Source organism: Chiloscyllium punctatum, chromosome 15 (assembly GCF_047496795.1).
Source record: "Chiloscyllium punctatum isolate Juve2018m chromosome 15, sChiPun1.3, whole genome shotgun sequence".
In the NCBI taxonomy this organism is placed as follows: Eukaryota; Metazoa; Chordata; class Chondrichthyes; order Orectolobiformes; family Hemiscylliidae; genus Chiloscyllium; species Chiloscyllium punctatum.
Genome location: NC_092753.1, coordinates 98,800,150 through 99,953,582, shown reverse-complemented (window position 1 = coordinate 99,953,582; position 1,153,433 = coordinate 98,800,150). Strand labels below are relative to the sequence as shown.

General features: G+C 42.9%; 3 protein-coding genes and 1 pseudogene across 6 annotated transcripts; 3 read left to right on the top strand and 1 right to left on the bottom strand.

Annotated features, from left to right (window-relative positions):
* The first annotated feature begins 456,199 nt into the window (after positions 1 to 456,199).
* Positions 456,200 to 463,151, top strand: LOC140486529 (uncharacterized). Of its 2 annotated transcripts, none has more exons than XR_011962626.1 (2): positions 456,200 to 456,988; positions 462,290 to 462,406. XR_011962626.1 is itself a non-coding variant. In XM_072585797.1 (2 exons), exons 1-2 carry the CDS (start codon positions 457,232 to 457,234, stop codon positions 462,727 to 462,729), a joined length of 1,557 nt encoding a protein of 518 aa, XP_072441898.1. In that variant the 5' UTR covers positions 456,995 to 457,231; the 3' UTR covers positions 462,730 to 463,151. The 2 variants fall into 2 exon arrangements, 1 of the variants encoding a protein (XP_072441898.1); XM_072585797.1 differs by lacking the exon at positions 456,200 to 456,988 and adding an exon at positions 456,995 to 458,348 and having other exon boundaries at positions 462,290 to 463,151.
* A 31,955-nt stretch (positions 463,152 to 495,106) lies between these two features.
* On the top strand, positions 495,107 to 1,086,855 carry gbe1b (glucan (1,4-alpha-), branching enzyme 1b). Of its 3 annotated transcripts, XM_072585793.1 has the most exons (18): positions 495,107 to 495,296; positions 578,301 to 578,470; positions 650,568 to 650,683; positions 752,306 to 752,431; positions 802,270 to 802,405; positions 853,000 to 853,090; positions 856,963 to 857,172; positions 883,212 to 883,327; positions 886,701 to 886,828; positions 899,922 to 900,020; positions 935,147 to 935,257; positions 941,274 to 941,445; positions 994,214 to 994,398; positions 1,020,210 to 1,020,340; positions 1,058,518 to 1,058,635; positions 1,076,078 to 1,076,128; positions 1,079,532 to 1,079,576; positions 1,085,761 to 1,086,855. In XM_072585793.1, the coding sequence occupies exons 1-18, from the start codon at positions 495,202 to 495,204 to the stop codon at positions 1,085,815 to 1,085,817; spliced, it is 2,157 nt and encodes a 718-aa protein (XP_072441894.1). In that variant the 5' UTR covers positions 495,107 to 495,201; the 3' UTR covers positions 1,085,818 to 1,086,855. The 3 variants fall into 3 exon arrangements, with proteins under 3 accessions (XP_072441894.1, XP_072441895.1, XP_072441896.1); XM_072585794.1 differs by lacking the exon at positions 1,079,532 to 1,079,576; XM_072585795.1 differs by lacking the exons at positions 1,076,078 to 1,076,128; positions 1,079,532 to 1,079,576.
* LOC140485936 (uncharacterized) lies at positions 871,157 to 873,133 on the bottom strand. The gene is made up of 2 exons (XM_072584382.1): positions 872,507 to 873,133; positions 871,157 to 871,667 (listed from the first exon to the last, which is right to left on the bottom strand). The coding sequence occupies exons 1-2, from the start codon at positions 872,842 to 872,844 to the stop codon at positions 871,373 to 871,375; spliced, it is 633 nt and encodes a 210-aa protein (XP_072440483.1). The 5' UTR covers positions 872,845 to 873,133; the 3' UTR covers positions 871,157 to 871,372.
* Positions 1,068,820 to 1,068,938, top strand: LOC140486559 (5S ribosomal RNA; annotated as a pseudogene).
* Positions 1,086,856 to 1,153,433: the final 66,578 nt, after the last annotated feature.

The following is a 1,153,433-nucleotide window of genomic DNA, read 5'->3' as shown; positions in this document are numbered from 1 at the left end:
TTTCAGCAACACATCTATTAACTTTCAGTGATAAAAACAATCAAGTGCTTTTTTTTCGCTTTACTTTTCTTTACTTCTAGATATTTAATCGAAGATGACTCTTCTCTTAAATATTCCTTCTCTTCTTCCTACTTCAGGTCTAAATCCAAATATGTTGTCATTTCTTTTTATTATTTTCAAACTCAATTTAATAAGATGATTCATCAAGCTAATAGTTTCACTAAAATAATTTCATTCCACTGCTTTAGGTTTCTTAAGTTACTGAAGGAATAATAAATGCCTCAAGTCACTTGGACAAATGAGAACAAAACAGTGACGTAGAAGTTCAAAGGATGAAGATAGCTCAAAATAATTTTGTGAAGATTAGGATGCGTTTAAAAAGAAGAAAATTCAAGTTTCAGGAGGAACAAGGAATACATAATCTTAAGATACAACATTTCATCCACTTCCCTTGATGTCTCAGAAACCTGGAGAACAAGTAAATATTTACGGAAGAAATTAGAATCCTTTGAAATATGGATGCCAAGATTTATGCTAAAATATCCAAATACAAAGTATTAAGAAATGATATATTGAAATTACAGGAGCAAAAGAACTGTTTAAAAAGTGTCAGTATTATCTAATGCACAAAACTAGCTTTGAAAACTGCAATCTCTTTTTGTCATAGGCAACTGGTGACAAGGAGAAATTAAGGCTGCAGATGCTGGAGATCGGAGCTGAAAATGTGCTGCTGGAAAAGCGCAGCAGGTCAGGCAGCATCCAAGGAGCAGGAGAATCGATGTTTCGGGCATGAGCCCCTCTTCAGGAATTTCCTGCGTGTCTCACAAACCTGATTAAATATTTTGAAGAAGTAACAAAGAGGATTGATGAGGGCAGAATGATAGATGTGATGTATATGGACTTCAGTAAGGCATTCGACAATGTTCCCCATGGGTGACTGATTAACAAGGTTAAATCTCATGGAATACAGGGAGAACTAGCCATTTGGTTACAGAAATGGCTCAAAGGCAGAAGACAGAGGATGGTGGTGGAGGTTTGTTTTTCAGAATGGAGGCCTGTGACCAGTGGTGTGTCACAAGGATCGGTGCTGGTTCCACTACTTTTCATCATTTATATAAATCGTTTGGATGAGAGCATAAGAGGTATAGTTACTAAGTTTACAGATGACATCAAAATTGGAGGTGTAGTGGACAGCGAAGAAGGTTACCTCAGAATACAACAGTATCTTGATCAGATGGGCCAATGGGCTGAGAAGTGGCAGATGGAGTTTAATTCCCATAAATGTGAGGTGCTGCATTTTGGGAAAGCAAATCTTAGCAGGACTTATACACTTAATGGTGAGGTCCTTGGGAGTGTTGCTGAACAAAGAGACCTTGGAGTGCAGGTTCATATCTCCTTGAAAGTGGAGTCGCAGGTAGATAGGATAATGAAGAAGGAGTTTGGTATGCTTTCCTTTGTCAGTCAAAGTATTGAGTACAGGAGTTGGGAGGTCATGTTGTGGCTGTATGGGACAATGGTTAGGCAACTGTTGGAATACTGCGTGCAATTCTGGTCTCCTTCCTATCGGAAGGATGTTGTGAAACTTGAAAGGGTTCAGCAAAGATTTGCAAGGATGTTGCCGGGGTTGGAGGATTTGAGCTTTGGGAGAGGCTGGACAGGGGTTGTTTTCCCTGGAGCATCGGAGGCTGAGGGGTGACCTCACAGAGGTTTACAAAATTATGAGGGGCATGGAAGGATAAATAAACAAAGTATTTTCCCTAGGGTGGGGGAGTCCAGAACTAGAGGTCGTAGGTTTAGGGGGATGTTTTTCACTCAGAGGGTGGTACATGTATGGAATGAGCTGCCAGAGGAAGTGGTGGAGGCTGGTACAATTGCAACATTTAAAAGGCATTTGGATGGGTATATGAATAGGAAGGGTTTGGAGGGATATGGGCCAGGTGCTAGCATGTGGGACTAGATTGGGTTGGGATATCTGGTCGGCATGGACAGGTTGGACTGAAGGGTCTGTTTCCATGCTGTACATCTCTATGACAACATGAAATCAAAATTGTTTGACTTTGTTCTGTGTACTCAATGTTTTGAAATGGTTCACTTAAACAGCGTGGTAAATGGAATTATCAAATCGCTACTTCTAGAAAAGTGTTGCAGTTTAATGTAGGGTAAAAGTGTTATAAAAGTTCAAAACAAAATATTTTTTCTGAAACGAAAACCTCTACAATCAGCAACCAACAGTTCACTCCCTCAACAGAAAATAAATTCTCTTAAATTAAGTGATGGCTTATTTTAGTTCTCTCTTTTGGAGCCAAGAGTATGTCTTTTTCCTGACAAGCTCCTTCACAAACATCCATCATTAATTTCCACTTGTAATTAGAGGTGTTATGTTGTTAAAGTTTGTTATTCAGTCATGTAGTAATTGAATTTGAAGATATCAGAAATTCATTCCTGTACTGAATTCTCACTTAGCACAGACTCTGTAACAAGAAACTAATATCCCATATGGAAATAAAGAGAGGATAATGGAGTTCCTGAAACGCAATTTTCACTTCCATGGCTAAAACACATTATGAAGTTTGCACTGGATGAGTTACAATCAACCTCCCAATCATAAAACTGTGGATTAATAGAATTTCACAGGACATCAGCCCAACTGTCTGTGCCATAAGCATTCAACAACAACCTAGATATATGGCATATTTTACAAAACAAAGCATCTCAGGTGCTTTACACATGCAATGCAAAAGACTTTTTTGGAAGTACGCATACATATTAGTCTATTTCTATGAAAGGTCAATTTACTTGTCCTATCCAGTCAACTTTTCTCCAAACCTTCATATTTTTCTTTACTATTTTTAGTTTTACTTGTGATGTATTTTATCCCATTTACTGACCTGCTGTGTTTCTCAAGCTTAAAAATACAAATTTTTGTTGCACTTGGAATGCACACCAACTAAATTTAATGGTGGTGACAGTGACTCTGACAAAAAGGCCAGATACTGTGGAAATCTGCCGCAGCTATTTCAAAACCGTTTCAGCGGCCATCAGGCAATTAAATGTCTGGTATCAGAGTTTTTGTTTCTTTTGGGATAAAGATTTCATCTTCAAGAGCTGTTGCCCAAACAGAGGATCAACAGCTCGTCAGTCCCAGGAGCACCACCAGGATGGCTGGTGTTTTTCTGGATTGAAGTGATAAGGGTAAGTGATAGGTTTTGTGGACAAGAATTCACCAGTATTTTTCTTTTACCAGTGATTTGAGGATCAAACAAATAATTTACTTTCCCAATCCCTTTGGCTTACTCTTTGTGGACCACCAAACTTTCAGTGGTTCATAATGTAAAGGCAGTCATACTAACACATTATTCCCTGGTTGAAAAGTTTGGGTCTTGGTATGTCTGTCAGTGTATTTCATCATGTTGTTTGTTGAAGCTCAAAGGTCTAAACCACTTTGAATGCTCTTCAAGAAAACAGATACACAATATAATGTTTTTTTTAATTTTACTTTATTTTTGATTGTGGACTGAAATGGGGAAAAGAGGTTTTTAAAACAGGGACTGTGGAAGGAAATGTTACATCTTTGAAAACAAATTTCTGGAACACATTATGAGTTGTGTTTACACAGTTGCTTTGCAAGCAGTGGTGGGCATAAGATAAGATGGCATAGCAGCAAAGGATATGTGTGTTGTGTTTTTTTTTACAGTGAGATTCAGCCAGGAACAGGGAGCTGATTGTTTTGTGCAGTTGTGAATGCTGAAGCTCATCAACCGGCTAACAACTTTCTGATTGATTGATTCCTGGGCATTTTAATGGCTTGTGGGTGTAAATTGTACAATGGTTGAAGGTTTTTCAGACTGGAAGAAGCAGGGTCAGTATCTGTATTTCTCTGTAGCAAGTAATTTAAGCCTGGAGACAGCCAGTTATTCAGTATCACTGTTTGCTGTAGGCAAGTGTGAAACTGAATAATTAGTGTGTAAATTATTCAGCAAAGAACTAAGAATCTGGAAGGAAGGGCTTTGCAGAACAGAAAGTTTTGGGAGGAAAGAGGAACATTTTATTGAATCCTGGAGACTGGCTCTATTGATCTCTGTGCCCCTCCAGTAAACTTTCCTTCATCCATGGAACCAATTTTCTTTGTTCGTCTGAGTCTTTCCGTATGTTTGAAAAGGGGACTTACGAGGTGACAATTTCAATTCTTTATATTTAGCATTCCTTTAGATTTTCTCCTTAGATCAGGAAGTAAACTACCGAGTATAGAGATGAAAATCATAGATTTTTTGTTTCATCATAAAAAAGGGGACATATTTGTTCAGAATGTAAGTTGTAAAGGAAATGCTAGCGTTTGTAAAAATGAGTCCGAAAAGAGAACTGAGAAGCAAATATCATAGATCAAATTGTAGCTATAACTACAACTAAGGGACCAGAGGCAAAGACTGTTGAGAGTGCAAAAGAAATGCATTTGGTGGATATGAGATACGAAGACTTTATTGTCTCAAGGAAGCCAACCTATTTTTCCTCAAATAATGTAGCCAAGCCTAAAGCCATAGCAAGAGACACAGGAGCTTCTCAAACATGTCAAGTAGAAGCAAAACTTCAACATGTAATTAACCAAATACCTTTGATATCCATACCAGTGATTTTTAATAAACACTTCTAATCAAGTATTATTATTACCTTGTATGTTGTTTTTATTCTGCTAGATGGTAGAGGCCATTGATTTGGAATTGCTACCATTACCAAAAATGCAACTTGGACAACTCGTAAATCCTTACCATTATGGCTATGACGAATTGAATCGAATTTATTGTCACATGTACCGAGGAACAGTGAAAAGTTTTGTCTTGCGAATAATACAGGCAGATCAGAGTTAAGTAGCATAGATAAGTAAATAATAGGTAAACAGCAGCAAAAACAAAAACACAAGTACAGGTGAATGGTAGGGGTTTGAGAGTCCTACTCCTTGAGGGACCATTACAGCTCAGGTAACATTGGTAAAAGTTAACACTTTTAAAATTTGTTATGAAGTATCAATTGAGTGAGATACAATCTGATCAAGTTTCTACCTTCATGTAGAAAGTTTTCCAGGACATCTGCAGTTTGGATATAAAACAATTTGAAGTCAACTGCATATCATCAGCAAACACAGGAAGCTTTGGAGAGATACCATTAAATTCTCAAAACCATGATTAAGATGTACTGAGATAAATACACCAAATGACTGGGACAAAGAATTAGATTTCGTTCTATTTGCTACCAGAGTTATGCCAAATGAATTTACTGGGTTTAGTCTGTTTGAATTAACTTATGGCCATGAGATTAGAGATCCACTACAATTGATTAGGAAAAAGTTATTAAAACAAAAAGATTAATTTTCAATGACACAAGTGTCCATGCTTCTGGAAAGACTCACAAGAGCATGTAAGAAAACACGCAGATTTCACAAACATCGGAGATTGAGGGGTGACCTTACAGAGGATTATAAAATCATGAGGGTGAATAGCCAAGGTCTTTTTCCCAGGATAGAGGGCATAGGTTGAAGGTGAGAGGGGAAAGATTTAAAAGGGACTTGAGGGCAACTTTTTCTCTCAGAGGGTGGTGTGTGTAAAAAACAAGCTGCCAGAGGTGGTGATGAAGGTGGGTGCAGTTAAAACATTTAAAAGGCATCTGGATGGGTATATGAACAGGACGGGTGATGACTTCCACCCCCCTCGACTGGTGTGTTTGCCACCACTTCCACCTCCACTAACGCCACTCACTTTTGTATTCTGCTGACATGCCACCCCACAGATCCCACTGTCACCATCCCCGCCCCCCAAAACCCTGAGGGGAACACCGCCCCTGCTCATGACTCCACCCCCATTCCCCCCACCACAACTCCCACTCCAGTTACAGGCTCCACCCCCACTCCTAGCTCCACACTCACACCAGCTCCCAGCCCTGCCAAGTTTTCACCATCCCTCCAGACCTCCCCCTCACTGAGGACAAATTATCAGTCCTCAGCAAAGGACTCACCTTCATCCCCCTCTGCCCACGCATCAATGAATTTGATACATGCCATGACGTCGAACACTTCTTCCGCCGACTCCAAGCTTACTTTTACAATCAGGACTCCCACCCATCTTCAGAGGACCCCTTTGCCCGCCTCCAACACACTCCATCTACCTGGACACCCCATGCTGGCCTACTACTTGCCCTTGACCTCTTCATTTCCAACTGCCACCGGGATATTAACTGCCTCAACCCTGTCTACCCCACTCCCGCACTCCAACCTCTCACCCTCACAACGCGCAGCCCACCACTCCCACTGCTCCAATCCTGACCCCACCATCAAGCCAGCGGATAAAGGGGGTGCAGTGGTAGTCTGGCGCACTGACCTCTACACCGATGAAGCCAGATGCCAACTCGACCGACCCCTCGACCATAACCCTACCCCCTATCACCAAACCATCATCTCCCAGACCATACAGAACCTCATCACCTCAGGAGATCTCCCACCCACAGCTTCCAACCTCATAGTCCGGGCCTTCCCAATATCCACCACCCCGGCCGACCCATTGTCTCAGAATGCTCCTGCCCCATTGAACTCATCTCTACCTTGATACTGTTCTATCCCCCCTAGTCCAGGAACTCCCCACATACGTTCGAGACACCACCCATGTCCTCCACCTCCTCCAAGACATCCGATTCCCCAGCCCCCAACGCCTCATCTTCAACATGGATATCCAATCCCTCTACACCTCCATCCACCACAACCAGGGCCTCCAAGCCCTCAGTTTCTTCATCTCCTCACGTCCCCAATATACCCTTCCACCAACGCTCTCATTCGTTTGGTTGAACTGGTCCTCACCCTAAACAATTTCTCCTTTGAATCCTCCCACTTCTTCCAGACAAAAGGGGTAGCCATGGGCACCCATATGGGCCCCAGCTATGCCTCTCTTTATTGGCTACATAGAACAATCCATCTTCTGTAGTTACACAGGCACCACTCCCCACCCCTTCCTCTGCTACATTGATGACTGCATTGGCGCCACCTCGTGCTCCCGCAACGAGGTTGAGCAATTCATCAACTTCACCAACACATTCTACCCTGACCTTAAATTTACCTGGACCATCTCTGACACCTTCCTCCCCTTCCTGGACCTCTCCATCTCCATGAATCATGACCGACTTGACACTGACATTTTTTACAAACCCACTGACTCCCACAGCAACCTGGATTAAACCTCTTCCCACCCGACCTCCTGCAAAAATGCCATCCCGTATTCCCAATTCCTCCGCCTCCACTGTATCTGCTCCCAGGAGGACCAGTTCCACTACAGAACACATCAGATGGCCTCCTTCTTTAGAGACCGCAATTTCCCTTCCCACATGGTCAAAGATGCCCTCCAACGCATCTCGTCCACATCTCGCACCTCCGCCCTCAGACCGTAACAAGGACAGAACGCCCCTGGTGCTCACCTTCCACCCTACTAGATTAGATTAGATTACGTTATAGTGTGGAAACAGGCCCTTTGGCCCAACAAGTCCACACCGACCCGCCGAAGCGCAACCCACCCAAACCCCTACATTTACCCCTTACCTAACACTACGGGCAATTTAGCATGGCCAATTCACCTGACCTGCACATCTTTGGACTGTGGGAGGAAACCAGAGCACCCGGAGGAAACCCACACAGACACGGGGAGAACGTGCAAACTCCACACAGTCAGTCGCCTGAGGCGAGAATTGAACCCGGGTCTCAGGCGCTGTGAGGCAGCAGTGCTAACCACTGTGCCACTGTGCCACCGTGCCGCCCACAAACTAACCTTCGCATAAACCAAATCATCCGCCGACATTTCCACCACCTCCAAACGGACCCCACCACCAAGGATATATTTCCCTCCCCACCCCTTTTGGCCTTCCACAATGACCATTCCCTCTGTGACTACCTGGTTAGGTCCACGCCCCCCAACAACCCACCCTCCAGTCCTGGTACCTTCCCCTGCCACCGCAGGAATTGCAAAACCTGTGCCTACACCTCCTCCCTCACCTCCATCCAAGGCCCTAAAGGAGCCTTCCACATCCAAAGTTTCACCTGCACATCCACCAATATCATTTATTGTATCCGTTGCTCCCGAAGTGGTCTCCTCTACATTGGGGAGTCTGGACGCCTCCAGCACAGCGCTTTAGGGAACATCTCTGGGACACACACACACCAATCAACCACACCGCCCTGTGGCCCAACATTTCAACTCCCCCTCCCACTCAGCTGAGGACATGGAGGTCCTGGGCCTCCTTCACTGCCACTCCCTCACCACCTGACGCCTGGAGGAAGAACGCCTCACCTTCCGTGTCAGAACACTTCAACCCCAGGGCATCAATGTGGACTTCACCAGTTTTCTCATTTCCCCTTCCCCCACCTCACCCCAGCTCCAAACTTCCAGCTCAGCACTGTCCCCATGACTTGTCCTACCTGCCTATTTTACTTTCCACCCATCCACTCCATCCTCCTCTCTGACCTATCACCTCCATACCCACCCCCATTCACCTATTGTATTCTGTGCTACTTTCTCCCCATCCCCACCCTCCTCTCATTTATCGCTCCACCCTGCAGGCATTCTGCCTCTATTCCTGATGAAGGGCTTTTGCCCGAAACGTCGATTTTCCTGCTCCTCGGATGCTGCCTGAACTGCTGTGCTTTTCCAGCACCACTCTAACCTAGAATCTGGTTTCCAGCATCTGCAGCCCTTATTTTTGCCTTGGAGGGATATGGGCCAAATGCTGGCGAACTCAGTTAGATCAGTTTACGATATCTGGTCAGTGTGGACAAACTGAATTGAAGGGTCTGTTACGTGCTGTATAACTCTATGATTCAAAGGGTTACCACTCACTCTAACTCTACCACAGCACACACACCTCACCAAAGCCCATAGACTACAACTGTCACTACTGCACACATCCTGTCCTATTAAGATTTCTCGCCCACCTCGCCTAAGTAACTCTTTCCGCTTATTCTATTCACTCACTTGGGGACATCTCACCATCTCTCCTGCTCCTTCATCAATGCTCTTCCATCCACTTGCGTCATGATTTATTTCACTGCAGGACAATTGGGCTGAGAGCGCTGAGACCAGTAGAGGTAGGTCAAAGTCCTGGAACTCCTGTCTAACAGTATTATGAGGGTTCCTATACCAAAGAGGGAGGTGGTGAAGGGTTGTTTTTCAGACTGGAGGCCTGTGACCAGTAGAGTGCCACAAGGATCGGAGCTGGGTCCTCTACGTTTTGTCATTTATATAAATGATTTGGATGCGAGTATAATAGGTACAGTTAGTAAGTTTGCAGAGGACACCAAAATTGTAGTGGACAATGAAGAGGGTTACCTCAGATTACAACAGTATCTTGATCAGATGGGCCAAAGGGCTGAGAAGTGGCAAATGGAGTTTAATTCAGATAAATGCGAGGTGCTGCATTTTGGGAAAGCAAATCTTAGCAGGACTTATATACTTAATGGATTAGTGGTGCAGGAAGGGCACAGCAGTTCAGGCAGCATCCAAGTAGCTTCGAAATCGACGTTTCGGGCAAAAGCCCTTCATCAGGAATAAAGGCAGTGAGCCTGAAGCATGGAGAGATAAGCTAGAGGAGGGTGGGGGTGGGGAGAAAGTAGCATAGAGTACATTCGGTGAGTGGGGGAGGGGATGAAGGTGATAGGTCAGGGAGGAGAGGGTGGAGTGGATAGGTGGAAAAGGAGATAGGCAGGTAGGACAAGTCCGGACAAGTCATGGGGACAGTGCTGAGCTGGAAGTTCAGAACCAGGGTGAGGTGGAGGCGCCCAGTCTCCCCAATGTAGAGGAGACCGCATCGGGAGCAACGGATACAATAAATGATATTAGTGGATGTGCAGGTAAAACTTTGATGGATGTGGAAGGCTCCTTTAGGGCCTTGGATAGAGGTGAGGGAGGAGGTGTGGGCGCAGATTTTATAGTTCCTGCAGTGGCAGGGGAAAGTGCCAGGATTGGAGGGTGGGTTGTAGGCGGGCGTTGACCTGACCAGGTAGTCACGGAGGGAACGGTCTTTGCGGAAGGCGGAAAGGGGTGGTGAGGGAAATATATCCCTGGTGGTGGGGACTGTTTGGAGGTGGCGGAAATGTCGGCGGATGATTTGGTTTATACGAAGGTTGGTAGGGTGGAAGGTGAGTACCAGGGGCGTTCTGTCCTTGTTACCGTTGGAGGGGTAGGATCTGAGGGCGGAGGTGCAGGATGTAGACGAGATGCGTTCGAGGGCAGCTTTAACCACATGGGAAGGGAAATTGCAGTCTCTAAAGAAGGAGGCCATCCAACACAATAGATTTCCGCCACCTCGAAACAGACCCCACCACCAGGGATATATTTCCCTCCCCACCCCTTTCCACCTTCTGCAAAGACCGTTCCCTCCGTGACTACCTGGTCAGGTCCACACACCTCACTCTGGTTCTGAACTTCCAGCTCAGCACTGTCCCCATGACTTGTCCGGACTTGTCCTACCTGCCTATCTCCTTTTCCACCTGTCCACTCCACCCTCTCCTCCCTGACCTATCACCTTCATCCCCTCCCCCACTCACCCATTGTACTCTATGCTACTTTCTCCCCACCCCCACCCTCCTCTAGCTGATCTCTCCACGCTTCAGGCTCACTGCCTTTATTCCTGATGAAGGGCTTTTGCCCGAAACGTCGATTTCAAAGCTACTTGGATGCTGCCTGAACTGCTGTGCTCTTCCAGCACCACTAATCCAGAATCTGGTTTCAAGCATCTGCAGTCATTGTTTTTACCTTATATACTTCATGGTAAGGTCCTAGGGAGTGTTGCTGAACAAAGAGACTTGGAGTGCAGGTTCATAGCTCCTTGAAAGTGGAGTCGCAGGTAGATAGGATATTGGTCAGAGTATTGAGTACATGAGTTGCCTAGGTCATGTTGCAGCTGTACACGCCATTGGTTCGGCCACTGTTGGAATATTTCGAGCAATTCTGGTCTCCTTCCTAAAGGAAAGATGTTGTGAAACGTGAAAGGGTTCAGAAAAGATTTACAAGGATGTTGCCAGGGTTGGAGGATTTGAGCTATAGGGAGAGGCTGAACAGGCTGGGACTGTTTTCCCTGGAGGGGCGGAGGCTGAGAGCTGACCTTATAGACGTTCGCAAAATTATGAGGGGCATGGATAAAGTAAATAGGCAAAGTCTTTTCCCTAGGGTCGGGGAGTCCAGAACTAGAGGGCATAGGTTTAGGGTGAGAGGGGAAAGATACAAAAGAGACCTACGGGGCAACATTTTCACACAGAGGGTGGTACATGTATGGAATGAGCTGCCAGAGGAAGTGGTGGAGGCTGGTATAATTGCAACATTTAAGAGGCATTTGGATGGGTATATGAATAGAAAGGGTTTGGAGGGATATGGGCCAGGTGCTGGCAGGTGGGACTAGATTGGGTTGGGATATCTGGTCGGCATGGACGGGTTGGACCGAAGGGTCTGTTTCCATGCAGTACATCTCTATGACTCTATAATCAACAAGAGGTTTCCTGTCCTTAACATTAAGCAATGACATCTCATAAAGGCTAAAGCCAATACTCTGGGCTCCCATTACCACTCTGTAACTGATTCAGACCTCAGAATTGTGCCAAAAATTACTAGATGTTAATGAGGAGGACCTTTACAGGTTAACTGGGCTGGTATGCCAGTATTATAGATGATGTCTCAGTTGATGCCAGTGCTACATCTAGTTTTATTCTTCATTTTCCATAGTTTAATACAACTGAGGTTATTTTCTAGGCCATTTCAGAGGGTAATGGCTTAGTGGTACTATTACCTGACCCTTAATCCCGAGACCCAAATAATATTTTGGGGACCTAGATTTGAATCACACCATCGCCATGGTGGAATTTGAATGCAATAAAACTCTGGAATTAAGAGTTTAGTGATAACTATGAAACCACTGCCGATTGCTGGAAAAGCCCATCTGGTTCACTGATATCCTTTAGGGAAGTTACCTACCATCCTTACCTGGACCGGCCCATATGTGACTCCAGATACAGAGCAATGTGTTTATCTCTTAACTTCCCACTGGGCAATTAAGCTTAAGCAATAAATATTGGCCCGGTATGCCCACATTGTGTGAATAAATATATTTAAAAAACCCACCACATTGGTCTCAGGTTCAATACACATAAAAGCCAGACTATATAAGCACAGCACATTATCTTCCCTAAATGATAACAGTGAGCCTGATGAGTCTGTGCAAAAGCTCTAGTATTTTCATGGCACCATGCCTGATAGTGACGATAAACACTTTAATTCCAGATTTATTTCAATAAATGTGATTAAGTTGTCCAGAGGTCATGGTGGGATGTCTTAAGATCATCAGTTGTAGGCTAAGAATCATACAGCACTATATTTGGCCCAATGAGACTGTACCAACCTATCTACACTCCTCCTATTTTCCAAAATTGGGCCCACAGCCTTGAATATTTTGACATTTCAAGTATTCGTGCATATACTTTTTAAAGGTTGAGGTTTACCACTTCTACTGCCTTCCAAGGCATTGCATTCAGATCTCTGGATTTCTTGCCAGTAACATAACCACTAAATTACCAAAGCTATATTTTGGATTGGTGGTGCTGGAAGAGCACAGCAGTTCAGGCAGCATCCGAGGAGCAGCTATAGCATATTCCTCTATTGTTTCTGAACTCCAACCAAATGATCTTTTGAGGGCATTATCTCTTTTCAGCTCTGCAATATTTCTTAAAATCAAAACTGCTACCTCGTCACTATTTTTTGCTTTCCTAACTTGCTGACTCTGAAATATTAATCTTTAATTATGATATCATATTCCCTCATAGTTACATTCAGCTGTGCATTTACACTGTTGCACCTCAAAACTTAATTTCATTAACTAGGAAAATCTATTTGGTATCCTTCGATTGTACAGATTTTTCTTTCTTCCACTGTGAAATATGAGATTAAAGTGATGTAAGATACATTTTGGCGGCTTAAACTGAAAAGGCCAGGTTTGTTTAATCATAGTAAGCAATTGATTTAATAAGAACACAACTCAATTCGCAGTTTCTGTTTTATGTGCTGTGGTATCTTCGAAGTGTGTGGGTTCTTTAGATGCTTAGTACATGTGAGGGTAGATATCTTCTTAGCAATAAGAGTCTTGTAGGGCAAATAAAAGTTGCATTGAAAATAATAGGTGCTAAAAACTCAGGTCTGGCAGCATCTGTGGAGACAGAAAAACAGAGTTAACATGATGTCACATGTTCTTCAGACTATTCTTCAGAACTGCAAGCTAAGAGCTGAAAGATGAATTTTGGACTGTAAGTAGCAGCTTGTGTTAAACAAAGAACAAACAAGCTGTTATTTGTTCATGAGGCCAGGCTTCAAAGATAATTTCAGATTATTTCTTGTTAAAAAGTACTCAATGGACACTTTTGACTCTGAAGTGGCCTTATGCTCAAGCAGATGGTAGATACTGAATATTAACTAGATTTAGATTACTTACAGTGTGGAAACAGGCCCTTCGGCCAAACAAGTCCACACCGACCCGCCGAAGCATAACCCACCCAGACCCATTCCCCTACATTTATCACTTCACCTAATACTATGGGCAATTTAGCATGGCCAATTCACCTAACTGCACATTTTTGCATTGTGGGAGGAAACCGGAGCACGTGGAGGAAACCCACGCAGATACAAGGAAGAACGTGCAAACTCCACACAGAGATTCGCCTTAGGCAGGAATTGAACCCGGATCTCTGGCGCTGTGAGGCAGCAGTGCTAACCACCGTGCCACCGTGCCACCGACTAGGATATCATGGGAACAGTCAGACGGGAGAGACAAGACTTTGATTTTAGCACTGTGTTGGAATCATGAGGATTGTGCCTTTGAAAACTTCAGGATGGAGGTTTGATTGCTCTCTGGTTGTCTTTTCATTATTAACTTAATGAAAGTTCAGAGAATAGAATCTTCATGATAAATATTGCTCAGAGCCTACCGGAAGCTAGCTGCATGCATTGATGTCATCAGAAACAAAGCAAGATGCAATCACATACAGCTGTGAGGTGATAATTAGTGAAAACAGTTTAAGTGAATTAAATCTCATTAATTTTTCCCTTTTGATTTCCCCCACAACTGTTTGTGTGTGTGTGTGATATATATGTGTGTTTGCGGGGGGGGGGGGGAACTAGAATAAAAGAGAATTGAGTCTAAATCTTATGCATAAATTAGAGTGCTTTGTGGTTTAGCTCTGCTAAAGCTACCAGATTCTTAATAACTTGTTAAATAGCATTAGAAACAGGACCAGGAATAGGCAATTCAGCCCTTCAAACTTATTCTGCCATTCAATAGGATCCATAACACTTGATTCCCTTATTGATGAAGAATCTTTCTATCTGAGCTTTAAATATACACCAGGACTCTGCCCCCGCATCTGTAGCAAGGAGTTCCACAGTTTCTCAACCATCAGGGAAGAAATTTATCTTAATCACAATCTTAAATTGGCACCTGTTATTCTGAGACTATGTTCTCTATGTCCAAGACTCTCCCATGAGGGGAAACATCCTCATGGAAGCATTTACCCTACCAATTGGAAAAGTGTGAGGTGATTCACTTTGAAAAGAGCAACAGGAATAAAGAGTACTGGGCTAATGATAAGGTTCTTGGCAGCATAGATGAGCAGAGAGATCTCAGTGTCCATGTACATAGATCCCTGAAAGTTATCACCCAGGTTGTTAGAGTTGTGAAGGAGGTATATGGTGCGTCAGCTTTTATTAGTAGAGGTACTGGGTTTCAGAGTCACAAGGTCATGTTGCAGCTATACAAATCTCTGATATGGCCGCATTTGGAGTATTGCGTACAGTTCTGGTCACCATATTATTGGAAGGATGTGGAAGCTTTGGAAAGGGTTCAGAGGAGATTTACTAGGATATTGCCTGGTATGGAGAGTCGGTCTTATGAGGAAACACTGAGGGACTTGAGACTGTTTTCATTAGAGAGAGAAGAAATTTGAGAGGTGACTTAATAAGATAATCAGAGGGTTAGATAGGTTGGACAATGAGAGCCTTTTTCCTTGGATGCTGATGGCTAACACGAGGGGGCATAGGTTTAAATTGAGGGATGATAGATATAGGACAGATGTCAGAGGTAGTTTCTTTATTCAGCGAGTAGTAGGGGTGTGAAACATCCTGCTGCAATAGTAGTAGACTCGACAACTTTAAGGGCATTTAAATGATCATTGGATAAACGTATGGATGAAAATGGAATAGTGTAAATTAGGTGGACTTCAGATTGGTTCCACAGGTCAGCGCAACATCGAGGGCAGAAGGGTCTGTACTGCACTCTAACATTCTAAGTTCTTTAAGGATCCTCCTTGTTTCAATGAGATCATCTCTCGTTCTTCTAAATTCTAATGAGTCGAGTCCCAATGTGTTTCATCTTTGCTGATTAGAGAATCCCTCTAAACTGGGGATCATCCCAATGAACCCTCTCTGAACAGCCTCCAATGAAATGATACTTTTCCTTGAAGGAGACTAACACTACTTACAGTACTCCAGAGGTGGTCTCACCAGCACCGTGCAGTTCCAGCAAGACTTCCCTATCCTTATACTTCAACCCCCTTGAAACAAAGGCCAAAATTCCTTAAGTCTTCATGATTACCTGCTGCACCCATGTGCTTGCTGTGACTTTCTTGCACAAATATATTCACGTTCCTTTGTGTTTTAGCTTTACAAAGTTTTTTTGCCATTTAAATAATACTGTTCTTTTGTCTTCCTTTCCAAAATGAACAACTTCACATTTCTGACAGGCAACAATGTAAAGTGGCTGAGCAGAGGCTGATAGCTAAGTTTGGTACTCATGAGGCTGACCACAAACAGGGTCTTGGGTTCATATCATACTACAGGTGACCCCACTATACGATACACTCTCTTTCTTTCTCTCTCACACATACACTCATACACACACATATACAGACACCCCCACACTCACACCATGTACAAACCCTCTCACAGGCTTTTCCCCCATCACACTCACACACACTTTACCAAACTTGCACACAAGCAAACACACACTCTCTCACATGCATTCCCACTTCACACTCATCTCTCTCTCTCCTGCATGCACACATAATTTGTATTTGCAGAATTATATTTGCAGATACATTCTATTTTGCTCAAAAAAAATACAACCTGCAAGCGGTCAATGCAGATCCAGGCAGATTCAAGCAGTCAATTCCTGTAATATTTTGTAAATTCCACTTTAGAAATAGAGCCAGTCTGACTCAAGATAGGGATACAGACAGACTCTAACCTCACACCTTTAATTCATTGGTTGAGCTGTGATGCCACCTTTCTTTTAACAAAACCTTAAGTTACCTTGAGAATGTGACTTAAAAGTAGTTCTGGGATTTACATATTAATGAATCGAAACCTGCAACCCATTCTAAAAGATGAAAGACTTAACAACAATCTAGGTTTGTTCAATATATCATTTCAGTTGCATGACACTGTAATTTTCTGCGATAAATTCTGTGCCTTATGGTCCTGCTGCACAACTACCTAATGAATAAATAATAAATAAATAAATAAATAAAAACTAATAAAGCTAGTGCTTCCAAATAAACCTGTTGGACTATAACCTGATGTTGTGTGATTTTTAGCTTTGTCCCCACCCCAGTCCAACACCGGCTCCTCCACAATCTGTCCTGGTTAGTCCACGTCGATGCTATGGTTAACAAAGCACACCAATGCTTCTACTTCCTCAGAAGGCTAAGGAAATTGGGTATATCCATAATGACTCTCACCAATTTTTATAGATGTACCGTAGAAAGCATCTGATCCAGATGCATCACAGCTTGGTATGGCAACTGCTGTGCCCAAGACTGCAAAAGATTAGGGATTTGTGAACACAGCCCAGTCTATCACACAAAACAGCCTTCCATCCACTGACTCAGTCTATACTTCCCTATGCCTTGGGAAAAGCAGTCAACATAATCCAAGGCTCCTCCTCCACCCTGGTTATACTCTCTTCCACCCTCTTCAGTCAGGCAGAAGTTACAAAAGCTTGAAAACACATATCAACAGATTTAAAAATAGCTTTTTCCCCACTGTTATCAAATGTTTAATCATATCTCTCACATTCATCTTTCTTTGCACCTTCTCTGTAGCTGTAACACTATAGTCTCATGATTTGCCTGGATAACAAACAAAACAATATTTTTCACTGGAAATGGCATCACCTCAGGAAATGATATCACCTAAACACATAAACAGAAAGCAGATTACTAACACCAGTGCTTGACCGGAGGCTCACTGATGATGTTATCTAGTATGGTGTCGAAACGTCTGAAAACAAACCTTCCAGCCCAGCAAGCAAACTTCCATCCAGAACCTTTCACTGTAATTCGGCATGTGACAATAATCAAATTTCAAAAAGCTAACTAACGGATGCACTGTGAGATGGAAGAACTGCCTCATTATTATTTCAGATATGACCTAGTAAATATGGACATGGTAAAATTGACATTGTATTCAAACAAGTTTAAAAATCTCTTTCTACTTTCGGTGTCACAACAGCTTACAGTTGTCATTCAAATGCTGACTTTCTATTCAAATCCCAACCAATAGTTCAATTATTCTTCTCAAATTCAACCAAGTTTAACAAAATATTGAATGAAAATCAAAATTTAATTTAATACATGTAGGGTTCCATTTACAGTTGATTGTTTATAACTCAGTATAATAATGCAAGACATTTGAATTATGCATAAAGATGAATTTATGTCTTAATAATCATAAATGGCTGATTAACAAGTCCCAAGTGATATTTCTCCAAATCTGGTGTTCTGGTAAAAAAATGTAAAATAATTAAAATACTTGCTCAATTCACTGCACTGATTTTCATAGCTTTTGCAAAGTGTTACGATGATTAACGCAAGTTTAGTAAATGACAGGAAAATGTTAGCTTTCCCAAATATACTGAGTGAAAGATATTGAATGTTGTTGCAGAGGATTTCCTGCTCTAACATGGATAAAATTTATTTGTTCCCAAAAATACTAAAATAAACATTTACCATTTGCATTGCAACATCGCAACATCCACAGGGTCAGCTGGTAAATCTAGACACCTATTTTAATTATTGAAAGCATGCTATGCAAATTACACACAGATGGAACTGAATCAACAGGTGGTAATTTAGTACAATTAAAATAATTCAAAATAAAAATTTCAGAATACTGATATGAATACATGCAGCATATGTTAGTATTCTAACATACCATAACACAGTGGTAAATGGGCTTGCACAACCACAATCCATCACATAGCAAGTTTCAGTCTCTCTATTCATTCTAACACAGGGAGCCTTTGAGATTAATTCTAAGAATGTACACAAGGAGACAAAGGCAGGTGGTACACCTAAAGATATCATTGTCTTGTGTTTTAGAAGTTCTGCTCGGTCGCCTTATAATAAAAAAAACAAAATGCTGCAGATGCTGGAGATAGATTCAGAGTCAGACAGCTTGGAGACAGACCCTTCAGCCCAAACTGGTCTTTGCCAATCAAAATGTCCATCCACTCTAACCTCATTGCCCTGCACTTGGCCCATATCCTTCTAAATCTTTCCTAACCATGTGTTTGTCCACAGGCCTTTTAAATATTGTTAATGTACCCACCTCAACAGCTTCCACTGGCAGCTCATTCCACGTGGGTACCACACTGTAAAAAAAGGTTGCCCCTCAGGTTCCCATTTATTTTTTCCCTCCTACCTTAAACTGATGTCCTCTAGTCTGATTCCCCAACCAAACGAAAAAGACTGAGTGCATGCATCCTTTCCATACTTCTCATGATCTTATATACCTCTATAAAGGTCCCCCCCTCAGTCTCCTATGGTCTAAATAAAAGTGTCCTCACAAGTCCAACCTGTCCCGATAACTCAGTCCCTTGGGTTCAGGCAACATCCTTGTAAATGTCTTCTGCACTCTTTCCAGTTTAATAACATCATTCCTCTAGCAAGGTGACCAAAATTGAACACAATACTCCAAGCACAGACAACATCCTGTACAACTGCAGCATAACCTCCCAATGTCTGTACTCAATGCCCTGACTGATGAAGGCTAGTGTGCCAAAAACCACCTTCACTGCCCTGTCTACTTGTAACTCCACTTTCAGAGAACCGGTCACCTAAATTCCAGTGTTCCTTCTGTTACACTACACTCCTGAAGGCCCGAACATTCACCATGAAAATCCTACCTTGATTTGACTTTCCAAAATGCAAAACCTCACATTTATCTATATTAAACTCCATTTGACATTTCAAGGCCCACTTCCCACAGCTGATCAAGGTCCTGCTGCAATTTCTGATAACCTTCTTCACCGTCTACGATACTGTTATTTTAGTGTCATTTGCAAACTTATTAATCATGCCTTGTACATTCTCATCCATATAATTGATTTAGATTACAAACAGTAATGGGCCCAGCACTGAACCCCCTCATCACAGGCCTCCATTCCGACATGCATCCTTCCACTATTACCCTCTACTTCCTACCATCAAGCCAATTTGCAAGCTTGCCCTGGATTTCATGCGATCTAACGTTGCAGAGCAGCCTACCATGTGGAACCTTATCAAAGGCCTTACTGAAATCCATAGACTACGTCTACTGCCCTGCCCTCATCAACCTTCCTGGTCACTTCATCAAAGATTTTTAACAACTTTATGAGGCATGATCTCCCATGCACAAAGCCATGCTGACTATTCCTAATCAAACCCTGTCTTTCCAAAGATCTGAAATAAAATCTATGTGCAAGAAAATGGAAAGGAGAAAAAGGGAGAACGATCACTTTCTCTTATTCTCTGGGCATCCTATCTTTTCTAGTCCCTTTCTCTCTCTGCCATTTAAAACATTATTTTCCTGCCCCTTCAATTCCAAAGAAGAAACATGAACTCTACTTCTCTCTCCACAGATATTGCCAAATCTGCTGAGTTTCTCCAGCATTTTCTGTTATTTATATTGTTTTGTAACCCAACTTACAACTAGCACATAAATCAACCATTCACAAAAGCAACAGAAAATTCTGTGCAAATTTACTGCCAGTCTACCAATGTATACTCAAGTGACGTGCTTTAGCAAATGTTCTATTCCTAATGCAATTGATTGGTTGTTTCCGATTATACTTCCACCAGAAGTTTGAAAGCAGCATATTTAAGTTATATGCACCTTTTAAAAGGGAACTTGCAGTCACAGAATCTCAACACTTCGTTCACTACCTGTTAAGATGGCAGGAAGGAGAAGAAAGATTACTAATCAGACAGTTTACAGAAACATATTCATGATGTAAAATTTGACTTCAAGCTGCTTGGACAGAGAGTGGGACAGGTTCCTTAGAATGTTTGACTAGGATTTGGTCACATGTTAAAAGGTAGAGGGAGAGGTTCAGAGAAGGAATTTTAGATGTTCAGTGTCTAAGAAATCAAATGCATGATCACCCAAAGTTAGAACGATTAAAATCTGAGATATACTCAAAGCCTGGAGAAAAACGTTGTTCTCAAAGTGTGGGAAAAGAAACATAGAAACGAGGAACATGAATAAGGCCATTCTTCCCTTCGGGCATTCAATATCATCATGGCTAATCCTCTATCTCAACACCATATTCCCTCTTTGTTGCCACATTTCTTGATGCCTTTAATATCTAAAAATTTATCAATCTCTTTCTTGAATATACTCAGTGAGCAGCCTCTACAGTCTTCAGTAGTAGTGAATTCCACGGACTGACCAGCCTTTGAGAAAATATGTTTCCTCATCTCAGTCCTAAATGGCCTACTCTATATCGTGAGACTGTGACCTGTGGTTCACACTCCCCAATCAGGTGAAAAATATTCCGTGTATCTACTCTGATCAGCCCTCTTAGAAATTGATGTTCAATCAGATCCTTTCTAATTCTTCTAAATTCAACTGCACACAAGACCAGTTGAACCGATCTCTCTTCATACAACAGTTCTGCCATCCCCAGTATCAGTGTGGTGAACTCCACTGTGCTCCCTCTGTGGCAAGCATATCCTTTCTTAGGATACATGGACGAAAATGGAATAGTGTAGATTAGATGGGCTTCAGATTGGTTTCACGGTTTGGCACAATATCGAGGTCTTAAGGGCTGAACTGCACTGGAATGTTCTATGTTCTATAAAGGCAGGTGTCCCATATGCCTTCTTAATGAGCCTATTAACCTGCCCTGCCATTTTCAGGAATTTGTGGATAAACACTCCAACATCCCAATGTTCCTGGTATATCCTAATGTCCTATCATTCACTGAGTACTCCCCTCCTCCATTCCCTCCTCCAAAGTGCATCACCTCACATTTGTCAGGGTTAAATTCCATCTGCCACTGTTCTGCCCACCTGACCAATCATTTAGAATTATACAGCATGGAAACAGACCCTTCGGTCCAACTAGCCCAAGTCAACCATGTTCCCAAATTAAACTTGTCCCACCTGCCTGTGTTTGGTCCATCTTTCTCCAAACCATTCCTTTTCATGTACTTATCTAAATATCTTACAAAAATTGAAACTGAACCTGCATTCACCACTTCCTCTGCAGTTCATTTCACATACTAACCATTCCCTGTGTAAACAAGTTGCTCCTCCTGTCCTTTTTAAAATCTTTCTCCTCTCACCGTAAAAATATCCCTCTAATTTTGAACTCCCCCACCTTTGGGAAAAGATGTTTGCTGTTCACCTTAATTGCGATTCTCATGATTTTATAAACTTCTATAAGGTCACCTTCAACCCCCTGCACTCCAGTGAAAGAAGTCCCAGCCTATTGTGATAACTCAAAGCTTGCTTTCCTGGCAACTTCCTGGTAAATCTTTTCTGAACCCTCTCCAGTTTAATAATATTCTTCCTATAACTTCCAGTCAAGATGGCAGCGGAGTAGGATGTTCCAATAGTAGCTCCTTCGTTCCTTTTGTTTCCTTCTCTATTGTCCCCACTCTTTAGTCCCTTGATGGGACTCAGCATGGTCTCATGACACCGCATGGTAGGTCCCTGCTTGGTCTCTTGGTAGCTTGTGGCAGCTCTCAGCCTAGTCTCTTGGCAGCTGGTGGTGGCTCCCAGCCTGGTTTCTTGACAGGTCATGGCAGGTCCTGGGCCTGGTCTCTCAGCGGCATGGAGGCTCTCAAACTGGTCTTTGCTGGCTTATGGTGAGCCTAGTCTGGTCTCCGCAGCTTGTTGCAGGTCCCAGCCTGGACTCTTGATAACTCTAGCTTGGTCTCTCAGCAGTATGTCAGCTGGTCTCTCAATGGCAGTGTCGCAGCTTGGTATGCGAGTTGATTGTGACCAGGCATGTTCCCAAGGCACTGGTGGAAATCGGACAGGCAGCAGTTTCAGTCTCAGCAATGGTATCTGGGGCGGCAGCATCGAGAACAGGTATCAGAGCGAGATAAGTGGAGGACTCATTACAGACTGTTGAGCTTTTAACTTATTCCTTTATTTTCCTAGTTTAAACTATGAAATACTTTAATGTAAACTATTACCTATTTCTTTATTTGCCTACTATTCTATGAAATAATGCTTAACTTTTTAACTCTCGTTTCTCTTCCTACTTTGTACCAAAGCTTTTTTTTTGTATCCAGGTACCTTGGCACCGAAGATGGTGCTGTGTGTGACAACATTATACGCTTTTCACTGTACTCCTGTGTTATGAAGTTGAAGGCGTGCACTGTACCTTTAAGAGAGAGTGAAAGCTGTTTTGCACTGAAATCTTGCAGGTACCTATCACGTGATTGACTAGCAGTCTCAGAGTGTACTGGAAAATTGAAAATATGTAACATTTGGCTGTGAAACAAATACCTGACTTTGGTTGCTGTTTTGACAACCATTTGATTTTAGCCAGTTTAAATTATGCCCCAGGATACCAAATCCTAATCGAGTTTGAATTTATTGTTTTTGCCAACTTCGAACCAATGAGACGATCCAATGTTAGGGGCATAAAGAAGTAGACATGTTGAAAGTTAGAAGTGAGACCAACTACCATTGACAGAGTAACTGCTAGCAAAGCACTCTATCAAAGGTACCTTTTTCACATGAAACATCTTTGCAGCAGAAGACCAAAGATGACCCAGGGAAAGCTTCAGCCAGAGGGAAACAGACACAGACAACAGCCACTGCGTGGTTTTGAAATTAAGCTGATGTAATTTTAATACGGGCTTTTGTTGGAACAGTACATTGTTGTAGGGTTGGAGGTAGATACCAAACAGTTAAGGGAAAGGAGGCTTAAGAGTTGTAAATAGTTGCTGTTTAATGTTCACTTTCAGAGTTAAAGAATAAATTTATTTTGTTTTCTTTAGCACTGCTGCCTCACAACGCCAGAGACCTAGGTTCAATTTCCGCCTCAGGCAACTGACTGTGTACAGTTTGCACATTCTCCCCCTGTCTGCATGGGTTTCCTCCGGGTGCTCTGGTTTCCTCCCACAGTCCAAAAAAAAAATGTGCAGGTGAGATGAATTGGCCATGCTAAATTGCCTGTAGTGTTATGTGAAGGGATAAATGTAGGGGATTGGGCCTGGGTAGGTTGCGCTTCGGCGGGTCGGTGTGGACTTGTTGGGCCAAAGGGCCTGTTTCCACACTGTAAATAATCTAATCTAAATAATAGAATTTGGTAGTTCTCTGTCACTCATACTTTAACAGATTACAAGGCAAGGTCAGCTTTTCTGGGTATTTGGTTTAATTAGCACAAGGGTTCAGCGCCGTGTTGTAACACCTATAATTCTGTATTTAGTACACATAACAATAAAACCTAAAATCTAACAGGGGTGACCAAAACTGCACACTGTATTCCAGAAGAGGCCTCACCAACATCCTAACAAACTCATCATGACATCCTAACTCCTATACTCAAGGATCTGAGCAGTGAAGGCAAGCATGCTAAATACAGTCTCAATACCCTGTCTACCGGTTACAAAAATTTCACAGAATTATATACCTGAACCCCTTGGTGTCTCTGTTCTATGACACTAACCAGTTTTTTTTTAAATCTCTTCCTTTAACTAAGACTTTCTTCCTCACTGTCAACCATCTAGCCAATCTTCAATTTTCTTGTTATTTGAAAATTTACTTGTCATCCCTCCCCCACTGCCCATCTTCACATTCTAATTTGCATTGTTTTTTTACACACACACACACACACACACACACACACACACACACACACACACACACACACACACACCACAAACAATAAAGGGACCCAGCATTGATCCTGTGGCAGGCCACTGGATACCAGCTTCCAGTCACATTAGCAGCCTTCTTTTCTCAACCTTTATCTCTTACCCTAGATCCCATGTACTTTTGCGTTCTGTATCAGTCTCCCATGTGGAAACTTGTCAATGGCCTTGATGAAATCCATATAAACTTCAAAAACTGCACTACCCTCAACTACACACTTGGTCATCTTCTCAAAATATTCAAACTGATTTGTTCGGCATGACCTCTCTCTGACAAAGCCATGCTGACTATATCCCTGATCAAACCTTACCTCTCTAAATGGAGACTAATTCTCTCCTTCAGAATTTTTTGCAATTGTTTCCGGATCACTGATATCAGACTCATTGGTCTGTAATCCCCTGGTTTAATCTCTATCACTCTTCTTCAAAGGTAGAGCTGTCCTCCAGTATTTCCCCTGTGGCCAGCAAAACAAACATTTGGGTCAGTACCCTAGTGATTTCTCCCATAGCAGCTTGGGATGCAACCAGGACCTTGAAATTTGTTCCCTTTGGAACTATACAGATTATCTTGAAAAACATTTTGAGGCGCTGCATTTTGGGAAAGCAAATCTTACCAGGCCTTATACACTTAATGGTAAGGTCATAGGACGTGTTGCTGAACAAAGATAACTTTAAAACTAGCTGTCCTTATTGAATCCTTTAATCGGTTAAAAGGTAGACTGCTGATTTAAAATGCAAAATCCAGATTTCTTTCAAGTCTTTGCCCCTAGATAAAGATTTTATCAATCTACAAGAGGTAAAAATGCTGGCAAAGAGGGAATGATGACCTACAGAAAGAAGAGAGAACCAAGAAGGTAGTAAGGGAATCCTGCACCTCACTTGAAAACTTGCTTTTGGCTTTGGGGAACAGTGAGACTGATGGTTCCTCTATGGAGGTCAGCCAGAGCCAAGACCATGTCACAGTGGGTGACCCAGCTGTTTTTTTTTTGGAGAGGGTGTTGGAGGAGGTCGTGTTGAAAGGCAACAGTGATAGAAAAATTATTAGTGAGGGGAGTACACAGGCACTTCTGCAGCCATTGACATTACTCTTGGATGGAAAACTCCTTCCAAATGCCAGAGTCAAGGATGTCATGAAATAACTAAAGGTCATTCTGAAGCGTAAGGATGAATAGCCAGACATTATTGTCCATGTTGGGACCAATAACAGTGAGAAAATGCAGTCCTGCAAACAAACTTTAGGGAGTTAATAGAGGATGCTGAAAGCAAGACTTCAAAAAGGTAATAATTTTGATCATACTCAATGCCACAAAATAGTGAGTATAGGCAGATGAATTTTTGGCTGATAAGATCATGCAGGAGAGAAGGCTTAAGATTCCGGAAGCATTGGGACTATTCCTGAGGGTGGTGGTACCAGTAAATTTGGACAGGTTACATCTGAACAGGAATGGGACCAAGATCTTCATGTGATGTTTACTGATGTTGTTGGATGGATTTAAACTAGATTGGCAGGGGATGAGATCCTGGCAAATAGTTCAGAGGGTAGAAGAGCTGAGATGGAATTGTAAGTTAAAATGCTAGTGTCAGAGATGGAAGACAGAGGAAATATGGTAGGATAATAAAGTAGTGAGTTTAGTAAGGCTAAATGGAATATATTTTAATTCAAGGAGCCTGAGGAATAAGGCAGAAGAGCTAAAGGCACAGATAGGCATGTGGGAGTATGATGGCATAGCTGTGACTGGGACTTGATGCAAAGATGGACATGATTGGCAGCTCAACATTCCTGGTTATAAGGCATTCAGGTAAGACAAAGGGCAGGAGTAGACAGGAAATGGGAATCAATTACAGCAGAGAGGAGTAAAGATATATTGGAAGGAACATCAAATGAGGCCACATGGGTCGAAGTTAAAACACAAAAGGAGCAAGCGCACTATTTGGTATTAATTAAGTAGAGATAGTCAGGAAAGATACAGGATCAAATACACAATCAAATTTCAGAGACAGACAAAAATAATAAAGTTGTAATCATAGCAGAGCGGGGCAGACAGGAGGAGGATCGTAGATACAGATTCACAATAAAAGCAAAGATTGAGCCAGCCACGACAATAACCTATTTCAACAAAAATCCAGAAGGATTCAAAAAGACTTATAAAAGTGGCATCAACACAAAGCAAAGAGCTGATTAGTAGCCATGGAGTAAGTTGCTGTTCTTCTGCACTTTAAAAGTGCATTAAGGAAAAGTAAGAGTTCTAATTTCTTTTTTGAAATGAAACTTAAAATAATTTTCTATTTGCCTGAAATTTAGGGGAAGTGTATTTTAAATAAAGGTATGGCAGGAGAGTTTAGTCCTGCGTGTTGTAAGGCCTGCAGTATGTGGCAAGTCTTAAATGCTCCTGGCAGTCTAAATGACTGCATCAACAGGAAGTATCACTGGTTTGACCAACTTCATCACCAGGTTTCAAAGCTTGAGCATTGCTGGAAGTTACATGCCCAGCATGTTTTTAGATGTGGTACCCCACAGCTTAAGGAAGTGCAGTCAGAGAAAAAAATAGGTGACTACTCATCAAAAGAAGTTCAAAGATGTCACTGAAGGGTAACAGTGAACGGTCAGAGCTCATGACTCATACAGGTACTGGCAACATAGGCAGAAAGAGGAAGGAGGTCCTGCAACACAAATTCAGATCTGTGTAGCAGACTGAACAGCAGAACTTCCAAAATTATAATCGGCATTTCATATGCCAGTGAGTACAAAAATAGGCACATGATAGAAGAGATTAGTGTGTGGCTCAAAGGTTGCCAAAGAGAGAGGACGTTAGATTCCTGGATAATCAGGGAAGATAGGACTTGTATAAATCTGATGGGTAGCACCAGAACAGGACCAACATCTGGGGGAGGAATGAGGACAGTGATTGCTAGTGCTATTGGTGGTGGGATTTAAACTAATTTGGTGAGGGGAGAGAGTGAAGGTATAATGCATCAATATAAAGAAAAAACAAATCAAGCCAGTTACGGCACAAGGGAGCTCAGTAAAGCTAGAAGGCATTTATTTTCATGCTGCCCATTTTTCAATTAAGGCCATTTTGTAGCAGACAACATGCCTGATGAATTCTTGGACCCATCCAAAATGGGGTGGGGTGGAAGAAAAAGGATTTTAGGTGGAGGTGCCGTGAGCACATTCTAAACATACAGTGTCACATAACCCTTGCCTGCTTCATCCTGCAAAATCGGAACAGGCAAAGAGGGAATGCAATGGAATCTGAAGTGTAGGGAGAGAGGTTGCAATTTTGATTTTATTTTATTTATTGTTGTTACATGTGCCTAAGTACAGTGAAAAGTTTTGAGTGCAGTAAAGGTAGATTATAACATACAAGGGCATGCAGACCATAGGGTATTTAGAAAGAGCAAGGTATACAAGTTTACACAGGAGGTGCGCAAAAGCAAGATCAACATTAGATTTGAAATTAAGGAGGTCCATTCAGCAGTCTGATAACAGCAGGGAAGAAGCTGTTGGTATCTGTGTTTAAGCTTTTGTATCTTCTGCCTGATAGAAGAGGTTAAATCCAGGGTGGAAGAGGTCTTCAATGATGTTGGCTGCCTTTCTGCAGCAACAGGAAGTGTAGATGGAGTTCATGGATGAGAGGTTGGCTTGTGTGACAGTTTGGGTTGTGTTCACAACTTTGTGTAGTTTCTTACAGTCCTTGGCAGAGCAGTTGCCGTAAAAAACTGTGATGCACCCACATGGAATGCTTTGTACGGTGCATCTGTAAAAGTTGGTGAGGGTAGTTATGGACATGTCAAATTTCCTCAGCCTCCTGAGGAAGAAGAGGCATTTTTGTGCCTTTTTGATTATCACATCTAATTTCAGAAAGGGTGAGAACATCAAGTAGGAGAAACACTATCTTCTGCACCCTTCTACAATGTTTACAGCATCGCTTGACCTGGTGAATAGTGGAGCTTTACAAATGGCACCAACATCGGGTGTCCAGGATGTATCAGCAGTAGCATGTACTTCCGCCATTGCAAAGCAAAAGATAGTGTGAGTGGGGCTCCACAGAAGCATGGGTCATAGTTAATGATGTGAGGTGCAGACAATAGCAGCAGAAAGTTCACAATGGCTCACAGGGAGAAACCCTTCATAAAACTCAGCAAAACTAACAAATTCCTGGTGAAATTTAGCTGAAGTACTAGCATATACAGGATTCCAAAATTTTATTACGAGTAATGTAACAGGACATACCTTCTAATAGTTTTGCAATGTCCTTTTCTAAATATTCCTTTTGCACATCACTTTGAATGTGAGAACAGTTCACAGGGATCTTCAGTCTATAAAGACCCAAGGGTCAGTAAGTATTCTAAATTATGAACTTGATTTTCCCATTTTTAGGATGTGTTTTTTGTTTGAAGAGTTTAATTGCAGATATCCTGTCCTACTCCTATTAACTTGCCTTACGTGATCCTCACTGCATTAATTACACAGCCAACCTCTTTGGGGGCTTTCTCATGCAATCGTGCAGCAGGGAAGGTAAGGTTCCCACTGCTGCCACAATCTTGCAATGGACAAATCACTGTCATTATATTTAAAACTTAGCTGCACACCATATCATTTGCTGAAAGCCAGGAACTAGCTTACACACTGTCCTCTTATGAAACCAAAGTTTCTCAGAAAAGGAGGCTGGCACTCTATTTTCCAAAATGGGGTCCTGAAAGTCCTAGTGGACAGAGTGATCACAGTGTATGCCATTCTTCACCTGGCAGACCACCAAGAAAGGCGAAGATGTCAATCATGAATGCATGATGGTGACTCGGGTCTATGCTATTGCCAGGATTGGACAGAATGAACAGCAATGCAGGAGAAAGTTCAACAATTTTATTCCACAAGGATGAATATCACCATCTTCTCAAAAACGAAAACAGCAAGCTTGTCCACCAGCCAACTTTTCTAAATTTCAAGACAGGAATTGTTACTACCTTACTTCTTGGATACTATTGAGAATGTAAATGCTTGAAAGTAAGGTCATTACTGCTAAAGAATAAGATTTGGATCTTCCTATTGAAACCTTGAGGGAAAACGAAAACATTTCTTTGACATTGAAGATCAGATTTTTTTCATTTCACCATATTACATTAAGTCATGATGCTCATTTGGTGATTGGTACAGACACAATAGGCCAAATAGCCTCCACCTGCGGCAAATCATTTCTGTGATTCTTTATTTTCCCAACATTTCTTGTCATTGTCCATGTCACAAAAAACAAGGAAAAATTCCACAAGACAAAGCAGAACTCAATAAGCCAACATATCAATGCATAATTTGTGAATGTATGCCATTGCAAACAGAACATAAGGGAGAAAATCCCTGAGTACCATCTACTATTCCCTTAAGTGACCTATCCACCCACAAAACTATTCACTCTCCATTTTGAGTTGTCTGAATGCAGTCATTTTAACATAATTTACAGCAATTTTATGTTTGTTATTGAGCCAGGAACAATTTAAAAATCTTTTTGAATCAAGTTTATTTTCATATTTTGGTAATGAACTGTCATTGAAAGTTAAAGATAAAGACAAAAGATCATGAAATTCAATCTATCAATTTCAAGGATATATAAATCAGATTCAAAACTTCCATCACATCCATGAATGACTGCACTGACAATATCCCATTTCATCACTCTCCTCCTCTACAAGCCTATGGTTTCAGATAAAATTTTTGACATATCAGGTAACTTAGCTATGCACAGAGATTCATAAATTCAAAAAGCTGCACAAAAAATGGCACTTATGTTTAACAAAAGTCAAAATCTTATATCCACAATAGGTGCGAGCATGACAAATCTTTCTCAATGTAAATATAATTTGCACCTCACTGCCTGAAAAGAGTATATTCCCTTCTTATTGTAACACCCACCTGATTTTCTTTCCATTGATTTTAATGGACTGACTGTTCAGACCAAATTGGACCTAGATGACAAAGATGAAAATGACTTCATTTACTAAATTCTAAACTAAAAGTTTGCATCAGCAATTATTTCTTCAAAAGTAAACATGCTTTAGATTCTCCAAGCAAACACAAAAATTATTCCAAAGATTTTTGAATTAAAGTTTATGACAGTTCAACACACTGCATTTCTTTTTCAAAAATATAAATATACTTTGTATTTTCTGCCTAAACATAATCAGAACCACAAAATGATTACAACATACAAGAAGGTTATTCAGCTCATTATATCTGTGCTGGCTCAGTAAGAGAACAACTCACCAAGTGCCATTTTGCACCCTCTCCCAATGGTTCTATATATTAGCGTCATAGAAATGTACAGCACAGAAACAGACCTTTCAGTCCAACTCATCTATGTTAACCAGATATCCCTAAATTAGTCTAGTCCCATTTACCAGCAATGGAACCATATCCCTCTAAACCCTCCCTATTCATACACCCATCCAGATGCCTTCTAAATGTTGTGATTTCACCAGCCTCCACCACTTCCTCTGGCAGCTCATTCCATGCACACACCACACTCTGCGTGAGAAAGTTGCCCCTCAGATCCCTTTTTAATTTTTCGCCTCTTACCTTAAACCTATGCCCTCTAGTTCTGGATTCCACCACCCCAGGGAAAAGACCTTGTCCATTTACCCTATCCATGCCCCTCTTGATTTTATAAACCTCTACAAGGTCACCCCTCAGCCTCTGACACTCCAGGGAAAACAGCCCCAGCCTATTCAGTCTCCAGGTAAAAGCAATGACTGCAGATGCTGGAAAGCAGAGTTTAGATTAGAGTGGTGCTGGAAAAGCACAGCAGTTCAGGCAGCATCCGAGGAGTAGCAAAAGCCCGTCATCAGGAATACAGGCAGAGTGCCTGAAGAGTGGAAAGATAAATGAAAGGAGGGTGGGGGTGGAGAGAAAGTAGCATTGAGTACAATAGGGGAGTGGGGGAGGGGATGAAGGTGATAGGTCAGGGAGGATGGTGGAGTGGATAGATGGAAAGGAAGATAGGCAGGTAAGACAAGTCATGGGGACAGTGCTGAACTGGGGTGAGGTGGGGGAAGGGGAAATGAGGAAACTGGTGAAGTCCACATGGATGCCCTGGTGTTGAAGTGTTCTGAGGCGGAAGTTGAAGCGTTCTTCCTCCAGGTGTCGCGTGGTGAGGTAGCAGCGGTGAAGGAGGCCCAGGACCTCCATATCCTCAGCGGAGTGAGAGGGGGAGTTGAAATGTTGGGCCACAGGGCGGTGTGGTTGATTGGTGCAGGTGTCCCAGAGATGTTCCCTAAAGCGCTCTGCTCGGAGGCGTCCAGTCTCCCAAATGTAGAGGAGACCGCATCGGGAGCAACGGAGACAACAAATGATATTGGTGGATGTGCAGGTAAAATGTTGATGGATGTGGAAGGCTCCTTTTGGGCCTTGGATGGAAGTGAGGGAGGAGGTGTGGGCGCAGGTTTTGCAATTCTTGCGGCGGCAGGGACAGGTGCCAGGATAGGAAGGTGGGCTGTTGGGGGGCATGGACCTGACCAGGTAGTCACAAAAGGAACGGTCTTTGCGGAAGGCGGAAAGGGGTGGGGAGGGAAATATATCCCTGGTGGTCGGGTCTTTTTGGAAGTGGCAGAAATGTCGGCGGATGATTTGGTTTAAGCGAAGGTTGGTAGGGTGGAAGGTGAGCACCAGGGACGTTCTGTCTTTGTTACAGTTGGAGGGGTGGGGTCTGAGGGCGGAGGTGCGGGATGTGGATGAGATGCGTTGGAGGGTATCTTTAACTACGTGGGAAGGGAAATTGCGGTCTCTAAAGAAGGCAGCCATCTGGTGTGTTCTGTGGTGGAATTGGTCCTCCTGGGAGCAGATACGGCAGAGGCAGAGGAATTGGGAATACGGGATGGCATTTTTGCAAGAGGTAGGGTGGGAAGAGGTGTAATCCAGGTAGCTGTGGGAGTCAGTGGGTTTGTAAAAAATGTCGGTGTCTAATCGGTCATCATTAATAGAGATGGACAGGTCCAGGAAGGGGAGGGAGGTGTCAGAGATGGTCCAGGTAAATTTAAGGTCAGGGTGGAATGTATTGGTGAAGTTGATGAATTGCTCAACCTCCTTGCGGGAGCACGAGGTGGCGCCAATGCAGTCATCAATGTAGTGGAGGAAGAGGTGGGGAGTGGTGCCGGTGTAATTACAGAAGATCGACTGCTCTACGTAGCCAACAAAGAGACAGGCATAGCTGGGGCCCATATGGGTGCCCATGGCTACCCCTTTGGTCTGGAGGAAATGGGAGGATTCGAAGGAGAAATTGTTAAGGGTGAGGACCAGTTTAGCCAAATGAATGAGTGTGTCGGTGGAAGGGTACTGTTGGGGACGTCGGGAGAGGAAGAAACGGAGGGCTTGGAGGCCCTGGTCATGGCGGATGGAGCTGTAGAGGGACTGGATATCCATGGTGAAGGTGAGGCATTGGGGGCTGGGGAAACGCAAGTCTTGGAGGAGGTGGAGGGCATGGGTGGTGTCTCAAACGTATTTGGGGAGTTCCTGGACTAGGAGGGATAGGACAGTGTTGAGGTAGGTATTCAGCATCTCCCTATAGCTCAAACTTTCTAAGCCTGGCAACTGCCTTTTAAATCTTTCTTGAACCCTTTTAAGTTTTCTTCCTTTTCAGATAGTAATCCAATTCCCTCTTGACTGAACCTGCCTCCACCACATTCTCAGGCAATATGTTCCAGATGCTGTGTGAAAAAGGTGATCAAGCCATCATTGTTTCTTTTGACAATTATCTTAAATCCACACCCACTTGTTCTCAATCCATCTACCACTGGAAACAGATTTAGAGCAGGAAGAGCAGTATGTTCCTATTTCCCCTCGCTTATGCACCCTACAATTATTGTTGCTTGATTTTCCAGGGCATAGTTTAAAACATTGTCAATAATCATTTTAAGATAGATAAGCTTGAAGCGCATCAAGTATCAAGCCCAATATTTGCAAAATGCTCATTCAATTAATATTGATAAGGCCCAATTTTGTCAAAACACATGCTTTGGCCACGTTTCTACCTTTGTGATGAAAACCAGGTGGCAACAAATTTCTACACTGCTATCTATTACGCACATGAACATGAATTTTAATATATGCGTAACAACAGTTTGTCAAAGAATGCCATATATGAATCCATATTTCTAAAATCCTCAGTCAATGAGCAAATCATTATGCCTCTCTGGGATAGTACTTTGTTATTCCCAATTATTCCCGGTCAGCAGAAAAGTGAAAGATTCTTTTAAAAGTATGCAGAATTCTCCAATTTACCCAATCTTCATATCTACGTTGTCAGAAAGCCGATACCAGGTTTCTGTACTTACCAAGAATTAATTTTTATTTCAAATAAATAGTCAGCTACATGGATTAAATTATGAACCATTGGCATATAACTCTACTAGTTAAATGTCTAATCCCCTTATCAACTCTTCCTTACATATGTACATATCCAAGCAGCCAGAAAGAAAAACTGGGGAAGTAGTTCAGTGGTTCCCGATCACAAGAGAGGATTCTTGTGCTGACCAGAATGTGGTTTCTTGGTTTTCCTCTTCAGGATGCTTTTGCTGGTTTTCAGAATGAAGATTTTTAATTAATATATCAAAGATTTTTTAAAAATCACAGTCTATAGCAACTGAATAGAAAATAAACTGGTTTTCTTCAGGCTTAAAGTACATTTACTGCAGAAAACAGAAAGAACTCCTCTACTTGAGGAAATATGATGACTTTTTCCCATGTTATTCACAGTACCAAGCTAGTCATCAACCTGAGAACTAATCACATCGTTGTTGACATGTAGGAGACCTTTGTCATCAATAACTGGTCACTAGTCCACAGACCAATCAGCTACTTGTTGCTGGCTAAATTTTATTTACACACAGCTTTGGCTCCAGCTTGTCTGTACCTTCTCCTGTGACTGCTTGAACCAGCAGCTGCGTAACAAGTGTGAATAATGAGTATCAGATTAGTTCCTTTCAAAAACATGCTTCAGCAATCCTTGATCCTTTTCTCATTTCAAATCAAAAATATAGAAAAATACAAAGACAAAGATGTAGTCTCTATGAAATGTTTTACAATAAATTTAATTACTTAGCAAATGAATTTTGACATAACCGAAAGCACTAATGGATGCAAATCTGAATAGCTGACTTGAAGCAAAATATCTGAATGAACTCTTAAAAAAGCAGTGGAAATATTTTATTCATAAATTCAATATTCGAAGTAATAAGGTATTTGGCCTATCACAGTTCCACTTAGTGTGATTAACTTTATTGTATTTTGATTTTCAGAAGGAATTTGCCAAGATTCCCCATGAAATGTAAAGCCAAAGTGAAGGATCTCGAGACAAACACAAATCTGGAAAATAACTTGGTTAATTAATAATGAAATAAATCATATCAGTGGCAGGAAGTCCAATTGATAATCTGAGAAACCATATCATCTATACCATACATTTATATTGCTGAGGCAACATTTAACATAAAATTTCTCTGAATCCCTAAGGTTATTAAGAAAAATTCCAATGTAATAACCACCTCCCCAACCCTTTATTATATACCCGAGGTCTGTCCCAGACAACATTCCTTCCTCCTTAAAGCTTGAGTTTCTATATTTTCAACTATCATCCTAGACTATATTTATTCCAATAATCGTTAATCTTATTTGCAATCAGATATCCAGTTTTTTAAACTTGCTCCAGTCACAACTACTGATGCTAGTTGTTTGTTCTATATTTCCACTATCCAGCATAGAAAAAGAAAAAATTATTTGAATTTACAGAACCCCTTCAGTGTGAAGCAGACCATTTGGCCCATTGAGTCCACATCAACCCTCTGAAGAGTAACCCACTCAAATCCCCCCCCCCAACCCTATCCCCAAAATCCTGCATTTCCCATGGTTAGCCCACCCAATCTTCACATCCCTAGACACTCTAGGCATTTCAACATGGTCAATCCACTTACCTCTACACCTTTGGATTGAGAGAGGAACCCACGCAGACACACAGACAGTCACCCAAAAGTGGAATCAAACCCAGGTCCCTGGTGCTGTGAAGCTGCAGTGCTAACCATTGACCACTCATCATCTAACATCTCTGCTGTGATACTCCTCTTTCGGAATGAATAGATGCCAAGTTGAGTAGTTAATTAGCTCTTATGGGCAACTATCCAAGTGGCATGACTGAAAATCATGTTATATCTGTAGAGACACTAATACTATATAAAGAGATTAAATGCCACTGACCCACTGTAACTTGTTTTAAAAATTCATTCATGGGACATGGGTGTCAATGGCTGACCAGCATTTATTGCCCATTCCTTGCTGCCGTTGAGGACGTGGTGATGATGTGCCTTCCTGAACTGCTGCTGTCCACGTGCTGCAGGTTGACCCACAATGCCCTGAGGGAGGGAATTCCAGGATTTTGATCCAGCAACATAAAGGAACAGTAATATAGTTCAAAGTCAGGATAGTGAGCAGCTCGGAGGGGAGGTTGCAGATGATGGTGCTGTCATGTATCAGCTGCCAATGTCCTTCTAAATGGAAGTGATGATGTGCTTGGAAGTTGCTCTCCAAGGATCTTCAGTGAAGTTTTACAGTGCATCTAGTGAATAGCATACACTGCTGTTACTGAGCATCAGTGGTGGAGGGAAAGGATGCTTGTGGATTTGGTGCCAACCAGGCAGGCTGCTTTGTCCTGAATGGTGTTCAGCTTCTTGAGTGTTGTATCCAGGGTACAGTATTTCATCAGATTCCTCCTGACTTGTGCCTTGATGATGTTTCGTCCTACAGGATTCCTAGCCTCTGACCTGCTTTGCAGCCACTGTGTTTAAGTAGATAAGCAGGAGGCTGGAAGAACACAACAAGCCAGGCAGCATCAGGAGGTGGAGAAGTCAACATTTCGGGTGTAATCTTTCTTCAGTCCTGGCTTGCTGTATTCTTTCAGCCTCCTGCTTGCCAACCTTGGATTCCAGCATTCGCAGTTTTTTTTTGTCTCTAACGTATTTAAGTGGCAAATCCAGTTGAGTTTCTGGTCAATGGCAACCCGTCGGGTATGGACAGTGGGGGATTCAGTGATGCTAACACTAAAAAGATACAAATGATTTATCAAACATTGTAGGACTTTTATCAATTTGATGGATTTTATTATAAAACTCTAACCAATATTCAATTTATTTACAGTACTGCAGGAGTTCCTCTGGGGACATATTTTCTAAATCAGCCTGTACAGAGATATTATTATACATCTCTGGAGTAACTGGCCTCTTGGCTGAGAGGTCAGGACACAACCACTGGACCATCACTTTTTTATATATTAAATGGCAGTATAAGCAGTTACCAGAGGTTGCAAACAAGTTCCATTCTGGAGTCCATTCACAAGTTGATTTGTTCACAAGTCAGAACACAATGTAGAACAAAATAAAGGAGCCACTTGTAAGTGCAGGAAATGTTCATATGTTGGGTCTTGAAAATTACATTTCTGTATTAGTTTGTATTCATAAGTATGAGCATTTGCAAGTCAATTGTAAATCAGGTTTCACTGACAGAATTACAGAATCTCACACAAACAACATCCTAGGGGTTCCGACTCATCAGAAACTGACCTAAACCATTCAAATGAATACTGTGACAACAAAAGTAGGGCAGAGTTTGAAACTTCTGTCGCAATTAACTCACTTTCTGATTCCCCAATGCTTCTCCAGCATCTACAGGGCACCAGCCAGAAGTGTCATGGAACATCGCCCACTTGTGTCGATGAGTGCATCTCCAACAGAAATAACTCAATGTCATTAAGGATAAAGCAGCCTGTTTCATCTCATCCAGTACTTTTAACAGTCACTCCATCTCCCACCAGCACACAATGTCAACTGAGTGCACTACACACAAAATGTATTGTAGCAACTCACCTCTTTTGACAGCATCTTCCAAAGCTATTATTGCTACCACTTAGAAGGAAAAGGGAATCGGATAAATTAATGCACCGCTTTCTGCAAGTTCCCCTGCCAGCCACAAACCATCCTGACTTGCAACATGCTGACCTGCACCAGACTGTGGTGACAAAGCACTCTTCACTTTACCTTTCTAGATATATGTGACAATAAATAACTTATGGTTTGCAGTTCCTTTGCTATCACTTGGTCAAATTCTGGAATTTCCTGTTTAAGAAAGGCTTACACCAGATGGACTACAACAGTTCACTTTGTTCTGGGTAAGATGCACTTGGTTAGGCAAAACATTTGATAGTCCTCAAACACATCCCATGTTTCTGCCATTGCCCCTTCCCATCTTGCACAACAGCATCATTGGGTCCACCTTTTCCTCACTTTTCATCTCATCAGCTTTCGCATTCAAAGGATCATTCTCAGTCATGTCAGACAACTCCAGCAGAACACATCTTCCTTGACTCCCCCATCTACATTTCACAGGGATATCTCACACCCCCTATCTGCATTTCGCAGGGATATTTCGCTCCAGGACACCCTAGTCTATTCACTGACCACTAACACCACCACCACTTTCCACGGCACCTTCCCATGCACAGGACAGTAGTACGGTTGCAGTAAGGATGTTTGAGGACTCATCTACTGAGGTAATATGGGCTGAGACTAGAAACATGAAAGGAGAGGTTACACTGTTGAGAGTTTTCTATAGCCTCCAAATAGTTTCAGAGATGTGGAGGATAGGATAGCAAAGATGATCCTCAATAAGAGTGAGAGTGACAGAGTAGTTATTATGGGGGACTTGAACTTTCCAAATATTGACTGGGAATACTATAGTTCAAGTACTTCAAATGGCTCAATTTTTGTCCAATGCGTGCAGGAGGGTTTCCCTGTAGACAGGCCAACAAGAGGCGAGGCCACATTAGATTTGGTAAGGGGCATTAAACCCAGCCAGGTGTAAGATTTGGAGGTAGGTGAGCACTTTGGTGATAGTGACCACAATTCAAGGATAGGCATATACTGCAGGGCAACAGTTATGGCTGGGGAAAAAGGCAATTATGATGCATTTAGGCAAGATTTTGGTTGCATAGGATGGGGAAGGAAACTGCAGGGGATGGGCACAGTTGAAATGTGGAACTTATTCAAGGACCAGCTACTGAGGGTCCTTGATAAGTATATACCGATCAGACAGGAAGGAAGTGGTTGAGTGCAGAAGCCACGGTATACTAAGGAATCTCTTGCCAAGCGGAAGAAGACAACTTATGTTAGGATGTGATGGCTCAGTTAGGGCACTTGAGTGTTACACGTTAGCCAAAAAAGACCTAAAGACAGAGTTAAGAAGAGCCTGGAGTAGGCATGAGAAGTCGTTGGCAGATAGGATCAATGAAAACGCTAAGGCTTTCTACAGATATATCAGGAATAAAAGAATGTCAAGAGTAAATCAATGAATAATTAGAGCCAATCAAGCATTGTAGTGGGAAGTTGTTTGTGGAGTCAGAGGAGATAGGGGAAGTGCTAAATGAATACTTTTCATCAGTATTCACACTAGAGAAAAAAAACCAATGTGGTCAAGGAGAATACGGAGATACAGGCTAATAGACTAAATGGGATTGAGGAGCATAAGCGGGAGTTGTTAGCAATTCTGAAAAGTGTAAAAGCAGGTATGTCCCCTTGGCCGGATTGGATTTATACTAGAATTCTCTGGGAAGCCAGGGAGGAGATTGCCGAGCCTTTTGCTTTGATCTTAATTTGTTATTGTTTACAGGAATAGTGCCAGAAGACTGGGAGTCGAGACAACCCTGGTAATTATAGACCTGTGAGCCTTACTTCAGTTGTGGGTAAAGTGTTGGAAAGGATTATAAGAGGCAGGATTTATAATCATATCAAAAGTAATAATTTGATTACAGATAGTCAACATGGTTTTATGAAGGGTAGGTCAAGCCTCACAAACCTTACTGAGTTTTTTTGAGAAAGTGACGAAGCAGGTGGATGAAGGTCAAGCAGTTGGTGTGATGTCTATGGATTTCAGTAATGCACTTGATAAGGTTCCCCACGGTAGGCTATTGCACAAAATATGGAAGCATGGGATTGAGAGTGATTTAACAGTTTGGATCAGAAATTGGCAAGCTGAAAGAGGACAGAGAGTAGTGGTTGATGGGAAATATTCATCCTGGAGTTCAGTTATAAGTGGGGTACCACAAGAATCTGTTTTGGGTCCACTGTTGTTGTCATTTATATAAATGACCTAGATGAGAGCATAGAAGGATGAGTAAATAAATTTGCGGATGACACTAAGATCGGTAGAGCTGTGGATAGTGACGAAGGATGTTGTAGGTTACAAAGAGACATAGATAAGCTGCAGGGCTGGACTGAGAGGTGGCAAATAGAGTTTAATGCAGAACAGTGTTGGGTGATTCACTTTGGAAGGAGCAACAGGGATGCAGAGTACTGGGCCAATGATAAGATTCTTGATAGTGTAGCTGAGCAGAGAGATCTTGGTGTCCAGGTACATAGATCATTGAAAGTTGCCACCCAGGTTAATAGAGTCGTTAAGACGGCATATGGTGTGTTAGCTTTTATTGGTAGAGGGATTGAGTTTCAGAACCATGAGATCATGCTGCAGCTGTATAAAACTCTGGTGCGACCACATTTGGAGTATTGCATACAGTTCTGGTCACAGCATTTTAGGAAAGCTTTGGAAAGGGTTCAGAGGAGACATACTAGAATGTTGCCTGGTACGGAGGAAAGGTCTTATGAAGAAAGGCAGAGGGATTGGAGGCTGTTTTCATTAGAAAGAAGAAGGTTGAGAGGTGACTTAATTGAGACATAAGATAATCAGAGGGTTAGATAGTTTGGACAGTGAGAGTCTTTTTCCTTGGATGGCGATGGCTAGCACGAGGGACATAACTTTAAATTGAGGGGTGATAAATATCGGACAGATGTCAGAGGTAATCTCTTTACACAGAGTAATAGGGGCATGGAACGCACTGCCTGCAATAGTAGTAGATTCGCCAAGTTTAAGGGCATTTAAATGGTCATTAGATAGGCATTTGAACTAGAATGGAACAGTGTAGGTTTGATGGGCTTCAAATTGGTTCCACAGGTCGGTGCCATTGAGGACATTGAGGGCCAAAGGGCCTATACTGCGCTGTAATGTTCTATGTTCTATGTAACCTCAGAAGGTGCAACACCTGCCCCTTACCCTCCTCCCTGCGAACCATCCAAGAGTTTAAACAGTCTTTCCAGGAAAAACAGTCCTTCTCAGGATGGCAGCTGGTGACAAGTGCTATTCCGCAAGGGTCAGTGTAGGGACCAAAACTTTTCATTTTATACATTAGCGATCTGAACGAAGCAAGTGAGGGCATTCTGGCTATGTTTGCAGACAATATTTTTACAAGGATAGGTAGGGGGTCATGGAGCATTGAAGAGGTGGGAAAGCTGCATAAGGATTTTGACAGATCAGACATATTTGGAATATTGTGCACAGTTTTGGGCCCCTCATCTCAGGAAGGATGTACTGGCTCTGGAGCATGTTCAGGAGGTTCACAAAAATGATCCCAGGAATGAAAACCTTAACATATGAGGAACGTTTGAGGACTGAATTTATACTCAATGGAGATTAGAAGAATGAGGGGGGATCTAATTGAAACAAACAGAATACTTATCAGATGGGCCAATGGGCTGAGGTCTGGCAGACGGAGTTTAATTTAGATAAACACAACGTGCTACATTTTGAGAAAGCAAATCAGGGCAGGACTTATACACTTTATGGTAAGGTCCTGGGGAGTGAAGGTTCACCTTGGAGTGCAGGTTCATAATTCCTTGAAAGTGGAGTCGCAAGTAGATAGGATAGTGAAGATGCTTTCCTTTGTTGGTCACATCATTGGGTATAGGCTGTACAAGATGTTGATTAAGCCACTTTTGGAATATTGTGTGCAATCTTGATCTCCTTCCTACCAGATGTTGTGAAACTTGAAAGGGTTCAGAAAAGATTTACAAGGATCCTGCCAGGATTTGAAGGATTTGAGCTGTAGGAAGAGCCTGAATAGACTGGGGCTGTTTTCCCTGGAGTGTTGAAGGCTAAGGGGTGACTTCATAGTGGTTTATAAAATCATGAGGGGCATGGATAGGATAAATAGACAAAGTCTTTTCCCTAGGGTGGGGGAGTCCAGAACTAGATGGCATAGATTTAGGGTGAGAGGGGAAAGATATAAAAGGGATATAAGGGACAACCTTTTCACGCAGACGACGGTACATGTATGGAATGAGCTGCCAGAGGAAGTGGTGGAGGCTAGTACAATTACAGCATTTAAAAGGCAATTTTTTTGCAGCAGAGAGCGGTGGGAGCTGGGCAGGTGAAGTCAGAGTGCAGAGCCGATTGGGAAGGTAAGTGATTATTATTTGAGTGGGTGTGTTCTAGACTCCAGGTCCTACAAAGTAGGGTCTCCCTCCCACCCTCCTCCTCTAACCTAACTTTAAAGTCCACAGACTTGCCCCAAAAAGAGAGTCCAGGGAAGTTCCTATTGAGAGAAGAGAGTCTTTAGCTCAGGTATCTTAGCTCAGTTGAAGATGATGAAGACATGACTGCCCAGCTGGTTCAGTGTGCTACATGCATGATGTGGGAGGTCAACGACTCTGGTGTATCTGGCTCGTATATCTGTGGAAAGTGTGTGCACGTTCAGCTGCTGACAGAGCATTTCGCAGCACTGAAGAATGAACTCGAGGACCTTAGACCCATGCGAGAGAACAAGATCTTTCTGGACAGGACCTTCAGCGAGGTTATTACACCCACCATACCAGAAGAGAGCAGAAGAGAGAAGATGATGAGGAAGGCAGAGAGGAGACAGGTGCAAGAGATCGCGGGGGAAGTACCTGTCAGGAACAAGTTGAATCTTTTGGAAACAGTCGAGACAGATGACACTGCCAGTCCGCGAGGCAGTCAGGTCTGTCAATCAAAAGTTGGCGTGGAGGCAGAGCCGAGGAGTCAGACATCGCACAGAGCCGTGGTGATAGAGGACTCCATAGTGAGAAGAACTGAACGGGGTTTCTGTGGCAACAGGTGGAATTTAAGGATGGTGTGTTGCCTTCCTGGTGCCAGGATTAAGGACATTGCAGACAGAGTGCAAGAAATCCTCAAGGGAGATGGTGAAGAGCCAGAGGGCGGCACAAATGATGTCGGAAGAAGAGGAGGAACATACTACAGCGGGACTTCGGAGAACTAGAAAGAAGGCTGAAAAGCAGAATGTCCAGAGTGGTTATCTCCGGCTTGCTTCCAGTTCCTCAGGCTGGAGAGGCCAGGAACAGGGAGATAATGGACTTGAATGTGTGGCTGGGGAACTGGTACAGGAAACAAGGATTTAAATTCTTGGATCTTTGGGGTATGTTTTGTGGTAAGCATAAATTATACAATTTATGGGGGAGGGGATGAAGGTGATAGGTCAGGGAGGAGAGGGTGGAGTGGATAGGTGGAAAAGGAGATAGGCAGGTAGGACAAGTCCAGACAAGTCATGGGACAGTGCTGAGCTGGAAGTTTGGAACTAGGGTGAGGTGGGGAAAGGGGAAATGAGGAAACTGTTGAAGTCCACATTGATGCCCTGGGGTTGAAGTGTTCTGAGGTGGAAGATGAGGCGTTCTTCCTCCAGGCGTCTGGTGGTGAGAGACCGGCGGTGAAGGAGGCCCAGGACCTCCCTGTCCTCGGTAGAGTGGGAGGGGGAGTTGAAATTTTGGGCAAAGGGGGTTGCAATTGATTGGTGCAGGTGTCCCAGAGATGTTCCCTAAAGCGCTCTGCTAGGAGGCGCCCAGTCTCCCCAATGTAGAGGAGACCGCATCGGGAGCAACGGATACAATAAATGATATTAGTGTCCTACCTGCCTATCTCCTTTTCCACCTATCCACTCCACCCTCTCCTCCCTGACCTATCACCTTCATCCCCTCCCCCACTCACCCATTGTACTCTATGCTACTTTCTTCCCACCCCCACCCTCCTCTAGCTTATCTCTCCACGCTTCAGGCTCACTGCCTTTACTCCTGATGAAGGGCTTTTGCCCGAAATGTCGATTTCAAAGCTACTTGGATGCTGCCTGAACGGCTGTGCTCTTCCAGCACCACTAATCCAGAATCTGGTTTCCAGCATCTGCAGTCATTGTTTTTACCTCGTTGATGAACAGTGAGTTGCAGATGAACACATGGCTGCAGGGCTGGTGTAGGAAAGAGGGCTTCAGATAGGTGGATCATTGGGATACCTTCTGGAGAAAGTGGGACCTGTTCAAGAAGGATAGGTAGCACCTGAACTGGATGGACACGAATAATTTGGGTGGGACGTTTGCTAGAGTTCTTTGGCACAGTTTAAACTAGATTGGCAGGGGGGTGGGAACCTGAGCTATGGATCAGATAATGGAGTAGGTCGTGAACAGCCAGATACGGCGTGCAGAAAGTCTGTGAGGGATATAGGCACTTGATAGGGCAAAGGTGCATTCAGTGTGATGGGCTGAAGTGTCTCTATTTGAATGCAACAAGTATCAGGAATAAGGGTGAAAAACTGAGAGCATAGATCAATCTTTGGAATAATTATAATGCGGCCATTACAGAGACTTAGATATCACAGGAGCAGAAATGGTTGTTGGATGTTCCAGAGTTTCAATATTTCAAAAGGAATAGTGAGGGAGGAGGCAAAAGAGGTGGAGGAGTGGCATTGCTAATCAGGGATAGTACCACAGCTGCAGAAAGGGAGGTCAGTTGGGGGGGGGTGGGGATGGTGAAAAGGGGGTTGTTTACAGGGTCAGTATGGGAAGGGAGCAATCACTTTATTGGGAGTTTCTATAGACCCCCCAGTAGCAACAGAGACACGGAAGAGCAGATTGTGAGTCAGATTTTGGAAAGGTGCAGAAGTAACAGGGTTGTTGTCATAAGTAACTTTAACATCCCTAATATTGATTGGAACCTCCAGTTGAATGGAGCAGTTTTTGTCACGTGGGTCCAGGAACAGTTCCTGACTCAATATGTAAGTAGGCTGACCAAAGGGAAGGCCATATTTGATTTGGTGCTTGGCAATGAACCATGCCAGATGTCAGGTCTCTCGGTGGGAGAGCATTTCGATAATAGTGATCACAATACTTTGACCTTTACTATGCTCATAGAGAGGGATAAGAGCAGATGGCATGGGAAAGTCTTTAACTGGAGGAGGGGGAATTGCAATACTATTAGGAAGTAACTCAAGCGCCTAAATGGGGAACAGCTGTTCTCAGGGAAATGCATGACAGAAATGTGGAGGTTTTTTAGGAAGCACTTGCTGATAGTACTGGACAGGTTGTCCCACTGAGGCAAGGAAGGGATGGTAGGTTGAAACAACTTTGGGTGACAAGGGATGTGGAACATCTAGTCAAGATGAAGAAGTAAGGAGGCAAGGATTAGACAAGGCTTCAGAGGGTTACAAGGTAGCCAGGAAGGAACTGAAGAATGGACTTAAGAGAGCGAGAAGGGGACATGAAAAAGCTTTAGTAGGAAGGATTACAGAAAACCCTAGGGCATTCCACGATAATGTGGGGAACAAGAGGATGGCCAGAGTGAGAGTAGGGCCAAATCAGACATAGTGGAGGGAACTTGTGCCAGGAGTTGGAGGAGGTAGGAGAGATCCTTAATGAATACTTTGCCTCTGTAATCACTGTTGAGAGAAATCTTGATGTTTATGAGGACAGTGTGAAACAGACTGATATTCTAGAACAGAATGATGTCAGGAAGGAGGATGTGCTGAGAATTTTGAAAAGCATAAATCCCCTGGCCAGACGCGATATACCCGAGGTTACTACAGGAAGTGAGAGAAGAAATTGTTGCATCTTTGCATCCTCACTGCACACTGGAATAGTGCCAGATGATTGGAGGGTGACAAATGTTATTCCCCTGTTCAAGAAAGGGAATAGGGATATTCCTGGGAATTGCAGATCAGCCAGTCTAACATCTGTGGTGGGCAAAGTATGAGAGAGGATTCTGAGAGACAGGATTTATGATTACTTGGAATTTTGCTTAGAGATAGTCAGCATGGTTTTGTGAAGGGCAGGTAATGCCTCACAAGCATTCTTGAATTCTTTGAGGATGTGACAAAACACATGGATGAAGGTAGAGCTGTGGATGTGGTGCAGATGGATTTTAGCAAGGTGTCTGATGAGGTTCTCCATGGTAGGCTCATTCAGAAAGGAAGGAGCAATGTGATACAAGGTAATCTGGCTGTCTGGATACAAAATTGGCTGGCCATAGACGACAGAGGATGGTGGTAGATGGAAAGCATTCAGCCTGGAGCTCGATGAACAGTGATGTTCCGCAGGGATCGGTTCTATGACCGCTGCTCTTTGCGACGTTCATAAATGACTTGGATGAGGAACTAGAAAGGTGGGCAGTTGAAGTTTGCAACAGGACATTGACAGGATGCAGAACTGGACTAAGTGGTAGATAAAGTTCAATTTGGCAAAGAGTGAAGTGATTCACTTTGGAAGGTCAAATTTGATGCAGCATACAAGGCAGGATTCTTGACAGTGTGGAGCAACAGAGGGATCTTGGGGACCATGTGTATAGATCCCTCAAAGCTCCCACCCACATTGATTGGGTTGTTAAGAATGCCAATGGTGTGTTGACTTTCACGAGCCCAGGGATTGAGTTTAAGAGCCACAAGGTTATACTGCAGCTGTATAGAGCCCGGTTAGACCACACTTCAAATATTGTGTTCAATTCTGGTCCCCTCATTAAAGGAAAGATATGGAAGCTTTAGAGAGGGTGGAGAGGGGATTTACCAGGATGGTGCCTGGACTGGAGCGCATGTCTTATGAAGAAAGGTTGAGGGAGCTAGAGCTTTCCTCATTTGATGAAGGAGGATGAGAGGTGACTTGATAGAGGTGTACAAGATATTGAGAGGCATACATAGTGGATAGCCAGCAATGTTTTCCTAGAGCAGAAATGGCTATCATGAAGGGGCATAATTTTAAGGTAATTGGAGGAAGATTTTGGGGAGATGTCAGAGGTAGGTTCTTTCCTCAAGAGTGATGGGTGCGTAGAATACACTGCCAGCAGTGGTAGTAGTCAGATACATTAGGGACATTTCAGTGACTCTTGGACAGGCACATGAACAATAGTACAATGAAGGTTATGTAGTTTCGTCTGGTCTCAGAGTAGGATAAAAGGCCAGGACAACATCGAGAACTGAAGGTCCTGTACGTGCTGTACTGGTCTCTGTTCTATGAAACTCGTACCTTGATTTGACTTTCCAAAATGCAAGACGTCATATTTAACTAATTAAATTTGCCATTTCTTGGCTCACTTCCTGAGCTGATCAGACTGCCGCCTCATCACTGACTGCCACTGCTTCCATTCAGGTTCATGCTGTGCCCCAGCCGCTGCTATGCTCCATCACCACTGCTGCCTCCATAGCCGAGCTTTCGGTACATAGTTCTTTGAAAATTGCATCACAGATAGGCAGGATTTTTAAGCAGGCATTTAGCATGTTTGCCTTCATTGTTCAGACCACTGAGTACAGGAGGTGAAGCAATTTTTGGAGTACCATGTTCAGTTCTAGTCACCTTGATACAAGAAGGATATTACCAAATTGGAGAGGGTTCAGAAAAGATTTACCAGGATATTGCTGGTAATGGAGGATTTGAGTTTTAGGGAGAGGCTGGATAGGCTCAGACATTTTTTCACAGGAACATTAAAGGTTGAAGGGTGACTGAAATAATTGCACAGCGGCCAGTATCCCATCACTAAGTCACCCTTTATTTACTCATGCACAGTACACTGGCTACGGCCAGCCAGCTCAGATTTAGAAAAACAACAAGTGTGTAAACCTTTATTTATGTACCACTACCAGGAAGAAAGGAAGCACCCAAGTGGCCAGTGACAAGCAGTGCCCTTCTCAGAGGGCAATGCTGCGTGATCAAACAGTGAAGGGGAGGGCAGGGATTAACTCAAAATAGAGTTGAAGGGGGAAATAATACACTCCACTCTCTGCAGTGCCCACCTTTCCCTGAAAATCTTGAGGGTGTTAGTGGACACCGTGTGCTTCTTCTCCAGGGACACCTGGGCTCTGACATAACCTCAGAAGACGGGCAAGCAATCAGCAAAACCCCTGTTAAAATTGGTCAGCTAGGGCTTCCTGATTGGCCAGGTTAGCAACCTTAATCAAGGGTCTTGTAATCAACAAAATCCACTTCGTTCCAATCACTATAGTGACCTTGAAGATTTATAAAATCATGAGGGGCACAGAAAAGGTGAATAGCAAAGGTCTTTTTCCTAGGCTGGGAAGTTCATAAGTAGGTGGTATATGTGAAATGAACAGGGATATGAGCTAAATGCAGGTAAGTGGGACAAATTTAGTTTGGAAATTTGATCAGCATGGACAAGTTTGACCAAAGAGTCTGTTTCTGTGCTTCATGACTCTGATTCTATAACTAAATTCAATTTGAAATATGACCTACCTTTGATAAAGCCACAGAGAAAAAATAAATTAATATTAGACTGTCAAAATGCATATTTATCTTATTCTGTATTATGACCTCCATCAATATTCCCACTACCAATGTTAAGCTGGCAGATCTGCAGTTTCCTTTACCGCTTTCTTAAACAATGGCATAATATTTGCAATCCTCCAGCTCACTGGGATGAACCCTGTGTTCATAGGGGCCTGGAAAATTTCTGTCAACAGCTCCACAATTTGCTCCTTCACTTCTCTCAGCAATCCAGGATGCATCACATCTGGCTTTGGTGATTTCTCTTTCCTGGTGTGCTGCCAGCTTCATCCATATTCAGTCAGTCCTTCACCTGTGATAATCTGGCTCCCAAAAATGTTCAACATATAGGCATAAGAAATGCCTTACTAATTGCTTTGACTTGTTCAGATTGTTCAATCAGTGCCAATTAACATTGAGAACTGCACCCCAGCTATTCAATTAGCATGCTGTAAAATTACTGTTTTCTCATCACTACCTATAAAGTTACCTGAATCTTTCAACTCTTTTTGTTCATAATATATTTTGTCCGGTGAACTTCAAAATTATTTCTGATAACCTTATACAATACTGTAAGGTTTGCCAAATTCTCTTTGAAGCATCAACATTAACAATTGCCTTTCTAATTGCATGTCAGCATTCAAATTCACCTGAAAAAAAGGGGCTACGCGCCAAAAGTTTGCAATTTCAAATACACTTGTCGGACTAGAACCTGGTGTTGTGTGACTTCTGGCTTTGACCACTCCAGTCCAACACCGGTACCTCCACACCAAGAAAAAAGTGGAAGTACTTGTCTATTATTCGGGCACTTGTCACTGACAGCATTTTTAGATGTCTCCCAAAATCCAACTGACATGGACCATAGCCTCCAACCAGTTACAGTAAGGTTTTCCACATGAGCTATCTATGCCAAGGCAAATGTTAATTTTCAACTTAGTTGGTCCACAGAGATGTTCTGAAACTATTACCATATGTTCTCCCCTATTACCATATGATTTCTTTCACATATACTATTACTAAAGGGACTTTGTGTTGCCATGTTCATTACAACAATGTTCACATTTTCACACATATTCTTAAATTCATAATTGACAAACTCTCCAGATTAGCCATGGTAAATACAGGGTTATGGGGATAATGTAAGAGGTTAGGTCTGGGTGGGATGCTCTTCAGAGGGTCAGTGCAGTCTCGCAATGGGCCAAATAGCCTTGTTCTGCACTGTACGGATTCTATGATTCATTGTTAATTAGGTGTCCCCAGTCTCTTTAGTGAATATTATTGAAGACTGATTAAATCTAACTTTCATGTCTACAAAGTGCAAGATAAAATGTTTTCTTCCTTAATCCACAATTTCTGCTTCATTATTACAACTTTGTTACAATCTCTTGCTAATTGGAGGCTCTGTGGTGATAATATTCTCCTGAATATTTTCTATATGTTACACTTAATGCTGATCTCTTCTATTAATGTCCTCATCATCCATTACTTTTGTATCCTTTAGCAGGATTTGCAACCTGTGACAAGTTAGAAACCAAACTTAAGACAATTAGCCTTTTCTCCTGCAACTCTTATCTCCTTATGCCCATAACACTTACTTAAAACTTTGCTTAAAGAAGTCAGATCCTGTTCAAGGAATATTCAGTCTATTATTGAGAGTATTATAACTCATCATCTTACTAATAAACAAAACATACCGAAGAACTGCAGATGGTGGAATTCTAGGGAACAAAACATGGAAATTGCGAGAAAAACTCAGAAGGTCAAGCAGCATCCGTCGGCAGAAAGTAGAAATAGCATTTCGGATCCAATGACTCTTCTTCAGAATTCTGTCCATAAATTTTAATAGGATTTCCAAACCTTTCCTAATATTAAATTGCTGAGTTCCCCGAGTCAGAAAATACTGTATACCTGATGTTGCTTCTAAGGGAACATGACAGTTCCAAGGTAATACTTTGCTGTTTTCTTTGTAACAACATAATCTATGTCCACATATACACTTCATTTTTCATTTAATTATAAGACTCAGCTTCTCAAAACATCATTGGAAATCATATTCCAAAGCTTTGCACTTGGTTCCAGCCATTCTTCTCGAAAGTGATGCCAATTGCAATCTTTGGTCCTTTTCAGTTTTCACCTTAAAGCAATCATCCCCTGCTAACAATGTCAATTATTGGTACAGAAACCAAGACTTTTTTTCTTAAGTATTGTTCTTCTTGCATTAATCAGAGCATTTGCAAGAGAAACATTTTATACCGTCTGAGAAGGGAGTCAGTGGAAATTGTTCTGGAGAGGAATTGCCTTAGATAATACACTAGTTAGATGATAACTGACATAAAATAAACACAAAAAACTTCAAATGCTGGATAGCTGAAGAAAAACAGAGTGCTCAAGAAACTCAGCAAGTCTGGCAGCATCTGCAGAAAGAAAAGCACAACTAGTATTTTAGGTTCAGTAACCTTTCATTAGAACTGACAATAACTCGAAAAGGATGGTATTTATACTGATGACAGAGTGGGGATTGGGATGGGATAGAGTACATGGAGATGTGTCCGAGAGAGAAAGAAAGAGAAAAAGAGGGAATAGACAAAGAAATGCATCAAAAATGTATGCGTGCGCAAGTGTGTGTGAGAGAGAGAGAGGGGGGCAACAGAGAGAGAGAGAGAGAGAGAGAGAGAGAGAGAGAGAGAGAGAGAAAGATAGATAGAGAGAAAGATAGAAAAATCACTCAACACCAGTTTATAGTCCAGCAGGTTTATTTGGAAGTACAAGCTTTTGAAGTGCTGCTCCTTCATCAGGTAACTAGTTGGGCAGGATCATAGGAATTATAGTAAAAGATCAAAATTGTTCAATACATTGCAACGGTTGTGTGAAAAATTAGAATGCTGTTAAGTCTATAATCACTTAGAATGGAGATGCAGGTTTGGATTGATTCATATGTAAATCCCAGAACTTCTTTCAAGTTATAGCCCTGAGATAACTTCAGGCTTTTTTTTTATAAAGTGACATCACAGCTCAGACAATGCATTAAAGGTGTGGAGTTAGTCTGTCTATATCCCAAACTTGAATCAGACTGGCTCTATTTCCAAAGTAGAAATTTGTAAAATGTCACGTAGACTGATTGCCTTTTGAACAAAGTAGAGTGAATCTGCAACTGCAACTTAACCCCATAAACATGTGTGTTTGATAGTGTTTGTGAGAGTGTGACCACATTCACCACATCCTCTGGCAGCTCATTCCATACACTTACCACCCTCTGCATGAAAATGTTGCCCCTTAGGTCTCTTTTATATCTTTCCCCTCTCACCCTAAACCTATGCCCTTTAGTTCTGGACTCCCCGACCCCAGGGAAAAGGCTTTGCCTATTTATCCTAGCCATGCCTCTCATAATTTTGTAAACCTCTATAAGGTCACCCCTCAGCCTCCAACGCTCCAGGGAAAACAGTCCCAGCCTGTTTAGCCTCTCCCTGTAGCTCAAATCCTCCAACCCTGGCAACATCCTTGTAAATTTTTTCTGAACCCTTGCAAGTTTCACAACATCTTTCCGATAAGAAGGAAACCAGAATTGCACGCAGTATTCCAACAGTGGCCTAACCAATGTCCTGTACAGCTGCAACATGACCTCCCAACTCCTGTACTCAATACTCTGACCAATAAAGGAAAGCATACCAAACACCTTCTTCACTATCCAATCTACCTGTGACTCCACTTTCAAGGAGCTATGAATCTGCACTCCAAGGTCTCTTTGTTCAGCAACACTCCCTCGGATCTTACCATTAAGTGTTTAAGTCCTGCTAAGATTTGCTTTCCCAAAATGCAACACCTCGCATTTATCTGAATTAAGCTCCATTTGCCACTTCTCAGCCATTGGCCCATCTGGTCAAGATCCTGTAGTAATTGGAGGTAACCATCTCTAATTTTGGTGTCATCTGCAAACTTACTAACTGTACCTCTTATGCTCGCATCCAAATCATTTATGTAAATGACAAAAAGTAGAGGACCTAGCACCGATCCTTGTGGCACTCCACTGGTCACAGGCCTCCAGTCTGAAAAATAAACCTCCACCACCACCCTCTGTCTTCTACCTTTGAGCCAGTTCTATATCCAAATGGCTAGTTCTCCCTGTATTCTGAGAGATCTAACCTTGCTAATCAGTCTCCCATGGAGAACCTTGTCAAACGCCTTACTTAAGTCCACATAGATCCCACCTACTGCTCTGCCCTCAATCTTCTTTGTTACTTCTTCAAAAACTCAATCAAGTTTGTGAGACATGATTTCCCACCCACAAAGCCATGTTGACTATTCCTAATCAGTCCTTGCCTTTCCAAATACATGTACATCCTGTCCCTCAGGATTCCCTCCAACAATTTGCCACCACTGAGGTCAGGCTCACCGGTCTATAGTTCCCTGGCTTGTCTTTACTGCCCTTCTTAAACAGTGGCACCACGTTTGCCAACCTCCAGTCTTCCAGCACCTCACCTGTGACTATTGATGATACAAATATCTCAGCAAGAGGCCCAGCAATCACTTCTCTAGCTTCCCACAGAGTTCTCGGGTACACCTGATCAGGTCCTGGGGATTTATCCACTTTTAACCATTTCAAGACATCCAGCACTTCCTCCTCCGTAATCTGGACATTTTGCAAGATGTCACCATCTTATTTGCCCACAGTCTATATCTTCCATATCTTTTTCCACAGGAAATACTGATGCAAAACGTTCATTTAGTATCTCCCCCATTTTCTGCAGCTCCACACAAAGGCCACCTTGCTGATCTTTGAGGGGCCCAGTTCTCTCCCTAGTTACCCTTTTGTCCTGAACATATTTGTAAAATCCCTTTGGATTCTCCTTAATTCTATTTGCCAAAGCTATCTCATGTCCCCATTTTGCCCCCCTGATTTTCCTCTTAAGTATACTCCTACTTCTTTTCTACTCTTCTAAGGATTCACTCAATCAATCCTGTCTACACCTGACATATGCTTCCTTCTTTTTCTTAACCAAACCCTCAACTTCTTTAGTCATCCAGCATTCCCTCTACCTATCAGCCTTCCCTTTCACCCTGACAGGAATATACTTTCTCTGGATTCTTGTTATCTCATTTCTGAAGGGTTCCCATTTTCCAGCCGTTCCTTTACCTGCGAACATCTGCCCCCAATCATCTTTTGAAAGTTCTTACCTAATACCATCAAAATTGGCCCTTCTCCAATTTAGAACTTCAACTTTTAGATCTGGTCTATCCTTTTCCATCACTATTTTAAAACTAATAGAATTATGGTCGCTGGCCTCAGAGTGCTCCCCCACTGAGACCTCAGTCACCTGCCTTGCCTTATTTCCCAAGAGTAGGTCAACCTTTGCACCTTGGTAAAAACAATGGCTTCAGATGCTGGAAACCAGATTCTGGATTAGTGGTGCTGGAAGAACACAGCAGTTCAGGCAGCATCCAAGTAGCTTTGAAATCGACGTTTCGGGCAAAAGCCCTTCATCAGGAATAAAGGCAGTGAGCCTGAAGCGTGGAGAGATAAGCTAGAGGAGGGTGGGGGTGGGGGTGGGGAGAAAGTAGCATAGAGTACAAAGGGTGAGTTGGGGAGGGGATGAAGACGATAGGTCAGGGAGGAGAGGGTGGAGTGGATAGGTGGAAAAGGAGATAGGCAGGTAGGACAAGTCCGGACAAAATTCCAGCTCAACACTGTCCCCATGATCCAAAGCTACTTGGATGCTGCCTGAACTGCTGTGTTCTTCCAGCACCACTAATCCAGAACCTTTGCACCCTCTCTAGTAGATACATCCACATACTGAAAACAGAAAATTGTCTTGTACGCACTTAAGAAATTCCTCTCCATCTAAACTCTTAACACTATGGCAGTCCCAGTCGAGGTTTGGAAAGTTAAAATCCCCTACCATAACTACCCTATTATTCTTACAGATACCTGAGATCGCCTTACAAGTTTGTTTCTCAATTTCCCTCTGACTATTGGGGGGTCTATAATACAATCCCAATAAGGTGATCATCCCTTTCTTATTTCTCAGTTCCACCCAAATAACTTCCCTGGATGTATTTCCGGGAATATCCTCCCACAGCACAGCTGTAATGCTATCCCTTATCAAAACTGCCACTCCCCCTCCTCTTTTGCCTCCCTTTCTATCCTTCCTGTAGCATTTATATCCTAGAACACTCAGCTGCCAGTCCTGCCCATCCCTGAGCCATGGTACTGGGATATCATAGCAATTACAGAAACATGCTCCTAACTATGCCTCGAGTTCATCTGCCTTCCCCGTTAAGCCCCTTGCATTGAAATAAATGCAGTTTAATTTATTAGTCCTACCTTGTCCCTGCCTGTTTGACTCACTTCTGTTCTCAGCTGTACCTGTCTCAGATCGATCTCTTTCCTCACTATCTCCCTGGGTCGTTCCCCCCCCCCCCCCCCCCCACCACCTTAAGTACTCTCAAGCAGTTTTAGCAAATTTCCCTGCCATATATTAGTCCCCTTCTAATTTAGGTGCAATCCGTCCTTCTTGTACAGGTCACTTCTACCCCAAAAGAGATTCCAATGATCCAAAACTGTGAATCCTTCTCTCATACACCAGCTCCTCAGCCATGCATTCATCTGTACTATCCTCCTATTCCTGCCCTCACTAGCTCATAGCACTGGGAGTAATCCAGATATTACTACCCTTGAGGACCTCCTTTTTACATTTCTGCCTAACTCTCTGTAATCTCCCTTCAGAATCTCAACCTTTTCCCTTCCTATGTCGTTGGTTCCAATGTGGACAATGACCTCCTGCTGGCCCCCCCCTCCCCGTGAGAACATTCTGCACCCTCTCTGAGACATCCTTGATCCTGCACCAGGTAAACAACACACCATTCTGCTTTTTCTCTGCAGACCACAGAAACATCTGTCTGTGCCTCAGACTACAGAATCCCCTAACACAATTGATCTCTTGGAAGCTGACGTACCCCTCGTTGCATTACAGTTTGTCTCAATACCAGAAACTTGGCTGTTCATGCTATGTTCCCCTGAGAATCCATCACCCCCTACATTTTCCAAAACAGCATACCTGTTTGAAATGGGTATATCCACAAAAGACTCCTGCAATTGCTGCCTACCCCTCTTACCTTTCCTGGAGTTAACCCATTTATGTGACCGTATCTGAGACTTTCCCCCCTTCCTATAACTGCCATCCATCACTTACTGTTGCTGTTGCAAATTCCTCATTGCTTCTATCTGTCTCTCCAACTGATCCACTCGATCTGATAAGATTTGCATCCAACAGCATTTTGCTGAGATCAGATCGGTCTTCCTGAGAGTCAACCCAAGGAATGCAATGAGCCTGGATGGAGTCCCCAGCTGCACACTTAGATTGTGTACAGACCAGCTGGCAGGGATAATCACGGACATCTTCAACCTATCCATCTGACAAGCTCAGGCTCCTACCCACTTCAAGAACACTACCTTCATCCCAGTACCTAAGAAAGCACATGTAATGTGCCTTATATGACTACCACCTCGTGACTCTGACCTCCACAATCATGAAGTGCTTTGAGATGCTGGTCATAGTCCACAATAACTCTAACCTCACAGCCTGTCTCAAGCCCCTGCAATTCGCCTACCGACATAGCAGGTCTACAGCAGATACCAATTCCCTCACTCTGTACTCACCCCTGGAACATCTGGATATCAAGGACACCTATGCCTATACTTGGAACATCTGGACAACAAGGACACTCATCGACTACAGCTCTAACTTCAACACCAATATCCCCTCCAGATTGATCTCAACTCAAAGACTTTGATCTTGGCTCTGCCCTTTGCAACTGGATCCTCAGCTTCCTAAACCATAGACCGCAATCGGTTAAAATAGACAAGTGCACCTCCTCCATGACAACTGTCAACATTGGAGGCCCCCAGAGATGTGTTCTCAGCCCCTACTCTACTCCCTGTACACCCACAACTGTGTAGCCAAATTCCAAATAAATGCCATCAACAAGTTTGCTGACACCACCGTGGTAGGACGGATATAAAAACAATGATGAGTCAGAATACAGGAAGGAAATAGAGGGCTTGATGACGTGATGTAATGATAATAGCCTCTCTCTCTCTCTCTCTCTCTCTCTCTCAATGTCAGCAAAACAAAAGAACTGATCACTGACTTCAGAAAGAAAGGAGGAAACATGATCCCACCCACATCGACGGAGTGGAGGTTGAGAGGGATAATGGTGTCAAGTTCCTAAGAGTGACAGTAACCGACTTTGTGGACTTCCCATGTAGATGTGACTGTCAAGAAGGCACAGCAACGCCTCTTCTTGCTTAGGTTTAGGAAATTTGGCATGTCTATAATGAACCTTAGCAACCTTCACAAATACACGATAGAAAGCATACTATCCAGGTGGCAATTGTTCTGTCCAGAACTATAAGAAATGACAGAAGGTTGTATGCACAGCCCAGACCATCACCGAAGCCAACCTTACATCTGTGGACTCTATTTACACCTGGCATTGTGTGGAAAGGCTGTCAACATCATCAAAGACCCATCACCCCCTGGTAAAATTTTCTTACAATCTCTTCCGTCAGGCAGAAGGTACAGAATACTTGAACACTTGCACCAACAGGTTCAAGAACAGCTTCTTTCCTACTGTTATTAGACTGATAAATGCACTCTCTTAGTTCAAATAATGTTCATGATTTGGAGAAGCCAGTGTTGGACTGGGGTGTACTAAGTTAAAAATGGTGTTGTGTGATTTTTAACTTCAAATAATGTTGATCTTGCTTCACACACATTCTGTGCGGTATAACGTGTATGCCTCACTCTGTTCAAGATATTTCTCCCCCTGTGATCTGTCTGTTCTTGCTTACTATGATCTCCCTGTACTGCTCGCAAACAAAGCTTTTCATTGTACTTATAAATGTGACAATAAATCAAATCAGATATCATACTTAAAATATACTAACCAAAATAGCTTTAGAAATGTACACAATCGCCAGAATTTACATTAAAAAGAGAGTTAGCCACCCAACAATTTGCAAGTCTGCAAAGTATAATTTCAAAATCTTAAATCTCTTAAGTGAACAAGCATAATTTTGTTATATTTATTTTGTGTAATGTACATCAAGGCTGGTATTTATTTTCCATGCATAGTCCCTCTAAGAAAGTAGCAATGATGCTTCTTGAAGGCTGAAATCTGTGAATACTTTTTTGTCAGATTGATACAATCACTGAATGTCCTACTAATCCATTTCAGATGAAATTCAAAGTAAAGCATATACAGTAATCCACTTGTGCAGCATTATTCTCAGATAAGCCAAAATAGGTAATGAATGCAGCTTTCTTCCCCAAAACTGAAGTTAACAATCTAGTTGTACTTTCTTAAAAACACAAAGTTAATTCAAATTCTCTCAAATACAATGATGATATCACCTCAATTTCTTTGTATTATTTCAAGACCTACAGAGATCTAATGCAGTGAAGTATTCACTACTGTATCAGACCCACAATAACTAAATGATAGAATATTTACCAAACAGTATGAATTAATGTTATTGCTCACTAGATCATTAGGTTTTAAGGCATCCAGTAGATTTAGAAAATTAAAAAGATTACATTATTTATCCTAGCATTAACCAACAGAAATAAATTAACTTCAGATAAAACACAATTTTAATGGTTTACAGCAACAAAACTGCTATTACTACAGGAAGATATATAGTCATCTTAATTAAAATTAAAACATTTGCTCAGATTTTGTTTTCATTTCAGAATCAGGAATGTACAGGACAAAAAAGGTCAATGAGGCCCATCTGGATAGCCTCAAGTGATCAAAGAAAGAAGATTTAATCTACATTATTTAAATCTCAACTGAATGTTTCATCATGTGCCAATCCAACCTCTCTTACAGTTAACTGTTATTAACCTGACCAACCTACCAGATGTCAATTAGAAACATTCCCAAAGTTCTGCATGCTCAGAGCTTTGAGTATAGGAGCTGGGACATCATGTTGAAGTTGTACAGAGTGTTGGTGTGGCCTCTTGTGCAGTACTGTGTGCAGTTCTGGTCACCCTGCTTTAAGAAGGATATTGTTAAATTGGAGATAGTTCAGAAAAGATTTACCAGGATGTTGCCAGCAATGGAGGGTTTGAGTTGTGGGAAGAGGCTGGATAGGCTGGGACTTTTTTCATTGGAGCGTAGGAGGTTGAGGGGTGACCTTATTGAAGTTAATAAAATTATGAGGGGCATAGATAAGGTGAATAGCAAGAGTCTTTTCCCTCGTGTGGGGGAGTTCAAAACTAGGGAGCATATTTTTAAGGTGAGAGGATTAAGTTTTAAAAGGACATGGGGACAATTTTTTTTTACACATAAGTGGTTTATGTGTGAAATAAATTTTCAGAGGAAGTGGTCAATACAGGTGCAGTTACAACATTTACAGTATGAATAGGAAAGATTTGGAAGGATATGAGCCAACGGAGGTAAATGGGGCTAGTTTAGTTTGGGAACGTGGTCTGCGTGGACTAGTTAGTCCAAAGGGTCTGTTTCCATGCTGTATGACTTTGTAACTCCATATACAAATGCATTCACTCTTCTGAGCTTCAACATATGGTGATTATCACTGACAGAGGCACGGGAAACAGAACTTCATTCTTAAATTTAAGAATATCAATAAGATTTAACCTTTTTAAAAAAGATACAGTGTGCATAAGAATGGTTGTATAAACTTTATACCCCACTACACTTATTTTTCACATCCTCTATCCAAGGATACTTGTAAAACATTTGATCCAAAATGGAGTCCAACAAATTTTCTGGATGTCTTGGGAAGTTGTCTAAGTTCCATACGTAAGTAAATCAGTGGTCTAAATGCCCAACAAAAATTAGGCTTTGAGAAGTCGTATAAAACTTCAGAGTTACCCTACTCCAGATTCTTCTGCCACTGTAACCAAAACAGCTGATGCCAAGATTGAGTGAATAGATGCTTCCTGTTGCCTTCTCTAATCCCATCAGTCATTCAATTTATCTGTGGCTTAATACTGGCAAGGGGAGCAGTCCAATACTTTTCTATATAAAATATGCAAGATGTCTGTGAAAGGAAAACAAATGCCAGTAAAATGTAACAATTGAGCAATGAAAACATTATGTGCGACACATATATTCTCTTAATGTAGAATTACATGCATTTTTCGGAATGGGTAGCTTCCAATGCAGAAACAATATTTGTATGCAACATTTCTTTTGCTTGATGATCACATCTTGGACTGAGGAATTTCCAAAATGACATAGCAGATGCCAAGATGACATAAGAGCAACAATCCAGCCAAAGTATCTGAAGTACAGAGAAAATCTTTAGAATATTCCAATGGTACTTCTAATTCTAGTTTATTGTTTAACAATCACCTTTTGGTATTTAATGGTATTATCATTCCTGAATCCTACATTAACAATGTCTTGAGGTTTCCAATAACTAGAATCTGATGTCGACCAACAATTCCAACACAGTGGCTGTGAGAACAGTTCCAAGGCTATGAACCCAGCAGTGTCTTGTCTCCTGACTCCCCAAAGCCAGTCCACCATCTACAAAAGAAGTCAGGAGTGTGATGGAATACTCACCACTACCACCATCACCACACCTCCCCACAACCACCCCCAACACCGGCCTGGATAGTGCAGTTCCAGCAACACTGAAGAAGCTTAACACCATCCAGGAGAAAGGAGACTGCTTAATTAGCATCACATTCAAAGCAGCCACTCCCTTCTCCACTGACACAGAATTATTACAGGGTAGAAGATAGTCATTTAGCCATCATTCCAGCTCTGTTATCTAGATCAGCTAAATTACGTAGTGACAATCTCCAATCTTTTCCCAACATTCCTGCATACCATTACTATCTTAAAACATGCAATGCCATTTGAATGCGCTTTGACACAGGGATAGGAAGCTGAATCAAATCAATCAGTATTGTTGGATTCATGACACACAGTGATCATAAAACATTCAACAGCCCTCAAAATTGCTCAATTGTTGCTAACCAGACTTTACAAATAACAGATATTGGATACTGAGTCCATAACTTAAACAAAAATTAACTCATTACTAGGAATGCACCTTCAGAAAAACACTACAGATGAATAAGATAATCTAGTTAATATTTATGGCCCAAGTCCAATCTTCTTTGATTATAAACCCCATTCTCACACTGACAGACAGACACAGTTAAAGGATAAATTAAAAAGAAAATAAAAGAATTGTAATTTACCAGTTCAATAACGATTTCACTGATAAATACTTGGCTTTCATTAAATCCTTTCCTGACTGTATTACAGGCAGGTATGACTGAGCATCTTGCCTGAATTCTGAATCACTGGTCAATACCTGGAAACTTTTACTCATTCCTTACAGACTGGGGTTCTTAGAATTTTCAATAAGTCAACAACTGGAGAATAACTACAGTGCCACAATTTTTGATGCTGACTCTCCAGCACAGGCAGTCCTACTTTCTCCAAATAGCTACAGACAGCTAAACCAAGAAACAGTTTCCCAGTCTGACAGCTTCTCAAGCAAAATGTCTGCTGCCCAAAACCCAGTCATTACCATTCACTCTGCTTTTTTCAACATTCTAGGGTTAGCTGGCCAGCACTATACTTCCATGATTGACAATTCAACATCCAACCAGCTACCAGTTCCTGAGTAAAACAGCATCTATTCTTTGAGCAATAATTAACGTACTTTATCTTTCCAGGCCAGTTCCCCCAACTGCAAACATTAATATTTTGCTTTATATAAAGAAGCTGCTGTTCAAAGTTCAATTCCTAACTGCAACTCATTCATAAAGACAGGAAGTATGGGATACAGGGAGATTTGGCTATCTGGATTCAGAATTGGCTGGCTGACAAAAGGCAGACAAAAGGCATCCTCCTCTTCTGCAGATGCGAAGTATTCTGCCTGGAGGTCAGTGTTGAGTGGGGTCCCACAGGGCTCTGTTCTTGGGCCTCTGCTCTTCATAGTTTTTATAAATGTTTTGGATGAGGAGGTTGAGGGGTGGGTTAGTAAATTTGCAGATGACACAAAAGGTTGGAGGTGTCATCGATAGTATCGAGGGCTACTGCAGGCTGCAGCGCGACATAGACAGGATGCAGAGCTGGGCTGAGAGATGGCAGATGGAGTTCAACCTGGATAAACGCAAAGTGATGCATTTTGGAAGGTCGAACTCGAATGCTGAATATAGGATTAAAGACAGGATTCTTTACAGTGTGGAGGAACAGAGGGATCTGGGTGTGGAAGTGCATAGATCCCTCAAAGTTGCCATCCAAGTGGATAGGGTTGTTCAGAAAGCATATGGTGTTTTGGTTTTCATTAACAGGGGGATCGAGTTTAAGGGCTGCAAGGTTTTGCTGCAGCTCTACAAGTCCCTGTTTCGCTGCTTCTTGGATGCTGCCTGAACTGCTGTGCTCTTCCAGCACCACTAATCCAGTATTTGGTTTTCAGCATCTGCAGTTATTGTTTTATTCAGTTCTGGTCGCCCTACTATAGGAAAGGTACAGAGGCTTTGGAGAGGGTGCAAAGAAGGTTTACCAGGATGCTGCCTGGACTGGAGGGCTTGCCTTATGAAGAAAGGTTGAATAAGCTTGGACTTTTCTCTTTGGAGAGGAGCAAGAGAGGAGACCTGATCGAGGTGTACAAAATAATGAGAGGAATAGATACAGTCAATAGCCAGAGACTTTTCCCCAGGGCAGGACTGACTTGTACGAGAAGTCACAGTTTGAAGATATTAGGAGGAACGTATAAAGGATACATCAGAGGTTGGTTCTTTACGCAGAGAGTTGTGAATGCATGGAATGCGTTGCCAGCTGTGGTGGTGGAAGCAGAGTCATTGGGGACATTTAAGCAATTGCTGGGCATGCACATGGATAGCAGTGAATTGAGGGGTACGTAGGTTAAGTTACTATATTTTACATTAGGATTAAATCTCGGCACAGCATTGTGGGCCAAAAGGCCTGTTCTGTGCTGTACTTTTCTATGTTCTAACTCACAGTTCCAAACCAAAAACAAGAAAAAGAGAGAAAAATAATCACAGCCTTAACAAATGCCTCGACTGAATCTGACTCTACTACATTTCCAAGCAGAGCATTCCATATCATAACTACCAGTTTCTCCACATCACCTTTGCTTCGTTTGCACATCACTTTAAATCATTTTAAATCTACACCCTCTCATTCTGGTTTCTTTTACAAGCACAAACAGCTTCATCTTATCTACTCCGCTTAGCCCACTCATAATTTTGAAAACCTCATTTAGATCTTACAGCCTTTTTTTTTAGATTAGATTAGATTAGATACAGTGTGGAAACAGGCCCTTCGGCCCAACAAGTCCACACCGCCCCGCCGAAGCGTAACCCACCCATACCCCTACATCTAACCCTTACCTAACACTATGGGCAATTTAGCATGGCCAATTCACCTGGCCTGCACATCTTTGGACTGTGGGAGGAAACCGGAGCACCCGGAGGAAACCCACGCAGACACGGGGAGAACGTGCAAACTCCACACAGTCAGTCGCCTGAGGCGGGAATTGAACCCGGGTCTCAGGCGCTGTGAGGCAGCAGTGCTAACCACTGTGCCACCGTGCCGCCCAGTCAGTCCGAACTTCTTCAATCTATCCTCATAGTTGAAATTTCTCATTCCTAGAACCATTCTAGTAAAAAGTTCGGCACACTCTCCAATGCATTGAATCTTTCCGAAAATGCAATGCCCATAAATGTATACATTATTCCAGCTAAGGTCTAACAGGTTTTTGTTCAAATTCAACATCACCACATTGCTCTTATACTCAGTGCCCCATTAATAAAGCCAAGAACAGTATGTTTTATTTATTGCTCGCTCCACTTGTCTTGCTATATTCAATGATCTGTGCATATCTGTATATATACTCAGGTCCCTCTGCTCCTGCACCCACTTTAGAGATGTACTCTTCATATGTTTTTATTTAATCTATTTTTGTAATCAATCTGTTCATAAATGTTGTTATACACCTCTGCAGGATATGGGATTTGAACCAGCCTCCTGTCCAGGGGTAAAGACACTGCACTACGCCACAGTACCCTCTAATTTATATTGTCTTCCAGTGCTCTTCTGACCAAAGTGCATCATTTCACACTTCTCTTTGAACTTTGACATTGAACTTTATGCCACCTATCCATCAACTTGTCAGTGTCCTTTTGGAGTTCTACCCTGTCCTCCTCACAGCATACAATCCATCAAAGTTTTATGTCACCTAGAAATTGTTCCCTGCACACCAAGATTCTAGATTACTAATATATATCATGAAAACCAAAGGTCCCAATACCAACCCAGGACTCCAAAACAAATCTTCCACCAACCTTAAAAATGTCCATTAACGATACTCTTTCTCTCTATTATGCCAATTTTGTGTCCACTTTGCCACTGCTCCTTTTTCACCATGACATACAACTTTGCTCAAGTCTGTTGTGAGATACTGTCAAATGGCTTCTGGAAATCCATGTATGCCATGTGGTAAGCATTATGCTTATCAACCCTTTCTGTTATTTCTTTTAAAAAAAACTCTCAACAAGTTAGTTAAATATAATTTTCCTTTTAGAAATCCATACTGTTACTAATCAATCCGCTTTGTTCTACACGATTACTGATGTAATCCCAAATAACTGTTTCCAAAACTTTCCTAATTACTGAAATTGAGCTAACTGGTCTGTAATTGCTGGGATTAGCCTTATAACCTTTTTTTTGATCAAAGCCATGATGTTGGCAATTCTTCAGTTTTCTGGCACCTCCATGGAGTCCAGGGAAGACTGAAATATTATGGCAGTGCCTCTGCAATTTCTACCTTCACTTCAAATCCCTTGGACACATCTCATCCAGTCCCATTACCTGGTTAACTTTAAGTGCCAACAATATATTTAAGAGTTCTCCCTTACTAATTTTGATCCCTTCTAGTGACAAGGTTTCTTCCTCTGTCAACATGGTGTGAGCAGCATCCTCCTCTTCTGTAAAGACAGATACAAAGTATTCATTTAATCCCTCAGCCATGCGACTTGCCTCCATCTGTAAATCCATTTTCCAGTTTCTGATGGGCCCTACTTCTCCTGAACCACTCTGATATTATTTATATGACTATACAAAATTATGGAATTGCATTCTGTTAGCTGCTTGTCTTTTTTCATTATTTCTCTTTGCTTTTCCTGTTTTTTTCACCACCACATTAATACTTCTGTATTCCTATTGATTCTCAATTGAATTTTATGCCTTATATCTGGCAAAGATTAATCTTTTCTTCGGTGTTAATTTCTACTTCCTTTGTCATCCTGAGAACTCTGGATTTGTTGTCATATCTTCTATACTAAAGAGAATATACCTTGACTGTACTGAAACCATCTGCTCCTCGAATGGAATTTCATTGCTAAGTCATCTTCCCAGAGAAAGTGAGGACTGCAGATGCTGGAGATCAGAGCTTAAAAATGTGTTGCTGGAAAAGCGTAGCAGGTCAGGCAGCATCAAAGGAGCTGGAGAATTGACGTTTCGGGCATAAGCCCTTCTTCAGGAATGAGGTGGGTGTGCCAAGCAGGCTAAGATAAAAGGTAGGGAGGAGGGACTTGGGGGAGGGGCTTTGGGAATACGATAGGTAGAAGGGGGTTAAGGTGAGGGTGATAGGCCAGAGAGGGGGTGGGGGCGGAGAGGTCGGGAAGATGATTGCAGGTCAAGAAGGCGGTGCAGAGTCTGAGAGTCTGAGAGTTGGGACTGAGAAAAAGTGGGGGGGGGGGTGAAAGGAGAAAGCTGGAGAAATCTGCATTCATCCCTTGTGGTTGGAGGGTTCCTAGGCAGAAGATGAGGAGCTCTTCCTCCAGACGTCATGTTGCCATGGTCTGGCGATGGAGGAGGCCAAGGACCTGCATGTCCTTGGCGGAGTGGGAGGGGGAGTTAAAGTGTTCAGCCACGGGGCGGTTGGATTGGTTGGTGCAGGTGTCCCAGAGGTGTTCTCTGAAACCCAGCCATCTTTTTACCTGTGAACATCCGCTTCCAATCAACTTTTGAAGTTCTTGCCTAACACCGTCAAAATTGGCTTTCCTACAATTTAGAACTTTAACTTTTGGATCTGGTCTATCCTTTTCCAAAACGATTTTAAAACTGGCCTCAAAGTGCTCCCCCACTGACACCTCAGTCACTTGCCCTGCCTTATTTCCCAAGAGTAGGTCAAGTTTTGCACTTTCTAAGTAGGCACATCCACATTCTGAATCAGAAAATTTTCTAGTGCACACTTAAGTTCTTCTCCATCTAAACCCTTAACTATATGGCAGTCCCAGTCTAGGTTTAGAAATTAAAATCCCCTACTGTAACCACCCTATTATTCTTAAAGATAATTGAGATTCCTGTTAAATTTATTTCTCAATTTCTCGCTGACTACTGGGGGGGAGGGTGTGTGTGTGTGTCTGTCTGTCTGTCTGTCTGTCTGTCTGTCTGTAGGACAACCCCAATCAGGTGATCATCCCTTTCTTATTTCTGTTACACCCAAATAACTTCCATGGACATATTCCCAAAAATATCCTCGCTAAGTACAACCATAATATTATTCCTTATCAAAAGCACAATTCCCCCTACTCTCGCCCCCCTTTCTTTTCTTCCTATAACATTTGTATCCTGGAACATTAAGCTGCCAGTCCTGTCCCTCCCTGAGCCACATTTCTGAAATTGCTATGATATTCTCGTCCCATGTCCCCAACCATGCCCTGAGTTCATCTGCCTTCCCTGTTAGACCTCTTGCACTGAAATAAATAATTTCATTTATCAGTCCTACCTTGTTCTCCGCTATGTTCCTGCCTGCCCTGTCTGTTTGACTTGTTCCTTTTCCCAGCTATACCGGTCTCAGACCGATCTCTTTCCTCATTATTTCTCGGAGTCCCACTCCCCCATCTTACTAGTTTAAATTCTCCTGAGCGGCTCTAGCAAATCTCCCAGCCAGTATATTAGTCCCTTCCAATTCAGGTGCAATCCGTCATTCTTACACAGTCATTTCTATCCCAGATGAGATTCCAATGATCCAAAAAATGTGAACCCTCCTTCCCTGAACTGGCTCCTCAGCCATGCATTCCTCTGCTCTACCCTCCTATTCCTACCCTCACCAGCTCGTAGTACAGGGAGTAATCCAGATATTATACCCTTGAGGACCTTTCTTTTTAAATTCCTGCCTAACTTTGTATATTGCTGAAATTGTGTTGCTGGAAAGGCACAGCAGGTCAGGCAGCATCCAAGGAGCAGGAGAATCGACATTTTGGGCATGAGCCCTTCTTCAGGAATGGCTCATGGTTGGGGCCATTCCTGAAGAAGGGCTCAAACCCGAAATGTCAATTCTCCTGCTCCTTGGATGCTGCCTGACCTGCTGCGCTTTTCCAGCAACACATTTTCAGCACTGATCTCCAGCATCTGCAGTCCTCACTTTCTCCTAGATAACTTTGTATATTGTCCCTTCAGAATCTCATCCTTTTCCCTTCCCATGTTGTTAGCTCCAATGTCTACAACAACCTCCTACTGGTCCCTCTATCCTTTGAGAATATTCTGCACTCTCTCCAAGATATCCTCGATCCTGACGCCAGGGAAGCAATACACTATTCTGATTTCTCGTTGTCGGTTGCAGAAACATCTGTCTGTGCCTCTGACTACAGAGTTCCCTATCACAATTGATCGTTTGGAACCTGAGGCACCCCTTATTAAATTAGAGCCAGTCTTGGCAGTTCATGCTACATTCTCCTGATAGGCCATCACCCCTTATATTTTCCAAAACAGCTTAATTGTTTGAGAGGAGGATAGCCACAGGAGACCCCTGCACTACTTACCTCCCTCTCCTATCTTTCCTAGAGGTAGCCCATCTACCTGACTGTATCTGTGGTTTTTCTCCCTTCCTATCACAGCCCCATTTCCTGTAAGTTCCTCATTACCTCTAACTGCTGCTCCAACTGATCCATGCGAACGGATCGGACTTGCAAACACTTAGTGCAGACATAATCATCAATAACATGGATACTCTCCCTTACCTCCCACATCTGACAGGAAGAGCACATCACTCTACTGAAGGTCATCTTTGCACCTTAACAATCTACAGACCCAGAAAATAGCACAGTCTTACTGCTCAAAAAAACACTAGTCCACACTGAGTACCTGTGTTTTATATGTTTAAAATTTAATCAAAAGACAGATCCCAATGAAATACATGATCATAAAAGAACCCATTCTACTCATTATTGTAGATTTACAACAAAACAGCATGGTTACACTTAAAAGCAATGCACTTAGCTGCTCCCATGCTGTGAGCTCCCCCACACAGGTTCTTCCAAGGTCAGCTGTGAATGTCACTGTTTGTTAATTTTCCTTAGATGCACTCCAATGTCCAGAAATACTTGAACTCAAACAACAATGGCAGTAGCTGTGCAGATTCACTGCTGTGTCAGACAGCAGTGTAGGTTTCTTTCTCATTTGATTCACTGACCATGTGCTCACTGCCTTTGTGTCTCTTCCTCCTTTTTAAAGTGCTGTTGTTTTCACCTTTACTTCCCCCAAAATTCCAAAACAATGCAATAGCTTATAAAATAGTAATTACTGCTCCTGGAATTAGAGGAAATCAGCTCCAACATTGAAAATACCACAAAAAAAAGGAGCAGGTCTTACAGCCACAACTTTTTCCTTTCCTCCATCTTGGATGACCCAGAATCCTTTAAACTAAGCAAAGTATGAAAAACGGAAGAAAACTGGATTCAATTTACATTATTTTAAATTGTTTTTCTTCTTTAAGCTCCTTTCACATTTTTGCTGCTCTACTGCTCCTGGTTCTTTCCTTCTCTTGCCACGAGTACGCATTTTAGCTTACAGTCTACAGCACAAAACTGTTGTAAAGCCATTTCCTAGCACTTTTAAAAAAAAATTTTCACTCATTGGACATAGGTATCACTATTTGGCCAGCATTTATTGCCCATCCCTAATTGCCCTTCAGAAGGTGGTGAGGAGCTGCCTTCTTGAACTGCTGCAGTCGCCACCTGTTGTAGGTTTACCCACAATGCCTTTAGGGAGGGAATTCCAGGATTTTGATCCTACAGTGAAGTGAAGAAACAGCAATGTATTTTCAAATCAAAATGGTGAATGGCTTAGATGAGAACTTGGTGTTCCTACGTCTTTTAGATGGAAGTGTACATGGGTTTTGCAGGATGCTCTCTCAGGACCTTTGTTGAATTTCTGCAGTGCATCCTATAGATAATAAACAGAGCTGCTATTAACTGTTGGTGATGAAGAGAGTGGATGTTTGTGGATGTGGTGCCAACCAAGTGGGCTGCTTTGTCCTGGATGGTTTCAAACTTGAGTGTTGTTGGAGTTGTCCCCATCCAGGTGAGTGGGGAGTAATATATCGCACTCCTGACTTGTGTCCTGTAGATGGCATACAGACTTTGGAGAATCAGGAGATGAGTTAATCACCACAATACTCCGAGCCTCTGACCTGCTGTTTTAGCCACTATGTTCATATGTCAAGTTCAGTTGAGTTTCTGGTCAATGGTAACCCCACAAAGTTGATAGCGATGGTAAAACCACTAAATGTCAATGGTGGTTGTTAGATCAACGCTTGTTGGTCATGGTCATTGCTTGACAATTGTGTGGTGCTAATTTTACTAGTCACTTGTCAGCCCAAGCCTGGATAGGGGCCAGGTCTTGTTCCATTTCAACATGGACTGCTTCAGTATCTGAGTTGGCATGAATGGTGCTGAACATGATGCAGGCCAATGGTTGCACACCCATTTCTGACCTTATGATGAAGAGTAGTTCATTGATGAAAAAGCTGAAAATGGTTAGGCCTAGGACCTTACCCTGAGGACCTCCTACTGAGATCACCTGGAGTGGAGATGACTGCCCTCCAACAAAGATAACAATCTTGTGAGCCAAGTGTCATTCCAACCAGCAGAGTTTGCTCCTGATACTCACGGATTCCAGTTTTGCTCACGATCCTTGATGCTTCATTTAATCAAATGTGACCCTTATGTCAAAGGCTGTCACTCTCAACTCAGTTCTGTCTAGTCCAAAGCCCTGTCATCACACGTTAACATCTAAATATTAAGGGCTGCAGTCTCTCCCACCCTTACAGTCATTGAGGTTCATTCCTACCACACTCTGGCTGAAATATTTTCCTCATATTCTCTCCAAACCTCCAGCCCCTGGTCATTACTGCCTCAGCCAAGGGGAAATGCTCCTTTATGTCTTCCCTTACTATAGCCTTACTTTATACATCTCAATCATGTTCCTGTTTCCTTTGCTCTAAGGAAAACAAATCCTGTTTATCCAATCTGTCTTCATAACTAAGTCAGAAATCACATGACACCAAGTTATAGTCCAACAGATTTATTTGAAATCACAAGCTTTTGGAGCACTGTTCCTTCATCAGGTGAAGTTACTTCACCTGACAAAGGAGCAGCACTCCAAAAGCTTGTGATTTCAAATAAATCTGTTGGACTGTAACCTGATGTCATGTGACTTCTGACTTTGTCCACCCCAGTCCACTAGCACCTCCAAATTATGGCTTCATAAGTAAAACTGTCCAGTCATGGAATCATCCTGGCAAACCTCCTCTGCACCCTCTTCTTTGTTATCACATCTCTCCTATAATATGAATTCCAGAACTGCACACAATACCCTAGCTGTGGTCTATACCATGTTTTATTCAGTTCCAACACAACCTCCCTGCTCTAAAACTGTATGCCTCAGCTAATAAAGGCAAGTATACCATATCCTTTCTTAATCAATTCATTTACCTGTCTGGTTACCTTAAAGGACCAGTGGACATGGACACCAAGGTCCCTCTAGTCCCTTTATTCCTATGCCTTGCTTGCTCTACCCAAGAATAGCATCTCCCACTTCTCCAGTTTGAATTCTGTTTGCCACTGATCAACCCATGTGACCAGCCTATCCATGTCCTCCTGTAATCTAAGGCTATCCGGCTCACTACTTCGCACCAACCAACTTTCGTATCATCCAAAAACTTACTGATCAACCCTCCCATCTTCCACTCTAAATCATTTATATGTACCACAAGCAACAAGAAGCTAACAGCAATCCCTCCAGACCCCATTAGGGCACAGCTTTCCAGTAGCAAAAAACATCCCTCAATCACCACCCTCTGCTTCTTCAATGCAGTCGATTCTGGATCCAATTAGCCAAAATTCCTTGCATTCCATGGTTCTTACCTTCACTATCAGTTTCTCATGCGGACCTGCTGAAGTCCAAGTCAACTACATTAACTGCATTGACCTCATCTGCACACCTGGTCACCTCTTCAAACAATTCAGTCAAGCTAATCAGACATGACCGCCCTTATCAAAACCATGTTGACTGTTCTTGATTAATCCTTGCTTCTCTAAATGCAGATTAATCTGTCCCTCAGAATTGCTTCCAATAGTTTCTCCAGGACTAAATTTGACTGACTGGCCCATAGTTTTCTGCTTTATCCCCCTATTGCATCCTGAATAAATAGTACCTCATTGGCTGTCCTCTAGTCCTGTCATACCTCTTCTGTGGCCAGAGAGCTACTGGAAATTGTTGCCACCATCCCTGTTACTTCCTCTCTTGCCTCACTCAACATCCTGGAATACATTTCATATGGCGCTGGAGATTTGTCTATTGGTATGATTTATTGAGAAAAAAAGACTTCTATTTTCCAACTCAAGGTTTGAAGAACAATTTGAGTATCTTGCTAGTGAGTGGTGAGAGGTCTAAGTGTCAGTATTCACATCTCATCAGTATCAATTGTACCTCATTTATATGCAGTTTGCTATTCTCCCACGCAGAAGAGAAAAAACTAGATGGATACCTTTCCAGACATGAAAGTCAGAGCGGATACATGGTGGCTCCAGATCGCTGCTTAATCTTCTAGGCCTTGATCTTAGAAAATTGAGCCCGTTCTTCTGACATTCAACATGATCATGGCTGATCTTCAATTTGAATGCCTATACCTCTAAGAATCTAGTACTTTCTTAAATATACTCTGCAATTTTGTTTCCAGCCTTGGTGTGACAGAGAATTCCACAGATTCATCACCCTTTAAAGTAAAGAAATTTCTGGAATAGTTTACCACATATTCTAAAACCATGACCACTTGTTCAGGACATCCTCAACAAGAGAAAAATTGTGCCTGCATCCACTCTGTCCAAGCTTTTCATAATTTTATACACTTCAGTCATTCTAAACTCAGTGAATACAGGCCCTGTCAACCCAATTTCTCCTGTCCAACAAATCAGCCACCCCAGGAATCAGTCAGGTGAATCTTCACTGCAAGCCCTCAGTGGCAACTCTAACTCTTCCTCAGTAAGGAGACCAAAACTGCATACATGATCCCAGTGTGGTCTTACCAAGGTCTCTTGATGCTGAAATAAGAGGTCCTTGCTCCTGAACTCTTGCAAACTCTCTTACAATGAAGATCAACATATCATTTACCTTTTTTCTTTATATACCCCTCCTCTCTGTCTCTCTGTGTGTTCTGAACTGCTTGTTGCACCAGCATGCTTGCTTTCAATGACTAGTATATGTGGATACTCGGATCCCTTTATACATCACACTTACCAATCTATCACCATTGAAATAGTTCTTGCCATTGTTTTTCCTAGCAAACTGGATAACTTCGTAATTATTAAAGTTATCCACATGGCGTCTGCTATGTTTTTACAGCTTAAATCAATTTGTCCAAATTTAAAGTTTCTTCAAATCCTCCTCATAATACCCACCAAGTTTTGCACGATCAGCAAATCTGGAAATATTACCTCAATTCCCTCATCCAAACCATTGGTATATATTGTGAATAACTGGAACCAAGGTGACAATTGCAGTCCCTACTCCTCACTATCTTCCACTCCAAAAATTGACCAAGTTATTCCTGTTGTCTAATTCCTGTTTACGAACCAATTCTAGATGCATGTCAGTATATTACCCATCAACCCATGTTCTTTGATTTTGTACAATGACCTCTTATGTAAGACTTTATCAAAACTTTCTGAAAATCCAAATCCAAATCTTGGCCAACAGTCCCTCACAGCACGTTCCATAGATAGCAACTGCCAACACAACCTTTCCACAGACACACACCAGCCTTATCATGTTATCATGGCATATCGTCAACTCACTTGAAATACAGTTTGCAACTTTACTGCTGCACTTTGAAGCTCACCAATACCTTACATTATCCTAAATAAAAAACAAAAGAATTGCGGATGCTATGAGTCATAAATAAAAGCAGAAATTGCTGGAAGAGCCCAGCAGAACACACCAACTCTGAGAAAGGATCACTCGACCCAAAACAGTAATTCTGATTTCTCTCCACAGATGCTGTCAGACATGCTGTGCTTTTCCAGCAATTTCTGTTTTTATTCCTTATATTATTCTGCTGCTGCCAGGTCACAATGCGCACAGGGACAGGCACTTATCTCCTGCTCTGAAGCAGGGTGCATATCAGGGTTCTTCACTTACTTTCTTAGTGCTTACCCATTTTACGCTCACCAGAATGCTCACAGCGTATCTTATTTGCCTTTCTGCTCTCTGCCGCTTCTTTCAGAACTCACAGTTCACAGTAGTTCTGTGTTGCCATGCTGTTCAATGCAGACACAAAGCCAGGCAGCTTGTCATGGTTGTCAGCAACAATCAGTCAAGAAGGTGGACATGCTGCTCTATAGCACTGTTCTTCATCAATGTCACGGCTACAGCATATGCTAACAGTTTTGGTAGCAAACATTGCATGTGTTCCGGCAAAATGGCCATGTTTCAAAGTCTAAACATAGTCCTCAGTCATACTAAGGGTGTCTGTCAATTATCAGAGATGTCACCCACAGTCAGTCAAAGGCAGCATCCCATCTCAGTCTAACGGCTTGGATATGGTCAGTTAGCATCTCGGGTCAGTTCGTGTCAGGGGTTCTCTATCACTGCAGACCAGGGAGTAGGCCACACTTGGTTCTGCAGGGCCAAGGTCATCAGTCTGAGATTAATGGTAAGTCAGTCAGGGACCTACACAGAGACTAGTCAGTGATCAGAGTTCCAGGTTTCTTACCCAGTGGCTGTATGGGAACGGTGGTTTAGTTCCAATTCAGGATGACTACGTGGCTTGGAGAGGATCTTGCAAGTGGTTGTGTCCAAATGAGCCTGTAGACCTTTTCCTTCTATGTCATAAAACTCACACTTGTTGAAGGCATTGTTGGAGGTATCTTGGCAAGCTGCTACAGGCATCTTGCATGTAGTACACTTTGCTACCACTGAGCAATATTGTTGGAGGGTGTGAATGTTTAAGGTGGTGATGGGTATGGATCAAACAGGCTCCTTTGTCTTCGATTATGTCACACTTCTACAGTGCTTTGGGAACTCCAATCATCTAGGCATGGAGATTATTCCACCAAACTCCTTGCAGCTGGTGGTCAGACTCTGGGGAGTCAGGATGTGATTTACTCACCGCAAAATTCTGACCAATACACACAGTATGTACATGTCTAGTTCAGATAGGATGCTGATGAATAGTAACAAACATGGATGTGGACATTTCACCAGAAGTTAGCATCACAGAAGGAAACTATCAACCCATCATGTTCGTATTACCTTTTTGCAGAGCAATCAAAATTACTTTATTGACTTTCCATAGCAATGCACTGCACTTCAACTTTGTTCTCAATAAAATTAAACAGTCTACTTAGCACATTATTACCAATTTTTAATGTCTGCAAATCACTGCAACAAATGCAAAATTGAGTCACCTATCTGGTGTTCGGACCAGACAATCAGAGGTTCCATCCTTACTTCAAATGAATTTGCTGATTTTACTCAGAATGCCATTAACAGCATTAGGTCAGGCAATTGTGGATACTAGCCATATTTCCTGCTTGCTCATTCCTGATTGCTATCCAGCTGCTCCAGTTGGAAACAAATGCCTAGTGCTTGTTTTGACTGCTTGGTTCAAATATGGACACTATTGGTAAGGTGTATTTTGTTGCCCATTCCTAGTTACTCTTAACTTGGGTATCTAGACTGTTTCGGGGGCAGTTAAGAGTTAACCACATTGTTGTGGATCTGGAATCACCAGTAGGCCAGATTAGGTTAGGAAAGGAGATCACCTTCCCCATTGTAAAAATATAACTACTGAACAACCTGTCAATACCCATTTATGTTTGAGCCAGGACAATAAGTTCATAAGATATAGGGGCGGAAGTAAACCATTCAGCCCATCAAGTCTGCTCCGCCATTCAATCATGGCTCAGGGAATCTTCAGTGGGCCTTAGGCAAAGCAATGCTGAAAATTCCTGCTTTCTGTTTATATGTTTGGGTTTCTTTGGGTTGGTGATATCGTTTTCTGTGGTGATGTTATTTCCTGTTGTGAAGTCACTTCCTGTTCCTTTTTTCAGGGGGTGGTAGATGGGATCTAACTCAATGTGTTTGTTGACAGAGTTCCAGTTGGAATACCATGCTTCTAGGAATTCTCGTGTGTGTCTTTGTTTGGCCTGTCCTAGGACGGATGTGTTGTCCCAGTCGAACTGGTGTCCTTCCTCATCCATATGAGAGGATACTAGTGAGAGAGGGTCATATCTTCGTTTTTATGGCTAGTTGGTGTTCATGTATCCTGGTGGCTAGTTTTCTGCCTGGTTGTCCAACGTAGTGTTTGTTACAGTCCTTGCACGGTATTTTGTAAATAACCTTAGTTTTGCTCATTGTCTGTAGAGGGTCTTTCAAGTTTATTCGCTGCTGTTTTAGTGTGTTGGTGGGTTTGTGGGCTACCGTGATGCCAATGAACAAATGAACACAGACTACTGATCTCTCAGCAACAAACCCAAACAAGCAGACAAAAATTTTCCAGAAACCCTAGCCACTCTCCTCTACATCAAAGACATCTCAGAAACAATTGCCAGGCCACTCAGACCCTTTGGCATCATGGTAGCCCACAAACCCACTGGAGATGTTACCTACTAAGGTAATGAAACATCTGGAAATGAACCTTTCAGCTCAGCAAGCAAACTTACATTCATCCACCACACTTTTGGGTCGCGAATTACACAGATTGTCTTCAACTCTGTTTTAAATTGGTTACCCCTTATCCTAAGATCCTCTTGTCCTAGAATGCTCCACAGCGGAAGCATCTGTTCCACATCTATTTTATCCATTCTTTTATCATCTTGACTACCTCAATTTGATCTCCCCTCATTCTTTTAAATTCCAGAGAGTACAGGCCTAAACTGTTCAATCTTTCTTCAAAAGACAACCCCTCATCTCTGGGATCAATCTAGTGAACCTCCTTTGAACTGCCTCCAGTGCCTTTACATCTTTCCTCAAATAAGAGGACAAAAATTGTGCACAATACTCCAGGTGTGGTCTCACCAATGCCTTGAATAGTTGCAACAATACTTTCTTACCTTCATATTCTATTCCTTTAGCCATAAAGGCTAACATTCAATTCGCTTTCCGATGTCCCTACATGCTAGTTTTCTGTGACTCATGAACAAGGACACCTAGACACCTCTGCACCAGAGCATCCCAAAGTCTTTCCCCATTTAGATAACAGGTCACCTTCCCATTGTTCCAACCAAAATTTGTGACCTCACACTTATCCACGTTAAACTCCACCTGCCACATTGGGCCCACTCTCCTAGCCTATCTACATCCATTTGTAAGATACTTATTTCCTTAATAAGTTTTAAAGAATATAACCATTCCCTGAAATGAGTAACAAATTTAGGAGAGACAAAGGAGAAAGGTTGTAGGAATAAAAAGCTTTGAAATTCTTGACATGAATAAGAACAAAAACAAAATAGTTCCATAAGAAGAAACATCAAATCTACTTGCAAAATGGGCAAGGATGTGCCTGATGACCAACACTGAGTTAACAGTACCGAAACAGACATTTTTACCCAACAAGTCTAACTGGCAAAGAATGTAATCTCCCCTCTCCTCGTGATGGACTATTTGAATTATATTTTATACCCATTCCCTTACTTCCAAATCACCCATACATTGTTACTGAATATGAAGTGCACACTTTTAAAAGAAGTTTTCTAAAATTTAAATGCGAGAGGTTTGAAGAATATTTATAAAGCTTGCAAATGCTTTCTGCAAGATAAATTAGATACTGTACTGACCCCCAAGTAAGGTATAACTTAAGTAAGCAATAAGATAACATTTTGGTTACTGGTCCAAGTTGGACCATAAGACATAGGAGTGGATGTAAGGCCATTTGGCCCATCGAGTCCACTCCCCATTTAATCATGGTGGATGGGCATTTCAACTCCACTTACCCACACTCTCCCCATTGTCCTTAATTCCTTGCGAGATCAAGAATTTATTAATCTCTGCCTTGAAGGCATTTAACGTCCTGACCTCCACTGTGTTCCGTGGCACTCTTTATAGAATGAACAAAGTGGCCTCACAAAGTAGGAGTGTTGTGACTGGAATAATAGACAGCATTAACAAGACAATCCACAAAGATGGCAGGTGTACAGAAAAGAAATTCAGAAATGTCACCATAGTGCAGTAGGGGATGGTCTTCTGACACTGGGATTTCAAATTTGTCACAAATGATAAGAGAGCAATTTGCCTGCATTCAACAAGCTGTGCAAAACTTACATGTGTGCTTGAATTGGAAATATAACAACAAGATTGGTTAATTCATATAATAAATAGTGGGAACAAAGTTCTCCAATACACATGCTTTAATGCTTTCTTTTTGTTGTCTGGACAAGAAAGAGTCGAAGTCAGGTTTGACAGATTCATCTCATTGTTCATATTTGTTGAACCACACCTCCGCAATCTTTTGAATGATCAAATGAATGTTCAAAATAGACTTGAGGGGCAATATCAAAAAATTATGTTTGTACTGTATTAGCCAAGTTAAGTTTTGAAGTTTTTTATGTGAAAGAATCTGTCTGATGAACATAATACTGTCTTAATTAACATTACCCCTCCAATTTATTATCCCGATTACAAAAGATTCTGCTAAACATCCACTGTCTTCATGAACGATGTTAACTACCAATCCAAGAGCAGAAAATTCATACAATTTCATGTATACACGTAAAAATAGTAACTCTTTTAACAAGTGATTTTACAACCTGCTGAGACTAATATATTTAGCAGTTATTTAGATACCAACACCTCCACCTGCTGTACAAAATGAGGACTTTATTGATACATAGTACACGTAAGTTGCTTTGTGAATAAGGACAAGATATTTAATTTCAGCAAGTATCCAAACATTTGCTTAAAAATGAATTGAAATGCCATTTTTAAAACAGACTTTCTATCATGTAAATATAGATTTTGTTCACAATATACTTATTAAAGAGACTCTGTTTCCCAATGTAAAATGTGCAATCATAACATTAAGTTTATTCTCAGATGGTCAAAACAATCATTCTAATTTTTTTTTCATTTGATCAGTGGCTATATATCCATAACAATCAACTACAAAACAAGTTTTTTTAAACAACTTAATATTAACAAATCATTAACAACTAGCAGCAACATTGGATGATGAATATGTAATTATGACTGCATTATGGAATTTAATACAAAAAAATGACCAATACCATCACATTATACCACATTTATGGCTGTGACAAGAATTTGAAATCCTCAAAACCTTAAATAAAACGTTGAACTAAGACGACACCAAGATGCAGACCACTGCAAGTACCTAACATTCATGTACGTACATATACGTACAGAGTAACTGGCAAAAAGGCTGAGCTCTTCAAATCAGATCGCAAAATATACATATATATATATTCCTTTGCAATATAAACCGTACCTGTTCTTCCTAATTTATTGCCGTAAACAACGCCAAAAATAAAATCACCTTTAACTAATAAGAAAATCAGCTTCTATAGTTAACAGACACCGATGCACAATGTACAAGATTTAATTCTCATATAATATCCTAGATTTGTGTTCACCAGTCAGTAATACAAAATGTCATGCGTGTATATAACAAATATATATATACACACGTATACATACCTAATTTAACAAATGATATCTTTTCCAATCTCAAGTTTTCTCAAAATGTTATAATGACCCTTTCCCAGATAAATATCTAAATATTCAGGAAGAAGATCGTCTCCCAAAAAGCCAGTAAGCATCAAGGATCCAAAAGAATTAGTGGAAAAGAATAACAGTAGCGTAAACAAAAGCAAATCTTTAACATTTGCAATCAAAAATATCCGAATCTTCTTTTTTAATATTCCAAGAGAGGATAAAAATAAAGTTTATTCCTACCTTGGAGTTGAAGAAGAAATCCACAGAAGCTGTACAAGCAGAAAAGGGACATATTCTGTTTGGTGAGCATGATTCCTCTCCTTTTATTTGTATTTCTTTCTCGTTTTACTTTCCTCTTTTTTTCCCTCCTCACATCAACGAAGCTGCTGATATCCAGAGGTGGTGATGATGATGGGGGCTGAGGCGAGGGGAATGTATTTTCACCTCTCAATATTTATGATCATGTATTTCAATTTTGACGCCGAACATGTATCTCGAACAATTTATTCAAAAACAGTTGCTTTTATATATCTCTCTCCCCCCTCAGTTTTAGAGGTTTTCTTTAAAATTCCCTGATGATTGTTTTACCTCAGCGCCCGCCCGGTTCGTTAATCCGACCGTTGGGTTCTCGCGCTGTTGTGTCACTCGCGCTGCTGCCGTTGCTGCTACTGCAAACGCACGGCCCAGACTCTCGAACGCGCTGACAGCCCGGCTCCGCACCGCTCAACCAAACCTGCAGAGAGAGCGGCGTCTAGGAGGAGGGTGGGGCTCCGGCTCCTGATCGACACCACGCTACACCAATCGTGCGTCCAATCCCTCACATCACAACCAATCGGTGACAGGATGGGTGGGGCACGATGAGGAGGCGGGGCCGAAGGCTCCCGAACCTGCTGGATTGATACACGATATCAACCATTAAGAAATCAAATTTTAAAAGCGCCCCGTGAAAGGAATGGCATTCTGGTGATAATTTTAATTTTTCATGGGGAGTATAAATAAGTGATAAAAATGCTCGCACGGTGTTTTAAGTTGTCACATGTATATGCACACCAGGTTGTTTTTTTAATCGAAGCAATTGATGTTCCCGCATACAAATTAGCCTGTGGGACCATCTTCCTGAATCTTCGCTGCTATCTGTTTGCCGCTGCCGTTTATGGTAGGATTGGGGGGTTGCACCACCTTTAGTATTTAAAAGTGGTGCAGTTGGATGGTCAGGCTGTTTTGGGGGATGGGTTGGTTTCTCATGGTGTGGGCTGACAGGGGAGAGAGCGAGGGCGCTTACCAGACCACGGGTTGGAGGTGGGACGCGGGGTTGTGATTGACAGAGAGGTTAACCAATCGAACTACCGGCGCGCTTCGGGGGAGCCAATAGGTGCGAGGTGCCGCCTGGAGGGGGCGGTATAGAGACCACCTTTTTAAGGGGTAGTTGTGGTGGGGGTGAAGTTCCGATCAAGGTCTAAGTTGGCGTGGAGTCCGGCCAGGAGTGACCCCCCGCGTCAGTGGAAGTAAGGAGCTGTGCAATTCCTCTACCTACTTTCTTTCATAACAAGTTTAAATAAACTGTCGCTTTAGTTTTGTTTGCAATCCCCCATTCCTCCCACCCCTAAATTCTTGCCAAGTTATTAAAATATATATTTTTCTCGATCAAAAGATGTGTTTGTTTCTTATTAAATTTACATTGCTAATGCCCTTTCGGACGGTGCGAAATTAAAGCAGTGTAATATTCTGAACATGAACAAGTCATCCTAACCACGTACTGTCAGGTAGTTTCGTGGAGGCGGCGGCGGAATGCCCTACAGAAGCTGCTGAGAATACAAAGCCGGGAATTATCGCTAAACTAAACTCGCCGGCAAAACATTAATTATTTTTAAAAGCGGGCGATCGGGAGGCTGTTTATTTCCACTTGGGGTGCTGAAAAAATATAGCCTGGATTCAAAAGCCTGCCAAGGACGAAGCTTTTAAAGTTGTCTGTGCATAATTGTACAACGTAACGACATAATTGTGTTTTCAAAGCACTAAATCACTGCTATAATAGAGATTATTTACATCAACCCTATAGAATCGTTGAAATGTACAACATGTAAGCGATAACATAACCCTGACAGTGTTCTGATATATTAATAACCTGTCAACTGCAGGTCGAGATGTGGCTTATGGCGCTTTTTCGGAGATGAGAAGTGTACAAGTCATGACAGCTTTAGACGAGGTAGTAGTTGTAATGTTGCTCCAAGGGCACCAGAGTGACCATCATTGTAGTGTATTGTATTACGATGAGACGCGCATCAACAGTGTCATTGAAAATAAGAGGGTTGTGAAATAACTGGTTTGCTCACCATTGCATCTAAAAAAATCGTTTCAGATGAGGCCCTGCTTTGAGACTCTGCCCACTACTGGAAGTAGCTGTCATTCCATTGTTTAAAATCTGTTTTCAGCCCTTGAGCTTTTAAGCGGCAAAGTAAGACAAGCAGAAATGGGAGTCTAAATTTTGTGATCATCAAAACAAAGCATTTATCTTGCCCTAAATCAGCACATTGTACTCCCTCAGTCAATAATAATGAAAGTCAAAAGTTTTCTGCGTGTTTTATGTTTTCCCGCAAGCATTCCAATAATAACAAGCTTGCAAACAACATTAAAGCCAATTGAATTTAAAGGACAGTGGCAGCATGGCTTGGTGGTTGGCTAAATGACAGGTTTTTTTTATTATTTCCTTGGATATGGTTCAGCATCTATTGATTCTGGATTAGTGGTGCTGGAAGAGCACAGCAGTTCAGGCAGCATCCAAGGAGCAGCGAAATCGACGTTTCGGGCAAAAACCCTTCATCAGGAATAAAGCTTTATTCCTAATGAAGGGCTTTCGCCCGAAACGTCGATTTTGCTGTTCCTTGGATGCTGCCTGAACTGCTGTGCTCTTCCAGCACCACTAATCCAGAATCTGGTTTCCAGCATCTGCAGTCATTGCTTTTACCTCAGCATCTGTTGACCCTCCCTAATTGCCTGAGAAAGACTGTGTTGCACCTTGAGCTAGAAGAAAAGGCCTTCTCACACTGGTGCAGTCCTTGAGGTGTAGAATAATCATGGTGCAGTTCCGAGAGTTCCAGGAATTCTACCCAGCAACAATGAAGGAACGACAATGGAATTCCAAGTATGGATGGTGAGTGCCTTGAAGGGGAATTTGCACATGTATCTGTTCCCCTTATCCTTCATGGTGGTAGAGTTCATGGGTTGGAATGTGCTGTCTAAAGGAGCTTTCCGTTTTTGCAGTTCATCATGCAGATAAGACCAGAAGACATAGGGGCAGAAGTAGACCATTCAGTCCATCCAGTCTAATCTGCCTTTGTGAGATTCTGGTTGATCTGTTTGTTAATCCTCGAATACACTTTCCTGCCTTTTCCTTATAATCCTTAATTGCCTTGTTGATTTAAGATCTGTACATCTCAGCCTTCAGCATACTTAATGACCAACCTTGACAGCCCTCTGCAGTAAAGGATTCCAGAGGTTCAGTATCCTCTGACAGAAGAAATTCATCCTCATCTCTACCATAAATGGGTGATCCCATTTTCTGGGATTATGCCCTTTGGTCCTACACACTCCCATAAGAGGATCAATGTCTTTGTATCACGTCCCCTAAGAATCTTTTACATTTCAATAAAATTTCCTCTCATTCATTTAAACTGAAATGAGTACAAGTCCAACCTACTCAACCTGTCCTTTTCAGATAGTCCCTCCATTATCTGTTGTCAGCTGAGTGAATCTTCTGTGAACTGTCATCAATGCATAGATATCATTTTTTAGATAACTGTCTCAAACTGTTGACAGTATTTTCGCTTAATTTGAATGGTGCCTTGTATAGTTGTTGTAAATATGACCCTATTTTATACTCCATTCCCTTTGACATGAATGCTAAAATACCATTTGCCTTCCTTGCATTAAAGAACACAAATTGGCCACCAGCCAGGAACTTCATATTTCACCACATGGCACCACTACAGAGTTGTCTTTGCTGTTCAGTCTTTTAAAAAAAGTTTAGAATATTGTGCCTTTTGAATCTTTACCATGGGACATCACCACTCTTCTGCTCTTCTTGTAATCCAGGTTTTAGCTTCTTATTAATATGCTGAGGAATTGTTCAAATTTGGAAAATGCATTCTTTGCTCTTGCTGTTCCGGAGAAGGGCATAACAAGTCCGTTAGAGAGAACATGAGCAGTCAAAAAGTTCTCAGGATAGTGGAGGAAGAAAGACTGTTTCCTTTTCTTTATGATATTCATAACAAAAATTAATTTGATCATATTTTAAGGCATGATAACTTGCTGCAGGAGAAGATTGAAAGAAGATTAAAGGGATGTAGACCAAGAAGAAGAAATAGAATGATGATGTTAGACAACTTGAAATTGAAAATTAAGTTCTAATGAGAAAATGAAAATGAAATTGCCAGGCTTAAGGTGAAGAGAAATGAGCAGAGGATCTGCCCTTGGGCAGTTCACTATTATGATTACTGCTACAAAAACTACAACTAGATAAGGCAAATCTTGTGGTTCAAAGAAACTACTCATAACGTGTTCACCTTTTGAAGATTCCAAGAAGTTTGTTTTATTTTTCTACTATATTTCTATTTGCATTCAGCACTTTAGCAAGATTTACACTTAGTAATGCCATAGAACAATACCTTGGTTTATGGATAGTATGTTTTTAAAAAAGTTATGGTTTCATACACTCAATGCATATATACTGAATTTCCAACCTCAGATTTTAATAATGACATGTGTTCAGGAAAAGTAATGTCCTTTCACAATGAGGTGAGAGGAAATCAACAGGCAATTTTACATACTTCTGAAGATGGGTCACTGGACTCAAAACTTGAACTGTTTTCTCTCCACAGATGCTGTAAGACCTGTTGACTTTCTCCAGCAATTTCTGTTTTTTGTTATCTGTATTTCTTTGTTTAATTTTACACACTTGTTCATAGAGCAATACTGACAGTAGGTTGATTGCAGAATATCTGGTTACCCCTTGTCTTCTGGAAGACTCTAAAAGAATGGCAAAACCCAAACAGTTACTAAACCCTACTGTAAGAGCACCTATGCAATTCAAAGAATTTACCTACCCCCTTCTGATTTGCAAGGTTTCACTGCACGAGGATAACTCAATGACTGTTTCTCGAATCATTTGAAGGCAGATAAGTGAACACAGCATACTTGGGATGAGAAAAAGATAGAGACCTATTTTATTCCCAAATTTCTCCATCACCAGGGGGTGTACACATCTTTGACAGCACTTGAAAATCCAACCCATGTGATTTGAAAATTTCATCCCCAGAGGTAATCTCCAGAAAGTGATGCAATTTTCAAAAGAAGGATAAGCACAAGGAGTACACACCTCCAATTAACTGATTGGACCTACTGCCCAGGTCCAAATCCATTTTGACTTGGCCTCCAATCACCTCTGTCTACTTATCCCTCACTTTGATGGTTTGCATTGTCCTTAATGAGCCTTGCATGTAAATTACTGAGTTGGAGAACATGTGTGATTTGCTGATGGTAGTTAATCAGCGGGAAATAAACATCACAGATGATTTGGTGATTGGATGAAAACATTCAGTTGTATGAAAAAAAACTACTGCCCCAGAGCTCTTAATTCCAGAGGAAGACATCCTCCTGACCTTGCCATGATTTATTTTACACCTTTATCATCTCTTCTCATGGATATATTGAATGTCAGATTCCAGAGTGGGATCTGGATTAATAGATCATGAGTTTTATATCCCTTTTTGTGGCGATTGGCAAATATACATTACTATGTTCAGTGATCAATATGCTTTTAAGAAAATAAGATACATGTTTATTGTACAAAAGAGAAATATGCACTGTTACACATTTAAGAATTATTTGAAATGGTCTCATTACAACTATCAGAAAGGTTCAACTCTGTTATCCCAACAACAAACTTACAAACATTCAAACCTGAGACAAAAGTCACCCTCTCTACAAACTAAGCCTTTTAGTTAGCTGACATGGCTCCAATATTTTTTTACTCAGCAAACTTTGACATTTATTCAATGGTATTTTCTTTAGTTAATGTCCCTTTCTGAGACCTTTTAAACAAGCTGCTAATTCTGCTTTCTTAGAACTTTCATGAATTCTTTAACATCTTCAACATTTTAAAATGTTTTCTTCTCTAACACCTCCACATCTTTCTGTTTCTGACTCTTTGCTAAGCATTTCAAGACATTTTCTCCCCAGCCCTGACTGCTTAGACTCAGTTCTTAGAGATCTCATCTTGCTGAATGAACCTACTTCTCTCTCTCTCTCTCTCTCTCTCTCTCACATGAATCAAAAGTTGAACGTGAAAACCTGGACTTCTCGGCAGGTGCTTTAGCACAACTGTCCACATTGATGACATCAGTCGAGGAGACACAGCACACATCAGGTATCAGTTTCTCCTTGGGCGTGGAAAGTAGAGTAATTCAGTCATCTCTGATCTTATTTAAGATTCAAGGTATGAATTCCAAGGTATCTGATGAACTTGTTCTGCATTGCATCTGACTCAGTATCACCTACATCCTGCCACAATAGCAGCCTCATTATGTCCAGTGCCATCTCCTATATTTGCTTTGTATTGTTCAGTTTCACTTTGTTACCACCTGTCTGAGACACTTCATGACTGTAGTGAGTTCTGTTTTCCTGCTAGGATGAGAAGATGATGATTTGAGTAACTTGAACTCCACTCACCAATACAGAATAGCATCAATGTAAACTGTTGTGCACTTCAGTGGTTGATGTCCCATTGACAATTCAGTGTTGCAACAGGCAATTTGATCTGACAATATGAAGGAGAATCATGGGACTGCCTACTCAGCTTGTGTGCACACAGTTGTGCAGAGAGTTGGAGATCTGATACTCAGATGTCACCTGTTTACTTGCCTTCCTAAGTCTTTGGTCAGTTGAACATTTTACATTTCAAAATTGCACTGTCATTCATGCTGAAGGATTGCAATAGAATCAGGACCTACAAGGGATTCAGGCATTGGACTCCCAATCCTGGTCCATCATGCTTGAATCCATTGCAGACTAAGTGATAGAAATCAATTGCCACAGTTAATCAAACTCACCATTATGTTTGCATCATATCACTACCAGAAGCTATTCTGAGGTATTTTAGGTGTTATAAGGCAAACTAGACAGAACCATATTGAAAAGCAAGCTATTTCAATATATTGTGTTTTTAGGCTTTTAAATTTTTTTTGTCTCCAACTGCAATCCTATGTTCCTAAAAGCCAAATGCAATAAGTTCTTATTTAGTCATAATTGTGAAATCATGACTGTAAGTGAAAGGATTTGAAATGAATCACATTTTCTCTTTTAAACCAATGTAAAAGCTGTAATGAAAACAAAAAAATGCAGGAGATTGCAGTGGTTCAGGCAGTATCCATGGTGAGAGAGAAAACTAACGTTTCAAATCTAGATTTGGAGATGCCGGTGTTGGACTGGGGTGTACAAAGTTAAAAATCACACAACACCAGGTTATAGTCCAACAGGTTTAATTGGAAGCGCACTAGCTTTCGGAGCGATGCTCCTTCATCAGGTGACTATAACCTGGTGTTGTGTGATTTTTAACTTTTCAAATCTAGATAGCTTCAGAGCTGAAATGAAGTGTGTAGAGGGCAGCATTTATACAATAGTGGGGGGGTGGGGGGAGAGGTTGGAGTGCTGAGGGAGAAAGGATATTGATAGTTCCAATTAAGTGATCGTAATGTGGAAAAGGCAGAACAATGGTAAGTCTAACTGCCAGACTTGAAAGAATAGACAGTCCCACTGGAATAGGGGGACGGAAGAGAAGACATGGTGACAGAGAATATAAAAGCAAAGCCAGAAGAAAGGGAAGGACAGAAGAAAGGGAAGGAATGGGTTCACAACTTGAAGGTGTTGAACTCAATATTGAGCTCAAAGTTGTAAAGTACCTAGATTGAAGATGAAATGTTGCTTCTCCAGTTTTCACTGTGATTCGCTGGAGCATTGCAGCATGGTGAGGGCAGACGAGCAGGATGCAGTGTTAAAAAGAGTGGCTTTGGGAATGTCGGGGTCGTGCTTGCGCACAGACCAGAGGTGCTCTGCAAAGCGGTCACGCAGTCTGCATGCAGCGAATACAATACACAAGATTGGATGAGGTGTAGGCGAAATGTTGTTTCACCTGGAAAGACTGTTCAGGCTGTTGGATGGTGAGCAGGGAGGAGGTGAAGGGGCAGGTGTACCTTTGGCAGTTACATGGGAAGGTGCCATGGTAAGTGGGATGACGTTGGTAGTCGAGGAATGGACAAGGGTGTCTCGGAGGGAATGCGAAATGCAGAGGGGAGAGTGAGGGAAGATGTGTTTGGTGGTGGCATTCTGCTAGAGTGGTCTGAAATAGCAGGGAATGATCCTTTGATGGGAAGGCTGATGGGCTGAAAAATGAGAACAAGAAAAACTGTAATCCTGCAGGATCAATCACATTAGAAAAAAAGTCTTAAAACATTATACCCTGTAATCTAAAATACTATACATTACCACATTCTTGTATTAGTAAATGGAAGACGTTTTAATAGTGCAAATTTAAAAATATACAAGAAAAGAAGTAGTAATTTTCCACCTACCTCCCACTCACCACTGATCCTGTTAACCATACCTTCTAGAAACCACACATTCAGCTGTATCACTACTCCGGTGGCTGTGGATCTTTCCTCCTGCTGACCTTCCAACTCAGAGCTTCTCCTCTCCAAACACCACATTCTTCTTGTCAACCATCCAACTTGTGGCTTCCGGTACACCCAGAGTCATCCTCTGACCAAAACATCCACACCGCAACTCTTCCTCTTCCTTGTAAACCCTTTCTGTGAGTTGAGGAGCCGAGGGTGAGAATGGAACCTTGAGCAAGAACATAGATTCCGAAGCTACAGTTCAGAGGTTGTGAAGTTGGAGGTCACAGTTCAGTGTCTCCGAAGTGCCAACCTGGGAGATATTATAATTGATGTCCTCAGACTGCAAACTTGCCTGCAGGTTCTGAGTTCAGCAACAATTTTATTGAGCAAAGTTCAAGCAAGATAGTAAGAGATTCATCAAAAAGAAAGCTCAGCATAAAAAGATAAATATGGGAGTGGCAGATGCCTCTGGTTTGAGGGTCAGCATCAAGAGGATGGATTAGGGACCAAAGCCTGCTGCTTAAAAAATAATACCAATTGGGTCAAAATGACTTAAAAGCAAACTTGCTAAGAATACAGTCCCCATAAATTGAATGACTGTACCCACTTGTCAGTGTTTCGTTTCATTTCAATGATAAATGAGAATTGACTGTTTTGATGTATCCCACTCTTTATCTCTGGTAACTGCCTGAGCTTGAAACACACAATTCAGTTTGAACTCAAATTTGATTCTGAGATAGGTCACCTATCACATTAACTATGCCATCATTTAAACTGCTTATTTCTGCAACATAATATTACAGTATCACTGTTTCAGTTCATTTGCTGCTCAAACCCTCACCCACACAATCGTTACCTCTACTCAAACCATTTCAACACACTTCCATCCCCACATCTTCTATTCTTCATAAACTTAAAATCGCATAAAGTTCTGCACTTTTATGACTTCTCACCAAGTACTGTTCACCCATTACCCCTTTGCTCACTGGCATCCAATGGCATCTATTTAAGCAATAGTTCTTAAGAAAATAGTTTCATATTTCCAAATCTTCTTCCTATCTCTGTAATTTCCTCTAACACTACCAGCCTATGATACTTCTGCACTGTTCCATTTCTGGCCACTTGAATATTCACAATTTTAACCACTTTACTGTAAAATGAAATGAGGTAAAAACAATAACTGCAGATACTGGAAACCAAATTCTGGATTAGTGGTGCTGGAAGAGCACAGCAGTTCAGGCAGCATCCAACGAGCAGCGAAATCGATGTTTCGGGCAAAAGCCCTTCCTCAGGAATAAAGGCAGTGAGCCTGAAGTGTGGAGAGATAAGCTAGAGCCAGTACTTCCCATTGAGTCTGTCCTCAATGGAGTTGAAAAGGATGAGGGGGGATCTCATTAAAACTTACAGAATACTGAGAGGCCTGGATAGAATGGAGAGGGAAACGATGTTTCCACTTGAGAGATTAGGACTTGAGGGCACAACCTCAGAGAGATGGCATGATGCTTTAGAACTGAGATGAGGAGGAATTTCTTCATCAGAGAGTGGTGAATCTATGGAACAGTTTTGTCACAGAAGGTTGTGGAGGCCAAATCACTGAGTTTAGTTAAGTCAGCAATAGATAGGTTCTTGGTTAGTAAAGGTTCAAAGGTTATGGGAGAGAAGGCAGGAGAATGGGGTTAAGAAAAATATCAGCCATAATTGAATGCAAAGCTGATTCAATGGGCGGAAATGGCCTAATTCTGTTCCCATATATGATGGTCTTATAGATGCCACAGTTCAGCAGTTAACACCTTTAACTGGAATTATGGGTGACATGGTGACTCAGTGGTTAGCACTACTGCCTCACAGTGCCAGGGACCTGGGTTCAATTCCAGCCTCCGGGCGTCTGTCTGTGTAGTTTGCATGTGCTCCCAGTGTCTGCATGGGTTTTCTCTGGGTGCTCTGGTTTCCTCCCACAGTCACAAAGATGTGCAGGCCAGGTGAATTGGCCATGCTAAATTGCCCATAGTGTTTGGTGTATTAGTTAGAGGGGGGTGGGTTGCTCGTTGGGCTGAAGGGCCTGTTTCCACACTGTAGGGAATCTAATCTAAATCATTCCTCCTTTATGAAATTCCTTAACATTATTCTCTTTCACAAATCTTTTATCAGTCAGTTATCATTTTTTGATAACTTAGGATGTTTTTTTGTGTATCACCTCTTTCAGTTACTTCGTACGTTTGTAAATTTTTCTCACTCTGAATAAAGCTTTTCCTTATAACTGTTCTAAGTTTATTTCTCAATTTAACTTCTCCGTTATTTCCAATTTTTATTTCTGTCTTGCCTTGTTATATTCTGAAGAAATAATCTTACCATATGCATGTTATTTAAAATTTTATAACAAAGAAACCAAGGGTGCAGGCGCATAGTTCCTTGAAAGAGGAGTCGCAGGTAGACAGGATAGTGAAGAAGGCCTTCATTTGGCAGTGGATTGAGTAGAGGAGTTGGGACATCATAATGCAATTGTTCAGGATATTGTTGAGGCCACTTTTAGAATACTGTATTCTATTCTGGTCACCTTTCTATAGGAAAGCTGTCTTTGAATTTGAAAGGGTTCAGAAAAGATTTACAAGGATATTGCCAGGATTGGAGTGTTTGAGCTAAAGGGAGAGGCTGAGGGACCATGGGTAGGGTGAATATCACCTGATGCAGGAGCGTCGCTCCAAAAGCTAGTGTGCTTCCAATTAAACCTGTTGGACTATAACCTGGTGTTATGTGATTTTTATCTTTTTCCCAGAGTAGGGAATACATTCCCAAACTAATGGGAATACATTTAAGGTGAGAGGGGAAATGTTTAAAAGAGACCTGAGTGGCAACATTTTTACACAGAGGGTGGTGCTCGTGTGGAATGAGCTGTGGAATGAGAGGAGGTGGTGGAGGCGGGTATAATTACAACATTTAAAAGGCATCTGGACAGGGTAAATGAATAGCAAGTGTTTAGAGAAATATGGGCCAAATGCTAGGAAATGGGACCAGATCAGTTTAGGATATTTGGTCAGCATGGATGAGTTGGACTGAATGTCTGTTTCTGTTCTGCACAACTCTATGATTCCATTTTCCTGTAATCTTCATATCAGACTGTAAAACTTAGAACATAGAACATAGAACAATACAGCACAGAACAGGCCCTTCGGCCCACGATGTTGTGCCGAACTTCTATCCTAGATTAAGCACCCATCCATGTACCTATCCAAATGCCGCTTAAAGGTCGCCAATGAATCTGACTCTACCACTCCCACGGGCAGCGCATTCCATGCCCCCACCACTCTCTGGGTGAAGAACCCACCCCTGACATCTCCCCTATACCTTTCACCCTTCACCTTAAATTTATGTCCCCTTGTAACACTCTGTTGTACCCGGGGAAAAAGTTTCTGACTGTCTACTCTATCTATTCCTCTGATCATCTTATAAACCTCTATCAAGTCACCCCTCATCCTTCGCCGTTCCAACGAGAAAAGGCCGAGAACTCTCAACCTATCCTCGTATGACCTACTCTCCATTCCAGGCAACATCCTGGTAAATCTTCTCTGCACCCTCTCCAAAGCTTCCACATCTTTCCTAAAGTGAGGCGACCAGAACTGCACACAGTACTCCAAATGTGGCCTAACCAAAGTCCTGTACAGCTGCAACATCACCTCACGACTCTTGAATTCAATCCCTCTGCTAATGAACGATAATACTCCATAGGCCTTCTTACAAACTCTATCCACCTGAGTGGCAACCTTCAAAGATCTATGTACATAGACCCCAAGATCCCTCTGTTCCTCCACCTGACCAAGAACCCTACCATTAACCCTGTATTCCGCATTCTTATTTGTTCTTCCAAAATGGACAACTTCACACTTGGCAGGGTTGAACTCCATCTGCCACTCCTCAGCCCAGCTCTGCATCATATCTAAGTCCCTCTGCAGCCGACAACAGCCCTCCTCACTGTCCACAACTCCACCTATCTTTGTATCATCTGCAAATTTACTGACCCACCCTTCGACTCCCTCATCTAAGTCATTAATAAAAATTACAAACAGCAGAGGACCCAGAACTGATCCCTGCGGAACTCCACTTGTAACTGGACTCCATGCTGAATATTTACCATCTACCACCACTCTCTGACTTCGACCGGTTAGCCAGTTTTCTATCCAATTGGCCAAATTTCCCTCTATCCCATGCCTCCTGACTTTCCGCATAAGCCTACCATGGGGAACCTTATCAAATGCCTTACTAAAATCCATGTACACTACATCCACTGCTCTACCCTCATCCACATGCTTGGTCACCTCCTCGAAGAATTCAATAAGACTTGTAAGGCAAGACCTACCCTTCACAAATCCGTGCTGGCTGTCCCTAATCAAGCAGTGCCGTTCCAGATACTCGTAAATCCTATCCCTCAGTACCCTTTCCATTACTTTGCCTACCACAGAAGTAAGACTAACTGGCCTGTAATTCCCGGGGTTATCCCTATTCCCTTTTTTGAACAGGGGCACAACATTCGCTACTCTCCAGTCCCCTGGTACCACCCCCGTTGCCAGTGAAGACGAGAAGATCATTGCCAACGGTACTGCAATTTCCTCTCTTGCTTCCCACATAATCCTAGGATATATCCCGTCAGGCCCGGGGGACTTGTCTATCCTCAAGTTGTTCAAAATGTCCAACACATCTTCCTTCCTAACAGATATCTCTTCTAGCTTATCAGTCCGTTTCACACTCTCCTCTTCAACAATACAGTCCCTCTCGTTCGTAAATACTGAAGAGAAGTACTTGTTCAAGACCTCTCCTATCTCTTCCGACTCAATACACAGTCTCCCACCACTGTCCTTGATCGGACCTACCCTCGTTCTCGTCATTCTCAGGTTTCTCACATACGCATAGAATGCCTTGGGGTTATCCTTGATCCTATCCGCCAGGGATTTTTCATGCCCTCTCTTAGCTCTCCTAATCCCTTTCTTCAGGTCCCTTCTGGCTATCCTGTATCCCTCCACTGCTCTGTCTGAACCTTGTTTCCTCAACCTTATGTAAGCCTCCTTCTTCCTCTTTACTAGACATTCAACCTCCCTCGTCAACCAAGGCTCCCTCACACGACCATTTCTTTCCTGCCTGATCGGTACATACATATCAAGGACACGTCGTATCTGCTCCTTGAAAAAGTCCCACATTTCCACCACATCCTTCCCTGACAGCCTATGTCTCTCTCTTTCCCTATAGCTAATCACTTTTACCTTTGGGATCATCCATTATTCTTTACTGCACACATTATGCTGCATGTATGTATTTTTGTGTTAATGATTAAAAGATGAAAGGGTTTGGGGAAGAAACCCTGAGTAAGTATGTTTGGCGAACAGATTTCCATGCAAGTTTATTCTGATTGGGCAGGTCATTGCCCTAAATAATGAAGCAGCTATCATTTTGTTGAACTATGTGAAGTGTATGTGCATGTTCTTTGGGTTTACAAATGACCGAGCCTTATATATTCATATGTGTAGCCTTCAGTACACACACTTAACAAAACCTGGCAGTTAAATGTCAATCAGCATTAATGGGTGCATTCTCCAAGGTAATGCCTGAACCAATCGGAGTCCACTTACAGTCAATCAACACTCTTCCCTCGTTTAGTACACGTTAGTTTTCTCCTTGAATTTATATTCTTGTAAAATGTCCTGATAAGTGAAACTTAAAAAGCTTTGAGCTATACTCAAAAACTACACAACCAATCAGATATTTAAATAATGTTAATGGCACACCAAAATTGTAGAGATCATGTCGTTGAGTCATACAGATGTACAGCATGGAAATAGACCTTTCGGTCCAACCCGTCCATGCCAACCAAATATCCTACTCTAATCTATACCCATTTGCCAGCACTTAGCCCATATTCCTCTAAACCTTTCCTATTCATATACCCATCCAAATGCCTTTTACATGCTGCAATTGTACTAGCCTTCACCACTTCCTCTGGCTGCTCATTTCATACCTGCACCATCCTCTGCGTTAAAAAGTTGCCCCTTAGGTCCTTTTTATATATTTCCCCTCTCACTCTAAATCTATGCCCTCTAGTTCTGGATGCCGCCCCCCCCCCCCCCCCCACCCCAGGGAAAATACCTTTCCTACTTATCCTATCCATTCCCCCTCATGGTTTTATAAACCTCCATGAGGTCACCTCTCAGCCTCCAACTCTCCAGGGAAAACAGCCCCAACCTATTCAACCTCTCCTTGTAGCTCAAATCCTCCAAACCTGGCAACATCCTTGTAAATCTTTTCTGAACCCTTTCAGGTTTCACAACATCCTTCCAAAAGGAAGGAGACCAGAATTGCACACAATATTCCAAAAGTGGCTGAACCAATGTCCTGTATAACCGCAACATGACTTACCAACTCTTGTACTCAATACTCTGACCAATAAAGGAAAGCATACCAAACGCCTTCTTCACTATCCTATCTACCTGTGACTCTACTTTCAAAGAACTATGAACTTGTGCTCCAAAGTCTTTTTGTTCAGCAACACTCCCTAGGACCTTACCATTAAGTATATAAGGTTGATAGGGTTATTAAGAAGGCATACGATGTGTTCGCTTTTATTGGTAGAGGGATTGAGTTTCGGAATCATAAGATCATGCTGCAGCTGTACAAACTCTGGTACGGCCACATTTGGTGTATTGCATACAGTTCTGGTCACCGCATGACAGGGAGGATGTGGAAGCTTTGGAAAAGGTTCAGAGGTTGTTTCCTGGTTTAGAGGGAGGTCTTACGAGGAAACGCTGAGGGATTTGAGGCTATTTTCATTAGAAGGACGTTGAAAGATGACTTAATTGAGATGTAGAAGATAATCAGAGGGTTAGATAGGCTAGACAGTGAGAGTCTTTTTCCTCAGGTGGCGATGGCTAGCACGAGGGATATAGCTTCAAACTGAGGGGCGATAGAAAAAGGACAGAGATCAGAGGTAGTTTCTTTACTCAGAGTAGTAGAGGCGTGGAACGCACTGCCTGCAACGGTAGTCGGCTTGCCAAGTTTAAGGGCATTTAAATGGTCATTGGATAGGCATATGGATAGGAATTGAATAGTGTAGATTAGATGGGCTTCAGATCAGTTCCACAGGTCGGCGCAACATCGTGGGCTGAAGGGCCTGTACTGCGCTGTAATGTTCTACCTTATCATTAAGTGTATAAATCCTGCTCTGATATGCTTTTCCAAAATGCAGCACCTCACATTTATTTAAATTAAACTTCATCTGCCACTCCTCAGCCCATTGGCCCATCTGTTCAAGATCTGTGTACTCCAAGGTAACCTTCTTCACTGTCCACTCCACCTCCAATTTTGATGTCATCTGCAACCTACAAACCATATCTCCTATGTTTACATCCAAATCATTTATATAAATGACGAAAAGTAATGGACCCAGCACCGATCCTTGTGGCACTCCACTGGTCACACGCCTCCAGTCTGAAAAACAACCCTCCACCACTGCCCTCTGCCTCCTACCTTCAAGCCAGTTCTGTACCCAAATGGCTAGTTCTCCCTGTATTCCATTTGATCTAACCTTGCTAACCAGCCTCCCATGGGGAATCTTGTTGAACACCTCACTGAAGACCATATAGACCGCATCCACCATTCTGCCCTCATGGGGTGGCATGGTGGCTCAGTGGTTAGCACTGCTGTCTCACAGCACTAGGGTCCTAGGTTCAATTCCAACCTGTGTGGAGTTTGCACATTCTCCCTGTGTCTGCGTGGGTTTCCTCTGGGTGCTCTGGTTTCCTCCTGCAGTCCAAAGATGTGCAGTTCAGGTAAATTGGCCATGTTAAATTGTTCATATTGTTTGGTGTATTAGTCAGAGGGAAATGGGTCTGGTTGGTTACTCTTCGGAGGGTCAGTGTGGATGCGTTGGGCCAAAGGGCCTGTTTCTACACTGGAGGGAATCTAATCTAAAGCAGTTAAAAAAGCAAAAATATTGAGTTTATTTTTCTTTGCAAGCAAATATAAATTTAAAAGAAATGGAGCAGGTATAAACAGGAGTCTCCATTTTAAATTTGCACTGAATATTTGCTCACATTACCAGCTAGGGTAGCATAAATCAAAATTAGTTTACAGAGATATTGCTAAGCCAGTATTGTGTGGTGGCTAGAACATGTAATAGTCAGTAATGATCGAATATTAGTCCATTGCTGAAATCAGCAATAAACACTCTCAATGAGTGACTAAAGTTGGCCGACTAAGGTTTGTTTTGTTCTTCGACCTTGCCTTTCCAAAAACATGTAAATTGTGTCCTTCAGGATTCCCTAAAACCACTTGCCCACCACCAATGTCAGGCTCACCGGTCTTTGGTTCCCTGGCTATTGACTGGTGAGTCTGACGTTGGTGGTGGGAATCCTGAGGGACAGGATGTACATGTAATTGGAAAGGACTGATCAGGGATAGTCAGCATGGCCTTGTGCATGGGAACTGAAAATGTGTTGCAGGAAAAGTGCAGCAGGTCATGCAGCATCCAAGGATTCCTGAAGTAGGGCTCATGTCTGAATCATCGATTCTCCTGCTCCTTGGATGCTGCCTGACCTGCTGCGCTTTTCCAGCAACACATTTTCAGCTCTGATCTCCAGCATCTGCACTTTCTCCTTGTGCATGGGAAATCATGTTTCAAATGTGATTGAGTTTTTTGAAGAAGTAACAAAGAGTATTGATTAGATTATTTTTCCTACAGTGTGGAAACAGGCCCTTTGGCTCAACCAGTCCACACCGACCCTCCGAAGAGTAACCCACCCAGACCCATTTCTCTCTGAAAAATACACCAAACACTATGGACAATTTAGCATGGCCAATTCACCTGAACTGCGGGAGGAAACCAGAGCACCCAGAGGGAACCCACGCAGACACAGGGAGAATGTGTAAACTCTACACAGGCAATCACCTGAGGCTGGAATTGAACCAGAGACCCTGATGCTGTGAGATAGCAGTGCGAACCACTGAGCCACTGTGCTGCCCCATAAACTTTACTACAAAGAACTTTACTTTATGCAATGACTTTCATGCCTTCAAGACATCTTGATGGACATTGCAATAAATGAATTCCTTTGAAGCATTAGCAGTTGCTTTGTAGGCAAATTGTAGCCAGTTTATGCATAGCAAGATCCAAAGTAACAATGAAATAAATTACCAGTGTCAGGGTGATGGCTAAAGTATGAGGTATATGTTGTAATTGGATATGAAACCAAAAGTACATATACTTCATAGAGAACTCGGGCACATGGGCAGCAGTACGAAGCAATCTCCAGTAAAGCTTTCTTAATCTTTCCAAGAAGAAAAAACCGGTAAGACCAAGAGCATGGGGTTGACAAACATGTCAGTCATAATAAAATGGTGGAGTTGATGTGATGGGCCAAATTGTCCTATATCTTATGGTTTCTGATGCCTGTCACTCTATGTAATCTGCAACAAGACAGATTTTTGTGATTATTGAGTTGCACGTCATTGGGATAGCCCAGTAGATATCAATCCCCAATATTCATGGAGTAATTTCACAAAATTCCTCAAATTGCCATCTTTTATCCCAAGTTGACAGAAAATATGGGCCAAGTTTCATTACTGAACAAAAATGACTGTCACAAATAAATACATTCTAGCCATAGATAAATAATTGTGAACCACTAACTAACTCTAATTCTACAAGTTAAGATTCTAACACACTTATGAATTCCCCCTCTACATACACATACAGACAGATAGATACAACCCAACACAAAAAAAAGGGTGTTATAGGTGAAGGTAATGATTAGGAAGGTGGTTCTGTGGCCCCATCCACAGAATTGACTGAGGTGATCTTTTGTTGATCTGACTGCAGCTTTTTGGTCTTCCCTCTCCAGATACTTCCATTTGTTTGCACAGGGTGACTGGTTTTATGCTTATAAAGATATTTGACTTATCTATTAAAAGTCACAGGTTACAATAACTGGAAAATGGAAATAATCTGGCCATCTTCAGATTTGAGACACTTTTTTTTAACTGCAGAGCAGAACATCCCCTTCCCTTCAGAGGTCAGATGGTTTTCCTTGAAATAATCACATCCCCAAACTGTTCAGCTGTTCAATGCCAGTCACATTTTTTATTGGCAGGCAGACATCCATTGTTATTGATAATTAGTCACTTGTTGCCAGCCAAAATTCTATTCCTACAGATTTCTTGATTCCAGCTTGTCCAACCTTTCTGCCCCAACTCACCTCACCATCACCCACAACTGCTTGAATGCACAGCAGTGTAAACGCCACTTATAATGGGCATCAGGTTACTTGCTTTTTATAAGTAAGTGCTGCACTTTGCAGTGATTGGAACGATATCAGCCAGGTGGATCTCATAGAATGAGTTCCCTGGCTGGGGCTGTTAACCTGTTCTAATCAGGAGTTCCTGGCTGACAAATATAAACTGCAATGTCACCCGGTACGGAGGAGAGAGGGCAGGTCTGAAGACCTCCTCATGGGTCTGCTCCTGGGCCTGGCCAAACTGGCCATAAACAGGTCCAGGCAGCAGGCCGTGGAGGGGGTCATTAAGGCCTGCCTGCCCGCCCCTCTTCTGTGGTTACGTTACAGCCCGGGTGTCTCTGGGGAGAAGGAGCACACGGTCTCCACCGACACCCTGGAGTTGTTCAGGGAGAGGTGGGCGCCGCAGGAAGTGGAGTGCATTACTTCCCCTTCCAACTCTATTTTGATTTAATCCTTGCCCTCCCCTTCACTGTTTAATCACACAGCATTGCCCTTTGATGTGAAGGGCACTGCTTGTCACAGGCCACTCGGGTGTTTCTTTTCTTCCTGGTGGTGGAAACTGAATAAAGGTTCGTGCACCTTGTGTCTTTCACTGTGTCTCACACCTGCACACACACACCATGGGTGCTGGGGAAAAAATAAGCACTACTGCAGTTAGGCGGTAGTGTGGGGGTTTAAAAAAATGAACAGGAGTGTTAGATATCCTGAAACAAAATAAATAAAAAAAACTGCAATGTTACCCGGTACGGAGGAGAGAGGGCAGGTCTGAAGATCTCCTCGTGGGTCTGCTCCTGGGCCTGGCCAAACTGGCCATAAACAGGTCCAGGCAGTGGGCCGTGGAGGGGGTCGTTAAGGCTGACTGCTTGCCCCTCTTCTGTGGTTATGTTAGAGCCTGGGTGTCTCTGGAGAAGGAGCACACGGTATCCACCAACACCCTGGAGTTGTTCAGGGAGAGGTGGGTGCCGCAGGGAGTGGAGTGCATTATTTCCCCCTCCAACTCTATTTTGATTTAATCCCTGCCCTCCCCTTCACTGTTTGATCACAAAGCATTGCCCTTTGATGTGAAGGGCACTGCTTGTCACAAGCCACTCGGGTGTTTCCTTTCTTCCTGGTGGTGGAAACTGATTAAAGATTCGTGCACCTTGTGTCTTAAAACAAAAGAAAAAAAAAACTGCAATGTCAGGGGACTGTTCAGTCCAGGAGCCGGCTCCGACCTAGCTGGGTCAATGTCATGCACTATGTGTGTGTAAATGAGGGGTGACTTGGTGACAGGGTACTGGCCTTCATGAAGTTATTTCAGTGGTGACAAGAATGTGACTATGAAAAAGTGCCTATGAGCAAAAGATCAACCAGACTTCAAATAGACACTACAACTAGCTTTGTCTTTAGAAATTACAACAAGTGGAGCTTATGAGTAACAGGGTATGTAGATGGAAGTGGACACCTTCGCCAGGCTGACTGTGCTTGGCAAACACCATTTGAATGAAGGCAATTGCATAGCCTCAGTCAGGACATGTGGGAACATTCTCTGAACCTTGGTCATCCCACGCAAAACCTCAAAACAAAGTCAAGCCTTGACCAAACAGTGAAATTTTCTCTAATCCAGGCAAGCAGGCCATTGTAGTTGCAGACTCTAGACAGCAAAAGAATTCTACTAGGCCTGAATTGAGGAAGACAACTCATAGGCTGCTATCCAGGAGAATGCACACACTGGAAAGTCCACCTACAGCCATTTTGGAACAGTTAAACTGCTAAGAAACTTTTAAATTAGAACCAATCAAAATAAACATCTGGTTAAATGGTCACCCAGTCCTAGTAGAGGTCTCTAGTGCTGTGGCCATTTCAGTGATTGCAGAACTGGTCTTTACTAAATTTCACTCTCAACTCCAAACCTTAAGTTTGTGTAAGACCTCAGCCAGGCTGAGGACCTGTACTGGGAAACCCATAAAGATGAAGGGTACAATTTCTGCTTTGGTCTCTTCTGAGAAACAGCTGGTTCAAGTTACGATTGATTGTCAAAGAAAATTTGGACCCAATTTGGGGAAAATTTGGTTTAAAAAGATTCAAGTTGATTGGCTCAACATTTTTCAATTAGAAATAGGTGCCTGAGTAAAGTGCGAATTAAATACCTGGAAGCTTTTCAGGGAGGTCTCGGGATAAGCAAAAGGGCCCAGCCCATCTTACATGTTGACCAAGAAACAAGTCTGTGATTCTGTAATGCCTGCCCAGTGCCATTTGCCTTATGTGCAAAAGTAGAGTCAAAAATCAGGATACTGGAAAGCAAAAGAATCATCAAACTAGTCCAGCTTACAGAATTTCAGTACTGGTCATACCGATTGTGAAACCCAACTGGTCGGTTTGCTTTTATGGGGATTTCAAACAAATGTTGAACTGCTTTTCGCACCTGGATAAACAACTAATTCCATGCATAGAGGCTGTGCTTCATAAAGCTGGATATAAGCCATGTGTACCTGTAATTGCGATTAGATGAGGATTCCCAGAGGTATGCTACAGTCAATACCCATCAGGACTTTTACCAATATACGAGACTACCTTTTAGGGTTTCATCAGCCTGGCCATTTTCCTATAATTGATGGAGAGCATTCTACAAGGTCTACCCCAGTTTGCCATTTATCTGGATGTTGTGCTAATAACCGATAGGAGCAATAACAAGCATTTAGAGAACTTGGATATAGTGCTTAAATGTTTCTCCAAAGTGGCATATGCCTTAGGAGGGAAAAAATGTGTTCCGGGCACCGCAAGTGACTCACGTGGACAACAGAGTTGACAAAAAGGCCAAGTTACATCTGTTGGAAGATAAATTGAGTACAATCAAAGGTGCCCCAACCCATTCTCTGTACTGGAGCTTCAGTCTTTCCTTGGGTGGATGAATTGTTATGAAAAATTAATACACAACCTCGTCTCCATCGTGGCACCCTGACACTTATTATTGAAAAAGGGTCAGCCTTGGAAATGGTTGCCGAGCCAAGATGTACCCTTGAGGGAAGTAAAGAAGCAGATGTCGGCAGACTACAATCACAAGCGAGACTCGGTACTGACATGCAATGCCCCCCTGTACAGTATCAGAGTAGTGTTGGCTCACCAGTGGCCCATAGAGTGAAACGCTTGATAGCGTATCCTTCCTGAGTTTGGCTGATGCTAAACAATGATATGCCCAGATAGCGAAGGAAGGTTTGGCAGCCATCCTTGATGTGAGAAAGTTCTACCAATAGGTTTACGGATGTAAGTTTGCCATAGTAATGGATCACAAGCCCCTGCTAGGGCTACTTAAAGAGGACAGGGCCAAGCTGCCCATAACTTGAGTTGAATTCAGTGGTTGCCTCTTATTCTAAGTGCTTACAATTACAAGTTGGAATACCATCCAGGAGGTGAAGTGGCAAATGCAGATGTTTTGAGCCACCTCCAACTGGGGGATACACCACCAGTAATGCCACCACTTGAGGACTCCATTCTGGATTTAAACTTTCTGGACATCCTTGTGGTCATTGCTGACAATATCAGATCTTGGATACAAAAAGATCCCATCCTAGCAAAACTAAAACAGCTCACAGTATTGAGGAGGAAGCAAAAGGTTCATCACAACCAGAATTGAAACCTTTTTGGACCAGAGGACACCAGGTCATCATTGAGGATGGCATATTATTATGGAGGGCAAGAGTGAATGTCCCAAGCAAAGGTCACCACCAGATACTGACTGAACCCCACCGGGGTCATCCAGAGTTTTCCAAAATGAAATGTTGGTGAGAAGTCATGTCTCATAGCTAGGATTAGATGATGACATAGCTATGTTGGTGGGACAGAGTCCAGAGTCCCAACAAGGACAAAAACTACTGCCAGTAGCTCCCCCATATTCATGGGAATGGACCCGTGAACCCTGGATTTAGTTCGACATTAATGATTGCTGGTCCTTTCGTGGACTCTATGAGTGGACGTCCACAATGACTAAAAACAAAGTGGTTGGAATTAGATAATGTTAATTCGTCAAACATGGGAACGATGATTGAAAAATTGAGAGCAACTTTTGCAATACATGGACTCTCAGAGGTGTTGGTCACAGTCAACGGGCCATCACTTACCAGCAGGATATTTGAGTATTTCCTAAACTTGAATGGCATTCAGCATTTAAGGAAAGCTCCATACATCCATCATCCAATGTTCTGGTGGAAAGAATAGTCTAAACTTTGAAGGCAGGCTGAAAGAAACAGCATATAGCTTCACTCAATAGCAAACTGTCCCAGTCCCTGTTTGATTATAGGACCACCCTTCACTCAACTGCAGAGACAGCTCCAGCAGAGTTGCTAATGGGGAGAAGATTCCACACCAGGTTAAATCTGATCTTCCTTGAACCAGATGCAGGGTGAAAGCATCAGGAGCATCAATGCTAGGCACAACACTCCCCTAAGCGAGTCAGGCAGTTCACTTCAGGGGACGACGTTTAGTGCTGAAACGTTTAGTGCATGGGTAAAAGGCATGGTTGTATGAGGTCAGGTCCTGTGATGTAAAAAGATCAGGTATGTGAGGAAGTCCTGCACAACCACATGGACCACATGGAAGCTGAAACCTTACAAAACAGAAGCAAAACATATCCAGCACCCCCAGAACATCTGGAAGACTGCCAGAACCTGTGGGTTCTCTCTTCCTACTGATTGAGGAAACCTCTGAGGACAGATGGACATGGCAGATGTCGCAGACTTGATGCATTACCACTTCAAGAAGATGATGAGTTTCAGCCAAGATGCTCGGGGCGCAAGAGGCAAGTTATGGTCTGGTCCATGCCGCCAAGTATCCAAGGCAAAGTCAGAGGAACCGGACCTGGTGCGAAAACACCTAGGAGAAGCTACAGGAAAAAGTATGGGCTGACGTCCCTGGACTGAGAGGAAGAGGCATGTAGTGACTGGAATGATGTCAGCTAGGTGGTTCTCATTGAATATGAGTTCCCTGATTGGGACGGTTTATCTGGTCCCTTCAGGGAGCCACTGCTAACAGATATAAAAAGGAATGTCAGGGGTTCTGTTCAGTCTAGGGGCTGTTTCTGAGCTAGCTGGGTAAGTGTAATAAACCATGCAAATGTATTTTAAGGGTAACCTTGGTAATGGCATACTGGCCTTCGCAGAGTTATTTCACAGTCGTTTAACAAACTTTGGTTTTTGAAACAGTTCTTTTCCTATTTCAGTTCACACTCAAAAATACAGAAAAATTAAAACGTAGTCTTTATGATTGGTCTAACACTAAGAAAGAAATGAATGTAAAAAAAAGTTGAAAGTGGATGAAACACTAGTTTATACTGAGAAGAAATCAGTAATTAAAGCTTTTGGGAGGATGGAAAACATAGAAACTTTCCTCTTTATCCAACTTCCATTCAGTTAGAATAAAGGTTTACAGAACTGACGGAAGCTTCTCTTTGAATTGTGCCAACACCAGCTCTTTCCAGAACAGTTTAAAACTAATCATTCTGCCCTGCTATTTTCCAATACCTAGCATTTTCTCCTGCTTTTTATTCCAGGGATGTGGGCAATATTAATTAATCACCCTTAGTCACAAGGCATTAAGTATCTGTCATACCGTATAGACTAAATGTATATGTAAGTCAGACCTTGGAGATAAAAGAAGATTCCTTCCCAGAGGCAAATTAATGCCACAGTTGGGTTTTTGAGCAGGTTGAGGTTTTAGTCATTCAGTACCTAGCTGGAGCCCATAAAGGATTTCAATTTGTTAAATTCAGTTTCACAGTTTGTCATGGTGGTATTTAAATTTACCATATTCTGTGTTTCTCATGTATGTTTGATAACCATTTGTCTACTGTACCCATTGCTTCACACCTCTGTCCACTTTTCCTTTGAAAATCACTGACTGCTAAGGCATTTCATGTTGGGATAAGTCCATGTAAATGAAGTAATTTTAATGCTTCTTAATTTTCTTGCAGTGATTATAAATTGTAATCCTTTGCCACTGATGACCAATTGCAGGAAAAAAAACCCTACTCAGCTCAGAAAATCTCTAAATATTTCTCAATCTATGAAATCTGATTTGAGCTTTCACATTCCTGAGAACTCTAGATTTTTTTTTCTTTGTCAATTTCCAAAAGCTATACTTAACAATCTTTCTGATTTATTGTCCATTTTGTAAGAAGGAACCCAAAGTTGCACAAAATGCTGTGAGCAGGGCCTTGTACGTGCATCAATTTTCTTCACTCTTATATTTTATCCCCCTGTTTATAAAATACAAATGATGGTGACCTTTTTCATGGCATTTTAAAACTGCTTTCAAGGAATTCTGTATTTAAATTGCAAGATCTGATTCTCCATTTATTTAGCAAGTCACCATTAGTTTGACCTACCTTATTTAACTAAGCACAAGACATAACCTGAGACTCTGACCTTTGGTGGTTCTTATGCCACTAAGGAACTTACTGAATTTAATCAGGTACTGTCATAGAGTCATACAGATGTACAGGATGGAAACAAACTCTTCAGTCCAACTCATCCATGCTGACCAGATATCCCAACTAATCTAGTCCCATTTGCCAGCACTTGGCCCATTATCCTCTAAACCCTTCCTATTCATATACCCATTCAGATGCCTTTAAATGCTGTAATTGTACCAGCCTCCACCACTTCCTCTGGCAGCTCATTCCATACACGCACCACCCTCTGTGTGAAAACGTTGCCTCTTAGGTCTCTTTTATATCTTTCCCCTCTCACCCTAAACCTATGCCCTCTAGTAATGGACTCCCCCATCTGAGGGAAAAGTCCTTGTCTATTTATCCTATCCATGCCTCTCATGAGTTTATAAAGCTCTGTAAGGTCACCCCTCAGCCTCTGACACTCCAGGGAACACAGCGCCAGCCTATTCAGCATCTCCTCATTGTCCTGACTTTTACTAATGTTGATTCTTTTTTTATTTTTATTTTTCTTTATATTCTGGTAATAATAATATTCAATTTTTGTCTGTTAATTCAGGAAACATTAGTCAATTTGGATATAAAGATCACTGAAATGATGAATTAAGACTAACCTTAAAGCAATAGTGTGTTTGGACAATACACCTAATTAAAAACATGCCAGTGCATATTTCAGAAACTTTAATTAAATGATCACAGTTCTGCAGATGGATACTTTTATGAATTCATAAACTTTTTTCAGTGGAGTAGTGATTAATATGGAATACCAAATTATAATGACTTAAATAAGCAAGGGCACACGCAGCAGAGGAATCATATCAGGGAAACTAAAGAGGCGAACCTAGATCTGATAGGTCGCATCCTAGGATGTTTTGCGAAGTAGCTATAGACATAGTGGACAGACTGGTGGTAATCGCCCAAGAATCTTAGATTCTGGAAAAGTCACAGAGGATTGAAGACAGCCACACTTATTCAAAACTTATTTGAAATCTTTGATATGGCAACAATGGGATAGACAAAGGGGAACCATTTGATGTAATATTTAGATTTCCAAAAGACATTCAGTAAAGTACCATACATAAGGCTACTTAGTAAAATAAGAACCTAAGGAAATAGATTAGATATATTAGTATGGATAGATTATTGACTAATTAATCGAAAACAGAGAGTTGGGGTATGTAGGGAATTTTCAGGGTGACAACCTATCACTAAGGGAGTGTCCCAAGGACCAGTGTTTGGGGCCACAACTATTTACAATGTATGTTAATAGTTTTGACGATGGAGTGAATGTAGTATCACCACGTTTTGGGATGACAAATGTAGATGGTAAGGCCAGCGATGAGGATGACACAAGATGTCTACGGAATGATATCGACAGGTTAAGCAAGGAGGCAAAAATTGGCCAGACTGAATATAATGTGGGAAATGTGAGGTTATGTACTTATACAGGACATTTAGAAGAGCTGAATATTATTTAAATGGGAAAAAACAGCAGAAAGCTGCAGCACAAAAAGATTCGGGCTCTTTGTGCAGAACTATGAAAAGCTAGCATACAACTTAAGCAAATAATAGGGAGGTAAATGGGATGTTGGCTTTTATTTCTAAGAAATAAGTATAAATATTGCAAAGTCTTGCTAAAACTATACAAGGGACTGATTGGACCATACCAAGAATACCGTGAACAGTTTTGGAAAAATATACTAGCATTGGAAGCAGTCAAGAGAAAGTTCACTAGTTTGATGCTAGGCATGGAGAAATTTTGTTATGAGGAGAGGTTAAGTGGGTTAGGTTTATACCTATTGGAATTTAGAAGAATGAGAGGTGATCTTATTGGAGTGTATAAAATTCTTAGAGGGCTTGACAGGGTGGTTGCTGAGTGGTTGTTTCCTGTTGTGGTCAAGTCTAAAACCTGAAGGCATAATCTCAGAGTAAGGGGTCACCTCTTTAAAGTGGGGAGGAGGAAATATTAGTTCTCTGAGGGACATGAATCTGTAGAGTTCTTTACTGCAGAGGGCTGTTAAGGTTGGGTTGTTAAGTATATATAAGGCTGGAATAGGCAGACTTTTAATTGGTAAAGAAATTGAGTTTTATTGGGAAAAAGAGGGAAATGGAATTGGAGATTACCATATATTCTATGCTCTCATTGAATGGTGGAACAGGCTCAATGGGCTGAATGGCTGACTTCTGATCCCATGCCTTTGTGATCTAATCACTTGGTGGATTAACAAAAATTCAGACTATTGTGAAGACAACAAAGTCAAGGAATTATACAGATCAGTTACAAAAGGGAACTCTGTAAAATTAAACTTGATGGCAAGGGGCAAGGGAAGAAGATTTGCTAAAACTCCTATGGAGTTGTATTAGACTTGCAGAAACATTTGGATTGTCACAAGGAAGAGGTAAGAAAGTTATAAAATAAGAATTTTGAGGCAGATACTTTGGATTCAAATGTCTGCAGTCTACATATCAAGGTTGGAACTGTAAAATGTTTGAGCCCTCTGGCCAAACCCCAAGGTTTTTGTCTGAGTATTGTTAAGTACATGTTTAATTACGTGGTACTTAATCTGTGGTATTCGACGTTCAGTGTTGGAAATCCTAATGATTTGAGAAGTGAATTATGCAGAAGTACACATGCATTTACCACTTCTGTCATAAGACAATAATACAGTCACATTCTTCATCCTTATTACGCATCGCTATAATAAACAAATGTTTGTACTGCTGAGCATGGGTATTCCTGTAGTAAGTATTCCAGATTATTTCACTATACTAAACAGCATTCTCAGCACTATTCAGGTTTGAATCTAATTTGTTTTAAAAATTTGATCAAAAACCCATATGTTGACTCTAAGCATTTGATTTTTCCAAGTGACTGCATTACAAATTGCCACAACAAACTATGTTTTTTACTAAAATGGAATATATAGCAATAATCTCTTTCAACTGTGAAGTATTGCTGGTTTTTGATGTCGAATGTTTCTGTTCTCTTCATGGACACTCAGTATTGCAAAACTGGAACTGTTAGACCCGATAGAGAAAACAAGCTAAGTCGACCTGAGAAGTCTTGCACCACATTAAAATCTCTGCAATGAAAGCACATTATTCTAGTTTACAGTTAATTTTTAAAAATCTACTGATTCCAGCATATTTAGTTGTTTGCTTTGCTTTCAGTGATATGAAATTATCAATTTACATTTCTACTTTTAAAACAGTATATCCAGAAAGTTTTGTTCTTATCAGTGTGATGGGTATTAATGTCAGTGGGCCGAATTTTATGTTTTTTGGCTCAGTATCAGTTGTGTTGAGTTCCATGGTACATTTCTGTACAGACTGCTGCCTTTCATGCTGATGTAGAACAGTCTGAATCTGGGCTCTCTTTAGCCAGAGCTGCTTTAGGATGAACTGCAGTTTCTCCCAATAAACGTCAGCAGTAACCCATCAGCATCAAGAGTGTGTTGCTGGAAAAGCACAGCAGGTCAGGCAGCATTCGAGGAGCAGGAGAATCGATGTTTCAGGCCACAGCCCTTCATCAGGAATCCACCAGCTACACCGCAGCTATTGAAGTAGCACTGGAAAGGAGTATTAGCGCAGGTAAATGTATCCAAAAGACTGGCATAATATCAGAAGACACAGGGATTACTATGTATTTATAGAACATAGAACACAGAACATAGAACAATACAGCACAGAACAGGCCCTTCGGCCCACGATGTTGTGCCGAACTTCTATCCTAGATTAAGCACCCATCCATGTACCTATCCAAATGCCGCTTAAAGGTCGCCAATGAATCTGACTCTACCACTCCCTCGGGCAGCGCATTCCATGCCCCCACCACTCTCTGGGTAAAGAACCCACCCCTGACATCTCCCCTATACCTTCCACCCTTCACCTTAAATTTATGTCCCCTTGTAACACTCTGTTGTACCCGGGGAAAAAGTTTCTGACTGTCTACTCTATCTATTCCTCTGATCATCTTATAAACCTCGATCAAGTCACCCCTCATCCTTTGCCGTTCCAACGAGAAAAGGCCGAGAACTCTCAACCTATCCTCGTACGACCTACTCTCCATTCCAGGCAACATCCTGGTAAATCTTCTCTGCACCCTCTCCAAAGCTTCCACATCTTTCCTAAAGTGAGGCGACCAGAACTGCACACAGTACTCCAAATGTGGCCTAACCAAAGTCCTGTACAGCTGCAACATCACCTCACGACTCTTGAATTCAATACCTCTGCTAATGAACGAAAATACTCCATAGGCCTTCTTACAAACTCTATCCACCTGAGTGGCAACCTTCAAAGATCAACTTAGATAACGTTGACTAACAACGCATCCAGGATATTTTGCAATTATTGTACCTCTCTACTGTTAAATACATTGCCCTCAAAGCCAAAAAAATGCAGTCACTGAAACCCTGTGCCTTGGCAAAGCCTGCTTTTCAGTAAAAGCATGTGTGGTCCACTGACTGGAAACAAGTTATCTGACCAGAAATGTTGAAGTCAGAACCAAAATATTCATTGCATGGCAACACGAATGCATGCAATTTTATCAACTTTGAATATCATTTGTTATGGTGATTCCATATCTAACATTTTTTGTGGACTTGAATTTAAAGTAGCGTGGATGCTCATTTTTTTAAAGAGGTTAATTAAAGGACAGTGGTACATTGTTTTAAACAAGGCATTTTTGAAAATTGCACATCTTTTAATATCTGCTGACTCGCTGCCTGGGTTTACCACTGTCAGGTTGCTGTTGCAGTTTTGAAGATTTAGGTAAAAACAATGACTGCAGATGCTGGAAACCAGATTCTAGATCAGAGTAGTGCTGGAAAAGCACAGCAGTTCAGGCAGCATCCGAGGAGCAGTAAAATCGACGTTTCGGGCAAAAGCCCTTCATCGGGAATACAGGCAGAGTGCCTGAAGGGTGGAGAGATAAATGAGAGGAGGGTGGGGGTGGGGAGAAAGTAGTATAGAGTACAATAGGTGAGTGGGTGTGGGGATGAAGGTGATGGGTCAGGGAGGAGGGTGGGGGAAGGTAGCAAAGAGTAGGATGGGTGGATGGGTGTGGGATGAAGGTGATAGGTCAGAGAGGTGGGTGGAGTGAATATGTGGAAAAGAAGATAGGCAGGTAGGACAAGTCATGGGGACAGTGCTGAGCTGGAAGTTTGGAACTGGAGTGAGGTGGGGGAAGGGGAAGTGAGGAAACTAGAGATAAAGGGGATGCAGTGGTAGTCTGGTGCACTGACCTGTACACTGCTGAAGCCAGACACTAACTCGAGGACACCTCCTCCTACCGCCCCCTCGACCATGACCGCACACCCCCCATCACCAAACCATCATCTCCCAGACCATACAGAACGACATTATCTCAGGAGATCTCTCACCCACAGCTTCCAACCTCATAGTCCGGGAACCCCGCACTGCCTGGTTCTACCTCCTTCCCAAGATCCACAAGCCTGACCACCCTGGCTGACCCATTGTCTCAGCATGCTCCTGCCCCACTGAACTCATCTCTACCTACCTCGACACTGTCCTATCCCCCCTAGTCCAGGAACTCCCCACATACATTCAAGACACCACCCATGCCCTCCACCTCCTCCAAGACTTCCGTTTCCCCAGATCCCAACGCCTCATCTTCACCATGGATATCCAATCCCTCTACACCTCCATCTGCCATGACCAAGGCCTCCAAGCCCTCCGTTTCTTCTTCTCCTGACGTCCCCAACAGTACCCTTCCACCGACACTCTCATTCGTTTGGCTGAACTGGGCCTCACCCTTAACAATTTCTCCTTCAAATCCTCCCACTTCCCCCAGACCAAAGGGGTAGCCATGGGCACCCGTATGGGCCCCAGCTATGCCTGTCTCTTTGTTGGCTATGTAGAACAGTCCACCTTCTGTAATTACACCAGCACCACTCCCCACCTCTTCCTCCGCTACATTGATGACTGCATTGGCGCCACCTCGTGCTCCCGCGAGGAGGTTGAGCAATTCATCAACTTCACCAACACATTCCACCCTGACCTTAAATTTACCTGGACCATCTCTGACACCTCCCTCCCCTTCCTGGATCTCTCCATCTCTATTAATGATGACGGACTTGACACCGACATTTTTTACAAACCCACCGACTCCCACAGCTACCTGGATTACACCTCTTCCCACCCTACCTCCTGCAAAAATGCCATCTCATATTCCCAATTGCTCCGCCTCCGCCGTATCTGCTCCCGGGAGGTTCAGTTCCATCACAAAACACACCAGATGGCCTCCTTCTTTAGAGACCGCAATTTCTCTGCCCACGTGATTAAAGATTCCCTCCAACGCATCTCATCCACATTCCACACCTCCGCGCTCAGACCCCACCCCTTCAACCGTAACAAGGACAGAACCCCCTGCTACTCACCTTCCACCCTACCAACCTTTGCATGAACCAAATCATCCGCCGACATTTCCGCCACCTCCAAACGGACCGTACCACCAGGGATATATTTCCCTCCCCACTCCTTTCCGCCTTCCGCAAAGACCGTTCCCTCCGTGACTACCTGGTCACGTCGATGCCCCCCTACAACCCACCCTCCCATCCTGGCACCTTCCCCTGCCACCACAGGAATTGCAAAACCTGCACCCACACCTCCTCCCTCACGTCCATCCAAGGCCCTAAAGGAGCCTTCCATATCCATCACATCCACCAATATCATTTATTGTATCAGTTGCTCCCAATGCGGGGAGACTGGACGCCTCCTAGCTTTATGGAACATCTCTGGGACACTTGCACCAATCAACCACACTGCCCTGTGGCCCAACATTTCAACTCCCCCTCCCACTCTGCCGAGGACATGAAGGTCCTGGGCCTCCTTCACCACCGCTCCCTCACCACCCGACGCCTAGAGGAAGAACGCTTCATCTTCTGCCTCAGATCACTTCAATCCCAAGGCATCTATGTGGACTTCAACAGTTTCCTCATTTCCCCTTCCTCCACTTCACCCCAGTTCCAAACTTCCAGCTCAGCACTGTCCCCATGAGTTGTCCTACCTGCCTCTTATTTTCCACTTATCCACTCCACCCTCCTCTCTGACCTATCACCTTCATCCCACCCCCATTCACCCATTGTACTCTTTGCTACCTTCCCCCACCCTCCTCCCTGACCTATCTCCTTCATCCCCACCCCACTCACCTATTGTACTCTATGCTACCTTCTCCCCACCCCCATCCTCCTCTCACTTATCTCTCCCCCTTTCAGACACTCTGCTTGTATTCCTGATCGATTTGCCCGAAACATCGATTTTACTGGTCCTCGGATGCTGCCTGAACTGCTGTGCTTTTCCAGCACCACTAATCCAGTTTTGAAGATTTGACTTTTCAGCTGATGACTTACCTGGGAAAGAAAAATGCTCACAAGCTCAGCTCTCCTGTTTCTTGAAAATCTCTTCCCTTATCAACCTCCTGACAAGCATCCAGAAGAATCCTTGGTGCAGTATCCTTGCAGCACTAATGATGCCTTTATTCTGCATTAGTTCACTGTTCATTGGTATTTGAGCCATCTCATCAAAGAGAGAGCAGTTATGGGCAACAAAGCTATCCACTATATATTGGGTCCATGACTTCAGTATACAATTCAATCTCATGGTTAATATGACATAAGCAATTATCACAAGACATGCATCTTTTGAGAAATGCCCTGTTTTAAAAAAAAGTGTTTCTTAAGCAAACTGTGTTGACAAAGATCCTTGAAAATTGCTTGCATTTGGTGATATCTGTCTTTATAAACCAGAATGTTAGGTCAACAGCTGCCTGAACACCATGCTTTTACCTTTTCCCCTTGCCTGCAACAATGGAATTTTTCTCCTGATAAAGTTGAGCAAGGTAAGAAAGGTATGATAATACCAAGATAATGAGAAAATCAGAATTTCAACATAAAGAAAAATGTTTGTGATTTTCCTCTTAAGCCTTAAGTGGTGACTTTAGAATCTTGCCATTGAACAATGATTGTTATACACTAAAAGATGACAATATTTAAACAGAGTCCAAGACCACACATGTAGTGAAAGCTTTATTTTAGTTACTCATAAAATTCACAGTGCATTGATTACTGGATTCCTATATTTGTACAACCAACTCAAACTCAATGAACTATTAATTAATATATCTAACTGTATTCCCTCATTTCATTTGGTTTCAGATATTTCTTCAGAGCATATAAGATGTTGCTTCTATGCATTTATATCTCATTAAAGGCTAAATGTGGCTGGCAAATCAGAGCAGTGAAGGAGAGGCATTCAATCAAACACCAAGTCATAGAAAGTGGTGAACACTAGTGGTCAGTGAGAAGACTGGGAACTTTGTTGGAATGGGCAGCAGATGGCTAAAAATCTAACAAAGTGGGAGAAAATTGATTATGAAAGTAAATTAGCAATAAATGTTTAAATAAACATCCTTTTATGAGTATCTAAAAAGAAAGGGAGTAGCTCTTGGACGATGCAACAAGGCAGTTAAAAACAGGAACAGGAAAATGCCAGGTAATTTAAACTAATATTTTGCATTGCTCTTAGATGATAAGGCCATATGACCATAAGACCATAAGAGATAGGAACAAAAGTGGGCTGTTCAGCCCCTCAAGCCTTGATTCACTTACTGATCAAGAATCTATCTTTCTCAGCCTTAAATATACATGATGGAGGACACAATAAGCATCTCAAAGACAACAGAAAAGCAAGGTGTTAATAGGAGGAAAGATCTTTCAACAGTCTCTACCAAAACGGACAAATTATTTGACAAACAAATGGGATTGAATCCAGACAAGTCCCAGGACTCAAGGGCCTGCATTTAAAGAAGCTGCTGTAGCAATAGGATCAACATTGGTTGAAATATTCCAGGACTCACTGAATTCCAGGAGGGTTCCAGTGAATTTGAAACTGCTAATATGATGCACCTATTCAAGAAGGGAAGGAGACAGAAAGCGTGAAACTATCAGCCAGTTAGCCTCAAAGCTGTCACTGGGAAAATGCTAAATGCATTATTAATGAAAAAGCAGTAGGGCATTTAGTAAAGTTTAGTGCAATCATACACAATATGGTTCTGTGGAAGATGAATCATGTTAGACAAACTTTCTAGAGTTCCTTGAGGATATGTAACAAGCAGAGTTAATAAAGGTGAACCAGTAGATATAGTGTTGGATTTTCAGAAGGTATTTGATAAAGTGGCAATTAAAGTTATTGCACAAGATAGGAACTCACAGTATTGGTGATGAAATATTAGCATGGATTGAGGATTGATTGAAATACATAAGTTGGGGTTAATGGGTCTTTTTCAGACTGGAAAGATGTAACTAGTGGGGTTCCTCAAGGATCAATCCTGGGGTCTCAATTATTTACTATCCATTTAATGATTGGAAGAATGAGAGATTGTAATGTATCCAAATTTGCTGATGATACAAAAATGGTGGGAGAGCATGTTATAACGAGATCATAAGGAGTCCAGAAGGGGATGTGGATAGTTTGGGTGACAGGGAAAAAAGTGAGAGTTAATGCATTTTGGTTGGAAAAATCAAAAGGCAGTCTATTATTTAAGTGGAGAGAGGTTGCAAAAAAAGTTCAGCGCATTGGGATCTGGGTGTTCTGGTGTAATAATAATAATCTGATGTAGCAAATAATGAAGAAGGCAGCTGAAATTTTGACCTTTATTACTCAGAAGTTGTGTTTGAAAGCAGGAAAGTCTTGTTACTACTGGACAGGGCTTTGGTAAGGCCACACTAGGAGTATTATGTACAATTTTGGTTCCTGTATTTAATAATGATATACTGGCAGTGGATGCAGTTCTAAAGAGATTCACTCAATTGATTGCAAGGATGAAGAGATTACATTTTCACTAACAGCTAAATGACTTACACCATTTTAAATTCTAATTTAGGAGAATGAAAGGTAACCTTATTGAAACATACAAGATTCTGAGGTGCTTACCAGGATAGATATTGAGAAGATATTTTCACGAGGGGCAGAAGAAATTTGGGTAAGTTGATAAATAGGAAGTGTTTGGAAGGATATGGGCCAAGTACAGGCAGATGGGGCTAGTTTAGTTTGGGAACATGGTCAACATGGATTGGTTGGATTGAAGACTCTGTTTCCAAGCTGTATGATTCTGTGACTTGTATGTTAACAAAGACCATCACAGGGAGACTCATGCCAACCCACCTAACAAAGAGAATATTTGAAACAAAACAGGAAGTGAAAGCAAAGTTGGAACTGGTTTTGAACTGTAGTTTTTGTCAGAAGGATTGCGGTTGCCAAAGCTACAAGGTGGAGGTTCGATTGCTCCCTTGTTATCCTCCCATTATCAACTTATTGAAAATGCAGTGTATAACATCTCAATTATAGGAATTAAAATTAATATTCCTCAGAATTTACTGGAAGCTATCTGCATTGATCAGTGTCTTCTGAAATCAAGTAAGATACAATCCCATGTGCCTGTGACTCTACACATTGTGGAAACAGCTTAAGTCAATGAGTCAATTACATTTTTTCTTATTTTCATTCAATTTATACTGTAACTGTATCTGACTGTTTGTCTATGTGTGAGTGTGGGCTAGAATCAAAGTAAATTTGGTTTAAATCAGACAATAATTCACACACCTTATTGTTTAACATTGCCCATCAGAAGTTACTGTATGATGAATAAATTGTTCATTCATTAAGTCATAAACTTGTTTTGTATCAGTTTTCACAAAGTCTGGTTAGGTACCACTGGGGTCAATTTTGAGGATCATTAAATGTTTAATTTTATGGTGTTACAAATACAAGAATAGGATGGCTGATCTGATTTAGCTGTATTTCTTTGCGTTGTAACAAGGTCGAATACACAGAGGCGTTTAGGAGGATGAGGTGTGCGTTAGCTGTTAATTGGACATAATTATTGCAATGGTATGAGTTGTAATCTATAAACCTTGGTAAAAACAATGACTGCAGATACTGGAAACCAGATTCTGGATTAGTGGTGCTGGAAGAGCACAGCAGTTCAGGCAGCATTCAAATAGCTTCGAAATCGACGTTTCGGGCAAAAGCCCTTCATCAGGAATAAAGGCAGTGAGCCTGAAGCGTGGAGAGATAAGCTAGAGGAGGGTGGGGTTGGGGAGAAAGTAGCATAGAGTACAATGGGTGAGTGGGGGAGGAGATGAAGGTGATAGGAATGAATCTGAAAGCTGAGGAGGTGGTGAGATAAATGGGAGGGACATGGTGCTAGGGGAAAGATAGCTGAGAGTGAGATAGGTAGATGGAGATGGGGTCATGGTGATAGGTCGGAGAAGAGGGTGGAGTGGATAGGTGGGAAGGAAGATGTACAGGTAGGACAGGTCATGAGGGCAGTGCCAAGTTGGAAGGTTGGATATGAGATAAGGTGGGGGGGAGGGGAAATGATGAAACTGGTTCAATCCACATTGATGGTATGGGGTTGGAGGGTCCCAAGGCAGAAGTTGAGCTGTTCCTCATCCAGGTGTCGGGTGTTAGGGAGTGGTGATGGAGGAGGGAGACGTGGGAACAGGTTTTGCAATTCCTGCAGTGGCAAGGGAAGGTGCTGGGAGGAGAGGGGAGGGTGGGTTGGTGAGGGGCGTGGACCTGTCAAGGGACTTATGGAGGGAATAGTCTTTAAGGAAAGTGGGTGGGGTGGGGACAGAAATATATCTCTCATGGTGGAGTCTGTTTTTAGGAGGCGGAAATGGCAGAGGATGATGTGATGTATTTGAAGGTTAGTGGGGTGGAAGGTAAGGACCGGGGGGGGGGGAGGGGGGGGGGGGGGTTCTGTCCTTTTCGCGGTTGGAGGAGTGGGGTTCGAGGTCAGAGGTGCAGAAAGTGGATGAGATGTGCTGCAGGGCATCATCAAACACATGGGAGGGGAAAATGTGGACTTTAAAGAAAGAGGCCAATTGGTGTGGTCTGTGTTGGAACTGGTCCTCTGGGAGCAGATGCAGCAGAGGTGGAGGAATTGGGAATAACGGATAGCATTTTTGTAAGAGGCGGGGTGGGAGGAGGTGTAGTCCAGGTAGCTGTGGGGGTCAGTGGGTTTGTAGAAGATCTCAGTGTTGAATAAGTCACTATTGATGAAGATGGAAGTCCTCAATTTCACCTGGCTTAGTCTGTTGGTGCGTCTTCTGTGATTGTCTACGGGAGATAGGACTATTGTCCCCTTTACCAACCTGTCCACCAGCAGCTCTCGGTTGCTGTCTGTGAAATGAAAGGAACCTTTCCTTTCCTTTGGTCTGTAACTTCAGTGATAATGGTCTAGCACAACAGTGTGAGGGCCATTTCATGGCTTGCAGCACCTGTACAGCTGGGATTTACAACAAAATGAATGCCAACAGAATGAATGCCAGAGGCTTCAAGTCACAAACATTCTGTCTTTCCGATCATGCAATTCCCTGATCAAGGCTGCCAAGAGCCCAGTTCATAATTAATGCATTGAAAAGTGAAAGTTAACCTAAGAAAGGTTGCTCTGAACTATGGCAGATTGTGTTTTATGATTTTCCCTCAACAAAACACTATAACTAAAATTGGGAACATTTATTAACTGAACATATGACTTCCCCAACCCCAACAAGTTAAACTCTGAAGAGAGAAATCAATCTTTTAACTTTATCTAATGTAATTGTGAATATTTGTATAAATTTTGGGCTATTTAGATGGGTAAGCATTTATATTTTCAAATTGTACATTAAGTGTGTTAACCAAATTTGCATCATCACTATATAAGTTTTGTCTATAGTACATAATTAATTTTGTGTTTCTTAAAGAAACCAGATTGATTGATTTTTTTTTAATTTGAACACCCCACCAAAGGTTTGCTTCCAAGTTACACACCCACCATTTTGGAAAATTTTCACTATTTCTTCACTATCGCTGGGTCCAAGTCCTGGAATTCCCTCCCAAAAGGCATCATGGGTCTGCCTACAGCACATAGACTGCAATGGTTCAAGATGGCAGCTCCCCACCACCTTCTCAAGGGCAACTAGGGAAATAAATGCTTACCCAGGCAGTGACATCCCGCATCCCAGATATGATACTTTTAAAACATTAGTTAATTAAATTTAAATTCCCTAGCTGCCATTGTGGAATTTTAATTCATGCCTATTCATCTCCTTCCTTCTCACTGCCTGATGCCCCAAGCACCTTCCAGGTGAAGCCGCATTTTCCTTGTATTTATTTCAAGCGAGTCTATGGTGGCACTGTGGCTCAGTGGCTAGCACTGCTGCCTCACAGCACCAGGGTCCTAGGTTCAATTCTAGCCTTGAGCGACTCTCTGTGTGGAGTTTGCATATTCTCTCTATGTCCCACAGTCCAAAGATGTGTAGGTCAGGTGAATTGGCCGTGCTAAGTTGCCCATATTGTTAGGTGCAGTAGTCAGAGGGAAATGGGTCTGGGTGAGTTACTCTCCGGAGGGTCAGTGTGGACTTGTTGGGCCAAAGGGCCTGTTTTCACACTGTAGAGAATCTAATCTATTGTGTTCATTATGTAGTCGCCTTTACTTTGGTGAGTCTAAATGCAGACTGGGTAATAAATGCTTGTCTAGCCAGTGATGCCCACATCTTGTGGATGAATTTCAAAAAGCCTTCTGGACTTGTTGCTGATTTTAACAACATCTGCCATAAATTGAATACAAACAATCCCCTTCCCGCTCCACCACGCACTGTTTGTGTTTTGCTGGCTTTGGTCTCAGCAGAGCACCATTTCACACCAAACATTTATACTGTTTTTATGTATTTAACTCTCCTTTACCACCATTAGTACTTATTTTTCTTTTGTTCTGAGCACTTTCAAATTTTGAGTGACCATTTAACCACCATTTACCAGTACTTTGATTTTGAAAAGTCATACCAGACCTGAATCATTAGCTGTTTTTCTCTCCACAGATGCCTCTCAATCTGCTGAGTTTCACCAGCATTTTCTCTTTTTTATTTCAGATTCCCAGCATCTGCAGTATTTTGCTTGTATTTACATATGTTTATCATTTGCATAAGCTTAAATGGAAGGTAAATGACTGATAGATTAATTAAAAACTCATATAGACCAGAAGCTCACTCTAGTAAAAATTAAAGTTCAAAGTGACCACAATTTAAAAGTTAACATTAGAAGTGAGAAGGGATATATTTTACTCAGAATGTCTATTTAACTTGGTATTAAAGGTCTTGATTGTGGTGCTCATGTGGATTGCCTTGTGCTTGTCCCTCAGTTTAAATTCATCCGCTACTTATCTAGCATTAGTCCTCTTAAGAGACTGATTTGTCAGCTGATTATGTCAGTGGGACTGTACCAATCATTTTCCAGGCCTCTGGATTACATAATTCTCTAACATAATTGCTGCATTGCCACCATAGCCATTCTTTTTACATGTATCTGCTACAATACTACACTAAAAATTAGGAATTAGATTGTTGAGCCTTGGGACAGGAGAGATAATATTTTGACATATATATTTTAATCTTTGTAAAATAAAATTTACAGCCTTATAGATAACATTGTGTGTCAAATTATACAACTATTTGCAGCTTGCTTAATGCATTAGCAATTGAATGATAGAAACAGGAAATGGACACTAATTTTTAAACCTTCAGATGAAAGAATTAGAAACCGTGGGTGTATGCAATTAATGTAGAGGATGACTTAAATTACGAATGATGGATATTTTGTTCAAATTTTCTCTTGAGCTAATGGATGAAATTAAACATAAATTATATAAATATTAAATGGGGATGTAATGAGTGGTGTGTATCAGTTACTGACATGCCACTTTCAAAGTTGATTAAGGCTAGTATCTAAATCCTGGATAAGAATTCTAAACTATGATAACTTCAGGTGCAGTGTGACTTTTGATGATTAATACAGGCTTTACCGAAAAATCCTCCAGAACCTGTCTATGTGAACAAGCTTCTGCTAAAAAAAACAGTGCCTGTTGTCATGGTGACAGATGTGAATACTTTTTTTAAAATAGTAGACAGTATCTTTGAAAAATAATAGTTATATATATTTTCTTGAAAGTTCTGTTTCCACCACTTTCTTTTTCAGAATGGGTACTGTGATATTTGCTGACCCTTTATTTGTTCAACTACCCAAGTCTGGTCCACACAAAAACAGCAGTTATGCATGTGGAATACTAATAGACAGATAATTATATTCCTAGTGCATTTCAGATTCAGAAGGGGTTGCTTTCAGCCAGGTCATTTGGTCTGCCTCAGGTTTTCACTTCTGGAAAAGAGAAAAACATAAGTTGTATGAGGAAAAAAAATAACACGTATTTATATAGCACCTGTCAAAATCTCAAGCTATCTTAAATCTCTTGCCAACCAATTAAGAATTTTTTTCAAGTGATGTCACTATTGTGTTGTAGAAAAGTGCAGAAGCCAATTTGTGCATAGCACACTCCCTTTAAGAACAATGAGATGATGACTGAATAATTATTTTTAGGGCTAATGTTTGAGGGATAAATATTGGCCAGGACATGACAGACATAGCTGCACTATGTCCGATTCAGATGGATTTAATAGGCTATTATAAGAACACAGGAAAATAGGAAAAGCAGTGGACCATTCAAGTCCTTGAGGCTATTCTGCTATTCAATGAAATCATGGTTGATCTGCGGCTTATATATCTGCCTTTGGCTCATATCCCTTAATAACTTTGATTAACAAAAAGTTATCTGTCTCAGATTTAAAATTAAGAATTGATTTAGGATCAATTGCTATATGTGGAAGAGAGTTCTAAACACCTTTTGTGTGTAGAAGTGCTTCCTAACATCTCTCCTGAACAATCTGGCCCTAAATTTTAGACTATTAGTTTTAGAATCGCTGATTCATTTATCTCTATCTACCCTGTTTTCCTGTTATTATCTTGAAGACTTTGATCAAATCACCCTTTAGCTTCTAAATTTCAGAGAAAACATGTCTCATTTGTATAATCTCTCCTGATGACCTAATCCCTGAAGTCCCCAGGTATCATCTTTGTAAACCTATATTATACTCCACCCAAGGCCAGAGTTTCCTTCCTAAGGTGTGGTGTCCAGATCTGCTCACAATACATCAACTGAGATTAATTTTCCATTTTTATTAAAGTGGAGAATAATTGCAGCAGAGAGCCACACATATAGATTCGATTAGATTAGATTAGATTCCCTACAGTGTGGAAACAGGCCTTTCGGCCCAACCAATCCACACCGACCCTCCAAAGAGTAACCCACCCAGACCCATTTCACTCTGACTAATGCACCTAGCACTATGGGCAATTTAGCATGGTCAATTCACCTGACCTGCACATCTTTGGACTGTGGGAGGAAACCTGAGCAAACCTACACAGACATGGGGAGAATGTGCAAACTCCACACAGACACTTTCGGCCTTACATTGAGATCATCCACTTTAGCAAAGATTGCTAGTTATAAGTAGAGTTGTTTGATCTATATGGTTCAGTACAGGCCTCAGGTGACTTTATGAGGCCCCTTTCGGTCATGGCTGATCATGGGTTGCATCCTTGTTGTTCTGGCTTTCTGCTTCCCTGAAGCAACATCGCTTGTGACTGAAGACACCAATGCTGGAGTGACAGTCCTGATTGCAGAGGTCCCATATGTGTATGGTTGTTGATCTGCTCGAGTGCTGCACCCTCTTATGCCCTCTTGTCTGCTGCAGTGCTCATCAACTTCTTTTCCCCTGTGTTGAGGTGTTGGTTCAGGGTGCTTCTCCATCTCGTGCAGTCAGCTGCAAGTCTTTTCCAGGACTCAGTAACACTATCAAGAACCTTCATGTCCCTCATGCAGACGTCCTTGTAGCGCAGCTGGGGACACCAAGTAGGTCTCTTCCCCGATGCAAGCTCTCCATAGAGGATATCCTTTGGGATGCAGCTGTCCTCCATGCAGTGCGTGTGGCCCAGCCAGTGCAGTCTCCCCTGCCTGAGCAGAGTGTACATGCTGGGAAGGCCAGCGTGAGATAGGACCGCTGTGTTGGACACTCTGTCTTGTCAGGATATGCCCGGGGTACAGTGGGTACTCCAAGTCGAAGGTGTTCAGTCCTGTCTGACATATGTAGTCCTGTCCCAGGATGCTCATCTTCTTCAGGCTAATAGTCAGCCCAAAATCCTTGGAAGCATGAGAGAGCGGTCTATCAGTAACTGGAGTTTCTGCTGGGTGTGTGTTGCAACTGCAACATCATTGGCAAACAGCATGTTCCTGATGAGTGCCGCATGTACTTTTGTCTTAACCCTGAGGTGGGCCAGGTTGAAGGGCCTGCCATCTGATCTAATAATCTGATCTGGTAAATACCCTCTGTTGTGGTGCCAAAGGGATGTTTCAGGAGCACGGCAAAAAAAAAGTGGGAGTGAGGACACAGCCTTGTTTGATGCTGCTGTTGATGTCGAAGGGCTCAGAAGAGCTGCTGTTGAACTGCACTGTCCCCTTCACGTTACTGTGGAAGGATTTGATCATGCTCAGCAGTTTCGTTGGGCAGCCAATCCTCAGGAGAATCTTGAAAGGGCCGTTCCTGCTGACCAGGTCGAATGCCTTGGTGAGCTCAATGAAGGTGACATACAGGGACTTTTTCTGTTCTCTGCACTTCTCCTGCAGTTGGCGAAGGGAGAAGATCATGTTTACTGTTGACCTTTTAGCTCGGAAGTCGCACTGTGACTCTGGGTCTACACGTTCTGCCAGTTTCTGCAGATGGGTCAAGATGACCTGAGCAAAGGCTTTGCCAACAGTGTTGAGGAGAGATGTCTCTGTAGTTGTTGCAGTCACTTCTCTCTCCCTTGATCTTGGCATCCCTCCTGGCCTGCGGTACAGCTCCTTCTTGCCAGCACTGGGTGTCTTCAACCACTCACTTATTGTTAGTTTTCCTCAGTAATTCTGATTCTAAGAGCTTTTTGAAAAATGGAGGAGGGTGTGGGTGGGGAGTGGGGGTTGTGGGGAAGTGTTAAACCCAATAAAAAATGAGTGCATCGGAAAGCCAGCTCCAATGTGCCAACTTCCACATTCAGCACATTGAGCCCCTTGGGTTATTAATTGTCACAGGGAAACTACTCAATTAAAGTGATGTTGACATGGATTTTCACATTAAGTTTGGTCACAGATTACATGAAATTCAGGAGTGAAAGCAAAGCAAGAAGACAAAGGCAATTCAGAGGACTGAAGACACGAGATTGAAAAATGCCAATACGTACTCCATACTGACAGCTTATTTCTTAGCTGCCCATATGAAAAGCTTGATACATAGTACTTGACAAACTTTAGAAGTGTTGTCTACACTTTGGAGGATTGATCTGTCAGATCAGCATGGACACTGTTAGACTGGATGTCAGATGAGTCTCAAGCAGAACAGGAGGGAACTGTACGGTTGGCAGGGGCTCAATCTGAACCAATCTGGGACCAAGAAAAACTGAGGAAGGTGGTGACAAGGACTGTAAATGAATAAATGAGAGGGAGGGCTCAGGGGAAGTCAAAACAATTTCAAAGTCAAGTAATATGACAGAGAATAAAGTATTATTCAAGAATCCTACTTCTGGGTTGGCAGGTAATGGCAAAACTTTAAGAAGTATAAACCAGAAGCTGGAAATAATAAATAGGTGAATGAAGCAAAGTATTGAGGGACAGATTAAAGTCTGTGGCCCAAATAAGAGTTCAATATACAAATGCACAGTGTGTAGGAATAAATTAACTGAGCTGCAAGCAAAAATTCAAATTCGAAATTACGATATAGTAGCCATCATTGAGACATGGCAACAAAATGGTCAGGCTGGGAACTAAATATATACCAAGCTAAACGGTTTACAGGATGAATAAGGGAAAATGGCAGAGAAGGAGGAGCAGCCTGACTGATTAGCGACGGTGCATAGTAAACTGGGAAATCTGCTAATGGAGAAGAGAACTGAAGAACAGTGGAGAATGGTTAACGAAACATTTAATGCAATACAGAACCAGTTTATACACCTGAGAGTGAAAAACTCCACTTCACAGAAAAGAAAACAGCTATGGACAACTGAAGAGGTAAGGGACAGCATAAAACTAAAAGAACAGGCTTACAAACATGCAAAAGAAACACAGATCCTGCTGAATGGGAAAGATGGAAAGACCAGCAAAGGGCACAAAGCAGATTATAAGAGATACAAAGAGAGACTATGAAAGGAAACTTGCAAGGAACATCAAAATCATTTAGAAGAAATGTCATAGTTACATACTGGGAAAGTGAGTTATCAGGAGCAGTGTTGGCCCACTAAAGATTGAAAGTGGGAATATTTGATTTGATTTGATTTATTTATTGTCATGCGTACCTATGTATAGTGAAAAGCTTTATCAATGACTGTGGGAAAAGGCAGACATGTTGAATAATTACTTTGCCTTAATCTTTCCAGCAGAAAAGGAGGATAGATTGCTGGAAGTCTGGAGGAAATTAATAGTGGATTGGGAAAAGGGACTGCATAAAATAAGCAAACTATTGGTAATGAGGAAATTAATGGCATTAAAATGTGACAAATCTTCAGAGTCTGACGGTTTCCATCTGAAGGTGTTGAAGGACGTAGGCAGCGCATTTTCCTACTGATACCCAAAACCTTGGGCTGATACCCAAAACCTTGACTCTACTGCTCCTCGGATGCCGCCTGACCTGCTGTGCTTTCCCAGTGCCATGTCTTTTGATTAGATTTTAGATGCCCCAACTATCATCTTTCAGAGTTCCCCAGATTCATGAATCATCCTTCTGGATTGGAAAATTACACGTCACTTCACTTTTTCAGGAAGATGCAAGAAGAAAAGCAAGAAAATCCAGAGAACAACAGACCAGTTAGCCTAACAACTCTGGTGGGAAATTTATTGGAATCTATATTCAACAATGGGGTAACTGAACACCTCCAAATTTACAGTTAATCAAGGAGAGTGAGCACTGATTTGTGACAGATAGTTCACACCTGACAAACCTCACTGAATTTTTTGAAGCGGTGACTAAGATGATGGACAAGGCAATATCTGTGAATGATGTTTTACAGAAGGCATTTGATAAAGTTCTATTTAAGAGATCATTAACTAAAGTAAGACCCATGGAACTGAGGGCAAATTATTCAAATGGCTGGGAAATTAGTTGATTGGCAGGCGGCAGAAAGTCGGGATAATGGTTAGGTAATCAGATTGGCAGGATGTGATGAGTGGTGACCCATGAGGGTCTGTGTTAGGGCCTCATTCATTCATGTTATTTGTTAACAGCTGAATAATGGCAGAGAAAGTCACATATACAAATTTGCAGATGACACTAAGTTCAACAGCATTGGAGACTGTGTAGATGATAAGATAAATTAAAGGATGTTGGTAGACTCAGCGAATGGGCAGAACTTTGGCAGATGGAGTTTAATTTAGATAAATGTAAGATGTTGCATTTTGGTGGGGCAAATCAGGGCAGGACTTATACACTTAATAAGATCCTGGAGAGTGTTGCTGAACAAAAAGACCTTGGAGTGCAGGTTCATAGTTCATAGAACATAGAACAATAAAGCATAGAACAGGCCCTTCGGCCCTCAATGTTGTGCCGACTTGTGAACTATTCTCAGCTCATCCCCCTAAACTATCCCATCATCATCCATGTGCTTATTCAAGGATTGTTTAAATCTCCCTAATGTGGCTGAGTTAACTACATTAGCAGGCAGGGCATTCCACGCCCTTACCACTCTCTGAATAAAGAACCTGCCTCTGACATCTGTCTTAAATCTATCACCCCTCAATTTGTAGTTATGTCCCCTCGTACAAGCTGACGTCATCATCCTAGGAAAAAGACTTTCACTGTCTACCCTATCTAATTCTCTGATCATCTTGAATGTCTCTATCAAATCACCTCTTAGCCTTCTTCTTTCCAATGAGAACAGAACCAAGTCTCTCAGCCTTTCCTCATAAGACCTTCCCTCCAGACCAGGCAACATCCTGATAAATCTCCTCTGCACCTTTTCCAATGCTTTCATATCGTTCTCGAAATATGGCGAACAGAACTGTACACAATATTCCAAGTGTGGCCGCACTAGCATTTTGTATAGTTGCAGCATGATATTGCGGCTCTGAAACTCAATCCCTCTACCAATGAAACCTAACACACCGTATGCCTTCTTAATAGCACTATCAACCTGGGTGGCAACCTTCAGGGATCTATGTACATGGACTCCAAGATCCCTCTGCACATCCACACTACCAAGAATCTTTCCATTGACCCGGTACTCTGCCTTCCTGTTATTCCTCCCAAAGTGCATCACCTCACATTTAGCTGCATTGAACTCCATTTGCCACCTCTCAGCCCAATTCTGCAGTTTATCCAAGTCTCCCTGCAACTTGTAACATTCTTCCAAACTGTCCACTACTCCACCGACTTTAGTGTCGTCTGCAAACTTATTAACCTATGCCTGTGTCTAAGTCATTTATAAAAATGATAAACAGCAGTGGTCCCAAAATAGACCCTTGTGGCACACCACTAGTAACCGGACTCCAGGCTGAATATTTTCCATCAACCACCACTTGCTGTCTTCTTTCCGAAAGTCAGTTTCTAATCCAAACTGCTAAATCACCCTCAATCCATGCCTCTGCATTTTCTCCAACAGCCTACCATGTAGAACCTTATCAAAGGCTTTACTGAAGTCCATGTATACTACCTCAACTGCCCTACCCTCATCTACATGCTTGGTCACCTTCTCAAAAAACTCAATGAGGTTTGTGAGACATCACTGCCCTTGATGAAACCATGAAATCAAAGTGTTGCTTGCTAGATGATTATAAATCTTATCTCTTATAATCCTTTCCAAAATCTTTCCTACAACAGAATTAAGGCTCACTGGTCTATAATTACCTGGGTCATCTCTACTGCCCTTCTTGAACAAGAGCACAACATTTGCAATCCTCCAGTCCTTTGGTATCAAACCTGTAGACAATGACGACTCAAATATCAAAGCCAAAGGCTCTGCTATCTCCTCCTTAGCTTCCCAGAAATCTTTGGATAAATCCCATCTGGCCCAGGGGACTTGTCTACTTTCACTCCTTCTAGAAGTGATAACACCACTTCGTAACTAACCTCGACCCTTTCTCGTCTGATATCTCGTATCTCTTTCTTCTCCTCTACAGTATTCTCCTTTTTCTGAGTGAAAACCGATGAGAAATGTTGGTTTAGCACCTCTCTGATCTCCACAGGGTCCACACTCAACTTCCCACTTCTGTCTTTGATTAGCCCTATCCCTACCCTAATCATCCTTTTATTCCTCACATACCTATAGAAAGCTTTAGAGTTCTCCTTTATTGTATTTGCTAAAGACTGCTCGTGTCCTCTCTTTGCTCTTCTTAACTCTCCCTTTAAATCCTTCCGAGCTGATCTGTAACTCTCCATCGCCTCATCTGAACCATCTTGCCTCATCAACACATAGGTCTCCTTCTTCCACTTAACAAGAGATGCAAGTTCTGTAGTCAACCACTGTTCCCTTACCTTATCACTTCCTCCCTCCAGTCAATGTTGGGGAAGTTAAAGTCCCCCATAATGACTACCCTGTTCCTTTCACTCCTACCCAGAATAATTTTGACAATCCTTTATTCCACCTCCATGGAACTCTGCAGAGGCTTATAACAAAACTCCAAGCAGTGTGATCTCTCCTCTCATTGAAAGTGGAGTCCCAGGTAGACAGGATAGTGAAGAAGGCATTGGTATACCTGTCTTTATTGCTTAGTGCATTGAGTATAGGAGTTTCGAGGTTGTGCTCTGGCTGCACAGGACATTGGTTTGGCCACTTTTGGAATACTGATTGCAGTTCTGATCTCCCTGAAGTAGGAAAGATATTGTGAAACTTGAAAGGGTTTAGAAAAGATTTACAAGGATATTGCCAGGGTTAGAGGGCTTGAGATATAGGGAGAGGCTGAATAGATTGGGGCTGTTTTCTCTGGAGTGTCAGAGGCTGATTTTATAAACCTTTATAGAGGTTTATAAAATCATGAGGGACAAGGATAGGATAAATAGGCAAAGTCTTTTCCCTGGAGTGGGGGAATTCAAAACTAGAGGGCAGAGGTTTAGGGTGAGAGAGGAAAGATTTAAAAGGGACTTGAGGGGCAACTTTTTCACACAGAGGCGGTGCGTGTATTGGAATGAGCTGCCCCAGGAAGTGGTGGAGGCTGGTACAATTAGGCATTTAAAGGCACCTAGATTGGTATATGAATAGGAAGGTTTAGAGGAATATGGGCCAAGTACTGACAAATGGGACTAGAGTAATTTAGGGTATCTGATTGGCATGGATGAGTTGGACCGAAGGGTTTGTTTCCATGCTGTACAGCTCTATGTCTCTATGAATTTCAATGTGGGTAAGTGTGAGGTGACCCATATTGGACTGGAAATGGATCCATCAGAGTATTTTTTAAGATGGCATGAAGGTAAAAGAGTGGATATCCAAAGAAATTTGGAATAGGGGAGGGCGATTCTTCATTCTTCATGTTCATGTTCAAAGATCTTTAAAATGCTATGAACAGGTGCAAAAATAATCAAGAAGCCTAATGGAATGCTACCTTTTATTCCTAGAGGACTGGAGCATAAGGACACAAAAGTTATACTGCGAGTTATATAAAACTCTCATCAGACTCCATTTGGAGTTCTGCGAGCAGATCTGAGCACAAACCTTAGGAGAGATAATAATGGCCTTGGAGTGAATTAAACCGTAGGTTTCCAAAAATGATACTTGGAGATGAGGAGAGATTATACAAATTAGGTTTTAGAAATTTCTCCAGAAATTATAACGTTTTGGGGTGATCTGATCAAAGTCATTGAGATATTAACAAGAAAAGGCAAAGTAGATAAAGATAAATTATTTCCACTGGTAGGAGATTCTAGAACTAAGATGCATAGTCTAAAAAAACAAGTCCAGTCAGTTCAGGAAGATGTTAGGAGGCACTTCTACACACAGGTGGTAGATGTTTGAAACTTTCTTCCACAAATGGCAGTTGATACTAAATAATTTGTTAATGGAAATCTGTGTAAGATAATGTTTTGTTAAGCACAAGTATTAAGGGATATGGGCCAAAGGCAGGGATATTCAGTGAGGCCACAGATTAGCCATGATCTCATTGAATGGCAGAATAGGTTTGAATGGCTGAATGGCCTACTACTGTTCCTCTGTGCCGAACAAACAAGCAGCAGAAGCAGTAATAGAAGCATCTGTCTACTCTTCGTAGACCTGCAGTGCCATATGGAAGAGGGGCTCATTATCGAGGTGAAGGTTGCAGCATCCAAGATATATAGCTAGATGCTAATCTCAACATGTCAGAACAATATCTCAGTAGACTCAGTCTGAAGCAGATAATTGAAATGCACTGGAACAGGACTGTTGCCTACTAGACTTGATCACTATACTTTGAGTTTACCATTGAAGTTTTTACCTTTAAATTTGTTTCACAGTGATCAATATCACTCCCCTTTGGATGCATCTGGCTGAGAAGACTTCAGAGAGTCCTGACCCCTTCCACATAGACTATCCAGTGACCTTGCCTCCAGCGTCTGCCCTTGCTCATGTGTAAAGTGTATGATAAAATGAGGACTGCAGATGCTGGAGATCAGAGGTGGAAGATGAGGTGTTCTTTCTCCAGGCATTGGGTGGCGAAGATTTGACAGGGGAGGAAACCCAGGACTTGCATTTCTTTGGTGGAGTGGGAGGGGGAGTTGAAGTGTTTGGCCACAGGGCAATGGGGTTGTTTAGTGCATGTGTCTCTGTTTCTGAAACATTCTGCAAGTTGGTGTCCTGTCTCCCCAATGTAGAAGAAACCACATCGAGAGCAATGGACACAGTAGATGAGGGGTTTGGATGTGCAGGAAAATCTCTGATGGATGTGAAAGGATCATATGGTGCCTTTTTGGAGGTGAGATGGGAGGTGTGGATGCAGGTTTTACACTTCTTGCCATAGCTAGGGAAGGTGCCGGAAGTGGAGAGTGTGTTGGTGGGGGCGTGGACTTAATGACAGAGTCATGGAGGGAATGGTCTTTGTGGAATGCTGAAAGGGGTGGGGAGGCAAATATATCTCTGGTGGTGGGGTCTGACTATAGGTAAACGAAATGGCGGAGGATGATGCTTTGTATCTGGACATTGGTGGGGAAGGTGAGGACCAGGGAGGGAGTATTCTTGCTGCAGCTGGATAGGTAAGGTTCAAGGGTGGAGGTGCAGGAAGTGGAAGAGATGCACTGGAGGGCATTGTTGATCATGTGGGAGGGGAAATTGAGGTCCTCGAAGTAGGAGGCCATCTGGGATGTCCTAGAGTGGAATTGCTCCTCGTGGAGCAGATGCAGCAGAGGCAGAGGAATTGGGTGTAAGCGATAACATTATGACAGGAGAGAGGGTGGGGGGAGGTGTACGCCAGGTAGCTGTGGGTGTCGGTGGGTTTGAAGTAGATGTCTGTGTTGAGTCGGTCACTGGAAATGGAGATGGAGAGGTTCAGAAAGGGGAGGGAGGTGTCTGAGATGGTCCAGATGAACTTGAGCTGAAAATGTGTTGCTGGAAAAGCGCGGCAGGTCAGGCAGCATCCAAGGAACAAGAGAATCGACGTTTTGGGCATAAGCCCTTCTTCAGGAATGAACTTGAGGTCAGGGTGGAAGGTGTTTGTGATGTTGATGAACTGTTCAACCTCCTGTTGGGAGCACGAGTTGGTGCTGATGCAGTCATCGATATAGCGGAGAAAAAAGTGGGGAAGGGTGCCAGTGTAACGACTGTTCCACATGCCTGAAGAGACAGGTTGAGCTGGGGCCCATGTGGGCACCCATGGCTACCCCTTTGGTGTGTTCAGCATTTGAAAACCTAACTCTTTTGCTAGCTTGTCCTGTGGAAATAGGTCTGTTGTGGTGCAGTGATTATGTTCCCTACCTCTAAACCAGGAGGCTTGCATTCAAATCCCACCTGCTCTAGGTCTGTATAATGACATCTCTGAATGGGTTGATGAGGAGAAGAATGCTTGGAGTTATCATAACATAAATGATCATACTCCAGTACCTTTTGACATGATATGATTTTGTGATCACCAGTGTCTTCCCTGTAGATGGAGAGAGACAAAGAGGAGTCCCTTTGCATTCTTTGCTCTCATTGCCCGCAATTAGAGAAAGAACAATGAATGAGAATAATGGGAAATGTTCACCTGGATAGATGAATTATTGAAGGTGAGAAAGAGGCATATCATCACATTGGATAAAAACCAGTGATTGTCAGAAAGATAGGAATGTGAATAAATGCCAGAACAGAAGGGGATGGATTTAACTTTAAGATACGTTATTGTGAGCAGTGATGTGCTGGAACAGAGATGAGAAGACAGAATGAGGAGATTCGGGTACTACGCGTAGCAGAATATAGGCAATGTACCATTACTCTCGTCTTTCCAGTCCTTTTTAAGGTTACTGAATTTTCAGATCCAGGTGCTTGATACAGAGCCATACTGTTGTTGCTGCCTTCCTCAGAAACCTCCAACCACCACAATGGAAATATACCTCTTCAGAGTCTCCAAGAAGACGTCAATGAAATACAGAGCAGCCTTTACTCATTTTAACATTATTTCTTTATTTTTCAATGTGTATGATCAGAAGAATGAATGCTGAACTTTTAATTTATTGCTTTATTTTTCTATTTCTGTAACTAAGATTTTGTACCTAGGTACTTTATACCTAGGGTAGCGCTATATATGGCGTCTTTGTACACTTTTCACTGTACTCGTAACACCTACTTGTATGCACATGACAATAAACTTAAATCTAAATCAATGACATCATGGCTGATCGGATAATCCTCAACTCCACTTTCCAGTCTTTTCCCTATAATGGCTGATTAAAAATCTATCTATTTCAGCCTTGAATATATTTAATCAGCCAGCCTCAACATCCTCTAAAATAAAGCATTCTACAGTTTCACTACACACTCAGACAAGAAATTCCTCATCTCTGTCTCAAAGGTGTGCTCCCTTATTCTGAGACTATGCCCTGTGGTCCTAAACTTGCCCATAAGGGGAAATAACCTTATCATATCTACTCTGTCAAGTCTTCCAAAAAGTTTGTATATTTCAAAAAGATCACCCCTCATTGTTCTAAATTCTAATGAGTACAGACCTAACCTATCAGTCTAGGATGGCAACGGAGTAGTGCCTCTGTGTAGGAGCTTGACAGCTCCAACTGCTTTTCTTTTTCTTTATTCACTTAAACACCTTGTCCTGAGCTTGGACAGCATCAACAGCGAGAGCCCAGAGCACGGACTTTGGGCTGGTCCAGTGTGTGGACCTCAAGTGGGCCCAGGGTGGAGGAAAGCGAGCTCCAACTGTGCAAGCACAGCACTTGGAATCGGCGGCTGCTACATCAACAGAGACAATACTGTCAGGTAGGCCTAATGGCAAAAGGTGTCTCCTGAGGATCAGTGACTTAATTGTTGGTTGAGTTCAGTGCTGGCAGTAGTGAAATGATTTTGGAAGGTCCTCACAGCAACATCGATGAGGTGGGCCCAGCAGCAAGAGACACTGACTTTGACTTTGATGGGTCTGGTATAGTTGGAAACGACACAATGGCAGAGAAGAATCAATCAACGGCAAAGATGACGCCTGAGAATTAACAACTTCAATGTTCGTTGGGTCAGGTGTAGATGGTGGCAAAGTGGTTGCAGAGGTATGGTGATGCAGGCATCATTGACAGTGATGAGCTGGCTCACGACTAATAGATTCTCTTCAAGCTGAGTCTTTCTTTTCTCCTGTATTCTTACATTATTCAAAATGGTGCTGTTTCACGGTGACAACTGAAAGCTTTTCACTATTTTATTGTATTCTTACTGTAAAATAGATGTGACAATAAAATCAAATTTAAAATCAAAGCAACCTCTCCTCTTAACACATAGAACATAGAACATAAAATGTTACAGCACAGTGCATGCTCTTTGGCCCTTGATGTTGCGCTGACCTGTGGAACCAATCTGAAGCCCATCTATCCTACACTGTTCCATTCTTGTCCATATGCCTTTCCAATGACCATTTAAATGCCCTTAAGGTTGGCAAATCTACTACTGTTGCAAGCAGGGTGTTCCATACCCTTACTACTCTCTGACTAAAGAACCTACCTCTGACAGCTGTCCTATATCTATCAGCCCTCAATTTAAAGCTATGTCCCCTCATGCTAGCCATCACCATCCGAGAAAAAAGCTCTCGCTGTCCACCCTATCTAATCCTCTGATCATCTTGTACATCTCTATTAAGTCACCTCTTAACCTTCTTTTTAACAAAGATAGCCTCAACTCACTCAGCCTTTCCTCATGAGACCTTGCCTCTATATCAGGCAACTTCCTGGTAAATCTCCTCTGCACCCTATCCAATGCTTCCACATCCTTCCTATAATGCGGCAACCAGAACTGTACGCAATAATCCAAGTGTAGCCGCACCTGAGTTTTGTACAGCTGCAACATGACCTCATGGCTCCGAAACTCAATCCCTCTACCAATAAAATCTAACACACTGTATGCTGCCTTCACAACCCTAACAACCTGGGTGGTAACTTTCAGGGATCTATGTACATGGACACTGAGATCTCTTTGCTCATCCACATTACCAAGAATCTTACCATTAGCCCAGTACTCTGTATTCCTGTTACTCCTTCCAATGTGAATCACCTCACATTTTTCCACATTAAACTCCATTTGCCACCTTTCAGCCCATCTCTGTGGCTTATCTATGAACTTCCGTAAACTGCAACATCCTTCCGCACTGTCCAAAACTCCACCGACCTTAGTGTCATCTGCAAATTTACTAACCCATCATTCTACGCCCTAATCCACATCATTAATAAAGATGACAAACAGCAGTTGCCCAAAAACAGATCCTTGCGGTAAACCACTAGTAACAGAACTCCTGGATGAACATTTCCCATCATGCACCACTCTCTGTCTTCTTAAAACTAGCCAATTTCTGATCCAAACCACTAAATCACACTCAAACTCATGCTTCTGTATTTTCTGCAATAGCCTACTGTGGGGAACCTCATAAAACATTTTATTGAAATCCATATACACCACATCAACCGCTTTACCCTCGTCCACCTGTTTGGTCACCTTCTCAAAGAACTCAATAAGGTTTGTGAGGCACGACCTACCCTTCACAAGACTGTGATGACTATTCCGAATCAAATTATTCCTTTCTAGAGTCCTATCTCTTGTAATCTTTTCCAACACTTTACCCACAACCGAAATAAGACTCACAGGTCTATAATTACCCAGGGTTGTATACTCCCCTTCTTGAACAAGGGAACAATATTTGCTATCCTCCAGTCTTCTGGCAATATTCCTGTAGACAATGGCAACATAAATATCAAAGCCTCTCTGCAGTCTCCTCCCTAGCTTCCCAGAGAATCCTCAGATAAATTCCATCTGGCCCTGGGGACTTAGATACTTTCGCACTTTCCAGAATTGCTAACACATCCTTCTTATGAACCTCAATCCTGTCCAGTATAACAGCCTATATCTCAGTATTCTCCCCAACAACATTGTCTTCTTCCAGTGTGAATACTGATGAAAGATATTCATTTAGCATCTCTCCTATCTCCTTGGACTCTACACACAAATCCCACCACTGTCCTTGACTGGCCCTAATCTTACTTTCATGATTCTTTTATTTCTGACATACCTTTAGAAAGCTTTAGGGTTTTCCTTGATCCTACCTGCCAAAAACATCTCATGTCTCCTCCTGGCTCTCCTTAGTTCTCTCTTTAGGTCCTTTCTGACTAACTTGTAACTCTCAAATGCCCTAACTGAGCCTTCACATCTCATCCTTACATAAGCCTCCTTCTTCCTCTTGACAAGAGATTCAAATTCTTTATTAAACTATGGTTCCCTCACTTGACCACTTCCTCCCTGACTGACAGGTACATATGTATCAAGAACACACAGTAGCTGTTTCTTGAATAAGTTCCACATTTCAATTGTGCCCATCCCCCTACAGTTTCCTTCCCCATCCTATGCATCCTAAATCCTGCCTAATCACATCATAATTGTCTTCCCCCAGCTATAACTCTTGCCCTGTAATATATACCTGTCCCCTTCCATCGCTAAAGTTAACGTAATAGGATTGTGGTCACTATCACCAAAGTGCTCGCCTACCTTCAAATCTAACACCTGGCTTGATTCATTGCCCACAAATCCATTGTCGCCTCACCCCTTGTTGGCCTGTCTACATATGGACTCCGGACTACATTCAACCCAGCACAGCTCGAAACTGAACAGGACAACCAGTACAGACTACAGATTCAAAACCACCAGAAACAGTTCTCCTTCCGGATTCTCCACTCAACGCTCACAGCAATGCGCCGGCACCTAGCCTCTCTACAGTCAGCCCTGCCTCAGCTGAGGGCCACATTCTCCCAGAACTCTGTACTATATTCTAAGAAGAATCATACTCTTAAATAACAGTGTTTCAATACCATCTCAAACATCAAAAACTGTAAGTACCGCCCACCTCCATAACCAGCGCTCCTCAAACATTCCAGATTTCCCTGGCCTCTGGAACTGCTCAGACACCATTAGCCATGTGCCTGGTACAGCTACCATCCCCATGGTGATTGATGACATCACTTCCGTCCCCATCATGGCCACTTCCACAGCCACTTCCGCCCCTCACGATTCCTCAAGCACCACACGTGACATCATTTCCGCCCCTCACATCATCGCTGATGTCACCCATTCAGCGACTTCTGCCCCCTCTACTACCGTGTTCACCACCACTTCTGTCCCACCAATGCCACTCACCTGAATTCTGCTGACACGCCCTCCACAGATCCCACTGTCACCATTCCTGCCCCCTGGAACCCTGAGGGGAACACCACTCCTGCTCATGACTCCACCCCCATTCCCTCTATTACCACACCCACTCCAGTTACAATGTCTGCCCACTCCCAGCTCCATACCTACACCAGGTCCTAGCTCCCAGCCCTGCCAAGTTTTCACCATCCCCCAGACCTTCCCATCATTGAGGACAAATGATCAGTCCTCAACAAAGGCCTTACCTTTATCCCCCTCTGTCTACGTGTCAATGAATTTAATACACGCCGTGACGTTGAACACTTCTTCTGCCACCTGCGCCTCCGAGCTTACTTTTACAATCAGGACTCCTGCCCACCTTCCGAGGACCCCTTCACCCACCTCCAACACCCTGGACACCCCGCGCTGGCCTATTATCCACCCTCGAACTCTTCATTTCCAACTGCCGCCGAAACATTAACCTACTCAAACTGTCTACACCCCTCCCCATTCCAACCTCTCCCCCTCACGATGCGCAGCCCTCCAATCACTCTGCTCCAGTCCCAACCTCATCATCAAACCATTAGATAAAGGGGTGCAGTGATAGTTTGGCGCACTGACCTCTACACCGCTGAAGCCAGACGCCAACACGAAGACACCACCTCCTACCACCCCCTCGACCATGACCCCACCCCCCATCACCAAACCATCATCTCCCAGACCATACAGAACCTCATCACCTCAGGAGATCTCCCACCCACAGCTTCTAACCTCATAGCCCAGGAACCCTGCACTGCCCGATTCTACCTCCTTCCCAAGATCCACTAACCTGACCACCCCGGCCGACCCATTGTTTCAGCGTGCTCCTGTCCCACTGAACTCATCTCCACGTACCTCGATACTATCCTAACCCCCTCCCAGTCCAGGAACTCCCCACATACGTTCGAGACACCACCCACGCCCTCCACCTCCTCCAAGACTTCTGTTTCCCCGGCCCCCAAAGCCTCATCTTCACCATGTATACCCAATCCCTCTACACCTCCATCCACCATGACCAGGGCCTCCAAGCCCTCCGTTTCTTCCTCTCCCAACATTCCCAACAGTACCCTTTCACCGACACTCTCATTCGTTTGGCTGAACTGGGCCTCACCCTTCACAATTTCTCCTTTGAATCCTCCCACTTCCTCCAAACCAAAAGGGTAGCCATGGCCACCTGTATGGGCCCCAGCTATGCCTGTCTCTTTGTTGGCTACGTAGAACAGTCGATCTTCCGTAATTACACCGGCACCACTCCCCACCTCTTCCTCCACTACATTGATGACTGCATTGGCGCCACCTCGTGCTCCCGCGAGGAGGTTGAGCAATTTATCAACTTCACCAACACATTCCACACTGACCTTAAATTTACCTGGACCATCTCTGACACCTCCCTCCCCTTCCTGGACTTCTCTATCTCCATTAATGACAACCGACTTGACACTGACATTTTTTACAAACTCACCGACTCTCACAGCTACCTGGATTACACCTCTTCCCACTCTACCTCCTGCAAAAATGCCATCCCATATTCCCAATTCCTCCGCCTCTGCCGTATCTGCTCCCAGGAGGACCAGTTCCACCACAGAACACACCAGATGGCTTCCTTCTTTAGAGATCACAATTTCCCTTCCCACGTGGTTGAAGGTGCCCTCCAATGGATCTCATCCACATCCCGCACATCCGCCCTCAGACCCCACCCCTTCAACCGTAACAAGGACAGAATGCCATTGGTCCTCACTTTCCACCCTACTAACCTTCGCATTAACCATATCATCCGTCGACATTTCCGCCACCTCCAAACAGACCCCACTACCAGGGATTTATTTCCCTCCCCACCCCTTTCCACCTTCCACAAAGACCGTTCCCTCTGTGACGACCTCGTCAGGTCGACGCCCCCCCAACAATCCACCCTCCCGTCCTGGCATCTTCCCCTGCCACCGCAGGAATTGCTAAACCTGCGCTCACACCTCCTCCCTCACCTCTATCCAAGGCCCTAAAGGAGCCTTCCACATCCATCAACGTCTTACGTGCACATCCACCAATGTCATTTATTGTATCCGTTGCTCCCGATGCGGTCTCCTCTACATTGGGGAGACTGGACACCTCCTCACAGAGCGCTTTGGGGAACAGCTCTAGGACACCCGCACCAACCAACCCCACCGCCCTGTGGCCCAACATTTCAATTCCACCTCCCATTCTGCCGAGGACATGCAGGTCCTGGGCCTCCTCCACTGCTGCTCCCTCACCACCCGACGTATGGAGGAAGAACGCCTCATCTTCCGCCTCAGAACACTCCAACTCCAGGGCATCCATGTGGACTTCACCAGTTTCCTTATTTCCCCTCCCCCCACCTTACCCCAGGTCCAACCTTTCAGCTCAGCACTGTCCTCATTACCTGTCCCACCTGCCAATCTCCCTTCCCACCTATCCGCTCCAACCTCCCCTCTGACCTATCACCTCCAACCCCACCCCCATTCACCTATTGTACTCTTTGCTACCTTCTCCCCCCCCATTTATCTCTCCACCTGGAAGCTTCCTGCCTCTATTCCTGATTAAGTGTTTTTGCCCAAAACATTGATTTTCCTGCTCCTCGGATGCTGCCTGACCTGTTGTGCTTTTCCAGCACCACTCTGATCTAAACTCTGGTTTCCAGTATCTGCAGTCCTCACTTTTGCCCTGTCTACACACTGTGTCAGGAAACCCTCCTGCACACATCGGACAAAACCTGACCCATCTAAAGTACTCAAACTAAAGCGTTTCTCGTTAATATTTGGAAAGTTAAAGTCCCCATTAGCAACTCCCTGTCACCTTCACTCTGATCCAGAATTACTTTTGCAATCCTTTCTTCAACATCTCTGGAACTTTTCAGAGGTCTATAGAAAGCTCTCAATAGGTTGACCTCTCCTTTCCTGTTTTTAACCTCAGCCCATGCAACCTCAGTAAACAAGTCCTCATCAAACATCCTTTCTGCCACTGTTGTACTGTCCTTGACTAACAATGCCACATCTCCTCCTCTTTTGCCATCTTCCTTGTTCTTACTGAAACATCTAAACCCCGGAACCTGCAACAACCCCTCTGGTTCAGGTGTAGACCAACCCATTTGTAGAGGTCCCACCTCCCCCAAAATGAGCCCCAATTACCCAGGTATCTGAATCTCTCTCTCTTGCACCATTCCTGTGGCCATGTGTTCAATTGCTCTCTGTCTCTATTCCTTACCTCGCTAGCATGTAGCATGGGCAACAAACAAAGTTAACAACTCTGTTTGTTCTAGCTCTAAGCTTCTATCTGAGCTCCTTGAATTTTTGCCTTACACCCCCATCCCTTTTCCTACCTATGTCATTGGTGCCTATGTGGACCACGACTTGGGGCTGCTCCCCCTCCCCTTTAAGGATCCCGAAAACACAATCCGAGACATTCCGTACCCTGGTCCCTGGGAGGCAACACATCAACAGCGAGTCTCTGTTGTTCCCACAGAATCTCCTATCTGTCCCCTCAACTGTGGAATCCCAAATGACTAATGCTCTACTCCTCTTCCCCCCTTCCCTTCTGAGCAACAGGGACAGACCCTGTGCCAGAGACCTGTACCTCATGGCTTCCCTCCCCCGCCCAATATTATCCAAATTGATGTACTTGTTATTGAGGGAAACAGCCACAGGAAATCCCTGCACTGTCTGCCAGTTCCTTTTCTGTCCCGTGATTGAAACCCATCTACCTTTTTCCTGTAACTGAGCTGTGAGTATCTCCCTGTAACTCCTCTCAATAACCCCCCCCACCTCCCGAATGATCCGAAATTAATCCAGCACCAGCTCCAGTTCCAGCTGGAAATGGGTGCACTTCCCACAGATGAAGTCAGCAGAGACACTAGTGGTGACCCTCACCTCCCACATTCTACAGGAGGAACATGCAACTGCCCTAAACTTCCATTCCCACTATTCTGAATTTCCAAAGAGACTACTGAAAAAAAATAATAACCTTACGAGTCAGACGAATAGAACCTTTTTTTATGGTTAGAGGAGGTGGATGGGTGGGAGACACTGCCTCAGTAGTGTTTCGGGTAAAGCAACCACCCAAATATATTACCTCACTTACTCAGCCACCCCATGTCCACTCCTACGCAGCATGCTCCCTGCCTATTCACGAGGTAAGTTATTAAAGGATTAATTTACCTTGCCAGCAGGCCCTAGTCCTCACTCTCATCACTTCCGCTACTGCTGAAAACGGAGGCCACTGATTCTCAAAGTAAATCCTTTTAGAGGGAAATTTACCTTCCCAGCAGCCTCCTGGTCCTCGATCTCACAGCTCCCCCTGCTGCTGAAAATGGAGAGGCCCTCCATAATTAGCGTCAACCTAGTAAACCTTCTCTGGACTGCCAGATGTGCCAATTCCAAAGTCCAAACGTCTTTCCTCAGATGAGGGGCCCAAAATTGTTGACAGTATTCCAATTGTAGTCTGACTAATGCCGTGTATAGTTTTAACAAAACATTCAGTGCTGTTCTACTCCATTTTCTTTGAAATAAAGGCTAACATTTCATTTGCCTTACCTGTCATTAGCTGAACTTGGATGTAAGCCTTTTCAGATTCAAACAGGATTCCCAAATCCTTCAGTTCTGTAGCTTTCTGCAGCCTTTTTTCTTTTAAATAATATTTGGCTCCTCTTCCTGCCAAAAAGCATAACTGGCTTGACGGTGGGAGATTATCAGACAGGTGGCCTGTGTCCAGCAGTGTTCCACAGAGATCAGTACTGAGTCCACCTTTGTTTATCACTTATATAAATGATTTGGATGAGAATATAGGAGGCTTGGTTAGTAAGTTTATGGATGACACCGAATTTAGTAATATCGTGCACAGTGAACAAGATTATCTAAGATTACAAAGGGATCCTGATCAATTGGGTCAATGGGCTGAGGAGTGGCAGATGAAGTTTAATTTGGATAAATGTGAGGTATTGCATTTTGGCAAAACAAATAAGGACAAGACTTATGCAATTAATGGTAGGTTCTGGGTAGAGTTATAGAACAGAGAAACTAGGGGTTCAGGTACATAGTTCTTTAAAATTTGCATAACAGGCAGATAGGGTGATTAAGACAATGTTTAGCATGTTTGCCTTTATTGCTCAGACTTTTGAGTATAGGAGTTGGGACATCAAGTTGAGGTTGTACAAGATGCAACTTTGTATACCTCTGTCTAGTTTTTTTTCACCCTCTGATCTGTATGTCCTGGCTTACTATGATCTGCCTGTACTGTTTATAAACAAAGCTTTTCACTATACTAAGTACATGTGACAAGAAATCAAATTAAATCAAATCAAACATTGGCAAGGCCTCTTCTGGTGTACTGTTCTGATCTCCGATAGGAAGGATATTATTAAATTGGAGCAGGTTCAGAAAAGATTTACCAAGATGTTGCTGGGAATGGAAGATTTGAGTTATGAGGAGAGGCTGGATAGGTGGGGGCTTTTTTCACTGGACCGTAGGAAGCTGAGGGGTAACCTTATGGAAGTTTATAAAATCATGAGGGGCATAGAGAAGGTGGATAGATAAGTGATCCCTTCTCTGTGGTAGGAAAAAACTAAGGGGCATATTTTAAGGTGAGTGGAGAAAGCTTTAAAAAGGACATGGGGGCAACATTTTCCATGGAGAGTGGTTCATTTGTAGATCCTTATAGAACACAACTACTCACAGACCTCCAGTCAAAAAAAAATCCCTCCACAACTACACTGTATATTCTGTAGCTCGGAAAATTTTGTATCCAACTTGCCAACTCAACATAGATTCCATGTGAATTGAGCTTCTGGACCAACCTACCATGAGGGGTGTTGTCAAATGCTTTAATATAGACAATATCTACTACTTACCCTTATCTTTGTCACTTCATTTAAAAACTCAATAAAGCTTGTGAGAAAAGACCTCTCCATGCATAAAGCCATAAAAGTTGGGAAGTCATGTTAAAACTGTATAAGACTTTAGTCAGGCCACATTTGGAGTACTGTGTACTGTTCTGGTCACCATACTATGGAAAAGACGTGGAGACTTTGGTGAGAGTGCAGAAGAGGTTTATCAATATTTCAAGAAGACAATAGCCTACAAGTATTATTGATGGACTATTAACTCTGAGACCCCAGGTAATGTTCTGCAGACCTGGTTCAGTTCCCACCATAACAGATGGTGGAATTTGACTTCAATAAGAAATAATCTGGAATTAAGAGTCTAATGATAGCCATGAATCTATTGTCAAAACAATCCATCTGGTTCACTGATGTCCTTTAGGGAAGGACATCCTTACCTGGTCAAAGTGGTTGACTCTTAACTGCCCTCAGGGCAATTAGGGATGGGCAACAAATGCTGGCCTTGCCTGGATTGGAGTGTATTAGCTAAAGGAGAGATTGGACAAACTTGGATTTTCACCAGAGTGTTGGAAACTGCAGGGTGACCTGGATAAGAGACAATAAAACTTTAACAGGCATGGAGAGGATAGATATTCAGAATCTTCTATTAGATTAGATTAGATTAGATTACTTACAGTGTGGAAACAGGCCCTTCGGCCCAACAAGACCACACCGCCCCGCCGAAGCGTAACCCACCCATACCCCTACATCTACATCTACATCTACCCCTTAACTAACACTACGGGCAATTTAGCATGGCCAATTCACCTGACCTGCACATCTTTGGAGTGTGGGAGGAAACCGGAGCACCCGGAGGAAACCCACGCAGACACGGGGAGAACGTGCAAACTCCACACAGTCAGTCGCCTGAGGCGGGAATTGAACCCGGGTCTCTGGCGCTGTGAGGCAGCAGTGCTAACCACTGTGCCACCGTGCCACCCCCTCTAACCATGCTACTTCTAACCTCTCAGACAGTTATTATGTTAAATAACCTAATGTGTGGTACCATATCAAATGCCTTCTGAATATCCAAATATATTATATCCACCACTTTTTCCTTATCTATCCCATTTGTCATCTCTTCAAAGAATTCTTGTCAATTTGTCAGACATTGTTTTCCCTCATGAAGCCCTGCTGACCTTGCTTGATTATGTCATGTATTTCTAAGTGGTCTGCTATCACTTTCTTTTGATAGATTTTTAATATGACAATAATAGACATGAAGCTAACTTGATTCCATAACAAAGATTTCTGGCTTGTACTGACAAACTCCAAACTCTTTCAAATTCGGTCAGAATTGCATGATGGCAATTGCATTTGCACTTTCTGATGCTGATTGAGCAGGAAATCTGAAAGTAAAATGGTAATGAGATAACTACATTAAAAAGCCACCTAGAATTAACTTCTCGTCTACCCACACCATTCGTCCCATTCACAGACTAAACCCTCTTCATCCTCAACCAAGCCCACAAATCCCATGGTATCCACTCATTAAAATCCAAGCCACAGGCAGGGAGACTGTAAAATCGACATGTAGTTGACACGGAAATTGAAGTAAAACAAAATCATTACATTATTATGTGGTGAAAGGATTGTAATGGTTAATTTACCTTTCTCTTTTATTGATGCCAGTAGATTTTGTTTGTTACTGTGAGATGGTCATTGATATTTTTGTAACTCTGTCCGTGGTGAATAATGCATGCTGGCAGAATATTAATCATAAAAGTATCTTAGAATATTGATATAAATATCCAACCTTTCAAAGGGATATTTTTTATCATTATCACTAGTAAATTAATACCACACTTATTCATTAGGTTCCAGAGAAAAGCATTGTCATTTATTGGCACAATCAACCTTTGATTGATTGCTTGTGGTTCTTAACTCCTAGAGTAGATCTAATACAATGTACAATCATTCAAATTGGTTTTAAGACATCCCTCAACATTGTAGACTCCCAGAAGTATATTCAAATGGTCATACTTTTTTTATGAGTGGAGGTAAAGATTAGTAGCTTTATCGCAACTAATATCCTGAATTGAAATGTTCTGTCAGTAAGTCCACAATTTTAAACCACTCACGCATAAGGAAATTGACAGAATCAGGTACAATACTAGTTTGTACGATGACAACAACCACCTACATTTATACAGCACATTTAAAGCAGTAAAATATACTCGTTGAGGGGAACTTTCTTCCAGGACATTCCCTGCAAGTGGTCTGCCATGGCTCGTTTCAACTTTGCTCATGCAATCGTCTGCTGTTTCGCTTATTAATTATGCATTTCGTCCTTGCGATGGATTGATCAGGGATTATCAGCAGGACAGGTGAAAGTACTCACTGCTGCCAGGAATTTGCACATTCACACCTTTGGTGCCATTTTAACCCCAACTCCACCCCAGTTCAGATGTTGCAAGTCTGGAACTGCCTTTCGCACTCTGTTGCCCATTTGCTGTATCCAGCAATGAGTCAGAAAGGGAAGCTGACACCTTGTTTCACCAAGAGGCATGTGGAGGTGCTTAAGGACAGGGAAGACAGTGGCAAGGGAGGCTTCACTACCAGATGCAGCCAGCCTGGTTGGAAATAACAGCCTGGGTCAGTGTTGTCTCCAGGGTCAAGCACAAAGGTTAATGACCTTCACAAGGGTAAGTGAAGATTGGTGACAGTGGTTAGCACTGCTGCATCACATCACCGGGGACCTGGGTTTGATTCCAGCCTCAGGCAACTGTCTGTGTGGAGTTTGCACATTATCCCCGTGTCTGCATGGGTTTCCATTGGGTGCTCCGGTTTCCTCCCACAATCCAAAGATGTGTAGGTTAGGTGGATTGGCCACACTAAATTATCTGTAGTGTTCAGGGATGTGAAGGTGAGATGGGTGAGCCCTGGGAAATGAAAGTTTACAGGGATTAGGATAAAGAGGTTGGGTCTGGGTGGAAAGCCCTTTGGAGAGTCCCTGTGGACTCGATGGACCAAATGGCCTGCTTCCACCCTGGAGACAACACTGACCCAGGCTGCTATCTCCAACCAGGCTGGTTGCATCTGATAGCGAAGCGTCCCTTGCCAGTCAGTAGGGAAAAGATCTGCCTTCCACACATGAAGTTTCATCATTTTCCCTCTGTTACTCCTTCCTCACAGCCCCATTGTTCACTCTAACTCTGGCACTGTACATGCTATCACCAATGCTCTCACTATCACAGGCACCATGTCCACTCATTGGCACTTTCCCACCTCATTCATCCAAACTTAAAAAAATTTCCTGCCCTCAGCACTTCCTACTCACTCATTTGTTTCACCTCAGCACCTGCCCTGCCATCATCACAATTAGCTCTCCTATCCAATTCTGTCCTACTCAGTCCCATTCTTTTGTGTCATTGCAGAAAAATGTTTCATAACAGGTTGAACAGGATGAAGATGGGTGAGTTGTTAGTATCACATGTACTGACCAGAGGAAGATTGCCATATAACTGAAGAAGGTAACAGAATGAAACAAAGTGCAAACCCAGCTTATTCAGGCTGGAAGCAGGTTTGATAAGGTTCTGTCTGGCCTCTCACTTTCAAGATGTTTAGCTCTATCATTGTCTTTTGGCTGACCATCCTTATACACCTCATCCTCAACCTCAGCCTCACCCTCAGATGATTACTCTCAGTTCCCTACTTCCTTTGCATCCAGGACATTCCTTCCTTTGACAACTTCAGCTGTGAAGAACACAACATGCCACATTGCTGCTGCATAGCCAAACTGGACTACACCTCAGCAATGAAACCTCATCTTATGGCGGCCTCTGATCTGTTCCAGTGTGGCCCTGTGTCAGTCTGAGAATTCATAAAGGTGTTATCAACTATAATTGGAATGTCTCCCAGATGCTACCACTCTGTGACTGAAGGACTTTGGAAGATGCATGAACCTGAGTTCTCCAGTACGTAAGAATCATGACAGCTCTGAGAATACTGGCCACAGACCTCCAAAATCTGGACATTGATGGAGTGGAAGCCTTTTTCTTTGATGACTTTCAACAGAGGCTGCTTTGAAAGTAACATTGGTGCAGTCAATAGTGGCCTATACCTGAAGGAAGTCAGCAATAGTGGAGAATCTTCAAGGAGAAAGTGAGGACTGCAGATGCTGGAGATCAGAGCTGAAAATGTGTTGCTGGAAAAGCGCAGCAGGTCAGGCAGATTCCTGAAGAAGGGCTTATGCCCGAAATGTCGATTCTCCTGCTCCTTGGATGCTGCCTGACCTGCTGCGCTTTTCCAGCAACACATTTTCAGCAATAGTGGAGAATCCCACTGCCTGGGCCCCTTAACTTTCCTCATTATGAGTGAAAGGAAAGAAGGTGGTGTGTAATCTGGAGAAAACACTATCAGTGACATCCTGGATGCAGTTGTGGGCAGAGGATTGGAAAATGTCACACAGATCCCCAGTTGATCCTTGAAATGAGTCACAGCCATAAAAGTTCAAGGAACATAGAATCTGCCCTTTCCTCATTTTAACATCTCCATGTCCTCATCAACACATCGTTTTTAGGATCGTAATGTTACGGGACAAATGCAAATCCTTCTTCTGTGTATGATTTTTGAGACAACTGCTTTGCAGTTAATTTCTCTGAACCAACGTTATTCACTTTGTCCTCCACTTATTCTTGTTTTTTTCTCAACTATTTGATTAAGTATGGTCTCTGATAATTGAACTTCAACTTCCTTATCTTATTTTTTGAATTCTCCTCCTGTTTCCACCTGTAGCTTTGTAAGCTTATTACCACACAATCAGTAAAGAAAAACCCCAGGATATACTTCCTGTCACATCTCAGTTGCCTGATTTTCCATTGGCTTTTCATCCACAGCAGGAATCACTCCCACCTGTCGTCCAACTGCAGAGGAACTTCAATTATCTGAATATCAATTATCCGAATTTCGGATTATCTGAAGAAGATCTCAAGATCCCAATAGAAACCAAAGAAGTGTTACCAAAACTGACCACATCTTTACAATGATTCGAAGTGAATTCGGCTTACTGAAATGCTGCCAGGAGCAGTCCTGGACATCGAAGGGAGCCCAGACATCATCTCCAAATGACTGACCTTCCATCCTCTCTCTCTCTCCCCACATGTTCCCTGGAGTTCTACACAGGGATGTACCCTAAACACTCCCCCCCTTCCTCAGACGTTCTCTCCAACATTGTCCTGTACAGGGTAGAGTGGAAATATGTGTGTGTGTTATTTTGAAACTCACCCCCAAAGGCAGCAGCAGTTTTATTGTTGGTGTCCAGTCCAGCTGCCGTCTTCATTGCATGGGCAGGGGTGGGCAGAGGAGGGGTGAGGTGGTTGCACAGGGGTGGAGTATTGTGCAGCATGCTGCTGCCTAGCCTCCTGAATAGGGAGTGGACTCAGCAAGCGCTCACTGTCAATCCCATTGAAGTGAAGCAGCGGCAGGTCTTCTGCAATGCTGCAGGTCCCTTACACACAGGTGTGTCTGCTCAGAAACAAACCCTGAGACAGAGGGAGGGAGCGAAGCAGGCAGAGTGAGGAAAAAGGAAAAATTAGAAAACTTCAAGTCCCAGAGGAGAAGCATTGAATCAGTTATCCGAATAATCAATTATCCAAATAAAATACTGCCCGCCCATCTCATTCGGATAATCGAGGTTCCTCTGTATATCATTAGCAAGGACAAATTGTATTCCTAGAGCTGAGAGTTTCTCTAGTACTCCTACCACCACTTCACCATTTTTCACTGCACTCTCCAACCACTTATATAATGGAACACTGCTCATCTCACATTCCACATATTACACTTTTTCTGGCAACACTCCTTCAGAGTTACATATCTTGTTAACGCCCACCATCAAAGACTGGTTTGCCCCTGTATCTCTTAAAATTTTAAATTCTTACCAGCTCCACCTCACATATACTAGTAAACCTTACCCATGCAAGTAAATTCTTCAGATAGTACTTTCTTGTACTTTCTTCTCAATCAACCCCTGACTAGGTTGTCATGATTTGGAGATGCTGGTGTTGGACTGGGGTGTACACAGTTAAAAATCACACAACACCAGGTTTAGTCCAACAGCTTTATTTGGAAGCACTAGCTTTCGAAGCGCTGCTCCTTTGTCAGGTGGTTGTGGAGTATAAGATACTTAAACTCTTATACTCCACAACCACCTGATGAAGGAGCAGCGCTTCAAAAGCTATTGCTTCCAAATAAACCTGTTGGACTATAACCTGGTGTCATGTGATTTTTAACTGATAAGGTTGCACATTCTTTTGCAGTGTTTGAGCTTCCACTGTGCTTTCCTTTGCCATTTCAATGAAACTCACTGGCTTATCCTGTTTTCTCACATCTGTCTTCCCAGTGCCTTTCCTAAACCACCATCACTGTGACTTCATGTGGCCTACTTTATTTGCAGTGAAAACACTTGAGCTTTTTCACATCTCCTTCCCCCTCACGGGTTTTCTTTTTACCCTGTGGTAAACTATCTTCACTATCTCCTTTTCCCCAAACACCTGAAGGTTTGCCTTTTCCCCAATTTCTATCCCTCATAGATTGAAAGTGATGTTGGGAGCCAAACTTTGATTTGTGAACCAACCCATAACTATCTGCCATTTCCACTACTAATCTTGCAGTCTTAACATTCTGGTCTTCTACACCAGTTCTCACTACTGGAAGTTTGGAACTCCTCCAAAATAATCATCCAACTTCTGAAGTTCAAAAGCTCTTTCTCTTTCTCCCTTTCTTCTGCTAGATATTCTTCTCCTTTTTACTCTGCTTTTAATCTTAATTCAAAATATTTCATTTCCTTTTCTCTTTCTTTTTGTTCTGCCAGGCCTATTCTTTCATTTTCTTTTGTCTCTAACTCAAGCTGCTTCATTTGCAAATGAATTTCCATCTCTCAGGATTCCAATGGCATTTATGGCAATATTAACTGCTACACAAATGCCACAATTATCTCCTTTTCCTCATAGACACAGGCAATCCCAACTCCAGCTTTGCCTTACTCGCTTTTTGTAAAACTTCTGACATGACTCATCTACCCCCAGTAAACTCTTAGTGACTGAAAGAGCCATTATTACAAAAGGCACATCCTGTTTAAACCAAGTGAATGCAACACCCAAAATAACAAAAACTATAATCACCACTTAGTCCAACAACCCTAAACTCAATTTAGAACATAGAACATAGAACAATACAGCACAGAACAAGCCCTTCGGCCCACGATGTTGTGCCGAACTTCTAACCTAGATTAAGCACCCATCCATGTACCTATCCAAATGCCGCTTAAAGGTCGCCAATGATTCTGACTCTACCACTCCCACGGGCAGCACATTCCATGCCCCAAACCCACGCAGACACGGGGAGAACATGCAAACTCCACACAGTCAGTCGCCTGAGGTGGGAATTGAACCCAGGTCTCTGGTGCTGTGAGGCAGCAGTGCTAACCACTGTGCCACCGTGTCGCCCCATTAGAATCAAAATTAGAGATTTTGATTCTGACAAGTATCCCATTCAGGCTGCTTCTATTGTTCCATTCTTAGAAAAAAAAACTAAGGCCTCACATACTGTTCACTTTATTGGTTTTGAAGCATCTCTGATCTCAACTTTTCTTCACAAAAAAAGGACAAAATATACCTCTTAAAGCCACAGTGGTGTCACAGCATGTCCAGTCACTTTGAGTGGGCACTCACATTGACTAAGAATGTTGAGCCCTTAGAAGAGTGTACATGAAGCATGAATGTGGGGGATCTGCTGGTTGTAATTTTTGTCTTTGTTGGCATTCTGGGCACTGCTCCACCGTTCCTGAAGAAGGGCTTATGCCCGAAACGTCGACTCTCCTGCTCCTTGGATGCTGCCTGACCTGCTGCGCTTTTCCAGCAACACATTTTTCAGCTCTGATCTCCAGCATCTGCAGTCCTCACTTTCTCCTACTCCTCCACCAACACAGCTATTTCTGCATCCAATCCTGGCTAGAAATAACTTCTCACCAATTTCATTTTGGAAACCCTGAGATGACCTAAGTGGAGTTTAGCCAGTATCTGGTGGTGACCTTTGCCTGGGACAATCACACTTGTTCTCCATCATAATATGCCATCTGTGATCTGGTATCTCTGGGTCAAAACAGTTTCAATTCAGGTTGTGTTTTTGTTTTTCCCATCACCACCAATTGTTTTCGTTTTGCCAGGCCCAGTGGCATTATTGCTGGTATCTGCCAGTAAGAGGCGACTCAATGCATCTGTGTTTGTTATTTGGCATCCCAGATGGTGTTCAACTTGCAATTATACCACTTAGTATTAGAGCAAACTGCTGAATTCAGCCTGAAGCTATGGGCAGGGCTGCCTTGTCCTCTTTAAGGAGACTTAGCAGGGATTTGTGGTCCGTTATTATTACAACTGTACATCCATAAAGGTATTGGTGGAACTTCCTGACTCCAAGTATGACTGCCAAGCCACTCTCTCTATCTGAGCATATTTACACTCTGCATTAACCAAAGTCCTGGATGCAATCACAATTGGGAGTTCCTCTCCATTGGGCCATTTATGAGCTAATACTACCTTGATGCTATATGGCGTGGCATTGCATGACAATACCAGATCTCATTTGGGATTATGGTGTGCCAACACCTTAGAGGATGTTTGCTATTTCTTCACTTCCCTGAAAGCTATGTGACAATTTCCAAGGCTGACCTTTTTTAAGGGTTAATGCGAAGGTGCCAGGATGGAGGCCAGGTTATGTATGAACTTTCTGTAATAATTCACCGTCACATGGAAAGACCTAAGCTCCCATATAGATATGGGAGCCGTAGCACCTTTTATTGCCCTCACTTTATCTTCCAGTCTTGTCAACTCAAGTAGGTCACTTGGGGTGTCTGGAACACACATATTTCCCTTCTAAGGCATGAGCTCATCTGAGAGAACCATCAAGGGACAGTGTCCAAGTTCTCTCCTTATTGGTCTTCCCTGTTATTAGCACATCGTCCAGATAAATGGTGACCTAAGGTAGACCTTGTAAAATACTATAAGACCATATGACATAAGAGTGGAAGTAACGGCATTCGGCCAATTGATCCACTCCGCCATTTAATCATGGCTGATGGGCATTTCAACTCCACTTACCCGGACTCTCCCCATAGCCCTTAATTCCTTGCGAGATCAAGAATTTATCAATCTCTGCCTTGAAGACATTTAACATCCTGGCCTCCACTGTGCTCTGTGGCAATGAATTTTACAAGCTCACATTGTCCGCTGAAAAATTGTCCATATTGACAATACCCCAAGTGGCAGTCCTGTATAGTGATACAAATCTTTATGGGTATTAATTATAGCATACTTTTGGGAATCCTCATCTAACTGCAACTGCAAGTACGCGTAGCTCATATTTTGTGAAGGACAACCCCCTTGTGCATAAGTGCTCAATACAAGGTATTGGCTATCTATCGAGCTGTGAAAAGTGGTTCACCATTTGTTTGAAATCCCAACAAAGGCAAGTCGACTCATTGGATTTCACAATCTGTATGACTGGTGCTGCCCATTCTGCAAATGGGATTAGCTTGATGATTCCTTCACCTTCCAGCCTTCTGATTTCTGCCTTGATTTTTGCACATAAGGCAAATGGCACTGCGTGGGCCTTGCAGAATTGTGGAATTGCTTCTTGGTCAACATAGAACATAGAACATAGGAAAATACAGCACAGTACAGGCCCTTTGGCCCTCAATGTTACGCCAATCCAAGCCCACCTAACCTACACTAGCCCACTATCCTCCATATGCCTATCCAATGCCCGTCTATATGCCCATAAAGAGGGAGAGTCCACCACTGCTACTGGCAGGGCATTCCATGAACTCACGACTCGCTGAGTAAAGAGTCTACCCTTAACATCTGTCCTATACCCTACCACCCCTTAATTTAAAGCTATGCCCCTCGAAATAGCTGACTCCATACGTGGAAAAAGGTTCTCATGGTCAACCCTATCTAAACCCCAATCATCTTGTATGCCTCTATTAAGTCACCCATAAACCTTCTTTTCTCCAATGAAAACAGTCCCAAGTGCCTCAGACTTTCCTCATATGATCTTCCGACCATACCAGGCAACATCCTGGTAAACCTCCTCTGCACCCGTTCCAGTGCCTCCACATCCTTCCTATAGTATGGCGACCAAAACTGCACACAATACTCCAGATGTGGCCACACCAGAGTCTTATACAACTGCAACATGACCTCAGGACTCCAGAACTCAATTCCTCTACCAATAAAAGCCATATGCCTTCTTCACTGCACTATTTACCTGAGTGGCAACTTTCAGAGATCTGTGTACATGGATACCAAGATCCCTCTGCTCATCCACACTACCAAGTATCCAACCATTAGCTCAGAATCCCATCTTTTTGTTACTCATACCAAAGTGAATCACTTCACACTTACCCACATTGAACTCCATTTGCCACCTTTCTGCCCAGCTCTGCAGCTTATCTATATCCCGCTGTAACCTGACACATCCTTCCTCACTGTCAACAACTCCACCGACTTTCGTATCATCCGCAAACTTGCTCAACCATCCTTCTAGCCCCTCCACCAGGTCATTTATAAAAATACCAACAGCAATGGTCCCAAAACAGATCCTTTCGGAACACCGCTAGTAACTGCACTCCAAGATGAACCTTTACCATCAACTACTACCCTCTGTTATCTTCCAGCCAGCCAATTCCTAATCCAAACCTCCAACTCGCCCTCAATGCCATACCTCCGTATTTTTTGCAGTAGCCTACCATGGGGAATCTTATCAAATGCCTTACTAAAATCCATATACACCACATCTACAGCTTTACTCTTGTCCACCTCCTTAGTCACCTTCTCAAAGAATTCAATAAGGTTTGTGAGGCAGAACCTGCCCTTCACAAAACCATGCTGACTATCCTTGATCACATTATTCCTATCCAGATGTTCATAAATCCTATCCCTTACAATTCTCTCTAAGACTTTGCCCACAACAGAAGTGAGACTCACCGGCCTATAGTTACTAGGGTTATCCCTACTCCCCTTCTTGAACAAGGGAACAACATTTGCTATCCTCCAGTCTTCTGGCACTATTCCTGTAGACAACGAGGACATAAAAATCAAGGCCAATGGCTCTGCAATCTCCTCCCTTGCTTCCCAGAGAATCCTAGGATAAATACCATCAGGCCCAGGGGACTTATCTATTTTCACCCTTTCCAGAATTTCTAACACCTCTTCCCTACATACCTCAAAGCTGTCCATTCTAATTAATTGTGACTCAGTATTCACATCGGCAACAATGTCCTGTTCCTGAGTGAATACTGACGAAAAGTATTTATTCAGTGTCTCCCCAATCTCTTCAGCCTCCACATGCAACTTCCCATTACTATCCTTGACTGGACCTATTCCTACCCTAGTCATTCTTTTATTCCTGACATACCTATAGAAAGCCTTTGGGTTTTCCCTAATCCTACCAACTAAGTACTTTTCATGTCCCCTCCTTGCTGCTCTACCTCTCTCTTCAGATCCTTCCTGGCCACCTTATAACTCTCAATCGCCCCAATTGAACCTTCACTCCTCATCTTTACATAGGCCGCCCTCTTCCCTTTAACAAGGGATTCCAATTCCTTATTAAACCACGGCTCCCTTACACGACCTTTCCTCCCTATCTGACAGGTACATACTTATCAAGGACACTCAATAATTGCCCCTTGAACAAGCTCCACATATCAATTGCGCCCTTCCCTTGAAGCCTATTTTTCCAAGCCATGCATCCTAAGTCGTGCCTCACCACATCATAATTTCCCTGCCCCCAGCTATAACTCTTGCCCTGCAGCGCACACTTATCCCTCTCCATCACTCGAGTAAAAGTCACTGAATTGTGGTCACTGTCCCCAAAGTGCTCACCGAAAAAATTCCTCATCAACATGTCAGGTGATGTTGGCTCCTTTGATAGTCTCTTTGGACCATCCTGAAAATGTTCTGGGTATTTAATTAGGACATCACTCAGGCAGCCACTTTCCGATCGAAAAATGTTGAGCCAATCAAGTTGAATTTTTCTGAACCAATTTCACCCCATCAAGCTTGGGCCTTAGCCCTTTACTACAATCAGGGGTAACTGAACCAGCTGCTTCTCATAAGAGACTGAAACCACAGCGATACCCTTAATCTGTAAAGGTTCCCCAGTATAGCTTCTCAGTCTAGCCAAAGTTAAAAATCACACAACACTAGGTTATAGTCCAACAGGTTTAACTGGAAGCTGTAGCTTTCTGAGCGCTGCTTCTTCGTCAGGTGGTTCATCACCTTCATCACCAGTTCTCAAATTGCCAAGTAAACATGATTACATCTCAGAATTAGAGGAGGCTTGGATCATAATATTCCTTAACTAAATTTGTCAACTCTTGAAATGTTTTAGTATCTAGTGCCTCAGCAAATGTTAGTCTCCTAAAAACCAAAAAAGCTGTGGGTCCACAAGCTGTCAGGGGAATTGCTTATTGTTTCTCATCTGTCTCAAAGTCATTATCTTAGAAAAAAATAACACACTCTTTCCACATATTCAATCCAGTCCTCAACAGCAGGGTCAAATGAGTCAAGCTTCCCAAGTAACAACATGATGCAAGCAATGCTTATCCCAACTGTAAGACACCTGTTGAAATTGAGTTTCTTCAGACTATGCTTAACTCTTGTTACCACTGAAATAACTCCATAGAGGCTAGTCTCCCATCACCAAGTCACCCTTTATATATATGTGCAGAGTCCTTGACATTGACCCAGCTCCCTCAGAGCCAGCTCTTAGAGTGAACTGAACCTCTGACACTCCTGTTTATATCTGTCAGCCAGGATTCCCAGATTTGACCAGATAAACAGCTCAATCAGTGATCTAATTTTCTATGAAGGTCCACCTGGCTGACCTCGTTACAATCACTACATGAACAATTTAAAAAAAACCAAGGTACATTCCAATGAAAAATACGTCCATGAGATTGATCCATCTGTGGCTTACTAAGTAGGTCATGGTTCATGTAAGTATTGTTAAAAGCAGAGGCACATAACATTGGAAAGAACTGCAGCAAGTTTGAGAATTGGAAACGTTTTGGAGACCAACCAAATGCTACCAAAATGTTGCCAAAAAGAAAAAAGTTAGAATATGAGTAAATTGGCCAGAAATAAAATAAATTGCAAGAACTTTAATTAAATACAGTCTCTCTCCCTCACACTTCTCTATAGATGCTGTTTTTTTCAGATTATTTCTGCACAGTCTGTTATAAGTTGGATGCTTGGATTCAGAAAGAGAAATTTTAACTGAATGACATTATAACTGGATATATCTTACTATCTTACTATTTCCTATTTTGAACTAATCGATTACATTTTAGGGAAAAACATCTTTTCTGAGAGTGATGGGATCTTACATTAGAAGTGTATTTGTGATATAAGTCAGCATGATGTAACAGACTTCTACTGCATAGAGAAAGAATGCAACTGAAATAAATATTGTTTCTTTAGAAGCTGAGACAGGAGAAATTATCATGGGAAATGAGGAAATGGCAGAGACGTAGAACAAATGTTTTGTTTCCATCTTCCCAGTAGAGGACACAGGTTGCATTCCAGAAATAAATTGTAACCTATGAGCTAAAATGAGTGAAGAACTTAAGGTAGTTAATTTCATCAGACAATAAATATTGGAGAAACCTAAGAAACTAAAATCAGACAAATGCCAAGACCCTGGTGGTCTACACTCTAGCGTTTGAAAGAGATAGCTGTCGAGATAGTGGATCACCAACTATGATTTTCCAAAGTTCCCCAGACTCAGGAAAATTCAAATCAAACTGGAAATTGGTGAACTTAACATTGCTTTTCAAGAAAGGAGGAAGAGAGAAAAACAGGGACATACAGCTCTGTTAGTCTAATATCAGATTTCAGGGAAATATTGGAACATATTTTAACCCAATTTCAACAATGTGCTTAGAAAAGTATACAATCATGTGAACAACCAACAAGATTTTATGAAGCACAATCCTATTTTATTAATATCTGGAAAACAGAAAATGCTGGAGAAACTCAACAGATCTGGCAGCATCTGTGGAGAGAGAGAAACAGAGACAAAGCTTTGAGTCCAGTGTTCTAACAAAGGGTCACTGGACTCAAGATGATAATTCTGTTCCTCTCTCCACAGACGCTGCCAGATCTGCTGAGTTTCTCCAGCATGCCTTGCTTTTATTTCAGATTTACAGCATCCACATTATTTTGTTTTTATTTACTAATGTTTGGAGGATATACTTAGTAGGGTGGTCGCTGAAGCATACCTAGATTTGTAAAGGGCAATCGATCAGATGCCACAGAAAAAAGGTAATGGGCAAAATAAGCAGTCATGGAATTGGGGCAACGTGTGAGCATCACAAAGGATCAATTACTGGACAGAAAGCAAAGGATGGCCATAAAGAGACAGTCAATGAGTAGTAGAATGCCACAAGGATCATCAACAATCAACATTAATAATTTGGAGGAAGAGAATGTTTCTGGGTTTACTGATAAAGCAAAGCTATGTGGAAGGAAAATCTAGAGGAAAGGCACATGAGGTTGCATTGATATTTGATACAGGTTAAGTGTGTGGGCAATAAATGGCAGATAAAGTACAATGTGGGTAAGTGTGAAGACATTCACTTTTGTTGTAAGAATAGAAATGCAGAATATTTTTTCAAAAGGTGGGAAACTTGTAAATGTTGATGTACAGAGACACTTGATTGTCCTTGCACAAGGAATGCCTCAAGCTAACATGCAGGTGCAGCAAGCAGTTTGGAAGGAAAATGGCATGTTGGCTTCATCTCAAGGTTTTGTAATATGGAAATCAATGAGCCTTACTTCAATTGTACAGGGCTTTGGTGAGGCCACATTTGGAATACAGTTGTGTGCAGTTTTGAGCTCCACTTTTACAGAAAGATATACTGGCACTGGAGATGGCACAGCCGAAGTTCACTAAATAAGTCAGATGGTTTGGGGGGGGGGGGTTGCCCTATGATAACAGGCTGAGTAAAATATATTCTCTGTCATTTAGCTGAATGAGAAATAGAAGAAAGAATGGCAGGGTAGATATTCCAAGACTGTTTCAACAGTTTAAGAATCTAAAGCAAAGGTCAAAGTTGCAGAATAAGGAACCGATCACTTACTTTGATGAGGATAAATCTTCATGAGGATGAGGAGAATGAGGAGGAAAACAAGGATGCAGAAGTTATGTTGCATCTATACAAACCCTAGTTAGACCCTATTTGGAGTCATACAGCCAGAGTCATACAGCACGGAAACAGATCCTTTGGTTCAACTCATCCTATGTCGACCTGGTACCCTAATCTGAACTCGTCCCATTTACCTTAATTTGGCCTATATCTGTCTAAACTTTCCTATTCACGTAACTATTAAAATGTCTTTTAAATGTTGTAATTGTAATTGCCTCTACCACTTCCTCAGGCAGCTTATTCCATACCCGCACCATCCTCTATGTGAAAAACTTGTCCTGAAGTCCCTTTTAAATTTTTCCTCTCTCAACTTAAACCTATGCCCTCAATCTTTGAACTCCCCTATCCTTGGCTATTCACCCTCCCTATGCCCCCCCCCCAATGATTTTATAAACCTCTATAAGGTCATTCTTCAGCTGCCAATGCTCCAGGGAGAAAAGCCTATCCAGCCTCTGCCTATAACTCAAAGCCTCCAACTCTGGCAACATCCTTGTAGATCTTTTCTGCACCCTTTCAAGTTTAACAACATCTCTCCTATATCGGAGAGACTAGAATTGAATTCAGTGCTCCAAAAATGGCCACACAAATGTCCTGTAGAGTCATAGATAGAGTCATAGAGATGTACAGCATGTAAACAGATCCTTCGGTCCAACCCGTCCATATCGACCATTGGTCCACCTGCCAGCACCCGGCCCATATTCCTCCAAACCCTTCCTATTTATATACCCATCCAAATGTCTCTTAAATGTTGCAATTGTACCAGCCTCCACCACATCCTCTGGCAGCTCATTCCATACACGTACCACCCTCTGCGTGAAAACGTTGCCCTTTAGGTCTCTTTTATATCTTTCCCCTCTCACCCTAAACCTATGCCCTCTAGTTTGGACTCCCCGACCCCAAGGAAAAGACTTTGTCTATTTATCCTATCCATGCCCCTCATAATTTTGTAGACCTCTATAAGGTCACCCCTCAGCCTCTGACGCTCCAGGGAAAACAGCCCCAGCCTGTTCAGCCTCTCCCTGTAGCTCAGATCCTCCAACCCTGGCAACATCCTTATTAATCTTTTCTGAACCCTTTCAAGTTTCACAACATCTTTCTGATAGGAAGGAGACCAGAATTGTACGCGACTCCACTTTCAAGGAGCTATGAACCTGCACTCCAACGTCTCTTTGTTCAGTAACACTCCCTAGGACCTTACCATTAAGTGTATAAGTCCTGCTAAGATTTGCTTTCCCAAAATGCAGCAGCTCGCATTTATCTGAATTAAACTCCATCTGCCACTTCTCAGCCCATAGGCCCATCTTGTCCAGATCCTGTTGTAATCTGAGGTAACCCTCTTCGCTGTCCACTACACCTCCAATTTTGGTATCATCTGCAAACTTGATAACTTAACCAAATATACGGAACACCTTCTTCATCATCCTGTCTACTTGTGATGCAACTTTCAAGGATCTTTGAACCTGCTCCTTAGGTTCTCTGTCTTGGAGTACAGTGAGCAGATCTGGGTGCCACACCTTAGGAAAAGTATGTTAGCCTTTGAGGGAGTACAATATAGGTTTATAATCGTGATACCTGGACTTCAGGATTTAACTTATGTGAAGAAGTTACACAAGTTAGGCCTTTTTTCTCTAGAATTTTGAAGGTGAGGGGGTGATCTGATCAAAGTTTTCAAGATATTAACTGGAAAATGTGTTGTTGAAGTGCCGGTGTTGGACTGGGATGGACAATGTCGGAAGTTACATGACACCAGGTTATAATCTAACATGTTTGTTTGAATTCACTGTGATTTCACTGAGGAATGGTCACCAGACACAAAGCGTTAACTCTGATTTCTCTTCACAGATGCTGCCAGACCTGCTCAACTTTTCCAACAATTTCTGTTTTTGTTTCTGATTTACTGTATCCACATTTCTTTTGGTTTTAATGGACTATAACCTGATGTTTTTTTACTTCTGACTTTAACTGAAAATGACAGGGTAGATAAAGATACACTATTTCCACTGGTTGAGATTTCTAGAACAAAGGAGCATAGTCTGAGAATTAGGGCCAGACTGTTCAGGAGAGATGTTAGGAAGCATTTCTACACACAGAGGGTGGTAGATGTTTGAAACTCTCTTCCACAAATGGTTGTGGGTGCTAGATCAGTTATTAATTTAAATCTTAGATAAACTTTTGTGAAGTAAAGGTAGTAAGGGAAGTGTAAAAAAAGCATGCATATAGAGTTCGGCCATAGATCAGCCATGATTTCATTGAATGGTGGAACAGTCTTTGGAGGCTGAATAGCCTTCACCTGTTTCTCTACTCCTATGGTCCTCAATGACTTCACTCAGAGGGTTGCGAATCACTGGAATTCGCTACCACAGAGGATGGTGACTGCTCCATTGTTGAATGTTCTTTAGGCTGTGATAGGCAGATTTCTGATCCCTTTTGGAGATTGACAGACATGGGAGAGGGCGAGGAAATAAATCTGAAAACCAAGACCAACAAAGATCATATTGAACAGGGGAGCAGTCTTGATGGGGTGAATGAACTAACTTTTCTCCCATGTCTTCTGTTCTTGCGTTCAGAGGAAGATATCTTTGCTGCTGACATAACATTAGCGGGTCTGAAACTGGCAGAGGATGATCCTTTTAATGTCGAGGTTTGTGAAATAAAATGTTCTGGGGGAGAGGGGTTGGGCTCAGAGTAGAAATATTAGAAATAAATCAGACAATATCTGCTGTTTCTAAGCAGTATCACAATGTATGTATGTATATATGTAAATGCATAAGTGTGGTAAATAAAGCTGTTGAGCTACAAAACCAAATCCTTGTATGATGTATAGCTTAAAATTAGTGGAGATCTGAGTACCCAATATTCTAATATAGAAAGTGTTCACAAAAGATAGAGAAGCAATAAAGGAATTGGAGTGTCAAAATTTATGAGGGAGGACTTTACAGTGCTTAAAAGAGAGAACATCCTTGAGGGGCAAAGTTAGAATCTGTTTGATTAGAATTGAGAAGGGTTTAATGAGCTATTGTAAAGGCTTCCAAAGAGTGATGGGGAAGAGCACAATTCTACAGGAAAGTCACAAGAGCTGTAGAGTGGGGGCCTTAATTATCCATATTTCAATTGGGATACCATTAGAGCAAAGGTTTAAGAGGGAGAGGAATGTTTGAAATGTGTTCAGGAGAACTTCTGTGACTAGTATGATCCCAGTCCAACTTTTCTAACTATAATTTATTGTATCAGAAATTAAGTAATAATGAATGTTCAAAACAAAAAAAAATTATTTGAGTTCCCAGATATTGTAATTGACAGAAGGGTAACTTTACACTATGTTGAGTCGGAAAATTTATTGTTGTATCCTGCTCCATCTATAAATACTGTACAGGATCTTACAAGATACTTCACCATAGCAACAGCATTACCTTTAAGTGGTCTTGGACTGAAATAGTTATCTAAATAATTGATTTTATAGGAAATTTTATTTTTTTCACATAAACTATCTTGCAATGAAAGTGAATACTTCTGCACAGAATAATGTAGTTAATTCTGAACATCAATTTACAAACATTCAATGAGTTTTTTTTTAATTTTAGAAGGAATACAAGCAATTATTAGGTTTTCTTTAACAAAAGCAGAATGCTACAGTTGTTGACAATCTGAAATAAGAGAAAAATGCTGGAAATATGCAGCAGGTCTGGTAGCATATGTTGAGAGAGAGAGAAAAAAACAGTGCTAATGTTTCAGGTGAAGGACTCTCCCAGAGGAAAAGTTTTACATCGGAATTGTAACTCCTGTTTGCTTAGTTAGATTGTTATGCATTGATAAAGAATTAACATGTGGACTCACAGCCAGGAGCTTTATTTTCACCTTCCCAATAGAGGGGGCAGTCAAGAGGCATGAAAACAAAATGTTCACATCTTGCAACATATTATGTTACCTCCAGATATTAATAAAAACTGCTCATGAAAATGTAGAATGATATGTGTACAACCTTTCCCAAACTAACATATGAATACACTGACATCCACAAAGCTAAAAATGGAGCAGGTCAATTTTTTAGAAATGTATCAATGGTGGATTTTTTTTGTCTGTTTGTCTTTCTTTGTCAAAACATTGTGCAAGGTTTACAACATCAAAGATGCTATACAAAGTTAAGTTGTGATTGCTGAATGTAACATAGTTTTGTATTAATCAATACCATCTGGAAAATGCTTTTTTTCTACATTATTTCATTTCCTGCTCAGCTAAAAGAGAATGAAAAGCTTTTCTTAGTGAAAAATATCAGATAGATTGGTTCTTATTCCTGAGTTTGTTGAATGGCTGGCTTTTGTGATATCTGCATTGTGCTGGATTAGTGTTAATCTTTGTAATACTTACCTGGAAAATTCAACATGCCCAGTTAACAACCAGTAGATGTAGTTGACTATTGAGACCAGACTATCCCATTTTAATGCTGCAAGCAGCTGATTTTGGAGATGGTGCTATTGATTGAATCGTACATTTGACCTATTGATTGCTGCACAGTGACTTCTACTAAAAAGTACAGGTAACATGACACTGGATGAGGATTCTAAAGATGTAGTTATACATCTTTGACCAATCATTGATTGGTCTTTTAATATTCATTGTCTTTTTGTTTTATTCATTCCTGGGATGTGGACATTGTTGACTGGGTCTGAATTGATTGCCCTTTCCTAACTGGCCTGGAGAAGGTGAAGGTAAACTGCCTTCTTGAATCACTGCAGGCCATGTAGTATAACTCCATGTAGTATAAGTACACCAACCATGGTGAGAAAGATAATATCAACATTTTGACTCAGCAACAGCGAAGGACCAGCTTTATGCTTTCAACTCAGGTTGGCATGTGGCTTAGAGAGGAACTTGCAGGTGGTGATATTCCCATGTACCTGCTGTCCTTATTGTTCTGGGTTATCCAGGTGATGTGTTTGGCTGATCCTGGTCAAGGAGCCTTGTTGAGTTGTTGCCATTCCTCTTGTAGATGGCACCTGCTGCTGCCTCTCTGTATTGGTGAAAAATGTCAATGATGAAGATATTAAGTGGAGTGCCAATCAAATGGGTTTCTTGTTCCTGGATGGTGTCAAGCTTCTTGGCTGTTGCTGCACACCCAGGCAAGTGCAGAGTATTCCATCACAGTTCTGACTTGTACCTTGTTTGACAGATGTTGAGGAGTTAGAAGGTGAGTTACTCACTGCAGTATTCCCAGCTTCTGATCTGCTATCATAGCCACAATGTTTATGGTTGATCCAGTTCAGTTTCTGGTCAATGATAACCCCAGGAGTTTGAAAGTGGGAGAGTTCTGAGAGGGTAATGTCACTGAATGTCAAGAGAATTGGTTCAATATTCTCTTAGAGTTCTATGGTTATACTGCACAGAAAGAGACCCTTTGATCCAACTTGTCTGTGCCGACCAGACATCCCGGTCTGACTTAATCCTATTTGCCGGCATTTGACCCATATCCCTCTAAACTCTTCCTATTTATGTACCAATCCAGATTCATTTTAAATGTTGTAATTGTACCAGCTTCCACCACTTCCACTGGCAGTTCATTCTATACACTCATACATTTGCATGAAAAGGTTGCCCCTCTGTTTAAATCTTTCCCCCCTCAACATAAACCAATACCCTCGAGTTTTAGACTCTCCTACCCTGAGAAAATAAATATTGGCTATTTTTCCTTTGCATGCCCCTCATGATTTTATAATCTTGTTGGAGATGTTTATTGCCTGGTACCTGTGTGTCATGAATGTTCCTTGCTATTTATCCTCCTAAATTATGATTATTATGGCTAGCTGTGAATGGCCACAGATTACTCATATCTTGCAAAGGGCTGGCAGAGGTAGGATGGACCAAATGGTTGCCTTCTGTGATTTCCAATGAGTTTATATGTTCTTTGCTCTTAGTATCAAATATGGTGGGATTGTGGTAATGTCCTGGACTAGAAATCCAGAGGCTTAAAATATTGACCGGGGAAAATCATCCAGTTTGCTCATACTTGTGGAGTGAGAAACAGAGTTCATTTTTCAAGTCCAGGATGATACTTCTTCAGAATTAGTCATACTGGGCTCGAAGCGCTAACTCTGTCTTTCTCTCTCCAGTGATAGCCACACCTGCTGACCCTCTCTAGCATTTTCTGTGTTGGTTTCAGATTTCCAGCACGCACAGTTTGTTGCTTTTTTTGGTCTGGGGATAGAGGTTCAAATACCACTTCAGCAGCTGGTGGAATTTTAATTCAGTTTATAATATAATAATTGCCTCAGTAATGGTGGCCATGAAACTAGCAAATTGTTGGAGAAACTCATTTGGGTTAGCAATACCCTTCAGGGAAAAGAAGTCCATCAGTTTTACCCAGTCTGGTCTACGTGTAACAGCAACGTGACTGACTTTTAACCACCTCTGTACAGTTCCTTCAGCCCACAATGTTGTGCTGAGCATTTATTTTAATCTAAGATCAACCTAACCTACGCACCCCTCAATTTACTACCATCAATGTGCTTGTCCAGCAGTCGCTTAAATGTCCTAATGTCTCTGACTCCATTACCACCACTCGCAGTGCATTCCATGCACCCACCACTCTTTGTGTAAAGAACCTACCTCTGACATCTCCCCCATACTTTCCTCCAATCACCTTAAAATTATGACCCCTCATGACTGCCATTTCTGCCCTGGGAAAAGTCTTCTGGTTTTCTACTCTACCTATCCCTCTCATTACCTTGTACACCTCCATTAAGTCACCTTTTTCCTTCTCTCCAGTGTGAAAAGCCCAAGGTCACTCAACCTCTATTCATAAGACAAGCCCTCCAATCCAGGCAGCCTCCTGGTAAATCTCCTCTGCACCCTCTATAAAGCATCTACATCCTTCCTATAATGAGGCAAACAGAACTGAACACAATATTCCAAGTGTGCTCTAACCAGGGGTTTATAGAGCTACAGCAAAACCTTGCAGCTCTAAAACTCAATCCTCCTGTTCATAAAAGCCAAAACTTCATACACCTTCTTCACAACCCTATTAACTTGGGTGGCAACTTTGAGGGATCTATGTACATGGACCCCAAGATCCAACGGTTCCTCTACACTGCCAAGAATCCTGTCTTTAACCCTGTTTTCAGCATTCAAATTCAACCTTCTAAAATGAATCACTTTGCATTTATCAAGGTTGAACTCCATCTGCCACTTATCAGCCCAGTTCTGCATCCTGCCAATGTCTGTTGGAACCTGCAAAAGCCCTCAACACTATCCACAACACCACTGCCCTTTGTGTCATCAGCAAACTTATTAACTCACCCTTCCACTTCTTCATCCAAGTCATTTGTAAAGTCTACAAAGAAAAGAAGCCCAAGAACAGATCTCTGTGGGACACCACTGGTCACCGACCTCCAAGTGGAATACTTTCCATCCACTACCATTCACTGTCTTCTTTCAGCCAGCCAATTCTGTATCCAAACAGCGAGATTTCCCTGTATCCATACTTTCTAACATTCTGAATCAGCCTACCATGGGGAACCTTATCAAGTGTCTTCCTGAAATCCAGATACACCATATCCACTACTCAACCTTCGTCATATTGTCTTATCACATCCTCGAAGAACTCAATAAGGCTTGTGAGGCATGCTATCTTTAATCAAGCTATGTTTTTCCAAATAGTCATAAATTCTATTTCCCAGAATCCTTTCCAGTACCTTGCTTGCCACAGATGTAAGACTGACCGAATGATAAACAAATGCCGATATTACTAGGGATATATGCAACCACTGAATAATAAAAAGAAATGAATTCCTACCCCTAAGAACATCCATGCACTTTATACCACATAACATACTTCTAACAAGAAATGACATCACCAACCCAAAGAAACTAAAACATATAAATAGAAAGCAGGAATCATGTACACTGCTTCGCCTGAGGCCCACTGAAGATGTTACCTAGAAAGGTGACAAAACGTCTGGAAATGAACCTTCTAGCTCATCGAGCAAACCTACATCCAGAACCTCAACCTGAGCTACAAATCTTCTCAAAACTCACTAATACTTCTAACAGGTATGCATGGATCAAACAGAAATGTTTAACATCGTTATCAGTGATCTGCATTTGAGCAGGCTATTCCGACTTCCGTGAAACTTCAGATAGTGGAAGACAGAACATTTAGTTTGACTTGTAACTGGGTCAGATACCATTAGGAAGTCACACCATTAGGTGCAACAAATTGGAATAGTCTAAGCTCATTTGAGAATTTGAGAGTCCAGTAAAGAGTGAGTTGTGATAGTCAAATTTAAAAGTAACAAAAACATGAATTAGTGTCTCAGGAGATAGAGTCATAGAGATGTACAGCACAAAAATAGACATTTCAGTCAACTCGTCCATGCCAACCAGATGTCCTAAATTAATCCAGAATATAGAACATAGAACATAGAAAAATACAGCACAGAACAGGTCCTTTGGCCCACGATGTTGTGCCGAGATTTAATCCTAATGTAACCTAACCTACGCACCCCTCAACTCACTGCTATCCATGTGCATGTCCAGCAGTCGCTTAAATGTCCCATTTGCCGGCATTTGGCTCATATCCCTCTAAACCTTTCCTATTCATACACCCATCCAGATGCCTCTTATATGTTGTAATTGTACCAGCCTCCATAATTTCCTCGGGCAATTCATTCCATACATGCACCACTCTCAGTATGAAAAAGGTGCTCCTTAGGTCCCTTTTAATTCTTTGCCCTCTCACCTTAAACCTATTCCCTCTATTTTTGGACTTCTCTACCCTGGGGAAAAGACTGAGGCAATTCACCATAACCATGTCCCTCGTGATTTTACAAATTTCTCGAAGGTCACCACTCAGCTTCCGATGCTCCAGGGAAAATAGCCCCAACCTATTCAGCCTCTTCCAATAGCTCAAACCCAGCAACATCTTTTCTGAACCCTTTCAAGTTTCACAACATCCTTTCTCGAGCAGAGAGACCAGAAATGCATGCAGTATTTCAAAAATGGTCTAACCAATGCCCTGTGCAGCTGCAACATGGTGCCCCAATTCCTATACTCAATGCTTTGACCAATAAAGGCAAGCATGCCAAATGCCTTCTTTACTTACCTGTCCACTCCACTTTCAAGGAACTATAAATCTGAACTCCAAGGTGATGTTCCGCAGATGGAGATAAGCAGTGATTGTACCAGGAATAGCATAGGCATGTGGTCAAATGCTCATCTGAGAGTCAAATATGACACCACACTTGCAAACAACATGTTAGGCCTCACACGATTGCCAGGGAGAATAACAAAGCTTGTGGTGGGATCCAAAAACAATGACCTTGGTCTTCCTAATGTTTATTTTGGGGAAATCTCTGTTGCTCAAATATTAAAGTCAGCCAGAGTGACAGCATAGAGATGGTGGAGGATGAGGTGAGGTAGAGTTGGATGCCATCAGAATCATGAGAAAACTCTTGCTGTGTTTTTAGATGTTGTTACTGAAGGAGCATGTAGGTGTGAAATAGGAGGGAGTAATGCTAGATCCTTGGGGGCCACGAGGTAACATTGCCTGATTGGAAACATTAAGATTTGAATATTATTACATTACTGCAGAAATTATAAAATAGTTAGATAAGAATCAAATCAGGCTCATGCAGTCTCACGGAACTGAAGAATATTGGAGGAATATTGGAATATTGTGAAAGACTGCAGCACAGTCAAGAAAGACTTGGAAAGACTTTTGTCACAGTCCCATTGGAAGGTGACTCAGTGGTTAGCCCCACAGTGATTCGAGTTCGATTCCACTCTCAGGAGACTGTCTATGTGGCATTTGCATGTTCTCCCTGCGTCTATGTGAATTTTCTCCATGTCCTCCAGTTTCCTCCCATAGTCCAAAGATGTGCAGGTTTGATGGATTGACCATGGGGGTTCTGGGTAGAGGGGTGGGATGCCCTTTGGAGGGTTAGAACATAGAACATAGAACATAGAACATAGAACAATACAGCACAGAACAGGCCCTTCGGCCCACGATGTTGTGCCGAACTTCTATCCTAGATTAAGCACCCATCCATGTACCTATCCAAATGCCGCTTAAAGGTCGCCAATGAATCTGACTCTACCACTCCCTCGGGCAGCGCATTCCATGCCCCCACCACTCTCTGGGTAAAGAACCCACCCCTGACATCTCCCCTATACCTTCCACCCTTCACCTTAAATTTATGTCCCCTTGTAACACTCTGTTGTACCCGGGGAAAAAGTTTCTGACTGTCTACTCTATCTATTCCTCTGATCATCTTATAAACCTCTATCAAGTCACCCCTCATCCTTCGCCGTTCCAACGAGAAAAGGCCGAGAACTCTCAACCTATCCTCGTACGATCTACTCTCCATTCCAGGCAACATCCTGGTAAATCTTCTCTGCACCCTCTCCAAAGCTTCCACATCTTTCCTAAAGTGAGGCGACCAGAACTGCACACAGTACTCCAAATGTGGCCTAACCAAAGTCCTGTACAGCTGCAACATCACCTCACGACTCTTGAATTCAATCCCTCTGCTAATGAACGAAAATACTCCATAGGCCTTCTTACAAACTCTGTCCACCTGAGTGGCAACCTTCAAAGATCTATGTACATAGACCCCAAGATCCCTCTGTTCCTCCACCTGACCAAGAACCCTACCATTAACCCTGTATTCCGCATTCTTATTTGTTCTTCCAAAATGGACAACCTCACACTTGGCAGGGTTGAACTCCATCTGCCACTCCTCAGCCCAGCTCTGCATCATATCTAAGTCCCTCTGCAGCCGACAACAGCCCTCCTCACTGTCCACAACTCCACCTATCTTTGTATCATCTGCAAATTTACTGACCCACCCTTCGACTCCCTCCTCTAAGTCATTAATAAAAATTACAAACAGCAGAGGACCCAGAACTGATCCCTGCAGAACTCCACTTGTAACTGGACTCCATGCTGAATATTTACCATCTACCACCACTCTCTGACTTCGACCGGTTAGCCAGTTTTCTATCCAATTGGCCAAATTTCCCTCTATCCCATGCCTCCTGACTTTCCGCATAAGCCTACCATGGGGAACCTTATCAAATGCCTTACTAAAATCCATGTACACTACATCCACTGCTCTACCCTCATCCACATGCTTGGTCACCTCCTCGAAGAATTCAATAAGACTTATAAGGCAAGACCTACCCTTCACAAATCCGTGCTGGCTGTCCCTAATCAAGCAGTGTCTTTCCAGATACTCGTAAATCCTATCCCTCAGTACCCTTTCCATTACTTTGCCTACCACAGAAGTAAGACTAACTGGCCTGTAATTCCCGGGGTTATCCCTATTCCCTTTTTTGAACAGGGGCACAACATTCGCTACTCTCCAGTCCCCTGGTACCACCCCAGTTGCCAGTGAAGACGAGAAGATCATTGCCAACGGTACTGCAATTTCCTCTCTTGCTTCCCACATAATCCTAGGATATATCCCGTCAGGCCCGGGGGACTTGTCTATCCTCAAGTTATTCAAAATGTCCAACACATCTTCCTTCCTAACAGGTATCTCTTCTAGCTTATCAGTCCGTTTCACACTCTCCTCTTCAACAATACGGTCCCTCTCGTTCGTAAATACTGAAGAGAAGTACTTGTTCAAGACCTCTCCTATCTCTTCCGACTCAATACACAGTCTCCCACCACTGTCCTTGATCGGACCTACCCTCGTTCTCGTCATTCTCAGGTTTCTCACATACGCATAGAATGCCTTGGGGTTATCCTTGATCCTATCCGCCAGGGATTTTTCATGCCCTCTCTTAGCTCTCCTAATCCCTTTCTTCAGGTCCCTTCTGGCTATCCTGTATCCCTCCACTGCTCTGTCTGAACCTTGTTTCCTCAACCTTATGTAAGCCTCCTTCTTCCTCTTTACTAGATATTCAACCTCCCTCGTCAACCAAGGCTCCCTCACACGACCATTTCTTTCCTGCCTGATCGGTACATACATATCAAGGACACGTCGTATCTGCTCCTTGAAAAAGTCCCACATTTCCACCACATCCTTCCCTGACAGCCTATGCTCCCAACGTATGCTCCTCAAATCCTGTCTTACAGCATCGTAATTTCCCTTCCCCCAATTGTAAAAACTTCCTTGTTGTGCGCACCTATCTCTCTCCATAACCAAGGTGAAAGTCACAGAATTGTGGTCGCCATCACCAAAATGTTCACCCACTAACAAGCCCACCACTTGTCCCGGTTCGTTACCGAGTACCAAATCCAATATGGCCTCCCCTCTGGTTGGACAATCTACATACTGCGTTAGAAAAGCTTCCTGGACACACTGCACAAACACCGCCCCATCCAATCTACTTGATCTAAAGAGCTTCCAATCAATATTTGGGAAGTTGAAGTCGCCCATGACTACGACCCTGTGGCTTCTGCACCTTTCCAAAATCTGTTTCCCAATCTGTTTCTCCACATCTCTGCTGCTATTGGGGGGCCTATAATAAACACCCAACAAGGTGACTGCACCTTTCCTATTTCTGACTTCAGCCCATACTACCTCCAGAGGCAGATCCCTCTCAAACTTCCTTTCTGCAGCCGTTATACCATTTCTAATTAGCAATGCCACCCCCCCTCCTTTTTTACCACCCTCCCTAATCTTACTGAAACATCTGTAACCAGGAACCTCCAACAGCCATTCCTGTCCCTCATCTATCCATGTTTCCGTGATGGCCACAACATCGTAGTCCCAGGTACCGATCCACACCTTAAGTTCACCCACCTTATTTCTGATACTCCTTGCATTGAAGGGGTGTGCCTGCTGGCTGAATGGCCTACTTCCACAATGTCAGGATTCTATAATCCAATTTTTAGGACAGGTTAGTAAAGAAAGCATTTGGCATGCTTGCCTTTATTGGTCAAAGCATTGAGTATATATTAAGTATACATTGAGTATATTATAACTTATCCCTGTATGTTTTCCTCGTAGTGTTACCAAACCAAATTTGACACTGAGTCATACCTGGCACAAAGAAAGATAGATGTGGTTATGAGGGTCAGTCATCTCAGCTCCAGGAAATCTCTGCAGGTGTCCCTCAAAGTAATGTCCTAGGCCCAACAATCTTCAGCTGCATCATCAATGATCTTCCCTGTGTCATAAGGTCAGAAGTGGGATGTTCGCCGATGATTGCACAGTGTTTGGCACCATTCGAGACTCAGATATTGAAGCAGTCCGTGCTCAAATACAAGAAGATCTGGACAATATCCAGGCTTGGGCCGACAAGTGGCAAGTAACATTCACGCCATGCAGATGCCAGACAATGCCAATTATCAATTTGATTCACTCAAACCCCTGCACCTTGACATTCAACGGTATTACCATCACTGAATCCTCCACTGTCAACATCCTTGGGATTACCATTGACCAGAAACTCAACCAGACTCACCACATGAACATAGTGGCTACAAGATCAGGTCAGAGACTAGGGATAGTGTGACAAGTAACTCACGTCCTGACACCCCAAAGTCAATCCACCAGCTACAAGACACAAGTAAGGAGTGAGATGGAATACTCTACACTTACCTGCATGGGAGCAGCTCAAGAACACTCAAGGAGCTTGACACCATCCAGGACAAAGTAACCCAATGCAATTGGCACCACATCTACAAACATTCAATCCTTGCACCATTGGCACTCAGTAGCATCAATGTGTACAATCTACAAGATGCACTGCAGAAATTCATCAAAGATCCTTAGACAGCACCTTCCAAACCCATGACCACTTCCATCTAGAAGGACAAGAGCAGCAGGTACTTGGGAACACCACCACCTGCAAGTTCCCCTCCAAATCATTCACCACCCTGAATTGGAAATATACTACCATTCCTTCACTGTCGTTGGGTCAAAATCCTGGAATTCCCTCCCACCCTGCATTGTGGATCAACTCAAAACAAGTGGTCTCCAGCAATTCAAGAAAGTAGCTCACTATCACTATCTCAAGGACAAATAGGGATGGGCTATCAATGCTGGCCAGGCAGTGATGCCCAAGTCCCACAAATGAATTTTAAAAAAGCTATTTTAACAGATGTCCAAATATTTGGCCAAAGAAGTAGGTTTTACAGAGAGTCTTGAAATAGAAAAATAGTGAGGCTGTGAAAGAGGGATTTCCCAGAGTTTAATGCTTAGGCAGCCGAAAAACATGGTAATATGTGCTCAAAGCTTTCAGATCTGTGATACCCTGCTGACTGATGGAATCAAAAGTCAAGAATCGAGGCAATTGTGTACCAACATTTGCCTTAACAAAATTAGACTGACTCCCATGGAGTAACTGGTCATAAATTTCAATGAAAGGATAACTGTCTCCAATTTAAAGTTTCATGTTCCATTGGCATGGTTGTAATTGGCTTCTTTTCAGTTATTTTTTGCCTTCCCTCCATGTCATTTCTTTAATTAATGTCTCTTCCGAGACTCTTAACTTAACAGCCACAGTATCTTAGCACAGATTCTTTAAACTCCTCTGCCACAGCCTTCTGTTTCTGAGGCTTTTCACTGACATTAAGAGATTCAAATTTTAACTCGTAGAGTTATATGTTTATGTTTTATAGCTGTATATCTAAAGCTAGACCCCATTTGTTTGTAGTGAATAGTAAATTCCTGTGAACTAATGTTTTCTGTTCACTGGGGTCCATAAAGATATGTAAGTTGGGCAATTTTGTGTACTTTGATAAAACCTTTAATTTTTGTGACAACTTCAGGAAGAGCAGGGACTTGATTTCTAGAATGTTACCCCAGTGAGGCAGGACACCAAGTCTGGCCTGACAAGTTGTAAGTGACACTTGTACCACATACATTCCTGGTAATGGCCATCTCCAAGAAGAAAGAATCTAACATTGCCCTTGACATTCAGTTGCAGTATGAGTGATGAGTCCTCTACGATTAGCAACCTGGATGATAGCATTGACCAGAAACTGAATTGAATTAGCCATAAAAATACAATAGCTATAAGACCAGGTCAGAGGCTAGGAACACAGCAGCTTGTTGGGGACTTTCCTGTTTGTGGTTACATTAATGATTTGGATGTGTGTGGAGGGGATATAACCTGTGATGAGTAACTCACCACCTGACTCCCCAAAGTCTATCCACCACCTACAAGGTAGAACTCAGGAGTGTGGTGGAATACTCCCCACTTGCCATCATGAGTGCAACTCTAACAATGTTCAAGAAGCATCTAGCACAAAGCAGCTCACTTGGTTAGCACCACATACACAAACATGACTCCCTCCATCACGAACAATCAGTGGCAGCAGAATGCACCATTCACACTGCAGAAATTCACCAAAAATCCTTAGATAGCACTTTCCAAACCCATGACCACTTCCAGTGAGAAGGGCAAGGGTAGCAGATGTAGGAGAACACCACCACCTTCAAGAGCCCCTCCAAGTCATTCCCATCCTGACTTGGAAATATATCACTGTTCCTTCCATGTAACTGAGTCAAAATTGGAATTTTCTCCCAAACAACATTGCAATGATAGACCTTGCAATGGAATGCAGAGATTTAAGAAGGCATCTCACCACCCCCTTCTCCATAGGCTATAAATGCTGGACCAGCCAGTGATGCTCATGTCCCATGAATTAAAAAAACACTTTTCTGTTCATTCACATGGATCTCTGCTTAACATCCCGTCATAAAGTTAACAGCTTTACAATACAGCACTCCCTCAACATGAATTACTACAGAATGGAACAGGCCCTCCAGCCCAACAAATCCTCTGAAGAACAACCCACCCCCCTACATTTACTCCTGACTAATGCACCTAACCTAAACATCATGGGCAATTTAGCATGGCCAATTCACCTGACCAACTTTGGATTGCAGGAGGAAACCCACACAAACATAGGAGAATGTGCAAACTCCACACAGAAAGTCACCCAAGGCTGGAATTGAACCCAGGTCCCTGGTGCTGGGAGGCAGCAGTGCTAACCACTGAGCCACTGTGCTGCTCCAAAGTTCCATTCTCATCAATAGGCCTTTTAATTCATGAATTTCTGACTGAAAATGAAGGCAGTTACTCACTAAGCCTTGGCAAACCAATGTTTTTATTTATCGAATTCCTCATTTTAATGATGAGGCTCACACTTCTTTTTGAAATGGGTTAACCTTACCCCTCATGCTCCTTATCACCAATCCCTCCCAAAGTCTGTAATTCTTGGATTTCTATTCTTGGGATAATGGGTGATTTATACACTCACTTCTGCCTATGGAGAAGCCAGACAATGTGATATTCATCCTCATCCCCTCCCCCTGCTGCTGCACCCGCATGCTTCAATACACTTGAAAACCGAAAGAAATGATTGCCACAACCAAGATAATGTTATGTACAATGAGATATAAATGGAAGTCACGCAAGAATAAGGATTTTTAAAAAAATCACAAAGTGCCCTTTGGCTGACACTAACATTTCAAAATCGAGGCTTAAGTATTTAATATCCTTACCTAACCATTCACAAAGCAATTGCTAATAATGTATTCATTTTACTAATGGTAACTAATTGGAAATGTTAAAGATTTGAGTTGCAGCCAAGAATATGATATTTGCACAGAGATTTAATTAAAGTGGAAGGTAACTGAGGGAGAAGTCTTCATAACAGAGAGGAGAAATCTGTCCTGTTGTATCGCATAGTGCCTCTTTCAAACTTGAATTTCTGTAGCATCTTTTCTGCTAATTAGGAGTAGTTTGGTGATTTTGGTTGCTAGGTTTCAATCATTTGTTTTGATTGTCTGCTTATTGACCTGTCACTCTATTCCTTGAGGTTAGGTCAAACCAGGAGAAAGTTTTCACATTGTCCTCATTCTGCCCAGACACTTTATGGTTTTTGTCAGCATTATTCGCCCCTCAGATGCCTGACTCATTTTGTGCTCATCAGTATCCCCTCCTTGCACTTCTCTCGAAGTTCTCAGCACATACCAGTTATTTTTGCACTGTCACAATTCCTCTTGTCTCAACCCCTTCAGGACTAAGGCACATTGTTCGTGAAGTGATTTTTTCACTATAGTTGCCTGTGCTGCACCATTTTGATGCTGACATCAGGTATAGAAGAAACGTTTTGCTCAGCAGCTTTGACATCAATAGGCAAAAAAAAGAAAACATGCATTTATCTGTCACATTCTTAGTCTTATTGTAGTTAACAATCAGCCAGAAGCTTCTGAAGTTCAATGATTGTTAAGTTGATAAACATACAATAATTTTGCAATCACATGATTTTGTAAACAGATGAAAGCTGAATATTTATTTGCACAGAGCTGTATTGGTTGATGGAAATATGTTAATCAGGTTACCAGGCAGTTTCATCTGAAGACCAACTCTCCTGACAAATTCCTTCAACATTGCACAGGAACATCTGTTGAAATGATTTCTGGTGAAGGAATTGAATACCTGGCCATCTGATCCAGATGTTATGGAAAAGCTGAGACAATTACCTTGCAAATGCTTTAAATAATCGGGGAAGGTTTATGTCATTGCTACACCACCAGTGTACTTAAAGATGCTGGAGAGGTCAGGTACATAAAATAACAAATAACTAGATGACTGGCTTCCTGCCCATCTCCCATAATGAATGGGTGGACAAAACATCAGCTACCGTACCCATCCTTACACCAATGGAAGCCATTAAATTGCTAAAGGTTAGTTAAAACCCTTTATCCAGTTAAGAACAAAGAACAAAGAAAATTTACAGCCCAGGAACAGGCCCTTCAGCCCCCCAAGCCTGAGTCGATCCAAATCCACTGTAGAAACCTGTCACCCTATTCCTAAGCATCTGTACCCCTCTGCTCCTCACCTCCTCATGCATCTGTCCATGCATAAATCTACCGTGTCTGCCTCGACTACCTCTGCTGGCAACGCATTCCAGGTACCTACCACCCTCTGTGTAAAGTACTTACCGCATGTATCCCCTTAAACTTTTCACCTCTCACCTTGAAAGTGTGACCCCTTGTTATTGAATCCTTCACCCTGGGAAAAAGCTTATCTCTATCTACCCTATCTATACCCTTCATGATTTTGTAAACCTCAATCAGGTCCCCCCTCAATCTCCTTTTTTCTAATGAAAACAAATCTAACCTACTCAACCTTTCTTCATAGCTAGCTCCTTCCATACCAGGCAACATCCTCGTAAAACTTCTCTGCATCCTTTCCAAAGCACCCACATCCTTTTGATAAAGTGGCGACCAGAACTGTACACAGTATTCTATATGCAGCCGCACCAATGTCTTGTACAATTTTAACATGGCTTGCCGTAACAGTGACATTTCTGCAGTAATACAGTGGGTGGGGCAAGATGGAAGGAAAGCTGTGACATTTCCTCCTTGGATAGAAGTGGGAAAGGGGGAAGAGGTGTATCCTTTGACAAGAATCTGGGGCACTGCCTCTCAAGATCATAACCGTATTTTGTGCTTTTCCCCTTCACTGGCCTCAAGAGCCTGAGCCACATCAATCAACCCTTACCACTGAGGTTTTCAATCCACCTCGAACATAATCCCTAGGCAGAGTTTACTGCTTGATGTCCATGATCTTCTTCTTGGGATTTCCTTGTAGTCCCAGCAATGATCACGACTGCAGCCTGACACTGTGGCCATTCCTTGGAAGAGGAGACCACTCTAACCCTGTTAATCCACCTGCAGCATGGCTTTGTAACTGAAGAGGCAGTCCACCTCCCCTCCTGTAAAGCTCTACCCACACTTTTTCCTTTCTCCAAATGCCATCTGAGATCACTGACATATCATTATCAGGATGCTAAGGGCAAAACCTTTTGAGGATTATGATAACTTGAAACATAAACAGAGAGACAAATCAGGGCTGCTATGTTAAGAGAATGGTTAAATAATAATGGGAGATCCTGGGCTTTAAAAGTAGAAGCACAGAGTACAAATGCAGGGAAGTTACAGTTGTACTTTATAAAATACTGGTTCAAACTCAACTAGAGTATGGTTTCCACTTTTTGGCAACCCACTTTGGGGAATATGTGAAGTCATCAGAGTGGGCACAGCAGAGGTTTACAAGAATGGTTCCAGTGAAAAGGAAACATTGCCAAAAACTGGCGTTGTTCTCCTTAGAAGAGGGAACACGAAGAGGAGATTTGATAGAGATGTATAAAATGATAAGGAGTCTGTGAGCTGAGAGGGAGAAATTGTTTCCCAGTGGTGGAAGGATCAAGATCCAGAGGAGATCAAGTTAAAGAAATGGCAAAAGAACTGCTGAAGTACTGATCCTCCAACAGTGCAGCACTCCCTGTGGTTAGCACTGCTGCCTCACCACGCCAGGGTCCCAGGTTCGATTCCAGCCTTGGGTGACTATCTGTGTGGAGTTTGCACATTTTCCCTGTGTCTGTGTAGGTTTCCTCCAGTTGCTCCGGTTTCCTCCCACAGTCCAAAGATGTGCAGGTGAATTGGCCATGCTCCATTGCCCATAATGTTAGAGTCGGTGTGGACTTGTTGTGTCGAAGGACCTGTTTCCACACTGTAGGGAATCTAATCTAATCTAATCCCTCAGCACTGACCTTCCGATAGTGCGACACTTCCTCAATACTGACCCTCTGTTAGTTCAGCACTCCCTCAATACAGACCCTTTGACAGCACAGCACTCCCTCAGTACAGACCCTCTGACAGTGCAGCACTCCCTCAGTACTGACCCTCTGACAGTGCAGCACTCCCTCAGTACAGACCTTCTGACAGTGCAGCACTCCTTCAGTACTGACCCTCTGCAGTACAGAACATTGTTTATGCCACTTTTAGAATATTGCGTGCAATTCTCTGATGAGAATTCCTCTGATGAGAAGAATCTTGTGAAACTTGAAAGGGCTTAGAAAAGATTTACAAGGATGTTGCCAGGGTTGGAGGATTTGAGCTATAGGGAGAGGCTGAACAGGCTGAGGCTGTTTTCCTTGGAGCGTCAGAGGCTGAGAAGTGACCTTATAGGGGCTTATAAAATCATGAGGGACATAGAGTCATAGAGATGTACAGCATGGAAACAGACCCTTCGATCCAACCTGTCCATGCCGACCAGATATCCCAACCCAATCTGGTCCCACCTGCCAGCACCCGGCCCATATCCCTCCAAACCCTCCCTATTCATATACCCATCCAAATGCCTCTTAAATGTTGCAATTGTAGATGAATAGGATAAGTAGGCAAAGTCTTTTCCCTGGGTTGGGGGAATCCAGAACTAGATGCATTGGGTTAAGGTGAGAGTGGAAAGATATAAAAGGGACCGAAGGAGCAACGTTTTCCAGTGAAGAGTGCTGCGTGTATGGAATGAGCTGTCAGAGAAGGTGGTGGAGGCTGGTCCAATTACAGCATTGAAAAACATCTGAATGGGTACATGAATAGGGAGGGTTTAGAGATTTTTGGGCTGAACGCTGGCTAATGGGACTAGATTATTTGGTTGACATGGACGGTTGGACTGGAGATCTGTTTCCATGCTGTACATCCCTATGACACTGTGACTCTCTCATCACTGACCCTTGGACAGTGCAGTAGCACTCCCTCAGTACTGACCCTTTGACAGTGCAGCACTCCGTCAGTACAGCTGGTGGAAAAAAAGCAGCAAAATGATATGACGGACATTAAAGTGGAGCACACAACCGTTTTTACAAAAGCCGTGTTTTACAATAGTCCCACTTTGAGCTGATTACAATCGCACTTGATTATACTTTTTGCATTAATTAGCTCACTGACCTCGACTCCAGTCTAAAACCCTCCAGCAGTGTCCATTATTAGCATAATGGCACATTGGAAGGACAGACGTGACATTCTCGATGATGCAAATCTAAAGCATTAAGGAGGATGTTAATCCTGGTAATTATTATCACACAATGTGACAATGTTGATGTTAATTCAGCTTGTGAATTCAGTGCAAATTTACTGCTGACATATCTGCCAGAGCTATTTCTGTGAGGTTCTTACGAATGTACAAGTGTCCAAGATGGATACACGGGTGTTTTTAATCACCACGTTTGAGATGGAAAGAAACATTTGTGCTTCAGCTCTGACTTTAGTCAGCAGAGAACATGGGATTTTGGATATCTATGTTAACAGAAACCAAATGATAAAATTCACAAACAGGCAACTTACTGTGAATCAGAGCTAAAGTGTTAAGGAAGTTACAGTTTCACTGGTGTCAGTGTTCTGTTCAGGTTATTCCTTCTTGGAATGTTTTCACATCCATCTTCTTCTCAGCTGGAATGAATATGGAAATGTGCCCAGTCCCTGGTGAACGGATCTTTTCTCCGAGTGACTGCAAGGTCAAAAGGTTTGGGCGGTGAGAATCTGCTTACATTGACAACGGGTTCAGGGGTCAAAGCAGCAAGTCAAGACAAGTTGGCAAAATTTCAGTTTAGGTATTTTTCTCCTGTCCGTTTCGCTACACTTTTCTCTGAGGGTTTTCAACTGTTACTTCCTCCAGATAAACTTGGTTTGTTCTGAGACCTGCTCACTCTCTCCTCTCGAACTCCCACACTGGCTGGTTTCTGAAGAGGAGAATCGAAGCTGCCAACTTTTTTTTTCGCTGCCTCATGACTCCTGTCCCAGAAGCACAACTAAAGTGTGTCATCTTGGCTCAGTTGTCATCAATCTCACCTTTCGGGTCATACAGCTTTGGATTGTAATCCTACTCAAGGACACAACAATGTAATTTAGGTTGACACTCCATTGCAGTTTTGAGGGGGCTGTACCATTAAAGTAATTCACTGTGTAAAGCCCTGTGAAATATTTGAACACTGTGTAAGAAAGTAAATAACTGTTGTGTTTTTCACAATCTCAGTATGTTCCAAAGTGCTTTGATGTGTAGCCTGCAGATAATAGAAATATTATACAGTAATAGGCCTTTCAGCCAACAGGCTTGTTTTGAAAGTCAAATGGACTTTTTGCATCTCAGACTTATTTACCCAGCCTATTCCTGATAGCATAAAACTTGATCTCAGCCTTGTTAACTCTTTTTCTCCATAGTCAATGGGGAAGAGAGCTCCATATGTCTGTTTACCACTTGGTAAGAAAGGGCAGCTTGGTTTCACTCCTGAATGTCAACACTCAACTCTCAAACTGAACTGGATAATGTATTTTTAGTTTGCTTATTAAGCTTATTTTTAAGCTGGACCAGGATGCACTACTCAAACCTACTTATTCTTGAGAAGGTGTTTAAAGTTTGTGAGAAGATTTGTTGCTCGGGTGCTCGTTGTTGTGGTTCTGTTCACCAAGCTGGGAATTTATGTTGCAGACATTTTGTCCTTTGCCTAGGTGACATCCTCAGTGCTTGGGAGCCTCCTATGAAGCGCTTCTGTGTTGTTTCCTCCGGCATTTATAGTGGTTTGTCTCTGCCGCTTCCAGCTGTCCGCTGCAGTAGCCGGTATATTGGGTCCAGGTCAATGTGTTTGTTGATAGAATCTGTGGATGAATGCCACAGATTCTATCAACAAACACATCGACCTGGACCCAATATACCGGCTACTGCAGCGGACAGCTGGAACTGACAGATGGAAGCGGCAGAGACAAACCACGATAAATGCCGGAGGAAACAACACAGAAGCGCTTCACAGGAGGCTCCCAAGCACTGAGGATGTGAGAAGGCGTTTTCTTGAACTGTTGTCATCGATTTGATGCAGCTGTACCCATTATGCCATTAGGGAGGGAATTCTAGAATTTTGACCCAGGGACAAAGAAGGAACAGCAATTTTTTTGAACATTTTAAGTATGTTTATAACATCACCCCCATCTTTGATATTGGCTTATGCCCGAAACATTGATTGTCCTCCTCCTTAGATGCTGCCTGACCTGCTGCGTTTTTCCAGCAACACATTTTTAAGCTATTCAAGGAAATGTCAACCATATTTTTATCAAATCTAGCTTCATAATTATATCCTCTAAGTTACAGTATTACTATGGTGAAGTCAGTCTGTACCTCTAAGGCCAATATTCCTTCTTGAGTTTATTTCCATAAAGGAGCACAGTTAATCCTGGTGGGATCCGTCAGAAACTCTGAATAACTGATGGACAACGTCCTCACTTTCATCCATCAATCAGTTAGCCGTGTTGATTTCTTTTGTAACTGCACACCAGTTTTTAAATGACTTATGTAGTTGGACTCCCAAATCCCTTTGCTTTTCTAAATTTCTTGATTCTTTTATTAATTCATGGGATATGGTCTTCATTGGCTAGGCGAACATTCATTGGCCAGCCCTAACTGCCCTTGAGAAGGTAGTGGGAAGCTGCCTTCTTGAACCACTCCAATCCATTTAAGGTAACTGCACCCACATTGCCATTAGGGAGGGAATTCCAGAATTTTGACCCAGCGTCACTGAAGAAATGGCAATATATTTTCCAAGTCAGGATGGTGAGTGGCTCAGGGAGAGGGATTCTTGCATGGGGTGGTGTTCCCATGTATCTGCTGCCCGTGTCTTTCAAGATGGCAGTGGTTGTGGGTTTGGAAGGTGCTGTCTGGGGAGCTTGAGTGAATTTGTAAGTGCATCTTACCGATGATACACACTGCTGCGACTGAGCATCAGTGGCAGAGGGAGTAAATATTTGAAGACATAGTGCCAATCAAGCAGCTGTTTTGTCCTGGATGGTGTTGGGTTTCCTGAGTGTTGTTGGAGCTGTATTTGTTCTGACTGCTGGATTACCCAATTGGCAATTTTGGCTCAACACCTTTGGAAATACTTCAGCCATGTCTTTTGTACTGATGTGCTGGGCTCTTCCATCATTGAGCATGGGGTTATTTGTGGAGACTCCTCCCCCAGTGAATTGTTTAATTGTTCACCACTATTCACCACTGGATGCAGCAGGACTGCAGAGTTTAGATTTGATCACTTAGTCCTGTCTATCACTACTTACACTCTTCATTTTAAAAAAAACTTTGGATATCTTTCTTGGATCCAAAGTGGATTACTTTACATTCCTCCCCTACACTGAACTCTATGTGCCAGCTTTGCCCACTCACTTATCTGTCTATGTCTCTCCGCTTCCTGCTCTCAATTACATTACTCCACAGTCCCTCTGGATTTTGTCCCTCCTTAGTGATTGTTGAAATTTAGGGAATGCTGTATGTACAGCAGCCAATCTATGAAAAGCCACATTCCTCAAAGGGATGTATAACCAGAAAATCTCTTCACAGAGATGCTGATTAAATGATAAATATCGGCCTGAATACCGAGGATTCCTCCCCTTCTCTGCTTTGAACTAAATCTTACACCTGACGGACAGATGGAGCCTTAGTTTCATGTCTCATCTGAAAGACTGTGTCATTTCAAGCATTCCTTTCAATCTCTCTGACAGCGTGATGCACAATATGACAAAACAGCTGACAACTGCTGAAACCATAGCTAGTCTGAACATTGGCCAAGGTCAAGCTGTTTGAATCCATTGTGTTGCTGCTTGAGAAATTGCCCTGTGACATTTTATAAAGATTTCTTTTCTGCTTTCCTTTTTCTTCTATAAACAGACCTGAGCAGGATTGTAGCTTTCATTCCCATCTACACTGTAGCAACTGATTTCAGCCAAGTATTAACACAGCTACAGCATGTTTGGAAAGTAAACAATTGGCTAGGTTTCCTGCTTCTAGCTACTATCCTGCTGGAAGTGCACAGGATGTGAGGTAACGAGAGGATTGGGATTCATGAGGCTTCTGTTCAATCTATGATTTAATAACTTGTTGGAACTGGGACTGAAGCGTAAACACTAACATCAACCAAGAGGGCCGAATGACCCCTTTTCTGTGCTCAGTGTCCTGAGCAGACGTACTTGTGAGAAGTTGCAACTTGGGCAAAGTGTAACAAGCTGTAACTTAACTAGGATTTAATGCTTTCCAGAAAGGAAGGAGAGAAAACACAAACTTGAGTAACTCTGACCCAACTCAATCCCAGTTGAAAGTGGTAAATAAAAACTGAAAGAACTGTGGATGCTGAAAATCAGAGACAAAAATAGAAATTGCTGAAAAAGCTCAGCAACATCTGTGGAGAGAAATCAGAGTTAATGTTTAAGGTCGAGTGACCTTTCCTCAGACCTGCTGAGCTTTTTCAGAATTTCTATTTTTGCCAAATGAAAGTGGACAGTTAAATATTCCCATTTAAAAGTAGCCATTGAAAAGCTCTTCTAAATTTGAACCACCTCCACTGTACTGATAGGAAGAACAACTGCACATTGCTGGTGGGTCTTACATATGGTGTTCTTGAATATAATGGCTAACTGAAGGCCTGAGCAGGGGAAATTCTCTGGTAACCAAAGGTATCTTATTATGAATGCCAGGGGGATTTGTGTTCTGATGGTACATCATAGTATGACCATGGCATGTGAGTGGAAGGAACATTTGAAGGGACGCACTGTATTCTGTGTAATGGTGAGGGAGAAAATTATAACATTGCCATTGTTATTATTATGGATAGAAAATATTGAAGAACAATGGATTGCTGGATGTACTTTTCAACACTTGAGGAGCAATTTTAACCTCATTGCTGGTCAGGAGCAGGTATACACTGTCTGGACATTCTGCTTGACTTTGCCCTTCATTTGGCAGGACGTAAAACTGAAGTTTTACTAAATGCCCTGAGTTTCTCACCCAGTGAGTTTGGTTATGATGGCCACTCTGGTGCTGCGGTGTAGATGACCCATTCCATGCCTCCTTGGTTTGGAGACATCATCAGCATAAATTCATTCTCCATCAACATGGAAAGACAGTGTGGCAGATGGAGTGGGTCCAGGAGTGGAGGCCACGCCATTCCAGCCTGGTCGAACGTTGCCATCTGGGTCAGTGCAGCCTTACAGATCGATGTTGGGATCATAATTATTTACAACTTAAATCGATGATTTGGAGTTGGGGACCATGTGTAGGGTGTCAAAGTTTGGAGATGACATTAGGATGAATGGCAGAGCAAAGTGTGCAGAGCACTGTGAAACTTTGCAGAGGAACATACATGTATTGAGTGCATGGGCCAAGGTCTGGCAGAAGGAATACAATGTAAATAGATCTGAAGTCATCCATTTTGGTAGGAGTAATAGTAAAGATGACTATTACTTGAGTGGTAAAACGTTGCAGCATGCTGCTCTGCAGAGGCACCTGGGGTCCTTGTGCATGAATCACAGAGGGGTTGATCTGCAGGAATGAGTAATTAAGAAGACAAATGGAATTTTGTCCTTCATTGCTAAAGGATTGAGTTTAAAAGTAGAGACAGTATGTTGCGACTGTACAGGGTGCTGGTGAGGCCACAGCTGGAGTACTGTGTGCAGTTTTGGTCTCCTTACTTGAGAAAGGATGGACTGGCACTAGATGTGGTGCAGAGGAGGTTCACTGGATTGATTCCAGAGTTGAGGGAGTTGGCTTATGAGGAGAGACTGAGTAGACTGGGATTATATTCATTAGAATTCAGAAGATTGAGGGGAGATCTTATAGAAACATATAAAATTATGAAGGGAATTGATAAAATAGAAGTAGAGAGGATGTTTCCACTGGCAGGTGAAACTAGGACAAGAGGAGAGAGCCTCAAAGTTAGAGGGAGCAGATTTAGGACTGAATTGAGAAGGAACTTTTTCACCCAGAGGGTTGTTAATCCATGGAATTCCCTGCCCAGTGAAGTAATTGACGCTACTTCAGTAAACGGGATTTTAAAGCTAAGGTAGTTTTTTTTAACAATAAAGGAATGAAGGGATACGGTGACAACATGGGTGAGTGGAGTTGAGTCCACGAAAAGATCAGCCATGATCTTATTGAATGGCAGAGCAGGCTTGAAGGGCCGGATGGCCTACTCCTGCTCCTAGTTTTTATGTTCAATGCAATTACATTGATTTCTCCATCCTAACGTCGTCCGTCTACTGAAGAATGGACAGAAAGTAACACTTGTAATTGCACCGTGCCTTGTCCATCGATTTGTACACCTACAGGTAGATCTCACAGTAACCTCAAAAATAATGAGTCATTTTGGAATGAGTTTCAATATTCCACAAACAGGAATAGAATGAAAAAAAATGATCTATAGTGGTGATGTTTGAAAGACTCATATTGAAAAAGAGTTGTTCGTCTTCACCAATCAGAATGTTCGAGAAAGTCGTAGGAAAGCCGTTGAGTGGAGGTTGAGTGGAGAATAATGAGATCTTAAAATAATGTGCAAACATTTATGCTGTCAGTGCTCTGTGATTTGATTTCATCATAAAGATGGATTCCATCATGTAATAGACTCAGCCCCAAATCTAGCCTTTGCTTATTTTCTGTGGCTCTATTGCTACCTTTCCCATGTTGGTCTGGGGGAGTGGAGAATCCCATTCCAGTAAGTGGGCATGTAGATATTTTGAATTAATTTGTTCAGATATGTTATGATGCAAGTCTGGGTCAGGTGCAACTTAAACCTAGGCTCTCAAGTTCAGAGATAGGGACACTACCACTGCCACAACTACCCTTGTAGGTGTATATTTAATCATTGTTGACAATTCAGTGTAGTGTTAAGGAAGTGCTACATTGTTGGACCTGTTGTCCTTTAGATTAGACATTACAGAGACACAGAATCATAAAATCTACAGCACAGAAAAGGCCCTTTAGGCCATCGCATCCTTGCTGGTCAATAACAACCTTCTGTTTGTTCTAATCCCATTTCCCATCACTTGGCCCTTTGTATGCCTTGGTATTACAAGTGCCTATCTGAATACTTCTTAAATGTTATGAGGGTTTCTGCCTCTCCCAACCCTGTAGGCAGTGAGTTCTGGATTCCCACCACCCTTTGGGAGAAAATGTTTTTCCTCACATCTCCTCTAAACTTGCTGCCCTTACCTTTAAACTATGTCCCCTTGTCATTGATCCCTCCTTCGAGAGGTAAAGTTTCTTACCATTAAACCTATCTATGCCCCTCATACTTTTTTACATTATTCATTTTCCCCCACTCAGTCTCCTCTGCTCTCAAGCGATCCCAGTCTGTTCAATTTCTCTTCATAACTGAATCTTTCCAAACCAGGCAACATCCTGGTAAATCTCCTCCGCACCGTCTCCATTGCTCTTGCAACTTTCCTGTAATGTGGATTCCAGAACTGCACACAATACTCTAGCTGATGCCTGGCTGATGTTTTATATAGCTTCGGCATAACCTTCCTGCTCTTAAACTCTGTGCCTCAACTAATAAAGTCAAGTACACCATGTGCCTTCTTAATGACTTTATCCATTTGTCTTCCTACCTTAAGGGACCAGTGTACATGTGCAACAAGATCCTTCTGATATTCAGTGCTTCCCAGGGTCATGACGTTCATCATATATTCCCTTCTCTTGTTTGTCCTCCCCAAATCCATCATCTCATGTTTATTCAGATTGAATTTCATTTGCCACTGATCAGTCCATCTGACTGACCTGTCTATACCCTCCCATCATCTAACGTTATCTTCCTCACTGTTTACCAAGTCACCAATTTTTTGTATCATCTGTGAATTAATTATGAGAAACCAATCTCAGCATCTTTGCATGTTTTAATGATTCAAGTTCACCTAACACGTCCAATGAATTCCACTCATCTGTTTAATGAGAAGCGGGGAATTCTCACAATGTCCTGATCAAAATTCCTTCCTCAACCAACACCACTGAAAACTGATTAACGGAGCATTTAATTAATTGTGGTTTGAAGGATCTTGTTAAAATTACAAAATGATTTCCTTGGGATAAGAGCTAATGACCTTCAAAGTAATTCACTGTGTTTATAGTTTTCTGAGATATTTCTGAAAGAGAGGATAGCATGCTGTAGAGAAACAGGTCTGTTTTATAGTTCAGAGTTACACTGAGTTAATTTTTAAATTTACAAATAGTAAAATGGGGCTGACTTTTACATTGTTTTGACTCAGTGCCAGTTTTGTCAAGTCTCTCAGAGGGATTCACAACATCAAGCCAATGGGTTTTCTCAGTATATCTTACCAAACTACGATTCATTAGCAAACTATCTTGCCTCTCTGGTGTTTCTTGGGTCTAATTCAGACTCCATCTTATCACACACCATTCCCAGAATAACTCGCCACTCAGCAGATATCCCAGAATCCACCAGCATCCTTGTGACTTCCCTTGACAAGCATTGCCAGTCCGGAGCTGCTCTACACAGTTGTTTGCATTTACCACAGAAAGTGGCAGCCCGGGCAATCTGGTGAGTACTTTGTGGACAGGTACCCAGAGGTCCTGCCAGATGGAATGGGAACAGGAGTGGAGGCCACGCCATGCCAGCCTGGTCCGAGGTTGCTACCTGGGTCAGTGCAGTTTCAGTTACCCGGGGGATTGCCCAGCACAGTAAGAAGAAGGTCAATGACCTGCTCCATTTCACCAACATCTTCTGTCTTGTACCTCAGACTCACTCAATCACTGTGACTGTGTCCACCTCTCACCAAGGAGCATGCTGTACCACTCTCACTATTGCCTGCAACATCTTCCCCACTTGCTCTCACTCACCCCAACCCCTGACATCACTAACCCTGCATGCCCTCTGTGCTGCCTCTTCATTCGCTTGGGACACCTCCCAACCTGCTCCAGCGACAACAGCCGTGCCACTCACATTCATTGGACCTAAAGTTGACCCAGCTTTTGAGTTTGACCAGCAATTTCTGTTTTTGTTTCATATTTCCAACATCTGCAGCTCTTTGTTGTTTATTTAATGTTCTGGACTGGTCCCACAGGCAGCTGTGACTTACTGTGCTGGAAGCCTTGATGTAACTGGGGTTTGCTGACAACCATGTCAAGCTTCCTAGCTTCACCTCTACACTAAATGGCAAGGCAAGAACTGGTAGTTCTGGCTGAGGAGGCAAATTGCAAAAAGACAAGGCGATACAAGCAAATCAGGGAAGTTGCAGGAATCATGTTGGCTCAGAGTGAGTGAGTGCTATGAGAGCAAGTGAAGAACGTGGAGATGCAACCTGGAACATTCCAGAAGGTGAGGGTGTGGCCCTGAGCATAGTGTCCTTGCTGCAGCAATTCAATGATAGTTACAGTGGGCAGCCTGATGGACAGAAGTGTCTTGGGAGTGGATCAGAAATATACCATGAGGTTAGCAAATGCCAAGATCTGTGGACATGGACTGCCTGAAACATTCCCTCTCGTTTTTTTTTCTGGCTGACTGGGCCTCTGAGGTCAGTGCATGGCAGTGATTTCTGAAAATGGACACCAATGTTGTCATTGGCGTGCAGAATCAATTGTTACATATAGAACCTTGGATTAGTTGCACTTGCAGCTTAAGGGAAGCCAAGATGCTGTTGCCCATAATTCAATGTGGATCTACTTTGGAGCAAATAGTGAGCTCTGATCTCTATGCCCAGCTTGTTTGCTGCTTTAGATAAGATGGCAGGCCGAATGTTAATGAGGCGAGTTGATCAGTCAACATTTATTGAGAATTAATCCCTGTTAATGCAACTTGTCGCTGCCTAATGAGAGACTTTCCATGTCACTTGTCAAAAGCATGAAAGATGGAATGAGACGCTCCTGATGTTCAGATCGACCTTGTCAGACTTCCCGTCTGATCTTGCCGATAATCTCGTCATAGTACATGTCACTCAGAGCCCTATAAGGTTCTGCCCAGAATTTTATTTTTCTATGAATCAGGGTTTCAGTATTTGAGTGAGGAACAGCTTGTATTCTATCCATAGCTGTACCTCAGAAATGAGTTTTCAGACATTTTATTTTCTGAAATATTATAATCCTACCTTTGTTCATGATGATCAAAATTATCTGACAGGTCTTGAACATATTGTAAAATTAACAATTTGCGTTGCATTGCATCCAGGAATTGATGTAGCACTCTGTTCTGCTCCCCTCACTGGATTAGCTGTATTTGCTCTCACAAATACATTGGTTACAGAAAAAAAGTGTTGACAGTCTAAGGAAGTGTGAGCAAGAAATCATTCAGTCCTTACAGTCTGTTCCATCAAACCATTAGATCATGGCTGGTCTGTATCTTAGCTTCATCTACTCACTTTGTTTCCATATCTTTGGGACTGATCCCTGGTGACTGGGAGAATTGAGAGTCAGTGGTGGAGGTGGAAGCTGGAGCAAGGAACAAAGAAAGAGGAGTAAACGGCAAGAGTGGAAGAGATTGAAGGTTAGGGATTATAATGACCACAGGTAGGGAAAGACTGTGAGTGGGACGCAGAGTTCCTGGGTGAGCAGTGATTGTGGCAGTGGATGGGGTAGCAGGATGAAGCAGGGCGATGGGAACACTCCAGCTTCACTTGGCACACCATTAGTGTTGGGAAGGCCATGATCTGCTGAAGCTGTCCTCTGGCTCTTTAACTGATGAGTTTCTCAATCCTTGGAAAGCTTGGCTCCACTAGTAAATGTAAATCACTGAGGAACAGAGCCTTATTTCCATTATCTCATCATGGACCTACCTTTTCAATGCTTCGATATCCCCAATAAATCGCAGGTGAAAGCTGAAATAGGAGCATTTTAATAGAATCATAGAAACCCTACAGTGTGAAAGCAGGCTTTATTCAACCCAGCGAGTGTGCACCAACCCTACAAAGGGCATCCCACCCATCACACCCCCTTACCCTATCCCTTTAAACCTGCATTTCCCTTGGCTAATCCACATACACCTGCACATCCTTGGATATTATGGGGCAATTTAGCATGGCTGATCCACTTAAACTGCACATCTTTGTACCATGGGAGGAAACCAGAGCACCCAGAGGAAACCCACAAGACATGGGGAGAAAATGTAAGCTCCACCCAGACAGTTACGCGAGGCTGGAACCGAACCTGGGTCCCTGGCATTATAAAGCAGTAATGCTGCACCAGGGATTGAATAATTCAATCCCTATGCCTTTGCCTCTCTTTATTGTTGATGGTGGGGGAATGGGTGTTTTAAGAATCCTCCTGTACATCCAGCTTCCTATCCTCAACAATATTAACTTAGAAGAGTTTACAACATAGTTGAAGGCTTATGCAGGAACACAAACTTGATTTCTTCAGGATTCATGGTCAATCCAAGAACATAATGGTCTCATACATCTCTTTTCATGCCAGAGACAGCCTTGTCAACTGGGTCACTGCCCCTCATTTTCGAAGACCTGGGGTATTAAAGGATTGCTGGAGACTGACATAGGTTAAAAGACTCAATTTACTTATAGCCTCAATACAGATGTGTATATGCTTTCTCTCTTCCCAGCAGCCTCAGCATATGAATTACACCTGTCACTAGCAATCATGCTTTATTCAATGCTTTAGGCTAATACCTCAACCAGCATAGGTAAGTACTTCTCTGTTTTTCTGAGCTGTGGGTGCCTGTCTGTGACCATTGGCTCCTTATCTTCAAGTAAGTCTCTTCTGCTCCTGATCTACTGTCGTATACTTTTTCTGACATCTGTACTTTGAAGGTGACTGAATCAGGGTGACTGTCTCAGGACTCTCACCTGCCATGCTTCTTCCAGCCTGATGTCTTTACTCTTTTACTGATGCCAGAGTCAAATCATTAGTTATGCATCACCCCTTGTATAATTAATAATACAACAATGTCTATCTCCTCCAGCATTACATTGTCTTTCTGAGATAAATAGATGGAGGAGAGAAACATAAAAATATACAGCACAGAAGGAAACCTTTTGGTCACCCAAGTCTGTTTTAAAGAATTGAATGAGTTAGTTCCATTCTCCTGCTCTTTGCTTGCAATTATTTCTTTTTTAAGGGTTTTTCCAATTTTCCCTTTGGTGGCATGTGTTTTCAATACTAACAATTAACTGGATCAGTTTATTTCCATATCTTGCCTTCGATTCTTCTGTCAATTGCATTAAATCTGTGTTCTCTGGTTATTAATCCTTTAATGGAGGGTTTAAGTTGTCCCAAGTGCTGAACACATTGTTGCGAAGTTTGCAGATGGCAGGTGGATGAACAGGTAGTGTTGAGGAAATGGTTAGGCTGTAGAAGGACTTGGACAAGTTGGGACAGTGGGCAAAGAAGTGGCAGATGGAACACAATGTGGGAAAGTGTGAAGTTATACATTTTGGTAGGAAGAATAGAAGCATAGTCTATTTTATAAATGGGGAGAGATTTTGGAAATCTGAAGCACAAAGGGACACGGGAATTCTAGTTCAGGATTCTCTTCAGGTTAACATGGGGGTTCCGTTAGCGATTAGAAAGGCAAATGCCATGTTAGCATTCATTTCAACAAAACTAGAATGCAAGAGCAAGGATGTACTGAACAGGTGTATAAGGCTCTGGTCAGACTGCATTTGGAATATTGTAAGCAGGTTGGGGCTGCGTATCTTAGTAAAGATAAGCTGGCTTCAGAGGGGTCCAGAGAAGGTTTATGAGAATGATTCCAGAGATGAAAGACTTGTCCAATGAGGGGTGATTGGTGACTCTGAGTCCTTATGTGATGGAATTTAGACTGATGGGGGGTGGATGGATCTGATTGAAACTTATAGAATCCTGTGAGGCTTGGGTAGAGTGGACACAGAGAAGCTGTTTCCTCTGGTAGGAGAGACAAAGATTTGGGGCAGAGCCTCAGAATAAAGAGATGGTTGCTTAGAACAGAGATGAGGAGCAATGTCTTTAGGCAGATGGTGGTGTGTGTACGGAATTGCTGCCAGAGGAAGTGGTGGAGGCTGGTACAATTACAGCATGTAAAAGGCATCTGGGTGGGTATATGAATAGGAAGGGTTTAGAGGGATGTGGGTCAGATGCTGGAAAATGGGACTAGATTAGGTTCAGATATCTTGTTGGCATGGACGATTTGGACCAAAAGGTTTGTTTCTGTGCTGTACATCTCTATGATTCTATGACTGTGGAAGTCAAGTCATTGAGTATAATTAAGACAGAGATAGATTGGTTTTTGATTCAAGGGTTATGGGGAAAACCATATCACCCACGATCGAGTGGCAGAGCAGACTTGGTGGTCTGAATGGTCAAATTCTGCTCCTATATCTTATGGTCGAAGTACCTGCTTGGAATTACAATGCCCATCAAAGCAATAACAGAAAGATCCTATCCATAAGAACCTCCTAAGATTGAATATTTGAGCAATACTGATTGTGTAACTGAATAATAATGATACACTACTACTTATGATGTTATAAATATAAAATAATGATGAATAAGTACAATAGGAAATTCCAAAAAATATTTTCTATCTAGAAAATGACGAGAATGTTGAATTCCCTGACTTAGAGAATGGGTAAGATAACTAATATTGATGAATTAAGGAGAGGCTACATAAATGCTGAAGGAGGGGAAAGGAACAGAAGGTCAAGCTAATACAGAGAAATGATATAGGGAGGGAAGAAGCTCGAGTTGAAGATTAACGTCAGCATGAATGGCCTGTTCCTGTGTTGAAATTTCTGTATAATTCTGTACAACCCGTCAGTGTAAATCAGCACCTTGAGCAAAGGAGGACGATCACTTGGTGAACAGATTCAGTTTCATTGGTGCTTCTGACAGTTTGGGAGAGCTCGTAACATCTGTTCTTGTAAAAATCGGATAGTTATTTCTTTCAGTTGGCGAATGCCTGACAGCCATTTCCAAATATCAGCTATTAATTATAAATCTTTCCTTTTACAGATTTACCACTATTAAAAATCACTGTATTTGTGTTATAAATCTAATCAAGTATTTAGGCAGATTTACACAGCTTTATCTGTGAATATTTCATCTGCCTGAAATGACATTGACATAAAACTTGCTTCAAAAATTCCAACAGCACTTGTCAGATTTATATTTAATTGCCTAATTCCAGTGTTCTCACTTTCTCACTTATTTTCTTGCTCATGCCTGTCTCTGTGTCTCTCTGCCTCTGACTCTCTTCCTCTCTCTTGTTCTTTGTCCCTTTGGCTCCCTCTCTTGCTACCTCTCCCTCTCTGCCTCCTCCTCCTCCATGTTTCTTGCTCTACGCCTGTCTCTTTTCTTTACCTTGCCTTTGTCTTCTCTCCCTACCTCCCTCTCTTCTGCTTCCACTGTCTCAGTTTCCATAGCTCTCTCATTTTCTGTGTCCTCTTCTATCTCTGTCTCCCTCTGTTATGCCTCCTCATTATGCTTCTTCTTGTTATCTCTCTCTCTCTTTGTCCATCTCTTCCTCCATCTCTTTCTGTCTCCGTTTCTTTCCTTCTCCTTCTATCTCGTGCCCTATTTCATGTCTCCCATGTTTTCTCCCTTTCTCTCTCACTCTCTCTTTCTCCTCAGTCTCTTTTCTTCTGTCTGTCTCTCTCACTCTCACTACTTCCCTCCAATCTCTTTCTTCAATTGTCTCAGTACATGAATAGGAAGGGTTCAGAGGGATATGAACCAAAAGCTGGCAAATAGGACTAGATTTACTTAGGATATCTGGCTGGCATGAACAAGTTGGACCGAAGGCTGTGTTTCTGACTTGTAGACTCTTTAATGCTATGACGTTCTATGACTGTCTCTCTCTCTTTCTCAGTCTCTTCTTGTCTTTTTCTCACTCTACCTGTTTCCCTGTCTATCTTCCTTTCTATCTGCGTTTCTTTTCTTTCGTCTCTGAATTCTCTCTTTGCCCCTTTCTCTCTCTTTATGTATCTCTATTAGAAAGATGAAAAGAGAGTGTGTAAAAAAAATAAAATATTTGAAAAAAAAGTCCTGAAAGCCAGCATGAGTATCTTCTTGTCTGTAAGCACCAGGATGACTATCTCTAATAGTGGAACAGAAATACTGTAAAATGAATGCTTGCCAAGGGCTGGAGCATGGAAATGCTGCTCAAAGAGAAGTTGCATGCATTGGCTTACATGATTAGTCAGTGAGATGGAGTACTCTGGAAATAAATGTACGTGTCACACCACTCCCTAACCTCCGCCAACATACCACAGCTCCATTTGGAAGATTATTTGAATACACATGCATCCTCCTCCACTGCGCTGAAGACTAAATTCTGCACTGGGCCCACAGATGGGTTCCATTACTGTTTCATATCTTATTTGGTGAGACCAAGCTATTCTGATGATAGGAGGTTGGAAGTTCAGTCTTTTCGACTGGACTTAACAGCGGAAATGCCGTAGCCAGTGTGACAGACAGAAACAGTGAAAGAATGCAACCTGTTACTAGCTTCGTTCCCTCATGATCAGTGACCTTGGTTGATACAGACTCCACTGTTACCATCATCTTTCACTTATGTAGTGTTTCTCACTGTGAGGATAAGTACCTTGAAGAGGGTATTGTTCTGTCCTGTTTCTCTTGAAGAGGGGTGTAATAAACCTGATGCTGAGATATCTGTTCCATGGAAAGCAGAGTAAATAGCTTTGGTTTTTTTTTAAAAGTAGACCTGAGTAGATGGAGTCAGGCTCACACAGACCTGGCAGTTCAAGAAGGCAGCTTCTCAAGGGCAACGAGGGATGGACAATAAATATTGGCCCAGCCAAGGACACCAGCATCTCCAGGTTAAATTGAAAAGATGATTCATTGTAAAGTGAGTATCACTGGCAAGGTCAACAGAAGCGTTACCTCTTACAACATTGTATGAATTGGAGGAAAGATTGTAGGTGATGGTGTTCCCTTATCTCCGGTGCCACTGTTCTTCTGGGGAGTAAAGTCTTTGATTTTGAAAAGTGCTGTCAAAGGAACCTTGGTGAGTTATTGCAGTACATCTTGTAGTTAAAAGTTAATGTACTTAGTAATACATTGTTACTAAGCATTTATGGTGGACAGCGCGAATATTTATGAAACAATATTCCTGGCAGTTAGAATCAATGTAATTTTCACCCGAGTTCATTTTGTCAAAGAGGAAAGTTAAGGATTATTCAGAGTAAGCAGGAGAGTGAAATTAGGCTGAGTGGTGCGTGGCGACTTGTTGTTCATATGGCCCCTTCTGTACAATGCCATTTTCTTCTAAATATCCCATGTCGCATTCTTTCACTGTTTCTGTCCGTCACACTGGGCTACTGTATTTCCACTGTTAAACAGTTTTATTGACCATACATCAACAGTGCTACACTTCCAGTCAATGATTCATCAGAATTTACTGCTACTCTTGAGCAATGATTGTTATGGCCTCGTTAAAGACCAATCCCAAGAAACTCCTAAAAAAATCCACAGTGGACCAGGAGATATTTAATTGCAGTTCAAATACAGTTGTGAGTGAGTTGAAAACACTGTGAGATTTTAAAGTACCAGTGGTGTTACAGGAATGACTCAAAGTCCGAGATAGTTGTTTCACCTTTGAGAGATGATCAAACAGTTATAGAACATAGATCATAGAACATAGAACATAGAACAGTACAGCACAGAACAGGCCCTTCAGCCCATGATGTTGTGCTGACCACTGATCCTCATGTATGCACCCTCAAATTTCTGTGACCATATGCATGTCCAGTAGTCTCTTAAATGTCCCCAATGACCTTGCTTCCACAACTGCTGCTGGCAATGCATTCCATGCTCTCACAACTCTCTGGGTAAAGAACTCGCCTCTGACATCCCCTCTATACTTTCCTCCAACCAGCTTAAAACTATGACCCCTCATGTTAGCCATTTCTGCCCTGGGAAATAGTCTCTGGCTATCGACTCTATCTATGCCTCTCATTATCTTGTATACCTCAATTAGGTCCCCTCTGCTCCTCCTTTTCTCCAATGAAAAAAGTCCGAGCTCAGTCAACCTCTCTTCATAAGATAAGCCCTCCAGTCCAGGCAGCATCCTGGTAAACCTCCTCTGAACCGTCTCCAAAGCATCCACAGCTTTCCTATAATAGGTCGACCAGAACTGGACGCAATATTCCAAGTACGGTCTAAGCAAAGTAATATAGAGCTGCAACGAGATCTCATGACTCTTAAACTCAATCCCCCTGTCAATGAAAGCCAAAAAACCATATACTTTCTTAACAACCCTGTCCACTTGGGTGGCCATTTTAAGGGATCTATGTACCTGCACACCAAGATCCCTCTGTTCCTCCACACTGCCAAGAATCCTAACCTTAATCCTGTACTCAGCTTTCAAATTTGACCTTTCAAAATGCATCACCTCGCATTTATCCAGGTTGAATTTCATCTGCCACCTCTCAGCCCATCACTGCATCCTGTCAATGTCCCACTGCAGCCTACAACAGCCCTCTATACTTTCAACGACACCTCCAACCTTTGTGTCATCTGCAAACTTGCTGACCCATCCTTCAATCCCCTCATCCAAGTCATTAATAAAAATTACAAACAATAGAGGCCCAAGGACAGAGCCCTATGGAACACCACTCACCACGGACTTCCAGGCAGAATATTTTCCTTCTACTACCACTCGCTGTCTTCTGTTGATCAGCCAATTCTGTATCCAGACAGCTAAGTTCCCCTGTATCCCATTCCTCCTGACCTTCTGAATGAGCCTACCATGTGGAACCTTATCAAATGCCTTGCTGAAGTCCATATACACCACATCCACAGCTCAACCCTCATCAACTTTTCTAGTCACATCCTCAAAGATCTTGATAAGATTTGTGAGGCGTGACCTGCCCCTCACAAAGCCGTGTTGACTGCATTTAATCAAGCCATGCTCTTCCAGATGGTCATAAATCCTATCCCTCAGAATCCTCTCTAACACCTTGCAGATGACAGACGTGAGACTTACTGGTCTGTAATTGCTGGGGATTTCCCTATTTCCTTTCTTGAAGAGTGGAATTACATTTGCCTCTCTCCAGTCCTCAGGTACGACTCCAGTGGAGAGCGAGGATGCAAAGATCTTCGCAAGTGGTGAAGCAATTGCATTTCTCGTTTCCCAAAGCAGCTGAGGACAAATCTGCTCCGGGTCTGATGACTTGTCAGTTGAGAGGAGGAAGGCAGAACAACGAAGAGGAAGAATGGAATGATGACCAGGGTGTTGCTGGGTAGGTAAATGACTGCTTTAATAACTTATCTTGAGCATTAGGGCTCTCTATTTTTCTTTCAGCAACAGGAAGAGCAGGAGTATCAACCAGGGGGCTGCTGGGAAGGTAAATTAACCCTTTAAAAACTTACCTTGTGAATAGGTGGTGCATACGCTGAGCAGCAAGGAAATATATTTGGCCGTTTGCTTTACCCAAAACATTACTTAGGCAGTGTCTCCCACCCATCCTCCTTCTATAACTAAAAAGAAAAGTCCTGTGCACGGGATTGGTACGGTTACTTTTTTAAAATTTATATTTCAATAGGCTCTTTGGGAATTTAGAACAGTGAGAATGGAGGTTAGGGCAGTTGAATGTTCCTCCTGCAGAATGTGGGAGGTAAGGGTCACCACTAGGGAGTTTTGAGAAGATTTGGAGCTTAGGTTGAGGTTCTGGATGTAGGTTTGCTCGCTAAGCTGGAAGGTTCATTTTTGTCACCATACTACGTAACATCTTCAGTGAGCCTCCAGACGAAGCATTGCTGATGGTTCCTGCTTTCTATTTACACGTTTGGGTTTCTTTGGGTTGGTGATGTCATTTCCTGCGGTGATGTCATTCCTGTTCTTTTTCTCAGGGGTTGGTAAATCGGGTCCAAGTCAATGTGTTTGTTCGTAGAGTTCTGGTGGGAATGCCATGCTTCTAGGAATTCTCGTGCATGTCTCTGTTTGGCTTGTCCTAGGAAGGATGTATCGCCACAGTCGAAGTGGTGTCCTTCCTTATCTGTAAAGATACTAGTGAGAACGGATCATGTCATTTTGTAGCTAGTTGATGTTCATGTATTCTGGTGGCTAGTTTTCTGCCTGAGCCCAATGTAGTGTTCGTTACAGTCCTTGCATGGTATTTTGCAAATTACATTAGTTTTGCTTATTGTCTGAATAGGGTCTTTCAAGTTCATAAGCTGCTGTTTTAGTGTGTTGGTGGGTTTGTGGGCTACCATGATGCCAAAGGGTCTGAGTAGTCTGGCAGTCATTTCCAATGTAGGGGAGAGTGGCTAGGGTTTCTGGACATATTGTGTCTACTCATTTGGGTTTTTGCTGAGAAATCTGCAGACTGTGTTCATTGAGTACCTGTTCCTTTTAAATATACAGTATAGATGATTTTCCTCTGCTCTGCGTAGCTCATCTATGTTGCAGTGTGTTTTGGCTCATTGAAATAATATTCTGATACAGCTTCATTTATGGATGTTGGGATGATTGCTTCTGTCATTCAATATTTAGTCCATATGTGTTGTTTTCCTGTAGACACTGGTTTGACGTTCCCCATTGGCTGTTCGCTCTACTGTGACATCTAAGAATGGCAATTTGTTGTTGTTTCCCTCCTCTCTGGCACTAAAACAGCAGCTAATGAACTTGAAAGACCTATACAGACAACATACAGACAAACAGGCAGAAAACTAGCCACCAGGATACATGAACATCAACTAGCTACAAAACGACATGACCTGCTCTCACTAGTATCTTTACAGATGAGGAAGGACACCACTTCGACTGGGACAATACATCCTTCCTAGGACAAGCCAAACAGAAACATGCACGAGAATTCCTAGAAGCATGGCATTCCAACCGGAACTCTATCAACAAACACATTGACATGGACCCGATTTACCAACCCCTGAGAAAAAGAATAGGAAATGACATCACCACAGGAAATGGCATCATGAACCCAAAGAAACTCAAACATATAAATAGAAAGCAGGAATCATCAGCAATGCTTCGTCCGGAGGCTCACTGAAGATGTTACCTAGTATGGTGACGAAATGACTGAACATGAACCTTCCAACTCAGTGAGAAAAGCTACATCCAGGTCACCACTCATGTCCCTGCTGACTTCATCTGTGGGAAGTGCACCCAACTCTAGCTCCTTGGAAGCCCGCGTTAGGGAACTGGAGCTGGAGCTGGATGAACTTTGGAGGCAGTGAGGGTTACAGAGAGGAGTTGCAGAGAGGAAGTCACACCTCAGGTACAAGAAAAAGGCAGGTGGGTTACAGTTGGGGAATGAAAATGAAACTGGCAGACAGTACAGAGATTCCCTGTTGCCGTTCCCCTCAATAATAAGTACACTATTTTGGATACTGATCGGGGAAGAACAACTTACCAGCGGTAAGACATTGGGTACAGGTCACGGGCACAGAGTCAGTTCCTGTCACTCAGAAGAGAAAGGGAGAAGAGTAGAGCATTAGTGATTGGGGACTCCATAGTTAAGGGGACAGATAGGAGGTTCTATGGAAATTAGAGGGACTCATGGCGGATATGTTGCCTCCCAGGTGCCAGGGTTTGTGATATCTCTGATTGTGTTTTTGGGATCCTTGAGGGGGAGGGGGAGCAGCCCCAGGTTCTGGTCCACAGATGCACCAACAACATAGGTAGTAAGATGGGGATCCAAGGCAGAAATTCAGAGAGCTAGGATGGAACCTTAGATTGAGAACAAACAGAGTTGTTATCTCTGGTTTGTTACTCATGCCACATGCTAGCAAGGTGAGGAATAGGGAGAGAAAGGAATACATGGCTACAGGAATTGTGCAGGGGGTAGAGTTTTGGATTCCTGGATAATTGGGGTTCATTCTGGGGTAAATGGACCTCTACAAATGGGATGGTCTACACCTGAACCAGAGATGCACCAATATTGTGGGGGGTGAAATTTGCTAATGCTCTTCAGGAGGGTTTAAACTAATTCAGCAGGGCAGCTAGGAACCTGATATAGCTCCAATGTATCAGAGGTTCAGAATAGTGTGGTCAGAAATAAGGTTTCAAGGTTGAAAGAGTGCACTAACAGGCAGGAAGGTGGTTTGAAGTGGGTCTACTTCAACACTGGGAGCATTTGGAATAAGATGGGTGAACTGGCAGCATGGGTTGGTACCTCGGACTTTGATGTTTGGCCATTTCGGAGACATAGATCAAGCAGGGACAGGAATGGTTGTTGCAAGTTCCGAGATTTAGATGTTTCAGTAAGAACGGAAAAGATGGTAAAAGAGGGGGAAGTGTAGCATTGATAGTCAAGGACAGTATTATGGTGGCAGAAAGGGTGTTTGAGGACTTGTCTACTGAGGTGGGATGGGCTGAGATTGGAAATAGGAAAGGAGAGGTCACCCAGTTGGGAGTTTTCTATAGGCCTTCGAAAAGTTCCAGAGATATAGTGGAAAGGACAGCAAAGATGATTCTCGACAGGAGCAAGAGTAACAGGGTAGTTGTTACTGGGGACTTTAACTTTCCAAATATTGACCGGAAATACTATAGTTTGAGTACTTGAGATAGGTCAGTTTTTGTCCAATCTGTGCAGGAGGGTTTCCTGACACAGTATGTAGACAGGCCAACAAGGGGCAAGGCAACATTGGATTTAGTACTGGTTATGGACCCGGCCAGATGTTAGATTTGGAGGTAGGTGCACACTTTGGTGATAGTGGCCACAAGTCGCTTATGTTTACTTTAGTGATGGAAAGGGATAGGTATATACTACAGACCAAGAGTTATTGTTGGGGGAAAGGCAATTATGATACGATTAAGAAAGATTTAGGATGCATAGCATGGGGAAGAAAACTGCAGGGGATGGACATAATTGAAATGTGGAGCTTATTCAAGGAACTGCAACTGCATGTCCTTGATAAGTATGTACCTGTCAGGCAGGGACGAAGTGGTCGAACGAGGGAGCCATGGTTGACTAAAGAAGTTGAATTTCTTGTCAAGAGGAAGAAGGAGGCTTATGTTAAGATGTGAAGTGAAGGCTCAGTTAGGGCAATTGAGAGTTACGAGTTATCCAGGAAGGACCTAAAGAGAGAGCTAAGAAGAGCCAGGAGGGGACATGAGAAATCATTGGCAGGTAGGATCGAGGAAAGGTATATCAGAAATAAAAGAATGATTAGAGTAAGATTAGGGCTAGTTGAGGACAGTGGTGGGACTTTGTGCGCGGAATCCAAGGATACAGGAGAAGTGCTAAATGAATACTTTTTGTCAGTATTCACACTAGAAAAAGACAATGGTATATACAGGACAGATGTCAGAGGTATGTTCTTTACACAGAGAGTAGTTAGGGTGTGAAACACCCTGCCTGCAACAGTAGTAGACTTGCCAACTTTAAGGGCATTTTATGGTCATTGGTTAAACATATGGATGAAAATGGAATAGTGCAGGTTAATTGGGCTTCAGATTGGTTTCACAGGTCGGTACAACATCAAGGGCTGAAGGTCCTGTACTGCGCTCTACTGATCTATATTCTATGTTCTATGATAATATACCAAAAATAGCACTGTGTGTGGCTTGTGCTCAGCTCAGGCAGTCTGAAAGAAACAAATTGTGCTGGTTGGACCAGCAAAAGAGCACAGGCTGAGCAGATAGTCTCTGACTGAGGTGAGTGGTCTGAATGAAAAATCCCTGCTGTTGAATACTATGCAACCAGATTTCAGAGAATATTAACATTTACACTTGTCTTGGCTTTTCTTGGGGAAGACAAAAGTAGGCAAAAGGCAGAAGTGCTTCAGTTCTGATGAAGGGCTTTTGCCCGAAACGTCGATTTTCCTGCTCCTCGGATACTGCCTGACCTGCTGTATTTTCCAGCACCACTCTAATCCAGACATTTGTTGGGGAAGGTTGAATTTAGCTAATTTTGAGTGATCCAAATTAAATCTAGCTCAGATTAAAATTAAAAATACATCTGTATTCAGATAGCTGTTGGATTCAATTCTTGAGAAACCATTTAGATTTGCCTATTGTGAAATAAAATATTTTAGTTTTGTTTAAATACTGCATGTGAATGCCGGAGGTAAAGTTAGTAAGTTTGCAGATGACACCAAAGTTGGAGGTGTAGTGGACAGCGAAGAAGGTTATCTCAGAGTCTAATGGGATCTGGACCAGATGGACCAATGAGCTGAGAGGTGGCAGATGGAATTTAATTTAGATAAATGTGAGGTGCTGCCTTTTGGAAAACCAAATCAGAGCAGGACTTACACACTTCATAAGACCATAAGATCATAAGACATAGGAGTGGAAGTAAGGCCCATCGAGTCCATACCGCCATTTAATCATGGCTGATGGGCATTTCAACTCCACTTACCAGCATTCTCCCCGTAGCCCTTAATTCCCCGAGACATCAAGAATTTATCAATCTTGGTCTTGAAGCCATTTAGTGTCCTGGCCTCCACTGCACTCTATGGCAATGAATTCCACAGGCCTACCACTCTCTGGCTGAAGAAATGTCTCTGCATTTCTGTTCTGAATTTACCCCCTCTAATTGTAAGGCTGTGCCCACAGGTCCTAGTCTCTTCGCCTAACGGAAACAATTTCTTAATGTCCAGCCTTTCCAAGCCATGTATTATCTTGTAAGTTTCTATTAGATCTCCCCTTAATCTTCTAAACTCCAATGAATACAATCCCAGGATCCTCAGCTGTTCCCCGTATGTTAGACCTGCCATTCCAGGGATCATCCGTGTGAATCTCCGCTGGACACGCTCCAGTGCCAGTATGTCCCTCCTGAGGTATGGGGCTCCAAACTGGACACAGTATTCCAAATGGGGCCTAACTAGAGCTTTATAAAGGCTCAGTAACACATCGCTGCTTTTACATTCCAACTCTCTTGAGATAAATGATAACATTGCATTTGCTTTCTTAATCATGGATTCAAACTGCATGTTTACCTTTAGAGAATCGTTGACTAGCACTCCCAGATCCCTTTGTACTTTGGCTTTATGAATTTTCTCACCATTTAGAAAGTAGTCCATGCTTGTATTCTTTTTTCCAAAATGCAAGACCTCACATTTGCTCACGTTGAATTTCATCAGCCATTTCCTGGAACACTCTCCCAAACTGTCTAGATCCTTCTGCAGCCTCCTCACTTCCTCAGTACTACCTGCCTGTCCACCTAACTTCGTATCATCGGCAAACTTCGCTAGAATGCCCCCAGTCCCTTCATGCAGATCATTAATATATAACATGAGCAGTTGTGGCCCCAACACTGAACCCTGCGGGACACCGCTTGTCACCGGCTGCCATTCCTAAAAAGAACCTTTTATCCCAACTCTCTGCCTTCTGTCAGACAGCCAATCCTCACTCCATGCCAATAGCTCACCTCGAACACCATGGGTCCTCACCTTACTCAGCAGCCTCCCGTGTGGCACCTTATCAAAGGCCTTTTGGACATATAGATAGACCACATCCACTGGGTTTCCCTGGTCTAACCTCCTTGTCACCTCTTCAAAGAATTCAAACAGGTTTGTCAGGCATGACCTCCCCTTACTAAATCCATGTTGACTTTTTCTAATCCGACCCTGCTCTTCCAAGAATCTGGAAACCTCATCCTTAATGATGGATTCTAGAATTTTACCAACAACTGAGGTTAGGCTAATTGGCCTATAATTTTCCATCTTTTGTCTTGATCCTTTCTTGAACAAGGAGGTTACAACAGTGATCTTCCAATCTTCTGGGACTTTCCCTGACTCCAGTGACTTTTGAAAGACTTCATGGCAAGGTTCTGGGGAGTGTTGTTGAACAAAGAGACGTTGGAGTGCAGGTTCATAGTACCTTGAAAGTAGAGTCAGAGGCAGATAGGATAGCGAAGAAGGCATTTGGTATGCTTTCCTTTATTGGTCAGAGTATTGAGTACAGGAGTTGGGAGGTCATGTTGTGGCTGTACAGGACATTGGTTAGGCCATTTTTGGAATATTGTGTGCAGTTCTAGTCTCCTTCCTATGGGAAAGATGTTATGAAACTTGAAAGGGTTCAGAAAAGATTTGAGCTATAGGGAGAGGGTTGGATGGTTTGAGCTGTAGGGAGAGGGTTGGAGGATTTGAGCTATAGGGAGAGGCTGAATAGGCTTGGGCTGTTTTCCCTGAAGCATCAGAGGGTGAGGCGTGATAAAATCATGAGGGGCATGGATAGGATAAATAGACAAAGTCTTTTCCCTGGGGTCGGGGAGTCCAGAACAAGAGGGCATAGGTTTTGGGTGAGAGGGGAAAGAAATAAAAGGGACCTAAGGGACAACGTTTTCACACAGAGGATGGTGCATGTATGGAATGAGCTACCAGAGGAAGTGGTGGAGGCTGGTACAATTACAACATTGAAAAGCATCTGGATGGGTATATGAACAGGAAGGGCTTGGAGGGATATAGGCCAACTGCTGGCAAATGGGACTAGATAAGTCTAGTATATCTGCTGCGTGGACAAGTTGGATCGAAGGGTCTGTTTCTGCGCTGTACATCTCTCTGACTCTATGAAGCTCATGCTTCCAATAATGACTCAGAGATAAGGAGGAGGGCACAGGCTTTTGGGAGATTTACATACAGGAAGCTGGGAAATAAGGCTTTTCTTGAGGTTTTGAATAATTCAATGGTGACACCATGCTGTCAAGAGGAAAGCAAATGGGGAATGGATTGAAGGTGAATCCGATATCCTGTAGTCAGCAGTTTGGGAGTCAAAAACTGAGAGGGATAGATAAGCACAAGGCTGGAGGAGAGAGTAGTAGGTGGAACTGTCATGAACGTTGAGGTTGGGGAGTCAGCCACGAGGGGTGGAGGAGATTAGAGGTGTAGGGCTAGGGAAAGTTAGAGCTGAAGGTGAGGGGGAGTCAGACATGACAAGGAGCGGTGAGGATGTGAGAAAGCGAGGGGGAGTCAGACATGGGAGTTGGGGGAGTCAAACATGAAGAGGTGGAGGAGTCAAATGTGTGGGGGTGGGGGAGTCAGCCATAAGACGACTGGGAAGCTGGTTATGAGGCGTTTGTGGAGAAATTAGATGGTGGAGTTGCAGGGAGGAGTTGAACACTGGAGAAGGTTGGAGTCGAATTTCATCTCTTCGTAAAGGAGTAGCTGAACAACACACTCCCTTTCCCCTGTTCCTCAAGCAGGACTGTAAACAAATGGATCTGATTGGTCAAGGCAGTTTCACCTCACAACTATAGAATCCATCTACTAGGCCCCGCTGTCAAGGAAAGGTGACCAGCATTCTCAAAGATCCATCCCACCCTGGTAATGCTTTTCTTCAACCTTTACCATTGAGGAGAAGGTACAGAAGTCTGAACACACGCACCAGCCAGTTTTGAAACAGTTTCCACCCTACTGTTGTTAGAATAATGAATGGACTCTCAAACTCATAACATTTGGACATTTTGAACAACTTGAGGATAGACAAGTCCCCCGGGCCTGACGGGATATATCCTAGGATTATGTGGGAAGCAAGAGAGGAAATTGCAGTACCGTTGGCAATGATCTTCTCGTCTTCACTGGCAACGGGGGTGGTACCAGGGGACTGGAGAGTAGCGAATGTTGTGCCCCTGTTCAAAAAAGGGAATAGGGATAACCCCGGGAATTACAGGCCAGTTAGTCTTACTTCTGTGGTAGGCAAAGTAATGGAAAGGGTACTGAGGGATAGGATTTACGAGTATCTGGAACGGCACTGCTTGATTAGGGACAGCCAGCACGGATTTGTGAAGGGTAGGTCTTGCCTTACAAGTCTTATTGAATTCTTCGAGGAGGTGACCAAGCATGTGGATGAGGGTAGAGCAGTGGATGTAGTGTACATGGATTTTAGTAAGGCATTTGATAAGGTTCCCCATGGTAGGCTTATGCGGAAAGTCAGGAGGCATGGGATAGAGGGAAATTTGGCCAATTGGATAGAAAACTGGCTAACCGGTCGAAGTCAGAGAGTGGTGGTAGATGGTAAATATTCAGCATGGAGTCCAGTTACAAGTGGAGTTCCGCAGGGATCAGTTCTGGGCCCTCTGCTGTTTGTAATTTTTATTAATGACTTAGATGAGGGAGTCGAAGGGTGGGTCAGTAAATTTGCAGATGATACAAAGATAGGTGGAGTTGTGGACAGTGAGGAGGGCTGTTGTCGGCTGCAGAGGGACTTAGATATGATGCAGAGCTGGGCTGAGGAGTGGCAGATGGAGTTCAACCCTGCCAAGTGTGAAGTTGTCCATTTTGGAAGAACAAATAAGAATGCGGAATACAGGGTTAATGGTAGGGTTCTTGGTCAGGTGGAGGAACAGAGGGATCTTGGGGTCTATGTACATAGATCTTTGAAGGTTGCCACTCAGGTGGATAGAGTTTGTAAGAAGGCCTATGGAGTATTATCGTTCATTAGCAGAGGGATTGAATTCAAGAGTCGTGAGGTGATGTTGCAGCTGTACAGGACTTTGGTTAGGCCACATTTGGAGTACTGTGTGCAGTTCTGGTCGCCTCACTTTAGGAAAGATGTGGAAGCTTTGGAGAGGGTGCAGAGAAGATTTACCAGGATGTTGCCTGGAATGGAGAGTAGGTCATACGAGGATAGGTTGAGAGTTCTCGGCCTTTTCTCGTTGGAACGGCGAAGGATGAGGGGTGACTTGATAGAGGTTTATAAGATGATCAGAGGAATAGATAGAGTAGACAGTCAGAAACTTTTTCCCCGGGTACAACAGAGTGTTACAAGGGGACATAAATTTAAGGTGAAGGGTGGAAGGTATAGGGGAGATGTCAGGGGTGGGTTCTTCACCCAGAGAGTGGTGGGGGCATGGAATGCGCTGCCCGTGGGAGTGGTAGAGTCAGATTCATTGGCGACCTTTAAGCGGCATTTGGATAGGTACATGGATGGGTGCTTAATCTAGGATAGAAGTTCGGCACAACATCGTGGGCCGAAGGGCCTGTTCTGTGCTGTATTGTTCTATGTTCTATGTTCTATTTGCCTGTACCTGTGTTTTTGTTTTTGCCACTGTTTACCTATTATTGACTTATCTATGCTATTTAACTCTGTGATCTGCCTGTATTGCTCACAAGACAAAACTTTTCACTGTGCCTCGGTAAGCGTGACAATAAATTCAATTCAATTCAATTCAATTCAATTAGCTGCCAGCCTGTGTTTGATGATACTTAAGTGGGCGGCATGGTGGCACAGTGGTAAGCACTGCTGCCTCACAGCGCCAGAGACCCGGGTTCAATTCCCGCCTCAGGCGACTGACTGTGTGGAGTTTGCACGTTCTCCCCGTGTCTGCGTGGGTTTTCTCCGGGTGCTCCGGTTTCCTCCCACAGTCCAAAGATGTGTAGGACAGGTGGATTGGCCATGCTAAATTGCCCGTAGTGTTAGGTAAGGGGTAGATGTAGGGGTATGGGTGGGTTGCGCTTCGGCGGGGCGGTGTGGACTTGTTGGGCCGAAAGGCCTGTTTCCACACTGTAAGTAATCTAATCTAAAAAAAAATCTTAAATGGAGTCACAATGTTGTAGTAGCATCAACTATTACACCAATATCAAATATTCTATTAATTGACCCTGGACCCTGAGAATAGATTGGTCTCCTGCCCCTTGAACTACTTTCCGTTAAACTGAAAATGAACAGGTCACTCAAACTCCTCACCTGCCCAGGCAGGGGTGGTGGTGAAGGGTTAAACTTCTCCCGTTCCATGGTCATGTGATTGATGGAAAGAGTAATCTTTGTGCAAAGGGATTGCTCATGGAGCCTCTGCTCTTTTTATCGTATGGTGGAATAATGAGCCAGACGTGGGCATCCAGGGCATTAATTCAACGATTGCAGATGGCACAAACCTTGGAATTGTACTGGAGTAAATGGTGAAGAGGACAGGCTTTCAGACCATTCTGGGCACTGCACTTCCGAACCCATGGCCAGGCCTTGGAGAGGATGTGGGGAACACTTGCCAGAATGTTGAGACTGATATATAACTTCAGATAGACTGGTATTCTTTCCCAAATGCAATGTCCAGCTTCACCTAATACCAGCCACCTGATGTCCTACCTGGGAGAAGTGTTCAGAATGATGAAGACAGGAAGAAGCTAGTTCTACTACAAGAAAGTTGGTGACAGATGAAGAAATTGGCAAGGAGATCATTCTAGCAAATCTCCTGGGAGCTATCTTTAATCCTTGAGATCGTTCATAAAATGTCCAGAATTGGAGATAAAGCTCCAGCTTTTTTTTCCTCATATTTTCACAACGTGTGAGTGTTGCTGGGTAGATTAACAATTTTGTCTTTCCCTTTCAAAGATGAAACTTAGATGTGATCTTGAACCACTGCTGGTTGGACAAGTGCATTTTTATGTAATGTACTGGCTAGAATGCAACCTCCACTACTGCTGTGACTTCCTTTCCTTTAGTTTATGGCAGCTATTAAACACGTATGATCTCGAAATGTGAAGCTGCGATTGAGAGAGAATTTTCCAAACTGCTTTAGAGCCAGCTATTGTAAAAGAAATTGAAACCACAATTCTGCAACTTTGAAATGCTGGGTGAGGCACAATGGTTATGCATTTTCCATCACTCCTGCCATGGAAATGAAAGGAGACATGAGATAGATTTGGGATTTGTTCCACCGTCACTGGCAAAGCACAGAACTTAATAAAAAGACTAAATAATTAAGAGGCATGGCCATATTATCAGGGCTGAGAATTGCACACTAGATTTCACTGAGCAGCAGAGAACTCAGATAGGAATGATTTTGAATATTTTGATGCTATAATTTGAACCAATATTAATTTGACTTTTCCACAATATGTATTCAGAGCTCAGGAGGAGGGATGAACAATTAAACAGTGTCTGAATTCACTGACACAGCCAGCCAATTTCTGAAAGCTTACACAACTGAAAGATTACCTCAACAAATCTAAGATTGGGTCATTCGAGACACCACCCACGCCCTCCACCTCCTCCAAGACCTCCGTTTCCCCGCTCCCCCAATGCCTCATCTTCACCATGGATATCCAATCCCTCTACACCTCCATCCTCCATGACCAGGGCCTCCAAGCCCTCCGTTTCTTCCTCTCCCGACATTCCCAACAGTACCTTTCCACCGACACTCTCATTTGTTTGGCTGAACTGGTCCTCACCCTTAACAATTTCTCCTTCGAATCCTCCAACTTCCTCCAGACCAAGGGGGTAGCCATGGGCACCAGTATGGGCCCCAGCTATGCCTGTCTCTTTGTTGGCTACGTAGAACAGTCCATCTTCTGTAATTACACCGGCACCACTCCCCACCTCTTCCTCCGCTACATTGATGACTGCATTGGCGCCACCTCGTGCTCCCATGAGGGGGTTGAGCAATTCATCAACTTCACCAACACACTCCACCCTGACCTTAAATTTACCTGGACCATCTCTGACACCTCCCTCCCCTTCCTGGACCTCTCCATCTCCATTAATGACGACCAACATTTTTTACAAACCCACCGACTCCCACAGCTACCTGGATTACACCTCTTCCCACCCTACCCCCTGCAAAAATGCCATCCGATATTCCAAATTCCTCCTTCTCCATCGTATCTGCTCCCAGGAGGACCAGTTCCACCACAGAACACACCAGATGGCCTCCTTCTTTAGAGATCGCAATTTCCCTTTCCACGTAGTTGACAATGCCCTCCAACACATCTCATCCACATCCTACACCTCTGCCCTCAGACCCCACCCCTCCAACCGTAACAAGGACAGAACCCTCCCCCCCCCACCCTCCACCCTACCAACCTTTGCATAAACCAAATAATCCGATGACATTTCCGCCACCTCCAAACAGACCCCACTACCAGGGATATATTTCCCTCCCAACCCCTTTCCACCTTCCACAAAGACCATTCCCTCCGTGACTATCTGGTCAGATCCAAGCCCCCAACAACCCACCCTCCCATCCTGGCACCTTCCCCTGCCACCGCAGGAATTGCAAAACCTGCGCCTACACCTCCTCCCTCACCTCCATCCAAGGCCCTAAAGGAGCCTTCCACATCCATCAAAGTTTTACCTGCACATCCACCAATATCATTTATTGTATCCGTTGCTCCCGATGCAGTCTCCTCTACATTGGGGAGACTGGACGCCTCCTAACAGAGCGCTTTAGGGAACATCTCCAGGACACCCGCACCAATCAACCACACCGCCCTGTGGCCCAACATTTCAACTCCCCCTCCCACTCTGCCGAGGACATGGAGGTCCTGGGCCTCCTTCACCGCCGCTCCCTCACCACCAGACGCCTAGAGGAAGAATGCCTCATCTTCCACTTCGGAACAATTCAACCCCAGGGCATCAATGTGGACTTCACCAGTTTCCTCATTTCCCCTTCCCCCACCTCATCCCAGTTCCAAACTTCCAGCTCAGCACTGTCCCCATGACCTGTCCCACCTGCCTATCTTCCTTTCCACCCATCCACTCCATCCTCCTCCCTGACCTATCACCTTCATCCCCACCCCCATTCACCCATTGTACTCTTTGCTACCCTCCCCAACCCTCCTCTCTGACCTGTCACCTTCATCCCCACTCCCATTCACCTATTATATTCTATGCACTTTCTCCCTACCCCCACCCTCTTCTCATTTATCTCTTCACACTGCAGGCATTCTGCCTCTATTCCTGATGAAGGGCTTTTGCCCGAAACATCGATTTTCCTGCTCCTAGGATGCTGCCTGGCCTGCTGGGCTTTTGCAGCACCACTCTAATCCAGAATTGGGTGTAAACGATCCTGCTATGAGACTGTGTCTGCTGAGAGAGGAGAAACATACTCTCAAGAAAACTGTGGATAAATGTGGAAGCTAATGGGGTTGACAATCATTAGGTGGAGTGTCTGAATGGAAGAACAGACAAAGCATTCTACTGAAAAACAGTCTCAGCCAAATGACAGTATCACATTGAGGAAAATGACGAAACATTTGTAAAGAAGCCAGTAGAAAGATTAGAGACACAGGATGTAAATATTGTGGAGGACATCATATAAAACAGCTGGAGGCTTTTCCAGCGTGGAGAAAGCCGTGTTGTAACTGCAAGGAGTTGAGTCATTTCACATGTAGGTGTTTCACCAGAAAGAAACAAAGCAAACCTATAATGATGGCCATGAGAGAGATGTCAGATGATGATTCTGACAAATCACCTGACTCTATACAACCACTTGGCATTGTCAGATCTCAAGGTGATCAATGGTTTGTGACTGCTAGTTTAATGACTGTAGAAGGAGAGCATCAAACAAATGTGGCACTTAGTGCAACACCATGAGCTTCTCAGACTAGTCCAAAGTGGCTGAAGATATTGACATTGAAAAGAAGCCCTTGAAGATCAGGTTGAGGCTAATTGATGGAATAATATTCTTCCCAAGAGAACAAACAAATCCAAGAGCTCAATGCAAAGGGAAGAATGAAGATTTGAAGTTCCAGATAATAGATGTTAAGAAAAATTTGATAACTCTAAATGTGCGAGATTTATAGAATTTCACAAGCCAGTAACCAATTGGCTGCTAAACAGATCCTAAAAGATTGCAAATTGCTTTTATAGGCCTTTGATCTCTTCCTGGAGAATATTATTTTGAAATAGATTAGAGAGTGAGACCTGGTCAGCATCTGCTGAAGAGTGTTCCAGCTGCATTTAGTTCAGCCTAAAAGATCAGAAAGAAGGGACGAGACTGCATTAACAACATGCAGAAAGTGAAGACCTGATTCCTGATCAAGGGCTTATGCCCGAAATGTCGATTCTCCTGCGCCTCGGATGCTACCTGACCTGCTTTGCTTTTCCAGCACCACACTCTCGACATGGCGTTAGCAACATGGCAGCATTAAAGAAAATTCAGAAAACTGAGAGTACTCAGAGATCCAAAGGATCTCAATCAATTTTCAAAGAACTAACCATCTCATGCCAACCATTAAAATATATTTGTCACAACTTATAGTGCAAAGGCCTTTTCTTTGGGCTGGTTACTAACAAGTGGATGGAAGCAGCAGTTTTCTTTTGGACATCATTTGGGAAATGCAGTTGGCTGCATGCACCATTTGATATTTTCTGTGCTTCCAAATAATTACTGGATAACATGAAGCTGCAGTTAGGTTACATGCTTTTTTTTTAATGAGGATGGGGGATGTTTGGAGAAATGAATTGTGCATCATGCACCGGCTGTCTTTCATAGTCACATGACTACAATTGTAGTCCATGTGGAGTAGGTACATCCACAATGCTGTAAGGCTGGGTTAGGTTTTGAATAATCTCCTTGTTTTTGGTCCGGTTTATAGCTGACATTTTCTGATTTGCTTGTGTCCTTTCTTTTGTCTATTAATTGTAGTGCAAGTCCCTCAGCTCAGTGACATTACTCTACTATACACTGCAGGAACTGTGTCGACATCTGTGTCAGAAAGTTGTCCAGCGTCCTGTACGTTTTACCATTGGTCACTGTTGCTTTACTTTCTTCATTTTTACAAACACGATGTTGTGTTTGTGTTTTTTCTTGTGTATCTGCTGTAAAGAGCTCCATATGTTAATTTAGGTCGATTTTAGGGGAACTGCTAAATTATTTTCTGCACCATGGAAAAGTGATAGACTGCAAAAGACTTTTAAAATAAAAGCATTTTATTTTGTCTATTTAGTGTCAGAGTTTAACATGTTTTGATAATGTGCTTGCTGTTTTCAGATGATGAGGTGCAGTAGATGGATTTTAATGTCCTTAAACTTAACCTCATCCAAAAATCTGCTGCCCTTATCCTAATGCAGACTAATTACTCCCATTACTCCTGAAATTGCTGAACTACATTAGTTTCAAATCCAACAACACCTCAATTTTAAAATCCCTTCATGGTGTCATCCCCCATCTCCAGAACTCCTCCAACCCAAAAAACCCACCAATTCTGTAGTTTTTTTGGTTAATCTGGCTTCAGAGAGATTACTGAGTCATTGGAATGCTCAAATAGCAACTAGTTTATTATGTATTAAGAAACTATACAGGACTCTAAAGAATTATTATTTCTTCTCCCTCCATGCTCTCCTACCTCATCATTATGGGAGGGACTATTTACACTGATCCAAGCATTCACCCTTTTAAACTCTAGGAGTAATTCTGACCTCAGTTCCTCTAGCCCACTTTATGACGATGCCAGAAGCCATCCTAGCCCTAATGTCTGCAAGTACTTTGCTAAATCTCTCTATCGCCTGCTCAAACATAGATCTTTGGCTCAGTTTTTGGCTACCTGTCCAGATAATTCCACCTCTGGCTCAGGAGCTTTGTAGTTGCCCCCATTTCATATCTTCAGAGTTTACCACCTTGTTATTTACTCCTTCTAAAAGCATCACATACGTCCAAGATGTTTGTGTCGGGCAATTGATATTGGAAAAGATTACAGTAATTTCATATACGTATTCTGAAAGGGTCTCTCCTTTAAAAAAAATTGTCATGCGCTGTGGGCATCATTGGCTGGGCCAATATTCATTGTCCACCCCTAATTTCCCTGGAGAATTTGATGGTGAGCTGTCTTTCTGTAGGGACGCCCCCAGTTTTGTTAGGGAGAAAGATTCCAAGATTCTGACTCAGCGATAGTGAAGGAACACAAACATAGTTCCAAATCGTGGTGATGAGTGGCTTTGAGGGATATTGCTGGTGGTGATGGTGTTCCCATATCCCTTATCCTTCTAGAACGTAAAGGCTTGGTCGACTGATGGAATGGATCTGGGTTCTGGCAAGAACATGGTAAAATCATGGATATTTAGCAATACTAGGCATGTGGTCCTGATAGCTGACACCACTGGATGGGGTCTGTATCTTTTAAAGAGGAGGACCAACAGCTGAAATCATTGTGCCCTCCTGCTGGAACTGGAAATTAAATTTCTGAATCAGTTTCCTCTCAAGTTGGACTTCACCCCAGGAATTTTCTTTGGTGACATGATTAATAGAATAATTTCTGTTCAGTGGAATTTCAGCCTGTAGACATGATGCACACACACATTTCAGACCATACATAGATGTTTTGATATAAGAATCTAAGAAATAGAAGCAGGAATAAGCTATTCAGTCTTTTGAACTTGCACTGCTTATCTCCTACTTTAAAAACATTGTCCCACTCTCGCCCTCTAGGCCTTATTGTGTTTAATATGTAGAAATCCATCAATCTGAGTTTTGAATACACTCAAAGACTGAGCCTCCAGAGCTGTCTGAGGCAGAGAATTCCAAAGATTCACCACCGACTGTGAGAAAACAAATCTCCTCCACATCTTAGTTCTGAATGGCTATCCTTCATCCTGGAACTGTGTCCACTGGTTCTGGACCCACTCCTCAGAAGGGAAAACAGCCTTCCAATATCTACCCTGCCAAACCCTGTAAGGATTTGCATATTTTGAAGGAGACCATCTCTCATTTCTCCAAACTCCAAATAATATAAGTCTGGTCTATATAAACTTGCCTCATTCCAAGATCCAGCTTGGTGAAGCATTGTCCCTGTCACTGTATCACAAATTTATCTTTCTGAAAGTATAAACATATTTGGAGCAAGGTGGTTTGGCAGTATCTAAATATTAATAAAATCACATGTGGGGATAAATGAAGAACCATCATTGTTGTATTTTATCCACAGTACCTCCTGCACTATTTTATCCAAACTTCGTAGTATCAGTAGAGTTCACATTTGGACCCACAATCTGGAATGTAGCCTGAGAGGAAAGCTTTATTATTAATTTATTCGTGGGATGTGGGCATTGTTGGCCGGCCAACACTTATTGCCTGTCCCTAGTTGTCCTTGAGAAGGAGGTAGTGAGCTGCCTCTGGAACCGGAGCAGTCCCCGTGCTGTAGGTAGACCCACAATGCTATCACATATGGAGGACTTGGAGTTTGACCCAGTGACACTGAAGGAACAGCAATGTATTTCCAAGTCAGATGGAGGAGAACTTGCAAGTGATAGTGATCTATGTATCTGCTGTCCTTGTCCTTTTAGGTGATAGTGGTCATGGGTTTGGAAGGTACTGTCTAAGGAGCCTTGATGAATTTCTGCAGTGCATCTTGGAGATAGTACACATTGCTATTACTGAGCGTCAGTAGTGGAGGGGAGAAAAAAAGGCATTTATTGTTTACTGACAAAGAAGGTAAGGGAAAAAATTAGGGAACACTGATTATATTCTGAAAACATTTGGTGAATGTAAAAGGATTATAAGGGAAGAATAACTGGAAGTAGATTACTTCGAGAAAGCATTGTATTACAAATCAGAACATGCTATCCTGGCAATGTACCGATCAATGAAAGGCTGCTTTTGAGTTATGCTGCACAGTTTTGGCCACCTTTACGTTTGTAGTTGTATTGGAAAGGATTCAAATAAAATTGAAAGCTAATGATTTTGGAGTAAAGTCATTGTAAATCCTTGTAACCCATTAGGTGCCTCTCTGAGTTTGGTGTGTACAGCAATTCTCTTCCCCCACCTTTTCTCCATCTTTATTTCCTCCAACTTTTCAAATTCCTACTCATCTTTCAGTCTGATGTCTTGATTAGGCTACACACCTGAAACTTCACAAATTATCATTCTTGTTTATCAATGCGGGCTGACTTGTTCATGAAATTATTGAATGATGGAGCACAGAAGGAGGCCACGTGTCAAGTCCACCTTTCCCTCTTCTGTTTTAATTTCATTCTCCTAGAACATAATTAGTTAATGCCTGCCTCAGAAAAAAAGGGTTGCAAGGATATTTTCTCAGAAAAGTGATTCAGAATTACAAAACTATTAATGTTCACTGATTTATTACTTTCATAGACAGAACTTATCATAGTATATGACCAACATTATACACTAATATCGAATGCTCCTCTAGGTTTGATACTCTTTATAGAAAAAGAAACAAAATATATTTCTTATTGTCGATTATGACCTCAGAACATTCCAGAATGCCTCATGACCAATGAAGCAGTGAGATCATGACAAGATTTTTACTGATCTTAATTGAAGAAATGCTGACAGGAAATGAGGAATAGCTCTATGTGCTTCTAAACAGAGGCCATTAGATGCCTTGCATTCACCTGAGAGGACAGTAAGTGTCTCTTCCAGAAGCTGATACCTCAAACAACGCTCTGACAAGGTACGTCAGCACCACTCTTGTATCCAAGCTTGGGCAGTTATGGGGTCTTTCTCATGGTCAGCCTCACCTTGTCCCTGGCCTTGACCTCAAAATAACAAATTATGGAAAGTACTTTGACCCCTCTGTAAAACAGTCTGATCAGCGTAAGTTTCTGTTCAACACTGCTCCTGGATTCACAATCATTCTTTCATGACAGATATCTGGAATATGCCCAGACTGGACTATGTGAAGTATGCGAACTCTATTTTTGACACAGTCTCTGTTGGGGATTTCATCGTTCACCCTATGGGGTGAGTGCAAAGAATAGGCTACGGCTCGGGTCAAAACTCCTTGGCATAGAAGGTTAAATTGAAGCTAATTATAGCAGCAAATGGATAAATGCACTTTACAAATGCAAATTGTAATGAGGAAAGTCGACATCTGACAGTTGTGACCATAAAGTGTAGGAGCAGACATAGACCATTCAGCCCATGGAGTTTCTGCACTGCCATTCAGTGAGTTGATTGACGCACTGGAAAAAGCAATGCAGGTCAGGAAGCATGTGAGAAGCAGGAGAATCAACATTTTGGGCAGGACCCTTCCTCAGGACTGGGGAGGGGAATGAGGCAGAGAAATAACTATGGGGAGGGGTGGTGCTGGGGAAGGTTGGTGGGATGGCGATAGGTGGAAGCAGGTCGGAGGTGATTGTGAGAGGTCAGTGGGAAGTGCGGAGCAGATAGGTGGGAAAGAAGATGGATAGAGAGGTCAAATCAAGGGGGTGGAGCTGAGTCAGAGGGTTGGATCTGGGACGAGGTGGGGGGAGGGGAGATTTGGAAACTGGTGAATTCAATGTTGAGGTTATATAGTTGTGAGCTCCTGCTGTGGAAGATGAAGTGTTCCTCCTCCAGTTTGTGGGTGGCCTTGAGTAGGCAGTTGAGAAGGTCCAGAATGGACATGTCATTGGGGGAGTGGGAGGGGGAGTTGAAGTGGATGGCCCAAGGCAGGTGGGGTTGGTTGGTGTGTACAGACCAGAGATGTTCCCTGATCCATTCTGTGAGCTTGCCTCTGGTGTCCCTGATGTAGAGGAGACCACATCGAGAGAAATGGATGAGGTTGGAGGATCTGCAATAAGCCTCTGCTGGATTTGAAATGATCCTTTGGGGCCTTGGATAGAGGTGAGGAGGGGAGGTGTGGGCACAAGCTTTGCACTTCTTAAAGCGGCAGGGGAAGGTGCAAGGTGTGGAGAGAGGGTTAGTGGGGAGTATGGAACTAACAAGGGAGTCACAGAGGGAACAGTCTCTATGGAACACAGATGGGAGTGGGGAGGAAAATATCTTTTTGGTGATGGAGTCTGACTGCAGGTTATGAAAATGATCAGCTTGCTTGATTCTCTCTCATACCCAAGATTCATAAGCCAAACTGTGCACAACTTCATCACCCAGGGGATTTCCCACCCAGAGCTTCCAACCTCATAGTTCAGGAACCCCACACTGCCTGGTTCTACCTCCTACCCAAGATCCAGAGGCCTGACTACCCCAGCCGACCTATCGTCTCAGCCTGCTCCTGCCCCACCGAATTCATCTCCACCTACCTCGATATTGTCCTATCCCCTGGTTCAGGAACTCTCGACATACATGCGGGACACCATCCACACCCTTCAACTCCTCCAAGACTTGATTTCCCTGGCCCCCAGAGCCTTATCTTTACCATAGACATCCAGTCCCTCTGCACCTCCATCTGCCAAGACCAGGGCCTCCAAGTCCTTTGTTTCTTCCTCTCCCGACGTCCCCACCAGTATCCTTCCACTTACACTCTTATTCATTTGGCTGAACTGGTCCTTAACCTCAAAATTTCTCCTTCCCATCCTCCCACTTCATCCAGGCACCTGCATGGGCCCCAGCTACCCTTGTCTCTTTGTCAGCTACATAGGACAGTCCATCTTCCAGAGTTACACTGGTACCATTCCCCACCTTTTCCTCCGCTACATTGATGCTCCCACGAGGAAGTTGAACAGTTCATCAACCTCACCAACACATTCCACCCCGACCTTAAATTCACCCAGACCATCTCTGACACCTCTCTCCCCTTCCTGGACATCTCCATCTCCATCTACGAGGACTGACTCAACACTGACATTTTTTACAAACCCACCGACTCCCACAGCTCCTTGGATTATACCTCCACCCACACTGCCACCTGCAAAAATGTCATCCCCTATTCACAATTCCTCTGCCTCTGCCGCAACTGCTCCCAGAAGGACCAGTTCCACCACAGAACACACCAGATGGCCTCCTTCTTTAAAGACCAAAATCACCCCTCCCACGTGGTTGAAGATGCCCTCCAATGCATCTCATCCATGTCCCGCACCTCCATCCTTGAACCCCACCCCTCCAACTGCACTAAGAACAGAAAGCTCCCCGGTCCTTATCTTCTACCCCACCAACCTCCGCATAAATTGCATCATCTGCTGATATTTCTGCCACCTACAAATGGACTCTACCACTAGGGATATATTTCCCTCCCCACCCCTTTCTGCTTTCTGCAAAGACTGTTCTCTCCATGACTACATGGTCAGGTCCACGCCCCCTAACAATCCACGCTTTCCTCCTGGCACCTTCCCCTGTCACCCAAGGAATTGTAAACCTTGTGCCCACACCTGCCTCCTCACCTCCATCAAGGCCCCAAAGGAGCCTTCCACATTCACCATTTTTTCACTGCACTTTCACACATCTCATTTATTCTATCCGTTGCTCCCGATGCGGTTTCCTCTACAGTGGGGAGACTGGACGCCTCCTCGCAGAGCACTTCAGAGAACATCTCCGGGACACCCGCACCAATCAACCCCACCATCCCATGGCCAAACATTTCAACTCCCACTCCTACTCTGCCAAGGGCATGCAGGTCCTGGGCCTTCTCCCTCGCTACTCCCTCACCACCCGATGCCTGGAGGAAGAAAGCCTTATCTTCAAGACCAGGGCGACAATGTGGACTTCACCAGTTTCCTCATTCCCACTCCCCCCCACCTTACCCCAGTTCCAACTTTCCAGCTCAGCACTGTCCTCATGACCTGTCCCACCTGTCCCTTCATACCTATCCGCTCCACTCTCCTCTCCGACCTATCACCTTTACCCCCACCGCCATCCACCTGTTGCACTCTCAGCTACCTTCTCCCCATCCCCACCCCCTGCCATTTATCTCTCCACCCCTGAGACTCCCAGCCTCATTCCAAAACATCGATTCTCCTGCTCCTCGAATGTTGCCTGACCTGCTGTGCTTTTCCAGCAACACACCCTCAACTTTGATCTCCAGCATCTGCAGACCTCACTGCCTCCTCCGAAAATGATGGAGGGTTATGTACTGGATTTAGAGATTGTTGGATGGAATGTGAGGACTGGGGAATTCTATCCTTGCAGTTGAGTGTTTGAGGTTTGAGGGCATAGGTGCGGGAAATGGAGGAGATGCAATTGAGGACATTGTTGATCACAAGGGAGGGGAAATTACAGTCCTTGAAGTAGAAGGGCATCGGGAATGTCCTGGACTAGAATTGCTCACCTTCAAGAAAGTACAGTGGAGGAATTGGGAGTAAAGGATCACATTTTTACAGGGGGGGTGCGTGGGAGGAGATGTAGCTGTGGGAGTCAGTGGGTTTGAAATAGGTACCTGTGTTCAGTCAGTCGCCAGAGAGGTAAACGGTGAAGAGGAGGCAGGGGAGAAAGGTGTTGGAGATGGATCATGTGAGTTTGAGATCAAAGTGGAAGGTGTGGGTGAAGTTGATGAATTGTTCGAGTTCCTCATGGGAGCACAAGGTGGCGCCGATACAGTCATCAATGTAGTGGAGGAAAAGGTGGGGGATGGTGCTGGTGAAGCTGTGGAAGAGAGACTGTTCCATGTACTCTATGAAGAGGCAGGAATAGCTCAGACCCATACAGGTATCCACAGTCACCCCGCTAGTCTGGAGGAAGTGGGAGGATTCAGTGGAGAAGTTGTTAAGGCTGAGCACCAGTTCCACAAGTCGAATGAGAATGCCAGTGGAAGGGGACTGGTTAGGTCAGCAGGAGGGGAAGAAATGGAGGACTTTTAGGCCTTCGTCATGGGGGATACAAATGCAGCCAGTTTTGTGGATTTTGGGTAAGAGGTAAAACCAGGTGATGTAAGGTGGAGGATGAGGTTGGAGGCTGAAGATAGGATATCCCCTGAGGTGATGAGGTTATGTGTGGTTTGGGAGATGATTTTTTTTTATGAGAGGTAGCGTCATGGTCGGCAGAGGTGTTTGTGCATTGGCATCTGGCCTCAGTGAGATAGAGGTCAGTGCACCATCCTACCAATGGCAACTGGTTTGATGGTGAAGTTGGGGTTGGAGCAGAGGGAGTGGAGGCCTATACGTTGCAATGGAGGGCGGTTGGAGTGGGTGAAGGGATGGAGTGTTTTAAGCAATTGATGTCGCAATGGCATTTGGACAGGAAGAGATTGAGGGAGGGTACGAGGCCAGCACAGGGAGACCAAAAAGATGGAGTTTGTTCGAATGCGAGAAAGGGATTTTTGGAGAGTGGGTGTCATGCGTGAAAAAGCAGGCACAGAGGGGAAGGGAACAGAAAAAGAGTTCAACCTCACAGTGCATATGGAATTCATTTAAATGTGGTTAGGAGTCGAAAGAAGGTGAGGGCTTTACTGAGGACTGACCATTTGTCCTCAGTGAGGGGGAGTTCTGTGGGGTGGGTGGGGGGGAATGGTAAATACCCAGCAGAGTTTGTGCTGCCATTCAATGAGATCATGGCTGATCTGACAATCTTTAACTCCACTTTCTGATCCTTTCCCCATAATCTTTGATTCTAGTCCTGATGAAAAATCGACCTCTCTCAGCCTTGAATCTACTTCATGACCCAATCTCCACAGCCGTTTGCATGAAAGATTAACTACCCTTCCAGAGTAGAAATTCCTCCTCATCACTGTCTTAAATGTGTAACCCCTTATTCTGAGATGATGTCATCTGGTCTTAGGCTGTCCCAAAAGGAGAAGCAACCTTTCAACACTTATCCTGTCAAACGCCTTAAGTAAAAAGCGAAAAAAGTGAGGATGTTGTAAATCAAAGAAAAAAATAAGAATTGCTGGAAAAGCTCAGCCAGTCTGGCAGTATCTGTGGAGAGAAATCAGAGTTAACGTTTCAGGTTGAGTGACCCTTCCTCAGAACTGCCCCTTAAGTATCTTGTGTGTGTCATTAAGGTCATATCTCATTCTTCTATATTCCAGTGAGTACAAGCCCAAACTGCTCAACCTTTCCTCATAAGACAGTCCCTTCGTACCTAGAAGAAAGTGAGGACTGCAGATGCTGGAGATCAGAGTTGAAAAATGTGCCACTGGAAAAGCACAGCAGATCAGGCAGCATCCGAGGAGCAGGAGGGTCAATGTTGGGGCATAAGCCATTCCTGTTGAAGGGCGTATGCTCAAAACGTCAACTCTCCTGCTCCTCAAATGACCTCCATGCCTCATATCAATCTGGTGAATCTTTTCTGAACTGCCTCCAATGCTAGCATATCTTTCCTTCGATAAAGGGCCCAAAATGGTTCACAGTATTTCAGATGCAGTCTGACTAGTGCCTTATTTCGATTTAGCAAAGCTGAAAATGTGTTGCTGGAAAAACACAGCAGGCCAGGCAGCATCCGAGGAGCAGGAGAATCGATGCTTCAGGTATGAGCCCTTCTTCAGGAATTTCCTGAAGAAGGGCTCATGCCTGAAACGTCGATTCTCCTGCTCCTTGGATGCTGCCTGACCTGTTGTGTTTTTCCAGCAACACATTTTCAGCTCTGATCTCCAGCATCTGCAGTCCTTACTTTCTCCCATAGATTTAGCAAAACCTGCCTACTGTTATATTGCATTCCCTTTGAAATAAAGACCAATATTCCAATTAGCCACTGACTTGGATGTTAGCTTTTTGTGACTCATTGATGAGGACTCCCAAATCCCCCATTCTGTGGCATTCTGCAGACTTTCTCTATTTAAATAATAATCGGCTCCTGTATTCTCTCAAAATGCACAACCTCCCAATTTCCCACATTATATTTCATCTGCCAGGTTTTCGCTCACTCACTTCTGCAGTCTTTTAATTTCATCCTCACCACTTGCCTTCCCACCTATTTTTGTGTAATCTGCAAACTTGGCTCTAGTACATTTACATTCTTTGTCTTTTAATGTTAATATTTTGTTTAGGGCCATGCACCCCATGTCCCATTTTAAACTGAAGATTAAAATGAAAAATTTTACGCAAAATTATGAAGCAGTTCAATGGAGTGAATGCAGAGAAATTGTTCCTGATGGCAGGATGGCAAAACTAGAAAGGAACTGAGGAGAAATGTTTTTATGCAGAAAGTCTTTTTTTCAGGTCACTATTTATTGTCCATCCCTATTTGCCCAAGGAGCAGTGAAAAGTCAATCATATTGCTGTGGGTCTGGAGGCTAGGTCAGGTGAGGACGATAGATTTCCTTCCTTAAAGGGCATTAATGAACCAGATGGATTTTTGTAACAATTGACAAGTGATTGCATGATTGCCGTTAGGCTAGCTTTAATTCCAGAGCTTTATTGAATTCAAATTTCACCATTAGTTGTGGTTGAATTCAAACCTCCAAAACATTAGTCTCCTGCAAAGCCTGAAAAAGTAGATGAAACAGATTCCTTCATACTATTTCAATGAAAATTGAAAAAATATCAGAAGGAGAAAATGCTGTAATGTTATGGGAAATGACACATGTACAAGACTAATTGGATTACTGTTTCAAAGAGTCAGCATTGACACAATGGGCCAAATGGTCTTGATACTGTATGATCCTGTGAGATTTCTTCTTTAGTGAGCAAGTCAGTGCTGCAACAACAATATCAGCCGACTTCTACAAAAAATCTGCTCAAGTACCAATTTGAATACCAAATTTCCAGCACATCAGAGATTGAGAGTGCCGGTGGTGACCCTTCACCTGATACAACACTATTTTATCTTTCTCTTCCACTTGTTAATTGACCTGGTGGTCTCTTAACAGTCCCCCTGTAGTCCAGTATAATACAGCATTTGAATCTTCATTAATTTAAAAACCAACCCAAACAGGTGCTTTTTATAACACATTTTCATGAATATTCTAGTGGTTTATGCCATTTAGCTCTGTTAATCCATTAGAACAATTAACTGACTCATGCATGTAATTCTTAATATGATGGAGAGCTTCCCTTATGGTCTATTAAGTGGCTGTGTGGGTTTATAATTGTTTATGGGATGCATATGATAAACCTGCCATTTTCCTTGCCTTTTTCTTTTTACAAATTTTTACTGTTGATTTCTCCTCTTGTCTACTCAGATCAATGTGTCACGTTATGTTCTCAAAGGTATCAATACCTGAGGTAAAATCCAAGGCAAGCAGGAAGGAGTTACATTAATTTACAAATTTTCACAACATTGGCATATTCCTAAGTATGTTAGAACCAACAAAATACTTTTGAAATATAGTTACTATGCTAACATACTGTGGTTGGTGCAAATCTATGCACAGCAAGATCCTGCAAACAATGATAAAATAAATATCTAGATTATCTATTTCAGGTATTGGTCAAGGGACAAATCTTGGCTCTAACATAGCAAGAACTCATTCTTCCTTGAAACTGTCTCTTGGAAGCTTTAATATCTGACTTGGAGGATAGATGGTGCCTCAGCTTAGTTGTTCACCTGAAAGTTTGCACTTTAATAATGTGACATTCCCTCAGTCCTGTGCTGAGTATGTCAGCTTATATTACCAGCGGAAGTCTCCGGAGTGTTGTCCCTGAATCCGCACTGTCTGAGTCAAAGGGTGATACTGTGCACTGAGCAATGGCTGAAATTAAGAAATGTACAAACAAAAACATTTGAAGAGTTGGTGATGTATCAGGTTAGACACTATCCTTTCAGGCTTTGGACCTGAATTTAATCTGGAGAAATATCTTCACCCAGAGAATGAGGAGCCTGTGGAATTCTCTGCCACAGAAAATGGTTGAGGCCGAAACATTGAATATTTTCAAAGGGTTAGATATAGTTCTTTGGACTAAAGGGATCAAAGGGTATGATGAGAAGATAGGTACAGAGTACTTACTGAGTTGGATGATAAAAATGACATTGAATGATGGAACAAGTTCAAAGGGCTGAACTGTATACTCCTGTTGCTATTTACCAAGTTTCTGTGTAAAGTTAGCAAGAGTAATGACTGAAATTTCCTCTGGACTTGGGAAAACTCAACCAAACATGACTGTGCCTTCAGAAATGTACATCCCACCCATATGCAACTTTGTCAGAGCCTTTTGTCATTTATCACAGGGCTTGGTTCAAAGTACATTTTGCAGATCATATTGGAGTGTGAGAGGAGCAGGAGGCTCCCAGTATTGTTCTCTGTTTAATTTGCGCTAACTGATATACATGAGCAATTCTTCTCAAGCTCAAGGCAACATTGATTGCTGCAGGCAATGTTACTCTGGTGTGTGATAGTGAAGCTGGGACAGAGTGTCGAGCGATTTTAATCTGCGCCAATACCTGTCCTCGGTTGAAAATATTCCTTTCTTATCCTCTACACTTGAAAGGCACAAAAAACAAAGGACCAAAGTTTCAAATCTCTCCTCCATTGGATGTATTTCTTACATCATGTCTGAGCCTATTGTCATTTATGGCCTTATCCTTCTGCTGTTTTAATTCCCTCCCTAAACCTCTTTACCTCTCCTGTACCTTTAAAGTCTACATCGTTGACCACACCTTTGGTTACACATTCTATCATCTCCTTTTGTGACATAATGTCAAATTACAAATGATAAAAGTCTTAATGTTAAAGGTGCTATGTAAAGATAAGTTGTCGTTACAGGCTCATTGATGGAGATTTCCTGGTCCTACTTGTTAACGAGTATATTTTTGACAAACAGGAGAAAATGAGGACTGCAGATGCTGGAGATCAGAGTCAAGAGTGTGGTGCTGGAAAAGCACAGCAGATCAGGCAGCATCCAGGGAGCAGGAGAGTTGACGTTTTGGGCATAAGCCCTTCATTAGGAATGCTCATTCCTGTTGAAGGGCTTATGCCCAAAACGTCAATTCTCCTGCTCTTTGGAGGCTGCCTGACCTGCTGTGCTTTTCCAGCAACACACTCTCGACATCTTTTGCCAAACAGATTGGGTCTTCTAACAAAAGTAATAAATAGACAAATAAAATTTAGTTCATTTTTGTTTAGAAAGAAAGACTTAATGAATAAGAATAAAAAGCAAATTAAAAGTAGAAAGTATGCATCCATCAAAAAAATGGAAAATTAAAAGCTTAGGATATTATTATCGACATCTATGAGATATTGTGGTTTTGGGAATTCCCAACCAGTGCAGAAAACCTCAAAATTGCCAACAGACAATCCATGCTCCCATTGCAAAGTGACCTGAACACAGACATAGAAGGCAATTGAGATTGATTTTGGTCTTTTGTCATTGAACAATGCTTATGTCCCTGCGAGGAGTGGGAATCAACAATGAGCAAGACAGGGAATAGCACACTTTAGCAAGGCCTTGAAAGGGAAACAGCATCATTCAGTGGCCACACAAAGAGCTACAGTTATGGCATGAAAGCAAACAAAGTGAAAAGAACATTGAGAAAAAGACAACTTGATCTTTTGATCCTTTGAAATAACAGCTCCCTGTGAATGTTTATATATTGTATTAGCGTCATCATTCTTACATTTAGTAACTGGGGAATTTGCTGTTAATCTGCACCAAGGAAATAAATAAATATTGACATGTAAGCAGTTCATCCCCTTAATTATATAAGATCATGAGCATGGATTGATGTCATAATAAGCTCTTTGTTATTCCTGTATCATTAAGCTCTTCATAAAATATTCTTGGAGTTGATCCTTGCCTGCTAGCATACTGTTTTCTACATATTTATTGAAGATTATCATACCTTTCTCTTAAATCATTTAACATCTCCTTGAAATCTCAAAAGACCAAACAAAGCATGAAAGGATGAAAGGACAACCACCTTATCAAGCCTTTACTTTTACAACGAATGAATGCTATTTAAATATAAACCCTACCTAACCATGGTTTCATTCATTCACAAGATGGTGCATCACTGGTAAGGTCAACATTTCTTGCTCAGCCCTAATTAAACTTACGAAAGCGGTTTTGAGCTGCTGTCATGAATATAACCAAATGCCTTGCTGGACCATTTCAGCCTGCAGTGAGGAGGACCACATTGCTGTGAGTCTGGAGTTACAATCACTGGATTGAATTGTATATACTTTGGCTAAGTCTAAGTTGTTTTGAGTTTCTTGGAGGCTTGTTGCCATGAAACCTAGTAAGTTCTTTTGATGTATCTTATCCTACATCCCTAGGGCATCTGTGAATCTGATTTCTACCCCATCTTACCATGCATTACTCATGGAACAACTTGCCACTCAGTGGATGCCTGTGCATCCGGATAAGCCCTATTGGATCAAAGCTGTCCTGCACTGTCACTGACAATTGCCCTGGACATGATAGACAGAGGAATATTAGTGCTCCATTTCGTGGCAAAGACTTACACATCCTGCTTGATTGGGTATTGTACTGGCAGGATTTCCTCTTCCCCCAGAGCTAACGCAGGATGATATGGCACAGGCCTTGGTCAGCCTGGTACAAGATTACCGCTTGGGTCAGTGCAGTCTCAGCCATCTGGAGGAATGCCCAACACTAGAAAGAAGGTCAGTGACCTCCTCCACTCTGTCAGCATACATGCCAAACTCTACTCTCCATTGTCTCATGATCACTTTATCTTAGCTACAGCAACCTCCCACCAAGGCTCATGTACTACCACTCTAACCATGGCCTGCAAAATCTTCCCTCACTCACTAAGACCCACCCTAACCACTGACACCATGATCCCTGCACACCCTCTGCACTGCCCACACATCCCGTCACCTGCACCAGCAGTAACAGCTGTCCTACCCACTTTCATCTCTGTGAGATCTACCTCTCCCATTCCATGTGGAAAATAGCCCACATTAGGGCGAAACAAAGTCAAGATGGATGGTGAGATGCCCATCATTTGGCACCTCACCCATTATGAGCTGAGGATTCTGACTCTAACTTTCCTGAGCAGGATCTGCTGGTCACCATGTACAACCCCTCCCCATCTGAGCTGATGAATCAATACTCGTCCATGTTGAGCAACGCTTGAATGAAATGCAAAATGTACTGTGGAAGACATGGAGGGTAACATCAACAATGTGTTACGACATGAGGTAAACCCTCCTGTTTAATTTAAAACTAGCAATGCAAAAAAGGTTTATCCTGTGCAGTAATCTGTAAAAATTTGAGTGGCCGAAAACTATTTAAAGAAAAAATTAAATTTATTTCTTGAAGTGTAGCAGAGAATAATTAACTGACAACTATTCACAAGTTCTTACTTTAACCTACCTTTTACCTTCCCTTCTATAATACTAGTCTGATAAAACTCCCAATTAAGATTTATAAAACAAAACTTCTTATCTCAAAATCAGGCAGCTTTTGGTTCATCTATTTGGATCTCCCTGTGTCTTCTTTTCTTCTTCTTATTGATTTCTGTTTCACAGGTTACTGATCGAAAAGGTACTTTAAAGAGAGCTATTTTTCAGGCAGTCTGTTTACATGCTGGGGCTTGGCAGTTCTCCTCCAAACTGTTCAATTTTTCCCAGATCTTATACCCCAGAGCATCGGATTGTGTCACTGGCTTTTAAGATTGTCAACATACTCTATTGGAATTTGGTATTTTTCGGGGTATAATTTAAACTGATTGGCCTAATTCAAATCTGTTTAATTGTCATTTCCAGGCAACCAGCTACTCGAGTAGCTGGGGCATGTTATATTGCATCTTATTGAGAACATTTGATACTGTCACTGCTAGCTTTTAACTCTCTTAAAAGGTATAGTTCACCCACATCTTCACAACAAGTGCTATCAAGCAGGACCTGCTCAGCAATAACCTGCTCAGTGATGCCCAGTTTGGGTTCTGCCAGGGCCACTCAGCTCCTGACCTCATTGTATCCTTGGTTCAAACATGGACAAAAGAGCTGAATTCCAGAGATGAGGTGAGAGTGACAGCCCTTGACATCAAGGCAGCATTTGACTGAATCCTGGCAAAACTGGAGTCAAAAGAATCAAGAGAAATGCTGTTTACCAGTAAGAGTCATATCTCATCCAAAGGTAAATGACAGTGTTTGTTTGAGGTCAGTCATCTCAGCTCCAGGAAATCTCGACAGGAGTTCCTCAGGGTAGTGTCAGCTGCTTCTTCAATCACCTTCCCTCAATCATAAGGTCAGAAGTGGGGATATTTGCTGATGATTGCACAATGTTCAGCACCATTTGCAATTCCTCAGATACTGAAACACTCCATGTTCAAATACAACAAGACTTGATCTACATCTGAGTTTGGAGAGACAAGTATCAAATAGCCATCATGAAAACACAACTGCCAGATAATGATCATCTCCAACAAGAGAGAATCTAGCCATCACCCCTCAACATTCAATGGCGTTACCACCACTGAATCCCCCATTGTCAACATCCTAGGGTTACCATTGACCAGAAATTGAATTGGAGTAGCTATATAAATACTTAGCCTACAAGAGCAGGTCAGAGGCTAGGAATATTGTAGTGAGTAACTCACCTCCTAACTTCCCAAAGTCTGTCCGCCATCTACTAGACAGAAGTCAGGAGTATGATGGAATACTCTCCACTTGCCTAAATGAATGCAGCTACAAAAGCACTCAAGAACTTGACACCATCCAGGGCAAAGCTGCCTGCTTGATTGACACCACATTCACAATGCAGAAATTCACCAAAAATCTTTAGAAAGTACCTTCCAAATCCATGAACACTTCCATTTGGAAGGTCAAGGGCTGCAGATACATGGGAACATCACCATGTTCTCATCCAAGTCACTCACCATTCTGACTTGGAAGTATGTCATCGTTCTTAAATGTCACTGGGTTAAAATCCTGGAATATCCCCCTAAGACCATTGTGATTGTACCTACATCCCATGGACTGCAGCAATTTATAAAGGCAGCCCACCACCACCATCATGGCCAATAAAGGATGGGCAATAAATTTTGTCCAACCACTAACACTCACATTTCCTGAATGAATCAAAGAAGCATATTTTGTCATGACCAGATCAGGTAGGGTGAATTAGCTCTGCTATTTTCAATCTCCTTAGCTGGCTGAAACAAAGATGTAATCATCTTTTCATGACTCAGCTGCACCTTGGGCAGAATCTTAAAGGGGGTTGAGTGATATGAGTAATAGTGAGATTTGTGACAGAATTGGGTGAAAAGTCCAGTGACATTCATTGTGATGTCAGGATCATCTCACTCTATCTTTATGCTTTTGACAACAGCAGGTGGTAGGATGGGGCTGGAATAACTCGTGACAGACAGCATAGAATCAGGAGGTAGGCCAGTACTAAGGTGAGAAAAGCCAGTAGTCCTTGTGGTGAAAACCCTCCAAAAACCTGACCATACTCAGACTTTGGCAAAAATGTAAGATTAAGTCTCTTATTTCAATTAAAATCTTATTTGCTAGTTCACCAGAGATAAGTAAGGATCTGTTTATCAGTTTCTTTTGAGTGAATGGAAGAGTAATTTATTACTTACTGACCCTGAGAAAAATAAGACACAGTGACAAATACACATCTGCAAACACAGGTACAAAAGTTAAAAAAAAGGGAAGTGTTCAGTATGACAAGCAAGATAAAAGAATATCCTATTTAAAATCCTTTGACTATTTTTGAAGTGTTCTGTTTGAACTCAAAACCATAGTTAATTCAGGGTGTCCTGATCAATGGCAACAGTGAATATTGTAGATATCTTTGAGTTCTTGGTGACTAGATGGGTCTTCAGTTTGTGATATCACTTGATGCTTTGGTCTTTGAGAGACAGAGAGGGTGACTTCTCCAGGTTGTTCCCTCACAAATTGATCCCAGAGAAAGTGAGGACTGCAGATGCTGGAGATCAGAGTTGAAAAATGTGGTGCAGGAAAAGCACAGCAGATCAGGCAGCATCCGATGAGCAGGAGAGTCGATGTTTCAGGCACAAACCCTTCACCAGGGATGTGGGATGGGGGAAAGGGGGCCAAGAGATTAATAGGAGGGTGGGGTGGGGGTAGGGGGTTGGGGAAGGTAGCTGGGAAGGTGATAGGTAGATGCAGGTGGGGGTGAAGGTGTAAGGTCGAAGGGGAGGGAAGAGTGTATAGGTGGGAAAGAAGATGAACAGGTCTGACAGTTCAAGAGGGCAGTGCTGATTTCGAGGGCTGGATCTGGGATGAGGTGGGATGAGGGGAGATTGTGAACTCAATGATGATGCCGTGTGATTGAAGCGCCCCAAGGCGGAAGGTGAGGCGTCTTCCTCCACTTGACGGGTGGGTTTGATTTGGCAGTGGAGGAGGCCCAGGACTTGCCTGGCCTTGGCAGAATGGGAGGGGGAGTTGAAGTGTTCAGCCACAGGGTGCTGGGGTTGTTTAGTGCGTGTGTCCCAGAGATGTTCCCTGAAACATTCCGCAAGTTGGTGTCCTGCCTCCCCAATGTAGAAGGGACCAATCGAGAGCAACAGACACAGTAGATGAGGTGTTTGGATGTGCAGGAAAATCTCTGTCAGATGTGGAAGGAGCTTTTGGGGCTTGGATGGAGGTGAGTATGACGTGTGGGTGCAGGATTTATACCTCCTGCAGAGGCAAGGGAAAGTGCCAGGACGGGAGGGTGGGTTGGTAGGGGGGTGTGGACCAAACAAGGGAATTGCAGAGGGAATAGTCTCTGTGGAATGCAGATAGGGTTGGGAGGGAAATGTATCTCTGGTGGTGGGGTCTGACTGTAGGTGACAGAAATAGCAGAGGATAATGCTCTGTATCCGGAGGTTGGCAGGGTGGAAGGTGATGACCAGGGGGAATTCTATCCTTGTTAATGTTGGAGGGCTGGGGTGCGGGAAGTAGAGGAGATGTGCTGGAGGGCATTGTTGACCACATGGGAGGGGAAATGAATGGTCCTGGAAGAGGAATAACTGCCATCTTGAAGCACAAGGGCAGCAAATACGTGGGAATGCCACCCCTTGCAAGTTCCCTGCCAAACCATTCAGAATCCTAACTTGGAAATAAATAGCCATTTCTTCAGGGCCTCTGGGTCAAAATCCTGGATTTCCCTCTCTAAGGGCATTGTGGGTACTCCTGCTGCACATGACGTATAACTGTTCATGAAGGCAGCTCACCACTACCTTCTCAAGGGCGACTAGGGACAGATAATAAATGCTGGCCCAGTTATTGACGCCCACATTCCACGAGTGAATAAAAAAAAACCGAATTACAGCAATTTCATGCCACAGAAAGAAGCCAATCATCTCTTTATGCCTGCACTGGCTCATTCAATGAATCTCATTACCACATGCCAATCTCCTGCGTTTCTCTGTACATTTGCATATTATTTTTATCCAAATAATTATTCAATGCCCTCTGGAACACCTCAATTGAACCTGCCTCCACCACATTTCCAGGCAGTGCATTCTAGACCCTAATTACTCGCTGAGTTAAAAAATGTTTCTCATACCTCTCCTGCTTCTTTTGCAAATTGCTTTACATCTATTTCCTTTTGTTCTTGTTCTTTTAATGAGCGGGAATAGTTTCTCCCTCTCTATTCTGTTTATCCTGCAATTATTGTATCAAGGTCAGCCAGCTGGACCTTAAAGAATATGAGCTCACAGATTAGGGCTGTTAGGCTGGCCCAATCAGGGAGTCCTGGCTGACAGACAAGAACAGGAGTGTCAGAGATAATCACACACTGGTACCTGACCCTGAATGAGGGAGTATTAAAGTCAAGAACTGTTCATGTGTAACTAAAGTGACTATGATGGATAGCTCTCTCGAGTTATTTCATAACCACTCATGAATTTGAAAACTTTTATCAAATCTCCTCTCAGTCTTCTTCTCTCCAAGGAGAACAGTCTCAACCTTTTCAATCTATCCTCACCACTGAAGCTCCTCATTCCTCGAATCATTCTTGTAAATTGCTTCTGTATTCTCTCTAATTCATCTGCATCTCCACAATAATGTGGTCTCCAATCAGTACACAGTACTCTAGCTGTGATCCAACATGTACCTTCAATCTTCTCTGTGGCAATACTATGTACAGGAACCTCTGATTGGCCAGCAGCCTATGTTGGGATGGACCTCTGGCCCCGGACACTGAACTTCAGTAGATATTCCTGTGCTGCCCTTGAAACTGTCAGATTGGAAGCAGATTTTCCTGTGAAGAGTCAGTGGGGGTTCCTCACCACAAGTGAGTGAGATACCAGACACCGTGTGGGTGGCACGGTGGCACAGTGGTTAGCACTGCTGCCTCACAGCGCCAGAGACCTGGGTTCAATTCCCGCCTCAGGCGACTGACTGTGTGGAGTTTGCACGTTCTCCCCGTGTCTGCGTGGGTTTCCTCCGGGTGCTCCGGTTTCCTCCCACAGTCCAAAGATGTGCAGGTCAGGTGAATTGGCCATGCTAAATTGCCCATAGTGTTAGGTAAGGGGTAAATGTAGGGGTATGGGTGGGTTGCGCTTCGGCGGGTCGGTGTGGACTTGTTGGGCCGAAGGGCCTGTTTCCACACTGTAATGTAATCTAATCTAATAACAGAAGATTTTGCCACCAGTTTCTCCTGTCTCACTCCATCACCATTTAGCAGATTATGAGATAGACTTAATGACTATCTTGCTCAGTGTAAGAATGACATATGTTGTAGTTTTCACCAATGTCATCTTTTTCATGTTTAAGTTCAGCAATTACTTGTTCTTACTCTGATCAAACAAGAGAAGCCCAGCCTCTGCTTGGAAACTTCCTATTCTTCTAGGCTGGGTCTTGAAATATTCAATGTACATCTCTCCACTTTATAACATATTGTGCTGTTACTTAAGCTCATGATTAAAAAGAAGTCTGCATTTATATAGCAATTTCTACAACATTGGAATATGCCAATCTGTTTCACAGCCCATGAACGACTTTTGAAGAGCAGTCAACATTGTAATCCGTGAGGTGTAGCAGCCAATTTGTACACAGCAAGTTCTCACACACAGTGTTGTGATGATAACCACATAATGTCTATTATTACTGGCTGAGCTCACTGCGGAGAATTACTTGGCTTTTCTTTAAAATTCTGCTGCGCAAACTTTTAATCGAGAAAGCAGATAAGGTCTCAGAATCACACTGTCACTGCAGCACTCCCTCAGAACTGCATGGGAGAATCAGCCTAGATTTTGTGCTCAGGTTTCTAGCATAGTCTTGAACCTATGATTGTCTCACCCAGATCTGAGAGTGTCCACCTGCTGAATCACAATTGGCACCATCGAGCTGTCAAATGAAACGTCCTTTGTCGTTGATTTCTATACAGAATACCCTGAAGGGATTTATTCAATAGTCCTCCGCACTCATTAGCACTGATCTTGGACCACACTTGCTGATTTTGTGCATGTCATTGTCTAGTAGGTAGCCAAGGCAAAATGGGAATAGCATATACATTTCATCCTGCCATCAGTTCAATTCAAAGGCCAAATCTGTGAATCCAGCTTCCAAATTATTGCTTTTACAGGATTCCTAACCATTCTTCAGAAAATACAGTCCCAGATTTGAGCTTCATGCTCTAGCTGAGGTCAGAAAGGGCCCTGTAGAACAAAAACATCATTTGAACATTTTTATATTCAATCTAAATGTATTAGATAGGAAGACAGAGAGGCATTTCTGCAGCTACTGACTTAACTGTGTGTTGCTTTCCTGGTGGTAAAGTCAGGGATGACTGGCTGCAGGACATCCTGAAGTGGAGCGGTGATAAGTCAAAAGATCATGGTACAGTTTGGTATCAATGATATGGGTAGAATGAGGAATGAGATACTGCTTCCAGACTTTAAGGAGCTAGGCAGTAGACTAAAAGACAGGATCCCACATTTGGTAATCTTTAGATTCCTCCTGGTACCACATGCTGGTGAGTACAGAAACTGAAGAATAGGGCAGATGAAAGCATAGCTCGGGAGGTGGTGCAGGAGGGAGGGTTTTACCAGAACCGCTTCTCCAGAGGGTGGGCCCTGTACGATCGGGATGATGATCACCCTGTGGGAGGGTTTGCTGCTGTTGTTGGGAGGCATTTAAACAGGTTAGACAGGGGGAAGGGACACAGAATATCTGTACAATAGGGACACAGCGTAGCGTAGTAAAGGACCCAAGACAGAGGGAGCTGAGCCGTGTTGTGCTTCAAGCACGTAATGGAAGTATGGAAGTTTTCTACTTTAATGCCAGGAGCATTATGTGTAAGACAGAGGAGCTAAGGGTGTGGATCGATACGTGGAATCGCGATGTTGTTGCCGTCACAGGGATATGGTTGAGGAGGGGCAAGATTGGCAACTCAACATTCTGGGATATAGGATCTTCAGCAGGACGGGGGAGGGTGTAAAGATGGAGGTAGTGTTGTTTCATTAAGGAGTCGGTTACTGCAGTAAGGAGGGACAATATCTTGGAAGGGTCTTCAAATGAGGCTTTTTGGATAGTATTTAGGAATTTTAAAAAGTGTAATATAGACAACCAAACAATCATTGGGCAATAGAGGAGCATATGTGTCGGCAATTCACTGAGGTGTGTAAAAATAATGACAAGGTAATTGTATCAGGGGATTTTAACTTCCCCAAGATTAATTAGGATAGTCATAATGTAAAGGGTTTAGCGGGGGTGGATTTTTTGCAATGTATTCAGTTTTTAAAATCAACATGTGGTTGGCCCGATAAGGCATGGTGTGGGGTTGGACTGAATTCTGGTGAATGAAGTCGGACACCAGGTGTTTGAGGTGGCAGTGGGAGCATTTTCTTGATAACAATCATAATACTATGATTTAACTTTATTGTGGAAAAGGAAAAAGATAGTCTGCAAAAGTAAACAAAGGTTTTGGATTGGGGGAATGGCAGATTGGTTAAAATAAGGCAGGGAGTGGTCAAATCAGACCACTTCAGGGTAAATCTACTGCAGAAGAGGGGTGGAACATTCAAAATGGACTTGGGAGCAGAGTACAGGTCCAAATTATTCAATTTAGGAACATTTAGGTATAGATAAGAAGGAAAGGAAAGGTTTTTAACAGGTACAAAGGAAGCAAATAATAGAGACCCCATAGAGTACCTAAGATAAATTTAAGTGAACAATTAGGAGAGTCAAGAGGGACATGAAAACCATACTGGTGGGTAAAAACAAGGAAATTCTCAAGATATTGTGTAAGCATAATGAGGGGAGCAGCATAACCAGGAGAAGAGCTGCACCCATTAGAGACCAAAGGGACAATCGCGATTGGAGGACTTTGGTCAGGTGTTCAATGAACATTTCATATCCGTCGTCACTTGAGAAGTGAAGGATGCAGGGATAGAATTCAGAAAGAGGGATTGAGAGTCTTGAGTAGATTGACTTAGGGAGTGAAGAGGTATTGGAGGTTTTGATCGGTTAAAAACGAACAAATCTCCAGGTCCTGATAGATTGTATCTCAGGCTGATGTGGGAGATGAGAGAGAAATTACAGGACCTCTGATCCAAATGTTTAATTCCTTTCTGGCTACAGGGGGGTGCCACAGGACTGGATGATAGATAATGCGGTTCCACTTTACATGAAGGGTGGTAGAGGTAAACTAGAGAATTAGGGACCAGTTAGTGTCACAACAGTAATAGAAGAACTATAGGAGAAACTCTGAAGGAGAGAATAAATCTCCACCCAGAGAGGTAAAGTTTGATCAGGAATAGATGACATGACTTTGTCAGAGGAAGGTCAAGCCTAACAAGTTTGGGTGAATTTTTTGAGAGGTGTGTAAATGAGTATAGTACAGTTGATGTAGTTTATATGAATTTCAGCAAAATCTTTGACAATTCAGACATGGGAGACTGATTAAGAAGGTAAAAGCACATGGGATTCAGGGTAACTTGGCAAATCAGATCCAAAATTGGTTGAGTAATAGGACTTAGAGAGGTGTTAAAAGGTTTGTCTGACTGGAGACCAGTGTCCAGTGGCATGCCACAAGTATCAGTGCTGTGTCTCTTATTGCTTTGTGATATTCATGAATGATGTAAATGAAAATTATTAGTAACTTTGCATAAGATATGAGATTAGTTGGGTGGTTGACAGTGAGGACGAATGCGTCCAGGAGGACATAAATGTCAGGTGAACTAAGACAAGAAGTAACGAGATAAGGGATCGTTATGAATGGCAGGACACTGGGAAGTCCAGAGAAACAAAGGGATCTTGGGATATTGTCCATGGATCCCTCAAGATGACAGGACAGGTTAACAGAGGAGTTGTGAAGGTATATACTACACTTGCCTTTCATAGTTGTGGAATAAATTATTGTAGCAGAGGGGGCATGTTGGATTTGTACAGAAATTTGGTTAGGCCACAGCTGGAGTACTGTGTGCAGTTCTGGTCTCTGAACTATAAGAAGGATATGATTGCACTAGATGGGCTGCAGGGGATATTCACCAGGATGTTGCCTGGGATGGAACAGTTTAGCGATGAAGAAAGGCTGGATAAGTTCAGGTTGTGTTCTTTGGAGCAGAGAAGGTTGAGGGAGACCTGATAGAGGTGTGGATGGAAGCAGCTGTTCCCCTTTATTGAAGGGTCAATAACAAGGGGGGCATAATTTTAATGTGAATGGCAGGAGGTTTAGAGGGGATTTGAGGAAAAATATTTTTCACCAGAGGGTGGTGGAGATCTGGAATGCACTGCCTGGCAGGGTAGCTATTGTGGGAAACCTCACGTCCTTTAAGCACACAAGCACCTTAACATTCAAGGCTATGGGCGTAGTGCCGAAATTTGGGCCTGGTACAGACTTAGCATGGTTTTTATTGGTGCAGACTTGATGGGCCAAATGACTGCTATATCTTCTGTATAATTTGATGATTCTATTCAAGTTATACAACCTGTTAATATTCACTCTTCAGTTTCATGATGAAGAGTGAACAATGAGGTAAACTTTGTAATGAAATCTGCCTCCTCCAGCATAGTTCTCCACAAAGTGCTCAATCTTCAAGAAAGAAAATGTACAATATTTGGAAAAAAGGCTTTGATTCTTTTCATCTCACTGTCCATGTTTGCTTACAAAAAGAATAAAATCCATTCCAGTATTAGAAAGGCAATTCCTTTAAGATGAATAGGGTGCTGATGTGAAATTCAGACACTTGAATATATTTAACAAAATTAATGTAGGTCCAGGATAGAAATATTACCAATTTATTCAGATGTTGCACATGCTTTAACGCTGAATAAATTCCCACTTGACTTAGGTTTATTTATGATTAGGATTGAATGAAACTAGTAGTTCAGAACAAGTTGAGCAAAACTGCTTTGATAAAATGCTTTTGAACATGGATATACACATGCACAGGCATTCAGTATACACCAGGGAACTTGGAAAACTTCACTCCCGTCTGGTATTGTGCAGCTCATGTATCACAGTGTCAGCTCCTCCAAGACAAGAGTACACACTGGGGAAAAGACAACTTTTCATCCCATCTGGTAATATACAACACATATGTATCTCAATGGCAGCTTTGCTTGCACAGTACACAGCAGGTAAAAAAGGATAATTCAGTCCCTTTCTGACACTATCCATTCATGTATGTTCCATACATATGTTGTGATCAAATAAGATCATCTGCATCTAATTAATGTTCATAATGAATTAAGACAAGAAATAAATGGAAGATTTATGATCTCTGGCTACTGCAACAGAGCTGAAATATTTCGGGTGCACACATTCGTGTGTATGCACGTGCACGTGTGTGTTTGTACATGTACACGTGTATGTACATATTCCTGACATTCTCCATTCACGAGAGTTTCAGAGAGCTGACAAATTTGTAAATTTTGCCCATAAAATCCAGCCCCTGAGTGGAGAGCCCTGGTGTTGACTAGACTTGTGCACATGTGTTTATCTAATCTTCTATGGCTAGTGAGAAAGATTCCTGGAGAACAAATGACTCCTACCTTTCCGCCATAATCAGTGGTCAGTGCAAGAACTAAACAGGGTTGGCTTGCATATGTTAGCATACTATTAGCATATTCATGTATGATTAGCATGTTATTACCACATTGAGGTCTCCATTCCTGACAAGTGATGTGTTACCGAGGTCATTTCCTGTTCTAGGTCAGCCAAAGGCTATTCCCTGGCCTAAAGGACCTGTCAAAGTGATAAACCAAAGTTTAAATAGTTGCCACTTTGTAGCTGAAAATAGGTGGGAATTCATCAAATTAATATTTATTGCCAGTGCTTCTGTTCATGTTGCCTGCTGTTGGTTTTGATTACAGGATGCAGCTCAGTTCTGAGAAGGAGAGATTATATCCCAGTCCCCTCCACACCCTTTCATATCTGGTTGAATAGACAATCAGTTTTGGGCTCCCACTGAAGACTGGTCATTGAATTAGACATTCAAGGGGCTCTTGACATCCTAACCTGACTAACAAGTAGCAGTATTGGGTGGATGAATTTTGGAAGGATAACTACAATTATCCGATTCGTAGAGTCCCATCGTGAGAAGAGAGTCAGGACAATTTTAATGGAAAGAGCTTACTTTTAGAATTAACCTTTAACAGAGTGAAATGATATGATGTGCTTGTACCTTTAAGGGATCATATTTTAAAAGACTGAAAATCATTAAGCACCCCTAGACAGAATACGGTGTGGTAGTCCCATAACTCAGTGCCCATAACGTAGCAGTGCCCCTGTTGGACAATATTGTCTCACCTTCAATTTAAAAATCCACAGTACTGTTTTACCAATCCTTATCATATGAGTGGCACATTTTTTGTAAACTAAAAAACAGTAACATTAGCCAAAATATTCACCGCAAGCTGCAAGAAGAGGGATTGGTCTAGGTAAAGGGCCGAAGCAGAATGGACTGGAGACAAGGAGTGGAGCAAAGTGGCTGAGGGCTGGAGTGGAGCGGGCTGGAGGCTGGGAATGGAGAGGAGCTGTTGAGTGCCGGAACGGAGCAGGGTTGGTTTTTGGACTGGGAACCAGTGCCTTGTGAGTCTGGTCAGACCACGTACAGAAGCCCCGTGCGCTGATGTACTGCAATGTAATGTTTATCTATAATCTGCTTATCTGACTGTAATGTTTATCCTTTTAACTTTATTTCTTACTTTCTAACTCATACTATGAATCACAGTAATGTAATGTTACTTTTTTTTCTTTTTTTCTCTCTTTTTTATTTAAGGTTTGTACCTAGGTACTTTGTACCTGAGATAGCACCATGAGGGGAGATATTATGCACTTGTCACTGCACTCCTGTACTTCAGTACTTGAGTGAACATGACAATGAAAACTAATTCTAATTCTAAATTCAAAAGAAAGAGAGCAATAAATGGAACAATGGAAAGGTTGAGGGAGAGAATTCCAAAGCTTCAGACTGGATTAACTGAAGGCATGGTCACAAATAATGGAGTGCTGTGGGAGTCTGGACTGAAGGAATGCAGCTATCTCAGAGCAGGGTTGGCCTGGAATAATCCACAGATGTGAGGTGGGTGTAAAGCTATGGAGGAATTTGAAAATAAGGATGAAAATTTTAAACTCAAGGCTTTACCAGACCAGGAACCAATCATCGAGCACAGTAGGTGAAGGCTAAAACAACAAGGTAAAAACAATAACTGCAGATGCTGAAAACCAAATACTGGATAAGTGGTGCTGGAAGAGCACAGCAGTTCAGGCAGCATCCAAGGAGCAGCAAAATCGACGTTTCGTGCAAAAGCCCTTCATCAGGAATGAAGGCAGTGAGCCTGAAGCGTGGAGAGATAAGCTAGAGGAGGGTGGGGGTGGGGAGAGAGTAGCACAGAGTACAATGGGTGAGTGGGGGAGGAGATGAAGGTGATAGGTCAAGGAGGAGAGGGTGGAGTGGAAAGGTGGAAAAGGAAATAGGCAGGTCGGACAAGTCCGGACAAGTCAAGGAGACAGTGCTGAGTTGATGTGAGCCAAATAGGGATTGCCAATAAACACTGGCCTATCCAGTGGTTTTCACATTCACTGAATAAGTTAAAAAAAAGTGGATCTAACCCGAACAATGTGTTGGATTCCCAGGAGAATGAATGAGACACCAGCTCAACTGGCCAAGGTCAGACCAATACCACAGAAGATACTTTATGAGGAAAAATAAACTTGCAGAATGATCACACACCCTTGATGAAATGAACCCAGCTGTCTTCAGTTTAATTGTGTTTTGTACTGTGAGACACACACAGACAGGTTATGTTATATCTGTGTTTCCCTGCTATAAAATCATTGAGTCTGCCTGAAAATAAATAAGCCTTGACATGACTGCAACTTGCTGCTCAGATTAGGGCCTTTCTCACCACTCTCTCCAGGGAAAATGTAACTAAATCTTTCAAAAACAATAAAAGCAACAAAATTCCTTGTAATTTCAGGTGGCCTTTCACCATTTCTTCTGCTCAATTAATCTGAAGTTCCTTCAAAGCCTCAGCATACTGCTATGTCACATCAACTCCACAGCAGGTTTTACTGCAAGAGTTTACTAACATGGAACTGAATGTTAAGGCCCTCCTCAAACAGGATGGTAGTTTGTGGGCAGTGGGTAAAGAAGAGTCACAGCATGTTTCCAGTGACTACCTACAAACCTCTGCGTGCCCTCATGACAAATGTTGTGGGCATTGAGAGACCTTCCCACCTCTGGGCTGGTTTGGAGTTCTCAGGTGTCTATATGGCCTGGGGTTTGGCCGGGGACAATTAGGAAGGAGAGATCCCATCTGGACTGAGACAGAACCTGAGAAGGATATAGTTTAGAGATTTTGAAGGCAGTGTAGGAATTCAATGCAGCAGGGAAGAGGTGTTTTTTGCTTGCTTTTTCGGCTCATAGTTTGTAAGGTTTTAATTTAACAGGCTAAACTAAAGCCCAGGATTGAGGTCCAGTGCAAAAGAGGGACACCACATGTAAATTGTAAGTTCATTGGTTGGTGATAGCTACTAATTTGACTATCTATTACTTTTGGATGAAAGGCCAAGAGGGGGAGTATTTAAAGGCTACGCATTAAAAGACCAGTAGCAATTTAAATAAAAATAAAATTAAGAAAATAGAGATGCAGGACAGGTGATGTGTTGTATTTGCATAATGTGGGAGCTTGTGGATCATAGTGAGCACATCTATAGCAAGTGTCAGCTATTTGAGGATTTTCGGCTCAGAGCTGATGAGTGGAGTTTGAGCTTTGAACACAGTGACACGTCAGGGAAACATCTGTTACCTGGACACTGTGTTTTAGGAGGCAATCATACCTCTTAGATTAACTACCTCGAATTAGGCCAGTGGTCAGAAACAGGAGGGTGTGACTACAAATGAAGCAGGTGGAGGGATCCAGAAGGTAGTGGTGAAGGAATCTCAGCCCCTGGGGTTGTCTAACAAGTCTGAGATTCTTACTACCTGTGTGGGTGAGAGTGGAGCTGGAGGTAGGATGAGCAAACTGACCATAGCACTGTGGTACATGGAGCCATTCAAGATGGGGGAGAAAAACAAAAGTAGTTGTAATTAGGGATAAAACAGTCAGGGGAATAGACACTGTTCTCAGAGGTCAGGATCAAGAGTCATGAAGGCTGTGTTGTCTGGTGCCTGTGTTCAGGATATCACATCTGGGCTGCAGAGGAACTGGGGGCGGGAGGGGAAAGATCCAGTTGGGTGGTCCATGTAGGCCCTGATGATCCCCATGTAGAAAGAGGAAAGAGGTTCTGCTGAGGGAATATGAGCAGCACGGATCCTAAATAAAAATGCAGAACCAAAAGGGTAATAATCTCTAGATTATTATCTGAGTCATGAGCTAATTGGCACCAAGAAGTAAATGCATGGTTAAATAGCGGAATAGGGACGTGGATGTCAATTGCATTGATGGGGGGAGATCATAAGACCATAGGACATGGGAGCAGAAATAAGGCCATTCAGCCCATCAAGTTTACTCCACCATTCAATCATGGCCGATACGTTTCTCAACTCCATTCTCCCGCTTTTCCCCATAACTCTTGATCCCCTTGATACCCAAGAACCTGTCTCCTCAGTCTTAAGTATACTCAATCACCTCATCTCCACAGCCTTCTGTGGCAGTTAATTCCATAGAGTCCCCACTCTCTGGCTGAAGAAGTTTCTCCTTATCTCCATTCTAAAAGGTCTTTCCTTTACTCTAAGGCTGTGCCCTGGGTTCTTAGTCTCTCCTACCAATGGAAACATCTTCCCAACATCTACTCTGTCCAGACCATTCAGGATTCTGCATGATTCCATTAGATCCCCCCTCATCTTTCTGAACTCCATCGAGTATAAACCCAGAGTCCTCAAACGTTCCCCATATGTTAAGCTTTTCATTCCTACAACCATTCCCAATTATTAAAGTTTTTAGAACAAGTAATAGGACAGAGAGTATGAAAGGATCAGGAATCTGACTTCAGGCAGAGCACATGTGGAGATAACTATGAGAAGGGGGCAGTCAACGCACGACTGATGTTGTTGGACTTAAATGCATGGACAGTACAAAACATGAGCTTGTAGTGCAGATTGAAATTGGGAGATATAATATTGTGGAGATCACTGACGCATAGCTGCAAGGGGATCAGAGCTGGGAACTAAGTATCCAAGGATATATGTCCTATTGAAAGGATAGGCATATGTGCAGAGGGGGCAGGGTTGCCTTGTTAGTAAGAAATGAAATTAAATAAATAGTAGAAAGTGAAATAGACCGAGACAACACAGAATCTGTGTGTGGAGAGTTGAAGAACCACAAAGGCTAAAAGATGGGAGCTGTGTTCAGGCCTCCTAGCAGTAGTCAGGATGTGGGAAAGAAAGTAAATCAGGAGATAGAAAAGGCACATAAGAAAGGCACTCTTACAAAAATCATGGGGGACTTCAATAGGCAGGTGGTCCGAGAAAATTAGGGTGGGAGCAGATCTCAAGAAAAGGAATTCATGGAAGATGTATGAGATGGATTTTTGGAGCAGCTTGTGGTGGAGCCCATCAGGGAACAGGCAATTCTGGATTTGGTGATGTGTAAAGAAGCAGACTTTATTAAGGAGCTGGAGGTGAAGAAATCCCTAGGGGGCAGTAATCATAACATGATAGAATTCACCCGGTAGTTTGTGAGGGAGAACCAGGTGTAACGATTTTACAATTGAGTAAAAGTAAAAACAAAGACATGAGGGAGGAGCTGGCCAGAGTTGATTGGAAGGGTAGCTTAGCAGGGAAGGTGATGGAGCACCAATTGCAGGAGTTTCTGTGGGTATTTTGGGAGGCACAGCAGAAAGTCATCCCAAAGGAGAAGAAATGCACTGAGGGGAGGATGAGACAACTATGGCTGACAAGGGAAGTCAGAGGCAGCATAAAAGCAAATGAAAAGGTGTACAATGTGGTGAAGATTAGTGGGAAGCCAAAGGATTGGGAAGATTTTAAAAACCAACAGAAGGTATCTGAAAAAGCAATAAGGTGGGGTTATTTTTAAGTAACTAAAAGAATGGCAAGAGTGGGCATTGGACTTCTGGCAAATGAGATTGAAGAAGTGGAATGGGGAAACAAAGAAATGGCAGAGGAACTGAATAGGTACTTTGATGCAAAGTATTCACAGTGGAATACCCTGGCCGTATACCAGAACTTCAAGTGAGTCAGGGGGTAGAGGTGAGTGTAGCAGCTCTCACTAAGGAGAAGGTGCTGGGGAAGCTGAAAGGTCTGAAGGTGGATAAATCACCTGGACCAGATGGCCTACACCCCAGCATTCTCAAGAAGAAAGCTGAGGAGATTATAAATTATTGGTGGTGATCTTTCAGGGATCACAGTAGTCAGGAAGAGTCCCAGAGAACTGGAAAAGACTAATTTAATGCCACTATTTAAAATGGGAGGGAGGCAGAAGACAGGAAACTGTAGGCCAGTTAGCCTGATCTCGGTGGTTAGTAAGATTTTAGAGTCCATTATTAACGATGAGGTTGTGGAGTACTTGGAAGAGCATGGCACTAGTTACTGATTTTTAAAGGATATTGGTCCACGTCCTAGGAATCTAAATCTCTCCCTCCATTACCATCCCTCCAGCCACACGTTCATTCAGTTTAATCTCCTATTCCTGAATTCACCAGGCATTAGGAGGAGTCATGAAATTATTACCATTGAGGTCCTGCTCTCTAATTTACTCTCTAGTTCCCTATATTTAGCTTTCAGGGTCACAGTCCTCTTTCTAACTATGTCATTTATCCTGTCAGGTACCACAAACCTGGTAACACGAACAAGAGCAGGTCTTACAGTTAATGATAGGGGCCCTGGGGAGTGTTGTAGAACAGAAAGACCAAGATATATAATTCCTCTAAAATGGTGTCACAAGGAGACAGAGTGATAATGAAGGCATTTGGCATAGTTGCCTTCATTGTTCAGACCATTGAGTGCAGGAGTTGGGATGTCATTGTTGCAGCTGTATAGTATGTTGGTGAGATCACTTTCAGAGTACTGTGTCTAGTTCTGGCTGCCCTGCTATAGAAAGGATATTGTTAAATCAGAGAGGGTGCAGAAAACATTTAACAGAATTTCACCAGGACTGGAGAGTTTGTATTTGAAGGAGAGGCTGGAAAGGCTGGGACATTTTTCACTGGAGTGTCGGAGGTTGAGGGGAGATCTCATAGAAGGTTATAAAATCATGAGGGATATAAAAAAGATGAATAGCAATTGTCTTTTCCCGAGGGTTGGAGAGTTCAAAACTGGAAAGCATAATTTTAAGGTGGAGAAAGTTTTAATAAGGACCTGAGGGACAACTTTTTCATATAGAGGGTGGTTTTTGTGTGGTGAACTGCCAGAGAAAGTGATAGGTGCAGGTACAATTACAACAACATTTAAGAGACAAATTGACAGGTACATGAATAGGAAATGTTTAGAGGGATATGAATGAAAAGCAGGCAGGTGAGGCTAATTTAGTTTGGGAAACTTAGTTGACATGGATGAGTTGGACTGAAGTGTCTGTTTCCGTGCTCTATGACTCTATGACTGTTCTACCTCCCACTTCACAATATTCTGCAACTGCTAGGTGACATGCCTGACCCTGACATGAGGTGGGACATTTTATCCTAATATTACATTTTCAGCTCATAAATATCTACCTGTACCTCTTATGGGAGAATCATTTCTTTTCTTCCACATTTCCTTTCTCTTTCATTTTACCCCCTGTGCAATTGAATCTCTCATGGTGCCACAGACCTGGCGAGTCATGCATCCTCTGATAAATGATTTCCTCAGCAGTATCTGAAATTAAAATCTGTCGATGCATGAGATGTACTTATGGGAATCCTGCACTCCCTGATTAGTGCTTTTACTCTGTCTGATGGCCACCATCTGCGTGTATGGCTACTAAGGATAGCTGGTCGTGTCGTTTCTTGGCTAGTTGGTGTTCATGGATGTGGATGGTTAGCTGTCTTCCTGTTTGTCCTATGTAGTGTTTTGTGCAGTCCTTGCATGGGATTTTGTACACTACATTGGTTTTGCTCATGTTGGGTATCGGGTTCTTCATTCTGGTGAGTTGTTGTCTGAGCGTGGCTGTTGGTTTGTGTGCTGTTATGAGTCCTAGTGGTCGTAGTAGTCTGGCTGTCATTTTGGAAATGCTCTTGTTGTATGGTAGTGTGGCTAGTCCTTTGGGTTGTGGCATGTCCTCGTTCCGTTGTCTTTCCCTTAGGTATCTGTTGATGAAATTGCATGGGTACCCGTTTTTGGCGAATACATTGTAGAGGTGTTCTTCTTCCTCTTTTTGCAGTTCTGGTGTACTGCAGTTTGTTGTGGCCCTTTTGGACATGAAACGACCCGACCAGATATCCTTAGTAGCCACACACGCAGATGACAAGCAACATGAGTTCGACTGGGACAACACTACCATTATAGGGCAAGCCAAACAGAGAATAGCCAGGGAATTCCTAGAGGCATGGCACTCATCCACAGATTCAATCAATAAGCACATTGACCTGGATCCAATTTACTGACCACTACAACAGACAGCTGGAACTGACAACTGGAAGCGGCAGAGACAAACCACTATAAATGCCGGAGGAAACATCACAGAAGCGCTTCACAGGAGGCTGTCAAACACTCAGGATGTCACCTAGACAGGGGACGAAACGTCTGCAACACAAATTCCCAGCTCGGTGAACAGAATCATAACAACGAGCACCCGAGCTACAAATCTTCTCACAAACTTTGAATTCTTTTTCTCCTTGTGCACATGTTCCTAGCAGTCTGATCACCTTGCTGGATACACTATCCAGAAGGTTGCAGCTTCAGAGATGCATGGGTGAAGCCTTCCTCAAGGCCAAGCTGCCCTGTCATCATCATCAGCAGACACTCCCTAATGATTATAAACTGGACGAACTCTGTGTCACTGCTCCTGGGTTCTGTGCATTCTTGTGTAGCTGATGAGCTGGATCCTAGAGCTACATCTCCAACCATACATTTGATGGTTGTTTTGGGTGGAAGCAGTACTTGGCCTTGAGATCATTGGAATTTGTTTCTCACATTCCATTTCTATACTTCTGCTTGCTGACAGGTATTCTCACAGAATTGTTTCATTTCATACAGGAGGTTCCTCCAAGTCATTTTTTTCTGAATGAGAATCTCCAATGCATTGACATCTATGTTATAATTCTTGAGGAAACACTTCCTTTATTATCCTCTCATAGGAGTGGCATCCTTGAGCTGGGTGAAGAAGATTTGCTTTTTGACATCAGAACTCAGACATCCTAAGCAGGTGGCCGGCCCAGCAGAGTTGGTTTCAGATGATCATGGTCATGACACTGGTGCTGTTGGCTGTTTCAAAGATGTTAATGTTATTATGCCTGTTCTCCCAGCTGATGTGGAGAATTGACTGAAACAGCATTGAAGATACTTCTCAAAGATCTTGAACTGTATCTATACATCAGAGCCAGATAGAGGATTTCGGAGGATAACTGCATTAAACACAAGGATCCTGGTATCAACACTGATGTCACAGTCATCAGAAACTAGGCTAAAGTGAGGACAGCAGATGCTGGAGATTAGAGTCAAGAGTGTGGTGCTGGAAAAGCACAGCAGGTCAGGCAACATTTGAGGAGCAGGAGGATTGATGTTTTGGGCAAAAGCCCTTCATCAGGAACCCACATCCTTCTGGTGTCTGAAGGCACTGTTTGCAGGTTGGATGTGATGTTGAATCTCCATATCAATGTCAGCCTTTGATGAGAGGTAGCTTTCAAGGTGAGGGAAATGTTCCCCACTTGGAAGGATTTCTCCTTTAATCTTAATGGAGGGATGGAATAGAACTTGACCTGGAACAGGTAAAGGATTCAAATCTTCTCAAGGTTGAGGCTGAGGCTAATTCTTCAGTGTGTTTCTGGAAAAGCAATAAGTAAGGATTGAAGGTTTTCTTCCAAGATAGCAGAGGTGACACTATCAGTGACATATACTGAAGTTCCATAAGTGAGGGCAGTATCATTTTCTTATTGGATTTCAACCAGTTGAGATTGAAAGTTTTTGCGTCCATTCTGTGGACAATGTGGGAAGCTTGCAACAAAAACATTGCTGGGAAAACTCAGCAGGTCTGGCAGCATCTGTGCAGAGAAATCAGAATGAACATTTCAGATCCAATGACTCTTCCTCAGAAGTTGTTCTTGACAAGATAAAGAATAGTGCTGATGAAGATGGAGACAAGGATGGGGGCGATGCCACATCCCTGCTTGACCCCTGTCTTGAACTTGAAGGATTCTGCTGTATTACCATCAGTGAGGATCACTGCTGACATTTTGTTGTGGAGGAGATGGAGAATGTTGCTGAATTTCACTGGACAGCTGACCTTTGACAGAATCATCCAAAGCAGTATCCAATCGACAGAGGAAATGCCTTGGTCAGGTTGATGAAGGCCATGTAAATTGACTAATGTTGTTCCTGGTATTTCTCTTGGAGCCGCTGAGCAGTAAAAATCATGTCCATATTTCCAGTTTGGTTGGAAGCCACATTAAATTTCAGGAAGGATTTTCTCTATCACTGGGAGTGGGAACCTCATGAGGATTCGGGTGATGATAGTCCCATTGATGGAGCATAGAGAGATTTCTCGGTCGTTTCCACAATTCACTTTGTCTCCTTTCTTGAAGAGGCTGGTGATATCAGCATCCCTGAGATTGGCGGGGATTTCTCCTTTATCCAAGATTTTCAAGAACAGTTGATGGGTTCAACATTTCCAGGTATGAAAAATTCCCAACCACTCCTGCCACTTTTCCATTCTTCATGTGTCTAACAGAGGCTTCAACCTCTGTATGCTAGGTGGGAGTCCAAGAACAATCTTGATGGAGAGTTGGGGTATTTCCTTAAACATGTCCTCGTCAATGATTGTATCATAGTTTTAGAACTTCTATGTGGTGTTCTCTCCGTTGGGGGAGCTGAAGGCGTCTCTGTCTCTCAAAGGTTGCTATCCTTACTCTGCACTAGTTTGAGGCTAAGGGTGATGGCTCTATATGTTGCCTTGGAGCTGAAAGAGGCTCCAGGCATCATGCTTGCTAGCCAGGAGTTACAACTCCTTAGCTTTCTGATCATGTCATAACTGATTCTTAAATTACTTCTTTATGGTAACTCCCTCAGACGTAAAGCATGTTAAACAGGTGCTAAGGGTCTGATATAGATATGGGGGTTGGATTACTTTGTGAGCTGTCCACGGTCCTGAATCTTTGGATTAACATTCTTGCAGCATGTTCTATGGCAAAGAGTTGTCAGGATAATTTAGTGAAAGGAAGACTAGAATTCTTTATTCATTCAGGATCTGAATTTTCCTGGCAAAGACAGTAGTTATTGACCTATTATAGTTTCCCAAAAAGGAGACTTACATTTTTTCTTGAACTGTTATAATCTGTGAGATCATTGTAGTAGTGTGATACAGACGTGTGGGTTGTTAAGACGTGGGGACAATAATATTCCTTTTATATGGTTCAGCCTATTCTGAATTTCAATGAGTAAATGGCTGACATTTGTATGTACTCTATTCTACTTGTTGCAACAGTGGTTGACAAGGGGAGTCAGGGACAGAATAAAAGGAAAAGAAAATGCATACAATTTAGTGAAGATTAGTGGGAAACCAGAAGATTGGGAAGCTTTTACAAACCACCACGAAACAATTAAAGAAAGGAATAAGGGGAGAGAAGATGAAATTTGGGGATAAGCTAGCGAGTAACATAAAAGAAGATTGCAAGATTGTTAGGGACCAGGCCAGCCCCTCAAAACATTTCAAGAAGGGAGCCTAGACCCTAACAGATGCTGCCTGACCTGCTGTGATTTCCCAGCACTATTCTAATCTATACTCTGATTTCCAGCATCTGCAGTCCTCACTTTTGCCTAGACCCTAACTTTGCCAGTCATTTTAAGCAAGTGTACAGTGGATATTCCAGGAGAGAATCAGCTGGTAAGACTACTTTTTTAAAACAAAACAGAATTTAGTTACAAGATCACTGAATGAATCACAAAGAGCAGAAATCAGAATAGCAAATAACCTATCCTGTCCAAAAACCCAACAGACTATCCCAACAAAATACTTGCAGCAGTCCCCATAAACACTCTTTGGCACAAAAGGTAAAATCAAACACAAGTTCTTACATGAAGGAGAGAAGTCACAGAGAGAGGACAAGTCTGAGCTTGCTTCCAGCAGCCTTTCTTCACTACTAAAGAAAGCAAAACCAACCCAGAGAAAACCTTAGCTGGGAGATCTGGCCATTCCCCTTTCATTATACAATTTTTTTAAACTTGAAACCCTTCTGCCTGAGGCAATATTTGTTAGCTGTAAACAAATTGGCCCTAAAATTGATCCAAACTCAGAACCTGTGTTATTTGCAACTTCTCTGGAAAAAAACAAGGACAGCCTAACCTTGTTAAAGGAACAGCTTTGTCACACGAGTCTTTTTTAGATATGTAATAGGTACATAAATTAGAATTAGAATTAGAATGAGCTTTATTGTCACACGTGCTCACATCGGAACAATGAAAAGTTTACAAGTTGACACTTGCAGCACCACCTTGGGTACAAAGGTACCTAGGCACAGAATTGAAAGGCAAGAGTGGACATTAGTCTGCTGGAAAATGAGGCTGGAGATTTAGTAATGGGGAACACAGAAATAGTGGAGGAACTGAACAGGTACTTTGTATCATATTTTCATAGTGGAGGACACCAGTAATTTACGAGAATCCCAAGAGAGTGACGAGACAGAGGTGAGTGGAGTGGCCATCACGAAGGAGAAAGTGCTAGGGAAGCTGAAAGGTCTGAAGGTGGATACATTATCTGGTATAGAATTATGAGGAGCATAGATAAGGTGAATAGCAAATATCATTTCCTTACGGTAAGGGGTTTCAAAACTAGGGGGCATAATTTTAAGGTGAGAGGAGAAAATTTTAAGAGGAACCTGAGGGGCAACTTTTTCACACAAAGAGTGGTTAATATGTGGAATGAGCTGCCAGAATAAATTGTAGATTTATGGTCCAAAGATATTTGGACTGGTACACAAACAGGAAAGGTTCAGACGGATATGGGCCAAATTAAGCAAGTAGGACGAGTTTAGTTTGGGGAACTTGCTCAACATAGATGGGTTGGACCAAAGAGGCTGTTACTGTGCTGTATGACTCAATGACTTGTCTTGATTCTATATGCTTTTATACTCTTTTCCAGCAAAAAAATGAACAATCTTTCATTTAAAATGTACAACATATACTACTATTTGTTGTAGTGGGTTTAACGTAATTGGGCATTTGCTCAAAATTAAAGTACTGCTCAGCTATAATCTAATTAACAGGCTAAAGGAGATGAATGACCTCATCTTGTTCCATGTTTTTGGTCTAGGGCTCTTTTGGTGCTGTGGTAGTGGCCATACCTCTGAATCAGGAGGCCTGGGTTTAACTCCCACTTGCTCCCACCTGTGTGTTATTACATCTCTGAATAACTTCATACAGTCATACATACGGAAGCAGTCCCTTTGGTCCAATTTATCCATGCTGACCAGGTTTCCTAAACTAAACTAGATTTAAAAATAAAAAGACATTTGGCTGAGAATTCTTTTTTGTTATACATTATGAAAGCATTGACAAGATTGACTGATTAATCTTTAAACATAGAGTCAGAGTGTCACAGAGTTCTACAGCATGGAGACAGGCCCTTTTGCCCAAACTGGTCCATGCTGACCAAAATGTCCATCAACGCTAACTCTATTTCTCTGCACTTGGCCCACATCCCTCAAAACATGAATGTTCATTCTAAAAGTGCATGGTGTAAATACTGTTCAAGAATAATTTATGATGTTTTATCACAATAAATGTGCAAGAGAATGTGTGGAGTTTTTTTAATTCACTTATGAGATGTGGGTGTCACAGGCTGAGCCAGTATTCATTGCCCATCTCTAGTGAGAAGTGGGTGGTGATCTGCCTTCTCAAACTACTGCAGTCCATGTGCTGGAGGTCGATACACAATATAAGGGAGGGAGTTCCCAGATTTTGATCCAGCAACAGTGAAGGAACAGTGATATATTTCCAAGTCAGGATGGTGAATGGCTTGGAGGGGAACTTGCAGTGGGTGGTGGTCCCATGAATCTGCTGCCCTTTGGGTTTGGAAAATGCTGTCACAGATGTCTTGGCTTTTTATGCAGTGCATAATGTACACCCTGCTGCTAATATGCGTAAATGGTGGAGGGAGTGAATATTGACCGACCTGATATCAATTAAGTGTACAGCTTTGTCAGGGATGTTTCTTAAGTGATTTTGGAACTGCACTCATCCAGACAAGATGTGAGTATTCCATCATACTCATGACTTGTGCCTTTCGATGATGGGCATGCTTTGGGGAGTCAGGAGGTGAGTTATTCACTGCAGTATTCCTAGCTTCTGACCTGCTGTTGTGTTTATAAGTCAAGTCCAGTTCAATTTCTGGTCAGTGGATGTTGTTAGTTGGGAATTTAGTGATACTAATGATCGAACATCGAGGGACACTTGTTAGATTGTCTCTTGTTGGTCATTGCCTGGTATTTGTTGTGGTGCAACCATTATTTTCTACTTGGCAAGTCTGGTTATTGCCCAGATCTTGTGCATTTGAACATGGTCTGCTTTAGTATCAAAGTAGCCACGAATAGTTCTGAACATTGCCCACAAATAGGGAAGCTTGAAATTGCAATAAGGTGCATCAAAGCCATCTTGTGGGATAATGTCTACCCTGGTCCCATCATTTCTGACTGTATATCATGTAATGTCAAGAATGGGACTAAAGACATCATATTTAGTCCTAAAAATACATAGTCTACTGCAAAATAGTTTCGATTTGTAAAGTATCTCTAAGGTTTTAGCAACAGATGAGGCAAGCTGTTTTATGCTGCTGCTATGCATCAGTATAACATTACCAACGGTAATAGCTACACTGTTCTCCACTAACAGGACGCTGCTATCAAGCTACAAAGACATTCTGTCTACATTCAAATAAGTAATCTGATGTGTGCCTATGTGATGCTAGGTAGACAGGCCATACAACAGAAGGACTGACAGATCACACCAAACAACAAGAAGCAAGTTCCTGGAGCTATCCAACTACTTTGTGTTTGCTGAATCCCAAAACAGTGCTCAACATTACTTGTGATTCTGCCATGGGATAACATTTGCTAAATAATTCTGAGTCTGCACAGAATTACACTGATAACCAGTTTGTGATTGTTAGTTAGGCTCACAGTGGTGAGCACTTTCTGTATTGGAAATTACACAGAGCTCCATTCTTTAAAAGCTGAAAGAACACATACACACACAGACTGTTTCAAATCAGCAAAATATACAATAACCATCCTCTGGTTTACTTTTGACCAATCAAAGTCAACCTGCCTTATTTAAAATTTAAATAAAGCATGGCAGGTAACTGTTGATCAGTATTATTGGGTGCATAATCATGGCAACAACCCAACCAATCAGAGTCCACTTGCCAAATGATCAGCATTCTCATGCAGTATAAATGTTCTTTAGACTTCACACTGTGTTTCTTTTGAATTGTCCTGATAACTGTAACACAAAATTGTTGACAAAATATGTCCTTTTATCAGCTATATTCAGGTTCTCACGGCCAAATGACTCTCAATGACCTTCATCAGAGGGGAATAGCTTGGGAAAAGATGAGTGTGATTAACATGGAAGTGATAATCAAAATAAAAAAGAAAATTGGTGCTGAGCGATTTGCCAATTCCTTTAAGATATGATCCTGCAGTTCATCTGGACAGGCATCACAAGCGATAGGTAATGTATGAAATAATCTGTAATCTCTGAACTCTTATCTACCACACCAGGGACTCAAAGGGGAATTTTACAAGTTTTATTTTTATCTGCTTTAGTCTGTTTTTTTTGATAAATCTGATTTTTCACCTCTCTCAAGAGATTTAATAACTTCCCAAATACTCAAGGCATTGCAAATTTATGAGCTAGGATGGATGGACCAATTGGCTCTTTTATGTCTTTTCTTTGTTAGTTTTGTACGATTCAGCAGTGTGCCTTGTGGTGAAAGTGATGAGGTGTCCCCTCTGGAGAGCAGCACACTATGGGGAAAAGTGAGGTACAGGTAAAACCTGAAAATATGTTTAGTTTACCTTTGAGAATGTAATATTTCTCACAGTCTGCATTCAGTACATGGCTTCGGCAGAATCAATGGAACAAATTAATTCACAAACAATGAATGATCATTTATTCTGTGGGTTCTTGTAATTCATCAAATGGGAAGATCACTTTGGTGGACTCTGAGATCTGCACTTTGGCTGGATTGAATGGTAAATGCTGCCTTGTTATTTTGCATAAGGAACTGCATCTGTAGCCACCAAGCAAAAGAGTATTTATAGAGTCATAGAGATATACAGCACGGAAGCGCAGATATCTGCCGACTAGATATCCCAACCCAATCTAGTCCCTCCTGTCAGCACCTGGACCACATCCCTCCAAACCCTTTCTATTCACATCCCCATCCAGATGCCTTTTAAATGTTGCACTTGTACCAGCCTCCACCACTTCCTGTGGCAGCTCATTTCATACACATATCACCCTTGGAGTGAAAACGTTGCCATTTAGGTCTCTTATATTTTTCCCCTCTCACCCTAAACTTATGCCCTCTAGTTTCTGGACTCCCTCACCCCAGGGAAAATACTTTGTCTATTTATCCTATTCATGCCCCTCATGATTTTGTAAACCTCTGTAAGGACACTGTTAAGCCTCTGACGGTCCTGGGAAAACAGCCCCAGCCTGTTCAGCCTCTCCCTGTAGCTCCAATTCTCCAACCCTGGCAACATCCTTGTAAATCTTTGCTGAACCCTTTCAAGTTTCATCAACATCCTTCTGATAGGAAGGAGACCAGAACTGCATGCAATATTCCAACAGTGGCCTAACCAATGTCCTGCACAGTCGCAACATGACCTCCCAACTCCTGTACTCAATACTCTGACCAAAAAAGAAAAGCATAACAAATGCCTTCATCACTATCCTATCTACCTGCGACTCCACTTTCAAGGAGCTATGAACCTGCACTCCAAGGTCTCTTTGTTCAGCAACACCTCCAGGACTTTACCATTAAGTGTATAAATCCTGCTAAGATTTGCTTTCCCAAAATGCAGCACCTCGCATTTATCTAAATTAAACTCCATCTGTTACTTCTCAGCCCATTGGCCCATCTGATCAAGATCCTGTTGTATTCTGAGGTAATCTTCTTCGCTGTCCACGACACCTCCAATTTTGGTATCAACTGCAAACTTACTAACTGTACCTCTTATGCTCAAATCCAAATCATTTATTTAAATGAAAAAAAAGTAGAACCCAGCATCGATCCTTGTGGCACTCCACTGGTCACAGGCCTCCAGTCGGTAAAAACAACCCTCCACCACCACCTTCTGTCTTCTACCTTTGAGCCAGTTCTGTATCTAAATGACTAGCTCTCCCTGTATTCCATGAGATCTAACCTTGCTAACCAGTCTCCCATGGGGAACCTTGTCAAATGCTTTACTGAAGTCCATATAGATCACATCTCCTGCTCTGCCCTCATCAATCCTCTTTGTTACTTCTTCAAAAAACTCAATCAAGTTTGTGAGACATGATTTCCCATGCATAAAGCCATGTTGACTATCCCTAATTAGTCCTTGTCTTTCCAAGTATATGTACGTCCTGTCCCTCAGGATTCCCTCCAACAACTTGCCCACCACTGACATCAGGCTCACTGGTCTATAGTTCCCTGGCTTGTCCTCACCACCTTTCTTAAACAGTGACACCATGTTAGACAACCTCCAGTCTTCTGGCACCTCACCTGTGACTATCAATGACATAACTATCTCAGTAAGAGGCCCAGCAATCACTTCCCTAGCTTCCCACGAAGTTCTAGGAAACACCTGATCAGGTCCTGGGGATTTATCCATGTTTATACGTTTCAAAATAACCAGCAATTCCTCCTCTGTAATATGGACATTTTTCAAGATGCCACCATCTATTTCCATGTCCTTTTTCACAGTAAATACTGAAGCAAAATACTCGTTTAGTATCTGCCCCATCTCCTGCGGCTCTACACAAAGGCTGCCTTGCTGACCCTTGAGGGGTACTAGTCTCTCCATAGTTACTCTCTTGTCATTAACGTATTTGTGAAAACCCTTTGGATTCTCCTTAACTTTAATGCTGGATGACTAAGAAGATTGAGGGTTTGGTTAAGAAAAAGAAGGAAGCATATGTAAGATAAAGATAGATCAAATGAATCCTTAGAAGAGTAAAAAGAAAGTAGGAGTATACTTAAGAGGGAAGTCAGGAGGGCAAAAAGGGGACATGAGATAGCTTTGGCAAATAGAATTAAGGAGAATCCAAAAGGTTTTTACAAATACATTAAGGACAAAAGGGTAACTAGGGAGAGAATAGGGCCCCTCAAAGATCAGCAAGGCGGCCTTTATGTGGAGCCACAGAAAATGGGAAAGATACTAAATGAGTATTTTTCATTAGTATTTACTATAGAAAAGGATATGGAAGTTATAACTGTAGAGAAATAGATGGTGACATCTTGCAAAATGTCCAGATTACAGAGGAGAAAGTGCTGGATGTCTTGAAACAGGGAAAGGTGGATAAATCCCCACGACCTGATCAGGTGTACCTGAGAACTCTGTGGGAAGCTAGAGAAGTGATTGTTGGGCCTCTTACTGAGATATTTATATCATCGATAGTCACAGGTGAGGTGCCAGAAGACTGGAGGTTGGCAAACGTGGTGCCAATTTTTTTAAGAAGGGTGGTAAGGATAAGCTAGGGTACTCTAGACCAGTGAGCCTGACCTCGATGGTGAGCAAGTTGTTGGAGGGAATCCTGAGGGACAGATGTACATGTATTTGGAAAAGCAAGGACTGATTAGGGATAGTCAACATGGCTTTATGCGTGGGAAATCATGTCTCACAAACTTGATTGAGTTTTTTTTGAAGAAGTTACAAAGGGGATTGATGAGGGCAGAGCAGGAGATGTGATCTATATGGACTTCAGTAAAGCATTTGACAAGGTTCCCCATGGGAGACTGGTTAGCAAGGTTAGATCTCATGGAATACAGGGAGGGCTAGCCATTTGGATACAGAACTGGCTCAAAGGTAGAAGACAGAAGGTGGTGGTGGAGGGTTGTTTTTACCGACTGGAGGCCTGTGACTAGTGGAGTGCCACAAGGATTGGTTCTGGGTCCTACTTTTTGTCATTTACATAAATGATTTGGATGCGAGCATAAGAGGTATAGTTAGTAAGTTTGCAGTTGATACCAAAATTGGAGGTGTTGTGGACAGCGAAGAAGATTACCTCAGAATACAACAGGATCTTGATCAGATGGGCTAATGGGCTGAGAAGTGGCAGATGGTGTTTAATTCAGTTAAATGCGAGGTGCTGCATTTTGGGAAAGCAGATCTTAGCAGGACTTATATACTTAATGGTAAGGTCCTAGGGAGTGATGCTGATCAATGAGACCTTGGAGTGCAGGTTCATAGCTCCTTGAAAGTGGAGTCGCAGGTAGATAGAATAGTGAAGAAGGCATTTGGTATGCTTTCCTTTATTGATCAGAGTATTGAGTACAAGAGATGGGAGGTCATGTTGCGGCTGTACAGGCCATTGGTCAGGCCACTGTTGGAATATTCTATGCAATTCCAGTCTCCTTCCTATCAGAAGAATGTTGTGAAACTTGAAAGGGTTCAGAAAAGATGATGTGAACTATAGGGAGAGGCTGAACAGGCTGGGGCTGTTTTCCCTGGAACGTTGGAGGCTGAGGGGTGACCTCATAGAGGTTTACAAAATTATGAGGGGCATGGATAGGGTAAGTAGACAAAGTATTTTATCTGGGGTGGGGGAGTCCAGAACTAGAGAGCATAGTTTTAGGGTGAGGGGGAAAGATATAAAAGAGACATAAGGAGCAACTTTTTCACACAGAGGGTGGTATGGGTATGGAATGAGCTGCCAGAGGAAGTGGTGGAGGCTGGTCCAATTGCAAAATTTAAGAGGCATTTGGATGGGTGTATGAAGAGGATGGGTTTGGAGGGATATGGGGCAGGTGCCAGCAGGTGGGACTAGATTGGGTTGGGATATCTGGTTGGCATGGATAGGTTGGACCGAAGGGTCTGTTTCCATACTGTACATCTCTATGACTCTATGACTTTATTTGCCAAAGCTATCTCATATCCCCTTTTTGCCTTCCTGATTTCCCTCTTCAGTATACTCCTACTGCCTTTATACTCTTCTCAGGATTCACTTGATCTACCCTGTCTGTACATGACACATGCTTCCTTCTTTTTCTTAATCAAACCCTCAATTTCTTTCATCATCCAGCATTCCCTGTTCTTACCAGCCTTTCCTTTCACCCTAATTCTGTCTCTGGACTCTCGTTATCTCATTTCTGAAGACTTCCCATTTTCCAGCCGTCCCTTTACCTGTGAACATCTGCGCCCAATCAGCTTTTGAAAGTTCTTGCCTAATACCGTCAAAATTGGCCTTCCTCTAGTTTAGAACTTCAACTTTTAGATCTGGTCTACCCTTTTCCATCACTATTTTAAAACTAATAGAATTATGGTCACTGGCTCCAAAGTTAAAATTAACTTCAATGTGTCTGCAAGATTGGTTTAAACATGTTACAATTCTAATGCTTGTTTAGCCTCCTTGGGCCTGTGTGCCAATCAAATCAAATTTGAACATAGCAGTCAAAGACTGACTGGTAAAGATTCCATGTGTGGAATACAGATCCACAAAGGTGGACAATAGTCCACATTCCCTCTCCCAGTTATACAAATGGGAAATATGAAAGAGTAGGAGACACATAAAAAGTAGGAATTATGTGAAACTACAACATTTGATTCTGGATGTTATGCCTAGAATGTGAAAAAAGATGAAGGTGGATGGAGTGAAGTCACATACTCAGTGAGATTATTGAATGGTAGAGGATTCTAATGCTTGCAATGGTCTCCTCCTGGTTCAAACTTCTGGCAGTGGAAGATGGTGTGAGGGGTCATCTTCACTGAAGTGTCTGTCATCTGGCTTTAAATCTGAAATCAACATACAATTTCATATTTTTGGAATTTGAATGACCCCATCTCCAAAACCTGATTCCAAACAAAATCTATTTGTCGGGAGACGTTGAGTATTCCTCAAAGAAAGAGTTGTTTAACTGAAGGTCAGATTAATGTGATGTTTCAGACAACCTTGACACTCAGCATGTCTTTCTTTAATACTCACTTGCTGAGTCTTAGTCTTTAGGTGATTGATTCTCAGTGAATTGTCCCAAAGCTGTAATTCAGCCCAAACAGTTATTACCACTTTGCTCTTTTATACAGGTTCCTGTCAGTCCACTTGGCTTTTCTCACTGGGATTTCAATCATGATTTTCACACTCTTCTTTGAGTAATCTCAGCAGCAACTATTCCAGCTCAAATCACATGATGCTATGTTTTGGGTAAAGCTCGCTCTACTCTTTTAAACCAAAAGTAAAACTACCTCTCATCTTTTAAACTGAAACTGTGGACCTGTCCATTCTTTTAATTAGCAACTAATGCTCCCTCTACACTGTCCCCATCAAACATTCCCAGAACAAGGGGTTCAGTATAGAGTAAAGCTCCCTCAACACTGTTCCCATCAGCACATCTCGCTGTGAAAAATGTGTCACCTAAATCCAAGTTGTTTTGGAATGATCTGCTGTCCAGGCACAATTTCCAGATACAGCCCCAGACTTCAAGGGATTCACTCCATCCGTTATATGCTTTAAATAATGTAGTTAAGGGATAATATTTGTTATTTATTAATACATGAATAATTCCTGTAAGTCATGGAAGCTGCTGGAGAAATCGTCAATTATGTTTGCCTGTGTTGAGTTGGAAAGTTTTTACACTGGGGAAAACCAAGCACAAGTCGCGCACAATTTGATCAATTCGACCAACTGAATAATTGATCAAGCAATGCTCAGTTGAAATGCCTGATCCAGCAAAAACTGAGCCATTAGCTTATTGACGGAAGGCAGGCAATATCTATCGCAATGTTACATCAAACAGCCTGCTCGCCCTCCCAGACTTCCTTAGATTTAACAGCTTTACATTTGCTGTGCCTATTGGTATTTTCGCTTCCTTAATCCCAAGCATGTTCCTTGGTGGCTTTACAGTGTGCTTTTCCTTCAAACTTAGCCTGGCTTCAGGGACTCGCTCGTCAGATAAGCATTTCAAATGAATTGGATCAGAGCCAGACAGAATGAGCCTCGTCCTTCTGTGTCTTTCTCTAAATCTTTCATCCCTGTTCTACAGGAGATTGAGGGGAGTTTAACAGCCGAGCTTTTAAAATACGGAAGGTTAGACAGGATGGAGACATTTTATCCAAATGTCAGCAGAGAAAAGACTTGGTGTAAGTCTGCAGCAACAAAGTAAACTTAGCATCAGGAGTGAACTTCAGCACTGACTGTCTCAGTTGGAGAGTGGAGTGGCAAGCTCTGTTCACTAAATGCTTCTGTGTCTGCTTTCATTGTGTTTGCATCACTGACTGATATCTATCCTCCACCAACATTTCTTTGGGTAGCACTGGCTTAATCAGATGTAAGCTTCTGGGAAAGCTATCCTAAGGATGAAAACATTTCAATGGGAATAATCTAATAATAGATCTTGAAGGTTTCCAGTAATGGGACTGACTGCTTCTTTTGACAGCTTGTTCTGTTGTGGGATTGACTTTGAGAAAACAGACTGTTGAGAAAACTTTAATGCTCACAATGTCCAAGTCAACAGTCCAAGTGGTTTTAAGTTGAAATGATCTTTTGAAATTATTATAAGTGATCTCCTCACTTCAAGCCTTGAAGAGATATGACAACAAGTGTTTGACAATTAATGCACCTTCCATGGTGACACCATTTTTGCAAATGCTGAAGGCAACCCTGCAGTGAATCGATGGGCTCTTAAATTTTCCCAGATGCATCAAACATACAGTCATCTGTGAATAATCACACCATTTTTGTTTGTAATTTGTTGGAAATGTCCTTTCAGTATGTACTGAATAATGTTCCCTGATTCCACAGTTGTGAAGTTTGGACAAACCTTTTCATATTAACTGTATTTGAGCAAAAACAGTATTGTCACTTGAGTTGTTAAATCTCTTCAAGACTTGAAGCAAGATAATCAACTGTAACTATGTTTCAATCAATCACTTCACCTGAAAACCATAATGACTATCTACCAGGACTCGATGAGATTCAAAGTGCTCTAAGACATGAGAATGAACAATATGTTCAAGCAACCTGTAAAGAAGGCTGGTGAGAGATTCCAGTATGCAGTTTTCTGGCTCCTATTTTTAATGTGCTACTAATATTAGTTTGTCTCCACTGATCTGATGGGTAGCTGATGTTGAATGACTCTGGAGAGAGACTGATCAATATTGGAGCCAGTTTGTCTCTACTGTGGTGTCAGGACAGGATTAAGGCAATTCTCACAGGTGCTATTCCTCACTTGGGTGAGTGTAAGAAGAATTGAAAACCTTCTGAGAAAGCAATGAAGTGAATTTGGATTTGTGATTCCACTGGCTCACCTCTGCACTCACTCAAAGAGCACCACAGAGGTTGGTGAGTGTCTTGAATGAGCTGCCAGGGGTAATGATGGAAGTGAGTACAATTTCGTCATTTAGGCAACATTTAGAAATGTACGTGGATGGGATAGCTTTGGAGGGATATGGACCAAATGAGGCAAATGAAATTAGTTTAAATTGTGAAAACTGGGCAGCATGGGCAAGTTAGGCTGAAAGTCCTGGTTTCATGCTGTTGACCTCATGCTATAGCTCTGTGCTATCAGAATTCAGTTGCTTTGGGCTGTCTAACTTCACCCTGAAACTTACGCCACTGTACACTGTGCTGATTGCATAATTACTTTAATTATTTGGTCATAAACAGGATAAGGAGGCATTGAAAAATATTTTCCCACGCTCATCTGGAATTGAGACATCCCCTGGAGCCTCTTCCCCACACGTTAGTCCTGCCCTTCACAATTGCCCCTTCAAAGTGGTGACCAGGAAAGTTGTGATCTGTTTATGATAATTGTCTAATCATGAATGGCTCATCAAGGATTAATTAAATCCATGAATTAGTTTATTTAAAATGGTGAAACATATTTTAAGTTATGAAGTAGGTATTAAAGCAAGCCAACTGATTTCTGTGTGTACATCTTGTAGATCCACTGCAGTTAACTGGCAGACAGAATCATAACATTGTATATACAAAATAGAGTCCTTATAGGTGAGGTCTCTTAAAGACAAGGTGCACGCAAAACAGGTTGAACTGTCTGGTATTCACTCAACTAGAAAGGCGAAGGCCAAAGGGTGATTTATGGACATCTTTTTGGATGTGAACAAGGCAAAAATATTTCCACTTGTTTGAGAGTGAGAACCAATGACCAAAAAGTAGAGAGAGTCACATGTAAATTCAACATTGGATTCATGAGAAACCTCTTTACTCAGGGAATAATCAAAATGTGGAACTGGCTACAACAAGGAATAGTTGAAATGACAAGGTAGTTATAGGTTAGAAATTTTTTAAACTCTCAGCAAGACCAATCAGTTTAGCAAAAGTGAGGACTGCAGATGCTGGAAACCAGAGTTTAGATCAGAGTGGTGCTAGAAAAAGCACAGCTGGTCAGGCAGCATCTGAGGAGCAGCATTCCTGATGAAGAGCTTTTGCCCAAAACGTCGATTTTCCTGCTCCTACTGTGTTTTTCCAGCACCACTCTGATTTAAAGACCAATCAGTTAATCTTCCATATCCACCTTTTCATCGCAGCCCTGAAAATGTGATTTCTTTCAATAATTACTTTGTTTCTTTGGAAAGCCCTGGTTGAATCTGTTTCAACAGATTGGCCAATGCATTCCAGATCCTAATCACTCACGACATAATGGAAAGAACTACCTTATGTCTCTGTTGCTTCTTTTGATAGTGCTGTTTAATTGGTGACCACTTGTTGCCAATCCTTCCACCAATGAGATCAGTTTCTTCCTCTCTACTCATAATTTTGGACATCTCTACCAAATCTCTTCTTATTTCCACTTCTGAGTGGAAACTAATCCTAGTTTCTCCAATTTGTATTATCAAAACAAATTTCCTCTTACCTGGGAACATTCTTATAAATCTCTATGTTCTTACTAATAGTCCCACATCCTTTCTGAAGTGCATGATTAGAATTGGACATAATATTCAAGTTAAGGTTGAATCAAAGTGGTTTGTAAAGGTTCACGGTAGTGTCTTTGCTTTTCTATCAAAGACTGGTATTTAAATTGTCCAGAATCCTGTGAACTTTATTAATCACTTTATCAACTTATCTGGGCATCTTCAATATTGAGAACAGAAAGTGCTGTCAAGAGAGAAACAGACCGAGTGTTTCAAGTTCAGTAAGCATCTTCGTTGGAACTGACAACTTCAATGATTGCACAGATATACCCTTTAGAATTTTAGCCTTTATTTTACCTTCTTTTTGCTGACTAAAACTGATAATTGTTGACTTTCCTGCATTGAATTCCATCCATGGGCTAGGTTGGTGTATGTACGGGGAAACGTAGCTGATTCAGCAGTGAGAAGAGAAGAATGTATCAATAGGTGATATGAAGCCAAGGGGGAAGATGTCCATATGCTGAATAGACAAGACATGAATAAGTGAGGCTGAACAGCCCGCTTCTGTCCTGCACATTGGCCTAATCTTTCTTGTTTCTGGATGTTGCTCCAAGATTTAATTGCTCAGAAGTTTAAATATCCAATGGGAATTATTGTGCATCTGAAACTTAAAAAAAATTTCTGACTCTGAGTTAGAGAGATTAAAACCTGCTGTAACTCCTGGGTAACTCTCAATCTGTCCCTTCTAGCTCCCCACTGGGCCATTCCTTAATTCCTCACACTGACCCTTCAGATTCTGAAATCTGATCCAGATCAGAAGGTTTGGACCATTGGAATAAAATGCATCATACAGATGTTACTTTAATTGAGTGAATGGAACTGAAAGATATAATTATAAGACAAACAAGCCTCAAGCTAGATTGATTTGATTCGTTTTTCCCCAGAGCCTGCTGTTAAGTGCAATTGAATGTCAGGGAAAGCAATTGAATGCTGAGTTGATCAACACCTTTAAATAGGAACTTGAAGAACATCTGGTCAAAAATAGATTTTGGATTTAGAGAGACGATTGGAGTTTTCAGGTTTCTGGCTTGATTTTCTTCCTGTGACGAGGTGATTCCTGTGACGACATTGGGTCTGCTCTGGCCTTTTCTTGTTGCTGAGGCATCCAGGCCCAGGGCTCGATCCCAGCTGGGCCTCACACCAAAGAACTGCAACAAATTGAAGTAAGTTAATGCTGGGTGGCAGTTGCTGGCATTAGAAAAAAACCCTTCAGCCCATCTAGACTATACCACAAAAGCTTCACTAAATAGACACTAGTCCCAGCTTCCAGGAGTTGACATAAAGGATATGAAGATTCATCTTCAGGATACTTCTACAAACAAACCAGGAGCCAAGTCATAGGTGATTGTAAAGATACTCCATGCACTTCCTTTTATTATTAAGGTTATGGAGATGGGAATAGAAGTTGAGTCATGTGAATTAATACAATGTGACAGTGATGGGTCTGTCACTTATGAAAGAACCACAGAAATGCAGTGCTTGGGAAGATTGGGCCAGTGGTGGAACTTCAGGGAAGAGACAGTTCAAGCCAAGAGGTCAGAGAGTCATAGAGATGTACAGCACAGTTCAACTTATCCATGCCAACCAGATATACCAACCTAATCTAGTCCCACTTGCCAACACCAGCCCATATCTCTCCAAACCCTTCCTATTCATATACTCATCCAGATGCCTTTTAACTGTTGCAATTGTACTAGCCTCCATCCCTTTCTCTGGCAGCTCATTCCATACACACACCACCCTCTGTGTGAAAAAGTTGCCCCTTAGGTCTCTCACTCTAATCCTATGCCCTCTTGTCCTGGACTCCCCACCCCAGGGTAAAAAAACCTTGTCTATTTATCCCGTCCATGCTCCTCATGATTTTATACACCTCTGTAAGGTCACCCCTCAGCCTCCAATGCTCCAGGAAAAACTGCCCCAGCCTATTCAACCTTTCCCTGTAACTCAAATCCTCCAACCCTGGCAACATGCTTGTAAATCTTTTCTGAACCCTTTCAAGTTTCATAACATCCTTCAGATAGGAAGGAGACCAGAATTGCATGCAATATTCCAAAAATGGCCTAACCAACGTCCTGTACAGCTGCAACATGACCTCTCAATTCCGAGACTGAATACTCTGACCAATAAAGAAAAGAATACCAAATGCATTCTTCACTATCCTATCTATCTGTGACTCTACTTTCAAGGAGCTATGAACCTTGCTGTGAATTCAAGTCCAAAGGAAAATTTAAGGATGTTGGGTTTGATTTTTTTTTTGACCTGGTGGCAATTTAAGCTTTTGAGATTGGCGGTCATAGAGTGATAGAATCAGAGAATCCCTTCAAGTGTGGAAGCAGGCCACTTAGCCCATTGATTCTGTGCCGACTCTCCAAACAGCATCCCACCCAGACCCACTCTCTACACCCTTTCCCTGTAACCCCACATTTCCCATGACCCATTCAACTAACCTGTGCATCTTTTGACAGAGGGAGGAAAACGCAGCACCCAGTAGAAACCCACACAGACATGGAGAGAACATGCAAACTCCACACAGACAGTTGCCCAATGCTGGGATCGTACATGGGTCCCTGGTGCTGTGAGACAGCAGTGTTAATTATTGTTCCCTCTCATAAAATATTGATGGGTGACTTTAAAGCTGAGTTATCGGTGGTTAGTGAGGGGGTGGAGGATGGGGTGAAGACAAGATACGCTCTCTGATCTATTCATGTTAGTGGTTTATTTACTATCCTGCTGAATTTGAATCTCTCAGAATGGGAAAGGCTGAGAGCAGGTCAGACCAACATTGACTATCAGTTAGGTGAGACATGAGAAGGAAGATCTGACAGGAAGGAAGTGGGGTTCAGGGTGGAGGACAGTAAAATCTGGGATGGTATAAACAGCAATTTCTCTTGTGGATCAGAAAGAGAACTCTTTCTTCCATTGGCTCCCAAAAAGAAATGTTTTTCACTGACACGTAAAATTCTCTTCATCCTTCTCTGCAGCTGCTGACCCTTTTTGAGTTTCCGCTCATGTCGTTGGTACTTCCTGGTGGATTGTGGACCTTGATACATTATTGAGGGGCCATCATTGTTGTTCTTTCTAAGAAGAGACAAATAGCAAAGCTGCAACAATACTGTAGCAACGGAGAAATTGCAATGCAAGAAACACCAAGCCCATATAGTTTGTGTTCTACAACTTGGATAGTTTTATGATATGATACATGAAACTATTGGCTAATCTGAACAATCTATTTCTATGAATTCATCTACAACAGACTCAGTCAGAACCCCAGTTGTGGAGAGATTAGACAACATGAAATCAAAAGTCTCCTAATCCTCCCAAGTGTTCCCCATATATTGTGTTTCAAATCGCTCATCTTCATACCAAAATATTAATTTCAGAAATAAATCCATCTAATTTGTATTTGTGTGAATCAATACTAACTGCTTTCAACATCTCTCCAGGGAGCCTGTTTCATAGATTAACCACTGGCTCATTGAAATATCTTGTTTCCGCACAGTTGGCGAGACTATTTACAGAGAGAAGGGAATAACAGAATGAATTATTTTTCTACAGATTAGTTTTAAATTTACCATATTTAAATGCAGTCCATCCCCTGGGACATTGCTGTTCTCAGAAAAGTGAAAAAAAAAACTTGCCATGGCTAAAAATATCTGATATCTTTAGTGTCCAGGAACCGTATTCTGTAAGGAACGTTTTATTGCATCAAATAATTATGTGCGGTTAGGCAGGAGCTGTTTAAGCTGAAACACTTTGGATGTCCCTCGTCACCAATACCAAAGTACACAGCAAACAAGATCAACTCAGTGTGAAAAATAGAAAGGAATTGTATTTACATAGTGCCTCAAAGTGCTTCACTACAGCTTTGTCAAACAAAATTTAATACAAAGCCACACAGGGAGATTTCACAAATGACTAAAATCTTAGTTGAAGAGGTAGCTTTTAAGAAGTGTCTTACAGGAGCGAGAGGGGTTGGAGAGTTTCAGAGAAGAACTGTAGTGCATGGCGTGCAGGCAGTTGAAGGTACTGCACCAATATTGGAAGGATTAAAATAAGGAGGTGCAAGAGGTCCAGTGCACGTTTGTAGTTCTGGAAGCAGATAAGGGATTCACATACCCTGGAGGGAGTGGAAGAAAAGGGTGAGGATTTAATGTTATGCTGAATGAGCTTCAATGTTTTGCATCCAATGAAGTCATTTTGAAATTGAATCACAGTTGTAATGTGAGGGGTTACAGCTGACAACTTGTGCACAGCAAATTCCCTTAAACATCAGTTTTTCGCGGTTACTGGATGAGGACTACATCCAACACCAGAGAGAGTGCTCCCATTCTTCTTGGGACTAGCCTCCTGATGGTTTTTTTATATATCCATCTGAAGAGCAGCTGGAGCCTCTGTTTATATCATAGTCAAAAGTCAGCAATTCCAGTCATCCAGCACTCATTCTGTCCTGACAGGGGAATTGGTAACACAAAGAGCGAAAGACACACTCCATGCAACAGTAACCTCCTGCTGACTTTACTGAAAGCTTTGTAACACCTTTTGTACAGTACAAGGTATCGCATTTCACCAGAGAGGTATCAAGATGCCAGCAAACAATCAGGCTTAGAATGGGATTAATATTTTATGAGTTGTGACTTTTGTTTTTGGAAATTAAAAATATAATACCCTGATGTACCAAGAAAGAGTCTGTTCCTAAGCTCTATCATAATGGTTCTAACTAGCTTCATCACAGATTTTAATCAGAATTGAAATATGAAGAGAAACAGCAGGTTGGGATGACACAATATCAAATATTTATTGAATTATACCAAATGAATTTGGGGCATGGGGAGATGAATGGATGAGGTCATTGATTTCTTGCAAGATCTTCCATTCTGTCCAGAAACTGCTGATCCTTGCAAGGGAAGAGGAGAAATGAGTCAGTCATGACAAACAACAGAGTAAAGAGATAGGATAGGAAAGACCATGGTAGGTTTGCAGAAGAGAGGGACAAGAAAGGATATGTGAGCAGAGAAAGAGGTGAGCAATGTGGTATAGGCCAGGTCACGATATTGTGGGATGGTCAGAATGAACACAGACTACACCGAGCAGACAAGGTAAGCTCGCTCTGGAAAATGGCAAGAATGAATGGGATTAACTCCATTGGGAATCCTTCCATCGTGATCCTAACAATGTCTATTAAGGAGTTGGCTTGTTTCCATTCAATTAATTATTGAATTGAATTGAATTTATTGTCAGATGTATCGAGGCACAGTGTAAAGCTTTGTCTTGCGAGCAATATAGGCAGATAAGAGTTAAGTCGCATGGATAAGTAAATAATAGGTAAACAGGAGCAAAAACAAAAATACAGGTACAGGCAAATGCTAAGAGTTTGAGAGTCCATTCACTATTCTAACAGTAGGGTACAGACTGTTTCGAAACCGGCTGGTGTGTGTGTGTTCAGGCTTTTGTACCTTCTCCCTGATGGTAGATTTTGTAGAAAAACATTGCCAGGGTGGGATGGATCTTTGAGAATGCTGGCGGCCTTTCCTTGACAATGGGCCTGGTAGGTGGATTCTATAGATGGGAGGTTGGCCTTTGTGATTGTCCGGGCTGAGTTCACCTCTCTCTGTAACCGTCTCCGATCATGAATGGTACAGTTGCCATACGAGGTAGTGATACATCCAGACAGAACGCTCTCGATGGCGCACCTATAAAAGTTGGCAAGGGTATTCACCGTCATGCCAAATTTCCTCAGCTGCCTGAAGAAGAAGGGAGGTTGTTTGGCTTTTGTAACCAGTGCGTCCACATGAAGAGTCCAAGAAAGCTTGTTGTGGATGACCACTCCCAGGAGCTTGACACTGTCCACCCGTTCCAACTCTGTGCTGTTAATGTGTGGGGGGGGCATGAGTAACATCCCGCCAAAAGTCAGTAACGAGTTCCTTGGTTTTGCCGGCATTGAGAGCTAGGTTGTTCTCAGTTCACCATTTTTCCAGGTCTTTCACCTCCCGTCTGTAGTCTGTTTCATCGCCATCTGAGATTCGATCGACTATGGTGGTGTCATCAGCGAACTTGTGAATGGCATTAGTCTGGTATTTAGCGACACAGTCATGGGTTTACAGTGAGTACGGTAGGGGGCTGAGTACGCATCTCTGGGGGGGTCTAGTGTGAGTGTTAGTGAGGATGAAATATTGTCCCCAATCTTCACTGATTGAGGCCTGTGGGTCAGGAAACTGAGGATCCAGTTGCAAAGAGTGGGGCTTAGTCCAAGATGATTATGTTTAGTAATCAGTCTGAGGGGATAATAGTGTTGAAGGCTGAACTTTAGTCAATGAGTAGGATTCCTATGTAGCTGTTCCAGGTGTCAAGATGTTCTAGGGAGGAGTGAAGGATCTGTGATTAAGCATCTGACGTGAATCTGTTGGCCCCATTGGCAAATTGGAGTGGGTCAAGAGTAGTGGGGAGGCTGGAGTTGATTAATGGAGGTGATGAGGTGAAGATTCTCACAGACCGCTTTCGGGAACATCTCTGGGACACCCGCACCAATCAACCCCACCATCCCATGGCCAAACATTTCAACTCCCCCTCCCACTCTGCTGAGGACAAGTAGGTCCTGGGTCTCCTCCATCGCCGCTCCGTCACCACCTGATGCCTGGAGGAAGAATGCCTCATCTTCCGTCTCAGAACACTTCAATCCCAGGGCATCAATGCGGACTTCACAGTTTCCTCATTTCCCCTCCCACCATCATACCTCAGTTCCAACTTTCCAGCTCAGCACCATCCTCATGACCTGTCCTACCTGACAATCTTCCTTCCCACCTATCTGCTCCACCTTTATCTCTGACCTATCACCTTTATCCCTATTCCATCCACCTATTGCACTCTTAGCTACCTTCTCCCCAGCCCCACCCCCCCTCCCATTTACCTCTCCACTCCGGAGGGTCCCAGCCTCATTCCTGATGAAGGGGTCCTACCCGAAACTTTGACTTTCCTGCTCCTGGATACTGCCTGGCCTGCTGTGTTTTTCCAGCACTCTAATCTTGACTTTGGAGTTGATTATTGCAATGACCAGCCTTTCAAAGCATTTCATGACCAACAAAGTTAGGGCCACTGGGCGGTAATCATTGAGACATGTTGCATGAGCTTTCTTAGGCACAGGGATGATGTTGGCCCTCTTGAAACAGGCAGAGGCAGGGACAGTGACCTACTGCAGGGAGAGGTTGAAGATGTCTGAGAAGACATGCCAGTTGATCTGTGCATGCTCTGAGTGCACGGCCTGGTACTCTGTCTGGTCCCATCACTTTCCTTGGATTCACATGATGGAAGACTAATCTGACCTCTGATGCAGTGACTGTTGAGATAGGTTCATCAGGATTTGTCGGAATAGGTGTTACTTCTCCGCTGAAATTCTGCTCAAAGCGAGCATAGAAGGCATTGAGATGGTCTGGGAGGGATATGTCATTGTCTGCTATCTTGCACTGTCTCTTTTTAGAATTTGTGATGTCATTTAGTCCTTGCCAAAGCCGCCTGCTGTCTGTCGGGGTCTCTAGTTTGGATCGGTTTTGGTTCTTGGATGTTGTAATGGTTCTGCAAGGTCATACTTGGATTCCTTATATTTGACAGGATCTCCTGATCTGAAGACCTCACGCCTGGTTTTTAGCAGGTTCTGTATGTCCTGATTTATTCAGGTTTTCCTATTGGGAACACCTGGATTGACTTCCTCAGTATGCAATCCTCCACACAGTTGCTGATAAAGTCTGTGACGGTGGTGGTGTACCCATCCAAGGTACCTGTGGACTGTTTGAACCCGGCCCAATCAGTCAGTTCCAGACAGCACTGGAGTTAATCCTCTGCCTCCTCTGACCAGCACTGGACCTGCATCCACAAGGGAGTCTCCTGCTTGCGCTTTTGCCTATAAGCTGGGAGAAGAAACAAAGCATTGTGGTCAGAGTTCCTGAAATGAGGGTGGGGGATGGAGCTGTAGCAGTGGTCTAAACTGTTTGGGTCCCTGGTGGGGCAGGTAATGTTCTGGTGGTACTTGGGCAACACCTTCCTTAGATTGGCTTGATTGAAGTCGCCAGTTACAATAAACAGGGTCTCAAGATATTCTATCTCCAGGGTGTTAGTGGTGGAATACAGCACATCCATAGCTTCCTCAACCTTTGCTTGTGGCAGTAGGTACACAGCAGTTAGGATAGCAGCGGGAAATTCCCATGGTAGATAGAAGGGGTGGCATTTGATGGTGAGGAATTGAAGATTTGGGAAACAATGGCTGCCCAGGGTTGCAATGTCCATGCACCATAAGTTGCTGATTAAAAAGCAAACCCCTCCATCTTTTGTCTTACCCAAGGATGCTGTACAGAATATACGATGAATAGAAAAACCATCAGCCTGAAGTGCTCAGTCAGGAATGGATGGTTGAGTCAGGTTTCTGTGAAGCAGTATGCGCAGCAGTCCCACAGTCCACCCTGGAAGCTGAGCCATGATCTGAGTTCGTCCATCTTGTTCTCCAGAGATTGTACATTTGCTAGGAATAAGCTTGGAAGGGGGTATCTTAAAACTGCTAGTCTCAATCTTACCAGCAGGCTGGCATGCTTACCCCGTTTCCTTGCAGATTTCTTACATTTGAGTGGTTCGGTGGTCTGGTGGAGTGGATCGTGACTGCTTCCAGTTAAGTGATCCTTCCAAGGACACTGTGGAGAAGATAGTTTAGTTTATTTTATCAGAGGATCTGCTTAGGACCCAGTGTAGCAGGTAATTTACTGCGTGGTTTTTTTACCAGAAGGAGTTTGCTTAGGATCCAGTGGAGAAGTTCCTGGTTTCAGTTGCTGCCGATTTGCTGCGCCCGGTGCATCCATGTTTTTTGCAGAAGTATTTGGGCTGCTCTCCAGGTACGTTCTGATAGATTTCATGTCAGGTAGGTGTTTTATGGGGTTGGGAGCTTTTCGTGTCGATTCTCCTTCCTGGGGCAGGTCTCTCGGGTCCCTCCATTCTCTGGCAGGCCCCAAGCCTGGGGCTCGCATAGGCTGCCTCCAGCTGGCCTGGTCTTCTTCTGGGGTGGTCGGATGGGTCATGGGCATGAAGGGGTCTGCTGCCTTCATCCAGTAAGCTGGCTTTGAGGATCGGAGAAGCTTCAAACCTCTGAGTTTAGATAAAACATGGTTAATATAATTTTTAAAAGTATATTATAAAGTTAAAGCGTGTAGAATAATTGTAGGAAATAGGAAACTTAGATCTGATTTCAGGAGCTCGCAAGGGGTCAACCATATCCGGCGCTATCTTGCATCGTGTATGGACTGTCACTTGTTGAATGAGGAGGACAGTGTTGATGTCTGAGGGGCCAATATTAAAATTAAGTGAATATTTCTTCTTCATTGCCTCCTTGGACATCATCCTTTCATGTCAACATTGCCTTCCATGTTCAATTTCTATCCATGTTCTCTTATTGCTGTTCTGTCCATGCATTTAGAATCCTAGCAGGATCATAAGAAATAGGCACTTTGAGTAGGCTCCACAATTCAGTAAGATCGTGGCTGCTCTGTCTGTGGCCTTCAGATCACTTTTCTAATTAACCTACCATAACCCTTGATTTGCTAGCGGAAGCAATGGTTTAACAGTAATGTCACTGGACTTATAATCCAGAACCTCAAGCTAATGTTCTGGCAACATGAATTCAAATTTCATCATTTTCTTTGGCAGAATTTGAATTCAATAGAAAAATCTGAAATTGAAAAGCGAGTTGAATGGCACCAGGTAACCACAATTAATTGTTGTTAAAAACTCATTTTGGATTTCCCTTTAGGAAAGGAAATCTGTGATCCTTACCCTTTCAGGCCCATTTGTTGACTCCAGGCTCACAACAGTGCGAATTAGAATTCCTACAATACGGAAACAGGCCCTTCGACCCAACAAGTCCACACCAACTCTCCGAAGAGTATCCCACCCAGACCCTACCCTATTACTCTACATTTCCCCCTGACTAATACACCTAACCTACACATCCCTGAACACTATGGGCAATTTAGCATGGCTAATCCACCTGACCTGTACATCTTTGGACTGTGGGAGAAAACCAGAACAGACACAGGGAGAATGTACAAACTCCACACAGATAGTTTCCCGAGGCTGGAATCGAACCCGGGTCCTGGTGCTGTGAGGCAGCAGTGCAAACCACTGAGCCACCATGCTGCCCCATGGTTCAGTTGCATCTTAACTGCTCTCTGGGCAACTGAGGATGAACAATAAATGCTGGCCTAGCCTGTGACGTCGACATGCAATAAATAAATGAATAAAGGGAAAAACTGTCTGCCATGCAAATCAGGCTCTAGTCAATGACCCTATCTCTACTGCTGTCTGTTTGAGACAATCTCAATGATCAACAATACACAGAGAAGAGATTTGTCATTATCTTCATCTTGAATGGGACATGCATTATTTTGAAACAGTGTCCTTTTGTATTTCCCTCATAACTGTAAAAATTCTCTGAGCATCTTTGCTACATTATCAGTCATGGATGATGCACCCTTCTCACAGGGTCATTTTTTTCTCAGTGGAATATAGTCTTGTTCAGCATTGTGAAAAATACCCTTGAATGTCTGCTGCAGCTTTTCTATCGTGTTACTGTTGAACTTAAATTTATATCCTGCTTTAGCCAAAATTCTCTTCACACGCTAGATTCAGACCCATATTTCTCACTCTTGAACTGAATGTGGAATTCTATGTGTTATAATCATCTTTAACCCGACAGATCCTTTACTAGGACATCATGAATTAATCCTGCTTTATTAAACATTATCATTTGAGAAATCATGGGATTTACCCCTTCTGAAGGTATCGTGACAATGACACCACTGGGTACAATTTCTTGTGAATCCCTCCTCTGGCAACTCAGCTAAAAATATAAACATACTGTGCAAGACATTGAGAATCTTGCAAAAATTTGAATTTATGAATATTTCATTCCATCTATGTTAATCTTTCTTTTCAAAGATCCTTCAATATTTGAACTATCTGGAGAGATTATATGGATAAGGTTTGTATTCACGGAAATATAAAGTGTGCTTTAATTTGAGATTTTGAAAGGAATTGATCAGATAGAGAGAAACCTTTTAACACTGGAAGATTTCTTGAAAAGCAAGACAAAACTGTGAAAGTGGAGCTAGGAAGTAGGTTAGAAAACACCTTGCATCACAAAAAAGAATTGCTGATCTGCAGAACTTCCATTAAAATAAGATACTTCCTCAAATCACAACTTAAATATGAGGTTGACAGATTTTTACAAGGAAAGGGTAGTACAGCATATAAAGCTAAGGCAGGTAAATGGAATGAAGAATTCGATCAGCCATAATCAAATGGATGTCAGAACATGCTTCAGAGGTTAAATAACTCACTCCATGAACAGTACAGGAACTGGGATACAGTTACCTTGTTTCAAGCCCCCATCGATGCATTTTGTCTGGCTGACAATTATTCTACTACATCTAAAATCTTGCTGCTAGTCCTCTAGCATCTTACTTTGCAAATTTTCACCCCCGTTTTCACACACCTCCATGGCCTTACTCGTCCCTATCTCTGTAATCTCTGCGAGTCGCTACATCTGTCCCTGTCTCTGTAATCTCTGCCAGTTGCTACATTCCTCCCAATCTCCGTAATCTCTGCCAGTCGCTACGTCTCTCCCTATCTCTGACATCTCTGCCAGTTCGTCAACCCTCCAAAAGAACAGTACTCTTCTAACCTTAGCCTCTTAAGCATAATTGATTTTCATTGGTCCAGCATTGGTGGCCATGCCTTCAGCTGTCAAAGCCCTAAACTCTTGAATTCTTAAACTTCTCTTTTCATAATCGGTGGATGTTTTACTGCATTCCAACTATGTGTCCACTCCAAAAGTGATCAATGAGCTGTGAAGTACTTTGGAGACCTTGTGGCTGTGAAAGATGTGATATAATTGTAAATATCCCATATTTTATTGTATTTCCTGACTTTAAGCCCTAAGAAAACATCTGAATGAAGCCAACATCCTGTTAATTTTTTTTGTATCTGCAAACAGTTTAAAGACTTAACTGAACAAAGATAGCAGTCTCCTATCTGTAATGTGTCTGTAATTGGTGATGAGAATACTTGATGTGGCTGCGCCAACCCTTATTGTACATCCCAGCGTGCTGCAAGAATTGTGTAACTCTCTTTTGTAGAGGTACCTCTATTATAGATGCTCATGCTGCGATATGCTATGAATGTACCAGGCAAAAAAGCACTGAATGCAGAGCAGCTAAAACAGTTATCCACCAGGTTTCAAAGGCAGCAAGGTCACAATTCTGATAATATCTGATTTGTTACAAACTTCAGACAAAGTGAGGTTTCTATGTCTGTGATAACTCCTGCTGAGAGACAAAAATGTGGTTTAAAAGCGTAACTTGGTAGCTTTAGTTCAGAAGAAAACATGTTGCCTTGTTTTGAGCATTAGTTCTATTCATCGGTTCACATCAATCCGCTATATCCAGTCTGGCTTTTATAGCCAGTCCATTGTTCACCTTCCAAAGCAAGCAGGACCCATTATTGCTTTTCTTTCCCATTTATCTATTTGCAGGCAGCTCACTGGAAGGAGAGTTCATTAGATGTTTCCATCCATTACAAATGACACTTTTAAGCTGGGCCTCAAAAATCTCAAAGGAGGCCCCTCATCATCTATCTTTCTCCATTCCATCTTTGCACCCTCCACCCCCACTCATTTCTCTTCCTCATTTTCTCCCCTCAAACATAGAGCAGCCCGATTTTTATTCAAGAGGAAATTGTGGGGAATAACCAACAATGATATGAATATCTGGATTTGCCGGCATGTTTGCCACATGCATTTGGATAAGTGCATCTATGGCTATTAACATGAGTGGAAGAGCTTGAGCTGACTACCCCACAGTAATATTAAGAATAAAACTGGAAGGGACATTCAGCACTAAAGAAATCACTGGAGATAATGACAGCACATTATTCCCATCAATCCTCACTAACACCCGGGCATCTGTGTCAAAGTTGGGACAGCTTTGTCACAGACTTGCCAAACAGCTTTTTGGCATCATCATCCTCAACAATCCGCTGCTTCTCAACAAGGACACTGTAGAGACAGGAACCAGATGGACCTTGTTGACTATGAGGTCCTTGATTGGGGCTGTTAACCTGGAGCAATCAGAAAAGCACAGTTGACAAATATAAGCAGAAGACACCTGTTCTTTTTCACAGTGTCCAACACCTACACACACACAACATGGGTACTAGGAGAAATATAAGCACTACCGCTGTTAGGGGGTAGTTTGGGGGTGATATACAGCAAGAGCCTTATCAGTTTAGGGCATTGACTGTGCGCTGGCTGGGCCACAGTCTGTATGTTCCTGCTAATTTTGAGAAGCAGAGTTTCTTTTTCTTCCCTCTTTCACCACCCCCCCCCCCCCCCCCCCCCCGCCACCCTACCTTTTCCAGGGAAGATATTTGTTCTTTTTGCTTTTCTTTATTGTTTTTTTGTATATAAGCAGGAGATAAGAAGGGCACTTCCCTTGTTACTAACCACTCTGGGGTTTCCCTTTCTTTCTGGTGGTGGAAATTGAATAAAGATTTATGCACCTGTTGTCTTTCATTGTGTCCTACACCTGCACACACACATCATGGGTGCTGGGGATAATATAAGCACTACCGCTGATAGGTCGTAGTATGGAGGATAAAAGGGAAACAAAGGAAAAAAATGATAAAAAGAAATTTAACCAGGACACTTAAAATCCCTTCATTCTCGGGGATTGACTGTGTGCTGGCTCGGCCACAGTCAGTGTGTTACTGCTGCTGATGGTTTTTGGGGAAACTTAATTCCTGAACTGGCTGAACCATATAGCCAGTTTGTTAATTGGTATTTCTTTTTTAAACTGCATGATCGACACAGTCAATGTGTCTCAGGTATAAGTCAGGCCTTATTAGGGGATTGTTGTTTCACTGGCTGTTTACAGCCTGTGTGTTACTCTTGTCTCTTTTACTTTGAGAAAAGGACAATGTTGATTTTGTGATAGGGCTTAACCCTTGCACTCTAGGTTTTCTTTGCTTTTTGAATGCGTTATCACTTTTTTGGTGTTTGGACTGAGCCCTTGTGAGAAAATATTTATTTCTAGATGAGTTATTCCTGGGGGTAGGCCTGTCCCTTGTTGGTGGACTAGGCCTCTGTAAAGACTGAACACCTGTGTTTGTGCTGGAAGCTGAGCATTTGCCGTGTCCTAGAGTTTGGGAGTGGACTCTGTCTTCCGGAGTGACCCAAACCCCTATGAGTTAACTGTACCTTCACAGTGTTCTGTGTTCCTGTGAGTGAGCCTGGTTCTCTGTGGGTAAACCAGACCTCTATTGGGACTGAACACCTGTGTGTGTGTGTGTATTTGCTGCCTTCAGGAGTGGACTCTATCACTGACAATGCATTCTGCACATGGAGTGGACTCTGTTCCTGGAAATGGACTCTGCATTCTAAAGAGAACTGTTTATGATAATGGACTCTGTCTTGTTGCTTGTTGGGATTATCACCTGCACTCTTGTGTGTCCCTGGGTCTGGCAAGCCTCTCTGTGAGCTGGGAGGTTCATAGGTTGTCCTGAAAGCTGTCACCCCAAGAGCTGGAGTGTGGGTAGGCTGTCCTGTAAACTTGAAGGTGGGTAGGCTGTCCCAAAACCAGAAGGTGGGAAGGCCACCCTGATGCCAGTCGCCCCAAGAGCTGAAAGGTGGGTAGGCCGTTCTGAGCGCTGTTGTCCTGAGAAGGAGTAATCGGAACAGGCTGTCCTGTTGGTTTTGTGGCAAGACTTAGCCCTTGCATTCTGGTTTTCTTTGTTTTCTTTTGGAATTTGCTTTCACTTTTAAGTTTGCACAAGATATACACTGGGGAGCCACTGCAGGTTAAGGGTACGACTTTGGTTCCAGTCTCCTGTGAGAAGCAGTTGGTGCAGTTACCACTGATGGTAGTAAAAGGCTTGGGGCCAAGGGAGCTGAAAACGTGTTGCTGAAAAAGCGCAGCAGATCAAGCAGCATCCAAGGAACAGGAGAATCGACATTTCGGGCATTAACCCTTCTTCAGGAAAGCACATTTTCACATTTACACGTTAACACATTTTCAGCTCTGATCTCCAGCATCTGCAGTCCTCACTTTCTCATGGATAGAGAGGGAGCCTTCTCTAGTTTAGTACACATGGGTAATGACTTTGAAATACATTAACCTCTCCCTTACTTAATGTGAAAGCTTTGAGATTGTTCTTTTTAAATTGAAACACTCAAACTAGTCTCAGCTTTTTTTGATCTGTAGTGTAGTCTGATATAGGAGAAAATGATTCCTGAAGAAGGGCTCATGCCCAAAACATCGATTCCCCTGCTCCTTGGATGCTGCCTGACCTGCTGCGCTTTTCCAGAAACACATTTTCAGCTCTGATCTCCAGCATCTGCAGTCCTCACTTTCTCATAGGAGAAAATGAGGACTGCAGATGCTGGAACATCAGAGTCAAAAAATGTGGTGCTGGAAAAGCACAGCAGGTCAGGCAGCATCTGACAGACAGAAGAGTCAATGTTTTGAGCATAAGCTGTTTGTCAGGAATGTGTGCGTGTGTGTGTGTTTCTGTGGGGGAGGGGATGCCCAAGACGGATGAGAAATGAATGGGAGGGAGGTGGGAGTGGGGGGAAGGTAACTGGGAGTGCAATAGGTAGATGAAGGTGGGGGGGGTGATGGTGATAGGTTGGAGTGGAGGGTGGAGCGGACAGGTTTAGAAGAAAGATGGACAGTTCAAGAGGGCGATTCTGAGTTGGAAGGTTGGACCTGGGAAAAGGTGAGGTGAGGGGAAATGAGGAAACTGGCGAAATTGACATTGATTCTGTGTCCCAAGGCGGAAGATGAGGTGCTCTTCCTCCAGGCATCAGGTGCCTAGGATTTGGTAGTGGAGGAGGCCCAGGACTTGTATGTCCTTGGAGGAGTGGGAGGGGAGTTGAAGTGGTTGGCCACAGGGTGGTGGGGTTGTTTGGTGTGTATGTCCCAGAGATGTTCTGTGAAACGTTCTGCAAGCTTCCTGTCTCCCCAATGTAGAGGAGACCACATCAAGAGCAACAGACACAGTAGATGAGGTGTTTGGAGGTAGAGGAAATCTCTGCCAGATGTGGAAGGATCTCCCATCCAAGGCCCCAAAGGACCATTCCACACGGAACACCTGTAGTGAAGCCCAGTGGCAACACCGTTATAGATTATGGATGAGAGCCGTGAATAATTTGATTATACAAGAGGGGATGGATAGCAGACCAGCAGCAGGGTCATGCTGTAGTGAGGGACATGTTTTGGACCTGATCACCAGAACAGTCTGTACCAATACATATAGTGCAGCTGGAGATGGACTGTCACTCAGATGAGCAATAATTTCTGCCCTGACCCACCTGAAAATTTTCTGAATAATTCAGAGCTCCTTTGGCCGGCTGAACAAGGGTGGAGTCACCAGAGAGGGTGTCGAATGGAAATGGTGTGACAGCAGCAAGTAGGGGAGTGTATCATTTTGTCAATGTCTAGAGATGGTGTGAGAAAGGTCTAAAGGCATCAAGAGTCCCATCCTACCTTGCAGAAAGATATGGTTGGAGTAACAAGGCCCAGAATAAAAAATTGTGAGAGATTATCAGGTTACCACTTAACGGTGAGACAGAATGTTAGACCATTGCAACATTTAAAAGGCATTTGGATGGGTATGTGAATAGGAAGGGCTTGAAGGGATATGGGCCAGGTGCTGGCAGGTGGGACTAGATTGGGTTGGGATATCTGGTCGGTATGGACGAGTTGGACTGAAGGATCTGTTTTCATGCTGTACATCTCTATGACTCTGTGTTACAAAAAATGTTAGCCTTCCAGTGGTTCAGGTAATTTCCCTTTCACATACATAAATTTCTGTGTATGCGTGTATATGTTTGTGTTCACAGTTGAACATATTGTAGATCTATACCTGGATGTGTATATGGTCACATTAATTCATTGGTGAGTGTGTATATGAGTTTGTGTCCATCCATGTACATGTCTGTGTGTGTCTGAGTTTGTGTTGGAAATACTGTATCTTTTTAATTCGTCTGTACTTTTTATTGTGCACTGAAATAGAGAAAGGACTGTTTTGAAACAAAGGATTGTGGAAAAGATTGCTGATTTTTAAAAAGCAAGTTACCTGACACTGATTGTAAGTGTAACTGACAGTTGTTTGTTCAAATGCTTGGTGATGGTGGGGGGGGAGGTGCGGTGGAGCGGGTTGGGGGGGGGCGGGGGGGGGGGGGAAGAGATTGCTACTGCAGATGAACTGGAGCCAAGGACTGAATATGAAGGAGGATTCAGGTAATAAGAAGTAAATTGGTCTGTGGAATGATGATCAATTACCTGCCTGCCAACAACTATGCGTTTGGCTCCCAACTAACTGAACAGTTTACGGTGTAAATGTTTGGTCAGAAACCATCAGATCTCCAGAAAGGAAGGAGCTCACCATTCTCTGCAGTAAAAAAAACATTTAAAGTCTGTAGAAATCCATTTATTTACTCTCCTCAGTTGCTGTAAACTGAGGCTTCTTACCAATAAGTCAGAGATTTTCTAAGTATAAACAGCTACACTGTGCCTCCTGTAAGTACCTAGAAAAGAGAGATCAAGAAGCAGCAAGTCATTGCCAAGGTCAAAGGGTCATCTCCGTGAATCCTGTGGACAGGGCCTATTGAACTGCCTTCCAGGTTTACTGTCCAACTATAAGACCCATATTTGTTTCTGTGTCTGTCCACATATGTATATGTGTATGCGTGTGTAGGGGGTGTTTTCTAAGGAAATTAAAGTTTTAGCTAATAGAGTTATGTTTATAATTCATTGTCATAATAGTAATTCTTAAGGACAAGCTGTCAACCTGGGTCTAAAAGACATGTAAATTATTGAGCTCTGTGTACTTATACAAAATCTTGAACTTTTGTGATGACTCCGGGAATAATGGGGTTTGATTTTGAGTACTTTATTCTGAGTGAGATGTGACAGACTGCATCTGCACCAGTGTGTGTGTTTAAACATTAGTGTGCATGAAGATAAATTTGTGTGAGTGAATGAATGACTTTGAGCTTGTGTGTGAGAGAGTTTATTCCAATATATATATGAGAATGAGTGTAGATGGATGAGGGTGAGTTTGCCTATATGTGAGTGTGAGTTTGCCTCTGTGTGTTTACTTGAATGTGTATTTGACTGACTTTACGCGCACGTGTGTCCTTGTTTGAATGTCTATGCAAGTGTCCATTGAGATTATGAGTATATGTTTGTCTACTTTTGGGTATTAATTTGGGTGAGTTTGTGTGTGCGAGGTAGCAAATGCAACACTATACATTGAAGTTTGTCTGTGTATGTGCATGAGTGTGTTCAGGTCTGAATTTGTGGATATAGTTTTCTGTGTGTATACGAATGTGAGTTTGTGTAAATGTCTGAGTCTGTGTCTGCATGTGAGTGTGAGGTTTTGAATATAGATTTGTGTATGTGTGTTAGTGCATGTGTGTGAATTTATACATGTCTGTGTGTCTCTGTGGATGTCTGAGTTGATGTATGAGAGAGTTTGTGTGTGAGTATATGTATGTGTGAGTTTGTGCAAAATAACGTGTGTGAATGTTTCTTTGTGAGTTTGTGTGTGTGAGTGGTGTGTGTCAGTTTTGTAGGTATATGTGAGCTTTTTGTGTGCATCAGTTTGTGTTTGTGGGAGTATGTGTGTGAATTAGAGTTTGTAGGAGTGCGTGTGTCATGTGTCTGTGTGTGAAGTAGTGTTTGTGGGAGTACGTGTGTCTGTGTAAATTAGTGTGTGTGGGATTGTGATTATGGCTGAGTTTGATCACATTCTAATTTCTTCCTCACTTACATCCAATCCTAGCTGGTGTCAGGGAAAAACTGAGCCCCTTCCCTGAACATAGAACATAGAACATAGAACAATACTGCACAGAACAGGCCCTTCGGCCCACGATGTTGTGCCGAACTTCTAACCTAGATTAAGCACCCATCCATGTACCCATCCAAATGCCGCTTAAAGGTCGCCAATGATTCTGACTCTACCACTCCCACGGGCAGCGCATTCCATGCCCCCACTACTCTCTGGGTAAAGAACCCACCCCTGACATCTCCCCTATACCTTCCACCCTTCACCTTAAATTTATGTCCCCTTGTGACACTCTGTTGTACCTGGAAGCCACAGCAGCTTGAAGAACATTGCAGTCACCAAATAGAGTCATAGAAATGTACAGACAGAAACAATCTTTCAGTCTAACTCGTCCATGCCGACCAGATATCCTAAACCAATCTAGTCCCATTTGCCAGCACCTGGCCCTCTAAACCCTTCCTGTTCATACACCCATCCAGATACTTTTTAAATGCTGCAATTGTACCAGCCTCCACTACTTCCTCTGGCAGCTCATTCCTTACACTCACAACCCTCTGCGTGAACAAGTTGCCCCTTAGATTCCTTTTATATCTTTCCCCTCTCACACTAAACTTATGGCCTCTAGTTCTGGACTCCCCAACCCCAGGGAAAAAAACCTTGTCTATTTATCCTATCCATGCCCCTTATGACTTTATAAACCTCTCTAAGGTCACCCCTCAGCCTCTGACGCTCCAGGGAAAACAGCCCCAGACTATTCACCCTTTCCCTATAGCTAGCAAGTTTTGAGAAGATTTCTAGCTCAGGTTGAGGTTCTGGATGTAGGTCTTTTCGATGAGCTGGAAGATTCATTTTCAGTCGTTTCTTCATCATATTAGGTAACATCTTCAGTGAGCTGCCAGACAAAGCATTGCTAATGATCCCTGCATTCTATGTATATGTTTGGGTTTCTTTGGGTTGGTGATGTCATGTCCTGTGGTGATGTAATTTCCTGTTCTTTTTCTCAGGGGGTGGTAAATCAGGTCCAAGTCAATATGTTTGTTGGCAGAGTTCTGGTTGGAATGCCATGCTTCCAGGAATTCTTGTGTGTGTTCTCTGTTTGGCTTGTCCTAGGATGGATGTGTTGTCCCAGTCGAAGTTGTGTCCTTCCTCATCTATATGTAAGGATATCAGTGAGAGAGAGTCATGTCCCTATAGCTCAAATCCTTCAACCCTGGCAACATCCTTGTGAATCTTTCCTGAACCCTTTCAAGTTTCACAACATCCTTCCAATAGGAAGGAGACCAGAATTGCACGCAATATTCCAAAATGTTGGAACTTTTACCTTTGAGTGAATCCTGTTATGATTTTTGTTGCATTTTTAAAGATTATTCATGAACATATCTTCTAATAGGTAAGAAAACAAATATTTTATGTGTGTTGACAATCTTGAAGTGTTTCCTACAATACAGGAAAGATTTCAGATCACACAGACATTTTTTAGACAGTTATGAAACTTGACAATGTGCGACATTCCAGTGTATAGGTACCATCCTCACCTTCAGGCACTTTTTCTGTGATGCAGACAGCTGTGAGTGTAATGTGTAATAATATCAGTTAGTACAGAACTCAAGTTGTGTGTAGAAGTCTGTGATATTGTAGTCTTGTAAATAAACTTCAGATCTCTGTCTTAAGAAGAACCTGATATACGGTGTGCAGACTAACGTGTAGTAAAACCACAAAATGGCATCAGTGTTGATTCAATGTGATACCACCTGGCTCCAATGAATCCTTCCTGCAAATATCCATTGAGCAAAATGCATGAAAAGATAAATCAATGTGCCATTCAAAAGTAATTATGAAAATAACATTATCCTTTAAAATATTAATGTCTTTGAGTTGATCCAACACACGACATCTCAGTTTGACCAACCTTCTTCTATATCACCCCCTGTCACTGATTCTCCAGCAGTCTCTGAAAATAAAATTGCACAAATGCATAAATTTTTAATAATCAGATTGTTGGTATTAGAATCTCAATGACTGAAATTCCTGCCTGTGTAACACTGAATAAAGAGTTCTGAGCTTTCTTATAAATATAAAAATGTAAATTTGTCTTTGACTACAAATATGAATCTTCACTGGTTCCTCTGACACTGCTCCTCACTCATTCCCCAAAGTGTGATTCCAAATAATATGTTAGCTGCTATTGAACTGTAGAGGTGCCTGCATGTGTACACACACACACACATACACACACACACACTCCTGAACCAGGAATCCCTGCCCCTGAACTGTGGCAGAAGCACTTCTGCAGCAGGTGGGGGAGAAGGGAAAATGTAAGTCATATTGTTGGATATGTGTGATTCAGGGAGGCAACTGGACATTAAAAAAATTATTTGCTTTAATTTGATGCTCACGGGGGGAGAGGAAAATACAGCTTGTTTGAATTACATCTGGTAGAAGAACGTCAAAATCTCTTGGAGTTCTCTCAGAGAGGGAAAGTGTCCTTTTGGAGATACTTTCAATAGTGCATCCAGGAGAGCTCAGCTGCTTTTTGAGAGAGGTAAGGTGTCATTTTGGGAGACATTGTTTTTCTTTAGGATTGATAAAAGCAGACACACGTGTGTGTAATAAATGTATAAACTCATTAGAACTGTAGCAATCATTGGAACTGCCAAAGGTGCTATCAAGCAATCAAGGAATTTAAACCTCCTTCCATTGGAATATTCACATAAAAATATGCAGTAGGGCTTACTGTTGACTTTATCTGTTTAAATAAGCAATAGTGATGTCATTATGGGATATAATAGGAGTGGAAAGAGGGGAATAATTCGATAGAGGAGTTGTAAATATATCATGACTAAAACAGGGACAGTGTGCCGATAATCATATCCCACTATTCTTTCAATCATCACAAAATCAATGAATATACAAAATTCCAAAGAGACCACAAAAACCCAAAAACCCAATATACCTGACTGACTATGACCCAACTCCGAAGTAATTCATACCAGAGGTGTCTTCAGGGACATTAAAAATAACTATTTATTGTATAACACTTAATTTTAACAAGACCAATGTAAAGAAAAGATTTTAATTTTTATAACTTAAACCCTTCAAAGTGCACTCACTCAATCATGATCAAGACAGATGGTTGAACACATACTATGAGTGGATAAAGAATATAGTCAAGATAAACAAATTCTGAATATCAAAGACTGGACCATAATATAGAAATCTCATTTTTTTCTCAAAGTCCGTTTCATTTTTGCAATTATGAAATGTTGGTATCTATATGCTGATCGTCATCTTTCAATTTGATTGTTAATTGGATGAACTTAAATCTTACCCTCACATTGAGAGCGCCCTCCATTGTGTTGTTTGGCACTATCAGCCGTGGTAAATGGGACAGACTTTAATCAGATCTAGCAACTTAAGACTGGGTATCCATGAGGCGCTGTGGGTGATCAGCAGCAGCAGAATGGCACTCCAGCACAATTGATCACCTCATAGTCTGCCATAACCTCCACTCAACCATTACCATCAAGCCAAGGGATTAACCCTGGTTCAATAGAGAGTGCAGGAGATCATGCCAGGAGCAGCACCAGGCATACTTGAAGATGAGGTGTCAACCTGGTGAAGCCACCAATAGCATGTCAAACAGCATTAGCAGCAAGTTATAGACTGAGCTAAATGTCCCACAACCAACAGATGTGCTCTAAGCTCTGCAGTCCTACCACATCCAGCCGTGATTACTGGTGGACAAGTAAATAACTCACTGGAGAAGGAGGCTCCACAAATATCCTCATCCCCAATGAAGGAAGAGCCCAGCACATCACAATGGTCCCCAGCATCACAGATGGCAGTTTTCAGTCAATTTGATTCACTCCACATAAAATAAAAAAAGTGGTTGGAGTACTGGATATTGCAAAGGCTATGAGCCCTGACAACATTCAGGCAATAGCACTGAAGACTTATGCTCCAGAATTTGCTGCTTTCCTAACCAAGCTGAACAGTTACATCATTGGCATCGATCCAACAAAGTGGAACATTGTCCAGGTATGTCCTGGACATAAAAATAGGACAATTCCAACCCAGCCAATTACCGCCCCATCAATCTACTCTTGATCATCAGTAAAGTGATGGAGGGTGTCATCAACAGTGCTACCAAACAGCACCTGTTCAGCACTAACCTGCTCAGTGACGCCCAGTTTGGGTTCTGTCAGGGCCACTCAGTTCCTGACATCATTACAGCCTTGGTTCAAACATGGACAAAAGAGCTGAATTAGATGAGGGTGAGGTGAGAGTGACAGCCCTTGACACTGAGGCTGCAGTTGACTGAGTGTGGCATCAAGCAGCCCAAGCAAAACTGGAATCAGTAGGTATCGGGAGCAAACTCACTGCTGACAGGAGTCATACCTGATACATAGGAAGATGGTCTTGAACGTCAGTTATCTCAACTCCAGGACATCTCTGCAGGAGTTCCTCAGGGTCATGTCCTAAGCCCAACCATCTTCAGCTGCTTCATCAATTACCTTCCCACCATCATAAAGTCAGAATTGGGGATGTTTGCCGATGATGGCCCAATGTTCAGCACCATTCACGATTCCTCTGACACTGAAGCAGCCTGTGCTCAAATGCAACGAGATCTGAACAATATCCAGGCTTGAGCTGACATGTAGCAAATAACAGTTATGCACACAAATGCCAGGCTATGACCATCGTTTTGGGGAGGCTATGGCCTAGTGGTAATATTGCTGGACTGTTAATCCAAGATCCAGGTAATGTTCTGGGGATACAGGTTTGAATCCTGCCACGGCAGATTATGGAATTTGAATTCAACAAAAATCTGGAATTAAGGGTCTAATGATAACCATGAATCCATTGTCGATTATTTGGAAAAACCCATCTAGTTCAACAATGTCCTTCAGGGAAGGAAACTGCCATCCTTACCTGATTTGGCCGACATGTGACTCCAGATGAACAGCAATGTGGTTGACTCTTAACTGCCCCCTGGGCAATTAGGGATGGGCAATAAATGCTGGCTCATCCCATGAATGAATAAAGAATAAAGATCTCCAACAAGTGTCAATCTAACTACTATTCCTTGACATTCAATAGTAGTATCATTGCTGAAATCCTCACTATTCTGGGTAATACCATTCACCAAATGGATATCACCAAACACTGGCTAGAAGAGTTCTAAAAGATTTAAAAAGGATGAGGGGCAAATTTTTTACAGAGAAGTGAAGAGAGAGGGTGGAGAGAAATGAGGGCTGATGGGTAAGTCAATTTTTGCCACTTAATAAGGGACTTTCTCGAGAGTCGGGCCTCCATTTTGAAGAGAGTGGCAAGGAGAGTGGGTGGAGAGAAATGAGGGCTGCCAGGAAGATTTTAAGTGGGTGAGATACTGCTGGTGGGGATGGCCTACCAGGAGAAAGCCATAGTTGTCAGGTCTCTGGCACTCGGTCTGGCACCGAGGCTCAGAAGGGAAGGGGGTGGAAATAGAAAAGCGCTAGTGGTAGGGGACTCAATAGTTAGGCGGATTGACAGGTGAGTTTGTGGTCAGGAACGTGACTCCTGGAAGGTATGTTGCCTCCCGGGCACCAGGATCCTGGATGTCACCATTCGGGTTTACAGGATTCTGAAAGGGGAGGGTGAGCAGCCAGAAATCATGGTACATATTGACACCAATGATATAGCCAGGAAAGGGATTGAGGATCTGAAAAGTGACTACAGAGAGTTAGGATGGAAGCTGAAGAGCAGGACAAATAGAGTAGTGATCTCAGGTTTGCTACCGGTGCCACAAGACAGTGAGGTGGGGAACAGTCAGCGAGTGCAGCTTAACACGTGGCTGCGAGGCTGGTGCAGGAGGGAGGGCTTCAGATACTTAGATCATTGGGATGCCTTCTGGGGAAGGTGGGACCTGTACATGACGGATGGGTTGCACCTGAATTGGAAGGGCGCAAATGCCATGGGTGGGAGATTTGCTCTTATGGTTCGGGAGGGTTTAAACTAGTTTAGCAGAGAGATGGGAATCAGACCTACATATCTGAGAGGGAGGTAGTTAGATATGGGGAAGTGATCAGGATGGTCATTCATTTGATGGAACAAAGGAATCTGTTAATGTGTGTCTGCCTTAACGCAAAGAATGATGAACTTAGAGAATGGATCAGTACTTGGGACTATAATGTTGTGGCCATAATGGAGACGTGGGTTTCACAGGGGCAGGAATGGTTGCTAGACGTTCCAGAGTTTAGAACATTTGAAAAGAACAGGGAGAGTGGAAAAAGAGGAGGGGGTGTAGCATTGCTAATCAGAGAGTGCATCACAGCTACAGAAATGAAGGTTGTTGAGGACGGTTTGTCTACCGAGTCAATATGGGTGATAGTTAGGAATAGCAAGGGAGCAGCCACCGCATTGGGGGTTTTCTACAGACCCCATAGTAGCAGTAGGGAGATTGAAGAACTCATAGGCTGACAGGTTTTGGAAAAATGCAGATGTAGCAGGGTTGTTGTTATGGGTGACTTCAACTTTCCCAATATTGACTGGAACCTTCTGAATGCAGATGGTTTGGATGGAGCCATTTTTGTCAGGTGTGTTCAGGAGGGTTTCCTTACTCAGTATGTAGACAGACCAACAAAGGGAGTGGCCATTTTGGATTTGGTGCTCGGCATTGAGCCAGGACAGTGTCAGATCTCGCGGTGGGAGAACACTTTGGTGACAGTGACCACAACTGCCTCACATTTACATAGCCTTGGAGAGGGAAAAGAGCAGTTACCAAGGGAAGATATTTTATTGGGGCAAAGGAAATTATGACACCTGCAGACAAGAGTTGGCAAGTACAGATTGGGACCAATTGTTCCACAGAAAGGGCACAACAGATATGTGGAGATTGTTTAAAGAACAGTTATTGTGAGTGTTGCACAAATTTACTCCTCTGAGACAGGCAAGAAGCGATAAGGTTAAAGAGCCTTTGATGACGAGAACAGTTAAAGTTAAAGAGGAAGTCCTCAAAGGTATGAACTCAGGATTACTACCAGTGCCATGTGCTAGCCAGCGTAGAAATGAAAAAATAGGCAGGATGGACATGTGGCTTGAGAGATGGTGTAGGAGGGAATGGTTCAGATTTGTTGAACATTGGGTCCAGTTCTGGGGAGGTGGGTCTATTTTAAAATGGACAGTCTACATCTGAACCAGACCAGAACCAATGTCCTTGGGGGAGTTTTTGCTACTGCTGTTGGGGAGGTTTTAACCTAATGTGGCAGGGGACTGGGAACCAGAAGAGAAAACAAGTAGGCAGCAAGGTGGAGACTGCAGACTATAAGAATTATGAATATAGCATTAATAAAGGGGAGTGTAGGCAGAGAGCAGGTGAGCGCAAAAGAACTGGTGGCCTGAAATGCATGTACTTTAATGCAAGGATTATAGTGTGTAAAACAGATGAACTTAGGACTTGGATTGGTACCTGGGAGTATGACGTTATTGCAATCACAGAGACTTGGTTGAAGGAAGGGCATGATGATTGGCAACTAAATGTTCCAGGTTATAGACGCTTCAGACAGGACAGGGAGGGAAGTAAAAGAGGGGGTGGAGTTGCATTGCTGGTCAGGGATAATATCAAGGCTGTGCTAAAGGAGCACACTATAGAAATCTTGGGTAGTGAGGCATTATGGGTGGAGCTGAGAAATAAGAAGGGTGCAGTTACATTGTTGGGGCTGTATTACAGGCCTCCCAACAGTGAGCATGAGGTAGAAGAACAAATAGGTAAACAGATTATGGGAAGATGTAGAGGTGATGGGAGATTTTAATTTTCCCAACATTGACTGGGATACACTTAGCGTCAGAGGTCTGGATGGGGTAGAATTTGTAAGAAGCATCCAGGAAAGTTTTCTAGAGCAGTATGTCAAAAGTCTGACGAGGGAAGGGGCCATATTGGACCTGGTACTGGGGAACGAGCCAGGACAGGTGGTAGAAGCTGCTGTGGTGGATTTCTTTGGGAACAGTGACCACAATTCTGTAAGTTTTAGAATACTCGTAGATAAAGAAGAGAGTGGTCCTAAGGGAAGAGTGCTGAACTGGGCCAAGGCCAATTATATCAAAATTAGGCAGAAGCTCAGAAATGTGGATTGGACATAGCTATTTGAAGGCAAGTCCACATTTGAGATGTGGGAGGCTTTCAAAGATAGGTTAAAAATAGTGCAGGATAGGCATGTCCCGTTGAAGGCAAAGGATAGGAAGGGCAAGATTCATGAACCGTGGGTGACAGGAGAAATTGTACGACTAGCCAACAGGAAAAGGAAAGCGTAATGAGGTCTAGGCAGCTAAGAACAGAATGGACACTGGAGGAATATCGGAAGAGTAGGACCAGTCTTAAACAAGGAATCAAGCAAGCTAAAAGGGGTCATGAAATAGCTTGAGTGAGCAGAATAAAGAATCTAAAAGCATTTTATTCTTATATAAGAAGCAAACGGGTAACTAGAGAAAGGATTGGTCCACTGAAGGATAACGAAAGAAGGCTGTGTGTCGAACCTGAGAGAATGGGTGAGATTCTGAATGATTACTTTGTATCAGTGTTCACTGAGGAGAGGAACATGATGAATGTTAAGATTAGAGATAAATGTTTGATTAATCTGGATTACGTTGACATAAGTAGGGAAGATGTGGTGGGTATGCTAGAGGTTATTAAGGTGGACAAATCCCCAGGACCGGATGGAATCTATCCCAGGTTGCTGAGGGAGGCGAGAGAAGAAATAGCTGGGGCCCTGACAGATATCTTTGTGGCATCCTTAACTACAGGTGAGGTGTCGGAGGACTGGAGGGTTGCTCATGTTGTCCCCTCTGTGCAAGAAGGGTAGTAGGGATATTCCGGGTAACTACAGACCAGTGAGCCTGACATCAGTGGTGGGAAAGTTGCTGGAGAAGGTACTGAGGTATAGGATCTGTTTATATTTTAAAAAAGAATGGGCTTATCAGTGATAGGCAACATGGCTTTGTGTGGGGGAGAGATCGTGTTTTACCAACTTAATAGAGTTCTTCGAGGAAATGACCAAGTTGTTAGATGAAGGAAGGGCTGTTGATGTCATATACATGGACTATAGTAAGGCGTTTGATAAGGTTCCCCACGGTAGACTAATGGAGAAAGTGAAGTCACATGGTGTGCAGGGTGTTCTAGCTCGGTGGATAAAGAACTGGTTGAGCAACAGGACACAGAGGGTAGTAGTTGAAGGGAGTTTCTGAAAATGGAGAAACGTGACCAGTGGTGTTCCACAGGGGTCAGTGTTGGGGCCACTGTTGTTTGTAATATACATAAATGATCTGGAAGAGGGCACTGTTGGTATGATCAGCAAGTTTGCAGATGACAAGAAGATTAGAGGAGTAGCACAAAGCATAAGGGACTGTCAGAGAATACAGGAGGATAGAGATAGACTGGAGAGTTGGGTGGAAAAGTGGCAGATGGTTTTCAATCCTGTCAAATGTGAGGTGATGCATTTAGGCAAGACTAATTCTAGAGCAAATTATACAATGAACAGAAGAGCCTTGGGAAAAGTTGATGTACAGAGAGATCTGGGAGTGCAGGTCCATTGTAACCTGAAGGTTGCTGCACAGGTGGATAGAGTGGTCAAGAAGGCGTATGGTATGCTTGCCTTCATTGGACGGGGTATTGAGTATAAGAGCTGGCAAGTCATGTTAAAATTGTACAAGACATTGGCTTGGCTGCACTTAGGATACTGTGTACGGTTCTGGTCGCCATATTACCAAAAGGATGTGGACGCTTTGGAGAGGGTGCAAAGAAGGTTTATAAGGATGTTAGCAAATTACTGCAGATGCCAAAAGATTTGACAAAGAGTCAGTTAGACTCGAAACGTCAGCTCTTTTCTCTCATTACAGATGCTGCCAGACCTGCTGAGATTTTCCAGCATTTTCTCTTTTGGTTTATGAGGGTGTTACCTGGTATGGAAGGTGCTAGCTATGAAGAAAGGTTGAGTAGGTTAGGTTTATTTTCATTAGAAAACAGGAGATTGAGGGGGGCCAGGAAGGGACACAAGAAAGGCTTGGCAGGAAGGATCACGGAGAACCAAAGACATTTTACTCATACGTGAAGAATAAGAGAATGATGAGGGAAAAGGTAAGGCCGGTCAGTGATAACGTAACGAACGTATGCATGGAATCTGAGCAGATATGGGAAGCCCTAAATGAGATTTTTGCTCGGTTTTCACTAAGGAAAGGGACCTTGTTGTGAATGAGAACTTTGAGGAGCTGGGATACAGGCTTGAACAGATCAAGATTGATGAAGCTAATGTGCTGAAAAGTTTGGCAAACATTAAGATTGATAAGTCCCCTGGGCCAGACCAGATTTATCCTAGGCTGCTCTGGGAAGCGAAAAAGGAGGTGGCGAAGTCACTGGTGAAGATCTTTGCTTCCTCACTCTCCATGGGAGTCATACCGGAGGATTGGAGGAAGGCGATTATTGTTTCTCTTTTCAAGAAGGGGAATAGGGAAATCCCTGGCAATTACTGACCAGTCAGTCATACATCTGTGGTCAGCAAGATTTTGGAAAGAATTCTGAGGGATAGGATTTATGACTATTTCGAAAAGCATAGCATGATTAAAGGCAGTCAGCATGGCTTTGTGAGGGGCAGGTCATGCTTCACAAATCTTATTGAGTTCCTTGAGGAGGTGACGAGTAAGGTCGTCAAAGGTCGAGCAGTGGATGTTCTGTATATGGACTTCAGCAAGGCATTTGATAAGGTTCCCCATGGTAGGCTCATTCATAAAGTCAGGAGTTATAGGATACAGGGAGATTTGGCTGTTTGGATTCAGAATTGGCTGGCAGTGAGTGGTTGTAGATGGAAAGTATTCTGCCTGGAGGTCAGTATTGAGTGGTGTCCCGCAGGGCTCTGTTCTTGGGCCTCTGCTCTTTGTAGATTTTATAAATGATTTGGATGAGGAGGTTGAGGGGTGGGTTAGTAAATTTGCAGATGACCCAAAGGTTGGAGGTGCCGTTGATAGTATCGAGGACTATTGCAGGTTGCAGTGTGACATAGACAGGATACAGAACTGGGCTGAGAAATGGCAGATGGTGTTCAACCTGGATAAATGGAAAGTGATGCATTTTGGAAGGTCAAACTTGAATGCTGAATATAGGATTAAAGATAGGATTCTTGGTAGTGTGGAGGAACAGCAGGATCTTGGTGTTCAAGTGCATAGATCCCTCAAAGTTGCCACCAAAATGGATAGGGTTGTCAAGAAAGCATATGGTGTTTTGGCTTTCATTAACAGGGGGATCAAGTTTAAGAGCTGCAAGGATTTGCTGCATCTCTACACGACCCTGCTGAGACCACACTTGGAATATTGTGTCCAGTTCTAGTCGCCCTATTATAGGAAAGATGCAGAGACTTTGGAGAGGGTGCAAAGACAGTTTATCAGAATGCTGCCTGGACTGGAGGGCTTGTCTTATAAAGAGAGGTGGACGAAGATCTGACTTTTCTCACTGGAGAGGAGGAAGAGAGGTGACCTGATTGAGGTGTATAAGGTAATGAGAGGCATGGATAGAGTCAATAGCCAGAGACTTTTCCCCAGGACAGGATTGACTGATATGAGGGGTCATCATTTTAAGACATTAGGAGGAAGGTGTAGAGGAGACGTGAGAGGAAGGTTCTTTATGCAGAGTTGTGAATGCATGGAATGCATTGCCATCTGTGGTGGTGGAAGCAGAGTCATTAGGGACAATTAAGTGACTGCTGGACATGCACCTGGACAACAGTGACTTGAGGGATGCGTAGGTTATGTTATTTTATTTTAGATTAGGAATAATACTCGGCACAACATTGTGGGCCGAAGTGCTTGTTCTGTGCTGTACTTTTCTATGTTCTATGTTAATGTGTTGAATGAACTGTCAGCGGACATGATGAATGCAGGTACAGTTAAAACATTTAAAAGACATTTGGATAAGTACATGAATAGGAAAGATTTGAAGAAATAGGACATAGAACATTACAGTGCAGTACTGGCCCTTCGGCCCTCATTGTCGCACCAACCGGTGGAACCAATCTGAAGCCTATCCATCCAACACGATTCCATTTTCATCCATGTGTCCATCCAATGACCATTTAAATGTCCTAAAAGTTGGCGAGTGTACTATTTTAGCAGGCAATGTGTTCCATGCCTCTACTACTCTCTGAGTAAAGAAGCTACCTCTGACACCTGTCCGAGATCTATCACCCCTCAGTTTAAAGGTATGTCTTCTCATGCTAGCCATCACCATCTGAGGAAAAAGGCTGTCATTGTCCACCCTATCTAGACTGTCTGATTATCTTACATGTCTCAATTAAGTCACGTCTCAACCTTCTTCTCTCTCGAATGAAAATAGCCTCAAGTCCCTCAGCCTTTCCTCATCAGACCTTCCCTCCATCCTCGACAACATCCTGGTAAATCTCCTGTGCACCCTTTCCAAAGCTTCCACATCCTTCCTAAAAAGCGTTGACCAGAACTGTACACAATACTCCAAGTGCAGCTGCACCAGAGTTTTGTACAGCTGCAACGTGCTCTCATGGCTCCAAAACTCAATACCTCTACCAATAAAAGCTAACACATCATATGCCTTTTTAACTACCCTATTCACCTCGGTGGCAACTTTCAGGAATCTATAGACATGGACACCAAGATCTCTCTGCTCATCCACACTATCAAGAATCTTACCATTAGTCCAGTACTTTGCATTCCTGTTGCTCCTTCCAAAGTGAATCACCTCACACTTTTCCACATTAAACTCCATTTGCCACCTCTCAGCCCAGCTCTGCAGCTTATCTATATCTCTCTGTAACCTTAAACATCCTTCAGCACTATCCACAACTCTACCGACTTGAGTGTCATCTGCAAATCTACTAACCCGTCCTCTTTGCCCTCATCCAGGTCATTTATAAAAATGACAAACAGCAGTGTCCCCAAAACAGATCCTTGCAGTACACCACTGGCAGCTGAACTCCAGCATGAACATTTCCCATCAACCACCAGCCCCTGTCTTTATTTGGCTAGCCAATTTCTGATCCAAACTGCTAAATCACTCTCGATACCATGCCTCCATAGTTTGTGCAAATGCTTACCATGGGGAACCTTATCAAACGCCTTACTGAAATCTATATACACCACATGATATATGCCTTACCCTCATCATCTGTTTGATCACCTTCTCAAAGAACGCAAAAGGGTTTGTGAGGCACGACTTATCCTTCAGAAAGCTATGTTGACTATCCTTAATCAACTTACTCATCTCTAGATGATTATAAATTCTATCTCTTATAACCCTTTCCAACACTTTACCCACAACCAGAGTAAGGCTCACTGGTCTATAGTTATCAGGATTGTCTCTACTCCCCATCTTGAACAAGGGAACAACATTTGCTATCCTCCGGTCTTCTGGCAATATTCCTGTAGACAATGAAAACATAAAGATCAAAGCCAAAGACTCTGCAATCTACTCCCTGGCTTCCCAGAGAATCCTTGGATAAATCCCATCCGTCCCAGGGGACTTTATCTATTTTCACACTTTCCAGAATTGCTAACACCTCCTCCTTGTGAACCTCAATCCCATCTATAGTCTAGTCGCCTGTATCTCGGTATTCTCCTCAACAAAATTGTCTTTGTCCAATGTGAATACTGACAAAACATATTCATTTAGCACTTCCCCTATCTCCTCTGACTCCACACACAACTTCCTACTACTATCTTTGATTGGCCCTAATCTTTCTCTAGTCATTCTTTTATTCCTGATATACCTGTAGAAAGCTTTAGGGTTATCCTTGATCCTATCTGTCAATGACTTCTCATTTCCTCTCCTGGCTCTTTTTAGCTCTCTCTTTAGGTCTTTCCTGGCCAACTTGTAACTCTCAAGCACCCTAACTGAGCCATCACATCTCATTCTAACATAAGCCTCCTTCTTCCTCTTGATAAGAGATTCAACTTCTTTAGTAAACCACGGCTCCCTCTCCCGGCCACTTCCTCCCTGCCTGACAGATACGTACTTATCAAGGGCACACAGTCGGTGTTCCTTGAGTAAGCTCCACATTTCAGTTGTGCCCATCCCCTGCAGCTTCCTTCCCCATCTTGTGCATCCTAAATCTTGCCGAATCACATCATCATTGCCTTTCCCACAGCAATAATTCTTGCCATGTGTTATATCCCTTTCCCTTTCCATCACTAAAGTAAACATAACCGAATTGTGGTCCCTATCACCAAAGTGCTCTCCTACCTCGAAATCTAACACCTGGCCAGATTCATTACCCAGTACCAAATCCAATGTGGTCTCGCCCTTTGTGGTCTAATGTGCGCATAGTTCAAATCCTGCCATGGTAAATGATGGAATTTGAATTCAATTTTAAAAATCTTGAGTTAAAGGTCTAAAAGATGACCATGAACCATTGTTGATTGTTGGGAAAACCCATCTGGGTCACCAATGTCTTTCAGGGAAGGAAACTGCCATCCTTACTTGGTGTGGTCTACATGTTAACCCAAACCCACAACAATGGGGTTGACTATTAACTGACCTCTGGTCAATTAGGGATGGGCAGTAAATGCTGATCTAGTCAGCCCTCAACCTATGAGTGAATTAAATAAAACGGTTGTGTTTGGCACTCGAGAGAAAAAAAAATCCTCTGCTCCAGGAGGAGAGGAAACAGGTGAGAAAAAGCTATTGAGGTTATGGGAATTTGATGCTGTCAGTCATTGTGAAGGAATAAAGTCTCTCCTGCAGTGTTTTATTGACTGACCTGAAATTCAGAGCAAAGTAATAAGGAAGACTTGTCTTTGTCACACAATTTCTAACATACTTTCTAACCACAGCGGAGTACTTCCCAAAATGTCAGAGCTTCTATTGATTTTAGTTTCCAGTAAGATACGAGAATAAAAGAAGCCACGCAAATGGAACTGAAACTATGTGCAGACTAAAAACTCTCATTTTAAGACCAAAGTATTTACTTTAAGTGAACTGCAATGACTGGTGTTCTTGTCAAAAAAGCATATTTACTTCAGATATAGAACTCAAGGTTCATGAGCGTGATCAGTAACTCATGGGAGAAAATCAGAGAGGAAGTCAGACCAATCAAAATATAATAGTTAATTATCACATCTTGAATTGGCTTTCACACAAAGGGTAGTGTGAATCGCTGCCCCAGAAGACTGCAGATGTTGGATTAATTAGAGTTTTCATAGAATCAGTGAATGATACCAGCATACTGTATGACCTAGGAACAAGAGTAGACTATTCAGCCCCTTGAGCCTGTTCCACCATTCAATAAGATCATGGCTGATCCAAGTGTGACCTCACGTTAGGAAACCATTCATGCCATCATGCCTATACTAGCTTTTTCACAGAGCTATCCAAATGATCCCATTCCCCTCCATTTTCGCCAGAATCCTGCAAATGATTGCTTTTTAACAATTTGATATGGCAATTGCTCTGCCCAAGACTGCAAACAATTACAGAGTTATGAATGCAGCCCAGTCCGTCACAAAAAAACCAGCCCTTCCTCCCATTAACTCCATCTACACTTCTCACTGTCCCAGGAAAGCAGCCAACACCATCAAAGACCCCTCCCACCTCAGTTTTACTCTCTTCCACCCTGTTTTCTATTGGGCAGAAGATACAAAAGTTTGAAAACACATACCAATAAATTCAAGAACAGTTTCTTCCCTGTTGTTTTTCAGGGAACAGATATCAGAGTTGATCTTTCTCTGCACCTTCTCTGTAGCTGTAACACTATATTCTGCTTTCTCTCTTATTACTCTGTTGAACTTATGTAAGGCATGATTTGTCTGGCTAGCACACAAAACAATATTTTTCACTGTATCATGATACATGTGGCAATAATAAATCAAATCAGATACCAATCAAAAGTTACTATTCAATTTGCTTCCATGTTCTTTTCAAGCATTGTCCTCCAGAAAACTACAATGCAAAATAAAAATTTCCTCACGCTGTCTCTGGGGTCTGTTGAAACATCATTTTTTCTTTTCTGTATCCTGTTTTTTTTTTGCAAATCTGCTTTCTCTCCACAGATGCTGCCAGATCTGTTGAGTTTTTCTATCAATTTCTGTTTTGTTTCTGATTTACAGCATCTGCAGTTCTTTGGTACTTTTGTTTTGAGATTATTCTGGAAATATGTAAAACATCAATGACAGAGTATTGGAGTAAAACTGGAGTATTGCTTGTAGTTTTGGTCTCTACATTGTAGGAAGGATGTTGCCTGGGCTGGAGGCTCTGAGCTATGAGGAAAGATTAGATAAGCTGTGGTTGTTTTCTTTGGAGTGGTGAAGATTGAAAGGGGACCTGATAGAGGTGTATGACATTATGATGGGCACAGATAGAATGGGTAGGAAGGCAATTTTTCCATTAGTTGAGAGACCAACATATAGAAAGAACAAATTTAAGAGATAGAGGACTAAACAGAGAGTTGAGGAGAAATGTTTTTGCCCAGAGAGTAATGAGAGTCTAAAACTCACTGTCTGAAAGAATGGTTGAGTCAGAAACTCCCGTGACTGAGGGCCCTTTCAAACATAGTGGGCGTGATTCCTCCGTTGAGGATAAAAGGGGTCATGTTGGAATCTCCTCTATGGAAGGACGCATTATAGGGACAGATGCTATGGAGACAGAGAAACTGAGAGAATGGAATGGTGTCTTTGAAGGAAGCAGGATCTCTGAAAGCGTAGTCCCCACTTTTTCAACAGTGTAAAACTATCATCTTTTTAGTCCTTTTAGTTCTCAAGAAAAGTCACTGGACATGAAATGCTAATTCTGTTTCGCTGTCCACAGATGCTGCCAGTCCTGCTGAGTTTCTCCAGCATTTTGTTTTTATTTGAGAGCCAGACAGCTTTTCATGTTTGATAAAATGTGTAGCTGGAAAAACATAGCAGGTCAGGCAGCATTGGAGGAGCAGGAGAATTGATGTTTCAGGCATAAGCCCTTCATTAGGACTGGTGACAGAAAAGGGAACTCAGAGATAAATAGAGGAAGGGGGCTTGGTGCTGGGGAAAAGGTAGGTGGTATGATGATAGGTGGATGCAGGTAAGGAGTTACTGTGATTGGTCAGTGGGAAGGGTGGAGCAGGTTGGTTAGAAGGAAGATGGACAGGTTAGGTCAGGTCAAGGAGGCAGAGGGGAGAGGGAGGACTGGACCTGGGATGAGGTAAGGGATGGGGAGATTTCGAAGCCAGTGAACTCTATGTTGAGGCCTTTGGGCTGTCTGCTCCCGAGGCAGAATACAAGGTGTTGCTCCTCCAGTTTGCATGTGGCCTCATTTTGGCAGTGGAGGAGTCCCAGGATGGATGTGTCGTCAAGGGAATGGGAGGGACAGGTGAAATGGCTGGAATCCGGAGGATGGTGTTTATTGGAATGTACAGAACGAAGATTCTCCGTGAACCAGTCTCCAAGTCTGCACTTTGTGTCTCCAATACAGATGAGGCCATATCAGGAGGAAGGGATGCAGTAGACCTCCCTTGTTGGAAGAGGTGCAGGTGAACCTGCCGGATTTGGAATGATTGTTTGGGGCATTGGATGGAGGTGAGGGGGGGGGGGGAAGGTATAGGAGCAGGAGTTGCACTTCCTGCAGTTGAAGGGCAAGGTGCCAGCTGTGCAGGAGGGGTTGGAGGGGAGTGTGGAACTGACAAGGTAGTCTCGGAGTGAATAGTTCTTACAGAAACTAGTAAGGGATGGGGGTCAGACTGCAGGTGGTGAAAATGACAGGGGATCATGCATTGGATTAGAAGATTGGTAGGGTGGAATGTGAGGACCGCTGGGTCTCTGTCCTTTTTGTGGATGAGGGGATGGGGTTCAAGGACAGAGGTGGGGGAAATGGAGGAGATATGGTTGAGGGCATTGTCAATTATGGGAGGTGGGAAATTATGGTCCTTGAAGTAAGAGGGCAGCAGGGATGTCTTTTCAGGTTCCAGTTTTGCTGGTGTGTGTTAGTCTATAGTTCCCATACGTCTCCAATCACTGTGCTGTTCAAAATGTAGTCGCTGTAGTGATGGAGGAAATCAGCTGCCAACTCATGCTCAGTAAGATCCCTCTCCATATGCTGATAACCCATGAAATTATCTCCTATTTGAGGTACAGGTTAGCTAAGAGAAGCTTCGAAATAGTGCTGTGGTATCTTTTAGCTCCACTTGAGACTGTGATAGTGGTGGGGGTGGGGAGGGGTGAATGTTATATGACTCAGTTTAATGTCTCATCTAAATGACAGTACATCTGATCATGCAGCACTCCCTCAGTACTGAACGGTAAATATCAGCTTGGACTATATGATCAAATCAAAAAGGGAAATACAGGCACAGGTGGAAATCTAAAAAATCAACAGAAATAGAATGAATATCCAGTGCATCAAGCTCAAAATCATTGAAGGACTACAACCTACAATGTATTTTCCTCACTCATGGGTTCAGAATACCATTTTACCAACATCAAATAACTCTCTAGCTATCTCATTTCGAATAATTTTTAACCATCTCCCCAATCTCACCAGAACATGCCCAAACTCACATTGGAAACAAATCAAATTTAGCCATCAGGGCCAAAGGAACTGATGCAAAGTGGTTTTGCTTTAAGCATGGAAACTTTCTTTTCGCATTGTTTCATAATCCTTCATGCTGATCAGATGCAGCCTGTTTAAGAACCTGCAATCGAGAAAGCTTTTCTATTTTTAATGTGACAGAAAGAACACACCAGACCTCAGTGATGATAAATTTTTAAAACATGTTCAAAATAAATTGCAATTAAAAGTTCAGAAAAATAACTTTGTTTTCTGAATGACTAGGCATAATAGCGAGTGATCTGTGTGCAATCAACAAGATTTGGATTCAAAACCCAGATGTCTGACTCGTATTTCAATGGGGCAAATCAGGGTGGGACTTGGGGATCGTTGCCAAATAAAGAGACCTTGGAGTGCAGGTTCATAGTTCCTTGAAAGTGGAGTCTCAGGTAGATAGGATAGTGAAGGAGGCATTTAGTGCTTGCCTTTAATGGTCAGTCCACTGGATATAGGAGTTGGGAGGTCATGTTGTGGCTGTACAGGACATTGGTTAGGCCACATTTGGAATATTGTATTCAACTCTGGCCTCCCTGCCATAGGAAAGATGTTGTTAAACTTGAAACCTTGGATGTTGCCGGGAATGGAGGGCTTGAACTATAGGGAGAAGCTGAGTAGACCTGGACTGTTTTCCCTGGAGGATCGGAGGCTGAGGGGTGACCTTATAGAGCTTGATAAACACGTGCATGGATAGGGTGAATAGTCAAGGTCTTTTCCCTGGGGTGGGGGAGTTCAGAACTCGAGGGCATAGGTTCAGGGTGAGAGGGGAAAGGTATGAAAGAGACCTAAGGGGCAACTTTTTCATGCAGAGGGTGGTACATATATGGAATGAGCTGCCAGAGGAAGTGGTGGACGCTGGCACAATTCCAATATTTAAAAGGCATCTGGATGGGTATATGTATAGGAAGAGTTTAGAAGGATAGAGGCCAGGTGCTAGTAAATGGGACTAGATTAATTTAGGATATCTGGTCCATATGGATGAGTTGGACCGAAGGGTCTCTTTCCTTGCTGTACACCTCTATGACTCTGACTCAATGGGGCTTGTGTCCTGGTCAGCGCTGTGGGTGGGATCAGTGCATAGGATATGGACCATTTTGTGGAGGTGGCTGGTGCAGCGAACAGAGAGTTTTTTGAATGGAAGGATAGACAAACGAAAGAGATTGAGGAGACCTGGGTTATAATCAGAATCAGAAGCTGAAACAACAGCTGTAAATGATCAAAATGCTCAGTAGGCCAGTCAGCATCTGTGAAAAGAGACAGATGGGAGATGTCACTAACTTTGATCAACCATGATTGCATTGAATGGCAGGGAAGGCTCAGAGAGCTGAATGGCCACCTCCTGTCCCTGTATTCCTAACTCCACAGATTCTGCCAGACCTGAGTATGCTGTGGCTTTTGAACACATGCCACTGCCACATAAAATACCATCACCTTTTAACCTGGTCATCTGTCTGGGCTCAGATTGTAGTCTCTTTGGCCATGAATGTGGAGGGAACGCACCGTCAAATTGTTTAAGCAAGTCTCTGAGGAAATCACCAGTTTACCCACAAACCATAGCCTTCCCCATTCACTTACCTAACAGTAGAAAGTACTGCAATTGCAGTCACTGTTTCTTAGTCAGAGAAGCTGCAGCCCTGATCAATATCCATGAGACCTGCTGGGATGCATGGTGATCTCTACATAGGGGCACAGTCCTTGTGTATACTTAAAGCTGAGATAGATAGATTCTTGATCATTTGGGGCAAGGACAGGAAAGTGAATGTGAAGATTGTTGGATCAGCAATGATCCTATGAATGGGAGAGTAGGCTTGATAGGCCAAACAACCTACTCCTGTCTCTAATTTTTAATGGTCTTCTGGCCCATAAGCCTTTGTAACTGCCTGATCTACCTGCCCTGCTGCATACCACAGTCCCCCTGACCTTCTGTACTTTCTAGGATCCCACCATTCATCCTGTACTCCCTTGCTTTGTTATTCCTCTCAAACTAAACCTCTGACTTTTCAGAATTAAATTCCATTTGCCACTGCTCAGCCCATCTGACCAGACCGTGTTTATCATCCTGTAGTCTAAGAATTTGATCCCACTATTTACCACACCACTAATTTTCAGGTCATCTGTGATGCCTCCTACATTCGTGTCTATATCTTTGATACAGCAAGGGACCCAACCCCATACCCTCTGGTACACCACTGTACACGGTAGACTACAGGGCGAGGTGATGGCCTGGCAGCCGTATCGCTGGACTGTTAATTCAGAAACTCAGATAATATCCTGGGGACCGTGGCTTATATCCCACCATGGTAGATGGTCAAATTTTAATTCAATTAAAATCTGAATCAAGAGTCTAATGATGAATCCACTGCCAATTGTCAAGAAAAACCCATCTGGTTCACTAATCTCCCTTAGGGAAGGAAATTGCTATCCTTACCTGGACTGGCCTATATGCGATTCCATACCCAGAGTAATGTGGTTGACTTTAAACTGCCCTCTGGACAATTAGGAATGGGCAGTAAATGATGGCCTAGCTCGTAATGCTCTCATTCGGTCAATGAATAAAACAAAGCTGACTTCCTATCTCAAAAAAACCCTTCAACCATTATCCACTGGTTCTTGCCATTAAGCCAGTTTTGGATTTAATTTGACAAACTGCCCTGGATCCCACAAGCTTACAGCTTCTTAACCAACCAACAACAACTCATGCAGTGCCTTTTCAAGTCATTTCACAGGAGCACTATAGAAAAAAGACAAGACACGTGAAAAGGTGATAAGCCAGACAAAAGGTCTGAATGTGTCCAAACACTGGAAAGAGAGGTAGAGAGATGGAGGGAGAGAATTCCAGATCTTGGTCCAGGCATCAGAAAGAATGGCTACAAGTAATGGAGCCAGTAAGAATGGAAATGTACACAAGAGACCAGAGTTAAATGAATACAAATAGCTGAGAGCGTCTAAAATGCACAAAAGCTGAAATTGCTGGGGAATCTCATTAGATTTGGTAGCATCCGTGAAGAGAAAACAGAGTTAATGAGTTGAGTCCAGTGACCCTTTTTGGAAAGCTTTACTTGTCATTGTGTTTGAAGAGAGACAGAGATGGGTGAGGCCACAGAAGGATTTGAAACATAATGAACATCTTAAAATCAACATGTCTCTCACCCGGGAGCAAATGTAAATCCATAATGACAGGGAAATGGGACTTGCTGTGAGTTAAGATATCACCAATGTGTACCTGAAGTTCACACAGGGTAACATGTGGAGGAGCAGGTCAAAGGGCAGTGACATAGTTGAATCTAATTGTAACAAAAGCAGGGATGAGTGGTTCAGCAACACATGAGCTGAGACCAGGGATGACGTCGAGTGATGTTACGGAGGTAGAAATAGGTGACGTTTGAAATGACACAAACACGAGGTTGAAAGCTCGACTCAGGAACAACTGTGACCCCAAGGGCAGAATCCTGTGCCTTATCCAGCTGTCAATTTGGTGGTGGGGGGAGGGTATTTAATTGGGTAATAGGATGTTCAGTAGGGACACCATCATGACTCTGCCTCTACCTCGATAATGTTTATGGTGAGCAGTCCTATGGATGGCTTGTTCTCCTTGCCACCTGTTCAAACCCTGAAATGTTCAACTGGTGTTCACTTAAGGACCTCACCACCCCATCACTGGGATTAACATAATGGCAGTAGGGGGAGGTGAGGGTGCTGATCATAGAACATAGAACAATACAGCACAGAACAAACCCTTCGGCCCACAATGTGCCGAACGTTTGTCCAAGCTTCAGCACCCATCCATGTACCTATCCAATTGCCGCTTAAAGGTCACCAATGATTCTGACTCTGCCACTCCCATAGGCAGCGCATTCCATGCCCCCACCACTCTCTGGGTAAAGAACCTACCCCTGACATCCCCCCATACCTTCCACCCTTCACCTTAAATTTATGTCCCCTTGTAACACTCTGTTGTACCCGGGGAAAAAGTTTCTGACTGTCTACTCTATCTATTCCCCTGATCATCTTATAAACCTCTATTAAGTCACCCCTCATCCTTCGCCATTCCAATGAGAAAAGGCCTAGCACCCTCAACCTATCCTCGTACGACCTATTCTCCATTCCAGGCAACATCCTGGTAAATCTTCTCTGTACCCTCTCCAAAGCTTCCACATCTTTCCTAAAGTGAGATGACCAGAACTGCACACAGTACTCCAAATGTGGCCTAACCAAGGTCCTGTACAGCTGCAACATCACCTCACGACTCTTGAATTCAATCCCTCTGCTAATGAAGGCTAATACACCATAGGCCTTCTTACAAGCTCTATCCACCTGAGTGGCAACTTTCAAAGATCGATGAACATAGACCCCAAGATCCCTCTGCTCCTCCACCTTACTAAGAACCCTACCATTAACCCTGTATTCCGCATTGTTATTTGTCCTTCCAAAATGGACAACCTCACACTTGACAGGGTTGAACTCCATCTGCCACTCCTCAGCCCAGCTCTGCATCATATCTAAGTCTCTTTGCAGCTGACAACAGCCCTCCTCACTATCCACAACTCCACCAATCTTTGTATCATCTGCAAATTTACTGACCCACCCTTCGACTCCCTCTTCCAAGTCATTAATAAAAATTACAAACAGCAGAGGGGTCAGAACTGATCCCTGTGGAACTCCACTTGTAAGTGGGCTCCAGACTGAATATTTACCATCCACCATCACTCTCTGACTTCGACCGGTTAGCCAGTTTTCTATCCAACTGGCCAAATTTCCCTCTATCCCATGCCTCCTGACTTTCCGCATAAGTCTACCATGGGGAACCTTATCTAATGCCTTACTAAAATCCATGTACACTACATCCACTGCTCTACCCTCATCCACATGCTTGGTCACCTGCTCAAAGAATTCAATAAGACTTGTAAGGCAAGACCTACCCCTCACAAATCCATGCTGACTGTCCCTAATCAAGCAGTGTCTTTCCAGATATTCATAAATCCTATCCCTCAGTACCCTTTCCATTACTTTGGCTACCACCGAAGTAAGACTAACTGGCCTGTAATTCTCGGGGTTATCCCTATTCCCTTTTTTGAACAAGGGCACTACATTCGCCACTCTCCAGTCTCCTGGTACCACCCCCGTTGACAGTAAAGACGAAAAGATCATTGCCAACGGCTCTCCTCTCTTGCTTCCCACATAATCCTAGGATATATCCCGTCAGGCCCGGGGGACTTGTCTATCCTCAAGTTTTTCAAAATGCCCAACACATCTTCCTTCCTAACAAGTATCTCTTCTAGCTTACCAGTCCGTTTCACACTCTCCTCTTCAACAAGACGGTCCCTCTCATTTGTAAATACTGAAGAAAGGTACTCATTCAAGACCTCTCCTATCTCTTCCGACTCAATACACAGTCTCCCACTACTGTCCTTGGTCGGACCTACCCTCGTTCTCGTCATTCTCATGTTTCTCACATAAGGAATAAAATGCCTTGGGGTTATCCTTGATCCTACCCGCCAAAGATTTTTCATGCCCTCTCTTAGCTCTCCTAATCCCTTTCTTCAGCTCCCTTCTGGCTATCCTGTATCCCTCCAACACTCACTGAACCTTGTTTCCTCAACCTTATATAAGCCTCCTTCTTCCTCTTTACAAGACATTCAACCTCCCTCATCAACCAAGGTTCCCTCACGCGACCATCACTTTCCTGCCTGACAGGTACATACATATCAAGGACACGTCGTATCTGTTCCTTAAAAAAGTTCCACATTTCCACGACATCCTTCCCTGACAGCCTATGCTCCCAACTTATGCTCCTCAGATCCTGTCTTACAGCATCGTACTTACCCTTCCCCCAATTGTAAAACCTACCCTGTTGCATGCACCTATCTCTCTCCATAACCAAGGTGAATGTCACAGAATTGTGGTCACCATGTGGGGAACATGAAAAGCAAAGTTTGTTTACAGCCTCTATAGGATGGTCTTTCATTCAAAAACACTGATAGAGAGACCCAGCATTAGGAAGGATCTTTGTATTGGCAAAGGAGAACCACCTGCTCCCCTTGTTGATGATTCCCTTCCCACTCCCCATTAAGATTTGACTGTGGCCTGAGTCCTTCCATGGCCAAGCCCTTGGCTGGGTGTTATACCAGCAGGAGCTACAGTCTCCCAATGGCACTGCTGGGAGTGTTCCAGCCTCTGATTATCCAACAACTCTTGGTCCAAGCGGAAGGTCCACTGTTGCCTTCTTAAACATTTGGGTGATTGAAAATGTTATTATTCTTGCTGAAAGGAGGTGAGGTGGGCCTCTCGTTGACCCTACAGCTATCCAGTGAAAACTCCATTTCATCCACAGGATACGAATTCGAGGTTACAAACTCAATAACTTCATAAAGATCTGGTGCAAAAACAGACCATCAGTATTTACCATCTCAGAAAAGAGTAAGGAATTGGGGAGCTGTGCAGCCTGTGAGTCTATGACAGTGAATTGTTCTGGGGCAAAAATCAAGACCTTGAGATGTATAGGTCGAGACTCAATGTACCTTGAACTCTGCCTCATTCAGTTATTCTCTTGGGACTGAATTCGTTGTGACCCACCTTCAATCCAAAAGGAGTCACCTAGCTGAGAAATCTGTTTGCAGAGATGCAGCCAGAGGATACAATAAGATGCAACCAAACAAGAACCATGTGCAACACACTGACAACAACAGCAGGGACTGGGCCAGAGACTTGCATAACTGCAAGCACATACTCAAAACTTATAACAAGATGGAACAGAGCAAAGATACTGTTGTTGTGAGTAAATCACCACAAGCTCCCTTTGATTAAGCTACTTATTAAGAAATCTCACGGGCAATCATGTACTTAAACAATGATTTAAACTTTATTGCATGTAGCAGTTAAAATAAGACCCCTCAATTAAGGAAGTTAAGCCTCACAACCCAACTTACCTGATTATTGATGGAATGTGGGCAGGATTTCAAGAACAGGGTCTGTCTCTGGAAATGTCCCGGGTTCGATCCTTCTATTTCATAAGTTCTGTTCCTGTCTTGTTCTGGTGTTGAATTCTTATCCAATTTTCTCTCTTTCAAATTAGTACATTATTGATCATTCAAAAGATCTTTTCATTCCCAACATTGATTATTCTTTCGGAGACGTCAGGTCTTTAGATTGCCTTGTCATCAGAAGCAGCTCCCCTGTTCTTTGTTACATTCAGGGTTTGAAAACACAGCTTTTCCTGAAATTGGCCCCTTAAATTCTTTTACAGAGCAATCCTTGTCCCTCATGCCAATAAAGCATCCAGTTTATCAAGCAGGTGTCAAAGCAGTTTTGTTTATGACCAATGTTTGTGACATCTGTGACTGCCTGGTCACACTTCCTAAATTCCTGCCCAGATCATGAGTAGGAAGAGTATGGAATGCTTTGCTTGTCACGGTAGTAGATTCACCAACTTTAAGTACATTTAAGTCATCATTGGACAAGCATATGGACGTATATGGAATAGTGTAGGTTCGATGGGCTTCAGATTGGTATGACAGGTCGGCACAACATCGAAGCCCGAAGGACCTGTACTGCACCGTAATATTCCACATTCTAATGTTCTATGATTAGCATTAGCAGATCAGTAATGAATCATTGAAGGCTGGAGTATTCTCAATGGACTGAATGGTCTATTGTTGTTCCTTTGTATTATGGTCTTCTCATTAACATACAGAGCAAACAGCAAGGGATTCGGCACCAAATCCTGCTGCTTCCAGCCATTCATTTACTGTCACCCACTGCTTCCTGATGTTAGTCCACTTTTGAATCCATTTTGCCAAATTGTAGACAAAGTCAAATAATTAGATGTTTTACCACCATAAACGTGATATGGTGTTGTTGTTGATGGGACATCTCAGGCCTGCTTATGTCATGCAGAGCAGCTGTCCCTGTTTATGTTATCAGGGAGGGCCGTCTTCCAATTCTCTGCTGATGCCTCAGCCAAATATATGTATATGTACAAGATTGAAAAATGCACAGGATTGTAAAGGACAAGGATAAAGTCGAATCTGTGTTTGTAAATATGGACATATGTATGGCATGATCCAATGTACAGACCATCAAATCATTTATGAATAAAGTATATTTTTGAAATAAAAAAAAATCTTCCAATTCATTTGGAGATCAAAGATGGACCGGGTCCGAAGAGACTCAATGTACAAAGACCAGTGCAATGGGGGAAAAAACACGCCCAATGCCACCCTCACCCTGATGGCCACCTTTGTGTGTGGCTGCATCAAGCTGTGCGTGGATCCCCGGTACGCAAACACCAAGTGTCACTACGTACTGAGGTTCTACCTGTCCCCGGTGTTGCGAAGGATGGGCCTGGCCTCGCTGCCGCGGAACGCTCCGAGTAGTTGGACCGTTCCGTATCACCTATCCTTCGTGGAGAAATTTATGAGGAAAAACACCTTTGACCACAAGTCCATCAGGAAGTGGTCAGCACGTAGCGTCCTTGAGACCCTTCGGGAAAAGGAGAGGGCGGATCCTGTCGAGCGGTTCCCTGAGCAGACTGTCAAAGCCATTTGGCAGAATGCCTCATCGCCAGAACTTTCCAACAAGCACCAAGACGTGGCTTGGCTGGTGGTGAGAAGGGCTCTGCCCGTGAGATCCTTTATGCACGCCCGGACTCTCTGCCGCACCGCACGCTGCCCTCGAAGTGGCTGCGGGGGGGACGAGACTGTCACACACCTCCTTCTGGAATGTGCCTATGCAGAGGCAGTCTGAAGAGGAATGCAGTGGTGCTTGTCGAGGTTCGTCCCGAGCAGCGCCGTGACGCGGGACTCCGTGCTCTATGGCCTGTTCCCTGGGACTCACACCGAGACGAACATTAACTGCGCCTGGAGGATCATCAACTCAGTGAAGGACGCTCTCTGTGCGGTCCGAAACCTGTTGATCTTCCAGCTGAAGGAGTTGACCCTGACCGAGTGTTGCAGACTGGCACATTCCAAGGTCCAGGACTACGTGTTGAGGGACGCGCTGAAGCTTGGGGCAGCTGCCGCCAAGGCGCGGTGGGGAAAGACCACCATGTAACATCTGCCTGCCTAAAGAAGATCAGGGGGCCCATGGGCTCTGCTGATGCCTCAGCCAAATTTTTGTACAAGATTGAAAAATGCACAGGATTGTAAATGACAAGGATAAATTCGAATCTGTGTTTGTAAATGTGGACATATGTATGGCATGATCAAATGTACAGACCATCAAATCATTTTATGAATAAAGTATATTTTTGAAATAAAAAAAAAGTTTTTGTACAATCCACCAGTTATTACTGATAATGCACTGGCAATTGGACAGTGTTTACCTGTAATATTTTTGAATGTTAAGTTTACATTTGGTCAGCCTAATTTTATTCGTGCTCAACTTTTCCGTTGTGGTTTGATACAACTGACTGGCTTCTAAATTACCTCAGAAGGTAGTCAAGAGTCAAGTCACATTGCTGTGGGTCTGGAGGCACATGTAGGTCAGACCATGTAGGGATGGCGGTTTCCTTCCCTAACGGAATTAGTGATCCTAATAGTATTTTTACAACAATCAGCAGTTTCATGATCTTCATTACTGGGATGAGATTTTTATTAATTAATTGAAAGTGAGCTCACTCAACTGTGTTGGAATTAGAACTCATGTCTCCTGTGTCTGGAAGAATAATCCAGTGACATTACTACCAGTATATCATATTGATATTTAAACCCACAGATCCAAAGAAATGAAAACAAAAGACATTGGACAGTTGTGTTCCTTGGTACTATCCGGTGTCAACAGACATTCAGGAATCATCTTTGCCCAGGATATTGCCCATGTCACTGGCTGATTTACTGACAGTTCAAAGGCATTTCGCAACCTTGTCTGTACTTGATAAAAATGTCAGACTGAACCAAATTGTGTAGAACAACTTGTGAGATGAGACTGAAGAAGTGAATCTTAGGCCACTTCATTTGAAGTAACCTTTAATATTCTAGGCTGTTCTCATAAATATTCTTGCAAGAAACGATTATATTAACTGTCTTCCATGTACAAAGGGCAGGTGCTAGGGAACCAAACTTTTTTTTAAAGGAATATGAAAAAATGTGAATAGAACTGAGGGAGAGATTAGGCATAATTTTATTGAAGGAAGAGGTATGCTCAAAAATGGTGAGTGGCCTCCTGTTTCTACTAACCAATCTGAATCTCTCATGTGCTGTGTCCAATATGATCACCTTTGCTAAGTGAAGCAAGTAAAAAGGGATAGGATTGAATGGTGTTCACAAGGGATCCCTCCAGAAAGCTAAAGCAAGGATACTTTCATCATGCATTGGAAAACGAGTAAATGAAATTTGAAATTCTGCACCTGTACCATTTGCTTATGGTTTCTGAGAGGGCCCAAAGGGAGAGGAGAGCAGAGAGCAAGCTTACACTTGGAATGAAGCATGGGCCTAGTAATCTGTCTTTCTGTTATTTGAGGGATAAATCTTGGCCAGAACACTAAGATGTTCTCCCACTACAGTTCTTTCAATAGTGCTACAGTATCTTGTACAGCTTGTTTGTGAGGCTAGTCAGCCCAGAGGACAAAGTAATCCTGGGGTATGTGGCCATGCAGGAGAGGAGATGTGTGATGTGGGGGAACAGGGTAGAGCCCAGCACATCCTTCCTTAGATACGCGACCCAAAACGTATTTTTATTCAGTCATAGAATGTGGGCATCACTGGCTGGGCCAGCATATACTGCCCATCCCTAATTACCCAGAGGGCAGTTGAGAGTAAACCCCATTACTGAGTGTCTAGAGTCACATGTAGACCAGACTCGGCAAGGAGAGAAGATTTCCTTCCTTGAAAGACATTAGTGAACCAGATGGTGTTTCCCACAATTGGCAATGGTTTCATGGGTCATCAGTCCATTTTTAATTCTAGATTTTTTGTGTTTGAATTTAAATTCCACCATCTGCTGTGGTGGGATTTGAATCTGTGTTTCCAGAACATATACTGAGTTTCAGGATGAATAGTGAAATGATAATATCTCTCGGCCAATGTCACCCCGTAAACTGCTCACAAGTTTCCAAATGTGATAATGGAGCATTTCCCAGTGCTGTCATAAAGGGCAGAATCGAGTTAAGCCCTGAGACTGGAAATGAAGTGGGTGGGGGCACTCTCCATCCAGCCAGAAACAAACTGCTGTCTTCCTAACAATGGGATAAAAGTTGGACGTTGATTTGGTGGAGCACTGGGGATGGAGGGCACCTCTCAGTGATAAAGTAGCTTCAACATTTTTTTATGTGTTTGAAAGTCACACTAACTAGCATGTCAGTAAAATGCTGCTGCATCAGATTAAATTGTATCTTTGGAATTCAGTAAATAGTAAATGACAGACACGACTTTTCAGATTCATGGCAGGTTAAAGCAGCGTCCATGCATTGAGCTTTTCTTCTTGGTTCATTTGCGGAGTATCAGCTCCTCTTCCTGCTGTGTGGAGATCTCTGTTCTCCCAGACCAGAGGTGATATTGTGGCAACTGTGAAAGGAGAATTGCTGACCTAGGGATTCAGGGAGGGAGATGGCTGTGAAAAAGCAACAGGGGATGACTAGTATTGTTGGAGGTGATAGCTTAAGGAGATTCACGTGGAACAGAGAGAAGGAAGGCAGATACACAGAAAAGGTCAATGCCTAGAGACAGTGAGTTAAACATGACAGGAGACAGTGGTGTTGTGGGAATGTCACTAGATTAGTAATACGGAGGCACAGGCTAATGTTCTAGGGAGATGATTTCAAATCCCATTAAGACATTTGAATTCAGTCAGCAAATCTGAAATTAAAACTTTTCGAATGGCAACCATGATAGGTGCAGCATTGATAGGGGTGACCATCACACTGTAATTACGGAGATTAAATTCTGTCATAACTATTGTTTTGAACAGCACTACCATTGTGTTCAAGGAGGCAGACTAAACAAATCTAGAAACTTGTGAATGAAAACATCAATGAGGTGCTTCAATGGCAACAGAATTATTCTTCACCTCAAGACCCATCATATAGGATTACAACAAGCAGGGCTACATGATGAATGATTAAGCAAGTAACAGGATGATAACTCATGAATAAGTCCATGCTCAATGATAGGGAGCCCAGTACTTCTGTGTAGAAGTCAAGACTGAGGTATTTGTAACAATCTTCAACCAGAAGAACCAATGGCTGAATCTCCGCCTCCTCCAGATGTCCCCAGCATCATTGAATTGAATTGAATTGAATTAAATTTAATTTATTGTCATGTGTACCAAGGCACAGAGAAAAGCTTTGTCTTGCGAGCAATACAGGCAGATCAGAGTTAAGTAGCATAGATAAGTAAATAATAGGTAAACAGTGGCAAAGATAAAAACCACAGGTACAGGTGAATGCAAAGAGTTTGAGAGTCCATTCAGTATTCTAACAACAGTAGGGTGGGAACTGTTTTGAAACCAGCTGGTGTGTATGTTTGGGCTTCTGTACTTTCTCCTCGATGGTGGAGATTGTAGAAAAACATTGCCAGGGTGTGATGGATCTGTGAGAATGCTGGTGGCCTTTCCTTGACAGTGGGCCTGGATTATATAGATTGGAGGTTGGCCTTTGTGATTGTCTGGGCCGAGTTCACCACTCTCTGTAACCGTCTCCGACCTTGAATGGTATAGCTGCGATATCAGGTAGTGATACATCCAGACAGAATGCTCTCGATGGTGCACCTATTCACTCCATGATATCATGAAATGACTGATGACACTGGAAAGGCTATTGGCCTCGACAACGCTCTGGCAATAGTATCGAAGACTTGTGCTTCAAAAGTAGACATTCTTCTAGCAACACTGTTCCAGTAAAGTGACAACACCAACGTCCACCTGACAATGTGGAAAATTGCCCAGGTGTATCCTGTGGCAAGACAAATCCAACCCAGCGACCTGGGGATTCCAGCAAAGTCAACAGAACCTACTGACCTTCTCACAGGGAAATGAGATGAAGTGGTGGGATCCATTGCGGATGGTTAACAGACAGCAAATCAGAAAGCAAAGATGAATGTAAAAATATCTGATTGGTTAGCCATCGTTTAATTAACCATCACAGCCAGTAACAGAACAGAAACATCACCAGACATTCATCAGAACCCTTGCACAAGACACCAACTCTGTCCAAAGTATCAACCTTGACTGTTTTCTCTGGTCTCAGGACTTGGATAATTAACCTTCTGACCCACTGAGACCTCTTTAACTACTTGAGGCACATCTATAGCTGCCTATGATCATCTATCACCAAACTGGACAGTGCTGCAAAGAAATGTGGTCTGGCTTTGTACGAATATTTTGAAATTCATGTGAAGAATTTATTCAATGGTGATATTCTCAAACAATGTTACTATCTGCTTCACAGCTTTTGTTTCTTTGAATGTAGGTCACTCATAATTTTTTTAGTACGAAGATTTTAATTTGAAATGTTGTTTTGATTTCTTTTCTTTTACGTTTTTAGACTATAAAAGAATGTGGTTAATATAATACTACATCCTAATGCATTCTCATTAACAGCTGAAACACAGGAATTAGTAAATCAATAGGTAAGGACCTTTATTCAGTTTCTAATGCTATTGTGATGTTGTTCCCATATACTGCTCTGCAAAACTCTTTTTTGCTTATTAAGGAAAAATCAATTATCAGTATATTACGTTTCTCAACAGACTGGGTTAGGTGTTGGCATGAAGTTCTAAATTTAACTTTTTATATCCTTTGTGAATTAAGAGTTGATCTAAAAGTCTTATAAATATTCAATTAAGATTTTGATACAATTTCATTTCCCCAGTCTCATTTTTCCTTTCCTTTCAATGTGCTGGTATGTGAAAAAGGCCAGCCAGTTAGCTTAAAGAAGGTGGATGAAAGGTAGGGATAAATGGAGGCAGGAATTTCAGAGCTGGGTTCATTCAGCTTTCTTTGCTGACACACTAGATTCAGGTGCAGAGATGAACACCGCGATGAAAGATATGTCTGCTTTTGAAGTTCCCTATTTTTTCAGGTTGTTATCCAAGAAAATTTCGGAGTCAAAATCAAACACACAGGAGTTATTTTCAGAAATGGCATGAGGCGAGTGAACTCACCAGCACTCTATAAATATCAGTCTGCAGCTCTAACTTTTCAGAATTGTTTTATTTTCCTTCAAGTTTGTGGTTGAAAATGTGAGGTTGCAGTTATTTATTTGGAGGGTTAGTTATAAAAGATCACACTGTATTTTTTTGCCCATTCCTGATGACTGTTCAGAGCATTGGTATCGACTCAGGTACAGGTCAGACTGGGGATGTTACAGACCTGGTGGGTCCTGGCCCATAGACCACAAGGGGCCATTGTCATCCCTCTCTGTTAGGAAGTGTGAGGGGTATCAGGTATCAAAATCATCCTTTTCTCAAGGCTGCTCTTAACATTTCTCAGGGTTTTTGTTTTGATCTTCAGTGGTTTCATTTTCATTCTTTTTAACACGTTTTATTAGGTGATGCAGTGACATTATGAGATTACCTTCTATCAGGGGTATTTGGACTCATACAGAAGCAGAATTAGAAGTCTCATTTCCCACAAAGCGCTCTCATATTTGGAGAACTTCACGATGTGCATCCCACCCACCTTGCGGCTTCTCCAGCTCTGGGTTCCTGGTCTGCAGTTATCAGCCTCTCTGCAGATTGGACAGCAGGTTAACCACTCACCTTCTCTATGCTCCAATCACAGGCTGCTTCCCCCCTTGAACACCAATGGAAACCTATCAGCTGCAAGCGCACGTAAAAACCAGCCTCCAATTGGACGAGCAACTCCTCAAATATTTTGATTGCTCTACAGAGCGGAATAATCTCTCTGTGAATCGTCACATCCATGAGTGAAAATTCCTTAATATTTTGGGAAAGATTTTGTCCTGTATCCCTTTGTACTTTTAGCACTGCCCTGTATGGAACATAGGACAAGACAAGGAGGTGGCACTCCATGAGCAACCACAGACAGTAAGTAGATTAAATCTTGAGTGTTCACCTCATTCTGAATCATGCTCTGGCTAAATGAGTTCAGCAACCTTCAAAGGAGACCCACAAACATTCTCTCCTATAGCTAGTCGATAATCAGCTGATTATTTGAATGCATGATATCATAATGTTTGAATTATTAAAGGAGATGGGATACTGTCTTTTCTCCCAGAGGCCTATGACATTCAGTTTCTCAGATTGTAGTGGAAACTGGGTCTTTGAATAATTTTAAGGCATTGTTAGATAGCTTCTTAATAAATAAAGTAAAACACCAGGACCCAAAACATAATCTCTACTTTCTCTCCACAGATGCTGCCAGACTTGCTGAGTTCCTCTTGCAATTTCTGTTTTGTTTCAGATTTCCAGCATCTGCAGTTTTATTTTAGTGTTTAACTAACTGCCACATCTTTTACAGGTCTGCCCAACTTGGAGAAGTTCTACTGCTGTTTCCGACAGGATGTCCATTCAAATCTTTCTTTATTAACCCCCCTCCACACCAACACCACTACCCTCATGAACTCAGAGAGTTGTTCGGATTTGGTATGCGCGGCCTGAGAGCATGGTGGAGGCAGATTTCATACAAAGTTTCAAAAGAGAACTGAATATATATTTGAAAGAGATGAAGTCAGGGGGCTATAGAGATAGGGCTGGAGAGTGAGACCAGCAGGTAGCTCTTTCAGGAGCTCTAGGCATTGGCCTAGAGATATTATCATTTGACTATTCATCTTGAAACTCAGTATATGTTCTTGTTGTCTAGAGGAATTAAGGGCTACGGGGAGAACGCTGGCAAGTGGAGCTGAAATGCGCATCAGCCATGATTGAATGGCGGAGTGGACTCGATGGGCCGAATGGCCTTACTTCCACTCCTATGTCTTATGGTCTTATGGTCTTATGTTCTGGAAACACAGATTCAAATCCCACCACAGCAGATGGTGGAATTTAAATTCAAAAACAAAAAAAATCAGGTTCCTGAAGAAGGGCTCATGCCTGAAACGTCGATTCTCCTGTTCCTTGGATGCTGCCTGACCTGCTGCGCTTTTCCAGCAACACATTTTCAGCTCTGATCTCCAGCATCTGCAGTCCTCACTTTCTCCTAGGGCATTTATATGATGGCCTAGTTCAATTCATGTGTTGAAGAGTGTGGTGCTGGAAAAGCACGGCTGATCAGGCAGCATCTGAGGAGCAGGAGAGTCGACATTTCAGGCATAAGCTCTTCATCAGGAATGAGGCTACTGGGCCAAGGAGGCTGAGAGATAAATGGGAAGGGGTGAGGAGGGGTGGGGGAGGTAGCTTGGAATGTGATAGGTAGATGAAGGTGGGGGGTGATGGTGATAGGTTAGAGAGGAGGGTGAATGGATAGATGGGAAGGAAGACAGACAGGTAGGCTGGTTCAAGAGGGTGGTGCGGATTTGAGAGGGGAGGGGAAATAGGGAAACTGGTGATATCCACATTGATCCCATGAAGTTTGAGGGTCCCAAGGTGAAGATGTGGCATTTTTTCTCAAGGCATTGGGTAGTTAGGGTATGGTGATGGAGGAGGCCCAGGACCTGCATATCCTTGGTGAAGTGGGAGGGAGAGTTAAAATGTTCAGCCATGGAGTGAAGGTGTTAGTTGGTGCGGGTGTTCCGGAGATGTTCTCTGAAACGATCCGCAAGTTGGTGTCCTATCTCTTCGATGTAGAGGACACTACATTGGGTGCAACAGATACAGTTGGTGAGTGTGTGGAAGTACAGATAAATTTCCATTGGTTGTGGAAGGATCCTTTGGGGCTTTGGACGGAAATGAGGGGGGAGGCGTGGACGCAGGGTTTGCACTACTTGTGGTGGCAGGGAAGGTGCTGGGAGGGGAGGGTGGGTTGTGGGAGGCATGGACCTGACAAGAGAGGGGAAGAAGGAGGGAATGATCTCTCCAAAATGCAGATGGGATTGGGAAGGGAAATATATCCTTGGTGGTGGGGTCTGTTTGTAGGTGGCAAAAGTGGCGGAAGATGATGCAATGTATCCTGAGGTTGGTGGGGTGGAAGCTGAGTACCGGGAGGATTCTACCCTTTGCACGGTTGGTGGGGGGGTGGTGGTGGTGTTCAAGGGCAGAGGTGCGAGAAGTGGAGGAAATCATCGACCATGTGTGAAGGGAAAGTGCAGTCTTTGAAGAAGGAGGCCATCTAGGATGTTCTATGGTGGGATTGGTCCTCCTGGGAGCAGATGCACCAGCGGCAGAGCCATTCCTGATGAAAGGCTTATGCTCAAAACATGATTCTCCTGCTCCTCGGATACTGCCTGACTGGCTGTGCTTTTCCAGCACCACACTCTTCAACCCTGATGCTGGTGGAAACATCTTCTGTGCACCCACTGTATCCAGGCCTTTCAGTATTCTATAAGTTTAATTCAGATTCCCCCCCCACTCCATCCTTCTAAACTCCATCGAGTACAGACCCAGAGTCCTCAACTGCTCCTCACATGACAAGCCCTTCATTCCCAGGATCATGTTTATGAACATTCTCCGGACCCCTTCCAAGACCAGCACATCCTTCCTTAGATACAGGGCCCAAAACTGCTCACAATATTCCAAATGCAGTCTGACCAGAGCCTTATACAGCCTCAGCAGCACATCCCTGCTCTTGTATTCTATTTGTTTTGAAATGAATGCTAACATTGCCCTTGCCTTCCTACCTGCCAACTGAACTTGCCAATTAACCTTAAGAGAATCCTGAACCAGGACTCCCAAGTCCCTCTGAGACTTTTTTGAAGGTTTTCCCCATTTAGAAAATAGACCACACGTCTATTCTTCCTACCAAAATGCATAACCTCACACTTTCCCACACTATATTCCATCTGCCATTTCTTTGCCCACTGTCCCAGCCTGTCCAAGTCCTTCTGCAGCCTCCCCACTTCCTTAATACAACTTGTCCCTCCACCTATCTTTGTGTCATTTGCAAATGTAACAACAATGCCCTTAGTTCCTTCATCCAGATTGTTAATGTATGACATGAAAAGTTTTGGCCCCAACACAGATCTTTGCGGAACTCCATGAGCCACTGGCTGCCATCCTGAAAAAGACCCCTTTATCCTCATTCTCTGCCTTTTGCCAGTCAGCCAATCCTTTATCCATGCATTCTCTGCTCTCGAGAAAGCAACACTAGCTTATCCAGCCTCTCTTCATCGTTGAAATGTTTCATCTCAAGTAACATCTTGGTGAATCTCCTCCACACCTACTCCAGTACAATACAATCCTTCCTGTAGGGAAGTGACCAGAACTGCACACAATACTCCAGCTGTGTCCTAAGTAAAATCCTGTACAGCTCTAACATAACCTCCCTGCTGTTACAATTAATGCCATGACTGATAAAGGCCAGCATCCCATATACCTTCTTGACTATCCTATTAACTTCTCCTGCCATCTCCAATCTCCCAAGATCCTTCTGTTCCTCTGAGTTTCCTGACATTCTCCTATTCATTGAGAACTCCCTTATTCTGAAAATTCTTCCAAAGCGCATCACCTCACATTTGTCACATTAAATTCCATCTGCCACTGATCTGCCCATCTAACCAATCTGCTTTTATCCTCCTGTAACCTAACATCGTCTCCCGCAAAGTCAATCACCTGGCTAATCTTCAATCTCCAAGGTATCAGCAAGTTTACTAATCACAAACTCCCTGCACATTTTATTCAATATTGTTTATATATATCACAAACAACAGTGGACACAGTGAAGATCCCTGTAGTACACCACTGGACACTGGCCTCCAGTCACACAAACAGCCTTCGAACACCACCCTCTGTCTCCTACCACAAAGTCAATTTTGGATCCAATTTACTAAGTTACCCTGGCTCCCATTGCTTTTACCTTGTATATATTGTACAAATATAAAGATTTTGAAACATAAGATTTCATAACATAATGATATTAATCCCTTAAATGCACTACTGTATCCACACCAGAGACAATCCCCTTCTCTTTCATAACTATAGCGCTTGACTTAACTGCAGTTTCAATTCCAGTCTTAAGAATTTGAACACCTCTTCTGTAAGTCTTACTACAATTGAGCATCAAATAACCTCTTTATGGCTTTAATTAAACACATCTGGTCCTGAGATTTAAAACTAAACTCCTTACACTGAGGTAACCTATTTATTAACTGTTTTTAATTATCTTCCTCTTCTCAAGAACAACTGATCCCTACATCCAACTTTAGCCAAGACTTCTGTGAACTCTCAAACTAAGCACCAAACCTTTTCTTTTTCCCAAGCTAATTGGAACTTTTTTTTTGTTCTTATTCATTCATGAGATGTGAGCCATAAGTTCAGCCAGCATTTATTTCCCAGAGGGGAGTGAATGTTCAGCCAGCATTTATTGCCCATTCCTAATTACCCAGAGGGCAGTCAAGAGTCAACCTCATTGCTGTGGGTTTGGAGTCACATGCAGGCCAGACCAGGTGAGGATAACAGTTTTCCTTCCCTGAGGGACATTAGTGAATCCAATGAGATTTTATAAAAATTGGCAGTGGTTACATGTTTGCTAAGATCAGTTTTCTTTTAATTTCAGATTTTCCTTTTCTAATTGAATTCAGATTTCACCATCTGCCATGGTGAGACTAGAACTCATGTTCTCAGAAGGTTAGCCTGGCTTCATTCTGATTTTCTGACAGCGTAACATTTTAATCATTTGTCTCCATAAGACTGCAGCAGTTTCCCACTATCAAACCCTATCACAATGCAGGATTATTCAGTCGTCATCATCATCATCATTGGCAATCCCTCTTCCACTCTCAGGGGGGAGTCTGTAGGTGCTGTCCAGACCGATGGGGCTACCATTGTCTCTGTTCCACTTGGGTCAGACAGTGATCATGGGAAGGGGTGGGTGGGGTGTTGGTGAGGCAGCGCGCTCCTTACGCTGTTTTCTCCTGGTTTCCGCCTTCTCCTGACGAGTCTCGAGGTGCACAATGTCTTCCTGGTTTCTCCTCTTCCACTTTGAACGGTCTTGGACCAGTGATTCCAAGTGACTGTGGGAATGCTGCACCTCCCCAGTGAGACCATGAACTAAAGCATTTCTTCTGTCCACCTCGGGCTCACCTGTTGTTTTGGAGCTGGGAGTAGAGCTCCAACTTGGGCAGTCTTGTGTGGATCATGCTGATGTCGTATCCAGCCCCTCGCAGCCGATCAAGGGGATGTCAGTGCCACTATGTTGGGGACGTTGGCCTGGTCAAGGACGCTGGTGTTGATGTGTCTGTCTTCCCAGTGGATTCACAGGACCTCACACAGGCAGCATTGGTGGGATAGCTCCAGCACCTTGAGGTCCCTGCATAGACAGTTCACACCTCAGTGCCGTGTAGGAGGGTGGGAACCATCACAGCTCTCTATACAATGAGCTTGGTGTTGGATCTGAAGTTGTTGTCCTCGAACACCCTTTTCCCTCAGACAGCCCCAGGCTATGTTAGTACACTGGAGGCAGTGCTGGATCTCTTCATCAATAGATGTTTTGGATGACAGGACACTCCCATTGAGAGTTATAAGGTAGCCAGGAAGGATCTGAAGAGAGAGCTAAGAGCAGCAAGGAGGAGACATGAAAAGTCCTTAGTTGGTAGGATTAGGGAAAACCCAAAGGCTTTCTATAGGTATGTCAGGAATAAAAGAATGACTAGGGTAGGAATAGGTCCAGTCAAGGATAGTAGTGAGAAGTTGCGTGTGGAGGCTGAAGAGATTGGGGAGACACTGAATGAATACTTTTCGTCAGTATTCACTCAGGAACAGGACATTGTTGCCGATGTGAATACTGAGTCACAATTAATTAGAATGGACAGCTTTGAGGTATGTAGGGAAAAGGTGTTGGAAATCCTGGAAAGGGTGAAAATAGATAAGTCCCCTGGGCCTGATGGCATTTATCCTAGGATTCTCTGGGAAGCAAGGGAGGAGATTGGAGAGCCATTGGCCTTGATTTTTATGTCCTCGTTTTCTACAGGAATAGTGCCAGAAGACTGGAGGATAGCTAATGTGGTTCCCTTGTTCAAGAAGGGGAGTAGGGATAACCCTAGTAACTATAGGCCGGTGAGCCTCACTTCTGTTGTGGGCAAAGTCTTAGAGAGAATTGTAAGGGATAGGATTTATGAACATCTGGATAGGAATGATGTGATCAAGGATAGTCAGCATGGTTTTGTGAAGGGCAGGTTCTGCCTCACAAACCTTCTTGAATTCTTTGAGAAGGTGACTAAGGAGGTGGACGAGGGTAAAGCAGTAGATGTGGTGTATATGGATTTTAGTAAGGCATTTGATAAGGTTCCCCATGGTAGGCTACTGCAAAAAATACGGAGGTATGGCATTGAGGGTGAGTTGGAGGTTTGGATTAGGAACTGGCTGGCTGGAAGAAGACAGAGGGTAGTAGTTGATGGTAAAGGTTCATCTTGGAGTGCAGTTACTAGCGGTGTTCCGCAAGGATCTGTTTTGGGACCATTGCTGTTGGTATTTTTATAAATGACCTGGAGGAAGGGTTAGAAGGTTGGGTGAGCAAGTTTGTGGATGATACGAAAGTCGGTGAAGTTGTTGACAGTGAGGAAGGATGTGTCAGGTTACAGCGGGATATAGATAAGCTGCAGAGCTGGGCAGAAAGGTGGCAAATGGAGTTCAATGTGGGTAAGTGTGAGGTGATTCACTTTGGTAGGAGTAACAAGAAGATGGATTACTGGGCTAATGGTAGACTACTTGGTAGTGTGGTTGAACAGAGGGATCTTGGTGTCCATGTCCACAGATCTTTGAAAGTTGCCACCCAGATAAATAGTGCTGTGAAGAAAGCATATGGCGTACTGGCTTTTATTGGTAGAGAAATTGAGTTCCGGAGTCTTGAGTTAGTGTTGCAGTTGTATAAGACTCTGGTGCGGCCGCATCTGGAGTATTGTGTGCAGTTTTGGTCGCCATACTATAGGAAGGATGTGGAGGCACTGGAACGGGTGGAGAGGAGGTTTACCAGGATGTTGCCTGGTATGGTAGGAAGATCGTATGAGGAAAGGCTGAGGCACTTGGGGCTGTTTTCATTGGAGAAAAGAAGGTTTAGGGGTGACTTGATAGAGGTGTACAAGATGATTAGGGGTTTAGATAGGGTTGACCATGAGAACCTTTTTCCACGTATGGAGTCAGCTATTACGAGGGGGCATAGCTTTAAATTAAGGGGTGGTAGGTATAGGACAGATGTTAGGGGTAGATTCTTTACTCAGCGAGTCGTGAGTTCATGGAATGCCCTGCCAGTAGCAGTGGTGGAATCTCCCTTTTTATGGGCATTTAAACAGCCATTGGATAGGTATATGGAGGATAGTGGGCTAGTGTAGGTTAGGTGGGCTTGGATCGGCGCAACATCGAGGGCCAAAGGGCCTGTACTGCGCTGTATTATTCTATGTTCTATGTACCGGAAGTGATCAATGTTCTCTAAGGCCTCCCCATGGACTTTGATCATTGAGGTTTGTTCCACAACACGAGGCCAGGTTGGTGAAGGGCCATTGTCTCTGTACTCTCCCGACGACACCACCCCTGGCATTGCAGTGTTTCCTCAGACCTGTCCTACGTCAAAACAGTACCCACATCTCTCCCTCAGTGCTGTCCCAGTCTCAATGCAGGGCTCCCTCTGTGCTGTCCCAGTCTCAATGCAGGGCTCCCTCTGTGCTGTCCCAGTCTCAATGCAGGGCTCTCTCTGTGCTGTCCCAGTCTCAATGCAGGGCTCCCTCTGTGCTGTCCCAGTCTCAATGCAGGGCTCCCTCTGTGCTGTCCCAGTCTCAATGCAGGGCTCTCTCTGTGCTGTCCCAGTCTCAATGCAGGGCTCCCTCTGTTCTGTCCCAGTCTCAATGCAGGGCTCCCTCTGTGTTGTCCTAGTCTCAATGCAGGGCTCCCTCTGTGCTGTTGTGAGAATCAATGAGTTTTATTTTTTCCACATTAAATAGGCCAGTGACACAATTGCAGTTAAAAGCCAACTGCAGATTTGTGTTGCCATGGATTGTTGAGCTCAAGAGGGGGCCTTGATGTTCTTTATAAATACAATTTTGCAATAGATTTTTCTCCTCACCAGGCAAAACTTGCTGCCTGTTTTCTTTTCACCTCATTATCTGACACATAAAATACAGCAGGCAGCCCTGCAGTGAGCAACATGCTCAGTTGACTTTCCATCAGCCAGATTCATCCTCCTCCTTTACACATCTTACTCTCATGCTTTCTGTTTATCTCTTACTCTCTAACTCACTCTCTACCTCATTCCCTCTCTCTTTTCTCTCCCTCCCTCTCACTCCACCTAACTCACACTATCTCCTGCCTCTATCTCATTGTCTGTTGCTCCCTGGACTCTGCTGTTGCTGCCAGTTTACAGAGAGATGTCCTCTGGTCTGAGCTCACTGACATTACAGAACATTCACATGAGCCTTCTGTTGACTGTCTGTAAATGTACTATTTCTGAAACAGTTAAAGAACGGAGGTAATGAAATAATCGCAACAGCCATGACAACGACATGTGAAATGATAAGCTCCCCCACTCCCAAGGTAAAAACAATGACTGCAGATGCTGGAAACCAGATTTTGGATTAGTGGTGCTGGAAGAGCACAGCAGTTCGGGCAGCATCCGAGGAGCAGCAAAATCACTCCCACTCCCAACACAGCTCACAGCCTACCCCAAACCCAGCCCCCTCCACTCCCCACTCCCACCCAGCTCTGTCCCCATCACTGGCTCAGCTCACCAACCCATTCCCAACATTACTTGGGGTAAAGATTCAGGCAAAAACTTTGAGGCATACTGAAGGTACAGAGTGAATCTTCACCAGCCTCATACAGCCTGCTCCTCAGCGCTGACTTCTCTGTCTGGGGTTGACCCCTCTGTCTGATGTTGCCTCTCTCTCTGGGGTTGACCTCTTGGTCTGGTGTTGACCTGATTGTCTGGAGCTGACCTCACTGTCCAGAGTTTACCTCTCTGTCTGGGGTTGACCCCTCTCTTTGGAGTTGACCTCACTGTCCAGAGTTGACCTCACTGTCCAGAGTTGACCTCTCTGTCCAGTGTTGACCTCTCTGTCCAGTGTTGACCTCTCTGTCCGGGGGAGTTGACCTCTCTGTGTGATGTTGACCTCTCTGTCTGTAGCTGAACTCTCTCTGGGGTTGACCTCTCTGTCTGTAGCTGACTTCTCTGTCTGGGGTTGACCCCTCTCTTTGGAGCTGACCTCACTGTCCAGAGTTGACCTCTCTGTCCAGTGTTGACCTCTCTGTCCGGGGGAGTTGACCTCTCTGTGTGATGTTGACCTCTCTGTCTGTAGCTGACCTCTCTCTGGGGTTGACCTCTCTGTCTGTAGCTGACCTCTCTGTCTGGGGTTGACTTCACTGTTTATCTGATGATTTCATGCAAACTCTTTACATCAGTTGAGAGAGTGCACTTTCTTACTTTATCTGACCTGGGGTCTGGTAAGTAGTCGCTGTGGCATGTTTCAAATCACGGTGGAAGGCACCCGGGGCGTCATTTTTACAGCTATTATCTCTGGAACTAACATCATGAAAACAGATTACCCTCCAGCCCCTGTGATTATCATTTTGCAGTATTTGGGATCTTGCTTTGTGCATATTGGTAACCACATTTTCAACAGTGACAATATTTCAAAAGCACTAAATTGGCACTGAAACACTTGGGAAATACCAGGGTTATGAAGTGTACAATATTAATGCATTTTTTTTTAAGGGCTGGTGGTCCTTATCTTTAATTTTGCAGATTAATCAGTCCTTGCTCATTTGGGTCAATCAGAAGTTCCAGAGGGAAGGGAAACATAAAAGGGATATTTGTCCATGAGGATTAACATAAATAAAAGGAGGTCAACACAGAGGTATTTGTATGCATGGTTTATAAAAATGTAGTGCGATCATTATTCATGGGTAATGCATTATGAATAAATGTAATTCTGCAGATTTGGTGACAGCTTTTAATATGCACAGCACTGAATTTTACCCAACACCACTTAAAAAACCTTTCAGGATTTTGTGCAGTGGGACATAAGCTCCTATATTTCATTTTCTCTTCCCTAAATTTCAATTGATTAAGAAGCTGGCAGATTTGCAAAGAGAAATGAGGGGAATTGTTCCTGAAACAAAATAATCCTGCTTCCTTTATCACCACCCCCATGACCATTGCCCCAACTCCATCTCCCCCCGTCCCCCCAAACATACGCATATACACATAAATACTTCATGTTGCAGAATTAAATATTAATGCTAAGGTCTGGAGAGTGAAGAATAAAACTCTGAACATCTTACCATCCAACAAAATACCCTGTACAGAATTTGTTCTATTAAAAATGTATGTAACCTTCTATTGTGAATGTTTAAGTGAGTTAGGTTCAGAAATATTCTTCGGATGAAGAAAGTTTGGATCGATGTGTTTGTGCTCGGCCCAATTTTAAGTTGAAATAGAATTTGTTCAGGCAGTGACTCAATTTCCTTTTGTGACATAGCTGGCCTCTGTCTCGGGAATTTGCACAGACCCCAGTGGGAGGGGTCGGGTAGAGATTCATGGTGAAACATCAGGCAGCTCCAGCTAGTTAGGAGAAAGGCCTGGCCCTCAGAGGGAAGAACAGAGCAAGGAGGAATGAGGAAAAGCAACAAGAGGTATGAGACTAGAGAGGGACACTCAGGAAAGTTGGAGTGAGCAACTGATTGGGTGGGATAACGTGTATGAGGACTTCGAAGTGCGTAATGGTTATCTTACTATGATAGCAATCCAGAGACCTGCTCAAAGAGTGAATGAGCAAATCTTATTCTGGCAGCTAGTGGAATTTAAAATTAGTCAACTTGCGGGTAGATAGGGTAGAGAAGAAGGTGATTGGTATGCTTTCCTTTATTGGTCAGAGCATTGAGTGCAGGGGTTGGGAGGTCATGTTGCAGCTGTCCAGGACATTGGTTAGGCCACTTTTGGAATATTGCATGCAATTCTCATCTCCTTCCTGTTGAAAGGATGTTGTGAAAGTTGAAAGGGTTCAGAAAAGATTTGCAAGTATGTTGCCAGGGTTGGAAGGTTTTAGCTATATGGAGAGGCTGAATAGGCTAGGGCTGTTTATCCTGGAGCAACAGAGGCTGAGAGGTGACCTTATAGAGGTTTATAAAATCATGAGGGGCATGGATTGGGTAAATACACAAATACACACCTAGGGTGGGGGAGTCCAGAACTGGAAAGCATAGATTTAGGGTGACGGGAAAGATTTAAAAGGAAAATAAGGAGCAACGTTTTCACACAGAGGGTGGTGTGTGCATTGAATGAGCTGCCAGAGGAAGCGGTGGAGGCTGGTAAAATTACATCATTATAAGGCATCTGGATGGGTATATGAATAGGAAGAGTTTAGAGGAATATGGGCCAAATGCTGGCAAATGGGACTAGATTAGGCTAGGATATCTGGTTGGCATGGACGAGTTGGATTGAAGGGTCTGTTTCCGATCTGTACACCTCTATGACACTGTGACTCTACAACTCAATCTGCAATAAAATGTTAATTTCAGTGATAGTGATCATGAAACCACTGGATTATTGTAAAAACCCACTGGGTTCACAAATATGCTGTGGATTAGAAAATCCTTTGGACAACATGTGGTCAAACCCACAGCAATGTGTATCCTTTACTTTGTTTTCTGAAGTTGACCAGCAAGTCATTTGGTTACATCTCTTGTGGCAGACTGATACAAGAGGTGATATCAGGAATGAGCTGGCAAGATGGATACAGAATGGGCTTGGTCATAGGAGACAGTTAGTAGCAGTGGAAGGATGATTTTTGGAATGGAGGGCTGTGATGAGTGGTATTCCACAAAGATCAGTGCTGGGAACCGTACTACTGTTGTGATGCACAGAAGTGATTTGGAGGAACATAGACCATACAATATTGCAGCGCAGTACAGGCCCTTTGGCCCTCAATGTTACGCCGACCTGTGAAACCAATCTGAAGCCTATCTAACATACACTATTCCAGTCTTGTCCATATGCCTATCCAAAGACCAAAGTTGGCGAGTCTACTACTATTGCAGGCAGTGTGTTCCACACCCCTACTACTCTGTGTAAAGAAACTACCTGTGACATCTGTCCTATATTTATCATCCATCAATTTATAGCTATGTTCCCTCATGCTCGTCATCACCATCTGAGCAAAAAGCCTCTCACTATCCACCCTATCCAACCCTCTGATTATCTTATATGTCTCAATTAAGTCACATCTCAAACTTCTTCTCTCGAATGAAAACAGTCTCAAGTCTCTCAGCCTTTCCTCATAAGACCTTCCCTCCATACCAGGCAACATCCTGGTAAACCTCCTCTGAACCCTTTCCAAAGCTTCCACATCCTTCCTATAATGCGGTGACCAGAACTGTACGCAATACTCCAAATGTGGTCGCACCAGCATTTTGTACAGCTGTAGCATGACCTCGTGGCTCTGAAACTCAATCCTTCTACCAATAAAAGCCTACACACCGTATGCCTTCTTAACAACCCTATCAATCTGGGTGACAACTTTGAGGGATCTATGTACATGGATGCTGAGATCTCTCTGCTCAGCTGCATGACCAAGAATCTAACCATTAACCCAGTACTCTTTATTCACGTTACACTTTCCAAAGTGAATCACCTCATACTTTTCCACATTAAACTCCATTTCCAGCCTAGCTCAGCGGTTTATCTGTGTTCCTCTGTAATCTAAACATACTTTGTCACTATCCACAAATCTACTGACCTTAATTTCATCAGAAAATTTACTAACCCATCCTTCTTTGCCCTCATCCAGGTCATTTATAAAAATGACAAACAGCAGTGGACTCAAAACAGATCCTGGCTGAACTCCAGGATGAACTTTTCCCATCAACCACCACCCTCTGTCTTCTTTCAGTTAGCCAATTTCTGATCCAAACTGCAAAATTACCTTCAATCCCATGCCTCCATATTTTGTACAATAGCCTCCCATGGGAACCTTATCAAACATCTTATGAAATCCATATACACCACATCAACAGCTTTACCTTGATCCACCTGTTTGGTCACCTTCTCAAAGAACTTGGTAAGGATTATGAGGCATGACCTACCCTTCACAAAGCTGTGTTGACTATCCCTAATCAACTTATTCCTTTCCAGATGATTATTAATCCTCTCTCTTATGACCCTTTCCAACACTTAACCCAGAACCAAAGTAAGGCTCACTGGTCTATAATTACTCGGGGTGTCTCTACTCCCCTTCGTGAACAAGGGGAAAACATTTGCTATCCTCCAGTCTTCTGGCACTATTCCTGTAGACAATGACAAAATAAAGCCAAAGGCTATGCAATCTCTTCCCTGGCTTTCCAGAGAATCCTTCGATAATTTATTTTCGGCCCAGCAGACTGATCTATTTTTACACTTTCCAGAATTGCTAACACCTCCTCCTTGTGAACCTCAATCTCATTTGTCTAGTAACCTGTATCTCAGTATTCTCCTCGACCACCTTGTCTTTTTCTAGTGTGAACACAGACGAAACGTATTCATTTAGCACTTCTCCTATCTCTTCTGACTCCATGCGTAACTTTGCACTACTGTCCTTGATTGGCCCTAATCTTACTCCAGTCATTCTTTTATTCCTGATATACCTATAGAAGGGTTTAGGGTTTTCCTTGATCCTATCCACCAATGACTTCGCATGTCTCCTCCTGGCTCTTCTTAGCTCTCTTTTTAGGTCATTCCTGACTAACTTGTAACTCTCAAGTGTCCTAACTGAGCCATCACATCTCATCCTAACAAAAGCCTTCTTCTTCCTCAACCACTTCCTCCCTGCCTAGCAGGTACATTTTAGCAAGGATATACAGTCGCTGTTCCTTCAATAAGCTCCGCATTTCAATGATGCCCATTCCCTGCAGTTTACTTCCCTATCCTATACATCCTAAATCTTGCCTCATCACATCCTAATTGCCTTTCCCCCAGCTATAACTCTTGTGCTGCGGTATATACAGATCCCTTTCCATCGCTAAAGTAAACATAACCGAATTGGTCACTAACACCAACGTGCTCACCTACCTCCAAATCTAAACCTGGCCTGGTTCATTATTCAATACCAAACCTAATGTGGCCTCACCCCTTGTTGGCCTGTCTACATACTGTGTCAGAAAACCCTCCTGTACACATTGGACAAAAACTGACCCATCTAAAGTACTTGAATTATAGTGCTCCCAGTCAATATTCGGAAAGTTAATCTCTCCCATAACAACTACCTTATCACTCCTACCGAGGATTATCTTTGCTATCCTTTCCTCTACATCTCTGGAACTATTCAGAGGATGACAGAAAACTCCCAACAGGGTGACCCCTCCTTTCCTGTTTCTAACCTCAGCCCATACTATCTCAATAGACAAGTCCTCAAACGTTCTTTCTGCCACGGTAATACTGTCTTTGACTAACAATGTCACATCCCTCTCCCCTTTTACCATCTTCTCTGTTCTTACTGAAATATCTAAACCCTGGAACCTGCAATAACCATTCCTGTCCCTGCTCTACTTATGGCTCCGAAATGGTCACAACATCAAAGTCCCAGGTACCAACCCATGCTGCAAGTTCTGCCACCTTATTCCGGATGCTCCTGGCGTTGAAGTAGACACACTTCAAGCCAACATCTTGCTTGCTGGTGTCCTCTTGGGACCTTGAAGCCACTTTTCTGACCTCACTATTCTCAACCTCCTGTATACTCGAACTACAATTTAGGTTCCCATCCCCCTGGTGAATTAGTTTAACCCCTCCCAAAGGGCATTAGCAAATTTCCCCTCCAGGATTTTAGTACACCTCTGGTTCAGGTGAAGACCGTCTTGTTTGCAGAGGTCCAACCTACCCCAGAATCAACCCCAATTATCCAGGAATCCAAAACCCTTTGTCCTGCACCATCCCTGGAGCCATGTGTTCAACTGCTCTCTCTCCCTATTCCTCGCCTCGCTGACATGCGGCATGAGCAACAAATCAGAAATAACAACTGTTTGTTCTAGCTCTAAGGTTCACCCGAGCTCCCTGGATTTCTGTCTTAAATCCCCATCTCTCTTCCCACCTTTGTCGTTGGTGCCTATGTGGACCATGACTTGGGGCTACTCTCCTCCTCCTCAAGGATCCTGAAAACATGATCAGAGATATCACGAACCCTGGCATCTGGGAGGCAACACACCAACCATGAATCTCTCTCGTTCCCACAGAACCTCCTATCTGTCCCCCTAACTATGGAGTCCCCAATGACTACTGCTCTGCTCCTCTTCCCCCTTCCCTTCTGAGCAACAAGGACAGACTCTGTGCCAGAGGCCTGTGCCCCATTGCTTACCCCTGGTAAGTCATCTCCCTCAACAGTATCCATAACAATTTACTTGCTATTGAGGTGAACGGCCACAGGGGATGCCTGCACTGCCTGCTGGTTCCCTTTCCATCCCCTGACTGTAACCCATCTACCTTATTCTTTTACCTGAGGTGTTACTACATCAGGAAAATGTGGCTGATCTAATTAGTAAGTTTGTGGATGTTACAAAAGTTGATGGAGTTGCAGATAGTAAGGAGGACTGTCAGATTATATAGCAGGGTATAGATATGGAGGCACGGCAGAAAAATGGCAGATGCAGTTTAACCCAGACAAATATGTGGTGATGCATTTTGGAAGGTCAAATACATAGGGTCATAGTCATAGAGATGCAGAGCACAGAAACGGACCCTTCGGTCCAACTCATCCATGCTGATCATCAAACCCAACCCAATCTAATCCCACTCCAAACCCTTCCTATTCATATACCCATCCAGATGCCTTTTAAATGTTGCAATTATACTAGCCTCCATCACTTCCTCTAGCAGCTCACTCCATACACTCTGAGTGAAAAAGTTGCCCCTTGGGTCTCTTTTGTATATTTCCCCTCTTATCCTAAACCTCTGCCCTTGTCTATTTACCCTATCCATGCCCCTCATGATTTTCTCAACCTCTATAAGGTCACCCCTCAGCCTCCGACGCTCCAGGGAAAACAGCCCCAGCCTGTTCAGCCTCTCCCTATAGCTAAAATCCTCCAACTCTGGCAACATCCTTGTAAATCTTTCCTGAACCCTTTCAAGTTTCACAACATCCTTCCTATAGGAAGGAGACCAGAATTGCACGCAACATTCCAAAAGTGGCCTCACCAATGTCCTGTACAGCTGCAATTGATCTCCCAACTTCTGCACTCAATACTCTGACCAATAACGCAAAGCATACCAAATGCCTCCTTCACTATCCTATCTACTTGCGACTCCACTTTCAAGGAGCTATGAACCTGCACTCCAAGGTCTCTTTGTTCAGCAACACTCCCTTAGACCTTACCACTAAGTCTATAAGTCCTGCTAAGATTTGCTTTCCCAAAATGCAGCACCTCACAATTATCTAAATTAATCTTCATCTGCCACTTCTCAACCCATTGGCCCATCTGATCAATATCTCATTGTAATCTAAGGTAACCTTCTTTGCTTTCCACTACACCTCCAAATTTGGTGTCATCTGCAACTTACTAACTATTCCTCTTATGCTCACATCTAAATTATTTATAAAAATAACAAAAAGTAGTGGACACAGCACCAAACGTTGTGGCACTCCACTGGTCACAGGCCTCCAGTCTGAAAAGCAACCCTCCACCACTAGTTCTCCCTGTAATCCATGAGATCTAAACTTGCTAATCAGTCTCCCATGGGGAACCTTGTCGAAAACCTTACTGAAGTCCATAAAGATCACATCCACCACTCTGCCCTCATCAATCCTCTTTGTTACTTCTTCAAAAACTTAGTCAAGTTTGTGAGACATGATTTCCCACCCACAAAGCCATGTTGACTATCCCTAATCAGTCCTTGCCTTTCCAAATACATGTACATCCCGTCCCTCAGAATTCCCTCCAGCATCTTGCCCACCACTGAGGTCAGGCTCACTGGTCTATAGTTCCCTGGCTTGTCCTTACCACCCTTCTTAAACAGTGGCACTACGTTAACCAACCTCCAATCTTCTGGCTTCTCACCTGTGACTATCGATGACACAAGTATCTCAGCAAGAGGCCCAGCAATCACTTTCTGGATTAGTGGTGCTGGAAGAGCACAGCAGTTCAGGCAGCATCCAAGTAGCTTCGAAATCGACGTTTCGGGCAAAAGCCCTTCATCAGGAATAAAGGCAGTGAGCCTGAAGTGTGGAGAGATAAGCTAGAGGAGGGTGGGGGTGGGGAGAGAGTAGCATAGAGTACAATGGGTGAGTGGGGGAGGGGATGAAGGTGATAGGTCAAGGAAGAGAGGGTGGAGTAGATAGGTGGAAAAGAAGATAGGCAGGTAGGACAAGTCTGGACAAGTCAAGGGGACAGTTACTGAGCTGGAAGTTTAGAACTAGGGTGAGGTGGGCGAAGGGGAAATGAGGAAGCTGTTGAAGTCCACATTGATGCCCTGGAGTTGAAGTGTTCCGAGGCGGAAGATGAGGCGTTCTTCCTCCAGGCGTCTGGTAGTGAAGGAGCGGCGGTGAAGTAAGCCCAGGATCTCCATGTCCTCGGCAGAGTGGGAGGGGGAGTTGAAATGTTGGGCCACGGGGCGGTGTGGTTGATTGGTGCGGGTGTCCCGGAGATGTTCCCTAAAGCGCTCTGCTAGGAGACGCCCAGTCTCCCCAATGTAGAGGGGACCGCATCGGGAGCAACAGATACAATAAATGATATTAGTGGATGTGTAAGGCTCCTTTAGGGCCTTGGATAGAGGTGAGGGAGGAGGTGTAGGCGCAAGTTTTACAGTTCCTGCGGTGGCAGGGGAAAGTGCCAGGATTGGAGGGTGTGTTGTTTGGGGGCGTGGACCTGACCAGGTAGTCGCGGAGGGAACGGTCTTTGCGGAAGGCGGAAAGGGGTGGGGAGGGAAATATATCCCTAGTAGTGGGGTCTGTTTGGAGGTGGCGGAAATGTCGGCGGATGATTTGGTTTATGCGAAGGTTGGTAGGGTGGAAGGTGAGCACCAGGGGCGTTCTGTCCTTGTTACAATGGAGGGGTGGGGCCTGAGGGCGGAGGTGCAGGATGTGGATGAGATGTGTTGGAGGGCATCTTTAACCATGTGGGAAGGGAAATTGCGGTCTCTAAAGAAGGAGGCCATCTGGTGTGTTCTGTGGTGGAACTGGTCCTCCTGGGAGCAGATCCGGCGTTGGCGGAGGAATTGGAAATACGGGATTGCATTTTTGCAAGAGGTAGGGTGGGAAGAGGTGTAATCCAGGTAGCTGTGGGAGTAGGTGGGTTTGTAAAAAATGTCAGTGTCAAGTCGGTCGTCATTAATGGAGATGGAGAGGTCCAGGAAAGGGAGGGAGATGTCAGAGATGGTCCAGGTAAATTTAAGGTCAGGGTGGAATGAGTTGGTGAAGTTGATGAATTGCTCAACCCCCTCGCGGGAGCACGAGGTGGCGCCAATGCAGTCATCAATGTAGCGAAGGAAGAGGTGCGGAGTGGTGCCGGTGTAATTACAGAAGATCAACTGCTCTATGTAGCCAACAAAGAGACAGGCATAGCTGGGGCCCATACGTGTGCCCATGGCTACCCCTTTGGTCTGGAGGAAGTGGGAGGATTCGGCCAAACGAATGAGAGTGTCGAAGGAAGGGTACTGTTGGGGACGTCTGGAGAGGAAAAAAACGGAGGGCGTGCAGGCCCTGGTTATGGCAGATGGAGGTGTAGATGGATTGGATATCCATGGTGAAGATGAGGCGTTGGGGGCCAGGGAAACAGAAGTCTTGGAGGAGGTGGAGGGCATGGGTGGTGTCTCTAACGTATGTGGGGAGTTCCTGGACTAGGGGGGATAGGACAGTGTCGAGGTAGGTAGAGATGAGTTCAGTGGGGCAGGAGCATGCTGAGACAATGGGTCGGCCAGGGTGGTCAGGCTTGTGGATCTTGGGAAGGAGGTAGAACCGGGCAGTGCGGGGTTCCCGGACTATGAGGTTGGAAGCTGTGGGTGGGAGATCTCCTTAGGTGATGAGGTTCTGTATGGTCTGGGAGATGATGGTTTGGTGATGGGGAGTGTAGTCATGGCCAAGGGGCCAGTAGGAAGAGGTGTCCTCGAGTTGGCGTTTGGCTTCAGCGATGTAGAGGTCAGTGCGCCAGACTACCACTACGCCCCCTTTATCCGCTGGCTTGATGGTGAGGTTGGGATTGGAGCAGAGAGATTGGAGGGCTGCGCGTTGTGAGGGTGAGACGTTGGAGTGGGGCAGGGGGGTAGACAGTTTGAGGCAGTTAATATCCCGGTGGCAGTTGGAAATGAAGAGATCGAGGGCAGGTAATAGGCCAGCGCGGGGTGTCCAGGTGGATGCAGTGTGTTGGAGGTGGACGAAGGGGTCCTCGGAAGGTGGGCGGGAATCCTGATTGTAAAAGTAAGCTCGGAGGCGGAGGCGACGGAAGAATTTTTCGACGTCATGGCGTGTATTAAATTCATTGATGCGTGGATAGAGGGGGATGAAGGTGAGTCCTTTGCTGAGGACTGATCATTCATCCTCAGTGAGGGGGTGGTCTGGGGGGATGGTGAAAACCTGGCAGGGCTGGGAGCTGGGATCTGGTGTGGGTGTAGAGCTGGGAGTGGGGGTGGAACCTGTAACTGGAGTGGGTGTTTTGGTGGGGGGAATGGGGTGGAGTCATGAGCAAGGGTAGTGTTCCCCTTGGGGTTCTGGGGGGTGGGGATAGTGACAGTGGGTCTGTGGGGGTGGCGTGTCAGCAGAATGCAGGTGAGTGGCGCTGGTGGGGGCGGACGTGGTGGTGACCATGGCAGTAGGGGTGGCTGAAGTCACTGAGCGTGTGGCATCAGCAATGATGTGAGGGGCAGAAGTGATGTCACGTGTGATGCATGAGGAATTGTGAGGGGTGGAAGTGGTTGTGGGAGTGGCCATGATGGGGGCGGAAGTGACATAATCAATCAGCATGGGGGTGGCAGCTGCATCAGCCGCATGGCTAATGGCGTCTGAGAAGTTTCCGAGGCCAGGGGAATCTTCTGGAATTTTTGAGGAGCGCTGGTTATGGAGGTGGGTGGATAAAAGTTTGTTGTACTTACAGTTTTTGATGTTTGAGATGGAATTGAAATACTGTTTGTTGAGAGTATGAATTCTCCTGAGGATGTAGTACAAAGTGGGTCCTTTGCAATTCTGAGAGAGTGTGGCCCTTAGCTGAGGCAGGGCTGACTGTAGAGAGGTTAGGTGCCGGCGCATTGCATCGAGCGTGGAACGGAGGATCTTGAAGGAGAACTGTTGCTGGTGTTTTTTGAATCTGTAGTCTGTACTGTTTGTCCTGTTCGGGTCCGAACTCTGCTGGCTTAAAGGTGGTCCGGAGTCTGTGTGGGATGAGTTGGTTATGGAGGCAGGCACTGAGGAAGCAAATGTGGCTGTGGTAGCGAGTTTGATTCAGGACATTTTTTTTTTATTTCAAAAATATACTTTATTCATAGAATGATTTTATGGTCTGTACATTTGATCATGCCATACATATGTCCATATTTACAAACACAGATTCGACTTTATCCTTGTCATTCGCATTTACAATCCTGTGCATTTTTCAATCTTGTTCATATACATCTATTTGGCTGAGGCATCAGCAGAGCCCAAAAAAACGTCCGCATGGGCCCCCTGTTCTTCTTTAGGCAGGCCGATTTTACACGGTGGTCTTTCCCCACCGCGCCTTGGCGGCAGCTGCCCCAAGCTTCAGCGCGTCCCTCAACACGTAGTCTTGGACCTTGGAATGTGCCAGTCTGCAGCACTCGGTCGGGGTCAACTCCTTCAGCTGGAAGATCAACAGGTTTCGGACCGCCCAGAGAGCGTCCTTCACCGAGTTGATGATCCTCCAGGCGCAGTTAATGTTCGTCTCGGTGTGAGTCCCGGGGAACAGGCTGTAGAGCACGGAGTCCCGCGTCACGGCACTGCTCGGGACGAACCTCGACAAGCACCACTGCATTCCTCTCCAGACTTCCTCTGCGTAGGCACATTCCAGAAGGAGGTGTGTGACAGTCTCGTCCCCCCCGCAGCCACTTCGAGGGCAGCGTGCGGTGCGGCAGAGAGTCCGGGCGTGCATAAAGGATCTCACGGGCAGAGCCCTTCTCACCACCAGCCAAGCCACGTCTTGGTGCTTGTTGGAAAGTTCTGGCGATGAGGCATTCTGCCAAATGGCTTTGACAGTCTGCTCAGGGAACCGCTCGACAGGATCCGCCCTCTCCTTTTCCCGAAGGGTCTCAAGGACGCTACGTGCTGACCACTTCCTGATGGACTTGTGGTCAAAGGTGTTTTTCCTCATAAATTTCTCCACGAAGGACAGGTGATACGGAACGGTCCAACTACTCGGAGCGTTCCGCGGCAGCGAGGCCAGGCCCATCCTTCGCAACACCGGGGACAGGTAGAACCTCAGTACGTAGTGACACTTGGTGTTTGCGTACCGGGGATCCACGCACAGCTTGATGCAGCCACACACAAAGGTGGCCATCAGGGTGAGGGTGGCATTGGGCGTGTTTTTTCCCCCATTGCACCGGTCTTTGTACATAGAGTCTCTTCGGACCCGGTCCATCTTTGATCTCCAAATGAATTGGAAGATGGCCCGGGTGACTGCGGCGGCACAGGTCCTGGGGATAGGCCAGACCTGTGCCACATATAGCAATACTGAGAGTACCTCACACCTGATGACCAGGTTTTTTCCCGCGATGGAGAGCGACCGTTGCCCCCATCTGCCTAGTTTCTGTCTCATCTTCCTGATCCGCTCCTCCCAGGTCTTGGCGCACGCCCCAGCCCCCCCAAACCAAATACCCAGCACCTTCAGGTGGTCAGTCCTGACGGTGAAGGGGATAGAGGATTGGTCGGCCCAGTTCCCGAAGAGCATGGCCTCGCTCTTGCCTCGGTTTACCTTGGCCCCCGAGGCCCGTTCGAACTGGTCGCAGATGCACACGAGTCTGTGCACGGACAGCGGATCCGAGCAGAAAACAGCGACGTCATCCATGTACAGGGAGGCCTTAACCTGCAGGCCCCCGCTGCCAGGAATAGTCACCCCTCTCAGGCTCACATCCTTCCTGATGGACTCGGCAAATAGCTCTATGCAACACACAAACAAGGCGGGTGAGAGGGGGCATCCCTGCCTGACTCCAGATCTTACAGGGAAGCTATCTGATTCCCACCCATTGATTGAGACTGCACTGACAATGTTGGTGTAGAGCAGTCTGATCCAATTTCCGATTCCCTCCCCAAAGCCCATTTTGGAGAGGACATCCCTCATATATGTATGCGATATCCTGTCAAAGGCTTTCTCCTGGTCCAGGCTGATGAGGCAGGTGTCCACCCCCCTGTCCTGCACGTAGGCGATCGTATCCCTGAGGAGTGCGAGACTCTCAGAGATCTTCCTGCCCGGTACAGCACAGGTTTGGTCCGGGTGGATCACCGATCCCAGAGCAGACCTGACCCGGTTGGCGATGACCTTTGACAAGATTTTGTAGTCTGCATTTAACAGTGAGATCGGTCTCCAATTTCTAATTTCCTCCCTCTCCCCCTTCCGCTTGTAGATGAGGGTGATGATGCCTTTCCTCATGGATTCACTCATGGTACCTGCCCGAAGCATACTGACATACACCTCCAGCAGGTCCTGGCCGATCAAGTCCCAGAGAGCGGAATAAACCTCGACCGATAAGCCGTCGCTTCCGGGAGTTTTATTCTTTTCGAAGGACTCGAGGGCCTTGGTCAGTTCATCCAGAGATAGCGGCTGGTCCAGCCTCTCTCGTGTTCCGTCATCTAGGACCTCTGTGATAGAGGACAGGAACGACTGGGAGGCCGCGCTGTCGGTTGGCTTCGAGTCATACAGGCTGGCGTAGAAGGATTTGCTGATCCTCATGACTTCAGCCTGAGATGACGTTACCGAGCCTTCTTCTTTCTTCAGGCTGCTGAGCACGGAGCTCTCTTTGTGCACCTTCTGGAAGAAGAAACGTGAGCACGTCTCGTCCTGCTCCACCGAGCGGACCCTGGACCGGAAGATTATCCTGGAGGCCTCCGAGGCAAAGAGCGAGGCTTGCTGCCCCTTCACCTCCTTGAGGTCCTCCGTGACATTGACCCCCATCGTCTGCAGCAGGAGCAGGTTCTGCATACTTTCCTGGAGCTGGGACAGTTTTCCCCGCCTCTCTCTCACCTCCTGGACACCTTTGAGGATGAAGAACCTCTTGATGTTCCCTTTTACCATTTCCCACCAGTCCGCTGGGGACTCAAAGAGGGGCTTCACGGTTCTCCAACCTGCGTAATCCCTCTTGAGCTCTTCGATGTTTCCCGGGGTCAACAGCTTAGTGTTCAGTTTCCACGTTCCCTTGCCCGCCCGCTGTTCGTCCTGTAGGTGACAGTCGGCCAGCAGGAGGCAGTGGTCAGAGAAGAACACCGGCTTGACGTCGGTGGATCTGACCGAGAGCGTTCGGGACACAAACAGGTAATCTATCCTTGAGCGGATAGACCCGTCTGCCCGTGACCAGGTGTATCTACGCTGCGCTCCATCTGCAGGGGCGCTGAAGACGTCGTGCAGCTTGGCGTCTTTGACCGTTTCCATCAGGGCCCTGGACGTAGCGTCCGGTTTACTGTCCCCCCCGCCGGATCGTCCATCAGCATCAATGATACAGTTGAAGTCTCCGGCCAGAATGACCGGCCTGGACGTAGCCAGCAGCAGTGGAAGCTGTTGCAGGACGGCCAACCGTTCACTCTTACCCACTGGGGCGTACACGTTGATTAGTCTCACGGGAGCGTTTCTGTATTTAACATCCGCGACGAGGAGGCGCCCGCCCACCACCTCCTTAACCTCGGAGATGGTGAAGTTGCCTCCCCACAACAGGATACCCAGGCCGGAGGCGCGGCTATCGTTGCCCCCCGACCACACTGACGGCCCGTGGGCCCACAAGCTCGACCATCTCCTGTAACTGCTGAGGTGCGGTATCCCACACTCCTGCAGAAACAGGATATCGGCTTTGACGTTGGCCAGGAAGGCCAGCGTTGAAACACATCGCGTAGCCGCTTTAATGCTACGCACATTTATACTGGCAATTTTAAACCCCATTTTAACAGTTTACGGGGTTACCAGTGTCCATTTTCTTCTGGTCTTGCTCCAGTGGGGTAGCTGCGTGCATCCCCGTGGTGACCGCAAACTGCTGGACCTTCCCAGGGCTGAGGTAGTTGTCCGGCTCCACGCTGGAGTCATTTCCCCGCTCTGGTGTCATCGTGTCAGACCCAGGGTCCGCATCGCCCTGTTCTCCATCTGACAGCAGGGCTGTCACTGGGACGCTGCTCCCAGTTCCCTGGAGCTGTGGGCCGGTGGGTACCCCTTGGTTCTCACCGGGTAGGGGGAGGCCTTCACCCACCCCCTCAGAGGGATCGTCTTTTCCTTCTTGGGCGGTGTTGCCCTCCTTTCTCCCCACGGCGCTCTGCCTCTTCCTCCGGAGGCGACCCTTCTTGCGCCCGTCCTCACCCTCGGAGGAGCTGCCTGTATCCTCCTCTTGGAGGTGTCTCTTCCCCCTTCGCTTGGTGGCTTTGGGGCCCTCGAGAGGTTTCCTCTTCCTGTTTTTGACGATAATCCACTGCTCTGCCTCCTTTGATCCCTCCTCTTCCATCTCCTCCGTCTGTCTTGCAGGAGCTTGGGTCGGCTGCTGCATCTCCCCGTTGTCTGCCGCCTGCTCCTCTACAACCTTCCCTTCCTTCTGGGTGCCTCCAGACACCGTTCCTTTGCTGATTCGCGGTACCTCGTTGGACTTTGTAGGTCCGCGGCTCGTGTTGCCACCTCCGGCCATCTGTGCGTAGGTGGCGGCTCCTCGTCTTGGGCAGGCCTTGTACATGTGGCCCGCCTCCCCGCACAGGTTGCAGCTCTTTTCCTCCCGGCAGTCCTTAGTCAAGTGACCCTCCTGTTTGCAGTTCCTGCAGATGGTCTCTTTGCAATCCGCTGCCACGTGTCCCGACTTCCCGCAGGTTCGGCACACTTTGGGCTGCCCTGCATATGTCAGGTAGCCTCTGCTCCCTCCGATTGCGAAGCTCGAGGGTGGGTGGAGGATATTCCCACTGTCATCGGCCCTCAGAGTTACCTTGACCTGCCTCTTACTGGTCCAGATCCCAAAGGGGTCGATCACATCAGTGGCTTCTCCCTCAACTTGGACGTACCTTCCCAGGAAGGTCAGGACATCAGCCGCTGGAACGTAGGGGTTGTACATATGGATTGTAACAACCCGATTCCTCTGTGCAGGAAGCACACACAATGGGGTCACCGACAAGATGGAAAACAGCGGCTCCCCTTCCTTCTCCTTGAAGACCTTCAGGAGCTGTTCGCACGGCTTCACGCTTCTGAAGGTCACATCGAAGTAGCCTGCCCCAGGGAAATCCTGCAGGCAGTACACGTCTGCGGCTGCAAGGCCACAACACTCCAGCAGAACTTTCTTCACAAACACCGTCCGATCCACCGGTGTGTGCTCCTCCACCTTCTTCACAGTCACCCTGACTGTGTTCCGAATGCCCTGGCCCGGGCGGCGAGTGGCTGCTGAGGTCATAGCTCAGAGGTTGGCTGGTCCCTGAATTGGCGTTAGGCTGAAGCCAGCATGAAGATCCACCAAGAGCAGGTCAGCACAACCAAACGATCCTCCAACGTCCAATCACGATCCAGCGATGGTCTCCAGCAGCTCCGACGACTCGCAACACGACCCCCGCAGTACTTCCCCCGCCAGCACGCTTCTGCTGCGTTGAACCTCCAACACTCGAGCAGAATCTCTTCCTCTGGTCCTCAGGAACGACACATATTCCGAGCCAAAAGGCCGAGAAGCGAGTTTGATTCAGGACATGGTTGAAGAGCTTCAGGGCAGAGGAAATGACCTGGGAGTTGCAGTGGGATATCGCTATGACTCTATCACTGGCCACTCCCCTTTCATTGTCCAGTTGTGTTTGAAAAACCTAAAGGTTTCCTCTGATTGTTGACTCAGGCAGAGGCTGTTCGTCATTTCAGCATCACTTTACAACCCCTCTTGAAGAAAGCCAAGGACAACATAACCTTGTTATAGGGGCAGCATCATTACATGTTTGAAATACTTCTGTTTTGCTTAATGTTGAATAGCTTGACCAATCAAATTGTATCTGAAACACAGCACCTTACATATACCTTTGAAATAAGGAAAAGTTAGGGTGTCGGCTGCCTTCTTAACATATTTTGAGGGGGTCTGGTTTGGTCTATCACACTCAGCCTCCAACACTTAAGTGAAAACAAACCAAGTTTGTTCAATCTATCCTCACAGGTAATACCCTCTCAACCAGGCAGCATTCTGGTCAACTGTTTTTGCAGCCTCTCCAAAATCTCCACAATCCTTCTGGTATTGTGGCAACCTGAACTGTACATAATATTCCAAACGTGGCCAAACTACAACAATCAATCAATCATTACTAAAGTTCTGTACAGCGACAACATGGATTGCCAATCTTTATACAGTATACACCAGCCAATGAAGGCAAACATTGAACACAAACATTGCCTCCTTGACCACCTTATCTGCTTATGTTGCCACTTTCAGGGAACTATGAACCTGTGCATCTAAATCCTTTTGTATGTTGATGCTTCTAAGGGTTCCACCACTTTTGTATACTTTCTTCCTGTGGCGGCACGGTGGCTCAGTGGTTAGCATTGCTGCCTCACAGCACCAGGGTCCCAGGTTCAATTCCAGCCTGAGTCTACTGACTGTGTGGAGTTTGCACATTCTCCCTGTGTCTGCGTGGGTTTCCTCCGGGTGCTCTGGTTTCCTCCCACAGTCCAAAGATGTGCTGGTTAGGTGGATTGGCCATGCTAAATTGCCCATAGTGTTAGGCGTATTAGTCAGAGGGGAAATGGGTCTGGGTGGGTTACTCTTCGGAGGATCGATGTGGGCTGAAGGGCCTGTTTCCACACTCTAGGGAATTGAATCATTAGATCTTTCAAAATGCATCATCGCACATTTTTTCTGGATTAAACTCCAGTTGCCATTTCTCCACACAAATCTTCATCAGCCTATTAATATCCTGCTGTATCCTTTGGCAGTCCTCATATCTGTAAATTTCCCAAACTGCAAACTTACTGATCAGGCCACCTACATTCTCCTCTAGATCATTTATATATAGATTACACACAACAAATGGCCCAGCCCTGATGGCTGTAGAACACCACTGGTCACATATCTCCAGTCTGTGAAACACCCTTTCACCACTACTCCCTGTCTTCTTTGGCTAATGCAGTTCCGTATCCATCTTAGCAGCTCACTGCAGATCCCATGTGACTTCACCTTTTGTACCTGCATTGAGGAACCTTGTCAGAGGCCTTGCTAAGGTTCATATAAATAACACCCACCTCCCTACCCTCATCAATTATCTTTGACACTTCCTCAAAAAAACTCAATCAAGTTTATGAGACACATTCCCCACACAAAACCATGTTGCCTATTGCTAACAAATCCATATTTATCCAAATGCTTGGAAATTCTGGCCCTAAGAATCTTCTCCAATAATTTCCCTACCTCTGACATACTGCTCACCAGCCTGTAATTTCTTGGATTATCCCTTCTCAAACAAAATAACTGGTTGCTGTCCAGTCTTCTATGTCTTTACCTGTGGTAAGAGAGGATACAAGGATTTTGTACAAAGCCCCAGCAATTTCCTCACCTGCCTCCCTCAGCATTCTGGGATGGATTCCATCAGGTCCTGAGGACATGTCTGCCTCAGTGCTTTTCAAAACACGCATCACCTCCTTTTTTATATTGATGTGACTCAGAATATCAAAGTGCCTCTCCTGAGTCCCACCATCCAGCATGTGATAATCAATGCAAAGTATTTGAGAAGGACCTCATCCACTTCCTCTGGTTCCATGCATAAATTTCCTCTTTTGTCCTTGAATGGACATACCGTTGCCCGAGCTATCCTTTTGCTTGTTACATATGTAGAAAACATTTTGGGATGTTCCTTAATCCTGTTTGCCAAGGACATTCCATGGCTCCTAACAGTGTGGATTTTGACCAATATAAGCCTGAAGAAATCTTCCCCTGTACAGAAACCCCAGCCATCTAAAGAACAGAAAGAGAAAAATTTCCAGGCTAAAAACAATGAACGCATCTTCCATTATTCAGTAGCTCAAAACCACACTGAGTCTGTCAACATCTGTGAATTCAACAGTTCGCACTTAAACAGGGCACAATATTAAATTCAGTTTTAATAAACAGGAATTAAGGAGTATTTCTAAAAAGGAAAATAAGAGAGAAGAAGTAAAACATGTTCTATTTAAAAGAAAACAAAGCTGCCTATTTATGTTCATGAGATGTGGGCTTCTCGAGCTGGCTCAGCATTTATAGCCCATAATTAATTGCCCCTTGAGAAGGTGGGGGTGAGCTGCCTTCTTGAACCGCTGCAGTCCATGTGCTGTAGGTTGACCCATAATGCCCTTAGGGAGGGAAATCCAGGATTCTTATTCAGCAACATTGAAGGAATGATGATGTATTTCCAAGTCAGGATGGTGACCTCACCAATTTGCAGGGGGTGGTGTTCCCACGTATCTGCTGCCCTTGTCCTTCTAGAGGGTAGTAGTTGTAACTTTGTAAGGTGCTGTCTAAAGAGCTATAGTGAATTTCTGCAGTCATCTTGCAGATAATATACACTGCTGCTATTGAGTGTCGGTAGTGGAGGGAGTGGATGCTTATGGATGTGATGCCAATCAAGTGGGCTGCTTTGTCCCGGATGGTGGTCAAGCTTCTTGTGTATTGTTCAAGCTGCCCCCATCCGGGTAAGTGGGGAGTGTTCCATCACACTCCAGATAAATTAATGACAACTCTTCATTAGCAATTCATCCTCATTATCCAGTAATGAAAAAATATAATTACAAAATTTAAATAAAATTTGCCAAAAAAAGCACCATTTAACACAGTTGAAGTGATTGCACAACTTACACTGAATAATCACATTCATAAACAATGAAATAAATGCCTGCCGTAGTATTCAAGTAAATTATTTAAATAAGAGAAACCACAATAATTAAACGTATTTCAATTCCATCTCAAACATCAAAAACTGTAAGTACAACAAACTTTTATCTACCCAGCTCCATAACCAACGCTCCTCAAACATTCCAGAAGATTCCCCTGGCCTCACAATCTACTCAGACGCCATTAGCCATGCAGCTGCCACCCCCATGCTGATTGATGATGTCACTTCCACCCCCATCATGGCCACTCCCACAACCACTTCCACCCCTCACAATTCCTCATGCATCACACGTGACATCACTTCCACCCTTCACATCATCGCTGATGCCACATGCTCAGTCACTTCTGCAACCCCTATTGCCATGATCACCAATACTTCTGCCCCCACCAGCGCCACTCACCTGCTTTCTGCTGACACGCCCCCCACAGATCCCACTGTCACTATCCCCACCCCCCAGAACCCCGAGGGGAACACTACCCCTGCTCATGACTCCACCTCCATTCCCCCCACCATCACACCCACTCCAGTTACAGGTTCCGCCCCCAATCCCAGCTCTACACCCACACCAGATCGCAGATCCCAGCCCTGCCGAGTTTTCACCGTCCCCCCAGACCTCGCCCTCCCTGAGGATGGATGATCAGTCCTCAGCAAAGGACTCACCTTCATCCCCCTCTGTCCACGCATCAATGGATTTAATACACTCCGTGATGTCAAACAATTCTTCCATTGCCTCCGCCTCCGAGCTTACTTTCACAATCAGGACTCCCGCCCACCTTCCGAGGACCCCTTCACCCATCTCCAACACACTGCATCCACCTGGACACCCCGCGATAGCCTATTACCTGCCCTCGACCTCTTTATTTCCAACTGCCACTGGGACATTAACTGCCTAAACCTGTCTACCCCCCTCCCCCACTCCAACCTCTCACCCTCACAACACGCAGACCTCCAAGCCAGCAAATAAAGGGGGTGCAGTGGAAGTCTGGCGCACTGACCTCTACACCACTGAAACCAAATGCCAACTCGAGGACACCTCTTCCTACTGCCCCCTCGACCATAACCCCACCCCTCATTACCAAACCATCATCTCCCAGACCATACAGAACCTCATCACCTCAGGAGATCTCCCACCCACAGTTTCCAACCTCATAGTCCGGGAACCCCGCACTGCCCGGTTCTACCTCCTTCCCAAGATTCACAAGCCTGACCACCCTGGCTGACCCATTGTCTCAGCATGTGCCTGCCCCACTGAACTCATCTCTACCAACCTTGACACTGTCCTATCCCCCCTAGTCCAGGAACTCCCCACATACGTGCGAGACACCACCCACGCCCTCCACCTCCTCCAAGACTTCCGTTTCCCTGGCCCCCAACACCTCATCTTCACCATGGATATCCAATCCCTCTACACCTCCATCCGCCATGACCAGGGCCTCCAAGCCCTCAATTTTTTCCGCTCCAGATGTCCCCAACAGTACCCTTCCTTCGACACTCTCATTCGTTTGGCCGAACTGGTCCTCACCCTGAACAATTTCTCCTTTGAATCCTCCCACTTCCTCCAGACCAAAGGAGTAGCCATGGGCACACGTATGGGTCCCAGCTATGCCTGTCTCTTTGTTGGCTACGTAGAGCAGTTGATCTTCCGTAATTACACCGGCACTACTCCGCACCTCTTCCTTCGCTACATTGATGACTGCATTGGCGCCACCTCGTGCTCCCGCGAGGAGGTTGAGCAATTCAGCAATTTCACCAACACATTCCATCCTGACCTTAAATTTACCTGGACCATCTCTGACACCTCCCTCCCCTTCCTGGACCTCTCCATCTCCATTAATGACGACCGACTTGACACTGACATTTTTTACAAACCCACCGACTCCCACAGCTACCTGGATTACACCTCTTCCTACCCTACCTCTTGCAAAAATGTCATCCCGTATTCCCAATTCCTCCGCCTCAGCCGTATCTCTTCCCAGGAGGACCAGTTCCACCACAGAACACACCAGATGGCCTCCTTCTTTAGAGACCGCAATTTCCCTTCCCACGTGGTTAAAGATGCCCTCCAACGCATCTCGTCCACATCCTGCACCTCCGCCCTCAGACTCCACCCCTTCAACCGTAACAAGGACAGAACGCCCCTGGTGCTCACCTTCCACCCTACCAACCTTCGAATAAGCCAAATCATCCGCCGACATTTCCACCACCTCCAAACAGACCCCACCACCAGGGATATATTTCCCTCCCCACCCCTTCCCGCCTTCCGCAAAGACCGTTCCCTCCGCGACTTCCTGGTCATATCCACGCCCCCCTACAACCCACCCTCCAATCCTGGCACTTTCCCCTGCCACCGCAGGAACTGTAAAACCTGCGCCTACACCTCCTCCCTCACCTCTATCCAAGGCCCTAAAGAGCCTTCCACATCCATCAAAGTTTTACTTGCACATCCACTAATATCATTTATTGTATCCGTTGCCCCCGATGCGGTCTCCTCTACACTGGGGAGACTGGGCGCTTTCTAGCAGAGCGCTTTCGGGAACATCTCTGGAACACCCGCACCAATCAACCACACCGCCCCGTGGCGCAACATTTCAACTCCCCCTCCCACTCTGCCGAGGACATGGAGGTCCTGGGCCTCCTTCACCGCCGTTCCTTCACCACCAGATGCCTGGAGGAAGAACGCCTCATCTTCCGCCTCAGAACACTTCAACCCCAGGGCATCAATGTGGACTTCAACAGTTTCACCATTTCTCCTTCCACCTCACCCTAGTTCCAAACTTCCAGCTCAGCACTGTCCCCTTGACTTGTCCGGACTTGTCCTACCTGCCTATCTCCTTTTCCACCTATCCACTCCACCCTCTCCTCTCTGACCTATCACCTTCATCCCCTCCCCCACTCACCCCTTGTACTCTATTCTACTCTCTCCCCACCCCCACCCTCCTCTAGCTTATCTCTCCACGCTTCAGGCTCACTGCCTTTATTCCTGATGAAGGGCTTTTGCCCGAAACGTCGATTTCGAAGCTCCTTGGATGCTGCCTGAACTGCTGTGCTCTTCTAGCACCACTAATCCAGCTTCCAGAACGGCCGATTCACAACTTTATTATTGATTTTTACTCAGTGGCAGAACTTTGTCATTTTGGTGATTTGTAACCAGGACTAATTCCAGACAGAACTATCACTAGAACTTCTGATTCATTTCTTTCAGATGTGTTATGATCAAAGATGATCTGACATTGGAAAGATCTATTCAGATAGTGGTCAAAGCTGAAATATGGTGCCAGCAAAACAGTGTGATGACAATGGAAAGGGAATCTAGTACAAGTGATTATCTGACTTTGTCACCACCTAAATAAAACAAATCAAACTATCACAGGATAGATCAGCACAAAACATCTTCAAATCCTTTCAGACTAGAAATTACTATTCCAGGTATGGAGTCAAGTAAAGCTTGGAGTGGAATGGGTGTTGTGCAAGACAGATCATACCTGAAAGTGGATGTGGGTACAGTGGCAAGACATTTAGATAAGTTCATAAATAAGAAATGTTCGGAGGGATATGGGCCAACCGCAGGCAGCAAGGTCACCATATATGACATATAAGGTAACTGGTCATTAAATAATACGTAATAAACTTATTCTGTCTCTCAGGACTGAAACTATCTTCTGCCAGAGAATTTGTGTGGCCTTCTTTGCTATCAGTGACTTCAGCAACACTCAGTTGTACCTGGAACAGTACAGTGACTCTGTGGTTAGCACTGATGCCTCACAGTGCTAGGGTCCAGCCTTGGGTGACTGTCTGAGTGCAGTTTGCACGTTCTCTTTGTATGGGTTTCCTTCAGGAGCTCCAGTTTCCCCCTACAGTCCAAAGTTGTGCAGGTTAGGTGATTTGGGCATGGGGTGGAGGGTGGTGTAATGATTGTAATGAGGTCATCCAGGTGGATGTCTTAGAATATAAATTAAAAACTGAAAGAACTGTACATGCTATAAATCAGGAGGAAAAACAGAAGCTGCTAGAAAAGCTCAGGCAATTCTGACAGCATCCGTGAAGAGAAATCAGAGTTAATGTTTTGAGTCCAGTCTGAGGAAGAGTCACTAAACCAGAAACATTAACTTTGATTTCTCTTCACAGATGCTGCCAGATTTGCTGAACTTTTCCAAAAATGTCTGTTTTTGTATCATAGAATATGAGATCCCTGAGTGGGGCTGTTAATTTTGTCCAATCAGGGAGCCCAGGCTCCAATATGATCAGAATTTTCAGGGATTCTTTTCACTCTGAGAGCTGGGAGAAAATGAGGACTGCAGATGCTGAAGATCAGAGTCGAGAGTGTGGTGCTGGAAAAGCACAGCAGGTCAGGCAAATAATGTTCATTCCTGATGTAGGGCTTATGCCTGAAAAGTCGATTCTCCTGCTCCTCAGATGCTGCCTGACCTGCTGTGCTTTTCCAGCACCACACTCACAATTGAGAGCTAGCTCAGAGGGAACTGAATCAGTGTCAAGGACTCTCAACACGTAAATAATGGGGGACTTGGTGACAGGATACTGGCCTTTGTGCAGTCGTTTCAGGTGTGTAAGGGTGGGATGGTCTTCAGAGACAAAATGGCCTCCTTCCGCTCTTTAGAGATTGTGGTGGTTCTATGAACTTAGGCCAATACCAAATAGAAACCCTGGTGACATTAGATGATGGTAGCAGCCAGGGAACACCACAATTACATACAAGAAGGGTTCCACATTGTATCAGTGAAGTGAACAAATATGTATACACAATTACACGCACACAGGCACACGCACACATACACATGCACAGACACACACACGCACGCATGCACACATACACACCTCCTGTCCATACACACGTGCGTGCACACACATACACATGCATACCACCCCCCCACACACATACAACCCCACACATGCACGCACAGTCCCCATACGCACCCGCACATACACATGCACTTATGCACACACACACACAACACCACCCCGACACATGCACACACACTACTCCCCCACATATGTGCACACACCCACACATGCTCCACACACACCCACCCACATATATATATGGGTGCACACACACATGCACCCACACACACACACGCATTCCCCACACACACCCACACACACACATCTACCCATCCGCACGACACACTCACACACCCAGACACAAGTGTATGCATGCACGCGCACACAGCCCCACCTGGCTGACCTCCGACCTTCCATTGTTGCTAAAGAAGATCATAAAGATATTTCTTTATGATGTCCTTTGGCTGCTAAAAAAATGCTCTGATTTTTTTTCTGAAACTTGTTTTAAAAATCACCTTTCCCAATTTCACTCTGCCCTACAACCTTTTGAAATATCGTTTCTCCATCATTCCCAAATTTAGCTGCTCCACAATTGGCAGCTGTACCTTCAACTGCTAAGCCCTTACTCTGAAATTACTTCTCTCAATATTGATCCCCCCCTCCCCTTCCCTCCCCACCACCTGCTACAGCTCCACTGCTCCCAGCACCTCGACCCTTCGCCTCTCTTTCTGTCTTTCAAAGCTTTGATGACGTTTCAGTTACATGCTCTGATGCATCTTTATGTGGTAAAATATCACAGTTTGTCTGATTGTGCTCCTTTACAATGTTTAATTTTGTTAAAGGCACAACATAAATGCATACTGTTGTGGTGAACATGCACACATCAACACACATGAGCATGCATGCATGTACTTGTGTGTGTGTGCAAAAAGACATGCGAACACTTGCCCGGCATTTTATGGAAGAACATTCTGCTTTTTCATTCCTTTCGGTGTGACGAAATCCTTACAGCTTTCACTCTTGAACAGTTGGTTTTAATTTTAACATCTTGTTCTGGATTCCACCATTAGAAGAAATTACTTCTCTTTATCTGCCCTATCTCATCCTTATATCAGTTTAATAGCTCAATTAGATCACACCCTCAGTGCTCTTAACTCAATAGAATACAAGCCAAATTAAAGCAGTCTGGGAGGTGAGAGCCAAATTAATTAAGGAAAATAAGACTGAAAAAGACCAAAATACACAACAGTTGTAGAGAGGATAATGACTTAATGTGTTTAAGTTTATTTTTTTAACTTAATTTGTCTTTAAGGTCCAAAAAACTTAAGTTCATTTGGGCTATTGAGCTTAGCTGATACATCCTTGGAACTGAAGGAATGTTACATTATTTAGAACATCGAAAAGTACAGCACTGAACAGGCCCTTTGGCCCATGATGTTGTGCCAAGGTTTAATCCTAATGTGAAATATAGTTACTTAACCTACGCACCCCTCAACTCACTGCTATCCATGTGCATGTCCAGCAGTCGCTTAAATGTCCCCAATGACTCTGCTTCCACCACCACAGCTGGCAACGCATTCCATGCATTCACAACTCTCTGTGTAAAGACTGAAGGGCTGTCCTACAGAGACAATGCAACATCGATGTCTTTCAATAATTCAGCTAAGCATGAAGGACCATTTCAGAGGATTTATAGAAGATGAAGCCGTTGTCCTCATTAATGTGTTTGCATAAGCTAATAACAACAAATTGCATTTATATAGCCCCTGTAACATAGGGGAGACATTTGAAACAGGTGTTGTCAAAATGTTGTGTTTTTAAAGAAGGAGAGGATAGTCCGGAGAAAGAAAGTTTTGGAAACATAAGAGATAGGAACCTTCAGCAACTTGAGCATGCTCTGCCATTCAGCCATCCATAAGCATTGACTGCCTCCTCACCAATACTCAGTAGCAGCAGGGTGTACTGTCTACAAGACTGAGTACAGAAAAGCTTCTCAGACAGCACCTTCCAATCCCACAGCCACTGCCACTACCATCCAGAGGGACAAGTAAAACACATACTTGGGAACATCTGCAACCTCCCTTCCAATCTATAGATCATACTGAATTGGACATAGTGTTGTTAAGTCTAAATCCTGGAACTCACACACGAAAGCACTATCAGTCTATCTACACCATGAGGAGCAGTTCAGAAAGGCAGCTCATATAGATCATAGAACATAGAACATTACAGCGCAGTACAGGCCTTTTGGCCCCCGATGTTGCGCTGACCTGTGGAACCAATCTGAAGCCCATCTATCCTACACTATTCCATTTTCATTTATATGTTTATCCAATGACCATTTAAATGCCCTTAAAGTTGGTGAGTCGACTATTGTAAAATAAAGGATATGGGCTATTTTTCAATCTAAATGTTATTTTCCACACTATCTCCCCACTCTCAAAGAAATTTGTCAATCTCTGGTTTAAATGTACTCCATGGTTTATAGACCAATGAGTCTTAATTCATAGAGTCATAGAGATGTACAGCATGGAAACAGACCCTTCGGTCCAACCTGTCCATGCCGACCCAATCTAATCTTACCTGCCAGCACCTGGCCCATATCCCTCCAAACCCTTCCTATTCATACACCCATCCAAATGCCTCTTAAATGTTGCAATTGTACCAGCCTCCACCACATCCTCTGGCAACTCATTCCATACACGTACCACCCTCTGCGTGAAAACGTTGCCCCTTAGGTCTCTTTTATATTTTTCCCCTCTCACCGCAAACCTATGCCCTCCAGTTGTGGACTCTCCGACCCCAGGGAAAGGGCCTATTTATCCTATCCATGCCCCTCATAATTTTGTAAACCTCTAGAAGGTCACCCCTCAGCCTCTGACGCTCCAGGGAAAACAGCCCCAGCCTGTTCAGCCTCACCCTTTGGCTCAAATCCTCCAACCCTGGCAACATTCTTGTAAGTCTTTTCTGAGCCCTTTCAAGTTTCACAACATCCTTCCGATAGGAAGGAGACCAGAATTGCACACAGTATTCCAACAGTGGCCTAACCAATGTCCTGTACAGCCGCAACATGACATGACAACCCCCGTACTCAATACTCTGACCAATAAAGGAAAGCATACCAAGCGCCTTCTTCACTATCGTATCTACCTGTGACCCACTTTCAAGGAGCAATGAACCTGCACTCCAAGATCTCTTTGTTCAACAACACTCCCAAGGACCTTACCATTAAGTATATAAGTCCTGCCAAGATTTGCTTTCCCAAAATGCAACACCTTGCATTTATCTGAATTAAACTCCATCTGCCACTTCTCAGCCCATTGTCCCATCTGGTCCAGATCCTGTTGTAATCTGAGGTAACTCTCTTCGCTGTCCACTACACCTCCAATTCTCGTGTCATCTGCAAACTTACTAACTGTATCTCTTATGCTCGCATCCAAATCATTTATGTAAATGACAAAAAGTAGATCCTTGTGGCACTCGACTGGTCACAGGCCTCCAGTCTGATATATAACCCTCCACCACCACCCTCTGTCTTCTACCTTTGAGCCAGTTCTGTATCAAAATGGCTAGTTCTCCCTGTATTCCATGAGATCTAACCTTGCTAATCAGTCTCCCATGGGGAACCTTGTCGAAAGCCTTACTGAAGTCCATATAGATCACATCTACTGCTATGCCCTCTTTGCTACTTCTTCAAAAACTCAATTAAGTTTGTGAGACATGATTTCCCACGCACAAAGCCGTGTTGACAATCCCGAATCAGTCCTTGCCTTTCCAAATACACATACATCCTGTCCGTCAGGATTCCCTCCAACAACTTGCCGACCACCGAGGTCAGGCTCACCGGTTTATAGTTCCCTGGCTTGTCTTTACTGCCCTTCTTAAACATTTGCGAACCTCCAGTCTTCCAGCACCTCACCTGTGACTATCGATAATACAAATATCTCAGCAAGTGGCCCAGCAATCTCTTCTCTAGCTTCCCACAGAGTTCTCGGGTACACCTGATCAGGTCCTCGGGATTTATCAACATTTAACCGTTTCAAGACACACAGCATTTCCTCCTCTGTAATCTGGACATTTTGCTAGATGTCACCATTTATTTCCCTACAGTCTTTATCTTCTATATCCTTTTCCACAGTAAATATTCTTGCAAAATATTCATTTAGTATCTTCCCCATTTTCTGTGGCTCCACACAAAGGCCGCCTTGCTGATCTTTGAGGGGCCCAGTTCTCTCCCTAGTTACCCTTTTGACCTTAATATATTTGCAAAAACCCTTTGGATTCTCCTTAATTCTATCTCATGTCCCCTTTTTGCCCTCCTGATTTCCCTCTTAAGTATACTCCTACTTCCTTTATACCCTTCTAAGGATTCACTCGATCTATCCTGTCTATATCTGACATATGCTTCCTTCTTTTTCTTAACCAAACCCTCAATTTCTTTAGTCATCCAGCATTCCCTATACCTACCAGCCTTTCCTTTCACCCTGACAGGAGTATACTTTCTCTGGATTCTTGTTATCTCATTTCTGAAGGCTTCCCATTTTCCAGCCGTCCCTTTACCTGTGAACATCTCCCTCCAATCAGCTTTCGGAAGTTCTTGCCTAATACCGTCAAAATTGGCCTTTCTCCAATTTAGAACTTCAACTTTTTGATCTGGTCTATCCTTTGTCATTACTATTTTAAAATGAATAGAATTATGGTTGCTGGCCCCAAAGTGCAGCACTTCCCCACTGACACCTCAGTCATCTGCCCTGCCTTATTTCCCAAGAGTAGGTCAAGTTTTGCACATTCTCTAGTAGGTACATCCATTTACTGAATCAGAAAATTGTCTTGTACGCACTTTAGAAATTCCTCTCCATCAAAACCTTTAACACTATGGCAGTCCCAGTTGATGTTTGGAAAGTTAAAATCCCCTACCATAATTACCCTATTATTCTTACAGATAGCTGAGATCTCCTTACAAGTTTGTTTCTCAATTTCCCTCTGACTATTAGGGGGTCTATAATATAATCCCAATAAGGTGATCATCCCTTTCTTATTTCTCAGTTCCATCCAAATAACTTCCCTGGATGTATTTCCGGGAATATCCTCCCTCAGCACAGCTGTAATGCTATCCCTTATCAAAAATGCCACCCCCCTCCTCTCTTGCCTCCCTTTCTACCCTTCCTGTAGCATTTGTATCCTGGAACATTAAGCTGCCAGTCCTGCCCATCCCTGAGCCATGTTTCCGTAATTGCTATGATATCCCAGTCCCATGTTCCTAACCATGCCCTGAGTTCATCTGCCTTCCCTGTTAGGCCCCTTGCATTGAAATAAATGCAGTTTAATTTATTAGTCCTGCCTTGTCCCTGCCAGCCCTGACTGTTGGACTCACTTCTGTTCTCAGCTGTACCCATCTCAGATTGATCTCTTTCTTCACTATCTCCCTGGGTCCCACTCCCCCACCTTACTAGTTTAAATCCTCCCAAGAAGTTCTAGCAAATTTCCCTGCCAGTATATTAGTCCCCTTTCAATTTAGGTGCAATCCGTCCTTCTTGTACAGGTCACCTCTACTCCAAAAGAGACTCCAATGATTCAAAAATGTGAATCCTTCTCCCATACACCAGCTCCTCAGCCATGCATTCATCTGCTCTATCCTCCTATTCCTGCCCCCACTAGCTCATAGCACTGGGAGTAATCCAGATATTACTACCCTTGAGGGCCTCCTTTTTAAGTTTCTGCCTAACTCTCTGTAATCTCCCTTCAGAATCTCAACCTTTTCCCTTCCTATGCCGTTGGTTCCAATGTGGACAATGACCTCCTGCTGTCCCCTCTCCCCGTGAGAACATTCTACACCCTCTCTGAGACATCCTTGAGCCTGGCACCAGGGAAACAACACACCATTCTGCTTTTTCTCTGCTGGCCACAGAAACGTCTGTCTGTACCTCTGACTACAGAATCCCCTAACACAATTGATCTCTTGGAAGCCGACGTACCCCTCATTGCATTAAAGCCAGTCTCAATACTAAAAACTTGGCTGTTTGTGCTACGTTCCCCTGAGAATCCATCACCCCCTACATTTTCCAAAACAGCATACCTGTTTGAAATGGGTATATCCACAAAAGACTCCTGCTCTAGGTGCCTACCTCTCTTACCCTTCCAGGAGTTAACCCATCTGTGTGACTGTATCTGAGACTTTCGCCCCTTCCTCTACCTGCCATCCATCACATACTGTTGCTGTTGCAAATTCCTCATCGCTTCTATCTGTCTCTCCAACCAATCCATTCAACCTCATAAGATTCGCATCAAACAGCATTTATGGCAGATATAATCTGCAGTAACTCTTAAACTCTCTTTAAACTCCCACATCTGACAAGAAATACATAGCACTGCAAAGGCCATTTTTGCTCCTTCACAATCTACAGACCCAGAAAATAACACCGTCTTATTCCTCTACGAACACTGCACCAAGTTAAATTAATAGCTATGGCTTATATTTTAAGTGTAATCAAGAGACTTATCTCCAAAAGCATATACTCAAGAAAGAACCCACTGTACTCACTAATACAGCCTTTCTCTTGGACAGACTTAAAACAACGATTAACTTATCTGTCTCTGTGCTGTGAACTTCGCCCAAACAGGTGCCTCCAAGATTAGTTGTCAAATTAACTGTTTGTTAATTTTCCCAGATGCACTCCGATGTCCAGCCACACATGAATTCAAAAACAGCAAAGGCAGTAACTGTGCAGGTTCTCTCTCTCTCTCTCCTGCACTGACCTCACCATGTGCTTCCTTTGTCTGCTCTTCTCCCTTTTAAAACTGCTGTTGTTTTGACTTTTTTTTCCAAAGTTCCAAAACAATGCAACAGCAAAACAAGGAAGTTTTTACAATTGGGGGAAGGGAAATTACGATGCTGTAAGACAGGATTTGAGGAGCATAAGTTGGGAGCATAGGCTGTCAGGGAAGGATGTGGTGGAAATGTGGAACTTTTTCAAGGAGCAGATACGACGTGTCCTTGATATGTATGTACCGATCAGGCAGGAAAGAAATGGTCGTGTGAGGGAGCCTTGGCTGACGAGGGAGGTTGAATGTCTAGTAAAGAGGAAGAAGGAAGCTTACATAAGGTTGAGGAAACAGGGTTCAGACAGAGCAGTGGAGGGATACAGGATAGCCAGAAGGGACCTGAAGAAAGGGATTAGGAGAGCTAAGAGAGGGCATGAAAAATCCTTGGCGGATAGGATCAAGGATAACCCCAAGGCATTCTATGCGTATGTGAGAAACCTGAGAATGACGAGAACGAGGGTAGGTCCGATCAAGCACAGTGGTGGGAGACTGTGTATTGAGTCGGAAGAGATAGGAGAGGTCTTTAACAAGTACTTCTCTTCAGTATTTACGAACGAGAGGGACCGTATTGTTGAAGAGGAGAGTGTGAAACAGACTGATAAGCTAGAAGAGATACCTGTTAGGAAGGAAGATGTGTTGGACATTTTGAACAACTTGAGGATAGACAAGTCCCCCGGGCCTGACAGGATATATCCTAGGATTATGTGGGAAGCAAGAGAGGAAATTGCAGTACCGTTGGCAATGATCTTCTCGTCTTCACTGGCAACGGGGGTGGTACCAGGGGACTGGAGAGTAGCGAATGTTGTGCCCCTGTTCAAAAAAGGGAATAGGGATAACCCCGGGAATTACAGGCCAGTTAGTCTTACTTCTGTGGTAGGCAAAGTAATGGAAAGGGTACTGAGGGATAGGATTTACGAGTATCTGGAAAGACACTGCTTGATTAGGGACAGCCAGCACGGATTTGTGAAGGGTAGGTCTTGCCTTACAAGTCTTATTGAATTCTTCGAGGAGGTGACCAAGCATGTGGATGAGGGTAGAGCAGTGGATGTAGTGTACATGGATTTTAGTAAGGCATTTGATAAGGTTCCCCATGGTAGGCTTATGCGGAAAGTCAGGAGGCATGGGATAGAGGGAAATTTGGCCAATTGGATAGAAAACTGGCTAACCGGTCGAAGTCAGAGAGTGGTGGTAGATGGTAAATATTCAGCATGGAGCCCAGTTACAAGTGGAGTTCCGCAGGGATCAGTTCTGGGTCCTCTGCTGTTTGTAATTTTTATTAATGACTTAGATGAGGGAGTCGAAGGGTGGGTCAGTAAATTTGCAGATGATACGAAGATAGGTGGAGTTGTGGACAGTGAGGAGGGCTGTTGTCGGCTGCAGAGGGACTTAGATATGATGCAGAGCTGGGCTGAGGAGTGGCAGATGGAGTTCAACCCTGCCAAGTGTGAGGTTGTCCATTTTGGAAGAACAAATAAGAATGCGGAATACAGGGTTAATGGTAGGGTTCTTAGTCAGGTGGAGGAACAGAGGGATCTTGGGGTCTATGTACATAGATCTTTGAAGGTTGCCACTCAGGTGGATAGAGTTTGTAAGAAGGCCTATGGAGTATTATCGTTCATTAGCAGAGGGATTGAATTCAAGAGTCGTGAAGTGATGTTGCAGCTGTACAGACTTTGGTTAGGCCACAGTTGGAGTACTGTGTGCAGTTCTGGTCGCCTCACTTTAGGAAAGATGTGGAAGCTTTGGAGAGGGTGCAGAGAAGATTTACCAGGATGTTGCCTGGAATGGAGAGTAGGTCGTACGAGGATAGGTTGAGAGTTCTCGGCCTTTTCTCGTTGGAACGGCGAAGGATGAGGGGTGACTTGATAGAGGTTTATAAGATGATCAGAGGAATAGATAGAGTAGACAGTCAGAAACTTTTTCCCCGGGTACAACAGAGTGTTACAAGGGGACATAAATTTAAGGTGAAGGGTGGAAGGTATAGGGGAGATGTCAGGGGTGGGTTCTTTACCCAGAGAGTGGTGGGGGCATGGAATGCGCTGCCCGTGGGAGTGGTAGAGGCAGAATCATTGGCGACCTTTAAGCGGCATTTGGATAGGTACATGGATGGGTGCTTAATCTAGGATAGAAGTTCGGCACAACATCGTGGGCCGAAGGGCCTGTTCTGTGCTGTATTGTTCTATGTTCTATGTTCTATGTTCTATGTTCTATGTTCTATGTTCTAAAACAGTAATTGCTGCTCCTGGAATTCAAGGAAATCACCTCCAGCACCTAAAATACCTCAAAAAAAGGAACAGCTCTTACAGCCAGAAATTTTTCCCATCTTCATCTCGGATTCTGTTGTCGGAAAAGTTTTGGAAAGGATTATAAGAGATGGGATTTGTAAAGGTGTAGCAAGCAACAATTTGATTGCAGGTAAGTTTGTGCGAAGATTTGTAGCTCGGGTGCTCGTTGTTGTGGTTCTGTTCGCTGAGCTGGGACTTTGTGTTGCACACGTTTCGTCCCCTGTCTAGGAGACATCCTCAGTGCTTGGGAGCCTCCTGTGAAGCACCTTCTGTGATGTTTCCTCCAGCATTTATAGTGGCCTGTCTCTGCCGCTTCCGGTTGTCAGTTCGAGCTGTCTGCTACAATGGCCGGTATATTGGGTCCAGGTCGATGTGTTTGTTGATAGAATCTGTGGATGAGTGCCATGCCTCTAGGAATTCCCTGGCTGTTCTCTGTTTGGCATGCCCTATAATAGCAGTGTTGTCCCAGTCAAACTCATGTTGCTTGTCATCTGCGTGTGTGGCTACTAAGGATAGCTGGTCGTGTCGTTTCTTGGCTAGTTGGTGTTCATGGATATGGATCGTTAGCTGTCTTCCTGTTTGTCCTATGTAGTGTTTTGTGCAGTCCTTGCATGGGATTTTGTACACTACATTGGTTTTGCTCGTGCTGGGTATCGGGTCCTTTGTTCTGGTGAGTTGTCTGAAAGTGGCTGTTGGTTTGTGTGCTGTTATGAGTCTAGTGGTCGTAGTAGTCTGGCTGTCAGTTCAGAAATATTCTTGATATATGGTAATGTGGCTAGTCCTTTGGGTTGTGGCATGTCCTCATTCAGTTGTCTTTCCCTTAGGCATCTGTTGATGAAATTGCGGGGGTATCCGTTTTTGGCGAATACATTGTAGAGCTATTCTTCTTCCTCTTTTTGCAGTTCTGGTGTACTGCAGTGTGTTGTAGCCCTTTTGAACAGTGTCTTGATGCAACTTCTTTTGTGTGTTGGGGTGGTTGCTTTCGTAGTTTCGGTCTTGGTCTGTGTAAGTGGCTTTCCTGTATACCTTTGTGGTGAATTCTCCGTTCGGTGTTCTCTGTACCATCACGTCCATGAAAGGGAGTTTTTTGTCCTTTTCTTCCTCTCGAGTGAATCTGATTCCTGTGAGTGTGGCGTTGATGATCCGGTGTGTGTTTTCTATCTCTGGACCCAATTGACCTGGACCCAATCGACATCGACCTGGTCCCAATATACCGGGCACTGCAGCGGACACCTGGAACTAACAACTGGAAGTGGCAGATACAAACCACTATAAATGCCGGAGGAAACATCAAAGAAGCGCTTCACAGGAGGCTCCCAAGCACTGAGGATGTCACCTAGACAGGGGATGAAATGTCAGCAACACAAACTCCCAGCTCGGCGAACAGAACCACAACATTGATTGCAGATCGTCAAAATGGTTTCGTCAAGGGCAGGTCATGTCTCACAAACCTCATTGAGTTTTTTGAGAAGGTGACTAAGCATATAGATGAGGGGAGGGCAGTTGACGTGGTATACATAGACTTCAGTAAAACCTTTGATAAGGTTCCACATGGTAGGCTGTTGGAGAAAATGCAGAGGCATAGGATTGAGGGTGATTTAGCAGTTTAGATTAGAGACTGGCTTTCTGAAAGAATGCAGCTAGTAGTAGTTGATGGAAAATACTCAGCCTGGAATCCGGTGTGCCACAAGGATCTGTTTTAGGACTGATGCTGTTTGTCATTTTTATAAATGACTTGGACGCAGGCAAAGGTGGATGGGTTAGTAAGTTTGCAGACGACACTAAAGTCGGTAGAGTGGTAGACAGTGTAGAAGAATGTTGCAGGTTGCAGGGGGACAGTAACAGAGTAAAAGGAGAGGAATAACAGCGTAAGGAACAGAAATAGGCTGAGATGCTGGTAAAGCCTACGATACTATTCAGTACAGACATGGCTAGTTTTCTCCTTTGCTTTGTTCGCTTTGCTACCCACTCCCTACCTCTGATTGTCCAAGAGTCTAAAGACCTGTCCATCTCAGTCCTGAATATGTTCAATGATTAAGTGTCCATGATCCCCTGGATTTCTGTTCTGACCAGTTATAACAAAATATTGCAGGGCAGAATCCTTAATCTGGTTTGTCTGTCCACATGTGCTGTCTGACCTGAGTAATTCCAGCATTTTCTATTTTTATTTTGGATTAGATTTGCTACAGTGTGGAAACAGGCCCTTCAGCCCAACAAATCCACACTGACCTTCCGAAGAGTAAGCCACCCAGACCCACTGCCCCCCTCCTACTAATGCACCTAACACTACGGGCAATTTAGCTTGGCCAATTCACCTGACCTGCACATTTTTGGATTGTGGGAGGAAACCGGAACATCCAGAGGAAACCCAGACAGACACGGGGAGAATGTGCAAACTCCACACAGACCGTCATCCAAGGCTGGAATCGAACCTGGGTCCCTCGCGCTGTGAGACAGTACTGCTGACCACTGAGCCACCGTGATGCCCAAAACTTTGATGTTTGATACATTGTTTTCTGTCTTTTTGTCAAATTCATTAATATTACTTAGAAATTCCTGAAATCAAAATGTGGAATGAAGGGAATTAAATGATAATTTATCTTGTGGCTATTATGGGATCTTGCTGTCTAAACATGAAGCAGCCTCATTGCCCTAGGTCAGTATGCCAGTTCAGCTGCAGCACTCTCTACCTTCGAGGAAGAAGGTTTTATCCCAGAGTCTACACTGTATGCAGTGAGTTAGAATCATTCCTGCCATAGTCTTGAACATATAATTCAGACTGACTCCTAGTGTCGTACTGTTGGGGTGTAGCATCATCAAACATGCTGTCTTTTGAATGAGACATTAAAACAAGGCTCTAGCTACTTTAAAACAAAAATAAAAGGCCTGCTGATGCTGGAAATAAGAAACAAAAACAGAAATTTAAGAAGCAAATTATTGCAGAGGCTGGAATCTGAAAACAAAAAATGCTGGAGATCTCAATGGGTCAGGCAGCATCCATGGAGAGAGAGCAAGTTAATGTTTTGAGTCTCGATGAGTCTTCATCAGAGCTAATGTGAAATATGGAGGGGAGAGCACCTGTGCAATAATGGGGGGGGAGGGATGCAGGCTGGAGTGCTGGGGGAGAAAGGATGTTGACAATGCAGAGATGGGTCACTGGACCCAAACGTTTCTCTCCACAGATGCTGCCATACCTGTTCAGTTTTCCCAGTAATTTCAGTTTTTGGCTCCATCTACCATCTCAGCTCAATGTAAGAGATCCCTTGGCACTCTTCAAAGAACATGAACATAAGCTTTGGGGTCCTGGGCCAATATTTAATTGCTTGCGAAACATCACTGAAACAGAATAAATAATCTTGTCATTATCACATCACTGCGTGCAAAGTGAGGTGATGTTTTTTCCACATTTGACATGACTACATTTCAAAAGCACTTCATTGACTGTGAAGTACATTTGGAAATTAAGAAATTGTGAAAGGAGATATATTGAATACAATTCTTTCTTTTAAGTTACAACAGTGAATGCACTTTGAAGCAATTGGCTGTCTGGGAAGGAGTTTGTTATCCAAAGGTGGGTGTTTAGTGCTGTTTGAGAACATTGTGGCTGATGCAGTAATTACAGGCATACTGCATCCCCCATGTATTTGTAGCAGACAGCATCAAAAGAAAATGGCAACGACCAAGGCTAAGACAATAATTAAGAGGAGGGCCTCGATGGAATAAGTCAATCACATCTGTTCTATTTAAATCGCATTGGAACAGAGTCTAATCCCGCCCACCATTTCACCAGCTCACGCTTATTATTTCATCATAAATATTAATTTATCCTCAGTCCTACAACTAAAGAACTTCTTAATTAATTATTATCATCCTAAATTATTAATCATATTCAATTATGACTACATTAAGGAAAATGTTAATTTGAAGGGGAAATTAGTAATTTTCAATGATATTATTCGGCCCATCATACCTGTGCTAGCTCTTTGAAAGAATGATCCAATCAGTTCCACTCTCATATTAACCCAGGATAATTTTTCTTTTTAACTATTTGTCTAATTCCTTTTTGAAAATTGCTTTTGGAATTATTTCCACTGTCTGGATGACAATGTATCCATATCATAATAGCTCAGCACGTAAAAGTAATTCTCCTGACCTTTTTAGATCTTTCATCGATGATCTGAAATCTGTGTCCTTTGGCAATGGATCCTGCTGACACTGGGAATTATTCGAAGTGTTTAAGATGAAGAAAGAGAGGGGTCGTTCCCAGAAGGAGGGGAGACAGGGGCTTAGTCGTAATGATGTGGGATTAAAATCCAGAACACATGACCATAGAACATAGAACATAGAACATAGAACAATACAGCACAGAACAGGCCCTTCGGCCCACGATGTTGTGCCGAACTTCTAGCCTAGATTAAGCACCCATCCATGTACCTATCCAAATGCCGCTTAAAGGTCGCCAATGCTTCTGACTCTACCACTCCCACGGGCAGCACATTCCATGCCCCCACCACTCTCTGGGTAAAGAGACCATGAAACTCAAATCTCACCAAGGCAGATTGTAAAAATACTGTATTCAATTAATATCGGTAATTAAAAAGCTAGCCCCATCATGAGCATGTAACCATTGTCAATTGTCTTCAAATCTTTCTGTACATTAATTCAGAGAAGAATATCTGATGTCTATGTGACTCCAGGTCCACAATGTTATGATTGAATCTTAATCGAAATGGATAATTAATGCTGGCAGAGCCAATCAGACCCACATCTCCTGAGCAAGAAAGTGAATAAAAAACTCTCAAAACTCTGGGATGGTGTTGGCAAATGTCTTCGCACAAATGAGAGTAGAAATCTGGAACTATGTTCACTCAAAAATCCACATCAATTGAAAATTTTAAGGCAGAGACAAATGGATTTTATGAAGTTAAGATATCATGAGTTATGGAGCAATCTTGAGAAAATTAGGTAAAAACAATGACTGCAGATGTTGGAAACCAGATTCTGGATTAGTGGTGCTGGAAGAGCACAGCAGTTCAGGCAGCATCCAAGGAGCAGCGAAATTGACGTTTCAGGCAAAAGCCCTTGATCAGCCCTTTCCTGATGAAGGGCTTTTGCCCGAAACGTCGATTTCGCTGCTCCTTGGATGCTGCCTGAACTGCTGTGCTCTTCCAGCACCACTAATCCAGAATCTTGAGAAAATAGCTTGCCAGAACCACCTATCCTGAGTTTTAAATGCATTTGGAAAGTCCTGAGTTCTGACCTTTAACCTGTCACACCTTTAGACCAATGAAAGAGGTAATATGAGAGTGATGAGACTGGTTAAAGAGATGCACTGGCTCAGGATTATGAGACTGGACTCGTAACTCAGCAACTTGGATAATGAGATATTAGTGCAAACCCCACCAATTAAATAATGAAACGCGTTTTGAATTAAAACATGATTGACAGTGGCCATAAAACTTCGAAATTGTCTTAAAATCCATCTCATTCTTCACTAACTCCGTTCAGGAAGGAAGCCAGGATCTATACCTGATCCTGGCTATATGTCACTCCAGACCCACAGCAACGCAGTTGACTTTTAACTGCCCTCTCAAATGGCCAGTAAATTACTCACCAAATGCTGGGCAACAAAATCAGAAGGTGGGAAAATGCATGTGTGAAAGCTAACTTGCAATGTGAAAACAGACATAGGAGTTTGTGTATTTTGAAAGAGAAAAATAAATTAACTAAAACTAGCAATAGGCCTCCAAGGAATAAGTTTTGGGAATTGATCAGGAAAATCAGAAAGCTTACAGAGGTGTATAAAATCATGAGAGGTATGAATAGGGTAAATAGACAAGGTCTTCTCCCTGGGGTGGGGGAGTCCAGAACTAGAGGGCATAGGTTTAGGGTGAGAGGGGAAAGATATAAAAGAGACCTAAGGGGCAACTTTTTCATGCAGAGGGTGGTATATGTATGGAATGATCTGCCAGAAGAAGTGGTGGAGGCTGGCACAATTACAGCATTTAAGAGACATCTGGATGGGTGTATGAATAGGAAGGGTTCAGAGGGGTATTCGTCCATGTGCTGGTAAATGGAACTAGATTAGGTTAGGTTATCTGGTCGGCATGAATGAGTTGGACCGGAGGGTCTGTTTCCATACTGTACATCTCTATGATTCTATGACAGAGTGGAATTCTTCAAAACTGACTTAGTTTGATAGACAAAGGAGTCAAGGGTAATTCAGGAAAGTGGAATTGAGACCACAATTGACGTTTCTGAGGACAACGTGAAACAGACTGATTTGCTAGAACAGGTTGATTTTAGGAAGGTAGACAGGCTGAAAATTTTGAAAAACATGAGGATAGATAAATCCCCTGGGCCAGACAGGATATACCTTGGGATACTACGGGGAGCGAGGGAAGAGATTGCTGCACCTTTGGTGATGATCTTTGCATCCTCACTGTCCACTGGAGTAGTGTCAGGTGATTGGAGGGTGGCAAATGTTATTCCCTTGTTCAAGAAGGGTAATAGGGATAATCCTGGGAATCACAGATCAGTCAGTGTTACATCAGCAAAGTATTGGTCAGAATACTGAGGGACAGGATTTATGAATACTTGGAAAACCATGATTTGATTGGAGACAATCAGCATGGTTTTATTAAGCCTTATTAAATTATTTGAGGATGTGACAAAACACATTGATGAAGGTAGAGCAGTGGATGTGTTGTACATGGATTTTAGCAAGGTGTTTGATAAGGTTCCCCATTGCAGGCTCATTCGGAAAGTAAGGAGGCATGGGATACAAAGAAACCTAGGCAAAAATGAGGACTGCAGATGCTGGAAACCAGAGTTTAGATCAGAGTGGTGCTGGAAAAGCACAGCAGGTCAGGCAGCATCCAAGGAGCAGAAAAATCGATGTTTCGGGCAAAAGCCCTTCATCAGGAATGGAGGCCTAGCTTTTGGCCCTTCTCTATGTACACAATTACAATGTGTAATTGCATGTCTGGTTTGAGTATTTTATTATGAAATCCACCTCTACAATCTGTATGGTGTGCTTTTAATGTTTTAATTCTGAACTCCAGAACTGGCTGCTTCCATTTAGTCTAAACTACCATACAGTTGCAGATGTATCTAAAACTATTAAAAAATGCAGTACTATCGTATAACTCTAACATATCTCATATCTCCAAGAACACTCCTTGAGGGATCTTGGGGTACCATGAACATTTGATTCTGAATTATATATATATTTGTGCTTGCAAGTATCATTGAACAAACTTGTCCCTTGATTGATGGGTTTGGTTTTAAGGTTCTGTCAAGTCCTCGCTGGTTGTGGCCGATTTCAAAGCCCCTGAACAGGGGTAAGTCTTTACCAAGAGCTGATCTGTTATATAGATCAGAATCTATCTTGTGTCATTAAAGGGGAATGAGTCAAACTGCTGTAAAATGGAGTTGGAATAGCATTTTAACTATATATTTTTAAAGAATTCTGTGGAGAATTCAACAGTAATTAAAGTTTAAAATAAAACACGAAGAAATCTGTCTGTCTGGATACAGAATTAGCTGGCCCATAGAAGACAGAGGGTGGTGGTAGATGGAATGTATTCAGCCTGGAGCTCGGTGACCAGTGGTGTTCACAGGGATGAGTTCTGGGAACTCTGCTCTTTGTGATTTTTATAAACGACTTGGATGAGGAAGTGGAAGGGTGGGTTAGTAAGTTTGCCGATGACATGAAGGTTGGTGGAGTTGTGGATAGTGCAGAGGATTGTTGTAGGTTGTAACAGGACATTGACAGGATGCAGAACTGATCTGATAAGTGACAGATGGAGATCAACCTGGAAATGTGTGAAGCCATTCATTTTGGAAGGTTGAATTTGAATGCAGAATACAGGGTTAAAGGCAGGACTCTTGACAGTGTGGAGGAACAGAGGAATCTTGGGGTCCATGTCTGTAGATCCTTCAAAGTTGCCACCCAGGTTAATGGGATTGTTAAGAAAGCATATGGTGTTTTGTCTTTCATTAACAGGGGTATCGAGTTTAATAGCCGTAATATTTTGCTACAGCTCTACAAGTTCCTAGTGAGACCACACTTGGAATATTGTGTCCAGTTCTGGTCGCCCTACTATAGGGAAAATACAGAGGCTTTGGAGAGGGTGCAAAGAAGGTTTACCAGGATGCTGCCTGGACTGAGGGCTTCCCTTATGAAGAAAGGTTGAATAAGCTCGGACTTTTCTCTCTGGAGAGAAGGAGGAAGAGGTATACAGGATAATGAGTGGAATAGATAGAGTCAATAGCTAGAGACTTTTCCCCAGGGCAGGATTGACTGGTACAAGGAGTCATGGCTTGAAGATATTAGGAGGAAGGTATAAAGGAGACATCAGAGATAGGTTCTTTACGCAGAGAGTTGTGAATATATGGAATGCGTTGCCAGCGGTGGTGGTGGAAGCAGACATTGGGGACATTTAAGCGACTGCTGGACATGCCCATGGATAGCAGTGAGTTGAGGGGTGCGTAAGTTAAGTTACTATATTTTACATTAGGATTAAATCTCTGCACAACATTGTGTGCCAAAGGGCCTGTTCTGTGCTGTACTTTTCTATGTTTTATATTCTAAACCTTCCTCCAATTACCTTAAAATTATGACCTCTTGTGATAGACATTTCCACCATGGGGGAAAGTCTCTGGCTATCCATTCTATCTGTGCCTCTCAATATGTTGTACATCTCTATTAAGTCACCTCTCACCCTTCTTCGCTCCAATGAGAAAAGACTTAGCTCTCTCAACCTTTCTTCATAACACCTTCCCTTCAGTCCAGGCAGCATCCTGGTAAACTTCCTCTGCACCCTCTCTAAAGCTTCCACATCCTTCCTATAATGAGGTGACCAGAACTGAACACAATATTTCAAGTGTGGCCTAACCAGTGCTCGAATGAGCTGCAGCATAACCTTAGTTAAAAATCACACAACACCAGGTTATAGTCCAAGAGGTTTATTGGCAATCTTATTCTCCACAACCACCTCATGAAGGAGCAGCGCTCTGAAAGCTAGTGCTTCCAAATAAACTTGTTGTACTATAACTTAGTGTTGTGTGATTATTAGCTTTGTACACCCCAGTATAATGTTGCAGCTCTTAAACTCAATTCCCCTTCACATTTATCCAGGTTGAACTCCATCTGCCATTTCTCAACCCAGCTCTGCACCCTGTCTATGTCGTGCTGCAGTAGCCCTCTATACTATCAATGACACCTCCAACCTTTGTGTCATCTGCAAATTTACTAACCCACCCCTCAACCTCCTCATCCAAGTCATTTATAAAAACTACAAAGAGCAGAGGCCCAAGAACAAAGCCCTGCAGGACCCCACTCAACACTGACCTCCAGGCAGAATACTTTCCATCTACAACCATTCTCTGCCTTCTGTCAGCCAGCCAATTCTGAATCCAGATAGCCAAATCTCCCTGTATCCCATACTTCCTGACTTTATGATGAGTCTACCATTGGGAACCTTATCAAATGCCTTGCTGAAGTCTATATACACCACATAGGGTGTAGGGGAGATGTCAGAGGTAGGTTCATTACACAGTGGTGGGTCTGTGGAATGCACTGCCAGCAGTGGTTGTAAAGTCAGATACATTAGGGAGATTTAAGTGACTCTTGGATGATAGTAAAATAAAAGGTATGTAGGTTAGTCTGAACTTAGACTAGGGTAAATAGTTGACACAACATCAAGGCCTAAAGGCCTGTATTGTGCTGTCCTGTTCCATGTTCTATGTTCACAACTAGATTAGCCACAATCATATTGCATGACAATGAGAGCTGATAAACCTATTACTGCTCCTAAAGTCCAATGTTCCTATGTTGACGGTGATGCTTACATTCCATGGATGAATTAAAGAAAGCTAAAAGGAACACTGGCGACATGTCTGGGTGATGGGAAACAAAGAGCTTGTTCTTCAGATCAGAGGAAGGGAGATACAGTTGAGCTCTGGTGTGTTAGGACCACTGTTGCTGGAATGGGGGTGAAATGTGAAACAGTATTTAATGCAACCAGTGAATCATTTTGACTGGAAAAATGAGAAAAGATCGTGTAAAATGAAGCAGATAACTTGACAGGGAGTTCAGGAACAGAAGGGACTTGGAGGTATATGTGCACAAATCAATGATTGAGGAAGTGGTCAATAATGTAGAGAGACTCTGGGCTCTGACAGATAGAGACATGAAGTACAAAAACAAGGAAGTTACAGTGAACCTCTGTAAACTGGTTTGACGTTAACTAGAATATTACATTGAATTCTGGGAACCACTTTAGGAAGGGTATATCAACATTAAAGTGTTTGCAGGACTGATTTACAAACTGGTTCCAGGCTTGAGAGAATTCAATAATGAGACTAGATCAGAGAAACTAGTATAGTCTGCTGACAACAGTGAAGACTGAGAAAAGATTTGATCGAGGTATTCAAAATGACGTCTGGTCAATGTAACTGGTCCCAATGGTGGGAAGTCCAGAGCTCAAGGATGATTAGAAAGGAACCAATGTTGACATAAAGAAATGTTTTCTTGATACTGGGAGCAGTTAGTTACTGGAATATAATGCCTGAAAGTGTAGAGAAGGTAGATTCATTTGTGGCTTTCTGCAGAGAATTGGGAAAGCTCCTGAAATAAAATGATCAGAGTTTTAGAGCATAGAGAATGGGTGGACAGGCTGGAGTTGCTCTTGAAAAGAAAGACCTGTAACACAAGGGGCCAAATGGCCTTCCCCTGTGCTGTCCCCATTCAGTAATGTGTGATTCTAACTGAAACTGAACCGGGAAAAAGCTGAGGAGAGAGGAGAACAAAATGACAGGTCCCGTGCCACGTGATAATGAGGCAAGGAATAAGGAGAGATATCAGCTGAACACGTGGCTGCAGGGATGGTGCAGGAGGGGGGGTTTCAGGTACTTGGATGATTGGGGCTCATTCTGGGGAAGGTGGGACCTCTACAAACAGGACGGTCTTCACTTGAACCAGAAGGGTACTAATATCTTGGGTGGGAAATTTGCTGGTGCTGTTTGGGTGGGTTTAAACCAGCTCAGCAGGGGGATGGGAACTTTGTTGTAGTTCCAGTGCGCAGGAGGATGAGAGTAGGGAGGGCATCAACAGGATTTCACGGTCATAGGAGTGTGCTGGAAGACAATGAAATGGTTTGAAATGTGTCTGCTTCAAAGCCAGAAGTATCCGGAATAAGGTAGGTGAGCTTGCAGGATGAATAGTTACCTGGGACTTCAATGTTGTGGCTATTTCAGAGACATGGATAGAGTAGGGTCAGGAATGGATGTTGCAGGTTCCAGGATTTAGATCTTTCATTAAGGTCAGGGAAGGCGGTAAAAGAGGGGGAGGTGTGGCCTTTTTAGTCAAGGACAGTATAAAGGTGACTGGAAGAACTTTTGATGAGGTCTTGTTCTACTAAGGTGATATGGGCTAAGGTTAGAACCAGGAGAGGAGAGGTCACACTGCTGGGAGTTTTTTATAGGCCTCTGCAGAGTTCCAGGGATGTGGAGGAGAGGATCGGCAAAATGATTCTGGGTAGGAATGAAAGGAACAGGATGGTCATTATGGGGGACTTTAACTTCCCCAACATTGACTGGAAACACTGTAACTCTAGTACATCGGATGGATCAGTTTTTGTCCAATTTTTGCAGGAGAGTTTCCTGACACAGTATGTCGAAGGGCCATCAAGAGAGGAGGCCATTCTGGATCTGGTGCTTGGTAATGAACCAGGCTGGGTGTTTGAATTTGTGGTTGGTGAGCACTTTGGAGAGAATGACCATAATTCAGTTATGGTCCTGAAGAAGGGCTCATGCCCGAAACGTCGATTCTCCTGCTCCTTGGATGCTGCCTGACCTGCTGCACTTTTCCAGCAACACATTGTCAGCTCTGATCTCCAGCATCTGCAGTCCTCACTTTCCCCTCATGATTCAGTTATGTTTAGTTTAGCCATGGAAAGGGTATGTGCCACAGGGCAAGCGTTATCGATGGGTCAAGAGCAAATATAATGCAAATAGGCAAGACTTAGGATGCATAGAATGGAGTAGCAAATTGCAGGGGATGCAGACAATGGAAATGTGGAGCTGGTTTAAGAAACAGATATTGCATGTCTTTGCTAGGTATGTCCCTGTCAGGCAGGGGGAGGAAGTGATAAGGTAAGGGAATTGTGGTTTACTACAGAAATTACATCGCTTGTTAAACAGAAGGAGGCTTATGTGTTGATAAGACAAGATGGTTCAGATGAGGCGATGGGGAGTTACAGATCAGCTAGGAAAGATTTAAGGAGACAGTTCTTAGATTAGATTCTTAGATTATTTACAATGTGGAAACAGGCCCTTCAGCCCAACAAGTCCACACCGACCCACCGAAGTGCAACCCACCCATACCCCTACATTTTTACCCCTTACCTAACACTACGGGCAATTTAGCATGGCCAATTCACCTGACCTGTAGGTATGTGAGGAATAAAAGCATAACTCAGGTAGGAATAGGGCCAAAGACAGAAATGGGAAGTTGTATGTGCACCCTGTGGAGATCAGAGAGGTGCCAAATGAACATTTCTCATTGGTTTTCCCTCAGGAAAAGGAGAATATTGTAGAAGAGAAGAATGAGATACAAGATATTAGACTAGAAAGGATTAATGTTAGTGAGGGAGATGTGTTATAATTTCTAGAAGGAATGAAAGTAGACAAGTCCCTGGGCCGGATGGGATTCATCCAAGGATTCTCTGGGAAGCTAGGGAGGAGATAGCAGAGCCTTTGGCTTTGATATTTGAGTCATCATTGTCTACAGGTTTAGTACCAGAGGACTGGAGGATTGCAAGTGTTGTGCCTTTGTTCAAGAAGGTCAGTAGAGATGACCCAGGTAATTATAGACCAGTGAGCCTTACTTCTGTCGTAGGAAAGGTTTTGGAAAGCATTATAAGAGATAGAATTTATAATAATCTGGCAAGCAACAATTTGATTACAAATAGTCAACATGGTTTCATCAAGGGCAGGTCATGTCTCACAAACCTCATTGAGTTTTTTGAAAAGGTGACCAAGCATGTAGATGAGGGTAGGGTAGTTGACGTGGTATACATGGAGTTCAGTAAAGCCTTTGATAAGGTTCCACATGGTGGGCTGTTGGAGAAAATGCAGCGGCATGGGATTGAGGGTGATTTAGCAGTTTGGATTAGAAACTGTCTTTCAGAAAGAAGGCAGCGAGTGGTGGTTGATGGAAAATATTCAGCCTGGAGTCCAGTTAGTAGTGGTGTGTCACAAGGATCTGTTTTGGGACCACTGCTGTTTGTCATTTTTATAAATGACTTAGACACAGGCATAGGTTAATGGGTTAATAAGTTTGCAGATGACACTAAAGTCGGTGGAGTAGTGGACAGTTTGGAAGAATGTTACAGGTTGCAGGGGGACTTGGATAAACTGCAGAATTGGGCTGAGAGGTGGCAAATGGCGTTCAATGCAGATAAATGTGAGGTGATGCACTTTGAGAAGAATAACAGGAAGGCAGAATATTGGGTCAATAGAAAGATTCTTGGTAATGTGGATGTGCAGAGGGAGCTTGGGGTCCATGTACATAGATCCCTGAAAGTTGCCACCCAAGTTGATAGTGCTGTTAAGAAGGCATACGGTGTGTTAGGTTTCATTCGTAGAGGGATTGAGTTCCGGAGCCGCAATATCATGCTGCAACTCGACAAAATGCTAGCGCAATCTCACTTGGAGTATTGTGTACAGTTCTGGTTACCCCTTTACAGGAAGGATATGAATGCATCGGAAAAGGCACAGAGGACATTTACCAGGACGTTACCTGGTCTGGAGGGAAGGTCTTATGAGGAAAGGCTGAGAGACTTGGGTCTGTTCTCAACGGAAAGAAGAAGGTTAAGAGGGGATTTGGTAGAGACATACAAGATGATCAGATGATTAGATAGGGTATACAGTGAAAGTCCTTTTCCTAGGATGATGACATCAGCTTGTACGAGGGGGCATTGCTGAGGGGTAATAAATTTAAGACAGATGTTAAAGGCCGTTCCTTTATTCAGAGAGTGGTAAGGGCGTGGAATGCCCTGCCTGCCAATGTAGTTAACTCAGCCACATTAGGGAGATTTAAACAATCCTTAGATAAGCACATGGATGATGATGGGATAGTGTAGGGGGATGGGTTTAGATTAGTTCACAGGTCAGCGCAACATTGAGGGCCAAAGGGCCTATTCTGCGCTATATTGTTCTATGTTCTATGTCCTATGAGTTCCACTTCACTGTAACCAAGCCCCAGTATTCCTCACAAAAGTTAAAACTGTAACAAAGTACAAAGACCCAGTTGATCTTTCAGTTTGACTCAAGTTGATAAAAAAAACACACCAGATTTCTGTACCTAGTAAGAATTAAGATTTTTTTCGAATACAGATTCTAACTATAGGTAAACAATTATGAACTATTGATGTGTATCTCTACCAGTTAAAACTCTAACCGTCTAATAAAACCTTCCTCGACACACACACCAACAGACATAGGCAGACAAGATTTGGAGCTCAGGTTGCCAATAGGCAGACAAAACAAAAATTGGTATTATGGGTGGAAGGTTAAAAAACACTGAGGGAACAGTTCATTGGCACAAGCCTCAGGTTTCAATGAGGTGGTTCTTTTTTGTTTCCCAAGTCCTTCAGTTTTCTGATCTTTTCCTGCAAGTTCTCTAATTTCTTCGCAAGAGGCACAGAGTGACTCGTTCACAAGGTACAAAGTATCTGATTTATTGTTTAAAAGCAAAATCTTACAGCAACTCATGGAGAAAACACCACAGACATTTTGGATGCAGCTACAGGTACCCAGCTCATGGACTGAGCATCTCAGGAGTGTTCACTTACTCCCTCAGTGCGCACTCACTTAGTGCCTATCTGCATCACCTCGCATCACTGTCTTTCTCTTTGCCCCCCTCAGCTGCACTTTAAGGGCCTGCAATACTCTGCGCTGCCTGGTTTAGTGCTGACACAGAGCCAGGCAGCTTGTAATGCTGGTCAGCAATCATCAGTCAAAGGAATGGATATACTGCTGCAAGCCACAGTTCTATATCGATCTCCCACTTGCTGCATGCAACAACAGCTAACGTGGGAAACACACTGCATGCACATCCACCAAATGAACACGTCTCAATGTTGAAGGGGTGTAGCCTTCAGTCAAATCTAACCTATAAAATTCCAACTGTACCACAAAGGGAAATACACAATGACCAGGGGATCAAGAACCAGGGGTCACAATCTAGGGATATAGGGTAGGCCGTTTGGGCCTGAGATATGGAGAATAGTCTTCACTCAGATAGTGGGGAGCCCGTTGAATTCTTGGTCACAGAAAGTGGTTGAGGCCAAAACATTGAATGTTTTGAAAAAGAAGTTAGATATAGTTCTTAGGACTGAAGCGATCAAAGGGTATGGGGAGAAAGTGGGAACAGGGGAGTGAGCTGGATGATCAGCCACGATCATATTAAATGGTGGACCAGACTCGATAGGACGAATGGCCTACACCTGCTCCTAGTTTCTATCTTCCTATGGGGATTAAGTTGGGGACTGCTGTCAATAACAGAGTTCCTGATGCAGGAAATCAAAGGCAACCTTTGCGATCAGTCCAGACACTGGGGACAGCAAGACATCCACCTGGACCAGTCTGGGTCAGGATGTATATTTTATTATAGTCTCAGAAGTGGCCCATTGTCAATTGTCTATATCCATTTCTAACAGTCAGGGTTAATGGATCATCAGTCAGGGATCTGGTGAGTCAAGGAGAAAGTGAGGACTGCAGATGTTGGAGATCAGAGCTGAAAATGTGTTGCTGGAAAAGCATAGCAGGTCAGGCAGCATCCAAGGAACAGGAGAATCGACGTTTCGGGCATAAGCCCCCCTGAAGAAGGGCTTATGCCCAAAACGTCGATTCTCCTGTTCCTTGGATGCTGCCTGACCTGCTGCGCTTTTCCAGCAACACATTTTCAGATCTGGTGAGTCAGTCAGGCCTGGCTTTCCAAGTGGAACAATGGGGTGAACAGATTGAATGGTCTGGTGGGGTGGTGGGAATCTCAAAGCTGAAGACTGGAGGCAGAAACTTGGAATGAAGGGGATAAGGACAGTGAGAGGATAGCTCTTCTTGTAAGGGTGGAAGTTAGCAGAGCATGAGAGGACATGGGGTGCTGTGAGGTAGTGACAGGATGTCAGAACCAGCACAGCCTCAGTGGGAGAATGTGCATTACCATGGCAATGTTTCTTCTGTTTCTCACACAGGCGCATAGCAAGCATGACTTACGGATCCAGTAGGAGGGGTTATTTTTGCTGTTACAATGCTTTAACAAAGATATAAAGAAACAGAAAAGCAACAGATGATTCAATACCATTTGGTGCCAGATCACACCATTTCATCTTGTTTCCCTGTGATAAGGTCAGAGCTGTCGCTTGGACGGTAGAATTTGGCAATATAGCTAGTTTCTCCCGGGTGCAGGGCATGATAGACTGTAAACATGTCGTGCTGAGAGCAGCATTCTATAACACCGCTGAGTTCATCAATAGAAAAGGGTTCTCTTCCATCAGTGTGATCACTAAGACCACTGCTTACAAGTTTATGCCCAGCACCCTGAGATTTGCCATCATGTCTCTAATCTTGAAGACCCACATTCCTGACTAAAGCAGAGCACTGAGGGAAGGCCTGACAGTACAATCCCAGCAGTATACCACATAAGCCGAGCATGACGTGTTCTGCACAACTGGAACAGACAAAGAACTGATGGGAATGGAGGATGACAAGCTGGGACAGCAGTCACAGTCTTCTGCGGAGGAGGAGGAGAAGGAAAAGGAGAACTCTGAGCAGGAGCAAATCATCTTTTACATGATAGAGCCCAGCAGCACCAGGCTCTACAAGTCAGACAGAACCTAATTAGTCTTACTTCCAGTGTTAGGTGAACCTTTAAGAGCAATATTTATTGGGCCTTATCACATCAAAAGGAAATTGAGTGAGGTGAATAATTTGATAAGAATGTCAGATAGAAGGAAATCTCACAGAGTGTCATGTGAATATACTCAAACAGCATTTTGATAGGGAAGGAAAGCAAAAGGAGAATGTGGTTCTTGTTTCAAGTCAGAGTGAAGAACCAAATACATACAATTCTGAAACAACAGAAGTTGCTGGGAAAGTTCAACAGGTCTAGCAGCATTTGTGAAGAGAAATCAGCGTAAACATTTCAGGTTTGGTGACTCTTCCTCAGATAATTCTGAATTTAATATTCCTCAAATTAAATTGGAAAATGAGGAAGTTCTCAAAAATTGGGATAAACTATTGAGTTACCATCTAGAGAGAAATCAAAATGACCTGATAGAGCTATTACAATCACAGAGAGAGATATGTGGGAATATGCTGGGAAGTACTAACATGATGTGGAGATAGGAAATGCTGTTCCAATAAAGCAACATCTTTATAGGCCTAATCCTTTAGAATTGGTGCAGTTCGAAAGAGATTAAAAGCATTCTAAAAAATAATATAATTGAAGTGAGTTACAATGAATGGAGCTTGCCCATTGTGATAGTGCAAAAACTAAATGGTACCCAACAATTATGTGTTGATTATCGCAAACCCAATGTGGTTCCAAAATCTGATTCATATCCTATTCCACATTTGGAAGACTGTATGAGAAGGTGGGGCAAGCAACTTTTATTTCTAAGATGGACTGACTCAAAGGGTACTGGCAAGGATGTTTATCCAAGACAGCGAAGGAAATTTCAACTTTTGTGACACTGAATAGACTGTAGCAAATTAAAATCATGCTAGTTGGTACAAAAAATGCTCATTTCAAAGACGAACCAATAAACTCATTTTGGGATTCCCAAACGTGTGGAGTACATCGAGGAACCTGGTGTTTTTTAGTCATACATGAACATTTGCAGCATTTAGTGAAACTGTTTGATCGACTTCAAAAGGCAAGTTTGGGATAAACCGGCTAAGAGGGAGTTTGCAAAAGCCCAAGTCACATTCTTATGCTATATTGTTAGAAATGGATAGATGGCCCCTTGCGAAATGAAAACAGAGGTTATTAGGGAGTTTCCCACACCATCGATGAAGAGGAAAACGCTGAGTCGTGGGGCTGAGTAGCCTTTATCAGAAATTTGTACCAAATTTTAGCAGCGTAGTTGCTTTACTGAGTGACTGTTGAGGAAGTGCAGAAAAAAATCAATGGAGAGAGGAACATCAGAAGGCATTTGACAGCCTGAAAGTTGTGTTAACCACAGCACCAGTGATACAATGGCTTTCAGAAGTGTATTTTGTCCTTTTTTTTGTAAAAAGAGGTTGAGACAGAGGTCTCGAGTGCTCTGCTAAAAACCAATAAAGTAAACTGCTTGTGAGGTGCTGGGGCTCTTTTTTTAACATTAGAACAATACAAGCAGCCTGAATGGGGAGAGTCAGTCTCCCACAGAACCAGGGTTTTCATTTAACTTCCAGCAGTTACTGGATTTTGAAGTTTGTTGTTGAAGTTATTATATCTTTCTCTCTGTTAAATTATTTATTATTCTGTTAAGTTTTCCAAATAGAGTTAAATTATTCCAATTCTTTATTTTTGTTTATATTTTAACTAAAGGATAAGAATAAAGCATAGAACAAAGAACAAAGAAAATTTACAGCCCAGGAACAGACCCTTCGGCCCTCCAAACCTGAGCCGATCCAAATGTACTGTCTAAACCTGTCGGTCAACTCCTAAGCATCTGTATCCCTCTGCTCCCCACCTACTTATGCATTTATCGAGATGCATCTTAAGTGAATCTACCGTGTCTGCCTCTACCACCTCTGCTGGCAATGCGTTCCAGATGCCCACCACCCTCTGTGTGAAGTACTTGTCGCGTGTATCCGCCTTAAACTTTCCACCTCTCATCTTGAGTGACCTCTCATTATAGAATTCTTCACCCTGGGAAAAAGCTTGTCTCTATCCACCCTTCATGATTTATAAACCTCAATCAGGTTCCCCCCTCAATCTCCTTTTTTCTAATGAAAATGATCGTAACCTACTCAATCTTTCTTCATAGCTAGCATCTTCCATACCAGGCAACATCCTCGTAAAACTTCTCTGCACTCTCTCCAAAGCTTTTTGGGAATGTGGCAACCAGAACTGGACACAATATTCTAAATGCGGCCGAGCCAATATCTTGTACAATGTTAACATGACTTGTCAGCTCTTATACTCAATACCCCGTCCGATGAAGGCAAGCATACCATATGCCTTCTTGACCACTCTATCCACCTGTGCAGCAAACTTCAGGTTACAATGGACCTGCACTCCCAGATCTCTCTGCTCATCAGCTTTTCCCAAGGCTCTTCTGTTCATTGTATAATTCACTCTAGAATTAGACTTGCCTAAATGCATCATCTCACATTTTTCTGGATTGAAATCCATCTTTTTTTTAGATTAGATTACTTACAGTGTGGAAACAGGCCCTTCAGCCCGACAAGTCCACACTGACCTGCCGAAGAGCAACCCACCCAGACCCATTCCCCTACATTTACCCCTTCACCTAACACTGGGCAATTTAGCAAGGCCAATTCACCTAACCTGCACATTTTTGGATTGTGGGAGGAAACCGGAGCACCCAGAGGAAACCCACCCAAACACAGGGAGAATGCACAAACTCCACACAGAGAGTCGCCTGAGGCAGGAATTGAACCCAGGTCTCTGGCACTGTGAGGCAGTAGTGCTAACCACTGTGCCACCCCCAGTCTGTATCCCATTGCAGATGCTCTACCCTCCCTCTGTTTGTATCCCATTGCAAACATTTAAGATGCGTCTGGATAAATGCATAAGTAGGTGGGGAGCAGAGGGATACAGATGCTTAGGAATTGACCGACAGGTTTAGACAGTACATTTGGATTGGCCCAGGCTTGGAGGGCCGAAGGGCCTGTTCCTGGGCTGTAAGTTTTCTGCTGCTTTTCCGCTCAACTCTCCAGTCTATCTATATCCTCCTGTATTCTCTGACAGTCCCTTATGCTTTCTGCTACTCCACCAATCTTTGTGTCATCTGCAAACTTGCTGATCATACCAGCAGTGCCCTCTTCTAGATCATTTATGTATATTACAAACAACAGTGGCCCCAACACTGACCCCTGTGGAACACCACTGGTCACCTTTCTCCATTTCGAGAAACTCCCTTCAACTACTACTCTGCCTCCTGATGCTCAACCAGTTCTTTATCCACCGAGCTAGAACACCCTGCACACCATGTGACTTCACTTTCTCCATTCGTCTACCATGAGGAACCTTATCAAAAGCCTTACTGAAGCCCTTCCTTCATCTATCAACTTGGTCACTTCCTCGAAGAATTCTATTAAGTTGGCAAGGCATGATCCACCCCCTCACAAAACCATGTTTCCTATCACTGATAAGCCCATTCTTTTCTGAATATAAATCGATCCTATCCCTCAGTACCTTAATCATATGTTAAGTATAACCAATCAAATTACACCTGGAACACAGCACCTCACTCTTGCCTTTAAATAAGATAAAGTTAGGTCTAGGCTGTCTCCTTGATGTATTTGAAGGGGGTTTGGTCTGGTCCATAACAACACATTAAGCTCATCAGAGAGGGATGCATTGTTTCCAATGATTATACTTGACGTCACTTTGTATTATGTTACATTATATTATGTAAGCTTTACCGCAGTCAATGTATTTTCATGTGGTCAGTCTGTAACTCTAGTATCGTCTGGCATTGTCTCTTGGCATTCCTGATGGCCTTGTGAACATCATGCCTAAATTTCCTAAATATGCCAGGGTCGTCTGACTGGCACGTCTCAGATTTGGACATAATAGGGAGTGCATCTCTCGGTTCATTCATGGTTTCCAGTTGGGGCACATCCAGATTGACATCTTTGTCCTCTACACACTTGCTGATAAAGTCTCTAATGATAGTGTCACTCATTTAGGTTGGCCATTGACTATTTGAATATGGACCAGTCAACCTGCTGCAAGGAAATTACAGTGAAAATCAGCCCCTTTCGCCATTCGCTGAATTTGTAGAATGCAGCATTAACCCCTTCAGAACCACTTCCTTCTACAAGTACAGGGGCATGGTCAGTATTCTGTGGGAGAGTTGGAAAGGAAAGATGTAAGCTATTAAATTGAGAAAATTGCAAATGCTGCTCGATTGGTACAGTCACAGCATCATAGAACATGAAAACAGGCTTTTTGGTCCAACTTCTCCATGTTTATCAGTTTCCTAATTGAACTAGTTCCATTTGCCTGTGTTTGGTCCCTATCTCTGTAAACCTTTCCTATCCATATACCTGTCCAAACATTTTATAAATGTTGTACTTGCATCTACCACCTCCTCTGGCAGCTTGCATCATGCATCACCCTCTATGTGAAAAAGTTCCCCCTCAGACCCTTTTAAATCATTCCGCCCTCACCTTAAACCTATGCCCATTTAGTTTGGGCCTCCAATATCCTGGGAAAAATCTTGGTTATTCACTCTTTTGATGCCCCTCATGATTTTATAAACTTCCATAAGTTCACCTCAGTCTTCTACACTCCAGGGAAAAAGGTTCCAGCCTATCCAACCTCTCCTTAGAACATAAACCTTCCAGTCTTGGTAATGTCCTAGTAAATCTTTTTTGCACTCTTTCCAGTTCAATAACATCCTTCCTATATCAGAATTGCATGCATTACTCCAAATATGGTCTAAACTATATCTTGTGCAGCCGTACAAACCAGGAAACAACAAACGAGTCAGTTTAATGTGAGTTGTGGGAAAAATACTGAGAGCCATCATTAAGGACAAAGTGACTGAGCACTTCAACAAGTGTGAACTGATCCCTGGCAGAGAGTCAGCTGTGAGTTGTGAACAGAAAGTCAAATCGGATTTAATCAATTTGAATTTAAGGTCACTAGCAGGTGAACAGAGAGTTTTTTTTAATGGAAGTCAAAAAGGTATTTGTTAATTTTCCACACAGGAAAAACGAACAATAATGAGATGACATAGCATTGGAGGTAATCTAAGGACAAAGGTCTATAATTGGTTTGAGAGGGAAGAGACAAAAATTAGGAGTAATGTGAACATATTCTGATTACAATGTGACAAGTGACAGCCTCAGGGATCAGGAAAGGCTTCTGCTTTTCATCATAAACAAATAAATCTGATGAGGAAAGAGCATTGCACTCTTTTGAACCAGATTGTAGGTGATCGAAATTTTGTATTTATTGCAAGTGTGAGGTCTAAAGTCTCTTAAGTACTGTTTAGAACATAGAACAATACAGCACAGAACAGGCCCTTCGGCCCATGATGTTGTGCCGAACATTTATCCTAGCTTAAGCACCCATCCATGTACCTATCCAATTGCCGCTTAAAGGTCACCAATGAATCTTGAATCCAATGTGTTTTCCTCAAAAGGTTACATTTTCAACACATTTTCCTCAACTCTGACAGAGCTTCTGGCTTTTTCCAGATTGTTCTATATACTCGTGTGACACTGACATCATCATTCTGCTTAAGAGACGTGATAAATGCAGTTAAGAACAAACCTCAGCAGGTTCAGACTGGTTTTGAAGAAGGTGCAATGTAAATTCATCCAGATTTATACCATGGGTTAAAAGAGAAATTATTTTTTCATTTATTCGTTCACAGAATTTAGGTATAGTTGGCTACCCACATTTATTCATATGATGATTAGACCTAGCCAGCTTTATTCACATTTTGTAAATATAGCAGTAAATAAAAAATTATAATGTTGACTCAACAAATTATGTATTTCCTGCAATTAGGGTGTTGCAGTGTGAACTAACCAATACCTGGACATTTAAAATGCTTAATCAATTTGATAAGGGTCAATCAAGGCAATCATTTTTATCGATAGGAGGATCCAGGTTGGAAAGCATCATTTTAAACAGACTGTGCCGTGGCTCAGTGGTTAGCATTGCTGTGTCACAGTGCCAGGGAACTGGGTTCAATTCCAGCCTTGGGTGACTGTCTGTGTGAAGTTTGAACAATCTCCCTGTGCCTGTATGGGTTTCGTCCGGGTGCTCCAGTTTCCTCCCATGGTCCAAAGATGTGGAGGTCAGGTGAATTAGCCATGCCAGATTGCCCATAGTGTTCAGGGATGTGTAGGTTGGGTGGATTAGTCAGGAGTAAATGTAGAGTGATAGGGTAGGGGAATGGGTCTGGGAGGTTTGATGTTTCCCCGCCGTAGGGATTCTATGAGGTCTGGCAGCATCTGTGGAGAGAAATCAGAGTTAGTGTTTTGGGTTGAAGGGTATTGCAACACTGAAGAGAGCACAAAGAATATTCCAAGGATGGATAAACTTCTGGGGCGGCATGGTGGCTCAGTGGTTAGCACTGCTGCCTCACAACATCAGGGCCTTGGGTTCAATTCCAGACTATGTGGAGTTTGCACATTTTTCCCGTGTCTGCGTGGGTTTCCTCCCACACTCCAAAGATGTGCAGGTCAAGTGAATTGTCCATGCTAAATTGCCCGCAGAGTTAGGTGCATTAGTCAGAGGGAAATGGGTCTGGGTGGGTTACTCTTCGGAGGGTCAGTGTGGACTTGTTGGGCCAAATGGCCTGTTTCAGCACTGTAGGGAATCTAATCCATTCTTACTGCAGGCCCATTCAGGAATGAAATTTGGAAGCAATTTTGCACCTTTTAAGATAAAGAACTAAAGGTCGTTCAGGAAAAGGTGATCAGGGAGATGGAGCAAAGACACAGACATGGAATTGAGATACAGATCAACCTAAATGTTAGAACAAGCTATTCTCATCTGTCTCTCTGTCCACAGTAACCTTTACAGGTATCCATTATTCATAACTAAGCCTCTGCCCAGCTTCTCAATTAGATTCCAGTCTGTAACTGACCACTGGGGATCTGTTATTCTAGAAGTAAACTCCCTGAGTACCTCAATCATATTCCAGACTGCAACTCACTCCTGTATATCTGTTATTCTGTATATAAACTGCCCCGTGCCTCTCAGTCAGACTTCAATATGTAACTCACTCCTGAGAATCTGCTATTTTATATATATAAACTACCCAAATTTTCAATTAGATTCCAGTCTATAACTCATTCCCAGGTGTGTGGTTTATATATATAAACCTCCCTGAGCCTTTCCACTAGATTCCCGTCTGTAACTCCCAGGTATCTTTTATTCTAATTTTTCCTTCTTTTATGGTATATGAGCATCACTGGCTGCCCATACCTAGTTACCCTTGAGAAGGTGGCAGTGAACTGCCTTCTTGAACCACTGCAGTTCATGTTCTGTGGTTTGACCCACAATACCCTGAGGGAGGGAATTCCAGGATTTTGACCCAGTGATAGTGAAGGAATAGCAATATATTTCTAAGTCAAGCTGGTGAGTGGCTTAGAGGGGATCATGCGGGGGGTAATTTTCCCATATATCTGCTTCCCTTGTCCTTCTAGATGGAAGGGGTCTTGGGTTTGGAAGATAAAGGAGCCTTGGTCTATTCCTGTATAAGTATTCAAACACCTTGATTAGACTCCAGACTACACATCTTTCGGTAGTCCTTGATTATATCCAGGCATCAATGTCCTTAAAAGATATTTGGACATTTCTCTGTTCTGACAGCTACAAATTTTGATGTCAGTGGGAAATCATTTAGTGACGTCCCTGACTTGAAATTTTCACAATCTAACATCAGTTAGTGAGACTCCAGTGTTCATCACCTTCGCTGAAGGAGCCAGTTCTTAATTTAGTCTGCTGACACAAAAGCTTGATGCTGCTATATATATCTAGCACCCGGGCATGTCAGCTAGTTTCAAGCTTGCGGCTTTCATTTTATTAATGACAAATTAAACTGATGGTATCAATCAAACTTACAAGACAATTAAACTCTTGCAGTGCAATCTGGCTTTGTTAGTGAATCACTTTGCAATTAAGATCTCCCCTGATGGGTCACTGAGTTAGGAAGCAATCCATTCAATGCCTGTAGGTTACGAGGTAGAACTTACTGCCACTGATTCTATTGGTGGGTGAATCCCATTGACAATGCAACTGGATCAGGTCTGATGAAGAGGTGAGTATTTTTTGTATTGATGAGCATTGTTCATTATTCAGCTCCTGTTCACCTTCTACACCTGTGTCTGTCAATTGTCCCTTAGTGAGAGTCAACCCCTTCAGGATCTGTATCCCAGTAAGAGTCAGCACCTTCAGGAACTGTATCCCAGTGAGAGTCAGCCCCTTCAGGAACTGTATCCCAGTGAGAGTCAGCCCCTTCAGGAACTGTATCCCAGTGAGAGTCAGCACCTTCAGGAACTGTATCCCAGTGAGAGTCAGCCCCTTCAGGAACTGTATCCCAGTGAGAGTCAGCCCCTTCAGGAACTGTATCCCAGTGAGAGTCAACCCCTTCAGGATCTTTATCCCAGTGAGAGTCAGCCCCTTCAGGAACTGTATCCCAGTGAGAGTCAACCCCTTCAGGATCTGTATCCCAGTGAGAGTCAGCCCCTTCTGGAACTGTATCCCAGTGAGAGTCAGCCCCTTCAGGAACTGTATCCCAGTGAGAGTCAGCCCCTTCAGGAACTGGATCCCAGTGAGAGTCAGCCCCTTCAGGAACTGGATCCCAGTGAGAGTCAGCCCCTTCAGGAACTGGATCCCAGTGAGAGTCAGCCCCTTCAGGAACTGGATCTCAGTGAGAGTCAGCAACTCCAGAACGATGGTGCCTTTATCAAGACATATGCTTGTGCCCTCCCGCAGTATTGTCCAATGAAGAGAGATTGGGCAATTTATTTCTGTATTATCCAGAATTACTAAGACTGAGAGGTATCTTATTCAAGTTAACAAAATACCAAAAGGTAGGGTAGATGCAGGGAAGATCTTTTTCCTGGTTTGGGAATCAAGAACTGGGGAAGTTTCTAATTAAGAGGGATGCCACTTAGATCCAAGAAGAGGAGAAATGGTTGTATTCAGTGGGTTGTGAACCTTTGGACTTCTATTCCTCACAAGGCTGTGGAATCTCAGTCTTTTGAGTGTGGTTGTAATAGAGTTTGAGAGATTTTTGATTACCATTGGTGTGCAGGGTGATGGAGATGGTGTGGGGGAACATTATTCACGTCCAATCAACCATTATAGCACTGAATGGTGCAACAATCTCAAAGGGTTGGAAAGTTTCCTCCTTCTCTGTTCAAAGAGCTGATTCTGGGGAAAAAGAGTAAAAGCAGATGGCCTTCCCTCTGACTGACAGACTGAGAATTTATATAATCAATTTATCATCTGTTCCAAATTAAACTGATAATTTAACTGTCTGAGAATAAAATCATACATAAGTAAATCACAGGCAGCCTTGTAGAATATCATAAAACTTTGGCAACAGCCCAAATGAATCTTCTGATGGAAGTGATATTGATAAAGCTGTTACTGATAGATGAAGTAGAATGACATGGGTTAGATTAGTGCAATAAATGTCGACACTTTCTAGCTTGGTGAATGTTTGTGGCAGTTAGTGTGTTTATATGAGTCTAAACCTCTGAGTGCGTCATGTTACTTTCTGTGTATTTGCTAGTATTTTTTAAGGATGTGGATATTTATGTACCTGCACATGTGAGAGTGACTTTTACACTTGTAGGAGGTGGTGCTTTCTATTTAACTTTGACTGTGTATTTGAATGTCAATAAAGATTTATTAAATAATGTATAGCACAGGAAGACTATTCACAAGAAGATAACCCTCAAATAGACCTGTTTACCTTTAATTTCGAGACCAAGTTTTCTCTTGCATCTGAGGTTGGTGGAGATGTCCCTGATTCCCCAGAGTAAACAGACAGTGTACACGCAGGGGCTATTTATACAGAGATGAGGCTGAACTGCTTTGGGAAATTTCCTGACATGAGTATCCAACCTCCAGGATAAAAATTTGGCCTGTAATATTTGGAGAAGTCCAAAGTTAATGTTGCAGTGCGGACTGGGGAAGAGAAAATATTATTGGAGATTTTATTGTTATAACTGGATGTGTAAGACTGGGAATGGCCAGAGCTAGTTGACCCAATTTAAAATGAAGGAAAGGCAGAGGAACGATGATGGCATGTTCAATGATGTCATAAACGCAAGTGTTTTACTGGAAACCAATTGAACTTTTTTTAATTAATTCACGAGATGTGGACATCACTGGCTCGGTCAGCATTTACCGTCCATCCCTAATTGCCCAGAGGGCAGTTTAGAGTCAACCACATTACTGTGGGTCTGGAGTCAGATGTAGCCAGACTAGGTAAAAATAGCAATTTCCTTCCCTGAAGGACCAAGGTGAATTGGATGGGTTTGTCTGACAATCAACAATGGATTCATGGTCATCATCAGACTCTTATTTTCAGATTTTTATTACATTCAAGTTCCACAGTCTGCCATGGCAGGATTCAAACCCAGTCCCCAGACATTACCTAGATCTCTAGCAGTCCAGCGATAATACCTCACATTGTAATATTTTTGAGTGTGCTAGAAGCTACACATATAAATACCCAGGACCCTGTTTCTTGCAGGCAAAAAGAATTTGTACATATGTTGTACTTTATAAAAAAGGGTCATGGAGACATCCAATTGCTGCTCCATTCCCATGGCACCACCCTGACCAATCAGAATTTACCTTCTTGATTTGAGAATTAAGATTGACAGTTAATTGACTCCATGCCAATGATGGCCCAACCAATCTGCAACCACCTCTCATGCCATATAAAATAGTGCCCCTTTTCTCAAATCTGTTTCTTCTGTCCTAATCTTGAAGAGTGCAGGCTGAAAAATTCTAAATTCTTGCCTCCTCTCAGCCAAATGTAAATTCTAATCAACCAAGGAATTATTCAAGCCCAAATTAAAACAAAACCAAGAGGTTAATCGTGAAATCAGCAACTAAACAGTAAAGACCGAAGTAAGTTGTGAAACCACAGGATGGGAAAACTTGTCCACCTATATGTTGGGCCAGGGAGTTGCATATGCAACATTTACTGTCCCTAGTTTCCCTTCTATCTCTCACTGGGATTTACCTCTGTCACTGCAGGCCTGTGGTGTTTCAGCTGTGATTTCAGCTGCTGTCAGCTGATTGTTTCACTGCTTCAAACTGAGTCTTATACACAGCCCAAATGTCAGCTTTTGTATACGGTTTCATGTGAAAACTGCGTCGTAAGCAACAGGGAAGAAGTTAAAAGCTTGGCTCCCTCCTTAGCCAGGGCACTGAGACTCCCTACCCCCACCTGTCCAAGTGAAGTTAATGAGCATAGCACGAGGAGCCCAAAGGTCAATACTCAAGGAGTTTATGATCCCATTTCTGGATGATATTTGTTCACGAGCGGTGTCTGTATATCATTGACTTGTCAAGGCATGAATAATAACCTCATTTACACCTTTCAGGCTGAGTTAGGCTGGGGGATTATTAACGAGACTGCTTTACAGCATAGCAAAGGATTCAGTGACAAGTACAGAACAAGAGGGGAGATGGATCCTTTCTCTCAGGAGGGAGATTCTGCAGCCAATGGAGAAACAGTTTGTTTGTATGGTCCAGGGTAAACTCTGAGGTGGCAGGAGTTGGAGTATTACACTTCTCTTCCTTTCAATTTATGAGACTGAGGAAAGGCAGAAACATACTAGCCAGTATTCCCACCTTCAAGTAACACAAAGAAGCGAGGAAGCTGGTGTCAGGTCAGATGTGATGCCCCCCCACCATCTGAATAGTGTACTCGTGTACCACTGCTTCACACGTGACTAATGATAATGACATCAGTTGGTAGACTCTTAATCTCACATTAATATATATTCAGCGGAAACTACATCACAGCAAAGGACAAGATGACGGAAAATTGGCAAAGAAACAAATGATAGAAGTGACTTCTATTCTCAAAGGCTGACCTTGCTCAGCTATTTTCCTCTGGGTTAGAGGTTCCACTTGTCAGAGAGGAGTTCTGTGGTGCACAGATAAAGCCAGCACTTCAACCAAGATTGGGGGCCACAGGACCATGTTCCAATGCTTCAAGAAACCCATACCAAGGCAATGTCAAGTCTGTCATTTATTGCCCATTCCTAATTACGCTTGAGATGTCACTTTGTGCAATTGCCGCAGTCCATCTGATCTAGATTCACTTTTAATACTTTTGGGGAGATAGTTCCATAATTTTAACTCAAGAAGTGGTGAAATAGTTTTGAGTCAGTTAGATCTTACATGGAAACCTGTCCAGACATATCTATGGCTTTTATTCACATAGGTGTTCAAAGTTTTGAGTTTGGAAGGTGTGGATAAAGTAGCCTTCTGCAGTGCATCCTGTAGATAGTCCACACTGCTGTTACCGAGTGTCGGTGATGGAGGGAGTGAATGCTTGTGGATGTGGTGCCAAACAAGCGGGCTGCTCTGTTCGGATGATGTCAAGCTCCTTGAGTGTTGTTGGAGCTGCACCCATCCAAGTAAGTGGGCAGTATTCCATGACCCTCCTGAGTTGTGTCACGTAGATGGTGGACAGTCTTTGGAGAGTCAGGAGATGAGTCACTCGAAGCAGCCTTGAACCCTGCTCTTGTAGCCGTTGTGTTTAGTGTCGGATCCAGTTGAATTTCTAGTCAATCCTCTAGGATGTTGACAGTGGAGGATTCTTTTGACAGAGAAGCTTATGTGGAGATTGAACTGATTAGTGTAATTTGCTTCGCAGTATTTAATTTGGGGGCAGCTGGACACTTTTAAAGATATAATGCTGAATTATTCAGGCTAAAAGTAAAACAGGTAGTCTAAGTCCCAAAGTCCCAAAATTAGAATTGATGTAAAGAGGCAAAAATGGGAGGGGTGAATGGTCAATAGCTATGGAATGGATTAAATGCCAATGATAGGGCCAACTATCAGTGGGTGATGGGAGCAGATTGAATGAGCAGTCTGCTTGGTCTTATCTCTCTACATGTGGTAGATCCAGTCACTAACATGTGGTTGTCTCACTGTGCTTATCATTGAAGTGCAGGTGCCTACAGTTTGTAATGCAGAAGTGGTAAATAATTTTAATTATGAAGTCCTGAAGTTTAGTTGAGTAAATAATTTCAGACAAGTGGATACCCTTCAACATGAATCCAGACCAGAAGGCCAAACATGGGGTGGGGTATTACAACTCAGCACTTTGGTCCTGCATATAATTACCCCATCAGGGAGTTTCCACTCACTTCCTGTAAAATATATTCCAGCCAGTCAAAGGAGTTGAGCGATCATGTTGCAGCTGTACAGGAAGTTAGTTTGGCCACTTTTGGAATATTGCGTGCAATTCTGGTCTCCCTCCTATCGGAAGGATGGTGTGAAACTTGAAAGGGTTCAGAAAAGATTTACAAGGATGTTGTTAAAGTTGGAGGATTTGAGCTATAGGGAGGGGCTGAATAGGCTGAGGCTGTTTTCCCCTGGAACATCAGACACTGAGAGGTGACCTTATAGAGATTTATAAAATCATGAGGAGCATGGATAGGGTAAATAGGCAAGGTCTTTTTCCCAGGGTAAAGGGAACTAGAGGGAGCAGGTTTAGGGTGAGAGGGGAAAGATTTAAAAGAGATCTAAGGGGCAACTTTTTCATGCAGAGGATGGTGTGTGTATGGAATGAGCTGCCAGAAGAAGTGGTGGATGCTAGTACAATTACAGCATTTAAAAGGCATTTGGATGGGTATATGAGTAGGAAGGGGTTAGAGGGGTATGTGCCAAGTGCTGGCAAATGGGACTAGATTAATTTAGGATATCTGGTTGGCATGGACGAGTTGGACCGAAGGGTCTGTTTCCGTGCTGTACATCTCTATGACTCTATGACTGTAAGTATTTTTAAAATATCAACCCTACGATATTGTTGAATTGTAGCTGCCAATTTCCATACTGCCTTACTTTACACACGACACAATGCAATAAACCAGCACATAATCTGAGTTGGATGTTGGTGGAGAGACAAGACAGTACCATGATTGATGCATCATCTGCCTCCTTCAGCATCCACTCCCTCCACCACCAATGCTCAGTGTGGTGCTATCTACAAGATGCACTGCAGAGATTCACTCAAGATCCTGAAACAGCACATTCCAAAGACACAACGGCTTCCATCTAGAAGGACAAGGGCAGCAAATACATGGGAACATCACCACCCGCATGTTCCCCTCCAAGCCACTCACTACCTGGACTTGGAAATATATCACCGTTCCTTCAGTGTCACTGGGTCAAAGTTTTGCAATTCCTTCCTTAATGGCACTGTAGGCTAACCCACAGCATATGGGGGTCTAACAGCTCTCCACCATTTTCTCAAGGGCAATTGGGAATAGGAATGGTCATATTAAATGAATCAAACCCAAATTGGCCAGTACACCTGGGATGCCTCCATGCTCCTCTTTGAAGAAGAATCAAGAGATCTTTTGTCTCCAATAGCACCCACATTATGAATGAATTAAATAAAAGCCTAAGAAGGCAGACAGAAATGTTAATAGCTCATTGTGAGGATGAACCTTTGGCAATGTGGTACTCCTTGTTGCTGCTTTCCCAGTGTCTGTCTGGAGATTGTGCTCAATCCTCTGCAATGGGACTTGATTCCACAATATCCTGTGCAGGCAAGATAGCTACCCACTGAGCCACAACAACAACAACTTTCATTTATACAGTGTTGCTAATGCAGTAAAACACCCCAAAAACTTCAAATATCAAAATAAATTTGTCACCAATTGAATGAGGGCAGGTAAGCAAACTAATATTTTGGGAATGATTTACTCATTCTGGTAACTCTTACATGCATTACCACCCTGCTCTGATTCAGATTTTCAAAAATATACCTTATTTATACAATATTTAAAAGCACATTCTAAAAATTTCAAATTGGACATTTTGCAAAATGCGACACAACCTGACTTTCCTGGTTTGGATCAAGTCACTCCATCTGTGGCCTGACAATGAAAGTCATTTGAAAAACATTGAAAGAATTGATTGACAGTGACTGGAAAGTGAATCATTGCTCAATTGGGCCAGGTTTGCTTGTTGTTCTATAATGGTTTTTAATGGAGTTTCATAGATGCGTGGGAAGTTAGATTTCAATATGCAATCCTTGATCAGTCTGGCAAGAACAATACTTCATCAACATAATTTATGACTTGTGTCTCGAAATGGCATGCAAATAGCATGCTAATTTATGCAAACAGATTATTTTTCTTCTGTAGTTTCCATGAATTGTTCCCAGGATTTTTAGTGTTGCTATTTCTCTAACTCATTCCTTTTGTGGGTTCGTACATGGGGGGAGTTCCAAATGTTTTTGTTTTATTTCAAAGCTTTGCAAATTATTTGGACCTAAACTCAAGATCAGAAAAAAGAGGGAGTCAAAGGTAAGCCTCAAAGTTAAAGAGCAGGGACAACATGGCCCAGGGGAAGCGGTGATGGTCTTGGGGCAGGATCAGGGATGGTTAGACACAGGGTGTGAGTGAAGGCGAGGACAGATTAGGGGGTGGAGTGTGAATGGGCAAGGGAGATGGATTAGGTAAGAACAGAACAGGCATTGGGCTGGTTTAGGAAGTGGATATGGGCAGGGAGTTGGCTAGAATCAGAGAGTGAAGAAGGGGCAAGATTAGGCCAAAGGAGAGTGACGGAGGGTTGGGCAGGACAGGATAGGTTAGAGGCAGGGGAAGTGTAGGGATAGAGAAGGGCATCTGGTCGAGGTAATACTGAGATGGGGTAGGGGGCAGGGGTTTAAAGGTACTGGCAACATTCAATAAGATCAAGGCTGATCACATTGTCATCTCTTTCCTGTCTGTTCCCATTATCCTAGGGGCCAGGGCTAGGGTAGACAAGGCCAGAAGTCACACGACACCAGGTTATAGTCCAAAGGTTTATTTGAAATCACAAGCTTTCAGAGTGCTGCCCCTTCGTCAGGTACAGTGAGAGAGAAGAGCACACAGGCACAGAACTGTTAGCTATAGCGATCAAGGGCAGAGAGATCAAAAGATCATACAAATGGTGTGAGTGGAGTGTTGGATGATAAGTCGCTGTGGGTGACCAAGAGTGTCTGACAGTGTGAGCATCTCGCCACGGTCATCCCTACATGTCCACCTTTAAACAACCATCAAACCTTAAACAGACCATTGTTCACAGCAAACTATCCAGCCTTCAGGATAATATTGACCACAACACTACATAATCCTGTTGTGATTGTGAGCTGGGAAGTTGACTCGCAGATGTTTCATCTCCTGTCTAGGTGACAACTTCAGTGCTGTGGAATCTCCTCTGAAGTGCTGCTGTACCACGTCTTGGGGAATGTATTTGTTTTCTTTCCAGTTGCTTCCAGTTGCTGGTTCCAGTTCGTTGCAGTGGTCAATATTTCAGATCTAGGTCAATGTGTTTATTGATGGAGTCCATGGATGAGTGCCATATTTCTAGACATTCTCTGGATGTCTTCTGTTTGGCTTGTAATCATAACCTGAATCTTCCTGAGGCCATTTGTCTGACTGTTTCTCTGGCTTGTAGATTGTTGATTGATGGTCTGTACCTGACATAGGGCGGTCGTATTAGGTTCTATCGGCATCCATTTTGGAATTGGAATTGTCTGTAGGTAGCGCTTAGGCAGTTAGCACAGGATTCCCATTTCCTTGTTTGTCTTAGCGTCTCTCGCCTGCAGGTGTTCAAGGTTTTTACACAAACCTTGACCACATAACCCTGCAATGGTAACCTCTGCAAGACATCCAGATCATAGACATAACACTACCATCACACGTGGAAACACCACCTGCCACATGTGCAGCAGATACTCATGTGACTCGGCTAATGTTGTCTACCTCATACGTTGCAGTCAAGGATGCCCCGAGGCATGGTATATTAGGGAGACCATGCAGAAGCTATGACAACGGATGAATGGACACTGTGCAACACTTGCCATTCTCCCAGTCAGGGAACACTTCGGTGGTCAGGGGCATTCAGTCTCAAATCCTCAGGTAAGCATCCTCCAAGGCCATCAAGATACACAACAATGCAGAATCACCAAGCAGAAACTTATCACCAAGTAACCATACCCACAAAGACAACCTCAATTGTGATCTTGGGTTTATAACATGTGACCCCACCACACTGTTCTGTATCTGTAAAATCTGTAAATTATTATGATCTCTCCATATTAATTGCTTTGTAACTTTTGGATTACTTGTTATTTTGGTTAGACCCTCAGCATCCAACTCTTATTCCTATTATGTTTGTCCAGTCATTTAGTTTGTCTCCAGCACCACCTTTTTTTTTTAATTTTTCATAATTATGTCTCTGCCTCACTTGATGAGATTATAGGTCATCCCTTCACTTGTAATTCGGCTGTTGACACTTTATTCACACCATCTAACACTCTCAGTCACCTGCAGAGACTTATTATCCAGTACTCCATGAACACCAGTCATATTATCTTTTGATCTCTCTGCCCTTGATCTCTCTGTCTATAAATTCTGTGTCTATGTGCTCTTCTCTCTCACTTTACCTCATGAAGGGACAGCACACCAAAAGATTGTGATTTCAAATAACTCTGCTGGTCTATAGCCTGGTGTCGTGTCACCTATAATCCTTGATCCCCTCACCTGTGAAAAACCCATTGAACTCAATCCTAATTAAATTCACTGACCCTGCCTCCTGTAGAATATAATTCCAAACTCTATCACCCTCTGAGGAAAAGGAATATCCACATCTCTATCATAAAAAGGAAGTCTCTTCATAAGAACATAAGGACTAGGAGCAGGAGTACGCCATCTGGCCCATCGAATCTGCTGCACCATTCAATAAGGTAATGGCTGATCTTTCCACGGACTCAGCTCCACATACCCGTGCTCTCATCATAGCCCTTAATTCCGTTAACTTCAACTTTATCCCCTCATTCTACCCTTCCCCCAGAAGAGAAAACATCCTTATGCTTTATTTATTCATTCATGAGATGGTGACTTCACTATCTGGGCCAGCAATCGGTAGTTCTGGTCCCCACCCTGACAAGTTCCCTTAGGATCAATAACAGCAATTGTTGGAGCAATCCAGCAACTCTGGCAGCATCTGCAGAGAGAAAACAGAGTTAAAGTTTTGGGTACAATGACGTCTTCTTCAGAACTGGATCTGAACCTCCCCTCAGGCTCTCGTGATTCAGTAAGATCACCTCTCATTCTTCAGATCTCCAGTGAGTGAGGCCCAACTCATTCAAACTTTCTCCATAAGAACGTCAACCTTCAAGCCTTGAGTTGAGTGAAATAAAAAGAGAAAGTGCTATGAAATGCTGCTTGGTAGCATCCGTGGAGAGAAAAACAGAGTTAATGCATTCCAAACTGTGTTAGATAGAAGACGTATATAGGATTTATTGTTTTTATTTTGGAGTCCATTTTGCACAGTATTTTCTTAAATCATCTTGTAAGTAAGGAGATCAAAACTTTACAAAGTGTATCAGGCATCAAGTCACAAATGACCTGTACAGCTGTAGTGAAACATTCTTAATTTAATAGTCCATTCCCCTCGTAATAAACACCAACATTACATTTGCCTTCCTCATCACTTGCTACAGCTGTGTACTAACTTTCAGTGATTCATGTACCTGACACTCAAATCACTCTGTTCCTCCGAATTCTGCATACTCTCTCTATTTCAATAACATTCTGCTTTTCTGTCCTTCCTGCCAAAGTGATTAAGTTCACATTTTCAGATATTGTACTCTTTCTGCCATTTTTTTGCCCACTCATTGCACCTATTTTCATGCTTTTGTAGGCACTTTGCCACCTCTTGATAATTTACTCTCCTATCTATCTTGGTACCATTGGCAAATATGACTAATTTACATTCAAGTCCTTCCTCCAAGTCACTGGTGTATATCTTAAATAGTTGAGATCCCAACACTTATCTCTGTGACACCCCACTATTTACTGCTTGCCAACCCAAAAAATACCTATTTATCCTGTCTCTTTTTTTCTCATTAGCTAAACAGTTCTTTATCAATGCTAATATATTACTCCCTACAAGATGTGTTCTTATCTTGTATTGTAACTTTTGATGTCAAATGGCTTTTGTAAATCCAAGTGCTTTAAATCCACGTTCCCTTTATCCACCTTGCTTGCACTTCCTCACAAACTCTAATACTGCAGTTAAAAATCACACAACACTAGGTGATAGTCCAACAGGTTTATTTGGAAGCACTAGCCTTCGGAGTGTTGCTCCTTCCACAACCACCTGACAAAGGAGCAATGCTCCGAAAGCTAGTGCTTCCAAATAAACCTGTTGAACTATAACCTGGTGTTGTGTGATTTTTAGCTATGTACTCCCCAGTCCAACACCGGCATCTCCAAATCTAATACATTAGTTACACACCAAAGCCTTTTTACAAAACCATTAACTCTGATTGTTAACTCTGATCACTTATGGTTTCCCAAATATCCTGAAATGATCTCCTCAATAAAAAAACAAACACAAAAAATGCTGGAGAAACTCAGCGGGTCTGGCAGCATCTGTGGAGAGAGGAACAGAAGTAATGTTTCTATTAGGTATGAGCATTTTTCTGACATTTCTCCAGAATTCTCCTTGTTTGTTTCAGATTTCCAGTATCTGCACTATTTTGATCTTAATAATGGATTATAGCACCTATGACAGGTATGACACTAACTGGCCTGTAGTTTCCTGCATTCTGTAACCATCCTTTCTTGAATAAAGGTGTTACATTACTGGCTTCCGATCTACTAGACTCTTCCAGAATCTATGGAATTTTGGAAAATTTTGCCCAAACATGTAACCTCTGTCGACACTTATTTTAAGACACGATGCAAGGGCATAGGAACCTCCAGAGTCACAGTCTCTGGGGAAACGTGGGAACATTAATAGAGATGTCAAGGTGCTTAATAAAAATGGGAGACTGAAGGGTCATCAGGGCAGAGGGACAAGGTACTGCATGGTGGACATGTGAGTAAATTTAGATCACATAGGATCCAGGGAGAGTTAGCCAATTGGATACAAAATTAGCTTGATGGTAGGAGACAGAAGGTGGTGATAGAGGGTTGTTGTTTAGACTGGAGACCTATGACCAGCAGTGTGCTGTAAGGATTGGCACTGGGTCCACTGTTGTTTGTCATTTATGTAAACAATTTGGCTACGAATGTAGGTAACGTTTAATAAGTTTGGAGATGACACAAGATTGGTGGTATAGTACAAAGTGTAGAAGGTTATCAGAGAGTACAACAAGATCTTAATCAAATGGGCCTATGGGACAAAAAGTGGAAATTAGTTTAGATAAATGCAAGATGTTGCATTTTGGGAAGGCAAACCAGGGCAGGACTTACATATTTAATGGTAGGGCCCTGGGTGGAATTGTTGAATACGGACAGCATGGTAGGGCTCAATAGTTAGCAGTGCCAGGGGCCTGGGTTTGGTTTCACTCTCTAGTGACTGCCTGTGTGGAGTTTGCACATTCTCCCCCTGTCTGCGTGGATTTTCTTTGGGTGCTCCGGTTTCCTTCCACAGTCCAAAGATGTGCAGGTTAGGGTGGATTGACCATGCTAAATTGCCCATAGTGTCCAGTGATATGTAGATCAGGTGGATTAGTCATGGGGAATACAGGGTTACAGGGATTAGGGTATGGGGTAAGTCTGGGCAAGATGCTCTTCAGAGGGTTGGTGTGGACTCAATGGGTCAGATTGCCTGCTTCCACACTCTGGGGATTCTGTGATTCTTGAGCAAATAGATCTACGGGTGCAATTATATAGTTCCTTGGATGCAGCATCACGGGTAGACAACTTTTTCGCACAGAGAGTGGTGTGTATATGGAACAAGCTGCCAGAGGGGGTGGTAGAGGGGAGTACAATTATGATATTTAAAAGCTATTAAGCTAAGTCCATGGATAGGAAAGCTTTAAAGAGATATGGACCAAACCCAGGCAAATAGGACCAGTTCAGTTTTGGAAACCTGGTCAGCATGGACATGTTGGACCGAAGGATCTGAATTACTCTATGACTGTCCCGCAGGATATAAGTGAGTAACCGATAGAGTCTGCAATTCACTCATGTGAACACAAAGCTGGAACCACACAGTTTGGGGGAAGGGTCACACAACCCAAAATGTTAAGTCTGATTTCTCTCCACAGATGCTGCCAGACCTGCTGAGCTTTTCCAGCAACTTCTATCTTTGTTCAAAGCCACACCATGTCAGATTGGAAGACAGATTGTGGAGGAGCCTGTGGTGGACTGGGGGGGACAAAGTAAAAAAATCACACAACACCAGGTTATAATCCAACAGGTTTATTTGGAAGCACTAGCTTTCAGAGCACTGATCCTTCATCAGGTAGTTGTAAAACACAATCACAAAACACGAAATTTATAGCAAACAATTATAGAATCATGCAGCTGAAATAACATATTGAACAAAACTACATTGTTGTTAAGTCTTTCACCTTTTAGAATGGGTTACAGGTTTTGGTTCTTTAATATGTAAACCCCAGAACTTCTTTTAAGTCACATTCTCGAGATAACTTAATGTCTTATTAAAAAAAAAGTGACATCTCAGCTCAGACAATGCATTAAAGGTGCAAGGTTAGAGTCTGTCTGTATCCCAGTCTTGAGTCAGAGCAATGGTATTTTGCTCAAAAAGCACACAATCTGCAGGCAATCAGTGCAGGCAGTCAATCCGTGTAATATTTTATAAATTCCACTTTGGAAACAGAACCAGTCTGACTCAAGATTTGGAGATGCCGGTGTTGGACTGGGTGTGCAAAGTTAAAAATCACACAACACCAGGTTATACTGGATTAGTGGTGCTGGAAGAGCACAGCAGTTCAGGCAGCATCCAACGAGCAGCGAAATCAATGTTTCGGGCAAAAGCCCTTCATCAGGAATAAAGGCAGTGAGCCTGAAGCATGGAGAGATAAGCTAGAGGAGGGTGGGGGTGGGGAGAGAGTAGCACAGAGTACAATGGGTGAGTGGGGGAGGAGATGAAGGTGATAGGTCAAGGAGGAGAGGGTGGAGTGAATAGGTGGAAAAGAAGATAGGCAGGTCAGACAAGTCAAGGAGTTAGTAACTGAGCTGGAAGTTTGAAACTAGGATGAGGTGGGGGAAGGGGAAATGAGGAAGCTGTTGAAGTCCACATTGATGCCCTGGGGTTGAAGTGTTCCGAGGCGGAAGATGAGGCGCTCTTCCTCCAGTCGTCTGGTGGTGAGGGAGCAGCGGTGAAGGAGGCCCAGGACCTCCATGTCCTCGGCAGAGTGGGAGGGGGAGTTGAAATGTTGGGCCACGGGGCGGTTTGGTTGATTGGTGCGGGTGTCTCGGAGATGTTCCCTAAAGCGCTCTGCTAGGAGGCGCCCAGTCTCCCCAATGTAGAGGAGACCAAAGGTGTAGCCATGGGCACACGTATGGGCCCCAGCTATGCCTGTCTCTTTGTTGGCTATGTAGAACAGTTGATCTTCCGTAATTACACCGGCACCACTCCCCACCTCTTCCTCCGCTACATTGATGACTGCATTGGCGCCACCTCGTGCTCCCGTGAGGAGGTTGAGCAATTCATCAACTTCACCAACACATTCCACCCTGACCTTAAATTTACCTGGACTATCTCTGACACCTCGCTCCCCTTCCTGGACCTCTCCATCTCCATTAGTGACGACCGACTTGACACTGACATTTTTTACAAACCCACTGACTCCCATAGCTACCTGGATTACACCTCTTCCCACCCTATCTCTTGCAAAAATGCCATCCCGTATTCCCAATTTCTCCGCCTCCGCCGTATCTGTTCCCAGGAGGACCAGTTCCACCATAGGACACACCAGATGGCCTCCTTCTTTAGAGACCGCAATTTCCCTTCCCACGTGGTTAAAGATGTCCTCCAACGCATCTCGTCCACATCCCGCACCTCCGCCCTCAGACCCCACCCCTCCAACCGTAACAAGGACAGAACGCCCCTGGTGCTCACCTTCCACCCTACCAACCTTCGCATCAACCAAATCATCCGTCGGCATTTCCGCCACCTCCAAAAAGACCCCACCACCAGGGATATATTTCCCTCCCCACCCCTTTCCGCCTTCCGCAAAGACCGTTCCCTCCGTGACTACCTGGTCAGGTCCACACCCCCCTACGACCCACCCTCCCATTCTGGCACTTTCCCCTGCCACCGCAGGAACTGTAAAACCTGTGCCCACACCTCCTCCCTCACCTCTATCCAAGGCCCTAAAGGAGCCTTCCACATCCATCAAAGTTTCACCTGCACATCCACCAATATCATTTATTGTATCCGTTGCTCCCGATGTGGTCTCCTCTACACTGGGGAGACTGGGCACCTCCTAGCAGAGCGCTTTAGGGAACATCTCCGAGACACCCGCACCAATCAACCAAACCGCCCCGTGGCCCAACATTTCAACTCCCCCTCCCACTCTGCCGAGGACATGGAGGTCCTGGGCCTCCTTCACCGCTGCTCCCTCACCACCAGACGACTGGAGGAAGAGCGCCTCATCTTCCGCCTCGGAACACTTCAACCCCAGGGCATCAATGTGGACTTCAACAGCTTCCTCATTTCCCCTTCCCCCACCTCATCCTAGTTTCAAACTTCCAGCTCAGTTACTAACTCCTTGACTTGTCCGACCTGCCTATCTTCTTTTCCACCTATTCACTCCACCCTCTCCTCCTTGACCTATCACCTTCATCTCCTCCCCCACTCACCCATTGTACTCTGTGCTACTCTCTCCCCACCCCCACCCTCCTCTAGCTTATCTCTCCATGCTTCAGGCTCACTGCCTTTATTCCTGATGAAGGGCTTTTGCCCGAAACGTTGATTTCGCTGCTCGTTGGATGCTGCCTGAACTGCTGTGCTCTTCCAGCACCACTAATCCAGTATTTGATTTTCAGCATCTGCAGTCATTGTTTTTACCTTGTTGATTTTAACACCAGGTTATAGTCCAACAGGTTTAATTGGAAGTGCTAACTTTCGGAGCGCTGCTCCTTCATCAGCTGATTACCTGATGAAGGAGCGGCACTCTGAAAGCTAGTGTGCTTCCAATCAAATCTGTTGGACTATAACCTGGTGTTGTGTGATTTTTGTGACTTGAGAGAAGTTCTGGGATTTACATATTAATGAACCAAAACCTGCAACCCATTCTAAAAGATGAAAGACTTTACAACAATCTAGGTTTGTTCAATATATCATTTCAGATGCATGACTCTGTAATCTTTTGCTGTAAATTCTGTGTCTTATGATCCTGTTTCACAGCTACCTGATGAAGGAACAGTGCTCTGAAAGCTAGTGCTTCCAAATAAACCTGTTTGACTATAACCTGGTGTTGTGTGATTTTTAAGATTGAAAGTCAACAACGCAAAAAATTCACAAGATGGCTGGAATGACATGCAAAGTGGGAGGAGTGAGTTACTGTTTTTCTGAATGAGTGGAGTTTGTAACACTCTATTTGAGGCTCTGCAAGGGACAATCGCAGTATAATGCATTCACTGATGAAGCAATTTGCCTTCAACAGTCACTTCAACTGGGGGTCAGTAAATGTCAAAGATTTTAAATTACAAATTATCTGCTCAAGCAATCATGAGCATTCCAGTGTGCCCACTAATTGCCCCCTTGTCATGTACCTTTGCCAAAACCTTTATATATATTTTACAAAGCTCTCAGACAGGTGTGAAATGAAGATACAATGGTGGTCATTCATCCACCAGAGCCAGAGTGGAACATATAATAGGCCCCATTACAACGAGCTTCCAATGTCAGGCTGCACTGTGGTCTAGCAGTCTAGCCCAGAAAGGGAACCCATTCATTGTGCCCTTCACAAGTGAGCTGACAGAGAGAGATGTCCTAGATGCAAACAAAGTAGGAGAAGGTGAATAATCCTCTGAGGTTGAAGATGAAGCTGAGGATCAGGACACTAACCCGGAACGTTGCTCATGAGAGGAGAACACAGCAACGTTTCAGAGAATTCGAGACCAGCGACAATCCTGAAGCCACCTCCTTCCAGTGTAAGTGAGGTCGGGTCAGATGCTCTTTGATTGTTTGCCCATCTCCATTATGACCTGGCAGAGAGTGGAAAGGACATGACTAACTTGTCATTTTGCTGTTCTCCATGTTTTGTCGAACCAATTAAATATTACATTGTCCATGTTAAAGTGCCAGTTATAACTTCAGGTAGTTCCACATAACATTACATTGCTGTTGGGAAAATGCTGCGGTGAGCCTGTCCTTTTATGGTGCTACAGCAATGGAGCTTTGAAGCCATTCATGGGAATGTAACATCTGAGTCCTGTGATGCTCAGCACCTCCTGAGAGTCACGAGGTTGTTATGGATCCTGAAGAAGCTTCTTTTGACCCTTCTTTCATGTCTTTCCTTTAGAGTGTGCAGAGATGTTTGAACGTCTTTGAAGTTTAACCTGTAAGAAGCAACATTTTGTGCATATGGTCTCTGCTGATCACAGGGCTTGGAGGCACAGTGGGCCTGTCAGCTGCCAGCCTGGTCACTGTGTTCCCTTGAAAGGTTCATCTGTTGGGATAACATTTCCATAACGAGAGGTGTGGGATCATCACTGATTTTTAGTCTCACTCGAGAGCTGGATGTAAATGTCATTTGATGTATGTAGATATCGGTACCACTACCTCATCAGTCAAAATCCATTTCTCTCAAACTTTGAGCCACACATTCTGCTGCCTGAGTTTATTTTCCCCAGGCCCATTTGCTTGAGGCTCAGATAATAAATCAGAAATTATTAACATTTTTGTTCTCCTTCTTAATTTAGACTCTAACTGCTCATATTTCCACAGCGGAACCTCTTCTCTAATCCTATCTCTGGAATAGTTGCACTGGAAACAGTTCAGAGAAGGTTTACAAGGTGAATTTCTGGGATGAAACGGTTCATTTTATGTGGAACTATTAAGCAGAACGATGCCGAACACATTGGAGTTTAGAAGCATGTGGCAATCAGACTGAAACATACAAAATTCTGAAGGGCCCTGTCAGGGCAGACACTGAGAGGATATTTCCCCTCAATGAGTAACCCATCATTAGGGGCATCACTTCAAATAAGGGATCTACCACTTAAGGCAGAGAAGGATGGATACTTCATCTCTCAGAGACAGAAGTGTTTGCATTCTTGTTTTCAAGGTCAAGCTAGACTTCTGGTAATGGAAAAGCTGGAAAACTAATGAATGGGACACACCAGTCTGGCCATGGATACTGCAAAACAGAGCTCCAATACTACAGTAGTGTTGGAAAAGCACAGTAGTCAGGTAGCATCTGAAGGGCAGGACAATCAATGTTCAGGCAAAAGCCCTTCATCAGGAATCAAGCCCTGATGATAGGCTTTTGCCCAAAATGTCAATTTTCCTGCTCCTCGGATGCTGCCTGACCTGCTGTGCTTTTCCAGCACCAATCTAATCTTGACTCTAATCTCCAGCATCTGCCGTACCCACTTCTGCCGGGAGCTCCAATATGACCAGTCCATACGTTTCCAAGTAGTGCTAGTTCTTTTTCACTGTGTGTTCCCTTTAGGAAATTTCTGACTGACAAGAGTCAGGGTAAGGGTTGAGTAGACAGGAAAGTGTACATGAAGCAACAATCAGATCAGTGATGGTCCGAATCAAATGGGGGAACAGGCTCAATGGGCCGAATGGCCTGTACTGTTCCAATTTATTATGTCCTTAGACCAAGATATTATATAAAATTATCAAAAAATCAGTCTGAAAGAGATTTTGAAAATAGATTGACATAGAGCACAGAAAGAGACCCTTCAGTCCAACTTGTCCATGTTGATCAGGTTTCCCAAACTAAGTTTGTCCCATTTGGCCCTTATGCCTTTCCTATCCATGTACTTGTCCAAATGTCTTTTAAATGTTGTCACTGAATCTGCAACAACCACTTCCTCTGGCAGTTCATTCCACATACCCTCGTTATGAAAAAGCTGCCCCTCAGTTCCCTTTTAAATCTTTGTCCTCTTACCTTTAAATTATGCCCTCTTGTTTTGAACTCCCTCACCTTGACGAAAACACCTTTGTTATTCACCTTATCTATGCCCTTCATGATTTTATAAACCTCTCTAAGCTCACCCCTCAACGTCCTACTCTCCAGAGAAAAAAGTCTCAGCCTATCCAGCTTGTCTTTATAACCCAAACCCTCCAGCCCCAGTAACATCCTTGTAAATTGTTTCTGCACACCTTCTCCAATTTAACAATGTCAGCCCTGAATCTAATGATTTGTGAGAGTCCAGGCCATGATCCCAGCTACAGATTTCCCATTATACGTTGACAGGCCAACGAGGGGAGAGGCCATTCTAGACTTGGTGCTCAGAAATGAGCCGGGGCAGGTATCAGATCTTGTGGTGGGAGAGCATTTTGGTGATAGTGACCACAACTGCCTCACATTCTACATAGCTATGGAGAAGGAGAGGATCAGGCAAAATGGGAGGATATTTAATTGGGGAAGAGGAAACTAAGATGCGATTAGACATGAGTTAGGAAACATGGATTGGGAGCAATTGTTCCATGGTAAAGGCACTATAGACATATGGAGACTGTGTAAGGAACAGTTGTTGTGAGTGATGAATAAATATGTCCCTCTGAGATGGGCAAGAAGCGGTAAGATAAAGGAACCTTGGATGACGAGAGCAGTGGAGCTTCTCGTCAAAAGGAAGAAGGTAGCTTACATAAGGTGGAGGAAGCTAGTGTCAAGCTCAGCTCTAGAGGATTACAGGCAGAGAAGGGAGGAGCTCAAAAATGGTCTGAGAAGAGTCAGGAGGGGGCACGAGAAAGGCTTGGCAGAACGGATTAGGGAGAACACAAAGGCATTTTACACTTATGTGAGGAATAAGAGAATGGTCAAAGAAAGAGTCGGGCCGATCAGGGATAGCATAGGGAACTTGTGTGTGGAGTCTGAGGAGGTAGGGGAATCCCTAAATGAGTTTTTTGCTTCTGTCTTTACGAAAGAAACGAACTTTGTAGTGAATGAAACCTTTGAAAAGTAGGTGTGCATGCTGGAATGGTTAGAGATAGAGGAATCTGATGTGCTGAAAATTTTGTCAAACATTAAGATTAACAAGTCGCCAGGCCCAGATCAGATTTGTCCTCGGCTGCTTTGAGAAATGAGAAATGCAATTGCTTCACCACTTGTGAAGATCTTTGCATCCTCGCTCTCCACTGGGGTCGTACCTGAGGACTGGAGAGAGGCAAATGTAACCTCTCTTCAAGAAAGGAAATAGAGAAATCCCCGGCAATTACAGACCAGTAAATCTCACGTCTGTCGTCTGCAAGGTGTTAGAAAGGATTCTGAGCGAATGACCATCTGGAAGAGCATAGCTTGATTAAATACAGTCAACACGGCTTTGTGAGGGGTAGGTCATGCCTCAGAAACGTTATCGAGTTCTTTGAGGATGTGACTAGAAAGGTTGATGAGGGTTGAGCTGTGGATGTGGTGTATATGGACTTCAGCAAGGCATTTGATAAGGTTCCCCATGGTAGGCTCATTCAGAAGGTCAGGAGGAATGGGATACAGGGGAACTTAGCTGTCTGGATACAGACCTGGCTGGCCAACAGAAGACAGCGAGTGGTAGTAGAAGGAAAATATTCTGCCTGGAAGTCTGCGGTGAGTGGTGTTCCACAGGGCTCTGTCCTTGGGCCTCTACTGTTTGTAATTTTTATTAGTGACTTGGATGAGGGAACTGAAGGATTGGTCAGCAAGTTTGCAGATGACACAAAGGTTGGAGGTGTCGTTGACAGTATAGAGGGCTGTTGTAGGCTGCAGTGGGACATTGACAGGATGCAGAGATGGGCTAAGAGGTGGCAGATGGAATTCAACCTGGATAAATGCGAGGTGATGCATTTTGGAAGGTTGAATTTGAAAACTGAGTACAGGATTAAGGATAGGATTCTTGGCAGTGTGGAGGAACAGAGGGATCTTGGTGTGCAGATATATAGGTCCCTTAAAATGGCCACCCAAGTGGACAGGGTTGTTAAGAAAGTATATGGTTTTTTGGCTTTCATTGACAGGGGGATTGAGTTTAAGAGTCATGAGATCTTGTTGCAGCTCTATAAAACTTTGCTTAGACCTCACTTGGAATACTGCGTCCAGTTCTGGTCACCCTATTATAGGAAAGATGTGGGTGCTTTGGAGAGGGTTCAGAGGAGGTTTACCAGGATGCTGCCTGGACTGGAGGGCTTATCTTATGAAGAGAGGTTGACTGAGCTCAGACATTTTTCATTGGAGAAAAGGAGGCAGAGAGGCGACCTAATTGAGGTATACAAGATAATGAGAGGCATAGATAGAGTCGATAGCCAGAGACTATTTCCCAGGGCAGAAATGGCTAACATGAGGGGTCATAGTTTTAAGCTGGTTGGAGGAAAGTATAGAGGGGATGTCAGAGGCGGGTTCTTTACCCAGAGAGTTGTGAGAGCATGGAATGCGTTGCCAGCAGCAGGTGTGGAAGCAAGGTCATTGGGGACATTTAAGAGACTACTGGACATGCATATGGTCACAGAAATTTGAGGGTGCATACATGAGGATCAATGGTCAGCACAACATCGTGGGCTGAAGGGCCTGTTCTGTGCTGTACTGTTCTATGTTCTAACACAAATAGGTTCACTCCTATCGGCAATCAGAGATGTTCATCATTTCCTGTGGGTTATGATAGGGAGGTGGATTGGAATGGAAGGTTCACTTAAATAGGAATGTGAATAGGGATTTGGTTTTGATATGGTTAGGAAGAATGATATTGCTCAGGGGAAAGGAGACAGAGACAAGGATAAATATGCCCCATGATCAAGATCTAGGCGAGGGCATGTGAAGGACCAATTGCACCCGACAGCAGTGGATGTAACACCAAGAACCACACATTAAGCTTTCATGTGAGGTTAAAGGATCGAGACCATGTCCCAATGAGAAATGAGGTTTAGGGAGGAGGCAAAGGGAGAAGCATGAGAATTTCCGAATTGCCTGGCCATTTGCTTTCACTATGCCAGAGCGAACTGCAGAAGGTTTCGAGCAGTCGGGTTCTGAATGGGAGGGACAGGCAAATGAGCATTGTGTAGATAGCTCAGAACCACTGTGTGAAGAGGCACAGCTTTATCTGTGGAACTGTCAAGGGAACATCCTCCATCCAAACAAATTTCCTCTCCTTTTCTCTGGCTGTCTTTTCAGCTTACTTCTGTCCTAGTCAGACAAGCTGAACTGCTTGTTTAAGCTGATCATTCACAAAACATTAAGGTCAAAGGATTGACCTTGTGGTAATCGAATGCAGCATTGTGTAATGACACATGAATGCATCATGTAACTGCAGCTGTCACCTACAATGCATGTTGGAATCTGATACCATTTTCATTCTGTGGCACATGACCCAACCAGACAGTTCTTAAGTGTCTCAAACACAGTTCAGCTGCAGTTGATGCTGTTGAGTTGTTTGAAGGGTAGACGTGATTCCACTCATCTGTAATGGGAGAAATGGGGTAAAGATTGCCAAAAATCGATCTGTCATTTTTTTCCCTCAATGTCACTGCAATGTAGAAAAGGTTATAGGTTAACAAGAAGAATGAAGGTCTTGTCATCCACTAGGTAATAACTCTGCCGTTTCACAGAGACTACAGGTTCAGGTCCCGGGCCGAGATTTGTTGGCCTTAGAATGGAAGGTTCAACAGGTTGATAATCAGCTTGTTAATCCATGGAAAACCCCACCCAGAGGTGAACAGTGAGCATGAAAATATGGGTAAAACAGAAGGCCATTTGACCCCTGTTGTGTCTATACATCGTTTTCCAAACAATTCTAAATCCTCACCACTTGTTCCACAGAGAGGTTTCCCCTGTTGCCACTTCAGGTAAGTTTTCTGGTTCTGTGAAATTTCAGCCACTGGAAACAGTTTCTCTTTGTTCAGCCTTCGCCCTTTCCTGGCCGTCAACACTTCTGTCAAATCTCCTCGTGGCCTTCTATCTTGAAGACAAAGAACGCCGCATCCTCCAATTTATCCTCATGATTGTAATCCCTCATCCCTGGAACTATTCCAATAAAAACAGAAATGGCGGGAAATATTCTGCAGCTTTGGCAGAATCTGTGCAAAGAGAGGAAAAAAAGTTAAAAGTTATTGAGCTTTCATCAACATTTCAGCCTGAAATGTTAACTCTCCACAGATTCTGCCCTAATTTGGAAAGTATTCCCAAAATTTTCTGTTTTCAATTTCAGGATTCTAGCAACTCTTGTATTCAGTCTTGTACAATTCTCATTAATCTCTTTTGTAATGTTCCCAAAGCCTTCACATCATTTTTAAAGTGTGCTTCCCAGAAATAAGCACACATCTCTAAATGGTGCTAAACTTGAGTATATTCAGTATTCAGCAATTCTTCATTTTAAGTTTTGCTTATTTTCCTGAAAAGTATAACTAAAAGTCAAACATCTTTAAATGAGTCCAATTTTCCCATTAACCAATGTAAAACCTGTAGTTATATCCTGTGGGACCTTCCTTAATTGAAAGAAGATTCAAACATTGTATTCTGCAAGTTGAAATTCCTTATTTTGCTAATTTCTTATTTTTAAATTTATTATATTTTAAACATTATTTACAAATGTAAGAGAAATATGTACAAGCTTCTTAGGAGATTTGACAGGGTGAATGTGGGAAGGTTGTTTCCCCTTGTGGGAGAGTCTCAGACCAGAGGGCAACAATAAGGGGTTGCACTTTGAGACAGATGAGGAATTTCTTGTCTGAGGCAAGTGAGTCTGTGGAATTCTTTACTGCAGAGGGCTGTTAAGGCTGGGTCATTAGGTATATTCAAGGCTGAGATTGATTTTTAATCAGAAGGGAATCAAGGGGCAGGAAAGTGGAGTTGAGGATTATCAGGTCAGCCATGATCTCATTGAATGGCAGGGCAGAATCAATGGACTGAATGGCCTGCTTCTGCTTCCATGTCTTTTGGTTTTAGATGCTAACTTTCTACTTCCCTCATTCTCGGTTTATTTTCTGCTCACCAATCCTGCTCGCCCAAATCTCATTTCATTCTGTACCTTGACCCTCCGAGCGGCCAACCTTTCCCGCTCACAACCTCTGCCACTCCCTTCTCCTCAAAGCCAGGGCAGATTCTTACTCTCACTGAAACGTGTGCTCCCCAATATTCTCACTTCGCTCTCCCAAAGCCATGCTGTGGTGGAGGGGTCCGGAGTTAAGCGGCAAGAGGCAGGACGAGAAGTTTCACCTTCTCAGAGTTCAGCTGGAAGCAGGAGGTTTGGCAGAGAGCAGGATCACAAAGTGACCGAGGATGCAAACTGGAAGATCAGCACGGAGAGGGTGGCTCGGGGAGCTGAACAGAGTGTTCAAAGTGAACATAACCACTCAGAAAATGAGTCTGGGAAGATGGCTTTGGGAAACAAGGAAATGGCAGACCGGTTACACAGATATTTTGCATACTACAGAGTAGGGGGAAGGAAATAAATGCCATCAGCATCACTAGAGAAGTACTATTAGACAAACTAATGGGGACAAAGGCAGATAAGATCCGTGCACTTAATGACTTATATCCCAGGATCCTGAAAGAGCTAGCTACAACCATGAATTGGTTGCAATTTTCCAAACATCCTTGGATTCTGCAAAAGTACCAGAGGATTGGAAAACTGCCCTGATGCAGAAAGGGAGGGAGACAAAATGTAAGGGATTATAAGCTGATTTGCCAAACATATACCATTGGGAAAGTACTGGAATCAATTATTAAGGAAGTAACATCAGAAAACTTTGACAATCGTAATCTAATCAAGCAGATCAATATGGCGTCATGAAAGGGAACTTGTGTTTGGCTAATTTATTAGAGTTTTTCAAAGAAATCTCAAGGAGAGTGGGTAGAGGGGAACAAGTAAATGTCTTATATTTACTTGTACCTCATAAAAGGTTAAGTCAAAGATAAAGCCCGTGGCTTTGGAGGGAATACACTGGTTGATGGTCAGGAAACAGTGAGTGGGGATAAATGGTTCTCTTTCAAACTGCCAGCCTGTGACCAGTGAGTTCCACAGGGATCAGTGTTGGGACTGCTACTATTCACAATATACTTTAATGACTTGGAGGAAGGAAGCAAATGTACTGTGGCCAAATTTGCAATGTCACAAAAATAGGTGGAAAGACAGTTTGAAAGAGGTATAAAAACAGTTCACAGAGAGATATTGTTAGGTTAAGTAAGTGGGCAAAAAGTTTGCAGATGGAGTATGACATGGTAAAATGTGAAGTTGTTCATTTTGGAAGGGAGAACAAAAGAACAGAATATTAATTAAATGGAGAAAAACTGCAGAAAACTGCAACACAAAGGGACCTGGGGGGGACTTGTGTCCAAAACACAGAAAGCTAGCACACAGGGACAGCAGGTAATCAGGAAGGGTCATGGTATGTTGGCATTTATTTCAAGCAAGTTAGAGTATAGGAATAGGAAGGTGTTATTCCAATTGTACAAGGAGTTGGTGAGAACAGATCAGGAATACTGTGAACTGTTTTCATCCCGTTTCACCGGAGGCAGATCAGAAAAGGTTTATTAGGATGATCCTTGGTATGCAGGGATTGTCTTATGAGCAAAGGCTAAGCAGGTTGGGACTCTAATCGCTAAAGTTTAGAAGAAGGAACAGGTAAGAGTGAAAAACTCAAGAGAGGTTATTAAAGTCTTCACCACAAACACACATAGGACAGTGTATATGGAAAAGGATTAGCAATCAAACTTCAACTACACTGGACAAATGAATGACAAAGAGGGACGGTTAATACAGGACCGAAGGTGTTATATCTGAATGCACACAGCATAAGGAATAAAGTAAATGAGCTTGTTGTGCAGATTAAAATTGACAGGTGTGTTGCGGTGGGTATCACAGAAGTGGCTGCAAAAGGATAAGGATTGGATGTGGGGTTTCCTTACTGGTAAAAGATGAAATTAAATCAATAGTAAGAAAAGATGTAAGGTCAGATGGCGTAGAATCTGTATGGGTAGAATTGAGGAACCGCAACGGTAAAAGAACCATAGATGGAGTTATGTACAAGTCTCCAAACAGTAATCAGGAGTTGGGGTGCAAGATACACCAGCAAATAGAAAAGATATGTAGGAAAAGTAAAGTTACAGTGATCATGGGGGATTTCAATATGCTGGTGGACTGGGAGAATCAGGTTGGTAGTGCTTTGCAAGAAAAGAAATTTGTGGAATGTCTACGAGATAGCTTTTGGAGCAGCTTGTGGAGGAGCCCACTGGGGAACAGGCAATACTGGAATTAATGTTGTGCAATGAGGCAGACTTGATAAGGGAGCTTAAGGTCAAGGAACCCTTAGGAGGTAGTGATCATAAAATGATTAAATTTACTCTGCAATTTGAGGGGGAGAAGATAGAATCAGAGGTAACAGTGCTACAGTTGAATAAAGTCAACTACAGAGGCATGAGGGAAGAGTTTGGTAGAATTGACTGGGAGAGGAGCCCAGCAGGAAAGACAATGGAACAGCAATGGCAGGAGTTTCTGGGAGCAATTCAGGAGACACAGCAGAGGTGGACGTAGATTTGCTCATTGACCTAGAAGGTTCTTCCAGCTCAGCAAGCAAATTTACATACAGGACTTCAACCTGAGCTACAAATCTTCTCAAAACTTGCAAAAAAAGCCAGAGATTCATCCCGAGGTAAAAGAAGCATTGTACAGGGAGGATGAGGCAACCATGGCTGATTAGGGAGGTCAGGGATAGTATAAATGCAAAATAGAAAGCATATAATGTGGGGAAAGGCAGTGGGAAATCAAAGGATTGGGAAGCTCACAAAGACCAATAGAGGGCATCAAAAAAGAAATAAGGAGGGAGAAGATTAAATATGAGGGTGAGCTAGCCAGTAATATAAAGGAAGATTGTAAGAGTTTCTTTAGATATATAAAGGGCAAAAGAGAGGCAAAAATGGCTATTGGGCCACTGGAAAGTGATGCTGGAGAGATAGTAGTATGGAACAAGGAAGTGGCTGAAGAACTGAATAAGTACTTTGCATCAGTCTTCATGGTGGAAGACATGAGTAATATCCCAAAAATTCAAGAGAGTGATGGGGCAGAGCTAAGTATGGAGGCCATCACCAAGGAGAAGGTGCTAGAAAACCTAAATGACCTAAAGGTGAATAAGTCACCTGGGCCAGATGGACTACAGAGTCTGGATTAAAGTGGTGTTAGCTCCACCCTGGAGGCTTCCTGCCTTCATTCCTGATAAAGGGCTTTTGCCGGAAACATTGATTTTCCTGCTCCACAGATGCTGCCTGACCTGCTGTGCTTTTCCAGCACCACTCTAATCTTGACTCTGATTTCCAGCATCCGCAGTCCTCACTTTTGCCCAGATGGACTACACCGTAGTGTTCTAAGGGATATAGTTGAAGAGATAGTGAAGGAATTAGTGGTGATCTTTCAGGAATAGCTCGAATCAGGGAGGGTCCCAAAGGACTGGAAAATTACTAACATGATACCCCTGTTTAAAAAGGGAGTAAGGCAAAAGACAGAAAATTATAGACCAATTAGCCTAACCTCAGTCGTAGATAAGATACTGGAGTCCAATGTGAAGGATGAGATTTTTGAATAGTTAGAAGTTGGTAAAATAGGGTAGAGTCAGCATGGTTTCATCAAGGAGAGACAATGTCTGACAAATCTGCTAGAATTCTTTGAGGAAGTAATGAGCAGGTTAGACCTAGGAGAGCCAATGGATGTTATCTCCCTGGACATCAAGAACGCTTTTGACAATGTGCCACACAGGAGGCTGCTGAGTAAGGTAAGGGCCCATGGTGTCAGAGGCAAGGTGCTTGGCTGTCTGGCAGAAAGCAGAGAGTAGGAATAAAAGTATCTCTCTCAGGATGACTGCTGGTGACAACTGGTGTTCTGCAAGGCTTAGTGTTGGGACCACAATTTTTCACTTTATATATTAGCAATCTAGATGAAGGAACTGAGGGAATTCTGGCTAAGTTTGCAGATGATACAAAGATAGGCAGAGGGGCAGGTAGCATTAAGGAGGTGGGGAGGCTGCAGAAGATTTGGACAGGTAGAGTACAGCATGGGAAAGTATGTCATTGTGTACTTTGCAGGAAGAATAGAGGCATGGATGATTTTCTAATTAGGGAGAAGTGTAAAAAGACTTGGGAGTTCTCATCCAGGATTCTCTGAAGGTAATCTTGCTGGCTAAGTCAGTAGTTAGGAAGGCAAATGCAATGATGACATTTATTTTGAGAGGACTTGAACATAAAAGCAGTGATGTACTTCTTGAGGCTCAATGAGGCTCTGGGTCGACCATAATTTGAAGTATTGTGCACAGTTTTGGGTCCCGTATCTCAGAAAGGATGAACTGGTCCTGGAATATGCTCAGAGGAGGTTCACGAGAAAGGTCCCAGGAACGAAAAGCTGAACTTATAGGAACGTTTGAGGACTCTAAGTCTATACCCAATAGAGTTTAGAAGGATAAAGGGGGGAGATCGAATTGAAATACACAGAATACTGAAGGTCTGGACAGAGAAGATGTTGGGGAGATGTTTCCATTGGTAGGCGAGACTAGGACCTGAGGGCACAGCGGGGGAGGGGGAAACGGACGTGAGGAATGTCGAATCAGCCATGATCTCATTGGATGGCAGGGGGCTCAAGGGGTTGAATAGCCATTTCCTGTTCCTATTCGTTATGGTCTTTATGACAAAACAAACTGTTGAGCGACAAAATAGAATCATCCGAATGAGCCACAGCAAACATGATATTTTTGCAAGCATTGGGAGAAATCAAACAGTTATTAACACTCAAATAACACCCTAAATTTTCTGAAAAGGAACACAGATATGATGTTCCTGCTGCAGAGGAGAGCAGACAATCAATATTTCTTTAAATGTTGCTACAAAAGTGGTAGTTTTTTTTAAACTGAAGAATTGAAAAACAAAATAGTAGTTGCTGGGGATAGAGTGAGGCAGGGGAAATCAATCTGAAAAACAGAGTATGTTAAAATTGTGGGGGAAAAGCACAGCAGGTCAGGCAGCATCTGAAGAGCAGGAAAATCGACGTTTCGGGCAAAAGCCCTTCATCAGGAATGGCCCTTGATGAAGGGCTTTTGCCCGGAACATCGATTTTCCTGCTTCTCGGATGCTGCCTGACCTGCTGTGCTTTTCCCCCACCACTCTAATCTCCAGCATCTGCAGTATCCACTTCTGCCTGTGTTAAAATTGTGTTGAACAAACACTTGGATAACTGCTTTATTCTTCACTTCACAAAAAAAGTGCAAAAAATGACTTTCAAGAATGATGTCAAAACAGAAAAGTTATACCCACGACAGACAGCAGAACAAACTGGGGCTCTCACTTATTGAAAACAGAAGACTGACAGTAACCTAAAGTCTTCAAAATACTGATAAACACTTGATAAATAAAGATGTTTCCATTTGCAAACAAGTCCAGATGTACGGTCTATACACACAGTTACAGACACTAATAAATCCAATTGGGAATTCATAAAGAGAATTTACTCAGACAATGGAGACGATGAGGAACCAATTGAGGCAGATGATAGCTGCTTTTAAGGGAAAGCTGGATTTTACTGAGAGTAAGACAGAAATGAAAAGATTAAGTGGAAAGGTTAGACGAACAGCAATTGTAGGATGTTTGTGTGAAGCATAAACATTGATCATAACAGTGAGGGCCTTGTACCACCCGTGTAATTTTAAACATCAGCCTTTCAACTCAGTGTCTTGAACAAATTCCAGCCAAACTTGAGAGAATCCCAGCTTACTAAGCCTGCCAGCAATAAAGAGCCTGAGTGTAGTTGTTGCATTTAATTCTACCCAGTCCCTTGGTGGAATCTAATAAGGGCATGGCAAAAAAATATGACAGAATCACATGAGATGTCTCAACATCAGAACCATCAGCCAGTTGATGAGGGTTGAGCAGTGGATGTTGTGTATATGGACTTCAGTAAGGCATTTGATAAGGTTCCCCATGGTAGGCTCTTTCGGAAGGTCAGGAGGAATTGGATACACGGAAATTTAGCTGTCTGGATACAGACTTGGCTGGCCAACAGAAGATAGCGATTGTAGTGGAAGGAAACTATTCTGCCTGGAAGTCAGTGGTGAGTGTGTTCCACAGGGCTCTGTTCTTGGGCCTCTACTCTACTCTTTGTAATTTTTATTAATAACTTGGATGAGGAGATTGAAGGATGGTTAGCAAGTTTGCAGATGACACAAAGGTTGGAAACATTGTGCTAAACTTAAAACAGGTAATTACAGAAGAATGATGACAGAACTGCCTGAGTGAACTGGGAAAGGCATTTAGCAGCAAAGACAATTAACAAAGACTGGCAGACATTTAAAAAAATATGTCGTTCATTATTCGCAGTAAAGTTGTATGCCAGTGAAAAGATAAGCCAACCATAGTAAACCAGGGATGTTAATGATAGCATTAAATTAAATGAAACTATGAACAATGTGGCAAAAATTAGTGCAAGCCAGAGGATTGGGAATGTTTAAAAGGCAACAAAGTATGAGAAAAATACATGGGAGATAGAAAACTTTGAGAGTAAACTTGCAAAACTGCTAACATTTATAGACACATGACACTTTGTACACAGTACAATGTCACATGAGCCACCAATATGTCCTCAGAAGGCTTTTGGTTTTTGTTCCCTCCCCCTACTTCTCAGTCTTGTCCCAGGTTTCACAGGTGGGGGAGGCAAGAGAACATGCTCGACAGTGCAATCCATTGGCCCTGGGGGTGCACTCGGGGAACCCCATGGGTCTTTATGACTGGGTGGACCAGACATGCTGAAGAACTCTTCTCCAGGGATAGTGCCCAGGGCAGTGTAGAGGGAGATTTACTCTTTATCTAAGTCTGTGCTGTCCCTGTTCAGGAAATGTTTGATGGGAACAGTGTAGAGGGAGCTTTGCTCTATATTTAACCCTGTGTTGTCCCTGCCCTTGCAGTGTTTAATGGGGACAATGTACAGGGAGCTTTGCTCTGTATTTAACGTGTAGTTCTTGTCTGGTCATGATAGTTAAATTGTGTTATATATTTTATAGAAAAAGCTAAGCTGTCCCTTTCCCTCAAGCACAGCTTCTTGTAAGGTGGCTCAGAGCAGTCTCATCTCTGTCAATTGTTGATTCTCTTTAGCAGAAAGCCTGACAGGCTGATCGTAATCTCAGCATCAACCACAAAGGGAGACATTCAAAATTTGTTTAACCGTTGCACAATGCAATCAATCCTTGTACAGATGTATGAATTCAAAGGTTTTGAGAAAAACAGGAGACTGGAAAGAGCACTCCCAACTCTTAAGTGGGATTCTCGCATAAATGATTTTCCTTTGTAAAATAACGATTCATCAAAAATTAAGATAGCAGCTTTCTTAAGTTTTGATTTGTGTAGGAGAGGTTGATCCATCGTTTGGAAAAAGAAACAACACAAAGCACTCTTAGAGGCGGCACCAGAGAGAAAAGTTCTCAACAGGGAGTCATACAAAGGAAACCCAGTAAATATGCTGCCATATAAACCAGGATCCTATCTGTAGTGTGGTAAAAGCAAAATAAAGGAGTTTTCATTCCTTCCCAGAACACATCTGTGAGAGCAACCTCCAACGATGGAAACCATTACAGCTTCTAAATTCTGACTTCAAGCTTTTCAATCAATTCATTTCAGAAAGAGAATCTTTAGGCAAGTAAATGTCCCCATTGTCCTACTCTCTCGTTACAGAGAAACACAACTGGTAGTGGTTTAACCTGAGGGTCACCAGAGGAGAGGTTGAGAAGGACAGTCCTTCATGGTAACCTCAGCTGGTATAGGAATTGGACCTATCACTCTCCATTGAGCTAACTAATCTCTCACTCCTGGGCCTGTAATAATAACTGAGACTGATTTTATTGCCATCTTTATAAGTATCTTCTTTCCATATCTAATTTTAATCTTTGTCTGTGTATTTAATTATTTAATAATTATCACTCTTAGTGACTATCAGCAAATAACCTTCAATAAAAGACAAAAGCTCCCCTCTAGTTATTTTTAAATTGGAACACCAAGCAAACTAAAAGGGAGTGAAATAAATTATACAAATTCGCAGATCATGAACCATTGTGTGGACACACCTGATGTGGCTGTGACAGCATCCTAGGAGTATTTGGCAATGGCACCTTATGTGCAGAAAAATTCATGATTAACATTTTCTATATTTATTAGCAGGCTTCAATTGTGATAAAAGATTGATTCATACAATGAGTTAGCTTTCTGTGCATCACAGGCTGTGATTGGAGTATTCTGACAGGACCTCATGGTGTTGAGACCACAGTCTTGTCACAGCTTTTGACACAAGGTCCATGATTACGAGACCAGGGAACAATCAATGCCAAATAATATTTCCATTTCTCATCCATCTGTATATGACTGATGCTGATTAAAACAGGATGAGCTATATTGTGCGAATCCGTCTATTAGTGTCAGCACAGTCAGCCATCAACTAGCTCAACGCAAACCGAAATGTAAATGAATTTTATAAACTTAAATATTCAAAGTACGGGAAGGATTCATGAGGAGATTCTATTTGACTAAGTCTTAGTTTTGTCAGTAAGGAAACTTTTTTCTGATCTATTTTTAGGCTCATCAAGGTGAGAATGAGGAAGTTGAGCATTTTCCAACTCTAGGAACTTTCAAATGTTGATATCAAACAGCCTGAGAACAGGGTTAAATACAGAGTAAAGCTCAGTTTATGTTGTCCCCATCAACTCTCAAAACAGGGATAGCATGGGGTTAGATACAGAGTAAACTCTTCCGACACAGTTGCCATCAAACACTCCCAGGGCAGTGACAGCATGGGGTTAGATCCAGACTAAAGCTGTCTCTACTCCTTCAAACTGAAAGCAAAGCTACCTCAACACTGTCCCCTTCAAACAATCCTAGGTGGGAACATGATGGGGTTAGACACAGAGTAAATATTCCTTAAAACTGCCCTATCAAATTCTCCCACATAGGTATTGTGGGATTATATACAGAGTAAAACTCCGTCTGCATTGTTCCGATCAAACAATCTCTGGACAGGGGCAGCATGGGGTCAGATACAGAGTAAAACTCCCTCTACACTGTTCCCATATAACACTCCCAGGACAGGGACAGCACAGGGATAGATACAGAGTAAAACTCCCTCTACACTGATCCCATCAAACACTCCTAGGACAGGGACAGCACAGGGTTAGAATTAGAGTAAAGCTCCCTTGATTTTGTCTATGATTCACTGGAGCTGATCCTGGTCTAAGAGCTACTTGTGATTTTAAGAAATGGAAACTGCGCCATTGTATCTGAGCTGAGCTCACCCAGAAGGAGCTGACATGTAATAACATGAGGACAACAAAACTGGCAAAACCAAACAGGTTAGACAGCAATTACAGTCAGAAACAAAGGTACCTTTTCAGGGCAATTATCTTGCATCAGAACTAATAAGAAAATGAAATGTTCTTATGTTTCGAATCTACTGTAACTATCCATCTTTGTAAAGTGCATGAGATACTCCCAAATGGGACAGGTGCAGTTTCAGTGACACTCAAGAAGCTCGATGCCATCTTGGACAAAGTAACCTGCTTAATTTGTGTCAATCTTCAATATCCACTCCTTCACTATTGACAATAGGTTGCAGCAATGTGTACTATCAACACAATGCACCTCAGTAACATGTCAAGGATGTTTAGACATCACCTTCCAATTCCACAATCATTTCTATGTTGAAGGATAAGGGCAACAGATATATGGAAACACCACCATCTGAAAGTTCCCCTCCAAGCCACTCACCATCCTGACTTGCAAATATATTGCCATTCCTTCAGTGCTGCTTCAACAAAATCCTGGAATTCCCTCCCTAATGGCATTGTGGGTCAACATACAGCAGATGGACTGCAGTGGTTCAAGAAGGCAGCTCACCCTCAGCATCACCAAGGGCAGGTATGAGTGGGTGAGAAATACTGGCCCAGTCAGCAACATCTCCATCCCATGAACAAACTAAACAAAACTTGGAGCCTGAGAAAACTGAAGGAATCACAATCAGCAATAATATCTGACAGCCTGATATCAGGCTTTTACTCCTTTGTCCCAGATTATTGGATCCATTAGTTAGTTCCAGAAGGATATCAACGATTCAATTTTATATGATTTTGCCTGATTCCAGAATGGAGTTCTCTTGGGCACTTCTACCCCAGTTACAGATGGTGCTCTCATTGTAAAACAACACCTCCAGAACGTTTTATTTGGCAGTAAGTTCAGGCATTTGAATTTGGCACTTGTCAGGTATGAGTTGGCTCAAGTGTTGGAGCAGGGCCTGCCATTGGCAAAGCTGGTGTGTGTTCTCACCCACACAGATCTCTGACAGATTTTCCAACATTCTCAATGCCTGCTGAACCCTCTGACAGGCACAACTCTTCACAGAAAACCATTAATTTGCCACATGTGCCCTCTCAGGCTGCAGAGTTGGACATGACAACTTCAGTTACTGTATTCAAATTGCTTTTCAGTTATAAATACAATGGCCCCATATCAATAACTGAATGGTAGATTATAATTAAATATAGGGCAGTGGGACTGTAGTTGGATTGACACCAGTCCACGGGGATCTAGATAGAATCAACAGGAGTGGGATTAATTCAGGACCCTGGACAGAGACCAGGTCTGTGATATTAGCTGGATTTGTAGAAGAGATTGAGACATTGGTGCAGAAATAAGCTGTCATAGATGTACTGGCCTGAATGGTTTGAGTCTGGTATCTAAACACCTGCAGATTTATTTTTTTAGAGGTATCCTCTGAAGTTGAAGTATCAAAGTGCATGTATAGTTGACACTCTGACTCTGCTCATACAATGGCTCCACTCTCTCCCCAGGGTCTGAATTAATCCCACACTAATCCCAATATCAATCCAAATGCAATCCCACTGCCCTTTATGGAATTATTAATTTATGTTCAAAGCCAGGCAGTGGTATAGTGAGAATGTCACTGGGTTAATAAACCAGGAGCCCAGCCTTTGGAGAATTGGGTTTGAGTCCCATCATGGCAGATAGTGAAAATTTTATTTTTTTTTTTGAAAATGTGGAATGGAAAGTTAACCTAATGACAGCCATGTAAACAATGTATTTTTTTCTAAAATCCTACCCGATTCGTTAATGTCCTTCCCCGGTCTCAGAGAAAGTGAGGACTGTAGATGCTGGAGAGTCGGAGTTGAAAAATGTAGTGCTGGAAAAGCACAGCAGGTCAAGCAGAATCCTCAGGTGCTGCCTGACTTATTGTGCTTTTTGAGCACCACACTTTTTGATCTTTACCTGGTCTGAACGACATGTGACTGCACACCCACAACAATGTGATTGACTCTTCACTGCCTTGTGAAATGGCCCAAACAAGTCACTCAGTTCAAGGGCAATTAGGCATTGGCAATAATTGTTGGCCCAGCCAGCAACTGCCACATCCTCTGAGCAAAACCAGTGTCAGCTTTTACTGAACTAACAACTTAGAGCGCATCCCCCACCCCTCCACCCCCTGCCATGGTACAGGTAAAGAAAGCAAGAGCTTGAATTTATATATCAACTCTCGCAACTTCAGGACATTTCAAAGTATTTAACAGTGAATCATATTCTGAATGTACTGTAGTAATGCAGGAGACCCAGAAGCAAGGTATCACAATCAGCCAATCCATAAACATCCAGGGAACAAATTTTTGTGATCTTGGTGTGAACTGAACATAAAATGGTGCAGAGTTACTGAGGAGCAGACAGAAACTGTGGTTGCAGCATCGGTGATACAGATTTGGAATGTGAATCTCTATAAATAAGGGACATAAATGTGTAAGAGCAAGGCTGCAGTTCAGTCTTTCACCATCTGGTTATCTTGAATAATAACAATCAATTGAAGGAGGAATATTCTAAAGAAGAGAGACACTGGGAGAAATCTCCTGCTCTTCTTTGTAAACTATTGCAGGTTCTCTCACCAAGGATGGGTCCCCAGCCCCATCGGCAGTGTTGCACTGGGAGTATCAGCCTGGCTCATATTCTGAGACAGCTACACCCTGGGTTATGGCCTTCAGTAAATGTGCTTCGGAATCTGGAGAACAGTGTCAATCTGTACTGTCAACCCTCAATCCCTATCACGAACCATTTTCCTCCTCTGATGAACTTTCACAAAGCCTTCTCCTTTTTCTTGCAGTGCCACAGCTTCGACCCTGCTACATCTGTACCCTGTACCAAAGCAGAGTTGGCAGTTTGAAGGGAAGCTGAGAAAGGGGTTGATTTTGGGATTTGTTCTCACTGTCCTATCACAAGTGGCAATGGATTCTTTTTTATCTAGTTTCAAATTGGGCATCGCTGGTAAAGCCAACATTTCCTGCCCATCATTCACTCCTCTGAGAAGGTGGAGATGGGGAACTTCTTTGTGCAACTGAGTACCTGACAAGGTCACTGAAAAGAGTCAACCACTTTGTTGTGGCACTTTGGTCATGAGTAACAACAACAGCTTGAAGTTATATGGTGCCAATAGTTTAGTAAAATATCTTAAGGCACTTCACAAGAATGATTAGCAAACAAGACTTAACACCAAACAAGATAAGGGAACATTAACAGCTGACACAACACAACAAACAAGAGCAGAAGACCAGAAGATAATAAGACCATAAGACACAAGAGCAGAATTAGGCCATTCAGCCCATCAAGTCTGCTCCTCCATTTGATCATGGCTGATATGTTTCTCAACACCATTCACCTGCTTCTCCTATAACACTTGATCCCCTTACTACTCAAGAACCTATCTATTTCTGTCTTAAATACACTCAATGACTTGATGTGTCCACAGCCCACAGCAATGCATTCCACAGAATCACCGCCCTCTGGCTGAAGAAATACCTCCTCTTTTGAGTTCTAAAGGTGATGTCCCTTCACTCTGAGGCTATGCCCTTGGGTCCTAGTCTCTCCTACTGATGGAAACATCTTCTCCATATCCACTCCATTAGGCCTCTTGGTATTCTGTAAGTTTCAATCAGAAGCCCCCCACCCCCACCCCCATTCTTCTTTGTGGGTGGCACGGTGGCTCAGTGGTTAGCACTGCTGCCTCACAGCGCCAGAGACCCGGGTTCAATTCCCGCCTCAGGCGACTGACTGTGTGGAATTTGCACGTTCTCCCCTTGTCTGCGTGGGTTTCCTCCGGGTACTCCGGTTTCCTCCCACAGTCCAAAGATGTGCAGGTCAGGTGAATTGGCCATGCTAAATTGCACGTAGTGTTAGGTAAGGGGTAGATGTAGGGGTATGGGTGGGTTGCGCTTCGGCGGGGCGGTGTGGACTTGTTGGGCCGAAGGGCCTGTTTCCACACTGTAAGTAATCTAATCTAATATAATCTAAACTCCATCAATTGTAGATGGGTCATTCTTGTGAACCTCCTCTGGACCCCATCCAAAGCTAGCACATCCTTCCTTAGATAAAGGGCCCAAAGCTGCTCACAGTATTCCAAATGTGATCTGACCAGAGCTTCAGCAACACATCTCTGTTCTTGTATTCAAGCCGCCTTGAAATGAATGCTAACATTGTATTTGCCTTCCGAACTGCCAACAGAACCTGTATGTTAACTTTAAGAGATTCTGAACGAGGACTCCCAATTCCCTCTGTGCTTCAAATTTCTGAAGGTTTTCCCCATTTAGAAAATAATCCATGCTTCTATTCTTCCTACCAAAGTGCTTAACCTCACACTTTCCCACATTATATTCCATCCACCACTTTTTTGCCCACTCTTCCGGCCTGTCCAAATCCTTCTGCAGCCTTCCCACTTCCTCAACACTACCTGTCCCACCATCTATCTTGTGTCAGCTGCAAATTTAACACCAATGCCCTCAGCTCCTTCACCCAGATTGTTAATGTATAATGTGGATAGTTGTGGTCCCAACACAGATCCCTGCAGACCTCCACTAATCACTAGCTCAACCCTGAAAAAGACTCGTTTATCCCCACTCTACCTTCTGCCAGTCAGCCAATCCTCTATTCATGCCCCTAACACCAAGGGGGCTGATCTTATTTCGCATCCTCCTGTGTGACACCTTGTCAAAGATTGCCTGGAAATCTAAACAGATCATATCCACTGACTCTCCTTTGTCTAACCTGCTCAAAGAATTTTAACAGATTTATCAGACATGATCTCCCCTTGACAAACCTGTGCTGACTCCGCCCTATTTTACAATGCACTTCCAAATACTTTCCAATCTCATTCTTGGTAATGAACTCTAAAATCTGATCAACAACTGAGGTCAGGCTCACCTGCCTACAGTTTTCTGTCTTCTGCCTCCCTCCCTTCTTAAACAGGGCTGTATGTAAGCCATTTTGCAGTTCTCTGGAACCCTCCCAGATTCCAGTGATGGCTGAAAGGTCACCACCAATGTCTCTACAATCTCCTCAGTTATCTCCTTTACAACTCTGGTCCAAGTGATTTATCAACCTTCAGATCTTTCAGTTTCCCTAGCACCTCCTCTTTATTGTTAGCCATTACACTCACCTCAGCCCCCGATTCTCTTGAAGTTCTGGTATACTGCTGGGGTCTTCCATTGTGAAAACTGAAGCAAAGTACCCATTCAGTTCCTCCAACATTTCTTTATTCCCCATTACTACTTCTCCAGCCTCAATTTTCAACTGTCCACTGTCTACTCTTGCCTCTCTCTTACTTATATATCTAAAAATAACTCTTGAATCTTCTGTTATATTACTGTCCAGCTTACTTTCATATTTCATCTTCTTTCACCTTATTTCTTCTTAGTTGTCCTCTGCTGGTTTTTAAAGGCTTTCCAATGTTTTGGTTTCCACTAATCTTCACCACATTTTATGCCTTTTCATTTGCTTTTGTGCTGTCCCTGACTTTCTTTGTCAGCCATGGTTACCTTGTCATCACCTCATTGCGTTTCTTCTTCCTTGTGGTGACTTTCTGCTGTGCCTCCTGAATCACCCCCAGAAACTCCTGCCATTGCTGCTCCACCACTTTCCCTTGTAGGCTCCCCTTCCAATCAACTCTGGCCAGCTCCTCCTTCATGTCTTTGAAGTTACCTCGACTCAATTGTAATACCATATTGTCTGATTACAGTTTTTTCCTTTCAAATTGCATGATGAATTCTAACGTTTTATGGTCACTGCCCCCTAGGGGTTCCATCACCTTAAGTTCCCGAATCAAGTCTGCCTCATTACACATCACCAAATCCAGAATTGCCTATTCCCTCGTGGGCTCTACCTCAAGCTGCTCCAATAAAAAGCTATCTTGTCAACATCCTGTGAATTCCTTTTCTTGAGATCTGCTACCATCCTGACTTTCCCAGGTGGTCCACCTATTAAAGCCCCTATGAATACTGTAATCATGCTTTTCTAATTGTCTCTTCTATCTCTTGATTTATTTTCTTTCCAGCATCTGACAACTGCTGGGAGGCCTGTACACAACTCCCATCATTGTCTTTTCTCCTTTCCATGACAAACCAACCGACTCCCATGGTCTCCTTGACTATACATCCTCAAGTTCTGCTTCCAGTAAAGACTCTATTCCATTTTCCCTGTTCCTCCACCTCTGTCACATCTGTTCTGATCTTGCTACCTTCAAATGTCCACCTTCTTCCTCAACTGAGGATCCCCCAGCACCGTAGTTGACAAGGTCGTCAACCATCTAACCCACCTCCTGTACTTCAACACACACCTCCCCTCACACCTCCCACAGCAGGATAGCATCACCCTTGATCTCATCTACTGTCCAACCAGCATCCACATCCAATGGATCATTAGCCTCCATTCTCACAACCTCCAGCGTGATGCCACTACCAGACACATATTCCCCTCCCCTCACTTGTCCGCCTTCTGCAAGGACTGTTCTCTGCCACACACCCTGGTCCATTCTTCCTTCACTCCTAGCACCTACCCTACCCCCTCCCCCCCATAGCCTCATGGCACATTCCTCTGCAACCACAGAAGGCAGAACATTGGTCCATTTACTTCCTCCCTCCTCAGTACCCAAGGGCCCAAACACACTTTCAGGTGAAGCAGCACTTTACCAGTACTTAGAGTCATAGTCATAGAGATGTATAGAATGGAAACAGACCCTTCAGTCCAACTCGTCCATGCCAACCAGATTTCCTAAATTAATCCAGTACCATTTGCCTTCTAAACCTTTCCTATTCATATACCAATTCAGATGCCTTTTGAATGTTGCAATTGTACCAGCCTCCACCACTTCCTCTGGCAACTCATTCCATACACATACCACCCTCTGCATGAAAAAGTTGCCCCTTTGGTTTCTTTTATATCTTTCCCCTCTCACCCTAAACCTATACCCTTGAGTTCTGGACTCCCCTACCTCATGGAAAAGACTTTGTCTATTTATCCTATCCATGCCCCTCATGATTTTATACACCTCTATAAGGTCACCCCTCAGCCTCTGATGCTCCAGGGAAAACAACCCTAGCCTATTCAACCTCTCCCTATAGCTCAAATCCTCCAACCCTTGCAACTCCAACTCTGGTCAAGATCCTGTTGTAATCTGAGGTAACCTTCTTCACTGTCCACTACACCTCCAATTTTGGTGTCATCTGCTAACTTACTAACTATATCTCTTATGCTCACATCCAAATCATTTATATAAATGATGAAAAGTAGTGGACCCAGATCTGATCCTTGTGGCACTCCACTGATCACAGGCCTCCAGTCTGAAAAGCAACCTTCCACCACCACCCTCTGTCTTCTACCTTTGAACCAGTTCTGTATCCAAATGGCTAGTTCTCCCTGTATTCCATGAGATCTAACCTTGCTAACCAGTGTCCCATGGGGAACCTTGACAAATGCCTGACTGAAGTCCATATGGATCTGTTTATAGCTCTGCGCTCATGAATCCTCTTTGTTACTTCTTCAAAAATCTCAATCAAGTTTGTGAGACATGATTTCCCATGTGCAAAGCCATGTTGACTATCCCTAATCAGTCCTTGCTTTTCCAAATACGTGTAAATCCTGTCTCTCAGGATTCCCTCCAACAACCTGCCCACCACTGATGTCAGGCACATCGGTCTATAGTTCCCCAGCTTTTCCTTACCACCTTTCTTAAATAGTGGCACCATGTTTGCCAACCTCCAGTCTTCGGCACCTCACCTGTGACTATCAATGATACAAATATCTCAGCAAGAGGCCCAGCAATCACTTCTCTAGCTTCCCAGAGAGTTCTAGGGTACAGCTGATCAGGTCCTGGGGATTTATCCACTTTTATGCATCTCAAGACATCCAGCACTTCCTCCCCTATAAAATGGACATTTTTCAATCTCTTCTCACAATCTAGTCTACTGCATTCACTGCTCAGAATGTGGTCTCCTCTCCATCGGTGAAACAAAGCGTAAACAGGGTGACCACTTCACAGAACATCTACGTGCTGCCTGCAAAAAAGACCCTGAGCTTCCAATTGCCTGCCACTTTAACAGCCCACCCTATTCCCTCTGTTTCAGGCTTGCTGCAGTGCTCCAATGAAGCTCAGTGCAAACTAGAAGAACAGCACCTCATTTTCCACTTGGGGACCCTGCAGCCGTCTGGGACTTAATATCGAGTTTAATACTTTTTGGGCTTGAGGTAGCTTCTCCCATGTGCTTACCCCAGCCCTCATACACCAGGCATATGATCTGCTATTGCACACAACCCATTGTTAGTCACTAATAGAACCCATTAGCACACCATTCATTCTCCCAGGCTGATTGTTATCCAATCCTTTGTCCAAATGTTCTTCTCTCTCTTTGGATTCTATCTCCACCTTTCGTTTACTCCTTATCCCCTTCCTCCACCCTGCCTTCTGCATGAAAACCAACTTTTTGCTATTTTCCTAGTTCTGAGGAAGGGCCGTTGGACCTGAAATGTAAACTCTGATTTCTCTCCACAGATGCTGACAGACCTGCTGAACTTTTCCAGCAATTTATGTTCTTGTGTCTTTCTCCTTTGTGGTTCCTCAACGCTACCCACACAGATTGATTTAACTTAATTTCTAACAAGCAAGGCAGCTCAACTCTCTCTGTTCAACTACCTGTCCTTTCGATCGGATTCTTGGATATTTAACACATATCTAAATAGTGGGGTGGGAGAAATGGATTTGAATTCATGGGAAATTGGGACCAGTACTGGGGAAGAAGGGCGCTGCACCTGAATCAGGCTGGGATCAGAGTCCTGGTGAAGCATATTACTAGGGCTGAAGATAGGGCTTTAAACTAAAAGGAGAGATGGGGGAGTAGGGGGATTTCAGTTCCATGGAAAATTATGGAAAAAGTTATAGGCAGGGTGGAGGGGTTGGGGGGGTTGTGGTTGACTACATGAGATGTCATTAAAGTTTCCAGAACAAGTAATAGAACAGAGAGTATGGAACGAGTCAGGAGTCTAACCTCAGGGAGAGCAGATGTGGGGACAACCATAAGCAGGGAGTGGTCAATGCAGGACATGAGTATGTTGTACTGAAATACACACTGCAAGGAAATAGAATAAATGAGTTTGAAATACTGATTGAAATTGGGAGGTAAAATGTTGTGGTTATCACAGAGACATGGCTGTAAGGTGATCAGGGCTGAGCACTAAATATCCAAGAATCTGATCCAAAAGGACAGGCAGTTGGACAGAGAGAGTTGGGCTGCCTTGTTTGTTAGAAATTAAGTTAAATCAATCTGTGTAGGTAGCGTTGAGTAACCACAAAGGAAAAAGACACATGAACAGAAATTGCTGGAAGAGCTCAGCAGGTCTGGCAGTATCTGTGGAGAGACATCAGAGTTTACATTTCAATCAGTGTTTCAAACTCATTTATTCTGTTTTCATCCGGTGTGTATTTCAGTACAACATACTCAAGTCCTACATCTACTCAACACCCCTTACTGACATGCACAGCCTGCTGATCAGGTACAGTAGACCATTCAGCCCATCCAACCTGTTCCTTCAATCCAATCGTCCCTCATCTTGGCTTCAACTCCACCCTCCTTCCTGCTCCTCCGATCCCTTGATTCTTTCAATGTTTGGTTAAAGAGAAAGTTTAAAGGCTGTCACAAAGGAGGAGGTGGGGGTAATTTAATTAGGGAATTCCAGAACCCAGGGGCCTGACAGTTGCTGGGACAGCTACCAGTGGTGGAGCAATTAAAAATGCTGCATCGAGTTAATCCAACTTGGCTGAGGAGGACAAAATTCTTTACCTAAATTTAGATCATTTCATTAGTTTTTAACAATAATCTAACTGTGAAGGCTTCCGAACTTCCAGATGCAAATTTAAAATCACAGAAGAAGTGATTGATACAGAGCATCACCAGTTGAGCAGAACCTTGGGTGAGAAACAATTCTCTCCCACTCACCTCCTTTCTTTGTTTTCTTGTACATTCCACTTCAGATTCTTTTCCCACAGATGCATTTTCACTGCTTTGAAATTGTAACAAATCTAACTCAAAAATGTTATCTCCCAAGATCTCAAAACCATATTTCTTTGTTTTTTTCCTCCTCCTTCAATCAGGCAGATTGGGTAAGGCATGCAACTAATGGTCCCACAGTGGCTCAGTGGTTAGCACTGCTGCCTCACAGTGTCAGGGACCCAGGCTCAATTCCAGCCTCAGGTGACTGTCTGTGCGGCATTTGCACATTCTCCCTGTGTCTCTGTGGGTTTCCTCCAGATGCTCTGGTTTCCTCCCATAGTCCATGGATTGGGCAGGTAAATTGAATGGCCCATAGTGTCCAGGGATGTGCAGGTTAAGTGGATTAGCCATGTGAAATGTAGGGTTATGGGGATAGAGTAGGGGGGTGGATCTATGTGGAATGCTCTTTGAAGCATCAGTGTGGACTTGATGGGCTGAATGGGATTTAATGATGTGAGAGCCAGGCTCAGATGTTCTGGTTTTGATTCTAACAGTGCGGCTGCTTGTCCCATTCAGAGGGGAGTTAAAACTCAAACATGTTGCTGTTGGACTGGATTTACAGATTGTGACTGGTTTCCTTCCCAAAAGGGACATTGGTGAGTTTGCAACAATCTGACATTTTTAGAGGTTCTTGTACACACATCAGCTTTTTACTTCCAGGTTTGAATTCTCAAACTACCTGGTGAGTACTGAACCCTTGTCTCTGGCTTAGCCAATTCCTCTTAGAAAAGCACTACATCTTTTGTACCCACATAAATACATATTCTACTTCTCATTACCACTCAACTTCACTGTCGTGAGATGAAAGTGATTTTTTTTTTATTCAGCAGGGATGAATGGTTTGTTGAGAACAGAGGACAATCAGTCTGTGTCTGCTGGGCAACTATTCATTTCTTTCTCTCTGTGTTGAAAGATGATAAACGTCAATGAGGGACGTGATAGATAGAGAACAGTCACCTTGGCCTCTGTTCAAATCGGCAGCTTAACATTCCAAGCCTGCAAATTAGGGAGAATGGATTGGGAGCAGAACTGATCAGAAAGCTCAACCAAAAATCCTGTCCCACTGTTTGTGTGATGGATCGAATGGCCACCTTCCATGCATAATCACTCTCTGATTCTACAGCCTTGTGCTTGCTTCCTTGCCATTTTACCCTGGCTCCTGGATGTGCTTCCTATTGCCGGGCAGGTGACCAAATCCTAGTCCTCTGCTTTTTCATGTAAGCAGCTGTTTCTACTCATTTATCCAAGGCAAGTCAAAGGAAAAATCTTTTTTGTTTGGGTGTAAAGAAACATCAGGCAGGATGATGTCACTCATTCACATGCTTTTCCTAACCATTCATTTATATGCATAGAAAATTTGGGAAACACCATTTCTGATGCTTCCTTTTCCTCAGTACACTGCTTTTCTTTATGCTAATCATTATTGGCACAAGTATAACTCCTGGATAATAAACCTTTCACTACCTGCAGGCATTTCAGGGTAGACTTTGTCTATAAGGCTCTAGAATGATGCTTGAAACCATCTGACCCAAAAGCAAGGCAACAACGGCCATCACTGTAATGGAAGCCTCCTGATAGCCCAAGGAGTCTGAGAGCAACTTATAATACCAGAACAACAAGGGGAGGACTTTGGGGTTATCCAATGTATAACGGCTCACTTACTGATTACAGTAACTAGATCAGCTGTCAGCCGAGCCACCAAGATAGCTAAATATCTAGTTATCTTTTACAGTAGCTACTGTAAAATACAATAACTGCAATATCCAAAGAATGTGAATCAACTTAACTCTGTCCATGTTGATTGAAATTCTTTCTTTATTTGTTTGATAAAAAATTTAGGTCTGATAAATAATTAAAGCCTTTTATTTATAAATTATTATTGAAATGCCAAGTATATTAAATTGGTTAAATATTCAACCAGTTAAGCCTCCTGAGTTTTGGAAATGTTCCATCTACTCTCTAAACAACACTGTTCTTGCAATTGAAATTACATTCAAATGAATTTTAATCTCATCGAGGCTAGCTTCTCCTCAAGGGACAATGATTCTTAACTTGGGAGTTTATAGCAATTGAAAGATGTTGGAAGAATTTCTGGTTATATTGTGATGTATAATTATGTTTGAATTTAACATCAGGTTAACAGTGGATCAGAACAGAATGATGACATGAACTAACAGAAATTAAGAGTAACGAGATAGAAATTGTTGAAGGAGGGCTGGAACAAGGAATGAATGAGGAGGGAAAAAGAATTAAATGAGGAATGATAGATGGAACAATGGACACATGGGTCAGTGGAAGAACTGCACCTTTGTGGGAAATCCAGAGAAATGAACTGTGGTGTAAATGGCACATCTCCTGCTCCTTAGACAATGTCAGAGTGATATGGGAAGCCCTTGTGCCCACCATCAATTAACTGGAAGTAAGCAATGGGAATGTATCCGATTTCTCTTATTTACTTGTAATGATGTATTTCCATTTTGCCCCAAATTTGTCTTAGTCATTCATGTGAAGTAGGTACCACTGGCACAGTCAATATTTATGGTCTGTCCTTAATTGTCCTTGGGAAGGTGTTGATCTACCACCATCTGAACCAATCTATCCACTCCCGGTATACCCACAATGTTGCCAGGGAAGAGCTCTAACATGTGGATCCAAAGGAATGGTGATATAATCTATTCGTACTTATAAAGATATTATTATTGATATTTATCTAACCTGCCTATTACTTCCTCAAGGAGTTCTAATAAATGTGTCCGGCATAATCTCCCCTTCATGAAGCCATGCTGACTCAACATGATCCTGTGTTATGTATTTCTAAATACTTTGCACAGACTCTAAAGTTTTCCTCATAACAGACATTAAAGCTAACGGCTTATAGCCTTTTTTTTGTCTCCTTACTATTTTAAATAATAGTGTTACATTGGCAGCTTTCCTATCTCCTGGCACTTTTCCAGAATCTAACGTTCCCTGGAAGATTACTACTAGTGAGTTCATTATCGTTGTAGCTACTTCTTTTAATATCCAAGGATGCATCACATCAGGACCAGGGGAACTATCAGTGTTTGACTTCATTAGTTTCCCAGCACTTTGACTCTACTGGTAGTTATTTTATTTATGTTCTCTCCATCTTTTGCCCCTTGATTATTTAGTAAATTTAGAATGGTGTTAGTGTCTTTTACTATGAAGACCTGATGAAAAATATGTAGTCAACTCCTCTACCTTTTACTGCTTCCCCACTATTATTCACTCAGCCTCATTTTTTAAGGGGTTTATGTTCACTTTGGCCTTTTTCCCATTTTCTACATTTACAGAAGCTCTTACTGTTCAGCTTCATATCACTTGCAAGTTCGCTTTCAAAGTTTACCTCCTCCTTTTTTTTTATTTGGTGACCTTTTGTTGATTTTCGAAACTTTCTCAAACCTCTGGTTTACCATTAATTTTGTCACGTTGTATGATCTTGTCTTTCAATTTAATGCTCTTCTTAACTTCCCTGGTTAATCATGGTTGACTTATCCTTTTTTTAAATCTTATTTTCTCACAAGGATAGAACTTTTCTGTGTGTTAAACATCTGCCATTATTCCTCAATCAGATTTCCCAGTCCACTCTAAACAGCTCTTCCCTCATTCCTTTGTAATGACCCTTATTTAAGCTGAGCACAGTTGTTTCTGAATCAAGTTTCTCCCTCTCAAACTGAATGCTAGATTGTACCATTTTATGGTCACTGTTTCCTCGGAGATCTTTTACTCTGACATCATATATTCAATCTGCCTCATTACAATCAGCTGATTGAAAATAGCCTCATCCCAGCTGGATCCACCACACATTGTGAAACTGTCCCAAATACACTCTATGAATTATTTTCCAATCTGACCATCTCAATCGAAATAAGATTAAAGTAATCAACTATCAATGTACTTACTGTCTTCATTTGATACCTTTATTATCTCCTGATTTATTCTTAGCTCTGTAGTGTAGTTACTGTTAAGGGACCTATGGACTATTCAAATCAGTGCCTTCTTACTCTTTTTAGTTTTTATCTGTATGGATTCTCTGTCTTCTGATCCAAGATCATTTCTGGCAATTGCTCTTAATCCATTCCATAACAACAAAGCTATCCACCATCCTTTCCAACTTGCCTATATTTTTGGAAAGACATGTACTCCGCAATATTTAATTCCCAGCTTGGATCACTTTGTCACTGTGTCTTTGCAATTGCTATAAGGTCATACCAATTAAACTGTGTTACTAATTAATTTGTTTAGTTTTAATTGCTACATGCATCCAAATAAAATGATATTAATTTTGCATTTTTACCAATTTATTCCACTTTAGACCTATTTGCAGCTATCTTCCTTGCTTGTATATCCTGTTGCACAATCGCTATAGCTATACAAATAGCTGCCCTGCAATTCTGCCATATTCTGTGGCTTTCCTACATTCCCCCTCTCTCAAACCCTCCCTCTGTAGATGTCTGTACAGCCCGAGTTATTCAATTCACCAGGAGTTTGGCCCTAGCATGATCCAAGTGAAGCCTCATCCCACCATATCAACTCCTTTCTGCTCCAGTACAGATGCCAATGCCCCTTGAAATGAAATCCATTCCATCTACATCAATCTTTGAGCTACTGTGTTAACTCTTTGACTTTATTTACCCTGTGCCATTTTGCCTGTGGCTCAGGTAATAATCCAACGATTATTGGACAATCCTTGGTGGTTCTGCTGTTTAATTTGGCTTCTAATGGTTCAAAGTCTTTCAGCAAAACCTCCCTTCTAATGACTCTGGTACCAACACAACTTTGGGGATTCCTGCTCACAGCTGCAGAGGACCATATTATCCTGTCCCCTACCACGATTATGTTACTTTTTCCTCCCCCAACTTGAATGGGTCTCTGTACCAATGTGCCATCATCCACTCTTCAGTCCCCAATCTCAGCCATACAGCTTGCACAAACCTTATAGCTATTGGATAATTACAGGGACCAAGGCTTCTGTATTTGCTCCCTAGCCTGTCAGCAGCCACACCCACCGGTCCCTGATCACAGACCAACTATGAATCACCTGGTCACCCTGAGGAGTGTAATCAAGAACGGGATGTGGGGATTGCTGGCTGGGCCAGCATTTATTTCCTTTTTCATACTGCCCTGGACATGATGGGGGTGAGATTAGAATAGTACTGGAAAAGGACAGCAGGTCAGAGAGCATCCGAGGAGCAGGAAAATCAACATTTCAGGCAGGAGACCTTCATCAGGAGCCTTTTCTGATGAAGAGGTCCTGCTCGAAACGTCGATTTTCCTGCACCTTGGATGCTGCAAGACCTGCTGCACTTTTCCAGCACCACTCCAATCTTGACTCTAATTTCCAGCATCTGCAGTCCTCACTTTCGCCATGGTGGAGGTGAGCTGCCTTCTTGAATCGCTGCAGTCCATGTGGTGTGAGTTGACCCACAATGCTGTTCGGGAGGGAATTGTGGGATTTTAAGCCAGCCACAGAGAAGGAACGGTGATATATTTCCAAGCAAGGATGGTGAGTGACTTGGTGGGGAACTTGCAGAAGGTGGTGTTCCCATTTATGTGCTGCCCTCATCCTTCTAAATGGAAGTGGTCACAGGTTTGGAAGGTGCTGTCTGAAGAGTCTCAGTGAATTTCTACAGCAGATGGTACCATCTGGATGGTGCCATCTGCTGCTTCTGAGTGTAGGTGGTGGAGGGAGTGAATGTTTGTGGATGCGATGCCAATCAAGTGGTGGAATACATACTGAGCCATAAGGTTACAGATTGTGCTGGAGTACAATTCTGCTGCCCCTAATGGCCCACAGAACCACATGGATGCACAGTCTGGAGTTGCTAGATCTGTTCAAAGTCTGTCCCATTTAGCACAGTAATAGTGCCACACAACACGATGGAGGTTATTCTCAATGTGAAGGTGAGACATTGTCTCCACAAAGACTGTGCAGTGGTCACACTTACCAATGCAGTCATAGACAAGTGCAGCTGCAGCCAGCAGATTGGTGAGGATGAGAACAAGTGTGTTTTTCCCTCTTGTTGCTTCCCTCTCCACCTGCTGCAGACCCAGTCTAGCAGCTATGTCCTTTAGGATCTGACCAGTTCGATCAGTAGTGCTGCTGCCAAGCCCCTCTTGGTGGTGGTGGATATAGAAATCCCCCACCCAGATTACATTTTGTCCCCTTGCCATCCTCGGTGCTTCCTCGAAGTTTTGTTCAACAAGGAAGTTTACTGATTCATCAGCTGAGAGAAGACAATACATGGAAATCAGCAGGAAGTTTCCTTGCCCACATTCAACCTGAAGCCATGAGACTTCATGGGGTCTGGAATCAATGCTGAGGACTCCCCACAGCAACTCCCTCCTGACTGTATAGCACTGTGCTGCCACTTCTGTTGGGTCTGTCCTGCAGGTGGGACAAGACGTACCCAGGAATGGTGATTGTACTGTCTAGGACATTGTCTGTACGATCTGATTCCATGAGTATGACTATGACGACGTTAGGCTGTTGCTTGGCTGACCTGTGAGACAGCTCTCCCAATTTTTGACATTAGCCCCCAGATGTATGTAAGGAGGGCTGTTTCTGTTATCTATTCCAGTGACAGATGGAGTACTGTGTGCAGTTCTGGTCACCGCTCTATAGGAAGGATGTGATTGCACTGGACAGGGTGCAGGGAAGATTCACCAGGATGTTGCCTGAGATGGAAAGTCTCAATAATGAGGAGAGACTGGATAGGTTAGGTTTGTTTTCCCTAGAGCAGAGGAGGTGTGTGGGGGTTGGGGTGGGGGGGGGGGGGGGGGGGGAGAGAGATCTGATTGAAGTTTATAAAATTATGAGAGGCACAGACAGAGTAGATCCTGAGAACTTCTTCCCCATGGCAAACATGTCTCAGATCAAACAGCAAAAGTTTAAAGGCGAGGAATAAATGATTGAGAGGGTATCTGAAGAAATAAATGTTTTCACCCAAGTGGTGGTAGGAATATAGAATGTGCTGCCTGAGGGGATGGTGATAGTAGGAACTTCCACAAAATGTAAGAAACATCTGGGATGTTAAAGCATAGTAAGCTATGGGGCAAGTGTAAGTGAAAGAGATAAGTGTAGTTTGGTGTTTATTGGTCAGTAATAACTAAAGGACTTATTTCTATGCTGTTTGACTCAAAAGCTCTATGATATTTCAGTTTCTTTATGTGAAAAGAAAAAAAAACAGGAACAATCTAATAATTAAGCAGCTAGTTTTCAGTAAAGGGAAAAGAGAAACAGTAGAGAGTGCAATACAAACTGACTGCTTTAGGTTTACATTAAGGCCGAGATATTTCATCAGTCCTACTCAGCAAACAGCTTCTTTCCTTGGACACATACAGTAGCTCTGTGCCACTGGTCACACTGAAGGTGAGCTTCTTGAACCATGCCTTTTATCCTCTCGCACTCTCTCTCCCTCACTGTGAAGAGTTAACTTCTTGCAGTAAATCTTAATTAAAGCAAATTTGATGCAAAATTATCACAGTCATAGAAAACTCTGACACAAATGGAGGCCATGATGCAGTCAGAAAGTATTGAATCTTATTGATTGATACTGTTTTGAGAAAGTTTGTACCCGTAAATATTTTAAACATCCTTCAGTCAATTTGGAAAAAGAATGCCTTCATTTATCTTTCTGACGCATCATATTGGGAAAGGACAACCAAACTTTACATTGAAAACAGTATGTGGAGAAGCAGAAACTTTAATAGTTTCCCGTTTTAGCTCTACAACAACAAAGATTCAAAAACTGTAATCTCCTAAAAATACCACTCGATGACAAAATGAATGTTGTACAAGGCGATCCAAATCCTAACAAGAAAATAATCCACAATTTCAAGTGCCTTTTTACAATCAGTCAACGTAACAAAATACCCCTGTACCCTTCCTGCTCTCTGAAAAATTACGCTGTCAGATCAACTTGATTGGCTAGCAAATTGGCGAGTGCAGAAAACATAATTCCTAAGATTTCAAGCAGCTTCAGAATTGGAAACCAAATCAAATAGAGAACAAGTTGACATGTTTCTCTTTTACATGATGAGGAGGGGAGAGGCTTCAACAGGGGGTCATATGCTACATAGACAACAGGTTGATGACAAATAAATTGAACTTGTTAATTTAAAAAAAACTCACAACTTTTGATCAATATTTCACTTCAAGAATAAAAGAGCACTGGCGAGATCAGCATTCATTAGCAAGTACCATCGCCCAGCAGCTTCTATCGATAACCTCTAAATGTTATCTGAACTGTGCAACTATCAAACTTGCTGTAAGAGCACATTTGTGAGTGGTTGGTGCTTTTGAATAATCCGTCTCTGAACTACTAAATCAAAACAGGAATCAAACTCTAAATCGACAAATTCAAATAGCAAAAGGTAGAATCTCAAACATTGTTCCAAGAGCATTATACAACAAAAGTTCAATTTTCCCAGGACATTCCAAAGAGAATGCTGACTACTCAAAGTGCACTGAAGCATCAGAGGAGTCAGAGCTTACATTTGAAAAATATACAACACTTGACAAATTTTACATGAATGTCTAAACTATCTAGTGTTACACTGCTATAAGTTGTCATAAAATCCCACATCATGAGGACAAAAACTGTCCTGTATGATCCCAACAATCTCTTCATTGAGGTCTCTTCTTGAGGATATATGACAGTCTAAAGAACACTCCAAGCATCAAGCCAAATCTTTCCAGGCCAACCTGTGTAATCATATCGTGAAATAGCACATTAATCAAAAGATGAAAAAGTCTCCTTATATGGGGCCAACTACCAATGGAAAATTGATATTATCCTTACCTAAGAGACATGAAACAGACACCTAGTGTAGATCTGACAGACATCATCTAAATGAATGGTTATCCATCTGAATTTATGTTAAATACTGGTTAGTATATATGATAACCTATGGTTAGTTAAGGTCATCTGCCGTGAGACCGTGTGCAGCTGGAGGTAACATACCCAGGGATGCTGCCTGTCACACTGACCTTCAAAGACCATGTGGATGTGCATTATCACTAACCAGTGACTATTACTGTGTGTGAGAAGGAATGCTTTGCTCTCTAACGCTTACATTGACTATAGAACCCTCAAACAGTTGGAAAAGCATCTCCAACTACTTATTGGGCTTGGGAAAGTGCAAATGCCTTGCTTTGGAAGCTGACCAGTATGTCTCGACACCTGGGAGGATTACCATTCACGAACAGAGAGAGTAAAGAAACAGTTGGATAACCTGGTCAATATAGGGATTATGTCTCTGGTGACTAACCTACAGAGAAATGCTGAGGAATTTTCACAGCCCCCAAGCCGAATGGATGCATATGGATTTGTGTGGACCTCACAGAGCTCAAGAAAGCAGTCACTTGAGAAATTCACCCAATGTCTGTACTTGGTGGGGGTGTAGCCACTAGTAATCTAGATCTCCATGTCAATATTTTGGGAGTATGGGTTTGAATCTCACCATAGAATCCGTGCTGTATGGAAACAGGCCATTTGACCCATTGAGTCCATACCCTCCCTCTGAAGAGCATCTCACCCAGACCCACCCCATTAACCCTGTATTTCCCATGGCCAATCCACTCAACCTGCACATCTTTGGACTGTGGGAGGAAACCTCAGCACTCAGAGGAAACAAGCGCAGACACGGGGAGAATGTGTAAACTCCACACAGACAATCACCCAAGTCTGGGATCAAACCCGGGTCCTTGGCGCTGTGAGTGCTGCCCTGGCAGAAGGTGAAATTTAAAATTTTGAAGCTTGTTGGGGACACAGAATATTGATGAAACAGAGACACATCATTCGATAGCAATGGAAGCAAGTCATAGTGAGCTCAGCTTTGTTCAGTATCAAGAAAGTAAGGCAAGGCTGGATGATCTTTAATGCTAGAAGTGTATAGGTACTAGGTCAGACTGACGAGTCAATGGCATGGATTGACACATGGAAGAATGACATTGTCGGCACCACAGAAACACGATTAAAGGAAGATATCTTGGAAGACTCCTCAAATGAGGTTTTGTAGATAGAATTTAGGAATGTTAAGAGGGCAGCTACTTTATTGGAAGTGTACTATAGGCCCCCAAAGAGTCAGCCAGAAATAGAAAAGCAAATATGTAGACAGTTCACAGAGGTGTGTCAGAGTAATAATCAGGTAATTATACCAGAGAATTTCAACTGTCCCAACATAAATTGGGATTGCATTGTGTTAAGGGATTAGAGGAGGCAGATTTCTTGAAATGTGTCCTGTGGAGTTTTTGTATCAATATGTAGAAGGCCCAACAAGGGATGGCGCAGTGCTGGATCTGGTTCTGGGGAAAGGAGGCAGCTAAGTGTTTGATGTAAAAGTGGGAATGTTTTAGCAAAAGTGACCGCAACACGGTACAATTCAAATTTGTTCTGAACAAGGAGAAAGATCGCCTACAAAAGATGGGTTTGGAATGGGGAAAGGTAGATCTTATTAAAATAAGGAAGGATCTGGCCGCAGTAGACTGGGAACAGCTCCTTGTGGGGGGGGGGGGGGGGGGGGGGCGGGGGGAGTCTACTGTGGAGTAATGAGGGGGGGCATTCAGAAAGGAGCTGGAGAGAGTATAACCCCAACATGTATCCTTTAGAGGGAAATGTAGGAGCAATAAATTCAGGGAACCCTGGATGCTTAGGACAATTCAGGACTGGATGAGGAATAAGAGTAGGGCTTTTAGCAAGTCCAAAGGCAGCAGTTCAATTGCAGCCCAAAAGGAATACAGGAAGTGGAGGAAGGAACTAAGAAAACAATTAGAAGAGCAAAAGAGTCAGGCCCATTAGGGACCAAGGGGACAAGCTGTGTCGGAAGCATGGCTTTGTCAGAGGGAGGTCACGCCTAACAAATTTGCTAGAATATTTTGAAAATGTGCTGAAACGTGTGGATGAAGGATATTCAATTAATGCAATTTATATGGATTTTGGCAAAGCTTCTGACAAGGTGCCACTTGGGAGGTTGATTGAGAAGGTCAAAGTACATGGAATTCAGGGAAACTGGGTACACAAAGTGGGTAGTGGTGAAAGGCTGTTTGAGTGACTGGAGAGCGCTGGCTGGGTCAGTACTGGGACCCTTAGAGTTCGTTATAGACATAAATGCCATGGGTGAAAATGTGGGGGGAATGTTTAACAAATTTGTAGGTTACACTAAGATTTGGTGCATGGTTAATAGTGAAGAAGATGATTCCAGATTATAGAAAAATATAGATGGGTTGATCAGATGGGCAGAGCAGTGGCAGATGGTATTTAAACCTGATAAGTGCGAGGTGATGCACCTTGGAAGAAGAAACAAGATGAGGGAGTATTTAGTGAATGGCAGGACACTGGGCAACTTAGAGGAAATGAGGGATCTTGGGGTAATTATTCACAGATCCCTGAAATCTGCAGAGCACATGAATAGGATAGTTAAGAAGGCAAATGAGATATTTGCTTTCATCTGTTGTGACATAGAGTATAAGAGCAAGGGGCTAATGTTGGGGTTTTACAGAGCATTGGTCTGGCCACAACTGGAGTACTGTGTTCCTTGGTTGAGGAGTCAATCACGGGAGGGCGTAGTTTTTAGGGTAAAGGGACAGGAGATTCAGAGAAAAACCTTTTCCATTCAGTGGGTGGTGGGAATCTGGCAACATTCAAAAAATATTTGGATGCTCACTTCAAATATCAAAATATTCAAGGATATGGGACAAGTGCAGGAAATTAGGATTCACAAACCTTTAGAGGTAGTTATGTGGGTGTAGACTTGATGGGTCGAAGAGCCTTTCTTGCACTGTATAAATCTATGAATTAGTCTGGAGACTGGATCTTCGCACAAAGAGTACTGTTGGAGGAGACTATCAAGGCAACACTAATCACACCTTTCAGATACAACTGGAGGGATAATCCTCTATCATCTCATCTCATTGTTCTGGTCAATGCAGTTACAATTCTCACCACAGGAGTTACTTACTCCATGATAACCCAATCAAACAGCACTGCTCCTTGGTTCAATCTACCTAGGCCACCAGAATGATTAAATCTCTGATCTAATGGAAGCTAAAAGAGAAAACAAAGGTTCACCTACTTAAAATAGCAATGTTGTTGATCATAGAATCCCAACAATGCTGAAAGAGGCAATTTGGCACATTAAGCCTGCATAACCCTCTGAAGAGCATCCCACCCAGACCCAGCCTACCCCTGTAACCTCATTTGGTTCTCTTAACATGGCTAACCCACACACTACAGGGTTTTAAACATGGCCAATGCACCTAACCCGCACATCTTTGGACTGTGGGAGGAAGCCTATGCAGACAATGTGCAAACTGCACACAGACAGTCGCCCAAGGCTAGAATCAAACCCTAGTCCCTGGGGCTGTGAGGCAGCAATGCTAACCGTTGTGTCACCATACACTTACTTACTCTGTGATGTGTTTCTGTACCTTGTCATAAACTCTCCTGATCTACCGACTGACACAGGTGAGTGGTCAAAAACCTGGAGAGTGACGGGAGAGATATGAGAAAACAATGTTCAATAAAAGTTATCAAAAGAGCTAACCTAGGTAATTTGTAGAGAATATATCCAAATGCTAATCAATATTTATGTTTTGGGAAAAACACTTTGGGAAGGATATTGTATCAGGAACTTGTGTGGGTGGAGTGAAAAGAAATGAATTTTAAAAACATTTGCAGAGAAGCTTATCAAGTAGAGCGATTAGAATTCAGCAGCAAAGTTAATGTTTCAATAATGTGACAGTAAGATTAAAGCCTGGTATATCTCTGATTGCCATGTATTATAGAATGCCGTGTGAATCCGTAAATAACAGTGATAGAGAAGCCGAGCACAGCTTGTGACCTTGCCTTCTCCTTGACCAGGCTTTCCTAAACCCAGACTCATGGTTTTGGGGGTAAGTGACAAAACAGACATCACCACTGACTCAGATATCGCTGAGTGTGGGGCACAACAGGATGAGCAGACCACTCGCTGCAATGACAGATTTTTCCATTTGAAACCCATCAGCAGGCGGATGAAAAATCAGGCCCAATATATTTCTTGAATTTTTTACAGGCTGAACTAAATGGCTTTATTTTCAATCCATTCCCTCCAGAGTGAAGTGATTAATGTTCAAGGCAAAGCTAGACTGTCTGACTTCACTGCCCCGGGCTTCTGTGCAGCATCACACATCAAATCTCACCAAACATTGCACATCGAAATAATTCAATCTGCAAGCCTGATTTTAAGACAATTATGACAGTGAACAGGGAGCTATACTCTGTGTCTAATCCTGTACAGTCCATGCCTTGGGAGTGTTTGGTGGGAGACAGTGTTGAGGTGGCTTTATTTCAAGTTTAAAAGAGGAGAGCAAACTTTAGACTGTATCTAACCCCATGTTGTCAAAAGTAAAATTAAAATATTGCAATGTTGGAAATCTGAAATAAAAACAAAACAGCCAGCAGGTCTGTGGGGAAACAAACCAAGTGAATGGGCTGAATTGTCTGAATGTTCTTTATAGTGAGTTTCGTGGAGTATTTCTCTCTGTGAGGGCCCCATGGGGTTTCTCATACTGCCACCCCAAACCTGCTTCATTGCCATGCACAACACCTACACGGATGTTCATTGGTCATTGTCATCCATTCCCCATCGGTGGCAATACTCACACTACTGGGCATCCTGGGAATCTTGCCCCTAGTGCCATCTTTAAAAGAATGTGGGGACCCAGTCAGGTGCTGGTGATCTGGGACTGTCCTGCAACGTTGGACTTACTTGCCCTAGATATGGCGGATCAGGGCCCCACTTTACAGCGTGGCATCTGTTAGGCAAGGTGGTGCTGAGGCAGGACATCTTTTTGCTTCAGGACCAGCAGGATCACAATACCCAATGGTACCAGCCTGGTCTGGGATTGACATCCAGGTCAGTGCAGTTTCCAATGAATAACAAAACCCAAGGTCAATGACACTCTCCTCTCTACCTGTTTATGTGCCAACTCCTCTCTGACACTGAGCACTCACTCTATCTCTGCTACTGCACCCATGTGCCGCCAAGGCTCCTGTTTTTGGCATGTCTTCCAGGGCACAAGGGATCTGTACAAGAAGGATGGGTTGCACCTGAACTGGAGGGACACCAATATCCTGGCGAGGAGTTTTGATATTGTCACTCGGTGGAGGTTTAACTTAGTATTGTGGTAGGGGGTGGGGAGGGGGGTGGGGGGTGGGTGGGGGGGGGTGGAGATCAGAGCAGTAGTCAGCCAAGAAAAATGACCAAGGAGAAGTCAAAGACTAAGGCCAGTGAAGCTGAGAGGAAGTCCAGACAGGTAGGGGTTACTGAACACGGCAGGGCTGGGGGTCTGACATGTATTTGTTTCAATGTGAGGAATATGACAAGGTAAAGCTGATTAACTTAGAGCCTGCATTAATACAGATAACTATGATGTTGTAGCTATTGCAGAGATGTGGTTGAGAGAGAGAGACAAGACAGGCAGCTTAACGTTCTTGGCTTTAGAGTTTCAGGTGAGCTAGAGAGGGATGTTAAAGAGGTGGGGGAGTCGTGTTCCTGACGAGGGAGAATATCACAGCTGTACTGAGGGAGGCCACCTTGGAGGGCTCACCCTGCAAGGCCTTATAGGTAGAGGTCAGGAACAGCAAGAGTACAGTCACTTTGATGGGATTGTACTGCAGGCCTCCCAACAGCCAGTGGGAGACAGGAATATATCTGTGAACAGATATGGAAAAATGTGAAAACAAGGGGGTTGTTGTGTTGGGTGATTTTACATTTCCTGATATTGACTGGGACTCACATAGTGCCAGGGGCTTGGGTGGAAGGAAATTTGTGAGGTGTGACCAAGATTTTTTTAAAACAATGTACAAATAGTTTAACCAGGAAAGGAGCCATACTAGACCTGGTATTGGGGAATGAGTCTGGCCAGGTGATCGAAGTTTTAGTGGAGGAGCGTTTCAGGAACAGTGGTCATAATTCTGTAGGCTTTATGTTACTTATCGGGGAGAAAGTGAGGACTGCAGATGCTGGAGATCAGAACTGAAAAAGCGCAGCAGGTCAGGCAGCATCCAAGGAACAGGAGAATCGACGTTTCGGGTATAAGCCCTTCTTCAGGAATGCTCGAAACGTCGATTCTCCTGTTACTTATCGATACCGGCAAGTGTAGTCCTCAGGTGAAAGTATTAAATTGGGGGGAGTCTAACGACCTCAATATTAGGCAGGAACTGGTGAGTGTAGATTGGGGGCAGCTGGTTGAGGGTAAATCCACATCTCACATGGGCATATCCCTCAGTTGTTTAGAGTTCAGGACCAGCATGTCCCAGTGAAAATGAAGGATATGGATGGCCAGATTCAGGAAACTTGGATCACAAGAGAAGTTGTGAGCTTAGTCAAAAAGAAAAAGAAGGCATATGTAAGGTTTGGGAAACTAAAGACAGACTGAGCCCTCAAAGAATACAAGGAAAGCAGGAAATAACTCAAACAAGGAATTAGGAGAATTAAAAGGGGCCATGAAAAAGTTAAGGAAATCCCCCAAGGCATTTTATACGTATATGAGGAGCAAGGGGATAGCTAAGGAAGGGGTAGATTCACTCAAGGACAAAAGTGAGAAATCATGTGTGGATAATGTTTTTAGTGAGTACTTTCCATTGGTATGGTAGATGGTGAGATTCAGGAGGGACACGTTGGTATTCTAGGGCATGTTGGTATGAAAAAGAAGGAGATGTTGAGTAGTTTGAAAAGCATTAAGTCCCCAGGGCCTGATGGGATCTATCCCAGAATGCTGAGGGATGCAGGTGAGGGAATTGATGGGGATTTATTAACACAGGGCAGCATGGCTTTGTGCAGGGAAGATCATCTCTCATAAACTTGATTGAGTTGCTTGAGGAAGTAACAAAGCTGATTAATGAGGACAGTATGGCAAATGTTATTTATATGAACTTTAGCAAGGCCTTTGACAAGGTCCCTCATATAAGGCTGTTACAGAAGATAAAGTTACATGGCGTCCGCGGTGAGCTGATAAGATGGTTGCAGAACTGGCTAGATCATAGCAGACAGAGAGTAACTGTGGAAGGGTGTTTTTCTGACTGGAGATCCATGACCAGTAGTGTTCCATAAGGATCAGTGCTGGGACCCCCGTTGCTTATAATATATATAATGTATTTGGAGCAGAATATAGGTGGCCTGATTAGTACATTTGCTGGCGACGCAAATATTAGGGGAACTGCGGATAGTGAGGAGGATTACCAGAGGATACAGCAGGATATCAATAGGTTGGAGACTTCGGAGGAGAAAAGTGCTCCTGGAGGTGATGCATTTTGGAAGGTCTAATACAGGAAGGAAGTATACAGTGAAATGGCAGAATCCTTAATAGCATCAAAATACAGAGGGATTGAAGTGTACAGGTTCACAGTTTCCTGAAAGTGGCAACACAAGTGGATAATGTGGTCAAGAAGGTATATGGTAAAGAAATCCTAAAGAACTATGTTCTATGTTCTATGTTCTAACTTCAGATGCTGGAAACCTGAAACAAAAACAGCATTTACTGGAAAATCTCAGCAGGTCTGGCAGCCTCGGAGGAGAGAAATCAGAGTTAACATTTCAGGTCCAGTGACCCTTCTTCAGAACTGCTTCAGAACATACAGCACATTTGCCTTCATCATTCTGGGTATTGAGTCTAAAAATTGATAAGTCATGTAGTATAGAACTTTTGTTAGGGCCACGTTTGGAATGTTGTGGATAGTTCTGGTCACCCACACTCCCAGAAGGATGTGGAGGCTTAGGAGAGGTTACAGAAAAGGTTTACCAGGATGTTGCCTGGTTGGGAGTGTGTTAGCTGTGGTAGAGATTGGACCCACTTGAGTGGCAAAGGATTAGGGGCAACTTGATAGAAGTTTACAAAATTATGAGAGGCACGGATAGAATGGATAGTCAGAGTCTTTCTCCCAGGTACATGCTGGAAAGGCCAGCGCGAGATAGGACAGAGTGTTGGACACTCTGTCTTGCCAGGATATGCCTGGGATACAGTGGGTACTCCTTAAGTGGAAGGTGTTCAGTGCTGTCTGGCAAATGTAGTCCACATTTCACTGCCACATTTTTCTCTTCACTGTCACCTTGGGGTTTGTCCATACGTGAGTCATGAGGCGAGCAAATATTGAGGCTGCTTTCCTGATCCTCCTGTTGATCTCTGTGTCCAAGGAGAGGTTGTCAGTGATGGTAGAGCCAAGCTACGTAAACTGATGGGTGACACTGAGTTCGTAGTCATCGATGGTGATGCCTCTGTGTCCTGTCCCAGGATGCTTGTCTTATGGCAAGTTTTTTTTAACACAGAGAATGGTAAGTATTTAGAATGTGCTGGCAGAGGAGGTGGTAGAGGCAGATACAATAGCAACGTTTACTAGACAACTTGACAGATACTTGAATAAGAAGGGAACAGAGGAATATAGACCATGTAGAGGAGATAGGTTTTTAGTTTAGAAAGGCATCATATTTCGGGGAAGACTCGGTGGGCTGAAGGGCCTGTTCCTGCACTGGACTGTTCATTGTTCTCTTTGCTCTTTGTTGGTTTCCTACCACTCTGATTACAGTCTGCAACATCGCCCCCAGCCTTCCCCAAAACCCCTCACACCACTGGCTGTGCATGTCCTCTGTGCTGCCTACTCACTCACTGGGTACTCCTCACACCTTTCCAGGCACCAGCACTAAAGCTGGGCCACCCCCTTTCATTTCAATCAATCCCTCTTTTTGCCTCATTCTAGGGAAGTTGCTAATATAAAGGCAGAGGGCAGGGTGGCTGCTGGAAGGCCTGACATTCGGCCCATCATCCCTCACTGTCAGCCCTCTTGTGGAGATGCTGGAACTCCATGTTTTGGCCACAGAGTGAGGAACATTGCTTCTCTCCCGTAGCTGCCATTATTGTTAACATACCACAGCCTCTTCCCTTTGTTCACAACACATTCTCTCCTGTGTTTCCTGCTGGCAGTGCTGGAAGCAGCACAGTATCAGTGGCCAAGAGATTGGCACTATCTCTGAGAAAGAGAGCACCTCCCTAGCCCCATCGGCAATACTGCCACCTGACACCTCCACTTCCCCTGACCCCCAACCCCCCCAATCAGCTTGGACACTGTCATCTCCACGGGGAGGGGGAGCAACGTGCAAAAACACCAGGATGACACTCCAATGTTGTGACAAGCAATGTGGATGCACCATGAGTCAGCACTAAAGGAACAAGTCACAAAACCTGATACACAGCCTACTCCAATCCATGAGCTGGGTGTCCCTCCCTGCCCACAGACTCTCCCCGTCGGAGTGTTGCAATGGGAGGTGTCAGTGTGTCCCAGGGTGAAGCATTACAGCACAGAACCACACGGCCAGGGGCTCAGAGGCATGCCATGATGATGTGGTGAGGCTGGTATGTGTTGAAAGCCAAGACATTTGGATGTGGGGTGTGTGGCATTGCTGCCCGGGGTGCATGTCCTGACACGTTAGCCTGGGGGTCCTCCCAAATTGTGGGCTGCAGTTGCCAGGTAACTGCTCTGATTTCCAGTTCGAGAATCCTCACTGTCTCGTTTGTGTCCAAAGGGTGGAAGGCTGCAAAACTGCATATTAATGAGGCTAGGGTTCGTCAATAATGAGATGTTAATGCATGGTAATACATGCTAATATAGGCAGCTCGCTGGTGGCAATCTCCTCCCACCATTCACCCCTTGGTTAGGAAATGGGACATTTTCCTCTCAAAGCCGAGGGGCTCCTTGTCAGCTTTCACCAGGAATTCTGCCATGGTTTTCACCCTGGCCCCTAGCACCCCGGCCTAGGAAGCTTCCACTCTGCCTTTCAAATCCATTGTTGGCTCTATTTTGGGATTTCTCATTGGTATTGTTCTGACAAAAGGTCATCGATCTGAAAAGTGAACACTGTTCCTCTCTCTCCTCATGCTGCTGAGTGTTTGCAACACTTTTTCTTTAAATTCCAAATGTCTAGCCTCTGCAGTTTTGTTGCTTTTATGTTGCTTATCACAGATACCGGTGAGAGAATGGTCACAGTTGACAAGAGCTTTCAGAACTAAAGGTGGAAAACCACCTGCTCCTCCCAAGGCACACTTCACTCACCAGATGTTACGTCTTCAAATTACTCATTCACTTTATCCTGAGGTATTATTTTCTGAAAGAAATCTTTCCAATTTGCATTTGAATGAATCCACACTATCAGCTTCTATCATTTCCAAGGGGAAAGCTGTCTATAGCTAGACCACTGACTCACTGAGATCATTTCACCTTTCAGACAAGCTCTTTAAGTAGCTCCGAGCTCTTTCCCATTGAGATTGATGCTTCACGCTGAGTTTGTGAACAAAGAGCCTGACAATGTCCATTCTGTCCGAGCTAACTCCTGGTATTGCTGCCATTGATCAACTTTATGGGCTCTCACTTTGGAGGTCACGAGAACGATTAGAATCCGTGGATTCCCCAAGACAAAGAATAAAATGAGGAAATAAAATCAGGAAAATGTCAGAAGGGATGTTGAGTCCAATCTATCAATGTTATTGTCACTCTTATCACAAGTCAGTTAACCGTAAGATATCTTTCTAAACTTTGAACTACTGAAATCCGCTTGTCTTAAAATTCCCAGAGTCACGATTCGGACAATTTCAAGCAGCTTAGTCACTCCAGCATTGACCCTGCTAGATGCCCAGAGGTCAGTGTCAGGGGGCACTTTGGATGGTGTAGAAATTGATTTGTAACACTCCTGCAACTAAAGGCAGTAGAAATGGCGGCAGTGTGGGTGGGGACATGGGTTAGAAAGTGAGGAGCAGGGTGACAAAGATTAAAAAGGGCAGGGGAGGGGGCATTGCCAAGAAAAATGGATAAGGAAGTTACTCCAGACTAGGTTTAAGTACATATTTCTATTAAAGTAAAACTTTGACTGCACATGGATAGCTTGTAATGCTGCACAGTGTCAGATTTCAATTGTCATCCTCCTCCACATCTTGTAGACTCTCACCAGGAGTCCAGCAGAATATCAGCCTGGGGATGGTGGCCCACCACTGAGAGCAGACTTTTTACCCTTTCAGATTGGGTGAAGTGCAGCAATGTGGGCGGCACAGGTCCACAGAGAGTTGTATTTGCCTGAGTGATAAACACCATCAGAATAAAGTCCCTTCTTTCTGTTACTTTGCTCCCCTCTTTGTAAGTTCCAGATGCAGCCTCACCTCCTGCACATATTCTGTTACACACCTCATTTCTTTGGCAGGCCCTCACCTCCAGGCTGACCTGCTTCCACTCCGGTTTCTGGGCTCCTGAGGTGGCTGAGGAATCCAATCCGTGGGCGGGGGCTGGCGTTGGAAGGTTTTGGCTCGGTGGATTAGATTAGATTTCTTACAGTATAGAAACAGGCCATTTGGCCCACCAAGTCCACACCAACCCTCCAAAGAGGAACCCACCCAGACCCATCACCTATATTTACCCCTGACTAATGCACCTGACACTACGGGCAATTTAGCATGGCCAATTCACCTGATGCGTACATCTTTAGTTTGTGGGAGGAAATCGGAGCACCCGGATGAAACCCACACAGACATGGGGAGAATGTGCAAATTCTACACAGACCGGGGCAGGAATTGAACCCGGGTCCCTGGCGCTGTGCGGCAGCAGTGCTGACCACTGAGTCACCGTGCTGCCCATAAAGATTGTATGACGGTTTTCAATGCTCCCTCAGACACCCATGCTTCCTCTGTCTCTGTATTCCTGGTGAATTCTCTCAACCTGTTCGGGTGCATTCTCAATTAACCTTCTCCAGTTTAGTTGGTCACAAGCCAAAGTCTCCTATGTGGCACATTTAACTTCTTCAGTGGGTGCTTTGAAAACAATTCTAAATGGATTTCATATGCCTCCTGGGCATCTTCTGCCATAAATGAGTTCCTGCAAATATACAAGCTAGAATTGGGAAGAGGCCATTCAGCCCCTCGACCCTGCTCTGCTGTTTAATAAGACTGTGGCTGATCTGATTTTAATATCAACTCCACATTCCCACCTACCCCCAGTAACATTTCACCCCTTTACTTGCCAATAATATATCCATCTCTGCCTTAAATATATTATTAGATTGATACGTGGGTTTCAAAGACAAGAGCTAATCTGTGAAAAAAAAACATCCTCCTCACCTTTGTCTTAAATGGGAATCGCTTAATGTGAAGTGGTGGTGCCCAGTTCTAGGTTCTCACACGAGACAAATCATAATTTCCACTTGTTCCTTCCTCAGGATCTTTTATGTTGCAATCAAAGGTTATGGAGAAAAGGTGTGAAAGTGGAGTTGAGGATCAGCCACAACCTCATTGAGTGGTGATTTTCCCCCACACTGGTGTGTCACAGTGTCTGCAGTTTCTGTTCTAGCTGAAAGACTGTGCACCATGACCATCTTTGCACAATGTAAAAATAAGAGAGACACAACTTAGATTGAGATGAGGAGAATTTTTGTTTTACTCAGAGGATTGTGAATCTTTGATATTCTGTATCACAGAGGGCTGTGGAAGCTTGGATTTGTATATCTTTAAGATTGATAAATTTCTGATTGCCTGTGGGCTATAGGTCTATGGAGATGGTTTGGATGAAAGCTAATGAAGTGATTGATCAGCCATGATTGTATTGAATGGCAGGGAAGCCTGAACTCCTATGTCCCTATGTATGTGCAATGGATCAAATTGGCATCCAGAACCTCCCATACATTGCAGCATTGAGATATCACCTGTCCTAATGTGATTTAATTAGCTACTTCATTCATTCAATTATTTTTTTTTACATACTTTATTGACCTTACTGTCAGTTTCTTGATTATTTAAACCTTAGGAATAGGCCAGATCTTAGTCACTTAGCAGATACTCATCAAACAACTCACTTTTCTCTCCCAGTTCCTGGTGAGAGAGATCAAAGAAGCACTTCCTTCCCTGGACAGTGAATTCCTCTCATAACTAAACTCCTGACACTATGTACAAAGTCACACTGAAATACCCAGCTTCATGAATTTCTGTTGGCTAAGGGTCTGAAATCAAAGAATTGAAATTGAGAACTTCTCCTTGGCCACTAGGTTTCCCAGAACGCAATCAAAAATTTGACAATTGTAAACTGATGGAAAATCTTTAGTTCAGATTGAAAACAAACTGGATACAAGTTTTTGGAAAGTACAACTTTTCAGGGTGCACAAAACAGTCAGAAAATGTTGATGTGTGGAAACTTTATCAGGTTCCCAGAACTTCTGCTGAGAGAGGATGAGAAACTTGTAACTCCTACTTCTTCCTTATTGACCACTCATATGGATTTCAGTAAGGCAGTTGATAAAGTTCCCCATGGCTGGCCGAAAGAAAACAGCGATTGGTGGTGGATGGAAAGTGTTCCGCCTGGAGGACAGTGACCATTGGTGTCCCGCAGGGATCTCTTCTTGAGTCTCTGTTCTTTGTAGTCTTTATTAATGACTTGGATGAATGGTGGGTTAGTAAATTTGTTGATGACACAAAGGTCATTGGTGTTGTACATAGTGTTGAGGGCTGTTGCAGGATACAAGACATTGACAGGATGCAGAGCTGAGCTGAGCTGAGAAGTGGCAGATGGAGTTCAATCTGGATAAATGAGAAATGATTCATTTTGGAAGATTGAATTTGAATGCTGAATACAGGGTTAAAGGCAGGATTCTTGGCAGTGTGGAGGAGCAGAAAGATCTTGGGATCCATGTACATAGATCCCTCAAAGTTGCCACTCAAGTTGATTGGGTTGTTAAGAAGGCATATGATGTGTTGGCTTTCATAAACAGGGGGATTGAGTTTAAGAACTGCGAAGTTTTGCTGCAGCTGTATAAACCCCTGGTTCGACCACACTTGAAATATTGTGTCTAGTTCTGGTCACCTCTTTATAGGAAGGATGCAAATGCTTTAGACAGAGTACAGAGGAGATTTCCCAGGATGCTGCCTGGATTGAAGGGTGTGTCTTCTGAAGAGAGGTTGAGTGAGCTTGGGCTTTTCACACTGGAGAGAAGAAGGAAGAGAGGTGACTTGATGGAGGTAATGTGAGTTACAGGTAGAGTAGATAGCCCTTTTCCCCAGGGCAGAAATGGCTATCACAAGTGGTCATAATTTTAAGGTGATTGGAGGAAGGAATGGGGAGATGTCAGAGGTAGGTTCTTTACGCAGAGAGTGGTGGGTGTGTGGAATGGACTGCCAGCAGTGGTAGTAGAGTCAGAGACATTAGAGACATTTAAGCGACTGCTGGACAAACACATGAATGGCAGTAAATTGAGGGGTGTGTAGGTTAGGCTGGTCTTAGATTAAGCTAAATGGTCAGCATAACATCATGGGCCAAAGGGCCTGGACTGTGCTGTACTCTACTATGTTCTATTCCTTAGTGACTGTCAAATAGAAAGGGTTAGTCAGCAATTGTCAGTACAAGGGTCCCAGTATCCTTAAAAATCAGGTTTTCCTGTAATTAGGGACCATAAATCCATCTTTAAACTTTGTTTATCTTTTCTCCAAAGTCATTTGATTTTTTTGGTAAAGAAGAAATAGGTAGATTGCAGCATATATTACAGATGTCCTATTCAGTCAAGAAAATGGCCAAACAGCTCCATTCCTTCCAGTTTTTTTCACAAAGATCATAAATATAACTATATTCCCAATGTATAAATCCTACCATTATCTGACAGAATGGCATCAATATTCACTTTGCTTTAAACTTCCATGGTAAGTGCCTATGTCCATGTGTATAATGGAGCAGTCTATGCAAACTTGCCGTGCTACAATTACAACATTCAATCAATGGGATGACTATAAAACCTAGATAGTCAGTGTCTGTGAGCCAGGTTTGCTGTATAAAATAGGGATGGAGCAATTTAAGAAGGAGAAATGTTGCCAGAAATTGTACAGAGATTTTCAATAAATTACTGACATCGATATTGGAATAGAACAGAGAAAGTATTTTATTACTGAGGTGTAAACAGATGCATTTAAGTGTGAGGTTACTGATAGCTTCCATGAAACATTACAGCAAATGTGAAGACAGAGCACACAGATATTTAAAATAACAATGCTGCTATCACACGCTCACACATTTACTTTCCCAGCTACATATGCCTCTCTGTAACTCATTTTTTGTGAAGTATCAGAGAACAAATAGAAAGGGGTGATTCAAGAAGAAAGAGTGTAAATTGAGTTGACAACCAGAGATGGCTCACAGTAATCATAAATATGAGTCAGCAGCTGCTGGGACTAATACAAAGTTTGGGTCTAAGTATTGTAATTCAATCAACGTTGTTGACTGTCAGAAGAACAGTGAGAACACACATGGAATGTGCTAAACCTTTCACGTGCTGTGGTAGCTTCCGTAGCGCTGGACTAAGTGTCCTGAGTTCAAATCCCACCTGTTCCTGAGGTGCATAATAACATCACTGAACAGGCTGAATCAAATAACTTTATTTGCTGAATGTGACAATAAGGGACAGATGAAAGGCTGTGGTCCAATGGGGAAGAATTCCCTCCTGGATCTGAATATTGTGGGTTTAATTCTCACTCCAGTGACAAGAACACAAAACCTGGGCTGACTTCAGCACAGACTGTTCTGTCCTTTGGATGAAACACTAGACTGAGGGCCCAATGGCTCTGTTGATTTAAAGATCAGAAGGGACCATTCTGAGGAAGAGATGGGCCCTCCCAAGGAAAGTCTGCCTCAGGGAGCTGGCCTTTTGTCAACAGGATACAACAATTGGGTAAAAACAATGACTACAGATGCTGGAAACCAGATTCTGGATTAGTGGTGCTGGAAGAGCACAGCAGTTCAGGCAGCATCCAAGTAGCTTCGAAATCAACGTTTCGGGCAAAAGCCCTTCATCAGGAATAAAGGCAGTGAGCCTGAAGCGTGGAGAGATAAGCTAGAGGAGGGTGGGGGTGGGGAGAAAGTAGCACAGAGTACAATGGGTGAGTGGGGGAGGGGATGAAGGTGATAGGTCATGGAGGAGAGGGTGGAATGGATAGGTGGAAAAGGAGATAGGCAGGTAGGACAAGTCCGGACAAGTCAAGGGGACAGTTACTGAGCTGGAAGTTTAGAACTAGGGTGAGGTGGGGGAAGGGGAAATGAGGAAACTGTTGAAGTCTACATTGATGCCCTGGGGTTGAAGTGTTCCGAGGCGGAAGATGAGGCGTTCTTCCTCCAGGCGTCTGGTGGTGAGGGAGCGGCGGTGAAGGAGGCCCAGGACCTCCATGTCCTCGGCAGAGTGGGAGGGGGAGTTGAAATGTTGGGCCACGGGGCGGTGTGGTTGATTGGTGCGGGTGTCCGGGGAGATGTTCCCTAAAGCGCTCTGCTAGGAGACGCCCAGTCTCCCCAATGTAGAGGAGACCGCATCGGGAGCAACGGTTACAATAAATGATATTAGTGGATGTGCAAGTAAAACTTTGATGGATGTGGAAGGCTCCTTTAGGGCCTTGGATAGAGGTGAGGGACAAGGTGTGGGCACAGGTTTTACAGTTCCTGCAGTGGCAGGGGAAAGTGCCAGGATTGGAGGGTGGGTTGTTTGGGGGCATGGACCTGACCAGGTAGTCACGGAGGGAACGGTCTTTGCGGAAGGCGGAAAGGGGTGGGGAGGGAAATATATCCCTGGTAGTGGGGTCTGTTTGAAGGTGGCGGAAATGTCGGCGGATGATTTGGTTTATGCGAAGGTTGGTAGGGTGGAAGGTGAGCAGCAGGGGGGTTCTGTTCTTGTTACGTTTGGAGAGGTGGGGTCTGAGGGCGGAGGTGGGGGATGTGGATGAGATGCGTTGGAGGGCATCTTTAACCACGTGGGAGTCGGTGGGGCTACCTGGATTACACCTCTTCCCACCCTACCTCTTGCAAAAATGCCATCCCGTATTCCCAATTTCTCCACCTCTGCCGGATCTGCTCCCAGGAGGACCAGTTCCACCACAGAACACACCAGATGGCCTCCTTCTTTAGAGACCGCAATTTCCCTTCCCACGTGGTTAAAGATGCCCTCCAACGCATCTCGTCCACATCCCGCACCTCCGCCCTCAGACCCCACCACTCCAACCGTAACAAGAACAGAACGCCCCTGGTGCTCACCTTCCACCCTACCAACCTTCGCATAAACCAAACCATCCGCCGACATTTCCGCCACCTCCAAACAGACCCCACTACCAGGGATATATTTCCCTCCCCACCCCTTTCCGCCTTCCGCAAAGACCGTTCCCTCCGTGACTACCTGGTCAGGTCCACACCCCCAAACAACCCACCCTCCCATCCTGGCACTTTCCCCTGCCACCGCAGGAACTGTAAAATCTGCACCCACAGCTCCTCCCTCACCTCTATCCAAGGCCCTAAAGGAGCCTTCCACATCCATCAAAGTTTTACTTGCACATCCACTAATATCATTTGTTGTATCCGTTGCTCCCGATGCGGTCTCCTCTACATTGGGATACTGGGCGCCTCCTAGCAGAGCGCTTTAGGGAACATCTCCCCGGACACCCGCACCAATCAACCACACTGCCCCGTGGCCCAACATTTCAACTCCCCCTCCCACTCTGCCAAGGACATGGAGGTCTTGGGCCTCCTTCACCGCCGCTCCCTCACCACCAGACGCCTGGAGGAAGAACGCCTCATCTTCTGCCTCGGAACACTTCAACTCCAGGGCATCAATGTGGACTTCAACAGTTTCCTCATTTCCCCTTCCCCCACCTCACCCTAGTTCTAAACTTCCTGCTCAGTAACTGTCTCCTTGACTTGTCCGGACTTGTCCTACCTGCCTATCTTCTTTTCCACCTATCCACTCTACCCTCTCCTCCTTGACCTATCACCTTCATCCCCTCCCCCACTCACCCATTGTACTCTATGCTACTTTCTCCCCACCCCCACCCTCCTCTAGCTTATCTCTCCACACTTCAGGCTCACTGCCTTTATTCCTGATGAAGGGCTTTTGCCCGAAACGTCAATTTCGAAGCTACTTGGAAGCTGCCTGAACTGCTGTGCTCTTCCAGCACCACTAATCCAGGATACAACAATTGCCAGGTGATTATCACATTGCATTTGGTGGGAACTTCCTGGGTATAAGTTAGCTGCCATGATTTCTGCATTACAAGCTAGAAAATATTAACTGTAGTAAGTGTGAAATGTTTTGGGATTTGTTGAGGTTTTGTTCCGTGCTGCAGAAATGCTATTTTTTCTTTGAATGGATGAATGATTTTATTGTCACGTGTATTTGTGAAAACACAGTGAGAAGTGTCTTCTCACCACAATCTGGCGCCATTTTGGATTACAAAATGAATTAAAAAGTTACTTGAATAGAGCTTCGTCTTCTGTTCAATTGACAGAAAAATATAAAGGTAGAAAAATAACCTTTCAGTCCTTCTTGTCAAACATGGCTCTGGGCTTTCTTAGTGTCTCCAGGGTTTCTGTAAGGGGTTCCAGTCTCCGGTTTACAATGAGTCCCCTTTCCAGATTCAGCCAATGCCCCAGGAATCCCTGACTCTGGGCAATTTAATCTCTAGACAAGAAATAAAGAGGATTCAATTGTGCTACAAAGAGCGATAGAAATGCGACAACCAGTTGATTCAGCAAAAAGACAAAGATATTCAGCAAAGATCTAATGGATTCATACACACCTCACCACAGTTAATTCACCGAAGAAGGAAGTCAGCACCAATTCAGAGTTTCTGCATCTGTCACAGTGATCCTTCCGTTAAACTCCTGAGGGAAGCCAGGCTCAAAGTTGGCAGTTTCAATTTGTGGCACAGGAGATCACTGGTGTGTGAAATGAAAAAGTAAACTTGACATTGGTAGTGGTTCATTGAAATTTTACACATTCAGCTATCACCAAAAGGGCTCAAACCTTTACCTGAGGAAAATAGGGCAAAAGAGAAAAGAGATTATAAAAGTTGAAACATTGGTGGCAAGACAGGGAAAGGCAGTAGCGCAGTGACAATGCCACTCAGCTGGTCATTTCGAAGCATAACCTTCTGGGAAGGTGGGCTCATTGTGCCAGCCTGACAGCTGATGGTAATAAAATTCAGTTTCTAAAAACTGGAATTGTGAGGGGAATCTGGTGGCACTGAGGTAGTGTCCTTACTTCTGGACCAAGAGTCCCCTGTTCAAGTCCCACCTGTTTCAGAAAGTGTCTGGAATTGAAAGTTCACCTGAGTGATGGTGATGATGAATGATTCTTGTTTGAAAAACCTATCTGGGTTCACTTGTTGAGAGAAGGAAATCTACTGTCCTAACCCAGTCTGACTGACTTGCGATATTGATTCCACAGCAATGTGATTGTCTGCTAACTGCCCTCTGAAACAGACCCAACAAGTTCAGTCATTTTATCGGTGACATCCACATTCTATTAAATCATCCAAACGTTCAACTTGCTGTTTCTGACGTTTTTTTTAAGCAGAGATATTAACACATTTATCTGACCCTGTACGTTCATCACCACTAAAGCACACAAATGAGTGACACGATACAATGGCATGAGAAAGGACTGGGCTGTCACCTCTGGGATTTAGGTTCACGTACTGAGGTCAAACTAATGGAATGAATATTCCTCTGTCTGTAAAAGTCCTTCATGAAATGAGTTTGGTTCCTGGTGAACTACACTGCAACGTTAAAATTCTCATCCTTTTCTTCAATTCCCCAGGATGTTCTCCCTGCCTCTCATTGTAACCTCCTTTAATTAAGAATTGTGAGTCACAGAATTGTTACAGTATAGAAGCAGTCCAGTCAGTTGCAGTTTCTCAGATCTCACACACAAGATTCTGGGAAGAGGTTCCTAGAGAGTAGCAAAGGCTGAGCTGGGATTTCTATCCCTTCACAGGCTGTAGCCCAATGAAATCCCAACACAAAGAAACACAAGCTTCCTAGCCATAAACTCAAGCATGTGACTGCCAGTAAACAAGATCAAGCAGTCACTTCACATCATGTGACTTCCAGTAAGGACCTATTAAAAGAAGTAGGTCACACGTCCCTTTCGTCATCTCTAAAAACAGTTTTCTAGTAGCCTACAAATGATCATTTCTTACAATCGTTTAGACATGAGTTGTCTAAGAAAATGCAAGTGCCAACATTACACAGTGTAGAGGAAGCTTTACTCTGTATCTAACCCCGTGCTGTCACTGTTCTGGGAGTGTTTGATGGGGGACAGTGCAGAGGGAGCTTTACTCTGTATCTAACCCCGTGCTGCCCCTGTCCTGGGAGTGTTTGATGGGGACACTGTGGAGAGAGCTTTACTCTGTATCTAACCCTGTGCTGTCCCTGTCCTGGGAGTGTTTGATGGGGGACAGTGTAGAGAGAGCTTTACTCTGTATCTAACCCAGTGCTGTCCCTGTCCTGGGAGTGTTTGATGGGGACAGTGTAGAGAGAGCTTTACTCTGTATCTAACCCTGTGCTGTCCCTGTCCTGGGAGTGTTTGATGGGAACATTGTAGAAAGAGCTTTACCTTTTCCAGCATCTGCAGTCATTGTTTTTACTGAGTTGATTTTAATGCTGTGCTTTTCCAGCACCACTCTAATCCAGAATCTGGTTTCCAGCATCTGCAGTCATTGTTTTTACCGAGTTGATTTTAACCCTACTGCGAATCCTCTTGCAAGGATGCCTGCCTTGAAAAAGTTTTCCTCCTCTCTCTACAAGGATTTTCCTGCTCCTCGGATGCTGCCTGAACTGCTGTGCTTTTCCAGCACCACTCTACTCCAGAATCTGTATCTAACCCTGTGCTGTCCCTGTCCTGAGGATGTTTGATGGGGACAGTGTAGAGGGAGCTTTACTCTGTATCCAGCCCCATGCTGGCCCTGTCCTGGGAATGTTTGATGGGGACAGTGTAGAGGCAGCTTTACTCTGTATCTAACCCCATGCTGTCCCTATCCTGGGAATGTTTGATGGGGACAATATAGAGAGAACTTCATTCTGTATCTAACTCCATTCTGTACCTGTCCTGAGAATGTTTGATGGAGACAGTGTAGAGGGAGCTTTACTCTGTATCCAGCCCCATGCTGTCCCTGTCCTGGGAGTGTTTGATGGGGACACTGTGGAGGCAGCTTTACTCTGTATCTAACCCTGTGCTGTCCCTGTCCTGGGAGTGTTTGATGGGAACGGTTTAGAGAAAGCTTTACTCTGTATCTGACCCCGTGCTGTCCCTGTCCTGGGAGTGTTTGATGGGGACAGTGTAGAGGGAGCTTTACTCTGTATCTAACCCCGTGCTGTCCCTGTCCTGGGAGTGTTTGATGGGGGACAGTGTAGAGAGAGCTTTACTCTGTATCTAAACCCGTGCTGTCCCTGTCCTGGGAGTGTTTGATGGGGACAGTGCAGAGAGAGCTTTACTCTGTATCTAACCCCGTGCTGTCCCTGTCCTGGGAGCGTTTGATGGAGGACAGTGTAGAGAGAGCTTTACTCTGTATCTAAACCCGTGCTGTCCCTGTCCTTGGAGTGTTTGATGGGGACAGTGTAGAGGAAGCTTTACTCTGTATCTAACCCCGTGCTGTCCCTGTCCTGGGAGTGTTTGATGGGGACAGTGTAGAGAGAGCTTTACTCTGTATCTAACCCCGTGCTGTCCCTGTCCTGGGAGCGTTTGATGGGGGACAGTGTAGAGGGAGCTTTACTCTGTATCTAAACCCGTGCTGTCCCTACCCTTGGAGTGTTTTTTGACTTGGAAAAGGTTTTCCTTCAACTAGTAACAAATTTCATTTTCATGTCTAAAAATGCTGTGATTGAGCTCATTTTTGCAAATGTGCGAAAATCATTTAATTCAGAATATCTTACATTTGATGATTTCTCTGGAAGACTCTTGGCAACTTGGGTAATTTATTTTAACAAGAATTTTAATTTTAAATTTGAATAACACACGATTTAATAAATACTAAAAAGATTTTAGGAAATCTGTAATGTGTTGGAACCTTTTGGGTATAGAAATGTAAAGAAATCTTTCATAAATAATTACCAAGCGAGATTCAATCATAAGAAAATAGGGACTGGAGGATGCTATGCTAGCTCTCTGAGCCTATTCTTCCATTCAATTAGGTCACAGCTGATCATGTCTCTTCAATCCATCTACCTGCCTCAGTTCTCTATTCTGTGGACCATTGTTGAACAAAAATCTCGCAATCTCAGTTTTGAAACTTTCAATTGACCTCCAACTCCAGAGATTTTTGGAGAGTTTCAGATTTCCATCATCCTTTGTGAGACTAAGTTCCTCCTGAAGTGGCAGCCTTTCTCCAATATTTTACTTATAAGACATGAAAACTTGTCAAATTATTCACAGACTCAAGGATCTGTAGAGGTGCTTACTAAGCAGAAACATTAACTTTCTGCTTCTCTCCATTGGTTATCCCCAAAGACCATATTTTGCATTGGTTCCAATTTTAAGATTATGAATCCTTATTGATAGTAAAGTTTTGTCTTTCTATTACCTTCTTTGTGCTTGTTAGGACATGGGTTAGTCGTTAGTGTTCCTGCCTCTGAGTAGTGCTGCGAGAAAAGGCATTTTGTTGAAGCTTTTTGTTTTGTACTCCTCAGGACAGAATTGCAAGAATACCAAATTTCACCAGGACCAACAGTTTATATTGCATGAGACATTGATTGGGTGAAAAGTAGATTCTGTTGGCTGAGATGATACCATGGATTCCCAAATTTTTGTTTAAAAGTCGAACCAGTCAAGTAGACTCTGATTGGTTGAGTTGTTAACACGGGAATACTGAAGGGAAACATTAATTTTCAATTTTCCTTTAACATTCCCAGGAATGAGGGAATGCAGCTATTTTACTGATTTACACAGTTACCACAGACAGAAAGGAGAAGACTTCATGCAGCCATTTGACCAGAAGGATGTGAAATTTTAAATTGCGTTGCTGCTGAGCGGGGAGTCAGTGTGGGTGAATGAACATGAGAGGAAAGGTGATTGGGATTATCTGTGTAACCCTCACCCTATTGCAGATTTGTGGATGAGCAGAAGTTTACAGAGGGATAAAAATTCTTGGGGGAGGTGAGTTACTGATCCCTAATCTTAAAATCAAGTAAAGATTTAAAAATTAACTTGCCCCAAGGGCAGCAGAGGCTCCTAATATTGTTAGCACTGAGTTTGAGTGCAACTTAAATGGGGTGTTATCTGAGAGAAGCAGAATTTATTGGTCTTTCCAGATCAATATTTACACAGAGATGAGGTTTGTTTATGAGCTTTTGTGTAATTTAATGGGAATGGAACTTGAGAATTTGAAGGAAATTCATTACGTTTACTTTATCCGTTAAAATTCTTTAGTAAAGACCTGGCCAAGTTGACCTTTCACCTCTCAGTCACAGTTGGATTGAAGAAAAACTTTCCCAGAGTGTGTCAGAGAAAGAAAAGTGAAAAGTGTCTATTGGGAAACATCAAAAGGTGAACTAAAGTGAAACCAGAACAGTGTGGAGGGAGCTTTACTCTGTATCTTACCTTGTGCTGTCCCTGTCCTGGGGTTGTTTCATGGGGACAATATAGCGGACATTTTACTCTGTATCTAACCCCATGCTGTTTCTGTCCAGGGAGTGTTTGATGGGAGCAATATAGAGGGAATTTTACTCTCGAAGTCGTCCTGCCCTATGTCTGCCCTGTGTGTGTGCTGCTAATATTGAACACCTGAATTAGAAAGGCATCCATTCTTCAGGACTAACATCCCTCACCTTGACAAACCAAACATCTGCTGAAAAAGTAATTGAAGATGATTTATAAGACTGTCAGTTAGAATTGTAGTTGAGGATGTATTTGAAAAGAGTTGCTGAACAAAGGGACCTTGCTATCGGTATTCACAAATCCTTAAAGGTAGCATGGCAAGTGTAGAAGATATTTTTAAAAGCATATGGGCTACTTGTGAATCATGTTATTGTTGCAGTGCAGAGGTGACCATTCAGCCTATTGAGTCTGCATTGGCACTCCACTGCATGTACCATAAGCCTCTGTTCTCCCATAACCCTGAATATTGTTTCCATTTAAATAATTATCCACTGCCCTCTTGAATACATCAATTGAACCAGCCTCCACCCATTTTCATTCAGAGTATTCTATCCTGTAATCACTCACTGTGTGAAGTGTTTTTCTCACCTTGCATTTGCTTCTTTTGCAAATTGCTATTAATGTGTTTTCTAGTTCTCTATTTGTTTATGAATGGAAACAATTTCTCCTGATCTATTCTGTCCAGACCCTCATGACTTTACAAACTTTTGTCAGAGCTCCTCACAGCCTCCTCCTCCCCAAGAAAAACTGTCCTAACGTTGTACAATGTATCTTCAGAATTGATGTTTCTCAATCCTGGAACTATTCCGGGAAATTGACTCTTTTCTAATCGGTGCACACCTTTACTAAAGCTTTCTTTTGTGCATTAGTAATATATGGGATGTGGGCATCTCTGGCTGGGTCAGCATTTATTGCCCATTCCTAGTGGCCCCTCAGGTTCTCTTTTATTCTTTCTCCTCTAACCCTTTGATCTTATCTGTTGAATTTTAATTTTCTCCCAGTCCTCAGTTTTGCTGATACGATCTACTCAAACTCCTCAATTGATTCTCAACAGCGTACTCTGTTTCATCCTTGATCACTTTGCCTCCTATTTGTAAGCCAGTTTGCTAAATTGCCTTGGATCTGTAGGGGGTAGTGTAATTTTTAAACGGTTAGCTGCCTTTTAGTCTTTTCTACCTCATAGTAAACACAAGCAGGCACTCAACTGTTGCCGGACCTCCCCCACGTTTATATGAATGAAACAGTTGTAACAGCTTTCCTCGATAGTTGAGAGGCCGCCCTTAACCACAGTTGTACAACATCATCCATATAAGGGAAGAACGGGAAGCTCAAACACTGATTGGCCAAGTGAATGATAAAAGAATCCCAGGCACCAGAACCCAAATAAGGAAAACAGTGGGGAATCCGAGCACTCGTTGGTCAAGGCAGCAGTAGTAAACCCAGCCCACATATACATGTATATAATGTGTGGAGATTACTATGCTTGTGTGTGTGTACCTTTGGGAACAGCACCCGACTTTGCAAAGTTGAATGAAAAGTTTTGGACTGACTCCTCCGTGTCTTTGTTCCTGGGAAGGGAAATAAAAAGTGCCGTAGATGGGGCTGGACAGCCACTTATCTCGCACAATTGGGGGCTCCTCCGGGATGAAATAATTATTGCCGGGGGGGGGGGCAGTCTCTTCGGCTCACGGATCAAGCCTGATTACGACAAAGACGCGTCTAGTATATATTTATACTTCTCACTGATCGGCTTGGTCCGTTGGCCGTCGGCCAAGAGACGATGTGACCCGGCTCATTTAAAAATAATTTTGAATCCTGGAAAAGGAACACACGGACGAGTGCTGGGACGACCGGTTAGTGACTATACACGGGGGTACACACATTTAAAAAGGCCAGACAACTCCGTGCACGGATCAAGGTAAGAGATTCTTTTGTTCTTCCTTGTTGGCCGCGTGGTTTTGACGGTCATCTGTGAAAACGCTTTGGGCGTTTAAGACCAGGACTGAAGATAAACCACGGGAAATTGTGGTTTTGACGGTCATCTGTGAAAACGCTTTGAGCGTTTAAGACCAGGACTGAAGATAAACCACGGGAAATTGTGGTTTTGACGGTCATCTGTGAAAACGCTTTGGGCGTTTAAGACCAGGACCGAAGATAAACCATGGGAAATCAGACTTCTAGATTTACTAAGGAAAAGTCAGGGAAGACTGCAAATGGGAAAGAAATACCCCCCGATAGTCCATTAGGTCGGAAGTTAAGTCTATGGACGGACAGTAGTAGAACGAAGGACTTAAAGAAAGAGACCATGATAAAATATTGTTGTTTTATATGGACCAAAGAACCTATCCGCGCCCCCTCGGTAGTTTGGCCCGAGTATGGGTCTGATGAAGACTGGGTGTGTCAAATCCTAAATGTATATGTTAACAGAAAACAACCGTTTGACCCAGAGGAGAGCAAATATGCCGCCGCCTGGTTGGCGGGAGACGGCGAGAGTCCCACGCGTCTCTATCCTCTGATTCCCCAAACAGACCCGAGGAAGCCCCAGAAGTCTTGGGACATCCTCACCGACGGTTTGCCACCGTCTTCCCCGCCCCCGTATATACCACCCGCGCACGACCAGGCGTCCAGCGCGGACCTCCCTCCTGCGATGGATAATTCCGAGTCCCAGCAGGCTACGACCAGTGAGGAAGGGACTGCTGGGGGGGGTACAGGAGGGGGCACAGAACTCACCCCAGGCACTAGGAAATCAGTCCGACTCGAGATGCGGAGAGGTCGAGAAGAGGGATTGAGAGCTGGGAGGAGTGACAATATTGAACAGCTGAACCCCTTACGAGAGGTGCCGTTTGGGAACGAACGGACCGGGTTCGTAGTACAACCTTTAAATTCTGGGGATATCCGGCAACTCCGTAATGAACTACCCCGTCTACTGGACGACCCCGTCAGTGTGGGAATACAACTGGACCAATTTCTGGGGCCCAGTATATACACATGGGCTGAACTGCAGGCCATGATGAGAATACTATTTAATTACAATGAAATTGTTATGATCCGGAATAGTGCAATGGCCATTTGGGATAGGGAGCATCAGGACGGCCCTCAGCGTGGAGAGCAGAAGTACCCCTTAGAGGACCCCCGGTGGGATCATAACGACGCGGGGGGAAGGGCCAATATGACAGACCTCAGAAGCCTTATAATCAGGGGAATCCAAACCTGCGTGCCCAAACAGCGGAATTTAGCAAAAGCATTTGAAGTTGGACAGAAAAAGGATGAATCCCCGAGTGAGTTTTTAGACCGTTTGCGGGAGTCCATGCGAAAGTATTCAGGTTTAGACCCCGATGGGGAAATAGGCAAGAGCATGCTTAAGGTGCACTTTGTGACTAAGTCATGGCCTGACATTCAGAAGAAATTACAGAAAGTGGAGGATTGGGCTGAAAAGGATGTTGCAGAATTATTACGGGAAGCACAGAAGGTGTACGTTCAGAGGGATGTAATAAGGGAGAAACATAAGACAAAAATGATGGTGGCAGTCGTACGGGAAGCTTGTAAGTCCACCGGAATGGGGGAGGGAGGTTATGGGGGGTAAAAGGAAGCCCGTGGCTTTCCTGTCAAAAATTCTGGATCCAGTCTCCCGAGGGTGGCCGGAGTGTGTCCAAGCGGTGGCAGCCACGGCAAAGCTGGTAGAGGAAAGCAGGAAGTTGACTTTCGGGGCCCCCTTGACAGTCACTACTCCCCACCAGGTTAGAACTATCCTGAATCAGAAGGCCGGGAGGTGGCTGACTGACTCGAGAATTCTGAAATATGAAGCCATATTGTTAGACCGAGAAGACCTCCGAATAGAAGTCGGGGGCTGCCAGAACCCGGCGGACTTTCTTTGGAAAGCGGAAGGGGAGGAGGAACTGGAACACTGCTGTTCAGACATAATAGAGTACCAGAGTAAAGTGAGGGAAGATCTGAGGGATACCCCCTTACATGCAGGTAGGCGGTGGTACATTGATGGGTCCTCTCGAGTGATAGATGGGAAGAGACACAACGGTTATGCAGTCATTAGTGAGACTGGTTGGGAATTAGTGGAAAGTGGACGGCTACCGAATGCCTGGTCCGCACAAACGTGCGAATTGTACGCCTTGCACCGGGCTCTGAGGAATTTAAAGGGAATAGCCGGGACAATTTACACTGACTCTAAGTATGCCTTTGGGGTAGTACACACCTTTGGGAAGATCTGGAAAGAAAGGGGAATGATAAATAGTAGAGGAAAGGAGTTGGTCCACGAGGAACTAGTAGCCATGATCTTGGAGGATTTGTTGCTGCCACAAGAGATTGCTGTAGTACATGTGAAAGGACACCAGAAAGACGATAAAATAGAAACCCTGGGGAATCAATTGGCAGATGAACAGGCAAAATTGGCTGGGATGGGGAAGGAAGTAATAAACTGCCTGGTAAGGATTCCACAGATATCCGAAATTACCGAAGTGCCCACGTTTACTGACAAAGAAGAAACTCTTCTCACGTCTCTGGGGGGGTACAAAGGATAGGGAAGGCAAGTGGACCTTACCCGATGGCCGCCAGCTACTAAATCGACCGTTGACGCGGGACATTATTGCCCGTTTACACCAAGGGGGTCACTGGGGCGCCCAGGCACTGTGTGATGCCTTCCTGCGCCGATATGCTCACCCTGGTCTGTACACGGTAGCCAAGCAGGTCACAGGAGATTGCATAACATGTCAAAAGATAAACAAAAGGGGGCTGCGGCAGCATGCAAGACAAGGGGGTAGGAGTCCGGCCTATAGGCCGTTTGAGTATGTTCAGGTAGATTACACTGAGCTCCCCCCCACAGGTCGTCTGAAGTACCTATTAGTAGTGGTAGATCACCTGACAGGATGGGTGGAAGCTTTCCCCACTACCACGGCAACGGCAACTCAGGTTAGCAAGATTCTACTCGAGCAAATCATCCCACGATTTGGGCTACCCCGCGCTATTGACTCTGACCAGGGGAGCCACTTCACCTCGACCGTCCTCCAGAATGTAGTGCAAGCAATGGGGATTGACTGGGATTTGCACACCCCCTGGCATCCCTCCTCCTCGGGCAAGGTCGAAAGAATGAACCAGACCATCAAAAAGCAGCTAACCAAGCTCACTAGTGAAATCGGCCTGCCTTGGACCAATTGCCTACCCCTTGCCCTGTTGCAAATTCGCACCCAGCCAAGGCGGGATTTGGGCGTCTCCCCTTTCGAAATGTTATTTGGCCTCCCGTTCCATGGGCCGAAGGGGGAACCTCCTGTATTTGAGTCTCGGGATATGTTTGTGCAAAAATATGTGGTGGCTCTGGGGTCTGCTCTATCTCGTTTACGCCAACAGGGACTTTTGGCACAGACGCCGCCCCTCGAGTTTGCGGTGCACACCGTCAAGCCGGGTCAGTGGGTCCTGATTAAAAGCTGGAAGCAGCGTACCCTCGAACCAACTTGGGACGGTCCCTTCCTGGTACTTTTGACGACCGAAACGGCTGTCCGTACGGCCGAAAAGGGCTGGACACATTACACTCGAGTCAAGGGACCAGTGCCACAACCGACGGAGGATGAACGAACCTCTCTGACAAAGGCATCTAAGGAACAGAGACTCTGAGAACGAACTAATCGGACTTTGGCGAGTCTAAAGGAACTGTGCCCTCGGGCTACGGGTGTCGCGACAAAATGCGGTCAATCGTATTGTTAACTTACTATGCCATTGTCCTTGGGCTGGGTCATAGTGTGCGTGTTACCCAATTTGGCCTCTGGTTAAAACAAGCAGAGGACCGTCAGTGGTTCACCATCTCCGTGCTTGCCAACCAATCAACACAGACACTTAGCTTAGACCTATGTGAGTTGGTGCCCTGTAGGACTAAAAGTCAACTGAATCAAACTAAGCAGAATCTAGAGAGAGAAAGGGGATTCCAGGGTCAGACGTTAGTATTACAATTGTATGGTAGGGAAGGCCTAAGTAGGCCTCCAGCCCCCGGGGTCCAGGCTATGGTGTCAGTTGTCCGTGATCCCATCACCCCTGGACGAGATTGTGGGCAGAATCAGTGCAATCCGCTTTATCTGACCATAAAGAACTTGGAAAAGAACGAGGCGAGACTTAATAGAACAATACTGGGTATTAGAGTTGGGGGCCAGGCAGGATGGGGGGGGAATGCAGCTGTGCTGCACGTATATCACGGTCATTGAAGCTGAGTCTGGGGGCTCATCCACCACTGGTAAGCAGGAAAAGATTAGAATAATTGAGACGACGGATTTGGAAAAGACCTTTGAAATAGAAACGGGATACGGGGAGGCGAATGCCTGTATGGAATGGGTCAAATATACTGTGAGGAGCATGAAAAAGAGTGATTGCTACGCATGCACGAGTGCCAGCCCTAACCCTCAGGTGGTCCCATTCCCGCTGGGATGGGAGAAACACCCACGAGCCTTGGACTGCATGATAAGGCTGTACCAGGACCGAGAGGCCTGGAACGACCCCACTTGTCGACCCTTGAGTTTGAAGTTTCCCCCCGTCAGGTCTGAGGGGGCGCCCCGCCCGCCATCATTCTCAGGGGTAACGGGTACGCTCCAGGCCTGCGTCTCTCGGACGGGACTACAGTGGGACGACGATGTGGGGACATTTGACAAGTGCAGCGGATCAATTCGGCTGGTCAATGAAACTACCGGGGGCGGGAATTACTCCCACATTCATGTACCTAGGGCAGACCTCTGGTGGTACTGTGGTGGGAGGGTTCTGCGACCGACCCTGCCCCAAAAATGGACGGGCACTTGTGCGATCGTTCAATTGGCCATCCCATTCACCCTGGCATTCGAAAAACAAGAGCAACCCCGTTCTAGTGGAAGAACTGAGAGAGCTTTGGAGACCTCTTTCGATGATAACATATATTTAGATGCCATAGGGGTCCCCAGGGGTGTTCCTGACGAATACAAGGCTAGGAACCAGATAGCGGCGGGTTTTGAGTCGTCACTGTTCTGGTGGGTGACCATCAATAAGAACGTGGATTGGATTAATTATATTTACTACAATCAGCAGAGGTTCATTAATTATACCCGGGATGCAGTGAAAGGAATAGCAGAACAACTGGACGCCACTAGTAGGATGGCGTGGGAAAATAGGTTGGCCTTAGACATGATGTTGGCAGAGAAGGGGGGTGTTTGTGTCATGATAGGCACTCAGTGCTGCACTTTCATCCCCAACAACACAGCCCCTGATGGGTCCATCACCCGCGCCCTGGATGGACTCACCACATTGGCGGACGAACTGGCCGAAAACTCGGGCATCGACTCTGGCCTCACGGACTGGTTGGAAGCTTGGTTCGGGAAATGGACGGGGATGGTCGTTCCCTTTCTTGTCTCATGTATAGTGGTGGCAGGGGTACTCACTGCCCTTGGGTGTTGCGTTATTCCCTGTGTCCGTGGATTAACTCAACGACTGATCGAAACTGCCCTTACTAAGAAGGATGTTCCCTATGGGCAGGTTGAACGAATAAATCTCGAGATGGAACAACGTGAATCCCGCTTGGCCGGGGGTAGTATTAGAGAAGGGCAGTTTGATGAACAAGCTCGGGAGTTATTAAATGCCCTGGAGAAGAAACTTACGGTTGAAAAATTACAGGCCGTAAGAAAAGACACGGGGGATTTGTAGGGGGTAGTGTAATTTTTAAACGGTTAGCTGCCTTTTAGTCTTTTCTACCTCATAGTAAACACAAGCAGGCACTCAACTGTTGCCGGACCTCCCCCACGTTTATATGAATGAAACAGTTGTAACAGCTTTCCTCGATAGTTGAGAGGCCGCCCTTAACCACAGTTGTACAACATCATCCATATAAGGGAAGAACGGGAAGCTCAAACACTGATTGGCCAAGTGAATGATAAAAGAATCCCAGGCACCAGAACCCAAATAAGGAAAACAGTGGGGAATCCGAGCACTCGTTGGTCAAGGCAGCAGTAGTAAACCCAGCCCACATATACATGTATATAATGTGTGGAGATTACTATGCTTGTGTGTGTGTACCTTTGGGAACAGCACCCGACTTTGCAAAGTTGAATGAAAAGTTTTGGACTGACTCCTCCGTGTCTTTGTTCCTGGGAAGGGAAATAAAAAGTGCCGTAGATGGGGCTGGACAGCCACTTATCTCGCACAGATCCCAAAGGCTCCTGCCTTTTGTATCAGTCTTCTTTGTGGAACTTTGTCAAAGCCCTTCCTGTGATCCATGTAAACCACAGCAACTTACTGCCCTCATCAAGATATTCAGTTATCTTTTCAAAAGGTTTGATTAAATTAGTCAAAGGATGTCCCTTTAACAAATCCATACTGACTCAAACATAGAACATAGAACATTACAGCACAGTACAGGCCCTTAGGTTGCTTGATGTTGCGCTGACCTGTGAAATCAATCTGAAGCCCATCTATCCCACACTATTCCATTCTCATTCATATGTTTACTGAATGATCATTTAAATGCCCTTAAAGTTGGTGAGTCTACAACTGCTGCAGGCAGTGCGTTACACGGCCCTACTACTCTATGAGTAAAGAAACTATCTCTGACATCTGTCCTATGTCTATCTTCCCTCAATTTAAAGCTATGTCCCCTCATGCTAGCCATCACTATTTGAGGAAAAGGGCTCTCACTGTCCACCACATCTAATCCTCTGATCATCCTGTATGCCTCTATTAAGTCACCTCTCAATCTTCTCTCTAATGAAAACAGCCTCAAGTCCCTCAGCCTTTCCTTGTAAGACTTTATCTCCATACTAGGCAACATTCTAGTAAATCTCCTCTGAACCCTTTCCACATCCTTCCTACAATGCAGTGACCAGAATTGTACGCAATACTCCAAGTGCAGCTGCACCAGAGTTTTGTACAGCTGCAACATGATCTCATGGTTCCGAAACTCAATCCCTCTACCAATAAAAGCTAACACACCATATGCCTTCTTAACAACCTTATCAACCTGGGTGGCAACTTTCAGGGATCTACACCATGGACACCGAGATCTCTCTTCTCATCCACATTACCAAGAATCTTACCATTAGCCCAGTACTTTGTATTCCTGTTACTCCTTCCAAAGTGAATCACCTCACACTTTTCTGCATTAAACTCCATTTACCACCTCTCAGCCCAGCTCTGCAGTTTAACTATGTAGCTCTGTAACCGATATAACTATCCACAACTCCATCAACCTTAGTGTCGTCTGCAAATTTACTAACCCATCCTTCTACGCCCTCATCCAGGTCATTTATAAAAATGACAAGCAGCATTGGCCCCAAAACAGATCCTTGTGATACACCACTATTATCTGAACTCCAGGATGAACAGTTCCTATCAACCACCACCCTCTGTCGTCTTTCAGCTAGCCAATTTCTGATCAAAACCATGAAATCATCCTCAATCCCTTTCCGCCGTGTTTTCTGCAATAGCCTGCCATGGGGAACCTTATCGAACGTCTTACTGAAATCCATATACACCACATCAACCACTTTACCCTCATCCATCTGCTTGGTTACCTTCTCAAAGAACTCGATCAGGTTTGTGAAGCACAACCTATCCTTCACAAAACTATGTTGACTATCTCTAATCAAGTTATTCCTTTCTAGATGATTATAAGTCATATCTCTTATAATCCTTTCCAAGATTTTACCCACAACTGAAGTAAGGCTCACTGGTCTATTTTGAAACACTCATATGAGTGCCTTTTTTGAGTCTTTACATTGCCCATTGATGTTGTGGACTCTTTTGCATCACCGCTGGCCAGGGTCCGGGTAGCACTGGTGTTATATGAGGCTCAAACTAGGGGGTAATATATCAGTTTGGTGCCATAGCTGATCCTAGTTTTGATAGACCAGTGCCCCCATTTTTCAGTTGGCCAATCCTTGTCTCCGGCCAGAGCCGGTCTGTGATATTCTGCTCATTTATCACTGAAGAGTTGTAATACTTCGAGAGTCGGTGATAAGGTGAGCCTGGATGTCCTTTGGGCGAAAGTTTCAAATCGTTCAATGCTGAGGAATTTCATGAGGCTGTTATTCAAGCCCAGCCACTTGTCACGAGCGCCCATGATGAAGCCAAAGTACTTGGGGCTCAGAGCCTCCCATCAATTCCATTATCTCAGCGTTAAGGTGGTTGTATTTCTTGCTTTTTTCACACCATGCCATTTCCAGAGCTTTGCTGTTGTTTTCGTATGCACTGTGATATCGACCACCATGATCTTTTGATTCTTCTTAAATATGAGATTGGGTTTCCACAGTGAGCCATCTTTTGTGAGTAACCTGGGCTCAACATATGATATCTAGCAATACTTACTGACATGCTTCCCTTCCACAGCTGGTCTACGTTCTTATTATGATGTTTTATTTCAGCGTTTTTAAAAAATGGGCAGCATCCTCAGATGTGTGAGATGATTTTGATTGCCATCCCACACCTTCGGCAAGTTTTGTTTCTGTTTGGTCTTCCCCTTGATAGGGTGGCTCTTGTCGAGTATAGATTACTCCACAGGAGCAAGCTGTTTATGAACGGTGAGGATTTCAGTTGATTTGTTGGTTTCAGCCAAGAGTGTGAGATCCTATCATCTCTGAAATACTGAATGCCTGCCCCTTGACATTCAAGCCTTCGCCACTTTTGGAATTTCCCTCTCTCCATCCTGCATACCTGTTCAGGTGGTTTCTGCCGCCCGGTGTCTGCCTCCTGAATTGCTGGCAAAATGTCCTGGATGTGAGTCATTGGGTCCATTTCTCCATCACTGCTGCTTTGGCTGACAGGTAGGAAATCTTTGATTTCTTTGAGGACTTTGAGTGCTCGCAGTCCTGCAATGGTTCCTCTGCTGCATTCACCTCTATACTGAAAGGAATCCCATATGATCACAACCTTGGACATCTCTAGTGCCTGGTGTTTGCTGACAATTGCGGATGGAATTTGCATTTCCAGTTTCAGCACTCCCAGACCGCTGTTCCTGTTGCTGGCGTACAGGATTCCATTAGTGGTATGAAGTGGAAGGTGGAGGAATTCATTTGTGGCATTACATATAATCTGGTCCAGGTTTATAATTGTGCTTTGAGATACTTCAAATAGGATCAAATTAAAATACAATCTGGGGATGAGATTAGGTTTTAGGATCCCTAGGCATTGCCTCGGTTGGAGAGGTGCTGTCTATATTCCTTTCACCCAGGTCTTAAGCCTCTCCTCCCATTCTCCTTCCAACATACCTGCCCACAGGTCAATACAGGCACCCAGGTATTTCTCAGTATTGCCTGGGCTATTATATAAGCTATAGATTCATGACGCAACTTCAAGTTAGCCAAGTGATTATATAGGATTTGTCTCTACTCCCTTTCTTGAACAAGGGGACAACATTTGCTATCCTCCAGTCTTCTGGCACTATTCCTGTAAACAATGATGATATAAAGATCCAAGCCAAAAGCTCTACAATCTCCTCCCTGGCTTCCCAGAGAATCGTCAAATAAATCCCATCTGGCCCAGGGGCCTTATCTATTTTCACACTTTGCAGAATTACGAACACCTCCTCCTTATGAACTTCAATCCCATCTACTCGAATGGCCCATATCTCAGTATTCTTCTGGACAACATTGTCTTTTTCCTGTGTGAATATTGACGAAAAATATTCAGTTAGCGCCTTTCCTATCTCTTTGGACTCCATGCACAACTTCCCGCTACTGTCCTTGACTGGCCCTAATCTCACTCTACTGGATTAGTGGTGCTGGAAGAGCACAGCAGTTCAGGCAGCATCCAACGAGCAGCGAAATCGATGTTTCAGGCAAAAGCCCTTCATCAGGAATAAAAGCAGTGAGCCTGAAGCGTGGAGAGATAAGCTAGAGGAGGGTGGGGGTGGGGAGAGCGTAGCACAGAGTACAATGGGTGAGTGGGGGAGGAGATGAAGGTGATAGGTCAGGGAGGAGAGGGTGGAGTGGATAGGTGGAAAAGAAGATAGGCAGGTCGGACAAGTCAAGGAGACAGTAACTGAGCTGGAAGTTTGAAACGAGGATGAGGTGGGGGAAGGGGAAATGAGGAAGCTGTTGAAGTCCACATTGATGCCCTGGGGTTGAAGTGTTCCGAGGCGGAAGATGAGGCGTTCTTCCTCCAGGCGTCTGGTGGTGAGGGAGCGGCGGTGAAGGAGGCCCAGGACCTCCATGTCCTCGGCAGAGTGGGAGGGGGAGTTGAAATGTTGGGCCACGGGGCGGTTTGGTTGATTGGTGCGGGTGTCTCGGAGATGTTCCCTAAAGCACTCTGCTAGGAGGCGCCCAGTCTCCCCAATGTAGAGGAGACCACATCGGGAGCAACGGATACAATAAATGATATTGGTGGATGTGCAGGTGAAACTTTGATGGATGTGGAAGGCTCCTTTAGGGCCTTGGATAGAGGTGAGGGAGGAGGTGTGGGCACAGGTTTTACAGTTTTACTCCCAGGTCATTTCCTCTGCTCTGACAAGAATCTCAGGGAGTCCCTCTCCCGCTGGGACTCCCAGGTCATTTCCTCTGAGATTAGATTAGATTTTTTTAGATTACTTACAGTGTGGAAACAGGCCCTTCAGCCCAACAAGTCCACACCGCCCCGCCGAAGCGTACCCACCCATACCCCTACATCTACATCTACATCTACTCCTTACCTAACACTACGGGCAATTTAGCATGGCCAATTCACCTAACCTGCACATCTTTGGACTGTGGGAGGAAACCGGAGCACCCGGAGGAAACCCACGCAGACACGGGGAGAACGTGCAAACTCCACACAGTCAGTCGCCTGAGGCAGGAATTGAACCCGGGTCTCTGACACTGTGAGGCAGCAGTGCTAACCACTGTGCCACCGTGCCGCTCTGCTCTGACTGTAAAACCTGTGCCCACACCTCCTCCCTCACATGGAGGTCCTGGGCCCCCTTCACCGCCGCTCCCTCACCACCAGACGCCTGGAGGAAGAACGCCTCATCTTCCGCCTCGGAACACTTCAACCCCAGGGCATCAATGTGGACTTCAACAGCTTCCTCATTTCCCCTTCCCCCACCTCATCCTAGTTTCAAACTTCCAGCTCAGTTACTGTCTCCTTGACTTGTCCTACCTGCCTATCTTCTTTTCCACCTATCCACTCCACCCTCTCCTCCCTGACCTATCACCTTCATCTCCTCCCCCACTCACCTATTGTACTCTATGCTACTCTCTCCCCACCCCCACCCTCCTCTAGCTTATCTCTCCACGCTTCAGGCTCACTGCCTTTATTCCTGATGAAGGGCTTTTGCCCGAAACGTCGATTTCACTGCTCGTTGGATGCTGCCTGAACTGCTGTGCTCTTCTAGAACCACTAATCCAGTATTTGGTTTTCAGCATCTGCAGTCATTGTTTTTACCTAATTTCACTCTAGTCATTTTTGTATTCCTGATCTGCCTATAGTAAGGTTTTCCTTGATCCTACCTGCCAAAGATTTCTCATGTCCCCTCCCAGCTCTTCTTAGGTCTTTCCTGGCTAACTTGTAACTCTTAAGCACCCTAACTGAGTCCTCATGTCTTATTCTAACATAAACCTCCTTCTTCCTCTTGATAAGAGATTCAACATCTTTAGTAAACCACTGCTCCCTCGTTTGGCCACTTCCTCCCTTCCTGACAGGTACATATTTATCAAGGACATACAGCAGCTGTTCCTCGAATAAACTCAACATTTCAATTGTGCCCATCCCCTGCAGTTTCCTTCCCCATCCTATGCATCCTAAATCTTTGCCTAATCACATCATAATTGCCTTTCCCCATGCTCTAACTCTTGCCCTGCGGTATATACCTGATCCTTTCCATCGCTGAAGAAAACTTGACCGAATTGTGGTCACTATCTCCAAAGTGCTCACCTACCTCCAAATCTAACACCTGGCCCGGTTCATTACTCAGTACCGAATCCATTATGGCCTCACGCCTTGTTGGCCTGTCTACATAACTGTGTCAGGAAACTCTCCTGCACACATTGGACAAAAACTGACCCATCTAAGGTCCTCGAACAATTGTGTTTCCAGTCAATATTAGGGAAGTTAAAGACCCCATAACAACTACCCTGTTACTTTCATTCCTACCCATAATAATATTTGTACCCTTTCCTCTACATCTCTGGAATTTCTCAGAGGCTTGTAGAAAACTCCCAACAGAAGGGTGACCACTCCTTTCCTGTTTCTAACCTCAACCCATACTACCTCAGCAGACGAGTCTTCTTCGAACATCCTTTCTGTCACCATGGTACTGTCCTTGACTAACAATGCCACACCTCCCCCTCTTTTACCACCTTCCCTGTTCTTACTGAGACATCTAAATCCTGGAACCTACAACAACCATTCCTGTCCCTGCTCTATCCATGTCTCCGAAGTGGCCACAGCATTGAAGTCCCAGGTACCAACCCATGCTGCAAGTTCACCCAACTGATTCAAGATGCTCCTGGCATTGAAGTAGACACACTTCAAACCACCTTCCTGCTTGCTGGTACATTCCTGTGACCTTGAAACCTTATTCATGACCTCACTACTCTCAACCTCCTGTATACTGGACCTACAATTCAGGTTCCCATCCCCCCCATAGAAGAATCCTATATTCCCTACAGTGTGGAAAGAGGTAATTTGGCCCATTAAGTACACACTGACCCTTCAAAGTGAATCCCATCCACATCATCTCTAACCCCATAACCCTACATTGACCATGACTAACACACCTAACCTGCTCATTGCTGGACACTATGGGGCAATTTAGCATGGGCAAACCACCTAAAGTGCACATTGTTATGTCCACTAAAAGATTTAACATTTCCTCCTTACTAATCGTAATGTGTTCTACTAAATCACCAACCCAACTGAAATCCCCAGCTCTAATGTCTTTCTCCTCTGTGAATGCAGATAAGAAATATTCATTTAAGACCTGACCCACGTCCATTAGCTCCACATAAAGGTTGCCCTTTTGGACTCTAATAGATCCTCTTATTCTAAATATCCTTATAAAAAGCTATGGCATTTTCTTTAATTCTATTTGCTAAAGATACTTTGTATCCCCTAGCCCTCCTAATTTCCCTTTATTAGCACCCCCCCGATACTCTCTATACATCTGAAGGGTATTCCCTATTTTTAGTTCCCTATCCCTGACTTTTGCTTCGTTCCTTTCCTTTCTCAAACTCTTAATACCCTTTGACATCCAGTGTTTCCTGGACTTGCTGCCCTTGCCCTTCACTCTCAAAGGAACGTGCAGGTCCTGAACTCTCACTATTCAACTTATATAAAACTCCCACTTAGCTAATGTAGATTTACCAACAAGTAACTGCTCCCCAGTCTATATTTTCCAGATCCTGTCCTAATGATACTAAAATTGGTCTTCCCTCAATTTAGACACTTAACCTCTGCATTATCCTTATCCCTTTCCATAATGATTTTGTAATTTTCAAGTTATGGTCACCATCCCTAAAACGCTTGCCCATTAAAAACCTCAACCATTCACTCCTGAGGATTCTAGCACGATTCCATCTCTGGATGGACTGTTTACGTACTTGCATCAAAAGCTCTCCCAGATACATTTTAAAAATACTTTCACACTCAGATGATCCCAGTTAATGTTAGCAAAGTTGAAGTTCCTTTCAACTATAACCCTGTTTCTGACACACCTTTCTGTGATTTGCTTATGTATCTGCTCCTCTATCTTCTCTTAACTGTTGGGAGACCAGTAGTATAATCCCAGTGCCCTATTTTTATTTCTAAGATCTGCCTAGATGGCCTCATTTGAAGACCCTTCTAGGATATCAATCACTCATTACTGCAGGGATGGTTTTCTTTATCAATGATGCAATGTGCTGCCTCGATTACTTCCCACTCTATCACACCCTAGACTTGATACCCATGAATGTTGAGCTGCCAATCCTGTCCTTCCTTCAATTATGCCTCAGTGATTGCAACAATATCATATTCCAACATGCTGTTCAATGCTTTGAATTCATCCACCTTACTCGTTCGGCTCCTTAAAGTAGAATAGATAAAATTTAAGTTTCTGGTCTTCCCATGTGCCTTATCCTGCCCATGTCTTCTCCACCTATTGCCTGTCCTGGCATCCCTTCAATACCTGATTGGGTCTTGCTCCAAATTTTATGCCTGCTCTGCGTTCCATCCCCCTGCCAGCTCAGAGCAATCCATTCAGTTTCTACAGGTACCACCTACCCCTGAAGCTGTCCCAATAATCTAAAAATATAAAGATCTCTCTCCTCTACTATCCCTTTAGCTTCAGCTGACCTATCTTCCTACTCCTATATTCAGTAGTGCACGGCCTTGGAGCTAATCCAGAGATTACAACCTTTGTGGTTTTCTTCTTTAATCTATGACCTAACTTTCTAAACAGTTGTTGCAGGACCTTGTTTATTTATCTACCTATGTTGTTGTACTGATATGTTCCAGCTTTATTTGCTATATTTTTTATTGTAGACTGAAACCAAAAAAGAACTGCTTGAAAGGCAAGGGTTACTGAAGGATTACTGCAGTTTATAAAACAAGTAATTTGACACTCATTGTCAGCACTGTTTACCCGGCTGCTGGTTAAAGCAGTCATAGAAGAATGTGCAAGTGAGTTGGAGCCAAGGATATGTATAAATGGAAATTCAGCCAGCAACAAGTAACTGATTGGTCTCATGACCAGTTACTGATGACTTTGCCTGCCAGCAACTATCTGATGATCCTCAGGTAGCTGAACAGTTTGATACTGTGATCACATTAGGTAGAAACCATCAGATTTTCACCTGCTCAGCAGCTCTCTGTTCTCTGCAGTAAAACCCACTTTAAGCCTGAAGAAAGTTTAACAGGCAGTTTTCCTACAACAGTTTCTGTATGCTGTGAGTTTTAATTAATGAGTCAGAGACCTTTTATAAGTGTGGTCCAGTTACCCTGTGATTCCTGAAAAATGTTGAAAGCATCCAGAGAAAGACGGCTAAGGAGTGGCATTCTGATCAGCACAAGAACCATTTCAACATACTCTGTGATCAGAATGATTGAACTGCTTTCCTAGTTTCCCCTTTTTTCATAGCACCTGTGTACTTTTTCTGTCTGTGTGTAAGGGTGGCTTTAAAAGGGGGTTCAAGCTTTAACAAAGCAGAGTTGTATGCTTATGATTCACAACTGTTTCCATGTAGCTTGAGTCCATTTCCTTGGTGTAAATAGTCATTCTTGTTATTACAGAAAGCTGAACCCCTGGGTCCGAAAACCACATAAATTGGAGATTTTTGCTCACTTATCAAAATCGGTAACTTTTATGCCAACACTGGGAAGCATGGGGCTTGTTTTCCAAAATGCTGCCTCAGAGAGTCACAACAATGTCCTCTCATTACAAGTATGTAACAGAATGATTGGTTTCCCATGAGAATTAAACCAACAACTAACGTATCTGTCTCTTGCTCAGTGCATCAGTGTTGTGGTTATCAGATTTGACAGATATCCTGCCACTGTTTCAACTGAACCATCAGTTGAAATTTTCCAGGCACCATTCACCTTGGAAGCAATGTTAACCGTGAATTATTGGATAAGTTTCAGGACAGTGCATTTCTGGCTCTGTTTGCTTTGTGTAACTTTGCACATTAATTTAGAGCTCTCCATTTGCAGGTTTTCTACACAAGACTGAGTGAGTAAAGGAGGTGCAATATGAAGAGAGAGACTTAGGAAAATGGAGGTCAGGCTTATGATTTTAAAGCCTCTTCCGAGTATTAGATCATAGATACAACACAAAAGCAGGTCACTTTAGCTCAACCAATCATGTTAGCATTTATACATCACTCAGAGCTCTGCCTGTCTTTCCCTCATTACCCTCTATTTCCTTCTGTTTCAGTCATCCCTGAAATACCTCTGTACAATTCACTCCAACCATGAGTTGTGCTAACAACCTCTCTTGAGTTTCTGACAAGATTTCCTGGTGATGACCTGATACTAATATCCTGTAGTTTCACACTTTGGTACAAATGGAAACTCTCACTGTCTGTCTGGATAAACCCTTCAGGACTTTAAAAACCTTTCCCTTGGTCACCACCCTTCCACCTTCTCTGTTCAGCTCTTCACCTTTTCATCTGGTGAACCTAACAGCAGGTTGGAGTGGGAAAACACTGCTACCGTCAAATGACAAAGGAAAGATCATTTATTTTAGTCACAGGAGGGCTTAAGAGATAATAGTCAAATTTCATCTACCTCAGAAGGACAAAAATATTTTTTCATCTGATGCTGATTTAAAGGACATCTGAAAGAAAAATGTATCACTCCAATCAAGGTGACACAAGTGAGACAAATAAAAGTCTTAGAAAGTTAAAAGAATAAGTTCAAATAACGCAACATCTGAGTCAATGATACATCAATAGATGTAGATCACACAGAAGATGGCCATTCAGCTTTTCATTCAGTATACAGTGTCATAGGCCAGACGAGCATCTGTTGCCCATCACTATTTGACTTGGAGAGGGTGATGGACACTTCAAAATTCCCAATCTGATCTCGCAGCTCCAGGATTAATAAGATTGGTCCAATTACTGGTCTTTGTATTGTTGCAAAAATATATTTTATTCATAAAAAAGCAGTCTTTATGTCCATACACAATGTAGTAATCCTGCTCAGTACAGTCTTTGCATATAAACCAAAAACAAATATTGGAATTTGACATTACCTGCAGTTGGAAAACCAAAGGTATTTCCTATTTGTGATGGAGTAAATTTTAAGGCAATGAGAGGGTCTGATAACTGAATGGGCCTCCAGTGTACTTTGACAACAGACCTTAGGTGGTGGTTCATCCCCATTGATCTTTGGTGGCAGCTGCCTGAAGTTGAAGTGCATCCCTCAGCACACAGGCCTGGACCTAGGACTGAATCCATGGCACCTTCCTCCAGACTTCCTTTGCAAAGGCACATTCCAGAAGGGGATGTGTGACAGACTCAACACCTCCCACAGTCACTTTCACGGCAGTGTGCAGTGGCACAGACAGACTGGGCATACATGAAGGATCTCACAGGTAGTGCCCTGCTCACCAACAGCCGAGCGATGACTTGGTGCTTGTTTGAAAGTTTTGGTGGTGAGACATTCTGCCAAATGACTGACAGTCTGCTCAGGGAAACACACAACAGGATCTACCCTCTCCTTTTCCTGTCAGGTTTCGTGGACGCTAAGTGTTGATTACTATCGTCTTCCAGGCTACCTTTCCCTCAGCCCCATCCCCCTCCTATTTCTCTCTCAGCCCCCTTGGACTTCCTCCCCCCAACATTCCTGATGAAGGGCTTATATCTGAAATGTCGACTCTCCCACTCCTTGAATGCTGCCTGACCTGCTGTTCTTTTCCAGCGCCACACTTTTTGACTCTCCCCTCCAACATCTGCAGTCCTCACTTTCTCCTTGGGATCAACAGTCTTTCTTTTTGCAAATTGCTCCACAAGGGACAGGTGATACTGAATCTCTAGGTTGGAAATTTGCTCATGCCACTTTGCACTTCAAGAAGCATTATAGATGGAAATCAGGGAACTATAGACCAGTTAGCCTAATATCTGTGATCAGGGAATTGTTGGAGTTCATAATCAAAGATAGGGTGACTGATCACTTCAAAATTTCAGTTAATCAGGAAAGGTCAGCATGAATTCATGAAGTGTAGGTCATGTCTAACAAATCTTATGGAGGTTCATGAAGAGGAGACAATGGTGGTAGACAGAGGTAAGCTGATGGATATTGTTTACATGGACTTCCAGAAGGCTTTTGATAAAATCCTGCACAAGAGAGAGTTAGCTAAGGTGGAATTGAGGGCAAATTATTGACAGGGATAGGAAATTGGTTGAGTGACAGGAAACAGAGAATTGGAATCATGAATAAGTATGCAAATTGGTGGGACATGACTAGTGGTGTCCCACAAGGATTTATGTTGGGGCCTCAATTATTCACAATGTTAATTAATGACCTGGTTAATGGCATAAAAAGTCAAATATCCAAATCTGCTGATGACACAAAATTGGGCGGCACTGTAGACAGTGTTAACCACAGCAGAACATTACAACAGGATATTGATAGATTAGGTTGAACATGTGGTGCTGGAAAAGCACAGCAGGTGAGGCAGCTTCCGAGGAGCAGGAGAATCAATGTTTTGGGTTTAAGCCCTTCATCAGGATGCCTTCATCATTGATTCTCCTGCTCCTCGGATGCTGCCTGACCTGCTGTACTTTTCCAGCACCACACTCTCAACTCTGATCTCCAGCATCTGCAGTCCTCACTTTCTCTGAATTGATAGATTATGTGAATAGGCAAAGGTGTGACTGATGGGATTTAATATAAACATGTGCAAATTTATCCAATCTGGACTGAAAAAAACCTGGATATCTTTTCCAGAAGTCCCATTGTTTAATACAGTGGATGTCCAATGAGGTTTGGGAGTTCAGGTGCATAACTCTTTAAAATGTCACAAACAGGCAGAAATAAGTCAAGAAGACAAATGGAATCCCAGCCTTCATATCTGAAGGGCTGGGGTACAGGGATGCAGGCGTTACACTGTAGTTATACAAAACCCTAGTTAGACCTAACTAACCCTAGTTAGAGCACTGTGAGCAGAGCTGGACACCACACCTTAGGGAAGTATGTTTTGGCCCTGGAGGGTGTTCAGTGCAGGTTTACAGGGATGAAACCTGGACTTCAAGGGTCAGGCAATGAGGAGGGATTAGACAAATTGAGCCTTTAGTCTCTAGACTTTAGTAGGTTCAGGGGTAATCGAATTGAAATCTTCAGGATTTTAACAGGGACAGACAAGGTGAATAAAGATAAATTATTTCCACTGGATGAAGATTCTGGAACCAGGAGTAATGCCTAACAATTAGGGCCTAGCCATTCAGGAGAGATGTTACATTAAGTAGTGGAGGTTTGGAACTCTCTTCCTCAAATGGCGGTCAATGCTAATTCAGTTGTTCAATTTAAACCTGAGACAGACAATTTTGTTATTAAGCAAAAATATCAAAGGATATGGGCTAAAGGCATGTGGAGTTAGGGCACAATTCAGCCATGATCTAACTAAATGGCAGAGCAGGCTTGAGGGACTGAATGGCCTCCTCCTGTTCCTATCAGCTGAAGATTCTGATTAACCTGTGCAGCTCCTCAACTGACTTGCCGGTAATTCCCAGACTGATCAGAATCTACCTGTGGGAATGACTATGGCCCAGTCACAGGACTGCAAGGACATGGATCCCAGACGCTGATGACAGAAAGTGCCGACAGCCTGTGACCCTCGCTCAGACTGAAATCAGGAAATTCTGTTGGCTGCTATGATGGGGAGCCCTGATTGGCTGTAGCTCCCTCACACTGGACCATGGACTACTCCGTTTGGCAGTAGGACATGCTGTGTGTTTGCTGCATAAGCTGTGGGCACATGTTGCGGGAGTGACATTGATATAGCACAGTGAAGGGACAGTGGCACCAACTGGCCAGGGTCAGACAGGGCTCTCTCTGGCCTGGTTCAGGTGGAACATTGGCTGGCCAGGTACAAACACCCAAATCAAAATAAAATTCTGCAGATGCTGCTGATCTGAAATAAAACTAGAAAGTTTTGGAAAAACTTGCCCCCTACATATTGGTCTGTGCCACCTTTCCTGAAAGAAAGACAGAAGGAAGAATGTCATTGAACAATTGCTGGATATATGTCTCACAGTTGACTCGCTGGAAGCGAGTGGGCACTCTGAGATGTGGCAGTGTGAGTGGCAACAATGAGAAATGAGTGAAAGCGAGGTGGAGTGTATAAACATCAGGGATGTGTTCAGTTTGCTAGAGATTGTTGATGGGTGAGTGATGGGGATTAAGGCCTGGGCATTGTCATAAGATCAGAAGTCAAAAGATAAAATTCCATGGTGTTGGGGGTATTTCCAATATAATCCCTACAGTGTGGAAACAGGCCATTTGGCCCAACAAGTCAACAGTGACCATCCAAAGAGTATCCTATCCAGACCCATTCCCCTACATTTCCCCTGTGTAATGCCCCTAACCTACATATCCCTGAACGTTAGGGGCAATTTAGCATGGCCAATTCACCTAACCCACAACTCTTTGGACTGTGGGAGGAATACAGAACAGCCAGAGGAAACTCACACAGACATGAGCAGAATGTGCAAAATCCACATGACAGTCACCTGAGGCTGGAATCAAATCCGGGTCCCTGGCACTGTGAGGCAGCAGTGCTAACCACTGAGCCACTGTGTCACCCCTAAATAATTGCCCAGAATCAATGCTGCAATGGGCAAGCATTGGGCAGAAGCAGTAAGTGGGATAAGAGAGTTCTTTTTCACATTAGCAAACTGTGACCAGTGGGGTTTCACAGGGTCTGCAACTGTTATAATACATATTATTGACTTTGCTGAAGGAAATTAAGATATTGGAGCCAAATTTTCAGATGATAGGTGAAAAAGCATGTTGTGAGAGGGACACAGACAGTTTACAAACAGATATTGATAGGTAAGTCAATGGGCAAAAAAATTGCCAAATGGAGTACGATGTGGAAAAATGTGAATTTGTCCATTTTGGAAGGGCGGACTAAGGAACAGAATATTATTTAAATGGACAGAAACTACAGGAAGCTGCAACACAAAGTGTCTTGGGGAACTTGTGCACAAAACACAGAAAGCTAGCACACAGGGACAGCAGGTAATCAGGAAGGGTCATGGAATGTTGGCCCTTATTTCAAGGGGGTTGGAGTGTTAGAGTAGGGAAATCTGACTGCAACTGTACAAGGAGCTGGTGAGACCACATCTGGAGTACTGTAAACAGTTTGGGTCCACTTAAAGGAAAGAAATAATTTCATTAGATACAGGCTAGAAAAGGTTCAGTAGGAAGATCTTGGTGTGGGGGGATTGTCTTCCAAACAAAGGTTAAACAGGTTGGGACTCTAATCACTGAAGTTCAGAAGAATGAGAGGCAACCGCATTGAAACATGAAGAATTCTTAACGAATGTGACAGGGTCAATGCTGACAGGCTGTTTCCCCTCATGGGAGAGTCTACGACCAGAGGGCACATCTCAGAATGAAGGGGCACCAATTTAAGACTGGGATGGGGAGGAATTCCTTCTTTCAGATAGTTGTGAGTCCTTGGAACTCCTTGCCACAGTGAGCTGTGGGGATTGAGTCTTTTTGGCTATTCAAGGCTGAGATCGATTCTTGATCAGTTGAGGAATCAAGGGTTATAAGGAAAGGGCAGGAAAGTGGAGATGAGGAAATGTTGAATCAACTATGATCCTATTGAATGGTGGAGCAGGCCTGAGAGGCTAGTGGTCGACACCTGTTCTATTTATTGTGGTTGTTTTGGTCTTATTGATCTCTATGAGTTTTGCTCCCATTTCCTCCTCGATGCTTATCTGGAGGATCTGTTTCTCATGACCAAGCCCTGCATTTAAACCTGCAGCTGGGAACATTGAAGTTCTTTCTCACTGGCCAGCTGTTCTATTGTTCAACATCCTTTTACTAAGAAACTCTGCACCTCCCCTTGAATAAATGCAGCCACTTGTAACACCTGCTATACCAGAACTCACCTCCCGTTCAATAGCTGCCTTCTATCTTCTATCTTCTATCAACCCTCCCATCTTCCACTCTAAATAATTTATATGTACCACAAGCAGCAAGAGGCTAACAGCAATCCCTCCAGAACCCCGTAGGGGCACAGTAACAAAAACATCCCTCAATCACCACCCTCTGCTTCCTCAACACAGTCAATTCTGGATCCAATTAGCCAAAGTTCCTTGCATTCCACAGTTCTTACCTTCACCATCAGTTTCTCATGCGGACCTGCTGAAGTCCAAGTCAACTATATTAACTGCATTGACTTCACCTGCACACCTGGTCGCCTCTTCAAACAAGTCAATCAGGCTAATCAGACATGACATCCCCTTATCAAAACCATGATGACTGTTCTTGAGTAATCCTTGCTTCTCCAAATGCAGATTAATCTGTCCCTCAGAATTGCTTCCAATGGTTTCCCTATCATTGATGTTAGACAGACTGGCCTATAGTTTCCTGTCTTATCCTTTCATCCCTTCCTGAATAAATGGTACCACATTGGTTGTCGTCCAGCCCTGTCAAACCTCTCCTGTGGCCAGAGAGTTATTGGAAATTCTTGCCACCATCCCTGTTACTTCCTCCCTGGCCCCAGTTGACACACGGGGATACAAGGTAAAAACAATGACTGCAGATGCTGAAAATCAAATACTGGATTAGTGGTGCTGGAAGAGCACAGCAGTTCAGGCAGCATCCAACGAGCAGCGAAATCAACGTTTCGGGCAAAAGCCCTTCATCAGGAATAAAGGCAGTGAGCCTGAAGCATGGAGCGATAAGCTAGAGGAGGGTGGGGGTGGGGAGAGAGTAGCATAGAGAAGCTCATCCAACCCTGGAGATTTATTTAGTTTTAAGCCTGCCAGACCCAATAAAGAGAATCAGCAAACATTCCCTCATTCCATAGATCCCACATTCATTTTTCACATCTTCATTCCTTATGAAAACTAATCAATCAAAATGTTGAAAGAAAATGAACACAAGGTTTTCTTTTATGCCCCTCTGATGTTTCTGCTGGCAGAGATATCCAGTGGCCAAAAAACTCATTTTCGAACTTACTGCTTTAAACGGTGTTGGTCAAGGGACAAATATTTATTTTACAATCAGTACTCATTCTTTTAAATCAGTATACTCTTTCCCGTGTGTCAGAAGATTCTGTGTTCTAGTTCCATACTGAGTGAGTGCTGCACTGTCTAAGGTACTGTCTTTCAGGTGGGGCTTGAAACAGCTGGGCCATCCATGGTGCATCAGGCTTGCCTCTTGCTTCCCTCCTCCAAGGGTCCATGCCCTCATTGGAACTCAGAAAAGAAAACCACTTTTGTGAGCGGTACCTCAGGGAGCTCCTGTACTGCTGGTCTCTTTCACTTGCACTGCCTGACAGTCACCCAGTCCCAAACTGCTTGCCCCTGATGTGCAGTGTGACCACATCTCTGAACGTCATAGTTCCCAACCTCGCAGACGTACCTCACATTCCATAAACTCCTCATTCTAGCTATCTTTACTCAATTAACAATTGCTGCACACAAAGCGATTTCTACTCATATCTTTCCATTTGCACTCACTGTCTGTCCTCATGCATCTCTTCATATTTCCTCCACAATTAAAATAAATTATCTTTTCCTGCTCATCCTGTGAAGGCCTGAAGAAGTTTAGTTAAATACATTCATTCTAACCTTGCCCTCTCTGCTCCCTTGGAAATGGTCTGTCTACTTGAGGTCAAGACTCACAGGGATCATTATTCTGAATCCAGGCTGAGTGTCTGATATCACCATGATGTGAGTGAAACATAAATGAGCTGGACAACAGGCATCAGCAACAGAATGGTGCAGTAGAAATTTAATATTGATTGAAGTAGTAAAAGAACGCGATATAGTGTTTTATAAATCAGAAGGTAGAATCCTATAAGCGTGTCTCAGATCACACACTCCTTCATCCTGTAAAATAGGATAGAAGTGTAAAGCTTCCATACCCTTCTCTTTATTACCTCCTCATCTGGCTCCTTTCACAATCTCAAGATATGCAAAGCACTCTCAAGCCAATGAAGCACTTCTTGAAATACAGCCACTGGTATGTGTGCATGCGATAAATGTGCACAGCAAGATCCCACAAATAGCAGTGGGTTAATGATTAGATTGTCTGTTATACTGCTATCAGTTGAAGAGTAAATATTGGCCCAGGTTAAATGAGGGAGTGCTCCGAGCTCTTCTTCGAGGTAATGTGTGGGATCCTTTTCTTACAATTCGAGAACGGCTGGGATCTCAGTTTAAAGTCCCACCTGACAGACAGCACCTTAGACAGTGCAGCACTCTCTCAGCATGCAACTGGGAGCTGCTAGATCTTTGTTTCCATTGATGGTCCAAGTCACAGAATGGTGTCAGGTAACCTTTATTGCAATTTACAGTTTCATTTCTCCAGAACCATAAGGCACACACAAAGCTTCAGAATGTCTTAACTTGGACAATTTTAACATAGAGCACTCACGCACCCCCCACCCCCACCTCCACCTCTCCTCCTTTGATTACAATTGGTCAGTGTCACTGAGTTCTCCCTTTATGATTGGCTCTCTGGTACAACATCTTATCATTTGCCAGTTACACAATGTGACCTGCCAATGAATTGGATACTTGTTGACCCCTTCAGGGCCTTTTAAATTCCTCATTACCGGAAATTCAAAAGAATATTAATTTTTGATCAGTTGCAACAAAGTTATGTGATTATACCAAATGTTAGAGTTCTCTAGCTGACAAGTTGTGTCTTAGTGTGTTCATTCAATTCATATTCCAATGTTGGTCGTTTCTGTCCCTATGATTCATTTCTCCCTATATTGATAAGGGAGGCTGCTTTTACGATCTGAGACTGGTTTGAATTCTTTCTTCTACTGCTTTTAGTATATATAGGTCAATCTATAACTACATCGGGATAACAGATTTATTAAATAATTCAAGAGAAACAATGAATTTATTCAAAATGTTCTTATTTATGTCTTATGCGTAAGCAACTGCAGCTGCGCATTCTATCATAGTCCAGTAACATTGAATCTACAGAGCTACTATTTGTTCTATCGGTGAAGACTACGTGAAGCAAATATTTTCCCAAGGTCTCTAACTACTGCATTCGCCGTGGGCAGCTGTCAGCCATTTTGTGCTGCTCATTCATGGGCAGCCCTAACAGGACCATCAGCTGAATACTTGTGTTTAATTCCTTGGAACGGAACTTGAACACACGATCTTCTGCAACACTGGCAATAGTGTACAGATTTAAAAGAATGAGTACAGATCATAAAATAAATATATGTCCCTTGACCTACACCCTTTAAAGCAATAAGTTCCAATATGAGTTTTTTGGGCACTGGATATCTCTGCCACTTGGGAGGGATTGCTGTTAGCCTCTTGCTGCTTGTGGTACAAATAAATGATTTAGGGGGGAAGATAGGAGGGTTGATCTGTAAGTTTGTGGATGATACGAAAGTTGGTTGGTACGAAGTAGTGAGCAGGATAGCCTTAGATTACAGGAGGACATGGATAGGCTGGTCACATGGGTTGACCTGTGGCAAACAGAATTCAATCTGGAGAATTGTGAGATACTACTCTTGGGCAGGAAAGCAGGGCAAAGGAATACATAATGAATAGTAGCATCCTGGGAAGCACCGAGGATCAGAGTGATGTGAGTGTATACTAGTTCCTGAAGGTATAAGCACAGGTAGATAAAGTGGTTAAGAAGGCATATGGTATACTTAACTATGTGGCATACAGATTAAGAGCTGGAAGGTTATGTTTGAGCTGTTTAAACATTAATGAGGCCACAGCTAGAGTATTGTGTGCAGTTCTGGAATTGGCATTAGCAGAGGGGTATGATAGCACTGGAGACCGTGCAGAGGAGACTTATCAGGATCGTGCATGAGCTGGAGAGGTTTAGTTATGAAGAGAGATTGGACAGACTGGGGTTGTTTCCATTCGAGGAGATTGAGGAGGGGCGTGATTGAAAATGCATAAAATTATGAGGATCATAGAGAGGGTAGACAGAAGGAACTTTTCCCCTTGATCGAGGGATCAGTGACCAGGGGCATAAATTGAAGCTAAGGGCAACAGGTTTAGAGGAAACGTGAGGAAACTATTTTCACCCAGAGGCTGGTGGGAATCTGGAACTCACTGCCTGTATTGATGGGTGGGGCACAAACCCTTCTAACAGTTAAGAAGTATTGCAATATACACTGGTGATGTCAAAGCATGCAACACTAAGAGCCAAGTGCTGGAAGACAGGATTAGAACAGTTAGGGGGTGGTTGTTGACCAGCTGGGATGTGATGGGCTGAAGGGCCTTTTCTCCATGCTGTACATCCCAATGACTCCATCAGTGCAGGAGTCATGAGCCACATTCTTGCCGTATCCAATTGGGGCGATGCAGGCAGCATGCAAACTTTACAAACACTCATCTCCATGACATCGCCATGGGCTTCGGCTAAACTCACTGCCAAGCAGACACACACAGAGCAGGGAACTCAACTTCACATGCGCTTCCCATCACTTACATTGAGCATGTCCTAAAGCTAGATGGCAGCTATTGAGTGGGACGTGAGTTCTGGCTACAGCAGGTACTACAGGCGGCTGCATTTATTCAAGGGGAGGTGCAGAGTTTCTTAGTAAAAGGATGTTGAACAATAGAACAGGTGGCCAGTGAGAAAGAGCTTCAATGTTCCCAGCTGCAGGTTTAAATGCAGGGCTTGGTCATGAGAAACAGATCCTCCAGATATGCATCGAGGAGGAAATGGGAGCAAAACTCATAGAGATCAATAAGACCAAAACAACCACAATAAATAGAACAGGTGTCGACCAGTAGCCTCTCAGGCCTGCTCCACCATTCAACAGGATCATAGTTGATTCAACATTTCCTCATCTCCACTTTCCTGCCCTTTCCTTATAACCCTTGATTCCTCAACTGATCAAGAATCGATCTCAGCCTTGAATAGCCACAAGGACTCAACCCCCACAGCTCTCTGTGGCAAGGAGTTCCAAGGACTCACAACCGTCTGAAGGAAGAAATTCCCCATATCTCAGTCTTAAATTGGCATACCTTTATTCTGAGATTATACCCTCTTTTCCTAGACTCTCCCATGAGGGGAAATATTCTCTCAGCATTGACCCAGTCAAGCCCCTTATGAATCCTTTACGTTTCAATGAAATCACATCTCACTCTTCTAAACTCCAGTAGAGTCCCAACCTGCTTAATCTTTGCTCATTAGAGAATCCCTCCATACCAGGGATCATTTTTGTGAACCTTCTCTGGACTGTCTCCAATGAAATGTTATCTTTCCTTTAAGTGGACCCAAGCCGCTCACAGCGATCCAGATGTGGTCTCACAGGCTTCTTGTACAGTTGCAGTAAGACTTCCCTACTCTTATACTCCAATCTCCTTGACATAAGGGCCAACATTCCATTAGCCTTTCTGATTACCAGTTCTACCTATGTGCTGGCTTTCTGTGTTTCATGCACAATAACCCCTCAAGTCTCATTGTGTTGCAGTTTTCTGCAGTTTGTGGCCATTTACATAATACTCTGTTCTTTAGTTCTCCGTTCCAAAGTGAACTACAGGCTGGCATATTGGTTCAGTTGCACAGATTTATCAGAATCTTCAGCTGATAGAAACTGGAGGAGGCCATTCAGTCCCTCAAGCCTTCTCCACCATTTAGTTAGATCATGGCTGAACTGAGCCCTAACTCCACATGCCATGGGCCCAAATCCTTTGATATCCTTGTTTAATAATGAAATTGTCTGTCTCAGGTTTAAATCGAACAACTGAATTAGCATTGACCACCATTTGAGGAAGAGTTCCAAACCTCCACTGCTCAATGTAACATCTCTCCTGAATGGCCTGGCCTTAATTGTTAGGCATTAATCCTGGTTCCAGAATCTTCATCCAGTGGAAATGATTTATCTGTATACACCTTTTCTTTCCCCGTTAAAATCCTGAAGACTTCAATTGGATTACCCCTTAACCTTCTAAAATGTGAATCTAAACGTCTAATTTATCTAATGTCTCCTCATGACCTGACCCCTGAAGTCCAGTAACCTGCACTGAACTTCCTCCAGGCCAAAACATTCTTCCACAGAGGATGGTAGATGGTGTCCAAATCGATGTGTTTATTGATGGAGTTCTGGTTTGAATGCCAGGCCTCTAAGAATTCCCACTTGTGTTTCTGTTTAGCTTGTCCTATAATGAATGTGTTGTCCTCTGACAAAAAGAACTGGAAATGATTCACCTACCTTAAGAAACAAGACACACAAATAGAAAATAGGACATAACACCAGTGCTTCACCGGAGGCTCACTAATGATGTTAACTGGCATGGTGGCGAAACGTCTGAAAACAAATCTTCCAGCTCTGTGAGCAAACTTGCAACCAGAACCTCAACCTGAGCTTCAAATCTTCTCAAAAATTGCAAATCCTGCTATATCCTTTGACAAATTGCCTCACTATCCACAAATCCATGCAATTTTCTACTTACTAATTTTCCACTTAGAACTTTCATCTTATTAGTCAAACCACCTACATTTTCATCCAAATCATTTCTTTATTGCAAACAACTGAAGTTTGAGCACTGATCCTTGTGGTGCACTACTGGTCACAGCCTCTAGTCAGAAAAATACCTCTCCACAACTACCCTCTTTCTTCAATGACAAAGCCAATTTTGTATCCAACTTACCAACTCACCAGAGTCTCATGTGACTTAATCTTCTGGACCAGCCTACCATGAAGGATCTTGTCAAATGTTTCAGTGAAGTTCCTGTAGACAACATCCACTGTCCTACCCTCATCTCATCACTTACTCCAAAACTCATTGAAATTTGTGACTCAAGACTTCCCCTGCACAAAACCATGCGGACTATCCCTAATAAGTCCATTTGTTTCCAAAGTGCAAGTAAACCTCATTTCTTCTCCAATAAGTTCCCTATCACTGATACTGGATTAGTGGTGCTGGAAGAGCACAGCAGTTCAGGCAGCTTCCAACGAGCAGCGAAATCGACGTTTCGGGCCAAAGCCCTTCATCAGGAATCCTATCACTGATGTAAGGCTCACTGGCCTGTAACTTTCTCGATTATCCCTGTTACATTTCTTAAACGAAGGAACAACAATGGCCTTTTCCATTCTTCTGGGACCTCACCTGTGGCTAAAGAGGATACAAAGACCTCTGTCAAGGCTCCAGTAATCTCCTCCCTTGTCTCCCTCAATATCCTGGAATAGATCTCATCAGGCCCTGGGGAATTACCTACCTAAATGTTTTTCAAGATACCCACCATCTCTTCCTTCTTAATATTAACATGCCATTGTTTATCAACATACTTCTCCCTAATCTTATCATAATCCATGCCCACCTCCTTAGTGAATACCGATGCTAAATACTCATTTTGGATCTCACCCACTTCCTCTAGCTCCACACATGAATTCTGTCCTTTGTCCTTGAGTGGACCTTGCTTTTCCCTAGCTACAAAGAACAAAGGACAATACTGCACAGGAACAGGCCTTTCAGCTGTCTAAGTCTGCGGCAGCACATTTTGCCCTTTCATATTAAAACTATCTTCACTTACAGAATCTGTATCTCCAGTTCCAGCCTAATATTGATGTAGTTCACCCTCCTCCAGTTTAATACCTTCACCTGAAGACTGTAATTATCCCTATCCATGAGTATCTTTAAAACTCGTGGTATTATGGTCACTACTCCCAAAATGCTCCCCCATTGAAACTTCACTCACCTGGCCAGGCACATTTCCCAAAACCAGGTCCAGTATTAGCTCTTCCCTGGTTGGACTGTTTACATTCTGTGTCAAGAAACCCTCTTGAATGATCTTTACAAATACTGCCCCATCCAAGCCCCAAGCATGAAGTGAATCTCAGTCAATATAGGGGAAGTTAAAACCACCCACCACAATATCCTTGCTGTTTTTAATCGCAACTTTCAAAAATCTGTCTTCATATTTTTTCTTCTATGTCCTGCTGGTTGTTGGGAGGCCAGTAGTGTACCTCTAGCATTGTGATTTCACCTTTCCTAATCCTGAGTTTGATCCATACTGCCTCGTGACACAAATCCTTTGATGTATCCTCCCTCAGGACAGCTGTGAGATATTCCTTTACCAGTGATGCCACTCGCACATGTCTCTTTTACATCCCCTTCTATCACACCTGAAACATCTAAATCCTGGGACATTCAGCTGCTAGTCTTGTCCCTCTTTCAGCCAAGCCTCCGTATTCACAATAATGTCATAGTTCCAAATATTAACCAAAGCTCTAAGTTCATTTTCCTTGCCTATAATACTTGGCACATTGAAACACCTGCATTTCAGAGACCACCTCTCCTGCTCTTTTCAGCAGTGTTTCCCTGCCTGTTCTAGTTCTTATTAATGTTTGTGTTGGTTTCTACCTCTCCCTCAATTTCTCTGGTTCCCATCCTCCTGCTCCATTAGTTTAAACTCTCCCCAACCACTCTACCAAGTACCCCCACAAGGACATCAGTCCTGGATCTCCCCAGGTATAACTCGTCCAGTCTGTACTGGTTCCACCTCCCCCAGAACTGTCCTAAAGCCCCATGCATCTGATACTCTTCTCCTCACACCATCTTTTCAGCCACTTGTTCATCCTATATATACCCTCTTGCTCCTAATATGTATATGAAATGCCTTGGGATTCTCCTTAATCCTACTTACTCAGGAGATTTTATGGCCCACTTAGACCCTCCAAATTCCTTGTTTAAGCTGTTTCCTGCTTCCTTTATGTTCCTCAAGGGCCTTGTCTGATTTTAGTTTCCTATACCTTCCATGGGTTTTCTTTTTCCTTTTGACTAAATTTTCAATATATGTTGTCATCCATAGTTTCCAAATCTTGCCATCCTTACCTTTAATCCTCATGTGCTGGAGCTAAATTCTGATCATCTGGCCTTGAAAAGACTCAAACAGTGGTCCCCAATTTCTCCTGTTCCTGCCTTATATTGTTGTAATTAATCTTCCCTGATTTTTCTCCTATTTTTCACTTGAAGTTCAGTCTTATCCTTATCCATAAGCATCTCAAAAATTACAGATTTATGATCATTGTTTCCAAAACGTTCCCTTACTTGAAACTTTGGTCACCTGATCAGGTTCATTCCCAAAACAAGGTCTAGTATGGCCCCTTCCCTATTTGGACTATTACATATTGTTGCAAGAAACTCTTCTGAATGCACCTTATCACATTTTGCCCATCTTTTGTGAGCAAGTCCAGAATTAGAGCACGCAGTTGTAAATTTATCTGTCGCCATCTCACAATTATTTAATGAACTCTCAGAATAATGTGTTTATTCTAAAACTAAACTCATTCACAAATATGAGAAAACATTCATTAACATCTCAGCTATGATTCAGAATTAAAATTACATTACCTTTTGAATCCTAAAACAGACACATTCACGCAACACAAAAGACAATGATGACTCTGCAGGAGTGATGTTTTCAAGGTCTAATGAGGAAAAATTGGCCTTCTGGGCCAATGGTCTGAAAACCAAAGTAGAAACTTTGATGAATTTGCATGCGCTTTCAAATTTCTTGTTAATGAAATCAAACTGCTGACAGCTATGGATTAATGCAAATTTTTCCAGAGAGGGTTGCAGCTTGGATGAAAACAGGTTTCCCTCTTCTCCCCATCTCTCCAACTCTATTCCTTTTATAAATTCTACTCCATGCTGTGTAGTTGCCATTCCATCTAACCTTGCTTTCTGTGATGCTGAATGATCTGTGCTCAGCAAAGGACTTCATTTTATCCATTTACAATGGATTTGGTACAAGATTGAACTCTTTTTTTCCATCATCTCTTTGTATAGGAAGTCCTTTTTCTGGTCCGTGGATTCTTCTACCCATCTCCTGTAGTCCCCCTTTCACCTGGAGCCATCCCTTTGGTCTTTCACCTGTACTTTGTCTGTTCATCTAGAACTGTTGAATTGACATCAGCTGTCCTAATTTTTCTGCTCTCCTCCCCTACTCCAACCTTTCTCCCTCTGAACTTGCTATACACTGTTCTCTGAACCTTACTCTGATGTTGTTATGAAACCTGCCAATAATGGGTGTGTCATTGTCATCTGACATGCCAACCTCAAACTGGCAGATACTGAGTGTCAACTCTTTAACACTTCCTGCTATCTCTCCCTGGATCGTGGTTTCACCACTGAACATCAAACTGTTGTTGCCATGACTATCGCTGACCTCATTTCCTCTCAAAATCTTCCTTCCATATCTTTGTGCTTCATAGTTACCCAATGCCACACAACCAGCTCATACCTTCTTCCCAAAATCCACAGAAAAGACTTCTCTGGCATTGTTTATCAACCTGTTCATGCCCCACTGAACGTATTTCTTCCTACTTTGATTCTTCTTAGGTTTCTAAAATCAGAAATGATTGGTAGGTAACTATCAACACAAGGCATCCATAATCTTTTCCAAAGCCAGGGCTTCCCCTAGTTAAGGGCAATAAACCCTGACTTAGCACCCTAAAAGCTTTACTTAGCCGTCTTTCCAAAGTGATTCTGTAATCGGCAGATGGAGCAGAGTTAACATTAAGCTCTTACTCTCTTTCCATGAAATGGCTTGGGCTCCATTCAAATTCTTAATTAAAAATCCCCTTTGATTCAGAAAATGCCCATAGTAAAGAACAGAACAGTTTTTATTGTCACTTGCACTCTAATGAGTGCAATGTAACATTTGTAATGTCGCGTCCCGATACCTTCTTAGGTACAGGGTACCAAGGTACAGATACTTTGTGTTGTTACAGAATTGAAATAGTGACAAAAGAAGGCTAGCGTGGGAATACAGGGTTTAAGTATTCCAGACTGATAATGGAAAGTGTCTTTAACATACTCAAGCTTTTTTCAATGGGTCCGTGCCAGCATGGCTTCAGAACATGAGTTTAGATCAAAGTGGTGCTGGAAAAGCACAGCAGGTCAGGCAGCATCCGAGGAGCAGGAAAATCGACATTTTGGGCAAAAGCCTTTCAGAACATGAGGCCTTGCTGCCTCCACACGCTGGCCCACGTCCAGGACTTACCTCCAGGACTCATACCCCTAACCGGCCCGTGCTTGCTGTGCTGCAGACATGACTCAGCTCCTAGCTCGGCCCTCACCTCGCTTCAGGGGCTCAGCCTGAGATCGCTCTGCCCCTGCTCTGGCTGCAACTTGTCTCCTGTGCTAGGCTGGTCTTGGACTCCGTTCTCTATTCCCACCAGGTAAGTTACTTTAAAAGTTAAAAATTGGGTGGTGGTTGGGGGTGGGGTGGGGGAGTGGGGGGTGGAGGTGGGTGGTGGGGGACAGCGTGTGGAAGAAAAATACAGAAAGCAGGATAAAAAAGAAAGAGGAAAAGGAGCTGGTGAGCAGAGGAGCTCTGGCTGGAGCGTCTTACATTGCCACCATCTTAACCGGAAAATCCAGTTCTCAACATAGTCCATAAATGTGGATAAATGTACTGCCTAGTTGCTGAATCATATCTAACAGTTAACATTTTGTTTCAGGCTTTGCGAGGATGGATTTTCTGAGTACGGTCTACACTCTGCTGATGGTAGACAACCGTAGGAACATACTGTTTGTTGCAATCGGCCAATCATTAGGATGTACATCTTACATACCTGGCATTAAACCAGAAATAGCTGGAAAAGCTCAGCCAGTCTGGCAGCATCTGTGGAGTGAAATCAGAATAAATGCTTCAGGTCAAGTCATCCTTCCCCAGAACTCTGGTCGATTGAAAATTCTCTCTGAACTGAAGGCAGCATCTTGATTTTGAGAAATACCACACTGCTGAAATGTAGTTGTGTGGAATAACTTCCTTAACTTGTTTTCAAATTTTTGAGGTACTTGACTTGTCCAGGGTAATTTGAGGACCCTAGAGGGCGTTCAGAGGAGGTTGGCGAGTATGGTCCCAGGAATGAAAGGATTAACATATGAGGAACATTTGAGGACTCTGGGACTATACTCGATGGAGTTTAGAAGGCTGGGGGTGGGGGGGGGGGGGGAGGTGGATCTGATTGAAAATTAGAGAAGTTTCCATTGGCAGATAGACAAGGACCTGAGGGTACAGCCTTAAGGTAAAGGGAAGACCTTTTAGAATGGAGAAACTTCTTTAGTTAGAGATTTGTGAATCTGTGGAATTCATTAGCACAGAAGGCTGTGGAGGCCAGGTCATTGAGTATATTTACAACAGAAATAGGTAGGTTCTTGATTGTCAAGGGGATCAAAGGTTACAGGGAGAAAGCAATAAAATGGGGTTGAAAAGCCTTTCAGCCATGATTGAATAGCAGAGCAGACTTGATGGGCTGGATGGCCTAATTTGTGCTCCTATGTCTTATGGTCATCTGGACACTTTTTAGTTCCAAAAGTGATAACTTTAACCTATTTATGAGTTTGCATGATACTTAGCAAACAATGGTTTGATCAGGATAGTCATTGCCTTGTAGGATAGCTTTGATGCACTGTTTATCGGCAGTGAACCTGCAAGGATAGCAAATGAATATTAGTGTGGTACCAGGTACGTTGGCTGTAGATCACAGCATGAGGCTGATTGAATCAAACACAACCAAATAAAATGTTTCCTGTTACATTCCATGATTGGAGAGCACCTGCTGAGTAATCCTGAATGTTATAACAATAATTACATTAAGAAGCAACTTCAAGTAATCATTAAGGTCATTTGTCTTTGCTCGAATTGACATACATTTATATACAGGTACTGTTCTCTACAAACGAAGGAATATACTCAAGCCCTGCATTATTTTTGAATAACACAGGAGCCTACAGTTCCATACATGGTAACAACTAGGCCAATGAGAGTTGACTTGCCAATCAATCGGCTTCCTTTTTTTTCCTGTAGTTTTAATTTTTGTGCTTACTTGAAATTTGGCATTCTCGTACTGATGAGTGCAAGGTGATAGCTTTCAGGAACATAGCTCGTCTATCAGCAAGTTCAAGCACTGTACTATCAAGTAACCATAAATAAGGACTTGTTTTATTTAAGCTCACTTCATCATAGACTGAATAGCAGGGGTGGTTGCTGATCCCAGCACACTGCCTGTTTAAGAAGCAGTAAGAGCATGCGATGAAAACACAGGGCTCTTACTCTGATCTTGTCATGCGGTGGAATGGAAATACTTGCTAGCCTGTAGGAATGGCTGCCTTTGACCTTAGATTCAGAATGTTGTGCAGTCTGAAATTAAAATGAGATTTGTAACTTGCTACTTTGAAGAGTTTGAACCTCTCACTCTTATTGCCCCCTCTGAAATTATATATGGATCAACATGTGGAATGTTTCCTCACAGAAGATTTTAGAATGTGGAGAGAAGATTTGTTAGATATTCACCCTTTGGCTTTCCTTCCATCATTTCAAAACAGAATTGATTATTTATATCAAATTATTTATTTTTACAATATTGTTTTCTCTCCTGTTTCACACAACTCCTTTATTATCTATGTCTTCCTTGCTGCTGTTCACAACACCATCATTCCTCCTAATTCTAGGCCACACCCCTTGCACATCCCTCAAATCTAGACTTCTTTTATCTATTCATCGGATTTGGATGGCACTGGCTGGGTCAATTATTTTGTCATAAACTTGTTGCTGAGTGAGAGTGAACTGCTTTCTTGAACCGCTGCATTCCATGTGCTGTAGGGTGACCGACAATGCCCTCAGGGAGAGATTTCCAGGATTTTGACACAGTGACAGTGAAGGAAAGGTGATATATTTCCAAGCCAGAATGGTGAGTGGCTTGGAAGGGAACTTGCAGTGGGTGATGTTTCCATGTATCTGCTACCCTTGTCCTTCCAGATGGAAATGGCCCTGGATTTGGAAGGTGCTGTCTGAGGATCTTTGATGAATTTCTGCAGTACATGTTGTACTTAGTATACACTGCTGCTACTGAGCAGCAGGTGGATGGAATGGATGCTTGTGGATGCAATGCCAATCGAACAGGCTGCTTTGTCCTGGATGGTGTCAAGCTTTTTGATCTTTTTTGGAGCTGCACCCATCCAGGCAAGTAGGGAGTATTCCATCACACTACTGACTTGTGCTTTGTAGGTGGTGGACAGGCAATGAGGCGATCTGCAATGAGCAGAATTACTTGCCTCTTACCTGCTTTTGTAGCTACAGTATTTTCATGCTTGGTCCGTTTCAGCTTTTCATCATGGTTTGGTGTGGGGTGGGGTGGGGTGGGGTGGGGGGGGAAGGAGGAGGAGGTGGGAGGATGCTGGGATCCAATGATGTAATGCCATTTAATGTCAAGGGGTGGTGGTTAAATTCTCTTTTATTGGAGGTGGTCATTGCCTGGTAATTGTGTGCCATTCCCTCAGTCACAGGGTCCAGTGCTGATCCTAATTCAGGGCCTGAGAAACTGACCCGAACATGATAGGCCGGTTTCTATCCTGGGCTCAACTATCAATACCCTGACCTGAGCACATAGGACCAATAGAGCCCAGGCCCCATTTTTTTTTGTACCCAGATGTACCCCACAGGCCTAGGGCTTGTTTATGTGGCATTGATGTCACTTTCCACTTGAGAGCCCGAGCTCATACAATACCCAGGTCTCATTGCTTTTGAATATGGATTACTTCAGTCTCTGAGTGGTTGGGAATGGTGCTGAACACTGTAATCATCAACGAACATCTCCACGTCTGACCTTAGGAATCCTTGCTTCAAAAGGCAGTCACTCACACCTCTCATATGGAGTTCATTTCTTATGTCCATGTTTGAATCAGGGATGGAATGAGGTCTGGAAGTGAGTGGCATTGGCAGAACCCAAATGAGTATCAGCTAGCAGACTATTGTTAATGACCACTTCTGTCAGTTTGCTGATGATACCTGTTCCACACTTTATGTATCCTTGTCTATTGTGTTTGTTGTTCACTAGAATTAGAAATAGAATGCCAAGTTGACAGAGGGCAAACTTGAACAAGGAATACTTTATTATGCAGCTTCACAGTCGGTTGGGGACTGTCCCTCTAGCTCCTGCGTCTAGGTCACCTTACCCATTCTCTTGAAGAGGCAACACATCTAATTACATACATAACATTATCCATTCTTGGTCTCAAATTCCACCCAAAATATTCCGTTTGCACTTGTCACCCTTATAACTGACTATCCCTTATACTGGATTAGTGGTGCTGGAAGAGCACAGCAGTTCAGGCAGCATCCAACGAGCAACAAAATCGACGTTTCGGGCAAAAGCCCTTCATGCTTTCCAGCATCTGCAGTCATTGTTTTTACCTCATATTTTTTCTCTCCAAACTAGACTTTCCTCATCCTCAGTAGGCTAACCTATCCATGAGGAGAAAGTGAGGACTGCAGATGCTGGAGATCAAAGTCCTAATCTCCAGCTTCCTCTTGAAAGGCTTTTGTTTGAAACGTCGATTCTCCTGCTCCTCGGATGCTGCCTGACCTGCTGTGCTTTGCCAGCATCCCACTCTCAACTCTAACCTATCCTTGACCCTTTCATTCCTTCCCATTTCCTTCTGCTGTTCACCAGCAAACCCTCCCTAATCACTTTCACACATTCCTTTCCCTTGAGTAAATCTCTATATTTCATGCCGATCTCTGCTTCCAGAAACTGCTCTCTAAACCCTCAGCACCTCTTCCAGCTGGCCCTTTCTTTTCCAAAGTATTTGCTCCTCACCCATCCTCTTCCAGTTTCTACTCCTATGGATCCACCACTCCCTTTCTTGTCCATCCCCCAGCATCTCCATTCTCTTCCCTTCCCCTACCAGTCCCTTTACCCATTATCCCCTCCACGTCTCCTCACCTGGCCTGCTCCCACTTCACCCAGATCATTTCTCCAATTCATCGTTCTCTCACCTTTCTCTCCAATTCAACTTCCTCTCAGATACCCAATGCTGCATTAGCCCCTCACACTAAGTCTCCTGTCTCCACCATCTCTTCAAGCCCCATCTCCTCCAGCCCCACTGTGGCCCCACCAGCCCCTCCCTTTTCAGCCCCATCCTACCCTTCCCACCCTCCCTCATCCAGCTTCATCTCCATAGTGTCCCCAACAGTCCCTCCCATTGACCCCCATCTAGCTCCACACTATCCACTCTAGGCCCAACCCCCACCTTCTGAACTCTTCCCCACCTATAGGCCTATTTGACCCCTCCTTCTTGCCCCACCCTCTGACCTTTCCTCTCTCCCTGACCCCACCCACTCTGACCCTTGCTCTCCCTCTGGCCCCCCTGTGACCCACCCCCTGTGACACCTGCCCATGTGATCCTCTCCCCACCCTTGACCCCTCCCCTCCCCTCCCCACCCCACTTGACCCCACCCCTTTCTTAACCCCACCCTTCCACTGGCCCCACCCCTCCCCATGTGACCCCACCTCTGCCCACCTGACTGCGCCCCCTCCATAACCCCGCCCACCCACTGGCCCCACCCACTCTCCATGTGACCCCACCCCGGCCCTTCTGACCACGCCCCTCCCTTAATCCTTCCCTTCCACAGGTCCCGCCCCCGCCCCGCCCCGCCCCCTCCCCATCCAGCGGTGATCGGTGGTTCGGTGTGTGATTGTTCTCCCTGGCCGGTTCCTGTGCTCTGTCAGCGCCGTGCTGTCCTGTTGCTAAGATGGCGATGGCGGCGTTGCCAGTGGAGGCCCAGCTGGACGGGCTGCTGGAGCTGGACCCTTACCTGGAGCCGTACAGCAAGGACCTGCGGCGGAGGTAGGAGAGGCCCAGCCCCGGGACCGCTTGATGCTCGCTGCACTTTAACCCGTTCCTGCCGGGAATCTATAACCAGCCAAACTACCCCTAACCAGGCAAACTACCCCTAACCAGGCAAGCTCTCTGTTAACCAGCCAAACTCTCCCCTAACTAATCGTCCCCCCTGCTAACCAGCCAAACTCTGTCCCCTAACCAGCCAGTCCCATCACTAACTAACCTAATTCCCCAAATACCTAACTCCTCACTAAAGCGGTAACAAGCTGACCATTTTTCTCTTGCTCGCCTCCAAACTCATTAAATCTCTCCTGTAACTTTAATCAACTGCCCAGCCTGCATGTAGGGCTGCAGTGTTAGCTCTACCGATGTGCTTTGTATTCCCAGTGCTCTCAGTTGTTTTTTTTTTGTCCTGATAAACCAGTTAGAGCTCACTCTGAAGGTGAAAGCTGCAGCCTGTGTCCTCTTGCCCTTGGGTGCTGCCCTTGCCCGTGTGTCTGACAGGCCAAGCTGCATTTGTCCTTGCTTCAATTGCCAAGTTAAAGGGCATCTTGGTTCAGCTGCTGTTTGTTTTATGTGTAATCCTGATTACTATTCTGTCTACTTTGAGACCACGGCTGTAATTCAAATCCACTGAAAAATTTTCAAGTGAAACTGGATACTGTAACCTTATTTTAACATTTACAACTTTGAAGTAACTATTTCTTGCTTTTAGTATACTTCTTCCCAACTGCTCTCACCTTGCGAAACACTTTCCACACCTTGTCAAATGTTGGCATATGGGATTGTGGCTTTGTTGGTTGATGGTTGTTCTCTGAAATCAATAAATAATGCATTAACATACGGTAGAGAAACAAACACGAAAGAAAATGATTAATTGAAAAGAAAAAGAGAAATGCTGAGTTGATTTTACCACTGTACACAGTTTACACAAATATTAGACAGCCTGATTCAATGTCAGGCAATTGTCAGCCCTCTTGCCAAGCTGCTGTGAAACGTCGATTCTCCTGTTCCTTTGCTGCCTGACCTGCTGCGCTTTTCCAGCAACACTTTTTTATGCTGTGAAACTGGCCACTGCAATGTTGTTTTTAATTTGTTCATGGTTGTGGGTTTTGTTGCCTGGGCCAGCATTTTTTTTCTCATTCCCAATCTCCTGGAGAGGGTAGCAGCAACTTAGAGTCATTGAGATGTACAGCATGGAAACAGACCCTTCGGTCCAACCTGTCCATGTTGACCAGATATCCCAACCCAATCTAGTCCCACCTGCCAGCACCTGACCCATATCTCTCCAAACCCTTCCTATTCATATATCAATCCAAATGCCTCTTAAATGTTGCAATTTTACCAGCCTCCTCCACTTCATTTGGGAGCTCATTCCATGCACATACCACCCTCTGTGTGTGAAAGTTGCCCCTAAGGTCTCTTTTATATCTTTCCCCTCTCACCCTAAACCTATGCCCTCTAGTTCTGAACTCCCTGACCCCAGGGAAAAAGACTGAGACTGTTCACCCTACCCATGCCCCTCATAATTTTGTAAACTTCTATAAGGTCATCCCTCAGCCTCTGACGCTCCAGGGAAAATAGCCCCAGCCTGTTCAGCCTCTTCCCTATAGCTCAAATCTTCCAACCCTGGCAACATTCTTGTAAATCTTTTCTGAACCCTTTCAAGTGCAGGTCAGGTGAATTGGCCATGTTAAATTGCCCATAGTGTTAGGTGCATTAGTCAGAGAGAAATGGGACTGGATGGGTTGCTCTTCAGAGGGTCGGTGTGGATTTGTTGTGCCGAAGGGCCTGTTTCAACACTGTAGGGAATCTAATCTTTCAGATAGGAAGGAGACCAGATTTGCACGCAATTTTCCAACAGTGGCCTAACCAATGTCCTGTCCAGCCGCAGCATGACCTCCCAACTCCTATACTCAATACTCTGACCAATAAAAGAAAGCATACCAAAGGCCTTCTTCACTATCCTATCTACCTGCGACTCCGCTTTCAAGGAGCTATGAACTTGCACTCCGAGGTCTCTTTTTATCAGCAACACTCCCTAGGACCTTACCATTAAATGTATATAAGTCCTGCTAAGATTTGCTTTCCCAAAATGCAGCACCTCGTATTTATCTGAATTAAATTACATCTGCCACTTCTCAGCCCATTGGCCCATCTGGTCCAGATCCTGTTGTAATCTGAGATAACCCTCTTCGCTGTCCACTACACCTCCAGTGTTGGTGTCCTCTGCAAACTTCGTAACTGTACCTCTTATGCTCGCATCCAAATTATTTATGTAAATGACAAAAAGTAGCGGACCCAGCACTGATCCTTGTGGCACTCCACTGGTCACAGGCCTCCAGTCTGAGAAACAACCCTCCACCACCACCATCTGTCTTCTACCTTTGAGCCAGTTCTGTATCCAAATGGCTCGTTTTCCCTGTATTCCATGAGATCTAACTTTACTAATCAGTCTCCCATGGGGAACCTTGTCAAATGCCTTACTGAAGTCCATATAGATCACATCTACCACTCTGCCCTCATCAATCCTCTTTGTTACTTCTTCAAAACATTCAATCAAGTTTGTGAGACATGGTTTCCCACGCACAAAGCCATGTTGACTATCCCTAATAAGTCCTTGCCTTTCCAAATACATGTACATCCTGTCCCTCGGGATTCCCTCCAACAATTGCCCACCGCTGATGTCAGGCCCGCTGGTCTATATTTCCCTGGCTTGTCCTTTCCACCCTTCTTAACTAGTGGCACCATGTTAGCCAACTTCCAGTCTTCCGGTACCTCACCTGTGACTATTGACATTAGAAATATCTCAGCAAGAGGCCCAGCAATCACTTCTCTAGCTTCCCACTAAGTTCTATCGTACACCTGATCAGGTTCTGGGGATTTATCCACCTTTATGCGTTTCAAGACATCCAGCATTTCCTCCTCTGTAATATGGATATTTCCTTACAGTCTATATCTTTCATATCCTTCTCTGCTGTCAACACTGATGCAAAATACTCGTTTAGTATCTCCCCTATTTTCAGCAACTCCACACAAAGGCCTCCTTGCTGATATTTGAGGGGCCCTATTCTCTCCCTAGTTACCTTTTTGTCTTTAATGTATTTGTAAAAACCCTTTGGATTCTCCTTAATTCTATTTGCCAAAGCTATCTCATGTCCGCTTTTTGCCATCCTGATTTCCCTCTTAAGTGTACTCCTATTGCCTTTAATCTCTTCTAAGGATTCACTCGATCTATCCTATCTGTACCTGACATAGGCTTCCTTCTTTTTCTTAACCAAACCCTCAATTTCTTTAGTCATCCAGCATTCCCTTTACCTACCAGCCTTTCCTTTCACTTTCTTTGCTTTCTTGTTATCTCATTTCTGAAGGCTTCCCATTTTCCAGCCATCCCTTTACCTGCGAACATCTGCCCCCAGTCAGCTTTTGAAAGTTCTTGCCTAATACCGTCAAAATTGGCTTTTCTCCAATTTAGAACTTCAACTTGTAGATCTGGTCTATCCTTTTCCATCACTATTTTATATCTAATAGAATTATTGTCGCTGGCCCCAAGTGCTCCCCTACTGACACCTCAGTCATCTGTCCTGCCTTAAATCCCAACAGTAGGCCAAGTTTTGCACCTTCTCTAGTAGGTACATTCACATATTGAATCAGATAATTTTCTTGTACACACTTAACAAATTCCTCTCCATCCACACCCTTAACGCTGTGGCATCCCCTGTCTATGTTTGGAAAGTTAAAATCCCCTACCATAACCACCCTATTATTCTTACAGATAGCTGAGATCTCCTTACAAGTTTGTTTCTCAATTTCCCTCTGACTATTAGGAGGTCTATAATACGATCCCAATAAGGTGATCATCCCTTTCTTATTTCTCAGTTCCACCAAGTAACTTCCCTGGCTGTATTTCCGGGAATATCCTCCCTCAGCACAGTTGTAATACTATCCCAAAAACATCACTCCCCCTCTTCTCTTGCCTCCCTTTCTATTCTTCCTGTAGTATTCGTATCCTGGAATATTAAGCAGCCAGTCCTGCTCATCCCTGAGCCACGTTTCTGAAATTGCTGTGATATCCCAGTCCTATGTTCCTAACCATGCCCTGAGTTCATACGCCTTCTCCATTAGGCCTTGCATTGAAATAAAAGCAGTTTGATTTATTAATCCTACCTTGTCCCTGCCTACCCTGACTGTTTGCCTCACTTCTGTTCTCAACTGTACCAGTCTCAGATTGACCTCTTTCCTCACTATGTCCCTGGGTCCTCATCCTCTCTGTCTCTCTTCCCCCCCCCCCCCCCCACCATACGAGTTTTTTTTTAACTGCTGCAGTCTATGTAGTGGTGCACTCAGGTTACTATTTGATCTGGGGAATTTAAATTTTTGTCCCCAGTGGTAATGAAGGAGTAGCAATTATAGTTCTAAGTTAGTGTACTTTGAAGGGAAAGTTGGAGGTTTTCCCAGATATGTGCTGCTCAGATCACAACACTATGTTCCTTCTACTGGCTTACAGGCAGGAATCTAATCTAAAAAATTGAGGACTCATTAGAGTAGGTCTGAGGTAGAGGAAGAGCGTCTGCAGGACTGTTTAGAGTCGGTGGACTCATATTCAAGAACTCAGTGGCCAACCTAAATGAGTATGCCACTCCTGTTACAGAATTCATTTATAAGTGTGCAGAAGACTGTGTGCCAAAGAAGGTAAAAACAATGACTGCAGAAGCTGAAAACCAAATACTGGATTAGTGGTGCTGGAAGAGCACAGCAGTTCAGGCAGCATCCAACGAGCAGCGAAATCGACATTTCGGGCAAAAGCCCGTGCCAAAGAAGTTAATCTGAATGTTCCCCAAATGGAAACAGTGGGTGAACCGGAGGATCCACTCCCTACTTGAAGTCCACATCTGAGGGATACAAGTCAGGCAACCCTGACATCTATCGGAAATCTAGGTCTGACCTTTGTAAAGCCATCAGAAGCCAAGATGCAAAATCAAACTAACCTTGAGACCCATACCAACCACATGGATACCCATTGTTTGTGGCAAGACTTGCATGATATAATAGGCTACAAAACAAAGTCACAGAATTGTGGGCAACAATATATCCCTGTCTGCTGAACACAATACATTCTATACTCGCTTTGAATGGGTCAATGAAACAATGTCACCTATCCTAAGAGCCTTGGAAGCACCTGTACCCACAGTCACTGTTGCAGATTGACCTTCTTGAGAGTGAACCCACAAAATGACTGGTCCGGATTGAGTCAGATCCTGTGTGGACCAGCTGGTGGGAGTATTTGCAGACATCTTTCCTTACTACGATCTGAAATTCCCACCTGTTTCAAGAAGACTACCCACAACACGGTGCCAAAGAAAAATCATGATGTAGAGGTGCCGGTGTTGGACTGGGTTTGGCAAGATCAGATAGGATGAGTTCTATGGTGCATCTATTAAAAATTGGTAGGAGATCTTGTGGACAAGTCACATTTCCTTATCTTTCTGAGAAAGTAGAGGTGGTGTTGTGATTTCTTGACCATTGTGGCGGCTATGTCAACTGGAATATCATCTGATGAAAGAGCAGCGCTTCAAAAGCTTGTGATTTCAAGGAAAAATTATGCAGTGTGCCTCAATGACAACTGCCTGGTGGCTAACTATGAAGTGGTTCAAGAGATTAGTTGTGGCTCACATCAACTCCAGCCTACCAAACTCTCTTGATCCTTTGCAATTCGCCTGCCGGTACAACAGGTCCACAGTAGTCGTCATCTCCCTGGCCCGATACTCATCCCTGAAACATTTGTGTAACGAGATACCTATTGTCAGGCTCCAACTTAGTTCTGCTTTCAATGCTATCATTCTAAACTCTCAGACCTTGGTCTTTGCTACCCACTCTGTAACTGGATCCTTGACTTCCTGACCCATAAACCACAACCAGTAAGTAGAGGCAGCAACAACTCCGCCATAATCCTCTAACCGGTGCCCCACAAGGCTGTGTACTCAGCCCCGTAATGTATTGCTTGTGTACTCAAGACTGTGAAGCCAAATTCCATCCCAACTCCAAGTACAAGTTTGCTGATGATACCACCGTTGTTGATTGGATCTCAAACAAAGACAAGATATAATACAGGAAAGAGAGTGAGAGGTTAGCGGTGTGGTGTAAAAACAACAATCTCTCCATCAATGCCAGGAAGATGAAGTTAAAAATCACACAATACCAGGTTATAGTCCAACAGATTTAATTGGAAGCACACTAGCTTTCAGAGCATCGCTCCTTCATCAGGTGGTTGAAGGAGCAGCACTCCGAAAGCTAGTGTGCTTCCAATTAAGCTTATCTCTCCACGCTTCAGGCCCTCTGCCTTTATTCCTGATGAAGGGCTTTTGCCCAAAATGTTGATTTTGCTGCTCCTCGGATGCTGCCTGAACTGCTGTGCTCTTCCAGCACCACTAAACCAAAATCTGGTTTCCAGCATCTGCAGTCATTGTTTTTACCTTCCAATTAAACCTGTTGGACTATAACCTGGTGTTGTGTGATTTTTAACTTTGTACACCCCAGTCCAACACCAGCATCTCCAAATCATGAAATTGAAGGAGTTGGCCATTTGACTTCAGGAAGTGGAGTGGACAGTATGCCCCTGTTTGCATCAGTGGTGCTGAAGTGGAGATGGCTGACAGTGTCAGGTTCTTGGAAGTGAAGAACATCAACATTCTGTCCTGGTCCACCCACGTTGACGTAATGGTCCAGCAAACATAACAACTCCTCTACTTCCTCAGGAGGTTTAGGAAATTTGGCATGTCCACAAGGTCTCTTAGCAATTTTTATAGATGCACCATAGAAAGCATCCTGTCTGGGTGCATCACAATGTAATATATGGCAACTTTTGTTCACAAGATCTTGAGAATTGTGAACACAGCCCAGTCCATCACATAAACTAGCCTTCCATCCATTGACTTCATTTATACTTCCTGCTGCCTCAGGAAAGCGACTATCATAATCAAAGACCCCTCCGACCCTGGTTATACTCTCTTCTACCCTCTTCTGTTGGCCAGAAGTTCGTATACACATGCAAACAGATTCATGAACAGTTTCTTTACCTGCTATTATCAGACTTATTGGATTAGTTTCCCAACAGTGTGGAAATGGGCCCTTTGGCCCAACACCGACCCTCTGAAGAGTAACTCACCCAGACCCATTTCCCTCTGACTAATGCACCTAAACCCATGGGCAATTTAGCATGGTCAATTCACCTGACCTGCACATCTTTGGACTGTGGGAGGAAACCGGACCCATCTGGAGGAAACCCACGCAGACACTTGGAGAATGTGCAAACTCGACGCAGACAGTCAGCCGGGCTGGAATCAAACCTGGGTCTCTGGCGCTGTAAGGCAGCAGTACTAACCACTGAGCCTCCATGCTGCCCCAACATAGTCAGCAGACTTATGAATGGACCTTGCATGTAAATTCTGATCTGTCTCTCTACACCTTCTCTGTGGCTGTAACACTGTTTTCTGCACTCTGCTCTGTGAGCCTGATTCACTTTGAATGGGGCAATCTGCCTGTGTAGCATGTAAAACAATGCTTTTCACTGTCTCTTGGTACATGTGAGAACAATGAATCAGAAAATCGATCAAGCCTTTTAGGAGATAGAGTCATGGGTTTGGAATATACAGTTAAGTCACTCATCTTTTAGAATGGACTTGTTGCTTTCAGTTCTTTCATATTTAAGTCACAGAACTTTTTTAAAGTTACGTTCTCAAGTGAACTTTAACAATTGGTGTCATTGTTGGCCCAGATAATGCGTTGAAGGTGTGAGGTGCCCTTTGTGAGACTCTGTGCCACAATGTTTAGACTGTTTCTAATCTAAAAATACAGATTTATGGATTTATGCAGTTTTTAAGCAAAATAAAATGTAATTCTGCAAGTACAAATTCACCCCACAAACTTGTGTGTCTGCATGTGGGTGGGTGTGTGTGTGTGCGGGTGGGGGGTGGTGGATTTGAGTGTCAGAGTGTGAGGGTGTATAAGGCTGTGACAGGATCTGTGTGTGTGTGAGAGAGAGAGAGAGAGAGAGAGAGAGAGAGAGAGAGAGAGAGCACTTGTGTATAAAACAGAGTCTGTGTCTGAAAGTTCAAGTACAATACTTTTACTGGCTTCCCTCTTTTCACTCTGATTGACACTTCAAATAACTCTAATAAATTAGTCAGACACCATTTCCCTTTCATAAAGCCATGTTGACTCTTGCTTGATTAGATATGATTTTCTAAATATTCTGCCAGTACGTCCTTTACCATTGATTCCAGTACTTTTGCGACAATCAACATTCGGCTCACTGGCCTGTAGTTACCTGCTTTTTGCCTTCCTCCCTTTTTGAGTAGGGTTGTCACATTGGTAGTTTTCTAATTATGTGGTACTTCTGCAGAATTCAAGGACTTTCTGGAAAATTGTAACCAATACATCACTGTAGCTATGTCTTTTAGGATCTTAAGATACAAACCATCAGTGCCAGGAGAGCTTTCTGCTTTTAACTTTATTAGTTTGTCTAATAATACTTCTCTAGTCATTGTGATAATACTTAATTTTTAAAAATTTGTTCATGGGATGAGGGCATCACTGGCTAAGCACTTATTGCCAATGCCTAATTGCCCAGAGGGCAGCTAAGGGTTAACCATATTACTGTGGTTCTGGAATCACATGTAGGCCAGACCAGGTAAGGATGGCAGATTCCTTCCCAAAAGGACATTAATGAACCAGATGGGTTTTTTCAACAATCGACAGTGGATTCCTGGTTATCACAATTTCACCTGTCATCCATGGTTCCCTAACCTTGTCATTTCGATCCCTCATTTTCACAGGAACATATCTCTCCTGCACTCTAACCAACCTCTCTTTAAAAGCCTCCCACATATCAAACGAGGATTTACTTCAAACAGCTGCTCCTAATCTACATTCCCAGCTCCTGCCGAATTTTAGTACTGTTGGCCTTCCCCAATTTAACACTCTTCTGTTTAGGACCACTCTCGTCTTTGTCAATGAGTATTCTAAAACTTATGGGATTGTGATCACTATTCCCAAAATAATCCTCTTCTGAAACATCAGCCACTGGCCTGGTTCATTTCCTAACACCAGGTCCAGTATGGCCCCTTCCCGAGTTGGACTATTTACATACTGCTCCAGAAAACCCTCCTGGATGCTCCTTAAAAATTCTGCAACATACAGATCTCTAACACCAAGTGAATCCCTGTCAATGTTTGGAAACTTAAAATCTCCTGTCACCACCACCCTGTTGCTGCTGCATCTTTTCATGATCTGTTGACATTTGCACCTCTATCTCACATTCACTGTTGGGAGGCCTGTAGTACAGCCCCAACATTGTTAACGCACCCTTTCTATTTCTGAGCTTTGCCCATGTTGTCTCACTGCTCAAGTGTTCTGTAGTGTCCTCCTTCAGCACAGCTGTGATATTTTCTTTGACCAGTATGCAAATCGTCCACTTTTTTTACCTCCCACTCTATCCTGCCTGAAGCATCGATATCCTGGGATATTTGCTTGCCATCATGCCCTTCCCTCAACTAAGTCTCACTAATAGCAATAATGTCATACTCCCAGGTATTAATTCACCTTAGTTCATCCCTAAGTTCATCCACCTTATCTACTATACTACTTGCATTAAAACAAATGCACCTCAGGCCATCAGTCCCTTTGCGTTCATCAGCTGCTCCCTGTCTCCTCTTCCTCTTAGTCACGCTGACTTCATTATCTAGTTCCTTACAGGCTTTAATTACTGCTTCCTTCCTGTCCTCTAAACTCATTTGGTTCCCAACTCCCTGCCACATTAGTTTAAACCACCCCACCAACAGCGTTAGCAAAAGTGCCCCCAAGAGCATTGGTTGCAGTCCAGCCCAAGTGGAGATCGTCCAATTTGTAATAGTCCCACCTCCCCCAGAACCAGTCCCAGTGTCCCAAGAATCTGAACCCCTCCCTCCTGCACCATGTCTCAAGCCAAGCATTCATCCTGTTTATTCTATCATTTCTACTCTGACTAGCATGTGGCATTGGTAGCAATCCTGAGATTACTATCTCTGAGGTTCTACTTTTTAACTTGCCTCCTAACTCCCTAAAGTCTGCTTGTAGGGTCTCATCCTGTTTTTTTACCTATAACGTTTGTACCAATATGCACCATGACAACTGGCTGTTCATCCTCCCCTTTGAGAATGTTTTGCAGTTGATCCGAGATATCCCTGACCCATTCGGGGAGTCTCGTTTTCGACCACAGAACCGCCCTTCTATTCCCCTGACAATTGAATCTCCTATGACTATATACTGGATTAGTGGTGCTGGAAGAGCACAGCAGTTCAGACAGCATCCAACGAGCAGTGAAATGGACGTTTCGGGCAAAAGCCCTTCATCAGGAATAAAGGCAGTGAGCCTGAAGCGTGGAGAGATAAACTAGAGGAGGGTGGGGGTGGGGAGAGAGTAGCATAGAGTACAATGGGTGAGTGGGGGAGGAGATGAAGGTGATAGGTCAAGGAGGAGAGGGTGGAGTGGATAGGCGGAAAAGAAGATAGGCAGGTCGGACAAGTCAAGGAGACAGTTACTGAGCTGGAAGTTTGAAACTAGGATGAGGTGGGGGAAGGGGAAATGAGGAAGCTGTTGAAGTCCACATTGATGCCCTGGGGTTGAAGTGTTCCGAGGCAGAAGATGAGACGTTCTTCCTCCAGGCGTCTGGTGGTGAGGGAGCGGCAGTGAAGGAGGCCCAGGACCTCCATGTCCTCGGCAGAGTGGGAGGGGGAGTTGAAATGTTGGGCCACGGGACGGTGTGGTTGATTGGTGCGGGTGTCTCGGAGATGTTCCCTAAAGCGCTCTGCTAGGAGGCGCCCAGTCTCCCCAATGTAGAGGAGACCACATCGGGAGCAACGGATACAATAAATGATATTAGTGGATGTGCAGGTGAAACTTTGATGGATGTGAAAGGCTCCTTTAGGGCCTTGGATAGAGGTGAAGGAGGAGGTGTGGGCACAGGTTTTACAGTTCCTGCGGTGGCAGGGGAAAGTGCCAGAATGGGAGGGTGGGACTATAGCCCTTCCACTCTTTTTCCCACCCGTCTGAACCTGGCTACTCTTATTTATTTGGCTGAACTGGTTCTCACCCTCTATGATTTCTCCTTTGAATCCTCCCACTTACTCCAGATGAAACAGATAGCCATGGGCACCTGCATGGGCCCCAGCTATGCCTGTCTCTTTGTTGACTACGTGGAACAGTCCATCTTCCGCAGTTATACCAACACCACTGGCTGTTTATCCGCTTTTCCTCCGCTGCATCGATGACTGCATTGGTGCCATTCCGTGCTCCCACGAGGAGGTTGAACAGTTCATCAACTTCACAAACACATTCCACCCCATCCTTAAATTCACCTGGACTGTCTCTGACACCTCTCTTCCCTCCTGGACCCCTCCATCTCCATCAATGGTGACCGACTCAACATTGACGTTTTCTACAAACCCACTGACTCCCACTGCTCTCTGGATTACACCTCTTCCCACCCTGCCTCCTGCAAAAATGCCAACCCTTATTCCCAATTCCTCCGCCTCTGCTGCATCAGCTCCCAGGAGGACCAGTTCCACCACAGAACAGAGTAGATGGCCTCCTTTTTCAAAGACCACAATTTCCCCTCCCATGTGGTTGATGACGCCCTCCAATGCATCTCATGCACTTTCTTGCACCTCCGCCCTCGAGCCCTACCCCTCCAACTGCAACAAGGACAGAACCCCCACCCCCCGCTCCTCACCTTCCACCCCACCAACCTCCATATACATCACTTCATCCTCACCATTTCCGTCGCCCACAAACTGGTCCCACCACCAGAGATATATTTCCCTCCTGATCTCTATCAGCTTTCTGTAAAGGCCGTTTCCTCCATCACTACCTGGTCAGGTCCACGCCCTCCCCTCCCAGTACCTTCCCCTGCCAACACAGGAATTGAAAAACCTGTGCTCACACCTCCCCCCTCGCCTCTGGCCAGGGCCCCAAAGGAGCCTTCCACATCCATCAAAGTTTCACCTGCACTTACACACATCATTTGCTGTATCGTTGCTCCCGATACAGTCTTCTCTACATTGGAGACCGGACGCCTATTCGCACAGCGCTTCAGAGAATGTCTGCAGGATACCTGCACCAAACAACCACACCACCCCATGGCTGAATACTTCAACTCCCCCTCCCGTTCTGCCGAGGAATGCAGGTCCTGGGCATCCTCCCTTACCACCCGATGCCTCATGTTCTGTCGCGGGACCCTAAAACCCCATGGCATCAATGCTGACTTCACCAATTTCCTAATTTCCCCTTCTCCCACCTTACCACATTCCAGCTCAGCACTGTCCTCATGACCTTTCCCACCTGTCCATCTTCCTTCCCACTTCCCGGCACCACACTCCCTGCCAACCTATACCTTTACTCCCACTTCCATCCACCTATTGCACACTCAACTACCTTCCCTCGCCCCCCCCTAGCCCCACCCCATCCCATTCATCTCTCCATCTTGGAGGTTCACAGCCTCATTCCTGATGAAGGACTTTTGCCCGAAACATTGATTCTGCTGCTTCTCGAATGCTGCCTGACCTGCTGTGCTTTTCCAGCACCACACTCTTGACTCTAATCTCCAGAATCTGCAGTCCTCACTTTCACCACATTGATCAAGTAAACTAGCCCTCATGCAATCTATGAATTCGGTGTCATAGCTCTCCTTTCCAATTTGATGAACTCTGGCATGGTGGCTCACAGCGCCAGGGTCCTGGGTTCAATTCCAGCCTCGGGCAACTGTCTGTGTGGAGTTTGCACATTCTCCCCGTGTCTGCCTGGTTTTCCTTTGCGTACTCCAGTTTCCTCCCACAATCCTTAGATATGCAGGTTAAGTGAATTGGCCATGCTAAATTGCCCATAGTGTTCAGTGATGTGTAGGTTAGGTGCATTAGTCAGGGGTAAATGTAGGATGGTAGAGTAGGGGAATGGGCCTGGGTGAGTTTCTCTGCGGAGGATCTGTGTGGAGTTGTGGGGCCAAAGGGCCTTTTGCACACTGTAGGGATTCTATAAAATGTGAGGATTTAAGTTATCCATAATTATTACTCACTTCTGCATTGGTTGTTGGCCTGTTCGCTGAGCTGGGTGGGTTTGTTGGCAGACGTTTAATTCCCCTTCTAGGTGACATCATTAGTGCTGTGTTGTCTCCTGTGAAACGCTGCTGTACTGTTCTGCTTTGAATTGATGTGATTCTGTTTGAGCTGTTTCAGGTTGGTGCCTATTCCTGTTTTCCATTGCAGCGGATTGTACATTGGGTCCAGGTCAATATGTTTGTTGATGCAGTCAGAGGATGAATACCATGCTTCCAGGAAATCTCTTGCTCTACTTTGTTTAGCCTTTCCTGGTATCATTGTGTAGTCCCAGTCAAACTCATAGAGTCACAGAGATGTACAGCATGGAAACTGACCCTTCGATTCAACCCATCCATGCCGACCAGGTATCCCAACCCAATCTAGTCCCACCTGCCAGCACCTGGCTCATATCCCTCCAAACCCTTCCTATTCATATACCCATCCAAATGCCAATCAAATGTTGCAATTTTACCAGCCTCCACCACTTCCTCTGGCAGCTCATTCCACACTCGTACCACCCTCTGTGTGGAGAAGTTGTCCCTTAGGTCTCTTTTATATCTTTCCCCTCTCACCCTAAACCTATTCCCTCTAGTTCTGGACTCCCTGACCCCAGGGAAAAGACTTTGTTTATTCACCCAATCCATGCCCCTCATAATTTTGTAAACCTTTATAAGATCACCCCTCAGCCTCCGACATTCCAGGGAAAACAGCCCCAGCCTGTTCAGCCTCTCCCTGTAGCTCAAATCCTCCAACCCTGGCACCATCCTTGTAAATCTTTTCTGAACCCTTTCGAGTTTCACAACATCTTTCCTATAGGAATGAGACCAGAATTGCACGCAACATTCCAACAGTGGCCTAACCAATGTCCTGTACAGCTGCAACATGACCTCCCAACCCCTATACTCAATACACTGACCAATAAAAGAAAGCATACCAAACACCTTCTTCACTATCCTAGCTAGCTGCGAGTCCAGTTTCAAGGAGCTATGAACCTGCACTCCAAGGTCTCTTTGTTCAGCAACACTCCCGAGGACCTTACCATTAAGTGTATAAGTCCTGCTAAGATTTGCTTTCCCAAAATGCAGCACTTTGCATTTATCTGAATTAAATTCCATCTACCACTTCTCAGCCCATTGGCCCATCTGATCAAGATCCTGTTGTAACCTGAGGTAGTCCTCTTCACTGTCCATGACACCTCCAGTGTTGGTGTCCTCTGCAAACTTAGTAACTGTACCTCTTATGCTCGCATCCAAATCATTTATGTAAATGACAAAAAGTAGTGGACCCAGCACCGATCCTTGTGGCACTCCACTGGTCACAGGCTTCCAGTCTGAAAAACAACTCTCCACCACCACCCTCTGTCTTCGACCTTTGAGCCAATTCTTTATCCAGTTGGCTAGTTCTCCCTGTATTTTGAGAGATCTAACCTTGTTAATCAGTCTCCCATGGGGAATCTTGTTGAATGCCTTACTGAAGTCCATGTAGATCACATCTACAACTCTGCCCTCATCAATCCTCGTTCTTGTTGTTTGTGTGTATGGATACCAGGGAGAGCTGGTTGTGCTGCTAGTTGGTGTTCATAGTCTGCAAGGTAAAAACAATGACTGCAGATGCTGAAAATCAAATACTGGATTAGTGGTGCTGGAAGAGCACAGCAGTTCAGGCAGCATCCAAGGAGCAGCGAAATCAACGTTTCGGGCAAAAGCCCTTCATCAGGAATAAAGGCAGAGAGCCTGAAGCATGGAGAGATAAGCATAGTCTGCAGGCAGTCAATCCATGTGAAGTTATAAATTCCTACTAAGGAAGCAGAACCAGTCTGACTCAACGTTAGAATATGCACAGACTCTAACCTTACACCTTTAATACATTGTCTGAGCTGAGATGTAACCTTTTTTTTATAAAACTTTATGCTATAGAACATTACAGCACAGTACAGGCCCTTTGGCACTCGATGTTGCGTCGACCTGTGGAACCAATCTGAAGCCCATCTAACTTGCACTATTCCATTTTCATCCATATTTTGATCCAAAGACCATTTCAATGCCTTTAAAGTTGGCGAGTCTACTACTGTTGCAGGCAGTGCGTTCCATGCCCCTACTACTCTGAGTAAAAAATACCACCTCCGATATCTATCACCCCTCAATGTAAAGCTGTGCCACCTTGTGGTAGCCATCACCATCTGAGGAAAAAGCCTCTCACAGTCCACCCTGTCTAACCCTCTGATTATCTTATATGTCTCAATTAAGTCACCTCTCAAACCACCTCTCTCCAATGAAAACAGTCTCAAGTTCCTCAGTCTTTCCTTGTAAGACCTTCCTTTCATACCAGGCAACATCCTGGTAAATCTCCTCTGAACCCTTTCCACATGCTTCCTATAAGGCGGTGACCAGAACTGTAGGCAGTACTCTCAATGGGGCCGCACCAGAGAGGAGTTCTGGGTTTACATCTTAGTGAATCGAAACCTACAACCCATTCTAAAAGATAAAAGACTTAACAGCAATCTAGATTTATTCACTATATCATTTCAGTTATAGAGTCATAGAGATGTACAGCATGGAAACACACCCTTCAGTCCAACTCGTCCATGCCGACCAGATATCCTAACCTAATCTCGTTCCATTTGCCAGCATTTGGCCCATGTCCTTCTAAACCCTTCCTATTCAGATACCCATCCAGATGCCTTTTAAATGTTGTAATTGTACCGGCCTCCACTACTTCCTCTGGCAGCTCATTCCATACATGCACCATCCTCTGCGTGAAAAACTTGCCCCTTGGGTCTCTTTTTATATCTTTCCCCTCACACCCTAAACCTATGCCCTCTAGTTCTGGACTCCCCCACCCCAAGGAAAAGACCTTGTCTATTTACCCTATCCATGCTCCTCATGATTTTAGAAATCTCCATAAGGTCACACCTCAGTGTCATTTGCTCCAGGGATAATAGTCCCAGCATATTCAGCCCCTCCAACCTCCTATCTTCCCACCATGGCAACATCTTTGTAAATATTTTGGTGAACCCTTTCAGGTTTCACGACATCCCTCTGATAGGAAGGAGACCAGAATTGCACACGATATTCCAAAAGTGGCCTAACTATTGTCCTGTACAGCTGCAACTATGAACCTGCACTCCAAGGTCTCTGTTCAGGAACACTCCCCCGGACCTTACCATTAAGTGTACAAGTGCTACTCTGATTTGCATTTCCAAAGTGCAGCATTTATCTAAATTAAATTCCATCTGCCACTCCTCAGCCCATTGGCCCATCTGATCAAGGTTCTATTGTAATCTGAGGTAGCCTTCTTCAGTGTTCACTTAAGGTGCAGTTTTGATGTCATCTGCAAACTTAGTAATTATACCTCCTATGTTCACATCCAAATCATTTAAAAACTGACGAAAAGTAGTGGACCCAGCACTGATCCTTGTGCCACACTACTGGTCACAGGCCTCCAGCCTGAAAAACAACCCTCCACCACCACCCTCTGTCTTCTACCTTTGAGCCAGTTCTGTATCCAAATGGCTAGTTCTCCCTATATTCCACGGGATCCAGCCTTGCTAACCAGTCTCCCATGAGGAACCTTTGTGAATGCCCTACTGACGTCCAGATAGATCATATCTACTGCTCTGCCAACATCAATCCTCTTTGTTACTACTTCAGAAAACAATCAAGTTCATGAGACATGATTTACCATGCACAAAATAATGCTGACTATCCCTAAGAAGGCAAAAGTGAAGACTGCAGATGCTGGAAATCAGAGTCTAGATTAGAATGGTGTTGGAAAAGCACAGCAGGTCAGGCAGCATCCGAGGAGCAGGAAAATCGTTTTTTCAGGAATGGAGGCAGGAAGCCTCCAGGGTGGAGAGATTAATGGGAGAGAGGTGGGGCTGGGGTGAAGGTAGCAAAGAGTACAATAGGTGAATGGGGGTGGGGTTGGAGGTGATAGGTCAGAGAGGAGAGTGGAGGAAGGTAGCAAAGAGTACTCTCTGACCTATCACCTCCAACCCTACCCCCATTCACCTATTGTTTTCTTTGCTACCTTCTCCCCATCCCCATCCCCATCCCTTTCCCATTTATCTCTCCACCCTGGGGCTCCCTGCCTCCATTTCTGATGAAGGGCTTCTGCCCGAAACATCGATTTTCCTGCTCCTCTGATGTTGCCTGACCTGCTGTGCTTTTCCAGCACCACTCTAATCTAAACACTGCAGAGCTCACTTCTGCCTATCCCTAAGCAGCCGTTGCCTTTCCAAATACATGTAAATCCTGTCCCTCAGTATTCCCTCCAACAACTTGCCCACCACTGATGTCAGGCTCACTGGCTTTTCCTTACCACCTTTCTTAAATAGTGGCACCACATTAGCCAACCTCTAGTCTTCTGGTACCTCACCTGTGACTATCAATGACACAAATATCTCAGCAAAAGGCCCAGCAATCACTTCTCTCGCTTCCCACAAAGTTCTAGGGTACACCTGATCAGGTCCTAGGGTTTATCCACTATTATGTGTTTCAAGACCTCCATCACCATGTGCTCAGTAATATGGATGTTTTTCAAGATGTCACCATCTATTTCTCCACATTCTGTGTTTTGCATGTCCTTCTCCTAAATACTGATGCAAAATACTCATTTAGTATCTCCTGTGGCTCCACACAAAGGCCACCTTGCTGATCTTTGAGGGACCCTATTCTCTCCCTAGTTATCCTTTTGTCCTTAATGTATTTGTAAAAACCCTTTGGATTCTCCTTAACCCTATTTGTCAAAGCTATCCCATGTCCCCTTTTTGCCCTCCTGATTTCCCTCTTAAGTATACTCCAACTGCCTTTATACTCTTCTAAGGATTCACTTGATCTATCCTATCTATACCTGACATATGCTTCCTTCTTTTCTTAACCAAACCCTCAATTTCTCTAGTTATCCAGTATTCCCTGTGCCTTCCAGCCTTACCTTTCACCTTAACAGGAATGTACTGTCTCTGGACTCTCCGTATCTCGTTTTTGAAGACCTCCCTTTTTCCGTGAACATCTGCCCCCAATCAGCTTTTGAAAGTTCTTGCCTAATACTGGCAAAATTGGCCTTCCTCCAATTTAGAACTTCAACTTGTAGGTCCAATCTATCCTTTTCCATCACTATTTTAAGCTAATAGAACTTTGGTCGCTGGCCCCCAAGTGCTCCCCCACTGGCACCTCAGTCACCTGCCCTGCATTATTTCCCAAGAGAAGGTCAGGTTTTGCGCCTTCTCTCGTGGAAACATCCACATCCTGAATCTGAAGACTTTCTTGTACAAGCTTAACAAATACCTCTCCATTTAAACTGTTAACATTATGGCAGTCCCAGTCTCTGTTTGGAAAGTTTAAATCCCCTACCTTACCCTCCCTATTATTCTTACAGATAACTGAAATCCTTTCAAATTTGTTTCTTAATTTCCTGCTGACAATTAAGGGGGTCCATAATACATGGCAAAAGTGAGGACTGCAGATGTTGGAAATCAGAGTCTAGATTAGAGAGGTGCTGGAAAAGCACAGCAGGTCAGGCAGCATCCGAGGAGCAGGAAAATCGACGTTTCGGGCGAAAGCTCTTCATAATACAATTCTGATAAGGTGATCATCTCTTTCTTATTTTTCGGTTCCATCCAAATAGCTTCGCTGGATGTATTCCCAATAATATCCTCCCTCAGTATAGCTGTAATGTTATCCCTTATCAAAAATACCACTCCCCCCTCCTCCCTTCTCCCCATTTGTATCCTTTTTGTAGCATTTGTAACCTGGAACATTAAGCTGCCAGTCCTGTCTGTACCTGAGCAACATTTCTGCAATTGCTCTGATATCCCAGTTGCATGTTCCTAACCATGCCCCGAGTTCATCTGCCTTCCCTGTTAGGCCTCTTGCATTCAAATAAATGCAGTTTAATTTATCCATCCTACCTTGTTCTCTGCTTTGTTCCTTCCTGCCCTTTAATGTTGGACACGCTCCCTTTCCCAACTGTAGCAGTCTCAGATTGATCTATTTCCTTGGGTCCTACCCCAACCCCCTTGGGTCCTACACACACCTTTAAATTCTCCCCAGTAGCTTTAGCAAATCTCCCTGCCATATAATTAGTCCCCTTCCTATTCAAGTGCAATCCGTCCATCTTGTACAGGTAACTTCTACCCCACAAGAGATTCCAATAATCCAAAAATGTGCACCTTCTCCCCTGCACCAGCTCCTCAGCCACACATTCACCTGCTCTATCCTCCTATTCCTGCCCTCATTAGCTCGTAGCACTGGGAGTAATCTAGATATTACTACCACCAAGGACCTCCTTTTTAAATTCCTGCCTAATTTTCTATACTTTCCCTTCAGAATCTCATTCTTTTCCCTTCCTATGTTATTGGTTCCAGTGTATACAATGAACTCCTGCTGGTCCTTCCTCCTTTTGAGAACATCCTGCCCTCTGTCTATGATATCCTTGATCCTGGCAATATGGCGGCAACGCAGCATTCTGATTCTTCACTACTGGCCGCAGAGATGTCTGTGCCTCGAACTTCATAGTTCCCTATCACAATTGATTGCTTGGAATCTGATGTACCCCTCATTACATTACAGCCAGTTACATTCCCCTACATTTTCCAGAACAGCATACTTGTTTGAAATGGAGATAGCTACAAAAGACTCCTGCACTCCTTGCCTATCCCTCCTAGCTTTCCTGGAGTCAGCTCATCTCCCTGACTGTATATGTGGCTTTCTTCCTATAACTGCCAACAATTACACTCTTATAAATTCCTCTTTGCCCCTAACTGTCGCTCTAACTGATCCATGTGATCTGATAGGATTAGCAACCAAAGACATTTCCTGTAGACCTAATCATCAGTAACATGGAAACTCTCCCTAAACTCCCACATCTGACGGGAAGAGCATATCACTCTACTATCTGCCATCTTTGCTTCTTCACAATCTAGACCCAGAAAATACCACCTCTTTTTCCTCTTAAAAAAATAGTGCTCCAGGTTAACTTAGGACAAGTGGTTTATATTCTTAAAATTTAATCAAGAGACAGATTTCAAGAAAATATATAATCAAGAAAGAACCCACTCTACTTTCTACTGCAGACTTATAGCAAAGTTACTATGATCTTGTGCTTTAAATTCTCTGCCTTATGATTGTGCCTCACTAGCCACCTGATGAAGGAGCAGAACTCTGAAAGGTAGTACTTCCAAATAAACCTGTCGGACTGTAGTCTGGTGATGTGTGATTTTTATCAAGATCCTGGTATTCATCCTCAAACTCCATCGACAAACACATTGACCTGGACCCGATATATAAACCGCTGCAGTGGAAAACTGGAACCTGCACCAACCAGAAATAGCTTGAACAGAACCACATAAATTCCAAGTGGAACACTACAGCACAGCTTCTCAGGAGTCAGTGCAGCACTGATGATGTCACTTAGAAAGGAGACAAAATGTCTGCCAACAAACCTACCATCTCGGTGAATACACCAACAACAAATCCAATTGGCTCCCAAGCTACAGATCTTCACAAAAACATTAATTGTTCAGTTCTTTTTACATACTTGTATTATTTGTTGTAGATTTATAGTCTTTCCTACATGTTTTCTTTCCTTTGCTGTTTTTTCACTTTTGCCCAAATGGACTCTACATTATCTGAGTCTAGATCATCTCTCTTGACTGTACTCAAGTTCATCTCTTATCAACAGTGCTATCCCACCACCCTTTCTATCCTTCCTGTGAGACTAAGAGGTCAAATATCTCTGAATGTTAAGTACCCAGTTTTGATCTCAATGTAACCATGTTTCTGCAATGATTATGAGATCATTTTCATTTACCTCAAATCATGCCATTCATTTCATCTACCTTACTACAAATATTTCATGCATTAATATACATTCATAATCTATTCTCCTGAAAGGAAAACAGAGTCAATATCTTCAATCTGTCTTCGTAATTTAATTTTCTCATTCCTAAAGTCATTCTTGTGCATCTCTTTTACATTCTGGCTGATACTTTTGCATCTTATTGATGTCTGCAGGCGTACTTGCTGAATATCAGTTGAAATGAAAGGGATATGAAGGTGGAGGAATGGGCAAAAAGAGTGGCATATTGAATTCAGTATCAGTAAATGGTATATGGTACATTTTGGGTTTGAAAAAACAATCCTGAAAGGGCTTAATGATGTGGGACACAAAGGTAGATTGGAGGTTTTGGGTTCACAGAATGCAGAACCTCCGGGGGAAAGGGCCATTCCGTATAAAATCTAGAATCAAACTTTGCAAGAGAGCTAGATTGTAATGATAAGCAAATTTGTATCAATTAAAATTTATTGTCAACTGTGTGAGATCAAGAACCTGTCAACTCCAGTAACATTAAAGACAAAAAGCAGTTCTACTCTTGTCTCAGTCCTCAGTCATGCTACAACAGGGTAACAGAATAGGTGTGGCTAGATTACATAGGCTTCTTTGTAATTCGCAACACCACCCTATACTTGTTGGCAGGAATCAGCACATGCACGTCTGCTCACTTAGCACTCGATCTGATTGATGAGTAAGCTGGTGGGTACACCTGAAACATCTGACCCTTTGAGACTCATGGCTTAATAATTGATTGTGTGGGTGGGATTTTCTTTTTGGTTTTGTTAAAATAAAAGTTTTGGACATGAAACTGAAGTTAGCAGCTTTGAGTGGGAGAAAGTCAAATTGTTAATTTATCATAATTTCTTCTGGACAAGAGTCGGTAAGGTGGTTAAAAATTTTTATAGTTAAGTCAGAGTTTTATAGCGCAGATACAAAGAATCTGCATCCACTTGGGATAGCAAGTCTAGGAACTATAGTATGACAGTGAATAGGTTCAGTAAGGAGTTGAAGAGGTGAGTTAGAATGTGAAACTCACTACAACAATGAATCAAATTATATAGATATATACTGTTAAAAATATAGATGCATTTCGGCAAAACTAGTTACTACTTTAGAATAGAAGGAGCTGATTGAGTGAGATAAAGTAGGGTGGGAATGAGCTCCTGTGAAGCACAAACACCAGCTTCAATCAGACTGACCCAAAGATAGAACATAGCTTCTGTGTCATTTTAAATGTTATTAGTGCTGTGGACAGTAGTTTGCTTCATGCTATGGAACGGATGTTGAAGCAATGGAGTGGGTACTGCATAAATTATGTCTCGAGTGAGGAAATACAACCATGAAAAAATACGTGAAAATTTGGGGCAGTTTGGATTAGACCAGAGGACACTACAGTATAATTATTCAAGGTTGTTGATGAGGTGAGAGAAGATAAATGATGGCAGTATATCTGATGAATATAAGGATTTCTGTAAAAGGTTTAGTTAAAAGCATTTCTAGCAAATTATATTTATATTTATACTGCCCCTTTGATCCTATGAACTTCAAAGTTAGCTAAGGGATAGAAAATAAAGTTCAGCTGGTATATGAAATTCAATGTAAGAAAAGTGTGAAGTAATAGTTTGTTAGGAAAGACCCATTTTAAAATCAGAATTCAGAATGTCCTTTATTGTCACGTGTAGTCCAGTGAAAAGTTTTTACAATGGCTGCCTCCAGTGGCACCGTCTGAGGTACAAGTACCTTGGTACAAATGTTGGATACAAAAGGAAAGCTAGCATTACTTACAATGTCTGAAAAATAAGGTACAAATAAGATAGTTACAACAGAGTTAAAGGATTTAGATGACTGGTCAAGAGTTTCAGATAGCAGCTCAGCAAGTGATCTGACTGTCCGTGCCAGGCACAAGTCCAACAATGTCCAGCTCCTCTCTAGTCTCCAGTCCGCTCCTCAGTGGCACTCAGCTGCAACAATGTAAGTTGCACTGCATCGGGATTTGCATCCCTCTTGCTGCACCAGGACTCCGGTATACCCTTGCACCGCTCTGGCACTGCTGATAAGAGAAAAAAAATAGAAAAGAAACAAAATGAACAGGTTGAGCAGAGGACCTCCGGTTGAACTGACCTACTTTTCTGCCATCTTGCCGGAAGTAAATGGTACAATTTTATAATTTTGTATTTTTTAAAAATTATCGTTAACTTGTATTCAAGCAATGTAAAACTATTTGATAACTTTCTTTGCTGAAAAGCTCCATTAAGTAGAGTTTTGAGAAATTTGTCAGTCATGGCTCAGCTAGTAGCTCTCCTGAAACCAATCAACTTGAGCATATAAGGTCAGACTGACACTTTGTGGAATGCTCCCTCAATGCTGCACTTATCAGCGATACTCTCCTCTGGATGAAAAATTAAATTGAGATCCTGTCAGTCCCCAACCAGGGAATGGAAACACTTAGAGTCAAAGAGTTGTACAACACAGAAACAGACACTTTGGTGTAACTTGTCCACACTGACCAAATATCCTAAATAAATCTAATCCCATTTGTCAGCATTTGGCCCATATCCCCATCAACCCATCCAGATGCCTTTTAAATGCTGTAATTATACCAGTCTCCATCACTTCTTTTGGTAGCTTGTTGCATATATGCAACATTCTCTGCGTGAAAAAAGTTGACCCTTAGGTCCCTTTTATATCTTTCTCCTCTCACCTTAAACTGATGCCTTCTAGTTTCTGACTGCCCCACCCTGAGAAAAAGACCTTGTCTATGCACCCTATCCATGCCCCTTATGATTTTATAAATCTCTATTAGGTCACCCATTAGTCTCTGACACTTGAGGGAAAACAGCCTCAGCTAATACAGCTTCTCCCTATAGCTCAAACTCTCCAACATCCTGGTGGGCGGCACGGTGGCACAGTGGTTAGCACTGCTGCCTCACAGCGCCAGAGACCCGGGTTCAATTCCCGCCTCAGGCGACTGACTGTGTGGAGTTTGCACGTTCTCCCCGTGTCTGCGTGGGTTTCCTCCGGGTGCTCCGGTTTCCTCCCACATTCCAAAGATGTGCAGGTCAGGTGAATTGGCTATGCTAAATTGTCCGTAGTGTTAGGTAAGGGGCAGATGTAGGGGTATGGGTGGGTTGCGCTTCGGCGGGGCGGTGTGGACTTGTTGGGCCGAAGGGCATGTTTCCACACTGTAAGTAATCTAATCTAATCTAATCTAATCTAAATCTTTTCTGAACCTTTTCAAGTTTCACAACATCCTTTCTATACTAGGGTGACCAGAATTGCATGCAATATTCCAAAAGTAGCCTAACCAATGTCCTGTACGGCTGCTGTATGACCTCCCACATCCTATACTCAATGCACTGACCAGTAAAGTCAAGCATAGCAAATGCAACCTTCACTACCCTATCTACTTTCAACTCCACTTTCAAGGATCTATGAAACTGCACTCCAATGTCTCTTTGTTCAGCAATACTCCTCAGAACATTACCATTAACAGTATAAGTCCTGCCCTGATTTGCCTTTCTAAAATGCAGCACTTCACATTTATCTAAATTAAACTCCATCTGCCATTCTTTAGCCCAGTGGCCCATCTCATCAACATCCTGTTGTGCTCTGAAGTAACCTTTTTCCCAGTCTACTACATCTCCAATTTTGGCGTCATCTGCAAACTTACTAACCATACCTCCTCTGTTCACATCCAAATCTGTCACATTGTTTTGAAGATGGACAAGAGAGTTATTCTTGATGACCTGGCAAATACATATCCCTCAATGAACACCACAAGCATATTATCTGGCCATTATCTGTTGCTGATGAAGGGAGACGTGGGTGTGTGCAAACTAGGCACCATGTTTCCTACAGAATGGGAATAGAGTGGGGAAATGAGAATGGAACTGATTAGATTGCTTTACAGAAAGCCAGCATAAACTGGATAGACTGACTGGCTCCCTCCTCTTTGATTAGACAATTGTAGCTATTATAATTCAGAAGTGCTTCTGTGACGAGCATACTGTGGAAAGTGCAGAGGTCATTTTAAGGCCTGTGGAAAAGCACGACTTTATTGCACTGTTTAAAAATCATGAGGGGTTTAGATAAACTGTTTCTAGTGGCTGAACAGTTAACGACCAGACAACCAAATTCAAAGTGAATGCCAAACCAACCAGAGCTGACATCAGTAGAAACTTCTTAAGCAATGATGGTTGAGATTTGGAATGTATTGTTTGATGGTGCATGGAATGCAAATTCAATCTGATTCTGCAAAGGAAATTGGATACATTCTTAAAGGAGGAAAAACTGCAAGGATATAGGGTAAAAGTAAGGGAGTAGGATTAACCCAACTCACTTGAAGAAGCTGGCACAGGCTAAATAGGCGAAATGGCTATTTTTTATGTTATCTTCTATCACTGTAGACATTATAATTTCTTAAGGTCATTGAATGGATGATAGACAATAAATTTGTTATGTGACAACCTCAGTAGTAGGAGGTTAAACAATGACTGTAGCAAAAATATTGTACATTTCTGTAGCGTAGTGTGGAAAAGTACAGAAGCAGAGAACTGCTGAATAGGAGCACTTTTGCTCTTGTTCACTGTTTCTAATTGTAGACACTGATTCATCAGTGCAATGAGATGCTTCAATCAGCAATTGCAACTTGTGGGCTGGATTTGTGTTTAAAGCTGTCACTATGTGAGAGACTATTTGTTAGGTTTTTCCTGTGTTTACATTCTTGTGAACCTGCTCTTCATCAGGAAATGTTAATGCTGTAATCTTGTCATAAGCTGTCGAGAGAAAGCTCTCGGTGAGAGAAAAATTTCCTTTTTCAGCACCAGTTCCAAAATAGTGTGAAATGGTGCAGTCCTTCCCATTTTCTTGCAGGAAAATGCTCCACTCCATTTCAGTCTCTTGGTGACTTGGGTTTTCAAATGAGCCAAGACGATTTTAGGATGTGCTTAGGATGATTAAAGGATTTAATTGACTAGACAGAGAAAAACTGTTCTGTGGGAGTCCAGACAAATGGGACACAACTGAAAAATTACAGCCACTCTGTTCAATGGTCAATCTATTCTTCACAGTTAAGGTGGTGGTAATCTGGATAGATTTTCTTTTCCTGTGTTAGCTTATTAAGAGAAATAGAACTGCAAGAGGCGAATGAAGGTCAAGTACAGATCAACGATGATATTGTATTGCAGAACAGAAGCAAGGGACTGAAATAGCCTTTTCTTGATCCCGTGTTGCAAAATTGGAGTAAAGTATGGTGACCTTGCCAAATTTTTGCAATTGACATTTGAATACTCAGCTGTACAATTATAAACATTGACCTTTCCAATTTGAGTTTTGTGTGATGGCTATATTTGAGTTAAGTGATGAAATGGTCAGGTGTTTGTGGTTATGGGTCTCTCACTGGTGATGACAGTGATGGGACCAATTTGAGGTGGTGCATTGATGAATTAAGAACTCTCAAATTAGATTTCAAACAAAAAAAAGGTTATAATAGCTTAATTCATAAAAGAGAGTGTCAAAGCTGCTTGTTCAAATAATGATTGTCTAAGTAATGTTGAACGGGTTTTAGGTTGCCAATTACTAAATTATTAGTGAAGGGGGATTTGGAGATTCAAGTTGTGGAACATCTGTAGTTTAACAAATCCTTGCTGCCTGATAAAATATGGCAAATCAACAAGTTAACTTGGGTTTGTCAGAAGATTGCTTCCTATACTAAAGCACTGCAAATCGCGCAATCAACACTTCTTACTCTATTTGATCCAACTGGGATAAGAATATTAACCTGACCTCAGGTCAGGATGATGCGTGGTTGGATATCTTTGCAAATGTTCATTGTAATAACTCTTAATTGCCCTGTGAAGGGGGTCAGGAGAACTGAAATTATGCTGAGGCTTGTGAAATGAACAGTCTTAGTCAAATGAGTTAGTCTTGAACACTGAAGCCTGAACTGTCAAAGCATTTTAACACTCTTTTTTTGTTACGTCGAACTTGCAGCAATAAAGCAGCTGTTTGATCCAGCTGGCCTGCATTCGAGTTTGTGCTCAGTATTAGTATTCTCTCATCCTACTTCATCTTGCTCTAATCAGCATATTCTTCTATTCCTTTCTCTTTCTCATATTTGTTTAGCTTTCCATTAAATGCCTTGTGCTATTTGCCTCAACTACTCAGCATGGTAGAGATTTTCACATTTTAACGGCTCTCTCTGGATTGAGGTTTTCCCTAAATTCCCCTATTCGATTTATTTGTGTATTTTTAATTTTGATGATCTCCACAAGTGGAAGGATCAACTCTGCAACTATCCTTTCAAACCTTTTAATAATTTTAAAGACTTATATGAGGTCATCCCTTGGCCTTCTCTCTTCTCTGCCGGTTCAGTCCATCCTAACAATTATAGAGCATCGAGCCATTCGGCCCAATGAGACCAGACCAAACCGACCCTCTGAAGAGCATCCCATGCAGACTCATCCCCCACCTCTATCTCTGTAACCCTGCATTTCCCATGGCAAATACACCTAACTTATACAACCTTGTAATTTAGCATGGCAAATTCACTAACTTGCACATCAGTGGATTGAGCAAGGATTCAGGAGCACCCAGAGAAAACTCACACAGACATAGGAAGAACGTGCAAACTCCATGCAGACAGTCACCCAAGGATGGAATCACCTGGTGCTGTGAGGCACCAGTGCTAACCACTGAGCCACTGTGTCGCCCTTAATTTTTAATCAACACCTTCAGACATGTTATGATATATCTCTGGAGCAGGTGAGACTTGAACCTGGGTTTCTGGATCAAAGGTAGAGATACTACCATGTGAGTAATATGTTTCATCAGTGATATTGCGATTTGGAGGTCATAGGCCCAAAATTACCTGTTGCTCCCAGATACCGCACCATGACAATATTTTCTGAAAGGTAACTGTGGATACACAATTGTTGAATATTCAAGACCAAGGTTAACTGATATTTGGACATTAAGGAAGTTTAGCAATATTGGGATTTGGCAGGACAGTAAATTTGTGGCAGAAAATAAGTTTGCTGTAGGAAGGATATTATTAAATTGAAGAGGGTTCAGAAAATATTTCCTAGAATATTGTTGGTTTTGAGATACAAAAATATGAAAAAAGTCTGGAGGTTGAACAAAGACCTTATATGGGTTTATAAAATCATGAGGGCATAGATAAGGTGAATAGCAAGGATCTTTTCCCGAAGGTAGTTCAAAACTAGGGGGCATGAGTTAAGTTAGAACGTAGAGCAATACAGGCCCTTCAGGCCCACAATGTTGTGCCAAGCATTTATCTTAATCTAAGATCAAGCTAACCTACACATCCCTCAATTTATTGCTGACTATGTGCTTGTTCAGCTGTTGCTTAAATGTCCCTGTCTCTATTACCACTGCTGGCAGTGCATTCCATGCACCCACCTCTCACTGCATAAAGAACCTACCTCTGACATCTCCCCTATACCTTCCTCCAATCACCTTAAAATTGTAACCCCTTGTGACAGCCATTTCTGCCCTGTGGAAAAGTCTTTGGTGATCTACTCTATTTATGCCTTTCATTACCATTTACATCTCTATCAAGTCACTTTTCTTCATTTTTCTCTCCAGTGTGAGAAGCCCCAGCTCACTCAACCTTTCTTCATAAGACAAGCCCTCCAATCCAGGCAGCATCCTGGGAAATCTCCTCTGTACCCTCTCTAAAATATCTATATCCTTCCTATAATGAGGTGACCAGAACTGGACACCATATTCCAAGTGTTGTCTAACTAGGGTTTTATTGAGCTGCAGCACAACCTCGTGGCTCTTAAACTCAGTCCCCCTATTAATGAAAACCAACACACCATACGCTTCTTAACCACCCTATTAATTTGGATGTATGGATGTGGACCTTCGATCCTAGATTCTTCTGAACTGGAAATAAAGCTAATAACTTTAAAAGTTAATACTGCTTGTCATAAACTCTCCAGTATGAAGATCTTTCCATTAAGTCACAGCGGTCTGCTACCACTGCTTTTTGACAAATTCCTGGATTCAGTGACTGTTCCAGAATGATCTGATTGAAAAAAAACTTTCACAGAAGAAACTTGCACCTATTTGCCTCTATTTTGAAATAATTATGTTAACATTTAGAAATTATACACCTTTCATTACGGGGCTGGTTGTAATATTTCCAACAATGTTGATGACTGGGAGAAAATACAAGATAGACGGAGGAGACAGAGCCTTGAAGAGGAGTGACTGAATCATAAAACTGTACAGCGTGGAAACAAACCCTTCAGTCCAACTTATCCATGCTGATCAGATATCCTTAATAAATCTAGTCGCATTTGCCAGCATTTGGCCCATCTTCCTCTTAACCCTTCCTTTTCATCTGCCCAGATGTCTTTTACATGTTGTAATTGTACCAGCCTTCTCCCCTGCCTCTGGCACCACTCTCTGCATGAGAAAGTTGCCCCTTAGGTTCCTTTTAAATTTTTCCCCTCTCACCTTAAAGTTATGCCCTCTAATTCTGGACTCCCTCACCCTGTGGAAAAGACCTTGTCTATTCAACCTATCCTTGCCCCTCGTAATTTTATAAATCTTCATTTGGTCAGTCTCTGATGCTCCAGAGAAAATAGCTCCAGCCTATTCAACCTCTCTCTATAGCTCAAACTCTCCAACCCTGGGAACATCTTTTCTGAACCCTTGCAAGTTTCACTGCATCTTTCCCGTAGCCAGGAGAACAGAATTGCATGCAATATTTCAAAAGTGGCCGAACCAATGTCCTGTACAGCTGCAGCATGAGTTCCCAACTCCTACACTCAATGCAGTGGCCAATAAAGGCAAGCATACTGATGGCCGCCTTCACTATTCTATCTATCTGGAACTCCATTTTCAAGGATCTATGAACATGCACTCCAAGGTTTCTTTGTTCAGCAACGCTTCCCAGGACCTCATCTGAAGCTAAATGACTGGCAAGAATCTCTCAGCTGAAATTTAAACGGAATACATATTAACTATGATAGTAAAAATTAGAAAGGCAGAATATCTGTTCAGTGGTGCCAGTGTCAAAAGGGACCTGGGTGTCATTGGTATCAGTCATCTAAAGTTACCTGCAGGTCTCGTGTGCTGTTAGGAAAGCAAGTATGTTGGCCTTCATCACGAGAGAATTTAAGTCAATGAGGAAAGATGCATTGCTACAGTTGCATATAGTGCTGTATAGAGCCTTAGTAAGATTTCACCTGGAATATTGTCAACATTTTTGGTCCTCCTATCTGAGGAAGGATAAATCTACCATAAAGGAATTACAATGCAGGCTCAACTAGATTAATTCTGGGATAATGGAATTGTATTGATGGTGCAATTGCCAAAGAAGAGACTGGGTCTGCATTTCCTATGGCGTCAAAGAATGGGAGGTGACCTCATTGAGTCTTGCAACATTCTTACAGGGAATGAAATAGGTAAAATATAATTCACTAGCTGGTGAATCTAAACCAGGGTCATAGTCTCAGCATAATGGCGAGGACATTTAACACTAAGATGAGATGGAATTTTTTTGACTCAAAGGCTGGTGAAACTTTGAAATTTTCTATCTCAAAGGGATCTGGAAGCTCAATCACCAGGCATTTTCAAGAGAGGAATTTGTGGAGATTTGTGGAGCACAGGGACATGAAGGATGTGGCAACACTGTGGTTAAGTTGCATTGAGGTCGATAATTAATCATGATCTAATTGAATGGCAGAGTTGGCTTGATGGACTGAAGGGCCCACTCATCTCCCTATGTTGTACCTTGTCAAAAAAACTTGTTAAAGTCCAGGCATACTATGTTATATTCAGCAAACTTTGTTTTAACTGGCTTCCTTGGTAAACCCACAAATGTTATATCTCAAATACCATGAAGTTTACTGTATTCTTCTGTCCAAATCCTAGTTTTTAAATTTATTTACCTGGGTGTAAAAATGCTTATTCAATAGAAAGGCCACATTTAAATATCAGCAGTTGATTCAATTTTGAGTCAATTTCTCCTTAAGTACCTTGAGTCATAGCGATATCCAAATAGTTGAGAGTGCGATTGAGAAGGCTGTCTGCTGGTAAGTTTTATACTTAGGGCACAGTTGCATTGTTATTGTAGTTACTTATGCTGTAAATAAAATGTAACAGTGATGTGTATACCTCCCTGCATTACTTTCTATTACTTAGTGTGTGTTTTGACGTTGATTATGTAGGCCTCTTGATGATCTTGAATATTTGGTCAATTGGCACATCCTGGTCTCATAGGTGCCAAATAATAAAAAGTTTACTGTCCTATCCTTATTATCCTTGTTTTTTAACCTCAAACCATTCATTCAAACAGACCCTCCCTTTATAAATGACTTTCCTTGACAACCCCTGCCTCTCTAAGTGAACCAGTTGATTAGAGTTATAGAGATGTACAGCATGAAAATAGGCCCTTCAGTCCAACTAGTCTATGCTGACCAGGGATAGCCCAACCCAGTCTCGTCTCACCTGCCAGCACCCGGCCCATACCCCTCTAAACCCTTCCAATTCATATACCCATCCAGATGCCTTTGCAATGTTGCAATTGTTCAAGCCTCCACCAGTTCATCTGGCAGCTCATTCCATACATGTACCACCCTCTGTGTGATTTGACAGAACAGTTTTGAGGGACTGAATGGTTTACTTCTGTTCCTGTGTTTATTGGTGTCCAATCTAAGGGCTTTTTCCTTAGTTTTTGTGCAAAATAAAAAGTCCTATCTGTTGTGGACACCTTAGATGTTTGTTTCCTGGGGCTGTTTCTCAGTGACAAACTCATTACCTTCAAGGTAAGGCTTCAAAGAACATGACCCAGTTTGGCAAGTAAGCAGCAAGGAAATGAAAAAGAATAGAAAATGCTGGAAACATTCAGTACAGTAGATAGCTTCTGTGAGGAAGAAAAATAGAAATAGTGTTTGAAGTCTACCCTTTATTCAAATTGGAAGAAATTTGATATTTAACAGTTTAGAAATAGGATAAAACAGTGAACTCAAAAGAATACAGCAAAAGGGTGATAAGATGAAAAATAAGATAGTTAAATTACAAAAGGGATGATGCAAGGCATTAAAGGATGCAATTGGGACAAGTAGGGAAAAGAAAGACTGCTTCAGAAGAGAAATAAATGATAGCAAAATCATTACCAGCAACCACTGCCCAAGAAATTGGGAACAATGCTTACAATGTGAAGTTAATGCATTCAGAGTTGAGGGTGCAAGCTGTAAGCTGCCATGTTTAAAGGTGATATGATGCTCCTTCACCTTCTGTTGAGCTTCATTAGAATAGGGTAATAGACTGAGGACAGAGAGTTCAGAACAGGAGAGTAGCAGAATTGGCAAGTCTAAGTATTGGAACCATGGAAGATCCACATTTACATTAGTAGTAAAGTTTTACAAATGTTAGTGTGCACACATTGGTTATCCACCTTGAACTCTGTTCTTCCCCTGCATTTGACCCAACAACATGCATTTCTGATGTGCAGGTGACTTTGGATTTCGAAAGATTGTTTGAGTGGTGTGGTGCAGCTTGAAGATAAAAGAGCAGATTGGAGGCTTAATTTTAAGTTTACACCATCCTATTCCTGATCTACAGCTTGTTAGACTTGGAAATCAAATTTGCCACCAAGAAAATGCTTCCATGAAAATTGAGCATTTCTGCATACATAAACTGTGTGTTACAGGCAGATTGAGTTTTAAAAAATATTTACCTCCCGTGTTTGCCGTATTTCTGTCAGTGAGAGATTTGAAAATTTTCTCTTTTTTATAACAGTATCAATGTATTTCTCTCACTCTGTGGGCTCTGACTTTGGAAGGACTGCAGGAACACTTGTAAAGTTTAAAACAGAAGTAAGTTCACATGTTTCATCTCAGATGAGTCATCTAGACTCAATTAGCTTACTCTCTCTCTCTCTCTCTCCCATCGATGCTACCTGACCTGCTTTGATTTCCAGCGTTTTTTTTGTTTTTAGTACAGATTCACAATTGAAAGCTGTCAGGGTGGTGTTGAGAAGAATACATTGCAACACCTGCAAGCTTGCAAACAAACATGGGATGAGATTAGCTTAAAGAATACATATGTTATTCAATTAGAAGCAATTCAAGTAAAAACTAACCGAGGGATACCTGTTTATCAATAATCCTTACCTTTGGATGAAGTCCAAAGAAACCCCCGAGGAATATTGCTAAAATATAACTTCACTGTTTTGACAGAAGAAAGTTTTACTTGCAGAGACCATAAATATAGGTTGTTGGATGCTTTTCAAAAAGGAGAGGCTTTCCTTTTGTAGACTGGAGTTGGGAATTTTGATAATGTCATCTGATCGACAGGAGACACATGACCCTTTTAACTGCCATTTTAAAGTGGTATCATTGAATGGTGCTTGGCTTCCTTATTATGAGTGTCACTTCACCAAGACACTCTTGGAGAAGGAAGCAGTTTGCATTGGGGCAAAGGCTTGCATTACAGATAACTAACTGACTGTGATCTATCCCAGAGGTTGTATGGAAAATCATCAATAAATACTGCAGGACAGCAATAACTTGCAATTTTATTGTGTCAGAGCTTTCTTCTCTCCTTTGGCAACAATTGTCTCTCTTGTAGTTTATATTTCAAAATAATTTAGCATTTCAGTCCTCATCAGAGATATATGGATGTTGATTGTCAGGCTGACATTGACTTCTGAAAGACTTCTGGAAGGCTATTGGTAATTCCAGTCATGTGATTATAGCAGCCACCTTGAGCTATTTACAGTCACTCGTGTGTGTGCACTTTGTAAGTATGTAAAAGACTTACAGAATGCGTGGCCAAAATCTAAGTGCTTGATCTATATCTTGGAGAGGCTTATAGGGTGACTTAATCAAATTGAAGGGTAGAGTAGCCACTAGCATCATGCATATGAGGTGATTGCCTAAAAATACCAAGAATAAGAATACTGAATGCACTGTGGGAGCATTGTAAATGCTGAGGAGGGCAGTATAGAATAGGAAATAGAATAGGACAAATGATGCAGCAGGTCACATTTAGATAACTGTGAGGTGTTGCATTTTGGGAAGGAAAGTCAGGGCAGGACTTGCACACTTAATAATAGGGTCCTGGGGAGTGTTACCAAACTAAGAAACTTTGGGGTGCAAGTTCATAGCTCCTGAGAAGTGGAGTCACCGATAGACAGGATAATGAAGAAGGCATTTGGAATACGATGAAGAAGGCATTTGGAATACGTTTGTCTTTACTGGTTAGTGCAATGAGTATAAGAGTTGGGATGTTATGTTGCAGCTGTACAGGATATTGGTTCATAGAATCCCTACAGTGTGGAAACAGGCCCATCGACCCTCACCCAAACCCATTCCCCTACCCTATTATCCTATTTACTCCTGACTAATGAATCTAACCTAGACATCCTTGAACACTATGAGCAATTTAGCATGGCCAGTTCAACTAATCTGCACATATTTGGATTGTGGGAAGAAACTGGAACATTCGTAGGAAACGCACAGACACTGGGGGAAAGTGCAAACTCCACACAGTAGCATGAGGCTGGAATTGAACCTGGATCCCCGGCACTGAGACAGCAATGTTCATCACTGTGCCGCCCCAAACCTTGGCCACTTTTGGACCGAAGGGTCTGTTTCCATGCTGTATGATTCTAAATACTGTGTTCGATTCCAGTCTCCCTGCAAAAGGAGTAATTATTGTTAAACTTGGAAGGGTTTAGAGAAGATTTACAAAGATATTGCCAGGGTCAGAGTATTTGAACCACAGGAAGAGACCGAAAAGGCTGGGGCCAATTTCCCTGGAGCAGTGGAGATTGAGGGGTGACCTTAGAAGTTTAGAAAATCATGTTTTTTAATTCATTTGTAGTACGTGGGCACCGCTGCCTGGCCAGCATTGATAGCCCATCCCTATTTGCCCTTGAAAGGTGTTAGTGAATTGCCTTTTTTGAATCGCTGCAGTCCTCTTGCTTTGAGTTGACCCACAATGCTGGCAGACAGGGAATTCCAGGATTTTGACCCAATGACAGTGAAGGAACGATGGTATATTTCCAAGTCAGGGTGGTGAATGACTTGGAGGGGAACTTACAGGTGGTGGTGTTCCCAAGTACCTACAGCCCTTGTCCTTCTAGATGGAAGTGGTCGTGGTTTTGGAAGGTGCTGTCTCAAGATCTTTGGTGAAATTCTGCAGTGAATCTTGTAAATAGTATACACTGCTGCTACTGAGCGCAGATGGTGGAGGGATTGAATGTTTGAAGATGTGGTGCCAATCAAGTGGGTTGCTTTGTCCTGGATGGCGTCAAGCTGCTTGTGTTGTTGGAGCTGCACCCATCCAGCAAGTCGGGAGTATTCCATTACACTCCTGATTTGAGCCTTTTATATGGTGGATAGACTTTGGGGTGTCAGGTGGTAAGTTACTTGCTGCAGAATCCCTTGTCTCTGACCTGCTCTTGTAGCCACTATGTTCATGTGGTGAGTCCAGTTGAACTTCTGCTTAATGGTAACTCCACGGATGTTGACAGTGGGGGATTCGGTGATGATAATATCATTGAATGTCAAGGGCCGGTGGTTAGAGTGTCTCTTATTAGTGATCGGCGTTGTCTGGCATTTGTGTAGTGTAAATGTTACTTGCCACTTGTCAACCCAAGCCTGGATAGTGTCCAGATCTTGTTGCATTTGAGCACGAACCGCTTCAGTATCTGAGGAGTCATGAATATCCCCAGTCATCAGTGAATATCCCCACTTGTGACCTTATGACACAGGGCAGGTTGTTGATGAAGCAGCTGAAGATTGTTGGGCCTAGGGCATTACCCTGAGGGACTCCTGCAGAGATGTCCTGGAACTGAGATGACTGACCCTCTATAACCACGACCATCTTCCTTTGTGCCAGGTATGACTCCAACCCACGGAGTGTTTGCCCCTTGATACCAATTGATTCCAGTTTTGCAATGACTTCTTGATGCCACACTCGGTCAAATGCGGCCTTGATGTCATAGGGCTATCACTCTCACTTCACCCTCTGGAATTCAGCTCTTTTGTCCACGTTTGGAACAAGGCTGTAATGAAATCAGGAGCTGATTGACCCTGGCGGAACCCAGACTGGGCGTCACTGAGCAGATGCTGCTTGATAGCCCTGTTGATGACCCCTTCCATTACATTACTGATGATGGAGAGTAGACTGATTGTGCAGTAATTGGCCGAATTGGATTTGTCCTGCTTTTTGTGTACAGCACATACCCAGACAATTTTCCACATTTTTGGGTAGATGCCAGTGTTGTAGATGTATGGAAGAGCTTGGCGAGGGGAGGGGCAAGTTCTGGAGCACATGTCTTCATTACTATTGCTGGACTGTTATCAGGGCCCATTGCCTTTGCAGTATCCAGTGTCTCCAACCATTTCTTGATATTACGTGGAGTGAAGCGAATTGGGTGGAGTCTATCGGTGATGCTGAGAACCACTGGAGGAGCCAGAGATAGATCATCCACTGCGCACTTCTGAAGATTGTTGTGAGTGCATCAACCTTATCCTTTGCACTGATGTGCTGGGCTCCTCCATCATTGAGGGTGGGGATATTTGTGGAGCTTTCTCCTCCATTGAATTGCTTAGTTGTCCATCATCATTCATGACTGAATGTGGCAGAACTGCAGAGCTTAGGTCTGATCTGTTGGTTGTGGGATCGCTTAGCTCTGTCTATTACTTGCTGTTTATGCTGTTTGGCATACAAGTAGACCGGTTTGGTAGCTTCACCAGGTTGACACCTCATTTTTAGGTATGCCTGATGCTACTTCTGGCATGCCAACCTATGCTCTCCATTCAACCAAGGTTGATCCCCAAGCTTGATGGTAATGATTGAGTGGGGATATGCTGGGCCATGAGGTTGCAGATTGTGCTGGAGTACAATTGTACTGCTGTTGATGGACCACTGCGCCTCATGGATGTCCCAGTTTTGAGCTGCTAGAGCAATTTGAAGTCTGTCCCATTCACTATGGTGATAGTGCCACATAGCACGATGGAGGGTATCCCCAATGTGAAGGCGAGACTTTGTCTTCACAAGGACTGTGCGGTGGTTGTTTTTACCGATACTGTCATGAGGGTTGTGGATAGGGTGAATAGCCAAGGTCTTTTCCCCAGGATGTGGAAGTCCAAACTAGTGGGCATAAGTTTGTGAGAGGGGAAAGATAGAAAAAGGACTTGATGGGCATCTTTTTCATTCAGAGGGTGGTGCATGTTTGAAATGACCTGCCAAACGAAATGGTGGAGGCGGGTACAATTACAACATTTTAAAGCCATCCACTTGGTGACTGGGAAGGGCTTTGGAAGGATATGGGCCAAATGCTGGAAAATGGGACTAGATTAATTTAAGAAATCTGGTCAGCATAGACGAGTTGGACTGAAGAGTCTGGATCTGTGTTGTACATCTCTGACTTTGAGGCTGAAATGAAGTTCAGCGTGGAGAAGAGTGAGATGAATGTTTTCTTCGAACAGAGAGCAACAGTATAAAATGAAGGCGAGTATTCTCCAAGGTGTGCAGGAGCAGAGAGAGCTGGGGTACATTAGTGAGTCAAAGGTGTAGGACAGGACAAACAGTTAAAGAATACAATATCTGAGGCTTCATTAATAGGAGCATAGGTGCAAGAACTGGAGGATATGATGAATTTATTTAGGACGCTGGTTGGATATCAACTGGAGTATCATATGCATTTCTGAATACTACACGTCAGGAAAGTTGTGAAGGTATAGGGGACAACGCAGAAGAGGTTTACAAGAGACCTCAGGTTTGAAGTAAGATTGAAGAAAGATATGATTTTCCTTGGGAGCGAAAGCTCAAAGGACACCTAACAGAAGTTTTCAAATTCACGGAGTGTCTGGTCAGAGGAGATGAGGAAAAATGCCTCCTACTCAAGAGGATCAAGAACCAGAGGGCGCAGATTTCAAAGAAACAAGTGCAAGATGAGAAACCTTTCAAGCAGCAGGTGATTAAGATCTGGAATGTAGTTTTTTAAGTGCTGGATGCAGGTTCATTTATGGTTTCAGGGATTGATTTTTAAAATAGAAATGATGGACAAGGTTATAGGGAAACGTTTGGCACTTGGTCAAAATGTCCAGAGCCAGTGCAGATGTAATGGACCAAATGGCCCCCTCCTGCATTGTAACGATTCTGTGATGATCTGAAATGCATTGCCTTCTAGTTGTCTATGGAATGAATCAGAGAATAGGGATGATCAGGTGGTATTTCAAAGGTCTGGCATGGACACAATGAGCTCTCATTCATGGCATATGATTTACAATATTTGCACATCCTCGCTTTCTCCTCTTAAAACATTTGCTATTTGTTCAAAAATGAAATGTCAAAAATATAGGCAGCACTGCTGCCTCTCAACGATGGGGACGCAGTTTCAATTCCAGCCTTGGGTGACTCTGACTGTGTGAAGTTTACATGTTCTCCTCGTGTCTGCATAGGTTTCCTCTGGATGCTCCGGTTTCTTCCCACAGTCAAAAGATGTGCAGGTTAGGTGGATTGGCCATGCTAGATTGTCCATAGTGTTCAGTGATGAGCAGGCTAGGTGGTTTAACCATGGTAAAGATGGGGTGAGGGTCTGAGTGGGATGCTCTTTGGAGGGTTGATGCAGACTCAATCGGCTGATTGGCCACTTTTCCCACTGTAGGAATTCTATGAGTTAAATAACTTGATGGAAAAAAATTCTAATTTGCTGAAGTTATCCAGCAGTTAAAATGTTTTTGACAGTTATGAAAGCATGGTATTGGTAGAAATGTAAGGATTTCCTTCTCTTTGACCACAGGATGTAGACTTGCAGTGTGGTTTGGGTTCTGATACAGCCTTGTCATTGGATTGTCAAATATATTCTTTTTAAACCAACCTGTTAGGATACATTATGTCCTGACCTTCTGGTCCTTAGATAAAAACACTGCCATTGTGCCACTGTTCGGATTTTTTCCCAAGGTTTCACACACAAGATGCAATTCACGCATACCATCTTCTGCAAACAGTGAAAGTTTATTAACGCTTGAAAGTTGAGTCAAAGTGAGGCCCTGAACAAAGAAAACACATTCCCTTTATACAGGTCAGTTGGCCATGCTGACAGATTCTCTGGCCTCTCCCCCATAGTCACATGCCACTAAAGACAACCCCTAGCCTCACAGTCACATGTTACCCCTGGCACAATGGTAGGATGAGATCATCCTTGGAGATAATGCAAATGCTGATGCCCTAACCTTGTGGAATCGTTATGTTGATGATTTCCTGACTCAGTGGTTCTGCAAGACAATGGAAGTGTGATTTGTCCTAACTCCGGGGTGGCCCTGCAAATGAGTTCTGGCCCCTGCTTCTTCCTCCGACAATATAACTGTGATGGACCTCAGCATCAAGGACAATCATGCAACTGAACCTGATTGGCTATGAAAGTATGGAAGAGATTAAATGATAGTTTAACTTGATAAGAGCAGGGAGAGTAGTAGCAAGTGACTGTCTCATTGGAGTGGGAGTTATTCACATTCCTGTCTGACTGTCGTCCTCATCCACTTCCAGAATGTTCACTCCGTGTAGTTTAACCCTTTCATATTGCATTAATGTTCAGAGAGATATTCCCATTTAATCTTTTAACATTACACCACAAGACTCCTTATCCTTGTCAATCGATACTTAACTTGTTGGCCACTGTCTCTGTTTTAACTATTTAATTAATGTGCCAAGTGTTTTTGGTTGTGATATAATGGGTTCCTTTTTGAGAGATGGTAATAACTCATGATTTCAGCTGAGCACGTCAAAAAGTGGAAGCAATCGATTTTGAATTATTGTAACTGAGTTGGAGTTCTCCTAAATGCTTGCAGATGTGGATGGAAATAGGGTTCTTGAACACTGACCTTGAACTATGATACAAGTCTGATTTGTATTGTTTTTGCTGCTTGAGGCATTGCTTCAAGTCTCCCATCATTATACACAGTGGGTGTTATCAAATATCGCTTCTGACGCAACAGGCTTGCAGAAGACGCATTGTACCTTCAACCTAGATCAGTAGATGAATTTTTATTTGTTGTCACTGGCTGCAAAGTTGCAGGATGCATTCTAATTTATTGTGTCTATTCGAACTCTGAAAAGCAACCATTTATATTGTTTCAAATGTAAACTGAGTGTAATGGCAATCTACTGTGCCATTAACATTGTAACAAACATGGGAAGATGGTGATGTAGTGGTAATATCACTGCAGTAGTATTCCAGAGGCCTGCAGCTAATATGGATTCAAATCCCATAAACCATGAGACCATAAGCCATTGGTGCAGAAATTAGGCCTTTCAGCCCATTGAGTTTGCTCCACTATTCAGTCGTGGCTGATAAGTTTCTCAGGGAGGAAGTGAAGACTGCAGATGCTGGAGATCAGAGTCGAGAGTACGATGCTAGAAAAGCGCAGCAGGTCAGACAACATCTGAGGAGCAGGAGAATCGATGTTTCGGGCATAAGCCCTTCAGGATAAGTTTCTCAAATGCATTTTCCTGCTTTCTCCCTGTCGTCCTTGATGCCCTTGATACCCAAGAACCTATTGATCTCTGTCTTAAATATCTCGATGACCTGGTCTCCACAGCTATCTATGGTGATGAATTCCATAGATTCCCCACTCTCTGGCTGAAGAAGTTTCTCCTTATCTCCATTCTAAAAGATCTTCCCTTTACTCGAAGGCTATGCCCTTGGGTCCTAGTCTGTCATACCAGTATAAACATCTTGCCAACTTCTGTTCTCTCTAGGCCATTCAGTATTCTGTAACTTTCAGTTAGATCCCCCCTCATCCTTTTAAACTCCATCGAATATAAACCCAGATTCCTCAAACGTTCCTCATATGTAAACTGTTTCATTCCTGGAACCATTCTTGTGAACCTTCTCTGAACCTGTTCCAGGGCCAGTTCATCCTTCCTGAGATATGGGGCCCAAAACTCTGCACAATACTCAAAATTGTGGTCTGCCCAGAGCCTTATAGGGCCGAAGAGGCACATCCTGCCTTTATATTCCATTCCTTTCAAAATTAATGTCATTGCATTTGCCTTCCTGACTACTGACTCAGCCTGCTAGTTTACCTTGAGAGAATCCTGGACCACAACACTCCAGTCTCTTTGCACTTCAGACTTCTGAATTTTCTCCCCATTTAGAAAGTAAGCCATGCCTCCTCTTCCTATCAAAGTGCATGACGTCACACTTTCCCATGTTGTATTCTACCTGTCACTTCTTTGCCCACTCTCTTAACCTGTCCACATCCTTCTGCAGCCTCCCTACCTCCTTAATGCTACCTGTCCCTCTGCCTATCTTTATGTCATCTGAAAACTTAGCCAGAATTCCCTCAGGTCCTTCATCTATATCGTTAATATATAAAGTGAAAAATTATGGTCCCAACTCTGAGCCTTGCCACTTGTCACTGGCTGTCGGCCTGAGAAGAATCCTTTTATTCCCACTCTCTGCTTTCTGCAGACAGCCAAGCTTCTGTCCATGCTAGCACCTTGCCTCTGACACCATGGGCGCTTACCTTACTCAGCAACCTCCTGTGTGGGGCCTCGTAAAGGCCTTCTTGAAGTCTAGATAGATAACATTTATTGGCTCTTCTTGGTCTAACCTGCTCATTACTTCCTCAAAGAATTCTAGCAGGTGTGTCAGAAACAACCTCTCCTTGATGAACCCATATTAACTTTGCTCTATTTTACCATATGCTTACAAGTATTCAGAAATTTCATTCTTCACAGTGGATTCTATAATCTTACCCACGACCGAGGTTAGGCTAATTGATCTGTAATTTACCAGTCCTCTGGAACCCTCCCTGATTCTAGCAATTCCAGAAAGATCACCACAAACACCTCTGGTATCTCTTCAGCTATCTCCCTTAGAACTTTGGAGCGTAGTCCATCTGGTCCAGGTGACTTCTCCACCTTCAAGCCATTTGGTTTTTCAAGCACTTTCTCTTTGGTAATGGCCACCATACTCAGCTCTGCCCACTCATTCTCTTGAATGATTGAGATATCATTTGTGTCTTCTACCGTGAAGACTGACATGAAGTAATTGTTCAGTACTTCAACCATTTCCTTGTTCCTCACTACTATCTTTCCAGTGCCATTTTCCAGCAGCCCAATGTCCACTTCTGCCTCTCTTTTGCCCTTTGTATATCTGAAGATACTTTTAATCTTCCTTTATATTACTGGCTAGCTCACCCTCGTATTTAATCTTCTCCCTCCTTTATTTTTGTTGCCCTCTGGTCTTTGTAAGCTTCCCAATCCTCTGGTTTCCCACTGCCCTTCCCCACATTATTTGCTTTCTGTTTTGCTTCCCTGGTCAGCCATGGTTGCATCATTCTCCCTGTACACGCTTCTTTTTCTGTGGGATGAATCCCTGTTGTATCTCCTGCATGACTACCAGAAACTCCTGCCATTGCTGTTCCATTATCTTTCCTGCTCGGCTCCTCTCCCGATCAATTCTACCAAGCTCCCCCCTCATGGTTGTGTCATTGCCTTTATTCAGCTGTAACACCGTTACCTCTGATTGTATCTTCTCCCCCTCAAATTGCAGAGTAAATTCGATCATTTTATGATCACTGCCTCCTAAGGGTCCCTTCACCTTAAGCTCCCTTATCAAGTCTGCACAACACTAAATCCAGTATTGCCTGTTCCCTAATGGGCTCCTCCACAAGCTGCTCCAAAAAGCCATCTCATAGACATTCCACAAATTCCTTTTCTTGCGATCCACTGCCAACCTGATTTTCCCAGTCCACCTGCATATCCCCCATGATCACTGTAACTTTGCCTTTCTGACACGTTTTCTAGTTCCTGGTGTATCTTGCATCCCAGCTTCTGATTATTGTTTGGAGGCCCGTACATATGGTGTTTTTAGCTTTACAGTTCCTCAGTTCTACCCACACAGGTTTTACACCATCTGACCCTACTTTGTTTCTTACTATTGCCTTAATTTCATTTTTTACCAATAAGGCAACCCCACGTCCTCAGCCCACCTGCCTATCTTTTCGATAGGATGTACATCTTTGATTATCCTGAACCTTTTGCAGCTGCTTCTCCGTGATGCTCACCACATCATATCTACCAATTTCAATCTGCGCCACAAGCTCATTTACTTTATTCCTTGTACTGTGTGTATTCAAATATAACACCTTTAGTCCTGTATTAACCGTCCCTCTTCTCATTGTCATTTGTTTGTCCGGTATGCTTGAAGTTTGATTGCTAACCCTTTCCATACACCACTTGATGGAATTTAAATTCAAGTAATAAATATAGAATATAAAATTACAGTCTTCTCTGTACTGTCGTTCATAAAATGACTGTTTATTGTTGTAAAAACTCATCTTTTCATTGATGTCCTTTAGGGAAGGAAATCTACCATCCTTACCTAGTTTGATTTACATGTGACATGACAATGTAGGCCTTAACTTGCGAGACCAGTTTGAAAGGCAGTTGCTCAGTTCAATTAGGGATACATATGCACACAAATACAAATGCAACTGAACTAGGAGCACAGGTAGGCCATACACTCCCTTGATCCTGCTCTGTCATTCAGTAAGGTGATGACTGATTGTTTATTTTTCAGATCCCACATTCCTAGCTACTCCAAATAACCATCTATGTCTTTGTCCATCTATCTCCGCCTTAAAAATATTTTGTGGCCCTGCCTTCTTGACCAGGGAGTTTTGAAAGTTGCCTAACTCTGAGAGAAAGGAATTCTCCTCATTTCTGTCCTAAATGAACACCTCCAATTTTAAGACTGTGCCCCCAAGTCCTGAACTTGCCCACAAGAGGAAGCTTGTTTCCATGACCGCCCTTGCTGAGACTGTTCAGGATCTTATACGCTTCAATCAAGTCACCCATCACTCTTCTAAACTCTAGTGGAAATGAGTCCAGTCTCTTGTTCCTGCTCAGTGTTCTCCTCTTCCTCCTCAGAAGACTGTGACTGCTGTCCCAGCTTGACATCCTCCATTACCATCATTTCTTTGTCTGTTCTAGTTGTGCAGAGCACAGCATGCTCCACCGCATCTCCTCCACTTCCCGCTCCTCCGCCCTTGAACCCCGCCCCTCCAATCGCCACCAGGACAGAACCCCACTGGTCCTCACCTTCCACCCCACCAACCTCCGGATACATCGTATCATCCTCCGTCATTTCCGCCACCTCCAAACAGACCCCACCACTAGGGATATATTCCCCTCCCCTCCCCTATCAGCGTTCCGGAGAGACCACTCCCTCCGCAACTCCCTCATCAGGTTCACCCCCCCCACCAACCCAACCTCCACTCCCAGCACCTTCCCCTGCAACCCCAAGAAGTGCCCACACCTCCCCCCAAGGCCCCAATGGATCCTTCCATATCTGACACAAGTTCACCTGCACCCCCCACACATCATTTACTGTATCCACTGCACCAGATGTAGTCTTTCTACATTTGGGAGACAGGCCGTCTACTTGCAGAACATTTCAGGGAACACCTCTGGGACACCTGCACCAACCAACCCAACCGCCCCGTGGCTGAACACTTTAACTCCCCCTCCCACTCTGCCAAGGACATGCAGGTCCTTGGCCACCTCCATCGCACTATCCTGGCCACACGACGCCTGGAGGAAGAGCACCTCGTCTTCCACCTAGGAACCCTCCAACCACACGGGATAAATGTAGATTTCTTCAGCTTCCTCATTTCCCCTCCCCCCACATTATCTCAGTCCCAACCTCCCGGATTCAGCACCGCCCTCTTGACCTGCAATCATCTTCCCGACCTCTCCGCCCCCACCCCCTCTCCGACCTATCACCCTCCCCCTCACCTCCTTCCACATATCATATTCCGAGTGCCAACCCCCCCCCCCCAACCTTTTATCTCAGCCTGCTTGGCACACCAGCCTCATTCCTGAAGAAGGGCTAATGCCCGAAACGTCGATTCTCCTGCTTCTCGGATGCTGCCTGGCCTGCTGTGCTTTTCCAGCATCACACTTTTCAACTCTGGTCATCAGCATCTGCAGTCCTCACTTTCTCCTAGTTGATCTTACTGAACCAGAGGCAATATATTGTAGGATTGATTGATGAGTCAGACTTGGTGCAGGGGCAGTTTCTGAATGAGCTGATCTGTGTGGAAGGTAGGAGGTTGATGTGGAAAGCTTTGGAACAACCAAGTTTGGGGTTACAGGTACATGGATAAGGGTTTCCAAAGCAGGTGAGCTGAACCAAAACGTGATGCTTGATTATGTTGTTGGTTTGCTCGGTGTGTTGGTGGGTTTGTTTTCAGACGTTTCATCACCATGATAGGTAACATAATCAGTCAGCCTCCAGTGAAGCCTTGATGTTCTTTCCTGCTTGCTATTTGTGTGTCTTGGTTCATTGTAGTGAGCAATATCATTTCCGATTCTGTTTCTGAGAGTTTGATAAATGGGGTCCAAATCTATCTGTTTGTTAATGGAGTTCCAGTTAGACACCAAAATGGAGGGCGACATTGTGGTCTCCTTCGACATGACAGCCCTATTCTCATCAATAAACATTGCCTGAGCCAAAGAAACACTGGCCTCACTGCTAGACAAACCAGGGCAAAAGAACCTGACAGCACCAACTCCGTCAGCAAGGACAGCATCCTCAAACTACTGGACCTGTGCCTCATAGCCCACTTCACCTTCAATGACAAGTTATCCAAAAAAATCAACAGTATCAGGACCATGATCCAGCCCAAGCTTTGTGTCTGCTATGTGGATGACTCCTCCATCATCATGAAACATGACAAAGCCCACAAACACCTAACAAGCATGAAATTTACCAAAGAGGAAGAAAACAATAACCGACTCCCATCCTTGGATGTCATGTTAGAATGGGAAACTAATGGAGAGCTGCAGACCAGCATCTACAGGAAAACCACGCACTTATCTTTAGATCCAACCATCTCAACACCCACAAACAGAGCTGCTTCATAAGGCTGTTCAAGCACGCTTCAAAGCACTGCATCACGGAACGAGAAAAAGCCGAGAAGAAACACTTATGCAATGTATTCAGGAACAAAAATTACCTGATAAACGCAGTCTGTTGATTGCTGCACCACAAAGCTAAACAGGAAGAGTCAACACGCCCAGAGACTCTAGTCACCCTAGCATACATCAAAGGCATTTCAGAGATGACCACCAAACTACTGCAGCTCTTAGGCATCATGGTAACCAACAAACCTACTACTACACTAAAACAATAACTGACAAAATTAAAGGAGTTTGTCAGCCAGCAGAACGATTGTCATATACAAAATACCATGTAAGGACTGCAACAAACATTACATTGGACAAACGGCAGGGAACTCAGCACCAGCGTACATGAGCATCAACTATCACTGGTATCCATACTCTCAGACAATGAAGGACACCAGTTCGACTGGGCCAATACAACCTGACACAGGCCAAGCAAACACAGTCGTGGAATTCTTCAAGGCCAGGCATTTAAAACTGGAACTTTATTAACAACCTTATAGATTTGGACCCCATTTACCAACCTTTCAGAAACAGAACTGGAAATGATATTATCCACCACAACAAACCCGAGACACACAAACTGATAGGCCACCAGTGTTGCACCGGAGGCTCACTTACGATGGTATCTAGTATGGTGATGAAACATCTGAAAGCAAACCAACTCAGCGAACAAACCTACAACCTGATCCAAAACCTGAGCTATAAATCATCTTTAAGATCTGAGATTCTTGATGTTTGGTGATAGAAATAGGCAATATTAGTGGTGGAGAGGGTAAATAGTTGGAAACTCAGCTTGTTCAAATAAGATAATCAAATGAAAAATATCAGAACGAGGGCTAATGCTATCAAAACATATATAGTAGGTCATCTTGGACTTGGATGAGGAGAAACCTCTTCACTGTGGGTGGGGAACCTATGGAATTCTCGACCATAGAAGTCTGTAGACTTCTATCACTGAATATATTTTAAGAAATAAATAAGAGTTGTTATGGCTAAAGGTGTCAGGGGTATGAGGAGAGAGTTGGGAGCATGGCATTGAGTTGGAGGAGTGGCCCTGACTTTCTTTGTGTGGAGCGGGCTTAAAGAACTAAAAGCCGGCTCCTGCTCCTGTTTATATGGTTCTGTGCTGAGGTTGTCAGTGATTTGGATCAGCTCAGATAGTGAACGGGGTGAAGCAACAGAGTCGAAGTGTAAGAGGTTTCAGATTTGATATAGTGATCGTAGTTTGACATGATATATCCTTAAGTACCAAAAACAATAGATAAACCAAATGAATGTATTTGAATTTTATGTTCCTGAGTGCAGTGAATCAAGACATAGATTTTACTTGTTGGAATACTGGAATCAATAGATTAATTGGAAAGCAGAATGATATTGGAGAGGTGCTGAGGCAATAAACCAGAAGAAGTACTTAATTCCAGCTTTGGACCTGCATAGTTTGTAGTGTACAGCATTTAAATAAACTGAAATTACAATCCGTAGAATGATATTGCAATATAGTAGTAATGGGTGAAGTGTTTTACATTTTTAAACTGTAAATCTTGATAATTGTATAATAGCTGATTTACTATCGCGTGCTTTCTAAAACAAAAACTGCCAGTATCTTCACTAAAATGCTACTTCATTCATTTCCATCAAGGTTCCATTTATGAAATGCTTCTGGAAAATGACACCATGGACAAGTTGTACTTGCAGTAAAATTCTGGACACCTGGCATTACAGTCATCTATGGAAAGTGCTGGTCATGTGTTGGGTTTTCAAAATTCCTTCAGGGCTGTAGGTGTTGTTGGGTAGCGAGCATTTATATTGCTTGTTTCCGGTTGCCTTTGAGAAGGTGGTGGTGAGCTGCCTCCTTGAACTGCTCCAGTCCACATGCTGTAGTGTGATCCAAAATGCCCTCAGCGAGGGAATTCCAGGGCTTTGACGCAGCAACAATGAGGTAATAGAACAGCACAGGAGTGGGTCCTTCAGTCGACAATGTGCTGAACATGATACCAAATCAAACTAATCCCTTCTACCTGCCCTTGGTCCATTTCCCTCCACTCCTGACTCTATTCCTTGCATATTCATTGACTTACCTAAAAGTACTTTAAATACCCCTGTCTTATCTGCTTCCACTAAAGCTCCAGCAGGTTCCAGAAGGTTTTTTATCGTGGATGGTGTCAAGTTTCTTGAATGTTGTTGAAGCTGCACCCATCCAGGGAAATGGAGAATATTTCATCACATTCCTTGGGCCTTGTACACAGTGGTCAGAATTTGGGAAGTCAGGTGGTGAATTACTTGCAGCAGTATTAAACCATAAGGTATCGGAGCAGAATTAGGCCATTTGGCTGATTGGTTTGCTCTGCTGTTCGACCATAGCTGATATGATCCTGCTCTCCATAACCCTTGAACTCTATCAAACAAGAACCTGTCTATCACTGTCTTAAATACACTCAATAACCTGTCAAGGGAATTACTTCGTCTAAGATTTGGAGACTTCTTTCAAGAAGCTTTGTTTTTCGTGAATTCATGGAGAGGCTGCTATAGTCTTCACTGTCTCACAGCACTCTCTCTCTCGAGCTGAACAGTTGGCCTATGTTAATATGATGAACTTTGGAAGGTCGAATATGAATGCAGAACAGAGAGTTAAAGGCAAGATTCTGGGCAGTGTGGAGGAATGGAGGGATTTTGGAGTCCATGTCCAGAGATCCCTCAACATAGTTAAGAAACCATATGGTTTGCTGACTTTTATTTGTTGGGGGATTGAGTTTAAGAGCCATGAGGTTATGCTGCAGGTACATAGAGCCCCAGTTAGACCACACTCGGATGAGGTAATTAAACCCAGGATTTTTCCAGAGCGTACCGAAGCCATGGACTACCCTAAAGGCAAAACAGGAATCAGTATGAATGTTAACAGATTTTCCCATGGCAAGGATGCATGTTCAGGTAAGGGCAAAGAGTTCAGCAATCTGGGCTGAAGTCCAGAACAGGAGAGTGTGCACACCTCTATCATTTCAAAGGGAGTAATGACCACGAAACCGGCAAGGGAATGATCATTTGAGGAATGCATGGACGAGCCATCTGTGAACAGGATAAGGTCAGGATTATCAAGGGGCATGGAGGATAAATTAGGGTGAGGAGAGGTCACGGAGTCTACTACTTGCAGGCAGTCATGGTTGTAGGATTCCAAGTCGGAGGAAGTAGGAAGGAGAATGGTGAGATTCACTGAAGGGACACAATGGAATTATAGGTTTGGCTTGGACAATAGCATGATCTCATACCCAGTCCTTTGGGCTGCTGGGAAATGCTGAGCAACAGCCGAATTGAGGAGGAGCATAATAGTACAATGGTGATCCAGAACAAAGGGTTTTGCCTTTTCCACCATGGTAGTGGTGGTGATGGCGTAGAGGCAGGTTGGCAGGCCACCAACCACTAGACGTAACTAAGAGGAGTAATAGGCTGTGGCCTGTGTTAGTAGTACGAAGTTCCTCAAATGCTCACAGCCGCTCGTGTCCAATCAACAGAACGAGGCTGACCCTTGTCATAGAGTCATAGAGATGTACAGTATGGAAACAGACCCTTCGGTCCAACCCGTCCATGCCGACCAGATATCCCAACCCAATCTAGTTCCATCTGCCAGCACCTGGTCCATATCCCTCCAAACTCTTCCTATTCATATACCCATCCAAATGCCTTTTAAATGTTGCAATCGTGCCAGCCTCCACCACTTCCTCTGGCAGTTCATTCCATACACGTACCACCCTCTGTGTGAAAAAGTTGCCCCTTAGGTCTCTATTATATCTTTCCCCTCTTACCCTAAACCTATGCCCTCTAGTTCTGGATTCCCTGACCCCAGGGAAAAGACTTTGCCTATTTACGCTATCCATGCCCCTCAAAGTTATAAACCTTTATAATGTCACCCCTCAGCCTCCGATGCTCCAGGGAACTTAGCCTCAGTCTGTTCAGCTTCTCCCTGTAGCTCAAATCCTCTGACCCTGGCAACATCCTCGTAAATCTTTTCTGAACCATTTCAAGTTTCACAACGCCTTTCCAATAGAATGGAGACCATAATTGCATGCAATATTCCAACAGTGGCCTAACCAATGTCCTGTACAGCCACAACATGACCTCCCAACTCCTGAACTCAGCATTCTGACTGATAAAGGAAAGCATACCAAATGCCTCCTTCACTAGCCTATCTATCTGCGACTCCACTTTCAGGGAGCTATGAACCTGTACTCCAAGGTCTCTTTGTTCAGCAACACTCCCCAAGACCTTACCATTAAGTTTATAAGTCCTGCTAAGATTTGCTTTCCCAAAATGCAACACCTCACATTTATCTGAATTAAACTCCATCTGCCACTTCTCAGCCCATTGGCCCATCTGGTCCAGATTCTGTTGTAATCTGAGCTAACCCTCTTCTCTGTCCACTACACCTCCAATTTTGGTGTCATCTGCAAACTTAGTAACTGTACCTCTTATGCTCGCATCCAAATCATTTATGTAAATGACAAAAAGTAGAGGACCCAGCACTGATCCTTGTGGCACTCCACTGGTCAGAGGCCTCCAGTCTGAAAAACAACCCTCCACCACCACCTTCTACCTTTGAGCAAGTTCTGTATCCAAATGGTGGGTTCTCCCTTATTCCATGAGATCTAACCTTGCAAATTAGTCTCCCATGGGGAACCTTGTCGAACGCCTTACTGAAGTCCAGAGAGATCACATCTACCGCTCTACCCTCATCAATCCTCTTTGTTACTTGCTCAAAAAACTCAATCAAGTTTGTGAGACATGATTTCCCACGCACAAAACCATGTTGACTATCCCTAATCAGTCCTTGCCATTCCAAATGCATGTACATCCTGTCCCTCAGGATTCCCTCCAACAACTTGCCCGCCACCGAGGTCAGGCCCACTAGTCTACAGTTCCCTGGTTGTCTTTACCGCCCTTCTTAAACAGTGGCACCACGTTTGCCAACCTCCAGTCTTCCGGCACCTCACCTGTGACTATCGATGATACCAATATCTCAGCAAAAGGCCCAGCAATCACTTCTCTACCTTCCCACAGAGTTCTATGGTACACCTGATCAGGTCCTGGGGGTTTATTCACTGTTATGCGTTTCAAGACATCCAGCACTTCCTCCACTGTAATATGGACATTTTGCAAGATGTCACCATCTATTTCCCTACAGTCTATACCTTCCATATTCTTTCCACAATAAATACAGATGCAAAATACTCATTTAGTATCTCCCCCATTTTCTGCGGCTCCACACAAAGGCCGCCTTGCTGATCTTTGCGGGGCCCTATTCTCTCCCTAGTTACCCTTTTGTCCTTAATGTATTTGTAAAATGTCTTTGGATTCTCCTTAATTCTATTTGCCAAAGCTATCTCATGTCCCCTTTTTGCCCTCCTGACTTCCCTCTTAAGTATACTCCTACTGCCTTTAATCTCTTCTAAGGATTCACTCTGTCTATCCTGTCTATACCTTACATATGCTTCCTTCTTTTTCTTAACCAAACCCTCAATTTCTTTAGACATCCAGCATTCCCTGTACCTACCAGCCTTTCCTTTCACCCTGACCGGAATATACTTTCTCTGCTTTCTCGTTATCTCATTTCCTGAAGGCTTCCCATTTTCCAGCCGTCTCTTTACCTGCGAACATCTGCCTCCAATTAGCTTTCGAAAGTTCTTGCCTAATACCATCAAAATTGGCCTTTCTCCAATTTATAACTTCAACTTTTAGATCTGGTCTATTCTTTTCCATCATTATTTAAAATCAAATAGAATTATGGTCGCTGGCCCCAAAGTGCTCCCCCACTGACCCAATCGCCTGCCCTGCCTTGTTTCCCAAGAGTAAGTCAAGTTTTGCACCTTCTCTAGTAGGTACATCCACATGCTGAATGTGGGTAACCTGATGCAAAATTACATCCATGTATGGATATTCAGGCACCCATTGGCGGCAATAGTTCACCATGCTGAGAAAAGACAGCATCTCCTGTTGTGTGGAGAGTCGTGACGCATTGAGAATAGCAGCAGCATGATCGGGGTCCAGGCGGCAGGTACCGTTCTCAAGGGTGCAGACTAGAGAGAATACAGAGGTCTGGCGTAATTGTAGCTTGGCAGCAGAAATGTAGTGCCCACAGGAGGCTATGTGGATCAGCATAGTTACAGAGTCCTGCTGACAGTCAATGTAAGACCGTGAGGTGACGAGGAGGTCACCAGCATATTGGCAACACAGTGCTGCCATGAGGCAGAGAGAGCTGAGACAGATCCCTTCACACTGCTGCAGCATACTCTGCCCAGCTTTCTATATAGCCCTGAGGAAGAGGAGTCCAGGTGAATTGTTGACTCCTGTAGGTCAAGGCAGAGAGATTCCTGGCTGCCGTCATGCAGGGGAATGGTGAAAAACATTGAGCAGAGATCTGTGACAGTGTAGCAAGCCGAATCCCGGGGTAGTGAGGAAAAGCTGACATTGGTATCAGACAACTGGTAACATGGGGATAACAATCTGATTAACGGCACACAAATCCTGAACAAACTCACTCATTGTTCCTGCCTGGTGTGGGAATAGGTAAAATGGCCGGGTCGGCCGCGACACCCCCTGAGAGAATAGAGCATCAATAACAGGCCGAGTACCTATTTCTACATCAGAGGACAATTTATGTTGAAGGACGCAAGGGAGGACTGCACCAGAACGGACAGTTCCATGGGCGACGGAGCAGAAAGCACCAACTCATGATTTTTATAGAGTGCCCACAGGGAAGAGGGGACAGGCGCTTGGAGCGGTGGGGGCATATAGTCATGGGGAGAGGGTGGCAGATACAGGAGAAACATTCATAGCCATAGGCAAATGGGAGCCAGTAGCAGCTGGTTTTATCAGATAATGCAGTAATCCAAAAGTTCCCGCAATGGGCCTACCTTAGAGATTCACTGCAGGGCAAGGATTGGATCAAAGGACCAAAAGGACTTAACAGAGAGATGGGGCACTCACGAACAAAGGTCATTGGACATTAGCAAGCTGGATGGACGCACCTAGGCCCACGGGACTGAAATAAACTTGCCCATTGAACTGCAGTGAACCTGACTGAGCTAAACAAGGGGCTGTGAGGCTTGTATATAAGTCAGGGACCAGGTGGATAAAAAGTGCCCAACAATGGGTGGTTCTAGGTGAGCGGGATAAAAGGAGTAGGTGACGGAGGAAGCTTAAGCAGGGATTGGTGTTTCCTTCTAGATCTGCTATCAGGGTGTGCAAGAAAGGTTCAACAGGGTTGTTCTGTAGTTGCCAGCAGTTCAATACAGCCTGTGTCGCAGGGTCAGAGCACTGCATCAGCAAATACAGGGCCTGCGCCACACTGTGATCAGGGAGCTTTATGATTAGGCCCTGATCAGAACAGTTGGTCAAGGCACCAAGGTTACACAGGGCTCGATGACCAAACAGGCAGACAGATGAATTCTTGGCAAAGACAAATGATTCCTGTACCTGGAGCTGACCCATCTGAATGGGAATAGGTTGTAAGAGTGATTCTACTGTGGGAATTCTGGCAATACCGACAGCAGAGACCGTTTCAATGCCTAAGTTCCATGGAGGGGGGTACAGATGAAGTAGTCGTGCTGGACTAGGTGGGACAGCAAATTGTATTGAGGAAATAAGAACCTTACAAATGGTTATAGACAGGTTAGGAGAGTGTGCCAAAATGTGGCAGATGGAGTTTAATGTGGATAAGTGCAAGATCATACAGTTGGGACAAAAAAATTGGGAGAGATTTCAGAGCACAGAAAACGAACATGCCGGTATAGCAGATAATACAGAGAACAAATGTAATGTTAGCTTTTATAGCTAAATGAATAGAATATAAAGGTAAAGAAGCATTGTTGCAATTATACAAGGCATTGGTGAGTCCACACCTGGAGTATTGTGCACAGTTTTGGCCCCCTTATTTGAGGAAAAATGTAGTGACATTGAAGGCAGTTCAAAGGAGGTTCACTACATTGATCCCAGAAATGAGGGGTTTGTTATATGATGAGAGATTGAGCAGTTTAGGTGAATACTCTCTGGAATTTAGAAGAATGAGCGGAGATCAAATTGAGGTATTCAAGATGACATAAGTTGAGGTTAAAATAGACATGAAGCAGGTGCTTCCTGTTGTGGGGCATTCTTGGATGAGAGATCATAGTCTCAGGATAAGGGGTACCAAATTTAAACAGAGTTGAGTAGAAACTACTTCTCCCAGAGGGTTGTGAATCTGTGGAATTTGCTCCCCCAAAATGTGGTGGATACTGAGACAGTGAGTACATTTCAGGAGGGGTTAGACAAATTTTTAATTGATAATGGGTTGAAGGCAGGAAAATAGAGGTGAGGAGCATATCAACCATGATCAAATGGTGGCGCAGACTCGCTGGGCCGTAAAGCCTGATTCTGCTTCTATATCTTGTGAACCTTGAATGTCCCAACTCCTATACTCCATGATCTGAGTGTGCTGAATGCCTTCTTAACTATCCTGTTGATGCAACTTTCAAAGACCTCCTTGGTCTCTCTTTGGTGGCATTACCCAAGGTCCTACCATTAACTGTACAAGTGCTACTCTGTTCATTTTTGCAAAATTCCCAGCAGCTACACTTGACAATGTTACCCAACTGTTTGTAGACCCTTATGAGTGGACCATTTCTCAAAGAGTTTAGTAAATGTTTTATTTTTGCACTAGCAGAATTGCATATTGATTTCCTTCTAATTCTTGCTCCTTTTCTCAATCATATACACTTGGGCTTTATTGACTCTGGCTTAATATATTCCTATTGTCGATTGCGCCATGAAGATTAGTTGCAATGGAAATTTCTCAAATGCTTTCACTCAACAGAGTTGTTGTTACTGTCTTGTATTTGCTTAAATAATGAAATATGTGATCAAAATAATATATATCATCATGAATAATATTTCCATAGCATGATATGTGTGAGGCCCCTTTCGGTCATGGCTGACTATGGGTTGCATCCTTGTGGTTCTGGCTTTCTGCTTCCTTGAAGCAATGTAGTTTGTGATTGAAGAGACCAATGCTGGAGTGACAGTCCTGGTCGCAAAGGTCACATCTGTATGTGGTTGTTGCTAGAATAGCTGCATTCCTTTTTTTGTGCTCACTTGTCTGCTGCAGTGCTCATCAGCTTCTTTTCCCCTGTGTTGAGGTGTTGGTTCAGGGTGCTTCTCCATCTCGTGCAGTCAGCTGCAAGCATTTCCCAAGACTCTGTAACACTATCAAGTGCATTCATATTCTTCACGCAGACTGCCTTGTAGCGCAGCTGGGGATGCCCAGGAGGTCTCTTCCCCGATGCAAGCTCTCCATCGAAGATATCCTTTGGGATGCAGTGGGCGTGGCCTAGCCAGCGCAGTCTCCCCTGCCTGAGCAGAGTGTACATGCTGGGAAGGCCGGCGCGAGATAGGACCGCTGTGTTGGACACTCTGTCTTGCCAGGATATGCCTGGGATACAGTGGGTATTCCTCAAGTGGAAGGTGTTCAGTGCAGTCTGGCATATGTAGTCCACGTTTCACTGCCATACAGCAGAATGCTTATGACGTAGGCATTGTAAACTGACATTTTTCTCTTCACTGTCACCCTGGGGTTTGTCCATACGTGAGTCATGAGGTGAGCAAAAGTTGAAGCTGCTTTCCTGATCCTCCTGTTGATCTCTGTGTCCAAGGAGAGGTTGTCAGTGATGGTAGAGCCAAGCTACGTAAACTGATGGACAACACTGAGTTTGTAGTCATTGATGGTGATGCCTCTGCGTCCTGTCCCAGGATGTTTGTCTTCTTCAGACTGATAGTTAGCCCGAATTCCTTGCAAGCATGAGAGAGACGGTGTGTCTGTAACTGGAGTTTTTGCTGGGTGTGTGTTGCAACTACAGCATCGTCGGCAAACCGCATGTTCCTGATGAGTGCCGCATGTACTTTTGTCTTGGCTCGATGGACTCAGGAGAGCTGCCATTGAAGTGCACTGTCCCCTTCATGTTAGTGTGGAAGAATTTGATCAGTTTCGTTGGGCAGCCGATCTTCAGGAGAACCTTGAAAGGGCTGTTCCTGCTGACCAGGTCGAATGCCTTGGTGAGGTTGAGGATGGTGGCATACAGGGGCTTTTTCTGTTCTCTGCAGTTGGCGAAGGGGAAAGATCATGCCTTTTGCTGACCTTCCAGCTCGGAAGCCGCGCTGTTACTCTGAGTCTACACGTTCTGCTAGTTTCTGCAGGCAAGTCAAGATGACCCGAGCAAAGGCTTTGGTGGCAGTGTTGAGGAGAGAGATGCCTCTGTAGTTGTTACAGTTGCTTCTCTCTCCCTTGTTCTTGTAGTGGTCAATGATTTTGGCATCCCTCCTGGCCTGCGGTACAGCTCCTTCTTGCCAGCATTGACAGAGGACTTCATGCAATTGGAGCAGTAGCTAGTCTTGCAGCACCTGATCAAATCAGGAGGAATCCCATCACTACCCAGGGCCTTACCTGAGGCCAGGCTGTCAGGGGCCTTGCTGAGCTCTTCCACTGATGGCTTTGTGTCTAACTTGTCCATGGTCGGCAAGCACGTGATGGAATCAAGTGCTGAAGTGGACGCGGTCTGCACTCTGGAGTAGAGATCAGAGTAGTGTTCAATCTACCTCTCCAACTGCTGGCCTTTGTCTGTGATTACTTCCCCAGTAGAGGATTTGAGGGGGCCCTGTCTTGCCCTGTGCTGGTCCTAGTGCCTTCTTGATACTCTAGTACATTCCTCTAATGTTCCCCGTTATAGTGACCGTCCGAATTTCCTCACTTGGCTGTATCCAGTACTCGTTATGCAATACCTGGCAGTCTGCTGAACCTCGTTCCTGGCAGCCCTGAGAATCTGCAGGTTCTTCCCATTAGCTGACCGCTTACACTCAGCTAGGGTGACATGTTTGGCTTCAATGATAGGGGTCATCTTCGTTGCCTGAACCTCAAACTAGTCTTGCAGGTCTTCTTTCTAAAGATAGCCAGGGATGTGTGGTGCATGGTATCCTGCAAGGTTTCTCACTTCACTATGGTGTAGTCTCTGTGTCACGAGGCGCTGAGTTCTCTCTCGAAAGCCTCTGAGGTTTAATAAGGTCTGGCTGGGACATCATGTTGATGTTGATGCGAGGGTTCCACTGTTGCTTTGTTGATGGAATCTCTTAGGTTGCAGCCTAATCTTGCAACGTATGAAGAAGTGGAGAGTGTGTTGCTGGAAGTGCCCTGCAGGCCAGGCAGCATTCAAAGAGCAGGGGAATCTGGGAGTGTGGTGCTGGAAAAACACAGCAGGCCAGGCAGCATCCGAGGAGAAGGACAATCCAAGAGTGTAGTGCTGGAATGCTGCTTGACCTGCTGTGCCTTTCCTGCACCACACTCGACTCTGATCTCCAGCATCTACGGTTCTCACTTTCTCCACACACGAAGGTGTGGTTTGTGTCATGGTCCGCACAATGGTAAGAGCATACGTGAAGAAAGTGTTTGATGGCGGGTGTGCCTAACAAGGATCAGATTGAGTTGGTGCCAATGCTTTGAGCATGGGTGTCTCCAGGAAACTTTGTGCTGAGGCTTTGTCTGGAAGTAGAAGTTGGTGATGCACAAATCATAGTAAATGCACAGTTCGAGCAGTTGCTGACGGTTCTCATTCATTTTGCCCACACCAAAATGCCCAAGGCAGGAGGGCCATAAGTCATGATCTGCACCCATTCTGGCATTGAAGTCGCTCAGATGAACACGTTGCTCCTTCCTAGGGACGCTGCTAATGAGAGATGCACATTTGTCACAGAACTTGACCTTGGTGTTTGGCAAGGGGGACAATGTCGGGGCATACATGGTGACAAGCATGACTGGCTCTGTGGTGGTGTTGAGGTGAAGACTCATAAGTCACTCTGAGCCATTGCTGGCTGGTTCTACTGTGTTCATCAGGCTGTTCTTTACTGCGGAGCCAACTCCGTGCTCTCTGGGCTCATCAGAGCCCTTCCCCAGCCAGTAAAATGTGTCGTCCTTCTCTGCCAGTGAGCCCGTCTCTGCCAGCCTTGTTTCCTGAAGGGCAGCTATGTCCACGTTGAGTCCCTTGAGCTCGTTATTTATGACAGCTGGTTTCTTAAAGTCGCTGATGTCCTGGAGGTTTACTGAGAGAGAGGTCATCATTGTTCAGATGTTCCAACTTCCCAGTTTTCGAGCTCCCCAGTTTTCTTTTGTTGCTTGGTGTGTTGAGTGCTAGCTGGTGTTGGGAACTTTCTTAATCCACATGCACCCAATGAGGATAGCAGATTATGGTGGGACAGCACCTGACTGGCTGGGGGCTGCCCAGCTTGAGGCAGGCAATAGTTGTCCAGTGGTATCCAAAAATCCCCCCCCCACCGTTGGGAGCAACCTCTGGCCTTGTGCTCTACGCCAATCTAGCGATGACTGCTGCCCCCCCAACCATGTTGTGTCGACGCTGCGAGCAAAGCTGGAGTGTCCTGTCCAGGTGGGTGGTGGTAGGATGCAAGCCTAGGCGCTGTGAGCTGGTGAACAAGCTGTTGCCCTTGAAGCGCGTTCCCTTTCTCCACGACACTGGCTAATCCATAGCAACAGTAAGGCAGTTACAGTTTAGTACCAGCACCATCGCAGGATCTGCCAGAACGAGGTTGCAGATAATGACGAGCTGCCTTCGGAACCCCGGCTCCGGAATTTTACCTGAGATTTATTCCTGAAGCTTTTCCCACATGAGAGTCTGACCGCACTCCAAACCCTGTTCCTCTTCCCGTGAAACCGACCCCTCCCCATCACCCCTCCTGCTGCTCCCAGACCCCACCCTCACACCCCCATCCTCTCCGATCTCTTTCTGTATCTCCCCTTTGCACCCAGTACCTTTGTAAAGCTGGGTAATGGCGGTGACAGAGTTCTAGAAGCACAGCCAAAGCTCTTGTCTCTGGGCCTCTGCCTCGCTTCCTCCGGGGCCGCTCTCAGGCTTGGGCTCCTGCCTTTTGTCGTCCTCGAGGCACTGGCGTTCCCAGCCAGACAGACAGTTTTCGGGGCCTGCCCCGCCATACCGGAGTCACTGGGGGCCTTGGCCGCCCATGGACAGTCCCGGATGGGTGTGGCCTTCCATAGAGTATATAGTGCAAAACTAGACTGTTTTGCTGAATTAATCCATGCTGATTTTTATGTACCAGATTAGATTTCCCCACCCACCTCAGATTATTGTTCGGCAATTTATCTCTGTCTTAAAATGTTGAATGATCCTGTGTTCACTGCTTTAAGAGGCAAAATTTCAAAGAAGCAGAACCCTAAAAAGAAAGACTCTGCCTCATTTCTATCCTAAAAGGGTGACCCTTAATTTTTCAACAGTTTCCCCTATCTCTGGAATCTTCACCAAGAGCAAACATCATTTCCTTATCCACCTCGTCATGACTATTCAGGATCTCATACGTTTCAATCAAATCATCTCTCATCATCTTCAACACCAGTGAAAACTATTCCAACCAGTGTATCCTACCGTCAAGATAACCAATTTAATTTCAAGTGTCAATCTTGTAAACCTTCTGTGAACTGCCACAAATGCATTTGCATTTTTCCTTAAATAAGGAGACTAGCACTACACACAGTATTCGGAGGTGGTTTCACTAATATCCTGTCCTGTATAACTGAAGCATAACATCATTTTATTTTCAATTCCTTCTGTAATAAAGGTCAGCAATCCTTTAGCCGCCTTAATCACATGCTGTACCAGTACTTGTGACTCATGCACCAGAATAGCATATCTATCTACAACTCAGAATTCTGCAGTTGCTCTGTTTAAATGATGCTGTGTGTTTTTATTCTTGCCAAAGTGAATATGTGCACATTTTCCCACATAATACTCCATCTGCCAGATTTTGTCCATTCATGTAGCCTGTCTACATCCTTGTTATTTCATTTTCTCAGTATATTTCTCTAACTACTTTGTGAGACCCACTTGTAGCAGCTGTCCAGTCAGAACAAAATATATTTATGCATTTTTAAAATTTATCTGTGCGATGTTGAGATGTTGGTGTTACTGGAATTCAACCCTTCAAACTATTCCACTGTTGAGAAAGATTATGGCTGATCTGCTTGTGTTCAAGGTAGACAAGCAGGAGGCTGGAAGAACACAGGTGGAGAAGTCGACGTTTTGGGTGTACCCTTCTTCAGGACTGGGGCGGGGGGTTGGGGGGGGGAGGGAGGTGTGGGGGGAGCTGCAAATAAAGGGGGTGGGGTGGCAGGGTGGTGAAGTGAGGATCGGCGAAGGCAGGTAGAGGGTGCGACCTGATTGGTCAATGGGAGGAATGAATCCAGTTGGTGGCTGAGAGGAGTGGAAGGGAGGAGGAGGGGCTGGGAAGGGAGTCAGGGAACGAGAAGGGAGATTATTTGAAATTGGAAAAGTCAATGTTGAGCCCTCCGAGTCCAGGCTGAAGATGAGGTGGTGTTACTCCAATTTGCGGTTTGATTCATTGTGGCAATGGGGGAGGCTGAGGGTGGTCATGCTGGGAAGGGAGTGGGAAGGGGAATTAAATGGGCGGTGACTGGGAGGTCTGGTTAGCCGGTGGGCCCGACTGAGATGCTCAGCGAAACATTTCCTTAGTTTATATTTAGTCTCCCCGATGTAGAAAAGAATGCATTGGGAGCACCAGATATAGTAAACTAGGTTGGAGGAAAGGAATGTTCAAAGCAGCATTTAATGCTCATTCCGAATTGGCTCGAGAGTCATTAAGAGCCAATCACAATACTATGAATCTGGAGTTACTTGTAGGCCAGACCAGATAAGGACAGCAGAGTCCTTCCTAAAAGGCATTCGTGAACCATTTGGGGTTTTTATGGCAATTGATGATGGGTAATAGTTGCCATTTGATTTTTTTAAAGTTAAAGGCTTTATTGAATTTGAATTTCATCATGGTGGTACTCAAATCCATGTCTCCAGAACATTAGCTGAGATTCTCCATTACTAGCCTAGTGGCATTACCACTTCCATCACATTACCTCTCTCTCTTTTCTTTGGTAGCAAATCTTCTATATTTGATAAACAGTTTTTGTTTGGTACCTTGTCAAATGTGTCTGGCAATTCCAACTATGCTATGTCAACTGGCTGCTCTAAGGTGCAGTCCACTCCTTAGAGTCATAGAGATCTACAGCACAGAAAGAGGCCCTTCAGCCCTTTGAGTTTCCATCAGTTAAAAACAATCACCTACTTAATCTAATTCCATTTCCAGCACTTGACCTTGTATGCCTTAGCAATGCAGTGTCACATCTAAGTACTTAAATGTTCTGAGGGTTTTGCCTCCACCACCCTGATAGGCAGTGAGTTCTGGATTCCCATCAGACTCTGGGTGAAGAAAGTTTTGCTGACATCCCCTCTAAACTCCTGACCCTTGACTTAAATCTGTATGCCTGGTCATTGATCCCTTCACAAGGGATAAAGTTCTTTGCTGTCTGTCCCATCTACACCCCTGAATTTTATACATCTCAATCATGTCCCTTCTCATTCTCCTTTGCTCGAAGGAAGACAACCCCAATCTATGTAATCTCTCTTCAGAACTAAAATGTTCCAGTCGTAGTGACATCCTGGTAAATGTCCTCTGCGTCTTCTCCAGTGCAGTCATGTCCCTCCTATCGTGCGAATTCCAGAACTGCGCACAAAACTCTAATTATGACTTAACTAAAAGGAATTCCTGATGAATGGCTTTTGCCGAAGCATTGATTTTTCTGCTCTTTGGATGCTGCCTGACCTGCTGTGCTTTTCCAGCACCACACCCTTGACACTACCTTCTGCTTCCTGCCATGCAGCCAATTCTTGATCTAATTTTCCAAATTATCTTGTATTCCATGGTCTCTAACCTTTACTATCAGTGTTCCACGTGGACCTTACCAAAAGCATTGCTGAAATCCAAGTAGATTACATCACATGAAATGCTCTCATTTACACACTTTTTCAAAAAAAAATTCAATCATGTTAGTCAGAAATGACCTCCTCTTAACAAAAACATGCTGAGCGTTCTTGATTAATTCCTGCCTCTCCAAAATCAGATAAATTCTATTCCTCCAAATTGCTTCCAATAGTTTTCCTACCACTGAGGTAAGACTGACCTGGCCTGCAGCTTCCTGGTTTATCTCTACATCCTTTCTTGAATAAAGATATCACACTGGCTATCCTGCAGTCCTCTGGCACTTCTTCTGGACCCAGAGAGGAATTGAAAATTATTGCCACTAACCCCCCAGCTATTTCCTCCCTTGCATCATTCAATAACCTGGGATGAATTTCATCCAGCGCTGGAGAATTATCTTGTTTTAAGCCAGCCACACCAGTCAAAGTCTCCTCTCTGTCTGCGCTAATTTCTCTAAGTATATCACAGTCCCTTTCCCTAATTTCCGTACATCATCTGTCTCACTAGAGAAAAGAAGACTTGCCTATGTCCTTTAGCTCCGTGCACTGTAGTCCTTAATGGGCCTCTTACTCTTTCCCCAATTAACTTTTGCTCTTACAAAAGAACTTTGGATTTTCTTTTATTTTACCTGCCATTGTCCTTTCCTGCCCTGTTTTTTTTTCTCTCCTTTTTTTTAAGTTCCTCCTTGCACATTCCTTTCGGGCTTTTACTGTTTTGAGCCCTCAGTATCTGCCATAGAATCCTTTTTATCTCTTTATTCTATCTCGTATATCTCTTGATATCTAGGGTTTGCTGGATTTGTTGGTCCCACTCTTGCCTTTACTGGAACCCTTGCCTTCATGTTGGCCCTGTATTCTCCCTATTTTCAAATACTCATAAATGATAACTGGATCACTTCTGGTATCGCTAGCCTGTTTTATGGAATTAATAAATTATGCTACCATCTTGTGATTTTCTGAACCACAGTGGGTGTCTATCCTTGCATTTTTGGTGTATAGTTTAGAACTGAGTTGTTGAACCATGCTTTTTCTTCTGTAGTCATGTCGACAATGGAACATTCTTCTGCCTGAGGGGCGCATATTTTCATTTGGGCATGTATACTGTGCATGGTAATTTTAATTTTATTTATGCTGTAGCTCGACTTTTCAGTGAAGAGATTTTATGGTATGTTGTGTCTCAGCTGACACTGATATCCATATCATGCCTATGGGTAGGATCTTGCATGCATTGCTCATTATTTGTAAAGTCACTTTCTTGTGTAACTGTGGTGTGGAATGTCATGCCATAGAACACATCTGTCGAATTTCAAATTGAGGTTTTAAGTAGTTTTGTGAAACTATTCCTTTTTCAACTCATTTATTTTTGGAATATATTTGATTAGCAATCATTGATCAAAGCATTACTTGGGATGATCCTGGGGAAAATAGCTGTTCGTACTCTCCCCAGATTTAATAACAAATTCGTAGCATAATAAATTCTCCAAGTTAGGTTCACAATTGTTCTTGTCAGTATTTTACATATGATTTCTTTCAGATATAAACACATTTGATTGCTTAAGGCAATGGGGAGTGTATTAGCAACACAATGTCTCCTGGCTTGCCCTATACAATTTTTCTGGGGCAAAATTGTTTCCAAGGGTTGACTCGTTTGATTTTTTTTTGTGCACGTCCTTGACTCATGAAACAAAGGTGATGTTTTCTGTTTATGTTGGCTGATGTAAATACTGTTTTTTTTTCTGTATTTTTGATGTGGACTGAAATGGAGTAAGGACCATTTTGAAAACAGGACTGTAGAAAGAATTGCTGCTTTTGAAAAGCAACTTCCTGGACACTTGTCATAAGTGCTGTTAATGGTACTGATAGTTCAAGGGGTGTGTGTGTGTCTGTGTCTGTGTGGGAGGGTGTGTGTGTCTGTGTGGGAGGGTGTGTGTGTCTGTGTCAGTCTGTGTGGGGAGGGTGTGTGTGTCTGTGTCAGTCTGTGTGGGGAGGGTGTGTGTGTCTGTCTGTGTGGGGAGGGTGTGTGTGTGTCTGTGTCTGTGTGGGGAGGGTGTTTGTTGGGTGTGTCTGTGTCTGTGTGTGGGATGGGGTGTGTCTGTTGGAGGAAAGGAGAGTCCAGTTGCAGATGAGCTATAGCTAAGCGGTGTGTACAAATGGAGATTTGACTGGCAGCAAGTAGATCATTGGTCTGGAGAATGCTTCCCTTTTGTGAAGAACAAAGGGCTTCTGCCGGCGAACAGCTATGTCATTGACTCTCAGGTAGCTGAAAAGCTTGTCGGTGTGAATATGTAGTTGGAAGCATGTGGCTTTTAACTAATAAGTCAGAGACTCTAGAAGTGTGAAGCAGTCATTCTTTACCTCCTGTCAGAAAGTGAAAATCCCTGGACAAAGAAGGTCATGGACCAACTAAATTCTGACAAGAACAAAAAATCCTCTTTAGTCAGCGCTGAGGACAGGGATCATTGTACTTTCATTCCACCCCTTATATCCATTTGTTTTGTCTGCGTGTCTCTCTGTGTTTGAATGGAGCATTTTTAAGGGATAACCAGTCGAGTTATGGTTCATAACTGTTTACCTATAGCTAGAATATATTTATTTATCGTAAATAATATTTCTAGTTAAATACAGAAGTCAATGCTTGCTGACAATCCAAGTACAAAAGACAGGTAAATTGGGAAATTTTGTGTTCTTCTATAAAATCTTTATCATTTTGTGACAACTTTGGGAACAGTGGGGCTCGACTTTCACTGTACTACACCACTGAGGCATAACATTGGAAAAGTTCTTTGGGTCTGACTGGCAACTATGTGTTATGAGGTGAAGCTTCCTTCGGAGGCTCAATGCTAGTAGAAAAGTCCAGGGCTGAAATTAGTTTGCATACTGAGAATGGAATGACAAGAAGTGAATATTGCAACCTCAACCTAGAACTTCATAAATACTCAAAATAACTTTATAATTATTCTCCAGTTTTAAGGCATTCCAGTGGAAAGAACATGACTGACTATCATGTGGACTTGATGCCTACATGTTAAAGATGTCAGCTAGTTTGCACATTTTCTTTCAAATTTAAAATTCCCTTGCATGGTTGAGTTTTAACAAAAAAGTACCTTTGGGAGGTCACAATAAGAATAAATTTGCAAAACTTCGCAAATTATGATAGTATAAATTTGGACTCCACTAAAGAGTCTAAAACAAAATCTCTACCGACAGAACTTACCTTACCTAAGTTAGATATCTTAAGGAAAGTTGTGTTAGATCTCATCACTGGCATTGACTAAATCTTAGTGTAGAAACCAAAAGGAATTTCTGTAAGATTGTGTTTGACGGTTTCGCATCTCCCATCAGGATAGTTTCATAATACTGCAGTTATGTTTATGGTTGGCAAAAACATCCAAATCTTGCTATTTCGACATCATTAGATAGAAGGAAACAATGACGTCACATTTGCGGATTAGAAGGAGGCTTGCTGGCCATCTACAAGAGGCATTTACCTGGTGTCTCTTCCCTGTCTGCAGTCCTACCCACTTTTCTTTTTAAGAAAGAGATCCATTTCACTTTATTGACCCTGTCTTGACCATAATCTCAAGTTGTATTCTCCAGTTTTTAACCAGTTGCTAAGTGAAAAGGTTTCACGCCATGTTAGTTTTACTACTGTTGCCATTTTACCTTAAATCTGTGTCATTGATTTTTCAGCAAATGCAATGTATCTCTTTATTACTCTGTCCAGACCAGCATTTTAAAAAAAAATCTGCTTTCAGTCATTAACAAGTCAAACAGTCCCAGCTTCTAATCTATCTACATGACTGATTTCTGGGATTAGGAATTATTTCTGCACCTTTTGGATGGAGTGTCAAAATAGGGAAATCTTGTTAAAACTACACAACGCACTAGTGAGACCACATCTAGAATATTGTGAACAATTTTCGTCCACATTATCTGAGGAAAGATGTATTGGGTTGAGCCTGGGTATGGACAAGTTGGTGGATAGGTTGAGGTTTAGGCTCAGTGCAGAGAAATGAGGTTTTGAGAACACTGAAAGACAGTATAAAACAGGAGGTACAATTCTAAAGAGGTATGCAGGAGCAAAAGGGCCTTGGGTATATATGCACAGAAGTTGGTAGGACAGTAGGAGAGACCAGTTAATAAAGCAGATGTAGAGTCATAGAAATCTATACCACAGAAAAAGGCCCTTCAGCCTATCCTGTCTGCATCCATCAAAAAACAAACACCTAATTATTTGAATCCCATTTTTTGTCACTTGTGTACCTTGGCACTGCAAGTGAACATTGAAATGCTTCTTAAATAGTGTTAGGGTTTCTGCCTGTACCACCCTTACAGGTAGTGAGTTCCAGATTCCCATCTGGATGGAAAATATGTTTTCCTTGCATCTCTTCTAAACCTCGTGGCCCAAGGCATTAATCTGTCCATCCAGGGGAATTGTTTCTTCATGTCTACCCCATCTGTGCCTGTCATAATTTTTTTTATTTCAACCATGTCCCCATTCAATCTTCCCTGTTCCAAGGGAAACAAGACTAATCTGTCCTACTGTGTTCTCACTGAAATTCTCCAGCCCAGGCAACATCCTGGTAAATCTCCTCTGCACCCTCTCCAATGCGCTCTCATCATACTGCGCACAATACTCTCAAAGAACGAGGGTAACGAGGCAGAGAATAGGGCCCCTCAAAGATGTCCAAGGCAGCCTATGTGTGGAGCCACAGGAGATGGTGGAGCTACTAAACAAGTATTTTGCGTCAGTATTTACTGTGGAGAAGAACATGGAAGATATAGAATGGGGGTCATAGATGGTGACATCTTAAAATATGTCCATATTACAGAGGAGGAAGTGCTGGATGTCTTGAAATGTATAAAAGTGGATAAATCCCCAGAACCTGAATAGGTGTACTCTAGAACTCTGGGAAGCGATTACCGGGCCCCTTGCTGAGATATTTGTTTCATCGATAGTGTCAGGTAAGGTGCCGGAAGACTGGAGGTTGGCTAACTTGGTGCCACTATTTAAGAAAGGTGGTAAGGATAAGCCAGGGAACTAATAGACCAGTGAGCCTGACATCAGTGGTGGGCAAGTTGTTGGAGGGATTTCTGAGGGACAGGATGTACATGTTTTCGAAAGGCCAGGACTGATTAGGGATTGTGAACATGACTTTGGGCATGGGAAATCATGTCTCACAAACTTGATTGAGTTTTTTGAAGTAGCGAAGAGAAGTGATGAGCACAGAGTGGTGGACGTGATCTTTATGGACTTTGGTAAGGTGTTCGACAAGGTTCCTAATGGGAGGCTAGTTGACAAGTTTAGAGCTCATGGAATACAGAGAGAACTAGCCATTTGGACAAGAACTGGCTCAAAGATAGAAGACAGAGGGAGGTGGTGAGGGTTGTTTTTCAGACTGGAGGTCTGTGACCAGTGGAGTGCAGCAAGGATCGGTGCTGGGTCCTCTACTTTTGGTCGTTTATATAAATGATTCCCATAAAAATAGGATGCATAGTTAGTAAGTTTGGTATGCTTTCCTTTATTGGTCAGAGCATTGAGTGTAGGGGTTGGGGAGGTCATGTTGTGGCTGTACAGTACATTGGTTAGGCCACTTTTGGAATTTAGCATGTAGTTCTTGTCTCCTTCCTAACAGAAGGATGTTGTGAAACTTGAAAGGGTTCAGACAAAATTTGCAGGGATGTTGCAGGATGGAGGATTCGAGCTATAGGGAGAGGCTATAGGCTGTTTTCCCTGGAGTATCCAAGGCTGAGTGGTGTCCTTACAGAGGTTTATAAAATCATGAGCATGGATAGGCTAAATAGACAAGGTCATTTCTCTGAGGTGGGTGAGTCCAGAACTGGAGGCCATAGGTTTAGGGTGAGAGGGGAAAAATATCAAGGGACCAAAGGGGCAAATCTTTCACACAGAGGGTGCTGTGTGTACGGAATGAGCTGCCAGAGGAAGTGATGAAGGCTGGTACAATTACAGCATTTAAAAGGCATCTGGATGGGTACATGAATAAGAAGCATTTAGAGCGATATGGTTCAAGTGCTGGCAAATGGGACGATTAAGTTAGGATATCTGGTTGGCATGGACAAGAAGATGGAAGGGTTTGTTTCTGTGCTGTACATCTCTGTGACTCTGAATCTATAACTGATTATTGACCAGAAAGAAAGGAGGAGAACACACACCCTTCCCCCCCCCCATCTATATCAGTGGAGTGGAGGTTGAGTACATTAAGTTCTTAGGAGTGATGATAACCGACAACCCGTGCTGGACTTCCTATACAGATGCGACAATGAAGAAGGCACCACAATGTTCAAATCAAATTCAATGTCCTGTAATTGATTGATGGTCCAGTAGCTGAGCTGGGATGTTCTCAGTGCTCCACAGTGTGGAGCTGATGGCCCAGCTAACCTGTTGCCTTGAAACCAGGGGTAGAAGGCTGACTTCCTTCATACAAATCTCCAAACTTCGAGTGAATGTTTTGTTAGGGAGGGCGCTCTTGGCTGTACAAGCAAAGGCTATAAAATCATTTATTCCAAGATTTCAACATAAAATAGTTTACATCTCTGCCATTCTGAATTTCACTTGCCTGGACTTAATTATATGAAGTATATCTCTTTCCCGGGAAATGCCAGGAAATGACCATTTCTAATAAGAACAATTTAACCACTGCCTCATGACATTCAATGGTATTACTATCACTGAATCACCCATTATCAATATCTCAGAGATTACCATTGACCAGGAACTCAGCTGGACTTACCATATGAACACAGTAGTTATAAGAACAGGTAAAGGGCTATGAATCCTGCAGCAAGTGATTCACCACCTGACTTCCCAATCCTGACCACTATCTACAAGGCACAAGTCAAAAGTGTGATGGAATACCCCCCACTTGCCTGAATGAGTGTTGCTCCAACAACACTCAAGAAGCTTGGCACCATTCCAGGACAAAGTAGCCCGCTTGATTGGTACCACATCCACGAACATTTACTCGCTCCACAACTGGCACTCAATAGCAACAGTGTCTACTATCTGAAAGTTGCACTGCAGAAATTCACAAGAGATCTTTAGACAGCACCTTCCCAACACATGACCACTTCCATCTAGAAGGACAAGATCAGCAGATATATGGGAACATCACCACCTGCAATTTCTCCTCCGAGCCACTCATCATCCTGACTTGGAAATATGTATCACAAATATGTTGCTGGGTGGAAACACTGGAATTCCCTCCGTAAGGGCACTGTGGATCTACGTATAGCACATAGACTGCAGCAGTCCAAGGAGAAAGCTTGCCATTGTTGCAGGTTACGTGCACAGTCCATTTCCACCATTCCCCACCAACACCAAAAACAGATTTCTGAAAAACCCCTCCTTTGCTGCTTTCCTTATTTTATAAAGATCCCTTTATCAAATGATTCATTTCACTGATTCTTCTAACTCTACAATTATTGTCTGCTACCAGCTTTTATGATGACTTCATTCTGTAAAGACTGTGCAATGGTTTACCATGTTGGTGTTAGATAAATCTAGCTGTTAAATGTATTTCCATCTTTGGGTACAGTGTATTGGTACCAGTTATTTAAACAGCACATTAACAGTACTGCTGTGTGTAACTCTCTTCTATACATTATCGCAACCCACTTTATTTATGTCACTCATACAACCTTTTAAATTCCATGCCATCTTGCTCTGATGTGCTTTGTTCATGGATTCCAAGGATAAAAGTCGATCTTTATTTGAATTTAAACAGCATTTTAAAAAAATCTGGTATTTAAGTAAACACTCTTGATTGATCAGTAATGTGCTTGTCCTTGAAACCGGTTCTTTTCAATTTAGCTGTACTCTAGCTTTTTCATTTTTGCTCAAGTACTGTAAAGATTTTTTCTCAGCTGCAAGCTGCACCACTGCAATAATGTCACAGGGTACTGCAAAATATTTTTACTTATAACTGTACTCAATGTGCCTTTCAGATTTGTAATGAGATTCCAATCGTGTCCACTGGTTGAAGAAAATTATTGTCATCCTCTTTTTGAGTTATGACAGAGACCTAATGTTTTCATATGAACCACAGATGGAGTTGATTCAACTGTTTCTTTGTATACCACTGTCTTGCTCTTCACATCGCTGTTGGATGTAGGTTCAGAACCTTAAACTCATCCAAAACTCTGCTCCCCGAATTCTAACTTGCAGCAAGTTAAACCATCCCTGTTGAGTTCATTGACTCATATCGGCTTCTGATCTGGCAATGTTTTCAAATCCCTCCATTGTCCTACACTCCTTTGATATGTGTTCTACCAGTTATAGGTATTTCCTAATCAATCTGTTCATAGATGTTATTACATAGTTCTAGAGTAGATGGGAATTGAACCCAGGTCCAGGTATAGCCTTGTAGGCAAAGCTCCACCTCCGTTTCGAAACCTCTCTGTCCCCTGCGGCGCCTCAATCCAGTGGCAGCTTGACCTTCAGATAACAATCTCTGCAGTACACTTCCCAAACATCTCCCTCTCCACTTGTCTTTCCCTTTAGGTATCATATATATATAAACTTTCTTTTGACAAGTTTTCACTCACCTCTGCTAGTATCGCTCTCCTTGGCTCAGTGCTAATTGTTTTTCAGTTTACGTTCCTGCGAGGTGCCTTGGGACATTTTACTGTGTTACAGCCATTGTATAAATGTGAGTTGTTAAAGCCAGTTTCCTGTGGGAATTCACGTAATGATGTTTCTGATTGACTTTTTTATGTTTTTGCTTGTGGAGAAAAATGAAAAAGGAATTTTGATTGGTAGTATTCTGCTGTATTGTTTACTTTTATGTTGATTAGTACCGTTGACTTTTAATTCAAAAGATTTGATTTCCTTTGGTGTGCTTTTGTTTATGTTGCTCAGCTTAAATTGCTCAAATGTAATCACTTCAAAGTAAAAGCATGTCGTTGCATTATCAGCAGCCAGTATTTGGTCACCCAGGTTCCCGTTAATTTCTCGGATCAGTGCAGTGCAGTAACATAGCTCAACATTTCTGTGTGCTTTGCTAATTGGTGCATGTTAATGACTGGATGGGATCTGTGTCAAATGTATAGTCGCTCTCTAATTTCTTTTCAGTTCTTACACCTGATACGATAGAATCATAGTGTATTGCAGCAAAGGAGGAGATCATTTAGCCCGTAGTGTTTAAAATTTCAAGATTTCCCTTTCAGTAATTTCAATATCAATGCATTACAGTAACCTCAATATTTTAACTTGTAGTGATTTAGAATTCAGAACTTTATTCCATGGATGACCATTCAGCTAGTTGTATCTGAATGGCTTCTATCTAAAGGGTATTGCGAAACTTGAAAGGGTTCAGAAAAGATTTACAAGGCTGTTGCCAAAGTTGGAGGGTTTGAGCTATACAAGAGAGGCTGAAAAGAGTCCTGGAGATTTACAGTACAGAAGCAGACCCTTCAGTCCAACTTGTCCAGGCTATACAGATATCCTAAATTAATCCAGTCCCATTTGCCAGCACTTGGCCCATCTTCCTCTAAACCCACCCATCTACCTGCTCCAGCCTCCACCACTTCCTCTGGCAGCTCATTCCATACATGCACCACCCTTCATGTGAAAAAGTTGCTCCTCAGGGCCCTTTGAAATCTTTCCCCTCTCACCCTAACCCTGTAGTTTTGGATTCCCCCAACCCAGGAAAAAAAAATTGAATTCCCTGGAGCATTGAAGGCTGAGATGGACCATATAGTGGTATATAAAAGCAAGAGGGGTGGGGGTAGGGTAAATAGACAATGTCTTTTCTCAGGCGTGGGGGAGTTCAGAACTAGAAGGGACAGGTATGAGGTGAGAGGGGAAAGATTTAAAAGGGATCTAAGGGGCAACGTTTTCATGCAGAGGGTGGTGCATGTATGGAATAAGTGCCAAAGGAAGTGGTGGAGGTTAGTAAAAATTGCAGTATTTAAAAGGCATCTGGAGGAGTATGTGAATAGGAATAGTTTAAAGGGATATGGACCAAATGCTGGCAAATGGGACTAGGTAGATTTAGGGTGAGAGGGGAAAGATATAAAAGAGGCCTACGCGGCAACTTTTTCACACAGAGGGTGGTATGTGTATGGAATGAGCTGCCAGAGGATGTGGTAGAGGCTAGTACAATTGCAGCATTTAAGAGGCATTTGGATGGGTATATGAATAGGAAGGGTTTGGAGGGATTTAAGTCGGGTGCTGGCAGGTGGGACTAGATTGGGTTGGGATATCTGGTTGGCATGGACAGGTTGGACCGAATGGTCTGTTTCCATGCTGTACATCTCTATGACTCTATGACTATTTATTTGAAATGTCTGGATAGCATGGGCGAGTTGGCCCGAAGGGTCTGCTTCCATGCTGTATATCTCTGACTGTATTTAGCATATTGCCTGCTCAGTTGTTAATAGTGAGTACTGCTGTTTCCTAACTACTGATTACTGTTAGTCCATTTTAATAACTCTAAATAAATTTTTTTGAGTTTTGAAACTGCATCCAGATTCTTCAAAGTGAAATGAATAAGAACTTCTTTCCACAAAAGGTACTGGAAATTTGAAACAGTCTCTCCAAAAAAAAATGCTGGGGATCAGATACATTTTTTTAAGACTGACTGTACTCCTGTCAGCAAAGGTAATTAAAGTTAGGGATTTTGTGCAAAAAATATTGAAGTACAGTTCAGTGGTAATTTAAATGAATGGCAGAGCAGGCTCTTGTGGCAGAATAGCTGCTGCCTCTTTTATCCATAAATGGCATGCATGTTTCAATTAAGTCAATTTCCTGTGGATCCTGTAATTTTGTTTTGTTTTTTCTGATATATTGTCTGAGACTTCTTCAAGAACTTCTGACCATGCATCTTTGCAATCATAAATGTCTCCTGACTATTCCTCATCTGCTGAAACCCTGTTTGTCTTCATTTCTTCTGGACTTGCTTATTGCAACGGCTCGCTGTCTGATCTCTGATATTTGGATGGTAAATTCAATGTGTAAATTTGATATCAACCAGAATCCTCTGTCCATGTCTTTATTTGCTCGTGTTTCTTTGCTACCTGTCTGCTTGCTGACCTGCACTGTGTCCTGGTGAAGTAATCTTTTGACTTTTAAACAAAAGCAGAAATGCTTGAAACTCAGCACCTGTGAGAGAAACACACTTAACATGTAGGGTGGATGATTTTCTTCAGAACAGGATGTTGATGCTAAGCATACAGCAATTTCTGTTTATGTTTCAGGCTTCCAGACTCTGCAGTATTCGCATTAGTCTGATTTTAATATTCTCAGCCTTGTTTTCATAACCCTCCATAGCTTCTTTTCCTCTGTCTCTCTCACCTCCACCAGTCCCTCACCCTCTGAGGTATTGTATTCATCTGTTTTTGCTGTGTTAAGCATCCTTAATTTTAATTCCAGCCTCCATTAATGGTCACAGCTTCAGTTGTTTAGGTCAGAAGATCTGGAATTCTCTTGAGGAACCTCTATGACTCTTTCTTCGTTTAAGATACTCTTCAAAGTCTTCCTTTTCAATCAATATTTTGACTATTTCCTTTTGTGTTGCTTTATGTGACGTGGTGTCCAATTTTGTTTTAGTATTCCTTTAACATCCCAGCTATTGGTTCCACTGGAAATCCAATCCCAGATGAAACCTGGCGTGATAAATGATGGGTTGGATTATCCGAGGAGTGGTAATCTCAAGCATGTTGTCCCTTCACCACTTTTTTTCAAAAGGAGAGAGCACTACATTTCTCTCAGGAGATCTGCTCAGGACTTCTTCAGAAATGCAATGCTGTTCTTTTGTTCTGACAGTTCTCTTGTACTGCAGAGCTCTAGGTGGGGAGGGTGGGGAATTGAAATTGAGGGGTGGAGAAAATGGGGAGAAGTCTACAGCAAAGTGGGTGTGTCATGTCTTGGGAGACGGGGGGTGGGGTGTCCAGGTCTGCAGGAGGTGAAGTTGGAGGTATTTGAGGTATGAGTCAGTTCAATAGTATTAGATTAGAATAGAGTTAGACAATGTATTTAGCAGACTGATTCTTTGTTAAATAACTATTTATTTTATATTGTTGGAACCCTTTAAATACTCCAATTTAATTGAGACTTTGAGGTTTCCGGGTGTGGGGGAATTTTCCACTTAATCTCAAATTTCTTGGGCAATTCCTTTGGACTCTTCTAAGAAGGGGATTCCACAGAGTCCCCATGCATAACTCTTATCTATGCAGAAGTGAAGATTGCCTGGTCATTGGAAAATCTGTGCTGCATATTTAATTTTTTTTTGCTATTTAATGTGATGATTAACTTGCAAGTAATTCTTTAGCCTTAGTGATTTCTTTTAAAACAATACTAAAGAGAGACTTTGTGCAGGCTAATACATATTTATTCATATTGGGAGAGTTTACAAGCGAACAGAGTAAACAGTGCAGTAAATTCTTCATGTAGAAGAATTATTTTTGTGCTCAAGGCAAACACCCATAACTTGAGGGAAAAAGAAAGCTTTTCTGTTTTAGGTTCGGCAGTTTTCAGAAGTATTGGCTATGCAAGAATAGTTGTTCCGGACAAAAAGGTATTTTTAGAACTATTAAAGAAGGTACTTCAGTGCAAGCAGTTTAGTTTATAGTTCCAGACCAGAATTGTTTGGTTAAAATCTTGAAGGGGTTACTTTGAGGTGATAAAGTCTAACGTCAATTGTATGAAGGCTCCAGGAGAAGGTTTTCAGATTCTCAAGGTAGAGAGTTAAATTTAAACCTACAGATGTGAAAGAAAAGGAAGTTCTTTTTGGTGTCAATATTGTAAAGGTGCATTGTTGGGATAAATGGGATTATATTTTACCACATAGTTTGATCTTTAAATTTGTGTTATATGTAAATAGTTTCATTTATTCAATTAATTTCCATGTTATTGTTCAACCTGAATCTTCAGCATTGTGTTTGTTTCTGTGAAAGGCCATCCTTTCAAATCAAAACTAAATCTATGAAGACATATTTTAGTCTGGCATCAGACTTATCCAGTAATGGCTTCAGCTGCAAAGGTAATGTGTGTGTATATGATACAGTTAGAACTGTTTCACAGTATGATCAGTTACAGAGACTCGATCCCAGAGAAATCACACCTCTGTGTCAGCTTTATTGGGGTTGAGCACATGACTGTAGAACATGAAGCTGGGCACTAGAAACTAATGACTATGCCATTATCGAAATGACAGGTAATATGTATGCTCGGATTTTCCTGCTCGTCGGATGCTGCCTGAACTGCTGTGCTTTTCCAGCACCACTCTACTCCAGAATTTGGTTTCCAGCATCTGCAGTCATTGTTTTTACCTAGTTGATTTTAACCTCACTGCAAATCCTCTTGCAAGGATGCCTACCTTGAAGAAGTTTTCCTCCTCTCTCTCCAAGAATCTCAGAGTCCCTCTCCCACTGCAACTCTCCACCCTTCAGGCACTCTGCCTGTATTCCTGATTAAGGGCTTTTGCCTGAAATGTCGATTTTCCTGCTCCTTGGATGCTGCCTGAACTGCTATGCTTTTCCAGCACCACTCTACTCCAGAATCTGGTTTCCAGCATCTGCAGTCATTGTTTTTACCATATGTATGCTAGGCAATGACCATTTCCATCAAGATGAGATTTAAGTTTCTCCCTTTAACTTTTGATGTTAATGCTATCATTGGATACAAGAGCAGGTCAAAAGCTATTCTGTAGTGAATAACTGTCTCCCCAAAGCCTGTCCTCCATATCAGTGGTATCATTGAAGACTACTTATATTTGCATTGCAGTAACTCACAGATGCTCCTCTGGCAACATCTGCCACACTTCTATCACCTACAGGGGCAAGGACAACAGATTTATAGGAACACCATGAGTTGCAATTTCTCCTCCAAACTACATCCCACACTGATTTCAGGCTAGATTGCTATTGCTTTAGTGATACTGGGTCAAAACCATACTGTGAGTCTTTGTATACCCCAAAATCTCCAGTGGTTCATGCAAATCAGCATTTCCTTCCCAAGAACAATTAGGACTGGGCATTAAATGCTGGCCCAGCCAGAAACATCTGCACCTCATGATCAAATGAAACAAAATCATATTCCTATGACAGATGTTAAGCTAACTGGCATGTAGCTTCATGATATGTCTTACAATACTTTTATTCAAGAAATGAGGGTATTTGCAATCTTCCAACCTTAGGGAAACCTCTCCAAATCCAGCAAAATTTGGAAAATTAAAACCACTATGCCAGTTATCTTACTGGCTACTTCATTTAAGAAACTAGGTGAAGTCCATCCAGACCTGGGATCTCTTGGCCCATATGTACTGTTACTAAGTACTGTTCCCCTGTGAATGTAATTTTTTTGAGCTTCTCCCTGTCTGTTTCTCTTTTCCTAGTTCACTATCTATTTCTGGGGCACAACTTAAATCCTTTAAAGACCCATATGTGATATAATTCTGTCTTAACTGATTTTGCATCATTAATTTAAAAGACTCACCCTTTCAGGACTAGTTTTCATTTCTAACTTTTTTCATAAATAATGTAGAAACTTTTTTCCAGTATCTTGTTTTCCAGCCAGCTTTCCCTGTTATTTCTTGCTGTTTGTTATAACTTGTCCAGTCTCCGAACTTGCCAAAATCTTTGTGCAATATGAATTTTCTTTAGTTTAACATTCAGTTTTTTAGTTTACTACACGTGGCAGATCCTTGGAATGTATTTATTTTGTGGATTCTGAAATATCCCTTGAAATGTCTGCCACTGCATCTCTCATGATGTATCACTAATCCGGATTTACCAATTCACCTCATTTTCCTTATCTGAGTTATATTGGTCGTGGATCTGCTTCTGTCTCGCAAACATAATGCAAAATTCAGTCTTTATGATTACGGTTACGTAGGGATGCCTCCCCCATATGATCATTCATTAATCCTATTTCACTACAGCATACCAGGCCAAGTGTAGCCTGCTCTTTAGTTGGCTTCAGAAATCCTAAAGAATTATCTTGAAAATTTTCTTTGAACTCCTCAGCTCGGCTGCCTTTGCCTATCTAACTTTTCCAATTATATGGAGATTAAATGCCGTCATGGTTATTGCTGTACCTTCCAGCCACGCTCCTTATTCCTTCCTTTATGCTCTTTTCTACCTTGTGGTTACTGCTGGAAATAGACAACAGACAATCGGTGCAGGAGTAGGCCATTCTGCCCTTCAAGCCTGCACCACCATTCATTATGATCATGGCTGATCATCCTCAATCAGTATCCTGTTCCTGCCTTACCTCCATAACCTTTGGTTCCACTATCCTTGAGAGCTCTATCCAACTCTTTCTTAAACGAATCGAGAGACTGGGCCTCCACTGCCTTCTGGGGCAGACCATTCCACACACCCACCACTCTCTGGGTGAAGAAGTTTCTCCTCATCTCTGTCCTAAATGGCCTACCCCTTATTTTTAAGCTGTGTCCTCTGGTTCGGGACTCACCCATCAGCGGAAACATGTTTCCTGCCTCCAGAATGTCCAATCCTTTAATAGTCTTATACATCTCAATCAGATCCCCTCTCAGTCTTCTAAACTCAAGAGTATACAAGCCCAGTCACTCCAATCTTTCAACATAAGATAGTCCCGCCATTCCAGGAATTGACCTCGTGAACCTATGCTGCACTCCCTCAGTAGCCAGAATGTTTTTCCTCAAATTTGGAGACCAGAACTGCACACAATATTCCAGATGTGGTTTCACCAGGGCCCTGTACAGCTGCAGAAGAACCTCTTTGCTTCTATACTCAATCCCTCTTATGAAGGCCAGCATGCTATTAGCTTTCTTCACTACCTGCTGTACCTGCATGCTTGCCTTCATTGACTGGTGTACAAGAACACCCAGATCTTTGTCCTGCCCCTTTACCTAACTTGACTCCATTTAGGTAGTAATCTGCCTTCCTGTTCTTGCCACTAAAGTGGATAACCATACATTTATCCACATTAAACTGCATCTGCCATGCATCTGACCACTCCCCTAACCTGTCCAGGTCACCCTGTAATCTCCTAACATCCTCCTCCCATTTCACCCTGCCACCCAGCTTTGTATCATCAGCAAGTTTGCTAATGTTACTATTAATACCATCTTCTATATCATTAATATAGATTATAAAAAGCTGCGGTCCCAGCACGGATCCCTGCGGTACCCCACTGGTCACCGCCTGCCATTCCGAAAGGGAGCCGTTTATCACTACTCTGTTTCCTGTCAGCCAACCAACTTTCAATCCAAGTCAGTACTTTGCCCCCAATACCATGTGCCCTAATTTTGTTCATTAACCTCCTGTGTGGGACTTTATCAAAGGATTTCTGAAAGTCCAGGTACACTAGATCTCCCTTGTCCATCTTCAGAGTTACATCCTCAAAAAATTCCAGAAGATTAGTCAAGCATGATTTCCCCTTCATAAATCCATGCTGACTCTGACCTATCCTGTTACTGCTATCCAGATGTGTCGTAATTTCATCCTTTATATTGGACTCCAGCATCTTTCCCACCACTGAGGTCAGATTAACTGGTCTATAATTCCCTGCTTTCTCTCTCCCACCTTTCTTAAAAAGTGGTACAACATTAGCCACCCTCCAATCCGCAGGAACTGATCCTGAATCTATCGAACTCCGGAAAATAATCACCAACGCATCCACGATTTCTCGAGCCACCTCCTTCAGAACCCTGGGATGTAGACCACCAGGCCCCGGGGGCTTATCAACCTTCAGACCTAACAGTCTCTCCAACACTAAATCCTGGCAAATATAAATTCCCTTCAGTTCAGGTCCTTCAGCCACTGTTACCTCAGGGAGATTGTTTGTGTCTTCCCCAGTGAACACAGATCTGAAGTACCAATTCAACTCTTCTGCCATTTCTTTGTTCCCTGTTATATATTCCCCCGTTTCTGTCTTCAAGGGCCCAATTTTAGTCTTAACCATTTGTTTCCCTTTCACATACCGAAAAAAGCTTTTACTATCCTCCTTTACATTATTGGCCAGTTTACCTTCGTACCTCATTTTTCTCTGCGTATTTCCTTCTTAGTAATCCTCTGTTGTTCTTTAAAAGCTTCCCAGTCCTCTGTTTCCCCACTCATCTTTGCTATGTTATACTTTTTCTCTTTTGACTTTATATGTTTCTTAACTTCCCTCGTCAGCCACGGCCGCCCCTGCCTCCTCATAGGATCTTTCTTCCTTTTTTCTGCATTATACCCAGAAATATCTGCCATTGTTCCTCCACTGTCATCCCTGCTAAGGTATTGCACTATTGAACTTTGGCCAGCTCCTCCCTCATAGCTCCATAGTTCCCCTTATTCAACAGAAATATTGTCACTTCCGATTGTACCCTCTCCCTCGCAAATTGCAGATTGAAGCTTATTGTATTATGGTCACTACCTCCTAATGGCTCCTTCACTTCGAGGTCCCTGATCAATTCTGGTTTGTTGCACATCAGTTGTACATCACTTTGATAAATTACTTCTTGGCATTTCTCATCCCTGTCAAAACCTACTACATTCCTGTTGCTTAAATCTTGTCTATTGAATGATCTCTCTCTATTGTTATAATACCATATTGAAACTTACAAGATTCTTAGGAGACTTGACAGGGTGGATGTGGAGAGGTTGTTTTCCACTTGTGGGAGAGTCTAGCTTGTGGCAGTGTTCAGTTCTCTTTGGCACTCCTTCAATACAGTATAATCGTTGGTTTTCCCTGTGAATTCATCGAATCACAGAATCCCTACAGTGTGGAAACGGGGCCTTTGGTCCAACAAGTCCACGCTGAGCCTCCAAAGAGTATCCCACCCAAACCCATTCTCCACTAATCTACGGTTACCCCTGACTAATGCAGCAAACTTACACATCCCTGAACACACAATGGGCAATTTAGCATGGCCAATTTATCTAACCTGCACATCTTTGTATTGTAGGAGGAAACTGGAACACCCAGAGGAAACTCACGCAGATGCTGGGAGAATGTGCAATAGAGTTCTTAGAGGAAGTGACCAAGTTGATAGATGAAGGAAGGGCTGTTGATGTCATCTACATGGACTTTAGTAAGGCGTTTGATAAGGTTCCCCATTGTAGACTAATAGAGAAAGTGAAGTCACATGGTGTGCAGGATGTTCTAGCTCGGTGGATAAAGAACTGGTTGAACAACAGGAGACAAGAGAGTAGTAGTTGAAGGCAGTTTCTCGAAATGGAGAAATATGACCATTGGTTTTCCCTGGGGTCTGTGTTGGGGCCACTGTTGTTTGTAATATTCATAAATGATCTAGAAGAGGGCACTGTTGGTATGATCAGCAAGTTTGCAGATGACACGAAGATTGATGGAGTAGCAGAAAGCAAAAGGGACTGTCCAAGAATACAGGAGGATAGAGATAGACTGGAGAGTTGGCCGGAAAAGTGGCAGATGGTTTTCAATCCAGAAAATGTTAGGCGATTCATTTAGGCAAGACTAATTCTCGAGCGAATTATACAATGAACGGAAGAGCCTTGGGAAAAGTTGATGGGCACAGAGATCTGGGATTGCAGGTCCATTGTACGCTGAAGGGTGCTGCACAGGTGAATAGAGTGGTCAAGAAGGCATATATAGAATGCTTGCCTTCATCGGATCAGGTATTGAGTATAAGAGCTGGCAAGTCATGTTAAAATTGTATAAGACATTGGCTCGGCCACATTTGGAATACTGTGTACAGTTCTGGTTGCCACATTACCAAAAGGATGTGGATGCTTTGGAGAGGGTGCAGAGAAGGTTTACGAGGGTGTTGCCTGGTATGGAAGGTGCTAGCTATGAAGAAAGGTTGAGTAGGTTAGGTTTATTTTTTTTTTAGAAAAAAGGAGATTGAGGGGGGACCTGATTGAGGTTTACAAAATCATGAAGGGTCTTGACAGGGTGGATGGAGACAAGCTTTTTCCCAGGGTGAAGGATTCAATACCAAGAGGTCACGCTTCCAAGATGAGAGGTGGAAAGTTTAAGGGGGATACAAGCAGTCAATACTTCACACAGAGGGTGGTGGGCATTTGGAACGCATTGCCAGCAGAGGTGGTAGATTCATTTAAGATGCGTCTGGACAAATGCATGAGTAAGTGGGGAGCAGAGTGATACAGATGCTTAGAAATTGACCGACATGTTTAGACAGTACATTCGGATTGGCTCAGACTTGGAGGGCCGAAGGGCCTGTTCCTGGGCTGAAAATTTTCTTTGTTCTTTCTTTGTTCCACACAGACAGTCGTCTGAGGCTGGAATAGAACCCAGGTCCCTGGTACTGTGAGGCAGCAGTGCTAACCACTGAGCCACTGTGCCATCCCAAATATAAGAATTGGTATATGCCCGAAACGTCGATTCTCCTGCTCCTTGGATGCTGCGCTTTTCCAGCAACACATTTTCAGCTTTGATCTCCAGCATCTGCAGTCCTCACTTTCTCCTCCCATTCTTATAAATGACCTGACAAGACAAAATGTTTAAAAAAAATGTATCTTTTCAGTAGTAGTCAAGTTTAGTGTAACTAAATGACTGTCAATTATTTTATTTGTGGTATCATTTCATCTGTTTTGTTTCAAATGTTATGTACATGCAGGTAGAGTGCCTATTATTCTTTAATTTTTGTCAACTCTTGCTTGCTTTGTTGGTTTAATCTTGGGTTTGTATTTATTATTGCCTACTGTCACGGTCCATTTATCATTTCCCATATTAATACCTTTCTCTTTTGCCTTGGGCTAGATATTATGTGCTCCCAGTGTGTGTATTTTGGGTGAGGTGGTGTCCAATATTAGATGGGTGCCCAGCATGTCACCTTCCAATCCACCCATCATTAAGTTTAACCACATACTACAGATGGTTATTGGATATTAATATTGGCAAAATCCACCAGATATAAATAAGTAGGCAACTCAACTTTCTCAAAGCTTAATTGACCCCAATTTTATACAACCTGCGCCATAAAATGGTTGGTGTGTGCAGTTGGGTGGGAGTTAGCTGTAGTTTTTTTTTTAAGTGTTTAAATCAGTGCGCAAGAAGGCAAGGAAGCCAGCATTGGAAGGTACTCTTCCTCCATCACAAGACTGCATATTGCATTCCATCCCATTCACATGTCCAGGATTGGTGACACCATGTGTGTGGTGATCCCATGTACTGCTGTTTCTCTTCATGTCAATTGTAGAAATCAAAGTTCCTTTTGAAGGTTGAGGGAGTGAATGTTTTAAGTTAGCAACAACTCTTATTCATACAATAAGATCCTAGAAAGCATCTCTGTTAGTGCAACACTCCTTCTGTAATGCACTGACGAATCAGCTGGAATCTTGTGCTCAGTTTCTGGGTTAGAGCTTGAATTAATTATCAGAATATGCCCCTCACTCAACCACTTCCTAACACTTAAAAATTGCAAGAAAAGTGGGAGAGTAGAGCTTGGATTGAATAATGTCGTCAACTTCCTATCAGAGTACAAGTTGGTGCATGTCAGTTTTGTAAGTTAGCATTACCATGAACTGCTAAACCAGCATTCATTCTTTTTTTTTGGCAGCTCTACTGTCAATCTTTCTTGGATTCCGAATAATTTTTTACTCATGCAAAGTGCCTTGTATTTGAGACCTGATTATAGCCATTAGCAGCACAAAAGGTGCTGTAACCAGGGGTTGGGGAGGTTGTAAAGGGCCCTAAGAGCTGAAATTGAATTTGGAGCATTCCCAGCAACACCATCTGTCAAAAAAAAAACAGGATCTGTGTTTTGGAATGATCACTTTGTAGCGCCTGAATTTAAAGATCATTGGTAGATATCACTTGGTGCCAATATCACTTGGAAACTGAGTTTTGTCGATCCAGTGTGTGCTTTCTCCACAAATGAGTGAACCCTCTTGGAAGAAGAGAGTTCCCTATGTCTGTGGAGTTTTTGAGTTGCACTTACTTTGAGGCAAATCTTTGTTGCAAGCATTAACCTCCATCCTTTTCTTCTGAGATTCTCTTCTCTTTATTTTTGTTTGAAGACATTGTCCCCTTCTAGCATTGCAGATCACAGATATCAATTGACTACCCAGATGGCTCAAACCCATTATGCCTTACTTATTTTCATTTGTGTTCTGGTGAACTGAAATATGACCAAACCCAATACCTGAAATGTTCTAGGATTTTGAAAATATGTAATATTATTAAATAATATTCAGTATATTTAAAAGCTTCATCTTCTGTTATCTTTTATCATTCTAACTGCCTTTGCTGTAACTTTCTCTGAAACTTTATATTTTTGAACTGTCCCTCATAGGTACAATAAATTTGTAAGTTTGGCAAGAAGTATTGAAGAGAATGAAGGAAGCCTAGAGCAGTTTTCCCGCAGCTATGAAACCTTTGGTGTCAATCGATTGGCTGATGGTGGAATTTACTGCAAGGAGTGGGCTCCAGGAGCAAATTCTGTGTCGCTTGTTGGAGAATTCAGTGAGTAGCATCATCCCTGCAAACCTGTTTTTACTTTATCATAACAATGTAATGTTCTAAAAAGAGCAAAGTACTGCTGTCTGAGACAAAAACAGAAAATGCTGGAAATGCTGTCGCCTGTCTTGTTCATGGAATACCTGCATTTTGTCTTAGGGAGTGTGTTTTCTTTGTTTCAGAAGATTTTATTCACTTGTACATTTGTTTTATTTATGAAGCTTATTATTAGTAAGTGAAAAATTGGATGTGGAGCAAAGGAGTGTGAGTGGAATTGAGGTGCTGAACACAGCTTATCTGATTGAGCTCCTCACACCAGCTCCATCACTCATAGTCCTGTTCTTGTTCACTTCCATCTTGAATCCTATGCCGTCAAAGATGAATTTATGGGTATGGGGTATATGGTTAAACAGATTACTAGCACTGGAATGTGTCCAGACTTAATTGGGGGTGTACACCAAAAGCTGTATCCTGTTGTTCCAAAAAGCTATCAAGAAATATATGAAATCCCAATTAGACTATCCATATAATCAGTTTGCTTTTTCATCAGGATAAAAGCAATTTGCATCAGGTTTTGTAATTAGCAGGATATTGTAACACATTAACGTTTAAACAGCAGAGAAAAAGAATCACTACTGTTATGTTATGAAGGTGTAAGGAGTACTGTACCTCTAAGAGAGTTGAAAGCTAGCAAGGACTTAGAGGCACAGAGAGTTCAGACCAAGGTAACAATGTAACACTTGGTCAGGTACTGGCTGGGTTGCTATGAGACAAAAACAAATTCAAATTTGGCCAATTAGTTTAAACTATACCCCAAGATACCAAATTCCAGTCAAGTTTGAATTTCATATTTTGACAATATTAAAACCAATGAAATGATACAATGTTTTGGGGTATAAGACCAGGGAAAATTGAACAGTTGGGAAGGGGTGCTGCCAAAAGACCAACAGATGTAGGTTGCTTGTAAGAACACTGAGAGGTACCAGTCTGGAGGAGGAGTTAGCACAGGAAGAAACATCAACACCGACCTGGAGAGCACAACTGCTGAGGAAGATACAAAGAGAAAATTCCATAGCTGGCAGGTTTTGAAATTTGAATTTTTCTGTAAATCTTAATCTGGGGTTTTATCAGACCAGTATTGTAGAGGGGAAAGTAAAGGGTAGGTTTAGATAAATGAGTTGTAAATAATTGTAAGTTAATCATTCTCTGTTAAACTTTAAAAAATTAACGTTGTTAATTTTTATTTTAAATTAGTGACTTTTGGGATAGTTCTTTGCCTCTCAAATTTTCATTGATTACAGCACGGTATGAATATTTTCTGTGTTGAAATTAGCAGAGAGGTTTTACCCTGTGTTGTAACATATGTGGCTTGTCAAAGGTATTATGGGTGGAAAGCATACAGGCAGGGAGCAGTATTCTGAATTCCAGATCATGAGGATTGGTTAAGTTGTCTCTCAATTCTTTTTGATTCTATCAGTGATGACACAATATTGTCTATAAATCAATGGTAAACCTTCACTTACGTTGTTGATCTGGTGGACTTCATCTTTTCTTGTTAAAATTCGTTCTTTTAAGCTACCTTTATTTTTCATCTTTTCGCTCAGGTGGAGATAGAGGGCAAAATAATTTGCAGGCTTTGGGTATGTCAAGCTGCCTTGTGTCTATTGATTTGTAGCAAACTGCAGCCCGACCAAGGCTGCCATCAGGCAGTGTTTTCTTAACTCTAAGACTATTTTGAAACTGCCACCCAGTTTCAAAATGTCCTCTTTACTGCTTTGCAAAATAACATTGTCTTGTACAGCTAAAAACATGCATCAGTTTCTTCAAGTTGCAAAACTTTCTTTTGCGCCATGTAGCAGAGTCCGTTTCTAGTCAAAATGAAAAATATGGTCCCTTACAAGTGCCAGACGTGTGAAGAATTTCAAAACTTAGTGGGTTTGGAATGTGAGGACAGTCCATCAGTATCTGGCATTTGCAAGGGGGAGAAGTGAGAATCTCAGAAGAGAAACCTGAAGATAAGTTGCAAAATAAGTTCCATTTGGTTATTGGACACAGTCAGCATCAAATGCTCCATGAAGGTTGATTTAGTCCCAAGTGGAAAAAACACAGTTACAGTACTAACAAAACTCAGTGCTCCAGAAAGTGACATTAACCAGTGATGCTTACATTTAGGACCCATGCACCGTCAAAGTGACCATTCTAGTGTGTAGTTCGTACATTTTTTTTGACAGTTAGTATTGCTTGGAATTCATCTCATCCTCCAGGACTCCACACAATCTGTGTTACTGCTATACTTGAATATTCCTTGAAACTTTTGGTTGGTTTCCAAAGCTCTGTGTCCTCCCCTGTACCAAATCTTTCACACATCACATTTCACATCTACATTGGCTTCTGGTTAAGCAATCTTGATTTTAGAATTTCATCCTTGCTGTCAAATCCTTTCATAGACTTGCCATTTCTCTCTCTGTAAACTCTTTCAGCTCCACAATCCTCTTAGGTATTTAAACTTCAATTTCATACCATCTCTTCAGCAATGGCCTGCTTATAATGGTATATTTTGTGCTCAATCCTGTTTTTAATCTCTCCACAATTGGTGTGGCCAATAGCCTTTGACTGCCATGGTCTTAGTCTACAGAATTCCATTCATAATCATCTGAGGCAATTACCTCCTTTTTTTTTGTCTTAAGATATTGTTAAAACCCACCTCCATGACCAAGATTTTGATTGCCTCACCTAATAACTCCTTATGGGATATAATGTCAAGTCCTGTTTGAAAATTGCTCATGGAATTTCTTCGAGAAGTGAGCTTATATGTAAATACAAATAAAAGCAGAAGACAGAAAAAAGGTTTTAACCAAATATGTGATTGTGGGGCTCACTTCTGGGTTTGGTTATTGAATTTGAAACTACTGAACATTTAAAATTCGATTGACTCAGTGGATTAAGAAAAAGGATTAAAAGATGTGGAAATGGGGTGGATGGACATGATTAGGATTGTTTGCTTGAATAAAGAGTGAATTTACTGGGCTAAATATCTTGATTCCTTGTTCCAACCTCGACATTGCTCTGTGACTGAGCTCCTTGAATTGACACATACATAAACATGCTGGAGAGGAAATGATCAGCTGGTGCATCCCATCAGTCTGTCTGTTTGAGATGCCTTACAAAACAGATTAAGACATTCCCTACTCTCATTTTTAATTCATTTATGATTTGTGGGCTTCGCTGCTTGGCCATTCCTAGGTGCCCTTAAGAATGTGGTAGTTAGCTGCTGCATTGAACTGCTGCAGTCCACCTACTGTGGCTTGACCCAGAATACCTTTAGAGAGGTAATTCTAGGAATTTAACCCATCAACAGTGAAAGAACTGGTGATTTATTTCCAAGTCAGGATGGTGAATGTCTTGGAAGGGAGCGCTGTTGGAGGTGTTCTTATGTATCTGTTGCCCTTGTCCTTCTAGGTGGAAGTGCTGTAGAGGATCTGTGAATGTTTGTAATGCATCTTACAAATAATACACACTGCTGCTGCTGAGTGACTGGGTTGGAGGGAGTGAATATTTGTGGATGTGGTACCAATCAAGCAGGCTGCTTTGTCCTGGATGGTATCAAGCTTCTGGAGTGTTGCTGGAGTTGCACCCATCCAGGCAAGTGGGGAGTATTCCATGACCTTCCTGACTTGTGCCATGTTGATGATGGATAGGCTTTGGGGCATTTCATAAGTTACTCGCTGCAATATTCATAGCCTCTGACTTAATCTTAAAGCCACTGTGCTGATGTAATGTCCAGGTGCAGCAGTTGGATGGGAGACATAATTGGAAAATTTATCTCTGGAGGCAGTCAAAATCCCTCAATTACAGAGAAAATGACTGTGAGAGATCCATAAATGAAAAAGCTTTTGAATTCCAGGTTGTTGATCAACAATGAAGGAACAGAATACATAGGGTAAATTTTTGAGTGTTAAACTTCATGTTGGCTGAAATTAGGGAGTCTGGAAAAGGGGATATTCGAAAGATTGAGCGGATGGAAGGGCTGTTACTAGGCAGATGAATTAGAGCGTGGGGGTGATGTTCAGAAGTGGAAATAAATGTTTTGATGCTCAATGGGGTTCAAAATGTTATCATGTGAGATGTCAGTGTTTAATTTAATTTTACAAAACAATTGGTGGGTTAGAAGTTGAAAGGTGTGAGGTTTTGAATTACTTGCTTGATACGTTTTTCCTCTTCTCGAATAACTATCATGCAGACTGTTCGTTTAAGTTTGTGGATGAATGTTTGACAGTCAGAGCAATACTTTTCATTCCACCCACACTCTTCCACACTCCATAGAGTTGAGCTCATGCAGCTGACTGCTTAAATCCTAAATTTCACCAGCTTCCATTCACTTCTCACTTTGTATTGACTGACCGACAGTGGCTGTACAGGACATTCCTGTTCTATCGGTCTCCTTCCTAACAGAAAGATGTTGTGAAACTTGAAAGGGTTCAAAAGAAAATTTACAAGGATGTTGCCAAGGTTGGAGGATTTGAGCTATAGGGAGAGGCTGAACAGACTGGGGCTGTTTTCCCTGGAGCGTCTGAGGCTGAGGGGTGACCTTATAGAGGTTTACAAAATTATAATGGGCATAGATAGGGTAAATAGACAAAGTCTTTTCCCTGGGGTTGGGAAGTCGAGAACTAGAGGTTTAAGGTGAGAGGGGAAAAATATAAAAGAGACCTAAGGGGCAACTGTTTCACGCAGAGGGTGGTACGTGTATGGAATGAGCTGCCAGAGGAAGTGGTGGAGGCTGGTACAATTACAGCATTTAAAAGGCATCTGGATGGGTATATGAATAGGAAGGGTTTGGAGGGATATGGGTTGGGTGCTGGCAGGTGGGACTAGATTGGGTTGGGATATCTGGTTGGCATGGACGGGTTGGACCGACGGGGGTCTGTTTCCGTGCTGTACATCTCTGACTCTATGGCTCTGGTTTAGCAATGGCTTTTCTGTATTCACATTTTCCCTGGCATTGTCCATTACTGTCTCTAACCTCTTGCCCTGAATTGAGATCTCAACTTATCTGTTTTTATCTCTTGAATATCCTGATTTTAATTGTTTCATCATTAGTGGCTGTTCCTTCAGCTTCTTGATGATAAACTTTGTACCTGTCTTTGTAGAGTCATAGAGATGTACAGCATGGAAACAGACACTTCGGTCCAACCTGTCTACGCTGACCAGATATCCCAACCCAATCTAGTCCGACCTGCCAGCACCCGGCCCATATCCCTCCAAACCTTCCTATTCATTTACCCATCCGAATGCCTTTTAAATGTTGCAATTGTACCAGCCTCCACTACTTCCTCTAGCAGCTCATTCCATACCTGTACCACCCTCTGTGTGAAAAAGTTGCCTTAGGTCTCTTTTATATCTTTCCCCTCTCACCCTAAACCTATGCCCTCTAGTTCTGGACTCCCCAAATCCAGGGAAAAGACTTTGCCTATTAATCGTATCCGTGCCCCTCATAATTTTGTAAACCTCTATAAGGTCTAATGGAAAGATGTTTATAAATTAATGAGAGGCTATAGACAGAGTTGATGGTAGTTGTCTTGTCCCTAAGATGGGGAATTTCAAGACTAGGGGCACATTTTTAAAATGAGAGGTAAGAGGATGAAAGAGGACATGAGGCAAATTTTTTACACAATTGTTCACATGTGGAATGAACTTCCTGAGGCGGTGGTGGATGTGGGTACAATTACAATGTTTAAAAGATATTTGGATGGACACATGAATTGGAAGGGTTTGGAGGGATATGGGCCAGGAGCAGGCAGGTGGGACAAGTTTAGTTTGGGATAATGTTCGGCATGGGCTGTTTGAACCAAAGGATCTATTTCTGTGCTGGATGACTTGGTGTAAATATGTATGTAAACCTTGTTAGCTGCATTTTAAATAAGGAAAAATGTAAAAATCTACTTGATTGATTAAACATTTGGCCATCTGGCCTAATGTCACCTTTTTTGGCTCGGTGTCAATTTTCTATCCTATTAAGCTCCTTTTGGGTACCTGCATATTCTATTAACGATGTCATCAACTACCGGTTATTGCTGAGGTAAGATTGTAGTTGGTTCTGATCTATAGCACCTGCTACCTTCAAGAAGTTCAGAACTATGTCATGTGATTGCTGAAGAAATGATTCCAGTTTATCAACTCTGAACAAATTTGAGGTACCTGACCTCTGCTAATACCAGTTATGCTCCATGCTTTATGTATTCCTTTGGTATTTCAATCAGTGGAAATTTTTAGCTGAAGAATTATGTTGATTTTAGTCTGCTGAAGAACTGATCTGAACTTGGTTACTAGAACAATGAAATATCTCATTCTGCTCAGACTTAATTACATTAGTTTGATCTCTTAACCCCCATCCCAATGCTGAAACAACATCCCACTGATTGTCCTAGGAAAACACTGATAGCCAGTTTTATGCTCACTTGCTCCTCCACGCCTTTTGCTTTCATGCACCCCAGTGCAGTCAGGTTATATTTTAAAAATCTGATTTAGCTGTTGTATTTCAGTATTCATTCTAATCTGTGGAGGCAAGAAATTCCTCCCTTGCTCCAGCTCCATTTTGTTATCCATTGTTTGATTAGGTTTTCTCATAGACTTTTTATTTATTGGATTTGACCTCTGTTGGAGGAATTTGCTTTGTTGTGTCTAATTCATTTTTGGAGCTCCATTGATGTAAAAAAAAACCCCAAAGCTTTGAAGTCTTGGAAGTTCTCCACTGAAAAGAAAATTTGAGTAGAATGATGTAATTTGGTTGGTTTGAAGGACACTTTTTTTTTAGTAGGAGGGAGTGTGATAACTGAGTGAATGTGTGTATGCTGATTGTGGAGAAGGATGAGCTGGCTGAAAGATGTGTGATTGATGGAAAACTAAGATTTGGAATATCGAGAAGGGACTAGAAAAGGTTGAAGAGATATGCTGGACCGGAGTTGGAGGGTTACAATTCTGAAGTTGATACCAGTGAAGATTGAAAGGTATCCATTTTCAATACTAAAAGGAGATAGAAGCCTTTGAAGTACAAGGTGGTGATCAGAACTGTGTAAATTAAACAGAATAAGGCTATTTTCTTAATTTTTGTGAAATGTTGGGGTGACGAACTTTTTAAAATTCATTCATGAAATGTGGGTGTTGCTGGCTGAACCAAATACTCATCTCAAATTGCCAGAGGACAGTTTGAAAAGTCAACCACGTTGTTGTGGGTCTGGAGTCATATGTAGGCCAGACCAGGTAAAGGCAGCAGATTTCCTTCCCTAAAGGACATTAGTGAACTAGATGGAATTTTTTCACAATTGATAATGATTATGTAGCATTAGACTCTTAATTCCAGATCTTCTAATAGTGTAGTCAGTGTTTCCTTGGCCAGGTTAAAGTTGATTGATGTTAACAGGGTTGTTACATCAAAGGAGGCCATTATTTCATTCTTTTTTATCTTCGTGTCTTTGATGGTCTTCAGGAATTCTTGGGTGGAGTGGATGGAGTGGCGTGAGTCTCCTATTAAGTGTTTTGGTCTTAGACTCAAAGACACATACACTAAACGCCACTAACCTCATCAACAAAGACAGTATCATCAAGCTAGTGGACCTATGCCTTACCACACACTTCACCTTCAACAACATAACCTCCAGACAAACCAACACAAGACTCATGGAATCTCTGATATCAGGGTTCTTAGCAGAAGCAGTAATGCAAAGATTTGAACAAACAGCTCTGCCAACCATCCAACCCAAACTTTGGGTCCGCTATGTGGATGACACTTTTGTCATCACTAAACGAAACAAATTAGAGGATACCTTCAAGACCATCAATAATACCCTTACTGGCATAAAAGTTATTAAAGAGGAGGAAAACAACAAGAAACTGCCATTCCTGGATGTCACAGTAGAGCAAACAGCCAATGGGGAACTTCAAATCAGATTCTTCAGGAAAACAACACATACAGACCAAATATTGAACTACAGAAGCAAACATTCCAACATCCACAAACGAAGCTGAATCAGAACATTATTTCAATGAGCCACTACACAGAGCAGAGGAAAATCACCTATACTGTGTATTCAAAAAGAATGAGTACCCAATGAACACAGTCTGCCGATTTCTCTGTAACAAACCCAAACAAGCAGACAAAACACGTCCACAAACCCTAGCCACTCTCCCCTACATCAAAGACATCTCGGAAATGACTACCAGACTACTCGGACCCCTTGGCATCATGGTAGCCCAGAAATGCACCAACACACTAAAACAGCAGCTAATGAACTTGAAAGACCCTATACAGACAGAAGCAAAACTAATGTCATTTACAAAATACTGTGCAAGAACTGTAACAAACACTACATTGGACAAACAGGCAGAAAACTAGCCACCAGGATACATGACCATCAACTAGCTACAAAAAGACATGGCCCTCTCTCACTCGTATCCTTGCATACAGATGAGAAAGGGACACTACTTTGACTGGGACAACACATCCATCTAAGGACAAACCAAACAAAGACATGCATGAGAATTCCTAGAAGCATGGCATTCCAACTGGATGTGTCAACAAAAACATTGAGTTAGACCCCATCTACCACCCCCTGAGAAAAGAAACAGGAGGTGACTTCACCACAAGAAATAACATCGCCAATCCAAAGAAACCCAAATGTATAAACAGAAAGCAGGAGTTTTTAGCAGTGCTTCGCCTGAGGCCCACTGAAGATGTTACCTCGTAGGGTGACAAAATGTCTGGAAATGAACCTTCAAGCTCAGTGAGCAAACCTCATCCAAGATGGAAAAACAACAGAGGGGAATAAAAAATAGAAGGTTATGCTGATGTGTTCAAGATGAAGTGGGTGAAAGATGTAAAACACAATCCCTGACATAGAACACTTGGAACATCACCACCTGCAAGTTCCCCTCACTGTTCCTTCACAGTTACTGGATCAAAATCCTGGAATTCCCTCCATAATGGCATTGTGAGCCCATCTACAGCACATGGACTGAAGCAGTTTAAGAAAGCAGCATACCACCACCTTCTCTAGGGCAACTTGGGATAGGCAATAAATGCTGGCCAGCCAGTGATTCCCACATCCCACAAGTAATTTTTGAGAAAAAAAATTGTGTTGTGCTCGTCAGGACAATTTGATCAGTATCAGTATCAAGGAAAAAGAATGAATAGTGTATGAAAAGGTAATGCCAGTTGGTTTACAAGTAATTCCAGGTCATTCCACTGCAAACCTGACTGCTTGCCACAGCTCATGTGGAGCTACTAATAGAGCCAGTAGTTGATGGGATAATACTAGGCAATCCTTGAGCCAACTAACCTTCCGGTTATTGTTAATTTACACCATGGACGGGAAGTAAGAGGAAAGGATGCTTCCTAGGGCTTGTTGTGGGTTTCCACTTCACTTTTTATAAAAGAAACTTCATAACTGTTAAGAAGAATCCTCTCAACTTTTCTTGTACACAATTCCTCTTTGCTGGAGACAGCCACACAGAATACAACAATTCTAAGATTAACTTTTTTCATTCAAGTGGATGCAATTTGCTTTGCTGTCTTGTCACGTCTCCTTGAAATTGAAGCCTTGGAGTCTAGGCATACTGTACTATCTCCAAAGACATGATTTCCTTTCCAATGGTCTTCTGTTCTGGTCCAAACAGGATAAAATGCAAGGAAGGGTCACTGGACCTAAAAAGTTGTTTGATTTTTCTTCACAGTTGCTGCCAGACCTGCTGAACTTGTTCAGCAACTTGTGTTTTTGTGGTCCTAACTGTGTTTTGTATAGCTGTATCATAACTTCTACCTCTTTGAATTCTAGCTCCCTAGTTATAAAAGTCAGCAACCTAGATCTTTAATTTATTTTTTGTATCTAAATCATTACACTTAGATTACTTACAGTGTGGGAACAGGCCCTTCAGCCCAACAAGTCCACACCGACCCGCCGAAGCACACCCACCCAAACCCATTCCCCTACATTTACCCCTGCACCCATGACTACGGGCAGTTTAGCATGGCCAGTTCACCTAACCTGCACATTTTTGGACTGTGGGAGGAAACCGGAGCACCTGGAGGAAACCCACGCAGACACAGGGAAAATGTGCAAACTCCACACAGACAGTTGCCTGAGGAGGGAATTGAACCCAGGTCTCTGGTGCTGTGAGGCAGCAGTGCTGACCACAGTGCCACTGTACCACCCACACTTATATTATTTGCATACCTGGTCTCCAACGGTCCAGGTTCAGGTCCAAAGTAGATGGCCTCAAATTTGTCTTGATTGAAATCAGTTTGCTATGTTGTACTGAGAACTACCTGCTATTTAGAATGAATCCCCTCTATTTTTATCTGATTCAGGATCACACTGACCTTTCTTTTTACTGTGACATTGGCAGTATCATCCTCTCCAGCGAAATCAGATACATAGCACTCATTGAGTACCTCACTGTGTTTTCTGTCTCTATCAGAAGATCTATGTTTTGGTCACAGTATGCTCCTAGTGTTCCATTAACTACCTTTTTATAATTTATATGTTTGTGGTGTTGTATCCGTTCTGTTTCTCTCTTTTCAGTTTTCCTCTGTAGCTTTTCAAATGTTTTATCAATATTTTTAACCGATATTGCAACTGTTCCTTTTTTCCCCTGCCCTATCCTTTCTGAATTGAGTATATAGTGGGCATTTTTGTCTTGCTTGACCAAGATCTCTAATATTGCCATTGCCATAATTCCAGGTGACAACTTGTACTTCAGCTTATCAACACATTCTGGGCATTTATGCACATGCATGTGAAATGTATTTTATTTTTGCCCCTTGCTTGCACCTTCCTATTTCGGAATTGCTCTTTGTTGTATTGCTATTTGTTCCTTCTGGTCCTGTGTGCTCTTTGTATTTCTACATTAATGTTTTATCTTTGTATCTTTTCATCTACCAAATTAGTATATGTTGAAAAAGGATTCTTTGAATCCTTTATTCCCTGCACGTAGTGACTTTACTGCATCATTGAAATGTTTCAAATTCTATTTCAGCAAAGTTAAAAATCACACAACACCAGGTTATAGTCCAACAGGTTTAATTGGAAGCACACTAGCTTTCGGAGCGACGCTCCTTCATCAGGTGATTGTGGAGGGCTCGATTGTAACATAGAATTTATAGCAAAAATTTGCAGTGTGATGTAACTGAAATTATACATTGAAAAATTGATTGTCTGTTAAGCCTTTCATCTGTTGAATACAGTGATAATTTACATTTCTTTTTCCAAACAAGATTTACTGCATTCATACATTTCACTCCCAAATAATAAAGGGAATTCCCACATGATCTCATGTCCAAGGCAATGAGTGCAAAAGTAAAAACTGTTGCTCCAGTTCAAAGCCATTTAAACCACGAAATCTAATGTTTTCCCCACCTTGCTGTTGTCTTAGGTAGGTATAGGGAATGCTGGATGACTAAAGAAATTGAGGGTTTGGTTAAGAAAAAGAATGAAGCATGTGTCAGGTATAGACAGGATAGATCGAGTGAATCCTTAGAAGAGATTAAAGGAAGTAGGAGTATACTTAAGAGGGAAATCAGGAGGGCAAAAAGGGGACATGAGATAGCTTTGGCAAATAGAATTAAGGAGAATCCAAAGGGTTATTACAAAAGCATTAAGGACAAAAGGGTAACTAGGGAGAGAATAGGGCCCCTCAAAGATCAGCAAGGAGGCCTTTGTGTGGAGCCGCTGAAAATGGGGGAGATACTGTGGAAAAGGATATGGAAGACATAGACTGTAGGAAAATAGATGGTGACATCTTGCAAAATGTCCATATAACAGAGGAGGAAGTGCTGGATGTCTTGAAACGCATAAAAGTGGATAAATCCCCAGGACCTGATCAAGTGCACCTGAGAACTCTCTGGGAAGCTAGAGAAGTGATTGCTGGGCCTCTTGCTGAGATGTTTGTTTCATCGATAGTCACAGGTGAGGTGCCCGAAGACTGGAGGGTGGCTAACATGGTGCCACTGTTTAAGAAGGGTGGTAAGGACAAGCCAGGGAACTATAAACCCATGAGCCTGACCTCGGTGGTGGGCTTGTTGGAGGGAATCCTGAGGGACATGATGTACATGTATTTGGAAAAGCAAGGACTGATAAGGGATAGTCAACATGGCTTTGTGTGTGGAAAATCATGTCTCACAAGCTTGATTGAGTTTTTTTGAAGAAGTAACAAAGAGGATTGATGACAGCAGAGTGGTAGATGTGATCGATATGGACTTCAGTAAGGCGTTCGACAAGGTTCCCCATGGGAGACTGATTAGCAAGGTTAGATCTCATGGAATACAGGGAGAACTAGCCATTTGGATACAGAATGGTGGTGGAGGGTTGTTTTTCAGACTGGAGGCCTGTGATCAGTGGAGTGCCACAAGGATCGATGTTGGGTCCTCTACTTTTTGACATTTACATAAATGATTTGGATGCGAGCATAAGAGGTACATTTACTAAGTTTGCAGATGACACCAAAATTGGAGGTGTAGTGGACAGCAAAGAGAGTTACCTCAGATTACAACAGGATCTGGACCAGATGGGCCAATGGGCTGAGAAGTGGCAGATGGAGTTTAATTCAGATAAATGTGAGGTGCTGTATTTTGGGAAAGCAAATCTTAGCAGGACTTATACACTTAATGGTAAGGTTGTAGGGAGTGTTGCTGAACAAAGAGACCTTGGAGTGCAGGTTCATAGCTCCTTGAAAGTGGAGTCGCAGGTAGATAGGATAGTGAAGGCAGCATTTGGTATGCTTTCTTTTATTCGTCAGAGTATTGAGTACAGCAGTTGGGAGGTCATGTTGCGGCTGTACAGGACATTGGTTAGGCCGCTGTTGGAATATTGCGTGCAATTCTGATCTCCTTCCTATCGGAAAGGCGTCATGAAATTTGAAAGGGTTCAGAAAAGATTTACAAGGATGTTGCCAGGGTTGGATGGTTTGAGCTACAGGGAGAGGCTGAACAGGCTGGGGCTGTTTTCCCTGGAGTGTCGGAGGCTGAGGGGTGACCTTATAGAGGTTTACAAAATTATGAGGGGCATGGATAGGGTAAATAGACAAAGTCTTTTCCCTGGGGCTCGGGAGTCCAGAACTAGAAGGCATAGGTTTAGGGTGAGAGGGGAAAGATATAAAAGAGACCTAAGGGACAACGTTTTCACACAGAGGGTGGTGCGGGTATGCAATGAGCTGGCAGAGGAAGTGGTGGCCGCTGGTACAATTGCAACATCTAAGAGGCATTTGGATGGGTATACGAATAGGAAGGGTTTGGAGGGATATGGACCAGGTGCTGGCGGGTGGGGCTAGATTAGGTTGGGATATCTGGTCGGCATGGACAGGTTGGACCGAAAGGTTTGTTTCCATGCTGTACATCTCTATGACTCTATGACTCATTTGATTTTTGTTAGCAGTTAAAGCAGGAAGGTGAGACTGAGAGTTGACAGGCTAAGAGGATTGACGAGGTGGGAGTGGTGGAGCCTAAATTTCTGAAATTATCCAACAGGCATCCAGTTTTCCCAGATTCCTGCCCTTGGCTCAGAAATTCAGGACCCAACTTTGGTTTCCTTGTACTATTGTCACACCCTGACTATAAGGTCATGCATATGAATGTGTATTTGAGTCAATAATTCATCTATTTTGTTTTAATTGCAATGTGGATTCAAACACCGAGCCCTTAATATAGTTTTATTTTAATGTTTGAGTGAGCTCTGGCCCTGTCTGCTGGTGTACTCATTGCCCCTTTCTGCTATAATCCGTTTGCAATCATCTTTATTGATTTAGCACAATGTCATTTCCTTTAACTTACTCAATCTCCCCCTGAGAGATCTTAATCTCTATTTATTTCAACACTCTCTTTCCTTCCATAGTTATACAACTCACCAAGATATGGACCTAGTATTTAGTTCCTCATGCTACCTATATAGAATCTCTTCACTAGTTTTGCCCATGTTATTTGTACCGAATGGTTCACGCATGTGGATCCTTCATTCCCATTGCAAGCTCCTTTCTAGCCCAAAGCAGGTATCTTGAAACCTTAGACCAGTCGGGCAATACAACCATTTGGATTCCCATTCTCAGCTGCAGCAAATGCTATCTATACCCAGTTAATGCTCTTCTGCTATCAAACTTTTAAACCCCATCCCCTGCCCAAATGACTTCCTCTAACACAATACTACATTCATCCACACTACAACCTTCCCTGCTGCAAGTACTGGATGCCTGTTGGATAATTTCAGAAACTTGGGCTCCTCCACTCCCACTGATGAAGGGCTTTTGCCCGAAACGTTGATTTCGCTGCTCGTTGAATGCTGCCTGAACTGCTGTGCTCTTCCAGCACCACTAATCCAGTATTTGGTTTTCAGCATCTGCAGTCATTGTTTTTACCTCCACTCCCACCTTGTCAATCCTCTTAGTCCACTGACTCTCAGTTACACCTCCCTGCTCTAACTGCTAACAAGAATCAAATGGTGTCAATCTAAGGGTCATGACTGCCTTCTGGAAGGAAGCGGAGGGGTAACTTTTCCAATCCTCAATGCATCACAATGTCTGAGGCTTGATCTCCAGCTCAAAGACTTTCCAATGAAGCTCCTAAATCTGCAGACACTTCACCACAGATGTTGTTGGCATGGTTTCCTCAAACAAAAAGCTCCTATGCAATTTTTGTCGAAGCTGCACTTCTTGGAGAGCCTTCGCATGTCTAGTGATGTGATTCTGGCTCCAGAAATCACTACCATATACGCACTTCAAAGAGCCACACAAAAATAATTAAAGGGAACATAACTCCCACATGCTGCAGTTGTGACACACCACCTGCCCTGCAACCTTTATTGTGTGTTAATTAAGTTAATTGACATAAGACAAGCTCATGTAATTCCTCTCAATCACAACTTCTGGCTTCATATTCTTTGTACTTCAGCAACCTGCGAAACCCTTATATTCTTTGAAAAACAAGTCAACTCTGCCAAAGCAAAGAAAGCTAGTCAAACTTTAACTTATTGACTAGTTGCAGCTGCTATGAGCTTATATATCTTGTTTAAGCCTTTAATGCTCTTAAATTGCTTCTTTCAATTAAATAATGTATCTAATTTAAACAGCAATTTTGTTACCTGCTAATTGTAAATGAAAATGAGATTTTAGAGAGAGGTCAACTCTCAATTTCATTCTCACTCCTGGTTTTACACTGTAAATTATAAATTCGCTATCGGAAACAGCAAATTGGTTATCAGATGGGCATCAGCTTGGTTCTACAGGGCGGTGCAACTTCGAGGGCCGAAGGGCCTGTACTGCGCTGTAATGTTCAATGTTTGGTAACTTCACTCAAGCTTTTCAAACTGACAGCAAGAAAATCTATTAAGGGAACCAGTAAAATGTTACAGTAGGAAGTGTTAGAGTTAAGTTTTTGCAAGAAGCACTACTCCACTATACACTGTTGACAAACTGAAAAGAGACCTCATGGATCTGCTTCACTTCTAAAGTGAATGAAAAGTAGCAAAGCGAAAGATAATGAAGCACTTTAATTCCCAGGGTGTTTTCTGTTTAACATGGTCAGCAATCTTAGCTTTAAAAAAAAGCCTCAAAATGGTTTTCAACTGCTGCTTGGATCAGAAGAATCAGCAGATTAAACATGCAAATTCAGCACAATTTAATCAAGACATCAGGGACTTGGTACGAACGAAAAGGCATTTTATTGACGGTGATGCTGCTTTCAACAGATCCAACAAGGGCAGAGGTTTGAGTTCAACTATCAGGATTGGCAACCAATGGACGGCAAGATGCTGATTTCAATTCATAAGAAGATTTCACAGAATTCACTCTTCTCTGTTCTGTCTTTCCTAACTATTTTAAATTTTTTTAAACAATATCTTCAGACATGTTATGACACATTTCTGGAGCAGGTGGGACTTGAACCTGGGCTTTCTGGATCAGAGGTAGAGATACTATGAGGCAGCTCTGTTATCAGTTGCGCAGGTGAATAATATGCTTCACCAGTGATATTGCGATTTAGGGTCATAGGTCCAAAATCACCCGTTCCTCCCAGCATGATAGTATTGACTGAAAGGTGGCTATGGATGCATAATTGGTGAATATTCAAGACCAAGATGAATTATATTTGAACATTAAGGAAATCAAGCAATATTGGGAAAAGGCAAGAAAGTAAATTTGTGGTAGATGTTGAACCTGCTGTAGGAAGGATATTATTACATTGGAGAGGATTCAGGATGACCTATGATCCGATTAATTGAGACAGGGAAATAATTACAAATAGTCCAAAAAATGGTGCTGCTGGAGCCAAAACAAATTGCTGGATTAACATGATAGTTATAAGAGTTGCATACTGAAGGTCTAACCAAAGTAACAAGTAATCCAAAACTGCACAAACTAAGAGAGATGATAACAGTTTATTAAGTTGATGGTGTGAAAACAGAACAGTACGGAAAATTTTACAAATATCGAACAGTATGGTGGGGTTATAGCGTGACATGAACCCAAGATCACAGTTGAGGCCGTTTTCATGTGTACAGAACTTGGCTATCAGTTTCTGCTCAGCAATTCTACGTCATTGGCCGCCTTGGAAGATGCTTACCTGAAGATCGAAGACTGAATGCCCTTGACTGCTGAAGTGCTCCCCCAACTGGGAGAGAACATTCCTGTCTGATGATTGTTATGCAGTGTCCATTCATCCATTGTCGTAGCTTCTACATGGTCTCCCTAATATACCATCCCTCAGGGCTTCCTTGCCTGCAGCATATCAGGTAGACAACATTGGCCGAGTCTCATGAGTACTTGCTGCGTAGGTGGTGGGTGGTGTTCGGATGTATAATGGTAGTATCCATGTCTATGATCTGGCGTGTCTTGCAGAAGTTGTCATGGCAGCGTTATGTGGTGCTATGGTTGGTGTTGTCCTGAAGACTGGGTAGTTTGCTGCAGACGATGGTGGATTTAAGGTTTGGTGATTGTTTGAAGGTGTGGCGATGACCTTGGTGCGATATTAGTCATCAATGACATATTGAAGGCTGCAAAGAGCCTGGTGTAGTTTCTCCGCTCCAGGAAAGTGATAGAATACCCTTCATCATCCATCAGTTGTGACCTCTGTCTGCCTTTTGACGAGGTCATTGTGGTTTCTTCATGTGGCACTTTGGAACTTGTAATTGATGAGTTGAGCATTGTGTATTTTAAAGGCCGCTATGAGGAAAAATTCAAATAAACTGGGCATGCATTCTGTATGGAGTGCAGAAGGTAAGAGAGGTGATTTCATGTGAAGATGTAAAGTTCTTGCGGAATTGATAAGTCAATCCTGAGTACAAAACATTGAAGGTATGAGAGCGGGCACAGAAAAGATTTACAACAATGGTTCAATAGACAAGGACAGTTCAATAGACAGTTGTGCAGGTAAATTGGAGCTGAGACTGGAGGAAAAGTTGAAAATGGACTTGATAAATGCTTTCACTATCACAGACAGAGCAGAGACAGAAGCCATTGGCACCAGCGGAAGAACAAGACAACAACAGAACAGACAACACGACGGGGAGCCTAGTAACAAGGACTGCATAACTACTGGACCTGTGCTTCATGGCACACTTCACATTCAACAACTAAATATATGAACAGATCAATGAGACAGCTATGGGCTCACCCATCTCCAGGCTCGTAGTAGAAGCAGTGATACAAAGATTGGAACAAACAGCCAGCCCACAAATCCAACCCAAACTCTGGATCAGATACATGGATGACACTTTAGTAATCATTAAGAGAATAGAAATTGAAATCACACACCAGATTATCAACACATGCTCAGAAGGATCAGATTTACGAGAGAGGAGGAAACCAACAATCAACTCCCATTCCTGGATGTGATGGTCAAATGAACACAACGGTGAATGCACCACAACATCGTACAGAAAAGCCATACACATGGACCAGATCCTGAACTACAACAGCAACCACCCGGACACACACAAGAGAAGCTGCATTAGGACCCTGTTCAAAAGGGCTAGTTCAAACTGCAGCACACCCGACCTGCGTAGAGAAGAACACCTCTCCAGAGTCTTCACCAAGAACAGATGTCCTCGCAACTTCATCCGCAGATGAAACAAACAACACGAGAACACGCCACAACCTAACGCATTAGCCACACTAACTTATAAAAAAAAGTCCCAGAACTAATAGCCAGATTTCTTCAACCACTCAGTTTCATGTCAGCCCATAAACCGATAGCCACGCTCAGGTACCAACTCACCAGGACAAAAGACCCTATATCCATCATGTGCAAGACTAACTTAATCTACAAGATTCCATGCAAATTCTGCACAAAACATTATATAGGACAAACAGTCAGAAAACTAGCAATGAGCATCCACAAACACCAACTAGCTGCTAAACACCATGACCAGCTGTCCCTCGGAGCTATACACACAGACTACAAGTATTACAAACTTGTAATACTCGTTCTCCATAACTCTCTAACTTCATCACTTTCAAAGAGTAATGAGTTCAAGATACAGATTTTCAGCAACACTCCTCTCCCTTCAGCAATATTCACGTTCTGCACTACTTTACACTTGAATGTGGGAGGATTGGTCAGTAAGATTGCAGACTACAAAAACAATTTGTTGGGGTGGTCAGTCGTGAGGATAGCCTCAGACTGCAAGATAATATAAATGGCTAGTCAAATGGGTGATCAATGGAAAATGGAACTCATCCGGATAAGTGTGAAGTGATAAACCTGGGCGGGACAAACAGGCAAGGAGGAGGGTAGGATCCTAGGAAGCACTGAGGATCATAGGAAGCACTGAGGACCATAGGGCCTTTGGTGTACATATCCACAGGTTCGTTAAGATATCGACATAGGTGGATAAAGTGGCTAGAAATGCATATGGTACACTTGACGTTACTTTTGGAGGCAGAGTGTTTAAGAGCAGGGAGGTTATGCTAGAAAAGTTTAAAGTATAGGTAAGGCTACAGCAAGAATACTGTATGCAGTTCTGGAATCCATATTATAGGAGAGATATGATAGCACTGGAGAAGGTGCACAAGTTTACCAAGACGTTGTCTGGGCTGGAGAGTTTCAGTCTGGAGAGAGATTGGATAGATTGGGGCTGATTTCCTCACAATAGAGGAGAAATCATTTATAGTCTAAAACTATGAGGAGCACAAAAGAGAGTAGACATGAAGAAATCTTGCACCTTGATGGAAATAGATAGGGGCCGAGATTTAAAGCAAGAAACAGGAAGTCTTGAGGAATTACAAAGTAAAAGATGGTGGAAATCTGAAACTCACTGAATGAGCAATAGAATGAATGATTTATTGTCATGCATATCTTACATTAAGTAGTGAAAGGCCTCGCTAGGATCTGGCGCCATTTTGAACTGCTTAACAATAAAAAAACGATAATTCAAAATAATGAGAATAAACACAAGTCAATATAAGCAATCCCAGTTCTATTGTATAGCTGCAGATTTATGAAAGACGAAAAATGCTAAAACAGCTAAGTTAAACTATTTATATCCCAATTGCAAATAATTTCAAATATCTAAGATACCTAAATGGAGTCTGGCGACATGCAAGACAATTTAAATATAAAATAAAATCAATACAAAAGAGGGTTTATTATAGACTTCCATTGGGAAATTAGACTTATGAGAGGAGATTACTTTCATGCAGATCTGTGAAGTTATAAACAGTGACAGTATTTTAAAATTCACAGGTCAAACATTCCCAAGATTTGAAAAGTGTTAACTTTATTCAATGTCAAATATGAAACTGAAACAATTGGCAGCTATTCCATTTAATTTTGATCAAGATAACTGACTCTGCTCCAAGAATAAAACATTGAAAACGTAACAATTGAGGAATCTAGCAACTAGAGGTCAGAAATAGTCTTAGTCGTCATATTCCCACCTCCATATCAATCTTGTATAGAAACAGAAAAAACTGCATACAAGAGTGGTAAACGCAGAAATCCTCACAGCACTTAAGCAGTATTTAAATGTGACTTGTGATGCCATAACTAAGGGGCAGGTGGTGGAAAATGGGATTAGAATTGTTCAGTGGTTCTTTTTGACCAGCACAGATGCAATGTGCTCTATTTCGACAAAGTGGCATTGCCCAGATTAGTGCTACAACCACTGTTGCTCATATATAGGAATTAGTTGAGCACTCAGAACACAGAATTCAAAATAGCTCAAAATTTGGACGTACAGAGAACTTGGCAGGACACCCCTGCAGGATTTCCTCAGGATTGTGTTCTCGGTCCAACCATCTTCAGCTGCCTCGCCAATGACCTCCCCTCAGCTATAAGGTCAGGAAGTTTGCCAATAACTCTACAATATTCAGCACTACTCACAATACCTCAGATTCTGAAGGGTTCTATGTTAAAATAGGTCGTGGTCTGGACAATATCTAGTCTTGGGCTAACAAGTGGCAAGTAATACTCACACCACACAAATGACAGACAATGGCCATCGCCAATAAGAGACATTCTAACACCACCTCTTGCATTCAATGGTGTTATCATCACTAAATCCCCTACTATCAACATCAGTGACCAGAAATGCAATTGGACTCACCACAAACAGTGGCTACAAGAGCAGATCAAAGGCAAGAAATACTAACCACCTGACCTCGCAACGCCTGTCCATCATGTATAAGGCACAAGTCAGGAGTGCGATGGAATATTCTTATCGTGCCTAGATTGGTGCAGCAACAACAACATTCAAGAAGCTTGACACCATCCAGGACGAAACCGCCCACATGATTGCCACCACATCTATTCCCTCCACCACCACCGCTCTGTAGCAACAGAGTGTGCTGTCTATGAGATGCATAGTAGAAATTCACCAAAGATCCATGGATAGCAATTTTCAAGCCTGCAACCACTTCCATCTGGAAGGTGAAGGACAGCAGATACATGGGAACACCATTACCAAGTTCCCCTCTCAGCACACTTACCATCCAGATTTGAAAATACGTTGCAGTTCCTTTAGTGTCACTGGGTCAAAATCCTGGAAGTCCATCTCAATCCACATTGAGGGTCAACTTAACAACCGTTCAAGAAGGCAGCTGACCACCACCTTCTTAAATACAACATGGAATGGGGCAACAAATGCTGGCCCAGCCACCATCACTCACAGCTTATGAATGAATACTAAAAAAAGGAGAGGAGCATAGTGACAGACATGAAGAGAACATGATAGTGGTATGGTGGGCTGGCAGGGGCAGACGAAATTTACACATAAGAATGCGAAATGATACGCTGCAGTAAGAAGAAAGAGCAAGAATAGAATAAACTAAAGGATACAATTCTAAAGGAGATGTGTGGATATCAATTCACAAATTATTAAACTGGGCAGGGCATACTGAAAAAGCAGTTAAAAAGGTCGGTGAGATCCTGAACTTTTATTAATTTATTCATTCATGGGACATGGGCATTGCTGGCTGGGTCAGCATTTAGTGTCCATCCACAACTGACCAGCAAGAGTCAGACATATTGTGGGCCTGGAGTCACACACAGGTCAGACCAGGTAAGGACAGCAGTCACCTTCCCTAAACGAATAAGTAAACCAGTTAGGTTTTTCTGACAATTGACATTTATTTCACGGTCCATCAGTAGACTCTGACTTCAAGATTTTTCCTGACTTCAAATTACAACATCTGCCACAGCACAATTCAAACCCAGTCTCCAGAACATTACTTGGGTCTCTGGAATAATTGTCTTGCGGTGATTTCACTACACCATGCCTCCCCTTAAAGTCACCTCTGCGTTTCTACTCTAGTGACAACACCACTGGGCATTGTAAAACATACAAAAGGAAATCTCAACACCAAAGAGAGAGAAGCCCTCAACACACTCAAATGACAGGAACATAATCATAGTGCCAGCAGATAAAGTCACAAAGATGATTATTATGGTCAAGACCGAATATATTCAGAAAGCAGAGAAAATACTTGCAGATACTGACATCCAACTACGGAGGGAGTATGACCCCACACCACAGCTAACCAAGAGAATAAACGCTATGGAACCTACAAACATGGGCTGATAACCAGGATTGACCTGCAAAGATGAAACCAGAAAGCAACTACACTTCAAGATCTTATTGATTATCCAAGGTACGCAAACCAGACATATCACTTCGACCTGTTGTGGCACTGCCACCAATTCCATCACATAAACTGGCAAAAGAACTCCAACAAAAACTGAAACACTCCATACAATCATCACTGGAATTCCTAGACAATATCAAGAACATAAACATAGACAAGAGCAAAGCAATGGTCTAATTTGATGTAATGGCACTGTTCACTTCAATTGACAAAACTCTAGCCAGAGAGACAATAGCCAACCTCCTGGACAAACCAAGCTGACAACACGATGGGAACCTCTCAACAAGGACTGCATACTCAAACTACTGGACCTGTGCTTGATGGTACACTTCATACTCAACAATTAAATATATGAACAGATCAATGGGATGACTATGGGCTTGCTCATACCAGAAGCAGTGATACAAAGATTGGAACAAACAGGCAGCCCACAAATCCAACCCAAACTCTGGATCAGATACATGGATGATACTTTAGTAATCATTAAGAGAAAAGAAATTGAGAACGCACACCAGATCATCAACACCATGCTCATAGGGTTCAGATTTACGAGAGTGGAGGAAACCAACAATCAACTCCCATTCCTGGATGTGATGGTAGAAAGAACTCAGAACGGTGAACACACCACAAAAGTGTACAGGAAAGCCACACACACTGACCAGATCCTGAATTACAAACCCGAACACACACAGACACACACACACACACGAAGGTATATTAGGACCCTTTTCAAAAGGGCTAGTACAAACTGCAGCACCCCCGACCTGCATAGAGAAGAACACCTCTACAGAGTCTTCACCAAGAATAGCTACCCCCACAACTTCATCCACAGATGCCTAACAGACAAACAACACAAGAACATGCCACGACCTAACACACTGGCCACACTACTTTATATAAAAAATGTCTTGGAACTAACAGGCAGACTTCTCCGACCACTCAGATTCATGACAGCCCATAAACTAACAGCCACGCTCAGGTACCAACTCACCCAGGAAAAAAGACCCTACACCCATCATGGTAACGCAATTTACAAGATTCCATGCAAAGACTGCACAAAGCACTATATAGGACAGACAGGTAGAAAACTAGCAATGATCATCCACAAATACCAACTAGCCACTAAACGCCACAACCAGCTGTCCCTAGGAGCCATACACACAGACGACAAGTATTACAAATTTGACTGGGTCAACACAACGATCATAGGACAAGCTAAACCGAGGACAGCCTAGCAACATGGCACTCACTCACGGACTCCATTAACAATCACATAAACCTCGACCCATTATACTGGCCATTGCAACAAACTACCGGAACCGGCAACCAGAAGCAGATGAACGGAACCAAATAAATTCCACAAGACACAGTATAGCGGCACTTCACAGGAGGCTCCAAAGTACTGACACTGACACTGACACTGTCACCTAGACAGGAGAAAATGTCTGCAAATCAACTTCCCAGCTCGGCGAACATACAACCATGGCAGACTTGCATTAATTTTAAAATAGTTATGGAGATAGACAAAACTGGTCCACAGGTTCAAGATCTAAATTGAGGCAAGGTGAGTTTTGATGGAATTAGACAGGAGCTTGCAGGGTTGATTGGACTAGTTTATTTGCAGATGAAGAGACCTCCGACAAGTGAGAGGCCTTTAAAAGTGATATAGCTAGAGTTCAAAGTCTGTATATTCCTGTGAGGGTGAAGGGCAAGGTTAGCAGGAGTAGGGAGTCCTGAACGATAAGGGATATTAAAGCTTTGACTAGAAAAAACAGTGAGGTATGTTGTAGGTACAGGTAGCTGGGATTAAGGGAATCCGTGGAGGTATAAAGGGGATACATTGTTTTACTGAAAGAGCAAATCAGGAGTGCAAAATGAGGGCATGCGATAGCTTTGGCTGAGAAGATTAGGGTGAATCCAAGGAGATTCTTTTTCCTTTAGTATACTTGTAGAATAACGAGAGAGAGATTAGGACCCATCAGACACCAAAAGTGGACACTGTTGTGTAAGACCTCAGAAGATGGGCAAGGGTCTTCAATGAATATTTCTCCTGTGTTTACTGTGGTGAAAGACATGAAGACATGTTCACTAAGATCATGGCTGATTTGATCGTGGTCTTAATTCTATTTTCCTGCCTACTTTTGTTAATAAACGCAATTACTTTAATTAAACACACTGACCTGCAAAACACCCATGCTAGCTTTCATGGATTATGATCCCTCCTTGTCCAAGTGACTCTTTATTTTGTCCTGGAGTATGATTTCTATCAGAGTTCCAATCTCTGAGGTTAAACTGATTTGACCTGTAATTGGGTGTATGCACTGCTTTGTATTACACAGGGGTATAATATTTACAATTCTTCAGTTCTTTGATGCCACTTTGAACATGAGGCGAATTGGAAGATTATAGCTGTATAGTTTACATCTCTGGTTCCCTATGTATTCCTGCATCCATTTGGTCATGGTGGTTTATCAACTTTAAGTACAGTTGGCCGATTGGCCAACTTTTCATTAATTTTTACCTGATCCAGTCTGTACAACTACCACACGTTTCTGGATTAGTGGTGCTGGAAGAGCACAGCAGTTCAGGCAGCATCCAAATAGCTTCACGTTTCACTGATTTTGGCAGCATTTTTGCTGGTAAAAAACAATCTTAGGTAATAATTTTTGTAGTTCAGCCATTGTTTCTACTCCCATGTGTCCTTTTTGATCCCTAATTGCTATGCTGATGACACCGAGCTGTACATCAACAGCACCACTCCTCACACCTCCACCTTCTTTAAATCATCAGCTGGCTTGTCAAACATCCAGTACTGGATAAACACAGTACTCATCTAACTCAATGGTATAGAAGCCTTTAGTCTTTGGTGCCTTTCACAGCTTGCTTTCATGTTGGGAACTTTATCCCCCTCCCAGACCACTGGCTGAGGCTGAACCAAATAGTTCACAGTCTTGATATCTTATTTCATTCTGAGTTGATCACACATTTGTACCATCAGAAAGGCTATTTCTACCTCCAAAACATTGCCCAATTTTACCTGCCTCGGGTTATCTGCTCCTTGGATGCTGCCTAACAGGCTGTGCTTTTCCAGCACCACACTTTTTGACTCTGAACTCTGCAGTCCTCACTTTCTTCAAATTATCTAAAACTCTTGTATGTCTTTAGACTCGCCTATTCCAATATTGATATCTCAACTTTAATTTAAAGAGATTTAAAGGTCCTATCACGACATTGGTTGCTTTCAGCAGAGCCAACCCACTCATCACTTATCTAGCTTCTTCACTGGCTTACTACCACAATCCCTTTGTCTAATTAACTTCTCTATCCCTCTTGCACTGTCTCTTGCACGCTCTCACTCTCGCGTTCTTGCGCGCTCTCTCATGCTTGCTCTCTCTCTCTCTCACGCGCTCTCTTGCTTGCGCGCTCTCTCTCACGCGATCTCTCTCTCGCGCGCTCTTTCTCGCTCGCTTGCTCTCTCGCGCTCTCTCTCTTTCCACTTCTGTCCCCTTGTCATCAGCACAAAAACCACTTATCCCAGGTGCTTTCACTTCTGAAACAGAGTAACTGCAATTGAAAAGTTAGCTTTGTTTTCTCCACAGAGATGCTGTCAGACCTACTGAGTTTCTCCAATAATTTTCTGTTTTTGTTTGTTTCAGATAACCAGCATCCACAATTCTTTGTTTTGTTGCATCCCAATTTGCACAAAGTTCTGTTCACCCACCACCCCGTGTTCGTAAATGCATGTTGGATTACTGGGCTAGCAATGCTGTCAATTCTGAAATTTTTCAATTCATAGCCTTGACCTTCTCTAATGTCCTTCAATTCCTCAGTCATTTGAGCCCGTGCTTTCACCTTCCAAAGCACTAAATTCTGGTTTTCTTGAACTCTGACAGCCTGTCACTTTTCCTCTTTTAAGACAGTCCTTTAAAATTACTCAGCAGATTTTATTGGTTTCTTGATGAGCAACCTAATACCATTATCCTGTCTTTCCCTTTAACTCTGCAAATTCCTCCTTTTCAGATAACAGTCCCATTCCCTGTTGAATGTCTTCATTGAAATTTTGGATAATGTGTGATTATGGAGAAAATCGTGATCTTAGTTTTTGCTCAGTTGTTTAGTGTTTTATAAAAAAATTTTTTGTGAAAATCATTAAAAAGATGCTTAAGTCAGCAAAGCGTAATTTATATTTGTTTGGACCCAATTTACAGCATGTGAAATGTGCAGAGTTGTCAACCACTTAATATGAGATGGTCACATGTCTTTTCATCAATAAGAAATGTGTAAGATCATCTGCTTTTACTATTAATATTTTTGACCAAGAGGTTAGTCATCACTCCTAATATCTCCACCTTGGTTCTTTCAAGTTTTATTTTGAATAGGACATTCATTAGAATAATTGGAAGTTCTATATAAATGTCAGGTTTTGTTGTTTACATCCAAAGTAGTGTGAAGTAGTTGACATAAAAATACTTCAAATTGTACAATAAGATTAGAGGGTTCAGTTTCTGCACCTTGATTATGTTTGTGATCAAGTGCCTCCCAGTGGAATGTGCTGACAATTCTAAGAGTTTTGATAACGCTGCAGATTACTTTTCATTATAAGTAGTGTTGCTATCCTTGGAGGCTGAAAGAGGCAACAGGATAAATATTGTTTGAAGATCTTGTTAATGACTAATCAGTGTTAAATAGCAGAGTAAGCAGAACTGAACTTGCCTCCTTTAAAACTTGTTCAATAGGACATATTTGTTCACCATTAACTTGTATTTAGTGGCTTGATGATTTATGCAGCTAATAATTTTCAGGATCAGAATAGCCCTTTAGTGATTTTTGGAATCAGCACCTCCAAAGATTGTATGCTTGCTTTGTTTAAATCACTTGAGAATTTCAATTAAAATAAGTTGTTTTTTCTTTCTCTTAAATTGTAAATTTCTAGGTGATAAGCCTTTTACTGTGTTTTCTTTTCCCACAGAAGGATCTAATTAAGGGGTCTTACTATCCCCAGAAGAGTTTTCCCTGGTGTCCTTTTATTTCTCCATGTGCATCAGTAAAACAGATCATATGGCCATTATTACTTTTTTATTTGAGGCCTTGCTTTGTGCAAATTAGCCACTACGATATCTACATCAATGGTTAAATTACAAAACCACTTCTTTGTTCATTAGATCCTGAGATTATGAAAAATGTTATTCAAATGGAAGTCACGTTCTTTCTATTTCTATGCCCTCCATCTCTCTTATTCTCTACAATGCTCACCTTGCTTGAGTAGTTTGAAAAGTGTGATGATTAATTTACCTGGATGAGAAAAATAGAATATGAAGCAAGATTGATCGAAGTTTTTAAATGTTTTGAGAATGTTTTCAAAGTGCAGGATAAAAAGAGAAAGATAGTTTTGAATGGTTGGAAAACTGATGACAGAGACATGGATTGAAGATCATCAATATCAGAATTAAGTAATGTTTCACCAAAGGATGCTTAAATCTGAGATGCTTTGTTGCAAGTAACTGGTGAGGACAGAGTACAGTGTGAAGCTAAACGTATGAAAGGTAGAAAGGGAGGCTGTAGGTAAAGGGCAGAGCAAACAGGCTCAAATAATTGTAGACAATGCTGGAGAAACTAAAAACAGTTCTGAAGCATCATAAGGCACTTGGTGTTAATTCTGTTTCTCTCTCCACAGGGCAGCACGGTGTCTCCGTGGTTAGCACTGCTTTCTTACAGTGCAAGGGATCCTGATTTGATTTGAGCCTTAGTTGACTGTGTGACATTCTCCCTATATCTATGTGGGTTTCCACAGGTTACTTTGGTTTCCTTCCACAATCCAAAGATGTACAGGTTAGGTGGATTAGACAATAGACAATAGATGCAGGAGTAGGCCATTCTGCCCTTCGAGCCTGCACCGCCATTCATAATGATCATGGCTGATCATTCCTAATCAGTATCCTGTTCCAGCCTTATCTCCATACCCCTTGACTCCACTATCTTTAAGAGCTCTATCCAATTCTTTCTTAAAAGAATCCAGAGACTGGGCCTCCACTGCCCTCTGGGGCAGAGCATTCCACACAGCCACCACTCTCTGGGTGAAGTAGTTTCTCCTCATCTCTGTCCTAAATGGTCTACCCCGTATTTTTAAGTTGTGTCCTCTGGTTCGGCACTCCCCCATCAACGGAAATATGTTCCCTCCTGCCAGAGTGTCCAGTCCTTTCATAAGCCTATACGTTTCAATCAGATCCCCTCTCAGTCTTCTAAACTCAAGGGTATACAAGCCCAGTCACTTCAGTCTTTCCGTGTAAGGCAATCCTGCCATTCCAGGAATTGACCTCGTGAACCTACGCTGCACTCCCTCAATAGCCAGAATGTCTTTCCTCAAATTTGGAGACCAGAACTGTACACAGTACTCCAGGTGTGGTCTCACCAGGGCCCTGTACAGCTGCAGAAGCACCTCTTTGCTTCTATACTCAATCCCTCTTGTTATGAAGGCCAGCATGCTATTAGCCTTCTTCACGACCTGCTGTACCTGCATGCTTGCCTTCATTGACTGGTGGACAAGAACACCCAGATCTCTCTGAACAGCCCCTTTACCTAATTTGATACCATTGAGGTAGTAATCTGCCTTCCTGTTCTTGCCACCAAAGTGGATAACCAGACATTTATCCACATTAAACTGCATCTGCCATGCATCTGCCCACTCACCTAACTTGTCCAGGTCACCCTGTAATCCCCTAACATCCTCATCACATTTCACCCTACCACCTAGCTTTGTGTCATCAGCAAATTTGCTAATGTTATTGCTGATACCATCTTCTATATCATTTACATATATTGTAAAAAGCTGCGGTCCCAGCACGGATCCCTGCGGTACCCCACTGGTCACTGCCTGCCATTTCGAAATGGAGCCGTTAATCACTACCCTTTGTTTCCTATTAGCCAACCAATTCTCTATCCAATCTAGTACTTTGCCCCCAATCCCGTGCGCCCTAATTTTACTCACTAACCTCTTGTGTGGGACTTTATCAAAAGCTTTCTGAAAGTCCAGGTACACTACATCCACTGGATCTCCCTCGTCCATCTTCCGAGTTACATCCTCAAAAAATTCAAGAAGATTAGTCAAGCATGATTTCCCCTTCATAAATCCATGCTGACTCTGTCCTATCCTGTTACTATTATCCAGATGTGCCGTAATTTCATCCTTTATAATAGACTCCAGCATCTTTCCCACCACTGAGGTCAGACTAACTGGTCTATAATTTCCTGCTTTCTCCCGCCCACCCTTCTTAAAAAGTGGCACAACATTAGCCGCCCTCCAATCCTCAGGAACCAACCCCGATTCTATTGAACTCTGGAAAATAATCACCAGCGCATCCACGATTTCCCGAGCCACCTCCTTCAGTACCCTGGCTATGCTAAATTGCCCATGCTGTCAAAGGATATGCAGGCTAGTTGGATTAACCATGGGAAATGTGGGGGTTACAGAGATGGGTGAGTGCTGGGTCTGGGTGGGGCTGTTCAGAGTGCTGGTGCAGACTTGATGGGCCGAATAGCCTATTTCTACACTTACAGATTCTGTGAAGTGCTGACTGGATGGAAACTAAAGTGATGCCATTATTTAAGAAAGGTAATAAAGAAAAGCCAGGGAACTAAAGATGGTTGAGCATGACATCACTGGTAGGTAAGTTGTTGGAGAGGATTCTGAGGGACAGGATTTACGCTTATTTGGAAAGGCAATGACTGATTAGGGATAGTCAACATGACTTTATGTGTCGGACGTCAAGTCTTACTAACTTGATTGAGTTTATTGAAGAAGTAACTAAGAAAGTTGTTGAAAGTAGAGAGGTGGACGTTGTTTGTATGGACTTTGGCAAAGCATTTGATAAGATTCTTCATGGTAGACTGGATAGCAGAGTTAGACCACATGGAATCCAGGAAGAGCTAGCCAGTTGGATACAAAACTGGCTGGAAGTTAGGAGGCAGGGTCGTGGTGGAGGGCTGTTTTTCAGTCTGGAGGCCTATGACTGGTGGGTGCCGCAAGGATTGGTGCTGCATCTTACAGCTTTTCGTCATTTATATGAATGATTTGGATGTAAAGACAGGAGGAATGGTGATGAAGCTTGCAGATTGACCAAAATTGTTTCATAACTATACTTTTCTTTCCAAGTATCACTTCAGAAGATCTTCACTGTATACTTCACAGTGAGAGGTAGAGAAGAGAAAGAGAAACAAACAACTGTGAAGAAACTCCACGTGTGGAGAGAGAATCAGTTAATATTTTGAGTCTGGTATAATACTTTAGAACTGAAAGGTGCTCGAATAAAGGTCTGGTTTTATGCTTTTGACACAGGCAGAGAAGGAACAAGGGGACAGATAGGAGAAAATACCACATTTGGAGAATTGTGTGCAATTCTGGTACCCACACTATAGGAAAGATCTGAAGGCTTTGGAGAGGGTACAAAAGAGGTTGACCAGGATGTGGCCTGAATTGGAGTGTATTAGCTATAGGGAGAGGATGGACAAACTTAAAATGTTTTTGCTCGAGCATTAGAGGCTGAAGTGTGGTCTGAGTGATGAGAGGCATGGATTAGGTGGATAGTCAGAGTCCTTTTCCCAGGGTGGAAAGTTGAATAATAGGGGCATAGGTTTAAGGTGAAAGGGGGAAGTTTTAAAAGGAACTATGTGAGGCAAGGTTTTTACACAAACAAGTGTCGGTACGTGGAGTGTGCTGTCGAGAAGGTGATAGAAACAAATATGACAGTAACTTTTAAGAGCCATTTAGGTTTATTCATGAACAGATAGGGAATTGAAAAATGTAGACCATGTGCAGGTAATTGGGGTTATTTTAGAATGGGATCATGGTCATCGCAGAAGACTGGTGGGCCAAGAGACCTGTTTACTCTTCTACATTTCTAGTATTGGCAGTATTTGCTTTTAATCAAGGAAGAAAGGAGAGCGTGGCTTGCATCTTTCATGACATCAGGATCTCCCAAAGCACTTTATGCCATTGAAGTACCTTTGAAATATAGTTATTGCTTTAAAATAGGAAACATAGTTACTAATTTCTGTTTTAGTTGGTTGAAGAAATAAATGCTGTCCAGGATGCTGTGGACAACTTTACTGCAGGAGATGCATCTAATTAGATTCTATTGTAGTGAAGTGCAAGTGATGGTACCTGTGGCTGACCTATTGGATTGTTGGCACCTTGGATTGTTTCAAGCCTTTGACAAGGGTCCACATGGTAGACTAATTAGTTAAGTTAGGTCACATGGGATTCAGGGTGAGCTTGCCAATCGGCAAAGTGATGATGGAGGATTATTTTTCAGACTGGAGGCTGTTTCCAGCGATATTCCACAGGGATTGTTACTGAGTCCACTTTTATTTGTCATTTATATAAATGATTTGGATGAGCATTGGAGGCATGGTTAGTGAGTTTAAGAATGATAACAAAATTAGAGATATAGTGGACAGTGAAAAAAGTTACTAAAGATTACAAAGAGAACTTGATCAATTGGGGCAATAGGCTGAGGAGTGGACATGGAGTTTAATTTGGGTAAGTGAGGTATTGCATTCTGTGAAAACAAACAAGGGGAGGATTTACACAGTTGAAAACAGGGCTGTGGATCGTGTTGTAGAACAGAGAGACCTTGGGGTTCAGGTACATAATTTTTTGAAACTTGTGTTGTGTAGACCTTGAGGTTATTAAGACATTTAGCATGCTTGCCTTCATTGCTCAGATTTTTAAATAAAGGATGTCATGATGAGATTATACAAGATGTTAGTGAGGCCTTGTCTGCAGTGTTGTGTGCAGTTCTGGTCATCCTGTTATAGGAAGAATATGCTGGAGAGGGTTCAGAAAAGTTTTACCAAGATGTTGCTGGGAATAGAGGGGTTATAGAACATAGAACATTACAGCACAGTACAGGTCCTTCGGCCCTTGATGTTGTGTCAACCTGTGAAATTAATCTTATGCCCATCTAACCAACACCATTCCATTATTATCCATGTACATGTCCAATGCCCATTTAAAAGCCCTTAACATCGGCTAGTCTACGACTGTTGTAGGCAGGCCATTCCACGCCCCTATTACTGAGTAAAGAAACTATCCCGATACCCCCTAAATCTATCACCCTGCAGTTTAAAGCTATGTCCTCTCATGTTAGCCTTCACCATCGGAGGAAAAAGGCTCTCACTGTCCACCCTATCCTTCTTCTCTCCAACGAAAACAGCCTCCGTTCCCTCAGCCTTTCTTCATAAGACCTTCCTTCCATAACAGGCAACATCCCAGTAAATCTCCTCTGAACCCTTTCCAAAACTTCCACATCCTACCTATAATGCGGTGACCAGAACTGTATGCAGCACTCCAGGTGCAGCCTTACCAGTGACTTGTACAGCTGAAGTATGACCTCGTGACTCTGAAACTCAATCCCCCTACCAATAAACGGCAACACACCATATGCCGCCTTAACAACTGTATCAACCTGGGTGGCAACTTCAGGAATTTATGCACCTGGACACTGAGATCCCTCTGTTCATCTGCACTGCCAAGAATTTTATCATTAGCCCAGTTCTGCATTCCTGTCATTTCTTCTGAAGTGAACTACCTCACACTTTTCTGCATTAAAGTCCATTTCCACTTCTCAGCCCAGCTCTACATCTTATCTATGTTCCTCTGTAACCCACAATATCCTTCGGCACTATCCACAACTCTGCCTACCTTAGTGTCATCTGCAAATTTACTAAGTCATCCTTCCATGGCCACATCTAGATCATTTATAAAAATGACAAACAGCAGTGGCCCCAAAACAGATCCTTGCGGCATACCACTGGAACTGAGCTCCAGGATGAACATTTCCCTCAATCACCACCCTCTGTCTTCTTTCAGCAAGCCAATTTCTGATCCAAACACTAAATCACTTTCAATCCCAAAATTCCGTATTTTGTGCAATAGCCTACCGTGTGGAACCTTATCAAATGCCTTACTGAAGCCCAGATACACCACATCAACCGCTTTACCTTCATCTACCTGTTTTGTCACCTTCTTGAAGAAGTCAATAAGGTTAGTTAGGTACGGGCTATCCTTCACAAAACTGTGTTGACTATCCCTAATCGAATTATTCCATTCCAGATGATAATAAATCCATTCTCTTATAACCTGTTCCAACACCATACCTACAACCGAAGTAAGGCTCACTCGCTGATAATTACCAGGGTTGTCACAATTCCCCTTCTTAAACAAGGGAACAACATTTGCTGTCCTCTAGTCCTCTGGCACTACTCCTGTCGACAATGATGATATAAGGTTCAAAACCGAAGGCCCTGCAATCTCCTCCCTGGTTTCCCAGAGAATCCAAGGATAAATCCCATCCGGCCCAGGGGTCTGATCTATTTTCAGATCTTCCAAAATTGCTAAAACCTCCTCTTTGTCAACCTCAATCCCATCTGTATCTCCTGTAGCCTGTATCTCCATATTCTCACTAACATTGCCCTTTTCCAATGTGAATACTGACAAAAAGTATTCATTAAGTGCTTCCCCTCTGTCCTCAGATTCCACACACATCTGTCCACTACTATGTTTGATTGGCCCAAATCATTATTTTATTCCCCATATACTTATAGAAAGCCTTAGGATTTTCCTTGATCCTATCAGCCAACAACTTCTCATGTCCCCTCCTGGCTCTTCTCAGCTCTCTCTTTAGATTTTTTTTGGCTAACTTATAACTCTCAAGCCCCCTGAGTCTTCACGCCTCAACCTCACATAAGCTTTCCTTTTCCTCTTGACAAGAGCTTCAACATCTTTAGTAAACCATGGCTCCCTCTCTCGACAATTGCCTCCCTGCATGATAGGTACATACGTATCATGGACCTGCAGTAGCTGTTCCTTGAATAAGCTCCACATTTCAACACTGTTCATCCCTGCAGTTTCCTTCCCCATCCTATGCATCCTAAATCTTGTCTAATCGCATCATAATTGTCTTTCCCCCAGTTATACCTCTTTCCCTGCAGTATATACCTATCCCTGCCGATTGCTATTGTAAACATAACCAAATTATGGTCACTATTGCCAAAGTGCTTACCTATCTCTTGGCCGGGTTCATTCCCCAGTATCAAATCCAACATTGCATTGCCCTTGTTGGTCTTCTACATACTGTGTTGGAAAGCCCTTCTGCACACATTGAACAAAAACTGACTCATCTGCACTGCTTCAGGCTCACTGCCTTTATTCCTGATGAAGGGCTTTTGCCCGAAACGTCGATTTTGCTGCTCGTTGGATGCTGCCTGAACTGCTGTGCTCTTCCAGCACCACTAATCCAGTATTTGGTTTTCAGCATCTGCAGTCATTGTTTTTACCTAGTTTATTTTAACCCTACTGCGAATCCTCTTGCAAGGATGCCTGCCTTGAAGAAGTTTACCTCCTCTCTCTACAAGAATCTCAGGGAGTCCCTCTCCCACTGCAACTCCCAGGTCATTTCCTCTGCTCTGAAGCTCTTCAACCATGTTGTGAAACAAACTCGGTACCACAGCCACATTTGACCCCAGGGCATCAATGTGGACTTCAACAGCTTCCTTATTTCCCCTTCCCCCACCTCATCCTAGTTTCAAACTTCCAGCTCAGTAACTGTCCCCTTGACTTGTCCAGACTTGCCCTACTTGCCTATCTCCTTTTCCACCTATCCAGTCCACCCTCTCCTCCTTGACCTATCACCTTCATCTCCTCCCCCACTCACCCAATGTACTCTATGCTACTCTCTCCCCACCCCCACCCTCCTCTAGCTTATCTCTCCACGCTTCAGGCTCACTGCCTTTATTCCTGATGAAGGGCTTTTGCCCGAAACGTCAATTTCGCTGCTCGTTGGATGCTGCCTGAACTGCTGTGCTCTTCCAACACCACTAATCCAGTATTTGAATTTCAGCATCTGCAGTCATTGTTTTTACCTTGCACTATGGTATTTCCTAGTCAATATTGGGGAAGTTGAAGACCCCATAACAACTACCCTGTCACTCGCCCTCGTATTGAGGACCATCTTTGCTATCCTTTCCTCTACGTCCCTGGAACAATTCGGAGGCCTATAGAAAACTTCCTGAAGAAGGGCTCATGCCCGAAATATCGATTCTCCTGCTCCTTGGATGCTGCCTGACCTGCTGCGCTTTTCCAGCAACACATTTTCAGCTCTGATCTCCAGCATCTGCAGTCCTCACTTTCTCCTATAGAAAACTCCCAACAGGGTGACCTCTCCTTTCCTGCTTCTAACCTCAGCCTGAACTACCTCACTGGAGGGGTCCTCAAATGTTATCTCAGCTGCTGTAATGCTACCCTTGACTAACAATGCCACACCTCTGCCTCTTTTACCATTTTCTCTGTTCTTGCTGAAACATCTAAATCCTGGAATCTGCAACAACCATTCCTGTCCCTCCTCTAGCCATGTCTCTGAAATGGCCACAGCGAAATCCCAGGGACCAACCCATGCTGCAAGTTCACCCACTTCAATGCCAGGAGCATCCGGAATAAAGTAGACACAATTCAAGCCAACATCTTGATTGCTGGTGTTCTCTCGAAACCTTGTAAACCTATTCCTGACCTCACTACCCTCAACCTCATGGACACAGGAACAACAGATGAGGTTCCCATACCCCTGCTGCATTAGTTTTAACCTCCTCTCCCCCACCCCACTGAAGAGCATTAGCAAATTTCCCCCTCCCCCTCCTCATAGTATTGGTAGCCCTCTGGTTCACGTGAAGACCATCCTGTTGCAGAGGTCCCCCCTTTCCTAGAAAGAGATCCAATTTTCCAATAATCCAAACCCTCCCTCCTGTACCATCCCTGCAGCCATGGGTTGAGTTATATGGAGAGCCTGGATAGGTTGGGACTTGTTTCACTGGAGTATAGGAGGTTGAGGAATGACCTTTTAAAAGTTTATGCAATCATGAGGGGTTTCAATTTAGGTGAATGACAGATGTCTTTTCCCTAGAATAGGGTATTTCAAGACTAAAGGGCATATTGTTAAGCTGAGAGAAGATTTAAAAAAGACACACTCTTTCACACACACAGTGGTTCATGTGTGGGATGAGCTTCCAAAGGAAGTGGTGAATGCGGCGACAGTTTCAATATTTAAAAGACATTTGGATAAGTACATGAATAAGAAATATTTGGGGGGAATATGGGCCAAGTGCTGGCAGGTGGGACTAGATAAATTTGGGATTATGGTCAGCTTGGACTGATTGGACCAAAGGGTCTGTTTCTATACTGTATAACTCTGAGGTTTTGGATGAGCTCTGAGCAACAAATCTTCTCAAAACTCGCTGTATAACTCTCACTCTATACGTGTTGAATATCAGGATGATGCTGTCATAACAATGCAATTGAATTAGTGCTGCTGTTGAACTTTGGGGAATTCTAAGAAAGGTACAAAAATGTCTCCTCATCAGGTTGACTGTCGGTGAAAAGAGCCTGGACTGCAGGAAAAAGAATAAGACATTGAGTGGCTTTGACAGAATATGAGGACTCCAATTAGATATTTTCTCATGAACCTGGTCCGAAATGTTATAAAACCTGTGCACACATGTGGAGGTACACTGCCACAAAAGCCCAAAGGCCCTAGTTAGAACCTCGAGTGAACTTGTCTAATTTCATTTCTGCACTAATCCAGATCTTAGTGAAATGTGAACAGTCTACTGCATTTCTGTTTAATAAAGAAACAAATATGCTTTGACAAACTTGTGTTGGACAGTCATTTGGAAGCAAGCTGGACTTATGGCAGAATTTAGTGCAAATTGATCTATTTGTACAGCAAACAATGTCTTTTTCAACAGAATTTCTACAATGAACAGCAGCTGAAACCAATGTAGAGTCTTAGCAAGATCAACCATGGTTATATTGAATAGGGGAGCAGACTCAATAAGGTGTATGGTTCACATCTACTCCCATTTCGTATATTCTTCTAAAAGCAGGGTTAGTTCACCAAAATATAATGAATAGAAAATAGTCAAATAATCAATATCAATCATCTATCGTAGTGTGATCTCCATACATAACCAAATAACCAACCATCGCTATTCTGGTCAGGAATAGCAATATCGCTAAATGCAGTCATCAAGATTAAGATGGCAAGATCAGAAGGATAATTTTAGGCTTGTGTCAACTTGAATGGCTGTGCATTTCTAAGCAGTTTTTAAATATTTTCCTAATTAACCTGTTCAACAATGTTATATGGAGTTGGTGGGACTTGAATCAGGGTCCACTACTCCAGAGGTAGGGATGTTGCCATTGTACCACATGACTAATCTTTCACTTGCTTAACTATCCCCATCCTATAGATATGGGAGATTTACAAGGAAACAAAACAGTTGCCAGGGTTGTAGGGTTTGATCTGTAGGGAGAGATTGTTTTCTCTGGAACATGAGAGGCTGAGGGGGTGACCTTATAGTGGTTAATAAAATCATGAGGGGCATGGATAGGATAAATAGATAAGGTCTTTTCCCCAGAGTTGGGGAGTACAGAACTAACGGGCATAGGTTTAAAGTGAGAGGGGAAAGATTTAAAAGGGACCTAAGGGGTGATTCTTTTCACACAGGGCGGTACGTGTATGGAATGAGCTGCCAGAGGAAGTGATGGAGGCTGGTACAATTACAGCATTTAAAAGGCAGCTGGATCAGTATGTAAATAGGAAGGGGTTAGAGGAATATGGGCCAAATGCTGATATTTAGGACATCTGGTTGGCTTGGATGTGTTGAACCAAAGGGTCTGTTTCCATGCTGTACAGCTCTTTGATTATATGGCATCCAATAAAAAGGTGAGGTTTTGCAATTGTATAATTTACAAACTAAAAACTGGTCAAATGACAAATTACACTTTAGATAAATTGTAGCTGTGCAATCTCAACTTAGTTACTGTCTGTTCAAGAATAACTTTGGGACTTGAACAAATAACTTTGGACATGGCTGAGCTGTGTGAGCTATAGAATTGATACAGCGCAGAAGTTACCATTTAGTTCATCAAGTCCATGCTAACTGTTTGAGAACATTTTGCTTGGGCAAGTCAATGGAGCTTTCTCCACAGCTGAGTATTTTCCCCTCATTTGGTGCTCATCCAGCTCCCTTTTGAAAGCCATGATTAAGCCTGTCTGTTCTCTCTTCTCTTTCACCCCCCCAAAAAAAAAATCTGCCAATGTATTCCAGATTATGATCACTTATTGATCAAAATATTTTTTCTTGTCTCATTTTTAATTCCTTTGCCAATTACCTGAAATCTGTGTCATGTTTTGATTTTGATTTTTCCAGTAAGGAGAATGGTCTTTCCCATCCATCAGTCCGAGGCCGTCATGATCCTGACATCTCTATCAGATCTTTCAGTCTTCTCTTTTCTGAGGAGAATAGTCGATCAGTCCATGTGCTGAAGTCCTCTGTTCTGGAACTCTCTGATCTTGTAAATGTTAGTGACTTTTGAGAAGATTTGTAGCTCAGGTTGAGGTTGTGGATATAAGTTTGCTTGCTGAGCTGGAAGGTTCATTTTCAGACATTTTGTCACTATACTAGGTAACATTATCAGTGAGCCTCTGATGAAGTGCTAGTGTTATGTCCCACTTTCTACTTGTGTTTAGGTTTCCTTGGGTGGTTGATGTCATTTCCTGTGGTGATGTCATTGCCTGTTCTTTTTCTCAGAGGGATGTAGATAGGGACCAAATTGATACATTTATTGATAAAGGTCCGGTGGGAATGTCATGCTTCTAGGAATTCTTGTGAGTGCCTCTGTTTGGCTTGTCCTAGGATGGATATATTGTCCCAGTCGAAGTGGTGTCCTTCCTTATCTATATGTAAGGATCTGTATGTAAGTGATAGTGAATCATATCTCTTTGTGGCTAGTTGATGTTCCTGTATCCTGGTGGCTAGTTTACTACCTATTGGTCCAATGTAGTGTTTGTTATAGTCCTTGTACTGGATTTGACAAATTACGTTCATTTTGCTTGTTGTCTGTATCGTGTTTTTGAAGCTTGTTAGCTGCTGTTTAAATGATTTGGTGTGTTTGTGGACTACCATGATGCCAAGAGGTCTATGTAGTCTGGCAGTAATTTTCAACATGTCCTTGATGTAGGGGAGAGTGGCTAGGGTTTCTGGGTGTGTTTTATCTGCGTGTTTGGGTTTGTTGCTGAAAAATCGGTGGACTGTTTTCATTGGGTACTTGTGCTTTAATTACTCCATATAGGTGATTTTCCTGTGCTGTTCAGAGTTCCTCTGTGCTCCAGTGTGTGGTGGCTCATTGGAATAATGTTCAAATGCAGCTTCGTTTGTGGATGTTTGGATGATTGCTTCTGTCGTTCAATATTAAGTTAATTGTTGTTTTAAGTGTGACCAACAAAGAATGTGCAGTAGTGAGTAGAGTGGGGTCTTTCTTGATTATATGTTTTTGGAGATATGTCTCTTGATTAAACTTAAAATATAAGCTATAGCTATAGTAGAGAAATAAGACGGTGTTATTTTCTGGGTCTGTAGATTGTGAAGGGGCAAAAATGGCCTTTAATAGAGTGATATGTACTTCTTGTCAGATGTGGGAGTTTAAAGAGAGTTTAAGGGTTGCTGCGGATTATATTTGCCATAAATGCCGTTGGCTACGAATCTTGTCAGATCGAATGGATTGTTTGGAGAGACGGTTAGAAGCAATGAGGAATTTGCAACAGCAACAGTATGTGATGGATGGCAGTTATATGAAGGGGGAAAAGTCTCAGATACAGTCACATAGATGGGTTAATTTCAGTAAAGGTAAGAGGCAGCTAGTGCAGGAATCTTTTGTGGATATACCCATTTCAAACAGATATGCTGTTTTGGAAAATAGACAATAGACAATAGACAATAGACAATAGACAATAGATGCAGGAGTAGGCCATTCTGCCCTTCGAGCCTGCACCGCCATTCAATATGATCATGGCTGATCATTCCTAATTAGTATCCTGTTCCAGCCTTATCTCCATACCCCTTGACTCCACTATCTTTAAGAGCTCTATCCAATTCTTTCTTAAAAGAATCCAGAGACTGGGCCTCCACTGCCCTCTGGGGCAGAGCATTCCACACAGCCACCACTCTCTGTGTGAAGTAGTTTCTCCTCATCTCTGTCCTAAATGGTCTACCCCGTATTTTTAAGTTGTGTCCTCTGGTTCGGCACTCCCCCATCAACGGAAATATGTTCCCTCCTGCCAGAGTGTCGAATCCTTTCATAAGCCTATACGTTTCAATCAGATCCCCTCTCAGTCTTCTAAACTCAAGGGTATACAAGCCCAGTCGCTTCAGTCTTTCCGTGTAAGGCAATCCTGCCATTCCAGGAATTGACCTCGTGAACCTACGCTGCACTCCCTCAATAGCCAGAATGTCTTTCCTCAAATTTGGAGACCAGAACTGTACACAGTACTCCAGGTGTGGTCTCACCAGGGCCCTGTACAGCTGCAGAAGCACCTCTTTGCTTCTATACTCAATCCCTCTTGTTACGAAGGCCAGCATGCTATTAGCCTTCTTCACGACCTGCTGTACCTGCATGCTTGCCTTCATTGACTGGTGGACAAGAACACCCAGATCTCTCTGAACAGCCCCTTTACCTAATTTGATACCATTGAGGTAGTAATCTGCCTTCCTGTTCTTGCCACCAAAGTGGATAACCAGACATTTATCCACATTAAACTGCATCTGCCATGCATCTGCCCACTCACCTAACTTGTCCAGGTCACCCTGTAATCCCCTAACATCCTCATCACATTTCACCCTACCACCTAGCTTTGTGTCATCAGCAAATTTGCTAATGTTATTGCTGATACCATCTTCTATATCATTTACATATATTGTAAAAAGCTGCGGTCCCAGCACGGATCCCTGCGGTACCCCACTGGTCACTGCCTGCCATTTCGAAATGGAGCCGTTAATCACTACCCTTTGTTTCCTATTAGCCAACCAATTCTCTATCCAATCTAGTACTTTGCCCCCAATCCCGTGCGCCCTAATTTTACTCACTAACCTCTTGTGTGGGACTTTATCAAAAGCTTTCTGAAAGTCCAGGTACACTACATCCACTGGATCTCCCTCGTCCATCTTCCGAGTTACATCCTCAAAAAATTCAAGAAGATTAGTCAAGCATGATTTCCCCTTCATAAATCCATGCTGACTCTGTCCTATCCTGTTACTATTATCCAGATGTGCCGTAATTTCATCCTTTATAATAGACTCCAGCATCTTTCCCACCACTGAGGTCAGACTAACTGGTCTATAATTTCCTGCTTTCTCCCGCCCACCCTTCTTAAAAAGTGGCACAACATTAGCCGCCCTCCAATCCTCAGGAACCAACCCCGATTCTATTGAACTCTGGAAAATAATCACCAGTGCATCCACGATTTCCCGAGCCACCTCCTTCAGTACCCTGGGATGCAGGCCATCAGGTCCCGGAGACTTATCAACCTTCAGACCTAACAGTCTCTCCAACACCAAATCCTGGCAAATAGAAATTCCCTTAAGTTCAGGTCCTTCAGCCACTGTTACCTCAGGGAGATTGCTTGTGTCTTCCCCAGTGAACACAGATCTGAAGTACCCATTTAATTCCTCTGCCATTTCTTCGTTCCCAGTAATATATTCCCCTGCTTCTGTCTTCAAGGGCCCAATTTTTGTCCTAACCATTTTTTTGCCTTGGACATACCTAAAAAAGCTTTTACTATCCTCCTTTATATTCTTGGCCAGTTTACCTTCGTACCTCATTTTTTCTCTGCGTATTTCCTTCTTACTAATCCTCTGTTGTTCTTTAAAAGCTTCCCAGTCCTCCGTTTTCCCGCTTATCTTCGCTAAGTTATACTTTTTCTCTTTTAACCTTATATGTTTCTTTACTTCCCTTGTCAGCCACGGCCGCCCATGTCTCCTCCTGGGATCTTTCTTCCTTTTAGGAATGAACTGATCCTGCATCTTCTGCATTATACACAGAAATATCTGCCATTGTTCCTCCACGGTCTTCCCTGTTAAGGTATTAAACCATTGAACTTTGGCCAGTTGCTCCCTCATAGCTCCATATTTCCCTTTATTCAACTGAAATATTGTCACTTCAGATTGTACCCACTCCCTCTCAAATTGCAGATTGAAGCTTATTGTATTATGGTCACTACTTCCCAATGGCTCCTTCACTTCGAGGTCACTGACCAATTCTGGTTCGTTACACAATACCAGATCCAGAATTGCCTTATCCCTGGTCGGCTCCAGCACCAGCTGCACTAAAAATCCATCTCTGAGGCACTCCACAAAGTCTCTTTCTTGAGGCCCGATACCATCCTGATTCTCCCAGTCTACCCCAATGTAGGGGGTGATGGATTCTCAGGGGAACGTAGCACAAACAGCTATGTTTCTGGTATTGACATTTGCTCTCATGCAACGATGGGTACCTTGGCTTCCAATGGGTCAGTTGTGTTAGGGGATTCTGTAGTCCGAGGTACAGACACATGTTTCTGTGGCTGGCAGCAAAAAAGCAGAATGGTGTGTTGCTTCCCTGGTGCCAGGATCAAGGATGTCTGAGAGGGTGCAGACTGTTCTTACGGGGGAGAGGGGCCAGCACGAGGTCATTGTCCACATTGGAACCAACGACATAGGAAGGGAAAAAGTTGAGATATTGAAGGGAGATTACCGAGAGTTAGGCAGAAATGTAAAAAGGAGGTCCTCGAGGATATCTGGATTACTCCCAGTGCTAGGAGCTAGTGAGGGCAGGAATTGGAGGATAGAGTATATGCATGCATGGCTGAGGTGTATGGGAGAAAGATTTGCATTTTTGGATCATTGGAATCTCTTTTGGGGTAGGAGTGACCTGTACAAGAAGGGCTGATTGCCCCAAAAGTGGAAGGGGACTAATATACTGGCAGGGAAATTTGCTAGAGCTGTTTGGGAGGATTTAAACTAGTAAGATGGTGGGGGGACCCAGGGAGATAGTGAGGATAGACCAGCGAGCCTGATGTCGGTGGTGGGCAAGTTGTTGGAGGGAATCCTGAGGGACAGGATGTACATGTATTTGGAAAGGCAAGGACCGATTAGGGATAGTCAACATGGTTTTGCGTGTGGAAAATCATGTCTCACAAACTTGATTAAGTTTTTTGAAGAAGTAACAAAGAGGATTGATGAGGGCAGAGCGGTAGATGTGATCTATATGGACTTCAGTAAGGTGTTTGACAAGGTTCTCCATGGGAGACTGGTTAGTAGGTTAGATCTCACAAAATACAGGGAGAACTAGCCATTTGGATACAGAACTGGCACAAAGACAGAGGGTGGTGGTGGAGAGTTGTTTCTCAGACTGGAGGCTTGTGACCAGTGGAGTGTCACAAGGATCGGTGGTGGGTCCTCGACTTTTTGTCATTTACATAAATGATTGGATGTGAGCATAAGAGGTACAGTTAGTAAGTTTGTAGATGACACCAAATTGGAGGTGCAGTGGACAGCAAAGAAGGTTACCTCAGGTTACAACAGGATCTTGACCAGATGGGCCAATGGGCAGAGAAGTGGCAGGTGGAGTTTAATTCAGATAAATGCGAGGTGCTGCAATTTGGGAAAGCAAATCTTAGCAGGACTTATACACTTCATGGTAAGGTCCTAGGGAGTGTTGCTGAACAAAGAGACCTTGGAGTGCAGGTTCATAGCTCCTTGAAAGTGGAGTCACAGGTAGATAGGATAGCGAAGAAGGCGTTTGATATGCTTTCTGGTCTCCTTCCTATCAGAAAGATGTTGTGAAACTTGAAAGGGTTCAGAATAGATTTACAAGGTTGTTACCAGGGTTGGAGGATTTGAGCCACAGGGAGAGGCTGGGACTGTTTTCCCTGAAGCGTCTGAGGCTGAGGAGTGACCTTAGAAGTTTACAAAATTATGAGGGGCATGGATAGTGTGGATAGTCTTTTCCCTGGTGTGGGGGAGTCCAGAACTTAAGAGAGTTTAGGATAAGAGGGGAAAGATATAAATGAGACCTCGGGGGCAATCTTTTCACGCAGAGGGTGGTACGTGTATGGAATGAGCTGCCAGAGGAAGTGGTGGAGGCTGGTACAATTGCAACATTTAAGAGGCATTTGGATGGGTATATGAATAGGAAGGGTTTGGAGGGAAATGGGCCGGGTGCTGGCAGGTGGGACTAGATTGGCTTGGGATATCTGGTTGGCATGGGCGGATTGGACTGAAGGGTCTGTTACCATGCTGTACATCTCTATGACTCTATTTGGTTCGTATGTGTTGTTTTCCTGTGGATGCTGGTTTGAAGTTCTCCATTGGCTATTCGCTCTACTGTGACATCCAGGAATGGCAGTTTGTTGTTGTTTTCCCCCTCTTCTGTGAATTTTACACCAGTGAGGATGTTATTGATGGTCTTGATGGTTTCCTCTAATTTGTTTCATTCAGGGATAGTCGACATAGCTTTGTGCATGGGGAATCATGTCTCAAAAACTTGACTGAGTTTTTTGAAGAAGTAACAAAGAGGATTAATGAGGGCAGAGTGGTAGATGTGATCTATATGGACCTCACTAAGGCGTTCAACAAACTTTTCCATGGGAGACTGGTTAGCAAGGTTAAATCTCATGGAATACAGGGAGAACGAGCCATGTGGATACAGAACTGGCTCAAATGTGGAAGAAAGGATGGTGGTGGAGGTTTGTTTTTCAGACTGAAGGCCTGTGACCAGCGGAGTGCCACACGGATCAATACTGGGTCCACTGCTTTTTGTCATTTATATAAATGATTTGGATGTGAGCATAAATGGTATAGTTAGTACATTTGCAGACGACAGTGGACAATGAAGAAGGTGACTGCGGATTACAAGAGGATCTTGATCAGATGGGCCAGTGGGCTGAGGAATTTTATTTAGATAACTGTGAGGTCCTGCACTTTGGAAAAGCAAATCTTAGCAGGACTTATACACTTAATGGTAAGGTCCTAGGGAGTGTTGCTGAACAAAGAGACCTTGGAGTGCAGGTTCATAGCTCCTTGAAAATGGAGTCGCAGGTAGATAGGATAGGGAAGGAGGTGTTTGGTATGCTTTCCTTTATTGGTCAGAGTATTGAGTACTGGAGTTGGGAGGTCATGTTGCGGCTGTACAGGACAGTGGTTAGGCCACTGTTGGAATATTGCGTGCAATTCTGGTCTCCTTCCTATCGGAAAGATGCTGTGAAACTTGAAAGGGTTCAGAAAAGATTTACAAGGATGTTGCCAGGGTTGGAGGATCTGAGCAACAGGGAGAGGCTGAACAGGCTGGGGCTGTTTTCCTTGGAGCGTCGGAGGCTTAGGGGTGACATTTTAGAGGTTTACAATATTATGAGGGGCATGGATAGGATAAATCGACAAAGTCTTTTCCCTGGGATCAGGGAGTCCAGGGTTTAGAGGGATATGGACCGGGTGCTGGCAGGTGGGATTAGATTGGATTGCAATTTCTGGTCGGCATGGATGAGTTGAATCGAAGGGTCTGTTTCCATGCTGTACATCTCTATGACTCTATCACTTTCACGATGACAAAGGTGTCATCCACATAGCGGATCCAAAGTTTGGGTTGGATTGTTGGCAGAACTGTTTGTTGAAGTCTCTGCAATACTGCCTCTGTTAAGAGCCCTGATATCAGAGATCCCATGGGTGTTCCGTTGGTTTGTCTGGAGATTTTGTTGTTGAAGGTGAAGTGGGTGGTAAGGCATAGGCCCACTGGCTTGACGATACTGTCCTTGGTGGTGTTTGGTGTATGTGTCTTTGGTTCTTCTGATAGTGTAGTCAGAGCCTGTTTTGCCAGGTTGATGTTGATTGGCATGAACAGGGCTGTTTTGCCAAAGGAGACCATGATTTCATCCTCTTCTATCTTGGTGTTTTTGGTGTTCTGGAATTCTTGGGTGGAGTGAATGGCATGGCTGAGTCTTCTTTTAAGTGTTTTAGTCTTTGATGTGGTTCCTTGGCTAATCTGGAAGTTGGTGTTCCAGGTAGTGAGACTGTGGGTCTGAGAGGGGACTCCTGGTTTGGGAAATTTGAGTAATTACTCAAAATACACAAATCAGGTGGAGTTGCTCACAGCTCCTGCCATGGCTCACTGCTCTGGGCTGTCTCCCAATCTGGGCCATTCCCCTGCCAGGGCTCCCTGCTCCAGGCCGTCTCCCACCAGAGCTCCCTGCTCTGGACTGAGCCCCGCCAAGGCTCCCCATTCTGGGCCGACCCCGCCAGGGCTCCCTGCTCTGGGCCGTCTCCCAGCAGGTCTCCCTGCTCTGGGCCGTCTCCCAGCAGGTCTCCCTGCTCTGGGCCGTCTCCCAGCAGGTCTCCCTGCTCTGGGCCGTCTCCCAGCAGGGCTCCCTGCTCTGGGCCGTCTCCCAGCAGGGCTCCCTGCTCTGGGCCGTCTCCCAGCAGGGCTCCCTGCTCTGGGCCGTCTCCCAGCAGGTCTCCCTGCTCTGGGCCGTCTCCCACCAGAGATCCCTGCTCTGGACTGAGCCCCGCCAAGGCTCCCCATTCTGGGCCGACCCCGCCAGGGCTCCCTGCTCTGGGCCGTCTCCCAGCAGGGCTCCCTGCTCTGGGCCGTCTCCCAGCAGGGCTCCCTGCTCTGGGCCGTCTCCCAGCAGGGCTCCCTGCTCTGGGCCGTCTCCCAGCAGGGCTCCCTGCTCTGGGCCGTCTCCCAGCAGGGCTCCCTGCTCTGGGCCGTCTCCCAGCAGGGCTCCCTGCTCTGGGCCGTCTCCCAGCAGGGCTCCCTGCTCTGGGCCGTCTCCCAGCAGGTCTCCCTGCTCTGGGCCGTCTCCCACCAGGGCTCCCTGCTCTGGGCCGTCTCCCACCAGGGCTCCCTGCTCTGGGCCGTCTCCCACCAGGGCTCCCTGCTCTGGGCCGTCTCCCACCAGGGCTCCCTGCTCTGGGCCGTCTCCCACCAGGGCTCCCTGCTCTGGGCCGTCTCCCAGCAGGTCTCCCTGCTCTGGGCCGTCTCCCAGCAGGTCTCCCTGCTCTGGGCCGTCTCCCAGCAGGGCTCCCTGCTCTGGGCCGTCTCCCAGCAGGGCTCCCTGCTCTGGGCCGTCTCCCAGCAGGGCTCCCTGCTCTGGGCCGTCTCCCAGCAGGGCTTCCCGCTCTGGACTGAGCCCCGCCAAGGCTCCCCATTCCGGGCCAACCCCGCCAGGGCTCCCCGCTCCAGGCTGTCCCCCTACCCAGAATCCAGTGTTTTATGTCACCTTACCATATCCTCTTGCTTTTGTACTTTCTGCTTCCATTTATAAAAGCCAGGACCCTTGGTCCTCTGTTAACTGCTTGCTCGAACTCTGTTGCATTCTTCCACAATTTGTACATTAACCTCTGCTGGGTTCTCTGATCCTGCACCCCCTCTTGAATTCTTGTGACTATATTGCCTCTTTGCATTCCTATCAGAATGAATCTCTTCACTTCTCTGACGTTTTACCATTCCATCCTTCTGACTGTATCCTTTTGACATTTGGTGCTATCTTCCTCATAGGATATTATGAAACTATGAGCTTGAACCTGTCGCTTCTCACTCCGACAGGACATCTACCAAGATGAGTTAAATACTTTCTTGTGTGCTGAGGTAACTTCTCCTGAGCTTTTTAGTTATTTTGCTGTTGGATATAAAAGGTGCCAGCACTGGAGTCTGAGTGTCAATTTCCCTTTTTTTGCCCTCAACTGGCTATCTCTGCAACTTTGTTTACGCGATTAACTCCAGTGCAGACAGTGCTTGTTAAAAAAAGTTCAATTTTTTGCATCGTGTGCTGCAATTATGCAGCATTAATATTCAGGAAATGTTCATGTTCATACTTCATACAGACCATGTAAACAGTGAATATAAATTGTACAGTCAATCCCTTTTTAATATTTGTTCTCCATAGAAGCAAACTTTATTTTGTATTCATTTCCATTCCAATGAAGTCTGCGTGCTTCATTGCTTTATAAATTGCTTGGACTGTGTGATACTTTATATGAAATTTTATTGTGGTAATGATATTTTGTGACAGTGTTGTGGAGAAATTAAATTGGGTTAATTTTTTTTGTATATTCTAGTTCCATCAGGCAATGCATTTATCAAAATGTAAACTTGGACTATGATGTCCAAAACTGTCTGAATATTGAGCATTTCGTATGTGTAGTAAATCCTTGGTATCCACAAGTTCGCAATTTTTGAATTTGCTGATCTGCGCCAGAAAGTAAGTAACAACAAATTTCAAAGCCTATGGCAAAACTCATGTATCTGCTATTTTTAACCAATTTTTAAACAAGCTCTACGCTTGGAAATTTAATAATTTACGTGTGCTCTCAGAAATGGAACCCTCTCGGATACCAAGGAATGACAAGATAATTGCCACATAGTCCAATATAAAAGTTATTTTTGTATAGTATATTAGTAGCTCTATTGCTGGACTATCAAGAGGATTAGGCTAGTCAACCTGTCAGAGATTTCAAGTTCCAGGGAGGTTAATTTAAGAATTTGATTTTTGTGTAAAAAATTTTAGGAATTAAATAAAAGATATCATTTAAAAATCAGAATGAAGGTATTGGGCTGATGTAAAAATCCAACGGGTTCACTGAGGCCATTAGTAAACTGACCTGATCCATTCTGACCAATGTGCAATTCCACTTCCATAGCCCTCTGGAGTTACAAGCTACTTCAGGGAAACTATGGATGAGCAATACACGATGGCCTGACCATTTTGCCCAAACCCTATGAATTGCAAAAAAAAATCATTGCATGGAGGAGTATTTGAGAAAGAATTGACCATGAGAGGAAAAATGCCACATTTTGTCTGAATTGGGAAAGTTCCTGAGTGTTTAAGATGGGTAAGTTTAGCTGAGACAAACATAGTTCCGTGAATGTACAGCATTCAAGTTCCTTTTTGGAAATTTGATTGTACAATCCAATTGACACTATTGGAAATGCAATCTTTTAGATGTGCTTTTAGACCAAAACACCATTTGTTCCTGCAGGAGAATGTGAAAGACTCCGTAATTTGAAGAAAAGTAAGGTGGCCTGGACAATATTTATCATTTATCCAACAGCTCAAAACCAAATTCTTTGGTTGTTATTCCATTGCTGTTCGTGGAATTTTGCTATATGCAGATTGACTGCAGTATTTCCTACACTACAATAATAACAATGCTTCAAAGTCTGTCCTCCTTGAAGAAGCATTTTGGGAAGTCCTGGGATTGTGCACAATGCTAGGGAAAATAAACATCTGAACAAAAAAAAGAATGATTAATGTTGTTGACATTGGTACAGAATGGCGCAAAATCACCAATAATATGCTCATTGATGCTCAGTTTGTATTCTGCAGGATTATTTGGGTACAGAATTTTATTGTAGTCATTGACCAAACGTGCACTAAATAACTGAATTCCATAGCTGAGGTAGGAATAGCTATCCTTAATTTCGAAGCAGCATTTTGACCAAGTGAGTCATCAAGGAACCCTCGTGATATCAAATCCAATGTAGATGGAACAACACTCTCCGCTGGTTAGAGTAATTTCTAACATTTTCCTTTAGCATTGCTTAGGGAGTTCCCCAGGTTTTTCATCAATTAATGTCCAAACTCAAGTCAGAAGTGTGGATGATCATTATGTATCCTTTGTAATTTGTCAGATACTGAAACAGTTTGTCTTCACATGCAACAATGGATGTTCAACATTCAAACATGGACTGAAAATAATATTTACGTCACACAGGTATCAGGTAATGGTTAGCTGTCTTTGACAATCAATGGCATTCCCTTGACATCAGGAACTTTGCAGTGAGTAAGTTGCTTCCGAGATCCCGAAACACACTCCCAGGCACAGGTTAGAAGTGAAACAAGTGAGCAACAGAAATTACTGGAAAAACTCGGCAAGTCTGACATTATCTGTGTAGAGAAACAGTCAGCATTTAGAGTCCGTTATGACTCTTCAGAGCACGGAGTGTGATGGAGTACTCTTCATTTGCCTGGATATTGAAACTCCATTCAAAAAACCATCCAGGACAAATCAGCATGCTGGTCATCACTGTAGTGTTTAGAACATAGAGCAAAGAACAATATAGCACAGAACAGGCCCTTCGGCCCACGATGTTGTGCCGAACTTCTATCCTAGATTAAGCACCCATCCATGTACCTATCCAAATGCCGCTTAAAGGTCGCCAATGATTCTGACTCTACCACTCCCACGGGCAGCGCATTCCATACCCCCACCACTCTATGGGTAAAGAACCCACCCCTGACATCTCCCCTATACCTTCCACCCTTCACCTTAAATTTATGTCCCCTTGTAACACACTGTTGTACCCGGGGAAAAAGTTTCTGACTGTCTACTCTATCTATTCCCCTGATCATCTTTTAAACCTCTATCAAGTCACCCCTCATCCTTCGCCGTTCCAACGAGAAAAGGCCGAGAACTCTCAACCTATCCTCGTACGACCTATTCTCCATTCCAGGCAACATCCTGGTAAATCTTCTCTGTACCCTCTCCAAAGCTTCCACATCTTTCCTAAAGTGAGGCGACCAGAACTGCACACAGTACTCCAACTGTGGCCTAACCAAAGTCCTGTCCAGCTGCAACATCACTTCACGACTCTTGAATTCAATCCCTCTGCTAATGAACGATAATACTCCATAGGCCTTCTTACAAACTCTATCCACCTGAGTGGCAACTTTCAAAGATCTATGTACATAGACCACAAGATCCCTCTGTTCCTCCACCTGACTAAGAACCCTACCATTAACCCTGTATTCCGCATTCTTATTTGTTCTTCCAAAATGGACAACCTCACACTTGGCAGGGTTGAACTCCATCTGCCACTCCTCAGCCCAGCTCTGCAACATATCTAAGTCCCTTTGCAAACGACAAATGCCCTCCTCACTGTCCACAACTCCACCTATCTTCGTATCATCTGCAAATTTACTGACCCACCCTTCGACTCCCTCATCCAAGTTATTAATAAAAATTACAAACAGCAGAGGACCCAGAACTGATCCCTGTGGAACTCCACATGTAACTGGGCTCCAGGCTGAATATTTACCATCTACCACCACTCTCTGACTTCGACCGGTTAGCCAGTTTTCTATCCAATTGGCCAAATTTCCCTCTATCCCATGCCTCCTGACTTTCCGCATAAGCCTACCATGGGGAACCTTATCAAATGCCTTACTAAAATCCATGTACACTACATCCACTGCTCTACCCTCATCCACATGCTTGGTCACCTCCTCGAAGAATTCAATAAGACTTGTAAGGCAAGACCTACCCTTCACAAATCCGTGCTGGCTGTCCCTAATCAAGCAGTGTCTTTCCAGATACTCGTAAATCCTATCCCTCAGTACCCTTTCCATTACTTTGCCTACCACAGAAGTAAGACTAACTGGCCTGTAATTCCCGGGGTTATCCCTATTCCCTTTTTTGAACAGGGGCTCAACATTCGCTACTCTCCAGTCCCCTGGTACCACCCCCGTTGACAGTGAAGACGAGAAGATCATTGCCAACGGTACTGCAGTTTCCTCTCTTGCTTCCCACATAATCCTAGGATATATCCCGTCAGGCCCGGGGGACTTGTCTATCCTCAAGTTGTTCAAAATGTCCAACACATCTTCCTTCCTAACAAGTATCTCTTCTAGCTTACCAGTCCGTTTCACACTCTCCTCTTCAACAATACGGTCCCTCTCGTTCGTAAATACTGAAGAGAAGTACTTGTTCAAGACCTCTCCTATCTCTTCCGACTCAATACACCATCTCCCACTACTGTCCTTGATCGGACCTACCCTCGTTCTCGTTATTCTCAGGTTTCTCACATATGCATAAAAGGCCTTGGGGTTATCCTTGATCCTATCCGCCAAGGATTTTTCATGCCCTCTCTTTGCTCTCCTAATCCCTTTCTTCAGGTCCCTTCTGGCTATCCTGTATCCCTCCACTGCTCTGTCTGAACCCTGTTTCCTCAACCTTATGTAAACCTCCTTCTTCCTCTTTACTAGACATTCAACCTCCCTCGTCAACCATCATTGATGTACAATATACAGCAGTTGCAAGATGTAGTGTTAAGGCTAATTCAATAGCACTTTACAAGCACATGGCCTCTACCACCTTTACGAAGGCCAGTGGGTGCATGGAAATAACACTCACCACCTGCAGGTTCCCTTCGACTGCATGCTGTCCTGAATTGGATCTAGTTTGCGGTTCCTTTGTCATTGGGTCAAAGTCCTTGCTTCCTTACAACATTGTGGCTGTGCATGTCTAACATGGGTTACAGTGGTTCAAGAGCTGCTGACTACATTTTCAAAAGCACTTGTCGAGAGGCAATGAATGCTTAATTTGAAAGTGACATTAAAACAAAAAGAGCTTATAGTTGACTGATGAACCCAAAGCTTGTTGTAATCCTCTCCAGTATTTGTTTCGTAAGGATGTTTAAATTTGCCACTGTAGCCACAAAGTTTTGTTCACATTATGGCTTTCAGAACTGAACATTGGAAAGAGTTACTGTTGAAGATTTATATAATCCAATTTAGCTCCTGTTATTAACTCTGCGGCAAATCTTTGGGAAGCACTGCATTTTTCTGTTGCTGTCTTCTGCTTGCTCTGCAGAATGACTCTTTTAAAGTGTAGAAAATACATCAACACTGATAGTTTTTTTTTGTAATGCTTTCACAGTTTTTGAAGACTTGGTTCACAAAGTTTTTATCAACGGTGTGATGTTTGGACCTGTCAAAGTTATGACTAAGATGGGGGAGGAGGAGTACACTGTTATTCTAGTCCCACAATCCACCGGTATAGCACTTTTTAAAGTTACCTATGTTCTGATATGGACCAATCATATACTTTCTATGTATTTGCCTTATCCATCAATCAGATGTATTTAATAAGCAACTATTGATTTATTTTAAAAGAAAGTACACCATGTACACTCCTGCAGCTTTGGCTGTAACAAAAGTCTGAATGGTTTAAAAATAATTTGTGAACAATAGTTACCTCAGCCCTGATAATTCTCCCAGTGCCATTCAGTGCCGTTATCACATCTGAATCCCGTACAAATAACATCCTAGGGGTTACCATTGACTAAAAACTCAACTGGACCTGTGCTGTAGCCACAATAGCTGGTCTGAGATTGGGAATTCAGAAGTGAGTAACTCACCTTCTTGCTCCAAAAGCTTGTTAATCGTTAAGAAGGCACAAGTCAGGAGTATGACAGACATTCCTCACCGAGCTGATAAAAATGCACCTTTCACACTGAAGAGGCTCACTATTGATAGGGCAAAGCTTGAATAGTTATCGTTTCTACCCCCATCAACATTGACTCCACCTTAAACTGGTGAACAGTAGCAGCAATATTTACCATCTACAAGGTACATTGTAACAACTTGCTAAAACTGCTTCATCACATTCCAAACCTATGACCGTTATCAGCTGAAGTATCAGTGCAGCATGTACCTGGGGATGCCATCACCTGCAGATTTCTGTCCAAGCTGCACACCATCCTGACTTGGAACTGTACCACCATTCCTTAATTTTTGCTCTATCAAAGTTGTGGAACTCCCATAGCACTGTTTATCTAAACTATATAGGGCACTATATTTCAAAAAAGCAGCTTGTCATCACCTTCTCAAGGACACAATTTTGAAGGACTGAGAAATGTTAGCCTTCTCAGTGGCCCTTTCTTCCCATCTATAGGGGCTAATTTCCAGAGCTGTAGTCATGAGGTGATGACCATTGATGTGTATTCTACTGAAGGTGGAGGATCGAATTCCTTACAATTTGCTGAAGCTGAATGTAGGAGCCTTCATGGCAGAATGACGAGACTGTATTTTAACTTTCAGGGTTGCACATGGGTAGTCTTGTGGCTGGATGGGGTGCTCAAAATAATGTCCTTATGAAGAAAAGGACAGTGACTGAGGCATACTGGAAAATGGAGGTAAGTGTTGGCCAAAAGTGACTCTGCTCAAAGACTCTGAAATAAACAAGCTACAGAATCCAGGCAGGCTGCAGCTACAGACATACAGACCGTATACAATTGACTTGGCAGCTGCATTCAATACAATATTCACTTGAATTTGAATTGAATGGAGTTGACCTGAATGCCATCCCCAGGACAAGTGGAAACATAGAATTGTTTACAAGACGGAAGTGGCACCTCACACACCCTTTGGAAAGGGCTACCTGACCTAAGTGCTCCCAACACCTCCAGGAACAGATGCCCAAGGACATCAACATGTCAGTGCCTGGTTGGGTCTGATCGATCAGGGTGATTGAGCTCTGATCGATCTGTTAGTGGACATCGAAGACTCTCCAAAAGGGCGTGAAGACTTCTAAGTATAAGAATCGTCGCAACATCATCCTTGGGCAGTAACTCGAGACCTTCCAATGTGAAGGGAAGGCACCCTTGAGACCATCGGGAGAAGAAGACAATCAGACAGTCATCACCATGTACATCGAGGCCAAGATAGAGTTTGGTGGGACATGATCATCCAGAGTGAAGTTAAGGCACAAGATAATTGATTAGATTTATTGTGTAAATTGTTAGTTTGTAGCGTATTTTATTATAATATTAATTGTGTTGAATAAATATTATTTATTACTATTAAGAGTTGACTGTCAGTTTCTTTGCTAATATGAGAGTTAAAACAAACTGTGTGGCATGCACAACAGTTTGTTCATGAACGATGGGGACTTTGGAAAATTTACAAGATCATTCTTGTAGTTCCGAAACTACCTTTGCTGTGCTCTGTCTGTTCGATGTTTTAAATTTAGTTTCACCATTTGATAAACTGCACAGGAAATTCTGCTCATTGCAGCTTAGTCCAAAGCTTGTGCCTGAAGGGGAATTACCTTTTGCTTGACTTGATGGAAAATAGTGTGGCCAAATATGGTGTCTGTCTGATTTTCTGTCGTTCAATCTGTTCTTGGTCTTGGGATTCCTCATTGACACAAGGGGGAAATCATTTGGCTTATGTTGAATTGATAGTTACAGTTACATTTCTAGTTGGTAACCTCAAGACTTCAATCCTGTTTTGAGTTCCAAAGGTTCAGAATGTTAGCTTTGGAGTTTTCCATTTCTTTTGTCATTTAAATGTAATTTTTTTTCACTTCGTTCTCTGCGCACAATCCCACCCCCAACAAGCTGCTTGACATGGTTATGATTTTCTGGTGGTTGTTCAAGAGAGTTTTTCTCCTGATAAAGCCAGGCCAAGAAGGTAAAGAGTCACCCAGCAAATTTTAATGTAGCTGTGATACAGCAGTTCTTGTGTGAAGATGGATTCTTCACAGTTTCAATTATATAGAAAGTGCTAACTCCTTATATTCACAAAAGCAGTATGGTACAGATTTCGTTTGAAATTCTGAATTCGGAGACATAGAACATTACAGCTCAGTACAGGCCCTTTGGCCCTCGATGTTGCGCCAACCCATGAAACCAATTTGAAGCTCATCTAACCTGCATTACTCCATTTTCATCCATATATTTATCCGACGACCATTAAAATGCCCTGAAAGTTGACGAGTCTACCACTGTTGCAGGCAGGGCATTCCACCCCCCCCCCTTCTACTTTCTGAGTAAAGAAACTGTCTCTGACTTCTGTCCTATATCTATCACCACTCAGTTTAAAGCTATGTCCCCTTGTGCTAGCCATCACCCTCCGAGGGAAAAGGCTCTCACTGTCCACCCTATCTAATCCTCTGATCATCTTGTATGTCCCTATTAAATTACCCCTTAACCTCCTTTTCTTGAACGGAACTGGCCTCACGTCCCTCGGCCTTTCCTCAGAAGCCCTTCTCCCCAAAAAAGGCAGCATCCTAATAAATCTCCTCTGAACACTTTCCAAAGCTTCCACATCCTTCCTATAATGCGACGATCAGAACTGTACACAATACACTGAAGTGCGGACGCACCAGAGTTTTGTACAGCTGCAGCATGATCTCATAGCTCCAAAACTCAATCCCTTTACCAATAAAAGTTAACACACTATATGCCTTTGTAACAACCTTATCAACCTGGGTGATAACTTTCAGGGATCTGTGTACATGGACACAGAGATCTCTCTGCTCATCTGCACTACTAAGAATCTTGCCATTAGTCCAGTACTCTGTATTCCTGTTGCTCCTTCAAAAGTGAATCATCTCACATTTTTCTGCATTAAACTCCATTTGTCACTTCTCAGCCCAGCTCTGGAGCTTATGTTATGTCCCTCTGCAACTTGCAACATCCTTCAGCACTATCCACAGCTCCACCAACCTTAGTGTCACTTGCAAATTTACTAACCCATCCTTCCATGCACGCATCTAGGCCATTTATAAAAATGACAAGCAGCAGTGGCCCCATAACAGATCCTTGCGATATACCACTAGTAACTGAACTCCAGGATAATCATTGCCCATCAACCACCACCCTCTGTCTTCTTTCAGGGAGCCAAAATCTGATCCAAACCTCCAAATCACCCTCAATCTCTTGCCTCCGTATTTTGTGTGGTAACCTACTGTGGGGAACCTTAGCCTTACTGAAATCCATGTACACCACATCAACTGCTTTACCTTCATCCACCTGTTTGGTCACCTTCTTAAAGAACTCACTAAGGTTGATGAGGCATGATCTATCTTCACAAAACCGTGTTGGCTATCCTTAATAAATTTATTCCTCTCTAGATGATTATAAATTTTATCTTTTATAACCCTTTCCAACACTTTACCCCAACTGAAATAAGGTTCACTGATCCATAATTATCAGGATTGTCTCTACTCCCCTTCTTGAACAAGGTGACAACATTTGCTCTCCTCCAGTCTTCTGGCACTCTTCCTATAGACAATGAAGGCATAAAGATCAAAGCCAGAGAATCCTAGATAAATCACATCCAGCCCAGGGAACCTATCTATTTTCACACTTTACAGAATTTCTAACACCTCCTTCTTGTGAACCTCAATCCCATCAAGTCTGGTAGCCTGTATCACAGTATTCTTCTGGAAACATTGTCTTTTTCCTGTGTGAGTACGGACGAAAAATATTCATTTAGCGCCGCCTCTATCTCCTTGGACTCCACGCACAACTTCCCACCACTGTCCTTGACTGGCCCTAATCTTACTGTAATCATTCTTTTATTCCTAATATACCTATAGAAAGCTTTTGGGTTTTCCTTGATCCTGCCTGCCAAAGATTTCTCATGTCCCCTCTTGGCTCTTCTTAGCTCTCTCTTTAGGTCTTTCCTGGCTAACTTGTAACTCTCAAGCACCCTAACTGAGCCTTCAAGTCTCATCCTAACATAAGCCTCCTCCTTCCTCTTGACAGGACACTCAACTTAGTAAACCACAACTCCCTCGCTCAACAACTTCCTCTCTGCCTGACAGGTACATGTTTATCAAGGACACCCAGTAGCTGTTCCCTGAATAAGTTCCAGATTTCAATTGTGCCCATCCCCTCTAGTTTCCTTTCTCATCCTATGCATCCTAAATATCGCCTAATCACATCATAATTGCCTTTCCTCTAGCTCTAACTCTTGCCCTGTGTTATATACTTATCCTTTTCCATCGCAAAAGTAAACTTAACAGAATTGTGGTCACTATCACCAAATTGCTCACATCCCTGCAAATCTAGCACCTGGCCAGGTTCATTACCCAGTACCAAATCCAGTGTGTCCTTGTCCCTTGTTGGCTGTCAGCATTCTGTGTCAAGAAACCCTCCTACAAACATTGGACAAAAACAGACCCATCTCAAGTACATGAACAATTGCATTTCCAGTCAATATTTGGAAAGTTAAAGTCCCCATAATAACAACCCTGTTACTCTTGCTTCTATCCAAAATCATCCTTGTTATCCTTTCCACTACATCTCTGGAACTTTTCGTATGCCTATAGAAAACTCACAAAAAGTTGAGCTCTCATTTCCTGTTTCTAACCTCAGCCCATACTGTCTCAGTGGACGGGTTCTCAAACATCCTTTCTGCCACCGTACTACCTTCTGTGATGAACAATGCCACACCTCCCTCTGTTTTATCGGCTTCCCTTACAGATTGTTGAATTTTTTCTATGACCCTGATCCAACAACACTCTACAAAGATTGCCTAATCTGCAATTTTCACCTCTTGTCAGATGGAGACCTAAAACTGAGGGCAGGTTTCTTTTATTACGATCTTACGTGTTCTTTTTTGTCAAAGCATTTAGGTCACATCACCCTCGCTCATAAACACTGAGCTGAAGTTCATGATTTTTAATTTTGATGTGCATTAGATGTGCAACAGCCTAGTGTATGCAAATAAGGTAGACAGTTGGTAAAATACTGTACATGTAAGGAATATCATGGATTTAAAAAGATGATGTACAACAAATTCGCCAATTAAATGGGATAGGGAAGATCATCTTTGTGCCTGTTAGACTACAGATGGCAGCTGCCATCCTCTGTTTTGTGTGTTCTCATTGTCCTGTGTAATTCACCCATGCCAATCCTTACACTATTTTCCTGTTTATAGCTCGCTATCCATCCCCTGAGACCCAATAACTCCTACTCATGGGATCTCGATCTTAATTAGAGTCATAGAGGTTTACAGCACGGAAACAGACCTTTCGGTCCAACTAGTCCATGCTGACCAGTTATCCCAACCTAATCGAGTCCCATTTGCCAGCACTTGGCCCATATCCCTCTAAACCCTTCCTGTTCATATATCCATCCTTTTAAATGTTGCAATTGTACCAGCCTCCACCACTTCCTTTGGCAGCTTATTCCATACATGCACCACCCATTTGTGAAACATTTGCCCCTCATGTTCTTTTTGTATCTTTCCCCTCTCACCCTAAACCTATGCCCTCTAGTTCTGGACTTCCACACCTCAGGGAAAAGACCTTGTCTATTTATCCTATCCATGCCCCTCATGATTTTATAAACCTCTATAAGGTCACCCCTCAGCCTTTGACGCTCCAGGGAAAATAGTTCCACCCTATTCAGCCCCTGCCTATAACTCTCATCCTCCAAACCTGGCAACATCCTTGTCAATCTTTTCTGAACCCTTTCAAGTTTCACAACATCCTTCCAATAGAAAGGAGACCAGAATTGCATCCAATTTCCAAAAGTGGCCTAACCAATGTTCTGTACAGCCACAATGTGACCTCCCAATCCCTACACTCAATACTCTGACCAATAAAGGAATGCATACCAAGCACTCCCTTCACTATCCTATTGACTTGTAACTCTGCTTTCAAGGAACTATGAACCTGCATTCGAAGGACTTTTTGTTCAGCAACACTCCGCAGAACCTCACCATTAAGTGTATAAGTCATGCTGTGATTTGCTTTCCCAAAATGTGCCACCTCACATTTATCTAAATTAAATTCCATCTGCCAGTCCTCAGCCCACTGACCCATCTGACCAAGATCCATTGTAATCTGAGGGTAACCTTCTTCGCTGTCCACTACACCTCCAATTTTGGTGTCAAACCGACTTCATATCCAAATAATTTTATATAAATGACGAAAAGTAGTGGACCCAGCACTGAACTGGACCACTGACTCCACTGGTCACAGGCCTCTAGTCTGAAAAACAACCCTCCACCACCACCTTCTGTCTTCTACCTTCGAGCCAATTCTGTATCCAAATGGCTAGTTTTCCCTGTGTTTCATGAGATCTAACCTTGCTAATCAATCTCCCATGGGGGAATCTTGAAAAACACCTTACTGAAATCCATATAGATCACGTCCACCGCTCTGCCCTCATCAATCCTCTTTGTTATTTTTTCAAAAAAGTCAGTCAAGTTTGTGAGACATGGTTTCCCACGCACAAAGCCATGTTGACTATCCCTAATCAGTCCTTGCCTTTCCAAATAAATGTACATCCTGTCCCTCAGGATTCCCTCCAACAATTTGCCCACCACCGAGGTTAGGCTCACTTGTCTATAGTTCCCTGGCTTGTCCTTGCCACCTTTCTTCAATAATGGTACCACATTAGCTAATCTCCAGTCTTCGGGCACCTCACCTGTGACCACAGATGATACAAATATCTTAGCAAGGGGTCCAGCAATCTACGGTACACCTAATCAGGTCATAGAGTCATCGAGTCGTAGAAATGTAGCACGAGTCGTAGCACGGAAACAGACCCTTCGGTCCAACCCGTCCATGCCGACCAGATATCCCAACCCAATCTCGTCCCACCTGCCAGCACCCAGCCCATATCCCTCCAAACCCTTCCTATTCATATACCCATCCAAATGCCTCTTAAATGTTGCAATTGTACCAGCCTCCACCACATCATCTGGCAGCTCATTCCATACACGTACCACCCTCTGCATGAAAAAGTTGCCCCTTAGGTCTCTTTTATATCTTGCCCTCCTCACCCTAAACCTCTGCCCTCTAGTTCTGGACTCCCTGATCCCAGGGAAAAGACTTTGCCCCTTATAATTTTGTAAACCTCTAAAATGTCACCCCTTAGCCTCCGACGCTCCAAGGAAAACAGCCCCAGCCTGTTCAGCCTCTCCCTGTAGCTCAGATCCTCCAACCCTGGCAACATCCTTGTAAATCTTTTCTGAACCCTTTCAAGTTTCACAACATCTTTCCGAAGGAGACCAGAATTGCACGCAATATTCCAACAGTGGCCTAACCGATGTCCTGTACAGCCGCAACATGACCTCCCAACACCTGTACTCAGTACTCTGACCAATAAAGGAAAGCATACCAAACGCCTTCTTCACTATCCTATCTACCTGCAACTCCACTTTCAAGGAGCTATGAATCTGCACTCCAAAGTCTCTTTATCCACCTTTATGCATTTCAAGACATCCAGCACTTGCTCCTTTGTAATATGGACATTTTTCAAGATGTCACCATCCATTTCTCCACATTCTATATCTTCCATGTCATTCTCCACAGTAAACACTGATGCAAAATAATCATTTAGCATCTCCACACAAAGGCCACCTTACTTGATCTTTGAGGGGCCCTATTCTCTCCCGAGATACCCTTTTGTCCTTAACGTATTTGTAAAAATCTTTTGGATTCTCCTCATGTCCCCTTTTTGCCCTCCTGATTTCCCTCTTAAGTGTACTCCTACTGCTTTTATACTGTTTTAAGGATTCACTTGATCTCTCCCATCTCTCCCTGCCATATGCTTCATTCTTTTTCTTAAGCCCTCAATTTCTCTAGTCATCCAACATTCCCTATATCTACCAGTCATTCCTTTCACCCTGGCAGGAATATACTTTCTCTGCTTTCTCATTATCGAATTTCTGAAGGCTTTCCATTTTCCAGCCGTCCCTTTACCTGCGAACATCTGCCCCCAATCAGCTTTTGAAAGTTCTTGCCTAATACCGTCAAAGTTAGCCTTTCTGCAATTTAGAACTTCAACTGTTAGACCTGGTCTATCTTTTTCCATCACTATTTTAAAACTAATAGAATGACGGTCGCTGGTCCCCAAGTGCTCCCCCACTGACCCCTCAGTCATCTGCCCTGCATTATTTCCCAAGAGTAGGTCAAGTTTTGCACCTTCTCTAGTAGGTACATCCACATACTGGCTCAAAATATTTTCTTGTACATAAAAAAATTCCTCTCTATCTAAACCCTTTACACTATGGCAGTCTCTGTCTATGTTTGGAAAGTTACAATAACCACTCTATTATTCTTACAGATAACTTGTTACAAGTTTGTTTCTCAATTTCCCTCGGACTATTGGGGGCCTCTTGTCTAATCCCAATAACGCTATCATCCCTTTCTTATTTCTTAGTTCCACCCAAATAACTTCCCTGTATTTCCAGGAATATCTTCCCTAAGTACAGCTGTAATGCTATCCCTTATCAAAAACACCACTCCCCCTCCTCTCTTGCCTCCCTTTCTGTCCTTCCTGTAGCATTTGTATCCTGGAATATTAAGCTGCCAGTCCTGTTCATCTTTGAGCCACATTTCTGTAATTGCTATGATATCCCAATCCATGTTCCTAACCATGCTCTGAGTTCACCTGCCTTCCTTGTTAGGCCTCTTGCACTGAAATAAATACACGTAAATTTATCAGTCCTATCTTGTTCTATACAGAATGTTTTGAAATGAAAGTTTCACTGCAGCTATGCAGAACTTTCTTTTTCTGGTAGGAAAGTCTCAGACAAAAGTGACATAGCTTTAACATCAGAGCTAGACCATTCAGGAGAATTGAATAATTTTGAGCTTACGCTTGGTCATATTTTGCTAAAGCCTATAATAGGATATGTACTTCAAAGCTGGTTGGTGGATTTACAATGCAGATTGGCCACTGTCATGGTCTAGTCTGAATTGCTCTCAAACTGCTCATATGCTCTTCGAAGAACGCAGCAGGCAGGCCATTCTCCCCATTGAGTCTTTGAATTTCTTTTGCATTTGTTCTCCCTGGCTTGTTGTGTACTTTATGAATCAGATTATCAATAGATTTAATTCATCTGCACTTGGCTATTTCACAATTGAGTCTGTGTGTGTGTGTGTTTCTGTTTCTGTAAATATCAGACTCAACACTGATTGTTGCAGAAGTGCGCACAGCACTTGCTTTCATTGAGAGCTAGCTCCTCTGATGTGCGTTGACTGCTTCCTGTTAGCCGACTTCTAGTTTTGTGTGACAGCTAGTCTAGCTCTATAAAAAAATGATCACATCACATAAGATCATATACTGAATATCATCAGGTTATCTGGTGTTGGATATTGCTGTAAATTAGACCCGTAATTTAATGCAAAAGCCTATCAGTGACCAAGTTTGCAAAGGAATTGGAGCTTTTGTTTTGAACCAGACACGAAGAGGTAAAAATAGTCAGCTCTGTTAAAGACTCACCACAGGTATGATTGCTTCAATGGTTAGCCTTGGTTATTTCTCCCCCACATTTCTCAAACCTAGTGCCCCAACTCTATCAAAAATTCCTCATTCCAGATGAAGGGCTTTTGCCCGAAACGTTGATTTTACTGCTCCTCGGATGCTGTCTGATGCTGTCTTCCAGCACCACTCATCCAAAAATTTCTCATGTCAACTGGTGCTTTCTTTGCCCACTGTTCTTACAATAGGAAGTTGACTTTGGTGAGAGAGACTGAATTTAGTTGCGAACCAGCCTCATTAAATCCCATGTAGATAATTACCCAACCTACCCATCAAAGAAGGTCCTCTGTCATAACCTTAATGTGATGATTGCAAGGTTTGAAAAAAATAACCTTTGTTGCGAGTGCCTAAAGTATCATGTATGTGTCTTTGGAGATATGGCTCCACTGTTCCCTGCAAAACATGCATTTGCTCAATACAAGGCTTGTTCGTATTGATTTTGGTGCAAGTAGCTTTTTAGTTTTGTTCAAGACTGATCAGTTTTTTTTCTTCTGAATCCATCTTCATTTTGGAAATATTTTCTGCCTGCGCAATCGCTTACATTTTCAAAAGGCACTGTTGATACTTAAATTATTGTTGGTGTAGTTTTGAGAGCTGGGGTAGTCTTAAAAGCAGGTTAGAGGTTGAGTTGATTGTGATGATCCATGGCATTGTTGGATTGAAGTCTCCTTTCAAAGATGAAAGCGTACTTTTCGTATTCAGAGCCAGTCTTTGAATGTGTAAAGGTTGTTACATTTCTAATAGTGTACAATAGATTTATTGTGGCGTGCCTCAAAAAAATATAAAATGAATAGGACAGGCCATTCAGCCCAGCTAATCCATGTCAACATTATGCTCAAAATGTGCTTCTCCCAGTCTGTTTTATTTCCAACTCTTGGGTTGCAATGCTAGCGAAGTATAATTTCTAGAAAAGACCAACATTGGAGACTGACAATTCAGAGTTTGCTAAAATATCGTACTTAACACAGAGGAATAGAATGGTAGAATTTGAATTTTTTTCCCCATACATTTCTTTGATATATGTTCATAGAGTTGATCGCAGCAAGTTATTTGAAAATCTATAACAAATTGGATGTTGTGTTCATTTTAGCTTTCTTTATGCTCATAGGAAGTAGCTGACTGTACACAAACTCAATCCAGTTTCTGCTGTCATTCTCCCTTGAACGTCCTTAACTAAATTTACAAATGGCACCATTCCCCTCCAAGACCTTCTAGAATTATAGAATGATGTAAGGTATGAAAAATATAAATGATACTCCTCATAGTTCATTTGAAAGAGCTATCAAAAAGATTCCATTCTTCTCTTTCTCTATAGGTTTGCCACTTTATTTGCTTCAATATGTATTACCTTCTTTCTTGAATATTAGAATTGAATGTGTTTCCATCTCACTGTTAGGCATTGCATCTCATATCACCATTTGAAAGAAAATATTTTCTCACATCACCTCTGGCCATTTTGCCTATTAACACTGTATCCTCTGGTCATTGACTCTTCTGCCATTTGAAACAGCTTTTCTTTATTTCCTTTCTTAAAACCATTCATGGTTTTGAACATGTCCTTCAAAATGTCTCAGCCTTCTGCATGGTAACGAAAGAAATCCAGTTCTTCGGACTGTTTCCATATGTGAAGCTCTTACTCATGGTACCATTACCGTGAACCTTCTTTAACCCCTCGACAAGGCTCGTCGTCCACTAAAGTGCAGTGCCACAACTGAACACATTATTTCAGCTGAGACTTGGATCAGTAGTTTATAAATGCTTCATGTAATTTCCTTGTATTTGTTCTGACTTCCTGTACAAGGAAAGCCAAAAATTCCAAATGCATTGATTGTTAACCTTCTTGAGTAACTTGCAACAATTTGGTGGGCAGCACTGTGGCACAGTGGTTAGCACTGCTGCCTCACAGCGCCAGAGACCCGGGTTCAATTCCCGCCTCAGGCGACTGTCTGTGTGGAGTTTGTACATTCTCCCCGTGCCTGCGTGGGTTTCCTCCGGGTGCTCCAGTTTCCTCCCACAATCCAAAAATGTGCAGGTTAGGTGAATTGACCATGCTGAATTGCCCGTAGTGTTAAGTGAAGGGGTAGATGTAGGAGAATGGGTCTGGGTGGGTTACGCTTTGGCGGGTCGGTGTGGACTTGTTGGGCCGAAGGGCCTGTTTTCACACTGTAAGTAATGTAATCGAATTTGTTCCGATAGGTTTCTCTGTTCCTGTACATGGTGAAATTTCACTGTTTGGTTCATATTGCCTCCCTCCATTCTTCTCTCAAAATGCATTCCTTCACAATTTTTGCATTGATTTTCACTTTCTGTCCATTTTGGTAGTAGACATTTCATGCTTGCATTTCTAACTGTTTGGAATCTCCCTAAAAATACCTTGCCATTCACAACAGCAGCAGCATCCATCATCCTTGTGTTCCCCAAGGATCTATCTCTGTTTAAAACTACCACCCCAATTTCTGTTTCTCAACTTCATATTGGATCAAGGAAGACCAAAGCTCAAAGATCCTCAAACAGTCACTCCCTCCTGACACAAAAGCAGCTATATCTACAAGATACACTGCAGAAATTCACCAAAGCTGCTCAGACAGCACTTGCTGAATCTGCAGCTATATGTATATATTTTATCTAGGTATGCTACAAGGACAAGGGCATGCAGGTACATGGGAGCACCAAAACTTGCAAGTTCCCCTCCAATCCACACATCACCCTAATTTGGAAATATATCACCAATTCTTCAATGTTGCTGGGTCAGAATCATGGAACTCTCTCCCTAATTGTGAGTGAAGCCACCAAATGGACTGCGATGCTTCAGAAAGGCAAATCACTCCACTTTCTTCAGGGCAACTATGGATAAGCAATAAATCTGGAGCAGCCAGTGAAGCCCATGTCCCCTGATAAAAGCAAAAACCTTCTTGTGCTGTCCCTGGTTTGCACATGCAATTTATTTTACCCGCTGCTCAACTGCTTTTTCAGACTGTTCATGATTAAAGTGTCTTGTTCAACTCCAGCCTGAATTTTTGCCTTTGATCCTCTTGATCATTAAGAGAGCCTACTTTCAATTTAGTAATAGTGCCCACCTATATACAAAAATACAAAATAGAAGCTGAAGTGGACCATTTGCCTCTGAAACACGCTGTGCCATTGAATAAGTTCCTGATGATGTGTTTTAGTTTCAGATTGCTCATTCCAATGTAACTGTGAGCCTTAGATTCTTGTCAGGCATGAAACCAATCTCCCTCTGTCTTAGACATTCACTGACTACGCATTCATCACCTTCTGGGGCAGAGTATTGCAAAGTGTTTCAATCGCTGAGAGAATAAAATCTGCTCTGTGTGCAGCAGGGCAATGCATAATTTTAAACAGTGCTCCTTGCTTTTGGACAGACATACAAGAAGAAAGCCTCACTTTCTTGTCCAACTTATCGAGATCATTCAGGATCTCATGCATTTCAAATTAACCTACATTCTTTTAAAACCCAGTGAAATCTAGCCCAGCCCCTCTAACCTACCCTAATCAGGCAACCCACTCATTCTTCGTATCAAGATCCTTCAATACATTTCGTTTTCTCCTTGAAATAAGGAGACCAAAAATGCACACGATTCTAGTGGCCTCACCAATGCCCTGTATAGCATAACCTTTTATGTTCAGCCATCAGCCCTTGAAAGACTCCTCCATGCCATTACCCCTCTGATCTCACTTTATCCAATAATCCCCTGGCCAGTGTCTCATTCTTCACTCTTTGTAAACTTCATTTCACCCAAAATGTTGCTTCCTTTATCCAATTCCACTCAGTCTTTTCATCACTAACCTACTGTGACTTCTAGCCCACCATGTCTGAAATTTAGGATCTTCCTCCTTGTGCTTAAAACACTCTACAACCTTTGTGTCTTTCTATATCTCTCTATCTCCAGGCATTTAATCACCTTCCTTTAACTCTAGTATTGTACTTGTGTTTTCTCTCATGCACATGTTCTCTGACAACATCATTGGCTGCATTATTTGGGTTTCTCTTTCCAAATCAAAAACAATGACTGCAGATACTGGAAACCAGATTCTGGATTAGTGGTGCTGGAAGAGCACAGCAGTTCAGGCAGCATCCAAGTAGCTTCGAAATCGACGTTTCGGGCAAACGCCCTTCATCAGGAATAAAGGCAGTGAGCCTGAAGTGTGGAGAGATAAGCTAGAGGAGGGTGGGGGTGGGGAGAAAGTAGCATTGAGTACAATGGGTGAGTGGGGGAGGGGATGAAGGTGATAGGTCAGGGAGGAGAGGATGGAGTGGATAGGTGGAAAAGGAGATAGGAAGGGAGGACAAGTCCGGACAAGTCATGGGGACAGTTACTGAGCTGGAAGTTTAGAACAAGGGTGAGGTGGGGGAAGGGGAAATGAGGAAACTGTTGAGGTCCACATTGATGCCCTGGGGTTGAAGCGTTCCGAGGCGGAAGATGAGGCGTTCTTCCTCCAGGTGTCTGGTGGTGAAGGAACAGCGGTGAAGGAGGCCCAGGACCTCCATGTCCTCGGCAGAGTGGGAGGGGGAGTTGAAATGTTGGGCCACGGGGCGGTGTGGTTGATTGGTGCGGGTGTCCCGGAGATGTTCCCTAAAGCGCTCTGCGAGGAGGCGCCCAGTCTCCCCAATGTAGAGGAGACCGCATCGGGAGCAACGGATACAATAAATGATATTAGTGGATGTGCGAGTAAAACTTTGGATGTGGAAGGCTCCTTTAGGGCCTTGGATAGAGGTGAGGGAGGAGGTGTGGGTGCAGGTTTTACGGTTCCTGCGGTGGCAGGGGAAAGTGCCAGGATTGGAGGGTGGGTTGTTTGGGGGCGTGGACCTGACCAGGTAGTCGCGGAGGGAACGGTCTTTGCGGAAGGCGGAAAGGGGTGGGGAGGGAAATATATCCCTGGTATTGGGCCTGTTTGGAGGTGGCGGAAATGTTGATGGATGATTTGGTTTATGCGAAGGTTGGTAGGGTGGAAGGTGAGCACCAGGGGCGTTCTGTCCTTGTTACGGTTGGAGGGGTGGGGTCTGAGAGCAGAGGTGCGGGATGTAGACAAGATGCATTGGAGGGCATCTTTAACCACATGGGAAGGGAAATTGCGGTCTCTAAAGAAGGAGGCCATCTGGTGTGTTCTGTGGTGGAACTGATCCTCCTGGGAGAAGGTCCGGCGAAGGCGGAGGAATTGGGAATACGGGATGGCATTTTTGCAAGAGGTAGGGTGGGAAATGGAGTAATCCAGGTAGCTGTGGGAGTCGGTAGGTTTGTAAAAAATGTCAGTGTCAAGTCGGTCGTCATTAATGGAGATTGAGAGGTCCAGGAAGGGGAGGGAGGTGTCAGAGATAGTCCAGGTAAATTTAATGACAGGGTGGAATGTGTTGGTGAAGTTGATGAATCGCTCAACCTCCTCGCGGGAGCACGAGGTGGCACCAATGCAGTCATCAATGTAGCGGAGGAAGAGGTGGGGAGTGGTGCCGGTGTAATTACGGAAGATCAACTGCTCTACCGAGCCAACAAAGAGACAGGCATAGCTGGGGCCCATCATTGGGGAGACTGGGCTTCTCCTAGCAGAGCGCTTTAGGGAACATCTCCGGGACACCCGCACCAATCAACCACACCGCCCCTTGGCCCAACATTTCAACTCCCCCTCCCACTCTGCCGAGGACATGGAGGTCCTGGGCCTCCTTCACCGCCGCTCCCTCACCACCAGACGCCTGGAGGAAGAACGCCTCATCTTCCGCCTCGGAACACTTCAACCCCAGGGCATCAGTGTGAACTTCAACAGTTTCCTCATTTCCCCTTCCCCCACCTCACCCTTGTTCCAAACTTCCAGGTCAGTAACTGTCCCCATGACTTGTCCGGACTTGTCCTACCTTCCTATCTCCTTTTCCACCTATCCACTCCACCCTCTCCTCCTTGACCTATCACCTTCATCCCCTCCCCCACTCACCCATTGTACTCTATGTTACTTTCTTCCCCACCCCCACCCTCCTCTAGCTTATCTCTCCACGCTTCAGGCTCACTGCCTTTATTCCTGATGAAGGGCTTTTGCCCGAAACGTCGATTTCAAAACTGACCTGCTGTGCTCTTCCAGCACCAGTAATCCAGAATGTTGAGACAGTGTGATTATGTATGCAGATGTTGTTTGAAAAAGTGCAGTAGATTGGTTGAAAAATAAACCTGTTGACAAAATTGAATCCATGAGTTTAAGGAAGTTATGGAATTGATCTTAATCAAGAAGAGACAGCAGAAAGTAGAGGTGAATGCTTGTTTTTCATTCTGGAAAGGAGTATCTAGTAATATGCCCTAGCAGTTTCTCTCTTTGACATAAAAATGAGTTTGACTTGGGTCAGATTTCACAGTTTGAATTTTTCGTATAAACCATGAGGTTATTAAATAAATAGAGGATTTACTCCAAGGGAACACAACAAAATGTCAGATATTCACACCGTAACGTAAAATATCACTTCTTTTTCAACGAAGAATGTGCTGCAATACGAACAAAAATGTACCGTTTTATGTGCGCTACAGGTACGCTGATACCTAGGCATTCACGTAGGTAATGATTTTGAAGGTAGCATGGCATGTTCAAATTGTTTTAATTAAGCACACGGGATCTGAAGGGATTATTAAGTTTTAGTTTGTTAAAGTTACATTTTCAATCAGTAATAGTTAAAAATAAATTGGAACCATAATGTTCAGAGGCAGAGTAGAGGCTTTAGGTCCAGAATAATATCGGTTCATGCTGTGGGAAATGCTAAACTCCATCAAGACACCTGATCAATGTACAATGGAAATTGATTAGAGTTTGATTTGATGTGTTATTGTCACATGTACCAAGGTTCAGTGGAAAGTGTTACCTTACATGCTTTCGAGCAGATTGTACAATACAAGTGAATAATGGTAACAGAACAGAGTGCAGGATATAAAACAGCTGTTGAGAAGGTGCAGAGAGAAATCAGCATTAACTTTTAAGAGGTCCATTCAAAAGTCTGATAACAGTGGTCAAGAAGCTATTCTCAAATTTATTCATACATGCATTCAAACTTTTATATCTTCTGGCCAAGGAAAAAAGCTGGAAGAGAGTATAACCGTTGTAGGTGAGGTCTTGAATATTTGTTCTAAATGATGAATAGATTCAATATGTTGGTTGCTTTCCCAATACAGGGGAAGTGTAGATGAGGTCAATGGATGGGAGGCTGCTGGTTTGCATGATGGATTAGGCTGTATTCAAAACTCTGTAGCTTCATTCAATCTTGGGAAGAGTGTTTGCTGTACCACACTTGTGATGCACTCAATCAGGATGCTTTCTCTGGTCGTCTCTAAAAATCTGTAAGAGTCTTGATGGAAATGCTGAATTTCCTTAGCCTCCTGAAGCAAAAGAGGTATTTTGGTCTCCTTATCTGAGAAAGGATGCTCTTGTTATAGAGGTAGTGCAACAAAGGTTTACCAAATTGATTCCTGAGATGGCAAGACTCATGTATGAGGAGAGATTGAGTTGATTAAGATTGTATTCAATGGAGTTTAGGAAAATGGGGAGGGGGTGTTGTGGTTGGGGGGAGGGGAAATCTCAAAAATCAATAAAATTCTAACAAAAGATTTACAAGGATGTTGCCAGGGTTGGAGGATTTGAGCTATAGGGAGAGGCTGAACAGGCTGGGGTTGTATTCCCTGGAGCGTCGGAGGCTGAGGGGTGACCTTATAGAGATTTACAAAATTATGAGGAGCATGGTTAGGGTAAATAGACAGTGTTTTCCCTGGGGTCGGGCTGTCCAGAACTAGAGGGCATAGGTTTAGGGTCAGAGGGGAAAGATATATAAGAGACGTAGGGGGCAACGTTTTCACACAGAATGTGGTATGTGTATGGAATGAGCTGCCAAAGGAAGTGGTGGAGGCTGGTACAATTGCAACATTTAAGAGGCATTTGGATGGGTATATGAATAGGAAGGGTTTGGCGGAATATGGGCGTGTGCTGGCTGTGGGACTGGTTGGGATATCTGGTCAGCATGGACGAATTCGACCGAAGGGTCTGTTTCCATGCTGTACATCTCTATGACTTTATTGACTCTATAACAGGGCTAGACAGGTTGCAGGAAGGATGTTCCTGAAAATGGTGGAGTCCAGAACCAGGAATCAGAGTTTGAGGAGAAGGGATTTCCTTTAGGTTTGAGATGAGAAATTTCTTCATCCAACTAGTGGTGAACCTGTGGAATTCCTTACCACAGAAAGTGGTTGAGGCCAAATGTTCATGTAATTCAAAGGAGGTAAACACAGCTCTTGTGACTAAAGAGATTGAGGGATTAGGGTATTGTGCTCGCTCATCAGCTAGCCATAATCATGTTGAGTGGTAGAGCAGGCTCGAGGGCTTGAATCGCCTACACTTTCTTCTTTCTTCTCTGTTTTATGAAGGAAAATCATCTTCAAAATAATTGTGGCATCTTGCAGCAGAAAAGAAACTCTGTCCATCCTGTGTGTACTATTCAATGATAAAGCTTTGCAATTGCCTTCACTTAATTTTGTGCTGTGCTTACAGCTCTGCAAATGATCCCTGTTTGAGTACATTATCAACTATGCTGTTTAAAGTTACCGTTATATTAATAGACATCTACCACTAATAATTGTTTCCTGAATTGTTTTAGAACATTGAGAAATTTACCTCATTTAAAGATGTTTTTGGAGCATGGGCTAAGAGAACAGTACACAGTCTGCAGTAAAGTGACCGATTATAAAATTGCTATGTATGCTCTTCGAATTCCAACATTGACAATGTTTTGTTCTGATGCATATTAATTTCAGTGCAAACTGCAGCAAAAGCCCCTTAAAGTGATTGTCAGGCCCTTTATCTGTCTGATCTCTCTTGTTTCATTTTTGCAATTGCTCTTTTTCATTCCTCCTTTCAAGAAATAAAAGGAAGATCTTAAATTTCTGTTGTAGTTTCCACCATCTCAGCAAGTCCCAAAGCACCTCATGGTGAATTCAGTCCTCTTGGACATGTTGTCACTGTTATAAGAATTGTGACAGACAGTGTACTAACAACAAGCTCAATCGTCTGGAGGAGAACACATTTTGAACATGATGGGTACCCACTGAACCACAGATGATGTCTTAAGAGTCTTTAAAAAATGAGTCAAGGCATCCCTGAATCTCTGCTTTATTCCAACTGCTATCTTTACTTCTGCTTGGCATTACTTGCATTGAGAGTTTTGAACAATTAATAAGTCTTTTGATAACTGTATGCATATTCCATGTAGTGTGATATTATAGTAACACAGTACATTTCTTTCAGATGGCTGGAACTCCTCTTCACATTGTTACAAGATGTTGCCATTTGGGAAATGGGAGCTGTACATTCCACCCAGAGCTGATGGGTCATCACCGATAGCCCATGGATCAAAGCTTAAGGTGAGCATTTTGCAGACATAGTTTCCCTTGAAAAGCACAATGCTTTCACCATGAGTAAACTTTGCCACTTTAGAATACTGATCTCACTGCTTGTTTGGGAAAAATATGTTTTTCCACATGAAGTCAGTTCCACTCAACATTTTTCCTGACAGGTAGTGGAAAAGACGAGGAAGTGAGCTCTCTTTGGACAGGAAGTTTTGTCCAAGTAGATCAATATTTGTGAAACTGTCAGCAATTCATCTTTTATCATCTTGGCAACTTCCTCAGCCCAAGTTGTTTGTGATCCTGCAGTTATGGTTGCTTTCAGGGTTTGTGATCAGTCTCAGTCAAGAACAGATCATAACTTTGTCCAGTTTTAGGAAGTAAAGTAGTTTTTCCATACTAAGGTTAATAGTATCTGGCATACTTTTCTGCCAAAACCTTTTGAAACGGAGTCAGTTGGAGCTTTCAAGATCCAACTAGATTGATTTGAGTTCAGTAAACGAATACAGATAGATGTATCAACTTGTAGGTTAGCCAAGAACTCCTTGAATGACAGAATTGACTGGACTCGGGATCCTGTGTTCCTCTTCTCAACAATTCTGCTTCCTTGCAAGCAGCATTTAGCCAAATGAGTCACGTTCCTGGTCTGAGGCCATCCTGAACTCGCAACTTCTGTTGTGAGGAAGTACCCCTCACCTATTTCTCTTCAATCCTTTAAAAATTATTTTGTCAATGTTTTGCTCATTTCCTCCAATTGGGATGAGCCAATTTTCTGTCTGCCTTGCTGCCAACAATGAAGTTTGAAGCAAATTGGTAAATGAATTTGTGTGATGAAATTTTATGTGATCAGCTGCCCAGGCTTTATAAGTCCTGAAAACAAGTTGCTATTGATTTGAGTTTAGGGTCAAGGTGAGCAGACTTACTTGATGCACAATACTTTTAATAATTTTGTGCTTTGCTTCATGACAATTTCTGGTGAAAGTCGTTGTCTAGTATATTCATGTCCCTGTTGAGAATTCATTATCACCTATATTGCAGACTTATATGCTATTAGCAACAAGGGACTGAGTGTGCATTTGCGGTAAAGAAACCGTAGAGTTCCTTAAAATCATATCCTCAATTCTGATGGTGGCTGTGTACTACCTTCTGCAGAGAATTGGGATAAGCACAAAGTGCAAGCAACCTTTACTGGTGGTACTCATTATATCTGATGAAGAATTTTTGTTTCAGATTTCCAGCATCTGCAGATCTTTATTTTATAATATCTCATTATATCTGGTTGCATCTGAAGGCACAATTTTGCCTTGAAAGGCAGATAATCATGTAAGCATAAATTAGAAATTCTGTAACTCTTTGGAGAAAGCAAAGAATATTTGCATTTATATGGAATATTTAATGTAGTAAAAATATGCAAGGGCAGTTCGCAGAAGTGTCATCAGAGATTATGATATACCAGCTTGGAAGAAGATGCAAGGATACCGTCTGTAGTGTAAGTGATGATCAAGTATGTGGATGAGGGTAGGGCAGTTGACGTGGTGTACATGGACTTCAGTCAAGCCTTTGATAAGGTTCCACATGGTAGGCTATTGGAGATGCGGAGGCATGGGATTGAGGATGATTTTGCAGCTTGGATTAGAAACTGGGTTTCTGAAAGAAGGCAACGAGTGGTGGTTGATGGAAAATATTCAGCCTGGCGTCCGATTATTCGTGGTGTGCCAAAAGGATCTGTTTTGTCATTTTTATAAATGACTTGGATGCAGGCATAGGTGGATGAGTTAGTAAGTTTGTAGATGACACTAAAGTTGGTTCGATTAGCGGACAGTGTGGAAGAATGTTGTTGGTTGCAGGGGTACTTGGGTAAACTGCAGAATTGGGTTGAGAGGTGGTAAATGAAGTTCAGTGCAGATAAATATGAGGTAATTCACTTTTGTAAGAATAACAGGAAGGCAGAATGCTGGGACAATAGAAAGATTCTTGGTAGTGTGGATGTGCAGAGGGACCTTAGTGTCTATGTACATAGATCCCTGAAAGTTGCCACCCAGGTTGATGGTGTTGTTCAGAAGGCATACGGTGTGTCAGGTTTTATTGGTAGAGGGATTGAGTTCCAGAGCCATGATGTCATGCTACAACTGTACAAAATGCTAGTGTGGTCTCATTTGGAATATTGTTTACAGTTCTGGGCGCCCCATTACATGAAGAATGTGGAAGCATTGGAAAAGGTGCAGAGGAGATTTACCAGAATGTTGCCTGCTCTGGAGGGAAGGTCTGTGAGGAAAAACTAAGGGACTTGGGTCTGTTCTCTTTGGGGGGGAGAAGGCTAAGAGGGGATTTATTAGACATACAAAATGATCAGAGGACTAGATAGGGTGGACAGTGAGAATCTTTTTCCGAGGATGATGATGTCGGCTTATACGACGGGGCAAAGCTGCAAATTGAGGGGTGACGGATTTAAGACAGATGTCAGAGGCAGGTTCTTTACTCAGAGAGTGATAAGGGCATGGAATGCCTGCCAATATAGTTAACTCAGCCACATCAGGGGCATTTATACAATCCTTGGATAAGCATGTGAATGATGATGGGATAGTGTAGGGGGATAAGCTTGTTTAGTTCACAAGTCTGCACAATCTGAAGGGCCTGTTCTGCGCTGTATTGTTCTATGTTCTATTATCGCTAGACTATTAATCCAGAAACTCAGTTTATGTTCTTGGAATTAGGTTGAAGTCCCACCATGGCAGATGGATGGTAGAATTTAAATTCAATAATAAAAAATTTGGAAATAACATTCTACTGCAACCATAAACTCATTGTTGATCGTTGGAAAAATCTGTACGGTTCACAAATGTCCTTCAGGAAAGGAAATCTGCCATCCTTATCTGGTCTAGCCTACACGTGACTCTAGACCCACAGCAATGTGGTTGACTCTTAATTGCCCTCTGAAATACCCTAGCGAATGCTTAAGTTGTACCAATCTCTATAAAGTCTCAAAGAAATGAAATCGGATAGATTACCTGGCATTGACCTAGGCGGCAGAAATGATAACAGCAGAAACAGCCCTGTCAGCCCCTGCAGTGTCCTTCTTACTAACATCTGGAGCTAGTGCCAAAATTGGGAAAGCTGTCTCATAGACTAGCCAAGAAACAGCCTGACATAGTCACACTTACGGAATCATATCGTACAGACAATATTCCAGACACGACCACCATCATTCCAGGATATGTCCTGTCCCATCAGCAGGACAGACCTGGCAGAGATGATGGCACAGTGGTTTATTGTCAGGAGTGAGTTGTCTGGGAGTTCTCAATATTGATTCCGGACCCCAGGAGTCTCATGGCTTCAGGTTAAGTATGGGCAAGGAAGCCCCCTGCTGATTACCACATTCCATCCTGAGGAATCGGTACTCCTCCATGTTATACAACACTTAAAGGAAATACTGAGCATGGCAGGGGCACAAAATGTAATCTGGGTCAGGGATTTCAATGCTAGTTAGGTCCTAAAGGATACAGCTGTGAGACTGAATCTGCGGCAGGTGGTGAGGGAACCAACAGGAGGGAAAAACATACCTGACCTCATCCTTGGCAATCTGCAGGCTGCAGATGTATCTGTCCATGACAGTATCAGTAAGTGTGACCACCACACAGTCCTTGTGGGGAGACAAAGTCTTGCCTTCACATTGAGAATAACCTCCATTTTGTTGTGTGGTACTATCACTGTGCTAAATAGGACAGTCTTCGAACAGATCTAGCAGCTCAAGTCTGGCATCCATGAGGTGTTGCGGGCCATCATTGGTAACAGAATTCTCCTCCAGCGCAATCTGTAAACTCTTGGCCTGGCATATCCCTCGCTCAACCATTACCATCAAGCCTGATTCAATGGAGTGTGCAGGAGGGCATGCCTGGATCAGCACTAGGCATACCTGAAGATGGGGTGTCAAAGAGGGCATAAGCAGCAAGTGGTAGACTGAGTTAAGCACCCCCACAACCAACAGATCAAATCTAAATTCCTTACGTATTCCGCTGTGATTGGTGGTGGATGATTAAACAACCTACTGGAGGAGGAGGAAGCTTCACAGCTATCCCCATCCTCAATAATGGAAGTGCCCAGCACATCAGCACAAAATATAAAGCTGAAGCTTTGGCAGCAACCTTCAATCAGAAGCGCCAAGCAGATGATCCGTCTCAGTTGCCTCCAGTGGTCCCCAGCATTGTGGATAACAATCTTCCACCAATTTGATTAATTCCACGTGAAATGAGGAAACAGAGACGCTGTGTACTACAAAGGCTACAGGCCTGACAACACTCTGGCAACAACACCGAAGCTTGTACTCCAGAACTTGCCACTCCCTTAGCCAAGCTGTTCCAGTACAGTTGCAACACTGGCATCTACCCGACAATATGGAAAATTGCCCAGGTAAGTCCTGTACATAAAATGCCGGACAAATCTAACCTGGCCTACTCCCACCCCACCCGTCTACTGTTGATCATCAGTAAAGTGATAGAAGGTATAATCAACCGTGCTATCGAACAGCACCTGCTCACCAATAGTTTGCTCAGTCACACCCAGTGTGGGTTAAGCCGGGCCACTCAGCTCCTGACCTCTGACAGCTTTGGTTCATACATGGACAAAAGAGCTGAATTCCAGAGGTGAGATGAGAGTGACAACCCTTTAAATGAAGACTGTATATGACCAAGTGTGACATCAAGGAGTCCAAACAAAACTGGAATCAGTGGATATCGGGGTAAACTCTCCAGTGGTTTGAGTCATACCTGATACATATGAGGATATGGTTTTTGGAAGTCAGCCATCTCAGCTCCAGGGCATTTCTGCAGGAGTTCCTCAGGGTAGTGTCCTAGGCACAGCCATCTTCAGCTGCTTCATTAATGACCTTCCCTCCATCATAAAGTCAGAAGTGGGGATGTTCGTCAGTGATTGCACAATGTTCAGCACCATTCACGACTCCTCAGATACTGAAGCAGTCCATGTTCAAATGCAGCAAGATCTGAACCAATATCCAGGCTTGGACTGACAAGTGGCAAGTAAAATTTGTGCCACTCAAATGCCACAAATACCAATAAGAGACAATTTAACCACTGCCCTTTGGCATTCAGCAGTATTACCATCACTAAATCCCCCACTATCAAAGTCCTGGGTGTTATCATTGATCAGAGACTTAACTGGACTCATCACATAAACGCATTGGCTACATGAGCAGGTCAGAGGCTCGGAATACTCTGGCGAGTAACTCAGTTCCTCACTCCCCAAAGCCTGTCCACCATCAACAAGGTACAAGTCAGGAGTGTGATGGAATACTTCCCCGTTGCCTGGATGAGTGCAGCCCCAACAACACTCAAGAAGGTTCACGCCATTCAGGACAAAGCAGCCCGCTTGATTGGTAAAACTCTGACAAACACCCGTTGCTATACTGACGCTCAGTAGCAGCAGTGTGTACAACATGCATTGCAGAAATTCACCAAAGATCCCCAGGGAGCACCATCCAAACCCATAACAGTTCCATCTAGAAGGACGAAGGCAGCAGACATATGGGAGCACCTTATAATTCCCCTCCAAGCCACTCACATAGAACATAGAACATAGAACAATACAGCACAGAACAGGCCCTTCGGCCCACGATGTTGTGCCGAACTTCTATCCTAGATTAAGCACCCATCCATGTACCTATCCAAATGCCGCTTAAAGGTCGCCAATGATTCTGACTCTACCACTCCTACGGGCAGCGCATTCCATGCCCCCACCACTCTCTGGGTAAAGAACCCACCCCTAACATCTCCCCTATACCTTCCACCCTTCACCTTAAATTTATGTCCCCTTGTAACACTCTGTTGTACCCGGGGAAAAAGTTTCTGACTGTCTACGCTATCTATTCCTCTGATCATCTTATAAACCTCTATCAAGTCACCCCTCATCCTTCGCCGTTCCAACGAGAAAAGGCCAAGAACTCGCAACCTATCCTCGTACGACCTATTCTCCATTCCAGGCAACATCCTGGTTAAATCTTCTCTGCACCCTCTCCAAAGCTTCCACATCTTTCCTAAAGTGAGGTGACCAGAACTGCACACAGTACTCCAACTTTGGCCTAACCAAAGTCCTGTCCAGCTGCAACATCACTTCACGACTCTTGAATTCAATCCCTCTGCTAATGAACGATAATACACCATAGGCCTTCTTACAAACTCTATCCACCTGAGTGGCAACTTTCAAAGATCTATGTACATAGACCCCAAGATCCCTCTGTTCCTCCACCTGACTAAGAACCCTACCATTAACCCTGTATTCTGCATTCTTATTTGTTCTTCCAAAATGGACAACCTCACACTTGGCAGGGTTGAACTCCATCTGCCACTCCTCAGCCCAGCTCTGCATCATATCTAAGTCCCTTTGCAAATGACAAATGCCCTCCTCACTGTCCACAACTCCACCTATCTTCGTATCATCTGCGAATTTACTGACCCACCCTTCGACTCCCTCATCCAAGTCATTAATAAAAATTACAAACAGCAGAGGACCCAGAACTGATCCCTGCGGAACTCCACATGTAACTGGGCTCCATGCTGAATATTTACCATCTACCACCACTCTTTGACTTCGACCGGTTAGCCAGTTTTCTATCCAACTGGCCAAATTTCCCTCTATCCCATGCCTCCTGACTTTCCGCATAAGCCTACCATGGGGAACCTCACCATCCTGGCTTGGAAATATATCATTGTTCCTTCAGTGTCGCTGGGTCAAAATTCTGGAATTCACTCCCTCAGGACATTATGGGATAACTCCCAGCATGTGGACTGCAGTGGTTTAAGAAGGCAGCTCACAATCATCTTCTCAAGGGGCAAGTAGGTACGGGCAATAAATGCTAGCCCAGTCAGTGACGCTCACATCCCACAAATGGATAACAAAATAAGCTGTGTTCTTATCTAGTGGTTAGCAGTGTCCTCCAGGAAAAGAGAAGCAACAATGTTCAGAGATGTAGGGAATAATCTCCCAGAGGTTGAGTTGGTATTTTAGTTGGTAATTACAATGATGGTTGTGAAATCAATAAAGACACCATGATCGTTTTAAATTTAAGGTTGTGGACTGGGAGTCAAAGCAAACAAAATCCAAAATTGTTGGAGAAACCCAACTTCAGTTCTGAAGGACAAATGAAATCTTAACTCTGCTTTCCCTTTGCGGATGATATCAGACCCGCTGAGTTTCTCCAGCAATTTCTGTTCTTGATTCAGATCTCCAGCATCTACAGTTGTTTTATTTCGGTTCCAAGCATTTGCTTCAGGAAATTATGCTGTCTCATTTGTGCTATAGCACTGTTTTTAGAGGTTGATTGTCATATAAAGTATCACTTAAAAAAAAGGTGAAAGCCCTCTCGCACATTCAGCCTGTCCCACACAAGTTTGTGAATATTTTCAATAACATTAACTCAATGCAATGTGTTCACCTGGAAATGGCTAACAATCCAGGTCAATTTGGACAGAAGCATCTTCCTCAGCAGGTGATCACTCATGCTCTGATAATTCTGTGAAATAGTTCTTTCTTTTAGTAAGAAAGAGTGATCTCTGTCTCAGAGTTCCAGTTCTTGCATGATGCAGTCTGGTAAATTTTGTTTTGTGACATGAGTCAGAAACCTATTGCAAAGGTCCATTATTGTTGGGGTGAAAGAACCATCTTGTAGCAAGTAAACTAAACAAACCTCCCAACAAATTCAAGTTGAGCTGTAGTCTTTATTCACTTGAAACAGTTTGTCAACTCAGGCACAAATTATTCCACATCATCTTTTAAACATCGATTGCATCTTTTCTAAAGGCATCAGCAAAATTCTCCATATGAGGAGATCAGAAATAGTCATGGTCTTCCAGAGATCTTACAAAGGTCAGTTGTACTTGAATATTGTAAACTTCAACATTGAACATTGTAAACAAAATTGTGAACTTGAACATCCTGTGTTTTAACTTGTCACATTAAACTTACTTTAACTATCACATTGTGGGTATTGCTCATGAATGTCTAGAGATCTGTGCCCAAGAATGTCCAGATCTCTCTCTCTCTCTCTCTCTCTCTCTCTCTCTTTCTCTGTCTCTCTCTCTTTCTTTCTCTTCTCTTCCCCCCCCCCACCCCATGTCTCTCTCTCTCTCTCTCTCCCTCTGTCCCCGTGTGTCTCTCACGCACATGCTCAAGCTTTCTCATACGCTCGCTCTCTTGCCCTCACACACACACTCACTCTCTTTTTCTCTCTCTCTCTCTCTCTCTCTCGCTCATGGCAATCTCTAGTTTAATAATATTTTTTTTAAAAAGTAGAAGTGATTTTTATACACTGATTCCTTCAGAAGGCTCTTTAAACAAATCCAAATTGATGCGCAATTACTTTCTGCCTGTATTCTTCCGATCAGTTTTCAATCCAGCTCAAGAACTGGAGTAGCCCATGCGGCCTGTTGGGTTGATACGATCACATTCTGGATTAGTGGTGCTGGAAGAGCACAGCAGTTCAGGCAGCATCCAAGGAGCAGTAAAGTCGACGTTTCGGGCAAAAGCCCTTCATCAGGAATTTGATACGATCACAGCTGATCCACGGCTTCAACTCCATTTTTCTGTCTCCTGTACATATTATTGGATTCCTTAAAGGATCAAAATCAGTTTGTTCCAGCCTTATCTGTAGTCAGCGCTGCAGCATCCATAATCCCTGTGAGGAGGGAATTCTGAAGAGTTAAAACCCTTTGAGTAATAGCATTTCTATTCATCTCATTTCTGCTTAATCATCCACCTACCCTGATGTGTCCTTGTGTTTTACATGCCCAAGCTCTCAGAACCCAACCTCCATATCAGCCCCTTCCAGAATTTTGTTTATTGCAATAATATCACCACTTGTTTTTAGAAACTCCAAAGAACATTGACTCAATATACTCAGTCTCTCACCATAGGACAACCCTTTCCTCCCGTGAAGTGATATAGAGAACCTTTTCTGTACAAACTCCGATATAAGTAATCCTTAAATAATGAGGCTAGAACTGCACACGTTATTCCAGATGTGCTCTTACCAAAGCCTTTTTGGTCAGAGCACATCTTCATTTCAGTACTCCAATAGACTTGTATAAAGGCCAGCATATCATTTCCTTTTGTCATCATTTGTTGTACCTGAATGCTAACTTGGTAATTTTTGTGCAAGAAGTCTGATTGAACATTAACATTTTGAAAGTTTAATGTTTTCTGAAAAATATAGTATTCTGTTTTTCTCCTATTACAATGAATAACTGTACTGTCACATTATACTGCATTTACCATTTTGTTGATCCCACACTTTGTAGCCTTTGTGTCCTCATGACAGCTTATATTTTCATCTTGTTTTGTATCATCAGCAAGGTAAGACTCATTACTCTGAACCTCATTGTCTGATGCATTAATTTAAACATATCATGAAGACTAAAGCCTTTGATCTTGTTTAATGAAGTACCTTTGTCTGTGTAGATTTCCAAAAAGCTTTTTGCAATCTACCAGACTTCCCTCATGCATCATCCTGGTGACTTCTTCAAAACATGTAATTGAACTTGTAAGGTATCTTTTGATTTGGAACACCCAACGCAGTTTAAATATTCTGTTTTTATGAAAATCACGATAAATAGCTTACAAGGCATAATCGGATGACCTTGTCTGTTTAATTATAGTGCCATCACATTAAGTCTTCAGCTTTTGAGAGCTGTGACTCAGTGATTCTTTAGCTCTACAGACTTCGCCAGCTCACAGCTTTCCCCACATTGGGATTTACGTAGCACAGCAAACCAACCAAATGGCAGAACATTTTTTTCTCAGATTCTTTGGCAGAAGTCAAGTTCTTCTCTGTTTACCACCCACTTCAACTTTGTCTTTCCCAACTGTTTCTCCCACTTGGATTTATTGATTTGAATATTAAGTTAGGTAATATGATGAGAGAGAAACAATTTATCAAATTGCTCTTGGTAATGTTTTAAGTTTCTACCTATTTTAAAAGAACAAGAAACCGAATTCTGCTCATGTTTTGAGATTCATGTTAAGACTCAATGCTGCCCTAGCGATTTGGGATTGCGTGTGTTAACCTTGGGTAGACAACCACACTTAAAGTAGTGTATTATTCTCCATATTATAAAGAATATGGAAACACTGGAGAAGGTGCAAAGAAAATTCATAGAAATAGCCAGAACAGGTCAAGAAATGCTGTGTTTTTCCTGAAGAGAGAGGCTGAGGGGTGCTATAGGCTTTATATTGGAGGTAGACAAACATTAAGAATTAAATATTCCAGAGTACTTAATCTCTTGCAGAGATATACAAAATGATAAAGCAGAAAAGTTTGTTGTGATAATAAATGTTGATGTAAAATTCTCTCCACTCAGGAAAATTTCCCTCAAATTGGAAAGTAGCAAACATAAACCCTGTATTCAAGAAGGGAGAGAGAAAACAGGAATCTATGGACCAGTTCGTTAGCTTGATGTCCGTCATGGTGAAGATGATAGAATCAATCAGTAAAGAAGTCATAGCTGCACAGTTGGAAGAATCCAAAGTAATTGTGAAAAGTCAGCCTAGTATCAGGAAGGGGAAATGGTGTAACCAATTTATTGGAGTTCCTTGAAGGAATAGTATTCTATGGATGTACAGCAGTTGGGTTTCCAGAAGACATTTGATAAGGTGCCACTTCAAAGGTTACTGTGGAAAATAAGAGCTTGTGGTGTAGAGGATAACATTGATGGACAATTGCCTGGCCGGCAGGCAAAACAGGGTATGTTTAAATGGGTCTTTTCTGATTAGCAGGATGTGACAAGATTGTCTCTCCGGTCTAAGCTGGCTCCTCATCTTTTTAGATGAGATTACTTACCGCGTGGAAACAGGCCCTTCGGCCCAACAAGTCCACACCGACCCGCCGAAGTGCAACCCACCCAGACCCATTCCCCGACATTTACCCCTTCACCTAACACCACGGGCAATTTAGCATGGCTAATTCACTTAACCTGCACATTTTTGGACTGTGGGAGGAAACCGGAGCAACCGGAGGAAACCCACGCAGACACTGGGAGAATGTGCAAACTCCACACAGTCAGTCGCCTGAGGTGGGAATTGAACCCGGGTCTCTGGCGCTATGAGGCAGCAGTGCTAACCATTGTGTTAAGAGCTGATGTTAATGAGACAGATGAGGAAAGTGAAGGCATAGTAACTAAGTGTGCAAATGACACCAAGATGGGTAGGAAAGTACATTGTGAATAAGACATTCGAAGTTTGAGGAAGAATATAAATATATAATGGAAAGCCAGTGAACAATAGACCATTGAACCTTGTCTCAGTGGTGGGTGAGTTGTTGGAGGGGATGTGCATTTACTTGAAAAGGCAAGGATTGACCATCTGAGATAGTCAGCACGGCTTTGAGTGTGGAAAATCCTGTTTCATTAACTTGATTGAGTGCTTGATGAGGTGACAAAGAAGTGATGAAGGCAGAGAGATAGATGTCTATATGGACTTCAGCAAAGTGTTTGACAAGGTTCTGCACGATAGATCAGTTAGTAAGGTTAGATCACATGGGATCTAGGGGAGCTAGCCAATTGGTTACAAAATGGGTTTGAATGTTGGAGATAGAGTGCAATGGTAGAGGGTAGTTGTTCAGATTGGAGGCCTGTGACCAATGGTGTGCTGGCTCGGTGCTGTTTCCACTGCTTTTGTTCATTTATATGAATTATTTGGATGTGAAAATAGAAGGTATGGTTGGTAAGCTTCTTCCAAAATAGGTGATGTAGTGGACAGTGAAGAAGATTAACTCAGAGTACAATAGGACCTTGATCAGATGGGCCAATGGGGGACCGAGGAGTGACAGATAGAGTTGAACTCAGATAGATGTGCATTTTGGTAAGGCAAACCAGAGCAGGTCATGTGCAGTTAATTGTATGGCCCAGGGGAGTAGTGCTGAACAAAGAAACCCAAGGGTGCAGATGCGTAGTTCCTTGAAAGTGGATTTGCAGTTAGGGAAGGTAGTGCAGAAGGCATTTGGCATGCTTGCCTTCATTGATCATAACATTTGAGTGTAGGAGTTGAATTGTCATGTTGCAGCTGTACAGGACATTAGTGAGGCCACTTTTAGGTAACTGTGGACAATTCTGATCACCTTTCTACAGGAAGGATGTTGTTAAACTTGAGACGGTGCAGAAAAAGCTTGCAGGGATGTTTCTGGGAGGGTTTGAGCTATAGGGAGAGGCTGAACAGGCTGAGGCTAATTTCCATAGAGCGTCGAAGGCTGAGGGGTGACCTTATAAAGGCTTATAAAATCATGAGGGACATAGATATGGTGAATAGACAAAGCCTTTTTTCCCTATGGTGGGGTAGTCTAAAACTAGAGGAGATATGTATAAGGTGAGAGGGGAAGGATTTAAAAAGGACCTGATGTCTAACTTCAAGCAGAGGATGGTGTGTGTATGGAATAAGCTGCCAGAGGAAGTGGTGGAGATTAGTGCAATTTCAACTTTTGAAAGGCACTTGGATGATCCATGAATAAGAATGATTTAGAGGGTTATGGGCCAAATGCTGTCAAATGGGACTCGGTTAGCTTAGGACGTCTGGTCGGTGCCAGTCTGTTTCCATGCTGTATGACTGTGTGTTGAATGGGCAAAAATTCCTAGGATGAGGACATTACTGGATAGGTTAGCATTTGTTACCCAATACTAATTGTCCAGATAATGGTTAAGAGTCAACCACATTGCTGTAGTCCTGGAATCGCAGGTAAAGATGGCAGATTCCCTCCCTTACAAGAATCTTGAAAAAATGTTTTGATGAAACCATGTCCCCAGGATGTTAGCCTAGAGTTCTGGATTAATAGTGCAATGTTATTACCATCATGTCGCCGCCTTTTCCTGAATAAGCACAATGTGGGAAAATGTGATTTTATTCATTTTAGCAGAAAGAATGGAAGCAGAGTATTGCTTAAATGGAGAACAACTGCAGAAATTGAGGTGCAGCAAAATTTAGATGTACTTGTGCATGAGTCACAAAAGATTAGAATGCTGAACATCACACATTCAAGAAAGCTCCTGGCAGCATTAAAGTAAGAATGTTATGCTTCAGTTATCTCGGGCTTTGCTGATAGAATATCTTAACTACTGTGTATAGTTTTGGTCTGTTTATTTAAGGAAGCTGTAAATACAATGAAGGCAGTTTGGAGGAGGTTTACTAGATTGGTAACCTGGAGCTTATGAGAAAAGAATTTACCAGATGGGCATGTTTTCACTGGAGTTCAGAACAGTGAGGTATAATTTGATTGAAGTGTATTTGATCCTGAATGGTCTTAATACAGATGTGCAAAGGATGTTTCATTTTGTGGGCAAGTCCAAACCGAGGTAGAGTTGTTTTAAAATTAGACATTGCCCAATTAGGATAGAGATAAGGAGAAATTTGAGCATTGTGTGAATTTAGAATTTTGCCTCATAAGGCAGTGGAGACATTGAGCATTTTGCAGGTTGAAGTAGGTAGCTTCAAAGATGTTATTGAGTATAGATAGGAATGTGGAATTCTCAGAGTATTAGCCCACGACTTTGGATTACTTGGACAATGATGATCCTTTTATATCACTGTTTTCACTCGATTCTCAAGGATAGGTGACAGTGAGGTCTGCAGATGCTGGAGATCAGAGTTGAGAGTGTGGTGCTGAAAAAGCACAGCAGGTCAGGCAGCATCCAACGAACAGGAAAATGACCTGTGCTTTTCCAGCAACACACATTCAACTGTCAAAGATAGGTATTTAGGATGGGCACAAGTGAGAGTTATATTCACATACAGCGGGTGTAGCTTGGCTATCAAATGAGGCTTTTGAATCAGTGTGCTGGAGATAATAAAGAAACATTTTCCTGAATCTGAACATTAGTTTTGATTGTGTTTCACCAAGACACCACCATGGGTGAATCATCTATAATCTCTAAACATACACAAGTGCATATCTCCATGAAAATGTAGGTGTCTTAACAGCTAGATACTGAGACAAGGCTTGTTTGAAGTCTTGCAATAAGGTATGTACTTCATAGATTTTTCCTTTTCTCTCTCCTGAGGATATGTGTATATTTTCCTAAAACAATAGCAGCCATCAAAGATCAAAATTTTGAAGATGCTGGAAATCTGAAATAAAAACAAAAAATGCTAGAAGTACTCGAGCCCTGGCAGCATCTGTGGAGGGAGAAGCTAAGCTAATGTTTCAAGTTGAATATTTCGGAAACGAAAGGATTTCAGTGCTTTGTTTGTCCTTCAGTGTTTTAATACTTTGACTGGAAACTACTGTTCTTGCATTGGAACCAAAGGTTCGGATTGTTGATGACTATGTTTTGTCAATGAATTGACAGAGATTCCTGAAAGTGAACCTTTTCTTGTGTGATCCCAAATGTTTGATTAAGTAATCTACATTCCCTGAATTAGATTAGATTAAGGATTAAAATCTCCCCTCGGCAATAATCTGTGTGATCAATTGCCACCCTATGCTGAAGTTCCATTCTCTCACTGGAAATTAATATTAACCTAAATTTCATGGCCTAAGACAACAAGTCAATGTATTTATAACTAAAACGGAAATTGAGCACAAATAGGGGTTCGTGAAAATGTTGAGGTTTCTATGCATAATGTGTATATTGATGTCATTAGCCTTAAAATAAAGACACTATTCATTTTGAAAGTAAAATCAAATTCATTGTTAACTTGTGCTACATGCAATGTTGGTGCAATTTAATCAGTAGACTCTGTCACTTTGGGAATTGATGATATGGGACTGGGGTGGACATGGTCAGAAGTCACACAATGCCAGGTTATAGTCCAACAGGTTTATTTGAAATCACAAGCTTTCAGAGTGCTGCCCCTTTATGAAGTGAGGGTTGGGAGTTGAAAAGAAACCTTCTCTCAACCACAACTGAAATTCTCACCCAAAATGGTCAAATGCAAGTATCTCCTGCTTAGCCTGTGACCTGTAAATAACTTTACAGCATACTTGACACAATGTTTGAAATTGAAAATGCATAAGGATTGCACAACAAGTACTAAATGATATAAAGTGTATGTGTGAGGCCTGCCACAATGTGATCTGTAGAAAAATAATGCACTTCAGGGCTGTGCAAATATGCATAACAGGGCAACTATGACGTTTGATTATCAGTTCAGTCAGTGAAATGAACTCATTTGAACTTATAATCAAACGTCATAGTTGCTCTGTTCCATTTCAAGACAACAACAGCACATTATTCACCTTTTTGTTTTCATCAGTTTAGCACAGTAAATTTAAAATATGAAGTTAATTGGTTCAGTGAAGAGTTGACAGATCCAGGGCTACTGCCATAACACTAGGTGGGTTGAAAACAACTGCGAGCCTAGGGTCTCAATTACTTGCTGCAAACTTGTTGAACAATACCAGCAGCCACTTTTTCTTCTTTATTCTATCAAAATCATTCAAAACTTTAGATATCTTCATTAATGTTATCATATTTCTTCTTTGCCTTGTTTTCTCTGAAGAAAAAGCCCAGTTTCTCCACATAACTGAAGTCTGTGATTCATAGTCAAGGTGGGTAGATTTTTAATCAGCAAAGGAATCAATGATTATGGGGAAAAGGCAGGAAAGGTGGAGTTGAGGATGATCTGATCAGCCATGATCTCATTTAATGGTAGAGCAGATGTGATTGGCTGAAGGCCTACTTTTGCTCCTACGTTTTACGGTCTATCATGCCTGGTGCCATTTCAGTAAATCTCCCTTTCACCCTGAGACAGGTAATAACCTTGGGAACATTTTGTGGGCAGCACGGTGGCACAGTGGTTAGCACTGCTGCCTCACAGCACCAGAGACCCAGATTCAATTCCCGCCTCAGGCGACTGACTGTGTGGAGTTTGCACGTTCTCCCCGTGTCTGCATGGGCTTCCTCCAAGTGCTCCGGTTTCCTCCCACAGTCCAAAGATGTGCAGGTCAGGTGAATTGGCCATGCTAAATTGCCCGTAGTGTTAGGTAAGGGGTAAATGTAGGGGTCTGGGTGGATTGTGCTTCGGTGGGTCGGTGTGGACTTGTTGGGCCGAAGGGCCTGTTTCCACACCGTAATGTAATCTAAATCTAAATCTAAATTTATTTAGTCATTAGCTGAGAGTCAAATTGTACATCACGAAGACAGCCTATTTCCCCCACAATACTATTGCGTCACTCTGCCACTTCATTAGCTTAGCTGCTACTGGAACCAAATTTGGCCAAAAAAAAATACTGTTTTTCTTCTCAGCATTCTTTTTCCACCTTTAATTCCTTTGGCCATAATTGAGTTATATGCAACGATTGCACAACGTAAAACAACATATGTATTTACTGGTTTGGTCATCCAGGCATAATATTGAATGCTTGATATTTATTATAACAGGTATGTTATGTATTTTGTGCTGATAGACCCTACAATTGGCTGCTGGTATTGTTCAACAAGTTTGCAGCAAGTAATTGAGACCCTAGGCTCGCAGTTGTTTTCAACCCACCTAGTGTTATGGCAGTAGCCCTGGATCTGTCAACTCTTCACTGAACCAATTAACTTCATATTTTAAATTTACTGTGCTAAACTGATGAAAACAAAAAGGTGAACAATATGCTGTTGTTTTCTTTAAATGCATTGCATTCCACAAGCTGCCAATGGTTTGATGTTGATAGTTTAGTCCAAGAGGTGACTAAGAGCTTGAAAACCCTATTGTTTTGTTGAACTATACTAACCATTTAAAATGCTTCCAGTCTCATTAATTTCACTGCTCATACCATCAATTTTGCTGGTTGAATAAATGATTCTATTATTAACGTAAAGACTTGCATTATATCACATTGAATGGTGGATCAGAAATATTTTGCATGCAGTTCATGGTTCGTAGGATGAGAAGCTTCAGTCACGGGGATAGATCGGCTGTTGCCTTCAGAAAACCAAAAGTCGAAAGGATATTTAATAGAGGTACTCAAATTCATCAGAATTCTGGAAAGATAGGCTAAATTCATTCCCAATAGTAGAAGTATTGAGAACCATTGGGCACTGATTTAAGGTGACTGGCAAAAGAAACAACAGCAACATGTGTCCAGGCTTTTGGCAAGAATCTAGATTGAGAGTTTGATGGCAGGAGGTTTATCTGTGGATTTTGGACTTAAAGAGCTGGTACAAATTTGATGGGTCAAATGGACATGTTATAATGTAACTATTCAAAGAATTCTTTCCAAGTGCACTAAGTATTGTTATGTAAGAAAATCTGACAACAATGAGATAAAAGATTTATTATTCTATTATCCAGGATACCTAATCACCAATTAAGATTTTTAGTACCATCACTGGCATTTCATTGAATTAGAAAAGTGAGGCTGTGTGAACTTTTTTTTTCTGACTGCAAGAAATATATCCAGCAGTGTAATTAGAGACCTTGTGCTTGGTACTTGGAGAGGAAGCATTTTAATACTGGTTGCATTGAATGTGAAGGCACTGGCAGTTATATATCTGACCTTGAAGTTGATTGCAGTAGAATACAATGAATTAAGAGCATAAAAGGCAAGAAATGCGCTACATTAGATTTTGGTTTGTTGATGCCAATTTTCTAAGTCATTCCACTGATGGTATTTTATTTGATAAATGGAAAAGTTGTCCTGCACACCTTGAAATGTGAGTATCTGATTAATGGGCAGTCAGTCGTTCCACTGGTTTCAGAAGAAAGCAGCAGGGGTAATTATGACTAAATTGATTTGGATTAGATGAAATCATGAGTGAGTACATAAGTCCATCGTAATCAATTTCTTCAATAATATTTTCATGTTGATTGGAGAGTCTTTCTGAATCATTCCAAACATTCCAGGAATTCAGTGATTTAGCAAGCACAGATTGCTGTTGATGCTCCCAATGTCAGCATTTAAGTAGGTAACAGCAAAGTGCCAAACATATGACCACGATCTCACCCTGCATCACGCATCACTTCCCACTGTTTAAAAAGACGATATTTAAAAAAAAATCTCACCACACTCTATACGCTTAAAACCAAACTGTTCCAAATAATTTTATACTTGGCATCATGAATGTTTCAAACCACCATACACTTTCAACTTCAGAGTCTCGAATATTAAATATTCGACCTTTCTCACATAGAGACCCCATCACTAAAACATTGGCCTGTTGCTCATTGAATTTCCAACTTCTACATGCAGAAAATCAGACCCATTATGTTAAAAATACAACTTCTGATTCTGTCAGATTTCCTCCACCTTTATGTTTTACAATTCAGAAACTTGTGCTTTTTTCTTGGTCCATCTCTGAAGGCCTTGCAATGGCAATTACCAAACTTATTGAGTAGTGAAAAGATTCACATGTCCAAGAAATTGAATGTAAAGGAGGAGTTACACAAAAACCTTGGAGTACTGTGCTCAGGTATGGACACAGAATCCCCCAAAAGCAACACCACTTGATGCAGTCAGGAGCATTCAGAATGAAAAGATATAATTTTAAAATCAGAAACAGGCTACTTGACAGAAAAGTTTTAATGCATTTCACATAAAGGTCAGCTCAAAGAGCAAATATTGGTATTAAGAGTCATAGTTGTAGAGCTATACAGCACGAAAACAGACCTTTTGGTCCAACTTGTCCATGCCAACCAGAAATCCTAAGCTGATTTACTCCCATTTGCCAGCATTTGGTCCATATCTCTCTGAATCCTTCCAATTCACACAGCCATCCAGATGCACTTAAATGTTGTAATTGTACCAGCCTCCACCACTTCCTCTGACAGTTCTTTCCATACACACACCACCCTCTGTGTGAAGAAGTTGGCTGTCAGGTCCTTTTTAAATCTTTCCCCTCTCGCCTTAAATCTGTTTTCTAGTTTTTGACATTCCTACCTTGTGGGGAAAAAATCCTTGTCTGTTCATTTGGTCCATGTTCCTCATGGTTTTATAACCTCTATAAGGTCACCCCTCAGCCTTCAATGCTCCAGGGAAAACAACTTGACCTATTCAGCCTGCCCCTATAACTCAAACACTCCAACCTTGGCAACATCCTTGTAAATCTTTTCTGAGCCTTTTCAACTTTAACACAGCTTTCCTATAGAAGGGAGACCAGAACTGAACACACAATATTCTAAAATTGGCCTCACCAATGTTCATGGAAGCTCATTGTCTGAAATGGATAGATATTTGCTGCAGTGGGGTTTATATCCAAAATGGTGTCTCAGGTTAGGATTTAGACCAACCAACATCACAATGAACCGGAGACGAGCTCAAAAGGTTTATTGCATTCTTCTTGTTTCTGGGTTCTGATGCTGCATCTCCATGTTGGCGACAGTGTTTGAACTGCCTGCCTAAGCTCTATAACCATGGGCTAAGCATTGATTGGTGCACTGATACAAATCACAACAGTGAGGGAATGCAATAGGCTGTAATCAATCGAAGAAACTTTAAAAGGTGGTGCTAACTCTCAGAGGCATCAAAAGGCAGACGAAAGGATGCTGGTTGGATATGTATTTCACCTCTTTCCCAAGGGGTGATATTAGGACCTTGTGACCCTGGAGTCTGCACTCGCCATGGTGGTGAATTTGGATAAAGTAATGTGCTTGGTCCTGTGTGACACATGGAACTAACTCTATGGTTTGCATTATAGGAAGAAAAAAAAACCCTGTGTTATTGTACACTTTTCAGTAGATGGCATTTGAAATGCAATCGTAAGAAATGCTCACAGCGAATGCCAACAAAAGGCAATTCACTGAATTGTCAGATAATGTGTTTTAGCTCTAATGATAAATATCCAAAACATCAGGAAGGTCATTTATACTTATACATCTATCTGAGAAGACAGACAGTGCCTCAGTTCAAAGTCTCATCCAAAAGATGGTATCTTTGGAAGTGCAACAATGAAATACAAGTTTATTTGATAACAGTCTTGTTATGTACATTGACATGTTTATGAATGCAAGTTATTATGACCATCAATGAGATTGAACACTCAGACACTGGACTCGAATTCACAGCCTCTGACTTTGAGGCAAGCGTGTTACCGTTATATCATTTTAGCTCAAAAGACTGTTTCGGGCGGTGTTCACCTGTTTCTTTTTATTTGTGTGCAGGGATTAGAAAATAATGCTTTCATAAGTACAATTTGATTAACAATCATAGGAGCAAATTACTTTTTCCTGTATTCTTGAAACCTGGAGTGCCAATGTATATCTACAGGCAAATCCACAATATGCAAGACCTATTCTAATAACAGGGCTTCAGCCTGTAATGTTAGTTTCTTCTCCACGTAGGTGTTATCTGACTACTGAGTTTCTCCAGTATTTTTGTTCTTTCAGATTTCCAGCATCTGCTGTATTTTGCTTTTGAACTCAAGTTGTACTCCAGCTTAATGTTTGGAGTCAATGTTGTCATATTTCACCCCATTACAAACTCCATTTCCTTGCCACTTACTTTATTGTTCTCCTTGGTCACTCTCAAATTGAACCAGATTGTTTGCAACCTTGGCTTCCTATTTGAGCTGGAAATGTACGTCATGCTTCTAATCGGTAATAACATCACCTCCTTCATCTTTTTGGTTTAAAAACCCTTATCTTTTCCTTTGTTATGTTCTCTCAACTATTTCAAAACTCTCCTGACCAACTTCCCATTTTTGCCCTCTAAGTGCAAATAAAAATTCGGTTACATCCTTACTTGTACCAAGTTCTGTTCGCTTCTCATTTCTGTGCTGTCTGAGGTTTCATTCGTATCCAGTTTGAAAATTTTCATCCTGATTTTCAAATTCCTCCAGGCCTTGCTTCGCACTATCGCTGTAACTTTGTCCAGCTTTACATCATTTTGTGATGTCTGCAACAGTTCTAATTCTGACATCTTTAATTAATAAAAATGAGAATTTTCTGTTTGTACTTTGCTATTGGCAGCATGCATTTAGCTGTCCAAACTCTAAATTCTGGAATTTCCTCCAGAAGCCTCCTTGCTTATCCTTCCACTCTTTTCTTTGAAACAGTCCTTAAAATTTAGAACTTTAAATAAATTTCAGTTGACTTATTTTAATGGATTATGTTTGCTGACGCGATGTACCATGCACAGTAGCAGCAAAATCTCTGAAATAAATTAGAAAAGAAAGCATATAGTTGAACAGATAATGCTGTTAAAATAGATTTTTAAAAATATTTAATAATCAGCTTTATGTTGTACACGTGCATTGTGGAAAGAACAGAAATGAGCATGCACTATTGAAATTTCTACTTGACTCTTCAGATATTAAAATAACAACGTTTCTTAAAACCTACTTCATTTGTCTGATATCTGCTTAAGTGGTTTGGTGTGAAAGTTTTGGTAATGTTCCTCTGAAGTTCTTCGGAATATCTTGCTGTGTTGAAGGTGCTGTATAAGTGCAATTTAATGCTGCAGCGATTGGGATATTTTTGCTTCAACTCTGACAACCTGCATTCACCACTTTGTTCACCCTATCACATGTGCCCATAGTTGTCTAGACACATTGCCACTGAAATTCCTGCCCCATACCTCTATCGCTGTCTCTCTCATATTTTTGGACTCGGGCATGATAAAACTTTCTGTATCTGTCCTCAAGTCATCGCCTTTAAGTCTTTGTATCTGATGAAGCTCCGTGAAAAGCCCTGAAATTTTTAAAACATTAATAGTTCTGTATAAAGGAAAGTTGCACAGGTTTGTGGTGGTCCAAATTTCAGTCAAGCTCAACATTCTGACTGGTACATCACACTTGCAGAATACAAAAGACATCTTTAGACAGCATTGGATTGACACTGATCAAATTAATTAATTTGGCCTATCAAGCATGCCCAGTAGGCATTCAGTTAAATCATGCTGATCTGGTTGTGGTCTCAACTCCACTTCCATCTCTTCCAAAGTTCTCTCCATGCCTGTCTTAAAAGTGAAACCTTTATTCGTAAGCTGTGGCCCCAGATCTAATATTTCACACAAGAGGAGACAACCTCTCAGAAACCACCCTGTCAAATTCCCTCAGGATTTGGTGTGCTTCAATTGGATGGTGTGTTGGAGATCAAGCCCCTCTTATTCTTTGAGCTGTCACACGAAAAGGTTTGGTTAGACTGTCTAATTTACTTCCGGTCAAATGAATATACTTCAGGTTTGTGCACCGAACAAGAGGAAAATTATTTATTATGAACAAATTATTTTTCACCAATGGTGGTGAAGAAATATGAATGACTAACTTAAGACTCAATGACTCTGTACCTTTTTAATCACCCAGCCACATACACTGATTGATTTTAAGGTGAAAACAAAACAAGGGTAATATGGTTGAGTAATGCCAATCTGGAGTGCAGGGTTTGATGAGTGATTTAGTCTGGTGTCTCCCAATTCCCTCTGATAACTTTTCAGTTATTTGTTGACATGTGGACCTCCACATTGATGTCAGTCTTAGAAGAGAAATGGCTCCTCAGGTAGGGGGAATGTTTCATGTTTGGAATCTTTTTGGAGGATTGGATCACAGATATTGGGAATACCTTGCTTTCTTGAAGGTGCTGTACATGTGCAACTTAATTCTGCAGTTAATGGGATCTCTGTGCTTCAGCTCGAGCAACCAGCATTCACCACTTGGTTCACGCAATCATAGGTGCTCACTTTGCCTAGACTCAAAGCCACTGAAATTTCAGCCCCAGACCTCTATCGCTGTCTCTTTCATGTTTTTAGGCTCAAGCATGATCAAACTTGGTAAAGGACTTGAGTCTTGAGGTTGAGCTGAGAACAATTCTTCAATGTGCTTTTGTGAAGTTGTGAAGCAAGTCTTCACGATTCTCTTCTGAGAGCGTGGAGATGACATTTTAATCTGTGTACTGAGGTTCCACAGGCGAAGTCAGTGTCGTTTTTTTTTGAATTTCAAATAGTTGAAGTTGCAAAGTTTTCTGTCTACCCTGGAACCAATGTCCAGGGGAAGGCTTTTCTTGACAAGATGAAGAATGGTAGACGAAGTTGGAGAAAAGAGTGTGATTGATGAGATATCCTGCTTGACTCCTGTCTGGACCTCAAAGAATTCTGTCATATTACAATTACTAAGATCTGTTGCGACATATTATTGTGGAGGAGTTGGAGAATGTTGCTGAATTTCATTGGACATCTGGCCTTTGACAGAACCTTCCATAGCAGTTCCCGACTGAAGCTAAAGCCTTGGCCAGGACGATGAAGACGATGTTGTTTGGTTGGTGTTGTTCCTGGCATTTCTCTTGGAGTCGCTAAGCAGTAAAAAAAATGCCTGTAGTTCCATAGTATGAAGCCACACTGACTCCAGGGAAGCATTTCTTCAGAGACTGGGCAATGATATTCTCAGCAATGAAGCTGAGAGAGATTTCTTGGTAGTGCCTGTAGTCAATTTCATCTCCTTATTTGAAGATAGTAGTGATAGCAGCATCCTTGAGATTGGCAGGGATATCATCTTTGTACCATATTTTCAGGAAGATGACAGGTAAGCTCTACTCGTTCAAGTTTGAAAATCTCTGCTGGAATCCCACCAATTCATGCGGCGTTTACCTTGTTCTTGTGTCTAACACAGGCTTCCATCCCTGCCAAACTTCGGACTCCCTGGTCATCTTTGAGGAGTTAGATAATTTCCTGAAACATGTCCTCAACTGTGATTGTATTGCAGTATCCAATGAAAACTGATGTTTGCTCTGTTTTTCAAAAGTTCTGTCCTTACCCTTCACTAGTTTGAGACCAAGGGAGTTGGGTCCTTTGTATTGCTTTGCTGGCACTGAAGAAACCCTGGGTATCATGCTTGCTGGCAATGAGTTACAGTTCCTTAGTTTTCTGAATACAGCATTGGTTCTTGATCTTCCTAGTGCTTCTTTGTAACTCCACCTTTACTGTTTGATGAGTTCTCCTCATTGATTTACTGGTCATTTTGCCAAGGGTGTAGAGTTTTCCTTCTCATGTCGATGAGGTCTTGGATGATGTGGTCATTTTTTTCGAATCAGTCTTGGTGTTTTGTAGTCTTGTAGCTGATGATTTCTTCGCATGATGGCTGTCTTCATCTCTTTCCAGATTTCCTCCACTCCACTAAAATGTACTCTTTGGAGATTTTGCTGAAGACTTGGAGGTTTGCTGGCCTGCTTGACTCTCGTAGCAATCAGACCACAGGATAAGATATAGGAGCAGAATTAGGTCATTTGGACCATCAAGCTTGCTCTGCCATTTGATCATGGCTGATATGTTTCTCAACTCATTCGTCTGTCTTCTCCCTGAAGCGCTTGATCCCCTTACTAATTCAGAACCTATCTGTCTCTGGCTTATGACTTGGCCTCCACAGCAGCAATTAGTTCCACAGATTAACCACTGTTTAGCTGAAGAAATGGAACTGCAAAATCTTACCAACAACTGAATTCAGGCTAACAGGCCTATCGTTTCCTGTCTTCTGCCTCTCTCCCTTCTTAAAAGGGATGCAACATGAGCCATTTTCCAGTCCTCTTGGCTTCTCCCTGACTCCAGTGATTCCTGAAGGATCACCACTAACATCTCCACAATCTCTTCAGTTATCTCCTTCAGAACTCTGGCGTGTAGTGTAATGCATCCAATCCAGGTGATCTATCCACCTTTAGACCTTTCAGTATCCCCAGCACCTTCTCCTCAGTGATGACCACTATATCCACCTCTGCTTGCTGACTCTCTTGAAGTTCTAATATAGTCAGTTCTGCTACAAAACAGTCGTTCCGTTCTCATGCCATCCCGTGTTATAAAAAAATCGCGTAACAGCAACACTATCTAAACTAATGGGGCCAGAATCACATTATAACCAATACAATCTTTAAATGTATGCAATATAGAAACTGTCTCCAATCACTCGTTCATGTTATAGTGAATTTGCATTAACATTATTGGATAGAAAACTGGCTAACCGGTCGAAGTCAGAGAGTGGTGGTAGATGGTAAATATTCAGCATGGAGTCCAGTTACAAGTGGAGTTCCGCAGGGATCAGTTCTGGGCCCTCTGCTGTTTGTAATTTTTATTAATGACTTAGATGAGGGAGTCGAAGGGTGGGTCAGTAAATTTGCAGATGATACAAAGATAGGTGGAGTTGTGGACAGTGAGGAGGGCTGTTGTCGGCTGCAGAGGGACTTAGATATGATGCAGAGCTGGGCTGAGGAGTGGCAGATGGAGTTCAACCCTGCCAAGTGTGAAGTTGTCCATTTTGGAAGAACAAATAAGAATGCGGAATACAGGGTTAATGGTAGGGTTCTTGGTCAGGTGGAGGAACAGAGGGATCTTGGGGTCTATGTACATAGATCTTTGAAGGTTGCCACTCAGGTGGATAGAGTTTGTAAGAAGGCCTATGGAGTATTATCGTTCATTAGCAGAGGGATTGAATTCAAGAGTCGTGAGGTGATGTTGCAGCTGTACAGGACTTTGGTTAGGCCACATTTGGAGTACTGTGTGCAGTTCTGGTCGCCTCACTTTAGGAAAGATGTGGAAGCTTTGGAGAGGGTGCAGAGAAGATTTACCAGGATGTTGCCTGGAATGGAGAGTAGGTCATACGAGGATAGGTTGAGAGTTCTCGGCCTTTTCTCGTTGGAACGGCGAAGGATGAGGGGTGACTTGATAGAGGTTTATAAGATGATCAGAGGAATAGATAGAGTAGACAGTCAGAAACTTTTTCCCCGGGTACAACAGAGTGTTACAAGGGGACATAAATTTAAGGTGAAGGGTGGAAGGTATAGGGGAGATGTCAGGGGTGGGTTCTTCACCCAGAGAGTGGTGGGGGCATGGAATGCGCTGCCCGTGGGAGTGGTAGAGTCAGATTCATTGGCGACCTTTAAGCGGCATTTGGATAGGTACATGGATGGGTGCTTAATCTAGGATAGAAGTTCGGCACAACATCGTGGGCCGAAGGGCCTGTTCTGTGCTGTATTGTTCTATGTTCTATAATGGGCATTATAGCAGAACAACCTATACTAGTGGTGTTTCCCATCATGGAGACTGATGAAAAATACCTACTCAGTTCCTCCATTGCTTTGTTCCCCATTATTCCTTCCCCAGCCTAATTTCCTAGCAGCTCAATGCTCACTCTTGCTTCTTTCTTACCTTTTATATGTCTGAAGAAACTCTCAACCTTCTGTTATATTACTAGCTAGCTTATCCTCTAATTTCATTTTCTTCTCCTCTTGTTGCTTTTTGGTTGTCCACTTCTGGTTTTCATGGCTGCCTTGTCCTCCCCTTCATATGTTTCTTCTTCCTTGGATGAATTTCTGCTGTGCCTCCTGAATTACCGCTGAAGCTCCTGCCACAGCTACTCCACTGTCTTCCCTGCTGGGTTCCCCTTACAATCAACTCTGGCCAGCTCCTCACTCATGTCTTTGTAGTTACTTTTATTGTTCTCACTGCTCCCTAGGCGTTCCCTCACTTTAAGCTGTCTAAACAAGCTTGCGTCATTGCACATCACTAAAACCAGAATTGCATGTATCCTAGGGGGCTCTATTGCAAGTTCCTAAAAAAAACTCACGCACGCTCCCCAAATTCCTTTTCTTGGAATGCAATGGGAGAACAATTAGCCATACACTTTGATTCTGTCTTCTCAAAGGATGATGTAAATAATGCCTCAAATATGTTGAGGGCATAGTGAGAGGGAGAAACTGAAGGGTATCAACATTTGTAGGGAAATGAATGGTTTAAGGACCAATAAATCGATAGGGCCCAATATTTTGCATCCCAGAGTACTAAAGGAAGTGACCAGAAATATTGGATGCATTGGTAATCTTCTTTCATGATTCTGTGGACTTTGGAAGAGCTCCGAGCGAGTGGAGGGTAGCTAATGAAGCCCTGCTATTTATAAAAGGGAGGTAGAGCGAAATAGGATGATGTAGGCTGGTTAGTCTGGCATCATTAGTGGTGCAAATGCTGGAGTCTATTATAAAAGATTCAACAGCAGAACACTTGGAAAACCATGATAGATTCAACCACAGCATGGACTTATAAAAGGGGAATCATGCTTGACAAATCTCCAGGAATTTTCGAGGATGTAACTACTGGAGTTGCTAAGTGGGAGCTGAAGAATGTGGTTTGCTTGGACTATCAAAACACTTTTGATAAGGTCACATAAAAGTTAACGTAAAATTGAAGGGTGTATGTTTGGACATAGTGTACTGACATGGATCGGGAACTGGTAGGCAGAATGGAATCAAAGAATAGGAAGTGAGGTGGAGACTGGAGACTGAAAGAATTATGAAGATAGCATTAATAAAGGGAAGAATAGGCAGAGAGCAGGTGAGTGCAAAAGAACTGGTGGCCTGAAATGCATCTAATTTAATGCAAGGCGTATAATGTGTAAGGCAGATGAACTTTGGGCTTGGATTGGTGCTGGGCGTATGACATTATTGCCATCACAGAGACTTGGTTGAAGGAAGGGCATGATGATTTGCAACTAAACGTTCCAGGTTATAGACGCTTCAGACAGGACAGGGAGGGAAGTAAAAGAGGGGGTGGAGTTGCATTGCTGGTCAGGGACGATATCATGGCTGTGCTAAGGGAGCACACTATGGCGGTCTTTGGTAGTGAGGCATTATGGGTGGAGCTGAGAAATAAAGGTACAGTTACATTGTTGGGGCTGTATTACAGACCTCCCAACAGTGAGCGTGAGGTAGAAGAACAAATAGGTAAACAGATTATGAATAGATGTAGAGGCAATAGGGTAGTGGTGATAGGAGATTTTAATTTTCCCAACATTGACTGGGATACACTTAGCGTCAGAGGTCTGGATGGAGTAGAATTTGAACGAAGCGTCCAAGAGAGTTTTCTCGAACAGTATGTCAATAGTCCGACGAGGGAAGGGTCCATATTGGATCTGTTACTGGGGAACAAGCCAGGGCAAATGGTGGAAGTTGCAGTGGGGGATTTCTTTGGGAACAGTGACCACAATTCTGCAAGTTTTAGAATACTCGTAGATAAAGAAGAGAGTGGTCCTAAGGGAAGAGTGCTAAACTGGGCCAAGGCCAATTATATCAAAATTAGGCAGGAGCTGGGAAATGTGGATTGGACACAGCTATTTGAAGAGAGGTCCACATTTGATATGTGGGCAGCTTTCAAAGATAGGTTAATGGCAGTGCAGGATAGGCATGTCCCGTTGAAGGCAAAGGATAGGAAGGACAAGATTCGTGAACCGTGGATGACAGGAGAAATTGTACGACTAGCCAAGAGAAAAAGGGAAGCGTACGTAAAGTCTAGGCAGCTGAGAACAGAACGGGCCCTGGAGGAATATCGGAAGAGTAGGACAAGTCTTAAACAAGGGATCAAGCGGGCTAAAAAAGGTCATGAAATAGCTTTAGCAAGCAGAATTAAGGAAAATCCCAAAGTATTTTATTGTTATATAAGAAGCAAGTGGGTAACTAAAGAAAGGATTGGTCCATTAAAAGATAATGAAGGAAGACTGTGTGCCGAACCTGCGAGAATGGGTGAGATTTTGAATGATTACTTTGCATCAGTGTTCACTGAGGAGAGGAACATGATGAATATTGAGATCAGAGACAGAAGTTTGATTAGTCTGGATCACGTTGGCATAAGTAGGGAAGATGTGTTGGGCATGCTAGAGGTTATTAAGGTGGACAAATCCCTAGGACCGAATGGGATCTATCCCAGGTTGCTGAGGGAGGCGAGAGAGGAAATAGCTGGGGCCCAGACAGATATCTTTGTGGCATCCTTAACTACAGGTGAGGTGTCGGAGGACTGGAAGGTTGCTCATGTTGTCCCCCCTGTGCAAGAAGGGTAGTAGGGATATTCCGGGTAACTACAGACTAGTGAGCCTGACATCGGTGGTGGGGAAGTTGCTGGAGAGGGTACTGAGAGATAAGTTCATTCCTTTGTAAATATAAATAGACCGTATCGGTGATGGGCAATATGGTTTTGTGCGGGGGAGATCGTGCCTTACCAGCTTGATAGAGTTCTTCGAGAAAGTGACCAAGTTGTTAGATGAAGGAAGGGCTGTTGATGTCATAAGCATGGACTTTAGTAAGGCGTTTGATAAGGTTCCCCATTGTAGACTAATGGAGAAAGTGAGGTCACATGGTGTGCAGGGTGTTCTAGCTCGGTGGATAAAGAACTGGTTGAGCAACAGGCGACAGAGTAGTAGATGAAGGGAGTTTCTGGAAATGGAGAAAGATGACCAGTGGTGTTCCACAGGGGTCAGTGTTGGGGCCACTGTTGTTTGTAATATACATAAATGATCTAGAAGAGGGCACTTTTGGTATGATCAAGTTTGCAGATGACACGAAGATTGGTGGAGTAGCAGAAAGCAAAAGGTACTGTCCGAGAATACAGGTGGATATAGATAGACTGGAGAGTTGGCCGGAAAAGTGGCAGGTGTCTTTCAATCCAGACAAATGTGAGGTGCTGCATTTCGGCAAGACGAATTCAAGAGCGAATTATACAATGAACGGAAGAACCTTTGGGAAAAGTTGATGGGCAGAGAGATCTGGGAGTGCAGGTCCATTGTACCCTGAAGATTGCTGCACAGGTGGATAGAGTGGTCAAGAAGGCATATGATATGCTTGCCTTCATTGGACAGGGTATTGAGTATGAGAGCTGGCAAGTCATGTTAAAATTGTACAAGACATTGGTTTGGCTGCACTTGGATACTGTGTACAGTTCTGGTCACCACATTACCAAAAGGATGTGGACGCTTTGAAGAGGGTGCAGAGAAGGTTTACGAGGATGTTGCCTGGTATGGAAGGTGCTAGCTATGAAGAGAGGTTGAGTAGGTTCGGTTTATTTTCACTAGAAAAAAGGAGATTAAGGGGGAACCTGATTGAGGTTTTCAAAATCATGAAGGGTATAGACAGTGTGGATAGAGACCAGCTTTTTCCCAGGGTGAAGGATTCCATAATGAGAGATCATGCTTTCAAAGTGAGAGGTGGAAAGTTCAAGGGGGATACACGCGGCAAGTACTTCACACAGAGGGTGGTGGGCGTTTGGAGGCAGGCACGGTAGATTCATTTAAGATGCGTCCGGACAGATGCATGAGTAGGTGGGGAGCAGAAGGATACAAATGCTTAGAAATTGACAGACAGGTTTAGACAGTACATTTGGATTGGATCTGACTTGGGCTGTTCCTGGGCTGTAAATTTTCTTTGTTCTTTGAATAAACAAGGTCATTTTGTGAATGGCAAGCACAGTACCTCATGGGTTGCTGCAGGGATCAGTCTGTCACCTGGCTATTCACAATATATATTAATGATTTAGATGAGAAAACTAAATGTAATGTCTCCAGATTTACAGATAACATAGAGCTGGGTGAGTGATGAGGAGGATGCTGAAATGCTCCATTGTGATTTGGCCAAGTTGAGTGAATGGGTAAATATATTATTAGAGATGTATGATGTAGATAAACCTGAGGGTATCAACTTTGGTAGCAAGAACAAGAAGGCAGATTATTACCAGGATGGTGATAGATTAGGAAAGAGGGAAATGAAATGAATTCTGGGTATCCTTTTACGCAAGTCGTTGGAAGTAAACATGTAGATCCAGTAGGCAGTGAAGAAGATAATTTAGTATGCTGGTTTTCATTGGGGATTTGAGTGCAGGAGCAGGGATGTCATGTTGAAATTGTACAGGGCAAAGGTGAGATCACACATGGAGTATTGTGTTTAATTATGGTTTCTTTATCTGAGGAATGATACTCTGGCTCTGGAAAGAGTGCAACAAAGGTTTACCAGAGATTCCTTGCATGGCAAAATTAACATACGAAGAGAGGCTGATCAGTTTGGCCTTTATTCAGAAGCTCAGAAGAATGAGGGACAATCTCATAGAAACGTATCAAATTATATTGGGACTAGTAAGAGTAAGCGCAGGAAGGTCGTTCCTGATGATTGGGAAGTTCAGAATTAGGGCTAACAGCCCAAGGATACGGGGTGGGCCATACAAGACTGAGGTAGGAGAAATTTCTTCACCCAAAGGTTGTTGAACCTATGGAATTCCCTCCCACACAAAGCAGTTGAGACCAAAACATTGAATGTTTTCAAGAAGGAATTGGGTATAGCTTTTACAGCTGAAAGGATCAAAGTGTGTGGGGAAATGTTGGAAATGGGATGTTGAGTTGGATGAACAGCCATGATTATATTGTGTGTTCATTTTGCAGTTTCATAGGCTGAATGGCCTACTCTGGCACCTATTGTCTATGTTATTGTGTTCACTACACAGGAACCTAGTTTCTCATCAACTTAGTTGCTCTATTAGTTTTGCGGTCTGCATCCACTTCCAGTAAGCGTGATTTTTAAAGTTGTAGCCATTCTCTTTCAACAAGCCCCTTGACCACAAGGAATATTTTTCCAGTTTTGGTCCACATCCAAAGAAAGAGAAAATAAAAATATGCATTCCTTACAATTGCTTTGAGAAAATGTTTTCCCAGGATCCCCTTTATTCACCTTGTTATTTTAAAAGCCGTAATAAACTAACAGAACACAATGGCCCTTTCACAAATCATGTTGACTTTGCTTGATCACATTATGGTTTTCTCATTATCTTGCTTTATCCTCTCTAATAGTGCATGATTACAATTACCTTGCCAGATGTTAGACTACCTGGTCGATTGTTTTCTGCCTTCCTACTTTTCTTAAATCAAGATATTACAATTACTATTTCCAGTCTGCTTCTGGAATTTAAGGAATTTTGGAAGTTTATAATCAATGCCTCTCTTACGTATGTCATCATGTCTTTAAAGAACCTGGGATGTAGGTCATCGGATCCTCGGGAATTGTCAACAATCGGTCTGAAGGTTTTCCCAGTATCTTTTCCATGGTGATTGTGATTGATTTCTGTTCCTCCCTCCCTTAATTTTCAATTATTTTTGGGAAGTTTTCTCAGTCTTTTACAGTGAAAACTAATACATTACACCTGTTCAAAGCTTCCACCATTTTCTTGTTTTCTGTCAATGCCATTGCAATCGGCAAAAATCATACAGCACCTTAAGGATATTCCGGCATGCAATTTGTTTATGGTTCATCTGATTAAAGGCTCCTACTGCTGACAACAGGAGATGATTTATACTTCAGCATTCAGGATTATTTAAGAAAGGTGATAAGGAAAAGCCAGGGAACTATAGACCTGTGAGCCTGACGTTGGTGATGGACAAATTGTCAAGGTTAGATCTCATGGAATACAGGAAGAACTAGCCATTTGAATACAGAACTGGCTCAAAGGTAGGAGACAGAAGAATGTAGTGGAGGGTTACTTTTCAGACTGGAGGCCTGTGACCAGTGGAGTGCCACGAGGATCGGTGCTGGGTCCACTACTTTTCGTCATTTATATAAATGATATGGATGTGAGCATAGGAGGAATAGTTAGTTTGTAGATGACTCCAAAATTGGAGGTGTAGTGGATAGTGAAGAAGGTTACCTTCATTAGATGGCCCAATGGTCAGAGGAGTGGCAGATGGAGTTTAATTTAAATAAATGTGAGGTACTGCATTTTGGGAAAGCAAATCTTAGCAGGACTTAAACGCTTAATGGTAAGGTCCTAGGGAGTGTTGCTGAACAAAGAGACCTTGGAGTGCAGGTTCATAGCTCCTTGAAAGTGGAGTCGCAGGTAGATAGGATAGTGAAGAAGGTGTTTGGTATGCTTTCCTTTATTGGTCAGAGTATTGAGTACAGGAGTTGGGAGGTCATGTTTCAGCTGTACAGGATATTGGTTAGGCCGCTGTTGGAATATTGCATACAGTTCTGGTCTCCTTCCTCTCGGAAAGAAGTTATGAAACTTGAAAGGGTTCAGAAAAGATGTACAAGGATTTTGCCAGGGTTGGATGATTTGAGCTATCGGGAGAGGCTGAACAGGCAAGGGCTGTTTTCCCTGGAGCATCGGAGGCTGAGGGGTGACCTTGGAGGTTTCAAAAATTGTGAGGGGCATAGATAGGATAAATAGACCAGGTATTTTCCCTGGGGTCAGGGAGTCCAGAAGTAGAGGGCACAGGTTTGTGGTGAGAGGGGAAAGATATAAAAGAGATCTGAGGGGCAACCTTTTCACACAGAGGGTGCTATGTGTATGGAATGAGCTGCCAGAGGAAGTGGTGGAGGCTGTAAATTGCAACATTTAAAAGACATCTGGATGGGTATATGAATAGGAAGGGTTTGGAGGGGTATGGGACTAGATTAGGTTAGGATATCTGGTCAGCATGGGTGGGTTGGACCGCAGGCTCTGTTTCCGTGCTGTATGTCCCTAAGACTATGACTCTATCTTCAGTGAAACTGTTAATGTGCTGTGATCCCTTGTTCATTATGTATTATTCAGATTGTATTCCTCCCTCTGTCACCTTCTGTTTACATGCAAGCAGGATAGAGGCTTGAGCAGCTTTGGGTAAAACTCATTTTTTTATAGTGTAGGTCTTTTATTACTTACCTGTGCATTCCATTGTAGTCTATCATGAATTTTATAAAGCATTGAAGTGTTCCTTAAAATTTATTGTTTGTCACCTGAATGATTCTGTGAAGGGAATTAGCTTGAGAACAGTTTTCATTTTTTTTCTTTAAAAGAAGTGTATCTTTGAATAATTTAAATTCATTGCTAGGTGACATTGTGAGTGTTTTATGTCACTTCAGTGCACGCTGAATGGTGCATCAAATCTTACTCCCTTTGCCTGCGGATGGTTGCACTGGCATTTCAGTCATCGCGTGTACTTAATTTAGCTGAATCTGACTGTGTCGTTTATGCTGATGATTAAAAATAAAACTATTGATGATTGTTGAACTGTACTGTTATATGTTATAAACGTGGGGAAGAATACATAACTGTGTAGCTGCTTCTCTACTTAGTGAGTTACAGGGATAAAATGAATATTTGTGATTTGAATTACTTGATACATTCAGCTGGATGGATCCTGTGAGGATAGAAATATGTTGCAATAGAGATCTAGCTCAAAAGGTAGGAGGTTTTAAATATTCCTGGATACAATGCGTGTCAGGAAGGAGTGGAATTTGACCTGATTTGGTCCAGCCATATAAATGTGGTTGCTACAATAGCAGGTCGGTGATTAGGAATTCTGCAGTGAGTTGCTCACCACTTGACTCCCCAAAGCTGTCCAAAGTCAAGAGTGTGATAGAACTGAAAAACTCTGGTCTAGCAGCATCTGTGGAGAGACAGCAGAGTTGACATTTTGGGTAGAACAGACCCAAAATGTGCGTTCTTTCCACAGATGCTGCCAGGCTGGAGTTTTTTCAGTGTTGATAATTATGTTTTTCTTTTTTTAAGTGTGTTATGGGCAAGACCAGACCCCCTCAAAATATTTTAAGAAGGTTGCCTTGACCCTTTTATTTTAAAGGAAAATGTGAAGTGTGTGTTCCAGATGTGATGCACCTGATCAAACCACTTCACGTTAAGCAAAGCACAATTTATTTAAAAACTGCAGTTCAAAAATAAACAAAGGAAAGAGGAAACTAGAATAACTTAACTACTAGAAAACTTAGGCAGAATTGGGTACTGCAGATGCTGGAGATTAGAGTCAAGAATCAGAGTGGTGCTGGAAGAAGCACAGCTGGTCAGTCAGCATCCGAGGAGCAGGAAAATTGATGTTTCGGGCAAAAGCCCTTCATCAGGAATGAGGCTCATTCTGGAAAACGTAACTGAATAATAGTTACAGTATGTATTACTAATTAACTGTTCCAATATCTCATCTACTTTGTCCGTTTCTCTCGAAGTGGTTTCCTCTACATTGGGAAGATAGGACGCCAACTTGTGGAATGTTTCAGAAAACATCTCCGAGACACACGCATCAAACAACCCCTTTGTCCTGTGGCCCGATTACTTTAACTCCACCTCCTATTCAACCAAGGGCATGCAAGTCCTGGTCCTTCTCCACCACCAATTTCTAGCCACTCAACGTCTGGAGGAAGAATGCCTCATCTTCCAGCTTGAGACTCTCCAACCACATGAAATCAAAATCCATTTCACCAGATTCCTCATCTCCCCTTCTCCCACCTTATTCCAGATCCAACCCTCCAACTTGGCATTGCCCTCTTGAACCGTCCTACAAGTCCATCTTCTTTCGTACCTGTCCACTCCATCCTCCACTTCAGCCTATCACCATTACTCCCCCACCTTCATCTACCTATCGCCTTCCTAGCTACCTCTCTTCCCACCCACCCCCCCCCACCCCAAGCTCCACATTGTTCTATTTGTCTCTTAGTCCCCTTGCCTCCGTACCCACCCAACATTCCTGATGAAGGGCTTATGCTTGAAACATTGACACTCCTGCTCCTTGGATGCTGCCTGACTGGCTGTGCTTTTCCAGCACCACACTTTTGACTCTGATCTCCAACATCTGCAGTCCTCAGTTTCTCCTATTCCAATATAGTAACATCCTATAAACACACCTCTTGGCAAGAAGGTAAATTTAGACACGGATTCTTATAGGTAACTCTGAAACCCAGGAGGAAACATCAGCAAGAGATTTCAGAGAATGTAGCAGATAGGAATCAGTTCACTGAAGCTCCAAAATTTCTAGGACCCATACAACTTCTGACAGCTACAGATAAAAAAAAGAAAATCTGATCTGGGAGTACTGGCCACTCTCCTTCCATTGTTACAACTGTTTAAAAAAAACGTCAAAGCCTGCTCTGATTGTTAACTTAGGTCGTTTCCTGTTACCACGTTGGCACCTCTGCCTATAAAACTCTCTTTAAACAAAGCCAGGAAAAAAATAATTTTTTGACAAGTGTAGCAGAACACTTTCCACTTTTTTGGACAAATGTCGGTCTATGAGATGCACTGCAGAAGTTCTCAAAGACTTCTTCACCATCATCTTCTAAGCTCTCCTCCACAACCATCTAGAAGAATAAAGGCAACAGAATACATTGAACCACTGCTGCTTCCAAGTTCTTCTTCAATTCCCACACCATCCCGACTTATCTCTGTTCCTTCACACTCAGAGTTACAATCCTAGAACACTCTCCCCAACTGTGTTGTGAGTGTGCCCACATCATATTGACTGCAGTATTTCAAGGAGGCAACTCATTACCATCTTATCCAAGGTAAATCTATTTATCTGTGTCTATGGGACCAATGCCCTACTCCCTACATCTCCCCAACTAGCTACACTCTATCTGTAGGACCAATGCTCACTTTATTAACTCTTATTTAAACACTAGTAGAAACTCTTACTTTTTGCTTTATAATTCTAGCTCACTTGCTTTTGTGCTGTAGGTTTCTCCTTTTTTGTAATTGCTGTCTTTTCTATTCTGTCCATCCTTCTGAAGCACCACCTGTCATTGCATAATTATCTGTTATCTCATTAAGTTTGATAGTATTTTTAGCATTTCTAGTAAACCATGAATGGTGGGTCTTTCCCTTGGAATTTTACTTCGTCATTGGCATGTGCCTATTTCTTTAAATGTCAGTCACTGCGCATCTGTTGTCTTAGTGTTTAAGCTAATTTGCCAATTCACATTGACTAATTTGTCTTTATATCTTCACAAAGAGTCTCAAGCCCCATCCTCTCTCAAAATTAATGTCAATTTAAATCATGCTATTGTTAATATTCACTCCAGTCTGTACAGGCACTCCAAAGGTCCATGTGTGCTGACTCATTGACTTCCCATACATAGACCAAGACATCTGCACAGAGGAGAATTAGAGCGAATGCAGATTATGTTCACTGTTACATAGAGGTGCTTTGCTATGGGATCATTCTTTAATCCTGTTGCACCATGCCAAGTCAAGTATAGCCTGCCCCCCCGCTCAGCTCCAGGAGATGCTGTTCTCATACATTTTATGAACTCTCCATCTACTTGTCAGCTTTACCCATCCTGACTGTCCATATCTAAATTAAAATACCTTATGATTGCTGCTGGCTTTTTTGACAAGCTCCCTTCATTGCTGCTTTTATGCTCCACCTTACTGTGTTGTTACTGTTCGGGGGCCTGGATACTGCTCCTACAAATGATTTCTTGTCTTGATCATTTCTCACGTCTATCCAAACTGTTTCCTTCGTCTGGTTTCCTGAAATTAGGGAAGTTATGTTCAGGATTATTAATTGAGACACAAAGTACAAGAACTAGGAGGAAATATTGAACTTTTGTAGAATACCAATTTGACCTCAGCTGGAGGATTTCAGCTGGTTTTGATTGCTGCACTTAAGGAAGGATGTGAAAGTGTTACAGAGTGCAGAAAAGATTCTCTAGAATGGTTACAGGAATCAGGAATTTCAGTTATGAAGATAGTTGGAAACATTGGGACTGTTTTCCCGCAGAAAGGACAGCTGAGAGATTTGATGGCAGGATTGAAAATCATAAGTGGTCGGATACACTTGCCTCAGTGTCTTGTCAACTCGTCCACTCGTTCCCACCCTGGCTGAAACACACCATTTGTGGAAAAGGATCCAGGTGTAACATGCAACACTTTAGGATTCTGCAATGCATTCAGCGTCTTGTTTTGTATGATGCCCTTGTTCAGGTACTTAAGAAATTATGAAAATTAGTCTGTTAAGTATCAAAAATACATACTACCTCTCCAGAAATATGATATGTTGTTCTATCTACAGTATAGTTTTGCAAACCCATTGTTTTGTATGAAAATATATTCATTTAAAAGTTGCAACTTGTAATTGGACCACTTACGTTTAAACTTAAAAGCTTGCGTAAAATGATTATTAAAAGATACGCCACCTGTATATTTAGTGGTGTTTTCTTTTGCAACATATCTTGTGTGTTAAGAGACTTGACAGGGTGATGTCTCGGATTCTTGGGCCCATCAGCAGCCACCTGAAAACAACATTGCTCCCACAAAGCATCATTGCACTCATGATTATCTTACATGCCTAGAGAGAATGATTGACTTTTAGTTGAAGGTATGGTCTTGCTTGAGCGCTGCTCTCTTGAATGTTGTACCATGTAGTGACAGTAACTCTGCTATTTCCTTGTGTCCAATTTTTGTTTTTACTTCTAACTTCTTTCAAAATAAAGGGAATGCATTTGTATAATACCTTTTGTCGAATCAGGATGCTGTAGAGCACTTCAGAGTCACGGTCACTGTTGTTAATGTGAGGATTTGCACGTACAAGATCCTATAAGTAATCAAATGATAATGATGATTAGATTAGATTCCCTACAGTGTCGAAACAGGCCCTTCGGCCCAACAAGGCCACATCAACCCTCCGAAGAGCAACCCACCCAGACCCATTCCTCTACACCTAACACTATGGGCAATTTAGCATGGCCAATTCACCTAACTTGCACATCTTTAAACTGTGGGAGGAAACTGGAGCATCCGGAGGAAACCCAATCAAACACTGGGAAAATGTGTGAATTCCACACAGACAGTTGCCCGAGGCAGGAATTGAACCCGGGTCGCTGGCCCTGTGAGGCAGCAGTGCTAACCACTGAGCCACTGTGCCACCCATGATCAGTTAATCTGTATTTTTATTGAGGTTTAAGTATCTGTAAGCCACTGAGAAATTTCTTTGCTCTTTGAGCGATGGATATAAAAGGTATCATGGCCATCTGAACCTTTAAATTACCTAAACTGAGAGCTTTAGTGTTGGCTATGCACTTCTGCCAGCTGCTTGGTCTATGTTGCAGAAGTCAAATGCCAACTCTCCAACACCACATTCAACTCTCCCTTGCCCACGACCCCACCGCGACCAATCAGGCCAAAATCACTTACACTGTTCGTGCCCTCTTTGCCTCCCTTCCACTGTCTCCCAACTCATAGTCCCCCAGCCCCATACTGCCCGGTTCTGCCCAGTTCCCCAAGATCCACAAGCCCGACTACCATGGCTGACCCATTGTCTCAACATGCTCCTGCCCCACCAAACTCATCTTGTCCTTCCTCGACTCCAACCTCTCTCCCTTGGTTCAGGCATTTTCCACCTACATCCAAATCACCAACCAAACCCTCCACTTCTTAAGCAACCTTTAGTTCCCTGGCCCCCAGTGCTTTATCTTCACTATGGCTGTGCAGTCCCTATACACCTCCATACCCCACAAGGATGGTCTCCAGGCCCTGTGCTTCTTCCTCTCCAACAGACCCATCTAGTCTGCCTCCTCCAATACCCTCCTCCGCCTTGCCAACTGGTCCTCATCCTCAGTAACGTTTCCTTTAACTCCTCCCATTTCCATTAAATCAAGAGGTTGGCCATGGGGACTGAGATGGACCTGAGCTATGCTCTTTGTTGGTTATTTCGAACAGTCCCCCTTCAGTACCTACACAGGCACTGTGCCCCAACTCTTCCACCGTTACATCGATGACTGCATTAGTGCAGCATCCTGCACCCAGGCTGAACTGAAGCAGTTCATCAACTTCACCCACAGCTTCCATCCCACCCTCAAATTCACTTGGTCCATCTAGGACACCTCCCACCCCTTTCTTAACCTCTCCATGTCCATCTCCGGCGACAGTCTCCAGACGAATGTTTACTGCAGACCTCCAGACTCTGATAACTACCTGGACTCTACCTCCCACCCAGTATCCTGCAAGAATTCCATCCCACTCTCCCAATTCCTCAGACTCCGCTGCATCTGCTTGGATGAGGAGACATTCCATTCTGAAGCATCTCAGATGTCCACCCATTTCAAACAACGTGCTTTTCCTCCATCTGTGATCCAGACAGCCTTGCATTGCATCGCATCACCCCCATTCCCTGTTCCATTGCTCTAAACACCCTCCTCCAAGGGCAAGAAAGTCAGAGTCCCCCCTTCTCCTCATCTACTACCCCACCAGTCTCTACATCCAACACATCATCCTTAAACACTTCTGCCAACTCCAACTAGACCCCACCACCAAGAGCATCTTTCCCTTCCCACCCGTCCGTCTTCCACAAGGACCGTTCCCTTTGACAGTCCTTGGTTTGCACCACTCTTTCCCCCCCCCCCCCCCCCCCCCCCCCCCCCACCCCCAGGTAGCTTCCTCTGCAACCGGAAAAGATGCAAAACTGGTACACCAACTCCCTCACCTCCAGTCAGTGCCCAAACAGTCCTTCCAAGTGCGACCGAGGCTCACCTGCCTTTCTTCCAGGTAAAAACAATGACTGCAGATGCTGGAAATCAGATTCTGGATTAGTGGTGCTGGAAGAGCACAGCAGTTCAGGCAGCATCCAAGTAGCTTCGAAATTGACGTTTCTTTTGCCCGAAACGTCGATTTCGAAGCTACTTGGATGCTGCCTGAACTGCTGTGCTCTTCCAGCACCACTAATCCAGAATGCCTTTCTTCCAACCTAGTTTACTGTATCAGGTGCTCCCAATGTGGTCTTCTCTACATTGGGGAGACCAAATGTAAATTTAGGGAACAGCGTAGTGAGCATCTTAGCCGGGCTCGAGGTGCCAACCAGAACTCCCGGTCACCGCCCATTTTAATTCCCCTTCCCACTCCCTTTCCGACATGACCATCTTTTGCCTCCTCTATTGCCACAATGAACCGAACCGCAAATTGGAGGAACAACACCTCATCTTCTGCCTGTGCAGACTGCAGCCCAGAGGGCTCAACACTGAGCTGTCCAATTTCAAATAACCTCACTTCACAGCCGCTCCCCCTCCCCCTCCCTTCCACTGCTCCTTGTTACCAACCCGATTCATTCCTCCCATTGACCAACCAGGTCATACCCTCTGCGTGTCTTCACTTATTCCCACCTCACCACCCTGCCCCCCCCCCCAATCCCCTTTATCTGCAACTCCCCTGACACCCATCCCTCGTCCTGAAGAAGGTTTACACCCGAAATCTCGACTTCTCCACCCCTGATGCTGCCTGGCTTGCTGTATTCTTCCAGTTTCCTCTTGTCTACTTTGGATTCCAACATTTTCAGTTTTTTTGTCTCTTGCTGCTTTATGAAGCAGGTGAGGTTGTCCACTATGGAGCCATTAATCTGCATCTGCTTAGTTCCTTTCAGTTGCTTTATGGAGGAAAGCAGCTTTATCATCCAAATGCTGATTCCCTGCCAACTTGTACTAGAACACAATAATTGAAATGTAATGGCACTGATTTGTCAAATTTTAAATTCCAGCTTTGAGAGCTTTGGTGAAATGCTATTGCTGCAAATAGAGCCCAGATCTATGGAGCAGAATGCTTACTTGGGCTGTAGCTCGTGTTGTGCTTTGGCTACTACTGACAAAAGGGAGAATGAAAAGAATTGTACATTTTTCTGAAAGGTATTTTCTTAACATACATTGAATTTGATTTTTTTTAAATTGGAGGTTTGTAACATTTTTATTGTCTTTGGTTGTCCATTGAGCTAAAGGTGATATCTACTTAGGCTGGTGTGTTCCTGCCATTGGTGGGTTTTTAATTGAACAGGCCTTATTCTTCACCATCAGATCTTTGGACATATGGAACAAGAGGTATTCTGACCTGCTTCCTTTGATTTGCTTCCTTTTTGTTTCTTCTCTGCCACAGCACTGCCTCTTCATTAAGATGTTGTGTCTTGAAGTGTAATGCAGCTGAGTGGACTAGTTAACATTTTGATTGATAGCGAGTTGCTCCCAGTCAATAATGCTGCACTTCAAGGTGGGCTTCAGATTGTCGTTTGAAGCAAATACTTGGAATGCTGGCTACTTTAATATTGAGAAAATAGGAAGACTAGGTGCGATCTTTTCAGCCACATGGGCACACTGTCCAGTGAAATGTAATTGATTTTGTATGAAATTTGTCTGAATTCTTGTGGAGCTGGATTTGTGAAATGGTTGAAGTGTTTGCAGGTTCCACCTCCGAATACAAAGGGGTACGTTGAAGGTACTACTGAATAGAAATTCTGAGGCAGTGTTATGCATCACTGCAATGTGGTCTATGCCTGAGAACAGGGGTTGGCATGGTGATGCTGCCATTGGACGAGTAATCCAGCTAGTCCTCGACAAATCTTCTCATTAAAAGCTAATCTCCTGATGAAGTGGAGGTGCCGGTGTTGGACTGGGTGGACATAGTCCGAAGACATACCTCACCAGGTTATAGGCCAACATGTTTATTTGAAATCACAAGCTTTTGGAGCACTGCTCTTTCATCACCTGCACCTTCACCTGATGAAGGAGCAGTGCTCTGAAAGCTTGTGATTTCAGATAAACCTGTTGAACTATAACCTGGTGTTGTGTGACTTCTGACTTAGTCTAACCATGACTGTGTAATTGTTCTAAAAACGCATCTGGTTCATGAATGTCCTTCAGGGAAGGAAATCTGCCATCTTCACCTGGTCTTGCTGACATGTAATTCCAAACCCCAGCAATGTGGTTGTGTCTTCACTGCCCTCTGAAATGGTCCAGAAAGTCAACTCAGTTGAAGAGATATTAGGCTTCGGTAATATGGCCAGTGACACCCACATCCCAAGTGCATTTTCTTAAAAAAAAGGAATATTGCAGCAAAGGACTGTACTAATAACAATTGTTCTGCATGCTTAAACTTCTGTTGACTGAGAGGTCTTTGTCAAACACGAGTTGCCTTACTTTGTAGAAGGTGAAAACAAGGACTGCAACTGCTGGAAACCAGAGTTTAGATTAGAGAGGTGCTGGAAAAGCACAGCAGTTCAGGCAGCATCCGAGAAGCAGGAAAATTGACGTTTTGGGCAAAAGCCCTTCATCAGGAATAGAGGTAGGGTGCCTGCAGAGTGGAGAGATAACTCTGCAGCCTTCCTGCCTGTATTCCTGATGAAGGGCTTTTGCCCGAAATGTCGGTTTTCCTGCTCCTCAGATGCTGCCTGACCTGCTGTGCCTTTCCAGCACCACTCTAATCTAAACTCTGGTCTTGGGGAAGGCTGAGTTGGACAAGGCCATCCAATCTTGGATTCCTTCACTAATGGTGATGTTTTGTGTGGGGTGACTGTCTGATTCTGGGAAGGGTTCAACATACGGTGGCACAGTGGCTAGCACTGCTGCCTCAGTGCCAGAGACCCGGGTTCAATTCCCACCTTGGGCGACTGTCTGTGTGGAGTTTGCACATTCTCCCTGTGTCTGCGTGGGTTTCATCCAGGTGCTCCGGTTTCCTCCCACAGTCCAAAGATGTGCAGGTCAGGTGAATTAGCCATGCTAAATTACCCGTAGTGTTAGGTGAAAGGGTAAATGTAGGGGAATGGGTCTGGGTGGGTTGCTCTTCGATGGGTCGATGTGGACTTGCTGGGCCGAAGGGCCTGTTTCCACATTGTAAGTAATCTAATCCAATCATATTCCAGAATCTGTCCTTTACCATATATGGGAAGGGAAATATTTTGCTGAACAGATGTGTATTATGAATTTAACGAAGTTTCTTCCATGTAGAATTGAAGAGATTAACAGTGGCAGATTTGGTACAGAGCACACAGCTGTGCTTCAGTGGTCCACAGGTCATAGAGTATGTACTTTAATTGTGATCGATTTATATTTTGTATGGAGGGGACTGAGAATCAAGAGGTTCCCTTCTGGGAGGTACCAAATTCTGACACCACAGAGTAGTTGATTTTTGATGAGCTAATGTGGAGGTGTCTGTGTTGGCCTGAGGTGGACAAAGTCAGAAATCACACTACACAAGTTTAGAGTCCAACAAGTTTATTTGAAATCACAAGCTTTCGGACCGCTCACCCTACATCAGGTGAGGTGAGAGGGAAGCCAGAATTTGTGGCCAGAGAGATCAAGGGCAGACACATCAAAAGATCATACAAATGGATGAGAGTGGAGTGTCGAATAATTGTTCAGGTGACCAAGAGTGTTAGAGAGTGTGGGTGAAGTGTCAACGGCTGAATAATAAGCGAAGGATGACCTATAATCCAATTAAATAAGGCAAAGAGATAATTACAAAAAATTAATGATCTGCTGGAGGCAAACCAATGAATACAATAGCATGGAACTTAAACAGAAGCCACTGGAGAAGCCCAGCAGTGGAGGAAGGATCACTGGAACCAGACCTTCTGAGCTCTCCCCATTGTCATCAGGTAGTGACAAAGGAGTAGCACTCTGAAAGCTAGTGCTTCCAAATAAACCCGTGGGACAATAAGCTGGTGTTGTGTGGTTTTTAACTTCCTACATTGTGAAATGCAGCAGCTTGCAGCCTTTAGTTAGTAGCACTTCCTCTGCTGTATAATGACTGACTGCCTGTGTCTGAGAGTTTCAGAGGCATCTTAGAAACCTTTCCCCTCTTGATGCCCATCCCCATGATAATATGAATCATATGGAATGTGTATATTCTGCTGGCTACCTTTGAGACTGCAACTGTCTTTCATCTTGGAAGTAAATTGATAGTTTAAAGCACAGTTGCTTACAACCTGACATTCTGAACAGTTTTCCAGGACTTTGGAGACTCAGTTTATTTTCTGTTAGCACACAGGTTGCTGTCAGTGTCTCACCCTATACCACCCTCCCAGAAAAAAAAAGACATTCTGAGCTGCCTTTAATCCCTAACGATCAAACAACTCAGCTGTATTGTCAAGCAGACTTCAAAACATGTTACATAACCCTTCACTTTTACCTCACTTTGAAAACAGTCCCAAGCAATTTTAAAAATCTTACAATTATAACAGCAAAGCCATGCAATTTAAGCAAAATGTTTTTCTCAGGTCAATAAAGGCAATGAACAGTTCCCAATGGTGTTTTGACTTGTTTTTGAATTAGTCAGACAACAAAAACAATGTCAGAGATTTGTTTGGATGTTCTGAAGCCTTTTCCTGAACCACAAATGAGTTGATTCAGGATAATGTGGGTCGAGAGTCTGATGCTTAAAAAGCACAGCAGGTCAGGCAGTATCCGAGGAGCAGGAGAATTGATGTTTCGGGAAAAGGCCCTCCATCAGGAATGAGGCTTGTGGGCCGAGGCTGAGAGATAAATGGGAGGGGAGTGGGGTTGGGGGCAATGTAGCTCAGAATGTGATAGGTAGATGAAGGTGAGGGAAAAGGTGATAGATCGGAGAGGAGGGTGGAGCGGATAGATGGAAAAGGTGATAGACAGGTCAGGGCGGTGGTGCAGAGTTGGAGGCTTGGGGCTGGGATAATATGGGGGAGGGGAAATGAAACTGGTGAAACCCACATTGATCCCATGCGGTTGCAGGGTCCCAAGGCGGAATGTGAGGCGTTGTTCTTCCAGGTGTTGGGTGGTAAGGGTTTGGTAATGGAGGAGGTCCAGGGCCTGCATTGCCTTGGCGGAGTGGGAGGGGGAATTGAAGTGTTCAGCCACGGGGCGGTGAGGTTGGTTGGTGCAGTTGTCCCAGAGATGTTCTTTGAAATGATCCGCAAATTGGTGTCTCCTCTCCCTGATGTAGAGGAGACCACATCGGGTGCAACAGATACAGTAGATGACATTATGGAAGGATCCTTTGGGGCCTTGGACGGAGGTGAGGGGGGAGATATAGGCACCGGTTTTGCAATTCCTGCGGTGGCAGGGGAACGTGCTCGGAGTGGATTGTGGGCTGGTGGGGGCTGTGGATCTGATGAGGGAGTCATGGAGGGAATGGTCTCTCCGAAATACTGACAGGGGTGGGGAGGGGAATATCTCTCTGGTGTTGGGGTCCGTTTGTAGGTGGCAGAAGTAGTGAAGGATGATGTGATGTATCTGGAGTTTGGTGGGGTGGAAGGTGAGGACCAGGGGATTCTGTCCTTGTTTCCTTGGGAGGGATGGGGTTCAAGGGCAGATGGGGTTCAAGGCACTGTGGGAAGTGGAGGAGGTGCACTGGAGGGCATTGTGGGCATGTTGAAGGGAAATTGCGATCTTGGAAAAAAGAGGCTATCTGGGATTTTCTGAGGTGGAATTGGTCATTGCGGGAATAGATGCGGCAAAGGTGGAGGAGTTGGGAATGAGAGATGGCGCTTTTACAGGAGGTGGGATGGGAGTAGGTGCAGTCTCAGTAGCTGTGAGTAGCCAGTTAGTCAGTCGCCAGAGGGGGCGATGGAGAGGTCCGGGAAGCAGGGGGAGGTGTCCGAGTTGGTCCAGGTGAATTTGAGATTTGGGTGAAAGGTGTTAGTGAAGTTGATGAACTGTTCAACATCCTCGTGGGAGCACGAGGTAGCACCGATTCAGTCATTGATGTAGCGGAGGAACAGGTGGGGGCTGGTGCCGGTCTAGCTGTGGAAGATGACTGTTCCATGTACCCGGTGAACCTTAATTTCTCCTTCCAATCTTCCCATTTCCTCCAAACCATGGGCACCCACATGGGACCTAGCTATGCCTGCCTCTTTGTCAGGTACGTGGAACAGTCCATCTTCCACAGACCCAACTCCTTACCCTATCCCCGTAACTCTGCATTTACCATTGGCTCAGCTCCCTAGCCTGCATGTCCCAGGACACTGTGGATAATTTAACATGGCTAATCCGTTGACCCTCCACATCTTTGGACTGTGGAAGGAAACTGGAGCACCCGGCAAAATTCCATGTAGACACAGGGAGACATGGAAACTTCATAATCACCCGAGGCTGGAATTGAATCCGGGTCACTGGTGCTGTGGGGATACTGTACCACCCTGAGTATTAGGCGTGCAAGTATTTTCCTGACAATTTTGATAGAGAGTTTTGATGTGAATAAAAGTCCCCCAACTTTGAAGACTACAGCTGGAATTACATCAGGTTTATTAGTTTTTATCATTTTTCATCCATACTCTCATCAATACCACTCCTGCATCAATGATAATTCACTCATAGATTCTACAGCAGGATGCTGGGAGATAATCTGGGTCCTCTCACAGACTTAGATCCCTTTATACATACATACATACATACATACACACACACGCACTCTCTCTCTCTTTCTCTCTCTCTCTCTCTCTCTCTCATGCACACGCAGACACAACCCCCCACCTAGGACAGACACGCACACACGCACACACACAAACCCACATGCACATACAAATTTGTGGGGTGAATTTGTACTTGCAGAGTTACATTGTACTTTGCTCAAGAACTACAAGAATCCATGTAAGACTGTTAACTCACTTTTTAGATTAGAATCAGTGTAAACATAATGGCACAGACAGGGAACACAGTGGGGCTAACACCTTCAACATCTTAACATCTGGACTGACACCAGTTGTTACAGTTAACCTGAGAATGTAACTTTTAATAAAAAAAGTTTTGTGAATTACATATGAAAGAAGTGAAACTATCATGGTCATTCTAACCGATGAGAGACTTAACAAGCAAGGTATTTTTCAATGAATAATTTCAGTTAAATCACACTGTAAACTTTTACTGTAAATTCTGTGTCTTACAATTGTGTCCTCCACAACCACCTGATTAAGGAGTGGCATTCCGAAAGCTAGTGCTTCCAATTAAACCTGTTGGACTATAACCTGGTGTAATGTGCTTTTTTAACTTTGTACAGGCCAGGTAAGTCATGGAGATCTACAGCATAGAGAAAGTCCCTTTGGCCCGTCACATATATCAGTCAAAAACAAATACTTAACTATTCTAATCCCAAGGATGGCAGATTCCCTTCCATCAAGGGTAATAGTGAACTGGAATGGTTTTTACAACAATCAACAGTATTTACATGGTGGACAATTAAACAGCTCTCTGGAGGAGGTTGCGCAAATATACATGCATTCAGGATGCTGAATTGAAGGCTGATGCTGCAGCAACTTCAGCTATTAAATGGATAGTCCATCTTGGCCCACTCCTAACGACCCCAACATCACAGGTACGAACCTCAAGTTGCTCCATGTGATACTAAGAAATTGCTCAAAGGCACTGAATGTTGCAAAGTTATTGGCCCTGAACGACAACAATAGTACTGAAAACATTATCTTAAATTAGCTGCGTACGTAACCAAGCCATTTTCATGCAGCTACTGCACTGACATCAATCTGACAATGTGGAAAATTGTTCAGATATGTCCTGTCCACTAAAACAATGTCAAATCCAGTCAGGTCAATTCCTTCCCCATCAGTCTATCTCAATTACAAGAAAATTGATGGAAGGTATCATCTACAGCTCAATCAAGCAGGTCTTGCTCAACAATATACAAGAGGTATGCCAAATAATGAGTGGAATAGATAGCGTTAATAGCCAGAGACTTTTCCCCAGAGCAGGATTGACTGGTATGAGGGGTCATAGTTTGAAGATATTAGGAGGAAGGTATAAAGGAGACATCAGAGGTAGGTTCTTTACACAGAGACTTGTGAATGCATGGAATGCATTGCCAGCTGTGGTGTTGGAAGCAGAATCATTGGGGACATTTAAGCGACTGCTGGGCATGCACATGGACAGCAGTGAATTGAGAGGTTAAGCTATTATATTTTACATTAGGCTTAAACCGCGGCACAACATCGTGGGCCAAAGGGCTTGTTCTGTGCTGTACTTTTCTGTGTTCTAATATATGATCACTGCTTGGTTTGGGTTCACCAGGCCCACTTGCCTGCTGACTACATTACCACATTGGTTGGATAGAAGAGCTGACTTGACATTGAGGTAAAAACAATGACTGCAGATGCTGGAAACCAGAGTCTAGATTAGAGTGGTGCTGAAAAAGCACAGCAGTTCAGGCAGCATCCAAGGAGCAGGAAAGTCGACGTTTCGGGCAAAAGCATGAAGGGCTTGATCAAGTGTGGCATCAAGGAATCCTAGCAATACTGGTGTTAAAGGAAATAAAAAGGATAGCACTGGTTGGAGTTATACCCAACACAAAGGAAGATAGTTTTAGTTGTTGGTGATCAACAATCTCAGGACCAGTACATCACTGCAGGAGCTTCTCAGGGTAGTATCCAACCATCTTCCAGCTGCTTTGTGACTGATCTTTCCTCCACTGTGAAATCAGTAATGTGGATGTTTGCAGATTGCACAATGTTCAGCACCATTCACGAATCCTCAGACACTGAAGCATTTGGTGTCTAAATGTAACAAGACCTGGAGAATATCCAGATTTGGGATCACATTCATGCCTTACATGCCAGGCAATTGCCATTTAAAATAAGAGAGAATCCATCCTTTTCCTTTTCCTTTTCTGAATATTGCACTGCATTGTTAGTATCGTGGAAATTGCCTTTGACCAGAATCTTAAATAAAGCAGCCATCTAAATGCTGTGACTACAATAGGATGTTAGAAGCTTGGAATTCTGCTCGAAATAAGTCGCTTCCTTACTCCTCAAAACCTGCCCACCATCCATCCACAAGGCACAAGTTGGGATTCAGCACTTCCCCAGAGGATTGCAGCAACATCACTGAAGAAACTTGACCCCGTCCAGGAGAAAGTGGCTCACATGTTTTGCATCCCATTCACCACCTTCACTGATGGTCAGCGGCAGCTGGATGTACAAGATGCGCTGCAACGGCTCACAAAGGCTCCTTAGGCAGCACTTTCCAAATGCAGCAAATGCATGAGAGCACCACAACATGCAAGTTCCCTTCAAAGCCCCAGACCATCCTTTTTGGAGGTGGCGGAAATGTCGGCAGATGATTTGGTTTATGTGAAGGTTGGTAGGGTGGAAGGTGAGCACCAGGGGTGTTCTGTCCTTGTTACGGTTGGACGGGTGGGGTCTGAGGGCGGAGGTGTGGCATGTGGACGAGATGCGTTGGAGGGCATCTTTAACCACGTGGGAAGGGAAATTGCGGTCTGTAAAGAAGGAGGCCATCTGGTGAGTTCTGTGGTGGAACTGGTCCTCCTGGGAGCAGATCCGGTGGAGGCGGAGGAATTGGGAATACGGGATGGCATTTTTGCAAGAGGTCGGGTGGGAAGAGGTGTAATCCAGGTAGTTGTGGGAGTCTGTGGGTTTGTAAAAAATGTCAGTGTCAAGTCAGTCGTCATTAATGGAGATGGAGAGGTCCAGGAAGGAGAGGGAGCCGAATCATTCGCCAACATTTCCGCCACCTCCAAAAAGACTCCACCACCAGGGATATATTTCCCTCCCTGCCCCTTTCCGCCTTCCGCAAAGACCGTTCCCTTCGTGACTACCTGGTCAGGTCCATGCCCCCCTACAATCCACCCTCCCATCCTGGCACTTTCCCCTGCCACCACAGGAACTTACAAACCTGCGCCCATCCCTCCTCCCTCACCTCTATCCAAGGCCCTAAAGGAGCCTTCCACATCCATCAAAGTTTTACTTGCACATCCACTAATATCATTTATTGTATCCGTTGCTCCCGATGCGGTCTCCTCTACATTGGGGAGACTAGGCGCCTCCTAGCAGAGCGCTTTAGGGAACATCTCCGGCACACCCGCACCAATCGACCACACCGCCCCGTGGCCCAACATTTCAACTCCCCCTCCCACTCTGCCGAGGACATGGAGGTCCTGGGCCTCCTTCACCGCCGCTCCTTCACCACCAGACGCCTGGAGGAAGAACGCCTCATCTTCTGCCTCGGAACACTTCAACCCCAGGGCATCAATGTGGACTTCAACAGTTTCCTCATTTCCCCTTCCCCCACCTCACCCTAGTTCCAAACTTCCAGCTCAGCACTGTCCCCATGACTTGTCCGGACTTGTCCTACCTGCCTATCTTCTTTTCCACCTATCCACTCCACCCTCTCCTCCTTGACCTATCACCTTCATCCCCTTCCCCACTCACCCACTGTACTCTATGCTACTTTTTCCCCACCCCCACCCTCCTCTAGCTTATCTCTCCACGCTTCAGGCTCACTGCCTTTATTCCTGATGAAGGGCTTTTGCCCGAAACATCGATTTCGAAGCTCCTTGGATGCTGCCTGAACTGCTGTGCTCTTCCAGCACCACTAATCCAGAATCTGGTTTCCAGCATCTGCAGTCATTGTTTTTACCTTGAAGTATATCACCATTCTTTCACTGTTGCTGGGTCAAAGTCCTGGAATTTTTGATAAGAAACACCAACCCACACTGTATTTTGTCCATTTTAGCAAAACAAAATTAAAAGCATGTTTATTAGGTGGTGAGATGTTGCAAAGAGATCTGGGTGTCCGAATGCATGAATCACAGACGGTCAGTCTGTAGGTACAGCAAGTAATCAGGAAAGCTAGTGGAATATTAGAGTTTATCATGACAGAAATTGAATGCAAAAGTGGGGACATTATTTTGAGTTAAATAATACATTGGTGAGATCGCATCTGGAGTGCTGTGTGCAGTACTGGTCACTGTGTTTACGGAAGAATGTTAGTGTTTTGGAAGCAGTTCACAGGTTTACTGGAGTAATAACTTTGAGTCGAAAAGTGTTGTGCTGGCAAAGCACAGCACGTCAGACAGCACCTGAGGGGCAGGACTAGTAGATATTTCGGGCGTAAGTCCTTCATCAAAATCCATCATTCCTGATGAAGAGCTTATGCCCAAAACATCAACTCTCCTGCTCCTTGGATGCTGCCTTCCCTGGTATACTTTTCCAGCGCCACACTAATCTTTACTCTTGTTCCTTGTTTGTATGTACATATGTATTTTGACTAATGTTTCAAGAAGGCAGCTCAGTACCACCTTCTCCAGGGTAATTGGGACAACCAATCATTACTGATATAGACAGTGACACCCACATCCATAAATGAATAACAAAATGTTGGTGCTGGTAGCTGCAAAAATCAGATCGTGAACATAACTTTCAGAGGATACTTTGTCAGCAAGGGAATAACATTTGCATTGCCTTTTCCTGTTTTTCCCAATGGTTCTGCTCCTAATGTCAAAACTATGGTCAGTTCTAATGTTCAAGTCCCTCAGAAGGATAAATCTTTGTTCCCTTGGGGTTCTGACATGTTCTTTATGTAGCCGCCTTCCGCCTTCACATCTGGTGAGATGCGCTATGTCTTTCAACTGTTTTGCCATTGAGGATGTTTTGAACAGCGCTTTCTCTGGCATTTCCTCTAACCTTGCCATAATAGATGTCTTATCAAGAGCATGGAGCCTAAACACCATTAATTGAGGAATTGTTGGAGCAAACCAGGTGGCAGTCTACACGTAGCCATCATGTAGCATCAACCTTGCCCATTGTTGAATGTTATTGGACTGGCAGAAATAACTGCAGCATATCAGAATTTAGGCATGTTGGTGCACATCTCTGGAGTAAGTGGGTCTTGAACCTAGGCCTTCTGACTCCACGGAAGCAACGCCATCACTGTACCATGAGCCCTGATTTTTGGAAACAATCTTATCTCTGGTTCAACAAATATTAACAATGAATATCTCCCTTTCACTACCTCAACCCATGTGCTGCCGAAATTCTCATTTGAGCCCTTTGTCACCTCTGGGCAAGAGTATTCATTCCGTTGCTCTCTTGCTGTGTTTCCATCCTTTAATCTTAAGAAACTTCAGCTCAGGTGCCATCTATAAACTATCCTGCACCAAGTCTCAATTATGCTTCACCCCTGCCTATGTTCCCTGAAAAGAAAATTTATTTCTCCTTACTCACAATGTAGGAGTAAATCTTGTTCTGCCATGTAAAGAAGTCTGCCCTGTTGCTTTTATTACTGTCAGTTGTATTATGATTTATGATGTATGATATTCTTTATGATTTGGCTTTTTGTGACTTCTGAAATTTTACCTTTGTATATTTTCTAACCTTTTATCTTGGCATGCCATGTGTTACTGCTCCTTCATTTCACTTAACATTTTTCACTGATGTGTGCCATGACAAAAGTGTAGTGTGGAGGAGAGCCAGAGTCTGTTCATGACAGATTGAGCAGAGTAAAGCCTAAGTTGTTTCTGGTGACAGAGTTTGTCAGTAATATCTTGTGACAGTTCATCTGTGCATTTTGATTTTGTGCCTTTCCCTATTCTCTTCAGCTGATTTCTGTTTTTCCTGGCAAATAAAGATTTGCATTGCATTGATTTTGTTGTTCGTTGGACTCTCATTTTTTAAGGTGATAGAACTGCTTCAGAAATAAAGATAAAAAAGTATGAGGGCATTATGTGTTGTGTTTACAATGAACTCCATTTGAGTAAGAATTGTCAAGAGTAATCCTAATTTACTACTTACCAAGTGCTACTTTATTTTTGCATTCTAAACTTTTCAGCACCAAGGCCTAACTCTTGTTTGGATTTCTGGAGAAGTGGTTCTTACCTTGGATTGGTAACTCTCTCTAGACTTGTACCTGATGGTTTCTTCTCTTTCTTCTCATTGTCCCCAACCAACACTCCTGCCATTTATTTGCTCAACACAGCAGTCCTCTTCATCCTCCCATTGGATGATTGGATATTGGACAGGCATTTCCCAACTTAATTGTTAGTCAGCTAGTTGTCTTTGTCCATTTTTAATCATTTTATAATCAGTAAACAAATACTCAAATAAAATTTTGTTTATGGACCCTGTGACTTTTTTTTCCCCTCCAAACATTGTCACCAGTAGAGTCCTGAGCCTTCTATTCCTGGAATCCCCAGGCCAACCTTGAAGGGATAATATCCTTATGCTAGCAAACTGCAACCACCACCAGCATGCTCCGCTGTGTCTGACACTGTGCAATGAGTTTGTGGTTTGATAGATGATCTCTGTGCCTTTCATTTATTTGTAGAGGGAAATAGCTGAAAAGTGAAGAATGCAAATCTGTATACTGTATTGCAGTGTTGGAAAAAAACTGATCAAACTTATGGAGGGGCATCAACTTGAATTCTATTTCTCTCTTCTCAGGTGCTGCCATGCCTACGAAATATTTCTAGCATTTTCTGAATGTCTTGCATACATAAAACTCTGCAAATACTAAAATTATGTAGAGACTTAGTTAGACTGCATTTGAAGTATCTGTACAGCTCTGGTCTCCATGTCATAAAGCATGCACAGAAGCTTTGGGAAAAGCAAGGCAGCAAGGTGGCTCAGTGGTTAGCACTGCTATCTCAAACCTCGGTTTGATTCCAGCATTGGGTGGTTGTGTGGAATTTTCCCCAGGTGCTCCAGTTTCCTCCCACAGTCCATCATTGTGCAAGTTAGGTGGATTGGCCATATGGGGATAGGGTGGCAAGTGGGTCTGGGTAGGGTGCTCCTCGGAAGGATGCTGTAGCCTCAATGGGCCAAATGGCCTCTTTGTACATTGCAGAGATTCTCTGATAGTATGAAAAAATTTAAGAGGGTGATGCTGGGTTGAAATGTTATCACTATTATAGAAGAGTGAACAAGCTAGGTCTTTTTCTTTTGACAGTGGGCTGGTGACTTGATGTCTCAAAAATTATGAAAGGGTTTTTATCGCATTGAAGTAGAGATGTTTCCAATTACTGGGGGAGATAAAAACTGCGTGACATCAATATAAAATACTTTGCTGTGAATATTACATAAATGTCCCGACCAGCTGAGGCTTGAGTGATAATTATATATTATTTGTGGAAGTTCTTCTAGCTGAACCCTCCAATATTTGACAGGTCCTCACCAAAGTTTATCTTTTAATTGGTGATCCTTCTACCCCTTCAATGAGCATGTAGTGGAATTGTTGATGGACTAGTAACCCAAGTTCCAGGTTCAAATCCAATTGCATTAAATGGTGGAATCTGTATTTTAAATAAGTAGAATTAAATGCCTAATGATGACCACTAATCTATTGTTGATTTTAAAAATACACCTGGTTCAGTACCGTCCCAAAGGAAATCTGCCATCCTTATCTGGTCTCATCTACCTGTGACTCCAGACTGATAGCAACGTGGTTAAATCTTTACTGCCCTTTCAAGTGATCTTGCTCTGCTCTGGTCTCAAAGGAATGAAACTGCAGAGCCCACCCAACATCAATGCAGGAACTGGAAACAGCAATGGCAAACCCAGCCCTATTGACCCTCTGAACTTCCTGATTAATATCTGGAGCTAGTTCCAAAATTGGGTGAATTGGCTGGCAGACCAGTCTCATAACAGTCTGACATTTTACATACCTGTCATAGACAAATGTCCCAGTTAACATAATTATCGTCTCTGGATATGTCTTGCAGCAGTGTGTACTTTATGCATTACTGCATAAACGCAACAAGATTCCTGAACTTGCACCTTCCAATCCCATGACAATTCCCATCAAGAAGGACAAGATTACACCTACATGGGAACACTACACATACACCCTCACCATCTTGACTTGGAAATGTATTCCTGTTCCTTCACTTGTTGCTTGGTTCAAATCCTGGAGCACCATCCCTAACAATACATTTATGTACATACACCAAAATGACAACAGTTTTAGAAAGATGCTCATAATCTCTAGTTGTCCTCAAGAAAGCAATGGACAATAAATGCTGGCCGGGTCTACAAAGCCCACTTGCTGTGAATGAAGAGAGTAAAGTTGTTCCCTGTTAACCCTGAAACATCACTTCTTCCTCAATGATACTGTGATTGGGATGGCATTGCCCAGCCAAGAATTTGATTTATTGCAACCTTGTTTTGTACTGCTGGTTTGACTGTGCAGCTACGCTTGACTTTACACCAGCATTTCTTCATTCAAGCTCCAGTGATGTTCAGTCTCCAGTTGTTTGGAGATTGTCTGTTTGTTCTTTTTGCTGTTGTGTGCTATGTCTTACATGCAGCGGTACCTTGCCTAGTTTTCCTTGATTGGAGGATTTCAAGAAATTCTTGAGTTTCAATGTTGTGCAGCTTACTTAGAATAATAGGTGCTATTCAAGGTTTTGAAACACAGGGGTTGTGTTAAAGGAGCTGCAGTATAGAGACCTGAAGAGAGTTGTTTTGAAAACCTTTATTATGGAGATTCATTAAGCATGTAAATCATGTTACCTATATAGCATTGGTAACATTACACTTTTATCACCCCATTGATGTGATCCAGGAGGGTTTCTCACCACTGATAACAAATTCTCAGGCGTCATAGGGATGTGAGAATGTCCAACATAAAACTGCGCATGACTGTGAATTGTGAGGAGGATATGAGAAAGCTTCAAGATGATTTAAATGGTTTAAATGAGTGAGTAAACACATGGCAAATGGAGTACATTTTGGCTAAATGTGTAGTGTGCACTTTGGTGTGAAAAACATAAATGAAGAGCATTATTTAAATGGTGATATAACGTGAAATGTGGCTGTACAAAGGGATCTAGATAACCTGTACTCCACACAATGAAAATAGGCACGCAGGTACAGCAAGCAATTAGGAAGGCAAATGGTATATTGGCTTTCATTGCAAGATGGTTTGAGCGCAGGAGTAGCCAAACAGCAAAGGCAGCAGCTGTGCAGTTACTGCTGGATCAGACAGCAGAGTAGGTTTCTTTTTCCATATAAATCACTTCCCATGGGGTCACTGCCTTTGTCTCACTTCCTCTCGCTTCCTCTTTTTTTAAAGTGCTGTTTTGATCCTTTTTTTCCCAAAACAATGCAACAGCTTACAGAACAGTAATTACTGCTCCCAGAATTTGAGGAAATCAGCTCCAACACAGAAACATACCTCAAAAAAGGAACAGTTCTGACAGCCACAATTTGTTTCCATCTTCCATCTTGGATTACCGAGGGGCTTGAACAGGTGTAATCTAGAGCTCTATGGGAAGCTAGGGAAGTGATTGCTGGAGCCCTTCCTGTGATATTTGGTATCATCGATAGCCACAGATGAGGTGCCAGAAGACTGGAGGTTGGCTAATGTGGTGTCACTATTTAACAAAGGTGGTAAGGACAAGCCAGGGAACTATAGACCGGTGAGCCTAACGTCAGTGGTTGGCAAGTTGTTGGAGGGAATCCTGAGGGACAGGATTTACATGTATTTGGAAAGGCAAGCACTGATTCGGGATAGTCAACATGGCTTTGGGAATGGGAAATCATGTCTCACAAACTTGATTGAGTTTTTTGAAAAAGTAACAGAGGGTTGACAAGGGCAGAGCAGTGGATGTGATCTATTTGGATTTCAAAAAGATGTCCAACAAGGTTCCTCATGGTAGACTGGTTAGCAAGGTTAGATCTCATGAAATACAGGGAAAACTAGCCATTCGGATACAGAACTGGCTCAAAAGTAGAAGATAGAGGATGGTGGTGGAGGGTTGTTTTTCAAAATGGAGGCCTGTGACCAGTGGAGTAACACAAGAATTGGTGCTGGGTCCACTGCTTTTTGTGATTTATATAAATGACCTAGATGTGAAAAAAGGAGGTATAGTTAGTAAGTTTGCAGATGACACCAAAATAGAAGGTGTAATCGACAGTGAAGAAGGTTATTTCAGGGTACAACACAATATTGATCAGATGGCCAACAGACTGAGGAATAGCAGACGGAGTTTAATTTAGATAAATGCCAGATACTGCATTTTGATGGGACAAATCACAGCAGGACAATACACTTAATGGTAAGTTCCTGGAGAGTATTGCTGTACAAAGAGGCTTTGGAGTGCCAGTTAATAGTTCCTTGAAAGTGGAGTCGCAATAGATAGAATCGTGAAGAAGACATTTGGTATGTTTGCATTTATTGGTCAATACATTGAGTATAGGGGTTGGAAGGTCATGTTGCAGCTGTACAGGGCATTGGTTAGGCTACAGAAATGCTGTTGTGAAACTTGAGAAGGTTTAGAAAAGATTTATAAGGGTTTTGCCAGGGTTTGGTGGGTTTGAGCTATAGAGAGAGACTCAATAGACTGGGGGTATTTTCTGGAGCATTGGAGGCTGAGAGGTGACATTTTCGAGATTTATAAAAGAGATTTATGAGGGGCATGGATGGGGTGAATAGACAAGGTCTTTTCCCTGGGTGGAGGTGTCCAAAATTAAAGGGCATAGGTTTAAGTTGAGAAGGGAATGATTTAAAAGGCATCTAAGGGGCAATGTTTTCATGCAGAGAGTGGTGCCTGGTGGTGAAGGCTGGTAAAGTTGCAATATTTAGAAGTCATCTGAAGGGTACATAGAATAGGATGGGCTTTAGTAGGATATGGCCCAAATGCTGGCAAATGGGACTAGATTAATTTGGGATATCTGGTCGTCACGGATTGGACCGAGTGGTCTGTTTCCATGCTGTGTAACTCTATGACTCTAAGTTGTGATGTCTTGCAGCAGTTATACAAGGCCTTGGTGAGACCACACCTGGAAGATTCCGTGCAGGTTTGGTCTCTGTCTGCGTGGGTTTCCTCCAGGTGCTCCGGTTTCCTCCCACAATCCAAAGATGTGTAGGTTTGGTGAATTGGCCATGCTAAATTGCCCGTAGTGTTAGGTGCATTAGTCAGAGGGCAATAGGTCTGGTTGGGTTACTCTTCGGAGGGTCGGTGTGGTCTGGTTCGGCCGAAGGGCCTGTTTCCAAACTGTAGGGAATCTATTCTAATATATTTTTTGGATTTGAAAGGTCTCGATAGGAGAAAGCAGGAATATGGCATTGAGATAAAGCATCATCCATTATCACATTGAATGATGTAGCATGTTTGAAGGGCAAAAGGCCTATTCCTGTGCCTAGTTAGGCCTTGATGTTTTACAAGGTGCCACATCAAACGTATTTGCAGAAAATGGAAGCTCATAGTGTAGAGTGTAGCACACTGGGAGAAAACTGACTACTAACTGGAAGTAGGAATCTACGCAGTATCATTTCTATAGTTCTGAGGTCCTATGGTAGAAATTGGTCTTTTCTGGTTTGCAAAATGTAATGAATGATATGCCACAGCATTGGTGCTGGGACCTCTACTGTTAACAATTTATATGTATTATTTATATGAAGAAATGGTTGGTAAGGTTGCTGAATTTTTTGATGTCGTAAAAATACGTAGAAATGTAAGTTGTGAAGAGAACATGAGACTGCAAAGGAGATAGATATGTTAAATTAGTGGACAAAGATTTGGGAAATGGAATATGATTGTGGGAATTGTGCAATTGTTCATTTTGGCACAGAATAAAAAAAGAAGTATGTTATCTAAATGATGAGAGGTTGCAGAACTGAGACACAAAAGAATCTGGATGTCCTACTGCATGAATCACAAAAGATGAATACATAGATATAGAACGTAATTCAGAAAGCAAATAGAATGTCATCACTTACTGCTAGGGGAATTGAATCCAAAACTATGGATGTTGTGATGAGACAGAATCTGGAGTGCTGTGAAGACGATCAATCTTGTTATTTAAGTCACACCAAAAATGGTTCAAAGAAGCTTTTTAATATCTAGAATAAGTGGGTTGTCTTCTGAGTACTGGCTAAGCTTTTATCCCCATGGAGATAGAAGAGTTTGAGGTCACTTGATTGAAACATTATAAACTCCAAAGGGTTTTAGCTTGGAAGATGTGGAGAGGATGTTTCCTGTTGTGGGAAAATCTAGAACTATGGGTCATAGTTTAAAAATTCTGGGTTGTCCATTTAAAATGGAGATTAGGTAAATTGTTATGTCTGAATATTAAGAATTGTTAGAACTCTCTTTCTGAAAAATTTGTAGAAGCAGAATACTTAAATATTTTTAAGGCAGAGGTGGATAGATTTGTTAAAATGATTGCTGGAGCAGGCTTGAATGGTTGCATTGCCAAGTGTCCACTTTTTTTCTTTTGTTCTTGGTTCTGGAGTGAGGATGTTATCCCGTGTGGAGCAATTTTAAGATCATAAGGAATTATTACAGGAGTGGACTATTTGGCCCACTGAGCCTGCGAGGTAATTTGTTAAGATCATGGGTGATCTGGTTGTAACTTTAACTCAACTCGTCTGTCCCTCACAATCCCTGACTCCTGTGTCAAATCAAACATTTGTCTCCAAGTCATTCTTGAACAATACCAAACACTAATAACCTTTTAAAAGAATTTATTTCTGCCCATCTCTATGTTAAAGGGAGCACTCCTTATTTTTAAATTGTGGCCCCTAGCTCTAAATTTCCTCCGCGGATTAACATAGAGTCATAGAGATGTACAGCATGGAAACAGACCCTTCGGTCCAACCCGTCCATGCCGACCAGATATCCCAACCCAATCTAGTCCCACCTGCCAGCACCCGGCCTATATCCTTCCAAACCCTTCCTATTCATATACCCATCCAAATGCCTCTTAAATGTTGCAATTGTACCAGCCTCCACCATTTCCTCTGGCAGCTCATTCCATACAAATACCACCCTTTTCGTGAAAAAGTTGCCCCTTAGGTCTTTTTTATATCTTTCCCCTCTCACCCTAAACCTATGCCCTCTAGTTCTGGACTTTCTGACCCCAGGAAAAAGACTTTGTCTATTTATCCTATCTATGCCCCTCATAATTTTGAAAACCTTTATAAGGCCACCCCTCAGCCTCCGACGCTCCAGGGTAAACAGCCCCTGTCTGTTCAGTCTCTCCCTATAGCTCAAATCCTCCAGCCCTGGCAATATCCTTGTAAATCTTTTCTGAACCCTTTCAAGTATCACAACATCTGTCCGATATGAAGGAGACCAGAATTGCACGCAATATTCCAACAGTGGCCTAACCAATGTCCTGTACAGCTGCAACATGACCTCCCAACTCCTGTACTCAATACTCTGACCAATAAAGAAAAGCATACCAAATGCCTCCTTCACTGTCCTATCTACCTGCGATTCCACTTTCAAGAAGCTATGAACCTGCACTCTAAGGTCTTTTTGTTCAGCAACTCTCCCTAGAACCCTATCATTAGGTGTATAAGTCCTGAACCTTGTCGAATGCCTTACTGAAGTCCATATAGATCACATCTTCTGCTCTGCCCTTGTCAATCCTCTTTGTTACTTATTCAAAAAACTCAATCAAGTTTGTGAGACATGATTTCCCACGCACAAAGCCATGCTGACCATCCTTAATCAGTCCTTGCCTTTCCATGTACATCCTGTCCCTCAGGATTCCCTCCAACAACTTGCCCACCATCGACGTCAGGCTCGCTGGTCTATAGTTCCCTGGTTTGTCCTTACTGCCCTTCTTAAATAGTGGCACCACGTTAGTCAACCTCCAGTCTTCCGGCACCTCACCTGTGACTATTGATGATACAAATATCTCAGCAAGAGGCCCAGCAATCACTTCTGTAGCTTCTCAGAGAGTTCTAGGATACAGCTGATCAGGTCCTGGGGATTTATGCATTTCAAGACATCCAGCACTTCCTCCTGTGTAATATGGACATTTTTTAAGTTGTCACCATCTATTTCCCTACATTCTATATCTTCCATATCCTTTTCCATAGTAAATACTGATGCAAAATACTCATTTAGTATCTATCCCATTTTCTGTGGCTCCACACAAAGGCCACCTCGCTGATCTTTGAGGGGCCCTATCCTCTCCCTAGTTACCCTTTTGTCCTTAATGTATTTGTAAAAACCCTTTGGATTCTTCTTAATTGTATTTGCTAAAGTTATCTTATGTCCCCTTTTTGTCCTCCTGATTTTCCTCTTCAGTATACTTCTACTTCCTTTATACTCTTCTAAGGATTCAATCGACCTATCATGTATAGACAGGATAGATATATGCTTCCTTCTTTTTCTTAACGAAACCCTCAATTTCTTTAGTCATCCAGCATTCCCTATACCTACTAGCCTACCCTTTCACCCTGACAGGAATATACTTTCTCTGGATTCTCATTATCTGAGTATCCAACCTGTTGGATTGCTTCAGGATCTTGTGAAACAAGATCACCCCTCATTCTCTTAAACTCCAATGGGTATAGTTGGGGAGGTGATGGCCTAATGGAATTATCGCTGGTTTGTTAATCCAGAGACCCAAGTAATGATTTTGGGAACCTGGTTTTGAATCCAGTCAAGGCAGATGGTGGAATTTTAATTCAATTAAAAAAAAATCTAGAATGAAGAATCTAATGATGACTGTGAATCCATTGACTATTGTTGAAAGAACCCATCTGATTCACTCATGTCACTCAGGGGAGGAAACTGCCATCCTTACCTGGTCTGGCCTACATGTGACTTCAGACCCACAGCAATGTGGTTAGCTCTTAACTGCCCTCTGGTCAGTTAGGAATGGACAATGAATGTTGGCCCAGCCAGCGATGCTCACTTCCTGTGAATGAATAAAAAGGAGCTCTCAGCCTTGTCCAAATAAACAGCGCCATCATCCTTTCTCTCAATTTCTTCCAATGCAATTACATCCCATCTCAACTAAGGATACCAAGACACTGCACTGTTCTCAAAATGAGAGATCACCAAATAAAAGTGCAAGGTGCTCACTTAAAACCTCTTCTCACAGAACAATCCCTTATCTCGGGAATCAGTCTTGTGAATGGTTATTGCACTTTCCTTCAGTTAAGTATCTTCCTGTTTGAGTAAGCAGACCAAGATTGCACATACTGCTCCAGATATAGCCTCGCCAATGCACTAGTTAATTGTCATGGGATTTCTCTACTCTCAATTTCTTTGTAACAAAGCTAACATCCCATTTGCCTTTGTAATTGATCACTCAACCTTACACTTAGTAAAGCTACTAAGAGATACACCCAATATTCTAATATTCCGTGGCAATGTTAAAGTACTAGATGAAATTGCAGAACATAGTTCTTTTAGATTTTAATCCCAGTTGCAGTATTGAAATATGTTATCCCTGTCAGTGTAGTTTAATAATTCCTAACATGTTTTCAATTTATTGCGATGCTAAAATAATGCACTATTGACATAATTGGAAAAGGTGAAGAGAGTGAAAACTTGCAATTTAATGTCAGCATTTGGGCGACATTGGGAACAACCTCGAGTTTCTGGATGTGGCATGCAATTATTTTGATTAAATTTCAGCCTTAAACCTTGAAGGTTTATAATACGGTTGTGATTTGGAAGTTTGAGCTTTCCTTAAAACTCATTGAAGCAATGTTAGTGAATTTGTTATGGATGAGACCAAAACCCCTCAAAATACATCAAGGAGACCCTAACTTTTGTCTTGTTTAAAGGCAAGTGTAAGGTGCTGTGTTCCAGATGTAATTTGATTCGTCCATTACTAGGCTCTAAGCAAAACACACTTTATTCTTAACTACACTTAAAATACAAACAAAATTAGAATTGGCAGAAATTCGAGACTATGAAATACTTAATGAAATAATATATTATTTAAATACTATCCATCTGTTCCAGTATAGCTGCATCCCATAAACACACCCTTGGCAAATTCAGCAAAACAGATTTTTCTCACTTGCTATCTTCCCCAGTCCAGGAGAAAGGAGCACTGAAGGAAGCAGTTTAGCACCAGAGAAAGAACTCCAGCTTTTTGCTTCTGTGGAGAGAGAGCTGTGTCTATCCACTCCAACTCCCAAAAACCTCAACTGAAAGCACAACTGAAACCCTGGGTGTGGGAGAGCCTGACTCCACTCACTCATACTCCTTTTGTCTAAAAGCAAATAGTTGTGGAGTGCAAAGATATTTATCCAATGCTTCTGAAGCAGACATGTCGATACCATGGTATCAACACACCCTCTTCAAGAGAAACTGGACAGAAGATCCCTTAAAGGTGCATATCGTCACAGTCTGTGTCTGTGTTTGTATAATTGAGGCAATTACATCTGGTGAATGTGCAGAAAGTCACCAAAAGGAAACACTTGTGAACTCGCAACTGAGTAGGGAATTGAAGAGAGAAGATTGAAATGCTACTGTGAAGTGTCTATAAAGGTTGAATCTATCTTTTTGTTAATTATGATAAGATTTCCCAAAGTTTGTTTTTCTCTGTCATGCAATTACTTTTGTTCTTTTGCTCAAAGCACATTAGCTGGCCTTTTGGGTATGTTCAATGATCGATAATAAATATAATACAGAAATAAAATTTGAGATTTCACAAACCAGGATTCCCTCTGGAGTCAGACTTGCCATGATGTAGAATCATAATGTGTATTGCATATTCATTTCCATACTACTTCAAAATTCTCCATTTCTAATCCACTGTGGTATAACTTCAAGTTCGTGAGACTCCTGTCTCTAGTGGCATTTTGACTCTGCCTACAATATATGGGCAACAGTGGTTCCAGAAGACTGCTTACTGTCACAAGCTCAAGCACAACTAGGGATGGGCAAGAAATGGCCTAGCCAGTAATGCACACGTCACATAAATGAATAAAAACCCTCAATGTCCAGTTTAGGAAAAAGTCAGAAAGGGGCAGGGGTGTGAAATTGCAACCTTCAGTCAACCCTGATCTTGAAATAGGTTACTGTTGCCTGCTTGTTCTCAGCTTTGCAACTGGCTCTACTTGATATCTGGAAATGAATCAACAGCTTTATCTTTGTTATCTGCAGACCTTTATTTAAGTAACTTCTCTGAAAGGTATTGCTGCTGGGAGATTTGTTTTAGCTGACAGTATTGTTGAGGCTACTCAAGAACAAGAGGGTAACCAGACATTCCCTCGAACTGGTTTCTCCAGTTCCATTAGATCACAGTGGAGTTATGATTAATTTCCATTAAGCCACCTTTGTTCCACAACCCTGCCCACCACAACTATCTATGCCTCTATTTCTCATTTGATGGGAGTGAGTTCCAGATTTCAACTAACTTTATTGTGGAGAAGAGCTTTCTGACGTCACCCTGAGCAGCTTGACTCCAATTTTAAGGTTATGTTCTGTTAATTAGAGGAAATGTTTTCTCTTTATGCACTTATTTTTCATTATAAACACAGTTAGGTTATCACTTAATCTCCCATATTAAGGGAATATACGCCTGGTCGATGCAATCAGTGATATAACCCTTCTCAGGCCAGTTTATCAGCTTTGAGATACAGTACTCAGATATAAACACTGTGCTCCAGGTAGGCTCTGATCAGAGCTTTATATAACTGAATCAGAGGCACAATGAGTTGATGTTCATTGCCCTTAAAATACAGATGGACACAAATCGCTATCATGTTTTGCACTTGTTTGTTTCATTTTTCTCCATGAACCTGAATGTTTCTGCTCTGTTCTTTTTCCCTTCCTATAAAGACCCTCAGGGCCTCTCATAACTTCTCATATTGTCCTTTAAATGTCAACTGATCTTTTCGAAAGTTAGATTCATCAGAAGGCTGGAGAGCATATTTGAGAATTACACCATACAGAGAGAGCTTGTTTTGCAGAGTGAACATGTTATCGCTGGATTCAGCTTTTCAGTATCACATAACTCTGCTGAATACTAAAATAGGTGGGCTGTAATTGTGCATGGTGTTGTCACTAAGATTTCAAGAAACTGTCAGATGTTGTCGCAGTGTATGTAGAGAAGCTTGGAGATTGTGTTTTAAGTGGTTCAACACAAGGGTGAACAACTGGTCAGGAACAACTTGAGGCGTTGAATTCAGATATGACATAATACTTATATTGACACTTATGAACTGTATTATCTGAATTTTATTTTTTCCTCCCTCTTCTCACTGCCTGCTGCTCCTGATGTGCTAAACAAGGATAAGAATGAGTAAAATGCAAAATCTTTGAAGGTGCTGGAAATCTGTACAGACTGTGCATGTTGAGGCCTGTCTTGATGTCACAGCAGATTTCAGAATGGAGCTATATGCTATAGTGTTCATGAATGAGCATTGGTATCTGCGCTTGTTAAAAAGCTGTTAATAGTTGTGATTAATGTCTTTCTGTTGAACTTAGTTTTGATTGGAGTTCTGGTGTGAAAAAGCTGGATCAACATTTTCTTTGCAGCAGTATATTTCTTGTCCAGCAAGAAAGGAAGCGCTACTGGACCTGGTTCTTAGGATTCGTGGGCCAAGCGGATCAAGTGTCAGAGGGATAAACGATGTTATAATTCCCTGGATGACAAAAAAGATAAACCACGAATAAGTGTGTTCATGACCTATGTTAGATGTGAAGTGTAATGGATGCTGAATATGGCATGTCCAGAAAGGAAGTAAAAAGCAAAGTAAGAGAAGTAAAAAGGGAGTTTAGGTGAAAAGATACGGGCAGGATGTGGGTGGGAATTACAGTAATGTTGGTCATTCCTTTTCAGTCTTCCTCAGACTTGGGTGGTGTCAGAGGACTGGAATACTGCAAACCTTTCCACCGTGCTTCAAAAAAGGAATGAAGGTATTCCCAACAATTTGCATTACAACCTCAACTTCAGTTATGTCCGCAACAGGACATAATTGCAAACTTTGCAGATGATACAAAACTTAGAATTGTCCTCAATTGAGAGAATACTATAGAGCTTAAAAAGGATATTGATAAATTGGTGGGATGACAGATTCAATTCAACAGGTGAGATAATAGTCTAGTGGTATTATCACTGGACTGTTAATCCAGAGAGGAGAAAATGAGGGCTGCAGATGCTGGAGATCAGAATCAAGAGTGTGGTGCTGGAAAAGCACGGCAGGTCAGGCAACATCCGAGGAGCAGGAGAATTGATGTATTGGGCATAAGCCCTTCATCAGTAATCCACAGCCCCAGGTAATGTTCTAGGGACCTGGGCTTGAATCCTACCAGGGTAGTTGGTGAAACTTGATTTCAGCTGAGTTTCTGGATGAGTAGTCTAGCAATAATAGCAATCGGCCTCTGCTTCTCCAGGTAATGCTGCATGTTTTATTAACTTATCTCTCAAACTGCCCCGCCATTTTTTTATATCTTTTGCACATTTACACTCAAGATCCTGTTTGACCCTTGCTTTAGAATTGTCCCCTCAATGTTATACTACCTCTCCAAGTCCTTCCAGCCAAAATGGATCAATTCACATTTGGCATCTTTTAAAATTAATTTCAATTTTTTAAAAAATCTTTGAGTCTGTTGATGACGATGAATCCATTGTCAATTGTTGGAAAAACCCATCTGATTCACTGATGTCCTTCAGGGAAGGAAACTGTCATCCTTAGCTGGTCTGGCCTCATGTCACTCCCGCCCTTCTGCAATGTGGTTGAATCTTAACTCCCCTCTGGTCAATTAGGAATGGGCAATAAATGCTGACCTAGCCAGTGGCACCCTTATCCCACAAAATTAATTTTAAAAGATGCCAAATGTGAATTGATTCATTTTGGCTGGAAGGTCTTGGAGAAATAGTATAACATTGAGGGGACAAGTCTAAAGGAAGGGTCAAACAGGATCTTGAGTGTAAATGTGCAAAAGATATAAAAAATGGCAGGGCAGTTTGAGAGATAAGTTAATAAAACATGCAGCATTACCTGGAGAAGCAGAGGCCGATTGCTATTATTGCTAGATTATTCATCCAGAAACTCAGCTAGTGTTCAAGAAACTGGGTTCTAATCCTGCCATGACAGATTTGAATTCAATAAAAACAAAATCTGGAATTAATGATGTACTATCAATTGTTGGGGGAGAAAAACCCCAGCTAGGTCACTAATCTCCTTAAGGAATAAATAGATCCTCATGTCGTCTGTGATTCCAGATCCACAGCCATGTCATGGACTCTCAACTGCCCTCTCAAATGGCCTAGCAAGTCACTCCATAGTATGAATGAGTACGAATTCTTACCAAAGAAATGAGACCATCCAGTTCAATCTGGAGCCTCATGGCCTGGCAAATCCCCCACTAAACATTACCATCAAGCCAGGGAATCAACCCTGGTTCAATGAAGAGTGCAGAAGGGTATGTCAGGAGCAGCACCAAGCAACACCTGAAAATGAGGTGTCAACCTATTGAAGCTCCTAAACAGGACTACTTACATGCCAAATAATATAAGCATCATGACATAGATGGAACGAGGTGATTCCACAACCAATGGATCAGACCTAATTGATGTGCAATCCTACCACATCAAGTCATGAATTGTGGTAGATAATTAACAATCACTGGAGGAGGAAGTTCCACAAATATCCTCATCCTCAGTGATGGGAGAGCCCAGCATGTCAGTGCACAAGCTAAAGCTGAAATACTCGCAACAATCCTCACACACAAGTGCCAAGTGGATGATCCATCTCTGCTTTCAGTGTTCCCCAGCCTTACAAATATCTGTCTTCATCCAATTTAGTTCACTCTACTTGGAGATGCTGGATTGCTGCAAAGGATCCTGACAAAATTCTGGCAATAGTACCAAAGACTTGTGCTCAAGAACTTGCCACACTCTAAGCCAAGATCTTCCAGTACAGTGACAATACTGGCCGCTACCTGACAATTTGGAAAATTGCCCAGGTATGTCCTGCACATAAAAAGCAGGACAAATCCAACCTGGTCAGTTACTGCCCTAGGAGTCTACTCTTGACCACCAGTAAAGTGATGGAAGGTTCTGGATTAGTGGTGCTGGAAGAGCACAGCAGTTCAGGCAGCATCCGAGGAGCAGTAAAATCGACGTCAATTTTACTGCTCCTCGGATGCTGCCTGAACTGCTGTGCTCTTCCAGCACCACTAATCCAGAATCTGGTTTCCAACATCTGCAGTCATTGTTTTTACCTAAGTGATGGAAGGTGCCATCAACAGTGCTATCACATAGCACCTGCTCAGTGATGCCCAGTTTGGGTTCCGCCAGGGTCACTCAGCTCCTGACCTAATTTCAGCCTTGGTTCAAACACTGAGAAAGGAGCTGAGTTCTAGAGGTGGCCAGAGAGTGCCAACCTTGATAAAAGGTTGCATTTTACTGAGTGTGGCATCAAGGAGCCCTAGCAAAACTACAATCATTAGGTATTGGGAACAAAGACATGCTGGCTGGAGTCACATCTGGCTCATAGGAAGATTGTTAGAAGACAGTCATCTCAGCTCCAAGACACCTCTGCAGAAGTTCCTCAGGGTAGTGTCCTTGACCCAATTATCTTCTGCTTCAGCAATGACCTTCCCACCACCATAAAGTCAGAAGTGGCGATGTTTACTGATGATAGCACAATATTCAGCACCGTTTGCAACTTTTCAGATACTGCAGCAGTCCGTGTCTAAATGTAGTGAGACCTGGACAATATACAGGCTTGGGCTGACAGGTTATTAGTAATATTCACACCACACAAATGCCAGGCAACCAGTAAGAGGCAAACCAACCACCACCCTTTGATATTCAATGGTGTTTCCATCGTTGAATCCTTTATTATCACCATTCTTGAGGTTACCTGGACTCACCAGTTAAAAATGGTGGCTACAAAACCAGGTCAAAGGCTAGGAATACTGCAGTGAGTAATTAATCTCCTGACTCCCCAAAACCTGTCCAACATCCACAGGGTACAAATCTGATGCGTGATGGTATACTCCCCACTTGCCTGGATGGGTGCAGCTCCAACAACACTCAAGGAGCTTGTCATCCAGGAGAAAGCAGCCCACTTGATTGGCACTACATCCACAAACATTCAGTCCCTCCACCACGGCAGGTGAGTGGGAACAGTGATACTATCTAAAAGATGCACTGCAGAAACCCACCAAAAATCCTAAGCACCTTCCAAACGCATGACCACTTCCATCTCGAAGAACGAGGGCAACAGATACATGGAAACTCCATCATTTGCAAATTCCCCTCCAAGCCACTCACCATCCTGACTTTGAAATATCACTTCATTCCTTTAGTGTCACTGGGTCAAAATCCTGAATTCCTTCCCTAAGGGCCTTGTGGGTCAACCTTCAGCACGTGGAGTGTAGCTGTTCGAGAAGGCAGCTCACCCCACCTTCTCAAGTACGACTGGGGATGGGCATTAAATGCTGGCACAACCAGCGATGTCCATGTCTCGCGAGTGAATGTAGAAAAAAGAATCACACTCTCTGATTCTATGAATAAAGCCTGTAAGAGCAAGGTGGCTATATATAATCTGCACAAGTCACTATTTTGACCACTGCTGAATACTCTTGTCTTGTCCTGCATTCTGTGTTTGGAGAGGTGGTGAAAGCATTAGAGGGAGTGCAGAAAAAGTTCGTAAGAGAGGTTCCAGAGAGGAGAAATATTTGATTGTGAAGATAGATTGAAGAAGTTAGGATTGTTTTCCTCACAGGAAAAATGGCTGGGAGGAGATTTTTGAGAGGTATTCAAAATCATCAAAATCAACACAATAGATGGGGATAAACTGTTTGCACTTGTTAAATGTTTGAGAATGAGAGGTCACAGATTTAAAGTTATTGGTATGAAGAACAAAACTGACTTTTGGAATAGCATTTTCACACTGTCATTTGTTAGGATTTGGAATGTACTGTGTCTGAGTGTGTGGTGAAGGAATGGTCAATCCAGGCATTCAAAAAAGAACAATATAACTTATTTGCAAAAGAAGAAAGTACAAAATGGAAGGCTGTCACAAAGTGAATTGTTCATTTGGAGAGCTGATGATGACATGGCCTGAATGGCTTCTCCCTGACTGTAACAGTTGTGATGTTGTGAACATCAGGAGGGACACTATGCCAGCTAGCTGGGAGAAATTACTAAGTCTAACAGTTCAATGGAGTGGACTGTCACTTCTCACTGAAAATCAAGCGTTGCTATTTCTGGAGTTGATAATTTTGTTTATTCATTCATGGGATGTGTGTGTTGCTAGCTAGGCCTGTCCCTAATTGCCCCTTGAGAAGGTGTGTGTGAGCTGCCTTCTTGAACTGCTACAGTCCATGTGCTGTTAGTTGACCCACAATGCCTTGAGGGAGGGAATTCCAGGGTTTTGACACAGCCGCAAGGCAATATATTTCCAAGTCAGGATGGTGAGTGGCTTTGCCTATATTTGCCTATCCCTAATTACCCAGAAGGCACTTGAGAATCAACCACATTGCTGTGGCTCTAGAATCACATGTAGGCTAGGCCATGTAAAAATTACCGTTTCCTTCCCAAAAGGGCATTAGTGAACCAGATGGAGTTTTTCTTACAATCGACGGAGGACACTAGACTCTTAATTGCAGATTTTATTGAAGTCAAATTCCACCATCTGCTGCAGCAGGATTTGAACCGGGCTCTTCAGAACATTATTTGGGTCTCTGGATTAACAGTCCAGTGATAATGCCACCAGACCATCTCCCCTGCTGCTCTTGTTCTTCTGATGGAAATGGCAATGGATTTAGGGGGTGCTGTCTGACCATCCCTGCTGAATATCTGCAGTGCATCTTCTAGATACCACACACTGCCGCTCCTGAGTATCAGTGGTGGAATGGTGCCAATCAAGCGGGCTGCTTTGTTCTGCATAGTGTCAAGTTTCTTGAGTGTTGTTACATCTGCATCCACTAGCCACGTGAGAGTATTCCATCCCACTCCTCGCTTGTACCTTGTAACTGATGAACAGGTTTTGTGGAGTCAGGAGGTGAGTTAATTGCTGCTGTATTCCTAACCTCTGACCTGCCCTTGAAGCCATTGTATTTATATGATGAATCTAGTTGAATTTCTGGTCGATGGTAATCCCCAATATGTTGACAGTATGGAATTCAGTGATGGTAACACCATTGAGTGTCAAGGGGACAGTAGTTAGTTTGTCTCTTAATGGTGGTCAGTGCCTGATAATTGTGTGGCATAAATGTTATTTGCCATTTGTCAGCCCAAGCCTGCATATTTTCCAGCTCTTGTTGCATTTGAACATGGATTGCTTCAGTATCTGAGGAGTTGAGAATGGTGTTAAACATTGTGCAATCATCTTTCAAAAGTTGACTGTGGAGGCTGTTCTCAGGTGAAAGGACTTCTGGCAAGTGGGAACCATTCAAAAGCAAGATAACGAGTTTAGGGACAGCATATTCCCGTCAGTGTGAAGGGCAAGGCTGGCAGGAGTAGGGAACACTTGATGACTCGAGATGAGAAGTGGCAGATTGGGATATCTGGTCGGCATGGATAGGTTGGACCAAAGGGTCTGTTTCCATGCTGTACATCTCTATAACTCTAGGTTGAGACTCTGATCAAGAATAAGAACTTGGCATGTGTCAGATGTACACAGCTGGGATCATCTGAATCCCTTGAGGAGTCTAGGGGTTCTTGGAATACACGAGAGAAGTCAGAAGGGCAAAAAGGGGACATAGCTTGGGAGATAATGTTCAGGAGAATCCGAAGCGATTCTGCAAATACATTAAGGGCAAAAGAGCAACAATCAAGAGAATAAAGCCCCTTAAAGATCAACAAGGCCATTGCTGTGAGGAGCCGTAGGAGATGGGTGAGATCCTTAGTTAATATTTTACATCAGTATTTACTGCTGAAGCTAGGGAACTCGAGGAAGAAAATAGTGAAGTCTTGAAAATAATCCACATTACAAAAGAGGAGATGCTGCAGGTTTTAAAATGTTAAAGGTAGATAAATTCCTGAGACCTGATCAAGTGTATTCCAGGACATCATGGGAAGCTAGGGGACAACATTGCAGGGCCCCAAGCAGAGATATGTGTATCATCAATAACCACGGGTGAGGTGCTGGGAAACTGGAGGGTGGCTAATTTTGTGCCATTACTTATGAAAGACTGCAAAAGAACTACAGACTGCTGACCCTGATGTCGGTGGTGCGTAAGTTATTGGAGGAGATTCTGAGAGGTGGGATCTACATGCATTTGGAAAGGCAAGGACTAATTCGGGTTAGTTAGCATAGCTTCATGTGTGAGAAATCGTGTCTCACAAACTTAATTAAGTTTTTTTTTGGAGAGGTGACCAAGAGGTTAGATGAAGGCAGAACAATACAGATTGTCTATGTGGGCTTCAGCAAGGTCTTTGACAATGTTCTGCATTGTAGATTGCTTAGTAAGGTTTGATTAATATGGGATTAAGGGAAAGCTAGCCAAGTGGGTACAAAATTGGATCGATGGTAGAAGGCAGAGAGTGATGGTGGAGCATTGTTGTTCAGCCTGGAGGTCAAATCCAGCGGTGGCACGGTGGCACAGTGGTTAGCACTGCTGCCTCACAGCGCCAGAGACCTGGGTTCAATTCCCGCCTCAGGCGACTGACTGTGTGGAGTTTGCACATTCTCCCTGTGTCTGCGTGGGTTTCCTCCGGGTGCTCCGGTTTCCTCCCACAGTCCAAAGATGTGCAGGTCAGGTGAATTGGCCATGCTAAATTGCCCGTAGTGTCAGGTAAGGGGTAGATGTAGGGGTATGGGTGGGTTGCGCTTCGGCGGGGCGGTGTGGACTTGTTGGGCCGAAGGGCCTGTTTCCACACTGTAAGTAATCTAATCTAAAAATCCACTGTTGTTTGTAATTCATATAAATGATTTGGATGAGAATATAAGAAGCATGGTTAGTAAGTTTGTGGCTGACACCAAAATTGGTGTCATAGTGGATAGTGAAGAACATTATCGAAGAGTACAATGGGATTTTGATCAACTGGGCCAGTGACTTGAGGAATGACAGATGAAGTTTAATTTTGATAAATATGAGACGTAAACAGTCAATGGCCCTGGGGAGTGGTGTTGAACAGAGAGGTGAAGAGTTGCAGGTATATAGTTCCTTGAAAGTGGGGGTTACAGATAAACAGAATGGTGAAGAGACGTTTGGCATGCTTGCCTTTGGCAATAAGAGCATTGAATTCAGGAGATGGGACATCATGTTACGACTGTGCAGGACATTAGTTAAGGCCACATTTGGAGTACTGTGTTCAATTCTGGTTGCCCTGCTATTGGAAGGATATTATTAATTGTAAATGATACAAAAATAATTCATAAGGATATTACCAAGACTGGAGGGTTGGAGTTATAAGGAGAGGCTGGTAGGCTGGGACTGTTTTTCCCTGGGGGTTAGGAGGTTGAGGGGTGACCTTTATAGAGGTTAATAAAATCAGCAGGGGCAGAGATAAGATGAATAGCTAAGTTCTTTTCCTCAGGGTAAGGGAGCCCAAAACCAGAGGGCATAGATTTAAGGTAAGAGGGAGAAGATTTTAAAGGGATCCAAAGGGCTCACAGAGGGTAGTGCATACGTGAAATGAGCTGCAGAGGAAGTGGTCGAGGTGAGTACAGTTGGTGCATTTAGAAGGCATTTGACAGGTACATGAACAGGAAAGGTTTAGAGGGGAAAATGCTGACAGATGGGACTAGGTGAGCTTAGGAAACCTGGTGGGCATGGATGAGTTGATTCAAAGGGTCTGTTTCTGTGCTGAATGACTCTCATTCTAAGACTCTAATTCTAGGAGTTAAAACTCTGACCCTCTTTTAAAATATACACGCACACGCACACGCACACACAGACACACAGACACACAGACACCCACTATTGGTGTTATGCTGGAGGAGAAAATTGATTTGGCAATTAAATGGTCCCTGTCCCCTGCATACACCATGATGAATGAGCAACCGTGAGCACTTTCATGAGTGTCAGGTTTCTTTTAAAATTCGCAGCGAAGGTTTTCACAATCCTTGTTTTTTTAAAAATCAGTCCTTTTCCCATTTCAGGTCACACTCAAAAATACAGAAAAGTGAGTTAGCATGCAGCTGTAGCAAGTAATTAAGACAGCAAATAAAATACACCTGGAGTACTATGCACAGTTTTGGTCCCAGGACATTGGAGGTTGTTCACAAGAATGAAGAGATTGGTGCAAAACAGCTGAACAGATTAGGCTTTTCTCGAATTGATTTTAGAATGTGGAGTGATCTTATTTAAAATTCTGAGGGAGTTGACAAGAGATGTTGTCATGTTTTTCCACGACTGGGGAGATCTCGATTTAGGGGACAAATGTACAGAATGAGATGACACTCATTTAAAACTGAGATGCAATGACATTTCTTCTTCTAATGTGTAGTGAATGCCGCGATATTGCCACAGAGGGCTGTGGAGTCCAAGGCATTGAGTGTATTTAAGATAGAGATCGGTTCTTGATTGATAAGGTGATCAAGAGTTACTGGGAGAAGGCAACAGAATGGAGCTGAGAAACATATCAGCCATGATCAAATGGCAGGGCAGACTTGATTGACTGGCCTAATTATGCTGCTTTGTCTTATGAATTTCTTTACCTAGGTAGTTGTGAAGGCTAGATTGTTGAAAATATTTCAAGAGGAGGTCAATAAAGTTTTGAAAAATTGAGGAATTGACTATGGTGAACTGGCACAAAAGAGTTGAGGTGTGGTGCAGATCAGCCATTTTGTTGATTGATACATCAGGCTTGAGGGGCTGAATGCTAACTCCTGCTCCTATTCCTTATGTTCTTATGACAATACAAACCAAGGTGGAAGCTAGAGTAATACAACATGGAAACAGGCCCTTCAGCCCAAACTGGTTCATGCCGACCATGGTGCCTACTCAGCTAGTTCCAATTGCCCGTGTGGTCCATATCCCTCTAAACCCTTCTCATCCATGAACCTATCCAAATGTTTTTAAAATGTTGCTATTATACCTGTCTCAACCATGTTCTCTGGCAGTCCATTCCATATATGCACCACCCTCTGCATGAAGAAGTTGCCCCTCACGTCCTTCCCTTCTCACCTTAAACATATGCCCTTGAGCTTTCAATTCGCCATCCCTGGGAAAAAGACTATATACATTCATCCTGTCTACGCCTGCCATGATTGTAGACACCTCCATAAGTTCACCCCTCATTCTCATGTGTTCCAAGAAATGAAGTCCTACCCTGGCCAACCTCTCTCTATAACTGAGGCCTACTAGTCCTGGCAACGTCTTTGTAAATTTTCTTTGCACTGTTTCCAGCTTAACTATGTCTTTCCTATAACTGGGTGACCAGAACCAGACACAATACTCCAAGTGTGGCCTCATTAGTGATTTATACAATGTTAACATAATAACGAACTCCAATATTTACTGCTTCGACTGATAAAGGCCAGCATGCGAAATGCCGCCTTCACCATCCTGACTACCAGTGACACTGCTTTCAACAAAGTATGTACTTGTACTCCTAGACCCCTCTATTCCACAACACTGCTCAGGACCTTATCATTTCCCATATAAATCCTACCTTGGTTTGACGGTCCTAAGTGCAACAGCTCACACTTATCTGCATTGAATTCCATTTACCAATCCTCAGCCCATTTCCATATCTAATCAGGATCATTCTGTGATTTTTAATAACCTTCCTCGTTATCAACGGTACCTCCTAATTTTGGTTGTTTGAGCATAAATGTCTTAATTTTAGCTGTGTCTACTGTTAATGGTTGCTGAGAGGTTTCTTCCTGTTCACAATATCTGATAAAGCACTCAGTTTATAAGAAAATGCATTAAACAAAGCAAAATGTTCTGTCTCACTGTTTCTCTCCATTGAATTGGGAATGCATATGGGGGCAAAAACAGGACTTGCTGAAAAAACTCAGCAGGTTGACAGCATCTGTGAGGGAAATAAGAGTTAATGTTTCTGTTCTGATGACCCTTCCTCAGAATGTGCATGTAGGGTGGTGTGTGTTTCCTTGCAATGCCATCTAATTACTTGTACTCCTTGTTGCACATGTGCTTTAAGGCTGTGTTGCACTCTTTTTTTCATTAAAGTTAATAGAACTGAAATTGAATGAATTGGTCTGGAATTAAAACCTTGTTTCAATAACAAATTTATAATAATAAAGCATTGTGGCCTCTGCCTACTTGCTTCAACCCTCTACTTCACTAATATTCCTCAGAAAAGGAAATTCATTATCATTACTTGGTCTGGCCATGTGGTTGACTCTGAACTGCCCTCTGAAATGGAACGTTTGCTTTACCTCTGATCAGAAAGAGAACATCTTTGATCTTGTGCTGTGCCCTCAGTACTGCACTGTCAGCCGAGATTCTGTGGTCCAATCTCTGGAGTGTAGTATAAATCCAGGATGTTCTGACTATCAAGAGTGCTACCCACTGATGCACCAAGCCTAATACCAAGCCCAGTTTATAAAGGGCTTCTCTTAGCTTAGTCTGATAATTTTAACAGTAATCAGCACACTTTAATTAAATATAATTGCTTGAAGTATCTGCTCAAGATGAGTAATGCTTTGATGCTCTAATTTTCCTTGGTTAACTTTAAAATTCAGTCACAAAATTAGCTTCTCTATTATTATGCTATTTTGGAATAGTTGATTTCTGTATGAAGGATTTTAGACAACAAATATTTGGTATGACCTGTCTTGTTTTGAATATAATTCAACCTCCTCCGCTGCTCAACTAAGACATGGAGTGCTTGAAGCTCCATTGTTTAAATATATTATACAGTGATTTGCTTTTCTTCCATCTCCCCAAGGGTTGTTGATTAACCATCAGTGAGGAAGAGTGAATATATGTCGGGCACAGTTTTTTCTTGCACACTCAAAATGCTTCTTCATGATCACTAATGAACAAACCAAGATCATATGCTTTTTTTAAAGACCTGTTAATGTATATTGAGGCAGAATTAATTAGTGACCTCATAGAAAAGCAACATTTAAGCAAAAATGATCAAAACATGGAATTTTATGTTCAATTTGAGGGTGAGTTATTTGGGTTGGGACCTAGTGCTTTAACCCTAAGAGCAGTTACAAGGATCTGTGTACACGGTCAGGAAAAATAGAAAGAAAAAAAGATGTTGCATTTTAAGGCAGTAAAGAAGTGACAGACTTACATGGAGATTTTTCCTAATTCACAAAACAAGGAATTTAAGGATAGTATCAAACTGAAAGAAAAGAGACACAGTGCTGCAAAAATTAATGGTGGATCTATGTTAATGATTGTACATCACTTATAGCAAGTGTAAATGAGCCAGATTACAAACTCAATTAATTGTTGTTGTTGTTGTTAGTATTGCTATTAATTCACTCAGAATTGTTCAGCAAGTACTCCCCAATAACAACATTAGATCAGTCAGTAGACATTTTGTTTTGGACTTTTAACAAACAGGCTGGTTAAATACACTCTGTATTCTGTCTATTATGAACAATGGAAGAAGCAAGTTGTTCACTTGCTGGAAGCTTCACCTATAGAATGTGTTCTTTACATTTGATTTACCTGGAAGCTTGGGAAGCCTATCGATTCTCTTTGTCTTCTCCACAGTAACAACTCAGCCAAACAGACTCAGCTTGCTAACATGTCAGCACCAATGTTCCCCCTAAGCCATGCAAATGGTTGAAGTTGCTCTGATGTTCTGGATTCACTGGCATAATCCTACTGTTGAATATAGGATCATAGAATCCCAACAGTGTGGAAGCAGACCATAGGGCTCATCGAGTCCACAGCGACTCTTCAAAGAGCATCCCATCCAGACCCATCCCCCTGTAACCCTGCGTTTCCCATGGCTAATCTATCTAACGTGCACCCCATGAGTAATTTAGCATGGCCAATCCACCTAACATGCACCTCTTTGGACTGTGGAAGGAAACTGGAACACCCAGAGGAAATAAATGCAGACGTGGGGAGAATGTGCAAACTCCACACAGACAATCGCCAAGGGTGGAATCAGACCCGCTTCCCTGGCACTGAGAGGGAGCAATGCTAACCACTGAGCCACTATGCTGCATTGATGTTAGTCAGATTGTGCACGTCTGCACGTCGAAAATAAAAATTCAAGGGAGTGTTGGTCAGCACCCTTTGCTTCTGTTGTTTAAATTCTTATTTGAAATTTGGCGTTCTTGAATTTTGGGATTGCACAGCTCAGTTGGCTGTATAGCTGGTTTACATTGCAATGTGATGCCAACAATGTGACTTCAATTTCTAAACTGTTTGAGGTGACCATGAAGGTCACATCTTTTCATCCCCGATTCTCACCTGAGGCATGGTAACCCTCAGATTGCATTCACCACCAGTCATCTCTCTGTAATGAGAGAGCAGCCCTAAGGTCATTGGAGCCTGTGGCAACTTTACCCTTTCAAAGTTTACTGCTTTTCATGTCCTACTTGCTAATTTCAGATTTAGATTCCAAGGTGTTACAATCTCAATGAAACAACTGAAAGAGCCAGTTACCAGCTGAATGATACCAGATTTCATGGTTTAAATTTTTTTTACTGTACTTGAATTAAACAAAGAAATAACTGTAAACTTTAATATATAACTAAGCTGAAAATCTTAACAGCACACTCCTGTGCAGTGACTTCAGCAGAATCATAGTTCTTTTTTGTTTTATATCCTATGATATTGATAAAGTCTACTGAAACTTTAAACCTCACTAATCTAAGTTATGCCTAGGAAATATTATAAGGAAAGACTTGCCAGCTACTGGTTACTTAGTATGAATAGCTGATATTTTGCACATTGTTCTAAATGCTTGCTTGTTTACACTCTGTCCCTCAGGAACACTACTTACCAGTCAATCAGCAGTGAGGATTTTTGAAGCAGCTCAAACCATATCAGAGTGCTCTTGGAAGCTAATGGCATTTTCTGATTTGGATTCAGTAAGCAACAACGCAGGGAGGCCCATGCATGATCCCAAGCATGATTATACCTTAGAAGAGCTGAGAGTTGTGGCACTCTGTAGTTTTGACCTGGAAGAAATGAAAGAACTCTGAAGATGCTGTAAAATATAGGTAAATATTAGTGTGGAAATAAAATAGAATCAGGAGTGTGCTGTTAAGATGATTTGATTTGATTAATTGTTGTCCCATGCACCTAAGTACAGTGAAAAGTTTTGTTTTACAAATAGCACAGGCGGATTATAGCAAACAAGGACATGGAGGTCATAGGGCGCCTAAACCATGAGGGATTCAAGGTTACAACTGCACAGGTGTTGCACAAAAACAGGGTCAACATTAAATGTGAAAATAGAGAGACCCGTTCAGCAGTCTGATAATATCAGGGAAGCAGCTATTCTTGAACTTGTTGGTGCGTGTGTTCAGGCTTTTTCTCCTCTTCCTGACGGAAGAGGTTGGAAGATAGCATTACCAGGGTCTTTGATATTGGCAGCCTTTCTGTGGCAACAAGAAGTATAAATGGAGTCAATTGATGAGAAGTTTAGTTTGTAGTTATATATTTAAAGTCTGTAATTGTTTCTTTGTTTAATTCATGGACAATTGAAAAAAAGTTTAAATCGTGAAATCTTGTGGTATTACCATTTCAACTGATAAGTGGCACTTTGAATTGTTTCACTGAGATTGTAACACATTTAATAGTTGTTGGGCCTCACTCTGATCTGGTACTTCCAACTGAAGATGTACTTTTCCATCTCTTTCGTAATGTTTAGTCATGTGAGCAGGTGCCTTGCATCAGTATGGTTTTCTATAATTTGGCGGCAACTGATGAAGAAGTTGCTCCTCACATTGATGACCTTTGCATTGGTACAGCATTCCTCACTGACCATTTTATTAATCTATTCATCATTACAGAAACATCTTTGATTCTGTTCTTCCTCCTTAATATCTTTGCCCCTCTTGAATGAGAATAGATTGAGGTTCTTTAGCCTGTCTTCACAGCTCACTGATCTAAAACCTAGAACTGTCTTTATTGTTAATCAAATTCTTCCCACTGCCTCTGTCTTTTTGGAAAGCTTCCTTTGGCTGATTTTGAAAACTGTCTGTGCTGAGAACTGCATAATAATGTACACTCATCTGGAAACTGAAGAATTGCTGTCTACCTTTGTATTATTAGTTTTGTTTTGTGAACCGCTTCACAAAGATGTGTTCGGATACATCCTTAAAAGCATGGGATTCAAAGCAGGATTTGCAGCAATAATTTGGATTTGTGTGTAGCACTTTTAACTTGATAAAAGTCTCCTAAAACTGCTCACAGGAGCATTATCAAACAAAATTGATATTGGGCATTGTAAGAGGGTGGACAGCTGACCACAGGTTTGATCAAAGAGTTTGACTTTAACAAGCACATTAAAGGAGAGAAAAAGAAGCAGTGTTTTAGGGAGACAATTCGAAGGTATGGTCAGCAATGATGGAATGTCTTAAGTTTATGGATGCAAAAAGGATACAAATAGAAGTCACAGATATCTGAGAGGGTTGTGGAGATTATGGAGGTGGGGAGGGAACACGGTTGTTAAGTGAGCTGAAAAGAAAGGTGAAAATTTAAAAATTGAGGTAGTGCCAGAACAGGACCCACTGTCGGTCAGAAATGTGACTTCAATCCCATTACTAATTCATTTTTGAGATCATACTGTATGGTTGTGTGCGTCAGTCGGCTTATTTTTGATGTAAACTAACACATCTCAGAAATATTTTCTTTCCACTTCTTAAACGAATACAAAGAATTATATAGCACAAGAACTGGCCTTTCAGCTCTCCAAGCCTGTGCTGCCACATTTTGCCCTCCCGTGCTAAAGGCTGTCTTCCCTTCCAGGATCCATATCCCTCTATTCCCTAAGTATTCATGTTTTCGCCCGGGTGATTCTTGAATGTTGCTCTTGTGTCTTCTTCCACCACCACCTCCGGCAGTGCATTCCAGGCACTCACCACCCTTTGTATGAAATACTTGCCGTGCACATTTTTATTAAACTCCTACCTCACACCTTGAACCTGTGTCCCCATGTAATTGACCTCTCCATCCTGGGAAAAGAAGACCTCATACTTTCTAGTCCAATCATGCCATTCACAACCTTATACTAGGTTGCCTCTCAACCTCCTGTACTGAAAACAAATTCAGTCTATCTAACCTTTCTTCAGTGAAAGTCCCCCATACCAGGCAAGATGCTAGTAAACTTTTTCTGTCCCCTCTCGAAAGCAACCCCATTTTTCTGGTAGTGTGTGACCAGTCTGTATGCAATATTGTAAGAATGGCTTAATTCAAGTTTTATAGAGCTGCAGCAAAACAGGTCTATCCTTGTCCTAAATACCCTTCCAATGAAGGCCAGCATGCCATAGGCCTTTTTTACGATGTTGCATACCCGCGCTGTCACCTTCAGTGATCTGTGGACCTGCACACCCAGATCCCTCTGCACATGTATGTATAGAACTGCAGGAGATGGGTGAGGTCCTCAATGAATATTTCTCCTCTGTGTTTACTGTGGATAAAGACATGAAGACTTGGGGAAGATGGTGGTCATATTTTGGGGACAGTCCATATCACAGTAGAGGAGGTGTTGAATGTTTTAGAATGTATGAAGGTGGATAAGTCTCCTGGTCTTGACCAGATATATCTAAGAAGGCTAAAGAAGAAATTGCATGGGCCCTCACTGATATTTTGCGTCGTTGTTAGCCATGGGTGAAGTCTCGGAAGACTGGAGGGTAGTGAATCTTGTGCCCTTATTCAAGAAGGGTTGTGAAGAAAAACCTGGGAACTATAAGCCTAACATATGTGGTGGGTAAGTTACTTGAGAAGATTCTGAGCGATTAGATATACATGCATTTGGAAAGACAGGTTTTGATTAGGAATAGTCAGCATGGCTTTGTATGTGGGAGATCATGCCTCACAAATTTGTTAAGAGTTCTTTGATGAAGTGGTCCAGGGCCGTAGACATAGTCTATATGGATTTTATTTAGGCCTTTGATAAGTTTCCACATGGCAGGCTGCTCTAGAAGATTAGATCACATTGATTCCAGGGGTAGCTGGCAAATTGGGTACATAGTTGGTTTGATGGGGGTTCTCTGAAAGTGGAGTTGCAGGTAGTAGATAGTAAAAAAAACTTTTGGCACTGGATAAAGAAGTTGGAAAGTTATGCTGCAGTTGAATAGGATGTTGGTGAGGCTGCACTTGGGAGTATTGTGTTCAGTTTTTATCACTTTGCTATAGGAAGCATGTTATTAAACTGGAAAGAGTGCGGAAGAAATTTACAAGGATGTTGCCAGGATTCAATGGTCTGATTTATAGGAGAGATTGGACAAGCTAGGACTGTTTTCTTTAGGCATAGGCAATTGTGAGGAGATCTTCTAGAGTGTATAAGATCATGAAAGGCATGGATAGGGTGAATGCACTCAATTTTTTTCTCAAGTTGGAGAATCAAGGACTAGAGGGCATCAGTTTAAGGTTAGAGGGGAAAGAATAAAAGGGATTCTGAGGGGCAACTTTTTTTACACAGAAAGTGATATGCACATGGAGTAAGCTGCCAGTAGAAATGGTTGAGGCGGGTACATTAATAACATTTAAAAGGCATTTGGACACATTCATGGATAGGAAGGGTTTAGAAGAATGTAGGCCAAGTGGAGGGAAATAGGTTTAGCATTGATGTACATTTTGATCAGCATGGACCAGTTTGGACCAAAGGGCCTGTCTCTGTGCTGTAGGACTCTATGATACTATATCAATACTCCTAAGAGTTCTGCTGTTCACTATATCATCTCCACCTGAACTTTACCTTCCAAAATGCATCAACTCACATTTGTCTGAATTAAACTTCATCTGTCATTTTTCTGCTTTTGCCTCCATCTGATCTGTATCCTGCTGAATCCTCTGACAGACCTCCTCACTGTCCGCAACTCCATCAATCTTTTTATCATCCACTGACTAATTAGACCAGCTATATTTTCTTCCAAACCATTTATGTGGATCATGAGCAGCAGTGGTCCCTGCACTGATCTCTGTGAAACACCAGTAGTCACTTCTACTCTGAAAACCATCCTTCCACTGCTACCTTGTGTCTATGACTAAGCCATTTCTTCATCCATTTTGCCATGGATTGGTTAGTATGGTCAGTATCACCTGGTAACATTTTATGCAATAGTCACTGGTCAAGAGAGGGTTAGTGAGGCAGGATCCCAAACACAAACAATTGTTGCTGCAGCCCATTGCAAAAAACTAAGAACTAACAATACTCCATGATGATAGGACATTACAATTCAAGATTGCAGTGTGTTTGCTGAGATCAACATTACATATTTATCTGTGTATAGAGTTTAAAGTGACTGATCTGAATGGCAACCTGGAATGAAAAATAAACTGTAGTCTGTGGAATCATGTGAATATAGAATCTATATTGTACACTAGCTGAGTGCAGCTATTCCTATTGTTTGAAATGTATTCAAACTTCAACACCTTCCCCCACCTCAATTGCCCCTCAATCTCACCCGTCCTATCTTTGTAACTTATACCAACTTTGCAACCTCATAGAAAATCTGTACTCTTCTAATTTTCATTGCTTCATCATTAGAAATGCCTTCCTTAAAAACTTGTACATGTTTCTCCTACCCTGGCTTGTTGCTAAAAGCCTGCCTCTCTAAGTTCTGAAGAAGTTATATTGGACTTGAAATGTTAACCTTGTTTCTCTTTCCTCAGGTGTTGCCAGACCTGCTGAATTTTGAGTTTGTCTCAGTTTTCCAGCATCTGCAGTATGTTGCTTTTAATCATTCTCTCAACTTTTGCACTCCTGAACCTCTGTATGGCTTCGTGTCAATTTTTTGTTGTTCCTATGGAGCTCCTTGGGTCATTTGTCTGTCTCAGATGAAAATTATAAAATTATATATTAAGCTCAAAGGGTTCATTCCTTGTTCGAGAATATTTTATCAACCTGTTCCATTTGGAACAGATCTGGAATGTAGAGTCTGTTTGCAATGATACAGCTGCCACGTACAAAACAGCAAATTTTTGCATTTAGTGCAGAGTTTCTGAAACAATAGTAGTGCAGTTTGTTTATTCAATCTACTATTTCTGGGGTTTCTATTGCCTCTGCTTGGGTGGGTGAAATGATTATATTGTAATGAGTAGCAGTGCAAACAACGGGAGCATGTAAGGTTGATTTATAAAGAGTTTCAATGGAGTGCAATAAAAATGACTCATAAACTAAACTGCAAAAAAACTTAGAAAAAAATGATTTCAACAGCAAAATATAATGAAGGCAGAATAGTTACTTTGTACAAATTATGTAAAATCAATCTCAACCACTTACAGCAGTGAGGTCTCCAGAAATAATTAACATGGGAATTGCCAGTCATCTCCCCTCTAACAGGGGAGTGGCGCTGCCAAAAGCGGCCAACTGTTCCCTAGTCTTTGCACAGGTGCTGTGGTGAAATGTACATATTGAGAATGGCAGTGCTTTGGCTCCCTCTCTTGGAACCTGGGGATCTGCCACATTTTCTGAGCACTGCAGTCTGTCATTTCAGCAGTTCACTTCTGTATTTCTTAAGTTTTCATTTGGAAGTTTAGTGAAGAAAAATGTATCAGATTGATTGAATCTTTCTTTGAAAAGGCATGTAAACAATCTTGTAGAACTCTGACCTTCGTTACACTTCCTAGATGCCATTGTCTGAGACACATGATATGCCCATGGCTTTACACACAATGCAGGTTGTATAGTTCACATGATTGCTAAACTGGTCATCTTGGAACTCTGAAAATTATTTTTTATACTTATAATAAATATAAACTTAGACTTACCAAAATAAAAACACAAAGAGCTACTGACTACTGCACACAGTGTGGGATCCTCTACTTTGGGGAGATGAAGTACAGATTGGGCAACCACTTTGCAGAGCATCTGCATTCTCCCTGCAAAAATGACCCTGAGCTTCTGATTTCCTGCCATTTCAATTCACCATCCTGTTCCCTGGACAACATCTTTGTCTTGGGCTTGCTATAGTGCTCCAGCGAAGCTCAACGCAATCTGAAGAGCAACACCTGATTTTCTGCAATGGAAGTTGTCCTTGGGCCAATCCCACTGCCCAGGCCTTGTCATCACATGGGCTGCTACCTCAAATAACCCATTGTCAGCCATTAATGATCCCCATTAGCAGCTGTACATGCTTCCAGGCTGACCTTAACAGTTCTTTGTCTACCCAACTGTTTTTCTCTCTCTCTAGGCTCTATCTCCACCTATTGTTTACTCCTTTCCCGCACTACTCACCCCTCACCCCTTCTCTAGCATTTACATCAACCATTATCTAACTACATCCGTTCTGAAGAATGGTCACTGGATCTGAAATGTTTATTCTGCTTTCTCTTCAGATATGCTGTTAGACCTTAGTGTTTCTAGCAATTTCTGACTTTGTTTATAAACTTAGACCTGTTTTAAACATCATCCTTGGGCCAACCCCACACCCCAGGCCTTGTCATCACATGGGTTGCTACCTCAAATAACCAGGGTGGCACAGTGGCTCAGTGGTTAGCACTACTGCCTCACAGCGCCAGGGTCCCAGGTTCAATTCCAGCCGCAGATGGCTGTCTGTGTGGAGTTTGCACATTCTCCCTGTGTCTGTGTGAGTTTCCTCCCACAGTCCAGAGATGTGCAGGGTAGGTGAATTGGCTGTGCTAAAATATTGCCCTTAGTGTTAGGTGCATTAGTCAGAGGGAAATGGGTCTGGGTGGGTTACTCTTCGGAGGGTCGTGTGGACTTGTTGGGCTGAAGGGCCTGTTTCCACACTGTAGGGAATCTACTCTAATCTGGCATGCCCTCTTGCACTTCTTATTGAACCAGATTTGATCCCCTGGGTTAAGGGTAATGGCAGAGTGGGGAATATGCCTTTTCTGTTACCAACTGAACTTGGACACTAAGTTTTTTGAGATTTTTAATAAGGATTCTCAAATCCCTCAGTTCCATTACTTTCTGTAATCTTTCTCCATTTGCATAATATTCAACTGTTCTATTCTTCCTGCTAAAGTGCAAAATATCACATTTTCTCATGGTATACTCTGTCTGCTAAGTTTTACTCATTGGCTTAGCCTGTCTTTCTATCATCCTCAAACACTTAGCTTTTTCTGTCATTTGCAAACATAGTTACAGTACATTCACTTTTCTCATCCAAGTCATTGATATATATTGTAAATAACTGTGGCTGCAGCACCGAACCCTAAGACATTAGCTACAAATTGTCATCCTGAAAATGGATGCTTGTACCAACTCTGTCTTTTATTAGTTAGCCAATCTCCTGTCCATGCTAAGATGATACCTTGTACAGGATTGGCTCTTATAATGTATGGTACCTTCTCACATTCCTTTGGAAATCTAAAATATGACATCCACTGCTTCCCCTTTATCTATCCTTCTGTTTACTTCCTCAAAGCATTCTCATAAATTTGTCAGGTGTGATTTTCCCCTCAAGGGGGGCATACTGATTCTACTTGATGCATTTAGTTATTTGTCATTGTTTATTATATCCTTTACAATGGACTCTTAACATTTCCTAATCACAGACATTAAGCTAAACTGGTTTATAGTTACCATTGTTCGTCTCCTTTCTTTTCAGAAAATAATCATTACCTTGGCTGTTTTCCAATCCTCTGTGACCTTTCCAGAATCTAAGGATTGCTGGAGGGATAACTAGCAGTGCATCCACTATCTTTGTAGCTATTTCCCTTACTATCCTCACCTCCAGGGGGAATTACTGGTCTTTGTAAGAACTAGCAATATGAATAGGCAATTCAGTCCCTTGAGCTTCCTCTGTCATTTAATGTCAGTTATAGCTGATCTCATTCAGGCTTCAAGTTTACTTCCCTGCCCATTCCCCTTATCCCTTTTACCTATTAATAATTAAAAATCTCCTCAGTGTCCCAGTGTTGACACTCTGGGAAGTGAACACCACATATTCACAACCTTTTGGGTGAAGTAATTCCTCCTTCAACTCTTTCTTAAATGTACCACCTCTTAGCCTAAAGCTATGATGTCACATTCTTGACTGCCCCTGAAGAGGAAATCTTTCAATGCCTGTGATTTAAATTCTGTCTTCCTCATGGGGTCTAATCGGGCCTTTATATAACTGCAACATAACTTTGCCTCTTTTATATTCCAGCAACCTTGAGATAAATATCTGGATGTCAAATATGCAAATCTGAAAATCACTTTCAACGCGTTTAACAAGCTTTTAGTATCGTTCTTCATAGGTAACAGAAGAGGAATTTGATTTGCATTTATACTGTATACCAACATTACGCAGAGCGAATGGTGGGATCTAATAACTTCAATACTTACTTCACATGCTTCGTGGCACCGTCACCCAAACAGAAGGGGCTGCCAAGGCCAGATAGAAAACTTCCCAACAGACCGCCTTTCCATCACTTAGAACCTTCCTTTTACTCTTTCTACCCACTAAAGGAAATGTGAGTACATTGTACTTTCTCAATTTGTAAAGGCTAACAACAGGTACTGGACCCTTAGATGTTTTTGTTGATGTTGAAGCACAAGAGAGTGATGAGCCCATCCTCAGCTACTGTCACAAGAATTACCTGCTATGGTAGTGAGCATTAAATTTCTTCAATTAGCTTACACCATTCAGTACAGAAAAGTGACAGTCAGTCCATTGAACTCACATTGGCTATTTGGAAGATATTTCCAATTAGTCTCACTCACTTGCTCTTTTCCCATCATGCTGCAAATTTATCCAATTCACTTTTGAAAGTCTTTATTAAATCAGCAGGCAGTACTTTCCAGACTCTGTCATTCATTGTGTTTCAAAAAAATTCTCATTTTCCCTCCGATTTTCTTTTCATTTACTTTAAATCAGTCTCCCTTGGTTACTAATCCTTCTGCTTCTGTAAAGAAGTTATTGTCATTTGCTCTAACAAAACTGATCATTATTTTGAATACTCGTAATAAATCTTCACTTAACCTTCTCTGCTCTTAAGCAGAGGAACCCCAGCTTTTCAGTCCAGAGTCACAGAAGGATTCTATTTAGTCCATTGTGTTTGCACTGGCTCGACAAATCATCTAATGCCATTTTCTTGCCGCCTTCTCATAAACCTACATATTCTTCCTTTTTAGTCAAGTTTAAATCAGTGTTTCAATTGAAGCTTCCTCTGCCTCATGCTCTGGCAGTTCAATCCTGACCTTAACCATTTGAATGTAAGGAAGTTTTTTTTGTGTTACTTTTGCTTATTTTACCAATTGCTTAAAAACAGGGCCCCCTCGTTCTTGATCTTTTCAGGAATGGAAGCAGGTTTTCATTATCTGTTCTGTCTAGATCCTTCATGGCTTTCAATGCTTTAAAAAAATCTGCTTTTAATTTTTTTTCTTAAAAAAGGTCCTAACTTGCCTTTCAATATGCTCGAACACAAATTAGGAGTAGTATAGGCATTTCAACTCCTTGAGCTTGCTCTTGCATTCAGCAAGATCCTGTCTGATCTGTTTGTGTATGACATTCCACTTTCTCATCTACCCTGATACATTCTTGTGAGGCAGAGGAATCAAGAATGTATCTCTCTCTGTCTTAGAAATATTCATGAACCCACTCTATGGCTTGCTGAGACAGAGTGGTTTAAATTTGCAAAAAAGAAGACAAAAACATTCTTCCCATCTCTGTCCTAAAAGGAAGACCTGAATTTTAAAACCGTGCCCTCCATTCTGGACTGCCCTGTAAGAAGAAACACCCTTTCCACATCTACCTTGTTAAATCTATTCAGGATCTAATTTACTTCAGTCAGCTCACCCCTCATTTTTCAAAACTCCAATAAAAACAACCCCAGTCATTCTTCATAAGACAAGATGCTCATTCCAGTTATCATTCGAGTAAACCTCCTGTGAAACACCTCCAATGGATGCTACCTAGAACACTGAAGGAAGTAACTATGGAGATGGTGGATGCACTCGTGTTAATCTTCCAAGAATCCTTATACCCTGGAAATGTTCCAGAGGATTGGATAACTGCCCATGTAACTCCCCCAAAGGGAAGGAGCTAACTATAGGCTAGTTAGCTTAATGTTTTGTCATTGGAAAAAAATTAAAGTCTATTACTTGGTACAACAAATAAGGTAAGGCTTATACAATTAAGGGTAGGGTCTTGGGTAATTTGAGAACAGAAGGATCTGGGGTGCAGATACATAATTATTTGAAGTCTACATCACAGATAGGCAAGATCATTTAAAATAAAGTTTGGCATGCTTGCCCTTATTAGGCAAAAGTGAGGACTGCACATGCTAGAAACCAGAGTTTAGATCAGAGTGGTGCTGGAAAAGCACAGCAGGTCAGGCAGCATCCGAGGAGCAGGAAAATCGACGTTTCGGGCGAAAGCCCTTCATCAGGAATATTCTGATGAAGGACTTTTGCCCGAAACGTTGATTTTCCCTGCTCCTCAGATGCTGCCTGACCTGCTGTGCTTTTCCAGCACCACACTGATCTAAATGGTTGCCTTTATTGCTCAGTCCTCTGTGTATAGGAGTTGGGAAGTCATGCAGAGATTAGGTGAGGCCATTGGTGAGGCCTCCTCTGGAATATTGTGCCCAGTTCTGGTAGGAGAAAGTGAGGACTGCAGATGCTGGGGATTCTCTTTTGATGCTGCCTGACCTGCTGCACTTTTCCAGCAACACATTTTTAAGCTCCAGTTCTGGTAGCCCAGTTATAGGAAGGATATTATTAAGCTGAAGAGGATTCAGAAGAGATTTACCAGGATGTTGCTGGGTATGGTTTGAGTTAGAAAGACTTGATAGACTGAGACATTTTTCACTGGAGGCTGAGAGACGACCTGATAGAAGTATATAAAATAATGTAGAAGTATAGAAAATAATGAAGGGTATAGATAGAGTTGATGGTAGTTGCCTTTTCCCTAGGACAGGGGATTACAAGACCAGGGGGCATATTTTTAAGGTGAGAGGAGAGTGTTTTTAAAAAGATATGAGAGACAGATGTTTTACACAGAGGTGTTTTGCGTGTGGAATGAACTGCCTGAGGAAGTGTTGGATGTATGTACAATTACAACGTTTAAAACACATTTGGGTAGGTATATGAACAGGAAGGTTTGGAGGGATATGGGCGAGGACTAGGCAGGTGGGAATAGTTTAGCTTGGAATTTTGTTTGACACGGACTGTTTGGATGGAAGGGTCTGTTTCTGTGCTCTATGACTGACTGGCTGTATGAATAGCAGAGCATTTAGAAATGCATAATATCGTCAAGCTGAGTCAACATGACTTAATGAAGGAAAAATCTTGTGTGAGAAATCTATTCGAATTCTTTGAAAATGTAGCACGCAAGGTTAGTGGAGGGAACCAGTCGATGTAATATACAGAGGAACCTCAATTATCTGAATGAGATGGGCGGGCACTTTCGTTCGGATAATTGATTATTCGATTTATTGATTCAATGCCTTTCCTCTGGGGCTTGGAGTTTTCTGTTCAGTCCGCTCCCCTGTTCAAGAAATGAGTCATCAGCGCGCAGCGTGCAAGTCCCCACTCCTCTATCAGCCCTCAACCCCGTCCCTGTCTGCCCCCATCCCTGCCCTCAACCCCGTCCCCGTCCGCCCCAACCCCGTCCCTGTCTGCCCCCGTCCCCGTCCGCCCCAACCCCGTCCCCGTCCGCCCCCACCCCTGCCCTCAACCCCGTCCCCGTCCGCCCCAACCCCTGCCCTCAACACTATTCCCCAACCCCGTCCAACACTGTCAGCGCCCCGCAAACCCATCCAACACCGCCCACACATCCCAATCCCATCCAACACTGCCCCCATTCCCACATCCCCATCCAACCCCACCCCAACCCACTCCACCAGCCCCGCCACCGCCTCTCAACCTTGTCCAACACTGCCTCCACCTCCCCGCCCCCGCCCCCGTCCCCGTCCCCACCCCCACCCCAACTCCGTCCAACCCTGCTCCAACACAAACCCCGTATAAAACCGCCCCCGCTCCCCACTACCCAACCCTATCCAACCCCGCCCTACGCCCAATCCCATCCAACACAGCCCTGCCCATGTCATCCAAACCCATCCAGCACAGCCCCGCTCCTGCCCCAACCCCATCCAACACTGTGCCTGCCCCCCAGCCCTGTCCAATACCACTCCCGTCCTCGGCCCTGTTCCTGCCTCCCCCAACCTTGTCCAACACCGCCCTTGCCCCTGTCCCCCAACCTCGTGCAACACCGTCCCCGCCCACCAATCCCATCCAACACTGCACCCCCACCCCCCGCCCTCCAACCTTGTCCAACACTGCCACCTCCCCTGCCCTCCAACACCGCCCTCGCTAATGTCCCCCAACCTCATGCAACACATGCCCCCACCCACCAATCCCATCTAATAACACCACCTTCCCCACCCTTCAACCCCGTCTTGGAACGTCTGAGATGTCTCGGAAATGACTGCCAGACTACTCTGACCCCTTGGCATCACGGTCGTCCATAAACTTACAACACACTAAAACAGCAGCGAATGATCTTGAAAGACCCTATACAGACAAGAAGGAAAACTAATGTCATTTACAAAATACTGTGCAAGAACTGTAACAAACACTACATTGGACAAACAGGCAGAAAACCAGCTACCAGGATACATGAATGTAAACTAGCCACAAAATGACATGACCCTCTCTCACGAGTATCCTTACATACAGATAAGGATGGACACCACTTTGACTGGGACAAAACATCCATCCTAGGACAAGCCAAACAAAAACATGCACGAGAATTCCTCAAAGCATGGTATTCCAACCGGAACTCTATCAACAAACACAATGACTTCGACCTCATGTACCACTCCCTGAGAAAAAGAACAGGAAATGATGCCATCATAGGACCAACCCAAGGAAACCCAAACACATAAATAGAAAGCAGGAAGCACCAGCAGTGCTTCGTCCAGAGGCTCACTGAAGATGTTACCTAGTATGGTGATGAAACATCTGAAAATGAACCTTCCAGCTCAGTGAGACATCCAGAACCTCAACTTGAGCTACAAATCTTCTCAAAACTTGCTCATATGGTACAGAAATAGGCCCTTTGATAATCATGTCTTTGTCAACCAACTAACCCTAATTACCTGCATTTGTCCCTTAGCTTACTATGCACTGACATTTTAAGTGCTCACCCAGGTGCTACTCAATTGTTGAGTACTTGCTTCCATTACCCTCTCAGGCAGTACGCTCCATATTCCTATCACCCTATATGTGAAAAATCTTTTCTCGGATCTCCTGCAAACCACTTGCTCCTCAGCCTAAACTTATGCCCTGTGGTCTTAGGCATGGGTTAAAGCTTCTCACAGTCTACCCTGTCTGCGCCTCTCATAATTTTCTATACCTTATTCAGGTTCCTCTCCTTAGCCTCCTCTGCTCCAAGGAAAACAAGCTCAGCCTATCCATTCTCTCCTTATCACTGAGTCTTTCCATCACAGGCAACATCCTGGTGAATCCTCTTTGGTGTCTGTATGTGACCTCCCCAATGCCTTATATGCCTGAAGAATAACATTGTTACAATTCTGTTCAATTCTAGAGTAAAGAGTAGAATTCCATTATCAGCTTTAGTTCCTGCTATACCTGCAAATTAACTTTTTGTGACTCATCCACTGAAAAACTTAGATCGCTTGCATGTTGGAATTTGCCTTCAAGTAACACTACTACAAATTTTTCATGTCAAAGTGAACTTCATATTTTCCCACATTACACTCCATCTGTCAAATGTTTGACCCCTTATTCAACCTGACTTATCAGTCTGCATCCTCCTCACGTCCTCCTCAAAACATATTTCTTACCCATCCTCGTGTCACCTGCAAACTTAACTACCTTCCCTTCAGTTCCCTTTTCTAAAGATTAATATAAGCTGTAAATGCAGATGCAGTCCTGAAGAAGATTCCTATCCAACTGGAAACATTAACTGTGTTTCTCTCTCCACAGATGCTGCCAGATCTACTGAATTTCTCTGAGGTTCTGTATTTGAGTTAGCCGTCTCAACATGTCTTGCCATACTCCAAGATTAGTCGCTCCATTTCTCTATCCCCATTAAAACTGTACCCGAGGTTGCCCTTCCTTAATTTAGCCTTTTGATCCATTATACTAAGCCTCCACGTTCGTTCTGTCAAAATCCGCTTATTCTGCTGTGTAAAATTTCATGCCAAATTTTACTATATTGTTTGCCCTCCTAACTCTAACTATCACATTATTTACTATCTTTCTTTACATCAATTGCAAGTATTGATGTTCTACATTGTATGCCAAGTCCAGATGATTAATATGTAGCGCAAAGAGCAATGACACTAATACTGACCATGGCACAGCACTGACCAGACTGTGAAATAGCAGATGAGCGGTACTCTGTATTTTCTCTCCTTTGGTCAGAGTGCCACTGCCTCATCAATCCTAAGCTTCAATTTTCAACATCTATTATGTGGTACTCTATCAAGTGCCTTTTGAAAATTTGTATGCAGAATGTTAGCATAAATGACAAAAACAAAGCTTTTACTCTATACTTTCATAAATAGGGAGGGAAGAAGTACTAAATGATAGACCTCCTGTGATAAGCTGAATAAAGCTCAATATATATTCAAAAGTAACAATATGGAATCTGCAGAAAATATGAACACTTTCTACATCTGTTAAATATTTGAGTCGTATAATGAAAAACCAGCTCTTTCTGCTTGATGGGAACATTGCTATTCAATCAATGAGGGAAACGGATTACTTTGAACATTTAAATAAATGTAAAAAAAAACTTGAACTTTGCACGCATCATAACAGTGTAAGCGGTTACTCTTACAAATCATATTGGATTATGAGCTTTGAACTCAGGCTTTTTGCATCAAGCTGAGAAATTTTTCAAAAGACTTTGGATCATTCATCAAAAAAAAACCACATCAATTTAAATGCTTTTCCTCAATTATTATCTGCAACTTTAAAAAAATTCACTCCTATTAGGAATAAAAGTACAATTCTTTCATTACCAATATGCAGTTATAATATCTGTCCCCTTGTTATGTGACAGGTATTAGGAACTGATTTGTGCAATTTTAGAGAGAATTCCGTGTTCAATGTCACTGTCATTGGCTTTGAAAAGGTGGATGCTAGAAAATTGTTTCCGTTAGGCGAGGAGACTAGGACCCGTGGACACAGCCTTAGAATTAGAGGGGGTCATTTCAGAACGGAAATGCGGAGACATTTCTTCAGCCAGAGAGTGGTGGGCCTGTGGAATTCATTGCCACGGAGTGCAGTGGAAGCCGGGACGCTAAATGTCTTCAAGGCCGAGATTGATAGGTTCTTGTTGTCTAGAGGAATTAAGGGCTACGGGGAGAACGCTGGCAAGTGGAGCTGAAATGCGCATCAGCCATGATTGAATGGCGGAGTGGACTCGATGGGCCGAATGGCCTTACTTCCACTCCTATGTCTTATGGTCATATGATTTCTGCAGATTACTTTGATTTACTATCTTAAACCCGTGCCATCATAATTTAAGTAGGCAAATGTGGAAGAAAAGATTTTTTAAATTTCCCTCTTCATTTGCTGAATGGTATTTCTCGTAAGGCAAGCTAGTTCAGAATTTGGGTGAAAGTTACTGCTCAAACTCATTTTACTTAATTCTATAGAATTACACACATCATAGTCAATCAGTCAGATAGAGCATTGGATACTACTATATAGCTTGTCAGAATAGGAAGTTGCATGTTCATGACACAGCATGCACACCCATTGTGACTTACATTTATCCCAGAAACAAGCCATTTGGCTCAGCTGGTCTGTGCTGCTGTTCCAAATCAACCCTAATGTTAATGCTCCACCCAAACTTCCTCCAATGTGTTAAATCCTATTAATATTCTATTCTGTACTTCTCCCTCTATTTATCTAGCTTTACCATTAAAGGCATCTAGGTTATTAAATTCAACTGATCTCTTTTTGTGGTGAACTCCACATTTCTAACTACACTGGGAGAAATATTCCTCTTTGGGTATCTTTATTCTCTTAAATATGATTCCCTGATTTATACACTTAGTAACCATCAGCAGACAAGATTGTCCTTGTATCTGTTGGGTCCAGATTCAATCACTTTCTGAATTTTCAGCCAATCCCTTGTTCTCAACTCTGAGGCCTGTTTTTCTTTCCTCTTGACTCATGTGTATCCTGTACTCTGTCTGGCATCAAACCTGGAGCTTGTCTCGCTCTCTGGCTGTGCTCCCTTATCTCTGACTGCCAGCCTACTACTTCCATATTTGTTTAATGGATCTGAGTCAGAGGACAAGTAGTGCACTTGTGCTGGGCTTGGGTGGGACCTGATTGGAAGTCCTGTTACCATTAAGGAAATGATACTCTGTTGAGTATAACGGGATAACTGGAAGTTGTGATAGCCAATTGCAGTTACTTTGTCTTCCCCACATGCTGACCAAAGCAATTTATAATTAATAGAATACTTGAAGTCTGGTCATTATTATAAGGAACTCAACAGTTAATTTATGCAAGGCCTCAGAAATAGGAAAGTGATTTGGGATTTTTTTTAGTATTAGTTAAAAGAGACTGATTTGGAGATGCCAGTGTTGGACTGGGGTGTACAAAGTTAAAAATCACATTACCAGGTTATAGTCCAACTGGTTTAATTGAAAGCACACTAGCTTTCGGAGCAACGCTCCTTCATCAGGTGGTTGTGGAGGGCTCAATCCTAACACACAGAATTTATAGCAAAGCATTTGCTATAAATTCTGTGTGTTAGGATTGAGCCCTCCACTGTCACCTGATGAAGGAGTGTCGCTCCGAAAGCTAGTGCTTTCAATTAAACCTGTTGGACTATAACCTGGTGTTGTGTGATTTTTAACTTAAAAGAGAATGATTGTCCTGGAATCCTGAGGGGATTGTCCAATGGCTTCTTAGCTTTCAGTGTGACTATGAAAGTTATTTTGCCTTTGTAACAAGGAGAGTGTTGATTTATAAGGGATTTTTAGCATTTTGTTATGAGTTTACACTTTATGATCCTCTGTGGCTTAATGAGTTTTTGCTTAAGTTCAAATGCCTGTGACTGCTGCAGTGTTGTTCTCCTTTTTGTCTCTCACCTCACCTTGAAAATGAGGTTATTCACAGCCTCTGGTCCTTTCTTTCACAAAAAATGACTCCAGTACTCTTGTCTGTTATTTTCGTGCCGATCAGTTTTGTATTGTATCAGTTCCATCTGCTTGCTCTTATGAATCACATGCTAATTTCTGTTTTTGGGGTCACAGTGCACACTTGTGACCTATAACTATTAGTTTCTTTAGCCAGAATCTGCAGTTTCTGTCCGCTGCAATCAGTGGTTGTAGTTGTTATTACTTTTGTTTTGGATCTGTTTTATGTGAACCTTTGCCCTTGTCTCACTGAAATCCATCTGAAAGAAGCTCCCATGATGTCTTGCTTAATGAAGGCCAATTGCAAATTTGTGGCTGGTTGCACGTTTTGTCAATGCACTTAGACAGTACTGTTGAGCTAAAGTTTCTTTAGTCTAGATTATCAGTATGGTGCAATAACTACTATTGTACCATGAGCAAGTTTATACAATGAGTAATATTACAACAAGACCTGTGGATCCAACATTGTGGTGTTCTCATTCATATTTATGGAATATGTTACTACATTGCTGACCAGGAAGTGCTTGGACTATATAACAATATATGTTTGGCCCCAGAGTATTGCAGTTTCTGGTCCTAATGGAAAAAGTTAAGGGAGAGTTGAAATTGCCATGAAACCACAGCAGGAATATTCTTCAGTTAGGGTCAGAAGGTGTTGTTTTGTCCCCACTCCAGAAACTTTAGAATGTAATCTAGACTAAATCTTCCAGTGTAGCACTGAAGAATTGCTGCAACATTGAGATGCCCTTTTTCAGATGAGACATTAAATTGTTCTATAAGTATATGAATATGCAAGAATGGAGGAATATGGACTAAGGGCAGGCAAAAGGGATTAGTTGAATTTGGCGTTAAGTTCAGCACAACATTGTGGGCTTAGGGGCCCCTTCCAGTGCTGTGCAGTTCAATTTTTTCTGAGGTCTCTTTATCTGTGCAGGCGAGCTTAATAGATTGCATGGCACTATTTCAAAGAAGTGCAAGAGAGCTTTTCCCAGTTTCCAAGCCAATATAATTCTCTCAACCAATATTATAGACATAAATCTGGTAATTAACATGTTCCCATTGGGACCTTGCTGTCTGCAATTTGGTTGCTGTGTTTCCCATAATATAGCGCAGGTAGTTCTCCTATAACGCCGTAGTTGCGTTTCTGTGCAACGCTGTGTTATAGAAAATCATGCAACACAAATAATGATATGAATGGGAGAAACAGGGTTAGGAGCTAACCACCAAAAAAAACCCCAATAATGGTTGGCCTTAACACAGTCCAGATATTACAGTCTGAGTAAATGTTGATCTGTTTTAACTGACCTGTACTATTTAGTGCCATTCATCAGAATCTTCAACTGATTACTCGCACTTGGCAACTATACCTGCTAACTGTATTACATTCTAGCGTCATCTGATCCCATCCAATGGTAACACTGCATAAGTCAGATCCCAATATGAAACTTGCCTTGATAAGTCAAGGGCTGAATCTTAATTTCTTTCACTAAGTGTCAGTTTTGTCAAGTTTTCAGAGAGTTTCACATCATGATACTTGGGAACATCCATCATCTTATTTTACAAAATCCGCTTGATTTATTACCTACCCCACCCTTTGGTGCCCCTCTCTCTCATTCTCGCACCATCATACCATGTGCCATTTCCAAAACAACTCACCACTTCCTGGATATCCCAGAATTGACCAATATCTGTGGTGCAGCACCACGTCAAAAAAGATATTGTGCACTCAGACAAGGGCTGTCAGACTGGAGAAGTCCTGCATGGTTTCTGACATTGGCCCTGGACGTGGTAGATCATGGAAAACTGGTGATTCTCTTTGTGGTCAGGGACATGGAGATACTGCTGATGGGAATGGGAATGATGTAGAAGCAGGATGTCCTTTTCTCCCAGGCCAGCAGAGGATGCCATTTTACTGGAGCTATGTCAACCTGAACCAGGGTTACCATTCAGGCCATTGCAATCTCAACCATCTGAAGGAATGCACAGAATGTAGGAAGAGGATCAATGACCTTCTCCACTCTGCCAGTGAAAGTCACGCCATATTCTCGTTGATACCTCACATTCACTCTATCTCTCTGACTGTACCTACCATTTCCTACATCTTCCTCACTCATTCATCCTTACTAACATCTGACCCTGACTAACCCTGAATCTCTTCTGCACAGCCAAATCACCCCCTCAGCACATCTCCATGAATGCACCAAAAGTAACAGTGTGCCTCCCCACCTTTCTCTCCCTCACCCACTATGTGTAGAGTTTCTTGACTCTGACCACCCTGAGCAGCTGACTGACCATGTCCAAGCCCCCATACTGTTTTTTTTTTGCAGTTGGTTACCATAGTAATTAGTCACTGAAACTGGTTCACATGAGTCTACAGATATTCTTTAACATCTAAACATATTTTTTAAACATAAAAGGAAGGAAAAAAGCTCTTAATACAAATGACAAAGCCAAGTTTCGAACGGTTCCTCAACACTGTCCTTTTACTGCTAGTATGAGAATTTCTCTCTCATCTCAACTCTCGTAAGTTTTTAAATTAACAGATTACTCCCAGCTTCTTGTCCCCAGGCTGTAGATATTTTCCGCGATGCTTTTCCAAGTCTACTGGCACAACCATTTCGTAATACTCTTCACGAAACTCTTCATGATGAAGCGCTCGAGCTGAATGGTCATGTGATGCCAACATGGAGTCCAGTTCTCCATGCACCGTGACACCTAGTACTGGGGTTGAGAATCGCATAGCAGCAAATGGAAGTTCTTTTATAAAAACAAAAGCGGCAATTCCCAAAACGCCTTACAGACAAATTGGTTTGATAAACACATGCTATAGGAGAAATACTTGTAGCGATGACTACTTCATTGGTTACAAGCATTTTGAAAATTCTGAGGTCACTTAGTGCCTGATTACATTTGAGACAATGTGTTCAAAGAAAAGAGGTTTTTTTTGGCATTCTCTTATTTACATGCATTAGTAGCTTTGCAGCTCAGTGTTGTCCAGTATACATGATTCTGCAGCACTATTTCATAGAACATAGAACAGTACAGCACAGAACAGGCCCTTCAGCCCACGATGTTGTGCCGACCATTGATCCTCATGTGTGCACCCTCAAATTTCTGTGACCACATGCATGTCCAGTAGTCTCTTAAATGTCCCCAATGACCTTGCTTCCACAACTGCTGCTGGCAACGCATTCCATGCTGTCACAACTCTGTGTAAAGAACCCGCCTCTGACATCCCCTCTATACTTTCCTCTGACCAGTTTATAACTATGACCCTTGTGTTAGCCATTTCTTCCCTGGGAAATAGTCTCTGGCTATCGACTCTATCTATGCCTCTCTTTATCTTGTGTACCTCAATTAGGTCCCCTCTCCCCCTCCTTTTCTCCAATTTCAATCCTCTCTATTCCTTCCCTGCGTTCCTTCCATAGCTTTACCTGATCTATATTTGGATTTGTTTCCTCATCCCCAATCTACATCTTGATGCTCCACTCTTCTGCTCTCCATTCAGGAACCACTCCACACCAGCCTCCACCTAGAGACACCCTGGCAGCTCAGATAAGATTCCACAAGCTGTATGGTACAGAAAGGGTCTATTTACCCAATGTGTCTGTGCCTCTATCTGAACTTGCCCCACATTCCTACTGTCACTTAAAAATAATATTTAATGTTTGCCCTTTTCCTTTACCATAATCATGTATCCTGATTAGTTGACCTTTCTGTTTTCTTCACTGTACTATGTTTCAATAGTGCTGAAATCCATTATTTTATGCGTTATTTTCACAGGTAACCAATAATATATAGTAAGGAATAAAAATACTTAGCAGTCTGAAAAAATTATTACAATCCGTTTTCCTTTGTACTGTTTCAACAATTAATAAGAGACAAATGTTAAAATTCGTATGCTTGTTGTAAGTGTCAAAATCTCTCACCGTCAGTGTCCTTGCTCATCATTCATTTTCATTTTATGCTTAAATATGCACTGGAGCAAATGTATTTGATAGCGGTACTCCACTACATAAAAAGGTATTCTGAATATGAATGTTATTGTACTTGTACTTGTATGTTGGAGCGACTTATGATTAAGGAAACTTGAGGGTCTACAGTTGGAGGCATGTACACAATTTGAGGCTGTTGTGAGTTCAATAGATAGGGAAGGTACAAAAATCACAGAGGGATTTAAAAAACAGGATGAAATTGTTTTAAATCAAGCTATCAGATTGGGAGCCAAAATAGGTCAATGACAGTACTCAAAATACATGAGGGCATAAATGAGTTCATACTAAAAAAATCCACCATGGTCCAGGAACAATCAATTATGAGTAACCAGTTACACTAAGCTAGACCATCTGAGGCAGGCTGAATCTTAGACACAATGTTAATTATCATAGAGTGTTTCCAACCCACAGTTGCTGCTGCTGAGACAGTTAGTGGCAAATGTGAGAGAGAAGTAGCTTGTTCTTAGAGGTGGGAAATTCTTGGTGACATGTTGGAGATTGCTATTAGCTGAGTCTGGGGATGGCAGTTTTTCTTCTTACATGGGCTGTGGGCATCACTGGATAGGCCAGCATTTATTGTCGTGGATTCACATGTAGACCAGACCAGGTAAGGATGGCAAAGGGTCAGTTAGACTCGAAACGTCATCTGTTTTCTCTCCTTACAGATGCTGCCAGACCTGCTGAGATTTTCCAGCATTTTCTCTTTTGGTTTTAGCTAAGGATGGCAGATTTCCTTCCCTAAAGGACATTAGTGAATCAGATGGTTTTTTTTTCTGGCAATTGACATTAATTCCAGATTTTTTTATGAATTCAAATTCCATCACCTGCCATGGTGGCATTTGAACCTGGATCCCCAGAATATTGCCTGGTTCTCTGGATCAGTTGTCCCAACATTCGGCCATTTCTCCTCTGAGTTGGCTGAGCTGAAAAGGTATTGTCTGCTGCAGGTTGCAGGAGAAAGGAAAGAGGTGTCTGCAGTGGTGTGACAAAACACAGTTTTAAACCTGTCAACAAATCAATGCCAACCGAATTAGAGCCAGGAAAATTTGAAACCAGTGAGGCAATTAATTGAAAGTAAATGTGGAATCTCTGTTCAGGCTGCATAAGTTCAGGAGCTCCTGTATGAATGAAAATTTAGTAGATGCTGTTGCTATGAATTTTTAAGGCAGAGATAGATTCTTTAAAGCAAGGTTGTGCAAGTTTACCTGGATAGGTGGGAATATGAAGTACTTAGATCAGTTGTGACTTATTGTATGGCAGAGCAGGCTTGATGGGCTACATAATCAACTACTGCTCCTAATTCGAATGTTTCCATGTATTTTCTGAGTTTAAATCTAGAATTGAAATCTGAGATGTAGTAAACAGGGATTGCATGATTTGGATGTTGCATCTTTGTGACTTTATAATAAAAATGTATTAGCTGTAATCTTACCAGTCTGTTCTTGAGTTTAGGGTAATTGCTTTCTTCTTGAGTAGAGACATGTGTCAGTTATATTTGGGGGGAAAAAAAAGCTTTTGTTGCCAACTATATCTGTTGTTTTGTTCCAACTTAAGTATGGTATCAGTGGACAGGAAATTAGTACTTGGGAAAGATTGATGGTTAAGGAGATATAGTAATTCTTCAAATTCTACTCCTGTGAGTGTATATCAATTCAAGTGTAGAATGTATTAATGACTATGTGACTGAATCACCGATTAACTGAGTTGATTAGAATGAAAAAGAAGCCTCAAAAAGCTGAAACATCACATCCCCAAAATCAGAACATTTACCTGAAGAAAATCTCAAAAACCCTAAAAATGAATTGTGTGCAAGCATGTATTGTTTGACATTTAATCTTAACGAGAACCCTGTTGTATTTGGCCAAAATAATTTGTGGCAAAAACAAATAATAAGAGTTTTATTTTCATCCTAAGGTGGTGATGGTGTGTAAAACTGGCCAGCAGCTATATCGCATTTCTCCCTGGGCACGCTATGTGATACGTGAGCAGAATTCCTCTACTTACGAGTGGGTGCATTGGGATCCACCCCGACGATATGAAGTAAGAAATTGAACTTTGCATAACATTTATCATTGCTTTAAAAAAAATCAGCTGTGTAAGCAACTAAGGAAATTTCCATTCGTCAGTTAACATCAACCAATTGAAATACCTTGAACTGTATTTCGAAACATTAGTGCTTTGTACTAAGGGAAAGGATTTGGAACTGATTTTGCAGAAATTGACAGTAAAGCTCATTTTTGCTTTCTCTAAGTGGAGTAGCATCTTTGATTATATGTTTAGTTAATGTTGAAATTAGGATATCCTGTCTTAAAAGCTTTTCAAAAACTTCACTACAGTGATATCTGACTTTTTAAATATATAGAATGCCTGAAATACTTGGTACTTGCGTACATTCATTGGATAAAGCTAGAGATTCTCCATCAGTTAAGTATCCTTTTAAAAAACAAAAGAACTGCAGATGCTGTAAATTAGAAACAAAAACAGAAATTGCTGGAAAAGCTCAGCATGTCTGGCAACATCTGTGAAGAGAAATCATATTTCAGGTCTGGTGAAATAGTTCTGAGGAAGGGTCAACCAGACCCGAAACATTAACTCCGATTTCTCCTAACAGATGTTACCAGACCTGCTGAGCTTTTCTAGTAAGTACACTTTTAATGTCGTCATTCATCTTAATTCTGCGAAAGAACTGCTCCATCTTTGAATGTTTTTACTCAAGTGATGAATCTCATTCTTTCAGATTATAATTTTTGATGTCTTTGCTCTTCCCTTCATTCAGTTTTTTTTAGTCTATCTTTATTTCAATTTCTGTACCTGAGTTGATAAAGCATGGTGCTGGAAAAGGCACAGCAGGTCAGGCAGCATCCGAGGAGCAAGAGAGTCAACACTTCAGGCAGGGTCCTTCTTTAGGACTCACCATATTCTGAAGAAGGGTCCTGTTCAAAACCTGCCTGAGCTTTTGTGTCTTTTCCAGCACCATACTTCATCAACTCTGATTTCTCCAGCATCTGCAGTCCCCATTGTCTCCTAATTTCTGTACCCGATTCAGCTTCAGATATCTTAGTGCTGTCGAACAGGGTGCAGCACTGTTTTCTCCATAATTTCAATCAAATCCTGTTTAAAATTCAACAGAAAGTCTGTTGACCTGTAACCTGAGTGGCACTTGTTCACAGTAATTGAGGACAAAATTGAGCCTGCCATCGTTTTCAATAATGTGTCATGCACAGACTATCTTTTTCATTCCTTTGTGTGATGTGAGTATTGTTGGCAAGGCCAGCATTTGTTGCTCATCCGTTGTTACCCTTGAGGAATGATGGTAATTAAATTGTGAAATTATATCCTGTAAAAGGAATCCATTTGCACGACTCTAGTTGTGCTGATTCTTTGAAAGAGCTATCCAATAAGTTCACTCCAATTCTCTATCCCCAGAGCTCTGGAAATTGCTGTCTCATTTCATCAGTTTCTCTTTGGATGTTACTTTTGAATCTGTTACCACCTGCTCTTTCAGGTGGGGCATTCCAAATCACAACAACCAGCTGTATTCAAAAACAATTCTCCGCAGCATGCTTTTGGTCCTTCATTCAAGATTTACTCAAATATTTATCCTCTGGTTGCGAATGCTCCTGCTGCTGGAAGTGTTTTTCCATATTTCAGCATCACTGCACAAATCTACTACCAGGGAAAATGCACTTGATCTTAGCCACTTGCTCCTACACTAAATGAGTTTATAATTCATTGTCAAAAATTGGCCCCGTCACCAATGATGAGAGTTGCAGTGATCGGTATTTGATTTCCCAGCCACATTTTGTCATGAGTAGTGTTTCGGTATTTGCCATAGCTCATGGGGAAACAGATGCATATCGAGCATCGCCAATCAGTGAAATTACAGCAGCAATACTGGATCGGTTTCTTTCGTTTGAAATTAAAGGAATCATATACCTGTCCTTTCTTCTTTCGCATTAATATTAGTTCCGGTTTATTGAACCAAGAGGCATTGGAGGTAGAGAACAAAGGATTATTGACCTTAACAAAAAAGCCTGCCTTTGCAGTTATTGCTGGTACATTTTCCTTTTACATCTTGAATCTGATTGCTCATGTCTCAGGGGAGAACAAATCTACTCCTGTCACGGTTAGTAAGTGTTGGAATGTAGAAAATCTTTCGATAGATTTATTATGGTTCTAATGCAATTGACCAGGTGCTTTGGATCAGTTTCATACCTGGTAGAGAAGCATTTTTATAGTTGGAATGGATTCAGCTTCTTGTTTAAGTGACGATGAAATTTTCATTACTAAAAGGTCCTTAGGTATCCCAGTCAATGGATAATGATGAAAATAGAATGTTTCTGAATGGTTTATGGATATTTGAACTGTAAGTATGTTCTTTCCCACTTGTTACGTGGCAAAGAAATTATGTTAAATGATGAGCTATGTTGACCCAATTTCATGAGATTTGTCATTGACTATTAAATAAAACCTATAAACTTGGATGATGATGCACAGAAGGATTATTGACCACCTTACAGTTTAGAGATTGAAGGTGCAAAAGTGGATTTAGGTACAATGCATTAAATTGTATCTTAGTTTGTAATCCATTCTCTGAGGTATTTTGTTGCAGGTTAGTGACAAATGTTTCTCCTCGAGTGGAGGTGACATTGCAGTAGCAAACTGTCAGTTGTCTCTCTTCCCCTAGAGTGCTGGTGTGAATGCTGTCCTCCCCTTGCGAGGTGCAGACTGTAACATTGACATGGCAGATGGCTGCCTTCAGTCCTCTTCTTTCACTGCCAGTGTCAGATCCGTTTCTGTCAGTTCTGTTGCCTGGAAAAAATAAGATTATGCTGTCTTTTTTCAGTCTGTTGAGTTTGAGACTTATTTAATACATCCAAATGCTTTCATATTCCACAGGGATTTTGGCATATGGCAAGTCCAGACTTAAATCATTATGTGCAATTGGCTCAGGCTGTTGCTTCTTAACTGAAGAAAGGTGGAATGAGGGGTGTTTTGGAAGAAAGGGACAGAGACAAGGAGAACTTCTGCCTTTAACTCCAAGGATTGATGGGGCACCAATTTATTAAACATCAGTCAGTTTATCGGCATGATCAAGAGGTCAGATAATTGGCCAGAAGGTAGCCCTCCAGTTTTCTCATGCATTTATTTGTCCTTGATGAAGAATATGACAAAATCAGTCAACCAATCACGAAGTCCTGCTTCTTGAAGGACATAAGGCTTTAAGACAGCATAAATAGACCATTCCGCCCATTCAGTCTGCCTTACCATTCAATGAGATGATGGCTGATCTAATAATTCTTAACTCCACTTTCCTGCCTTATCTCCATGACCTAAAATATCCCTACTAATTAAAAATTTGTCTATCTGAACCTTGAATATGGATTAGATTAGATTAGATTAGATTAGATTAGATTACTTACAGTGTGGAAACAGGCCCTTCGGCCCAACAAGTCCACACCGCCCCGCCGAAGCGTATCCCACCCATACCCCTACATCTACATCTACCCCTTACCTAACACTATGGGCAATTTAGCATGGCCAATTCACCTGGCATGTACATCTTTGGACTGTAGGAGGAAACCGGAGCACCCGGAGGAAACCCACACAGACACGGGGAGAACATGCAAACTCCACACAGTCAGTCGCCTGAGGCGGGAATTGAACCCGGGTCTCAGGCGCTGTGAGGCAGCAGTGCTAACCACTGTGCCACCGTGCCGCCCACTTAATGACTCCGCCTCAATAACCCTCGGTGGTAAAGAATTTCATAGACTCCCTCTCTTGTGAGAGAAGAAATTCCTCCTCATCTCTAACTTAAATGTGTCTATGCCTTATTCTGAAACTACACCCTCTGATCATAGACTCACCCACAAGGGGAAACAACCTTACTGCATCTATCCTGTCAAGTCCTCTAAGAATCTTGCATGTTTCAATATTTCACTTCTCATTCTTCTTTATTCCATTGAGTACAAGCTCAACGTCTCTTCATGACAATCCTTCCGTACCTGAGATCAACCCAGTGAACCTTCTCCAGAGTGCTAGTGCCTCATTCCTTAGTTAAGGGCCCTGAACTGTTCACAGTATTTCAACTGACTAATGCCTCATGTAGGAGAAAGTGAAGACTGCAGATGTTTGATTAAATTACATTAGATTCTCTACAGTGTGGAACCAGGCCCCTTGGCCCAAAAGTACGCACTGACCCTCTGAAGAGTAACCCACCCAGACCCATTTTCCTCTGATTAATGCATCTAACACTACAGGCAATTTAACATGGCCAATTCACCTGACCTGCACATCTTTGGACTGTGGGAGGAAACCGGAGCACCTGGCGGAAACCCACACCGGCAGGAATCGCCTGAGGCAGGAATCGAACCTGGGTCCGTGGTGCTATGAGGCAGCGGTGCTAACCACTGAACCACTGTGTCGCCCCTTGGAAATCAGAGTTGAGAGTGAGGTGCTGGTGGCATCTGAGGAGCAGAAAAATCGAGGATTCTGAAGAATCCTGATGAAGGGCTTTTTTCGAAACATCGACACTCCTGCTCCTCGGATGCTGCCTGACCTGCTGTGCATTTCCAGCACCACACTCTCGACTAATGACTCAGATAGTTTTAATAAAACTTCCACTACTTTCCCTTTTGAAATAAGGGCAAATATTCCATCTGCCCTTCCCTATTACCCACTGAACTTGGATACTAGCTTTTGACATTCATGGATTAGGACTCCTATATCCCTTTGTTTTGTGGATTTCTGCTATTTTTCTCAATTTAAATAATATTCAGGTCCTATATTCTTACCAAACTGCATAACCTCACATTTCGTCTTTTCATATTCTATCTTGCAAGTTTTTGCCCACCTGTTTAACTTGGCTATAATCTCTGTCGAGCCTCTTTGTGTTATCCTCGCCACTTGCTTGTTTAAAGTAAACTCAAAAAATCGTGAGGTATTTAGACAGATTAACAGAGGAGAAATTCGTTACAATCAAGCACAGATTTATGGTGAATGGCAAAAGAACGATAGAGTCATAGAGTTGTATAGTACGGAAACAGACCCTTTGGTCCAACTTGTCCATGCCGACCAGATATCCTTAATTAATCTAGTCCCATTTGCTGGCATTTGGCCCGTATCCTTCTAAACCCTTCCTGTTCTTGTACCCGATCAGATGCCTTTTTAAATGTTGTAATTGTACCCACCTCTACCATTTCCTCTGGCAGTTCATTCCATACATGCACCCACTCTCTGTGTGAGAAAGTTGCCCCTTGGGTCCCTTTTAAATCTTTGCTTTCTTTCCTTCATGACATAATGTAAAATGTTTTTTATGCAGTGAGTGGTTCTAGCCTGGAATGGACTGCCTGAGAATATGGTGCAGGCACATTCAATTGTGGGCTTCAAAAGGGATTAAATTATTAGTTAAAATATTTCCCAGGGAAAAGGGGAAAGAGTGAGGGAACTGGGTCTAGTGAAATTTGTTTTGTCAGCACTCAGATGGATATGATAGGTCAGGTGGCCACCTTCAGTGCTGTCAGTTTAATTGGTAATAAAAATAAAAATTAACTTTGCTGGGGGCATCTGTAAGGCACAGGTTTTGTTATTTGGTAAAAGAATAAAAATAACAGTTTTATAATGTAACAAGTGCATAGAAATAGAAAAACCTTTTCCAACATGAATTGAAACATTATTCAGATAAAATTCGTAATCTCATGGAAAAATGTAAGTTGATTGGGAATAGTCAGCATGGATTTCTAAAGGGGCAGTCCCGTTTAACTAATCTACTGGGTTTTTTTAAGAGGTAAGAGGCTCAATAAGGGTAATGCTGCTGAGGTATATGGATTTCTGGAAGTTGTTTGGTACATTGCCGCACAACAGACTTCAGGAAATTTAAAAGTCATGGTATAAAAGAGGCAGTAGCAATGTGGATACCGAATTAGCTGAGGCTGGAGGAAAACTTGGCATGGAGCTTTTTTTAGGGATTGGTCTTGGGACCCTTCCTTTTCGTGCTGTATAGTAATGGCCTGAATTTTGGTGTGCAGGGAAAATTTACAGTTTGCAGATGACACTAAACTGGGAAGAATTGTAAACTGTGAGGTAGACAGTATGGAAATGTTGGTGGAGTGGGTGGCCAGGTAGCAGTTGAGGTTCAATGCAGGAAGGTGTGCAGTGATGCACTTTGGTCAGAAGAACAATAAAAGACTATAAATGAAATAGGGGCTACAATTCTACAGGGAGTGCAGGAGCAGATAGACCCAGATGTACATGTACACAGACCATTGAAGTGACAGAGAGGTGGTGAGAATAGTAGATAAAACTTTATTCATCGTGGCACAGAGAACAAGAGCAAGGAGGTGATGTTGAACATGTATAAAACATTTGTTAGACCTCAGCTGAAACATTTTGTACTATTGTGAATGTGACATTATAGGCAAGATGTGAATACATTGGAGAGAGTGTAAAAGTGAATTGCAAGAATGGATCCAGGAATCAGAAATTTCAGTTATGAGGGTGGATTTAAAAAGCAGTCATTATGGTCTGGAATGCACTGCCTGGAGATGTGGTGGAGGCAGGTTCAATTGAGGTGTTCCAGAGGGACATTGGATGGTCATTTGGATCACAGTAGTATGTAGGGATATGGGAAAAGGCAGGAGATTGGCACAAGGGAATAGAACTGGTGCAAGCATATGGGCCAAATGGTTCCTTCTGTGCTGTATCAATTCTGTGATTGTCTTTTCCTCTGCTTTCTATTTTCAACAGAGACCCAGTTCACAGTTTATATAGCCCTTGAAAATCTAGTTTGCACCAGTCCGCTGCCTGGCGATTGGAACTTTGCAATGGTCTCAAGCTCTGGTTAACCAAAGTTTTATACAAGTTTATCAAGCCTTTTCTACATTCAATTCCATCCGTTTAGTACTTGGTTCCTTTGCTATGTTGTTACCAACTTGTGTCAGTTTTAGTGCTTGCCTTTGTATTCTGAGATCTCTTGGTTCCTTTACTGCATTAAAATTATTAATTTTCAGGTAATATATGACCTTATTTTTCTTATCAAATATAGCACCTCTCATTTATCTATGCTGGAAACTAATTTGCTAAATTTGTGTCTGTCCTGCAAGCTTTTTATGTTTTTATTTAACTTGTTGAAGGTTTCCTCAGTTTTAACTGTCTCCACAACACCTCTCACTCATTCTCAGACTGCCCCAATTTGATCATTAATGCAAATTTAGAAATTATGGATTTTTGATTCAAAAATGAAGTTGTGACTTGCATTGATTCTTGTTGGACACTACTTCCCATCTTGCCTCTGTCACTCATAGCTACCCTTTATTTTGACTCTGAGATGTCTTGTAGCCAGCGGTAGCCAATCTGTGCAGTAATTTGTGGCTAACTTGCTCTGACCTTTACATTTGTACGTTTGTAGATGACACTAAAATAGGGGGTATCATGGACAGTGAGAAAGGTTATCAGAAATTGAAGCTGGGGAATTGTGCCAAGAAATTGCAAATGTGATTTAATAGAGATAAGTGTGAGGTGTTGCATTTTAGAAAGTCAAATCAAGCTAGAAGTTTCATGGTGAATAGTAGGGCCTTAAGAAGTGTAGTGGAACAGAGAGACGTGAGTTAAGGTGCATGGTTCTCTGAAAGTGAAGTCACAGGTAGACAGGGGAGTGAAGGGGGCTTTTGGCACACTGGCCTTCCATCAGTCAGGGCATGGCCTGAAATTGGGAAGTTATGTTGCAGTTGTACAGCACATTGGTGAGGCAGCACTTGGAGTATAGTGTTCAGTTTTTGGTCACCTTGCTATTGGAAGGACATTATTAAACAGGAAAGAGTACAGAAGAAATTCCTAAGGATGTTGTCAGGACTCAAAGGATTGAATATTAGGGAGAGGTTGGACAAACTAGGACTTTTTCCTTTTGAGCGTAGAAGACTGAGAGGGGATTTTGTAGAGGTGTGTAAGATCGTGAGAGGCATGGATAGGGTAAAGTACTTAGATCTTTTTTTCAGGGTTGGGAATCGAGGCCTCGAGGGCATCAGTTTAAGGTTAGAGGGGAAAGAATAAAAGGGAACTTGAGGGACAACTTCTTTTCCACAGAGGGTGGTACACATATGGAATGAGCTGCCAGCAGAAGTGGTTAACGCTGGTACATGAACAACATTTAAAAGGCATGTGGACAGATAGATGGATAGAAATTATTTAGAAGGATGTAGGCCAAGTGCAAGGAAATGGGGTTGGCGTTGATGGACATTGTGGTCAGCCTGGGCCAGTTTGGGCCAAAGGGCCTGTCTCTGTTCTGTAGGACTCTGACACTATATCAATACTCCCAAGAGTATGTTACTCCTAATATTGCATATAATTCTGGTCTCTTTCCTATTGGAAGGATGTTGTGAAACTTCAAAAGGTTCAGAAAAGATTTACAAGGATGTTACCAGGTTTGGAGGATTTGAGATATAGGGAAATGCAGAATAGGCTGGAGCTTTTTTTCCCTAGAGGTTGAGGGGTGACCTTATAGTGGTTTATAAAATCAGGAAGGGCACAGGTAAGCTAGATACAAGGTCTCTTTCCTGAGGTAGAGGAATTCAGAACTGAAGGGCGAGGGTGAAAGATTTAAAAGGGATGTAAGGCGCAACTTTTTCATGCAGACGGTGGTGCATGTATGGAATGAGCTGCCAGAGGAAGTGGTGGAGGCTGGTACAGTAACAACAGTTAAAAGGCATCTGGATGAGTATATGAATAGGAAGGGTTTAGAGGGATATGGGCCAAGTGCTGGCAAATGGGACTAGATTAGGTTAGAGTATCTGGGTGGCATGGACGAGTTGGACTGAAGGGTCTGTTTCCATGCTGTACATCTCTATGACTTTATGACTGTATGACTAGCTGAGAAATTGGCAAGCAGGACCTCAAAAGTAATAATGTCTAATTAATCCTAGCACAGCGGAGTATCGAAATAGGACATTAAGGCAGATGAATTCATGGCTGGATAATGGTGTTTCTGGGAAGAAACTCTGTGTAATGCATTCTAATGAGATAATAGTTAGCACCTTTTGTTCATCATAAAAACATTCATACCAAGATTTACATGACTTCAGGATGTCACAAAGTGTCTGACAGCTAATAAATTCCTTTGTGAGATGTTGTTTCTTTTGTAAAGTAGTGAAATAGAGTAGCCAGGTTGAACATGGGAAGCTTTTGCAGTAAAATGATAGTCTGATCCTGATCATGTACTTTTGGTAAAACTAAAGAACTGCAGATGCTGGAAATCTGAAGTAAAATCAAACTTGGGTCAGGCAGCATCAGTGTAGAGAAAGCAGAGTTTACGTTTTGAGTTTCACTGACCTTCCTTCGGAACAGTTTGCATCTATTTTAGGTGTTGGTTGAAGAATAAAGTTTGAACACATCAGAGGAGGAAACATACCTATTTCTGAATAATGCAATGGCTTACATTATCTAAAAGGGTCGATGAGACTCTTTATTTCATGTCAAATGTAGAGGATTACACCATTCACAGATCAGCAGTCCCTGAGCAGGGATCTGACTATTAGAACAAGTGACAAAATATATTTGACTTAAACAGCAACTCAAAGGAGGAGGCACTGGTACAGAGGTTAGGGAAGGAATCTAACAACAGATCAACCAAGATCCTGGAGTGGAACTCCAGTCTATTGGTATGAGGTTGAAGGTGCGCACTGGACCTTTGAGAGAGTGAAAGCTGTTTTGCACTGAGAGCTTGCAGGTACCTATCACGTGACTCACTAACAGTCTCAGAGTGTACTGGAAAATTGAGAATATGTAACATTCGCTGTGAAACAAGTATCTGAGTTTTGGTTGCTATTTTGACAACCATTCGAATTTAGCCAATTAGTTTAAATTATGCCCCAGGATACTGAAAACCAATCAGTTATGAAACAAGGTGAGCTTTTCTGGGTGTTTGGTTTAATTAGTAGAAGGGTTTACTGCCATGTTACAACCCCCCCCCCCCCCCCCCCCAAACTGTTACAACACGGCATTGGACCTTTCTGCTTTTTAAAGCAAACACCCAGAAAAGTTCACCTCGCTTCATAATCTGTTAAAGTCTGAGTGACAGAGAATGCCCAACTTCCACTATTTAAAGAAAACATATCAATTTATTCTTTAATTCTAAAAGTGAACATTAACCAACAACTATTTACAATTCCAAGCCTCCTTTCTCTTAAATGTTAGGTATCTGCCTCCAACTCTACAACAATATACTGTTCCAATGAAAGCCCGTATTAAAATTACATCAACTTAATTTCAAAATCTCACAGAGGCTGTTGTCGGTGTCTGTCTCCCTTTGGCTGTCGATCTCCTTGGGTCATCTTTGGTCTTTTGCTGCATGATGGTTCCAATGAAAAAGGTCCCTTTGATAACTTGTTAGTGGCAGTTATTCTGTTGATGGCAGTTGGTCTCACTTTCTAACTTCCAAAATGCCTGCTTCTTTACAGTCTCATTGGTTCATTGTTGGCAAAGCAATATATTCAATATAGATTGTTTTTTTAGTATCCTGAGGTATAATTTAAACTGATTGCTGTTTTGACAACCATTCAAATTGAACCAACCAAACTCAGGTATTTGTTTCACAACCAAATGTTACAGATTTTCAATTTTCCAGTACACTCTGAGACTGCTAGTCAGTCACATGGCAGGTGTCTGCCAGCGTTCTGTGCAAAACAGCTTTCACTCTCTCTTAAAGATACAGTACCCTCCTTCAACTTCAAAACACTATGATCTTCTGAGGTAAGCAAGAGTGCTAATCACCCGAAGCATGACTTTTTCACTGCCAAGTTTCCAGTGAGTATGTCTTTTTTTCCAAAGAAATACATGCACATGCTTGAAATCCCTAGTCTGATGCTGTGTTGGAATTTGGATGTTGCTGGATTTCAGTTTGTGTGGTTTGTGCAATGGGCAGATTGAGTCAAGGGTTGCTTGGGGCTGGGATAAAGGAATGTGAAGCAATAATATTGATAACTAGACTGGGTCACCTCACATGTAACGCCTGGTCGACTTGTCCAGGTAAGTTATTTTTCACAATTCTATTCAATTAAAATTGATGCACGGAACATTATAAATGAGTTTGATTTTTGGATGACTCTGACCTTTAGATAGCAGAGTTTCAGACACAGTTTATCACCATTATGGTGCTGTGCTGCTTTCTTGAATAATGTCTGTGTCAGATCCTCTCTCCACAATTCTCATATCATCTTACGGAGATTTTTTTTTTCTGGAACTGTAGAGGTAAAAGACTCTGCCCTGAGGTCTGTCTTTGGTAGTAGAGTAGACCAAACTTTTTGAGCTATTGAGCTAGAGTAAGATCTTGTTTTGCACATTTTTGCCCTGTTGATCTCTTGTTCTGACTGAGACTTTTCAGTCCCATCCAGGAGAAAGGGATATATTGACAACTCTATTGTCTACTTTGCTGTGGTAGGATTCCTAATTTTTAAAAAATTCTGTCTGTTTTGAAATTAATTTACCTTGATTGGTTGGTGAACAGCCAGTAGCAATGCCTTCTAGGACAGATTAACTCTGCAAGACAGAGAAGACAGTCATGCTAAAATTATTTTATAATTCAGAATTTCAAATGTCTTGCCAGGTTTATTAGAAACTGGATTGTATTTCAGACTTTGTCCCAGCTATTACGTCGTGCTCATTTGAAAAATTATCTGAATAAGCAGGCTGAGTTTAATGGAAAAGAAAGCTGCCCATGTATATCTATATCAGTAGTATAATGAAAAATTAATTAATTTTTACTGTCAATTTTTGCAATATAGAATACTGAAATTTATAAAAAGAAAGTCTTGAGTTTGTAATATTGCTTTTCACAGTAGGACCAACAGAAAGTGCCCTGGAAGTAGATATTTCCGATTGCCCAATGTCTGGTGCTGTTCAAACAAATTGCCAACTCTGAGTTCGTTTTGGGAACTTCGGGTGGCCCCGGATGACTCTTCATTATATCCTTTGGATTCAATACCCCTCCATAACATCCCTTCCCCAGAAGTAGATAAAAGGTCGACTTTGGAACAGTGTTATGTTTTTGGGCTTGTAGGGCTGAATGAGATGAGAATTTGTTGTTTGTTCATTCATGGGATATGGAAGTTGATGACAAGGCCAGTGTTTATTTCCACCTCTGATTTGTTGTTGAGAAGGTGCAGGTAACTCCTGCCTTGAAATGTTGTAGTCCATGTGGTGTTGGCACACCCACAGTCCTGTACCGTAAGGATGCCAGATTTTGATTCAGTGATGCAGGAACAACAAGGTTACAAGCCAGAATCAAAAACAAATTGCTGGAGAAACTGAGGAGGTCTGGCAGCATTTGTGGAGAGAAAGCAGAATTAACATTTTGAAGTTCTGTGATCCTCCTTCAGAACCCATTGCAGCTAGGAAAAAGTGGCCAGGGAAGAAGAGAAGCTAGATAGGTGATAATGGCGTCTATAAGGGGATGAGAATGGGTTGACTGTGATGAAAGCAACTCCTGTTATGATCAGACCTATGGTGTGGGGTGGCTAAAGGACATGGAAGAAGGTGTTCAGTTCTAAAATTACTGAAGTCTATATTGAGTCTTGAAGACTGCGAGGTCCCCAGAAAATGAGATTAGATTAGATTACTTACAGATTAGATTACTTACAGTGTGGAAACAGGCCCTTCGGCCCAACAAGTCCACACCGCCCCGCCGAAGCGCAACCCACCCATACCCCTACATTTACTCCTTAACTAACACTACGGGCAATTTAGCATGGCCAATTTACCTGACCTGCACATTTTTGGACTGTGGGAGGAAACCCACACAGATGCTATTCCTCCAGGTTATGCTGAGCCTCGCTGGAACACTGCAGCACAGAAATGCTGGCCAGGGAACATGGTAGTGTCTCGAAGTGGCAGGCAACTGGAAGCTCTGGAAGGATTGTGACAGACTTGGAGGTGGTTGCATTCCCAAATACCTGTTAGGCCTAACTTTTAGCTACTCGCGTTTGAGTTTGAGAAATACTGTTGAAGGATTTTGCTGAATTTTATTTTGTTCATTTGTGAATGTAGCCAAGGCTGACAGTTATTGCTCATCCCTGTTTACCTTTAAGATAAATTTAAACAGTTTGCTTGGCTATTTCAGTGGGATGGTGGCTCTGGGCCATAACTCACATCTAGGCCAGATCAGCATACTTTCCTTTAGAACTTCAGTTAGCCAGATTTTATGAGAAACCATGATCATTATTATTTAGATTAACATTTTATTCTGTGTTTATTTAATCAACTAAATTTAAATTTTCATATGGTCCCTGTATGAATACTCCAGGTCCCTGGATTACTTGGTCAATAACATAACCACAGTGCTACTATACCCCATATAAGTTGCTGCAGGTGATTCACATCCACCTTCCTAAAATCACATAGATATGGGCTATAATTGCTGGCTTTGCCTGTGATTTTTGTATTCTATAAACAAATTAAAATAATAGTCTCGAGGAGGTACAGCCATAAATTTGAAAACAATTAAGAATTTGCAATCTGATCACTGCTGGCTTGGAACTTGGTGCAGGTTAGATGTAGTTGTGATGAGTGAGCAGGACTTGTAATGAATGAAGAACCCATCCCTCTGTTTCCTTGCCTAGTCAGCAAATGTGAAAATGAGTCTCTGTGTCTTAAAATAGTTTATTCCTTTCACATTGTGGGATGATACTTCAGATTTGCTGCTGTCTTTCCCAAATTACATGAGTGATAGCATTTCAAATTTAATAATTTAAAATAGAACTTTAACATTACTAGAAAAAGATGAGTGAATGTTTTTGGCTTAGGTTCATCAGGACTGAAGGAAGAAAATCAATTCAGAAAGGGAACCACAGTTTATATCGCATGAGACAATGCTGCCAATTTGTTGGACTATGTTTAGCTCGGAGATGCAGCAAGTACTGTTAACTGTGAGTGTATGTTTCCTTTCTGAACTGGAAGGTTACTTTCCAAATGTTTTATCACCATATTAGGTAACATCATCAGTGAGCATCCAGTAAAGCACTGGTGTTATTACCCGCTTTCTATTTACCCGCTTTCATCACAACTACATCTAACCTGCACCAAGTTCCAAGCCAGCAGTGATCAGATTGCAAATTCTTAATTGTTTTCAAATTTATGGCTGTACCTCCTCGAGATTATTATGGTGGTCGTTTCTGTTGGTGATGTCATTTCCTGTTCTTTTTCCTCAGACATCATCTCAGGAATCCCCTCCCATTTATCTTTCCATATCCAAAGCTCCCAGCCTCATTCCTGATGAAGGGCTTTTGCCCGAAACGTCAGTTTTCCTGCTCCTCAGATGCTGCCTGACCTGCTGTGCTTTTCCAGCACCACTCTAACCTTGACTCTAATTTCCAGCATCTGCAGTACCCACTTCTGCCTGGCTAATTACTGACCTTTGTTTCAATTTAAACTAGACAGGCTTACTCTGATTAAGACCTTGCTGTGAGGAATGGACCATAGAATATTGTTAAATGGGTACAATGCAATTCTTTGAGAAGGTGACTAAGGAGGTGGACGAGAGGAAAGCGGTAGATGCGGTGTATATGGATTTTAGTAAGGCGTTTGATAAGGTTCCCCATGGTAGGCTACTGCAAAAAATATGGAGGTATGGCATTGAGGGTGAGTTAGAGGTTTGGATTAGGAATTGGCTGGCTGGAAGAAGACAGAGGGTAGTAGTTGATGGCAAAGGTTCATCTTGGAGGGCAGTTACTAGTGGTGTTCCGCAAGGATCTGTTTTGGGACCATTGCTGTTTGTCATTTTTATAAATGACCTGGAGGAGGGGTTAGAAGGTTGGGTGAGCAAGTTTGTGGATGATACAGAAGTCGGAGGAGTTGTTGACAGTGAGGAAGGATGTGTCAGGTTACAGCGGGATATAAGCTGCAGAGCTGGGCAGAAAGGTGGCAAATGGAGTTCAATGTCGGTAAGTGTGAAGTGATTCTCTTTGGTAAGAGTAACAAAAAGATGGGGTACTGGGCTAATGGTTGGATACTTGGTAGTGTGGATGAGCAGAGGGATCTTGGTGTCCATGTACACAGATCTTTGAAAGTTGCCACCCAGGTAAATAGTGCGGTGAAGAAGGCATATGGCGTGCTGGCTTTTATTGGTAGAGGAATTGAGTTCCGGAGTCCTGAGGTCATGTTGCAGTTGTATAAGACTCTGGTGCGGCCGCATCTGGAGTATTGTGTGCAGTTTTGGTCGCCATACTATAGGAAGGATGTTGAGGCACTGGAATGGGTGCAGAGGAGGTTTACCAGGATATTGCCTGGTATGGTAGGAAGATCGTATGAGGAAAGGCTGAGGCACTTGGGGTTGTTTTCATTGAAGAAAAGAAGGTTTAGGTGTAGAAGATGATTAGGGGTTTAGATAGGGTTGACCATGAGAACCTTTTTCCACGTATGGAGTCAGCTATTACGAGGGGGCATAGCTTTAAATTAAGGGGTGGTAGGTATAGGACAGATGTTAGGGGTAGGTTCTTTACTCAGCGAGTCGTGAGTTAATGGAATGCCCTGCCAGTAGCAGTGGTGGACTCTCCCTCTTTATGGGCATTTAAGTGGGCATTGGATAGGCATATGGAGGATAGTGGGCTCGTGTAGGTTAGGTGGGCTTGGATCGGCGCAACATCGAGGGCCAAAGGGCCTGTACTGCGCTGTATTCTTCTATGTTCTATATGTTCTTTTTGCATGCAAAGAACATGGCAGATGTACCATGCTGTGTGCCTGACTGACAATTTTTAATTGGTTATCAGTGTAATTCTTTTTGAAGTTAGGACTATTTCGAGTATGTTGTTCATTTGCAGAATTGCATCTAGTGTCAGATGCTGTTTTAAGGCTTGCAAGTACAGGCAACTTTGGTGAGCACCTGAGGGAATATACTTCTTGGTACAATTGCTCTATCTAAACTTATGATCTGTGTGTCTTTGAATGTAATGATCTGCCTCTACTGCTTGCAGAACAAAACTTTTCACTGTACTCAGATACATGTGACAACAATAAATCAAGTCAAATGCATTTCTCAGAGTTTGGGACAAGCAGCCTATGTACCTGGCATCATTCTGAATCTGGCATCCATCTATCACATTAGTCATAGAGTCATAGAGATGTACAGCGTGGAAACAGACCCTTTGGTCCAACTCGTCCATGCTGACCAGATATCCCAACCCAGTCTTGTCCATAAGACCATAAGACATAGGAGTGGAAGTAAGGCCATTCGGCCCATCGAGTCCACTCCGCCATTCAATCATGGCTGATGCGCATTTCAGCTCCACGTACCAGCATTCTCCCCGTAGCCCTTAATTCCTCTCGACAACAAGAATCTATCAATCTCGGCCTTGAAGACATTTAGCGTCCCGGCTTCCACTGCACTCCGTGGCAATGAATTCCACAGGCCCACCACTCTCTGGCTGAAGAAATGTCTCCGCATTTCTGTTCTGAAATGACCCCCTCTAATTCTAAGGCTGTGTCCACGAGTCCTAGTCTCCTCGTCTAACGGAAACAATTTCCTAGCATCCACGTTTTCCAAGCCATGTATTATTTTGTACGTCTCTATTAAGTCTCCCTTTAATCTTCTAAACTCCAATGAATACAATCCCAGTATCCTCAGCCGTTCCTCATATGCTAGACCTGACATTCCAGGGATCATCCGTGTGAATCTCCGCTGGACACGTTCCAGTGCCACTATGTCCTTCCTGAGGTGTGGGGACCAAAACTGGACACAGTACTCCAAATGGGGCCTAACCAGAGCTTTATAAAGTCTTAGTAGTACATCTCTGCTTTTATATTCCAACCCTCTTGAGATAAGAGACAACATTGCATTCGCTTTCTTAATCACGGACTCAACCTGCATGTTTACCTTCAGAGAATCCTCGACTAGCACTCCCAGATCCCTTTGTGCTTTGGCTTTATTAATTTTCTCACCATTTAGAAAGTAGTCCATGCTTTTGTTCTTTTTGCCAAAGTGCAAGACCTCGCACTTGCTCACATTAAATTCCATCAGCCATTTCCTGGACCACTCTCCCAACCTGTCTAGATCCTTCTGTAGCCTCCCCACTTCCTCAGTACTACCTGCCTGTCCACCTAACTTCGTATCATCGGCAAACCCACCTGCCAGCACCTGGCTCATATCCCTCCAAACCCTTCCTATTCATATACCTGTCCAGATGTCTTTTAAATGTTGCAATTGTACTAGCATCCACCACTTCCTATGGCAGCTCATTCCATACAAGTAGTACCCTCTGTGTGAAAAAGTTGCCCCTTAGGTCCCTTTTATATCTTTCCCTTCTAGTTCTGGACTCCCCCACCCCAGGCAAAAACTATTTGACTATATATCCTATCCATGCCCCTCATGATTTTATAAACCTCTATAATGTCACCCCTCGGTCTCCGATGCTCCAGGGAAAACAGCTCCAGCATATTTAATCTCTCCCTATAGCTCAAATCCTCCAACCCTGGCAACATCCTTGTAAGTTTTCTGAACCCTTTCAAGTTTCACAACATCTTTCCGATAGGAAGGAGACCAGAATGAAGTGAAGTGAAGAGCATAGATTCACTTATGGTTGAATTAGACTGAAGAAGAAGAGAATAGACTGTCAGGATGATGAATATAGGTAAGGATAGATGGAAAATGTGAGCAGAAACCACCAGCATGGGCTGTTTGGGCTGAATAGCCTATTGCTGTGCTGTGCATCGTATGAATATAATGCCCTACATTCTTGCTAAAACTGACCTCACTGAATTTCTATAGGTGAGTCATTGGATTCGAAATGGATATTCTGTTTCTTCTCTGAGAAACCTGCTCAGGTGCTGCTAGACCTACTGAGCTTCTCCAGCAATTTCTGTTTTTGTTTCTCATCTCCAGCATCTACAGTATTTTGTTATTATTTCACTCATTTTCTAATTGTTTCTCTTAACTTTACTCTTAGGGCAGATGTATAGATAGATATAGCTATAGACATACCGTTTGATATAGCTCTTAAGGGGTTAAAGAGAATAGGGCGAAAGTGGAAAAAGGGGACTGAGTTAGAATAGCGGAGCACACTCAAAAGGCTGAATGGCCTACTCCTTTTTTTTTAATGTTTCTATGTGCTCCATTCCCTCAGGACTGCACCACTACAGTAGCCCCTCTGATGTGGCAGGTAATGTGATTCCAACACCCATATTACCTTCCTCCTTCCCAACCTCCCTCCATTTATTAAAAGCTGCTGATGCATCCAAACCTGTATTCTCAAATTCAAATACTCCCCTTGCACAAGACTGAACAGTTTGACCAAGTGCAGCACTGGGGGACAGCTACACTGTCGTAGGTGCAGCTTTTCATGCTATTGGGAAGAATATTTAGTTATTCTAGTGATGGGCAATGTGCTTTTCAACATGACAGCAGCAGCATTCTGTTGGTGGCGAGAATAGTAACAAACTGAAACAGCTAACTTCATGTGTTACTCAGACTTTTGAGATTCCTTGCTCCTCCAAGGTAATATGACCCAGACAGGGCACTTTTTATGGCTGAAGGTGGCAACCTCAGGCCTGTTCATGGGTTTGCACATAGTACTGCGAGGAATAATATGACCAGGAAAGCCAAATCTCTCAGGATGACTCCAATATGTTCCATCTTAGTGTCATGTTTCTAAGGAGAGCAAACGGCTTGTGACCTATTTACACGGTTGCTGATAAAGCCAATTTAATAGTGTGTAGAACTGTAGAAATCCCAATATGTGTATTGACCAGTGAAGATCAGGCTGCAGTACAGTTTTAAAGATTGTTCTGAGACGTTTATCAACAGCTAATATAATGGAGAAGGCTCTCATTTGACTGCCCTACTTGGTAGAGAATTTGAGAGCATCGTGAAGCTAATTAAGATGTATGTAATATTTGTGACATGCAGTTCCAATGTTAAATATAGTGAACATATTATCTGCATATCGAAACTGTGCAAGAGGTGAGACGTTAAGTGTCTCTTAATTGAAGGCATTTTTCATGGAAATCTAACAGTGATGTTTGTAAACATTGGGCTTGGAGGAAATGCTGTGACAACATCATATTTTATTTTGTAAAAACTGGACTCTGTTGATCCATGCCAAGGAGATGGGTTTGGATTGCCATGATATAATGCTGCATTGCAAATGTCCATTTGTTCCTTGGAGTTGTATATTGGTGAATAACCAACAAAGTTAAATGTGAACATGGATACAATTGAGATACAGGTATTGTATGGTCTTTAAGAGGACGATGCAGAAATGCTTCAGTATGATTTAGTTGTGCAAGTGGGCAAATGTTTGACAGTTGAAGTGTGATGTGCAGGAATGTGAGGTTATCCAGTTTGGTAGGAAGATTATTATCTGAATGGCAAAAGATTGGGAAAGGGAGGAAGGCCAACAAGATTTGAGTGTCCTTGTACACCAGCTGCTGAAAGTAAGTATGCAGGTACAAGAGGTGGATGGTGAAGAAGGGAAAAGGCATGTTGGCCTTCATTGTGAGAGGATTTGAGTACAGGAGCAGGGATTTCTTGCTACAATTATTTGGGGCCTTGGTGAGACCACACCTATAGTCTTGTGTGCAGTTTTGATCTCTTTATCTGAGGAAGGAAGTTCTGGCCTTCGAGAGACGCAACAAAGGTTTACCAGACTGATACCTGGGATGTCAGGACTGACCATATGAAGAGAATTTAGATCAGATAAGACTATATCTCACCTCTGATTGGTCAAGGCATTTTCCGGAGGAATGTACCAGAGAATGGCTGTTGATTATGTGTTCAGTTCTTCTGGTTTGCAAAGAACTGAGTCCTGTTCATCAAAGCATGGAGCCTCCAGTACAGACAGTAATGTATTCTGTAGTCAAAATGTCAGTATTAAATTGATCATGAATGCAATTCTTAGCACACTCTGGACTACCCCGCAATTGTCCATCATAGAATCACATCAAATTTTGGAGACTTCTTTTTATTTTGCAATCATGGGCCGGTTGAGTCCTCAGTACCATGCCTATCACTAACAGTGAAGCAACATGCTGTTTTGTATGATCCGTCAGTCTATGGGCCTACATACCAGCAACAACACATCAGCACACCTTCATATCTATTCAAGACAGAATGCATACTGACAGGATGGTAAAGTTCTATGTTACTGCACTGTTCCTTTCAGAGAGTTCTGTTCTGTGGTGTTTCACTTGCCGAGAGGTGTTGCCACAATGGTGATGGAATGTCTGCGTCAGAAGCAGTTGGAAAGCAGCTTTGAGCTTCCTGAGTGTTCCTTTAATTAACCAAAAGAAGCAAGAATGGGTGGAGTCAGGCTCACACAAACCCAGGGTTTTAATTTTGCATTCGGTTGGGATTTGGATTTGGCTGTTGCAGCTGCTATATATCTCGCTCTCTCTCTCGCTCTCTCTCTCGCTCTCTCTCTCGCTCTCTCTCTCGCTCTCTCTCTCGCTCTCTCTCTCGCTCTCTCTCTCGCTCTCTCTCTCGCTCTCTCTCTCGCTCTCTCTCTCGCTCTCTCTCTCGCTCTCTCTCTCGCTCTCTCTCTCGCTCTCTCTCGCTCTCTCTCTCGCTCTCTCTCTCGCTCTCTCGCTCTCTCTCTCGCTCTCTCTCCCCCCCTCCCCCCCCTCTCTCTCTGCTGCTAGATAGTTTGATTCGGTTTTCCTTTCTCCTGGACCGAAGCAGATAGGAAAATCTGTTTTGCTGAGTTTGCCTATTTCAAGTGATGCTACTATATTGGAACAGTTGATGATTAGTAGTTGAATACTATATTAAGAATTTCCATAGATTTAAAGTTACGCCAATTCTTCTTTTTCTGTTTTCATTTGAACTGTGTTGTGAGAATGCAGTGGGTTTTGTTTAAAGCCGAGTCGTGGACTGATCAAATCACATCTGGAACTCAATGCCTTTCACTTGCAGCTCATTTTACTTGAAACCAACATATTCTCTGTCTGCAATTGTAACATAGCAATGTGAAAATGCTGGCTTAATGTGTTGCTCAAATTTTTGAATCACTTTCCTTTGTCATGGTAACTTGAAGTGGTTTGAAATGGACAATAAAAGTGTTGTCGTTTCTATGAGTTTGTACAATATACAGCGAGTGATAATTTGATCAGGATAGCCTTTGTCCTGTGCTTGTTTTGATTAGATTCAATTTCCTACGGTGTGGAAACAAGTCCACACTGACCCTCCGAAGAGTAAGTCACCTCGACCCATTTCCCTCTGACTAATGCACCTAGCACTGGGCAATTTAGCATGACCAATTCACCCTAATCTGCACATCTTTGGACTGTGGGAGGAAACCGAAGCACCCAGAGGAAACTCACAGCCACTGGGAGAACGTACAAACTCCACACAGCCAGTCGCCTGAGGCTGGAATCAAACCTGGGACCCTGGTGCTGTGAGGCAGCAGTGCTAACCATTGAGCCACCGTGCTGCCCATTAGGAATTTCAAATTTATTTCATTGCTGTAAGCCTGTGGGATGTTTAAAAGTTGCTATAGAAATTCAGATCCTCTTTTCATGTCCAGCTGGACCGTCAGTCAAGCCTTTGTGAGCTGCAGTCTTTCAATGAGTGATGTCTGCTGTGCAGTTTGGATGACACAAATTTGTATGCCAACCCATGGAATTCAGGTCTGTCAGAACTGAAGGTTACAGAAGAAACTCAATTCTTACACAATTTGAGTCTTCAGAGATAATTCTGTCAATCAAACAAGATCAAAGCCTCTGTAACTCGGAAATACTGCCTGACATGCTAATGAGTCATTTATCACACTGCATCTGAGCCCCTTTGCTGTTTTGACTTTCTACAGAATCAAGCCGCTAATTTATCGGCCTCATTTTCAAAGCTGCAACCTGGCCTCTGTATCCATGGAGATCCTGACTTTGTTCTACATTTTCAAAATTGGTTAGGAAGAATGGCTGGATTGGAAAAAAAGGATGAAATTGAGGCTGAAATTTTCTTTGTTTAATGCATGATAAAACCTGTGCTGTCTTCACTCATTTGGTGGCAACATTTTCAACATTTCTGGGCAAGAAGCTATGGTACAAGATTGATTTGTTCTGTCAGGTTTATTGAACGAGTTATTTTGGTTACCATTTTCTGCCATACTAATAAGCTGCCAAAAATTCTGCTTGTGTCTTCCTGTGTGAGGAAATCCTGCCCATGCAATTCTCTTAAGAAATGCCATTGCAGTCATTTTAAATTTAACTTTAAATTCTATTCACTCTGATAAGGTGTTCCCAAGCAAGGGAGCATTACTGTTTAATTAGAGCTCGGATGTTCAGAGGTCATGTCAGGAAGCTTCACAGAAAAGATAGTGGAAATCCTGATGGTTTTTTTTCCTCCAGAAACAAATGAGGTTTTCTTTTATAAGTTGGTGTTGCTGGCGAGGTGAACGTTTATTGCCAATACTTAATTGCACTTGAGAAGATGATGGTGAGCGTTTTGACCCGCTTCACTCCATGAGGCTTGGCGAGTTGCTGCAATGCATCTTGAAGCAGTTTGTAATTGGAGAAGCATCTTTTTGTTAATTCTGACACTTCCACATGAAGAGGAAGGTTTGCTCTGGTTAGTTACCACTCCAGTGGCATTTCCCCATTGTATTGGTGGCCTTTAGGAGTAAGTTAACCATTCACTTCTCAAATTTTGAGCATTAGCCCTTAACATTGCTTCCAGACTGTATGAAAATTCAATTGTTCTACAGACATCTGCTCACTGACGTTCAGTTTGGGTTCCAGCAGGATGACTTTGCTTCTAGTATTAGTGCTTAGACAAAGGGTTAAACTTAAGATCTTCATTTGCTTCATGAATAACTTTCCCTCCATCATAGTCAGATGTCAGGATGTTAAGACAAAAGTGAGGACTGCAGATGCTGGAAACCAGAGTTTAGATCAGAGTGGTGCTGGAAAAGCACAGCAGGTCAGGCAACATCTGAGGAGCAGGAAAATCGATGTTTCGGGCAAAAGCCCTTCATCAGGAATAGAGGCAGGAAGCGTCAGGATGTTTAGCACTGTTTGCAACTCGATACTGGAACACTCTGTTTTGAGAAAGATTTGGACAATAATTGTGTTTGGGCTGACAAGTAACAAGCAACATTGGTGCCACACATGTGTCAATCAAGTACCATCTCAAACAAGACAGAATTCGACCATCTGTCCTTGACATTGTGGATTCTGCAAATTAATGAACACGGCTAAGTTCCACACTATCAATGTCCTGGAGGTTACCATTGAGCAGAAATTGAATGGACTCACCGTTTAAATACTGTAGCTGTTGGGGCAGGTCAGAGGCTTGCTCATCTCTGGACTTCCCAAGGCCTGTTCACCACTTGCAGACATAAGCAAAAACAGAAAGAAGCAGAAGTGGACATTGGATTGTTGGAAAATGAGACTGAAGATGCCTTCCCTCTGAGGTTTCTCTTCCACTTAGCACTGGCTAGCTCCTTTCTCAAACGGCAGGGTGAATTCTTTAATATTATGGTCACTGCCCCCCTTGCAGTTCTTTCACCTTAAGCTCCTTAATAGAGTCTGTCCCATTACACAACACGACATTCCGAACTGCCTGTCTCGCTGTGCTTCAGTGAACATGACCATGCTAGCCTGTTAGAACCAGGGAAGTCAAGAAAGACAACTGTATCAATGAGGCAGAAAACTCAGAAAGGGATCATGGTGTAAGGTTGAGTGAAATAGGAATTGATGGGAAGGGTGAGGGCAGTAACAAATTAAAAATACTATACATGAATGCACGAAGCATTAGAAATAAGATGGATGAGCTTGAGGCTCTTTTGGAAATTGGCAGATATGATATTGTGGGGATAATTCAGACGTGGCGTCAAGTGGACAGGGCCTGGGAAATGAATATTCAAGGCTACACGTGCTATCGTAAGGACAGACTGACGGGCAGAGGGGGTGGGGTGGCCATGTTTGTAAGGGATGATATTCAGTCCCCTTGCGCGGGGGGACCTAGAATCAGGGGATGTAACGTCAGTGTGGGGAGAGCTGAGAAATACTAAGGATAAAAAGACCCTCTGGGGAGTTATCTACAGGCCCCCAAACAGTAGTCTGGATGTCGGATGTAAGTTAAACCAAGAGCTGAAATTGGCCTGTCGCAAAGATGTTACTACGGTTGTTATGGGGGATTCCAACATGCAGGTAGACTGGGAGAATCAGGATGGTATTGGACCTCAAGAAAGGGACTTTGTGGAGTGCCTCCGAGATGGATTCTTAGAACAGCTGGTGCTGGAGCTGACCAGGGAGAAGGCAATTCTGGATCTGATATTGTGCAACGAACCAGAATTGGTCAGGGACCTTGAAGTGAAGGAGCCATTGGGAAGTAGGGACCATAATACAATAAGCTTCAATCTGCAATTTGAGAGGGAGAGGGTACAATTGGAAGTGACAATTTTTCAGTTGAATAAAGGGAACTATGGAGCTATGAGGGAGGGGCTGGCCAAAGTTGAATACCTTAGCAGGGATGACAGTGGAGGAACAATGGCGAATATTTCTGTGTATAATGCAGAAGTTGCAGGATCAGTTCATTCCAAAAAGGAAGAAAGATCCCAGGAGGAGGCATACGTGGCCGTGGCTGTCGAGGGAAGTTAAGAAACATATAAAGTTAAAAAAGAAAAAGTATAACATAGCAAAGATAAGTGGGAAAATGGAGGACTGGGAAGCTTTTAAAGAACAACAGAGGATTAATAAGAAGGAAATACGCAGAGAAAAAAATGAGGTACGAAGGTAAACTGGCCAATAATGTAAAGGAGGATAGTAAAAGTTTTTTTAGGTATGTGAAAGGGAAAAAAATGGTTAAGACTAAAATTGGGCCCTTGAAGACAGAAACGGGGGAATATATAACAGGGAACAAAGAAATGGCAGAAGAGTTGAATTGGTACTTCAGATCTGTGTTCACTGGGGAAGACACAAGCAATCTCCCTGAGGTAACGGTGGCTGAAGGACCTGAACTGAAGGGAATTTATATTTGCCAGGAATTGGTGTTGGAAAGACTGTTAGGTCTGAAGGTTGATAAGTCCCCGGGGCCTGGTGGTTTACATCCCAGGGTACTGAAGGAGGTGGCTCGAGAAATCGTGGATGCGTTGGTGACTATTTTCCAGAGTTCGATAGATTCAGGATCAGTTCCTGCGGATTGGAGGGTGGCTAATGTTGTACCACTTTTTAAGAAAGATGGGAGAGAGAAAGCAGGAAATTATAGACCAGTTAGTCTGACCTCAGTGGTGTGAAAGATGCTGGAGTCTATTATAAAGGATGACATTACAATACATCTGGATAGTAGTAACAGGATAGGTCAGAGTCAGCATGGATTTATGAAGGGGAAATCATGCTTGAGTAATCTTATGGAATGTTTTGAGGATGTAACTTTGAAGATGGACGAGGGAGATCCAGTAGATGTAGTGTACCTGGACTTTCAGAAAGCTTTTGATAAAGTCCCACATAGGAGGTTAGTGAACAAAATTAGGGCGCATGGCATTGGGGGCAAAGTACTAACTTGGATGGAAAGTTGGTTGGCTGATAGGAAACAAAGAGTAGTGATAAACGGCTCCATTTTGGAATGGCAGGCAGTGACCAGTGGGGTACCGCAGGGATCAGTACTGGGACCGCAGCTTTTTACAATATATGTTAATAATATAGAAGATGGTATTAGTAATAACATTAGCAAATTTGCTGATGGTACTAAGCTGGGTGGCAGGGTGAAATGTGATGAGGATGTTAGGAGATTACAGGGTGACCTGGACAGGTTAGGTGAGTGGTCAGATGCAGTTTAATGTGGATAAATGTATGGTTATTCACTTTGGTGGCAAAAACAGGAAGGCAGATTACTACATAAATGGAATCAATTTAGGTAAAGGGGCAGTACAGAGAGATCTGAGTGTTCTTGTACACCAGTCAATGAAGGTAAGCATGCAGGTACAACAGGTAGTGAAGAAGGCTAATAGCATGCTGGCCTTCATAACAAGAGGGATTGAGTATCGAAGCAAAAAGGTTCTTCTGCAGCTGTACAGGGCCCTGGTGAGACCACACCTGGAGTACTGTGTGCAGTTCTGGTCTCCAAATTTGAGGAAAGACATTCTGGCTATTGAGGGAGTGCAGCGTAGGTTCACGAGGTCAATTCCTGGAATGGCGGGACTACCTTACGCTGAAAGACTGGAGCGACTGGGTTTGTATACCCTTGATTTTAGAAGACTGAGAGGGGATCTGATTGAGACATATAAGATTATTAAAGGATTGGACACTCTGGAGGAAGGAAACATGTTTCCGCTGATGGGTGAGTGCCGAACCAGAGGACACAGCTTAAAAATACGGGGAAGACCATTTAGGACAGAGATGAGGAGAAACTTCTTCACGCAGAGAGTGGTGGGTGTGTGGAATGCTCTGCCCCAGAGGGCAGTGGAGGCCCAGTCTCTTGATTCGTTTAAGAAAGAGTTGGATAGAGCTCTTAAAGATAGTGGAATCAAGGGTTATGGACATAAGGCAGGAACAGGATACTGATTAAGGATGATCAGCCATGATCACATTGAATGGTGGTGCAGGCTCGAAGGGCAGAATGACCTATTTCTGCACCTATTGTCTATTGTCTTAGTTTGTGGCACAGCTCTCACCATTTTGACACATGCCCAGATGTTAGTAAAAGGGTTAGTAGGGCTGTAATTGCCTGTAATTCCAGTGCCTAGTCAACACCAGGTGGTCAGTCTGCTTTCATTCCTTGTTCTGCTTGGTGGCAGTTACTTACAACTGTGTGCTTTGTTAAGCCAGTTCAGAGAGCATTTAAAAATCACATTGCTGTGAATCTGTAAGTCAGACAGGAAATGATTGCAGTCCTAAAGGATAGTTAGTAAACTAGATGGGTTTTTACAACAATCAGTGATGATTTCATGATCGCAATTAGACTAATTCAACTTTCCTTCTTAAGCCTCTGTCTTTTTACCTTTCCAGAAATGTTTGTTCACTTGTCTGAATATCCCATGAGGTTGTTGACTGAGAACTTCTGCCAGGTGATGTTTCTGTTAAGCACCTTGGGTGGCTCAGTGCATTGTAAGCACTATATAAAATGCAAACTGTCATTATTGGGGTGAGGGTTATCTTTTCTTCATTCAGCACGTCTCTCAGTTTAAGCATCCAGTGACATCTTTACCTCCTCCCAAATCAAGTCCAACTAGAAGTTGAAATTCCTTTTTAAATAAAGGGTCTAAGAACATATCTTAACTTGAACGTTAGAAAAACAAGCCCTACTGAATCATTGTGACATTTCCATTTCCACATCAATTGTTCTTGTCCCTTGTTTGAATAAGGCTGCCAAATGGTGTTGAATTATGAGTGGCATTCTGTTGTTGATCAATGTACAGACAAACCTGAGTTTAGACTTCCCAGCTGATCTCATTTTTGTGCATTGAAGTCGATTAGTCGCAGAATTGATTCATCAGCCTGCGCTTCAAAAGTAGTGTTGCAATTATTGTGCCACTCTGCCCCTCCTGAGGCTAAACCTATTTTGTGCCAAACTTCAGCGCAGGAATGTTTTCAGCTAAAGTGATTTTAAACAAGTGACAGTGCATAACTTAATGAAAAACTTGAATTTAAACAATACCATTCTCCTCTAAAGAGGTTCTGAGTTTTATAGAATTGTGGAATAGTATATCACAGAAGGAATTGTGGAATTAATTATAAAAACAATTGCATCACTTTGCGTGTTACACCTCTGGTAGATGTTTGAATGACTATGCAATTTATCCCACTTCTCTACTTTTCCCCCTTAGCCCTACAAAGTTTTCCATCAAGTTGTCACGAGACTGTGAACTGGCTCCTTTCTTTCTAACATTCTCAATTGGTAGCAACAATACTTTAAGTTCTGTTTAGCATGAGCCAATATCTTTCCAAAATTAAATATAGTTAGGTTTTTTCTTTTGTGGCAGTATGGACCCAATCACAAAGATTTTGTTGAATTAAAAAATCTGTTTATTCTGTGCTCTCTCTGAGAAAAAGAATAAAAGCGTGATCCAGTCATTTTAGGCTGCCTCTCTGTTCTCCTCTTCTCTCCTCTCCGTCCTCCTCTTCTCTCCTCTTCCTCTCCCTCCTCATCCTCTCTCCTCCCTCCTCCTGTTGCCCTCCTCCTCTTCCTCTCTGTCTCTCTTTTTTTCTTTTCACACCCCCCCAAACTCTTCTTTCTTCTCCCCCCTCCCACCTGGCTCTCCTTCATGCATAAAATTCTAACCTCAGACAAGATAGGTTAGTTGTGTTTTATACTGTCAGCAGTAGTGCATATTGCAATTATCACTTCAGTTGTCTGTTTCATGATGTTTCCTTCAAGTCTGTACTTGAACCAGAGTGCTTTATTTAGGAGGAAGAGAGCCTACTCCAACCTGTGTTTGGTCCTGTAGTCTAATCTACCTGCTGAGAGAGCTAATTCACCAAGCAGCTTGTTTATATATTCTGTTTGCTGAATTTATTGTGTCCAAACTTGATAATTGTAGGTGACATTTCATCTCCAACATGTGATGATTCTCATAATGGTGTAAGTCAAAAGAGGAAGTGAGAACATTTTTTATGACTTCCATTTGGATGTCTGCCTGGTTTCATTGTTCTTGGATAAAATGTTAATTTCAGCTCAGATTTACTTTTACTTAATCCGCTATCCTTTCTTGAAATATGGCCAGTTGTGTAGGTCTCGTGATTTCTGTGGCCATTTTAAGTCACCTGTATTCTCTTTATTTTTAAGTACAGTAGCGCCTCGACTTACGAACTTAATCCGTTCCGGGACCTGGTCGGTTCGCGAACTGAATCAATTTTGATAGCGTTCACAGCGCACGCTCCAAAGATAAACTGCGCATGCGCCAAAGACGAACTGAATGAGATCACACGGGGCCCGAGAGCTTTTGCATTCAACAAGCACATAGAAAAGCAGAACAATGAAACTACATCGTCGCACACGGGCTTTTTGCGCTCGTACCTTCATTCGTACCTTGAATTTTGTACGTATGTTGAAGCAAAATTTTATGTACAATCCTGTTCGTAAACCGATTTGTTCGTGAATGGGGCCGTTCGTATGTCGAGGCGCTACTGTATTAAAGTTCCTAAAAGCAGTGGGTACTAAACTGGATGGAATTCAAAGATTAATTGTCCATGTTTTATGTCATTATAATAAAACATTTATCTCTCTCAAAAGTAATTCTTTGATCATTCTTTCAGGTCGTGCATTCATAACAAGTCACTGCATAAAAATATTCTCCTTCACAGCCAATTAATTATTTTTGGAGTGCAATCATATTGAACACAACAAATAAATGCCAATTAATTTTAGTCTGCAATAGCGGAGAACTCATTGACTTACCAAAGTTTTTTAAAAATTCATTAATGGGATGCAGATATCACTGGCTAGATGAGTATTTATTGTCCGTCCCTAACTACCCTTGAGAAGGTAGAGGTAAGCCACTGTCTTGAACGATCGTAATCAGTGTGATATAGTCAAAAGTCACATGATACCAGGTTATAGTCCAACAGGTTTATTTGAAATCACAAGCTTTCAGATCACTGCCTCTTCGTCAGGTAGTTTATCTCCAGGAGAGGCAGTTGGATGGGAGATAATTGGAAAATTTATCTCTGCTCTCTGGAGGCAATCAAAATCCCTCAACAAAAGAGAAAAATGATTTCAAAGATCCATAAATGAAACAGTTTTTTCTGTTGCAGGTCATTGACCAACATAGAAGGAACAGGATACATTGAGTAAAATTTTGAGAGTTAAACTTCATGTTGGTTGAAATTAGGGAGTCTAAAAAAGGGTGTATTAGAAACATTGAGTGAATGAATACGCGGCAGGTGAGTTTAGAACATGGTAAGTTAGAACATGGTGTTTTTGTGACGAGTCCACTTCAGTCTCTGGTAAACGATAATCCCCAGGATGTTGATAGTGGGGGATTCAGTGATGGTAACACCACTGAATGTTAAGGGATGGTGGTTTGATTGTCTCTTATTGGTTATGATCATAGCTTGGCATTTGTGTGATATGAATTTGACTTGTCAATTGTCACCCCAATCTTGTTGCATTTGAAATGGACTACTTCAGTATCTGACGGGTCACGAATGGTGCTGAATATTGTGCAATCATCAGTGAATACCACACTTCTGACCTTAGGACAAGACAAGGTAATTGATGAAGCAGCTCGGGCCCATGACACTATTCTGAGGATCTCCTGCAGAGATGTCCTGGGTTGGGCTGAGAAGTGGCAGATGGAGTTTAATTCAGATAAACGCAAGGTGCTGCATTTTGGGAAAGCAAATCTTAGCAGGACTTATACACTTAATGGTAGGGTCCTAGGGAGTGTTGCTGAACAAAGAGACCTTGGAGTACAGGTTCATAGCTCCTTGAAAGTGGAGCCGCAGGTAGATAGGATAGTGAAGGCGGTGTTAGGTATGCTTTCCTTTATTGGTCAGAGTATTGAGTAAAGGAGTTGGGAGAGGCTGAACAGGCTAGGGCTGTTTTCCTTGGAGTATTGTAGCTGAGGGGTGACCTTATAGAGGTTTACAAAATTCTGAGGGGAATGGATAGGGTAAATAGACAAAGCCTTTTCCCTGGGTTGGGGGAGTCCAGAGCTAGAGGAGCTAGGTTTAGGGTGAGAGCGGAAAGTTATAAAAATAGACCTGAGGGGCAGTTATTTCCGGCAGAGGATGGTACGTGTATGGAATGAGTGCCAGAGGAAGTGGTGGAGGCTGGTACAATTGCCACATTTAACTGGCATCTGGATGGATATATGAATAGGAAGGGTTTGGAGGGACGTGGGCCTAGTGCTGGCATGTGGGACTAGATTGGGTTGGGAGATCTGGTCAACATGGACAGGTTGGACCGAAGGGTCTGTTTCCATGCTGTACATCTCTATGACTCTATGACTGGCCTCCAACGACTATAACCATTTTCCTCTGTGCCATTGTGACGACATTGTCACTTTAAATAGGTTATTTTGTCCTTGAGTTTTTTTGAAGAGACCTTGTAAAAGCAGAGTCAGTTTAACAATGCAAGTGGAATGGCCAGTTCTTCCAGTTCAGGTATTTTTTGTAGTTTGTTTTTAGCTGTAGCAGTCACAAGATGTATGCTTCCAGGAGCCTTGCGAGTTTCCTTGCAAAGAACTTCTTTGACTTTCCCTGAAATCTCTTCTCGATGTTGTTCCCTCCTGCCTGTGCGAATCTGGGTTTGAATGTTCCTTTTTGCCGAGTGATGTGTTAATAGGGTGTTACTGTATTGGAACAGTTAATTTGTAATAGTTGCTGTATCGGCTTGGTTAAGTTTTCTAATGGTTAAGTTACCCTAAATTCTGCTTTCTTTTGTTTGTGTTTCAACTGTGGGGTTCATATAAATTGTTTTTTGCTGAAAGCAGGATGGATTGACCAATTGCATCATATCTGGGGGACACACTTCATACCTGCCTTTAAAATAAGAAAAAATTATGGTCTCGGCTACCTTCTGAAAATATCTTAAAAGGTTCTGGCCTGGTCCATAACAGCCAGGTATGACTCTAGCCAATGGAGAGTTTGCTCCCTGATATCCATTGATTCTAGTTTTGCTGGGGCTTCTTGCCGCATTTAGTTGAAGGCAGCCTTGATGTCAAGGGCTGTTGCATCACCTCACCTTTGGAATTCAGTTCTTTTGTCCATGTTTGAACTAAAGCTATAATAAGATCAGGAGCTGAGTGGCACTGGCAGAATCCAAATTGGGTGTCACTGAGCAGGTGCTGCTTGAAAGCACTGTGGATGACACCTTCCATCACTTTACTGATGATCGAGAGTAGGCTGATAGGGCGGATTGGGTTTGTCCTGCTTTGTTTTCACAGAACATAGCTGGGCAATTTTTCACATTGTCGGGTAGATGCGAATGTTCTAAATTTCTGTCACTTCCAGCAGAAAGCTATGACCGGAAACAAAATTTCCCTCCACTCTGCCGATACCGTTCCCTCCAGGACACCCTGGTCCACTCGTCCGCCAGTCCCAACTTCTTCCCAAACTCCTATGGCACCTCCCATATAATTGTAGAAGATGGAACACCAGTCCATTTATCTCCTGCTTTCTCACTGTCAAAATCCCTGCCTTCCAGGTTAAGAATCGATTTGCTTGCATTTTAATCAGTCTAGTCTACTGTGTTTGCTGCTCGCAGCATGGTCCTCTCCACATTGGGTGACTGCTTTGTAGGACACCTATGTTTTGTCCATAAAAATGACCTCGATCTTGTAGTTGCCTGCTACTTCAACACACTGTGTTCCCACACCAACACTTCTGTAATCCAGTAGACCTGAGTGCATGCTCGAAGCACAGCATCTCATTTTCTGCCTGGGGACCCTGCAGCCTCTGTGAAACAATATTGAATTCAATAACTCTAGAACCTGATTCTGTCTTCCCATGACTTTTTTAACGCACCCCCACTGGTCCTATCATGACGAGTTGCTTTTAGCACAGCCAGCCCATTCTCACCCACTCTCAAGCCTGTTATCGCATTACGTAGGTTGATTTTCAGCATTGCCTGCCCAATCTCTCCTACTCTCAGCTCTCATTATCACTTATTCAGCTCCTCTTCTGTACTGCCTTAATATCAATAATTTTCTTATTTGTGGACCCCTTTCATATTTCTCTCTGTCTTTGGTCTCCGTCTGTACCTATCCACTCATCTACCAAAACACCCAGCCCCTCCCCATACAGCATTAATGCCAATTTTTCCTAGCTGCTATCAATTCTAAAGAAGAGTCACCAGCCTTGAAATATTAACTCTGCTTTCTCCCCACAGATGTTGCTGGACGTGCTGAGTTTCGCAATAACTTCTGCCTTTGTTTCAGATCTTCAGTATCTGCAGTTCTTTGTTTGATATATGTGAGAATGTAACATTTTGACATTCAAAGACATTACGTTTAATGAATCCTCCACTAGCAACATTCTGGGGGGTTACCATTGTTTAAAAACTCAAAAGCACAGGTTGTCTTTTGAGGAAAAGCTGGGCAAGCAAGGATTGTGCTGAAAAATGTGTTGCTGGAAAAGCGCAGCAGGTCAGGCAACATCCAAGGAGTAGGAGAATCTCCATTTCAGGCGCATAAGCCCTTCTTCAGGCTCTGATCTCCAGCATCTGCAGTACTCACTTTCTCCAAACAAGGATTGTATTTGGTGAAGATTTTCCTCCAATTCACGTTGATTTTAGTTCTGCTTGGGCTTCTTGGTACCTTCCTCAGTCAAATCCTTGTGCCCTTTAAGAGGGCAATGAGACATCAAATGTGTAGGGGCCCTGCTTTATATTATAAACAGTACAGGGTAAAAAGACATGAAGAATTTGTAGAAGACTGTAATTAAACAATCACGTACTGATGGGAATGCAAGGTTAGGTCAGGTTACAGCACTGTGTTATTTAGCAAGGGTTGAGGTGAGGACCAAATCTGGGTGTACAGATAAAGTTGTTTTGTATTGACTTAGATTTATTAAGAGTAGAGAGTTAAATGCCGGTAAAGAGCTAAAAATCACATAACCATGTTATAGTCCAACATGTTTATTTGGAAGTACAAGCTTTCAGAACACTGCTCCTTCGTCAAATAAACTGGTTGGACTATAACGTGTTGTTGTGTGACTTTCAAGTTTGTCCACCCTAGTTTAACACCGGCACTTCCACATTATGGCCAGCAAAGAGGCCATTGGAGAAATGGTCTCCGAAGGTGACTAAAGCATGAATGTGTTTGCAGGATTTTTTGTAGTTCTGTCTTCCTGATATTTCGTTGGAGAAAAATTCATTTGTGAATGAATACCAATCAGGCAGACTTCAAGCACTGATGCATCATAGAACATTACAGCACAGTACAGGCCGTTCAGTCCTCAATGTTGTGCTGACCTGTGAAACCAATCTGAAGCCCATTTATTCCATTTTCATCCGTATGTTTATCCAGTGACCATTTAAATGCTCTTAGAGTTGTTGAATCTACTCCTGTTGCAGGCAGGGCTTTCCACGCCCCTACTACCCTGAGTAAAGAAACTGCCTCTGACGTCTGTCCTATATCTATCACTCCTCAATTTAAAGCCATGTCCCCTCGTGCTGCCCATCACCACCCGAGGAAAAAGCTCTCACTGTCCACCCTATCTAACCTGCTGATTATCTTATATGTCTCAATTAAGTCACCTCTCTCCAATGTAAACATCCTCAAGTTCCTCAGCCTTTCCTCCATACCAGGCAACATCCTTGTCAATCTTCTCTGAACCCTTTGGCAACGCTTCCAAGTCCTTCCTATAATGTAGTGACCAGAACTGTAAGCAATGCTCCAAATGTGGCCGTATTAGAGTCTTGTACAGCTGCAACATGACCTGTGGCTCCGAAGCTCAATCCTTTACCAATAAAAGCTAACATACCGTACACCACCTTAACAACCCTGTCAACCTGGGTGGCAACTTTGAGGGATCTGTATACATGGACACTGAGATCTCTCTGCTCATCTAGACTACCAAGAATCTTACCATTGGCCCAGCACTCTATTCCTGTTGCTCCTTCCAAAGTGAATCACCTCACACTTTTTTCACGTTAAACTTCATTTGCCACCTCTCAGCTTACCTATGTCCGTGTGTAACCTACAACATCCTTTGGCATTATCCACAACTCCACTGACCTTAGAGGCATCTGCAAATTTACTAACCCATCCTTCTTTGCCCTCATACTTATAAAAATGACAAACAGCAGTGGCCCCAAAACAGATCCTTGCAGCATCCATCAAGAGGCTAGGTGATGATGTAAAGCTTGGTATTGTTGGCACATCTGTAGAAGTTAGGCGAATATGAGGACTGCTTATGCTGGAGCTTAGAGTTGAGAGTGTGGTGCTAGAAAAGCACAGCCGGTCAGGCAGCATCCGAGAAGCAGGAGAGTCAACGGTTTGGGCAAAAGCTTTTGCCTGAAATGTCGATTCTCGTGCTCCTCTGATGTTGCCTGACATGCTGTGCTTTTCCAGCACCAGACTCTCAACATCTATAGAAGTTGGTTAACCATGACTGGATGCTGTCAATGAAGAATGACTATTAATCCAAAGAGCCAGGTAATGTCTGGGTAACCAAGTTCAAATCCCGCCATGGCAGATGTTGGAATCTGAATTCAATAATAAAGCTTGGAATTAAGAATCTATGATTATAGGATCACTCCTCACTCAAATACAGGGATAGGTCCAGCAGAGCTACTGATAGAGAGAAGACTGCAGACCCGGTCAAATCTGATGTTCCTAGACCTGGGGTGGAGTGTGAAATGGCATCAGGAATGCCAATGCTGGACACAAGACTCCTCTGAGCCAGGAAGGTAGTTTACTTCAAGGGACAAAATGTGGTGTTGAAACCACAGGAATGGTCCTGCATTGGTAAAAGGCCTTGTAGAACCTGTACCAACTTTAGAGGGTTATATCTACAAGAATGTTTCTTAGTCGGAACAGCATCTCCTAGATCTACATCATGCAAAATTGGGTTAGTATTTCTCAGCTTATTCCCACATATCTCCCCATGCGACAGTAGTAACTCTTTCAGGTCATTACGATTTTCCTCTGGAAGGTAACTGAATAATTTATCCCAATTTTTGACAGCTTCCCCATTGTCCAATTTAATTTGAGGAACGTCCAATTCAGAATCCTCTGAACTTGGTTCTTCATTCTGTATTGCAAGCAATAATACAGTCTCCTTTGGCTTTCCTTCCCTGTTAAAAAAAAACCTTTGAAGCATATTCACATGACACACTCTGTGAGATTTCTTTCTATCTGGAGTCCTTATCAAATTGTTCACCTCACTCAATTTCCTTTTGACTTGATAAGGACCACTTAACCTTTCTTTTAAAGGTTCACTATCACTGGAAGAAACACTAACACCTTATCTCCAATAGCAAAATATAGAATTTTTGATTTCTTGTCTGCTTCCTGTTTCATTGTTTGCTGTGATACTTTTAAACACTGTCTCGCCACCTCCTCCACTCTACTTAATTGTTCCCTAAAATTTGACACACAGTCCACATATGTGATCTTTGAATTTTGACTTACCAATTTCTCTTTAATCAATTTTAGCATTCTTCTCACTTCATGCCCAGAAAAAACTCATTCAAATGGACTGAATTTGGTGCATCTCTGATTGCAAAAAATACAAAACAGAATTCCCCTATTCCAGTCATCTGGATAGTCTTGACTATAAGCCCTCATCATGGTCTTTAATGTCTGTTGCCACCTTTCTAGCACTCCCTCGACTCTAGATGGTAAACAGTAGATTTGAATTGTTTTATTCCTAAGATGTCCATAACCTCCTTGAATAATTTTAATGTAAGGTTTGATCCTTGATCTGATTATATCTCTGTGGATAGTCCGTATCTAGTGAAATATTTGAGTAATTCCTCTACAATCCTTTTAACTGATATTGTGGAATGGAACTGCCTCTGGAAGTCTAGAGGACACATCTATTATTGTTAACAAATACTGATTCCCACTTTTTTGTTTTAGATCAGGGGTCGTCTGCAATCAGTTAAGACTGTTGTAAAAGGTTTCTCAAATGTACTAACAGGTATTAAAGGTGCTTGTTTTATTACTGCCTGTGGTTTCCGATTACCTGACATATATGACATATCTGCCAAAATTCAACTACAGAAGAACCTCCAATTATTCGAAGGACACGGGTGGGGAGTATTTGGTTCAGTTAATCAAATGCCGGATAATTGAATGTCTGATAACATTGTTACCCAAGCATCAGGACCTTGTGATCTTGTTCGGATAATCTGAAATTTGGTTAATCAAAAGCTGGATAATCGAGGTTTCTCTGTATATCTTTGTGCAGTTCAGGCCAGTAAAAATGTTTTTGTATTTTAGCTTGAGTTTTTCTCACCCCTAAATGATCCCCTGTTTGTTGTTCATGTGTCACCCGTAACATCTCCTTTCTATAACCCACGAGCAATACGATGTGATGAACCTCTGCCCATTTCTCATCTGCCTGAATATGTGATGGTCTCCAAGTCCTCATTAAGACATCATTTCTAAGATAATAACACTAAGGGATACATCTGAATTGCTTTTCTGTGTGTGCCTTTTGATATAATAGCTTTAACTGTTCATCTTTCTTCTGTAACACAGTTAATTTCTCTGACCTAAAGATGTCTGTTTTGTCATCTATTTGCTCCTGGTTTGCCTCAACCATCCAATCAAACAGGGTCTCTGCTAATTCCACTTCAACTTTCTTATCTGTACTCGTTGTCTCCTGTTACAACTAATGTCTTTGTGACCTTGTTACCATACAGTCAGGAAAAATCCCAGGATGAATGTCCTGCAATAGTTCAGTTGTCTGAGTTTCCAGAGGCTTTTGACCACAGTAGGTAGCAGTTATATTGTGAGCAAGGACAAATTGTACTCCTGGAGCTGAGTGTTTGTCCAGTACTCCTAGTACGACTTCTCCACTGTTCACTGGACACTCTAACCTCACTCCACATAATTGAGCACTTATTGCCTCACCATGAATTCCTGTGACTAGGACTTTTTCTGGCAATAGTCCTTCAGAGGTACATATCCCCTCATCTTTCAACATCAAAGATTTAGAGAATCCTGTATTTCTTAATATTGCAGTCTCTTTATCTGCTGTCCCTGGCCTATGCGAGTAAATTCTAACTTCACAAGCGTATGGTTTAAGAAGATCTGGCACTTCCACCTTAACCAATCTCCGACCACGTTGTCCATTTTGGTGCAGCTTTCGAACCTCCACTATGCTTTCCATTACCACTCCGCAACAAAATTCACTGGCTTATCCTGTTTTCCTACATTTGGCTTCCCACTGCTTTTCCTAACCCACCAACACTGTGATTTCACGTGGTCTACCTTATTGCAGTGAAAACACTGGAGCTTTTTAACCATTCTTTCCCCTTCAAGCGTTTCCTTTTTACCCTGTGGTATGTTATCCTTATGATCCTCACTGACACCTACCTTTCCATTTCCACAGAGGATTGCTCTTTTCCCCAATTTCTATCCCTCATGGATTGAAATTGATTTTGGAAGCCAAACTTTGATATATGGACCAACTCATAATTATCAGCCATTTCAGCTGCTAATCTTGCTGTTTTAACTCTCTGCTCTTCCACATGAGTTGATACACGCTACTTCAGGGAGGAATTTTTGAACTCCTCCAACGTAATTGTCTCTCTAAGAGCATCATAGGTTTGCTCTATTTTAATGCCCTTATCTACCTATCAAAGTTAGGACAAATGTTCGGCATAACTTCGTGGGCCGAAGGGCCTGTTCTGTGCTGTATTGTTCTATGTTCTAAGTTACTTTGTTTGCTCCTTTCAAACTGTGTGGGTTTGACCTGGGTCCCTCCTTAGATTCATGAAATGTTTGTTGGCTTCTGGCACAAGTACATACGTACTTAAGATGGCTTTCTTCACCTCCTCATATGCCCCAGATACTTCCTCTGATAGTAATGCAAATGCCTCACTAGCTTTACCTGCAAGTTTTGTTTTGCTCAACAAAACCCACAATGTCATTAGCCACTGCATTTGTTTAGCCACCTTTTCAAATGAGATGAAAAAGGCTTCCACATTCTTCTCATCAAGTGTAGGCAATGCTTGAATATATTTAAACAGTTTCTCACCAGGCTTTTGGCTTCCCTTCCTCACAGAGCTTACCTTCAGCCCTGATCTCCATCCTTTAAGCTGAATTTCCTAAGTGCCACTTTCTGAAGTTCAAACTCCCTCTCTATCTCCTTTCCCCTCTCTTTCTCTACTTCTTTCTCTCCCTCTCTTTGTTCTGCTAAAATGATTCATTCTTTCTCTTTCCTCTGCTTTTAATCTTAATTCAAAGCATTTAATTTCTGTTGCCCTTTCCTTGACTTTTGCTCCTAACTTGCACTGCTTCATTTTCGTTTGAATTTTAGCCACCTTCAAAGATTCTAATGGCATTACCAACAAATTGAAATGCTGAGTTATTGCTGTCATGATCTTTCCCTTTCTCATGGAAGGAGGCAGCTCCAACTCCAGTTTGCCTGCCAATTCCAGCAGCTTTTCTTTGGTCACCTTTTGTAAAGACCCCAAAGTCACTTCTTCGACTCCCAGAGAACTCTGGGTGACTGACAGAGCCATTGTTATCTCAAGCACTCTTCAAATCAACCAAATTCAACACCTGGAACAAAAGCACCTCCCACTTGCTGCCTTTGAGTCGAACAACCCTAATCCCAGTTTGGATCAACAGAACAAATCCCGGACAAGCCCCCAATCTGTTATGGACTAGGCCAGAACCCCTCGAAACATTTCATGAAAGTAGCCCGGATCCTAACTTTGCTAGTTGTTTTAAGCAGGTGTAAAGTAGATATTCCAAGAGGGATACAGCTGGCCCAACCACTTAGTTTCAAACAAAACAGAATTTATTTGCAAGATTACTGAATGAAACACAAACAAAAGAGAACAGAATGTGGAATAACTTAACCTTTCAGATTATCCCAGCCTAATGATGATGTTCCAAATTCCTGCAACAATTCCCATGAACATCCCTTGGCAAAAAAGTAAAATCAAACACAGTGTCTTACAAGAGAGATATCAGAGGAGCATCTTCTTCCATGCAGCTGTCACTTTGAGCAGCAGCCTCAAATGGACAGGATGCTTGCTCTGAACAGCCAGACTGCTAAAACCCAAACCTGATCAAACTGAACCAGAGAAAAACTGAGCTGGAAGGACTGGCTACTCTCCTCTCACTGTACAAGTGTTTTTTTTAACTTAAAAGCTTCTTCAGGTAGCTCAAGTTTGACATTTCGGAACCTGTGTCTTATAAAACACTTCTGAAAAAAGCCAAGGACAATACAACCTTGTTAAAGGAGCAGCATTATCATACTACTCTGATACCACATGGGGAGGTATTTCATGCCTGCATCACATCTCATTTGAGATAGTGCCAAAATCTTAGACCATGATCGCTGCTACTTCCCTTCCCTCAAGGGTCCATCTTGGCTGCAAGGACATTTCCAAGGCTGACCCTTTATCAGTAGCAGGTGTAAGGGTGCCAGGATGGAGCCCAGGTTGCATGTGAATTTTCTATAATAATTCATCATTCCATGAAAAGACCTAAGCTCCGACATAGACATAGGAGTTGGGGCACCTTTGATCACCCTCACTCTGCCTTCCAAAGGTTGTCACCTGGTCTTGTTGACTGTGTAGCCCAAGTAGGTCACTTGGGGTGCCTGGAATCCATATTTTCCTTTCTTAAGTATACACCCACCTTGGAGGCAACATTTAAGCAGTAAACCAAGTTCTCTAAATGCTGTTTGTTGGTCTCCATGGTTATTAGCATGTCATCTGGATAAATGGCGACCTGCAGTTGACCTTGTAAAATGTTCTTCATCATCCATTGGAAAAGGCACATGTTGACGATACCCCAAATGGCAGTCTTATATATTGGTAGAAACCTTTATTGGTATTAATTTTTGCATACTTCTGGGAATTCTCATCTAATCGTAATTTCAGGTACACATAGCTCATGTCCATCTTCATAAAGGACTACTTTCCCCACTGCAACGCCCTCATCCCCCGCCAGTTGTGCATAAGTAAACATCTGTGTGAAGGATTGGGTATTTATGCAGCTATGAAAAATGATTTATCATTTCTTTGAAATCCCCACAACAGTGAATTGACCCGTCAGGTTTCACAATCAGTATGACTGGTACTGCCCATTCCACAAACTGTACTGATCTGATGATTCCTTTGCTTTCCAACCCTCTGGTTTTTGCCTCTACTTTTGCCTGTAAGGTAAATGGCATTGGACACGCCTTGCATAATCGTGGAATTGCTTTCTGGTCAACCTGAAAAGTGGCCTCTTTGATAGTCTCTAGACCTTCCTGAAAAGCCTCTGGGTATTTAGTAATGACTTCACTCAGGCAGCCATTTTCAAATTGAAAAATATTGAGCCAATAAAGTTGAATCTTTCTCAACCAATTTCACCCCATCAAGCTTGGGCCTGAACCTTTTACTACAATCAGGGGCAACTGAACCAGCTCATAAGAGACCACAACCAAAGTTGTGCCCAGTTCAGGTGTGGTGGTACTCTTGTGTTGAGTTTGCTTGCTGGTAGCAGCTACAATGGCTTGCTGACCCGGATCCTTGAGAACATTTTTAACTGTTTGGCCGAGTTAAGTGGTGTTCCTGGAGCTCACCTGGCAAGGATGTCCACTTGTGTTGGAATACCCTGTAACTCATCTGGTCCACTTCCCACATTTTCTAATGATAAAGCTAGTTGTAGTACCTGTTTGATGCCTAGTTGGACTTCAACTCGAAGGTGCTTATTCATGGTCACACCATTAATCACACTTACCCAGTGGTCTCTCAGCATCTCACTTAGGATTAAACTGAAGACACATGCTTCTGCCAGTTGCCTTAACCTCGGCAAAAATCCTGACACGGATTCCCCTGGTTCTTGAATTGCTGAGTAAAATCAAGAATGTCTCAATTAGAGGAGGCTTGGTGTTGTAATAGTCCTTAGCTAAATCTGTCAACTTTAAAAGGTTTTAGAGTCTGCCTTAGGGAACGTTGGGCTCCTAATAACCGAGAAAACTGTGGGTCCACAGGTGTCAGGAGAATTACTCGTTTCTTTTTGTCTGTCCCAGTGTCATTTGTCTGGTAAAGAAAATAACACATTCTTTCCACATACTGAGCCCAGTCTTTGGAAGGATCGAACGAGTCAATCTTCCCAAATATCAGCATGATGCCAGAAATGCTTATCCCCCACCTCAAAGATGACAGTTGCAAGAGAATCTCTTCAGAGGAGTGTTTTTCTCTTGTCACAACTGAAATAACTCAATGAAGGCTGGTATCTCATCACCAAGTCATCCTTTATTTACATGTGGATTGAACATGAAACTGACCAGCTAACTCAGAAACGACTTCTAGAGTAAACGAAACCTCTGACACTTCTTTTTATCTGTCAGCCAGGGCTCCCTGATTGGACCAGGTTAATAGCCTGATCAGGGAACTCCTATTCTATGAGGGCAACCTGATTGACATTGTTACAATCACTATACTTCCCCCTCAATCTGTGGTATTTGACTGGGTCAGACAACGTCAAAAATCACATGACACCAGGTTATAGTCCAGGTTTATTTGAAAACACAAGTTTTTGGAGCCCCGCTCCTCCTTGAGGTGCTAATGAGAGAGGGATACCTTAGGCACAGAATTTATAAGTAAAAGATCAAAGAGTCATACAACTGATGCAAAAAAATTGAACAAATGATGAAGGAGCAGCGTGCAGAAATCATGTGATTTCCGATAAACATTGGACTATCACCCGGTGTCGTGTAACTCCAGACTTTGTCCACCCCAGTCCAACACTAGCACCTCTGAATGAGTTCATGCCACCATGTGGGCATCACTGGCAAGACTTGTATTTATTGTTCAGCTTTTGTTTTCCTTGCAAAGATGGTGGAGAGTTACTGCAGTTTACGTATGCAAATGCACTCTTAGTGCTGTTCGGAAGGGAGCTCCAGAGCCAGTGACAGTCAAGGGATGGTGATGTAGTGCCAAGTCAGGATGGCGTGTGACTTGGAAGGAAAGCTGGATGGTGTTCCCACCCACCTGCTGCCTTTGTTCCTCAATGCAAAACTGTCATGGTGTAATTACAACTTCCTACGTTCGAAGGTGGTGAGGCGTTTATATTGGGAGTAGGATGTAATTACATTCGGCAACTTTGTGATCACTGTTTCTATCCATAGGGTTGGTAAAAAAAATTAGGAGAAACAATGACAGGTTTTTGAGACAGAAAATCTTTGCTGCATGTGTATAATGTCTTCTAGATATTCTTATATTCTTTATTTCTTCGTAGATGCCACCAACACAGTTAAATACAAATGACGCAATTTGCCAAAATTTCTTATAATTGCCAAGGTGTAGAAATAAATCAGTTGTCGGCAGAATTCAGCCTTTGAAGAAGTTTGAAGATTGAAATGCATTAAAAATTAAAACTCGAGAATCTCTTTCTTTCCCTTGAAAGAAACAAATTGAATACTGCTTTTGTTATAACTACAGTTCCTCTCCTCCTTATATTAAATATGGTCTCCTGAGGCCACTCGTATGAAAGGGTCTTTCTTTGCCATGTAGCCTGTGTACTTGTGCTCTCGTTTTAATGCGACTCCTGTGGTTTAAGAGCACTTCAAAAATATTAATGGTTATTAAAAATCTAAAGTGTACCCAGTTCTCCTTGAGCTATGAGTACAGATTTTCTTGCTGGATTTAGTCACAACTCCTTGTTGACAATAGTGGTTCTCAACCAACTGTTGTCTTCTGTAATTAGGCTGCCTTTCTAAAGTAATTCATGTTCACTCTCCTTATTTTGTGAGAGGGAAGACATGACTTACATCTAAAAAGGAATTGAAACATCACCGTTGGTCTTTGTCTGTTATAACAGCGCTGTGTTTTTGTTGAAAATGAATTAAATCTACAAAGCTGCATTTAACTTTTTGTTGTGTGTGGTAGATATACAGGAAAAGAAAAGTTAGGGTAATGAGATTCTTTGTAAACTGGCAGATGAGGTAAGAATTGAATATATAAGGTGATGTTTGGTATAAGGAATAGCACACAATGCCTGTTCAGCAGGAACTGGAATCCAGCCTCAATTGAGATCAAAGTCATCTGTGTCTGGATATAAGGGTTTCTAATGTGAAATAAGTATTGTTTATCTCAACCCAGTTCATTGCATAAAACTTCCTTTATTTGTAAGAAAATGTGTACATTTATCCAATTTCTTTTATAAAATTGGCAAGTCCCTCATTTAAAATGTATTTTTGAAATGTTCTCAGGTATCGTAATTTCAAAATGCATACAAATTTGCGCACAAGATCCCACAAACAGCACTCTGCTAATAAGCAGGAAATCCTTTTTTCAAAAATGTTGCTCAAGCCATAAATATTGACCATGGTATCAGGGAGAACTTGCTTGATTTTATTTGAATATTGTTTTGTGGTCTTTTACATCCACCAGAGAGAGCAGATGGAGACTCTGTTTAATATCTTTCTGAAAAGCCACAATTCCAACATTTGTATCTTTTGCTGCAGTACAGTTTTCAACAATGCAGCACTCCCTTCGTACATGTGGCAGTCTGGATTTTTACTCAATTCTCAGTGGGATTTGAACCCAGAACCTTCTGACTGAGATAACAGTTGTACCAACTGAACCAATGCTGTCAGTTTGGGGCAAGAATTGACAAACTCGGCAAGAGATAACAGGTTTGGGAAATGAATGTTAAAATTTATTCTGAAAGTGAGATTAAAGCACCTCCACACAGCAGTGCAGCAGGAAATTTGCTCTCCATGAGATGACATTTTGTATGAACTGCTGTTTGTTGATAAAGTAATAAATGGGAAGAATTATTTGGCTCTATATTTTCCAGCATTAAATGAATGAAAACATTAAAATCAGAGTGTTCTGTATATTTGTAAGTGAGTACGTATTTTTGTTCCATAAATCTTGTGTACTTGATTGATCTACTTCAATGTTTTGGGGATTTATTTTGCTCTTTCTTTTTCAACAGACAGGTTTCTGCATCCCCTACCTTGGATGCGTGTTGATGACTTATTTCCAGACTACTCCTGTACTGTAGCTTAACCAGATTGGTCCTGCCTTATTAATTTGTTCTGTCTTTCCAGTCTGTTCTTAGCTTGAGTTTGACACCTCAATACAAAGCAAGACTGAACTGTGAGGGGATTTGGAATCGAGTAGTACAACACAGGAGGCCATTGAACACATTATGCCAGCTCTTTGAAAGAGCTATCCATTTAGTCCCAATCCTCTTCTCTTTCCACATAGCCCTGTGATTTATTACTTTTAAGTATTTATTTGGTTCCCTTTTGAGTATTACAACCAAACCTGCTTCTACCATCCCTTCAGGCAGTGCATTTCAGATCATCATAATTCACTACAATTTTTAAAAGTTATTCCGTTGCTTCTGATTCTTTTTCCAATCAGCTTAAATCTGTGTACTCTGGTTTTATTAACTAATTCGTCCATGAGATGTGAATGCGATTGGCTTGTACAGTGTTTAGTGCCCGGATTACCTACTGACCCCAACGATCCAGTTATGAATTCAGGTTGTGCATTTTGTCTCTGATTTCGTGTAAATATGTGTAGGCAGTATAAAGCTAACGTTTAAAAGTTTTTAAAAAAGTTATACTATAAGCCTCCTTCTCTCCTAAAGATAGAGCTAAGAAGAGCCAGGAGGAGACATGAGAAGTTGGTGGTGGATAGGATCAAGGAAAACCCTAAAGCTTTCTATAAGCATATTAGGAATAATATGTCCAGTCAGGGCAGGCAAGGACAAAGCAGAGAACAAGGAAGGACTGATGAATGAAACTGCATTTATTTCAATGCAAGGGGCCTAACAGGGCATGGTTAGGAACATGGGACTGGGATATCATAGCAATTACAGAAATATGGCTCAGGGATGGGCAGGACTGGCAGCTTAATGTTCCAGGATACAAATGCTACAGGAAGGATAGAAAGGGAGGCAAGAGAGGAGGGGGAGTGGTGTTTCTGATAAGGGATAGCATTACAGCTGTGCTGGGGGAGGAAATTCCCTGAAATACATCCAGGGAAGTTATTTGTGTAGAACTGAGAAATAAGAAAGGGATGATCACCTTATTGGGATTGTATTATAGACACCCTAATAGTCAGAGGGAAATTGAGAAACTAATTTGTAAGGCGTTCTCAGCTCTCTGTAAGAATAATAAGATGGTTATGGTCGGGGATTTTAACTTTTCAAACATAGACAGGGGCTGCCATAGTGTTAAAGGTTTAGATGGAGAGGAATTTGGTTAAGTGTATACAAGAAAACTTTCTAATTCAGTATGTGAATGTACCTTCTAGAGAAGGTGCAAAGGTTGACCTACTCTTGGGAAATAAGGGCAGGGCAGGTGACTGAGGTGTCAGTGGGGGAGCACTTTGGGGCCAGCGACCGTAGTTTTATAACAGTGATGGAAGAAGATAGACCAGATCTAAAAGATGAAGTTTTAAGTTGGAGAAAGGCCAATTTTGATGGTATTAGGTAAGAATGTTCAAAAGCTGATTGAGGGCAGGTATTTGCAGGTAAAGGAACGGCTGGAAAATGGGAAGCCTTCAGAAATGAGATAACAAGAGTCCAGAGACAGTATATTCCTGTTAGGGTGAAAGGTGAGGCTGGTAGGTATAGGAAATGTTGGATGACGAAAGAAATTGAGGGTTTGGTTCAGAAAAAGAAGAATCACATGTCAGGTTTAGATAGGATAGATCAAGTGAATCCACCACTTCCTCTGGCAGCTCATTCCATACATGTACCACCCTCTGCGTGAAAATGTTGCCCCTTAGGTGTCCCTCATATTTTTCCCCTCTCATTCTAAACCTATGCTCTCCCGTTCTGGACTCCCCCACCCCAGGGAAAAGACTTTGTCTATTTAGCCTTTCCGTGCCTCTCATGAATTTATAAACCTCGATAAGGCCACCCCTCAGCCTCCGACACTTCAGGGAAAAAAGCCCAAACATTTTCAGCCTCTCCATATAGCTCAAATCCTCCAACCCCGGCAACATCCTTGTAAATCTTTTCTGAACCCTTTCAAGTTTCACAACATCTTTCCGATAGGAAGGAGATCAGAATTGCATGCAATATTCCAAAAGTGGCCTAATCACCTTGATTAATTGTTATCATTTAATCAACTGCAACATGACCTCCCGACACCTGTACTCAATACTCCGACCAATAAAGGAAAGCATACCAAATGCTGCCTTCACTGTCCTATCTTCCTGCGACTCTATTTTCAAGGAGCTATGAACCTGCACTCCAAGGTCTCTTTGATCAGCGACACTCCCTAGGACCTTACCACTAAGTGTACAAGTTCTACTCTGATTTGCTTTTCCAAAATGCAGCATTTATCTAAATTAAACTTCATCTGCCAAACCTCAGCCCATTGGCTCATCTGATGAAGATCCTGTTGTAATCTGAGGTAACCTTCTTTACTGTCCGCCTCACCTGCAATTTTGGTGTCATCTGCAAACTTACTAACTGTACCTCTTATGTTCACATCCAAATCATTTGTATAAATGACGAAAAGTAGTGGACCCAGCACCGATCCTTGTGGCACTCCACTGATCACAGGCCTCCAGTCTGAAAACAACCTTCCACCACCACCTTCTGTCTTCTATCTTTGAGCCAGTTCTGTATCCAAATGGCTAGTTCTCCCTGTATGTATTCCATGAGATGAGAACAAAAACAAAGCAGCCACGAAACGTCTCACAAAATGAACAAAGAAAGATTTAAAAAAAAAAGGTCACTCCTTTAGCCCACCAAGACTGCATCTTTCTGAACCAAATACCTTTTGCCTCTCCACTATCCATATCCCTCTCTTCCCTGCCTATTCAGATATTTGTCAAGCTGTCTCTTTAATGGTGCTGTTGTATTTTGCTCCAGCACTACATGTGGCAGTAATTTCCAGGTACTTACCATCCTCTATGGAAAATTAAACCATTTCTTACGTTGCCTTTAAACTTAGCCCTTTAAACTATGTCTCCCGTAGTTTATGCGACCCCAACTTTGGTTGAGATACAGAATTTGAGAATTGCTGTTTTCAGAGGTTCAGCATCTTTCGAAGCAAATAAATTTCCAGAGCAGGCTGTAAGGTTGCTCACTGAAGGGAAGAAACTGCTCACTCTAACTATCAATTTCCTGCTACGTATGGGATACTGTAGGACTGCTAACTTTGTACGGTTATTTGAAAAGGGCAGGAACCTGAGTTAGTGTAAGCCAGTCAGCTTCAGTTTGTTGATCGAATTATTGAGAAAAATTGAGGAACGATATAACTATCATTTGGAGAGAACAATTAATCAAGGTAGTCAGAAGAGACTTGTCAACAGATACTTGTGTTATGTAGTTGACATGTAGTTTAGCAAGGCTTTTGACACTGTCCCACATGGCAGACTGTTAAGAAAAGAAAGACCATATGGAATCAGGGAAATGTGACATGTTGGAGCCAAAATCAGCTTAAGGCACGAAGTGAAGCTTGAGGGATGCTTTGCAAGGATGGTGACAGATGACATAAAATCTGGCAGAAATGTAGACTGAGGAGGACAGTTTGGAACTCCAAAAGGGCATTGACAGTTTGGTGGAGTGGGCAACTAGGTGGCAAATGAGTTTCCATGCAGAGAAGTGCGAGGTGATGCATTTTGATCAGGAGAACTGTGAAAGACTATTTCAAATCGGGGTTACAATGGCAGGGAAGGGGACTGAGAGAAGACTTGATAGAAGTTTTCAAAATCATAAGCAGGGTGGATAGAGTGGACAGGGTGAAACTGTTTTTGCTCATAAAATGCACAAGAAGAGGAAAGATTGGATGTACTGCAGTTTTGTTCTTGGGAACAGAGGATGCTGAGGGGAGATTTAATGGAGTGTCTAAAATTGATAGCCCTGATACAGTGAATAGAAAGGATCCAGTTTTATTATCAGAATGTTCATTAACCAGGTTTGCAGAATTAAAGTAATAGGGAGAAAGATTTTTATAATTTCATTCATGGGATGTGAATGTTCCACTCTGGATCCTGAATTTATTTCCCATCCCTAATTGTCCATGAGAAGATGGTGGTGGGCTATCTTCCAGAACCACTGTAGTCCTTGTGTTATAGCTATTAGGGCAGATTGTTCCCAGATTTTCACTGTGTCTTGGTTCACATGACAATAAATTCAGTTCATTCATTTATCCAGTAATGGTGATGATAGGTGAGTTGAGAAGTTTTTATTTTGGTGATAGATTCTGGAATTTGCTGTTTGAAAGTAGAGCAAAAATCCTGATCCAATTTTTTAAAAAATTGAATATACACTTGATTTGCTGTAAATTACAAGGCCAAATGGACCAATAACTGGAAGGTAGAATAAGATTAGATTGATAGATATGTTATGGCTAGCGAAGGCATAATGAGTTGAATAGTTTCCTTCTGCGCTATAAATTTTCAACAGCGAGTTTTGAGAAGATTTGTAGCTGATGTTGAGGGTCTGGATGTAGGTTTGCTTGCTGACCTGGAAGGTTCATTATCAGTGACGAAACATCTGAAAATGAACCTTTCAGCTCAGTTAGCAAACCTACATCCAAAATTTTCAGCACTTAGTGCTTTAAATCTGGTTTCATTCTAAAAAGTCTCTTCTGCAATCTTCCTATAGCTTAGATACTCACTAACGTCTCATATGGAATTGGAATTAATGCGAAAGCTGAGAATTATTTTCTAGTGTTTGCTGAACTTTTACCATGTATTTTGTGCGATCCTTATCTAATAATGAAGCCATGGAGCACACATTTTTTTAACATTTATTATGATTCCAAAGAGGCCAGTAAATGTTTTTAAAGAAAAACTTTGTTATGTGAAAGAGTGGCGCAGCAAAAATTCATATTTAAGACTTTCACTGGAACAAACAAACATTAAGCTTCTAAAAATTAATTGTTGGCAACTTAGACTTTAAGCTATAGGACTTTCCCCTTTTATTTTTGAGACAATTGAATCATTATTTTACATGTCTACTTTATACTGTCCCTGATTTAGAAATTCAACTTTCCTGGATCTCTTTGAAAGTCCCAAGGGTTTATTATTTTTCTTTTTCAAGCCTGATAGCCTTTGACCCGAGAACTGTCTTCCATGATAAGGGTCTTTTCTAACGTTTCTGCCTTTAGTATGAGCAAAGCAAAACTTGAGTACAGATTGTGCGAATGCTTTCAGTGTATCCTTAAATTTATGAAATAGCCTGAAAATATAGCAACCGTATATTGCCTCAACTTATTCTTCTTTCCAAAATGGCATGCTGTGTTTTTAACATTGCTCAGTGTGGAGGCAGAGCAGGTGGTTAAGCTCCCCTCTGCTTGAATGGTTTACAAGACTGAGCTGTTGTAATGTTACTGAAAAATAAACTGGCTTAATTTATTTGCAGCGCAAGTATCCTCATCCTCCGAGACCAAACAGTGTAAGAATCTATGAAGCACATGTTGGAATTGCATCGCCTGAGGGGAAAATTGCCTCTTATAAGAACTTCACACACAATATGCTGGTCAGAATTAAGAAGCTAGGTAAGCTATTGCAAAATGGTTGATTGCTGTGCCATGAACTAGTACTGCATTCAAAAAAGTACTGATGATATTTGAGAATTGATGAGGTCAGAGTGTGATATCTATGTTTTCTGGAATACACAGGAGTTAAGCGGATTCGCTGTTAGTACACTGACATGGTGATGCCATGGCGTATCAATGGGGACATGATTTTGAATCCCACTGTTTTAGGTCGTAAAATTCAGCAAAAATCTGGAATAAAAAAGTACCCTCATGACAACGATGAGAATGCCGTTGAGGTTCACTAATGTCCTTTAGGGAAGGAATTCCTCAGCTGATCTGGCCTGCATGTGACTCCAGACCTGCAGCAAAATGATTGACGATTAGGAGTGGGCAATGAATGATAGCCCAGTCAACAATGCGCACATCCCATCGATGAATATGTTAAAAATTCCTGGTGGGCATATTTTAATATGCAAGGGGATTCATTTGGTGCTTAGAAAATCTCAGGTTGCTAGGTGTGAGAAAGATTTGAGGTTGCACTGTGCCAGTGAGCAAGTTCACCAACAGAGACAGGCCTTAACCACAGTGTTGAATCACAAAAATAGAAATTGCTGCAGAAACTCAGCATCAGGCCTGGCAGTATCTGTGGAGAGAAAGCAGAGTTAATACTTTGAGTCCAGTGACCTGTCTTTCAAACTGTGGAACCACAGTTCTGATCTGCGATGGTACTGTGGACTCGGTTGGTGCTTTGAACACTCCGGGTACTAAACGTGGTGTTGGGCCATGAAAGAGATTCATCTGTTGGTGCCATGCTACTAAGATTCTGTGATGTCACTTCTGCCAACATCTCCCAGATTATTCTCAGTTTGAATTGCCAACCCCAGGTCAGGGGCAAGTTGTTTTTTTTAACTCACTCCATGGGTGTCGGGGGTGTTGGCAGGGTCTGCATTGAACCACAGCAGTAAAGGAGAAGAAAAACTAGAGGTTTCTACCCATAAACTGTTGAAGCTTGCAGTTAAACTAAGCTCTAGTACATTATTTCCATTATTGTTTGTGCCACCACCTAATCTCTCTACAGTCATAGAGTCAGAGAGTCTCAGAGATGTACAGCATGGAAACAGACCTTTTGGTCCAACTCGTCCATGCTGGTGAGATATCCCAACCCAATCTAGTCCCACCTGCCAGCACCTGGCCCATATCCCTCCAAACCCCTCCTATTCATGTACTCATCCAGATACCTTTTAAATGTTGCAATTGTAGTAGTCTCCACCACTTCCTCTGGCAGCTCATTCCATACATGTTCTACTCTCTGTGTGAAAAAGTTACCCCTTAGGTCTTTTCTATATCTTTCCCCTCTCACACTAAACCTATGCCCTGTCATTCTGGACTCACCGACCCCACGGAAAAGACTTTGTCTATTTATCCTATCCATGCCCCTCATGATTTTATAAACTTTTATAAGGTCACCCCTCAGCCTCCGACACTCCAGGGAAAACATCCCTAGCCTCTTCAACCTCTCCCTATAGCTCAAATCCTCCAACCCTGGCAACATCCCTGTAAATCTCTTCTGAACCCTTTCAAGTTTCACAACATCTTTCCGATAGGAAGGAGACCAGAATTGCTTGCAATATTCCAACAGTGGCCGAACCAATGTCCTGTATAGCCGCAATATGACCCCCCCAACTCCTATACTCAATACTCTGACCAATAAAGGAAAGCATACCAAATGTCGTCTTTGCTATCCCATCTACCTGCAACTTTACCTTCAAGGAGCTGTGAACCTGCACTCCAAGGCCTCTTTGTTGAGCAACACTCTCTGGGACCTTCCCATTAAGTGTATAAGTCCTGCTAAGATTTGCTGTCCTAAAATGCAACACCTCATACTTATCTAAATTAAACTCCATCTGCCACATCTCAGCCCATTGTCCCATTTGGTCAAGATCCTGTTGTAATCTGAGGTAATTTTCTGCGACTCCAATTTTGGTGTCATCTGCAAACTTACCAACTATACTTCTTCTGCTCACGTCCAAATCATTTATATAAATGATGAAAAATAGTGGACCCAGCACCGATCCTTGTGGCACTCCACTGCTCACAGGCCTCCAGTTTGAAAAAACAACCCTCCACCACCACCCTCTTTCTTCTACCTTTGAGCCAGTTTTGTAACTATCAGCCCCATCTCAGCTGAGGGCCACACTCTCTCAGGTTAGCATTGAGTACACTTAGTGCAAAATTAATGCATCAGATATGTCAGGTGAATGGCTCTGTTGAGAATCATCAGTTAATGTCCAGTGTCTTAGCAAAGTCATGTATGTCTATAAGCATACTTTTTGTTTATGGAAAGTAGGTTATGGACCAACCTGGTGGCTGCACTTGTAACAATAACTGTGCTTTTGACAAATTACAGTAAAATTTCTGTTCACTTACAACAGACTCAGACAGTTGAGGAAACTCCCAATGTTGGATCGGGCCTGACGGGTTTAATTTACTAAAATTGTTAGATTTTTTTCAAAATGTATTATTTACTTGGTAAGAATAGATATCCGGTTGCAAGGGTGTCATGGGAAATCAAAAGGAAAACTGGTTAAAAATGTTCTTAATATTGCTCAGTTCAAGCTTGGCATAAAGCTGCTCTCATTTTACTCTGAGCATCTCTTGAACCACAAAAGGCATAGACCCTGATGGACCAATAAAATGTATTATTTCTGAAGCAGCAGCTTCTGTGCTGTGTTTGAACAACTTTCATGAATTTCTTTGTCTCTTCCTCTCTTTCAAGATGCTCCTTAAAATTTACCTCTCTGTTCAAGGTTTTGTATGTGAATATTTCTTTGTGGCTGGCTGTCAAATTTAGTTTCCTACTATTTCTATGAAGTGTCTTTGGATGTTTTACAAAGTTGAAAGTTCTGTGTCGTTGCAAGTGTTATCAAAGAGTGTCATCATGCTTAGTTTACCAAGATATGTCACTGAATGCGAGGCCTGTTTTCAGTGATTCCAATGGTAACTCACCTTTAGATAGGAACATTGTTTTGTATTTTTATACTAAAATATATGTGCAAGAAAAGTTTTTGACTGGAATTAATTTCCTTTAGTATCAGCAGGATTCTGAGTTTTTCTCTTGCTGGCAGCGTCACTCTAAAGTGTATCTCCATTGGGAGTCGAAATAGGTACATGTATTCCTGACTGCTGATTTAAATTTGATGCATTGGAATGTATGACTTACATTATGGCATGAGATAAGGAATGTGTGTTTCAAAGCTTCGAAGCAAGTCATGATCTGAGATGCTGGGCTTATACTCACATAACCCTATTATCAAGATACCTGCTCCTTGAATGCCCCAAGTTAGTACAAAATAGTCCACTAGGGAGCAGGAAAAAAAATTTGCATTCTCGGTAAAAATTTGAATAGTATGAAGTTAATTATTCATTTTTATTCTTTGCAAAGTATTCCACACCCCCCCCCCCTTCCCAATTAGTTGGGTTTTATTATCTGACAGCAAGTTGTTGACACCTATTTTTGTCAGCAAAGTGAATAGATGATCATTTTGTCCTTTTTATGACAAAGATAAAATACTGTGGATTCCATAAATCTGAAACAAAGGGAAAGCAATACTCAGCAGAAGTGGCATCATATATGGAGGGAAAAGCAGTTGAAAGTTTCAGTTTGAGGTTCAGCATGGGGTTAGATACAGAGTAGATATCGAAACTAGGAGTAGGTCATTTGGTCCTTTAAGCCTGCTCTGCCATTCAATAGGCCCATGGCTCATGGCTGATCCTCTATCTCAATGCCATTTTCTCAGTTTCTGCCTGTCGTGATTGGTACCAGGTGACATCCTTGATTGAGGGAGCCCTGGCTGACAGATATAAATTAGAGTGTCAGAATCTCCTCACTTGAGGGACTGACTCTGAGCTGGCTGGCCACAGCCATTGTACTTTGCATGTATAATTAAAGGGTGACTTGGTGACAGGACACCAGCCTCTGTATAGTTTTTTTCTGTGGCGACTAAAATGGGATGGTACATGCCTGAAGTACATTTCACTAGCAACAGTCATCTTTGAGTTTAGAAATCATTTCTGGCATCATGCCTTTGTTTTGGAAGCTTTGCTCATTCGATTCTGCTGTCGAAGACTGGGCCCAATATGTGGAACGCATGTGATTGAAAAGCAGCAAGCATCATTTGCAATACACAGACTCCCAGATGTATGGATTATGGACAATGGGACACTATTTACCAGCTAGGAATATGAATATTTCCGAAACTTGAATGGCATTCAGCGCATAAGGACAGCTTCATCCCCTCCATTGTCCAGTGGTCTGGCGGCAAGAGGTGTCCACATGTTAAGGGCAGGCCTCTCTGTGTCACTTGATACTAAACTGTCCCGGTTCCTGTTCAATTATAGGACCATCCATCATGCAACAACTGGGATAGCTCCAGCAGAATTGCTAATGGGGAGAAGTCTCCACATCAGGCTAAATCTGATATTCCTGGACATGGGGGGAGGGTGAGATGGCAGCAGGAATGCCAGTGCCAGCCACATGCTTCCTCCAAGTGAGACAGAGAGAGAGAGAAACACACACGTTTATTTCAGGAGATGATGTTCAGTGCTGGAACTATGGAAATGGTCCTGTAGAGGTATGAGGTGAAGTCGGCATGAACTCAGGTCTCGTGACATACAAAGTTGTGGGGGAGGTGGGGAGGGGTGGGTATTGGTGTTGCAGTGATTGGAAACAGGTGGATCTCATTAACTATAAGATCCTTGATTGGCCCAGGTTAACAACCCCAATCAGAGAGCTCTGGATACTGGATATTGACAGGAGATTCAGAATCTTCTCACTTGAGGGACCGACTCTGAGCTGGCTGGCCACAACTAGTGTCCTGTGCACATATAAATGAAGGGTGACTTGGTGATGGGATATGGGCCTCTGTGCAGTTATTTCATTCTCCATGCCCCTGATGTTTTTAAACATTATAAATCTCTTCCTTGAATATACTGAATCATCCAATCACCACAGTTCCCTCTATGATGTTCCCCATCAAAGAGTCCCTGGACAGGGCCTGCATAGGGTTAGATACAGAGTAAAGTGCACTCTACATCATTACCATCAAATAATTCCTCAGGCAGGTACAGCATGTGGTTAGATAAAGAGTGAAGCTTCTGTTACACCGTCCCTATCAAACACACCTCGGGCAGGTACAGCATAGTGTATTATAGTACCAAACAATTTATATTTACATAATGAGGCACCTCACAGAAATATTTTTAAAATAATTATAATGTTGAACCGCATTGCAATATTAGGTCGACGATCAAAAGCTTGGTTAAAGGGATTTATAATCAGAGTTTTTCAAAGAAGAAAATGTATACAGAACTTGGGAACTAAGCAATTTAAGGCATGGCTGCAAATAATGAAGGAGCAATGATATGAATGCAATGGAGACCAAAATTACAGGAATGCAAATATCAGAGAGAGTTGCTGAGTTTGAGAAGATTGCATAGATCAGGAAGGACAGGGCCATGGGGGAATTTGAAAATGGGGATGAGAATGTTAAAATTGAAATGTTGTTTGACTGGGGACTAAAATAGGTCAAATTGGTTGAATTTATAATTAAATATTGGATGATTTATCAGTCTGAAGTTTTCAAGGTATTGAGAGAGAACTAGTGTGGATTTGTAAAGGGCTGGTCATGCCTGAGGAATCTAATTGAATTTTGTGTGGAAGTGACTGAAGTAGTGTACCAGGGAATGCCTGAGGCAGTTATTTATATGGATTTCCAGAAGGCATTTGATAAAGTTCCCGATAAGACATTATTAGTTAAAATTGAAGCTCGTGGAATTGTAATCAAGTTATGGACTTGATGGGTAATGGTCTCATTGGCAGGATGTGACTAGTAATGTTCATAAGGATCTGTATTGAGCCGTAGCTATTTGTTTTAGTTGTTAGCAGCTTAGATAATGGGATACAAAATAGGATAGATGCATTCAGTAATGGCACTAAGATGGGTGATATTGTAAGTAGCGTTGATGGAAGCGTGAGTAGGTTACACTTAGTTTTGGTACAAGTGCATTCCTTTCAGGAGGAGCCATCAGCAACCAGAGGGAAGAGCCTATACAGGGGAAAATGTAAAATCGAGCACGGGGTTTCTCGGTATGGGCACATTCCTTTCAGGAAGAGCCAGAAGCCACCCATTCTGGGGAAGCTTCCTACCCTTTTCCCGGGAGTTGCCTCAGTCTTTCTAAAGGGTTAGTACAGTTTGTTCATTTTCTGGTTAACACATGGAGTCCAGAGAGTTAGATAAATAGGAGTGCACAACGAGGTGGCATATTTATAAGGTGAACGACTTAAAAAGGATGCAAGGGGCAACATTTTTACAGAGAACGTTTTTTATGTGGAACGAACTGCCAGAGAGCGGTGGATGCAGGTCTAGTTATAACTTTTGAAAGATATTTGGATAATTTCATGAATAGGAAAGGTTTGAAGGGTTATGGGCCAAGTGCAGGCAGCTGGGACTAGTTTAGACTGGGAACATGGTCAGCCCGTGGACTAGTTGGACCAAAGGGTCTGTTTCTGTGCTGTGCTGTTCTATGACTTGAGTGGGGATGGCTTTTGTTAGCAAGTAATAACTGTAATTTTTAAGTAGCTAACTGAAATTTTACTTGTAATTGAACAGCCAGTACAGGATTCGTTACGTCAGTTGGTGGGATTTTGTGTTCTACCTGTGAGATTTGGTGAATGACAGAAGCAAAGAACATCCTTGATATTTACATCTGCAGGAAGTGTACCCACTTTCGGCTGCTCACTGAATGAATGGGTAGGCACACAAATGGCAGAGAGGGTCATAGAAGCTATAGAAACGTGATCATGCCCAAGGTACAGGAAGCTGGACGGGTGATTGCGAGACAAAGCAGGCAGTCAGTGCAGGTGCCCCCTGCTGCTCTTCTCCTGTCAAACAGGTATTCAGTTTTGGGTACTGATGAGGGAATGGCCCATTTGGTGAGCCAGCAGCAGCAGCCAGAGTGGTGGCACCACAGCTGGCCCTGCTGTACAGAGGGAAGGGACAAAGCAAAGTAGATCAACAGCAATTGGAGATTCAACAGCTAGAGGCACTGATAGGTGCTTGTGTGGGTGTGAGATACTCCAAATGGTATGTTGCCTTCCTGGTGCCAGTGTCATGGATGTCTGTGTGGGTACAAGGCATCCTGAAATGGGAGGGTAAACAGACGAAGACATTGTCCACATGGGCACAAATGACATAGATAGGAAAAGTGACAAGGTGCTGCAGCAACAATTCAGGATATTAGATAGTAAACTGAAAAAAGGCACCTCTAGGGTAGTAATCTCAGGACTACTCCTCATGCCATGTACTACTGAGGCTAGGAACAGAGACATATTATAATTGAACACCAAGGTAAAGAGCTGGTGTAGGTGGGAGGGCTTCAGACATGTGCATCATTGGGATTTCTTCCAGGGAAGGTAGGACCTGTACAAAAAAGGACAGGTTACACCTAAACAGGAGGAGCACCAATATCCTGTTTGGGGGATATGATAGTGCCACTCAGAAGGATTTAATCTAGTGTAACGGGGGTTGGGAACTCAGGGAACAGGTCAGTCAGGATAGACATTAGGGAAGAGCTTGACTTTAGGGCAAATATAGCGAAGAGCCATCAGCAGTCAGAGGGAAGAGCCTACACAGGCTGAGTTTGCTGAGCTGAGCAAAACTAGAGGCCTGGGCTATATTTGCTTCAATGTAAGAAGTGTTACAGGTAAGATTGATGAACTAAGGGTATGGATTAACATACACAATTATAGTGTTTCTATCAGAGACATGGTTGAAAGCAGGAGAGGATTGGCAACTTAATATTCCAGGATAGCGATATTTTAGACAAGACAGAGGAGGAAGCCTAGAGGTGGGGGAGTTGCGTTACAGTTTAGGGAGCATATCACAGCTGTCTTGAGGGAGGACACCCTGGAGGGATCTTGCAGAGGGGCGTTATGGATACAGCTCAGGAATAGGAAGCGTGCAATCACAATGCTGGGATCGTACTACAGAGCTCCCAGTTGTCAGCAAGAGATAGTCAAAGAGATATGTAGTCAGATTGTGGAAAGATGTGAAAATAACAGGATTGTTGTGGTGGGTGATTTGAACTTCCCCCATATTGACTGGGATTCCCTTAGTACTGAGAGTTTGGATGGAGAGCAGTTTGTCAGTTGTGTCCAAGAGTGTGGTTTTGAAACAGTATGTGGATAGTCAATGAAGACAGGGTCCATACAGGGCCTGGTACTGGGAAATAAGCCCAGATAAGTGATCAAAGTTTTAGTGGGAGAACATTTTGGGAATAATGACCATAACTCGATAAATCTTCGGATGCTTTTGGATAAGGACAAGAGTGGACCTCGGATGAAGTTGTTAAATTGTGGAAAGGCAAACCATAGCCAAATTAGACAAGGTTTGCAGAACTTTGATTGGGATCGGCTGTTTGAGGGTAAATCCACATCAGAAATGTGGGAGTCTTTTAAGGACCAATTGATTAGAGTGCAGGACAGGCATGTACCTGTAAAAATGAATGACGGGAATTTGCAGAATTTGAGAACCTTGACATTTGTCAGCTTAGTCAAATAAAAAGGAAGCATACCTTGAAGAAAAAAAGAGAAAGTAGGAAGGAACTCAAACAGGGAGGTCGGAGGACTAAAAGGGGCTATGAAATGTCCTTGGCGAGTAGGGGTGAGGAAAATCCCAAAGCATGTTATATATAGATTAGGAGCAAGAGAGTAACCCACTCAAGGATAAAGGAGGGAGGTTATGTGTGGAGCCAGAGGAAATGGGTGAGATCCTTGGTGAGTACTTTATATCAGTATTTACAAAAGAGGGACATGAGGAATGTTGAGGTTCAGGAAAAGTGTGTGAATACTCTCGGGCAGATCAACATAATGAAGGAAGAAGTGTTGGGTGACTTGAAATACATTAAGGTAGATAAATCCCCAAAGGCCAGATGAACTTTAACCCAGGACACTGGGAGGTTTTTATGACGTTGAAGACATATACTGTACCTTTAAGGGATAGAGAATGATGATCTGAACTGTGAGCTAAGTGCCTGTGTATGTGACAAAATGGCAGTCCCAAAGTCGACTGGAAATTTGAAAATATGTAACATGTGGCTGTGAAATGGATACCTGAGTTTAGGTTGCTGGTCTTATAACAACTCAACTTTAACCAATCAGTTTAAATTGTGCCCCAGAATATTAAAACCCAGTCGAGTTTGAATTTATTGTTTTGCCAACATCAAACCAATGAGATGATCCAATGTTAGGGATACAAGAATGCAGTCATTTTGAAAACTGGTCAGAGAGCAAATGCCATAAGACAGAGAAACTGCTGGAAAGCTAATTGTGCATCTAACATCTTGCTCTCAAAGAAATTACATAACACTCTCTATCAAAGATACCTCTTCATGTGAAACATACTCGCAGTGAAAAGAAAGACAATGACCCAGGGAGATCAGCAGCAAGAAAATTTGAAGACAGCAGAGAAGATAAAGACTGTGGTTTTGTAATTAAGCTAATTTTATTACATGTCTTATTGCAACAGCATATTGTTATAGAGTTGGAGTCAGAGAGTAAGCAGTTAAGAGAAAGGGGAGGCTTAGTTTTGTGAATTATTTTTGTTTAATGTTCACTTTCAGAGTAAGAAAATAAATTGATGTTATTTTCTTTAAATAGTAGAATTTAGGAATTCTCTGTCAAGCTTTTCTGATGTTTAGTTTAATTAAACAGAAAAGGTTCACCTCTGTGTCGTAACAGAGGCTAGGGAGGAAATAGCTGGGGCCGTAAGTGATATTTTTGCATCCTCTGTGGCCTCAGGCGAGATTCCAGAGGACTGGAGAATGATCAATGGTGTTCCTTTGTTTAAGAAGGGAAAGAAAGATAATCCAGGAAATTACAGGCCAGTGAGCCTGACATCAGCAGTGGAGAAACTGTTGAAGAAGATACTGAGAGACTAGATCTATTCACATTTGTTAGTGATAGTATGGGTTTGTGTGGGGAAGGCCTATCTCACCAAACTGATTTGAGTTTTTTGAGGAGGTGAAAAAAAATGATTGAGGGAAGGGCAGTGGATGTCTACATGGACTTTCCTGATGAAGGGCTTATGCCCAATACATTGACTCTCCTGCTCCTCAGATGCTGCCTGACCTTTGCTTTTCCAGCACCACAATTTTCAACTCTACCTGGAGTTTAGTATGGCAATTGATAAGGAACCTCATGGTAGGCTGTTACAAAAGATGCAGTCTTGTGGGATCTGGACTGAGTTGGCTTGTTGGATACAAAACTGGCTACATCTTCAAAGATAGGGAGTGGCTTTAGAAGGCTGCTTTTCAGAATGGGGATTGGTAATTTGTGTTCCACAGGTATCGGGTGCTGGGACCTTTGTTGGTTGTAATATATAAAAATGATTTGGGCACAAATATAGGTGGTCTGATCAGTATGTTTGCAGATGACACCAACATTGATAGAGTTGCAATTAGTGAGGAGATTCTCAAAGGATACTGTGCGATATACTTAGATTCAAAGAGTGTGGTGCTGGAAAAGCACGGCTGGTCAGGCAGCATCCGAGGAGCAGGAGAGTTGACATTTTGAGCTTAAGCTGTTCATCAGGAATGAGGGGGTGACCCAAGGGGGCTGAGAGATAAATGAGACACGTGGGGCTGAGAGTGCAATAAGTAGCTGAGAGTGCAATAAGTAGATGAAGGTGGTGGCAAAGGTGATAAATCAGAGCAGATAGGTGGGAAGGAAGATGGACAGGTAGGACAGTTCAAGAGGGCATTGCTGAGTTGGAGGGTTGGATCTGGGATAAGATATGGAGAGGGGAAATGGGCAAACTGTTGAAATCCATGTTGATCATCTGTGGTTGGAGGGTCCCAAGGGGGAATATGAGGCGTTCTTCCTCCAGGAGTCAGGTAGCTAGTGTTTGGTGGTGAAGGAAGCCTAGGACTTTCATGACCCTGGCGTAGTAGAAGGGGGAGTTGAAGTGATCGACCACAGGGTGGTGGGTTATTTAGTGGGTGTGTCCTAGAGATGTTCCCTGAAATGTTCCGCAAGTTGGAATCCTGTCTCTCCAGTGTGGAGGAGACCACATCGAGAGCAATGGACACAGTAGATGATGTGTTTGGGAGTACAGGAAAATCTCTACTGGATATGGAAGAATCCTTTGGGGGCCTTGGATGAAGGTGAGGGGGGAGGAGTGGATGCAGATTTTGCACTTATTGCGGTGGAAGGGGAAGGTGCCGGGAGTGGAGGGTGGTTTGGTGTTTGGGGAGTGGGACGGAAATATTGTGGTGGTGATAGTGAACCTAACAACAGAGTCACTGAGGGAATGGTCACTCCGGAACACAGATAGGGGTGGGGAGGGAAATATATCTCCGGGTGGGGTGTGTTTGAGAGTGGCGGAAATGGCGGAGGATGATGCGTTGTATCTGCAGATTGGTAGGGTGGAAGGTGAGGACAGGGTGGTATTCTGTCCTTGTTGTGATTCGAGAGGTAGGGTTCAAGGACAGTGGTGCAGGAAGTGGAGGAGATGTGCTGGAGGGCATTGTCGATCACGTAGGAAGGGAAATTGCAGTGTTTGAAGAAGGAGGTCATCTGAGATGTTCTATGGTTGAATTGGTCCTCCTGGGAGCAAATGCGGAGGAGTTGGAGGTATTGGGAATAAGGGATAGCATTTTTGCAGGAGGCAGGGTGGCAGGAGGTGTAGTCCAGGTAGCTATGGGAGTCGGTGGGTTTGAAGTAGATGTCTAAGTTAAGCTGGTTGCCAGAAATGGAGATGGAGAGGTCCAGGTAAACTTGAGGTCGGGTGGAAGGTGTTCGTGAAGTTGATGAACTGTTCAATCTCCTCATGGGAGCACGAAGTGGCGCCGATATAGTCATTGATGTAGTGGAAGAAAAGGTGGGGAATGGTGCTGGTGTAGCTGTGGAAGATGGACTGTTCCATGTACTTGTCTGCTGGTCTGTCTGCCTCTTTGTCAAGTACTGCATCTCCTTCCAGGATGACCGATTCCACCATAAAACATCCCAGATGGCCTCCTTCTTCAAAGACCATAATTTCCCCTCCAACATGATCGATGATGCCCTCTAACACATCTCCTCCACTTCCTACACCTCCACCCTCGAACCCCACCCTTCCAATCGCTACAAGGACCGGCTGTGCTTTTTCAAGTATCGCACTCTTCGATTCTGATCTCCAGCATCTGCAGTCCTTACTTTCTCCTCCTATATACTTAGATTACAGACTTGGACTTGCCAGAGAAATGACATATTGGGTTTAATCCAAACGTATGCGAGGTGATGTATTTTGGAAGATCACTTTCAGGTGTGAATGGCAGAACCCTTAAGAGCATTGACATGCGGCAAGATCTTCGGCATATTAGTCCTCAGATCCCTGAAAGTGGCAACACATGTGGATAAGTTCGTCAAATAGGTATACAGCACACTTGCCTTCATTGGCCAGGGCATTCAGTATAAAAGTTGGCAAGTTATGTCACAGCTGTCCAAAACTAGGCCACATTTGGAATATTGCTTGCAGTTTGGGTTGCCACACTGCCAGAAGGACGTGGATGCTTTGGAGATGGTGCAGAGAACATTTACCAGGATAATTGCCTGCACTGGTGGGTTTTAGTTTTATTTTGATTAGATTAGATTCCTTACAGTATGGAAACAGGCCATTTGGCCCAACAAGTCCACACCAACCCTCCAAAAGAGTAACCCACCTAGACCCATTCCCCTACCCTATATTTACCCCTGACTAATGCACCTAACGCTATGGGCAATTTAGCATGGCCAATTCACCTAACCTTCATATCTTTAGATTGTGAGAGGAAACCGGAACACCCGGAGGAAACCCACACAGACACAGGGAGAATGTGCAAACTTCACACAATCAGTCACCTGAGGCGAGAATTGAACCTGGGTCCCTGGTGCTGTGAGACAGCAGTGCTAACCACTGTGCCACCATGCTACCGACTCTGATTGTTTTCACTGGAAAGACAGAGCCTGAGAAGTGACCTGGTAGGGGTCTACAAAATTGTGAGGTATAGATAGGGTGGATAGTCAGATTCTTTTTACCAGGGTGGCACAGTCAACCACAAGAGGACACAGGTTCAAGGTGAGATGGGGAAAGTTTAGGGGAGAAGTGTGAAGAAACTTTTTCACACACAGTGTTGGGTGTCTGGAGTGCACTGCCAGTGGAGGTGGTAGAAGCAAGCACATAGACACATGAATGGGAGGCGAATAGAAGGATAGATATTGAACATGGGCAGTAAGCAGTGGGTCTAAATAAGGATTAGGATTTAGCGTAGGCTTGGTGGGCCAAAAGGCATGTTCCTGTGGTGTAGTTTATTGTATAAGTGAATTGAATAGCTAATGTGGCAGATGCATTTTAGAGCAAAGGAATCCAAAACAGATGAAGCAGAGTATTTTCGAAATGAAGAACTCCTCAAAACAGTGGAGGTCCAAAGACATTTAGAAGGTCTGGGTGCAACATTAAAATGTTAAAACAGCTACAGAAAATAGTAATAAAAAAAAACTGCTGATCTTTATATCTACAGGACTAGAATGTGTGATGTAGGTCAGGTTGGGAGTGATTGGACTCGTGGTGATCATGTTTGCGAGTTGTACTTTAGTTAAAAGTAAGTGCTTAGAGCAGTGTTCAACACTAGAACTGTGTCAATATTTGCACCCTGTGAACAAACTAAAAATTCACACCAATGGCAAGCGGCTCCCTGTACCTAACCTTTGGAATTACTAACTTAGCATAAATTATGGAATCATGCCCCCCACTCCCCCAATTTGGTGGAATCTTTGGAAGGATAATTTTCCTCAAGCTAGCTGTATACTTGTACTATTCTGATGTTGATATGTCATACAGACCTTGATATTTAGTGACATTTTTGCGAACCCTCATGACCAGGACTATCCAATTTCTTATTCTGTGCTTGTGGATATTGCTGTATCATAATCATACAAAACTAAGCCAATTCAATAATAAACATATTCAAACTGAGCTGGACTGGATGTAATGATACAATAAAGAAGAAAGGTAACTTGAGTAAGTTACATAAGTAAAATGCAAACTGGCTGAGGAGTTTAGCACGATTTACATCCTTTAATTTCCGCTGATTTGGAATTGTGGTGATATCCTTACAGTTTAATTGTTGTGCATCTGGACAATTGCTGCTTTTTATTTGAAGTCAGTGTATAAGCATATGGTTCAGCATAATGAAGATCCTCATTATTCAGAGAGATGTGCTCCTCTTCATACCTTCCCAGAGATCATATCATGCTGATGGATTGCTTGGCAACTGCATAAAAGATTTTTAAATGAATAGATTTGTTGGCTTGAAATAAAAATACTGTAGTTTGCAAAGCAATTACTGTAGGTTTAAAGTGGTAATAAAGTCTGTTTTGATAAAATTTAAATGAATTTTATTTATTTTAGATTCATAGAGCTGTTTGATCATGGAAAAGATGTTGCCTTAATTGCCATTTTTGAATGTAGTTTATGTTCTCATTATTTAAATAGTGGATGCGACTGGAATCTGCAAGAAACACAATGGCATTTGAGCTATGGATTTATGCTCATCAATTCCAATCAGGTCAACTGCAAACCAGAATTAGTCCCATTGCACCAGGAACTTGATGCATTCTCTCTCAACTTATTCAGTGAAGCATTTCTCTCCCTTAATCTTATTAGTCTCATTCTAACTTGTGTTTGTGTTGATTTTTATGTCTGTCAGGGTCATGTTTGTCTGTCAAGCAATTTCACTCTTCATTGTTCCCATTGTCTGGCTGACCCTCACTTGCATCTGCTTGTGCCATACTCTCTCCCTTGCCCTCACTTGGGTCACACTTCTTCCCTTGCTTGCTCCCTCCCCTTCCTTGCTTTAGTGTGCCTTGTTGTCCACCTCTCCCTGTAACTTGTGTTGCAGAACGGACAACTTCAGAACTAAATTTTACTCAGATAAAGTAAATAAGTGCAAAGTGCGGCAGATGCGTTCAATTCTGGTCTCCACGCAATTGGAAGGATGTTGTGAAACTTGAAAGGATTCAGAAAAGATTTACAAGGATGTTGCTGTGGTTGGAGAATTTGAGCTATCGAGAGAGGCTGAATAGACTGGGGCTATTTTCTCTGGAATGTTGGGGGCTGAGGGTGACCTGATCGAGGTTTATAAAATCATGAGGGGCGTGGATAGGGTAAATAGCCAAGATCTTTTCCCCAGAGTAGGGGAGCCCAAAACAAAAGAGCATAGCTTTAAGGTGAGAGGGAAAACATTTAAAAGGGACCAGAGGGGCAACGTTTTCCATGTACAGAGTGATGCGTGTCGAGAATAAGCTGCCAGATGAGGTGGTGGAGGCTGGTACAATAACAACATTTAAAAGGCATCTGGATGGTTGTATGAATAGGAAGAGTTTAGAGCGATATGGCCAAATGCTGGCAGATGAAACGAGATCAATTTGAGATATCTGGTCAGAATGGATGAGTTGGACCAAAGGGTCTGTTTCCGTGCTGTATGTCTCTATGACTTCAATACCATCAAAATGTTACAAATCACACAACACCAGGTTATAGTCCAACAGGTTTAATTGGAAGCGCACTAGCTTTCCTAGCACCCTGGTTTAATTGGAAAGTTATTGTGCTTCCAATTAAACCTGTTGGATTATAACCTGGTGTTGTGTGATTTTTAACTTTGTACACCCCAGTCCAACACCGGCATCTCCAAATCATGTCCAAAATGTTGGAAAAGTTCAACAAGCTTGGCTGCATCTCTGGATAGCAAAATAGTAAACACTTTCATTCTGAGCAAATTATCATTGTTAACATTGTTTCTCACCTTTAAAGATTTTGCTTGACCTTTTGAGTATTTCCTGCAAAGTAAATAAGGATGCCGTTATATGGATCTATTAGGAAAATAAGATAAGGCATTAGGAGAAGTAGCTTGACAAAATGTGAGGAAAGAAAATCATGTCAGTGGTGCTTGCAAGATTATTTCAGTTTGACCATGGGATGTCCTGGCTAAGCGAACACTTGTTGCCCACCCAGAGAGTCTTTATGAGGCAACCGCATTGCTGTGGATCTGCAGTTGCATGTAGGCCAGATTGGGTATGGACGGCAGATAGTTTCTCTAAAGGATGTCAGTGAACCAGATGCATTGGTTATATAGTCATCCTTGGGTTAGATTTCCATTTCATTTAAATTTTCACCATCTGACGTGGCGTAATTTGAAACCATGTTTTCAGAACATTAGCTTGGGGTTTTTCTGGATTACTAGTCAAAAGACATGATCACTACACCAGTACTTCACTGTTGTCAGAGAATACAGGAAAGAGGCAAGAGTGAAATTGAAATATTCTTCCATTACCACAACAGCAAGAGGGAAGTGTTTCAAAATCCTAAGAGACCCAAATAGAATTGACCATGATGGCACTAACATTGCACAGCCAATAAATGGTCACTGAGACTTTGGCCTGAACGATATAATGGGGACTGGAGAGCATCAATAAGTCTCTCAGGAAAAGTTAAATGACATTAAATCTAATAGGAAAATTTAGAAGTTTCTTTTGAAAGAATCAGTGAACAAGAAAAAAAACAAGTCTTTCCACAACAGGAAGAGAACAATGTCTTGAGAGCTCCAGAAAAATTTGTCTTACTTCCATAACCATAAAACTAATCTCATTCATGCAGAGTACCAGGTGGTGTTATGAAAAAAGTTATAATTATTAATAATCTGAAGTATTTTAGAAAATTTGAGCTGCACATTAACGATCCCATTAGCCAATTGTTTTAATGCATTAGGATGAAGTCGATCAGAATCTATGGTTTTGTCACCTCACAGCTCCAACAATTTGCTCAGTGCCACTGTACCATGTTTATTGAAAATTTTGAGCTCCTCCTTCACTTTTATTTCTAACTGTCAACAGCTGTTCTGGGATGTTGTCTATATCATCTGTAATGAAACTCATTGTAAAATACATGTTCAATACCTATCCTATCCCTATTGCTAACTCCTTTACATTATTAATTCCCCAGGCTCACTTTCTACTCTGCTAAATCTCACTGACTAACTCTTTTAAAATGTTAATAGAAACTTTTACTGCCTGACTTATGTTTTTAAACCCGCTTTTTCCAATATATTTGCCACATTATTTAGCTCTTAATCATTCTTTGCTGTTCTTTGTATTTTGTCCAGTCTTTTGACTCTGACATGTGTCTTTCAGGCATCATTTGCTTTTTCTTTAAGTTTTCATACAATCTGTAACTTGGTACTCCATTGCGGATGATGAGTCTGCTAATTTTCTGCCATTGCATCTGAATTGACTTAATTGCCAGATTACTTCAATAGATTTGCTTTCATGCCTCATAATTGCCCTCATTTAAGTTTAAAATATTGGTTTAATAATATTAGAATTGCTGAGAAGGGACACATTTTGTCAAAGCTTTCTACATTGCATTTATCAGGACAATTCGCAAGAAATGTAAGCGAAAACCTAAGTAAAGTGAAACCATTAAGGCTGTATGAGATGAGAATGCTGATTGGTTCACAAGTGAACTATGAATGGGGTAGAGATTCCTTTTGAGAATGCAGCAGTTAAAGATGACTGATAGGTAACTGCCAAGCTTTGTTTAGGTTTCAGACAATTTAATTCTGAATGTTAAGGGCATTGTCCTGAGAAATGAGTGAGAGTATGCTGTCACCTGTTTTGTGTTGAATCTGACACTATGTACACACGTGCCCTTCTGTTTGCAAAGATCAGGGCCATGTGTATTAATGTGTTTGGCATGCAAGAGTATCATATGAGCCCAATTGACAACGCTAAATTGGTTATCAGCATAATCTTTAACATATTAAGAATTATGTAGTATTATGCTGCCATTAGTGGAATCACATCTAATATTTGTCTCCTGTATTCTAAGTTTTGCAAGTGGACACTGTTGGGTGCAGTCAGTTCTTTGTTTCTTGTGAGCAGCCAAAGTGGTATACTGTTTAATACATTTCCTCCAGACTTTAGGATGAACACCCAACATCGCTAGCATCATACCAGCAATGGAATTCATATAGCATGCTTAAGTTAACTGGGTTGCCTGTCTATGTTTGACCTGATACTATGAGGAGAAAGTGAGGACTGCAGATGCTGGAGAGTCCCTCCTCCCTACCTTTTATCTTAGTCTGCTTGGCACACTTTCCTCATTCCTGAAGAAGGGCTCATGCCCGAAACGTCGATTCTCCTGTTCCTTGGATGCTGCCTGATCTGCGCCTTTCCAGCAACACATTTTCAGCTCTGATGCCATGAGGACCTCATAGGGTCCAGAGTGAGAATAGTAAGCAGGATATTATTGTGTAAATGATGTTTGATGGTACTGTTGTCAGTGCCTTCCATCACTTTATTGATAAGATTACGCTAATAAGTCAGTAATTCTCTAGGTTGGATTTGACCTGCTTCTTGTGGACAGGACATAGCTGGGCAATGTTTCATTTTGTTGGGTAGTTGCAACAATGGTACTGGACCAGTTTTGGCTCAGGGTGCAGCTAGGCCTAGAGCATTAAACTTTACTACTTTTGCGAGAGTGTTATTAAAACCCATAGCCTTTGCAGTTTTTTTAAACAATTCATTCACAAGATGCAGGCAGCACTGACTGGGACAGCATTTATTGTCTACCCCTCATAGCCCAGAGTGCAGTTGAGAGTCAACCACATTGTGAGTCTGCAGTCATATGTAGGCCAGATCAAGTAAAGATGGTAGTTTCCTTTCCTAAAGCACATCAGTGAACTGGATGGATTTTCCCAGCCATTGACAATGTTTTCATGGTCATCATTAGACTTTTAATTCATTTTTTTTATTGAATGAAATCTTCACGATTTGCCATAGCAGGATTCAGACTCAGGTCCCTGGAACCTTAACTGGGTCTCTGGATTAGTAATCCAGTGATGATATCACAGGGCTATCTCAATTAGTAAACAGTATCGGTAACTCAAGTATTCTGGGGTATTTCTTCATACTTCATGGAGTGAATCAAACTGGGTCACACCTGGCATCTGTGGTACTGGGGACCTTGGGAAGAGGCTGTGATGCATCAACTCCACATTCTTACCTGGTCTCACCTAACTGCGATTCCAATTCAAATTCAGAAATGTAGTTGACTTTTAACTGCCCAATGTTGGGCAATGCCCATTTATCTGTCCTCAATAGTGAGGACTTTCAGAGCAACTACCTTTCAACTCTATACCATTGTACCAGCACCTCAGCTGTGTCGGTCCTAGTGGGACACGATCTACCCAATGATGGTGATTGTGGTACGTAGGACGTTGTCTGTAGGTATATTTCCATGACTATGACTATGACTATGACTATGTCAGACTGTTGCCCTCATAGTTTGTGAGAAAGTTCCACCAATTTTGGTGCTAGCCCCCAGATGTTGTTAAGGAGGACTTTGCAGAATCAACCAGGCTGAATTTGCTGTTCTCATTTCACTTGTTCAGGTCAACATCATGAAGTTCATCTGGTTTTGTTCCATTCTTTAGACTTTGTAGTAATTTTATAGCTATTATACCATTGTGTCGTTGGCTTGATCATTTCAGAGGCTATTTTACAAACCATTCTGCACACACACCCCAGTTTCCTCCTGCGCTGCTTTCAAAGTTACAATATAAAGACAATTTGCAACGAATTCCATGGACTTCACTTTACAAGTGCTATAATTCCTTATAGAATCATTGGTTTCAATTCAGTCCTTTTCCCATTTCTATCCATTTCAAAAATAAGGAAATAAAAAGTATTGTGGGTCTTGCCATTTTGCTTTAGTTACACACTAAATGGCACTGGTGTGATGAAGCTGCTCCTTTAACAAGGTTATGGTGTCCTTGGTTGTTTTTCCCCAAAGAGGTTGTAAAAGACACAGGTTCAAAGTCTAATGTTTGAAAGGTTTTGGGGCAGTTTGATTACAACTAACAGATACTGCTTCAGGAAAAAGGCTTTCAGGTTTTTGAAAAAAACACTTATACAATGGTTTGAATTGGTCTGGCTATTCACTGAAAGCATCAGGCAGATGTGAAGCTACTGGAGCCAAAGAGGCAGCATCAATGCTGATCCTCGTCTCTCTCTCTCTGATAGCTCTCCTGTAAGACCGTGTGTTTGATTTTACCTAGGAGTGTTTATGGGGATTGTTGCAAGCATTTGGAACAGCATTATTAAGTTGGGATGGTCTGTTGGGTTTTCAGATAGGTTAATTTATTCTCTTTTGTTTGTATTTCATTCGGTAATCTTGTAAATTCTGTTATGTTCACAACTAAGTGGTTTGACCAACTGCATCCCTCCAGGAATATCTGCGTTATACCTGCTGAAAGCAATTAGCAAAGTTAGGGTGTGGGCTACTTTCTTGAAATGTTTTGAGAGGGTTTGGCCTGGTCGATAACAGATTGGAAGTTCTTTGCGGGATTTTTTTCTGTAGTCCCAAATTGGGATTAGAGTTGTTGGACTCGAAGGCAGCAAGGGGCAGGCGTTAGTGTCTTTTGTTCCAGTGTTGATTTTGGTCAAAACAGTGCTTGGGATAACACAGCTCTTTCAGTCACCCAGGGGTTTTTGGTGGTGGAAGAAGTGACTTAGGGGGTTTTGCAAAAGTTGATGAAGGCTAAACTGCTGGAATTAGCAGACAAGGTGGAGCTGGAACTGCCTCATTCTGTGAGGAAAGGAAAGATGATTACAGCAATAACTCAGCATTTCAATTTGCTAGCAACACCATCAAAATCTTCAGAGATGAAGCAGCTCGAGTTAGAGTTAAAAGACAAGGAATTAGGATTACAGAGGAAAGAGAAAAACAACGAATCTCTTTAGCAGGACAAAAAGGAAGAAAGACATGGAGTTTGAACTTCAGAAATTGGCATTCAGACAGGAAATTCAGCTTAAAAAGATGGAGATGAGGGCTGAAGGTAAGCTGAGTGAGGAAGAGAGTGAGGATGAGCAAACCCACGGTAGCCCAAGGCCTGGTGAGAAACTGTTTAAATATATTCAAACGTTGCCTAAATTTGATGAGAAGGATGTGGAAGCCTTTTTCATCTCCTTTGAAAAGATGGCTAGACAAAAGCGGTGCTTAGTGACCAAGTGGGTGAAACTAGTGAGGTATTCACCACTTTGAAGGAGGTATCTGGGGCATATGAGGGGGGTGAAGAAAGCCATCTTAAGTATGTATGAATTTGTGTCAGAAGCTGACAGACAAGGTTTCAGGAATCTAAGGAGGGACCCTGGTCAACTGAGTTTGAAATGATCATGATGTTTGAAAGGATCAAACAAAGTAACTTTGATCGGTGGGATAAGGGCATTAAAAATAGAGCAAACCTATGATGCTCTTAGAGAGACAATTACTTCGGAGGAGTTCAAAAATTCACTTCCTGAAGTAGTGAGAACTCTTGTGGAAGAGCAGAGAGTTAAAACAGCAAGATTAGCAGCTGAAATGGCTGATAATTATGAGTTGATCCATTAATCAAAGGTTGGCTTCCAAAATCAATTTCAATCCATGAGGGATAGAAATTGGGGAAAAGTGAAATCCTCACATAGTAAGGGAAAGGTAGGTCTCAGTGAAGATCATCAGGATAACTTACCACAGGGTTAAAAAGGAAACCCTTGAACGGGAAAGAGAAGTTAAAAAGCCCCAGTGTTTTCACATGAAATCACAGTGTTGGTGGGTTAAGAAAAGCAGTGGGAAGCAAGATGTAGGAAAATAGGATAAACCAATGAATCTTGTTGGAGTGGTAATAGAAAGCACAGTGGAGACTAGAAAGCTGCACCAGAATGTACAAGCTGGTTGGAGGTTGGTTAAGGAGGAAGTGCCAAATCTTCTTAATTTACTCACATAGGCCAGGGGCAGCAGGTTAAGAGGTTGACCAATTCCACCACAGATGGCCTCCTTCAGAGACCACAATTTCCCCTCCCAGATGGTCAACAATGCCTTCAGCATCTCTGCTCTTGAACCCCACCCTTCCAGTTGCAACAAGGACAGAACTCCCTGGTCTCCACCTTCCACTTTGCCAGTCTCCACCATTTCCGCCACCCACAAACAGACCCCACCACCAAGGATGTTTCCATCCCCATCCCTATCTGCATTCCACAGAGACCATTCCCTCCGCAGCTCCCTTGATATGTCCACACCCCCCACCAACCCACCCTCCACTTCCAGCATCTTCCCTTGCCATTGCAGGAAGTGCAAAACCTGCACCCACATCATCACCCCTCATCTTTCCACATCTGACAGAGATTTAACTGTACTTCCATGCACATCACCTACTGTGTCTGTTGCTCTCAATGAGGTCGCCTCTACATTTGGAAGACAGGACACCAACTTGCTGAGCGTTTCAAAGAACATCTCCTGGACAGAAGCACTAAACAAGCCTACCACCCTGTGGCCGAACGCTTCAACTCCTCCTCCCATTCCGCCAAGGACATACAAGTCCTGGGCCTCCTCCCCTGCCAAACTCTAGCCAGCTGACACCTGGAGGAAGCGCACCTCATCTTCTGCCTTGGGACCCTCCAACCACACGGTATCAATGACAATGTCCTCCCTGTCCATCTTGCTTCCCACCTATCCACTCCACCCTCCTCTCTAACCTATCACCATCATCCCTCACCTTCATCCACCTCTTGCATTCCCAGCTACCTTACATCCTCCCCCAGCCCCACCCCTCACCCCAACACCTCCCATTTATCTCTCCGTCCCCTTGGGCCCACCCTGATGAAGAGCGTATGCTCGAAATAACAACTCTCCTGCCCCTCAGATGTTGCCTGACTTGCACCATGCTCTTCGACTCTGGTCCATAACACTGAGAGACTGCATCTTGAGTACTCTACACAGAATGGGTCACCTTATTTAAGGAAGCAGGGAATTACATTGCAGGCAGTGCAGAGAAGGTTTATTAGACGATATCTTGAATGTGCAGGTTGTCTTGTGTGGAAAGGTTGGACAGATTGGGTCAAAGACTGCTTGATGCTGGGGGCAGTTTATCCCATTTCACCCTGTGCTCTAGAACAAGCTGTGCTTTTCGATGACCTGCTCCAGTACAGCTACATCTAGATCTATCTAGAAATGGAGACCGTTTCCAGGTATTCCCTGTTCACAGAAGGTAGGACAACGCCAATTCCAATCTGGCGGTATCGAGTTAACAATTACCCAGCAGCAGTGCGCTTCCTGAAACTTAAACAGAAATTGCTTGAAAAGCACAGTAAGTCTGGAAAGAAATCAGAGTTGATGTTTCAGATTGAGTGACCATTAGTCAACCTTTTCCAGCATGTTCAGTTTTTGTTTCTGATTTTCAGCTTCAGCAGTTCCTTCAGTTTTTAACAAACTTAAGTTTAGCATCTGCCAGGGAACTTGGACCCAGTCCTGATTTACAGCCTTGATCCAAAAAAGTTAGACCATAAGACATAGGAGTAAAAATTAGGCCATTCTGCCCATCAGTCTGCTCCGCCATTCAATTGTGGCAGATAAGTTTCTCAACCCCAGTCTCCTGTTTTCTCCCTTTAACCCTTGATCCCCTTGCTACTGAAGAACCTGTCTATCTCAGTCTTGCGCATACTCAATGACCTGGCCTCCACAGCTTTCCGCGGCAATGAATTCCACAGATTCCTCACTCTCTGTCTGAAGAATTTTCTCCTCATCTCTGTTCTAAAAGATCTTCCTTTTACTCTCAGGCTGTGCCCTAGGGTCCCAGTCTCTCCTACCAGTGGAAACATCTTCCCAGCAGCTACTCTGTCCAGGCCATTCAATATTCTGTATGTTTCTTTGCTTTTCTCTCCTTCAATGAGGCAGATTGGGCAAAGCAAATAACCAAGGGCGGCACTCTGGCTCAGTGGTTAGCACTGCTGCCTCACAGCGTCAGGGACCTGCATTTAATTCCAGCCTCAGGCGACTGTCTGTGCGGGTTTCCTCTGGGGACTCCGGCTTCCTCCCACAGTCTAGGTTAGTTGAACTGGCCTTATTGAATTGCCCAAAGTGTTCAGGGATGTGCAGGTTAGGTGCATCAGTCAGGGGATATGTAGAATGATATGGTAGGGGAATGGGTCTGGGAAGGATATTTTTCGGAGGGTCGGTCAAGACTTGTGCCAAATGATCTGTTTCCACGTTGCAGGGATTCTATTCTATGATTCTGTGATTTCAGTAAGATCCCTCCCTAATTCTTCAAAACTCCATCGAGTATAAACCCAGATTCCTCAAACATTCCTCATATGTTAGCCTATTCATTTCTGGAACCGTTCTCGTGAATCTCCTCTGAACCCGTTCCAGGGGCAGTTCATCCTTCCTGAGATATGGGACCCAAAACTCTGCACAATACTCAAAATTGTGGTCTGCCCAGAGTCTTATAGGGCCAAAGAGATACACCCTGCTTTTGTACTGAAGTCCCTTCAAAATAAATGCCATCATTGCATTTGCCTTCCTAATACTGACTCAGCCTGCAAGTTTACCTCGAGAGAATCCTGGACCACAACTCTCAAGTCTCTTTGCACTTCAGACTTCTGAATTTTCTCCCCATTTAGAAAATAGTCCATGCCTCTCTTCTTCCTATCAAAGTGCATGACGTCACACTTTCCCATGTTGTACTCTACATGCCACTTCTTTGCCAACTCTCCTAACCTGCCCAAATCCTTCTGCAGCCTCCCCATCTCCTTAATGCTATCTGTCCCTCTACCTATCTTTGTATCATCTGCAAATTTAGCCAGAATGCCCTCAGTTCCTTCATCTAGATTGTTAGTATATAAATTACAAAATTATGGTCCCAACACTGAGCCTTGCGGAACACCACTTGTCACTGGCTGTCATCCTGAGAAGGATCCTTTTATTCCCACTCTCTGCTTTCTGCAGACAGCCAAGCTTCTGTCCATGCTAGCACCTTGCCTCTGACACCATGGGCGCTTACCTTACTCAGCAGCCTCCTGTGTGGCACCTTGTCAAAGGCATTTTGAAGTCCAGGTAAGTGACATCCATTTTCTGGATTAGTGGTGCTGGATGAGCACAGCAGTTCAGGCAGCATCTAAGTAGCTTCGAAATCGACGTTTCAGGCAAAAGCCCTTCATGAGGAATGTCGATTTCGAAGCTACTTGGATGCTGCCTGAACTGCTGTGCTCTTCCAGCACCACTAATCCAGAATCTGGTTTCCAGCATCTGCAGTCATTGTTTTTACCTAAGTGACATCCATTGGCTCTCCTTGGTCTAACCGGCTCATTACATCCTCAAAGAATTCTACCAGATTTGTTTGGCATGACCTACCCTTGATGAAACCATGCTGACTTAGCCCTATTTTAGCATACACTTCCAAGTATTCAGAAATCTCATTCTTCACACTGGGTTCCAAGATCTTACCCATGCTAGAGTTAGGCTAATCAGCCTGTATTTTTCTGTCTTTTGCCTTACTCCCTTTTTAAACAGGGATATCATGTTAGTAATTTTCCAGTCCTCTGGGACCCTCCCTGATTCTAGCAATTCCTGAAAGATCACCATTAACGCTTCCGTTATGTACGATTAGATATAGTCAGCATAGCTTCGTGATGGACAAATCATGCCTCACAAGCCTTATTGAATTCTTTGAGGATGTGACAAAACTCATTGATGAAGGTAGAGCAGTGGATGTGGTGTATGTGCATTTTAACAAGGTGTTTGGTAAGGATCTCCATGGTAGGCTTACTCAGAAAATAAGAAGGCATGTGATGTCGGGAAACCTGTCTGGATAAAGAATCCGCTGGCCCATAGAAGACAGAGGGAGGTGGTAGATGGAAAGTACTCAGCCTGGAGCTCGATGACCAGTGATGTTCTGCAGGGATCTGTTCTGGAACCTCTGCTCTTTGTGATTTTTATAAGTGACTTGGATGAGGAAGTGGAAAGATGGTTTAGTAAGTTTGCCGAAGGTTGGTGGAGTTGTGGATAGTGTGGAGGACTATTGTAGGTTGCAATGGGACATTGACAGGATGCAGAGCTGGGCTGAGAAGTGGCAAATGGAGTTCAACCTGGAAAACTGAAGTGATTCACGTTGGAAGGTCAATTTTGAATGCAGAATACAGGTTAAAGGCAGGATTCTTGGCAGTGTGGAGGAACAGAGGGATCTCGGAGTCTGCGTCCACAGATCTCTCAAAGTTGCCACCCAAGCTGATAGAGTTGTTAAGAATGCGTATGATGTGTCAGCTTTCATTAGCAGGGGGTTGAGTTTAAGAGCTGCGAGATTATGCTGCAGCTCTATAGAGCCCTGGTTAGACCACTCTTGGAATATTGAGTTCAGTTGTGGTTGCTTCATTATAGGAAGAATGTGGAAGCTTTAGAGAGGGTTCAGAGGTGATTTACCAAGATGCTGCCTGGACTGGAGGGCATGTTATGAAGGAAGGTTGAGGCAACTGGAGCTTTTCTCATTAGAACGAAGAAGGATGCACGGTGACTTGATAGAGGTGTACAAGATGTTGAGAGTCATAGAGTGGATAGCCACAGACTTTTACCCAGGGTGGAAATGGCTATCATAAGGGAGCATAATTTTAAGGTGATTGGACAAAGATTTAGTGGAGATGTCAGAGATAGGTTTGTTACACAAGAGTGTTAGGTGCGTGGAATGTACTGCCAGCAGTGCTAGTAGAGTCAGATACATTAGGGACATTTAAGCAACTCTTGAATAGGCACGTGGATGATAGTAAAATGAAATTTATTTAGGTTAATTTGATTTTAGAGTAGGATAAAAGGTCGGCACAACATCGAGGGCCAAATGGCCTGAACGTAGTTCTATGTTCAATGTTCGATCTGTTCATCTATCTCCCTTAGAACTCTGGTGTATAGTCCATCTGGTCCAGGTGATTTATTCACCTTCAGGCCATTCAGCTTTGCAAGCACCTTCTCGTAAGTGATGGCCACCATACTCCGTTCTGCCCCCTCATTCTCTTGTATTTTTTGTTTATTACTCATGTCTTCCACCGTGAAGACTATCGCGAAGTAATTACTCAGTTCTGGATGGAGGTGTAGCCCACTTTCTATTTACATGTTTGGGTTTCTTAGGGTTGGTGATGTCATTTCATGTGGTGACATAATTTCCTGTGGTGATGTCATTTCCTGTTCTTTTTCTCAGGTGTGGTAAATGGGATCCAAGTCAATGTGTTTGTTGATGTCACCAGAGGAAATGACATCACCAACCCCAGGAAACTCAAATGTATAAATAGAAAATGGGCTACACCACTAGTGTTTCATTCGGAGGCTCACTGAAGATGTTACCTGGTATGGTGACAAAACGTCTGAAAATGGACCTTGCAGCTCAGTGAGCAAGCCTACATCCAGAACCTTAGTCTGAGCGACAAGCCTTCTCAAAATTCATTAATTATTCAGTTCCTCAGCCATTTCCTTGTTCCCCACTACTATTTCTCCAGGGTCATTTTCCAACAGCCCAATGTCCACTTTTGCCTCTCTTTTGCTCTTTACAGACCAAAAGAACTCTTACAATTTTCATTTATAGTACTGGCTAGCTTGCTCCCATATTTAATCTTCTGTGTACAAGAAAAATGCTGAATTTCTGAGATTGGTGACATTGGCCCTTGACATGGAGGCAAATGTTTGGAATGTAGCATCAAAGAGCTGTGATAAAATAAGTCACTGACAACTGAGGAATATCCTCCACTGGTTGGACACATGAGCAAAAAGGAAGATATTTGTGGTTAGCCATTAAAGTCTTTGGTTATCACTGCAGCCTTCTCCAGATTAGATCCAACCATCTTCAGTTGCTTGATTAATGGCTTATTTTCCAAAATTAAGGATAGAATTAGTGCTGATCATTGCTGATTGTTATATAAGGCAGTTGGTTCCTGAAAGGAACTTTCTCCAGCACTGCGCTTTTTGATTCTGACCTCCAGCATCTGCAGTCCTCACTTTCTCTGAACAATCAATGACAGTACATAGATAATAGAACAGCGCAGGAGCAGCCCCTTTGGCCCACCACATCTGTGCTGACCATGATGCTATTCTAAACTAGCCCCATCTACCTGTACGTGATCCATATTCTTTCATTCTCTGCCTGTTTGTGTGTCCATCTAAAAGTTTCTTAAAAGTTGCGATCATATACGCTTCTACTATCTTCCCTGGCAATGTGTTCCAGGCACCTACGTCCCTCTGTAGTTAATTAAAAAAAACTTGCTTTGCACATCTTCTTTGAACTTTCCCCCTCTCGCCTTAAAAGTATGCCCTCAAGTATTTGACATTTCAACCCTGGGAGAAAGACTCTGACCATCCACCCTATCCATGCCTCTAATTATTTTATATACTTCTATCAGGTCACCCCTCAGCCTCCGATGTTTTAGTGAAAACAATCCAGGTTTGTCCATCTTCTCCTTATGGATAATACACTCAAGTCCAGGCAATATCCAGATAAACCTCTCCTTCACTGTCTCTAACACCTTCACATCTTTCCTCTTGTGTGGTACCCGGAACTGCACACAGTATTCCAAATATGGCCTAACTAAAGTCTTATACAGTTACAACATGACTTGCCAGTATTTATACTTAGTGTCTCAACCGATGAAGGCAAGCATGCTGAATGCCTTCTTTACCACCAAATCTACTTGTGTTGCCACTTTCATGGAGCTGTAGACTTGCACCCTTAGATCACTGCTTATATCAATGCTTCTAAGGGTCCTGACCTTTTCTGTATACTTCCTCCTTGTGTTTGATCTCCCAAATTACCTTACCCTTGTCCAGATTAAACTCCACCTGCTATTTCCCCACCCAACTTTTCAACTGATCTATATCCTGCTGTATCCTTCCAACCTTCCACATATCCTCCAATTTTCATGTCTGCAATTGCACTAATCAGATACGTGCATCTAAATCATTCACATTTATTACAAGGAACTGATTCTTACAGAGCACTTCTAGTCATAGACCCCCCAGTCAGAAAGACACCCCTCTTCAACTACCGTCTGTCTTAGATGACCAAGCCAATTTTGAATACGATAATAGACAATAGGTGCAGGAGTGGGCCATTTGGCCCTTTGAGCCAGCACCACCAATCATTATGATCATGGCTGATCATCCACAATCAGTATCCTGTTCCTGCCTTATTCCCATAACCCTTGATTCCACTATCTTTAAGAGCTCTATCCATCTCTTTTTGAAAGTATCCAGAAACATGGCGTCCACAGCCTTCTAGGGCAGAGCATTCCATATGTCCACCACTCTGAGTGAAGAAGTTTTTCTGAACTGAAAAATGTGTTGCTGGAAAAGCGCAGCAGGTCAGGCAGCATCCAAGGAACAGGACAATCGACGTTTCGGGCATAAGCCCTTCTTCAGGAATCCTTCGATTCTCCTGCTCCTTGGATACTGCCTGACCTGCTGCGCTTTTCCAGCAACACATTTTTCAGCTCTGATCTCCAGCATCTGCAGTCCTCACTTTCTCCCTCTGAAGAAGTTTTTCCTCAACTCTGTTCTAAATTACCTACCCCTTATTTTTAAACAGTGTCCCTCACCCATCAGCAGAAACATGCTTCTTGCCTCCAGAGTCTCCAATCCTTTAATAATCTTATATATCTCAATCAGATCCCCCCTCATCCTTCTAAACTCAAGTGTATACAAGCCCAGTCGCTCCAATCTTTCAACATGTGATAGTCCCACCATTCCGGGAATTGACCTCATGAACCTATGCTACACCCTTCAATAGCAAAATGTCTTTCCTCAAATTTGGAGGTCAAAACTGCACTCAATATTCCAGGTACAGTCTCACCAGGGTCCTGTACAGCTGCTGAAGGATCTCTTTGTTCCTATACTCAATTCCTCTTGTTATGAAGGTCTGCATGCTACTAGCTTTCTTCATTGCCTGCTGTACCTACATGCTTGCTTTCATTGACTGATGTCCAAGAACACCTAGATCTTGTTGTATTGCCTCTTTACCTAACTTGACTCCATTTAGATAGTAATCTGCTTTCCTGTTCTTGCCACCAAAGTGGATAACCACACATTTAATCACATTAAACTGCATCTGCCATGTATCTGTCTACTCACCTAGCCTGTCCAAGTCACCATGTATTCTCATAACATCGTCCTCACATTTCATCCTGCCACCCAGCTTTGTGTCATCAGTAAATTTGCTTTTATTATTACTTTTAATGCCTTCATCTGTATCATTAATGTATAATGTAAACAGTTGTGGTCCCAGCACCAAACCTTGTGGTACCCTACTGGTCACCGCCTGCCATTCCGAAATGGACCCATTTATCACTACTCTTTGCTTCCTGTCAGCAAGCCAACTTGCAATCCATGTCAGTATTTTGCCCCCAATACCATGTGCCCTAATTTTGCTCACTAATCTCCTATTTGAGACTTTATCAAAGGCTTTCTGAAAGTCCAGGTGCACTATATCCACGTTCTCCCTGGTCCATCTTCATAGTTACATGCTCAAAAAATTCCAGAAGATCGGTCAAGCATGATTTCCCCTTTGTAAATCCATGCTGACTCTGACCTATCCTGTTACTGCTATCCAAATGAGTCTTTCCCACCACTGACGTCAGGCTAACCAGTCTATAATTCCCTGTTTTCTCTCTCCCTCCCTTCTTGAAAAGTGGGACAATATTAGCCACCCTCCAATCCGCAGGAACTGATCCTGAATCTATAGAACATTGTAAAATGATCACCAACGCATCCACGATTTATAGAGCCACCTCCTTAAGTACCCTGGGATGTAGACCATCAGGTCCCGGGGACGTTTCAGCCTTCAGACCTGAAAGTCTATCCAACACCATTTCCTGCCTAATATAAATTCCCTTCAGTTCATCCATTACCCTCGGTCCTTCAACCACTGTTACATCTGGGAGATTACTTGTGTCTTCCCCAGTGAAGACAGACCCAAAGTACCTATTCAACTCTCCTGCCATTTCCTTGTTCCTCAGAATAAATTCACCCGTTTCTGTCTTTAAGGGCCCAATTTTAGTCTTAAACATTTTTTTTTTCTTTTCACATACCTAAAAAATCTTTTACTATCCTCCTATATATTTTTGGCCAGTTTACCTTCGTACCTCATTTTTTTTTCTCTGCTTATTGTTTTTTTTAGTTACCCTCTGTTGCTCTTTAAAAGTTTCCCAGTCCTCCAGCTTCCCGCTCATCTTTGTTCTGTTAACTTTTCTTTTATCTTCATACAGTCATTAATGTCCCTCGTCAGCCACAGCCGCCCCTGCCTCTCCTTAGGATCTTTCTTCCTCTTTGAAATTAACTGATCCTGAACCTTCTGCATTATACCCAGAACTACCTGCCATTGTTGTTCCACTACCATCCCTGATAAGGTACTGAACCATTGTACTTTGGCCAGGTCCTTCCTCATAGCTCCATAGTTCCTTTTGTTCAACTGCAATACTGACACTTCCGATTCTCCCTTCTCCCTCTCAAACTACAAATTAAAACTTATCATATTGTGGTCACTACCTCCTAATGGCTCCTTTGCTTCGAGGTCCCTGATCAAATCTGGTTCGTTGCACAATACCAGATCCAGAATTGCCTTCTCCCTGGTAGGCTCCAGCAGAAGCTGTTTTAAGAATCCACCTCGGAGGCACTCCACAAACTCCCTTTTGTGGGGTCCAGTACCATCCTGATTTTCCCAGTCTACCTGCATGTTGAAATCCCCCATAACAACTGTAGTAATACTTTTGCGTCAGGCCAAATTCAACTCCTTATTCAACTTACACCCAGACTACTGTTTGGGGGCCTGTAGATAACACCCATTAGGGTCTTTCTACCCTTAGAATTTCTCAGCTCTATCCATACTGACTCTGCATCTCCTGATTCTATGTCCAACCTCAAAAGCGACTGAACATCATTCCTCACCAACATGGCCACCCCACCCCCACCCCCTCTGCCCGTCAGTCTGTCCTTTCAATAGTACGTATAGCCTTGAATATTCATTTCCCAGGCCCTGTCCACTTGAAGCCACGTCTCCATTATCTCAGCAATATCGTAACTGCCACTTTCCAACTGAGCCTTAAACTCATCCACCTTATTTCATATACTTTGTGCATTCATATATAATATTTTTAATTTTAACTCCCCTCATCCTTCCTATCAATCCCTATTTCACTTGATCATACTGTATGATCCCTTCTTGAGTTTTCTGCTCAATTGATTTTGTTGTCTTTCTTAGCCTCTTATTCTCACTTTCCCTTTAACGTCCTTCTTAAATTTCCAGTTTATCCTCTTCTCCCAACCATTTAGTTTAAACGCACCTGTGTGTTACAACTTACCAACTCACTGTGGATCCCATGTTACTTAATTTTCTGGACTAGGAGTAGGAAGGATTGGAGACAGTGAATCTATCTGTGATGTATTGGCAACTAACATTATAAGATGGTGAGCAGTGATGGAATCCATTGTCATAACATCATAAAATTTCACACCATGGAAAGAGCCTATATAGTCCATTGTGTCTGTTCCAATTACCAGCACCCCTCTGCTCTCATTCCATTTCCCAGCACCTGGCCAGTAGCCTTGTATGCCAATGAGTTTTATGTGTTCATCTGAATGCAACTTAACTATTGTGATGGTTCCTGCCTCTGCCACACTTTCAGGCCGTGTGTGCCAGACACCCACCACCTGGATCAAACCGTTCTTCCTTGAATTCCCTCTGAATGTCCTGCTCCTTAACTTTAATCTATGTTCCCTAGCTTTGTCCATTCTACTATCTCTTTCACAGGATTGTACACCTCAATCAAGTCTCCCCTCTGCTTTAAGGAAACAACACCAGCCTATCTAATCTCTTTACAAAGCTGTAATGTTCCAGCTGCAGGCAACCTCCACACCCTCTCTAGTGCAATCACATTTTACCTGTAGTGTGGCAATCAAAATTGCACACAGCGCTCCGGTTGTGATTTAACTAGCATCTTATACAGCACTGTTATCATCTTTCTGCACTTGTATTCAATGCTTCAACTAATAAAGACACGTATCCCATATGCTTCTTTAACCTCCTCATCCACCTGTTCTCTTGCATCCAAGAAACCTCTTGTAAGAAAGAAGTGCCAGACGGGACAGCCTGAAAAATATCTTAAATTCTGCAAAGGAAGGAAAAACAATCTGGTCAGACAACTACGATTGTATCTTTAAATATTCAGCATCTTAAAAGCACACAGATCCTGCCAGTTTCTGTGAAAGCAGAATTTAGCAGCATTAAACTTCCATGTAAAAGTTCAAATCAGCTAGAAAGAGACAAAAATAAAGAAGAAAACTTGTGAAGACAAAGAAATGTCTTAACACAGTTACAAGGGGAAAAATGTTGTGATAATCTCAGGATATAGTGAACAATATTGTACGTCTATTTTGTCCCTTAACAGACCTCTGAAAAACTTTGTATTTGAAAGGATAATTCTAAGCTGCAAAACTAGAAGTTGGCTTAAAATGTTATATTAAACAAAAAAAAGTTTGAAAATATCTGAAAAGGTAATACAAGAAGATAAACTTTAAAATCTAAACAAACACATCAGCAAAAGATTAGAAAAATCCTGCAGCAGTTTTATAGTAAATGGTTTAAAAAGGAGGAACAGCAGCAGTTAAATGTAATGACAATGGAGAAGCTGATGGGACTAGCTCTGTAAAACCATGGTTACAACAGCATATAAGAAGCTTGGAATTCTGTGGTGAATAACTCACCTCCTGACACCCCACAGACTGTTCATCATCTGATAGACCCAACTCAGGAGTGTGATAGAATGATATCCATTTGCCCAGATGAGTGTAGCTGCAACAACACTGAAAAAGCTCAACACCATCCAAAACAAAGCTGCCCCTCTAACACCTTCAGTAGTCAATGTCTCCATCACCAATGGACAGTGGCAGCAGTATGTACAACGTATAAATTGTACTGCATTGTTCACCAAGACTCTATTACCTAGGACAGCAACGGAAGAAGACATCTGGGAGCACCAGAATGCAGGTTCCTCTCCAAATCTTTACATTCTCACTTGGAACTACCATAGAATCCCTACAGATCTATCATAGCGTCCGCACAGTGTGGAAACAGGCCCATCGACCCAACAAATCCACATCGACTTTGAACATAGAACATAGAACATAGAAGAATACAGCGCAGTACAGGCCCTTCAGCCCTCGATGTTGCGCCGATCAAAGCCCACCTAACCTACACTAACCCACTATCCTCCATATACCTATCCAATGCCCGCTTAAATACCCATAAAGAGGGAGAGTCCACTACTGCTACTGGCAGGGCATTCCATGAACTTACGACTCGCTGAGTGAAGAACCTACCCCTAACATCAGTCCTATATTTACCCCCCCTTAATTTAAAGCTATGCCCCCTTGTAATAGCTGACTCCATACGTGGAAAAAGGTTCTCACTGTCAACCCGATCTAACCCCCTAATCATCTTGTACACCTCTATCAAATCACCCCTAAACCTTCTTTTCTCCAATGAAAACAACCTCAAGTGCCTCAGCCTTTCCTCATAGGATTTTCCTACCATACCAGGCAACATCCGGGTAAACTTCCTCTGCACCCGTTCCAGTGCCTCCACATCCTTCCTATAGTATGGCGACCAAAACTGCACACAATATTCCAGATGCGGCCGCACCAGAGTCTTATACAACTGCAGCATAACCTCAGGACTCCGGAACTCAATTCCTCTACCAATAAAAGCCAGTACGCCATATGCCTTCTTCACTGCACTATTTACCTGGGTGGCAACTTTCAGAGATCTGTGTACATGGACACCAAGATCCCTCTGCTCTTCCACACTACCAAGTAGTCTACCATTAGCCCAGTAATCCATCTTTTTATTACTCTTACCAAAGTGAATCACTTCACACTTAGCTACATTGAACTCCATTTGCCACCTTTCTGCCCAGCTCTGCAGCTTCTCTATATCCCGCTGTAACCTGCCATATCCTTCCTCACTGTCTACAACTCCTCCGACTTTCGTATCATCCGCAAACTTGCTCACCCAACCTTCTAACCCTTCCTCCAGGTCATTTATAAAAATGACAAACAGCAATGGTCCCAAAACAGATCCTTGCGGAACACCGCTAGTGACGGCACTCCAAGATGAACCTTTGCCATCAACTACTACCCTCTGTCTTCTTCCAGAGAGCCAATTCCTAATCCAAACCTCCAACTCACCCTCAATGCCATATCTCTGTATTTTCTGCAGTAGCCTACCATGGGGGACCTTATCAAACGCCTTACTAAAATCCATATATACCACATCTACCGCTTTCCCCTCATCTACCTCCTTAGTCACCTTCTCAAAGAATTCAATAAGGTTTGTGAGGCACGACCTGCCCTTCACAAAACCATGCTGACTATCCTTGATCACATCATTCTTATCCAGATGTGCATAAATCCTATCCCTTACAATTCTCTCTAAGACTTTGCCCACAACAGAAGTGAGACTCACTGGCCTATAGTTACTAGGATTATCCCTACTCCCCTTCTTGAACAAGGGAACCACGTTTGCTAGCCTCCAGTCCTCTGGCACTACTCCTGTCGACAAAGAGGACACAAAAATCAAGGCCAATGGCTCTGCAATCTCCTCCCTTGCTTCCCAGAGAATCCTAGGATAAATGCCATCAGGCCAAGGGGACTTATCTATTTTCACCCTTGCCAGAATTTCCAACACCTCTTCTCTACATATCTCAAAGCCATCCATTCTACTTATTCATGCCTCAGTATTTATATCGACAACAATGTCCTGTTCCTGAGTGAATACTGACGAAAAGTATTCATTCAGCGCCTCCCCAATCTCTTCAGCCTCCACACGCAACTTCCCATTACTATCCTTGATTGGACCTATTCCTTCCCTCGTCATTCTTTTATTCCTAACATACCTATAGAAAGCCTTAGGGTTTTCCCTAATCCTACCAACTAAGGACCTTTCATGTCCCCTCCTTGCTGCTCTTAGCTCTCTCTTCAGGTCCTTCCGGGCTACCTTATAACTCTCAATTGCCCCTATTGAACCTTCACGCCTCATCTTTACAAAGGCCGCCCTCTTCCATTTAACCAGGGATTCCAACTCCTTATTAAACCACGGCTCCCTCACACGACCCTTTCCTCCCTGCCTGATAGGTACGTACTTATCAAGGACACTCAATAGTTGCTCCTTGAACAAGTTCCACATATCAATTACGCTCTTGCCTTGGAATCTACTTTTCCAATCCACACATCCTAAGTCATGCCTCAACGCATCATAATTTCCCTGCCCCCAGCTATAACTCTTGCCCTGTAGTACACACTTATCCCTCTCCATCACTAGAGTAAAAATCACCGAATTGTGGTCACTGTCCCCAAAGTGCTCACCTACCTCGAGTTCTAATACCTGGCCTGGTTCGTTACCCAGAACCAAATCCAGTATGGCCTCACCTCTTGTTGGCTTATCTACATATTGTGTCAGGAAACTCTCCTGCACACATTGCACAAACACTGACCCATCTAACGAACTTGAGCTATAGCTTTCCCAATCAATATCAGGAAAGTTAAAGTCTCCCATAACAATCACCCTATTACTGTCACTCTTCTCCTGAATCATCTTCGCAATCCTTTCTTCAACGATTCTAGGACTATTAGGAGGCCTGTAAAAGACTCCTAACAGGGTGACCTCACCTCTTCTATTCCTAACCTCAACCCAAACTACCTCAGATTTGTGCAGCAGACTAATACGCTTTAGTGCAATTGGTGTGACACAAGGAGGGCACAGTCAGCAGAAATCAGCAATTCGCATATTGTGATCTCTGAAACTTTAGTTGAGGATTTCAGTCATCTCAGATCAAAGTGATTACCATCTGTTCCAAATTGAATATGTATTTCTGTCAGATGCCTCTGAACACATGGCAGCAACATATAAAGTGAGGGCATAGGAACCATGACACATCTCTCCTTAATATCAGTTATTAAAATATTTAGTGTACCACTTTCTGAAGAGTAACCCACCCAGATCCATTCCCCACCTTATTTTCCTACATTTACCCTTAACTAATGCACGAACCTGCACATCTATGAACATTATGAGCAATTTAGCATGGCCAATTCACCTAACCTGCACATCTTTGGATTTTGGGAGGAAACCGGAGCACCCGGAGGAAACCCACACAGACACGGGGAGAATGTGCAAACTTCACAAAGACAGTCGCCGAGGCTGGAATCGAATCCAGGTCCCTGCGCTATGAGACAGCAGTGCTTACCACTGTGCTGCCCCCTATGTTGCTAATTCTTCACTATTGTTGGATCCAAATCCTGGTGCTCCCTTCCTACAGCAGAGTGTACTGAGATCGCATGCTGTGCAGAAGTTCAAGAAGGCAGGCGGTTCACCTCTATCTTGTCCAAGGCGATAGAGGGGAAATGGGAACAATAAATGTTAGTCTAGCCAACAAGGTTCACATGCCATGAATGAATGAAGAAAAATGCATTTTCTGATTATGGTTAAAAATATGGGCATTGCGTGGTCATCAAATTAAGTACTAGTGTTTCTGTGCAAGCATAATACACACACATTTTCTGATTATTCAAATGCTGTCACTTCCATTGGAGAAATCTTTTGATGTACAATGTAGTTGTGTTTAAAAGACTGTGCTTGAAAGTTTCAAGAGGCAGGCGTTAAATTTGTAATCATTCAAAAGGTTGAAGATAAAGTGGATCATTAAATGTAAAATTAACTTCTTTTCCTCTTTATTTAATCAATAAATCCACTCCAGGCAGCAGAATTGCAATTTTTTTTCTTTCTTTCCCATCAGCATCATTTTTATGAGCTCCCTGAGAATCTGAATGCTGTTTCCCATGTGCAAGTTAAATTGAGGAATTTGTTCAACCTGGCCGAATGGAGATTTGTCTTATTTTGTAGTTCTTTCTAGAAGCCACCCAGGTCATGCAGTAGTGTTACATCTCAGGATATGTAAAATGCTGGCTGTTCAAAACCAAAAGTATTAAAATAAAGGATTCCATGTTTTATCTCACTGGTCCTGTTGTGGTTCAGTAGGTTCAGGTTTCAACTCTCAAGGCTTGAACAGAACAAATGTGTTTATTTTGTGTTTTTTGAGCATTATGAAAATTAGCTAGCATGCTTGCTTCCCTAACAGCAGCTGTGTTTCATGGGCTGTGAAGTGTTTTCAACTATCCCAAGGATCCGTTAAGGTGCTACATGACACCAAGTTGGTTTTTGCCTTCTGATGTGTGATTAGTGTATTTTTTTTAAATTTACACAGCAGTTTGCACTTATGTAGCACCTTTTAGGTGCTAAACAGTCCCAAGGTGCTTGACAGGAGTGCTGTTAGCTGCTGAACCACACAAGAACACATTGGAGCAGGTATTCAAATGTTTGGTCAAGCAAATAAACTTTAAGGAGAGCCTTGAAGGAAAGCGGTTTAGGAGGGAATTTCACAACTTATGGCCCAGTCTGCTAAAAGCTGAGTCACCATTGGTCCAGGGGATAAAATCCAGGAATCTTGCAAAAGGCCAAACTACTAAGAAGTGGGAGAGGCAACATCCTATCGTATTATCGCTGGGCTGTTGATCCAGAGACCCATGTAATGTTCAGTGCACCTGGGTTCGAATTCTGCCACAACAGATAGTGGAATTTGAATTCAATAAAAATCTCAAATTAACAGTCTAATCCATTGTCAATTGCCATGAGTGTTCATGACGGAAGGAAACCCATCCTTTCCTGATCTGGCTGACATGTGACTCCAGACCCACAGCATGGGTCAATGTGGTTGATTCTTAATTGTCCTCTGGGCAGTTTGGGATGCAGAACAAAAACTGGCCTAGACAAAGGCACCCTCGTACCATTAATGAGAAAAAAGGTTTTAGAGATGGAGGGATGGAACTGGGATTGAAATATGGTTAAATTTGTGGTGATGCTGAATTGCAATCTAACATTGTTGAGCCAGTCGAGAGATGAGGGTTGAATATCGCTTGGTGTGCTTCAGTGTATAAGCAACAGTTCTGCATATGATCAGTGTTATAGAGCACTGAAAACGGGAGTTCACCAGAAAATATCAATGTTGATCATGTTTGGAGGAAACAAGATGTGGATACAGTGTCAGCTGTGGATTTGCTGAGATGGGTAGTGGAGTGCAGAAGTGAATGTTCACAACTGGGTATATCTATCTCGAACAGAAGAGCACAGGACAGATTCCATTACCCATGTCTATATTCTCCAGTTAGCTGCACACTGAATTTTGCATGCAGCTAAAATGAATGCTCTGCAGATTTTAATGAGCTTAATTCTGTCAATTGCCTCTTGTACAATGCTGATTCACATCCAACTTGTAACCCTTCCAGTATAATGAGCTGTAGATGTTCTTCCAGTGATTGCATTGTTCATCATTTGAATGTCTTCAGATATTTAGTACAGTCCACGTGCAGTAAGACCTGGACAGTTTTCGGGCTTTGACTAAATAGCTGCTTATTTGCTGTTGCTTGTTCAGAATCCTGGAATGTTTTTCTTCTTTAATGAATCTGTTTCGAGCTAGGCCAGCACTTATTGTCCATCCCTGATTGCTTTTGATAATGTGGTGATGAGCTGCCTTCTGAACTGCTGCAGTTCCTATTGTATGTATGTCCATAGTGCTGTCAGGATTTTGACACAGTAAGAGTGAATGAATGGCGATAAAGTCAGGATGGTGGATGACAGGCATTGGTGAGATTGCGCATGCAACATGAAGAACAATTTCCAAACCCATTTCCAAATATTATGCTATTAAATCCTTAATTGATTCCAATCCTTTTCCCATGATAGATGTTAGGCAAATCAACCTATAGTTATCTGCTTTTTGCCTCCCTCCCATTTTTTGAATAGGGGTGTTACATTAGCAGTTTTCCAGTCCTCTAGTATTTCTCCAGAAAGCAATGATTTTTGGAAAATTTTAACCAATGCATCCCATCTCCTATTTCTAGTTCTTATGTTATTGGAGAGGAACTTGCAGATGATAGACAATCATAGAATCCCTACAGGGATAGAGTTCCCATGTAAATGCTACACTCATCCTTCTGGGTGGTAGAGGCTTTTGGAAAGATACGTGCAGTAGAAGGAGCCTTGGTGAATTGCTGCAATATTTGATGGATGCACACTGCTACCATCGTGCATTGATGTTGAAGTGAGTGAATGTTGAAGATTATAGATGAGGTGCCATTCACACATACTGCCGTGTTCCCAGTGGTGTAAAGTTCTTGGGTTTTGTTGGTGCTGCATCTATTCAGGAAAGTGGAGAGCGTTTCATCTCACTCTAGTCTCTAGGTTGTATACAGACACTGGCAAGGTCAGTTAACTCATCACAGAATTCCCAAACTTTGACCTGCTCTTGCCCTTGTCCCTACAACATTTGTATGGCTGTTGCAGTTCAGTTTCTCATTGGTAACACCCCCCTTCGCGCCCCCCCCCCCCCAACAGGATGTTAATAGAGATAAATTAAATGATAATAATGCAACTGTATGTCTATTCCCCTTCATTGGAGATGGTCATTGCCTGGCATATGTGTGGTTTTATTAGGGCTCCTTCATGTCACACTTTGTCAAATGTGGCCTTGCTATAAAGGGAGGCTGCTCTCACCTCACCTGAGTGGGTATGACAGTCCTCAAGCTGAGCATCTGTTATTAGCTAGTAGCTAAGCAAGCGGTGTTTAATGGCATTATTGAGGACTGCTTCCATTATTTTACTGATGATGGGGAGTTGACTGGGCAGTAATTAACTAGGTTTGATTTGGCCTTCTACTTATGGACAGAATATAGTTGAACAATTTTGTATATTTTGGAGTGTATGCCAATATTGTAGTTGTGCTGAAACAGCTTGGATGTGAGTGTGGCGTGTTCTCAAGCACAAGTCTTCAGCACTACTGCCAGGATTTTGTCAAGGCACATAACCTTTAGAGCATCCAGCTCCTTCAGTCATTTCTTTGATCTCGTGCAGAGTGAAAAGAATTGGCTGAAGACCAGTATGTGATGCTGGGGACTTGATGAGACTGAGATAGATCAACCGCCCAGCTCTTCTGGCCGAAGACAGTTCCAGACTCTTCAGGCTTGCTTTTACTTTATTGTGTTTGTCTCAACATCATTCAGACTGAGGTATATGTGGAGTGTACTCTTCCTGTCGGTTCTTAAATTGTCTGCCACCACCTGTGACTGGATGCGGTAGGACGGCTTAGCTATGATTAGAACTTCATGAATACTCAAAAATGACATTATTATTATTCTCCAGTTTGAAAGCAGAGAGTAGAGTTCCAAAAATTGGGCTTAATATCTACATGTATAAAATGTCTAATAATTAGCACACTTTCTTTCAAAGTTAGAACTTTTCTGCATGATTGAGTTCAAAGAAAAGTACCTTTGAAAGTACATAATAAGCATGTGCAAAACTTTGCAAATTATAGTTGTACAAAATTGGCATCAACTAAAGAGTCTCAAAAAATTTTCTTCCAGAATAGCTTTCCTTAAAATATGTAAACTTAGAGAAAGTAATGTTTTCATCGCAATATAAATGCTCAGATCTCTCAGCACAGGTATTGACAAAATCAACTAGGAAATTTCATAGAATCATACAGTGCAGAGGAGACCCTTCAGTCCATCGAGTCTGCTGTGACTCATGAGAAACATGTGACCTTCAACCTACTCCTTCAATGTGGTCTACAACCTTGAATGTTATGTCGTACCAAGTGGTCACCCAGGTAAAGGCAGAAGTCACACAACACCAGGTTATAGTCCAACGGGTTTATTTGAAATCACAAGCTTTCGGAGCTCTGCTCCATCAAGTGAATTGACTGACATTTCACCTCCTGAAGGAGCAGTGTTCTGTCCAACCTTTCTTCAAAGCTTACATTTTCCATCCTGGGCAGCATCCTGGTGAATTTCTCCTGCACTCCCTCCAGTGTAATCACTTGCTTCCATTAATATCGTAACCAGGACTGCACACAGTACACATGCTGTGGTTTCGCCAAAGTTCTGTACAATTCCATCAAGATTCCCCTGCTTTTGTGATCTACACCTCGATTTATAAAAACAAATTCCTTTTGGTGCCCACACTGTATTTGACAATTTCACATCTCCCATCGGAATAATTTCATGATGGTGCAGTCATGTTTGTGATTGGCTATGACATCCGAATCCTGCTAGGCAAACCTCATGGTACAGAAGGAAACAATGAACTGGCATTTTCAGATTAGTAGGCGGCTTGCTGGCCCAGTACTGAGGCATTTACCTGGTGTCACTCCCCTGCCTGTAGTCTTGCACATTTTTCCTTTTTAGAAAGTGATCCAATTCACTTTCAAGTGTTTTTATTGATCCTGCCTCCTCCATACTCTCAGGTAGTACTTTGCCGTTTTGAGCAACTTGCTGAATGAAAATAGTTCTCGTCATGTCAGTCTTCCTACTTTTTTTATTTTGCCTGAACTCTGAATCCTCGATTCCTAGCTCCTTCACTGGGTTGACATCTTATTGTTAGATGTACTTGTCCTGCTCTTGGCCTGCACTTCGTTGAACCAGGATTAATCTCTGAGTTTAATGGCAGGATGAAAGATTTGCTGGTTCTGGTTGAAAACAATTTTACTGCTGCTGATGACCCACAGTGCAACCTGGATGCCCAGTTTTGAGCTACTGAAACCATTATGCACCCAGCTATTTATCACAGTTGTAGTGCCACACAACTCTTTCCTTTTTTTTTGATAGTTCTTGCAGCAAACTTCCAATTCCATCATGGGGTGTATGCAAATTATCAGAATAATATCAGGAAGAGAGACTTGAATCATATCAGGAGACTGAAGAAGCTGGGATTATTCTCATGAGAGCAGAGAAGACCAAGTAAATGTTTGATTGAGGTGCTTCACATCATAACTTGGTAGAGTAGATGCAGTGAAATTGTTCCTGTGACAGAGAAGTTGGAAATCAAAGGTCACCAAATGTGAGCTAATTGACAAGAAGTCTCGGAGAAATGGGAATTGTTTTAATGCAGAAAGATATAATGTTCAGGAGCATGCTGCCTAAAAGCAGGGGTAGTGGAACTTCATTTAGCAACTTTGCTCAGTGAATTGCATAGCTGAAAGGTAATAGACTTTGAGGGATGCACAGATTTAACAGGTGTACTGGACTAATTGGATAATTCTTTCAGAGTGCTAGCACAAGAGCAATGGGCCAAATGACAGCCTTACAGGATGTATTATTCTATAATTTCCCTCATTGCCTTTGTAATGATAATTCTCAGCCTGTCTTAATTTCTGATTCAGCAGTTGGTGGAAAAGGTCCCTTAGTGCTTATCCCTTAAAATGTTTCAGACCACTATTCACTACCTCATAACTGTCACTGTTCCACTGTGAAGAACCTTTACCAAGAAGTGTTTGTAGCTATAACCTGTCATTTCTACTATCATTCTTTGCTTTGCTGCAGTGCAGAAAAAGCTCAACTGCCTGAAATGCTTAATGAGCTTAACCTATGTCTTGTACAAATTCAACATCACTCCCTTGCTTTTTGATGCAGTAGCACCATTTATGAAACCCAGAATCTCATTTTCTTTTTTTTATTGCTTTACTTTACATGCAACCTCACTTTTTAAGATTCTTTATATCTGTAATATCTGTTCCTCCATGCTGACAAGGCTCTTAACTCTTGTAGGCACTGGCGTGAGGAATGATATTGAAGTTAGCTGATAAGCACATTGTCATGGCAAATGATGAAGATAAATTTCAAGTTTCATTGACAGGTTGTGAAATGGGCAGTATGGTAGTCTTAGAGCACAGAGCTCCTTGTCGTATTTAAAGCCATGTTAGACTGAAAGCTATGGCGGAGCTAGGTCTGCTTGACACTGTTGCCAGAAGGATTAAATCCAAGACTTGGTTGGCTTGGCAAGAATGGAGACAACATAATGAATGCCTCTTACCCAGTGCATGTTCCTGGGAGTGAAATGGAGTGATCACCTAAAGCCATCTCATGTGATCTCAATGATTTGGTTGGTTTTCACTTAATTTCCAATGTTGTGTAAACATGAAAAATTAAAGAGGTCTTGTCTCATCCCTGAGGCACATTGTTACTCTGCGTTCAACAAAACACGACCTCTTATATTTTACCCAGTTCACTTGAAGCTTGAGTGGATTATGGATATCATACAGACCCAATTCCCCTCTCAGGTTTGTGTGTACTCATCTCAATAAAATGAAATGATTACTTCGCTTGTATAGCTGAAATTAGATTTAAATGCAATTGTGGAATAATATTTTTGCATTATTGCAAGGAATAAAATGGAGAATTACTGATCACAATGATTACAGAAAATATCATCTTGTAATGCTCAGGGCCCATTAACCTCAAGAAGGCGGTTTGAGAGCCTTATTTTTTTCTTTGAATCTCCAGGGGAATCACTTTGTTAAACTATTTGCATTGCCAGTTGGTGACCCACATTGTTTTGTTGAAATTGAATAGTTTGTTCTTGTGTACTGTCAATTAAATGGAAAGCTTTCCTTTGCTCTGTGTTCAAACAATGTGTTTACTGCAGTGTTAAAGGGAAAGTTTTAGCTCTACTTGTTTCCTCTTGTCATGTGTTTGAGATGTGAGCCATTATCTGTGAATTATTCCAGTTCTTTTGGTTTCCTCATTTTTTTTGGAGTGTTCCAATTTTAAAACACCAGTTTACTTTAAATTGGATCAAAGATGAGTTTATGATGCTGCTATTGTTCGAAGTTATGAAGCAAAAAAGCAACAATTTATTAGATCAAGTACAAGTACAAAGATTAGAGTTCGATCTGTCAATGCATCCATGATGGGCCAAGTGGCTGCCACCTGTGCCAGGACACTGCTGTGAGACACGATCCATATAAAGATGCGAAGCAGACTGACCTGTGGTTGTTGTAAGGGACTGTAAACCTGAAGTCAGAAGTAAACTGCTGTGGATTCTGTGGTTGAAAAGCTTGAATTTTCTCAGCCAGTTGAACTGAACTCACCAGTGTCTGGGAGGGAGTGCAGGTTCCTTTAGTTCACTTTTATTCCATTTCAGGTTATGGCTCTCTGCCGTTCAATAATACAGTCCTTAGCTGATTTGGACTTTCCTCTTTTCTCTGTCGAGAAACCTCTCCCAATCTGTTGCTGTCTCATCAGAGTTCTATTTGAAGTTCCGTTTTAAAATAGTGTCTTCCAGAATCACATACAGATCATGGTCAAGATGGTTGCTACGTTATCTTTTAATGAATTCGTGTTCTACAGAGTAATGTCATTTAAGCTGAACTTCCTTGTAGATGTCCTTCCTCTCTCATTTTCATAGAACATAGAAGAATACAGCGCAGTACAGGCCCTTTGGCCCTCAATGTTGCGCCGATCCAAGCCCACCTAACCTACACTAGCCCACTATCCTCCATATGCCTATCCAATGCCCGTTTAAATGCCCATAAAGAGGGAGAGTCCACCACTGCTACTGGCAGGGCATTTCATGAACTCACAACTCGTGAGTTCATAGAATCCCAGAATTTGCACGGTGCAGGAGGAGGTCAATCAGCTGATCATGTCTGCACCAGCCCTCCAAATAAACAGTGTGACTCCGTTCCATCCTCCACTTCCCAGGGACCCTGCACATTATTTCTGTTTAAAGAATCCTCTTGAATCCCTCGATTAAACTTGCCTCCACGACACTGCCAGGCAGTCCATTCCATACTTGAACCTCTTGTTGAGTGAAATTTTTATTTCTTGCCTAGCATTTGCTGCTTTTGTAAATCACTTTAAATCTCGACCCCTTCATTAGTGAAGTGTTTACAATTGGAAGTTGTTTCACCCTGTGTATTGTGTCTGGACCATTCATGAATTTGAAAACTCATCCAGTCTGTGTTGGTCTTCTCCTCTCCAAGGAAAACAGTCCCAGCTCTGAAATCTGTCCTCATCACTGAAGTGACCCATTCCTGCACACTGTCCAATTTGTTCACATCTTTCTTCACATCTGGCAGTCACACTGTATGCAGTACTCTAGCTGAGGTCTAACTAGTGTCTTGTCATGGATTCAGCATAACCTCCCTGCTGTTGTACTCTTAATCACAATTTATAAACCCACAAGAGGTAAATTCTGAGAAACTTTTAAATTCTCAAATCTTTGATGATCTATTGTGTTATTCTAAGACTCATTGAATTGTAAATGGCTTTCTTTGTGATTGATGTTGAGAAAGCACACTTGTCTGTTTGTCTCCTTTTTACCTGACAGTTAACGTGTACAGTCACATATCCTTTGGGAGCCATCCTATCAGTTGTCCATTTTAAAATATCACGTTAGACATCTTTATGAAATATGTTCTGTAATTACACTGCCATGTCGTATCCCTTTTGCTTATGCTGAAATTTTGCTGATGAATTTTGGTGATTATTCAAAGGTTGTTTAAAATATTAATTAAAATGATGCTGAAAGTTTTTTTTAAACAGATTTAACTGTGATCTAGAAAAATTAATGAATGGAAATAGAAAAAAATATTAAGGCTAACCATGTCCTGGTGTGGAATTCTCCTTGCTAAAGGACTTGGGGGTCAGGCTATTTGAAATGATGTTTTTCTTTACTCGTTAACATATCCTAAAGATGCAACCACTAAAAAGGAAAAATAGAGAATTGTGGATACTGGAAATTGCTGGAGAAACTCAGCATCTGTGGAGAGAAAGCAAAGTTAACATTTCAGGACCAGTGCCTCTCCTTCCGAGTTTCTCCAGCAATATCTGTAAGTTGCAGCCACAGTTGTTTCAGTCTTTCATGAATATGGCTGTCATTGGCAGGGCCAGCTTTTGTTGGTCATCCCTAAATTGTTGTTGGACTGACCAGCTCTGCTAGATCCTTCCAGAGAGCAGGTCTGAATCACTCCTATTCTTGAGTCTGGAATTGTGTGTGGGCCAGACCATGGAAGGGTGGCTATTTTTTCCCTGAAGGACATTAATGAACCAAATGGGATTTGCAAAAATCATAGAAGAGTTGAAAATAGGAGCGGAAGTAGGAATTTGGCCCTTCGAATTTGCTCAACTTTTCAAGGTGATCATGGCTGATTATCCAACTTCATATCCTATTCCTCCTGCGTCCCGTTAGCCCAAAGAGTTATATCGAACTCTTTCTTGAAAACATTAATGTTTTGACCTCAAATGCATTCTGGGGCAGAGAATTGCACAGACTCATTACTCTCTAGGTGAAAATATTTTCCTTATCTCAGGATACATGGTAGGCCATTTACGACTTCGACTGTGACTCCTGGTTCATAGAGTAGAATCTCCACAGTGTGGAAACAGGCCTTTTGGCCCAAGTCCACACTGACCCTCTGAAGAGTAACCTACCCAGACCCATACCCCTATTCGATTTTCCTATATTTACCCCTAACTAATACATCTAACTTACACATCCCTGAACACTGTGGGTAATTTAGCATGACCAATTCACCTGCCCTGCACATCTTTGGATTGAGAAAGGAAACCGGAGCACCCAGAGGAAATCCACACAGACATGGGGAAAATGTGCAAACAACACACAGACAGTCATCCGAGCCAGGAATCAAACCCAGGTCCCTGGCACTGTGAGGCAGCAGTGCTAATCACTGAGCCATCGTGCCACCCTGCTTTGGACTTGTCATCGCGACATCCTGTGTTTACCCTGTCTAGTCCTCTTGGAATCTTATAGTTCCTCTGAGATCCCCCGCCCCCCCATGTTTTTCTAAACTCCACTGAATACTGTCCCAACTAATGGAGTCTCTGTTTGTATGTTAGTGCTGCTATCCCAGGAATCAATCTGGCAAACCCATGTTGCACATGCCAGATAAGGTGACCAAAACTGCATACAATTCTACAGCTGTGGTGTCACCAAGGTACAATTGCAGCAAGACATCCCTACTCCTGTACTCGAGTCCTCTCTTTATGAAGGTCTTCTTTAATGGAATCCAAAATTATCCCCACTACTGACATTGGGCTAACTGATCTATAATTCCTCCCTACGTCCTTTTATAATGTAGGTTTACATTAGCTACCCTTTGGTGCATAGGAACTGTTCCAGAGTCTACAGAATCTTGAAAGATGACCACTGATGCTTTCACTGTTTCTAGAGCCACTTCCTTAAGACTCTGGGATTTAAATCATTGGGCCCTGGAGATATCGGTCTTCAGTCCCATCGGTTTCCAAAACAACCATTTCGCCACTAATACTGACTTCCTTCAGTTCTCCCCCCTCACTAGACACAGTGTTCCCCAACGTTTTTGAGACATATTTGTGAAAGTAGAAACAAGGGATATATTTGGTCTACTTTTTTTTGTGTTCCTTATTATAATTTGCCATATTCCTAACTGTCTGGGACCTACGTTTGTCTTCACAAATCAATAGGTCAGTCTGTATGTTCTCTGAATCCTATTCTCATACTCTATACCAACTCTTTCCCCCCCCCCCCCCACCTTAATCGATCTCTGTTCTCCTTTTCTGAAATTTAAACTGCTCCCATTCCTCAGGTCTGCTGCTCTTGTTGACTTATTTGTATGTCTCTTCCTTGGATGTAATACAATCCCTTATTTCCCTTGTTAGTTGTGGCTGGGCAACAGCTCCTGTTTCATTTTTGTGCTGAACAGGAATGAGCAATTGTTGAAGTTCATCTATTCACTTCGAAAATGTGTGCTGTTGCCCAACCACTGTCATTCCTTTGAGTAACATTCCTTATTTATCATAATCCAATCATGCCTTACACCTTTGTAATACCCCTTATTTAGATTTCGGACCATAGTCTCAGAATCACCTACATTTTCTCCTTGGAACAGATTTGTTAATCGGTTCAAATTAATTTTAAATTCTATGTCCCTCTGAAAATTAACTTGAGCCTCTGGATTGCTAGTCGAAGAGTGTGGTGCTAGAAAAGCACAGCCAGTCAGGCAGCATCCAAGGCACAGAAGAGTCGACATTTCGAGCATAAGCCCTTCATCAGGAGTCCTCCTGTGCCTCGGATGCTGCCTGACTAGCTATGCTTTTCTAGCATCTGCAGTCCTCACTTTCTCCTCTGGATTACTAGTCCAGTGATGTTACCATTATGCCACCATCTCCTGTTCTGCAGGAGTCAGTTATGTAACTGTACAGTACATTGGTTAGGCCACTTTTGGAATACTGCATTCAGTTCTGGTCTCCTGCATAGGAAGGATGTTGGGAAACTTGGAAGGGTTCAGAAAAGATTTACAAAGATGTTGATAGGGCTGGAGGGTTTGAGCTACAGGGAGAGGCTGAATAGGTTGGGACTATTTTCCCTGGAGTGTTAGAGGCTGAGGGGTGACATTAGGAGGTTAATAAGACCGAATCATCAAGGTCTTTTTCCCAGGATGGAGGATTCTAAAACTAGAGGGCAAAGGTTTACAGTGAGAGGGGGAAAAAAATTTAAAAGCGACCTGAGGGGCAACTTTTTCATGCAGAGGGTGGTGCCTGTGTGGAATGAGCTGGAATTGGTGGAGACTGGTACAATATTTAAAAGGCATCTGGATGAGTATATGAATCGGAAGGGTTAAGAGGAATATGGGCTAAGTGCTGGCAATTGGGACTAGATTAATTGAGGATATCTGGTCGGCATGGAAGAGTTGGACTGAAGGGTCTGATTCCGTGCTGTTCAGTTCTGCGACTCGATGGTATTTGTTAGAAGTAATCAAGAATAAAGAGAAGGTCACCAGCTCAGAGCTCCTGGAGTGTTCTAATTCCATCCATGTACACTCCTCCTTCAGTCAACTATGTCTGTGCTGGCTCAGGTACAATCAACAGGTGGATGATGTCATAAGATTCTCTATACAGCAACCAGCCAGTGGGTCGCAACCACTTGCGGGTCCATGTCTGTGGTGTAAGAATATCCTGTAAGCAAGTTTGGTGGGCAATGAAACTGTCAACTGGGAGCTAGCTACTGATAACCATGATCCCTGGAGATTAACTGTTTGGAATCGGTGAGCCAAAATTAGAAGCTGGGAGGGGAGGGGACCAGAGAAAACAATGGCCAACAAGTCATGCATCTTAACCATCTGCCACTGTGCTAAGTGTGGCATACTAGACTGTGGTACCAAATGTGGGTATCACACCAGGAAATGCTTACCATGGTTGACCATCACAACATAAACCACTGTTTTAGGAGATTAAAGGCTGTGTCACCACAAGATGGAGAAGTCACCAGTTTCACATGTGAAGTTGCTTAAGTGTCAGGGTCATTTTTCATGGCTGTTAGAAAAAGAAGAGAAGGAATTGGACTACTCGAGCATGTATTTTAAGCAGCTAATGCATGCAATTTGAGGCACGAGGCGCCTCCTGTGCTGTACTATTCAATGATTTAGTCATCAGTTGTCAACTACAGTGGGCAGCAAAGATACACCGGCCAAAAGGCCTGTACTGCGCTGTAATGTTCTACGTTCTATGCTGGAATCTACTCTGAAAACAACAAACACTGGAGATCACAGCGGGTCAGGCAGCATCCGTGGAGAGGGAGCAAGCTACCATTTTGTGTTTAGATGACTCTTCATCTAAACTCAAAACATTAGCTTGCTGTCTCTCCAGGAAAGCTGCCTGACCTGCTATGATCTCTAGCATTTGTTGTTTTCACTACATAATTATTGGATGTTGTAACTTAACCTTATTTCAAAATACAAAGAGTTATTTTGTTTTCATACTTTGCAGGTTATAACTGTATCCAGCTGATGGCTGTAATGGAACATGCCTACTATGCCAGTTTTGGTTATCAAGTTACCAGCTTCTTTGCTGCTTCAAGGTATGACCAACCACTCTGTTTTCCTTACCATGGCACACTTCCTACCTGAAGCTTTTCGAAATTTATATTAAAAAAAGAGCAAAAGTGACAGATGAACCTTCCTGTTGGCGAACAGATTGATGTCACAGAATTGTGCAAAATACACAAAGGCCATTTGGCCTGTTGCACCCAAGTTACCCTGTTTTGCTTCATATATTTAAGCAACTCTGTTTTAGAAGCTATCATTGAATTTACTTGCTCCACACTTTTTGATAGTCCACTTTTGTTCATAGCAACTGATAGGATTAAAAGAAGAAATCTTTGATATCATCTGCTTCTTTTGTCAGTTGCCTTAAATGTATATCCTGACTGCTGGAAACTGTTCTCTGCCTATGATATTCAGATTTTTTGTTATTTTTGAGCATCTTTATTAAATCTCCTCTGTGCCGTGGATAAAAAGTCCCACACTCTCTGATATTTCTGCCTAACTAGAGTCTTGCATTCCTCATGTGATTCTCATAAATCTCCTTTACACAAGGATCTAACCAAAGCTTTAGAAACATTTAATGCAGTTTCCTACTTGTTGCGCACTCTGCTTTTATTGATCAAACCAAGGTTTATTGATAAACCTTGTATCCTTTTTAACAGACATCTCAGATTGTCCTGTCACCCTTCAAAATTTTATTCATAAGAGGCAACAGTTATCCTCTCTGCTTATATTTCTGAGATTTGCATTTCTAATATCTGAAATTATGCTTTGTGCACACAAGTCCAGGCTACTGAGAGGTATTAAAATACAGATGCAGAACTTTAATGTCCAGTTTTTGTGTAGCTCGATTCAAGCTGCTGTATCTGTACAATACCCAATCCAAATCTGAAAAAGAACCATTCATCAATACTCTCTGCTTCTCTTCCTTAGCTAATTTGGTTCATTGAGACCCCATTAAACCCATTCTCCTAAATTTTGTAACTATGTAAATTAAGTGGATCTTAATCGCACACTATTACTTCATCATTCTTAATGTTATTATAGGTGAGAATGAGACATTAACCAAATGTATTTGTGTGTTTGAGTGCACATTTATGGTCATTTAAAGAATCCATAGCAATCGTTTGAAAGAGAGTTGATATTTTTTTCAGTATCCAGGATAATGTTGCTGTTTCAACTGATCAGACCGAAAGTAGAGTTATTATTGACATACCTTGCTGCTGGAGGGGATCCTGCTGTTTCAAAAGGTGGAGCAGTAATTGTACTTGCGAGCAATTCCTTGTTGGTGAAGTGTATGATTTTGAGAGGTGTGATAAGGCACAACTTAAATGCTAATGCTAACCCCCATCCTTCTGCACACAATTATTCCAGAAAAAGGTGAACTGTAAGAAACAGGCAGCGGCCCATTTACAGAATCTGTGCTTCTCCAACTAGTTGCTGGATTGCTGTTTGCCACCAAGCTAAAGCTCTGCTCTGTGGTATTTCCAGATCTGGAAGCTGCTGGAAAGGATTAGATTAATTGAAAACATTGTTATATGGCACTTTTATTTTTGCCTTATGATCAGCTGCTACATGTATATTAAATATACTTGCTGAGAGAGAGCTGCTGCTCTTTAAAAGATTTACCTTCACATGCAAGAGAAATAAAAAGGTTTCCTTTCTGCAGCTATAGTTGCCTGTCCAAAACACTGAATAATGTACTGAAACGCACTACTTGTCGATATTTGGCAAAAGCAGCAACCATTTCCTGCACCAGGTATCACAAGCAGCAGTGAAATTTACAGCTTATTAAGGAGGAACAAGGGGAAACCCTTCAACTTGAGTTTGGCCTGAACCTATTCTTATAAAGCTATCCACCCCTCAATCCTGAAAATTATATCAGTGCTGATCTATATCTTCATTCCTACCTTGATTTTCAACCTTGTTGCAAGTGAAAGTATCTTAACCAAGATACCAAGGGAATTCCTTGTTTCCCTTCAGATAATTCCATAGGATCTGTAGCATCTACAGGTCAGTTATTCAGGTCATGATGTGGGGTCTACACACTCTGACTCTGGTATGTGTCCTGAATTGGATTCTTTGAAGTGGTAACAAGTAGATTAGACCAGGGAAACCCAGTGGATGTGGTCTATTTAGACTTCCAAAAGGCCTTTGATAAGGTGCCACACGGGAGGCTGCTGAGCAAGGTGAGGGCCCATGGTGTTCGAGGTGAGCTACTGTATGGATTGAGGATTGGCTGTCTGACAGAAGGCAGAGAGTTGAGATAAAAGGTTCTTTTTCAGAATGGCAGCCGGTGACAAGTGGTGTCCCGCAGGGTTCAGTTTTAGGGCCGCAGCTGTTCACGTTATATATTAATGATCTGGATGAAGGGACTGGGGGCATTCTAGCGAAGTTTGCCGATGATGCAAAGTTAGGTGGACAGGCAGGTAGTACTGAGGAAGTGGGGAGGCTGCAGAAAGATTTAGGCAGTTTGGGAGAGTGGTCCAGGAAATGGCTGATGGAATTCAATGTGAGCAAATGCGAGGTCTTGCACTTTGGAAAAAAAAATACAAGTATGGACTACTTTCTAAACGGTGAGAAAATTCATAAAGCCAAAGCACAAAGGGATCTGGGAGTACTAGTCGAGGATTCTCTAAAGGTAAACATGCAGGTTGAGTCCGTGATTAAGAAAGCGAATGCAATGTTGTCATTTATCTCAAGCGGGTTGGAATATAAATGCACCGTTGTGCTACTGAGACTTTATAAAGCTCTGGTTAGGCCCCATTTGGAGTACTGTGTCCAGTTTTGGTTCCCACACCTCAGGAGGGACACACTGGCACTGGAGCATGTCCAGCGGAGATTCACACGGATGATCCCTGGAATGGTAGATCTAACATATGAGGAATGGCTGAGGATCTTGGGATTGTATTCATTGGAGTTTAGAAGATTAAGAGGAGATCTAATAGAAACTTACAAGATAATACATGGCTTGGAAAGGGTGGATGCTAGGAAATTGTTTCCGTTAGGTGAGGAGACTAGGACCCGTGGACACAGCCTTAGAATTAGAGGGGGTAAATTCAGAACAGAAATGCGGAGACATTTCTTCAGCCAGAGAGTGGTGGGCCTGTGGAATTCATTGCCGCAGAGTGCAGTGGAGGCCGGGATGCTAAATGTCTTCAAGGCAGAGATTGATAAATTCTTGATGTCACAAGGAATCAAGGGCTACGGGGAGAATGCAGGTAAGTGGAGTTGAAATGCCCATCAGCCATGATTGAATGGCGGAGTGGACACGATGGGCCGAATGGCCTTACTTCCACTCCTATGTCTTATGGTCTTAAGGTTGAAGTGACATAATTAAAAGTTAAATTAGAGCTGAAAACTAAATTGGACAGCTTTTGTTTTTGAATAACTGGGACAGATATAACAGCTGAAATGGCTTCCCTTGGTGCTTTAAAAGTCTTTCATTCTCAGATTTTTTTTTAAGAGATTGCAAGGCCAATGGAGGTTGAACTTTCCTCTGTCTGGTTCATGACCAGAGTGTGATGTCTGGCCTTGGTTTTTTTGGGATTTGGATTCTCAACCTGTGAGCGTTTGTAGAACTTTTATTCTGAGCTGTAGGCATTGGAGGAAGAGGAGAGTTTGGTGAGACTGTGTGGCAGAAGGTTTGTTGTTGGTGAGAGGCTGTGAAAAATGTGGCTTTGCATTTGGAGATAATGTGAAAACATGATTTCTGTGGACCTTCAACACAACTTGTGTTTTTTAATTCCATATTGATTTTGGTCAACAGCACAAAAGTAAAATGAGACAGCCTAGTTGTGAGGACATACATGTAAAGACCCTGATAGCAATAAAGATCAGCCACTTTAAAAAGCAAACAAGGCGACAACAGAAAAATAACATGTTCCTTTTTTTTTTGTGCATATAGTCGCTTTGGAACTCCTGATGAGCTGAAGGAACTGGTTGACACAGCTCACTCAATGGGACTGTTTGTGCTACTGGATGTTGTCCATAGCCATGCATCGAAAAACACACAGGATGGTCTCAACTTGTTTGACGGGACTGATGACTGCTTCTTCCACTCTGGAGCCCGTGGCACTCACTTGTTGTGGGACAGCCGACTTTTTAACTATTCAAAGTAAGTAAATTGAAAATGTCTTTCTTGGTCCATTAGTGTTAACTATATTCTTCCTTCACTCTTCGCTTCTTGTCTTGACTTTTATAATAAATACCCCAAGCTGACTAAGGTCTGTTTAAGATTTTCTTTTCGACAGCATCCTGCTGTTCAAGCTGAACAAATTCTTTGTAACTCACTCTAATTAACTCTCCGAGGGCTCTTTCAGATGGATATTTTTGAAAGTTTTGCCAGAAGTCAGTGAAATCAGAATCACTTCATGTGAATTACCTTTTTTTTATTTCTTCCTTTTTGTCTGTTGACCTTGATAATCCTACTCTGTTTTACCTTGATTCACATCAAGTCATAGCGAATCAAAAAGGGCGTCTCTGTGAATTGCTGAGTAAATTCACTTGACAGAACCCTGAAAGAGTGATTGATGATTATTGTGTTATCTTATTGCTCACCATGCCATTTTGCCATCTAGTATCTACTCTAGCATCTCCTTACTTTGAATCCATTGTTAACTTCAGCATGCACACCCATCCACTGACTCCACTCCATCCTCACCACCACCATTACCAAACCCCATGTGGGTTCTTCGTCACTTAACACAGTATTTCGTTATTGCTTGACATCTAAATTTATTTGATATTTGTGTGAAGCTCCCGGGGACCTTTTTAATTATGTTAAAAGATCTACACAAATGCAGATTGATGCTGGTGTTGGTTTTTTTTCTCCGGATCTTAGGAGGAATTTAAACTAATTCAGCAAGGAAGAGGACAGACTGTTAGCAGAATAAGGGCACAGAATTGTGCAAAAAAAGCAATGAAATCAAAGGGAGGGCAGCTGTATTGATTTTCAAGAGAGTAAGGCGAGGTTGGATGGTCTTAAGGGTAATGATTGACACTTGGAAGTGTGATACAGTATCCATAAAAGGATTGGCAACTCAGTATTCCTGGATTTAGAATTTTCAGGTGAGACAGAGGAGGGGATGAAAGAGGAAGTGACATTGCATTATTAATTCAGGAGTCAGTTACTGCAGTAAGAAGAGATGATATCTTGGAGGGAGCACTGAATGAAACACTGTGGGTAGAGCTTAGAAATAAAGCAAAGGACAGTCACATTGCTGTGTTTATTATAGACTCCCAGAGAGTTGGTGAGAAATTGAGAAGGGCGTTTGTGCATAATTGTCAGAGATGTGTAAATAATAACAAGGTAATTATAGTTGGTGATTTCAACTTTCTCAATATTCACTGGAATTGACACAGTGTTAAGGGCTTGGATGGAGTGGATTTCTTGAAATCTGTACAGGAAAACTTTTAAGACCAATATGTACAGGATCCAACACTGGTTAGAGCTGTTTTGAACCTAATTCTAGGGAATGAAACTGGAAAGGTGTTGGCTTGGTGGGAGAGTGTTTTAGTGATAGCCATCACAAGGTGGTATAATTTAAGCTTAGATTTAACAAAGAAGTAGACAAGTTGCAAAAAAAAAACAAAGTTTTGGATTTGGGAGAGTGGGTTTTAGTAAAGTAAGGCAAGTTCTGGCCAAGGTAGGCTGGGAACAGCTGCTCGTTTGGCAGTCCACAAAGCAGCAGTTAGGGGTACATTCAAGAAGGAAATGGGGAGGTTACAAGCCCAGTGTGTTCTCTGTAGGGTCAGAGGAAATGGTAACAAGCCCCGAGACCCATCGATGACCAGCGATGTTCAGGGTACAATGCGAAGGAACAGAGGGACTTTTAGCAGGTACGAGAGGAACAAATCAGTGAAGACAATAGTGGGGTACAGAAAGTGCAGATGGAGCTTAAGAAAACAATTAGGAAAGCAAAGAGGGGATATGAGAAAACTATGGCTGGTAAAAGTAGGTAAATTCCCAAGGTATTCTATTAGTGTATGAATGGGATGAGGATATCCAGAGGAAGAGTAGGACCCATTACGATCCAAGGCGCAATCTATGCGTGCAGACAGAGGCATTAGTAGGATGTTGAACCAATCTTCACACCTGTCTTCATCGAGGAGAATGAGGATGAAGGAATGGAGCCCATGAAGAAAGAGGGCGATGTGCTTGAGTAAATTGACAAAGGGAAGGACAAGGTATTGGAGGTGTTGGCAGGCTTAAGAATATAAGAACTAGGAGCAGGAGTAGGTCATCTGGTCCTTCGAGTCTCCTCCACCATTCAATAAGATCATGGCTGATCTTTTCGTCGACTCAGCTCCACCCTCACCGTAACCCTTAATTCCTTCACTGTTCAAAAAACAATCTACCTTACCTTTAAAAATGTTTACTGAAGTAGCACCAACTACTTCACCGGGCAGGGACTTCCACAGATTAACAACCCTCTGGGTGAAGAAATTCCTTCTCTATTCAGTCCTAAATCTGCTTCCCCTAATTTTGAGGCTATGTTCTCTTGTCCCAGTTTCACGCACCAGTGGAAGCATCTTCTCTAATTCTATCTTATCTATTCCCTTCCTAATTTTATATGTTTCTTCATTCTTCTAAATTCCAATTAATTAAATCCCACTCTATTCAGTCTACCCTCCTCAGCCAACCCCCTCAGTTCCGGAATCAACCTAGTGAACGTCCTTTGCACTCCCTCTAGTGCCAGTACATCCATCCTTAAGTGAGGAGACCAAAACTAGAGAAATCTCCAGGTCCAGAAGAATTGTGTCCCAGGCTGCTGTGAGAGGCAAGAGAAGACTTTGCAAAAGCACTGCCCACATTTTAAATTTCTTCTTCACCACAGAGGAACATAGAACATAGAAAAATACAGTGCAGTACAGGCCCTTCGGCCCTCGATGTTGCGCCGACCGAAGCCTACCTAACCTACATTAGCCCAATAACCTCCATATGCTTATCCAATGTCCGCTTGAATGACCATAAAGAGGGAGAGTCCACCACTGATACTGGCAGGGCATTCCATGAACTCACGACTCGCTGAGTAAAGAATCTACCCCTAACATCTGTCCTATACCAACCTCCCCTTAATTTAAAGCTGTGTCCCCTAGTAACAGCTGACTCCATACACGGAAAACCCTATCAACCCTGTCAACCCTATCTAAACTCCTAATCATCTTGGACACCTCTATCAAATCTCCCCTAAACCTTCTTTTCTCCAATGAGAACAGCCCCAAGTGCCTCAGCCTTTCCTCATACAAGAGGAGATACAGGAGATACAGGAGATACAAGAGGACAGGAGAACAGCTTATGTGCTTCGATATTTTTCTTCGGAGGGTGAAAGGTAACCTTATAGAGGTATATAAAATCATGAGGGGTGTGGATAGGATAAATATTTAAGATCTTTTCCCTGGAGTGGGGGAGTCCAGATCTAGCGGGCACAGTTTTTGGGTGAGAGAGGAAAGATTTAAAAGGGAAATCCCAAAGCCTTTTATTTGTATATAAGGAGTAAGAGGGTAACAAGAGAAAGGGTGGTCCCACTAAAGGACAAAGGAGGAAAGTTATGTGTGGAGTTGGAGAAAGTGGGTAAGATTCTTAATGAGTACTTTGTATTGGTATTCACTAAGGAGAGAGACATGACAGATGTTGAGGTTAGGGATAGATGTTTGATTACTGTTGGTACAGTTGGCATAAGGAGGGTGTTGGGTATTTGAAAAGACATTAACGTGGACAAGTCCCCAGGTCCGGATGGGATCAATCCCAGGTTTCTGAGGGAAGTGAGAGAGGAAATAGCCGGGGTCTTAACAGACAACTTTGCAGCATCCTTGAACATGGGTGAGGTCCCAGAGGACTAAAGAATTGCTAATGTCCCCTTGTTTAAGAAGGATAGCAGGGATAATCCAGGTAATTATACACTGGTGAGCCTGACATCAGTGATAGGGAAGCTGCTGGAGAAGATACTGAAGGATAGGATTTATTCCCATTTGGAAGAAAGTGATAGGCAACATGGTTTTATGTAGGGAATGTCATGTCTTACCAACTTAATATAATTCTTTGAGGAAGTGACAAAGTTGATTGATGAGGGAAGGTTTGTAGAGGTCATATACGTGGAATTCAGTAAGGCGTTTGATAAGGTTCCCCATGGTAGCCTGATGGAGAAAGTGAATTTTGAATGGGGTCCACGGTGTATGAGCTAGATGGATAGAGAACTGGCTAGGCAGCAGGAGACAGAATAGTTGTGGAAGGAAGTTTTTCAAAATGGAGACCTGTGACCAGTGGTGTTCCACAGGGATCTGTGTTGGGACCATTATTGTTTGTGATGTACCTAAATGATCTGGAGGAAGGTATAGGTGGTCTGAATAGCAAGTTTGTAGATGACACTAAGAGTAGCAGATAGTGAACGGGACTGTGAGAGAATGCAACAGAATATAGATAGATTGAAGAGTTGGGCAGAAAAATGGCAGATGGAGGTGATCCATTTTGGAAGATCCAATTCAAGAGTGAACTGTACAGTAAATGGAAAAGTCCTGAGGAGAATTGATGTACAGAGAGATCGGAGTGTTCAGGTCCATTGTACCCTGAAGGTGGTAATGCAGGTCAATAGAGTGGTCAAGAAGGCATACAGCATGCTTTCCTTCATCAGACGGAGTATTGAGTACAAGAGTTGGCAGGTCATTATACAGTTGTACAGGACTTTGGTTCAGCCACATTTGGAATACTACATACAGTTCTAGTCACCATATTACCAAAAAGGACATGGATACTTTAGGGAGGGTGCAGAGGATGTTGCCTGGTATGGAGGGCACTAGCTATGAAGAGAGGTTGAGTAGATTAGGATTAATTTCATTGGAATGATGGAGGTTGAGGGGGGGAGCCTGAGTGAGGTCCACAAAATCATGAGAGGTATTGACAGGGTGGATAACAAGAAGTTTTTTCCCCAGAGTGCGGGACTCAATTACGAGGGGTCACAAGTTGAAGGTGAGAGAGGAAAAGTTTAAGGTCGATGTGTGGAAAGCTCTTTACTCAGAGGGTGGTGGCTGCCTGGAATACATTGCCAGCGGAAGTAGTAGAGGCGGGCACGACAATGTCATTTAAGCTGTACTAAGATAGGTACATGAATGGGTAGGGAGCAGAGGGATATAGATCCTTTGAAAATAGGTGGCAGGTTTAGGTAGAGGATCTGGATTGGCACAGGCCTGGGGGTCTGAAGAGCCTGTTCCTGTGCTGTAATGTTCTTTGGAATTTAAGGAAAAATTGAGGACTGCAGATGCTGGAGATCAGAGCTTAAAAATGTGTTGCTGGAAAAGCGCAGCAGGTCAGGCAGCATCAAAGGAACAGGAGAATTGATGTTTCGGGCATAAGCCCTTCTTCCTTCTAGTTGGCATAGGCTAGTTGGGCCGAATGGTCTCTTTCCATGCCACGCATACACATATCTATGACTCTGAGGATCCTGGCGAGAAGCCAGAGAACTACAGGCCAGTGAATCTCTCATCAGTGGTAGGGAAACTAATAGAGAAAATTCTGAAGTTGAGCATTTAATTTCTGCTTGGAGAGACCAGGCTTGATCATGAATATTAGCTTCATCATGCCTAACAAATTTGAGTGAGTTTTTTGAGGAGGTAACCAGGTGTGTTGATGAGTGTAGTTTGTATGGATTTCAGCAAAACTTCTGACAAGGTCTCATTGGAGGCTTATCAAGAATCCAAATGCTTATGGGATACAAGGTAATTTGATAAAGTGGATTCAAAATTGGCTCAGTTGCAGGAGACAAAGGGCGATGACAAAGGCTGCTTTAGTGACTGGAAGCCACCGTCCAGTGGCACATCACAGGGATCTGTGCTGGGTCCCCTATTATTTGTCATTTATGTAAACGACATAGATGACTGTAGTGGATTAGTTTAGTAAGTTTGCAGATGACACAGTGATTGGTCAAGTGGTTAACAGTGAGGTTGTGTGTCTTGGGCGACAAGAAGATATAAACAGGATGGACAAATGGGCAAATAAGTGGCAGATGGAATTTAACCTTGAAAAATATGAAGTGATTCACTTTGGAAGGAGTAATTTGACAAGAAAGTATTCAGTGAATGGTATGGCACTCGGACATCTATGGAACAAAGGAACCTTGGACTGATTGTCCGTAGATCTCTGAAGGTGGAAGGGAATGTTAGTCAGGTGGTGAAAAAGGTATTTGAGACACTTCCTTTATCAGATAAGGTATAAATTACAAAAACAGGGAAGTAATGTTGGAATTGTATAAAACTTTGTTGAGACCAAGGATAAAGTATTATGTGCAGTTCTATTTTGTTATATTACAGAAAGGATGTGATTGCACAGGAGGTTCACCAGGATGCTGCCTGGGATGGGAAAAGTAAGTTATATGGGGCAGTTAGACTGGCTTTGGTTGTTCTTGTTAGAGCAGAGAAGAGTGAGGGGTGATCTGATTGAGGTGTACAAGATTGTGAGGGGCATGGACAGAGCAGATAAGGAACAGCTGTTTGCTTAGTTGAAGGGTCAGTCATAAGGGGTCACCTTCAAGGTGAGGGGCAGGAGAGTTGGGGGAGGATGTGAAGGAAAGCCTTTTTACCCAGAGGGTGGTGACAGTCTGGAATGTGCAGCCTGGGAGGGTGGTAAAGACAAATGGCTTTGTATCCTTTAAAAAATACCTGGATGAGCACTTGGCATGTCATAACATTCAAGATTATGGGCCAAGTGCTGTTAAATGGGATTAGATTGAAGGCTAGGTGTTTGTCCAGTATTGGTGCAGATTCGATAGGCTGAATGGGTTCTTCTGCACTGGATGATTCTAAGATCTTCTCGCTCTGGAACAGTCAGAATTGATTTTGATTCAAAAAGAAATATCAGGGTCAATGTGCAAAAAAACCTGGTCGAAACATAGTAGGTTTTGAAAGGTCAGGTATGGACAACTTAAGGCATGGCTGTAGGAGAAAGTGAAAGAGACCGAATTGAAACAAGGCAAAGATTAATAGATCAAACTCTGTGACACAAGTATACAGAATTGGAGAAATGCAGAACCGTTTTATGGGAGATGCAGGTGTATAGAGATAGGAAGGATCAAGGCCATGGATAACAAGGATGAGAATTTTAAAGTTGAGGTATTATTTAAACTGTAACTACTTTAGATCGTTGAACACGAGGGTAATGAGTGAGCAGGACTTGCTGTAAGATAGAATACAGGCAGCAGAGTTTTGGATAACCTGAAGTTTACTTGGTAGCATGTAAGAGGCAGCTGGGAGTGTGTTGGAGTAATCAGACTGAAAACTAACACAGGGTATGGGATCAGAATTCCATCAGAAGTTGATCAAGTGGGTGGGAGGTGGGGGGGTGCTGGCAAAACCAGACAATACTGCAGAGGGGAGATGGTACCGGTAATAGAAACATATAAAATATGAGCAAATGTCAGCCGTTTGATCCACCACAACACTCACCGTCACAACACCATACTCATCTCTTTCCTCATATCTCTTGATCCCTTTTTGTTTAGAAAACTATCTTTAAATCTATTCAGTGACTTGCTCTTCACAGGTGCAGGTAAATGGTCAGAAACTCAGCTTAAACAGGACACCATGACTGTGAGGAGGATTATAGTCTCCTCTAAAGCTTGTGAAGCCAAGCCCTAAAATAATGCAGCATTTTCAGCAGGATGGGAGATGAAACAGGAGTAATCCAATCAAAGAAACATTTCCACATGTTACATAGCTCAATCAGGGTTGTCTCTGTGATATAAAGGTTATTGATTTTCCTGATATTTTCTATTAATTAATGAATGTTTTGAGATTATGAAATCGAATGGAGCTGGGAAAACATTCCTTCTGCTGTGAAATCCTGCATTTTTTTTTGCTTACTGATGCCAAATGTTGAAAGGGTATCTGAGTTGGTTGCTAATTGGACTCCTTCCTTCTCAAAAGTGACAGTTACTGCTAAATTATGAAAAAGGAACCCTTTTAAAAGTCACCAGAGATTGGAAAATTGCAGTCTTTGTGGCTATCTAGAGCTAATGAAACCCATATCTAGCTGAAAACACATGGCTACTTACCTTTTGAACTGACACTGCAGATTGATGTAGCTACTGAGTGTTTCAAGGCACGCTGAGCGTGCTCAATCCTCTGGTCAGCATTCAGCAAGGAGCAGCCTGTGGTATGCTATCGTGGTAATTCCCCCGATCACCTATCGATGTAATGCTAACCTAGGAGACGAGGATTCAAATCTCGAGACACACAGAATTAGCTGATCACAGTTGGAGGGAGCAGAGATAAGGCCTGAGCATTCCTGAGGAAGGAAATGATTCACCGGAATATTCTATCTCTGAAAAACTGTGCCAGGGTTAATTGTTTTCATGGCTTGGTGGATAGAGCATTTCTGACTTTGAGAGATTTGTGACCTCAACCCCTACTTCAGAGATTTAAGCACATGATCACATTTGTACTGCACTGTTAAAGGTGTTGTCTTTCAGAGAGAAGTTAAACTGATATTATGTTTCCCTCCTTGGGTTCTGATAATTCCAAAGAAAACTAGAAGCTCTCCCTAATGCCTGGACAGTATTTATTTTTGAATTGACAGCACTGAAATAGATGCCATATTTTTCCATTAGTTGTCTGTGGGAGCTTAGTGTGAGAAAATTAGTTTGCACTTTTTATATAGTTCAACATTTGACGACAGTTTTGAAAGAGTAGTTCAGTGGCTCTGAAACACTTGAGGTGTCCTGAAATCATGCAGGGTGCTATGCAATTGCAAGTTTGTTCCTTTATCTTTGCATTGTATTCTTGCATCTTCTAATGGGCTTTATTAATTAGATGTGGCCTGTTTATCAACTTGATATCCCAGGATTGATGAGGCCAGTTGGTGAAATGAGCTTAAGGTAGCAGTGGCGAGCACAGCGACTGGCCTGCATGTTCCATTACTGAGCGAGGCAGTGCCATCTAGTTGTGTTGTGAGGCTCTGTTAGCAAAAAGCTGTTGCCCAGGAAATGGCTTATCACTGCCTTTTAGCTCAATGAATTGAAACAAATCAATATAACAAAGCACATGTTTCCTAATTCTTTTCATTGCTACCACTACTTAGAAAATCTTATAAAAACTCAATGGGTTTTAAATGGAGTTACTGAAGATTACGAGATTGTTATTGATTTGAATTTTCCTTTAAACAGCAATCCTGTGCTCTCTTTGTGGCTTTGTCACAAACCCGATATATTCATGCAGATGTAAAGGCTGATTGAGAACATGGCATTTATTTCAGGGCTCCCTTTTGAGCCTGCAGCATGCGCAAGTGTAGAGGATTACTGTACTAGGAGTACAGGATTATCCCTGACATTTTTACAATAGGCAAGATAGCCTATTGTGTTCAAGTCAAAAAAAGAATTCTCCCTCATTATTCAGGCTTTTTTAATTATATAAATTTGCCAGAATGTGGAGGACTGAAGATGATTAAATGACAAGAAGTGACAAAGCGACAAGACAAAAGGAGGTAATCATGAAAGAAATTAGAGAAATAAAAGATGTGCACAAACCCAGAGGATATGTCAATAGTCAGGGAGAAGTATGGGATATCTGGAGAAGTCAAGAAGACAGAGTGCAATATATAAGCAAGGACCCCAAGGTACAGCTCATCAAGGAGCTGTGTACTAATAATGTTGGACATGTCTTTTTGCTCATTAAACAGTTTTATAAAGCTAAAGACAGCAATACATTTGACAATTTGTCATTTAGTAATGCTAATGATTTCGTTTTAAGTATCTTAAACAGCCACATGCAGTAACACATGTTAACCCTGGACCCAAAATTCTCCTGTGGGTGTTAATGAGGACTTCTAAAGGCAGCTTCTCCAAGCCTCCTCTTCTGACTGAGATTTGAAGAAAACAGTTGTCTCTTTCTTAATGACCAAGTAAAAACTAAATTACATAGCCTCTAAAAACTGGACAAAAATCGTGATGCACAGTTAACCTGCTGTCCATTGATTGCAATTTGGCTGGCTGCCTGCCGACCGCATGCTGCCTGGTCGTTTGAACAATCTCTGCATTCAGCCAGGACTTATCACACGGTTCTTTGGCTGGTCACAGCAGTGAAGCCCATACTGTGAGTGACTAGCATGAATTGAAACTGATCTGTACTTGGGGGAGTGCATTGTGGCTGGAACAAGTGCTGAGGGAGAAGTGAAGATAGTCTAAGCCCTTGAAAGCATAAGAATGGCACAGTGTAAAAGAATGAAACTCCAAGGTTTTCAGGAATCATACTTTGCAGAAAAGAAAGAAGAGATGTCCAATATGCTCAGTGGAGTAGCATGGCTGGGTAATTTTCCACTTTGATTGGTATATCGTAGTATTGTCAGTATATTGGAGCAGTTCAACTAAAGACATAACTAATCCTGAAGCACCACCCTTCAGCACTATTGCCAGGATATTGTTTAGAACATAGAACAGTACAGTTAGGGACATGCCCTTTGCCCCACCATGTCTTTGTTGACCGTGATGCCATACTATATTAACCCCGTCTGCCCACCTGTTCCCTACTGCTCTATCCCCTACCTGTGTTTGTCCAACTGCCTCTTAAACATGGCAATTGTATCTGCTTCTGACACCTATCCTTGCAATGTGTTCCAGGCACCTACCACCCTCTGTTTAAAATAAATCTCCTTTAAGCATTTCCCCTCTCATCTTAAACCAATGCCCCCAAGAATCTGGCATTTACCCCCTGAGAAAAAGGCTCTGACTATCCACCTTATCCATGCCCTTCATAATTTTATATATGTCTATCACGTCACCCATCAGTCCCCAATGATCAGTGAAAACATTTCAAATTTCTCCAAGCTCTCCTTCTTGCTAACACACTCTAATCCAGGCAGCATCAGGGTAAACTTCTCTTGCACTCTTTTCATAGCCTCCACATCTTTCTTAAAGTGTGGTGAACAGAACTGCACTCAATACCCCAAATATTCCAATACTTGAACTAAAGTTTTACATAGCTGTAACATGACTTGCAAATTTTTATACTCAATGCCTGTCATGATTTATTACAGGTAGTATTGAATACCAAAGTAAAAAGGTTATGCAACAGTTATACAAGAATTCATGAGACCACATCTGGAGTACTGTGAACAGTATTGGCCTCCTTATTTAAGGAACAATATAAGCAGTTCAGGGAATGTTTACCAGACTAATTGTTCTGATAAGAGAATTTTGGACAGGTTAGGCTGGTAACCATTGGAGTTTCGGAGTTTAAGAAATGATTTTTTGGAGTGTTTTAACGCCTGCGGGTTCTTGACTGTTTGGATGCAGAAAGTATGTTTCCTCTAGTGGAAGAATCTTGAACTCAGGGTTACTTTTTGAAAATAAGGGCCTTACGATAGAGATGAAAAGACACGTGAATCTTTGGAATGCTTTTCCTCAAATGGTGACGAAAGCAGAGATTTTGAATGCAAATCTTGGCTAGATGCATGGTAACCGAGGTTATTGGTGGTGAGTGAGAATGTAGAGTTAGCACTATAATTAGTTCATAATATATGTTGTAATAATGGTTTTCTGCTTCTATCTTGCATATTCATCTTTAATCCCAGTAGAGGAGGTGGTGCTGGTCATTAATGGATGGCCAGTGCTGAAGCTAAACCTATTGGTATTGGGTTGAAGTGTTTTGTGAAGAATACAGGAAAATGGGGTGAAGAGCATATCAGCCATGATCAAATGACGGAGCAGACTCGATGGGCCAAATGGCCTCATTCTATTCCTATGCCTTTATGAACTTAGAACATTTCCAACATTGAAGTTATGGCCACCTTTGTTCTCACACTTCTGGGCCCATCTATTATGAAGTGGGTGCATGGTCAATATTGCAATACACCATCAACTTTTCAAGATCAATTAATTTTGGTCTCACCAATAATGTCCACTTCTCACCATTGGAAAAAATAAAATCTAGCAGCTGCCCAGCGTCTTGTGTACTATAGTAGAAATGTTCCAGGCCACCATTCACTACAGCTTATTATGCAGCTACTGATTTACTTGACTGCATCCTCCCTTCTGCTTCGGATGACCCTGGCCCCAAACAGGTACTACTCTCTCATCCTATTCCTGCCTGACAGCCATCATTCTCACTCTATTATAGAGTCATAGAGATGTACAGCATAGAAACAGACTCTTCGGTCCAACCCGTCTATGCTGACCAGATATCCTAACCCAATCTAGTCCCACCTACCAGCACCCGGCCCATATCCCTATAAACCCTTCCTATTCATATACCCATCCAAATGCCTCTTAAATGTTGTCATTGTACCAGCCTCCACCACATCCTCTGGCAGCTCATTTCATACACGAACCACCCTCTGCGTGAAAAAGTTGCCCCTTAGGTCTCTTTTATATCGTTCCCCTCTCACCCTAAACCTATGCCCTCTAGTTCTGGACTCCCCAACCCCAGGGAAAAGACTTTGTCTATTTATCCTATCCATGCCCCTCATGATTTGTAAACCTCTCTAAGGTCACTCCTCAACCTCAGACGCTCCAGAGAAAACAGTCTCAGCCTCTCCCCATCGCTCAAATCCTCTGACCCTGGCAACATCCTTGTAAATCTTTTCTGAACCCTTTCAAGTTTCACAACATCTTTCTGATAGGAAGGAGACCAGAATTGCACACAATATTCCAACAGTGGCCTAACCAATGTCCTGTACAACCACAACATGACCTCCCAACTCTTGTACTCGATACTCTGACCAATAAAGGAAAGCATACCAAACGCCTCTTTCACTGTCTTATCTCCCTGTGACTCCAATTTCAAGGAGCTATGAACCGACATTCCAAGGTCTCTTTGTTCAGCAACACTCCCTAGGACCTTACCATTAAGTGTATAAGTCCTGCTAAGATTTGCATTCCCAAAATGCAGCACCTCGCATTTATCTGAATTAAACCTCATGTGCGACTTCTCAGCCCGTTTGCCCATCTGGTCAAGATCCTGTTGTATTCTGAGGTAACCCTCTTCGCTGTCCACTACACCTCCAATTTTGGTGTCATCTGCAAACTTACTAACTGTACCTCTTATGCTCACATCCAAATCATTTATGTAAATGACAAAAAGTAGAGGCCCCAGCACCGATCCTTGTGGCACTCCACTGGTCACAGGCCTCCAGTCTGAAAAACAACCCTCCACCACCACCCTCTGTCTTCTACCTTTGAGCCAATTCTGTATCCAAATGGCTAGTTCTCCCTGTATTCTGTGAGGTCTAACCTTGTTAACCAGTCTCCCATGGGGAACCTTGTCGAATGGGTCAATTAATGTAGGGCTTGCACAGATGTGGATAGACAACTGGTTTAGCATTCCACTATCCGATATGGCTGTACCTTTTAGACATTTTTTAGAACTGACTAAGCAGCTAACAGAATAGCTTTCATGTTGCTCAGCGTCAATGTCTTTTATTCTCAGGCCCTGCACAGCAACATTGTTTAATTCTTTTAAAGGTGGCATATAAAGTTCTTGAAGAACAGAGTAGATCTCCTTATTCTGATTAATATTTAGATACTCAACTAACCTCTCAAATTAGATCGCAATGTGCACTAATTATTGTATTGCTATTTGTGAGACCCTAACATGCACATTAGCCTGCAAAAGTATTATATTTGAGAAGTATTGCATTGACTGTAGAGCAGTTCAGGATGTCCACATATTGTGAAGTTTTAATATAAGTGTGAGTTCTTCCTTGCAAGATTCCAGAGGAACACAAGCTGGTCTTTTGTGCTTCTCCCAGCTTTGCCTAAATTTGTGAAGGATTTGTTTTTTGTTGAATCAGTCTTCCATTGATTGAGTTGGGACAATAAAACCGTGTTTTCTGTTTATGGTTTGCACCACCTGAGGCTGGAATTAGTACAAAGTCCAACCCAATTAATGGATAGAAATTCAGTGACTGACCAACTTTGTACCAATTCAAAAACGCAACTTTTACTTTTTCACCACAGATTAACAAGGCTCAAAGAGACAAACAAATAATGATTCCATTTGCATGAGAATGTTTTTATTGAGAAATATTTTATTTTCACACATTGAAAGTGTAAGTACAAGGAGCCAGGCACAAAATGAAGAAGCAGAACTTCAAATGTAGTTTTTGAATTATTTCCTGACTCGTCATCGTGACTTGTGACGTTGCTGTTCCTTCAATATCACTGAGTCCAAATCTTGGAGCGCCCTTCCTGTAGAGTGGTCTAAATCTCTGAGAGGATGCATGTGGGGGTGTGTGTGAATGTCTGTGTGCTTGTCTGTGTATATGTGTGTCCATGTGTATAGGATTGCCTGTACAAGGGTGTGTGTTTAGGAGTGTCTGTGTGTGTGTATATAGTTCAATGGTGGTCTCCTGTATGTGACATGAACCCAAAGTCCCGGATGAGGCCCTTCCTATGGGTACGGAACTTAGCTGTCAGCCTCTGCTCGGCCACTTTTCGCTGCTTCCTGTCCCGAAGTCCACCTTGGAGGATGGTCACCTGAAGGTCCAGGATCCAATGTCCTGAACCACTAAAGTGTTCTTCAACTGGGAGGGAACCCTCCTGTCTGTTGATTGTTGTGTGGTGTCCATTCATCCGTTGTCGTAGCCTTTGCTCGGTTTCCCCAATGTACCGTGTCTCCGGGCATCTTTGCCTGCAACGTATTAGATAGACAATGTTGGCTAAGTCACATGAGTATCTGCCACGTACATGGTGGGAGGTGTCCGCATGTGTAATGGCGGTATCTATGTCCACACTCTGACACTTCTTGCAACGCCTACCGTGACAGGGTTGTAAGGAGTTGCTCTGAAAACCGGGCAGCTTGCTATGAGCAATGACCTGTTTGAGGTTTGGTGGTTGTTTAAAGGTGAGCAATGGAGGTGTGGGGAAGGTCTTGGTGAGGTGCTCATCCTCATTGATAATGTGTTGCGGGTCACGAAGAACATGGTGTAGTTTTTCAGCTCCTGAGAAGTACTGAACAATGAAGGGTACCCTGTCGGTTGCAACCCGTGTCTGTCTCCTGAGGAGGTCATAATGGTTCCTTGTTGTGGTATGTCAGAACTGGTGGTTGATGAGTTGAGTAGCGTACTCCATTTTTATGAGGGCGTCCCTGAGTATTTCCAGGTGCCCGTCGCATTTCTCCTCATCTGAGCAGATCCGGTGTACACGTAGGGCTTGTCCATAGGGGAGGGCTGTTTTAGTATGTTTTGGGTGGAAGCTGGAGAAGTGTAGCATTGTGAAGTTGTCTGTGGGTTTGCGATAGAGTATGGTGCTGAGGTGTCCATCCTTAATGGAGATGCATGTGTCCAAGAATGAGACAGATAGTCGAGATAGTCCATGGTGAGTTTGATGGTGGGATGAAACTTGTTGATATCACTGTGTAGTTTCAACAGTGACTCCTTGCCATGGATTCAGAGGAAGAAAATATCGTCAATGTAACTAGTGTATAATGTTAATTGGAGGTCCTGTGTAGCGAAGAAGTCTTGTTCAAACCTGTGCATGAAGATGTTGGCATATTGGGGTGCAAATTTGGTCCCCATAGCTGTTCCATGTGTCTGGATGAAGAACTGGTTGTCAAAGGTGAAGACGTGATAGAGGATAAAGCAGATGAGTTGTAGGACGGTGTTCGGAGATTGGCAGTTGGTGTTGTACTGAGGCTGTTGCTGTGATGCCATCATTGTGGGGGATGCTGGTGGGTTGTATTGAAATGTCCATTGTGACAAGGAATATTCCTGGTTTGACTGGTCTGTGGATGCTGAGTTTCTATAAGAAATCCGTAGTGTCGCGACAGAAGCTGGGGATCCAATAGGTTTCAAGATGGCCTTCAACATAGCCGGAGAGATTCTCTCTCAGGGTCCCATTGCCCCATACGGTGGGACATCCTGGTGTGTTGGCTTTGTGTACCTTTGGAAGGCAGTAGAAGTCGCCTTCACGAGAAGGACATGGGGTGAGGGTGCGTAGAGAACTCTGAAGGACTGGATCCAAAGTTCTACTCAATGTGTTTAATTCACGGGTGTGTTCATTTGTCGGATCAGCCTGTAGTGTTCCTGGTTGTTCAGTTGTCGGTACACTTCCTTGCAGTAATCTGTTCTATTCCAAATGATGATCGGTCCTTCAATATCTGGTGGTTTGGTGACAATGTTGTGATTGGTTTTGAGAGCAAATTGTTACAGTTAACCTGAGAATGCAACTTTTAAAAAAAAAGTTTTGTGATTTACACATGAAAGAAGTGAAACTATCATGGTATTCGAACAGATAAAAGACTCGACAAACAATCACGGTATTTTTTAATGTATACTTTCAGTTACATCACACTAAACTTTTGCTATAAATTTTGTGTTTTACAATTGTGCCCTCCACAACCACCCGCTGAAGGAGCAGCACTCTGAAAGCTAGTGCTTCCAATTAAACCTGTTGGACTATAACCTGGTGTTGTGTGATTTTTAACTTTATACCTGTCATGATTTTGTAGACCTTAGTCAGGTCCCCTCCTCAACCTCCGTCTTTGTAATGAAATTAATCCTAATCTACTCAACCTCTCTTCATTGCTAGCACCCTCCATACCGGGCAACATCCTGGTGAACCTCCTCTGCACCCTCTCTAAAGCATCCACATCCTATTGGTAATGTGGCGACCAGAACTTTATGTAGTATTTCAAATGTGGCTTAACCAAAGTCCTGTATAATGACCTGCCAACTCTTGCACTCAGTATCCCATCCGATGAAGGAAAGCATGCTATATGCCTTCTTGACCACTCTATCGATCTGCGTGGCCACCTTCAGGGAACAATGGACCTGAACACCCAGATCTCTCTGCTCATCAATTTTCCCCAGGACTTTTCCATTTATTGCATAGTTCGATCTTGAATTGGATCTTCTGAAATACATCAGCTCGTATTTGCCTGGATTGAACTCCATCTGCCATTTCTCTGCCCAACTCTCCAATCTAACTATATTCGCTGCATTCTCTCACAGTCCCCTTCACTATTTGCTACTCCACCAACTTAGTGTTATCTACAAACCTGCTAATCAGACTACCTCTCCCTTCCTCCAGATCATTTATGTATATCACAAACAACAGTGGTCCCAACACAGATCCCTGTGGAACATCACTGATCACAGGTCTCCATTTTGAGAAACTCCTTTCCACAACTATTCTGTCTCCTGCTGCCCAGCCAGTTCTCTATCCATCTAGCCCGTACACCCTGGACCCCTTGCAACTTCACTTTTTCCATCAGCCTACAGTGGGGAACCTTATCAGACACCTTATTGAAGTCCATGTATATGGCATCTACATCCATTCCCTCATCAATCAATTTTGTCACTTCCTCATAGAATTCTATTAAGTTGGTAAGACATGATATTCCCTGCACAAAACCATGTTGCCTATCACTGATAAGCCCATTTTCTTTTAAATGTAAATAGATTTTATCCCTCAGTATCTTCTCCAGCAGCTTCTCTACCACTGATGTCAGACTCACTGGTCTATAATTAACTGAACCATCCCTGCTACCCTTCACCAAAGGATCAACATGAGCAATTCTCCAATCCTCCGGCACCTCACCCGTGTTCAAGGATGCTGCAAAGATATCTGTTAGGCCTCAGCTATTTTCTCTCTCGCTTCCCTCAACAACCTGGGATAGATTGTACCCAGACCTGGGGATTTGTCCACCTTACTGCCTTTTACAATACCCAACACTTCCTCCCTCCTTATGTCGACTTGACCTGGAGTAATCAAACATCTATCCCTAACCTCAACGTCCGCCATGTCCCTCTCCTCAGTGAATACTGATGCAAAGTACCCATTAAGAATCTGTCATTTTCTCTAACTCCACGCATAGCTTTCATCCTTTGTACTCGAGTGGGCCAACCGTTTCTCTAATTACCTTCTTGCTTCTTATAAATGAGTAAAAGGCTTTAGGATTTTCCTTAACCCTGTTTGCTAAAGGTGTTTCATGACCCCTTTTAGCCCTCTTAATTTCTCATTTTAGATTGGTCCTACGTTCCTGATGTTCTTCCAAAGCTTCATCCGTCTTCAGTTGCCTAAACCTTATGTATGCTTCCTTTTCCTCCGAGTTCGTCTCACAATTTCACCTGTCATCCATGGTTCCCTCATCTTGTCATTTCTATCCCTCGTTTTCAGAGGAACATGTCTCTCCTGCACTCGAGTCAACTTCTCTTTGAAAGCCTCCCACATATCAATTGTGGATTTACCTTCAAGCTGCTCCCAATCCACATTTCCCAGCTCCTTTGGTTTTGCTATGGTTAGCCTTCCTCCAGTTTAGCGTACTTCCTTTAGGACCTCTCTCTTCTTTGTCTGTTCTAAAACTTACTTCCAGTATCACCCCTTCCTGAGTTGGACTATTTGCGTACTGCTCTGGAAAACCCTCCTGGATGCTCCTTACAAATTCTGCTCCATTGAGACTTCTAAATGGATGGAGGTCTCCTGAGGACATCATTACGGTTTCTCGCTGTGGCACGTTGGAACTGGCGACCACTTCATCCTCAACCACAACGTTTTCACCTTTTGACAATCGGTTCTTCATCCAGACATGCAGAACAGCCATTGAGACCAAATTTGCACCCCAATATGCCAATATTTTCATGCACGAGTTCGAACAAGACTTCTTTGCTGCACAGGACCTCCAACCCCAACACTATACAGAAGATATATTGACAACATTTTCTTCCTTTAGCCCCATGGTGAGGAGTCACTGAAACAATTACACAGTAATTTCAATGAGTTTCATCCCACCATCAGACTTTAACATGAATTACTTTTTAGTGTCTGTCTCATTCTTAGACACTTACACCTCCATCAAAGTTGGGCAACTCTGTAGCTCAATCTACTGCAAACCCACGGATAACCTCAGGATGCTACCCTTCTCTAGCTTCTACCCAGAACATATTAAAATAACCATCCCCTAAGGACAAGCCCTAATCATATACAGGATCTATTCAGATGAGGAGGAATATGAGAGATACCTGAAGGTGCTGAAGGATGCCCTTATAAGAAGAGGGTATCATGCTCAACTCATTGATCACCAGTTCGAGCATGCCACATCAAGAAGCTATAATGCCATCCTCAGGTGACAGATATGGGTTCTAACCAATAGGGTACCCTTCGTAGTCCAGTACTTCCTGGGAGCCAAAAAACTATGCCATGTTCTTCGCAGGCTGCAACATATTATCAATGAAGATGAGCATCTTGCCAAGATTTTCCCTACACCTCTATTTCTTTAAAAAACTGCCAAACTTTAACAGATCATTGTTCGCAACAAACTGACCAGCCTTCAGGACATCATCCGTCACAACACCGTACAACTCTGTCAGGGCAACCACTGCAAGACATATCAGAGCGTCGACACGGATCCCACCATTACACATGGGGGCATCACCCACCGTGTACGCGGCAGGCACTCGTGACTCGGCCAATGTTGTCCATCCCATACACTGTAGGCAAGGATGCCCCAAGGCCTGGTACATGGGTGAGACCGAGCAAACAACAGATGAATGGACACCACGCAACAATCAACACACAGGGGTGCTCCCTCTCAGTCGGGAGTACTTCAACGGTCAGGGACATTTGACCTCGAATCTTCAGGTGACCATCCTCCAAGGCAGATTTCAGGACAGGCAACAGCGCAAAATGACTCAGCAGAGGCTAATAGCCAAGTTCAGTACACGTGGGGAGGGCCTCAACCGGGAACTTGGGTTCATATCACAGGTGTCCCCACTGCACTGCACTACACTACACTACACTATACACACACACCCCGATGTGCAGACCCTCTCCTAGACTTATACTTTTTCACGCTCACGCACGCATGCACACACACTTTACCAAGCATGCACACACGCAAACACACACATTCTCACATGCACACTTTCTCTCTCTCTCTCTCTCATGCACGCACATGTACAATGGGTTGAATTTGTATTTGCAAATACATTCTATTTTGCTCAAAACGTGCACATCTGCAGCCAGTCAATATATGGAATATTTTGTAAATTCCACTTTGGAAATAGAACCTGTCTGCCTCAAGATTGGGATCCAGACAGACTCTGACCTCACACCTTTAATGCATTGTGTGAGCTGAGACGTCACCTTTTGTTTTAAAACCTTAAGTTATCTCAAGAAGGTGAATTAACAGAAGTTCTGGGATTTACATATTAATGAACCAAAACCTGCAACCCATTCTAAAATATGAAAGATGTAACAATCCTGGATTGATTAATATATCATTTCAGTTCTATGCCACTAATCTTTGGCTATAAATTCTGAGTCTTACGATCTTATACCCTACAGCCACCTGATGAAGGAGCAGCACTCCAAAGCTAGTGTTTCCAAATAAACCTGTTGGACTATAAACGGTGTTGTGTGATTTTTAACTTTGTCCACTCAGTCCAACACCAACTCCTACACATTTTGTCTGAAATAGTTCTCCTGTACCAAGGAATTACTTCAATAAAGTTTGAAATATGTTAGCTCCATGCAAGGATTAGTTTGGAATGTCCAGACAAGAAGTATTTGGTTCAAATCTGGTCGGGGCTAATTGAACTTGAAGAAGTCCAAGTTCAATTGGATATATCAGACTCTTAAAAAGTGGGAATTGAAAGCAATAGTTAAGTCAAATGTGCAGATATAATAGAGAAAGGATAGTCTCTCTAGTGTTTTGAATGCTGTAGAGTGATGCTGTTCAGAAAGAAGGTATGATGAACGTCTTTTTGTTCAAAATCTTTTAAATTGTGTTATGTGTAAGTAACTTGGTTTGTTTTGCCATTTCTTCTGTGTAATAACCTTCAGTTTTATTGTTAAAACCAAATCCAAAGCATTGCATACTTGTGTTTCAGTGAAAGTCCACCTTGCTTTTAAAATACGTCTCTCAAGATTTCAGTCCCGATACCTGCTGAATCGTTGGAGTAATTACATCAATTAAGCTGATAACAGAATGAAAGGACGAGAGGTTTCATTGTTAAATTTGCTGGTAACACAAAGATAGATAGGAAAATAAGTTGTGAAAAGGACTTGAACCTGCAAAGAAATATGGATAAGATTAAATGAGTGAGTAAGGATCTGGCGAATGGAGTATAATGTGGGATAATGTATAATTGTGTGTTTTGGCTGGAGAAGTAAAGACACATATTGTTTAAATTCTGAAAGATTGCAAAACTCTATGATGCAGAGTCGAGAGTGTGGTGCTGGAGAAGCATAAGCCCTTCATCATTCTCAATTCTCCTGCTCCTCGGATGCTGCCTGACTTGCTGAGCTTTTCCAGCACCCTCGTCTCGATCTTGAGCATCTGCAGACCTCACTTTCTCTTCTATGATGCAGAGGTATGGAACCCTAAAAAAGCTAAGCATAGGATGAAGCCATTCAGCATGTTCTGTCCAAAGCGCCAGTATTAACTAGCTGCCCATTCAAAACCTCTTCCCAGCACCTGCTGCATGGTATTGTAGGTTGAGTAGCTTCAGATCCAAGTTTGTTTTATCTAAATCTCATTGTGTAGTTTTCTTTCTTTCTTTGCTCTTGCCAAATGCATCACCTCACACGTCTCCAGATTGAATTTCATTTGCTGTTTCTGTGCCCACTCAATCATACCACTGATATCATTCCTGCTCTTGACAGCTATCCTCTTTGATTATAAACTACTGTACACTGCTTTTTTTGTGTTGTCTGCAAATCTCCCAATCCTGTCTTCCACATGTAAATCTAAATCATTAATATCTACTTTAAACAGCAAGGAACTATGGCCTTTGAGATCTGAGTGTCCCCGTGTCTGAATCACTTAAAAAATAAATACAGCTATGGCAAATAATTAGGAAAATTAGTAGAATATTATTTATTGAATACAAAAATAGGCATGTTAGTTTTGCTTCATTTATACAAGGCATTGTTAATATCTCACCTGGAATACTGAGTGCAGTAGTTCTGTCCTTATCTAAGTAAGGATGTGGTTGTAGGTTTGCTTGCTGTGCTGGAACCTACATCGAGAACCTCAACCAGAGCTACAAACCTTCTCAAAACTCGCGAAGGATGTAAATGTGTTGGAAGCAGTTGAGAGAAGGTATTCCAAACTAATGGTTAGTTCGGAATGGGCATGTTGTCTTGTGAGGAAAGGTAGACAGTCTATGCATTTATATGCTGGAGTTTGGAAGAGCAAGAGGTCATTTATTTGATGTAAGATCCTGAAGGATCCTGACAGGGTGGATGTGGTCAGGATCTGTCCTCTTGAAGTAGGGTTCACTGTTTAAAGCAGAGGTCTCCCATTTCAGACAGAGTTTAGGTGATTTCTTTTTTCCACAGAGAAATGTTGGTCTTTGAAACTCTGCTTCTGTTATGTTTTAAGGAGGAGTGCTTTTTATGGCAGATGTTAGTAAATTCTTGGGAAGTAAGGAGGTGAAAGACCATTAGGGGTCACTAGGAATCTGTGTTAATCAGATCAGCCTTGATGTTATTGAATGGTGGAGCGAGTTCAAGTGGCTGAGTGACCACCATCTAATTCAAATGTACATAGCTGCCTGCCAGCGTCCACATATACAGCTCAAAGATATCATGTGCCTTGCCATCTTTGTGTTTTATTAACCAATTAAGTTTGAAAATATCACACTTTCTCTAGTTATTTAACGTGGTTTAAACAGTTAAATTTTAAATTTAATGTAATATGTGTAATTTCCCTGCAGCAGTTATGAGAAAAAAATAACGTGGCTAGTCCTTTGCTGTTCTCTAAATAAATCTCTCTTATTCCTCTAGTTCACTACTTTCATCAATATTGAGCCTTTTCTTCAGTCCAGTCCTATTGTTTATATCTTCAATTAATAATGAATGGATCATTTATTTCTCGAAAGTTTTTATTTCACCAAGCAATACATATTTGCTGGGAGTAGTGAGAAAGTTCATGAAGTATGTTTCCAGTTGTTTATCTACTGTATACTTTCTAAGTTAATTTACTAATCCATTGTATATACTCATGTATAAGTCAAGTTTTGAAGACCATTTTTTGAGCTGAAATTAGGGGGTCAACTTATACACAAGGTATTGTTTTCGAGGGGATAAAATTCATACTTGGCATGAGTCAAAAAAATGGGCAAACAAGAGCCAGATCTCTGTATAAAATAATGAACAATAATATCTTGGATATTATCAAAGTTAACAAAGTAAAATGGCCCCAGCTTGTTCAAAGTGCGAAAACAACTGTAATATTTTTATACTATATCGGTAAATATCTGAGGTGATTGAATCTAGGACACATGGTGAAAAAGAATGGCTGTACTCAAGTCTTGTTTGTCGTTTGCATTTCATCTTTGAGCAATAATATGTTTTTTAAGTACGAACAAGAAAACAACACTCATAAACAAGTCAATATCCATATGGTCATTTAAAATGGGAAATTTACCTTCCAGGCAGCCCCCTGGTCCCTGAACGTTGCCTGTAATATGTTAGTGCCAGTAAACTGCGGGTAACTGAAACGGCGGAAACTGACTCCACAGATTATAGTCATTGTGAAAACCTGGAGCGGAGCTTGATGGCTGGTGGACTAGAAGACCCGAAAAGTCACGGTACGACCAGCAGACGTAAAAGCCGAAATGGTGTGCAGCGGGCAGGCACACTGACTCATAAATGTTGATCTCTAACTGTAAAGAACTAGGATCAACTTATTTGTGAAGTATATGGAAAATACAAGGTGTTTTGGCCAAAACTGAAGGGACTACTTATACATGAGGTTGACCTATACACGAGTATATATGGCACCTTAATAAATGTCCCCTTCTATTGATGTAATTAGCTTTAGTAGAGCTTAAGACGATAGTTTTATGATTTCAGTAGACTATTTTCAATCTTCGGGGGAAATTCCAATCTTAAGAGTCATGGACATAATATATGTGATTACTTAGAGTCATAGAGATGTACAGCACGGAAACAGACCCTTCTGTCCAACCCGTCCATGCCGACCAGATATTCCAACTCAATCTAGTCCCACCTGCCAGCACCTGGCCCATACCCCTCCAAACCCTTCCTATTCATATACCCATCCAAATGCCTCTTAAATGTTGCAATTGTACCAGCCTCCACCACATCCTCTGGCAGCTCGTTCCATACATGTACCACCCTCTGTGTGAAAAGTTGCCCCTTAGGTCTCTTTTATATCTTTCCCCTCTCACCCGAAACCTATGCTCTCTAGTTCTGGACTCCCTGGCCCCAGGGAAAAGACTTTGTCTATTTATCCTATCCATGCCCCTCATAATTTTGTAAACCTCTATAAGGTCACCCCTCAACCTCCGACGCTTCTGGGAAAACAGCCCCAGCCTGTTCAGCCTCTCCCTATAGCTCAGCTCCTCCAACCCTGGCAGCGTCCTTGTAAATTTTTTATGAACCCTTTCAAGTTTCACAACATCTTTCTGATAGGAAGGAGACCAGAAATACATGTAATATTCCAACAGTGGCCTTACCAATGTCCTGTACAGCCGCAACATGACCACCCAACTCCTTACTCAATACTCTGACCAATAAAGGAAGGCATACCAAACACCTTCTTCACTATCTTATCTACCTGTGACTCCACTTTCAAGGAGCTATGAACCTGCACTCTAAGGTCTCTTTGTTCAGCAACACTCCCTAGGATCTTACCAGACGAGGGGCCAGAAATAAGTTGTTCCCAAGAAGAGTGGGTATTATCCCTAGTCCTGACAAATATTTATTCCTCAACAGATTCAAGAACAGCTGCTTCTCCGCTGTTACTCTACTTTTGAACAGAGTTCTCATGTATGAGAGTTGATCTTTCTGTGCACCTTCTCTGCAGCTGTAATGCTATATTCTGCTTTCTGTTCTATTACTCTGATGTGCTTATGTAAATAGGAAAACTATTCTAAAAGATAAAAGACTTAATTTAAGTTTGTTTATTATATTTCAGCCACATGACTGTACAACCTTTTGCTATAAATTCTGTGTAATGGTCCTGCTCCACAACCACCTGACGAAGGAGCAGCGCTTTGAAAGCGAGTGCCTTCAAATAAACTTGTTGGACTATAACCAGGTGGTGTGGGATTTTTAACTTTGGCCAGGAGAAAGTGAGGACTGCAGATGCTGGAGATCACAGTCGAGAGTGTGGTGCTGGAAAAGCACAGTGTGCCAGGCAGCATCTGAGGAGCAGCAGAATTGATGTTTCAGGCAAGAACCCTACATCGAGCTCTTGCCCAAAACGTCGATTCTCTTGCTCCTCGGATGCTGCCTGATCTGCTATAATTTTGTCCATCCCAGTCCAACACTGGCTCCTTCAAATCATAAGGTATGATTTGTTTGGTTAGCATGCAAAGCAATGCCTTTCACAGTAACTCGGTACATGTGACAATGATAGATCAAGTCAAATCAACATTACAACATCAGATTGTATACTCAAAGACCGGGTTTAGCTGCAGTGATGACCTTTTCCTTGAGTAGTTGGCGGTTTCTTCCCCAGATGGATAAAGCAGAACAGAGTACAAGGGTTTTAATGGTGTGCACTCTATTTTATATTCCGAGCAACGCGGATTGCGGCCTTCGGTACCCCAGTTCAGCAATGTAACCCTTAGCTGCTTTGCCTTTTCTTCTGTTTAGAGTTCTCTCTCTGGTGCTGTCTCATCAGTAGCATTCTGTTTTTAAAATGTTGTCTCTCGAAGTCTTATTCAAATGAAATTTAAGATGGCTTAGATGTTAATTTTTGATGAATCATTGTCGCATAAAGCAAAGTCAATTGTGCTGGAATTCCTATGGGAATACTTCCAGTCTCCTGCTTTTTCATCAGACGTTTTTCAAATTCTCACACCTTCAACAGGATCCATTGTGTTTCTGCAAGGATAATTGAATTCTGAATGGCTTCCTTTGTGGTTGATTTTCACATAATACATCAGCCTGCCTGCCTTTCTGGATGAAGGAACAGTTATGTGATTGCTGGCAGCCATTTTTTTAGACACTGCATCTATTCTAAAATGTCAGATTTGTCATCTATATATATTACAGATCTGTCTTTCTTTCACTGTCGATCAGTGAACATTGGTGAACAGGCCTTGTTTTGTTTGAACCCAAATTTACAGTGGCTGCAACGTATGCAACCAGAAATGCAGTTGTTGAGTCTCGAGGCCAGAAAACTGCTTGAATACAACTTGCTATATAAATGCAACTCTGTTTGTTGTGTATTAAAGGTATTGTGTTTTATTTTCAGCTGGGAAGTACTGAGATTCCTACTATCTAATCTGCGCTGGTGGGTGGAAGAGTATTATTTTGATGGCTTTCGATTTGATGGAGTGACGTCTATGTTATATCATCACCATGGCATAAGTATGCTTCATTTATTTTAAAGTTTAAAAGAATTTTTATCAAAATATGCTCCTCCTTTTAACTTGATGTCAGACTGGTCAGTGTTAGAAGATCATGAAGCAGACAGTGCTGGAGAAACTTAGCAGGTCAGGCAGCATCTGTGGGGAGAGAAACAGAATTAACATTTTGAGTCCATTATGACTTCTCTTCAGAACTCTTACTTGATCATAATGTTGCCTGGGTCTCAAGGAGAGCATGCTAATTGTTGGAAGAACATTGCGTTGTTGGAGGATAGGCTAATGAATCATTAATTAGAAGACCTGTCTGTCCACTCAGCTGAGATTTAAAAGATCCCATGACTGTACACAGGTAAGTGTTGTGACCAGTTTTTATTCTACAGACCCAGTTTTACTGATGTTTAATGTTTTGAGTCAATTGCGTCTCTTTGAATAAGTGTTCAGTACCTGCACCCATGCGGAAACAAATCAAGGAGGCAACTTAGTTAACCTATCTGGCTTATTTTTCACCTTCCCACCATACCCTTCTCACAGCATCTAACTACCTCCTGAATGATGTCGAGCTTTTGCCCTCAATCCCAAACCCTGATGGTTCCTTTGTGTTCAGCAGCTTTGTAAAGATGTCCTTACCATTGTCCTGAACTTGCCCTATTCCGAATCTATAACTGTTTTCCCCTCACTTTGCATTTGGGGTTTAACTTGAATCTGTGGTTTGGAATAAAGACTTTTGAGTGATTTTTATGTTTCAGGATTTCTTAGCTCCATCTCATTGGTTTTCTTCAAACCAAGTGTGTGCATTTATTTATCCTCTTTTTCAATCATCAATCCTCTGACACTCTAGAGATCAAGATTTATTTGTGCCAATTGGAGTCCCAACGCAAGGTAACCCCCTCCCAACCCTCAACTCCTTCCTCTCATGAAGGCATGCCAACCCAGGTCCAGATGAGATCTTCAATGCCCCATGTTCCAGCGCAGCATGCCATCCTCGCTCCAGTGGGGCTGCTGGTTCGAGAGTTGCCAGCTACTTATTTGTTTGCCAACAGGAGTAGCAGGTCTACTTCAATCCAGGGTGCAGCCCAACAGCTATTAGATTACACTGTCTCATTGGCGGAAGGGCTTTGCCTTGACTTACATGCAGTGGGGTGTGGGGAACTGCCCCTCATCATGATGTGGTTTTCTCCTGCTTAGGGGTTCTCCAGGGAAACATTCTCTCAGTAAATTCCCTTTAAAGGCCTTTAATGAATTTTATGAGAGATAATGGCATAGTGGCATTATTACTGAACTGTTAATCCAGAAACCCAGATAATGTTCTAGGTACCCACATTCGAATCCCACCATAACCCATTGTGGAATTTGAGTTCGATAACAATCTGGAGTTAAGAGTCTAATGATGACCGTGAAGCCATTGTCAATTGTTGGAAAAACCCATCTGGTTCACTAATATCCTTAGGGAAGGAAGCTGCCATCCTTACCTGGTCTGGCCTACATGTGACTCCAGACCCACAGCAATGTGGTTGATTCTTAACTGCCCTCTGGGATGTACAATAATTCTGGTCTAGAAAAAATAAGAAAAAGGGATCATCTCACTCTCATCCAAACTTTGGAAATACAAGGCCACGATCAATCCCAAACCCCACTCCGCCAGTTTGAGTCTAATTTTGTAATACTCTGACTGTTTTGTGCACTGCCTGCTCCCTTTCCCACGGAGATTCACTACATAGAAATATCAGATTGGCATATATGGGTGAGAGATCAATATCAACAAGAACCCTAAGAGACCCCCCATGCCCTTTGAATTGCCATTTTTTTCATGTCTTGTTTGGAAGACATACTTTCTGTAAGTACAGCACTCACTCAGTACATAGGGACTGGGGCATTTCAGTGCTTCCATTTGTCTACCATTCAGGTATATTATGTGCTGATCTTCATCCCAACTGTATTCACATGCCAGTCTCCATATCCTTTGTTACCAGGTATATCGATTCAAAACGGGTAAAGGAAGACCATTTGACCCATCCTGTCTGTGCTGGTTCCCGAAGGAACTATCCAATAAATTGTACTTTTCTGCTCATTCTCTGTAGCCTTACAAATAGTTTCCTCTTCCATCATTCTACTGCGAAAGTTCCTATTGAAACTGCCCTTTCAAGCATTGAACTTAAGATCAAAACTAACTGCTTTTTAAAAGCATTCTCCACTTCCTGCGTTGGATATTTTCTCAGTTATCTTAAGTTTGTGTCCTGTGGTTATTGACCTTCCTAGTTTTTTTCTAATTTACGCTCTCAAAACTATTAACTACTCTGCTTTAAGCAGTATAATACTATTTTCTTATCCTCTCAACATAGCTTAAGTCTGTCCTCCGCCCTACTATCATGTACGTCTCTGCTGTGGCCTTTCCAACCCCACTTTGGCATCCTTTTGAAACTGTTTTGCCCTGAATAGAGACAGGAGCTCCAACTGAGGCTGTGACAAACAGAAGTCTATTAAGCTTGCTCTTAAAGTATCCTATTTCCCTAGAATCCATAATCTATGATGGAATGCATTCCAGATTCTTCATCTGGGAAACGTGCTGTCTGATTTCAATGGTCCGGTTCTGTTTTTCTGATTATCTCCCTCTGTTCTGGACTCGTCCAGTTTAAAAGGCATTTAAGAGGCATTTGGATGGGTATATGAATAGGAAGGGTTTGGAGGGATATGGGCCGGGTGCTGGCAGGTGGGACTAGATTGGGTTGGGATATCTGGTCGGCATGGATAGGTTGGACCGAAGGGTCTGTTTCCATGCTGTACATCTCGAGGACTTTAGGATGTAGCTCCCTTTATCTACGTTGACAGGTCCTATCATCATCATATACATTCTTCACTGTGCTGGAGCATTGGACTGAAAAGTGCACTTCTGGAATGGATGTTAGATCTCTAACTGTCAGCAACATATTTGCCAACTGAGCCAAGTTTGAGGCTGGATTCTCAGTTGTTATTTGACTGAGTTCAACAACTGCAGTCCAGATTGAAAGCGGAACCTAAACCCTTCCTCTGACTGAAGCCACACCTTTCCATAAAAACCCAGTTGAAAGATATTGTAGAACTTATGTTTTGGGTGCAGAGCATAAGAACAGATAATACTGAAAATAATCAGCAGGTCAGAGATCTGATGAACAGTCAACAACTTGAAATGTTAAATCTGTTTCTGTCCACAGATGCTGCCTAAATATTTCCAACATGTTTTGTTTTTTGGTTCAGATCTGCAGCATGTTACATTTGTAGTGACATGGGTTGTTTTGTTTTTGGACCTTGCAGTAAGTACAATGTCACACTGTAAAATCAGAGTATTTGGTTGAGTATTGCCTTTTTAAAACAAAATTGTATTCCCCACCTGTCTGCAGGTACGTCTTTTTCTGGAAATTACAGTGAATATTTTGGGCTTCAAGTTGATGAGGACTCTTTCGTCTATCTCATGCTGTCAAACTATATGCTTCATAGCTTCTATCCAGACTTCATCACTGTAGCAGAGGTAATGAATGACTGCCTGTTTAGTAGATTTTATTATTTGTTACTGAGTTAAGCACATGTTGTTGATTTGAGATATTTCTTATTTTTCATGCTGTGTTAGCTTTTTTTTTGATGACTACTTCAGCAATGTTGCAATCTTCAGGAAGAAAAATGTTCATCTGGGGAAAGGAACACATTTATATTTCAAGCAGCCAAGTTGGGCAAGGTACAGAATTTGTATGAACAGATAAATGTTCTCCTTTTCATGCAGACATCACACACTGCCGGAGCAGGCATGGCACAATGTTAAATGCAAAGTAAAGCTCTCTCTCTACATTGTCTCTATCGAGCACTCCCAGGACAGGGACTCCACAGGGTTAGATACAGAGTGAAGCTTCCTCTACACTGTCCCCATCAAACACTCCCAGGACAGGGACTCCACAGGGTTAGATACAGAGTGAAGCTTCCTCTACACTGTCCCCATCAAACACTCCCAGGACAGGGACTCCACAGGGTTAGATACAGCGTAAAGCTCCCTTTGTTTTTTCCAAGATAGCTCAGAATCGAAGTAGGCTGTTTGGCACTCTGCCAGTTAATAAGACCATGACGTATTTGATTACTCCATTTTCCTGTCTGGCCCTAATAATCTGTCATCCCCTTTCTTAACCCGTATTCTCTATCTCTGCCTTACAAATATTCAAAGACTCTCCTTCCACCATCTTTCAAGGAAGGAAGTTCCAAAACTGCATCACCCTCAGTCAGAAAAATGTCTCCTGTCATTGTCAGTGCTGGCGAAGTGCTAATGTCAATCTAAACCAAAACTAGCAATCTAAACTTTGTACTAATTTTGTGCAGAAATAAGTTAGAATACTTCTATCGCAGCTGGTGAAAATTGAATTCAGTAAAAATCTGGAATTAAAAAACCGGCCTAATGATCAGCATGGAACCACTTTTAATGTTTGTAAAAAAAACCCAGTCCAGTTCACTAATGCCTGTCAGAGAGGGAAATCTGATCTGGTCTACGTGTGACTCCAATGGTGGTGTTGAATAGGGATCAGAAATGTTAGCCTAGCCAGCGACACTCACATCCCATGAACAAATATTTTAAAAAAGAGCAACTCCTTATTTTTGATTAGTGACCCTGATTTCGATTTCACATCCACCCCACCAAACATTCTCTAGATCTCATATGCTTCATGGTAGTTGCCTCTTACTCTTCAAAACTCCAGAACGAAGTTTGTCCCACATTTCCTCATAAAACAACCCACATATTGCAAGCATTAGTCCAGTAAACCTTTTCTAAACTCTTTCAATGCATTTACATCGTCCTCTAAATAAACTGACTGGTGCTGTTCACCGTATTCCAGACGTAACTTCCCTATTCTCCCTGCTTGCTTGAACTCTCAATATCACTGTTCTTGTGGTTTCTGAGAATTACATTGCCACTTGAGAAACAGATCATTTTGTGTGAGGCTCATGTCAATTTTAAATATTGACATCAGATTGCCCCACCAGCCAGGCGAACATTGGACTGATTTCAGCCTGGGTTGGAAGTGGTAGATGTTCACTCAAATTGCTCCCCTACATAATTTTTTTTTTAAACATAATGGTGAGATCCTTACTTTGTTGTGTATTTTTTAAAATGTCTGTTGCTCAACGGTTTATTTATTCTCTGTGTGAATAATGTATCCTTACTTACATCTGGTGACCGTGACACTTTTGTCCCCTGCTGTGAATCATGTGTGAATCTTGCCATGACAGCTCAGTCCTTAGGCACACTTCGCCCCCTACTCCATTTCTCTGCCAATGAAGCTGTGAAACTGACATAGAGAGACTGGAGGAGCCGGGTTGTTCTCCTTAGATGTGATATAGTAAATAAGGAGAAACTGCTTCTGCTGGTGGTAAGGACATTAACCAGTCGGTAAAATTTTAGAAAGTTAGCAAGATCTTCTGCAGGTTGCACACCAACCTGCGATAGAACTGTGTTACCATTCCTTTACTGTTGTCGGGTCAAAATCCAGCAACTCCAACCATCACAGCAGTTCAAGAAGGCAGCTCACCACTGCTTTCTCAATAGCAATCAATGACAGGCAATTCATGAAAAACTAAGAACTGTGGATGCTGGAAATCAGCAAGTACTGGAAAAACTCAACAGGTCTGGCAGCATCTGTGGAGAGAAAGCAGTTAACATTTGGGGTCTAGTTCTTGTTCTGAAGAAGGGTCACTGGATCAAAATTTTAACTCTGCCTTTTACCCCCCCCCCCCCCAGATGCTGCCAGACTTGCTGAGTTTCTCCAGCATTTTCTGTTTTTGTGCAGATAATTCATGTTTGCCCAGCTTGTGATGCCATGATTGTATAAGAATGTTTTTTTTCGATCAATGTAGTGAGTAGCTGTGATGTGGAATGCCTGCAAGGGGAGTGGAAATAGATCATTGGTACCTTCCAGTGGGGACATTAGGTAATTACTTGAAAGTGGAAATATTTTGAAGTCTACGGGGAAAGTGAAAAAGGGCTTTTTCAAAGAAGGAGCACAGGCATAGTCAGCAGAAAGATCAGCTGATATGCTCAAACATTCTATGAGGCTGTGCTTATCTTGAAGGTGGACATTTTAATGTAAACTGTGCCATGAAACTGCTTACTGTCTTGGTATTACTTGCAAGACAGACTTCATAGAATCCCTACAGTGTGGGAACAGGCTCTTCGGCCCAACAAGTCCACACTGACCTTCCAAAGGGTAACGCACCCAAACCCATTCCCCTACCTATCTCTGACTAATGCACATACACATCCCTGAACACTATGGGCAATTTAGCATGGCCAACTCACCTGACCTACACATCTTTGAATTGTGGGAGGAAACCGGAGCACCCGGAGGAAACCCACGCAGACACGGTGACTGTGTGGAGTTTGCACATTCTCACCTGAAGCTGGAATTGAATCCAGATCCCCTGGCACTGTGAGGCAGCAGTGCTAACCACTGAGCTACCATGCCTCCCAGTGCTTCATGTATCAGTGCTTAGAATGATGTAGCAGCAACAGTTTTTACTTGTCCTAATTAATGTGTCAGTTTCAATTGGGATATCATGTTTAAAAGATAAGGTTGATCTATGGCAATAATGCTGCCTTTTGGGTTATAAAACACAATCTCTTCCTCATGTGGGTTAAGTGATATGTCCAAACATAATTCATCAACACCCATTCTCTGTAAAGCCCTCAATCCATCTTGTAATGCTGGAGGGATCATTCTGATCTTTTATGGGCAAGTGTTGCATTTGCCTATAATTTAAAAAGGGTGAAAAATTAGCACTTTGTTCATTGCAGGCAATCATTGATGCATTCTTTCTGGCCTCAGGCATTGCGTAATCCTACATTAAAGTGAAGCAAAGAACTGTGGACAGTGGAGCTCTGAAACACAAAACAAAATTGCTGGAGGGACTCAGCAGGTCTGGCAGAATCTGTGGAGACAAAATAGGGTTTACAATTTTTGCAAAGATTTGTGGTTCAGGTTGTTAGTTTGCTCACTGAGTACTAGGTTTGTTCTCGGGCATTTCATCACTATGCTAGATAACATCATCAGTGAGCCTCTGGTGAAATGCTGGTGTTGTGTCCCACTTGCTTTTTGTGTGTCTTGGTCTGTTACAGTGTGGGTGATATCATTTCTAGTTCTTCTTCTCAGTGGTTGGTAATTGGGGTCCAAATCGATGTGTTTATTGATGGAGCTCTGGTTTGAATGCCAAGCCTCTGGAGTTCCCATGTATGTCTCTGTTTAACTTGTCCTCTGATGGGTGTGATGTCTCAGTCAAAGTGGTGGTGTTCTTGTCTTTGTGTAAGGATACTAGTGATAGCTGGTCATGGCTTTTGGTGGGTAGTTGGTTCTCGTGTATCCTGGTGGCTAGTTGCCTGCCTGTCTGTCTGATGTAGTGTTTGTTGCAGTTCTTGCAGGGTATTTTGTATATGACATTTGCTTTGCTGGTTGTTGGTACAGGGTATTTTAGGTTTATCAATAGCTGTGTCGGTAGGTTTGTGGGCTACCATGGTAGTGACCAGGTTACACGAGCATCACGCACCACCAAAAGACCAGACCAGCTATCATTAGTATCCTTACACACAGACGACGAAGGACACCGTTTCGACTGGGACAACTCATCCATTTTAGGACAGGCTGAACTGGAACACACACAGGAATTCTTAGAGGCCTGGCATTCAAACCAGCACTCCATCAATAAACACATTGATTTGGACCCCATTTACCAACCCCTGAGAAGGAGAACCAGAAATGATATCACCCACCGTAACAGACCAAGACACACAAATAGAAAGAGGGACAGAACACCAGCACTTCACCGGAGGCTCACTGATGGTGTTACCTAGCATGGTAACAAAGCATCTGAGCACAAACCTACCAGCTCAGCAAGCAAACTTACAACTTGAACAAAATAGAGTTAATGTTTCAAGTCCATTGACCCTTCAGAACAATGTTAATCCTCGATTAACAAGGATATTTTCTTTCTGACCTAATGTCATTGACTCTGTGCTGTTTGACTGGCAAATAAAGACTTGTAAAGCTCATATTTGACAACACTGTGGCAGATTAAACTATTTTTGCTCCTTAAATTGATACTGAGAACAAATATTTTAAGCAGAAATAAGATTAAAATGTACACTAAAAATGAGTGGATAAAAACGAGGATGGAAGTGACAGAAACACTCTTAATAAACATGCAGAACTTCATGTTTCAGTCATTGTGGGTTAATGTCTTCAATAATAATGCTGTTCCAGATGTTTGATTAGTTCTGTGCTGTCATGATAAACAGCCAGGGCCGCAGGATGTGTTGTGACTAATTGTAAAAATGGCTGTCCTTTGGGATAGTGACTTTCCCAAATTAATATTGTGTAAAAGTTGATGTTTCATTGCTGGCAAGATGCAGAGCCAAATCAATCAGTAATTTGGTACAGAAGAACAAAATGAATATACAACAGTCAGGTTCCGTCAATAGTCTCTTGCCTTGCTTATAGTTTCCTGCTGTGACAGAAGGTGAAGATGGTTGGTTTACTGTGGCTTATTTAAGTACTGTCATCCCCCTTCTACCTTTTAGAGCAGTTTCTCTCCGTGAATCATTGGGTCAGGAAGTTAACAGAATTAGAGGTGGCAATCCTGCCTATTGTGTCTGTGCTAGTTCTTTGAAAGAGAGATCCAGTTTGTCCAACTTCCTTATTGTTTTCTTGTAGCCCTGCAAAGTTTGCTGTTCATGTGAAATATGAAGTCCCCTCTCTTGAAAGTTGGCATTAATCTACATCCCCCAACTTTTGACCATGCACCACAGGTCTTGACAACTTGCTATGTAATAGTGTCTACACGTTTGTTTCTTGTGACAACCAATTTGGGCGTGGCAAAGTCCCATCAACAGCAATGTTCTTGTGATGCTAATGAAGATGATAAATACTAACCTGGTTACCGATGAGCACTCTGCTGCTCCTCTTCTGATGAAGGGCTTTTGCCCGAAACGTCGATTTCGAAGCTCCTTGGATGCTGCCTGAACTGCTGTGCTCTTCCAGCACCACTAATCCAGAATTTGGTTTCCAGCATTTGCAGTCATTGTTTTTACCTTTTTGCTCCTCTTCTAGTTGGTGGCATAGATGTTTTGTATCTATCTCAGAGAGCAGGCAGGCCCTTGGTTTAATATCATACCTGAAATGAAGGAACTTCTGAGTATGCAGCGTCCTGTCAATACTCTAGTTGTTGGTGGAAAACTTCGTCATAGTCATAGACATAGAGATGTACAGCACGGAAACAGACCCTTCTGTCCAACCTGTCCATGCTGACTAGATATCCCAACCCAATCTAGTCCCACCTGCCCAGCACCCAGCCCATATCCCTACAAACCCTCCCTATTCATATACCCATCCAGATGCCTTTTAAATGTTGTAATTGTACCAGCCTCCACCACTTCCTCTTGCAGCTCATTCCATACACGTACCAACCTCTGTGTGAAAAAGTTGCCCCTTAGGTCTCTTTTATATCTTTCCCCTCTCACCCAAAACCTATGCCCTCTAGTTCTGGACTCCCCCCACCCCAGGGAAAAGACTTTGTCTATTTATCCTATCCATGCCCCTCATAATTTTGTAAACCATTATAAGGTCACCCCTCAGCCTCCGACGCTCCAGGGAAAACAGCCCCAGCCTGTTCAGCCTCTCCCTACAGCTCAAATCCTCCAACCCTGGCAACATCCTTGTAAATCCTTTCTGAACCCTTTCAAGTTTCACAACATCTTTCCGATAGGAAAGAGACCAGAATTGCACGCAATATTCCTACAGTGGCCTAACCAATGTCCTGTACAACCGCAACATGACCTCCCAACTCCTGTATTCAAAACTCTAGCCAATAAGGTAGGTGAGCACTTCGAGGACAGTGACCACAACTCGGTGACTTTTACTCTAGTGATGGAGAGGGATAAGTGTGCACTGCAGGGCAGGAGTTATAGCTGGGGGCAGGGAAATTATGATGCGGTGAGGCATGACTTAGGATGTGTGGATTGGAAAATAGGCTTCAAGGGAAGGACACAAATGATATGTGGAGCTTGTTCAAGGAGCAGCTATTGGGTGTCCTTGATAAGTATGTACCAGTCAGGCAGGGAGGAAAGGGTTTTGTGAGGGAGCCGTGGTTTAATAAGGAATTGGAATCCCTTGTAAAAGGGAAGAGGGCGGCCTATGTAAAGATGAGGCGTGAAGGTTCAATTGGGGCGATTGAGAGTTATAAGGTAGCCAGGAAGGATCTGAAGAGAGAGCTAAGAGCAGCGAGAAGGGGACATGAAAAGTCCTTGGTTGGTAGGATTAGGGAAAACCCTAAGGCTTTCTATAGGTATGTCAGGAATAAAAGGATGACTAGGGTAGGTGTCGGTCCAGCCAAGGATAGGAGTGGGAAGTTGTGCGTGGAGGCAGAGGAGATTGGAGAGACACTAAATCAATACTTTTCGTCATTATTCACTCAGGAACAGGATATTGTTGCTGATGTGAATATTGAGTCACAAGTGATTAGAATGGATGGCCTTGAGGTATGTAGGGAAGAGGTCTGGAGAATACTGGAAAGGGTAAAAATAGATAAGTCCCCTGGGCCTGATGGCATTTATCCTAGGATCCTCTGGGAAGCTAGGGAGGAGATAGCGGAGCCATTGGCCTTGATTTTTATGTCGTCGTTGTCTACAGGAATAGTGCCAGAAGACTGGAGGATAGCGAATGTGGTCCCCTTGTTCAAGGGGAGTAGGGACAGCCCTAGTAACTATAGGCCAGTGAGTCTCACTTTTGTTGTGGGCAAAGTCTTAGAGAGAATTGTAAGGGATAAGATTTATGAACATCTGGATAGGAATAATGTGATCAAGGATAGTCAGCATGGTTTTGTGAAGGGCAGGTCGTGCCTCACAAACCTTTATTGAGTTCTTCGAGAAGGTGACCAAGGAAGTGGACGAGGGTAAAGCAGTAGATGTGGTGTATATGGATTTTAGCAAGGCGTTCGATAAGGTACCCCATGGTAGGCTACTGCAAAAATTACGGAGGTATGGCATTGAGGGTGCATTAGATGTTTGGATTAGGAATTGGCTGGCTGGAAGGAGACAGAGGGTAGTAGTTGATGGTAAAGGTTCATCTTGGAGCGCAGTTACTAGCGGTGTTCCACAAGGATCTGTTTTGGGACCATTGCTGTTTGAAGGCAGGGTGAGCAAGTTTGCGGATGGTACGAAAGTCGGGGGAGTGGTGGACAGCGAAGAAGGATGTGGCAGGTTACAGCGGGATATAGATAAGTTGCAGAGCTGGGCAGAAAGGTGGCAAATGGAGTTCAATGTAGCTAAGTGTGAAGTCATTCACTTTGGTAGGAGTAATAAGAAGATGGATTACTGGGCTAATGGTAGGCTACTTGGTAGTGTCGATGAGCAGAGAGATCTTGGTGTCCATGTACACAGATCTCTGAAAGTTGCCACCCAGGTAAATAGTGCTGTGAAGAAGGCATATGGCATATTGGGCTTTATTGGTAGAGGAATTGAGTTCCGGAGTCCTGAGGTCATGTTGCAGTTGTATAAGACTCTGGTGCGGCCTTATCTGGAGTATTGTGTACAGTTCTGGTCGCCATACTATAGGAAAGATGTGGAGGCACTGGAACAGGTGCAGAGGAGGTTTACCAGGATGTTGCCTGGTATGGTAGGAAGATCGTATGAGGAAAGGCTGAGGCACTTGGGGCTGTTCTCATTGGAGAAAAGAAGGTTTAGCGGAGTTTTGATAGAGGTGTACAAGATGATTAGGGGTTTAGATAGGGTTGACAGTGAGAACCTTTTTCCGCGTATGGAGTCAGCTGTTACTAGGGGACACAGCTTTAAATTAAGGGGAGGTTGGTATAGGACAGATGTTAGGGGTAGATTCTTTACTCAGCGGGTTGAGAGTTCATGGAATGCCCTGCCAGTAGCAGTGGTGGACTCTCCCTCTTTATGGTCATTCAAGCGGGCATTGGATAAGCATATGGAGGATAGTGGGCTAGTGTAGGTTAGGTAGGCTTCAGTCGGCACAACATCGAGGGCCGAAGGGCCTGTACTGCACTGTATTTTTCTATGTTCTATGTTCTGTAAAGGAAAGCATACCAAATATCATCTTCACTCTCCTATCTACCTGCGAATCCACTTTCATGGAGCTATTAACCTGCATTCCAAGGTCGCTTTGTTCAGCAACTTGCACAGCTGAACTTGGTCATGGTCCAGTTTCAAAGGCTTCATAATGAGGAACACAGGAGATCAAAGCAGCATCAATTCACTTGACTGTTCTGTCTGTCAAATGCCTTCTGGAAATATAACAATGGCATGTATTCAGTGGTTCTGTGTAGTCCACATTGCTCCTCAAAAAACTCTAATAAATTTGTCAACCTCTATTTCTCTTTGACAAAGCCATGTTGTCATTGCCTGATTGCATTGAGGTTTCCGAATGCTTGCTGTAACCATCTTTATAATGAATACCAGCATTTCCCCTATGACAGACAATAAAACAATTAGCCTTTAATTTCCTGCTTTCTCTCTCTCCCTCCTTTCTTGAATAGAAGAGGTGCTTATGTCATTTTCCAATCTGATGGGATACTTTTTTTTAGATTAGATTAGATTACTTTACAGTGTGGAAACAGGCCCTTCAGCCCAACAAGTCCACACCGCCCCGCCGAAGCGTAACCAACCCATTCCCCTACGTCTACACCTTACCTAACACTACGGGCAATTTAACATGGCCAATTCACCTGACATGCACATTTTTGGACTTCTAGAACTTGGTGAATTTTAGAAAATTAAAAATGAGTCATTTTACTATCTTAGCAGCTACTTCTTCCAAGACTGTTGAATGAAATCCATTAGGATCAATGGAAAGCTTTTATTTTGAGTAATTTTCTCAGCATCTTTCCCTGGTGATTGTAATTGTTTTAGGTTCCTCCCTTTCTTTCACCTCTTGGTTAATAGTTTATTTCTGTGATGTTATTTCTATTCTCCACAATAAAAGAAATGCAAAATATCTGTTCAATATATCCACTATTTCTTATTTGCTATTACTAATTCCCTAAACATACACTCTAGAGGGCCAGTGCTTTACTTTTTCCTTTGTAAATACCTGTAGAAACTCTTATGATCTGTTTTTGTACATTTCTAGTTAGCTTTCTTTTATACTCGAGTTTCTTCCTGTTTAGCTTTTTTGTAAGAATTTGTAGGTCTTTTATTGTTCTGTCTCGTCTTCCTACCTGCTACTTATTTCTATAATTGTATGGTTTTCTTTAAATTTGATACTTCCTTCATTAGAGACTGATGGTTTTTCCTTCCCCTTTATTTCTCATTGGAGTGCATCTTTACTGAGTGTTAGGAAATGTTTCTTAAATGTCTGCCACTGCATCCCTACTGCCTTATTTCTTCACTTAATTATCCAATTCATTTATTCAGCAAAAGTCTTCATAATTGCCCTAATTGAAGTTTAAAAGTCTAATGTTTTATTCACCCTTTTCTCTCCCTCAGACTGAAGTTGAAATGTCGTCATCTTATGAAAGCACCGACCTTTCCTATTAATGTACACGTTAATCCTATCCCATTCCATCTTATCATGCCTAAAATATCCTGCTCCGTCATTGGCTACGAGAAACTCTCAACGACATCTGCTGCCCTCTCCTCGGCTGCATTTGTTGATCTGATTTGCCCAATCAGTAGCCCAATCACTTCACATTATCTTCATATTTCTCACAACCCCCTATTGTTTTTTTCATACAACAATCTTATTTTACAGTTTGGTTACTGCTGGCAGGAACTATTAAACTATAGTTTGGGTGGCATGGTGGCACAGTGGTTAGCACTGCTGCCTCACAGCGCCAGAGACCCAGGTTCAATTCCCACCTCAGGCGACTGACTGTGTGGAGTTTGCACATTCTCCCCGTGTCTGCGTGGGTTTCCTTCGGGTGCTCCGGTTTCCTCTGTCAATCCAAAAATGTGCAGGTCAGGTGAATTGGCCATGCTAAATTGCCCATAGTGTTAGGTGAAGGGGTAAATGTAGGGGAATGGGTCTGGGTGGGTTGTGCTTCGGCGGGTCGGTGTGGGCTTGTTGAGTCAAAGGGCCTGTTTCCACACTCTAAGTAATCTAATCTAATCTAATCTAAGTAATCTAATCTAATCTAAATAAGTGAGTTCTTAACCTTACTGTTTATTTTTTCTGACCAAACTGATTCCACACCTTTATCCACAGAACTCAAGTCATCTTTCTCTGTTGTGCTAATGTCATCCTTAATTAACACAGCTATTCACCCCCACCTTTTCCTCAGTGTCCTTCTAAAATGTCATGTACCATTGAATATTTAGAAACCAGTATTTGTCATCTTGCAGTTATGTCTCTAATGCCAATCAGATCATGTATATTTATCTCTATTTGAGCTATTGATTTATCTGCTATATTACAAATGTCATTGCATTCAAATGAAGAGCTTCTGGTTTTGCCTCTTTGCCATGTTCACAGCCTCTAGCCGCCTTGCCTGGCATACTGCATAAAGGGGCAAGGAGTTATCACTATTGAATGTGTCATAACACAGGGTAGTCAAGGTCTGATCAGGTGGAGCTGGATGGTTGAGTGGCTAGTTTTGCTGCTAGCTGTAGACCATTGCTGCAGCCAAAAACCTGTGCCTTGAGAAGGAAGACATTATCAGACACCTCCACAAAAGCATCTGATCCTTTTCAGACTAGCAGGCTACATTTACTCAATAATATCGAGAGCAGCATGCATATCTATCTCTCCCACGTCAGCACTGCTGTGATGCTGTGTGTTAGACCAGTGACTGTTTTGTTTAATGATCAGTAAAATGGCAATGCAATTGGTTAATGCTCTGAATGAGCAGAGTATCATTCCTCTGAAAGCATTGGTTCAATTGTGAATAGTACAGCTCTGTTTTCAATTATGTAGGTAATTTTGGTAATGCACAAAAAACACTATAATCGTCAGCTCCACGATGTCATCTTCAGGACCTGATGAGAAGATATCCCGAAGGACTCCAGTGTCCTTCTGTCACTGTCCTTCTGTGTCAAAATTCCTCTCTGATGCTGCACTTATTTAATTATCCTGATGTTCATGACACGGCAGACTCCTCATGCTGCGAGTGAGAGTCGCTTTTTCACTGATGCCAATTAAGTACAACAGCAGCCACTAATACTCAAGCAAATTATCTTTGTGTGTAATATAGCAAAAAATATGATATACTGGAGCTCGTGCAAAAGGTATAAGAGGTTGGTTACCTGTGCCACAGCTGAATTTATTCATCTGGTATTGTTGTTATAACTCCAAGCTTTATCCTAGTTCTGAGGTTGTATCGACTGTGCAATACCGCCCCCTGCTGCCTGCAATTTCAAACCCTGAGAGAACCCAGAAGCTTAGTTAGTATAATCAGATCAATGGATAGAAGCGAATTACTGCTGATGCTGGAATCTGAAACCAAAAAAGAGAAAATGCTGGAAAATCTCAGCAAGTCTTGCAGCATCTGTAAGGAGAGAAAAGAGCTGATGTTTCGAGTCTAACTGACCCTTTGTCAAAGCTCAATGTCTTGTTAGTCAACCCTACAAACCAGGAAAGCCCCAGAATTGAGTGCTGCCCATTGCTGAGCCCATGCATTTCAGCTGAATATTGCAGTCTATTCCAAAGAGGCAGACAAAAGAGAAAGAGACTTGCATATGTGCAACTCTTCCATGATCTCAGGGCATCTTAGATTTTCAGACAGTTCAGCATTTCTTGAAGTGTAGTCACTATTACAATAATTTGCACGGTCAGATCCTAAAGATAGCAATGATCACAATTCCTCTTCTAAATCTTTTTGAATAGTGTGATAATGAGGTTTTATCATCCATCTGCAAGGGACGGTGGAATGTCCATTTATCATCTTGTCCAAAACATGACATTCCCAAAACTGAGGCCTTGATGGTGTCCAAGCTCTTTCTGGCAGATATGCGCTTCTGGATTTGTTTACAGTGTTACTGATGAACATTAAGTGACAAGAACCTGAAATCCCCAATCCAGAATGCATTCTGCATGTTTGCTGTTGTCAATATTTCTTCTACATGTTCAATATGAAGCACTAATTTATCCTCTAAAAAAGTGTTGGCATTATTGTTTCTGTTCATCATTGCTGAGATGAGATTTTCAATTCCAGATTATTGTACGTAAATTTCGCAGTTGTGATCATGGGTTTGAACTTCTGTTCCCAGAGCATTATTCTAAGTTGTCAGTTTAGAACATTATCATTGAGCTACCATTCCAAACAACGTGGCTAACATTTGGCACTCGACTAGCAAAAGAGATTAATTATGATTTATCTTATCAATAAAATAAATAGGTTCTGATGAAAGGGTATTTGAGCTGAAACATTAAATGTTTTTCTCTCGGAAAAATCTCTGATTTGTTTTGCTGTGTTTTGTTTTTATTTCAGAATTGCGGCATTTTTCATTTGTGCTCTTATTGATGCAGTCTTGCTGTGTATAAATTGGCTGCTGCGCTATGTTGCTTCCTTGGTAAAGTGGACTGTGAAGAGGGATATTAAATCAGAATCTCTGTGAGTATACTAATTGGAAATGTGTTTTTCAGGATGTGTCAGGAATGCCCACATTGTGTCGGCCGATGATTGAAGGAGGTGGTGGTTTTGATTATCGTTTGGCAATGGCTATTCCTGACAAGTGGATCCAGGTGAGCCCTAAGTTAATGCACAAAGAACTGCAGATTTGAGGATGCAAAGATTGACTGAAAATTGGAAATGTTCATAACTTGCTGTTCAGTTGATGTTGCACTCCTGCTTGCTTTGTGCTCAGCTTTCCCTTTGTTTTTAAGAACTTGTGAATTTGCACATTAATTGCCCATTAACACACCACAGTAAATTCTATTAATTAAGAGTGTAATTTCTATTATACAACAAAATATTGAAAACTGCAGTGTGATGTCTGCAAAGGCATCAGAAGCACATTCAATAGTAAAAACGGCATTCAAACTGAAAGATGAATAGTTGGAAATGTAATATTAATAATCCTCTGCAGAAAAGACAAGATGTGGGATTGATTCGTGCATTCAGTAGTCACCAAGTCCTTTCTGGTGTCTAATAACTGTTAACGTCCATCAACCTTTCTGACCTAAGAACAGCCATTTAACTTACACAGTCTCATTCCTGCATGCACATCTTCTCACTGTCACTTTGACATCACCCCTCTTTTTATAAGCAGTGGCCTTTTGATCTTGATGAGCAAATCTGGTCACCAGAGAAACTGTTTCCATTCATCTAGCCTTCAAAGCTAGGTGCCATAAATGGAAGATGGCTGTGAATAAATCTACTGAGGAATTCAAGAGAAACACCTTTAGCCAAAGAGCCTATATAATTCTGTTTATGTAACTAGTTCAAAAGTGGAGCATGCTGTTTCACAAAATCATTGAGGTTCAATAACATAAATAATCAAATGCTGGAGAACGAAATGGAAAGATATGTTGCTAGGATGAGATGTGAAGGTGGGAGAGGCTTGTATTAAATATGGCAATGGGGTATGCGATTCTATTACAGTGACCTGTTCTTGTGCATATGTTTGATGTTTTAAGAAATCTACTCTGTTCATGTATGTAGTCAACTTCTAGTGGCATTGTTGATCTTGTCAAGATGTGTGAAGTGTTTAGGCTTTGGTTTGTTGAGAGCTCAAGTGGAAGCAGAGAAAAGACTGTGAAGAAATGGAAGGTACAGACACAGTAGTACAGGAGCAAATGACGAACAGAAGCAACCAGCACCAAAAAATCCATTGTCTGCTCATTCATCTCTTTGTTGTAAAGAGGTGTGGTGTTTCCAAATTCGGCTGCTGCACATTCCTAAATTACAGTTGTTGAGGAAGTGATTTACATCCATAAACAAGCAAGCAAATGGCTGTCTTGGCTGGCATCAAATTTCATGAGTGTTATTGAAAATGCGTTGTTACAAATGGAAGGTATTCCATCATATTCCTGACTTGTATCTTGTCGATGGTTTACGGGCTTTGGGGAGTCAAAAGGTGAGTTCCTTTCCCAAGTATTCCCAGCCTCTGACATGCTCTTGGTTTCACTGGTACAGTTTACTTGCTGGTCATTGGTAATCCCAGGATGTTGATAATGGGGAATTCAGTGATGGTGACAGCATTGAATGTGAAGAGGTATTGGCTGATTCTCTCATTGGAGATGGTTAATGACTGGCATTTGTGTAGTACAAATATCATTTGCCACTTGTCAACTCAAGACTCAACATCGTTCAGGTTTTGCTGCTTTTGGACATGGACTGTCTCAGTATCTGAGGAGTCATGAATGTCACTGGTGAACATGAATTGTTCAGTCGTCAGTGAATGTCCCCATTTGTAACTTTGTCATGAAGGGAAGGTTATGATAAAGCGGCATTGATGGTTAGGCCAAGGACACTGTTCTGAGGAACTCCTGCAGAAATATCTTGGATTGAGATAACTGACATCAAAAAAAAAGGATATTCTTTGTGCTAGACAAGGATGTTGCCATGATTGGAGGGTTTGAATGAAAGAGAGAGGCTGAATAGGCTTGGGCTGTTTTCCCTGGAGTGTCAGAGGCTGAGGGGTGATGTTATAGAGGTTTATGAAATTATGAGGGGCATGGATAGGGTAAATAGACAAGGTCTTTTCCATGGGGTGGGGGAGTCCAGAACTAGAGGGCATAGGTTTATGGTGAGAGGGGAAAGATTTGAAAGGAATCTAAGTATCAACTTTTTCACACAAAGGGTGGTACGTGTACGGAATGAGCTACCAGAGGAACTGGTGGAGGCTGGTACAATTACAACATTTAAAAGTCATCTGGATGGGTATATGAATAGGAAAGCTTTAGAGGAATATGGGCCAAATGCTGGCAAATGGGACTCGATTTATTTAAGATATCTGGTTGGACCAAAGGGCCTGTTTCTGTATTGTACATCTTTATGACTGTATATGATTCCAACCAGTGGAGAGTTTTATTCTGATCCCCATTGACTTTAATTTTGCTCAGGCTCATTGATGCCACATTTGACCAAGATTTGGCGATGTCGGTGTTGGACTGGGGTGTACAAAGTTAAAAATCATACAGCACCAGGTTATAGTCCAATAGACTTAATTGGAAGCACTAGCTTTCGGAGCGCCGCTCCTTCAACCACCTGATGAAGGAGCGTCACTCCGAGAGCTAGTGCTTCCAATTAAACCTGTTGGACTATAACCTGGTGTTGTGTGATTTTTAATATTTGATCAAGTATGTTTCACTCTCAGCTCACTACTAACATTGAGCTCTTTTGTCCAATGTTTGAACCAAGAATCTACTGATGACAAGAACAGAGTTTCCTGGCTTATTTGAAATGGAGCATCAGTGAGTGGTTTATTGCTAAGTACTGTAGATGACTTCATCCATTACTGATGACTCAGAGTAGCCTGATGTGGTGGTAATTGTCAGGATTAAATTGTCCTTTTAATGTGTACAGGACATACCTCAGCAATTTTTCATATCGTCGGGTAGATACCAATGTTGTAGCTGTACTGAAACAGCTTGGTAAGGGGGAGTGGCAAGTTCTGAAGCACAAGCTTTCAGCACTATTGTCAGAATGTTGTCAGGGTCCACAGCCTTTGCAGTTTCCAGTGCCTCCAGCTGTTTTTTAATAATACGTGACGTGAACCGAAATTGTTGAAGACCGGTGTCTGCAATGCTGAGGACCACTGGAGGAGGCTGAGATGGATTGTCCACTTGGCACTTCTAGCTGAACATTGTTCCAAATACTTCAGCCTTACCTTTTGCACTGATGTGTGAGGCTCTCAAACCATTAAGGGTGTGGTATTTATGGATCTTCCTCTTCCAGTGAGTTATTTAATTGTCCACCAATATTTGCAGATCAAATCTGTTGGTTGTTCAATGCTTCGCTCAGTTCATCACTGTTTATGCTATTTGGCGGATTGAATATAGACATACACTATGTTTTCACTTTATTGGGTCGATACCTCATTTTTAGGAAGACCCGGTGCTGCTGTTGGCATGCACTCTCCATTGAACCAGAGTTGATTCCCAACTTGATGGTATTGCTAGAGTAGGGCATATGCCAGAACATTTGGACACAGATTGTGTTAATGCTTATTCTCTGTTTCATATGATCCTTCTGCTAATGATGGTCCTTGGCATCTTATGGATGCTAGTCTTGAGTTGCTAGATCTGTTCAAAATATATCTCATTTAACATTTTAATTGTCCCATACTGCCTGCTGGCATTTATTCCAAAGTGAGATCCTTAGTTATAACTGACAGAGTGTAGATTTTCAGATTTGTGAAAAGTTCATGTCCACAGACTTGGAAAGGACTCATCAAATTTTCTCTGCAACCCATGGCAGAACAATTGTAATGTGTAAGTTAAGCAGCAACTTATAGAGTTGAGATAAGGAAGAAAATTTTCCTAACTCAAGAATTTGCTGAGAAAAAGCTTGGAACTTTGAAACCTTGCTAACTATCTTCTATATTTAGCGTGCGTTTTTCAAAATCGTTTTGTTGATAAGCTTCTGTTGTTAAAGATGGTTGTCATCTCTTGGGAATTTGAGTGATAGTCACGGGTTAAACAAAAACAAAGATCTGTAAAACCAGATTTCATTCTGGGATCCCAATTCATCCAGTCGTACTGTGGGCCATAGTCAGCTTTAAGAAGGATTATAAAAGGAACAGAGGTAGAGAGGCACAGAATTAGGAATGGATTTTTTGAGATTAGTAAAAGATGAGGACAGTAATCACAAAGCTGGTCTCTTTTTTTCTGAAAACTGTTCCTTTTCTCAAGGATACTGGTTCCTTGATGTTTTTCAGAGGGGTCTTAAAGCCCTCCTAGCTCCGAATAGTTTGGGACAGAGATGAAAAAGGATCTTGAGAGGCCTTTTGTTTATATGTCAACAGATGAGACTTCAGGCCAAAGTGGTCATGTTTTAGAAGTGACCTGTATAATGAAAGGGGAGTGGACAGCTCTCTAGCTGAACAGTTCAGTTCAGAACTAGTTAGGCGTTCAGCTGTTTGGAAACAGACTGCGAAATTCTCTCTCCTTCTGTCCTTTTAACTTCAACCTGTCAGCATTTGTTTCATTTTTACTGTTTCTAAGAGTGTTTGCTTCTTGGGACTGTTGTGTATATTTGGAACAGCATAATTAAGTCTAATTTAGATTGATTGAGTTCTGTAGGGGTTCTTTATTCTGTTCTTTGTGTTTCATTCTGTAATTTTGTGAATACATTTTTGTCTGTTTTGAAACCTGGTAGTCAACTTTGCGAACTTACTCTGGGTAATTTTCATTGTACAATTACTGAAACAAATTGCAAAGTTATGGAGTGGGCTGCCTGCTTAAAAATGTTGTGAGTGGTCTAGCCTCATCCATAACAATGAGCATTAGGCTTGGACGGAAGACAGAATTGGGCGACCACAGTGTTTCACCGGGTTGTGAGGCTGAGAGGAGATGAAAGTAATAGAGATGGGAGTGACCATTGAGGTACTTGAAAGACCAGTAACAATGAGCGCAGGGTGACTGGTAATCAGAACTTAATGGAAGTGAAGGTACACGCAGGAGTGTTTTGAATGAGGTTTTACAGGGTGAGAGTTGGGAGATTGGCCAGTACATCATTAAATTATCTGGAGAAGATGAAAGTATAGATAAGGATTTCAGTAACAATCAATCTGCTTCAGGGGCAAAAGGTTCTCAACTCAGTGCAGATGTGTTGGGATATTTTATCTGTTGAAGTTGTAAACAGTATTTTGGTCTTCAGTGCAAAAGGGTTTGAGTACACAAATAAGCAAGTCTTACTGCAGTTGTACAGGGGTTTACTGACAGTATGCTTGGAGTGTTGTATGCTGTTTTAGTGTCCTTACTTGCCATAAAGGGTGTACAGCAATGTTTCACCAGGTTGATGCCGCAGTAAGAGGACTTGGATCGATGTATTCACTGAAGTTTTAAGGAATTAGAAACGTAGATAAAATCTAAAAGGGGTTCCTGAACGCGATATTACAGTCTTGGGATATGTGGTAGGTCTGCAATGGCCTGAGATGACCAATTTGTTTACCCAGTTTGTGAACCTGTGGAATTTTCCACCACAGAAAGTTGTGAAAGCCAAGTCCACGAGTATATTTGTTTTGAGTGTGCAAGACAGCTTTACGTTCAATACAAGAACTTTGTTAAACTGAAAATTAAGATGTCTGTCTACAGGTTGTGCCTTTCATTTGAGATCACGTGACTATGACAGCCTAGGAAAAACATTTATATGATTGTATTTTTGTCTGAACAATATTTAAGTAAGAGATATTTATTTCTAGAGACTAATGATGAAGGACTTACGTCTGAAACGTCGACTCTCCTGCTCCTGGGATGCTGCCTCACTTGCTGTGCTTTTAGGCAAAAGTGAGGACTGCGGATGCTGGAGATCAGAGTCTAGATTAGAGTGTGGTGCTAGAAAAGCACAGCAGGTTGGGCAGCATCCGAAGAGCAGGAGAATCGACATTTCGGGCAAAAGCCCTTCATCAGGAAAAGAAACCAAATCGTTGATTTTCCTGCTTCTCTTGCTGTGCTTTTCCAGAGTCACACGTTTTGATTCTTACTTTCAAGCATCTGCAGTCCTCACTTTCTCCTAGAGACGAAAGATATCAATATGAGATCAAGGATTAGCAATGGTCATCTTGAATGGTCGAGTGAGCTTGATGGGCAAAATAGCCCTCTTTTCCTATAACTGTCCACTGCCATCCACTCCGAAGCTACTGACTCCTATAGCCACCTTCACTACAGCTTGCCATAACTCACATCCTGCAAGGACTCCATCTGATTCTCCCAGTTCCTTGGCTCACGTCACATCACCGGTGGCATGAAAGTTGAGTGGTTAGAGCGGCACAGTGGTTCAATGGTAAGCACTGCTGCCTCACTGTGCCAGGGGCCCGGGTTCAATTCCCGCCTCGGATGACTGTCTGTGTGGAGTTTGCACATTCTCCCCGTGTCTGCGTGGGTTTCCTCCAGGTGCTCTAGTCCCCTCCCACAGTCCAAAGATGTGCAGGTTAGGTGAATTGGTCATGCTAAATTACTCATAGTGTTCAGGGATGTGTAGTTTTCGTGCCTTATTCAGGGGTAAATGCAGAATAATAGGGTTGGGGAATGGGTCTGAGTGGGTTACTCTTTGGAGGGTCGGTGTGGATTTGTTGGGCCAAATGGCCTGTTTCTACACTATAGGGACTCTATTCTGTTGCATTCTCTTCTCTCTGTTTGGATGATGCCACTTTACAAAGCAGCGCTGCTGACATGGCTTGTTTCTTCCATGGCCGCGGTCTGTCATCCGCTGTGTTTGACAGGGCCCTCAACCACATCCGATCTATCACCCATGTTTCCGCCCTTGCCCCTTCCCATCTCTCTCAACAGCGTGATTGGGTCCTTCTGGTCCTTACTTTTCATCCTCTTAGTCTCCACATTCTAAGGATCATTTGCCGCCATTTCGGACCAATCCAGCAGAATGACACCAGGACACCCTAGTCCATTCCTCGACCACCAACACTATCCCTTACCACGGCACCTTCCCATGTAACTGCCAAAGGTACAACACCTGCCCCTTCACCACCTCCCTGCTCACCATCCAACAGTGTAAACAGTCTTTGCAGGTGAAGCAGCATTTCACCTGTACCTCATCCAATCTTGTACATTGTATTCGCTGCACCCATTGTGGCCTGCTCTACATTGGAGAAACCAAAACAGACTGCGTGACCATTTTGCAGAGCACCTCCAGTCCGTGTGCAAGCATGACCCCGACCTTCAGTCATTTTAACACAGCGTCCTGCTCGCCAGCCCATTGTCTGTCCTCAGAACTCCAGTGCTCCAGCGAATCATAATCAAAATTAACAATATGTCATCTTCAATCTAGACATTTTACAGCCTTTTGGACTTAATATTGAGTTCAACACCTTCAAATTGTGAACAAATACCCATTTCTTGCTTTTCTTTCAGCTTGTTGCATCCTGTCACCATGTCCTCTCTCCCTCCACGCCCCCCCCACCCTCCCCATTCCAGTGAGGCTGTTAGTAATTTGCCCCCTCGTCTTTTCTGTTTTTATGAAGTGCACACAATGCTCGACAGATTCTGCAACAGTATTAACTCTCACTGAGTGCTGCAACTGTACACAATGGCAAGTTTGGGTAAAAGTTCAAGACAGCTCATCAACATCGAACATCTGCTGAATGACAAAGTACGAGACAGTGGACTCTTAAATTTATCCAATTATGGCCATTTCCTTGATTTTTTTCCCTCAGAATCCTGTAAACTTTACTCCAGATGTTTGTTCACTTCTCTTCATATTGAATGGTTCAGAGCTTGCAGTCAGTGGGTGAAGCAAAAGCACTTACTGCTAATCTCAAAGTAAGCCTCACCAAGGATCGAAGTGACGTTTCAGCTGATTGTAACATTCTTTATTGAGGATTCCCAGCATGAAATTACAGTGATGCCACCAGGCTGCCCAAACAGCCAATCACATTATAATTTTTTCGGATGCAAACAAACCGCTGATGAAAAGCATTAAAATAAACTCACTATTAATTTGTTTTTACACTGAGAGAGCTAAAGATTTAAGCATACATATGAAGCAAATGTAGAATCTAAAATATTCAGAATAATCTTTTTCTCACAAAAAATGCTTCATTCAATGAATATAACATTATTTTACAGGGCCTTCTGTCATCCGTCAAATGCAGATAATTGTTTCACTGTTTAAAACTCAGTTACATCTGGTTGAACAATTGTGTCTTTGGAAGGGGTTTTGAATAGGGACTTAGGGCTGGAAAGCTGAAGCTCTCATTGATCTCAGTGACAACTGTTTCTGAGGAGACACATTGGAAGTAGACCTCTGGATTCCAGAGGGCACCTTGAAGATGTCTGTGGTCTGTAGGGGAGTCAGGATTGTGAGCATTAACAATTCTTCACCCTTTCCTCATTTACTCCCCACAGTCTGGGCAGTTGAATCTCTTCCATTGCGCTCTGTGTAAACAAATTGCTGTCTCATTTCACCTCGATTTTATTGTTAAATTTGTATCTTAACTGCTGATCCTTCGGCCACTGAAAAGGCTACTCCTTGTTTACTGTGTACCTCCTCCGCATCCTTCTCCACCCCTTTGTCCCTATGCTGCTTTTTCCTCTTCCTTCTCCTCCATCCTCTTCTGTCCCCTTTCGTCTGCTATACTTCTTTCCCTCCATCTCTCTCTTTTGCTTATCATCCTTGCTTTTCATCATGGCCCAGTCACTTTATATTCACATCTGACCAAATGCTTTGTTAACCCCAATATTTCCTCCTTTGACCCACTTATGTATGGGAAAGATGTCATTTCATTGGAGACAGTTCAGAGAAGATTCATAAGGATGATCCCAGCACAGAGAAATTGTCTTATGAGTAAAGCTTAACCATGTTGTGACTCTATTCATTGGAGTTTAGAGGAATGAGAGGTAATCTCATTGAAACGTGTAAAATTCTTAAGGGGCTTGACATGGTACAAGGTCAGAGGATTTTACCTCTCGTGGGAGAGTCTGGAACCAGAGGGCAGTCTCAAAATAAAGGGGCACCAATTTAAGACTGAGATGAGGAGGAATTTCTTCTCTGAGAGTTGAGTGTTTAGAATTCCTTACCACAGAGACCTTGGATCGAGTCTTTGTGTGTATACTTGGGACTGAGGTACATAATCGATCAGTAGGCAAATAAGTGAGTGGGGAGATATGGGAAAATGGATGTGAGGAATGTGAATTGTAGAGGAGGCTTGAGGGGCTGAATGGCCTGCTCCTGGTCCTAGTTCTTATGGTTTTATAATGAGATGGCTTTCATGTTTGAGTAAACTATTTCCCTGTGCAGTCTTCCAATTAAAGAGTGAAATAGTATTACAAACCATAAACAGATTAAAGTCATCATTTGAATCTTGAGATTACATGTTCTTTTGTAATACGGAGTTATCCGTTAGAAGGGGTAATGTAAGTCACCATTTTGCTTTCCACAACACTTTGCCCACATCCACTTTTCTGCCCTTTGCCGTAACCTTTGGCAATGCCAAATGCTCATGAGCCTACTGAATGGCAGAATCTGCCTGAGGGGCCGAACAGCCTACTCCTGCTCCTATTTTTAATGGTGTGGTCACACCTCTGTGAAGCACCTTAGAACATTTCTGCACCTTTGAGATGCTGTCTAACTGTAACGTGTTATTAATAGTCTGACTGTAAGAAGGTTGCAATCTTGTTATGAGGGCTTTTATAAAGTCATAGAGATGTAGAGCGTGGAAACAGACCCTTCGGTCCAACTCGTCCATGCCAACCAGATATCCCAACCCAATCGAGTCCCGCCTGCCAGCACCCAGCCCATATCCCTCTAAACCCTTCCTATTCATATACTCATCCAGATGCCTTTTAAATGTTGCAATTGTACCAGCATCCACCACTTCCTCTGGCATCTCATTCCATACACGTACCACCCTCTGAGTGAAAACGTTGCCCCTTAGATCTCTTTTATATCTTTCCCCTCTCACCCTCAGCATATTCCGTCTAATTATGTACACCCCCACCTCAGGGAAAAGATTTTGTCTATTTATCCTATCCATGATTTTATAAACCTCTATAAGGTCACCCCTCAGCCTCCGACGCTCCAGGAAAAACAGCCCTTGCCCATTCAACCTATCCCTATAGCTCAGATCCTCCAACAAAATCCAACAAAACACTCGATCTGATAGGATTTGCAACCAACAGCATTTATTGCATATATAATCCTCAGTAACATGTAAACTCTCCCTAAACTGCCAGATCCGACAAGAAGAGCATGTCACTCTACTAAAGGCCATTTTTGCTTCTTTCAATCTACGGACACAGAATATAGCACTATCTTATTCTTCTACAAACGCTGCTCCTGGTTAAATTAATACTTATGGATTATATTTAAAGTTTAGTCAAGCGACATTGCTCAATAAAACATATAATCAAGAAAGAACCGACTCTACCCACTACTGCAGACTTGGTGTAAGCTTAAAATGCATTTACCTGTTTCTGAGCTGTGACCTCTCCCAAACAGGTTCCTCCAAGATCAGTTTTGAATTCCACTGTTTTTTAATTTTCCCAGATGCTCTCCGATGTCCAGCGATACGTGAATTCAGCAGCAAAGGCAGTAACTGTACAGATACTCTGCTGTGGTCTTTCTCTCTCCCCCTCTCTCCCCCTCTCTCTCCCCCTCTCTCTCCCCCTCTCTCTCCCTCTCTCTCTTGCACCTCCTGCACTGACCTCACCATGTGCTTCCTTTGCCTGTTCTTCTCCCTTTTAAAAGTGCTGTTGTTTCTGTTAAGGAATGTAGTAAATAATTAGGACAATGTGCCTATCCACATTAAGCAGGATAATTTTGTGTTTTCCATGAATAGTTCTTATTTGACAATTTTCAGTTTGAACATCATTTCTTCCCTGGCTTGCTAAAACAATTAAATGCTATGTAAGTGTTTGCAGAGTGTATCTATCATGTTGATTTATCCTGGTGTTTTCTTTCTTTGTTTTGTGTTGCATGTATGGTTATGAACCAGGTGCCTTAAAATACCTTTTCTGAATGGCAAGAGATCATATACACTTCTAGACATTCAAAGACAATAGACTATTCAACTGTTGTAGACTTCAGAAACCAAAGCTTAATCCACCATTCACATGCATAAGACTTCACAGAGCTCTTCAAAATTCTGTCGGGTTATAAAGTAAATCTGTTTCCTCTCACAGAACATTCAGTAACAATAAGGATAGATTTGAAATATTTTGATGTAAGAACTGTTAGCTGGGGAGATGAAGATGAGCTTATTTGTTAGACAGCAACTGTGATCTGGAATGCACTGATTTAATACTAACTTTGAACAAAAGGGAATCTTGCAGAGGATTGGGAAATAAACAAGTCAGATAGCTTTTCCAAAAGGTGGATGAAGGCTTAGGACCATAAGGCTTTGCAGCAGGAGTAGCCCATTCGGCCCTTCAAACCTATCAGCAATTCAACAAGGTCATGGCTAATATGGGGCAGTTATGGCTGATGTGGTTGTGGCCTCAACCCCACTTTCTTTTCTGCCAGCTCCATCAGTTTTGCTTCTTTTGTTTGTTAAAAATCCAATAAGAGAGCTGGAACTTTGCATCAAATGGCCTCATTTGTGCCTTAATGTTTTATGGTTAAAGTATCTTTGTGTAGGATGATTTTGTCAGTTGCACTTATGGATTGCTGAATAAGAGAGAAATTCCAGATGTTCACATGGATGAATTTAATCTTGAATCTTTAATTTTTGAACAGTGAAAGGTGAAGACTGTAGACATTAGTAGAACTGATTTATTTCTCTATCAAAATTAGATGAAGTCTAAAATTATATATTTTCAGTTTCGGCAGTTGAGATTAAGCATGGCACACAGACTTAAGGAAGTGACCATGTGGACATTTTGTAAATTCATTGATTTATTTAACTGCAGGATAAAATTTAAGTGCAAAAATCCACCTTAAAAACGCTTCATAGAATAATGACTTGAATGGAAAGTGGGAGAACAAAGAACAAAGAAAACACAAAGTTATAGCACAGGGTCTGCCCATTCATGTATCTGTCTAGATACATCTTAAATGACACTATTGTGCCCACCTCTACCACCTCTGCTGGCAGCCTGTTCCAGGCACTCACCATCCTCTGCATAAAGAACTTTCCACGCATATCTCCCGTAAATGTTTCCCCTCTCACCTTGAACCAGTGAACCCTCGTAATTGAGTCCCCCCACTCTGGGGAAAAAAGCTACTTGCTATCCACCCTGTTTATACCTCTCATGATTTTGTAGATCTCATTCAGGTCACCCCTCAACCTCTGTCTTTCGAATGAAAATAATCCTAATCTACTCAACCTCTCTTCATAGCTAGTGTCCTCCATTCCAGGCAACATCCTGGTGAACCTCCTCTGCACCCTCTCCAAAGCACCCACATCCTTTTGGTAATGTGGCAACCAGAACTGCACGCAGTATTCCAAATGTAGCCGAACCAACGTCTTATACAACTGTAACATGACCTGCCAACTCTTGTACTCAATTACGTGTCCAATGAAGGACAGCATGATTTGTGCCTTCTTGACCACTCTGCTGACTTACATTGCCACCTTGAGAAAACAATGCACCTGAATACTCAGATCTCTTTGTACATCAATTTCCCCCAGGATGTTTCCATTTATCGTATAGTTCGCTCTTGAATTGGATCTTCCAAACTGCATCACCTCGCAATTGCCTGGATTGAACTCCATCTACCATTTCTCCACCCAACTCCTCTATCTATCTGTACTCTTGTGTATTCTCTGGCATTCCCCTTTCCTATCTGCAATTCCATCAATCTTAATGTTAACTGCAAACTTGCTAATGAGGCAACCTACACCTTCCTCTATATCATTTATGTATATCACAAACAACAGTGGTCCCATTACAGATCCCTATGGAACACCACTGGTTATAGTTCTCCATTTTGAGAAACACGCTTCCACTACTACTATCTCCTGTTGCCCAGCCAGTTTTTTATCCATTTCGCTCATGAACCCTGGGCGTCATGCAACTTCACTTTCTCCATCAGCCTATCATGGGAAACTTATCAAATGTCTTACTGAAGTCCATGTATATGATATCTACATCCCTTCCTCATCAATCAACTTTGTCACTTTCTCAAAGAATTCTATTAAGTTGGTCAGACATGACCTTCCCTGCACAAAACCATGTTGCTTTTAACTGATAAGCCCATTTTCTTCCAAATCTAAATAGATCCTATCCCTTGGTATCGTTTCCAGCAGCTTCTCTGTCACTGATGTCAGGCTCACTGGTCTATAATTACCTGGATTATCCCTGCCACCCTCCTTAGACAAAGGGACAACATGAGCAATTCTCCAATCCTCCAGGACCTCACCCATGTTCAAGGAAGCTGCAAAGATATCTTTTAAGGCTCCAGCTATTTCCTCTTTCACTTCCCTCAGTAACCTGGGATAGATTCCATCAGGACCTGGGGACTTGTCCACCTTGTTGCCTTGTAGAGTACCCAACACTTAACTTCCTCTTGACCTAAAGTAATCAAACATTTCTCCCTAACCTCAACATCTGCCATGTCCCTCTCCTCAGTGAATATCAATACAAGATACTTGTTAAGAATCTCATCCATTTTCTCTGACTCCATGCATAACTTTCCCCCTTTGTCCTTGAGTGGGCCAACCCTTTTTCTCGTTTCCCTCTTGCTCCTCAGATATGAATAAAAGACTTTGGAATATTCTTAACCGTGTTTGCTAAAGATATTTCATGAACTCTTTTAGCCTTCTTAATTCCTTGTTTCAGGTTGATCCTACATTATCGATATTCTTCCAAAGCTTTGTCTGTCTTCAGACGCCTAGACTTCATGTATGCTTGCTTTTTCCTCTTAGCAACTCTCACAAATTCACCTGTCATCCATGGTTCCTTAATCTTGCCATTTCTTAGTCTCATTTTCACAGGAACATGTCTATCTTGCACTCTAAGCAACCTCTCTTTAAAAGTCTTCTACATATCAAATGTGGATTTACCTTCAAACAGTTGCTCCCAATCTACATTCCCCAGCTCCTGCCCAATTTTGTATAGTTGGCCTTCCCCCAGTTTAGCTCTTCCTTTAGGACCACTCTCGTCTTTGCCCATGAGTATTCTAAAACTTACGGAATTGTGATCACTATTCTCAGACTAATCCCCTGCTGAAACTTTCACCATCTGGCTGGGCTCATTCCCCAACACCAGCTCCAGTATGGCCCCTTCCCGAGTTGGACTGTTTACTAACTGCTCTAGAAAAAGCTCCTGGATGCTCCTTACAAATTCTGTTCCATCTAGACCTCTGACACTAAGTGAATCCCAGTCAATGTTGGGAAAATTAAACCTCCCATCACCACCACCCTGTTGCTCCTGCATCTTTCCACAATCTGTTTATATATTTGTACCTCTACCTCACACTCACTGTTGGGAGGCCTGGAGCATAGCCCCAATATTGTTACAGCACCCTTCCTATATCTGAGCTCTGCCCATATTGCCTCACTGTCCGAGTCCTCCATCGTGCCCTCCTTCAGCCCAGCTATGATATCCTCTCTGACCAGTAATGCAACTCCTCCACCACTTTTACCTTCCTCCACCTGAAGCATCTGTATCCCAGGATATTTAGTTGTCAATCATGCCCTTCCCTCAACCAAGTCTCATTAATAGCAATGACATCATACTCCCAGGTACTAATCCAAGTCCTACATTCATTTGCCTTACCTACTGCAGTTGTTGCATTAAAACAAATGCACCTCAGACCACCAGTCCCTTTGTGTTCATCATCTGCTCCCTGCCTACTTTTTCTTTAGTCCTGCTTACTTCATTATCTAGTTCCTTACAGGCTTTAGTTATTACCTCCTTACGGTCCAGGAACAACCTCATTTGGTTCCCACCCCCTGCCACATTAGTTTAAACCCTCCCCAACAACGTTAGCAAAGCACCCCCAAAGGACATTGGTCCCAGTCCAGTCCAGGTGGAGACTGTCAATTTGTAAATGTCCCACCTCCCCCAGAACTAGTCTCAATGTCCCAAATATCTGAACCCCTCCCTTCTGCACCATCTTCTCAAGCCATGCATTCATCCTGCTAATCTCTCATTTCTACCGTGACTAGCCTGTGGCACTGGTAGCAATCTTGAGATTATGACCTCTGAAGTCCTACTTTTTAACTTGGCTCCTAACTCCCTAAATTCTGCTTGTAGGACCTCATCCCTTTTATTCACATATATCATTGGTGCTTATATGCACCACAGCAACTGGCTGTTCACCCTTCCCCTTCAGAATGTCCTGCAGCCGACCTGAGCCACCCCTGACCTGTGCACCTGGGAGGCAGCATATCACTCGAGAGTCTTGTTTTCGACCACAGAAGCACCAACCTACTCGCCTTACAATTGAAGATAAAACACAGTGAAAGCAAGGCTTTGGAAAACATGAATGGAGCTGATGAGGTAGAGATACATTGGACTACAGACCTTCAGAAGCTAGAGTAAAAAGAGGCTAAACAACATTGATGTTAGGAGATGAAGGAGTGAGGAATATTCAGTTGGGTTATGATGTCTGGAGTCGATAATCACATCCATTGGCCTGATCAAGTGCACACTCAGTGAATCTGCAGCATAGAATTACGCTGTTCAGGTCTGTGCGGCTATTTATACTCTACACAGAATGTTTCCCTAAGTAAAAAAAAATCGCACAATACCAGGTTATAGTCCAGCAGGTTTATTTGGAGGCACTTGCTTTCGAAGCGCTGCTTCTTCTTCAGATGCTTGTGAAGCAGGGTCTTAAGACACAGAATTTATAGGAAAATATCACAATGTCATGCAGCTGAAATGATATATTGAGCAGACTGTTATTTATGTGGACACAGCCTTTTATTTTGTTATGAAGACGTTGGTATACTATACCTTTAAGGGAGTTAGAAGCTCACAGAACTACCTGACACAGCACAAAGTGTTCTCAATAAGGTAAGGATGTAGCACTTGGTCAAAAGTTAGATTAGCTGGGTTGCCTGGAAACATCAAAACAGATTCAAATGAGGCCAATTGGTTTCAATTAAAGCCGAAAAAGATACCAAGTTCCAATTACGTTTGAATTTAATATACTGACAATCTTAAAAGCCAGTGACACAATCCGATGCTTTTGGGGTATAAGAGCAGAGAAAATTGAACAGTTGGGAGGAGAACTGGCAACCACCAGTATGTAAAGACTGCCCAAAAATAGCTCTCTTAAAGGTACCTTTATCAATCAGTAACCTGTGAAGCAGAATGCCCAAAAAGAGAAGACAGGAATACAGAGAAGAACTGAAAGCTGCCTGGTTTTGAGATAAGAAATTTTGTTTTGTAAATCTTCATTAGGACTTTTATCAGACCAGTATTGTGGAGGGGAAAGTTAAAGATAGATTAGAGGAAGGAGTTGTAAATAGTTGTCTCTGATGTACTTTAAGAAATAAAGTTGTTGATTTTTACTTAGTTTTTTGGCCTGTCAAATTTTCACAGAATACTGTGGGATAAATCTTTTTTCTGTTGCTGGTTTAAATTAAGCAGGAGGGTTTACCAAGTTACCAGGAGGGTGTAACAAGTTTTTTCTCAAGAGATTCCGTGACCAAAAAAATTATGATTGTTCAATTGGAGTTTAATGCTATAGCCATACATTTTTTTTAAATTTCATGTGGCTGGCAAGGACAATATTATAGTGGACATATGTCAAGAGTAAATATGATTTAACTTGATCAAGATGGATTTGTGAAGGCTATGGTTGTTATGAAAATCAGCGTAAATTTAATATAAATATGTTATAACATACGCTGTTTAGGTGCCATTGAAATGGAGTAAAGAAGAAATTTTTGATGGCTTGCCTCTTAAGACTATTTAATTTTTTTTCTCTTTGGAAGGCAGTACAATTAAATTTTCTCTTTTTAATCATTCTTTGAGCAATGCTGCTAGTTTTCGAGGGACTTTCAAATCTCCCATCAATGTTTTCTACTGCTTTTGAGATAATCTCTGTTCATGCTACTACTAAGTCCTGCTGTTTTGAGCTAATATCATTCTATGCCACTATTCTTGTGTTGACGTTGACTTTTACTATCAGTAGCTACCTGAGGAAGCAGCAGCTCTCCGAAAGCTTGTACTTTCAAATAATCCTGTTGGACTATAGCCTGGTGTTGTGATTTTTAACTTTGACTATCAGGGCTATATTACCTCTTTCCCTATGCTTTCTGAGTTATGCACTGAGAAAGGGGGATTGTTGGAACAAAGTGAGAATGTGGTGCCCATCGAACAGAAAAGAGTAATGTCCTTTATCAAGTGTTCTACACATTCCGTGTATGGGATAATGGGCACTTGTGTTATCTGGAAGTGGGGAGGGAACATTATTTAGATGAAAATTTCCTGGGTTCATTGTGAGCTATTTATATAATCATGGCATTTGTTGTTATGCACCACAGTCATTTTCTCAGAATCTGGCATTCCTTAATATATCTCATGAATATTAAAATCATGATCAATGTGGCATCCTGTTCATTAGGGAAATATCACATTTTGTATGCACAGCACTATTCGGAGTTTAAAATAGGCAAGGAATTCACACAGTTGCAAGTTGAGAGCTATTATAACAGAGTCGTGAGCCTTGAAGAAATTGTTCACCCCTTTTTATAAACTAGGCAAATAATCTATTTACGTAAACCTCAAATAACTGGATTTCTGCAACGTATGGTAAAAGTCAGCAGTGGGAAAATATCTGCCAAGAAACTCCTTTGCACCCATTGAGGACTAAGCATGATCTAACAGACTGTATCCACCTGTTTAACCTGACACAGACTTTGCATTGTCTGTTCTGTCATGAAATCTATTCCAAAAGCAAAATACTTAAAGATTCTAGAAATCTGAAGAGCAGATCAGGCTGCCACGAGAAGCAGTTTTAATATTTCAGAATCGTGATCTTTTGTCAGGATGCATAGCTGCCCATTAAATCTCCTTCCATAGACCCCATAGTATCTGTCGTGTTACTGACTCGACCCACACATGTAGCGAAGAATGTTCTGTGTGTTAATCATGCAAAGTGCAGAAAATTCATCCATCATAACTTCAATACTCAACCGTGCTTTACTGATTTACTTTTCCTAAAACTTTGGAATTGCTGCCTCCGAGAATGTTTGATTACCTTTTCCCATGTGTACAGCTTTAATTCCCAATTTTAATGTAATATTCATCTGGTTTGTTTTAACCGTGCCTTTCTATTATTGATGGGACTTTGCTCCACATTTCCCACAATTCTGGGGTGGGTGGTATAATGTAATTATTTTTCATTTGTTGTCTTGTTTGAAGTTGGATAATATTCCCTTGTGCCATCTAGATGGTATCAATTTTGTTGAGACTCTCTAAACTTTGAATCCTCAGAGCACTCGAGGTGGCTATTTGACTTTTCTCTGACATTTTGTCTTTGAAGACAAGTTAAAGTTAAGTCTGTTGAAACAAGGCATGAAGTGCCATCTCTTCATGTAATTGAGTCCTTTCTGTGATGGCAAACTGCAACTCCTTCCCTTGCCCTGTTCTTTTCTTTTGCAAGTTGCAGCCTTTGAAAGCCAGGTCTCACGTCTCCATGTCAGTGCTGTCTGATTTCACCTGGTCTGTTTTATTTCCACAGCTCTATGAGCACAGCACAGTTGCGGTGGCTGGTCTCTCGCTATTTAGAGTCTTAGCTTTGTCTGAATGTAGCATTTTCTGTGTGTGTTTATCTAATAGATTATTCCACAACATGACAAAGCCTATGAAAGATTAAAGTTCCTCCTACCAGGTTAATTTATGTCTCATTGGCTCTAAGCTTCAATAAAAATAATATCTCAGTAGAATAGATTGCCCTCAACTTGTTTGTGTGTACAAGTGTTTCTAACATCACTATTTGATGACCTTCCTCTAACTGTAAGGTTAGCCTTCTAATGAACTCCTAAACCAAAGTAATCATCTCTCACTATTGACCTTGTCAAACTCCTTGATCATTTTAAAAACCACCATGTAGTCATTATCATTGATACTTAAAGTATTGTGAGTTTATACAACTTGCTGTCATAGTTTACCATGTTTTGGGGTGTCCCTGACAGTGGTAGTGTAACTGAGCTAGTAATACAGAGGCCCAAATTGGTGGGGTGGAGATATTGGTTTAAATCCCAATACTGCAGCTGATGCAATTTAAATTCAGTTCGTAAGTGTGGAATATAAAGCAGATCACGGTCGTGGCAACCATAAAACCATGACTGATTGTCATAAAAACCCACTTGGCTCACTTATGTGCTTTCTGGAAAGGAATTCTGCTGATAATGATTCCATACTCACAAAAATAAGCTTGTCAAAAAACCAAAAGAGAAAATGCTAGAAAATCTCAGCAGGTCTGGCAGCATCTGTAAGGAGAGAAAAGAGCTGGCGTTTCGAGTCTGCCCTCTGAAATGACTTAGAAATTAGGGATGGATAATTAGAGATAAGCAACAAATGTCAGTTTTGCCTTCAATGCTCATGTTACATGAAAAAATAAAGAAGCCATTTTGGTAAATCAGTGCTGCTGCTGCTGCTGTTCTGAGGCTGGCTATATCCTGCCACCTCCCAGAAACTGTTCACACAACGCAGCAGTTCTGCTCTGGAATTGCATTGCAGTCCAGCTGTCCCAAGACAGCGAAAATGAGTAAGTAGATACCTAGTGATTATGGGATAGTTAGCCCAACGCAGCAGGAGAAAAGCACAAGAGCGCTCCCGAGGTATTAATAATGAACATTGAAAAGTGCACATTCACAGGGAGCAATCACCACAGGTTTAAATGTAATAGATCAAGCCTTGCAAAGTGACTGAATTCTTTGAACTGATAACTGAGCTAGTGCAGGAGGGTAAATGTGGTTTATTTTGGTTTTTCAGAAGATTTCAAAGTTCATGTATGAGATTATTAAGGATGGTTGGTTGTGGGATGTGAGAGAGATGACAGATTCTCTAAATGGCCTGTAGTAATGGATGTAATATGCTTTACCTCAGAAACATAACTAGTGATGTTCCTTGGGGATCTAGTGCAGGGGACCTGCTATTTACAATAGATGTGAATGATCTGGAACAAGCTGCCTGCAGTACAGCGTTAATAAGCTTGTGATAATGTGAAGATATGTGGGCCAGTAAAAAACATAAAGGTGACTGACTATCTTTGGTGAAACTTGGTGCAATTTAATGGATATCTGTGATATTATTAATGTGTAATCACACAGGGCAATGGGAAGACATAACTCCCATTAAGATCTCAGTACAATAAAAAGGACAGAAAAAAAGGATTGCACCAGAGCTGTGAGTTAAAGTATAGGAAAATGAATAATTGGAGCTTTTTTACTTCAGAAAGGTGTACACACAGAGGAAAAGTAATAGAGACTTTTAACACTGTAAATCAGTTAACACTGTAAATCAGTTAAACGGAGTAGATGTAGAGAGAATATTTCCACTTGCAAGAGAATCCACAATTTGGATCTTGAATTCCTTCTCAGGGAATGAGTTGTGATCACCTTCAAATTATGGCTCACTCAAAATAAACATAGAGATGTACAATACGGAAACAGACCCTTCAGTCCAACCCGTCCATGCTGACCAGATATCCCAACCTAATCTAGTCCCACCTGCCAGCACCCGGCCCATATCCCTCCAAACTCTTCCTATTCATATACCCATCCAAATGCCTCTTAAATGTTTAAATTGTACCAGCCTCCTCCACTTCCTCTGGCAGCTCATTCCATACCCGCATCACGTTTTACGTGTAAAGGTCGGTACCTTTTAAATCTTTTCCCCCTCACCCTAAACGTATGCCCTCTACTTGTGGACGACTCCACCCTGGGGATAAGACTTTGCCTATTTACTCTATCCATGCCCCTCATGATTTTATAAATCTCTATATGGTCACCCCTCAGCCTCTAATGCTCCAGGGAAAACAACCCAGCCTATTCAGCCTCTCCCTATAGCTCAAACCCTCCAACCCTGGCAACAGAAATAGATCATTTACCATCTATATCAGTACATCAATAAAATGGAATAACCTCTATTTCTATGGAGCCTTGCAAACAGTTCCAAAGTACTTCACAGCCAACTAAATACTTTGGAAATAGCATCAGTGATGTAGACAGGTAATTTCCACACAGCAAGAATCTGCAGTCATGTAATAACTAGTTTTTTTGGATGAAGTTGGCTAAGGGATAAACATTAGTAATCATTTAATTCACCATTTGTTCCCATTTACTTCTATTCCTCTTTCCCTCGGTCACAAATCCACTCATTCTACTAATGACAGATCCAACTCTTTCAATATGGGCAGAGATCTCTGGTTCACCTTACATGACTAATGCATCTCAAGACCCTAAGGTAGTTGTGAAATTCACATAGGATTTACCCTGTCTCAACTGCTCCATGGTACAAACAAGAGAGAGTTTGGGTGACCAACATCTCTCAGACTTGGGTTGTTGGCCCTGCAATTACCCCAATTTATTGATAGATTGAGCTTATCGCTGCTCAGAAGTAACTTTGTGATTCAACAATCAGAAGTCATGACTTGAGCTCCTATTTTTCCAGCTCCTCAGTTCTACACATCAGTACTGGTGAAACTAACCTAAATATGAAAAGCAGTAGTGACCCAGTTCACACACAACACTTCTTCAGCACTCTAACTGGGATAAGCTGATGTTTTGCAAAAATTAAACATCTCTGTTGCTGCTTATTTCTTTTGTTTGAGTCCAGGTGTGATTCCACTGTCAGTGAAAAACCAGTGATGCGCAACCCTTAATCAGAGGTATTTATATTTATATGAATAGGACAGCAACAGCAACATTTCTCAAATCTGCAGATAAGATGTGATGGCTGTGTGATTCTGAATGGCATGCAGCACATATGCATGCATTGTCATCATCCAGTGAACTGACCATGTGAATGTATGGGAGAAAACACAGTATAGACGGAGGCCATTTAATCCACTGTGCTCCTGCTGGCTTAAGGAAAGTTTTCCAGTCTCTTTCCTTTATGATGGTACCTCAAATATGTGGGTTTTAAATATGGTGAGAGCTTCTGCCTATACCAGTGTTTTACACAGTGAGCTCGACCTCCACCGCCCTCTCTGAGTGAAAAACGTTTGTAATTCAGCTCGAATCGTCTACTCTGTGCCATATAAGTATTGAACTCTGTGTCAAGATACATAGCTCCTCCTTATCCACTCTCCAGAGGCTTTTTGTCATTTATTCCCTTCAATTAAATCTCCCTAAGGTCCAAAGAAAAAGTCCAAATTTTGTCTCATCACCAAAATGTTCCATTCCTGGTAACTTCATTAATCTCCTCTTATCCTTACAAATGCAGTCATATCAATCACATAATGTGTGACCAGAACTGTACGCAACACTCTAACTGGAGTGCAGCTAATGTTTTGGCATCACCTTTGTGTTGTTTTATGCTGTGCATTGTCCATTTAAGGAATGTCTGTCTCTGCCGTCTTGACGAACATACCTATCTGTTATGGGGTGTACCAGGATCTGTGGACATACACCCCAAGGTTCCTATGTACATCATTCAGTATACACTTCTCAGGATCATAAAAATTATTGTGTAATCCTTTGCTTTGTTTGTCGTCCCCAAATGCAATGGCTCACACTTGCCAGGATTGAATTCCATTTGCCACTTTTTCAGTTCATTGGTATCCTTCTGTAATAACAGATCTAATCTTTGTAATTACTTGATCATTCTCCACATATTTAAATGATTCATGCATACCACAATGAACAGAACAAGTACTGAGCCCTGAAAACAAGGTGTATGGTATTTATTTAGAAACCAGCATGGGCAAGCTGGTCATGTAGGTAATTTCTAATCTTCGGAGACATTATTCTATACCTCGAGAGGAGATAGGACTTGAACTTGGGCTTTCTGGCTCAGACGCAGAAGCACTATCACTGCATCTCAACAGCCCTGTTAATAATGCATTAATTATATTTAATTGCATTCAGTTGGGCATTAACTGGGGATTGACCTGTGGAAAGAGAAACTGGATTGGGAAATGTATGTTCTTTATGTGTCTCGGTGTATAAATGCTTATAAAAGTGTTTATAGAAAAGGTATATTGACAAACAGGAGCAGGAGGAGACCATTCAGTCCCTTGAGGCTGTTCCATTCAAATAGTTCATGGCTAACCTCAAAACCATTCTTCTGCACTTTGACCTTAGTTCTTAAATTCTTTAATATCGAGAAAAATATATATATATCAGGTTCTCATCTTAGCACTGACATTCTGGAAGAGGTCACAAGTTATTGTTTTGGTCCCTGATCAGCCCAGTTCTTTCATTAGTTATCCTTTGCTCTTTTGGTTTTTTATGAATTTACTTGTCAATATTTTCTCTTGCCCTTAGCTTGCTTTCCTTATTACTTTGAAATTTTACTCCTTAACTTGAAATACTCCTCTCCGCTTTCTGCAGTGTTGAGTTCCTGGCATCTGATATACCTTCTTTTGGATTATCCTAATCTGTGTCCCCTTTGACATAGAGGTAGGTCGACATTCATTGACCCACACCTTCGTTGTAGGAGCAGATTTGTACTAAATTCTCTTGAACTCATCCATTTATTGAAGTTAGTGGAAAGCTAATTAGAATTTCTTGAAACAAAAGTTTGATAACACTAGGAACGGTAGTCAATGCATGTCCTTAATTCAAAGTTAATATCCATGTTATCCTGACTAATAAATGTGCAGATTTAAAGTGAAAACAAAAGTGCCAGAAATACTAAGCAGATCTAGCAGCATTCCTGGTAGAAGAGAGAAGCTAATGGCACAGTGGTTAGCACTGCTGCCTCATAGCGTCAGAGACCCGGGTTCATTTCCCGCCTCAGGCGACTGACTGTGTGGAGTTTGCACATTCCCCCCGTGTCTGCGTGGGTTTGCTCCGGTTTCCTCCCACATTCCAAAGATGTGCAGGTTAGGTGAATTGGCCATGCTAAATTGCCCGTAGTGTTAGGTAAGGGGTAGATGTAGATGTAGGGGTATGAGTGGGTTACGCTTCGGCGGGGCGGTGTGGACTTGTTGGGCCGAAGGGCATGTTTCCACACTGTAAGTAATCTAATCTAATCTAATCTAATCTAATGTTCAGGCCACAATAGCTTTTTCTTTCTCTGAGATACTGTCAGACATGCTGAATGTTTCCTCAGTTTCTGTTTTTTTTCAGATTTCCAGCACTGCAGTATCTTTCTTTTGTTCAATTTTGAAAAATTGGCTGATAATAAGAAATCCCAAGCTCTCTGTTAATTGGCTATAGTGTTTAATGTGTTTGTAGTGTTGGATTTGGCATAAATAAGAGGACTGTATGCACTTGAACTTCCACACCTGCAATATCTCTGATTAAGGAATAGTTAGGTGAAACTTGAAGCCTTGGAACACTTCATTCCACTTGTGTGCACACAAAGTAATAAGCAATTCTACACAAACTGACCTTATTCTAGCTGTGGATCAGAATTCTTGGAGTGGAAGTATGTGGGTTCAATTCCCAACTCCATCCAAAAATTCAGTGCTGGTACTGAGGGAGTGGTGCCTTTCAGCTGAGGTGTTAAATGTCTTCCTGTCAATTGTTGTCTTAAAGCAACACACTTTGATGTACAGTGGGTGAGTTTACTGTTAGGCCAGTATTTGTCATTTGATAAATTAATGAAAACAAAAGATCATCTGGTCATTAGCATGTTGGTGTCTGTGTGATCTTGCTATGCTTAAAGTAGTTGCAATATTAATCTATGTTATAATATTGACAAGACTTCAAAAAAGCATTTCAATGGTATAAGGTGCTTTGGAGCAGCCCGAAGTTGTGAATGGCAACACAGCAATGTAAATTGTGTTTATTTTTCTTCTGACACTACAAAACATGTCTGAGTTGATGAAGGGAGATGCTTAATCTCTTCCCTCTTTGTTTTTAAACGGTGTAAAGATATTAATAGGAGGCAAAGTCAGTTTAAAGTAAAATCAATGCCACTTATCTGATGTGAAGCTGATGTGATGGTGTTCAGGCTGGTCGTCTGTACCCAGCAGAATAGTAGAGAAAACAAATTTTCTGACTTGTGTGTTGTGTAGATCTACCCCTGTCAAGTTGACAATCCAAGAATAGACAACTCTGTACAGAGTGGCACTTCAATTAGTCCACTGTCTGTTTAAAGCAAATGTTATCTATAAAGTACAACAGTATCACAGTAAATCTCTGGTGCACTGAGGTGCACGACTTTTATGAACAATGCATGCAAGAATACATTGACCATCTCTAGTAGTCAGAGTGGAAATGTAAGCTCCTTTTCAGATATAATTAATTTTGTTTTAAAACCTGACATGGTGGGATTTAAATGTTGGGGTGCTAATGCAGTTTTATACTGTTAGGGAAGTAATTGTGAACAGCAACAATAAATATCCATTATTTGAGGATTATCAGATCGACCACAATCTAATTTGATGGTGGAACAAATTCAGTGGGCTGAATAGCCTGTTTCTAATCCTGTTACTGGATTAGTGGTGCTGAAAGAGCACAGCACTTCAGGCAGCATCCAAGAAGCTTCGAAATCGACGTTTCGGGCAAAAGCCCTTCATCAGGAATAAAGGCCTGAAGCGTGGAGAGATAAGCTAGAGGAGGGTGGGGGTGGGGAGAAAGTAGCATAGAGTACAGTGGGGGAGGGGATGAAGGTGATAGGTCAGGGAGGAGAGGGTGGAGTGGATAGATGGAAAAGGAGATAGGCAGGTAGGACAAGTCCGGACAAGTCAAGGGGACAGTTACTGAGCTGGAAGTTTAGAACTAGGGTGAGGTGGGGGAAGGGGAAATGAGGAAACTGTTGAAGTCCACATTGATGCCCTGGGGTTGAAGTGTTCCGAGGCGGAAGATGAGGCGTTCTTGTTCCAGGCGTCTGGTGGTGAGGGAGCAGCAGTGAAGGAGGCCCAGGACCTCCATGTCCTCGGCAGAGTGGGAGGGGGAGTTGAAATGTTGGGCCATGGGGCGGTGTGGTTGATTGGTGCGGGTGTCCCGGAGATGTTCCCTAAAGCGCTCTGCTAGGAGGCACCCAGTCTCCCCAATGTAGAGGAGACCGCATCGGGAGCAACGGGTACAATAAATGATATTAGTGGATGTGCAGGTAAAACTTTGGATGTGGAAGGCTCCTTTAGGGCCTTGGATGGAGGTGAGGGAGGAGGTGTGGGCGCAGGTTTTACAGTTCCTGCGGTGGCAGGGGTAAGTGCCAGGATTGGAGGGTGGGTTATAGGGGGGTGTGGACCTGACCAGGTAGTCACAGTGGGAACGGTCTTTGCGGAAGGCGGAAAGGGGTGGGGAGGGAAATATATCCCTGGTGGTGGGGTCTGTTTGGAGGTGGCGGAAATGTCGGCGGATGATTTGGTTTATGCGAAGGTTGGAAGGGTGGAAGGTGAGCACCAGGGGCGTTCTGTCCTTGTTACGGTTGGAGGGGTGGGGTCTGAGGGCGGAGGTGTGGGATGCAGACGAGATGCGTTGGAGGGCATCTTTAACCACGTGGGAAGGGAAATTGCGGTCTGTAAAGAAGGAGGCCATCTGGTGTGTTCTGTGGTGGAACTGGTCCTCCTGGGAGGCGGAGGCGGAGGAATTGGGAATACGGGATGGCATTTTTGCAAGAGATAGGGTGGGAAGAGGTGTAATCCAGGTAGTTGTGGGAGTCGGGGGGTTTGTAAAAAATGTCAGTGTCAAGTCGGTCGTCATTAATGGAGATGGAGAGGTCCAGGAAGGGAAGGGAGGTGTCAGAGATGGTCCAGGTAAATTTAAGGTCAGGGTAGAATGTGTTGGTGAAGTTGATGAATTGCTCAACCTCCTCGCGGGAGCACGAGGTGGCGCCAATGCAGTCATCAATGTAGCGGAGGAAGAGGTGGGAGTGGTGCCGGTGTAATTACGGAAGATCAACTGTTCTACATAGCCAACAAAGAGACAGGCATAGCTGGGGCCCATACGTGTGCCCATGGCTACTCCTTTGGTCTAGAGGAAGTGGGAGGATTCAAAGGAGAAATTGTTAAGGGTGAGGACCAGTTCGGCCAAACGAATGAGAGTGTTGGTGGAAGGGTACTGTTGGGGACGTCTGGAGAGGAAAAAAATAGAGGGCTTGGAGGCCCTGGTCATGGCGGATGGAGGTGTAGAGGGATTGGATATCCATGGTGAGGATGAGGCGTTGGAGGCCAGGGAAACGGAAGTCTTGGAGGAGGTGGAGGGCGTGGGTGGTGTCTCGAACGTATGTGGGGAGTTCCTGAACTTGGGGGATAGGACAGTGTTGAGGTAGGTAGAGATGAGTTCACTGGGGCAGGAGCATGCTGAGACAATGGGTCGGCCAGGGTGGTTAGGCTTGTGGATCTTGGGAAGGTGGTAGAACCAGGCAGTGCGGGGTTCCCGGACTATGAGGTTGGAAGCTGTGGGTGGGAGATCTCCTGAGGTGATGAGGTTCTGTATGGTTTGGGAGATAATGGTTTTGTGATGGGGAGTGGGGTCATGGTCGAGGGGGCAGTAGGAAGAGGTGTCCTCGAGTTGACGGTTGGCTTCAGTGGTGTAGAGGTCAGTGCGCCAGACTACCACTGCGCCCCCTTTATCCACTGGCTTGATGGTGAGGTTGGGATTGGAGCCGAGGGATTGGAGGGCTGCGGGTGGTGAGGGTGAGAGGTTGGAGTGGGGGAGGGAGGTAGACAGGTTGAGGCGATTAATGTCCCGGCAGCAGTTGGAAATGAAGAGGTCGAGGGCAGGTAATAGGCCAGCGCGGGGTGTCCAGGTGGATGCAGTGTGTTGGTGTTGGGCGAAGGGGTCCTCGGAAGGTGGGCGGGAGTCCTGATTGTGAAAGTAAGCTCGGAGGCGGAGGCGACAGAAGAATTGTTCGATGTCACGGTGCGTATTAAATTCATTGATGCGTGGACGGAGGGGGATGAAGGTGAGTCCTTTGCTGAGGACTGATCGTTGGTCCTCAGTGAGGGGGTGGTCTGGGGGGACGGTGAAAACTTGGTAGGGCTGAGAGCTGGAATCTGGTGTGGGTGTAGAGCTGGGAGTGGGGGCGGAACCTGTAACTGGAGTGGGTGTGATGGTGGGGGGAATGGGGGTGGAGTCATGAGCAGGGGTAGTGTTCCCCTCGGGGTTCTGGGGGCTGGGGATAGTGACAGTGGGGTCTGTGGGGGGCATGTCAGCAGAATGCAGGTGAGTGCCGCTGGTGGGGGCGGAAGTGGTGGTGACCATGGCAGTGCGGGTCGCGGAAGTCACTGAGCATGTGACATCAGCGATGATGTGAAGGGCGGAAGTGATGTCACTTGTGATGCATGAGGAATTGTGAGGGGTGGAAGTGGTTGTGGGAGTGGCCATGATGGGGGCAGAAGTGACATCAGCGTGGGGGTGGCAGCTGCATCAGCCGCATGGCTAATGGCGGAATAGATTCCGAGGCCAGGGGAATCTTCTGGAATGTTTGAGGAGCGCTGGTTATGGAGGTGGGTGGATAAAATTTTGTTGTACTTACAGTTTTTGATGTTTGAGATAGAATTGAAATACTGTTTGTTGAGAGTATGAATTCTCCTGAGGATGTAGTACAGAGTGGGTCCCTTGTAATTCTGGCCCTCAGCTGAGGCAGGGCTGACTGTAGAGTGGTTAGGTGCTGCCTGAACTGCTGTGCTCTTCCAGCACCACTAATCCAGAATCTGGTTTCCAGCATCTGCAGTCATTGTTTTTACCTTGTTTCTAATCCTATGTCTTGCAGTCTTAGAGCAGCAGTTTACTTTCCATTTGTTTGTTCTTGGAAGCCTGTTGTTTCTCCATCTGCCAATCTAATGAAATAGAATCATTATACTTCCTTCTAGTGTGAGAACAAGCATCTTTAATTCTCAGTATGTGCAGTAATAAGCCTGTATTGTATTCCCTTTAGTGTAGAAGTCTCAGGTGTGACCTGATCACATGTCTGCACAGTAAGTAGAGAGAAATTACTTGCTTTGATTGAAGAGCAACATCAGAACAAGGACATTGAACCTGTAACTGAGAGCTTGGGAATAGAGGGATGATGTTGAGTGACACCTCTTATTGCAAAGTAGGTGTGGAAATCTGGAACTCTCTTCCCCATCTCCCCCCCCCCCCCCCCCAAATATTTATGAACGCCTGTTGGCTATTTTGAGCTTGTAAAGCTGAGAATAGAAAAGGGACCCTCTTGTGGCACGGTGGCAGCATCCAATCCCTGGATCAGGAGGCCTAGGTTCAAGTCCCACCTGCTCTGTGTAATTACATCTCTGAACAGGTTGGTTAGAAAAAAATACAAAAGCAAAATGTTGTGGATGCTGGCAATCGCAGCAGGATAGGAGCATCAATCTGAATGATTACTTTGCATCAGTGTTCACTGAGGAGAAGGACATGAATGTTGAGATGAGAGATAATAATACTCTGGATCACGTTGACATAAGTAGGGAAGATGTGTTGCGTAGGCTAAAGGTTATTAAGATAGACAAATCCCCAGGACCAGATGGGATCTATTCCAGGTTGTTGAGGGAGGTGAGAGAGGAAATAGCTGGGGCCCTGACAGATATCTTATCCTTAAATACAAGTGGAGTGGCAGAGGACTGGAGATTTTCTCATGTTGTCCCCTTGTACAAGAAGGATAGTAGCGATATTCCAGGTAACTACAGACCAGTGAGCCTGACGTCAGTGGTGGGAAAGTTGCTAGAAAGGTACTGAGGGATAAAATTTATTTGTATCTGGTAAAAATTGGGCTTATCACTGATAAGCAACATGGCTTTGTGCGGGGAGATCGTGCCTTGCCAACTTTAATAGAGTTCTTCGAGGAAGTAACCAAGTTGATAAATGAAGTGAAGGCTGTAAATATCATATACATGGACTAATGTAAGGCGTTTGATAAGGTTCCCCACAGTAAACTAATGGCGAAAGTGAAGTCACATGGTGTGCAGGGTGTTCAAGCTTGGTGGATAAAGAACTGGTTGAGCAACAAGAGTCAGAGAGTAGTAGTTGAAGGGAGTTTCTCGAAATGGAGAAAGGTGACCAGTGGTGTTCCACAGGGGTCAGTGTTGGGGCCACTGTTGTTTGTAATATACATAAATGATCTAGAAGAGGGCACTGATGGTATGATCAGCAAGTTTGCTGAAGGCACGAAGATTGGTGGAGTAGCAGAAAGCATAAGGGATTGACAAAGAATATAGGTGAATATCAATAAACTGGAGAGTTAGGTGGAGAAGTGGCAGATGGCGTTCAATCCAGGCAAATGTGAGGTGATGGATTTTGGGATGTTTAATTCTAAGGTGAATTATACAGTAAATGGAAGAGCATTGGGAAAAGTTGCTGAGTAGAGAGTCTGGGATTGTCCATTGTACCCTGAAGGTGGCTGCACAGGTGGATAGAGTGGTCAAGAAGGCATATAGTATGCTTGCCTTCATCGGACGGGGTATTGAGTATAAGAGCTGGCAGGTCATGTTAAAATTGTACAAGTCTTTGGTTTGGCCACATTTAGAATATTGTGTACAGTTCTGGGCGCCACATTACCAAAAGTATGTGGACGCTTTGGAGAGGGTGCAGAGAAGGTTTACAAGGATGTTGCCTGGTATGGAAGGTGCTAGCTATGAAGAGAGGTTGAGTAGGTTCAGTTTATTTTCATTAAAAAAAAAGGAGATTGAGGGGGGACCTGAATGAGGTTTATGAAATCATGAAGGGTATAGACAGGGTGGATAGAGATAAGCTTTTTCCCAGGGTGAAGGATTCAATAACGCAAGGTCATGCTTTAAAGGTGAGAGGTGAACAGTTTAAGGGGCATACACGTGCCAAGTACTTTACACAGAGGGTGGTGGGTGCCTGGAACACATTGCCTGCAGAGGTAGTAGAGGCAGGCACGGTAGATTCATTTAAGATGCATCTGGACAGATGCATGAGTAGGTGGGGAGCAGAGGGATACAGATTCTTAGGAATTGGGCAACAGGTTTAGACCATAAGACATCGGAGTGGAAGTAAGGCCATTCGGCCCATCGGGTCCACTCCGCCATTCAATCATGGCTGATGCACATTTCAGCTCCACTTGCCAGCGTTCTCCCCGTAGCCCTTAATTCCTCTCGACAACAAGAACCTATCAATCTCAGCCTTGAAGACATTTAGCGTCCCGGCTTCCACTGCACTCCGTGGCAATGAATTCCACAGGCCCACCACTCTCTGGCTGAAGAAATGTCTCCGCATTTCCGTTCTGAAATGACCCCCTCTAATTCTAAGGCTGTGTCCACGGGTCCTAGTCTCCTCGCCTAACGGAAACAATTTTCTAGCATCCACCTTTTCAAAGCCATGTATTATTTTGTACGTCTCTATTAGATCTCCCCTTAATCTTCTAAACTCCAACGAATACAATCCCAGTATCCTCAGCCGTTCCTCATATGCTAGACCTGCCATTCCAGGGATCATCCGTGTGAATCTCCGCTGGACACGTTCCAGTGCCAGTATGTCCTTCCTGAGGTGTGGGGACCAAAACTGGACACAGTACTCCAAATGGGGCCTAACCAGAGCTTTATAAAGTCTTAGTAGTACATCTCTGCTTTTATATTCCAACCCTCTTGAGATAAGAGACAACATTGCATTCGCTTTCTTAATCACAGACTCAACCTGCATGTTTACCTTTAGAGAATCCTCGACTAGCACTCCCAGATCCCTTTGTGCTTTGGCTTTATTAAGTTTCTCACCATTTAGAAAGTAGTCCATGCTTTTATTCTTTTTGCCAAAGTGCAAGACCTCGCACTTGCTCACGTTAAATTCCATCAGCCATTTCCTGGACCACTCTCCCAACCTGTCTAGACCTGTTTAGGCAGTGGATTTGGATCGGCACAGGCTTAGAGGGCCGAAGGGCCTGTTCCTGGGCTGTAAATTTTGTTTTTCTTTACATCGAACAAAGAATGTTCATGTTTTGGATCTTGAGAAAAATCAAGTCCTACATTTATTTGAAACTGAGATTATTTTCTGCTGGATGACAGTATCATGGTACAGACTAGCCACTTCTAATGAAATGGTACATTAAGTTTGATGAACCAAAATGAATATTATGTTTCCTAACAATAAAACAATGAATTGTGAATGCTGACAATCTGGAACAGAAATTGCTGGAGAAACTCAGCAGGTCTGGCAACATCTGCGGGGAGAAAGCAGAATTAACTTTGTTGTTCCAATGACTTGATTAGTCTCATGTTTCCAACAAGGAGAACGTTGAGAATGGAAGCCAACCTAAATAGGAAGAGGTTAAAGACTTATGGTTAAACATTAGAGAATAAAGGTGGAAGCTTTTGTTCAGGAATCACAGATTACCTCAAAGGACCAGGGGTCAAAGTTGTACATGGTTTGAAATCACAATCAGCAGGTGAGATACAATGCAGGAGTTAAAGAAATAGAGGCATTGCATCTGTAACAGATAAGAAAGATTCACTAATGTAGGATCCATTAAACATATGGTGAAGCATAGAATTGTACAGTACAGAAGAGGCCCTTTGGTCCATCGAGTCTGTTCTGGCAAAACTGCTTCAATTATGCACTGGTTCAACCTTTCATCATTTGGCCCATAGCCTGAATGTGATGATATTGTGTGAACATTTCAAGTACTCATCTAAATACCTTTTTTGAAGGTTGTGAGGTTTTCCACCTGTTATACCCTCCCATGCAGTAGGGTAAAAGGATTTTCCTCAAGTCTCCTCTAAACTTCATGCCTGTCACCTTAACATTACACCCCTTTGTTCTTAACCCATCAGTAAAGGGAAGCAGCTGCTTTCTATCCACTCAATGTCCATCAGAATCATATGCACCTCTATGAGAGAGCCACTCAAACTTTTTATTATTCTAAATGAAACAACCCAAGCTTATCTGGCCACTCTTCATAACTAAGGGGCTCCATACTGGAATCTCTTCTGTAATAACATTGCTCCCATAGTGTGGTAACTGGAACTGCACACGGGTTAGGCCATAGCTGAAGTATTAAGTTTTGTACAGCTCCAACATAACCTCTCTGCTCTTATAACCACAACTGATAAAGACAGGTGTCCTGTATACCTTCTTAACTACCCAATTAACCTGCCTTGCCACCTTCTGGGATCTGTGAACAAGCTCTCTGAGATGCCCTTTTGGGTTTCTTAGTGTCCTGCCATTCATCTTGGACCACCTTGTCTTGATACATTTTTCAAAGTATATCACCTCATACTTTTCAGGGCTAAGTTCATCTGCCACTGATCTGCCCATGTGACCAATTCATCTAATTCCTCCTGTAACCTAAGGCTTTCTTCCTCACTCTCAACCACCTGGCCAATCTTCATATCATCGGCAAACTTTACTTGCATCTTCCCTTCTCAGCATATTTCTTATATATTGGTTTTATATATACCATTGAACGTTAACAAACCCAGCGCTGATCCCTATAGTATATCTTTGGACACTGGCCTTTTCTCACACACAGTCTTGTACCACCACCCTCTCCTATCACTAAGCCAATTTTGGATCCAACTTGTCAAGTTATCCCGATCCCATGTGCTCTTACCCTCTTTATTAGTTTTCCAAATGGGACTTTGTCAAACCCTTTGCTAAAATCCATAATGAAATAAACTACATCAACAGCGCAAGTTTTCTGTCCACCTGCACAACTCCTCAACAATATGTAGACAGGACTATCTTCTGACAAAACCATGCCGACTGGCCTTAGTCTAACCTTGCCTCCCCTAAGCGAAGATTAGTTATGTCCTTCAGATTTTTCCCCAACAGTTTCCTTGCGGTTGATGTGAGACTCATTAGTCTGAATTTCTCTGGTTTATCTCAATCACCTTTCTTGAAATAGATCAGCATTAGTTGTCCTCCAGTCCTCTGGCACCTTTCCTGTGGCTAGAGAGGAATTAAACATTTGAGTCTGAAGTCCTTGTAGTCATCTTGAGCTAATGAGGGAGTTAGTCTAGAACCAGTCGGGATCAACTTTGTAAAGCTTCTCTCTGTCCAAAGTGATGTTCTTTCCCTCCTGTATGCTCATTAATTTACTTTTTTTTTCATAGTGATCAGATCATTGTCTCATTTCAATTGCCTTCTTTAGTACTTTCCTCAATCAGGAGGAGAGCCATTTCTGTTCACTCAATTCTGTATACGGTTAGAAGACAATGAGTTTTGATGCTGATGAAGAGACTTCAGTGTGACATGGCTTTGGCAATATTTGGAATGCGCTCCTCCAAGGGCAATGGCAGCAAAGTATGTAATAATATTCAGAGATGGATTGATAGATTGTTGAAATAGAAGAATAATTACAGGGCCATGAGGAGCTGGCATAGGTGCAACGGACTGATTGGCAGCCTGTGCATCATGATTCTGTGGCTTGGATTGAATGCTCCCTCATGGCAGGGCTGAGGACAAATTGAATCTAGCAGGGGCCTGCTCCCCCTAGGTTTTGATGGGCAAGTGCCAAATAGTGGGCCATAAGTAATTATCCTTAAGAGCAAATATCATGCTTTCTGCCCCCCAACAGTCACTTAGCTCTGAAATAGCGGCAGGACAGTCATTTTACCCTTTACAAGACTTGTACCTTGACATTTTAGGTAGGGGAAGGGATGATGGATCCATGGTACCTTGTGTCATTCAACTCATGATTCTACAATGCTGGAAACACAGAATGAGTCAATATCATTTGAAATTCAGAAAGGTAGGTTAACATTGCTCATACAATGTTTTTGTCAGAGCTCTTCTGATGAAAGGTCTTCAGCTGAAACACAAACTATTCTTTCTTTCCTTTTTTGAAATATTAATGCAGCTGCTATGCTTCTTTTTACCATAGTTACAGACAGTGCATAGCAGTGAGCAAGACCTCCTAATTGTGCTTATAGTTGCAGTGACATCTGCCAGCTTTTTATTTTGTGAAGCTGGCGACTTTTGTGTGTAGCTGGATTAAAAATCCTGTGATTGGTTGAACCTAGATTCTGTCTCTTCAAACAAAATTAGTGGTGCTATTATCTGATTTGTAAAACAAGTCAGCTATTGCCACAGAATTTTTATCTGTTACCTGCTACTTAATTGCTTTTCTATTGCATAATAACTGCTGAAAAATTTGCGTATAAATTTAATCTGTTTTAATACGAAAGGACTGGGGAGCCTGACGGAAAATAGATAATGAAATTTTTAAACAATTTTGATTGTCACTTTCTACTCTGTCTAATGTGATTTAGTTTTAACTAAGTGTTTGTGCCACAGGGACAATGTCTAAACTGTAACTCCTCTTAATGACTGCAGATATTGAAAGAGTTGAAAGATGAAGACTGGAACATGGGTAATATTATCTACACATTAACAAACCGACGATATGGAGAGAAGTGTATTGCCTATGCTGAGAGCCATGACCAGGTAATCCCTTATCCAGAATTGGTTGACCCGTTGTTGTTGTTCGAGCTGTGTGCATTGATCATATGTCCATTTCATCACTGGGGTAGCCTTGTTCCTCTTCTGTCTTATTGCCTAACTGGGCTCCATCTCAGCTCAGCTTTACTGAGAAGCCCTCACCCATGATTATTCCCATACACATTGTATCTCCATTGAGAACTACGCTACCTAGTTGTCAACTCTCAGCAATTATCCTTGTATTTGATGACCGATATTGGCTCTAAGTCAACGTGTAATTTGACTTTAAAATTCTCCTCAGTTTCAAATCCCTTCATAGCCTCACTCCCATTTCCTATCTATGCAATCACCTGCAGTCCCTCAGCATTCGGAGGTATCTGCACTGCTCTCGTTTAGACCTCTGGAACATCCCTGATTTTAATCGCTCCACCATTGGTAGACTGGTACCTTTTGGTTGCCTGGGCACTAAGCTCTGGAATTCCCTCCTTCCACCTCCCAGCCTCTTTGACTTTTTTTCCTTTTTAAGACATTCCTTAAAGCCTACCTTATCTGATCAGTGTAATTCAGTGGTAAAGTTTGCTTTATAGTACTCTTGTGAAGCATCTTTGAACATTTGTGTGTCATAGGCACTATATAAGCAATAAGCTTTCTTTGTTACTTTTAGATGTCATTATCCTGACATGCCTCTAGCCAGTCTTCAATTTTCCACTCTGAAATGATCCAAAGTTCTATTACTCATATCTTAACTGTCACTAAGTCCCTTGTACCAATCATCCTGTTCGCCCCTCAGTGACCTAAGTGTTATAACCCATTCTGGCCTTTTCAGTTTACCAGTATACAGTGCTAATATTGAAATCTTTATTAAATAGAGTACAAGAACATGGTGGTTGGGTTGACTTATATTAACACAGAATTGTTACGCAGAACGAGACCGTTTGCCTGCTATTCACTGAGATAATGTCTAATTTCATAATCCTCAACTTCACTTTCTTGCTTTTCCCTATAACCATTGATCCCTTACTATTAAACGTCTGGCTATCTCAGCCTTGAATATTTGATGACCCAGCCTTGACAGCCCTCTGTAGTGAAGAATTTCATGGATTCACACCTGTCTAGAAGAAATCCCTCCTCATCTCTGTCTTAAATGTGCAAATTCTTATTCTGAAGTTACACGCTCTGGTCTTAGTCTCTCCCACAGCAGAGAATAACTTTCAATAAAAGGTCACTTGTCATTCTTCTCAACTTCAATGCGTACAAGCCCAACTGCTTAACAGCTCCGCCTATAAAAAACCCTCTATTTCCAGAATCTACTGAACCTTCTTTGGACTACCTTTAATGGCAGCATACCTATCCTTGGTAACAGAACCACAGCAATATTTCAGGTGTAGTCTGACTCATGCATTGTACTAGGTAAAAACAATGACTGCAGATGCTGAAAACCAAATACTGGATTAGTGGTGCTGGAAGAGCACAGCAGTTCAGGCAGCATCCAGCGAGCAGCGAAATTGACGTTTCAGGCAAAAGCCCTTCATCAGGAATAATTGTAATGTTATATCAAGGCTTCCCTATTTTTATATTCCGTTCCCTTTGACAGTACATTAACTGTCCTCAGCTGGGAAAGTGGTCAAAAATGTTTTATTGACTTTAATATTGCTTCACTGATCCTATTCTACGATACTGTCTGGAAGCATTACGTGAGGTCAGGATATGTGTTAATTGATGATTGAAATGCAAGAGGCCTAACAGGGAAGGCAGATGAACTCTCAGCATGGTAAGGAACATGGGACTGGGATATCACAGCAGAAAACATAGAAGGTTACAGTGCAGTACAGACCCTTTGGCCCTCGATTATTTCGCTGACCTGAGAAGTTAATCTGATGCTTATCTAACCTACACTATTCCATTATTATCCATATGTATGTCCAATGCCCTGAACATTTGTGAGTCTACTGTTCTTCAAGGAAGGCCATTCCACGCCCCTACTACTCTCTGAGTAAAGAAACTACCCCTGATAACTGTCCTAAATCTATCACCCTTCAATTTAAAGCTATGTCCCCTCATGTTAGCCTTCACCATCCAAGGAAAAAAGCTCTCCCTGTCCACCCTATCTAACCCTCTGATTATCTTATACATCTCGATTAAGTCATCTCTCAACCTTCTTCTCTCCATTGAAAACAGCCTCAGTTCCCTCAGTCTTTCCTTGTAAGACCTTCCTTCCATACCAGGCAATATCCTAGTAAATCTCTTCTGAACCCTTTCCAAAGCTTCCACATCCAGGTGCGGCCTTACCAGTGTCTTGTACAACTGAAGCATGACCTCGTAGCTCCGAAACTCAATCACCCTGCTAATAAACAGCAACGCACCTTATGCCTTCTTAACAACCCAATCAACCTGAGTGGCAACTTTGAGGGGTTCATGCACCTGGACACCGAGATCTCTCTGTTCATCTACACTGCCAAGAATTGTACTATTAACCCAGTACACTGCATTCCTGTTATTTCTTCTGAAGTGAGCTACCTTACACTTCTCTGTATTAAACTCTATTTCCCACTTCTCAGCCCAGCTCTTCAGCTTATCCATGTCCCTCTGTAACCCACAGCATCCTTTGTCACTATCCACAACTCTGCCTACCTTAGTGTCATCCGCAAATTTACTAACCCATCCCTCTACGCCCACCTCCAGATCATTTATAAAAATGACAAACAGCAATGGCCCCAAAACAAATCTTTGCAGCGATTACAGAAACATGTCTCAGGGATGGACAAGACTGGCAGCTTAATGTTCAAGGATAGAAATGCTACAGGAAGGTCAGAAAGGGCAGCAAGAGAAGAGGGGGAGTGATGCTTTTGATAAGAGTAGCATTACAGCTGTACTGAGGGTGGATATTCCCAGAAATACATCCCAGGAAGTTATTGGGTGGGGCTGAGAAATAAGAAAAGGATGATCACCTTATTGGGATTGTATTATAGAACCCCCACCCCAAAAGTCATCGGGAAAATGAGAAACAAATTTGTAAGGAGATCCTAATTATCAGTAAGAATAAAGGGTGTTTATGGTAAGGGATTTTAACTTTCCAAACATACACTGGGACTGCCAGTGTTAAGGGTTTAGATGGAGAGGAATTTGATAAGTGTATACAAAAAAAATTTCTGATTCAGTATGTGGATGTACCTACTGGAGAAGGTGCAGAACTTGACCTACTCTTGGGAAATAAGGCAGGGCAGGTGACTGAGGTGTCAGTGGGGGAGCACTTTGGGACTAGAGACCATAATTCTATTAGTTTTAAAATAGCGATGGAAAAGGATTGACTAGATCTAAAAGTTGAATTTCTAAGTTGGAGAAAGGCTAATTTTGACAGTATTAGGCAAGAGCTTTCAAAAGCTGATTGGGTGCAGATGTTCGCAGGTAAAGGGACGGCTAGAAAATGGGAAGCCTTCAGAAATGAGATAACGAGAGTCCAGAGGAAGTATATTCCTGTCAGGGTGAAAGGGAAGGCTGGTAGGTATAGGGAATGCTGGATGACTAAAGAAATTGAGGTTTTGGTTAAGAAAAAGAAGGAAGCATATGTCAGGTATAGACAGGATAGATCGAATGAATCCTTAGAAGAGTATAAAGGCAGTAGGAGTATACTTAAGAGGAAAATCAGGAGGGCCAAAAGGGGACATGATGTAGCTTTGGCAAATAGGGTTAAGGAGAGCCCAAAGGGTTTTCACAAATATATTAAGGACAAAAGGGTAACTAAGGAGAGAATAGGGCCCCTCAAAGATCAGCAAGGCGGCTTTTTTGTGAAGCCACAGAAAATGGGAGAGATACTAAACAAGTATTTTGCATCAGTGTTTACTGTGGAAAAGGATATGGAAGAAATAGAATGTAGGGAAATAGATGGTGACATCTTGGAAAATGTCCAGATTAAAGAGGAGGAAGTGCTGGATGTCTTGAAATGCATAAAAGTAGATAAATCCCCAGAACTTGATCAGGTATACCCTAGAGCCCTGTGGGAAGCTAGGGAAGTGATTACTGGGCCTCTTGCTGAGATATTTGTATCATCGATAGCCACAGGTGAGGTGCCCGAAGACTGGAGGTTGGCAAACATGGTGCCACTGTTTAAGAAAGGTGGTAAGGACAAGCCAGGGAACTATAGACCAGTGAGCCTGACATCATGTCTCACAAATTTGATTGAGGGCAGAGCAGTAGAAGTGATCTATATGGACTTCAGTAAGGTGTTTGACAAGGTTTCCATGGGAGACTGATGAACAAGGTTAGATCTCATGTAATACAGGGAGAACTAGCCATTTGGATACAGAACTGGCTCAAAGGTAGAAGACAGAGGGTGGTGGTTGAGGGTTGTTTTTCAGACTGGAGGCCTGTGACCAGTGGAGTGCCACAAGGATCTGTGCTGGGCCCTCTACTTTTTGTCATTTACATAAATGATTTGGATGTGAGCATAAGAGGTACAGTTACGAAGTTTGCAGATGACATCAAAATTAGAGGTGTAGTGGACAGTGAAGAAGGTTACATCAGATTACGATGGGATCTTGATCAGATAGGCTAATAGGCTGAGAAGTGGCAGATGGAGTTTAATTCAGATAAATGCGAGGTGCTGCATTTTGGGAAAGCAAATCTTAGCAGGACTTATACAACAGGGAGTGTTGCTGAACAAAGAGACCTTGGAGTGCAGGTTCATAGCTCCTTGAAAGTTGTGTCGTAGTTAGATAGGATAGCGAAGAAGGTGTTTGGTATGCTTTTTTTATTGGTCAGAGTATTGAGTACAGGAGTTGGGAGGTCATGTTGTGGCTGTACAGGATATTGGTTAGGCCACTTTTGGAATATTGCGTGCAATTCTGGTCTCGTTCCTATCAAAAGAATGTTGTGAAACTTGAAAGGGTTCAGAAAAGATTTACAAGGATGTTGCCAGGGTTGGAGGATTTGAGCTACAGGGAGAGGCTGAATAGGCTGAGGCTGTTTTCCTTGGAGCATCAGAGGCTGAGGGGTAACCTTATAGAGATTTATAAAATCATGAGGGACGTGGATAGGGTAAATAGACAAGGTCTTTTTCCTGGGGTGGGGGAGTCAAGAACTAGAGGGCATAAGTTTAGGGTGAGAGGGGAAAGATATAAAAGGGACCTCAGGGGTAGCTTTTTCACACACAGGGTGGTCCGTGTATGGAATGAGCTGCCACAGGAATTGGTGGAGGCTAGTATAATTGCAACATTTAACTGGCAACTGGATGGATATATGAATAGGATGGGTTTAGAGAGATATGGGCCAGGTGCTGGCAGGTGGGACTAGGTTGTGTTGGGATATCTGGTTGGCATGGATGAGTTGGACCGAAGGGTCTGTTTCCATGCTGTACATCTCTGTGACTCTATGTGAAGACTGTCACAGTGGTATCTATTATGTGCCTGTAGCAGATTTGTATCTCTTTTTGAAAGTAGGATCAAACTTCCCACTTGCCTTTGTGTAGGAAGTGCCATGGAAACTGAATCCATAATAGCTTAGCAAGTAATCAATATTTCATCACCATACAACTCAGGAAGGCATTTGACCCATTATGTCTGTACTAGCTATTTGTAAGAACGATCCATTTAGTATCATTCTTCGTTTTATCTATACCTCTGCACATTTACTTATTTGATTCTTTTTGGAAGTTACTATTGAAACTATTTCCATCGTACTTTGCAGGTTACACATTCTAGGTCACTACACACTGCTATTTAAAAGGATTCCTCCTCATTGTCCCAGCGTTACTTTTGATATTTGCTGTAAATCTTTGTCCTCTGCTTCCAACCTCCAGCCACTGAAAACAATTTCTCTTTCTTTATTATCAAATCCTAAATGGTTTTGAAGCCTCTTTTAAATTAGCCATTAACTAACTCTGCCATAAAGAGAGCATGCTTTGTTTGTAGTCACAGTGTCGTGTATTGATGATGATCAGTGATTTATTGATGTGAATCCAGTAGGATACTCCATTTTATGTTCCTTACATCAGATGCCTGGCATTTGTTTACTTTTTGTTACATAGGCCCTTGTTGGAGACAAGACATTAGCATTCTGGTTGATGGATGCTGAGATGTACACGAACATGAGTGTTCTGACTCCCTTCACGGTGGTCGTAGACCGTGGCATACAGTTACACAAAATGATCCGACTCATCACACATGCTTTGGGAGGAGAGGGATACTTGAATTTCATTGGTAAGTCTACAGGAGCATCCATGGAATGGTCAAATTATAACATGGTGTTGTTTGTTTGCTGCTCAAGCCTCCAGATGTGGGGCATTCCTATTTTAGCAGGTGTGGCTCAGTGGGCAATACTCACACCTTCACGTCAGAAGGTTGTGGGAGCATGTCCAAAACTGGAAATTTCATCTCGACTCTAGGCCAATAACTTATGTGCAGTAATAGGAGAGCACTGCACTGTCCGAGGGTCCATACTGAGGGGTGCCGCACTGTCGGAGGGAGAGTCCTGAGGGCGTGCCGCAATTTGGGAGGGTCAGTGCTGAGGGAGTGCTGCACTGTGGGACGTTCAGTACTGAGGGAGTGCCGCACTGTTGAGGGCCATCACTGAGAGGGTGCTGCACTGTTGGTGGATCAGTACTGAGGGAGTTTATACTGTCAGGATCAGTACTGAAACTGCTATACTGTTGGACGGTCAGTGCTAGGGGAGTGCCACACTTTCAAATGGTCAGTATTGAGGGAGTGCTTTGCTGTTGGAGGGGTAGCACCAAGGTAGTGCTGCATGGTCAGAATGGTAGAATTCTCAAAGTTGTTCAATGGTGTTGGGAAAAAAGATCACTTACTCATTGTTAACAGATGATGGAGCTGTCAGTTTCGTATGGTGGGATATTGTTTGGGGACTGATTTATTGTACAGTCCTTGTAAATACTTTAGTTATAATTTGTGGTGGGACTTGTTTGTTTATATTCGCTGTGACTGGAAAATTCTGAAGGAACAAATTAGACATGTTCCAGACTTACTTTGTCCAATTACTTAATTAAAGGCCAGATTCTGGTTTACGTGGGACGCAAACAAGTTCAAAGAAATGTGTTGGGTATAGTTTGAGGATGTCAAACTGATTAGCACGTCAAGCAATAACGCACAGTCATGAGGTTGGAGTCATTTTAGTATTTTAATAGTAATAGAGAAGAAATGCATCAACGATAATTAAACGTATTGCAATGAATTGCAGATGAGTACTTATACTAGATAGTAAAGGAAAGGTGGGATTTTAATCTGTTTTAATCGTGTTGATCGCAGATCTCCAGTGTATGTTTTGTACTTGAAGAAATTATGCTTATGTGATTAAAAAAATGCAGGCAGACAATATTTTTCAATTTTAATGCAGTTCCAAGTTTTCCCAATCCCACAAGTCATCCACGTAATTTCAATGATGTTGGTTAATCTAGTAATTTAAAGCAAACTAAGAGAGGCTGTTTTAAATGTAAAAGAATTGCGTTAAAGACTGGCATTGTGTTCAGAAGACATTATGCAAATGGACTTCCAGGTTTGGGGGGTGGGGTTTTGGCAATGTTGGGGTTGGATTCCTATTTAAGAACAATCTACAATGAAAGAATTAGTTTATTCACACCTTAAACAGTTAGTAATCAGGCAAAAGTGATGCTCGTGTCAAGTAGGAGATAAGTAGCAACAGGAGTCAAGAAGCGGTTTGGTCAGGGAACTAAAACCAAAACAGAAATTGCTGGAAAAACTCAGCAGATCTGGCAGCATCTGTGGAAAGAAATTAAAGTTAAATGTTTTGGGTCCAGCGACCCTCCTTCAGAACAGGTCTTCATAGGTAATGGCATGAGGAAGTAGAGAGTTTAATGAGAGAATTTCAGTGAAGTTTACGTTTTGTCCTGTGATTATTATCTCTGAAAGTTTCCATGCCACAGTGTGAGACTGACTGGTCTGTACTTGCAAGGTTCATCCCTTTCCTCTCATTTTCTGAACATTGCTGAAAAAGGACACATTTTAATTTGCACTCAGAGAAAATAGGCATTGTGATTGTTTGGCAAGTGGACTCTCTGATAGAGGCACTGCCATGGGGACTGTACCCAAAAAAATCATGATTGACAGTGAGCGGCCATGCTTTGTTAAATTTTACACCAAACAGATTGAATCTGATTGGTCAGGGCATTGTCCTGAGAAATGAAGTTCGAATGGTTGTGACCTATGTTGCTGAGTTGGAACAGGCGTGGTCTGTGTACATGTTCCTTCTGTCTGCAAAGAATAAGGCCTTGTATCTTAATATGTAACATCATGTACACACAAGTGCACCATACTGTGAGCCCAACTGACAATCCTCAACTATTTTTTCATATATTTTCTCACTAATTCAGGATTATCCAGCAAATGCTATCCATTTGCACAATCCCACCTAATGTTAGACTCTGTTGTGAGTGTTGAGAGCATGGGCCATTTAATTATGGTCATGACCTTGCTTGATGCAAAGACACCTGCCATTTGACGTGAGCTGCCAGGCTGAGATATATGGATTTACAAATCTGGCATCACACTGGCGCTGAAATTCGTACTCCATATGACTCATTTTTGTGATGGGCAGAACATCTTTTTGGCTTGACAACAGCATCCTATTAGTGGCGAGCACCATTTGTGTTGCTATTCATAGTCCCATCGTTAAACATTGTTGAGAATGTGATGCTGGAAAAGCATAGCAGGTCAGGTAGCATCTGAGGAGCAGGAGAATCGACGTTCCAAGCATAAGCCTTTCATCAGAAATGCCCGAAACGTTGATTCTCCTGCTCCTTGGATGCTGTCTGACCTGCTGTGCTTTTCCAGTACCGTACTGTGATCTCCAGCATCTGGAGTCCTCACTTTCTCCTCGCCATTGTGAAACAGCTAGCTTTACCTGTTGCTCAAATGTTTGAGATGCTTTGTCCTTTCAGCATAATCTGAGGTTGGCTGGGCAGTCCCAGTCAAAAAAAAATTTCCTTTTTGATCCCAAGGGCTGTTCTTGTCATTTGCGTGTTTACTTGAATAATGTAAGTCCTTTGGCAGAACAAAGCCACAGCTGTTTGGAGAAGATCTACCAGAATTTGCATTATAAATGTGTGGAGTGTACTTCCTGCTGGACCCAACCACAATATGGCCTGACTGTGACACACAAAATTTACAGTGAAATTAAGAAACCGTACAACCTGGTGCAAACATTCATATTTCATGCAGCTGCTCAAGACAGCTTTCTGGAAAGGATTCTACTACATTGTTAATTTACTGTAATGGCAGTCTGTGTGGTCAAAGAGTAGTGCTAATGATTTAACTTGGAGCTATTCTATTTGTCTTTGATTTTATAATCGGGTTGATTTGTCGGGACTGAAATATTTCAGTATCAACACACTGAGGTCAGCAAAATTTCCTGGACCTCTGAAAAATGTACCTTCACTGTTGAGATGTCCATCCCTGCAACATTTGCTTTTCTCTATTCGAAAGACCAGGCTGTACATGACTACCCTTTCTAACCAGCACCTGGCTCATCTCCAGTATTTGAACATCTTGAAAATCCCAGCTGATCCAGCACAAATTTACAAAGAGCAGGTCATGCTTCAAGGTCCTGATGGAACATTATGAAGTAACGTTTTGAGAGAATGTCTTTGGATGTTATTTGTATGGGTTTGTGGAAGGAGTTTAATCAAGTTTCATCAAAGGCCTTGTCAGCTGCAGGTGCAACTCATGGATTTGTAGGCAAGATATTGACTTGGTTGGAAAACTGACTTGAGTAGTTGGACAAAATGAGAGTCAGTATAATTACCAGCCAGTCCTGACTTAATGTAGTCAGTGAGTTTCTTAACGCTGTAACTTTAGGTTCCCACAACAATCAATGTTAAAACTGGTGTTGCATCCTGCAGGCCCTTTGTCAAAAAGAAAGGATATTAAAACATTGCATCCTATAATTTGAACTGCCTTACTTTAATAAATTCCTACATTGGTAAATAAAACCATTTTTAAAATAAAGTAAATGTAAAAATATGAGAGAAATCTAATATCTCTGCTTTCCATGTCATTTGCTCACTGATCTTCCTGGTTATTGCAAATTTCTACTTTCCTTGACCTTTCAATTTAAAGCCTCTTCCCAGCGTTGACCCTTCAAGTTGCCCCTGCACGCTGCCTCCTGACTCCTGAATCCTCACCTGAGCAGGAGCTCGGGAGGTGAGCAGTGTTGGCAAGAGACTGCAGGAGCATCTTTGAAAGTCACTTTTGCAAAAAAAAAAGCAAATTATAATGGTATCACAGACTCTCAACTCAAACTGGAGCACTGGTTTCAAATCCAATCTTGAACAAAGATGAGCATTCAGAAGATGTAGGTGGTTATAGAGCCCCAGTTCTGGGGAGCAAAGCAGGACAGGTGCTTGAAATGGCAGTCGGAGAGTATTTCGTTATAGCGACCACAATACCATGAGTCTTAATAAAACAAAGAACTGTGAATGCCGGAAATCTGAAGTAAAATCAGAAATTGCTGGAGAAACCCGACAAGTCTGGCAGAATCTGTGGAGAGAAAGCAGAGTTAATATTTGGAGTCCAGTGACCCTTCTTCAGAATAGTTCTGAAGGATTATTATTTTTGAAATGTTAACTCTGGTTTCTCTCCATGGGTGCTGCCAGACTTTGTATTTTAGGTTTGTTATGGAAAAGGAGAAAATGGCCAGCAAAAAAATGGGTTTTGTATTGAGGGGAGTACCCTGCAGCATTTGGTGGCACCTGCATTGGTGAGGTCCGGTGAGGACTCAGTGGCGAGCGTGTCAGTGAAGGTGAGATGGTGCTAAACAGTGGTGAGTTCTGTTCCAGCAGTGATGGCATGGCAAAGGGGACTCATGCCTGGCCAATGGCAGAGCACTTAACAACAACCATGATTGTAAAGTTGAAGACTTTTTCTTTATTTTTGCTTCTGTCTTTATATTCTATTTTTAGTTTATTTTTCTGTGCTTTAAGATAGTGTCACCACTCTCCCAGCACTATCACACTTTTCATTGTACATTGTAACAAAATACACAAGACAAATAAATAAAAACTTCAAAAATAATTAGGAGAGTAGAGGGTGGGTTTGAGAAAACACTGTTAAGCTTAGGGAGAATCACAAGACGTACATTAAGTATAATGAGGGGAACAGGATGCCAAGGGAAAGAGTAGGGTCCATTACGGATCAACGTGGTAATCCATGTGTGGATCTAAAGGATGTTGGTAGGGTGAGAAATGAGCACTTCACATTTGTCTTGAAAAAGGAGAATGTACATACAGAATTCAGGAAGAGAGTCTGAGAGTCTGAGAGGACTTGAACATCAGGAGTGAGGAGTCATTGATAGTTTGGTGGGCTTAAAAGGCAAAAGCCCCAGGTCCAGATGAACAGTATCCCAGGCTGGTGTGAGAGACAAGGGAGGAAATTACAGAGGCTCGGACCCAAATGCTTAATTCCATTCTGTCCACACAAGAGGTGCCAGAGGACTGGAGGGCACCTAATGTGGTTCCGCGTTTCAACAAGGGTGCCAGAGATAAACCAGGGAATTTTGGACAAGTGAGTCTTTCATTGATCGGAGGGAAAATATAGGTGAAAATTCTGCAGAAAGAATAAATCTCCACTTGGAGAGGCAAGGTTTGATCAGGGATATCGGTATAACTTTGTCAGATGGACATCATACCTAACATATTTGATTCACATTTTCAAGGGGATGACAACGTATGTAAATGAGGGTAGTACAAAATTGATGTTGTTTATATGGATTCCAGAAAAGCCTTTGACAAGGTCCCACTTGGGAGACTAATAAAGAAGGTAAAAGTAGATGGATCCAGGGTAAATTAGCAAGTTTGATCTAAAATCGGCTTAGTGGCAGGAGACAGGGTAATGGTAGAAGGGTGAATTTTAAAATTTATTCATGAGAGTGTTGCAGGCTATGCCAGCATTTTTGCCCATCCCTAAATGCCAGGAGGGCAGTTCCGAGTCAATCCCATTGCTGTGTGTCTGGAGTCACATGTAGGTCAAACCAGGTAAGGATGGCAGTTTCTCTCCATCAAGGACGTTATGGGTTTTGCTGACAGTTGAATGGTCAGTGTTATGGGGGCATGATTTTAAGCTGAAAGGTTGAAGGTTTATTGGGAAATTTTAGGAAATATATTTTAATCCAGAAAAATATTTAGGAAAAATATTTTAATCTGAAATGCAGTACTTGGAAGGTAGTTGAGGCAGAAAGCCTCGCAATCTTTAAAAAGTACTTGGATAAGCACCTGAATTGGCAAAACGTACAAGACTATTGGAAAGTGGGACTAATGTAGATTTTGGGTGTCTTTTGACAATGCAGACTCATGGGCCGCAGGGCTACTTCAGTACTGCGAGGTTCTATGATGAGTCACGGAGCAGGAGATTTGACAAAGGGTGGTTCAGGGAGTAGGAGATGTCACAAATTTGTGTGTTGGGCAGCATGTTATGTCACAAGTTTGCATGTTCTGCAACGCTGGATGTTCCAGGTTTACGGGTTTGGGAAGGGGTGAGGCCTGGGATTGAGCACTGGGAGATATTTTGCACCAGTAATGGATAAAACAGGATACTTCCTAAAGGTGAACAGTTTGGCACAGTGGAGGTTATTGGTTTGTATCCTTGGAGTTTAGAGAGTTAAGCAGTGATTTTATTGAATTATTCAAGATACTAAGGGGAATAGGCAAAGTAATGGAAAGAGACTAGGTATGCTGGTAAGGAAATCCAGGACTAGTGGTTATAATCTAATAAATAGATTTCAGCATTGAAATAAGGATCACCAAGCCTGGTATGAGTGGCAAGAATTGCAGAGCTCTGAGATAGAGAGACAGATCTTGGAGCCCTAGTACGTGGATCACAGATGGCTAGGATGCAGGTGCAGCTAATAATCAGGAAAGCTAATAAATGTTGTTTTATTGCAAGGGGAATTTAATATGAATAGTGAAGTTATATTTAAATTAATCAGAGTAATGGGGAGATTGCATTTAGAATACTGTGTAGTATACTGGTCACCGTACTTAGAGAAGGATGTTATTGCATTGGAAGCAGTTCAGAGAAAGTTTATTTGACTAGTATCTGGAATGAGCGGATTGCCTTATGAGGAAAGGCCACATCTGTTTCCTTGCAGTTTAGACCAGTCAGAGGTGACTCAATTGAAACATAGAAAAGCCTGAGGGGATTTGACCGGGTGTATATTGAAAGGAAGTTTCATCTTGTGGGAGAATAAGAACTAGGGGGTCACAGGTTAAAAATAATGGGACTTCCGTTTAAGATAGAGATAAGGAAACATTTTTCTTTCCTCTGAAGGTTACAAGTGTTTGAAGTTCCCCTCCTCAAAAAGCAATACATACAATTTTGTTAAAGTATTTTAAGGCAAAGCTAGGAAGATTCTTGATTATTAAAGGGATGAAATATTATCGCAGACGTGCAGAGATGTCGGTAAGATCAGATCAGCCATGATCATCTTATATGGCAGAGGCAGGCTCGAAGGATCTCATGACCTATTCTTCTTCCTTGTTAATAAGTTTGGAGCAATTATGCAGAAATGAAAATTAGTACTTGATCAGTTGTTAATTTTTTTTCTCATTTCTATATTTACATTAACCAGAGCTATCCGGGCATCTGCTAAATAGGTGGAATTCAATCACAGATCAGCCAGATTTCTCTGAATGGTGGAACAGACTCGAAGCATTAATGGCTACCTCAAGTTCCAGTCTTGCTATTTCAACACAATAGAAGCGGATGTTTTGACTCTGACTAATGTGCTTTCATGAAATGTATACAGGGTGTTGAGAATGAGTTGTCCCCTTGAGGTCAAATGTTTTCATGGATTTCCATTAGTGTTGTACATTCAGCTGTGGTGTATACTTTAAAAAAAATCACAGCAATAAGTACAGTCCATTTGCTTAAAAAAAACAAGAACCTGCATTTTTACAAGATGTTTATTGACCTTCAGTGTCCCAAAGTGCTCTAAAAGCAGTGTAATAGTATTTGGAGTGTAGTCGCTTATTATAATTTAAGAATGCAGTGAACAGTTTGGGCATAGCAAGCTCCCACAAACCAGATCATCTATTTTTATGATATTGATTGAGAAATAAATATCAGTCACAACTCTAGGGGAAACCTCACCTGCTCCTCATTGAAGTCGTGCCGTGGGGTAACTTGTGCCCAACTGAGAAGTTTTTTGAGGCATTACTTTAAAGTCCCATCTGAATGATGATACTTTCAGTAGTATAGCACTCCCTTAGTTTTGGACTGGAATATCAATCTATTATTTGCTCTCAAATCTCTGGTGTTGATATTGAACTTCAATCTGTGACAAAAAAAGATATCAATTAGCTCTGGAAAACGATAAGTGATTCAGTATGGGCTTGATGGGCTAAGTAGCCTCACTCTGTGCTGTAATGACTCTCTTTTGCCAGACCTTGTTACACTTTTATGATTTCCTAACATGCTTGTTTTGACAGCCAAGCAGCGTGCTGTCTCATTGAGCCTGATTTTTGAAGGTGGATGGCACTTATAAAAACTTGCATTCATTTAGCACCTTCAGCACAATAAACATGCGCTACAGGAGTTAAGAGCTCATGGTGTTGGAAATAGTATGATAGCATGGATAGAGAATAAGCCAACTAATAAAAGACGGAGTTAGGGTAAGGAGGTAGTTTCAGGTGGGAACCTGTAACTTGTGTAGTGCCACAGGGATCAGTGCTATTGCTGCAATTATTTACAACATATATTAATGACTTGGATTAATGACTTGGATGAGGAAAGTGAATGTACTATAGCCAAGTTTGCGGATGACATAAAATTAGATGAGAGAGCGCGTATTGAGGATGACAAAAATAATCTGCATAGACAGGTTAAATGACTGAGCAGAGCTTGGCAGATTCAGTGTAATGTAGGAAAATATAAGGTTATGCATTTTGGCAAAAAGAAAGGAGCAGAATGTTGATCAAATGGAGAAAGGCTGCAGAAAGCAACCGAGTTGGGAGTCTTCATCCATGAGCCATTAAAAAAAACTAGCACAAAAGTTCCTTGGGTCATTGGAAAAGCAAACAGACTACTGGCCTTCATTTCCAAGGGAATGTGATCTAAAAGTAGGGAGGCTTTGCCAAAACTGTACAAAGCACTATGAAAGCTGGAATACTGTGAACAGTTTTGGGCCCTTACCTCAGGAGTGATTTACTGGCACTGGAGGCTGCCCACAGAATGTACATCATGTTGATGCTAGTTATGGAAAGAATGTCACATGAAGAAAGGTTGAGTAGATTTGTCCTGCACTCATTGGAATACAAAAGAATGAGGGGTGACCTTATTGAAACATACAGGATTCATAGAGGACTTGGCAGGGTAGTTGTGGAAAGGTTGTCATCTAACTTCTAAACCATTCACCTCAGCTACTCCTTGTGGGAACAAGTTTAACATTCCCAACATTCTGTGGGTGAAGAAGTTTCTGCTGAATTCCCTATTATATTCTCAGTGATTCTGGATGTAGGTTTGCTTGCTGAGCTGGAAGGTTCACTTCCAGACGTTTCGTCACCCTACTAGGTAACATCTGCAGTGGGCCTCCAGGCGAAGCACTGTCCATGATTCCTGCTTTCTGTTTATATGTTTGGGTTTCTTTAGGTTGGTGATGTCATTTCCTGTTCTTTTTCTCAGGGGGTGGTCGATGGAGTCCAATTCGATGTGTGTCTTGATAGAGTTCTGGTTGGAATGCCATGCTTCTAGGAATTCTCGTGCATGTCTGTTTGGCTTGTTCTAAGATGGATGTGTTGTCCCAGTCGAAGTGGTCGCCTTCCTTATCTGTATGTCAGGATACTAGTGAGAGAGGGTCATGTCATTTTTTTGCTAGTTGGTGGTTCACAACAAATCCATCTTACAACAATCCATCTGGTAGGGTGACAAAACGTCTGGAAATGAACCTTCCAGCTAAGCGAGCAAACCTACATCCAGAACCTCAACCTGAGCTACAAATCTTCTCAAAACTCTCTGTGATTACATTATATTGGTGGACTTTAGCTATGGATTTCTTCACAATCTTCCTGGTCTGAAAGGAAAAGGATTGAAATGTGTTAATATAGCTTGGCAGTTCATCATTAGTTCCCAGTGTTTGAGACGACCTCTGGCCACTGCTCTGTGACTTATATGGGACGGCACAGTGGCTCAGTGGTTAGCACTGCAGCCTCACAGCGCCAGGGACTCAAGTTCGTTTCCAGCCTCGAGTAACTGTATGTGGAGTTTGCGTGTTCTCCCCGTGTCTGCTTGGGTTTCCTCCAGGTGCTCCAGTTTCCTCCCACAGTCCACAGATGTGCAGGCCAGGTGAATTGGCCATGCTAAATTGCCCATAGTGTCAGGTGCATGAGTCAGAGGGAAATAGGTCTGGGTGGGTTATTCTTCAGAGGGTCGGTGTGGACTTGTTGGGCTGAAGGCCCTGTAGGAAATCTAATCTAATCTAATCTAATCATCTGTACAGGGCCAGCTGCTACTCTTTTTCAGAATTTCGATAAGCACCTCAAGTTAAAGTTACACCATAGCAACAGGCTATTTGTCCCAACCAGTCAATGCTCCACAAAAGCCACCTCTTATCCTCCTACATCTGTTTTACCAGCTCATCACTTTATTTCTTGTTTTTTCTTTTAACACTATCGCTTCGACTAAAGGCTTCTATAGTACCAACCTCACCATTTTCTCAATAAAACTACTCTGTGCAAAGGTATTTTTTCTATCTTCCTGTTTGAATTCATTACTTATTTATACTGGAAACTGTCTATTCTCAGAGAGCTGAAATAGATACTTCCAGTTCGGCTAGGTATTGAGGCGGCTGCCAGGAACCTATGCAGCTGCGATGCCATTTGCAGTTGAATATCCTGCAGTGTCTTTTCTAATTTACTTTATTTGTGAAGCATGCTCATCCAGGTAACTCACTGGCTGGCTACCAGGAGCAATGGGGAGTATTCTGCAGTTTACAAACTGTACCATTTCTCCAGTATTTTGTACATGTAAACGCTTTGTTCAAACACTAAAATTGAATGATGTCACCAGGGGACTGGATTAGGAATTGCTGCTGAGGGTGACAGATTGTGGACAAAACCAGTCTAATGCTACATAAGGCAGTAAATGGCCCAGAGAGAGGCAGCAAGAAACAAAAATGTTTTAAAAATCTGAAACACACTGCAAGTCAAAAATCACACAACACCAGGTTATAGTCCAACAGGTTTAATTGGAAGCACTAGCTTTCAGAGTGCCGCTCCTTCATCAGGTGGTTGTGATGAACGACCTGTGACAATCACCTGATGAAGGAGCGACGCTCCGAAAGCTAGTGCGCTTCCAATTACACCTGTTGGACTATAACCTAGTGTTGTGTGATTTTTAACTTTGTACACCCCAGTCCAACACCAGTGTCTCCGAATCATGACACTGCAAGTCAGGCAGCTCTGACTGTACTGCAGATAAAAAGTCAAAACCTGAAACATTAGCTCTCTCCACAGATGCTGACAGACCTGCTCAGTATTTTCAGCATTTGTTTTATTTCTGATTCTGAGCATCTGGAATATTTTGCTTTCAGTTTTGGAAAGCTGTCTGTGTCTGACTATTGACTAGCACAGCAGGCTGGTGACCAGTTCTCTCAGTGATACCATTGCAACACTCACTGTTTAGAAAGTGCAGTCTTGAATAAAGCAAAAATATACTTATTGATCTAATCTCCATGTAGTTTTTTTTTCCTAAAGGTTTGTTGTGTTCTGTGATAAAACTTTAACTATTTCCTAGAAATTCTTTCGTAATCCTGCAACATAGGGAATGGTGGAGAATAAGGAATTCCCCTTTACAGTCACTGACCCACAAGTCCATTGATAAACTACAAGTGTATTGATAGCGTGACAATACTATAGCTTTAAGAGGTGGATTTTGTCCTGGTATTTTTATGGAGAGGGGTTGAGATACAGGTGGAAAGCTGTCTGTTCTGACCCAATAAAGTAAACAGCTTGTGTAAGGCCTTGGTTTTTGTTTTAAAAGGTTGAACAAATGGAAAAGTCATGGATGTGTGGAGTCATGCACCCACAGAATTAGAGTTTTAGTTTAGTTTTCAGTAACTGTTGAGGCTTTGAAGCTGTCATAGTCTTTTCTTGCTTCAGCAAAATGTTTAAATTCTCTCTTTCTGCACGATTTTTATCTTCATGTTCGTTCCTCCTGGATTGGAGATACATTGCATGTAAGACAGTCTATTTTACTGAATTTGCCTTTGCCCAGGGTGTGTTTATATGCAGTTAGCATATCAAAATAGTTGTTGTTTAGTAATTATATAAATTATTATTCTATAAGGTTTTTCCAATAGAGTTAAAGTTCAATCAATTCTTCTTTGTTTTGTTTGTATTTTAACTGTAAGGTAAAAATAAACTATGGTTTGTTTAAGGTGGAGTAATGTGGCTAATCGAGTTACATCTCAAACATAGCACCTTACACTTGCCTTTAAATAAGATAAAAAGTTAAAGTGTAGGCTATCTCCTTGATATATATGAAGGGAGTTTGGTCTGGTCCATAACAACAGAGTAAAGCCTCCTCTACACTGTCCCCATCAAAGACTCCCAGGACAGATACAGCGAGGGGTTAGATACAGAGTAGCACTCCCTCTGCACTGTTTCCATCAAACACATTCAGGTGAGGGACAGTGTGTAAACCTCCCTCCTCACTGTTTTGTCAAGCCCCCAGTTGAAGATAAATGGATCAGTTTTCTTACCAACAGTACAATGGTCTGAGGAAAGCCTTTGTGCCTATGGATTTTAATTCAGCCAGTGAGCATTCAGTAACAACATTCTGCTGCTCTAGAGAATAAATATACTTAACACAACAATAATGAGTTTGTTCTCACTAAACTGGTAGGACCTGGATCCTGATAATCTCTCACTTAATGACTTTTGGAATTGTCACCCAGAGATTTTGGCACAACCTGAGCTTGAAACAGCATACATTATGTGAATTGTTTTATGAGTATTTTGATTCATCTGTCATGATTTTGGGAAAAGGAAAACTCAGGTCTCATAAAGTCTGTCGAGTTAAATAAAAGGGAGAAATATGGTGACATGTCTGAATCATTTACGTCAGTTAATTTGAGCTGTACTGGATGTACTGATGGAGGAATGACAACAAATTTAACAGGCTCAAAACCGCATATTGTTTGTTCTCTGTATTAAAACATGTAATGATGTTTTGAATATGGTTATTCAATATAATACTTCCTGTACAATTTTAGTGCAGATTGTTTGGAGTCTTGACAGTCGTGATGCAGAAGTGGCCTGCTAGATTGCTTCATAATTCAATTGCTGCAGAACAGCCTGAACATTAAGATACTGAGTGGGTGGAAAGACTTACATAGAGTGGTTAAAATGCATTTGGGAAAAGAAGCAAAAAAGACACTGTAAAATTCTGGACCCAGCAAGGCTATTAATTTCTGTGGAGCCACACAGCTTTGAAGCAAGATTAAAAGCACAAGATAATGTTATTATCAATTTCCTAATGAACAGGTAATTGCAGTTCATTCACTTTCATTGGGGAAGAAAACATTTACGTTTTGCAAGCTGCTACTTTGTTAGGCTGGCAGCTGCTTAAATGATGGCAGTGTGTTTAGTTGAGTTTCAGGTGCCCGTTGAGGCCGTTCGGAAGAAATACCACACCTGCTTATAAGTGGTTCGTGTTTCAATTTCCACTTTATTGAAGCTGCTGAAAAAAAATCAACCTCATTCCCTAGCAAAGTTCTGAGGGAACTATTCAACAAAAAACTGTTCAAAGTGTTCTCTTTCAAATTATTTTGTGTGGAGGTCCTGCCTGTCGGCTCGAATACACTTACCCATGCCATTGTTTTGAAGAGCTCTGCTCTTCGGATGCTGCCTTAACTGCTGTGCTTTTCCAGCACCACTCTATTCCAGAATCTGGTTTCCAGCATCTGCAGTCATTGTTTTTACCCCACTGTTTTGAAGAGGAACAATAGTCCTCTAGTTAATATTTATCCTTTGGCCAATAGAATTAAATTGGGCCATCTAGTTATGTGATCTTGCTGTGCTCAAATTAGCCACTGCATTTCCTACATTTCAATGATAAATGCACCTCAAAAGTGGCTTTGTGACTGAAAATTGCTTTGAGATGTCTTGAGATTATGAAAGGTGCTATATAAGTACAGGTTCCTTTTTAGTGCTGCGTACAGTGCAAAACAGAACAGGTTGATCTCTGTTAGGAGAAAGTGAGGACTGCAGATGCTGGAGATCAGAATCAAGAATGTGGTGCTGGAAAAGCACAGCAGATCAGGCAGCATCCAGGGAACAGGAGAATCAGTGTTTCAGGCATAAGCCCTTCACCAGGAAGGTTGACCTCTGTTGCTTACTACAGCTGTTTAAAGCACCTCTCTTTCACACCTAAGTTGCTGCACTTCAGCCGTAAACAATGACATTGACTCCATAAAGTATAAGGATTAATATAAGACCATTAAAAAAAGGAGCAGAATTCGGCCATTTGGTCTATCAAGTCTTCTCCACCATTTGAACATGGCAAACATGCTTCTCAACCCCATTCTCCTGCCTTCTCCCCATAACCCTTGATCCCCTTACTAATCAAGAACCTATCCATCAGTATCCTAAATACACAATGACTTGGCCTCCACAGCCCTCTGCTTTGTCAGAAGTACATTCCTGCTCTTGTATTCCAGCCCGCTTGAAATGAATGCTAGCATTGCATTTGCTTTCCAAACTGCCACATGAACCTGCAGGTTAACCTTAAGAGAATTCTGAACTAAGACTTTAAAGTCCCTGTCAGCTTCCTATTTTCAGTTTTTCCCTATTTAGAAAATAATTTGTACATCTATTCTCCCGACCAAACTGCAATACCTCACACTTGCTTACACTTTATTCCATCTGCAACTTCTTTGCCCACTGTCCCTGCCTGTCCAAGTCCTTCTGCAGCCTCCCCGCTTTCTTAACACTACTTGTTCTTCCACCTATCTTTGTGTCATCTGCAAATCTAGCAATACTGCAGTCAGTTTCTTCATTCAGATTATTAATGTTTAACATGAATTGTTGTGGTCCCAATTGTTGGTGACCCCTCAGAAGTCCACAAGTTCTGAAGTTGGGTCACTGGACCCGAAAGGTTAATTCTCTGTTCTCCCCACATTTGCTGCCGGGCCTGCTGAGCTTTTCCAGCGATTTTTGTTTTTGTTTGTTTGTTTGTTTCTGACTTTCAGCATCCACAGTTAGAGTCATAGAGATGTACAGCACAGAAACAGACTTTTCGGTCCAACTCGTCCATGCCGACCAGATATCCCAACCCAATCTAGTCCCGTTTGCCAGCACTTGGTCCATATCCCTGTAAACCCTTCCTATTTATATACCCATCCAGATGCTTTTCAAATGTTGCAATTGTACCAGCCTCCACCACTTCCTCTGGCAGCTCATTCCATACATGCACAACCCTCTGTGTGAACAAGTTGCCCCTTAGATTCCTTTTACATCTTTCCCCTCTCACCCTAAACTTATGTCCTCCAGTTCTGGACTCCCCCACCCCAGGGAAAAGACTGTCTATTCTTCCTATCGATGCCCCTCATGATTTTATGAACCTCTATAAGGTCTCCCCTCAGCCTCTGATGCTCCAGGGAAAACAGCTCCACCCTAGATTAGATTAGATGCCCTGCAGTATGAAAACAGGCCCTTTGACCCAACAAGTCCACACCGACCATCCAAAGAGTAACTTACCCAGACCCATTCCCATTCCCCTACACTATATTTACCCCTGACTAACGCACCGGACACTATGGGCAAATTAACACGGTCAATTCCCCTGACCAGCACATCTTTGGATTGTGGGAGGAAACTCACACATACACGTGGTGAATGTGCAAACTCCAAACAAACAGTCACCCAATGCAGCAGTGCTAACTACTGAGCAACTGTGCTGTTCTCCAAACCAGGCCCGTTCTACCTCTCCCTTTGGTTCAAATCCTCCAACCCTGGCAACATTCTTGTGAATCCTTTCTGAATCCTTTCAAGTTTTACAATATCTTTCTGATAGGAAGGAGACCAGAATTGCACGCAGTATTCCAAAAATGGCCTGACCAGCATCCTGTACAGTCGCAACATGACCTCCCAACACCTATACTCAATACTCTGACTGATAATGGAAAGCATACTAAACACATTCTTCACTATCCTCTCTACCTGCGACTCCACTTTCAAGGAGCTATGAACCTGCACTCCAAGGTCTCTTTGTTCAACAACACTCTCTAGGAACTTACCATTAAGTGTATTAGTCCTGCTAAGATTTGCTTTTCCAAACTGCAGTACCTCACTATTGTCTAAATTAAACTCCATCTGCCACTCCTCAGCCCATTGGTTCATCTGATCAAGATCCCATTGTAGTCTGAGGTAACCCTCTTCGCTGTCCACTACACCTCCAATTTTGGTGTCATCTGCAAACTTACTAACTATGCCTCCTATGTTTGTGTCCAAATCGTGTCCAAATGGTGAAAAGTAGAGGACCCTGGACCAATCCTTGTGGTACTCGACTGGTCACAGGCCTCCAGCTTGAAAAACAACCTTCCACCACCACCCTCTGTCTTCTGCATTCAAGCCAGTTCTGTATCCAACTGGCTAGTTCTCCCTGTATTCCATGAGATCTAATCTTGCTAATCAGTTTCCCATTGGGAATCTTGTTGAACTCTTTACTGAAACCCATATAGCTCATGTCCACCGCTCTGCCCTCATCAATCCTCTTTGTTACCTATTTAGGAAACTCAACCAACTTTGTGAGACATGATTTCCCTCACACAAAGTCCTGTTGATTGTCCCTAATCAGTCTTTGCCTTTCCAAATACTTGTAAATCCTGTCCCTCAGTATTCCCTCCAACAACTTGCCCACCACTAATGTCAGGCTCGCTGGTCTATAGTTCCCTGGTTTTTTTCCTTACCACCTTTCTTAAATAGTAATACCACGTTAGCCAACCTCCAGTCTTCTGGCACGCCACCTGTGACTATCAATGATACAAATATCTCAGCAAGGTGCCCAGCAATCACTTCCCTGGCTTCCCGTAGAGTTCTAAGGACACCTGATCAGATTCTGCAGATTTATCCACCTTTATGCGTTTCAGGACATGCAGCACTTACTCCTCTGTAATATGGACATTTTTCAAGATGTCACCATCTATTTCTCTACATTCTATATCTTCCATGTCCTTTTCCATTGTAAACACTGATACAAAATACTCATTTAGTATCTCCCCCATCTCCTGCGGCTCCACACAAAGGCCGCCTCGCTGGTCTTTGAGGAGCCCTATTTTCTCCCTAGATGCCCTTTTGTCCTGAATGTATTTGTAAAAATGCTTTTGATTCTCTTGAACCCTATTTGCCAAAGCTATCTCATGTCCCCTTTTTGCCCTTCACCTCTGGGATTATTTGGATTTCTTCATTTGAAATGAACAAATCCCTAGATCTGATATCAACCCTTACAGCATATACATAAAAATCAGTGAAGACATTGCAGGAGTGAAGTTCATCATTTTCCAACGTGCTCTACCTAGTTTCAAGAATTTCTGATGAAGGGCTTATACCCGAAACATTGATTCTCCTGCTCCTCAGATGCTGCCTGACCTGCTGTACTCTTCCAGCACCACACTCTCGACTCTGATCTCCAGCATCTGCAGTCCTCACTTTCACCTAGTTTCATGAATGGCACCTTTTGGATTAAAAATGCCACTCTATTAATTAAAAAGGGAAGAAGAGAGAAAGCAGGTAATTGCAGTCCTGCCAATTTAATGTAACTGGTGAGGAAATTACTGGATTCTGTCATCAAGTGCAGAGTGTCTCAGCATGTGAACAAGTTAGAACAGGTCAAGGAGAATCTCCATGGATGAATGTGCAGTATGCCAGACAAATGTCATTGAGTTACTTCTGCAGAGGCTACAAACCATCTCAACAGGGGAGTGTCTACATATGCGGACAAATGGAATTAGACATTTGATAGATGTTTTCTATCAGCCTGAACAGAGTTGTCATTACACACCTCTAGAGAAGGTGGGACTTGAATCCAGCCATCTTGGCTCAGAGGTAGGGACACTTCCACGATGCGATAAGTTACTAAATATAACAGATTTCAATCTCTTTCACTAGTGAGCAGGGACAACACCTGACTCCTCTTCCAAGGATAATAAAGAAATAGCAAAAATGAATTGTAGTTAAGTTTGTGACGTGGGTCAGTAATTGGTTTGAGGGAGGAGATGTAAAGTAGGATGAAGGAGTAATGTTCTGATTGCCAGGTTGTGACAAGTGATGGCCTTCTGAAAGTTACACTGGGCCATCAGCTCTTCATATACGTTCATGACCCCTCTAAAGGTGCAGAGAGTTCTTTAGCCAGATTTACAGATGCAACAATGAAGAGACACAGTAATTGGTATGGATTAGAGCCACAAGTTACATAGGAACCAAAGCCTTCATGGAACTCTGATTCAGCTTAAGCATTGTTTCAATTCAGGGACAAGGTTTCAGCAAGGCTCTCAAGGCTTTGGAGAGGGTACAAGAGACCTTTGCTCAAATGATGCTCTGGATGAGGGATCATGATGAAGTGGATAGACTGAGGAATCTGGAATTGTTTCCTTCAGTGAAGAAGGTGAAGTAGAGATTTGACAGGTGTTCAAAATCACAATTACTTTTGATAAATTAAATGAAGAGCAAGTGTTTACAGTGGCAGGAGAGTCGGTAAGCAGAGAATACAAATGTAAACTGATTGGCGAAAGATCCAGATGTGACTTGAGATTTCTTTTCAGTGTAGCATGTTGTTGTGAACTGGATTGTGCTGCCTGAAAGGGCAGTGGAAGCAGACTCCATAGGAACTTCCAAAAAGGAATTGGATAGTTAAATGGGAAGGAACTGCCAGGGTTCTGAGGAACAGCTAATGTAAATGAAGAAGTACTAATCCAGCCCTGTGCTCTCTCAGCCTGTAGTAAATTACACACTTGAGTTTTCGGAAGAAATCTAAAAATTGGAGGAGGCCAAAATAAATCATCCACTTCGCATTTCTGGCTAAACATCGCAGTGAGTGCTTCAGCCTTATCTTTGACACTGATGTGCTGGGCTCCTCTATCATTGAGGATTGGGATATTTGTGGAGCCACTTCCTCCTCTTCCTGAGAGTTTTTTAATTGACCACCTGCATTAATACTGGATGTGACCTGACAAAACAGTATCTAATTACTAGAAGTTAAAGAACATTTTTAACAACGTTTCAAATCCTGGTTAAAGAATTTCACTGCAGGTGACATTTTTTGGTTCCTTGAAAGTAAGGAGTCTCCTATGGTCATTTCCTTCAAATTTCTGTAAACCATGTTCACTAATTTAATGCTTAAAAATGTGTTGCTGGAAAAGTGCAGCAGGTCAGGCAGCATCAAAGGAACAGGAGAATCGACATTTCAGGCATAAGCCCTTCTTCAGGAATGAGGAGGATGTGCCAAGCAGACTAAGATAAAAGGTAGGGGGGAGGGACTTGGGGGAGGGGCGTTGGGAATGCGATAGGTGGAAGGAGGTTAAGGTGAGGGTGATAGGCCAGAGAGGGGGTGGGGACGGAGAGGTCGGGAAGAAGATTGCAGGTCAAGAAGGCGGTGCTGAGTCTGAGGGTTGGGACTGAGAAAAGGTGGGGGGAGGGGAAATGAGAAAGCTGGAGAAATCTGGATTCATCCACAAGGGACCTGAAGAAGGGCTTATGCCCGAAACGTCGATTCTCCTGCTCCTTTGATGCTGTCTCACCTGCTGTGCTTTTCCAGCAACACATTTTTAAGCTCTGATCTCCAGCATCTGCAGTCCTCACTTCCTCCTCACTAATTTAATCGACTGGACTACACTAAAAATGAGGTTGGGGTTGATCTGCCCACTCCACAGTGGAGTCAGTAAGGGAGGAGTGTTGTGTGTAAACTTGTGTCTATATTGATATCCTGTGCCATTGAAGATTGTTGGGAGTAGAAGCAGAGATCTCTGGTTTAAAATTTCACCATCCCAACTTGGCAAAAATCGAGTCTGATGCTTCCTTTTCAGATGAAGATCTGAGCATAAGACAATCATGAATAAATAAAATTGAGAATTCAGAAGAAACATCTTTACCCAGCAAGTGGTGGGAATAAGGAACTCATGAGCACTGGGAATGGTTGGGATGAACAGAATAGATTTAAAACAATGCTTGATAAATGCATGAAGGAGAAAAGAATAGAATCGGTTCCCATCATTCGGCTGAGTGAGACTGAACCTTCCTGGTTCCATTCTTTTCAATCTGTTGTCACTGGAGAGTTACTTACAAGTGCTTCTCTTCCAGCTTCCATTCCATTCTGTCTGGGTCTCCACCTAAAGGTCTATCCTTGCTCCTTCCTATTACTCATCAACATTCCACCCATTGGAGATATCATTGACAAACACAGTGTGATTTTTTTAAAGTGCTTTCTGACAAGACCCAGATCAACCTCACCACCACCTCTTTCAACTGCTCCACTGTTGCTAAATTATCAGATTGTAGCCATCGACTTTGGTTCCTACTCCAACTCTGTTCCTGAACTCGCAAATCCATCCCCATCCCTGGCACCTGTCCAAGACTAAACCTTTCTGAGTGCAACTGTGCTGTGGTAAACTTCTGCACCATTCCGAAAACCACATGTTTTCACCTGTGCAGTGTCACCTGACATTGACCCTGTCTCAGCTCATCCGCTAAAACTCTCATTCGTGCCTTCGTCACATAATGTAATCTGTAGATTACCTAAAATCTTCCCATCTGTATGCTAATTTACACCTGGGTCATGATTAGAGTGGTACTGGAAAAGCACAGCAGGTCAGGCAGCATCTGAGGAGCAGGAAAATCAGGAAGGCTCCTGCCTGAAATGTCAATTTTCCTGCATGGATGTTGCCTGACCTGCTGTGCTTTTCCAGCACCACTCTAATCTTGACGCTGATCTCCAACATCTGCAGTCCTCACTTTCTCTTTGCTAATTTACACCTGTTCACCTAGCATCTTCATTAACTTACATCTGCTACTGGTCAAGGGAAATTATGATTTCAAAACTTCTATTCTTATTTAAATTGTTCCATCCTCTCCCTAATTATAGACTCATAGACATTTACAGTGGCTACAATCAGCCCATCATGTACACACTGGTTGTCAAAAATGTGACTGCACTAATCTCATTTTTCAGCTTTGGGCCCAAAGTCCCAGAGGGTTTCTGACTTGACCACCCTTTCACAGTCGAAAAGTGGGGCGCTGGAAAAGCACAGCATATCAGGAACTAGGAGAAAGTGAGGACTGCAGATGCTGGAGAGGAAGAGTTCCAGTCTTCCATTAGAAATAAGGTGGATCAGCTTGAGGCTCATTTTGGAAATTGGCAGTTAAGATGTTGTGGGGATAACGGAGATGTGGCTTCAAGTGGACAGGGCCTGGGAAATGAATATTCAAGGCTATACATGCTGTCGTAAGGACAGACTGACAGGCAGAGGGGGTGGGGTGGCCCTGTTGGTAAGGAATGATATTTAGTCCCTTGTGCAGGAGGACCTAGAATGTGCAGGGATGTAGAGTCAGTATGGATAGAGCTGTGAAATTCTAAGGGGAGAAAGACCCTCATGGGGGTTATCTATAGGCCCCCAAACAGTAGTCTGGATGTAGGGTGTAAGTTGAATAAGGAGCTGAAATTGGCCTGTCGCAAAGATATTACTACAGTTGTTATGAGGGATTTCAACATGCAGGTAAACTGGGAGAATCAGGATGGTACTGGACCTCAAGAAAGGGAGTTTGTGGAGTGCCTCCGAGATGGATTCTTAGAACAGCTGGTGCTGGAACCTACTAGGGAGAAGGCAATTCTGGATCTGGTGTTGTGCAATGAACCGGATTTGACCAGGGACTTCAAAGTGAAGGAGCCATTGGGAAGTAGTGACCATAATACAATAAGCGTCAATCTGCAATTTGAGAGGGAGAGGGTACAATCGGAAGTGACAATATTTCAGTTGAATAAGTGGAACTATGGAGCTATGAGGGAGGAGTTGGCCAAAGTTCAATGGTGCAATACCCTAGCAGGGTAGCAGTGGAGCAACAATGACAAATATTTCTGGGTATAATGCAGAAGATGCAGGATCAGTTCATTCCAAAAAGGAAGAAAGATCTTAAGAGGAAGCAAGGGTAGATGTGGCTGATGAGGGAAGTTAAGAAACATATAAAGTCAAAAGAGAAAAAGTATAACATAGCAAAGATGAGTGGGGAAACAGAGGACTGGGAAAATTTTAAAGAACAACAGAGGATTAGTAAGAAGGAAATACGCAGAGAAAAAATGAGGTACGAAGGTAAACTGGCCAAAAAAAAATGTAAAGGAGGATAGTAAAAGCTGTTTTAGGTATGTGAAAGGAAAAAAAAATGGTTAAGACTAAAATTGGGCCCTTGAAGACAGAGACGGGTGAATAAATTACTGGGAATAAAGAAATGGCAGAAGAGTTGAATTTGGTACTTCAGATCTGTGTTCACTGGGGAAGACACAAACAATCTCCCAGAGCTAACAGTGGCTGAAGGACCTGAACTGAGGGGAATTTATATTTGCCAGGAAATGGTGTTGGAGAGACTGTTAGGTCTGAAGGTTGATAAGTTCCCGGGGCCTGGTGGTCTACATCCCAGGGTACTGAAGGAGGTGGCTCAGGAAATCGTGGATACATTGGTGATCATTTTCCAATGTTCTATAGATTCAGGATCAGTTCCTGCGGATTGGAGGGTGGCTAATGTTGTCCCACTTTTTAAGAAAGGAGGGAGAGAGAAAGCAGGGAATTATAGTTAGTCTGACCTCAGTGGTGGGAAAGATGCTGGAGTCAATTATAAAGGATGAAATTACGACACATCTGGATAGCAGTAACAGGCTAGGTCAGAGTCAGCATGGATTTATGAAGGGGAAATCATGCTTGTCTAATCTTCTGGAATTTTTTGAGGATGTAACTTTGAAGGTGGACAAGGGAGATCCAGTGGATGTAGTGTACCTGGACTTTCAGAAAGCCTTTGATAAAGTCCCACATTGGAGGTTAGTGAGCAAAGTTAGGGTGCATGGTATTGGGGGAAAAGTACTAACTTGGATTGAAAGTTGGTTGGCTGACAGGAAACAAAGTAGTGATTAACGGCTCCCTTTCGGAATGGCAGGCGGTGACCAGTGGGGTACCGCAGGGATCAATGCTGGGACCGCAGCTTTTTATAGTATACATTAATGATATAGAAGATGGTATTAAAAGTAATATTAGCAAATTTACTGATGATACAAAGTTGGATGGCAAGGTGAAATGTGAGGAGGATGTTAGGAGATTACAGGGTGACCTGGACAGGTTAGGTGAGTGGACAGATGCATGGCAGTTGCAGTTTAATGTGGATAAATGTGTGGTTATCCACTTTGGTGGCAAGAACAGGAAGGCAGATTACTACCTAAATGGAGTCAAGTTAGGTAAAGGGGCAGCACAACGAGATCTAGGTGTTCTTGAACATCATTCAATGAAAGCAAGCATGCAGGTACAGTAGGTAGTGAAGTTAGCTAATAGCATGCTGGCCTTCATAACAAGGAATTGAGTATAGAAGCAAAGAGGTCCTTCTGCAGCTATACAGGGCCCTGGTGAGACCGTACTGAAATATTGTGCGCAGTTTTGGTCTCCAAATTTGTGGAAAGTCATTCTGGCTATTGAGGGAGTGCAGCATAGGTTCACGAGGTCAATTCCCGGAATGGCGGGACTATCTTACGCTGAAAGATTGGAGCTACTGGGCTTGTATACCCTTGAGTTTAGAAGGCTGAGAGGGGATCTGATTGAGACATATAAGATTATTAAAGGATTGGACACTCTGGAGGAAGGAAACATGTTTCCGCTGATGGGTGAGTCCCGAACCAGAGGACACCATTTAAACATAAGAGGTAGGCCACTTAGAACAGAGTTGAGGAGAAACTTCTTCACCCAGAGAGTGGTGGGTGTATGGAATGCTCTGCCCCAGAAGGCAGTGGAGGCCCAGTCTCTGGATACTTTCAAGAAAGAGATGGATAAAGCTCTTAAAGATAGTGGAATCAAGGGTTATGGGGATATGGCAGGAACAGGATACTGATTGAGGATGATCAGCTATGATCATAATGAATGGTTGTGCTGGCTCGAAGGGCAGAATGGCCTACTCCTGCACCTATTGTCTATTGTCATCATGCTGAGTGGAAGCAGTTATGTTCAATTCTCCTCTTGGTCGTCTATATCTTACTTTAATAATTGAGGCAAAGGATTTAAACCAGGTACTCATAGGAAAATGCCTTCCTGTCTTCCCTATGCCTTCCTGTCTGCCCCTCCTAACAATTTGATGGACTGGGACTATTTTCTTTGGAGCACAGGAGGCGAAGGGGATATTAGTTGTGGTGTATAAAATTGAGGAGTCTAGGTTGGCATTGTCGAACAGCCTGTTCAGATGTGTTACAACGCACCTCAGATAGAACATGAACCATAATCTCTAGCTCAGTTAAGACACTACCATGGCAATGCAGGCCCTAAGATAGGACCTAGGTGGATATCTTCTTATACACCTATTCAGAAATGTTATGATATAGCTCTGGAGCAGATGGGACTGAACCTAGTCTCCTGACCCAGAGGCAGGGACACTACCACTGCACCACAAGAGCCCTGTGAGGGGTTTAAATATAATGGATGGAAAGTGCATAGTTCCAGTATTAATTCATTTAATAACCAGGTTAATAGATTTAACTAATTTGGCAAAAGGATGAGAATGAATTTGAAAAATTAGCTCACTGTCTGAAAGGGTGGTAATGGCACAGTCCCCTGCATTTAATAACATCTTGGGTGTGCAATTAAAATACTGTAACCTTCTGTGTGATAGAAAAAGAATTGGAAATTAAGATTTGATTGTATAGATCCTAATTGGCTAGTACAGTAGAATGGGCAAATGACCTCATTGCTGTAAATTTTGATTCGATAACCGTATCTAGGTTACTTAAGATATGTTTCAGAATAGTGGAAAGGTATTTGTGCAGCAAGAGTAGACCCCCAGGCTTTCTAATGCACATTTATAATCTGTTACTCTGTCAAAATTTCCAAAAACACTAAAATGGGGAAAGTGTAGGAACAATTAAGAAGCACTCCAATTTCAATCCTTTCCCAATATTTTAATAGGTGCTGAACATAAAGTTAAAGAACCACAGTAAGCAGAAGCTTCTTATAGAATGATGTAATAAATCAACTGGACTTTACGAGCTACCCAAGAAGCGAAAGCCTTTTTTTTAAAGATTTGTTGCTGCTAAGAACCTACGCCAGGATTTTTAAATAGGAGCAGAATTTGGATTTGAGGCAGACAATGCACAATTTGCATACACAGCCTCTCTGTTGGTTCGTAGCCACATTCCAATCTCTGAGCCATTTTTAATAAAGAAACTTGGAAACTAGGAGCAGGAGTAGGCCATTGAGCAGATCAAGCGTAATCCACCGTTCAATATGATCATGTCTGATCCTCCATCTTAATACCATATTTCAACTTTTCGTTCAATATCTAAAAGTTTATTCATACTCAGTGATCCAGCCTCTAGAACCTTCTGTGGTAGCAAAAGTAACAGCTTGACTACTCTCTGAGGATAAAAAAATGTTTTCTCATCTTGGCTGTCAGTGGTCTGAGACTGTGTCCCCTGGTTTCGACACCCCAACCAGGGTGTCCTCCCCATGTTTCCAATCGGCATTGCAGACCAGTGTAGTGGGCTCAGGACAGGACACAAGGTGGGGGTATGGGGGCAGAAAAGTTATGCTTGACAAGGGATTATGGTGTTTCACAGTTGGGTTTACTAGCCGGCCTGTAGAAGGGTTGTCCCTGAATAATCATGTCCAGGGAGCACTGGCCATTTTATATTTTGACAAGTGACTTTTTCAGAAGGTGCTTCTTGTAGAGGACCATATTGCTCCCTTCCATAACCCTACAGTTCCCACCTTTGCTCGAGCTTAAATTTGCTGGTTGCCACCCATTGGTCCACCAGCTTGAGGACCCCACTGGCCACTGCTAATTGGATAGCAACCTCCCATTATTTATGTTATCCTTTAAAAATTGTCAGATAATGTGATCCCTGATGTGTGCCAGAATTCTGAAAGTCTGCTCTGGCCTAAAGGGAAGCTTGCAGTTGAAGGGAGAAGGTCCACAGAAGTATCAACGACATATCAAGAGATCGGAAAGTGGTTTTGCTATGACAGTACAAGCAGCTAGAAACTAAATGACAAGCAAATGTAGTAATAGCGAGTTTTGAGAAGATTTGTCAGGTTGGGGTTCTGGATGTAGGTTTGCTCACTGAGCTGGAGGGTTCATTTCTAGATGTTTCATCACCCTACGAGGTAACATCTTCAGTGGGCCTCTGGGCGAAGCACTGTTGATAATTCCTGCGTTCTATTTATATGTTTGGATTTCTTTGTGTTGGTGATGTGATATCCAATGGTGATGTCATTTCCTGTTCTTTTTCTCACGGGTAGTAGATGGGTTTAACTCAATGTGTTTGTTGATAGATTTCCGGCTGGAATACCATGCTTCTAGGAATTCTCCTGCATGTCTCTATTTGGCTTGTCCTAGGACAGATGTGTTTTCCCAGTCGAAGTGGTGTCCCTTCCTCATCCGTATGTAAGGATACTAGTGAGAGAGGGTCATATCTTTTTGGGCTACCATGATGCCAAGGGGTCTGAGTATTTCAATGAACCAACACACACTGCAGCACAGAGGAACTATGCAGAGCAGAGAAAAATCACCTGTACTGTGTATTCAAAAAGAATAGGTACCCAATAAAAACAGTCCGCCGATTTCTCAGCAACAAACCCAAACAAGCAGACAAAACGTGTCCAGAAACCCTAGCCACTCTCCCCTCCATCAAAGACATCTTAGAAACAACTGCCAGACTACTCAGATGCCTTGGCATCACGGTAGCCCACAAACCCACCAACACACTAAAACAGCAGCTAATGAACTTGAAATACCTTATACAGACAACAAGCAAAACTAATGTCTTTTACAAAATACTGTGCAAGGACTGTGACAAACAGGCAGAAAACTAGCCACCTGGATACATGAACATCAACTAGCCACAAAAAGACATGACCCTCTCTCATTGGCATCCTTACATACAGATAAGGAAGGACACCAGTTCGACTGGGGAGTATTTCATCACACTCCTGTCTTATACCTTGTAGGTGGCAGATGGAGTATGGGGAGTCAGGAGGTGAATTACTCAGCACAGATTTCTCAACCCTGACCTGTTATTGTTGCCGTATTATTTACTTAGCTAGTCCAAGTCAGTTTCTGCAACGGGCTTGGCGGTATCTTAGGAGTGTGGGCAAAAATTTGGCAGATTGTGTATAATGTAGGGAAATGTGAACTTTTCTAGTTTGGCAGGAAAAATAGAAAAGCAGCATATTATTTAAACATTGAGATTGAAAAATTCTGAAGGAGGAATCTGGGTACATGAATCATAAATTTAGTATGCAGGTGCGAGTGGTTAGGAAGGCAAAAAGAATGTTCGTTATTGCAAGCAGCAATATAAAAGCAGTGATGAATAAAGCAAAGAATGTGGATGTTGGAACTCTGAAACCAAAATAGAAATTGTTGGAGAAACTCGAGTTTCACAGTGTCTGTGGAGAGACAGAGTGTGGTGCTGGAAAATCACAGCCGGTCAGGCAGCATCTGAGGAGTAGGAGAGTCAACGTTTCGAGCATAAGCTGTTCATCAGAAATGCTCCTGTTTTTCTAGCACCACCCTCTTCGACTCTAATCTCCAGCATCTGCAGTCCTCATTTTCTCCCTGTGTAGAGACAGCAAGGTGCCCCTTCTTCAGAACTCTTAGTGGCTCAGAAAAGGCCTTTCTTTCTCCCTGGCTTGGTATTATCAATCCTTTTCGTCTAACTACAAACACAAACAAAAACAGAAATTGCTGGAAAAGCTCAGCAGGTCTGGCCGCATGTGTGGAGAGAAATCAGAATTAACATTACAAGTCCAGTGACCATTCCTCAGATCTGAGGGCAGCTAGGAAAATGGTGCTTAATATGCAATGGATAGGATGGAGGGAGGGGGTAAGAAGTAAATGATAGGGGGGGATAAAGACCAAAGAGAGAAAACATTTAGACAGACAAAGGAATGGATAATAATCAGGCTTAGGAGAGTGAATTAGAGCATAGCTGTTAATGGGCACAATTAGTGGCTAACAATGGGTTGTGTCTAATAGCAGACTAATAGCAAACATATAAATAGAAAGCAGGAATTTTCAGCATTGCTTCGCATGAGATCCACTGAAGATGTTACCTAGTAAGGTAACGAAATGTCTGGAAATGAACCTTCCGGCTCAGCGAGCAAACCGACATCCAAAACCTCAACCTGAGCTACAAAACTTCTCAAAAGCAGACTGTGATAACAAGGTCTGGTGTGTGAGGGTAGGGGTAAGAACATGGGAGGGCTCAAGCCTGAAAATTGTTGAAGTCTCTTGTGTCTGGAGGGCTGCATGGTCCTCAAACAGAAAATGAGGTGCTGTTCTTCCAGATTGCGCTGAGCTTTGCTGGAGCACTGCAGCATGCCTGAGATGTTGGCAAACTTATCTAACTACCTTACTGTCTTTTTGGGCTCTGTCTCCACCTATTTGCTTACTCCTCCTCCAACTTCTCCTCCTCCTTTCTTCTCCCCTGTCGCCCCGGTCCCACACTGTCTTCAGCATGTGTATCTCCTTTTCCTGGTTACTAATAGTTCTGACTGAAATGTTAACGCTGCTTTCTCTTCACAGATGCTGCCAAACTACCTGAGTTTTTTTTAGCAATTTCAGTTTTCTTTAAGCGTTCAGTCCATGGATTGAAGTAAATTTGTTTCATTTGCTTATTTCAGCATAGAAAGAAAGACCTGCATTTCTGCTGTATCTTTTCATAGTCTCAGGATGTCCAAAAGTACTTTACAGTGAGGTATTAAGTGAAACCATGCAGTGAGTATGGCAGTCCCATGTGCACATAAGATCTCACAAAGAGCAATATGGTAATCTGATTAAATATTTGTTAAATGATTAATTATTATTCAGGATACCAGTCAAATTTTTTCTGCTTTTGCAGTTACCTCATGGTATGTTCCTGAGGATAGACATGACCTTGGTTAACTATCCTAGCTGAAAGATGGTATCTGTGAAATTCCTCAGTATAGTACTGACAGTGGAATGTCAGTTATTTGCTTAAGTATCTGTGGCACTTGGACCGACAAACTATTTCTTCAGGAGAGTGCTACCCAATAAACTTCAGCTTACATTATTATAGACCCATCAGACAAGATTTGACATGGCTCATTCAGACTCCAGTTTGAAGTATATATATTTTAATGGAATTAAATTTGTTTTCGAGAAGCTGTTGTTCATAAGGGGTTTTGAACCACAAAGCACAGTATTCCTCTTTCACCACTACATGAGTAGAATGATTCCCTCTTGACACACTCTTCTCTGCTCTTCCTCATACTATTATAGTTTCTGGGAAGCTGAGGTTTCTTTACTTTCTTCAGTAACACTGACGTCGACTAGGTATGCTTGGTGAATGGCAACTTAATTCAAGACATTCCTAAGACTCACCAACAAACAAAAACTGCAGATGCTAGAAATCAGAAACAAAAATAGGAATTGCTGGAAAAATGCAGCAGATCTCGGAGCATCTGTGGGGAGAAAGCAGAGCTAACATTTTGAGTTTAGAACTGTTTCTAAATTACTTCCATTCAGTTCATAACTGTTTCAAACCTGCTGAGGTTTTCCTGCTTTTGTTGTTGCTTGAGGCTCACCACTTGTTGTGTCTCCATTTCCCCACTTTACATCGAGCTAGTTTTCTGCAATGGAAAGAAGAAATAATTTACATTTATTGCATGTCTTCAGGATAACAATGTACTTTGGAATTGCAATCACAGTTAATTTGCAGACAGTTGTCACAGAGTGAGGAAAAATTGGGAATTGGCATGCTGGAACTCAAATCCCAATATTCCACGAGTCATTACAAATGTGACATGTAACCAGTTTAGTCATTTGGATCATTAATACCTCATGTAACAAACTTATCCTTTAACATGGGGAAAAGAGCAGTTTAACTATTAATACGCAAAATTACAGTGTACCCCTTTAAATCTAAACACAAGCAAATCTATTTTCAAATGAGACATACCCCCCTGTACAAGAATGACGAGCAGTTTCTCAAGAAAATGTCAACAAAGAGCAATAAAGTCTGTGGGGCAACAGTTTCAAACAAAATGCTTTGACTTTCTCTCAGTTCTTTTGGTTGTTGCCAATGATATCACATTGTTGATCATAATGATCATCAATTTGGTAGCCACTTTTAAGTCCTATGTCTTGGCTTGAGTTTGAAGTTTACAACAGGATAGGAAGAGGATTTTCTGTTGCTTTAGTTCATTCTAACATTGAGAGTTCATGACTCTCCTTTGCTTTCTGTCTTGTAATAGCCTACTTTTACATTGACTTGGAAGTATGCACTTTGGAGAGCAAAATTCTCAACTGACATGACCTTTTAAGACCATAAGACAAAGGAGTGGAAGTAAGGCTATTCGGCCCATCGAGTCCACTCTGCCATTCATTCATGGCTGATGGGCATTTTAACGCCACTTACCCACACTCTCCCTGTATCCCTTAATTCCTTGTGAGGTTAAGATTTTGTGTGAGTGGAAAGGTGCTTTATAATTTCCCTGTCCTGAATTGCTATAATTTTATGGTTGTGTTATCTCAGGATAGAGACACAGATGTTAGGAGCAGCTGTAGGCCATTTGATTCCTGAAGCTTGTTCCATCATTCAATACAATTATGGCTGTTCACCAAGCTCCAGGCCCTAATCCCACCCTCCCCCACATCCTTTGATCCTTTTAGCCATAACTTTCTGTGGTAGTGAATTTTACTGGCTCAACATTATCCGGGCGAAGAAATTTCTCTTCATTTCAGCCCATTAAGGTTTACCCCTTATCTTAAATTACGACTCCTGGTTTTGGACTCCCCCACCATTGGAAACATCCTTTCTGGATCTAACTTATCTGGTCCTGTCCGAGTTTTGTAAGTTTCTGTGAGATTCCACCACCACCAACCATCCACCCCCCCCCCCTCCCCCCCCCCCCCAACCCCCGCTTCAAAAATCCTAGCTGAATATGATCCTAACTGACTTTTACTCACTTCATCTGTCGCCATCAGATGAAATAGTTTCTTCATGTCAAACTCATCAAATCCTTTTAACATTTTAAGTCACCCTTCAACACTGCACTGAATAGTCAGCCTAAAAAAAGAATAGAGTGAGTGCGCTCCCATCTGGAGCCAGTCTTGAATTTATAGTCTTCTGATACAGTGGGAGAGAGTGCTGTCTGAGTGGAGCTGATTTGTTGAATGTAGTGAACAGTTGCAGCCCTGCTGACATTTTACTTTCCAACATTGCACAAGCCTTTAATGATAGGTTGGTTTCTTAAAAAAGAAAGTTGTTTCAAAAGATCGAGCAAGCAAAGCAAAAGAGGGATTCTGATCTATTTCAAATAAACCTGCCGTGTTGGAGCCAATTAAGCCATCTGTTATAGTCTGGTGGTGACATGTCTTTAGTGATTGCAGATTGGTCATGCAGCCATCCTATTTTTAGGTAATGTGCTGTGTTTTATTAGGTCCAATAAGATAATGCATTGAGTATGTATAATTTATAGCAATGTGTTACATATCCTGCAATATTGGGCTTCTTGCACTTTTAATGCTGCTATGATATATAGTGTGATTTTTTTTTAAATGTCGTTTCATTAACCTGCAGCTAATTCATTAGTGCTTACTGAACATATTTCATTCTGCTTTGTTGGTATGTGTTCAACGATTTTATTATTCTTGTACCTGTAATGACACGTACACTTGCTGTCTCATAAATCATCATGGTTTTAAACTCTGGCCACGGGGAAACAGCAGTTCCTCTAAATCTCTCCTGCCCAAATCCTGACTAATACCAAGTCCTACCTTGTGCTCATTGATTTACATCGACTCCCCATCTGGAAACACTTCAGATTTAAACATTGCTGTTTACAAATTCCACAGTGATCCCACTCCTCCCTATCTTTGTTATCCTCTCCAGCCCCACAACCCTTTTGAGATCTCTCACAGGTTCCTGATTCTAATCTCTCATATATACATGGCTCTACCTTCGTCTGCTTCAGCCTTAACTTCTGGAATTTGTTTCCGTAAACCTCTTGACCTTTCCTTCATGTTCTTGTCCTTAATGATCCTGAAAACTTACTCTCAGCACACTCTTGGTCAGTTATTCCCAATATTGCTGTGAGTTTCCTACATCATAGCAGTTACTACACTTTAAAGGTATTTCATTTGTTATAAACCACTTTGGTGAGTCCTATGGTAGTGTAATGTTCAATAAAGATTGAAGTCATTCTTTGTACCTTGGTCTCAGATTTTGTTTGGTAATCTCTCCTGTGAGACACCTTCATTGTTCTACCAAGTTAAAAGCACAATATAAATACATGTTGTTACAGCTTGGTTTGGAAGCTGTTCTCTGGGTCTGCCTTCAGGCTGGAGTAATAGATAGAACCACCTATCTAGAAATGAACCTTTGTTTTGCTCTCAGCCTCTCACATGAAGAGCACTAAGAAAAAGCTGTGCTAGCATCTAAAGCAATTTAAATCAAATCAAGAAAATGCTGAAAATGCATTACTATAAAAGCAAAAAATGCTGACAATACTCAGTATGTCAAGCAGCATCTTCAGAGAAAGGAACAGAGTCACGCTTCAAGTTGATAATCATCACAGAGTCATCATTGATTGGAAACTTTAACTCTTGCTGTACACAGATGCTGCCTGGGGATGGCCAGCCTTTTCTGTTTTTTATTTCAGATTGTCAGCTTCAACAGTGTTTTACTTTTGCATTGCAACAGAAATGCCCAGCAAGTTCATCAGCTAAAAGTGAAATAGGATTATATTTCCCGTACAGATCCTTCTTCACTTATGATGCAAGATGTGCACCCAGCACATTAACCTGTCTTCAGATACTGATTGCACAATCTGTTTTTCCAGCATCATCTGCTTTGTGCCAGATTAAAAGGATTCAGTTTAATCTCTTTGTCCCTGTCTCACTCGCGCTCTCCTCATCAGTCCTTTTATTTCTCTCACCACTGGCTCTCACATTGTCCTGCTGCTTTCGCCATGCTTTCTTGCATTTGCTGTTACTCACATTTGTTCACTCTTCATGTTTTCTCCATCATTGGTGTACATTGTCCCTCTCTCTCTCTCTCTCTGTCTCTCTCTCTTTGGTCTTTCAATCTCTCTTTCTCTGTCCTGTAAGTTCTCTGTCTCTTCTTATACATCTCTCATTGTTTGTACTGGCTCTGATGTTAATTAATTTGCACTGTGTCCAGCATTGATATGCCTTCATTATTGGGCTGTACACTGCATTTTAAAACGACATTCTGATTTTATAATCAGCCCTCTTTCTAACCTAAATTCTTTTGACATGTCAGGCTTTTACTCCATAATTGGACTGTGGTTGGGTTTCTGTGCATAGGGATTTGGCCATTCCTGTTCTTCTGATTTTGTAGTTTTGGTTTTATTATGTTTTTGAAGACTGACATAATTTGGTTGCTTGGAATGGTTCAAGCAACAGACAACACTCTGTTGTGTTCACTTATTGCAGACAGCTCTCTGTCATCTCCAATTCCAAAAATATACACTGATGTTGCAATGAAATAATTTGCTTCACTATCAAGATATAAACAGCATCCTTAAAGATATCAGTTAGGCAGCATCTCAGAGAGCTAATTTCTTTGAGTTATACCCTTCACTAAGCTATGTTACCATGGTTTCTGTATTTCCATAAATCAATACTGTATTTTGTAATTGCCACCTACTTAGCATCTCCCTATTGCAAAGTTACCCCTCCCTGTACAAGAGGGCATGTGTTCATCCCCTGCCCCAAATCTAAGGGTGAATATTAACCTTCCCTATGCTGCAGTGAATTCCGTACCTCTCTTTGTGCCCAAGAGTGGAGATGATATCAGAGAGCAGAAAGGTAATCTCTTCCTGTGCCTGGGAATGAAAGTAAAGGGCACTTGTTTCTTCTGCATATTCTAAAGGAGAGCATTTAATCTTTCCCTGTGTCCAGAACATTGCACAAGTCTTGTCCCCATGACCAGGAGGGGAGTAGGAGGATTCCTGGTGCTGCTGGCTGCTTCCGTACATTTGAACGTTCCTTTCCTCCTTAAACAGGAATGGGGTCACCATATTGTGCCTTGTTTGACAGTGGGAGGGGGTGGCTGCAGTCCATTGCCCATGTTTGAGGCTGGTGAGGGACTGTATGGTGTCTCTCCCCATGGCCAAAGGCATGATGGGGGAGTGGCTGCACTGTGCTTAGCACTGGTTTGATTTTATTTCCTTGCACTGTTTCCACATCATAAAGACAGACTGCACTCTGTCTTCTAATTCTCTAGGTTTAGTAAGTGCATATGTTGAATGGCCTGTTTTCCACATCAAGCCCTCTGTTGCACTTTTCACTAAACTCTCCACCCTCTCACAGAGCAGATTGGGTACAGAGGAAACTCCCTTCAATTCAGTCTAACACTTAATCGCAGGCTGAGAAACTATCTTTTGCAGCAATATGAATCTTTCAATTTCCCATGGGAATCCTCCTCCAGGCTATTTAATATTGCCAATTTAATGCTTAATTAGTGCCAAATTAGAGGTACGTCTGTGCTGTGAACCTGTGGCTATTAGGAACTGAATAAGAGATTGTTCTCAGTCATTTCATGAAGATCCCTTACAGGCAGCACAACAGTCACAACCCTGAGCTGCATTAGAATGTAGTGACCAGAGGACAGTGTGTCAACTCCCAATGCCATCCCATTCCCCTCAATAATTACACAACTTGAGATAGAGCCTTAACCATTGATTTCAAAAAAAGGAATTCTTAACTTTTGAGGTAGTGCTACAAAATTTTTGTTTTGCCTGTTTTCCATTGTACTTTTGGCTGTTTGTTTGGTATGGTATGTGAGAAGAATGCTGGTGCTGTGTCTGCGGATCTCTGACAGCATGTCATGCAGTTTACTATTAACAGTGCTTTTCAAACAAGGAAATTTTAAGCCCACTGAAAACAGGAAGATTTCTGCATGAGATAATTGGAGTAAATGGCCAGAAAGCAAAATCTGGCGATTAAAATGGATCCATATTTCATAATGTGGAATAGTGCAGCATTCAATAGCATTATACTATGATTTAATTGTGCTGTGTCAATTTGTTTGTAAGATGCATTTGATTAATCCCACTCACTTGCTCTTTCCCTACAGCCCTGCAAGTTTGACTACTTGCATAATTATTCCATTCCATTTTGAAAGTCACTATTGAATCTGTGTTCACCATTCTTTTATCTTCATCTCAGATTTCATTTCATCCTTGTTCTTTAGCCAATTGCTTTAAATCTGTGACCCTTGTCTACTGAAGCTTCCACCACTGGACACAATTTTTTCTAACTTAATCTTACGAACATTCTTTGTAATTTTGAAAAACCTGTATCAAATCTCACCTCTAGCTTCTGTACTCCAAGGATAACAGTCCCTGCTTCTCCAGTCTATCACCACATCAGCTCAAGTGCTTTATCCCCATGATCATTCAAGTAATTCTCCTCTTCATGGCTTTGATACCATTGCTAAACGCTGTTCTCAAAATTAGGCGCAATGCTCCACATTAGGTTGTTCAATGATTTCTAAAGTTTAGTTTTCTTGCTTCTGTAAGCTATTATCAATCCATCTCTCCTCATGTTACACGTGGAGTCAAGAAATAAGCATTGTAATTGGATGGAACAGTTAGGGGGCAAGGAGAAGTTGAATCAGATGTACATAGTTAATTGAGTGACCATTTTGAGGACGTACTGTCTTTCATGAATCCCCATTGCAGTTCATGAGCAAAACTGTATTACAGAACTGAGGTACAGTCATTCGACATGAAACGTTACGTCTCGTTTCTCTCCATAGATAATACCAGACCTGCTGAGCTTTTCTCACAATTTCTGTTTTTGTTTCTTTATCAAAGAGTTTGGTTGCACACTACAAAGCTTAAGATAATAGATCACGCGGTCATAATTTTCTCAGTTTCACGCAGATTTCATTTTTGGATAAAATTACAGAAGAGGTTTAGTTCTGAAATTATAGATTATGAAGTCCCCTTGAGCAGCTGCCAAAAGTTATGAAGTATAACACCAACAGACAGACATGGTTAGACATGCATTTTGAATTCCCAGTGCATTGTTCGTGATTTATTATATTCATACAACTCACTGTTACTCACTAAGTCATAAAGCTTCAGCTGCTTTTGTTGATGTTGATTGTGGGGAATAAATATTCAGCGAGGATAATGAGAACAGTACCTTAGCAGTTCTTCAGAGTCATGCCATGGGATGTTTTACATCTATCTGGGATACCTCATCACTGGAAATCACTTGCGTAGTTTTCAAAGAAGCCTTTGTTTGGATATTTAATTTGCTTTAATGAGTGGAGTTTTCTAGTTAAATCTATCTCTCCTTCTGTTCCCCCACCCTCTGCTTCTGGTTCTCTCTTTATCTTCCACTCCCTTGAGAGAAGGGTCATGCCATGAAGGTTGAAAGATGTATTTGAGAATTGTGTATTCATTCTAGCTCTACTGCAACTTGTTAATTGTTCCAATACGGTGCCTTTCCAACCTCCCAGCCATATTTCATTATTGATCTGTTCACACTGCAATAACATCCGAAAATCGATAGCTTTATGTATTCTGCAGAAGTATGCTGGGCATTTATAGCTGTTGTTGATTTTGATATTCCTCAGTTTGCTTGGCTGATATTTTTACTTCGTGCGAATTCTTTGCACTTACACTTGCTTTGGCTTCCATGCTGTATCGCCTCTCCTCCCTCTCTCTCCCTATTTCTCCACCCCGCCTTCACAGATCTAGTTTAAATCCATCCAAACTTTCTGCTTCCAGTTTTTAACTCAACTAACACACATTCAGAATACTAAAGATATACATTTTAGATTTTGACTACATTTCATTAAAAGAAGCATTGTTCACATATTTAAGCATTCTGCCAGGTATGATTCTATTGACTAAATTGTACAGATGTGAAAGAATAGAAACAGGAGGAAGCCATTTGTCATCTTGAGTCTGATCCACCATACAAAAAGTTGGTCTCTACCAAATGTCTACTTTCCATTTCTGTTCACATTTCGCTTGCTTCTGTGGGTCTAAGTGTTCATGGATCCCAGTATTGAATCAATTCAGTAGCTCCGCACCACCACCCTATGGGGTTAGAACACCATCCTCTGTGTGAAGATATTTCTCCACATCTCAGTTTTAAAAGGCAAGTCCCATAAAGGAATGCACAAGCTGATGATTCCATTCTAATACAATGAGCTCTAGTTCTAGGCCCTCGAGTCGGGTTGTGACGCTCAGCTCACATTACAGTGCAATTATTTCCATTACATTGATCTTCATAGAATAATTGAGGTGTGACTGCTTCCCTGGTAGGACAGTCACTCAGTAGTGCCACAGATTTAACGTAATTGAAGAGAGACTGAGGAGGGTTAAGATACCTGTTATAATTCTTGGCTGTTGTGGTCTGGATGCACTGCCTGAATCAAAGAAGATATTCTGTGCTAGCACTGTTGCCTCACAACGCCAGAGACCCGGGTTCAATTCCTGCCTCAGGCGACTGTTTGTGTGGGGTTTGCACATTCTCCCCATGTCTGCGTGGGTTTCCTCCCCCAGTCCAAAAATGTGCAGGTTAGGTGAATTGGCCATCCAAAATTACCCATAGTGTTAGGTGTAGGGGAAGGGGTCTGGGTGGGTTGCACTTCGGCGGGTCAGTGTGGACTTATTGGGCCGAAGGGCCTGTTTCCACACTGTTAGTAATCTAATCTAATTTAGAGAATTGGAGACACATTATAGGAAAGAGTCAGGGAGTGGGGCTAATTGTGTTGCTTTTTCAAACAAGTCTAGGCATGATAGACCAAATGGTCATCTATCTTGAAAGATCATAGAGTGTTACAGCACAGGAGGCCATTTAGCCCATCATGTCTGCACCAGCTTTTCAAATGAACCAATCTCCTGCTTTCGCCATATACCCTTGCAAATCATTTCTATCCAAATACTCCTCCAATGCTCTACTTAAATGCCTCAATTGGAGCTGCCTCCACACATTTCTAGACAGTGCATTCCAGACCCTAACTACTCAGTGAATGAAAAAGGTTCTTTTTCTCATCTCACATTTGCTCCTCTTGCTTATAATTTTAACTCTATGCCATCTGATTCTTGATTGTTTTCCAGAAGGGAGCAGCTTCTCCCTCTCTCTTCAGTTCAACGCCCTCATGATTTCAAAAACCTCCTCTCAGATTTTTTTCTCTACAAGAAATATCATCCTAATCTTTCCAATCTGTCCTCACAACTGAAGTTTCTCATTGCTGGGACCATTCTTGTAAGTTATTTCTGTACTTTGACCATCCTTCTTATAATCTGGCACCCACAAGTGTAGACAATGCTCCTGCTGAAGTCGAACAAGTATCTTGTAGTACAAGTTCAACATCACCTTGCTCTTGTACTCTATAAATAAAGTCAAGGATGCTGCATGATTTATTAACTGCTCTCTCTACCGATCCTGCTCTGATCACATATGATCCTGATCTGTTCACATATGCACCCAGGTCCCTCTGCTCCTGCGCACCCAGGTCCCTCTGCTCCTGCACACCCAGAAGGCAACAGATCACCTTGGAGTCATATCTGTGGCTGCGGAAATACCCATCTGTTGCCCAAAATAATGACTCTCCGACCAATGTTGCTTCTCCTTTAGTCTTTCTCCCCTCCTCTATAGCTGAGCCTCTGATAATGCCATAAACATTGCTTTGACTGCACTCCCTTAAGAATCCAGTGCCCTCGTCAGCTTCCTAAGTGCACAATCGATTTATGAGGAGGCTTGTTCAGGATTCCCGCACAGACTCTGCATCTCTTAGAGTGCCTAGCAGTCACCCATTCCCTCCCTCCCTTAAGCTGAAATGTGACCACCATTCTGAGCATGTGATCAGGGAGCTGTCAGCTTCACAAATGTGCCATAGTGTCTCCAACCACTACTCAAGTTGCAAAACGCAGAGTTCAAGTTTCTCCAGATGTGTTTGTCTAAGATACGATTAGGGTCCACGATGTCCCACATACTGCAGGCCACACATTCCACGAGAGCCCCCGCCCCCAACCTGTGCTGCCAGGTATTAATCTAACTAAGTCTTTCCTTTTTAGTTGGTCTTAAACTTGTTTCCCTTATGTTAACATTACACTATTTCCCTTTCCCATACTTTACTTAATTATATTACTTTATCAGATCGTATTCTTTAATATTATACATTCTTATTTTATGCAGGTTATATCTATAATGGGAATAGAGAAGCTGGGTTTCTGTATCTCATATTTAAGTTCAGAAAAGTTAACTTGATGTTATTGAACATTCATTCACATATTGATCTTTAGCTATGACTTCAGAAGTGACTCATGGTGGAATATATGGCAATCATTCTTCGCACTAAAGTCCTGCATCCTTAAAACATAGAACAGACACCACTACAGACCACAATGTTATTCCGAGCATTTATCTTAATCTAAGAACAAGCAAACCTACACACTCCTCAATTTACTGCCATCCAAGTGCTTGTCCAGCAGTCACTTAAATGTCCCTAATGTATCTGACTCGACTCCCACTGCTGGCAGTGCATTCCACACACCCATCACTCTCTGTGTAAAGAACCTACCTCTGACATCTCCCCTAAACCTTCCTCCAATTACCTTAAAATTATGCCCCCTGCGTGATAGCCATTTCTGCCCTGGGGAAAAGGTCTATCTACTCTACCTGTAACTCACATTACCTCCATCAAGTCACCTCTCTTCCTTCTTCTCTCCAGTGTGAAAAGCCCTAGCTAACTCAACCTCTCTTCAGAAGACATAGCCTCCAATCCAGACAGCATCCTGGGAAATCTCCTGCACCTTCTCAAAAGCAACTACATTCTTCCAATAATGGGGCAACCAGATCTGGACACAATATTCCAAGTGTGGTCGAACCAAGGTTTATAGAGCTGCAGCAAAACCTCATGACTCTTAAATTCAATCCCTCTATTAATGAAAGCCAAAACACTATATGCCTTCTTTACAACCCTGTCAACCTGGGTGGTAACTTTGAGGGATCTATGTATGTGGACCCCAAGATCCTGCTGTTCCTCCACACTGCCAAGAATCCTGTCTTTAACCCTGTATTCTGCATTCAAATTCGACCTTCCAAAATGAATCACTTCACATTTATCCAGATTGAACTCCATTTGCCACTTCTTAGCCCAGTTCTGCATCTTGTCAATGTCTTGTTGTATCCTTCATCAGCCCTTGACAATCTCTACAACACCACTGACCTTTGTGTCATTGGCAAATTTACTAACTCACCCTTCCACTCCTTCATCCAAGTCATTTATAAAAACTATAAAGAGCAGAGGCCCAAGAACAGATCCCTGCTGGTCACTAACCTCCAGGCAGAATACTTTCCATCCACTACCACTCACTGTCTTCTTTCGGCCAGCCAATTCTGTATCCAGACGGCCAGATTTCCCTGTGTCTGATACTCCTAACTTTCTGAATGAGCCTACCATGGAGAACCTGATCAAATGCCTGACTGAAATCCATACGCACCACATCCACTGCTCAACCTTCGTCAACTTGTTTGTCACATCCACAAAGAACTTAATAAGGCTTGTGAGGAATGACCTGCCCCTCCCAAACCCATGCTGACGATCTCTAATCAAACTATGTTTTCCCAATTAGTCATAAATCTATCTCTCAGAATCCTCTCCAGTACCTTGCTTACCACAGATATAAGACTGACTGGTCTGTAATTCCCAGGGATTTGCCCTTCCCTTCCTTGAACAACATTTACCTCCCTCCAATCGTCTGGTACTACTCCCGTGGAGAGTGAGGATGCAAAGATCATCACCAGAGGCTCAGAAAACTCAAACCTCGCTTCCCATAGTAACCTTGGATATATATGGTCCTGCCCTGGGGACCTATCTATCTTGATGCTTCCCAGAATGTCCAGCACATCCACTTTCTTAATATCAACCTGTTCAAGCCTATTAACCTGGTCCACGGTGTTCTCATTGTCAACAAGGTCCTGTTCTCTAGTGAATACTGAAGCAAAAAGCTAATTTCGAGCCTCCCCTACCTCTTCAGACTCGAGGCACAAGTTCCCTCCACTATCCCTGACCGACCCTACCCTCTCTCTGATTGTTCTGTTATTCCTTATATAAGTGTAAAATGCCTTTGGGTTTTCCCTAATCCTTCCCACCAAGGCTTTCTCATGCCCTCTCCTCACTTTCCTCAGTCCATTTTTGAGTTCTTTCCTAGCTACCCTACAATCCTGTAAAGCTGTGCCAGAACCTTGTTTCCTCAACCTTCAGAACTGAAAATGTGTTGCTGGAAAAGCGCAGCAGGTCAGGCAGCATCCAAGGAGCAGGCGATTCGACGTTTCGGGCATGAGCCCTTCTTCAGGAATGAGGAAAGTGTGCCCAGCAGGCTAAGATAAAAGGTAGGGAGGAGGGACTTGGGGGAGGGGCGTTGGAAATGAGATAGGTGGAAGGAGGTCAAGGTGAGGGTGATAGGCCGGAGTGGGGTTGGGGGCGGAGAGATCAGGAAGAAGATTGCAGATTAGGAAGGTGGTGCTGAGTTCAAGGGTTGGGACTGAGACAAGGTGCGGGGGGGAGGGGAAATGAGGAAACTGGAGAAATCTGAGTTCATCCCTTGTGGTTGGAGGGTTCCTAGGTGGTAGATGAGGTGATCTTCCTCCAGCCGTCGTGTTGCTATGGTCTGGCGATGGAGGAGTCCAAGGACCTGCATGTCCTTGATGGAGTGGGAGGGGGAGTTGAAGTGTTGAGCCACGGGGTAGTTGGGTTGTTTGGTCCGGGTGTCCCAGAGGTGTTCTCTGAAACGTTCCGCAAGTAGGCGGCCTGTCTCCCCAGTGTAAAGGAGGCCACATCGGGTGCAGCGGATGCAGTAAATGATGTGTGTGGAGGTGCAGGTGAATTTGTGGCGGATATGGAAGGATCCTTTGGGGCCTTGGAGGGAAGTAAGGGGGGGAGGTGTGGGCCCAAGTTTTGCATTTCTTGCAGTTGCAGGGAAAGGTGCCAGGAGTGGAGGTTGGGTTGGTGGGGGGTGTGGACCTGATGAGGGAGTCACGGAGGGAGTGGTCTTTTCGGAACGCAGCACGGTGGCACAGTGGTTAGCACTGCTGCCTCACAGCGCCAGAGACCCGGGTTCAATTCCCGCCTCAGGCGACTGACTGTGTGGAGTTTGCACATTCTCCCCGTGTCTGCGTGGGTTTCCTCCGGGTGCTCCGGTTTCCTCCCACACTCCAAAGATGTGCAGGTCAGGTGAATTGGCCATGCTAAATTGCCCGTAGTGTTAGGTAAAGGGATAAATGTAGGGGAATGGGTGGGTTACGCTTCGGCGGGTCGGTGTGGACTTGTTGGGCCGAAGGGCCTGTTTCCACACTGTAAGTAAGTAATCTAATCTAATCTAATCTAATCTAATCTAAAACCTCCCCCCTCACTCCCCTCCAAGGCCTCAAGGGATCCTTCCATATCCGCCACAAATTCACGTGCACCTCCACACACATCATTTACTGCATCCGCTGCACCCGATGTGGCCTCCTCTACATTGGGGAGACAGGCCGCCTACTTGCGGAACGTTTCAGAGAACACCTCTGGGACACCCGGACCAACCAACCCAACCACCCCGTGGCTCAACACTTCAACTCCCCCTCCCACTCCACCAAGGACATGCAGGTCCTTGGACTCCTCCATCGCCAGACCATAGCAACACGACGGCCGGAGGAAGATCACCTCATCTACCACCTAGGAACCCTCCAACCACAAGGGATGAACTCAGATTTCTCCAGTTTCCTCATTTCCCCTCCCCCCCCCCCCCCCCCCCACCTTGTCTCAGTCCCAACCCTCGAACTCAGCATCACCTTCCTAACCTGCAATCTTCTTCTTGACCTCTCCGCCTCCGCTCCCACCCCCCCCTCTGGCCTATCACCCTCACCTTAGCCTCCTTTCACCTATCACATTTCCAACACTCCTCCCTACCTTTTATCTTAACCTGCTTGGCACACTTTCCTCATTCCTGAAGAAGGGCTCATGCCCAAAACGTCGATTCTCCTGTTCCTTGGAAGCTGCCTGATCTGCTGCACTTTTCCAGCAACACATTTTCAGCTCTGATCTCCAGCATCTGCAGTCCTCACATTTTCCTCGACCTTCAGTAAGTTTCCTCCTCCCTCTTGACGAGTAAGCCCCTCTTGTCATCCAAGGCTCCTTCACCTTACCATTCCTTTCCTGTCTCAGTGGGACAAAGTTATCCTACACTCGCAACAAGTGCTCCTTAAACAGCCTCCACATTTCTGTTTTGCATTTCCCAGAGAACAATTGTTCCCAATTTATCCTCTCCAGTTCCTGTCTAATAGCAGTATCATTTCCCCTCCCCCAATTAAATACCTTCCCATGCTGTCCGTTCCCATTCCTCTCCATAACTATGGTAAAGGTGAGGCGGTTGTGGTCACTGTCACCAAAATGCTCTCCCACCGAGAGATCTGATGCTTGTCCTGGCTCATTGGCTTGCACCAAATCCAATATGGCCTTCCCCCTAGTCGGCCTATCTATCTCTTCGGTCAGGAATCCTTCCTGGACACACCTGACAAAACCGGCACCAACCAGACCATCTGCACGAAGGAGGTTCCAATCAATATTAGGGAAGTTGAACTCACGCATAACAGCAACTCCGTTACATCTGCACCTTTCCAAGATCTGCTGTTCAATGTTATTCCATCTCTCTGCTGCTGTTGATGGGGGGGGTTCTGTAGAAAACACCCAATAAAGTAACTGCTCCTTTCGTGTTATGACTTCTACCCATCCTGAGTCAGTAGACGAACTTTCCTTATTAACCTTCTTTTCTGCAGCTGTGATACACTCTCTAATTAACAATGTTTCTCCCCTTCCTCTTTTACCCCCTCTTACTGTTCTTTTTAAAACATTGAGTCTTAGAGATGTACAGCACGGAAACAGACCCTTCAGTCCAACCCGTCCATGCCGACCAGATATCCTAACCCAATCTAGTCCCACCTGCCAACATCCAGCCCATATCCCTCCAAACCCTTCCTATTCATATACCCATCCAAATGCCTTTTAAATGTTGCAATTGTACCAGCCTCCACCACTTCTTCTGGCAGCTCATTCCATACACGTACCACCCTCTGCGTGAAAAAGTTGCCACCTAGGTCTCTTTTATATCTTTCCCCTCTCACCCTAAACTTATGCCCTCTAGTTCTGGACTCCCCCACCCCAGGGAAAAGACTTTGCCTATTTATCCTATCCATGCCCCTCATAATTTTGCAAACCTTAATAAGATCATCCCTCAGCCTCTGATGCTCCAGGGAAGACAGCCCCAGTCTGTTCAGCCTCTCCCTATAGCTCAAATCCTCCAACCCTGGCAACATCCTTGTAAATCTTTTCTGAACCCTTTCAAGTTTCACAACATCTTTCCAATAGGAAGGAGACCAGAATTGCACGCAATATTCCAACAGTGGCTTAACCTATGTCCTGTACAGCCGCAACATGACCTCCCAACTCCTGTACTCAATACTCTGACCAAAGCATACCAAACGCCTTCTTCACTATCCTATCTACCTGTGACTCCACTTTCAAGAAGCTATAATCCTGCACTCCAAGGTGACTTTGTTCAGCAACACTCCCTTGGACCTTACCGTTAAGTGTATAAGTCCTGCTTAGATTTGCTTTCCCAAAATGCGGCCCTTCACATTTATCTTAATTTAACTTCATCTGCCATTGGCTGATCAAGATCCTGTTGTAATCCGAGGTCACCTTTGCTGTCCACTGCACCTCCAATTTTGATGTCAACTGCAAACTTACTAACTCTACCTCTTATGTTCACATCCAAATCCAAACACTAATAGGTTTCCTTCAATTAAATGTTTCCTATAAATTGAGCTCAATATCATGGTCTACGAGTGATTAGAAATCACAATTTTGTGCATCTCTTCCTTCCTTCCTGGTTTAACTTCTTCTAGGTTCCGCATTCCTGATGAGGGGCTTATGCCCAAAAAGTCGATTTTCCTCCTCGGAATCTGTCTGACCTGCTGTGTTTTTCTAGCGCCACACGTTTTGATTCTGATCTCCCGCATCTGCAGTGCTCACTTTCTCCAGACCTTTTCAAACAACTTAAATTAGATTAGATTACTTACAGTGTGGAAACAGGCCCTTCGGCCCAACAAGTCCACACCGCCCCACCGAAGCGCAACCCACCCATACCCTCTCCCCTACATTTACCCCTTACCTAACACTACGGGCAATTGAGCATGGCCAATTCACCTAACCTGCACATCTTTGGACTGTGGGAGGAAACCGGAGCACCCGGAGGAAACACATGCAGACACGGGGAGAATGTGCAAACTCCACACAGTCAGTCGCCTGAGGCGGGAATTGAACCCAGGTCTCTGTCGCTGTGAGGCAGCAGTGCTAACCAATGTGCCACCGTGCCGCAAGTTGGAAGGATTGGATCCAGTTGTTGTGGTCTAAGTTGGGAACAACATTGAAAAGAAAAGGCGAGGTGTCGTGATCAGTGAGGACCAAAAGAAGACTGCCTCTTTCCCCTGCCCTGTAAACCACTCCACTTTATAGAGCTTTCATCTACATGTTTTTGAAACCCAAAATTTGTTTCACATAATTCCTGTGTGCGGAAGTAGCAATTGCTGTGCTTCCCACCTTGTTGGAACTCTGTCTTTCTCATTACTGTATAATTTTAGATATATATCAGATGTGAAAATCTGTTTTATTATTTTCCCATCTCTCTGCTGGATGTTGGTGTTGCTGTCCAGGCCTGCATTTACTGCTCATGCCTAATATCCTGAAACTGGGAGCAGTGACATTGACATGGGGCTGGAGTCTCTTATGTACCTCGACTGTGTAGTGATAGCAGGTTTCCTTTAGGGTCATCAATGAATCTGTTGGATTTGTATAAAATATTGATATGGTCATGTTTACTGTTAAAACCTCTAAAAGAAATTTTTGGAAACTTGCTAAAGTGAATCACGTTTTAAAAATAGGCCAGGGTTTTCACCAGTCCAGTAACAGCTAATGTACTGCTGAATCCTGCCTTGAAAGTAAATTGGTATCATGTGATAGAATATGGATTCATTTTCGTTCACGTCATATTTTGAACTTTCTGCACCTAGAATGTAATGAGTGAAGTTTAGAGTGCTTTACTACGTAGATAACCTCCAATTGGTGGTTCTTACTCTTGTCCCAATAACTCATTGCTCGAGACAGAAGATCTCACCAGTTTCTCAGTTAGTCAGTGGCAAGAAGAAACCTCTCTCCATCACGCAAGTCCAAATATTTCTTTATTTTTTAAATATTTATTCATGGGATATGGGCATTTCTGGTTAGCCAGCAGTTACTGCCCGTCCCTAGATCCCTTTGAGAATGTGGTGGTGAGCTGCCATCTTGAACCATTGCAGTCCGTGTGCTGTATGTAGTCCCATAATGCCCTTAGAGAAGGGAGTTCCAGGATTTTGACCCAGCAACTTATTTCCAAGTCAGGATGATGAGTGCCCTGGAGGGGTCATGTTATCATATATCTGCTGCTGTAGTGCAGGATCTGAATGTTTGTGGATCTGGTGCCAGTCAAATTGGCTGCTTTATCCTGGGTGGTGTCCAATACTCCTAAGATCAGATCAGGTGGGAGGATAGAGTCCATAAATGTCCATTACAGGTGCATAAGTTTTAAGTCATCTCCACAATGAGCAGAAACCATGCTGAATATAGATAGATAAGGAAAAGTCCCTGGCGCTGTAAATCCTATCACAATGCATGCTACTGCAAATTCGCTGCAGTTCAGTCTGTTATAAATGAAGGCAACGGATTCAGTCCTTTTCATCTTTCATCACAATCCCTTTCTTCATCTCCGTTATACCCACAGCCATCTCCACTTTCCTTGATACCTTTCCACAAAAAAACGAGCTTGCATTTTATAGCATTTTAAAATATCAACATATTCAGATGTCTTACAATCAAAGTGTGATCACTGTTATTTAGGCAAAAGCAGCACACAGTCCAACAAACAGGAAAGCATTGCCAAGCATTTTTTTTGTGTGTGAAAAGTGAAATATGAACTGTAACTAAGGGAAATACTGAGCAGATCTGGCAGCATCTGTGGAGAGAGAAACAGTTAATATTTCAAATTGATTTCCTTTGAAATTTAAATTTGTGCATAACAAGCCCCTGTAAGCAGCAGTCAGACGATAACCAGATTGTTTTTGTTTAACAGCAAGAAACAAGATAAAGGAATATCTTTCAATAAAATTGCTCATTTATTTGTTTGTATTACCAAGCTGGCCGTGAGCTTCCAAACAAGATATTCTCCATCTGAAAGAAACACAAAATGCAGGTCACTAATTTTTTACATCTTGTTGTTGATACTCTTGTTTACAGCTACTTAGCTTTTGAGTTCAGCTTTCAGGAGGTAGCTTAAGAGCACTAGAATGCAATATAAATAGCACACAATTACAAAACACTTTCTCTTTCTCTCTTTCTGTCATGCTGCCCCTTAAAGCTATTTTATTTGCTAAGTGAAGTGCTCCATCTGTCGGAGATTGCTAGACACGATATGCTATGGACCACCATCCAGCAGTTGGGCTCGACTAGTTTAAAAAAAACAATTCAGCGCTAATAAAATCCCCGAAATTATAAAAGATGGAGTAAAGAAATAATTCGTACTTCCATAACACCCTTTTTTTCCTGAGTTTCGTTCAGGTTGTCACCAGATATTCAAATTTGCTGCTGAAAGTGGCCAAAACTAGGGAATCATATGTTCATCTAGTATTTAACACTAACATCTTTCATTTATATGCTTGTCCAATAAATGTTCCCACACCTCAATGCATCAAAGAGTAGAGGGCATAGACTTAAAATCATGAGCATTAAGGCAAAAGTTGGTGAACATCTGAAAGATGCAGGCCATTTGGCCTCTTGGGTCTGCTGTGCCCTGGCAGATCTATTTGATTTCGATTTCCCATCTTTGCCTGATAACCTTTGCCGTTCCTGCCGAACAAGAATCTGAATACCTCTGCATCAAAAATATTCAATGACCCCTACACTACTGCCTTGTAACAAAGAGAGTTCCAAAATTTCATAACTCTCTGAGGAAAAGGTCATCTCCTCTCCGCAGTCTAAAGAGGGTGATCCCTAATTTTGGGCGGCACGGTGGCACAGTGGTTAGCACTGCTGCCTCACAGTGCCAGAGACCCGGGTTCAATTCCCGCCTCAGGCGACTGACTGTGTGGAGTTTCCACGTTCTCCCCGTGTCTGCATGGGTTTCCTCCGGGTGCTCCGGTTTCCTCCCACAGTCCAAAGATGTGCAGGTCAGGTGAATTGGCCATGCTAAATTGCCCGTAGTGTTAGGTAAGGGGTAGATGTAGGGGTATGGGTGGGTTGCGCTTCGGCGGGTCGGTGTGGACTTGTTGGGCCGAAGGGCCTGTTTCCACACTGTAAGTAATCTAATCTAATCTAATCTAAAACAGTGCCCTCTCATTTTGTCTTGACCTAAAAGACCAAGCATCTTTCTAAATTCACCTTGATAGATACCATTTAATATCTTATACACTTTAACCAAGTCATATGTGACTCTTCTTCCAAACCCCAGTGGAAAAAGAAGTCCAGCCTGTCCAAGGTAGCCTCATAAACAACCTACTCATTCCAGATGTAAATCCAATAAATCCTCTGTGAATGACATGCATTTACATCTTTCCTGATATAAGGAGACCAAAACTGCACAGAGAATTAGAGATGTGACCTAACCAAAGCCTCTTAAAACAGGTGCATAACCTCCTTCCTTAAATATTCAGTTCCTCTTGTAATGAAGGATTGCATTCCATTAGTCGCCTTAATTATGTGCTGTGCCTTCATATTAACTTTGTGATTAGTACAGTTGAACTTCTATATACCACTAAATCTCTGAATTCCATCATTTTCGATTTATGTAATATTCTGCTTTATCATTCTTTCTGCCAAAGTGAATAACTTCGCATTTTTCCTCATGATAATCCATCTTACAGATTTTTGCCTGCTCACTCGAATTAGCGATATCTGCCTGCAAACCGCTATGTAGTCTTCACTGTGCAATACAAATACAAATCCACTCTTCCACTTTTCTTTCATTGAACTCATTGAATTATGGACGTGGTTAATAGTTTTGTTTTATTCACTCGTGGGACATGGGCTTGCTGGTTGGGCCAGTATTTATTGCCGATTCCTAGTTGCCCTTGAACCGTTGTAGTTCACATATTGTAGCTTGACCCACAATGCCCTTCTGGAGAGAATTCCAGAATTTTGACCCAGGGACACCAGCAAAGCCCATGTTGCACGAGTGAATATAACAAAACTGTTAACTAAGTCCATAATTCAATGAGTTCAATGAAAGGAGAGAGGAAGAGCGGATTTGTATTTGCATTCAGTGGTGGTAACCCCATTGAATGTGAAGGGCCAGTGATTAGGTTGTCTCTTATTGGCAATGGTCATTGCCTGGCATTTGGGTTGTACGATGTTATTTGCCACTTATCAGGCCAAGCTTGGATATTGTCCAGATCTTGTTGCATTCGAACATGTACTGCTTCAGTATTTGAGGAGTCGTGAATGGTGCTGAACATTGTGCAAGCATTGGTGACCATCCCCACTTCTGACCTTCTGATGGAGGGAAGGTCATTGATGAAGCAGCTGAAGATGGTTTGGTCGAGGACACTACCCTGAGAAACTCCTGCAGAGATAACTGACCTCGACCAACAGTCTTCCTTTGTGCCAGGTATGATTACAACCAGCAAAGAGTTTGCCCCCAGATACTCATTGATTCCAGTTTTGCCAGGGCTCCTTGATGCCGCACTCAGTCGAATGCAGCCTTGATATACAGGACGTACCTGGGCAATGTTCCACATTGTTGGGTAGATGCCAGTGTTAGAACTATCCTGAAAGAGCTTTGCTAGGGGACCAGCAAGTTCGTGAGCACAAGTCTTCAGTATTGTTGCCAAAATGTTGTCAGGGTTCATAGCCTTTGCAGTATTCAATACCTCAACTGTTTCTTAATATCACATGGAGCAAATCGAATTGGCTGAAAACTGTTATCTGTGATACTGGGGGCTACCAGGCAAAGCTGAGATGGACCATCCACTGAGCACTTAGGTTCTGTTTCCATGCTGGATAACTCTTTGGTCCAACTCATCCGTGCCGACTAGATATCCCAATCTGGACTAGTCCCGTTTCACAGCATTTGGCCCGTATCACTCTAAACTCTTGCGATTCATATACCCATCAGATGCCTTTGAAATGTTGTAATTGTACCACCTCCACCACTTCCTCTGGCAGCTTGGTCTATAGACGCACCACTGTCTGCATGAAAACATCAGACCTTGGGTCCATTTTAAATCTTTCCCCTCTCACTTTAAACCACTGCAGCAAATGCTTCAGCCTTATGTTTTGCACTTAAATGTTGGGCTTTGAAATAATGTGAAAATGTCATCTAAGCCTTGGAATCTAATATTGATCATTTTAGCAGGCGATTTCTTTCTCAGCCTTGGGTGACATTTCCCAATGTACTGTTTCATTGCTGCTATTCAGCCATTTAAAATAGATGAGGTAACCTTACCTGTTAAATGATAGGTGGGGTTTAGAAAAGTCAAACGTATTTGTCTGTTAATACTGTGCATAATACAGTTCTAAATCTTTTTGCCAACTAATTGGCATGCCAGGTACCTTGCACAAATAAAATTGATTTTACAGTTTAATTGGCAACTCTCTGTCTCACCCTCGTGGCAGGATCTTGAACATACTGGAAGCTTGAGCCATTTCTAACCACACTTGCCTTGATTTCAGTGAGATCTGATCTGTTCACTTTCAACCAGTAGTTGAGGGAAAGGAGATCAAGGAATCAAAATTTATATTTATTTTGTTATGGACTTATTTTTTCATAAGTTTCTGTGGACCTAGTTTGAAGGACTATTTGACAAGTGGATTTTTTTTTGAACAGGTCAATGAAAGAAAAATTACTTTTTTTTAAACAAGACATTTTGTGGTTGTCTCACTGACTTGTGACAACCCCACGTCTACTAGCGACCACCTGCATGGGTCTATGATTGTCTGGTTTCATTTACTGCTTTGGATATTGTTCAAAGTAATTGAGGGGAAAGTCATTGAAAGAAAGGAGCCTTCTATCTCTGTTCTCCTATTTCTGGAAAAGAACCCTTGTGGGTCCATTGTGATACCAAGAGTCCTGCAGTTGCTTTTGCTTTAGGAGTTTCTGAAAGAGTCTGTCAATATCTCCTGAATGACTGTGTCTGCAAAGGCTCCCAGCAACAACTGCATGTGTTTAGTGTCATCCATCTTTGTGTGTCAGAATATCAAGACAATAGGCACCTGAGCCTCCCGCGCCTGATCATTTTTTGCCTTTAAGTGCTAAGACTTAATGATCCAGAAGTATTTTGCTTTAATCCCTGCAAAGATAAATCAGTTTTATTTCCCTTTCTGTGTGCATGTGTGTTTGTGAATGTTATAGCATATCGAGAAAGGATTTTTGTTTTTGTCCTGATATACACTGTATGTTCAACAATTCTACATCTTTGTGGAATAAGTTTAGTTTTACAATAAATCAATAATTTTGTGTTTATTAAAGCAGTGTGGTTGAGAGGTTGTTTTATTCTAAATTTATTATCTATTAACAAACATATGATTGGTCTTATTGGGAACCAGGCAAAATTACTAAATTGATACAAAAATAGAAATTGCTGAAGGAACTCAGCAGGTCTGGAAGCAACTGAAGAAAGATCACAGACGTGAAACATTAACTCTGCTTTCTGTCCACAGATGCTGCCAGACCTGCTAAATTTCTCTAGCAATTTCTGTTCTTGTTTCAGATTTATAGCATCTGCAGTTCTGTTTTATTCTTATATAATTGAATCGGTGTTGTTACTGGTGGAATAGTGGGTAACAAAAAGACAACACGTTTCTTCTATTGTGCTCACAACAATATAGTGTCTTTCATAACTTTGGGATGTCCCGAAGCATGTTACAGGCAATGAAGTACCTTGTGGAATATGGTCACTGTGCTAAGGTAGGAAATGCATACAGCACAGACTGTGGTCACTTCTTTCAGGTGTGTTGATTGAGGGATAAACATTGGTCAAGGCACAACACAGAACTTCCCTAATGGAGGGAAGACTCAACCTTGGCTTGATGTCTGATCCAAAACTTGACATCATTCACAGTGCAGCACAGCTTCAATACTGCACTTACATGGTCAGTCACAATTTTATGCTCAAATCTCAGGATTGGGACTTGAACCCATAAACTCCTGTCTCAAAGGCAAGCATGCTACTCACTGAGCCGTGGCACAACACAACAAGAATCTGTACCATAAACTGTTCCAATCCACCGGTTGATGTTGGGTGTGAAGATAACTTTCTAGGAAAGGGCGGCACGGTGACTCAGTGGTTAGCACTGCTGCCTCACAGTGCCAGGGACCTTGGTTCGATTCCTGCCTTGGGTAACTGTCTGTGTGGAGTTTGCACATTCTTCCGGTGTCTATATGGGTTTCCTCTGGGTGCTCTGTTTCTTCCTACAGTCCAAAGATGTGCAGGTTAGGTGAATTGGTTGTGCTAAATTGCCCATAGTCAGGGTGAATATGAGGAATGGGTCTGTGTGGGTTACTGTTTGGAGGGTCGGTATGGACTTGTTGGGCCGAAGGGCCTGTTTCCATGCTGTAGGAAATCTAATCTAATTTAAAAAGATCATATTATTCTGTTTTAATTTTTAAAATACTCACTCACCCTTTAATATGTTACAGGCAATGAATTTGGGCACCCTGAATGGCTGGACTTCCCGAGAATAGGAAACAATGAAAGTTACCATTATGCCCGACGGCAGTTTGATCTTCTGGATAACCACCTCCTTCGTTACCAGCAGCTGAATGCTTTCGATGCAGACATGAATAATTTGGAAGAGAAATATGGTTGGCTTGCAGCGCCACCAGTGAGTAGGCTCGTTACCTTGGTCTCAGGCATTATGTCTCTCCCTGTTCCTCACTTTCTCTCTCATGCCCTTTTCCTATTCCCCTCGTGCTGTCACCCTCTCGTGTGCAAACTGCCTCAATGTTTGCTTTCACTTTAATACCTTCAATCCTACCCTTACTGTCTCTTGTTCTGTCTTAATTATTCCTCTCCCTCTCTTTTGATCGTGCTCTCACTCACCTTATCCGTGCTTTTATTCTCTTCCTGAGGGCGATTTACTTTCTTTCTAAGGAGGAATTGGATAGTGACAGAGCACGCAGCAGAGTTTGAGCACTCCAGGTTGCTGATTAGTTCCAGTGTTTCGACATAAGCTCTGGGTCAAACTGGGGATAGAGGGGTTGAGACAATGGACACAGTAGATGAGGTGGTTGGATGTACAGGAAAATCTCTGCCAGGTGTGGAAAGATCCTTTGGGGCCTTATACACAGGTGGGGGAGTGGGGGGGAGATGCGGGTGCATGTTTTACACTTCCTGTGGTGGCAAGGCAAGATGCCAGATGTGGAGGGTGGGTTGGTGGGGGCATAGACCTAACGAGGGAGTCGCAGAGACAATGGTCTGTGCAGAATACCAATAGGGGTGGGAAGGAAATGTATGTTTGGCGGTGGGGTCTGATTGTAGGTGGCATAAATGGCCGAGGATAATGCCCTGTATCTATCTGCTACAGCCTTCAGAATATCCGAGGACTCTACTTCCACCACCTTTTCATGAAGAGGGTTCCAAAGACTCAGATCCTCTGAGTCAAAAAACTATCACCTCATCTCTGGTTTTAAATGATGGCCCTTGATTATTAAACAGTGACCTTAGTCCTTAGGTCTGATGAAGTTCTCCCATAAGAGGAAACATCCTCTTCACATGTATCCTGTGAAGACCCTTCAGTCTGAAAAGCCTTCTCTGAACTGCTTCCTTAAAGGAGATGATAAATATTGTTCTCATTAGTGTCCTGAATAATTGAAGCATGACTTCTCTGTTTTTGTATTCAGTTAGATTAGATTACTTACAGTGTGGAAACAGGCCCTTCGGCCCAACAAGTCCACACCGCCCCACCGAAGCGTAACCCACCCATACCCCTACATCTACCCCTTACCTAACACTACGGGCAATTTAGCACAGCAATTCACCTGACCTGCACATCTTTGGAATGTGGGAGGAAACCGGAGCACCCGGAGGAAACCCACGCAGACACGGGGAGAACGTGCAAACTCCACACAGTCAGTCGCCTGAGGCGGGAATTGAACCCGGATCTCTGGCGCTGTGAGGCAGCAGTGCTAACCACTGTGCCACCGTGCCGCCCACTTCTCCTCCTTCTATTCGCTTTCTTAATTATATACTGTACAATTTGTGTAGGAGAACATCCAAATACCTCTGCATCTCACATCTCTGCAATCTCTCACCTTTTAGATAATATGCTACTTTTTTTATTCTTGCTCCAAAATGGGCAGTTTCATATTTTGCCACATCTTTCTCACTGCCATAACAAATCAATATTATTTTATAATCTCAGTGGTGTCCTCTTCACAACTTACTTTCCCACCTATTTTTGTGTCATCAGCAAACTTGGCAACCATACCTTGTATCCGTAGAACCACAGAGATGGTACAGCATCTGGTCCATGCTAATCCCTTCATGTAATTGATACAATTTGTAAAATGGTCAGGTCCCAGTACCGATCTCTGTGGCACACCACGGGTTACATCTTGTCAAGCTGAAATAGGCCCATTCACACCTACTGTCTGCTTCTGTTAGACATCCACGCTTCTATTCCTACCAAAATGCTGCTCTCATACCATGGGTTTTCATTTTCCACACTAACCTTGGATGTAACACCTCATTGAAGGACAGGATATCCATTGGTTCTCTTTTATCCACTGCACATGTTGCCTCCTCAAACAAGTGCAATAGATTGGTCCACAAGGCAAATGTTAAGCTAATTGGACTGTAGTTTCCTCCTCTTTTGGAATAAAGGAGTTGTGTTTGCTCTCTTCCAATCTAATGGAAACCATCCCCATATCAAGTATTTTGGAGATCCAAAGCATCAACAATCTCCCCATGCACTACTTTTAATACTCAAAGATGATGTGTCATAAGGAGCCAGGCATTTGTCAGCCCACAGCTCCAACAATTTAGAATCATAGAATTATACAGAATAGAAGAGGCCCTTAGGCCCATTACGTCTGTACTGCAAAAATGCACAAAATCTCGGCCCTTAAATATGATGACATTCCAAATGTTCATCCATGTAATTTTTAAAAGTACAGCTCTAACATAACCTCCCTGCTGTTATAATCTATGACTGATAAAAGCAAGTGTCCCCATTGCATTGTTAACTACACATTAACCTTTCCTTCCACCTTCAGGGATCTGTGGACAAACTCCCTCCGATCCCTCCATTCCTCTGAGCATCAAAGTGACCTATCATTCATTAAGGACTCCTTTGTCTTGTTACTTCTTCAAAAGTGCATCACCCTGCACTTTTCAAGGTTGAATTCCATCTCACCAATCCATTTATACTCTTCTGTAACCGAAGACTTTCTTCCTCATTTGTCAACCACCTTGCCAATCTTCTGTCATCTACAAATGTACTAATCATCCCAACCCCACATTCTCATTGACATCATTTATGAATATCACAAACAATAAGAGACCCAGATCTGATCTCTGTGGTAGGGGAGGCAGTGGCCTCATGGTATTATCCCTCGGCTATTCAGAGACCCAGGAAATGTTCTGGGGACCCAGTTTCGATTGAATTCATATTTTTAAAAATCAGCAATTAAGAGACTAATGTTGACCCCATCTGGTTCATTCATATCCTTCAGGGAAGGAAATCTGCCATCTCCACCTGGTCTGGCCTACATGTGATACCAGATCCACGACAATGTGGTTGACTCTTAGCTGCCCACTGGGTAAATGCCCACTTGATTGGCACCACATCCACAAACATCCACTCCCTCCACCACTAATGCTCAGTAGCAGCAGTGGGTAGCATCTACAAGATGCACTGTAGAAATTCACCAAAGATCTTTAGCAGCTTCCAAGCGCTCAACCACTGACATCGAGGAGGACAAGGGGGCCAGTTACCATCCAGACTTGGAAATATATCACGACTGTTTTAGTGGCATGGGGTCAAAATCCTGGGATTCCACCCATAACAGCATTGTGAGTCTATCTCCAGGACATAGACAACAGCAGGTCAAGAAGGCAACTCTCAACCACATTCTCAAGGGCAGTTAGGGATAGGCAATAAATACTGGCCTACCCTGCAAAACCTACATCTTGGGAGTAAATTTTAAAAGAAGAATTACTCCCCAGTTGTGTGTCCTCCTGTACCACATTGATGATCATTTAGCTCATCCACCTTGCCTTCGCTGTCATCTGTCATTCAGAACTGAGCAAGAGTCATAGTAAATTTGTAATATTAACTCTCGTTTCTGTCACACCACGGCTGTTACCAGACCTACTGAGTTGCTGCCGCATTCTCTGTGTTTGTTTCAAATTTCCAGTATCTGTAGTAGTTTGCCTTTATTCCTTGTGCAGTAAATCCAGTTCAGTTTCTGGTAGATGCTAACCTCCGGGGAGTTGATAGAGGGGTATTCAGTGGCGATGACAATGAGACCATTGAATGTCATGGTGCAATGGTTAGATTCTGACTTGTTGGAGGTGGTTGTTGCCTGCAACTTGTGTGATGTTAATGTTAGTTGCTGCATTTGGACCTGGCCTGTTTCAGTGAGCAAGGAGTTAGCGAACATCCTCAACTGACCTTAGGATGGGGGGAATATCATTGATGAAGCAGTGAAAGATGGTTGAGCCCAGGACACTATCTCGAGGAACTCCTGCAATAATATGCTAGGCCTGGGATAATTGCTGATCAACATGAGGCGCTAGCAATGACCACATGTCCCGGAGAGATTTCCCATGACTCCTGTTGCCTTCAGCTTTGCTAGGGCTCCATATGGTTAACGCATTTAACAAGCCTGGGCGATACTGCTTTGAAGCAAACCAGCACCAATGTCATTATGGAGAGACTAAACCGAATAGTGCAGGAGGAGTTAGATGAGCATGGCGAAGGGGCGTAAGCAAGTTCAACTTTGAGACTCTTCAGTAAGAGAAGGTATATTGAAGCTTTTGAAATAGAAGCAGCAGCTTAGCTGAATAATTATTGAGAAAATCTTATTGGAAGAGAAACGGAGAGGAGAATGCTTTGAGGAAGAGGCAGATAAAAATCCCATTGTAGACAGGCCAGGAGTTGCAGAAGATTAAATGTGAGAAAGGGTCAGTCACCCAATAACTAGAGTTAGGAATGTATGAACATGCACAATTCAATAGTAGAGTTAGAAGCATTATTTGAGTCTAGAAGATGTAAATATAAATCTGTAATGGAGATATTGACTAAGTTAGAACAGGATTGAAAGTTTAATATTCTTGTTCATAAAATTTTCAAGTGAGGTAGAAGAATAAAAATTGTGAGCCATTGTCAGTGCAATTGAAGAAACCAATCAGTGTTTGAATGTAAATGTGTCTTTGGGAGCTGCGTTTATATAGATTATCTCAGGACATAGGAGAAGAAGTTAGGCAATGGCAAAAGTCTCTGTGTATTACATGCTGCTGCACATAGAAAGCTGAAGAAATTCAAATCTTACCTGACTTAATTGAAGTTCAGTTTATCAGATATTTAAAAACATCTATGGACTCTCAACTCCTCTTCCCCTCTCCTGTGATCCTCTCAATCGCTCCTTCCCTCTTCTACCCATTTGCACGTCGCCCCATGCTTTCCGCCCTACTCTCCTGCCACCTCCACCACCTCTTCTTGCTCATCTTGCCCCACCACCCGCCAACCCCTCAATGGCCTTCCCCCCTCTCACAATGACACCCTACGCTGGTTTCAGTCATAGAGACCTACAGCACGGAGACAGACCCATTGACCAAAATGTCCATCCATTCTCACCCTATTTCCCTGCACTTGGCCCATATCCTTCTAAGAGAAAGTGAGGACTGCAGATGCTGGAGATCAGAGCTGAAAATGTGTTGCTGGAAAAGCGCAGCAGGTCAGGCAGCATCCAAGGAGCAGGAGTTCGGGCCCGAAACATCGATTCTCTTGCTCCTTGGATGCTGCCTGACCTGCTGCGCTTTTCCAGCAACACATTTTCAGCCCATATCCTTCTAAGACTTCCCTATCCATGAATTTGTCCAAATGCCTTTTAAATGTTGTTAATGTATCCACCTCAACTACTTCTACTGGCAGCTCATTCCATACGTCTACCACCCTCTGTGTAAAGGTTGCCCCTCAGGTTCCCTTTTATTCTTCATCACAGTCCTGATGAAGAGCTTACGCTTGAAACATCAACTCTCCTGCTCCTCGGATGTTGCCTGACTGGCTGTACTTTTCCAGCACCACACTTTTTGACTCCTTCCTATAGCAAGGTGACTAAAACTGACCACAATACTCCAAATGTGGCCTCACCAACATCCTTTACAACTGCAACATAACTTCCCAACTTCTACACTCAGTGTCCTGACTGATGAAGGTCAGTGTGCTAAAAGCCTCCTTCACTGCCCTATCTACCTGTGACTTCAGTTTCAGAGAAATGTGCACCTGAACTCCAAGGTTCTACTACACGCCTTAATGCTCTACTATTCATCGTCAAACTCCTACCTTGACTTGACTTTCCAAAATGCAAGACCTTGCACTTATCTATGTTAAACTCCATTTGCCATTTCTCCGCCCACTTCCCCAGCTGATTTAGTTCCTGCTGCAATTTCTGATAACCTTCCTTACTCTCCACGATACTGCTTATTTTAGTGTCATCTGCGAACTTAGTAATCGTGCCTTGTACATTTTCATCCAAATCATTGATATAGATAACAAACTGCAATGAGCCCAGCACCGATCCCTGAGGCACTTCACAAGTCACAGGCCTCCAGTCCGACAAGCAGCCTTCCACTGTTACCCTCTGCTTCCTACTATCAAGCCAATTCTGGATCCAATTTGCGATCTATGAATTCCATGCGATCTAACCTTCCAGAGCAGCCGACCGTGTGGAACGTTATTACTGATATCCATGTAGACTACGTCTACCACCCTGTCCTTGTTCACCTTCCTGGTCACTTCATGAAAGCGTACTAACAAATTTGTGAGGCATGATTTCCCACACACAAAACCATGCTGACTATTCCTAATCAAACCCTGTCTTTCCAAATGCTTGTATATCTTATGTCTCAGAATCATCTCAAGTAATTTACCAAACACAGATGTTAAGCTTACCTGTCTGTAATCCCCAGATTATTCTTTAGAGCCCTTCTTGAATATGGGCGTAATATTCTCTACCCTCCAATCCTCCCGAACCTTATCCGTGGCTAATGATGATGCAGAAGTATTAGTTAGGGCCCCCAGAATTTCTTCTCTAGTCTCTTGCAGTGAATCAAGATCCTGTTGTACACTTAGATACCCTTCTGCACTGTCCACTATAACACCAATTTTGGTGTCATTTGTAAACTTACCAACCATGCCTTCTATAACTACATCCAAATCAATTTTCTAAATGATGAACTAAGTGAACCCAGCACCGATCCTTGTGGTGCTCCTCTGGATACAGGCCTCCAGTCTGACTAGCAATTCCCTGCCATTACCCTCTGTCTCGTACTGGCAAACCAATTTTGTATCCAATTGGCTACCTGTTCCTGGATCCCACATGATCTAATCTTACAATCAGTCTGCCGTGCAGAACCTTGTTGAAGGCCTTGCTAAAGTCCATGTAGACAATGTCTACCACTCTACCTTCATCTATCATCTTGGTACGTCTTCAAAAAATTCACTCAAGTTTGTGAGATACGATTTCCCACACACAAAGCCATGCTGACTATCCCTAATCAGTCCTTGCCTTTCCAAATGCATGAAGTTCTGAAACATAGACTCTGCTTTCTCCCCACAGACGCTGCCAAACCTGCTGAGTTTCTCCAGCAATTTCTGTTTTTGAGCACAGTATTAGAGCATACTTTAAATGGGACATACCTATAGTTGATGAGAACTCAGGCAAGAATGTGGTTTTGAGATTATAATCAGATCAGCTGTGACCTTAGTGAATGACAGTGGCCCTAATTTGAATGTAAGTTGTGAAATATGGAGAATGCACACTGACATCTCAGTTACAAGATCCATTTTTAAAGTTCTGGAAAAATTGAAGCTTCAAATGACCTTAGAGAGGCTATAATGATCACACACTTCAAGAAAGGAGGTAATTTGCACTGTAAGAACCACAACTGTTGGACAAATCTGAGCCAGTTTACTTCTTAATTACCTTTTGCCAATTGTAGAAATGATCTTCATGATTTCAAGTGTCGCTTCCAAGTACCAGAGAAACAGTTGACATTCTCAACACTTCAACTTCAAGCAAAGCGCAGATAGCATCTCTTCGTGTTTGACTTTCTTCAATCTCCCAAAATCCTTGAACTCAGGGAATTGTCCTTTGAAAGGGCATAGCTGTAATATGGATGCCCCAGAAGGGCAAAACAAAGAAAATATCCACATTCATAAAGAGCAAAAGTGCACGGTGAACATTTATGTTCATTCAGAAGATGAATGGCTTAAGGATAAGTGGCATTGGACTCAACATAGACTCATCGAGATGTACAGCATTGAAACAGACCCTTCGGTCCAACCTGTCCACGCCGACCAGATATCCCAACCCAATCTAATCCCACCTGCCAGCACCTGGCCCATAACCCTCCAAACTCTTCCTATTCATATACCCATCCAAATGCCTCTTAAATGTTGCAATTGTACCAGCCTCCACCACATCCTCTGGCAGCTCATTCCATACACATACCAACTTCTGCGTGAAAAAGTTGCCACTTAGGTCCCTTTTATATCTTTCCCCTCTCACCCTAAACCTATGCCCTCCAGTTCTGGACTCCTCGATCCCAGGGAAAAGACTTTGTCTATTTATCCTATCTATGCCCCTCATAATTTTGTAAACCTCTATAAGGTCACCCTTCAGCCTCTGACGCTCCTGGGAAAACAGCCCCAGCCTCTCCCAACAGCCCAAATCATCCAATCCTGGCAACATCCTTGTAAATCTTTTCTGAACCCTTTCAAGTTTCACAACATCTTTCCGATAGGAAGGAGACCAGAATTGCATGCAATATTCCAACAGTGGCCTAACCAATGTCCTGTACAGCCGTAACATGACCTCCCAACTCCTGTACTCCATACTCTGACCAATAAAGGAAAGCATACCAAACACCTCCTTCGCTATCCTATCTACCTGCGACTCCACTTTCAAGGAGCTATGAACCTGCAGTCCAAGGTCTCTTTGTTCAGAAACACTCCGTAGGACCTTACCATTATGTGTATAAGTCCTGCTAAGATTTGCTTTCCCAAAATGCAGCACCTTGCATTTATCTGAATTAAACTCCATCTGCCACTTCTCAGCCCATTGTCCCATCTGGTCCAGATCCTGTTTTAATCTGAGGTAACTCTGTTCGCTGTCCACTTTTGGTGTCATCTGCAAACTTAGTAACTGTACCTCTTATGCTCACATCCAAATCGTTTACATAAATGACAAAAAGTAGTGGATCCAGCACCGATCCTTGTGGCACTCCACTGGTCACAGGCCTCCAGTCTGAAAAACAACCCTCCGCCACCACCCTCAGTCTTCTACCTTTGAGCCAGTTCTGTATCCAAATGGCTAGTTCTCCCTGTATTCCATGAGATCTAACCTTGCTAATCAGTCTCCCATGGGGAACCTTGTCAAACGCCTTCCTGAAGTCCATATAGATCACATCTACTATTCTGCCCTTATCAATATTCTTTGTTACTGCTTCAAAAAACTCAATCAAGTTTGTGAGACATGATTTCCCACCCACAAAGCCATGTTGACTATCCCTAATCAGTCCTTGCCTTTCCAAATACATGTACATCCTGTCCCTCAGGATTCCCTCCAACAACTTGCCCACCACCGAGGTCAGGCTCACCGGTCTATTGTTCCCTGGCTTTACCACTCTTCTTAAACAGTGGCACCATGTTAGCCATCCTCCAGTCTTCCAGCACCTCACCTGTGACTATCAATGATACAAATTTCTCAGCAAGAGGCCCAGCAATCACTTCTCTAGCTTCCCACAGAGTTCTCGGGTACACCTGATCAGGTCCTGGGAATTTATCCACATTTAACCGTTTCAAGACATCCAGCACTTCCTCCTCTGTAATCTGGACATTTTCCAAGATGTCACCATCTATTTCCCTACAGTCTATACCTTCCATATCCTTTTCCACAGTAAATACTGATGCAAAATATTCATTTAGTATCTCCCCCATTTTCTGTGGCTCCACACAAAGGCTGCCTTGCTGATCTTTGAGGGGCCCTATTCTCTCCCTAGTTATCCTTTTGTCCTTAATGTATTTGTAAAAACCCTTTGGATTCTCCTTAATTCTATTTGCCAAAACTGTCTCATGTCCCCGTCTTGCCCTCCTGATTTCCCTCTTACGTATACTTCTACTTCCTTTATACCGTTCTAAGGATTCACTCTGTCTATCCTGTCTATACCTTACATATGCTTCCTTCTTTTTCTTAACCAAACCCTCAATTTCTTTAGTCATCCAGTATTCCCTTTACCTACCAGCCTTCCCTTTCACCCTGACAGGAATATACTTTCTCTGGATTCTCATTATCTCATTTCTGAAGGCTTCCCATTTTCCAGCCATCCCTTTATCTGCTAACGTCTGCTTTCCAATCAGCTTTTGAAAGCTCTTGCCTAATACCGTCAAAATTAGCCTCACAATCATCACAATCTGCAAGTTTCCTCCAGCATCTCTGCTCGCCGAGATCCTCACTATGGGAGGGCCAGGAAGAAGGACCCGTAAGTCTTCTGTGAACGCACAGGCACCACACACCATCCACATGGAAAAATCGCTTTCGACATGGAGGATGATGAGTACAAACTCTTACAATAACTCCTCTCCTCAAAGATGCATCTTTCAAATCTCTTGGATCAAACTTTTCAGCATATGCCCTTATATTTCCCTTTAATGACTCACATCAAATTTTGTGTAATCATGCTCCTGTGAAGCACCTTGGCATTATTTACTTGGTTAAAGGTGTTAATGTTAATGCAGATTTTTGTAAGTTTCTGACATTTTAAACCAGCTAAGGGCTTGACTAAAGCTGGCAGTTGTAGTCACCAATGCTCCAGTGGTTGCTACAGACGCAGCCTTGAGTCGTTTATTACAAAAATATATATTATTTCTTTATTTCCTATTGGAGACATCTTTAGATTCTGTTTACTACCTCATTAAAAACAAGCTTCCTTCCTGTTTGACTTTCTCAATTTTGTGATAAAAGCAAAATACTGCTTTTGATCTGAAATAAAAGCAGAAAGCACTGATGTAACTCGCCAAGTCTAGCAGCACCTGTAGAGGGAGAAGAATAAAATTAACATGTCAATTCTAGTTCTTCTTCACACTTGCCCGCTTACCCATGAACATGCATTTAGGAGGACGATTTATATTTGCCATCTCTTGTAGGACTTAAGTTTTGCAGGATTGTGTAGAAAGGAATTTATTTCAAGCTTTTACTGGCTGCAACAGTAGTAGACTCACCAACTTTAAGAGCATTTGAATGGTCATTGGATAGTCATATGGGCAAAAATGGAATTGTGTAAGGTTAGACGGGCTTCAGGTTGGTTTCTCAGGTTGGTGCAACGTCGAGGGCCAAAGGGCCTGTACTGCACTGTAATGTTCTATGTTCTATTATGAACGGGCACAAAGTGGTTTCTTCAAAATATGTTGTTAAAAGTTCATCTTGGACATTGGAATTTTTTTTTAAATAAGTCTTCCTAAAAATCACATGATTGGTGATAGTTGTTTACTTTGTTGTAGAACCTGTTGTTTTTCTTTGACCAGTGACTGGCTGAGAGAGGTTCTTGTTTCTCTGATCCAGTTTGTGAGAAACTGACTAAGAACAAACTGAGTTGGAGGAAAGCATGCTATGAACAAGCTGGCCAGCTACTGTGTCTCATTTGTGAAAAGAAAGCTGCCTAGTTCAGGGTGCAACATTGTTTCCATTAAGATTGTATATGGAAAAACATCTAAGGATTATACTTCCTGAAGAAGCTGCATCTGCAGGACTTGGATTTGATTTGATTTATTTTTGTCACATGTACTGAGATACAATGCAAAGTATTATTTTGTGTGCTAACCAGTCAATTATACCTTACATAAGCACATCAGGGTAATAGAACAAAACTCAGAATATAGTGTTACAGCTACAGAGAAGGTATAGTGAAAGATCAATTCTAATATGAGAGGTTTACTTCTAGCTCTGATAACAGTAGGGAAGAAGCTGTTCTTGAATCTGTTGGTATATGTTTTCAAACTTTTGTATCGTCTGCCAGATGCATCAGGATTGAAGAGAGATAAGCCGAGGTGGGAGGGATTTTTGATTATGTCGGTTGTTTTTCCAAGGCAACGGGAAGTGTAGATGGAGCCAGTGGAAGGAAGGCTGGTTTTTGAGTTGGACTGAGCTGCATTCATAACTCTCTGTCGTTTACTGCAGTCTTGAGCACTGCAGTTACCATGCCAAGCTGTGGTGCATCTGGATAGGATGTTTTCTATGGTGCAGCTGTAAAAATTGGTCACAATGAGCTTTGAGAAGATTTGTAGCTCAGGCTGAGGTTCTGGATGTAAGTTTGCCCACTGAGCTGGAAGGTTCGTTTTCATGAAAATAAACCTTCCAGCTCATCGAGCAAACCTACATCCAAAATTGGTCACAGTTCTTGTGTACATGCCAAATTTCCTTCGCCTTCTGAGGATGTAGAGGCGTTGGTGTGCTTTCTTGACACATGCCAAAAAATAGAGAAACTATCTTCAGAATATCCTACGTTTTATCCTTTTGCCATCAAAAGTAACCCATTGGCCAAAATTTTTATTCAGAAAACCAATCTCTAAACAGATTTTTTTTCCTCTCCTTTTCTGAAGTGAGGTATGCGTGTATATGTTGGAAATATTTATAGGGATGAGGATTTATACTTCTGTATTACTAACTGTGTATGATAAACAATTAGTTCATCTTTATTGAATAAGTTTTGTTTTAATAAACTCATAATTGTGTTTACTAAGAACCACCACAAAATCTCATACAGAAGACCGAAAGAACTGCGGATGCTGGAAATCTGAAACAAAAACAGAAATTGCCGGAAAATCTGAGTAAATATTTCAGGTCAAGTAACTCTTCGAACATTACAGCGCAGTAAGGGCCCTTCGGCCCTCGATGTTGCGCCAACCTGTCATACCAATCTGAAGCCCATCTAACCTACACTATTCCATATACGTCCATATGCCTGTCCAATGACGACTTAAATGCACTTAAAGTTGGTGAATCTACTACCGTTGCAGGCAAAGCATTCCATACCCTTACTACTCTCTGAGTAAAGAAACTACCTCTGACATCTGTCCTATATCTATCACCCCTCAATTTAAAGCTATGCCCCCTCGTGCTCGCCGTCACCATACTTGGAAAAAGGCTCTCCCTGTCCACTCCATCTAACCCTCTGATTATATTATATGTCTCTATTAAGTCACCTTTCAACCTCCTTCTCTCTAACGAAAACAGCCTCAAGTCCTTCAGTCTTTCCTTGTAAAACCTTCCCTCCATACCAGGCAACATCCTCGTAAATCTCCTCTGCACCCTTTCCAAAGCTTCCACATCCTTCTTATAATGCAGTGACCAGAACTGTACACAATACTCCAAGTGCGGCCACACCAGAGTTTTGTACAGCTGCAGCATAACCTCCTGGTTCCGGAACTCAATCCCTCTATTAATAAAAGCTAAAACACTGTGTACCTTCTTAACAACCCTGTCAACCTGGGTGGCAACTTTCAAGGATCTGTGTACCTGGACACTGAGATCTCTCTGCTCATCTACACTACCAAGAATCTTACCATTAGCCCAGTACTTTGCATTCTGGTTACTCCGACCAAAGTGAATCACCTCACACTTGTCCGCATTAAACTCCATTTGCCACCTCTCAGCTCAGCTCTGCAGCTTATCTATGTCTCTCTGTAACCTACAACATCCTTCGTCACTATCCACAACTCCACCAACCTTAGTGTCATCTGCAAATTTACTAACCCCCCCCTTATACACCCTCATCCAAGTCGTTTATAAAAATGACGGACAGCAGTAGACACAACACCAACCCTTGCAGTATACTACTGGTAACTGGACTCCAGGATGAACATTTCCCATCAACCACCACCCTCTGTCTTCTTTCAGGAAGCCAATTTCTGATCCAAACTGCTATATCTCCCACAATCCCATTCCTCCGCATTTTGTACAATAGCCTACTGAGGGAAGCCTTATCAAACGCATTGCTGAAATCCATATACACCACATCAACCAGTTTACTCTCATCTACCTGTTTGGTCACCTTCTCAAAGAACTCAATAGGTTTTGTGAGGCATGACCTACCCTTCACAAAACCGTGCTGACTATCCCTAATCAAGTTATTTTTTCCTAGATGATTATAGATCCTATCTCATATAACCCCTTCCACACTTTACCAATAACTGAAGTAAGGCTCACTGGTCTATAATTACCAGGGTTGTCTCTACTCCCCTTTTTGAACAGGGGAACCACATTTTCTGTCCTCCAGTCTTCTGGTACTATTCCTATAGACAATGACGATTTAAAGATCAATGCCAAAGGCTCGGCTATCTCCTCCCTGGCTTCCCAGAGGATCCTAGGATAAATCCCATCCGGCCCAGGGGCCTTATCTATTTTCACACTCTGCAGGATTTCTCATACCTCTTCCTTGTGAACCTCAATCCCACCTCGCCTAGTAGGCTGTATCCCAGTAATCTCCTCGATATCATTGTCGTTTTCTAGAGTGAATACTGTTGAAAAATATTCATTTAGTGCTTCGTCTATCTCTTCTGACTCCACACACAAAATCCCACTACTATCCTTGATTGGCCCTAATCTTACTCATGTCATTCTTTTATTCCTTAAATACCTGTAGAAAGCCTTAGGGTTTACCCTGATCCTATCTGCCAACAACTTCTGATGTCTCCTCCTGGCTCTTCTGAGCTCTCTCTTTAGGTCTTTCCTGACTACCTTGTAACCCTCAAGCACCCTAACTGAGCCTTCACATCTCATCCTAACATAAGCCTTCTTCTTCCTCTTAACCAGAGATTCCAGTTCCTTCGTAAACCACGGCTCCCGCGTTCTATAGCTTCCTCCCTGCCTGACAGGTACATACTTATCTACTCTCTGTCTCCTGTTGCCCAGCCAGTTCTCTATCCATCTAGCTAGTACAGCCTGGAACCCATGCAACTTCACTTTCTCCATCAGCCTATCATGGGGAACCTTATCAACTGCCATCCTGAAGTCCATGTATATGACGTCTACAGCCTTCCCTCAACAATCAATGTTGTCACTTCCTCAAAGAATTCTATTATGCAGGGAAGACGTGGCCTTCCCTGCATAAAACCATGCTACCTATTACTGATAAGCCCATTTTCTTACAAATGTAAATAGATCCTATCCCTCAGTATCTTCTCCAGCAGCTTCCCTACCACTGACATCAGGCTCATCGGTCTGTAATTACCTGGATCATCCCTGCTACCCTGCTTGAACAAGAGGACATTAGAAATTCTCCAGTCCTCCCGGAACGTGTCCCTGTTCAAAGATGCTGCAAAGAAATCTGCTAAGGCTCCAGCTATTTAATCTCTCACTTCCCTCAGTAATGTGAGATAGATCCCATCTGGACCTGGGGACTTGTCCACCTTAATGTCTTTTAGAATAACAGGCTCAGGCAGCATCTGAGGAGCAGGAGAGTCAAGGTTTCAGGAGTAAGCCTTTCATCAGGAATTTGGGCTTATCCCCAAAATGTCAATGCTCCTGCTCCTCGGATGCTGCCAGACCTGCTGTGCTTTTCCAGCACCACACTCCCGACTCTAATCTCCAGCATCTGCAATCCTCACTTTCTCCTCCCTGCCTTTTAGAATACCCAACACTTTCCTCCCTCTTTATGCCAATTTGACTTAGAGTGACCAAACATCTATCCCTCAGATCAAATTCGTCATGTCCCTCTCCTCGGTGAATACCGATGCAAAGTACTTATTAGGAATTTCAACCATTTTCTCTGACTTCTTGCATAACTTTCCTCCTTTGACCTTGAGTGGGCCAACCCTTTCTCTCATTGCCCTCCTGCTCCTTACATACAAATAAAAGGCTTTGGGATTTTCCTTAACCCTATTTGCTAAAGATATTTCATGACCCCTTTTAACCTTCTTAAATCTTCATTTCAGATTGGTCCTATATTCCTGACATTCTTCGAAAGCTTCATTTGTTTTCAGTCGCCTAAACCTAATGATTGCTTCCTTATTCCTCTTAGCTACGCTCACAATTTCACCTGTCATCCATGGTTCCTTAATCTTGCCATTTTAGTCTCATTTTCACAGGAACATGTCTATCTTGCACTCTAAGCAACCTCTCTTTAAAAGCCTCCCACATACCAAACATGGATTTACCTTCAAACAGCTGTTCCTAATCTACATTCCCAGCTCCTGCCCAATTTTGTATAGTTGGCCTTCCCCCAATTTAGCTCTTCCTTTAGGACCACTCTCATCTTTGCCCATGAGTATTCTAAAACTTACGGAATTGTGATCACTATTCTCAGACTAATCCCCTGCTGAAACTTTCACCATCTGGCCGGGCTCATTCCCCAACACCAGCTCCAGTATGGCCCCTTCCCGAGTTGGACTGTTTACTAACTGCTCTAGAAAACGCTCCTGGATGCTCCTTACAAATTCTGTTCCATCTAGACCTCTAACACTAAGTGAATCCCTGTCAATATTGGGAAAATTAAACCTCCCATCACCCCCACCCTGTTGCTCCTGTATCTTTCCATGATCTGTTTACGTATTTGTACCTCTATATTATGTTCACTGTTGGGAGGCCTGTAGTACAGCCCCAACATTGTTACCACACCCTTCATCTCTCTGAGCTCTGCCCATATTGCCTCACTGCTCGAGTCCTTCATCTTGCCCTCCTTCAGCACAGCTGTGATATACTCTCTGACTAGTAATGCAACTCCTCCATCCCTTAAACCTTCCTCTCTATCCTGCCTGAAGCATCTGTATCCCGGGATATTTAGTTGCCAATCATGCCCTTCCCTCAAACAAATCTCAGTAACAGCAATAACATCACACTCCTAGATACTAATCCAAGCCCTAAATTAATGTGCCTTATGTATTACACTTTTTGCATGAAAACAAATGTACCTCAGACCACTTGTCCCTCTGCATTCATCATCTGCTCCCTGTCTCCTCTTCCCCTTGGTCACTCTGACTTCATTATCTCGTTCCTTACAGGCATTAGTTACTACCTCCTTATTGTCCAGTAACAACCTCATTTGGTTCCCATCATCATGCCACATTTGTTTAAACACCACCCAACAGCGTTAGCAAAACCACCCCCTCAGACATTAATTCCAGTCTGGCCAAGGGGTAGACCGTCCAGTTTGCAATAGTTCCACCTCCCCAGAACTGGTCTCAAGCCATACATTCATCCTGCTTATTCTATCATTTCTACACTGACTTGCACGTGGCACTGGTAGCAATCCTGAGATTACTAACTCTGAGGTTCTACTTTTTGACTGGGCCCCTAACTCCCTAAATTCTGTTTGTAGGACCTCATCCCGTTTTCTTTACCTATGTCATTGGTGTCTATATGCACCACGACAGCTGGCTGTTCACCCTTCCCCTTCAGAATGTCCTGCAGCTGATCTGAGACATCCCTGATCTGTGCACCTGGGAGGCAACATACCATTTGGGTGTCTCGGTTTCGACCACAGAACTGCCTATCTACTTCCCTTATAATTGAATCCCCTCTGACTATAGCCCTTCCACGTTTTTTCCTGCCCTTCTGTACAGCAGAGCCAGCCACGGTGCCATGACCTGTCTCCTGCTGCCTTCCCCTGGTGAGCCATCTCCCCCAGCAGAATCCAAAATGGCATACCTGTTTTGGAGAGAGATGACCACAGGGGACACCTGCACTGTCTTCCTACTCTTTCTGTGCCTTTTGGTCGCCCATTTCCTTTCTCCCTCAGCAATCCTAATCTGCAATGTGACCAATCCGCTAAACATGCTATCCACGACTACCTCAGTTTAGGTAGATAGATCCCTACAGTGTGGAAACAGGTCCTTCAGCCCAAAAAGTCCACACTAACCCTCCGAAGAGTATCCCATCCAAACCCATTCCCCTACCCTATTACTCGACATTTACCCTGCATAATGCATCTAACCTACACATCCCTGATCAGTATGGGGCAATTCAGCATGGCCAATCCATCTAACCTGCACGCCTTTGGATTGTGGGAAGAAACCGGAGCGCCTGGAGGAAACCCATGCAGACACGGGGAGAATGTGCAAACTCCACACAATCGCCCAAAGCTAGAATCGAATCCTGGCGCTGTGAGGTAGCAGTGCTAGCCACTGTGTTGGCCTGAGCCATGCTCCAAAGTGAGTCCATCCACAGCTCCAGAGCCACCATGTGATATAATAAGAGCTGCAGCTGGACACACTTCCTACATGTGAAGAAGTCAGGGATGTTAGCCACGTCCCTGAGGTCTCACATTGAGTAAGAGGAGCAGAACACAGGTCTGGAATCTCCTGCCATTCTTACTCTAAACCTTAACTTAGTCCAACTATAATATCAAATTATGGATAAATGAAAAAGGAAAAACAGAAAATGTTTGACTAAATCTCACAATAAAATAGAAAGAGGAAAAGCTTACCTTCTCAACACACCACAGAATTTTATTTGGTTAGAGGAGAAGGGCCGGTGGGAGACACTAAACATGTCGTGTCTCAGGTTCAGCCATTGCCCAAATATATCAGTTCACTCACCTTCTCAAACCGACCATTCCCAAAATGAAAAAAAAGATTTACCTTCCTGGCAGCCCCATGGTTCTCACTCTCATGTTCTCACTGCTGCAAAATGGAGGCTGCTGATGCTCAAGTTCAGACTTTTTTGAGGGAAACTTACCTTCCCCTGTCTCACTGTCTTGTGTGATGAACCTTGTTGATAACATATTTTTATTTAAAACTTGATATAGATAGGTATTTAATTGGTCAGCTTGGTAAATGTTAAAAAAAAAAGGCATTGTTATTTTATATTGTAACTGATGGAGTTGTGGAACTGGAGGAACAGTGTAATTTTCCACCCTCAGTCATGGCAGCATGCTCATGACAACAAAAACCAGAGTGATGAACACATGGAACAGATCAAGGAGAGTCACAGTTAGATAGGGTAGTGAAGAAGGCATTTGGTATGCTTTCCTTTATTGGTCAGAGTATTGAGTACATGTTGGAGATCGTGTTGCGGCTGTACAGGACATTAGTTAGGCTACTGTTGGAATATTCCGTGCAATTCTGGTCTCCTGCCAGAGGAAATGGTGGAGGCTAGTACAATTGCAACATTTAAAAGGCATCTGGATGGGTATATGAATAGGAAGGGTTTGGAGGGATATGGGCCAGGTGCTGGCAGGTGGGACTAGATTGGGTTGGGATATCTGGTCGGGTTGGACCGAAGGGTCTGTTTTCATGCTGTCTGTCTCTATGACTCTATAACTGCAACATAAAAGATCCACTTGAACTGTTTGAAAAATAACTTTGAAATGCAATGAGTCTTACCAAGTAGAAAATGGTGAAAACCACTATATGTGCAGCAAAATCCTGTAAACAGCAATGAGACAAGATATTAATTATTCCACGTTACACTGGTGTTGGCTCAGTCATTGGCCCTGGCAGTGAAATAGTTCCTCCTTTCTTCAGTTATGTTGTAAATCATTGATGCCTACTTGAAGCATTAGAAACAGATGGCTTGATGTCTCATCTGAAGTATATACCTTCAACAGTGCAGCATTCCTGCAATACTGGCCTGGAACATCTCTCCAGATGGTGCAGTAAACCTGTAATTAGACAAATAAGCAGGGAGAGAGGAGCAAACATTTTACACAAAATAAGCCTCAAAGCCATCCATGATGCTTAGTTGTGGCAGCTCAGGTATTGCCCTGCATAATGCACATCACCAACAACAATACTGATCTTGAAAACTGTTCTAACATCTTCAGTCACAGCCTTTATATCTGTTCCCTCCAAATTCTGAGTAAAATCTATATAAATACATCTTGTAGCTGAAAAATAAAGCTTAGGATTTTAAAACTATAACATTGTAATTAATTACACCTCAGTAATTTACACAAGTAAATGTCCAGCATCTGTTCTTGTAATAACAGGATTGGGCTATTTAATGATTGCTGCATTGCTTCTAATAAGATGCACTTCTCTGTGGTTTGCACTGGTCTCTTATTTGGACTGATGAGTCAATTAGTTAGTGTTCTTGCACAAATAATGATGAATGATGCTAACTAGTAGGATTGTGAACAACCACCTTCCTGCCTCTGCACAGCCCATGTATTCTCTTGAGTTTGATTGGATTAGTCATGAAAAATAATCAGAATAAAATAATAGGTGACTCAGAGTATGCTGGTAGATAATGCATATAGATTTTCTTCCGTACGAGCTTGCAGTATATTCCCCTTAAATATACCTACTATCTTCTAAACCTAATGCTATTGCTATAACTTCTACCCTGTCTGCAGTGTATGTCCACATCAGTAAATATGAACTGAGAATGTCCAGTTCTGTGTTTCTCCCTCAGTGGATACCAATCTCACTTCTGAGTCAGATTGTTTTTGTTGCAAGTACTACTCTGGTACATGAGTCATAATCCAGACTGATTTCTGATATGGTACTGAGGAAGTGCTGCATTGTCAGAGGTTATCATCTTTTGGGTTAGATGTTAAATCAAAACATCATCAACATAACTGATCCCATGACACTGCTCCAACAAAAAGTAGGGATGTTCTTCAAGGGTTCTAGCCACTATTTATCCCTCCATCTCATTACTGAACAGATAATCTGGTTATTTTCCAATTGAGGCAGCTTGCTTTGTGAAAATTCACAGTCATGTTGTACAATGACTACACCTTGTTGGCTAAAAAGCAGTTTGGGAAGTTTCAAGGTTATGAAAGTTGTTATTTAAATGAATGCAATTCTTTTCCCAATGACCAATTCTCCATGTTGCTCTGTACAAGTGAAGGTGTTGGATGTAGTGCCAATCAAACAGGCTACATTGTCCTCAATTTTGCAGAGCTTCCTAAGTGTTGATGGAGCTGCAGTCATTCAGGCCAATAGAGAATATTTCATCACACTCCTGACTTGTGTGTTATAGATGGTGTGGTACTCCCTGCAGAATCTCTAACCTCTGATCTGCTCTTAGAATAGAATAGAATAGAAATTTATTGTTTGGTGTACTTTTACATGAAAAATACAGTGAAATGTTTTAGAAGTCACCCAACCACAGCACCTACATCAATGACAGGAGTCATAGATAATAAGTTTTAGAAAAGTAAAGATTAGTGAAGTTGCAGATTGTGAGGAGGATTGTCAGAGGATACAGACCAGTTGGAGGCATGGGCAGAAAAATGGCAGATGGAGTTTAATCCAGATAAATGTCAGTTGTTGCGTTTTGGAAGGTCAAGATACAGGTGGAAATTGTACAATGAATGGCAGAACCCTTAGAAGTGTTGATTTGCAGAGGGATCTGGGTGTGCAGGTCCACAAAGCATTGAAGGTGGCTGCGCAGGTAGATAAGATAGCAAAAAAGGCCTATGGTATACTTGCCTTCGTTGGAAGGCATGATGTGGAGGTGTGGCTTTGGACTGGGGTAGACAAAGTTAAAAATCACACAACACCAGGTTATAGTCCAACATGTGCTTTGGAGAGGGTACAGAAAATGTTTACCAGGATGTTGCCTGGTATAGGGGATTTTAGCTGTGAAGAAAGGTTGATTAGACTGAGTTTGTTTTCATTGGAGGAGGTTATAGGGCAATCTAACAGAAGTTTGTAACGTTGTGAATGGCATGGACAGTGTGGAATGTATGAGGCATTTTCCCAGGCTGGAGGGATCAATCGCTAGGGGACACAGATTCAAGATGCGAGGGGGGATGTTTAAAAGAGATGTGCACGGCAGGATTTTCCCACAAAAGGTGGTGAGTGCCTGGAATGCACTGCCAGAGGGGGTGTTGAAGCAGATACAATAGCAGCATTCATGAAGCACCTGGATGAAAACATGAATAGGAAGGGAATAGAGGAAGCGGTCCTATAAGTGAGAGCAGGTTTAGTATGGAAGGGCAAAATGTGTTGGCACAGGCTTAGAGGACAAAAGGGCCTGTTTCTGTGCTGTACTGTTCTTCATTCTTCTTTGTTATTTGTTCTAAAATTAAGACAAAGTTTATCACAGTTCAGTGAACAGCACCTAGACTCAGGGAAAGCCTAGTTAAGCAATGAGTGGAAACTCTGAAGGCGCAGCCAGGACAAGACCACCATGTTGGGTCACTGGAACACTGGGCTAGAAGCCTCCACCGATGCAGACCACCACGCCAGGCTGACACCTGCCACGCCTCTCAAACACCAGGAAGCTAAAGACAAAGAAGACCTCTATGTGGGGACAAGGCCACCACACCGGAAGACCGCCACGTTGTGCTGATACCGCCGTCTTTCCTTCACGCAGCTGGGCCCAGCCTCAGACCCAGAGCCTCAGCCTAGCCTGCCAATCTGTGCCGGGGAGTCAGCTCTTTGCTCACTGGGAGACCCCGGGTTGGTGTGGAGTTGATGCCCATTCTGGAGAACTCCTCTCTTACTTGCCTCTCTCCAGATCCAAGAGTAAAGAAAACAAGATTAAAAGAAAGAAAGGAAAAAGAATCTGAAGATAGCTAAAGAAAACAAATAGAAAGCTGACAAGAGCAGACGGTCCCAGGCTTAGCCCACCTAGTCCATCACCATCTTAACCTGCTGTTGTAGCCACTGTGTTTATATGGCTGGTCCAGTTGGGTTTCTGAACACTGGTAATACCCAGGACGTTGAGAATAAGGGTTTCAATGACGGTAGCACCACTGAATAGAACCAAGGGAAAATGGTTAGATTCTCTCTTTCTGGAGGTTGTACAAATGTTAGGCAATCATTATGTTACTTGACACTTGCCAGCCCAAGTCTGAACATTATTCAGGTTTTTCTGTAAATGGACACAGACTTCCTCCATACCTGAGAAGTTGTAAATGGGGAACATTGAATAGACATCTGTAAACATCCCCTCGTCTGTCCTTATGATGGAGAGAAGGTCATTGATGAAGCAGCTGAAGGTGGTTGGGCCTAGGACACTATCCTGAGGAACTCCTTCAGTGATAGCCTGGAACTGACATCATTGACCTCCAGCAACCACAACCATCTTGCTTTGTGCCAGGAATGACTCTAACCAGCAGACAGTTTGTCCCCAATACCTGTTGATTCCACTTTTGCAAGGGTTCCTTGATGCCAAACTCAGTCGAATGCAGCCCTAATGTTAAGGGCAGTCCCTGAATTCAGCTCTTGTTTGAAACAAAGCTGGAATGAGGTCAGGAGCTGAGTGGCTCTAATGGAACTCAAGCTGAAGATCTGTGAGTAGGTTATTCTTTTTGTAAATGCTGCTTGAGAGCATTGTCAGTAACATCATCTATCATGTTTCTGATGGGCAAGGATTGGCTGTTGTAGTAGTAATTGGCCGCATTGGATTTGTCCTACTTTTTCTGTACAGGACATACCTGGGTAATTTTCAGGTTGTCAGCTAGATGCCAGTGTTGTAGTTGTACTGGAACAGGTTAAGTAGGGTTCCAGTTGTTTCTGCACAAATCTTTAGTACCATTGCTTAATGATATCAGGGCCCACTGCCCTTATAGTATCTAATGTCTTCAGTCACTCTGAGATCATGTGAAGTGAATTGACTTAGCTGAAGAGTCGTATCTGTCTGACAGCCTTATAAGGAAACTGATTAGCTCATCCACTTGACACCTCTGATACAAGATTGTTGAAAATCCTTCAGCATTGCCATCATTGCAGGTAAAGATATATTTTAATTGTCTACCACAATTCGTGACTAGATATAACAAGAATCCAGCATTTCAATCTGATCTGTGGTTTGTGGATTGACTTTATCCTATTTGTTTCATGTTGTTTGCCACGCAAAAAATGCCATGAATGTAGCTTTAGGAGAAAGTGAGGGCATTCCTAATGAAGTGCTTATGCTCAAAAGGTCGACACTCCTGCTCCTCAGATGCTGCCTGACCGGCTGTGCTTTCCTAGCGCCACACTTTTTGACCATGATGTAGCTTTACTCGATTAAAATCTCCTTTTTAGGTATGACTGATGCCGATTGTAGTATGCTTTCCTGCACTCTTCAGTGGTCCAGGGTTGACCTTTCAGCTCGATAGTCATGGAACAATGGGGAATATGCCTGGCCATGTAATTACCTAATCCAGCAGTGATGAAAATCAACCACATCTTGTGGGTTTCGAGTCACACCTAAGTCAGAACAGGACATTAATAAACCAAATAGGCTTTAGCAACAATTACCAGTGGTTTTATATTTGCCATTAGACTAATATGAAATATTTATTGATATATCGTCTACAGGAATAGTACCAGAAGACTGGAGGATAGCAAATGCTGTTCCCTTGTTCAAGTAGAGACAACCCTGGTAATTATAGACCAGTGAGCCTTACTTTGGTTGTGGTTAAAGTGTTGGAAAAGGTTGTAAGAGATAGGATTTATAATCATTTTGTTAGGAATAAGTTGATCAGGAATAGTGAGCATGGTTTTGTGAAGGGTAGGTCATGCCTCACAAACCTTATTGAGTTCTTTGAGAAGGTGACCAAACAGGTGTATGGGGGTAAAGCCGTTGATGTGGTGTATATGGATTTCAGTAAGGCATTTGATAAGGTTCCCCATGGTAGGCTACTGCACAAAATAAGGAGGCATGGGGTTGAGGGTTATTTGGAGGTTTGGATCAGAAATTGGCTAGCTGAAAGAAGACAGAGGGTGGTGGTTGATGGGAAATGTTCATCCTGGAGTTCAGTTATTAGTGGTGTATCACAAGGATCTTTTTTTTAGATTACTTACAGTGTGGAAACAGGCCCTTCAGCCCAACAAGTTCTTACCAACCCTCCAAAGAGCAACCCACCCAAGCCCATTCCCCTACGTTTACCCCTTCAACTAACACTACGGGCAATTTAGCACGGCCAATTCACCTAACCTGCACATTTCTGGACTGTGGGAGGAAACCGGAGCACCCGGAGGAAACCCACTGCTGTTTGTCATTTTTATAAATGACCTGGATGAAGGCATAGAAGGATGGGTTAGTAAATTTGCAGATGACACTCAGGTCAGTACTGCTGTAGATAGTGACGAAGGATATTGTAGATTACAGAGGGACTTAGATAAGCTGCAGAGCTGTGCTGGGAGGTGGCAAATGGAGTTTAATGCAGAAAAGTGTGAGGTGATTCACTTCGGTAGGGGCAACAGGAATGCAGAGTAGTGGGCTAATGGTAAGATTCTTGGTAGTGTAGATGAGCAGAGAGATCTCAGTGTCCATGTATACAGATCCCTGAAAGTTACCACCCAGGTTGATGGGCTGTTAAGAATGCATACGGTGTGTTATCTTTTATGAGTAGAGGGATCGAGTTTCAGAAACATGAGGTCATGTTGCAGCTGTACAAAACACTGGTGCAGCCGCACTTGGGAGTATTGCGTGCAGTTTTGGTCACTGTTATAGGAAGGAAGTGGTAACTTTGGAAAAGGTTCAGAGGAGATTTACTAGGATGTTGCCTGGTATGGAGGGAAACTCTGACTGGAAAGGTTGAGGGACTTGAGGCTGTTTTCATTAGAGAGAAGAAGGTTGAGAGGTGACTTAATTGAGACACATCAGATCATCAGAGGGTTAGATAGGGTGGACAGGGAGAGCCTTTTTCCTCGGATGGTGATGTCTACCTTGAGGGGATATAGCTTTAAATTGAGGGATGATAGACATAGGACAGATCTCAGAGGTAGTTTCTTTACTCAGAGTAGTAGGGGTATGGAACACACTGTCTGCAGCAGTTGTAGACTCACCAACTTCACAGAACTTAAGTGGTCGTTGGATCAGCATAAGGGCAAGAATGGAATAGTGTAGGATAGATAGGCTTCAGATTGGTTCCACGGAGTGGCACAACATCGAGGGCTGAAGGGCCAGTACTGCGCTGTAATGTTCTATGTTCTATATGAATTAAATTTCACCATCTTCCATGGTAGGATTTGAACTCATGTTCCCGGAACAATTATCTAACGCTCTGGGTTACTAGTCCAGTAAATTGCTCCTCTCTGTCAGGGTCGCTGAGCCTTTTGTAAGTGGAAACTGTTTCTTCCTACCTAATTAATGTCCTTCACAATTTTGAACTATCTATTAAATCTTCCCTTAAGAGTCTTTCTCTTAACCTTGTGTCTACTAATTAAAGCAGTCTCAGGTTCTCTGGTCTGTACATCATACCATAAAATGTTTTCTCTCAAGTGTAATACAGAGATGGGACTATAGAGATTGTAATTTATTTCACAGAGCTGAGTTCCCACCAATACAGCACTCCTTTCTTATGGCACTAATGGAGGAGCAATTGTAGTAATTTCAGCAGAGAAGGAACCATTAGTCCCATTTGTGCCAGTGCCAATTTGGAACTGTCTGGATTGATCTATCAAAGTGTTTCTGGAACTGGGGAATTACTGGTTAAACAGTATGGTGCACTTCCACTATAATTCAGTCTCATCTAAGTGTTTATTAATAATGTTTCTTTTGCAATTCCTCCCCCCAACTCGGTCAGGCCTACGTGAGTGAGAAACATGAGGGAAACAAGGTGATTGCCTTTGAGCGTGCAAATCTTCTTTTTATCTTCAACTTCAACCCTGAAAAGAGTTTCCCCGACTACAGAGTGGGAATAGATCGACCTGGGAAGTATCCTTTACAGAAGGTTTGGCCATGTGTGTTGTTTGTATGGTTTATCTCAATGTTTTGTCACAGTTTGTGAATGAACCATGTGTGATTACATTGCTTTTGAGTTAGTCGTGGCTTAATTGGCAAATGTGCACCAGTAATCATGCTGCACTGTTCCCCAAAACAGGGAAAGATCGCAAAACATCTAAATCCCAATTACATCACCGAAATGACCAGCTTGCCTGATTGACTGCTATTCAGGATAAAAGTAATTCACACCAGGTTTAATCAAGGATCTCTTCACCATAACACACTTAATTTTAGCAAACAACAGAGACAAGAAAGTACTTCTAATCTTCTATTATGCAACTTAAACTACACTGTTCAGAAAACCCCAAGTACTCACAGACTCAATCACAATTACGAAGGACAGAATACAGATAGTTTAATGCACATACTCTGAGTGCAAAAAGAATCTTAACAGGGTAAGCAAAATTTGTAAGATCGAAAATTTAAACCAGAAGGTGAAAAGTCCAAGCAATTCTGTAGGTTCTTTGATTCAAAGGTTGATCCTTGTCTGGTCTTGTTAGAATTCTTTCAGTTAAATTTCCTTGTATTGTATCACATTGCTCAAAAAATGTAGTGTCTAATTTCCAAGTTGCAAAGCTGCCCTGGTTTTCCAGTAAAAACAGTTCATTTTCCATTTCAGTTTAAAGTTTCAAAGAAAAAATGTCTGGTCCCTTAAAAGTTCCAAAACATTGCATTGCGTCTATGCACAGAAACAAACCATTTGGCCCAACAGGTCTGTGCTAGTCTTTATGCTCCACATGAACTGTTTCCCTTTCTTCTACTGGTCACCCAATCAGCATAGTTTTCGATTATGTCTTTATCTCATCTCTACCTATATACAGCTACAATCATTCCTCTGAATCTCTGAGGGTTCTGTTCCTGAGAAACCTGCACATGATAAATTTTGAGAAATGTGGAGCTCGTTTAAAAATAGGGTTAAAGTCACAGATGCACAAATTTTGCCTGTAGATGCTGAATTCTGTTGATATTTGTTTTTTGGTGATTTTGCCAATACCAAAAAATCACTGTACACAGTTTGCTCCAACTTTCTTGTAGACAAGCAGGTGGCTTGTCAGAAGGATTATATCCGAGACGCTGACTTTTCCACCTCCTGATGCTGCCTGATTTGCCGTGTTTTTCCTGCTTGTCTGCTTTGGATTCCAGCATCTGCTTTTTTGTCTCAACTTTCTTGCAGCAAGTTCCATGCTGTACCCATGTTCTGGCTAAAGGACTTGTTCATGAATTCTCTATTGGATTTATTCGTAACAATGTATATTTCTGACTTTAAGTTTTTGTCTCATCACGACAAGGGTCAGCAGCACTGTTACTGTCCCTATATCTACACAGTTGCATTCTTCTGCAATTGTAAAGACCTCTATCAGGTCAGTCCTCAACCTTCCCTTTTCAGGAGTGAAGAACCTTAGCTTGTTCAGGCTTTCCTGACAGTTACCTCTTGTCATCCTTGTTGAAGTTGGGCAAAATTGTGGTTCAACACTATGTGCATTAATTAGGTTGTCACTCTCCAATGAAGTACTATGATTATTTGCTGAACTAATAACCTTGAGAATGAGTTCATCTTCTATTATGGTAGTTTAGACTTTAGTTTAGTTGTAAAAGCTCTGGTTTACTGCAGACACCATGACTCATATCGAATCATTTTCTTTTAAAGAAAAACAACTGATTCATGAATTCCCTTGCAGTGAGGTCAGACCTGATATCCTTACCCAGTGTGGGCCTATAATTGACTAGAATTGGAAATGGAGGTAGGAATTTTAAAATTGTGGTTTTGTTCCTTGGTCAGGCAATGGAGGTCAGTGGACAAAGGCTGCTGACGAAATGGGACTTGGTGAGAGTTAGGGTGCAGTTTGTGTCAATGTCAAATTTTCAACTGCTGCAGTCCCTCTGCTCACGCTGTTTGAAGAAAATGACTGAGAATACATCCCTACAGATTTCTCTAGATCGTTAAGTGACTGATGATTATCCACTCATGATTATCTTCATTCACTTCCCATTGTCAAGGCAATTTTCTTTCTAGCCAGCTAATTTACTATTGATTTTGAGCCGTGCACCAAGTCTGTAGATTTCCTCCTGTTTTAATACTCCATAATGGTTCTTTAACTGACAATCTTTGAAAGTTAACTACCAAAATTTACAAGAGGAAAGTCTTCTTGTAATGAAGCCTCATTGCAAAGTCTACTAACACCAGTCTTTTCGTACCTGACACATTTTGATCTTTCAATTCAAAATATTAAATGCTGATGATGTTATTTCATTTGTTTTACTGTTATGATTAAGACCAAAATGTACCGGCTGTCAATGTCTGACATACTCTGGAAGGTCGTCCACTCTCTGCTGGCTCCACTACATGAGCATGTAATAAACTTTTAGCAAAATACCATTAGATTTAAAGAACCTATTCCTTTCCAGAGAATATCTCCGTTTGCTAAATGGTACTGAATTAACTTGTAAAATTTTATAACACTATGATCTCCATCAAATCGCGAATTCATAATTGAGGGGTTTGTGTGAGGGGCAGATGTGAACAGGTTTAATCGGTTGTCATTCCTCCACGGTGTAGTGGAGATGGAGCACCTCAGATGTTATAGAGCAGGAAGATCTGTAATAATGTGTTACAGTAGCATTGTCAGATTAATCTAGGTTCTGCCATACCCAGCACTGCATCTCCAGCCATTAATGAACAGAGATAAGGTTAGTTGAGTGAATTACCAATATGTGGCCCCTTGAAGCTTGTGAATATATTGTGACTCTAATGCTTTGTATGTTGCTTTGAAGTTTATTTATTCATTTGCCCTTCTCTGTTGTATTGTGTATAAGATGGAATGTGAAATTGTAAAAAGGTTCAAGGCAATTTATTTGGTTTCTTAATTTTCGATGCATCTCTTCATCAAAATACTTTGTACAATTTACAGTGAAGTGCATTGTTAGAGTAAGCAAGTCCACCAGGCATTCTACCCTCCAAACAGAGTCATAGAGATGTACAGCACAGAAACAGACCATTCAGTCCAACTCGTCCACGCTGACCAGATATCCTAAACTAATCTAGTCCCACCTGCCAGCACCCTGCCCATATCCGTCCAAACCCTTCCTATTCATACACCCATCCAGATGCCTTTTAAATGTTGCTGTTGTACTAGACGCCACCATTTCCTCTGGCAGCTCATTCCGTACACATACCACACTCTGCATGAAAACGTTGTCCCTTAGGTCTCTTTTATATCTTTCCCCTCTCACCTTAAACCTATGCCCTCTAGTTCTGAACTCCCCACCCCAGGGAAAAGATTTTGTCCATTTATCCTATCCATGCCCCTCATAATTTTATAAACCTCTATAAGGTCATCTCTCAGCATCCGACCGACAAGGAAAACAGCCCCAGCCTGTTCAACCTCTCCCTCTAGCTCAAATCTTCCAACCCTGGCAACATCCTTGTAAATCTTTTCTAAACCCTTTCAAGTTTCACAATATCCTTTTTATGTGAAGGAAACCAGAATTGCATGGAATATTCCAAAAGAGGCCAAACTAATGTCCTGTACAGCCGCAACATGACCTCCCAACTCCTGTACTCAATACTCTGACTAGTAAAGGAAAGCGTACTAAACTCCTTCACTATCCTATCTACCTGCGACTCCACTTTCAATGAGCTATAAACCTGCACTCCAAGGTCTCTTTGTTCACCAATACTCCCTAGGACCTTACCATTAAGTGTATAAGTCCTGCTAAGATTTGCTTTCCCAAAATGCAGCATCTTGCATTTATCTAAATTAAACTCCATCTGCCACTTCTCAGCCCATGGGCCCATCTGATCAAGATCTTGTTGTAATCTGAGGTAATCTTCTTCGCTGTCCACTACACCTCCAATTTTGGTGTCTTCTTACTAACAATACCTCTTATGCTCACATCCAAATCATTTATATAAATGACAAAAAGCAGTGGACCCAGCATCGATCCTTGTGGCACTCCTTGTTCACCTATTATTTATTGTCTATGCTACTTAACTCTGTGATCTGCCTGTATTGCTCGCAAGACAAAGCTTTTCACTGTGCCTCAGTACACATGACAATAAATTCAATTCAATTCAATCCACTGGTCACAGGCCTCCAGTCTGAAAAACAACCCTCCACTACCACCCTTTATCTTCTACCTTTGAGCCAGTTCTATATCCGAATGGCTAGTTCTCCCTGTATTCCATGAGATCTAACCTTGCTAACCAGTCTCCCCGGGGAACCTTGTTGAATGCCTTACTGAAATCCATATAGATCACATCCACCGCTCTGCCCTCATCAATCCTCTTTGCGTTTTTTGAAGAAGTAACAATCAAGTTTGTGAGACATGATTCCCCACACACAAAGCCATGTTGACTATCCCTAATCGGTAAGGAATGGGACTAATTAGATAGCTCTATGAAAGAACTGGCACAGGAACAGTGGGACAAACAGTATTTTTTTGTGTAGCATCCTACAGACTACAGTGAAATCAATTAAATAATGCTTTATCTGCCTTTTTGGAGATGTTAGTTGATAGACAAATGTTGATCAAATTGCATGAACTCCTCATTCATCCCTTTTCAAACAGAACTATTGCATCTTTCAGAGTCTGTTCTATCCAGTGAGTTGGAGCTCGGGTTTGTTTATCGAAAGATAAGATCAACATAGCATTCCCCTCAGTAGCACAGTGGTCAGCCTGGTTCTCTGAACACCATCATACAGAAAGTTCTTGCATTGATACAGAGGCCTTTCATGACCTCAGTATGTTGTAAAACACTTCACAGTCAATGAAGTGTGTTTTAAGTGCAGTCACTCCTGTAATTAAGGTCAAAATGTCTCAGTGGTTGTGTATTCAATTCTCTTGAGGTTTTTTCTGTTTCTATTTTAGCCCATCAATAGCAATTACTTTGTGACAGAACTGCTCTATATTTTAGCTAAATCCTGTAACAACAGTAATTATATTGAATGCTGCACAGTTAAAATTGGTTTGGAAATATGAATGTAATTTCATTTTCACAGTACAGCATAGTGAAGAGGCATTTTAATTTGAAAAATTGATACAAGCTATTTACTGGTACTGTAATTGGCAAAATGGGTTCAAGTAAGTTATTCAGGGTGATGAGGGGCTCCAATTCAGAAGTTAAAACTGAGTTAGTAAGAAAACAGTAATTTGGAAAAAGTAGATGTGGTCAGGAAGTGCTTCCTAAAGATCTCTACTGGAGACAGATTTTTGCTACATTTATAAATGACTTAGATAAACGGGGTGTGGATTTGTATATCTGCATAGAGTTAGATGCTGCTAAGTTGCTAAAAGGTGTCGGTTAGCTCAGTTGGCCAGACAGCTGGTTTGCAATATTGTGGTGCCAACAGCGTGACTTCAATTCCTGCACTGGCTGAGGTTACCAAGACGGACTCCCCCACCTCACCTGAGGCATGGTGGCCCTCAGGCTGAACTCACCATCAGTCATTCCCTCTCCCTAGTGAAAGAGCAGCCATATGATCTGATAGACTAGTCTGACTTGACTTAATAGATGGCACAGTGAGCAGTGTAGATGGGAAGTTGCAAAGCAACAGCAAAGGATAAGGTGAGTGGGAAAACTGGCTGATGGAATTCTGTTTGAGAACATCCACTTTATCTAAATGGTGAGAAGCCAGAGCCTATCATTGAAATATAATAATCCAACCATAGAAATCACTCAGAGTGAATGGACAGTAACAGAAGACAGAGTTTTAAAGGTGAATGAAGTATTGGTCCTTCAAGGATATAAGTTATGTTATGTCTATCCAAGTCTCCAGTTAAGTCACATCTGGAATGCTGCATGCATATTGAGGCATAGCACATCAGAAAGGGTGTACAGAAAAACCTCAGTTATCCAATCGTCGGTTATTCAAACAAGATCTCAAGGTCCCATAAAAACGCTCTCTGTTATCTGAACAAAATACTCCCACCTGTCTCATTCGGATAATCGAGGTTGTTCTGTAGTTAGAACTTAAGTGCGGCACAGCTTCCTCCAGAATAGATTTGCTTAATCAACTACATTTAAATTTTTTGAAGGTAACAGAAGAGGGTAGGCTGTGGCAGTGCAGTAGTTGTAAATTTTCTGGATTTCCGTAAGTATATCAAAAGGAGCCACACAACATGGGCAGAGTCCTAGAATGTGGAAGCGGGGACAAATGATGGATATTATGATTCCAGCTGATGGTCATATGGGACAGGTCAGATCCCAGTATAAAGCCTGGCTTCAGATTTCTTTTTATAATTTGTTTACTGTGACGGTCAGTCACTGGCTCTCAACAGGCTGTCAATGTATTTTTAACAGAAGAGCATAAGTTTGCCAGAAGAAATAAACAGACCATGTTACATGCTTTAAGAACTATCAAAGGGTTCTGGTAGTGCAGTAATATTTTCCCTGCCTCTAGACCTGGAAGCCGAGGTTCAATTCCCTGTTCCACAGGTGTGTAATAACAGAATGATTGGAAAACATCTACAGCCAGTTTAAAATATATATATGAGAGCTGTTTGTTACAAATATCAGAAAGAAAAGTTCAACTCTTTCACCCTAACAACAACCTCTCTGATGGTTCACCTTGTCTCCAGACTGAAGTTCCCTGTTCATTTGATACAGCTGTATTCTATCCCTTTTGGCCAATCTCTGCATTTACTTGTTGCAAATTTTTCAGTTAATTCTTCCTTTAACCTTTAAGCAAGCTTCAGACTCCATTCACTTGGAGACTCCACTCCATTCTTTGAAAGTTGCCACTCAGGTGGATAGAGCTTGTAAGAAGGCCTATGGTGTATTAGCGTTCATTAGCAGAGGGATTGAATTCAAGAGCCGTGAAGTGATGTTGCAGCTGTACAGGATCTTGGTAAGGCCACATTTGGAGTACTGTGTGCAGTTCTGGTCGCCTCACTTTAGGAAAGATGTGGAAGCTTTGGAGAGGGTGCAGAGAAGATTTACCAGGATGTTGCCTGGAATGGAGAATAGGTCGTACGAGGATAGGTTGAGATTGCTAGGCCTTTTCTCATTGGAACGGCGAAGGATGAGGGGTGACTTGATAGAGGTTTATAAGATGATCAGAGGAATAGATAGAGTAGACAGTCGGAGACTTTTTCCCCAGGTACAACAGAGTGTTACAAGGGGACATAAATTTAAGGTGAAGGGTGGAAGGTACAAGGAGTATGTCAGGGGTAGGTTTTTTACCCAGAGAGTGGTGGGGGCATGGAATGCGCTGCCTGTGGGAGTGGCAGAGTCAGAATCATTGGTGACCTTTAAGCGGCAATTGGATAGGTGCTTAAGCTAGGACAAATGTTCGGCACAACATCGTGGGCCGAAGGGCCTGTTCTGTGCTGTATTGTTCTATGTTCTATGTACTTATTTCTTAAGAGTTTCCTTAAACTCATGTCTTTCACAACCCTCTGCTCTGAGTTTTCTTTTCAGCCACTTGAGACATTTGCCCGCAGTCCTGCCTATTTTGATAACTGTTATTAACTATAACAGTACTTTGCTGTATCTGACCTCTTATCTCCGACTGACCTCCTCTTTAATGACACTTAGTTTTATCTGTATCACTGTGTAATTGGACATATATGCAATAGCCCAATTTTCTCTTTGATTTTAAAAGCTATGTTATTCTACCCAGCTGTAAACTCCAAGGCTGTAAACTCTCGTGAAAAATGCATGTAAAAACTCAAAAAAAAACTGAAACTCAAAAAAGGCATGTCTCCCATCCTCTTAACACATGCAATATAAAAGTACCAATGAAGTTTTAGAACTGAAGCTCTCACACTGTTTTCCATTGAACCATCATCACACAGTCTGGATTCCTAGCTTCAAGTTCAGTCCAGGGCATGGGAATAAAGGGTCGTTATTCAGAGTAGTGGAAGATGGGAAGTGGTTTCCACAATTGCTTGGAGCACTGCCATTCATAATTGAATGATTTGTATTATGGAAACAAAAACATTATTTGTGAATTCACGGATGACACCAAATCAGGGTATGGTCCCTTATGACGATAGTATGGTCGCAAATTATAAGAGGACATTAGTACACTTCCAAAATGGGCAAATATTTGGCAAGTGAATTTTAACATACCTGGTGAGGTGTAGTGTCCCAAATCTGGTGGTCTGAAAATCAGGATATTTTTAATTTTCAATTAACTTTATGGTGATGTGTGAGTTTTTCTGGTATCCAGTGTGGCAGGCAGTGCAACTACATTGCACATACAATATTGTATTGACAGCAAAAGAATTATATCTCAAGCAGATGCTACTATCTTTATATGGTCCTTTAAGAGACATAATACTTTATCCCCCACCTTCCCGTTATGCAATTGGCTTGCCCTGAATACAGCTGTCAAATGTGATTTCCAGAAGTTCACCAACCTGTGTCATATGCTTCCTATCATTGAGGCAATTTTAGATTCTACGGACCACCTTCACTTTAAAATTTAGATCTCAGCAGTTCGTGTAATATCAGGAATCACTTCTCCCACAGTGCTGAGAATCTTGAATAATTTCCCTGGAAAAAAAATTGCTGACTCTTGCAAAACTGAAATTATTAGAAATCTGGGAAGGTAGGGAGGACTTGATAGAGATGGGGAAAAGATAACTGCATGGAACTGAGGGATATGCAGATAAAGTGGGTAGCTGGGACTAATTCATCAAGTAGACTTTGTCTAAAAAGCTCCTGTTTCCCCCTCTCTCACACAAATTGTAACTACTGTTTTTAAAAACTGTAAAGAGATGATTGGAGGCTTTGAAGAACCAGAAGTGCAAGTGCTTTTGTCAACATTGTTTGTCGTTTGCTTTTTAACAAAGATAATATTTGCATTTATATTGTCATTTTCTGAGGTATTTCAAAGTATTTCACAACCAATTAAATATTTTTGAAGTCTGGTCACTGTAGTTGAGTATGAAACACCGCAGCCAATTGATGCATAACAGAATGCCATGACAACAGTGTGATAAAAGTCAGGTAATTTGCGACATTAGCAGAAGGATGAATTTTGTTTAACCCAGCACACCAGGGAGAAGTTACTTGCACTTCTTAATTACTCGATACTGATGGACTGGATATGTCTTTGACAGGGAAATATCGATGAATCTTGCCCAAAGGCTGAACAGTGTTGAAACAGCATCCAACAATGGTAGTATCTGCCTTTGCTCATTTTCAAGTTGCTGAAACCTTGGATTGGATCTGAGAGCAGCGATTGTAATCAGCTTTTGTTGAAATCCTCTCATTTGGCAGGACCTTAATCTTGCCCTATAAATAAACAATGTGATTGTTAGATTACAAGTGAATGTTTCACATGGACCAGAGAAATTTAACAATTGTTAGTTCGACCTTTCAGAAGCAAATAGGCTTTTAATTGGAAACTTCAAAGTCCATTGACTTTAGGAGTCATAGAGTCAAAGAGATATACAGCAGGGAATCAGGCCCTTTGGTCCAAATCATCCATGTCAATCAGATACCTTTATTAAATCTAGTCTCATTTGCCAGCGTTTGGTCCATATCCCTCTAAACCTTTCCTATTCATATGATTCGGCCAGATAATTTTTAAATATTGTAATCATTCCAGCCTCCTCCATTTTCTCTGGCAGTACATTCCATATACGCACCACCCACTGTGTGATAAAGGTGCCCTTTAGGTCCCTTTTAAGTCTTTCCCTTCTCACTTTATACCTATGCCCTCTAGTTTTGGGCTCCCCTACCCTTGGGAAAAGACCTTGCCTAAAGACCCTATCCATGTTCCTCATGCTTTTATAAACCTCTATAAGGTCACTCCTCAGCCTCCAACGCTCCAGGGAAAACAGCCCCAACCTATTCAGCCTCTCCCCATAGCTCAAACCCTCCCACCCTGACAATGTCCTCAAAAATCTTTTCTGAACCTTTTCAAGTTTCACAACATCCTTCCTAAAGGAGACAGACCAGAATTGCAACCAATACTCCAAAAGTAGCCTAACCGATGTCCTGTACAGCTGCAACATGACCTCCCAACTTCTGCACTCAATGCACTGATCAGTAAAGGCAAAAATCTTCTTCACTACCCTATCTACCTGCAACTCCACTTTCAAGAAGCTATGAACCTGCGCTCCAAGGTCACTTTGCTCAGCAAAATTCCCCAGGACTTTACCACTAAGTAGATAAGTTCTGCCCTGATATGCCTTTCCAAACTACAGCACCTCACATTTATCTAACTTAAGCTCCATCCGCCACTCTTCGGCCCATTGTCCCACATGATTCGGCATCAAAGCATATTGATTGTTCATAAATTGATATCCTCCTGTTCTCCTTGTTTAACATTTATGTAAATTTAGTTATCACTGACTTCCCAGCTGTTCTGTTTAGTTTGTCCATTATTTATGGGAAAAAAACACTATACAGATACTATTGTCTCAATCTGTGAAGAAGCAGAAAGCTAACTGTCAAAAGACACGGAAATTCTTAAATTGGAGATTCTGTGATTGCTGCTTTCATGATGCCATTTTTCCCATGAAGCCATTGATCCACAGTGTGGACTTAATCACAAGCTCCAGGAGACTGTTTCTGACAGATTATTTAATCCCATGATGAGGCATCCTAACTTGGCCCTGTCATACATGTAGTAGAAACGGTATCAATACAAATTGTCAAAAGGAAATTAGACACGTCTAAGAAGTGGGGGTTTTGGGGCTTTGGTGGTGTGGAATAATGCATGCTCGTGGAAAGAAACAGAGGGTGGATTTAATTAGATATCTTTATAAAGAGCCAGCAGAAAGATGATGAACCAAATGTTCAGACTTCTGTATTTTCTATATGTGGTTGATTACCTTTTACCCTCTTCCCCACCTTCATTTCTAATTTCTTTCTCTCTCCTTCACCCCTCCTTGCTTTCCTTTAATCACTCTCCTTACGTTCCCTCCCCTCCTTTCCCCCAGTTATAATCAAGAGTGGAGCCAGGTATGTATGCTTCACAAGGGGAAATTGTAGAGAGAATTTCAATGGTTAACATGTCCCAATTTAAATCTGGAAATACAAGCCACGACTTTGCTTAACGTCAGTCACAGTTCACACCCACAAGGAACAGGATCCTTATTGTGGTTTTAAGCCCCTCTACTGATTACAGTTAGAGTTTCAACCAGGACTTGGGCTTGATTCTTCTTTACGATAAGTTTAGCAACGTCAGACCTTGGCTGAGTGATGATTCACTCGATAGGTTTGAATGTAAGAGTCTTTTGAATGTAGAGAATATAGCTTCAGTCTCCGAATTATGGGTTACAGCTCATAGTGCAATGTTGATCATCTACACCTTGCACAAAGTGATAATGCTTTGACTCCCCCTATTGTTCAGAGTAATTTAATCCAGAAAGATACCGGGTTTGATCTCTGAACTGATTTCAATGTTCACGTGTCTAATGAAGCTATTAATGAGGTAAGTGCAACAATTCTGGAAACTTTAAAGCACAGGAGCAGATTATTTAAACCAAATCATTTGTGTTGACATTTTCCTGTTTACTGAAGACAACAAATGCTGGAGATCACAGTGGGTCAGACAGCATCCATGGAGAGAGAGCAAACTAATGTTTTGAGTCTAGATGACTCTTCATCAGACCTTCATTAAACCCTGTCAGCATGGTCTTTTGTTCTTTCATTTCCTTCTCCCAAATGGATTTCTCTAGGTTCCCCATCAAGCACCTCGTAGAAGTGAGTTCTGCATGATCATCATTCTTTAGGTAAAGAACTTCCTCCTAAATAGGAATAATTTGTATCCATATAATTCCTTTAATTAAAAATTAACTCATTTGTTATTGTACAAATGTTGGAAATCTGAAATAAAAAGAAAACAGTGCTGGAAATATTCAGGTCAGACAGACTCAGTTGAGAGAAGCAGGGTTAACCTGTCAGTTCAATGACCTTTCTTCATTGTTGTATTGTGCAGCTATAGGTAGCAGGAAAGTAAAGATGAAATCATAACCAGATCAGCCATGATTCACTTGAATGGTAGAACAGATTCCAAAGGCCTGAATGGCCTCCTGCCCCAACTCCAGTGTTTCTCAGACTACTTGGAAGAAGAGGAACTGAATGGATCTTGTTGTTTTGTCTCATCGTTCCTGCTATAAAACCTGTTTCTAATGAAGAGTCACTGGACTCAAAACATTAACTCTGCTTTCATCCCACACATGCTGTCAGCCTTGTTTCACCAGCAATTTCTGTTTCTGTTGCAAAGCCTATTTGCTGTTTGTGGAAGCAATTGTGGGTGAGCCAAAGAGCAGCAAAATGACAGCATGAAGCCATTGGAGTGGGTGGGGGGGGCGCTCCCGCTCCCACATCGGGCAAGGGTGATTGTTCTCTTCAGTACCAATGTTCTCTTCAGTGATATTCGGTCATATGTCTGAAGCAGTACCCTGTCTAATTTTATTTTCAGCTGTGCACTCCTCTGAAAGAACAAATTTAGACCCAGAGATGTGGTGTTATGGACTTGGCCAGACCACTCAAAACATTCTTAAGCAGGCAGCCCAGATCATAACTTTACAATTTCTTTCAGTAAGTGTACAGTGAAAGTTACTCAGAGTAAGTTAGTTAGGGTTGACTACCAGGTTTTAAAACAGACAAAAATTTGTTCACAAAATTCCACAATGAAACATAAGGAACAGAATAAAGAACCCAGTCTATCCAAACTAAACTTAATTATGCTGTTCCAAATATGCAAAACAGTCCCAATAAGCAAACCCCCATTAAAAAAAAGTAAAAATGGAACAAATTCTTACACGTTGAAGTTAGAAGGGCCGAAGGAGAAAGAGAGTTTCGCAGCCTGTTTCTACACAGATGAACTCCTAACTAGTTCTGAACTGAACTGCTCATCATTCATGAAGGGCTTTTGCCCGAACTGTCGATCTTCCTGCTCCTTGGATGCTGCCTGACCTGCTGTGCTTTTCTAGCACCACTCTGATCTAATCTCTGCTCAGCTAGAGAGCTGTCTACTCCCCTTTCATAATACAGGTCACTTCTAAAACATGACCACTTTGGCCTGAAGTCTCATCTGTTTACATATAAACAAAAGGCCTCTCAAAATCCTTTTTTCATCTCTGTCCCAAACTAGTCACCTCGGAGCTGGAAGGGTTTTATGACCCCTCTGAAAAAACAAAGGGCACGGTATCCTTGAGAAAAGGAACAGCTTTTAGTAAAAAGGGGCCAGCTTTGTGACAGTGGTTGAATATAAATGCTGAAAGGTGTCCAGGAGAACTGCCTTGCTCATTTTCAAATGGGGGTCGATGGCACTTTCCTGGAGAGGGAGGATGGGCCCCAGTTGAATGTGTCACTGCCAGAGTGCCATTTTGAACTGAGAGCTCCAATCTCTAGATTAGATCTTCAATCCAACTCCTGACTCTAGAGGATGTTACTGTGCCATAGCTAATGCATTTGTTAAATGGAGAGTTTCTGGGCTGAACATTGAAGATTTTGTGGCCTTCGTTTTCTGCTAATCGTTTACTTTTTTGATTTAAACAAATTGAAATTATCCAAATTTGTTTTGCCTATAACATCGTAAAGTGGAATCAACTGTGAAGAATCAGGTCAAGGAACTGACTGTAATTGAAGAGGAATATCAAGTTCTTCCAGTCTCTGACATAGGTTCTGCCTCAACCCTCAAAATCCAAAATCTGACTGACTGGCTACTGACCCCATTTCTCCTTACGGGATCTTGCTGCATGGAAAAAATGGTTGCTGTGTTTGTCTCGTCTGTCAGAACCATTCTACTCTGAAACATTTTCAATATTTGATGAGATGCTTGAAGAATGCAAGTTTGTTGTATTCCCATAGAGTAGCAATGGCAGAGCAACAGACAATTTTTTTAAAAATCATTTTCTTCAGAAGTTATTACACTGACTTGATCAACTGGTGTCAAGTGCAGATCTCCCTCTTCCAGCAATCTGAGCTGATGAATAGCTGAAGAAAATCAGTTGTGCTAAACCCATACTAAAAATGGACCTGAATAAGGCCATGTAGATTTGTTGTCAGATAGAACAGCATGCAAACTGACTGGAAAACCTCTCAACATAATGATGAACTCAAGTTAGAATAAGCTTGTGCAATTGTTGGTGTTATGTAATGTACTAAAATCACAATTCTGCAGTGCAATACATATGTGACTGCTTTGACCACTCCACATAAACATTATCACTAAACATACCCTGAATTTTAACTACAGTGTTTGTTAGTCCCACTGGTACTTTCCAGAGTCTTGCCACAATGCTGCTGTCTGGTGGGCTGTTGTGTGTCTCAGAAATATAGGCCAAATGCCTCCCAAGGGCACTTCAGTGAATTTCTTGTGCAATATGTAGCCTACATTAAGATTAATAATTTACCGCAAGGTTCCCGTAAACTTGGAATCCTGTGTTTAAATATCCTTCGTGTGGGCTGGAATATCTTTACTGACTTGGCATATCATCTCTGAGGTACAGTAGCACAGTTGTTATGAAACCAGACTAGTGATCTACAGGCCTGGACTAAAGTTTTTGGAAATATTAGTTCAAATCATATCATGTAGTTTTGGAATTGAAATTTAGCTAACTTAAATACATCTGGATTTTATTTTCAAAAATATCTAATGTCAACAGTGGTGACCAGGTTACTACAAGATTTCGTTAAAATAAAACCTATTTAATATCTTTTAGGAACATGCACTATCCTTACCCAGTCTGGCCTGTGTTACAGGGAGAATGATTTATAATTGCCCTTTGAAATAACCTTGCAAGCTACTCAATTGTAGAAAGACTAACCATAATCAAAGTGGGAGCATTTCCACCACAGTGACATCTATCCTACCCAGTTCCCTTTCTCCTCCTCTCCCTCCTTTACTTACACTTTATAAAAATTAAATTCTGTAATTCAGAAGAACTCTCCACTGCCAGGTTAGTGCTGCGTGGACTGATATCCCTGGTGCTGATGCCATTTTTAAAAGGCCGCTGTATCCCTGGAGAAGCACCGTCTGTCCGGAGCTGCCCTGCACAGTTACTGACATTTGCCCTGAATGTGGCAGACAATGAAAAATCAGCACACCTCTCTGAGGGCAGGAGGCGACTGGATAGAGTGCAGCGGCAAGGCAACCTCTTCCACCAACCTCTCTCCTCCCCCACTCACCCCACCACGGTGGTGTTGTGGAAGCCACAGCACCAGATCATAACAGTCTGGTCCAAAGTTACCACCCAATTCATTGTGGTCTCAGCTTTCTAGAGAAGTGCCCAATCGTTATTATGATCTTCTCTCCTTTAGCTTAAGTGCCAACATCTTCATTCTGATACCTCAAGCTCACTTTAACTCTGCTACTATACTCCCCTCCCAACAAGGCTCATGTTCTACTACACTCATATGCAACATCTTTCCCACTCTCTCACCCATCACATCCTCCCTACTCTCTCCAATTGTCAGCAGTTGTCACCTACTGAAATTCCAAGTCCGATAAACCTCTTGTCAAATAAGAATTGGTGACCTTTGACCTTTGTATTTCCTACATCCAGCTTGTAATTGGCTCTCTGATGGGAAATGCATCAAAGACCATAGTTCCTGCACCAAACTTTAAGGTCCTCACTCGCTGTAATTCTCAATTTCTCTCTTCTTTTCAGTCTCAATTTCTCTCTCTCTTTCCTTGTCTCTCTCTCTCTCATCTCCCCTCACCACCCCTCAAGAGCTCGCCCACTCTCTCTGCTTCCCTTCGTCAGTAAAGATTATGATAAAGTTTCCAATAAATCTTTCTCCCTCTATCTTTCTCTTTGTTTCTGATCCTGTCTGTTTGTGCCCTTATCTCTCTGTCTCTGTCATTCCTGCTTCTTTATTTGCCTCTGCCTCTTTCTCTGTCTCACCTTCTGTTTCTGGTAATCATGTCCCCCCACCTAACCCTCTGCATTTTTTTTTTAGATTAGATTAGATTACTTACAGTGTGGAAACAGGCCCTTCGGCCCAACAAGTCCACACCGCCCCGCCGAAGCGTAACCCACCCATACCCCTACCCCTACCCCATACATCTACATCTACCCCTGCCCCTTACACTAGGGGCAATTTAGCATGGCCAATTCACCTGACCTGCACATCTTTGGACTGTGGGAGGAAACCGGAGCACCTGGATGAAACCCACGCAGACACAGGGAGAATGTGCAAACTCCACACAGTCAGTCGCCTGAGGCGGGAATTGAACCCAGGTCTCTGGCGCTGTGAGACAGCAGTGCTAACCATTTTCTTCCTCTTTCTCTTGTCTTCTGCCTATCTATCTGTGCTTCTCTTTCTATCCATGCTTTGTGTACATGCTCTGCTTCAATCTTCCATTCTCCCTCATTCTGAACACACTGTCTGAAGCTGACCTGCATTTAGAACCTGCACCTTCAGAACAGTTCTGTGGAAGGGTGGCTCGATTTTTCTCCACAGGTGCTGCGAGACCTGCTGAGATTTTCCAGCAATTTTTCTTTTTTTGTTCTTTAAAATATGATCATCACAGGAGATTGAAACTTGTTTTCTTTTAAACAAGACCGTTCTACGGCATCTTGTGATAGCTGTTTGTTTACCGAAGGCCTCCTGCTTTGATTTATGAGTGTCACAGGTTGCAATGTCTGTAGTTGGTGGTCAGCCTGCTGGAAAAAGAGTCTCCCAGCCCTACTCGCCGGTTTCTAGCAAGTGTGTTGTGAAAGCAGTGAGTAATCTGTTTCCTCTTGAACAGACTCTGGAAACATTGTCAATACTGTTTGCTAGGAATGTTGCATTTACCAAGATCCCAGCGACAACTCCTTATGTTCAGTGACACCTAAGGTCTGCAGATGCCAGAATGCCAGACAAACTGCCATCTGAGCATTCCACACCTTATTCTTTTTGCCTTCAAGAACTAAGCATGGTTGGCCAAAAGTTGTTTTCCTTTTCAAAAAGTGAATTTGTGCTGAGAGGGAGATAGTGATATTTGTTCCCCCATTTTCCAGTGTGTGTGTCCTTTTTTGGTATTTAGAAACCTAGGTATTCTTAATGCTCCACTGCAAACCAAGGTAACAAGTTCTGCATCTTCATGAAATTTTAACAAGTCAGTGATTTTCTGTTTGTTCAAGAAATTTAATGGATTTTCCATTGCTGAAGCTAATGTAGATAAATTATCTAAATGGCCATATCAATATAGAAACATAGAAAATAAGAGCAAAAGTCAGCCATTTGAGCCTGCTCTTACAATTCATTCGATCGTGGCTGTAACCTGTTCTCTCTCTTTCTCTCTGTACTCTTTGACCCCGTCAGCCTTAAGAACCATATCTAACTCCTTCTTCAATACATTCAGTGTTTTGGCCACAACCACTTTAAGTGGCAGCAAGTTTTACAGGATCATCACTGTCTGAATATCAAAATTTCTCCCCATCTCAGTCCTAAATTGCCTACCCTGAATCCTTAGTCTGTGACTGCAGGTACTGGATTCCCGGTCACTGGCGACATCCTTCCTATGTCTACCCTGTATAGTCCTAAGTTAAAAATCACATAACACCAGGTTATAGTCCAACAGGTTTAACTGGAAGCAGATTCTGGATTAGTGGTGCTGGAAGAGTACAGCAGTTCAGGCAGCATCCAAGTAGCTTCGAAATCGACGTTTCAGGCAAAAGCCCTTCATCAGGAACGTTGATTTCGAAGCTACTTGGATGCTGCCTGAACTGCTGTGCTCTTCCAGCACCACTAATCCAGAATCTGGTTTTCAGCATCTGCAGTCATTGTTTTTAACTCCTTAACTGGAAGCACACGAGCTTTCGGAGCGATGCTCCTTCATCACCTGATGAAGGAGCGTCACTCCGAAAGCTAGTGCTTCCAATTAAACCTGTTGGACTATAACCAGGTGTTGTGTGATTTTTAACTTCGTACACCCCAGTCCAACACCGGCATCTCCAAATCATGACTGTATAGTCCTGTTCGAGTTTTATGGGTTTGTATGAGATGTCCCCTCATTCTAAACTTTATAAAACATTGTCCTAACTGATCCAATTTTTCTGTATATGTCAGTCGGCCATTAAGATCCTGAGCAAAACTGTTCCATTTATGCTGCGAACAGGATAATGTCTTGGAGGCAGTCAGAGCACCAGTCTGATACTAGGTATGGAGAGGCTATCTTATAAGGGAAGGTTGAGTAGAGTGGACCTGTACACCTTGAAATATAGAAAAATGAGGTAAATTCTATTGAAACTATCAAAAATCTTAGAGAACTTGACAGGATAGAGGGAGAGTCTAGGACCAGAGGGCATCATCTCGGAGTAAGGGGTTGTGTGTTTAGAATTGAAGATGAGGTGGAATGGCTTCTCTCTATGGGGTGGAGAATCACTGGAATTATTTACTTCAGAGGGCTGTCAAGGCTGGGTTATTAAGTATATTCAAGGCTGAGATGGTCTTCAATTCCCTTCCTCATTAAAAATCTATGAGGAAGTCCAGAAAAGTGGAGTTAAGGATTTTCAGATCAACCATGATTTGATGGGCTGAATAGCCTACATCTCACATGCCTTGTGGTCTAATTTATGTAATGACCAGTCATTGAGAGGTACAGCATGGAAACAGACCCTTCAGTCCAACCCGTCCATGCCGACCAGATAACCCAACTCAATCTAGTCCCACCTGCCAGCACCCGGCCCATATCCCTATAAACCCTTCCTATTCATATGCCCATCCAAATGCCTCTTAGATGTTGCAATTGTACCAGCCTCCACCACTTCCTCTGCCAGCTCATTCTATACCCATACCACCCTCTGCATGAAAAGGTTGCCCCTTAGGTCCCTTTGATATCTTTCCCTTCTCACCCTAAACCTATGCCCTCTAGTTCTGGACTCCACGACCCCAGGGAAAAGACTTTGCCTATTTATCCGATCCATGCCCCTCATAATTTTCTAAATCTCTATAAGGTCACCCCTCAGCCTCCGACGCTCCAGGGAAGACAGCCCCAGCCTGTTCAGCCTCTCCCTATAGCTCAAATCCTCCAACCCTGGCAATATCCTTGTAAATCTTTTCTGAACCCTTTCAAGTTTCACAACATCTTTCCAATAGGAAGGAGACCAGAATTGCACGCAGTATTCCAACAGTGGCCTAACCAATGTCCTGTACAGCCGCAACATGACCTCCCAACTCAATACTCTGACCAATAAAACAAAGCTTACCAAATGCCTTCTTTGCTATCCTATCGACCTGCGAAGCCACTTTCAAGGAGCTATGAACCTGCACTCCAAGGCCTCTTTGTTCAGCAACATTCCCTGGAACCTTACCATTAAGTGTAGTCTTTTTTTTAGATTAGATTCCCTATATGGAAACAGGCCCTTCAGCCCAACAAAGTCCACATCGACCCTCTGAAGACTAATGTTCCTAACACTATGGACAATTTAGCATGGCCAATTAACCTGACCTGCACATCTTTGGACTGTGGGAGGAAATCCACACAGACAAGGGGGAGAAAGTGCAAACTCCACACAGACAGTCGCCCGAGGCGGGAATCGAACCCAAGTCCCTGGTGCTGTGTGGCAGCAGTGCTAACCACTGAGCCACCATGTCGGACTAGAGACCGAGAGCACTCTTTCACTCTTGGTCATAACTATGGTCAAATGCCAGTCAACTTGGTTTATATTTAATTTGAAGACTCCATAAGTGGTTCAGGCTGTCCTGTCGGAGATAAACCATTGCTAATATAACTGTTTCTATTTGTATAAACTCACCAGCTAAACTTTGCTTCCGGAGTCTCTGCACATAAGTATGTCTGAGAATTTTTGGTTTGTTCACCTTCCTTAGAAGCTGATCTCCATGTGCTTTTTGATTGTTTGTGCTGGTACTTTTGCTGCAGGAGCCAACACTTACTCCTCCATTAGTTACAGCACAGACAAAGGCGATTCATCATCCTCTCCTATTTCTGTAAGAATGGCTCAACTAGTTTTGCCACCTACCCCCTTTTCTCTGAAACTGTGAAACTTCAGATTATCGAGGTCATCGTGTGACCTTTTATCAAACACCTCTTGGCCTTTTATCCTGTTATTATTAATTGCCTTTTCTCAAACCCATCCTTTCTGATCCCTTATCAAAAGCTCAATCAAGTTTGTGAACACCTACGCTCAACAAATCCATAATGACCTTCCTTAGTTTGACCTAATCAAAAGTCATTACTTCTAAAAGCTTTCCCTGCACTAAGATTAAGATGGCCTGCAGTTACTGGACATATTCTTCCATGCTTTGTTTTTGGTCTTCCTGATACCTCTTCCCAGTGAATCCAATCTACAGTAAGTCGCTAAGGACAGGGAACCTCACAGTGAAGATGGATTGCACCCAATCCAGTGCACAATCTCTTGTGCTTGCAGTGGAACCTGACTGGTGGTGATGGGCGTCTAGGAAAACATGGCTAGATTTGCACTTCCATAAACCAAGAAAGAACTTGAATTAGTGCCACACCTTTTCATTATGTCATTGAAACAGTCTGCAACCAATGTGGGCTTTTGCCCAAAACGTCACTTTTCCTGCTCCTCAGATGCTGCCTGACCTGCTGTGCACCACTCTAATGTACACTCTGATTTCCAGCATCTCCAGTCCTCACTTTTGCCTCGTATAAATCTAGAAGTCTACTCAATGTGGCAAAGTACAGCAACTGATTTATACACTGCAAAATGACTTTGTTGTTGTGATGTTGGTTGAAAAACAAATATTGGCCAGGACCCCAGTGAGAATTATTCTTCTCCACTTTGGACAAGGATTGTTATCCTCTGAAGAAAGATTGGCCTGAATGCACTTGAGTTTTGAGCAATAAGAAGTGATGTCATGCAAAACCCTGAGAGAACTCAAAATGAGGGGTGTTGAAAGGATGTTTCCCCTTCTGAAAGGGACTGGATATACGGGACAGTTGAAGACAAATGGGCAGAATGCTTTTCCCTGAGACTCGTTAATATTTGGAACTCTTCCCCAGAGAATGGGGGGACAGATTTATTGAACATTTTTCTGACAGGGGTGGTTAGATTATGGAGGTTAAATGTTACTAGGGGTAGGCCAGAATATGTGGTTGCGACCACAGTCAGCTCACGCATCACCTCACTGAATGGCAGAGCAAGCTCAATGGACTAATTCCTGAACCTGATTCAAATGAACTACTATAAAATTCAAAGTAAGTTATGACCACCTGGAAGAGCCGATTGGTTTAACAAATCTGAACAATTACACCTTTGACAGTGCAGCACTCCCTCTAATAGGAGAGGGAGTAACAGCATAGATTAGATGCTTGATTTTGTGGAAAGCAGATTGAAGTCATAACTTTCTGATTCTGGAGGGCAGGAGTAAGTTACTTAACTATATTCTGATAAGATTTCTCAGTTTTGCATCCTGACAACCCGGTTGTACAGCTGGTATAGATAATATTCTCAAGAGAAAGGAAATCAAACAGTATTCACATTGAGCATTGTGCTTGGCTCTCACAGTGATTGTAAACATACGTCCTTCATTCAGTGCTAATGACTGTGTCATCAGCAACCCACTCTGTAAATCAACATTCTGCTAGGTCTGTTTTGCTGATTTTGCACTAGCCTCTGAATATTATTGTAATTTTTCAGCACAGTCAACAATTAAATGTGTCATTTGTTTCATTCTTTACTGATTTCTACCCTTTCTCTCCTTGGAACATTTGGATCTGATTTTCGTTCCTGTGTCCAATTCTGTGAACTTGGTCTTTAATTCAAACTTGAGCTTTATTTTTGATTTTGGATAAAGAGGGATGTTTTGATTGGGCAACAAACTAATGTATGCATTACATGTAGTGCCTAGGTTTTCAAATGACATCACTGCAACAGTACAGTGGTCTCCCAGCACAGTAAGTGTTGGCCTGAACAGTGAAACTCCAGCATGAGGCCTGAGCCCATGACCTAACGGTCACCTCCTGTTTGTTTTAACGTAGTAATTACATGTACACATCACTGCCTACAACCACATTTACAGTCTATCTCTAATTGTAATGAAGAATGTGGTTTTAAGCCAATTACTGGCACTCTTGCACTCAAAGCAGTGTCAGTGCGCACACACACAATGATGGTACCATAAGATGTAGGGGCAAAATTTAAGCAACACAGTAGCTCAGTGGTTAGCACTGCTGTCTCATAGTGCCAGGGACCCAGGTTTGATTCCTGCTTGGGTGACTGTGTGGAGTTTGCACTTCCTCCCCGAGTCTGTGAGAGTTTCTGGTGGGTGCTCCAGTTTGGTCTCACGTTCCAAAGATGTGCAGATTCGGTCGATTAGCCATAGTAAATGTGTAGATACAGGGATAGGACAGTAGGCAGGGGTTCAATGCTATTTGGAGGGTCATTACAGACTCGATGGGCTGAATGGTCTAATTCAGAAACCCTCCAGTGCGGAAAGAGACTTTTCGGCTCATCAAGTCAGTTCCACCGTTTGATCATAGCTGATATGTTTCTCAGTCCTATTCTGCCTTCTTCCTATAACCGTCGATCCTCTTATCTATCTCTGTCTTAAATAAGCTCAATGACTTGGCCTCCACAGACCTTTACAACAGTGAGTTCCAGAGATTCCCCATCTTCTGGCTAAAGAAGTTCCTCTTCATCTCGTTCCAAAGGGTTGTACTTTCACTCTGAGCCTGTGTTCTTGTGTCCTAATCTCTCCTAGTGGAAACATCTCTGCATCTGTTCAGGTCTCTCAGTATTCTGTAAGTTTTGTCCTTCTAAACTCCATTGAGTTCACATCTGGAGACCTCAACCAATCTCAAGGGTTCCAAATTTTTAATCAAGTAACAACGTAGTAACAGTTATTTTCCCAAGTCAGGGTGGATGTGTGAAAAAGTGGGCAGTTTGTACATGCTGATGGTTCTATGTGCCTGTTGCCTCTGTCCTTCTGCTTGGTAGTGGTTGCAGAGTTAGAACGCGCTTTGATGAGTTGTCACAGTGCATCTTGTAGATAGCAGACATAACTGCCACTACATGATGGTCCAGGAGTGAGTGTTGAATATGGTTTTTAGGGTGCAAATCAAGCTGACAGTCAGAAGTGGAGGTATTTGCTGATGATTGCATGGTATTAAGTATCTTACTGAAGGCCTGCACAACAACCAGGCTTGGACTGGAAGTGGCAAGTAACATTTGTGTCATTCAACTGCTGTATAATGACTATTTTCAATGAGAGAATTTGTTGATCTCCCCTTGACGTTCAATGTCATCATCTTTGTTGAATCACAAGCTATCAATATCCTGGGGGTTACCATTGATCAAAAATGTAATTGGGCTCACTATACAAATACTCACTTAAAAAAAAAGTCAGAGGGTGGGAATTGTGGTAAATAAATTAAGCTGGCCAAAAGCTGTCGTCATCTCCAAGGCGCAAGTCAGGAGGGTGATGGAATACTCTCCAATTGCCCGGATGGGTTCAGCTCCAACAACATTGAAGAAACTTCACTATCTAGGTGAAAGATTCGTGTATGATTGCACTCCATCTGCTACCTTCAATATTTACTTCTCCTAATACCAACATTTATTTCCTTCACTGATGAACAATGGCAGCAGTATATATCATCTCCAAATCCACTGCAGCAACTCGCCTAGACTGCTTTGACAGCACTTTCTAGACCCACAACCTCGACCATCTCGTAGGACAAAGGCAGCCTGGGAGTACTTGATCATAGGGATGTACAGCACGGAAACAGGCCCTTCGGTCCAACTCGTCCATGCCGACCAGATATCTCAACCTAATCTAGTCCCATTTGCCAGCACTTGACCCAGATCCTTCTAAACCCTTCCTATTCATATACCAATCCAGCTGCCTCTTAAATGTTGTAATTGTACCAGCCTCCACCACTTCCTCTGGCAGCTCATTCCATATACACACCACACTCTGCATGAAAAAGTTGCCCCTTAGATCCCTTTTACATCTTTCCCCTCTCATCCTAAACCTCTGCCCTCTAGTCCTGGACTCCCCCACCCCAGGGAAAAGATTTTGTCAATTTATCCTATTCATGCCCCTCATGATTTTATAAACCTCTTAAAGACAGTTGCTGGACTGAGTTTGCAGCAGGTCGTGAGGCAGTCAATGGAAAAGAGAAATGAACTTCACCTTATCCTGATTAATCTGCCTGCTGCAGATGTATCTATCCATGACATTAATGATCAACACACAGTTCTTGTGGAGACCAAGTTCTGCTTTCAGGGGTACTCTTCTTCATTTTGTGTTGCATTGTTACCATTCTAATAGGGTTAGATTTCCAGCAGCTGAAAATGTGTTGCTGGAAAAGCGCAGCAGGTCAGGCAGCATCCACGGAGCAGGAGAATCGACGTTTCGGGCATGAGCCCTTCTTCAGGAATTCAGGCTCATGCCCGAAACGTTGATTCTCCTGCTCCGTGGATGCTGCCTGACCTGCTGCGCTTTTCCAGCAACACATTTTCAGCTCTGATCTCCAGTATCTGCAGTCCTGACTTTCTCCTCTTAGATTTCCAACAGATCTAGTAACTCTAAACTGGGCATTCATGAGATCTGTGGGCCATCAGCAATTGAATTGTAGCCAAACACAATCTGCAATCTTGTGACCGGCCTTCCATACTACCATTGCTACCACATTAAGAGCTCAATCCTTGTACAATGAAGAGCAGCAGGGTGGCATGCCAGATGTGACACCAACCATACCGAAATTTGAGATGCCAAATTTGGTTGAGATAAGTGCACCTGAACAGAGAAGCTGTCATTGAGCCTTCCCCGTCCTGAGCTTAACCAGGGTGGAGGTGGAAGTTCTAATCTATTAAATTCCATTCCCCATGTTTCATTGCTTCCAAACTCACCCCGAGGCGGACACTAAATTCCAGCCAGTGTCTCCAGCTTATTCATTCAAACCTTGAGCTTATTGGTCCAATGACACCTCCTCGATGTTACTAAACTCCGGCAATAAAATTGTTGTGTGAGCTAATAGTTCTGAAGAGCCAAATATTATGTTACATTAGCTCCACCGATTTTACCCACATCGCATCCAGTCTGTGTGAAAACATAGAGTTCTAGTCTAGCTTTCAGAGGGAACAGATATACCTATAGCAGTTCCTGAGAGTCATGGTAATTATTCCTGACCAAATGTAGTTGCACTTATTGCCGTCATGCACTAAACCTTGTTATTAAAGCACATTGCCTCTTCTGTAGATACTGTACAGTGGTGTAATTTCTACCATTGATCATTAATCCAATGACAAAGCAAAGGAGAATTGGTGGCAGTAAACTTCCTCAAATAACGCTTGCCCTGTACCAAAAACAGATAGATTCTTGACAATTACCATAAAGCCAAAGAGTGTGGTGCTGGAAAAGTCTGGCAGCATCCAAACAGCAGGAGAGTCAATGTTTCGATCATAAGTTCTTCCTGATGGCACGGTGGCTCAGTGGTTAGCACTGCTGCTTCACGGTGCCAGTGACCCAGGTTTGATTCCCTCCTCTGATGACTGTCTGTATATAGTTTGCACATTCCCCCCATGTCTCTGTGGGTTTCGTCCAAGTGCTCCGGATTCCTCCCACAATCCAAAGCTGTGCATGGTGGCACAGTGGTTAGCACTGCTGCCTCACAGCGGCAGAGACTCGGGTTCACTTTCCGCCTCAGGCAACTGTCTGTGTGGAGTTTGCACATTCTCCCCGCGTCTGCGTGGGTTTCCTCTGGGTGCTCCGATTTCCTCCCACAGTCCAAAGATGTGCAGGTTAGGTGAATTGGCCATGCTAAATTGCCCGTAGTGTTAGGTGAAGGGGTAAATGTCGGGGAATGGGTCTGGGTGGGTTGCACTTCGGCGGTTCGGTGTGGACTTGTTGGGCCGAAGGGCCTGTTTCCACACTGTAAGTAATCTAATCTAATCTATGCAGGTTAGGTGAATTGGCTATGCTAAATTGTCGAGGTAAAAACAATGACTGCAGATGCTGGAAACCAGATTCTGGATTAGTGGTGCTGGAAGAGCACAGCAGTTCAGACAGCATCCAAGGAGCTTCGAAATCGACGTTTCGGGCAAAAGCCCTTCATCAGGAATAAAGGCATTGAGCCTGAAGCGTGGAGAGATAAGCTAGAGGAGGGTGGGGGTGGGGAGAAAGTAGCATAGAGTACAATGGGTGAGTGGGGAGGGGATGAAGGTGATAGGTCAGGGAGGAGAGGACGGAGTGGACAGGTGGAAAAGGAGATAGGAGGTAGGACAAGTCCAGACAAGTCATGGGGACAGTGCTGAGCTGGAAGTTTGTAACTAGGGTGAGGTGGAAGGAGAAATGAGACTGTTGAAGTCCACATTGATGCCCTGGGGTTGAAGCGTTCCGAGGCGGAAGATGAGGCGTTCTTCCTCCAGGCGTCTGGTGGTGAGGGAGCGGCGTTGAAGGAGGCCCAGGACCTCCATGTCCTCGGCAGAGTGGGAGGGGGAGTTGAAATGTTGGGCCATGGGGCGGTGTGGTTGATTGGTGCGGGTGTCCCAGCGATGTTCCCTAAAGCGCTCTGCTAGGAGGCGCCCAGTTTCCCCAATGTAGAGGAGACCGCATCGGGAGCAACGGATACAATAAATGATATTAGTGGATGTGCAAGTAAAACTTTGATGGATGTGGAAGGCTCCTTTAGGGCCTTGGATAGAGGTGAGGGAGGAGGTGTGGGCGCAGGTTTTACAGTTCCTGCGGTGGCAGGGGAAAGTGCCAGGATGGGAGGGTGGGTCGTAGGGGGGTGTGGACCTGACCAGGTAGTCACGAAGGGAACGGTCTTTGCGGAAGGCGGAAAGGGGTGGGGAGGGAAATATATCCCTGGTAGCGGGGTCGTTTTGGAGGTGGCGGAAATGTTGGCGGATGATTTGGTTTATGCGAAGGTTGGTAGGGTGGAAGGTGAGCACCAGGGGCGTTCTGTCCTTCTATTGGTTGGAGGGGTGGGATGGAGACGAGATGCGTTGGAGGACATCTTTAACCACGTGGGAAGGGAAATTGCGGTCTCTAAAGAAGGAGGCCATCTGGTGTGTTCTGTGGTGGAACTGGTCCTCCTGGGAGCAGATCCGGCGGAGGCGGAGGAATTGGGAATACGGGGTGGCATTTTTGCAAGAGGTAGGGTGGGAAGAGGTGTAATCCAGGTAGCTGTGGGAGTCGGTGACACTGACATTTTTTACAAACCCACCGACCCAAGTACTCTATGCTACTTTCTCCCCACCCCCACCCTCCTCTAGCTTATCTCTCCACGCTTCAGGGTCACTGCCTTTATTCCTGATGAAGGGCTTTTGCCCGAAACATTGATTTCAAAGCTCCTTGGATGCTGTCTGAACTGCTGTGCTCTTCCAGCACCACTAATCCAGAATATGCTAAATTGTCCCATAGTGTTAGGTGATGTGATCAGATTAGATTCCCTACAGTGTGAAACAGGATCTTCAGTCCAACAAGTTCTCACCGACCCTCCGAAGAGTGACCCTCTGAAGAATAACCCACCCAGACCCATTTCCCTCTGACTAATGCACCTAACACTCTGGGCAATTTAGCATGGTCAATTCACCTAACCTGCACATCTTTGGACTGTGGGAGGAAACCAGAGCACCCTAGAGGAAACCCAAGCCACTGTGCCACCCTCACTGTGTTAGTCAGGGGTAAGTGTAGGGTAGGGGAGTGGGTCTGGGTGGGTTACTCTTCGGTGGGTCGGTGTGGACCTGTTGGGCTGAGGAGCCCGTTTCCATACTGTAGGGAATCTAATCTGATCTGATCTCCAGCATCTACAGTCCTCACTATTTACCACAAAGCACCACGAATAGTTACCTGGGAAATTACCACTAAAAATCTCTGAATTAGGAGGAAAGGAAATCTTCAGTTTTCTTCAGCTAGCTTCAGTTAGAAGTTAGTTTTGACCATTTTGCTTTATCTCTGTTTCCCTGTGTTGTTGCTCTGCACATTGTTGTGTTAATGGTAATTTAATCCTGTGCAGCAGATGGCTGGATGAGGAAGTTGCTGAGCAATTTAACACTGGGAAATGCATTTTCTCCTCTTGAGCATCTTGATCAGCACTGATTGCTGCCTCCAGAAAGCTGAGTATAAACATAGCTTCAGTAATGTGTTGTTGTACCTGGATTTAAACTGCTACAGTCAACACTTTCGCAAGCTGCTCTTTATTCTGTTTGAAAAACTTCCTGCTTTATCTCCTATCGATTCTCAGGATGTGGGCGTCACTAGCTAGGCAAGCATTTATTTACCAACTCTGATGCAACTCATTGGCTTTATGGGCTACGACAGAGGGCAGTCAAGAGTTAACAACAGTTTTGGGGGTTGGGGTCAGGTCTGGACTGGTAAAGATTTCAGGTTTCACCCTTAAGGAGTTCATTATCGAGGTAGTTTGATTAGAAATAGAATCTTTTCCTCTACCTCTCATTGTTACCCTCGAAACTTCAGTCATAACGTTAGATTGTAGAAATTGTAACTGTATTTAGTGGAGAGATCAGGGCTGAGAAGAGATTTGATTGAACTGTTCAAAGTCATAGCTGGACTGGAAAGAATATTTAGGGAGAAACTGTTCCCACTTCTAAAAGGGGTCAGAATGGGAGAGCACAGATTTGAAATTTTGTGTGAAATAAGCAATGGTGATGGAAGAAAAATTCTTTACAATAGTTGGGGTCTGGAATTAATAAAGGCATTCGAGAGAGCATTGGGTGATTATTTGGTTAGAAATAGTGTGCAAAGGTATGGGGAAGAAACAGGAGATTGAAAGTAGGTAAAGAGGCTCATTTGAAGAGCTGGTGCAGACACAATGGGCCGAATGACCACCTCGTGCACCATTACAATAAAGGACCAGAAAGTGGGGAAATGCTGAGCAGCTGAGGGCAGGTTTGAATGGAAATCCTTTGCCTGGACAGGTCATGATTGTCCTCATGGAGTGGGAAGTGGAGGTTAGAAAACAATTGGTTGTGTACTTAAATAACAGCTGGAAAAGAGGTGGAAATTATCCTAGCGAGACTGTTGAAAGAACAGAAGGCAGTGAAGTGAGTTAATGAACACGGCAAAATTGGCTCGTAGAATTCAGAAGCACCAACAGACTCTCCGTCTCTCTGTAATTATTCAAGCTTCTCTCTTCTAAAACTGTCAGGCCATGGCAGTCCAGCAACTCACCTACTGGTGGGTCAAAACTGGGAGTGGGACTGATAACTTTGGTACTACTGTTAGCTGGTTCATGATGCACACAGCACGGCTTCAGTCTTGTACCAGATTCTGGATTAGTGATGCTGGAAGAGCACAGCAGTTCAGGCGGCATCCAAGTAGCTTCGAAATCGACGTTTCGGGCAAAAGCCCTTCATCAAGAATGCCTTTTTTACCTTCAATCTTGTACCAGCTGAGGTCACCATAGATGCTGCATTTTCACCCTCTTCCCCTCCTCTGAAGCAGAGTGACCCTCTGGTTAAACCACCACCAGTCATCTCCCTCTAATAAGGGGTTAGCCCTGTGGTCCTCTGGGACTGTGGCCCCTTTACCTTTATTGCTGACAGGTGCCTCTAAATAAGGTCAGATTAGTTTTCACGTGGTGGATGAAACTAGAACTAAGGGGCATAACCTCAAAGTAAAGGGGAGCAGATTCAGGGCTGAGTTGAGGAGGAACTTCTTATCCCAAAGGGTTGTGAATCTGTGGAATTCCCTGCCCAGTGAAGCAGTTGAGGCTGATGTATTGAATGTTTTTAACGAAAAGATAGACTTTTGAACAGTAAAGGAACGAAGGGTTACAGTGTGTGGGCAGATAAGTGGACCTGAGTCCACGAGCAGATCAGCCATGATCGTATTGAATGGCAGACCAGGCTTGAAGGGCTGAATGGCCTACTCCATCTCCTAGTTCCTATGTTTGAGCAATTCAACGCTGGCATTCAATGTGCTACATATTCAAGCTCAATACTTGTGTGGAACCCAAATTCAGAGTGCAGTTCACCATTTTTAATGCCTTTCTCTTGAACAACTTCTGAAGTTTTGATTGTGTCAAAAGTTAAAAACAGTTGTAAATAAGCAGCTGATTTCTTCACTTTCTATTCCATTATCCTATCAATAATTACATACATATCCAAACTCACTGAGTGAAACTACTCATTCTGCATCTGCCTTTGATTCTGTATAATTCAACACTAACCCCATCTCTAAACTCTAATTAACAAGATAATGCTTTTCTCCTCCTCTGATTATTTCTTGTGTTGGATTAACTGTTGTCCTTGCAGCTATGGATCATTGCTATAGTTCTCTCAAGCTTGGGGCTGACAATATCTTCAATCAACTAATCTCATTAAACAGGTAATAACTTCACATGAGAAATCTGCTGGTGATGTAAAGATTGAGCTTGATATGCGAGAGCAGTAGCCCTCGCCTTAGAATCACTATGTTACAATTTAAGAAACATACTATCTCAATTAAATAATGTTTAAAGGTTAACATGATTCATATTGAAATACCATTTAAGTTCACAATAGGGTTATAGAAATGGGAGGTGGCCATTCATTCCCTCAGACTGTATCACCATTAAATTACATCCTGGCTGATCAATATTTTAATCCCATCTTGCTTGCCGTGGGTTCTGTCACACTAATACCTTTACCCAGAAGAATATGGCGATATTTGTTTTGATTTTAATTCTATTTTTTAAATAACTAGCTAATTTTGGGAGAGTATGTCCCAGATCCTTTGTGTGAAGTTCCTTTCAGACATCATCCTTGAGTTGCTTAGCTACAATCTGTAGGTGTTTTCTCCCTTGTTTTGGTAAAGAAAAAAATTCTCCCCATCTCTCCTAAACAAATCCACTTATTATCTGACATACTTCAGCTAGGTCACCCGTTAACCTTCTATGCTTAGAGGAACGCAAGCCTATGAAGGAATTTTTCTGTCTCTTGTGTGATGTGGGGAATAGCAAGAAATGGATGTAGGTTTGCTTGCTGAGTTGGAAGGTTCATTTCCAGACATTTCATCACCCTACTAGGTAACATCTTCAGTGGGAAAAAGTGAGGACTGATTCCTGAAGAACGGCTCATGCCCGAAACGTCGATTCTCCTGCTCCTTGGATGCTGCCTGACCTGCTGCGCTTTTCCAGCAAAACATTTTCAACATCTTCAGCGGGCCTCAGGCGAAGCAGTGTACATGATTCCTGCTTTCTATTTATGTTTGGAGTGGTGATGTCATTTCCTGTTCCTTTTCTCTGGGGGTGGTAGATGGGGTCTAACTCAATGTGTTTGTTGATAGAGTTCCGGTTGGAATGCCACAATTCTCGGAATTCTTGTGCATGTCTCTGTTTGGCTTGTGCTAAGATGGATGTGTTGTCCCAGTTGAAGTGGTGTCCTTCTAGTCAGTATTCTAGTGAGAGAGGTCATGTCGTGTTGTGGTTAGTCGGTGTTCTTGCATCCTGGTGGCTAGTTTTCTGCCTGTTTGTCCAATGCAGTGTTTATTACAGTTCTTGCACAGTATTTTGTAAACGACAAGAAATGTGGGAAGCTGTAATGAGAATGAAAAATCTGATTTTCAACTTCAAGATAAAATTTCCAATCTCCCCTTTAGGTTACAACAGCAAAATCAGAATCTCACTGTTTCACAACACTTAGGTTATTTCCATTGCATCTCATTAATGCATGGGGTTTGCCTCGTTTTTAGCAAACACAGAAAATGCTGGAGAAACTCACCGAGTCGGGTAGCATCTGTGAAGGCGGTAACATTTGAAGTTCAGTATAACTGATCAAGAAGACTTATACCAGACTTGAAGCAGTAACCCTGTTTCCATATCCATAGATGCTGGCCACTTACAGATCTGGCATACTCCGTATTTGTCCCAGATTCCCAGCACCTGCTACATTTTACCTTTATTTAAGTATTTGTTTTTCTGATCTCCCCTCCTTTCCCAAGAAAGTTGATGGTGTCAGTTTTCAAATTGGAAGTCTGGGAGATTGCCCAGCAGATGCAGCTCCCCATTTGCTTCTACAGGTCCTAATGTTAATGTCACCTCACCAACATGTGTTTGAATACGCCATGGACAATTTGATTCTTAACCACATCATGGCTGATCTCGGATGAACTTAGAAACCACCTGTCAGCCCTTCAGGACTTCACTGTGGAGCTCAGGGGTGCCTTTGCCCTACATACTTCTGCGAGGTCACTTCGTACAAAGGGGCATCCATCCACCTCATGTGCCTACTCATTGTACATCCTATAACTCTCCGCCCATTTCTGAGTGCTTGCTCACTTTGTGTTTACTTGGAGGCTGCCAAGTAGCTTGTGGTAGCTTTTAGCCAAAGGTCTGGAATATTAATAGCTGTCGAGGATAAGGTGAATAAGGACCGTTGAGTGAAGATACTCCTGCAACAGTGAGGTTGGGAGTCCATCTACTTCCATGTTTGGCCTCTCCTGGTGGTCCACCAGGTGGGGGGTGGCAGACATCTCGATCACTCTTTCCACTAGGACCTTCAGGTCTCTATTTGGAAAATAGAGTGCTAGCTTCCCTTTCTGAGACACTTTGGTTTCATAAGAGGACATTGTGTAAAGTTTGTGAGAAGATTTGTAGCTTGGGTGCTCGTTGTTGTGGTTCTGTTCGCCGAGCTGGGAATTTGTGTTGCAGACGTTTCGTCTCCTGTCTAGGTGACATCCTCAGTGCTTGGGAGCCTCCTGTGAAGCGCTTCTGTGATCTTTCCTCCGGCATTTGTAGTGGTTTGAATCTGCCGCTTCCGGTTGTCAGTTCCAGCTGTCCGTTGCAGTGGCCGGTATATTGGGTCCAGGTCGATGTGCTTATTGATTGAATCTGTGGATGAGTGCCATGCCTCTAGGAATTCCTTGGCTGTTCTCTGTTTGGCTTGTCCTGTAATAGTAGTGTTGTCCCAGTCGAATTCATGTTGCTTGTCATTTGCGTGTGTGGCTACTAAGGATAGCTGGTCATGACACAAGGCATGGCACTCATCCACAGATTCAATCAATAAACACATCGACCTGGACCCAATATGCCGACCACTGCAGCGGACAGCTGGTACTGACAACCGGAAGCGGCAGATTCAAACCACTATAAATGCTGGAGGAAAGATCACAGAAGCGCTTCACAGGAGGCTCCCAAGCACTGAGGATGTCACCTAGACAGGGGACGAAACGTCTGCAACACAAATTCCCAGCTCGGCGAACAGAACCACAACAGTGTGTAAGCTAGTTCTTGGGGCGCAGCTAAGTTTTAAATATAATGACAGTGATTTGTCCATTGGAAGGTTGTGGCAGCAGTGGGAACCTTACTGTCCCTGCTGCACGATTGCATGAGAAAGCCCCCAAATAGGTTGGCTGTGTAATTCATGCAGTGAGGATCACGTAAGGCAAGTTAATATGAGCATGACAGTATATCTGCAATGAAACTCTTCATAAGATAGCACATCCTAAAAATGGGAAAATAAAAATCTGTGCAAAAAATTTTCAAAATTGAACCCTTTAACCCCGACCCAATCTTTTGGTGAATCAGTAGTGCACCCTTTCTAGTAAGCTGTTTGTGAGGTGTGTTATCCAGTTGTAGCATTGCAGATGAGTCACTTCAGAATACTGCATAAATATGCACCTACCTGTAAACATTCATCCTCTGATAAGGGTCAGCACTCCATTAGTCTTTTAACTATTATTTATATAACCATCTGCTCAGATTTTGGTGAAAGCTGTGTTCGGATGCTTACTATGCTGCTTCTCCAAAGTTCCTACCTTGTTGATTCAGTATCTGCTACGCCAACTTCATTTAACATTTTAGCTAGTTCTGACCTATTCTTAACTACTTGAGGAATTAAAAGCTAAATCTATGCAACTTGTCCGTATAATCTAAGTAATTTAGCTCTGATTTCACTCTTACCTCCGGTACTCTGATAAATTCTGGTCTTTAAACCACATACAATAAGTATTTTTTTCATGCATGGGATGTGGGCATCAATGGCTAGGGTAACATGTGCATGTTCCCATGCATCTGCTGCCTACATCCTTCTAGACAGTAGTGATTGAGAGTTTGGAAGGTGTGTGGAAGAAACCTTGTTGAGTTGTTGTAGTGCACCTCACAGACGATGTATACTGCTATTACTGTGCACTGGTGGTGGACGGTGTGAATGATTCGGGTAGTAATCAGAGTAAAGATGAGCGGATTGCTTTGTTGTGTGTGCTTTTTTTTTGTGTGGTTGGAGTTGCTGCTGAGTATTCCATCACACTCTTGGCTTGAGCCTTGTGGATGGTGGATGATCCTTGTGAGTCAGATGATGAATTATTTGCTGCAGAGTTCTCAAACTCTGACTTGTATTTGTTTGGTTAGTCCAGTTCAGTTTCTGGTCAATGATTATCCTAAAATGTCAATACTGGCAGATTAAGTAATTCCTTGATCATTGAAGAGCAAACATTAAATGCTTTTTTTTTGGAGATGGTCAATGGTTGACGTTTGTGTGGCACGAATCATCAATGTCACTTAATAGACTGGATGTCTTCTGCATTTGAATATGAGCTGTTACAGGATCTGAGGAGGTGTGATGGTGTTGAACATGTAATCATCAGAGAACATCCCCACTCTGACTTTATTTTGGAGGGAAGGTCATTGATGATGCAGCTAAAAATGGTTGGTCCTAAGTCCTGATATCTCCTGGAGCTGAAACAATTGGTCTCTAACAACCAAAGTCATCATCCTTTGTTTTGTGTATGGATCTAAATTAGGTAGATAGATTACTTACAGTGTGGAAACAGGCCCTTCGGCCCAACAAGTCCACACCGACCCGCTGAAACGTAACCCACCCATTCCCGTATATTACCCCTTTTACCTAACACGGGCAATTTAGCATGGCCAATTCACCTGACCTGCACATCTTTGGACTGTGGGAGGAAACCCACGCAGACACGGGGAGAATGTGCAAACTCCACACAGTCAGTCGCCTGAGTTGGGAGTTGAACCCGGGTCTCTGGCGCTGTGAGGCAGCAGTGCTAACCACTGTGCCACCGTGCCGCCCAATTGTGGGGAGTTCTCCCTGTGATTCCCATTGATTTCAGGTTTACAATATCGTGATGGATATTACAAAAATGAAAACAAAGTGATGGAAATACTGAGCAGGTCTTGTAACATGTATGGATGGAGAGATTATTTCAAAATGATTTGTCATCAAAACTCATCGCTTTTATTTCAGATTGCTGGGATGTGTAGTTTTTTGCTTTTTTGTTAATCATCAGTTTTGCACATTTTAGTGGATACAATTCTGTTGCTGCAGCCAAACAGCATCTCATGGACTCCCAGTTTGGACCTGCCCGATCTGTACTGAATCCATGACATTAAGCATAGTGGTACTGCCACACAATACAATGAGTGGTCTCTTCACTATAAGACTGTATGATAGTCCGAACATTGCTATAAGAGCGAACTGCATGTGTGACGGGCGGATCTAGTAGCTGAGATGAATCGTTAAAGTATTCTTGAAGCCTGCTAATTGCTTGTTGCAGGCAGCACTGTACAATTTGGCTCTCTCTGGTTTTCTGGCCCAAATGCTTTGCTGCTTTTGTGAATTTAGACAATGTATGGTTTGAAGAACAATATATAAAGTGAAATACAATGTGCATTTTGTATTTAGTGTGTGTTAAGAAGGGGGGGAGACATTTTGTTTCATTTTATAGAATTGTTTTGGGGGTCTTAGTGGTGGAATGTCTGGTGGCTTGTTAGTGTATTTTAATGAGGTTACACATCCCTGGAAATGGCCGGGGGGGGGGGGGGGGGGGGGGGGGGGTCTTAATAATTTAGTGAGGAAGAAATATGCAAATTACTACTGTTGCCAAGCAACAGAACTTCTGGATTTATGAAGTGAAGGGAGGATAGACAGAACAATCAAGAAGTTACTCAGACTGCCAGTGTGCTAGAGACAGTCTGCTTGAAAGTGAATTTAGCGAACGCACATTTGTTGTGAAGATAATAGTGAATTTAGTTTTGCAGTTTGCTCTAGATGTCTTGGAAAGAAACCAGCTGAAGGAAATAGCACCTAATTAATGCACAGGAATTCACTGGAAAGAAGCCATTGGCAACTGTGGTACAAGAAACCTTGACGTCTAGGTAAATCTTCACTGGAATGTTGGTACATGCAAGGATATTGCTGGTGTCAGAACTCACAAGGGTGGTGTGTTGGAAATCAACCATCATTATTCCCAGACCCATAGCAAGTGTGAAAATCTGATCAAACCACCGAATTGTCAATTCAACCTGTCTGAATCAGTTTAAAAGATTATGCCTGCCAGATTTCTTTTCCTCATTTACAAGAAAATAACTATTTATAGGAATCAAACTGATTTTAACAAATTGCAAAAAGTAAACAAGTTGAATTGGTAATCTATACCTCAAACTCTACCCTTTCTTAAAATTCATATATACAAACCGACAAGACACAATTATTACGGTGGGAAAGAAAACAAAGTCAGAGAAGTATAGTTCAAATCACTGATGTCTCATTGAGTTGTTTTCCTTTGGGTCCTTCTGATTCCTTTCAGTCCTTTCCTTATGATACAAGCTAGTGAATAAACCAATCCTCAGAGGAGGATTCCCTATTTCAGTACTTCTGAAAGTGAATTCCCTCTTATTCTTTCAGCAGGGGGTTGTTTGCAGAGAGAGAAGCTTTTTGTGAAAAGTTCGAGAGAGTAGCTAGCTTTGAGGAATTTTATTTCACAGTGCACAGAATGCTTTTTTTTACAGGCTGGTTGTTTCTGCTCTGATGTCCTCAAACAAGGTTGGTCCCTGAACAGGTGGCTATTACTATGCTGAGCTCTCCGGATTTCACAAGAACCGCTACCATTTCAAAAAAATCAAAAGGCATTCCATGGGCAAAATTACCCTGAGTACACAAAGGTGGTGCCATTTTAACTGGAATCTTCCCACCAGGGGTCTTGAGTTTCTACGTGATAAACAGCTAAATCTTTGTTTCTTCTACACAACAGAATTTATTCAAATAAGTGACTGTAAAGTGAGTATTGAGGGAAGGTCTGTCAGAGGGCATTAAGAACACAAAGGAGTTCAATCTGATAACCGTAGACAGGTTGTTTCCACAATAGTCGCCATCTTAAATCTGAGGCAATCAAGAGGTAATCATACAAAGAAACTCAGGAGAAACTTCTATCTCTTCCTTTTTTTCATCATCACCTTATTTTTCTCATGTTCTTGCCAGTGGAGGAGGTGTCATCATGGAGAAGGCTGGATCAGAGCTCCCTCGTGGTGTGGGCGGGGTGGTGACTGCACCTTTGGCTGTGTAGTGGGTCTGGATCAGGACTCCCTAATGATTTTAGATTAGATTCCCTACAGTGTGGAAACAGGCCCTTTGGCCCAACAAGTCCACACCGATCCTCCTGAGGAGTAACCCACCCAGACTAATGCACCTAACACTATGGGCAATTTCCCATGGCCAATTCACCTGATCTGCACACCTTTTGGACTGTAGGAGGAAACACATGCAGACACAGGGAGAATGTGCAAACTTCACACAGATAGTCACCCGAGACTGGAATCGAACCTGGGACCCTGGTGCTGTGAGGCAGCAGTGCTAACCACTGAGCCACCATGCTGCCCTAATGTGAGGTGGAGGGCACGGGAGAGGGTGGTGTTGGTGATTGCACCTTTGGCTGTGCAGTAGGCCTGGATCAGGGCTCCCTCATGGCACGGTGGTGTCAGCAGAGCCAGGGACTCCTAGAGCATTGACTGGACCCGAAACGGGTCTCATTGCAGCCTGGAGATTGGAACACTTTATAGAAACCCTGGAGCCATCCTAGACAAGAAGGACTGTAAAGTTGAACATTATTTATGATTTTTCTGCCTTTATATTTTTCTGTCAATTAAAGATGAAGCTCTATTTAAGTAATTTCTTTTTATTCATTTTGTAATCCAAAATGGCACCACAGTGTGGCGACAAAAGACTTTTCACTGTATTTTACCAAATACATGTGACAATAAAATCATTCACTCAGTCACTCACCCACCCATCCAGAGAATGGTAAGGATGTGAACACATTGAATAGTTAAGGTGAATAGCATAGATGGTTAGGATGGGAAAAGGCTCATTGGATGATAACCATTGATGTAAACCAGTTGGAAGGAATGCTGTGCTGTAGTTTTGAGTGTACACACGGTAAGATTTGTTACTGTAAATGAATTGTCCACATGCTTGTGTAACTTTAATAACATTTCCAATTGTAACTTCCTTTTTCCTTAAATCAATGTGTACAGATATAAAATAGTGCTGGACACTGACTCAACAGACTATGGTGGTCATGGTCGATTAAACCACAACACAGAGTTCTTCACAGACGCCCAAATTCAAAACGATCGTCCCAACTCTGTGCTGGTAAGTATAGTGACCAGTCTCACTGGAAGGATTTAATTGAAATTGCTTTGTGACCATATCAGAAAGCTAGCCCACGCTGTCAGTGATTGAGGTCTGTGATGGCTCCAACAGCAAGGGAAAAGACTATGAATAAACTATCCTGTCGAATCCCTCCAGCTCCCCTGTGAAATAAATCAAGGATCATAGATTCCTTCTCATAGAGTCATAGAGATGTACAGCATAGAAACAGACCCTTTGGTCCAAACTGTCCACGCCGACCAGTTATCCCAACCCAAGCTAGTCCCACCTGCCAGCACCCAGCCCATATCCCTATAAACCCTTCCTATTCATATACCCATCCAAATGCCTTTAAATGTTGCAATTGTACCAGCCTCTACCACTTCCTCTGGCAGCTCATTCCATACACGTACCACCCTCTGCGTGAAAAAGTTGCCCCTTAGGTCTCTTTTTTATCTCTCCCCTCTCACCCTAAACCTATGCCCTCTAGTTCTGGACTCCCCGATCCCAGGGAAACGACTTTGCTTATTTATGCTATCCATGCCCCTCATAATTTTGTAAACCTCTATAAGGTCACCCCTCAGCCTCCGATACTCCAGGGTAAACAGCCTCAGCCTGTTCAGCCTCTCCCTATAGCTCAAATCCTCCAACCCTGGCAACATCCTTGTAAATCTTTTTTGAATCCTTTCAAGTTTCACAACATCCTTCCGATAGAAAGGAGACCAGAATTGCACACAATATTCCAACAGTGGCCTAACCAATGTCCTATACAGCCGCAACATGACCTTCCAACTCCTGTACTCACCAAACACCTTCTTCACTATCCTATCTACCTGTGACTCCACTTTCAAGGAGCTATGAACCTGCACTCCAAGTTGTCTTTGTTCAGCAACACTCCCTAGGACCTTACCATTAAATGAATAAGTCCTGCTAAGATTAGCTTTCCCAAAATGCAGCACCTCGCATTTATCTGAATTAAACTCCATCTGCCACTTCTCAGCCCATTGACCCATCTGGTCCAGATCCTGTTGTCATCTGAGGTAACTCTGTTCGCTGTCCACTACACCTCCAATTTTGGTGTCATCTGCAAACTTACTAACTGTACTACTTATGCTCAATTCATTTGCATACCACAAGTTGGAATCTCTTTCTTGACTAGGAGCTGACCCAGTTCAAAAACTTACTGCATCTCCTTGAACGGTGAAAAACAGCCAAACGTTACAGACCATGGGATATGACCTTCCAAACCAGGTTGTGTCTATAAGGGAGAATTTCAAGTGGTAACCATATAAGGGAACAGTACTGCTGGTTACAAGTCTGTAACAACATGGATTCAATGTGATCAAAGTATCACACAGTATATCTGCATAACAGAAATAATATTTTAAAAAGCCACTGCAAATATTTGGCTGATAGATTTTATACTAAAATGAAATAAATTATTTATATTGAGTGTTTCGAGCCTGAAGACGCCAAGGACCTGGCAGCCAGTTTACACAATGCAAGGCCCTGGCAAGTAAGTGAGTAGTTTCGTTCATCTTAATTAAGTGAATATTGTTAGACAAGACATTGAGAAAACTTCCATTCAGAAATGTGATCAGTTGCATAAGATCTTTATCTTTTAACTTAACAGGCTGGTAAGAATTCATTGGACAGTGAAAGACCTGACAATTCACATACTCTCCTCGTTGCTGATGTCAGATTATGCTGTCCACATCTGAGGGCAAGACACTCTTGTCAGACCAATCGCCCACATGGTTTCTGAAAATACAGGCTTAAAAATATTTTTCTAAGGTAGTTTTGTTGTCTCCCTTTTTAGGCCCACTCTCTTTGTCTGGTACCTTGAGTCAATATTATGAAGCATTATGTACTAACAGTGTGTCTTACTGTAAAACAGTGCATAAAAAACACACAGATAACACTTCGGAGACTTCAATGATGTATGGTCAGAGTTGACTACAATCAAACCACTGAGAATGGTTCATACTTATATTATTAGGAATGGAGAATTCCTGAACAAGCTTTAGTAACTTGCTCTGGTATTTAGATGTTGTAGCCTATTCCAATACAGTGTTGCACTACATACATTTTCTGTTCTGCAACATGTATAAGTTAACCTTGCAATATTGCTACCTTTTATGTTTTTAGACAATCAAAAATATCTTTCACAATCTCAAGTTGTCCCATAATACATTATTCTTTGAAGTATGCCACTATTGTAATGTAGGGAAAACCAGCAGCTAATTTACACACCCGCACGCATATCACAATGTGACATTAACCAGATAATCTGTTCTGGTAATACTGCTTATGCAATAAAAATTGTCCCTGCTCTTTTTTGATTATTGGCCATGACCTATTTTACACCAAAGTGGCAGAAGGGGTCTCAGTTTGGCACCTCCAGTACAGTGCTCTCTGAGTGCCATGCAGGAAGCATCAGCCAGATTATTTACTCAAGTGTATGGCAGTGGTCTTGAACCCACAATTTTTGACACTGTGTTCTACCCTATAAATCATCCAAAGAGATAAGAAATAGGAACAGGAGTAGGCTATTTGGCCTACTGAGCCTGCTCTGCCATTCCGTAAGGTATTGGCTAATCTGATGGTGGCCTCAACACCACTTTTGGCTGTTCCCCAGGACCTTTCACTCCTCTATAATTCAATAACCTAACTGCCTCAAATTTTAACACATTCAGTGCTTCAGCTCACTTCACCCCATCATTTTATAGTATATACCCCCATAAATCTCTCCCATTTATTTCGACCCCAAACCATACTCTCATGGCCTTAGCCTTGCCATCTCATGTGGTTTTCCTCATCCCATCACGTCCATTACTGCTAAGGCCACCTCTGATCACTACTTCGTGTCATTCACCATTTGCATATCTATTCCATGCCTAATCCTACCTCTTCCTGTGTTCACCTTTGGAAGAAACTATCAAGTATGTCACATAGAGCTGCACTTTTAAAATCCCAAATATTTAGTCTTTAGTCCTCTTCACGACACTTCTGTACCTATTGATTTACTCAATCTACCCAAAATTATGCTTTCTTCCATTTCTGTTACTCCCCAAGCTTGTCTCCCATTCTATGCCTGTCTTGCACATGAAAATAAAACAAAAAACTGTGGATGTTGGAAAGACTACCAATAAGGAGAAAGTGAGGACTGCAGATGCAGGAGATCAGAGCTGTAAAATGTGTTGTTGCGCTTTTCCAGCAACACATTTTTCAAGACTACCAATAATCCCAGTATCAGAGAGGCTTCCTCTTTACCCTCCCCTTTATCAAAATTCAGCACTATGACAATGTGAGTTACATGGGCGTTATATTCAGTTTGGAATGCTAGTTAGCTACTCAAAGTGCTCAAATCTTTCTCGTCCTGGAAATAATTGGACAGTTTAAAGCACAACTGTTTACAACCTGATATTTTCAACACTTTTCTGGGAGTTTGGAGACTCGCAGTGTTTCCTCTGTTAGCACATAGGCTGCAGCCATTGTTTCCAAGCATGAAAATCTTGGACCTTCCTCATAGTAAATCAGCCTGGGCTTTACTGTCTAACAAGGTAAAAACAATGACTGCAGATGCTGGAAACCAGATTCTGGATTAGTGGTGCTGGAAGAGCACAGCAGTTCAGACAGCATCCAAAAAACCTCGAAATAGACGTTTCGGGCAAAAGGACTATACTGTCTAACAATCAAGCCATCCAGACTTGCTGTCAGATTACAGACCTCCCTTAACTCTAAGTTGAAGACCGTTCCAAAACATCATTATCTTATAAACCTCATAAATGTAACACACTCCTGTTCCACACTCAGTTTCCATGTACTACTATAAACAATATTAACCAGTGGTACCTAAGTGCCATTTCTGATATATCAATCATTTCTGAAGGTTTGATGGAAGCCAGGGAATGATTTTCTGACATAAAATAATCTGTGGATTTACTACTTTAAAACTCTTCTTCCCTTCACTCTCTCTCTCTTCTATTTTTACTTAATGCACTATCTCTTTATTTCTTGCTACACCACCTCTTGGCCTACTTGTGTAGAAATTGATCTGGACAGGTGGTTTTCTGTTCCCACAGGGCAGTTTAATATGGCTGTCACTGTTTTTTTCCAATTGAGAATGAACTATGGCACTTGGCTGTCCTTGCTGGCCATGAACAACACGGATAGCTGCATAAATCCCAAAGTGAGGATTCACACACTGACTGCTGAGGGTTTGTTGTCCTATTACACTGATTGATGGAGCCCTTTTTTACTTACAGATCATGTTGTTCTGAGCTTTATGATCTTTTAAAATGCAAATGACGACTTCAAGGTGAGAAGGTGGACCTTGATTAAGATTCCCTTCATGGGCATTAATCTTGAAAATGATAATGTCAGAGAGGGTCACCCTGCCTTCGTGCTGACACTTTGTGCTGGCATTCTCTCAGCTTTTCTCAAAAGCTGCACCCAGTTCTATTTTTGCTGCACATAGTGCTAAGTTACAATAGTCATTGATATATTGATACATTGGCCTCATGGTTTCATTCTATATTTTGACTAGGGTGAGCAGATTGGGTTAGCGTGATGTCTCACCCAGTTTCACGTTGCGTGTAATGTAGGAATATAAGATGAAACTGCTAAGCATGTCCAGTGTCTTCATCATTAAACAAGATCAAGGCTGGTCTGTCTTCATTCCATTGACTTTAAATTCCCATTTTGCTCTAGAACCCTTAAAACTCTTGCCAAGAAAACTATATTGTCTCAGTTTTGAAACTTTGAGTTGACTTCCAGCCTTACAGGCACAAGACAGGAGTGTGATGGAATACCTTGCTCTTGTCTGGATGCGTGCAGGTTCAACAACACTAAAACTCAACACCATCCAGGACAAAGTAGTCCATTTGATTACCGCCACATAAACAAACACTCACTCCCTCCACACCTCACTCAGTCGCGGCAGTGTGTACCATCGACAAGGTGTGCATTAGAAATTCTCCAAAGACTCTCAGACAGCACTTTCCAAATCCAGGACAATTTCCATCTAGAAGGACAAGGGCAGCAGATGCATGGGAACACCGTCCCCTGAAAGTTCTGTTCCAAGCCACCCACCATCCCATCTTGGAGATACATTGGCGTTCTTTCACTGTCGCTGGGTCAAAATCCTGGAAATCTCTCCCGCACAGCATTGTGGGTCAACCCACACCAAATTAAGTGCAGCGGTTCAAGAAAGCAGCTTAGCAACTTGCTTCACAGCAATTAGGATGGGCAATAAGCACTGACCCAGCCAGGGAAGCCCACATCCCCTGAATGAGTTTCAAAAATGAACTCGAACATGATATAGGTAGACCTGCAGAATGGGCAAGTAGGGTCTATAGGGAGAATGAGAACAGACTATATATACTTAATGGCACAGTTCTAAAATGTGTATGGGGGAAAAGACAGTGAGGTTGATCTTCGAAGTTCACAGGGCATATTGAGTGGTGAGCAAAGCAGATGGGAATTTGAATTCATAAAATGATACAAAACAGAGAAGTTATGGTAAACTTTATAAAGCTCTGGTTTAGCTACAGCCAGAGCATTATGTCCCATTCTAATGGTCACACTTTAGGAAGGATATAAGGGTGCAGAGGAGATTTGACAGAATGTTTTCAGCTATAAGGTGAAACAGGAGAAGTGGAGGCTGTTCTAATGCAAATTCATTAACCTGCAGGAAAAGTGTAAATGGCTACAGAGGTTGCACAGTAATTTACAGGCTTGATCATTTCTTGATGAGCTTTGTCACGTGACCTCTGTTTTAACAAGCTTTTTAATGGATTTTTGTTTAGTTTTACATCAGGGAAAATCAAGGATTTGCTTAATAACGACATTTAATGGGCAGCCTGACTCACGTCCTCACCTAATAAACCTTTCCACGATACGATTAAATATAGCCCTGCAACTTTTATTACTCCAGTCCCAGTTTTCAGTTACATTTTATGGGTGTTGATGAAAGTACCTTGAACTTTAAGCTCTAAGTTGTTAGAGGACAATTGGTAATTATAACTATGGATCAGCTGCAGACTGTGCGCAGTTACAGATTCCTCATAATGGTGTGCGACCTATCTGTGCTTTAGTCATAATTGTTTTACTGAAAACTTAGGTATTATAACAAACAGAAGAAACCAACTGATGTTAAAGGAAATCACATCTCTTTTTATCATATTATAGGGCATGTTATTAGACATATAATTAGGGAAAGGCTGCAACTTATACGGAAACTGCGACAGGCTAAGTAGATGATTTTACCCAGAGTCAGCACATGCACAATGGTTTCCTCCTTTGCTGTATCGTTCTATAATTTTGTTTTTAAACATTCTGTCCTGTCACAAACACACGGAATTGTCTTGTGGTGAATGAGCCAGTACAAACACAGTGGGCCAAATGGTGACTTTGCTGCAAATATGATTCTAGCCCATTTATCTCATTTGTTAATGTGGGTAGATTAGTTACTGTGTTTACCTGAAAAATAATGATTGAATTTCCAAAGCAATTGATCAGTTGTTGAATGGTGAGCCTGTGGAGGCAGTAGCTAAGTATAAATCCTTGCTTCTTTTCATTGTTAATGACAGTAATTTATTTTCGGGCCATCCGAGCACATCACTAAGAAGTGTTTAGGACCGCTTAATGGCAGCAACAGCTGGTTGTTCTTGATTCTCATTCAGCAGCCACAAAATTGGATGGAAGACCAGACATCAGGCTTGGCCCAGTTTGTCAGCACTCTACCCACTCAGTCAGGAAGCTCTGGTTATTTACCCTGCTCCCATGACCTGTGTGCGCAGGTGGTCTTGTGAGGGACTGGATGCACACAATTCTTATGTTTGCCAGCCCTTGAACGTGTGGTTAAGAGAGTGCACATTGAATTTGGGTTATGGAGTCTGAATATTACAGTCTTATGCTGGCTCAGTAATACTGTTGAAAATCATCTTCTGTTCTTTTGATCCATTGACTTTTATTCCCCATTGGTTTGTGCTTTTTTTTCTCAACAGAAAATCCTGGGTTTCTGTGATATGGATGAAGCTGAAATTGCTAATTGTTTTGGCAGTTTTGTTATAAAGCTCATTGTTAAACTACCCAACATTTTTGTATTGCAGTGAAACAACTGGCATCCACCAGTGTTCATCTGTGGTCCAACGTCTGCATTCAGTTTTCAAGTAAATAGCTACTGATGTATCAACCACATCATGTACCATCTTCTCTCTGCCTCACTCTTTGCATTAATCCAGAAATTGAGAAAAATTTTCATCCCCTCCTATCTTGGAAAACTTCAGTTCATTAAGATCTCATTTCACTATTTCTTGTGTCTTGCGTCTTTGTCAGTATATCATTGGCAGCTAAACCTCTAGTTTCTAGGCATGGATCTCTGGAATTATTCTCCTAAACCTCTCTTCCTCTCTCTGTTTACCCTCCTTTTAAGACATTCCTTAAAACCTACCTCTTTGCTTGAAAGTATCTTGATCAAATTTTTCTTTGATAATGTTCCTGTGAATTGACATGTGACTTATACTATGTTAAAGTTGTTATGTAAGTGCAAATTCTTATTACAATGAAGCAGTGTTTGAGAGTGCTGGCATCCGGTCTGTTTGGATCCAGAGGGAAGAGTCCCATCGCCTGCACGAAGGTTCCACTCGAGCCAAGACTTCCTGTATCTCCTGAAATTTTCTATCACTTCAGTTTTATTTTCTCTTCTTGCTTTGCCAACTTATCAAAGTGAAAATGAGCATCTGGGAAGCAGGCTGTAAATCTCAACCACTCATTTTTGTGAGAGAAAGCAGTTTGTGCAGAATTGTTACAGGCTGTAAAATCAGTGTACACGCTGAACTTTGTATGTCTTTCGGTTAGTGTCGTGCTCAAGTCAGCAGGCCAGGTAGCATTGTGGACACAGCATTTTTGGTTACATGCCCTTCTTTATGCTGTATGTATCTGTTTCTTTGCTGTATATGGTCTGTGTTTGAAGTTAGATGTCCTATGACTGACAGTTCCCTCACTACAGCTAGCAATTTCTTCCACCAGTTGCTGTCCATCTGTGTTAGTGGCCCACCTTTTACATTCACTGGTTTTTCCAGCTTGTTGCTGTCAGCTGATTTTCACAGAGTCATAGAATCCAATAACCGCAGGTACAGGTAAGTGTGAGATGCTGCACTTTGGGAGATCAAATTTTAAGGAGTTAAAGTTAACAAACAGAATTGGTGTACAGAGGGATCTTGGGGTTCAGGTACATAGCTCCATGAAAGTGGCCACACAAGCAGCTAGGGTAGTAAAGAAAGCATATGGCATATTCCCTTTTAACAGCTGGGACATCGAGTACTGGAGTCAGAATGTCATATTGTAGTTTTATAAACTTTGGTTAGGCTGCACTTAGAGTATTGTGCTCAGTTCTCGTCGCTATATTGCAGGAAGGATGTGGCGGCTTTGGAGATGATGTAGAAGAGGTTTACCAGGATGCTGCCTGGATTAGAGGGATGAGCTATAACAAGAGGCTAGAAAAGCTCAGGTTGTTTTCTCTAGAGCGGTGGAGGCTGAGGGGAGACTTGATAGAAGTCTATAAAATTCTGTAATGCGTAGATGGGGTTGATGGGCAGAATTTTTTCCCAATTTTGAAATGTTTAATACTGGGGGGCATGAATTTAAAGTGAGGGGGAAGAAGTTCAAAGAAGATGTGAGGAGTATGATTTTTTTAACACAGAGGGTGGGAGGAGTCTGGAATGCACTGCCAGGGGTGGTTGTGGAAGCAGATATGATGGGGCATTTAAGGGACCTCTATGTAAGCACATGAATGTCCATGTTATGGACCAAGGGCAGGCAGAAGGGATTAGTTTAATTTGGCGTCATGTTTGGCATAAGATCATGGGCCGAAGGGCTCATTCCTTTGCTGTTCTGTCCTATGTTCTGTATTCTGTGTCAACAGCACAGAGGAACCTGTTTGACCCGTCATCTATCTGCAATGGCAACTCACTTAGTCCCATATTCCTGCGTTTTCTCTATAAGCCTGCATTTTTTTTCATTATTATACATTATTCAAAATTATAAATTTTGTTTAAAGTACAGGAATCCCAAGGAGCTCCTGCGGAAAAACACTATACCATACACTGTTTCCCTTATATCGGTTTTGACTCTTTTGTCAATCCCTTTAATTGGTGTCAGTTTGTTCCTGACCCTCTCACCAATAGGAATGGTTTCTTTTTCGTTGAAAAAAATTATTCATGGGCCCTATGTGAGTTTGGCAGAACCAGCATCCGTGGACCTTCCCAAATGGTCCCTATCTCAATCTGCTATGTCTAGAGTACTCGTGATTTTGAATATCTCGATCATATTTCCTGTCAACCCTGTCTTGTGAGGAGAACAATCCCAGCTTCTTTTATCTATCCACAACAACCTTCAGCCAGAAGTGCAAAGTGGATGATCCACCTCAGCCTCCTCCAGTGGTCCCCAGCATCACAGATATCAGCCTTTACCCATTTTAATGCACTCCACGTAATTTCAGGAAATTGCTGAAGGCATTGGATACTTCAAAGGCTGTAGGCCTTGACGGCATTTAGTCAGTAATACTGGAGACCTTTGCTCCAGGGTTAACCACAGCCCTAGCCAAGCTGTTCCAGAACAACTTTGAAACTGGCCTCAAATTTTCATTATTCCCAAATAGGAAAGCAGGACAAATCTAATTCAGTCAATCAGCAGCACATAAATCAATTCCCAGCTATCAGCAGCAAAGGTGATGGAAGTTGTCTTGTTACCAAGAAGTTTTTGTCAATCCGGAGTGATGCTGAGTTTGTGTTCCATCAGGGCCTCTCAGCTCCTGACCTTCTGATGGCCTTGAACTAAACTTGAACAAAAGGGCTGACCTCTGGAGGTGAGGTGAGAATGACTGCTGTTAACAGTAAGGTAGCAATTAACAGTGTTGCACTACACAAAAGAAACATTGGAGAAATTTAATTACAGACAGGCTTAATGCTACTTTCTTTATTCCAACAATATCCTTACAAACACACTCACCTCACTGGAAAGTCATCACCAACTCCACCCTAAAGCGCTCTGCTCAGATTCTGGCAGGGAGTTGGAGCATTTCTGTACACTCACAACATAGAGTTTCCCTTTGTTTGAACAAAGAACAAAACAGCACAGGAACAAGGCCTTTGGCCATCCAAGCCTGGTTAAGAAAAGGACAAGCCTGTGTCCATACTAGTCTGAAAACACCCGATCCCATCTGATCTCAGAAACTAAGCAGACTCAGGCCAGGTTAGAACTTGGATGGGACACAACCTGGGAATACCAGGTATAGTAGGCTTTTGAAAAAAGGCGGCATAGTGGCTAAATGGTTAGCACTGCAACAGCGCCAGGGACACGGGTTTGATTCCAACCTCAAGCAACAGCCTGTGTGGAGTTTGCACATTCTCCCCGTGTCTGCGTGGGTTTCCTCCAGGTGCTCCAGTGTCCTCCCACAATCCAAAGATGTGCGGTTAGGTGAATTGGCCAAGCTAAATTGCCCATAGTGTTCAGGGATGTGTAAGTTAGGGGTAAATGTAGGGTAGGGGAATAGGTCTGGTTGGGATACTCTTCAGAGAGTCAGTTGGACTTGTTGGGCTGAAGGGCCTGTTTCCACACGCTAGAGATTCCAGACCCAAGACTGGCAGCTTAAAATTCCAGAATTTAGATGTTTCATGCAAGATAGAGGGGGATGTAAAAGAGGTGGGGAGTTTGTTGCTGATGAAGGAGATCAGCACAGCTGTACTGAGGGAGGACACTTTGGAGGGCTCCTCTAGCAAGGCCTTATGGGTAGAGTTCAGGAACAGGAAGGGTACACTCACTTTGTACGACAGGCTCAGCAACTGCCAGCAGGAGATAAAGGAATAGGTATGTGGACAGTTTATGGAAAATTGTGAAAACAGCATGGTTGTTATGGTGGGGAATTCTGACTTCTGTGATATTTACTGGGATTTGCTTGGTGTCATAGGCTTGGATTGTGGGGAGTGATGGGGTTGGTGGGGGAGTGGTATTTGTTAGATGTGTCCAAGAAGGTTTCTTGAAGCTGTTTATAAATAGTCCAACTAGAGAAGGGCCTATACTAGACCTGGTATTGGGAAATGAGCCCAGCAGTGAATCAAAGTTTCAGTGGGAGAGCATTTCCGCAACAGTGCCCATAATTCTATCAGTTTGAAGTTGCTTATGGATAAGGATAAGACTAGTCCTTGGGTGAAAGTACTAATCTGGGGGATGGCTAACTGCGACAATATCAGGCAAGAACTGTGGAATGTAGACTGGGGATGGCTGTTTCAGGTTAAATCCACATCTAACATGTGGGAATCTTTTAAAGGCCAGTTGATTCGAGTTCAGGACCAGCATGTTCCCGTGAAGATGTAGGATAAGGATGGCAAGATTCGAAAACCTTGGATCACAAGAGAAGTTGTGAGCTTAATCAAAAAGAAAAACCAAGGTTTAGGAAACTGGAGACAGACAGAGCCCTTGAAAAATACAAAGAAAACAGGAAAGAACTCAAACAAGGAATTAGGAGGGTTAAAAAGAGCCATGAAATGTCCTTGGAAAACAGGATTAAAGAAAATCCAAAGGTGTTTTGTACATAAATAAGGAGCAAAGGAATAGCTAAGGAAAAGGATAGGTCCACTCAGTGATAAAGGAGGGAATTTGTATATGGAGCCAGGTGAAGTGGTTAAGATCTATAACAAATGCCTTGTGCATTGGTATTCACTAAAGAGAAGGACATGGATGGTGAGACTTAGGAGGGGTATGTTGATATTTTAGGGCATGTCAATATAAAACAGGACATGGTGTTGAGTGGTTTAAAAAGCATTAAGATAGACACATCCCCAGGACCTGATAGGATCTATCCCAAAATACTGAGGGAGGAAATTACAGAAATTTTACAAAATCTTTGTATCCTCTTCAGTCTCAGGAGAAATCCCAGATGATTGGAGAATGGCCAAAATTGTTATTTTGTTAAAGAAGGGCAACAGAGATAATCTGGGAAATTAGAAGCCGGTGGGCTTTATGTCAGTGGTAAGGAAATTATAGGAGAAGATTGTTAGGGACTGGATTTGCTCGCATTCAAAAAAATATGGATTTATTAGCAATAGACAACATGGTTTTGTGTGGGAGGTGTATCTCAAAAACGTGATTGTGTTTTTTGAAGGTTTGACAAAGATGACTATAAGGACAAAGCAGTGGATGTTGTCATATGGACCTTAGCATAGCCTTTGACAAGGTTTTTCATCACAGGCTGATACAGGAAATAAAGTCACAAGGGTTCCACAGTGAGCTGACAAGTTGGATACAGAACCGGCTTAGTCATAAAAGACAGACAATAGTGGTGGAAGGGAGTTTTTCTGACTGGAGATCTGTGACCAGTGATGTTGCACAGGGATCAGTGCTAGGACCCCTGTTGTTTGCAATGTACATCAATGATTTGGAGGAGCAAGTTGATGGCCTGATCAGTAAGTTTGTGGACAACACAAAGACTGCAGATTGTGAGCAGCATTGCTTCAGATAATAGCAGGAGAAAAATGGACTGGAGACTTGGGCAGAGAAATGGCAGATGGAAATTAATCAGTATAAATGCAAGGTGATGCATTTTTGAAGTCTAATACAGGAAGGAAGTTTACAGCAAATGACAGAACCCTTAGAAGCATTGACATGCAGAGGGATCTAAGTGCATAGGTCCATAGTTCCCTGAAAGTGGCAATACAAGTGGATAAGGTGGTCAAGGAGGCATATGATGTGCTTACCTTCATCACTCAGGGCAGACAGTATAAAAATTGGCAAGTCATGTTGCAACTGTACAGAGCTGTAGTTTGGCCACAGTTGGAACATTGTGTATAGCTATGGTTGCTACACTGCCAGGAGAATGCAGAGGTTTTGGAGAGGGGACAGTTTACCAGGATGTTGCCTGATTTGGGGAGGAATACCTGTGAGGAGAAATTGGATAAACTTGGTTTGTTTTGATTGAACATCAGAGGCTGAGGGGCGACCTGATAGAAGTTTTTGTTTACAAAATTATAAGCGGCATGGAAAGAATGAAGAGTCACAGAACTGTACAGCACGGAAACAGACCCTTCAGTCCAACCCGTCCATGCTGAGATATCCCAACCACCAGCACCCGGCCCATATCCCTCCAAACCCTTCCTATTCATATACCAATCCAAATGCCTTTAAACGTTGCAATTGTACCAGCCTCCACCACTTCCTCTGGCAGCTCATTCCACACATGCACCACCCTCTCTGTGAAAAAGTTGCCCCTTAGGTCTCTCTTATACCTTACCCCTCTCACCCTAAACCTATGCCCTCAAGTTCTGGACTCCCCCACCCCAGGGAAAAGCCTGTCTATTTATCCTATCCATGCTCCTCGTGATTTTATAAACGTCTATAAACCTCAGCCTCCGACACTCCAGGGAAAACAGCCCCAGCCTGTTCAGCCTCTCCCTGTAGATCAAACCCTCCAACCCTGGCAACATCCTTGTAAATCTTTCCTGAACCCTTTCAAGCTTCACAACATCTTTCTGATAGGAAGGAGACCAGAATTGCTCGCAGTATTCCAAAAGTGGCCTAACAAATGTCCTGTATACCATTAGTTTCTCAATTGACCACTCAATTAGTTCCTGTCCTGGAGTAAACCTGTTGCTGAAAGTGGCCACATCAATAGGAGCTAATATGTCCACAACATGACCTCCCAACATCAGTACTCAATGCTCTGACCAATAAAGGAAAGCACAGTCAGAGTCTTCTTCCCAGTGTAGAAATGTCTATTACTGGGGGCACATAGGTTTAAGGTAGAAGGAGGAAAGTTTAAAGGAGATGTGAGATGCAGGTTTTTTTTTCAACACAGACCAGGGTAAGTGCCTGGACAGCACCGCCAAGGTAGGTGGTAGAAACAGATACAATGGCAATGTTTAAGAGGTATCTTAACAGACATATGAATAGGAGAAAGTGAGGACTGCAGTTGCTAGAGATCAGAGCTGAAAAATATGTTGCTGGAAAAGCGCAGCAGGTCAGGCAGCATCCAAGGACCAGGAGAATCGACGTTTCGGGCATAAGCCCTACTTCATGAATAGGCAAGGAATAGAGGGATATGGACAGCAGAGAGGCAGCAGTTTTTTTGTTTCGGAAGGCATCCTGTCAGTGCAGGTTTGATGGGCCGAAGGGCATGTTCCTGTGCTGTAGTATCTTTGTTCTTTGGTCTTCATTGGATGTCTCTCCCAGACACCTAAAACAAACTTCACACTAAACTCCAGCAAAAGTAAATTGCTGGAGAAACTTGGCAGGTCTAGCAGCGTCAGTAGAGAAAGAAACAGAATGAGCATTTAGGTTTGAGTGAAAGTAAAATGGAGGATGTGTATCACTGGGCCTGTATCTAATGTACTACTGCTGGTATTATCACTATTTTGGAAGAAGTTTAGTTCCTATTGATCTGGCCAGTTCCAGCAACAGGGTTTACCTCAGGACAGTGGACAGCTGAGAAACTAACGGGGTCTATGGAAGCTGCTTTAGAAAATGATCTTTATTATTGTTCACAATGCTCAACTCATGTTCCTAATTTCTGCAAATTCTACAATTGCTATTCTCAGAACAGAAGGGCAATAATTATGCCTGGATTGATCTTCTGAAATATATTGTTCTGAGTGAGGAAGGATGACGCCTACATGGAGTGTGATGTCAATTCAGGATCATGGTTGAATTAAGAATAGACATTTTATCTGAGATTAGAAATATTGAGTATTCACAGTACGTGCACACACATGTACACCACACGCACTTTCACGCCATCAACTGACGCAGACATATCACACATTGTTTCTATAGAAAAGTCAGTTGGAGATCTTAAGAAACCTGCGGGAATTAGTTTAGATGTATTTCCCTAAAATTGGTTGGAAATTCTTCTATTCCATAAACCTGTATATTTACACTTGAGGCTTTCCAAATGCATTGATGTATGAACTCACGCTTCCAACATATAAAGCTCTGTTTGCGGACACCCAACCCCCTGTCTCATCTGACACCCACCCCTCTATCTCACCCAAACCCCCTGTCTCACCCAAACACCCATTCTCACCCGACCCCTCTGTCCATCATAGCCTCCGTCTCACCCACCCCGCCCTCTGTCTCTCATATTCCCCTGACTCACTTACCTCCTTATGCAAACCACACACACCCATCTCGCACCCTACCCTGTGTGTGTCTCTCTCTCTCTCTCTCTCTCTCTCTCTCTCTCTCTCTCTCTCTCTCTCTCTCTCTCTCTCTCTCACTCACTCACTCAAACATTCACCCCACTTGTGTGCACTCACACACACAAGACAACACACCCCTCTAAAACACGCACACACCTCTCTAAAACACACACCCACCCCTCTAAAACATGCATACAAACCCACCCCTCTATAAACACCACACACACACACACACACCTGCCTTTTGGTGTACAAGGAACTGCCTGAGCATATATCCCCATTCCTCTCTCTTTCATATGCACACACTGATGCACTCACTGTCCCCTCTCAGCTGAAAGCACACATGCCCAGCTATCACACAAAGTTACTCATAAATATCCCTCATGAATACACAGCCGTACACACACGCCTTACACACACGCCTTACACACACGCCTTCCATGTGCATGCACAGCCCTAACGGGCACACACTCCCTTCACATGCATCACTGATTCTCATGTCCTCACATCCCCCAGGGATAAAATTCTGGTCACTTTCTCACATGCATACAGATCCCTCTCATAACCCCTCTCCATCCTTATGCACACGTGCCCTCCCTTCTCACAACCCCTCTGTGTCTGACCCTATTCCCCACATTCCTCTCCCCCTGCACCCGTGCACTTACACACATGCATCAACCCTAAACTCAATCTCAGACACTTGCATTTATCACATGATTTTTTGTTGGTTTCCTGTTTTCCCTTCATTAACCACCATACCTGACCATGACAAATTAACTCCTCGTTAATGCCTGGTTTCAAGTCTTGCTGTTAATAATTCTCATGAGTGTTACTTTATAGCACATTCAACTTTCCAAGTTTATGCATTCCATATATATTTCCACTCATTTCCTCAGTTCTTCCGAATTAGATAAAGTATTGTCACGAGGATACCACAAGTGGAGATTGTGTCTCCCTTCAGTGTGTGTTTTGAGATCAATAGCAATTATGCAGCTCTGTCACTGTGTAACACTGGGGTACAGTACTGGTGGGTGCAGTTCTGTCACTGTATGACACTGGGTACAGTACTGGTGGGGACAGGTCTGTCACTGTATAACACTGGGGTACAGTACTGGTGGGGACAGGACTGTCTCTGTATAACACTGGGGTACAGTACTGGTGTGGACAGGTCTGTCTCTGTATAACACTGGGGTACAGTACTGGTGGGGACAGGTCTGTCACTGTATAACACTGGGGTACAGTACTGGTGGGGACAGGACTGTCTCTGTATAACACTGGGGTACAGTACTGGTGGGGACAGGACTGTCACTGTGTAACACTGGGGTACAGTACTGGTGTGGACAGGTCTGTCTCTGTATAACACTGGGGTACAGTACTGGTGGGACAGGTCTGTCGCTGTGTAACACTCGGGTACAGTACTGGTGGGGACAGGTCTGTCGCTGTGTAACACTCGGGTACAGTACTGGTGGGGACAGGTCTGTCGCTGTATAACACTGGGGTACAGTACTGGTGGGGACAGGACTGTCTCTGTATAACACTGGGGTGCAGTACTGGTGTGGACAGGTCTGTCTCTGTATAACACTGGGGTACAGTACTGGTGGGGACAGGTCTGTCTCTGTATAACATTGGGGTACAGTACTGGTGGGGACAGGTCTGTCTCTGTATAACATTGGGGTACAGTACTGGTGGGGACAGGTCTGTCACTGTATAACACTGGGGTACAGTACTGGTGGGGACAGGTCTGTCTCTGTATAACACTGGGGTACAGTACTGGTGGGGACAGGTCTGTCTCTGTATAACACTGGGGTACAGTACTGGTGGGGACAGGTCTGTCTCTGTATAACACTGGGGTACAGTACTGGTGGGGACAGGTCTGTCTCTGTATAACACTGGGGTACAGTACTGGTGGGGACAGGACTGTCTCTGAGGTACAGTACTGGTGGGGACAGGTCTGTCACTGTGTTACACTGGGGTACAGTACTGGTGAAGGATGATCTGGTGCTGGCCAATCTGACAAAACACGTTCTGTTGCTACCATCTTTTTCTCAATTCCCAAGAGTTGTTAAAAGTGAAGTGGACAAAAAGTTGAATGAGCCCTGGTGACAACACTGGTGTTATAATCTTTACTGCATGTTCTTGCTTTATTTTCATTCATTAACTGTTTCCGCATCATTCTTTGTTCTTATCCTGCCAGTTATGCCTCTTTCCCATTCCTTTTATTTTTTTTTCCCTTTCTCTTTTCCTTCCTCAGTTCCGAAGTGATGATAGTGACTTTTCCCTGAGGAGAGGCCATGCTGCTGAGGTAAGCATCAGTTGCCCTGAGAGAACCTTGGGTGTGGCATCTTAGTGGAAGTGGACTGGATAGAAGTGGCCAAAAAACTGAAGGAATGGAAAGATGTTTGAAGGCTGGAATGTTTAGCAGCAGACATAAATTAGTCTTTCTCTCAATTTGTTCCAATTATCTACTCTCTCCACATAGCCATCACCTCACTTACCCACTCCATATCCCTCAATCCACCCAGTCGTCTTCCCCATCCTGCAATCCCACCTACCCACCTTCTTCCACATCCTACAATCCCACCTACCCACCTTCATCCCCATCCCCATCCTGCAATCTCATCTACCTACCTTCTTCCCATATCCTGCAATCCCACCTACCCACCTTCAACCCCATCCTGCAATCCCACCTACCCACCACCTTCCCCATCCTACAATCCCTTCTACCCACCTTCATTCCCATCCTGCAATCCCAATTACTCACCTTCTCCCCATCATCACTCACTTAAATTAGTGCGGGTGTCTCATTGAAAATCTTGAAGGGGTTACGCTGCAGCAATATCGAGGAGTATTTGAAGTATTTGTGTTGGAGTGGAATAAGAATGTGGAATATCTGAGGACAGAAGTTAAGGAAGAGAAAGTTCCACGTGAAACCATAGCCTTGAATATTGCCGTCTCTCACAGGGAGGTGGTGTACAACATCAACTAGATTCTGATCTGGGAATGCTCTATCTAGCATCTACTTCATCTCCCTGGTTGTTGATTCAGGTTGGACGTATTCCTTGAGATTTATTTATTTTACCAGCTACCCCTAATTTTCCAGCATGATCCTCATTGGTCACTTGGTGCATCCAATCATGGTGTCCTCTTCTCTATAAATTGGGAATGTAATGTAATTTTCCTTAGTTGATTGGATATTTTTTGACTGTCAGTCAAACACACTTGCCCTCTCACCCCTATCTCAAATTGTTTTATAACTGAGGAATTCACATTGTACAAAGAGAAAAAAGGCATGTACAATTTTATTAATAGTTGTTAGGTCATACAGAAATTGACTACTGCTGAAAAAGATACATTTTGTCTAAAATTTTCGTCTTACATTCATCAGGATAATTCATGATAAATACTAAAGTAACAAGAGACTAATACATTGGTGCTACAACACAGGGGTACTTTGGTTGGCAAGTGAACACTGATGGAATGGAAAATGCACCAGTTACTGAGGAATGTCAGTTCATAGAATCCCTACAGTGCAGAAGGAGGCCATTTACCCATCGAGACTGCACCAACCCATTGAAGAGCATCCCATCCTCGAAACTCGGTCCCTGCCCAATCCCATACCCAGCATTTACTCTGGCTAATCGACCTAGCCTGCACACGAAAGGACAATTTAACATGGCCAGTTCATCTAACCTACACATCCTTGGACTGTTGGAGGAAATTAGAGCTTCCACACAAAACCCATGCAGGTATAGGGAAAGTATGCAAATTCCAGACGCAAAATCATTCAAGACTAGGATTGAACCCAGGTCCTGGCATATGCAAACCACTGTGCCAACCTGTTAACAGTTTAAATTTTAAACCCAGTGGGTTGACACTAATTAGTCAAGGTATTGCCTGAAGAAATTAACCAGAGAATGGCAGTTACCTATTTTGTTGCATACGATAGACTCTGTGTGTACAGATGTACTTTGTCTGCAAAGAACAAGGGTGTATGGCCACATGGACTACCATGCAGTCGCAGTGTGATTGCTATTTGCTATTAACAGGAAATTGACGTCAATCCAAAAATGTGTTCTGCCTGTTTACACAAACTACTAATGTGGCATATGAGCTTCAGTGCCAGTGTGATACTCTGGATGTTGGCTCGACATCCTGAAAACTGATGGATGCAGTTAAACAACATCTCCTTCGATGGTTCATGACAAGCAAGGTGCAGACTGTCCTTGACCAGCCTGATGTTACGAAATTCACAAATCAAATTCACCATTAGTGGAGACGCTGTAAATGAACAACATTTGCTATATAATCTTGTGTGTTTTGCTGACGACCAATTTAGGAGTGTCAATTCTGCTTTCAGTGTCATTCATTTGTGCCTGCTGGAAGCTGTATGTTAATGCACAGAGCCCTATCATTTACAGACAGAAAGAACTGGTTCATTTATCAGGCAACACCTTGACCAATCAGCAGAAACCTGTCTAGTATAAAATACAAAGCTTGGCTGTTAACTCTTAGTCATCATGTTCACCTTGGGAATGCTTTTATCAATCAATATCCATTTGTCAATGATTAGCATTGTCTTCCTGTACAGATTAAATAACATTTTCCCTTTGCTTTGGTATTTCTTGCATGTTGTCCTGATATATGTATGGTGAAAAGCTTTGACAAAATGTGTCTTTTTCAGCAGTACACAATTTTATATATACTATTTACTGTGTCCAGTGTGCTGGAGATATTTTTAAATTTCTGAACACTCCTGTGAACTTGACTGTATGGTTGAACTGTCCTGGTTATTGGATGATGGCATAGCAAATGCTGGAAATTTGAAATAAGTAATTGAAATGTTCAACAGGCCAGTCAGTCTGTGGTCTGAGAAGAGAAGGTAGGTTTACACATCAGACAAGTTTGGAAGAATTACTGGTGAAATATTCTGAAGCTTGTTTTGCTCCTGTTTTAGAAGGGGGATGGGCAGGATACAAAGTCCTCCCGGAAGTTTCCAAGAACCTGAGTAATCTGCACAAGGCGACTGTGAGAAAGCCATCAGGGAACCAAACAAAATTGTATTTGTTTTCATTTGTTATGACCGCTTGAGATTGGCATAGGGTGATGGAGAAGGGCTGTTTGACTGACAATCAAGATAAATGAAGAGTTTGATTTATTTTCACTTGACTCTATAAAGGGAAGAGGAGGAATCAATGGAGCAAGCATGAAGTGAATAGTTGGAGATGTGAGGTTATGTGATAATAAATCCTCCAATACTATCCCCAAACACAGCTGGTGAAGGAGTTTGGCATGGACACAATTCGTCTGTGGATACACAGTGCTCCAGTCATTTCACACGTGATGTTACTGTGCCACCTAGTGGTTTCCACAATTGTTGATTTAACTGGAGACTTTCTAAAAACTCAAGGAATGGTGTACTTCTTGATTTTAATGCAGTTTTGTAAAAACTAATTTTCAGATTCTCCCAGTTTATTTACTTTTGAATACTTTAGAATTCATCGCTCCATATTTTTTCCCTATACTTGTCAACACTAATTTTCCTTGTGTTCAGTACCACATATTATGTAGACTTATTCCTGATCTTCCTTGCTGCTAACTTTATTTACATCAATAATTATTTTTGTCACTGATGTTTCCTACTGTGTGTGCTTTCTTCACCCTAATCCCTCCATTGCACTGTTTCTTTCTTTTTCTTCCTTTCCCAGCTCGTGGGTTACGGAACTTTGCACTGTTGTGAAAATTCTTTCAAGGTAAGGATGAATGGTGGGTCGTGGAGAGTGTTGGGTTGCTACCTCAGGAGAAGGTAGAATGAACAGAGCACGCAGATAAGGGCTCAGTACCTGGTGAACCTCAGACTGAGACAGAGCCTTAGTGCTGACTCAGTGGTGCTGAACATAGGAATAGGAGGAAACTATTCAATTCCTCAAACCTGTTCCAACAACATAATTTATTCTGATCAGATCAGATCAAATGCATTCCAGCTACATTTACACATCAAATCTTTTGAGATCCTCTACCCAGCAAAAATCCATCCTTTAGTGGTTTTCAGTTTTCACAAGTGGGTTGTGTTAAGTGTAAGAATGCAACAGGGAGCATTCATTTGTCTGTGAGCCAGTTTCTGTTAGAAGTACTATTCAATGTTGTTCACATCTTAACAATGTTTCCACAATTCAAATTCAAGTAAGTTTTACCTTCATTGCATCTTCTTCCTCAAAGTGTCAATGAGTTGCAAAGACCCAGTAACAATGAAAATAACATACAGCCCTGTAGGAGGGAGGAAAGGGGTTCTGTCATTCTGAACATTTGCCTGTTTGTGCTTGGAGCTCAATCATTTACCTTTAATCAGGAATTTATAGTCCATTCCGATGAGAGAGAAGCTTTCTGTGCCTGGTGTCATGTTTACTTTTGATCACCTTCTCTCGTCAAACTCTCCGTTCAGCTTCGTAAAGACACTGAGGTAAAACCTTATCGGGGGCGGGGGGGGGGGGGTGGGAGGCGAAGGGGAAGGGAGGGAGGCGGTGACCAAAGACGCAGACACAGACACAGGGGTATCATACAGAAAAATCTGTGAAGGTGGTAGGACCAGTTGATGAATCTGTCTTTTTAAGATGGAATGTGGGATTTTATAAACCAGGGCACAGAGTAGAAGAACAAGGAGGTTATGCTAAAACTTTTATGATCTACTGCTTCGGCCCTATCTGAAATGTTGTGTTCAGTTTTGTGCCCCGTGTTTTAGGAACGATGGGAACGTCTTAGAGAGGGTGCAGAGGAGACTAACGAGTTTTGAGAAGATTTGTAGCTCAGGTTGAGGTTCTGGATGTAGGTTTGCTCTCTGAGCTGGAAGGATCATTTTCAGATGTTTCATCACCATACTAGGTAACACTGGCTCACTGATGATGTTACCAAGTATGGTGACAAAATGTCTGAAAACGAATCTTCCAGCTCAGTGAGCAAACCTACATCCAGCAGAGGAGACCTTTAGAATGGTGTCAGTGATGAAGATTTCACTGATGCAACAAAGCTGTCCTTCAAGCAGCGATGGTTAAGAGTTGATTTAATAGAAATGTTAAAAGGAGATTGGGTAATAACTTTTAAAGAGGTATTGGATTAAAAACAAAGGAAACAACATGACAGGGCTGTTGGGCCTCACCTAGCTGGGGTAGTGCTGGGGGATGGTGGTGGGGGTGGAGGTCAAGGCTGCAAACAGTTTCTGAAGGTTTGCCTTTGTCACTTAGGGGGGTGTTTGTGACTTTATTTAGAGCCAGTGGTTCATGTCAGAAGAAAAGAGTGGAGTTTCAGGAAAGATGGCACTCCTTTGGGAAGCAACAACACATTCAAGGTCTTTGGAAAAGAGAGGGAGGATGGGAATGGGGCAACTGCTGGAAGGTCAATGGCAGATTTGAAGGAGAGAAGGATAGCAGCTGAAGAGCAAAAACCGTCAGCAATGTCAGCTTCACATGAATTCACTGGAACAGATTTACCCACAGTTTCCTGATTCTCTGACTCAGTCTCTGAGTAGAATCTTATTTGCTGGTAGTTCAGGTTAGCAGATTTGATCAAGCTTACCCGTACAGCACTCCATGTAATCAGGAATGACCACTGGCATATAGCCATCTCAGCCTCAAGTATGTTTCTGTATTGGGGGGAATGGCCTTAGTACTATTATCGCTGGGCTGTCACCCCAGGGACCCAGGTAGTTATCTGGGATCTGAGTTCGAATCCCATCACACCAGATGGTAGAATTTGAATTCAACAAAAATACCTGGAATTAAAAGTGTAATGATGACCTTGAATCCATTGTCGATTATCGGAAGAACCCACCTGGTTCACTAATATCCTTTAGGGAAGGAAACTGCCATCCTTACCTGGTCTGGCCCACATGTGACTCAGACCCACAGCAACGTGGTTAACTCTTAACTGCCCTCTGGGACATTATGATTGAGTGTTAAATGCTGCCTGCTCAGTGATGTCCTCATCCTTTGAATGAATAAAGAAACCCACCTTGGTCAGTGTTGTTTCATATTCTTACCTAAGAAGAATCAAACTTAGTCTTGACATTATCAATTGATGCCCCAGTCATGGTACTGAAGAGGCAAGAATGTGTTCCTCAACTCTGTGTGTGAAGAGTTTCTAATATATCTCCTTAGCACTGCTCGCTGCCTTCTTCTAGACTCCCCCCACCTCCCCCCCACCCCCATCTCCCTTTTTCTCTCATACAAAACCCAGAGGAAATAGTTCCTATATGTCTATATGATCACATCCTTAAATGACCATAATTGCCTCAATTAAATCATCCCTTAGTCGCTCCTGGAGGGATACAAGCCTAGCCTGTATGACCTATCCTCATAATTAAACCCTTCCAGCCTCTCTTCCATTCTGCTGAATCCATGGTGCAAGACTCCAAGACTAATATATGAGGTGTAAATGTAATATCCAGTTTTTTCTGCAATTGTTTGCACATGGGGGTTGGGGACACTGATGATGAACATTAGAATTGGCTTCAGCTTACATCTAAACCAATGCCTAACCATAAAGGCTCATGGCCATTAGTGCCACGGTCTATCATTGAGAACACTGTGCTCTCCATGCTGAGTTACTGTCCTCTGCTATCATGGGAGCCCAATTAAAATGCTTTTTATAAGCAATTATTGCTTTACTAAGTTCTTTGCTTGCCTGAAGCTGTCCTTTTGGGAAAATTTCTGCAGCAATTATTTTCAGACATTTACTAAAATGTTAAAGCGGCTCTGCGTGGTTGAAAACCAATAAAATACCAATTCCCCTCTCTGCTGGAATTCCTCCCAGGTTTCCAAATAGCCTTGGGATGAAAACAGCTTTCCCCACTTCCCTGAAACCTGAGAAAGATCTCCTGGCCATACAGTCTGTATAAAACCTTGCTGTTCTTGTAGCCAAATCAGTGCTTTGGCTCCTGAAGCAGGGTTACCTTTCAGCCTCTACTCTGGGGAGTTTAAGAAAGGGAAAAGTGTAACTCGCGTCTATATCATGTCTTTAGGATCAAAGAGCTTCTGAAAATGTTTTACAGGTAATGAAGTATTTTTGTTCTTGAAGTCATTATTCCAGTGTAGAAAATAATGATTTGGGCACAGCAAACTCTCACTAACAGCAAAGAGATAATGACTGGAAGCTGGCTTTTTGATATTGATTGAAGGATAAATATTGGCCAGGATGCCAGGGCTAACTCCCCTGCTCCTCATCCTGTCACATCATCATTTAGACCTTCCCACTGTTCTCTGGTCTGGGTGTTGAAGGTCCTCATGGGCTCAGTGGGAGAGGGGGTTCTTGGAGATGTTTCATCTGCAGTGCCCCCCACCCTCATCCCCCAATCACTTTTGACAGAATTCATTTGGCACGCTCAGAGACCAATACGTGTCCTGAAGAGATTGAAACACAGCCACATTGAGTGGCTGTTACTGGTAGGGATCTCTTGGGTCATTAGCAGACTGGTGCACCTCTATCGGTGTATTGACCAACCAGCAAGGCAGCAGATGTGGGAGTTATGGTGTCTCAGTTCAGTTTCTAAACCAAAAAGCGACATCTCCAACAGTGCAGCATACCTTCAGTACCATATTGTCAGCTGGGTTTATGTGCTCTCTCCCTAGAATTGGAGTTTACCCACAAGTTTCTGTCTCGTGAATGAATGTGCCACCAGCTGAAACACAGCTGAAGGCGTGAGGGGGTGATCTGATGGAATCTTACCTTTCAAAGAGAATCTGAAAGAGTAATCAGCTTTGTTATACCGAGGCATTGATTATAGACAGCTGAAAGCAGCATGTTATTGGATTCTGCAGAGGCATTGAGGTTCCCATGGCCTAGTCCTCTTTGTGTTTCCTGTTTTTATGTATGGTTGTAAAAGAGAGAGGGGCATGGAATAGGAGCAGAGATGTCAGAGGGTCTAATGTACTAATCTTTGAAAGCAGGACAAGCTAATAAGGCTGTTCAATAGAGATTCAAAAGGGTTTTTTGTTTCATCAAAACACAATGGTCAACTTTCAGACTGTGTTTGACCTCAGCAAGAGTATTGCGTCCTATTCTGATCACAACAGTTTTGAAAAGACGCAGAAGTCTTTGAAAAGGTGCCAAGGAGATTTACTAGAATGGCATCAGGGCTGAGGGAGTTCAGTCATCTGGTGATACTTCTAGAAGTTGCTCTTCTCAGAAGGGAGATGTTTACGGCAGATTTAACAAGTGTGTTCAAATTCAGGGCTGTTTTGACAGTTGCTGGGAGACACTGTGTCCATTGGCGGGAGAGTCAATGTCCAGCTCATTAGTACTCCATGCCTTTGTTGCTTTGACAAGTAGAATTCTTGCTCATTAAAGAAATAAGCTGCTGTTGTTTCATCTTGAACTTCCTTTTAAATCCCTCTGGCTGTCTCTTACCTGTCAAATTGCCCAGTTTCCTGGGGGCAATCCCTGTCATGTCCATTTTAAGTTAGTCTTTCCTAAATCTAGGATCTCAGTCAAGATTTAAGTTTTGCAACTCCCACTTTCAAACATGAGTTTGATCATATTATGATCGCTATTAGTTAAATATCCCCATGTCAGCTACAGGGTGGCTCACCGTTAGCACTGCAGCCTCATAGCACTAGGGACCCGGGTTTGATTCAACTCTCTGGCAACTGTCTGTGTGGGGTTTGCACATTTCCCGCCCCCCCCCCGTGTCTGTGTGGGTTTCCTCTGGGTGCTCTGGTTTCCACCCACAGTCCAGGGACGTGCAGTCGAGGGGGATTAGCCATGGGAAATACAGGGTTACAGGAATAGGGTTGGGACCCTGAGTCTGGATGGGATGCTGTTCAGAGGATCTGTGTAGACCTATAGGCCGCAAGGCCTGCTTCCACACTGTACGGGTTCTATGATCAGGCTGGTAACTAAGTCTGCTTCAGTGTTGAAACTATGGAAGTATAGTCACCTGTTAGTTCTGGGAAACACTGGTGAAAGAAAACTACCCTGAGCTTCTTTACTGAACTCACTCCCTATCTGCAAAACTCCAATTCTGATTGGATCTGGCAAAGTGACACTAGGATTATCATTGGGCCAGGGTCGAACTGGAACCTACAAAAGTGCATTTAAAAATGGTCACCATTTGTCTCAATCCTAACTGAGCAGCACCAAATTACTTCAACAAAGGGAGCCATGTTTGATTTATATTTAAGTCTATTGTGCACAATGCATGACCTCCTGACATGAACACTGGATCTTCTGAAATATTGATGACCTGCCAAGTATTTTATGTCGCCTTTTATGTTGGTGCAGAGACCTCTAGAACTGGCCTGTGGGTTGACTGATGATCTTAAGTACTCTTGAGTGTCATGTTTTTTTTTCATCCCTGAAGTGTTGCTATTGTAAGAGCTATTGCTTTTGATGAGTTGTGCTTCAGGTATGATGTTATCATTGAATAAATAGCAAGCTGTCTCTGTTTGGCCAGCACGTTTCAGATTCTGGATTTGAATTTTTGGTCAATAGTAAGGAAGCCATTCAGCCTTTTGATCATGCTGTAATAATCAAAAAGATAAGGGCCAATTGGTACATTTGCTTTGCTTACCTGCTTTAGCTCCAGAATCCTTGATGTCTTTAATATGAGCATTGTGAAGCCTCCAATTGGCCTCCAGCATCTACAGCTTTAGGGGTCTTCCCAACCCATTGTGTGGCAAGATGTTTCCTGATGCTCCTCGTTCTGAATTCTCCACCAGAGGAAACACTTCTCTCAATCCACGCTGTGAAATGTTTATTATATTTTAACTTCCTCAATTAAATCATCCTCCAGCATTTTATGAATAGGAATACAAGATATTGAATATAAACAGAGATACGCAAGCTGCCCCATCATTTTTCCTTCTAAGCCTTGGTATTGCTCTGAGTTATACCCAGTGTCTCACTCCGTCCTCTGCAGGCTGCTAACTGTAGTTTGTGTTGTTTTAGGTGTATATTCCCAGCAGGACTGCCATCATTCTCGCTAACATGGACATTCACAAATGAAGGCAGGAGAACTCAGCAGGCTGTCCAGAATGTTGGTGCCAAAAAGGACGAATCAGAAAAGCTGTTTCACAACTTACCCCCCACCCCACCCCAAAACCACCAGCAATGTCAAAGCCCTAGTCATCAACAACTGGTGAACGGATGTAATTTCCATTTGTTTGTTTATTGAAGATTGTGAGTACAAGTGTCATCCCATCTCAGCAACTGAGCTGGATGTATTGCTGTCTTTCTCTCTCACTTACTTTGCCTGTGTGTCAATTCTACCCAATATTAGTTTACAGAGATTGATGGGATTGCTGCTTGGCTCTCAAGGTAAATATTAAAACCGCCCAGCAGTTCTCTTTGAACTAGCTGGAAAGGAGGAGAGAAACTCACTGACACCAGCATAGGAATCATAAACTCCTGTACTGACTTAAGGAAAGAGTGCACCCCACTGACAGGGTGTTAGAAGGATCTTGAGGAGTACTTTTGCATTTCTTGTATTATTGGAAAATTCATATCACTGATTGAGTTAAACAAGAATTATGTCGAGCAATTCTTGGCCATCTGCTCCCTGCAAGTTTCTGAAAGGTTTTTCAACGAGCCTCTGTCTGGAATAAAGGTACTGGAGATCAGAGCTGATTGTTTCAGCTTTACTCACCCCCAGTTTGAGTCCTTCACCCCAGTCCCACGGGATTTGCCCCTTTTTCCTTCTGATTGGTGTGAAGGTGTTGGAAACATGTCACTGTGTAGTGAACCTTCTTTACTAGCTTTATGTACCTTTCAATCCCCACACCTGCCCCAACATACATATACACAGTGTCTGAGTCAACTTTTGGCAGTCGAATTATATCAATGGACCAGGCTGATGAGGGAGAAATTCTCTCTTCATAAAGTATTTTGCCTTTTTAATTCATGGAAACTGTTTGAATAATGGAGTGTTACATTGTACAGCAGTAGAGGACAAAATTCAAATTAAAAGTAACTGAATAAACTTTATCATTGTACAAGTTTGAAAAATAGAACATGGAATAAATAAAATATGAGATATTGCAATGAGAGGTTGCTTGGATATCTGTGTTTGAACCAACTTCTCAATTCTTCATTAAATTCTCGCGAGCACAGAGGCAGAGACTGATAACTGTACCCATGTTGCTCCAATATTAAACACATATCTTGCAGTAAATGAAAGCAATTCATTTCTTGGACTTTATTTTTCCCCAAGCATTTCTCCTGTTAAGGTCTTTACATAAAATTCATGGTGGATTGCAAACTGCACTCACTGACTTAAGGCCTCACACAAGGCTGGCTCACAGTCTGTGCTGATACCAAAGGAGTGCCGCACTGTCAGAGGGTTAGTACTGAGGGAGTGCCGCACTGTCAGAGGGTCAGTACTGAGGGAGTGATGCACTGTCAGAGGGTCAGTGCTGAGGGAGTGCCGCACTGTCAGAGGGTCAGTACTGAGGGAGTGATGCACTGTCAGAGGGTCAGTACTGTGGGAGTGCCGCACTGTCAGAGGGTCAGTACTGAGGGAGTGATGCACTGTCAGAGGGTCAGTACTGAGGGAGTGATGCACTGTCAGAGGGTCAGTGCTGAGGGAGTGCCGCACTGTCAGAGGGTCAGTACTGAGGGAGTGATGCACTGTCAGAGGGTCAGTGCTGAGGGAGTGCCGCACTGTCAGAGGGTCAGTACTGAGGGAGTGATGCACTGTCAGAGGGTCAGTACTGTGGGAGTGCCGCATTGTCCGAGGGTCAGTACTGTGGGAGTGATGCACTGTCAGAGGGTCAGTACTGTGGGAGTGCCGCACTGTCAGAGGATTAGTATTGAGGGAGTGCCACATTGTTGGAGGAGGGCGAACTAATGGAGTTTTAATATTCATTCATAAAATGTGGGCTTCCCTGACACAGTGGCTCAGTGGTTAGCATTGCTGCCTCACAGCACCAGGGTCCCAGGTTTGATTCCAGCCTCGGGCAACTGTCTGTGTTAAGTTTGCACATTCTCTCCGTGTCTGTGTGGGTTTTCTCTGGGTGCTCCGGTTTCCTCCCACAGTCCAAAGATGTGCAGGTCAGGTGAATTGGCCATGCTAAATTGCCCATAGTGTTAGGTGCATTAGTCAGAGGGTTACTCTTCGGAGGGTCATTGTGGGCTGGTTGAGCTGAAGGGCCTGTTTCCACACTGTAGGGAATCTAAATTGACAAGTGGTCAGAAGACAGCAGATATCCCTTCCTCAAGGTCATCAGTGAATCAGATGGGCTTTTACAACACGTGACTGGTTACATGTTAACTCTTAGACCAGCTTTTGTTTATTGCAGACAGTTATTGAATTCTAATTTCATTATCTGCCATAGTTTAATTCAAGCCCGTGTCTCTCGAGCAATATCCTGGGGCTCTGAAAACTGGACATTAGACCAGCACTCCCAAAATGTTGCAATACTGGGGGGTCATTACAAGGGAGCACTGTACTGTTCCACAGCCTGTCTTGAGAGAGAGCTGTACTGTTAGAAATGCAGTCCTGTTCAACAGCATTCTCAGGCAAAATACAACCTTCAACTAACGGCCCCAGTAATAGACTGACCAGCTGTTTGAGATTGTGCAGCAGGTTTCGGTCTAAATAGTAACAGTGGCTGTGAAAAGCCATGGGGTGGCCTGAGGACATGGTGATGCATTCAGTCAATTAACATAAACATGTTGCCAATTGCATTAAAATAATAACACACCAAAAAACTGATTTAATAGATTAAACGTACTTGCCTGTTCATGAATTTAACAATGATTCTAATGATTAAAGAGATTGTGATTTGCAATTTAGTAATTGCCGTAGGTGTCCTTTATAACCAGAGATGGATCAAAACTGGAAGGAGCAATCATAGGCTGAACCTGAAAGGGGATCATTGTTCATTTTGGTGTTTATGGTTCTTATTCTCTGCATCTTGGCTAATATCCTGGTCTCGGTAAAAACAATGACTGCAGATGCTGGAAAACAGATTCCGGATTAGAGTGGTGCTGGAAAAGCACAGCAGTTCAGGCAGCATCCGAGGAGCAGGAAAATCGATGTTTCAGGCAAAAGCCCTGTATTCCTGATGAAGGGCTTCTGCCCGAAGCGTCGATTTTCCTGCTCCTCGGATGCTGCCTGAACTGCAGTGCTTTTCCAGCACCACTCTAATATCCTGGTCTGGCTGATGTTTAGGCAATGTTTCTGTACTGCAGCATTGGATGATTTACAGCAGAGGGTCATTCCACCCAGCTGCTGTCTGCCAGTGTCAATGTTTCACACAAACTCCCTACTCCCTGCTCTCTGCCCAACTCCAAACCCAACCCAACTCTAACCCTAACCCTAACCCTAACCCTCCCTTCACCTCATTTTATGATGTGGAGGTGCCAGTGTCTGAGTGGAGTAGACCAAGTTTAAAAATCTCACAGACCAGGTTAGAGTCCAAAAGGTTTATTTGGAAGTACAAGGTTTCAGCGCTGCTCCTTCAGGTAGCAACCTGATGCTCTGAAAGCTTGTACTTCCAAATAAACCTGTTGGACTCTAACCTGGTCTGTGAGATGCTTAACTTCATTCTATGAGCACTTACATCCCTTCTCTCTTCCCATGTCTGCCTAATTTCCCCTGAAACACATCGATGCCATTTGCCTCAACCACTCCCTCTGCAAACAAGTTCCACGTTCACATCACTCTCGGTAATGTTCATCCCATTCCTTTGAAGCCCTGATTTTGATGTGCCTCCCAGTCCTTCTTTGCTTTACCATAGATTGTGTGCTATCTATATTCAAGGTGCATTGCAGAAATTTAGACGATCCTCAGACAGCACCTTCTAAACCCACGACCACTTCAGTCTCAAAAGACAAGGGCCTGGAAACACCACTCTGAGCCCCTCTGAGCCCCTCACCATCCTGACTTGGAAATATATCATCGTCCCTTCACTCTCTCTGGGTCAAAATCCTGGAATTCCCTCCCTCAGGGCATTGTGGGTCAACCCACAGCATATGGATTGCAGCGGCTCAAGAAGGCAGCTCACCCCCACCTTCTCAAGGGGCAGCTAGGGACGGGCAATAATTTCTGGTCATAACAGCAATGCTCACATCCCATAAATGAATCAGGACAAATTGCTGTGGGGTTAGCCTAGACTGAGCGTTCAGTAATGGAGGGAGTGGTTGTTTGTAGATGTGGTGCCAATCAAGCAGGCTGCTTTGCTTCTTGAGTGTTGTTGGAGCGTTACCCCTCCAAGCAAGTGGGGAGTATTCTACCACACTCCAGATTAATTGTGTGTTTGTTGTTTTGAAGAGGGGAGCGCCCCTGTCTGAGAACTGCCATCATCCACATCCATCAAAGTTTTACCTGCACATCCACTAATATCATTTATTGTATCCGTTGCTCCCGATGTGGTCTCCTCTACATTGGGGAGACTGGGCGCCTCCTAGCAGAGCGCTTTAGGGAACATCTCCGGGACACCCACACCAATCAACCAAACCGCCCCGTGGCCCAACATTGCAACTCCCCCTCCCACTCTGCCGAGGACATGGAGGTCCTGGGCCTCCTTCACCGCCGCTCCCTCACCACCAGACGCCTGGAGGAAGAACGTCTCATCTTCCGCCTCGGAACACTTCAACCCCAGTGCATCAATGTGAACTTCAACAGTTTCCTCATTTCCCCTTCCCCCACCTCACCCTAGTTCTAAACTTCCAGCTCAGTAACTGTCCCCATGACTTGTCCGGACTTGTCCTACCTGCCTATCTCCTTTTCCACCTATCCACTCCACCCTCTCCTCCTTGACCTATCACCTTCATCCCCTCCCCCACTCACCCATTGTACTCTATGCTACTTTCTCCCCACCCCCACCCTCCTCTAGCTTATCTCTCCATGCTTCAGGCTCACTGCCTTTATTCCTGATGAAGGGCTTTTGCCCGAAACGTCAATTTCGAAGCTATTTGGATGCTGCCTGAACTGCTGTGCTCTTCCAGCACCACTAATCCATTACTGACCAGTCCTAGCAGCGCCACTGGGAGTTGTGACAATGATGGAACTGCAGCTAGGTCATCGACAGAACTGGCTGGGCAGGTGAGTGGGGTGTTTAGTGAGGCCAGTCAAGGTATGTCCTGGAAGGGTAACTGTGGTGGGAGGGGAGGGGCACCATGGATAGTGTGTGAACAGGAAGGGCGTGTGTGAGTATCATTGGATGTAGGGAACTTGAACGAAGGTGCTCTGTGATCCCCTTGCCCGTACCAAGTCTTGCAACAAGTTGTCTAACAGCCAGCCCATACACTGCTGGTAAAATAGCAGCAGCAAGAAGAGTTCCTACATTGAAATGTAGCCTCTGCTACAGGAAATAGAACTGACAAATTGCACACAACAAACTGATAGCCAATATTTAGCTGTCAGTTCATTGTAATAGGCTGAACTCTCACCCTATGCTTTAAACATTGTTATATAATCCTACTGCCCTGTAAACAGTCTGTGTAATACAATTCTTGAAATACATGACTTTTATCAGATTCTTTGCCCTATTCTTGAGTGAGCATATCCTGTTTATTGTTAAAGTTCTGCAGCCTTGATAAAAGCAGTGGCTGAGTGCCTTTAGTCTGGAGGTGTTGTACGGGGAATGGATTTTATCGAACTGTCTGACTCCTGATCCTCATCAACACCTTTTGGATTTTGTTTTCACAGTCACAGATGGATCAGAGTTTAGTACATTCACACAGTGCAACGCTCTCATTAGTGGTTCAGAGTATCGGGGAGAAAGCTAAACTGAACATTGATAATGAATCCAATTTATCTCTCCACCCTTCAGGCACTCTGCCTGTATTCCTGATTAAGGGCTTGTGCCCGAAACGGCGATTTTCCTGCTCCTCGGATGCTGTCTGAACTGATATGCTTTTCCAGCACCACTAATCCAGAATCCATATTAATGCGGCCCATTGATAAAAGCCAGCAGAGATCTGAATCGGTGATGATTCTGTCGGAAAGGCTGGAACCTCTTCAAACCTGACATTAGCCTTGTACAGAGAAATAGAATTAAGGAATGTGATTTGAGGAAGGTGATGGGTTTTTCACTGGTTGGCTGGAGACCCAAAAGGGGTCCCCCTCTTTGTTGAGGGGGAGGGGTAGGGAGGGGGCATGTTGGCCATCAAATTAACGTGACGGGTATTCGATTGGCCAGTGGCCTATGGCTAGCATTCTCTTTGAGTCAAAAAGTCTCCTTGCCCATTGAACTGCAGCACCACCACAGAGCCAATGGCTATTGCTGGTACAGCACTAAGCTAAGGGCCAATTGTTTCTCAATCCCAGACCAGGGGCAAGCAACAGCCAGAAGGAGCTTGTAGCAGATGGATCTTAGCGAAAGAGAAATTGATGGAGGTGGGATTAGATTTCATCTGGCTTCGTCTTGTATTAACTTTTACCAATGTGCAACATCCCATGTTACTGTTCCCTTCAGCGTCTGAAAGAATTTCAATACAATTCAGGTAAATTTTAAAAAACACATCTGACTCTGGGATTCACATCTATATTGTCAAGATGGAAAGCAGATAGTTGTGAAACTTATATTGAGCCTTGTTTAGACTGTATTTGGAGTACAGTGTACAGTTCTGGTCTCTATGTTATATTTCGGAGGTGGAGATGTTGCAAAAATGATTAAGGAAAGAGAGGCTGAGGTGCCCATTCATAAAGGATTTGATGGGGTGTATAAGCATCTTAACCAGAGGGTCTCGTTGTCCTCTGAGATCCTTACTTCATACTTGGGTATGAACAATAGAAAGCAAACTATAGATACACTCTTCACGTTGCATAGTAACCCTTGATTGACTCCCTAAGTGATACCACATAGTCAACACCAGTTCCTCAGTGAGATCCCACCTACAAGAGCTCCATACTGGGAACGATGATGTGGAAGTGCTGGTGTTGGACTGGGGTGGACAAAGTAAAAAATCATTCAGCACAAGGTTATAGTCCAACAGGTTTATTTGGAAGCACGAGCTTTTGGAGCGCTACCTGATGAAGGAGCAGTGCTCCAAAAACTAGTGCTTCCAAATCAACCTGTTGGACTATAACCTGGTGTTGTGTGATTTTTAACAATACTGGGAAGTTAGCTGGACAATGCTCATTCCTCATCCTACTGGAAGCTAAGTGAAGTTATCATAATATTGAAGAGTTCAACTGATGTTTATTTGAGTGTTTAGATTAGAGTGGTGCTGGAAAAATAGCTGACTATTAGATTACAACAAAAAGCATTGAGCAGCTTACTGCCAGCAGAGTGTCATGCTTCATGTGATCCATGATAAGGTGGAGTCTGAGACCTTTCTATCCTCAGGTCACATGCTGTGCTACAGTCATGATATCAGAAGCATGTTTTCATTTAAAGGTGACCATGAGATAAAACACTACAATCACTGGATCCGTTGGTGCATACAAAGTGTTTGATAATTAGCCACTATCTCACTGCTGTGCCTTGAATTGGCTGCGTGTCTGTTAGAACTGTCTTTATTTTTTAAGAAGTTCAATATGGGCCCTCGTGATGGTATCTTCAGGCAGAATTATCTTTGTGCTCATGTTGGTTCGGAGCTCAGGATGCTTCCCAATCACACAGATTTTAACACCAGTATTAATACAAGACATGTTAGGGAAACACAAAGAAAGCTCTTGCCTCGTGACGGAAATAGCAGAGATACGAAAATGCCTTACAGCGTAGATGTGGAGAGGATGTTCCCATGTAAGGGCCATAATAAAATTATTACTAATAAATCCTATAAGGAGCTGAGACTAACCTCCTCGACACAGGGAGGGGGCGAGAAAGTCAAACTTGCAACTTCAGAATGTGCTGGAGATGAATCGTTGTGCTTCAGAGGAAACCAAGTGAAAACAGGAGGAAGAAGGTAATTGTAAGCTCCTGGAAAATTTAGGTTCCATGAAGTAGACAGAAGGAGGCTTGTGTACAACACATTACTGCTTGCATAGACTTGTTGGACTGAATGGGCTCCCTTTGCATAAGTGTTGTATAATTCTGAGGGGTGGAGCACAGGTGTTCCGAAATACCTGGAATGAAGACCCTTTAACCAGCAACAAATTAGTGCTTACAGTCATAGAGATGTACAGAGCTTTCAATCCAACTCATTCACACTGACCAGATATCCCATCCCAATCTAGTCCTACCTGCCCATCTCTGTCCATACCCTTACTGTTCATATAACAATCCAGATGCCTTTTAGATGCTGTAATTGTACCAGCCTCCATCACTTCCTCTGGCAGCTCATTCCATACACGTACCACCCTCTGCGTGAAAACGTTGTCCCGTAGGTCTCTTTTTTTTATCTTTCTCCTCTCACCCTAAACCTATGCCCTCTAAGTTCTCGTCTCCCCAAACCCAGGCAAAAGACTTTGTCTATTTATCCTATCCATGCCCTTCATGATTTTATAAATCTCTATAAGGTCACCCCTCAGCCTCCGACACTCCAGGGAAAACAGCCCCAGCCTATTCAACCTCCCCCTACAGCTCAAATCCTCCAACCCTGGTAACATCCTTGTAAATCGTTTCTGAACCCTTTCACCCTATCACGTGTTAGGAAGGAGACCAAAATTATACGTAATATTCCAAAAGTGGCCTAACCAATGTCCTGACAGCTGCAAAGTGACCTCCCAACTCCTGTACTCAATACTCTGACCAATAAAGGAAAGCATACCAAATGCCGTCTTCACTATCCTATCTATCTGTAACTCTACTTTCAAGGAGCTATGAACCTGCACTTCTTTGTTCAGCAACACTCCATAGGACCTTACTATTAACAGTATATGTCCTGCTAAGATTTGCTTTCCCAAAATGCAACATCTCACATTTATCTGAATTAAACTCCATCTGCCACTTCTCAGCCCATTGGCCCATCTGATCAAGATCCTGTTGTAGTCTGATGTAACCTTCTTCGCTGTCCACTACACCTCCAGTTTTGGTGTCATCTGCAAACTTGCTGTGGGCATCTTCAGCAGAAAAAAGATGCCCATCATATCTCTGCCAGTGAAAAGCAACCACCTAATCCCAGTTCCCAGCACCTCGGTCCATGACTTCATGTGGCTTGGCATCACAATTGCACTAAGTTACCCACTTCCTAAGTCTTTCAGGCTAGAGAATTAAAGGGAGACCTGTCAGACAGTGCTGAGGTAAAACCTGGGACAAAAATCTCAGAGACATTGAAGGAAATTGTATGTTTTTTTTCCAAGCATTTATAAATAATGAGGGGAAAGGGTGTTCAAGCAGGTGTGGGGATTGGGAAGTGGGTGGTCATGTGACAGAACTCCAGTAATAAATTCATAATGGCTCCATGTTTGATAGGAACTATTCAAATTATTTTTGTCGGAGCTGATCAGATAGTGGAGTATTGGAAAAGGAAAGATTTGGAGTCCAGAGAATGAGAGAGAATGGTGGGACTAATTGGATTGTTAGTCCAAAGGCACAACATGGGCATGATGGACTGAATGGCCTCATAGCTATGATTCCATGAAGAAGAATTCAGGAATCATTTCTGTCTCAGTCACATAGCCCCACCAACTGGTATGGTCAATAACTGCACCTCTCTCTCTCTCTCTCTCTCTCTCTCTCTCCCTCTGTGGGCCTGAGACAGACAAACTGAGGTTTTCCAGTGAACTGAATACACAGACAGAGATAGGATTACAAAGGTCAGTTGAGGAACAGGAGCAGCTTTTTAATCATGATAAAATATGAATGAGATTCTGGCAAGCTATCAAAATAATTCTCCTCACCTCCCTCTGATTATTCCACTGATAGCCTTAAATCTAGTCACCGACCATTCTGTCACTGGATATTATTTCTCCTTTATTATACCCAAATCTTTCATAATTTTGATACAAAAAGTGAAACGTTAAAGAAATTGGAGAGACATAATCTCTTGACACATTCAATGAGTAATAAAGGAATACCTTCCGTTTGTAAAGCCCATGTCACGCGCTCTGGGTTACAGAAAACACGACAGACATTGAAGAACTTATGAATTGTAGCCTCTGCAGGAAGGCAACAGCAGGCAAATTGCACACAATATTGAGCTAATATTGAACTGTCAGTTCTGTAAAATAAGACTGAAGTCTCAGCCCACACTTTAAATATTGTTAAATAATCCTATTGCCCTGTAAACACAGTCTGTGCAATTCTCTGTACTTTTAGCACTTTCATCAGATTCTTTGCTGTATTCTTGAGCGAACACATCCTGTTTATTTTAGATTTCTGCAGCCTTGATTAAAATAGCACGTGAGCACATTTAGTCTGGAGGTGTTGTACAGCGAATGGATTTTATCGAACTGTCTAACTGCTGATCCTCATCAACACCTTTATGTTTTTTTTTATTTTCACAGTCACAAATATATCAGAGCTTGACACATTCACACAGTCCAACACTCTCATTCGTGCCTCAACCTGAGGGACAAAGTCAAAATGAACGTTGATACTGAATCCATGGTTAGTGCAGTCCATTCATAAAAGCCAGCAGAGAATCTGAATCTTCAACAAAAGGAGACAATGCTGAGCAAACCTGGCAATAATTGTGAGACAGGGAAGCAATTAAACAGCTGAGGTACACAGCTCCTGAGGACAGGAGCTGGTTGTTGTATAAGTTGGTTACAACAGTTAAATAGAGTCTGATGTGACATTAACCACATTGAATGTGGATATCCTTTATTGTCACTTGTACTCCAGTACAGAAATACTGACAGGTTTTTACAATGGCTGCCTTTAATGATGTCATCTTAGGTACAAGTACCCAGGTACAAATCTTAATAAGTAAAAAAAAATAGTGTTGTTATACAAAAGAGGATTAAAAGGAAAGCAGTAGCATTAATTTGTGTCTAACTTAGAAATGAGGTAGTTATAACATTGGTGAAAAGGATTTACATTACAGTCCGGTAAAGAATTCTAAACAGCAGCAGCTCAGCACGTGGCGCCAGGACCAAGTCCAGCATCTGTCCAGCATCTCTCCAGCTACCAGACCACTCCACACCGCCATCAGCAGCAACACTGGAAGATACCCTGCACCAGGACCCACTTCACCTCCCACCGGTCTGGGATTCGGGATTCCCCTCAAGGTGCCCTGGGATTTGGGATTGCCCTTAGGGTGCTCTGGGATTCGGGATTCTCCTCAGGGTGCTCTGGGATCAGGATTCCCCTCAAGGTGCCCTGGGATTTGGGATTGCCCTTAGGGTGCTCTGGGACTCGGGATACCCCTCAGGGTGCTTTGGGATTCAGGATTGCCCTCAGGGTGCTCTGGGATTTGGGATTCCCCTCAGGATGCTCTGGGACTCGGGATTCGCCTCAGGGTGCTTTGGGATTCGGGATTGCCCTCAGGGTGCTTTGGAACTCCTGAGAGTGAGAGAAAAGTAGGAAAGAAACAAAAAGAGCAGGTGGAGCAGAGGATCTCCGGTTAGAATGACCTAGTCTGCCATGAGCTCACTGTGTGAACAGAACAGTTAGCAGAAAGGACTTTCTTTTTAAATTGCAATCTCTAAATAGTGAGAGTTTGGAGAGGTCTGAACTGCTGAGGGAACTTTCATTCCTGATGTGCAGGTACAGCAAGTAGTTGGGACAGCAATTTTATTATGCTCATTATAACACAAATTGAATACAGAAGTAGAGAAGTTATACTTTAGTTTTACAACATGAGACCCCATCTGGAATACCATGTAAAAACATAAAATTCATCTCAGGAAGGATAAATGCATTGTGCGCAGTTCAGAGCCAATTTACTAGTCTCATACTTGGTGGGTTTTCTAATGAAGAAAGGTTGAACAAATTAATCCAGTATCTGCTGGAGTTTAGAAGATTAAGAGATGGCATAATGGGTCTTGACAGGGTGGATGTGGAGAAGGTATTTCCTCTTGCAGAAGAATCCGGAATTCAGGGTCACCTTCAGACAGCGATCCAGTGATTTTTTTCCCCCCCTCAGATGGAGTTGTGAATTTTTGGAACTCTCTCCCTCCAAGTACGGTGCAAGTAGATTCTTGGAATATTTTGAAGGCGGGGTAGCTAGATTGTTGGGTAAAAGGTTATCGGGTAGGTGGGAATGTGAAGTAACGTGATTAAACAGCATCATATTGAAGGATGGGGCTATCTTAAGTGGCTGACTCTGGTGCCAGTTATATGTTTGCAAAGGGTTAACTCCCCACACGAGGTAAGATCCAGGCATCAGGATCTGAAGGACCTTCCTGAGAGGAGCTGATCAGTTATTGTTCAGTTGTAATTTGAACTTAGCTCTGATACTGAACCAGTGTATCTATCCAGTAATGTGTACTTGTAAATCAAGGTGGTGTCTCACAAGTTTACCAAATTATTCATTTGTAATGTTACTAGCTATTAAGTATTATGTATAAACCTATATAATTTCTATTTCATAAGACAGAGTGAATTTCTATTGAAGATTTTTTGTGGACATTGTTCACCTCTCAGTACCAATAAGTTAAACTAACACCATGAAGAAGGATTGATACAGTGTATCTATACAAGGCATCTCAGATTGATCTGGTAGACATGATCCCAACGTTTACCACTGAGCAGATTCCCAAATCTAAAGGAGGCAGTGCAGATGTCAGTGTAGAAGATGTGCTTAAGGTTGGTTTGATGAAATTTGATCAGCACAAATGCAGCAAATTTTAGGAAGAAACAACTGTTGCAACAATAGATCAGAACCTTCAAGGACTTAAGGACACATTTAATTTCTAATTCTAACGTGTTTTTTTGAAAGAGGATGGTGACAGTCAAAAGCTGATTGTGGTTGTACGTTAAGTTTCTAGCAGAGCCCTCTGTGGATCTATGGAATATCCGACCCAGATAGAGCCAGGAAACGTCAAGCAGTAAACTACAAAGGGATGAGATAATGAGAGGCTGATTATTTGCCCCTTTCTCAGCAGGAAGATGATTCCTGCTGAATCATCTGTGTTTATAAAGACACATTTTCATTCTTCTTTGGGACAGGGTCACGTCTGGTAAAAGGTATGTAATTTATTTACTTTGTTGTAGTTTAGATTTCAACCAAGTGGCATGTGGGTATTGGCTATTTTTGTGAAAATTAAAAACTGTCTCCAATCTGGTCTGTGCGCTTTAGTGACCTGTTGTGCTAGTGTGGATGAATGCCATTAACCATCTCTGCATTACAGGTAAAAGAGGAAAAAAAATTCTGTCTCATCTAAATGCTGTTAACCAGCCACCATCAAAAGGAACCAGGGTAAAAGAATATCAGCCAATCTGCCAAGCATTGCAAGGATCTCAAAATCTACCCTTCAATAGCAAACCACAATGTTATCTTCACCATATATCTAAATAGTGCAATGTTCTATTAACAAATGATCAGAGATCCATCACAAAGTGTTTTTTTTTAACTTTTATTTGGACATCTTATGACTTCTATGTGTGCGTGTGTGTTGCATTTATTAAATAATGAATTAAACCGTTTGTTCACTCAAGAAAGCCTGATTAAACTGGCGCCTTTTAAATCATCAGTGTATTTGGTCTTAGAGAAATGAATCTGTTATGATTCCAGTCGACATTATTACGACACAAGTCAGAGCCCAGAATGAAATGTGGTTTGATAGAGTTTATTTCTATTTAATGTGGTGGTTACTCACTGAAACAAAGGCACACAAGGTTGTGGATTCTCTTGCAATAAAACAGGCTTATTGCACCAACCAAGCTATCTAGCTGGACACTGTCAGAAAGACCTTTAAAAAATAGCAGCCTCATCTATTCCTCAATACCGTCACTTCGCAGTGTTTCAATTCCACAGAAAGTACTCTCTGAATTGAAATCTTTTTAAAGTTTGACTTCACTGATTCTGTCCAGTGATATGGATACTCAGGAAGTGAAAATTTTAAACATTACCAGTCTTTTAATAATCTGCTAATTTCTAACCAAACAGTACTTATCTGGCAGTTTATAAACTAAACTTTTATATCAAGATAACTGAGTTTTCCTTACTCTGTCCTATTTATCTTTTTAGGAGAGAAACTATATTTGGGCCTAACCCCAGTCAGGTCTCCTCCAAACTTACCCTAAAATCTCCTGTGTTTTTCAAGCTAAAATGAATCTTTGATTATTCTAAGCCAAAAGCAAGGTCATGCTTTCAACATTTTGATGCCCTGGCATAAACTCCACATCATAAACTATTTTCCATTAGCATTCCAGTGCATTTTGCGATTACCTGCTCTCTGACACATACTGGATTAGAGTCAAAACGTTGATTCTCCTGCTCCTCAGATGCTGCCTGACCTGCTGTGCTTTTCCAGCACCACACCTTTCACCTCTGATCTCCAGTATCTGCAGTCCTCACTTTCACATACTGGATTAGGTCATGATTCTGGAAAACATTCTCCGATCATGATTTTGTTTTTAAACTTTTCACAAAAATAGCCAATACCCACATGCCACTAGTTTGAAATCAAAACTACAACAAAGTACATAAATTACATACCTTTCACCAGACCTGACTCTGTCCCAAAGAAGAATGAAAATGTGTCTTTATAAGGCATTTTAATTTCCCATCAAAAATTCCCCTTTATCCCTTTTTCTATGTTCCATGAACAGAAATTTTAAAATGACAATAAAATATTATGAGTTTCATGGCAAGTATATTTTATATGCAGTGTCTAGATTAGAGTGGTGTTGGTGAAGGGTACTTACCCGAAACGTCAATTTTCCTGCTCCTCTGATGCTGCCTGACCTAGAACATAGAACATAGAACATAGAACAATACAGCACAAAACAGGCCCTTTGGCCCACGATGTTGTGCCGAACTTCTATCCTAGATTAAGCACCCATCCATGTACCTATCCAAATGCCACTTAAAGGTCACGACCTGCTGTGCTTTTCCAGCAACACTCTAATCTAGACTCTGATCTCCAGCATCTGCAGTCCTCACTTTTGCCTATATTTTATATGCATCCATTTGTTTCACTGCATTAAATTTCCTCTGTATGTGTTCTTGATAAAGTGCCAGCTGCAAGTTTGTATTTTTTTAGGACTGTATGGCTGGATCATTAAACTCCACCAAACCAATTGTAAGATCTTGTCCCAAACTGTTTTGAAAGAATAATAAGTCTGTATAAATAACATTCCACATTCTTGATGTTAGAGTCAACACCAGACTTGATACCTCTTTATCCTCAGAATGTTTCTGTTGGTGTGTTCAGTTTCTTCATAAAATAATAGGCAGACTGTTGAATCCTTGTTTCAGCATCTTGTGGTAAAATGGCTCCCATACAAATGTTGCTGGTAAAAAGTCCATTTGAATAGCTTCATGTAATTTGATGTTACTAAAAACTGGTGTGATTGTCAAATCAGCTCTTAAGATATAAAAATTGGATGTTTGCAGACCTGCTGAGAAAAGACACTCTGACATTCCTATTCCAATCTGATTTCCTGCCTTTTTTCAACAAGTTTGCAAAAAGGAGCCACAACAGTGCTGATGTCTGCAGCAAACTTGTGACAAAATCCACTCATGCCAATGTATCAAAAAAATAATGTTAGCACCAGCTACTACAACTTGCTTTAGGAATACCATTGTCCATTATGAACCTATTCTCTTCAATCACTTCAGCTAGATTCTCTGGACTGAGTGAGTTTTGAGAAGATTTGTAGCTCAGGTTGAGGTTTTGGATGTAGATTTGCTCGCTGAGCTGCAAGGTTCATTTCCAGACAGTTTGTCACCCGACTTGGTAACATCTTCAGTGGGCCTCAGGCGAAGCAATGGTGAAAATTCCTGCTTTCTATTTATATGTTTGGGTCTCTTTGGGTTGGTGATGTCACTTCCTGCGGTGATGTTATTTCCTGTGGTGAAGTCACTTCCTGTTCCTTTTCTCAGGACAAGCCAAACAAAGACACGCATGAGAATTCCTAGAAGCATGGCATTCCAATCGGAATGCTATCAACAAACACATCAGGTTAGACCCCATCTACCACCTGAGAAAAGGAACAGGGAGTGACTTTGCCACAGGAAATGACATCACCAACCCAAAGAAACCCAAACATTTAAAGAGAAAGCAGGAATTTTCAGCATTGCTTCACCTGAGGCCCACTGAGGATGTTACCTAGTAGGGTAATGAAACGTCTGGAAATGAACTTTGCAGCTCAGCGACCAAACCTACATCCAACATCTCTGGACTGAGTCGGTGAGGATGTTTTTTTTATAGGCAGTGCCTATGTTAACATCACAAACAGCCAAAGACATTTCTCCTGTTATATTCAAACATTGGTTTATGAGTCTATGGTAGCCTTACTCTTCTATAATAGCCACAGTTAGTCCCACCAATTGTTGTCAGGAAGATAATTTATTATGCGAATTAACCTATTTTGTACATTGCTGTTATGTAAACTGATTTCTAGAGGAACAAATGTTGAATTTTCAATTTCTTATTCATTCTTGAATTGTTCTGATATTTTAGTTTCACTTCCAATTTCTTTCACTGTGTAACTATACTCCTGACTATCCTCACTGCAATCACATCTTTAACAAAGTAATATGATACATTTGCTAATTCTCTCCTCCTGTTTGGAGTATGTAATTCACATCATTGATTTTTTTTTAAATAATTGGATAACGTTCAGTGAACAATACTTTTAATGCTTCCCCCAGAGACAGGAAGCAACACTTTTGTCTCCTGCAACCAAGTTTCACACATTAGTCCTTTTTATCTTCATCAGTTTCACTGGTGAGCACTGTTTAAATATCTTTATTTTTGGTTTACTCAGATATTTTGAAACTTGAAACATAAGCTGGAAACATTGTCTTCAAAGCTTCCTTTAATAACATTTCTTTAATCAGTTTACCTGGTTCTCTCACGTCGTGTCCATATCTCAGGTCAAATGGACAGTAGCCTGTGTACTCATCAAGTACATCACTCGTGACAAACAATATTAAGCGAATTCTTTGACCCTGTCGTGTTAGTTAAACTATGGCTTGTGTCAAGTGATAAACCACAACAATCCCAATCACTGGGGCAAACCTGATAATAAGCTCTCATTATGGTCTTCAAAGTTGATGCTGTATTTTCAGTTGTCCTGAGGATTGGTGTGATCAACCAAAAGGATAAATACAAAGAGTCGTAAAGGTCTACAACGCAGAGAAAGCTGCTTCAACACATCATATCCACGTGTGTCCAACACAACCATCCAATTATTCTCAGCAGGTCTGGCAACAGCCAATTTCCATATCGTTCCCACCTTTGCCTGGTCTATCTCTGACTCTTCCCCTTCCCCAACATCTGTGTTTCCATTTCTGGGTATAGACTGGTCACCAGTATCCACTACAAACCAACCAACTCGCAGAGTTACCTTGATTATACATCTTTACACACTGCTTCCTGTAAAGACTCCATTCCATTCTCCCAGTTCCTCTATCTCCATCGCGTATGTTCCGATGATGGACAACGGAGAACCCTGAATGTCCATCTTCTTCCTCAAACGAGGATTCTCAAGAACAGTAGTTGACGTGGCCTTCAACCAGGTGTGACCCATCTCCCGCACTTCTGCCCTCACCCTCTCTCTTCCCTCCCCCAACAGCCAACAGGCCCCCCTTGTCCTTACCATCCCACCAGCAGCCACATCCACGGGAGTGTCAGCCACCATTACCACAACAAACACATATCCCCCTCCTCTCCCTTGTCCAATTTCTGCAGGGACTGTTCCCTCTGGGACATCCTGGTCCACTATTCCTTCACTCCCAACACCCCCACAGCCTCACAGCACCTACCCATGCCATTGCCGAAGGTGTAACACCTGTCCATTTACTTCCTCCGTCCTCAGTATCCAAGGGCCCAAACATACCTTGCAGGTCAAGCAACACTTTACCTGCACTTTGCCCAGTCCAGTCAATTGCATTCACTGCTCACAATGTGGTCTACCTCTACATCAGGGAAATGAAGCATAGACTGGGTGACTGCTTCACAGAACACCTACGTTCTGTCTGCAAGAAACATCCTGAGCTGCCAGTTGCCTGCCACTTCAACAGACCAGGCAGCATCCAAGTAGCTTCGAAATCTTGGATGCTGCCTGAACTGCTGTGCTCTTCCAGCACCACTAATCCAGAATCTGGTTTCCAGCATCTGCAGTCATTGTTTTTACCACTTAAACAGACCACCCTGTTCCCTGGCCAACATTCTGGAACACATTGCCAGCAGAGGTGGTAGAGGCAGGCATGGTAGATTCATTTCAGATGCGTTTGAATAGATGCATGAGTAGGTGGGGAGCAGAGGGATACAGATGCTTAGGAGTTGACCAACAGGTTTAGACAGTAGATTTGGATCGGCTCAAGCCTGGAGGGCTGAAGGGCCTGTTCCTGGGCTGTAAATTTTCTTTGTTCTTTATTCTTATCGCTGTCTCAGGCTTGCTACAGTGCTCCAGTGAAGCTCAGTGTAAGCTGGAAGAACAGCACCTCATTTTCTACTTGGGGACCCTGCAGCCTTCTGGGACTCAATGTCAAGTTCACCAATTTTAGGCTTTGAGGCATCTTCTCCCACATCCTTACCCCATCCCCCCACACACCAAACCTGGTTATCACAGTCTGCTATTACATCCTACACATTGTTAGCCACTAACAGTCCCCATTAACAACTATTCACCCAGGCAATTCAAGATGGCGGCAACCCAGTAGGTGTGCCCTGCTGAGCTCTGCACCAGAACCCAGACAAAGTGGTGCACTCACCCTCCCTTTATTACCCATTGTGGCAGAAACTGTTAGTTTTTGACCCCCAGAATTGTTGAGTGTTGGTTTAAGATAGTTAAAGAATGACTAAAGGGAAGTGACCGCAAAGGTCACAGCAAGTAAGGCACCTCCCTGCAGCAACGGACATGCTTACGGCCTCAGTGCCGGCCTCCGTGACTGCCCCAGGGGCCTTACCTGTGGAGCAGGGCCTGGTCTCGGAGTTTGTGAAACTCTGAGAGAAGATCAATTCAACGATGGAGGAGACCCCGGGCCAGGCTGGAACCAATCTCGGTCATGCTGTAGGAGTGTGACCAGGAGATCCAGCGTCTCGTGCAGCACATCTGGGAGGTGGAACAATGGGACGCAGCCTCCGAAATCGCGGCGGAATCCTCGGCAGTTTGGGTCCAGGCCCTGAAACGGCAGGTTCGGGCCTTGGAGGAGCAGGTCGATTACCTCAAAAATCGAGGCCATCAGAAGAACATCCATCCGGTGAGGATTCCTGAATGGGAGGAAGAAGGCCAGCTCATCAGCTTCTTGGAGCAATGGCTCCCGCAGTTTCTAAGGCTGGGAGTCGAGGTAGGCTGAGTGCGGATCGAGGGGGCTCAATGGGTCGGAGTGCGCAGGCCTGGTTCGGACCAGTGTCCCCGCCCGGTCCTAGTGCGACTCCATCATTACAGAGATGAACAAATGATGCTGGAAGCCTCTAGAGCACTGGGAAAGGATCCACAGGCTCTGATATACAAAGGATCATGAATTATGCTTTTCCAAGACATCTCCGTGGTCATGATTCATAAGACGAAGGCCTTTTATGAGGTAAAAAGGCGGCTGAGGGACTTGAATATCCAGTATTCTGTAAGATATACAGCAACATTACATTTCAACCACAGAGGGTCCATGTTTAATTGACTGACTGGAAAAGGCAAAGGACTTCCTTTATACTTTAAAATAGTCTGGTTGGCTCGAATAACATTGACAATAATGTTTACCTTGGTTTTTCTCTGTAATTTACCTGGTTTACCTGGTTTTGGGTTTTTTTTAAATATATGTGGAGGTCCTCATTGTTGTTTTTTTCTTTTTCTCTCTCTTCCCCCTCTCTCTTCTCCCTCTCTCTTCCCTCCCACTATCCTTTGTTGTTTTTTCTCCTAATTTCCTTTTTGTTTTCCTCCCTTGGTATGCGAAGGGGAGGGGTGGTTGGGGGAGGCGTGGGATATATATTTATTTTCTACCAGGACTGCCCAGGGTTACAGTATGGAGGGGACGGGTTGAGTGCCCACCTTCAACCTTCTTGTTATAAGATGTGTGTAACCTTTCCTCACTTTGTCTGGAGCTGGGGCTTGGCTTCAGCTCGAAGGAGCCATGGAGGGGTTAGTGGGTAGTGTGAGCGCCCCCTGTGGGCAAGGGGGCAAGTCTCCTCTCATTTGTGTTCTATGTTGGTCTGTTGTAGAAGTAATTATTAGAAGTTTTGATTTGGCAGTTTTAGGAGTTGAATTTTTAAATTTATACGAACTGTTTGCTGTTTTCACTCAGCGCGCTATGTGTGGGGTTCTTCCTCCCAGGGCAGATCACGGACTGTATCGGACGGTTATGGCTAACCATTCATTTAAATGGTGCACCTGGAATATTAAGGGGAGTCATTCACCAATTAAGAGAAAAAAGATACTTACAAGCTTTAGAAAACAAAGGGTCGATGTTGCCTTGCTGCAAGAAAAACATCTAACCAATCAGGAGCATTTGAAGTTACAGCAGGGAGGGTTCAGATGGGTGTTTTTCTCTTCCTTTAATTTGAAAAGTAGAGGAGTTGCTATACTCATCCAGAAGAAACTCCCATTTTAGCTGTTAGACTAAATTAAGGATGAATATGGGCGGTTTATGATTCTTAAAGCTTTAATACATGGAGAGGAGTATGGGATCTTGAATGTATATCACCCCCCTCCCCCGCCCCCGGCACATCCCCTCAAATTTTTAATGGATACACTTCCCAGGTTGATGGCCATTGGGGTGCATCATACATTATAGGGGGAGATTTTAATCGACTTATTGACCCCGAAGTGGACAGGATGCCTAGGAGTCTTGTGGGTATATCCCCGCAATCCAGGCAGTTGGTGGACCTGAGCAGGGAGCTGGGGTTGGTGGATGTGTGGAGATGTCTTCACCCTGAGGGGAGGAATTTCAGGTTTTTGTCTAACTCAAGTGCTACATGGGGATTGACATGGTTTGTGTCCCATTGACCTATTTGAATTTGGTGCTGTCCTGCAGAATAGGGAACATAGCCATTTCTGATCATACAGCAGTGCACGTGGAGGTCAAGGCTGGTGGTAATGGGACAGGCTCACGGCATTGACACATGGACCCTTTCCTCTTGAAAGATAGCAAGTTTATAGAGTATTTTTCGCGGGAATTTAACATCTTTTGGGACATTCATTCGGATGCGGCCAGTAATCCATCAGTGTAATGGGAGACTGCCAAGGCCAATGCATGGGGTTTGATTATTTCTTACTCAGCGACCCGGAAGCGACAGAGGGGAGAGCAGAAGCGTTTGTTCTAGGGTTGCCTGAGACAGCATACTTTGACACAATGTGTTTGAGCAGGTTACAGTGGATTACAGCCCTCAGGCCCGCTCTGAATGCTGCACTCACCCAAACAGCAAAGAGGGAAATCTCTTTTGCGAAACAGAGATTATTCGAGTACGGTGATAAACTGAGTAGATATCTAGCGCTCTTGGCCAGAAAGGAGAATGCCCCCAATCTATCACATCCATCAGAGAGAGTGCTGGCACTCTTACTTGCAATGTCAAAAAAATTAATGCAGCATTTAGGAAGTTTTACTCTGAGCTGTGTCAGTCGGAGGGCTGAGAGAACAGATTGGTGAAGATGGAATCCTTTTTTGAGACCCTGGACCTTCCAGATGTAACTTCAGAGCAGGCATCCTTTCTAATGCCCCCCTGACAATTTAGGAAATACAGGAGGCAGTGAGGCAGCTCCAGAGGAGTAAAGTACCCAGCCCAGACAGATTTCAAAGTGAATTTTACAAGGAGTTTATAGACAAGCTGACCGGGCCACTGTTGGATATGTGCAACTACTTGTAACGTCAGGACTGCCTCCCACCCTCTCTGAGAGAAGCAAATATTTCTCTTCTCCTTAAGAAAGGGAAAGCCCCAGAGGATTGCACTTTGTACAAGTCCATATCGTTACTGAACGTGAGTTTTAAAATCCTGTCAAAAATGCTGGCATTAAGGTTGGAGAGGGCTTTGCCTTTCATGGTAAAGAAGGACTAGACAGGGTTTATTAAGGGTCATGGGTCTACTAATAATATTAGAAGAGTATTAAACATGGTCCAGGTGTGCCAGCAAGGGTCGATTTCGAGCTTGGTAATCTCCCTGGATGCAGAGAAAGTGTTTAACGGGGTGGAGTGGCCGTACCCCTTTTATATCCTGGAGCAGTTTGGTCTTGGAGGGGTTTTTGCCAGGTGGGTGGCAGTGTTATATAGTGACCCAAAAGCAATGGTTCTCACTAAGGTCTAAGGTATAACGTCTGACAATTGTAGTATTGGCAGAGGCAGTCGACAATGGTGCCCTCTCTCACTGTGATTACATTGAGGATTGAGGCGCTGGGGGAGACTATCTGTAGAGACCCCAACATCCTTGCCCCAGAGGTAGGGTCAGCCAGGCATAAGATTACTCTTTACACGGATGATGTTTTTTTAACTTGATCCGGTGACATCTGTGTCCCCTTTCATACAAGTGATTAATCCACTTGGTTTGTTCTCTGGGTATAAAACTAATTTCGTGACATCGGAAGCCATACTTGTGGGGGGCCTCACTAGAATATCTGACCTGGGGGGTTGGAACCGTTTCCTCTTCCGGTGGTCACAGGGAGGTTTTTTGTATCGAGGCATTTTTAATCACTCCTCCCCCCCACCACCCTTGTCTTCGATCAGTTATATAAAGCTAACTTTGTGCAGTTGCGAGAGAAGGTAGGGAGGGTCCTTCGGGACTGGGAGCATCTTGTTTGATTAAAAAATGCTCTGGTCAAAATGAATGTTCTTCCTTGTTTATTATATCCCATGTGGATGCTCCCTTTGATGCTGCCCAGACAGTTACTATGGAGGCTTTATACTTGGCTTGGATCTTTCATCTGGCATCGTAAACTACCTCTGGCCAAATTGCAGCTTCTGCAGGGGATGGGAGGTTTAGATTTCCCGGATTTTAAGAAATGTCAGTGGAGTTCCTTACTATCCGATGTGGCTGACTGGACGCTCCAGGATCCAAAGTCACTCTGGTTGGAAATCGAGGCCTCCCAGGCAAAATGCCCCTTCATCAATTTGTTGTTTCTGGACAAGATGAGGACTGTTATGGGCCAGTGCAGAAACCTGATTGTCCTTAACACGGTTAAAGCATGGAGAATGATGTCACAAGATGAGAGCAACTTTCAAAAAAACTTCCCTTTCACTCCCATAGTAGGAATGTTAGGGTTTTGGCCAAAGTTGAAGCTCTGGGAGTCTAGAGGAGTCTGTTCTTTGGGAGATTTATTTGATGGGGAGGTTATGATGCCTTTGGACAGCTGAGAGAAAGTGAGGACTGCAGACGCTGGAGATCAGAGCTGAAAATGTGTTGCTGGAAAAGCGCAACAGGTCAGGCAGCATCCAAGGAGCAGGAGAATCGACGTTTCAGGCATGAGCCCTTCTTCAGGAATGAGGAAAGTGTGTCCAGCAGGCTAAGATAAAAGGTAGGGAGGAGGGACTTGGGGGAGGGGCGTTGGAAATGCGATAGGTGGAAGGAGGTCAAGGTGAGGGTGATAGGCCGGAGTGGGGGTGGGGGCGGAGAGGTCAGGAAGAAGTTTGCAGGTTAGGAAGGTGGTGCTGAGTTCGAGGGTTGGGACTGAGACGGCGGCACGGTGGCACAGTGGTTAGCACTGCTGCCTCACAGCTCCAGAGACCCGGGTTCAATTCCCGTCTCAGGCGACTGACTGTGTGGAGTTTGCACATTCTCCCCGTGTCTGCGTGGGTTTCCTCCGGGTGCTCCGGTTTCCTCCCACAGTCCAAAGCTGTGCAGGTCAGGTGAATTGGCCATGCTAAATTGCCCGTAGTGTTAGGTAAGGGGTTGATGTATGGGTATGGGTGGGTTGTGCTTTGGCGGGGCGGTGTGGACTTGTTGGGCCGAAGGGCCTGTTTCCACACTGTAAGTAATCTAATCTAAGTAATCTAATCTAAAACAAGGTGGGGGGAGGGGAAATGAGGAAACTGGAGAAATCTGAGTTCATCCCTTGTGGTTGGAGGGTTCCGAGGCGGAAGATGAAGCGCTCTTCCTCCAACCGTCGTGTTGCTATGGTCTGGCGATGGAGGAGTCCAAGGACCTGCATGTACTTGGTCGAGTGGGAGGGGGAGTTGAAGTGTTGAGCCACGGGGTGGTTGGGTTGGTTGGTTGGTCCAGGTGTCCCAGAAGTGTTCTCTGAAACGTTCCGCAAGTAGGCAGCCTGTCTCCCCAATATAGAGGAGGCCACATCGGGTGCAGCAAATGCAGTAAATGATGTGTGTGGAGGTGCAGGTGAATTTGTGGCTGATATGGAAGGATCCCTTGGGGCCTTGGAGGGAAGTAAGGGGGGAGGTGTGGGCGCAAGTTTTGCATTTCTTGCAGTTGCAGGGGAAGGTGCCGGGAGTGGAGGTTGGGTTGGTGGGGGGTGTGGACCTGATGAGGGAGTCACGGAGGGAGTGGTCTTTTAGGAACGCTGATAGGGAAGGGGAGGGAAATATATCCCTGGTGGTGGGGTCCGTTTGGAGTTGGTGGAAATGACGGCGGATGATACGCTGTATATGGAGGTTGGTGGGGTGGTAGGTGAGGACCAGTGGGGTTCTGTCCTGGTGACGATTGGAGGGGCGGGGCTCAAGGGCAGAGGTGCAGGAAGTGGAGGAGATACGGAGGAGGGCATCATCGATCATGTCTGGGGGGGATATTGTGGTCTTTGAAAAAGGAGGCCATTTGGGTTGTTCGGTATTGGAACTGGTCCTCCTGGGAGCAGATGCGGCAGAGACGAAGGAATTGGGAATATGGGATGGTGTTTTTACAGGGGGCAGGGTGGGAGGAGGTGTAGTCTAGGTAGCTGTGGGAGTCGGTCGGTTTATAGTAAATGTCCGTGTTGATTCGGTCGCCTGAGATAGAAATGGAGAGCTCTAGGAAGGGGAGGGAGGAGTCTGAGACAGTCCAGGTAAATTTGAGGTCGGGGTGAAGGTGTTAGTAAAGTGGATGAACTGTTCAACCTCCTCGTGGGAGCACGAGGCAGCGCCGATACAGTCATCGATGTAGCGGAGGAAAAGGTGGGGGGTGGTGCCAGTGTAGCTGCGGAAGATGGACTGTTCCACATATCCTACGAAGAGGCAGGCATAGCTGGGGCCCATGTGGGTGCCCATGGCTACTCCTTTGGTTTGGAGGAAGTGGGAGGATTGGAAAGAGAAGTTGTTCAGAGTGAGGACCAGTTCAGTCACTCGAAGGAGGGTGTCAGTGGCAGGGTACTGGTTTGTACAGCGGGAAAGGAAGAAGCGGAGGGCTTTGAGTCCTTTGTGATGGGGGATGGAGGTGTACAGGGACTGGATGTCCATGGTGAAGATAAGGCGTTGGGGACCAGGGAAGCGAAAATCATGGAGGAGGTGGAGGGCGTGGGTGGTATCCCGAACGTAGGTGGGGAGTTCTTGGACTAAGGGGGACAGGACCATGTCGAGGTATGCAGAGATGAGTTCGGTGGGGCAGGAGCAGGCTGAGACAATGGGTCGGCTGGGGCAGTCGGGTTTGTGGATTTTGGGCAGGAGGTAGAAAGGGGCGGTGCGGGGTTGTGGGACTATGAGGTTGGAGGCGGTGGATGGGAGATCCCCTGAGGTGATGAGGTTATGGATGGTCTGGGAGATGATGGTTTGGTGGTGGGAGGTGGGGTCATGGTCAAGGGGGCAGTAGGAGGAGGTGTCCACGAGCTGGCGTTTAGCCTCAGTGGTGTAAAGGTTGGTGCGCCAAACTACTACCGCACCTCCCTTGTTTGCTGGTTTGATAGTGAGGTTGGGGTTGGAACGGAGGGAGTGGAGGGCTGCACATTCCGAGGGTGAGAGGTTGGAGTGGGTGAGAGAGATGGAGAGGTTGAGGCGGTTAATGTCGCGGCGGCACATTAACCCCACCCCCACGCCGATCTCCGTCCCGACGCCGAACCCCGAAGGACTCAAAGCCCTCCGCTTCTTCCTTTCCCGCCGACCCAACCAGTGCCCTTCCACTGACACCCTCCTTCGACTGACTGAACTGGTCCTCACCCTGAACAACTTCTCTTTCCAATCCTCCCACTTCCTCCAAACCAAAGGAGTACCCATGGGCCCCAGCTATGCCTGCCTCTTCGTAGGATATGTGGAACAGTCCATCTTCCGCAGCTACACTGGCACCACCCCCCACCTTTTCCTCCGCTACATCGATGACTGTATCGGCACTGCCTCGTGCTCCCACGAGGAGGTTGAACAGTTCATCCACTTTACCAACACCTTCCACCCCAAACTCAAATTTACCTGGACCATCTCAGACTCCTCCCTCCCCTTCCTAAACCTTTCCATTTCTATCTCGGGTGACCGAATCAACACAGACATTAACTATAAACCAACCGACTCCCACAGCTACCTAGACTACACCTCCTCCCACCCTGCCCCCTGTAAAAACACCATCCCATATTCCCAATTCCTTCGTCTCTGCCGCATCTGCTCCCAGGAGGACCAGTTCCAATACCGAACAACCCAGATGGCCTCCTTCTTCAAAGACCGCAATTTCCCCCCCAGACGTGGTCGATGATGCCCTCCACCGCATCTCCTCCACTTCCCGCTCCTCCGCCCTTGAGCCCCACCCCTCCAATCACCACCAGGACAGAACCCCACTGGTCCTCACCTACCACCCCACCAACCTCCATATACAGCGTATCATCTGTCGTCATTTCAGCCAACTCCAAACAGACCTCACCACCAGGGATATATTTCCCTCCCCTTTCCTATCAGCGTTCCGAAAAGACCACTACCTTTGTGGCTCCCTCATCAGGTCCACACCCCCCACCAACCCAACCTCCACTCCCGGCACCTTCCCCTGCAACCGCAAGAAATGCAAAACTTGCGCCCACACCTCCCCCCTTACTTCCCTCCAAGGTCCCAAGGGATCCTTCCATATCCACCACAAATTCACCTGCACCTCCAAACACATCATTTACTGCATCCGCTGCACCCGATGTGACCTCCTCTATATTGGGGAGACAGGCTGCCTACTTGCGGAACGTTTCAGAGAACACTTCTGGGACACCTGGACCAACCAACCCAACCGCCCCGTTGCTCAACACTTCAACTCCCCCTCCCACTCGACCAAGGACATGCAGGTCCTTGGACTCCTCCATCGCCAGACCATAGCAACACGACGGCTGGAGGAAGAGTGCCTCATCTTCCGCCTAGGAACCCTCCAACCACAAGGGATGAACTCAGATATCTCCAGTTTCCTTATTTCCCCTCCCCCCACCTTGTCTCAGTCCCAACCCTCTAACTCAGCATCACCTTCCTAACCTGCAATCTTCTTCCTGACCTCTCTGCCCCCACCCCCACTCCGGCCTATCACCCTCACCTTGACCTCCTTCCACCTATCGCATTCCCAACGCCCCTCCCCCAAGTCCCTCCTCCCTACCTTTTATCTTAGCCTGCTGGACACACTTTCCTCATTCCTGAAGAAGGGCTCATGCCCGAAACGTCGATTCTCCTGCTCCTTGGATGCTGCCTGACCTGCTGCGCTTTTCCAGCAACACATTTTCAGTTTTGAGCAGCTGAGCCAGAAACATGAACTATCCAGGAGGGACCTTTTTTGTCACTTTCAAGTTAGGGACTTTATACAGAAGAAGACTACATTGATGGTTAGTCCCTGTAAGTCGGGCATGGAGATGAGAGTGCTCCGGTCTACGGGCGCACTCTCGGTCAGCACCCTCCATCACTTGGTAGGAGGTAATGTCTCGAAGGACATTGAGCGGTTGTGCAGAATCTGGACTCAAGAATTGGGGGTGGAAATCTCGTCAGAGGTGTGGGAGGATATTTGGAAGATTGTAAGGAAGATTTTGATTGGAAATAGGACACAGGCTCTGCAACTCCACAGGGCTCATTTGGCACCGGAGTGGCTTGCGAAATTTAAGACAGGACCGTCCCCACTGAGCGCCAAATGTAAAACAGATGTTGGCACTCTGACTCATTGACTGTGGTCAGGCCTCAAGCTTTGTAGGTATTGGGGCGCTATAGCGAGGGTTTTGGAAAGGGTCTTGGAAACTGAGGTTAAGACAGATCCGGTGTCCCTCCTCGTGGGTTTGCCAAATCTCCCTTCTTTGGACGCGCACGGGAAGAAACTGTTTAATATTCTTTCATTCTGTGCGAAGAAGAATATTCTAATGAGCTGGGTGGCGTAGGTTAGTTATAGAGCACGTCCCCCTAGACCTCCTAACCGGTATGGTGCACCAGAAAACGGAATAGTTTTATGGAACGTGATGACCCTTTCTGAATGATATAGACACAGCCATGTTGGATATATTGATCAGAGTCTTTGTGTACTCATGAGGGCTTTGTCTGGCTGTCCAGGGACCCCTTGGGGGTAGAATCCTGAACAAAGATGGGTTTGCTTACTAATGCTCCCGGTGGTGGGGAACTTTGATGGGATTGCGCTGAGTGCGATAACTGAATGTAATTTAATCTATCTTGGTTTTGTTAGTTATTTATTGAATTGTAGTTTTTGTAAGGTTTTTTTTCTCTCCTCAGTGGTTTGTGGAGTAGAGTAATAGTTTGTTTATTGTTACTGTTGTTATGTTATAAAGTTGTTATACTGTTTTGTAGTGATTTTGTAATTTTGTAAAAAATGTAAAACCTTTTTTCTCAATAAAAATATTTATAAAAACAACAATTCACCCCCCCAGCTGGATTGTACCCATTCCTTTGTCTCTCCAACTGCTCTTCTCTATCTTTAGGCTCTATCTCCACCTATCATTTACCCCTTACTCACTTCCCCCCCCACCCTACCTTCTGCGTTTAAAAAAAGTATGTTCCTAGCTACCATCAGTTCTGCAGAAGCGTCCCTGGGGCTGAAACGTTAAATCTAATATCTTTCCACAGATGAGACTCCGAGTCATAGAGCACAGAAAAAGACCTTTCCATCTAACCAGTCTATGCCAACCATGTTCCCATGGACTAGATTGGGTTGGGATATCTGGTCGGCATGGACGGGTTGGACTCAAGGGTCTGTTTCCGTGCTGTACATCTCTATGACTCTATACAAGTTTATAAAATCATGAGGGGCGTGAATAGGGTGAATAGTAAAGGTACTTTCCCAAAGGTGGGGGAGTTCAAAATTAGAGGGTGTATTTTTACAGTGAGAGGAGAAAGATTTTAAAAAGGACAGGAGGAGCAACTTGTTTACACAGGGAATGGTTAGTGTGTGAGAGAACTGCAGAGGAAGTGGTGAATGTAGGGGCAGTTTCAATCTTTAAAAGATATTTGGATAAGTGCATGTAAGGGAAAGGTTTGGAGAAAGATACGCTGCCAGACCTGCTGAGCTTTTTCAGCATCCTCAATTCTAATTTACAGCATCCTCAATTCTCTCGGTGTTTATCCACCTCACGATTCTCATCCCATTTCCCAGCACGTGGCCCAGAGCCCTGTCTACTTTGGCATCGCTCGTACACGTCTAAGTACTTCCTCGATGTGATGGGCGTTTCTGCCCCTCCCCACCCTTACAGGTAGCGAGTTCCACATTCCAACCAGCCTCCAGGTGAAAACATTTTCCCGCAAAATCTCTTCCAGGTATTAACAGGAAGAGACGGGGTAGATAAAGATGAACTATTTCCACTGGTTGGCAATGTTTCGAAAGCACTTCTACACACACAGTGTGGAAATGGTTCGGAACTCTCATCCACAAAGGGCAGTGGATGCAGGATCAGTTGCTCATTTTAAATCAGAAAAAGGTTAATTTTTGTTAAGCAGAAGTGTTAAGGGAATGGGTCGAAGACAGATGTATGGAGTTAAATCAACAGATCAGCCATGATTTCATTGAATACTGGGACAGTTTTGAGGGGCTGAATGGCCTACTCCTATCCCTATATTTCTATCTCCTTTAAATCTCCTGTCTCTTATCTTAAATCTGTGTTCCCTGATCATTGACCCCTCTATCAAAGAAGGAATCTCTTCCTGCCTGCCCTATCAATGCACCTCACTACTTGACACATCTCAGTCAGGTCCGTCCTCAGGTTCCTCTGCTGTAAGGGAAACACTCCCAAACCCCTGGCAAATCTCCTCTGCATCCTCTCCTCTCGTGTCCCTCCCGTGATGTGGATTCCAGAACTGCAACAATGCTCCAGGTGTGGCTGTACCAACAGTTTATACACGTCTAGGGTAACCTCCCTGCTCTTCAGCTCTGGGCCTCAGCTAATAAAGGCTAGCATCCCATATGCCTTCTTAAAATGCAAACTGTTTTATTCCCAAACTAGATATTATTTTCTGGAATGTTTGAACATTGAGGGTGGCCCGGGGGCTCTGGTTAACACTGCTGCTTCACAGCACCAGGGTCTCAGGTTCAATTCCAGCCTCGGGTGACTGTCTGTGTGGAGTTTGCACATTCTCCCCGTGTCTGTGTGGGTTTCCTCCGGGTGCTCTGGTTTCCTCCCACATTCCAAAGATATGCAGGTCAGGTGAACCAGCTGTGCTCAATTACCTATAATGTTCAGGGATGTGTAGATTTGGTGCAGTAGAGAATGGCTCTCGGTGGGTTACTCTTCGGAGGGTCAGTGTGGACTTGTTGGGCCGAATGGCCTGTTTCCACACTGTAAGGATTCTATGAATTGTTCTAATTGTATTCCTTTGGATTAATCAAACATTGTAAAAAATTGAATAAGCATCTCCCATTAATGGTTAAAATGGAAACATGTTCATTTAGTTACTTTTTTTGGTCCTAAAGACGTTGCCTCAGGAAATCTTGTTGAAACATCCAGAATTAGTAAAAGATACAGATTCTCATTCCTGGTTTCGGGAGGGATTCTATTAAGGTCTAGTCAAACGGCTTTTGAAAAGTGGTATCAGGATTGAAGGCACAATGGTCAAGGCTATCCAAGATTCCTCAGGTCCACTTTCCTCCCCTTTCCCCATATCACATGATTAAGAATCAATCTCGGCCTTAAATATCCACAAGGCCTCTGCCCCATAGCTCTCTATGGAAAGGAGTTCCGAAGACTCACAACCCTCTGAGAGAAGAAATTCCTCCTAATCTCAGCCTTAAGTTGGTGCCCCTTTATTCTGAGACTGTGCCTTCTGTTCCTAAACTCTCCCATGGGGGGGATACATCCTCTCACCATTGACCCTGTCAAGCCCCTTAATGTTTCAATGGGATTAGCTCTCATGTTGCTAAACTCCAGGGAGTAGAGTACCAACCTGTTTAACCTTTGCTCAGAAGACAATCCGGAGGAGAAAGTGAGGACTGCAGATGCTGGAGTACCAGAGCTGAAAAATTCCAACACAGAAGACAATCCCTCCATCCCAGGGGTCACCCTAGTGAACCTTCTCTGAACTGCCTTCCGTGAAATTATATCTTTCTTTAAATAAAGTGACAAAAATGCTCACAGTGCTCCAGATGTGGTCTCACCAGCTCCTTGTACAGTTTCAGTATGCTTTCCTTTATTGGTCAGAGTATTGAGTACAGGAGTTGGGAGTACAGTACATGTTGCGGCTGTACAGGACATTGGTTAGGCCACTGCTGGAATAATGCGTGCAATTCTGGTCTCCTTCCCATTGGAAAGATGTTGTGAAACTTGAAAAGGTTCAGAAAAGATTTACAAGGATGTTGCCAGGGTTGGAGGATTTGAATTACAGGGAGAGGCTGAACAGGCTGGGGCTGTTTTCCCTGGACCGTCGGAGGCTGAGGGGTGACCTTATAGAGGTTTATAAAATCATGAGGGGCATGGGTAGGGTAAATAGACAAAGTCTTTTCCCTGGAGTGGGTGATTCCAGAACTAGAGGCATAGGTTTAGGATGAGAGGAGAAAGATATTAAAGAGACCTAAGGGACAACTTTTTCACACAGAGGGTGGTACGTGTATGGAATGAGCTGCCAGAGGAAGTGGTGGAGGCTGGTACAATTGCAACATTTAAAAGGCATCTGGACGGGTATATGAATAGGAAGGGTTTGGAGGGATATGGGCCGGGTGCTGGCAGGTGGGACTAGATTGGGTTGGGATATCTGGTTGGCATGGACAGGTTGGACAGAAGGGTCTGTTTCTGTGCTGAACATCTCTATGACTCAATGATTATGACTTCCTTACTCTTATACTCCAACCCCATTGAAATAAGGGCCAACATTCCATTAGCCTTCCTGATTTTTTGCTGTACCTCTGGGTTAGCTTTCTGTGTTTTATACACGCGCATCCCCATCATATTGCAGCTTTCTGCAATTTCTGTTTATTTAAATAATACTCTGTTCTTTTGTTCTCCATTCGCAAATGAACAATTTCCCCACATTATACTCCAGTGGAGTTGTGCTCGCTGATGGTCTGGAGTCACACGTAGGCTAGATCAGGTAAGGATGGCAGATTTCCTTCCCTAAAGGACATTAGTGAACCAGATGGGTTTTTCCAACAGTCAAAAATGGATGGTAATTTGTGATGAAAACTCACTAGCTGTGAGGTCATCATGTTTGTAAAAGGTAGATTTTGGCTTTTTGTGTGTGTCAATTATCACGAATGTACAATCCTCTTCCACCCAATAAGATCAAGGCTGACCTGATTGTAAATATTTCTATCTACTCCTGATGATGGTTCACCACCCCATAACCTCTCAGTCTCTTTCTGAACAAGAATGTATCTACTTTTACATTAAAAATATTCAAAGATTCTGTTTCCACTGTATTTTCAGAAAGAGAATTCAAAAGACCCATGACTGAGAGAAACAAATTCACCTCATCTCTGTTTTAAGTGAGCGCCTCTGATTTTTAGCAGTGACTCCTAGTTCTAGATTCTCCTGTAAGAGGAAACAGCTTCTCCACATCTACCCTGGTAGGTTTCATCAGGGTTATCTAATCAATCACCGCCAATTATTCTGAACTCGAGTAGATACAATCCTAGCCTGTTCCACCATTCCAACCAACAACCTGCTAACCCTGTCTCAGAACACTTTTACATCCCTTCTTAAAAAAAATTAACACATGCTATACACAGTCTCACCAATGCTCTGTTCACTGACCTCAATTCTGAATTCAATTCCCCTCGTGATAAATGAGAATATTACCTAATCTTTCTTCACTATTGGGTTGGACCGAAGGGTCTGTTTCCATGCTGTACATCTCTATGACTCTATTCACTCTACCTCAACACTAATCTTTCATGATTCACACACTAGGACACCCAGGACTCCACAATCGCTCACATAATTTAGGTAACATGTTTCTCTTTTATTCTTGAGGCCCACATGGGCAACATCACAATTTCCCATGTTGTTATTTTTTTTGCACAATAATTGGCCTTTCAATTAACATTTCTGTATCTTTTTGGCACTTCCTTGTGTCTTCTTCAGTTTGGGTACCGCCAGGGCCACTCAGCTCCTGACCTCATTACGGCCATGGTTCAAACATGGACAAAGGAGCTGAATTCCAGTGGGGAGGGGAGGGGGACAGCCCTTGATATCGAGGCTGCATTCGACCAAGTGTAGTATCAAGGAGCCCCAACAAAACTGGAATAATGGGTATTGGGGGGAAGGTAGAGTTATATCTGACACTTCGGGAGATGATTGTGTTTCTTGATCATCTCAGCTCCAGGACATGTCTGTCGAAGTGATTGGCATAGACATTCAATGGCATTACCATCATTAAATCCCCCACTTCCACCATCCTGGGTTTATCATTGATCAGGAGCTGAACTGGTCCAGCCATATAAATGCAGAGACTAGGAATCCTGTGGACAGTAATTCATCTACCAACTCCCCAAATCCCGTCCACCATCTACAAGGCACAAGTCAGGAGTGTGGTGGAATACTCCCCACTTGCCTGGATGGGTGCAGCCCCAACAACACTCAAGATGATAGACACCATCCAGGACAAAACAGCCCACTTCATTGGCACCACATCCACAAACATTGGTTCCCTTCACCACTGACACTAGACAACCGCAGTGTGAACTATCTACAAGATGCACTGCAGAAATTCACTGAAGATCCTTAAACAGTACCTTCCAAATTCACAATGTCTAACCATCTCAACAGACAAGGGCAGCATGGGAACACCAACCCATGCAGTTCACCTCCAAGCCACTCACTATCCTGATTTCAAAATACTTCACCGTTCCTTCACTCTGTCTGGGTCAAAATCCTGGAATTCCCACCCTAAGGGCATTGTGGGTCAACCCACAGCAGACATAGACCACAGTGGTTCCAAGAGGCAGCTTATCCCCACCTTCTCAAGGGACCCTGTTTTGTAACTGAATTTCCTTTTAATCCCGGAAGTAGTTGTAACTATTGCTAAAAATAGTTGTACTCTGCAGTACACTCCCTCAAAGTTAACTCATGTTTAAAGTTTGTGAGAAGATTTGTAACTCATGCCTTCATAAATTTCTAATTTGTTGCTTTTTTCAATATTTGGGATTATTGCAATTCCATCAATGTTTGCAATCTTGGTACATCATTCAATGCGAGATATGGGACTTGAGGTGAATTCTCTTCTGTTATCAAAGGAGATTTTTCTGACTCATCAGATATACTTGCATCCACCAGAGGGCAGTCACTGGCCTGGTCACTCTCCCAGCTCCTCCTCACTCAAGACAATATTATTCTTGCAAGATTCCATTTCTGAAAGATTATCGCTTTATTTGATAGTTGCATTTCTTGTAACCTGATTAAAACTAAGCTAATTCTTAAATGTTTGTCTTACCCTCAGCTGTTGTAGTTTCAGTGGCATTTTTACTTCTGTTTTATGGAAGTACATCTGTGTATAACAGTGATTTGGAGATGCCAGTGTTGGACTGGGGTGTACAAAGTTAAAATTCACACAACACCAGGTTGTAGTCCAACAGGTTTAATTGGAAACACACTAGCTTTCGGAGCGATGCTCCTTTATCAGGTGATAGTGGAGGGCTCAATCCTAACACACAGAATTTATAGCAAAAATTTACAGTGTGATGTAACTGAAATTATACATTGAAAAATTGATTGTCTGTTAAGCCTTTCATCCGTTAGAATACAGTGATAGGTTCACTTCTTTCATGTGTAAACCACAAGACCCTTTTATTTAAAGTTGCATTCTCGGGTTAGCTGTTAACAATGGTGATAGCTAGACAATATGTTGAAGGTGTTAGCCCCCTGTGTTCTCTGTCTATGACCTGATGTTTAGATTGATTCCAATCTAAAAAGTGAGATAACAGAGTTTTACATAAATTCATGCAGTTTTTGAGCTCAGAGTTGTACTTTGCTCAAAAACTGCATGAATTTATGTAAAACTCTGTTATCTCACTTTTTAGATTGGAATCAATCTAAACATCAGGTCATAGACAGAGAACACAGGGGGCTAACACCTTCAACATATTGTCTAGCTATCACCATTATTAACAGCTAACCCGAGAATGCAACTTTAAATAAAAGGGTTTTGTGGTTTACACATGAAAGAAGTGAACCTATCACTGTATTCTAACGGATGAAAGGCTTAACAGACAATCAATTCTTCAATGTATAATTTCAGTTACATCACACTGTAAATTTTTGCTATAAATTCTATGTTACAATCGAGCCCTCCACTATCACCTGATGAAGGAGCGTCGCTCCGAAAGCTAGTGTGCTTCCAATTAAACCTGTTGGACTATAACCTGGTGTTGTGTGATTTTTTTAACTTTGTATATAACAAAGTTGAGTTGTTGGAAGAAGCATATAAGCCTCCAAACACCTCATCTACGTCAGTTCCAGCACCACCTCCCTGCACTGGGCAGTGTTTGCAGATCTTGCATTGACTTATTGACTGGCCCAGAGCTGCAGTGGAAGCAGGTCATGCCCATTCCAAAGGGTCTGTGTGAAAAGAAGAAACTTACTTGAGAATGTAACAAGCTTGAAGGATAAAGGGGACCAGGTAGATGTAATATATTTGGAGTTCCAAAGGCATTCATTAACGATGCACAAAAGGTTACTACACAAGAGAAGAAGCCACACTGTTAGCGTCACACAGTAGCATGGAGAGATAACAGGGAACAGAAATTGGTGGAGAAGCTCAGCAGATCTGACAGCAACTTTGGAGAGAGAAACAAAGTTAACATTTTGATTTCATAGAATTTCTACAGTGTGGAAGCAGGCCATCTGGCCCATCAAGTCCAGACCGACCCTCTGAAGAGCATCCCACCCTGACCCACCCTATTTCTGCATTTCCCATGGCAAATCCACTTCGCCTGTACATCCCTGAACACTCTGGGCAATTTCCCATGGCCAAGCTGCCTAACGTGCGCATCTTTGGATTGTGGGAGGAAACCGGAGCACCCGGAGGAAACCCCTGTAAAATGTACAAACTCCACACAGACAGTTGCCAGAGGCTGAAATCAAGCCCAGGTCCCTAGCATTGGAAGGCAGCAGGACTAACCACTGAACCACTGTGCTCAGACCAGTGACCCTTCTCCAGAACTGATAACTTCTGGGAAAAAGCAGTGTTTATCTTGATGTGAAGGAATGGGGGTGTGAAAGAGTGAGTTGATAGGTGGAGTTAGAGCCTAGAGAAAGAACTAAAGGAATGAAGAGATTGTTGATACAAAGCCAGGGAAGAAGAGAAGCTGGAGAGGTGACAATGGGGACTGAGTGGGTAAATATGAGTTGGTGTTGCCATGGAGATGGCAATTTTAGGTTGGCAAACTGTAACGAGTACAGTGTCGCAAGGATTGGGGGCTAGGGTCTCAAGTATTTATAATCTAAGTTAGAGATTTCGCTGGAGGGTAATTCCTTGGATAATTAGATTGGAGAGGGATCCAGAAATGGGAAATGCAGGCTTACAAAACAAAAAGGGGTGGAGTGTATAAACATTCCTGATGAAGGGCTTTTGCCCGAAACGTCGATTTTCCTCGGATGCTGCCTGACCTGCTGTGCTTTTTCAGCATCGCTCTGATCTAAACATAGACATAGGTAGCAGGTAGGAAGAGAACATAGCAAACAGGAAGCTATAATGGCTGTTTTCATGAGAGCTATAATATTCCAATCAAAACAAATTAATTAATGGCACAAATACAGGTTAATGAGTATGATCCTATACCATTGTGGAAACATGGTGACAAGGAGATCAACGCTGGGAATTAAATATTCAGTAACGGATGACTTATAAACAGGAAACAGTGACCATAACGTGGTAGAATTTAGCATTCAGTTTCAGAGAGAGGAATTTGGGTCAGAAACAATTATAGTAAACTTAAATAAGGGTCATTACAGAGGAATAAAGGCAGAGCTGGCTGTGTTGTGGATCAGATCAGATTCCCCCCTCCACCCCCCCCACCCCCCCAGTACAGTAAGGAGATAACCCAGACCCTAACTTTTATATTGGTTTGAAGGGAAGTGTAAGATGCTGTGGTTCCAGATGTGATTTGATAGGTCCATCACAAGGCTTTAACAAAAACCCACTTTATTCTTACAACACAGTTAAAATGGAAACGAAAAGAAGAACTGGCATAACTTTAACTCTGTTGAAATATTAACAAGATAAGATGTGATTTAACCACTAATCAGCAACTATTCCAATTCAGGCAGCATCCTACAAACACCCCCTTAGCAAGGCAATTTAGCAAAACTGTTTTATTTTCACACCTTGTCTCCCAACAGCAGAAAGAGAGAGTTCTGGCTATTAGATCCTACAGCAGAAAACGTCTCACCCAACTGAAATCAAAACTAATAACCCTCCTGGGTCTGTGTGAGCCCTGACTTCGCCCAATTATGATCTTTTTGTCTCATTTAAAAAATAACTGCCAGGGATAACCCACTGCCTGTCTGAAGCAGAGATTCCAGCACCAATGTGTCAACAACTCTCTGTAAGCAAACCAGGACAGAACACGTCTCTCTTAAAGGCACAGTACCGTCAGAGCTCAATGGACTGAGAAAGGAGTTTAGCAGCAAAGATGGCTCAGGAACAATGGGAACTAATTAAAAATTATATATTTATAGCTCACAGCAAAGATCTAAGAAGGGTGTAAACAAACCATGGTTACCCAGCGGTTTAAATGGATGGTTTTAAATTTTAAAAAGCAAATAATAAATGGCAGATGTTCAGTGTAAACCAGACAATCTGGAAAGTTTTAAAACTGGAAAACAATAACCAAAAAAACAAATAAGGAGGGTGAAGGCAGGAGAATGGGGTTGAGAAACATTTTAGCTGGAATTGAACAGCAGAGCAAACTCGTTGGGCCAAATAGCCTAATTATGCTCTGATACCTTATTGTCTAAAGTAAACTTTGAGGGTAAACTAGCAATAACATAAAAACAGACAGTAAGAGCTCTGTAAAATGGGGTGGGGGGGGGGTGGGGGGAGGGGAGAGAGAGAGAGGCCAAAGTGAACAGAGGCCCATTAGAGAATGGAGGTTGAGGAAATAATGGGGAACTAAGAAATGGCAGAAGAGGTAAATAAATAGTCTGCATTAGGTTTTAGCAAAGAAGACTCCCAATAGCATTCCCAAAATATTAAATCAATTAGGATGAAATGCATAAAGTCAAGATTAGAGTGGTGCTGGAAAAGCACAGCAGGTCAGACAGCATCCGAGGAGCAGGAGAATCGATGTTTTGGGCAAAAGCCCTTCATCAAGAATGAATCCTTCATGATGAAGGGCTTGTGCCCGAAACATCGATTCTCCTGCTCCTCAGATGCTGTCTGACCTGCTGTGCTTTTCCAGCAACACACCCTCGACTCTGATCTCCAGCATCTGCAGTCTTCACTTTCACCTGAAATACATAAAGTGCCAATCATGAGACAAACTATACTAGGGAAACAAATAGGGCTAAAAGCTGATAAGTTCCCCCGGTCCTGATGGGATGCATCATTGGATATGAAGGGAAGTAGCTACAGAGATAATGAGGGAGTCATCTTCCAGAAATCCTTAGATTCTGAAAAAGTCCCAGACGGTTAAAAAACTAACAATGTAAGACATTTACTTCTAAAGGGAGAGGATCGAAAAACAGTTAACAAAAGGCATTGAGCTTAACATCTGTCCTTAGAACCATGTTAGATTCTATCATAATCAATGTCATCTCTGAGAATTTAGAAAGATATAACATGATTAAACAGGGTCAGTGTGGCTTTACAAAAGGGAGATCAGACCTGACAAATCCGTGAGAATGCTATGGAGAGGTAACAAGCAGGGTAGGTGAAGGGAAAGCAGGCAATGTAACATTTCTGGATCTCTACAAGGTATTTAATTAGGCACCACACACAAGGCTACATAAGTACAACGGCTGGGGAGAGAGGATTGGCTAACTAATAGAAAACAGATGGTCTGGATAAGGTAGGGTGCATTTTCAGGATGGCCTGAACTTGTAACTAGTGGTGTGCTCCAGGGATCACCATGGGGGCCACAATTATTTACAACATTTATTCATAACCTGGATGAGAAAAGAGAATGCACCGTCGCCAAGTTTGTGGATGACACAAAAACAGATGAGAGGCAACGTGGTGAGGATGACACAATGAGCCTGCAGAGGGATATAGACAGGGTAAGTGAGTGGGTATACATTTGACAGATTAAATTATAATGTTGGAAAATGGGTGGTTATAAACTTGGGCAGGAAGAACAGTGAAGCTAAACATGATTTAAATGGAAAAGGATTGCAGAATGTGACAGACCAGAGGGAATTATCTATCCTTGTTCCCGGGTAATGGGATAGTAAATGGAATGTTGACCGTTATTTTCTTTTTTAAAAATCACTCAGTCATGGGATGCGGGCATCACTCGCTGGGCCAGCACTCATATCCTGCTCCAGTTACCCCCCCTGAGAAGGTGGGAGTGAGCTGCCTTCTTGAACCGCTGCAGTCCATGTGCTCTTGGTAGACCCACAATGCCCTTAGGGAGGGAGTTCCAGGATTCTCAAAGGAAATTTGAGTATAAAAATAAAGAAGTCCCGCAAAAACTATGCAAGGCATTTCAAACTACAGCTGGAATACTGTCAACAGTTTTTACCTAGTTGATTTTAACCCTACTGCCTGCCTTGAAGAAGTTTTCCTCCTCTCTCTACAAGAATCTCAGAGAGTCCCTCTCCCACTGCAACTCCCAGGTCATTTCCTCTGCCCTGAAGCTCTTCAACCATGTCGTGAAACAAACTCACTACCACAGCCACATTTGCTTCCTCAGTGCATGCCTCCGTAACCAACTCATCCCACACGGACTCCAGACTACCTTTAAACCAGTACTGTCCCCATGACTTGTCCTACTTGCCTATCTTCTTTTCCACCTATCCACTCCACCCTCCTCTCTGACCTATCACCTTCATCCCCTCCCCCACTCACCTATTGTACTCTATGCTACTTTCTCCCCACCCCCACCCTCCTCTAGCTTATCTCTCCACCCTTCAGGCTCTCTGCCTGTATTCTTAATGAAGGGTTTTTGCCCAAAACGTTGAATTTACTGCTGCTCGGATGCTGCCTGAACTGCTGTGCTTTTCCAACACCACTCTGATGCAGAATCTGGTTTCCAGCATCTGCAGTCATTGTTTTTACCTAACAGTTTTAACATCCTGATCTAAGGAATGATACATGGGAATGGGGGCACGCAGGTTCATTGGATCACTGGACTGCCTTACGAGGTGAGGGTGAGGAGGTTGGCTCTGTACTCACTGGCGAATGGGAGATGATCTTCTTGTAACGTCCAAAATTCTCAGGGGCTTGACGAGATAGATGCAGGCAGGTTGTCTCCTCTTCTGACCACAGTAAGGGCTCACACATTGAAGACAGAGATGAGGAGGAATTTCTTCTCTCAGAGGAGAGTGAATCGGTGGAATTCCGTAGCACAGAGGTCTATCAAGGCTGGGTTATTAACTATACTCAAGGCTGAGAGAGACAGATTATTCATCAGGAAGGGAATCCATGGTTATGGGGTTAAAGGCAGAAAAGTGAAGTTGAGGATTATCAGATCAGTTGTGGTATTGCTCAGTGGTGGAGAAGACTTGATGGGCTACTTCTGGTCCATTTTATTATCTTAAAGAAAGCACTGAGTGTATTACAGCTAAATGTGCTGATAGTGAGGGAGGTAAGAAAGCAAACTGTACGGAGGATACAGAGAATCTGCAACGTGAACCAGATCGGTGAAATTTGGCAGATGCACCATAACACTGGGAGTCATGTGAGGCCATCCACTTTGATTGGAAGAATGGTGTTATGTTGGAACCAGGAATCATAAACCAGGTGGACAAATTATAACCCCGAACACAAACGCTTGATTGATGATGCTCACACCTCCACCGCTGGCTCTAGAGTGGGGCTAAACTCTGCTCCACCTGGTCACCTGACCAGCTCTTTAAAGGAACAACACCCTCAACTTCATGCATAACAAAGAGAAAATTGAAACATCCTTTTTATAAATCGAGAAATTGCAGAATTCAGACCTTAATGGGATCTGAGTATTCTGGTACATGATGTTTGTATACAGCAAGTGATTTGAAATGGCAAATGGAATGTTGGCCTTTATTGTAAAGGGATGAAGTACAAAGGTGAGGAAGTCATGCTGCAAGTGCAGGACATTGGTGAAACCACACGGAGTACAGTTTGCTGTCTTCGTCACTTTACCGAGGGAGAGATATAGTTGCATTGGAAGCAGGTCAGAGAATATTCACTCAGCTGATTCCTGAGCTGAAGCGTTGTTTCAGAAAGAATGATTCAGTGGGTTGCACTTATACTCATTAGTGCTTAGGAGAATAAAAGCTGATCTCGTTGAAAGATAAAAAGATACCAGTATGCAGGAGGTTGAGAGCAGTGCGGTCAGAAACATGGATTCATGGTCACAAGAGGGCACCAGCAATCAAGATGTTGTTTTGAAATGTGTCTACTTCAACACCAGGAGCATCCAGAATAAAGTGGGAGAACTTGCAGCATGGGTTGGTACCTGGAATTTCGATGTTGTGGCCATTCCAGAGACATGAATAGAACAGGGACAGGAATGGTTGTTGCAGGTTCCGGGATTGAGATGTTTCAGTAAGAACAGAGAAAATAGTGAGGGGAGGTTTTTGCGGGGGGGGGGGGGGGGGGGGGGGGGGGGTGGGGGGGGGGGGGGTTGAGGGGGGTGGCATTGTTAGTCAAGGACAGTATTACGGTGGCAGAAAGGATGTTTGAGGATTCGTCGACTGAGGTAGTATGGGCTGAGGTTAGAAACAGGAAAGGAGAGGTCATTCTGTTGGGAGTTTTCTATAGGCCACCAAATAGTTCCAGAGATATAGGGAAAAGAATAGCAAAGGTGACCCTCAATAGGAGCGAGAGTGGCAGGGTAGTTGTTATGGGGGACTTCAACTTTCCAAATATTGACTGGGAATACTGTCGAGGTGGGAATACTGTCGTTCAAGTACTTTAGATGGTTCAGTTTTTGTCCAATGTGTGCAGGAGGGATTCCTGACACAGTATGTAGACAGGCCAACAAGGGGCGAGGCCACATTGCATTTGGTACTGGGTAATGAACCCGGCCAGGTGTTAGATTTGGAGGAAGGTGAGCACTTTGGTGATGGTGACCATAATTCAGTTATGTTTACTTTAGTGATGAAAAGGGATAGGTATATACCACAGGGCAAGAGTTATTGCTGGGGGAAAGGCAATTATGATGCGATTTGGCAAGATTTAGGATGCATAGGATGGAGAAGGAAACTGCAGGGGATGGACACAGTTGAAATATGGAGCTTATTCAAGGGACAGCTACAGTGTGTCCTTGATAAGTACGTACCTGTCAGGCAGGGAGGAAGTGGTCGAGCGAGGGAGCTGTGGTTTACTAAAGACATTGAATCTCTTGTCAAGAGCAAGAAGGAGGCTTATGTAAAGATGTGAAGTGAAGGCTCAGTTCAGGTGTTTGAAAGTTACAAGTTAGCCAGGAAGGACCTAAAAAGAGAGCTAAGAAGAGCCAGGAGGAGACATGAGAAGTCTTTGGCTGATAGGATCAAGGAAGACCCTAAAGCTTTCTACAAGTATATCAGGAATAAAAGAATGACGAGAGTAAGATTAGGAGAAAGTGAGGACTGCAGATGCTGGAGATCAGAGCTGAAAATGTGTTGCTGGAAAAGCGCAGCAGGTCAGGCAGCATCCAAGGAACAGGAGAATCGACGTTTCGGGCATGAGCCCTTCTTCAGGAATGAGGAAAGTGTGCCAAGCAGGCTAAGATAAAAGGTAGGGAGGAGAGACTTGGGGGAGGGGCGTTGGAAATGCGATAAGTGGAAGGAGGTTAAGGTGAGGGTGATAGGCCGGAGATGGGGTGGGGGCGGAGAGGTCAGGAAGAAGATTGCAGGTCAGGAAGGTGATGCTGAGTTTGTGGGTTGGGACTGAGACAAGGGGGGGAGGGGAAATGAGGAAACTGGAGAAATCTGAGTTCATCCCTTGTGGTTGGAGGGTTCCTAGACGGAAGATGAGGCGCTCTTCCTCCAGCCGTCGTGTTGCTATGGTCTGGCAATGGAGTAAGATTAGGGCCAATCAAGGATATTAGTGCGAAGTTGTGTGTGGAGTCAGAGAAGATAAAGGAGAAGTGCTAAATGAATACTTTTTGCCAGTATTCACACTGGACAAAGACAATGTTGTCGAGGAGAATACTGAGATACAGGCGACTAGACTATAGATGGGATTGAGGTTCACAAGCAGGAGGTGTTAGCAATTCTGGAAAGTGTGAAAATAGATATGACCCCTGGGCCAGATGGGATTTAGGTAAAAACAATGACTGCAGATGCTGGAAACCAGAGTCTAGATCAGAGTGGTGCTGAAAAGCATAGGAAGTCAGGCAGCATCCGAGGAGCAGGAAAATCGACGTTTCAGGCAAAAGCCCTTCATCAGGAATAGGATGGGTTTACCTCAGGATTCTCTGGGAAGGCAGGAAGGAGATTGCTGAGCCTTTGGCTTTGCTCATTATGTTGTCATTGTTTACAGGAATAGTGCCAGAAGACTGGAGGATAGCAAATGCTGTTTCCTTGTTCAGGAAGGGGAGTAGAGACAACCCTGGTAATTATAGATCTGTGGGCCTTACTTCGGTTGTGAGTAAAGTGTTGGAAAGGGTTATAAGAGATAGGATTTGTAATAATCTAGAGAAGAATAATTTGATTAGAGATAGTCAACACGGTTTTGTGAAGGGTAGATTGTGCCTCACAAACCTTATTGAGATCTTTGAGAAGGTGACCAAACAGGTGGATGGGGGTAAAGCGGTTGATGTGGTGTATATGGATTTCAGTCAGGTGTTTAATAAGGTTCCCCATGGTTGATTATTGCAGAAAATACGGAGGCATGGGATTGAGGGGATTTAGTGGTTTGGATCAGAAATCCAATCAGCTGAAAGAAGACAGAGGGTGATATTTGATAGGAAATGTTCATCCTGGAGTTCAGATACTCGTGGTGTACTAGGAGAAAGTGAGGACTGCAGATGCTGGAGTGTGGTGTACTGCAAGGATCTGTTTTGGAGCCACTGCTATTTGTCATTTATATAAATAACCTGGATGAGGGAATGATGGGTTAGTAAATTTGCGGATGACACTAAGGTCGGTAAAGTTGTGGATAGCGCCGAAGGATGTTGTAGCTTACAGAGGTACATAGATAAGCTGCAGAGCTGGGCTGAGAGTTGGCAAATGGAGCTTAATGCAGAAATGTGTGAGGTGATTCACTTTGGAAGGAGTAGCAGGAATGCAGGCCTATGGTAGGATTCTTGGTAGTGTAGCAGGTCAGGCAGCATCCAAGGAGCAGGAGAATCGACGTTTCGGGCATGAGCCCTTCTTCAGGAATGAGGAAATGTGTCCAGCAGGCTAAGATAAAAGGTAGGGAGGAGGGACTTGGGGGAGGGGCGTTGGAAATGCGATAGGTGGAAGGAGGTTAAGGTGAGGGTGATAGGCTGGAGTGGGGGTGGGGGCAGAGAGGTCAGGAAGAAGATTGCAGGTTAGGAAGGTGGTGCTGAGTTCGAGGGTTGGGACTAAGATAAGGTGGGGGGAGGGGAAATGAGGAAACTGGAGAAATCCGAGTTCATCCCTTGTGGTTGGAGGGTTCCTAGGTGGAAGATGAGGCGCACTTCCTCCAACCGTCATGTTGCTATGGTCTGGCGATGGAGGAGTCCAAGGACCTGCATGTCCTTGGTGGAGTGGGAGGGGGAGTTGAAGTGTTGAGCCATGGGGTGGTTGGGTTGGTTGGTCCGGGTGTCCCAGAGGTGTTCTCTGAAACGTTCCGCAAGTAGGCGACCTGTCTCCCCAATATAGAGGAGGCCACATCGTTCCAGGTGTCCCAGAGGTGTTCCCAACCACCCCGTGGCTCAACACTTCAACTCCCCCTCCCACTCCACCAAGGACATGCAGGTCCTTGGACTCCTCCATCGTCAGACCATAGCAACACGACGGTTGGAGGAAGATCACCTCATCTTCCGCCTAGGAACCCTCCAACCACAAGGGATGAACTCAGATTTCTCCAGTTTCCTCATTTCCCCTCCCCCCACCTTGTCTCAGTCCCAACCCTCAAACTCAGCACCACCTTCCTAACCTGCAATCTTCTTCCTGACCTCTCCGCCCCCACCCCCACTCCAGCCTATCACCCTCACCTTGACCTCCTTCCACCTATCGTATTTCCAACGCCCCTTCCCCAAGTCCCTCCTCCCTACCTTTTACCTTAGCCTGCTGGACACACTTTCCTCATTCCTGAAGAAGGGCTCATGCCCGAAACATCGATTTTCCTGCTCCTTGGATGCTGCCTGATCTGCTGCGCTTTTCCAGCAACACATTTTCACCTCTGATCCCCAGCATCTGCAGTCCTCACTTCCTTCTTGGTAGTGTAGATGAGCAGAGAGATCTTGGTGTCCATGTATATAGATCCCTGAAAGTTGCCACCGAGGTTAATAGGGCTGTTAAGAAGGCATACAGTGTGTTAGCTCTTACTTGTAGAGAGATTTGAGTTTCAGAGCCACAAGGTCATGCTGTAGCTGTACAAAACTCTGGTGCAGCCGCACTTGGGAGTATTGCGTACAGTTCTGGTCACTGCGTTATAGGAAGGATGGATTTGGAAAGAGTTCAGAGGAGATTTACTAGGATGTTGTCTGGTATGGAGGGAAGGTCTTATGAGGAAAGGCTTAGGGCCTTGAGGCTGTTTTCATTAGAAAGAAGGTTGAGAGATGACTTAATTGAGACATACAAGATGATCAGAGGGTTAGACAGGGTGGACAGGGAGAGCCTTTTTCCTTGGATGGTGATGGCTAGCATGAGGGGACATAGCTTTAAATTGAGGGGTGATAGATATAGGACAGATGTCAGAGGGAGTTTCAGAGAGTAGTAAGGGCATGGAACAGCCTGCCTGCAGCAGTAGTGGACCCGCTGACGTTAAGGGCATTTATATGGGCATTGGATCGGCACATGGATGAGAATGGAATTGTGTAGGTTAGATGGGCTTCAGATTGGTTCCACAGGGCGGCACAACATCGAGAGCCGAAGGGTCTGTACTGCACTGTAATGTTGTATGTTCTGTAATCTATATTCTCAGCTCAATAGAGCAGATAGTGGAGGATGATTTACCCCTCACAGAGGAATGTGAAAATCTAGCGCTGCACAGTTTAAAAATAAAGGGATTTACTCTGTAAGACAGAAATCGGGAGAAATTTCTTCTTTCCCAGAGTCATTGTTTTGTGGAATTCTCTTCCCAAGGATTGGTAAAGATGGTTGGTTGGATATAGAGTCCTACAGCACAGAGACAGGTCCTTTGGCCCATGCCGACCGATATGTTTAAGGTAGAGGTTGATAGATCTTGATGAGCAAGAGTTAATGTTCCCTGGGCTGAACAGGAAAGGTTGATGCCACAACCAGATGATGAGCATATTGAATGGCAGAACAACCTTGAAGGGCTGAATAGCCTCCTCCTGCTTTGATTTCACCTGTTTCTCTATCAGAGTCAGCTTGATGTGCATATGTTGTGAATTGGCTTCCCTTGTGCGTATGCACCAAGGGATGAGATTGTCTGTCAATGTGGATCTGAGCTAGCACGATTTGTGAACGAGCTGATTGGTGTTTACAGTGATCAGATTGGAGGTGTGAGACACCCTGTCCCATAACAACAATTCTTTCCGCAGTTACAGTGAGGGGGTACAAGTTACAGTAAAAAGGAGAGGCAGCCGCTGAGTTTCGGTATGAGTGACTGGATTCCAGCACCATCAGCACAGAAATGTTCTCTGATCAAGGTCAGCTTGGTTTTTGTCTTTGTTCAGTCTGGACACTGCACAAGTGGCTTGCACTTTCACCTGGTATTCAGCTAATGGGTTGAGGTGAACAGCTTGGGTATATTGGTGGGGAAACTGGGTAAACCCATGAAGGAGTCAGGAAAAAAAATCTACCACCATGCTGTGGGGTTTTGGATGCTGCAGGGTAGTTGTAGCTATGAAGTAATAACGTGTATTTGCTTCTGTGATATAAAAACGGAATGTTAGTCACAAGCATTGAAAGGTTCAAGAGATGTTTCTTACAAATCCAGGTCTCTATATGATCATAGCCACAGGCCGTCCATTATCTGGGCAAATGCTGAGATATTCAATGACAAGCAGCATGTCGTGCTTCGAGTGGCCCCATTGAAGAGGAGACTGAGAGTTTCCACTCTCAGACCCGGGCTGTGATAGGGTGATAACATTAGGAGCATATCTCCTGGAAGGAAGTGTTTCCTGTGAGGCTTTCACAACAGGGACATGGTGATTTGTGATCATGAGAGTGGGAGCAGAGCCTTCCAATGGCCTGTGTTCATGCCAACAATCCAGATTTATGCTGATCTGATCTCTGAGCTGTCCTTCCACCTCTGTACATTGTTCTCTTCAACAACGTCGAATGGAAGATTCTCATCCTTGTTTTTCACATCCCTCTGCGGCCTTGTCCTTCTCTGTCTCTGTGTTCACCTCGAGCCAGGGGATCTCAGCACTCCTCGAATTCTGGCCTCTGTGATTTTGAATGATCCACCAAAAGTCAGTCTGGCTTCAGCTGCATTGACTCCCAACTTCTGGCGTCATTCCCTCCTCAAAGTCCTCATACCCCTCTCACTCCTCGACACCTTGAACCCTCAAAACGCATGTCTTGAAACAAGTCTGTCACCTGACCTATCGCTTGCTGTCAACTGAAGCACTTCATGACGGCTATCTGGCTGGAGACCTGCTTTAAACAGCACAGAGCCTGCAGAAGCAATATTCCCTGCTGTCTCTCTCTCTCTCTCTCTCTCTCTCTCTCTGTCTCCAGATGGCAGTAGATGTTCACTTGTGCAATGGAACTTTGACAGTTCTTTTGGATTTCCAGCCAATACATTCCAGGATCAAAAGTGAACTCCTGTCTGGTGACAATTCCCGAGAAGTTGTTTGGTTCCCAGTGGTTACTCTATCCTCAGAAAAATAAATGTCTTCTCAATATTCCAGAGTTTTAAATAGTGTGAGCTCTGTGCTCCCACACAAAGTTCCTTCATCGTGGGCACATTGTATCACACTGGGCAGCTCCTGAACTTCCCTGCTCCCCACTGTGCCCACTCTCCACCTCTAAGCCCATCTGTGCCCCTTGTAGTTAAGATACCCCTTTCCTCGGAGTACCCCTGTAACTAATATAACCCCATGCTCTCAGCAACGCTTCAGTGCTCCATTGCATGTCTGTAACTCAATCCAACCTGAAACCGTTATATCTCTCCAGTCTCATTGCCTGATATATCTCCAGGGCACATTGTCTTGTTGTAGATGTTTACCCTGCCAAAGCTCACTGAAGCCTTTCTCTGCCTGCTCTCTAAGACTTGCCCATTTATAATCAGATGGTCAGTACTGAGGGAGTGCTACACTGTCGGAGGGTCAGTGCTGAGGGAGTGCTGCACTGTCGGAGGGTCAGTACTGAGGGTGTGCCGCACTGTCAGAGGGTCAGTGCTGAGGGAGTGCCGCACTGTCAGAGGGTCAGTACTGAGGGAGTGCTGCACTGTCGGAGTTTCTGTAATGAGGGAGGATTGTTTGAGGAAGTTTGCTGCTACCAATCCTCCTTTGCTTGAGTTTTATCTCGAGCCTGTCTTATGATCAGTGATGGAGGATGCACCAATGTAACATCTCTACAGATGAGGCACATGCTTTGCGTTAAGCTGGTTTATGAATTAACTCCACAGAGACTGATATCATGTCACCAAGTCTCCCTTTATTTCCACATGAACAGTCCTTGCCTTTCGTTCTGCCTCCTTCCGAGTTAACTTCAGAGTGCCACTATCTCTGACACTCACCCTTTTTTAGCCCTTTGGAAATAAACAGAAAGCAGAAAGCCTATTACACCTGGTATTCCCAGGCAGTCTTCCGTTCAAGTACTAACCAGGCTGGAGACTGCTTAGCTTCCAAGATCGGGCATTTTCAGACAAGTATGGCCGTAGCCACTCACCCCTTCCATGTGTCAGCCAGGGCTCCCTGATTAGACCTGGTTAACAAACCCGATCAGAGAGCTCGTATTGTGTGGGGTCAAGCTATCTGACCTTGTGATAATTACTGTTTATATTGCACTACAACATTAAATACAAGGATTGTATCAGTCAAGTGTGATTCCTGTGGCTCTTTCGAGCTGTATAGACTATAGCTGCAAAGGGCTTATGCCCGAAACGTCGATTCTCCTGCTCCTTGGATGCTGCCTGACCTGCTGCGCTTTTCCAGCAACACATTTTCTGCCCTCTGGAATAGGCAATAATTATTGCCCTTTCCAGTGATACCCTCTTCGTGTGAATGATTTTGAAAAAAGCACCTGTCCTGATATTTCTTTGTGAGATTCAGGAAACACAGATCACCAATAATCTCTCCTGTGTCGTGTGATGTTTGACCAGGTTAAAGCATTCTAAGAGATTGTTATTGTCATTATTGCAAACCAAGCCTCCTGATCTTTTGTTTTCAACAGTTAAAGCACTAATTACAGTCAGTCAATGTTTTAAAAGCTCCTCTGTCTGTTTAATGTCACACGTTGTGTGTGGTGATTATAACTAGGTCAGTCAGATGGACCTCCTAGGTTATGAGTTCTCTATTTGGGGCTGTTAATCTGGTTCAATCAGGGAACCCTAGCTGACAGATACAAACAGGAGTGTCAGAGGTTCTGCTCACTCTGAGAAACACATTCCAGCCCTACCAATTTCTAAATCCACTGAATCATTCTCCATCATTTTCATCACCTACAGTTGGACTCCAGCACCGAAAAGATATTTTCCTCCCCACTCCCATCTGTGTTCCATAGGGACTGTTCCCTCTGTGACTCCCTTGTTAGGTCCACACTCCCCACCAACCCTCTCTCCACACCTTGCACCTTCCCCTGCTGCTTTAAGAAGTGCAAAGCTTGCTCCCACACCTCCCCTCCTCACCTCTATCCAAGGCCCCAAAGGATCATTTCAAATCCAGCAGAGGCTTATTGCAGATCCTCCAACCTCATCCATTTCTCTCGATGTGGTCTCCTCTACATCAGGGACACCAGATGCAAGCTCACAGAATGGATCAGGGAACATCTCTGGTCTATACACACCAACCAACCCCACCTGCCTTGGGCCATCCACTTCAACTCCCCCTCCCACTCCCCCAATGACATGTCCATTCTGGACCTTCTCAACTGCCTACTCAAGGCCACCCACAAACTGGAGGAGGAACACTTCATCTTCCACAGCAGGAGCTCACAACTATATGACCTCAACATTGAATTCACCAGTTTCCAAATCTCCCCTTCTCCCACCTCGTCCCAGATCCAACCCTCCGACTCAGATCCACCCCCTTGATTTGACCTCTCTATCCATCTTCCTTCCCACCTATCTGCTCCGCACTTCCCACTGACCTCTCACAATCACCTCCTATCTGCTTCCACCTACCGCCATCCCACCAACCTTTTTCCCGAGCTTCACCCCCATCCCATGTATCTTCCAACATCAACCCCCCCCCCCCATTCCTGATGAACAGCTTATACTCGAAACGTTGACTCTCCTGCTCCTCGGATGCTGCCTGACCTGCTGTGCTTTTCCAGCACCGCACTCTCGACTCTGATCTCCAACATCTGCAGTCCTCACTTTCTCCTATTCGGCATGTCATCATCCGTCATCCAATGGTTTGTTGGAAAGGGCGGTCCAAATATTGAAGGCAGGCTCAAGAAAACAGTCTACCGCATCACTCAATACCAAGCTGTGTAATGAGGACAGTTGTTAGGGAGAAGACTCCACGCCAGGTTAATCTGATCTTCCTGGAGCTCGGGGAGAGTGAAACGGCATCAGGAACGTCAATGCTGGACACTAGGCTCCCCTAAGAGAGAGAGGCAGTTTACTTCAGGGGATGAATTTTAGTACCGAACCCACGGGCATGACTAAGAGGAATGGTCAACGCGAGGTTAGGTGCAAAGTGTGGGTAGGTGGGACAATCCTGAACAAGCATGTGGACCACATGAAAGCTGCAAACTCACAAACTGGGCAGAAGCAAAACATGCCCGCCCCTTCGGAACAGTCAGCAAGGCTGTCAGAGTCCATCGGTTCTCCCTCTCCATCTAGTGTTGAAGAAGTCTTGGAGTCGGGGATGGACACGGCAGATGTCACAGCCTCAACACCTTTACTGCCTGAAGAAGAGAATGCATTTCCTCAGAGGCAGTCCGGGTGCAGGAGGTGGGCTACAGTCCGAGATAGACTGCCCGTATCCGAGGCTGAGTCAGAGGAACCTGACCCAGTGCGAAAACACCCTGGAGAGGCTGTGAAAAAAACATCAGGCCTACGTCCCCAGGCTCAGAGGGGAGGAATGCTGTGATTGTAATGAGACCAGCCAGGTAGGCATCCTAGAATATGAGTTCCCTGACTGGGGCTGTTAATCTGGTTCAATCAGGGAGCCCTGGCTGACAGATATAAACAGTAGTGTCAGAGGTACCGCTCACTCTGACAGTTGGCTGTGAGGGAGTGGGATCAGGGTCAAGGACTCTCCCCGTGTAAATAAAGGGGGATTTGTTGACACGATAGCAGCCTCTGTGGAGGTATTTCAGTTGGTATCATAAGTCAATAAATGATGGGACATAGGACAATCTCATTTATAGCACAAATCCTCCCATAGCTCATTGTCCACTCAGAACTTCAATACAATCCTCCTACCTGCTGTAGAGGTGGTCACAGTGTTCAGAAACTCACCCGGTAGCCTCACAAACAGCGACAAGCTTCCGCCCTGATGTTTGCTGAGAGTGAGGTCAGCATTACTGCATTACTGCCATCGCGAACTACAGCTCACATTATTTATGGATAATTAGCCACCATTTACACAAAACAACCTGATACCAAACACCAGCCTTCAGAGGGAGCAGTTATATTTTATACAGCTTTTAAGAATCACAGTATTCATGCCTAACTAATGCTATCATTGTTTTTATTGCTATAGTGCAATAAACCAGCTTAACTAAAAGCATTATCTCTTCTGTAGAGAATGAAAACCAGAACTCTGGATGCTATAAATCAGAAAAAAAGACCAGACATTGCTGGAAAAGCTCTACAGGTCTGGCGGCATCTGTGACATCAGAGTTAATACGTCATGTCCAGTGACCCATCCTCAGAACTGAAGAAGGGTCACTGGATCCAAAATGTTAATTCTGATTTCTCTTCACAGACCTGCTGAGCTTTTCCAGAAACTTCTGTTTTTGATACCTCTTCGATAGAGACTTGTGTATTGGTGTATCTTCTGGACAACATCCTGCCTGTGACAGGGTGATGGGTGTGAAATTAGGAAAAGATAGACAGAATGGCTATCCATTAGTTTATCCCTCACTCCTGGGTATCTGTTATTCTAGATTTAACTACCCTGAACCAACCGATTAGGTACAAGTCTGTAACTCCCTCCCAGATATTTGTTGTTCTATGCATAAAACCCTCCCAAATCTCTCATATAGATTCCAGCTTGTAATTCACTCATGCGTATCTGTTTTTCTATACATGAACCCCCTGAACCCCTTGATTAGATTCCAGTCTGTAACTCATTCCCAGGTATGTGTTATTCTATATATCAACCGCCCCGAACCCCTCAATTAGATTCTGGTCAATCAAAAGTTCTTGACCTGACATTATCCATTTGATAAAACAGCTGACAATTGGCAGAAGGGTAACTAAGAATTGATCGAGCATATTTCAAATCTTTCATACATTCCACAACCGTGGGTGGCACGGTGGCACAGTGGTTAGCACTGCTGCCTCACAGCGCCAGAGTCCCAGGTTCAATTCCCACCTCAGGCAACTGACTGTGTGGAGTTTGCACATTCTCCCCGTGTCTGCGTGGGTTTCCTCCGGGTGCTCCAGTTTCCTCCACACTCCAAAGATGTGCAGGTCAGGTGAATTGGCCATGCTAAATTGCCCATAGTGTTAGGTAAGGGGTAAATGTAGGAGTATGGGTGGGTTGCGCTTCGGCGGGGCGGTGTGGACTTGTTGGGCCGAAGGGCTTGTTTCTACACTGTAAGTAATGTAATTTAATCTAATCTAAACCAGCAATACTTGAATGTGAGACATCTCAGACTGCTGCCATGGTACAGCAGTTATTAACAGAGAAAGTGTGCCTGTGTTTAACTGTTTCCTGAGAGGTGGATCCATGCTATTAATTGCTAGTTTTATAGCCACAAGGTAGGCAATTAAGGGAACAATTTCATGGATTTGATGGAAAACTGCTGGTGTTTCAGATTGCCAGCATATTCAATACAGTGAATCCCCTAGGCATGGCCATAAGACTTTAAAAACAGTCACCAACTGTTTGCTTGTAATGTAATTTCAAAATAATTAATCCACTGAAAAGACAGAACAAACAATTTCATTCATGTCATGTCACTATAATAGTTGATGATTGCAACTTCAGTGTTGGATTCTCTTGTCTCTCTCTCTCTCTCTCCCTCTCTCTCTCCCTAAAGTTACTCACTCTCACTGGGATACAGATCCTGAAGGGGCTGACTCTCACTGGGATACAGTTCCTGAAGGTGCTGACTCTCACTGGGATAAAGATCCTGAAGGGGTTGACTCTCACTGGGATACAGATCCTGAAGGGGCTGACTCTCACTGGGATAAAGATCCTGAAGGGGCTGACTCTCACTGGGATAAAAATCCTGAAGGGGCTGACTCTCACTGGGATACAGTTCCTGAAGGTGCTGTCTCTCATTGGGATACAGATCCTGAATAGAACATAGAACATAGAAGAATACAATGCAGTACAGGCCCTTTGGCCCTCGATGTTGTGCCGATCCAAGCCCACCTAACCTACACTAGCCCACTATCCTCCATATGCCTATCCAATGCCCGTTTAAATGCCCATAAAGAGGGAGAGTCCACCACTGCTACTGGCAGGGCATTCATGAACTCACGACTCGCTGAGTAAAGAATCTACCCCTAACATCTGTCCTATACCTACCACCCTTTAATTTAAAGCTATGCCCCCTCGTAATAGCTGACTCCATACGTGGAAAAAGGTTCTCATGGTCAACCCTATCTAAACCCCTAATCATCTTGTAAAATGGGCTGACTTTCACTGGGATACAGTTCCTGAAGGTGCTGACTCTCACTGGGATATAGATCCTGAAGGTGCTGACTCTCACTGGGATATAGATCCTGAAGGTGCTGACTCTCACTGGGATACCTTCCCTCAAGGGGCTGACTCTCACTGGGACAGAATTATCTATAACTCAAGTTTTAAAGAACTGGTAAAAATACAGTTGCCTTATTATTTATTGTCACACACTATGATAAAGGCTATCTTAGTATGTTCACAGGATTTTGTCTCCATACTTACTGTGAAGTGACTGCCCTGTCTGATCTTTTTATGGGCAGTTACATATTAAATAATGAGGTTCAGTTTAATTTGAGTTTCCCTTCTTGCTGGTCTCTCACCACCTGACACAGGTTTAGCCTAACAGCTCTATCCTTCAGGATTGACAATGTTCCGTCATTGTTTCAGAGCATTTTAGTGGAATTTGCTTGTTTTTGAATCATTTTTTTACCTGTACCAAATCATCTGTCTATCGTGGGGCAGATTTGGTGTCAGACCTTTGGCTATTGTCCTGACACTTACAGTATTACTTTGACCCTCAGCCTTTAATCCAGAATTTTTGGACAAGTCTCCCATGAAACACTTTCTGGAAATTTATAACCACTGCATCCTTCTAAACCGATCAACCCTTCAAAAAACATGGTTCAATTTGTCAAGTGTGAATTACCTTTAACAAAGCCAAGTCAACCCTCCCTGACTTGCCAATCACCCAGCCTTCAACCTTTCTTACTTAAAGAATTATCGATTCTCAGAGTTCACCTACATTTGACATTGAGTATTGCTCCCTGATTTCATCTTTCTTCTCCCTCTTGAATAAAATGACTGGAGTTGCTCTCTACTCCCAAAATAATAAATTTGTATTTGTAAAGAGCCTTTCCCAAAAGATGTCATAAAGTATTTTACTAAATTGAAGTTTCATCATATCCTCTTATTATTATGTTAAAACCTGACTGAACATGACATTGCACAGCTTTAAGATTGATTTATATTATAATAATATGATGGTGAATAAAGGAAATACATTATGTTAGTTACATTTCTTCACTGGGGGCGGAGTATCTGTACAGTTACTGCTGAGGGAAGATAATTCAGATTTTAATTTTGAGATGTGTGAAAACATTGATTCAGATAGTTCTTGTGTAGTATAACAGTTTGATGTTCTAACCTTTAATGATGTTTTGTTAGAAGAACCTCATGAGATCATTTTCAGTGACTGACTGAAAATTGGAGAAGTAAAAGTTATGGTCTTTCAAGACAGTCAACAAACATCACAACTCTCCTGTTTCTTCAAAGCATTGTTCTTGTTTTTATGTGTTGCACAGTCACATGGACATTTTAAAACTTGCATAGATGTCTCTTAAGTTGAACAAAAATATCAATCTGACGAAAAGCCTCCACTTTGCTTGATCCCAGCTAATGGACAACTTGAGCAGTCTCGGTGGACCGAAGGGCCTGTTCCAGTGCTGCACTCTTCTTTGTTCTTCTTTAGTCAGAAGCAGGCCATTCGGCCCATTGAGCCTGCTCCACCATTCATGAGATTGTGGCTGATTTGATAATCCTCAGCTGTATTTTCCTGCTGTTCCCCCATAACCCTTGATTTCCTTACTGATTAAAAATCTTCACGTTGCTTTGTCTTCACTGAATAATGTGGAATCTCTGAGTTGTGGAGAGTTAGTAGACTGTGCAATATTTAAAGCAGCTGAACACTTATTGCTAATTACAGCTGTTCTGTAGATTGTAATTAATTTTACATCAATTACAGGAAATTTGGTGCTAAACCAAGCAGATGAAGCAATAGCAACAAGTCATTTCAGCATCTGTGTCTTGGTGCTGAAGTCTATTTCTTTTATCAAACTGTGTAGGGGATGTTGTCACAGCAATGAGTGCACAAGGAGCTTGTGTTTGGAACATGCCCTTACTCAGAAACCATTGGAAAAGGTCAGAGTTCATAGTAAAAATTGTCTCCAATGGGCAAATCAGACAGAAGGGAGTGTGCGACATGAGCTGATACCAAAACACTTGACGGAAATTGAAGAAATTGCATTTATGTAACGCCTTTACCAAGTTGAGGTCATAACAAAGCATTTTACAGTCAACCTTCTGAAATCTGGTCACTGTTGTTCTGTAGAAAACGCAGCAGCCAATTTGTGCACAGAAAGAACCCACAGAAAAACAATATGTCGGCTGTCTATTTTTGGTGATGTTGGCTGTCAGCGAATTTATTTTTATTCACGTGAGGGATATGGGTGTTACTGGCTGGGTCAGCGTTCATTGCCCACTCAATTGGCTGGATAATTGGTTTGTGATGCAGAGTGGTGCCAACAGTGTGGGTTCAATTTCTGTACAGGCTGTGGTGACAATGCAGGCCGCTCAATGTCTCTCCACCTTCATCTCTCTCCTTGTGTGAGGTGTGGTGACTCTCAGGTTAAACCACCACTTCTTCAGTGAGAGAGGAGCCCGCGGTCCAGTGGGACTAACCTTTATCCCTCCATTGCTGTTGAGAAGGGCGGGGGGAGGGGGGTGGTCCTTCTCGAACCGCTGTAGTCCACGTGCTGTAGGTAGACCCACAATGCTGTTCAGGAATGAGTTCCAGGACTTTAACCCAGTGACACTGAAGGAAAGGTGAGAAATGTCTGAGTCAGGATCGTGAGTGTCTTGGAGGGGAACTTGCAGGGGATGGTGTTCCCATGTATCTGCTGCCCTTGTCCTTTCAGCTGGTAGAAGCTGTGGGTTTGAAAGGTGCTGTCCAAGGAACCTTGAAGGGCATCTTGTAAATGGTTCTGTTACAACAATGGAATAACAAACCAAACCAAATCAAATCAAGAGGTGACTTGATAGGAGTGTACAAGATGATGAGAGGCCTAGATAGACTGGATAGCCAGAGTCTTTTTCCCACAGCGGAAATAGCTATCATGAGGGAGCATAACTTTAAGGTGATTGGAGGAAAGTTTGGAGGAGATGTCAGAGGTAGGTTCTTTACACAGAAAGTGGTGGGTGCATGCAATCCCTGCCAGCGGTGGTACTAGAGTCAGATACATTAGGAACATTTAAGCAACTCTTGGATAGGCACATGGATGACAGTAAAATGTAGGGTATGTAGGTTAGTTTGATTTTAGAGTAGCATATAAGGTTGGCACAACAACGAGGGCTGAAGGGCCTGTACTATGCTGTGCTGTTTTATATTCTATGTTCAAGTCAGACTCACAATCACTGAATTCACAACACTGTGGAGTTAAAACATTCAATGACTCTTAAAATTGTCCAATTGTTGCTAATCAGATTTAACAAAATGCAGATCTTGGACATCAAGTTTATAATTTCAAGAAAAATTAACAATTTTTATTAATAATGCACCTTTAGGAAAACTGTAATTAGTAACTATGATGTAAAGCCTAACCTTCTTTGATCAGAACCCCACTCACACACAGACAGATCGAGAGCCAAACTCAGTTAAGGGATAAATTGAAAAGAAAATCAAAGAATTGTAATTTGCCAGTTCAATGAAACAGTTTTAAACAATGAATACCAGATCTTCATGGAATCCCTAGACAGAGAGTTGTTCACTGACATGTAGATTGTATAACTTGATTGAATTCCAAAGTCATTGGTTAATTCAAATAATTGTAGTAGACTTCTAGGAATACTTACTTACTTAGAGTCATAGAGTCATAGAGAAATGCAACACAGGAAAAGACCCTTCAGTCCAACTTGTCCATGCCAACTAGATATACGAATGTAATCTAGTCCTATTTGCCAGCATTTGGCCCAAATCCCTCTAAACCCTTCCTGTTCATGTACCCATCCAGCTGCCTTTTAAATGCTGTCATTGTACCAGCCTCCACCACTTCCTCTGGAAGCTCATTTCATATGCGTACCACCCTCTGCACGAAAAGGTTTCCTCTTAGGTCTCTTTTATATCTTTCCCCTCTCACTCTAAACCTATGCCCTCTAGTTCTGGACTCCTGCACCACAGGGAAAAGACTTTGTCTATTTACCCTATCCATGCTCCTCATGATTTTATAAACCTCTATAAGGTCACCTCTCAGCCTCCGATGCTCCAGGGAAGACGATCCCAGCCTGTTCAGCCTCTCCCTGTAGCTCAAATCCTCCAACCCTAGCAACATCCTTGTAAATCTTTTCTGAATCCTTTCAAGTTTCACAACATCTTTCCGATAGGAAGGAGACCAGAATTGCACGCAATATTCCAAAAGTAGCTCAGCCAATGTCCTGTACAGCCGCAACATGACCTCCCAACTCTTGTACTCAATACTCTGACCAAGAAAAGAAAGCATACCAAACGCCTTCTTCTCTATCCTATTTACCTGCGACTCTAATTTCAAGGAGCTATGAACCTGCAAAATAAGGACTCCTTGTTCAGTAACACTTCACAAGACCTAATCATTAAATGTGTAAGTCATGCTAAGATTTGCTTTTCCAAAATGCTACTTAAATTAAACTCCATCTGCCACTCCTTAGCCCATTGGTCCATCTGATCAAGATCCCATTGTAATCTGACGTAACCTTCTTCTCTGTTCACTACACCTTCAATTTTGGTGTCATCTGCAAATTTACTAACTGTACCTCTTATGTTCACATCCAAATCATTAATATAAATGACTAAAAGCAGAGGATCCAGCACCGATCCTTGAGGCCCTCCACTGGTCACAGACCTCCAGACTGAAAAGCAACTCTCCACCATTACTGTCTATCTTCTACCTTTGAGCCAGTTCTGCATCCAAATAGTAAGTTCTCCCTTAATTCCAAGAGATATAATCATGTAGATTCTGATTCTTTGCTCAGAATATTCAACAATTCATTAACCAAAGAGAAAGGTAGAGAGAGCCACACAAAGCAACTAATTGGAAGCTTCCAAAATTGCTCTGCCTTCTACAAAATATCCAGTTAGAACCATTTATTTTCTGCTTCCAATCAACTTTCTTTGTTTTTTTTTCAGTAGCACTGGTCTCTTAATTGACCAATCAGCATCCAAAAAGCTGCCAGCCCTGCGCACAGTAACACTTGGTGTCAAATCATCTACCGTGTTTTCAGTGTAGTAATAGGTTGCATTGTCTTCCAGGCCAGTTCCTAACAATAACTATTTGCCTTTGTCCTCTTCTCTTTTATAAGAAGCAGCTGTTCAAAGTTTAACTCTGAACCACAGCTCACAATCCCAAACCCAACCCCCCAAAAAAGAGGAAAATGAAATGAACGTAATGATGGCCTCAATTATAGACAATAGACAATAGGTGCAGGAGTAGGCCATTCTGCCCTTCGAGCCAGTACAACCATTCATTATGATCATGGCTGATCATCCTCAATCAGTATCCTGTTTCTGCCATATCCCCATAACCCTTGATTCCACTATCTTTAAGAGCTCTATCTTGAAAGTATCCAGAGATTTGGCCTCTACTGCCTTCTGGGATAGAGCATTCCATACACCCACCACTCTCTGGGTGAAGAAGTTTTTCCTCAACTCTGTTCTAAGTGGCCTACCCCTTATTTTTAAGCTGTGTCCTCTGGTTCGGGACTCACCCATCAGCGGAAACATGTTTCCTGCCTCCAGAATGTCCAATCCTTTAATAGTCTTATACATCTCAATCAGATCCCCCTCATTCTTCTAAACTCAAGTGTATACAAGCCCAGTCGCTCCAATCTTTCAACATATGATAGTCCCACCATTCTGTGAACCTACGCTGCACTCCCTCAATAGCCAGAATGTCTTTCCTCAAATTTGGAGACCAAAACTGCACACAATATTCCAGGTACAGTCTCACCAGGGCTCTGTACAGCTGCAGAAGGATCTCTTTGCTCCTATACTCAATTCCTCTTGTTATGAAGGCCAGCATGCTATTAGCTTTCTTCACTGCCTGCTGTACCTGCATGCTTGCCTTCATTGACTGATGTACAAGAACACCCAGATCTCTTTGTACTGCCCCTTTACCTAACTTGACTCCATTTAGGTAGTAATCTGCCTTCCTGTTCTTGCCACCAAAGTGGATAACCACACATTTATCCACATTAAACTGCATCTGCCATGCATCTGTCCACTCACCTAACCTGTCCAAGTCACCCTGTATTCTCCTAATATCCTCAGCAAATTTGCTAATACTTTTTTTAATGCCTTCGTCTATACCATTAATGTATATTGTAAACAGCTGTGGTCCCAGCACCAAACTTTGTGGTACCCCACTGGTCACCGCCTGCCATTCCGAAAGGGACCCATTTATCACTACTTTTTGCTTTCTGTCAGCCAGCCAATTTGCAATCCAAGTCAGTACCTTGCCCCCAATACTACGTCCCCTAATTTTGCTCACTAATTGTACACACTGAGTGTGTGCTGCTGAGTATTGATATTGGGATGAGTCTATATGACCATCCAATATAGGTGCTGAATTAGGCTATTGAGCCCATCAAGTCTGTTCACCATTTGAACATGGCTGATATGTTTCTCAACCCCATTCCCTTTAGCCCTTGATCCCTCTTACCAATCAAGAACCTATCCATCTCTGTCTTAAGTACCTTCAATGATTTGGCCTCCACAGCCCTCTGCAGCAGAATTCCACAGATTCACTACTGTCTGGCTAAAGACATTCGTAGAATCATAGAAAACATTCAGCCCTTCGAGCCTGTACCACCATTCATTATGATCATGGCTCATCATGCAATCTCAGTATCCCATTCCTTCTCCCTTTGGTCCCTATAGCAGCAAGGGCCATGTCCAGCTCCCTGTTGAATCTATTGAATGAACTGGCCCCAACAGCTTCCTGTAGAAGAGAATTCCACAGGTTCATGACTCTCTGAGTGAAGAAAGTCTCCCTTATCTCAGTCCTGAATGGTGTACCCCTTATCCTTAGACTGTGACCCCTTGTTCTGGACTTCTCCAACATCGGGAACTTTCTTCCCACCTCTAGCCTGTCCAGTCCCATGAGAATTTTATGTTTTTATGAGATCCCCCCTCATTCTTCTAAATTTCAGCGAGTACAAGCCCAGTCACTCCAGTCTTTCCTCTTATGTCAGTCCTACCATCCCGGGAATCAGTCCGGTGAACCTTCGCTAAACTTCCTCAATAACAAGAATGTCCTTCCTCAGACTAGGAGACCAAAGCTACACACAATACTCAAGGTATGGCCTCACTAAGGTCCAGCAAGACATCCCTTCTCCTATACTCAAATTCTTTCATTCTTCCTCCTCATCTCAGTTCTAAAGAGTTGTGCCTTCACCCTGAGGCTGTGCCCTCGTGTCCTGGTCTCTCCTACCGGTGGAAACATCTTTTCCACATCACTATATCCAGGACTGTCAGTATTCTCTAAGTTTCAATCAGCTTCCTCCTCATCCTTCCGGACTCCATCGAATACAGACCTAGAGTCTTCAACTGCTCCTCATATGTCAATCCCTTCATCTCCGGGATCATTCTTGCAAACCCCTTCCAGGCCCTCTCCAAAGCCAATGTATCCTTCCCTAGATACAGAACCCAAAATTGCTCACAATGCGATCTGACCAGTGCCTTATACAGACTCAGCAGTACATCCCTACTATTTATTCTAGCCCTCTCAAAATGAATGCTAACACTGCTTTTGTCTTCCTGTCAACTGAACCTGCATATTAACCGTAAGAGAATTCTGAACTCGGACTCCCACATCCATTTGTGCTTCAGATTTCCAAAGTCTTTCACTGTTTAGAAAATAGTCTTTCCCTCAAATCCTCCAATCAAACTATATAACCTCACACTTGCCTGATTGTATTCCATCTGCCACTTCCTTGCCCACTCTCCCAGCCTGTCCAAGTCCTCTGTAGCCTTCCCACTTCCTCAACACTACCTGTCCATCCACCTATCTTTGTTCATCTGTAATCCCTTCCACAATGCTTTCAGTTCTTTCATCCAGATCGTTAATTTGCAACATGAATACTTGTGGTCCCAACACTGAGCCCTGCAGAACTCCACTAGTCACTAGCTGCCATCCTGAGAAAAAATCCCTTTATCCCCACTCTCTGCCTTTTGCCAGTCAGCCAATCCTCTATCCATGCCAGTACCTTGTCCCTAACACCATTAGGCTCTTATCTGTTGCTGTTTTTGTCTCTGAATTAAAGCATCCTTAGTTCTTTTGGTTTTTATACAAATTTCTGGGAGAGCTCAGCAGGTCTGTTGACAGAAATCAGAGTTAACGTTTTGGGTCAAGTGACCCTTCCTCAGAACCAAAACAACTTCTATTTTTGTCTCTTCATTAGAAAATTTCATTTGTGTCTTAACAGAGGAGAGAGGTGCAGGCATTCTTGATAAAGAGAAAGGTTTGAAGCACATAACAATGTCAGAAATGGGAGCCTCTCAAGCTTGTATTCTATAAGAACATGGCTGATCGACCCCAAGTTTCAACTCCACTTTAGTATTAGCTTACCATAGCTGCCAACTCTCCAACATTTCAAAACTCCATCTACTTCCCCTTTAAATGCGTTCATTGATCTTGCTGGTTCGAATAGCAACACTAAAAAACGAAGCATAATGAGAAGGGAAGTTCTGGAGGATCTGTCCTTTTTAAATTGTTGGATAAACAATCAAGGGCTGATGAATTGTAATGCAGGCTGTTAAAGGAAGCCAGGGAGGAAAGAGCAGTTGCTTTGAGGATCATTTTTGATATAGGTGAGGGACCAGGATTAAAGCTCTGCAAATGTGGCATCATTATTCAAAACGAATCTGAATCTCGTGATGGGTAAATGACTTGAATCAAGATATAGACATGGCAATAGCTGATAGTTGGAAAGGCACAGATGAATCACAAGTAGTCAGTGTGGTTTTGTTCAGGGAAGGCCATGTCTTACGGATGTATAGGACTGTGTTTGAGGAAACAGCAAAGAGGTGATGTAAGGTGGATGTAGTCTTTATGGTAAGGTATTTGAGTAAGTCCCACATTGTCAGAAAATTTAAAGCCCATAGGATACAGAGGAATGTGGTCAGTTCAATACCAAAGTTCCCAGAGACAGGAAACAAAGGATGTTTTTATGGATGGAGAGTGGTTTCTCGGGCTGTTCCACAGGGCTCAGAGTTGTATATTAATGATTTAAATGTGGGACTCACTAATGAGAACTTTGCAGATGACAGAAATATTGGCCAGATAGTTGGAAGTGAAGAGGTTACAGGATGATATCAATAGTTTGGTTGAGTGGGTGAAAAAGTGGCAATTGAATTCAATCCAGTGAAGGGTAAGTTATGCATTCAAGGACAACAAACAATGCAAGGAAATACACAATAATGGGAGGGAATTGAGACAGGCAGAGGGAATGTGTGTCAACAGATCTTTAATGGTGACAAGCCAGGTCGACAAGGTGATAAGAACATGTGGGATATTTTCCTTTACTGGGGCCATGTATTGAATACAAGAGCAGAGATGTGATGCTGACACTGTTTATAACAACTAACAAGGTCAGAGCTGGTGTTTCGTGTATAGTTCTGGCCACTATGATACTGGAAGAACCTAATTGCTCTGGAGAGGGCACGGAGGGAATTTATAGGAATGTTTCCAGAACTTAGAAACTGCAGCCATGAGGAATAATCGGTTGGACTATATGCTGAGTTCCTCCAGCAATTTCTGTTTTTGTTTGTTTGAGGATGCCAGCATCGCAGTTTCATTAAAGAATTATAGGTAAAATCAACTTGGATTTATGAAAGGGAAATCATGTTTCACAAACCTGTTGGAATTCATTGAGGATGATATTTGTAACATAGAGAAAGGAGAAGTATATTTGGAATTTCAGAAAGCTTTTGATAAGGTTTGCTGCTGGAGGTTAATGAACAAAATTAAAGCATTCAGAATTGGGAATAATATCTTCATATCGATTGAGAATCAGTTGATGGAAATCGGGGGGGGGGAGAAAGAAACGGATCATTCTCACAACGGTGCGATATTATGACTGAGGTGCTACATGGGGTCAGGGCAGGGTTCTCGCTGTTTACAAGCTACATAAATGATTTGGTCATGGGGACTAATTTTAATATTTCCAAGTTAATCGGTGACACCAAATTAGATGGGAATGTAAACTGTGAAGGAGTTGAAATGAGCGTTCAGGAGGACTTGGACAAGCCATGCCAAGCTTGAACATCACCATTGGAATATAACATGAAACAGTGTGAGGCCATCCCATTTGGGAGAAGGAACAGAAACCGGGAGTATTTCATAAAAGGTGAGAGGTTGTGTAGTTCTGATGTACAAAGGAGTTTAGGTGACCTAGTTTAGAATCATTAAACATTGCTGATGCAGCAAACAGTTGGTATGGTGGCAGATTGGTACGGTCCAGTGGACTGGAGAATAGTCAATGTTGTCCCTTTGTTTAAAACGAGCAATGTGGGCCAATCCAGGAAGTTACAGGCTGGTGATCCTTACATCGGTGGTAGGGAGATTATTAAGGAAGGTTTTTAGGGACAGGATTTACTCACATTCAGAGAAGGATGGACTTACAAAGGATAGGTACGATGTGGAGGTGCCGGTGTTGGACTGTGGTGGACAAAGTCAAAAGTCAACTAGGAGACAGTGAGGTCTGCAGATGCTCGAGATCAGAGTCGAGAGTGTGTTGCTGGAAAAGCACAGCAGGTCAGGCAGCATCCGAGGGGCAGGAGAATCGGCATTTCAGGCCAGTGTCCTTCATCAGGAACGAGTCTGGGAGCCTCGGGGATGGAGGGATAAATGGGAGAGGGGGTGGGGTTGGGAAGAAGGTAGCTAAGAATGCAGTAGGTGGATGGAAGAAGGGGTAGAGGTGCTAGGTCGGAGAGGAGGGTGGAGCAGGGAGGTGGGAAGGAAGATTGACAAGTGGGACAGGTCTCCGTTGCTCCCGATGCGGTCTCCTTTACATTGGGGAGACTGGACGCCTTCTTACAGAACATTTTAGGGAAAATCTCCGGGACACCCTCAGCAATCAACTCCACTGCTCCGAGGCCAAACAACTTCCCCTCCCACTCTGCCAAGGATATGCAGATCCTGGGCCTCCTACATCGCTACTCCCTCACCACCTGACACCTGGAGGAAGATCACCTTATTTTCTGCCTTGGGATCCTTCACCCCCAGGGCATCAATGTGGACTTCACCAGTTTCCTCATTTCCCCTTCCCCCACATTACCCCAGTTCCAACCTTATAGCTCAGCACTGTCCTCATGACTTGTCCCACCTGTCGATCTTCCTTCCCACCTACCTGCTCCACACTTCTCTCTGTCCTATCACCTTCATCCCCATCTCCATCCACCTATTGCACTCTCAGCTACCTTCTCCCCAGCCCCACTCCCTCTCCCATTTATCTCTCCACTCCTGAGGCTCCCAGACTCATTCCTAATGAAGGGCTCTGGCCTCGAAACGTCGATTCTCCTGCTCCTCGGATGCTGCCTGACCTGCTGTGCTTTTCCAGCACCACAGTCTCAATTAAAGTCAGACGTCACACGACACCAGGTTACAGTCTGACAGGTTTATTTGAAATCACAAGCTTTTGGAGCATAGCCCTTTGTCAGGTGGAGTCTTGTGATTTCACATGAACCTGTTGGACTAAAACCTGGTGTTGTGTGACTTCTGACTTTATTAGGGATAGTCAGCATGTTTTTGTGTGGGTGGAGCCTGGTCTTACACATTTGTTTGTGTTTTTTGAGGAAGTAACAAAGACGATTAGTGAGGGGAGGGAAGTGGACCTTGTCTATCTGGACTTTACTGAAGAATTTGACAATGTAGGCTGGTCAACTCCAGGGTTGGATCGTTTGAGCTACAGGGAGAGGCTGAATACGCTGGGACTATTTTCCCTGGAGCGTCGGAGACTGAGGGGTGACCCTATAAGATTGTGTCCGGCATGGATAGGATAAATAGACAGTCTTTTTCATGGAGTATAGAACCAGAACTAGAGGTCATAGGGTTTAGGGTGAGAGGGGAAAGGTATAAAAGAGACCTACTGGGCAACTTTTTCACACAGAGGGTGGTGTGTGTATGGAATGAGCTGCCAGAGGGAGTGGTGGAGGCTGGTACAATTACAACATTTAAAAAGCATCTGATGTGTGAAGGTATATGAATAGGGAGGGTTTAGTGGGATATCGGCCAAGTGCTGGCAAATGGGACTAGATTAATTTAGGATATCTGGTTGGCATGGACAATTTGGACCGAAGGGTCTGTTTCCGTGCTGTACACTTCCTTGACTCTACGACTCTAAGTCACATGAGACTGTGATGAGTTGTGAGTTGGGTATAAAGTTGGCTTAGTCATAGAAGACAGAGGATAGTTGTGGAGGGGTATTTGCTAACTGTGGGTGTGTGACCAGTGGTGCTCCACAAGGATCAGTGCTGGGAGCCTTGTTGTTTGTAATATATATAAATGATTTGGATACAAATGTAGATGGTCTGATTCGTAAGTTTGCAGATGATGCCAACATTGGCTGAGCTGTTGGATAGTGAAGAACATTATCAAAGGATATAGCAGAATATAGATCAGTTACAAAGTTGGGTGGAAAAGTGGCAGATGGAGTTTAAGTGTGAGCTGATGCATTTTAGGAAGTCAAATGCAAGCGGACAATATACAGTAAATGGCAGGACATTTTAGGAGCATTGATAGACAGAGGGATCTTGGGGTCCAAGTCTATAACTCGCTGAAAGGGGCACCACAAACGGATAAAATACGTGCCATTGATCAGGGCATTGAGTATAAAAGTTGGCAAGTCATGTTGCAGTTGTATAAGACTTTAGTTAGGCCATGTTTGGAGTTTTGTGTGCAGTTCTGGTCACCACACTATAGGAAGGATGCAAAGGCTTTAGAAAGGGCATAAAAGAGGTTTACCAGGATATTGCCTGGATTGGCATAGCATAGCTCTTCGGAGAGATTGGACAAACTTGGGTTGTTTTCGTTAGAGCGTTAAAGGCTGAGGGGTGACCTGATAGAAGAATATAAAATAATAAGGGACATGAATAGGGTGGATAGTCAGAGTCCCTTTCGCGGGATGGAAATGTCAAATACCATGGGGCATAAGTTTAAGGTGAGAGGGGGAAAGTTTCAAGGAAAGGTGTGAGGCACATTTTTGTATACAGAGGATGGTAGTTTCCCGGCACACGCTAGCAGAGGAGGTGGTAGAAACAAATGTGACAGCAGCATTACAGAGCCTGCAGGGAATAGAGGGATATGGGCTGTGTATGGGCAGATAGGATTAGATTAGAATGGTATCGTGGTCAGCACAGACATGGTGGACCAAAGGGCCTGGTCCTGTGATGTTCTGTTCCATGTTTTATGTTCACCTGAAAAGTCAGAACCTTCGACAGTGCAGCACTCCCTCCCCAGAT

Bases quoted from the DNA above. Each gene is read 5' to 3' on its own strand.
- LOC140485936 (XM_072584382.1), bottom strand. From the start codon at position 872,844: ATGTTGAAGGCCATCTTGAAACCTATTGGATCCCCAGCTTCTGTCGCG. The intron at 871,668-872,506 runs GTTTGAACAAGA...AATACGTTGCAG, and splicing joins GCCAACATCTTCATGCACAG to GCAAAGATGCCCGGAGACAC.
- LOC140486529 (XM_072585797.1), top strand. From the start codon at position 457,232: ATGGGAAATCAGACTTCTAGATTTACTAAGGAAAAGTCAGGGAAGACT. The intron at 458,349-462,289 runs GTGAGTTTTTAG...CCAACAACACAG, and splicing joins GAAAAAGGATGAATCCCCGA to CCCCTGATGGGTCCATCACC.
- gbe1b (XM_072585793.1), top strand. From the start codon at position 495,202: ATGGCGATGGCGGCGTTGCCAGTGGAGGCCCAGCTGGACGGGCTGCTG. The intron at 578,471-650,567 runs GTGAGTAGCATC...CATTTCTTTCAG, and splicing joins GTCGCTTGTTGGAGAATTCA to ATGGCTGGAACTCCTCTTCA. The intron at 886,829-899,921 runs GTAATGAATGAC...TGTGTTTTTCAG, and splicing joins ACTTCATCACTGTAGCAGAG to GATGTGTCAGGAATGCCCAC.